General features: G+C 41.5%; 9 protein-coding genes, 2 non-coding genes and 5 pseudogenes across 42 annotated transcripts in view; 8 read left to right on the forward strand and 8 right to left on the reverse strand.

Moving 5' to 3' along the window:
• Window positions 1-3,233, forward strand: part of CACNA2D4 (calcium voltage-gated channel auxiliary subunit alpha2delta 4) — a 126,686-nt gene extending 123,453 nt beyond the window's left edge. Inside the window, exons 35-38 of the mRNA XM_036298956.1 lie at window positions 104-221; window positions 1,903-2,015; window positions 2,313-2,395; window positions 3,129-3,233. Of these exons, the coding sequence (XP_036154849.1) occupies window positions 104-221; window positions 1,903-2,015; window positions 2,313-2,395; window positions 3,129-3,233 (419 nt within the window). The remainder of the gene's footprint in view (window positions 1-103; window positions 222-1,902; window positions 2,016-2,312; window positions 2,396-3,128) is intronic.
• Window positions 3,234-8,197: 4,964 nt separating this feature from the next.
• ADIPOR2 (adiponectin receptor 2) lies at window positions 8,198-93,100 on the reverse strand. Of its 3 annotated transcripts, XM_036297542.1 has the most exons (9): window positions 79,380-79,504; window positions 77,451-77,600; window positions 68,860-69,116; window positions 33,375-33,494; window positions 24,375-24,546; window positions 18,348-18,534; window positions 17,922-18,109; window positions 13,131-13,324; window positions 10,903-11,042 (listed from the first exon to the last, which is right to left on the reverse strand). In XM_036297542.1, the coding sequence occupies exons 3-9, from the start codon at window positions 69,028-69,030 to the stop codon at window positions 10,914-10,916; spliced, it is 1,161 nt and encodes a 386-aa protein (XP_036153435.1). In that variant the 5' UTR covers window positions 69,031-69,116; window positions 77,451-77,600; window positions 79,380-79,504; the 3' UTR covers window positions 10,903-10,913. The 3 variants fall into 3 exon arrangements, with proteins under 3 accessions (XP_036153437.1, XP_036153435.1, XP_036153436.1); XM_036297544.1 differs by lacking the exons at window positions 77,451-77,600; window positions 79,380-79,504 and adding an exon at window positions 92,940-93,100 and having other exon boundaries at window positions 8,198-11,042; XM_036297543.1 differs by lacking the exons at window positions 77,451-77,600; window positions 79,380-79,504 and adding an exon at window positions 72,898-72,994.
• Window positions 73,462-73,611, reverse strand: LOC118652409 (annotated as a pseudogene).
• LOC118650567 lies at window positions 86,651-131,129 on the forward strand (annotated as a pseudogene).
• Window positions 115,526-115,613, forward strand: LOC118652309. The gene has a single exon (XR_004966560.1). It is a non-coding gene; the product is annotated as a small nucleolar RNA SNORD35 (small nucleolar RNA).
• Window positions 131,130-160,669: 29,540 nt separating the features above from the next.
• Window positions 160,670-321,016, reverse strand: WNT5B (Wnt family member 5B). The gene is made up of 5 exons (XM_036298474.1): window positions 320,526-321,016; window positions 201,985-202,130; window positions 199,802-200,049; window positions 194,345-194,637; window positions 160,670-163,371 (listed from the first exon to the last, which is right to left on the reverse strand). The coding sequence occupies exons 1-5, from the start codon at window positions 320,529-320,531 to the stop codon at window positions 162,913-162,915; spliced, it is 1,152 nt and encodes a 383-aa protein (XP_036154367.1). The 5' UTR covers window positions 320,532-321,016; the 3' UTR covers window positions 160,670-162,912.
• LOC118650249 (ADP/ATP translocase 2-like) lies at window positions 179,269-180,084 on the reverse strand. Its single transcript, XM_036298475.1, has one exon. The coding sequence runs from the start codon at window positions 180,055-180,057 to the stop codon at window positions 179,284-179,286; it is 774 nt and encodes a 257-aa protein (XP_036154368.1). The 5' UTR covers window positions 180,058-180,084; the 3' UTR covers window positions 179,269-179,283.
• FBXL14 (F-box and leucine rich repeat protein 14) lies at window positions 258,408-262,201 on the forward strand. 2 transcript variants are annotated; one of them, XM_036298471.1, is made up of 2 exons: window positions 258,408-260,589; window positions 261,938-262,201. In XM_036298471.1, the coding sequence occupies exons 1-2, from the start codon at window positions 259,391-259,393 to the stop codon at window positions 261,999-262,001; spliced, it is 1,263 nt and encodes a 420-aa protein (XP_036154364.1). In that variant the 5' UTR covers window positions 258,408-259,390; the 3' UTR covers window positions 262,002-262,201. The 2 variants fall into 2 exon arrangements, with proteins under 2 accessions (XP_036154364.1, XP_036154366.1); XM_036298473.1 differs by having other exon boundaries at window positions 258,409-260,542.
• A 29,212-nt stretch (window positions 321,017-350,228) lies between the features above and the next one.
• On the reverse strand, window positions 350,229-870,992 carry ERC1 (ELKS/RAB6-interacting/CAST family member 1). Of its 16 annotated transcripts, none has more exons than XM_036301299.1 (20): window positions 870,882-870,991; window positions 844,251-845,075; window positions 771,544-771,960; window positions 748,245-748,319; window positions 739,097-739,252; window positions 737,153-737,236; window positions 733,912-734,079; window positions 707,518-707,685; window positions 688,712-688,849; window positions 686,590-686,730; window positions 685,263-685,403; window positions 680,382-680,575; window positions 666,155-666,166; window positions 638,812-638,947; window positions 614,401-614,532; window positions 583,285-583,445; window positions 479,134-479,278; window positions 443,908-444,006; window positions 397,498-397,686; window positions 350,229-355,758 (listed from the first exon to the last, which is right to left on the reverse strand). In XM_036301299.1, the coding sequence occupies exons 2-20, from the start codon at window positions 844,917-844,919 to the stop codon at window positions 355,621-355,623; spliced, it is 3,363 nt and encodes a 1,120-aa protein (XP_036157192.1). In that variant the 5' UTR covers window positions 844,920-845,075; window positions 870,882-870,991; the 3' UTR covers window positions 350,229-355,620. The 16 variants fall into 16 exon arrangements, with proteins under 16 accessions (XP_036157192.1, XP_036157188.1, XP_036157191.1 ...); XM_036301295.1 differs by having other exon boundaries at window positions 737,144-737,236; XM_036301298.1 differs by lacking the exon at window positions 870,882-870,991 and adding an exon at window positions 870,758-870,866 and having other exon boundaries at window positions 737,144-737,236.
• LOC118652291 lies at window positions 516,933-517,066 on the forward strand. Its single transcript, XR_004966545.1, has one exon. It is a non-coding gene; the product is annotated as a small nucleolar RNA SNORA71 (small nucleolar RNA).
• On the reverse strand, window positions 670,961-671,070 carry LOC118652183 (annotated as a pseudogene).
• Window positions 822,820-825,462, reverse strand: LOC118651773 (annotated as a pseudogene).
• A 4,861-nt stretch (window positions 870,993-875,853) lies between the features above and the next one.
• LOC118651774 lies at window positions 875,854-876,828 on the forward strand (annotated as a pseudogene).
• A 38,586-nt stretch (window positions 876,829-915,414) lies between these two features.
• Window positions 915,415-967,911, forward strand: RAD52 (RAD52 homolog, DNA repair protein). 5 transcript variants are annotated; one of them, XM_036299564.1, is made up of 12 exons: window positions 915,415-915,461; window positions 932,176-932,280; window positions 933,625-933,726; window positions 934,537-934,630; window positions 934,799-934,866; window positions 936,546-936,664; window positions 938,117-938,192; window positions 964,923-965,119; window positions 965,287-965,432; window positions 966,491-966,574; window positions 967,221-967,424; window positions 967,773-967,911. In XM_036299564.1, the coding sequence occupies exons 2-12, from the start codon at window positions 932,194-932,196 to the stop codon at window positions 967,832-967,834; spliced, it is 1,239 nt and encodes a 412-aa protein (XP_036155457.1). In that variant the 5' UTR covers window positions 915,415-915,461; window positions 932,176-932,193; the 3' UTR covers window positions 967,835-967,911. The 5 variants fall into 5 exon arrangements, with proteins under 5 accessions (XP_036155457.1, XP_036155460.1, XP_036155456.1 ...); XM_036299563.1 differs by lacking the exon at window positions 915,415-915,461 and adding an exon at window positions 931,197-931,236; XM_036299567.1 differs by lacking the exon at window positions 933,625-933,726.
• A 153-nt stretch (window positions 967,912-968,064) lies between these two features.
• LOC118650943 (thymosin beta-4-like) lies at window positions 968,065-968,583 on the forward strand. The gene has a single exon (XM_036299568.1). It carries the CDS (start codon window positions 968,118-968,120, stop codon window positions 968,250-968,252), a length of 135 nt encoding a protein of 44 aa, XP_036155461.1. The 5' UTR covers window positions 968,065-968,117; the 3' UTR covers window positions 968,253-968,583.
• A 1,272-nt stretch (window positions 968,584-969,855) lies between these two features.
• Window positions 969,856-1,129,319, reverse strand: WNK1 (WNK lysine deficient protein kinase 1). 10 transcript variants are annotated; one of them, XM_036301833.1, is made up of 31 exons: window positions 1,127,929-1,129,319; window positions 1,083,810-1,083,982; window positions 1,060,692-1,060,912; window positions 1,059,388-1,059,545; window positions 1,035,566-1,035,654; window positions 1,033,434-1,033,653; window positions 1,031,876-1,032,209; window positions 1,029,995-1,030,182; window positions 1,024,047-1,025,282; window positions 1,021,732-1,021,815; window positions 1,014,412-1,014,561; window positions 1,012,780-1,013,238; window positions 1,011,747-1,012,025; window positions 1,010,954-1,011,051; window positions 1,010,687-1,010,849; window positions 1,008,269-1,008,385; window positions 1,007,783-1,007,956; window positions 1,007,546-1,007,603; window positions 1,007,281-1,007,403; window positions 1,005,100-1,006,541; window positions 1,003,895-1,003,978; window positions 1,001,916-1,001,993; window positions 1,001,287-1,001,347; window positions 993,892-993,950; window positions 991,403-992,061; window positions 988,497-988,699; window positions 986,705-986,899; window positions 985,772-985,843; window positions 982,827-982,868; window positions 979,884-980,071; window positions 969,856-972,804 (listed from the first exon to the last, which is right to left on the reverse strand). In XM_036301833.1, exons 1-31 carry the CDS (start codon window positions 1,128,688-1,128,690, stop codon window positions 972,487-972,489), a joined length of 8,487 nt encoding a protein of 2,828 aa, XP_036157726.1. In that variant the 5' UTR covers window positions 1,128,691-1,129,319; the 3' UTR covers window positions 969,856-972,486. The 10 variants fall into 10 exon arrangements, with proteins under 10 accessions (XP_036157726.1, XP_036157725.1, XP_036157728.1 ...); XM_036301832.1 differs by having other exon boundaries at window positions 985,751-985,843; XM_036301835.1 differs by lacking the exon at window positions 982,827-982,868 and having other exon boundaries at window positions 1,127,929-1,129,318.
• Window positions 1,129,320-1,153,433: the final 24,114 nt, after the last annotated feature.

Genomic DNA, 1,153,433 nt, shown 5'->3' on the forward strand with positions numbered 1-1,153,433 from the left:
CTAGGGCCTGGAGGTGTTGAAGCTGAGATCCCTCCAGGAATGACTCTGCAGGCCCTTCCAATTCAATGATGCGCTTTCTCCCATCGCACCTGTCTCCCCACAGCCCACAAGCATAGGAAGCAGGACGTGCTGCAGCCCTGTGACACGGAGTACCCCGTGTTTGTGCACCAGAGGGCCATCCAGGAGGTCAACGGGATCATCGATTGTGGGGCCTGCCAGAAGTAAGACCTGAGGCAGCTCTTCCTGCCCCCGGCCTCGGAGCAGGGCCTGGTCACGCACAGGAAGGGGAGGGGCAGGGGGAGGGCCGCGGGGGGAGGGGGAGGCGCATCTGTAAATGGGGAGGAAGGCGAGGGTGCTCTAAGTGAAAGGGCATGCTCCGGGGTCTTTGTTTCCCAGTCCCCTTAGTGAAGGAAACAGGCTGAGGCAGAGGGTGTGTGGGAGGAGGCCAGTTGGGGGCTAAGGAATGGCGGTCCCGAGGCCAGGACCTTGTGAGCAAGTCACCTCCACACCAGGCCCCAAAGCCATCCCAGATAGAAATGATCCCACGATTCAACGTCTATCTCACTCACACCTGCATCGAAGCTCAGTGTCAGGGCCACATGAGCTGAACTCCATCGAGAGATCTTGGAAGGCAAGGGCAGATTTGAGGAAAGGACAAGCCAGCTCCCCCTTAGAAATCTGTCTGTGCAGAGAAAGGGGAAAGCATAAGGATGTTCTTAGGAGCACGTGGGCCCAGTCTAGACTCAGCCTTCCCCCATGGAGAGTCCATTAGATCCAACTCGCTCTGCCAGCCTGGCCCAGGGAGGCCTGGATGAAAGTTCCCTCCTGCTGACCCCACCCCTGGCCTCAGGGGCCATGCTCCCTGGAACTTCTCTCCTGGCCCAGGAGGCTGAGATCCCTCCAGGATGTCCCCTTGGTCAGCCTTGCCATTCACCAAGGGCTTCCCAGGATGTCCTTGAGAGACCCCAGACTTCGAGTGAATTCTTTCATAGTGTAGCGCCTCAGACTTCTGCGTCAGACAGGTTTCCATCTCTCACCCTTGTGTAATGCCAGTGGGGTTTTAACTTTAGCACAGCAGTTCTCTTGGACTATTATTATTTGTGCACTTAGCTCAAAGGCTTGTTGTAAGGATGAAGTAAATGCTATGGTGCAAAGCCAAGACTTTAGGGTAGACAGACTTGAGTTTAAAAAGTGGCTCTGCTACTTCCTAGCTGTGTATCCTTGGGCAAGTTACTTAGCCAATTCTAGCCTCCATGTTCGCATCTGCAAAAGGGAAATAATAACTTCATGTAGTGTGGTAAAGGTTATGTACGTGTGTGTGTGTGTGTGTGTGTGTGTGTGTGTGTGTGTGTACAAAACCCGGAGGACATGGTCAGTAAGGGGCAGCTATTATGTAATACACCAGGTCTTTTGCATAATAGGCTCTCCATAACCCTTTATTCACTCCCTCTTCACAGGACTCCTGGGCAGCAGGCAGGGGCACTGTGCCACCTCGTGGCCAAGACTGAGCACTGCATCTTCCCCATATGGCCTGCCCCCACCACATTAAAGCAAGGAGAGCCACACATCCCTATTTGCTTGGTGCAGTCCTGATTTATACCTGTTGTCCTGTATATATTAATAATAACTTTAACTCTCATATATGTTCCAGTTAGGACTTCCTCGCCTTCTCCAATCTGCTAGGAAAGGAGCATTTGCAAAGGCTTATGGGTAAAATAAGCCAATAGGACTGAGTCAGTTGCCCAGGGCTGTTCCTGTAGCTGCCCTGATCTGACCTGCCTCATGGCTCCATTTCTTCCCCTGCCACCCTAACTCTACACTAGAAGTTTGGGGTTTTCCCCCCTAGAAGCCCTATGTCAAGCCTTCCATGGATTCCAGGGCCCGCCTCTCTCTTTGCTGCAGGATATTTGTGATGCAACAGATTCCCAATAGTAACCTTCTCCTCCTGGTGACAGACCCCACCTGTGACTGTAGCATCTTCCCACCAGTCCTTCAGGAGGCTACAGAAGTCAAATATATCCTTCTGATCTGCCACAATATGCAAGGTGAGGGAGGGGTGTCAGTGCAGGAGAGATTGAGGGGCTTAGATTTTGAGGCTGAGGCCAGTCTCCCTCACCACCACCAGCCCACTCTCCCACGCAGAGCATCATTACTGGTTCTCCAACCCTTCCCCCAGGCCCCTGGGTACTGCCTCCTGACCCTGGAAGCCACTTGTAAGGCCGTTGGTCCTACCAGGGGCAGGCTCTTCCAGAACTGAGTCTCAAGAATCAGCTCTTGTCATGAGGCGTTTGCCTTGACAGTGACTCCTGCACATAATGCCTCTATCAAGTGTGACAGAATGCGCTCCCAGAAGCTCCGCCGGCGACCGGATTCCTGTCATGCCTTCCACCCAGAGGTGGGCTGGAGGGGGTTCAGGGGTGGGGCTTAGACTTCATCCCCAAATCCTCAGCGCCGTGGCTGTGCCTGCGCATGGAAGACATGAGTGCATCTGGGCACAGGATGCAACTGCACGTGGAAACCTTCAGACACGTGCAGCAAATACTAAGTCAACCAGGATCTGAGGGGCCTTCTACAAACAGAGCCACACAGTTCCCAGGGTTTGGGCCCTCAGTGAATCAAAACACAGCATCCCCATATTGTCCTCATTGCTGCTGCACTTAGCTGCAAATGACCTAAGCAAACAGGAAATCATTATGTGCAAAACACTAATGGTGACCGACATGTATTGAGCACCCTCCCTGTGGCAGGCCCTGAGCTGGGTGCTTATACTCGGTATCGTCTTTGCTGGAAATGGCTGCCACAAATAATCCACATCAAAGATGCTCCCAGAGTCAATGGCTTCCCTGAAGTCATTCTAAGAGGATGACCCCGCAGCCACTCCAAGAGGGGGCAAGCAGAGAATTCATGAGCCCGGTTCTGGGGCTGAGTGTACAGCCTCTACTTCCTCCTAAAAAGGTAGGGGGTCTGAGAGAGGGGACAGTGCTTCCTCCACTTTCGGAAACCCCCCCCCCCCCCTTACCCCAGGCTTTTGGATCCTATTAGTCCAGAGACCCCTGCCCTACTTCCTACCTCCTCTGGCTGGTAAGTCATCGTGAATGCTGCCCTTTCATCTCTGCTCTGCGTTCCAGGAGAATGCCCAGGACTGTGGCGGCTCCTCGGAAACCTGTGCCTCGCTCCCCCTGCTCCTGCTGCCTCTGTGTGCCTGGCTGCTGCCACCCCAGCTGCTGCAATGACACCCACCCAGTCTGACCTCTGTTTTGACAAGGTAGTCCTTCCAGAGACATTTTAAGGAGTCAGCAACTGACAGGGAACCCAGTTCACTACAGCTGGGTTAACACCCAGGTCAATGCTTATCTCAATGACCCTGCCTCCTGAAATTGCTGGGTGGAACCAGAAACCACTTCCCCAAGACCTTCCAGGATGCCTGCAACCACCCAGCCCACCTCGAGGGGCATTCTCCCATCCTTCCTATCTCCTCTTCAGGAGCCTAGCATGAGCTCAACTTGGACCAAGACAAAAGGATTTCATTCCATCTATTCTCCAGAAGTCCAGACCCAGCCAAAAATAGGGTCAGCTGTTCTAATGAACCTGGCTGGTCTTCAGTAGAACAAAGGACTTAAAGATACTGAGAAAGAGAGGCAGAATGAGACCAACAATAGCAACAACTGAAATGAGACAAGGGCAAGAACAATCCCCACAGGAAACATAGCTGCCTCAAAGTGAGATGCACGGTGGGGGCAGCTCAATTTCCTTCTGCTGCTCAAAAAATTCTAACTCTGTTTGAGACAGAGAGGGGAGGGGAAAGAAGGGGAGGGGAGGGGAGGGGAGGGAGGGAGGGGAGGGGAGGGGAAGGGAGGGGAGGGGAGGGGAAGGGAGGGGAGGGGAGGGAATAGTAATGGAAAAGACCCCAAATCCTTTTATCCAACATAGCTACACGTGATGTCTGCAAACTATTGCTATTAAAAAACTTCTGCCGAAACCGGTTTGTCTCAGTGGATAGAGCGTCGTCCTGCGGACTGAAGGGTCCCGGGTTCGATTCCGGTCAAGGGCATGTACCTTGGTTGCGGGCATATCCCCAATGGGAGATGTGCAAGAGGCAGCTGATCGATGTTTCTCTCTCATCGATGTTTCTCTCTCTCTCCCTTCCTCTCTGTAAAAAATCAATAAAATATATTTTAAAAAAAAAAGTCTTAAAAAAAACTTCTAAAAACATCTTTGCAGTCCCGCCAGTGTGGCTCAGTGGTTGAGTGTCAACCTATGAACCAGGAGGTCATGATTCAATTCCCAGTCTGGGCACATGCCTCGGTTGCAGGCTCGATCCCCAGTAGAGGCAGCCAATCAATTATTCTCTCATCGTTGATGTTTCTATCTCTCTCCCTCTCCCTTCCCCTCTGAAATCAATGAAAACATATATTTTTAAAAATTTTTGCAAAGCCCTGATGTAAAGGAACTTTTGCATCTAAGAAAAGCATGAGATGCCCAGCAGCCATGTTGGAAGATACTGGGGTTCAGCAGAGGCGGCAGGAGTGGCTGTAGTGGAACAAGATCCCAAGAGCGAGCAGTGGCATGGGGAGGGTCTCCAGAGGGCTGGCTCCACACTCCCCAGGAGGTCCAGGCCCCCTGATCCACAAAGAGACTACCTGGCTCTGTTCCTGGGGTTAGAACTTTGGGGAACATTTCAATTTGCCAGGCAGAGCCCACGGTAAGGGAGCTATGTTTGGGAATTCACTCTCCACATACACATTCCTCCAGGATCTTGAGGCCCTGGAATTCCTGCGGCCCGCCCTCTCAGACCTGGCTCCTAAGAGACAGCAATCTCCATTAAAGGCAGAACTGGGCGGGAATTCTGGAGTGGCCTCAGATCTTTCCGTTTAACCAACCTCCAATGAGGAGGTCTAGCCACACCCCATAGTCACAGGCAAAGACAGTGCACAGGGCCTTGGGGGGCCCTTCTCAGCCCTCCACTCTTCAAAGTACAAGTTTCCCACCAGTAATTGGCCCCCTTCTCCCCCAACTCAATAAAACACATTCATTATATTTATAAAATGCCTTATGCTATCCATTATACAACATTACTTTCATTACCACTTAAGTCTCACAACAATCCTGTGAGGTGAGCATGAAGAGCCTGTTTACAGTTGAAGAAATCGAACCTCAGAGAAGAGAAGGGATTCACTTAGCTAGTTTAAGTGGCAGAATAATGGTAGGAATAGCTAAGGTTCATATGTGCCAGACAAAAGCAGTTATTAACCCATTCAACCCTTGCAACATCCCTCTGAAGTAGGTACTAGTATTAGCCCCACATCACAGACCAGGAAACTGAAACACAGAGTTGAAAACTGACTCCAAATTATTAGAAGAATGTTGTGAGGTTTGAATGCCATATTCGTAATAATGTGCCTAGCTACGATTACCTTGTTTCATGGAGGGACAGAGAAATTATAGTTTGGATGCCAGGGACAGTAGGTAAAGGTCACAGTTGCCTACCTGGTGCGGGTGGGTGAGAAGCAGCAAGGAGCCCTTTTTCCAACCCAGTGGCTATCATGGCTCAGAGCTTCCCCATTACCATGTCGCAATGACCTCATTGTGATCAGCATGGCAGCACGAGCACTTCCTAGCCACGGGCCATGGCCACCCACATGCCTTTCTTCAGCATTGGTCCTGGCCTCCAACAGCATCTGACCTCAAATACCGCCTCCCAGACACAAACTGCCAGTCTCTCTATAGGAAAATCCAGTGTTGTCTTTTGAAAGGCTTATCTTCCCCACCCAACCAGAACAAACATTTTTAGGCAAATCTAACAACTATTTTAGCCATATAATTTTAAAACCAAGCTTAGGAAGTGCTGTGGCAGATCCTGGCCTCATTTTGTCCACTTAAACCCCATGCCGTGCCTGGCCTGCAGTGGACTTTAAGATCTGGAAATCTCTTTCAGAACCAATGATCAAAAGACCATTTCTGATCAACTAGTTTGCTCCTTACCTGGAAGAACAGAACATTCTCCTGAGTTTGCCTTTCTTCAGAGGTCAGAACTACTGTTCCTCTTTCTACTGTTAACAAAATCACTAAAGGACAGCAGGTGGCAACCTGGCTCAAGCTAAAGAGCCATCATCTTTATTTCAGAGGGACAAAGTTCAAACCAAAGTAATTTAATAAATGACAAGAGTCTGGAGTACAGAATCTTTTTTCTTTTTTTAAGATTTAACTTTGTGTGTTAATCCTCACCTGAGGATATTTTTCCATTGATTTTTTAGGGAGAGTTGGAAGAGAGAGGGAAAGACAAAGAAGTATCGATGTGAGAGAAACACATCAATTGGTTGCCTCCTGCACATGCCCTGACCAGGGCCCAGGCCAGGGAGAAGCCTGCAACCAAGGTACATGCCCTTGACCGGAATCGAACCCAGGGCCATTTGGTACACAGGCTGATGCTCTATCCACTGAGCAAAACTGGCTAGGGCTGGGGTACAGAATCTTGAAACCCTTTCCCTATAAATGCTTCACATCTTTGGGGGACCCAGAATTCAAGGCTGCTGTGAGAGCCTCCTTCCTCAGTACAGAGATATATTAACTTCTAAATTCACTTAATAATTTTGTGTATTTTAATAGAAGTGCTTTCAGGTAAAATGCTTTTATAGTCATTCAATGTGAAGTTTTGGTTCAGGAGAGCAAAGGAGTGGACATATCTTAAAGTCAGAAAAGTAAATATGGGGAGTCACAGACCACAAAAGGGAGAAATTAGAGCAAGAGTTTGGCAGAAACGCCAGCCCATCACAACAGAAAATTAGAGAAATGTTGATCCGTGAGAGCACTTCACAGAAAGATGCAAAGGATGTTAGAAACCCCATTTTAACAGGTGAGAAAACAGGGTTGGGGAAATGACTTCTCGCCTGTCACCTGGCAAATGGCAGAGCTGCACTCTGAACCTACAGCTGTTTCTAGGTCAGTGTAGCTAGCAGGGGTGGTGGGTGAGCAGTAATGAGAGACTTTCGTGTTCATGCAGCTGGATCCCCTGCTTCCTTGGGTCCCTGAGCGCCCTCCATGCCATCACAAGCAGAAGTTACAAGAGCCAGGCTTTGTTTCACCAAATCAAATAGTTGAAGCAGGAAACGTTTGCATATTAGGATACAGGGAGTGGCAGTCCCTAGTTCATGCCCATGAGAATACAGAATGTGCTGTAACTGAAGCAAAATACTCAAGATGATATTATTTCTGGGGTAATTTTAAAGCAACAATGCCCAAAGGTTTCTCTAGACTACCCAGAGCCCTAGCAATCTATAGTCAAAATTCAAACTTGCCCTTATCTATTTCCTTTACAATATCCAGAGGATATTGAGGAGTATATACTAGTAGACAGCTTGGAAAAGGCTGGGAAAAAATGAATTATTTGTAGGCTTCACCTTATTTTTCAAGAGCAGAATGCAATCCAGTGTTCTCTATGCAGATAATATGGAAAACCTTTAACATTTATCTATACCTTAAAATGAAAACTCAGAGTGGACATATTATCCCAATACTGGAAATTCTCCTGCAAAACTAAAAATACCTAAGACAAAAGTTAAAAGTCTTCTTTAGTTACATACTAGTAAAAGGGTTAAAAATCCTCAAAACTTTTAAGTCAATATACATAAAACTGTCTAATCTGAATTTTCTTCTTAAAGAACACCGGCAGTCAGCCTTAGCTTTTCTGATTTAGTTTTTGCACCGATGTAATGTGAGCTGATCAGTTCAGAGGGTTGTAGTTGGGTTATGTGAGATAGCAAGAGCCCTTTGGATAACATGTTCATTATATATTAGTTTCATAAACTTTAATAATTAAGGAGTTAGCCCTCTCCTCTATTCTAAACCTGGTCAAAGGTCAGAGTTCAATTCCCAGTCAGGACACATGCCTAGGTTGCAGGCTCAGTCCCCTGTAGGGGACATGTAAGAGGCAGCCGATGGATGATTCTCTCATCATTGATGTCTCTCCCCCCGCCCTTCTTCTCTCTGCAATCAATACAAACCTATTTTAAAAAATAAAATAAACTTGGTCAGAAAGGTTGAGAAGTGAGCTGGGCATGCAAATTTTGGCTTGTGAATTCAGATTAGAAAGTTTATGAAAATTCCTTAAGCTTCAGTGTCGAAATTAACACTTCAAGTCAGAAATGCCAAAAGCTCTGGGGTGGTAAGCTGAGACAGTGAAAAAAATACACAACAAAAGTTCATTTTCCACTTGGTTCCTTTTATTAGAAGTTGAGTATACAGCAAATAGGGAAATCCCATGGTGAATGAACCATCGCACAGATGCCTTTCCGAAACCCCCAACTTCTATGATCCCCAAAACATGTGCTTTGTGGCTTCAGCAATTTTTAAAGGGTAAGGAAAAAAATACTGAAAAAGGCCACTATTTAATGGTGATAGTATGAAGCTGTAGAGGTCCTAATCAGCTAGGGCCAAAAAAGAAAATTAAAAATCTGCACAGAGCAAGCAAGCCTCAGACTGCTGAGAGTAAGGCATTCAGGCGCCAACCTGGTGAGAGTTCTCAGCGAGCACTGTAAGACCAAGTGCAGTGAGGCTGTTGGTAGTCAGTTGCACAGACACACACTTATAAATGGGCACGCACACACCCACACACACCCTAAGGGGAGATTTCACTGGATTATACATCATTGATGTTAAATTTCATGTTTGCTAAGGGTTTGTGCTATGTTGAACCAGATTGGGCTCCTCTTTGGGGTGTGGGGTGACTGGGCCCAGAGACAGGTACCTGTTGGTGTTGTTTCAAGGCTGCATCTTACACCCCGCACCTCAAAGAGCATGACCGAAGAGCAAGTCTGGCTTCTGATATGTGCTGTTGCTTCCACGGAGCTAAGTGAGCTTCCTTTCACATGGCACTGCCCTGCTGGGCTGTCCCCTCAGAGGGAGTAATACTGCTCTTTATTCTGTCAGGCACTGAACTGGTTCACCCACTGAGTCTTTTGCTGGGTCCACCTAGCAACCAGGGTAGTGACCTTATCCAGAACCAAAATACTATTAAGTTCCTTCCAAGTTCTACAATGGATTCTTTCTTCCTGGATCCCAGCTTTTGCTGGAGATTAGAAGGGAAAGAGGAGAAAAAGAACCGAGAAAACCCCATACGGAATAAATAGGAGACCCTTCCCACATTTGCAAACACCCAGTGGAGGATGCCAGCCCCCATGCTTAGGGCCTCAGTGTTTATTTTAAGGCGCACAATCCCAGGATGTAACGATCATCTGCAGCCTTGGATAACAGTAAGTAACCTAAGATTCTAGTGCTATCTGGGTGGTTTGCCTATGAGCCATGTGAGGATTATATGAACCAGAGCCTTCCCCTAACACTCTCCCTGATGCCATAACAGGGTAACCTTGAAGACATAAGTAATTTTTTTTTTTTTAACACTTCTGGCAACTCTTCAAAGATACAGCTTTCAAGATTCTCCCAGACTCCTTGGCAATAACATACAATTTCCTTTTAAAATTTCCCACCACACTATCCCTTAAAATTGGGATTCAGACTGCTGCTATTCCATGGTGGGTATTAGACCCTGCTTTACAAGAGTTCTAGTGGCTTTTTTGTTCAAGGAGAGCAGATATGTCTGCCACACTGAGGTTCACCAAGACAGTTACCGGGGACACTCGTCTTTCCTAATCCTAAGGAAGCGGTCTCCCAACCTTGGTAAAGGAGCTCAAGAAGCACCTGGACAAGGCAGACTCTCTTGATTGGCTCCATGACAAGAATGATGATGCTGGAAAAGGTCAATTTTTATTTCCAAGAGGAGGAAGGGTAGTTGGGGCAGGGATTTTTATCAGAGGGACATTTCCAGGATATTCCAAAAGCTCCATAACAAGGATATGGAAAACTGTCACACCCCTGCAATCAGATGAAAATCACCCCAAAATGAACAGGATGCCAGGAATCACTCAGACCAGCCCTGTGCTAACATTTCCAGAGCTCCTAGTCTCCTCTACCCTCCTGCAAGCATAACTGACTTTCTGCAGCAGGTGGCTCTGTTCCTTAGAAAGGATCATCGGCATAAAAAAGAAGTGGGTCTGTCTCTCAAAGGACACCTGAACTAGAGCTTTTAACTAACATCCTGTAAGCCATTCACTTGCTGCTTCCTTAGAAAACAAATACAACCTCCCTCTCCCTCAGGACTCCCCAAGGCTCTCAGGCATGAAAGTGGCGATGAGATCACTGGGCAGGGTCTGTGCTCTCTGCCCCATCGGGGTCCAGGGATGACAGCCTTCAGAAGGCAGCATGGTGCACCAAGGCATTATACACTCTGGGGCTATCACCTGATCCTCCTCCGGTCACTTTGTGCAAAATTGAAACAGTGTGTGGTACTTGCATGTTTCATTCTATACAAAAATTCTCCCTCCCTCCCCTACCCCTATGTTTTAAACATTTATATAAATTCTTATTTAAACAGTAAGTTAGAAATCTTATTTACATTAACTTGTTTGTTCTCCCGAAAGGGCATCTAAAATCACATTCCCACCCCTTGATAGGATATAAATGTTTACCTAAATTGGTTTGAATTATTGTTTTAAGGAGAAAGGGAGAGAAGAATGAACTGCCAGCTAAACTGTTTCCCCATCAAATAAATATGATATGGATCAGAAGCCAGTTTGCCAAGGGTCTTACAGAGCCCTCAATCAGTACATCCCAACAATACATCAGGGTTTAGACCATTTCTCCTTTTCCCCAAATTGATGCACTCCATCCTTTGAGGTATGATTTATTTTTGTTTTTCTCTTCTCAGTCATGTGCCACATGGAGCCTCTGGTGTGTCACCAAGCGCACGAAGCTGTCAAAGTTTTGGGGCTCCTCTGGAACTGGCATAATGGCCAGGAAGGGAAAAGCCTGCAGGTGCAGCAGGCCCTGGTTCAGGGTCCCAGCCCTGGTTACTGCAGGTGTCACAGTGCATCCTCTTCACTGCAGCCTCCGCCGATCATGAAGCGGAACTCCTGGAGGTTTGAGACTCCATGGAAGTGAACAAAAGCGCCAGCAACCACAAAGATGTGGAAGAGCTGATGAGAGTGAAACTGGAGGCAAAAAAAGAGAGGGGGGTGGAGAAACCCATGCATTATTAAAAGTCTGCTAATGATTCTTAAGATCACTTATGCTGAGCAGAGGGCAAGGAATGGATGTGACAGAGCTCAAATTCGAGATGCCCACAGATGTTGGGATATACATTAGGCATATCATATTCTGCTAAACTGAAGGCCAGCTGTCCCCACAGAAATCAAGGTGCTGCCGCTAAGTTCTAGACATGAAACTCTGCACACTTAACAGTGGAGTATCTGGTGAACTCAGGGGCAAATGATGGGCAAAGACAGACCACAAAGGCCCCAAGGACCCCCTAATGCCTAGCAGCGGGCTCCGCATAGACAGAAGGGCATTTTCCTCATTGTTGATGGATATTTTTATCATGGACTAAAGCACTTGAGCTCTGGTCATTCAAATGTTACAAAAATGCTCTCTGTTAGAAAAACTAAAGGGATTTCCAGGATTGGGTACAAGGTCAAAACATATGGTGGCTAGAGTATTCCAGCTCGAAGACTCTGGAATTACATGAATAACATACTATATCGAAAAGACTAGGAAAGCAGGGCCTTTTATTTCCTTCTCAAGTCAGAAGCTGGTCTACAAACATGTGATATTATTTCTGATTTGACCTGTTCTGTTGAATGCTCAAAAGGGATTATCAAATTCTCAGTGTACCAAAAATTACTTCAAAATTACACTATCCTCTCATTACAGTCTCAAAATTAACAAGTACAGCAGGAAAAAAAAAAAAAAGAAAGAAAAAGTACAGCAGCAAAACAGTATTTATCAAGGGAAAGACACTGATTTTAGAGTGTAAACTAGATTTTTAAGTCACATCCATAGAGATTGTTTCCTAGGAAACCAAAGGGGACTCATTCTTCCCCAAAAGAAGGAAGGGGGGAAATCCACATCAATGCCAAAATTATGAGGAGGCAATCTCAGAGAGATAAATTAGCTAAGGATGTGAGGGCGATCTGGCTGCGACATCTGTCACCTCATTGATCGCCAGGGTTGATTCGGCTGATCTGGCTGGCTAGGCGGGTGTCCCCCTCCTCCCTCACCAATCCTTGTGCATCCCTCCCGAAGCTGCCTGGTCGGTTGGTAGAAGTGACCGACCTCCCCTCCCCCGCCACCCCCACCCCGAGAGGACCGGTCTTCGGTCAAGGATATACGAGTAGCTGCGCTCCCCTGCTAGAACCTCCAAATAAGCTCTCAGAGAGATAAATTAGCTAATCTGAAGGTCAAAAGATTGCCTAAATTAGCATTATCTTCATTTTACAGATAGCTAAATTAAACTTTAAAGAGACTAGATGATCAACTTAGTCTAAAAAATTGACAGGTTAAGGAAAAGAATTCCAAAGGTCAGACTTCATATCAAACAACATTCCACTTCTACTGTTGAAAACATTTCAGGCCATCTTCTGTTTTAAAATTTTCCATCTATTGGTCTTTTGTATTTTATTTGCCCTTCCTCTTTCCTCCATTAACTGCAATCTAGTTATCTCTATCTCCTGTTCCAACCAAATATATATATATTCAATCTCTCATTACAAATCACTAAATTTGGTGATCAAAAATGACCTAGGCAAAAATCTGGTCCATCATTCTTGTTTCATAAATGAGGAAGCTGCGATGAAGAATGACTAAAGGACTTGCCAGTACAGTGCAGTATACAGGACTCACACTCTATTTTTAGACTAGCCTGATTCCAATTCTACCCCTACCACTGAATAGCCAGGCACACTGGACAAGTTACTGATCTCTTTAAACCTCATTTCCTAATCTTCAAAATGAACACATTAGTAACAGTTATTATACCTGATAGGACTAATATGTTAAATGAGGTAATCCATGTGAAGTGCTCACTCAGTCATGTGCCAGGCATCCAGTAAGTACTCAATAAATACAGCTATTATTGTACTTATCATCCAGAGAAACATAACTGACGAGGGGGAGTTAGGCTTAGAGTACAGATCTATTGGTTTTGAGTCTAAAACGTTTTCATTTATTTCACTTCCCAGTCTGCCAATAACCCACTAAAAGATAAGTATATATACACAATAGCCACCTCTGATCACACTTACCCAGATGTCACATTTGCCAGGAAAGAAGCGTTCGGGAATGCGGGCAGCATACAGGGCAGCCCCCGTGATATAGAGACTGGCCATCAGCATCAACCAGCCGATCTGTCCTATGGTGGCAGCCTTCAGGAACCCCTCCGAGATGATATAGTGCAAGGCAGGAATGATTCCACTCAGGCCAAGTCCCAAAAACACTCCTAGAAATCACAAGAAAAAGGCAAAAATGCAGAAGAGAAATAAGGAACAAGAAATAAATATTATAAATTGATTACTTCAAAGTAGAATGCAACATTAGCTTCTTGTCTGAACAGAAAAAGAAGGTACTTCAAACTCGGATACTGCCACACGAGACAGCACAGCTATGTTCTAAAAGACAGATCTATTTACCGATGCAAGGAGCCTCCTGCTGAAAGAGGCTTAGCTTAAGGACTCAGCAGTCCTCAAAGCACATTGCAAAGTATTTTAGAAATAGACAGCTCTAGGAGTTGGTTTAAAATTCCCTAAATTCTGCCTCTTTATAGACACAGGTTGCAATATAAAGCAATTTTACATATTTTATCTTCACTTTAAAGCAACAGATATTCCTGAGATGGAAAGGGGAGGGGATGAGAGAGTAGAGGTGGAGGCGAGGAAAGAAAAGGCAATTATTGGTTCTGATGAATCCCCAAAGTATTTTTGGAAACCACAGCTAGAACTACACTCCGCTAGAGGTTCATCCCTCCAAGCCTAAGCCATGTGTTCATTTCCAAGATAAAGAGAGGGACAGAGACAGAGACACAGATGCTTCTGAAAATTCTCAGGCCCAAAAGCACCAATGAGGTACAGAAGTCTACAGAAGTATCAGAACACTCCACCAAGCCCCAATGCCTTCAAAATCATCTACAGCAGCGTTTTTCAAACTTCTGGATATGACCAACTAAGTTGAGTCTGGACCAGAATTTTTTAAATGAACTAGGCTAAAATAACAAAAATCAGACTGTGTCACAAGTGGAAAGTTAAAAGCTAGTTTATAAAAGTTTTGTAACTATTGTTTCTGTCAGTGTGTGTGTGTGTGTGTGTGTGTGTGTGTGTGTGTTCAGGGTTGTAAGAGAAAATGTCATGATCAAAAAAGTTTGAAGGCAACTGTTGTAAAACCACTTTGAAATCTGTGTGTTAACCAAGCACTACACGAATACTCCATACAAGAGTAGTAATTGTTTTACATTTTTGACACAAAGACTTAAGAATGAACCTTATAAAACAATCATTTGGTAAGCTTTCTCAATAGAAAGGGGCATACTGCTTGCTTTGGACATTACTATATAAGCTACTGGTATACAACAGCAGATGTAAGTACAATGCCTATTCCTAAATAAAATGGACATCAACAGAGAAGAGGAAAATGACAATGCTCATCTCAGAAAAGAAATCAAGTAGGCCTAAATAAAAACTACATCCTACCTCCTCTCCTCACTAAAAAAAAAAAAGAGGAGAACCAAGATGGCGGCATAGGTTAACGCCGGAGTTTGCTGCTTTGAACAACTACTTCAAAAGTGAAACTAAAAGACGGAAGGGACATCACCCAGAACCACAGGAACGCTGGCTGAGTGGAAGTCCTACAACTAGGAGGAAAGAGAAACGCATACGGACACTCAGAGGAGGCGCAGTGCTGAAGTCAAATTCTGAGGTGCGGAGTGCGCGGAGCGGGCTGGCGGCGGAGGGCGCGGTTGGCGTTTTCAATCGGGAGGGAGTCGCAGACTCTGAGCTCCAGATACGGGCGAGTCTTTAGGGACCGAGACTCAAACGGGAGAAGCGGGACTGTCTGGCTTCGGTCAGAGCGAGTGCAGCTTTCTCTCTGAGCTTTGCAGCGGGTGCTAGGACTCAGAGAGGCAGAGCCCCTGGGGACAGGACTGAGAGCCGCCATAACTGCTCTCTCCGGCCCACCGTGTTGATCCTGTGAGACCCGCCCCGCCCAAGCCCTGCACAGAGACATTTGCCGGATAGCCTCAGGCAAAGGCTAGATTAGCACCTCCCTAGAGGACAGAAGTTCTCTCACTGCTGACACAGCTGACTCTCATAGCCACTTGGCCTGGAGGTCAAACCCTCCCTGGTATTAGCTACAACAATCAAGGTTTAACTATAAGACTGCGAACAAAGACCACGAGGGGGTGCACCAAGGAAGCATAACAAAATGCAGAGACAAAGAAACAGGACAAAATTGTCAATGGAAGATATAGAGTTCAGAACCACACTTTTAAGGTCTCTCAAGAACTGTTTAGAAGCCGCCGATAAACTTAATGAGATCTACAAGAAAACTAATGAGACCCTCGATGTTATATTGGGGAACCAACTAGAAATTAAGCATACACGGACTGAAATAAAGAATATTATACAGACTCCCGACAGCAGACCAGAGGAGCGCAAGAATCAAGTCAATGATTTGAAATGCGAGGAAGCAAAAAACACCCAACCGGAAAAGCAAAATGAAAAAAGAATCCAAAAATGCGAGGATAGTGTAAGGAGCCTCTGGGACAGCTTCAAGCGTACCAACATCAGAATTATAGGGGTGCCAGAAGATGAGAGAGAGCAAGATATTGAAAACCTATTTGAAGAAATAATGACAGAAAACTTCCCCCACCTGGTGAAAGAAATGGACTTACAGGTCCAAGAAGCGCATGAGAACCCCAAACAAAAGGAATCCAAAGAGGACCACACCAAGACACATCATAATTAAAATGCCAAGAGCAAAAGATAAAGAGAGACTCTTAAAAACAGCAAGAGAAAAAAACTCAGTTACCTACAAGGGAATACCCATACGACTGTCAGCTGATTTCTCAACAGAAACTTTGCAGGCCAGAAGGGAGTGGCAAGAAATAGTCAAAGTGATGAATACCAAGAACCTACAACCAAGATTACTTTATCCAGCAAAGCTATCATTCAGAATTGATGGTCAGATAAAGAGCTTCACAGATAAGGAAAAGCTAAAGGAGTTCATCACCACCAAACCAGGATTATATGAAATGCTGAAAGGTATCCTTTAAGAAGAGGAAGAGGAAGAAAAAGGTAAAGATACAAATTATGAACAACAAATATGCACCTATCAACAAGTGAATCTAAGAATTAAGTGAATAAATAATCTGATGAACAGAATGAACTGGTGATTATAATAGAATCAGGGACATAGAAAGGGAATGGACTGACTATTCTTGGGGGGGAAAGGGGTTTGGGAGATGCGGGAAGAGACTGGACAAAAATCGTGCACCTATGGATGAGGACAGTGGGTGGGGAGTGAGGGCGGAGGGTGGGGCGGGAACTGGGAGGAGGGGAGTTATGGGGGGGAAAAAAGAGGAACAAATGTAATAATCTGAACAATAAAGATTTAATTTAAAAAAAAATAAAAAATAAATAAATAAATAAAAAATACCAAGAGAAAAGCTGAAGGCATTTCAAGAAATAAAACTTATTTTTGCAGGATAAAAAAAAAAAAAAAAATCACCATGACCTTCTTCTTTCACTTGTTCTGTGCCTCTACATGCTAAGCAAAGGCTGCCAATGGTCATGCCTGTCATTGTCTCAGTCAAAGCTCAGGAACTTGGTTCTTCTGATGTGTATAATCAGCAGGATGTGCAGCTCTACTCAGCAAAGACATTCTTATTTTTTGTGCTCCCAAGCAGGCTTAACACCACAGTCAAGTACTACAGAAAGCCAACCCTGACCACTGTTCATTTGCTCACATAAACACTTAAAGAAGGAATAGGGTAGAGTGTTATAACATAAAGTTAATTTTAACTCCTAACCTTCTAGGTAACTGCAGATAAACCATGACTTAAATGTTAATACCAAACAGTTGTTTTCTTTCAAAAAATTTTTTTAAAGGCTGAAAGGAAAAATACTTTTTCTTTTTTTTAATCCTCACCTGAGGATATTTTTCCATTGATTTTTAGAGAGAATGGAAGAGAGAGGGAAAGACACAGAGAAATATCTATGTGAGAGAAACACATCGGTTGGTTGCCTGTTGCATGCTCCCCGACCAGAGCCCGGGCCAAGGAGGAGCCTGCAACCAAGGTACGTGCCCTTGACCAGAATCGAACCCAGGACCACTTGGTTCACAAGCCAATGCTCTACCCACTGGGAAAACCGGCTAGGGTGGAAAAATACTCCTTTTAATACTTCTGGTTCATTCTCAGTGGGCACTGGGTTTATACTGGGAAGAGAAAATTCAAGACACAGCCTTGGCTATAAGGAGTCTCCAGTCCAGTGGGAAATAAAAACCTATCTCTGTTAACCTGTAACTTCTGTACGTCCTTGGTTGAGGACGGCTCAACCAAGGTACTCAAAGACTTCTGGCTTTCCATATGAACTCCAGCTCACCATATATCACCCTAAAAATAAAAGGCCTCTTTATCCCTATATCAGAAGAGATGTATGATGCCTACAGTAACATAATACAATCAGTAGGCAGATTACATATTTTAAAATAAAAATAAAAATAACAAAAATGATTAACTACAAAAAGTACACTTCATATTGAGAGTAAAAGGAATTGTTGTTTATTTTACAAAAGTTACAGAGCCCCTGTCTTATCGACAGTGTATGGCCATAAACTCAAGTAAGCCACACTGCCCCAAGTACATCAGCTCACATAGCTAACCACTGTTCCTCAGCTCTAATGAAGACTACATTAAAAGCCCCTCAAACAGGAACTATGATCTATTCATCACAAGTACATAGCACAATGCTTAGACAATGGTAAGCCTTTAGTAAGTGGCTGACAAATAAGTAACTGTTCAATGTAAAACCTCCACATGCTCTTACCTGCTCGTACTCCTCGATACTGGGGGGTGGCAAACATGTCCCACTGGGAGACTATAATGGCTGCGATGCCCAGCACACAGATGATAATCAAGTAGATGAAGCAAGGTTGTGGGTTACAGTAGAACGAATAATAAAGCCAAGGAACAAAACTTCCCATAATCAGAAGAGCAATACCAGAGTAATCCAGTCTAGAATAGGAAAAGAAACGCATTTAATGTTAAAAATCACTGCTTACTGATGTTCACATTCATCCCCCATGACATGAGCTAGCAATGACAGCTAAGAGGCATACTGGAGTGCTTGCTTTAATATTTTTTAAAGTTCCTATGAGGTGGTATTAAGAATTCTGCCAGCTCTGCTAGATGTTTTTCACTAACCCACTGACTCTAAACCATTGATCAAAATATGGACTTCACAGATACTTACTTAGAGAAGAGTCGGGAGACCCCTTCTGAGTGGCAGTAGACTGTGTGGAAGAGCCATGAAAAAGAAAGGCAGAGAATGGCCCCCAAGAAGAATAACCCGAAGACCACCTTTTCTTGCAGAGGGGCCACAAAGAAGATGTTTGGGCGAAACATATAAAAGATCCCCAGGCACAGGAAGAATACACAACCTAGGAAAAGAGTGCAGGGGAGAGAGAAAAAATTACCCTTTTGAAGACAAAAAGTGATATGCTAACTATGTTTTCAAACCTTCACAATCACAATGATATCTGCATCGAAAGTTCCGTAAGAAACATTTTCTAAATAACTGAAGCCTAGCCAAAATTTTGGCTACTTCAAACATTGTTGGCATCATATACTTCTCAGCTTCATAAACTGAGTATACAAAATATTGTCACTTATTTGTCTAAGAGCATAATCAAAAAATAAACCACACCATCCTGCTACTCTTTAGAAGACTGTATCATTCTACTTCTACCTCTAGATTTAGTATGAAATTCCATTTATACCATTTGGGGCACATTATGCTATTATCCAGCTTTCAAAGGTCCACTTTGCGTTTGCTTTGCAATAAATTCCAATACCTCCAAACCCTATCAAGAAATACAGCTTTCCTCCAACAATAGTTGTCAAGGAACACTATGCTTCTCTGGTCTTCACCAATTGGTCCAATAGATTCAAGAATTGCCGAAACCGGTTTGGCTCAGTGGATAGAGCGTCGGCCTGCGGACTGAAGGGTCCCAGGTTCGATTCCGGTCAAGGGCATGTACCTGGGCTGCGGGCACATCCCCGGTGGGAGATGTGCAGGAGGCAGCTGATCGATGTTTCTCTCTCATCGATGTTTCTGACTCTCTATCTCTCTCCCTTCCTCTCTGTAAAAAATCAATAAAATATATTTAAAAAAAAAAAAAAAAAAAAAAAAAAAGAATTAAGGACAATAAATGCCTATTCAAGCTATTTCATAACCAATTTTTGAATTGTTCTTCATCGTAAGATGTCATGTTCTTACTGCTTAGGGAAGGGCCACTTAACAAAAGGAAGGCACAGATATTAAGAATTTAAACATTTGCTAAGTTAATCACTTTGATCCACTTAATAAAACATTTACCCTGGAGTTAGACGTCAGTAATGAACTTGATTTCATACTCTGTTCTATTCTCACTATACTAGCAAGGTAGGAACATGGGGACACAGTGGAAATAAAATGTGACAAGAAATTCAAGTCAAATGGGGAAAGGCCAGAAACTATTTAGTATATAATAGTTCCCCCATGTCTAGTTCTCTTTCCATGGTTCAGTTACTCATGGTCAACAGTGGTCTGAAACTATGAAATAAAAAATTCCAAAAGGAAACAATCCATGTTTTGAATTGCACACCACTCTGAGTAGTGTGATGAAATCTCGAGCCATCCCGCCCCAGGTCATGAATCATCCCTTTGTCCAGAATGTATACATTTCCCAGCCCTTAGTCCCTTAGTAGCAGTCTCAGTTATCTGATTTATTACTGGGGGTGGGAGTGTCAGCACACAGATACCACATTCACATAACTTTCATTACAATATAGTGTTATAATTGTTATATTTTATTGCTAGTTATTGTTGTTAATTCCTCACTGTGCCTAATTTTACATAAATTAAACTTATCAGATAAGCCTTCGTAGAAATAAAAACATCCTAATAAAAGAGAAACATGGTAACTAGCCGTAACTTTGCTACCCTTCCCATTGGCTAATCAGCGAGATATGCAAATTAATTGCCAACCAAGATGGCGGCAGGCAGCCAGGCAGCTGACGCGAACATGGAGGCTTGCTTGCTCCAGTGACGGAGGAAGCCAGGTTCCCCGCCTGCCTGCTGGGCTCTGAGCTGCTCTCCAAGAAACATTGTTATAAATATAGAAGCTAAACAAAACCCCAGAAACCTGCTTTCAGGCAGCCAGGATCTCAGAGCTGGAGTCGCAACAAAGTTTCAAATACAGAAGGTAAACAGAGTCCAGAAACCTGCTTTCAGCAGCTGAGGTCTCAGAGCTGGAGCCGAGCCTCAGAGCTAAAGACGGCTCTCAGCTCCAGTGACAGCCATAGAAGGTAAATAAAATCCCAGAATAAAAAAGAAAAAAGAAATAAAAGAGAGGTTGGCAGCTTCAGTCACCTGCCAGCCTGAAAACGGCCCTCAGCCCCTCACCCAGACTGGCCAGGTACCCCAGTGGAGACCCCCACCCTGAAGGGGGTGTGACCAGCTGTAAACAGCCATCATCCCCTCATCCAGGCTGGCCAAGCACCCCAGTGGGGACCCCCACCATGAAGGGGGTGTGACAAGCTGCAAACAGCCATCAGCCCCTCATCCAGGCTGGCTAGGCACCCAAGCAGAACCCCCACCCTGATCCAGGACACCCTTCAGGGCAAACCAGCCGGCCCCCACCCGTGCACCAGGCCTCTATTCTATATAGTAAAAGGGTAATATGCCTCCCAGCACCAGGATCAGCGGAGCCACAAGGCCTCCTGTACCTGGGATCAGCGGAGCTGCGAGGCCCCCCGGCACCGGGATCAGCGAAGCCGCAAGGCCTCCCAGCATCAGGATCAGCGGAGCCGCGAGGCCTCCCGGCCTGTGATCAGCAGAGCCACAAGGCCTCCCAAACCCAGGATCAGTGCAGCCGCAAGGCCTCCCGGCACCGGGATCAGTGGAGCCGCGAGACCTCCTGGCACCGGAATCAGTAGAGCCGTGAGGCCTCACTGCCCCTGTGTCAAGCAGAGCCATGAGGCCTCCCAGCACCGGGATCAGCTGAGCAGCGAGGCCGCACTGCACTGGTGTCAAGCGGAGCCGTGAGGTCTCCCAGCACTGGGATCAGCAGAGCCGCGAGGCCTCCTGGCCCCTGGAGCGTGACAGGGGGCAGCGCCCAAACCCCCTGATCACCCTGCGGCTCTGTGTGTGACAGAGGGTGGGGTCACAACCTCCCTATCCGCCCTGCTCTGTTCGTGACAGGGGAAGGCACCCCAACCCCCTGATCGGCCCTGCTCTGTGCCTGATAGGGGGGAGCTCCCCAACCCCCTGATCAGCCCTGCTCTGTGTGTGACAGGGTGGAGCTGCAACCTCCCCATCAGCCCTGCCTTGAGTGTGACGGGGGTGGCGCCCCAACCCTCCAATCGGCCCTACCCTGAGTGTGACAGGGTGGCATCGCAACTTCCTGATCCACCCTGCTCTGTGCATGGCAGGGGGATCTCCCCAACCCCCTGATCGGCCCTGCTCTGTGGGTGACAGGGACGAGCTCCCCAACCCGTTGATCAACCCTGCTCTGTGTGTGACAGTGTACGGAGCCCCAACCCCCCTGATAGGCCCTGCTCTGTGCGTGACAGGGGGCAGCACCCCAACCCCCTGATCGGCTGGCTCTGTATGTGACAGGGGTGGCGCCACAACCCCCTGATCTGCCCTGCTCTGTGCATGACAGGGCGTGGCACCGCAACTCCCCAATCAGCCCTACCCTGAGCGTGACTGAGGGTGGCATCGCAACCACCTGATACGCCCTGCTCTGTGCATGACAGGGGTGGCGCCCCAACTCCCCAATCGGCCCTGCTCTGAAACCGACCAGGGGCTGCGGGGCAGGCACCTAGGGATTGGGCCTGCCCTCTGCCACCCGGGAGCGGGCCTAAGCCAGCAGGTCGTTATCTCCCGAAGGGTCCCAGACTGTGAGAGGGCACAAGTGGGGCTGAGGGATATGCCCCCCTCCCCCCCGCCAGTGCATAAATGTTTGTGCACTGGGCCTCTAGTCCTATATAATAAAGAGGTGATATGCAAATTAACCCTCACGCCCTCACAAGATGGCTGCCTACGACCAGGCCGGCAAGGGGGTTAGTGAGGGATGACCAAACGCGACTGAACAGCAGGCTGCGTGGGGCAACCAGGCCAGTGGGAGGGCCGTGAGGGGTGACCAGGCCAGCAAGGCGGGGGGGGGGGGGGGCAGTTGGGGGCAACCAGGCTGGCAGGGGGGCAGCAGTTGGGGGCGATTAGGCTGGCGGGGGGGAGGGCAGTTGGGGCAACCAGGCCGGCAGGGAGGGGGCTGTTGGGGGCAACCTGGCCAGCAGCGGGGGGCAGTTAGGGGCGACTAGGCCAGCGGGGGGATGGGGGGGCAGTTAAGAACGATTAGGCCAGCATGCAGAGGCAGTGAGGGGCGATCAGGCCGGCGGGTGAGGGGGGGTGACCAGGCAGGCAGACAGGCAAGTGAGCAATTAGGAGCCAGTGGTCCAGGATTGTGAGAGGGATGTCAAACTACTGGTTTAGGCCCTGGGGATTGGGCCTAAACCGGCAGTTGGACATCCCCCGAAGGGGTCCCGGATTGGAGAGGGTGCAGGCTGGGCTGAGGGGGGAACCCCCCCACCCCCAGCATGAATTTCGTGCACTGGGCCTCTAGTAGTATATATAGAGTTTGGTCCGATCTGTGATTTCAGGCATTCACTGGGAGTTTTGGAATGTATCTCCCTTGGATAACGGGACTGCTGTATTCACAAGGTTATGAAATTATCACTATTATTACCTCCAAAAGAAGTCCTATACCTGTTATTAGTCATAGCTCATTCCCGAATCCCAATCCCAGACAGCCCTAACCTACTTTCTGGTTCTGGATTTTCCCATTCTAGGCATTTCATGTATATGAATCACATAATAAGTGGCCTTTTATGTCTGGCTTTTTCCACTTAGCATGTTTTCAAGGCTCACTCGTGTTGTAGTATGTATCAATATCAAGTAATATTTCATTGTATGGATATACCACATTTTATTTATCCATTCATCAGTTGAAAGATTTGGGCTGTTTCCACTTTTTAGCTATTATGAATAATGTTGCTAAAAATATTCATGTCCTCATTGTTTTAACATGTTTTCAATTCTCTTGAGTATATGCCTAAGGAGTAGAATTTGTCAGGAACTCTGTTTAGCTATCTGTATTCCATAGAGGCTGCACCCTTCTTATATTCCCACCAGCAATATATGTGAGTTCTAATTTTTCTATATCCTTGCCAGACTTGTTATTTCCCATTTTTTATTACAGCTATTCTAGTAAGTATTTCATTGCATTTCTCCAAGTATTTGATTTGCATTCCCCAAAATGATGTTGAGCCTCTTTTCATGTGTTTGTCAGCCATTTTTAGAACTTATTGAAGAAATTACTACTCAGATGCTTTCCTCATTTCTTAAACTGAGTTGACTTCCTATTGTTTAGTTGTAAGAGTTCTTTTTCTAGAGCAATCATCAGATATTTTGCAAATATTTTCTCCTATTCTGTGGGTTACTTTTTCACTTTCTTGATAATGTCCTTTGACATACAAGTTTTAATTATGATGAAGTCCAATTTATCCATTTTTTTCTTTGGTTGCGCATGCTTTAGGTGCAATTCTAAGAAACTGTCACCTAACCCAAAGTCACAAAGATTTGCATCAATGTTTTCTCTTAATGATTTTATAGTTTCATGGTTAAGTCTTCAATCCATTTTGAGTTAATTTTTATATATGGTATGAAGTAGGGGTCCAACTTTATTCTTTCACATGTAGTTACACAGTTATCACCAATACCATTCTATTCCTTCTTTAATATACAATCATGATGGGAAAAAATATCATACATCACATTCTACTTTAAGGCAAAATGAAATGTGAATATTCTAAGTAATGACTTTGAAAAACCAGGTTACTTTTATTCAATAACTACCTTCCTCTCAGTGTTCATTAAAATATTATACCACATTTTGAATAGTATCTTTCTCTTGGCATGGTTCGATTGGGGGGGGCCAATCGGGGAAAAAGGAGTCATATGTAATACTTTAAACAATAAATATATATATATATAAAACTTAGCTGTAATAAAATCATAGTGCAAAGCACAGAGCAAATCACTGCAAAACTGCATCATCAGAAATCCAGAAAACAAAATGGCAAATCCCAAATACATTTTTTAAGTTCCGTCCTTACCATCAAATAAATGAAAAAAGAATATAGATCACCAATTCATTATACCACTGATATTACATACCTAAGAGATGTGTCCAGATGTTGCCTGTCTCTGTGTGTATTCTGAAAATGCTCTTAAAACAGGCCCGGAAAGAAGGCATAGGGGGCCGGTGTCCATGTAAAAGGTAATCATTATCCTTGAGCCAGTCTGGTAGGACATCATGAGGGATTACTCGCCATCGACCTTCCCAAACCTGGAAGAAAAATATTATCAAATATTTTGGGGGGTTTTAATTGTAACTTTAGCAGCACTGATCCCAAATAACAATCTCTTACATTTTCTTATGAGAAAAATAACTTATTTTTAGAAAGACAAACACATTCAAATGAACAATGTCCTATATTCTGAGTTTCTAAAAAACTGATGAAAAGATATTTTTTAAATGAAGCAGAAAGGCTTTTCTTAAGAAAGGGGAAGAGTAAATGCACTTATAGAATATGTCCTAAAGAGTGGTTACAAACTTTGTTTCAATATGGCTAAAAGTAGGATGAAGGGTCCAAAGTCCCACCCATACAGATTCCCCTCCATTCTCCACAACAGACTTTACCTCTGAGAAATCCCTGTGATATTAAACATGATCATTTTTATACTTAACTAGAGGCCTGGTGCACGAAATTCATGCACTCGGGGGGAGGGAGTGTCCCTCAGCCCGGCCTGCGTCCCCTCGCAGTCCGGGAGCCCTCAGGAGATATCCGATTGCTGATGGCCTAAGCCGTCAGTCAGACATCCTTAGCGCTGCCACGGAGGTGGGAGAGGCTCCTGCCACCACCACCGCCGCTGCCGCTGCACTCACCAGCCATAAGCCCAGCTTCTGGCTGAGCAGCAATCCCCCTGTGGGAGCACACTGACCACTAGGGGGCAGCTCCTGCATTGAACGGGATTGGGCTGAAACCAGCTCTCTGACATGCCCCGAGAGGTTCCGGAGTGTGAGAGGGCACAGGCCAGGCCAAGGGACCCCATCGGTGCACAATCAGGGCCAGGGAGGGACACAGGAGTTTGGCCAGCCAGGGAGGGACTGCAGGAGGGCTCCAGGGCATGTCCGGCCCATCTCGCTTAGTCCCGATTGGCTGGACCCCAGCAGCAAGCTAACCTACTGGTCAGAGTGTCTGCCCCCTGGTGGTAAGTGCACGTCATAGCAAGCGGTTGAGTGGCCTTAGCATATCATTAGCATATTACACTTTGATTGGTTGAACAGATGACTCGACAACCAGACACTTAGCATATTAGCCTTTTATTAGATAGGATACTAGAAACCCGGTGCATGAAAAATTCTGCACTGGGGGGGGGGGGGGGTGGGGAGGCGGCAGTTAGGGGTGACCAGTCCAGGAGCCTTACCCCATGGGGAGCGGACCTAAGCCACAGTCTGGCCTCCCTATGCAGGAGACAACTGGATAAGAAGGCTCCGCCCCCATCACCCCACTGCTGCTGCTGCCACTGCCGGTGGCCACGGCTACAAGGCCTGAGCCCTGGGCCGAGGGACCGAGAGGTGCTCAATGCACCTCATGGTGACCAGTCGTTTGGTCGTAATGGACACTGGCCAGATAGATAGATAGATTCCTGTTGGTAAAAAAAAGAACTATATAGGATCATGCTTTTGTGCCTTTTGCTAAAATCTCTCTTTCTCCCTTTACTCTATCTTCTCTTCCTATCATAGCAAATATGATGAAGTAGAAAAGAACATAGGAGTCAGAAAATCTTGGATGTCTGCCATTAACTAGTTGAATGAGCTTTAATCACAAAATCGCCAAGCCTGTTTCCTCACTTATAAAATGAGGATTCTAGTGCTTTGATTACTTCATAAGGAAGATATGAGGATTAAATGAAATGACCCAAAGCATTTCATGAATGAGTTAGCAAATCTCAACATCCATCCCAAAGGTGGAATTAACCCTAACCATCCCAGAGGCTATCACCAGTCGGAGAATTAATAATTAATCCACCCTCCTCATGCTGGAGAGATGACAAAAAAGTTTGGCCTTAACTGCCTTTCAAGTCCCTTTGGCCCCCTTTCTCCCTTTTCCTCACTGTCCCTCCCATCAAACTTTAAAGGAAAAGGGATCAGGAGTTGGTATACACTCTTTAAAAAGTCTGTCAATCTCTGCACTCTGCTTCTTTTAATGTCTCTCAGCCCAGAGAGCCCACACCACAAGGATCACTTAATCCTAAACGAACTTGCTTCTGCTAGCCAGAAAGATGTAAAAAAAAATGCCAGACACATGGTCTACCTATAGGCTTCAGGTTCAGGCAATGATTCCACCCACTGTCCTCAGGGTTCTTGTGACAAACATGGCTGACCATAGACACTTGGTTCTCTCTCTACTATGCAGATATATGCCCATTCTGTTCACTCTACAACATTTTCCTGTTCTCTGCTCTCCTTAATGTCTCCTGACATTTATAAAAAACTGATCCTCTGTGTAACTCCAAAGGAAGTGGAGACTAAATTTAAGGATAGAAATGGCCGCCCTAGCTGGTTTGGCTCAGTGGATAGAGCATCGGCCTATGGACTGAAAGGTCCTGGGTTCGATTCCAGTCAAGGGCACATGCCTGGGTTACAGGCTCGATCCCTAGTAGCGGGTGTGCAGGAGGCAGCCAATCGATGATTCTCTCTCATCATTGATGTTTCTATTTCTCTCTCCCTTCCTCTCTGAAACCAATAAAAAATATATATTAAAAAAAAAAAGAACAGATATGGCCCTGTGGTTACTGACTGTTAATCTGACTGTTCAGTGCTTGTTCCTAACATACGACAAAATAAAATAATGCCAAAAGATTAATCTAGATTTTTTTTTATGTCTACTGCTAATATTATCACGACTTGTAAAAGTAGCTGTAGCTTTCATAGGACTTATATTGAGAGAAAGTGAGAGACACACCAAGATAATGAATTCCTTTTATCTAATTTGAACTTGGTAAAACAGCTATTGTTGAGATTAACTTTACAAGATGCTGCTACCCTGTTTTACTTTGGGAGAATTTTATTTTCTAAGAGGGAGAGGAAAATGAGCATCAATCCCTACATCCTCAAGGCAGTTCACAATTCAAAAACAGCTCTACTGTGACCACATAAAAACTACTGTGTTGCCACACAGACAAAATAATCAAATTCTCCCTTTTTATAGTCAGAAAGAATATGTTGAGTTTCTTACTAGTTACATGTGCATAAAATGTCAAGAGTGATTCTCCCCCCCACCACCCCATTGTTTCTATACAAACGTTCTAGTGGTCTAAAAACTGAGCCAGGGAGCTGTACTTTCTAATTATACTGCAATTAATGTTATATTCAACAAACCCTACACCTTATTCTCAACTTGGAGTCAAGCCAAATGCCAACCTAAACAGGTATCCTCTTTTACTGCCTGGGGGAAAAAGAACAGGATCACAGCTTAGACGAAAGCATGTTTATTTATAAGCTTGACAAAGACACCGCCTACATCAAACTTAGCAATGGTCCACTGAGTTTTTATCAGACTATATAGTGCACAAATAGAATTTTTTTTAAAAAAAATACCCACAATATACCTATTCCCACATGAGCCAGGCTACGCTGGTAAAATAACAGCAACTGAAGGCTGAAAAAAAGAGACCAAGATCAAACTTGGATTCTCTATAAAGATTAAAATGATTTTCCTTCCCCTATTCCTGTAAGAAAAGCTTTTCCTAAAGAGAAAGTACACCAGCAAGACCACAGGACACTTCATTTTAAACTGTCTCCATTTACTTGCTTTCAATCCAAGAAACAGAATCCTTGAGGCACTGGACATGGCTAGTTTTTAAGTATGGTCAGTGGCACCACCAGAGCAGGGTAGAGCAGGTCTGGAGAACACCATGTAATAGGAGGCCTCTTCTTGCTGCTCTCATAGACAAACTGCTAGTGGATGATAAGTGAATGGTTTATCCATTTCTGTGCCCCACTCATTTTTCTTCAATAAATCATAGTTTGCCACAAAAAAATGCCCTATTTATTCTTTCATTAGCTATTAAATTGAAAGTTTTATTTACTGTATTATTTTTAGTTCAGAAAGAACAAAAAGACAGTGAAGTTAGCTACAGTACTCTACTAATAATATAAATATTAAAAATCCCCAATGGCCCAGACACTAAATATGTACTCAACATTGAGAGATACAACATCAATCAGTTACTGCAACCTAGGTAGAACCCTGACCGGATATCGAACCCGCAACGTTTTGGTGTACAGGAAGATGCTCCAACCAACTGAGCCACCAAGCCAGGGCCAAAACATGCTTTTTGAAAAATAAAATAGATCTTTTGTATCCTTCTGTACTAATTCTCCTATGTCAGTAATCAGTAGAATGGATCTATTGTTTTGCTCGGGGTTTTTTTTTCCACCAATTTTCAAACACTGATTAAAACTTCCTGGGCTTGGAGAACAAAGATGGTGGCGTAGATAAATGCCTGGACCTGCTGCCTCCCACAATCACAGCAAAATTACAACTAAGATACAAAACCATCATTAACAACTACAGTGGGGCCTTGACTTACGAGTGTCCCGACTAACGAGTTTTTCGATATACAAGCCATCTCTCGGCTGATTTTTTTGCTTTGAGTTGCGAGCTAAAATTGGGGTTACGAGCCAGCTTCAAATACCCCACCGCTAGTTGGCGCAGCGAACGTCACAGTGAATGCCACAACATCAGCCCAGCATCACTGTCTCACTCATTCACTTTATGATTTGACATACGAGTAATTTGAATTACGAGCTCCATCACAGAACGAATTAAACTCGTAAGTCAAGGCTCCACTGTACCTGAAACCTGGCTGAGTAGAAGTCCTACAACTAGAGAAGTAAAGAAGAAACCACACTGAGACTAGTAAGAGGGGCGGAGATGCAGAACGGGTTGGTCCGACACTCACAGTGCTGTTTTTTTAAAATTGGGAGGGATATCTTGGCTGCAGAGTGCCCTCCCACACTGAACCCCCTCCCCCCGCCACACTGTGAGGAGCAAAAGGGTCCCAGACCCTGAGCCCAGGGTTCCATAGCTGAGAAGAGAAGTTCTCATAACTTTGGGCTGTAAAAACCACCTCTTAAAGAGCCAGTACACGAACGTACTCAGACTCAATCCCTCTAAGCTCCAGCGCTGGGAGGCTTTGGAGGACACAGGGACATACGAGAGGAACTGGATTGTCTGGCATGTGGCGGGAACTCAGGGCAGCTTTCTTCCAGACAGGGGTCCTCGTTCCTGTGCTGGGACCCCACCACCACCACCACCACACCTCCTCTCATAGCAGAGCTGATGGGCAGCCATATCTGAGTTTCCATCAGCCTGGCTAACACTGTCCCCTTTGCCCTGGTGATGACCCGAAACACCACCGAATCCAATTTGCAGCCCCACACAAGCTGTTTGCAGCTGCTTTTCCATATAAATTGCCTATCCTGGCTCAGGCTTCAGACTTTGCTAAAACCTCTAAAACAAATAGCAGCTGGCACCAGCATGCCCCAAACTAATCAATAAAAGGCCCATTACCCGGCACTAGCACCAGCCTGCCTTGCTGCTCAGCTGGGCCTCACCTGGGCACTTCACAAACCCAATACAAGTAGCAGCCATCTGCAGACCTCTCTGTAGTTCTTGCCAGATGGCCCGAGGCAGTGGCTCACTTTGCACCTCCTGGGAGGCCCCAGGGCCAGTGTACTCAGTGGACAGCTTCAGACCATACCAGATTACAACTCTACACATCCACAAGCAACACACTCAAGGGGCAGACTCAGTGAGCACCAAAGCCCCACTGAAGCAAGTTCTGCTCCATAGGGGTGTCCTACACAGCTGCTCTCCCACTGTAGTAGCAGCTGGTCTTCACAGCCAATTGGCCTGGAGATTAATTCCTCCCAGTGATGCCAACAGCAATCAAGGTTCAACTACAAGACTGTGCACAGAGTCCACACAGGGATATACCTAGAGTGCACAGCTCAGGTGACTAAGGAGGCTGAACCATTGGGCCCTACAGGACACTTACTACACAAGGCCACTCTATCAATTTCAGGAACCATAGCAGCTCTAACTAATTACATAGAAACAAATGCAGGAAGCAGCCAAAATGGGGAGAAAAAGAAACATGTCACAATGAAAGAAATGGAAGCAAACAAACTACTGAATACAGAGTTCAACACCATGGTTTTAAGGTTACTCGAGGATCTGAATGAGAGCTCCAAAGAACTCAAAGAGAGTTTCAAGGGACTTAGTGAGACTTTCAAGGATCTTAGTGAAAACGTCAGACATGAAGAAGGACCAGTCAGAAATTAAGCCTACACTAACTGAAATAAGGAATAATTTATAAGGTTCAACAGTAGAGTAGAGGAGTCTAAGAACTAAATCAATGATTTGGAATATGAGGAAGCAAAAAACACCCAATCAGAAGAGCAAAAAGACATAAGAATCCAAAAATATGAAGATAGTGTAAGGCAAGCACGTCAAACTCAAAGGCTAACACGGGCCAAATAAACAAGGTTTAAGTTTATGTGGGCCGCAAAAAAATAAAAAATAAATAATAAAAAAAAAGCTTCAATTTTCATAGAAACGTAGGTTTATTTCAACAAAGACATGCTGAATACAAAGAGCTGAAATAAATGAGTAATCATTAACATAAAATAGAACATTGTGATAAAAATTAATATTTTTTCTTGTACATTAACTTACCAGACACTGAATAACTACACAAATTAATAAGCATAATGCAAATAAACCTATTTTTCTTGTTTTCCGAAAGCAAAGTATTACCTGTTGCACACATAAAACAAGTCCGTACAAGACTAATGACGTGGCAATTGGCTACTAAAATGCTAGCTGCTAGTATTAATGGAGAGAAATGGTGCACCTGCGCATAAGGCATGTAAGGGAGATGAATGCAACAACAATTATAGTAATCAGTCATTAGCAAACATTGTAGTTCATTATTTTTATTGAAACGTTTCTTACATACCGTTATATTGGCTGGGCCACAAAAATGTTCGTTGTGGGCCGCAGTGAGTTTGACATGCTTGGTGTAAGAAGTCTCTGGGACAACTTCAAGCATACCAACATTCACATTATGGGAGTGCCAGAGAGAGAAGAGAGAGCAAGATACTGAAAACCTATTTTCAAAAATTACAGAAAACTTCCCCTACCTGGTGAAAGAAACAGACTTACAAGTCCAGGAAGCACAGAGAGTCCCAAACAAGAGGAACCAAGAGTCCCACACCAAGACACATCATAACTAAAATGCCAATGGTTAAACACAAAGACTCTTTTAAAAGCAGCAAGAGAAAAGCAGTTAGTTACCTACAAGTGTAGCACTAATCAACTGTCGGCTGATTCTCAAGAGAAACTTTGCAGGTCAGAAGCGAGTGGCAAGAAATATTCAAAGTGATGAATAGCAAGGACTTACAACCAAGATTACTCTACCCAGCATAGCTTTTCATTTAGAATTGAAGGTCAGATAAAGAGCTTCACAGACAAGAAAAAGCTAAAGGAGTTCATCACTACCAAACCAATATTACATGAAGTGTTGAAGGGTATTCTTTAGGAAGAGGAAAGAGAAGAGAAAAAAAATATGAATAATCAAATGGCAATAAATACCCATCTATCAACAACTGAATCTAAAAATCAAAATAAACAAACAAGAAATCTAATGAATAAAATAAACTGGTGAATAAAATAGAATTAGGGGCATGGAAACGTGGAACATACTGACGAATCTCAGAGGGAAGTGTGGAGGAAGGGGTAGGAAGAGATTAGCCAAAGATTTTAAATGCATATATGCATTACCTATGGACACAGACAATAGGTGGCGAAGGCTTCGGGCAGAGCGGAAACCCGGTGGAGGGGGGCAATGGGGGAAGAAAACAGGGTCATCTATAATGCCCTCAACAATAAAGATTTTTTTGTAAAAAATTTCCTGGGCTCTAAGTAGTCCCATGTTTATATCCCTCCCCTTCCCCTCTCCACCAACCCCTTCATCTTGGAAGGGATGTCTCTATTCAGATTAAAATGTTTTCTTCTTGTCCTCTTATCTAAAGTATAGTATTCTAAGTCAACTGGCCTTAATTACTTCTAGTGTCACTGTGAATGCAGAAAAACCTAAGCTTAGTTTTCAGGATCTATGACCACATGCATGAAAATTTCTCTCTAAAAGAGTTTTCCAGGAATGTTTAATATGTAAATGAATTTACATACACATATACACATAGGCAACTGGCTTATGTTGACTTTTCATCTGCCAGGGCCCTGATCAATCAGTATAATCAGGTGGCTATAGATTTACCAGTGTCCTTGACATATTTTCTCCAAGCAAGCAATCCCAATTCCAGTTACCATTTTAGGGAAAAAGAAAAAAAAAATCCCCACAATAGGTCCTAATGAACCAGAAAGTGAATTGGAAGAAAAGCCTTAGAGGGACAATATACCAGTTAAACTGAAAACACTACATGTGTATGAAAACCAGGCAAATCCTATATAAAGAGTAGTTGATGACGCTAGAAAGTATCATACTTGCCATCACAGTCAACAGCATAAATAGATCAAGGGACTTGGAAATAGCACTTTAGAATCTCCAGGCATTAACCACCCCCAATTTTGCTTCATTCTGCCTCGTCTAAACTATCAGTAACCTATACAGTGGGGCCTTGACTTACGAGTGTCCCAACTAACGAGTTTTTTTGAGATACCAGCTCTCTCTCAGCCGGTTTTTTGCATTGAGTTGACAGAGTAATTTGAGTTAACGAGCTCCTTAACGAGCTAGGTCTCGGAACGAATTAAACTCGTAAGTCAAGGCCCCACTGTATTAGGGAAAACTTTTTTTACCAGTTAGATGTTCTAGTTTTCTCAAAACTTTGTCATGGCTGCTGCAGGCAAATGTATTATGTCTTGAACAGGGTTAAAGTCATGAGATTGCTTTTGTCTCCATTTTGCCAGAGATTATCCCTAATGCAAACCAAAGGGTAAGGTACTACCACTCTCCTTAAAGGTTTCTGTTTGGGAACGGCGGATCATATAACACGAAAATTACAAGAAATTGCCATCTTACCTTGCAAACAAACTCTTCCATTCTTTCCATAGCATGATGGGCTTGTAAGAGAGGGGACATGCCCATAAACCCCTCCTCTTCCTGAGAAGCTTCATCATTACACTCACGTTCCTCAGAGCTCTGCAAGGCAATCAGAAATAATCAGGGACAGAGACCAGGAACCATTGAAACAATCAATATATTTTCCTTGAAGAATTATAATGAAATTCTCTTAAGGCCAAACAAAGCCTCAGACAAGTAACAATACAGGAAGTAAAGTCAGTTTATTATAGAATTATGAGTATTAAAAATGAAAAATAGTTACTCAAGTTTTCTCTGACAAATGAACTATAACAACAGCATTCCTGTTTGTTTCAGTAGTAGTTATTGCTCCCACCCACCTTAAATATGGCAATATGTGGAGTCATTTTTACTTGTCAAAAGTGGGGGGAATGCTACTAGCATCTAGCAGGAAGGGCCAGGATGCTGTTAAACATCCTACGATGCAAAGGACAGCTCCCCACAACAACGAACTATCTGCCAAAATGTCAATAGTGTTTGAGAAACTGATCTAAAGAATATATGAGGGTCTATACCAGGGTGGGCAAACTTTTTGACTCAAGGGCCACAATGGGTTCTTAAACTGGACCGGAGGACCGGAACAAAAGCATGGATGGAGTGTTTGTGTGAACTAATACATGTTAACACTGCTGCTGGTGAAGGAGCAGAGGGGAGAGCAAGAGAACCCTCCGCTCTTTCGGCTCCGCGCGCCGGATAGAACAGCCGAATGGGCCGTAGTTTGCCCATGGCTGGTCTATACACTTCAAATTATATATGCCACAGCCCAGTATTATGTGTTTACATCAGAAAAAAATATTTTATCAGATACTTCACTATGAAAAATGCTAACAGTAAGTGAGTTATTTACTAAATAAGTGGTTACTAGTGCCAAGGCCTAAGCATCCATCCAATACATCCATCCATCCAATGTCATACTCCATTCTAAGTTTGGATCGGCTTGCAGCATTTTATTCTTTGCACTTTGTGTCCTAAAATATCTTTAAGAGTTCCTTTAATTTGACTTTTTTGCCTATATCATTTCTCTGGACATCCTCATCCTTTTGGTCGCAAACACTTGACTCATTTATGTTGACAAGTTTGCCTTCACTAAGTTCCTCTTGCTGCCTATTTAAAATGTCTTAAGCGGTGGCAGTGTCAACATTACCACAGTCAGCTATTTCCTCTACAATCCGTTTATGTTTGACTTTTACTTTCAGCATTATCATGTTCCTTTCTTTGCTTCACTTTTATCTTTGTTAGCCAATTCCCACTTCTGGTTTTCCATTTTTGTAAAAAGTCATAAATGTTTATCACTGGGAAGCAGCACAACTATACTCTTGCCTGTCTTGTGCATTATGAGTTAACAGACATCCAATAATCAGTCACTGACAGACTTCAAAGAAGTGACATGATTGGTCGCTGACCATGATACACATCTATTATTTGCATAGTTATCTGTGGACTGAAGAGCTACCAGAAACGTTTGTACTTTATGCAGTTACTCACGGTAAATATACTGTGGTAACTAAAATTTGAACCATATTGTTCAGGAGCTACTATTATTTAACTAACCCATGGTAACAAACTCATACATATTGGAAATTTTCAAAGCATTAGGGTTGCCTGTCATATTTTCCTGTCACATCTTTCATAACCATCCTTTCTTATCTGAATGGGTGCTTCTAAAAAGAGCTAATCTCAATTCAAGATAATGCATTATTACTGTTGGTAAGATTTCCATCAGTGGTCCAGTGTATGTTATTAGGCACAATGTGGTCAAAAGTAAGAAATACATATCACATTACTCCACCCCAACGTATCAGCAAGATTTTTATTAAAAAGTTTCCTTCAGAAGTGCAAAGTACTATTAAGTCTATTGATTTATCCTGTATTATCCCCAATTCTCACCCTCCTACAAATAAATGCTCACATATATATCCTCAAAAAATTTTTAAGTTAGCTATTTATTGTATTCAAGCATTATGGAATTGCTAATTAGGGATGTGTAGAGTGGGTGGTGGCAAATACAGTTTCCTGGGTTAGACAGAAGATAACAAGTAGGTATAAAGTGGTAGAGGCAAACACTGGCCACAAAACAGAATTTTTTTTAAAAAATGCTTTCTCTTAGGGTACATGGGCAAGTTTATAGCTATGCCCCATGATAGCTGGGAAACCCTACACTGGGCACTATATATAAAACAGTCTCTGTCTTCCAATATTAACTCTAAAGAACCACCTTGTCATGAGTGGAAATTACTTTTGATTTCCCATTTAGCAGCCACTAAACCACAGTACCCAAAGATCTCTTTCAACACTGTATTACAACTATATTAAAATATCACATACGAGTGTCAAATACATACTACGTTCTGTTCTGTGGTCATACCTCTAACCCTTTATCAAAATGAACTATGAAGAGAAACAGGACATTATAAAGATTAAAGAATTAAAACCAAAGCTGCCTAAAATTAAAGCATAAAACTTAATTCCCTAAGGCCTTCTATGAATAAGTCACTATATTTAAAAAGACGTCAATGCTATGAAGTGAGAAAAAAACAACAACACTATTTAACATTTTTTTCCTGCTACATTCAGTGAAGTCCATCTGTGAGAAGACTGAGTTAAAGTTGGTTATATTTCAAAACAATGATATTTGCCCTACCTGTTTTGGCTTAGTGCAGTGGTTCTCAACCTTCCTAATGCCACAATCCTTTAATACAGTTCCTCATGTTGTGGTGACCCCCAACCATAAAATTATTTTTTTTTTAAATATATTTTATTGATTTTTTACAGAGAGGAAGGGAGAGAGACAGAGAGTCAGAAACATCGATGAGAGAGAAACACCGATCAGCTGCCTCCTGCACATCTCCCACTGGGGACGTGCCCGCAACCCAGGCACATGCCCCCGACCGGAATCGAACCTGGGACCTTTCAGTCCTCAGGCCGATGCTCTATCCACTGAGCCAAACCGGTTTCGGCCATAAAATTATTTTTGTTGCTACTTCATAACTGTAATTTTGCTACTGTTATGAATCGTAATGTAAATATCTGATATGCAGGATGTGTTTTCATTGTTACAAATTGAACATAATTAAAGCATAGTGATTAATCACAAAAACAATATGTAATTATATATGTGTTTTCTGATGGTCTTAGGAGACCCCTGTGAAAGGGTCGTTCGACCCCCAAAGGGGTGGCGACCCACAGGTTGAGAACCACTGGCTTAGTGGCTAGAGCGTCAACCTGAAGACCTGAAGGGTTCCGGGTTCAATTCCAGTCAGGGGCACATGCCCGGGTTGTGGGTTCAATCCCCATTGGGGGCATGCAGGAGGCAGCCGATCAATGATTCTCTCTCATCATTGATATTTCTATCTCTCTCTCCCTCTCCCTTCCTCTCTGAAATCAATAAAAATCTATTTTTAAAAGAAGCAATTATATCTGACTCATGATCTACCCAAAGTACAAGCTAAAATGACAGTTCTCTATATTTTATCTTTGGAAAGATAGAATCATAGAGATAAAGATAAAAGGCCTTTAAGATCAGTCTAATATGAAATAATTCATTAATCTACTGGACATTTATCTTTTTAGCCTGACTCAGTTCAATAGAGCAGTGATTTTCAACTGGTGTACCACAAGAATTTTTAAAACATGCAATACCTGACTATTTAGTGAAGGGCACATAAAAAAATGACAACAATCAACACAACATTAACTGTCTGGCGTGAATGAATCAAAATTATATCTTTTTTTTTGTCAGATCGTCAAAATATATAACATATATTTTGGTGTGCCAAAGAATTTTAGTGATTAGTTTGTGCCATGAGATGAAAAATATTTGAAAATCACTGTAACACAAATATTTATTAAAAGGGTTTTTGAAAAGATGAGTAAAATGCAGTCTGTTTTCCATGGGCTTACAATCTAATAAGGGGCTGAATGAGTCACATAAATTTCTATATAGAAATACGGTATAGCTAGTTTAAAGACAGAAAGTGTGGGACTCAGGAAAGATTGAATGAGGTACAGAATTTTGATAAGATGAAATGAACACAATAGTCAAGAGGGAAAAGGAAAAGCAAAAGTACCATTTTGAGGAACAGAAACTAGTTCAGTTCAACGGAAACTTAGGGTGCATTCAGGGATAAGTTATATTGAAATACTAATTGAAGTCAGCAAAGTGCCACAGAGATCCACAATCATAATGCCATCTACAGTTAGAAGATTAAAGTCATGGAAACTATAAAATACCCAGGGCTGGGAACAGTAAGTATTTAATTAAAATGTGTCTGCCTTTATAGATGTCATTAAGACCTTTTACATTCACGTAACTTAATGATAAAGAAGAATCTAAAGCCCTTACATTAACATGACTTTATCAATTGTTCCAGGAAACTCCTGCCCAGCAAAATAAGGATAAAAACCAGTGCATAACTTCATTATTCGCTTTAGGAACTTCTCAAAAATTCATTTAACTAAACAAAAGGCTGCTCCACCAGCCCCTTAGTACAATAAATTGCTCAGCTAAGCAAACCTGCTCGCTTATCAAACAAATATTTGCTCATCAAGACTTGCTCAACGAGTCCTAAACTATCCTATCACAAGTTTTGCCCAGTGCAAATATGTTCTCTGTGTTGAAAGACCTGCCTTGTCTGTGTCTATGAGGTTTTGGGGTTTGTGTGTGTGTGTGTGTGTGTGTGTGTGTGTGTGTGTGTGTGTGTGTGTCTTGTGGTGTGTGTGTTTTTCTTTGTTGTTTTGCTTAATTCCTTCACCTTTTTCAAAGACAACAGTATAGTGACTATCAGAGGGATAGGGAGGTGGGGGGAGGTAGAAGAGAGTAAAGGGGGTGATGGAAGGAGATTTGACTTGAGGTGGAAAACACACAATACAATATACAATGATGTATTATAGAACTGTACACCTGAAACCTATATAATTTTATTAACCAATGTCACCACCAATAAATTCAGTAAGAAAAAAAAAAAAAGAGCCCTAATCGGTTTGGTTCAGTGGATAGAGCATCGGCCTGCGGACTGAGGGGTCCCAGGTTTGCTTCCGGTCAAGGGCATGTACCTTGGTTGCGGGCATATCCCCAGTAGGGAGTGTGCAGGAGGCAGCTGATCGATGTTTCTCTCTCATCAATGTTTCTAACTCTCTATCCCTCTCCCTTCCTCTCTGTAAAAAATCAATAAAATATATTTTTTTAAAAAAAGAAACAGAAAAAAGACCTGCCTTAAACCACTAGAACCAAGACACCAAAACCCTATAAATTTCCATCCAGGACCTCTTCTTTCTAAAACACTATTGGAACTCTTTAGAGCAATGCTCACTCTCACAGCAGTAAATATAAACTTGGCTTAGTTTGAGCACCAGGTTATTTTGATAGTCTTTTAAGAAAACTGACAGGTTAATCTAGTCTTAAATTTAGAGTTCTGAACTGTGTAGTAAAGGCATTAAGCAAGCTGATATAGTTAGCAAATACAAACTCAAGGGTTAGTGGAAATTAAGATGTCTACAAAAAACAGTAACTGAGGCCCTAGTCAGTTGTTCAGTGATTAGACCATCGGCCCTCAGACTAAAAGGGTCCAGTGTTCAATTCTGGTCAAGGGCATATTCCTTGATCGCAGGCTCAATCCCTAGCCCTAGTTGGAGTGCATGTGGGAGGAAATCAATCAATGTGTCTCTCTATCAATGTTTCTCTGTGTCTCCCTCCTCCCTTCCATTCTCCCAAAAAAATAAAAATAAATCAATGGAAAAGATAACCTCTGGTGAGGATTAATTTTTTAAAAAGTACAGAACAGGCAAATCCAAATAAGACATGAAGTAGATTGGAAGTGGCCCAGGTTAAGGGGATGGGGATAGGGAGTGACAGCTAATGGGTAAGAGGTTTCTTTTGGGGATGAAAAAATGTTCTAAAATTAGATTGTAGCCCTGACTGGTTTGGCTCAGTGGGTAGAGCTTCAGCCTGCGGACTGAAGGGTCCCAGGTTCGATTCCAGTCAAGGGCATGTACCTTGGTTGCGGGCACATCCCCAGTAGGGGGTGTGCAGGAGGCAACTGAACAATGTTTCTCTCTCATCGATGTTTCTAACTCTTGATCCCTCTCCCTTCCTCTCTGTAAAAAATCAATAAAATATATTTAAAAAAATAAATAAAATAAAATTAGATTGTAGTGATGGTTGCACAATTCTGTAAATATAATAAAACCATGAATTGTACACTTTAAATTGGTGAATTTTATATGTGAATTATCTCAATTTTTTATGAGTCAACTATGAGTAAATGTGGCATTTTCCTTTAACAAATAACAAATAAATAAATCTAACTTTATTTCCCAAATATTCTTTAGAGGACATGTAGAGATTTGTCTTTTTGTAAAGCATGTTCCTAAGAAGTTTTTAATACATTAACTGCTTTAAATAAAATATAACTAATTACTTTAAGCACTCCTTTTTCAAACAATAGTGACATCTTCATCACTTGTGAAGCTTTTTAAAAATACATACATCCAGCCTGGCCAGTGTGGCTCAGTGGTTGAGTGTCGACCTATGAAGCAGGAGGTCACAGTTCGACTCCCAGTCAGGGCACATGCCCAGATTTTAGGCTCATTCCCCAGTAGAGCGCATGTAGGAAGCAGCCAATCAATTTATCTCTCTCACCATTAATGTTTCTATCTCTCTTTCACTCTCCCTTCCTCTCTGAAATCAATAAAAATATATTTTTTTAAATACATAAATCCAGGACCCAAGGATTCTGGTTCAATAGGTCTAGAATAAAATCCTGGCATTTGTATATTTATTTTCTTTAAAGAGCCACAAGAACTCCTAATAGACTTAAAGAAACCTGTTGGTAAATGCCTGTACAAAAAGACACATCACTCTGTAATGCATATAACTACCTTTAAACCGATTTGGGATTTCACTTAACTTGTTTGTAACTTTAACAAAAATCACCCTGTTGCTTTCCTATTACTCTTGTATTCTATAAACAATTGCCATTTAATGCAATGAGGGGGCCTAAGGGAAACAACCATATATTTTTTTAAATCTATGCAATCTAGTTAAATTCTACATCTTAAAATGAGGGAAACAAATACTCAAAGAAAATGATGCAAAATCATTAGAAATATGAAGGACTGTACCATGATACATTTGGTTTATTTATTTTCAAAATAAACAGAAAAATCCATTAAAAGGCTAGAATGCATCTAAGAAGTAAAATTAACCTGGTTTAACAGAAAATAAGGTGTGCAGCAACAATTCCAGCAAAAAAAAAACACAAGTACCAACCACTGAGTCTAACCTCTGGGCTCAACATAAACACTCAGGGGTAGAGCTTGTAATTGAGAAATTCAAAGTCAACCTGGTGCCAGCTGTCACAAAGGCAGCTTTGTTCAGCAGAAAGAGCAATCAGAAGACAGCACATGCTCTTTCAGCCATGTGACCTTGGGCAAATTACTCTAAGCTTTCTAAATCTTACTTTCATCCACTTTCAAAAAGAGATCATATCTGTTCTTCTACTTCAGAGTGCAGTTTTAAGAAGTAAATGAAATAACATGTATGGAAGTGCTACATACAAATTTAAGGCATTATTAGAATTATGTAGGCCCGGCAGGTGTAGCTTGGCGGTTGAGCATGATCCACAAACCAAGATTCCCAGTCAGGGCACATGCCCGAGTTACCAGCTGAATCCCAAATAGGGGGCATGCTGGAGACAGCTGATAAATGTTTCTCTCTCATCAATATTTCTATCTCTTTTTATCCCTTTCCCTTCCTCTCTCTCTAAAATCAATAAAAAAACATTTTTTAAAAGATTTAAAAGGATACACTCTACTTGCTAACAGTTTATATAGTTCCACTTCAAAACTGGAAAGTGTAAGAAATGAGTCCTTTCTTTAAAAAAAAAACACAAAAAGTCAGTATATGGAACTCTTCAAGTCACTTGAAGATAGGAAGTTAATATTGTGTCTTTAATTTCAGTTCAAAGTTACAGTTTTTTGTAACTCTACCCCCTTCTTTTCTAATTCCCATGATTATTCTACACTAATAACCCTGAAATTAGTAGCAAGTGACAGTACTACATATAGATTAAATACAGGATAATGAATGGAGAGAAAGGGCCAAGGAAGGGCCAGAGCAAAAGAAGAGATTTCATTGCTTAAATGATCCAATAAGTTTTCTACTGAAACCACCTCCCAGGTACGTAGCACAGGCAGTTGCACTGGTCTCTTCATAAACCACCTTCTGTTTTTTAGCAAAGAACTTCCTCCAAAGAGAAACAATACACAAAGAAGAATTTTCATCAGGAACAAAAACACAATTTCCTCATCGGTAAACTGAGATAAGTAAACAACAGGGTTTCAGAGAGCCTTTTCAGCTCTAACATTCTACAATCTATGGATCAGATCCTCTCCTTGATTCCTCACAAAAAGTCTAGAAAGCAGATGGAAAGAAATAAATGGTTCTTTTGTTCTGGCTTTGGGTTAGCTCTCACATTAAAGGAAAATCAAATACAGGTTTTCAGGACAATATGAGTTCATTCATATAAGGATGAAAAAAATCACATTCACTTGATTATTTGTTAGTGAAACAAAATAATAAATACTTAAGAGGGCATTATCAAGTGAAAATGGCAAACAAAAATACACAGTATAACAAGAACTAGACAATGTGATTAACACAAAAGAGACTGGGTGTGCAAATTCTGAACAAAACATTTTACTATCTCATGTAGTAGCTAATATTGTAAACCGAACTTTTGCCATTTTTAATTCCAGTCAAATTGTTTAGCCTGAAATTCCTTAATGCTGCAAAATTCTTTAGATTCATGTCAGTTTTAAAAATAGTTAAAATCATTGTGATTTAGTTATTGCCTACTCAATATATCTTCCAAGACAACGAATAAGAATCTCAAATCTCACATTCCAAAGCAGAACTCTTGATTTGCACCACCTTTAAACCTACTCCTCACTCTTGCCTTACAAATCTCAGTTTTAGCTCAATTTAAACATCCAGGAATCATCTTTAAATTCCTGTTTTCCTCACTCTCCACATCTAATCCATCAGGATGTCCTGCTAGCTTGACCTCCAAAATAATCAGAATCGATCCATTTCTCTCCATTTCTGCTGCTCCTACCACTGTTTCAAGCCAACATCATCTCTCACCTTGAACATTCTAACACGCTTCTTTTTTCCTTCCATTCTGTATTCTCACAATCCTCCACATTCAAAGTGATCTTTTCAAAATCACCAATGTCTCCTACTGTTTAAACACACCAAAGGTTGCCTACTTTCCAGTGAATTTTATTACGATACAATCTAGCCCAGACGGCATGGCTCAGTGGTTGAGCATAGACCTATGAACCAGGAGGTCACAGTTCATGCTCGGGTTGTGGCCTTCATCCCCAATGTGGGGAGTGCAGGAGGCAGCTGATCAATGATTCTCTCTCATCATTGATGTATCTATCTCTCTCTCCTTCTCTCTTCCTCTCTGAAATCAATAAAAATATATATATTTTTAAAAGATACAATCCTTCTGTACACCTACATGATCTGGTCCCTGCCTGGTCCACTGACTTCATCTCATTTCACTTTTCCCTCTCATTATACTCTAATTGCTCTGGCTTCTTCCAGTCCTTTAAAAAAGGGAGGGTTGAAAGCAAGAGGAAGAGGGGGAAAAAAAGAAAAGCTAATTCCTACCTTCAGATCTCTGTACTAGCCTGTTTCCTCTACCTGGAAACAGTCTTCCCCCAAGTCTTTGCATGGCTGGTTCCATATCATTCAGGTCTTACCTCAAACATGCTCTTCCTTAGAGAGGTTTTCCTTTATCACTATACCTAAAAATTCAGGAGAGGAGAAGTAGATAGGCCGAGTACAGGATTTTTATTTAGGGCAGTGAAACTACAGGATTTTTAGGGGATAGGCAGAGTACAGGATTTTTATTTAGGGCAGTGAAACTACTCTGTATAATAAGATAATGATGGATACACGTCATTATACGTACATTTGTCTAAACCCATTGAATGTGCAATCATCAAGAATGAACTGTAATGCAAACTACAGACTTTGGATTGTTTGAGGGCAAAGGTTATGTGGGAAATCTCTGTATTTTCCCCTCATTTTTTCTTTGAACCTAAAACTGCTCTAAAAAAATTATGTCTTGCCCTAACTGGTTTGACTCAGTGGATAGAGCATTGGCCCTCGGACTGAAGGGTCCCAGGTTCGATTCTGGTCAAGGGTATGTACCTTGATTGCGGGCACATCCCCAGTAGGAGGAGTGCAGAAGGCAGTTGATCGATGTTTCTAACTCTCTATCCCTCTCCCTTCCTCTATATAAAAAAAGTCAATAAAATGTATTTTTTTAAAAATTAAGTCTTCTTGCAGAACCGGTTTGGCTCAGTGGATAGAGCGTCGGCCTGCAGACTGAAAGGTCCCAGGTTCGATTCCGGTCAAGGGCATGTACCTTGGTTGCGGGCACATCCCCAGTGGGGGGCGTGCAGGAGGCAGCTGATTGATCTCTCTCATCGATGTTTCTAACTCTCTATCCCTCTCCCTTCTTCTCTATAAAAAAATCAATAAAATATTTTTTTAAAAAATTAAGTCTTATTGGCCAAAAGCTCTCCCTATAATGCTCCTCAACATACTCTTTTTGGTAAACTTTGCCTTTCTCATTAGTCACTGGCCATCCTATGCATCTAAATGAAGGGACATAAGAACCTTACTAAAAAGAGACATTCTGAATAATTATTAACTAGCTTAAAGAAATTAATAAATTAATAACGGATTCATTTCATAGCATGCTCCTGGGAAATAAAGACTTCAAAGACCACGACTTACAACCAGATTTTGTCCATTGGAAAAGACATCAATTAAAGACTCTCTCCAACCTCATCAGAAGGGACCTTATCAGGTGCCTAATCACGTCATCTGCCTATCAAAGACTCCTCAATAATGAGAAGCCACTGACATCATAGATAGCTATCTCGGGATATCGACAAGGCCTGAATACCTACAAATTAATGTTGAACCTAAAACACCATTTATTTGTCTTTACCTCTCTGCTAGTAATGTTAGTCATAATAATAGTTATATCTGTTTTTTGGGCTTTTCTCAAACCTTGTGTATATATCTTAACTGTTAATAACTGCTGAAGGTGTATAAGATAACTTTTGTATTATTATTAATACCCTTTCTACAGTGTCTCTTTTGAAATTTATAAAAAATATCATTGCAGAAGAAAGAAAAGGGGTATGTGGGGTTTTGTAGTTGTTTTTTTAAAAATGTGTTTTTATTGATTTTTAGAGAGAGGGGAAAATAGAGAAACATCGATGTGAGAGTGAGACATTGATCGGCTGCCTCCTGCACGTCCCCTTCCCGTACTAGGGATGGAGTCAGAAATCCGGTCATATGCCCTGACCAAGTTTTGAACAGGTAACCTCTTGGTGCATGGGATAATATTCAACCAACTGGCCAGGCAGGGTGTGTGGGTTTGTAAAAGAAGTTAAAAGGTAGTAGTTTGATCTAATAAGTTGGTTATTTCTGAGTGAGTAAAAAAGAGAAAAACTAAGAAGAACAGGGAAGCTATAGAAGGTTAATGGAAAAGGAATACTGAGAAGGGAATTTTATGCATAAACACTAGAACCCAATTATGGGAACATGCTTACCCCGTACCAACAAGGACTACTAAGTATATTAATTCATATGGAAGCTGAAGTGACTAAAATATTTTAAGGCCCTCTATAACTGCTGGTGAGGCACAGGAAATTTACTTATGAAACTCTTACTGTCCTCCTCACCTCAGGCCATTTTTAAATGATAATTGTAATTTACACCATTATGTTCTTACAGCCTTGGTCCCAATTAAACATTAAGGTTACAGTTCCCAATTGCCAACTAGCAGGAATCAGATTTAAAATAAAGGGCACTTGAGTGCTTCCAATAGAAAATAGATGGGCCACAGTAAATGGGAACCCATATCATGGTCACACTGTAAAAATTAAAGAGGTGTATGGTGTGCCCTCAAACTATAAGTAAATGTTATACTAGATGCAAAATACAGAAAAGTGAAACAGACAAAACTTGGATCATGATAGCTTATAGGTTAGAAGTGACCCATAGTGTTTTTCTTAATGAGGGCCCAGAAGACCTGACTGCCTCCCATTTACTGGCTTTTCCCTTTAAAAAAAAAAAAAATTTTTTTTTTTTTTTTTTTTTTTTTTTTTTTTACTGATTTCAGAGGAAGGGAGAAGGAGAAATAGATACATCAATGATGAGAGAGAATCACCATTTGGCTGTCTTCTGCACGCACCCTACTAGGGATCGAGCCTGCAACCTGGACATCTGCCCTTGACCAGAAGCGAACCTGGGATCCTTCAGTCCACAGGCTGACGCTATAGCCACTGAGCCAAACCAGCTAGGGCACCTGCTTTTCCCTTTTGAGAAAAATTTGGCCTTGGCTTCCATCAAAGATTATAGTCTTGTCCCATCCCCAATGATCCCCTGTTCAGCAAGACAAACACTGACATTAAGACTTCCTAGGAATGATGAACCTTTCTAGCATCATGGGAACACATTATCCAACTAAAAGGTTGGTCATCAATGCATCTTTTGAACTGATTTATGACCAAAAGGGGGAAGTGTGGACAAAAAGGGAGCCATATACTAAATTAGACACGCTCAGGAGGCATGCATGGCAGGCCTTATAAACTCAGAGACCTGAAGTAACCACGCAGGATAGTCTGAAATTAAAACTTCCTAACTAAAAGCATGTCATGTCGGATAATCATGTCCTAAGCAGGTATCTTCCTTGACAAGGGTCAAATTTTACCTTAACTGAGCCTGCTTGTCTTTTTGCACCTAACATACCTTTGGAATGTCAGAGTAATTCCCTTTTTTCCCAGACCCCTCAGGGTACAATCTCCCACCAGAGCATGAGGTGCTTCATTGTTACCTTGTTGCCCACATACATCTCTATGTGCTGTAAATGTTAATTTTTAAATATCCTATACCCACCAACTTAAAAAGAAGTATTTGTCTCTTCATTTTAGTCCCTAGCCAATCTCAGAGATTACTCCCCCAAACCTCCTTCTTTCTCCGGCCTCCCAAATCTACCACCAATGGATTTCATGTAACCCTTCTTAGGCCTCTTCCTTTGATTGTAATGTATAAAACAAACTGCAAAACTGCTATTCTCCAGAGCATTTTCTCAATCCATTGAGACTTTGCTTCCCAGCAATAGTCATCAGTTTGGTTCAAATAAATTCATTAAAATTATCAAAATAATAATAATCTATATATATAAAAGGCTAATATGCAAAGTGTCCCCTTGGGAGTTTGGGAGACCGGGAGTTCAATCACTCGCTATGACGTGCGCTGACCACCAGGGGGCGGCGTGGAACGAAGGAAGGCCCAGGCCTGCAGCCAGAAGGCCCTGATCGGCCCTGATCCCTAGGCCTAGGGACCCTACCCATGCACGAATTTCATGCATGGGCCTCTAGTAATAACAATAAAATAATAAAATAATTAAGTCTTAATACAAAATTTAAAAAAATTAAAGCATCTCACAAACTACCCCATTACCTTAGCATATTTTTCCCTCCTAGCTTACCACTCACTGTCTATAATTATCTTAGTAGTTTGTGTTTGGGGTTTTTATTGCCTGTGTTTTCTCCACTTGTGCACTTGCACCACACAGGCTGTCTTATTAACCACCATATTACAAACACTAAAAAGACACCTGGCCCAGAGTAGACAACTTAAGATTTACGTGGATTATGATTTGACGGAATCTCGTGAAGGTTTGCAAAATGACAGCCCTGGAAAATCTGAAAAAATACACTGCTACAATACTTCCATTACTAGAAAGTATAACAGTTCTAGAGATGCTGCTGTGGCAATATGCTACTACTGACATAGGCACTACTGACGTATTCATATTCAGGTAGATCACCCTTTATTGGGGGTGCTATTTGTGTATTGGAAGATTTTTAGCAGCATCCCTGGCCTCTACCCACTGGATGCTTGTAACACAACTCCTCCAGTTGCAACAACCAAAAATGTCTCCAGACACTTGTGGACAGAAAAAAAAAGGCCACATGCTAACCTGACTAACTCAGGGAAGACCTGCATGGCAGTTACCACAAAGGCTGGTCTGAAATTAAAAATTTAACTAAAAGCAATTTCTAGTAGGTAGTCATGTCCTCGGCCAGTATTTTCCCTGACAAAGATCAACTTCGATCTTTACTGAGCCTATTGTCTTTTTGCATCTAAAATAACATATCTATGAAATGTCTGGGTAACTTGTACCTTCCCCTTTTCCGGACCCCTTGGGGCACAACCAAATGTGCCTGGGTACCATGACAGAGATAAATTCCTTCATTGTTATTGTTATCATGTTAATTGTTGGCTGTTAACTATCCTGCACCCACCTAAGTACTAGTAAAAGAAATATATGTCTATCATTTTACTTTTTATACAATCCCAGAGGTTCCCCCCCTACCCTTTGCTTTCTCCTGTCTCCCTAATCTATCACCAATGGATTTCACATAACCCACTTAGGTCTCCTCTTTTAATTGTAATGTATAAAACGAGGTGAAAAACCACCATTCTCTGGAGCATTATCCCCATCCTTTGAGATTCTGCTCCCAGCAATGTCGACAGTTTGGCTCAAATAAACTCACAAAAATTCTTTACAGGTTTGAATACTTTTACATTAATACACTGCAAAATATTTCCTAAGAGGTCAAAACTGCTCCAAACTGTAAATCACTGGAATATGTCAAAAATAACAAAAAAATATATAGTCTTAAAACCTGAATCTCAGTTACTTTGTTTATTAGTAGGTTCTAGGTCATGTAGGCTTCTCTAGCAGTTTTCTCATCTATAATACATATCATAGATGATAGATCCTCCCCTCCCCCAACTGGTGGGCGGAGTATGACAACCTGCAGCCTGGAAATACCTGAGTGACTAACCATGTACCTTATATGGACTATACATTGGACCACCAATCCACACCTGCCAAATACCCTAAGCCCTTGTTCCTATATGGACAATGCAGTAAGCCACCAATCAGTGTGCGCCGAGTACACTAAGCCCCCCACCCCTTCCCATTCCGCACCTCAAAAGGCGTGCCCACCCCTGCACATGCTGCTGTTCTCCCCTTGTGAGACAGCCCAGCAGGTCCTTCTCCTCTAATAAAGCCTGTAGTCCCGGTTTTTCGCCCTCTGTCTGATTTTTCAATAGAATACTCAGTTCAAATGCACACACTAATTCACAACATCTGGTAAACCTCTGAATATTTCCACTGCTAAGTTTGTTTTTTTAACCCAAAGTTCATTATTAGAATTGAGGGCAATGGACAGGAACAGAAATGCAAACATCAAATCTAAAAACTAAAAGAATTTTCACATACCAGTAAATTCTCACATTACTCATAGTATGCATATAGAAGGTAATTTTGCACAATGATATTGTTACTCTTTTTCAGAGAAACCAATGCACAGAAAAATTTTGCAAAGTTACAGTCAGAAATTAGATTGTTAGGTCGGAGAGAGCCCAGGATCGGATACATGCAGACGTGTGATGAGATAATGGACTCTCTCTGGAATTTCAAACAGATCAGTATGCCAGACACAGATACCGGCTTCTCCCTGGAATCTACATGACCCCCACACAGATACCCTGCCGACCCCCTGTGGCGGAAACTTCCTCAGTTCATGTCCCCGCCCCTCACTCAACCACAGTATAAAAAAAGCACCCCCCTCCCTGTTGGCATGGATCCACGTGCCCTGTCTTTGGGGTTCATGGGTCGCCCAGGGACGCAGAATAAAACCTTTCTTTTCTTTCTTTTCTGATTAACTCGGCTCTCTTTATTTCCTACGCCGCCTCCTGAGCTACCTAAGTTAACATAGATAAGTAAAATAACCTAGATCTTCCACTCCCAGTCTAGTATTCTGTGGTACAAACAGAAAATTTCTCTCTAGCATCAGATTCAGCACTGAAAATGTATTACATGAAGTACAATAACCTATGTAAATATCCTGGAGTAGAGAATGCTTTTTCTTTCCATTAAAAATTGTGGCACTGGTTCCCCAAACAGTAATAGAATCCCCATCCCATTGTCTTTAGATCTGGCCACATGACTGTTTTGCCCAATGGAAGATAAGCAGGTGTAATATACATATGAGCAAAAACTTTAAGTGCAATCTGCCATGAGAACATGTCCCAAGAAGCCTCCCTCAGCCTGAGTCCCAGAATGAAAAGACACATGGAGCTGACCTGCAAGAGACTGGCAACCTAGAACAATAACACTTGACCTGCAGCCTTCATGGAACATGTGTACTTATGAAGTATGGTAGCAATCATTTCAGATTGAAACTGTAGTTTAACTCTAACCCTGTTGTTTGGCTTAACAATAGAAAGGTTACTTTGATTTTCTAAATTGTATAAATCATCCCATTCGATTGAATGCCTTATCAATTGAATGACTATTCCATTGATTGTTATCATACTGGTCTTAGAAAGCACATTCTTCTGTACCTGGGAAACAGGACAGCACAATTACCCTAAATTGTTTTAGTGGCCACAGGTGGTGCGTTCCAGCTGCCTCAGTGGTCCCGAGACCAGGACAGCACAATTACTCTAAATTGTCCTGACAACTCAGTGGTCGGGAGACCCAAGGGCTCTAGATAATGTGTTTCTATCAACTCAGTGATCCGGAGACCCAAAACTGTAATTTAGATAACATGCCTAAGTTTAACCCGGGTTACCCAAGGACTCTAGATAATGTATTTCTGTCAATTCAGTGACCCAGAGACCCGAAACTGTAATTAACATGCTTAATTCTGCTTCTGTAATCTGCTTTTTTGGGAGCCAGGTGCCACATTCCAAACCCTGGGATGTAATCAATACCTTTGTGATTTTTGCCTATATAAGTCTGGTTTTGCCACCATCTTATTGCTATGAGATTTGGGAATGGCCCCTCATAGTCTCGGATTGCAATAAACGTGACTCTTTAATTCGACTTCTTGAGGCGTCCTTCTGTGTTTGCGGGGTACATTACAACACTTATTGTAAATTACTGAGCTTTTGGAGTATTCAATTCCTGCAGCAAAAGCTGAATTACACAGGAATATGGTTCTTCTGGTATATTAATATTTAAATATTTATGTAACTCTAAATATGTGTATATGACTTTATAAGACATAATGTATATAAATACTACTTTATTTTCTGCTTTTTAAATTTAACATTATTTAGCTCTGGCTATGTGACACAATTGGTTGGAGTGTCGTCCCATACACCAAAAAGGTGGTGGTTCGATTCCCAGTCAGCGCACATACCAAGGTAGGCTGCAGGTTTGATCCCCAGTCCAGTCAGGGTGAGTGTGGAAGGCAACCAATCAATGTTTCTTTCTCTATCAAATCAATAAATAAAAATTGTTTAAAAGAAGGAATAAGCCAAAAATTAAAGGTTTTCTAATTGTACAATTAGATATGTATTATTCCTTGATATGTATTATTGTAATTCTAATTGTTATTTTTCTGCATGGAAAACCAAACATTTTTAAAATAATTTCAGCACATAGGAAACACACTTGGAAAAAAGTTCACTTATTTGAAACACTTTTTTCCATGATAGAGAACGAAGCGTACTACACATGCCATGAGTACTTACCACCTACTATTCACAATTTACCTTCTCCAGTGTCTGGCTTCTGTCCCCACCTCTCCAGCTCTTGTTAATTTCACCTATAAATACCATACTGCCCAAAGCCATGGACACGTTTCCATTCTTTTCATCCTTGACCTCCTTAGCAGCACTAGACACAAACTACAGCTTCCTCCCCCTTCTTCTTGAAATACTTTCTTACTCTTCGTGATTTTACATTTTCCTGGGTTTTCGTTCTTTCTAACTCACAGGCTTCTCCTTCTTAGCTTCCTCTACTTGCTTTCTCTCCTTGAAATACCCTGTGAATGCTAGTGTTCCTGTCTGGGTCCTAGGGCCCTTCTCTTACCCATCTCTTTACTCTGCCCCTCTTAAGTAACCTTAACCATTTTCAATAGTTTTAAATATCACCTATATTGAGGCTACTTCCTAAATGATTTTCTTTAGCACAGCTCTCTCTGGAATTCCACACTTCAAATTCATCCTCTGTAGTTCTTCCCATTTCAGAATATATTATCATAACCCCAGCAATCCAATTACAGTTGATGGGGCAGAGGCCATGTGCTCAGAAAAGTGCCTTCTTCCCGAGCCCAGGCCCCTGCTGGCCATGCCCAGGATTTAACAAGACCCGACTTGCGCCTGGCCAATCGGCAGGGCCACAGCCAGCTCCCCTCCCCTCACTATTAAAGCCCTGATTTTCACACGGGTCTCACTCGGTTTCCGGTCGCTGCGTCGACTGGAGGCCCCAGGTCGGGTTAGCTAACTCAATAAAGGACCTTCTGCTTTTGCATCGGACTGACTCCCTGGCATGGTTTCTTGGGGATCTTGAATTCTGGGCATAACATTTTGGGGGCTCGTCCGGGATCCCCAACACCATCGCCGGGACACCCAGTCCGGAGGGCCTGACTGACCGCGGTAGGTCTTGTTTTGTTTGTGTCGTGTGTTTTGTTTTGTATCTATCCGGTGTGAGCTCACTTCTGAAATCTGTAAATGCCTGTAAATGCCTGTAATAATGATCTGAGTGGATGCACGAGATCAACAGGCGGGAGGAGCCGGGGGACGTCCCAATCCTCCATCTGAAGGGGTATAGCTTTGCTTCCACGGAGTCGGAAGGTCTGTAGGAACCCCCTTAATCTGAGACAGGCAGGAGGAGTCGGGGGGCACCCCGATCCTCCATCTGAAGAGGGGAAATTTTGCTTCCGTGGAGTCGGAAGGTCTGTAGGAACCCCTCAATCTGAGAAAAGGCGGGTCGCTCCTGCTGGTTGGCGCGCAGCCATCGTCTAGCTTTCGGTTTTTGCTTCCATGGAGTTGGAAGGCTGTACTTTTTTGGGCCCTTTAGTTGTTTGTGTTTCCGTTTTATTTTGTGGACTTGCTGGATTAATAATTTCAAGGAGATTGGGGGAGGCTTTAGAGCTCCCTCAGGAATGGGGAAGTTGTTAGGAATTGAATGGATTGTTTAAACTCTGAATGGATGTCTGGTGAAAGTGTATGAATGTGGAGGGAGGGGGACTGCTCTCACCCCTCCTTTGTGTGGCGGTCGGACGGCCGCCTGAGTGAGGGTCTGTGGAAACAGGTCACCCCCTCCCCAAGTATTCTAAAATTAAAATCCTTCTTGTAATTGAAAAGCGTTTACAAATTTATAAATGCATCTGGGATTTCTGTGCACATGTAAAGGGAAAAGGCCAGTTTAAAAACGAGTGCGCATAGTTTTGAGCTGGACTTGACTTTTTGCTGTGTACAGAATAAAAACCCAAGACTGTTTTGGTCTTTAAAAAGGCGGAGATGAACCTGACAAAAAAAATACAGGCAGGTTTCCCAAGACGATTTAAAGTAGCTTTTGAAATTTCCCGCCCTGAGGCAAGTACCACCAGGAAGTTGATAGTCAAGTTTCCATGTGAATAGCTATGGTTTTGTTTCTTGACTTCCCCAACAGGAAAATTGTGACCATTTTAGCAGCTATGCCAGGCTTATTGGCTGGAAACTTAAAACTTTTAAGTGCAAATCATCTAAAAGCATTGAAATTTATAATACTGAAATGTTGATCTAAATATGCCTAATATGAGGTCTAAATGATAGAAGTTAATCTGTTAATTGAAAATGCCTTTGCTTATTAATCTGATTGAGAAGAGAGGATTTATTTTGTGACCTCAACTGAAGATTTTTTTTTTTTTAAATATATTTTATTGATTTTTTACAGAGAGGAAGGGAGAGAGATAGAGAGTTAGAAACATCGATGAGAGAGAAACATCGATCAGCTGCCTCCTGCACATCCCCCACCGGGGATATGCCCGCAACCCAGGTACATGCCCTTGACCGGAATCAAACCCGGGACCCTTCAGTCCGCAGGCCGACGCTCTATCCACTGAGCCAAACCGGTTTCGGCCTCAACTGAAGATTTTTAATACAAAAACCAGTTTAAACTTAATTGATATTCTTTAAAATAATTATAAAGGGTATAAACAGCTAATGAGATTTCTGTTTATCTACAATATAATGTTGGCCATCTATCTTTTAGGGATTTTGGTTTGCTCTTCCCTTGTTTATTGTGAGAATAAAGAAATCATCTTTTCTGTCAGAGAACAGTGTAGACAGCCACAATGTTGAGCTGTGTGACTTGGCAGCCGCCATGTTGGCCGCATGGCATGCCACTACCCCTGGGGGCCGCCATCTTGGAACAACAAAGGCCCCGCCCTCTGACTTAGCCAATCACAAAAGGAGTGTCTGCTTACTAAGGGAGGATAGAATTTCAGAGGTGGAGTTTTAAGGCGGAGTTTTACTGCAGAAATTCGGATGGGGCAAAAAGTGTGCTAGCCTCGCGGATTTATTTAACACTTAATAAATTAGCAATCACGGTCTTAATATAATTTCAGTGGTATGATAGCAGTAGAACCACAGTTATACATATATCATACACAAATTAAGAGTAATTGATTAAATCCTATTATGTTGAGAACTGTTTTTAAGTGTTGAAAATGTTTTCCTAAGTTTTACCTAGGTTACCCAAGAAAGATTTTTCTTTTTTCTGTGTCCCTTAAAATGTATTGCTAATCACCTAAGAATTAAGGCTAAGAGTTCTAGCTACCTGGAAAGCATGGCCTTGGTGTGATAGGAGAAAGAAAAAAAAAGAAATGTTAAGTGAATAATATGCCAGTGAGCTGGGACTGGTCACTAATGATGGATTGTGAGAAGGGCTGAACATGGCCTAATTTCTTCCTTGGTACCCCTGAAACGTCAGAGGATCCAATGTGTTTAATCCTCTTGAAGGACATTGAATGGTTCTTTCCTTCCTCTTTAACTTTTAGGGGATTGTATAAATGGATTACTGATGTAGATTATCAAGAATCTCTAGGGGTTTTAGAAAGATAGAAAAGAAGCATTCCTAGACAGTTTTCTACTGCCTCTGTTCAGGGACTTGTTCTGTATCTTGACACAACTGAAACTGATTTGTTGGTATTTTGTGGTATAAATGTGGCATGCACCTCAAAGTTCTTAATGGGGAATGTATCTAGTTATCATGTCTATTTAGTCTTGATTTCCTTGTTCAATATGAGTACCGTTTCTATCTGGATGAAACATAGGTCAAGAATCCTGTCCTGGGACGTGACAGGATCACATCTGTTCCTGTCAGGCCCCCATCAGGGGACTTGGGTGGTGTTCCTGTTACCTGCTCAAGATCCCAAGACTGTATTTGTTTATATAAGTGTGGAAATATATTCTGTGCTAGGTTGGGATTTTGGAATTCTGGGGTAGATTTAAAAGATATTTGTGACTTTTCTAGTCTGATTGGGACATTTAAGGGTAGGGCTCACAGTTCCTCAGGGCAGAGATTCCATGGGCCCTTCCCCCTGCCTGTGCTGAATTAAATAATACAGGCCAGTGTCATTTAGCTTGCTGGTTAAAGGAAAACAATGGACCTTAGAATCTGTAAAGGTGGGCGGGAATGAAGCTGGTCAAATGTACTGAAAGAGTTTGGTACCTGTTGCTGCTAGCAAAGGAGGGGCTGATACCCACTTCTAGTGCACTCCCTTGAAAGAGGCCTGGTTGCTGCTCTGCCACAAAGGGAACTGGTAGAAAGACAAAAAAGCAGAGTGCTGTAACTGATAAACAGGGTTACCTAGAAGCCATCAGGACTTTGAAGTTCTCCAAGAGAGGAGGAATCTGACTCAGAGACTGGTGAGGACTGGGTGGCTTTTCTTTAACAATCTCTTTCCTTGAGAGGGCTCCAGAGGGTACACGAGGACATTTGGCCGCGCCTCCGCGCCATCTACGGGACCAGCCCAACCCCAACTCCTCATCAGCACAGACCAGGAGATTGGGTCTACAACAGAAGGCACTGCTGGGAGACCCTAGAGCCACGTTGGAAGGGTCCCTACACTGTGGTGCTGAAGACCCCCACTGCTCTCAAGGTAGACGGCGTCACGACCTGGGTCCATCCGGAAAGACTTCATCACCAAATAGAGCATCGATCGATCAAGATCAACGCAACCCGCTCAAGCTCAAGCTACGGGGTGCTTGACCTGCCTGATGCCGGTAACATGACTCGCGATCGCTCCTGTCACCAGGAGCCCCCACAATACTGTGTAATACACTTAGATAATGCCTGCATCTTCATGGACATGGCTCCAAAGAGACAAGGACCATTTATAGGATCACATGTTTAGTGGTAGATTTGGCTACCTGAAGCGGCCATGATGCCAATATTATGTTTCATTGTATTGATATGTTATATTAACCTTTGATTCTTTTGCAGGTTTGAATGTATGTTGGCTGTCCTGGAAGGGAGCTGTGTGGGGTGACCCCAAAAGTAAAGGGTGTCTAGCTGCCAAGAGGACAAGTGCCCAACTGGGCAGGGAAGGGTGCCCATCAGGTTTTGGTCTCTGTTGAGAGAGAGCTAACAGTTGACAGCCTGTAATACTGTCTTGCAGGCCTGAGTCACCATGCCCATGTCAGGGGTAGTAAAGCTGGAAAAAGCCTGTTTAGACTAGAAAGTCTGAAGCATGGACCAACAATTACTGTTTTGTTTTAAATCCATGAAAAGAAATTAGCAAGGAAAGTCAGAAAATCTTAGAGTAAATCAGTATGTTTTTCTCCTTATGTAATTCCTCCGAAATCTGGCAATGCTAAGTAAGTACGTTTCTTTGCATAGATTCAGTAAGACTGGTTCCTAATAGTGGTTTTATTAACGGAAAACTTTGACTGGAGTATCATGTTTTAAAGAGCCCTATCTGAGCTCTAAAGACTTGAAGCCACTAAGAATGCCACGAACAAAGCCTGGTATCCTGCCTGGGAGCCCTGAAGATGGCTGGCGCTGGAGCGTCAGGCCAATGCCCTACCATCACTGGCAGTTGGTAAGAGTAGAAGGGGAGCAGTAAAGATGCCTCTGCATCCCTGCAGAACCCCCACACACTCTGGGCCGCAACGAGTAGGAGGGCTACTGAGATGGGCCTTAAAGCCAGGAGCATGGGCTCAGGTGGAGTTGCTACAGGTGAGGGATTCACCTAACTCAGCAGATACTGCAGGCAGGCCTGATGGCAGCTGGATGGCTTGGCTTCCTGGCCCTACGGGGCACATTAAGGTTCAACCATGAAATTCCAGCAAAGGTAGTCAGTTACCATTCTTGTTGTGTTTATGCAAACATCAGGACAGTAAATAAATTAATCTTGATTTGGCTTTTTAATAGCCATGGAGGAATTTTAAGAAGAAAAATCCTATTTCAATAGAAGTTGTTAAAGCTAAAATGGTTTCTTTCCCTTCCACCGGACCATTTGTTACGTGTATAAAATAGTTCAGTTGATAGTTCTGTGTGCTCACTATGGGACCCTAGCGACGGTGAAATAAAAGTGCAGTCCGTCTCATGATTGAGCCGGAAGTTCCAAGACAAGGGGGGAATGATGGGGCAGAGGCCATGTGCTCAGAAAAGTGCCTTCTTCCCGAGCCCAGGCCCCTGCTGGCCACGCCCAGGATTTAACAAGACCCGACTTGCGCCTGGCCAATTGGCAGGGCCACAGCCAGCTCCCCTCCCCTCACTATTAAAGCCCTGATTTTCACACGGGTCTCACTCGGTTTCCGGTCGCTGCGTCGACTGGAGGCCCCAGGTCGGGTTAGCTAACTCAATAAAGGACCTTCTGCTTTTGCATCGGACTGACTCCCTGGCATGGTTTCTTGGGGATCTTGAATTCTGGGCGTAACACAGTCAAACCTCATTTCTGGAAGTCTCCATTCTAGAACAATTCGGTTCTGACCAAGTTCTTCACAGAAAAAAATGTCTCAGTTGTCTAACCAAATTTTGGTTTTCAAACTGACAACCCTTTCAAGCTGATACCTCAGCATGACAAAAAGGGTCTCTCCAGCAACAAACAAAGGAGAGAATGCTTTTGTTGCTGGGGAAGTCAACCATTAGCACAATTTTAAAACATAAAGAGGCCATCAAGAATGCTAATGCGCCGAAACTGGTGGATAGAGCATCGGCTTGCGGACTGAAAGGTCCCAGGTTCGATTCCGGTCAAGGGCATGTACCTGGGTTGCGGGCACATCCCCAGTGGGAGATGTGCAGGAGGCAGCTGATCGATGTTCCTCTCTCATCGATGTTTCTAACTCTCTCTCTCCCTTTCTCTCTGTAAAAAATCAATAAAATATATTTAAAAAAAAAAAAAAAAGAATGCTAATGTTGCCCGGGACAGTTTGGCTCAATCAGTAGAGCATCAGCCCTCAGACTAGGGTCTCAGGTTCAATTCCAGTTGAGGGAGCAGGCAGGAGGTAACCAATCCATGTGTGTCTCTCTCACATTGATGTTTTTCTCTCTCTGCTCTCTCCCTCCTTTCCACTGTCTAAAAATCAATGGAAAAATATCCTCAAGTGTGTGAAAGAAACAACGATCACAGGCAACTGAAGAAGCAGAAGCTTTTATCCAGTGACAGCCATTTCAGAGGCAGTGATAAATGAGCAAGTAAAGATGCTGCATGATGGCCTGAAAGACACCCTGAAACAAGTGCTGAAAGTGATTGATTTAAAGCTAGTAGGGGGTGGTTGGGTAAATTTAAGAAAAGAAGTGTTTATTTATAGATTAAACAGTATCTCAGACATGTACTGTATATAAGAAAGTTAAGTGGATAGAGCGTAGGCTCCATCCAGTCAAGGCACGTACTTTGGTTGCAGGCTACTTCCTAGCCGGTCCTGGTCAGGGCTTATGCAGGAGGCAACTAATAGATGTGTTTTTCTCACAGGGATGTTTCTCTCTCTTTCCCTCTCTCTTCCACTATCCCTAAAAAAAAAAAATCAATGAAAGAATATCCTTGGGTGAGGATTAACAAAAAAAAAAAAAAAAAAAAAGAGGAAGAAGAGGAGGAAGAGGAGGAGGAGGAAGAAGAAGAAGAAGGAAGAGGAAGAGGAGGAGGAGGAGAAGAGGAGGAAGAGGAAGAGGAAGAAGAAAGGTTAAAACAGGGAATCATTTGGAGTCTGAAATGAATTAATTGAATTTACATTATTTCTAATGGGAAAAATATGATTCCGTTTTTGAACAAATCACTTCTCGAACAGCCTTCCAAAATAATTAAGTTCGAGAACTAAGCCTCCACTGTATTCATATCATACCTCAGAGTCATTCTTGTCAATTCCTTCTCCCTTAACCATCACATCCAATCTACCAGCAAATTCTATCAACTCTACTTCCAAACACAGCTCTAATATATCCCACTTCTTGCCAACTCAATTATCACCACCAACCCAGACTAAGCTACTTTCACAAATTTCTGTAGCAGCTTCCTAGCTCATCTATAATTTTCTCTCCCCCCAAAAAAATGTACCAATATGTCTTCACATGAAAGCCAAACATTAAAATTTTTTAGAATGTAAATAAGATCTTATCACTCCTCTGCTTAAAATCTTCCAATGGCCTCCAACGCACTTTCTCCAATCACAGTTTACAAGAGTCCTTACCTATATATTTTTTTTACTTCATCTCTTACAATCCTCCCCCATTCACTCACCACACTTTCCAAATAGGCCAAGTTCTTTTCAGACTAAGAACCTTGCACACACTACTCCGGTTACTTGAAATGCCCTACACACACGCTCCCCTTCTTTCCTCTTCTCCACTTTCGATCAGCCTTTACTAAGCGTTCAATTACAGTCACTTCTAGAAACTGGCAGAAGTATTGTTTTCTTTATCACATCAGTTTTTTAAATTGGATATGAGTATATTTCAGAACAGTTCGCTGTGTATATTTGAAAACATTTCTTAATATCAAGAAATTGATAAAAATGTACATTCTTATTTTTAACTGGAAAGGAACACATACATCATCTACTGTCCTATGACATGCGAAAAAAACAAATTCCGAGAAATTAAATAACCTGCCTATTCTATAAGGCTAGATGATAGGTTTTCCAACCCTGTGTTAAATAACCTGGTCAACCCTCTTCTTTTTTTTTAAAAAAATATATTTTTATTGACTTTAGAGAGGAAGGGAGAGGGATAGACAGAAACATCAATGATGACAGAGAATCATTGATCAGTTGCCTCCCTCACGCCCCCGACTGGGGATCGAGCCAGCAACCCAGGTATGTGCCCTTGGCCGAAATCAACCTGGGACCCTTCATTCCGCGCAGGACGACGCTCCATCCACTGAGCCAAACCGGCCAAGGCGACCCTCTTCTATTTCTGTTTATTCATTGCCACTTTCTTTAACCCAAGCCATAGAACAATCTTAAAATTTATATAAAATGAGAAAGGACCCCAAATAGTCATAAAGACTTGAGCAAGAATAACAAAGCTAGAGGCATTACAAGTCCTTACTTCAAAACATAATACAAAGCTACTGTAACAGTATGATACTGCCATAAAGACATACAGCCCTAGCCAGTTTGGCTCAGTGGATAGAGTGTCGGCTTGCGGACTGAAGGGTCCTGGGTTTGATTCCAATCAAGGGCACATACCTAGGTTGTGGGCTGGATCCCCAATAGGGGTGTGCAGGAGGCAGCCAATCAATGATTCTCTTTCATCACTGATGTTTCCATCTCGCTCTCTCCCTGTCCCTTACTCTCTAAAATCAATAAAAATACATTTAGAAAAAATATACATACAGACCAATGGAAAAGAACAGTAAAAAAAATAAATAAAAAGAGTGGCAAGACTACATAATAGGGAAAAGATAGTTTCTGCAATAAATGGTGTGCACATATACAAAAATCACTTCGTAATGATTTAACTAAAATATATATATATATAATACATATATATTATACTAGGGGCCCAGTGCACGAAATTCGTGCACTGGGGGGGGGGGGGAGTGTCCCTCAGCCCAACCTGCCCCCTCTCACATACTGGGAGCCCTCAGGCGTTGACCCCCATCACCCTCCAATCGCAGGATTGGCCCCTTGCCCAGGCCTGAGGCCTCCGGCAGAGGTGTCAGGCCTGGACAGGGGACCCCCAGCTCCCCGCAGTTGCAGGCTCCGCCCCTGCCCAGGCCCAACGCCTCTGGCCAAGGCATTAGGCCTGGGCAGGGAACTCCCAGCTCCCCACGATCTCCCGCTCTGCCCCGCACGTGCTTCATCACACATTTAATGGCACATGCAGCACGGAACACGGATAAACACGCGGGTACATGTCACAGTCACCCACGCCACGGCCACACGCTGGCACCCAGATGGGCTCACGGCACTATTTCCACTGTTTCCGGGGCCACCAGAAGCTGCCAAGCAGCCTGCAGTGCCTGAGCCCTCCTGGCCTGGCTCGGGGTGTTGCTGGATTGAAAATGCATCGATGGGGGGTGTCTGAGCCGGTGATTGGGGGTGTGGGCCCCGGGGCCTGAGCTCAGGTGGTGGACTGCGCAGGGCGAGGCCCCCGCCGCCGGGACATGGTCCTGACAACTTTATCCAGAGTCGTCTGGGACCCCTCCCCACTCGGGGCCCAGGAGCGGCTCTGCAAACAGGACGCAGACCTGGTTCGGGCCCGGCTCCGAGAACAGCGCTCACCCGCTTCGGCAAGTCCTAAACTCACGCATGAGGTCTCCTCTGTCCTGGGCGCCTCAGCCCAGCCAGCCGGGGCGACAGTGGGACCAACCGGCACCTGGCGAGTGCCCCAGACCCGACAAAGGCTTTCCAAGACAGGTGAGCACCCGCCACTCCTGTAGGTGGGGGTTACCTGCAGGCGGCTCCTCCTTCCTGGGTGGCCCTGACCTGAAGCATCTCGCACAGGACCCCCTGGGGGCGGGGCCCTCTCTTCCCTCAGCTCTTGCGGGTTGAGGGCGTGACTGCGGGAGGACGCAGCGGAGGCCGCAGCCGCCCCGCCTGCCCGCGTCCGGGTCTGCCGGCGGGATCGGGTCTCGGGCGACTGCTGGCACTCACACCCCCAACCCGCTCTTGGATGGCGCTGTATCATCCTGCCTGCAAAATGCAAATTAGCCGCCATCTTTGTTGGCGGTTAACTGCCATCTTAGTTGGCAGTTAATTTGCATATCTCGCTGATTAGCCAATGAAAAGGGTATCGGTCGTACGCCAATTACCATTTTTCTCTTTTATTAGTGTAGATATATAATATAAGACCTGAAACTATAAATCTCCTAGAAGAAAACATGGAGGAAAAGCTTCAAAATATTGGTCTTGGAAGTGATTTCTTGGATATGATACCAAAAGCAAAATTAGACAAGTGGGACTACATTACATTAAAAAGCTCCTGCACAGCCCTAACTGGTTTGCCCACAGTCCAGAGTGTCAGACTGTGGACTGAAGGGTCCCAGGTTTGATTCTGGTCAAGGGCATGTACCTTGGTTGCGGGCACATCCCCAGTAGGGAGTGTGCAGGAGGCAGCTGATGTTTCTCTCTCATCGATGTTTCTAACTCTCTATTCCTCTCCCTTCCTCTCTGTAATAAATCAATAAAATATATTAAAAAATAAATAAATAAAAAATAAAAAGCTCCTGTACAGCCCTAACCGGTTTGGTTCAGTGGATACAGCGTCGGCCTGCAGATTGAAAGGTCCCAGGTTTGATTCCTGTCAAGGGCATGTACCTTGGTTGCGGGCACATCCCCAGTCGGGAGTGTGCAGGAGGCAGCTGATCGATGTTTCTCTCTCATCGATGTTTCTAACTCTCTATCCCTCTCCCTTCCTCTCTGTAAAAAATCAATAAAATATATATTTAAAAAAAAAATTCTTCCATCACTGGTTGAAAGTCACTGCTTTAAGGAAATAACATTTAAAAAAAAAAAAAAGCTCCTGCACAGCAAAGAAAACAATCAACAGGGTGAAAAAGTAACCGATGGAATAGAAGAAAATATTTGCAACCCATATATCCTAAAAAAGGGTTAATATCCAAAATATATAAGAAACTTCTAAACTCAATAGCAAAAAAATAAAATAACCTGCTTTAAAAATTGGCAAAGGACTTGAATACACATTTCTTCAAAGACATATAAGTGGCCAAAAGGTATATGAAAAAAATGCTTGCCCAGCCGGTGTGGCTCAGTGGTTGAGCATTGACCTATGAACCAGGAAGCCAAGGTTTGATGCCAGGTCAGGGTACATGCTCGTGTTGCAGGCTCAATCTCTAGTAGTGGGAGTAAGTGCAGGAGGTAGGTAATCAAAGATTCTCTCTCATTTACGTTCCTCTCTCTCTCTCCCTTTCCCTTCTTCTCTGAAATCAATAAAAATATATGGTTTTTTAAATGCTCAACATCACTAATCATCAGGGAAGTGCAAATCAAAGCTGGAATGAGATACCACGTCACATTTGTTAGGATGGCCATATTCAAAAAAGAAAATAGTAAGTGTTGATGAGAATGTGGAGAAATTGGAACCTTTGGGCACTGTTGATGGGCATGTAAAATAATGCTGCTACTATAGAAAGCAGTATAGAAGTTCCTCAAAAAATTAAAAATAGAACTACCATATGACCAGTAATCCCATTTCTGAGTATTTATCCAAAAGAACTGAAGACAGTATCTTGAAGAAATATCTGCAGCATTATTCACAATAGCCGAAAGGTGGAAACAACCTAAAAATCCATAGTGGAAGAATGGATAAAGACAATGTGTGGTACATATATATAATGTAATATTATTCATCCTTAAAAAAGAAGTCTTTAAATGGTGATGGAAGGAGATTTGACTTGGGGTGGTAAGCACACAGTACAGAGTACAGATGATGTATTGTGGAACTGTTTACCTGAACCTGGTAATATTGTTAACCAGCATCACCCCAATAAATTCAATAAAAAGGGAAAAATAAAAAAAGAAGTCTTGTCATATGCTAAAACACAGACAAACATATGTTGGCATTATATTGGGTGAAATAAGCCAGTCACAGGACAAATACTGTATGATTTCACTTAGAGAGATATCTAAAGTAGTCAAACTCATAGAAGCAGAAAGTAGAATAGTGGTTGCCAGGGACTGAGGCGTGGGGAGAATGAGGAGTTGCTATTCAATTGGTATAGTTTCAGTCATGCAAGATTAATACGTATATTCTAGAGATCTGTGTGCAACAATGTGCATATACACTAAGTCCTTACTTGGTATCGATAAGTTCTCAGAAACTCCAACTTTAAATGAAACAACATCTAACAAAACCAATTTTAACATCGGCTAATTCATATAAGTAAAAATTAAGTTCCTACAGCAAAAGCATTACCACTGGTCACAAAAAAAACACTGCCAAACTTCTAAATAAAGACCCAAAACACTTCTACTAGTTTTTGTTGCTGTTTACCCTCACCTGAGGATATTTTTTCCATTGATTTTTACAGAGTAGAAGGGAAGTGGGGAGACAGAGAGAGAAATATCCATGTAAGAAAGACACATCAATTGGTTGCCTCCTGCTGGCACCGTGACCAGGGCCTGGGATCAAGTCTGCAACCGAGGTATATTACCTTGACTAAAATCAGACCTGCAACCCTTCAGTTCATAGGCCGATGCTCTAACCACTGAGTAAAGCCGGCTAGAGGAAAATACTTCTAATATTAAACAATGAAATAAATGTGAGCTACACATACACCTGAGAACTATTAATAAAAACGAGTAAGAGAATGATTTTCCAAACACTTATGCCAGTTCAGGATCTCAGGTGGCCAGAGAATCTCCCAGCAGCTCAGGGCACAAGACAGGAATATACCCTGGAGAATACACTCTTCCAACACTGGCCCACTCACCAGTCCCCTGAGCCTGCTGCACGTGCAGCCTGGCATTCGGTTGTCTCTTCGGTCGTTTTGGATGTTACGGACCCTGGCTCTTTAGATAGATAGATAGATAGATAGATAGATAGATAGATAGATAGGTAGGTAGGTAGATAGATAGATAGATTTTGACTTGTAATTTTTAATGCAATTACTGCATGAATCCTTCTTCTAATTAATTGCCTTTCAATGTGCACAAATCTCTGCACCAGGCCAGTTATTACTACAAAGTGGCAACAAGAAAGCAAAGTCTTAAATGTAAAAGGAAGTTCTTGCCCAAGATATCCATCAAACTTCTTTTTAAACAATAATGCTAGTTTATAGGTCAAATTACACTTACAGTTGCAGTAGGCAAATAGGTTTTTTTAAATTCTATAAATTACTTATCTGCCTGTGTGTGTGCAGCACTTGCAAGCACATGCATGCAAATAATCAGTCATTGTAGCACAATCTATATATATAAAACCCTAATATGCAAACAGACCGAATGGCGGAACAACCGAACAACTGGTCACTATGATGTGTGCTGACCAGGGGACACACACGGAACATGGCGGGTGTCGGCAGCAGGGGGCAGAGCGCGGAACATGGCGGGCATCGGCCACTGCGGGATGATGGAGCAGGTGAGCGAGGGCGCCAGACCAAGGAGGAGTGCCGGTTGCTATCATTGGGGCGAACCTCTGGTGGTCACTGAAAATTCTTTGCTCCACGCGCTGCAGTCCTGCCTGGCGCTCCCACCTGCTGCCAGCACTGGCCCAGCTCGCACCCCAATCGCTTGGTGCTGTCAGTGGGTGCGAGTGGCAGCTGCTGGCCCCAATCGCCCCTCAAGGCTTCTCTACCTTCCCCTGCTCCTGAGGGGCGATCGGAGCCGGCAGCTGCCTCTCGCACCCACTGCCAGCGACGGCCTTGCTTGCACCCGCTGCCAGTGCCGGAGACACTGTTCGCACCCACTGCTGGCGCTGGCCCCACTTGCACCCGCAGCTCTCGCCAGAGCCACCGCTCACACCCACTGCTGGCACCTGGCGCTGGCCCCACTCGCACCTGCAGCCCACGCCAGAGCCGCTGCTCACACCCGCTTGCTGGCGCCTGGTGTCAGTCCCGATTGCTCGGCACCGTCGGCAGGTGTGAGTGGCAGTTGCTGGCCCTGATTGCCCGAGGGCTTCTCCACCTCCCCCTGCTTCTGAGGGGCGATCGGGGCAGCAGCTGCCACTCACACTTATTGCAGGTGCCAGCCCAAATAGCTCTGTGCCATCAGCGGGTGCGAGCGGGGCTGGCGCCATCAGCGCATGGGAGTGGTGGCGGCAAGAGCAGGGCTGCCAGGAGACAGGGGGCTGGGCGAGGGCACCGAGGATGGGCCGAGACCCACCCCTGTGCCCACCGCAGCCTCGCAACCCAAAGTTCCTTTCAAGGTGCATGAATTTGTACACTGGGCCCCTAGTCTAGTATAAAGTTATAAAGTAGTACCAAGAATAAAAGAAAAAGTGAGCTCAAATTTCTTACCACAATAGCCTATATTGCTACAAAGCCCTGGTGAAATTATTATAAAAAGATCTCAACAAACAAGACAACCAACTGGAGTTCAAACCAGCACCACTATTACCCACATAAGCATATCTCTTAGAATGGTAAAGATGCAGTTTCAAGAAGTCTTTCAAAACATTTTTAACTATGACTCACAGTAAGAACTGTATATGTTATCCAAATACACACACACACACACACACACTAGAGGCCTGATATATGAAATTCGTGCAAGAGTAGGCCTTCCTTCCCACACCTGCCGGCACTGGCTTCCCTCTGGCACCCGGGACCCGGGCTTTCCTCACAAACCCGGCTTCATCCGGAATGTCGTCCAGAAGGACATCTGGTCTAATTAGCATATTATGCTTTTATTATTATAGACTAGAGGCCCGGTGCATAAAAATTTGTGCACTTGGGGGGAAGGGGGGGCCCCTCAGCCCAGCCTGTGCCCTCTCCCAGTCTGGGACCCCTCGGGAGATAACGACCTGCTGGCTTAGGCCTGCTCCTGGGTGGCAGAGGGCAGGCCCAATCCCTAGGTGCAGCCCCTGTTAGGGCTCAGAGCAGGGCCGATTGGGGAGTTGGGGCGCTGCCCCTGTCATGCACAGAGCAGGGCGGATCGGGAGGTTGTGATGCCACCCTCAGTCACGCTCAGGGTAGGGCTGATTGGGGGGTTGGGGCACCGCCCCCTGTCACACTCAAGGCAGGGTCGATGGGCAGGTTGCGGCGCCACCCCCTGTCACGCACAGAGCAGGGCCCATCAGGGGCTTGGGGAGCTACCCCGTCACACACAGAGTAGGGCCGATAGGGGAGTTGGGGCACCGCCCCCTGTCACGCACAGAGCAGGGCGGATCAGGGGTTTGGGGCGCCGCACCCTGTCACACTCAGGGCAGGGCCGATGGGGAGGTTATGGCTATACCCCGTCACACAGAGCAGGGACCGTGGGGGGCGGTTGGGGCGTCGCCCTCTATCACCCACACAGCAGGGCCCGTGGGGGGGTGGGTTGGGGCGCCGCACCCTGTCACACACAGAGCCACAGGGTGATCAGGGGGTTGGGGAGCTCCCCCCTATCAGGCACAGAGCAGGGCCGATCAGGGGGTTGGGGCGCCTTCCCCTGTCACGAACAGAGCAGGGCCGATAGGGAGGTTGTGGCCCTGCCCCCTGTCACACACAGAGCCGCAGGGCGATCAGGGGGTTTGGGTGCTGTCCCCTGTCACGCTGATCCTGGTGCCAGGAGGCCTCGCGGCTCCACTGATCCCGGTGCTGGGAGGCATATTACCTATATAGGATACAGGCCTGGTGCACGGGTGGGGGCCGGCTGGTTTGCCCTGAAGGGTGTCCTGGATCAGGGTGGGGTTCCCCACTGGGGTGCCTGGCCAGCCTGGGTGAGGGGATGATGGCTGTTTGCAGCTGGTCACACACCCTTCCGGGTGGCGGCCCCCACTGGGGTGCCTGGCCAGTCTGGGTGAGGGGCTGAGGGCTATTTTCAGGCTGGCAGGTCACTGAAGCTCCCAACCCCTCCTTTTCTTTTTTCTTTTTTATTCTGGGCCAGCTTTAGCTCTGAGGCTTGGCTCCAGCTCTTAGGCCTCCGCTGCTGAAAGCAGGTTTCTGGCCTTTGTTTACCTTCTGTATTTGAAACAATGTTGCGATCCTGCTGGCTGAAGCCCAGCGACTAAAGCAGGTTCTGGGGTTTTGTTTAGCTTCTATATTTGTAACATAGTTGCTTAGAGTTGCAGCTCAGAAGCCGGCAGCAGCAGGCGGGGAACACTGGAGTCCTCCGTCACTGAAGCAAGCAAGCCTCACGTTCGCTTCCAGCTGCCTGGCTGCCGGCCACCATCTTGGCTGGCAGTTAATTTGCATATCGCCCTGATTAGCCAATGGGAAGGGTAGCGGTTGTACGCTAATTACCATGTTTCTCTTTTATTAGATAGGATATGCATATATATAAAGCTAAACAATTTCACCAAATAACAGTTTGTTTAAATGTATATTCCTGCATATGTGCAGCTCAATATTTATTCTAATTTGCTGTTTAATTTTTAAATACTGCGTTTAGTACCAAAATTAATTTCATAAACTCTTAATGGGGACAACCTACAATTTGAGAAACACTGTACTAGATCCAGAATATTGAATGCATGCTACATATTTCCAAGGTACCAAAGCACGTAGCAATAACTTTCTAATGCTGTCTACAGCTATTTCTACCTTTGTTCTTTCTAGGAATAGTTGCTTGAATAATTTAAAAGCTGTTCTTTTCTCTGGGAAGTGAAAGATCTGCCTTCTCTTCTCAGAACTCTACTGATTTCCAAGATATGCACTAGAGATAAACCATATCTGCAGAAGTATTTCTAGCATGCAAACAAAATTTCTCCAAAAATATGCCCTAACCGGTTTGACTCAGTGGCTAGAGCAGGGGTGGGCAAACTTTTTGACTCGAGGGCCACAATGGATTCTTAAACTGGACCGGAGGGCCAGAACAAAAGCATGGATGGAGTGTTTGTGTGAACTAGTATAAATTCAAAGTAAACATCATTACATAAAAGGGTACAGTCTTTTATTTCAATAGTTTTATTCATTTCAAACGGGCCGATTCCGACCCGCGGGCCCTAGTTTGCCCACAGCTGGGCTAGAGTGCCGGCCTGTGGACTGAAAGGTCCCAGGTTTGATTCTGGTCAAGGGCATGTACCTTGGTTGCGGGCACATCCACAGTAGGAGGTGTGCATGAGGCAGCTGATCGATGTTTCTCTCTCATCGGTGTTTCTAGCTCTTTATCTCTCTCCCTTCCTCTCTGTAAAAAATCAATAAAATGTAAAAAAAAAAAAAACATTCTCCAAAAATATAAACAATATGTCATCACTAAAGCACTACACAACCCATTTCCTTTCTCAAACAAGATAAAGTAGATTATGATTTTAAGGGTCAACAGAAAAGGCATTACTATGAAATCAAGTAATACCTACCTGATTTAATAAGAGATTTCAAATTATTCTGAATAAAAACTTACAAATGTGCTCAAGGTTCCTTTTCAAAACTCTATCCTCTCTCCAGCCATACTTCCATAAATTTGTCTTACCGTCTTAACACATCAACTTACTTTTTTAAGATGGGTAGAAAGAACAGATGCCTCTAAAACAGGCTCCAAATCTCCTTGGTGATTGTCATTATCACCTCTCCTTGTACCATCAAGTTGGAGTCCTTTTCTGAGCCGTATTTCTGGCTCTGGAGTCCTGATGCACTCCAATCCGTTTTTCGCTGTCTGGTTCATGGGATAAACAAGGCTTTCTTACAAAGAGACCTTTCTTCCTGTCCCTTCTTCTTGGGAGGGTGGACTCTCAGGACAGTGTGTTGACCCTAAAGAGAGGAAGATTTTAAATTTAACATATTTTAAACACATTAAACAAGTGCTGGGAGAAGAGACGGGTTATATTATTATATGCTCAAACAATGAAATACTCAGCAATCATTAATAATGGTAAAACAAGAATGTATATTTTAAAAATCTGTATTTGATGATAGGAAAGACTGCCCAAATCTACTTTTATTTTATTTTTTTTTTAACGTATTTTTATTGATTTCAGAGAGGAAGGGAGAGGGACAGAGATAGAAACATCACTGAAGAGAATCATTGATCAGCTGCCTCCTGCATGCTGTACACAGGAGATCAAGCATGCAAGCCAGGCATATGCCCTGACTGGGAATCAAACTATGACTCCCTAGCTCATAGGTCGACACTCAACCACTGAGTCAAACTGGCTGGGCCAAAAACTACTTTTATGTGGAAAACGCAGCCGTAGCCAGTCTGGCTCAGTGGATAAGAGTGTCAGCCTGCGGAGTGAAGGGTCCCGGGTTCAATCCCGGTCAATGGCACATACCTCGGTTGCAGGCTCGATCTCCAGCCCTGGTCAGGGCGTGTGTAGGAGGCAACCAATCTATGTGTCTCTCTCTCACACTGATGTTTCTCTCTCTGTCTTTCCCCTCCCTTCCACTCTCTCTAAAAACAAATGGAAAAATATCCTTGAGTGAGGATTAACAAAGAAAGAAAGAAAGAAAGAAAGAAAGAAAGAAAGAAAGAAAGAAAGAAAGAAAGAAAGAAAGAAAGAAAGAAAGAAAGAAAGGAGGGAGGGAGGGAGGGAGGGAGGGAGGGAGGGAGGGAGGGAGGGAGGGAGGGAGGGAGGGAGGGGAATTTGGGTCTTGAATGAGAAGATTTACTTTTCATTTTTGTTCTACTTGTATATTTTTGCCACATACTATACATTACTTTTTCAATGAAAAACATATGTAAGTGTAGAAAGAATATATGTGGATCCAGCCAGTGTGGCTCAGTGGTTGAGCACAGACCCATGAACTAGGAGGTCACGGCTCGATTCCCAGTCAGGGCACATGCCCAGGTTCCAGGCTCAATCTCCAGTAGGGAGCATGCAGGAAGCAGCCAATCAATGATGCTCTCTCATCATTGATGTTTCTATCTCCCTCTCCTTTCCTCTCTGAAATCAATAAAAATATATTTAACTATATATGTGGATTGTATGCATTATAGCTGGGTTTTACATATCCAACATCATACAGGCATCATAATAACCAATTTCACAGTTAAGGAAACAAAAATTCGTCATACTTTGTAGAAAATAAATAGGACCAAATCTCTGACTTATATAGCATATATTGGTGGTAATGGTTTGTATTTAACTTATTTAATGTCTGCATTTCAATATTTTTAGTTGTTTTTAACTATAGATTACCCTGGAAGAAAAACTCAGGACCAGAGCATACTTTTATATCCCTGTGAGTTCTTAGAAAGTGCTATACACATGTTTAATGAATATTTGATAGATGATATTTAAATGTTAAGTGTTTTTGTAAAAACACTTTCAGAAATCATCTCTCTCTCTCCAAACTGGATTGCAATAAATTTCCTAGAGTTCAATATTTCAAGTCCTTGACGCTCTTACCTCTTAATTCATACTACAAAAGTTTATTTTATTATTTTTTATTGATATTTAGAGAGGAAGGGAGAAAGAGAGAAAGAAACATCAATCAGTTGCCTCTCGTACACAACCAGACTGGGGATCAAACAGACTGGGTATGTGCCCTTATCAGGAATTGAACTCACCACTTTTTGGTGTATGGGACAACACTCTAACCAACTGAGCCACACTGGTGAGGGCCAGAGGCTTATTTTACACATTTAGTTACATATCCAAATAAGATGATTATCACAGGCAATCCAATTAGAAATACTAAAATAGGAAGGAGCCAGGGTACATGTTATGTTCATAAATCCCATGAGATTCAACGTTCTTATCAGGGGAAAGTAGGAGTAGGGCAAAGTGGGAGGGCCTGGATGCCATAAAAGGTGCATTTAATGTTCATATATGTGGGTACACAAGACTTAGTCCAAGAATTCTAATTAAACTAAGAATTACTCTGTTAGTTTCATAAATCATGACTTTGCTACAGAATTTCTCTAAGTGTTTTCAAAGTTTTGGGAGCAATAACAAACATAAAACTTTAAGGATCACCAAACCTGGGCATGTGCCTATCACATAAAGGCCGTAGCAAGCATATTTGTAATACTGAGATTATAAACTATGCTATTAATGCCCAATTCTGAAAGAGGAAACAATGTTAATGATTTATATTCATATACAGATGTGGAAAGTAGGCTCAGAGATTAGGTAACTTGTTCAAGGCCATTAGTCTATAAATAAAGAGCAGCTGGGATTTATATCTAGGTCGTTCTGGCCCTCATGAAGTTCATGTGCTATCTGCTACCCAAAAAAATTAAGACTAGGGAAAAAAAAGATAAGAACTTGAACCTGTGGACAAAAGAGGGTTCTGTAATAAAACAGCCAAGTCCAGTGATGGAAAGTGACCTCATAAAAGGATATGATCATAAATTCCTAACTGGGCAGGTCATAGTGAGTAGTCATGCTCCAGGCCTATAACCTCTTTAATGAAAGGTTTAAGCAAGTCCTGTCCATTAGTCTTATGCATCTAGGTTAACACACCTTTGAGATGCCAGAAGTAATCCTCTTTTCCAGACCTTTTAAGGAGTAAATAATCTTGTTAACTATCCTGTACCTGGATTTCTCCCGCCTTCATAATCTCCTTTATGTTCCCTCCTTAATTCCAAAAGTATACCAGAAACTGCAGGCCAGGAAGCTCAGTTGTTTAAGCATCCTCCCCATACCCAAGACTGTGGGTTCGATCCCCAGTCAGGGCAAATACAAGAATCAACCAATGAATGCATAAATAAGTGGATGCTTCCCTCTCTTTCTCTCTCTTCCTCTCTCTTCCTCTCTCTCTCTCTCTCTCTCTCTCTCATCAATAAATATTTTTTATTTTTTTTTAAAGAAAGAAACTGCAAAACTGGCATTTTCCAGAGTATCTGAGATCTTGCGTCCTGGCAACTGTCACCAGAATGGCTTAAATAAACTCTTAAAAATTCTCTGCATGTTTGGACATTTCCTACATCAAAAAACCCTAAAGTCATTTCGTTTACATGGTAAGTAAACTAAAGAATCAAAATTTTTACTATCAAACATAGAAAATAGAATAAAGCTTTCTGCAAAGCAGCCTTGAAATATGACCACACCTTCTCATAAGCAGGAGTTATGTATAGAGGCATGTTGCTCATTTAGGAGAATATAAATGGAATGCTCTATTAGTTAGAATTGCTTTGTAATCTTCAACTCAGAAACAGAAAGCAAATGACAAGAAATAAGTTTTCCCAAAGAATCTGTAAGGATTCTCCTTAAAATAAAAAGACATTTAAAAAATCAGTTTCCAGGAAAGGGCTAAGGTAAACACATAGTCCTATCAACAATGCTTTCTAAATTTATAAGTATAATAAAAGAAGAATGAACAAAATAAGACACTGTAAAATCTCCAATCAAAAAAAAATTAGTTACATTTACCATTTTACATATGCGAAAGCAGAAAAACCTACCAATGTATTTTAGAGTTTGAACACTAGAATTGTTGAAAGAAAAAACATATGTCAATGCTCAGGTTCCCAACGATTTAACAAAACGGTCCAATACAAGAACACTGGAGGGAATCTACTTCTATATGTTTTACTTTATTTGCATTCTCTCTAATGATAAAATGAAGTTCTACTAGGATGCAATACCTTGAAACCCAAAGCAATCAATTCTAAGACTCTAAGGTAAGGGTGTTGTCCTTTATCACCATTATTTAACTCTGTCCTGGAGGTGATAGACAACTAAAGAAGAGGGAAAAAATGAAGATTATAACTATTTACACATTATCACAGTTTAGCAAAAAACCCAAAAGAATCAACTGCAAAAAACCATTACAATAAGAAAACTCATCAAAGTGATTGGATATAAAATTACATCTACATATTAACAGCTTCCATCCTAAAAGCCCAGAATATTTGGTTATTATAGAAGAAACTAATACACACAATAGAAAGTGAAAGATAAAACACTTAAAAACAAAACTTAAAATGCTACTGAAGATCTACACAAACTCCTAGACTACTAAGTGAGTTCAGCAAGGTCAACAGAAAGAACATGAGCAGCCAAAACCGGTTTGGCTCAGCGGATAGAGCATCGGCCTGCGGACTGAAAGGTCCCAGGTTTGATTCCGGTCAAGGGCATGTACCTGAGTTGTGGGCATATCCCCAGTGGGAGATGTGCAGGAGGCAGCTCATCGATGTTTCTCTCTCATCGATGTTTCTAGCTCTTTATCTCTCTCCCTTCCTCTCTGTAAAAAATCAATAAAATATATTAAAAAAAGAACATGAGCACTCATATATCAATCACATTTCTGATAAGAACAGATACTACACTTGATCTTAGCCAAAAGGCCGAGAAGCGATCACATTTCTATATACTAACAATAAACATGTGGAAACTAAAATTTAAAACAATGTCATTTACAATTACTTCAAAGAAATTTAAATACTTAAGTATATGCTTAAAATATGTATAGGATCTGTTTAGTGAAAATTACGAAATGCTAATGAAAGAAATCAAAGGTCTAAACAAATAGCAACATTTAATATTCATGAAGTGAAACATTAAATAATAAAGATGTCAATTCTTCCCAAATTCTTCTATCGGTTTAATACAATTCCTATCAAGACCCTAGCAAGGATTTTTGTAAATAGACAAGCTTATTCTAAAATTGATATGGAAGAAATAGGCCCAGAATAACTAAAACAAATAACGAAGTAGAAACAATCCCTTGGGCGAGGGGAGGGAGTGGGACCTTGATCTAAATAAACCTCACACCCTATGGAGCATGAACTTAAAATATAAAATGTAAAACTTTTATTAAAACACTAGAGGCCCAGTGCACAAAAATTTGTGCACTTGGGCGGGGGGGGGGGGGTCCCCTCAGCCCGGCCTGCGCCCATCTGCAGTCCAGGACCCCTTGGGGGATGTCCACCTGTTGACTTAGGCCCACTCCCCGGGGGATCGGGCCTAAGCTTGCAGTCAGACATCCTTCTGGCAACCAGGGAGCCCTCAGGGGATGTCCAACTAAAGGCTTAGGCCCCCAAGGGATCGGGTCTAAACCGTTAGTTGGACATTCTTAGTCCTGCCACGGTGGTGGGAGAGGCTCCTGCCACCACCTCTGCACTGGCCAGCCATGAGCCAGCTTCTGGCTGAGTGGCACTCCCCATATGGAAGTGCACTGACCACCAGAGGGCAGCTCCTGAATTGAGCATCTGCCCCATGGTGGCCAGTGCGCATCACAGCAACCGGCCATTCTGCCGTTCAGTCAATTTACATATTAGCCTTTTATTATTATTACTAGAGGCCCGGTGCACAAAAATTTGTGCACCTGGGGGGGAGGGGGTCCCTCAGCCCGGCCTGTGCCCTCTCCAAGTCTGGGACCCCTCGGGAGATAACGACCTGCTGGCTTAGGCCTGCTCCTGGGTGGCAGAGGGCAGGCCCAATCCCTAGGTGCAGCCCCTGGTAGGGCTCAGAGCAGGGACGATTGGGGAGTTGGGGCACCGCCCCGTCATGCACACAGCAGGGCGATCGGGAGGTTGTGATGCCACCCGCAGTCACGCTCAGGGTAGGGCCGATTGGGGGGTTGGGGCACCGCCCCCTGTCACACTCAAGGCAGGGTCAATGGGGAGGTTGCGGCACCACCCTGTCACGCACAGAGCAGGGCCAATCAGGGGGTTGGGGCACTGCCCCCTGTAACTCACAGAGCAGGGCCCATCAGGGGGGTTGGGGCTCTGTACCCTGTCACGCACAGAGCAGGGCCAATCAGGGGGTTGGGGCGCCACCCTCTATCACCCACATAGCAGGGTCGATCAGGGGACTGGGGCGCCGCCACTCTCACACTCAGGGCAGGGCCGATGGGGAGGTTATGGCTCTACCCCGTCACTCACAGAGCAGGGCCCGTGGGGGGCGAGGGGGGCGGCGCCGCACCCTGTCACACACAGAGCCGCAGGGTGATCAGGGGGTTAGGGCACTGCACCCTGTCACACAGAGCTGCAGGGCAATCAGGGGGGTGGGGAGCTCCCCCTATCAGGCACAGAGCAGGGCCGATCAGGGGGTTGGGGCACCTTCCCGTCACGAACAGAGCAGGGCCAATAGGGAGGTTGTGGCCCCGCCCCCTGTAACACACAGAGCCGCAGGGCGATCAGGGGGTTTGGGCACTGCCCCCTGTCACACTGATCCCAGTGCCGGGAGGCCTCGCGGCTCCACTGATCCCGGTGCTGGGAGGCATATTACCCTTTTACTATATAGGATACAGGCCTGGTGCACGGGTGGGGGCCGGCTGGTTTGCCCTGAAGGGTGTCCTGGATCAGGGTGGGGTTCCCCACTGGGGTGCCTGGCCAGCCTGGGTGAGGGGATGATGGCTGTTTGCAGCTGGTCACACACCCTTCCAGGTGGCGGCCCCCACTGGGGTGCCTGGCCAGCCTGGGTGAGGGGATGATGGCTGTTTGCAGCTGGTCACACACCCTTCAGGGTGGGGGTCCCCACTGGGGTGCCTGGCCAGTCTGGGTGAGGGGCTGAGGGCTGTTTTCAGGCTGGGGGTGACTAAAGCTCCCAACCGCTCCTTTTTTTCTTTTTTCTTTTTTTATTCTGGGCCAGCTTTGGCTTTGAGGCTTGGCTGCAGCTCTTAGGCCTCCGCTGCTGAAAGTAGGTTTCTGGCCTTTGCTTACAATGTTGCGATTCGGTGGACTAAGGCAGGTTTCTGGGGTTTTGTTTAGCTTCTATATTTGTTACATAGTTGCAGCCGCAGGCGGGGAACGTTGGAGTCCTCCGTCACTGAAGCAAGCAAGCCTCATGTTAGTTTCAAGCTGCCTGGCTGCCAGCCGCCATCTTGCCTGGCAGTTAATTTGCATATTGCCCTGATTAGCCAATTGCAAGGGTAGCGGTCGTATGTTAATTACCATGTTTCTCTTTTATTAGATAGGCTATAGGATGTCCCTATTTCCCCCCTTTTGCCCCCTCTACCCAGCTCTTGCCCCCCTCTTCTCTCTGGCCATCACCATACTGCTGTCTGTGTCCATGGGTTGTGCATATATTTTCTTTGGCTAATTCTTTAAATTTTTATTTTCAGATAAGTGCTTATAACTGCATTATTATATATTTTCTATTACATCATTTAGAATTAAGATATTTTTTAATTGAACCCTTGTAAATTTTAGCACAAATAAATTATGCTAGAAGCAATTAGGAGATTTTTTCATGTAATGCATATACATTTCAATTAATATTTTATTAATTTTTAATTTTTTAATATTTTAATTTGAAATCATCTCATACATGTAAAAAAAAACTATAAAATACTACAGCATATTATATGTCCCCTTCACCCAATTTCTCAGGTGTTACTAATTTAAACATAACCATTATACAACTAACAAAATTTGGAATATATTTTTCTTATAATCAATCTCTTTAATGTTACTTAATCCATTTACTTTGTTTTTGTTAATCTTCACCCAAGGATATTTTTCCATTAAATTTTAGAGAGAGTGAAGGGAAAGGGAGAGACACATTGATTGGTTGCCTCCTACACATGCTTTGATAAGGACTGGGGATCAAGCCAGCAACTGAGGTACATGCCCTTGAGTGGAATCGAACCTGGGACCCTTCAGTCCACAGGCTAATGCTCTATCCACTGAGCAAAACAGGCTGCAGCTTAATTCATTTACTTTTAATCTATATGTGTCTTTATATTTAAAGTGGGTTTTGTTTTTGATTCACCCTCATAATCTGTCTTTTAATTGGTGCATTTATGCCACTGACTTTCAGAGTGCTTACTGACAGAGTTACTGCCATATCTGGTGGCTTCTGGGGCTTCCGGGGCCCACCTGCCTGCAGCCCGGGACCGGATCCGATGATGGGCGGCAGGCAGGCGGCTTCTGGGGCTTCCAGGGCCCGCCTGCTTGCAGCCCAGGACCGGATCCGATCACGGGCAGCAGGCAGGGGTAGCCCACGGGGGACTGCATGGCGGCTCGCGCTGTCTCGCCCTGCCTGCAGTATGCAAATGAGCCACCATCTTTGTTGGTGGTTAATTTGCATATCTTGCTGATTAGCCAATGGGAGGCGTAGCGAAGGTATGGTTAATTACCCTGTTTGTCTATTATTAGATAGGATAGGAGAAAATCTTCAGGATCTATAGCTATGCAAAGAGTATTGAGACTTGATGCCAAAAGCATGATTCATAATAGGGCAAGATACTAACCCGACTGTTCGCCCTGTGCAAAGAAGTCAAAAATTTTTCCATCAGCAAAATAATCCGAAATTACAAGAACTCTTCTCTGACGATGAGTGGATAGCCCAGCTTGCACACCTGGCAGATACTTTTTCACTATTAAATGAACTAAACATATCCCTGCAAGGACAACATAAGGACATGTTCACACTACGAGGTAAAATGGATGCTTTTCAAAAGAAAATATTACTGTAGCAAACGAGATTGGCTGAAAAGATCTGCAAGTGTTTTCAAACTTTGGTAAATATATGAGAGAAGGATGTCCACCGGCAGGTGGTAATCATTGTTCAACAACAGCACTTACAATCACTCACAGAATCTTTTGGTTGTTATTACCCAAAGAAAGAAGATCCCAGACATGGCAATATGTGGATAATAGATCCATTTGCAGCAAACATGGAAGACAGCAATTTAAGCATGAATGAAAAAGAAAGCCTCATCAATCTATCATACCACGACAGTCTCAAAGCTAAATTCCAGTCATCCTTATCAAAGACCTCATTTTTGGATCTCCATTAAAAGTGAATACCCATTGCTGAGTGAAAAAGCAATGAAAATTTCAATCCAATTTTCAACAACATTATTTGTGCGAAAAAACATTTTCATCTGTCACAGCAATTAAAACTCGGTACCAGTCAGCTTGAAATAAATACGGCTCTCCATCTTGCAGTAACGACATTGGAGCCAAAAATCCATAAACTTATTTCAAGCAAACAGGAGCAAATATCACACTCTAAAAATGTGTAAGACTTAAATACGCTTCAATTATTTCTTAAAAATTAAACTTTAATAAATGTGTTACAATTAAATTTTGAAGATTTTGTTATGATTAAATAAGTATTTATAACATTGTTATATTAAATAGGTGCATTTCATATTAAAATGGAAGTTCTCTGATCATTATTTTACAAATGTATCTTTTTTAAAAAAAAATCATGTTAGTGGTCCACGGGATTTAAAATATGAATTTAGTGGTCCCAGGAGGTCTGAAAGGTTGGTAACCACTGCTTTAAAACACAATGCCAAATATTAATGAGGACTAGTACATTGCTGGCAGAAGATAAACTGACACAACCACTTTGAAAAATTGTTAACTAAAGAAACTTCCAAATACACTAACTGTATGACTAAGCCATTCTACTAAAACTTTACCCAAAAGAAATAAAAATGTAAGACTTTGACAAGAAAAAATTCTGAGATGTCCTAAATTAAATTACAGCAGGCTGAAGAGTAAAAAGGAAGAGGTAAGAGGTAATAATCTTTCTTCATTCTTTTTTCTAAATACTTTTATTGATTTTTAAAGAGAGAAGAGAGAAAAACATCAATGTGAGAGCAAAACATCAATCAGCTGCCCCCTGCATGCCTCCTACCAGGGACGGAAGTCAGCAACCCAGGCATGTGCCCTGACCGAGAATTGAACCAACACCCTTTCAGAGTTCAGGATGACGCCAAACTAACTGAACCACATTGGCCAGGGCAAAGTTTTCATTCTTAAACTAAATGATTTAGAGCGGTTTCTAACAAACATTTAAGACAGTTAAGGCTCAAGCTTATATACACAATTCTCCTAAATTCAAAATTAAAAGTCTTGCACAGCTGGCATGGCTCAGTGGTTGAGCACTGACCTATGAACCAGGAGGTCACGGTACAATTTCTGGTCAGGGCACATGCCCAGCGGGCTCCATCCACAGCAGGGGGCATGCAGGAGGCAGCAGATCAATGATTCTCATCACTGGTGTTTCTATCTCTCCCTCTCCCATTCTCTCTGAAATCAGTAAAAATATATTTTTTTAAAAGTCTCAAACATCAGGACATATATATAACAGCAACTGGACAACTAAATACATTTAAGTATTCTGAAGTTTCAACTATCAAAATATCAATCCAATACATGCTTACCTAGTTTCCAAAGTCTGTGGATATTAACCAGCAATCTTGTTTTCCTCATAAAAATATATCCTCGAACTGTTTGCAACCCAGATTCAATTTAAAAAGTGACTGAGAGAAATGACATTTGGGTGAGGTCTACAAAATACAATCAAACCTCGTTTCTCCAACATCTCCCATCTCAAACAATTCAGTTCTAGGCCAACTTGTTCACAGACAAAAATGTCTGGGTTGTGGAACCAAACTTTGATTTTCAAACTGACAACCCTTTCAAGCTGATACCTCAGCATGACAAAAAGGGTCTCTCTGGTGACAAAGGAGAAAATGCTTTTGTTGCCAGCTAAATCAACCATTAGCACAATTTTAAGACTTAAAAGAGGGCATCAATATATCAGGACCAGCTAAACTGTGATATAGCCCTAACTGGTTTGGCTCAGTGGATGGAGCACTGGCCTGCGGACTGAAGGGTCCCAGGTTCGATTCCAGTCAAGGGCATGTACCTTGGTTGCAGACACATCCCCAGTAGGGAGTGTGCAGAAGGCAGCTGATCGATGTTTCTCTCTCATCGATGTTTCTAACTCTCTATCCCTCTCCCTTCCTCTCTGTTAAAAAAATCAATAAAATATATATATATATAAACTGTGATATAATGTGTAAATAGTTATAATCTTCAGTGCTAATGTTGCTAAGGGTGTGAAAGAAACAATGATCACAGACTACTGAAGAGGTAGAAAAACTGTTGTTGATTTGGATAAATGAAAAGCAGTTAGCCAGTGACAGCCATTTCCCAAGCAGTGATATATGAGCAAACAAAGATGCTGCATACTGACTTAAAAGACAACCCTGGACCAAGTGTTCAAAGTGATTCATTTAAGGCTAGTAGGGGGTGGTTGGATAAACTTAAGCATTTATTCATAGATTAAACAGTACATTAGACATGAACTGTATATAAGAAAGGTTAAAACGAAATCATTTGGGGGTCTGAAACAGATTAATTCAACTTACATTACTTCTAATAGGAAAAAATGATTCAGTTTTTTAGCAAATCGCTTCTTGAACAGCCTCTGTAATGAATTAAATTCAAGAACCGAGGTTCCACTGTACAGGAGTGGGCAAAAGTAGGTTTACAGTTGTTCGTATGGAAAAATATATCATCCTATCTAATAATAGACAAACAGGGTAATTGACCATACCTTCACTACGCCTCCCATTGGCTAATCAGCATGATATGCAAATTAAACACCAACAAAGATGGTGGCTAATTTGCATATGTAGGCTCCAAGTGGCGGAGCTAAGACTGAAGGTGAGCCTGAGCCATGAAGATGGAAGACGGCTCCGGCTGGGGCCGTGAAGATGGAGGATGGAAGGCGGCTCTGGCCAGAGCAAAGGCCTGGGTCCCGGGTGCCGGAGGAAAACCGGTATTGGCAGCCAGGAGAAGGGAAGGCCTATTGCATGAATCTCTTCGTGCAACAGGCCTCTAGTATAAGAATAAACTCTGTGTTCCGCATACTCACAACTGTGAATGTATTTTTGCCCACCTCCTGTATGCTCTCTATCTATCTACATTCTGGGTTCTAGTTCTGGATCAAGTAATCAACCAATCACATTATTCTAGCTCAGAAGTCACAAACTTGAACATGTGAAGCAGCCTGATGAAAGAAAAAAAAAGGCTGTCCTTGCTGGTTTTCCAGTGGTTAGAACACCGCCCTACATATCGCAAGGTCTCTGGTTCGGTTCCTGGTCAAAGGCACGTACCATGGTTCCGGCTCGATCCCTGGTCTGGGTTTGTGCGTGTTTGGGAGGCAACCAATGGATGTGTCTCTCACACATCGATGTTTCTTTCTCTCTCTCCTTCTCTCTCTTTCTCTCCCCACTTCCTCCCTCCCTTCCATTCTCTCTAAAAAATCAATGGAAGTATATCCTCGGGTAAGGATTTTTTTTAAAAAGGCTGTCAGTGTACTGAACTGAAACTACTTAAAAGATTTACAACAACTTACATGCATAGGCATATAAAAACAGAAATATAAAAATGTTAAATATTAACAGAAAGTATTAATATTAATTAACAAAAGTATTAAAATATTAACAGAAATATTAAAAAATATTTAAAAATTTAATTTGCCTGGCCATATGGCTCAGTGGTTGAGCATCTACCTATGAACCAGGAGGTCACAGTTTCAATTCCCGGTCAGGGCACATGCCCTGGTTGCAGGCTTCATCCCCAGTGTGGGACAGGCAGGAGGCAGCTGATCAATGATTCTCTCTCCTCACTGATGTATGTATGTTTCTTTCTCTCTCTCTCTCTCTCTCTCTCTCTCTCTCTCTCTCTCTCTCTCCCCCTTCTGCTCTGAAATCAATAAAAATATTTTTTAAATTAAATTAGATCCCTGCCTCACATACCAAAAAAAAAAAAAAAAAATCAGGCAAAATATAGACCTAAATGTAAAAAAAAAGTCTAAGACTTTTAGAAATACGAAAAAATTAACAAATAAGCCACAGAGACTAGAATATATTTGCAATTCACTTAACAGACATAACCAGAATATAAAACTCCTAAAATCAATTTAAAAGACAACCCAATTGGGAGGGGAGGAAGAAGGAACAGCCATTCAAGAAAACCTGAATAGTTACTCAACATTTGAAAACATGCTCAATCTCATAATTAATTTAAAAACTTAAGACAATTTGATATCATTTCACAATAATTTGATTTGTAAACATGTAAAAAATCTGACCGTGCCATGGATAAGAATTTGGAAAGAGTAAATTCTCACATTTTAATGAGAAAAAATGAAAAATAGGACAATTTTGGAGAACAATTTGGCAATTTCTCCATAACCTCTAACCCAATAATTCCACTTCTAAATAATTTATCTTAGAGGACTTCAAATTTCATATCCACATACATACATACACATGCACACACACACACACACACACACTGCACAAAACATTTATCCTTACTGCCTGCAATACAACATGATACTTTTCCATCCTATTTGAATTCCTAACCTGATTTCCCAACCAATTAATGGCTCTCAACAAGCAGTTTGAAAAACTTGCCCAAGATCTTAAATATGTGCACAAGCATTCATAATCAGGAATGTTCAATGTAATAACCAGAGAAAGATTCTGAGATGTCCTAAATTAAATTACAGCTGACTGGAGGGTTAACCAGTTTAACTGTGGGCCAACTAACAATAGACTGCTCACATTCCTGACTGCACCTTAGAGCTTTGAATAAACTTCTATAGAGACCACCAGATGCCCCAGCATCTGCTTATGCATGAACTTTCAAGACTTGTCCAGCACCAACCAATAGTAAATATTTCTTTCTTAAGGACTGTGCACCTATCCTAGAACTGCCTCCCCCCTTCACCTTTTCCCATCTCCCCTTATTTGTAGCCAATATAAATTCTTTCAAAAACATAATATGTGGTAGGCAAAAGCAGATCTACAGTTGAGTATAAGCAACAATTTACTCTTATATTACCATTATTTTTTAAGTCTTTTGTTTTTCATTGATTTTAGAGAGGGAGAAAGAGAAACATCGATGTGAGAGAGACACATCTATCAGCTGCTGCCCTTCCGTGCCCCAACCAGGGATAGAACTGCAACCTAGGTATGTGACCTGACAGGGAATTGAACCCATAATTTTTTGGTACACAGAATGACACCCAATCAACTGAACCACACCAGCCAAGGCTCTTGTATTTTATTATTTATTAATTATTATATTATTATTGCATTGTATTAACTATAAACCTGCTTTTGTCCACCCCTGTATTTAAGAGACCATCTACTCCAGGACAGAGGACATGTTGCCTTCTTCATCTAGCTCCTGCTGCTGATGGTTTAGATTGCACGTCACAGGACCTGTCCTTTTTCAACTAGTATTTGGTTCAATAAACCCTTCATTTCCAAAAAGCTTTCTGCTATGAAAATGTCACAAAACATATATCCTTATTACCTGCAGTACAACCTGATACTTTTCTATCTAGAATTTTAACAGTAGCATTGTTTTTAAAACAGGAAAAACAATAAACCTAAACACCTATCAACATGAAAATAAATTTAAACTGGTTTTCTAATAATAATATAACTATACAGCAGATAAACGTGATGACTATAATCAGGTTGAACCATATGAAAACAGCCATTTTCGTGAGTCAAAATGTTAATAAAATAACAACTTCCTATGAAACTAAAAAACATGTTTCATAAAAAAAATAAGTTACAGAATAGGCAGAAAAGTGTCTACATAAAGTTTTAAATATGCAAAACAATAACATGACCTGCTTATAAATATAATCCTTATGAAGTAATTACATAAAAACAGGCATTAGGAATGATCAACACCAACACCATTCAGGATAACTGTTACTTCTGGGAAGTAAAATATAATCCAAAAAGATGCTTCAACTGTATGTTTTCTTTCCATTTTTTTTCTTTAAAAAATGGGAAAACATTAAGATTTGATATAGCTGTATGGTGGACATATGGATATTAATTATATTGACTCTGTGTTCTATAGATGTTTGAAGTATTTTAAGGAAATAAAACACACATCTGCATCCTAAATTCAAACCAACCACCATACAAAATTAATTTTCTTGGTTTAAAATGTTAATGACTAGTCATCACCTTTTTTTAGCCAGAACCTCTAGTCAACAACAAAAACAGCTTTTATATAATGCCCAATTTAAATATTTCCTTAAAATATGTCAAAAGAAGATTTATCCTTGGAAAACTGGTCTTGTTCCTCCTTCCAGTTTAGTGCTATGTATTTTACTGTATTTCCATTTTTCCTTTTGCTGCCAAGAAAAATCAAATCCAAATTTTATTCTTAGTCATTGAACTATGCTGCCACTTGGGAACAGAATATGTTTCCTCCTTCTCCTCATTTCTTTTTTTTAATATACATTTTATTACACTTCTGGATCTTTTAAGTAACTAGAAATTCTTTCTGGAATGAAATAGGATATAAATAAATCCCAAGAAAATAAAAAGTAACCCTTCAGTTCCACAATGCTAAAAAGTTTTCACTGCCACTATTTGTTCCCTGACCAAAGGAATGGGTGTGTAGATACAACTATGAATACATGTTCACTAAACTAAAATTTAAGGACATACGTATAGGATTAGTATGAATATGCTGCCAGTGAAAAAATTAACTAATATACACCAAAAACAAAATACAAAAGAAAAGACCTAGATGGCCAAATTTTAATAAGCTAATTATTTTGGTCTCTTCAAGACCATACTCTTTGTATGCTTTGTTTTCTAGTGCACGGATATTGTGGAAAACACAGTGTCCAATAATATGTAACACTTAAGCAAGCTATAAAGAAAATTGTATTTGTCTGTGGTCATCCATTAAAAACTTAAAAGTGTCCTTTCGCACAGGTATTTTCCCCATGCCTAAAGATATTTTGGCAATTTCCAGAATTTAGCTTCCCTTTTCATTCTGTCAGAACTTAAAATATATAACTAAGACAAACTATAATATCACTTAGCCAGCATATATCCCCTCTAACACAAGGTATACTCCAAAACAGAAAATTCAAAACCATGGGTTCCATGAAATAAATCCCCTATTTAATCCATTCCTTAACTTCCAAAACTGAATACCAAAAGTATTTCTTAAATAGGGTAGGTTGCACACTAGCCAGTGTGGCTCAGTTGGTTGGAGCATCATCCCATGCACCAAGGGGGTACGGATTGGATTCCCATTTAGGGCTCATACCAGGTTTCGAGTTCAATCACAGGTCTGGGCGAGTACAGGAGGCAACCAATCAATGTTTCTCTCTCACATCCATGTTTCTCTCTCTGTGTCTCTCCCTCTCCCTTCCACTCTCTCTAAAAAAAAAAAAATCAATGGAAAAATATCCTCTGGTGAGCATTAACAATATATATATGGTAAATTACTCTGGCCTGGTAGCTCAGTTGGTTAGAGCATCAACACACCAAGACTGGTTTCGGTCCCCAGTCAGGGCACATACAAGAACCAACCAATGAATGCGCAGACAAGTGGAACAGTAAATCAATGTTTCTTTCTCTGTCTCTCTCTGTCTCTCTTTCTCTCTCAAAAAAAAAAAAAAAAATCAATAAATAAAAATTTAAAAAATAAATAGGGTAGGCTAATTATTACTAACAAATAGGTCCTACGACATCGATCAGTCTTAAATTTATCTCATTTAGAAATAAAGGATGAGCTGGAGCATATACACCAAGATGACAATTTTATACTGTAATTTTCCAAGTTTATATTTCACAAAGTCTTTGAAAAGGTTATTTTTAACAAAGTTAAAATACTTTACTCATTAGTAATCCCAAAAGAACATGATCCAATTTAGGTTTTAAAAAGAACATTTACTCATATAAACCTGGGTTGCTATTTGATATGAAGAAAGCTATATACTCCTTACCCTCAAGAAATATAAAGCCTACTGGGAAGTCACCCAGATTCTTTTAACAGGGGAGACAAAATCCTGCTTTCAAAGACAAGTACAGAATCTAAACAAGTGAGCATCTCTCTTTAATGGAGTACTCAGAACAACCACAGAATGTAAGCCCCACTAAAGTAAGTCTAAATCATATCTCCCAGTGAGATAAATGAAATGAATAACATTGCCAATTGGATAGTTTTTTAAAAAATCGTGGCAATGGCATAGAGATGCAAGAACCTCACCACATCCACATTTTTGGTAAGTTAACATTGCTGTGACCTTTTGGATGGCGGTCTGGTAATATACATCAAAATGAAAAACATATTTCCTTCAACCAGTAATTAGACTCAGAAAGTTACCCTAAAGAGTCATTAGCAGCAGGTTCTACCCTCTAGCCTGCCCACTCTACCTTTCAAAAGTTTATCTATTGCTTTTCACTCTAATAACTCTTGCCATTATTGTTTTTTAAAAAAAGAGAGACAGTCATTATCATGAGAGACAATTTTACATACAAGGCACATGTACAATTTACAATACTTAATCTAAATATCCAGCAATAGGAACACTATTAGATTATGGCATACCCACTCAATAAAATACTAAAGAACTATTTAAAAAGAACAGAGTAGATGCAGATGTATTGAACTAGAAAGCTACCCAGGAATATTATTTTTTAAAGCACACTACTATGATCCAAGATGGTACCACCTGCTGAGCTCCCAAGGGCTGTTTCCCCACACCCAGAAGCATGATTCCAAGCCACAGCCAGAAGGACTGGCGGGTGTCAGTGTGGTTTTCTGAAAACTGCTCACTGTTAGCCAGTATGCAGCCAACATGCCCAGCAGAAACAAACACAAGCTTCCCAGTAACTTGCAGTAGTTATAGAACTAATAAAGTGGACCCTCTTACCTACACTGAGGAGTTTCTACAATAGTACATTTAGCTCACTATAAATCCAATATGGAGATTTTTAAATTGCAACCAAATACACCTTGCAAAGTACTGGCAAAGCTGATGATGTTTATGGCACAGATTGGTCACTGCTGCCCAGAACATCTATAACTTTCCTCAAGAGCTGAAAGATCTGCTCTCCTACAATTACACTGTCTTGAATCTAATCTTTCAATAACATTTTGCAAAGCTTTGATGTCACTGAGAAGAATCTAATCAATCTGTTTTGCTAGAGCTCTTCTTTGTACTTCTACTAGTACATTGCCATAGAAGCACCTAAGATTTTATATACTCATTTTTGTACTGGTGAGAATACAAACACAAAATACAAGAATAAAGTAAATATAGTATCACAGAATTTCAAGTACACATGTCAAGAAGCAGCAATATAACTGCACTCCAAGATATCTTCTGGAAGTGGTAAGTGAACTCTACAGAAGAAATTATGCCAAAAACATCAACGTTATCACAACTGCATGCTTCTCTAAGGTTACCAAGATATTAGTTGTTGCCTATTCCTCTTGTTCATCTCTCTTCCTAAAGAAAGATGCTAGTGCAGTATCCCACAGGGAAGAAAGACTCCAAACACAAGAAAAGGTTAAAAGGTTATGAAAGTGCTTCAGAAACAAAAGTGGAAAACAAAGGTGTTTAACTTTTCAGCTTTTCATTTGATTCATAATCTCCAAGATTTTGCAAAAACAAAACTGCTAAAGTGGCTATAAGCCCTAAGGAGAGTTGAAGTGAAGATGATGCTCATGAACTTTATAAAAACCAGACTAGAGGCCTGGTGCACGAAATTCATGCACAGGTAGGATCCCTAGGCCTGGCCAGCAATCAGGGCCAATCAGGGCCAATCAGGGCCTTCTGGCTGGCGGCCGGGGCTTTCCTTCCCTGGCTGCCAACTGCCAGCGGGGGCCTTCCTTCACTCTGCACTGCCCCCTGGTGGTCAGCATACATCACAGCAAGCAGCTGAACTCCAGTAGAACTCCCGAAGAGACACTTTGCATATTAGCCTTTTATATAGAGAGATTGGTGGGAATTCATGAGCTTTTTCAAACTTCCATCCTCTTATGCAAAGGTTTCTGCAACAGCACCAAGCCAAAGGGAAATAACAAGATCTGTTTGCTGCACAAACATCTCATCACCTGGTAGTCCCAAAGATCATTCAATCATTGCTCATGACTGTGGCCTCCCATTTTGGTATGGACAAGAGCTCTGGGGAAGTCATGGCAGTAGGAATCAGTGCTATGAAAAATAACAGCTCAATGACTTAAAAATTTCTTCAAGATCTGGCCCAGCATAAAACAAAGATAAGAATGTGATGATGTCTGCTAGAATTGATCCAGTTCATCCAAACACTAAATCCTCAGATGTTGCATAAGAAATTCTGGGGTAAGGCTACAGAGGCCTTGAAAAAATCAAGAACACAATAATATGGATAATTAGCTGCTAAAGTTTGCATTCCAGGAACATAAGTTCTGGAAGTTGAGGAAGAGAATGCTGAGAATGATAAAGATGGCTGAGGAAGTACCAGTCTCATTGAAGAGGAGGATGGTGGGTAAATGGGTTTATGTGCACCATTCTTCTTATGAACAAGAAATCTCCAAGAAGCTGAACAGCTTCATGGAAGAGCCAGGATGTTCAGTTAGAAAATAATCAGCATTACTTCAGAGAAAAGCAGTTGGCACTACAAGATAAACTTTTAAAAGAGAAAAGGAATGAAGTAACTCTCAAGTTTTCTACTCTCCAAGGAGAATGCTAAGTATATGTAATTAATCTGCAAATTAGTGAATCAAGAATGTTTATTTGCATCAAAAAGTTCAGAAGCACTATTACTTTGAAAACCACCTACTAGTAAAAAGCACACTGCTAAACAATGACTGGTTTGATGCCACTTTTTAAAAAACAATTCTGCAACACAAAAAATAAGCCTAATATAAACTACATTTTATTTAATAGCAATGCAACAATATTGGTTCATCAATTATAACTAGAGGCCCGGTGCACGAAATTCATGCACGGGGGGGGGGGGGGGCCCTCAGCCCGGCCTGCACCCTCTCGCAGTCCAGAAGCCCCGCAATCGATCACCCCAAAGAGGTAGGCCCCACTCACCTGGCCGCGATAGATCGCCCCAGAGAGGCCCTACCCACCCGCCACAGCCCGCTGGCCAGTGGCCTGGGCCTCCCTCTTTGGGGAAATCACAGAGCCCCCCCACCGGCCAGTGGCATGGGCCTCCCTCTGCAGGGCAATCATGGGGCAATGGCTGGGCCACCCCCAAACAATCACATCGCAACCGCCTTGGCTGGCCTAGCACCAGTGCATGCCATAGCATGGTGGTCGGGATGGTCATTCTGCTCTGCAGCCGTTCGGTCCATTTGCATATTATACTTTTATTATTATAGATATGTCACATTATGCAAAATACTATTAACAACGAAAAATGGGGGATGAACGATATGGGAACTTTCTGTACTAGCTACATAAATTTCTGTAAATCTAAAACTGCTCTAAAAAAGAAAGTCTTGCCCTGGTCAGGTAGCTCAGTTGATCAGAGCGTTGTCCTGATATGCCAAGGTTGCAGGTTCAATTCCCTATCAGGGTACATACAAGAATCAACCAATAAATATATAAATAAGTGGAACATTGGTGGAGGGAGTTAATTGAGGGGGGGAGGGGAGAAACACCTCTAATACTTTCAACAGTAACAATAAATTTTAATAAATAAATAAAGTAGAACAAATTGGTGTTTCTGTATCTCTCTCCCTCCTCCCTCTCTAAAATCAATAAGTAAAAAAATTTAAAAATAACTTTAAAAGAAAAAGTACTAATTTTTTTTAAAACCTGCAGATTTGCAAATCAACATTTGCAAATGAGGACAAAGAGTTGGAGAGTTCTATATCAAATTGTTAACAGTGGTTTTCTACAGAGTGAAATGGAAAGAGGAAGACAAGGAGAAACTTTTACATAATATGCCTCTGGACTGTCTAAATTTTCTTCACTGAACAGTTCTCTAAGGAGAGGCTCTGTAACATATTGAGGGTCTCAGTCCCAAAACCATATTGCATGGATTCAAATCCCAGCTCCACCATTAACTAGCTGATAAATTTGGGTAATTTCTCTATGCCTCAGTTTCCTCATCTGTGAATAGGGATAATAGTATGTGTCCCCACAGAACTGCTGGAGGTATTACATGACTTACTACATATAAAGTGTTGGAAAACTATCTAGTACACAGTAAGTGCTCAAAAAATGGTGTTCACCACCACCACCATCATCAAGTATATATTATTCAACATCAAGCATCTATTATTCCTAATTTTTTAAAACTTTGACTAATAAGACAAATCAGGAAAACTTGGTTCCTCAAGTGCAGAATCTTTGTATACAAACGTATACCATTGCAAATTAAAATAACCTAAGATTTTTTAAGCAAATTACAAATCAACACTTAATAATATGAGCCAATTTATGTAAAAATATTCACTAACAAATTCTATAAAAACAATCACAAAAACAAACCCCTCTGAGTTATATGATTCTGGATAATTTTTACTTTCTCCTTTACATTTTCCTGAATCATTTTAATTTTCTACATGGAATGTTAATTTAAAAAAAGCAGGAGCCCTGGCCAATGTGGCTCCGTTGCTTGGAGCATGATCCCATACACTAAAAGGCTGCAGGTTCTTTTCCGGGGCACCGTACATACCTCGGTGTGGGTTCCATCCTCAGTCGGGGCACATATGGGAAGCAACTGACCAATGTTTCTCTTTCACATCATGTTTCTCTCTTTCTCTCCCCCCCTTCCTCTCTCTAAAATCAATAAAATATGGCCATGCACTTGGGTCCCCTCCCTGAAGCAGAAAGCTTTCTATAATAAAACACTGCTTTTACTTAAAAATAAATAAAATATTAAAAATAAAATAAAGCAGGAGTCAGTTTACTTTTTCTATTAAGGAATAGATAATAAATATTTTAGGCTCTGCAGGACATATGGGTCTCTGTCCCAATTACTCAACTTACCAATGCACCACAAAGCAACCACAGACAATATCTAAACAAACACATACATTATGTCCCAACAAAAAATTTACAAAAACAGGCAGCCGGCAGAACTTGGCCCATAAGCTGTAAAGTTTGCTGACCCCTGAAATGAAGAATACAATTTTCATTTTGGAAAACAAAATGTGCTTTATACCCAAGTGCATCAGCTATATTGATTACTGATAGAGGGAAAATCCATTCACTTAGAAAAACACTCTGGAAATCCTCCTCTCATCCCTAGAACCCCAGTAATGAGAAAATTTGCCTAAAATCATATGCTGGTGGGTGGGCAGTTAAAATAGAGGCTAAAAGAAATATGCCTTTCATACTTAAGTCAATTTGAAAGTTTTCAAAGTTCATAATAATTCACCACCAAGCAGCTGCTACCACATGTGTGGAAGTCCTGCATACTGATGAAATGATTTTAGTTATGGATCATCACAGTCACCACTCTGACAGATTTCTAAGAATGAAAGCATCTATGAACAGCATCAGAAATGAAATTTCTATGAAATGAAAAATTTTAAAAATCTATGAAATGCTAACATAATAAATGTCAGAGCGTGGTAAAAGGAGAGACAGAAAGGTGGCCCTTGATATGAGGGCATTTCAAACTACCTAAGTGACATATGATCTCCCCCACCCCACCCCCCCCAAAAAATAAAGCTTTGGCCTGAAGGAAATGAATTTTAACATTTCACTGAGAAGAGTTTTGTGATCAAATGATTTTAAATGTGACTAATTTCTTGGAGTTTCAAATGGTTTAGGGAGGGGCTGTTTTAGAAAAAGATATAATGGGACTAAGGTAAGGCTGAGAAGTCATGTCTAAAATAAAAATACTAAAAATCATTCTAGCCCTGGCCAGTGTGGCTCAGTTGGTTGGAGCACTGTCCCATCCATACACCAAAGGTGGTGGGTTTAATTTATGGTCTGGGCACATACCCAGGTTTTAGGTTTCCTACAGGAGGCAACCAATCGATGTTCTCTCTCTCTCTCTCTCTCTCTCTCTCTCTCTCTGAAGTTAATTTTTTTAAATCGTTCTACTGCCCTGGCCGGTTTGGCTCAGTGGTCGGAGCGTCACCTTGCGGACTGCAGAGTCCCAGGTTCGATTCCGGTCAGGGGCACTACCTCCGTTACAGGCTGGATGCCCGCTCCCTGGCCCCCGGGGTGCGGGAGGGAACCAACTGGTGTCTCTCTCTCTCTCTCTCTCTCTCTCTCTCTCTCACACATCCGTGTTTCTCTCTCGCTGTCTCTCACACGCTCTTCCACTCGGACTAAAAAAAATCAACAGAACAAATATCCTCGGGTGAGGATTAACAATTAACAAAATAAATAAATAAATAAATTATCCTACTAAAAAAAAAAAATCATCCTACTGTTCAAAAAAAACGTCAGCAGCCTGCAATGAAGTCAAATCAACCACTAAAATCCCAGGTGGACATTTGAGTCTTTCTACCAAAATTCACTGCTGGGCTATCACGTTCAGTTGTCAAAATTCCAGAAGCAAACGTTTAAATAAGGTCAAAAGCCAGGAGGAGGGTTAAAGGACCTATTAGTTTTCAATCCACAGTCTCTCGCTGACCGACACCCTTGTTATCAACAGTTTTCAGAGCAGCACAGCTGAGAGCCGAGAAGCCCAATAGGACTTGGGAAAACGGAGCCCAAGTTGCTCTGCCAACCAGGTGGCCCGCAACGCCGCCTTGGAGGAGGTGAGGGGCATTTCCCCGCGCTATACCCTGTCCAAGTAGCACTGAGCAGAACCCATTCGACGCCGGCACCAAAGAAAGTACTAGAAGTGACAAAGGAGACGGAAATGTGAAAACGGAGGGCAGATTCTCTCCGCGGGGAGTGAGGGGAGGCAACTGCAGGCGGAGGGAGGAGAGCTGGAGGGCTCTGGACCCTCTGCCCAGAGGGGCGCGGCGGGAGAGGTAGAAAGGAGGGCGGACCCAGGCCCCTCACGACACACGGTCCGGGGCGGGCGGATCAGGTGAAGAGGCCAAGTTCAGGGCGGGGACGAACGCACGCTCCCCGGCCCACACCCGGACACTCGTCCCCTCAGCCGTCACGTCCTCCCGACCCGAGCTCTACCGCTTCGCCCGGGAAAAGGCGCGCACACTCCAGAGACCCTCACCCGGAGCTTGTCGCCGCCTCGCCGCGCGTCTCGGACGCCTCGGGAACCACAGGTGAGGGGAAGGGGAGAAGGGGGGGCAGATGAGGGAAGGAGCCCAACTCGGTACAGCCGTGCCGCTGCCGCCGCCGCGATACCGAGTCTTAGATCGTCCGCCCGCCCCCACGGCCGCACGTCGCCGTGACTCGCACGCGAGGCGGTAAGACCCAATAAGACCACACCTTGAGCGCAGCCGCACTGGCGAAAACCGGAAGCTGCTTCTCGGACCGCAGAACCTGGGTGCATCCTGGGAATTGTAGTTCAGCCTGGGGCTCAATGAAAGCTGTGCTGCGCGTCCAAGGACCTAGAGGAAACGCTCCGCTGGCGCGCACATAAATTCCCTTCGTTTGTTTCCCTCCCACCGATAAGGAAAGCGGTTTAGATCAGAAGAATCGGGGCCTTCCTAGTTCGGGGACGCTTTTCCCAGTCTCTGTGGATACGGGTTATACACACCTTGGGCAGAAGCCAAAATTTAGGGGTTTAAGCGAGATCGTGTGTTTCTGCCAACGGCCAATATATTGTTAGACGTCGTCTCTGAAAGCTTCGGAAATAAATCCGAAAGCATTAGCCGAATCTTTCCCAAAACAAAAGCGTTTGCCTGTTAAATACTGTGTCCATTTACCCAAAATGAGTGATTTTTTTTCTACATGTGAGCTTTTAATTGAGCTCTAACTCAGAAAACAAGAGCAGGTTTGGTTACGTACTTATTCTGGAAGAAAAGGAAGTACAGTATAGGAGCTGGCATAGAAAAATGTTTTCACATTCAGTTCTAAGAGGAATTTATCATACTCTGAAGAGGTCATTGTCTTAACTGTCAACACTCTTGCTATTGACTAAATGAAATCCGTAGCTTTCAAGAACATCTATGCCCATGGCTGTGCTTCCATTGGACCACAGCAACAGAAAACAAAGGATGCCCGAAGAAGCTTCACAGAAAAAGCTTCATATCAGTATAAGACCTTGAGTCTGATATGTGCGGAAAAAATAAAAATGGAGAACTCTTCAACTTGGAAATGTAAATTCTAAGAAGTTATTAAAGTTACTAAAATCACACAAAAAAACATTAATAATATGGTCTTAACACAGGTATTTGAGAGCTAAAGGCCACCCAGGTAAGCTTGAAAGATAAAATTAGTATAAGTAAAATTATTAGAACTAAATTTAAAGGAACCAATTCCCTTCAAGTAGTAGTTTACATTGAAAATATTAATTATGTTTTTTAATTTCCATAATTTGTAAAGACATAACAATAATGTCATCTATTTTTCTAGGTAAAAACAAACTTTTGAGATTGAAATCAAGGAAGACATACACCTCCACAACAATCAGAAACAGAATACAGTGCCTTTGAATAGAAAATTTGACCCAGTATGCAAACTCACATAGGGCAAAAATGAGAACAAGAACCTGAGGCTTAATAAGAGGTCTACTAAAGGTGACAGAACTATATAAAAAAGACAATTAAAAAAGAGATCATTCAGGGATTTCAAATCTTTTCTGCATAGTTCTCTCAATCTTGCTTTGACAAAACAATGCGCTTTACTCAAAGAGCTTCCTCTGGAACACTCTATTGTATGCTAAAACATGTGAGAATGAGCCTTAATGTTTTCCCATCAAGATTTTACCTATCATTCTCTGTCTCCTGAACCCCAACCCTTTTTCAGCTAATGAGGATGTTGCCACCATCCTTAACCTGAGGGACAATCCCACGGCCATGGCTTCCTTCACCATATCCCATACCTAAATGCCACCATTACGTGTTCCAAAGCAAATTTTTCTGGCTTCTCTCGGCCACTAATCTTTATATGCTGTCTTCTGGCTAGAACCAAAAGGAATTCAGTAAAGCCTTATATCCTCCAGTGTCATCTGAGGACCCATTTTTAGGGTGTCACACTTCTCCACAGGAAGTGGAGCACCTTGGTGCTACATCTTCTGCAGCACCAAGGAAAAAGTCCCTTTCACCCTGCTCCCCATACTAGCCACCAGTGACCCAACAGTGCTCTGTGGCACAGCTAGTCTGATGTAGTCACCTCCACAATTATCAGATGTTGACAAGGCGAACGCATCACTGGGTGAGTAACATTCATAATCCAGTTGCAGATATCCCCGAATGAGACTTCAGCGACACTACAATATTTTGCTGAAATGATGATATTGGACTTGGTCTAGGGACAGACTTATCCTCCATTGTGATATGCAAGCCAATAGCCAATGAGAATTGGAGATATATCTAAAGCAGCAATTTTCAACAGTTATGCCAGAAGTATTATTAAAACATGCAATACCTGACTTTGGCAAGTCACTTTGGAGCAAAAAGGACAGGTAATTACTATCATTATTATCTTGTAAATCAATCAAAATTATACCTATTTTTTGTCAGATTGGCAAAAAAAAAAATGTTTTTTTCAGTGTGCTGCAGAATTTTAGTAATTAATTTATGTGTGCCATGAGATGAAAAAGGTTGAAAATTGCTGATCTAAAGCAACAAGCAAATGGAGGTGAAGCTTTCAAATTCTTTAAGGTAAAAAAAAAAATCCTAGACCCCATTGTGAATTTAACTTGAGATCATAAATGGTTTTTGTTGCTTCTCCCATAAAGAAAAGAAAAATGATTTCATTTATTATTTTTTAAAAAATTACTCTTTTAAGAAGAAAAAAACAAATTATTTGGCCAGTGAAAACCAAAATTAGTAATCTTCTTTGTGCTGTGTCTACAACTTTTCCAAAAAAATTACAAAGGGAAATTAACAGCTTCGTAATTACAAAATACTTAAAACTAGCCTGAAGGACAAAATGGAAGATGGACCATAAAAGAGGTAACCCTGCCACCCAAAAAAGAGCAAGAACTGTCAAATCAGTCTCTGTGATTGTCTCCTATGTATGCTGTAGTAGAGGAAAACCTTCCTTCCACCCTCTTAGAGTCTGTGGTAGACTAAGAAATTAAGCTGACATAAGACAGATTAGCAGGAGAAAAACTTACGTTTATTTAATATTTTTATCTACACACAGGGGTCTTTAGAAGGAAAACAAAGACCCGAAGAAGTAGTTAGACTCAACAGCTTATAAACCTTTTTTCAAAAAGAATGGAAAATTGTGGGGATGTGACAAAGCAAAGGGACTTGGACTAAGGACAGTAAACTATGGGACAATGATTAGGAAATATACAGGAGAAACTAATGGGAGATTGAGGTTACTTTATTCTTTTATTTATTTTTTTATTGATTTTATTTATTTTTTAAACTCTTTATTGTTGAAAGTATTACAGATGTCTCACTTTTTCTCCCATTGCCCCCCTCCACCCCATTCCCACTCTGCCCCAGGCCTTCCCCCATTGTCTATGACCATAGGTAATACATATCTATAGATATAAAAGCCTAAGCAACCGGCCGACTGGTAGCTACGATGCACATTGACCACCAAGGGGCAGATGCTCAATGCAGGAGCTGCCAAGCTGTGGTGACTTGGCAACTGCGATTCTCGGGTGACACACCCAGAATCAGAAAGGAGGGAGCCTGATTCCAGGTTGCGTCCCCCGAGAACCGCCCTCTTGCAATCTGGGACCCCTCGGGTGATGTTGGAGAGCTGGTTTCGGCCAGATCCCCGCAGGCCAGGCCGAGGGACCCCACCGGTGCACGTGCACCAGGCCTCTAGCCCATTGGCTCCCCACTTCAGGTCTGACTCCCCACCGGGCCTGTAGCCCATTGCAGAGGTCATGGGTCTGGCCCTTACAGATACTTTTCGACTCAGTTAGCTAAATGATGAGACACACAGGACCTACTGGCTGTGGCACCGGCTTAATATTGATTTCCAGTGGAGGCAGTGAATTTTCCCACTACCACACTCAGCTGGGAAACCGGCAGTGGCTTCCCTCCTTCCAGGTGGACAGCAGAGCCAGGGCAACCTCCAGGGAGGGAAGGCGGTGAAGGAACAGCTCAGGTGGGAAGAAGAAGGTTTCTGCCACCACAGGACTCTGCCTGGGCAGAAGGGCCTGGGTGGGAGCCTGACATTGAGCAGGGTCCTGCCCTAGGCTGACTATGTTCCAGGCTCAGTAAATCCTGTTTGCTGAATGATTGCATTTTGCAGCTAAATGCCCACAAGTCGTCAGTTACTGCCGAACTTAGGATAAAGTGAGATGAAAGAAGTGAGACAGATAAAAAGAGAAAGATAATATTGGGAAAAGAGAGGAGAGAGCCCGATTCTGGGGTGCGTCACCCGAGAACCGCCCTCTCGCAATCTGGGACCCCTTGGGGATGTCAGAGAGCCGGTTTCGGCCCAATCCCTGCAGGCCAAGCCAAGGGACTCCACCCGAATCTGTGCACCAGGCCTCTAGTCTATATATATGAAAGCCTAAGCAACCATCCAACCATTCGACTGGTATCTATGACACACACTGACCACCAGGGGGCAGATGATCAACACACAGGCATGGAAACATGGAACAGACTGATGAATCTCAGAGGGAAGCGGGGAGCAGGGAGGGCTGGAAGAGATTAATCAAAGATCTTATATGCATACTAGAGGCCCAGTGCACAGATTCGTGCACTGGTGGGTTCCCTTGGCCTGGCCTGAGGGGATCGGGCCGAAACCAGCTGTCCGACATCCCCTGAGAGGTCCCAGATTACAAGAGGGTGCAGGCTAGGCTAAGGGACCCCACCAGTGCACAAATCCGTGCACCAGGCCTCTATTATGCATATAAGATATTTGGTTAATCTCTTCCTGTCCCTCTCCCCCCAACCCTCTGAGTTTCCTCAGTCTGTTCCTTGCTTCCATGCCTTTGATTCTATTTTATTCACCAGTTTATTTTATTCATTAGATTTCTTGTTCATTTATTTTGATTTTTAAATTTAATTGTTGATAAATATGTATTGTTGCCATTTTATTGTTCATAGTTTTTATTTCTTCTTCATTGAATTCTCTTCTTAAAGAATACCCTTCAACATTTCATGTAACACTGGTTTGGTGGTGATGAACTCCTTTAGCTTTTTCTTGTTTGTGAAGCTTTTTATCTGACCCTCAATTCTAAGTGAGAGCTTTGTTGGATAGAGTAATCTTGGTTGTAGGTCCTTACTATTCATCACTTTGAATATTTATTCTTTTTGTTTGTTTGTTTGTTTGTTTGAATATTTCTTGCCACTCGCTTCTGGCCTGCAAAGTTTATGTTGAGAAATCAGCTGACAGTCATATAGGCACTCCCTTGCAGGTAACTAACTGCTTTTCTCTTGCTGCTTTTAAGATTCTCTTTTTGTCTTTAGCCCTTGGAATTTTAATTATGATGTGTCTTGGTGTGGTTCTCTTTGGGTTCCTCTTGTTTGGGACTCTCTGTGCTTCCTGGACTTGTAAGTCTATTTCTTTCACCAGGTAGGGGAAGTTTTCTGTCATTATTTCTTCAAATAGGTTTTCAATATTTTGCTGTCTTTCTTCTTCTGGCACTCCCATAATGTGAATGTTGGTCTTCTTGAAGTTGTTCCAGAGGTTCCTTACACTATCTTCATATTTTTGGATTCATTTTTTCTTTTTGCTCTTGCTTCCTCATATTCCAAATCATTTATTTTACTCTCACACTCCTCTACTCTACTGTTGAATCCCTGTAAATTAACCTTTATTTCAGTTAGTGTATGCTTAATTTCTGACTGATCCTTTTTAATTTCTCTGATATTCTCACTAAGAGCCTTGAAAATCTCATGAAGATCCTTGAGTAACCTTATAACCATGGTGTTGAACTCTGTATCCAGTAGTTTGCTTGCTTCCATTGTCATGTTTCTTTGTCTCCTCATTTTTGACTGCTGCCCTGTGTTTGTTTCTATGTATTGGATAGAGCTGCTATGTCTCCTATAATTGGTAGAGTGGCCTTGTGTAGTAGGTGTTGTAGGGCCTAGTGGCTCAGTCTCCCAGTCACCTGAGGCACTCTAGATGTGCTCTTTTGTGGGCTGAGTGCACAGTCTTGTAGTTGAGCCTTGATTGCTGTTGTTGTCACTGGGAGGAGTTGACCTCCAGGCCAATTGGCTGGGGGAACCAGTTGGACTACAGTGGGAGAGTTGCTATGCAGGAAACACCCCTATGAAACAGGACTTGCTTCAGTGAGGCTTTGGTACTCACTGAGCCTGCCCTTTGAGTGTGTCGCTTGTGGATGTGTAGAGTTGTAATCTGATATGGTCTGAAGATGTCCACCAGGTGCACTGGCTCTAGAGCCTCCAGGGAGGTGCAAAGTCAGCCACTGCCTGGGGCCACCTTGCAGGAGCTACAAAGGGATCTTCAGGTGGCTACTCCTTGCTATTTGTATTGGGCTTGGAGGTGCCCAGGTGAGGCCCAGTTGTGAAGCAAGGCAAGCTGGTGCTTGTGCTGGGTCTTGGGTCTTTTATTGATAGGTTTGGGGCATGCTGTCACCAGCTGCCTCTTGTTTGGGAGATTTTAGGAAAGTCGGAAGCCTGAGCCAGGACAAGCCATTCATATGGAAAAGCTGTTGCAAACAGCTTGGGTAGGGTTGCAAATTGGATAGGGTGGGATCTCAGGGAATCACCAGGGAGGAGCAAACAGTGTACTCCAGGCTGATGGAGACTTTGACATGGCTGCCAGTAACCCTGTGATTGGGGCAGTTCCAGCACAGGAAAAATGACCCCTGTGAGCACTCCCATCTGGGAGAAAGCCACCCCCAAGTTCCTACCCTGATGCCAGACAATCCAGTTCCTCCCCATATGTGTCTGGATCCCCCAATATTGCCTGGTGCAGGGAGTCCAAGTAAGTTTTTGCGCCATACCTTTAAATGGAACACCTGGGTCACCAGCAGCCTCTGTGTCCCTCATCCAAATCTCCACTGATTTTTATAGCCTGTAGTTGCGTGGACTTCTCTTTCCAGCTCTGGAACCCTGGTTTGGGGGTCTGGGGTGGAGCTGGCATCCCTTGCTCCACACAGACGGCCTCTGCAGACACAATCTCCCTCCCAATTAAAAAAATGGCACACATGGGTGTCAGACCAGCCCATTCTGCTCCTCTGCCCCTCCTACCAGTCTCAAGGTGCTTTCTTCTGTACTTCTCTAGTTGTAGGACTTCCATTAAGCCAGCTTTTAGATGGTTCTGAATGATAGTTTTTTGTATTTTTGTTGTAATTTTGATGTGGATGTGGGAGGCAGCAAGTACAGGTGGTTACCTATGCCACCATTTTGGTTCTCTCTTCTATTCTTATTGATTTTTAGAGAAATAGAGGAAGGGAGAGAAAGAGAAACATCAATTTGTTGTTCCAGTTATTTATGCATTCATTAGTTGATTCTTTGTATGTGCCCTGACTGGGGATTGACTCACTATCTGGCATATCTGGGCAATGCTCTAACCAACTGAGCTACCTGGCTAGGGGCAGGGCCAGAGCTACTTTTAATAGGTTTCTTTGTACAGGTCCATTTGGCATCAACTCTCAGTCTCTCGTGATAATGTCAATAGAAAAACATCCAAACCTGTAGAGAATTTTTATAAATTTCTTTCAGCCAAGCAGAGGATCTTGAAAGCAGATGTCAAGGGGACTGAGCAAAGTGCTTCAGAAAATGCAATTTATAATTTCTTATATGCATTTGGAATTAAGGAAGGAACATAAATAAGATTACATGAAGGCGGGGGGAAAGCAAGGCAGGGGGATGGAATTACAGTATTGTTAATGAGATTATGTGCTCTATTGAGGGTAGTCTCCCTTCCGAGGGGTCTGAAAAAGAGGATTACTCTAGCATTTCAAAGATGTGTTAACCTAGATGCACAAGAATAGTGGAAAGGGCTTGCATAAGGCAAAAATAAACCTTTTACTAAAGAAGTTATATGCCTGGGGTGTGACTACCTACCATGGCCTGCCCAGATAGAAATTTATATTCAGATCACCCTGTGAGTTTATTTCAGTTAGACTTATTATAGTGCCCTTTTCATCCACAATAAGAATGTTCTTCTGAGGTGATGGATGTGTTGAATGAACACAAAGAGTCTAAAGGCTATGGCTAGAAATAAATGATAAAGATTTATTCAAGGGTCTTAGGTTTTACAAACCAGAAACACAGTTAGGCAAAAACCCAGAAGTATTCCAAACAAGAAAGAAAGGTTAAGAGTTCTTAGAGTAAAAAGTGCATTCTTGATAATAACAAATGATTCTTAGCCTTAGATTTGACACAGGACAGTTATCAGTCAAATGTCAGTTGGTCTGGAGGATGTGTCACTGGAAAGGGACCAGGCCTGGAGCAGGCCTGCCTCTGGCTGGCCGGTAGTGTGTGGGTTCTTGACTTCACAAAGGAAAGATTTCACAACACAAGTCCAGGTGATTTTGAAGGTATGCTTATTAAAGCTGGAGACAGTGAAACAAGGGAAGGAGTTAGGGTAGAAGAAGCAGTGCTCTGCTTTGGCTCTCTAGAAACATTATAGGAAAAAAGTGAGCCATGGTGTGCAAGTCTAGCGGGGATCCTTAGACTTTAGAGAGAAAAGTAAAGATGCATGCCTGAGAGGGAAGAAAGGCATGGGCATGCTCCAGAGATAGGTGGGTCTTTGTCTTAAAGGTTCTTATCTGTTTTATAAAGGAAGGAATTTGGGGGGAGGTCTCAGGAGAGGATCTCAATAGAATATTCATCAACTTTATGCTGCTGCACCAAAATGAGATTTATTCCCTGACTTCAACCTTCTTTGGGTATGGCTGACACATATGGTGAAAGGGCGAGGGCTACGCCTTCCATCTTGCCCCAGGGTAAGGGCTACGCCCTCCATCTTGCCCCAGGGTAAGGGCTACGCCCTCCATCTTACCCTGGATCCTCCATTTTTGGGCAGCCATGTGCTTGACAAGGAGCTTCTTCCCGGAAGCCTAAGCCTCTGCTAGCCACACCCAGGACTTCTTTAAACTAACCAATGACAATCAAGGGAAGTGCATGCCACAGATATGACCACATCCTGTGTAACAAGACACCGACTTGCGCCTGGCCAATCGGCAGGGCCCACAGTCCTTTCTCCTCCCCTTACTCCAACCCCCCTATAAAACCTCTCTCCACACAGAGTTCTCTCTCTCTACCACTTGGCTTGCCGTTGCGTCGGTGAGTGTGGTCGGGGAGCCGAGCTAGCTCGAATAAAGACTCTTTGCTTTTGCATTGGACTTGGCTGGCTCCCTGGTGGGCTTTTGGGGATCTTGAAATCTGGGCATTGAAAGGGCGAGTCGTCGCAGGGCCTACGTGGGCCGGCCGCCAGGCCCCATGAGGCACAACCTGACCACGCTGCTGGCGGCCTCGGGCACTGACTCCCCAGCCCACGGCGGGAGCCCGGCGCAGGCCGCCACCCGCCCGCCGCCCCCGGACCAGACCCATGCGGCAGCGGCGGTGGTGGGGCGAGGCGCGTTCCCTCGCCCGAGGAGATGGAGGAGGAGGCAATCGCCGGCGCCCCCGGGGACGAGACGGAGGACGTGGACTTCCTGTCTGGGCTGGAACTGGTCGATCTGCTGGACCCCCAGCAACCGGACTGGCCCCTGGAGCCTGGGCTCAGCTCGCCCTGGGAGGGGCGAGGACTGCGCCCTCCATCTTGCCCTGGGTCCTCCGTTTTTGGGCAGAGCCATGTGCTCGGCGGGGGCTTCTTCCCAAGGCCCAGGCCTCTGCTGGCCACGCCCAGGATTTCTCTGGACTAACCAATGATAATCAAGGGAAGTGCACGCCATCAATATGACTACATCCTGTGTAATGAGACACCAACTCGCGCCTGGCCAATCGGCAGGGCCCACAGTCCCCTCTCCTGCCCTTACTCCACCCTCCTATAAAACCCCCGTCCCATCAGGCTTCAGTCTCTCGGCCACTTGGCTTGCCGTTGTGTCGGTGAGTGTGGTGGACGGGGAGCTCAAGCTAGCTTTAAATGAAGGACTCTTTGCTTTTGCATCGGACTCGCTGGCTCCCTGGTGGGCCCTTGGGAATCTTGAAATCTGGGCACAACAGGCATGACAATGGCACTAATTGGATTTTTGTTATCTATTCCCTGACTAGGGTGACTTATCCTTTGGTTGGGTAGAAGTGTAAACCATTTACTCTTTTAAAAAATGTTTTTATTGATTTTGAGAGAGAGAGATTGATTTGTTGTTCCACTTACTTATGTATTTATTGGTTGATTCTTGTATGTATCCAGACAAGGGATCAAACCCACAGCCTTGGCATATCAACACAATTCTCTAACCAACTGAACTACCCAGCCAGGGCCTCCATTTACTCTTAAGTGTCCTTGGTGAGGGAAGATAGGATTTTTCAATTTACTACATGGCTGTAACTGCTTGGCCATTTATCTGTCTCAGTTTCCCTAACCCACTGTTCCTGATTTACTAACCTGTGTCAGATGGACTCCAGGAAGTCTGGTCATGTTCATTGGGTGGTCTGGATATATGAACATTCTTTCTTTCTTTTTTACATAATTCTTTATTGTTTAAAGTATTACATAGGTCTCCTTTTTCCCCCATTGACCTATCCCTGGTCATTCTCACCTTTGGTTGATCCCTGCCTTCCCTCTGAGGTTGGATGGTCTGTTAGATGCTTCTATGTCTCTGGATCTATTTTAGTTGATCAGTTTATGTTGTTCATTATATTCCACAAATGAGTGAGATCATGTGATATTTATCTTTCTCCAACTGGCTTATTTCGCTTAGCATAATGCTCTCCAGATCCATCCATGCTGTTGCAAATGGTAAGAGTTCCTTCTTTTTTACAGCAGCATAGTATTCCTTTGTGTAGCTGTACCACAGTTTTCTAATCCACTCATCTGCTGATGGGCATTTAGGCTGTTCCCAAATCTTAGCTATTGTAAATTGTGCTGCTATGAACATAGGGGTGCATATATCCTTTCTGATTGGTGTTTCTGGTTTCTGGTATATAGTCCTAGAAGTGGAATTACGGGGTCAAATGGAAGTTCCATTTTTAACTTTTTGAGGAAACTCCATACTGTCTTCCACAGTGGCTGCACCAGTCTGCATTTCCACCAGCAGTGCATGAGGGTTCCTTTTTCTCCACATCCTCTTCAGCACTTGTCGTTTGTTGATTTGTTGATGATAGCCATTCTGACAGGTGTAAGATGGTAACTCATTGTTGTTTTGATTTGCATCTTTCAGATGATTAGTGACTTTGAGCATGTTTTCATACGTCTCTTGGAGTTCTATATGTCCTCTTTTGAAAGAGGTCTATTTAGGTCCTTTGCCCATTTTTTGATAGGATTGTTTATCTTCCTTTTGTTAAGTTGTATGGTTCCCTATAAATTTTGGAGATTAAACCCTTATCCTATATAACATTGGTAACTATGTTTGCCCATGCAGTAGGCTCTCTTGTTGTTTTGTTGATGGTTTCTTTTGCTGTGCAGAAGCTTTTTATTTTGATGCAGTCTCATTTGTTTATTTTCTCCTTAGTTTCCCTTGCCTTAGGAGCTGTATTGGTAAAGATATTGCTATGACATATGTCTGATATTTTGCTGCCTATGGATTCTTCTAAGATTTTTATGGTTTCGATCTTATATTTAAGTCCTTTATCCATTTTGAGTTTATTTTTGTGAATGGTGTAAGTTGTCAGTCTAGCTGCATTTTTTTTGCACGTATCTCTTCAATTTTCCCAACACCATTTATTGAAGAGACTGTCTTGAATCCACTGTATGCTCTTGCCTCCTTTGTCAAATATTAATTGAGCATAATGGCTTGGGTTGATTTCTGGGTTCTCTGTTCTGTTCCATTGGTCTATATGTCTGTTCTTGTGCCAGTACCAGGAAGTTTTGAGAACAGTGGCTTTGTAATATAGCTTGATATCTGGTATTGTGATCCCTCCAACTTTGTTCTTCTTTCTCAGGATTGCTGCAGCTATTCAGGTCTTTTTTTATTACATATGAATTTATGGAGAGTTTGTTCTAGGTCTGTGAAATATGCCATTGGTATTTTAATGGGGATTGCATTGAATCTATAGATTGCCTTGGGTGGTATGGACATTTTAATGATGTTGGTTCTACCAATCTATGAGCACAGTATATTCTTCCATTTGTTTATATCTTCACCATTTTTTCTTTAGTTACAGAGATCACCCCTGAGGAGCGAGGGGTCCCAGAACCCATCCCAGCCCCCCTCTTCAACTCAGGGTTTCAGTCCCAAGAAGAGAAGTCCTCAAAACTTCTGGCAATAAAAACTAGTGTGGATTAAGGCTGAAGGAGTCTCAGGCAATTCCTCTTAAAGGCCCCATGCACAGGACTTACTCCAACTCACTCCCTTTGAGCTCCAGTGCTGTGATAGCAGCTTGAGAGGCACCAGAGACATACAGGGAGGAACTGAATTGCCTAGCACCAGAGAAAGAGCTGTGGGGCCCCAAAGAGCCCATGGGAAGGCACCATATCTGAGACTCCATCAGCCTGGCTCACACTTTGCTCTAAATTGAGGTCTTGGTCCACCCAACTTTCTGGCCCACCAAACCTGTTTCCAATGGCTTTTCCATAGGATGGCCTGTCTTGACTCATACTTCAGATGTTCCTAAAATCTCTCAAATAAGCAGCATCTAGCATGCCCTATACCTCTCACTAAGTGGCCCTAAGCCTGGCACTAGCAATAGCCAGCTTTCATTTGAAGCTTGGTTTCACCTGGACACCTCCAAGCCCAGCACAAGTAGCAGTTATCTGCGAATCACTTTGTAGCTCATGCCACCTTGCCCCGGCAGAACACAGGTGGCAGCTGACCTTGGCCTGCACCTCCCATACATGCCCAGACTGGGGCAGGGATTGAGCCTGCAATCAAGGTACTTACCCTTGACCAGAATCAAACCCACAACTCTTCAGCCCAATGGCAGAAACTCTAACCAACAAGACAGACTGGCTAGGGTTGAACATTTTTTATATTTTATAAAGATCAGTTTTATTATAGTACTAGAGGCTCAATGCACAAAGATTCGTGCAAAAATAGGCCTTCCTTCCCCTGGTTGCCGGCACCGCCTTCGCTCTCATCCGGAGCCGCCTTTCCGCCTTCGTTCCGGCCAGAGCCACCTTTCTGCCTTCACACACTGCCCAGAGGCCTGGAGCGGCTGGGGCAGTTCAGAACGCCCCCGGCTGCTCTGTGTCTGCGCACATGCTCGCTGCCCACAGGCCCGCCATCTTTGTCGGGTTAATTTGGATACCCAATCCTGATTGGCTGTGGGCATCGTGAAGGGTTGGTCAATTTACATATTTGTCTATTATTAGTATAGGTACTTTACATATAATAAAATATTCCAATTTGTAGACAAAAAAGGAATTACACTGAAAGTAACCTCACATGGTAATCTGTTCATAAATTCCTATCTGGCCAGGTCATGGTGGATAGTCAAGTTCCAGGAATATAACCACTTTACTAGAAGGTTTATCTTTGCCTTAAGCAAGCCCTGTCCATTGTTTTTATGCATTTAGGCTAACACAACTTTGAAGTAAGTGTAACCACCCGCAAGGGAGCATAATCTTAACTATACTGTAATCCAGTCCCTGCCTTGTTTTCTCCCACCTTCATGGAATCTTTCTTCTTTTTTATTTTATTTTTTTAATATATTTTATTGATTTTTTACAGAGAGGAAGGGAGAGGGACAGAGAGCCAGAAACATCAATCAGCTGCCTCCTGTACACCCCCCACTGGGGATGTACCCACAACCAAGGTACATGCCCTTGACTGGAATTGAACCACAGGCCAACACTCTATCCACTGAGCCAAACCGGTTAGGTCGAGAAATTATATTTTTAGAAGGGGAGGAAATAAAGATGATTTGGGAAATTAGGGGATTTGCTTAGTATATGGGTATTTGGAAGGGGTAGTTAAATTGGGTCAGATAAGGGATATGAGGAATATTTGGGCAAAGAGTAAGTATGTCCTGGGAGTCTTGCAGTAATCAATAATATAGGGCAGAGGTCAGCAAAGTTTTCCTCTAAGGGACCAGGTAGTAAATATTTTAGATTTTGTGGGTCAAGAGTCAAAGTAAAAGATATTATGGGTGCTTATATAAACTTTTAAAATGTAATCATTAAAATATATTTTAAAAACATTCTTAGCTCTTGGGACATGCAAAGCTGGAAGTTGGGCTGCATTTTGGCGATTCCTGATATAGAGCATGACAGGATGGGGTCCTCCCATGGTTCTCAGGAATGTCAGCATGATCAGCATGTGATTACTTCTTAACATGCTCCCCCTGGGGCTGATTCTGCTGCAGTGGCTCTGACCTCCACTCCTACCTCCATTGACTATCACTGCCGCAGCACAATAAACAATACAGGACTGTCATCATCCCTTCGCCATTTTCATTCCAAGTACTGCAAGCAATACCTACCATTTCTGAGTGCTTGCTTTCATTCTATGCTCTCCTAACTAGCGTAGAATCATTAGCTCATTTATAGTTTACCATAATCTTGTGAAGCTGGCAGTATTATTTTCATCGAAGAGCTGAGAAAACTGAGACCTAGAAAAATTAAATTCCATTCTGGAGCCAAAGAGTTGGAGCCCGAGCATGAGGCCGCCCCGCTGACTTCATGGTCTGCTTTAGCACCAGGACAGGGCACGGAGGTGCACAACTTTCTCAGATTGAGGGTCTGGTCCTTTGGATCAGAGACTTACACGAGGCTTCCAGGGCTGGCGCTCGATAAGCCCAATATTTATGATTTCAAAACCACATACAATCAGATGTACAATGGTCTCCTTAGGAAAGACAAAGAACTCTGTATGCAGAATGGCATTTTGCACATGTGGGACAGAAGTAAGAGAATCAAGCTTCAGTCAGAAAGGTTCCCGAACTGCAAACGTCTGCTCGACCTGATCCTCACCCGTGAGCTGTGCCAGGACCTTCGGCACACGGAGGACATGGAGAATGAGATGGCCAGTTGCTGCAGGAGTTCCAGGAGAAGGGCCAGTGGCCAGGGCCTGAAACCGCCGTCTTGCGCGTCCTCTTGTTACTGCTTGTTCCTTCCTGACCCTTTTTCTACTCTGAGGGCTGCAGCCGGTGGAGCCCGCCCCCTACATTTCTACATCTATGTAAATTCCTTTTTGATATGTAGGCTATTCATCAGAATCTTTCTTCTTAATGCATAAAAGAATTGGCAAACTTACTTTCCACAGCATTGGTGATCTTGCTTCCCAGAAATTGTCATCAGCTTAGGTCAAATAAATTCTTATAAAAATTTCCTACAAGTTTGCATATTTCTTACATCAATATTTCCTTGGTGCAGTTAACAAGACTCTGAATGTTGCCCTAGCCGGTTTGGCTTAGTGGATAGAGCATCAGCCTTGAAGCATCCCAAGTTTGATTCCGGTCAAGGGCTTGATCCCTGGCCCTGGGTAGGGTGCATATAGGAGGCAACCAATCGATGTATAACTCTCACATTGGTGTTTTTCTCTCTTTCTGTCTCTCCTCCTCCCTTCCACTCTCTAAAAATCAATACGAAAATATCCTCCAGTGAGGATTTAAAACAACAAAAAAGACTTTGTACGTTACTGGAAAGGGAAACTGACCCTTGGCAGGTCTGCCTAGCGCCAGTTGGTAGTATGTGAGTTCTTGACTTTGTGTAGGAAATATTTCACAACACGAGTCCAGATGAATTTTAGAGGACATTTATTAAAACTGGGAACTGAAACAATAAACAACTGGGGAAATGAGCCTAGGCTGGTCTGCTTTGGCTCACTAAGAAGTCAGAGAACCCCGCCTAGCATGGCTCAGTGGTTGACGGTCCACCTATAAACCAGGAGGTCACAGTTGATTCCCGGTCAGGGCACATACCTGGGTTGTGGACTTGACGCCCAGTGTGGGGCGTGCAAGAGGCAGCCGATCAATGATTCTCTCTCATTATTGATGTTTCTATCTCTCTTTCCCTCTCCCTTCCTCTCTGGAATATATATATATATATATATATAAGATTTTAAAAAGTCAGAGAAAAGGGAGCCTTAGGTGACTTAGGGAGTTTGCCTGGGATGAACTGCTGCTGTCCATTGCTCCTCATTGCAAGCCTTGTGGGGCCCTTAGAGTTTAAGAGGTGTATCAGTATGCATGCCTGTGGGGAAAAAGGGGAGGGAAGGCTCAGGCATGTCCTTTCATTTTGAGGGGTTTTAAAGGCTGCACATTGACCTGACTGGTTTGGCTCAGTGGATAGAGCGTCGGCCTGCGGACTGAAGGGTCCCAAGTTCGATTCCAGTCAAGGGCATCTACCTTGGTTGCAGGCACATCCCCCGTAGGAGGTGTGCAGGAGGCAGCTGATCCATATCGATGTTTCTCTCTCATCGATGTTTCTAACTCTCTATCCCTCTCCCTTCCTCATATATATATATATATATATATATATATATATATATATATATATATATATTACAGGGTGTGGGACTAAGCCATGGAAGGGTTACAGAATGTTACAGAATGTGCTAAGGGGAGGAAATGAAACATGAGAAACTGAATGTGCTGGGAAGGGGGGACTGACGTATGGAGAGGGATTGTGTCAGGATATGGAGAAGGATTGTGTCAGGGTTAGGAACCATGGAAGAAAAATTGCTAGATTGTCTTAGAAAAACAATATGTTATGATATGCTCCAGCCAGGTGTGACTCCGTTTACCTCCCCTTTGTGCTTATGAACTTTCTGTGAACTTCTAAGGTAACACTGTTTTGCTATAAAGGATCATACTGCACCCTTGATCTCTGCCACATGCTCCGAAGCTCCCAGAGGGGGAGATAGGCGCTGTGGTCAGCTGGCCAGCTTAATAAAGGCTCTTAAATTTAAATTCTGAGCCAGTGGTCTATCTCGCTGAGCCAACCCATAATATATATATATATATCTGCACATTTAGGGGAGTTCTTAGGGGAGGATCTTAGAATATTCATCGGCTTTATGCTGATGTATCAAAATGAGGTTTATTATCATAACTTCATCTGTCCTTGGGTGTGCTTAGCAAATGGCACTAATTGGATTTCTGCTATCTGTCTCCCTGAATAGGGTGATTTAAGCTATTTACCCTCTGGTTGGGGAGGAGAAGTGCAAACAACTTGCTTTTAAGTGTCTCTGGTTTAGGGAAGATAGGATTTACTAGATGGCTGCAAACTGCTTGTTTAACTGTCTCCGTTTCCCTATTTTGCTTGTTCTGGCTTATTAGCCTGTCTCATGAGAAAACCCACCCAGAGCCACCCTGCGGACTCAGAACTGGTGCTAGATACCAGCAAGGGCCCATTTTGCCCCACTGGGTCCCCACTTTGCATTAGGTGAACTTGAGTGAGTTTTTCCTCGGAATCCCAGACCTTCTTGCTTTAAGTAGCAGGTCCTAACTTTATTTGACCTGTTCTTAGAAAATCATCAAGTCCTGGCAGGGTAGCTCAGTTGGTTAGAGCATTACCCTGATACCACAATGTTGTGGGTTTGATGCTGGGTCAGAGCACATACAAGAAGAATCAACCAATGAATGCATAAGTAAGTGGAACAACAAATCTATGTTTCTCTCTCTCTCTCTCTCTCTCTCTCTCTCTCTCTCTCTCTTTCTCTCTCTCTCCCCCCTCAGTCTCTAAAATCAATTTTTTAAAATCATCAAAATGAATAAGGGTTGAGAATCTTTGCTGGTTAAATGAGAGACCCAATTCTTTTTAGCTCCAAAATAGATATGACACTTGCTTTCCCAGCCGGAATAGCCAATGGGGTGACAATAGTTGTTGCAGATTCTCGAATTTGAGTGGTGAGATGGGCTCCTTAAGGCATCCAGTATGGTAACACACTGAAACCTGAAAAGCCAGCAGAAGGGAGAGTTCTTCACAAGGGGCAAAATGCCCTGAGGGAAGGGTCTGCCTTGGGAAGCATCACAGTTCTGGGGGCATCCAGTAAATTCTCACTGGCCCTGGCTCAGGTATTCTTAGGTGAGTAAGAATTTTTGTGGGGTTCATAAGGAAAAATTTCCTCCAGGGCATGAAACAGTCCTACAGGGTGTAGACAGAAAGTGACCTCACAGGGTGATCTGATCATAAATTTCTGACGAGGCAGGACCGGGTGGGTAGTCATGCCCCACACCTATAAGTTCCTTAGGAAAGGCTTAAGCAAGCCTTGTCCATTGTTTCTGTGAATCTAGGTTAACATGCCTTTGAAATGCCTCCTTTCAGACCTCTTCTAAAGCATGACCACATCTAGAGAGCACATAATCTTCTTGGCTGTCCTGTAATTTGATCTTTGCCTTGCTTTCTCCCTCCTTCATGTCCTTATGTTCCCTTCTTAATTTCAAATGCATAGAAAAGCTACAACCTTATTTCTTGGAAGGTTTATGTTTGTCTGTGGAGATCTTGTTTCTAGGCATAGCCTCTGTGGCTCAGGTAAATTTTTTTTTTTTTACCCCCTCCCCTTTCAGGTAAATTATTATAAAAATTCTCAACAAGCTAGGATGTACTTAGGTTTGACAAGGGATAGTCACTGCATTTGAATCATCTGGAGATGTGCACATACTGGTAAAGGCTGATTTTTCCTAGAACTTTGTTGAGACCCTACAGATCTCATAGGAAAATCATGCCTTTGAGCCGAAGGACAGTCAGTCTCCCATTAGTACTAAGATGGCCAAGATAAGGATCCTTTGGTATTTCTAAATTAATATTTTGTGTGCACAATTAGAAAAAGCTTGCTATAAAATGGATCAACCTATGATGTCAGCCCACTTCTTTTAAGGTATTAACAACAGCTGTCCTTATTTTAAAGGGAGAAGGTAATTTGAAACTGGGCTTGTTAAGGACAGATATAAACTGTAAGTGCCTCCAAAACATAATTTAGATCCAACTAATCTTATATAAACTAGTGAGTTTCTTCCAAAACAGTTTTGATACAACTATTCATGGCTAGAATGTCTTTGCATCTATCTGTATGTATCTATCCATATTGTTAATGTGCCCTAGCTGGTTTGGCTCAGTGGATAGAGCATCCGCCTGTGGACTGCAGGGTCCTGGGTTCGATTCCAGTCAAGGGCACATGCCCGGGGTTGTGGGCTTGGTCCTCAGTAGGGGGCGTGCAGGAGGCAGCCGATCAATGATTCTCTCTCATCATTGATGTTTCTATCCCCTTCCTGTTCCTTCCTCTCTGAAATCAATAAAAATATATTTAAAAATAAATAAATAAATAAATAAATATGAAATAACTTTTTACCTTCAGATGATATTATTAAAATTAATTTAAAATCAGGCCCTTGTAAGCATTTTTAAAATTCTCGGAAATAGAAACTAACTAGTGCTTTTCAAGTTCACACGATCTAAGATTAATTCTTAGTAAACAAAAGCTAGTTTAAGTTTGGTGATTTAAGTAGAACAGACACCTCTTTCAAGTTGTTGATATAAGTGTAATATTTATATTTTACCCAGGTTTACAAAAATAAGTTCATATTAATAACTGACTTTGATGTCTGTGAAATATGTCTAGAGGTTATAAAATGTCTTCATAAATCTGCTAAGATAAAGAATGCTAATTATTTACTTCTTGTTTTCATCTAGAAATTGAGAGGGTTTATTTTCTTTTTCATTGTTTTCTTAGAAATTGGTGTTTTAAGGATTAAAATCTCAGTATATGTAAGAATAACTTTAAGGTGTTCCAGAAGGGTCATTGGAGTACATAAAAAGATTTGTTTTTATGCTAAATTGCAAGGAAGCTTTGTAAAATAGGTGATTAAAAAAACTTCTATGGTGTATTGTTTGGGGAAACAGTGGTTGTAAATTAAATAAATATCCCATAGGAAACCCAAGATGGAAGTTTGGTTCCTCCAGTCTCCCTTGAAAATCCCATTTTTTCAATTGTTTTGATGTTTAAGTCATGAGGGACCACATATACCATGGTGCTCCCATAAGATTATAATGGAACTAAAAAATTCCTATCACTTAGTGAGGTCATAAATCATAGACCTCTTAATGTTGTATCACAATGCATTACACAAATACTTACCATTGTGATACAGTTGCCTATAGTATTTGGTATAGTAACATGCTGTATGAGTTTGTGGCCTAGGAAATGTAGGGAAACAGAATTTGTCACCCCAAAATATGTCTTTTTGGGTTAGAATTATTTTAGGCCAGTTAGTTTTTTAAAATTCTTTTAGGCCAGTTAGTTTGTTAATCCTCACCCGACAATATTTTTCCATTGATTTTAGAGAGAGTGGAAGGGAGGGGGAGAGACAAAGAGAGAGAGAGAGAAACATCGATATACTAGAAAGAGAGACACATCAATTGGTTGCCTCCTGCATGCACCCTGACAGAGGCTAGGGATCGAGCCTACAACCAAGGTAAGTGCCCTTGAATGGAATCGAATCCAAGACCCTTCAGTCCTCCAGCAAACACTCTATCCACTGAGCCAAACAGCTAGGACCAGGCCAGTTAATTTTAAGAAATAGCAGACATGTATGGCCAGCGTGGCTCAGTGGTTGGGTGTCAACCTATGAACCAGGAGATCTGGGTTTGATTCCTGGTCTGGGCACAGGCCTGGTTACAGGCTCGATCCCCAGTAGGAGGCATGCAGGATGCAGCTGATCAATGATTCTTCTCATTTATGTTTTATCTCTCTCTCCCTCTCCCTTCCTCTCTGAAATCAATAAAAATATATTTAAAAAGAAACAGCATACAAGCTCTAAAAACCAATTAAAAGTTCCCCTGGTTCATAGGTCAATGCTCACCCACTGAGCCAAGCTGGCCAGACCGATGTTGAAACTTTTTAATGTGCTTATTGACCATTCTTATCTATACTCTTGTGATATACCTGTTTAAATGTTTTGCCTATTTCAACAATTTGCGTTCTTTTTCTTCTGATTATTGAATTGTAAGAGTTCTGTGCATATTAAGTACTTTCCCAAAATAAAAAACAAACAGAAAAATTTTTATTGATTTTGAGAGAGAGAAAGAAGAAGGAGAGAGAGAGAGAGAAACATAAAAAAGCTGCCTCCTGCACTACCCCTACTGGGGATGGAGCCCACACAACCAGAGCATGTGCCCTGACCAGGAATCAAACCGGCGATCTTTTGTTGGACAGGACAATGCCCAACCAACTGAACCACACCAGCCAGGGCAGAAAAAATATTTTTAAGAACTCCAGGGTTGTATGATATTTCAAAGTTATAAAGGATTGTTTCCATTTAGTCTCTCACTTGCTACAAGAATAGAAACAAAAAAGATTTTATTACTTTAAAAATATAGAGTAATGAAGCTTTGGTGGGGAGAATAGGAAATAGGAGTTAAAATCAGCCTGGCTGGTATGGTTCAGTGGATTGAACATAATCCTGTGCACCAAGAGGTTGCTGGTTCGATTCCTGGTCAGGGCACTTCGCTAGGTTTCAGGCTCAATCCCCAGTAGGGGGTGTAAAGGAGGTAGATGATTGGTATTTACTTCTCAAAGGTTTTTTAAAATATATTTTTATTGATTTCAGAGAGGAAAGAAGAGGGAGAGACAGAGAGAGAGAAACATCAATGATAGAGAATCATTGATCTGCTGCCTCCCGCAGGCCCCCGCATGCCCCCACTGGGGATCGAGTCCGAAACCCAGGCATGTGCCCTGACCAGGAATGGAACCATGACCTGGTTCATAGGTTGATACTCAACACTGAGCCATGCCAGCCAGGCTCATCGATGTTTTTAATCTCCCTCTCCCTTCCTCTGTCTCTAAAATCAATAAAGACATGTATTTATTTATTATTTTTTTAAAACATATATTTTCAATAAGAAGTTAAAATCAATAAAGAAAAAGTTTTATAAGTAATTTCAAAGTACCTTTTAAATAAGGAAAAACTCAAGACAGCATTTGTTCCGCTTAGTGACTACTTAAGGAATAACTTACACACAGAAAACTGTGAGAAAAAGAAGAGCATTTTTTTAGCCAAACTTCAAAATCCATAACTTAATGAGGTTTATTAACCTTGAACTATCTTAATGATATACAGTTAAATTCAGAATTTACAACCAAGTGCTTAGGGTAACTTGATAAAAGTATTTCTTCACGTTACTCAGGATGAACTACTGAGCCCTTGGTGTTGCAATTCGGTCAAGTGACAATTTGCAGAAATAAGTTTCAAGAACTGGCAGGCATTTAGTGTTGAGGAAACCGAACTGGCCCTATGAATGTGACCAAATAGTCACTGAGGGTGAGACTGTGGAATTGGCATTGTTCGAATAGCTTTGTTTGTCTGATATCCCCGCCACGCCCCCCCACCCTGCCCTTTTCAGTTGTGTTTGAAGGAAAAACAAACTGGTTTAGAAAAGGGGGCTCTGACCAAAAAGACATAATTCCTGTAGAAAAAGTGCCCAATCGAAAGTCTTACTTCTTCCTCTTGAACTTTCTCTTTGTTAAATAATTTATATGCCTTGGGTATCATCAGTCAAGTTTAACCACGCCTGGGGGCCAGCTGACAGGTCCCAAACAAACACAGAATAGGAAAGGAAAGGGAAGAAAGAATAATAAAGAGTGTGAGCCCTTAGCTTGTTTGGTTAGAGCATTGCCTTGATACACCAAGGTTGTGGGTTCAATCCCCCATCAGGGCACATACAAGAATCAACCAATGAATGGATAAATAAGTGGAACAACAAATCGATGTTTCTCTCTCCCTCCCTTTTTCTCCCTAAAATCAATAAATAGGCAGGTGATGTCTATTTTCACGATGGTCTTCAGATGCCTGTGACAGGCACTGCTGAGAAAGCCAATTGGTAGAACTGATGCCAGAAAAAAATAAAAAAGAAAAAAATCAATAAATAAAAATTTTAAATTTTTTTTTTAAAGAATAAAGAGTGTGAAAGAGCAGAAAAGAAAGCCCTTAGTGCAAGGTAGATGCTCTCAGCTGCCTCCTATAGCTACCTAGGAAAGCAAGCCAAATACTTTTAAAATACAGAATTGCTTTTTCCACTTCCCAAGCAAATGAAGAAAATAGGTTTTCAAACTTTTATGTACAAAACCAACCTCTGGGAATCTTGTTAAGATTGTCGGTTCCCAAACGTTATCCCCAGAGATTCCAATTCACTAATCCTCTGGTAGGACCCAGAAATCAGGCCTTCGCCAGTCAGATTTCAGAGATTCTGATGTTATGGTCTCCTCACAGGCTGGGCTTCATGGACCCACAGCCTGTGCAATTGCACAGGGCTCTGTACTCAGAAGGACCCTACACTAGGTTTAATGCTCTTTCATCGAAGACTTGAAGTTCTTAATAACTTTGAACAAGAGGCCTCTTGTTTATACGGGTCTTGCAAGTTACGTAGCTGGTCTTGTCCCCATGGGCCACATTTAAAAAATACACTGCAGCCCTAGCCGGTTTGGCTCAGTGGATAGAGCGTCGGCCTGCGGACTGAAGGGTCCCAGGTTCGATTCCGGTCAAGGGCATGTACCTTGGTTGCGGGCACATCCCCAGTAGGGGGTGTGCAGGAGGCAGCAGATCGATGTTTCTCTCTCATCGATGTTTCTAACTCTCTATCCCTCCCCCTTCCTCTGTAAAAAAATCAATAAAAATAAAAAATACACTGCAGCCCAGCCGGCATGGCTCAGTGGTTGAGTATTGATCTATGAACCAGGAAGTCACGGTTTGATTCCTGGTCAGGGCACATGCCCGGGTTGTGGGCTGTATCCTCAGTGTGGGGCTGCAGGAAGCAGCCAATCAATGATTCTGTCTAATCTGTGATGTTTCTATCTCTCTCTCCCTCTCCCTTCTCTGAAATAAAAAAAAAAAAAAGATTTTAAAAAAATACACTGTCTCACAGTGGTTAGAGCCTTGGCAGAAGTGTTGCAGATTTGATTCCTGGTCAAGGGCACGTACCTGGGTTGCAAGAGGCAACCAATTGATGTGTCTCTCTCACCTCTCTCTCTCTCCCTTCTATTCTCTCTAAAAATCAATGGAAAAAATATCTTCGGTTGAGGATTAACAAAAAAATAAAAAACACACAGCAATAGGCATGTTCTCCCTCTTGGGAACATGCCCATGCTTTCCCTACCCCCCTAACCCCCCCCCTCGCCCCCAAGGACGTCGTTACCTCTGCGTTTTTCTCTCCTAAACTACAAGGGCCTGTCTACTACCTCTAAATAAACTTTCTCTTATAATTTAAAAAAAGTATTAAATTAATTACACTGCCATAGGAGTTAGGCCTTAGGCTTCAGTCTTCCACTCTTGAAGAGATTCAAGCAATGATCTATAGACCTATTGGATTTTAAGTCTGCTAGACAGCCAGCATCTGAATAAAATACTTGACACAATTTCTACTGGGCACTCTTGGGTTAGGAGTTCCCCAAGTGGCTGTTTCCAGAGGCAGAGCCCAGGGAGAGAAGCAGCCATGGTAGAAAGCAGATTCCTAGGGGCAGGCATGTGAGAATTGGCAGTTATTTGTGCAAGAAAGGGATCAAGAAAAATAGGGGGGAAAAGGAAAAAAGGAGAGACCTCAAAAATAATACATGGGGGAAAGAAATCACTCTCAGGCGTTTGAGAAGGCAAAATCCCAACAAAGGTAAACAGATAACCCTGAAATTCAATTATCTAAAGAAAGCTTTGGTCATGTAAAGCTGGGAAAAGTTAAAAACCTTTGGAACAAATTCTAACCTAATCTAATTCGACTAACCCTTTCAGCAGTGGAAGTCAGTATGTGGAAATGACGACTTAAGTAAATTGTTTCTCTAATTGTATGTGGTAGAACTGGACGAGAGAAGCTTTAGGATAGCTAATCAAAAGTTAACATTTCCCCATTCATCACTTATTACTGGCAGAGCATCAACAATGTGCATTTCATGGGATAAAATAAACCACAGAACCATTGTAATGAGTCAGTTCCATCCATGCTGAAAAATAGAATCAGTATACATTTTAGTGAAATTTAAAAAGCAAATTGTTTTTGCCACTCTAATTCAACCTAATTCATCTCAGAAGTCAAGTCAGATTCTCCAGGCTTAAGAGTCTGGCTGGCCTTAAATAGGACGAGAAGGAAAAAGCTATCTTAGCAATACCTGGAATGGTCAGCTGGTTATTCAACATTTCTTGTAGTAGTTCATTTTCATTCACTCTTTAGTTAGTGTTTAGTGGCTTTAGGAAGGTTTAAGTCATCACAATTTTCACCATTATTATCATCAATGCCACAACTATGTAATAATTGTAATAACAATAGTTAATATAGAAAGAATTCTATATGCTGAGCATTTTCTGAATTATATATACACAATAGCACTATGTCATGGGGTTGTGGTGAGGATTACATACATATATATGGCATAGTACTGACGTTATCTCCATTTTACAGACAAGGAAACTGAAGCAGAGAGGTGAAATTACTTGTTTAAGATCACACAGCTATTAAACAGCAGAGCCAGGACTCAAACAGAAGGACTATAACTATTAATTACCCAAGAACTTAACCATTAGACCAATAGCGACTCTGTAGTGAGTAAAGCAAACAGAGTCGCTATTAACATTTTCAGAAGAAATAAATATATACAACATATTTACAAGTTGCCAGAAGAATGCCCCTGCTCCTCTAAGAGTGTACATTTATGTGTGTGACTCAATCCCAGGTAAAGGATGCCTATTCCAGGCACTGGTTCCTTAAAATTGTAAACCAGCTATCACTATTAAAAATTTTATTTTTTTAAACTAATGGCTCTAGGACAGCCGTGGGCAAACTACGGCCCGCGGGCCGGATCCGGCCCATTTGAAATGAATAAAACTAAAAAAAAAAAAAGACCATACCCTTTTATGTAATGATGTTTACTTTGAATTTATACTAGTTCACACAAACACTCCATCCATGCTTTTGTTCTGGCCCTCCGGTCCAGTTTAAGAACCCATTGTGGCCCTCGAGTCAAAAAGTTTGCCCACCCCTGCTCTAGGAAGTGTAGACCTCAGAGCAATAATAAAACTGTAAGCCTTACACTTGCACCGTGTCATCAAATCCAAGAACTGGCAATATATATATGAAAGTTTTAAAATATATTTTTTATTGATTTCAGAGAGGAAGGAAGTGAAGGAAGTGGGAGAGAGAGAGCGAAACATCAATGATGATAGAGAATCATTGCTCAGCTGCCTCCTGCACACCCACCACTGGGGATAGAGGCCGCAACCCAGGAATGTACCCTGACCGGAAATCAAACCTCGACCTCCTGGTTCACAGGTTGACGCTCAACCAGTGAGCTATGCTGGCCCAGCAAGAAGGCTTTATTTATAGTCACAGAGGTAGAAGAAGTGAGCTATAAAAGAAATTGGCTCAGGAAACAAGTTACAGAGGCAAAAGAAGGGCCCTTGGAGCTTAGGAGAAAGAGAGAAAAAGAACATACCTAGGGGAAGGGGGAGAGAGAAAGGCACGGGCATGGTCCATGGAGAGAACCGCAAAGAATAAGCCAGTCAGTGAAAGATAAATACCACACGATCTCACTCATGTGTGGAATATAAAGAACATTATAAACTGATGAACAAAAACAGATACAGAGGCAAAGAAGCATCGAACAGACTGTCGAACTACAGCGGGAAGGCCGGGGAGGGTTGGGAGGGTAAGAGATCAATCGAAGGACTTGTATGCATGCATATAAGCATAACTAATGGACACAAGACCCTGGGTTGGGGGAGGCGGTGAAGGCATGTGCTGGAGGATAGGGGAGGCCGGTGGGGAGGTCAATGGGAAAAACAGAAGACATATGTACTACTATTTGTAATACTTTAAACAATAAAATAAAATTTAAAAAAGAAAAAAGAACTGGCTACTTTTAAGTAACAAACATTACAGGTTTTCATCAACTGCCAAATTATTTCAAGGTGGAAGAGTAAATCACAGTAGTTTCCAGCATATGACATGGTGCTTGGCTTGTACTGAGTGCTCAATAAATGTTGATAGAGAGAAGGGAAGGTAGAAAAGGAAGGCAAAATTGTCTTAAAGTCTTTTAGTAGTGTCTAAGTGTGATTTCAAAATATCATTCAACTTTTTTATTTTTATTTTTATTTTTTAATATATTTTATTGATTTTTTACAGAGAGGAAGGGAGAAGGATAGAGAGTTAGAAACATCAATGAGAGAGAAACATCGATCAGCTGCCTCCTGCACACTCCCTACTGGGTATGTGCGCGCAACCAAGGTACATGCCCTTGGCCGGAATCGAACCTGGGACCCTTGAGTCCGCAGGCCGAGGCTCTATCCACTGAGCCAAACCGGTTAGGGCATCATTCAACTTTTTTAAATAGCATTCACTCATTCATTCATTTAACAATATTTATTGAATATTTACTATGTAATAAGAACTATGCTAGACATCAAGGGTATGAATTTAAAAGTTACTATGGAATAAACACACCAAAAGTAAAATATGTGAAAATCCAATTGTCACATAATGAGTAAAACTAGCAATTAAAGAAGCACGCAAAGGAATATGTAAAGGTTGAAAGCAAAATCAATATAGATGTTGCAAATTTGGTGAGGGAACTGCATATTTGCCTTTACTTTCCAGATTCTTTCTTCCCTAATAACCCCCTCTCTCCACACCGACATCTTAATCACCCATTCTCAGAATCAAGTTATTCAAGTTCTGCAATAAATTTCTTAGCTTCATAGACCTACTGCTTTTCACTAGTTCACTCATCAAATAAATACTAAATGTAGCATCTCTAAATAGCTCATGTTTCTTTAAATTTAGCCAATTAAGAAACAAGTTATAACACAATCCACAACTATTTGGGGGAAGAGAAACTCACACACAGGAAACATGAAAATAACCTTAGAACATACCAGAGTTGTGTGAAAACAAGTGCAGATCAAGACAATATTTAATTTATATTGCCACCATGCCAATTGGATGTCAAGCCCAGTAGGGAAAGGTGATTGAATTGGCCTATTAAGAAATTTGGAGGTGGGCCCTGGCAAGTTGCTCAGTGGTTAGAGCATTGGCCCTTAGATCAAAAGGTCACGGGTTCAATTTCTGATCAAGGGCATGTACCTCAATTGCAGGCTTGATCCCCAGCCCCAGACGGGGTGCGAATAGGAGGCAACCAATCAATGTGTCTCTCTCACATTGATGTTTCTCTCTCTCTCTCTTCCCCACCTCTCTCCCCTCCACTCTCTTTAAAAAAAAAATAAATGGAAAAAATATCCTCAGGTAAGAATAAAAATTAATTAAAAAAAGAAATTTGGAGATGGAAAGTCCAAAGAAATGATTATAGAAGATCTTGTTAACAATAGAAGCAAACAGTAGAAGACTACTTAAAACTCTGCTGATACTAAAAATAGTTGTTGGATCTCTCTGTTTTATTCTACTTTCCCTGTTTTAAAACCATTTTTCAAACCACACTGATACATGCTTTTCAAGCCTGGGTTTGGCCACAGGAGAGCTCCAGCTGGTTCAAGACATTTTATAAATAGCATGTCTAAGAATTTATAATGCCACTCCATTGGGAAGTGACTTAGCTCTAGAGAATTTGGTCACATGTTTATATTGGCTTCTTCTCTTAACCCCAGTTTGGTTAATAACTACAATTATGCTTTTGTCAATTTAACAGACAGTTAAATTGGCTTCTTCTCTTAACCCCAGTTTGGTTAATAACTACAATTATGCTTTTGTCAATTGTCAGAACCTTTGTCAGACATTACCCCTGTTATGTGCCTTCATACTTCCTTTTAAAACATATTTTTATTGATTTCAGAGAGATGAAGAGAGAGGGAGAGATAGAAACATCAATGAGGAGAAAGAATCATTGGTTGGCTGCCTCCTGCACACCCCACACTGGGGATGGAGCCCTCAACCTGGGGATGGAGCCCTCAACCATGTACCCTGATGGGGAATCGAACCATCACCTCCTAGTTCATAGGTCAATGCTCTACCACTGAGCCACACAGGGCAGGCTAGAATATTATTGACTATATTCCCTAGATGTACTTTAGATCCCCATGACTATTCTGTAACAACCAATTTGTACTTCTTAATTTCTTCACTTTTTTCATGCATCCACCTTCAACCCCCTTCACATCTGAGAACCAACAAAAAGTTCTCTGTATGTATGAGTCTGTTTCTGTTATACTGTCCACTTTGTTTGTAGATCCAATTGTTGATAGATATGTATTTATTGCCATTTTACCATTCATCTTTCTTATCTTTTTTTTCTCCTTCTTAAGGAAGAACCTTTAACATTTCATGTAATACTGCTTTGGTGGTGATGAATTCCTTTAGCTTTTTCTTGTCTGGGAAGCTCTTTATCTGACCTTCAAGTCTAAATGATGGCTTTGCAGAGTAGAGTAATCTTGGTTGCAGGTCCTTGCTTTTCATCACTTTGAATATTTCTTGCCACTCTTTTATGGCCTACAAAGTTTCTGTTGAGATATCAGCTGCCAGTCATATGGGTCTTCCTTGTAGGTAACTAACTGCTTTTCTCTTGTAGCTTTTTTTTTTTTTTTTTTTTTTTTTTTTTTTTTTAATATATTTTATTGATTTTTTACAGAGAGGAAGGGAGAGAGATAGAGAGTTAGAAACATTGATGGGAGAGAAACATCGATCAGCCGCCTCCTGCACATCTCCTACTGGGGATGTGCCCGCAACCCAGGTACATGCCCTTGACCGGAATCGAACCTGGGACCTTTCAGTCCGCAGGCCGACGCTCTATCCACTGAGCCAAACCGGTTTTGGCTCTTGTAGCTTTTAAGATTCTGTTTGTCTTTAACCTTTTGCATTTTTAATTATGATGTGTCTTGGTGTGGGCCTCTTTGGGTTCATCTTGTTTGGGACTCTCTGTGCTTCCTGGACTTGTATGTCTGTTTCTTTCACCAGGTAAGGGAAGTTTTCTGTCATTTTTCCAAATAGGTTCTCAATTTCCTGCTTCCTCTCTTCTCCTTACAGTACCCCTATGATGCAAATGTTGGTATGCTTGAAGTTGTCCCAGAGGATCCTTACACTATCCTTTTTTATGGGAGGGAGGATTCTTTTTTATTTTTTTTGTTCTGATTGGGTATTTTTTGCTTCCTCATACTCCAAATTGCTGATTTGATTCTCTGTGTCCTCTACTCTGCTGTTGAGTCCCTGTAATTATTCTTTATTTCAGTTAGTATAGCCCTAATTTCTAACTGGTTCTTTTTTTTTTTTTTTTTTAATGCTGTTGAGGTCCTCATTAAGTTCCTTGAGCATCTTTATAATCAGTATTTTTAACTCTACGTCTAATAGATTGCTTATCTCCATTTTGTTTAGGTTTTTTGTTTTATTTTGTTTTGTTAATCCTCAACGGAGGATATTTTCCCATTGATTTTTAGGGAGAGTGGAAGAGAGAGAGAAAGACAGAGAGAAACATTGATGTGAGAGAAACACATTGATTGGTTGCCTCCTGCACAAGCCCCAACCAGGGCCTGGGCCAGGGAGGAGCCTGCAACCAAGGTATGTGCCCTTGACTGGAATCAAACCTGGGACTCTTTGTTCTGCAGGCCAATGCTCTATCCACTGAGCCAAACTGGCTAGGGCTTGTTTAGTGTGTTTTTTAAATGGAGCTTTGTTCTGTTGTTTCATTTGGCCCATGTTTCCTTGTCTCCTCATTTTGACTGCTTCCCTGTGTTTGTTTCTATATATTAGGTAGAGCAGCTATGTCTCTCAGGCTTGGTAGCATGGCCTAATGTAGTAGGTGTCTTATAGGGTCCAGTGGCATAACCTCCCTTATAGCCCCAGCTGGGCACTCAAAGTGTGCCCCCTGTGTGGGCTGCACACCCTCCTGTTGTAGTTGAGTCTTGATTGCTGATGGCACATCAATCAGATCAGCTGCAAAGACTGGCTGTGACCACTGACCACCAAACTCCAACCACCTTGGAGGATCACCTGTGCAGGGACACACTGCACAGAGCAGGACTTATTTCAGCAGGGCTCTGGTTCCCACTGAGTCTTCCCTTGAGTGTGCTGCTTAGGGAGGTGGTTGGGTGGTAGTGTTTTGACATGGTCTGAAGCTGTCTACTGGGTAAACTGGCTCAGGGGCCTCCCAGAACATACAGGCCAAAATCAGCCACTGCCTGTGTTCTGCCCTGGGCCACCAGGCATAAACTACAAAGCAATCTGCAGATGGCTGCTTCTTGTACTGAGCTTGGAGTGTCAGGGCCAGCCTGACAGGTTGAGCCGGGCTGAGGCAGGGAGGTGGGAATTGAGAAAAGAAAGAAAGACAGGAAAGCGGGATCAGGAGGACTGCAGCTCATTCGAGGAACTACAGCAACTTTATTAGCCACACAATCCTATTTATACACAACACACTGAATAGGAGGTCTGTCAAGAGGAATGTATCCTTTGTTCCTCTTAATCTCTAAGGGAGAGACCCAGCAGAAGGACAAGTTCTCAGTACAGCATATCTCAGTAAATAGTTACAAACTTCTTGGTAAGCCATGAAAGGCTGTTCTCATTCTACTGATAATCGCCATCCAAACAAGTCTGGGAAAACTGTGTGGGTAAGGGTCCCAGCCTTGCTAGCCTCTTCAGGTGCAAGGACCTTGCCAGCTTACATCTGGCCCCCAACATTGGAGGTGCCTAGGCGAGGCCAAACTGTGAACCAAGCCTGGCTGCTACTAGTGCCAGGCTTGGGGCCAATTTGCTAGAGGCCAGATGCTGCTCATTTGAGAGATTTTAGGAAAATCTGAAGCATGAGCCAAGACAGACCATTCTTATGGAAATAGTGTGGTTAGGCCCAAAAGGTGGGTGGGGTGGGGCCTCAAGGAATCATCAGAGTGAGGCAAACAGTGTAAGCCAAGTTGATGGAGTCTCAGATATGGCACCTATCTGCTGGCTCTGTGGGGGAAGGCTCATCAAAGGAGCAATGGCCTCTGCCAACACTTCTGTCTAGGAGAAAGCTTCCCCTCCACCTCTCACCTGATGCCAGACAATTCAGTTCCTCCCTGTAGGTCTTTGGTGCCTTTTAAGCTTCTGTCCCCATGCTGGAGCTCAGAGGGAGTGAGTCTGAGTAAGTCCATGTGCAAGCCCTTTAAGAGGAACTGCCTGGGACTCCAGCAGCCTCGGCCTCTCTCAGCCTCAATTCCCACTGGCTTTTATAGCCAGAAGTTTTGGAGACTTCTCTTTTTGGGACTGGAACCCTAGGCACGGATGTCTGGTGTGGGACTGGGACTCCTTACTCTTCAGGGGGGACCTCCATAGTCAAGGTATCCCTCCTTATTTTTATCTGCTATACATGGTCATGGAACCAGCCCATTTCACACCTCTGCCCCTCCTACCAGTCTCAATGTGAATTCTTTAATTTCATAGCTATAGGACTTCAGCTCAATTTCAGGTGGTTCTGAATGATGGTTGTTCTGTAGTATAGTTGTAATTTTGATGTGATTCTGGGAAGTAGTGAATACTGCATGTACCTACTCCATCATCTTGACCAGAAGTCCACCATGTCTTCTTATATTTAAAAAAAGAAAGGAAGGAAGGAAGGAAGGAAGGAAGGAAGGAAGGAAGGAAGAAAGAAAGAAAGAAAGAAAGAAAGAAAGAAAGAAAGAAAGAAAGAAAGAAAGAAAGAAAGAAAGAAAGAAAGAAAATATACCAACTTACCAACAAGTGATAGTGGGACAACAGATATCCAGATGCAAAATAATGAATTTAGACCCCTATTTTACATCATGTACAAAAATGAACTCAAAATGGATTAAAGGCCCAGCCAGTATGGCTCAGTGTTTGAGCTTTGACCCATGGACCAGGAGGTCACTGGTTCGATTCCTGGTCAGGGCTCATGTCTGGGTTTCAGGCTCGATCCCAGTCAGGGGTATGCAGGAGGCAGCCAATTGATGTTTCTCTCTCATTGATGTTTCCATCTCTCTATCCCTCTCCCTTCCTCTCTGAAATCCATAATATATATATATATACATATTTGTGCTACAACTAAAATTCTTAGAAAAGATATATGTATAATCTTCCTGTTTTCATATTAGGCAACAGTTTCTTATATATGATATCTAAAACACAAAACACAAGGAACCAAAGAAAAATAGATAAATTGGACTTCATCAAAATTAAAGACTTTTGTGTATCAAAAAAGTTAAATGACAATGCAACAAAATGGGAGAAGATATTTGAAATCATGTAGGGTGTCTGCCCAAAAAACATGTACACACATTTTGAATAATTAATAAAGGCAGTGTTTATTAAAATACATTTCTTTTTTAAAATTTCTTTATTTTTATTATTATTACTAGAGGCCCAATGCATGAAATTTGTGCAAGAGGCTCGGCCCTCGCAGCTGCAGTAGCTTGCCGCAGCCCTCGAAGCCGCAGCTTCGTCTGGAAGGTCATCCGGAAAGTCCAGTCTAATTAGCATATTATGCTTTTATTATTATAGATTATTTTTTTAATCCTCACCTGAGGATTTTTCCCATTGATATTTTTTTTTATTGTTTTATTGCTTAAAGTATTACAAAGGGTATTACATATGTGTCCTTTTTTTTCCCCGCCCTTGACAATCCCCTGGCCTCCCCTACCCCCCAGTGTCTTATGTCCATTGGTTATGCTTATATGCATGCATACAAGTCCTTTGGTTGATCTCTTATCCCCCTCCCTCTGCCCCCCAAACCTCCCTGGCCTTCCTGCTGCAGTTTGACAGAGTGGAAGACAGAGGGAAAGGCAGAGAGAAATATCGATGTGAGAGAAACACATTGATTTTTTGCCTCCTGCATGAGCCCAGACAAGGGCCCGGGCTGGGGAGAAGCCTGCAACCAAAGTACGTGTCCTTGACCGGAATTGAACCTGGGACCCTTTGGTCCACAGGCCAATGCTCTATCCACGGAGCCAAACTAGCTAGGGCTACATTTCATTTTTAAAATTGAGCTACCAGCTGTTAAAGTGTGTGTACACTTTTTTGAGACACCCTGTATATTTGATAAAGATCTAGTATGCAGACTATGCAATAAAAAGACAAATAGTTCAATTACAAAAATGGGTAAAGGATTTGAATTAACATTTCTCCAAAGAAGATCTATAAATGTCCAATAAGCACATGAAAAGATGCTCAACATCCTAGTCATTAGGGAAATGTAAGTCAAAATAACAATGAGATACCACTTTACACACAGTAGAATGACTATAATTAAAAAATGAAAACAAACATTCTGGTTAAGATGGCAGCGTAGGTAAATACGGCAATCGCATCCTCCCACAACCACATCAAAATTACAACTAACCCACAGAACAACCATCATTTGGGACTGCCTGAAATCTGGCTGAATGGGAGTCCTACAACTAAAGAATTAAAGAATAAGCCACATTGAGATTGGTAGGAGGTACGAAGGTGTGGAATGGGCTGAGACCCACATATAGTGGTTTTATTTTTTTCTTGGGTTTTTTTTTGTTGTTGTTTTTGCGGTTCTTTTTTTAAATCAGGAGAGATACCTTGGCTGTGGAGGTCTACGTGAGGACCCAGGAGTCCCAGCCTCACACCAGACTCCTCAGCCCAGGGTTCCAGTGCTGGGAAAAGAAGTCCCCACACAACTTTGAGCAGAAAGAAACAGTGGGAATTGTGGCTGAGAGACATAGAGGCTGCTGGAGTCCCAGGTGTTCTTCTTAAAGGGCTGGCACAATGACTTACACACTCCCTCTGAGCTCCAGGGCTGGAGCAGAAGCTTGAAAGGGTTTATAGACATACTGGGAGGAACTGAATTGTCTGGCATCAGGACAGAACTGGGGGGCAGCTTTCTCCCAGACAAAAGTACTGGCAGAGGTCATTGTTTCTATGCTGAAACTTCCCTTGCCACAGAGCTGACTGGTAGGTGCCATATCTGAGTCTCCATCTACCTGGCTCACACTGTTCACCTGGCCCTGGTGACTTCCTGAGAACCTGCCCCACCTAATTTGCAGCGCCACCCAAGTTGTTTGCAGTGGTCCTTCCATATGAATAGCCTGTCCTGGCTCAGGCTTCAGACTTTTCTAAAATCTTTCAAACAAGCAGCAGCTGGCCTCAGAGTGCCCCATACATATCAATGAGAGGCCCCATGCCAGGCACTAGCAGCAGCTTGCCTTGATTCACCATTTGGCCTCTCCTGGGCACCTCTAAGCCAACACAAGTAGCAGCCATCTGCAGATCGCTCGGTAGCTTATGTCAGGTGGCCCCAGACAGGGCACAGGCAGTAGCTGACTATGAACCTCCCAGGAGGTCCCAGAGCCAGTGCACCTGGTGATCAGCTTCAGACCATGCCAGATTACAACCCTACTACATCCATGAGCAACACACTCAAAGGTCAGATTCGGAGAGTACCAAAGTGCCATTGAAGCAAGTCCTGCTCCATAGGAGTGTCTCCTGCACATCAGCTCTTCCACTGTAGTCGCACCTGGTCCACACTGCCAATTGGCCTGGAGGTCAATCCCTCCCAGTGATGCCAACAGAAAACAAGGCTCAATTATAACAAGACAGTGCATGCACCCCATATAGGGGTACACTTAGAGTACCCACTCAAGTGATTGGGGAGGCTGAGCCACTGGGTCCTACAGGACACTTACTACACAAGGCCACTCTACCAATTCCAGGGGTCATAGCAGCTCTACCTAATACATATAAACAAACACAGGGAAGCAGCCAAAATGTGGAGACAAAGAAAAGTCACAAATGAAAGAACAAGAGAAATATCCAGAAAAAAATGGAAGCAAGCAAACTAACAGATACAAAGTTCAAAACAATGGCTATAATGATGTTCAAGGATCTTAATGAGAGCTTCAAGGGACTTAGTGACTACTTTGAGGAACTTAGAGAGTAAGTCAATGTCATAAAAGGTACCATAAGACATCATAAAAAAGTCATAAATTAAGCATACACTAATTGAAATGAAGAATAATTTACAGGGAATCAACAGTAGAGAAGAGGACACAGAGAATCAAATCAGCAATTTGGAGTATGAGGAAGCATAAAACACCAATCAGAACAACAAAAAGAAAAAGAATCCCCCAAAACCATAAAAAAAGGATAGTGTAAGGATCCTCTGGGACAACTTCAAGCATACCAACATTTGCATCATAGGGGTACTGTAAGGAGAAGAGAGGAAGCAGGAAATTGAGAACCTATTTGGAAAAATGACAGAAAACTTCCCTTACCTGGTGAAAGAAACAGACATACAAGTCCAGGAAGCACAGAGAGTCCCAAACAAGATGAACCCAAAGAGGCCCACACCAAGACACATCATAATTAAAAATGCAAAAGGTTAAAGACAAACAGAATCTTAAAAGCTACAAGAGAAAAGCAGTTAGTTACCTACAAGGAAGACCCATATGACTGGCAGCTGATATCTCGACAGAAACTTTGTAGGCCATAAAAGAGTGGCAAGAAATATTCAAAGTGATGAAAAGCAAGGACCTGCAACCAAGATTACTCTACTCTGCAAAACTATCATTTAGACTTGAAGGTCAGATAAAGAGCTTCCCAGACAAGAAAAAGCTAAAGGAATTCATCACCACCAAAGCAGTATGACATGAAATGTTAAAGGGTCTCCTTTAGAAAGAAGAAAAGACAAAATATGAACAATAAAATATCAATAAGTACATATCCATCAATAATTGAATCTAAAAATCAAAATAAATGAACAAGGAATCTAATGAACAAAATAAACTGATGAATACAATATAACCAGAGGCATGGAAACATAGAACAGATTGACTAATCTCAGAGGGAAGGGGGCAGGGATGGGAAGAGATTAACCAAAGAACTTATAACATATATGCATGACCTATGAACACAATAGGGTGGTGAAGGCCTGGGGTGGGGCGGGATCTGGGTAGAGGGGTACAATGGGGACAAAAATGGGGAGACATCTGTAAAACTCTCAACAACAAAGATTTTTTTTTTAAATATATTTTATTGATTTTTTACAGAGAGGAAGGGAGAGAGATAGAGAGTTAGAAACATCGATGAGAGAGAAACATCGATCAGCTGCCTCCTGCACATCTCCTACTGGGGATGTGCCCGCAACCCAGGTACATGCCCTTGACCAGAATCGAACCTGGGACCCTTCCGTCCGCAGGCCGATGCTCTATCCACTGAGCCAAACCGGTTTCGGCAACAACAAAGATTTTTAAAATAGTGAAAACAAAAACATAAACTAGAAAATAACAAGTATTGGTGAGGATATGAAAATATTGGAACCCTCATGCATTGCTGGTAGTAATGTAAAATTATGCAGCCAATATGGAAAACAGTTCTGGCAGCTTCTCAAAAAGTTAATATGGTGTTGCTATATGACCTACCATTATCTTTAGGTTTAAAATGATTAAATTGATATGTTCACACAAAAACATATACAGGGAATCCACCCCCCAAATGTATACACACACTTTGAATAATTATAAAGTCAGTGTTTATTAAAATACTTTTCATTTTCAAAATCGAGCTACCAGCTGTTACAGTGTATATACATTTATAGGGATTTCTTGTATATGAGTGTTCATTGCAGTATTATTTGTAAGAGCCAAAAAGTATAAATAACTGAAATATTTATCAATTGATAAATGGGTAAACAAAATGGGATAGTGATACAAAGGAATATTATTTGGCCATAACAAGGGAATGAAATACTGATAAATGCTACAACATGAGTGAACCTTGAAAACATTTTGCCAAGTGAAAGAAGCCAGACATGGAAGGCTGCATGTGGTATGATTCCATTTATAAGAAGTTTCCAGAACAGGCAAATCCATAGAGACTGAAAATAGATTAGTGGTTGCCAGAGACGGGGGAAGAAAAGAATGGTGAATGACCGCTAACGGGTATGGGATTCCTTCTGGGGGTAATGAACGTATTCTAGAATTAGATGGTGATGATGGTTGTATAACCTTGTGAATATACTAAAAACCACTGAATTGTACACTTTAAAATGGTGAGCTCTCCGAGCAGGCGGCGGCGGGGTGTTCAGCTATGGCCAAAAGTAAGGCTCGGGACCTTCGCGGCAAGAAGGAGGAGCTGCTCAAATAGCTGGACGACTTGAAGGTGGAGCTGTCCCAGCTGCGCGTAGCCAAAGTGACAGACGGCGCAGCTTCCAAGCTTTCTAAGATCCGAGTTGCTCAGCTTCCAAGCTTTCTAAGATCCGAGTTGCTCGCAAGTCTATCTCCCGTGTTCTTACTGTCATTAACCAGACTCAGAAAGAGAACTCAGGAAATTCTACAAGGGCAAGAAGTGCAAGCCCCTGGATCTGAGGCCTGAGAAAACACGCGCCATGCGCCGCCGGCTCAACAAGCATGAAGAGAACCTGAAGACCAAGAAGCAGCAATGGAAGGAGCGGCTATACCCCCTACGGAAGTACGCGGTCAAGGCCTGAGCATCGCGGCGTCAATGAAGCACAAACTGGCTGAAAAAATAAATAAATAAAATAAAATAAAATGGTGAATTATATCTCAAAAAACAAATATTAACAAAAAAGATTTGATATCTCTTACCATGTCAAAGCAGGAAAGGATCTTAAATATCATTGCTCTACCTTGATCATTTTAGAGAGAAGGAAATTGAGGCCCAGAGGAAGGGAGTGGCTTTAAAAAAGTGACATAGCTAGTCAGCTGCCAGTTGAGTAAGGGGGTCCAGGACCTCTGCTACCAGTAGAGTGCTTTCCCTTTTTTCTAAATTCTTTAACATGTATGAAAAATTTCGGTCGTATACAAAAATAGAGGAAGTAGCATAAACTCCCTGCACCTATAACCCAACTTTAATTATTGTCAGTACACAGCCAGTCTAATTTCACCTATGACCTCATCCACTTATGTCGCTCCTAGATTATTTTGAAATGTATCATAGATATCATATTATTCACACATAAATAATGCAGTATGTGCATGTTGTCATGTATTTTTACTTACATGGTCTCTTTCCCACACACATATAAATGCATACAAAAGAAAAAGTAAATGTCCCTGACAAAGAACAAAAGAAATATAGAAAGAATGGTGAACAAAGAAACTGGTAAAGCTTTAAGTAATCTAAATATGGATTCACTTTGTGCCGCAAGAGTTTTAAAAAATATTTTTATTGAGTTTTAGGGAGAGAGGGAGGGAGAGGAAGAGAGAAAGAGAAACATAATGAGACTGAAATGTCGATCAGCTGCCTCCTGCACCTCCCTTATGATTCCCTACCAGGGATCCAGCCTCCAACCTGGGCATGTGCCCTGACTGGGAATTGAACTTGCAACCTTTTGGTGCACAGGACAATGCCCAACGAACTGAGCCATACCTGCTAGGGCTGCAAGAATTTTTAAAACATACAATACCTGACTATTTAGTCAGGGGCACTGACCTCTTTTCCCTTAGATTGTCAAAATAAAAAATAAGAAAAAATGATAGCAGCCCAAACAACAATAGTTGTCCAGTGTGAATGAATCAAAATTATACCTTTTTTTTTCAGATTGGCAAAAATATAATATAGTTTTTGGTGTGTTGCAAAATTTAATCTATAGTAATAAAAGCATACTATGCTAATTAGACCAGACTTCCTGCCGGACAACCTTTAGGACGAAGCCAGGGCTGTGAGGAAAGCCCGGGTCCCGGATGCTGAGGGAAGCCAGTGCCGGCAGCCGGGGGAAGGAAGGCCTACTCTTGCACGAATTTCATGCATTGTGCCTCTAGTTAGTTTATGTTTGCCATGAAATGAAAAGGTTGAGAATTGCTACAGTAGATGAATGGATATGTAAAATATGGTATATGCATACATTGTAATATTGTGTTTCATTAAAAGGATTAAACTAGCTCTATGTGGATCAGTGTGCACAGATCTCAAACATAATGGACTAAAAACAAATTGCAAAACAACATGAAAAACATTAACAGTAAAAACACATTGATTCAAAATAGAAAGGAAAACATATCTGTTCATAGCATGAAGACAGAAAGGGAGTAAGACCAAGAGTGGTGGTTAAAGGGATTTTTAGCTACATCCATAATGTTTTATTTCTTTGGAGAAGAAAAGAAGATGAGGCACATATGAGTGTAACCATTAGAAATCTTGGATTGGGAGGATAGAGACGTTGTGATATTAATTGTGTTTCTTATATTACCATATCTGTGCTTAAATTTTTATTTTTACTTTTTTTAATTGATTTTTTTAGAGAAAGGAAAGGAGAGAGAGAGAGAGAGAGAGAGAGAGAGAGAGAGAGAGAGAGAAATATGTATGCGAGAGAGAAACATCAATAGGTTGCCTCCATACCACCCTGACTAGGGATTGAACCTGCAACCAGGGCATGTCTGGAAATCAAAGTGGTGACATTTCCATGCATGGGACAACACTCAACCAGCTGAGCCACACCAGCTGGGGCTTTGCTTAAATTTTTAAAAATCATAAACATTTCTGAAAATTGTATATGTATTGTATAAATATATATTAAGAAGAATTAAGGAGTCTGAAGAGCAACCTATAATTTTGGCCTAAGTCATCTATGTTATATAAATAATCCCTGCTAGATTTGAATTTTGTTTGTTAATCCTCACCCAAGGACATTTTTTCATTGATTTTTTAGAGAGTGTGGAAGGGAGGGGAAGAGACACAAAGAGAAAAACACTGATGTGAGAGAGACACATCGATAGGTTGCCTCCCACACAGGCCCCGACCTGGACTGGAGCTGGATCCTGCAACCGAGGTATGAGGTACATGCCCTTGGCTGGAATCAAACCCAGGACCATTCAGTCCATGGGCCAATGCTTTATCCACTGAGCCAAACTGGCCAGGGCTAAGATACAAATTTTATTGGCACTATGCACCTGCTCCAAGGAGGAACACCCACCATCTTTGCTCTCCATTCTTCCACTTCTAGATTTTGACAACACTGATCCACATTTTCAGATTTTCCTGTCTTCATGATTTTAACTCCAGAATAGGATTCAGGTAGGTTAGAAAGAAACATTCCATTTTATGTAAAGTCAAAGATAATATCCTAAATTAAGGAGAAATATTTATCTAGCGTTTATTTATATTGATTTTAGAGAGGAATGGAGAGGAGAGGAGAGGAGAGAGAGAGAGAGAGAGAGAGAGAGAGAGAGAGAGAGAGAGAGAGAGAGAGAGAGAAACATCAATGATGAGAGAGAATCACTGATCAGCTGCCTCCTGCACACCCCACAATAGGGATTGAGGCTGCAACCTGGGCATGTGCCCTGACTGGTAATTGAACCGTAACCTCCTGGTTCATAGATCAACACTCAACCACACCGACTGGGCTTTATCTAGCACTTATATTTTGATATTTATCATATTGACATTCTCACAGTAAGAATGGATTCTGTTTGAGATGTGTATGTTTGTGGGCAAGGGTGTAGCCAAATACTAAGTAGACCAAAGCAGCTGGAGAAACAGGCTCAGCCGCAGAGGCTGGACCTCAAAAGGGCGACATCCAGGGGTAATGGCAAGTTCAGCTACAGTTAGTGCAGAGGTCAGCGCTGAGGACAAGGAACAAATGATTACAGGAGTTGGAAATAGTAACTGGGTTAGGAGTGTTAGTTATTGAGTGAGATTAAAGGTAAGGCTGTGGCAACAGTATAATAGCTGATGATCTGACCGTTTGTGTCAGGATCTCATCTGGTATACAGAGCCAACATTGTGGGAGAGGGATTTGGTAATGATTTGTCAAGGTAATAGGACTATATCCTAGGAGCTTAGAAAAGATTTTTGCATTGGTGAGGACTTGTTTGGTTCCTAACAACAGAAACTCAATAAGTGGGTGGCATTGACTTCAGATGCAATGGGATCCAGAGGTTTAAATGATGTAGTCAGAACTGTTTTTCACTTACCATCTATGTTAGTCAGGTTTGCTATAATCATACTATATAGCAAGTAACCCCTAAATCTCTATGCTATATAACAAGTAACCTCAAAATTTCAATGGCCCATAACAACATACATTTATTTCATGCTCATAGATTAACAGATTGGCTATGATTAAGCTAATATTGTATTGATTAGGCTTGGCTGGGCTCAGCTGGAGTTCAGGCTTCAAGTTAACCACAGATGTGCCTCATGTCTTCATCCTAGGACCAAAGCAGAAGAATGAACAGTTTTCTAGGGCCTGTTCTTCTCATGACAGAGAGTAGAAGATCCAAAATGGTTGGTGGAAACTCTTAAGGCCTCAGCTTAGACTGGGCACACTGGTCATTTCCATCCACAACCTGTTGGTCAAAGCAAGTCATATGGCTAAGTCCAAAGTTAATGGGAAGGGAAGTATATTCCATTTACTCTAGTGGGAGGCACTACAAAGTCACATGGCAAAAGATTAGATAGATAATAGATGATAGATAATAAATAAATAGATCTCTCCATATATATAACTTCAGAAAGACAGTGAAAAATTGAAAATAATAATACAATCCAAACACCATCTCTGAACTTTGCTCATCTCTGCTTGGCTTTACCCTGCTTGCAGGCTCTGTTGCGAAGGGCAAGATGGCTGCTAGCTGTCCCTGTTTCACTTTCTCCAAGCTTAGCATCCCTAATGAACAGAGACCAATCTTCCAGGTAGCTTTAGTTAAAAAAAAAAAAAAAAAAAAAAAGTCTAAGAAGGCTCTGATTTGTCTGCCATGGACTCTATAGCTCTCCCTGAATCTGCTACCACAACCATGGGGGACAGAATCCTCTGACTGGCCAGGCTAGGTCACAGACTCACACTCTACCATCTGAGGATTAAGAGGGAGATGTGGTCAACCAGAATCACATAAAGCTAGTGAGGGGTGGCAAAAGGAACCAACACTGGGCAGACATAAGCACTACAGTCTCTAATCTCAGCAAGAAACTAGAAGCCTAGTTAGGGAAATCAAGTAAAAACCCAGCTCTAAGGTGTCAACATGAGAGAGAGAACTATGGAGAGATCAGCAGAGCCCCAGGGAACCAGAGTGACAGCTGTCAATGACGTAAGAAACGTCCACATAAGCATAACCAATGGATGCAGACACCCGGGGGGTGAAGGCATGTACGTGAGTGGGGTGGGGGCGGAAATGGGGGGATAAGGACACATGTAATACCTTAATCAATAAAGAAAGGAAGAAAGAAAAGAGAAACGTCCAAACCTGTACAAAATGTTTTGACTTTATCTGAGTCAAACAGGATATGCCTGGGAGCAAGGTCTCAATAGACTGAGAAAAATGCTTCTAGGGATGACAGTTTGCAGCTTCTTTTATGCATTTGAAATTAAGGTAGGATGTAGAGAAGATTACATGACTGTAGGAGAAAACAAAGTGGAATCCAATTACAGGATAGTTAGCAAGATTTTTTTTTTCCTAAGTGGTCACCTTTAGAAAGAGGGGTCTGCAAAGAAGCATTTTAAAGAGGTATTAACCTGGCTGCACAGAAACAAAAGACAAGGCTTACTTAAGGCAAAGATAGCCTCTTACTACTAACGAAGTTACGCATATGCCTGGGACATGACTATACACTAAGACCTGCCCAGTTAGGAATTTATGATCAGATCATCCTGTGAGGTTACTTTCCCTAGAACTCCTTTTATTGTCCAGGCAGCAATGGGACTTAGGGTGAAGTTTTTGTGTACTTCTTATTCCTACACTTGATCATAGCCAAAAGCCCCAAAAGCGAGGTACTTCTAATTCCTGTTGTGGATCTGGTATGGGCCTAGTGGAGACATGGTGGAGACCTGGATCTCTAGGAACATCCACTTTTAGGATCTAGAAAACGTAATGGGAGGAAACAATGTCTTTTTAGCTATATTGGTAAACTTAAAATGTTTTTTATTTATTTGTTTAAAAATGTTTTTTAACAGGTGAAAAGCTAAGCACATCTGAATCTCAGGGAAAAGCTATGCTGCTCCAACTTCAAGATTAAGACATTGGTGCTGTGGTGGAGAACCACAGGGTAAAATGAGCTCTACACTTACCAGGACAACGTCATTATAGTGAGGGCAACATGGCTGACCTTTCACCAGGTGGCAGGTGTATTGGCCCTCTGGAGACTCATGAGTCAGAACACTGTACCAGGCATCATCTGATAACACACCAACAACTTCATATTGGAAAAAAAAAGATAGCCTGCCTGATGTGGCTCAGTGGTTGAGCGTCAACCTATGAACCAGGAGGTCATGGTTCAACTCCATGATCAGTGCACATGCCTGGATTGCAGGCTTGATCCCCAGTAGGGACTGTGCAGGAGGCAGCCAATCAATGATTCTCTCTCATCATTGATGTTTCTTTCTCTCCTTCTCCCTTCCTCTCTCTGAAATCAATAAAAACATATTTTTAGGAAAAAAATTATAACTTAGTTGAAGTCTTTTCAAATGAGATGTAAATGATATCATCTCTTACTTGAGGTGGTGAACACACAATACAATATACAGATGATGTATTGTAGAATTGTATACCTAAAACCTATGCATTTTTATTAAACAATGTTACCCCAATAAATTAAACTTACAAATGATATTATCTCTTTGCCTTTTTAAAAATTTGTATTGATTTTTTGAGAGAGAGGAAAAGAAAGGGAGAGAAAAACATCGATGGGCATGCCTCCTATCGAGCCTGCAACCCAGGCATGTGCCCTGACCTGGAACTGAACCAGGAGCCTCTCGGTGCACAGGAGGACGCCCAGCCATCTGTGCCACACTGCCCAGGGGAAAAAAAAAAGTTTAGTTAGGACACTGGTAAAAAAGTCAAAAAGCAGTGAAATGCCGTCCACCTGAACGCTAGCCAGGAGTGTATCTTTGAGTGGAAGGAGTGTGTGTGGTGATGGGGTCGGGGGCAAGTGTGTCTCATAGTTGCAGCTTTTCTTCTGGCGGCCATTGCAGGAAATTTAATTCTTAAATTAATGGAACAAAGTCTAAACCTGTAGTGATTTTTAAAGTATGTGCTCTATAAATGCATGGTGACTGACTGATCTAATCATTGGGATTTCTCCATTGACCATTGTTTTTTTTGAAGCCCTATATATCCTAAGGTGAAAAGGGGAAGGATAGAAACAGAGGGGAATAAATAAGAGGGGAGGGTGCCAGTGTAGAGAACTGTATGCAGCAAAAAACATAGGCAGGCACTGATCAAGCTAAAAATGAGTGAAGAGAAGGTGGTAACGTGGTTCTTCCAAGGTGAAGAATCTTTTGCCTCCAGACCATGTCTCCAAGGAAAACTGCAAAGGCCTATAGGCTCCCTTCCTGTCTTGGTTTATTCTCCCTCATTCGGGAGCTGGTTCCCTTCACTCTCAAATTCCCAGCGCTCAGACGGAATGTGATATTAGCATTTGTCTCTTCAAGTTCTTCCAGAAAGAGAGTCAGATTCGAAGAAGCCCAATACCACTTCCAGCCTGTGTTTTTGGAGATGTGTGAGACTCCAGAACAAGCCCTGTTTTTTCTGTTAACACCAGAAAAGTAAGATTTTTTTTTCTGGTGGGGGGTTCTTCGGTCTGTGAAAGCAAGAGTTTGTGATGTTTCTGGCAATTTATTAGAGATTAGTTGAGGGTGATACAAGCAAAAAAAAAAAAAAAATAACGTGTCAAGGATTCAAATTGTACCCAGTTGTGATAGTCTACTTCTCCCTGATCCTCTCCCTAAGCCAGAGCTCCTATTTGCCAGCCAAATAAACTACAGCTGAAGTAAAAGTTCTTCTAGACAAGCATCAAGCTAGATTAGGAATATTTTAGCCAGGTTTCCCAATCAGTGTCTGGTATTTCCATTTCTCTGTCGTCATCTGAGTCTGATGGCCGTGACATTTTCATGGCCTTAGACCTGGTGCGGATCCTGTGACCCTGGGTGGGAGGCTTGAGGTCCAGAGGACAGGCCTCCTCTGGGCACACCGGAGGGCCCTCTCACTGGTGGGGCCAGTAGGGGGACAGGCCACAGGGCACTTTGACTCACTCAGACTGTTAATTCAAAAGGAGACCAGAATCAAGAGGGCCAATTAGCACTGGGGCAAGCGGGGATTGGGCCATTGATGCAGAATGTTACAAAACCAGTGTTAGGTGGCATAAGGCAACAACAATATCTCTTCCAGATACTAGACTCCCTCTGCCCTAGTTCTGTTCAGAGTCCAAAGACCAGGACTCTCCCTATAGCCCAGAGCTTGAGATACACCACTCACATATTATGACACTGTCTTCAAAAAAAAAAATAAAAATAAAGAAGTTCAGTTAGGACGCTGGTCCAAAGGTCAAAAAGCAGAGAAATGCCATCCACCTGAATGCTAGTGAGGGGTGTAGCTTTGCGTGGAAGGTGTGTGTGTGTGTGTGTGTGTGTGTGTGTGTGTGTGTGTGGCGGGGGGGGAGGGGGGTCTCATAGCTGCAGCTTTTCTCCTGGCGGCCGTTGCAGAAAACAGAAATGGTTTTCTTGGATGTTTCCATCTTGTGTGCAGGAAACCTGAGTAAGACTCCCTTCCCTCCTCTCTTACGGGTTATTTTTAGTTTGGTTTTGTTGTTGTGTTATGTATGTGTTGTCAGTAATGTGTGTGTGTGTGTGTGTGTGTGTACATATACGTACATATATATATGAATGTCGAAGTTGTATTTCACACTCTTGGCAGAAAATTTATAGGAAAAAATAAAGGTGGGTTTGGTTAAATACCATAAGGCAATAATAAGACTGGTTAAGCACTGTACTTTAAATGTCTAGTTAAAGGTTTTAGGCTTGTCAAAATTGTCAGTCAGCTTAGTTGGTAACTTTTTAAAAAAATGAATGTAACAAAATTTACCATTTTAATAATTTTTAAGTGTATAGTTCAGTGGCATTACGTACATTCACACTGCTATGCGACCATTACCACCATCCATCTCCAGAACTTCTTCATTTTCTCCAATGGAAACTGTCCCCATTAAACCTCCCTTCCCCCCCTCCCCCCTCCCCACCCAGTCCCTGGCCACCACCACTCTACTTTCTGTCTCTTTGAATTAGGCTATTTTAGGCACCTCATAGAAGTGGAATCACATGGTATCTGTCCTTTTCTGATTGGTTTATTTCACTTAGCACAATGTCTTCAAGGTTCACCTATGTTTGTTGTTAAATTTTTCTAGTCTGTTTTCTATCAACTGAACTGTTTGTTTTTGTTTTCTTGCTGAACACTCTGACTTTGAAAACAGGATAACCATCTGAAAGTTTGCCTGGCCACTGGGCTCCCTTCTCACCACCCTAAAACAGACCTATCTTTGCCACACTGGATACTTCAGTGTTTTCTCCTGCCTTGTCCATTACATAATTGGTGTGTTGTTGGCTGCTCCCAGCTCTCAGCCTGCATGTCTCTCTCTAGCCCTCCACCCTGCCCCCCTGCAGCAAAGATTCAGAAAAACCAAAAGAAAAGCCCTTTCTTCTCCTAGGAACATGAGGTCCTCCTGGCCTAGAGGGCCGGCCTGTACTAACCCTCCTCTCCAAACACAGCAGGCTCTTTCTCAATCCACGCTTTTTGTTTGCTCCTTATAATTATTATTTTTAAGTAGCACACTTCCTTGTTCCCCTTCCAGCAGTCAGCTACATGTAAACAAGCACCTGGCACCTTTTCCCACAAAAGAGCTGATCTTATACCACTGATTTGTACCGTGCCTTTTGGAAAAATACAGAAAGGCAAGAAGGTGATATACAAAGTTCCCACCATCCAGAGCTGATAGGAGCAGTTTAGCCATAGCTGTTTTGTTTCTGACATGAAAGAAGTAAAAGTTACAACAGATAAAGTTCAAATACTCTGTGATCTTCACAGCCGATCCTATTCCCCTCCTGTCCTCAGAGGTGAACACTATCATGAATTTGTTATAGCTTTTCAGACCGCATACATATAGCAGTGTGTCTGAGAACAACCCATGGTATTGTTTTGTGTGATTTTTTAAACTTACATAATGGCCATGTTTAATATCCATTCCCTCTCCTGACAGGCATTTAGGTTCTATAACAAAATTTTTTTAAAAATTTATTGATTTTTAGAGAGAGAGAAGAAGGGAGAGATAAAGGGGGGAGGCATCGATTTGTTGTTCCACTTATTTATGCATTCATTGGTTATTCTTGTATGTGTCCTGACCAGGGATCTAACCTGCAGCCTTGGCATATCGAGACTTGCTCTAACCAACTTAGCTATCCAGCCAGGGTTAGATTCTTTCAGATTTTTACTCTTTGATGATAATGCTGCAGGAAATTTCTAGCACATACACCTTTGTGCACACGAGTGAGCATATATATATAGATGATCATTTTGTAGAAGTGGGTTCATTGGATCAAAGGGCACACACAGTTTAAATTTTGATAGACTGTTCTAAAGAAGCGGTGCAGTTTTTTTTTTTTTAATCTATTATTGAAAGTACAGATGTCCCCCTTTTTTCTCCATTGACCCCCTTCTAGCCTGCACCCACCACCCACCCCAGGCCTTCCCCACACTATTGTCTGTATCCATGGGTTATGCATATGTGCATACAAGTTCTTTGATTAATCTCTTGTCACCCACCCACCCACCCCTGCCTTCTGTCAAAGATTTCTCAGTCTGTTCCATGCTTCTATGTCTCTGGATCTATTTTGTTCATCAGTTTATTTTGTTCTTTAGATTCCACATCTGAGTGAGATCATGTGATACTTGTCTTTCTCTGACTGGCTTATTTCGCTTAGCATGATACTCTCCAGTCACTCCATGCGTCTCAAAGGGTGAGAGATCCTTTTTTACTGCTGCATAGTATTCCATGGTGTGAATGTACCACAGTTTTTTATCCACTTATCTACTGATGGGTACTTGGGCTGTTTCCAGATCTTAGCTATTGTAAATTGCCCTGCTATAAATATAGGGGTGCATATATTCTTTCTGTGTTTCCAGTTTCTTAGGATATATTCCCAGAAGTGGGATCACTGGGTCAAATGGCAGTTCCATATTTAATTTTTTGAGGAAACTCCATACTGTTTTCCATACTGGCTGTACCAGTCTGCATCCCCACCAGCAGGGTACTAGGGCTCCCTTTTCACCAAACCCTCGCCAGCACTTGTCATTTGTTGATTTGTTGATGGTAGCCATTCTGACAGCTGTGAGGTGATCCCTCATTGTTGTTTTAATTTGCACCTCTCTGATGACCAGTGACTTTGAGCATTTTTTCATGTTTCTCTTGGCCTTCTCTATGTCCACTTTGGAGAAGTATCTATTTAGGTCCTTTGTCCATTTTTTAATTGGATTGTTGGTCTTACTTCTGTTAAATTGTATGAGTTCCTTATATATTTGGGATATTAGCCCTTTATCAGATGTATCATTGCCAAATATGTTCTCCCATACAGTGGGCTCCCTTTTCATTTTGTTGATGGTTTCTTTTGCTGTGCAGAAGCTTTTTATTTTGATGTAGGCCCATTTGTTTACTTTCTCCTTAGGTTCCTTTGGCCTATGAGATTTATCTGTAAACATATTGCTACAAAAGATGTCTGAGATTTTTCTGCCTATGATTTCTTCTAGGGTTTTTATGGTTTCATGACTTATATTTAAATCTCTTCACCATTTTGAGTTTATTCTTGTGTATGGTGTAAGTTGGTGGTCTAGTTTCTTTCTTTTTCTTTTGCATGTATCTGTTCAATTTTCCCAACACCATTTATTGAAAAGACTGTCTTGACTCTATTGCATGCTCTTGCCTCCTTTGCCAAATATTAATTGAGCATAACGGCTTGGGTCAATTTCTGGGTTCTCTATTCTTTTCCATTGATATATATGCCTGTTCTTGTGCCAGTACCAGGCTGTTTTGATTACAGTGGCTTTGTGATCCCTCCAACTTTGTTCTTCTTTCTCAAGATGGCTGTGGTTACTCAGGGTCTTTTTTGGTTCCATATAAACTTTTAGAGTATTTGTTTTAGATCTGTGAAATATGCTGTTGGTATTTTAATAAGGATTGCATGGAATCTATAGATTGCTTTGAGCAGTATGGACATTTTAATGATGTTAATTCTACCAGTCCATGAACACGGTATATTCTTCCACTTGTTTATATCTTCCTTTATCTCTATTTTCCACATGGTGCAGTTTTTACTCGCACTAGCAATGCAGGGAGTACCTACTTCTCCACATCATCTCCCACACAGTAGTTTATCAAAATTGTTCATCTTTACTTGCCTAATGGGTGAAAAATTATATCTCTTATAGTTTAAATTTCTATTTTTTTTTGTTAGAAATGGGGATGTGCACCTTTTTCTGTGTTCAAAAGTCATGCTTATTTCTTCTATGATGTTTTAAAAGTCCTCGGCTCAGTTTTCTTTTGAGTTGATGATCTTATTGACTTTAAGTGTACTTTGCATGTGATGAAGCCAGCTCTTCATCGTGGGATGTGCTGCAAATATTTCCCCAGCTTATTGCTTATCCTCTTGCTCTTAGCTATTTTTGTCACATGGAAATTTTAAATTGGAATACAGTCAACTTTGTCAATTTTTATTAATGCTTTAAAGTGATGATACACTTGTTAAACTTTCTCTTTCTTCTCCTTCTCTCCTACTTTCCATTTCCCCCAGATATCAAAATTAATCTGATACCATTCTGACCCAGATCATATCTCATATTCCGGGTCTAGGGTCAGATCAACAGCTTGGAGTCACCTGGAGTTAATTCAGGTGAACTCTGGAGGTTCAATAAAACTACAAAGGCTCCAGGTGGCCTTGAACCAACTTTGCCCTGGTGTGTATCTATGGGGTTCCTAAATCACTACTGACAAGCACTGGCATTTCTGGGACTTCTTACACCCTGGGGGTAGCCCACAACCCAGCTGGTCTGCTCAGCCTCCCTCTGCCCTAGTCTGCCCTCCCCCTCAGAGGCATTGCAGCAGGGTTGGCACAGAGGAGCGAGGGCTGTGGTGACCTATCACTTCTTTTTTATTTTTTTCAGCTTTTTAAAGTACTCCCCACAGGAGCCAGTTTTCTCATTGTCAGAGAAGGAAAAGGGGGAAAACGAGAATGAACTTTACGGTGTCAAATTAGAAAATAGGCATCCATGTGAAGTCATGATTCCTAATACATAAAGATATACAGATAAATACAGATGTATAGGTGTGTGTAAAATTTTGAATTTGCTCTTGTGAATTCTTTAAAGGTTTACACACACATCCTTCCCACCCTGCTCATGAGTCATCCTCCCGTGGTTGTACGGGTAGGGGCATGGTCAGTTGTTGCCTTTGCCCTCTCCACATCTCTTCCGCTACAAATACAAAGCTCTGCACAAAATATTACTATGTAGGCACTGGGGATTAAAATATAAGACTGAGGGGGAAATAAAACAGGTCATTATTTGTTGTCACAGACTGATTGGTGCATTCCCTCATCTTTCTTGCCTTTCAAGGTCCTTCTCAGCAGTTTAACATTCTGCACCTCTACCGGCCCTACACCCGTTTTACCCCCAAGCTCTTTCCTTCCTCCCTCCCCTGCTCCATCTCTGCCTCCCTTTCTCTCCATCCCTCCTCACATGAGTCAGTACTGTGCTTGCTCCTGGCAGTCCAGTGGTGAACTGGTGCTGCATCTGACAGACACAGGTGCTGCCTTTGGCAAGCATACAATTTAACCAACGTAATACAGTGAACCACTAAATAAACCAGGCCCTTCCTTCCAGTGCTGATCCCTCACCAGGACAGGGGTGACAGCGGGCAAGTCCAACTGCAGCCTTAAGGGGGGATCGCCCACTGAGGGTGAGAGAGAGAGAGAGAGAGAGAGAGAGAGAGAGAGAGAGAGAGAGAGAGAGCGCTTTATATACTCTGATCCCCTTGCTTCTAGCATACTAATAAAAATTGAGCCCTGGCTGGTGTGGCTCAATTGGTTGGAGCATCGTCCCATATACAGAAAGGTAATGGATTCGATTCTGCACCAGGGCACATATCCAGGTTGTGGGTTTGATCCCCAGTCAGGGTACCTGGGGGAGGCAAACAATCAACATTTCTCTCTCACATTGATGTTTCTCTCTCTCTCCCTTTCTTTCAAATTAATAAAACATATCCTCGGTGAGAATTTTTTAAAATTTGAGATTTTTGTGGTTTCACATGCATTGGCTCACTTGAGCCTCATGAGGGGAGAAGGAAGACATTCCGATCTGCATTTGACAGAGGGTGGTGGGTTGCCTGAGATGACAGAGCATGGAGGTGCTGAGCTGGTGCTAGTGCAAAAAGAGACAGGGCAGGTGGAGAGTTTCAAGGCCATCTGTCCAGGCACCTGTCTGCTGCTTCAATTTCTTCCCCTGGTCTCCTGACCCTGTACTACTTTCCTGGACTCACGCTACTGCATTCCTCTGGCACTGCAAATGCACTCCTCTTCCGTACTTTGCTTTCTTAACTCAAAGGACACTTCTGGTTCTTTATCTTCATCAGTAGGTTCACAGGGGAATAGATCAATGGGTCTACATGGGAAGGTAGACGAGGCGCTGGGCAATGCAAGGGTGAGGAAGAAGACACTTTTCCTACCTTTAAGGAGCTTGTGATTTTAAGAGGCTAAATGGATATGCAGACAACTCTACAGCTGTAGTGAGGGAATCTCACGGGGGTCTGAACAAAACACCACATCAGGAACCTCCTGGAGTTCTCTCTTCTCTAGAGCGAAGGATCTCAGGGAGGGAGAGTGAAGTTACTGACAAGTTTGGAGCAAGAGGGGAGAGGAGTAGCAAAATTATGACACTTTCCATCAGCTGAGCAAGAGCAGAGCAGGGGCAGCAGGGGGAACCTCAGGGTGGGGGTCGGAGAAGGACCACAGAGGGGAAAGGGACACAGCTAGGAGCAGGGTGGTGAAGACCACTGAGGTCAGGAAGCCTGAATATGTCATGGGGAGAACTGGCCCCGATGTGTGACTTTTTCCAGGAAACTGCACAGGAGAAAAGAGGAGAGAGCAATTGGACAGCAGCTGGCCAAGGGGAGGAGGGAAGCAGGGGAGGCCACGCCCACTAAGCGCTTTGAGTGTGCAAAAGCTGGGTGCATTCAGATGCCAGAGACTGCTGTTCCCCCGTGGGGGGTGGGGGTCAGAAGTTAGACTGCTTCATAGCTCAGAAGGCTGTTTCCCAGGGGAAGAAAGGAGAGTGTGCTTCCTAAGGGCTGGCTTCTGCCACCTTTACCCGAGTAACTCCCAGGCTGCTGGGCTCAGTGCTCTTCAACAGGAGGTCCAGGGAAGAGGGAATTTGAGGTGCTAGCAGGGCGGGGTGGAAAGGACTGGACAGTACAGGAGAAAAGAAAATGCAGACAGGAGAGGGTGAGCAGTTCAGGAAAAGGGGTGAAGAGACCACAGGGCAGGCCTGAGGCATGCTGGCACAGCAGGGGTGGAGGGGTGGAGCTGGGGGTGGGGTGGGGTTGGAGAGGCGATCTAGGCTTTGGAGCTGCCAAGTAATAAAGAAATGAGGGCTATGACAGGTTCCAAGGAGGTGGCCAGCTGTGACATGGCCTAGTTTGCTGTCACGAGATGGGACAAAAGGACATGGTAGCATGTGTCTCTGTCCCCAGTGCCTTTGCAGAGGGGCCCCAAAATGGCTGGAGGACAGCCACCAAAATGGGGAGAAGATGGCCTGGCTTGGGGGCTTCCTGAGGAAGGTCCGTTACAGTGGTGTGTGGAAACGAGAGAGCCCCACAGCATGGGACTGAGAGAAGGAGCCTTTACGGCAGAGGGTTTTTAACTAAATGACCTTGTCGGAAAAATCCAGAGCTCAGATCAAGGAGTGAGAGAGCCTTAGGGACAGCCATTGAAAGCTCTGTGAGATCGCGTCTACGGGGAATCTTCTGGATGCTCCCCCTGGAACCAGAGCTGGATCTTCCATGAACTGAATGCAGCAGAAGCCGCAGGCCCTGGAAGGCCCTGCCCATCACTGTGTGCACGCGCGCCCTTTCCCACATTCCCCATCCCTGGCTGTGCCACCTGCAGGCCCCAGAAGCTTACTCTGCCTCCGCCTGGAACTCTACAAGTTGGGGGCCTGGGAGGGACTCGGGTGCTATGAAAAGTCCTGGGACGTGATGTACAGCACAATGACGACTGACAACACTGCTGGACCACAGCTGTAACAGAGTGGATCCTAAAAATTCTCATCACGAGGAAAAATACATCTTTCTGTTTCTTTTGTAACTCTCTGAAGTTCACTGAACTTACTGTGGCAAGCATTTCACAGCAGACATAAGTCAGGTCGTTAAGCTGTAACCTTGAACTCACAGGTGCTGTATATCAATTATATCTCAGCCACTGAAATGAAAATACAGAAAACAGTTCTCTACATGCATTGCAACCCAAACCAAAACAAAAACCTCAGTATTTTGACCTCCAAACAATTTCCCTACCCCTGTATTATTAAAAGATAAGAACAATAAGTGCTTATTCACCAGGGAACAAAATTTAAAAATTTTTGGCCCTAATAATATCTGACGGTGTGTTACTAGGACCTTAGCAGAGGGACACACCTACCAAATCTCCTTTGGCTCAGAGTGAAGGTTAAGTGGCATTGGCAGGACCTGTGACCGTCACATGCACAGGGTGTGTCCCTGGTGTGTCCCTAGCAAACACCGGGACTTGGATTTTGAAGCACAATCCACTCTGTAGGGGTGACACCCTACCTCCTTCCTCTCCTGAGAGCTATGACTGCCCAGTCAGCCATCACTAGGACAGAATGTCCCCAAACAATAAATGAGCATTGTTCTGAGAAAGAGATTTGTAAGTCCATTGTTTAGAACTAGAAGGCGCTTCCCCAGATAAACAAGGGTATGTGTAACCTTTCTTATTCAGAACAGCCTGAAAGAACTTCTTGTGTCCCTGAAATCAAGGACTGTATAGTGGTAACAGAAAATGCCTTCCAACTTCTAACTTGAGACCTGGGAATCTTTCCTGTCATGGACCCTCTGTGGGGCCTTCCCCAACTCTCACTCCTCAGTGTGGCTGCCATGGTGTGGGCTGGAAGTCAGAGGAGGAGGAGCTGGGCATGGGGTGGCCAGGCACCGTGGAGGGCAGAGCCAACCCCAGAAATCCTGTAGGATCTAGCTCCCTCTGCATCTCTGAGCTCCCTGGGGATAGGCCTGCTTGCTCATGCTTCTGATCAAGGTTTCTTTGATCTTCTGCAGCTTCCTGAGGTCTTTGTACCCTAAAAACAATGGCAAATGGACTGGAAATTTTAAAACTGGCTCCCGTTTGAAGAAGAGTGGAATTTCTCATTAATTTTTCAGTTAGTGGCCCTCTCAGAAAAGACCAAGTTTGGACCTAGGGAAGAATGGTGGATTTCTGGGCATACAAAAGACCAAACCAATCTGGGTCAGAGTACTTGCGTTTGTAGTTGGCTTTAATCCAGAGATGATTCCCAAGATTTTACATGTCACAATCTTGCACTTAAAAAAAAAAAATCATGTTTTATTTGATCTGCCTTAATACAAGCTCAATGTATCTATACCAGTATCTCAATATTTTAAAGGTTTATGTTTTACAAATCACTGTTATATCCATTATCTCATTGGAGGTAAAGATAATATTACCTGTTTTGTTGCTAAGGAATCTGCCTGACTTGGCTGGTCTTCTGTGCACCAAATCTGTGTCCTTGTTGATGTTTTTCAGAAGTTGATTAACTCCCTACAGGGAGGCAGGACCCAGGGTTCTGGAGCTAAAATGAGTCTCCAGGGAACGTCTGGTGTGCTCCTGCCTCCAGACTCTACTAAATTATCTGAAACATTGAAATGCTTCTTTGTTCTTAATCTTCTCTAGGGAATGGAATCTCTAACTCTCAGTTACCTGTCCTGGTGACAAATAGCCTCTCTCTGATTAGAAAGACATCTTTATTTCCACCTTGGTTCTTTTGATTACAAACAAAAAAAAGTTTATTTGGCAGAGAAAGTGTTTTTACTACTTCGTTTAGAAAACACAATTAGGGACTTAAAAAACAAGGAGCTAGCTGGTTACAGGGTCAGTTCACAACAGTCTTCAGCACAACTGAAATAATAACTAACGCAAGACCGGGACTGTGTGCATTTTCATATTCCTTCCTCATCTTCCCTGGCAGCTAAGCCTCACAAAACTCCTGAGGGCGGTAGTGCTGGCCTCAGCGCCAGGGTGATAAGCAAACTAAAGCTTGGAAGCCTGGTGTTTCATCCAAGGTTCTTGTGCAAATCAACCCCAGAGCTGGACTAGATTCTGGTCTCTGACCCTGGAATTTAAAAGCCATGTCTCTGTGCCCACCGAGAACTCACATTGAGTTCTTAATTCAGTGCCCTGAATGCAGGGCTGCTGCTGGCAGAAACAGACGCTCCCCAGGGACTTCGCTTACGGAGAACACGAAGCCCCAGTTGGCTTCTGCTGGCTGGTCCTGGGGCAGAGCCAGCCGGCTGTGCAACCGAGCAGCTGCTGGCTTTGCCCTGCTCAGGCCTGCCTGGGAACCAGCAATGCTCAGAGGCTTTTCTTGAGCTGTGGTCCATCAAGTCTGTCCAGACTCGCATGCAAACCGTGTGGCTTTGTACAATCTGAATGCAATGCCACTTTTTTTAAAAAAATCCTCACCTGAGGATATGCTTTTTTATTGATTTTGGAGAGAGAGGAAGGGGGGGGGAGAGAGAGAGAGCGAGTTTGATCGGCTGCTGCCTGCACGCCCCCTACTGGGGATTGAGCCCAAAACCCAGGCATGTGCCCTGACTGAGAATCTAACCAGTGACCTCGTGGTGCGCACGCAGGATGACGCCCAACCAACTGAGCTACACAATGCCACTTTGATGCACTGTGTCTTGTGCATTTGTCCAAAGTTAGAGAGGACAAACAAAAACAGGCCAAGCTTAGGGCTCAGGTGTGCCTAATAAAACTCCCCTCCTCACCTAATCATATAATGTGGTGCAGCTGACCCCAGTGGAGATTAGAAACAGGCCCAGGAAATTATGTTTGCACATCTTATTTGGTGGAACTCGGCACAGACTGTACTGATTTTAATCTCCTGGGAAACTAATTCAGGACAGTTTACCATTCCCTCTCCCAGGTTCAGTCTAGTCGTGTGTAGATCAAGCATGTCAAACTCGCAGCCTGCCTCGTTTAAATATGTGGCCTGTTGGCCGCAAGTTTGACATGCTTGGTGTAGAGTCTCTCTAGACACTGTAGACCAGGGGTCCTCAAACTACGGCCCGCGGGCCACATGCAAATACAAATATTGTATTTGTTCCCGTTTTGTTTTTTTACTTCAAAATAAGATATGTGCAGTGTGCACAGGAATTTGTTCATAGTTTTTTTTTAAACTATAGTCCGGCCCTCCAACGGTCTGAGGGACAGTGAACTGGCCCCCTGTTTAAAAAGTTTGAGGACCCCTGCAGACATTGATAATTTACTCAGAATCCTCACCCTCAGACCTCTAACAGCCTGAGGCCCTGGTCACACCTCCCCTAAGCCCAACTCTTCCTGCAAACAGCCCTCTCACTGCCTGGAAGGTTTGCTGAGGTCAGCAATTCCCAAACCTCTTCTGAGCAGATTCACCCAAGGCATTGTTTAAAACACAGATTCCCAGGCCCCACCCCAGATTCATTCGATCAGCATCTGTACCTCTGGGTCTGGGAGTCTGAATTTAAAAATCTCACCAGGTAATTTTAATTCAGCTGGATCAAGGGCAAGCAATGAACTCCCTGCTTACCGGCCCACCAAAAGGGTGGGAAGATACCACTCTCGCCCTTTGCACACATTAAAACACCACTTCAGACTCAGCCCTAGTTGTAATCCGAGCTCTGCTAAATGTCCACCTCAGCTTGCTTGCCCGACACATGAACACCTTCATGCTTTGACCTGGACTCACTTCTCTTAGAGAATGAGGAGCCCCAAGAGCTGTTCACAGAATTGATTTCTTCTAACACCTACCTGGACCCCACTCTTGCTGTGAACCGAGAACCCAGGCGAGAGCTCTGAGGGAGCAGCAGGAGCTGCTGGTCCTGCTCTCGCACCCTCCGTGGGCACACCCTGGGCAGTGGGAGTCATAGTACCTGCCTCCACTTCTTACCTTCTTGTCCCGGCCTCAGCTCCTCTTTCCAGTGCAACATGCAACTTCTATGCTTGATTGGACATTTCTGCCAGGCGAACTGGCTGCTTACTAACGGGGGATAAATCATGGAGAGATATTTAACTGCTCCAAAGCCTTTGAGACACAAGGGAATTTCAACAACTAGAGATTCGAAAGCTGGCATTCCCAGTCTTGCGAGCTCAGGTGACCTCTCCAGAGGGAAGAAAAGCTGCTCTGGCCCTGGTGGCTGAAGCCCTCACTCAAGAAACCGCGTGGCCTCCTCTTCCTACCAGCCCGATTCCATTGTTTTCCTTTGTGCTCGGATCCTACAGGTCCCTGGAGGGGGAGGCAATTAGAAACCTGCTCCCCCACCTCAGACCTCTCCCTAATCATTGGAGGGGAGTATTTTGTCTTTAAAAATATACATGTTTTTATTGATTTCAGGGAGGAAGGGAGAGGGAGAGAGAGATAGAAAATTCAGTCATGAGAGAGAATCATTGATTGGCTGCTTCCTGCATGCCGCCCCCCCCCCCAAGCCCCCCCACCCAAGCATGTGCCCTGACCAGGAATCAAACCATGACCTCCTGGTTCATAGGTCGATGCTGAACCACTGAGCCACACTGGCTGGGTCAACATGTCTTGCCTAACCTGCTGTGTAAGTTACATTGCCAAGAACAAATTCGAATGTTCAGAGAAAAAAACCCAAAAAACAAAACAATTCTCCTGTGTACAATGAACAACCATGAGGCAGCTCTTGAAATCATACTTGATTTGTGTGGAGTCACCCAGTTAGTTCCCTGGTCCCAGGCGTGGAACTCCCCAAGCTCAGCACTCCACCAGTTCTCCTTCTGTTTCAACCTGTATGTCAATATACTCTCCTCACCCAGCCGGTATGGCTCAGTGGTTGAGTGTCAACCTATGAGCCAGGAGGTCATGTTTCGATGCCCGGGTTGCAGACTTGATCCCCAGGGACATGCAGAGGCAGCTGATCAATGATTCTCATCATTGATATTTCTATCTCTCTCTCCCTCTCCCTTCCTCTCTGATATCAATAAAAAAATATTATACAGTGGGACCTTGACTTACGAGTTTAATTCATTCTGTGACGGAGCTCCTAACTCAAATTACTCGTATGTCAAATCATAAAGTGAACGAGTGAGACACGTGATGCTGGGCTGATGTTGTGGCGTTCACTGTGACGTTCGCTGCGCCAACTAGCGGTGGGGTATCTGAAGCTGGCTCGTAACCCGAGTTTTAGCTCGCAACTCAAAGCAAAAAATCGGCAGAGAGACAGCTCATATCTCGAAAAACTCGTTAGTCAGGACACTCGTAAGTCAAGGCCCACTGTATATATATGTATTCTCTCTCTCTCTGTCAACTTGGTGCATAATTTTCTGTGTCACTGGCCCTGTATGTTTTATACTTTTACCTTCGATTTGGGATCGCCACGTTCCCTCTGCCGTGTATGTGCCCCTATCAAGAGAATTTCCCTAGTCACTCCTGATTAAAAATTCATGGCGGCAAGATGGGGAAGATTATTTACACACCTTGATGCTTAGAAGGAAATGGGCACCTCTTATTTCAGGTGACTAGATCCTGTAATTACCCAGAAACCCACTGAGAAAGAGCTCTGGAATCGGCATCAATTACCAGCTGTGTGAGTCAAATGACATTACTTAACCTCTGAGTCTTAGTTTCCCCACCTGTAACATGTGGATAATAATGCCTACAGTGCAGAGGTGCTGAGAGAATTATATAGTATAATATATGCAAAGCAGCTGGTATACAGTAAGCACTTGATAAATGGAGCTGTAATTATCCTCACCTCTACAAGGATAACCTTCAAGTATGCAAAGTATCCGGCTTCCTGGAAACTACTCAGGAGCAGGAAATAAAACCGTGGTGAATCATATACCTGTTACGCAGTCACTTCTGAAGCCCATGATCCATTGTCATCTTTGAGGTCTCGGTGGCCCAGCTGAGCAGTAGGCATTTCACTCTGCACTACCTTCCGCACTCAATCTTTAAAAAATAAGTAAAAAACTCTGGCCTAACTTCCCAAATTTGTCCAAATGAAAAATATAAAACTTTGCTGCTGTCCAGATTCTGTTTCTGTTATCAATCCACAAGGACCCCACTGCCCCACTTTTGAACTGTGATGCGAGCCACAGACTATATTTGGCTATAATTTATGAAACAGCGACACCGTGTGGCCAGATAGAACTGCAGCCAAAACCAGACCAGCAGTCAGATCACGTCAGTTAGAAAATAAAATGAGGAAGGGAACACAGCACCTTCCAAGTGTGAGTGGAGTGGAGTTACTTCCTACTTTCCAAATGTGTCCGGCTTGTCCACAGCCCAAAGTTTGACAGCTGGATGGCGTGTGCTCTCAGCTGGCCACAGGGCATATGTAAAGTTTCAATGTTTTCAGCATTGCTCCCAGGGAGCTGTGGAAAATGTACAGAAAAATCCTAGCAATCCTTAACCTACTCAGGTTTTTCTTGGCATGTGCTCAGACCTTGAAAAACTAGGAAAACCATGCAGGAAGCAATTAATACTGCCACAGGGAAGATATCTTTAAATCATTAACAGGAACCATTGGCCCTTCAAATAGAGCTCAATATTGAAAACTAGAGGCCCAGTGCATGAAATTTGTGCAAATGGGGATGTCCCTCAGCCCGGCCTGCACCCTCTCCAATCTGGGATCCCTCTTACAATCCAGAACCACTGGCTCCTAAGCACTCACCTGCCTTCCTGCCTGATGCCTCTAGCTGCTCCCCTGCCAGCCTGATGGCCCTAACTGCTCTCCCCTTCTGGCCTGATCCCCCTAATTGCCTATCTGCTTTCCCCTTCTCTCTGCACCTTCAGACCCTGGCACAGGAGTGCTGAGAGCTCTCCGCTGAGGCCCTGCTCCTGTCCTGATACCCCACTCCCGGCCGGTGGCGCAGCAGGCCTATGCTCGCTTCCGCTGGGGGCGCTGCTGCATCCCATCCTGACACTGCCCTTTGGGCTGGGCAGCACAGCAGGCCTGCACGTGCTTCCTCTGGGGGTGCTGCTGCAGCCCATCCTGATGCCCCCTCCGGGCGGGCGGCACAGCAGGCCTGCGTGCGCCTCCACTGGCAGCCTCATGTCCTGGTGGTGCAAGTCTCCGCCTCTGTCCCTGCCCACCAGCTCCTGTGCGCGCACAGCCTGTTGAACAGTCGTGACTGTGACACCATTAGGACCAATTAGCATATTACCTCTTTTTTTAAAAAAATATATTTTATTGATTTTCCACAGAGAGAAAGGGAGAGGGACAGAGAGTTAGAAACATCGATGAGAGAGAAGCATCGATCAGCTGCCTCCTGCACATGCCCCACTGGGGATGTTGCCCGCAACCAAGGCACACGCCCTTGACCGGAATCAAACCCGGCACTCCTCAGTCCACAGGCCGATGCTCCATCCAGTGAGCCAAACCGGCCAGGGCAGCATATTACCTCTTTATACCTATAGACTAGAGGCCCAGTGCATGAATTTGTGCATGGGTGGGGTCCCTCTGGGTAGCCTGCAGAGGTCAGGCCAAAACCTGCAGTCCAATGCCACCTGCAGCTCCCACCTGCCCTTCCCACTCATCCCGGCCCCATGGTGCCTGCTGCAGGCTCTTGCCCAAAGAGTCCCGATCAGGAGAGGCTCGTGCTGCCACAGCAGTGCTCGCCAGCCATGAGCCCCTGCATCTGGCGCTCTCCCAAGAGGAGTGGCCTGTGGGATCTGACTGAAACCGGCTCTCCGACATCCCAGAGGGGTCCTGGATTGCGAGAAGGCACAGGCCAGGCTGAGGAACCCCACCAGTGCACGATCAGGCTGGGGAGGGACCACAGGAGGGCTCCAGGGTATGTCCGGCCCATCTCACTCAGTCCTGATTGGTCGGACCCAGCAGCAAGCTAGCCTACTGGTCAGAGCATCTTCCCCCTGGTGGTCAGTGCACGTCATAGCAACTGGTCGACCAGTTGACTGTCTGTCCCCTGGTGGTCAGTGCACATCATAGCGAGTGGTTGAGCAGCCTTAGCATATCATTAATATATTACGCTTTTATTGGTTGTTCGGTTGTTCTGCCGTTCAGTCTATTTGCATATTACCCTTTTATTACATAGGACTAGAGGCCCAGTGCACAAAAATGTGTGTGCTCGGGGGGTGGGGGGGGATCCCTCAGCCCGGCCTGTGCCCTCTCACAGTCTGGGACCCCTCGGGGGATGACCATCTGCTGGCTGAGGCCTGCTCCCCGGAGGATTGGGCCTAAGCTGGCAATCAGACATTCCTCTGGCAGCCCGGCAGCTCTCAGGGGATGTCCACTTGCCAGCGGGGAGCAGACCTAAGCTGCAGTCCGACATCCTTACTGCTGCTGAGGAGGCAGGAGAGGCTCCCACCACCACCACTGTGCTGGCAGCCAGCAGCCTGGCTTGTGGCTGAGCAGAGCTCCTCCATGTGGGAGCTCACTGACCACCAGAGGGCAGCTCCTGCATTGAGCGTCTGCCTCCTGGTGGCCAGTGTGTGTCATAGTGACCAGTCATTCCCAGTCCTTCTGCTGTTAGGGTCAGTTTGCATATTATCCTTTTACTATATAGGATAGAGGCCTGGTGCACGGGTGGGGGCCAGCTGGTTTGCCCTGAATGGTGTCCAGGATCAGGGTGGGGGTCCCGCTTGGGTGCCTGGCCAGCCTGGGTGAGGGGCTGATGGCTATTTTCAGGCTGCCCGCACTCCCTTCAGTGTGGGGGTCCCCACTGGGGTGCCTGGTCAGACTGGATGAAGGGCTGATGGCTGTTTTCAGGCTGCCTGCACCCATTTCAGGGTGGGGGTCCCCACTGGGGTACATGGCCAGCCTGGATGAGGGCATGAGGGCTGTTTTCAGGGTGGCCACACCCACTTTAGGGTGGGCATCCCCACTGGGGTGCCTGGACAGTCTGGATGAGAGGCTGAGGGTTGTTTTCAGGCAGGCCAAGCCTGCAACTGAAGCTCCCAGTCTCTCCTTTTTTTCTTTTTTCTTTTTATTCTGGGATTTATTTACCTTCTGTAATTGAAACTTTGTTGCAGCTCCAGCTCCGAGGCCAGCTGGCTGAAAGCAGGTATCTGGGGTTTGTTTAGCTTCTATAATTGCAACATTGTTGCATCCGGAGCTCAGAGCTGGGCCGCGGCAGGCGGGGAACCTTGGCTTCCTCCGTAGCCGGGGCAACCAAGCCTCATGTTCGCTTCAGCTGCGTGGCTGCCGGCCGCCATCTTGGTTGGCAGTTAATTTGCATATCACCCTGATTAGCCAATGGGAAGCATAGCGGAGGTACGGTTAATTACCATGTTTGTCTATTATTAGATAGGATTACTAAATCTGTATGATGGAATGTCAGTCTGGGTGGTCCCTGGTTATAGCCTAGTCATCTGCTTAGTAACTTGAGTCCCTTAACACTATCAGACAGACAAATGGGTATTTATCTCATCCCTGAAGTTATTTAGGGAGCAGGAGGCTTCCTCTTCACAGTACTGGGCCCAGGTTTTTAACTCTTGAGTAAAGTCTCAGGATTTGTCCCATAATTATGCATTTTCATAAATCAAGGACTTCTCACCAACATTCCCAGGGAAAATATTTAGGGGGTTTCCATGCACAACAACAAGCTGGATTAAGCATTCTCTCATCTAACCTTCAGCAGAGAAATGGATGAGGATAGAATGGCTCCTCGCACTTCCATGAATCCTTAAACTCCTCCACTTCATTGTCTTGGGCTGGTGGAGAGAGCCCTGGCCTGGGAGCTAAGGGTCAGGAGAGATTCTGAGTCACTTCTCATGGCTAGAACTGCAGCTTGTTAACTCCAACAGACACTGTTGGCTGACCTGTCTCCCCCCCACCCGCCTCCTCCCCACCCCCACCCTCCATGAGGAGCAGAGGAAGCTGGTCTGCAGAACACACAGGAAAGCCAACCACAGGGCAGTGAGAGGAGGCGCAGAGCAGCCAGAGGTGTCGGGGGCAGTTCCTGAAGACCCTGGAGTCCCTGGGACTCTCCTGAACCCATATAATACCCCCCTCCTTTTAAGCTGGCTCAAACCGATTTCTGTTACTTGAAACTTTGAGAGAACAAACTACACAGTGACCTGGGCAGTTAATCTCCTTATCCTGCAATTCCCTCATCTATTCAGTGAGAGTCATCATTCATTCAGCAAACATTTATTGAGTGTTTTCTCTGTGCTAGGCACCATTTTAGGTTTTGGGAGACATACCTAGGAGCAAAAGAGACTTAAAATAAAAAGGTCTCTGGAAATAAATAGACATATGAGAGAAGACACAAACTTCAAATCAGTACCAGCCATAAAGCTGGTTGACCCAACAGAGCGAGAGCACAAGCCCCAAATCTTAGAAAATGTACGAGAGAGCCACTTAAAACACCTACAGTCCATTTGCTTTAAAATAAAATTAGATGAAAAGACTGGCCTTCCTGTGTCTTTCTTTTACATCTGGTGCAACTGCTGAAGGCCCCTTCTGATATTTTGCTGGGGCCCCACACTTAGAAGCTCTCCTCCCATTGCGGCTTCCTGCCTGCTGGGCTCTGGGCAGCTTTCAGTCTATTTTCAGTTATCAGGAAGAGCAACGGATAATGCACATAACGGACAAATTAAATCCACACATACTTTTAGCATCTAATTTTAGCCACCCCTCTCCCACTCAGTTATTTGTCAAAACTACTTAGGAAACCGGAATTAACTGATTTGGTTCTATCTTCTGTTGCTGCCTCTGATAGATTGCAAATGAACCAAGTGAAGACTAAAAGGCAGGCAGCAGGGGGGAGAAAGCAAAGAATGTGAATAATCTGCTTGATGAACACCCAAACTCTCATACAATTTGGAAGATTAACTGTGTGAGGACTCAGTCTTACATATTGTCTGACCCTCATATCTGGGCTAAAACCTTCTTATTTTGGGCAAGTTACCCATAGTTCCTATGTAAAATCAGGAATGAGAACACCCTTTACTTCCTTTACTTATTATATTAGTATAAATACAATGCAGAGATTCTTATACAATAAAGGACAAATCATAGTACTGAACACTTACAGCTCAGGTGGCCCTCTCAGCTCCTCAGTCTTCCTTCTATAGATATGAAGCCTGTCATCACGAGCCAACCAGAGGGCAGGGATTTCCAATAAAATGGACAATCCAGATTCTGCAGCATCTCAGCCAGAAGTGGTGACAGTTATTTTAAAATTTTTACATATTCAAGTACTTCTCCATCTTCCCTCCAAAGTTAATGAAAAACTATTCCTGTTGCATGGGTGTGCACAAATGCATGTGCACACACCCACACACCCACCCTCCATGCTCACACACACACACACACGTACAGAGAGTCTCCCAAAATACATGTAACCAGTTCAGTGGAGGCTGACAATGCATCAGAGTCTGTTTTTGTTTTCTCATTGATTTCAGAGAGGAAGGGAGAAGGAGAGATAGAAACACCATCAGTGATAAGAGAGCCTCCTGCACACCCCACACTAAGGATGGATCCCATAACCCAGGCATGTGCCCTAACCGGGAATCCCACCATGACCTCCTGGTTTATAGGTTAATGCTCAACCACTGAGCCACACCCAAGGGGCAATCAGAGACTGTTTTAAGACTGATCTGACTATTTTTTTTCCACCCTTTCAGGATGGTGTAGCTCTCTGCCCAAGAAATAGGCTTCTTTCTTGATAAACTACTCCTGCTGTAAGATCTCTATCTTGTGGAGCAATCTCAACCACAGACTTCTCGCTAGTTCTTGGAACTCCAGGGGATGACAAAGCTTAAATAAGAAAATAATGGCTCGCCCCAGCTGGTTTGGCTCAGTGGATAGAGCGTTGGCCTGTGGACTGAAGGGTCCAGGGTTTGATTCCCGGTCAGAGCACATGCCTGGGTTGTGGGCTCGATCCCCAATGGGAGTGTGCAGGAGGCAGCCGATCAATGATTCTCTTTCATCGTTGATGTTTCTCTCTCTCTCCCCTCTCCCTTCTTCTCTGAAATCAATAAAATATATTTTAAAAAGAAAAGAAAAGAAAAGAATGGCTCAACCAGCGTGGCTCAGCAATTGAGCATTGACCTATGAATGAGGGGGTCAGGGTTTGATTCCAGGTCAGGGCATATGCCCGGGTTGCAGGCTCAATTCCCCGTGGGGGGCATGCAGGAGGTAGCTAATCAATGATTCCCTCTCATCATTGATGTGTCTCTCTCATCTTCTTCCTTCCTCTCTGAAATCAATAAAAAGATTTTTTAAAAGAAAATAATGATTTAAGATAGGAGGCAGGGCAGAATTTCAGAAGCAGTAACTAATTTGGAGTTTTAATACAAGTAACAAGTTTTGTTTTTCACCTCAAAGATTGGAGAGTGGCTGACCACTGAATGAGTTCTGCAAGTTAGGATTTTCAATCCAAGTTCTTGAGACTTTGATCAGAATGCCTTTACAAACGGTTGCCTGCCCTGATCTTCACTCTGGCTGCGACTGCCTTCCTACCCTCCCATCTACTTTTAGATGGAGACAGTCAGGCATACCTTTTCCCTAATGAATCTTGAAGACAAGGTGAATACATGCAGACAAATAGCTAAGCAAATATTAACTTATATTCATTATGGATCTGTAGGCTGCCCCTACCAGTCCCAGGGAGAGGACAGAGGTGGAACATCCTTGGGCAAGTCAGTTCTCTGTGCCAGATGCCCTTTCCCTTCTCAGAAGGCTCCCTGGAATGTCGAGGACTACTTGATCCAGGCATTACATCCAATGCAATGACCTTCCAATTAGACTACATGTTAACAATGATACATGTCAGGGACTACGGATCCTGCACAGGGTGGCCCAGTGGGTTGGGAATCAGGACCTGAATGCCTGCCTCCTTGCTGATCTTGGGTTAGCTCTAATGACAATAGGTCCAGTGGAGTCTTTTTTTTTTTTTTTAACTGTCAGGTTTTATTTTTTTAATCTTTATTGTTGAAAGTATGACATATGCCCCCTTTCCTCCCCCACCCCACCCCCTCCGCACACCCCCGCCCCCGCCCAAGCCCTCTCCAACCCACTGTCTGCGTCCATGGGTTATGCATATATATGCATACAGGTAGTGTAGTCTTTGGACCATCGGCGTGTTATCTCAGGTCCTTGTTAAAGGTGCAGACACCACCACAGAGCAACTGAATAAAAATTTCTGGTGTTGGAGACCTAGGACTCTGCATTTTTAGAGCATCCTAAGGTTTGGGACCTACTCAAGATTTGGAGCTCTGTATCTGAAACCCAGGAGCTAGAGATCTGACTGTCATGTTCCCTTCCTGCTCCAACATTCAATGGTTCTGGGTAGAAGCTCATTTTTTTAGGTTGGTCCCTATATTCTCCAGCCACATTCCTGTGTCATTACTGGTCACTTAGCAGACAACTGCCAACTCACCAGGATTTAACAAGCATGTGACAGTAACTATACCTTCTTCCCAACCTAGTTATTTGTCTTGTTTTGTTTTGTTATTGTTTGTGTGTGTGTTTGTTTTTTTAAATCCTCACCTGAGGATATTTTCCCACTGATTTTCATAGAGAGTGGAAGAAAGAGGGAAAGACAGAGAGAAATATTGATGTGAATGATACACATCCATTGGTTGGCTCCTGCATGTGCCCCAACCAGGGCCCAGGACAGGGAGGAGCCTGCAACCAAGATATGTGCCCTTGACCAGAATCAAACCCAGGATCCTTCCTTCGGTCCACAGGCCGACGCTCTATCCACTGAGCCAAACTAGCTAGGGCTTCCCAACCTATTTTTTTAATATATATTTTATTTATTTTTTTTTTTACAGAGAGGAAGAGAGAGGGATAGAGAGTCAGAAACATTGATGAGAGAGAAACATCAATCAGCTGCTTCCTGCACACCTCCTACTGGGGATGTGCCCGCAACCAAAGTACATGCCCTTGACCAGAATCGAACCTGGGACCCTTCAGTCCGCAGGCCAACGCTCTATCCACTGAGCCAAACCAGTTAGAGCTATTTTAAAAATCAAATATTTCCTAACCCTGGTGGTCAGTGGATGCAATAGTCACATTGGTACTTGAACACATGATTTGCTCTCCACATCAGAAAGAAACATTAACAATTTACTCCATTCTCTTGCCATAGGAAGACCTCAACATAATTAAGATGGCCCACCTCCCTTAATGAGCATAGAAGTCACATTTTAGGATAGTGGACAAGTCACTCTCAATGAATTTCCTGTAGTTTCTAAGGATGAGTTGGATTTCAGCTCTTAAACACTTTGAGCACCTGGTATACGGTGACTCTCCATGCTCTCCACGTGGTGTGGCAAAAAGCAATAATGCCAGCCAGTGTTTCAAAACCCGCATTATCACTGCTGATCTGTGTGGCCAGTTAGTTTATTTAGTTAAATGCCAACTAATGAAGCCAAGGACATGGATTTGGTCTTTTGTAGGCCAGCTGACTTCAATCACTTTCTTTTATGTACTCGTCTTGAAAATGTTGACCACGGGAGTCTGCGTAACAGTGTGAAAACCAGTTACTGGTAAAATAACCTACATCTTATAGTCTTTGATGTCAAGTCAGAAGGTTCCCCTTTAGATACTAAAGATACAAGTAGTAGATATAGCCATGGATACTCTCAGGCAGATATGTTTTAGATTGTTTTGCAGTATTATTATAACTCAAGGTAAAATTCCTTAATTCCATTATTTTCCAGGAAATACATTCTAGAATAAAACAGGTGTCTTTATGTGGTTACTGGCTCACCTGAAGGCTGGTCACCTAGTGCAGCCCGGATCAACGTCTCTCCTCGTAATTCCTTCCTTCTTTTTAGGACATAACAGCTCCCTTCTTGGACCCCTGAGCTCTGCCTTACTCTCTCTCCTGGCCCCAGCCCCTGGAGTCCAAAACTGGAGTTGACAATACACAGAATCCTGCAGAGAGCATCCCACTGCCTGTGCTTTCCCAGCGACCCAGCGAACAAACCAGGTTAACTTGGTAGGCTGTAAATGGAGGGAGAAGGGAAAGGGGAAGTCAATGTGAGGTTTAAACTTAAATCTCTGAATCCTTTTGCTGATAATAGTAATATTAATAGCTACCATTTATTGTTTTAAACTTTGTGTTAGTTCTTGGGAACAACACTTAGATGCATGACCTTATTTAATTCTGATAACGTTCTCCTGTCCTTGTCTCTGATCACCACACTAGAATTCTAAAAAGTTTCCATTTCCTTACCCTCTTCCATATGTGCACCATGCAGGAGGGTGCTAAGGATTAGGTAAAAAATCAGAGGAGACTCACGAAAGATAATCATGAGTCCAGATAAGGAAAGGAGGAAAACTTCAATGAAGGGTATTTAATGTCAGAGAGAAACTGTACATCTGGGGCAGAGATGAAGAGACCATGCCAGGCCAGCGAGCCTGACCTAGCTACGCATCCTGTCGCTCATGAGGCCTCCGCTGTTGGAGGACTTGACAGCAGCAGCATCACAAGGTTCCTCTCCCTGGTGGGAGCACAGTGCAATGTTCACTCAGTACGGTTACACACCCGGCTTTGTGCAGCTCAGGCACAAACATTCAGTCCATGTCCATGTCTTTCCTAACATGTCAGGCCAAAGGGCCGCTTTCCTCCTGGTGCAGGGGACTTGCGGCAGGAGCTAGTGAACTGTGGAGGAAGAGTCATTCTCATTGGAAAGAGGCCCAGGGAGGAGCGGGCCCCTTTGCAGTCCTGGGTCAGAGATGGCATCGGACGGCTCCTCACTTTTGCAGGTCTGCACACAATGGAAAGGTAGGAAAGCAGTGGCCCTCTCACAGAACCCGTCAATATTCTGAGCAAGACCCTGCAGACTTCAAAGCCTACACTGAGCTCCTGCCGCCTCCCACAGGGCCTGTAGGCCCACAGGCTGGAGTCACAGGGCAGTCATGTACCCAACAGAGACTCCAGACTTCCAGACGAAGTCATCTTCTCCTTCTACCCACCACCTCTCTCCTCAAAGCCATGGTGGATAGGCAGCAAATATTCCCAAGTCCCACATCCTGAGAGTCCCCCCTCGAGGGAGGGGAAAAAGCCCTTTGTCCCACCCCCTGGGAGCTGACAACCTGCAAAGTCCAATCCTCAAAGACCTCTAGCATCTCTTAAATAAGCTTTTCCTTTCCATTTTCATCTTTTAATTATCATTCATCCATTCATTTATACAAATATAAAATATATTTATATAGATTTTTATATATAATCTTCTGTGAGGCAGAGTGGAGAGGAGGCCAGGACGTGGTCCCGGCTATTTGCAGACGTGCTGGTCGACGACCTCCGTGCACTTCCTGCACTTGACGAAGCAGCACCAGTGGAACTTGCAGTGGCAGCGCTCCACCTGGACGCTCTTAAACTGGTCGTAGCCGCGGCCGCAGCACATGAGCTCGCAGCCATCCATGCCCTCCGAGGTCTTGTTGCAGAGGCGGCCCTGGGTGCCCAGGGAGCCTGTGGTCTCGTTGCGCAGGCAGTAGTCAGGGCTGGGGTCCACATACACCAGGTCCTCCGGGGTGGGCTGGTTGAAGCGGCTGTTGACCAGCTCCAGCTTGCCTTTGCGGGTGATGCGCATGGCAGCAGCGCTGTCGTACTTCTCCTTCAGCTGGTCCCCCACCTTGCGGAACTCAGCCAGCTGGAGCCAGCAGGTCTTGAGGCTGCAGGACCCAGAGACGCCATGGCATTTGCAGGCTACATCTGCCATCTTATACACAGCCTGGGGGGAGGAGAAAGAAGGAAATAAGGAGAGTCCCTGATGGAAGATGTCAAGAGGGTGGCTAGCGTGGCCATAGGCCAAGTATAGAAGAGGGCAGATGGGCGAAGGGGGGGAGTAGGAGTAGTCTTTCAATGTAAACAAAGATCTTTCCAGGACCCTAAGTTGCTCAGATTGACAGCAAATAAAGGGGCACTATGAAGAAACATGCCGGTGAGCATGCGGCTGTCTGACCTGTGGCAGGGGTAGCATGGGGCGCTTGCTACTTTATCCATTTTTTATTACTTGAAATTTGTCACAATAAATGTGTCAGGAAAAAAAGAGATATTTCTATCTTGATCTCAAAGAAACAAGTAAAAACCAACAAAATGTGTCCAGCTTTCATATGATGTGGAGCACCAGTGAGAAAACAGAATCCAGCCAAATTACAAACCGGTAACAGAAACTGCTGGCAGGCCCTGGCTAGCCAGAGCTTTCCCAATCCTGCCACAGCTCCTAAGAATTCAATAGTCACTAACTCCACAGAGTCATCAGGAGCCTCACCATAGGTCACATCATATCTGATACCCCTGGGAGAGGCAGTGACAGTGGAGGGAAAAGGGTGAGGCCGGTGCAGTGGGAGAGCAGGTCAGCAGAGGTCCATCTACAGTGGCAATTCATTTGAAATCAGATCCACCCTGGAAGTCACTGAACCACAACAATGTGGAGCGGATTTGCACTTGGGCTATCCCAAATCAAAATGTAAAAGCAAAGGTAGACCAGAAAGCTGCTTACAAAGTGCTTTCCATGCAACCATACTGATGCATTGTGTTAAATCACTCTGGCAGCAGGCCCAGATTGCAGATGGCAGGATGAAAACGCAAGCCCACTGCAGAACATTTTCTTATGCCACAGCTATTGTCACCAACTAAGTAAGGACTCATTTTTCAAGACTTTTTCTCAGGTTTCTTTTCAAGAGGCCCCAGGTTATGTCTTTATTCAGTACTATGCAGGGATCATTGCAGGTACAAGGGACAACTTACCCATCAACATATTACTATCGTCCAAACTCTTCCTGATCTTTTTTTCTGGTATGGGATTATTCCCACTATTTTATAATGGAAAAATTGAAGTTCTAGAAATCCTCGGTAACCTGTTCAGGGCCACCCAGAAGGGACTCAGAATGTCTAGCACTTCTGCTCTCCAGTCTTGGGGCTTAAAAGCAGCTTAGGGTGAGAAGGAAGGCAGGCTCCCCCCCAAGGTTTAAGGCAGCCACTTGGCTGGCAGCTCCAGGCCCAGGGCATAAAGGAACCAATACCCCATTCCAACAGGCACTTCAAAGACAGGGCCTGCAATTATCCTTCTGGCACAAATCCCCATGTCTGAGCTGGAGGCTGACATTCCTCTGGAAATGGTCCTTAGACAGGGATGTCAGGCATCTGGCACTGCTGGGAGGAAGCATTAAGGGCCTAAAACTGTGTACCTTGCTGCTAAGTGACTAAGGAAACAGGATAAGCATCTGCACTGGGAACAAACACTTAGGGAGATTTGGGGAAAAAGAGTCAAAGCAAGACCTCAAAGAGTAAGGATAGGAATTTTAGTAAAACAAATTCACGAGAAAGAATGTCACTGATCCTGTTTAGACATTCATTCCATCCTTCCTCTAGAAAGAAAGACATTGTAGAGACACAGTATTTGTATTTTAAAATATTTTACTATTGATAACATATAAGTTCCTCTTGTAGGAGAATGGCGGCAGGGGAGGGGGGGAATCCTAATTTTTGCCCCCCCACCCCCGATCTGTAAAAGCAATAAAATGTTTTAAAAAATGTTTTCAGTTCTATATCTTGCCCCTGGCAAGGCCCTCTTTAAATCCTTCTTCACTTCTACCTGACTGAGCATGGTAAAGACAGGAATGTCACAAAGATTAGGCAGCTTTTATCTAGAAAATGCTTGGAAGCCCTTGAGTAACAAGGCAGTATCAACCCACTGCTCTCACTATCAATATCTGAAATGGAGTTACTAGAGAATCTTAAAGGGCAAGAGACATTTCTTGCAAATATTCCCAAGATTTACTCGGGGGTCAAGATGTCAAATCCTAGATAGTCTGTGTTTGTTTGTTTGTTTGTTTATTTGTTTTTTAAATCTGGTTGAAAAGCCCTGGCCGGTGTGGCCGGTGAGTGTTGGTCCACTCACCAAAGGGTTACAGGTTCGATTCCTGGTTACAGGCATGTACTGGGTCTTGGGCTCCCCACATGCAGGAGTCAGTCAGTCGATGTGTCTCTCTCACATTGATGTTTTCTCTCTTTCCTTCTCTCTCCCTCCTTCCCTCCCTTTCACTCTTTCTGAAAAGCAATGGAAAAAATATACTCAGGTGAGAATTAACAACAGCAACAACAAAACTCTGGTTGTAAAATACTTGTTCAGGAAATTTTCCATCCCAGCCACCATTTAATCCTTCCTGTGGACCTTTTTTGTTTTGTTTTGTTTTGTTAATCCTTATCAGAGGATATTTTTTCCATTGATTTTTAAAATATATATATTTTATTGATTTCAGAGAGGAAGGGAGAGGGAGAGAGATAGAAACATCAATGGTGATAGAGAATCATTCATCAGCTGCCTCCTGCATACCCCTTACTGGGGATCGAGCCCAAAACCTGGGCATGTGCCCAGAATTGAACCCAGGGCCTTTCAGTCTACAGCAGTGATGGCGAACCTATGACACGCTTGTCAGAGGTGACACGTGAACTCATTTTTTTGGTTGATATTTCTTTGTTAAATGGCATTTAAGTATATAAAATAAATATAAAAAATATAAGTCTTTGTTTTACTATGGTTGCAAATATCAAAAAATTTCTATATGTGACACGGCACCAAAGTTAAGTTAGGGTTTTTCAAAATGCTGACACACTGAGCTCAAAAGGTTCACCATCACTGGTCTACAGGCTGACACTCTATCCACTGAGCCAAACCAGCTAGGGCCATTGATTTTTAGAGAGAGTAGAAGGGAGAAACAGAGAGAGAAAGAGAGAAAGATTGATGTGAGAGAGACACATCAATTGGTTGTCTCCTGCATGTGGGGTGCCGGAATCAAACCTGGGGCTCTTTGGTGCTCTGGCCAATCCTGTAACCACTGAGGCACACGGGCCAGGGCCTTTGGAACTTTTTTATGTAGGTGTGAGGAGGTGGAAGGTGAATAACTTTTGCCTCAGATGATGATTAATGGCTGAGGCTTATTCCTTGAGAAAAGGGTAAAAAATGGACAAGAATTCCCATGCTGGGGGATCCAAGATGGTGGCAGAGTAGGTGGATGTCACATTCACCTCCTCCCAGGACCAAACTGGAATTACAACAAAAATATAGAGCAAGAAACCTGAATCACCAACTGAAGACAAGCTGAAGAGAAGTCTTATAACAAGGATGACAGTAGAGGCCACAGTGAGACTGGTAGAAAGGGCAGAGGTGTGAAAAGGGCTGGCCCCCCTTCAAGGGCAGAGGCTGAGATTTGAGAGGGATATCTAAGCTTTGGGGGGTTCCCCTGAGAAGCATGAGGTCTCAGTCCCAAGCCACGCTCCCCACCCCAGAGCACTGGACTGGGAAGAAGTGCCCATATCACATTGGCTGTGAAAATCAGTGGGGATTCTGTCTGCCAGGGAGAGATGGGAGTCTGCTAGAAACACAGGCACCCTCTTAAAGGGCCAAAGCACCAAATCTCATTGACAGCCACTTACCCTGGGCTCCAGCAGAGGGAGGGTGAAGCAGACTAGAGTTGTGTGAGGAGAGACTGTGATTTGTGGCTCTGGGGAGGGAATTAAAGGGACAGGATTCCTGTGCTGAGTGCCCCTCCCACACTATAGACTCCATCTTTCTTGGATGGAGCATTCCCCTCTATACAACATCAGCCTAGGGAAAAGCAACAGCTCTACCCTTTGGACTCCCTCTCACCCTACCCTGGGGAGCTTGTGCCATGCTGAGGAGTTAGCTGCCTGAGCTGGGGTGTAGAGGTCAAGCAGACTCAGGGGGTATCAATAACTTAGTTCTATGGCTTTGGGTGGGGGACATTCCCACCACTTTCCCATGAACCTGACTGGTGCCCCCCCCATGGGAGATCCACTAGCCCCACTCTCTGGACTTGTGGCAGCCCCACCCTCCAGACTCCTGGTGGCTCCGCTCTGCCAAGATCTGGGCAGAATCCAGGGCTGACTGAGTTGTGTAACTCTGGGTCAGGAGGCCACTCCCCCCACCTACTCCCAAGCCTGACTGGCACCTCCCCTCATGGAGAGCAACTAACCCCACCCTCCTGACTCCCAGGGGCCCCACGAGGCTGATCGGGTTCCTGGCAGAATATGGGACAGACTGAGTTGTGTGGCTCTAGGACAGGGGCCATTTTTCCCTCGCATGTATGACCAGTGCAGAGCTCTCCATTCACGCAGCCAAATTTTGATATGTTTGGGCCTGATAAACTCCGCTAGCCTCACCCTGATGACTCCCTGAGACCCCACCACATAGGTCTGCCAGCACCCAGTAGGGACAGCTAGACTTGGTATAGGCTGGGGCACTGCTTAGTGGACTCAGACCCAGCGCTGGCACTGAGTTTGAACCTGCAATATCTGGTGAACACCACTTGCCCTTACTTGGTGAGTCATTGAGAACCTACCTCATGGAACTCAAGTACCGCCAGAGGCTCTTTCAGGACTGAGACTAACAGGCAGCTGGCAGGAATAAGCAGACGGAAGTAGATCTCATGGTGCCTTGGGACTTTGCTGACCTGCCCCCAGCCCAGTGCTCATAAAAGCTGGACGTGGTGGGCAGCTTGGTCCTTCCCACGAACACACAGGCCAAGCAGCGGTAACTACAAACTATGGGTTGCTTGGTAACTTCAAACAGGTTGCTCAGGACCAGGCACAGGCAGTGTCTGACATTGGCCTGCACCAGAGTCCCTCCCAAGAGCCCCCAGAACCAACGCACCTAGTGGCCAGCTTCAGACAACATCAGAGCAGGAACCAATTAGCTTCACAAGTGGCATATCCAAAGGGAGATCTCAGCAAGCGCCAGACCCTGCTGAGGTGAATTCTGCTCCATGTGGTCAGCACCCGCACAGCAGCTTGTACACTGTGTTTGGGGTTGATCCTTACAGTCAGCTAGCCTGAGGGTCTACCCCATGCATGAATAGGCCGATAGCAATCAAGAATCAATTAAAACAGGAGGTCCACATAACCCATACAAGGGACATTCCTAGGACACCCAGTGCAGATAATCAAGGTGACTGTATCACTGGGTCCCACAAAACTCTTATTTCATAAGGCCACCCTACCAAGATTGGGAATCATACCAGTCATAATTTCTATGTAACTAATACATAGAAATAAACACAAACAGGCAGCCAAACTGGGTAGATAAAAAATAAAATAAAATAAAATAAAATAAAATAAAAACATGCCACAAATGAAAGCACAGAAAAAAGATCTTAAAAGAAATGGAAGAAAGCAATTTATCAGAAATAGAGTTAAAAAATAATTGTTATAAGGAAGCTCAAAGAATTTAGTGAGAAATACTACAGCATGAGAAAGGACATAGAAACAATAAAAAAGAACCAGTCAAAAATGAAGAATACACTTGAAGGAATAAACAGTAGGTTGGGTGAAGCAGTGGATCAAGTCAGTGATTTGGAAGACAAGGTAAATATAAACAACAATACCCAGTCAGAGGAGTAAAAAGAAAAAAGAACTTTAATAAATGAGGATAGTTTAAGGGACTTGGGGGACAACATGAAGTGTAAGAGAAGAAGTGATCAAGAACATACTGATCAAGAACTTCCCTAACCTGGTGAAGGAAAGTTACACACAAGTCCAGGAAGCTCAGAGAGTTCTAAACAAGATGGACTCAAACCAAGACACAACATAATTAAAATGGCAAAGGTTAAAGGCAAAGAGAGAATCTTAAAAGCAGCAAGAGAAAGACAGTTATCTACAAGGAACATCTCATAAGACCTTCAGCTGATTTCTCAACAGAAACATTTCAAGCCAGAAAGTATGGGCATGAAATATTCAAAGTGATGAAAAGCAAGGACCTACAATCAACGCTACTTTACGCATCAAGGCTATCATTTAAAAATGAAGGAGAAATAAAGAACTACTCAGACAAAAAAAGCTAAAGGAGTTTGTTACCACCAAACCAGAATTGCAAAATGTGTTAAAGGGTCTTCTTTAAGAAGAAGAAAACACACACACACACACACACACACACACACACACACACACACCAAGGAACATAGCTAAAATAATAAAATGGCAACAAATATGTACCTATCAATAATCATTTAGCCTGGCCAGTATGGTTCAGTGGTTGAGCATTGAGCATCAGCCTATGAACCAAGAGATCACAGTTTGATTCCTGGTCAGGGCACATGCCTGGGTTGTGGGCTCAATTCCCATAGGTGACATGAAGGAAGTGGTTGATCAATGATTCTCTTTCATCACTGATGTTTCTATTTTTCTCTCTCCCTCTCCCTCTCTGAAATCAATAAAAATACATTTACAAAAATAATACTAAAAATTTTAAATGTAAATACTTAAATGTTCCAATCAAAAGACACAGGGGAGCTGAATGGACAAGAAAACAAAACCAGTATATATGCTGTCTACAAAAGACCCATGATGCATACAGACTAAGAATAAAGAGATGAAAAAAGATATTTCATGCAAATGGAAAGGAAAAAGAAGCTGGGTAGCAATACTTATATCTGACAAAATAGACTTTAAAACAAAGGCTATAGTAAGAGACAAAGAAGGACATAATGATAAAGGGAACAATCCAACAAGAGGATACAACCCTTGTGAACATTTATGCACCCAACATAGGAGCACCTCAGTGTATAAAGCAAATCACCTGTCCCAGTGGTTGAACATCGACCCATGAATCAAGAGGTCACCCATTCAACTCTAGGTCAGGCACATTCCCGGGTTGCAGGCTCAATCTCCAGTATGGGACATGCAGGAGGCAGCCAATCGATGATGCCTCTCTCTCATTGATGTTTCTATCCCTCTATCTCTCCCCTTTCCTCTCTTTCTCTAAAAAGTAAACACACACACACACACACACACACACACACACACACACACGGAGAGATAGACAGTAATGCAATCATACTAAGAGATTTTAACAGCCTATTGAAATAAAAAAATGAACAAGGAAACAGTGGCCTTAAATGACACACTATATCAGATAGATTTAATTTATATATTCAGCGCATGTCATCCCAAAGCAGCAGAATATACATTATTTTCAAGTGTACATGGAACATTTTCTAGCATAGATCACACGTTAGGACACAAAACAAACCTCAATAAATTTAAGAAGATTGAAATGATAGCAAGCATCTTCTCTGACCATAATGGTATAAAACTAGAAATCAATCACAAGATAAAATTAGAAAACACACAAAGACATGAAGGCTAAATAACATATCACTAAACAACAAATGGGTTAATAATGAGATCAAAGAAGAAATCCAAAGATACTTTGAAACAAATTAAAATTTATGGGACACAGCAAAAACAGTCCTAAGAGAAAAATTCATAGCATTACATGCCTACCTCAAGAAACAAGAAAAATCTAAAATAAACAATCTAACATTACACTTAAAGTAACTAGAATAAAAAACAATAAACAAAGCCAAAGTGAGTAGAAGAAAGGAAATACCAAAGATCAGAGCAGAAACAAACAAAATAGAGTCTAAAAAAGCAATATAAAAGATCAATGAAACCATGAGCTGGTTCTGTTAAAAGATAAACAAGATTTATAAACCTTTAACCAGACTCATCAATTTAAAAAGAGAGAGAACCCAAATAAATAATATTAGAAGTGAAAAAGGAGAAGTAACAACTGACTCCACAGAAATACAAGTGATTGTAAGAAAATATTATGAACAACTATATGCCAACAAATCGGACAATCTAGATAAAATGGATAAATTCCTAGAAACGTAATCTTCTAGAAGTAAATCAGGAAGAATCAGAAAATCTGAACAGACAGATTACAAGTAGTGAAATTGATAATGAATATGATAGTGATAATGAATTGATATGATAGTGATAATGAATATGAATTGATAATTAATGATAATGATAGTGAAATAATAATAATAAAGAAAGACTCCCAACAAACAAAAGTCATGGACTGGATGGCTTCACAGGTGAATATTATCAAACATTCAAAGGTGAACTAACATCTATACTCCTCAAGCTATTCCAAAAAATTTGAAAGGAAGGAAGACTCCTAAGCTCATTTTATGAGGCCAGCATCCTATATAATAAAGAGCTAATACACTAATTAGACCAGATGGCAGAACAACCAGAATGACCAGTGGGTGAAGGGCGGGGCCTCGAGGCAGCCAGGGCTGCAAGGGCCAAGGCAGCTGGGGCTGCGAGGGCCTACACTGCATGAATTTCATGCACCGGGCCTCTAGTCCTAATTATAAAACCAGATAAAGACACTACAAAGAATGAAAATTATAGGCCAATACCCCTGATGAACATAGATGCTAAAATCCTCAACAAAATATTAGCACACCAGATCCAACAATACAGCAAGAGGGATTTATTCTGGGGACACAAAGTTGGTATAATATCTGAAATCAATAAATGTGATACAGAACATAAACAAAATAAAGGATAAAAATCACATGATCATATCAATAGATGCAGAAAAAGCATTTGATAAAATTCAGCACCATTTACAATAAAAACTCTCAGAAAAGTAGAAACAGAGGAAACATATCTCAACATAATAAAGGTCATATATGACAAACCCATAGCCAACATCATACTCAATGGGCAAAAACTAAAACCATTTCCCCTAAGAACAGGAGCAAGACAGGGATGTCTGCTTTCACCACTCTTATTCAAAATAGTACCGAACTTCCTAGCCACAGTGATCAGCTTAGAAGAAATAAAAGGCATCCAAATTGGAAAGGAAAAAGTAAAACTGCTCTTAGTTGCAGAGGACATGTTAAAGTTTCCACCAAAATACTACCAGAACTGAAAAATGAATTCAGAAAAGTGGCAGGATACCAAATAAATATCCAGAAATCAGTTGCATTTTTATACACCAGATATGAACTATCAGAAAAGGAAACTAAGTGTGCTCTCCCTCCTGGGAGCATGCCCATGCCTTTCCCTACTCCCTCTGCATCCCCCACATGCGTGCCTCTTCTAAACTCTAAGGGACCCCACAGACTTGCAACCAGGAGAGCAATGGGCATTGGCAGCTCACTCCAGGCTAACCCCCTGAACCTGTCCCCAAGGCCCCATTTTCTCTGACTTTACACTGAGATGACAGCAGCCGCAACTTGGCTCACTTCTTTCACTGCGACTTATTGCTCAGTGAGCGAAAGCCACCCCATCTAGGGTCTTTCCTGGTGCTACTTCTATCCTAAGTCTCTCCTTATTTCACTGTCCCTAACTTTAATAAATGTACTATCAAAATTTAAAAAAAGAAAATGGAATTAAGAAAACTATCCCATTTACAATTGCATTAAAAAAAAAATCTAGGAATAAATTTAACCAAGGATGTAAAAGACCTGTACTCAGAAAATTATGACACTGAAGAAAAAAGTTGAAGAAAATAAAAAATAGGCAGAAGCATATTGTGTATTCATGGATAGGAATAATTAACACCATTAAAATGTCTATACTATCAAAAGCAATATATAGGTTCAACACAATTCCTATCAAAATATCAAAGACATATTTCACAGAACTAGAACAAATATTCCAAAATTCTATATGGAACCACAAAAGAATAGCCACAGCAATCTTGAGAAGAACAAAGTTGGAGGAATGATGCTATATGATATCAAACTATATTACAAGGCCATAGTAATAAAAATAGCATGGTACTGGAATAAAAGCAGACATATACATCAATGGAACAGAATAGAAAGCCCAGAAACAAACCCATGCCTTTATACTCAATTAATATTTACAAAGGAGGCAACATGTACAATGGGGTAAAGATAGTCTATTCAATGAACAATGTTGGGAAAATTGGACAGATATGTGCAAAAAAATGAAACTAGACAACCTTCTTACACCATACATAAGGATAAACTCAAAATAGATTAAAAGACTTAAATATTAGACTAAAAACAATAAGAATCCTAGAAGAAAACAGGCAGTAAAATCTCAGGCAGTAAAATTTCTTGTTGCAAGATGGTTTCTGATATATCTCCTCAATCAAGGGAAACAAAAGAAAAAATAAATGGGACTACATCAAACTAAAATATTTTTGCACGGCAAAGGAAACATCAACAAAATGAAAAGACAACCCACTGAATGAGAGAACATATTTGCCAATAACACATCTGATAAGGCGTTCATATCCAAAATTTATAAAGAATTTAAAGTCTTAACACCAAAAAAACAAACAATCCAATAAAAAAATGGGCAAAGGATCTGCATAGACACTTCTCTGAAGAAGACATACAGTTGGCCAAAATATACATGAAAGGATGCTTAATGTCACTAATCATCAGAGAAATGCAAATTAAAACAAGAATGAGATATCACCTCACACCTGTCAGAATGGCTATCATCAATAAATCAACAAGCAAGAAGTAATGGTGAGGATGTGGAAAAAAAGGAACCCATGTGCACTACTGCTGGGAATGTAGATTAGTGCAGCAACCGTGGAAAGCAGTATGGAGTTAACTCAAAAAATTAAACCTGGAACTTTCTTTTTTCTTTTTTAAAAAAATACATTTTATTGATTTTTCACAGAGAGGAAGGAAGAGGGATAGACAGAAACATCGATCAGCTGCCTTCTGCACACCCCCTACTGGGGATGTGCCCGCAACCAAGGTACATGCACTTGACTGGAATCGAACCTGGGACCTTTCAGTCCGCAGGCCGACGCTCTATCCACTGAGCCAAACTGGTTAGCAACCTGGAACTTTCTTACCCAGCAATTCCACTTTTGGGAATATATCTGAAGAAACTCAAAACATTAGTTTGAAAGAATATATGCACCTCATGTATTCATTGCAGCATTATTTACAACTAGAGATCTGATGCACAAAATTTGTGCTAGAGTATGCCTTCCTTCCCCCGGCTGCCGGCATTGGCTTCCCTCTGGCACCAGGACCCTGGATTCCCTCTGGCAACCAGAACCCAGGCTTCCATCACAGCCCCAGTTTCATCCAGAAGGTCATCTGGAAGGACGTCTGAAAGGGCAACCAGTCTAATTAGCATATTACGCTTTTATTATTATAGATATCCAAGATTTGGAAACACCCCAAGTGTCCATCAGTAGATGAGTAGACAAAAAAGCTGTAGTACATTTACACAATGGAATACTACTCAGCCATAAAAAAGAAGGAAACCTTACCCTTTGGGACAGCATGGATGGATCAGGAGAGCATTATGCTAAGTGAAATAAGCCACTCAGAGAATTACAAGTACCATATAATTTCACTCATAAGTGGAATCTAATGAACAAAATAAGCTAACAAACAAAATAAAAACAGACTCACTGATAGAGAATAGAATGACAGCTGCCAGTGGAAAGTGGGGGTGTGGGGTGGGTGAAAAAGGTGAAGGTTTAAGGGGGGGAAAGGCATTATATGGATTTAAAATGGTGGCAGAGTAAATGGATGCTACACAGGCACTCTCCCAGGACCAAACTGGAATTAAAACTAAAATACAAAAAACACCCTGAATAATTAACTGCAGGCTAGCTGGAGAGAACTCTGGTAACCAAAGATAGAAAATGGAGACCACATAGAGACTGTTAGGAAGGGTGAAGGTCTGAACAGGCTGGAAGGACTCCCACAGACAGCAGCTGAGGGTCTGGAGAGCTATCGAAGCTGTGGGGGTTGCCACTGAGAACTCTGGGGTCTAATCCCCAAGCTGCCCCCCCCCACAGCAGAGAGCACCAGAACTGAGAAAGGTGCACACATAACATCTAGCTGTGAAAAACATGTTGGCCCATGGTGTGAGAGGCCCAATAAGAGACTGAGAATAACAAGTAGCCTTCAGGCAGAAGCAATTGTCCCACCCCATTGGAAAAACCTCTGGCCACACCTGTGGATGATTGCCTGAGGGCTACTCAAGACTGAATTCAATCAGTCTCCAGGCAGAGTGGTCTCTGGAGGCTTTGAGTCTTTGCCTGATGTAATTAGACAGAAACAGTGTTTCACACTGTCCTGCACTAGAGACTGAGAGATGTAGCAGATATACCTAATACATAGCCACAAACACAAACAGACATCAATAATGAGGAGACAAAGAAACAACCCACAAATGAAAAAAACAAGAGCATTCTCCAGAAGAGATAAATGAAACAGAGATAAGAAATTTATCTGATACAGAGTTCAGAATAATGATGGTAAAGATGCTCAACAGCATGAGAAAAGATATAACTATGAAAGCAGAAATAAAGAATGACATAGAACAAATAAAGGACACATTAGAAGGAATACACGGAAAATTAAGGGAAGCTGAGGATCCAATCAGTGAATTAGAAGACAGGGTTGAAAAAAATTACTCAATCAGAAAACCAAAAAGAAAGAAACAATTAAAAAACAGGAGGACAACTTAAGGGAGCTGGGAACAAAGTGAAACGTAACAATATTCAAATAGCAGGGGTGCCAGGAGAGGCAGAAAGGGAGAATGGGATAGAGAAAGTGTTTGAAGAAATAATGGCAGAAAATTTCCCTAACCTGGTAATGGAAAAAGTCACACAAGTTCAAGAGATACAGAGAACTCCAAGCAAAAAGAACCCAAACAGGCTCACGCCCAGAAACATCATAATTAAAATGCCAAAAATTAAAGACAGAGAATCTTAAAGGCAGCAAGAGAAAAGCAAACTGTTACCTACAAAAGAGCTTCCATAAGGCTGACACCTGATTACTCATCAGAAACTCTACAGGCCAGAAGTGAATGGCATGAAGTCCTCGAGGTAATGGAAAGCAGGGATCTGAAAACAGACGGCCAAATAAAGAGCTTCCCAGGGGGTGGGTGGCTAAAGGAGTACATCACCACCAAGCCTGTATTACAAGAAATGCTAAAGGGACTGCTGTAAAGGACACATATGTAATACCCTTTGTAATACTTTAAGCAATAAAAAGGAAAAATAAATAAACAAACAAACAAACAAATAAATAAAGGGACTGCTGTAATGAGAAGTAGAAATAGAGAGGGAAACCTAGGCATACAGAATTAAAATAGCAATAAATAAGTACCTCTCAATAATAACCCTAAATGTAAATGGATTAAATGCTCCAATCAAAAGACAAAGGGTAGCTGAATGGATATGAAAACATGACCCAACTATATGCTGTTTACAAGAGACCCACCTGAGAACAAAAGACTCACACAGGATGAGAGTAAAGAGATGGAAAAAAATTTTCCATGCAAATAGAAAAGAAAAAAAAGGCTGGGGTAGCAATATGCAAATCTGACAACGTAGACTTCAAAATGAAGGCCATCACAAGAGACAACAAAGGTCACATAACACTAAAGGGGTCAATCCAACAAGAGGATATAATCCTGGTAAACATATATGCACCCAATATAGGAGCACCTAAATACTTCTTTTTATTATTTATTTTATTTTTTTTAATATATTTTATTGATTTTTCACAGAGAGGAAGGGAAAGAGTTAGAGAGTTAGAAACATCGATGAGAGAGGAACATTGATCAGCTGCCTCCTGCACACCTCCCACTGGGGATGTGCCCACAACCAAGGTACATGCCCCTGGCTGGAATCGAACCCAGGACCTTCCAGTCCGCAGGCCGACACTCCATCCACTGAGCCAAACCAGTCAGGGTCTAAATACTTCTTTTTTTTAAAAAAAAATGTATTTTTATTGATTTCAGAGAGAGGAAGGGAGAGGGAGAAACATGAATGATGAGAGAGAATCATTCATCGGTTGCCTCCTGCATGTCCGTACTGGGGATCGAGCCCGCAATGCAGGCATGTGCCCTTGATCTGAATTAAACCTTGGACCCTTCACTCTGCAGGTGGACCTAGAAGCACCTAAATATATAAAAAAAACTTCTAGAGAACTTTAAGGGAGAGATCGACAATAATACAGTCATAATAGGGGCTTTAACACCCCCACTGACTTCACTGGGTAGATCTTCCAGACAAAAATTAAGTAACAGTGACTCTAAAGGACACACTGGATCAGATGGATTTAACTGACATTTATAGAACACCAGGGGCCCAGTACACAAATTTGTGCACCTTGAAAGGAACTGTGGGCTGCTAGGCTGCAGTGGGCACAGGGGTAGGTCTCAGCCTATCCTCCGCACCCCCGCCTGGTCCTTCCTGCTGTGGTCCCCAGTCCCGTCTGCCGACAGCCCTGCTCCCACCGCCACCACTCCCATATGTTGACGGTGCCGGCTCCACTCACACCCACTGACAGCGCGGAGCAATTGGGGCCAGTGTCAACAGTGGGTGTGAGTGGGGCCAGCGCTGTCAGCGGGTGTGAGCGGCAGCTGCTGCTCCAATCACCCCTCAGGAGCAGCGGGAGGTCGAGAAGATCTGAGGGGCAACTGGGGCCGGCAGCCATCATTTGCACCTGTTGACAGTGCTGAGTGATCGGGGCGGGTGCCAGGTGCAAGCAGCAGGTGCGAGTGGTGGATCTGGTGCCAGCAGCAGGTGCAAGCGCCAGGCGAGTCCATGGCATGTGGGAGCAAAGAATTTTCAGTAACCACAAGAGGCTCACCCCGATGACAGCAACCGGCGCCCCACCTTAGTCTGGCGCTCCCACTCACCTGCTCCATTATCCTGCCACTGCCGATGCCCGCCATGTTCCGCACTCTGGTGCCTGCTGCTGATGCCTGCCATGTCCCGCGTGCACCCCCTGGTCGTAGCGCACATCATAGCAACCGGTTGTTCAGTTGTTCCACCATTCAGTCTATTTGCATATTATGGTCTTATATGTATAGATTTCACCCCAAAGCTGCAGAATATACATTCTTCTCAAGTGCACATGCGTCATTCATAAAGATAGACCATATGTTAAGACACAAAACAAGTCCCTACAAGTTCCAGAAGACTGAAATCATATCAAACATCTCAGATCACAGTGGAATGAAATTAGAAATCAACTACAGTAAAAACACCCCAAAACATTCAAACACATGGAAGCTAAATAGCGTGTTATTAAACAACTAGTGGCCTGGTGCATGAATCTGTGCACATTGAAAGAAAATTAATTAGAAGAAATATTTTAATATAGCTATTTGCCCTTTCTCTATAATAGAAGTGTCCGAGAGGAAATAAAATTAGTAAAATGTATAGGAAAATAATATACAAATTGATTAATAATCATGATGCCAGCTTCTTTCAGCTTCAGAGGTACGTTGTGCCAATAGTTGGTCTTCAGACATATTCTGTCAATGACAGTGCTTTCTTTCAGCTTCAGAATGTCAACAAAAACAACCATATTCACGATTGACAATGACAGATTGAAACACAAGCATGCGATTGGCACCAGCGAGAGCTTTATATGTATCATGCATGTGCGATTCAACGTTTATTTATTTATTTATTTATTTATTTATTTTACTTCAGATATTTTTTATTTCTTCAAATTTGTTGTTTATCAGGAGTGATTGAAATAAAAAATATAATTGAGTCTCGTCATCATCATGGAAATGGCTTTAAGAGAACACTGGTCAGATGAATATTATTGCTTCCCATTTTCAACCAGTAATAGTTGCCACTGATAAAACAGACAACCAACTCTGTCAAGAATGCTCAAGATATGTTACTTAATACAACATGCCTGTTCATGGGGGCTGGAAGAGGGAAGACTAGGAAATAATTTATGTGAACTTCTTGATTTCATCATAGAAGACAAGCACAAAAGCACCACCCATGCCTCTGAGAACATTGGACCATGCACCCTTGAAAAAAGCTCCTTCATCACGAGCAGTTGAGTGCGCCTGTGTACATGATATCAGTTCCTTTGCCCCCTGACTGCATCATCATGCGGCAACAAACAGTGTCAAATGGATAGGAAGTCAACCCAGCCACCGCTGTGACGGACTGTGCGATCATCCAGCTGATGAAGATGTGAGTATTCTTGGGATCTGGAAGCATTCCCTTTGCAGTGTCATAGACACCGAAGTAGGCAGCTTGGTAGATGATAATACCCTGTATTGACACATTAAAGCATTGGTATAGGCCTCTAAGCCCATCAGATTTGTAGATCTTAACCAGGCAGTCACCGAGGCCTTTGAATTCCCTTTCAGCTCCAGCTTTGCCCACATCAGCTGCTAGATAGGTACGGGCAAAATCAAGAGGATACACAAAACACAAGTAGGTGGCCCCAGCAGCACCACCTGATGCCAGATTCTCTGCAAAGCATCGCCAAAACTGGGCTTTGTCCACACCACCCAGGAAGATCTGCTTGTATTTATCTTTGAAGGCAAAGTTGAGAGCCTGGGTAGGGAAGTACCTGATGACACTGGCCAGGTTACCACGCCAGAAGGACAGGACTCCCTGCTCCTTGGGGAAACAAACCACGCAGTCTATAATGCCCTTGTATTGCTTATCTGCAGTGATTTGCTTGCTGGCATGCTGCACCTGCAGCAGCAGCTTGACCCGCTCGATGGGTGCTGCCGCTGTCTTGGAGATGGCTGCAGCCACTCCACCTGCCAGGAAGTCCTTGGCAAAGGACACAGCGGCATCTGTCATGTTGAAAAGAAGAAGCGGGTGACTGCTGGCCTGGGACCGTAACTGGCTGAACTCCGGGGCACTCTCAACGTTTATTTTTAAATTGCCAGTGCGTGTCATATGTACCAGCTGGTCGGTTGGCCGGATGGATGTATGGTTGGTCACTTAGCCTTTTATATATATAGATGAATGGTTACCAATGAGATCAAGAACGATATCAAAAACTTCCTGGAAACAATTGAAAATGAACAGACAACAACCCAAAACCTCTTGGGACACAGCAAAAGCAATCCTGAGAGAGAAGTTCATAGCACAACAGACCTACCTCAAAAAAAAAAAAAAACAACAACCAAGAAAAATTAATAATAAACTATTTAACCCTAAAACTTAAAGAATTATAGAGAGAACAAGAAAAACTCAGAGTAACTAGAAGGAAATAAATAGTAAAGATTAGAGTAGAAATAAATGACATAGAGACTAAAAAACTATTGAAAAAAAATCAATGAAACCAAAAGCTAGTTCTTTGAAAAGATAAACAAGATTGATGAACCATTAGCTAGACTCATGAAGAAACAAAGAGAGAGGATTCAAATAAATAAATTCAGAAATGAAAGCAGAGAGGTAACCACTGACACCACAGAAATACAACGAATTGTAAGAAAATACTATGAACAACTATACACCAACAAGCTGGACAATGTCGATGAAATGGACAAATTCCTAGAAAAACCCTGTCTCCCAAAACTGAATCAGGAAGAATCAGAAAATCTGAACACGCCAGTAACAACTGAGAAAATAGAAGCAGTAAAAAAAACAAAAAACAAAAAACAAAAACCTCCCAGCAAACAAAAGCCCAGGTCCCAATGGCTTCACAGGGGAGTTTTACCAAACATTCAAAGAAGAAATAACACCATACTCCTCAAACTATTCCAAAAAATCCAAGAGAAAAAAACATTTCCAAGCTTCTTTTATGAGGCCAGCATTAATCCTAATTCCAAAACCAGGCCAATAACAGGCCAGTATCCCTGATGAATATAGATGCTGAAATCTTCAAAAAATATTAGCAAATCGGATCCAACAATATATTAAAAAGATCATACACCATGACCAAGTGGGATTTATTCTGGGGGTGTAAGGCTGGTACAATATTCACAAATCAATAAATGTGATATATCGAGAACCAAGATGGCGGCATAGGATAACGCCAGAGTTTGCTGCTTTAAACAACTACTTCAAAAGTGAAACCAAAAAACGGAAGGGACATCACCCAGAACCACAGGAACGCTGGCTGAGTGGAAGTCCTACAACTAGGAGGAAAGAGAAACGCATACGGACACTCAGAGGAGGCACAGTGCTGAAGTCAAATTCTGAGGTGCGGAGTGCGCGGAGCGGGCTGGCGGCAGAGGGCGCGGTTGGCGTTTTCAATCAGGAGGGAGTCGCAGACTCTGAGCTCCAGATCCGGGCGAGTCTTTAGGGACCCAGACTCAAACGGGAGAAGCGGGACTGTCTGGCTTCGGTCAGAGCGAGTGCAGCTTTCTCTCTGAGCTTTGCAGTGGGTGCTGGGACTCAGAGAGGCAGAGCCCCTGGGGACAGGACTGAGAGCCGCCATAACTGCTCTCTCCCGCCCACTCTGTTGATCCTGTGCGACCCGCCCTGCCCAAACCCTGCACGGAGGCATTTGCCGGATAGCCTCAGGCAAAGGCTAGATTAGCACCTCCCTAGAGGACAGAAGTTCTCTCACTGCTGACACAGCTGATTCTCATAGCCACTTGGCCTGGAGGTCAAACCCTCCCTGGAATTAGCTACAACAATCAAGATTTAACTATAAGACTGCGAACAAAGACCACTAGGGGGTGCACCAAGGAAGCATAACAAAATGCGGAGACAAAAAAACAGGACAAAATTGTCAATGGAAGATATAGAGTTCAGAACCAAACTTTTAAGGTCTCTCAAGAACTGTTTAGAAGCCGCCGATAAATGTAGTGAGATCCTCAAGAAATCTAATGAGACCCTCGATGTTATGATAAAGAACCAACTAGAAATTAAGCATACACGGACTGAAATAACGAATATTATACAGACTCCCAACAGCAGACCAGAGGAGCGCAAGGATCAAGTCAATGATTTGAAATGCGAGGAAGCAAAAAACACCCAACCGGAAAAGCAAAATGAAAAAAGAATCCAAAAATGTGAGGATAGTGTAAGGAGCCTCTGGGACAGCTTCAAGCGTACCAACATCAGAATTATAGGGGTGCCAGAAGATGAGAGAGAGCAAGATATTGAAAACCTATTTGAAGAAATAATGACAGAAAACTTCCCCCACCTGGTGAAAGAAATGGACTTACAGGTCCAAGAAGCGCGGAGAACCCCAAACAAAAGGAATCCAAAGAGGACCACACCAAGACACATCATAATTAAAATGCCAAGAGCAAAAGATAAAGAGAGAATCTTAAAAACAGCAAGAGAAAGAAACTCAGTTACCTACAAGGGAATACCCATACGACTGTCAGCTGATTTCTCAACAGAAACTTTGCAGGCCAGAAGGGAGTGGCAAGAAATATTCAAAGTGATGAATACCAAGAACCTACAACCCAGATTACTTTATCCAGCAAAGCTATCATTCAGAATTGAAGGTCAGATAAAGAGCTTCACAGATAAGGAAAAGCTAAAGGAGTTCATCACCACCAAACCAGGATTATATGAAATGCTGAAAGGTATCCTTTAAGAAGAGGAAGAGGAAGAAAAAGGTAAAGATACAAATTATGAACAACAAATATGCATCTATCAACAAGTGAATCTAAGAATCAAGTGAATAAATAATCTGATGAACAGAATGAACTGGTGATTATAATAGAATCAGGGACATAGAAAGGGAATGGACTGACTATTCCTGGGGGGGAAAGGGGTGTGGGAGATGCGGGAAGAGACTGGACAAAAATCGTGCACCTATGGATGAGGACAGTGGGTGGGGAGTGAGGGCGGAGGGTGGGGCAGGAACTGGGAGGAGGGGAGTTATGGGGGAAAAAAAAAGAGGAACAAATGTAATAATCTGAACAATAAAGATTTAATTAAAAAAAAAAGATTAAATAAAAAAAAAACCTGTTATTTCAAAAAAAATAAAAAATAAATAAATAAATGTGATATATCACATAAACAAACTGAGGGACAAAAATCACATGATCCTATCAATAGATGCATAAAAATCATTCAACAAAATCCAACACCCATTTTTAAAAATCTGTATCTTTTTCTCTTTCTTTACTGAGTTCTTTTTTTTTCTTTTTTAAATAATTCTTTATTATTGAAAGTATTCTTCTATCTCATTTTTCAACATCCTGTAGTTTTCTGAGTACAGGTTTTTTGCCTTTTTGGTTAATTTTATTCTTAAGAATCTTAATTTTTTGTTGAAATGCTAAATGGAATTGTCTGTTTAGTTTCTCTTTCTGAGAATTCATTATCCTATATAATAAAGAGCTAATATGCTAATTAGACCAAAGAGCTGAACGACCTTCTAGACATCCTTCTGGATGACTGTCTGGACAACATTCCAGACGAAGCCAGGGCTGCAAGGGCCGGCTGAGGCTGCAAGGGGCTGCGAGGGCCGGCCAAGGCAGCCAGGACTGTGAGGGCTGGCTGAGGCAGCCGGGGCCAAGCCCCTTGCACAAATTTCATGCATTGGGCCTCCAGTTGGTATATAAAAAGCCATCGATTTTTGGGTGTTAATTTTGTATCCTATTACATTGCCAAATTCATTTATTAAATCTGGTAATTTTTGATGGAGACTTTAGGGTTTTCTATGTACAATATCATGTCATCTGTGAACAATGAGTTTTACTTCCTCCTTTCCAATTTGGATGCCTTTTATTTCTTCTTCCTGTCTGATCACTGTGGCTAGGACTTCCAGCACTATGTTGAATAAGAGTGGTGAAAGCGGACATCCCTGTCTTGTTCCTGTTCTTAGGGGAAATGATTTTAGTTTTTGTCCATTGAGTGTGATGTTCACTGTAGGTTTGTCATATATGGCCTTTATCTTGTTGAGATATGCTCCCTCCATTCCCACTTTGCTGAGAGTTTTTATCAGAAATGGGTGCTGGATTTTGTCAAATGCTTTTTATGCATCTATTGATATGATCATGTGATTTTTGTCTTTCAGTTTGTTTACGTGATGAATCACATTTATTGATTTGTGAATATTGTACCAGCCTTGCTTCCTGGGAATAAAACACACTTGGTCTTGGTGTATGGTCTTTTCAATATATTGGTGGATCCAATTTGCTAATATTTTGTTGAAGATTTTAGCATCTATGTTCATCAGGGATATTGGCCTGTAATTCTCTTTCTTTGTAATGTCTTTATCTGGTTTTGGAATTAGGATAATGCTGGCCTCATAAAAAGAGTTTGTAAGTGTTCCTTTTTCTTGTATTTTTTGGAATAGTTTGAGGAGTATAGGTGTTACTTCTTTGAATGTTTGGTAAAATTCCCTGTGGAGCCATCCACACCTGGGCTTTTGTTTGCTGAGGGTTTTTTATTACTGCTTCTATTTCATCAGTTGTTAATGGCCTATTCGGGTTTTCTGATCTTCCTGATTCCGTTTTGGAGACAGGGTTTTTCTAGGAATTTGTCCATTTCTTTGATATTGTCCAGCTTGTTGGCATATAGTTGTTCACAGTACTTTCTTATAATCCTTTGTATTTCGGTGGTGTCAGTGATTACTTCTCTGCTTTCGTTTCTGATTTTATTTATTTGGATCCTTTCTCTTTGTTTCTTGATGAATCTAGCTAACAGTTCATCAATTTTGTTTATCCTTTCAAAGAACCAGCTTTTGGTTTCATTGATTTTTTGTATTTCTTTTAGTCTTTATGCCATTTATTTCTACTCTAATCTTTATTATTTCCTTCCATCTACTTACTCTGGGCTTTTGTTGCTGTTCTCATTCTAATTCTTTAAGTTGTAGGGTTAGTTTATTGTTGATTTTTCTTTCTTTTTTTTTTTCAGGTAGGCCTGTAATGATATGAACTTACCTCTCAGGACAGCTTTTGCTGTGTTCCAGAGATTTTGGGTTGTTGTCTGTTCATTTTCAATTGTTTCCAGGAAGTTTTTGATATCATTCTTGATCTCACTGGCAACCCATTCATCCTATATAATAAAAGCCTAATATGCAAATTGACCAACTGGTGGAACAACTGATCACTATAATGCACACTGACCACCAGGGGGCAGACGCTCAACACAGGAGTTGCCCCCAGCCCGCAGGCCCCAGGCCAGCCAAGGAGGTTGTCAGGGGGGCCTCCGATGGCCCTGCCAGTCACCCTGTAGAGGGAGGCGACCAGTGGTGGCGGTGGCAGGGGGCGGGCCAGCCAGCAAGCAGGCCGGCATCGCCCCTGATCCCTCCTCTGGTTGCCTCCAAGGCGGGTGCCAGTGGGGGCCACCCCATTGCCCTGCTGGTCACTCCACAGAGGGTGGTGACCAATGGTGGCAGAGGCAGGAGGCGGGGCTGGCGAGTGGGTGGCACCAGGCCGGCCAAGGCAGGTGCCAGCGGGGGCCTCCCAATCGCCCTGCCAGTTGCCTCACAGATTGGCCCTGATTGCTGGCCAGGCCTAAGGACACTTCGTGCATCGGGCCTCTAGTCTATATATATAGAAGCCTAAGCGACCCAAAAACCAGCCACTATGACGCACACTGACAACCAGAGGGCAGACGCTCAAAACAAGAGCTGCCCCTGCTGGTCAGTGCGCTCCCACAGCAGGAGCGCCATTCAGCTGACCGACGGGTGCCAGATGCAGGGCTCATGGCTGGCCACCGCAGCCCAGAGACCGCAGCAGAGCGGCAGCAAGCCTACCGAGTGGAGGCAGGCACAGCTGGGCCAGGATGAGCAGGAGCAGCAGACAGGAGCTGCCCATGCCGGTTTCGGCCCAATCCCCACCATCTATGCCAAGGGACCCCACCAGTGCACGAATGTGTGCACCAGGCCTCTAGTTGTCTAATAATATGCTATTTAGCCTACATGTGTTTGAATGTTTTGGGGTGTTTTTACTGTAGTTGATTTCTAATTTCATTCCACTGTGATCTGAGAAGATGCTTGATATGATTTCAATCTTCTTGAACTTGTAGGGACTTGTTTTGTGTCTTAACATATGGTCTACCTTTATGAATGACCCATGTGCACCTGAGAAGAATGTATATTCTGCAGCTTTGAGGTGAAATGTTCTATAAATGTCAATTAAATCCATCTAATCCAGTGTGTCCTTTAGAGTCACTGTTTCCTTGTTAATTTTTTTTTTTTTGTCTGGAAGATCTATCCAGTGGAAGTCAATGGGGGTTAAAGTCCCCTACAATGACTGTATTGTTGTTGATCTCTCCCTTAAAGTCTTCTAGAAGTTTTTTTGTTATATATTTAGATGCTCCTGTAATGGGTGCATATATGTTTGTCAGGGTTATATCCTCTTGTTGGATTGACCCCTTTAGTATTATGTAGTGACTTTTGTTGTCTCTTGTAATGGCCTTCATTTTGAAGTCAATGTTGTCGGATTTGTGTATTGTTACCCCAGCCTTTTTTTCTTTTCCATTTGCATGGAAAATTTTTTCCATCTCTTCACTCTCATCCTGTGTGTATCTTTTATTCTGAGGTGGATCTCTTGTAGACAGCATATAGTTGGGTCATGTTTTCATATCCATTCAGCTACCCTTTGTCTTTTGATTGGAGCATTTAATCCATTTACATTTAGGGTTATTATTGAGAGGTACTTATTTATTGCTATTTTAATTCTGTATGCCTAGGTTTCCCTCTCTATTTCTTCTTCTCATTACAGCAGTCCCTTTAGCATTTCTTGTAATACAGGCTTGGTGATGATGTACTCCTTTAGCCTTTTTTTCCCCCCCTGGGAAGCTCTTTATTTGGCCATCTGTTTTCAGATCCTTGCTTTCCATTACCTCGAGGACTTCATGCCATTCCCTTCTGGCCTGTAGAGTTTCTGATGAGTAATCAGGTGTCAGCCTTATGGAAGCTCTTTTGTAGGTAACAGTTTGCTTTTCTCTTGCTGCCTTTAAGATTCTCTGTCTTTAATTTTTGGCATTTTAATTATGATGTTTTTGGGCATGGGCCTGTTTAGGTTCTTTTTGCTTGGAGTTCTCCGTAACTCTTGAACTTGTGTGACTTTTTCCATTACCAGGTTAGGGAAATTTTCTGCCATTATTTCTTCAAACACTTTCTCTATCTCTTTATCCCTTTCTGCCTTTCCTGGCACTCTTGTTATTTGAATATTGTTATGTTTCACATTGTCCCACAGCTCCCTTAAGCTGTCCTCTTGGTTTTTTATTGTTTTTCTTTTTGATTCTCTGATTGAGTGATTTTTTCAACCCTGTCTTCTAATTCACTGATTGGATCCTCAGCTTCCCTTAATTTTCCGTGTATTCCTTCTAATGTGTCCTTTATTTGTTCTATGTCATTCTTTATTTCTGCTTTCATAGTTATATCTTTTCTCATGCTGTTGAGCATCTTTACCATCATTATTCTGAACTCTGTATCAGATAAATTTCTTATCTCTGTTTCATTTATCTCTTCTGGAGAATGCTCTTGTTTTTTCATTTGTGGGTTGTTTCTTTGTCTCCTCATTATTGATGTCTGTTTGTGTTTGTGACTATGTATTAGGTATATCTGCTACATCTCTCAGTCTCTAGTGCAGGACAGTGTGAAACACTGTTTCTGTCTAATTACATCAGGCAAAGACTCAAAGCCTCCAGAGACCACAGAGTAATAGGATTTTATCTTGAATTGCCCTCAGGAAATTATCCACAGGTGTGTTAAGTTTTTTTCAACAGTGTGGGATAATTCTGCCTGAAGGCTAGTTGTTATTCTCAGTCTCTTATTGGGCCTCTCAGAAACTCCACACCATGGGCCAAGGTGTTTTCCAATAGGGTGTGTTGGCTGTCTTCCCCCCAGGCAAAGCTGCCTGTGTAGCTAATGCCTATGTGAGAAAGATGTCCTCTGCAGTGTGAGGGACTGACTCAGCACCGGAAACCGGGGTGTCTGCCTTCTGAGCTTTAACTGCTGAGTCCCGGATCCTGACTTCTGCTCACACAGCTCCAGTCCCCTCTCCCAGAGCACAAGGTGAGTGGCTTCTCAATGAATTTTGTGCATTAGCCCTTTAAGAGGGTGCCTGCATTTCCAGCCATCTCTCCTTGGCAGGCAGCAACCCTTCTGCTTTTCTACAACCAGATGTTATGTCAGTACCCTTTTCAGTTCTGGTGCTTTCTGCTGGGGGGCCCAGCTTGGGGGTTAGACCCCAAAGTTCTCGGTGGTAACCCCCATAGCTGAGATATCTCTCCGGGACTTCAATTGCTGTCTGAGAAAGCCCGGCCAGTCCTTTCACACCTCAGCCACTCCTACCAGTCTCTACAAGGGCTCCACTTTCTGTCCTGGGTGTCAGGGTTCTCTCCAGCAAGTCTTCCATTGATTATTCAGGAATTTTTCCTGTATTTTAGTTGTAATTCCAGTTTGGTCCTTGGAGCATGTCTGTGTAGCATCCACTTACTCCACCGCCATTTTAATCTCTCAACACCCATTTTTGATAAAAACTTCCAGCAAAGTGGAATAGAGAGAGTATATCTCAATATGATAAAGGCCAAATATGACAAACCTATGCGAACATCATACGCAATGGGCAAAAACTAAAACCATTTCCCCTAAGAACAGGAACAAGACAGGATGTCTGCTTTCACCACTCCTATTCAACATAGTACCGGTAGTCCTAGCCACAGTGATCAGAGAGGAAGAAATAATAAAAGGCATCCAAATTGGAAAGGAGGAAATAAAACTCTCATTATTCATGGATGACATGATATTGGACATAGAAACCCTAAGGTCTCCACCAAAAAAACTAGATTCAGTAAATGAATTTGGCAATGTAGCAGCATACAAAATCAGCACCCAAAAAATCAATGGCTTTTTATACACCAATAATGAATTCTCAGAAAGAGAAACTAAACAAACAATCCCATTTACCATTGCAACAACAACAATAAAAAAAATCAAGATACTTAGGAATAAACTTAACCAAGGAGGTAAAAGACTTATACTCAAAAACTACAGGACATTGAAAAAAGAGATATAGGAAGATATAAACATGTGAAAAAATATACTATGCTCATGGGTTGGTAGAATTAACATAATTAAAATGTCCATTCTACTCAAGTCAATCTGCAGATTCAATGGAATACCTATTAAAATACCAATAGCATATTTCACAGATCTAGAAGAAATACTCTAAAGATTTACATAGAGCCAAAAAAAGACCTTGAATAGCTGTAGCAATCTTGAGAAAGAAGAACAAAGTTGAAGGAGTCACAATACCAGATTTCAAGTTATGCTACAAAGCCACCACAATCAAAACAGCCTGGTACTAGCACAAAAACAGGCTTATAGTAGATCAATGGAACAGAACAGAGACCCCAGAAATCGACTCAAGCCATTATGCTCAATTAATATTTGACAAAGTAGGCAAGAACATACATTGGAGTTAAGACAGTCCCTTCAATAAATGGTGTTTGCAAAATTGAAGAGATACATGCAAAAAAATAAAAAATGAAACTAGACCACCAACTTACACCCTAAAGAATAAACTCAAAATGAATAAGACACTTAAATGTAAATCGTGAAACCATGAGATTCCTAGAAGAAACCATAGGCTGAAAAATCTCAGACATCTCTTGTAGCAATATGTTTATGGATACATCTTCTAGGGCAAAGGAATCTAAGGAGAAAATAAACAAGCGGGCCTACATCAAAATAAAAAGCTTGTGCACAGCAAAGGAATCCATCAACAAAACAAAATGGGAGCCCACTGTATGAAAGAACATATTTGGCAATGATACATCTGATAAAGGGTTAATATCCCAAATACATGAAGAATTCATACAACTTAACAAAAGGAAGACAAACAATCCAATTAAAAAATGGGCAAATGACCTAAATAGACACCTCTCCAAAGAGGACATACAGATGGCCAAGAGACACATGAAAAAATGCTTAAAGTGACTGATCATCAGAAAGATGCAAATTAAAAGGACAATGAGGTATCACCTCACACCTGTCAGAATGACTATCATCAACAAATCAACAAATGACAAGTGCTGGAGAGGATATGGAGAAAAGGGAACCTAGTACCCTGCTGGTGGGAATGCAGACTGGTGCAGCCATTATGGGAAACAGTATGGAGTTTCCTCAAAAAATTAAATATGGAACTGCCATTTGACCTAGTGATCCCACTTCTATGACTATATCTAAGAAACCTGAAACATCAATCAGAAAAAATGTATGCACCCCTATGTTCATAGCAGCACAATTTACAATAGCTAAGATATGGAAACAGCCCAAGTACCCATCAGTAGACAAGTAGATAAAAAAAGCTGTGGAACATTTATACCATGGAATACTATGCAGCAGTAAAAAGAAGAATCTCTTACCCTTTAGATAGCATGGAGGGACTGGGAGAGTATCATGCTAAGTGAAATAAGTAAGTCAGAGAAGGACAAATATCACATGTTGTCACTCATATGTGGAATCTAAGTAACAAACTGATGAACAGAGTGGATCCAGAAACATGGAAGCATGGAACAGAGTGGGAAATCTCAGAGGGAAGGTGGGGATGGTGGGAGGTAATAAACCAAACACCTTGTATACATACTAGAAGCCCTGTGCATGTACTCGTGCACTGGTGGGGTCCCTTGGCCTGCCCTGTGGGGATTGGGCCAAAACCGACCCAGTGCACGGATACGTGCACTGGTGGGGTCCCTCAGCCTGGCCTGCACCTTCTCATAATCTAGGACCCCACCGGTGCATGATTGGGGCCGGGGAGGGACCTCAGGAAGGCTCCAGGGCATGTCCAGCCCCTGTTGCCCAGTCCCAATCGGCCGGACCCCAGCAGCAAGCTAACCTACTGGTCAGAGTGTTTGCCCCTGGTGGTCAGTGTGCGTAATAGCGACTGGTCAAACGGTCCAATGAACAGTGGGACACTTAGCATATTAGGCTTTTATTATATAGGATATGCATAACACATGGACACACAATAGGGTGGTGAAGGCCTGGGGTAGGGGGCAGGGCAGGCTGGAGAGGGTCAATGGGGAAAAAGGGGGGACATATGTAATACTTTCAACAATAAAGATTAAAAAAAACAAAAACAAAAACCTCATTGCCACTGATTACCAAAGGGAAATGGGCGTGGGGGAAGGTAGAAGAGGGTAAAGAGGGGATGAATGGTGATGGAAGGAGACTTGACTTTGGGTGGTGAAAACACAATGCAATATACAGATGATGTATTATAGAATTGTACACCTCACACCTATATCATTTTATTAACCAATGTCATCCCAATAAATTCAATTAAAAGAGAAAAAGAATTCCCAACCTGGAGCAGATAGAGGCAAAGGGAGAGATAAAGCACTATAAAAAAGGTGTAGAAGTGGAGGAAGGGGGCCAAAGACAGGGAGACAGACAGGGGAAGGTGTGTAAGTGACTGCAGATGAGGCAGATGGAAGGGAAGGGGCTGCCAAGATAAGGGCCCAGTACAAACAAACAGACAATTAAGGGCAATAAAATGAGGAGCCAGCAGAAGTGGGGTCAAGACTGTGACTGAAATGGGGCCCAGATTAGGATGAATGCCTAGTCACCTCCACATCTGTCACAATGCCCCAGGGACAGCTCAGAGCAGAGACAGGAAACAGCCCTCCATGAATTTGACCCTTTGCTAGGAAGCAATATGGGAACTTTCATCTGCACATTCACATGCGCATACCTGGAGATCCCTGTCCTCAGAAACTTACAGGCCATGAGAGGAGGTAGAGAACGCCATACCCCAGGAAAAGTACAAATGCTATACTGCAGTTCTGATGCAGAGACTACTATCTGAGATCTTGACAAATGGATAAAATTTGGGCATTTGAGAGATAAAGTGAAAGATCTTGACCTTTTCCACCAATCTCTCTCCAGTTGTGGTTAAACACACAAGGACTGCCTAACAGACTGCTGAACAGAAAGGAAGTCCTGGAGACAGAGGCAACCCCACAGATGCCTGCAGAACTGTCAGCACAAACTGTCACCTAAGACAGTCTGGTCTCTCTGCCCTGGATTATACCATAACAGACACAGTTCAGAGCACTGACCACGACCTCTCACACCACCATGGATCAATGCCACCCCTCAGACACCCACATGTGGCTTAAGAAAATTGGCCTCGGGATATGCACTAGATAAGCAAGACACTGGGCAAGTGGCCAATTCTAATTTCTACTTGACGTCACACTATTGGTGATGCTAAGTCTACACAAGTGTACCATGTGCTACCAAGACAACATCACAAGATCCTGATTCATGTAAAACACATTCCCAATCCCATGTATTTTCTATTTTCTCCCATGAAACATGACTTATTTTTCAATTGAGATGTAAACACGTTTTTAGAAATATATTCATATGCTGTTACCCAATCATCAATTAACCAACATTAAATTTCTGGATTTATTTCTTCTCAAGAAACCTCTTCTCTCTTTATTGTTGTGGTTGCTGCTGTTAAATGTATTTTTATTGATTTCAGAGTGGAAGGGACAGAGGGATAGAAACATCAGTGATGAAAGAGAATAATTGATCGGCTGCCTCCTGCACGCCCCCTATTGGGAATGGAGCCCGCAACCCAGGCATGTGCCCTGACGGGGAATCAAACCGCTACCTCCTGGTTCATAGGTTGATGTTCAACCACTTAGCCACACCGGCCAGGCCTCCGCTCTCATTTTTCAATTAGCTTATCTCTGCTCTCACTAAAGTCCCTGGCCTGGACACGGAGCCAGCCGACTTGGTATAGTCCTGAGTGTGGCCAACACTCCCAGAAAGAAGTCTGTGAGAGGTCTGCGACCCCTGCCCCTATGTCAGAAGGGTGTCCCACCACCAGCACTCAGACCTGTTTACAGGGAGACCTTGATGCAAGTCCACACTCCTCCCACAATGGCTATATTGGGAGAGTCCCGCCCCTGCCATTTCCTGGGGCAGGGGCCTCACAGCGCAGCACAGGAAAGAGGAGTCCAGAGCATGTGCCCAAAGGTGGGGTGTTTATGAACAAGGTACAGGCAGAGCAGGCATGTACTCCCAGAACACCATAAAGGCAATCTAATGCTGTTGCCCAATTAGGTTCTGCACATAAAATAAAGCAAGTTCACCTCTAAACCTCCAGTTTAGTTTCTACTGAAACTGAGGCTCAGAGAATGTCATATCTTACAAGTGATTGGTGAGACTATCTGCAAAGAATGGTTTGTCCTTCACACTTCCACTTACATGTAAAACTCCCCTCACACAAGTATTTGCCATTAGACCTAAATGAGCTTTTGGACTGGGTTTCTGGATTATATGATGGCAGCTCTTAAGTCAGCTCTCTTTTACCTAAATCTTTAAGAAATCATAAACCCTAGCCCTGGCCAGTGTGACTCAGTTGGTTGGAGTGTGGTCATGTGCACGAAGGGGTGATGAGTTCAATTCCTGTTTGGGGCACATACCCAGGTTTTGGGCTCAATCTCCTATTGTGACGTGTGTGGGAAGCAGCTGATCAATGTTTCTCTCTCACATTTCTCTCTTGCTCTCTTTCTCTCTCTCCTTCCCTTTCTCTCTCTCAAAAAAAAAATCAATAAAACTAAAAAATCAAAAACCCTAGATTAAGTCTAACAGCCTAAACTTCCATTCATCCTATCTGTTCAAATTACAAGAGGGCCAGTCAAGACAAGAACTCCATTCCTTATGTCTGAAATGCTGATCAGAAGATTGCAACTAAGCCCTATAGCAGTGATGGCGAACCTATGACACGCGTGTCAGAGGTGACAGGCGAACACATTTTTTTGGTTGATTTTTCTTTGTTAAATGGCATTTAATATATAAAATAAATAACAAAAATATAAATCTTTGTTTTACTATGGTTGCATATATCAAAAAATTTCTATATGTGACACAGCACCAGAGTTAAGTTAGGGTTTTTCAAAATGCTGACACACCGAGCTCAAAAGGTTCGCCATCACTGCCCTATAGGGACAGATGTACTGTGGAGAAACAAGGTTAAAAAAATGACAAGTGCATGTGCTGGTTGAGCAATGGACGCTTTTGAAAGGGATTAGTTCAATAATGTGGGCATCTAGGTGGGCAGTTGTAAGAATCTCCCTAAGCTGGCCAACCCCTTCTTCCATGGCAAGGTCACAGCTCAGAGCTCAGCCCAGGGACAGCCCCGTTGGTCTGCGGTGTGTGGGGAGGGGTGGGGATGGGAGACGAGGTCCAGCTCACCCTTCGACCCGCCTCGTTGTTCTGCAGGTTCATAAGCACCCGGCCCTGCTCCTCCGATCCCTTGGCAAAGTTCTTCTCCCGCTCCCGGGCATCCACAAACTCCTTAGCAAACCGGTAGCCGTACTCCACGTTGTCCCCACAGCCGCCCCACAGCCAGTCCCGGGGAAGGTCCTTGGGCCGCGCTGTCCTGCTGCAGCCACATGTGGACAGCTCACCCTCTCGGCAGGCCCTGCTGATGGCGTTCACCACCCCCGCGGCACTCACAGCATAGGTGAAGGCCGTCTCCCGGCTCCCTGCAAGACAAGGCAAGACGGGGGCGAAGGAGGTCAGCTCTCTAGCGGAGGCTTCCTCCCCTCTGCCTCCTCGAGACCCATGGCCACAGCCACAGCATAACACTCCCAGGAGTGGCCTTTCACTTCCCATGACTCTAACGGTTTGAAACGTCTCTTGATAATGAGCTGAAATTTACCTACTCTGCCCTACGATATACCAAATAGAGTGACTCCCCCGCAGCCCTTGGCTTACACTAGCACCCATTTCAGAAGTTTATATGACCAGTAGGTTCCTAGGAGGCAGACCCCAATGCAGGAGAGACCGGACACTGAGGAATTTAGGAAACACCTGAGACCAAGAGAATGAGACTAAATAGAAATCATGGGACTAAGAACAGGACTCTATTCTCAAAAACATCTCTCCCTTACAGATGGCAATGTTTCACTCTATGAGCCACACATCTGCCTTTTATTGCTACCATTATCTAGGTGGACAGAGGCAGGGAGCAGGAGTAGAGAGGGAACTAGAATTACAACATCCAGAATCATCCAAGCTGCCTCCGGGTCTTCCGCAGGGTCCACACTGCCTCCCAACTCCCAAGCACTGGGAACCACATCTATGGGACCCTCAGCAGGTCTCTCCCAATACCCAGATCATTTCTAGTAGAAAAGCCGAACTGTGTTCCTCTATTGCTGTAGTGAGCCACTTGAAAACTCACATGATATATGCTCTAATTCAATAAAAATGTTTACAAAAAATAATACTCAGCCACCAGGGAAATGCAAATCAAAATCACAATGAGACACCACTTCACACGCGTGAGTATGGCTATCATCAATATGACAGCTAACAAGTTGGGGAGAATATAGAAAAACTGGAACCCTCATATACTGCTGGTGGGAATGTTCAATGGTACAGCTGCTTTGGAAACAGTCTGGCAGCTCCTCAAACATAGCATTACCACATGACCCTGCAATTCCACTCCTAAAATATATCCAAGATAAAGGAAAACATCTGTCTACATAAAAACTTATATATGAATGTTCACTGTAACATGATTCATAACAGCCAAAATGTTAAAAAAAACAAAAACACCTCATATTGTCCATCAGCAGGTAAATGGGTAAACAAAAGGTGGTCTTATCCATACAATGGGATATTATTTAGCCATAAAAAGTGATAAGTACAGTCCTGGTTGGTGTGGCTCCGTTGGTTGTCATCCCATGCACCAAAGGGTTGCCAGTTCGATTCCTGGTCAGGGTACATGACCCGGTTGTGGGTTTAATACCCGGTTGTAGGTTCAATCCCCGGTTGGGGTGCATACAGAAGGCAACCCATCACAATTTCTCTCACACATCGATGTTTCTCTCTCTCTCTCTCTCTCTCTCTCTCTCTCCCCCTTCCTCTTTCTCTAAAAATCAATGAAAACATATTTTAAAAACATATTTTATTAAAAAATTAATTAAGTACAGGTAGAATATGGATGAACCTTGAAATTATTATGCTAAGTGATCACTTAGCATTTTGTGTCTATACTGAACCTCATATAAAAGGCCACATATTGTATGACCCCATTGATATGAAATGTTTTTAATATGAAAATTCATAAAGACAGAAAGATTAGTGGTTACCTAGGGTTTGGGGAGAAGGGGAGAGAAATGAAGAGTGATCTCTAATGGGTATGCAATTTCTTTATAGGGTTCTGGAATTAGATAGTAGTGCTCATTGCACAGTCTTGTGAATATACACTGAACTGTATATTACTTTATATTTCAATAAAGTTGTTATAAGAAATAAGAAATAACATTCATATAGACTCAGTAATGGAAGGAAGAGAGTGGCTTTTAGCAGGAAACTGAGATTCAATCCTGATCTCAGCTATTAAACCAGACAGAATTTCTGCTCTCCATGGTCAGAAGTAGACACACCACAATTCTGTTTTGGCAGGTGGAGAGGGAAGCAGTCTGTAACTAGTAGTCTAGAGTGATCACCTTACCCTATCAGGGTCCTCAAACTTTTTAAACAGGGGGCCAGTTCACTGTCCCTCAGACCGTTGGAGGGCCAGTCTATAGTTTAAAAAAAACACTAGTCGGCTGCTAAGCAACAGGCAGCGGCGGCAAAAACACCCGGCGGGCCGGATAAAGGTTTTCGGCGGGCTGCACGTGGCCCGTGGGCCGTAGTTTGAGGACCCCTGCCCTACATTTTGATTATCTAGGCCAGTGGTTGGCAAACTCATTAGTCAACAGAGCCAAATATCAACAGTACAACGATTGAAATTTCTTTTGAGAGCCAAATTTTTTAAACTTAAACTATATAGGTAGGTACACTGTTATTAACTTAATTAGGGTACTCCTAAGGCTTAGGAAGAGCCACACTCAAGGGGCCAAAGAGCCGCATGTGGCTCGAGAGCTGCAGTTTGCCGACCACGGATCTAGGCACAACACAGTGAAGTTTGCAACCAGACCACACTGGAAAATTCGTTTTTCTCAATTAACCAGGGGCCAGCTTCTGGTCAGGAGCAGCCCAAGTGGACTAGGAGTAGCCCAAGAAAACCCAGGGATGCAGGAAGTCACACCCATGACTCAGCTTAACATCTGAATCAGCGCTGAACCACTGCCAGAGACCAGGGCCTATCCGGACTGGGGGAGTCAGACTATGAGCGTGAGCTCCCAGGATGTAAGAGGCTCTTAGGAAGGAGGGAGTCATGCCTGAGAAGCCTTCCCAGAATAGGGCGTCAGCCCCTGACCTGGCTCCTGGGGCAGGAAGGAGCCTCCGAAGCTGCAGTCCAGAGCCACATTCCACCCACGGTGAGCATTCCTCAGAGAAGTGGGTTGGGATCTCAAGGCAACCCATTTCCCCTTCTGTAGTGACTCTAATCACCAGAGCATTCTTATATTACGCTGAACTAGGCTTCCCTACAACTTCTGCCTGCTGGAGAGGCACCATCTAATCCCTTTTCCATATGACAGCCCTTCAGTATTTGAAAACAACTAAGATGCCTTTTATGCATTCTCTTTTCCAAGCTGCATATGTCTGATTTCTTCTTCCATTCTTTAGCAAACATGTTTTTTAGAGCTGAATCACCCCTCTCAGAACTGCCTTTTAAAATAGTGTACCTGAGGCTGAGCGTGATATCGCAGCCTCTACGTGCTCTGAGGACCCTCGCCTATCAGCATGGCTTGGGATCCTAACCTGTCCTGAGTGAATCAGCTGTCTCGTGCAGTCATTCTGCCTCTTTCGGCCGGGGCTTCATTAGGTCCTGAGTGCAGGTGGCTCTGCCTTCATGGGCAGCATCTGGGTCTCACGTAAGCTTGGTAAGTAAGGCTTCTAGTGCTCCTCTCAGAAAGCAAGAATGCGTAAGAGTGGGGGAAGGGTGTCTATATATGAAACAATTCAGAGTGGAAACTCACATCATATCAAGGAAAAAGGCTATTAAACCAGCAGCTACTAAAGAGACCTTACCCTAGTAGGACGACAGGAGACAGCAGGACAATATGGTGCCCTCTCTGTTCCAACTGTCAGGAGGGTGCCTCCATGCTCCCCTCAGTGATAGGCCAAAGGCTCCCCCTGAGCTGCTCTGCAGCCGCTTCAAAGAAGGAAGGGCTCTTTGGAAGTCACACACAAGACAGCAGTGAGAGGCCTCCCCAGGGGAGGAATGGAGGACAGCTTCCCAGGTAGCATAAGCCTGCAGGGAAGCTACAAAAAGGAACGGTGAAAATAAGGCAGACAGGAGGTTCCATTTGTAACGGAATAGGGTCTACTTTCACAAGCCATTCCACCATGCAAACCTGTACCCAGCAGAGTTTCTACTCCTGCCAACACTTTTCTTTCTAAAGTAAAAAAGTAAAGCCTCATTTTTTTGGCCTTCACTCAAACAGAACAACACATGGAAAGGATCTGGCCAACATCAGGCATACATTAGGTTATTCCCTTCAAGTGATTAGGGGGTGCCTCTCTCTATGCTTGGGCCATCCTTGTGCCCTCACTAGAAACCCAGGACAGAGGGTGCTGCTGACCAAGGTCTTTACCAGGGAGAAGGGACAGATACTAAGTATATTTGAGAAGAATTGATAAATTATCACCAAATCTCGCTTAACCCTCAAGTCCATTCTTAACCCTCAAGTCCAGTAAGACTGCCATGAGAACATGCGCATCCTCTTGTGAATCTTGAGTTGACACTGAAGAAGAGAGAAGTGAGGTTCAAAGTGTACTTTCCCCTGGTCCTCACTTCTCGATATGTGGTAGGGGAGGGAGAGGAAAGAGGTCAAGGGGGCGGGGGAGGGGCTGCCAAGTATACAGAGGAATGGAATCTCAACTCCCTAACTCCCTGCTGCTAAAATCATTCCTTGGGAAAACTGCAGCCTTGGGTAACTCCAGAATGCCTTTTGAGGGGAAGCTGTCCTGAGAGAATGTGAGATAGGGACTTCAGGGCTCTAACACCTTCCTTTTATGGCCCTGGGGATAAGACTCAGTAGAATAAGGCCGGATTTCTCAATTTCTTGCCAGGGAGAGAATTACATTTCAAAAGGACCTAAAACAATTAGACCCTAGATCACACCTCCATCTAAGCAATAGGGCAGCAAAAGAATCCTAGACCTAGAGTGGGAGAGGGGAGAGAACAGAAATCTTGGGAAAAGTGGCCCTCTCATCTTTCTTCTTCAGTCTGTCCCCTGCCCCCACTTTCACACACACACCCTTTCAATGAAGAAGCCAGGACTGGATCTGGGTTGGATTAATGACAGCTATCACCAATTTGGCCCCAAGTTTCTATCTCTCTTAGAGTCCAAGTGAAAGAGGCAAAAAGCATACAGACATCCAGGGCAAGGCTCTCAAAGGAGGCCCTTGTGCTGAATGAGACAAAGGGCCCTGGTGGTGGGCGGTTTCCCAGTTCTAACTCAACTCAGATGCTCTGAGCCCTTCCCAGAGTGAGTCACGCTGGCTGCCCAGACAGGGCGAAGCTGGAAGAGAGGGTTAGCTGAGCATTGAGCTGTGCGGCTAACACATCCTCTGAGACACTTCTGTCTGCGTGCATCTCCCTCCCCGCTTGCAGGCCAATTCCAAGCCATGAGAAAAGCCAGTTAGATACCCAAGTGGGCTCTCTCTGCCCCATCCTGAGAGAGCATGCTTGCACCCAGGCCAGGTGAGCACAGCCCCTTCAGCCGAGCCTGGTCTGTGGCTGCTTACCTATCTGCATGACTCTCCCAAAGACAGAGGCATCGTCCACGGTGCTGCAGTTCCACCGCCTCTGCCGGAACTGGTGCTGGCACTCCTTGATGCCCATCTTGGCTCCCTCCCCTATGTAGGCCATGTGCTCCTGGTACAACTGGCACAGCTTTCTCTGGCCCGGGGAGAGCCCAGGAAGCTGGCTGCACACAGGCTGGGCACCGATGATGAACATCTCAGGTCTCTGCACCGGGTTCATAGCTAGCGACCTACAGCAGCAATTCAGAAAGGGGAAAGGAGTGAGCACACGCCTGCGTGCAGCAGTAAGTCATTCCTCCAACACATTTACTGAGTGCTTTCTGTGAATAAGACCGTGCAATGAGGGCTGGGAAAAGGAAATTGAGGAGCCCTGGCCAATGTGGCTCGATTGGTTGAACTGTCATCCCAGTACGCTGGAAGGTCCTGGGTTCAAATCCCGTCAGGACATACCTACGTTGTGGGTTCGATCCCTGGTCAGGGTGCCTACAGGAGGCAACTGATTGACGTGTTTCTCTCACATCAATGTCTCTCTTTCTCGCTTCTCTTTCTCCCTCACTAAAACCAATAAAGAAAATTGGGGAAACTGAGGCACAAACACAGGTGACGACATGTGAGATATCAGATGCCAAAGACAGACTTGAGCTTCTGGATCCAGAGTGAGCAGATAGAGGAAGAGTTCTTACAGCTGGGAGAGGAGCTTTTTAAAAAAATAATTATTTACTTTTAAATTTCTATTTTTTAAAGCCTCACTTACGGACATTTTCATTGATTTTTAGAGAGAGGGGAACGGAGGGAGAAAGAGAGAGAAACATCGATCAGTTGCCTCCTGCACGTGCCCCGATTGAAGCCAGGGGTGAACCTGACAGGGAAACGAACCCGAGACCTTCCAATGTATGGGACAATGCTCCTACCCAGCCTGGGCTGGGAGGAGTTTTATAAGGAGATGGCTAGACTGTGAGCTGGCTCTTAAAGCGTGTGGGGCAGGAGGAGAATGAGCCAGACAAGGGCAGGCTATATTCATTTGAGGCAGAGGGCAAAAAGAGCCAACAGGAGAGCACGTGACTTATTCAAGGAGTAGGAGTAATTGGTTCACTTTGGCCTAAATGCAGGATGTGTGATAGAAAGCAATACATTCCCTTAAATCAGTGGTTCTCAACCTTCCTAATGCCGCGACCCTTTAATACAGTTCCTCATGTTGTGGTGACCCCCAACCATAAAATTATTTTCATTGCTACTTCATAACTGTAATTTTGCTACTGTTATGAATCAGAATGTATCTGATATGCAGGATGTATTTTTCATTGTTACAAATTGAAAATAATTAAAGCATAGTAATTAATCACAAAAACAATATGTAATTATATATGTGTTTTCCAATGGTCTTAGGCGACCCCTGTGAAAGGGCCGTTTGACCCCCAAAGGGGTCGAGACCCACAGGTTGAGAACCGCTGCCTTAAATAGAACTTCCCCTTATGCCTTTAAAATCTAATCCAATTTACATGCATTGCAATATATTCTAAATGTTTTCACTTCCCTATCTGACCCACACATCCCCTAATCCACCGTTTATCAGTTCAAGGGCTCTCCCTTCAGCTCATCACCCACCAGACACAATAAAGTGTTAAGTTAGATGAAAAGGCTGTACATTTGCCATCTGAGTAAAAATTTGAGCAGGGCATGGTCTGTGCAAAACAGGTGGTGAGTGCCTGCCATTTCCATGTTGACTTGGCAATGATAACAGTCTTTAAAAGACAAAAAGAAAGACACACATGATCCTACAAATCCCTCATCTTGTCATCAGACTTATAAACTAGAAATTCTACTCTCCTTGCCCCTACCAGCAAAAAATAAATAAAATAAAAATCATCCAATAGCAACAAAAGAGATATTTTCAACCACCCCTAGAAATGGCGGTACAGCCAGGAACAGGGGAATGCAGACAGGATCAGAGAAAAAGCCAAATGAACGAATCCTTTATCCTGGGGAACCTTTACTTCTGGGGGCTTGAGAGAGAAAAAGGGCTGTGCTAGATTTCCTGGGATAAAAGAGGGCCTTAGGATTCCTATGAATACAGGAATGATCACGACCCACCGTGACCTTCTCCACATTTCAATTACCAAAGGAGGTGTAGGTTGTAGAGTGGGACTTCAGCCCCTCTCACTCACCACCAGGAGCTGGCTTCGGCTGGGAGCTGAGCCCAGCTGGAGAGCAGCGCAGCAGCGAGCAGCAGCAGGCCTGGCATGGTCGGCCTCAGCCCTCCCCAGTGTCCTGGGAAGACCCCTGGGACTGCCAGCGTCCAAAACTGGGCTCCCTGAGAAAACAGAAATGGAAGGAGAATCAGTGTGGAAATGCAACAGATAGGGGAGGACCCGCAGACAGGGTGAGCTCTGGGCTGGATCTAACATCACTTTCTCTCTCCCAAAGAAATGCAGCCTCTTTCCAACCTCCAGTTCTTACTGTTCATCTCACCATAGGGTTGCCTTCATGTCTCTTACCCCAAACCGTGAAGACCCCACTCGAGGCCTAATTCCCAAGGAAATACAAGCTGAGAAACTAGAAGACAGAACTGAAAACACGCTACTTCAAGAACAGAGCATGTGCTATGCAGCACTGATGCAATGCACATCTGCCCTTCCAGAGCGAGAACCACCCATCGCCCTCCTCTTTGCCTCTCACGCCTGCCAGAGGTGGATGTCTCTGGCCACCATGCTCTTTTGTGGCGCTAAAAACCAACTGACAGCCAAACAGGAGTTTCCCTCTCAATCTGTAACCTTCTCACTCTAAACAAGTTTTCCAAATCCCAGAAGCTGTTTACCAGGAATAACAGTAGGGAGAAGGCAAGGACTTTTCACTTTCTCAGGGCAACTTCTCTGAGAAATGTAAAAGCCTACAGCAAGCCGGGGCCCTAAAGCTCTGGAGGCTGGGGCGTGCCTCCCTGGGTGGCCCTCATCCCTCCCCTGTGCTCAGGGGCCCTGTGTCCCAGCAGCACCTACAGCAGAATGGGAGCACCTGCTGCTCCTCATGTGCACCCCTTGCCTCTAACATCTGTGCTGAGCAACAACCCCTTCCCTTGTGGCAGGAGAGCCTCCCGCATCTTTACTCTCCCGCAGCTTTTCGTAACTACCACCTATGCCTGTATTCCCCGCAAACACCTTTCCTGGAGTCCTCGAAAACCTATAGAAAATCCAGCTTCAGGATCCTGGAGCAAGTCTGTAAAAACACGCCCCTCCAACTCACCCTCACCTCGTTTCCCCTGGAGCTTCCATCCAGGGCGTGACCTCTCAGTCCTAGTGAGTCTTCTTCCCACTACCCCTTAACACCTCCAACCTTATACACACAAACACACACTCCCAAAGCCCCCACCCGACCCCCACCTCACCGCGCAGTTCTGGGTCGCCAGGCTCTCCGGGAGGGGGCGGCAGGTGCTTTGGGTCATCAGCCTGGCAGATATTTTTGTCCTGGGGCCACCAAGAAAGGAAGGTGGCCTGAGCTAGATCCAGGGAAGCTGGGCCACAGCCTATCCCCACCCCCTTTTGGTTTTTCTCCTTGGGGTCTTAGCTGGGGCCGCCGGGGCATCAACAGGCAGGTGTGTGAGGTCGGCAGGGGGCAGATCAAAGCAAAAACTTGCTCCTTCCCCTTTGTCATGCAGAGCAAGCTCGGAAATGATCCTGTCTCTAGCCCAGCGGACTAACAGCTCCCCACACCCTACTTCCCAAACAGACCTTCCCTCCTCTAAAGGATGCCCCCTCCCCCTCTAACCTCTACCCCCCATAAATCCTCCCCGTCCCCGAGGGCAGAAGGTCTGTGAATGCACTGACTGGAACCGAGAGATGGAGCAGAGATAGGGCTGGCACCAGAAGCTAATGGCTTTATGGAGGGGAGGGGACCAGGTCCAGAGTAGGGAGGACAAGAGAAAAGCTTCAAAGAATCTCCTTGTCCAAACATCCTCAGCTCCACCTACCAGTCCTTCTTGGGGACTCAAGAGTCAGAGCTGCCCCTACTCCCTGTGGCCCTCCTCCCTGCCCACACCTCCCTCCCACCCACATGGCCAGCCCACCACCAAGCCTCCTGCAAAACCCCTACTCCCACCGACACACATCCTCACACATTTCCATCCAGATAGCTGAGCTCTTTCTCCAGCTGGTGACACTTCTTATCCCCACGGATTCCCCCTCACACCAGTGTCTCATTGTCACACCCTTTCACCGGGCCCCTGGGAAATCTCTGGCTCTGCAAGTCGTAGGTGCAGCCGAGGCCACACTGGGAGCCACTGTTTCTGAGCCAAGGACGGGAGTCAGTGCCAGCTAACAGTCGCTGTGGCTTTGACACCCCAGTGCCAGGCTGACAGGTGAGCTAAGGCCACACTTCCAAGAGCTGCGAACCCCGCCCCTCTGTGCTTTACAAACGTAAACTAAGACAGGCTCACTCCCAGCAGCCGCCTACCAACTTGTGCTTTCCATCAAACTCTCATTAAAAAAGATTTTAAAAACTTAAAAAAGAAAGAAAAGGACTCTAGCACGGAAGGCAGCCTCTTTCTCTGCCTTCCAGATGCGAGCCCCCCCCTGAGTGGTCACCCAACCACCGGCCTCGCCCACCCTCCTTTACAGTCTTTCATTTCCTCAGGCAGGGCCGGGAGGAGAAAGGTGGATGCTGGTGACTGGTTTCACTAGTTGGGCAGAATGGAAACTTCTTGCCTCAGCGGGACTGGGGAGGAAGGAAAAAGTGTGGGGACTGATGGTTTGGTCTTAATGAGTCGGACACATCAGAGGCCCTGTTTTGGGGCCACTGCTGAGTTTCACAGCAGGTCTCAGCCAGGGGAGACTGTTCCTTGTGTGGGGAAATAGGTCTAGCAATTATCCAAAAGACAGGGCGAATTCTTTTTGCCGCCTTGGTAATAACTAGAGTCTCCCCCCAAAACTAAATAGTTTCTCTTTCCTATGAGAGGTGTCATTTCAGAGCCACCAACAGTTAAGTATGAGAGAATCCAGGGCTTCTCTTCTTTGGTAGTGACTGGGAGGTTGCAGGCATGGGGAGATGCAACATTCTCCGTCGTGGGGACCTCCCCAGGGCCCGCATGGGCTGATCAGACGGATCTGCTCTGCTTCTTCATTCAGCCATTCATTTGTCCAATAAATTCATTAATCCAATATCCAGGAGGGGCCTCATGTGTCCCAGTTACTGCTCTAAGTGCCAGAGATAGGAATGAACAAATAAATTCAGGCAGGGATAGGGGCACCGACCCCCGACCCAGTCCAAAATCTGCATATAACTTTTGACTCCCCTAAAAGTTAACTACTAGTAGCCTACTATTTACGGGAAATCTTACCAAGAACATAAATAGTCGATTAACACATATTATGTTTGTTACATGTATTATATACTATATTCTGATAATAAAATAAGCTAGAGAAAAGAAGATATTATTAAAACCATAAAGAAGAGAAAATGCATTTACAGTATTTATTGAAAAAAATCTGTGTATAAGTGGACCTGCGCAGTTCACACCCATATTTTTCATGGTTCAACTGTACATATGTGTTAGGTTCTGTGAATATTATGAGAAAAATATCAAGCAGGGACTACAATCAAGAATAAGGCGTGATAAGCCAGCCAGAGACAGAAAAATACCATGTGATTTCACTTATGTGTGGAATCTAATGAGTAAAATAAACAAACAAACAAAATAGAAACAGACTCATAGATACAGAAAACAGGCTGGCAACTGTTAGAGGGGAGTGGGGAGGGGGGCTGGGTGAAAAAGGTGATGTGATTAAGCAAAAAAAACAAAACAAAACACACACACAACTCATAGATACAGACAACAGTATGGGGATTACCAGAAGAAAAAGGGAGTGGGGAGGGGGCGGTGAGGGGGTAAAAGAGGGTACAGGGGGGATAAATGGGATGGTGAACATACAGATTATATATTATAGAATTGTGCACCTGAAACCTATATAATTTTATTAACCAACTAGAGGCCCAATGCACAAAAATTCATGCAAGAGTAGGCCTTTCTTCCCCCAGCTGCTGGCACAGGCTTCCCTGCCCTCGCTGCCCGCAGGCACCCGGGACCAGGGCTGCTTCCCTCCTCTGGCCCCGACTTGGTCAGGAAGGACGTCCGGAATGATGTCCGGTCTAATTAGCATATTACCCTTTTATTATTATAGATATCACCCCAATAAACTCAATAAAAAATTTTAAAAGAGTAAGGCATAAAAACTTACATTACTTAGGGTCCTTGGGGAAAGCACATTGGGAAGTATCTGCCCAAACCACTATGTAGAAGGAAGGCAGCAGGGGACAGCCCTGCTGCCCATCTCCAACCCCTGTGGCTCGTCCCGGGTCCTGACTGAGACTGCACCGCCTGCTCTACCAGCACCACAAAGGGCTGTGTGTCTGAAAACAGAAACTCCAGGTTCTCGTCCTTTTTCTGGTTGGACTCAGTTACCAATTTTCATTTCGTTAGGGGGCTGTGGTCATCCGGCCCAAAGGCAGGAGACCAAGGAGAGAGACTTGGACAAGTGGGGCTGAAGCCCCAGCAAATCTGTCCTTGAAGAGGTATCTCTGTGCTTTCCACATGCACTTCAGACTGTGCCTGTGATGAAAACCTCAGCCCACAGGGCGAGGGCTTGGAAAGGTTATCAGCTGCTCTGCTCACAAAACCACCACTGGGTGTTCAGCGTAGGGGTCACACAGAAAATGGTGTCCCATCCCACACCTGTCCCCCTGCCTCAGACAGGCACCCCCACACCTAGAAACTTACCAAGAAATAACCAAGATGCTGGATGGGAGCCTTCTCACGGTTGCCACGGGCTAACTGTTGCTGGGTGACCCAGTGAAGAGCTACTGGGTGCAAAATTTAAAAACGCACTTGCTCTTCTGTTGACCTCTCTGGCAAGGTGAACAACCCTAGCAGTCTGGAAAGGGAACGTCCCTCTGTGAACTCCTGGCTGCACTGCCACAACGTACTTGCCTGTTGTTAAATTATCTCCATGGGGTAGGGGCGGATAGAGGAGGTGCAGGAATGACAGCTGTCATCCCAGTCTCCTCTTTCCTTGGTCACTTCAACAACATAAAGAGGAGAGAAAGACCCTTTATGGATCTTGACTAATACCTCCTGAGGTGTACAGCACGTTCACGCATTGCCTTCCCTATTTCCAAGCAAGTGTTCGCCCTGCTTAGCCCTCAACACCAGAACAGTTCTTTGTGGTCTAACCCAGATGGCTCCAACAGGTCTTCCTAAAATACGCACTGAACATCATAATATTCCCATTTGAAAACTTGCAATGGTTACCAGTTCTTTAACCATCCTAAACTTCCCAGCCCGGCCTCATTTTCCCTCATAGTCTTCTCCTGGATTTCCAAATGCGGACCTCTTTTCGCACCTCCCCCTGCTTCTAGAACAACCCTGCTTTCCCCACAAGACCTCGTTCTGATCTCTTCCCAAGAGGCATTCTCCTCTCCAGCAATCCAAACCTTAAACTACTTCCAAGTCCATGCCCATGGTTCACTTCCTCCATGAAACTGCCCTTGATTAATCCAACACCATGGAAATCTTTCCACTTACTTGGGACTTTGTTAGCATCTATGAGTACAGGTATCTACTCAGCACTACCCCATCCCAGACATGCTGTCTTGGAGTTGTGTGTATTTCTTACTTCTCGAACCATCAGAAGTTTCTTAAAGATACAAACTTACTTTTTCTACTTTCCATCTATGCCCCATGTGCCCAGTATAGTTATACTAGGCAGTAATAAATGGTTCTTCGTTAATAATCAGTGACATACCTGATATTAGTGAACATTTATTGAGCACCTCCTACATGCACTGAACCAAGTGTTTTACATCCACTTTTCTCATTTAATCTTCACCAAAATTCTATGTGGTATATGACACTATTATACCCTCACTTTAAATACAAGGAAACCAAGGTGTAAAGAGGTTAAGTAGCTTTCTCAGACAGCAATTGAATGGTAGACCCTGGCTTGGATTCCAGGTCTTTCTACTCTTCCCCAACAGAGGTAACTACATCACATCCTTGATAGTTCTTCCCTGTCCCTAGAATATAACACTCCCTCTGCTTTGCTTTTCTTCTTTTCACTACTGCCTTATTGCTAAGGCTGTGAATAGCAGTACAGTAAATCAGCCCTGACCAGGTGGCTCAGTTGGTTGGGCACTGTCTCCTACACCAAAAGGTGGCAAGTTTGATTCCCAGTCAGGGCATATAATCAGGTTGTGGGTTTGATCCCCGGTCAGGTGCCTGCAGGAGGCAACTGATCGATGTTTTGCTCGCTCTCCCTTCTCTCTATAAATAAATTTTTTAAAAAACATGCAATACCTATTTAGTCAGGGACACTGAAAAAAAAAGGTAAATTAGATAACAACATCATAATTCATAGGAAGTAGCACAAAAAACAACGTTTATTTAAAAAAAAACAAAAAAACAACCACCAGGCTGATTGTAAAGTTACTAGTATAAACACACACACACACACACACACACACACACACACACACAGACAGTCTTGTCGGTGGGGGAAGAAAGCCAGACTTCTCCCAATCAAAATGATGACAGGCTGCTTAAGGCTGGAGGAATTAAGATAGAATAACAGTTTTAGAGAGCTGGTGTTTATATGTATCAAAGGTTCCCCGTCTCCTAAAGGATGAAACCAAACACCATCACCACATTACACAAGTCCTTTCAAAATGTGACCTTGCCAACCTTTCCATCTTGTTTTGGTTTTCACTTTGTGCTCCAGAAACCCCAAACTGCCTGCCTCTCCACACCTCCTTACCAGCCCACACCTTTGTGCTTTGCTGACTTCTGGGAAGGGGTTGCCCTCTCTCTATGCAGATCAGGCTCTTTGTCCTTGAGATCACACCCTCAAAGATGTCTTCCTTGACCATTCAATCCAAAGCAGGCCCCCACCTCCATCATTCTCTTTCTAGCTTAGTGCATGTTTTTGCCACATCTATACTAATAAACGGCTAATATGCTAATTAGACTGGGAGACCTTCCTGACATCCTTCCAGACAAAGCCATGGTGGTGGGGCCGAGGCAGAGGCAGTTAGGATCGATCAGGCCAGAAGGGGAGGGCAGTTGGGGGAGAGCAGGCCGGCAGGGGTGGGCAGTTGGGGGCAATCAGGCCGGCAAGGGGGGGCAGTTGGGGGTGAGAAGGCCGGTGGGGGGTGAAAGGGCGAGGGCTATGCCCTCCATCTTACCCTGGATCCTCCATGTTGGGGCAGAGGCCATGTGCTCAGAAAAGTGCCTTCTTCCCGAGCCCAGGCCCCTGCTGGCCACGCCCAGGATTTCTTTGAACTAACCAATGACAAGCAAGGGATGTGCGCGCCATAGAGATGACCACATCCTGTGTAACAAGACCCGACTTGCGCCTGGCCAATTGGCAGGGCCCACAGCCAGCTCCCCTCCCCTCACTATTAAAGCCCTGATTTTCTCATGGGTGGCACTCGGTTTCCGGTCGCTGCGTCGACTGGAGGCCCGGGTCGGGTTAGCTAACTCAATAAAGGACCTTCTGCTTTTGCATCGGACTGGCTCCCTGGCGTGGTTTCTTGGGGATCTTGAATTCTGGGCATAACAGGGGGGCAGTTGGGGGTGAGCAGGCAGCAGGCAGAGTGGTTAGGGAAGATCAGGCAGGCAGATAGGTGAGCGGTTAGGAGCCAGTGGTCCCGGATTATGAGAGGGATGTCCAACTGCCCGGCAGCTGGCAGTCGGACATCCCCCGAGGGGTCCCAGATGGAGAGGGTGCAGGCCGGGCTGAGGGTCACCCCCCTCATGCACAAATTTTGTTCACCGGGCCACTAGTTTAATATAATGTGGCATAATTTGGTATGTTTATTTGTATTTTTGTTTCTTTCCTCATAAGTTCTGCAAATGGTCTTATTCACTATTTTCTCCCAGTGGTTAGGATAGTGTCCAAGGGTACCTAGTATGTGCTCAATGAATATTTGTTGATTGAAAAAAGAGAATAGCCCTCTCCGGTTCTCCGGCCACCGGCCACTGAGGTCAGCCTCTCATAGAGACAAAGCTTCCATATGGCCCAGCTCACTGACCAGCACAAAAACTGCTTCTACTGATGTATCCCCTTATTTGGGAATCTACTATCAGATATTAGTTGAGATTTTGGAGATTCCAAGACCCAGCTCAGTCTCTACCTTGTCTTCAAAGACTTGAGAACCCTTTTTTTTTTTTTTTTTTTTTTTTTTTTTATTTTATTTATTTATTTATTTTTTTTATTGCTTAAAGTATTACAAAGGGTATTACATATGTGTCCATTTTATCCCCCCGCCCTAGACAGTCCCCTAGCCTCCCCTATCCCCCAATGACTTATGTCCACTGGTTATGCTTATATGCATGCATACAAGTCCTTTAGTTGATCTCTTACCCCCCTACCTCCTGCCCCGCAACCCTCCCCGGCCTTCCTGCTGCAGTTTGACAATCTGTTTGAGGCAGCTCTGCCTCTGTATCTATTATTGTTCAAAAGTTTATAATGGTCTCTATTATCCATGAATGAGTGAGATCATGTGGTATTTTTCCTTCATTGACTGGCTTATTTCACTTAGCATAATGCTCTCCAGTTCCATCCATGACGTTGCAAATGGTAAGAGTTCCTTCCTTTTTAGAGCAGCATAGTATTCCATCGTGTAGATGTACCACAGTTTTCTAATCCATTCATCTACTGATGGGCACTTAGGCTGTTTCCAGATCTTAGCTATGGTGAATTGTGCTGCTATGAACATAGGGGTGCATATATCCTTTCTGATTGGTGTTTCTGGTTTCTTGGGATATATTCCTAGAAGTGGGATCACAGGGTCAAATGGGAGTTCCATTTTCAGTTTTTTGAGGAAACTCCATACTGTCTTCCATAGTGGCTGCACCAGTCTGCATTCCCACCAGCAGTGCACAAGTGTTCCTTTTTCTCCACATCCTCTCCAGCACTTGTCGTTTGTTGATTTGTTGATGATAGCCAGTCTGACAGGTGTGAGATGGTACCTCATTGTTGTTTTGATTTGCATCTCTCGGATGATTAGTGACTTTGAGCATGTTTTCATATGTCTCTTGGCTTTCTGAATGTCCTCTTTTGAAAGGTGTCTATTTAGGTCCTTTGCCCATTTTTTGATTGGATTGTTTATCTTCCTTTTGTTAAGTTGTATGAGTTCCCTATAAATTTTGGAGATTAGGCCCTTATCGGATATGACATTGGCAAATATGTTTTCCCACACAGTGGGTTTTCTCGTTGTTTTGTTGATGGTTTCTTTTGCTGTGCAGAAGCCTTTTATTTTGATGTAGTCCCATTTGTTCATTTTCTCTTTAGTTTCAAGTGCCCTAGGAGCTGTATCAGTGAAGAAATTGCTTCGGCATATGTCTGAGATTTTGTTGCCTTTGGATTCTTCTAGAATTTTTATAGTTTCCTGTCGTACATTTAAGTCCTTTATCCATTTTGAGTTTATTTTTGTGTATGGTGTAAGTTGGTGGTCTAGTTTCATTTTCTTGCATATATCTGTCCAATTTTCCCAGCACCATTTATTGAAGAGACTATCTTGGCTCCATTGTATGTTCTTGCCTCCTTTGTCAAATATTAATTGAGCATATTGGTTCGGGCCGATTTCTGGGCTCTCTATTCTATTCCATTGATCTATATGCCTATTCTTCTGCCAGTACCAGGCAGTTTTGAGAACAGTGGCTTTGTAATACATCTTGATATCTGGTATTGAGATCCCACCTACTTTGATCTTTTTCAGGATTGCTGCAGCTATTCGAGGCCTTTTTTTATTCCAGATGAATTTTTGGAGAGTTCGTTCTAGATCTCTGAAGTATGCCGTTGGTATTTTAATGGGAAGTGCGTTGAATTTATAGATTGCTTTGGGTAGTATGGACATTTTAATGATGTTGATTCTACCAATCCATGAACACGGTATGTTCTTCCATCTGTTTATGTCTTCCTCTATATCTTTTTTCAACGTCCTGTAGTTTTCTGAGTAGAGGTCTTTTACCTCTTTAGTTAAGTTTATTCCTAGGTAGCTTAATTTTTTTGGTGCGATGGTAAACGGGATTGTTTTTATAATCTCTCTTTCTGAAAGTTCACTATTGGTGTATAGAAATGCCTCGGATTTCTTGGGGTTAATTTTGTATCCTGCTACATTGCCAAATTCATGTATTAAGTCCAGTAGCTTTTTGATGGAGTCTCTAGGGTTTTGTATGTATAATATCATGTCATCTGCAAATAAGGACAGTTTTACTTCCTCTTTTCCAATTTGGATGCCTTTTATTTCTTCTTCTTGCAGAATTGCAATGGCTAACACTTCCAGTACTATGTTGAACAGGAGTGGTGAGAGGGGGCATCCCTGTCTTGTTCCTGTTCTTAGGGGAAATGGTGTTAGTTTTTGTCCATTGAGTATGATGTTGGCTGTGGGCCTGTCATATATGGCTTTTATTATGTTGAGGTATGATCCTTCTACTCCCACCTTGCTGAGAGCTTTTATCAAAAATGGGTGTTGAATTTTGTCAAATGCTTTTTCTGCATCAATTGATATGACCATGTGGTTTTTTTCTTTCAATTTGTTTATGTGATGTATCATGTTTATTGATTTGCGGATATTGTACCATCCTTGCATCCCTGGGATAAATCCTACTTGGTCATGGTGTATGATCTTTCTGATGTACTGCTGGATCCGATTTGCTAAGATTTTGTTGAGGATTTTGGCATCTATGTTCATGAGGGATATTGGCCTGTAATTCTCTTTCATTGTGTTGTCTTTACCTGGTTTTGGTATTAGGGTGATGCTGGCTTCATAGAATGAGCTTGGAAGTGTTCCTTCCTCTTGAATTTTTTGTAGTAGTCTGAGGAGGATAGGTTTTAGTTCTTCCTTGAATGTTTGGTAAAACTCCCCTGTGAAGCCGTCTGGTCCTGGGCTTTTGTTTGCTGGAAGCTTTTTGATGACTGCTTCAATTTCTTCCATAGTTATTGGCCTGTTGAGATTTTTAGATTCTTCCTGATTGAGTTTTGGAATGTTGTATTTTTCTAGGAATTTGTCCATTTCCTCCAGGTTGTCTAGTTTGTTGGAGTAGAGCTGTCCATAGTATTTTTTAACAATCATTTGTATTTCTGTGGGGTCTGTTGTTATTTCGCCTCTATCGTTTCTGATTTTGTTTATTTGGGTCCTCTCTCTTTGCTTCTTGGTGAGTCTGGCTAGAGGTTTGTCAATCTTGTTTATCCTTTCAAAGAACCAGCTCTTGGTTTCATTGATTTTCTGTATTGTTTTTTTGGTCTCTATGTCATTTATTTCTGCTCTAATCTTTATTATCTCCTTCCTTCTGCTCACTCTGGGGTTTTCTTGTTGCTCTCTTTCTAATTCTTTGAGTTGTAGAGTTAGATGATTTACTACCATTTTTTCTTGTTTTTTGAGATAGGCCTGTAGAGCTATAAACTTCCCTCTCAGGACTGCTTTCATTGTGTCCCATAGGTTTTGGATTGTTGTGTTTTCATTGTCATTAGTTTCCAGGATGTTTCGAATTTCTTCTTTGATTTCATTGGTAACCCAATCAATATTTAATAGCATGCTATTCAGCTTCCAGGTGTTTGAGTATTTTGGGTTGTTTTTATTGTAGTTTATTTCTAATATTATGCCATCGTGGTCTGCGAAGACGCTTTTTATGATTTCAATTTTCTTGAATTTGGGGATACTTTGCTTGTGACCCAATATATGGTCTATTTTTGAATATGTCCTATGAGCATTTGAGTAGAATGTATATTCCCTGGCTTTCGGGTGAAGTGTTCTGAAGATGTCTATTAAGTCCATCTGATCTAGTGAGTCATTTAGGATTGCTGTATCTTTGCTGATTATTTGTCTAGAGGACTTATCCAGTGCTGTCAGTGGTGTATTAAAGTCCCCTACTATGATTGTATTGTTGTCGATGTCTCCTTTGATATCTTCCAGGAGTTTTTTTATGAATTTGGGTGCTCCTGCATTGGGTGCATATATGTTTACCAGGATTATATCTTCTTGTTGTATTGATCCCTTTAGTATTATGAAGTGGCCTTCCTTATCTCTTGTTATGGCCTTCACTTTGAAGTCTATTTTGTCCGATATAAGTATTGCTACCCCAGCTTTCTTTTCCTTTCCATTTGCCTGAAAGATATTTTTCCATCCTTTCACTTTCAGTCTGTGTGAGTCCCTTCTAATGAGGTGGGTTTCTTGTAGACAGCAGATGTATGGGTCATGTTTTTTTATCCATTCAGCCACTCGATGTCTTTTGTTTGGAGCATTTAGTCCGTTTACGTTTAAAGTTATTATTGAAAGGTACTTGTTTGTAGGCATTTCTGTTTTTGTGTGGCTGTTTTCTTTCTGAGCTTTTATTTCTTATTTTTATACCAGTCCCTTTAGCATTCCTTGCATTGCTGGCTTGGTGGTGATAAACTCCCTTAGCCTTTTTTTGTCTGTGAAGCTTCTTATTTCCCCTTCAAGTTTGAATGATAGCCTTGCTGGATAGAGTATTCTTGGATTCAGTCCTTTGCTTTGCATCACTTTGTAAATTTCCGTCCATTCTTTTCTGGCCTGATGTGTTTCTGTTGAGAAATCATTTGACAATCTAATGGGAGATCCCTTGTATGTAACTTTCCGTCTCTCTCTTGCAGCCTGTAAGATTCTCTCTTTGTCCTGAACATTTGCCATGGTAATTATGATGTGTCTTGGTGTGGGTCTTTTTGGGTTCACCTTGTTTGGGACTCTCTGGGCTTGTGTGACTTTTTTCTTCCCCACCTCAGGGAAGTTTTCTGATATTATTTCTTCTAATAGGTTTTCTAATCCTTGTTCATCCTTCTGTTGTTCTGGTACCCCTATTATTCGTATGTTGTTTCGTTTCATGTTGTCCCAAAGCTCCCTTAGGCTCTCCTCCTGTCTTTTCATTTTTTTCTCCAATTGCAGTACATTTTGGGTGTGTTTTGCTTCCTTGTCTTCTAAATCACTAATTCGGTCCTCCGCTTCTCCTAGTCTACTGTTGATACTTTCAATGGAGTTTTTCATTGCAGCTATATCACTCTTCATATCTTCTTGGGTCTTACTTAAGTTGTTGATTTTTTCATCTGTTTCTTCTAGCTTCTTCCATATGTTATCGATTTTTTCATCTGTTTCTTCTAGCTTCTTCCATATGTTATCGATTTTTTCATCTGTTTCTTCTTGCTTCTTGCTGAGGTTGTCGATTTTTTCCTCCATCCGGTTTATGCACTCTAGGACCCTTATTCTGAATTCTTTTTCTGTCATGTTGCATGCCTCTGTATTACTTAGCTGCTTTTCTGGAGAGTCCTCCTTCTCTTTCCTTTGGGGGTTTCTTTGTCTACCCATGTTTGATCTCACTGACATATCTAGACGTTGAGTCGTTCAGTGGCTGCTCCCTTGGTGGCAGTGACTCCTTGGTCTGCGGTTGCTCTTCGGGCGGTTGCGGTAGCAGCTGCTCTTCAGTTGGCAGCAACTCCTCTGGTGGGTGCTGTTCACAGCTGTGGTGGCTCTTCTGGCTGGTGGGGCGAGGTTTCACGTACAGCTGCTGTTCCTCAGCAGAGGGTGTGGTGCTCAGGAGGTTGCTGTTGCTTGGATCTGCTGTGTTGATTTAAAGGCACAAAATACAACACAACAAGGCACCACGTACCAGGCACTATACACAAATATATTCACGATATTAATAACCCCAAATAAAGGTGACCACCTGAATTAAGAGAATTAGGGGACAAGGAAGAAGGAAGAGAAAAAGAGAAAAGAGAAAAAAGAAAAGAAAATTAGGGACCAAAAAAAGGAGTGCAAAAATGAAAGTGGGAAAAAGGAGGGGGGAAAGTAAAAGCGAGAAAAGAAAGGAAAAGAAAAAAAAAGAGCGAAAAGAGAGAATGAAGTGGAAGAGGGGAAGAGACTTTTTATATGAGGAGAATGCTCCTATAGAACAGCCATTAATCCCAACAAATTCCAGCAACAGCTCCCTGGAGATAAATGCAAACTAGAAACAACCATTAATATAACGATGAAAATAGAATGGAGAACACTAATCCCAAAATAAAATAAAGAGAAAATAAAATGGCACTTTAAAAAAAATGGTAAAATGGTAGCAGTAATAATACTGGTTAAAAATAAGAAGGTAGTAATTAAAAGGGTAAAATCAGGTGATGGAAAAAAGAAGAAGAGGAAAAGAAAAAAGAAAAAAGAAAAAAGAAAAAAAAGAAAAAAATTGGTTTCTTAGTTAAAAGGTGAAAAAAAGAAAAAAAAAAATATTGCAGTAGTGAAGGTCCTTCGGTTCTTCTATTCTTCAGTGTGGCTCGCCTTAGACCTGCCAGGTATTCAGGAGAGTGTTGAGTTTCCCTGCGATACACTGTTCCTCTGTGTTGTAAACCACAGTCCTTATTTTAAAGCAAGCCGCATTTGTTTCCCAGACTGCCTTATTTTGTGTTTAGCAAAGAGTCAGTTTGTGGGTCAGCCTCTGGGTGGCAGTGTTCTGGGGTTGGCCTCTGAGGCTACAGGGCCTCTCTGTCCAGTGGAAGTTCACTGCCCAGAGCTGGCTGCGTAAGAGTTACCAGTGCTGTGTTGTTGCTGGGATTGAAAATCCCTCTATAGGCCAGACCCTGTTAACTCCCAGGGACTGATCAGGTTATTTTAATCCTTGATCTCCTACAGGGTGGAATCTGGGTGTGGCTGTGCTCCTTGCCTGGGGGCTGGGGGGAGGAGTCTCACTCTCCGGAGAGAATGGCTGCCTCAGACGTGGGCTCAGGGGTGTCTCAGCACTCAATTCGCTGCCACCTCTCCCGGCCCCCCTTCTCTCCTCAGTCTCTCCCCAGATTCCACTCCTCCGCACACTCTCCCTCTCTTCAGCACAGGTGAGTGTCTGTATCCGAAATGTCCCATGAACAGGATTCAGTGAAAACAAACAAACAAACGCCGGCCGCGGAAACGGGGAAGGCTTGGTTTCTGTAAGCTTCTTCTCTTACCGGGACTGCATGGTCTGGTCAGCTCTTCAGGCTGCCCCCTTTAGGCTCAGTCCTCCGTGATCACAGACCGAGCTCTCAATTCCCCCGGCAGCGCCAGGAATCCCGCGGTTCTCCTTTCCCCTGTTAGGGGCTGTGCCTGTCCCAAGGGACGCGGCTGTCTGCCACGCGGTCTCCCTCCGACTCTCTGGGCTCAGAGGTCTGGCAAACTTTCCTGCCCAAATCCCTGATTTTTTTACCTTTCCAGGGGAGTTCTGCTCTTCCCGGCTGTAAACTGTCTCGCCAGCTGAGGAATTTCGCCAATTCGGGGTGGATGTTACTAGTTTCAGCTGCTCACTCCATTTGCTCAGGGACACGACCTGGGACGCGTCTGCCTATACCGCCGCCATCTTCCTGACTCAAGACTTGAGAACCCTTGGACTTCTAATCCTGCTTATTATGCAGTAAAGTGAAAAGGTCAAAGACGTTGCTCCTAGAGGTGGTTTGGTCTAGCTGGGGGAAGTGAAAAACCTACTCTGAAATGCAGGACAGGTGAAGTGCCTGAGGAGTCCAAGGGAGCAGTCATAGTCAGGAGGTAGGACTGGAGTAGGGACTTAAAGATGTGTAGGCTTTAAATAGGAGGAAAAGAGCAAGAAGGATTTCATATAAAGCTCTGGTTTGGTTTAAAAGAGAAAACTTCACCCTGGCCAGGTGGCACAGTTGGAGCATCCTCCCATGCACTGAAGGGTCGTATGTTCGATTCTCGATCAGGGCACACACCCTGGGTTGCAGGTTCAATCCTTGGTTGGGTACCTGTGGGAGGACACTGATTGATGTTGATCAATGTTTCTCTCTCATATGTCTCTCTCTCTCTCTCTCTCTCTCTCTCTCTCTCTCTCTCTCTCTCTCTTCCTCTCTCCCTCCCCTTTCCTCTCTCTCTAAACTCAATTTTTTTTAAGTTACACACACACACACACACACACACACACACACACACACACACACATATATTCTCTGGTGAGGATTTTTTTAAAAGAGAGAAAATTTGAAGGATAGGAGAGATATTGCAATATGTGAAAAAGGATTTTGATAATTTTCAGTGTTCTCAGAATCATTCTTCTTTTTTGTTAATCTTTATTGTTGAAAGTGTTACATATGTCCCCTTTTTTCATGTAGTCCCTCTAAATTCCTACTGAGCATTCAGTATCAATTGTCCAGAAAAACCTCCCATGGTCATATGCTTCTAGTTTCTGGGGGCATCATTGCAGGAATGGGGCCATCAGCTTAGGGGAGCAGTCATCTTTTGACCATGAAATGATGGCTGAGTAAATCTTCCTAGACAGCCAAGAAGTATAGGAATTCAGATGCTGATTTATTATACTCTTTCCTCACAGTCCCACTTATTCTCTGTGCTTCAATTCTCTTCCTGATCCAGGACTAAAATCTTGGTGTTATATTTGACTCCTTCCTTTCCTTTACCCTCCATGTCAAATCAATTGCCAAGGCCTCTTCACTGTGTTTCCATAATATTTTAAAAATTTATTCACTACTCTCTATTCCTACTGTCATACTCTGAGCTATTGCAAGAGCCTGCCAATTGCCCTCTTTTCCCTCCAACAAATTGCGTCTTTTGTCCCATTCTTATCTACTGAATGACTGAATGAATTCCTTCCATACTTGGTTCTCTAATTTCCAAGGTAACAGCCAGCTACCAGGTTTCTCAAAGTATGGTCCTCAGACCAGTGGTCGGCAAACTCATTAGTCAACAGAGCCAAATATCAACAGTACAACGATTGAAATTTATTTTGAAAGCCAAATTTTTAAACTTAAACTATATAGGTAGGTACATTGTTATTAACTTAATTAGGGTACTCCTAAGCTGGCCTTTGCTAAAAACGTCTTCAATTTGAGGGGTCGACCTCAGCGAACGTACCCCCACTTCTTCTAATGCCACTTCTTCAAAATAGACTCGCCCAGGCCAAAAACTGACTTCTGCGCATGGGCCACGAAGTTTCAATCGCACTGTACGTGCGTACCCGCACGTGGTATTTTGTGGAAGAGCCACACTCAAGAAGCCAAAAAGCCACATGTGGCTCGTGAGCTGTGGTTTGCCGACCACTGCCCCAGACTAATAGTATCATTATCACTTGGAAACTGATTAGGTAAACAAATTCTCAAGGTCCACCCCGACCTACCGAATCTGAAACTGGGAGGGTAGTGCTTAGCAATCTGTTTTAACAAGCCTTCTAAATGATTCTGATGCCCAGGAAAATTTGAGAAACACTATCATAAAGCCATCTATAGAATATGTGATGAATTAAAGCACTAAATCTTTTAAGTACGTATATGCATGTTAATGGCAAATTTCTACATATCAATGCCTTAAACTAAAGACTTCTGGGAGCCATAGAACCACAGAACATACAGAAACCAAGCACCAGCTCTAGGATGAATAAATATGTCCATCTACTTCTACTGTGATGGTCTACATGTATGTAGACCCTTGAAATAAATAAAGTACTAATTCATTTAAAAGTGCTACTGATGATTGTGTAATGATTGCACAACTCTAAGACTACATTAAAAACCATTAAGGCCTTAGCTGGTTTGGCTCAGTGGATAGAGCATCAGCCTGCGGACTGAAGGGTCCTGGGTTCAATTCCAGTCAAGGGCACATACCTGGGCTGCAGGCTTGATCCCAGTAGGGGGCGTGCAGGAGGCAGCCAATCAATGATTCTCTCTCATCATTGATGTTTCTATCTCTCTCTTCCTCTCTCTTCCTCTCTGAAATCAATAAAAATATATTTAAAAAATAAATAATAAGAACCCCATTAAGTTGTACACTTTAAACAAGTGAATTGAGTGGTATGTAAATTGTATCTCAAAGCTGTGAAATTTTTTTAACAGTGTTCGCAATGCTGCAGCCATTCTACTCTCCTGGAGAATCTGCTGTGTGCATCAGCATATACCAGAGCAGCAGCTGTCCACAGTCTCATACTGTAAACAACACACAGATCCGTCCACCATGTGATCTAGTAACACAACGAAACAGTGGGGAACTACAGTTACATGCAACAGCATGCATGACTCGTACAAACATGATGTTGAGGAAAGAAATCACTAAAGAATATATAAACTACTAGAGGCCAGGTGCACAGATTCGTGCACTGGTGGGGTCCCTCGGCCTGGCCTATGGGGATCGGGCTGAAACCAACTCTCCAACATTCCCTGAGGGGTCCTGGATTGCGAGAGGGTGCAGGCCAGGCTGAGGAACCCCACTGGTGCATGATCGGGTCCAGGGAGGCACCACGGGAGGGCTCCAGGGCATGTCCGGCCCATCTCGCCCAGTCCCGATCTGCCGGACCCTAGTAGCAAGCTAATCTACCAGTTGGAGCGTCTGCCCCCACCCTCCCGGTGGTCAGTGTGCGTTATAGTGGCTGGTCAAACAGTGAAACTAACGGTCAGACACTTAGCATATTCAGCTTTTAATTTATAGGATGATTCCATTTACGGCAAAACTATATTGTTTAGGAATCCATTTGTAGGTGGTTAAGTCATAAAGAATAGCAAGGAAATGATTACTGTAGATGTCAGGGGAGCCCGGCAAGTGTGGCTCAGTGGTTGAGCCTTGATCTATGAACCTGGAGGTCACAGTTCGATTCTCAATCAGGGCATATGCCCAGGTTGCAGGCTTGGTCCCCTGTAGGGGGCATGCAGAAGGCAGTCAATCGATGATTCTCTGTCATCATGGATGTTTCTGTCTCTCTCTCCCTCTCCCTTACTCTCTGAAATAAATAAAAAATATTTTTTTAAATGTCAGGAGAGTGGTTTCCTCAAGGGTGGAAGAGGGCATTGCGGTGAGGACAGAGCAATTTCTGAAGTGCCAGCAATGTTCTATTTCTTAATCTGGGTAATGGGTAAACGGGGGTTCACTTTGAAACAATTAAGATGTGCATATATGCCCTAACCGGTTTGGCTCAGTGGATAGAGTGTCGGCCTGCGGACTGAAAGGTCCCAGGTTCGATTCCGGTCAAGGGTAAGTACCTTGGTTGCGGGTACGTCCCCAGTAAGAGGTGTGCAGGAGGCAGCTGATCGATGTTTCTCTCTCATCGATGTTTCTAACTCTCTATCCCTCTCCCTCCCTCTCTGTAAAAAATCAGTAAAACATATTTTTTAAAAAAGATGTGCATATATGTTCTATGCAGTTTTCTGTATGTGTTACGTTACACAAGGAAAAACATCTTAAAATGAGAAAAAGTCTTATTCATACCTAACGGTTTGAGGGGATCTTTATATATCTCCTCAGTGTTAAGTACAGCTACAGTCTCATGGGGCACATGACCTTTGCAGGGGGCTGGAAAAGGGGTGCTCATATCTGAAAAGAAACCTCTGCTTTATACGCATGCTGGGAAATTTAGGTAGAGACAGCCACACCCGATAACTACCTGGGGGCGGGGTGGGGGGTGGGGTGGGGCGGGAGGCTGGTGGGAAGCCTGGGTTCACTGCAAACCACACCGGACTTGCCAGAAGCACGAGGCCAGATTAACGACACAGGAAGCAGCAGCCGCCAGGACCACGCCAGGAGGCAGCTCAGCATTTTGCTTCTTCTCCTCTCACAGCAGGAAATGAGGACCTGGCAAAACCCCCTTCTGTCTCTCTTTGTTTATTTTTGTTTATTTTTTGTTTTTGTTTTTTGTCAACTATTACTATTTTGTCCTGTAGCCAGCTGTTTCCCTTACATGAATTTTTTCATAGATGCCATTCTCCTATAAAACTACGTTTTTAAGTAGTGACCAAAGATTAATGCAATCATGTAGCAGAAAATTCCATAACCTCTTAAAAGAATCCCCAGATGCTCACCTTTCTTCTCAGCTCAATTAACGTAGCCTTTCCCTGCCAGCCTTAATGATCTCTCCCAAGGGTTTCTCTGTCTCTGGGTCTCTCTGGTTCCTCCTTCCCCGCTTTGCTACATGAATCCTCTTAGCCTGGAGGCACAGCACTCCTCTGTGTGTTCTACTTTCTGACAGCTGGTGAAGATGAAAATTCAAAAGTGGGTTTTACGGAGGGAGTAGCCCAGCTTCCATACCACTCACTGTGCAGCAGCCCTTTTCTCCCAAATACCTGGTGTCTTCTCTCCTTGTTTCTCCAGCTTGATGGAGGAATAATCCTTGGGGGTGGGGATGAAGGAGTGATGAGATTTTAATTCTGGCTCTCGAGAAGGATGCAAAATTGTCCTTCCTCAGATATGTGTTTGTCGTTTACAGTGATAAATTCCCCACAATTTGGGGAGCATAGAGCAAAGCAAACCTAATCACAGTGCAGGGTTTGAGGCACACAGAAATAGACCCTGAGGCCTCCACACTAAAATCTAGTTCTTAACGTTTCAGAGAAAAGTGAAAAGTAATGACACCTGGCTTTTTACTAGTATCTGGGGGACACCAGTAACTCTAAGTTACCTGGGTCTCTATTTGCTCTCTCTAGCTGTTGTCCCTACATTTCAAATTGATCCTTACACTGTGCTGTGGAGGCGTCCCTAACCCTTCGGAGGGAAGGCATGCCAAGCAGCTTTCTCATGAAAACCATAAGCAGAAAGTCCATTCCTCTCAGGCACAGGCCCCCTTCCTTCCTCGCAGGTGAGAACATTCAAAGCCACGCTGGCTCCCTCCTTCCCTCTCTCCCACGTCAGTGCTAAGACACTCACATTTCCTTCACCAAAACCAGTCACTGCCAGCAGCCTTCAGGCCAGGTTTGTGGGTCTCACAGGTTCTGATCTGGAGGATTAAATAGCTTCTGTGGCTGCTCAGGAAAAAGCATGATCACGAAACTCAGGCCTGGGCAGGTTTCAGAGGTGTTTGGTTCACCGCTGAGATTCTTTTGTTTCCTTTATGGCTCTGCCAGGCCTCTTCACAGCACTCCCAACCCTCTTGCTAAAGGCTGCCTGCCTTCCCGGTAAAGGCTGGAGGGAGGGATGGAGGCCAAGCCTGGCAGCCTGCGCTGCCTCAGCGAGGGCTCTGCGGAAAATGAAGCTAACACGCAGGTGGCCTGGCGAGCATCTTGCGTTCAGCAGCCACTCAACAAATGTTAATGCTCATCATTTCACAGTTATTTATTGTGGGCCTATGAGCACCTAGCACAAGATGACAAAAATTAATAAGACGTTATTTTCCTAAGAACTCGGAGTCTCTCTGCTCTCCAGCATAACGGTAGCCACTGGCCACATGTGGCTATTTAAGTTTAAAATGAACTAAAATTCAATACTCAGTTCCTCAGCAGCAGCAGCCACATTTTGAAAGCTCGGCTGCTACCTCTGTCCAGTGGCTATTGTTCTGGAGAACACAGATGATAAACATCTCCATCATCACAGAGCGTTTACAGACGGTGCTGGTCCAAAGTGGAAGCCAGGCAAGAAAACAAATCATCACTCAGACAAAACCAAAATCTATTGTTAAGTTTGGTGTAATAAGAGCTATAAGAGAGATAACAAGCAAAATACTATAGGCACTTGGATTAGAGCAACTAACTCTGGAAGCCACAACCCAGGATAAACACCCCACCTATGGGCCAGGAAAATAACCTTTTTCTATTCCAATGACAACCTTAATTAGGCAAAGTAGACACTGTGATGAAGTTGGGAGTAATTTCCCATTATCAGAACTAAATGGATAGCAATTTTGCAATTGCTACTCAGCAAAAAGGAAATTCAGACCCAGTGAAAATTCCAGAAAGTAATTTAAATGGAATTCTTTTTTTACTCTAATTCAAGTCAATAAATATTGTTGAGCATCTATTATGTCTTACTCAAAGTCAATTAAGAGGAATTCTTATAATCTTGTAAGGGTGAGGCACACATATGAGATTACTATATTTAGCAGAGTGATATGTTATAATGAAGGTACCAATTGTTATCTTAAGAATTGTATCCAATTATTAGTACTAAGAAAGACTAATTCCAAAGGAGGGATGCTTCCTAATGAAGGTGGTATTTGAACTTGTCCAGAAGAAGACAGGCAAGATTCCCACCAAGGGAGATGGGAAAGTGAGGCCCTTCTACTGGGCAAAGGTGCACAGGCCTGAAAACACACAACTCATTTTGAGAATGACAAAAACATTATGTAACAACTAGAGGCCCAGTGCACGAAAATTTGTGCATGGGGGAGGGGTATCCCTCAGCCCAGCCTGCACCCTCTCGCAATCCAGTACCCCTTGGGGGATGTCCAACTGCTGGTTTAGGCCCAATTCTGCAGGGATCCCTGAGGGATCGAGCCTAAACCAGCAGTTGGGCATCCCTCTCGTAATCCAGGATTGCTGGCTCCAAACTGCTCACCTGACTGCCTGATCGCCCTTAACCACTCTACCTGCCTGCCTGATTGCCCCTAACTGCTCACCTGCCTGCCTGATTGCCCCTAACCACCTCTGCTACAGCCCTCAGCACTGCAGCTTCGTCTGGAATGATGTCCGGAAGGTCGTTTGGCTGTCAAGTCTAATTAGTATATTATGCTTTTATTATTATAGATCAATTTCATGTCCAAAATTCAACTACCAAAAAAAACCCAAACACACACACACACACACACACACACACACACACACACACACAGAAAATAAAAGCCAAAATTCAAGGAAAAACAAAAGTCATTAACCCTACCAGACTGCTGTACTGATTTTTCGGTAATTTCCGAATCTGCTGCTATACCGCTGTACCTAATTTTCGGTACTTTGCCTAGACTTATTTTCTACAATGTCTCCAAGTTCCATCTTATTCTAACCACTTGTTTGCATGTAACTAACATTTTTCTATATCATGTTGGTTTTTTCTCTTTAATGCTCAGGAGCCCAGGTATAGGGGACAGTTAGGTTCAGGGCCTCAGGTCTGGTATGGTTCATTCTGGGTGAAGTAGGACCTTCCTATGGGACCTCTTCATGGGAGACCTTGAGGCCCCACCTAGGAACTTGGGCTTCATTCTGCAATCTGCAGGAACCATGCAAGGCATTAAAACAGGAGAGCCACGGTCAGATTTGCATTTACAAAATGCTGGCAATAATGATGATGGAGTGAGAGTCTACAGGCTGGAAACCCAGTTGGGAGAGCTAATCCAGCAGAAACGTGATAAGGGGCAGAACCAGAACACTGTCAACCTGAATGGAGAGGAGGGGAGGAGGTGTGGTCTGTGCATTGCACAGCCCTTGGAATGACAAATGCTAGCAGTCAGGCCCTCAGACCACTGGCCTTGGTCAATACTGAATGGAGATAAGGAATATTGATGGCAGTATATCTGCATGTGGCTTTGGGGAGAGCCCATTATTTTTGTGCTCATCTCCAAGGCTGCATTCAATGGTTGAAGCCGGTTTGTTCTTCATGGCCATCTTGCAAACATGTGCCATTGATCAGAAAGAGTTCCCACTACTGAGAAAAACAAACAGCTGGAAGTGCATATACCATCTCGGATGAGTTCGCAGAAATACCTTTCTTCAAATTAACAAGTATAGTTAATAGCAGAAATAATTATTAATAGCTTCTGCATTCCTGAGTATATATGTATTTGTTCAAGAATTACTTCACCCTCATCTGATGTCTTTCCACTTTGGATCATCAAAGCTATTTGTGGCTGAGCTCACTCAATAGTCACTGCATTTTCCAGCTTCTTTGCACTAAGATGTGGTCCTGTGCATGAGTTCTTCCTAATGGAATGTTAGAAGAAATGATGTCTGCAACTTCCAAGCCTGACCCATAAAAACCTCCAATAAGCAGTCACCCATGCTCCCTCTCCATCTTTCAGTCTGGTGCAGGTCAGGGTGGCAGCTTTCTTTCTTTTTAAATATATTTTTATTGATTCCAGAGAGGAAGGGAGAGGAAGAGATAGAAACATCAATGATGAGAGAGAATCATTGATCTGCTGCCTCCTGCACACCCCCTACTGGGGATCAAGCTCACAACCCGGGCATGTGCCCTGACCAGAATCAAACTGTAACCTCCTGATTCATAGGTCGACACTCCACCACTGAGCCATGCTGGCAGCTTTCAAAGTGAGGGCTAAAGATAGAGTCACACCGAAAAAGCCCAGGTCCCAGAATTACCACTTGGATAACTGCCTGCCAATCAGGGACACGCATTTCGGTTTATACATGGGCTAGTTTTAGAGCCAATTTTACATTTGGGTGTTTATTACGTAACTGGTATAAACTCTTACAATTCTTATTCTACTCTCTATTGCTCATCTGCATACTTAAAAAATATAACTCTTTTAGACTGTAAGCACCTTATTTTTATTTGTACTTGCTCAAAAAGTGGTTTCCCATTAAGACTATCAAAGGACTTCAATTGTGGGCAAATTGCTATCCTCATTAAAAGTATACAGAGGTGTCCAGCCACTCAGTCATAGGAGGACAGATTGAATGAAGAAACAACTCGGAATTCCTGTTCTTTGAGGTCTATGACACTGCCTGTCTAGAGCAGTGGTTCTCAACCTTCCTAATGCTGCGACCCTTTAATACAGTTCCTCATGTTGTGGTGACCCCCAACCATAAAATTATTTTCGTTGCTACTTCATAACTGTAATTTTGCTACTGTTATGAATTGTAATGTAAATATCTGATATGCAGGATGTATTTGCATTGTTACAAATTGAACATAATTAAAGCATAGTGATTAATCATAAAAACAATATGTAATTATATGTGTGTTTTCCAATGGTCTTAGGCGACCCCTGTGAAAGGGTCGTTCGACCCCCCCAAAGGAGTCGCGACCCACAGGTTGAGAACCGCTGCTCTAGAAAGACAGTAAAGCTCAAGTGCCTTGAGGTATTAAAAAAGAAAGTTCAATCCCATATTAAGCTATTTATCTACAGCGAGACCTAAACAACAGTGCATCACATCCTACTGAAGCAAGCCAGCTCTTCACAACCCTGTGGCCTTGGATAAGTCACGTAACTTCTGCGGGGCCCCGATTTCTCTAGTAATGAATGAAGGGCTGAACCAAACAAGTTCTCTAGTCTTTTCAAGTCCTAACATCTCTGGCATCTATTGATTAGCCAACCAACCCAGGTGGCTCATTACAGTTATTGAGCAATATATTACTCTTTTAAAATAAGTCATTTTTTTAAACTTTCCAACCGTTAATGAAAGTAAAGCCTACTAAAACACTAAACTAGATTTTAGTTTTACATGACAAAAGTTAAGATGTTTGGATAGTATCATTTTAAAATGTCTTTTCTCATGATAGGTAAAAAATGCTCTTATTTTAAACTGCATTTCTTTGATCATTAGTAAGGGCACACACTTTTAGATATTTATTAGCCATTTGTATTTCCCCTTTCGTAGGTCATTTAGTTTTAAGGTTAGAACATTTGCAGTAGGACCACAGGAGGGGATAGCACTGCCTGCATCTTTCAACCATTGGCAACTAAAGGGGCCAAAGGTATCTTGCCCAGAACTGTCACCAGCTCAACCGACAGAACTGTAGGGCTCCTGCCATTGAGTCAGCTCTGTGCCTCCCAGAGTATGCCTGCCTTTCATCATGTGTTACATTCAATGGAATAAAAGTGGCTGCACGCATAGCATGTGGGGTTCCACATTTAGTTTCTTTCTGTGACAGCGCCTCTAATTTCCTCCATTGAGGAGTCAAAGGGGTTACTACACCACCCAGGACCTGGAAATCCAGCGGGGCTGTTTGAGCCTCTCTCTACTTTTCCAAGGCAAAGGTTCTACCAAGAGGCCCCAAACAAGCAGCGCTGCTAATGAGTGAGGCAGGCAGGTCCTCAAGCTCAACTGGCCAGGATGGCACTGGTTTTGCCTGGTTAACTCCAGCACAAAAATTCGTTTTCACCCAAGAAAACCTGTAACTAGATATGCGCTGAAGTCACACGGAGAGCAGGAGTGTTGAGACAGAGGGCGGTTTTTGGCTCTGCTGCTTGTCCAAGACTAACCGTGCTCTGTGGCCACACGCTGTCCTGACGTTACCCTTCTGTCTAGGTGACAGTGCATGTGCAGCGATTCAAAAGTTGGAAAAAAACAAACTCTCTCCTGCCATCTGGGTCCTATCAGCAAAATAAAACAATACTGTTTGTTTCAAAAGCATTTAGAAATTTAGTTTAAAAAATTTTTTAAAAACCAACAAGGAAATTTTAATGAGGATCCTCTGCAAAACATGCCCCACAGCCAGTGCCCCGACTTTAAATCAAGGAAACACTGTTAGCAGGAGTGCGGCCAGACCTCAGCCACCGGCACAAGGAGAGGGAGGAGCACTCCTGATCGCCAGCAAGCGGTTCATATGCTGCAGGGCACTGCCAGGATGGCGAGGACAGCTGCATCCGAAGCTCCGCTACACGGCAAACAATGTGAGTGGGTGGCACTGGCTTCGCCATGGTTTCCTCGCCTCCCTGGCTGCACAGGAGACGCTGCGTTTCCCCACGGCTACGTAGCCCAGCCTCTGCACCACAGCGCCCACGCTACAGGCGGAGCCCCCAGATGAAAGCAAGAACAGGAACGCAAAAACGCATCCTGATAACAATTTCCAGCTAACAGTGACCAGACTCCTAGGAAAATTTTGGTGGTAAAATGTATTCATGTTTGTGTTGAGAGAAACCACACACCCGCCCCTAAAAGCCAGTATCAACAACCAAAAAGTCAGTGGAAAACAGCACAGCATTACACAGCAAGATCGTGTGACCTGACTTGGTCTGGTAGGAGCAGCATGGAATGGTGTGCAGCAAATGATAACATTATTGCACTTTTGCTTAGGAAAACACTCTCAAAGGCTGAGGCAAACACAGAAATGCCTGTGCTTTCTACCCCGGCTCCTGCCCAATCCCAGGCTGCTCCCAGGACAGACTCACTGACCTTACAGAGTCTTTGAAAGACTTCCTTTTCCCTTTCTCTCCCACTCTACTCCCACACCCAACACAGATGAACCTAAGAAAAATGATCAGAATGAAACTGCAGACTTATTGAGTGCTGACTGTATACACTATACCGAAGGATGGGGGAGAGCCGAGGCCTGGAGGTGAAGAGAAAGGCAAAATCCTCCCCCCTAGCTCAGCAGTGAGAGCAGCCAGGCCAGGAAGGTCCAGGGAGGGAGTGGCCATCACAGGCCAGAGAGGGTGGCAGGGCTAAAGGGTGGGGCCAAGTTCCCATCCTTGTTACATTCTGAGCAGCAGCTCTGGCAGAATCTCTACCTGTTTGCTCAGCCTGTTGAATAAATAGAACTGTGATCACCTGTATGCATAGAGGTGAACTTTCCTTGACCCATCAACACCCTTCTGACTTAAACAAACAAACAACCTTTTTATTGAGAAAACACACCAAAACACACAGGGAAAAACGCACAAATCTTAAACCCGCGAAACCACCACCCAGATCAAGCCCCATCTAACCATGAAACAAACCAAACTGATACACTGTAGAGAAAGGCAGGGATAGAATTTCTAATTGCCTTGGATTTCTAATATGCCTTTCAAAAGTTGTTTTATTGTGGTTTTGAGTTTATTTTGATGGGGTCCACTCAAGCAGGATCTCGGAAGCATTCTCCTAGCAGGCACACTCATTCAGGATAGATGTTTCTACCTGTTTAGGGATCTTTCAGGGTCCCTAACATTTAAGAAATGTTGAAGAAAACATTCAGGCTTCCACCTACTGTTGCCAAAAATTTGCATTCTTATGTTTAGGAACAGGGGGTGAAGCAGTTTAACTTTCATATGTACTCTGGATACTTTGTCCTGCATAACATACCACAAACTTAACTCCCTCCAACTTGTTATTCTTTGTGAGCCATTTGTTTTCCATGGTAGTACAACAGTGGTAACTGTTATTTTTAGGTCTTCAAGTTTTCCTTTTAAAATTTTGTCTTAGAATGTAAATGAACAGGATAAAAAGATAAAACTTGGTTTTCTTTTTCAGCAGTGATTTTCAACTGGTGTGCCGCAAGGATTTTTAAAATATGCAATACCTGACTATTTAGTCAGAGGCACTGGTTTCTTTTCCCTTAGATTTTCATTTAAAAATGACAACAGTAGCCAACATAACAGTAGCTATCTGGTGTGAATGAATCAAAATTATACCTATTTTTTTGGCAGATCGGCAAAAAATATAATTTTTGGTGTGCTACAGAATTTTAGTAATTAGTTTATGTGTGCCAAGCGATGAAAAAGATTGAAAATCATTGTTTTAAAGAAAAACAGGTCGATGGGGGCAGAGAGGGGACATATATAATACTTTCAACAATAAAAATTAAAAAAAGAAAAGAAAAACAAAACAGCCCTGGCCGGTGTGGCTCAGTTGGTTAAGCATCCTCCCATGCACCAAAAGGTCACTGGTGGGATTCCTGGTCAGGATACATGCCTGGGTTGAGGGCTCAATCCCCGGTAGGGGGCCATGCAGGAGGCGGCCAAGTGATGTTTCTCACATTGATGTTTCTCTCTCTTCCTCTCCATTCTCCTCTCTTTAAAATCAATAAAAATATATTTTTTTAAAAAGAAAGAAAATAATGCCGAACCGGTTTGGCTCAGTGGATAGAGCGTCGGCCTGCGGACTCAAGGGTCCCGGGTTCGATTCCGGTCGGGGGCATGTGCCTGGGTTGCGGGCATGTCCCCACTGGGGGGTGTGCAGGAGGCAGCTGATCGATGTTTCTGTCTCATGGATGTTTCTAACTCTCTGTCCCTCTCCCTTCTTCTCTGTAAAAAATCAATAAAATATATTTAAAAAAAAAGAAAGAAAGAAAATAAAAACAAACAAAAACCCCCTGTTTGGAACATGATCCATGCAATGGAACTGAACAAACAGCTCTCTCCCAAGGCCACAGATAATTTAAGATGCTAATGTTAACCATGTAATTATTTCCGTTGGTCAAGGATTAAGAAATGCTCAATTTTAAGCACTTCCTATCTTCTACTACACAACACAGAGAAATATTAGTTAGCATATTGATTCATGTCGTAGTCACAACTTTCTATCAGTTTCTGACACCTTACAGGGTGTTTTAATAAATACCATGCTTACCCTGCACGGTATGATGGTCAGGACATTAAGTGTAGCATCAGGAAGCAAACGCGCACTTTCTATAGCGAAATGTTACCGACCAAGGCAGGCTGCCGATGGAATCACAATGCAGGTTCTGCCAGCTATGATATTTCCTTAGCTTATATATTATTTTTCAAAGTCTGCCCCCCTTTTTAAAGTTAGAGGTATAAAATAAGATCCCATTTTGTAATGGATCCCAAAGATTGTGTTTTCCATTTTCCCACAGCACCTTCACCGTCACTAACATGCCTGGGTGACACATAATCACGCTATTTAAAATGCCTATTCTCCTCTTTTAATGCAGTTATATTAATTACTAATCACTCAGTAACATAAGTGATCAAACTTCTGCCAATGTCCGATTACCTTTCCAATTGCACCTGAGTTTTTTTGGAGCATCAAGTTCAATGGCAATCCTGAATGAGGGCATTCAGAGGTGCTCTGCAGGTCACAGGAGAGCTGCACTCCATCTCCAATGTTGCCAGGACCCTGAGAAAGTCACTTCTTTATCCTATGCCTTGTTTTCTTTATTTGCAAAAAAAACCCCAACAGCGTTATCATTAAATGTCTACACCAAGCTCTCAAAGCACTAAAGAGAAGGTGTCACCTAATTACTAAGTTTTGTTGCTATGCCAAAATGTTGAAAACTCCAGTTTAGGTTCTGTAACCAGCGAAATCAAGGGTTCTTGATGGCTACAACACTAGGCATTGATTACTTACGTTATTTGAACTTTTTGGCCTTAAACAGTAACTGAAGTTTTAACATAAAAAGTAAACAACGGACAATCACAAAATGCTACATCTCCAGATTGAGACAAGTTGTTCCAACTTTAGAAAAAATGTGAACAGGGTTTTCATACTGTTTTTCTGTCCCTCCCACCAGGGAGAAAAGCTGGTGCTGGGTGTGTGCTATTGACATCTTTGGGATAACGGGTATTTAGGGAAGTAGCAGTATCACAACCTGTAGAATGGATTTTAAGCCCTAACCGGTTTGGCTCAGTGGAGAAATGGATTTTATTCATGACCATCTTTTCTGGGGTGTGAAGAGTTAACACTAGCAAGGCTGGGACTTTGCTTTTTTACCCCCTTGAGATTCTGGCTGGATTTTTAAAAACCATTAACCCTGTTCTCTTGGCAGAAAAGGGGACCTGGCTGTGAACTCTGCCAACAGAGCCGGCCCTGACCCTCCCCTGGGCCTGCCATTATGTAAGAAATGTAAATGCTCAGTTCATCCAAGTGGGACTTGCCCACAGAGCCTGGTTCAGCGTCAGCACCTTTTCACAAAGGGAATAACCCAGCAAGGCCTCAGGCAGCAGAGCCCAGGCCTGATGTGCAGCTACAAACCAGCTCCCAGTAAGACTGATCCGATCCCCTCCTTGCCTTTTGAATATTTACCAAGATATGACAAACCTCTGAGGATTCCCCTAAAAATGCCCTTTACTGGCAGAGAGAACACCGCCTCCGGCCTCGGAGAACCAGTCAAGCTAGCTGTCCACTCCGGGATCGTGAAAGTTTGGAATTTCGTCAGCCTCTGTCAGTACTGCTCATAGTACAGCGCATCTCCTTCACAGTCTGTGCCTACTTCCTTTGGAAAAGGGAATTGAAACTGGTTATAAGTTCCTTCTCCACTCCCATTTCAGCCTTCAGCATTGAAACTCTGGAAAGAGCTCCAATGTGCTGCTCACTGTCCCGTCCCACAGACATACGATGGCACTTGGTAAAAACTGATATGCAGGAGCCTCACTTGAAACATCTTCCTTCCTCCCCTCTTTCCAAATGTTCTGGCTTTTCCGCTTCCTTTTCTTCTCTGGCTGGGAGCAGACTAACCGTTATTTGTGGTAGCACTTTTCCCACTCTTCAGAACCTGCCACTCGCCTCGCCTTTGGCCAGACTCTTTTCCCAGCACTGCCCCTCCATGCCAACATCTCCCTGAGCTTCTGCTCACTGAATCTCCTTTGAAGAGAGGCACTGACACCAAGAGTGGGTTGTTTCAGGAATAAAGGGCTCACAGGGAAGCAACCACTAGAGGGTGACATAATTACACACAAGCGCATTCCTTTGGGACCAGGCAAGGCCAGAGTCGGCCAGGCATCCAGCTGTGGGCCTGGAGGCATAACATGAACTGGCAGCATAGGTACCGTACCCACAGCTCGCACACTCACAAGACACTCTCCTACTTTCTCTTTCTCTACACGCACGCATGCTCACAAATACTGACCTACTTTGGCTAGCAAATCAACCAGGGCCTTCCAGTGTTTCAAATGAAAGCCACAGCTCGCCATGACCCAGTACTACTCAGTACAGTGCATCTCCTTCACTGTTCTTTGGGGGGAAAGGTTTTTATTGTTTGTTTGTTTTTGCGGTTTTTGAAGGGAATTTATCTTCCTCTTTTTTATTTTTTTCAATTACAATGGACATTCAGTATTATATTAATCTCAGGTGTGTAGCATAGTGGTTAGACATTTACATAACTTAGAAAGTGATCCCCTAAGTCTAGTATCACTGACAACATGCATGGTTTCTACAATAGTATTGACTGTATTCCCTATGTACTTTATATCCGTGACTGTTTTGTAACTGCCAGTTTGTATTTCTTAATCCTTTCACCATTTTCACGCAGCGCCCCAACCCCCTCCCATCTGGCAACCATCTGTTTGTTCTCTGTATCTATGACTTTGTTTCTATTTTGTTTGTTCTTTTTTTGTTGTTTTCTAGACTCCACATATAAGTGAAACCATATGGTATTTGTCTTTCTCTGTCTTATTTATTTCACTTACCATAATACCCTCTAGGTCCACCCATGTTGTCACAAATGGTAAGATTGCATTCTTCTTTATGGCCGAGTAATATTCCATTGTATCTGTATACCACATCTTCTTTGTCCTATCATCTATTAGTGGACACGTAGGTTGTTTCCATATCTTAGCTGTTGTGAATGATGCTGCAATGAACACAGTTGGTGCATACATGTTTTTCAAATTGGTGTTTTGGTTTTCTTCAGATAAATACCCAGAAGTGGAATTGCTAGGTATATGGTAGTTTTATTTTTTAATTTTGGATGTCACTCCATACTGTTTTCCATAGTGGCAGCACCAATTTGTAATTCCACCAACAGTGTACGAGCGTTCCTTTTCCTCCACATTCTTGCCAATACTTGTTTTCTGATTTGCTGAAGATGGCCATCATGACAGGTATTAAGGTGATATCTCATTGTGGTTTTCATTTGCATTTCTCTGATGATTAGTGACCTTAAGAATCTTTTCATATGTCTATTGGCCATCTGTATTGTATGTCCTTTTTGGAAAAATGTCTATTCAGGTCCTCTGCCCATTTTCCAATAGGATTTTTTTATTTTTATTTTTTTGGTGTTAAGTTGTATGCGCTCTTTATATAATTTGGATGTTAAACCCTTATCTGATGTATCATTGGCAAATATGTTTTCCAATTCAGTAAGTTGTCTTTTTGTTTTGTTGATGGTTTTCTTGATGTGAAAAACTTTTTAGTTTAATATAGTTCCATTTGTTAATTTTTTTTTTCCCTTGCTTGAGGAGACATCAAAAAATAGTAATAAGAGTGATGTAAAAGAGTTTACTACCTATGTTTTCTTCTAGGAATTTTATGGTTTGGGGTCTTACATTTAAGTCTTTAGTCCATTTTGAGTTTATTCTTGTATATGGTATAAGAAAGGGATCTAGTTTGATTATTTTGCATGTATCTGTCCAGTGTTCCCAATTCCATTTATTGAAGAAACTATCTTGACTCCATTGTATATTCTTACCTCCTTTGTCATAGATTAATTGATCATATAGGCATGAGTTTATTTCTGGGCTCTCTATTCTGTTCTATTGATCTATGTGCCTGTTTTTATGCCAGTACCATGCAGTTTTTATTATGGCCTTGTAGTATAGTTTGGTATCAGGTAGCTTGATACCTCCAACTTTATTCTTCTTTCCCAAAATTACTTTGGCTATTTGGGGTCTTTTGTGGTTCCATATAAATTTTTGGATTATTTATTCTAGTTCTGTGACAAATACAGTAGGTATTTTAATAGGGATAGCATTGAATCTTTAGATTGCTTTGGGTACTATGGACATTTTAATGATGCTAATTCTTCCTATCAATGAGCATGATACATGCTTTCATTTATTTTTATCTTCTTCAATCCCTTTCTTTAATGTCTTATAATTTGCTGAGTACAGGTCTTTCATCTCCTTGGTTAAATTCACTCCTTGACTTTTAGTTTATTTTTTGATGCAATTATAAATGGGATTGTTCTCTTAATTTCTCTTTCTGATAGTTCATTTTTGTTGTATAAAAAGGCAACCAATTTCTTTTTCATTTTTTAGTGATTTCAGAGAGATGAATGGAGCGAGAGAAAGAGATAGAAACATCAACGATGAGAATCATCTATTAGCTGCCTCCTGCATGCCCCCCCTACTGGGGATCAAGTCCATAACCCAGGCAGGTACCCTGACCAGGAATCGAACCATGACCTCCTGGCTCATGGGTCAATGCTCAACCACTGAGCCACATCAACTGGGCCAAAAGACAACCAACTTCTGAATAGAAATTCTGAACTGTGCTACTGTACTACATTCATTTTATCAGTTGTAATAGCTTTTTGGTGGAATATTTGGGGGTTCTCTCTATTTGGTATCATGTCATATGCAAATAATGACAGCTTTACTTCTTTTTTCAATTTGGATGTTTTTTATTTCTTTTTCTTGTCTGATTGCTGTGGCTAGGACTTCCAATACTATGTTGAATAAATGTTGTGACAATAGACATCCCTTCTGGTTCCTGATCTTTTAACATTTCATCGAGTATGATATTAGCTGTGTGTTTGTCATATACGTTCAGGTATGTTTCCTCTATTCTCACTATGCTTGGAGTTTTTAATTAAAAAATGGATGCATCCTAGCCGGTTTGCTCAGCGGATAGCAGGTTGGCCTACAGACCGAAGGGTCCTGGTTTGATTCCGGTCAAGGGCATGTACCACGGTTGCAGGCTCCTCCCTGGCCTGGGCCCTAGTCAGGGCTCGTGCAGGAGGCAATCAATTGATGTTTTTCTCTCACATCAATATTTCTTTCTCTGTCTTCCTTCTCTTTTCCACTCTCTCTAAAAATCAATGAAAAAATATCCTCAGGTGAGGATTAAAAAAATAATTTAATATTTCAAAAAATTGGATGCTGTATTTTGTCAAATGCTTTTTCTGCATCTATTGATATGATACAATTTTTATCCTTTTTATTCATGTGGTGTATCACATTTATTGATTTTTGGATAGTGTATAAACCTTGAATCCCTGAAATAAATCCCACTTGATCATGCTGTCTGATATTTTTAATGTATTGCTGGACCTGGTGTGCTAATTTTTTTAAATTAAATCTTTATTGTTCAGATTATTACAGTTGTTCCTCCTTCCCCCCCCCCCCCCAATAGCTCCCCTTTACCCGGTTCCCACTCCACCCTCTGTCCTTACCCCCCCCCCCCCGCACTGTCCTCATCCATAGGTGTACGATTTTTGTTCAGTCTCTTCCCGCGCCCCCCACACCCCCTCTCCCCCCTGAGAATAGTCAGTCCACTCCCTTTCTGTGCCCCTGATTCTATTATATTCACCACTTTATTCTGTTCATCAGATTATTTATTCACTTGATTTTTAGATTCACTTGTTGATAGATGCATATTTGTTGTTCATAATTTGTATCTTTACCTTTTTATTCTTCTTCCTCTTCTTAAAGGATACCTTTCAGCATTTCATATAATACTGGTTTGGTGGTGATGAACTCCTTTAGCTTTTTCTTATCTGTGAAGCTCTTTATCTGACCTTCAATTCTGAATGATAGCTTTGCTGGGTAAAGTAATCTTGGTTGTAGGTTCTTGGTATTCATCACTTTGAATATTTCTTGCCACTCCCTTCTGGCCTGCATAGTTTCTGTTGAGAAATCAGCTGACAGTCGTATGGGTACTCCCTTATAGGTAACTGACTTTTTTTTCTCTTGCTGCTTTTAAGATTCTCTCTTTGTCTTTTGCTCTTGGCATTTTAATTATGATGTGTCTTGGTGTGGTCCTCTTTAGATTCCTTTTGTTTGGGGTTCTCTGTGCTTCCTGGACTTGTAAGTCTATTCTTTCACCAGGTGGGGGAAGTTTTCTGTCATTATTTCTTCAAATAGGTTTTCAATATCTTGCTCTCTCTCTTCTTCTGGCACCCCCATAATTCGGATGTTGGCTCACTTGAAGTTGTCCCAGAGGCTCCTTACACTATCTTCATATTTTTGGATTCTTTTTTCTTTTTGCTTTTCCGGTTGGGTGTTTTTTGCTTCTTCGTATTTCAAATCTTTGACTTGATTCTTGCGATCCTCTAGTCTGCTGTTGGAACTCTGTATAATATTCTTTATTTCAGTCAGTGTATGCTTAATTTCGAGTTGGTCCTTTTTCATAACCTCGAGGGTCTCACTAGATTTCTTGAGGGTCTCACTAAATTTATTGGCGGTTTCTAGAAAAAACTTGAATGTTCTAATATTTTATTGAGGATTTTAGCACCTGTTTTCATCAGGGATATTGATCTATAATTTTCTTTATAGAGTTTTTATCTGATTTTGAAATTAGGATGATGATGGCCTTGTAAAATTACTTTGGGAGTCTTCCCTCCTCTTGAATTTTTTTGGAATAGTTTAAGGATAGGTGTGCCTGGCTAGTGTGGCTCAGTTTGTTGAGTGCACCAAGCAGTCCTGGTTCATTTCTTGTCAGAGCCTGGGTTGCCTTTTTGATCCCCAGTAGGGGACATGCAGGAGGCAGTTGATTGATGTTTCTCTCGATGTTTCTATCACTCTCTCCCTCTCCTTTCCACTCTCTCCTTCTCTCTGAAAAATCAATAAAAAACATATTAGCCCAGCCAGTGTAGCTCAGTGGTTGAGCATCAACCTATGGACCAGGAGGTCATGGTTTGATTCCTGGTCAGAGCACATGCTCATCCACAGTAGGAGGTGTGCAGGAGGTAGTCGATCAATGGTTCTCTCCCATCATTGATGTTTCAATCTCTCTCTCCTTCTCCCTTCTTCTCTGAAATCAATTACAAATATATTAAAAAAAAAACATATTAAAAACAAACCAACAAAAAGAATGGGTGTTAGTTCTTTGAATGTTTGGCAAAATTCACATGTGAAGGAGTTTTTGATTACTGCTTCACTTTCACTAGTTGTAATCTGTCTATTCAGATTTTCTGAATCTTTCTGACTTAGTTTTGGAAGATTGTATGTTTCTAGGAATTTATCCATTTCATACAGATGGTCCAATTTTTGGGCACATAGTTGTTTGTAATAATTTCTTACAATCCCTTGTAATTCTATGGAATCAGTTGTTACTTCTTTTTCATTTCTGATATTATTTATTTGGGCCCTCTCTCTTTTTTCTTGATGAATCTGGTAAAGGTTTGTCAATCTTTTTATCTTTTCAAAGAACCAGCTCTTGGTTTCATTGATCTTTTGCAATTTTTTTCTGTTGTTAATCCTCACCCAAGGATATTTTTTCCCTTGATTTTTAGAGAAAGTGGAAGGGAGGAAGAGAAGGAATGGGTGGGGGGGGAGAGGGGGGGAAGGAGGGGTAGAGAGAAAGAGAGAGGAAAACATCAATAATGTGAGAGACACAGCGATTGGTTGCCTCCCCTACCCATGCACCCCGAACAGGGCTGGGGATCAAACCTGCAACCCAGATATATGCCCTTGACCAGGAGTGAAACCCATGATCCTTCAGTGCACAGGCTGATGCTCTAATCACTAAGCCACACCTGTCAGGGCTTACGTTGTTTTTCTAGACTCTATTTCATTTATTTCTGCTCTGATTTTTATTTCCTTTCTTCTACTCACTTTGGGGCTTGTTTGCTGTCCTTTTAAAATTTGTTTTGTTTTGTTTGTTAATCCTCACCCGAGGGTATTTTTTCCATTGATTTTTAGAGAGAATGGATGGGGGTTGGGGGTGTTGTTCTCTTTTAAGTTCTTTCAAGCATAAACTTAGATTGTTATTTGAGTTTTTTCTTGTTTCTAGAAATAGGCCTGTAATGATATGAATTTCCCTCTTAGGACCTCTTTTACTCTGCCCCATAGATTTTGGCTTGTTGCGATCTCATTAGCATTTGTTTCAAGGTATGTTTTGATTTCTTCCTTGATCTCATTGTTAAGCCATTCATTGTTTAATAACGTTATTTAGCCTCCATATCTCTGTGTGTTTTCACTTTCTTTCTTGTGATTGATTTCAAGTTTCATAGCATTATGGTCAGAGAAGATGCTTGATATGGTTTTAGTATTTTTTAATATATTGAGACTTGTTTTATGTCCTAACATGGGTCTATCCTGGAAAATGTTCCATTTGGCCCTAGATGGTTTGGCTCATTTTGATAGAGCATTTGCCTGCAGACTGAAGGGTCCCAGATTTGATTCTGGTCAAGGGCACACGCCCGGGTTGCCAGCTCGATCCCCGGTGGGGGGGTGTGCATGAGACAGCCGATCAATGATTCTCTCACATCATTGATGTTTCTTTCTCTCTCTCCCTCTCCTTTTCTCTCTGAAATCAATAAAAATATATTTAAGAAAATGTTATATTTGCACTTTTAAAGAATGTATATTCTGCTGCTTTGGAATGAAATGCTCTGAAGATATCAATTAAATCCACCTAATCTAGTGTGTCATTTAAAGCTGCTGTTTCCTTGTTGACTTTCTGTTTGGAAGATCTATCTATTAATGTCAATGGGGTGTTAAAATCTACTATGACTGTATTACTGTCACTCTCCCCCTTTATGTTCACCAAGATTTGCTTTATACATATACTGAGGTGCTACTATGTTGGGCGCATAAATGTTTACCAGGTTTATATCCTTTTGTTGGATTGCTCCCTTTATCATTATGTAGTGTCCTTCTTTGTCTCTTAGTATAGCCTTTGCTTTAAAGTCTATTTTGTCAGGTACAAGTATTGCTATCCCAGCCTTCTTCTCCTTTCCATTTGCATAAAACATATTCTTTCATTCCTTTACCTTTAGTCTAAGGTGAAACTCTCATAGACAGCATATATATGTGTCTTATTTTCTTATCCTGTCATCTATCCTGACTTTTGATTAAAGTATTTAAGCCATTTTCATTTATTTTATTTTTTATTTTTTAAATATATTTTTATTGATTTCAGAGAGGAAGGGAGAGGGAGAGACAGCTAGAAACACTAATGATGAGAGAGAATCATTGATTGGCTGCTTCCTGCATGCCCCACACTGGGGATTGAGCTTGAAACCTGGGCATATGCGCTGACTGGGAATTGAACCGTGATTTCCTGGTTCATAGGTAGATGCTCAACCACTAAGCCGTGCCTGCTGAGCTTCGTAAAGATTTTAAAGGAATTTATACTTTTTTGATCAAGGAGTTTTAAAACTTTGGTGTCTTTGATTAAAGAAGCATGTTCCCAGGTAAATCCTAGATAGTCAAAAGTTGAGAATTGTTGTTTTGATTCTTAAAAAAAACAGAAACTTTATAGTTGAGAGTATTACAGATATCCCCTTTTTCCCCTCATTGCCCTCTTCCACCCAGTTCCCACCCTTCTCCAGGCCGTCACCACCCTATTGTCTGTGTCTGTAGGTAATGCAATCCTATATAATAAAAGCCTAGTATGCAAATTGTCCCCTCAGGCAGTTGTTCAACCTGAAGTTCGACCACTTGATATGATGTGCACTGACCACCAGAGGGCGGCACAGAACATGGCGGGCATCAGCGACGCACTGCGACCTCTCGCTGGCTACCTGGGGGTGGGGTGATGGGGACGGAAGTGCGGTGAGAATGTGAGTGTTCACCAAGCTCACTCTCACTCCTTCCTGCCACCACCCCTCCCCGGGACGCAAGGGCTCCCTGGGTAAGCCTGGCTGCAGTCGCAGGAACCGCGGTGGCTGGTCAGGCTCCCCGTGGAGAGAGTGCACTGCCCACCCAGCTTCCATGTGGCGCTGCTGGGTGGCCCAGAGGCTCACGCTGTGCCCCAGCCTGCAGCGTCCAGCCACGTTCACCGCATCTCCGCATGGGGACTCGGGCGCCATGACTCAGACAGAAGGGGCTGTGTGGGGGCCGGGGGCCCAGGTGTTGCCCAGGTCCCAGAGGTCAGCTGGGACCTGCCCTTCCATGCTTTGATCGCTGGCCAGGCCTAGGAACTCACCCGTGCATGAATTTCATGCACCAGGCCTCTAGTATGCATATAAGATCTTTGGTTTATCTTTTCCTATCACCTTCCCCCTTCCCTCTGAGATTCATCAGTCTGTTCCATGTTTCCATGCCTCTGGTTCTATTTTATTCATCAGTTTATTTTGTTCATTAGATTCCTTGTTTGTTTACTTTGACTTTTAGATTGAATTGTTGATAGATACCTGTCTATTTCTTCAAATAGGTTCTTGATCCCTTGCTCTCTGTCTTTTCCTTCTGGTACCCCAATGATGCTGATGTGTTACACTTCATGTCCAAAAGTCCCTTAAACTATTTTTTTTTTTAATTCCTTTTGCTGCTCTGATTGGGTGTGTGGTTTTTTCTGCCTTCTCTTCCAAATCACTGATTCAATCCTCTGCTTCCTCTAACCTACTGTTTATTTCTTCCAGTGTATTCTTCATTTCTGACTAGTCCATTTTTATGGTTTCTATGTCCTTTGTCATGCTGTTGAACATCCTTATAACCATTACTTACAATTCTACTTCTGATAAATTGCTTCCCTCCATTTAATTCAGCTTTTTTTCCTGGAGATTTCTCCTATTCTTCATTTGGGACCTGTTTTTTTGTTTTCCCATTTTGGCTGCCTCTTTGTGTTTGTTTCTATGTATTAGATAGATCTGCTATGACTCCCAGTCTTCGTGGGGTGGCCAATTGCAGTAGTTGTTCTGTGCAATCTAGTGGTAGTTTCCTTGATCACTTGAGCTAAGTTTTCCAGAAATGTCCCTTGTGTGGTTTATGTGGTCCCTTGCTGTTATAACTGATTCTTTTTAAAAGTTATATTTATTGTTGAAAGTATTATAGATGTCCCCCTTTCCCCCATTGACCTCTTCTAGCTCACACCTACTCCCCCGCCCCAGGCCTTCACCACACTACTGTCTGTGTCCATGGGTTATGCATATATGCATACATGTTATTTGGTTAATCTCTTCCCACCTACCCACCCACCCCCGCCTTCCCTCTGAGATTCAACAATTTGTTTCATGCTTCTATGTCTCTGGATCTATTTTGTTCATCAGTTTATTTTGTTCTTTAGATTCCATACATGAGTGAGATCATGTGATACTTGTCTTTCTGTGACTGGCTCATTTCACTTAGCATAATACTCTCCAGTCCCTCCATGCTGTCTCAAAGGGTAAGAGATCCTTCCTTTTTACTGCTGCATTGTATTCCATGGTGTGAATGTACCACAGCTTTTTTATCCACTCATCTACTGATGGGCACCTGGGCTGTTTTCAAATCTTAGCTACTGTGTTATAATTGAATCTTGGTTGCTTTGGACCCATTCATGCATGGAATCAACCCTCAGTCTTCTGACTGTGAGGCTCAGCCCAACCACAGCGTGTGAGCTTTTGTGCAGGTGCTGACCACATGAAGCAGAATTCACCTCAGCAGGGTTTGGTGCCTCCTGAGATCTCCCTTTGGATATGCTGCTTGTGAAGTTTATTGGAACCTGCTCTGATGTTGTCTAAAGCTGGCCACTGGGTGTGTTGGTTCTGGGCCTCTTGGTAGGGACTCTGGCACAGGCCAATGTGAAACACTCTCTACAACTCGTCCTTGGCAATCTACTTGGAGCTACAAGCAATCCACCATTTGTGGCTGCTTCTGTTGAGCCTGCATGCATGTGGGAAGGACCAAGGTGTGCACCAAGTCTGGACCAGGGGGCAGGTCCCAAAGCACTCCGACGAGATCCGCCTCCACCTGCCTCCACCTGCCTCCACCCTTCAGCTGCCTGTTAGGCTTAGTCCTTCTTCTTTTAATATTTGGTAAACTCCTGTGAAAGAGTTTTTGGTGTTTTTTTTTTTTTTAAATTACTGCTTCATATTTTTTGTTTCCTCTTAATTCAGTCTTGGAAGATTGTATGTTTCTAGGAATTTATCCATTTCTTCTAGGTTGACCAATTTGTTGGCATATAATTATTTGTAGTATTTTCTTAAAATCCTTTGCATTTCTTTGGTGTCAGTTGTCACTTCTCCTCTTTCATTTCCGGTTTTATTAATTTGAATCTGGTTAAAGATTTATCAATTTTGTTTATCTTTTCAAAGAACCAGCTCTTGGTTTCATTGATCTTTTGTTTTTGTTTTTTACTCTGTATTGTTTATTTTCACTTTGATCTTTATTCTTTGTTTCTACTGACTTTGGGCTTTGTTTCTGTTTGTTTGTTTGTTTGTTTGTTTTGGTTAATCCTCACCCAAGGGTATTTTTCCATTGAATTTTAGAGAGAGTGGAAGGAACAGGGAGAGACAGAGAAAGAAAAACATCAGTGTGAGAGACACATCGATTGGTTGCCTCCTGCACCATGAGGCCCAACCAGAGCCAGGGATTGAGCCAGCAACTGAGGTACCTGCCCTTGACCAGAATTGAACCCAGAATGCTTCAGTCCTTGGGCTGACACTCTATCCACTGAGCAAACCAGCTAGGGCTGTTCTTTTTCTAGTTCCTTTTGATATAGGGTTAGATTGCTGATTTGACATTTTTCTTGTTTCTTGAGGTAGGCTTGTATTGCTATGAATTTCCTCTTAGAAGTGCTTTGGCTGTGTCCCATAGATGGGCCGCTTTGTTTCCATTTTAATTTGTCTCAAGGTATCTGTTTATTTCTTCCTTGATCTCTTTGTTAACCTATTCATTGTTAGTAGCATGTTATTTAGTCTCCATATTTTTGTGTGTTTTTTGTTTTCTTCTTGTAATTAATTTCTAGTTTCATACCATTGTGATTGGTGAAATTTCTTGATATGATTTCAATATTCTTATATTTGAGATTTGTTTTGTGGTCTATCCTGGAAAATGTTCCATGTGTATTTGGAAATTAAGTATATTCTGCTGTTTTTTGGTGAAATGTTCTAAAAATATCATTTAAATCATGTGGTTTAATGTCATTTAAGACCACTGTTTCCTTGTTGGTTTTCTGTCTGAATAATCTATCCAGTATGTCAATGGGTTGTTAAAGTCCCTTATTTTACCATGTAATTGTTGATCTCACCCTTTATGTCCATCAAAATTTGCTTTATATATTTAGGTGCTCCTACATTGCCTAAAAGTTCATAAGGGTTATATCCTCTTGTTGGATTGGACCCTTTATCATTTTTTAAATTAAATCTTTATTGTTCATATTATTATAGTTGTTCCTCTTTTTCCCCCCCATAGCTCCCCTTTACCCGGTTCCCACTCCACCCTCTGCCCTAACCCCCCACCCCCCACTGTCCTCATATATAGGTGTACGATTTTTGTTCAGTCTCTTCCAGCGCCCCCTACACCCCTTCTCCCCCAAGAATAGTCAGTCCACTCCCTTTCTGTGCCCCTGATTCTATTATATTCACCACTTTATTCTGTTCATCAGATTATTTATTCACTTGATTTTTAGATTCACTTGTTGATAGATGTGTATTTGTTGTTCATAATTTGTATCTTTACCTTTTTATTCTTCTTCCTCTTCTTAAAGGATACCTTTCAGCATTTCATATAATACTTTGGTGTACCCAGTGGTCAGAGTGGGACCACCAATGGTTTGGTGGTGATGAACTCCTTTAGCTTTTCCTTATCTGTGAAGCTCTTTATCTGACCTTCAATTCTGAATGATAGCTTTGCTGGGTAAAGTAATCCTGGATGTAGGTTCTTGGTATTCATCACTTTGAATAGTTCTTGACACTCCCTTCTGGCCTGCATAGTTTCTGTTGAGAAATCAGCTGACAGTAGTATGGGTACTCCCTTGTAGGTAACTGACTGTCTTTCTCTTGCTGCTTTTAAGATTCTCTCTTTGTCTTTTGCTCTTGGCATTTTAATTATGATGTGTCTTGGTGTGGTCCTCTTTGGATTCCTTTTGTTTGGGGTTCTCTGCGCTTCCTGGACTTGTAGGTCTATTTCTTTCACCAGGTAGGGGAAGTTTTCTGTCATATTTCTTCAAATAGGTTTTCAATATCTTGCTCTCTCTCTTCTTCTGGCACCCCTATAATTCGGATGTTGGTTCACTTGAAGTTGTCCCAGCGGCTCCTTACACTATCTTCATATTTTTGGATTCTTTTTTCTTTTTGCTTTTCCGATTGGGTGTTTTTTGCTTCTTCGTATTTCAAATCTTTGACTTGATTCTTGCAATCCTCTAGTCTGCTGTTGGAACTCTGTATAATATTCTTTATTTCAGTCAGTCTATGCTTAATTTCGAGTTGGTCCTTTTTCATAACCTCAAGGGTCTCACTAGATTTCTTGAGGGTCTCGCTAAATTTATTGGCAATCTCACTAGACTTATTGAGGGTCTTACTAAATTTATTGGCGGTTTCTAGAAAATTCTTGAAAAACCTTATAAGTGTGGTTTTGAACTCTATATCCAGTAGTTTGCTTTCTTCCATTTCTGTCATTTGTGACCTGTTCCTTTGTCTCCACATTTTTTATGCTTCCCTGTGCTGATAGAGTGGCTTTCTGTGCTAGGTGTCCTATAGGGCCCAGTGGCTCAGCTTCCCCAATTACCTGAGGTGGACACTCTTGGTGCACCCCTTTGTGGGGTTTGTGCACAGTCTTGTTGTAGTTAAGCCTTGATTGTTGTAGGTATCACTGGGAGGAATTGACCTCCAGGCCAATTGGCTGTGAGAGTCAGCTGTGTCTACAGTGGGAGAACTTTGTGCTGGAGACACCCTTCTGGGGCAAGACTTGCTTCAGGGGGCTTTGGTGCTCACTCAGTCTGCCCCCTGAGTGTGTCCCTTATGGATCTGAGGAGTTGTAACCTGGATGGTCCCACTCTGACCACTGGGTACACTGGCTCTTAGATCTCTAAGGAGGTGCTAATTTAGCCTCTGCCTGAGGCAACCCAGCAGGAGTTATGGAGAGATCTGCAGATTCCTCTTCCTTGTTTGGGTTTTGGAGGTGCCCAGATAAGGCCCAGCTGTGAAGCAGTGCAAGCTGCTGTGGGGCCTTGGGCCTTCTTTTGGAAGTTCTGGGTCTCTCTGACCCAGCTGCAGTTTGTTAGGTAATTTTCAGATTGCAAAGGGCCAGGCCTTTCATAGGCAAATGCCTCTGCGCACATCAGGGGATCAACAGGGCAGAGCAAACAGCTATGGCTGATCCTCAGTCCTACCCTAAGAGGCCCCGAGTCTCAGTGTCCCGGTAATTGCTGCAAGCACCTCTGAGAGAAAGCCGCCCTCAAGTTCTGACTGATGCCAGACAGTCCAGTTTCTCCCCATATGAGTCTGGGTCCCCAGAGACTTGCCCAGAACCGGAGTTCAGAGCAGTTGGGAGCTTGAGACTCCCTCCTGATTGAAAAAGACAACCGTGTCCTCAGTTGCCAGTCCTTTCCACGTGCGCCTCCATACCTCTGCACTTTAGTTCCACAGCTCCTCTGAGTCTCAGTGTGCTTTTCTCTTTCCTTGTAGTTGTAGAATTTTCACTTAGCCAGCCTTCCTGTGGTTCTGGATGATGTCCATTTTGTCTTTTAGTTGTATTTTTGAAGTGGTTGTGTGAGGTAGCAATTTCCGATGTTTTCCTATGCCGCCATCTTGGTTTCTCCTCTGGACCCTTTATCATTATGAAATATCCTTTTTTGTCTCGTTAGAGTCTTTGTTTTAAAGTTTATTTTGTTTGATATATGTATTGCTACCCCTGTTTTTTTCCCCCTCATTCTCATGGAATTTCTTTTTCCATCCATCCTTTAGTTTTAGTGTGTGTGTGTGTGTGTGTGTGTGTGTGTGTGTGCGTGTTCAAATCTGAAGTGGGTCTCTTGTAGCGTATATATGGGTCTTGTTTTCTTACTCATTCAGCCACTTGATGTCTTATGATTAAAGCATTTATTTTTTTTATTTTTATTTTTTTATTAAGTTATTACATATATGTCCTTTTCTCCACATTACCCCCCCCCCATTACTCCCACTCTTGCACTCACCCCCCCTGTTGTCAGTGTCCATTGGTTAGGCCTATATGCTTGCATATAAGTCCTTTGGTTGATCTCTCCCCCTTACCCCCACTCTCCTCTACCTTCCCTCTGAGGTTTGACAGTCTGATCGATGCTTCTATGTCTCTGGATCTGTTTTTGTTCATCAGTTTATGTTGTTCATTATATTCCACAATGAGTGAGATCATGTGATATTTATCTTTCTCCAACTGGCTTATTTCAGTTAGCATAATGCTTTCCAGTTCCATCCATGCTGTTGCAAACGGTAAGAACTCCTTCTTTTTTACTGCTCATAAGCTCCTTCTCTAAATTCAGCTTAAATGCACATTACTGCATGAAGGAATGCAAAAACTGAAAAATGGGGAGGCGGGGGGCAAGGAAGAACCAAGCTTATGATTCATGAAGGAATGCAATTACCAAAAAATGGGAGCAAGGGAGTAGGGAAGAACCAAGTGGCCGTCTTGGGTTTCCCATAGCCCCGTCTATTCATTTAATTAACAACCACTGCTTACACATACAATATACCCTGGAAGTTTTCCTCACTTATTTTACAACGGTTTTCATGAAATTTCAAAATTTTTGAGGTATTCCAGGGGCCTTAGGATACATTGCAAAGTTATTCCTACATATATTGAGATTTTTAAAAAATATATATATATATATTATTGATTTTTTACAGAGAGGAAGGGAGAGGGAGAGAGAGTTAGAAACATCAATGACAGAGAAACATCTATTCAGCTGCTTCCTGCACACTCCCTACTGGGGAGGTGCCCGCAACCAAGGTACATGCCCTTGACCGGAATCAAACCCGGGACCCTTCAGTCCGCAGGCTGACGCTCTATCCACTGAGCCAAACCGGTTAGGCATATATTGAGATTTTAACACTTAAAACCTCAATGTCTAATGAAAACATTTTTCATAAACATCAAAGTCAATTATTAACATGGACGTATTTTTGTAAAATCCAGGTAAAATAAAGACATGTCTGTTTTACTTAAACCCACAAACGTAAGCTAACTTTTATTCACTGGCAATTAATCATAGATGAACTTGAAAAGCATTTCAGTTAGCTTCTATATTTCTGAGAATTTTGAATAACCATTCCTTATAAGCACTTGCCTTTAAATTAATTTTAACAATACCATTTAGAGGTAGAAAATTATCTCACATTTACAACATACATAGACACACATAGACAGACACAAACAGAGAACGGTTGGATTCAAATTTTGTTTTGGAGGCACTTACAATTTATCTCTGTCCTTGACCAGTCTAGTTCCAAATGACCTTCCCCCCTTTAAAATAAGGACAGCCATTTTAATACCTGAAAAGTATTGGGTTAACACCTAAATGACATCATAGGTCGATCCATTTATCCTCTTTTCCATTCATTCTGCCTACTTTTATAGCCGGCTTTTTGTAATTGTGCACGTAAAGATTTAAATTAAAGTATTAAAGGATCTTCATCTCAGCCATCTTAGTATTGATGGGAGGCTGACTGTTGTGGGGCTTGTCTGCCTCCGTGGCATGATTGCCCATGTTAATTCTGAGATCTAAGCAAACTTCTAGGGAAAACCAGCCCTTTCATGTACATTTCCTTATGAGCCAAATGCAGTGACTATCCCTTTAGGACCGGAGGAAATTTCCTCGGGCAATCCCACAAAGACTCTCAGTTGCCTAAATACCCCAGCACTGCAACGCTTCCCACCACCTCAAGGATTTTCTAAGAACAGCTCAAAGCCATGGCCAGCTACTTATAGCAAGGAGGCTGGGGATTCTGAGAGAAACTCACCCAACTTCACACGATGCAAAGCAGGGAGTCTGTGGGGCACAATGGTCCCTTGTTTGTACCTAACACGGGGTCTGGGTCCACAGGGTGGTCCTGGGTTAGCTTCTCAGAATTCTTGCCAGCTATGCCAAGTAAGTATCAATGTAAGAAATGTACAAACCTATAGAGAATTGTTATAAGAGTTTATTTGAGCCAAACTGATGACATATGCTAGGGAGCAAGATCTCAAATGCTCCCTAAATTTATACTGTTAAGGCAGCAAAGCACAGTGGTTTAGAATGTGGTCTCTAGATCAGTGATAGCGAACCTCTTGAGCTCGGCCTGTCAGCATTTTGAAAAACCCTAACTTAACTCTGGTGCCGTGTCACATATAGAAATTTTTTTATATTTGCAACCATAGTATAAAAAAAGACTTATATTTTTGATATTTATTTTATATATTTAAATGCCATTTAACAAAGAAAAATCAACCAAAAAAATGAGTTCATAGGTTCGCCATCACTGCTCTAGATGTAGACTATGGAGTTCAAATTCCAGTTCAGCCAGCCGTTTGTCTTTAAGTTCAAGTTACTTCTCTCTCTATGTCGCAATTTCCTCTTCTGTAAAATGGAGATAATAATAAATGCTCAGTAAATATTAGCTATTTTCATTATGGTGGGAACTGCACTAGGAGGTTACACACATTATCCCATTCAATCTTATCAAAACTCACAAGATATGAAAATCACTAGTCCCATTTGACAAACAAGAAAACGAAGGCTCCAACTGGTTAAATAACTTATCCAAAGTCGCAGGGCTAGTAAGTGACAGAGTCAAGATTTTAACCCCAACAGAAAAAAATGAAGAAAATTTTTAAAAAGAAAAGAGAGGAAAAAAAATTTTTTAACCCAGAATCTGTCTGGCAAGAAACTTGTGTTCTTTTCATTATATTACAAGGGAAAAAAATTCAGTCTTCATACCAGAGGTGTTTACCTTCTAAAAGACAAAAGATGGGGGGAGGGGCGGTGGGGTAGAAAACATAGTGTTTTCTTTCTATGTTATTTTTACCAAAACGGAAAGACTTAACGTATAATTTAACAAAAGTTTTAAAGCAGGAGAAAGAAATGTGGGTAGTAGGAGGTTGCTCTAACCAGTGATTCTCAGGGCTGCGACCCCAGGTCAGTAGTCATCTTCACTTGTTAGGAATGCAAATCCTCAAACCCAATCCCAAACTTTCTGACGGGGATGCCTTCGAAGCTGTTCTGATGCATCTGAACCTGGTAAGTTTGAGAATCCCTGCTCTAGAGCAAGGAAAGTGTGAGAGTTGGTAGTGAAAACGCAGGTCAAAGGCAACAGGATGGATGTGTGTCTGGCAGGAGAGATTGGAAATATTTCTTGGTGCCTGAATGGGACGTGCTCCTCTTTCTGACGTACCGAGGAGAAAATGGGGTGCAGAGAGGCCGACGGGCGGCTCTCAGTGAGAGATGACTTTCTTACACTCTTGCATTTTTGCTACGTTTCCGCTCCTTTAACCTGCACATTTCTTAAAAACAGGAAATAACGTTTAAAAATGTTTAACTGACAGAAAAGGTATATTTGTACAATTTGGGACACTTCTGTGTGGTGGTTTTTTCACAGCCCATTTATAAAAGAGAAAAACAAAACGAGATTTATTAGGACCCTACTATGTACCAGGTTCTACATTTGGACCTTCCTTTCTTGAGGAATTTTTTTTCTCCATGAATTCTCATAACAAGAACTACTTTGATTTTATAGATGAGGAAATTGACGTTCGAAGATTTTAAGCCACTGTGCGGTAAGTCATGCAGCTATGATGGGAGATCTAGGGTTCCAATGCACAGCTTCAGCCCAGTGTGAATTCAGCTCACAGTGCTGCCTGGGAAACAGAGGTGTGCTAAGGAGCCTTCATGTCACAGGCACTCAAGGGAGACATGCATGGAAGCCACCCTGCACCTGGGCCTTCCCAGGGGTCAGGCAACCCGGAATGGCTCCTCTTCTCCATCCCTGCCTGGAAATAACACCAAACTCTATTGTCAGAGAAGGGTGAACTGAGCAAATGAGACAATATTTTTAGTTTTAGTTTTTAAAAATACGTTTTTATAAATTTCAGGAAGAGGAAGAGAGAGATAGAAATATCAATGATGAGAATCATTGATCAGCTGTCTCCTGAATGCCCCTCATTGAGAATCGAGCTCACAACCCCATCATGTGCTCTAAGAGGGAATCGAACCGTGACTGCCTGGCTCATAGGTCAATGTTCAACCACTGAGCCAAGCTGACCGGGCCAACCATTTTTTTTTTTTAAATCCACACCTGAGGATATGTTTTCATTGACTTTAAAGACAGAGGAAGGGAGAGAGAGAGGGAGAAACATTGATGTGAGAAAGAAAAAATGATCAGTTGCCTCCCCTATTTGCCCCAACTGGGGATCGAACCTGCAACCTGGGTATGTGCCCTGACCAGGAATTGTATCTAGACATTTTGGTGTATGGGACGATGCTCCAACCAACTGAGCCACACTGCCCAAGGCTCAACCATTTTTAAGTGTACAATTCCATAGTGTTAAATATATTGGCAGCAGATCACCAAAACTTTTTCATCTTGCAAAACTGAAACTCTATACCAAATAAACAGCAACTCCCCATTTTCCCTCCCTCAGCCCCTGAGAGGCCACCATTCCACTTTCTGTTTCTATGAGATTAACTACTCTAGGCACCTCATATAAGTGGAATCATAAAGTATTTGTCGTTTTGTGACTGGATTATTTCACTTAACATAATTTCCTCAAGGTCCATTCCTGCTGTAGCATGTGACAGGAGTTCCTTCCTTTTAAAGGATAAATAATACACCACTGTACAGGATGGGCAAAAGTAGGTTAAATTACCAGCATCAAGGATACAAAATAATAATAACAATGACAAATACGAATAATAAATAAATAATAATACAAGAATAAACTCTGTTTTGTATACTCTATAACTGTAAACCTATTTTTGCCCACCCCTGTATATTCCACATTTGTTTATCTGTTCATCCATAAGTGGACATTTGAGCTGCTTCCACCTTTTGGGCATTGTGAGTAGTACTTCTATGAACATGGTGTACAAATATCTCTTCAAGATTCTGCTTTCATTTATCTTGGGTATATACCCAGAAGTGGGATTGCTAGATCATCTGTAGTTCTCATTTTTTGAGGAACTGCCACACTGTTTTCCACAGTGGCTGTACCATTTTACATTCCTACCTATAGTTTACCAATGTTCCCATTTCTCTATAGTCTCATCAATCCGTGTTATTTTCTCTTTTATTAATAGTAGCCATCCTAATGGGTGTGAAGTTATATCTTATTGTGGTTTTGATTTGCATTTTCCTTGCAATTACTGATGTCAAGCATCTTTTCATTTGCTTGTTGGACATTTCTATATGTTCTTTGAAGAAATGTCTATTCAAGTCCTTTGCCCGTTTCTAAATTAGGTTATTGGAGGGTTTTGTTGCTGCTTCTATCTTCTTCTAGGGGCCCGGTGTACGAAGATTCGTGCATGGGTGGGGGGATACCTCAGCCCAACCTGCACCCTCTCCAATGTGGGAGCCCTCAGGGGAGCCCTCTCCAATCAGGGAGTTTCTGTCTGTCTTTGTGATCATATAAACGAATTGTCTGAGACCCCCAATCCAGTTTGGTTTGTTGCTCACAGAATAATAGAGGCATTTTTTTTTCTTTGCTTCATTGGTGGAGATTTCCTGGAAGTTTTAGGATATCTTCCCTTTAATTTTTCCTAGACACTCTGATTTTACTTATGTCTCTCATCTTTGCTTTCCCTCCATCCCCCACTGCCACAGTAACTTGCCCCAGGCTCACTTTGTTCTAGTGTCTAGGACAGTGGTTCTCAGGCTTCCTAATGCTGCAACTCTTTAATACAGTTCCTCATGTTGTGGTGACCCCCAATTTCATTGTTACAAATTGAACATAATTAAAGCATAACGATTAATCACAAAAACAATATGTAATTATATATGTGTTTTCTGATGGTCTTAAGCAACCCCTGTGAAAGGGTCGTTCGACCCCCAAAGGGGTCAGGACCCACAGGTTGAGAACCGCTGGTCTAAGAGCTCCGTCTGCCACCAGAACTACGATTCCCAGCATTCCTGGTGCTCCCCGCGCTCTGGGCTTCCGCTTCCGGTCCTGAGGCTGCCATCAGAACTACTATTCCCAGAATTTCTGGTGCTCCCCATGCTAGGAGCAACTGAGGGAGCCACAGCCCCCCCCTCCCCCAAGCCTCCAGCTCTTCTGCTTTGCTCTCCGCCCGTCAACCAAGGAAGCCACGTCCTCCCAAGGAAGCGACCGAGGGAGTGACCAAGGGAGCCACGTCCCCCCAAGCTGCCGGCTCTCCCGCTTCTGCTCTCCGCTCACCATCTTTGTCAGGTTAATATGCATATTCACCCTGATTGGCTGGTGAGTGTAGAGAAGGGATGGTCAATTTACATGTTTCTCTTTTATTATATAGGATATGCAGTCAGTGGATCAAGTCCTCACCTCTCTTATCTTTAATATTTTTTAATCAAGAGATGCCTGACCTGGTTAGATAGCTTATTTGGTTAGGGAGTCATCCTGATATGCCAAGGTTATGGGTTCAATCCCTGGTCAGGGCACATTAAGCAATCCTGGGTCAAGAATCAACCAATGAATGCATAAATAAGTGGAACAACAAACCTATGTTCTCTCTCTCTCTCTTCCTCTCTCTCCCCCTTCTTTTATCTTTCTCTAGTCAATAAAATTTAAAAAAGAAAAGAGATGCCCCAAGATACTCTCCTGTTTAGAAATACTAAGAATACAGAGAATTTTGCTCTAAAGAAATCTTGAAGTTGGAAAGGAACCATTTCATAAACTCCAGAACTCCTGGACAAGTTTTGATAAGTATGAAGTCTTTCGTAAAGGTATTATGTTAGTATTATTGTTCTCATTCATTTCAGTTGAACATTTACAGAGTATCTACTATATAGCAGACACTGTATCATGTATACTTTAGAGTTAATACAAAACACACAAATTTTAATTCCTATGATCCAACACCCACCAGGTAGACTCTGGGCCACTATTCTTGGATATACAATTTACCCTTAAACAATGTGGAGTTAGGAGCCATCTTACACATAGTAGAAAATCCACTTATAACTTTTGACTCCCCCCAAACCTGACTATAGTCCCTCAGTATCCACGGGGGAGGGGGTGGGGACTGGTTCCAGAACCCTCGCGGTTCCCCAAATCTGAAAATGTTCAAGTCCCTTATATAAAACCAGAGGTCTGGTGCATGAAATTCATGCATGGCCGGGGTGGGGGGCGGGGGGGGGGGTGGTCCTCTCAGCCCGACCTGCACCCTCTCCAATCCAGGACCCCTGCCTGCCTGATCACCCCTAACCGTATCTGCCTGCCAGCCTGATCCTCCAAACTGCTCTCCCCTGCCAGCCTGATCACCACTGACTGCTCTTCCCTGTCGGCCTGATCCCCCTAACTGCTCTCCTGCCAGCCTGATCGCCCCTAACCACCTCTGCCGCAGCCCCTGCCACTGTGGCTTTGTCCAGAAGGACATCAGGAAGGATGTCTGGAAGATGACCAGTCTAATTAGCATATTAGTAAAGATAATATAGAACAGTGGTCGGCAAACTCATTAGTCAACAGAGCCAAATATCAACAGTACAACGATTGAAATTTCTTTTGAGAGCCACATTTTTTAAACTTAAACTATATAGGTAGGTACATTGTTATTAACTTAATTAGGGTACTCCTAAGCTGGCCTTTGCTAAAAACGTCCTCAATCTGATTGAGGTACGTTCGCTGAGGTCAACCCCTTCTACCTCTCCCATCCACTCTCGTCTTGTATACTTGTTTCGTCTATCTCCTTTCGTCCATCCTCTCTATATGTCCAAACCATCTCAACATACCTTTCTCAGTCCTCGACACTACATCTTCTTTCACTCCACAACGTTCCCTAAAATTAACTTAATAACCTTTACTTTTGTCACCTGCACGCGATTTGTGGACGCAACTAGCCCTAACCACTGCACAATGAGACTGCTGACTGACTGGCTCACTCAACTCGTGCATGAATCATGCACGCCTCCCCTGTGCTGCGTATCCCTCGGCCTGCCTGTGCTGGTCTCCCGTCCGTCGCCCGACCGACACCCCCCACTTCTTCTAACTCCACTTCTTCAAAATAGACTCGCCCAGGCCGGAAAATCGACTTCTGCGCATGGGCCACGAAGTTTCAATCACACTGTACGTGTGCGCCCGCACGTGGTATTTTGTGGAGGAGCCACACTCAAGGGGCCAAAGAGCCGCGGTTTGCCGACCACTGGTATAGAACAATGCACACAGTTGACATCATATATTCCCAACTGCAGACTGAAAATACTGTTTTTGATCTGTGGTTGGTTGAATACTCTGATGCAAAACCCAGGGATTCCGAAGGCCAACTGTATATTTATTGGGAAAAAAAAATCCGAATATATGAGAATCCACACAGTTCAAACCCGAGATATTCAAAGGTCAACTATATATATAAATTTTTTAAAATATATCTTATTGATTTTTTACAGAGAGGAAGGGAGAGAGATAGAGAGTTAGAAACATCGATGAGAGAGAAACATTGATCAGCTGCCTCCTGCACATCTCCTACTGGGGATATGCCCGCAACCCAGGTACATGCCCTTGACCGGAATCGAACCTGGGACCTCTCAGTCCGCAGGCCGACGCTCTATCCACTGAGCCAAACCGGTTTCGGCAACTATATATATTTTTGAGTGAGGAGTTTAAAAAGTTACAGATCTCTTTTGAGCTTTTCTGCCAGATTGTCCCTCTCTGAATGAGGAAGTATACATCCTTAAGGAATCATGATATTTGGGTTAGCCTCTCAATTTTCCCAGGCCTCTACCAGGTGAAAAACACACCCTATCTGAAAATCTAGCTTCTTCGAAATTCTTGGTAAAATTTTGGATTGCTTCCTACACAGGGCTGTCCTTTCTGCTTCTAAACAGAAGTCTGTAGCTCATTCAGAGAAGAATTTTATTCTGGTTGCAAGTTGTTGAATCATATACAAAAATCTCAACCTGTCCTTAAAATATTCACAGCTATCCCCAGGACTTTCTACATTGGTGTATATCTTTTCCAGACCATCAGTCTCAGGCCCATAATACCGTCTGTTTTTGTGCCTCAAATCTGAGCCTAAACCAAAGCCCCCAAGAAGCTACTGCATAGGAAAACATTCCTAATCTCCAGCCAGCATTAGGAACAATGCATATTCCCAGGGTGGAGGCGACAGCAGGACTAAGTCCGAGGAACAATGCATATTCCCAGGGTGGAGGCGACAGCAGGACTAAGTCCGAGGAACAATGCATATTCCCAGGGTGGAGGCGACAGCAGGACTAAGGCCCAGAAAGAAGAGTCATTTCCTCAATAAAGTCACCAGGTCTCCAAAAAACACAGGACTCATTTGATGCCACAGTTCTTTTTCCTCACTAACGTTCATTTTCTTAGATGCTTCCTGATGTTTTTTCCTATTTATTAAATGTGAAAATAACCATATTGCTGAAAATCCTTGTAATATATGCTTGAATGCCTTAAATAAAAGGCTCTGTATTAATACGATTCTAGAGTTCAACTCTACATCTAGGACCGGGTGGCCAACTTCTTTTGAAAGTGCTTCCAGGGACCTCTAAATGACTCTTTAGACTTGAGAATAAGAGCTGTTCTAGTGAAGGAAAAACCGCTAAACTTCTCTTTAGGTCAGTGTCACTGGCCCCACCAGAACCCCCTGGTAGTCTACCACTTTGTTTTGTGTTCAGTAGGATTAAGGTGTTTTGGATTAAGACCTTGACATAAACACAAACATAGCTACATATACACAACAACAAAAGTGACTTTCACGTAGAGTTCAAGGTAAAAGTTTAAGGCAGAAGTGATTGAGACAATAAGCCTAGATACACTCTAGGAAAAGAGTATTTGCCCAGGTATAGCCCAGAATTGTGACACTTATGACACAGCACATCTGGAATAATCTGAATGACTAACATTACAGTCTATTGTTTCAGAAAAGTTATTTAAAAAAAAAACCTATGGCCTCACACCATGTGTAATGTGGGTGAGGTAGCAAACTTGTGAGAATGTTCACTTCTGCATTTCCTGATTCAGGGAGAGAGGTGGGTGGGGGTCTAAAATGTCCTATGCCTATTAGTGATTCTGTATGTGCCTGGTCTAGTACTGGTTTCTTGGGCAAAAGAGAAGTGGTCAAAGTTATCAATCTGCCCTAGCTAGTTTGGCTCAGTGGACAGAGCGTCGGCCTGCGGACTCAAGGGTCCCAGGTTCGATTCTGGTCAAGGGCATGTACCTTGGTTGTGGACACAACTCTGGTGGGGAGTGTGCAGAAGGCAGCTGATCAATGTTTCTCTCTCATTGACGTTTCTAATTCTCTCTCCCTCTCCCTTCCTCTCTGTAAAAAATTAGTAAAATATATGTTTTTTAAAAAAGTTATCTATCTGCCCTAGCCGGTGTGGCTCAGTGGATAGAGCGTCTGCCTGCAGACTGAAGGGTCCTGGGTTCAATTCTGATCAAGGGCACATGCCCGGGTTGCGGGCTCGATTCCCAGTGGGGGGGGGCGTGCAGGAGGCAGCCGATCAATATTCTCCCTCATCATTGATGTTTCTCTATCTGTCTTTCCCTCCCTCTTCCTCTCTGAAATCAGTAAAAAAGAAAGAAAAAAGAATATGTATGTGTATATATATATATATATATGTTTTAAAAGTTATAAATCTTATATGCTGAGTACAGAACACATTCAAAATTTTGTTCAGGTCCTCAAAGAATCCATAAACCATTTTCCTTTTTGATAACGAAATCGGGTTGTCTTGTATATTGAATCCATAAATTCATAAAAAAATATAGAGGATCATTTTCTCTGATTCGAAAATTCTTGGTTTGGGGGTACTTAACACGAATCTCTGAAATCCTATCCTCTGTGTGGGCATTTAAGACCCAGGAGCCACATTTTAGAATCGAGCATTGTCCTGGTTCCACAAAACACAGTTTATAAACCAACAGACATTTGCTGGAGCACCTTAACCAAGCCCAATAGTCGCTCTAGTTTATAAAGAAGTAAATCTGTGTTAGCACATACAAATATATTGACTGTCAGCATAATTGGGCCATACGGTTTATATACAGTTTAAGAGGCCGATGAGAAAGAAAAGCTCATAAAACAAGGCTGCTGCCTTCTGAGTACAAAGCCAGCCGAGCATGTGCCCGGGCATCGGTGGCTCTCCGACAGTTCACAGCTCAGCAGCGGGAGCAGAAGTGCAGGGAAGTTTGTTGTGTAAAGCAGAAGGGAGTCTCTCACAGCGGCGCAAGGAAGCGGTAGTAAATAAGCTTAGAATGAGGACTGGAGAGGGCCGGTGTTGAGCTAAGGTATGAATAAATACAGCTGAGTTTCTCCATAATTTAGGGCAAAGACTAGAAAGAAAGGAATCGTAAACTACCCCATTGGGGAGAACTGAGAGTGTGATAACAGAGAGGTGTTAAGGGGCATTAGGGACAGTATAAAAAAAAAAAAAAAAAAAAAAAAAAAAAGGAAGAAAAGTCGGGGTGCTGAATACTGAGCAGCACTACTGGGAGGAATGTCCTGCCGGGATAATGAAGGGAGAGGGTGTAAAGTAGGGCCAGGCATTGTCGGGGGTAAACTCTGGGCAAGACCGTGCGGACGTCGGCAGCTAAGAAAAGAGAAGGCGCAGGGTCGGGGCGTGGCCTCCCGGCTCCATAGCGGCCGCGGGGCGGCGACGAGAAGGGCGGGGAAGGGCTCTGCCGACAGCCGCTCTCGAGCAGTGCCGACGGGGTTAACACTCGGGCCGCGACCAGCGGCAGAACTCGGTTTCCAGGGTAACGGCTCCGACAGTTCCGGCAGCGCCGGCCGTACCACTGCGCGGCGCGCGGGGGAGGCGGGGGAGGAGGCCCAGCGCCCAGCGGTGCCGCCGAGGTCCGTCCCGGGCGCTACCACCGCGCGGCCCGCCTGCTCGCCCGGGTCTGCGCCGAGCCGCGCTCCGGCCGCCCGGCCGCCGCGTCCTCCTTGCCGGGCCGGCAGCTCCCAACTGCCCGCGGGCGGCGGGGGGGAGGAACGTGCGCTTGGTGGCCCGGAGTGGCCTCCTGGTCCCCCCGCCTGGGCGGCGGAGTGCGGGCGGCCCGGGCTGGGAGCTTTGAAAAGCGGACGAGAGACAAAGGCAGCAGGAAGCCTCCCCGGCGCCCGGAGCCCCAGCGCGCAGCCGCCGGGCCCTGCGCGGCGGCGGCGACGGCAGTGGCAGTGGCCGTGGCAGGAGGCGGAGGATGCGGCAGGGGGCGTGGGAGCGGAGGCGGCGCGGGCGGAGCGGCGTGGCCCCGGCGCGGCGTGGGTAGACCCCAGGCGGCGGCGCGGCGGCCCGGCCGGCTCGGGAGTGAGTGAGGGCGCCTTCCCCGCCCGGGATGTGAGGACCGAGCGGAGCCCGGGGCGGGGGGAGGGAAGGGAAGGGAGGCGAAGCCGACAGGAAGGAAGGAAGGACGGACGGACCAGGAGGAGGAGCGGCGGCGGAGGCCGGAGCCGGAAGGCGGGGAGGGGCCGTCCGTTGGGCCCCAGGCGGCGGCGGCGGTCGGGGCGAACCGCTCTCGTCGCCTCCTCCCCCCGGCTCCGCGGAGGGGGGAGGAGGAAGATGGAGACCCACATCTCGTGCTTGTTCCCCGAACTGCTGGCCATGATCTTCGGCTACCTGGACGTCCGGGACAAGGGGCGCGCGGCGCAGGTGTGCACGGCCTGGCGGGACGCCGCCTACCACAAGTCGGTGTGGCGGGGGGTGGAGGCCAAGCTGCACCTGCGCCGGGCCAACCCGTCGCTGTTCCCCAGCCTGCAGGCCCGGGGCATCCGCCGGGTGCAGATCCTGAGCCTCCGCCGCAGCCTCAGCTACGTGATCCAGGGCATGGCCAACATCGAGAGCCTCAACCTGAGTGGCTGCTACAACCTCACCGACAACGGACTGGGCCACGCGTTTGTGCAGGAGATCAGCTCCCTGCGCGCCCTGAACCTGAGCCTCTGCAAGCAGATCACCGACAGCAGCCTGGGCCGCATCGCCCAGTACCTCAAGGGCCTGGAGGTGCTGGAGCTGGGGGGCTGCAGCAACATCACCAACACCGGCCTGCTGCTCATCGCCTGGGGCCTGCAGCGCCTCAAGAGCCTTAATCTTCGCAGCTGCCGCCACCTCTCGGATGTGGGCATCGGGCACCTGGCCGGCATGACGCGCAGCGCGGCGGAGGGCTGCCTGGGCCTGGAGCAGCTCACGCTGCAGGACTGCCAGAAGCTCACCGATCTCTCTCTAAAGCACATCTCCCGGGGTCTGACGGGCTTGAGGCTCCTCAATCTCAGCTTCTGCGGGGGAATCTCCGACGCAGGCCTCCTGCACCTGTCGCACATGGGCAGCCTTCGCAGCCTTAACCTGCGCTCCTGCGACAACATCAGTGACACGGGCATCATGCATCTGGCCATGGGCAGCCTGCGCCTCTCGGGACTGGATGTGTCCTTCTGTGACAAGGTGGGGGACCAGAGCCTGGCTTACATAGCGCAGGGGCTGGACGGCCTCAAGTCTCTCTCTCTCTGCTCCTGCCATATCAGCGATGATGGCATCAACCGCATGGTGCGGCAGATGCACGGGCTGCGCACGCTCAACATAGGGCAGTGTGTGCGCATCACCGACAAGGGCCTGGAGCTGATCGCTGAGCACCTGAGCCAGCTCACTGGCATAGACCTGTATGGCTGTACCCGAATCACCAAGCGCGGCCTGGAGCGCATCACACAGCTGCCCTGCCTCAAGGTACTCAACCTGGGACTCTGGCAGATGACGGACAGTGAGAAGGTCAGGTGAGGGTGGCAGCATCAACTCCCCTTGTCCCGCCCTCTTCATCATCCTGTCACCACCACCCTCCCTGCACTCTCAACTCCACATGCACACTTATTCGTAGATCATTGCAGTGGATGCGATGGGACAGTGACACGAAGCCTCAGGCTCATTTTCTCCTCCCTCCTCCAGCATCCCTGCCGCTTACATGCCCATTCATTGCTTTTGGGGGTTCCTCTGCTACCCCTACCGTACTCCCCTCTCTTTTTCCCTGAGGATGAAGAGAGGGACTCAGCTACTTACCTATCCACTTCTCTCTACTGGGGAAAGGAGGGGCCGATTGAGCTACTGTATCCCCACTGCGTTGCATTTCAAAATGGGGGTGGGGGTGGGGAGTAACTAGTCCTTTGACCCTGGGGAGTTGAAGAAAATGTCTGCCTTCACTTAAGCTTTCATTTGAATACTGTGATCTGGTTTTTATGTTGAAATGTATGAAATCAAACCCAACTACAACGGCCTTTTCACCCTTGTTCCACTTTGTAGCTAATCCCAGTCTCTTCTCATCATTTCTCTTTTTACAGTACTCTGCTATTCATGCTCATTTCATTTTTTTATTGTCCTTTTTTTTCTTTTTTTAAGAGATTTGAAATCATGGTCCTTTTTTCTGCTGAATATATTCTATATATTATATATATATAAATTTTATATATATATATGTCTGGCTACCTCGTTTTAGTTTACTTTTTTCTCTGAAGCCCTGGAATTCTACAAGAGAGATATTTTGAGACTAAAACATTTTTGTGCCTAGACTGGAAAGATGCCCATTGCGTTTGTGTCTTTTTTGTTTTGGCTTCTTCCCCACCCCATCCATCCAGTATGTCCCACTTCCACATTTTGGCTATAATTATTTTTCTCTTTGTCCATTGGGATTTGAGAGCCCAACGACGTTCCTATATCTTGACTTAATTTATAGCACAAATGTGTGGGAGAAATGAGAGTTTGGACTGTTTTGTTTGTTTGAGATGCAGATTGTCTTGAAAATTATTATTATATATGCAAATTCTGCCCTACCCTCACCCTCTTCCAAGTTTCCTCACAAAAAAAGGTCATACAGTGAGGCTTCCTGTTGGAAGCAGAGGAGCAGAGTTGGCCTGCAGAGCCCCTGGGGCTATAATGTGAAGGGGAGGAGACTGAAATTCATGTCTTATCTCTGTTCTGTTAATAAAATGGGAGTTTATGGGTTTTAAAAATTCTGTTTCTAAACGGAGGAGTAGATGACTTTATTTTGGTGGGGGTTGGGACTTGTGGCTTTAAAAAAGATCGCTTTTCAGTAGGATGTATATTTTTGTTGGATTTTTTTGTTTTTTTTAGAATCCTCCACAGCAACATTCGAGACCATGGAGTTAAAAGAAACCCAGAGACCTTTATCAATTAATTGTACTGTTTGTGAATTTGTATAAATAATAACAAAGATCCTCTTAAAACGTTTATATTCTTACAGTAAAAGGTTAAACTGATATTTATATAATAAAAGAGGAAATATGAAGTATGTTTTTGAAAAAAAAAAACACACAAAAAAAAACCCCTTGTATCTGTGAATTATTTTGAAGGCAGTGTGTTTGGGTACATGCCAAAGTCAGAGGTGCTGTTTGTGTGCTTTCAAGTAAAAGGAAATAAGACATAGACTTCGGTGTGTCCTATGTGCTATGAGTAAGCTCATGGTTAAAAATGTATCTGTATAAGGTTTACTACTGACATCTAAATGTTTTGTTTTTAGAAATATGGTGAGATTGGAGATTTATATAATTTGGTTTTCAACTGTCAACAAAATGGAAATTTACAGAAACTGAACAAAATGAAACTTTTTTAAAAACCAGATTTGTAAGAGTCACAGTTTCCTCAGAGTAGCCAATTTTTCTTTGGGTGGAAATTACATCTAGGGGTGATGTTCAAAAAACAGGTCGCGAGATATGGAAGTGGGGAAGAAAGATGGGTTTCTTTACACTTTGAGTGGGTGTGGGGAGGATGTGAAATGGTGAAGGCTGAAGGGAACTGAAGCCATTGTTCAGAAAAGTTAAAAGAGGGCTGTCCCTGCTTCCTTGCTCGCTGGCTCAGTCATGCATACTGAATCTCTCAGTGTGAGTGAGGGTCCTAGGAGAGGAGGAGGGCAGTTCCACCCTCTTTTTAACATTCTCCTCCAGGCCTGGCTGTATTTGAGCACTTTGCTGGGGGATGGGGAGGTTGGCCTGGAGTTCTTGCACATTTGCATTTTAAGCACTTCCAACGCTGAGGGTGAGGGTTCTTAAGACTGTATTTAGGGGCAGATAAATGAAAACCAACAATTTTAGCAAAGCGTTCCCTTTGATAGACAATAACTAAATAATCTGACCTTCTGTGGTTGAGCTTTGGAGATGGAAGAGTATAAATGCTGCTCAAACAGCGAAGTAATTTATATTCCTGGTTCACATAGATCTTTCATAGTTGTTTCTGAAAAATTTTTTTAAACAAAAAGTACCGATCCCAGCAACAGCTGATAAGAGTGGTATAAAACTTTCCTGGATAAGCACCTCTTTCCAGGAAGAAAGCTAGAACCCGGTTTCTCTTGGATAAGATTGCTTTGTACAATGTCCAAGCCTTCTGCTTGAGCATATCACAAAAGCTGCATTGTTCCTTTTTGAAGAGCCTTCATAATTGGGTCTAATTGAGCCTGACACTAAATCCATCTTCCTTTTCTTTGGGGAAGGTATGGCTCTCTCCCCTTTTAGGTTACAGTACTTACTGCCTGCCGGGGGTGCCGGGGGAGTGTGAACCCTAGTCAGAAGTAGGGATTTTAAGTTAGGGTCAGTTTTCTAATTTAGCATTTGACAATACTATACATGAAGGTCACATAAACTGTAGGTTCTTCGACTATTTTTCTTTTTCCAAGAGACTGCATGGCTGTACAGATTGTCAATAAAAATGTGGGCACCTCCTAAGTCCTAGGCTCTGTGCTCACAGTCTTCATTTTAATACCCCAAATAATCCTACCAACTGTAACTGGAAGGGTTTTATGCTTCTCTGTTTTGTTTGGTTTTTACTTTAAAGGTTAAATGCAAGCTTGACAAAAGGTTGGTAAATTAATATTTGAAAGTTAAAGATTCTGAGCCTAGTGTCCTCATCCTGAACTAGGCATACTTAATATATCTGCAGTGTCTCTGGAAAAGATGAATAAACCACTTTCATCAGTCAAGGCTAACTTATCTCTCAACCTTTTTGGACAGGAGAAAAGGAATATATATTGAGAACCTGTAGTGTGCTTTGCATGGTACTTCTCCTTTTAGTCCTCAAAGCAACCTGCTGAAAGAGTTACGCTTTTCCAATAAAGTATACTATTCCCCTTAAGTTACCCCACTACTGGTTGGGAGCCAGAACTCAAACCAGGTCCATTAATGAAGTCCAGCTCCCTTCTGCTCTATGAGGAGATTTAGTTATTATACCTTACTTGGTTCCCAGTAAGGAAACCTCACAGGAGTGGAAGCTATTTAAATAGTGTGGACATGCTTATGCTGCAGGACATAGGGGGTTCAATCTCCACCATACCTACAAGCATGGAAAATGCTTTTAAAGAATAGATGCACTCAAGAAAATGAGTTGATACATATTTTGTGGGTGGTACAAAAGTTAAAAGTCAAGGGTAATTTTAAGAATAACAGAAAAAACCTGGTTCAGGTATTTGCTAAAACTTCAGAACTGAAAAACCAAAATAGGAAGTCTGTAAACTTTATCATCTAAAATTAAACCTCAAGAGAAACTCTTTGGATAGTAGTTAAGACAGGGTTCCACATACCTTTCTTTTCTAAGTCTTATCGGGCAGTAGCCCTGTAAGGTCTGTATTGAAAAGATTATTTGTAAATATAACTGTGGGGTTCAGACAGTTTCTCAGCCCCTAAGGACCATGGTGGGCCTCTAGCTAAGAGAGCTGGGCGTGTTACATAATTCTCTCAGCTATGGACTCCTTCCTGCTGAATTCCTCAGTCCTAAGGCGGGGGAGGGCCCACTTGATTGATTCCACATTTGCTAACAGGGACAAGGATGCTTGCCTAACTTACAGTACATCCTTAAATAGTTAAGGAAACTGAAACTGTTCATATTCTTTCATGATTTAAATCAAGAACAAGGACCTGAAGAAGCAAATGTTCCTGTTAATGGAGTTTCTTTATATAAAGGTAAGAACTGTCTTCAATAAGGACACTTGATATATAAATTGAGACTGGGTTTTACCCAAATCCTGCTGCTTCCTGCAGTGGTTACTAGGTAGATGCTGGTCTTGGGATGGAAAACCTTTTACTTGGGCTTAGAGAATTCGAGCCCAGGTTATCAAAGGGGAAAGGGTAGGGGCCTCCAGGGACCACTGTTTCCCAAGTGTAAGAGTCTTTTGAGTAAAACATCAGATTAGTGAAACAAAACCAAGACCTCATGTAGCTTCTGACAACCAGCTTTTCCCAGTCTCTGAGAGCCCCTGGCTGCTCTGCTGTGGTTGGGGCTGTAGAAAGCCATCTAGGAGGTGTCCCCTCTGTTGTCTTCCTCTTCCTGCATCAAACACTGCTCCCTTTTAAATGTTAATTAAATCCCTTTACTAGAGGGCAAGACCTAAATTTTGTGCCACTGTGAACCCCTGAGGAGTCAGGGTTAAGGCTTTTTATTATTAATGTGTTATCATGTGTAAAGCACAGGATTCAAAGTTGGAAAAGAAAATTGGGGGGGAAAAAAGGCTACAAACTTAAGCTGATGCTTAGACCACACATTTATCTCACTTTCATCCACATATGTATTCAAATATTAGGTAGCAAATCTTTTGAAAACTGAATGTTGTGAAACATTCATACTTGGATCAGTGCCAACTATTAATCATTTAGACCTTATCAAAGGTAAGTGCACACTCAGACTAAGACCATATGTATACTCTCAGTCTTGGGTTAAAAAAGGGGTATTTCTAGACAACTGGCAAGTTTAAATGTCCACAGATGATCAGTTGCAGTCTTTTTCTCTTTTCCAAGGATTGCTCTGATTTCACCTGGTGGTGTTGCCTATACCCACCCAGCACATTGGATGCTAGGTAAAGCCAAGTCTTCTAGTCCAGGTGCATGAGAAAGTAAGCTTGAGATCTCAACTGCGCAGCACTAGAGCTGGGGTATGTTTAGCATCCCCTAAAATAAAACCGAGGAGAAGTGGGATTCCCTTGCCTGCTGTTTGTTAACCCAAAAAAGTACTTTTTTTTTTTTTTAAGGCAAGCTTTTATTATTGCATTACTTTTGCACTTGAATTGTTTGAAAGACAAATGCTACATATTCTTTTAAGTTTGCTTTTATTTGTGATAGTGGAAAATAGTCTCAATTACAAAGAAGAGAAGAATGAGATCTCCAGTAGCAGCAAAGAAACCCAGGTGAGACTGTTAGGGATGTGAATGTGGTCTGGAAGAATTTAGTCATAACACTAAATTCTGTCTCAAAGTTTCTGTTTTTCCTAAATCTGGCAGGGATTGTACATTTAATTTCATAAATGGGGAAAGAGGCTTGGCAAGGGTGAAAAGATCCTGCCTAGGTGATATGAAGAGTCAATATCAGAACCAGGGCTGCTCCAGGCTTTAATGACCACATCCAAGAGTGATCAACATGCAGGTAGCTCTTTGATCTTTCCCTGAGACATTGCAAAGCGCTGTCCTGATCCCTTGCTTCAGAAAAATGATGAACCAGAGCATATTTTATTTGGGAGTAAAAAAAAACAAAAAAACTCCAAATGCTGAAAGTTACTACTATTAAATTATGCAAACACAGATATACATGTTTTGCAAGCATTATATATAGGGCTATTCAAGAAGCCAAAAACTAGTACAAGTTGGTAAATGGGCTATAGGGTATCCAAGTAGCTAGTAGTGTCAAATCTGTCACCTGTTATCCTCAGAGGTCTTGAACCAGTTTCTAAAACACTGCTTTGTGACAAACAGTAATGTGATGTACAAACACTGGAAGTCTGGGTTTGTAATAGCCTCAAAGCTAAGAACTTCCACACGTTTAAGACATTTACAAGTGTATGTCATGCAATCCTTTTATAAAGTAGAACTGAGTGTGGGAACACTATTTTCATGCAAGGATAAAAGGGCTTGACTTCACAGATGTTTTAGTTACAAATCCCTCTTGTCTAGTAAGAGTAAAGGGGGCTAATTTGTTAATATTAGGCAGCCTCTTATGTTTATTACTCCTCAATTTATGTAATCCACACTCCAGAAGGATCAGGTCTAGCACACAGCTGTCTGTCAATAATTATGACTCATCATGGATCCAAGTTAATGGAATTAGACTGTGGGAAAATAGATCTTTGAGACTAGATCATTTTTTTTTAATAAATAGTGTGGAATTACTCAATATGGCTTGTAAATCATTGTTTTCCTCATACAAAAAGGGTATGAAAATGTTTACCACAAACATCCATAATATTTATCTTTAGGAAATCTTTACCTCAGGAATAGCTGCCTCCTGCTTCCAGTTTGTTTTTTGAGAAGTGGTCGCTAAATGGGGGCTGGGGAGGAGGGCGAGTCCTGACATTCCTAAGAATCTAGTAAAATCACCAAGGCTAAATTTAGACAGATGGGTAAAATAAGAACAGGATTACAATAGTTAAACCCCTCAGATTTTTAATGTTCTTAGATGCCTTCAGTGTTTTAAACCTTAGCTTCATAGCTCAAAAGCCCACTTTTGTGACCTACCCTCCCCCCCAAAAAAAGACTAGCAAACAATGTGAAAATGACAAAATTAAAGTGACAATTTCCAATTCTTCTAGTTCATTTCAAGCGGACAAATTTAAACTGTTTTAGGAATCTGTAAAAACAGTACAGCCAGGTTCTGTGGTCTCCTGAGTTTCATGAAGCTTGTAGGAGGCCTTCACATTTTCTGAGCCTGGAAGAGATGACTGGTTCTCCCAACTCTAGCTGGCGTCTGCACTTGAGCTCAGAGTCAAATGGCGACAATCAGAACAGCGTAACCCAAAGGAAGGCAGCTGGCCTCTTTTCCATATATGCAGGGCTCATTCTCAGTGCAATCACAAGAGGACCTGCAGAAATTCACCACCGTAAGCCTGACACAGGGTTTCAGCACACAGCCTCATCACTGCTTACTTTAGAAATAATGTGTACAGGCAAGTTAGGATATAGAGGTCAAGCACTACACTTTATTGAGAGGCAGGGGTGGAAAATCATTTTTGTCTCCTGGATTGTTCCTTGACCTCTCCCATCGCCCCCCAAAACCAAAAACCCCTCCCACCCGCTCACACAACTCACCCGCCCACACAACTCACCCGCCCACTGTGATGCAGCTATGAATTGTGCCCACGTCAGTCTTAGGAGCTGGAAGTCCCACCTTGTATTTTTCTTTACCTCAAGGTCATTAAGACAATTTTAGGGTCCACTATGAGGAAGAAAATGTACAGTTAATGCTAAACTAAATGTTTGTTTCTCAGTGTGGAAGATGGAAAGTGAAAAAATGAAATTTATTTATCCACAAAGTCTGCAAATCCTGTGTTTTGTCAGCAGGCGGCAGCATTGTCTGTGAGTTGGCTATTACCAGTGGGGCGCTACAGCCTCCCTCTGACTAATGCCCGCTGGCCACCTTCAGTCCCCTGCCGCACACCCCAAAAAAGAATTTCCCCAGGGTGTAAGACTTAACAGAAGGGAATTTCATGTCGCCAAAAAGATGAAATGGAATTTTAAGACATCAGTGAAACTACTCAAAGGAACCTAGGTGCTGAGCACTTTGTTTTTTGGAGCAAGTTAACAGATGCAGCCCCCTCATAAAGGTTCTGGGTTTAGACAGCAGCTCTCTGCTTTGGGTAGCCATGGGAAGAGACATCAGCTCATTTTTCTTAAAGACCATCTCATTCAAATCCTGTTAGATTGTCATATTTGGGAAGTATGAGGGAACAAATGGGGAAAATTTTTAGTCATATATGAAGATACCAATTTTAATAGCAAGACAAAAGTGCTAGTTTATTACAAAAAATAGCGTATTGTCTGTGATGAGAAATTATAAAGATCTTTTGAGGAAAAACAAAAATATTTTTAAAATTTTAGGAGTATCTATTTTTTATTAAAATTAGTATCTTTATTTGCCCAGATGAAACAACTTTATAAAATCTAAGGGTATCTATGAAACTGAAAATGATTAAGGGTCCTGACAAAGAAGTAAGTTTGCTCACTTTAAAGTCCTCCTATGGAACATAGACCTTAGGAAAAGGTAGCAGAAATTAAAGAGAAAAACTTCTGAGCCAACTTGGCCAGATTCCATAAAAGACACAATGAGGGAGGAAAGGCCTTTGGGCTCTTACCCTCTTGCAACTCAGTAGCCTAGCCTCAGGGAATCAAAGCATGAACCCGAAGGGCATTTGGGGCAAATGTGGAATAAAAATGTGGAAGGTGGAAGGTGGAAGATGGAAATCCCGTGGCAACTCCTACCAAGCTGTATTAGCTGGATGAGGCACAGCTCATTAGCTCTGTGATACAAAGATCAGTTCAGGTTAGAGAAGAAGAGAGGAAGGATGAGTTTCTGGAACTCAGGGCCCAGACATGAAGCAGATTGCCATTCCTGGCACCATCCATGAAGGTCTTACAAAAGCAGACAAGTTCCTGGGTGCTTTATGGACAGCCCAGCTGAACTATGCCATTGTTAGTGACCATACCAAATGAGTACAGATTTGGGGAAAACAACCCCAATAAAGAAAAGAGGAGGTAGAGGAACGAAAAAGAGACCATGTATCTATCATTCCACATGAAGCAGAGGAGGAGGAAGCACAGGGCAGGTGAGGAGGCAGGAGGATAAAGACACAGTACATGAAATTAAGTGAGGGAGAGAGGGGACCGGGAACCACCAGCCATGCCTAAAAGTGATCCTCAGGGTGAACTGGGAGGGCTGCTCTTCGATTTGCAGTCTCAAGATCAGCTCGCCTGGGCATGCACATGTTTCAAGAAGACAGGCTCTCTTTCTTTCGTTGTCTGAATCTGACTTGAGACACAAATTTTGACCAATAGGCCGCCAGGCTGGCCAGAGGTGAACCTGTGATGAGGGAATAGGTGGGGGATGACGGCAGCACAGACCGAAATGTCCTGCTCAGACCCTGCACCCGCCTCGGCCACCGGTGTTCCAATGTGCCCATGGCAGCCAGGATGAACGCTGTGTTTTACCCACTGTCCCGTTTTCACAGGGAACAAGCAAGGACGACAGTGTCTATAGGGAGGAACAGAAAGCAAGTGTTTCCAGGGCTGGCTCTGAGCGATCCCTCACACAGGCCCTTCAGGCAGCAGTCTGCTCCGGTGACCGACACCACCCACCAACCCCACAACTCAGGCTCCCACACTCTGTTCTGGCCCAGAAGGTATAACTGACGGCTCTTGTCATCCCAAGACGACAGAGATTCTATTTTAGGTGACATTCCCCAAAGCCTCACCCGAGAGCACAGTCGCAAATCCACACCGCCTGGATGCTTATTTGCAGACTGGGCGGCCACTGCTGCTGTTTTCGTAACCTTCCTCTGTCTTCTCAGTCCCACCCTCACAAAAACAAAGGTGCCCACACAGGCATCCATTTGCTCTTTAAAGTAACCAGCCACTTCTGGGGTTCTTGATTTCCTACTGCCGTCTGTGGAGAGTGAAGAGGGGCACAGAGAGGGCTGTGGTGGGGGGATTCCAGGTGACATGGACACACATAGCCTGTAATGAAGCAAGTCTTACGGCCTTTTACACACCACCAAACAGGACTCACACATTACCTTGCAATCCTCCCTGATTTGGGTTGCCTTCCCCTTGATGGCCCAGAGTTTAAGCCGCCTGTGCCATTCCCAAGCCCGTTAGTTCCCACTCCTGTGACCATTCGAACTTCGGTACCTGCCGGGAACCTGCAGAGAAACTAGGGCACTTGTGTGCAAGGGGCTACAAATACCTCCCCACCCTCCACTAGTGCCCAAAGCAAACCTGCTAAGGCTAATCTCCCCCTCACTTGCAGCTCAACAGCTTTTCTCCTTTAAGCCCCTGATAATGGTTTTACTAAAATCCCCTTTTGATGGAAAAAAATCCCAGCTGGACATTTCAGGCCTCTGCACAATGTACAAGTCTGCAGGTCTTTCCCTACCTCACAAAGGCCTCTAATCAAGTGGAAAATGTGCTGGAGGCCAGAGGTTTGGGTCTGCAATTATTTTTTAAGGGATTACTAGAGAAGAATGGGGGGCAGTGAGGACCTCCCCCTGCTTTGTTTCCCATGTGGCCCTGCTCTGAGACATACTGAGCCAGCAGTAGCTGCCCAGATCTTCAGCACAAGAGCCTCATCTCTTCCTTCTCTGGTGGAAGGATGTCATCTTTGAACACCATCGCTTCAAAAAGATTTAGAGAGTTTGGAAGCAACAGGCAGGTCCTATTCTGACTCCATTTAAGCTCTTACTTAGAAACCCACTATGGAACAGGATCTCCTGTGTGGGAAGGGCACTCATTCATTAACCTCTAACCCTGCTCTGTATGCAGAGGGGAGAGTTCACACCGAGTCCATAAACTGCTAAGATTGAGGGCATTCAGTAAGGCTTCCCAGGCTGTGGAGGGCAAAAGGTCATGTTCCCAACCTTGCCAGATATCCTTCGTCTTATTTGTACACATTGACCCTTCCCCTCAACACTGAGCAAATACCCATGAAACTCCTAATGTAAAACATGGATTAAAATATAAAATGCCAACCATTTTTATTACCCTATTTGGAATCTTTGTTTAAAAATGTGCACTGTGGGAGGGAGTCTATCTCCTCTGTGTATCATGAAGGACCATCTTTGATGTCATCTATACACGAATGTTCATGAAGGATTAACTGATAAAGATGAACATTTCAGGTTGGCCCTAAGTTCTCATCATTCTCTTTCAGCACACAGACTGCTCATTCTTCTACATCCACCTGGTTAGTGATATATGCAAATACCCAGTAAAAAGGAAATGATTACAAATTCCTAAACTCATTCTGGGATGATCAAGGATTAGGCAGTTCAGCTCTGAAAGTTAGAAGTCAACATGTATTTCAAAATAAATACCAGGCTTTCTTCAAAGTCCCTAATATACCTTTGGTCAAAAAACAAAACAAAACCAAAAAAACCTACAAAATTCCGAAACACCAACTCTAGTCTGCTTTCATCTGTGCGAATACTTCATTGGCATATTTTCCTTATTAAGTTTTCAGTTTTCCCTCAGAAGAACCCTACACAATTGAGAACTGGATGGAGAGAAGCACACTTATTACATTTAATATATTACATTTAATACTTAATGCAAATATCATGTTAGTATTTTATTACGTTGACCTTCATACTTCTTTGGGTGGGTGTTATTGGAGGAAGGGACTATATAGTTGCCCCCAAAAAAGCAAGTGAGGGTGGATCCCTGGGTCCTCTTCCCAAACAATGGCAGAGAGGTTTGCTGAACCACTTGTGCTGTTTATCACGATGTGGTGACAGCTTTCTCCAGGAGGGAGTAAACTTCTTCCTACTATAGCTGAAGATGCACTTCTTCAGAAAGATGAACTGAAACATTCAAGGGCATCAAAGGACACAGTGGGCTACCTCTACTGGGGCCCGACTTGAGATAAGCCTGCCTTACAGGAGAGTTGGTCCAAGCTTCTCTCCGGACACACTTCCTGAGTCACTGCTCAGCTGCCTATTTACTTATCACCACTATTTGGGGCTCATCAATATTCTAATACTTCTCTGCCCTTTTTACAAACTATATTGAACAAAATACCATTTGTTTCAGAAGTCATTCTTCCTACCAACAACAATTTGGGAAAGAGTAAAATAGTAATTTGGAAGCAATAATTGAATAGAATAACGACAACAATGCATCTCAGGTTTTTCAGGGCAGTGGGAAATTTTAGTACTTTGGAATGTAAACATCTTTCAGACTCTCATTGGATCATACAGGTTTCTAAAAACCAACTTAAGACCAACTTCCTTCATTTTATATTCAAAAAACAAGATGAACATATTTAGAATTAAGAAGTATAAAGTATAAAGGGATAATTAAATTATATCTTGAGGTTGAAATGTTATCAGTTTTTAGTTCATTGTGCCCAACTGGCATACCTAAAATAGTTGGGAAATGCCCTTGAGTCCACGAAAAAGATACGCAATATTTTGTGTCCAGATTGCACAACGTGCGGTCACCTACAGGGAGAAAGGGAGCCTTGCTTCTCTGTAGTGCTTTTTCTAGCTCCTTCTTTCATGCTCTTGATAACCAAAGGCTACATCCAACTTCTTCTGCTCAAATTGCCTCTGTTGCATCACTGAGTGTTTCTGAAATTCTCTCTGTTCACTCATGCACGTACTCGTCTGGGTCCCCTAACTCTCTAGACCGCCAACTCCATGCCCAACACCTGCAGGCTCTCCCAGGGATGGCTGCACTGCAGGGTGCTCCCTGCTTCCCCCGAGCTGCCCTCCAAATCCATCCCAGTCTCCCCATCTTCCAGACTCACGGAGGCCAGATGAGTGATAACTGTCATTATTGTATTTGATTGGCAATCTCTACACCACAGTTTTTAAATATTTACTAAAATATGCCTGCCTATTGAAGGCTGTTCTTAAAACTGATACATAAACCCTTATTTCAAAAAAACTCTTATTAAAAACAATCATCCAGAATAGAAAAATTTGGATGATAAGGCAAAATTGCCCTTCAGTCCTCATGAAATACCACTTCCTTCCCTTGAGGTGCCTCAGGTGACAGAGTGGGCTGGGTCCATTTGGACCCAACTCCAGCTTTGAGTGGCTAACAGTGGTGACAAATGCCCTAAATGTGGGTCTGGTACAGAATCTTATAATGACTTGTATGGTATCTTGAAATTAAGCATTTGTCAGCATAAGTTAAGCTCCCAGTGGATCTATGGTAATTGGGCAACATTAAAAATATCTCCCCCAGGTCTCCTGCTTAAGAAATCTCTTCAAGTTCCTCTCTGGGAACCCTGTGAGTTTATCTACATAGTGCTGACAGTCAAGTGGCAGGACTGATAAGCTTGTACTTGGCTTTATCAGTTATAGAGTTAAAACTACTTTAGGAGCCTATAAAAAGGCTAACAAATAAATATTCCTTTTGACCAACACAATCAACCCTCGTTCACAATCACAAAATCCTGCTGGTTTATTGGGAATAATTGCTAACTAATAGTTAAAATGCTAGAGTTTATGAATGACTTTTTAAAAACTCAAATTAGTGTGGATTCAAGGCTGTCTTTCACTTAGTAAATATTTATCTGGCATCTATTACAGGCTGGAGTCCTGTGCCAGGGCTGCGATACAGAGGGACGTCTCACACTGACTTGTAGAGGTCTGCTTTCTTGAGTGGGAGAGAAAGAAGCAGAGTTTCACTGGGAACTGCTCCCAACCCACAGCCTGATTTATCTGCGCCGCAGCCTGTAATCTAGATATGCCCATGGGAGTGTGTCCCATGTGTGTTTTAGAAAAAAAACAACAACACACACAAGACAAGTCAGGGTGGCTGTTTCACCAAGTTCTTAGTGCAGGAGGGAACCAGCCAGCGGCGGATAAGGAGGCAAAACCAAGGTTTATATAAACACAATACTAATCTCCCTCTCACTTCCCCAGAGGGTGACAGCCCGCTCCTATGCCAAGCCTGAACGCTGGCCTCATGGTCTCTCCCCCACCTTCTCCAGGCTGCCCTAGATGTCAATTTCAACCTGATTCCACTGGTACAAAAATACTGAGTGAGGGGCTACACGAACCCAATGGCCGGCAGGTCTCCTCCCCCCACCCCCACCCCTGAATCACTGAACTGCCAACCTGACTTTAGCCGGCCAGTCAGCTTAGCCTGTCTGGACTTTATCAGCGTAGCACAAGCTAAAAAGTTTCCAAGGGAGGTCTATCTAGCCAAACCAGGTCCTTGACGTAAATGACTACAGGGGTGGGCAAAAGTAGACTTACAGTTGTGAGTATGTGAAAGTTTATTCTTGTATTATTATTTATTAGTTACTGTATTATTTAGTTGTATTCAACTACAAACCTACTTTTTGCCCATCCCTGTATTCAAATTTTTTTCTGCTTCATGTCCAGTAATTTTGTTTTATTAGAAAAAGAGTCTGTGAGGAGAAAAGGAAATATTTAAGGTTTCCTCCTGCTGTTCAAAGCTAGTTAAATGTAAACAGAAAAAACCTGTTGGGCTGCGTATGATTTGTCATGTGCGTCCCAGCGCTGACACACACACACACCGGCAGGCTCCACAGCCAGGGAAGTCCCACCCCAGACAGGACCTTTTCCACCCAAAATCCTGCAAAGGGAGAGAGTCTGTGCCCAACCTGCAGACCACTCGGTAATGATTCCCCAGGACGTAAGCACAGACAGTTCCTCAAAGACACGGCCACAGAGACGGTGACCCTCATCACTCTTCGTCTAACGTGCACATGAAAACCAGTCCCACACACTCCACTCACTGTCTGCCTCCTGAGAAGCCACCAGGTGCCTCCGTAAGCTCCCACGAATGTCAGCTCCAGACACTGAAACAGCATGGACCGGAGCCAACCGCCACTCCAGGGGCAAGGACTCAGTGCGCTGTCAGGGGGTGGTGGGGGGAGTCCTACTGAGCACTGATACACTGGAAGCTGTGAGCGCAATATTCTCAGTGACCAATGAGGAGGAGGGCTTTTCCCCCAGGGGATTCTGAGAGCACAGTGTCAGCATTTACTCAAAGTACCATTAACCCTAGCCATACACAAAGATCTATGCTTATGGCCGGAATATTCAGAGCCAGAGAAAGAGATAGAGGGAGGAAGGGAGGGAGGGAGGGAGGGAGGGAGGGAGGGAGGGAGGGAGGGAGGGAGGGAGGGAGGGAGGGAGGGAGGGAGGAGGGAAGGAAGGAAGGAAGGAAGGAAGGAAGGAAGGAAGGAAGGAAGGAAGGAAGGAAGGGAGGAAGGAAGGAATTTCTCTTTGTTCAACTCTTAATCAGCATCTCCTGAGAGACTGAACTACTTATATCTCAAAGTGAAATAAAGGAATCCCAGTGAGCAAAAGGAGGGTAAACCTGTGGGGGATGTTTATTTTTATTTTAATAGTTTTTTCTCCCTTGGGGTTTTGCTTATATGTCTATATATGTCCCTAGAAAATATTATTCTTATAGAGTCCAGAGTCTGTTCACATTTGTTTGTACAGATTTTTAAAGGGCAAATAAAAGACAAGCCGAGATACTTTTGTTATGTACTGTTGTACTCAAATGATGAATTTAGACCTTTGCCATCCAGTTCAGGACCAATTTGTTTATCATTACTGGCCAAAAAGTACTTTTTTGAAATACACTATTAAGTTCATCAAAGATGATTTGTAAAAGAAGGCCCAACTTTCCCAATGAACTCCTACCAAAACCTTTCAAGGGACTGTGACCAGACCCAGTCCCTAAGTAAAGCAGGACCCTGCTGACCGCACATGGCTATGTCCCTAAAGCTCTCTGCCTATATCCAACCTTTAGCTCAGGCACAAGGCGGGACTGCCGGCCTCGTGTGGCTTCTTATCACCGATGCTCTGGGATCCTCGAGGCCCTGAACTGCAGATGCCTCAGAAGAAGGCTCTAAAGACTCCTTTGCTACCCAGGGGATGTGGCACTTCTCAGCTCTCAACTGCACTCACTGTCCCTGCCTCCGCAGGCACTCCTCTGCCACCAGCTTTAACTTACCCAGCGCCTCATTCACACCACTGTTCCTTCAGATGGGTCTTGGATGGCCTGCACAGGATTTACCTGCGTGCCTGCTAGAAATGCATTTTTCAGGGGGGTGGGATTCCCAAACTCTCTATCCCCAGAGATTCCTTCCTAAAAATGTAATCAGATCATATTGCTTGCTATCCTGCTTAAAAACCTCCACTAGCTTTTGCATAAATAATAAAGTCTCAACTACTTACAGTAGCGTACGCCTTCAATATCCCATTACCCCTCACTTTTTTTGTGTCCTGTGCATGTTGTACTCCCAGGCCTATAATGTTCTTCCCTCCCTGTTTGATTGGAGAATTCTTCCTACCCTTCAAGGCCTGACTCAAATGAACGCCGAAAATCTTCTATTACTTTCTCCAGTGCAGCCCCGAAACAAGGTGTCTGAGGCTCTGGTATTAGCACTCCTGGTACTGCACTGTAAGCTTAATATATATATTTGAGAAAGGAAAAGAGAAGGAGTGAGAAAAACATCAATGTCAAAGCAAAACATCAATCAGCTGCTTCCTGCATGCCTCCTACTGGGGATCGAGCCCACAACCCAAGCATGTGCCCTGACTGAGAATTAAACTAGCAACCTTTTGGTGCACAGGACTATGCCCAACCAACTGAGCCACACCAGCCAGGGCTGCACTTTAGCCCTTTTTTGCATTACTCCCTCTCCCTAGACGGATCTCCTGGTCATGGGAGGTCAGGATGGCATGCAACTGACAAGTATAAAAGTATGTATTGAGTTTCTATCAGGTGCCAGCTCTGTACTAGGGGCTGAGGATATAGCAGTGAATGAAACTTGTTTCCAGTTTCCCAAAGTGTACAGCCTGTGGGAAAGAGAAACAATCACGAAATAATTTCCATAATATGTGATGAATATTTTTATAGTCATGCCCGTACAGGTTGGGGGTGAGGAACCCAAGTAAGAGGACCTAAACTGGCCTAGGGTCAGAGACCGCCTTCCTAGGACTATTGCTTGCACACTGGGAGGTTCTGAACAAATGTTCTTGAGTGAAGTGTCACTTAAATGCTGATGATCCTTATATGTTCAGCCCAGACCTCTGAACCCACAGGCCCAACTGTTAGACATCTGTACTCTCTGTCCCACCCAACACATTTAAAATGAAACACTTTTCCCCAAACCTACTCTACCTGCTCAAATAAGCTACAGCCTCTATAAAAGGCAACCCATGGTTGGCCAAACAATTAACCTGGGAGTTACATATGTCTGATTCCTCCCTTTGCCTCATTAAACCCATACCCAACCAGCGCACCCCAGCCTGTCAATTCTGTTTTCTGGATTCCAAGTTCTTTATCTTCCTCTCCACCCTACCATTGCCCTAAGTCAATCCTCATCATCTGTAACTTCTAAGAGTGGTTTTCCTAATGTACCAATCTAACGTTAAATCACTGCCTTGGACACAATTCTTCCTGCGTCCGTGGTTCCTCCTGGCACCTTGGCCTGTACACACTGCGCCCTCCTCTGGGGATGGAGGCAGAACCCCTGGACCTGGTGGTCCAGTGTAAGGACTTCGTTAAGTACCAGATGGCTGATACCTAAGGACAGTTGAGGGTGCCTGTTGCATCTTAGCAACCAAAATAGCCAAAAGTAGCTCAGCCGATGTGGCTCAGTGGTTGAGCGCTATTATATGAATCAGGAGATCACAGTTTGATTCCCGGTCAGGGGCTCAATCCCCAGTAGGGGGCGTGCAGGTGGCAGTCAATAGATAATTCTTTCCCATCACTGATGTTTCTTTCTCTATCTCTCTCTCTTCTTCTCTGAAATAAAAAAAAAAATTTTTAAACCCAAAAGTGTAATAACTAGTGTTATGATCAGATCAAAATGTTCCTGCATGCAGAGGCACATTATCTGCATTGAAATGTTCTCTGCAGCCCTGGTACCAAACATTCAAGGAAGCACTAACACCTATCCTCCTCAAACTATTCCAAAAAATCCAAGAGGAAGGAACACTTCAAAGCCCTAATTCCAAAACCAGATAAATACTACAAAGAAAGAGAATTATATATCTCTGATGAACATAGATACTAAAATCCTCAACAAAATATTAGCAAATCAGATCCAGAAATATATTAAAAAGATCATACACCATGACCAAATAGGATTTATTCCAGGATGCATGGCTGGTACAATATTCACAAATCAATAAATGAAAGACAAAAATCAATTAAATTGAAAGACAAAAATCACATGATCATATCAATAGACGCAGAAAAAGCATTTGACAAAATCCAACACCCATTTTTTGATAAAACTCTCAGCAAAGTGGGAATAGAGGGTCATACTTCAACATAATAAAGGCCATATATGAAAAACCTACAGCCAACATCATATCCAATGGGCAAAAACTAAAACTATTTCCCTAAGAATAGGAACAAGGCAGGGATGTCTGCTTTCACCACTCTTATTCAAAATAGTACTAGAAGTCCTAGCCACAGCAATCAGACAGGAAGAAGAAATAAAAGGGCATCCAAATTGGAAAGAAGGAAGTAAAACTGTCATTATTTGCAGATGGCATGATATTGTACATAGAAAACCCTAAAGAGTCCACCAAAACACTATAAGATTTAATAAATGAATTCGGCAATGCAGCAGGATACAAAATCAACACCCAGAATTGATGGCATTTTTACACACCAATAATGAAATCTTAGAAAGAGAAACTAAAAAAAAATCCCATTTACGAATGCAACAAAAAAATTAAGATACCTAGGAATACCCTTAACCAAGGAGATAAAAGACTTGTACTCAGAAAACTACAGGAGGGAGTCGTTCGTGAAGGTGGGAACCGAGTGGCTGCGCTTCCCCGGAAAGGAGGCAACTAAGATGGCGGCATAGGTAAACACTGGGAAATTGTCGCCTCACACAACAATTGAAAATTACCGCAAAGGACTGAGCAAACATCATCCAGAACAACAGGAAGGCTGGCTGAGTGTAAATTCTACAACTAGAAGGAAAGAAAAGCACGCTGAGAGCCAGAGGCGCTGCGGAGGTGAAGTGCAGAGGTACGGCGGCGCGCGAGGAAAGGGGGTGGCGCCTGAGGACGCGGCTGTCTTTTTGAATCACAAGCTCCCGACTGCTCTGAACTCCGGTTCCGGGAAGTCTCTGGGGACCCAGGACTCATACGGGGAGAGGCTGGTCTGTCCGGCAGCGGGCGAACTTGAGGGCGGCTTTCCCTCAGAGGTGCTTGCAGCCGTTACCGGGACACTGAGACGCGCGACTCCGGGCGGAGAATCGGCCATAGCTGCTTTCTCCGCCCTTTGACTCCCTGAGACCCCGCCCCACCCAGGCTGCGGCAGAGGCTTTTGCATGTGAATGTACCTAACTGCAGCCGAACCAGGCAGACCCGGAACTTCCAAGAGAAGGCCCAAGGCCCCGCAGCGGCTTGCATTGCTTCACAGCTGAGCCTCTTCGTGGTTCCTGCTGTGAGGCCTCAGGCAGAGGCTGAATTAGCACCTCCTTAGATCCAGGAGCCACTGTACCCAGTGGTCAGAGGGGGACCATCCAGACTGCAACTCCTCAGATCCATAAGGGACACACTCAGGGAGCAGACTCAGTGAGCACCAAAGCCCCACTGAAGCAAGTCTTGCCCCAGAAGGGTGTCTTCAGCACAGAAGTTCTCCCATTTTGGACACAGCTGATTCTCACAGCCAATTGGCCTGGAGGTCAATTCCTCCCAGTGATTCTACAACAACCAAGGCACCAAGAGTGCACCAAGAGTGTCCACCCCAGGTAACTGGGGAGGCTGAGCTACTGGGCCCTATAGGACACCTGGCGCGCAGGGCCACTCTATCAACACAGGGAAGCGGCCAAAATGCGGAGACAAAGAAACAGGTCACAAATGGCAGAAATGGAGGAAAGCAAACGATTGGATATAGAGTTCAAGGCCACGTTTATAAGGTTTTTCAAGAATTTTATGGAAACCGCCGATAAATTTAATGAATCCCTCAATAAGTATAGTGAGACCATGGAGGACATGAAAAAGGACCAACTAGAAATTAAGCATACACTGACTGAAATAAAGAATAATTTACAGAGATCCAGCAGCAGACAAGAGGATCCCAAGAATCAAGTCAAAGATTTGAAATACAAAGAAACAAAAAATACCCAACCGAAAAAGAAAAAAGAAAAGAGATTCCAAAAATATGAAGATAGTGTAAGGAGCCTCTGGGACAACTTCAAGCGTACCAACATCAGAATTATAGGGGTACCAGAAGGAGAGAGAGGGCAAGATATTGAAAACCTTTTTGAAGAAATAATGACAGAAAACTTCCCCTACCTGGTGAAAGAAATGGACTTACAAGTCCAGGAAGCGCAGAGAACCCCAAACAAAAGGAATCCAAGGAGGACCACACCAAGACACATCATAATTAAAATGCCAAGAGCAAAAGATAAAGAGAGAATCTTAAAAGCAGCAAGAGAAAGACAGTCAGTTACCTACAAGGGAGTACCCATACTACTGTCAGCTGATTTCTCAACAGAAACCATGCAGGCCAGAAGAGACTGGCAAGAAATATTCAAAGTGATGAATAGCAAGAACCTGCAACCAAGATTACTTTATCCAGCAAAGCTATCACTCAGAATAGAAGGTCAGATAAAGAGCTTCACGGATAAGAAAAAGCTAAAGGAGTTCATCACCACCAAACCAGCATTATATGAAATGCTGAAAGGTATTCTTTAAGAAGAGGAAGAAGAAAAAGGAACTCTTACCATTTGCCACAGCATGGATGGAACTGGAGAGCGGATAAATACCACATGATCTCACTCATTTGTGGAATATAATGAACAACATAAACTGATGAACAAGGACTGATCCAGAGACGGAGAGGCATTGATTGGACTGTCGGGACTTGGAGGGAAGGTAGGGGAGGGTAGGGGTAAGGGGGAAAGATCAACCAAAGGACTTATATGCAAGCATATAGGCCTAACCAATGGACACGGACAACGGGGGGGTGAGGGCATGAGCGGGGGGTGGGGGGGTGGGGGGTAGAGGGTAACGTGGGGACAAGGACACATATGTAATATCTTAATCAATAAAAAATATATTAAAAAAAAAAAAGAAAACTACAGGATGTTGAAAAAAGACAGAGGAAGATATAACAAGTAGAAGAATATACCATGTTCATGTATTGGTAGAATTAACATCATTAAAATTGCCATACTACCAATCAGTAGATTCAATGCAATCACTATTAAAATAAAAACAGCATATTTCACAGATCTAGAATACTCCAAAAATTTATATGGAACCAAAAAAGACCCAAAATAGCTGCAGCAATCTTGAGAAAGAAGAACAATGTTGGAGGAATCACAATACCAGATATCAAGTTATACTATAAAAGCCACTGTAATCTAAACAGCCTGGTACTAGCACAAGAACAGACATATAGACCGATGGAATAGAACAGAGAACCCAGAAATCGACCCAAGCCATTATGCTCAATTAATATTTGACAAAGGAGGCAAGAGCATACAATGGAGTAAAGATAGTCCCTTCAATACATGGTGCTGGGAAAACTGTATAGGTATATGCAAAAAAAATGAAACTAGACCACCAACTTACATCATACACAAGAATAAACTCAAAGAGGATGTAAGTTGTGAAACCATAAAAATCCTAGAAGAGCTCTAGCTGGTTTGGCTCAGTGGATAGAGTGTCAGCCTGTGAACCTAAGGGTCCTGGGTTCCATTCCAGTCAAGGGCACATGCCCAGGTTGCAGGCTCGATCCCCAGTAGGGGGCAGGAGGCTGCAGATCAATGATTCTCTCTCATCATTGATGTTTCTCTCTCTTTCTCTCCCTCTCCCTTCCTCTCTGAAATAAATAAAAGTATATTTAAAAAAAAAAAAGGAACTAGCCTACATGCGCAGGGTGAAGGAGTGAGGGCATGTGTGTGTGTGGGGGGGGAGGGGGGGGAGGAAGGGGAGGCCTGGGGGAGGTCAATGGGGAAAAAAAGAGACATTATGTACTACTATTTGTAATACTTTAAACAATAAAATAAAATTTTAAAAAACAAATAAAAATTTTAAAAAATCCTAGAAGAAACCAGAGGCAGCAAAATCTCAGACATCTCTTGTAGCAATATGTTCACTGATACATCTCCTAGGGCCGTGGTTGGCAAACCGCGGCTAGCGAGTCACATGTGGCTCTTTGGCCCCTTGAGTGTGGCTCTTCCACAAAATACCACGTGCGGGCGCGCACGCAGTGCAATTAAAACTTCGTGGCCCATGCGCAGAAGTTGGTATTTTGTGGAAGAGCCACACTCAAGGAGCCAAAGAGCCACATGTGGCTCGCGAGCCGTGGTTTGATGAGCCGCAGTTCGCCAACCACTGTCCTACGGCAAGGGAAACAAAAGAGAAAATAAACAAATGAGAAAATAAACAAATAAACAAAAGAGAAAATAAGTAAATAAACATTTTATTTAAAAAGCCTTTGCACAGCTAAAGAAACCATCAATAACATGAAAAGAGAGCCCATTGCATGGGAGAACATATTTGCCAATGACACATCTGATAAGGGATTCATTTCCAAAATATATAGGAAACTCATACAACTTAACAAAAGGAAGACAAACAATCCAATTAAAAAATGGGCAAAGGAACATGGACACAGACAATGGGGCAGTGAGGGCCTAGGGGGAGCGGGCAGGCTGGAGGGGGCCAATGGGGGGAGGGAAAGGGAACATATATAATACTTTCAACAATAAAGAATTTTTTTTTAAATGGGCAAAGGACCTAAATAGACACTTCTCCAAAGTGGGCATACAGATGACCATAAGACATATGAAAACATGCTCTAAGTCAGTGGTTCTCAACCTGTGGGTCGCGACCCCTTTGGCGGTCGAACGACCCTTTCACAGGGGTCGCCTAAGACCATCCTGCATATCAGATATTTACATTACGATTCATAATAGTAGCAACATTACAGTTATGAAGTAGCAACGAAAATAATTTTATGGTTGGGTCACAACATGAGGAACTGTATTTAAAGGGCCAGAAGGTTGAGAACCACTGCTCTAAGTCACCAGTCATCAGAGAGATGCAAATTAAAATGACAATGAGGTATCACCTCACACCTGTCAGAATGGCTACCATCAACAAATCAACAAATGACAAGTGTTGGGGAGGACGTGGAGAAAAGGGAACCCTAGTACACTGCTGGTGGGAATGCAGGCTGGTGCAGCCATTATGGAAAATAGTATGGAGCTTCCTCAAAAAATTAAAAATGGAACTGCCATTTGACCCAGTGATTCCACTCCTAGAAATATATCCTAAGAATCCTGAAACACCAATCAAAAAGAATATATGTACTCCCCTGTTCATAGCAGCACAATTTACAATAGCTAACACTATGGAATACTATGCAACAGTAAAAAAGAAGGATCTCTTACCCTTTGAGACAGCATGGAGGGACCTGGAAAGTATTATGCTAAGTGAAATAAGCCAGTCAGAGAAAGACAAGTATCACATGATATCACTCATATGTGGACTCTAATGAACAAAATAAACTGATGAACAAAATAGGTCTGAGAAGGAAGGTGGGGTGGTTGGGGAAAGATTAATTAAAGAACTTATGTGTATATATGCATAACCCATGGACACAGACAATAGTGTGGTGAAGGCCTGGGAAGGTAGGTGAGGACAGGCTGGACGGGGTCAATGGGGAAAAAAGGGTGCTATCTATAATACTTTCAACAATAAAGATAAATTTAAAAATAAAATAAAATAAAATGTTCCCTGCATCAGACTCTAAAGGTGGAAACTCTTCAGGAGGAAAAAGAGTTAATATCTTGATTATGGTGATTTTATGGGGATATACATTTGTCAAAACTCACCATATTGTATACTTTAAATGAAACCAGATTATTGCACATAAATTACATCTCAATAAAGTTGTTATAAAAAATGTTCCCTCCACCAAAACTGTTACTGAATTTGCATCCTCGCACCTAAAATGCTCCATCACTATCTGCCTGTAAATCCTCTTTTTCTTCTCTACCTCCATGAACCTTCCCTGACTGCCCCAGGCAAATTTGGGGGCCATTTCTCTTGTCTCCCACAGTCCTAGCCATCTCTCCCCATCCTCCATGGTGTGGTCTCAAATCCCCTGGGCAGTTAGGAACTTCAGACTTACAGAAATACTGGCTTGGGGTAGGGAGGTCTCAAGTGACTGAAGTACAGGAACTGTCTTCATTTAGGTAACCCCTATACTCAGGGAAGTGCTTGGTGTATAGCAGGTGGACTAGAAGATATGTACTCTGCCCATTAGGCTAAAGTGATTCTTACCTGAAGAAGGCAGAGTGGCTAATAATGACCCCAAGTGGGACAGGGATATCTTGCACTAACCTAAGTGAGGAATCTATTAAAAACCCAGATTTATTAAAAGGTCACTCTTTGATAACTGTTATGTCCCTGTCCCAAGGTAACCATTTCAAAGAAACAACATATATGATTAGAATATTTCAAGTATCCTTTTTAAAAGTACTATATCATTTTGTGCAATTGGTGAGCTATGTTGCTTAAGCTTTGCTGATTAAAAAACTGTTTCACAACTACTGCCATACAAAAATGGGCTTTTGGAGGTACAGCTAAAAATCCAAGATATATGCAAGATTCTGAAATAGTGATCAGAGGACTGTCTAGTCAAATGGTCATGGCAGTGACTGATTATTAATGATAAATGTTATGCATGGTGAAGACTGCTGACAATAATGGCATAATTTGCCATTGTCTTGCAGTGACCTCTCACACAAGAGTCAGCAGGCGAGGGGAGGGGGACTGAGGTATGCAACACTGGCAGTCTGTACTCTGCCCCCTGCCATCATCACACCTCCGGTCATTACCACCACCACTTGGGAGACCACCAAAGGGTAAAACATCAAGAGAGACTGAGGAGAATTAATACCACTTGGTCTCCATGCGTATCATCAAAACCTTATTGAATATTTAGTGTATGCTCAGGCTAAAATAGGCAAAAATGATAGGAAATGGGTTCTATCTTTTTTAAAAAGATTAATTTACTTATTTTTATATTGATTTTTTAGAGAAACAAAGGGAGAGAGAAAAGAAAGGGAAACATCGAACCCATAACCTGGATATGCGCCCTGGTTGAGAACTGAACCCACCACCTTTTGATGTATGGGACAACACTTCAACCAACTGAGCCACACTAACCAGGGCCCTATCTTTTTTTTTTTTTAGTTTTTTGTTTTGTTTTTTTTTTTGAGAGAGAGAAACACTGATTTGTTGTTCCATTTATTTACGCATTCATTGGCTGGTTTCTATATGTGCCCTGATCGGGGATCAAACCCACAACCTTGGCTCTAACCAATTGAGCTACCAGCCAGGGCCCAAAATGGGTTCTATCTTGCTTTGTTCATTTAGTCTTTGGCTTAGCTTGATTGACCCGACCATCTCTTGCCTCGCATTTTCCCCTTGGAAACTAGATAAAATACTAGACATAAGTCTTGCTACTAGATCCAGGAAACATAATAGGGAATCATAAAGAGTAAAGTAAGCCTCCACTCAACAAGTATGTTCTGCAGTTGTAGAGCATGCCGTTGTGTCCACCCAAATCCTTTCATCGCCACCACTGAGGAGCACAGAAGCCCATCTTCTAACACCAGTTCTTGTGTCTCTGCAAGCTCTCCCTGCTCATCCTGATAGGAATTAAGCACCAGAATTAATGCTCTCTGGGCAGCCCTCAGCCGATGAGTTGGTGTACAACCCTCCAGCCCATGGGGGGTGTTCCACCCCGGCTGAGGTCCCCATTGGTAACCGGCTTGGCAACCCGCCCTTTACTGGCTGCCTCCCCTTACCCATCTCACTCTCCCACTCCCTGACCAGCAGTTCCCTCACCTCACAAATAATCTACATAAACAACCAGCACCCTTTCCTCAACCTAGAAACAAAAGGAAAAGGAAAAGGAGAAGAAAGATAAGGCAAGACAAAGAGACAGATGAATTTATGTTCTCATTCCTGTGACTTACATCATACAGTCTCCAGAAATACACATACATATGCATGTAGATAACACTGATTATATCCACATGTATAGAAAGATGCACCCATCTTTTCCTTTTAGCTCTGTAAGAATTTTAATGTATTCTTTTTTGTTGTTGTTAATCCTCACCTGAGGGAGAGACAGAGAGAGAGAAACATCGATGCAAGAGAGACATCAACTGGTTACCTCCCACACGCCTCTCCCCCCCCCCCCCCCCCCCCCCCGGTCCCCAACCGGGGCTGGGGAATGAGCCTACAACCACGGTCCGTGCCCTTGATGGAATTGAACCCAAGACCTTCAGTCCACAGGCTGATGCTCTAACCACCGAGAAACGGCCAGAGCTTTAATATATTCTTTATACCCCACCCTTATGCAAATGTTTTAAGATGATTATATTATCCAAGATAATTAGTCTACATTATTCAAAGTATGTCTCAGGGCTATACTTTGTGCTATCCAGCCCAAAGGGACCTCAGGGAAGCAAGCTTTAATTACATATATATGTGCATATGTATGTTCATATATATACATACAATGATGATATATATAATGATAGTATATATTTCTGAGAAAGCAAACTATGATTACACAGCAATAGCTGGACACACAAGGAATTCACAGCTCCCCAAAGAAAACACATCTGGATGACCTGTCGGGCAATTCTCCCGAGATGTAGGAATGTCTCCATATTTCATTCCCCGCTCCTTGCCTGAAACAGTTTCAATCACTTGACAAATCATTATCATTCATTAATAATGCTTACCAAGTGTCCATATGTGAAAGAAATTCACTACACATTTCACAGACGCAACTTCTTTCCCCAGGGAGTTTTCATTTTAATGGGAACAATATAGAATATACGTCTTCCTTTTACATATTCTGTTTGGGTTTGTTGTTGTTTCTTGTTTTGTCTGCTTTCTCTCTGATCCAGAGGAATAATTTCCTGGCTTCATAAACTAAGTTGGCTCATTTCACTTCTATGAGTCAGGAAATACTTCACGAAAGAATAAAGATTTAAAGCAGACTGGGGATAAGAGATGGAAGGAGGCTGAGGAGGCAAACCAAGCTGGCTGCGCCTCCTCGGTATGGAAGGAAATTCCTAGTGGTGGGTCACCCTGTGCAGGGACAAAGGAAGAATCACGGGGGACAAAAACAGCACACACCAAGAAGAGGTCAACTGATAACAAGCAGAAATTGTCCCATCCATCACAGTTCTCACGGTTTCATCTCAAATTACTCGATGTCAATTTGATGAGATCAAATTTTCTCAGTCCTGATTTCATAGCCACAGAGACTGAATTCTGTACTATACAGCTTAGGGAGTCCAGACAGGTGGAATCTAATTATTTCTCTTCCAAAGCTCTCTACCAGGCCTGCCTTAGTTGGGCCATGAAGGCCAAGATTTTGGAGAACTTTGTCTCTTTTGATTGTTCTAGAAACTGTTGCCTAAGCCAAGACTTAGTCAAAGTCTGATAAGAATCTTCACCCTACTATCCAAAGGACCTTCTGGTTTGGCCTGTAGTATAAGGGTCCTGAGGAATGAACTTCCCTACATGCTGAACCGGATGACTTGGGCTTGGTAGTGAGCCTTCCTAAGGTCACCATCCTGTGGAGAGACAATTTGATGGGTAGAACTTATATTGATTATTTTGTTGTGGTTAATCCTGACCTGAGGATATTTTTCCCACTGATTTTTAGAGAGAGTGGGAGAGGATGGAGTGAGGGAGGGAGAGAGAGAGAAACATCAATGGGTTGCTTCCCACACACACCCTGACTGGGGCCAGGGACTGAACCTGGAACCCATACACCATATGGTGAATCACAAAGGTTTCAGGGTAGTGATTTCTCTAGTCCAGTGGTTTTAAACCTATTTTTTCAAAGTTCTAGGACTCTGCTTTCCCACTAAAATTGTATATTGAAACAAAAGAAATAAAAACATTTGTGTAGCTAATGGTTGGGGTGGGAAAGGGACCTCCACACTGGCCCTTAAGTAAGAACTGTCTCAAAGTTCTGTCTTAAAAACCACTTATCTAGCTCAGCCCCTCCATGTTAGGGGCACACCATTTCCTTTGCTCTTTTTGCTATAACACCTTGCCTTAGAGAATCTATTTGAACCTATAGAATCACATATGGCAATACTAAGCCACAAAAATTACCGACTCTATGCTTTCATTAAAGACTCCTTCCTGTTCATTTCCTGAGGAGAAGTTTTTAGTTCTTTGTACCACATTAATTCCAACTGGTAATTCTGAATGCCTCTTGGCAGAAGTAATATAGGTCAGATTCCATTAAACATATATCACTACAATAATTTAAAAAGACCAAAAACTCAAACCCAGCTTATGGTCTACAGATTCCAGTAAGATTTAATTTGTACGATGTAATCAGCTAGAGCTTAGTATTATACTAAAGTGTTTGGATAATGTTTTGGATTTTACTATAAAAAGATTTTTGCCTATATTGTACATATTGTCCTCATGCTGGCAGATTCAATAACTCAGGTGGTAGGTGGCTTCCAAGTCCCTCACCATATTATAAAATCCAACTAGGACACCACTCCCCAGACTCTTGAGGAGTTTATTCCCACACTTCCTGTAGTGTCTCCAGGTAGTCAGAGATGACACAAAGGGACAAGACCTGGCAGCACAGCCCCTGGGAGTGGACTCTGTGATCCCAGCTTGGTCAGTAAGGACTCCTCAGTTATCTGCAAGACCAGAGACCTTATCCTATATAATAAAAGGTTAATATGCAAATTGTCCCCTCTACCAGGAGTTTAACCAGGAGTTCGACCAGGGGGGCAGGGCCGGCCAACTGCCTGCGGCCCCTCCCCCCGGCCAGCTCCACCCCCGACAGCCCCCACCCCTCATCCCAATTGGGGTGGGCTGGTTGGACCCCACCCATGCACGAATTCATGCACGGGGCCTCTAGTTAAAGTAATTATGTTCAAAGCCTCTTAAAAGAAGGGAAGATAAATAAGAACTTGAAAGAAATGCATGTACATACCTGAAAAATTCAAGGTCAGGGTGAAAGCAGGTGTGGAAGGATGAGGTAGAGGTATCAGACTCTGTGAAAGCTTGTTGGGGGGTTCCTCTTACACATTCCCACACCACTGAGATTGGGGGGAGGGAGATGTTGAGGTTCAGAAAGAACTGGTTGCAGAAGCAACAGCAATGGAAAGGAGGCCACAGGAACGAGGAAATTGTCTACATGGAGTATAAATTCAAGGCCAGGATCCAAGTAAAACATCAAATTGGAAAGAAAAAAAGGTAACAGAAACATTTCAGATGACAAAGCTGAAACTCTGTCTCTGAGATGTGGCTTCTTAGGTCTCCCTTTTATGCCTGACAGTTAGCATCTGAGCCCCATCATACCTAGACACTGAGTCCCTGACACGCAACGCCTCTGGTACAAATGGAACCCGCTCACCGCACCAGCGATCTGGGTAGGGGCTAGGTGGGTAGGGCCAACTCGAACCCCCTGCTCAGGTTTCTCAACCATTAGCTCGCATTTGAAAAATGGTATTAGAACAGTTCGTGCTGGCACACTCTCTGAACTCAGCTTGCCCTGGCTCTGGCACTTGTGCCCCACAAAGGGAGGGGGATTTTAATAGCACTTTAAAAACAAGGAAAAGAGGATGAAATACCTGTAAAGCTTTCGACAATATTGTGTCATACACATATAAGCATGCGTGTTCTATAACATACACAATAAAACTTCCAGTAGAACCTTTTATAGTATCTCATGGAGCAGTGACACTAAGTTAGAGTTGAGAACCAAACTGAGGCTTCTAAACATCTGGGGCTTTTAAATACCTCTGCACTCTATTAGTTTTGGAGTGACCTACAGCTTTCTGAACAGAACACAAGAGCATGTAAATTCTGCAGCACTGTAGAAAGAGCTCTGGGGTTTAAAACTCGGTTATGCAAATTATTTGTTGCATAACCAAGTAATCTAACTTCTAGTCCTTAGTTTCCTCATCTGTAAAATGATGAGAATACTGAAACCTACTTCAAAGAATTATGGTTGGATAAATTAAATGAGATGATATATGTATAACATCTACTATAGTGTCTGGTACACAGTAGATGTTTCATTCATTTAACCAATATTAATTGAGCATCTTGCTATTTGTAAGGCACTATGCTAGGTGCTAGAAATAAAAATGAGCAAAACCAGATTTGATACCTGTTCTCTTGGAGCTTTCAGTATGGCCACTAGTCTAGTCACTAAAAATAACACTCATTGTGAATTGCTCCTCTTGAGTGAAGTACACTGCTGGTCCTACATAGGTTGCAAAGATAACAAGTGAGTTATAAACTGTGTTCCTCAACTGCTTAAATTGAAAGGATAAGAGAACCATGGCACTGGATGGCTCTCCTACAAATGATGTGACCTTGGGCAAGTCATATAACAATTTGGAGCTCAGTTTTCCCGTAAGTAAAATAAGGAGGCTGGGTTGGATTAGTGGTTCTTAGTCTCAGCTGTGTATCAGAATCTCCAAGTGTGGGGCTCAAGGGCCTGTCCTGATTTTTAAGATGTCCCCAATTCATCAAATATAGATATCTTGGTCTTTGTGCATCTGTAAGATCCCTTTTAACAGGAAAGCTCTGTGATAAGTTCCTGTAACACAAAGTTGAAGCCAAGCATGCCACAGAAATGGCACCAGTTACGTGCAATGAGAGTTAGGAAAAGGCAAACATCAGTTGGTATCATGGAAGTGGAACTTGAGCTGAGCCTTGGATGAGGGCTAAAATCTGAATTTGAGGAGACTGAGAAAGGGAACAGCATGGAGAACACAAGCCAAATATTTGACAGGAGGACAAAGTTGCTTGAATGAAAATGATGGTACATGAGTTTGGCAAGGTAGCTTGAGACTAACTTCATGATTTTCTTCCTTCCTTTCATCCCTCCATCCATTCATTCATTTACAATGTGGATGTATCTGGAAATAGGGTCTTTTTAGAGGTAACAGAGTTAAAATGATGTCATTAGGGTGAGCCCTAATCCAATATGACTGGTGTCCTTATAAAAAGGGGAAATTTGGACACAAAGTCAGAATGCACAGAGAGAAAACAATGTGAAGAGACACAGGAGAAGCCACGTGAAGTGGAGGATTAGAGTGTACATCTACAGGCCAAGGAACACCAAAGATTGCTGGCAACTACCAGAAGCTAGGGCAGAGGCCTGGAACAGACTGGATCAGAAGGATCCAGTCTTGCTGATGCCTTGACTTCAGACTTCCAGTCTCCAGATCTGTGACACAATCCATTTCTGGTGCTTCAAGCCCCTCCAGTTTGTGGTACTTTGTTACTGCAGCCCTAGGAAACTAATCTGTAATGTGATGGCAAAGGGAGTAGAGGCAAAGGGCTGTTAGAGATTGCGTATCAGAGGCGTGGCAACTGATGTACTGAACCACTAGATCCACCAGCTAATTATGCACCTGGAACTGTGCCTGACACACCTCATTTAGTGTCATCCAGTAATCAATGCACATTTGCTGAGTAATTAATGAGATGCTGGGGATGGAAAGAGAGTAAAGATCGATTCTTGGGGAGAAGATGGGATATGGGAGGAAATGTAGGTTCAGTCTCAGCCACGGGAGCCTCTCCAGAAAGACATCTAGAGGCAGCTGGGGCACAGAAGCGAGACTTGGGGGAGAAGTCTGGGCCAGAGTTTAAGTTTTAGGAAGAATCCATGTAGAGATAATAGATTAAATGCAGTTAGGAAAATTACATAGAAAAAGAAAGAGAGAACTAAAGGCAGACTCACAGTAATGTGGGGTCTCAGAGGAGGACAGAGAAAGAGGAGAGGAACATAGACACATTTGGTGGCGCCGAAGACAGGAGAGAGTTCCAGGAGGAGGAAGACCTAGCTTCGCAAGTTTGGGCATGTTTTTTTTCCATATAATAACAAGTCTTTCTTTTAACATAAATCAATGACAAATCTTGAATGGTCTTAAATAGAGCTTTTGAATTTTTTTAAATTCAATTATTATTATTTTAATATATTTTATTGATTTTTTACAGAAAGGAAGGGAGAGGATAGTTAGAAACATCGATGAGTGAGAAACATCTATCAGCTGCCTCCTGCACGCCCCCTACTGGGATGTGCCCGCAGCCAAGGTACATGCCCTTGACCGGAATCGAACCTGGGACCCTTGAGTCCACAGGCCGACGCTCTATCCACTGAGCCAAACCGGTTAGGGCTAAATTCAATTATTATTATTTTTAATTTATTAAGGTATGGCATATGTGTCCATATCCCTCATTGCCCCCCTTACCCCCTCCCCCTGCTCATGCCCTCACCCCCCTGGTGTCTGTGTCCATTGGTTATGCTTATATGCATGCATACAAGTCCTTTGGTTGATCTCTCCCCCTTCCCCCACCCCCCACTCTCCCCTACCTTCCCACTGAGGTTTGACAGTCTGATCGATGCTTCTCTGTCTCTGGATCAGTTTTTTTTCATCAGTTTATGTTGTTCATTATATTCCACAAACGAGTGAGATCATGTGATATTTATCTTTCTCTGACTGACTTATTTCGCTTAGCGTAATGCTCTCCAGGTCCATCCATGCTGTTGCAAATTGAATTTCTTAAATGCAAGTAAAGATTCTGGGGAGAGAGTGTTAATCTGAGTTTTTCTATTGCAACCTTAACCTAAAAAGCTCCAAGAGTGTTGAATCAAGTAAATAATCTAGTAGCAAATATTACCTTCCTAATGTCATAGATAAAAAGTCTCAGGAAATAAAGAGTTGTAGCTCAATTTTACCTAGAAAATCAGGTGAAGAGCTGGGTTCTGATTCTTGGACAAATATTCAAATCAAAGCACCAGTCAGCTCATCCATTTATGTATTCATCCAACACTTTATTAACCAGCTGGCACTGCATCAGAAGCCTAAAGATTAAAAAAAAATTATCAAGAAGCTTACAGTCTAATGGAGAAGACAGGCACATTAACGGGTGGTTTAAAAACAGGTTAAAGTCCTAGCCAGTTTGGCTCAGTGGATAGAGCATCAGCCTGCAAACTGAAGGGTCCCAGGTTCGATTCCAGTCAAGGGCACATGCCCGGGTTGCAGGCTTGATCCCCAGTGGGGGGCATGCAGAAGGCAGCCGATCAATGATTCTCTCATCACTGATATTTCTATCTCTCTCTCCCTCCCTCTCCCCTCCTCTCTGAAATCAATACACACACACACACACACAAAACAAAAAACAAAAAACAAAAAAACAGGTTAAAGACCCTAACTAGAGAAACTAAAAAACAATAGTGTTCCATGGATGGGTGACTAGGTAAGCAAATATGGTGCATACATACAAAGACACATGGAGGAACCATGAGGACATTATACTAAGTGACATAAGTTAGACATGAAAGGACAAATATTATGTGATTCCACTGTGTAAGATACACGGAGTAGTCAAATGCATAGAGACAGAGAGTAGAATGTTGGTTGCCAGAGGCAGGGAGAGGAGAAAGGAGAATGAGGAGTTAGTGTGTAATAGGTACAGAGGTTCAGTTGGGGGTGACAAAAAGTTGTGGAAATGGATGGTAGTGGTGGTTACAATATGAATGTACTTAAAGTCACAGAACTGCATACTTAAAAATGGTTACAATGGTAAATTTTGTTATGTACATTTTATCATAATGAAAAAACAATAATGCTTGTGAACCTATTAGGTAATTGCAAACATTGAAGATCTTCTTCATGAGTCCCTATGAGAACATAAAGCTCCTTCAGCTCAATGAATGGCCAAGTTCTCGTGCCACCAGATGCTATGTGGGAAGGGACATGTTCTGCTTCTGCTGCCCAGTTTGACAGCTAGGAGCACCCCACAGATCTCAAGGCGCATGCAGGCCTTTTTGACTGTGACCTTGTGTGTAGCAGGTTCTTATCCTATACAATTGGGGATAAAAGGAAGCTGATACAATGTCCCAGGGGTTCAGGAATTACTGCCCGTCATCTGGGAGGAAAAAGGACGCTCTTGCTGGCTCCCTCCCCGTCATGGCCACGGAAGTGAAACCCCTACCACAGCCCTCTCAGAAAGACCAAACTCAGACTGCAGCGAAGAGTCTGTCATTTAATGTAAATGGCATGTTACCACTGATTAACTATTAACATTGGTCTTAGTAGCTGGCATTCTAAATTTTCTTATAACACACAGAAAAGATATGAAGTTAAGTAACTGATTCTGTCAATAAGCTGATGTCAAATTCAAGTAAAGAGAATAGGTATGAGTTGCTATTGCAGTCCATACTACATACTTTAAAGTTTTTATTATAATTCATTAGCATTTGCATCTTTAAATATAATGTTTATGTTTTACTTTATTACATATTCACGTCCAGAAATATTAGAAAATACAACTAAGAAATGGGAAGCAGTAGCACTGAAAACCCTATCACCTAGAAAGAACCACTACTGACACAGACATACCAATTTTCAGCTGGAACCCATGTGTAGGTATTTACCATTCTCCCCCAGGGCAAACGGCACCATGTACCCTAGAAGGATGGCTGTCAGGAGGGGAGTCAGAATTAGAACTCAGTTCTCCTTGGCCCTCTGAGCCTCGCCGCCCCTCCAGTAACCATCTGGATGATCAGAGTCCCTGGCTGAAAATACAGCCTCCTCTGAGATGGTTTCCGTTACTAAAATGTTTGAGAGCAAGCCAGAGCCTGGCCTGGGCACTGAGCGAACATCTGGGTGAAGGACTGGTCAGAGACCCACCCAGCAGCTGGAGGCCATATGGGCACCGAGCCTCCCCAGCCGGCAAGGCCTCCCGCCCCACATCTCCCCTTCAAAGCCTTCCACCCCCTCTTTGCACTCCTTTGCTCCTCTGCCCTCACTTCCCCACTCTGCCCAGGATAATAATTTCTTCTGCCTTCTTTGTTCCCTTCTTCCTTGTCACGTCTCTAATGTCTTCCTGTTTCACTCTACCTGCACCTGGAAGAGTTTTTCCCTCCCTTGTCAGTCTGATGGTTTCCTCCCCTCAAAGCCCTTTCTCGCTGAAAGGCGTGCACGGACTTCCCACACTGAAGGCCTTCCTGCAGCTTCCTCCGACCAGTTAGTGTCAGCGGAGAAGGGTCACTCATTTACCAAGCTCACCAAGGCCGGCTCTGAGTCAAGCACTGCGCTGCCACGGGCACAGACTCCAGCCGGCCCTCAGGCTCTCGAGGGCCTGAGACTGTTGAGGGACAACTGAAACCAATAGTGGAAGAAAAGCACTAGGATGTATGTTAGAACTTTAGTGTGTAAGTGTCACTGAGAGCAGAGAGGAGAAAGCAGCCTTGCCCAGGGAGGTCAGCGAGGCAGGAAGAGAGGGCAGTTCCGAGTGAACCTCAGTAAATGTGGTTGTCTCACGGGCTCCCAAGGTGCAAAGTACCAGGCAAACAGCAGGGTGAGCATGAACCACAGCCCACACTGGAAGGGCTCGTAACTCCACACTCAGGAGGGCCACACCGGCTCGCCTGTGTCCCCTGTAAATGGTTCTTATATCAGATTCTGTATCTAATTCTCATTTTTAGTTGGGAAACTTCAGAACAGATCTGCCTGGGCCTCAGACCACAGCAGAGCTAAACCCATGGCTGGTAAAGGTTCATAACACCAACAGAGTGGCATGTGGTCCAGAGTCTATTTGAGATGAACGGCCTCTGTGACGCTGGGTTCTCAGTACTGCACGTTTGCTCATCTACTAAGTAGGGCCAGGGATCAGCTCAGTGACTTCCTCTGACAAAGAGGGTTCCATAGTCACATAAGTATGGGAAACACTCCCTCTCCTGGGGGATTTATGTGGCATATGAAACATTCAAGTTCTGTGTGTGTGTGGGTGTGTGTGTGTGTGTGTGTGTTTTAAGTGTTTAATTTGGTTGAAAACAATATTTCTCAAATGTATTTGATCACTCACTCCTTTTTTTCACCAAATACCTATTCACCTCCAGAGAGGAACGCATGTTAAAGGTGCTGGACTAGACAACTCCCAGCCCACCTCTCAGCCACTGCATTCATCGCTCTATGGATAGGAAATAAGTCATTGAGCTGGAACCAGGGTAACCAGGTGACTGGGTTTCATGTATACTACCACTTATCCTAAGAAGATAATGAAACTGGAAGTGGGATGTGACTTTACGAAAGGGTGTGATGACAAGGATGGACAATGAGGGGTCAAGCGGGAGGCCTGAGAGCCACAAGTGAGAAGAGAAATAACACAGAGGGCGGGAAAAATAAAAAGTCCTGAGCAAGGAAAATGGGGTTGAAAGATAAAGCCAGGAAAACCTCCATCAGAAAAAAGTACGTTTGAAAGTATGAGGCAGTTTCAGAGAAATCCCCTAGGCACCAGGAAAGGCTGGACTAGGGGATCAGGAGGCCATGAGATTAGCCTCTGCCTCAAAGTGAAAGAAACCAGTGTCCTCAGGGGCCACAGACAGGAAGGCATCTTGACAAAGTACAAGTAAGGAGAGTCTAGTGAGGACGCAGAGCAGGACCACAGGCGGAAGGAGAGGAAAATCAGATAACCTTAGGGTGACAAGGAAGGAAACAGGAGGGCTAATGAATGCCTTACCCTGCCACAGACTGAACGAGCAGCAGGAGCTGGTATCTGCAACCTACCCTCTGCTCTCCATGCCTTCCCTTCCAAGGCGGCTGGGACCTTGCTCACAGCCACACTCTCTCCCGAGCATGTGCACTGCTTGCCGATGCACCTTCAAGTCTTCCGTGGCTCTGTAATCCGCCTCAAGTTACCGCCCAATTTCTATCCTTCATCGCCAAGCTACCCAAAAGACGTTTTAGTGCCACAATTACAACTTCCTGGGTAGACTAGAACCCTCCAATTTGCCACATCCAAAAATGAATCCACCCACTTCCCCTTCAATCCGGCCCCTAGCTTACCTACTCACACGAGTGCCACAGCCATGTCCCAGTCAGCCAGACTTGAAGCAGCAGCGCCTCCCAGGCTTACTTAGGGGACAAGCCTTGTGACATCTTGTGACATAAAGCCTTGTGTCTCTGTGCTGTCTCTTCCATCTCTGCCACTCTGACCCCTATTCCGGGGACCTCCTACGTGCCCTCCATGCTCTCCTCCTCGGAGGGCAAATCCTCACCCACAGGCCTCTCCTTCCTCCTACCTTACTAGGCAGCAATCAAAAGACACAAACATGCTGAGCCCAGACTCAGTCTCACAATTCTTCTTAACAAAATATACAGTTCTAAGAGGTCACCATCAGGCAACTAAAGTTGACACTCAAGCAGACATTTCATCAGAGTTAACAACTCTGAAATCTGAATTCAACGCCAATGCTGTCTGACAAATAAATCCCAAAGATGCAAATATGCAGTCCTGACATCCTACGTCCGGGTGACAAGAACTTGGTCACAGTTGTTCATATTATTGTCACTTCAGTTGAGTGACTGCTGGCACTACACACACCAAGTTTGATTGGCATATAAAAAATTTTTAAGAAGATGACACCATGATTCAGCATTGAAACATGTTTTTGGTACACAGAAAGGCAGGGAAACAGAATATGCATTTTACATTAGTAAATAAAATGTCATCAGAGGAATGACCAAAATCCATATTTTATTGCAAAGAAAGGAAGATACGCAGAGGCAGATGAAGTTGGGGTACTCCTTGCTAAGATATGCTTATCACAGGACAAACAATTGTAACCAGAGGCAAGAGAAATGGACAAATTCCTTGGAATAGATGAAAGAATTTGCAAAGAGAGGCTGGCATAAATACATGTTTCACAGGACTATCTTTTTGTTGTTGTTGTTAATCCTCACTCGAGGATATTTTTTCCATTGATTTTTAGAGAGAGTGGAAGGGAGGGATGGAGAGAGAAAAAGGGAAAGAGAGAGAGAGAGAGAAGGAAGAGGGAGAGAGAGGGAGAGAGGGAGAGAGGGAGAGAGGGAGAGAGGGAGAGAGGGAGAGGGAGAGAGGGAGAGAGGAAGAGAGAGAGAGAGAGAGAGAGAGAGAGAGAGAGAGAGAGAGAAGAGAAACGAAACACATTGACTGGTTGTTTCCCTTGACCAGAAATCGAACCCACAACCCTTCGGTGCATGGGCCAATGCTCTACCACTGAACCACACTGGCCAGGGCTCACAGGACTATCTTAAAGGCATTGTATTATAAGTAATCAGCAGTGTTTCCTTTCTTTACATATAGAAAATAAAAGTATAGCATAAAACCAAAGACATTTTAGAGTCAAAGAATTTGTTCATGTCAAGTTTAACATCTCAGGAATTTTTTCATAGGGTCCCTAAGCCCCCCCCCCCCAAAAAATACCTAATAGTTCCATTTAGTAAGTGGTCACATCCAAACTACTTAATAAGTATTTATGTTCCAACAACTTACGAGCCATTTGAAAAGATACACACAAATTGAAAGAAAAATATTTTTAATTTCATTCTTAAATTATCCCACAATAACTCTTCAAGGTGAACTCTCATAACCCCCTTTAGGGATGAGGACGTTGAAGCTCTGAGAAGTTCAGTGACTTTCCCAAGGTCTCAGAGCTAATAAATGGTTCTGCCATGTAGGACGGAAATTTGGGTAGTTTTTTTCTTTTTATATATCCTGTAGAACATAAACTCCTTACAGGCAAGAACTACGCCTTAATCCTGTGTGTATTCAACAGAACCTAACATAGCATCCTGCCACAAAATAAACAGTGAATAAATAGTTCTTGAATTAAATAATTTCTACCAAAGAGCCCCTCTCATTGCAGCATCGCTAGCATTTTCAGTAGCTAGCCCTGTGCTTGCCACATTGAAGAGAATGGTAGGAAAAGGGTACCAAAGGAAATAAAAAGAAGAAAAAATGGTTGACTACACAGCCTGGACAGAGGTGGCTAAGAGTTACCCAAGTGGTGCCCTCTGAGCCATAGCCTGGGGAAGTCTTAGACTTATAAGCCACTGCTGAGCTTCCAGCCTTTGCAAAAACTGATCTGAGTGCCCGACTCAGCTCTGGAGGGACAAGGCGAAGTCTTCTGCAAGGACACTCATCCCCAGCCACCCAAGCAAACTAGGGCAGCGCGAACAACACAACACGGGGTCAGTCCCAGGTGTGCTGAAACCAACGCACCAACAGGGAAAGGCAGGTGCAGGGCTCAGGGACAGCCCGCAGCTCACTGTCACTGCTTCGGAGCCAGCGTCCTGACTCCGCAGTGCAGCCTGGCCTCTGCGCAGGTGACTGAAGAATTCCCTTCACCCTGTAGAAACACAAGCTTCCTTCACAACCGTCACCACACATGCACCTTCACAGCGGGGGCGCTGAAGGGCAGTGCAGAACTGGCCCAGCTGTGTCTCAGGATCTCCAGGGCGACTCCGGCTACAACAACCACCCACAGTAAAGTCCCAATCGTATACACTTAGCTATGGCTTGGGCGTGAGCCACACTTCCCAGTTATCTGTCCTAAAAAGGGTTTTTATTTCTCCTCTGGAGAAAGAGCCCCTCTGGAGAAAGTGCAGAGTATGTTGGAGGGAAACGTCTCTCCACAGGAATTCATTTCATTCGCTTCACCTCACGTACCCTCTACACGCTGAACCTGAGGCATGTGTGTGTGTGTGTTTAATATGGGGCGGGGGTGACAGAAAATGTGTCCCCAGGGAAACAGCCAGGAGAAAATCCAGGAGGACTCAGTGGATCCGCCAGGCTGCATGCTGACCGCCCTGCAGTTCTGAAATGACAGTGAGCTAAGAACACAGGACTCAGGTCTCCCGAGACCACAGAAGCCATCGGTGGAAGTTACCTGTGAGAGGAAGCTTAGTAACAAGACTGTACAGAGACCATCTGGGGGCCACACAGACCATCAGATTGGAGACCTTGCACAAGCCCCAAGTGCGAAGTTCCCTCATTCCTGTCCCAGGCTTCCTGTTCTCTTCCTGTCCATTCAGATGTGGGCAAATGGTTACAAGGCAGCAAACCTCCACCGACCAGCAGCTCCTACGATCTGTTGAATTTGTGGAAACAAGGGCAAGTCAAGGTCTCTCACATCTTCTATTTCCCTTGGTCCTCACCACACCTGACTGAAGTGGCAGGCCCACATCAGCTCCTGAAAAAACTGTTACTCATGAAGGGGAAGTTCTAGCCCGAAATCAGACAGCCGTTCTCGGGTCCAGATCTCTCCAAGTCAGGACTCATCTGTCTCATCTTTCATCCAGCACCTCAAAGCATTCTTACCACCACGCAAACGGGCAGCTGGCAGAATGAAGTGATTTACGTAAGGTCACACACACATGCAAAGCATTATCATATTATCACCTGCTCTGGTGAAATGATTTCCATGACAAGGTTGGTCGTTGATGGAAAGAATAGCCTGGCATGGGAGACCTGACTCACCACCAATGCCAGACATGCCACTGAAACACTCCTAGAAATACTTTCCAGAATACTAAACAAGATGATAATATTCAGTAAGAATTCTGTATTATCTCCAATTATCTTAAGCAGCATCATTAAATACAAAACTAAATAAATTTCAATTTACATGTATTTAAAAGGCATTCCATGGCCGGTGTTGCTTGGTAGTTAGAGCGTCAGCCCGTGCACTGAAGGGTCGTGGGCTTGATTCCTGGTCAAGGCACGTACCTGGGTTGTAGGTTTGATCCCCGGCCTCTCTTAGCAACAATTAATGTGTCTCTCTCACATTGCTATTTCTCTCTCCCTCTCCCCAATCCCTCTCTTTCACTCTCTCTAAAAATCAATGGAAAAAAAAATTATTGGTGGGGATTAACAAACAAAAAAGAAAAAAAAAGCATACCATGCAGTATCTTGGGAGAAGGGAGGGAAGAATTGTCACAACACATACAAGTTCCCACTCTAAATAGTTTACTTCTATTTTCAGAGGGCTTTCACTCACCCTAAGCTTCTAAAATTGTGCAAAGACATGATGGGCATAAAGCTCAAGTTACTATGGCCTTTGAACATCCCAATGATCCCTGAACTCTAACTACTAGATGCTTCACTCAGCCAATGTTCCCATTCAACAAGTCCGCTGCCAGATGGGGTTTGCACGCACAAGTCATCTGTCCCAAAGGAACGGGTTTCTGAGCTCCTGGAACTTCATCAATTAGTGAAAATCACAGGATTTCCTACTTATTACACAAGAAAATAACATTAAATACACCAAACGTATGAAGATTTATAGTCTGTCAATTCATCATGGTTTGACTGGATTTTCTAAAGATGTTCAGGTCACTTCCTCTATCCATAACTAACGCAGGATGCCTCAGAGACCTGTATTAGCCACTTAGCATGCTTCAAACATTCATCTTTAGTGGCACAAACAATGCATCTAAAAGTAAGTAACCCATAAAAGAAGAGTAACCCATACACACACACACACACACACACACACACACACACACACACACGGGCTATAATATATTAACAATTCTTACAACTCAAAAGACAGATAATCCAATTTTTAAATGGGGAAAGGATCTGAATAGACATTTCACCAAAGAAGATATAAAAATGGCCAATAAGCACATGAAAAGATACTCAATATCATTAGGAAAATGCAAATCAAAACCACAGTGAAATACTATTTCTCATACTGTCTTAGCCTGCTCAGGCTGCCATAACAAAATACCGTAGATCGGGCAGCTTACAGAACAGAAAGTCATTTCCTCACAGTTCTAGAGGTTGGAAGTCCAAGGTGAATGTGCAAGGATCGCTGAGTTCTGGTGAAGGCTCTCAACCTAGTTTGCAGATAGCCACCTTCTTACTGTGTCCTCACATGGCAGACGAGAGAGAACAAACTGGCTCTTTTTATACCAGCACTAATCCCATTATGAGGACTCTATCCTTACGACCTTATCTAACCCTCATTACCCTCAAAAGGTCCTACCTCTAAATACCACTATACTGAGAGTGAGGCTTCAAACATGTAAAAAAAAAATTTTTTTTTTGGGGGGGGGGGATGGTATGTATTTCAGTCCATAGCGATATCCATTAGGATGGCTATAATTAAAAAACACAGATAATAATAACTGTTGACAAAGATGTGGAGAAATCAAAGCCCTCATATACTACTGGTGGGAATGTAAAATAGTATAGCCACTTTGAAAAACAGTCTTCCAGTTCCTCAAAAGGTTAAACATAGAGTTTCCCAAATGACCTAGCAATTCCACCCTTTAGTATATGCCTAAGAAAAAAGAAAACGTATTTCTACACAAAAATTTGAACACAAATGTTGATAGCAACATTATTCATAATAGCCAAAAAGTAGAAACAACCCCAATGTCCATCAACTGGTGAAAGAATAAATAAAAGGTGCTATATTATTCAACCATAAAAAGAAATGAAGCCTCAGCCAGGTCGCTCAGTTGGTTGGAACATCATCCCATACACTAAAAAGGCTGCAGGTTCAACTCCTGGTCAGGGCACATACCTAGGTTGTAGGCTTGATCTCCAGTCAGGGCACATAAGGGAGGCAATCATTGATGTTTTTCTCTCACATCCACGTTTCTCTCTCTCTCTCTCCCCCTTCCTCTCTCTAAAATCAATAAACATATCCTCAGGTGAGGATGCAAAAAATAGAAAAGAAATAAAGTACTGACACATGCTTCAACATGAATTAACCTTGAAAACATTATGCTAAGTGAAAGAAGTCACATATTGTATGATTCCATTTTTATGAAATGTTTAGAAGAGACAACAGAGACAGAAAGTAGACTGGTGGTTGCTTAGAACTGGTAGGGGCAGTTGGGGGAAAACAGAGTGACTGCCAATGGGTACAGTGTTTCTTTTTAGGAAGATGAAAATGTCCTAACATTGATTGTTGTGATGATGATACAACTCTGTGAATATGCTAAAAACTACTGAATTATATACTTTAAATGATTGAATTGTATGGTATGTGAATTAAATCTCAATAAACTGTCATATATTTAAAAGTAAGTAGTAGTTAACATCCCTGGCATCCAGTTAAGGCATGCCTTAGGAGAAAACACCACACCCCTGAGTAAGACCTCTTCTAGACCCAATCTCATACAAACGAAAACCAAGCCCTGACAAGATCTGCAGGAAAGATGGAGTCAGTCCTGCCAAGTTAAAGTTTGTGCTTTTTACAGATCTACACTAACAAAGTGTCAAACTAAGCCAACACCAGCATAAAGTGATCAGCCAGTAATTTAACTGCCAAAACAAGAACCAACACACTTCAGAGTCTTTAAAATACATTAGCACAATGCCCATTATTCAATCAAAAATCACTAGGCAAAAAATAAATAGGGAAAATTTAAGAAAAATTAGTCAAAATAAACTAAATTTGACAGGCCTAGATGTTGAACTTGGCTGACAAAGACTCTGAGGAAGCTATTATAAGTATATTTAAGTCTTTAAAGACAACTCTGTTCAGATAACTTAATAAAAATGTGGTCTTAATGTGGAAATAAAGAATCTCAGGGGATCCTTGGTTGGTTTGGCTCAGTGGATAGAACGTCAGCCTGCAGAGTGAAGGGCATATGCCCTTGACCAGAATCAAACCTGGGACCCTTCAGTCTGTAGGCTGACACTCTATCCACTGAGCCAAACTGGCTAGGAATCACGGAATAATCTTAACAGCAAACTGGAGATGGTAGAAGAAAGAGTTGGTGAACATTAAGACACACCAATAAAAACTACCTAATCTGGGCCCTGGCCAGCATGGCTCCTTGGTTAGAGCATTGGCCCATGCACTGAAGGGTCGTAGCTTTGATTCCCAGTCAAAGGCCCATACCTGGGTTGCAGGCTTAATCCCCGGTCGCAGTAAGAGTGTGTACAGGAGGCAACCAATTGATGTCCCTCTCTCACATTGATGTTTCTCTCTTTCTATGTCTCTCTTCCCCCCGCCCCTAACTCCCATCACTCTCTCTCTCTGAAGATCAATGGGAAAAAAATGTCCTTGGGTGAGGATTAACAAAAAAACAAAAACAATCTAATCTGAAGAAAAGAGAGAAGGAAAAGACAAATTAACTAAATTTTAGGAACGTTAAGTGACAATATCAATCAGCCTAATATAAGTGTAATAAAAACATCAGGATATTTCACTTATATGTGGAATATAAAGCAAAAAGTAACAAACTAACAAAAACAAAAACACTCATAGATACAAATAGAATGGTGGTTTCCAGAGAGGAAGCAAAGTAGGGGAAGGGTGAAGTGGTAAGGGAGTCAACTATCCTATCTAATAAAAGAGAAACATGGTAATTAGCTGTACCTCCGCTACCCTTCCCATTGGCTAATCAGGGCAATATGCAAATTAACTGCCAGCCAAGATGGCGACCGGCAGCCAGGCAGCTTGAGGCGAACATAAGGCTTGCTTGCTTCAGTGATGGAGGACTCCAACGTTTCCCACCTGCCGCTGCCGGCCTCTGAGCTTGCAGTTTGAAACATTGTTACAAATATAGAAGCTAAACAAAACCCCAGAAACCTGCTTTCAGCCAGCCGGGATCTCAGAGCTGGAGTTGAAACAGTGTTTTGATTATAGAACCCAAACAAACCAGATACCTGCTTTCAGCAGTAGAGGCCTAAGAGCTGGAGCCAAGCCTCAGAGCTAAAGCTGGCCCAGAATAAAAAAGAACAAAGAAAAAAAGGAGCAGTTGGGAGCTTCAGTCACCCGCCAGCCTGAAAACAGCCCTCAGCCCCTCACCCAGGCTGGCCAGGCACCCCAATGGGGACCCTCACCCTGAGGGGGTGTGACCAGCTGCAAACAGCCATCAGCCCCTCACTCAGGCTGGCCAGGCACCCTAGCGGGACCCCCACCCTAATCCGGGACACCCTTCAGGGCAAACCAGCTGGCCCCCACCAGTGCACTGGCCTCTATCCTATATAGTAAAAGGGTAATATGCAAACGGACCCTAACAGCAGAAAGACTGGGAATGACTGGTCACATGACACACACTGACCACCAGGGGGCAGACGCTCAATGCAGGAGCTGCTCCCTGGTGGTCAGTGCGCTCCCACAGGGGGAGCTCTGCTCAGCCACAAGCCAGGCTGATGGCTGCCAGTACAGCCGTGGTGGTGGGAGCCTCTCCCACCTCCTCAGCAGCGCTAAGGATGTCTGTCTGCAGCTTAGGCCTGCTCCCCGCTGGCAAGTGGACATCCCTCGAGGGCTGCCGGGCTGCCAGAGGGATGTCTGACTGCCAGCTTGGGCCTGGTTCCCCAGGGAGTGGGCCTAAGTCAGCAGGTGGACATCCTCCGAGGGGTCCCAGACTGCAAGAGGGCATAGGCCGGGCTGAGGGACCCCCCCAAGTGCACAAATTTTTGTGCACCGGGCCTCTAGTATGGTAATAAAAGGAGACTAGACTTTGGGTAGGGACCACACAATATATTACGCAAATGTCAAATTATAATCTTGTGCACTTAAAAATTAAATAGCATTATTAACTAATGTTACCCAATACATTTTTTAAAAAAAATCAGGGTAAGAGGATGAGAATGAGACAGAAAATATATTTGAAGAAATTATGACCAAAAATTTCCAAAATTTGATAAAAATCACTTATAGATCTAAGCAGCTCAGAGAGTTCAAGGATAAACATAAAAAGAACCATGCCCCAGCACATCATAGTCAAACTCCTGAAAGATAGTCTTTTTAAAAATTTAGATATCCCTTTTTTTTTCCCATTGGCCCCCTCTACCCTGCACCTGCCCCTCCCAGGCCTTCACCAAACTATTGTCTGTGTCCACGGGCTAAGTTCCCTGGTTAATCACTTGAAAGTAGCAAAGATCATGGAGCTGAGAGAGACACTATGTACAGGGAACAAAGATTTTTTTAAAAGACAGTTGACTTTTCATAAAAAAGTAAAGGATAGAGCACAACGAACAATATCTTTAAATTGTTAAAAGAAAACATGAATTTTATAGTCAGCAAAAATATCCTTCAAAATCAAGGGTGCAGTAAAGACATTTTCAGGTAAATGAAAGCTGAGAGAAACAGACTTGCACTATCAGAAATACTAAAGGGATAACCATCAGGCTGAAAAATTGGGTCAACAGGAAAGAATGAAAAACACCTGAAATGAGAACTAAGAGTATAAGCATAAAGACTCTTTTCTGCCCTAACCGGTTTGGTTCAGTGGATAGAGCGTCGGCCTGCGGACTGAAGGGTCCCAGGTTCGATTCCGGTCAAGGGCATGTACCTTGGTTGCAGGCACATCCCCAGTAGGGGATGTGCAGGAGGCAGCTGATCGATGTTTCTCTCTGTCACTCTCCCTTCCTCTCTGTAAAAAATCTATAAAATATATATATATATATTTTAAAAAAGACTCTTTTCTTGCCCTAGTCAATTTGGCTCAGTGGATAGAGCGTAAAGCAGGGGTCCTCAAACTACGGCCCACGGGCCACATGCAAATACAAATATTGTATTTGTTCCCATTTTGTTTTTTTTACTTCAAAATAAGATATGTGCAGTGTGCATAGGAATTTGTTCATAGCTTTTTTTTAAACTATAGCCCGGCCCTCCAGCGGTCTGAGGGACAGTGAACTGGCCCCTGTTTAAAAAGTCTGAGGACCCCTGGCGTAAAGGGTCCCGGGTTCAATTCCGGTCAAGGGCACGTACCTTGTTTGCAGGCTCCTTCCCAGCCCAGGCCCTGGCTGGAGCTCATGCAGGAGGCAACCAATTGATGTGTTTCTCTCACATCAATGTTTCTCTCTGTCTTTCCCTCTCTCTTCCACTCTCCCTAAAAATCAATGGAGAAATAGCCTCAGGTGAGGATTAAAAAAAAAGACTCTTTTCTTTCTTCTCATAATTTACTGAAAAGACAACTGTTTAAAGCAAAAGTAATCCTATATAACAAAGAGCTAATATGCTAATTAGACCAAACAGCAGAATGACCATCTGGACGACCTTCCGGATGAAGCCGGGGCTGCAAGGGCCAAGCCTCTTGCATGAATTTCGTGCATCGGGCCTCTAGTAACTCCCTAAGAGGGGTTTATAGCATATGTAGAAGTAAAAGATATGACAACATACTAACACATGGCAGCAGGTAAGTGGAATTATACTGTTGTAAGTTTATCACATCTGTACTAGTAAAGTATGGACGGGGAGAGGTACAATGTGACTGTGAAGAGATACTAAGGTCCTGGTTAATTAAAGGTGCATACAGTTAGCCCAGAGCAATAATCACAACAACAAAAACAGGGGAGGGGATGAATGGAAAACAAATAGCAACATGGTAGACTTGAACCAAACCATATAAAATTACATTAACGGATCAAAACTTAACATCACCAATAAATAGTAAGAAACACTGAGATCATGTCTCCCTACCATGAGGCACTGAGACAGACACAGCATCACTGCCGTAGCATCCCTGCCAGAAATGCATAACCACGATCTAATCATGAGAAAACATCAGACAACCCACCCTGAGAGAGCATTCCATAAGTGTACACATCAAAAGTGTCAAGGTCATGAAAAACAACAGACGCACTGAGGAAGTGTCACCGATCGGAGGAGACTAAGGAGACATGACAAGTAAATTTAATGTGAGATATTGGATTGGATTTGGGGCCAGAAAGACATTAGGGGAAAATTGGAATAAAATCTGTAAGTTACTTACTACTGTAATAATGTTAACTTTCTGTTGTAAAATGTTAACGGGGGAACTAAGTAAAGGGTATACCTACAGGAATTCTCTGAACTATTTTTGAAACATTTCTGTAAGTCAAATGATTTCAAAATAAGCTAAAAGATGGGGTTAAATGTGAATAGACTAAACATCCCAATTAAAAAACGGAGATTGTCATGTTAACCAAAATTTGGATTAACTCAAATGTCCACCAAAAGTGAGTAAACAAACTGTAGCATATTTATTCAATGCAATACTACACAGCAGACTGTAAGGGGACCAGGGAGGTAGAAATATCTTGATTGGGGTGGTGGTTGCATGGGTGAATGTATTTGTCCAAATTTACTGTACTGTACAATTACAATATTATTGTATGTAACTTATACTTCAATAAAGTTGATTGAAAAGAAAAAGTGACATCCCCACCACTCAAATGTGGTGATACAGAGCAGCATGTGAAGAAACAGAGCAGACTTTATGAAGTTTATGAGTTTTGACAGTCCTAAGACTTTCTCTAACCCTCAAATGCAAACAGATTGTGGGAGCAAGTTCATGATATTTTTCAGAAGCAGGCCTCCCAGGCTCTCAAGCATCAAAGGGAGATGCCACTTAGGCCTCTTCCTAGCACAGGGATGGTTGACAGTGCATTGCAACAATCTCACTTGAAAGAAAATATTTAAAAGCTGTCTGGTAAGGTTTTGACCAGGATCCTCTTGATTTGGTTACAGCATAACAAACTATGTATTTGAAAACGCAATGTTATTGAGGTCAGGTTACTGTTGAACTGACATGTTTGTGTAGTTTATTAATACCATGCTTAAGTATGAAAATAACACCAACTCTACCCCTCCTTTCCAGACATAACCAAACTTTTGATTATGTCAGCAGAACTAGTCTCTGGAGACTGCACAATAGCATTTTTTTGTGGTTCGTTAGAAGCATAATTAAAGTGAACATCTACTGGGTGCTTTATGTGTAAGGCCTTGCTAAGTGCTTTCATGAATTTCATTTAATCCTCACAATGGCCCCTAAAGCATTTTAACAGATGAGGAAACTGAGGTCAAGAGAGAGTTTGGGTAACTTGCTCAAGATCACTTCTGTGTGGGGGTGAGTTCTGGAGCCAGGGTTGGGCCAGCACTAACTGAGCTGCAGAACTTGACTTTTTTAAAAATATATTTTTATTGATTTCAGAGAGGAAGGGAGAAAGAGACAGAAACGTCAATGATGAGAGAGAATCATCGACTGGCTGCCTCCTGCACACCCCCTTCTGGAGACCAAGCCTGCAACCTGGGCATGTGCCCTGACTGGGAATCGAACCATGACCTCCAGGTTCATAGGTCAACTGAACCACATCGGCTGGGCAGAACTTGATTTCTTAAGCACTGTCCATAAGAGATTAGACTTACCCTTTCAGGATAAAGATATTTGTGTTAATGTTACTGATATTTTTATCTATTCCAATGCCAAGGCAGTAAAACAGGAAAATATAAAATGGGAAAAAACGAACAGCTCACACTAGTTATAGGATATAACTTCTTTTTGATACTTTTGGATACTATTTCACTTCACCACAAAAGCTTCTACAAAGTTTTCAAAGACTCTCCTAGAAAGAGAGAAATAAGAAGACAAGTGCCAGGTATGAATCACTGTTGAGTCACCTGGGCTGTGTTTTGTCAGTGATTTTAAGTCTCTGGGTCACAGACTCTCCACATCCTACAAGTAGAAACAGCACTTTACGCTGGTTATAAACTACTTTCATACATGCTATCTCACTTTGTACTACAACAGCTCTGTGAGATAGGCAAAGGGTGGGGATGGCTATATGGTGAACTCATTTACAGATGAGGAAAGGGAGGCTTGTCTAAGTTATATTTTACCCAAGATCCCAGGGGCAGTAACCCTAGACTTCTGCGTCACAGGTGACAGCAGGAGACTGAGCACCCTCATGTATTGGGGTCCAGGGTTTGTGGAACATCTGGTCTTTGCCTAGAATTTCCTATCTCAGTTTTACCTCCTACACAACAGATGTTCAATATGAAGGTGCCACTCTAAACACTCTATTTTGCAAAACAGCAGAAGCACATTTCCAAGGGAACACTGAGGCAGGCACCAGGAGAGGACAGCAGGTCACCTTTGGTAATCAATGACATTACCTTATTTCACCAAACTTAATATGCTACCGATTCTAAAGTGCACCATTATTTTGTACCTAAGAAAGGAAAGTACTCCCGATTAGACAACAGTACATTGATTTTAAGATGCATCCAGACCTCAGGTATGTTAAAATGTGTCTTAGTGTTGATGAAATGTGGTAATTCAAGACCAGCTTTCTCCAAGTGGGGATTATAACCTTCTTAGAAGTCACTAGCTCATTATTTTAATTTATTTTATTTTTGTTAAAAAATATAGCTCACTAATTTTAATTTATCAGTATTATTGAATGGTAACAATGCTGATTGCTGGGACTGTTAGTGAGAGAGGGGAATGAAGACGCGTAAGCACCACTCTGCCTTCCAGGAACTCCTATTGGGCCCTTCAAGGAAAATCTCAAGAGCCAGAAGCTGCGCTGCTTCCCACAGCTCACTGGTACCAGTAGCTGTCATAGAAGAGAATTTCCGGGTCTCCTTTGTCACCTCAATGTCGAAAAACTTAACTATGAAACACTCAGTTCTTTTGGACCAAACTCTGAGCAGCTTGGTATTTGGAGTGTCGAGATAACAATTTCTTGACACTCTCACTGTTTTCAGTGAAGAGTTAAAGAGGGGAGTGTACACTAACTGCAGACACACTATTGCAGGAATTCTTAAAATAACCGTATGAATCAGGCATTATTTTCTCTGTTTAAAGATGAAGAGCTGGGAACTCACAAAAGCTAAATAGGCATAGGTTGTGCGTGGCTGTGTCAGGATTCAAGCCAAGTCCACTTGCCCCCCAAAGGCTATGTGCTTTCCACTGGGCAGGGGACAGGAAGCACAGCGAGCAAAGGCTTTGAGAAGCTTGAAACTCGCTGCTAGATTAAACTAAAGTCTGGAGGGCTGATGTTGCACTTACACTTCACAGTAAGTAACAAAACCCCTTTAGCTGCAGGACGCCTCACTCAATTTAGAAAGCCATTTAATCAGTAGGATGGCTGTTCACTGCTCTGGGGCTGTTCCCTGGTCCTAGCTGCATAGAGGGACTCACCTTAGATCTACCTGAGAAGGTGGCTTAACCAGCCATATCGTTAGTCATGAAGATCAGACGTGAACTACAATATAAGACAAAGTGTGCAAAGGGCCGGCACAATGCGTGTCCTCTGAACTATATGACAGCCCCTCAGGGAGCCAGCTCCCAGCCACAGAGAGATCATTCTGGCAGAGCCGATCAGGGAGGTGGCATCTGAGTTGTGCCTGGAAGGACGGGCAGGTGTGAACAGGGAGAGAGGAAGGGGAGCCAACGTCAGGAAGCAGGGCCTCTGGCTGACTGCAGTGTAGGGAGCGGGAGGGCAGGAGTCTGGAAAGGCTGGTTAGTTAGGGTTGGAAGGGTACTGAACACCAGAGTAAAGATACCACATGAATTCAGTAGGAAAAAGAGGGGTCACTGGAGCATTTTGAGCAGGAGGGGGACCTAGAGCAGCAGGGTGACCAGTGAGGTGTGGGGGAGCAGGGTGAGAGAGGTCCTGTGGAGAGTGGACCAGGGGCAGCCAGCAGGTGAGAAAGCTGGGGCCAAAATTCACATCTAACGTTTAAGGGCTCACACTCAGACAGCAGCACAGAAATACGATGAGAAATGAAAATAAGGAAAAATTGTCAGGATAAAATAGAGACACTTTAGAACAGTGGTCTTCAACCAGGGGCAATTGGCCCCCTGAGGGACACTTGGCAACGTTTAACAACTTTTGGGCTGTCATTCCTGGGGGGCAGGTGCTACTGGTATCTGGTGGGTCGAGGTCAGGGATTTGGCTACATGTACAGGAGAGCTTCGCACAAGAAAGAATTATTGGGTCCAAAGTAATCAATAGAGCCGAGGTTTAGAAACACAATCTTAGAACCGTAAGGAAACAAGTGGTAAAGATGTTATACTCACCATGTGGCTCATGAACCACACAGGTAAAGAAGCCAGTGGGGCTGTCTCTGCCTAGACTTACCACTGTCCATTCATTGCGTTAATCTACAATTCTGTGCATCTGGGACAGGCCAGGCCCTGACAGGCACTGCACATTACCACCTTCACCACCCCCAGAAGGGAGACAAGCATGTAAGAAACACACACTTTGAAAACACAGATGTGCTTGTACACAGATGTGTAGAAAAGACAGAAAAGGAAAGCACCAAAATATTATCAATGATTATCTCTAACTTGGAGTTATTTTATTTTTCTTCATATTTTTCAATAAAAATATGAATTGAAAAAATTTAATGATTTTCGGTGAATGTGTCTTAATTTCGACAGTTAAAATAAGTAAGGTATGTAATGGGCCAGGGGTTCTCACCAGCTGCCCCGCCTCTGCAGGCTGGTGAGGGGAGGGAAGGACAGGGAGCTGCAGACCCGAGGGTGGTGAACCCATCTACCCTCAGACTTGTCCATGGTAACACACAGCCCCTGTCATTCATTCATTCATTTAATTCTTCCTCCCGCTGTGTCAGGCATTGCTCCATGTGCTCCAGATACAACAGGGAACAAAACAGACAAACATCCCTGCCCTCCTGGTGTTTACATTCTAGTAAGAGGAAGCAGACAAGATAGCAAGTAAGTAAAATATAAAAAATATGCATGTTCATCCTGGCCAGTGTTCTCAGTGGTTAGAGCATCACCCAGCACACCGAAGGGTTCCAGTTCGATTCCCCAGTCAAGGGCACATACCTGGTTTGCAGTTTCACTCTGTATCTGGACCTGGAAGGGTGCGTGTGGGAGGCAACCAATCCACATGTGTTTCTCACTTCGGTGTCTCTCTCTCTCTTTCTCTCTCTCTCTCTCACTCTCTCTCTCTCTCTCTCCCCCCCCTCCCATCCCCCCAATCCCTCTCCCTCCCTTCCTTCCTCTCTTCCTTCCTCCCTTCCACTCTCTCTGAAAGGCAATGGAAAAAATAGCCTCAGGTGAGGATTAACAAACAAATAAAAAACACAAAAAAAATTGTTTGTTCAATGGAGAAAAACAAAGCAGAGAAGGGGGCTCAGGAACAGGTGGGAGTGTTGCATTTACACTGTGGAGTCACAGAAGACCTCACTGGGATGGCACTTGAGGAAAGGTCTGAGGGAATACGGAGAGGAGGAGAGAGGGCGGAGAAACAACCAGGTGCAAACCGGAGGTAGAAGCGGGCCTGGTGGGCTCACAGACAAGCAAGAGGCCCACCTACTAGGGTGAAGGACAGAATCCAGCAGGCTGCAGGGGGAAGCAGCGGTCAGATCATCCAGGCTAGTAAGCACTCTAAGGACTCAGCCTTTACCCTGCAGCAGATGGAAGGGAGGCCATCGGAGGGCTCTGAGGGAAAAAACTGGCCTGGCATATTTGGCAGGAAGACTGCAGATGATTAAAGCAGGGAGGCCAGTTGGGAGGCTTTACTATAATTCAGGAGGGAGCTGCTGGTGGAATGAGCCAGGACGGGAAGGGGTGGACGAAGGGAGAAGCGGCCAGGGCTCTGAGTGTCTTCTGAAAGTAGATTTAACAAGATTCACTGATGGACTGGATGTGGGCAGTGGGAGGGAGGGAGGGAAATAGAGAGAGAAGGACAGAGGGAGAGAGGGAGTAAGGGAGGGAGGGAGGGAAGAATGGAAGGAGGAAGATAAACTTCGGGGTTTATGGCATGAGCAACTAGAAGGATGAGACAGAGAAAGAATACTGTGCAAAGAGCAGGTTTAAGGGGAAAGGTCAAAGTTCAGGGTGGGATGCCTTTCAGCTCTCCCGAATAAGGTGCTGCTCAAGCAATCAGATGTGCGTCTGAAGGTCTAGGGAAAGGAGCAGGCAGGAGATGAAAATGTGGGATTACTAACAGTGCAGGTAGCATTGACAGCCATTAAAGTGTATTAGAAGAGAAGAGGTTGAAGGAGAGAGAGAAAGGCAGGAAAGCTGCTGCCAGGGAGGGAGAAGGGAAGCTAGGGGAGTGAGGGGCCCTGGAAGCCAAGCGATGAACAGCATCAAAGAGGAGGGGAAATGGAGGTCTTTTCCTACCAGTTCTTTGCTAATTATATCCAATAAGGCTTTACTGGATGCTCCTGCTGGGGCACCTGGGACGAAGGAGATGCGTTTCAGTAACTTCAAGATGGGCCAGTAGTCTGGAGTGACCACCTAGCAAGGCCGATGACTGTGCCTGGGGTGCAAGGCGCTGGGAATGAAGCCCATGGAACTCCTTCCTACTCCAGTCCCTTCACCGTCTCTCAATCTGGTCACATATGGATGAAAAATAGCTTCCCGCCATGGCAGCGTGGAGGCATGTTCCAGGTCCCCCTGAGAGCAGCCAAGAACCAGCCTGAGCAAGACCAGGATTTGTGTTTAAGGGAAAAGGGACTGTCCCACTTTCCTCCTTTCCTGACAGCCAACCCTGAACATTTGTCATCTCCCGTCCCTGGTCATTCCACAAGCTGGACCCTCTATTCCCATCGATGTAATGATCCAATGGCATCTATGAAAGTCATTTCCTGAGACTGGCCAGCACATGCTGACAGCGATGGGTGTGCTGTTACTGTCCCATCCAAGGCAGCCCACATCTTTAATGCGGAGCAGGCCAAGGGCAGGCGCCAAGGGGCTCTAACTGCCCTGCCCTTGCACCCTCATCAACAGTGCAAAATAGCTAACTCCCCTGCAGCCTGGAAGAGTCCTCAGCATGGTTTAGTGCAGTGATGGCGAACCTTTTGAGCTCGGCGTGTCAGCATTTTGAAAAACCCTAACTTAACTCTGGTGCCGTGTCACATATAGAAGTTTTTTGATATTTGCAACCATAGTAAAACAAAGATGTATATTTTTGATATTTATTTTATATATTTAAATGCCATTTAACAAAGAAAAATCAACCCAAAAAATGAGCTCGCGTGTCACCTCTGACACGTGTCATAGGTTCGCCATCACTGGCTTAGTGCTTTACGTACACGAATCCCCACCACCTACTGCACAGCAATCATGTGAGAAGAGTGTCAAGTTACTATTTCCATTGACAAATGAGGAAACTGAGGTACCGAGAAGACAGGTCACCTGCCCTGGCGACATATACACAGCCAGCTACTGATTGCTGGGATTCACAGCCGGCATCTGACTCTAAACCCTAGTCTCTGATGTCTTAGCTTTCTATAGCCTCTTGTCTGGTGGATTGTCCTAACAGTGCCATCTACAACGTTCCCCCATTCACCAGCTCCTGCTTCCGAGTGGAATATGGCATTTTCTAGTTCAAAACGTATATACTAAAATCTCTTTAAAGGGTTGATTACTTCTATTGCAGATCTTGTACCCCAAACAGGATTTGCACGCAGTATTTAATAATTCATTGCTCAAATTTTCTCAGGGGAAACTTCTCGATGGATATGGGTAAGGTATATCATCTTAGAGATGAGTTTAGGAAGGGACTCAACTATACTCCAAACTCCCAAAGCAATGGAAACCTCCCATCATCTCCGGGTTTCTGCTGGGAAGAGCAGTGGGTGGGGTGCACAAATCCTGGTTCAGAACCAGGAGATGTGGCAAGTGCAGGCACCGGGAGGGACAGAGCGCGGGGCTCAGGGCTGCTCTGCACCTGTGCCCTCAACGCCCAGCTCCTCTCCGAGGGCAGAGGAAGGCTCAGCAGCAAACAGGATTCCTGTGGGCTCGTGTTAGAAAAGCTTTCTTGCCATATTTTTTTTGCTCCCCAAGAAGGACTCTGAGCAAATCTACTGATGGAACATTCCAGATCATTCAAAAGTGACCTTTGGGGGCTCAGATTCGTAAACCAAGAACTTTTAATCCGCTGCCTTTTCCAATTTAAGCCCAGCTATCATTTTCCAGACCTCAGGAAATCCACTCCTGACCCTTTATCAACTAGTCAGACAAGACTAACCTTTGAAGGGTTAGCATTTCTGGGCTCAGGGAAGCTTAGAGAAGAGAGGACTGCAAACCCGTTTAAGAACGACTCTGGGTGCCTCCCCCCAGCAACTCAGGCAGCAGCCCTGAAGTCACCCGAAGCTGGAGACAGAGCCTCCCTAATCCTCCGGAGGCTGGCTAACCGCAGAGGCCCCTGGCAGGCCAGAGCCCAAAGCCAGGAGCACAACCTGAGCCTCCAGCTCGACCACAAGCCCTGCCTGCAAGACCACGACTTGTGAAACAGTAACTGTGAAAGCAGTAGGGCTGGGGCCGCCCCTCCGCCCCTACCGCCCCTCCCGTGGGAACGCACCCTCTTTGATTGGCTGCTTCCCCACCCCCAGGCCTGGTCTACAGCAGAGGGGTTTCCAGAACTGAGCCAGCTAAAGCTATTTAAAACAGCAGCATGTGAGAACTAGAAGGGGCCTCGAGCACAGTCTAATGCAACCCTCTCACTTTATAGAAGAGACAACTGAGACCCCAAGAAGAAGCAACAATGAACCCCCTCCCACCACCACCCTCCATACTCTCCTCCCTCCTCCCACCCCATAAACCTACCAGGCAAAACCTCAAGAAAAGATGGTGATGCCAAGAACAGGACATATAGGAGGGCTGGGTGGGTTCTTTGGGGGTTTGGAGGTGCAAAAAGAATTCTGACAAAACAGCCTGTGCCCTTAAAGGCTGCATTGCTGCCAGCACTGGATTGCTCAGAGGGGGCTCCAGAGCCGCTGGCTGGCTGGGCAATGATTACAGTCAGCACAGCAGCCTGAGTTTAGGTTTCCTGAAACCTCATGCATGGTGTTTGGAGGGGTCAGGGGGCAGTCTCCCCCCAGTACAACCTGGCTCCAATTCACCCAGGAGGAAATCGAGTTGGGAAGAAAGCCACATGGGGTGGAGAAGCAGGGAGGAGTGAAACCAACTTTAGAAAGTCTAGAAGAGGATTCATGCAGCACAAAAAAGCCCAACTGCAACCACAGGGGTGAAGAAGTAAGGACATGCTGCCGGAGGAGCCAGCCCAGTGGCCAGACGGCCAGCTAGTGGGTCCACAGAGGACAGAGGGGGCGGAGGGTTAAATTTAGCCAGGTAAACAGAGCTGCCCCTGGAGAAGGCCTGGCAAGAGCAGGGCAGTCACCTGCTCTTCTCGCTGAAGGGGAAGCCGGGCCAGACGGTATCAAGCAGGAGGTCTGCTTTCCAGGCTTCACCAACGTGCTGGTGGGGGAATGAATAGGCTGCTCCTCAGAGATGGGTAGAAGGCCATTTTTACTTTAAAAAATGGCTCAGATTTAAAATCATTAGGTCTTTTTGTCCTTATCACAGTATCCATCCCCAACCCCTCTGCTGGATTTTTCTGGACTCCTGGATACAATTTGAAGATGCCCCAGTGAAAACCAGCCAAGAATGCCCTTCAGGAGGGTGGGAACCCCCATATTCTCTCTTCACTAGGAGATTTTTATATCTATCGTTCTTATGAATCTTGAGAGACCTGAAGGAGTTACAGAAACAACTACAACAAACTCTGAGGACTGTGTTCAGGTGTGGGGCCGGAACAAGGTGGAGCCTGAAGACTTGTTAAGATGATTAGGGAGATAAATGGCAGGCAGTTTGGAAGGGCACTAGGGAGAACAAATTCAGAACAGCAAACAAGAAAGTTTTTGTGGGCGCATTTTTCAGAGAAGGCAAGGGTTATCACTTCATATAAAAATTTCCTCCCCTGCTAGAGATGCCAGGCCGTGCCATCCAGAAGCCAGCAGAGCTACGCCAGAAGTAACAATTAGGACAGACTGGCCTGGTCTTCTGTCCTCTTGGAGAAGTGCAAACAAAAAAATCTTCCTGCTAGAGCAGTGGCTCTCCACCTTCCGGCCTTTAAACACAGCTCCTCGTGTTGTGACCCAGCCATAACATTATTGTCGTTGCTACTTCACAACTGTAACGTTGCTACCGTTATGAATCGTAATGTAAATATCTGATATGCAGGATGGTCTTAGACGACCCTTGAGAAAGGGTCGTTTGACTGCCAAAGGGGTCGCGACCCACAGGTTGAGAACCGCTGTGCTAGAGTGACTAGAGTAAGAGGAGGGTGAATCCACCAGTGAAGACCATCCCAGGTTTTTTCATTTCACAGCATATGGCTCCCACCAATCTGGCAATATCCCTTTAACTTAAATTTTTGGGGCAGAAAATTTCTTAGAAAAAGGTTGTTTCAAGCCAATAAGACACCCCTGGAGATAGTACAACCACCAAATGTACTCAAGAGAGGACTGATTTCAGACACCCTGAGCAAAAACACACACACACACACACACACACACACACACACCTTCCCTCACATATTCATACTCAAATACACAAGAAATCAGAGCCTGGGAAAGTAGGAAAGCCATGGATAGAAAGGGCCAGCCAGCTCTGGCTCCCGCTCCCCTGGCAGGCAGACCCCACAGTGTATCACACACCCTCTGTCTGATTTTCTTTAGGAAAAGAAGGAATTGCTGCTCAGGGCTACCCTTAGCTATTTATCCACATATTGACTTTTTGTTGTTGCTGTTAATCCTCACTCGAGGATATTTTTCCATTGATTTTTAGGGAGAGGGTAAGAGAGAAGGAAAGACAGAGAGAAACATCAGTGTAAGAGAGACACACTGATTGGTTGCCTCCAGAATGTGCCCCGACCAGGGGCCAGCCAGGAAGGAGCCTGCAACCAAGGTAGAGGTACACATGCCATTGAACGGAATCAAACCTGGGACCCTTTGGTCCGACGCTCTATCTGCGGATCCAAACCGGATAGAGCAACACATATTGCCTCTTTAGGTCCCTTTGCTCCACTCCCTCCGACCCTGGTGTCAGCTCCAGCTGCCCCGGTAGTGGGGAGAGCTGGCGTTAAGCCTCCTCTTTTCCCTGGACTCCCCGGCCTGACAGCACCACCAAGAGCCCAGCTGCATTGCTCCTCTCCCAACTGTGCAGAGGCCTCTCAGCCTTGCCTTTCCTTAGGAGACACACTGGCTCCTTCTCTATTTATAACCCCAGACCTTTTGTGTCACAGAGACACTATTTTGAAATGGAGGAAAACCACCACTCAGCCTTCCACCTGCCTTAGGTCGGTGTGTTAGCCAGGACTTGTGTGTCTGAACCTGGACAGGTGTGTGGGCATAAACTTGGGCCAGCACCCACTCACCCATGCCAGAGATTAGCAGTCTGGCCTTTGAAACCCACAAGCAAATCAGACAGCAGCAGGAGTGGCTGGCACCAGGAAAGGGTCCTCAGGCTTTCTGAGGGTGTGCCCACTGCTCCTGGGTGCTCTGCTGCCTTAGGGACAGCCACGGGAGAGGTCCCCCTAAGCTTCCCTCCAAGTGCCTGCACCAATGCTGGTATGTGGTAGGGGGTGTGACCCTGCCTGGCTGACCCAGAGGTTTCTGCACTCACACAGATGGCATGACACACATGTCCCACCACAGCTCTGTCCAGCGGGCACATTCTTGGTGACTAGAGCAGTCCAGGGATTGGTAACATGATCCTTTCTCCTCCAGGTACCAGGATGCAACTCTGCCCAGGGTGGTAGTAACTGAAAGCTGTTGCCAACGAGGCCAGGTGGCAAAAGCAGTGAAGGCAGAGGGGGTTGCGGGTGGAGAGCAAGTGCCCTCATTCGGAGCTGGGAACCCGCCCCCCTGGACTGAGCAACCTCGGCTTTCTTAACGGTAAACTGAACCATCATCTCTCACAATGAGTGGAGGACGAAAATATCTAGAAATCTGGCCCTGCCTGGAGTGCATGGCCAAACATGCCTGAGGGTCCACGAGAAGATGGGGAAAGAGGTAACTCCCCATTCTCGCGGGGCAGGAACAGATGGGCATAAGGAGCGGAGGAGCAATGAAAGAAAACGGAAACCTCAGACCCCACTCCGGGCTTGACCTGCTCTGGGCTCAGGCAGGAATTCGGGCACCAAACTAACTAGTCCAGGGGCTAAAGTCATCCAGATGTGGTGCTCGCCCCGCCGGGCGGACGCGGGCGCGGACCTCAAGCGGAGCCTTCCAGCTGGGCCCGACCGCGCCGGGAAAGCGAGCGAGGAGATCGGAGGGGCTCACGCTCCTCGCTCCTCGGACCGGCGCCCGCAGGGCCCGGGGAAGTCCCTGCACCCGCCGGAGGGCGGCACCTCCCCGCCACCTTCTCAGACGCCCAACCCTCGGGGACCGGGAGCCGCCAGCGCCCGAGCTGCGGGAGAGGGAGGGAAAACCCGACCCTCGCTGCCCGCGCCCCGCGCCCCGCGCCCCGCACGGCTGGAGGCGGCGAGCGCCCCCAGCTTTGTTTGCTACCTGGGGCGGGACCCCCTTCCTTTTCCGCGCTCCCTGCCCCCACCTGACGGGGCTCGGGGAGCTGCGGACCCCGCTCCCAGCCAGCTCCCCAGGTCGCCTCGCGGAGGGCAGGGCCCGCCCCCGGCACCCCTAGTCGCTCCGGGGGCCGAGCGCCCGCGGCGCCCAACTCAGCCGGCCCGCGGCCGCCGAGGGGGCGGAACCGGGGGCGCTCGGAAGTTTCGGAGGCGGGAGCCGAGAAGGGGCGTCTCCGCGCGGCGAGGCCGGGGGGCCGGGGCTGGGGCGGCCCGCGAGCGCCCCTTTCCCGCAGCCGGCGCTTACCTGCATGTCCCGCCGCTCGTCAGGCTCGCGGGCTCCGGCTCCTCCAGCGACGGCGGCGCTGGGTCTGCTGGGCGCGGCGAGCGGAGGCCCGGGGACGGCGGGGCCGGGGCCGCTCCCCTCAGCGCGCAGGCGGCTCGAGCTGCCGCACCGGACTCCGCATCCGCGCCGGGCGCGCTCCGCTCCGGGTCCCGCCGGGCCGGGGGCCGGGGCCCGGGCCGCCTCCGCGGGATGCGCGCTGCCCAGCCCGGGCGGCCGCGGCCCTGGGAGCCTGCGCTCGCTCCTGCCGCCGGGAGGGCGCCCCGCTCCGCGCCCGGGACCCCGCGCTCGGCCGGCGGGAAAGTCGGGTGCGGAGCTCGCGCCGCGCAGAGGGAGGCCCCGGGCCCTGGACGCCCGGCTCCGGCCCAGCCGTCGGTCGTCGCTGGGCTGCACGCTCTCCCCTGGAGCGCGGGACCCCGAGAAGTTTCGGCCGAGTCGGCTGCGGGCGAGCGACGGCCGCGGCTCGGCTGGGAGTGCCCGGCGGGCGCCGAGCGAGCGGATCCGAGCCCCGCCGCCTCCGCCCCGCCCCGCCCCCGCGCCTCCTCCCCGCCCCCGGCCGCCGCGCTCACTCCTTCCCCCCGGCGAGCCCGCGACCCCCGCCCGGGGCTCCTCCCAGCGCTGGGACCGTGACCTCCGCACCTGCCCTGCCGCCCGGGCGGACGCGACTTCTCCCTCGGCCTCTGGACGGAGCCCCTGGGCCTTGACGGGGGTGTGGATGGGGAGCCCCCGCCCAGCCCCCTCCCCAGCCCGGAGCACCCACCGCCTCCCGCTCTGCCCCGGCCAGCAGCCCCCGCGGGCGCCCAGCACCCCTGTTAGGAGCACCCACCTCAGGGGCTGCGGAACTGGAGGCACTGAGGGGAGAGAGTTACATCAATAGCTCTTGTATTTACATCAAACTTGCACGCGCTTTATCCTCCTTTGAGTCCCCCCAAAGCAGTAGAGCGGGCTGTTACTTCTGCTTTTCCAACCCAGCCATTCCTCTCCTGCCCTGACCTTCTCCTGCAGCCCCCAGCAAGAGACCTCGGGACAGGACATTTGATGGGGGCGGGGGCGGGGGCACACCAAGAAAACTGTGTCCAACGCATTCTTTATCGCTTCTGACAACTAAGGTTGAGTTATTCACCCGACTTTTTGAGGGGAAACCAAGACACAGAAAAGTGGCACCTTCAGTCCATAGCCGCTAAAGGGAGTCAGTGCCTGAAAATATCACTGGAGTCCAGTGTTTAGCCTCAGCTCAGACCGAAGTTTAAATACTTTTATTGAGGTTCCAAGTCCTCTTAACACCCCTGGGTGACCTGCCCCAAAGGGAGTTCGCCAGGGTCCCAGGGGACGCAGGCGCTTGACCCCGGGCTCCTGACCCTGTTCCAGACTCAGGGCAGGGGCCCACCAGGCGCAGCCAGCACCCTTTGAGGCCTGCTCTCCAACTGCCTTTTCTTCTACAGTTTGGAGCCCATCTCTTTCCTGAGTAAGTCAGAGGCCGCCTGCTAAAGAAATTGCCTTTGAAAGCAGTACAGTGTGTGTGTGTGGGGGGGGGGGGGGCGGACAATAGAAATAATCCTAGGTTTTGCCTCTTCTTAATTAGTAACCAAACAAGGCGGCAGCCTTCCCCTTTCCCTTTCCCGGGCTTGGGGCTGCAGGGAGAGTGAGGGGAAGAGGGAGCAGGAGCCCATTACAATGGGTTGGCAATAGGAGCTATTGTCCTCCGGTTTTTTTACAATAAGGAAACTAAGAGCTGTTTTAGCAAATACCAGACTAATTAGAGGGAAAAGCTTCCTTGGAGCTGTGCTGGCTTGGGCCGGAGGTGCACTACGACTTTCTCACCTCACAGTGAATGGGGTTTATGAGACCAGGTCCAGCAACCTTAAATGAGTGGTCTATAATTGCGAGGTGGGGGGGGGGGGGGAAGGGGGGGAGGGTTGTTTTCACCTAGGGGAGCTAGTTCAAGGCTTTATCTCTGGGGACAGATGGGACAGGGAGAAGAGCTGGTCTAAAGCAGGCATAAAAGCTTAGAATCCACTTTGTCCAATTAAAAACATGCCCAGTTCCTCTCCTCAGAATAAGCGTGGATTCTGAGGTTAGGATCTATGTGGGAGGTCAAGGAAAGGCCTTGTCTAGGAGGCCCTGATCGTTCTGGGATGCAACCGGGGAGAATTTGGGGATTCGCTTCATACACACATATGGACCCCAAGAACACAGAGATGACTGAGACCAGTTCCCAATCTAAAGGAGTAAGGTGGGGGTAGGGGACAAATTTCTCATTTGGGGTCTAGAATGAGCACAAGAAGGGACAGCTTGGCTTGGTCTCCCTCTGACAACCCAGGAGGAGAGCAGGTGACAGATGGATGCAACCCCAGCTAATGTCCCACACGTAGCCCCCCGCCTCCCACCATCTCAGTCCAAGATGAGTCAAACCTTGTGGCCCAGGAAGGGGAGCTGCAGTGCCCCCAGGAAAGGAGCTTGTGGCTGAGCAGCTGGGAAAGCATGCAGTGAGGAGCCCTGGGCCAGCTTCCCAAGGGAAGTGGTGCGCGCCCCATTGCTTGAGTCACCGAGCTGCTGGGGAGTCTACAGCCAGCCCTGGGGGCAAGTGCTGGTGGGAATGAGAGAGCCCTCACCATGTTTTGTCTGTGATTGCTGGGTGGGGTCTCTTGCCTTCTCCCCTGAATAAAACATATCCCAACTTGGCATTTGTGGTTGAAACAAAGAAAGAAAAAAGCACGTATCTGGACCTATGGAAAGTTGTAATGATTCCTGCTCTGTTTATTGGAGACAAGGTTCCCCCTTCTTTGTCATGCCCTCCCAAGCCATCAGCCACACTTAGAGGCCTCTTCCAAGCCAGAATGCGGAATAACAATCCTGTGGGAAAGAGTAAGAGAGAAGCCAGTCTCCTCCACTTCCTTAGCTCTCTGTGGCCTTCCTGTGGGGGTACATCTAGGCTGCCCTCCCACCCTGGGGCGGTGCATTTTAGGGTAATTGTTCCCTTTCCCCCAACACCAGGAGGAAGAGCTCCGGTGTCGATGCTGTTCCTGCTGCTGGTGCACCCCTGTTTCTGGAGAGTCCTACCTTCCTCCCAGGCGGCTTCTCTGGCCCCTATCAAAGGGGGTTGGGGATGCATGGAAAATTCCTCGGGGGAACCAGCCTGAGGAGCCTTTAAAGCCCAGAACAAGACAGAGAGGCAAAACTAATAACCCTTTTATCCCAACTTTACCTCTGTTGTCTGTGTGATTCAGTGTTCATTTTGTGCTTGTTATCTAGATGTCTTTCTAAAAATGAGGGCTTAACAAAACTGATAGATTCTGACCTAAATGTCCAAACACTGTCCATAGATGACCCCACAGGGAGGCAGGAGCCATTTGGGACATCTGGATAAAGGCAATTCTAAGAGCTGAAGGCACGGCTTGATAAGAAGGAAACTGCAGTTCACTTGTAGGGGAAAATGTTCCCACCAAAAACCAGGCAGCTGAAGGGGTTTGTATAAAGGCAGGAGAAGGGCTACACTATTGACAGCCTTAGCACCTAATATGTGCGGAGGACTTACCAGTTCATAAACTGCTTTTACACTTTTATCTTAACTGAGATTCATCAAATAAGATTAGTCCTGTTCATCTCACTTGGAGGGCTCCCCTCTGACCAATTCTCCCCCAAAGAGAGGCAACAGCTCTCCATGAAGGAGGTCTAGTGTGGCTACTGAGCAGGTGGCTCCGGGCCAGCCCCTGAGGAAGCCAGACTTGCTACCTTAGTCATCTCGAGTAAGACACTGATCTCTCTAAGGCTGTTTCCTCATCTGAAAGCAGTGGTGGTAAGATAACCTTCCTCATGGAAATGTGAGAGTGAAATAGGATAGTGCAGATAAACCAAGAACCGTGTCTTCCATATAGTATCTATACTAATAAAAGGGTAATATGCTAATTAGACCAGATAGACCGGACGTCTTCCAGATGTCCTTCCTGACAAAGCCCGGGCCTGGGTAAAGCTGCCTGAGGTCCCAGGTGCCTGCTGGCAGCCAGAGGAGAGAAGCCTGGGTCCCGGGTGCTGGAGGAAAGTCGGTGCTAGCAACCGGGGGAAGGAAGGCCTACTCTTGCATGAATTTTTGTGCATCGGGCCTCTAGTGTACTCAATAAATATTAACAATAGTTAATAGACCTGGCTTTCCATTTAGACAATCTAATGTTACTCTCAGTCCTTGAACTCCTGGATTTTGACCCCATTTTTTCTCCCAGAAGAAGACAGAGTCCTAAACAGTTCTCTGAATGAATTGCTGCTGTAACAATATCTAGGATGAAGCAGTTGAAGGGTCACTACACACCACAAGCCCAGATCAGCCAGTGATGGAGGAAAGAGTTCTGTCATCCCGTCAGCGCCGCTGGTCAAGGCCCAGTAAGGAGGCAATGGGCAGTTCTCGTGAACGTGGTCCTGGTAATCAGCTGCTCTGATGCTCAGCTGAAAATGCAGCACCGTTTGGGTTGTAGTCGCCATGAAGTGCTGCTTTCCTTCTGAGTCTGCAGCATCCCCATGGCCCTCCTGCTTCCCCTTCTCAACTCTGACTAAAGTCCTTCCATGTACTCTGTACTGATGGCCATTATGGAGGAAACGAAGACAGGGCACCCACCCTCATGGGCTCTGGCCTGGGTACGTGCAAATGGGACCCAACAAGGACAGGTGCCTGGTCTGCAAACGCCTGGGGCAGGAGCCTGGCAGCTCCAGGCCATCAGGGCTGAGGGTGGAGGCCTGAGCTCACCGTCTCTTCTTGAAGGGCGCTTGACCTTGCCCAGAGCCTTCCCTCTCTGGGCCTCAGTGTCCTCACTAAATTAATTTGTGATGGAGTCAAGGGGGAAATTGGGAAAGATGGATGTGCGGATGGGAGACAATGAATTTGACTTCATCTACATTTCATTCGAATGTCAGTGGGGGCATCCAAGTGTTGACAGCAAGAAATAGTGAACTGGAAGGGGGTTAGAGGTCAGGGTGGCTGAAGAGGCAGTTTCAGTGAAGTGAACTGATAACACTGAAAGCCAGCGGCCAGGGGTCAAGGGGGGAAGATGGTGAGGGAGTGTGGGTAACCCCTAGGAGTGTAACTAGGAAGAGGGGGGACTACAGGAGGGAAGGGGCCCTGGGGTCAAGTGATGCGGTTTCCACAATAAGGGAGTCCTGGACACGCTTGAAAGCGAGAGAAGAAAAGTGAGGAGGGTGAGAAATTCCTATTGTTAGAAAGGGATGGGGAAAGGCTGGGCGGAGAGGAGGCCAGGAGCTCAGTGAGGGGGGCCCACATTCCAGAGCCTGAGGCACCCCTTCCTTCCCACTCGCAGGAGCCGGCTGGTTAGGACAGTTAGGTGGACAGGAAAGGCAGAGTGAGAGCGAGGAAAGCAGAGTGCATTTGCTATGAGGAGCCTCCTTGGGAAGCGCTGACGTGCCTGTGGGATTCACCCTGTGCCAGACCACAGGGCATCTCAAGGTCATTTGATCCAAAATAGTTCCTTGGGAGGCTTCCTAGGGCACTGATGGTGAATTACTGCTTATCAGAATCTCCCAGGAGAGAATGTTACATCACAGATTCCCGGGCTGCACCGCAGGCCTAAATATGCCCCGCGGTGGTCTGGGCCTGTTAAGGTCTCACAGGTGATTCTGAGCCGGTTTGAGACCCAGCCACGAAGTCAAAAAGGCCCAGCACACAACAAGCCTCCTAGGAGGGGAGAGGCTCTTGCTGAAATGTACAGTGTAAATCGGAGAAGGCGGGCCCTCCCTAAGCCCCACGAAAGGTCCCAGTTAAGCTCCTCCCTCCGGCTACATTGCAATGGAGGTGGAGGGGGGGGGGTAGAGCTGGAATGTGCCTGGTTTCTCACCAGCCGATTCCTTCCTACCCTGGCCTTAGCAAGGACCGCGTGCGGCGTGCTCAGCCCCAATAAGACTGGGTTCTGGGTTCTGGGTTCAAGGTTCTGACTTTGCCATCGCCATCGTGTTGGAGAGTTAACTTTTGCTCAGTGGTACTAATAAGGATGATAAAGAAAATCCACAGCTAATCCAAGCATCTCAAGGTAAGTAATGGTTTGTCTCCCTGTAATTATCATCAAACGCATTTCTAAACTCCTGGATCCGCTCTCTGAGTTGGGATGCTTTGCTTGGCTGTGTCCTAGCTGAAGTACTTGTTTGGTGCGAGGAAAGATGGTGGTTCCACAAGAGGCAAACAGTGACAAGTGAGGATGTGTCATTCTAAAGGATAGTTGTTGAGCATTCAGAATGTGAAACTTAGATCGTTTAGCCCAACACCCTCCCTTGTTCTCTGAATTTTTCATTCTACGTAGTTATGCAAGAATGTGGTCCTAATACGTAACTAGCAAGCATCCTGCATCAATCCTTGAGGTTCTCAAATATCTTCATCAGTAAGTATGACTCACGAAATAACAATCAGCCTCAGTGTTAATTACACGCTAACATTTCTCCCTTCCTAGAGGTCCTTCCTGAGACTTCCTGCATTGGCCGTAAGGACAGTGAGACAGAGAAAGATGACTGATTAGCAAAGAGACTGAAATGACATTCAGTGTTGCCTTCCCTTTCAAGATGAAAAATGGGTCTAACCGCCTTCGATGCTTAGAGAACTATGGACAGAAAAACCCCTTTGGGTTTTATATCCTCACTAGTGTGCTGGAGGCGCTGCCTGGCATTTCCCAAGCATGTGTAGGTGGTAGAGAAACAGATAAGGAGAGAACAAGGCAAGAGTTGACCTGCTCAGGGAGTGGCGATCCCCGGTGGCTTCGCCCTCCCGCGCAGGCTGCAGACCTGTTTTATGCCCACACTCCGACCTCGCCGTTTAATTTCCTTTCTGCCTTGCTTGTAGCCTGGTAACCATGCCTGCATCCCCACCTGCATCTCATTCGTGGGCTGCCATCTGTGGTGCATTTTAAGCAGGGATTTCTGGGAACAGAAAAGCTACCAGATCCACTGCAGATGATCCCCCAGTGGTAGAATCTCAGGGCCACGGCATTGAGCAGAGGACATATTCGGGGCCCTGGGGTCGGTGGGGAAGCTGACGGGAGCCTTCCCAGCTTTTCGGTCTTACCACCCAGGCAGCTGCCTCCTCCAGGCCATTCCCTAAGGTGCTCTGCTCAGGCTCCCTCACCATCCGCCAGTGGCAGGAGGCCAGGCACTGCTTGCCTGGCTTCTTTAGTTTCAATGTCCATCTGGGTTTGCAGTGAGTTACAGGGACAGGGCCTCCAGAAGCTGACAGCGAAGGCCCAGGTAATCAGACCTATCCTGGTCTTCAGGATTTTCCTTCCCTGGGAGGTGTTCTCAGTGTGTGTTTTAAAGATGCCTTCGTTCTAACAATGAAAGGATCAGAATAAGTCTGGTCACGATCAGTACTTTGAAACCTTCTCCCTTTGCACTTACAGAACCCTCAGCACGCCCCTGCTGGCCACGCTGGCTGAGGACAGCGACCCAGGCGGACAGAGGACGCTCACTTGTTCCACAGACCGAGCACATGTGGTTCATGTGGCGGGAGAGGAGGCCTCAGCAGGCAGGCTGGCCGCGGGGCCAGGATGAGTGGAGGAAGAGAAGTCTAGGAGGAGGAGGAGGAGGTCTAGGGTGCCCCCCGGGGGTGCCCGGGCTGAGCTTTACCCCTGTTTGAAACAAAGGCTATGATCTCAGCCTTTTCCTTGTCCGAGGCCAGGAGGAGGGAAGAGAGGCCAGGACCAGGAGGGTGTTGACAGGAGGCTCTCACTGGCCGGGGTCTGCAGCGCCACCACTGCTGAGGAGTGGGTTCCAGGTCCGTGCTGCCGGGGGAGGGTGTCTCCCCCACACAGGCAGCGCCAGCGCCCACTTACACCCCAGCCCCACTGCGGCCTTATTTCCAACCTCAGGGGGGCTAAGAGGGGCTGGTGACTGGAAGCGATGAAGGATGTTTTTAGCAGCTGAACACACAGGTGTAAACTTGGATCCTGGGGATGGGGCCCTGGTTGTGCTGTCCTTTCCGTCAACCACCTCCTCACTCCAGGGCTGCTCCAACAACGTGGGAAACCACTGAACCCGCTGGTTCTGCGACTCCCCTTTGGACTACTTCTCTGCTCCTGGGGGCAGCGGAGAGAGCGGAGTAAGGAGGTGAAGTGACTTTATCTGGTCCTTGGTCCCAACTTGGATAAGAGGAAGGAGATGTCCGTCTTCTCCCAAGCCAGGCCCCACCACGTCCTCCTCTTTGCTCTCCCTCGAGTAGCCCCTGGGCCCCTTTCCCTCGGGGCCCAGGCTGTGGCTGCAGTGGGGCTGGCGATGTTCTGTGACTTGGGGAAGGAACACCTTCTCCAGCAGAATCCAGATCCTGGAGTCCAGCCCTCAGGGGAAGCTATTGGGTTTCAGTTTCCATGGTTATTAAACGAGGGCGTTTAGTCAAGTGCATGCACCACAGAAATGTTAGTTTTTCTATGTTATATTGGCAAGTGGTGCGAGGAAGTATGTGCAAGGACACCTGCCTCAATTCTGCACTAACTTCTCCAGGAGAATTACAACATCAGGACAACAATAATAAAAACCAATCTAATTGCGTGCTTACCATGTACTAAGGAATTTAATCCTCACAACAACTCTATGAAGTCGGCACAATCATTTCCCATTTTACAGATGAGAAAACAGAGGCCAGCAAGCCCAAGTTACCACCCACAGTTTTGCAGCTAACAGAGGCTTGGGGCAGACCTCACACAAGTTTAGAAAAGCCCATCTGGAGAGACACAGAGAATCCCTGCTGCTGTTTAGGCCAAACTCTCTGCCCCAAGTCACCACATACATCCTACCTCCACACAACTGCTCAGGGACTGGAAGTCTGCTCTGACCCTAACTCTATAGAGAATGGAGAGGGAGAGTTGGGATGCAGAACTTGAGAGAAACATAAGAAGTTGATATGTTTTTGATATATAATCTATTCAAGTTCATAACAAGGTAGGAAACCAATTTTCCCCAAACTAAGAATTGAGGAAAGGGCATTTCTTCGATTCTTATCTCAACCTCTCACTCCTGGGGCCAGAGACAGGTTGCTTTGAATAAAGTAATTTTGAGGTGGTTCTTGGAACTGCAGGGAACCAGAACCCTGAAGTCTGCTCAGGCTGCAAATGGGCCAAACCCATGAGGAAGGGCTTCTGGGAGCAAGGAAGGGCTGCTATTTCCTTCAGTTTCATGTTTCCTTTCTCTCTGCTACCAAACTAGAGGCTGCAAAGCCAGACCCCACCAAATCCCAGAGTGGGGAGCTCCCCCTAGTGGCCCAATGGACCCACTTGCTGATGGCCCCTGGGGTCTTGACAAAAATGAGCCCAGAGTCAGCCATGAGAGAACCGTCCAGTGTAGGTGCACGCCCCAAAGAACTGAGAGCAGGGACCATTATTCACAATAGACAAAAAGGTAGAAATAACTCAAATGTCCATTGACTAATGAATGGTAAACAAAATGCAGTATAAACATACAAGGGAATATTAAGTCTTAAAAACAAATGAAATTCTGACACAAGCTGCAGCATGGATAGAGCTTGAAGACATTTTGCTCAGTGAAATAAACCAGATATAAAAGGACAAATATTGTATGATTCCACCTGCATGAGGAGTAGTCATACTCATAGAAACAGAAAGTAGAATGCTGGTTGCCAGGGGCCGGGGGAAGAGGCAGTGGGCATTTATTGTTTCATGGGTAGAGTTTTGGTGGGGATGATGAAAAGTTCTTGAGCTGAATGGTTTCACAACAATGTGAATGTACTTAACACTATTAAAATATACACTTAAAATGGTTAAAATGGTAAATTTTATGTTATACATATTTTACCATAATAAGAAAAAAAACATAAAAAAGAGAGAACGTGCTCATCAATTTTTGTGGAGAAAAGACACACCTTTTTCCAGGTTCCTAAAGAAATTTCCCAAATCACCTAATTTATGTTGAAATTTCCTGTGCTTATTATCTCAGCCTAGAATGAAATCTAGGGGGAATATTATCTTAAAACCCACTCGGTTTGGAAGAATAAAGTGGGAGGAATTATTGTACTTGGTGTGAAAACTTACTATACAGGGTGGGGCAGAAGTAGGTTTACAGTTGTTTGCATGGGAAATAATACAATCCTATATAATAAAAGCCTAATATGCTAAGTATCCGGTCGACCAATCAAAGCGTAATATGCTAATGATATGCTAAGCCCACTCAACCGCTCACTATGACGTGCACTGACCACCAGGGTGCAGACGGTTGACCAGTCGCTATGACGTGCACTAACCACCTTGAGGCAGATGCTTCAACTGGTAGGTTAGCTTGCTGCTGGGGTCTGGCCCATCAGGACTGAGTGAGGCGGGCCGGATATGCCCTGGAGCCCTCCCACAGTCCCTCCTCAACTGGCCAACCTCCCGCATCCCTCTTCAGCCCCAAGCATGAACCCGTGGGGACCCTCAGCCTGGCCTGTGCTCTCTCGCAATCTGGGACCTTTCAGGGGATGTTGGAGAGCCAGTTTCTGCCCAATCCCACAGGCCAGGCCAAGGGACCCCGCTGGTGTACGAATTCGTACACTGGGCCCGTAGTGATTAATAAATAATAAGACAAGAATAAACTCTGCAGTTTGCATACTTCAACTGTAAACCTAGAGTTAGAGGCCAGGCAGCATGGTCTTGGGGAAAGGACAGACAATCAGTGGCACAGAGTAGAGACCCCAGGAACAGACCAACACAAATGTGCCCAGCTAGTTTTTGCCAGAAGTGCAAAAACAATTCAATGAAGCAAAAATAGTTTGTGTAACAAACGGAGCTGCAGCAATTGGATATCTATCGATTAAAAAGATGAACCTCAACCTAATCCTCACATTTGACACAAAAATTCATGTGTTTATTATTAACCGCTAGAGAAATGCAGGTTAAAACTGCAGTGAGATGTTACAACACATCTATTAAAACAGCTAAAAAGACAATAGTGACAACAGCAAATGCTGGCGAGGATGTGGAGAGACGGGATCTCTCATGCGTTGCCAGCGGGGATGGAAGAGGGAACAGCCACTCTGGGAAAGAGTTTGGCAGTTTCTTTATGAACTGAATGTACACTTACCATCCAACCAGCAATCGCTCTCCTGGCACGTATCCCAGAGAAGTGAAAAGTTATGCTCCCACAAACACTTGCGCACACTGTTCATAGTAGCTCTATCTGTAATAGCCCAAAACTGGAAAAACAGGTGAAGATTTAAACAAACTGTGACAAATCCCTGCCACGGCGTACTACTCAGCAATAAAAAGGAAGCAACTATTGAATCATGCAACAGCTTGGGTGGCTCTCAAAGGCATTCTGCTGAGAAAACGCATCTCAAAGGTGACGTACTGCATGGTTCCAATTACATCACTGTCTTTAAATGACAGAATTATAAAGATGGAGAACAATTAAAGTTGTGAGAAGCTAGAGATGAGACGGGAGGGAGGAGAATGGGAGAACTTTGTGGCAATTGAACAATCTTGTATCTTGATTGACAAGAATACACACGTGATAAAATTGCATAGACACCCCTCCCACCCGCACCCCCCCACACACGCAGAGATGGAGTAAACTGGTGGCTTTGAGTAAGGCCTATGATTGTACCATGTCAGGTTCCTGGTTTTGATTTGTTATGTAAGACTAGAGGCCGGATGCAGGGCACGGCTTCCCTCCGGCACCAGCACCGGGCTTCCCTTGCAGAGGGAAGCCCCACCCACCTGCCGCAGCCTGCAGGTTGGTGGCCTGGGCCTCCCTCTTTGGGGCAATCATAGAGCCCCCCCCCGCCCCCCCCACACACCCCCGCCCCACATTGAGTTCACGCCGCCGGCTGGTGGCCTGGGCCTCCCTCTGTCGGGGGATCATGGGGCGATGGCCAGCCTCCAACCAATCACATCACACCCGCCTTGGCTGGCCTGGCGCCAGTGGGTGTCATAGCGTGGTCCCAGATTGTCGTCTGGATGGTCATCTGGATTTGTATATTACGCTTTTATTATATAGGATGTGACTGTGGGCAGAAACAGGATGCAGGGGACCTTTCTGTATTATTTTTAAAACGTCCTGTCCATCTATAAATCTTTTTTTAAAGTCTAGAAAAAACTTCAAGAGACAAGGAAGAAGAGGAAAGTAAACGTTGCAGAGCATTTACCCTCCACAGGGGTCATCTCATTCCATCGTCTTCGTGGCCTGGGACATGGGTATTACCTCATTTCGTGGACATGAGACCAAGGCCCAACATGGCAGAATTGTGTTTCAAATCAAGGCTCTAACCTTAAAGCCTTTAGGAGCAAATGGAATAAATAGTCACGATTTTGCGTCGCCTGCCAAAGTCACCATCACCTCAGAAACAGGCCCTGTGCTCTTTGTTTCAGTCACTGTTACCTGAGTGGCCCATCTCCTGAGATTGTCCTGCTCGATGTCATCCATGTGAACTGATCAGCACACACCTCTGCTCTTGCCCTGCTTTAAACACCACTTTTGCTATGTCCCTCTCCTGACGACCAAGTCCTTGGCGTGGAGCTTGAGGACTCGAGGTCCTCCCCAGTTGCCTCCGTAGGAAGTGTCTGCTGCTCCTCCTGCTGCTCCTCACATGAACCGTCTCCACTGACCGACGTGGTTTATGGTCCCCGTACTGCTTGCCCTCCAGCCTTCAGCTCCCACTTATCCTTTCAGTGTTCTCAGCCCATCTAGATTCGTCTGTCTTTACTGACCCGGCTTCACTGCCCACTGACGACCCCAACACCCAGGGCCCCTTGTTCTTCACACCCAAGAACCTAAGGCTCTACCTGCCAGGCACACAGTAGGCACTAGGCACGGGCTTGTTGAGTATGTGAATTGTGAACAGATTACACATGCCCTTATATGGACATTAGACATATATTCCTGTTAGTTTGACCTCTTGAACCAGATGGCAGCTTTCTTAGCTTACATTGTTTCCTGTTCTCAACAGCCCTCAGCCCAGTTTGTTAACTGATTAAAACAGCCACTGATAATGAGCTTTTTCCCATACCCTCATCTGCACCCCTGGCCAGCTATTTGGACAATCCTGTCTCAGACACAGTCACTGCTGGGGCTGCTGCGGGCTTGAGGACCAGCTGTCATCGACGACTTCTTCCTTTTTAATGTTTAAGTTTTTATTGATTTTAGACAGGGGGGGGGGAGAGAGAGAGAGAGAGAGAGAGAGAGAGAGAGAGAGAGAGAGAGAAACATGTGAAAGAGAAACATTGATTGGTTGCCTCCCATATGCGCCCCAACTGGATCAAACCCACAGCTCTTGGTGTATGGGTCCATGCTCCAATCGACTGAGCCACAGGGCAGGGCTTTCTGCTTCTCTTCTTTTGTGGGGAAGTTTAAGTTGTGACAGACCCAGGATGCGTGATCTTTTCACAATAGCCCGTCCCGCTCACCGCTCTCCTCTTGATTAGTCCTTCAGCAATTATGACCTTCCTTGGGGGTTGACCGGCCCACGTCTGGAATGAACTCAGAGGCTGGCGCTCATAGCTGTGGTCATCCGTCTCTCAGGCTGAGCACATTAGGAGGGAGCGACCAAAAGTGTAACTGAAGAAAAATTAGTGGCTGGGGAAAGGGCTGGGCTGTTGCTGGGAGCAGGCCTGACCTCATCGCCTTTCATAGCATCAGTCAGCGCTGAGGTTTGAGGAGCTACGACAGCGGGGAGGGGAGGGGGAGTGGGGGGGGGGGACGGTGTCTGAAACTCAGATGACTGGAAAGGAGCTTGCGTCAAAGGCAGTGAGTAGGAGCAGCCGCTCTCCGGGTGCTTCTCAAAGGACTCTGGGAACCCTCGTGAGAGGGGCATCTTCTCAAGGGGTCCCCTTCAGAGGGAAGTGTTGGCTGCCCTTCAGCCCTGGTGCCCGGAGTCAGAAGGAATAGGTGAATCGCTGCAAAGGTGTGGCCGACAGGTACATTTCCCTCCTCTTCATCGCAGTGTAGACACATACACTGGGTTCAGCCCTACTGTCGACAACACCCCATTCCTGTACCCATGTGGCCGCATGCTAGTACGGCCAGTGCAGAGCAAGCTGGTGAAGTCCCAGGGATTTAGGCCGCTGCCCCAAATTGTGACAAGAGGAAAACTATGGTATCTCCAAGTTTTTCTCTAGGCCAAAGTCTGCAAACTGTACCACTGGGGCTGAATCCAGCACACTGCATATTTTTGTATGGCTTCTACATTTTTTAAAAATATATTTTATTGATTTTTTATAGAGAGGAAGGGAGAGGGATAGAGAGTTAGAAACATCGATCAGCTGCCTCCTGCACACTCCCTACTGGGGATGTACCCACAACCAAGGTACATGCCCTTGACCGGAATTGAACCCGGGACCCTTCAGTCCGAAGGCCAATGCCCTATCCACTGAGCCAAACCGGTGAGGGTGGCTTCTACATTTTTAAGTGGTTGTAAAAATAAATAAATAAATGAATGAATGAATAGATAAATAAATAAAAAGAATACTTCACTACATGTGAAAATTTTATGAAATTCAAGTTTCAGGTCTACAAATAAGGTTTAAAAATGTATTTTTTTAATTGATTTCAGAGAGGAAAGGCAATGGAGAGAGAGAGGGAAACATCAATGATGAGAGAGAATCATTGATTGGTTGCCTCCTGCATGTCCCACACTGGGGATCGAGCCCACAACCCGGGCATGTGCTCTGACCAGAAATCGAACCCATGACCTCCTGGTCAATAGGTCAACACTCAACCACCAGCCACACCAGCTGGGCTACAAATAAAGTTTTATTGGCACACACATTTGTTTAGATACTGCCTAGGGCTGCTTTAGCACAGCTGAGCAGTTGCATGAGACTCTATGGGCTGCAAAGCCGAGATTGACCCTGGCTACAAAATTTGCAGGTCAAAATGAAAATGTGGGAGGTTCTTGTTTTAAAAAGAATTAAGAATGCCACACTTGCCGAAACCGGTTTGGCTCACTGGATAGAGCGTCGGCTTGCGGACTAAAAGGTCCCAGGTTCGATTCCGATCAAGGGCATGTACCTGGGTTGCGGGCATATCCCCAGTAGGAGATGTGCAGGAGGCAGCTGATCGATGTTTCTCTCTCATCGATGTTTCTAACTCTCTATCTCTCTCCCTTCCTCTCTGTAAAAAATCAGTAAAATATATTTAAAAAAAGAAAAAAAAGAATGCCACACTGGCCCTAGCAGGTTTGGCTCAGTGGATAGAGCATTGGCCTGTGGACTGAAGGGTCCCGTGTTTGATTTCAGTCAAGGGCACATGCCTGGGCTGTGGGCTTGATCCCCAGTAGGAGGCATGCAGGAGGCAGCCAATCAATGATTCTTTCTCATCATTGATGTTTCTATTTCTCTCTTCCTCTCCCTTCCTCTCTGAAATCAATAAAAATATATTTTTTTAAAAAAGAATGCCACACTGGCAATAGTAGAGCATTAAACTAAGTGTGGTGACCCCTCTAAACCCAGGGTCCTGACTAAAGTACTTAATATCTGGCTCTTTACAGAAAAAGTTTGCCCAAATCTACTCTGGAGGTTCAAACACCAACATTAAAACAAAACAAAAAATGTTAACCTCCAGCAAAACATTTAGAGAAAGTTACTAAAGTGTTTCCGGACACACTTTAAAAATAAATTATTAAGCACTAGGACCCAATATGGGTCCACTCAAGTTAGACTCATGTTCTCTTGATTGGATTATCAGCTGGGACGGGAGGGGCAAAGGGCAGCCAGGCAGCCGCTGTGGGCACCACCAGTCCTTCCGCTCAGCAGCCATCCAGTGTTCATGCCAGGCACCAGGGGGAACCTGCACAGTGTCTCATGCATGGAGCCAAAATTTAAAACTGAAAATAGTTTTGTCTTTTTATTTTTAAGATACCATGATAGCTCATTTGAAAGTTTATTCCCTGTACTTTAGAGTTGGGTTCAAAAGTCATTTTTGAAAGTTATTTGGGCTTTTTCTCAAGCCATTCCAGAGGCTGTGCGTGAAGTTGAACAATATTAGCCTTTTTGTCAGACACAGTCATTGAATTTGGTACAGAGGGAATTTGGTACAGCAGGGAAAGGCCAGGGCTCCCCATGGGGACTGGGGGCTCCCCACCTGCTGGAAACCAAGATCAACAGTAATTAATATAAATGCAGAAGAGTCCCTCAGAAGGCTGACCTGGATTCCTTTGATATTCACAGGGTGAATATTTGCATTTTATTACCTTCTGCTGACTCAATGGCCTAAAGCAGTGGTTCTCAACCTTCTGGCCCTTTAAATACAGTTCTTCATGTTGTGACCCCAACCATAAAATTATTTTCGTTGCTACTTCATAACTGTAATGTTGCTACTGTTATGAATCGTAATGTAACTATCTGATACGCAGGGTGGTCTTAGGTGACCCCTGGGAAAGGGTCGTTCGACCACCAAAGGGGTCGCGACCCACAGGTTGAGAACCGCTGGACTAAAGCAAACTCTCCCAAAACCTGATAATCTTACTGTTTACTAAACATGACCATTGATATGTCTGTTTGCATTCCTAAAAGGCAATTGTGTATTCTAGTAAATAAAAGCAGACGGAACGGAGACTTGGTGGGAACTTGACTACTACAGTTAAGTTTTTCCCTGGCTTCCCCCCCTAATTTCATAATTAATATTTCTTGTCTTGTGTGTCAATTTGCGCATCAGCTCTTCCTCCAAGCCTTTGAACCTGAAAGCCACGCTGACCGTGGCCTTTCACACCCACCGACACCGGAGCTGTGGCACCTTTAGGATCCGAGTGAGCGTTAGTCTGGAAGCTGCAGCACGGTCCTGTGCCATCCCCGCTAGCTGACAGCAGCATAAGTCAGATGAGCTAAGCTTCCTTCGGAGGCCCCGCTGGGGTATCCATTTCTAGGTGGAGTAAATAGTATTGATCTTTGCTGTGTCTGAAATCAGACTGATTCTTTTTGAGGTAGAAATGGATGGGGGATGGGATCGAGGCCCTGCCGTGTCATGCCTCTAGTTGTCTAACTCTTGGGTTAACCTCAGGGAAGACACGTTCTTTACTGCCCGTGGACAGGGGGGACCCCCAGCTGCGGGGACCCTGCCAGGGCTACGGCAGGACAGAACTGGCTGGAGGGCGACCCTCGCTGGTGTCTGACTTAGCTGGCCCAGGTTGCCCAGCTCCGAGGTCCCCTGGTCCATCTGGAGGGCGCCCTGGGCTGGAGAGCAGGGACCTGGGCTGCCACCAAGTGGCTGTGGGCCCTTGACCACTTTGCTTAGATTTCTAGACCTCATTCCGTTTAAAATGAAGACACAGGGGGATTTTTGTTTTTTGTTTTTTTTTTAAATTCTTTCCTGTTCTAATCATCTATGAATCTATACAGAAAAGTTTCAAACATAAAAATTTGCTCAAAAAATAGAACTGGCTGCCTTAGAGCGTAAGAGGGGTATGTGCCCAGGGGAAGTCAGGGCGACCCACTGCTCTCTCAGGATGCCCTCAACGGAAAGCAGCCTTTCTTACTTCTAAATAAAGTGAATTTCTCAGGAGGTTTCTGCTCTAAGTCAAGCAAATTAACAAAAGTTAGTTTGCTCAACCTCCCTGTGCCCTGTTCAGTCTGGAAAATGGAAGAGGCACGCAGGTCTAATTTTAGAGCAGAGAGGGGCCCTGTGTGGGGGCCCAGCCTGAGCGAAGGAGGCGGGAGGCCCAGGTGCAGCCAGAAGCCAGTGGCCAGGCCGCTGTGCCAGGCCAAGGTGCTCAGACTGTATCTTGGCCAAATGGAGCCTTTGGAAGATTCTAGACTAGGGAGTGACAATCACCAAAACAGTGCCCAAGGCTGAAAGGACTTGGCGTGAAAGTAGCCTTTAAATTAAAAGACAATTTTATTGTGGTAAAAACGCACAACGTGATATTTATGATTTTAGCTGTTTGTACGTGTACCATGTGGCGGCAGCAGATGCAGTCAGTGCTGTATAACCCCCAGTCTGTACCCAAACTTCTTCATGCCAACAAAACTCGATCCTGCTTTCTGTCTGCATTTGTTATTTTTAAATTAATTTTTTAATATGATAAAACTTACATAACATAAAAGTTACCGTTTTTAAGTGAATGGTTCAGTGGCATTAAGTACATTCACACAGCTGTGCAACGGCCACCACCATCCATCTCCAGAACTTTTCCATCATCCGAAGCTGAAACTCTGTCCCCATTAAACACAGCTCCCCATTCCCGCCCCCAGCTCCTCACCATTCTACTTTCTGTTTGTATGAATTTGCCTGCTCTTGGCACCTCTGTAAGAGGAATCATACAATAGTTATTAGTGTCTGGCTTAATCACTTAGTACGGGGGGCGGGGGGGGGGGCAACCTTTTTGTGAGTGCGTGCCAAAACCAGCAAAATCTCTGACTCAAAATTCTTCTGCGTGCCAACCCTAATTTTTTGAGAACATGTTACGCTTACTTGATATCTCTTAAGGGGTACGTATGTGAAGAACCTTGAAGAAATAATAAAATTCATTAGAGCGATAAAAACACAGTATATGATGATGAAAAATACATTTAGTTTTTAATGTATACATGTACACTGATAGTCCGACAGAAAACTTTATGACTCCGTTTGATATTATCAGTGAGACTTTTGCTGCTGCATCACTGATGACAGAGATTTTACATCAGGTTTATATTTCGTGACCTTCAGAGATATGCACGAGCTACTACTTTCATCCGTCAGGCTACTCCTATTACGAGACTTAACAAAAGTCATCACTGAGAACAAAGATTCACAAGCTGCCAATGTCATATCTGATAAGGGCCTAATCTCCAAAATTTATAGGGAACTCATACAACTTAACAAAAGGAAGATAAACAATCCAATCAAAAAATGGGCAAAGGACCTAAATAGACACCTTTCAAAAGAGGACATTCAGAAAGCCAAGAGACATATGAAAACATGCTCAAAGTCACTAATCATCCGAGAGATGCAAATCAAAACAACAATGAGGTACCATCTCACACCTGTCAGACTGGCTGTCATCAACAAATCAACAAACGACAAGTGCTGGAGAGGATGTGGAGAAAAAGGAACACTTGTGCACTGCTGGTGGGAATGCAGACTGGTGCAGACACTATGGAAGACAGTATGGAGTTTCCTTAAAAAACTGAAAATGGAACTCCCATTTGACCCTGTGATCCCACTTCTAGGAATATATCCCAAGAAACCAGAAACACCAATCAGAAAGGATATATGCACCCCTATGTTCATAGCAGCACAATTCACCATAGCTAAGATCTGGAAACAGCCTAAGTGCCCATCAGTAGATGAATGGATTAGAAAACTGTGGTACATCTACACGATGGAATATTATGCTGCTCTAAAAAGGAAGGAACTCTTACCGTTTGCAACAGCATGGATGGAACTGGAGAGCATTATGCTAAGTGAAATAAGCCAGTCAATGAAGGAAAAATACCACATGATCTCACTCATTCATGGATAATAGAGACCATTATAAACTTTTGAACAATAATAGATACAGAGGCAGAGCTGCCTCAAACAGATTGTCAAACTGCAGCAGGAAGGCCGGGGAGGGTTGGGGGGCAGGAGGTAGGGGGGTAAGAGATCAACTAAAGGACTTGTATGCATGCATATAAGCATAACCAATGGACATAAGACACTGGGGGATAAGGGAGGCTAGGGGACTGTCTAGGGCGGGGAGATAAAATGGACACATATGTAATACCCTTTGTAATACTTTAAGCAATAAATTAAATAAATAAATAAATAAATAAGTGAGATGCAAAAGACAAAAAAAAAAAAAAAAAGATTCACAAGCGTATGTGGATGAAACCAAAACACTGGTCGGATCTAGGAAGGCAGGGAGAGTTAAGGCAGAGGCATAGAAATTGCTCTTCCCCTCTCTCGTCAATCCATGTCCATGGTCTTTAAGATAACTTGTTATGTAAAATTATTTATTTATCTAAGATGCACCTACACTGAATTTATCTGAAAAATAAAAAGTCGATATTAAGAAAAAAATTGTAAATGGAAGAGTATAAGAGAGGGCTTCGCGTGCGAGCAAAAGTTACTGGCGTGCCATGTTTGGCACACGTGCCAGGGGTTGCCCACCCCTGACTTAGTATGATGTCTTCAAGTTCCTTCCATGTTGTCGCATTGGTCAGACTTTCCTTTTTTTTTTTTTTTTTTTAAATATATTTTATTGATTTTTTACAGAGAGGGAGGGAGAGAGATAGAGAGTTAGAAACATCGATGAGAGAGGAACATCGATCAGCTGCCTCCTGCACATCTCCTACTGGGGATGTGCCCGCAACCCAGGTACATGCCCTTGACCGGAATCGAACCTGGGACCTTTCAGTCCGCAGGCCGACGCTCTATCCACTGAGCCAAACCGGTTTTGGCCAGACTTTCCTTTTTAAGGCTGAATAATATTCTATCATATGTACATTTTGTTTTATCCGTTCATCTATCAGCAGACACAGGTGGCTTCCCTGGCTACTATGAACAATGCTGCTAGTAGCACGGTGTACGAATGTCTCCTTGAGCCCCTGCCTTCAGTTCCTGGGGTACATACACAAAGGAGGAACTGCCAGATCATGTGGGAGTTCCATGCATAGTTTTTTGCGGAACCACCATACCATGTAGGGGTAGCCTTTGACAGAGAAGCTGCAGGCAGAGAAGACGAGGAAGACGGGGAAGGAGGAAGGGAGGAGCAGGCTGGGAGCAGGCGGGCCTGGGGTCCCTGAGGCCAGCGGTGTGACTCCAGGTCAGTGGCATCCCCCTCAGAGTCTCCGCCTCCTTCCCGTTCGTTTATGGAGAACATTTTATTGGACACCTAGAATGCACCAGCCACTCTTCCAAGCACAGGGATACACTGATGATAAAACAGATGTGGGCCATGTCCTCTTTCAACATCTGTATAAAACGTGGACATTGCTCCCCAGTAACATATGTAAAGGGCTAGCTCAGTGCCTGGCTCATCAGAAGCACTTCATAAAGAGTTCTTTCCTTCCCTTTACCTTGGCAGCTGGGTGATCAGGGATTCTGTATGTTCTCATGTAAATAACCTTCTGTTGGGGTGTTCATAGAAACAACTCCCTTCTAATTCTCATTTTTAAAACTCAAAGAGGGCCACTGTGGAAAAATAACAACAAATCCAGGGCTGCCTTGTGCAAACTGGGTGCAGTCAGTGAGGAAAGAGCCGCCCAGCTGGTGGGGGTGGGAGGTGGGCGGTAGGAGGTGGGTGGTGGGAGGTGGGCAGTGGGAGGTGGCACAGTGAGGCTGGCCGCCTGGGTTTGTCCTGGGAGCCAAAGCTACCCACAGTCAGCAGTGACTGATGCAAACCTGGAGACCAACACAGGTCAGCAAACAGCAAAAGGCATCCCACGAAGAGCTGGTGAGAGACACAGAACATAAATACGGTTGTTTGGGTCAGGACACTTCCCCGCTGACTTGGCTTGGGGATTTTGTCCTGGAGATGCAGGCCAATTGCTCCCCACCCCGCTGGGACAGGCCTGACTCCAAGCGGCTCTGTGGCCCCTGTGCAGCGGCTCCTGCGGCCAGCGCGGCCGGCCCCTGGGGGTCCTCGTCTGGTTGCTACATTTGGAGAAGAGAAGAAAACACTTTCTGTGGTGGGATCTTTTTAAGCAAAGGGAGAGAATGGGGGAGGAAGGAAATGAGGCCGCTGCTGGGAAAGGCTGGACAGGTGCGGGCTGGAGGAGCCGTCCCCTGGGACGGCGGGGGCAGGCCCAGGTGCCCTTTAGTCCTGGGGCATCTCCCTGCTGTCCGGGCAAGGGGAGCAGTCACTGCAGCCTGCGAGTCACCCCCAGACCCTCGCTGCACCGTGAGGTCATGGCACGCGGCCCCTCTCTTCCTTGGGAGGGAGACATCAAAGAAACTCCAGGAGGAAGTCCTTGCATTGAATAGAAGCCCTCGTTTGCAGACACATATCCCATCAAGACCATTTAATCGCTGTTTATGGAGACTCCTACAAACACCCATGCCAAGGGGATCAGATGAAGTCCCGCCAGAACCACTCCCATGTCTCAGAGCTTTGAGGGTCTCAGTGATTCTGGGCAAAGGCCCTCCTACTCCAGGCGATTGCACTGAGGAGATCGGTAGGATTCTGTAGTCAGTCCCAAGTTGTGCTGATGGTTTTTGACCCCTTATAACAAAAGCAATACTTTTGCTAAGACAAGAAAGATCCGTGGGTCTCCTGAAGCTGTTCTGTCTAACTAGCCAGAAAAGTCCTGTGCCCACTCACTGAGCCTCCCCCCCCCCCCCCCCCACCAGCGCTGTCTTTAGCTCCTCAGCGGCTCCCTCGGGTCCAGGAGCCCAGAGGGGCCCGTTCAGGGATGGGGAGCTATGTCAGGTGAGGAGTGGAATGGCTTCTGCCCCAGGTGCTGCTGGGCCCTGCAGAGATGGCTCCTGCCAGAGTGGGGAGATAAAGCATGTGCAAGTCCAGTGACAAAAATCACAAGGGATTTTGGTGGTGCAAAATATCCTCAGGAGTGGAAACAGATCCAGGACAGGAGCTGGGCCAGGAGTGCACCAAGCGCCTGAGCTCTGCAGGTCAGGGGGAGGATGGCGTGGAGCTGAGTGGGAGGTGAGAGTGGTCCCCTGCCCTCTGACCCTGCCTGAATGACATTGCTCAACACGAATTCATGACTTTGCTCTGATTCCTCATGTGGAGTTAGAACTCCTTGCAAGCGGGGATCTTATTCCTATTTCTGTGTCTTGTGAGATGCTGAGTGTAGTGCCTGCCCCCAGGAAAGAAGCAACTAGTGTTTGGAGGTGAGGTCGCACTCAGGTTGGTTGGAGAGGAGCCCGGCGGGTGAGTGATTAACGCTTCCCTCTCTGTCCCTCACATCTTACTCAGCGGGTGATTCTGGCCAGTTCGGGGACTTGCCAGAGTAGACGCTGCCCTGCTTGCATAAGTCCTCCAGGCATAAAGAAGGTCTGCTTGTTAAGGAAACAGTCTGAGGAAAGGTAGAAAACAGAATCAGTAGTTCAGAGGCCTTACCTGGGCTCCTGCTCCATCCTCCTGGGCCCCCCCTGGGGGCTGAGTCAGGCTCAGCCTCCCCACCCGTGGTCTTCCACCACTTGATTCCTTCTGGATTAGCTCAGTGGAGCTTTATCCCAAAGACTGTCCAAGTTGGCAAGAGTTGCACATCGGGCTGTTTGGCTTTTAATAAAGTTTATGATTTAAATCTTGTGCTCTTAACACCTTCTTTGCAAGCCTCAGAGGGGAACAAAAATGTTGAAGTTGTTTACTCATTTCCTTCATAACATGGAGACCCCTCACACTTGGCCAAAACCTCTGTGTGTGTGTATTAACACAGAGCAAGGATGAATGTACACACACACACACACACACACACACACACACAGAAACACTGGCTGCATTTCAGTCCCTGGCAAGTTCCCCAAACATCAAAAGAGCCCTTTTGCATGAAGGTTTTCCTCTGAAGAACAAATACCTGCATTAGATTCTGAGTGTCACTCCCTCCCCAAGGCCGATGAGGTGGGGAAGGAGCCTTACCAGAATTCTGGAGAGCCCGGGAAGGAAATAGAAGTGCAGAGGGGCCTAGAGCAGGTCCTGGTAGACCCTCAGACAGCTGAGGCTCCAAGGTCAGACTCTGGCTGCTGCCCTCTCGGTAGTTTGCACAGGAGAGGCAGCTGGAGGGCCCTGCTGTCTGGCGCCCTGGCCAGGAAACAAGGAAATTGGAGCAGGCTCGCTGTGCCCTGCCCTGCCCTCAGGGGCGGCTCGGTTCACAACGGATGTCCGTGCTAACATCTCAGGGGCCGACACGTGTCCAGTAACATGGGCTAACGCGGGGCCAGCTGTGGAGAAGCGTCTCCTGGAATACGAAGCTCGTGGGAAGCCAGCCAGTGAGCAAACCAGCGTGGACCACTGGGTAAGCCGCACCATGGGCTGAGTGTGCGCTGCTGGGATGTGGAGGACTCAGAGGAGGAACAGACACGTTCCCTGCCCTCAGGGGCCTTGCAGCGGGACGGGAAGAGCAGGCCAGGGCTTGGGTGGCAGGAAACGGAGGTCAGTGTCCTCTCACTTGGCTGAAGGGGACACCTCAGGCGCCTTTGCATGCATTAGTCCGCGCAGGAGGCTCAGAGGCATTGGAACGCGCTTTGTTTGTGGCTGCGGCCCGCACTCCACAATGACGTTCTGGCGGAACCATCCGCGCTGGGCTCCAGCTCCCTGGGCCTGCTTTGTCACAGTGACCAACAGGCAGGCAGACAAAGCTGGCTCTCAGGAGCCCATCCCTGCCGGAGGGTAACCTGCCGAGCTGATGAGGCAGGCACATTGGCAGCTGGGTCTTCTCCTCCTAAAGCAGAAGCAACATGGCTGTTGGCATCTGACTCCCTTGGGGGAAGGGACTGCAGCCCAGGCCCAGGGGCCCCCAGGCAGGCAGTCCCTGCGCCCTCTGTCGGTGCCCTCCTGCACACGCCCGAGGGAGCCCAGAAAAGGGGCTGAGAGGAGAGGTAATCATCTCCCCACAGGACACTTCCATTCCAGGCCTCAACTTCCCATCTACAGGCAATTCTCACATTTAGGGAGGACGCCGGAGCAGGAGACAGGCCCTGAGAGGCTCTGGTCAAAGTGTGATGCACGTCAGTAAAGGAGATGGTCCCATTTTCAAGGCTTTAGGCAAAACAGTACGCGGATTCCCTCGCCGGCCAGGAGGACAATCCCAGCCCACACTGGGTGGGTGCTGCCCAGCAAAAGCTGACCTACACACAGACCGAATGGGACAGACAGCGTCGGGTGCCCGCTGTGGCTGTCATGCGACGGATGCTTTTCCTGCACTGTTCCAAGTATTGTTTCTATTTCAAAAATGAGAAAACTGAAGGTCAAAGAAGTCAAGTGAATCCTCCAAGGTTGCACAGCTCATAAGCACCCAAACCAGGATGGGAACCCATTACTGGCCCACCTGCCTCGTGTTCAAGGCCAAGTTTCCTACAGGCCAAGCCCTACTTTACTCTGAAATTGAGAAGCTGGTTCTCTGCACATTCATCAGGATGAGCATCCTGTTCCCCTAACCCCCTGACGGCCATGCAGAGGCTCTCTGGGCGAGGAGTGGGGGAGCTGGGGACTGGCACCCTGAGGCTGGCACCCTGAGATGGACTCCCTGAAGCTGCACAGTCCCTTGAGGGCGGGTGTCCTGCAGGCAGCTAGCAAGGTAGGGCTGTCCAGTAATGAGCCCAGTTGACGAGAAAAGCTGACTGGCTTATTGAGTTTTCTTCTCCCCTAAAGAGTCAGATGACTCCTAAAAGCTGCAGGGTCAGTCATCCTGACATCAATTCTTATACTGTAGGGAAAGTGGATGCAAATCCCCTACTCACCCTGGAGCCTGCCCTGTGTTTGCGAGGTGCTGCCTCGTCCCCTGTCCCCTCAGCGCCGGCCGTGCGGCTGTGGGAGGGTGGTGGAGCGCCATCACAGAAGTTCTCGATTCCAGGGATGTTCTCAGCACGAACGCACAGTGGTGTCCAGGAACACCAGCCCATTAAAACGTGCACACAAGTCCAAGTTCAGATTGCAAACAGATGCCCTCCAAAGCCTCATTTCCGACAACCCTTAAGAGCAAAATCATAATAAAAAAAACCTCAAGTTCAAGATGAACCAAACAGGAATCATCAGAGGCCAGAGACAGTTTCTTGGCATGGAAACTCTGCAGACATCTGACGGACGTCTTTCCTCACATGTCTAGTTCTCTCTCTTAAGTGGAACACGGCTCAGTTCTTCACTCTCACAAGCAAGGCTGCGGGGCTGCGGGTGGGTGGGCGGAGTGCTAACTCGGGAAGGGGAGGGTGAATGTCAGCGCTCTGTCTGGAGCAGCTGGAAGGAAGACAGAGGGTTGGGTTTGCAGGAGGACCAGCAAGAGGCGGCGAATGTCCCAGTCGCCCTGTGAACCACGGCTTGCGGAAGGGTAATAACTTCTTTCCCAGACAAGGTGTCAAAGAAACGGCCTCAGTGGATGGGGAGGGCTGACATGGAATTACCAAGTTGTCAAGCCTCAGTCCTTTCCCTATAAAGGTGGAAGAGGGTGAGAACATTCTTAGTGCCTCATTGTCTGATTCTTGGGGAATAAATGACACCCAGAACCTAATAGAGCATGAACTCCTGGTGTGACTCTCATCCATCCTCTGAACAAGACAGGCCCAGGATTCCCCTCTTTCCTCCGAAACCCCCAACCACCACCTGGCCTTGGTGCCTCAAACTGTTGAAGGTGGCAGCCTCCTGTGTCCCAGACCACAATCTGCTTCCTACTCAGCTGTGAGTCTTTGATGGTACTGCAAGCTAGTGGAAGGAACTGGAGAGAAAGGAGTGGAAACAGACCCGCTGGGTGAAGCCCAGGTCCCTCACTTCCTCGCTGTGTAACGTTGGGCAGCTTCCTGTGGCAGCTCCAGGCCAAGGCCCTTTCTTCACCATCTCTGACAGCTCTCAGGGTCAGCAAGGCCGGAGACTCCCAGAGTTGACATGTCCGGTGCTGTTTTGATTAGCCTTGTGGTTAGGTCACTGGCAGCGTGGGGAATGCTCTCCCAAGCTACCATCCTGTCCCGGGCATTACAGAGCCGTCACGATAGGGGTCATCCAACCTCCTTTGAAGTTACATGGTGGCCCCCATGTCATCTCTGTGCTCCTAAGCCAAACAGTACTTGACCAATCGATACTGGACTGCTTGCTACCCCCACACCCCATGTCCTTTCCTAGCTCCCTGTCTTTATGCAGGCTCTCTTTTCTGCCCCCTCATCCTTGAACTCCTCTGCTGGCAAAATTTAATTCATTTTTCAAGGTCAAACTTGAAGGTCTATGACAAGCATTGGCTGCTCTTTTGTGCTCCCACCCACACTGGACTGAGAGCTCCCTGAGGCACGTGGCCACAGTGGTGGGCTGGAGAGCACAAGCTCTGGAGACAGAGTGGGGTTTAAATTCTAGCCCTACCACTTGCCAGCAGCTGTGTGACCTTGGGAAAGGTGTTCAGCCACACTGTGCCTCACCCCTAATATGGGGATAATAGTACCTACCTCCTCCGATTGCCATGGAGATGAGATAAAACATGTGAAGTGTTGAGAACTGAACCTGGCACATGCTGTTGTTACCTGCATGCCTGGTCCCTATAACACAGGGGCATGAATACTGGACTAAGGGCTATGGTGGCATTTTGTAAATGTGGATCCAGGGTGGGGGTGGGGGAAGGTCCATCTGTGATCACTGAGCAAGTACAATGGAAGGATGCGAATATATAACTTAGGAAAATTTTAAACATACACAGAAATAGAGAATCTATATATATATATATAAAAGGCTAATATGCTAAGTGTCTGACCGTCCAACCAGTCACTATGATGTGCATTGACCACCAGGGGGCAGGCTCTCAATGCAGGAGCTGACAAGCTGCGGTGACTTGGCAGCGGCAGTTCTCAGGTGACACACCCTGAAACCAGAGAGGAGGGAGCCTGATTCCTCGCGGGGCTGCACGATTCCACCTTTGGCCGTGGGTTATGTTGTTGCTGGGGCACTGTTGGCCCTGAATCTGATTTATTGCACACTTGCATTTGCGTTACACACCCTGTATGACAGCAACTTTTCAGAGTGCTTTCTCGCACTCCAGGACCCTTTGGGGGATGTCGGACTGCTGGTTTTGGCCCGATGCTGCAGGCCAGGCCGAGGGACCCCACCTGCCGGAGGTGCTCACTCTGCAGAACCCCTTCCAGCAGCTGGCCTGGGAGGGACCGTAGGAGACTGGCTCCAGGGCATATCTGGACTGTTTCGCCCAATCCCGCCCTGCCGGCCACCTTCTAATTAATTTCCTTTCAATGTGCACGCATCCATGCACTGGGTCACTAATAGTATATGAACCCATGTAGCCACTGACTAGCATCAGCCATGTGGTCTCATGGTCCATCTTTTCCTGTTTCCTCTCCTTGCCCCCTTCTCAGTACACATACTGGATAATTTTAAAGCACATTGCAGATGTGAAGAAAGCAATTTTATGCTTTACACTCTTAGAAGAACTTTCAAAAAGAAAAACGTAACTATTTATTATCCTCATCATGGCTTGTGACCTCGATGAAAGCAGCAGCATTCTACAGAGGGAAAGGTTAGAGGCTGAGAGGTCCAGGGCTCCTGGGTGTGAGGCTAGGGTTCTTCCTAGGACATCTGGGAAAGCTGATGGGGGTCAAGCCGCTTCCTCGGAACGCTCCCCCACCCCAAGTTCTAACTAGTTCTTAATCAATTTTGAGCAAGCTTGAGATATTCCATCCCCCAAATCAAATACAGTGGGGCCTTGACTTACGAGTGTCCCGACTAATGAGTTTTTCGAGATACAAGCCGTCTCTCGGCCGATTTTTTGCTTTGAGTTGTGAGCTAAAATTCGGGTTACAAGCCAGCTTCAGATACCCCACCGCTAGTTGGCGCCCCGAACGTCACAGTGAACGCCACAACATCAGCCCAGCATCACGTGTCTCACTCGTTCACTTTATGATTTGACATACCAGTAATTTGAGTTACGAGCTCCATCACGGAATGAATTAAACTCTTGAGTCAAGGCCCCACTGTAATAGCAGTCTTTTCCCAATTCAGAAAAAAAAAGTTAATGAATGGAATTCTCAATTGCAAGTTCTCCTCTCATATTTCCTTAAACCGCATAGTCTCTGCATCCATTTGTTGAAACCAAGTGCTGGTAGACCACAGAGAGTGTAAACAAATAGTGGAAAAGACAAATGGAAAACCCTAGAAACAGCTGACCAGGGTAATATGTGGACACACCTGCGTGTGGTGATTTTGTACCGTGTAACACGTTCTGCTGGTAAAGGTCTCAGAGACCTGCCTCCTGCTGAGATGGTGAGCAGCCCCAGGCTTCTAGTCCTGTGAATGGAATGGCACGGTCTCCGTGGCCCTCCACCTGGCGGGCTGGGGAGCAGCCATAGGCTGCATAGAGGGTGAGGCGGGGCAGAGCCAGGTGCACTGGGACCACCTACCAGGGACTCTGACGCTCTAGCTAAGCGCCAACGCAGTGGGCAACAGAATGTACCAGGGAGGGAAGGAAATGCAGCAAGCAGGCTGGTTCTCTTCTGCGGTTGACACAGAAATGAATCTAACAGATTCTCATAAAAGAAATATCCCAGAATAATTTCTTATTGAGCATCAGGCCCAAGACAAATAACAAGGTTGGACATTCTTGAAGCACAGGTTTTTGTGGCTCCATCACTGTTGGTATCTGCGCTTCTGCTGACTGGCAGCTCACACATCCCAGAGTTAATACATCAGAACACACCCAATTCTGAAGAAAACACTGTCAGGCTGGGACCCTCCTCACTGTCTGCCATCTAAGCAGGAGCCGCTGTGTTGGCCCTCAGCAGTGGGCCTGCTCTATGCTCTGGAACAGTTAGATCAGAAACCGGGAACCTGGCTCAGGGCCTAGGGGGTAAGGAAGGAATAGGGAAGTGGAAATTGACTGTAAAAGGCAATTAAGGGGGCTGCCAATCGAGTGTAAGTGGGAACCTAAAGGAGGCTCGCTCTCTCTCTGAGACCGCCCAGCCAGGCCTGTCAGAGCAGCGCGTGCTGCCAACTCCTCGCCCCCCTCAGGGATGGGCACCCTGGTTCTCGGCTACCTACCACCAGGGCTGACCCCTTGGGGGCTGCTGGCCTCCCCCTGCTTTTCTCCCATCTGAGGCCACAGCTCACTTGAAGTATCAGACTGGATGAGACTCAAAGAAAGACACAGCACATAATTTTTAAATAATTTTATAAGTTCCCGATGGATTTAGTTTGTGAATACAAAAGAAAAAAACCAAAGTGTTTACAATAATTATCAAGGCAAAGTTGACTATAACACAATTTCTCTGTAGTGTCGTTATCCTGTCAGTAATGCGACTGGCCACCACACACACACACACACACACACACACACACACACACACACACACTTGAAGGCAGCAGGTGCATTTGCATCACAGACACCACCATTGCGGCTGCTACTGTCACCAAAAGGAACTCAAGCTACAAGGAAACAGTGCTCAGCACCCCCCCCCCCCCCCAGCTCCTCACTAAAGTGCAGCACTTCTCTTCTGGAGCAGAGGGTGCATGTCCCAGGGAGACCCCAGTCCCCATCCTGGACACCCTGCTGTGTGGGCAGGTTCGGGGCTGGTCCTGCGCAGCCATCAGGCCAGAGGGGCGGTCTGCTGCCCTCGGGTGGGCCTGGCTGCCTTAGAGGGTGATGCAATACTGGTGTGGTGTGAAACAGCTGGGCTCAGAGGGCTTGCTCTGGCCCAGGGCTGGATTCCCTGGCTTCAGCAGGCTTCACTTCCTTCCCTGACAATGGCATCTCAGAGGGGGCGCGGGAGGGCCACAAGAGGTGGCCTGGGCCCAGGAGATCTGGGACTAAAAATCTTAAAGGGAAAGAATCTAGGACTGAAGCCAGAAGGAACTGAGATCTGAGTATAACGCATTCACCGGACTGCAGGCTCTGGGCTGGCCAGTGCTTGGTCCACATTGGATGGTCACTGGATGATATAGCACCAAGTGGGCAGGAGAGAGGTTCTGTGGCCTGTACAGGGCTGCTGCCAGGTGTGGGGCTTCAGAGTCAAGCCCAGGCTGCCACATAGTGTTAGGCACACTGAGCTGGGGCCGACGTGGGGGTGAGGGTGGTTATGGGGTCACAAACTACCCAGAGGACCTGAGGATGTGTAGGAAAGCGCTGGCACGACTGGAGCTCTGAGACCCAGATTCCCATTCCTTTCCCTCAGCAGTTGTCGTTCAGCCACGCAGTCACCTGCCTGGAGCGTGGTCCTTGAACTTCCCAAGCGGCCAGCCCAGCTGCCACCTACGGCAGCTTAGGAGGAAGGGCGGAGTTTGGCTGCCCCATAGCTTGAATTCCTTTTACATGATATTGATTTGCATTTTTTAAAACACAGCTCTTTAATTTTTCAGTTCTACAACTACTTTTTAATATCTTAATAATCTCAACAATGGACACAATGTAACTGCCCAAATTCTCTGAACCACACAGACAATATTGACAAGCAGAGAAACAAAGGAGGAGGTGGGATGGGACAAAAACCTGCTCCCCACAAAACCAGTCCTAAAACCATCTCTCCTCCCAGAGTCAGAGGAGCAATACCTACATTGGGGTCACAGTACTCACTAAACACATTGGGGGAAATCAGGAGACACTTGGTTACAGTTTTGACACTAAAAAGTTTGGAAACAGTTTTTGCTTAAAAAGAGTAAAGACAGCCATTTTGTTCAGAAGGATTTCCTTGTATGTTTTTTCTTGCCCAAGTATTCCCTTAGTTCACATGGAGGAAATTGCAGATTCCTTTAAAACATTTCTTTAAATGGTTGAAGTCACTCTCCTGAGAGCCTGGGACTGGCAGTGATGGGTGGATGCGTGGCCTTGCAGGCATTGCAAAGGGCAGCGTGCTGCCTGCATCTACTCCCTTCTCATCTCCTTTTCCACAGTTCTGAACGTTTGCAGGTGGGGAGATGAGGCTGGGGAGGCAGACATGAGAGTTACGGATATTGCTGATACAGGCCCATGGAAACTTAGCAGGTGTCATGAGGGTCACATTCTATGTGGTGACATACTCCTCCATTTGCTCTTTCCTCAAAGACCCTGAGGGTAGCCAGCGGGCCTATGCTTAATGGGGTCAAACAGAAGGGCAGGGGGGCTCTGGTATCAGCAGGACTCTCTAGCAGCAAATCCAAATGCCAATCCTGACCATCAACAAGGGAGGGGTTGGTTTAGCAGTAGACTAAAACTCTGTGATGGCTTCCTCTTCCTTTTCTCTCACTCTGAGGAGTGAGTGAGCCAATGAGCTCCTCATGGAAAACCAAACAGACTTTCAGTGACAAAAGTGCCAGGTCACACTGCCACTAGTGACACTGAAGATGGCCTTGGGTCCAGTATGCCTTATTAGTATTTTTAAAGCCCAAGGGTAAGAAAGAGAGAAAGGAACTTAGATCTTCTTTAGATTGTAACATACAAGGTCAAAGGTTAGAATGGAGATGGATTTCAGGATTCCCATGCATATTTCTTAATATGCTAAAGCCCACTTAAAGTCTTTTCTATTTCAAATGGTATCCGAAGTCCTTGTAAAATCCCAATTCAATACTTCATCAAGGACTCAATGAGTACCTGGGATAGAGGGATATGAAAAGATGAAAAGTCACATTTTCTTTCTTTAGTCATGCACTCCAGGTTGGATTCCACCCACTCTTCTTCTTGTCCCCTTTATGATGATCTTCATTTGGGGGTACAAATATTTAGGTGTTAAGGGGCAACTAGGCTTGCCAATGGAATGGATGAGTTTGGTGAACATTATAGGCAACCTTCAGTGAGTTTTCAAGGCTACATACTAATATTTGGTAGTAGCTGAGTGACCTTGTGAAACCTTGAATATCATAAAAAGGTCACAAAATGATAGTCCTTGTGTGATGGGAATTGTGCATTTAGTAAATGCTGGCTCGATGAATGATTTAAACTCAGTAAGATACTCTAAACACTAGATAGAAACTATATAGACTTTGCACCTATAATGTAAATGCACGTCATGTTCACCATTGAACTTTAGCCAGAGCCTAATTCATCTAGGACCAAAAAGTCCTCAGAACCATTTGAGATACTAGGAAGAATGAATGAGACTCCCTGCTTTGGTTCATAGAGACCAGACAGATGCTGTCTGCCCCAGAAATTTTTCTTCTCAGAAGCACGTGTCTAGAGGACTTCCATAAGGTTTTAGAGGGAGAGCAACAGGAAGGGGTGAAATGAAAAGAGGAAGGACGATGGTGCAGTGAGAGTCATGAAACGTGTGGGCAAGAGTGGCAGGTATTGCATTTGGTAGTAAAGGCCAAATCAGTGAGACCCAGAGAGAGACCTGACTGATGCCTTCCCTTGCCAGATCAGCTAGGCCACAGCCAGCCAGTGCCAGGCCAGGCCACTTCCCTGGGCATGGCCTCTTCTGCTTTCTGTTCTGCTGTAGTCCTGTGAAGGCTGTCATCGTACCTCAGTTCTTTCCTTATGGCGTTTAAAGTGAGATTCTAATACTCCCCCCTAAAATACTAGGGGCTATCTACATGATTTATGGGCAGTGCAATAAATAAATGAAACTGAGGTAATTGACCACAAATGACCACCACTTTATATCTAACCCCTGTGCCCCCGCTCCGGCCAGCCTGGCTATCAGGAAGCATCTCAGTAAGAAGTTTATGAGCAGAGTCCATTTAAACCTTTGATAAGGAACACTCTACAGCATCTCACAGGGGGGACTGTTTTACAGCAGGAGTCAGGGCAGCTGGAGATTCGACCATATAAGTTAATGAGACAGTCAAGGCTTGCTGGTGGGGAAGATACTGCACTGATGGCCGTGATGACTTTACAGGCAGCATCAGATTCTTTGGGTGAGTAATTGAGAAAGGGCAAAGGGGAAAATGCAGGACAAAGCCATTTAGCCCAGCAACTCTTATCAGAAGATGTGAGTGTCTGGTGGGTGTCTGGTCACAGAGGTGGTCAAAGGCCTAGATTTTGGTTACGTGGTCTATTCTTGGTGCCTGATTTTGTTTATGACTGTCATTGTCTATGCATGGGGAAAATGCTTTTCAAAATGCCCATATCTTCAGGTGGATTTGCAACTTTGGGGTCAATTTTCTCATTTGTGACATGGAGCTGGCCAAACTCCATGAGGTGCACGGAGATGTATCGAGAAAACACCACCTACTCTCACAGGCCCCCAAACAGTATGCTCTTTCAGGGTAACAACAACAAGCAGAAGTCCTGAATCACCAGATGGCAAGTAAGTGACTCAGCCCCAGCCCCCAAATCCATCAATTCTATTATAGTGAGAAGTGAGAAATGTTGATTTAGGAAAGATTTTCTGGAAAAGATACCTTCTATTAAGATGGGGGAGAGGAAGAGTATGCCTTTTGCTGCTTTGACTCAAGCAGGTATGTCTCATAGAATCCTTTATACCTCTCCTCCATTTTTCACACAAGGATGACTGCCTAACAGTAGGCATTTCATAAATATTCTTTGAATGAAAGAATGGAGGAAGGAATGTGTGTGGGATGAGAACATTCATTTGTGTCAGAGGAGGTTTCAGGCAATGCATGAAGCTAAGGTTCTAGGAGTGCAAATCAAGAGTTAAGCTACAAGGGTGGAAGGTGGGTCAGAGAGTTCAGTGACCACTGGGCTTGGAGCATTGTGGGGAAGGCAGAAGCATTCTTCTGGGGCTCAGGGGCCTGATGAGGGAGATGTTCAGGAGAAACAGCCTGACCCCTGGCAATGGCCATCTCCAGAAGCAGAGCTGGTGATGACAGCGTCTCACGTCAAACCCCTCTTCTCTTTCCATCAGAGATATATGATCTGACTAAGCAAAAGGCCAAAGGTCTTACACAAGAGGACTAGGGGGAGAACTGCTTGCACCACCCTGTCGTTAACTGGTCGAGGACAAGAGCACGCATATGCGAGGACAGGGCCGGGTGTTCGTGTACACTGAGCCATGAGGAGGCCTGCTTGTGGCTCCCCCGCATAAAACACTGCAGATGAAAGTAAACAAAAGAGACAGTGTAAGAAGAGTCAGTTTTCTGTTTGTCCCTCTTTAACCCTCTCTCTTTTTCTAATAATATCTTTTTGAGATTTTTAAAAAATCCTTTTAGGAGAAAGCACCTGTTGTGATTTTAGGACACTCAGCTCTCTTGTCCATGGGGAAGCATTCTCTCAGTATGCTGAACTCCAAGTAGATTCCAGGTTTAGTTCCCATGTCAAGGACAGAAGTAAGAGGCTCCCTACTCCCTGACCCTCTGTGAGGGCAGAACCACCAGCTTCCAGAGTTCTCCACTATTGATGACCAGATCGCGGTTCTTCATGGAGACTTGGCCACTTACCCACCTTGGACATAAAAAAATAAGTGTAGAGACAACATCCAATTGAGGCCAGCAGAGTAAGATGACAGATGTAGAAGTGGAGCTGGAATCGCACTTGAAGAACTAACCAGGGTAGGATGGAGTTCGTAGAGTTTGCAGGGCGCCAAAAAGTATCTGGGTGCCTGTCCTCATAGTTCGGTCTTCTTGGCTCCTGGGTTCACTGCACTGGGCTGCTGGCTGGCCACTCCCCATGAAGCAGGGTCAGGATGATTCTTCCAATGCGTTGACCACTTGCTCCAGGATGTCGGGGCAGTGGTCTGCGATCTGCTGGAGAATGGCGTTGGCAAACTCCTGCAGTTCTGCATTGTCCCGCTCACCTTTTTCTAATTCACTCTGAAGCTGAGAGGGAAAGAAAAGATGGACTTCAGATTAAAATAAAACAATCCTATTTGCACTGAGTTAAGAATTATTGTTTATCAATAAAGAAATGATATTTGCAACAACATGGATGAACCTGGAAGGCATTACGCTAAGTGAAATAAGCCAGACAGAGAAAGACAAAGATTGCATGCTATCACTTATATGTGAAATCTGGAAAAAAGAGTTGAACTCATAAAATCAGAGAGTAAAATGGTAGTTGCCAGGGGGGTGGGGAATGGGGGCAACGAGGTTGTTAAAAGGGTATAGACTTTCAGATATAAGATGAATACGGTCTGAGGATCTAAGATTAAACATGGTGACAATAGTTGATTACACTGTACTAAATAATTGAAATTTGCTAAGAGAGTATAACCGAAGTATTCTTATAAAGACAAAAAGTAACTATGTGAGATGATGAATGTGTTAACTCGATTGTGGAAATCCTTTCATGATGTATAAGCATATCAAATTATCACACTTTATGAAACCAACAGCTGGTTCTTTGAAAGGATAAACAAGATTGATGAACCTCTAGTCAGGCTCACCAAGAAGCAAAGAGAGAGGACCCAAATACACAAAATCAGCAATGATAGAGGCGAAATAACAACAGACCCCACAGAAATACAAATGATTGTTAAAAAAAATACTATAAACAACTCTACTCCAACAAACTAGACAACCTGGAGGAAATGGACATATTCCTAGAAAAATACAATCTTCCAAAACTCAATCAGGAAGAATCTACAAATCTCAACAGGCCAATAACTATGGAAGAAATTGAAGCAGTCATCAAAAAGCTTCCAGCAAACAAAAGCCCAGGACCAGACGGCTTCACAGGGGCGTTTTACCAAACATTCAAGGAACTACAACCTATCCTCCTCAGACTACTACAAAAAATTCAAGAGGAAGGAACACTTCCAAGCTCATTCTATGAAGCCAGCATCACCCTCATACCAAAACCAGATAAAGACAACACAATGAAAGAGAATTACAGGCCAATATCCGTCATGAACATAGATGCCAAAATCCTCAACAAAATCTTAGCAAATTGGATCTAGCAGTACATCAGAAAGATCATACACCATGACCAAGTAGGATTTATCCCAGAGATGCAAGGATGGTACAATATCCGCAAATCAATAAACATGATACATCACATAAACAAGTTGAGAGGAAAAAAACCACATAGTCATATCAATTGATGCAGAAAAAGCATTTGACAAAATCCAACACCCATTTTTGATAAAAACTCTCAGCAAGGTGGAATAGAAGGATCATACCTCAACATAATGAAAGCCGTATATGACAAACCCACAGCCAACATCATACTCAATGGGCAAAAACTAAAACCATTTCCCTTAAGAACAGGAACAAGACAGGGATGCCCACTCTCACCACTCCTGTTCGACATAGTACTGAAGTATTAGCCATTGTGATTAGACAAGAACAAGAAGTAAAAGGCATCCAAATTGGAAAAGAAGTAGTAAAACTGTCCTTATTTACAGATGACATGATGCTGTACATAGAGAACCCTAAAGACTCCATCAAAAAACTATTAGACTTAATAAATGAATTCAGCAATGTTCAAAATTGGATCTAGCAGTACATCAGAAAGATCATACACCATGGATACAAAATCAATGCCAAGAAATCTATGGCATTTCTATACACCAATAGTGAATTTACAGAAAGAGAGACTAAAAAAGCAATCCCATTTACCATCACAACAAAAAAATTAAGATACCTAGGAATAAACTTAACTAAAGAGGTAAAAGACCTCTACTCAGAAAACTACAGGACGTTGAAAAAAGAGATAGAGGAAGACATAAACAAATGGAAGAACACATCATGTTCATGGATTGGTAGAATCAACATCATTAAAATGCCCATACTACCCAAAGCAATCTATAAATTCAACGCACTTCCCATTAAAATACCAACAGCATATTTCACAGACCTAGAACGAACTCTCCAAAAATTCATCTGGAATAAAAAAAGACCCCAAATAGCTGCAGCGATCCCGAGAAAGAAGAACAAAGTAGGTGGGATCTCAATACCTGATATCAAGCTGTGTTACAAAGCCACTGTTCTCAAAACTGCCTGGTATTGGCACAAGAACAGACATATAGATCGACGGAATAGAATAGAGAACCCAGAAATCGACACGAACCAATATGCTCAATTAATATTTGACAAAGGAGGCAAGAACATACAATGGAGTCACGACAGTCTCTTCAATAAATGGTGTTGGGGAAATTGGACAGATACATACAAAAAAATGAAACTAGACCACCAACTTACACCATACACAAAAATAAACTCAAAATGGATAAAGGACTTAAATGTAAGTTGGGAAACCATAAAAATACTAGAGGAATCCAAAAGCAACAAAATCTCAGACATATGCCAAAGCAATTTCTTCACTGATACAGTTCCTAGGGCATTGGAAACTAAAGAGAAAATAAACAAATGGGACTACATCAAAATAAAAAGCTTCTGCACAGCAAAAGAAACCATCAACAAAACAACAAGAAAGCCCACTGCATGGGAGAACATATTGGCCAATGTTATCACTGATAAGGGTTTAATCTCCAACATTTATAGGGAACTCATACAACTTAACAAAAGGAAGATAAACAATCCAATCAAAAAATGGGCAAAGGACCTAAATAGACACTTTTCGAAAGAGGACATTCAGAAAGCCAAGAGATATATGACAACATGCTCAAAGTCACTAAACAAAACAGCAATGAGGTATCATCTCACACTTGTCAGAATGGCTATCATCAACAAATCAACAAACGACAAGTGCTGGAGAGGATGTGGAGAAAAAGGAACACTCGTGCACTGCTGGTGGGAATGCAGACTGGTGCAGCCACTATGGAAGATAATATGGAGTTTCCTCAAAAAACTAAAAATGGAACTCCCATTTGACCTAGTGATCCCACTTCTAGGAATATATCCCAAGAAACCAGAAACACCAATCAGAAAGGATATATGCATCCCTATGTTCATAGCAGCACAATTTACCATAGCAAAGAGCTGGAAACAGCCTAAGTGCCCATCAGCAGATGAATGGATTAGAAAACTGTGGTACATCTACACAATGGAATACTATGCTGCTATATAAAAGAAGGAATTCTTACCATTTGCAACAGCATGGGTGGAACTGGAGAGCATTAAGCTAAGTGAAATAAGCCAGTCAATGAAAGAAAAATACCACATGATCTCACTCATTTATGGATAATAAAGACCATTATAAACTGATGAACAAAAATAGATACAGAGACAGAGCAGCATCGAACAGACTGTCAAATTACAGTGGGAAGGCTGGGGAGGGTTGGGGGGCAGGGGGTGGTGGTAAGAGATCAACCAAAGGACTTGTATGCATGCATATAAGCATAACCAATGGACATAAGACACTGGGGGGTAGGGGAGGCTGGGAGAATGTCAAGGGGGGGTAAAAAAAAAAGGAGACATATGTAATACTCTTTGTAATACTTTAAGCAATAAAACAAAATAAAAAAAAAGAATACAAGAAAAAAATCTTGAAAGCAAAAAAATAAAAATAAAATTATCACTTTAAATATATCACAATTTTATTTGTCAATTATACCTCAATAACACTAAAAAAGAAAAAGAAACAACAAAAGAAACACTTTCTATGCAAAGTCTTCCCACATCTAAATTAACAACCAAGAAAATAGAAAGGTAAATACCAAATGTCTTTTCATGAAAATAAGATCTAAAGAAGTCAGTGACTAGTGCAAGTTCCAAGGATTGTAATTTGCAGAACTGGGACTCCAATCCCAGTCCTCTGGTTCCAGGTAGAATGTTCTCTCCACTGTGCCCCAGTATCACACACCTGCTCAGGTACAGGGATGATCGCAGACAGGATCTTAATCTTGCATAATGGTCCTTGACTTAAGGAAACTTAGAATGTAAAAGACTTCCCCAGGTCTATGTACCACTTGTATTCAGTGCATTAGACGACCCTACCATAGGCCTGTTAATTTGGACATGAGGCAGTCTTCTGTTTGTTTAGGAGTAAGTATATTTCTAACTTCTTACTGTTTTAAACACTCTCTTTGACATTCCTTCAAGCATTAAACCAACATTTATTAAGGACCTGGACTTGGTTCTTGCTCTGAAGACCCATATAGGTTAATAAAAGAAACAAACATGTAAACAGATCATTACAACCCTGCGTAGTAAGGGCAATAACCGAGGCATGAACATATGTTTTATCCTGGAGGAATCCGGGAAGATGTTACTAAAGGCAACATGTGATTTGGATCTTTAGAGCTGAATAGGAGTTTGTCTGGGAGATCAGACAGAAGAGGCTTTCAAACAGATGGAACAAGTACAGATGCATAGAGCTATGAAAGGGCTTGGCACAGATCTAGGGAAGAGTGAGATGCTCAATATGGTTGGAGCACAAGGTAATGGGGTTGGGTGGAGAACCATAGAAAACTGAAGAGACAGACTGGGGCCAGATTGTGTATGTAAAGTTAAGGAGTTTAGATTTAATCTTGTTAAAACAACAACAACAATAACAAAAGGAAGTCCAAGAGTTTTAAACAGTACAGAGACATATTGGATTCATTTTCTTAGAAGATAGCTATAAAGATACAAACATTAGACCGAGTGGAAAAAAAGAATACATGAAGGGAGGTAGCTGTACAAGCCCAGGTGAGAGTCAAGGAGGGTACAATGAAGGTGGGGTCTGGGCACATGGAGAGGAACAGACACATGTAAGACTTTGCAAAGGTAGTACTGATAAGAGGTGGAGTTAAGTGACAGGGAATGGAGAATAATTTTGACAGTGATAGCTGTGGATATTAAACAAATAAGACTGAAAATACAGGAAGCAGAGCTGATATTAGGCAAAGAGAGAAATTGAAAATTGAGTTTAAAGTGTAATTAAGAACATAGGCTCCAGAGAGTTAGGCTGCCTGGATTCCAATGTCTGCGCTGCCAATCATAGTTGTATGACTTGGACATCTTTGAGCCTCGGCTTACTCATGTAAAATGGGACAATAACATTTATAGATGGTTTTAAAGATTTAATGAGGTATTCCTATAAAGTGTAGTATAATGCCTGACACATAGAAAATGCTTGATAAATGTTACATGTTGTTATAATTAGTTAGTTACTGTTTATATGAAATTGGTAAGATTATCCAAAAAGAGCATTGTAGATTAAAAAGCAAAGAGAACCAAGTTCTAACGACAGTGTTGATAGAATCTAGATGCTCTGAGCCAAGAATTAACATGCTGCTGCTTCAAATATATCAACAAGCTGGGAACAGATTCAGCAATCGTCTTTCTGCTAAATGTTGACTAAAGATAGGGAACTAAAGACATGTTGACTAAAGACATGCACGGGCTAGATTTAGACCACACTACGTCTCGGTGCATATCAAGGCCTGGCTGTGTCATATAAATATAAATCTCTGAAATGGGAAAACCAAAGAGGCCAGGTGCCTTGGAAATACAGCTACACAGAATATAACCCAGAAATACTGCTATGTGAAACGGCTATAACTCTCCTCACTTATTTTGAAGTCAATCATTCAAAATCAGTAAGGAGAATGTCAGGTTGTATTGCTTCAGATTATTTTTGGGAATATTCGAACAACTCTGGTTTATGTTCCGAGCCAGGTTATCTGTACTTGACTCTATAAGTCACATATTTATCTCCCATGAAATATTTTGTATTCTATTTGGCTTCTGCTATGTTAAGTAAATACAAAGTTACTAATGGATACATTTTAGCTTAATAACATTTTTCAGGATCGCAATACTTGGATTTACTAGTAACAAGTATTACACATGCATTGTAAAAAGTTTGGAAAAGAAAACCACCAAGAAGAAAAAGCACCTATAACATTAGCATCAGGAGATAACCACTGCTATATATTTTGTTATATATTCTTTGAGACTTTTTTTATATACTGGGGGGGGGGGGGGTTGGGGGGGGGGAAGGTCCCTCAGCCCAGCCTGTACCCTCTCCAATCCAGGACCCCTCGGGGGATGTCCGACTGCCTCTCGCAATCCGGGACTGCTGGCTCTTAACCGCTCGCCTGCCTGCCTGCCTGATCACCCCTAACTACTGCTGCCTGCCTGATCGCCCCTAACTGCTCCCCTGCTGCCCTGATCGCCGCTAACTGCCTCTGCCTTGTCCCGCACCCGGGACCCATGTTTCCCTCTTCTGGCCGGTCGCAGGTACCCAGGACCTGGGCTTCCTTCTCTCTGGCAGGCCGCAGGCACCCAGGACCCAGGCCGGCTTCACTTGGGCTGGCCGAAGCCACAGAGGACTGTGGGAGGGTGGTTTGTCCCACTCCCGGGCCACAGGCACACGCGCAGCCATTGGCACCCGGGATTGTGGGGCAGGTGGTTTGTCCCTCTCCTGCGCTGCAGGTGCAGCCACAGTCGCTGGTGCCTGGGACTGTGGGGACCGTGGGGCATGCAGATTGTCCCTCTCCCAGGCTGCAGCTGCAGGTGCCCAGGACCATGGGGTGTGCGTTTTGTTCCTCTCCTGGGCCGCAGGCACAGCCGCTAGTGCGTGGGACTGTGGGGCGGGTGGCTTGTTCCTCTCCTGGGCCACAGCCTGGCTGGTCCCCATTCCTCTCTCGCAAGCTCGTTTATGCCTGGCTGGTCCCCATTCCTCTCTCCCCAGTGTTGAGTGTCTGAGCCATTACAGCATGACAACGTGAGGGTATGATGACACTTTGCATATTAGTTCTTTATTATATAGGATATATGTACATATATATGTATATATATGTAATTTTAGAAACAAAATGGCAATATTATATAGATTATTTGTAAGCTATAAATAATCTATATAATATATAGATAATGATATCGATATATTTTTACCTAAAAATATACTATAAATATAGTTCTTTTCTTTTTAAAAAAATATATTTTGTTGATTTCAGAGAGGAAGGAATAGGGAGAGAGAGATAGTAACATCAATGTTGACAGAGAATCATCGACTGGCCACCTCCTGCACTCCCACACTGGGGGTCGAGCCCACAACCCAGGCATGTGCACTGATCGGGAATCGAACTGTGACTTCCTGGTTCATAGACCAATGCTCAACCACTGAGCAACCCAGGCTGGGCTATAAATATATTTCCAAATCAAATCCCAAAGACTCTTTTAGGAACTTGGTAATGAATTCTAAAATGTATCCTAAAGTGTAAATATATAAGAAGAATTCTGAAAATATTTTATTTTTTAATCTTCATCTGAGGATTAATTGTTTTTTGTTTTTTTTTTAGAAAAGAGAGAGGAAGGAGGAGAGGGAGAGGGACAGAGAGAAACATCAATTGGTTGCCTTCCATATACACCCTGAACAGGGACTGAATCTGCAACCTAGGTATATGCCCTGACCAAAATCGAACCCACAACCTTTTGGTGCAGGGGATGACGCTCCAACCACCTGAGCTACTGGGCCAGGGACCAAAAAAATATTTTAAAGAAAGATGATGTGGGACTTGCTCTACCCGATTATAAGACATACTACAAAAATATACTAGTTAAAAGTATTGTATTGATAAAATTTGATCAGTGAGATTATGCTCTAAAGACATTAGAAATCAATGACTATTTTAGGTTGACTGAGCCTAGTGGTATTTAGATTCCTGCTCATACCATACATACACATAAACTTCAAACTGGCTAAAGACCTAAATTTAAAAATTACACTGTGAATATGCATTCTTCTCAAGTGCACATGGAACATTCTTCAGGATGCATAATATGTTAGGCCACAAAACAAGTCAATAAATTTAAGGAGACTAAATCTTGTCAAGCATCTATTTTGACCACAATGGTATGAAACTAGAAATCAATTACAAGAAGTAAACACACAAATATGTGGAGATTAAACAACATGCAACTGAAAAACTGAATGGTCAAAGAAGAAACAAACAAACAAAAGAAATAAAATACTTTGAGACAAATGAAAATTGAAATACAATATACCAAAATTTATGGAATATAGCAAAAGCAGTTTTAAGAGGAAAGATCATAGAGATAAATGCCTACATTAAGAAAAAAGAAAGATTTCAAATACACAACTTAACTTCACACCTCAAGGAACTAGAAAATAAAGAACAAAGCCCAAAATTAGTAGAAGGAAGGAAATTACAAAAATCAGAGTGGAAATAAATTGCATAGAAACTAAAACAATTATGAAGAAGATCAATAAAACTAAGAGCTGGCTTGAAAAGATAAACAAAATATATAAACATTTAGCTAGACTTATCAAGAAAAAAAGAGAGCGGACTCAAATAAAATCATAAATGAAAAAGGAGATGTTATAACTGATCCCATAGAAATACAACGAATCATAACAGGTTACTATGAACAATTGTATACTAAAAAATTGGAAAGCCTAGAAGAAATGGATAAATACCAGCAAACAAAACATAGCAAGACTGCATCATGAAGAACTAGAAAATCTGAACAAACCAAACACTACTAAAGAGACTAAATCTACACTAATAGAAGAGAAAGATCCAAATTAACCATCACCCCTCCACTCTGCTACATCCACCAGCCAATCAGGAGCGAGTATGCAAATTAACCCAACTAAGATGGTGGCAGCCACAGAGCTAGAGCGAGCAGGAGGCTTGGGTTGCCCCTGGTGATGGAGGAAGCCAAGCATCCTGCCTGCCTTGGGCTCTGCTCAAGGCTACAAAGTTTCAATTATAGACGATAAATAAATCCCAGATACCTGCTTCCAGCCTGCCCTGGTCTCCGCTCAAGGAGGCGCTGAAAAAAAAAAGAAAAAGAAAAAAAGGAGAGGCTGGGAGCTTGGGTCACCGGGGAGCATGGCCAGCCTGAAAACAGCCCTCAGCCCCTCACCCAGGCCGGCCAGGCACCCCAGCGGGGACCTCCACCCTGAAGGGGGTGTGGGAAGCCTGAAAACAGCTCTCAGCCCCTCATCCAGGCTGGTCACACCCCCATGGGGTGAGGGTCCCCGCTGGGGGGGCTTGACCAGCCTGCAAATAGCCTACAGCCCCTCACTCAGGCTGGCCAGGCACCCCAGTGGGGACCGCCACCCTGAAGGGGGTGTGGGCAGCCTGAAAACGGCCCTCAGCCTCTCACTCAGGCTGGCCAGGCACCCCAGCGGGACCCCCACCCAGATCCGGGACACCCTTCAGGGCAAACCAGCCGGCCCCCACCCGTGGACCAGGCCTCTATCCTATATAATAAAGGGGTAATATGCAAATTGACCCTAACAGCAGAATGACTGGGAATGACTGGTCACTATGACACACACTGACCACCAGGGGGCAGATGCTCAATGCAGGAGCTGGCCCCTGGTGGTCAGTGCACTCCCACAGGGGGAGCTCTGCTCAGCCACAAGCCAGGCTGACGGCTGCCAGCACAGCGGTGGTGGTGGGAGCCTCTCCCGCCTCCTCAGCAGTGCTAAGGATGTCTAACTGCAGCTTAGGCCTGCTCCCCACTGGCAAGTGGACATCCCCCAAGGGCTCCCTGGCTGCCAGCAGGTGGACATCCCCCGAGGGGTCCCAGACTGCAAGAGGTCACAGGCTGGGCTGAGGGACCCACCCTCCCGAGTGCACAAATTTTTGTGCACTGGGCCTCTAGTCAGTAATAAAAATCTCCCAACAAAATTCCAGGACTGGATGGCTTCACAAGTGAATTCTACTCCACATTCAAAGAAAAATTAATACCAATCTTTCTCAAACTCCTCCAAAAAATAAAAGAGGAGGGAAAACTTCTAATCTTATTTACAAGGCCAGCATTACCCTGATACTGAAAACAAACAAGGACACTGTAAGAAAACTGCAGGCCAATATCTGTGATACACACTAATGCAAAAGTCCTTCAACAAAATATAAACAAACCAAATTCAACAATACATTAAAAGGATCAAGTGGGGCCAAAACCGGTTTGGCTCAGTGGATAGAGCGTCGGCCTGCGGACTGAAAGGTCTCAGGTTCGATTCCGGTCAAGGGCATGTACCTGGGTTGCAGGCACATCCCCAGTAGGAGATGTGCAGGAGGCAGCTGATCGATGTTTCTCTCTCATCGATGTTTCTAACTCTCTATCTCTCTCCCTTCCTCTCTGTAAAAATTCAATAAAATATATTAAAAAAAAAAAAAAGGATCAAGTGGGATTTATTCCAGGGATGCAAGGGTAGTTTAACATTTACAAATCAATAAATATGATACACCACATTAGAAAAGTGAAGGATAAAAATACATGATCTCAGGAAATGTAGAAAGAGCATTTGACCAAAATCAACATCCATTTATGATAAGGACTCTCATGAAAATGGGGTTAGAGAAAATGTACCTTTATATAATACTACAGGTCTGGTGCATGAATTCGTGCACCGGTGGGGTCCCTTGGCCTGGCCTGCATCCTCTTGCAATACAGGACCTCTCAGGGGATGTCGGAGGCCTGGTGCATGGATTCAGCCGAGGGATCCCACCGGTGCACAAATCCATGTACCAGGCCTCTAGTGTGCATATAAGATCTTTGGTTAATCACTTCTGGCCCTCCCCCCTTCCCTCTTCTCTCTGAGATTCATCAGTATGTTCCATGTTTTCATGTGTGTGCGTGGACCATCTGGCCCCTGGTGGTCAGTGCACGTCATAGCTACTGGTCAAACAGTCTAGCAGCCGAACGGTTGAACTGTTGCTTAGGCTTTTATATATATAGATGGTATTAGCATATAAGTGGACACATAGATCAGTGAACCAGAATAGAGTCCAGAGCTCCCTGATTTCATACTATGTAACAAAGCTATAGTAATTATAATGGTATGGTATTAGCATAAAAGTGGACACATAGATCAGTGAACCAGAAAAGGAGCCCTGTCTTGACTCCTTTGTCATAAATTAATTGACCAAATTAATTTATGTGTGTGTCAATTAAGGGTAGTGTGTGTCAATTAATTTATGACAAAGGAGTCAAGACTATACAGTGGGGTAGGGACAATCTCTTCAATAAATGGTGTTAGGAAAACTGGACATCCACATGCAAAAGAATGAAACTGGACCATTATCTAATACAATACATAAAAATTAACTCAAAATGAATTAAAGACTTGAATGTAACACCTGAAATCTAAAAAATTCTAGAGGAAAACATAAGCAGTAAGCTCCTTGACATTGGTCTTGGTGATGATTTTTGGATTTGACGCTAAAAGCAAAGGCAGCAAAAGCAAAAATAAACAAGTGGGACTACTTCAAACTAAGAAGCTTTTGCACAGCAAAAGACACTATTGAAAAGGCAACCTACCGAATGAGAGAAAATCCTGCAAATCATATATCTGATAAGGGGTTAATATAAAAAACATATGTAAAGATCTGGAGAGCATTATGCTAATTGGAATAAGCCAGCCAGAAAAAGACAAGCACCATATGATCTCACTAATATGTGGAATCTAATGAATAAACTAAACTAACCAGCAAAATAGTGACAGACTCACAGATAGAGAGCAGACTGACAGCTCTGGGGATGGGGGACTGGGGAGGCATGGATGGACTGAGCAAAAAAGAAAACAAGAGAGAAAGAACTCCTGGACACAGACATGTGATGATTGTGGAGGGGGCGGGAGGAGAGGGGTGTGGGTAGAGGTGAAGGACGGTATATGGGGAATAAATGGTGATAGAAAAAATATACATAAATTAAAAATAAATAAGTAAATAAATAAAATAAAAATGTTCGAGATTAAAAAAATAGTAAAAAGAACTCATACAACTCAATAGCACCCCCCCCAAACCAAACAATCTAACTAAAGAATGGGCAGAGGATCTGTGTAGACATCTTTCCAAAAAAGACATACAGATGGCCAACAGGTAAATGAGAAGGTGCTCGCCATCAGTAATCATCAGGGAAATGCAAATCAAAACCACAATGAGCTATCACTTTACACCTGTTAGAATGGATATCATCACCCTGGCTGGGTGGCTCAGTTGGTTGGAGCACTGTCGCATATACCAAAAGGTGGAAGGTTTGATTCCCAATCAGGGCACATACCTAGGTTGCAGGTTTGGTCCTGGGCGGGGCACATATGGGAGGCAAACGATCAATGCATCTCTTTCACACAATGTTTCTCTCTCTAGCTCTCCCTTCCTCTCTCTCTAACAAAATCAATAAAAACATATCCTTGGGTGAGGATTAAGGGAAAAAAAAAAGAATGGCTATCATAAAAAGACAAGAAATAATAAGTGTTGCTGAAGATGTGGAAAAAAGGGAACTCTTGTGCACTGTTGGTGCGAATGTAAAGTGGTGCAGCCTCTATGGAAATCAGTATGAAGGTTCCTCAAAAAAAATTAAAAATGGAATTATAATATGATCTGTCAATTCTACTTCTGGATATTTACCCAAATAAAATAAAAACACTAACTGAGAAAGATATACACAACACCCCCATGTTCACTGCAGCATTATTTACAATAGTCAAGACATGTAAACAACTGATGGAAGAATGAATAAAGAAAATGTAACATATATATACATATATACATATACAAACACAATGAAATATTCAAGCTATAAAAAAACAAGGAAATTCTGCCATTTGCAACAATATAGATAAAACTTAAGGGTAACAATATAGATAAAACATATATTATGTATGTGTACATGTTACATTTTCTTTATCCATTCTTCCATTAATGGACACTTAGGTTGCTTACATGTCTTGACTATTGTAAATAATGCTGCAGTGAACAGAAAGACAAATACCATATGATCTAATTTATGTGGAACCTAAAGAAAAACAACAACAACAAAAAACCCAATCTGAAATCATGGAGAGAACAGATTATTAAATTCCAGAGGTGGGAGATGAAGGAATGGGGGAAAAGGGTAAAGGGAGTTAAAAGGTACAAATTTCCAGTTACGTATAAAATAAATAAGTACTGGGGATGCAATATACAGCATGATGACTGTAGTTAATAATACTGTGTTGTATATTTGAAATATGCTAAAGAGTAGATTTTTAAAGTTCCGATCATACCCAGTTGGCGGCTGAGTGTTGACCCATGAACCAGGTGGTCATGGTTGCGGGCTCGATCCCCTGTAGGGGACGTGCAGGAGGCAGCTGATCAATGAGTCTTTCTCATCATTGATGTTTCTCTCTCTCTCTCTCTTCCTCTCTGAAATCAATACAAATATATTAAAAAAAAGTTCTCATCACAAGAAAAACAATGTGTAAGTAGGGGTGGTGATGGATGGTAACTAGACTTACTGTGATGATCACTTTGCAATATACACAAATATCGAATAATTATGTTATATACCTGAAACTATCATGATGATGTTTTTATGTCAATTATAACTCAATAAAAAGTTATTAAAAATTATGTCATGAAAGTACTAGAAGCAAATTTAGGAACATTTTTTATAATCTTGGATGAAGGACAGGTACATGCATTTTATATTTTGCAATAGACTGAATGTTTGTATTCTCCTCTAATATATATGTTGAAATCCTAAACCCAATGTGATGGTATTTTGAGGTGGAGCCTTTGGGAGGTAATTTGGTCATGAAGGTAAAACGTTTATGAATGAGAATATTGCCCTTATATGAAGAGTTCAGAGAGTAGCAAGCTCTTTCCACTCTGTGTGGGCACAAGGAAAAGTCAGCAGTCTGTAATGGAAGAAGGCCCTCATCAGGGCCAGACTATGCTGCATCATGATCTTGGGCTTGCAGCCTCCAGAATGGTGAGAAATAAATTTCTGTTGTTGATCAGCCAGAGTGCATGGTATTTTGTTATAGCAGCCTAAACTGACTAATACAGGGGGTAATACATTTAAAGAAAGCTATAAAAGGGAGAAAAAGGGCAATTTGGCTATATAGAAATTTAAATGATTATATGGAGTTAGAAGAGATACAACAAATTAATATGCAAGTGATGACTTAGGAAAGATTTATAATAAACTAGAGACCCGGTGCACAGGTTTGTGCAGTGGTTGGGTCCCTCAGCCTGGCCTGTGGGGATCGGGGCCGGGGAGGGACTGCAGGAGGACTCCAGGGCATGTCCAGCCCATCTCACCCAGTCCCTATTGGCCAGACCCCAGCAGCAAGCTAACCTACCAGTCGGAGCGTCTGCCCCCTGGTGGTCAGTGTGCATCATAGCGACTGGTTGAATGATCGAACTAACGGTCAGACACTTAGCATATTAGGCTTTATTATATAGGATAACACAAAGAACAAAAAGACAAAGGGCTTAAATCAATATATTATCCAAGTGGTGCTGTAAGCCTAAAAACCTAACAGAAAAATGGGCAGAGAATATCAATAAAAAACCCAGAGAAGAAATACAAATGATTAATAAGCACATAAAAATATACAATTTCATTAATAGTTAATAATTTTTCCCCCTTATCACATTGGCAAAAGTTTCCAAGCTTGTTAAAAATCAGTGTTGGTAAGGATCTAGGGAAGTGGGTACTCATTTTATCACTATTGATGGGAATATAAATTGGTATTCAATATGGTCTTATAAACCAAATGTAATTGTATGTATCCTTTGATCAAATATTTCCACATTTATGAGGATACTCTATAAAAATACCAGAAATAAATTCAACAATGTAAGCACGAGTATGTTTACCAAGGCAATTTGTAAGAGCAAAATTTATTAACAAACTCAGTGTCAAACAAGAGATGAGAGAGAGCTTTATGCTTGGACTTATATATAAACAAAAATGTATGAAAGCAAAAACAAAACTATTGAGTGGTTAGTTTGAGTGGATGGAACGACTTTCAGTTTTACTCTGTATACTTCTGTATTGTTTAATACCACAAGCAACATCAATTTTATAACAAGAAATATGAATAAAAGTGTGTAATATAAATATTCAAAGCGACATGCATTTTATTATTATTATTATTATTATTATTATTATTATTTGAATACTCACCCAAGGACATTTTTTCCACTGAGTTTTAGAGAGAGTGGGAGGGAGAGGGAGAGACAGTGAGAAACACTGATGTGAGACAGATACATCAATTGGTTGCCTCCAGCATGCCCCAGACCAGAGCCAGGAGCCTGCAACCGAGGTACATGCCCTTCATCGGAATCGAACCTGGGACCCTTCAGTCCACAGGCTGACGCTCTATCCACTGAGCCAAACCTGCTGGGGCAAAGCTACATGCATTTTAAATGTGCAATTCTTATATTCTAAGACACTGAGAAGGAACAAATAGAAATGTATAAAATATTCACTCAAAAAATATTGATTGATTTGATAATGAAAAGGAATGAAGTTCTGATACCTGCTATAACATAAACCATAAAAACATTAGGTGAAAGAAGCTAGACACAAAAGACCACATATTGTATGATTCTGTTTTTATAAAATGTCCAGACTAGGTAAATCCAGAGTTAGAAAGATGAGTGGTCACCTAGGGCTGAGGTGAGATGGAGTCCTTGGGAGTGACTGCTAAGAAGTATGAGTTTCTTTTAGAAATGATAAACATGTTTGGAAATTGACTGTGGTCATGGTTGCACAATTTGGAAAACATTAAACCTACTGAATTGTACACTTTAAATGGGTGTATTGTGTGGTGTATTGCGTGGTGTGTGAACACTGCCTAGTAACTGCCTTCGGTTTGGGCAGAAGGAGGAGAAGGGGAAGGTGGCAGCCAATATCAGAGGGCAGGAAGAGCACTGGCTGCTTCCCGAAGGCTGACAGCTCGTTGAGAGAGACCAAGGCCCCTGGGCTGGCTGGGCTTGGCACTGCCCCTCAGAGACCCTCCACCCCAGTCCATTACATGGCCGCAGTGAAGCCACACCTAGGGAACTGGGTTCCATTTCAGGCACCTCATTACCAGAAAAATGGAGACAAACTGGAATAAGTTCAAAGAAAAGTGGCAGCATGACTAAGAAGCTGAAAGATCCTTTCATGAAGCAGGATTAGAAGAACTAAACAGTAGACCTGACTAACTGCACACGAAGGGGAGGGAATGTGATTATTACCTACCAATGTCAGAAGGGTGTAAATAAGAAGCGGGCAGAGTGATTAGCATTAGAGGAGAAAGTATAACAAAAGGCGCAGGAAAAATATTTGGGGGATGGAAGAACCCAGAGGTATACTATAAGGCTATGCCTTTTCCATGATCTAACGAATGGTTTGCTTAGGAATAAGTGTTTTTTGTTTTTTTTTAAAAGGGGGGGATCAGAAGAATCAAAAAGTTTAGAGCAGGAAGTGTTTCTTCATTAGCTGCAGTTGTTTTACATCTGGGAGGCCTTTCTCAGTTCCCAGGGAGTGTGCATGGTTTGCATTTTATCTGAAAGCAGGGTTAAATGTGGGCATGGCTGAGCAAGGAGAGAGTTCATTGGCACTTGATCCGTTATATGCTAAAATTTCCCGTCTTGAAAAAAAAATCTCAAAGGTCAACCTTTCTGATGAAACTGGAATTACTTTTCAAATGAGGGCTTTTATTCTGGCTTTGAAATGCAAAGCTTCAGTCACTCTGAAGTCACAGGAATACCGGGTTGTTAAAGCATTTAGACCACTTAGGAAAGAAAGGCAGTGTGAAGTAACCAAACTGAAACTTAGATGTGTTACAAATCTTGAAATGCATTAGTACCTTGTTATTTTAAAGTATTTCGTTAGCATGTGCATCACAGGTAAAAAAGGAAGTTTTTGCATGGTTTCCATATGCAGCAGGTCCCAAGGATAAACTGAGAAGAGTGTGTTCCAGCTTCTCACTCAAGATATTACTGTTTTCTTTCCCCCTTCTTACTGCCCAACCCACTGCTCCATGCTTGCCTATCCATTTCTCACCTTCTCTCCAAAGAAATACCCCTTTATAGTTAACACCAGAAAAGATTTTCCCCAAAGTACAAACATGTAATATTTGGGATTTATTATATCCTAGCTGCAGTGAATTAAATTCTTCACCCTCCTGCTTTCCCTTCTTGTTAGAGCTACAAATCCAAACTTAGTACATGTAAGACTGAGCAATCCAACAAGATCTTCTATTTCCTACCTTCGGCTCTCTAATAGTAGGCCAATTCCATCCCTGCAAGTACTACAGTGAAGACTTCTGCCCTGTGTACTTTTTTATAAAGCACCATAACTACATGTAGCACATAAGTTTTACATGATCTCTTCTCTGGATATGACAAATTTTCTGTGTATGTATCGAAATCTTTGCATCTAAAGACAAACAACAACAAACTTAAAAATACTCCCAAAGTAAAATACTTTCCACTGAACCACAAAACAAATTTGTTCCCTGGAATCCTGCAGGCTCCTGTAATTTGTGCATTAAATCTCCTATCTCAGCACTTTAGTTTTTCTCCATATATAAAATATCAACTATAAAATCTTCCCCAAGCCTCTTGGGCACCTCAATATTTAGCAGAAAAGTCCCTTTTTACTAAACCTTAACTAAGATACTCTGGAGGAAGGGATTGTTGGAATAATAAATGTACAGGTATCTATATATATAAAAGCTTGAGCAACTGTCCAACTGTTAGACCGTCTGACGAGAAGCTATGACATGCAATGACCACCAGGGGGCAGACGCCCCAACCGGTAGCTATGACCCGCACTGAATACCAGAGGGCAGACTCCCAACGCAGGAGCTGCCAAGCTGCAGTGACTTGGCAGCTGCAGTTCTAGCATGACACACCCAGAACCAGAGAGGAGAGAGCCCGATTCCAGGGTGTGTCACCCGAGACCTGCCCTCTCTCAATCCGGGACCCCTTGGGGGATGTTAGAGAGCCAGTTTTGGCCTGGTCCCAGCAGGCCAGGCTGAGGGACCCCACCCACCGGTGCACGAATCCATGCACCGGGCCTCTAGTGAAGTTATAGAATAATATATTCTGCTAACAGAAATAGGAATCAGAAAATATGGATTAGAATGAGCATGAGGGTACCAAATCTGGCTGCTGCAAATTGGTGGCAAAGGGCACAATAGTGGAGGCTCAGTGCCATTCACTGTAAAAGCAACCAGTTATTCTGAGGAAACTGTTAAAGGTAATGTAAGCCATGCAACATCCTACCTCAAAATTACCCCATGACACTCCTCTTCCAGGCTAACCTGAGCCACCCTTCCATGGCCCTGCACCTTTAATTAATTCTGTGTTTCAAATCTTCCCTGGTCCTTTACCAGAGCTTCCAAGGACACTCTCATCCTGAAAAGACCTTTTAATCTGTATTTCTCACAAGCTAGTACCAATTTTTCTTTCTTTCATCATCAAGCATCTCAAGAGAATAGTGCTCATGTGCTACCTGTTTCTCATTTCCCTCCTTAACATCTTTTAGTTTTTGCCATTTCACCAAAATTGTTCTCTCAAAGGGTTACTAAACTAAAACCGCTACATTGGAAACTGCAAAACATTATTTAGAGAAATAAAAAAATCTTAGATTCCACATATAAGTGAAACCATGCAATATTTGTCTTTCTCTGTCTGACTTATTTCACTTAGCATAATACCCTTTAGATCCATCATGTTTTTGCAAATGACAAGGTTTCATTCTTTTGTACTGCTGCATAACAGTCCACAAACAAACAACAACAAAAAAAACGGGCTTGCAGGAACAGAGACCAATAGGATGGTACCATTATCAGAAGGGAGGGGGTGGAGGGGACCAGTAAAAGGGAAAGAGGAATATAGTCACTAATACTGTGATACATTTAAAGTATGGTGATAGATGATTACTATAATTAGTGAGGATTAACCACACTCTAAGGTATAAAAATGTCAAATCACTGTATTATACACCTGAGACTAATATCCTATCTAATAAAGAGGAAATATGCTAATTGACCCTCACGCCATTGCAAAAGATGGCAGTACCCACAGCCAATAAGGAGGGAATATGCTAACTGACTGGCATGCCCTCAAAGATGGTGGCACCCACAGCCACAAGATGGCCGGCAGGAGAGGGCAGTTTGGGGTGACCAGGCCAGCAGGGGAGGGCAGTTAGGGGCGACTGGGCTGGCAGGGGAGGGTGACTGGGCTGGCAGGGGAGGGCAGTTGGGGGCAACCGAGCTGGCAAGGGAGGGCAGTTGGGGGCGATTGGGCTGGCAGGGGAGTGGTTAGGCGTCAATCAGGCTGGCAGAGGAATGGTTAGGGGGTGATCAGGCTGGCAGGCAGAAGCAGTTAGGGGCAATCAGGCAGGCAGGCAGGTGAGTGGTTGGGAGCCAGCAGTCCCGGATTGTGAGGGGGATGTCCGACTGCCAGTTTAGGCTTGATCCCTGTGAGATTGGGCCTAAACCGGCAGTCAGACATCCCCCGAGGGGTCCCAGATTGGAGAGGGTGCAGCCTGGGCCGAGGGACAGCCCCCCCCTCCAAGTGCATGAATTTCGTGCACCGGGCTTTTTAGTAACTAATATAAGATTGCATACCAACTATACTTAAATTCAATGAAACAAAAAGAATCCAGAAAACTAGATCAAACATGGGAATAACCCAAATGTTCATCAACAACTAAATGGTAAATTGTGTTATATTTATAAATAGAGGCCCGATGCATGAAATTTGTGCAAGGGGCTTGGCCCTCGCAGCTGCGGCTGCCTCGGCCCTCACAGCCCTGCCTCGGCTCTCACAGCCCTGCCTCAGCTTCATCCAGAAGGTCGTCCGGACAGTCGTTCTGCTGTTCGGTCTAATTAGCATATTAGCTCTTATTATATAGGATGATGAAATACCATACAGAAATGAGAATGAATATCTATGTGTAACCTAATAGATGCATTTCATAAACATGATGTGGATGAAAGAAGCTAGATACAAGAAAGTTCACTCTGTTTGACTCCAGGTATACTAGTATGAAGTTTAACAATAGGCAAAACTGATCAATTTACCCTTGTAGGGTGGAGTAGTGACTGGCAAGAGGCTTCCGAGGTGATGGTAAGGTTCTGCTTCCTGTTGCAGGTGTTCATTATGAGTGTGGAAACATTCAGTGAGTTGCATACACATGATTTGTGTACTTTCTTGTTTACATGCATACCTCAAAACTTAAGATACCCCAAAATACAAAGCTCAAGGATTACCTAACAGCACAATCCAATGGTCTTTACTCAGTGTTTATCCTACTTGAACCCCTTCTGTGATATCTGCCCCAAATAACACCTCCTTCTAAAATCTTCTCTCCTGCTCTGACTGGTTTGGCTCAGTGGATAGAGCGTCAGCCTGCGGACTCAAGGGTCCCGGGTTCGATTCCGGTCAAGGGCATGTACCTTGGTTGCGGGCACATCCCCAGTGGGGGGTGTGCAGGAGGCAGCTGAGAGATGTTTCTCTCTCATCGATGTTTCTAACTCTCTATCCCTCTCCCTTCCTCTCTGTAAAAAAATCAATAAAATATATTAAAAAAAAAAATCTTCTCTCCTCTTGAGTTTCTGGCTCTCCTCTGCCTGCCCTGTTCCTCTTCTTTCTGCTTCCTCCCACATATAGAGAGTTCCTGAGGTCTAAGAGGTCTGTTCTTCCTCTTGCACCCTCTGCATGGATGACCCTGTCTATCTTCAGCTTTATAAAGAAGTAATAATAATAGTGGCCACCTTATTGGTCATTTATTATGGGCAGGTATTGTTCCAAGTGCTTTACTAACACATTTAATCCACTTTCTTTGCCAGTTTAATTATTTCTGTTGAGTTGCACTTCTCTGGATTTAAAACAAGTTTTGCTTATCACACACATACAAAAGAAAAGAGAATAGTATAATCACCCTTATATGACCTAAATTTAACCATTATCAAGGTATATAATTATAACCCTAGTTCCCTTCTCTTTCCTGAGTTTCAGACTACATTTTTCAAATGTTTGAAAAACATTTATTTGGGAATGTTGTACTTATATAGCAAATAATGTTGTTCATACTATTTAATATAAACTGTTCTTTTTACTTAATAAATGCTACACGTGGTTTTTCATGTGATTACGTATTCTTCTAAAACACAATTCTCCTGCCAGATTCCTGTTATCGCCCTTCCCAGGCTCAGCTTCTTTTGGTTTAGGTTCTTCATTGATGATCATCTTTTGGTCACAACCCTAAATACAAGCTCTCATACCCTAACAGCTTTTGCTGAATGCATACAGCTTCACAGCCTCTTCAGCTCTGGTTTGTAACAGCAATCTCTCTAAAATAGGCTGCATTAGATTCTCTCTTCTTCCAATATATTAAATGACTTCCTACCTACAAATTGTTCTAATTTCGTTGGCATGGCAGCCACAATGTGGCAGCCCTATCCTCCTTTTCCAATTTCATCTCCTGGTATATCTTGCCATTCCCTGGCTTTTGCTTTTACTTTGATGAAGTTCTCTCTCATCGTGGAATGTGGACAGTCTTACCTCCTACATGCCCCTTTTCTCTGTAAAGTCCTCTCTATTCAGTGGTGAATACTACTAAAGTATTAATTTTGTGTTTCAAGAGCTGGCTATATGTTAATTCCCCAACACTTCAACACCTTCTTGGTGAATTCTTTTTGACATACTAATGCTGCCTAGCAAAATACCCCACACAGCAAACAATAAAAAACCAACTAGTGAGTAAAGTGAAGGAACAGATGCTAATCCTGGGGGAAAACATTGATGCCTTTCCAACAAGCCTTTGAGGATAAAAATGGAAGCATCTCCAAATCAAGACTGCCTGATGGTGCAGACCTTATAGTAGGGCACATAAACTACGCCCTGTGACACACACTTCCTTCAGAGTGTTTGAATGATGGGGTAGGGACAAGTATAGGGTACCAAGATGGCCTCTGGCAAGAATTTTCTGGCTTTGTCTGCTGAATGTTATTATACTGTATTCTGTTCTTAGTAGCTATCCCAGCCCTCCCTGAACTCAGAGTAGTAATATGATTTCTAGAGGCCTTGAGCCAAGAATCACAAATGCAACAGCAACTCAATCTGAATTGCTCAAAGCAACACACGTTGAAGTGAGTGCAGCAGATGGAAGAAGGGAAAGCTTCAGCCTCCACAACAGTTCAGGGGAAAATGGACAGAGGGAGCTCAGAAGGAAAGGGAGGCATTTCAGAGATGATGCTATGCAACCTCACACCCAACAAAACATTGTGATGAAAGGCTGGTGTAAAGAAACCTACTTGCGCTCTCCTCCTGCTTTCAATGTTAGGATAACTGTCAGGGAACAGAGCTGATGGTGTGAAGAATGACAAGGAACATAGCTGGGATGGATGGAGGAATGGGAGTACAGCAGAGGGGTGGGCTGACAACAGGGACACTGGCCCAGCACAGGTCTGACTTTAGAATAGGTACTACCATCTCCTCATAGTGAATAAAGACATCAGGGAGAGCTAATAGAAATCCACGAAATAAGAAAAAACTTAGAGAACATAGCCTTATTTCAAGGTAAACAACTCACTATTACAGTCATAAAGATGAGGTGTATAAATGGTTATTAAGAAGGGATGGCTATGAGAGGCTACGGGATGAATTAAGTTGTGGTTGGCAGTGGCTCAGATTAATTCCTTTCTGTAGAAGGTCTGGTGGTCAGCAGGAAATTAGAGATGATTGGTTTGGTTTAAGCAGATGAGAATCTGAACTTGAGGTTAACAGCTAGGTCCCAGGGTGCACAGGCCACCAGGTCTGAGCTATAAACTGGCAGGATGACTGGAGCCTTTAGAGGTGATGGATTAAGCTGAGATGGTCCCTCTCTACTGTCCAGATCCGGACTACAGCCCCCAGCCCAAATCAGCAGGCTGTTTGGCTGTTTAACTACATCTGCTTAGGAGGTATGAAGATACAAAATGACTTCCGAGGTTAGGTTTTTGAATAACTAGAATTAGCAGAAATGTATTTTGCCGTAATACCTATTGACTAAAATATCAAACATAAAACTAATATGGTCAGAGGGATCTGAGAGCATTGTGGATAGTTCTCGTCCAGTCATTTACTTTTCTACAGGTATTTTGGTCACTTTTTTACTTTTTAGAATCCCTCTAACATTTTGTAGCAGGGAAAACTAAAGTTCCTCTTGAAAAATTTGTCCTACGATTATTTCCCACAGATTAAGAATAATATTTCAAGTCTGAGCTTGCAGCTTGAACCTCCCAGCTTTCTAAGTCTCCACCTACCCTAGTTGCTGATTGTGTAGAGCCTAAAGCAGCTGTCGCCAGGCCCTGGCTCCACGCAGTGCAGCAGGAAGTGGTAATGATCCTGAGGCTGCAAGTGGGCCTTCCCCCACCCCCACCTGTTAATGAACTCCTTTGCCAGGCAATACCTGAATTTGTTTTTATAAGAAGGAACGGCTATTGTTGCTTAGGCCAAAAGCAAATAAGATGTTACTGCTCTTCCATGATCAATATTGAACAAAATGTCATAATAAAAATAAAAGTTTAGCTCTATTCCACCAAGGGGGCCTGTAAATACATGATCCACAGTCTGACATTCCACAGTAAGCTCCTCAAAACTCCTGGTGATACAAAGGAACGTCCTCCTTCCCTTCCCTCATGACAGAAACATCAAGGTAGGAGGGAGCCACAAGGACTTCAGCCTCTCAGAGATGAAAATCTTCCAGTTACTTCCTAGTGCTATCAAGAGCACTTTATGACGGGCACACGGTACATTTAGTTCCCCAAATACTTACTGAATGAATGCTTGCCATATACGTGAGGGCAGCTAGATTTTTTAATGTTATAGCATCATGTATTTTTACCTTTAGTTTTCAAAGGCTAAAAACAAAAATAAATCAAGAGCTTCTCTGCTGGCACCGGAAATTCTGCAATGTGATACTGGCAACTTCCTAGTCCTGAAGGAAATAAAACAGCCAAGATTTTTAGAGAATCTGTATTAATACAAAGCACACAGTTTAATTTTTACACTCAGTGCTCCTCCACAAAATATCATGTGGTAGGACTACAAATCCTAAAAGCAGGCCACTTCTGAATTCAGACTCCTGGACCTGGAAGGGAGCTAACAGAACTGCCAGTCAATTCTCTGACCATACAAGCAAGACAATTGAGGCCTAAGGAGGTAAAGCGGCTAGTAGAGTTCAGAGTGGCAGAATTATATGCCTCAGGAAAACATATGTATTATCCTTCAAGCCCACCAGGGAGTGGTGAGGGAATCAGACTCTACTGTCTCCAGATACACAAGTTCTCCATGAAGAAAAAGAGGAAGTCTCCCCCCACCTCAGAGGGAAGTTTTACAAAAACCTGGTCTTGCAAGCTAACAGACCTCTTGGAGTTGTCATAGCACTCACTGTTGCTCATCATTCTTTTGGAGGTAATAGTCAGTCACGATTTTGTGAAAGTCAACAACTGAGAGGTCAAATAACACAGGTAAAAGTAGACAAGTGAAGTGTGGTCAGTGGAATCCATAGGACTGAAACACATGCTGCTAACACCTGCCACTCCAAATTAATCTCCTGACATATAGAAGGAGCTGGAACTAGGCACATACAAGGGGTGTAACGATCCAGTTTCAGACAGTTATCTCTACATAAACCAGCAGAAATGTTTGCTTTCCAATGATTCCATTATGTATTTACAGATGTCACTAACATACTAATGTCTTGATTTCTAGCGTCCTTATGTCTGGACACTTCTGAAATTCTGGCTGCTTTCCTGCTTAAAGCACTCTTCCCTTGCTGAGATAATTAGAGTTTTTCTCTGTCATATCCTATAACAACCTCCCATGATATAGGTATTAGATCTTCTCTGAACAAGTGAGGGAAGGGAGTGAACAGTGAAGGAATATGGCAGGAGAGCAGAGGACAGGGCTACGTAAGATAAAAGTGGGAACAGAGACTTACCTCCCAAACCCAATGGGCCTCCACTGGTCCGACTGGCCCCCATACATTAAATTTCAAGAGCCAAGAGTCATCTCCCATTTAAAAATGTTTCTGAAACACCAATGGAACTGTGATGTAGCATCCCACTCAAAGAACAAGCCGACTGTGACTACAGTGACACCACTGTATTATGTAATTGAAATTTGCTAAGAGTTGAACTTCAAAAAAGGTAAACATGTAAGGTGAGGAATATGTTAATTAACTCAATGAGGGCAATTTTTCACAATATATACATATTAGAGGCCCTGTGTACGAATTCATGCATGCGTGGGGTCCCTCAGCCTGGCCGGCGATCGGGGATATCTCTCCCAGTCCCTATCAGGGTGATCAAAGCTGGCCGGCTGGGAGGGGGTTAGGGGCCGCAGGAGGTTGGCCTACCACTGACCATCAAGGGGCAGTTCCTGCATTGAGCATCTGTCCCCTGGTGGTCAGTGCGCATCATAGCTACTAGTTGACCAGTTGTTCAGTCTTAGGCTTTTATATATATAGGCTAGAAGCCCGGTGCATGAAATTCGTGCACTGGGGTGGGGGTGGGGGGTCCCTCAGCCCAGACTGCACCCTCTCCAATCTGGGACATCCCTCTCACAATCTGGGACTGCTGGCTCCTAACCACTCACCTACCTGCCTGCCTGATTGCCCCCTAACCACTCCGATTGACGCCTAACTGCTCCCCTGCCAGCCCGATTGCCCCCAACTGCCCTCCCCTGCCGACCCAATCACCCCCAACTGCCCTCCCCTGCTGACCCGATTGCCCCCAACTGCCCTCCCCTGCTGACCCGATCGCCCCCAACTGCCCTCCCCTGCAGGCCCGGTTGCCCCCCAACTGCCCTCCTCTGCTGGCCTGGTCATCCCCAACTGCCCTCCCCTGCTGGCCATCTTGTGGTAGCCATCTTGTGACGACGTGGGGGTGGCCATCTTGTGATAAAATGAAGGCGTCACATGAGGGCAAAAGAGCCACTTAGGCTTTTATTAGTACAGATTACAAATCATCACATTGTATAGTTTAAACATCTTAATATTTGTCAATTATACCTCAACAGAGCTGAAAAAACACAACAAACCAAAAACAAGCCATTTAGCCATCTGGGTGATGCGCTTAGATGAAGAACAGTCCTGAGGCAAGGGGATTGATGGCATGGCCTCTACAAAGCTTTTCCAGTCTAAAGACATGTTGAGGTAGGACAAGGCCTGAGAAAGTATGGAGTATTAAAAACAAAGAACCAGATTTCCCAGAATCTTAATATGGCTGTCTAAGTTGATTTGGTAATATCTCTTACAAAGCTATTAACTGATGTGAATAGAGACATTCAAATTAAGGGCCTGTCTTTACCAGAATGGAGAAAAACTTTCCCTCTTTGCCAAAGGGATCCATCAGAACAGCGGCAGGGCTCTGGGAATCACAGACATAGACACGCTGGCCAGCCAGCCCAGTGTATTTGGTTTGGCTCTCAGAAATAAAAAGTGTCAAAAGGGAGAGGATGAAAAAAAACCACAAAAACCCAAACTAAAAGGAAATCTAATGCTGAAACTGTCAGGGTGGTAAGAACAAGGCTCTGTTACAACTGAAATTTAAGTGCTAAAACAGCACAAAGCCTAAACCATGTCTAGCTAATCTCTCTGGCCAAGCAGGAAGAGAGAAGGAAGTTTCCTCCACCTCAGCGGCCCGTGCTCAATGCACTCTATGTCCAGGACTGTCGTTTGCTGTTCCCAGCACACAGTGTCTGATCCCAGGGCCAATGTGATGAAAGACTAAAAAGTTCCACAGGTAACTATGGATCTTGCTTGATTTTTTCTTCTTTTAGTGGCGACCTGATACATTCCCTGGGTGATGTCTCCTGGCTCCCTGGTGAGATGATGAAATGACCCGTTAGTGTGGTACAAGCTCCATGGTACAAGACCATGGAAGGGGTGCCATTATTGACCAAGGCTCTGGGGTCATGTGAGCTGTTCTGAGTGGTGCCCTGAGTACAAATGACTGTCTCATGGAGAACCATGTGATTAAGGGCAAGCATAATACAATGATATGGCAAGTTGTGTCTGATATAGAGGAGGTTGGGGTGGGCTGGGGGTCTGGAGTTGCATGTTACTAATTTTGGATTGCTAAAAGGAAAAGAAGTATGTGATGTGATTTGAAAACTCCTGGGGAAGATTGGGGTTGAAAGAAAAATACTCCTACAGCCCCCTAAGCTCAGAGAACTTTATAGTTAGGTGAAGAAGGGTGAGAATGTGACTCCAGGGACATTGCCAGTCCAGTTTGGCTCAATGAATGCTTAAGGCTCATCACACTTGTGAGTACAGTTCCCCCAGAAAGTGTGGGCAAAGCCTTGGCATTCCAGGACTCAAGTGGCTCAAACAGCTTTGTTTCCACATGGAAGGAACAGCTGCACACGAGAAGGAAAAGCCACACCAAAGCAAATACTGGGAAGTTTCACCAAGCTCTTTGAAGAGGAGGAAGATCACCAGATTTTTTCTATTTTTCTTTCCAAGGAAGCAGCTGGAGAGGAGGTGGACTCAACCTCAGAATCAGCCAAGTGAGAAAGCGAGCTCTACATGGACAAGAAAAGAGGGAGAAGTCTGGGGTTATCCCACTGTACACACCCCAGGAGGCGGATCTAAATAAACAGCCCTAGCAACTCCTGCAGGTGGCTTTTTCCAATGGTCCCATGCCCACAGGACCACAGCCTGTGAGCTGCACTATACTAGATAGAGCTTAAGTGGTCCAACTGACAGTGCAGGGATCAAGAGATGCTGGCAAAGCTACAGCCCTGAAGGAGGTAAGAAACTTAGAAACTTAACACATTTTAAGGTACCTACTATTCACTTTTCTCCCACAAAGAAAGTCACAATGCTTGGTCAGCACACAAAGCCAGGAACAGACAAGCATGTTATCTGCCAGTATCTATCAATAAAACACACTTTGCTTGAACCAGAAGGGCAGCGCTCCTGCAGCATCCTTCGACGGTATAACACAGTGGCTCTCAACCTTCCTAATGCCGCGACCCTTTAATACAGTTCCTCATGTTGTGGTGACCCCCACCATAACATTATTTTCGTTGCTACTTCATAACTGTAATTTTGCTACTGTTATGAATTGTAATGTAAATATCTGATATGCAGGATGTATTTTCATTGTTACAAATTGAACATAATTAAAGCATAGTGATTAATCACAAAAACAATATGTAATTATAGATGTGTTTTCCGATGGTCTTAGGCGACCCCTGTGAAAGGGTCGTTCGACCCCCAAAGGGGTCGCGACCCACAGGTTGAGAACCGCTGGTATAACACTTCTGCAGGACAACAGTTATTACTCGAGCTTCCTCTGCCAGGCTACTAGGATTTTCTTCCGAGGCATCTGCAAGGTGAAGTAGTAGGATAGGGTTGGAAATGGAATGTCCAGTCTCAATTCTGCCACTTGGCTTTATCATTTTGGGCAAGTCATTTCAGCGCTCTGGCCTCAGCTCAGACTAGATGATCTCTAAATTCTTTTCAGGTTTAATAATCTTTGAATAGAGCTCATTCCTGATTAAATAACATTCAAGCAGTGACTGCCAGCTGAGCACCAGCAGGCTATTTCTAGATGGAGCTTTCAGCTCTCCTGGCTTCTCAATGCCCCTTCTCTGGGTCTCACCTCAGGATGCCGGAGAAAACTCAGCACTGTACCTCTTCCATGATGCCCTACCCTCCTGTTGGTTGCATCCTGACACTCTCTGTGGTAAAGTTACCTTTAGGAATAAATATTTATTGACTCAGGTTTAGGTTTAAAAGACTTACATAAGTTGATGTGATTTCCCATAGACTTTAAAGGTGCCAAACAACTGAGAGTCAGAGAGCTCTGAGGGCACTGACCAGGCCCAGGACACTGAGGAGCAGATTAAACTGGGTTTTAAAGGACAGTTTTGTTCTTTTTTGAACTCTTCTTCTCCCCTCCCCTCTTGCGCCCTCCCCACCCTCCACCACCCGCACTCCACACCCCCCAGTCACTCATTGGTCTTATTCTAGTGTTCAGGTTCCCTAGGCATACTAAGGTGACAGTGACAATGTGCTGTACTCACACTATAAAGGGCAGTGCCTTAACAAAATGCTTGATTCAAAGGAATAAAGTGAACCAGTGAAATTCAGGCATTTAGGCAGGAGCTTTAGCAAATGTCTCATACTCCTTTTACACCACTACCACATCATGCTGTTTGTTAAGCTGGCAATAAAATGTTAGTGCCTGAAGTTTAGCTTGGGGTTTACATTAGAAAAAGATTATTTTTTTTAGTCTGATAACATTAAAACTCTTATTTATCTTTAACAAGAACCCCATGAAAAATGCCATCAATCAAACCTGATCTTCAGAGCTACTCAGCATCACTGCAATTTACAGCAAGACCTGCCTGTTATCTGCAGTGTCAAAATGAAAGGCTCCCTTCATCAGGACAGCATATGCTGGGTAGGGCATTTTCTTTGTGCTTAGGCGGTCTTTTGTATAAAGAGGTAGACAAAGCGGTAAGCTAGCATTTATATGGTGTAGAAGAACACCACAATCTTTTCGCCAGGAAATTCCTGATTTCATTCAATCACTAACCACTTTTAAGAAAGGTCTAGTTACTAAGTTCGTTTTATATATTTGGGACTGAAGTCACCAGCAGGCCCCACGTCTCCCCTAGGGAGTAAGCTGGAATTAGTGGGTGTGAGTATCAGATTCTGCAGTTGTTCCTCATCCCCCACCTTTTAATCTGTGCGGCTTAGGATCTAATTGGAATGCCATTTCTAGAGTTTGGAAGTCAGTTGTTTGAAACCTTGAAACAATCACCTAAGTAGTAGTTAGGTTCCCAAGTAGGCCCCATGAGACTATTCATCCATAATGTTAGTTATTGGTTGAATCATGCCCCTTCCCCCAACTCATGTTGATGTGCTAACCCCCATAACTATGGAATGTGACTGTTTGGAGAGATGATTTAAAGAGATGATTAAGTTATGATGAGGCTATTGAGTGGGTTCTATTCCAATCTAACCGATGTCCTTGTATAGAAGAGGAAATGTGGGCACAACAGAGACACCAGGGATGCATGTGTAAGAAGGAGAGGCCACGTGAGGACATAGTGAGAAGGTGGCCATCTGCAAGCCAAGGAAGAGAACTCAAGAGAAACCTTGATCTTGGACTCCTGGCTTTCAGAACTGTAAGAAAATAAATGTCTGCTGTTAAGCCAGCCAGCCTGTGGTAGTTTGTTATGGCAGCTCTGAAAGTGAATATAATATTGTCATAGAACTTACCACCATTTATAACATCTTATCTACTAGAAGATGCTTCTGAGTTCTAACATCAGAAATACTAGTACCTCTTCACTTCTCCTGTGTGTCCTGGTTCCATCTCTCCTACAGAGGCCGGGAGGGGTCAGGAGACGCCTCATTTCTATGGCAGTGGCCCCACAGCAGGATGTTCCTATGACAGGTGTGCAGGAGAACCTCTTAGAGTCTCGGGATAATTAATAGCAACAACAGTTAGAATAGCAGCCAGGGGCTGCTGTGGAGGGCTGGGTCATCAAGTAGCAGGGACCCTTTGGACTAGTGAACAATTCAGGAAGGGAAGTGGTGGCAGTATTTCCCCTCACTCTTGGGGCAAGCAGGGCTTTAAGTTATGAGGCACAGGGGAGTCCGGTGGGAAGAGTGGTTCTCTCTTTGTGTATGTAAACTGAAGGCTGCTTATATTTTAGGATACCTTTTTTATTTCACACCTGGAAAGTCATGCCCCATGGGGAGAGGGCTGTGGTTCCCATACCTTTTGCTTTTTTAAGTTTACACAGGTTTCCCTTGAGAATTACAATAGCCACTATTAGGACAGGAGCTCGGTGTTCTTCAGGGGTGCTGGTCAGAAACATGGTTGCGAGCCCCCAGCATGCACCATAGTAGATCCTGCCTATAAAAAACTTAAGTTACTTCTATTTCTAGACTGTCTCACTAAACCTTTGTAAAGAATTAAATAGCTAAGGATAACTTATTTCAAATGCTCTGACTAGACTGGAATACTGTCAGTTCTAAAGTTTATGAGCTCCACTGGCTTTAAGTTTGCAGTTCCTACTCCGGTCATGTTTTTTGGCATTCATAAGAATTAATTTTCTTCTTTGCTTAGCTGGGGAAGGATTATCTCTGGAAGTTGACACTGGAGGGGACAGACCCATGTTTAATGTACTGAACTGCAGTAATTGTCAAGACTCATTAAAATTAAGAAGGTAATTAACTGCTCCTGCAGGAGCTCTAGGGAATCAGGAGTGCCAACTGTCTTCTCCCGTGGGAGTACTTTAAACACAAAGGAAACATACAAAGGGCAGCAAAAAAAAAAAAAAAAAAAAAAAAAAAAAAAAAAAAAAATTTGAGATCTGTAAAGCTCTGTAATTAAAAAAATATTTCATATTCATATTTTAGAACTCTAAAGAGTCCAGTGCAAGACCAACCTAATAAAAACTAGACTAAAAAACAGTTCTTGCAACCATTGCTGCAAAGCCAAGGACACATGAGACCTGAATTCAGAATAGGTGTTTTATGTTCAATTTTATTTAGTCCCAGCAAGTAGGGGGTAGATACCAGTAATGAGGACCAAGGGCTGCCCTGGTCAAGAAGTGGAGGGAAAGGCCTGCGGACAAAACAGAAACAGCAGAATGCTCCTTCTCTGAGATAAGTTAAGGAGGGAAATGGTGGGGGGATCTTTCATATCAAAGAAGGTTTGGTCTAGCTAAGTCTCCTGATACCCCTTCTCTCTCTCCACAAACAGGAGTATTCTACATGTAGCACAGAGCATGTAGTTTTGCCCCTATTTAAGTGTATCCTTTCATGTGTACACCACAGGCTGTTCTCTCATTGGGAGTTAATTGCAATTAATGCTTAATACTGTGTAATGTGAACCATGTGAAAGAGTTCCTTATCTCCTCCATTTTCATCATCCTTATTTCCTCTTCCTTTATCCAATTTAGCTTTAGGGGATTTTATCAAGAAGTAAGGTAGCAGCTTTGTGCCCTAGGCCCAACTGAGCACTCTGTCAGTCCCTGTTCTTTCCTGTGGTGTCTGCCCAGCTCCTCCGTATCTTCTTCTTTTTTTTTTTGAACAAGCTTTTCTCTGCCAGATTTTCAACAATCAACTGGCAAGATATTCTGCTCTTTGCATAAAAAGGTTAATGGCAGCTTTCAGAGGAAGGAGAAAGTGCCAGACTGGGTGAGAGTAGAGAGGAGAGAGAAAAAAATGTGGTTACTCCCATAGGGTTTTTCTTATAAATTTGTTAAAACACTCTCCCTCTCTCTCAAGCCCAGGCCTGATACAGACACATTTATCTCCATGGCTCTGCAGTTTTTTCTGCTGGATTGCTGGTCTTGCCTCTCTCAGCATCTCACACTCTGCTGCTCTTAGTTTTTTTTGACAAGAGTTCAACATTGGAGCTGAGGAAACAAGTTCAAACATTACAAAAAGAAGAAAACCAGATCAGAAACATTCAGGCTGGGAACCAGAACAAAGTTTGTTGCTCCACAAAGAACCATTCTTCTTTTTTCTTTCTGTCTTGTTTTCTCTCCCTGTTCCCCTTATCCCTTGCCCCCCAACAGCTCATAAGTCCACTTGGCTCACTTGTGTGGTACAACACTCTGTACAAATGCATTCAAGAGAGAAGAATGGAATGTCATGTTGTGACTCATGATTGATGCATTCCCTGAGTGCAGGAGATGACTTTCAGGTTCTGTGCCCAGTACTTCCCCAGCATTCACACCCTCCAGTTCACCATCTTGAAAAGAGAGGGGTACAAGCCAAATAGTGATTGATCAAAATTGAGAAAACAAATGGAAGGAATCCAAGGAGAGGACATAGTCTGGGCCAAGTTTTGGAACAATACTTCCCTGAAAATTAAAAATGGGACTGAGTGCTGGGAAAGGGAGCTGGAATCCAAAGCTGCATGACCCACAGAGCAGGCTGGCTGATACAAGTTCATTCCAGTGTGCCGGCCCCTGATGGGAGGCTGGCATTCATGGCGGAAAAAAAGGATTTGTACTCTAGGGAGAAATTCCATTTTTAGCAGAATCTGCCCATCAGTCAAACTGCTTTAGAAAGTTTAAAAGGAGACTGGTAGTGGGGTATGATTTTTTTTCTGTTTTTGTTTTAAATTAAATTATCACTGACATACAGCAAAATGCACAAATCTTTAAATGTACAACTTGATGAATTTTGGTAAGTATTCTCTCAATATTCTTAAGCATCTCCTTTTTCATAAGAGGATGAAAATCTGAACCTTAGATTACTGATATAAATTTTAATAACTTTTAAACTTATTTTCAAAGTTCAAACTTATAGAAAAGTTGCAAGAATAATACAAAAAATTCTCATACCCTTCACCCAAATTGCTAACATTTTACTACCTTTGCCTTAATATTCATTTCTCTCTTGATAAACAGATATAGGTGTCTGTATGTATGGCATCTATCTATCTATCTATCTATCTATCTATCTATCTATCTATCATCTATTCATGGCATCCATGAAAGAGAAAAATAAAAGAAAAAAAGGACAGTTAAAGTACTGAGGAAGAAATCACTAAGAAATTATTAAAAAAATAATAATATGAAGTGATATGAAAAAATAGCAAATAAAGTTTCAAAACATACAACAGAGAACCAAAATGCAGAATATGTCCCTATATATTTATACACTATATATGAGGCCCCTAGAACCATAAGAAATGCAAAAAATTCACTGTTAATAGCTCATTCTCGAATTGCCCCCATTAAAAATCAAATTGCCCCCCTGAGGGGCATGTGCCCTATGTTGGTAACTACTGGTTTAGATGGTGTTAACATTAGTCACTTGGTTTAGACGGTATTTCCAGGTTTTTCCAATGTAAATTAACTAAAATAATTTTGTGCTAAATAATTTTTTTGTGAAGAGACTTTCAGACTGGAAATATACTGTTCCTCAAAAACTTTTACCCACTGTTTTTCATACTCATTGATGATTCTTGCCCAAATCAGTGATTACTATGATGGATGTCAAATAATGATTCTCTAATTCCATCATTCCTTCTCCATTTACTGGCTGGTATTCTACTATTTCCTTTCCTCCCATTCACTTGTTTATTAATTCACTTCTTCATACCAGCATAGATTCACATATTTCTATTTTATTTCAATGAGTTATAATCTGTTACTATCATTATGTATTTTGCTGCTCAAATCTTTAAGATTTTGTCATTAGGAACCTCTGTGTCCTTCTGACATACTCTCAATATTCTTGGAACACTTTCTTACTTTCTGGTATAATAAAATGTTTTGGATTTATGTTGAACTTTGCCACACAACCCTGGACTTAGTCATGTCTCCTGGAGCCCTGATTCTTTTTGGTGGAAAAAGGCATTTAGAAATTAAGATTTGGGTGCTTAACTGAACTCCTTGTTACAGGTGTATATTATTGCTTCTAGGTCCTCTCAGCAGATAAGGCTAGAAAATATATGTGTGTATATATATGTGTAGATGAACACACACATACACACAGAGAGAAATCTAAATCAGTACATTGACCAATCAATCAATAATCAATCTATCAATCTATTAGCAACCATGAACCCATATTAATATTTCCAACAACAATCCAACATCACAGGGTTTGCCTTTACTTTTTTTTTCTTTTACCTTTCTATATTTATTACTCCCTTCTCCTATAGTGACAAATCTGGCCCCTATTATTCTCAATATATTTACTCATTTGCTCAATCTTTTTATATGTAACCAATCTCCCAACCATGTGTGCTGCCATCTTGGTCCTGGCCTACTAATTCCACCACACCAGCTGAATCTTCAGCCTTGGCCATGCCAAAAATGTTGGTGATGTGGGTTGCATCCTTGGGCCCTGCCCATTAAACACATCAGTTGTGCTGGCAGAATCCTTGGTCCCACCAAATATATAGGCTCCAATCCTTGGATTCAGCTCTAGGCCAAATATTCAAGCTTTGCTGACCAAATCCTTAGCCTGTGTTCTGCTGGTCATTTTGGTTACATCAGCTGAAGTCTTGGTCCCAGCCCACTGACCATGCCAGCTGATTCTTCAGCCATGATAAAGGGGGAGGGGGTAGACTGGTTGACTGGTAGACTGTATTTAAGAGGAACAAATACCTACATTCTAATATTTGTCAGGACTAAATCCTTAAGCCTACTTAACATATAAAACTTTTTTATAAGATTACTAATATTTAGGGCATATTGCCTAAATACTGTCCAAAGAGTTGAAATTTATTACTTATATGAAATAACACATTAGATATCTGAGTACTTGGGTAGCAATATTTAGGGTCGCCTATAAAATGGTTTTTATTGAAATAAATTTTGGTATTATGATATTGTTGAGATGTTAAAGAAAAAATAGGCTTATGGAAGTTATTGTTGTTTATAATATAAGGATGTTGAAGATGTTGCTTATAATTTGATTCTTGATAAGGACCCACAAGGAAGAAATTTCTTTCTTGATCATTTCGATATACAGAAAAAGCATCTGACAAAATACAATATCCTTTCATGATAAAAGCCCTTAACAAATCAATACAGAAGGACCTTATTGCAACACATTTAAGGCCATATAAGACACACCCACAGCCAGCACTCAGTGATAAAAGGTTGAAAGCTTTTCCTCTAAGATCAGGAATAAGACAAGGGTACCCCCCCTTACCACTCCTATCAACAGTACTGGATGTCCTAGCCAGAGCAATCAGACAAGAAAAGGAAATAAAAAGCATCCAAATAGAAAAAGTAAAATTGTCTTTGCAGATAATATGGCCTTATATATAAAAAATCCTGAAGACTCCACCAAAAACTGCTAGAACTAATCAATGAATTCAGTAAAGCTGTAGGATACAAAATCAATATACAGAAAAACAGTTGTGTCTCTATATACTATAACAAAACATCTGAAAAATATATAAATAAGACAATCCCATTCACGATAGCATAAAAAACAAAGTACTTAGAAATAAATTTAACCAAGGAGGTAAAAGATCTATACACTGAAAAAATTTTGGTGAAAGAAACTGAAGAAGATAAAAGCATATGGAAAGGTATTCCATGTTCATGAATTGGAAGAATAATGTTAAAATGTCCATATTACCCCAAACCATCTATAGATTCAATGCAATTCCTATCAAAATTCCAATGGTATTTTTTATAGAAATAAAAAAAATCCTAAAATTTGCATGGAGCTACAAAAGACCCCAAGTAGCCAAAGCAATCCTGAGAAAAAAGAACAAAGTTTAAGATATCATATTCCTGATTTTAAACTATACCACAAAGCTACAGTAATCAAAACACAATGATACTGACATAAAAATAGGTCCACAGACCAATGGAACAGAATTGAGAGCTCAGAAATAAACTCCTGCATATATGGTCAACTAATATTTAAAAAAGGAGCCAAAAATACTCAATGGGGAAAGGATAGTTTCTTTAATAAATGATATTGAGAAAATTGAAAGAATGTAGAAGAATTGAAATTGGACCTCAATCTTACACCAAACACAAAAATGAACTTAAAATGGATTAAAGACTTAAACATAAAACCCAAAACTGTAAAATCCCTAGGGGAAACATAAGGAAAAGCTCCTTGACATCAGTCTGGGCGATGATTTCTGGATATGACACCAAAACAAAAACAAAAATAAATAAACAGGACCACATGAAACTAAAAAGGGAGACGAACAACCCAATTAAAAATGGGATATCACTAATCATCAGGGAAATGCAAATCAAAATCACAATGTGATACTAGTTCATACCTTTCATACCTGTTAGAATGGCTATTGTCAAGAAGACAAGAAAATAACAAGTGTTGGGGAAGAGAAAAGGGAACCTTTGCTTGTACATTGTTGGCGAGAATGTAAATTGGTACAGCCAGTATAGAGGTTCTTCAAAAAATTTAAAAAAGAACTACCATATGATCCAGCAATCCCACTTCTGGGTATTTATCCAAAGAAACTGAAATCAGGATGTGGTAAAGATACCTGCACTCCCATGTTCATTTTAGCGTTATTCACAATAGCCAAGATATGGAAACAACCTAAGTGTCTGTCAATGAACAGATAAAGAAGATATGGTATAGATATGCATAGTGGAATATTATTCAGCCATGAGAAAAAATAAAACCCTGTTCTTTGTGACAACTTGGATGAACACTGAGGGCATTATACTAAGTGCAATAAGTCAGACTGATAATGTATGATATTGACTTACATGTGAAATCCAAAAGAAAAAAAAAAAGCCTAATTCAGAAAAACAGACTGTACCCTACACTGTGGTTACCAGGAGCTGGGGTGTTGAGGAAATAGGGAGATATTGTTCAAAGGGTATGAACTTCTAGTTACAAGATTAACAAGTTCTGAAGATCTAACGTATAGGATGGTAATTATAGCTAAAAATACTGTATTACATATTTGATTGCTGCTAAGAGAGTAGATCTTAAATGTTCTCACCATAAAAAAGAAATGGTGATTATGTAATGGAATGAAAATGGTAGCTAATGCTATGGTAGTAATCATTTTATAATATATAAATACATCAAGTCAACATGCCACAAGCCTTAAATATATACAATGTTGTATGTTAATTGTATCTCAATAAAGTTGGAAAACAATTTCTTTTGGATCTCAGAACTAGAAATTGTCATGTTTTTGATGATCTACTGGTTTGTTATATCTTGTAGGATAGTATAAACTGTATGACTAATCACATTTCTCTCTTGACAGTGCCTGAGAGCTCACTCCTGGATTCATCTTGTGTTTTTCTCCTTCCCCTTGATTATGAGAACCATGGAGTTGGGAATGCAGAAGGAAGGAGAGCTCTTTAGGAGATTCTGATATCCTTTATCCTCTCCGCGAAGCACTGCTCCAGGACCACTCACTCAATTTGAAGTATACTATAAGATTTAGAACTGAGTTTCTGACTACTCATTCCATCATTCTGGATCATACTCCCCTTTAATCTTAAAGCAGAATGATATAATACAGTGCATATAACTTCTAACTTTATATAAGAAGTAAAAATATGTAATGTGAACTGGAAAAATATTGTCTCAAAAAGATAAAATAATGGCTGTTCTTTTTATGTATACAAGACATTTAAAAACAAGCTACCTATCCTTGGCCATAAAGTATCTCAAATGAGGGGATTTTCAAAATTGCAGCAGAGAAAGTGGATACTATGCTGACATACTCCCAGGACCAAACTGGAATTATAACGAAAATACAGAAAAACTATCCTGAATACTCAACTGAATACTAGCTGGAAAGAACCCTGATAATCAAGGATGGAATGTGGAGACCGCATAGAGACTGGTAGGGAGTGTGGAGGCACGAAAGGGCTGGCTGGGCTCCCATAGACAGCAGCTGAAGTTATGAAGGAATATCTCAGCTGTGGGAGGTTCTAAACCCCAAGCTGGGCTCTCTAGCCCAGAGCACTAGAAACGAGAAAGGTGCCCATATAACTTCAGTTACCATAACATCTGGCTGTGAAAAGGAATACACAGCAGATTAGGGGAAGCCGAGGATCGGGTAGGTGAATTAGAAGATAGGGTAGAAAAAAATCACTCAATCACAGAACCAAAATGAAAAAACAATGAAAAAAACAGGAGGACAGCTTAAGGGAGCCGTGGGATAACATGAAACGTAGCAACATTCACATAATAGGAGAACCCTAAAGACTCCACCAAAAAACTACTAGATTTAATAAAGGAATTGGGCAATGTAGCAGGATACAAAATTAGCACCCAGAAATCGATGAAATTTTTACACACCAACAATGAATTCTCAGAAAGAGAAACTAAAAGAAACAATCCCATATACTATAGCAACATAAAAAGTAAGATTCTAGGAATAAACTTAACCAAGGAGGTAAAAGACGTACTCTGAAAACTACATGATGTTGAAAAAAGAGACAGAGGAAGATATGAAGAAGTAGAAGAATATACCGTGTTCATGGATTGGTAGAATTAACATCACTAAAATGTCCATACTACCAAAGCAATCTATAGATTCAATGCAATCCCTATTAAATTACCAATGGCATATTTCACAGATCTAGAACAAATATTCCACAAATTTATATGGAACCAAAAAAGATCCTGAATAGCTACAGCAATCTTGAAAAAGAAGAACATGCCCTAGCTGGTTTGGCTCAGTAGATAGAGCATCAGCCTGTGGACTAAAGGGTCCCGGGTTTGATTCTGGTCAAGGGCACGTGCCTGGGTTGTGGGCTTGATCCCCAGTAGCGGGTATGCAGGAGGCAGTCAATCAATGATTCTCTCTCATCATTGATGTTTCTCTCTCTCTCTCCCTCTTCCTTCCTCTCTGAAATCAATAAAAATATTTTTTAAAAAAGAACAAAGTTGGAGGGATCACAATACCAGATATCAAGTTATACTACAAAGCCACTGTAATCAAAACAGTCTGGTACTGGCACAAGAACAGGCATATAGATTAACGGAATAGAACAGAGACCCTAGAAATTGACCCAACCCATTACATCAATTAATATTTGACAAAGGAGGCAAGAGCATACAATGGAATCAAGACAGTCTCTTCAATAAATGGTGCTGGGAAAATTGGATACATGCAAAAAAATGAAACTAGACTACCAACTTACACTATACACATACATAAAACTCAAAATGGATAAAAACTTAAATGTAAGATGTGAAACCATAAGAATCCTAGAAGAAACCATAGGCATCAAAATCTCAGACATCTCTCGTAGCAGTATGTTTGCGGATACATCTCCTATGGCAAGGGAGTCAAAGGGAAAAAATAAACAAATGGGACTACATCAAAATAAAAAGTTTCTGCACAGCAAAATAAACTATCAACAAAATGAAAAACACAAAAAAAACAGTCCACTGATGGGAGAGTATATTTGCCAATGATTCCTCTGATAAAGGGTTAATTTTCAAACTATATAAGGAACTCATACAACTTAACAAAAGGACGACAAACAATACAATTAAAAAATAGGCAAAGGATCTAAATAGACACTTCTTCAAAGTGGACATACAGAAGGCCAGGAGACACATGAAAAAATGCTCAAAGTCATTACTCTGAGAGATGCAAATTAAAATGACAATGAGGTATCACCTCACACCTGTCAGAATGGCTATCATCAGCAAATTAACAAAGGACTAATGTTGGTGAGGATGTGGAGAAAAGGGAACCCTAATACACTGTTGATGGGAATGCAGACTGATGCAGCCACTGTGGAAAACAGTATGGAGTTTTCCTCCTCTCCCCCCCAAAAATTAAAAATGGAACTGCCGTTTGACTCAGTGATCCCACACCTAGGAATATAGCCTAAGAATCCTCAAACACCAAACAGAAAGAATATATGCACCCCTATGTTCATAGCAGTACAATTTACAATAGATAAGATTTGGAAACAGCCCAAGTGCCCATCAGCAGATGAGTGGATAAAAAAGCTGTGGTACATTTACACAATGGAATACTATGCAGCTGTAAAAAAGAAAGAACTCTTACCATTTGCAACAGCATGGATAGACCTGGAGAGTATTATGCTAAGTGAAATAAGTCAGTCAGAGAAAGACAAGTATCACATGATCTCACTCATATGTGGAATCTAATGAACAAAATAAACTGATTAACAAAATAGATCCAGAGACACAGATGCATGGAATAGACTGTGGAGTTGCAGAGGGAAGGCAGGGGAGTGTGGGTGTGTGGGAGGCTATCAACCAAAGACCTTGTATTCATATAGGGTATGCAAATGCACAGACAGTGGGATGGTGAGGGCCAGGGGCAGACGGCGGGGGTGGACTAGAAGGGGTCATTTGGGGAAAAAGGGGACATATGTAATACTTTCAATAAAGATGTAAAAAAACAAACAAAAAACCCAAAAACAAATGAACAAAAAGAAAATTAAAAAATAAATTAAAGTTTTAAAAAGTATCCCAAATGTGAGACTTGGCCCAAATTTATTTAGTTGTTGGAATTTTTTATTTCATTTTTCAATTATAGTTTGCATTCAACATTATTTTGTATTAGTTTCAGATGTATAGCATAGCATAGTGGTTATATAATCATATACTATACAAAGTGTTCCTTGAAATTTCCAGTAACCACCTGGCACCATACATAGTTATTGTAACATTACTGACTATATTCCTCTTTCAAGAAGAAATTAAGATTTTTACAGCAACATGCTAAATCTGAGAGGTAGGGCTTATCTTTTCACATCAAATAAGTAAGGTGGATAATTGATTGGGCTGTTATAAATATGTCTATTATTAGGCAATATCACACCATGGGAAAGTAAGCACAGCTCTGATTCCAGTTTGCATTTCTCAACCTGTGAGTTGTCACTGCTACCTTTAACATCACACCATGGAGGATTTTGTTTTAAACACAATTTTCCTTCCTGTATTATGAGTAACAAATAATGTTTAACAAACAGGAACTATTTGGCTGAAAAACAGTGTACAGCTTCAAAATCCTGATGAAGAGTTTTAGTAAATGTACAACACAATTTAGAAACAAAAGGAACTTAAATTAATGTTTTAAAAACTGTTCTAATTCTTTTTCTAAGTGTTCACTTTCCATGTCTGCTCTCTATCTCTATCCTTATCCTATTTTCTCTTTGTTTCTTTTATTCATTGTTTTTATCTTCTGAATTATCTTCTCATTTATTTATTGAACTAAAAAAAAAATCATAACATGACAAAAGAGAATTAGTAGAATTTTACAGGCAACAGTAAACAGAATATGTAGTAACTTAAACTAATTAATCTAATGGTTCTTTTCCTTCAAATAGTAATTCCTAATATCTGTTGAAGAACTAACTACTGCTAAGAATCTTGAATATGAGCACCAACTTCCCTAAGGTAACTCCTATTGCATCAACCTAAGTAGCAGCTGAATTTTGATAGGGTCTTATCAAAGTTCAAGTGACTGACCTGTTCCTGGGTCATCTTCTGCAGCTCATTTTCCCAAGTTGCCTGGTCATCGTCCAAGTTATAGGAAGCTGGTGGAGTGAGCCCATGAAGGATCAGGGGGTCTCGGTCATGGCAGAGGGCTGTCAGGTGTCCAATATACAATTTTAATTTGCTTCTATTTTGGTCAAGTTCTAAGAGAGGTTGGATGATCTAAGGGGAAAAAAAAATGAGGAAAGTCAAGATCAGTCTGAAATGAGCTTAAATATCATTATGCCTCCCAAGTCAAAGAAAACTGACCAAATCGCTATTGAAATCTTCAGGATTATAAAAAGAAACATTTTCACATACCTGCACATTTACAGTATCACACTCAACCACCCCATTCTGGGAGATGGGTAGGGGATGTTGGCTTAGTGCATCAATTCAAGACTAAGAGTTCCATACTTTGGCAGGGGATTAAGCACAGGCCTGACTTGTTTTACAGAGATGACATTGCTGATAAGGACTCCAGTTACCTCACAATTTCTCTTCCACTTATTTATGAGTAGGTTTCAAAAAGCTGTTAGTGAAATCTGCTCATCTGAAAGCCTGGGCAACATACACTTCATGTGTTCCTCCAGCTCCTAGAATGGACGAAAAATGCTGTCTCTGGAGAAGGTGCATGTTTTCCTTGGCCAAGAGATGTGACGAGTGAATTCATTACCAACCTTCCTCATCCTGGCTTAAGCTCCCCTCATTCTTTCCACAGAGGCTATCTGATATTCTTTTAAAACAATGATTGATAAATCTTTATATAACACCAAATACCTGACTCGTAGCCAAAGACTCTGAAATTCTCTTAGTTGTAACATTGGCTCTATGTTTTTCTTGAACAGCAGTCCTTCTCTCTTTCTCTTTTACATTCCCTTTGCCCTGGATAAATAACCATCCCTTTGACTCCCTTTGGAAGCCATGAAATGACAGATGGCTTCTGCCCCAGAATTTCATTTAACAGCTCTCATGACAATACTCTGGCCAGGTACTTAGTAGTTGGTCAAAGCCTGGGGTTTAGGAACAGTTGGGCCCAATCTCACATCTCAGAGCACTGAAATGTTAAAGCAGCATCTGCTTGATACACAGCAGCTGTGAAAGCTGCAAAACGTGGCCAAAATGCTGGCGATTCTCAAAATGTTCCCAGGGCTTAAAAGGCAGAGGTATGCACCTGCTGCATGTCACTGGGCTGGCATTTGTCAGCAACAGGACACCTCTGACCCACCTAATGAATAAGGAGCCCAGAAATCTTCAAGTCAATAGAAGCAAGGCCTGGTATTACTTTCAACAGTGACACTGATTTCCTCTGGCCTCCTCAGAGGAGTGCTCCTGCTGCTTTCCTTTGTAAGGGTTTTAAAACAATGTTATGTAATTTTTATTATGAAATCAATATACATTTTACTCTGAAAAATACTGGGAGAAACTGTAAAAGAAATAATAAAAGAGCCTTTAGGTATTCCATCAAGAATACAACCTGAATGACTTCTGGTCAAGATGGCGGTGTAGGTAAACATGGTACTCATATCCTCCCACCACCACATCAAAATTGCAACTAAACTACAGAACAACCATCATTCAGAATTACCTGAAATCTGTCTGAATAGAAGTCCTACAACTAGGGAATAAAGAAGAGGCCACATGGAGATTGGTAGGAGGCGGGGAGATGTGGAATGCGCTGGTCTCACACCCATGTATGCTGGATAAAAACCAGGAAGGGTATCTCGGCTGCAGAGGTCCCCACACCAGGCGCCCCAGCCCATGGTTCCAGTGCCAGGAAAAGTCCCCATAGCTCTGGCTATGAAAACCAGTGGAAATTGAGGCTGAGGGAAACAGAGAGCTGCTCTTAAAGGGACCACATATGGACTTACTTGGACTCACTCCCTCTGAGCTCCAGCATTGGGGCAGCAGCTTGAAAGGCACCAGAGACTAACAGGGAGGACCTGAAGTGTCTGGTATCAAGGTGAGAGCTGGGGGTGTGGCTTTTTCCCAGAGAAAAGTGCTGGTGGAGGCCACTGTTCCTTTGATGAGGCCTCCCCTCACAGAGCCAGCAAATGGGCACCATATCTGAGACTCCATCAACCTGGCCTATACTGTTTACCCTACCTTGGTGATTCCTTGAGGCCCTGCCCCACCCAGCTTTTGGGTCCAACCAAATTATTTCCAGTGGCTTTTCCATATGAATAGCCTGTCTTGGCTCATCCTTCAGATTTTCCTGAATCTCTCAAACAAACAGCATCTGGCCTCAGTGTGTCCTGTAACTGTCACTAAGTGGCCCGAGGCCTGGCACTAGCAGTCTGCCTTGGTTCACAGCTTGGCCTTGCCTGGGCACCTCCAAGCCAAGCCTAAGTATCATCCATCTGTAGATCACTTTGTAGCTCATGTCAGGTGGCCCTGGGCAGAACACAGGTGGTGGCTGACCTTGGCCTACACCTCCAGGAAGGCCCCAGAGCCAGCACACTCAGTAGATAGCTTCAGGCCATGTTGAAGTATCACAAACCACCTCCACAAGCAACACACTCAAAGGGTGGACTCGGCAGGCACCAGAGCCCTGCTGAAGTAAGTTCTGCTCTGTGGAGTGGACCCATGGCCAGCAGATCCTCTACTGTGGTCACAGGTTGGTGGTTGGAGCCAGTCCTTGCAGCTGATTGGCCTAGAGGTAAATCCCTCCAACTGACATGTCAACAGCAATCAAGGCTCAACTACAAGAAGAGAGTGCTCATAGCCCACATGGGGGTGCACCTCAAGGGCCCAGCTTGGGTGATCATGAAGGCTGTGCCAGTGGACCCCACAGAACACCTATTACATGAGGCCACTCTAACAAGCCCGGGAGACACAGCAGCTCCACCAAATACATAAAAACAAACACAGGGAGGCTGCCAAATGAGGAGGCAAAGAATCATGTCCCAAATGAAAAAATAGAACATTGTTCAAAACACTGGTTATAAGGATGCTCAAGGAACTTAGAGAGAACTTCAACAGCATTAAGAAGAGACATGAAAACCATAAAAAGAAGCAGTCAGAAATGAAGAATACACTAACTGAAATGAAGAATAATTTATAGGGAGTCAACAGTAGAGTAGATGAAGCTGGGAATCAAATCAGTGATTTGGAATATAAGGACGCAAAAAACACCCTATTAGAACAGCAAAAAGAAGAAAGAATAAAAGAAATGAGAATAGTGTAAGGAGCCTCTGGGTCAACTTCAAGTACACCAACATTTGTATCACAGGTGTGCCAGAAGGAGGAGAGAGAGAGAGCAAGAAATTGAAAGCCGGTTTGAAAAATAATGACAGAAAACTTCCCTAACTAGGTGAAGGAAAGACATACAAGTTCAGGAAGCCCAGAGAGTCCCAAACAAAATGGACTCAAAGAGGCCCACATCAAGATGCATCATAATTATAATGCCAAAAGGTTAAAAACAAAGAGAGACATTTAAAAGCAGCAAAATAAAAGCAGTTAGTTACCTAAAAGGAAACTCCCATAAGACTGTTAACTGATTTCTTAACAGAAACTTTGTAGTCCAGAAGGAATTGGCAAGAAATATTCAAAGTGATGAAAGGCAAGGATCTACACCCAAGATTGCTCTACCAAGCAAAGCTATCCTTTACAATAGAAGGACAGATAAAGAGCTTCCTAGACAAGAAAAAGCGATAGGAGTTTATCACCACCAAACCAGTATAATATGAAATGTTAAAGGATCTTCTTTAAGGAGAAAAAAATCAAAATATGAATAAAATTGCAATAAATACATATCTATCAACAAGTAAATCTAAAAAATAAAATAAATAAGCAGAACAAAAAGAATACCACTTGAAATTTTAGCAATTTTCTTCCAAAGTTTAAAATAACTTATATTAATCAATTTTTAATAGTATCAGACTTCACATTTATTTAATGTACTGTTTACTCATTTACTGTTATATTGTGAGTACTATCACCATGTTGCATTGTTACTGGAAATCATGATTTTTAATGGTTGCTTTATAAATATACTACATTTCATTTGTTTCTAATACTATTTCCATGACAAAAGAGAGAACAACTAGGGTTTGGTGGCTAAAACAATCTTTAGCTTACTAAAGAGATCAGAATTCAGAGTTTAGGCCTATATAATGTAACACAATATAGAAGTTAGAGTTTGCCTAGACAAACCTGAGAAAATGAATTAATTTAGCATTATTTTAATTTTAATTTTCTTTGTTAATCTTCACCCAAGGACATTTTTTCCATTGATTTTTAGAGAGAGTGGAAGGAAGGGTGAGAGACAGAGAGAAACATCAATGTGAGAGACATCCACAGGCTGCCTCCTGCATGTGCCCTGACCAGGGCCAGGGATCGAGCCTGCAACCAAGGTATATGCCCTTGACTGGAAACCCTTCAGTCCATAGGCTGATGCTCTAATCACTGAGCCAAACCAGCAAGGGAAGCATTATTTTCATTTCTTTTCTTTTATAACTTTTATTTACTTTATTTTATTTTTAAATATATTTTTATTGATTTCAGAGAGGAAGGGAGAGTGAGAGTGATATAGAAACATCAATGATGACAGAGAATCATTGATCGGCTGCTTCCTGCACACCCCCTACTGGGGATTGAGCCCATAACCCAGGCATGTGCCACTGACCGCAATCAAACCCGGGACCCTTCAGTCCGCAGGCTGACGCTCTATCCACTGAGCCAAACCAGCTAGGGCTTGACTTTTATTTCTTAATCTCTCTCACATACACACAATTCTGTAAGAATAAAGATTAAACACTTAGGTGCTGGTATGAAAGGCTCTTGGGCACTATAAGAGACCCCCAATGGGTAGGCTCATGGCACCAGTTCTGTGTTGGCATTTTCTACCTATGCTATGATAGGCTTATCAACACTGCCAATCACCAAAGGAAGAGATTGGTTCAATTAAGCCAAGGATTTAGAGAGTGGGAAATTTTTCACAAACATCAATCTCTCAAAAAAATTGTATTTTGTTTTTGACAACAAATACATATAGTGTAGAAAGTTCAGAAAGAATTCCAAAGTTAATCTTTAAAGGCAATATTCTTTTAAATGCATGTACACTTTGCACTTTAATAACAAAACTGTCTAGTCACAATTCTACCACATCCCTCATGCCTCCAAGCAATGCAGTCCTATTTTAATTTCCTTTTTTTTTTAATTTTTATTTTTAGCTTGGACTTCTCTATCTTCTTTCATAGAAATGAAATGACAAAAACAACAACAAAATGAACAAACTTTTGGGATTTTCACTGGGTTTGTGCAACTTAATCCCATTCCTTCTTTTCTTTTTTTAAAAAATATATTTTATTGATTTTTTATAGAGAGGAAGGGAGAGGGATAAACAGTTAGAAACATCGATGAGAGAGAAATATCGATCAGCTGCCTCCTGCACACCTCCTACTGGGGATGTGCCTGCAACCAATGTACATGCCCTTGACTAGACTCAAACCTGAGACCCTTCAGTCCGCAGGCAAGCGCTCTATCCACTGAGCCAAACCAGTCAGGGCCTTTCTTTTCTTTTTTTTCTTAATATATTTTTTATTGATTTTTTTTTACAGAGAGGAAGGGAGAGGGATAGTTAGAAACATCAATGAGAGAGAAACATTGATCAGCTGCCTCCTGCACACCCCCTATTGGGGATGTGCCCGCAACCAAGGTACATGCCCTTGACCCCGTGACCGGAATCCAACCTGGGACCCTTCAGTCCACAGGCCAACACTCTATCCACTGAGCCAAACCCATTAGAGCCCATTCTTTTTCTTTTCTATTCTCTCCTTCCCTCTCCGTGTGTGTGTGTGTGTGTGTGTGTGTGTGTGTGTGTGTGTGTGTGTGTGTCTGTGTATGTGTTGCCATCACATCTGGACTGCAAGGCTGAAACGGTTGGTCATCGTAGGTAATTACTGTTTGGATTGGAAAACTGGCATAAAAAGGTATGACTGTTGAGGAAAGGGGACAATGTGATAAATGGTAATAATCAAAAGGTCAAATTTCTCACAATAAAATGGAAAGACACAAACTTACTACTTCATGACTGGTGATGGGAAAATTGATATTTTAGGTCCCTGTTCTTTTTCTTTTAATTTTTTATTTTATTTATTTATCGTCTAAACTTTTACATATGTCTCCTTTTTCCCTGATTGCCCCCTCCCCTCCAGCCATTCCTACCTGGGGCAAGCCCCCACCGCCCCAGTGTCTGCATCCATTGGTTATGCTAATATACATGCATACAAGTCATTTGGTTGCTCTCTAACCCCCTCTCTCCTGCCATTTGTCTCTGGATCTATTCTTGTTCATCAAATTATGTTGATCATTATATCCCACATAAGAGTGAGATCATGTAATATTTATATTTCTCTGACTGGCTTATTTCACTCAGCATAATGCTCTCCAGTTCCATCCATGCTGTTGCAAATGGTAAAAGTTCCTTCTTTTTTATAGCGGCATAGTATTCCATCATAGATGCACCACCATTTTTTAATCCACTCATCTGTTGATTGGCACTTAGGTTGTTTCCAAATCTTAGCTATGGTAAATTGTGCTGCTATGAACATAGGGGTGCATATATCCTTTCTGATTGGTGTTTCTGGTTTCTTGGGATATAGTCCTAGAAGTGGGATTACTGGGTCAAATGGGAGTTCCATTTTTAACTTTTTGAGGAAACTCCATACTGTCTTCCACAGTGGCTGCACCAGTCTGCATTCCCACCAGCAGTGTATGACGGTTCCTTTTTCTCCACATCCCAGCCAGCACTTGTCATTTGTTGATTTGTTTATAATAGCCATCCTGATAGGTATAAGATGGTATCACATTGTTTTGATTTGCATCTCTCGAATGATTAGTGACTTTGAGCATGTTTTCATATGTCTCCTGGCCTTCTGTATGTCCTCTTTCGAAAAGTGTCTATTTAGGTCCTTTGCCCACTTTTTGATTGGATTGCTTATCTTCCTTTAGTTAGGTTGTATGAATTCTCTGTAAATTTTGGAGATTAAACCCTTATGTGAAATATCATTGGCAAATATATTCTCCCATGCAGTGGGCTTTCTTGTTGTTTGTTGATGGTTTCTTTTGCTGTGCAGAAGCTTTTTATTTTCACGTAGTCCCATTTGTTTATTTTCTCCTTAGTCTCCATTGCCCTAGCAGCTGTATCAGTAAAGATATTGCTAGACATATGTCTGCTATTTTGCTGCCTATGGAGTCTTATAGGATTTTTATGGTTTCCCATCTTACATTTAAGACTTTTAGCCATTTAGAGTTTGTTTTTGTGTATGGTGTAAGTTTGTGATCTAGTTTCATTTTTTTGCATGTATCTGACCAAATTTCCCAGCACCATTTATTGAAGAGACTGTCTTGACTCCATTGTATGCTCTTGCCTCCTTTGTCAAATATTAATTGAGCATAATGGCTTGGGTCAATTTCTGGGTTCTCTGTTCTGTTCCATTGGTGTATATGTCTGTTCTTGTGCCAGTACCAGGCAGGTTTGAGAACCGCGGCTTGGTAATATAGCTGATATCTGGTATGGTGATCTCTCCAACTTTTTTCTCAGGATTGCTGTGGCTATTTGGGGTCTTTTTTAAAATTCCAGATGAACTTTTGGAGAGTTTGTTCTAGATTTTTGAGATATGCTGTTGGTATTTTAATTGGGATTACATTGAATCCGTAGATTGCTTTGGGTAGTAAGGACATTTTAATGATGTTGATTATACCAATCCATGAACATCGTATGTTCTTCCATTTTTTTATGCCTTCCTCTATCTCTTTTTTCAATGTCCTGTAGTTTTCTGAGTACACGTCTTTTACCTCCTTAGTTTATTCCTAAATATCTTAATTTTTTTTGATGCAATGGTAAATGGGATTGTTTTTTTTCGTTTCTTTTTCTGTGAGTTCATTATTGGTGTATAAAAAGGCCATAGACTTCTGGGTGTTAATTTTGTATCCTGCTACATTGCCAAATTCATTTATAAGATATAGTATTTTTCTGATGGAGTCTTTGGGGTTTTCTATGTATAGTATCATGTCATCTGTGAATAAGGACAGTTTTACTTCTTTTCCAATTTGGATGCCTTTTATTTCTTCTTTTTATCTGATCACCATGGCTAGCACTTCCAGTACTACACTGAACAGCAGTGGTGAAAGTGGGCATCCCTGTCTTGTTCCCATTCTTAGGGAAAATGAGTTTAGTTTTGGCCCATTGAGTATGATGTTGACTGTAGGTTTGTCATATAAGGCTTTCATTATGTTGAGGTATGATGCCTCTATTCCCACTTTGCTGGGAGTTTTTATCAAGAAAGGGTGTTGAATTTTGTCAAATGCTATTTCTGCATCAATTGATATGATTATGTGATTTTTGTCTCCCAATTTGTTTATGTGATGTATCACATTTATTGATTTGCAGATATTGTGCCATCCTTGCATCCCTGGAATAAATTCCACTTGGTCATGGTGTTATGATCTTTCTAATGTAATGCTGAATCCGATTTTCTACAATTTTGTTGAGGATTTTAGCATCTAGTTCATCAAGGATATTGTCCTGTAGTTCTTTCTTTTTTTTTTTTTTTGTGGTGTCTTTATCTGGTTTTGGAATTAGAGTAATGCTGGCTTCATAGAAAGAGCTTGGAAGTGTGTCTTCCTCTTGAATTTTTTGGAATAGTCTGGGGAGGATAGGTTTTAGTTCTTCTTTGAATGCTTGGTAGAACTCCCCTATAAAGCCATTTGGGCAAGGGCTTTTGTTTGCTGGAAGATTTCTTTTGTTTGCTGCTTCAATTTCTTCGGTAGTTATTCAGGTTTTTTTATTCTTCCTGATTGAATTTTGGGAATTTGTATTTTTCTAAGAATATGTCCATTTCATCTAGGTTGTCCATTTTTTTGGAATAGAGTTGTTCATAGTATTTTTTTTTATAATCCTTTGTATTTCTGTGGGATCAACTGTTACTTCATCTCTTTCATTTCTGATTTTGTTTAATTGGGTCCTCTCTCTTTGCTTCTTGGTGAGCCTGGCTAGAGGTTCATCAATCTTGTTTATCCTTTCAAAGAACCAGCTTTTGCATTTGTTGATCATTTGTATTGTTTTTTTTGGTCAATATGTCATTTATTTCCACTCTGATCTTTATTATTTCCTTCATTCTTTCTTGTTCTCTTTCTAACTCTTTGATTTGTAGGGACAGGTAATTTATTACCATTTTTTCTTGTTTTTTGAGGTAGGTTTGTAGATCTATGAACTTCCCTCTCAAGACTGCTTTCAACTGTGTCCCATAGATTTTGGATTTTCATGGTTGTTTGTTGCAATGATACATTTTATTTCTTCTTTGATCTCTTTGGTAACCCAATCATTGTTTAATAGCATGCTATTTAGCCTCCAGGTGTTTGGTTTTTCTTCTTCATTGTTTTTATTGTAGTTGATTTCTAATTTTATGCCATTGTGATCTGAGAAGATGCTTGATATGATTTCTATCTTCTTGAATTTGAAGAGACTTTGCTTGTGTCCCAATATGTGGTCTATTATTGAAAATGACCCATGTGCACTTGAGAAGAATGTATATTCTGTGGCTTTGGAGTGAAATGTTCTGAAGATGTCAATTAATTCCATATGATCTAGTAAGTCATTTAGGATTGATGTTTTTGCTGATTTTTTGTTTAGAGGATTTATCCAGTGGTGTTAGTGGGTTATTAAAGTCCCCGAGAGAAACCAAGATGGCGGCATAGGGAAACACTGGAGATTGCTGCCTCGCACCACCACTTCAAAAATACAACTAAAAGACGGAACGGACATCACCCAGAACCACAGGAAGGCTGGCTGAGTGGAAATTCTACAACTAGAAGGAAAGGGAAAAGCAAACCGAGACTCAGAGGAGGTGCGGTGCGGAAGTAAAATACTAAGGTGTGGAGGTGCATGCGGAGCGGGCTGGCGGCAGAGGGCGAGGTTGTCTTTTTCAATCGGGAGAGAGTCTCAGGCTCTGAGCTCCAGCTCTGGGCGAGTCTCTGGGGACCCAGACTCAAACGGGAGAAGCGGGACTGTCTGGCATCGGTCGGAACTCGAGGGCAGCTTTCTCTTAGAGGTACTTGGAACAATTGCTGGGACACTGAGAAGCACAGCCTCTGAAGGCAGGACTGAGAGCAGCCATAACTGCTCGCTCCGCCCACCCTGTTGATCCCCTGGGACCACCCCGCCCAAGCCCTGCACAGAGGCATTTGTGGGATAGCCTCAGGCAGAGGCTAAATTAGCACCTCCCTAGAGATCAGGACAGAAGTTCTCCCACTGCAGACACAGCTGATTCTCACAGCCAATTGGCCAGGAGGTCAAATCCCCCCAGTGTTACCTACAACAATCAAGGGTTAACTACAACAAGACTGTGCACAAAGACCACAAGGGGGTGCACCAAGAAAGCATAAAAAATGTGGAGACAAAGAAACAGGACACAAATGACAGAAATGGAGGAAAGCAACTGCTGGATATAGAGTTCAAAACCACACTTTTAAGGTGTTTCAAGAACTGTCTAGAAGCCGCCGATAAATTTACTAAGGCCCTCGAAAAGACTGGTGAGACCGCTGATAAATGTAGTGAGATCGTTAAGAAATCTAGTGAGACCCTCAATGTTGTGATAAAGGACCAACTAGAAATTAAGCATACACGGACTGAAATAAAGAATATTATACAGGCTCCCAATAGCAGACCAGAGGATCGCAAGAATCAAGTCAAAGATTTGAAATACGAAGAAGCAAAAACCACCCAGCTGGAAAAGCAAAATGAAAAAAGAATCCAAAAATACGAAGATAGTGTAAGGAGCCTCTGGGACAGCTTCAAGCGTACCAACATCAGAATTATAGGGGTGCCAGAAGATGAGAGAGAGCAAGATATTGAAAACCTACTTGAAGAAATAATGACAGAAAACTTCCCCCACCTGGTGAAAGAAATAGACTTACAAGTCCAGGAAGCGCAGAGAACCCCAAACAAAAGGAATCCAAAGAGGACCACACCAAGACACATCATAATTAAAATGCTAAGAGCAAGAGACAAAGAGAGACTCTTAAAAGCAGCAAGAGGAAGAAAGTCAGTTACATACAAGGGAGTACCCATACGACTGTCAGCTGATTTCTCAACAGAAACTTTGCAGGCCAGAAGGGAGTGGCAAGAAATATTCAAAGTGATGAATGCCAAGAACCTACAACCAAGATTACTTTATCCAGCAAAGCTATCATTCAGAATTGAAGGTCAGATAAAGAGCTTCACAGGTAAGAAAAAGCTAAAGGAGTTCATCACCACCAAACCAGTATTATATGAAATGCTGAAAGGTATCCTTTAAGAAGAGGAAGAAGAAGAAAAAGGTAAAGATACAAATTATAAACAACAAATACACATCTATCAACAAGTGAATCTAAAAATCAAGGGAATACATAATCTGATGAACAAAATGAACTGGTGATTATAATAGAATCAGGGGCATAGAAAGGGAATGGACTGACTATTCTTGGGGGGGAAAGGGGTGTGGGGGATGCGGGAAGAGACTGGACAAAAATCGCGCACTTATGAATGAGGACAGTGGGTGGGGAGTAAGGGTGGAGGGTGGGGTGGGAACTGGGGGGAGGGGAGTTTTGGGGGGGGAAGAGGAAAAAATGTAATAAACTGAACAATAAAGGTTAAATTAAAAAAAAAATAAAGTCCCCTACTATGACTGTATTGCTGTCAATCTCTACCTTGATATCCTCCCGTAGTATTTTTATGTATTTGGGTGCTCCCGTATTGGGTGCATATATGTTTACCAGAGTTATATCTTCTTGTTGAATTGCTCCCTTTAGTATCATGAAGTGCCTTACTTATCTCTTGTTATGGCCTTTACTTTGAGGTATAATTTGTCAGATATAAGTATTGCTACCCCAGCTTTTTTTTTTCATTTCCATTCGCCTGAAAAACCTTTTTCCATCCCTTCACCATCAGTCTGTGTGAGTCCTTTGTTCTGAGGTGGGTCTCCTGTAGACAGCAAATATATGGGTCATGTTTTCTTAACCACTCAGCTACCCTATGTCTTTTGATTGGGGCATTAAATACATTTATGTTTAAAGTTATTATGATAGGTACTTGTTTGTCTCCATTTTTATTCTTTATGCCTGTGTCCTCTTCCCTTCCCATTTCTTCTTTTTACAGAAGACCCTCTAGCATTTCCTGCATTGCTGGTTTGGTGGTAATAAACTCCTAGTCCTTTTTTTGTCTGTGAAGCTCCTGATTTCACCCTCAACTTTGATTGATAGCCTTCCTGAGTACAGTATTCTTGGATTCAGACCCTTGCTTTGCATGACTTTGTATATTTCAATCCATTCTCTTTTGGCCTGATATGGTTCTGTTGAGAAATCAGTCGACAGTCTGATAGGAGATCCCTTGTAGGTAACTTTCTGTCTCTCTTTGGCAGCTTTTAAGATTCTTACTTTGTCATTGGTGTTTTCCAATCTCTCTCTCCCTCACCCTCTCTCTCTCTCTTTATATATAAAAGGCTAATATGCAAAGTGTCCCCTTGGGAGTTCGGTCGCTTGCTATGACGTGCGCTGACCACTAGGGGGTGGTGCGGAATGAAGGAAGGCCTTGGCCGGCAGCCAGAAGGCCCCGATAGGCCCTGATTGCTGGCCAGGCCTAGGGATCCTACGCGTGCACGAATTTCACGCACCGGGCCTCTAGTTCAACCCCTAAAAGTGCCGGGAACGCTATCAAAGCTTCGAAATGGTGTACAGTTCTAAGTCTGCTTTTATTAGTGATGATGATATTGCTAAATATGTCAATGTAGTAAAAGTTTCCTTAAGTTTTTAATATGTAACTTCATTTACTTGCGATTCATAATTTTTCCCTAAACTGCTGTAAAATCAGCAAAAATGCCTTGGCAATTTTAGCATAGTTCCTAGGATATTGGTTGGCACTCAAAGGGTTAATTATAATGTGTCTTGGTGTTTGTCTTTTTGGGTTCATCTTGTTTGGGACTCTGTGAGCTTCTTGGACTTGGACTTCTTCCCAATATCAGGGAAGTTTTCTATCATTATTTCTTCAAACAGGTTTTCTATTCTTTATTCAGTTTCCTCTCCTTCTGAGACCCCTATTAGGTGGGTGTTGTTTCATTTTGTGTTGTCCCAAAGTTCCTTTAGGCTCTTGCTCCTGTTTTTTAAGGTTTTTTTTTCCAGTTGCTACTCTGCTTGGGTATTTTTTTTTTACCTTGTCTTCTACCTCACTAACGCAGTCTTCCATTTCTTCTAGTCTACTGTTGATGCTTTCTATTGTGTTCTTCATTGCAGTGATGTCATTTTTCATTTCTTCTTGGTTCTTCTTCATTTCCTCTTGGTTTTTACACATATTGTTGAATTTGTCTTCTATCCTTTCCAGTGTCCTTATGGCCATTTCTCTGAATTCTTTCTCTGACATATTGCTTGCCTCAATTTTGTTTACTTCCTTTTCCAGTGATGCCTCCTTTTCTTTCATATGGGGGCTGTTTCTTTGTCTCCCCATGTTCACTCCTCTCCTCTGATTGTGTCTGGTTATGTAGCTCTCTCTCTCCTGTGTTGACTCTCTCTAGGCCAGTGGTTCTCAACCTTGGCTGCACATTAGAATCACCTGGGAATCTTTTTAAAACCCTGATTTCTGGGCATCATCGTCAAGAAATTCTGTTTCTTTTTTATGGGGTGGGACCACAACATTAGTAACAAAGAAACAGAATTTCCGGAGGATGAGGCCCAGAAATCAGGAGTTTAAAAAGATTCCCAGGTGATTCTAATGTGCAGCCAAGGTTGAGAACCACTGCTCTAGGAGATCTCTGACCTTTCCGTCCACAGACTGCCTCACCAGCTGTGTTGAATTCATCATTTCCGGGTGGATGTTGTTCGATTCAGCTGTTCCTTCTATCTGCTTTTTGAGAAGGCACAGGACCTGTCCATGTATTCGGTGCCACTTTGTTTCCCCCTGGACAAACTTGTTAGGCGCCTGTGGCTGGGGAGGCTGACGTCTCAGTGTTCGTGGGTTTGCAGCTGAGGCAGCTGGTCCCTTGGTGTTGTGGTTGCAGGGTCTTGGGATGTATCTGAGGTCTCCCCAGTTGAAGGTAAGCCTGGGCTTTCGATCACAGCCGCTCTCCCCTTCAAGATGGCGTAGTCTCTGCAGCAGAGCCAGCCACTCCAGGAGAGATTGGGAGCCTGGTCCACCAGTCCCCAACAGTCCTGTGGAATATAGGTGTCCCTCACTCACAAATACAGACACTCTCCGCACATCATGCACTCTCCTTTCACTCTCCTTTCACTCTCTCACTCACACACTATCTTGCAGCCTGCTGTCTCGTTGGCCACTATCTTGGATCCCCCCAGGTCCCTGTTCTTGATTTTCAAGCTGATTTAAATGCATTCACACTGTAGTGCTAACTGTTTAGAAAACATGATAGTATTTTGCACTCTAATTTTCAAAGTCCTGTTGAAAAGTTAAAAAATGATGAATTAAACATTTCTTTTTCCTGGGATAAAAATTCATTCTATGTAGTAACCATGATGTCTATCCTTTCTTCCCATGTTAAAGATAATTGCTTTTTAAAAAACAAAAAGCATTCTAGCTGGTTTGGCTCAGTGGATAGAGTGTCGGTGTGCAGACTGAAGGGTCCCACATTTGATTCCAGTCACGGGCACATGCCTGGGTTGCAGGCTCTGTACAACGTGCAGGAGGCAGTCAATCAATGATTCCGTCTCATCATTGATGTTTCTATCTCTCTCTTCCTCTCTGAAATCAATAAAGAATATGTAAAAACCAAAACCAAAACCAAAAAGCTATAAAGTTTGCTATGTGATAGTATATGAAACTGCCTAACGAGCATAGTTCCCAAATCTATCCTTAAAAAAAGAAATCACTTTGGCCTTTCTGAGAGACCACATTTAACCATGTCAATCATGTGGGAAATGCCCTTATCTCTCCCCACCACCCCCAATCTAACTTGGGTAGGACACTTAGGAAAGAAATTGCATTTCCCACAAGGTAGAACTGCCACTGCCTAATCTTAAGAGGGAAGGACACTTGTCAAGAAGAAAGAGATTGCCTTACAAGATTTGTAAGTTACGTGTTTTGTCTACATACAACTTTAGTGCATTGGCAAGGAGTTCTACCCCAAACCATCAGAAATATGGTCAGGCCACATTAGTTCTATAGCTTTGCAGAACTACAGTTCTATATCGTTTTTGGCAAAAAGAAGTAAAAAATTAACTTGTTAACTAACCTCTGCTTCTATCAAATAGAATGCCAAAACAGCCAAATTCCCCCAATCCTACATTTACTAAGTTAAGGAAAAGAATCTATATATATAAAACCCTAAGCTACCGTTATGACTGGCCGACCAGTGATGCGCACTGACCACCAGGGGGGCAGCCTCTCAATGCAGGAGCTGCCCCCTGGTGGTCAGTGCGCTCCCACAGCCAACATCCTGCAGCCAGCCAACCTCCCGCAATCCCTCCCCCTGGCTAGCCAACCTCCCCCCTGACTGGCTGGCCCTGATTGGCCCTGATAGGGGCTGGCAGGCCAACCTCCCGCAGTCCCTCCCCCTGGCTGCCTGGCCCCGATCACTGACCAGGCTGAGGGACCCCACCCATGCACAAATTCGTGCACCGGGCTTCTAGTTTTAATTATAAAAAAGGATGAGAGATTTTTGGTTGACATACTGAGATCTTTGCTTTTTTCTTGCAAGAATTTATTTACTTATATATTAGATCCTTACATTGGCTTTAGAGGCCAGTATTGAATGACATATGGTGACAGAGGATAGTGATCTTTCCCAAAGTGTTTATTTTAACCTCCTTTTCCCTTAAGTAAGGTTAGATGGTTAACGGCTTTTGAAGACAGATGAATTGTTCCTGTATTGTATGATAAGATTTAACTGGAAATTCTAAGTACTCCATGTATGTAACTGATTCATCTATGAGATCTGAATACACTTTCCTAGAACATTTGGCTTTTCAATACCAGGATGGAATGTGCAGAGCCAAAGGCCCCTAATGAGTTAATTATATGGCATGCTTTTCTCTTCCTACCCTACCATTTCTGTGCCACTTACTCTAAGTATAGGTGCACTGCCCTTAATTGGCTACAAAATCTTTTTGTTCTTCTATCTGAAGAAACCTGCAGAGGTGGATTAAACTGTCCATATATTAACTGTATAAATGCTAGTGGTAGTTGTGATTTCTCATTTCTCATAGGTACATCAAGAAAATCCCAGAACAACTAACATATTAACTCCCCAGAGAGACATTATTCTTGTCCAGAGGTCCCTGCAGAGAGCTAAAGTCTGAAAAGTAAAAATAGAGGAGGGAATAAAATTAATCAGTCCAAGCACAAAGTCTTTTTTTCCTTTAATAACTAAGTTTATCTTCTTGGTCAATAATGGCCTTCAGGATCAGGAAGTTGAAGAATAGTGCTAAGTCTCCTCACAAAGTTTTGGAACTTTGTGAAATGTCCTCATTTAAATGTAGCTATTTTGTGAAACAATGGAGTTCTTTGAAAAATATAGTAAACCCTCATGATGTTTTTGCTACACTGATTAGATATATTGCATATCAGATCACACATATTGAGACTAGTGACTCCCATTGTACCATGCCATCTCCAGTTTTAGCTGATGAAAATATTAAGAACAAGATGTGGTCCTAATTTACATTAAAAAAAGGTGAAATAAGAGAACTAATATGTTGAGTGTATAAAAGAATTAAAATGTATAAATTCATGGTTTATCTTTGTTTTAACCTTAATTTTTTAAAAATATATTTTTATTGATTTCAGAGAGGAAGAGAGAGGGAGAGAGATAGAAACATCAATGAGAGAGAATCATTGATTGGCTACTCCTGCATGCCGCCTACTGGGGATCAAGTCTTGGACCCTTTAGTCTGCAGGCTGACGCTTTATCCACTGAGACAAACCAGCTAGGGCTAACTTTTATTTTGAAGTTTACTTCATGGAAACCCTTAAATTGCTAAATAAACCTATTTGCCTTGATTTGAGGCTTAGTCTGACTTAGTCTTCATATGTACCAGGGGTCCTCAAACTACGGCCCGCGGGCCACATGCAAATACAAATATTGTATTTGTTCCCGTTTTGTTTTTTTACTTCAAAATAAGATATGTGCAGTGTGCATAGGAATTTGTTCATAGTTTTTTTTTAAACTATAGTCTGGCCCTCCAACGGTCTGAGGGACAGTGAACTGGCCCCCTGTTTAAAAAGTTTGAGGACCCCTGATATATACAGTTATGACATTCAACAAGTTTTATATTTTTAATGGTCTATGAGATCCAACCTTTTAATCAACCTTTCCATCTGAAGCACAAATAGAAGGATATTAATGGATTCCTAAATGTTTTTGGTGTTATGCTCCTTACTTGTTTTTTTTTTTTAAATCCTCACCTGAGAACACTTTCATTGATTTTTAGAGGGGGGAGGGAAGGAGGGAAGGAGGGAGAAAGAGAGAGAGAGAGAGAGAGAGAGAGAGAGAGAGAGAGAGAGAGAGAGAGAGAGAGAGAGAAACATTGATGTGAGAGAGAACGGCTGCCTCTGTATGTGCTGCAACTGGGGACTGAACCTGCAACCTAGGTACGTAGCCTGACTGGGAATCAAACCTGTAACCTTTCCATGTAGGGGATGACTCTCCAACCAACTGAGCCATGGCTCTTTACTCATTCTTTTTTTTTTTTTTTTTTTTTTTTTTAATACAGAGAGGAAGGGAGAGGGAGAGAGAGATAGAAACATCAATGATGGGAGAGAATCACTGATCGGATGCCTCCTGCACGCCCCCTACTGGGATCGAGCTCACAACCCAGGCATATGCCCTTGACTGAAATTGAACCTGCAACCCTTCAGTCCACAGGCTGATGCTCTAGCCACTGAGTCAAGCCAGCTAGGGCTCTTTACTCATTCTTAAATCTTAACAGAAAGAAATACATTTGAGAATAGCACTTTTTTTAATACTTCCCTTGTAAGAGATACACTGAACAAAAACAAGCCTTACCTGGTTTATACCCTTATAATCCTATATAATAAAAGGCTAATATGCAAATCGACTGAACGGCGGAACAACCGGTCGCAATGATGCACACTGACCACCAGGGGGCAGACACTCAACACAGGAGGAGCTGCCCCCTGGTGGTCAGTGCACTCCCACACTGGCGAGTGCAGCAGTGATGGCAGGAGCCTCGCCCACCTCCAGCAGCACTAAGGAGCAGCAAGCCAAGTGGTAAGGAGCAGCAAGCAGGCGGGCAGTAAGGAGCGAGGGGCCCCGGACTGCGAGAGGGCACAGGCCAGAGAGAGGGACCCCCCGCCATGCACGAATTTCATGCACCAGGCCTCTAGTAACATATAAAAAAGTTAAAACTTTGGAATAGGTTTTAAGGCAAACCTATATATCATTTCCATTTAAAAATCTTATTATTAACATTGAGAATCTGAAAAGTTTCAGTAGCTTTAGAATGCGTTTAAGGACTTAGCTAGAGAGCTACCAACATGGAAAAATTCTATTATAACAGAACTGTGTTTCATTTAGGAATAGGTCAATAAACTTCTAAAATTTCAGGAAAAATTCAAAGATAAACTAAAATTAAAGGCAAGACACTTCGGAGTTCTAAATCCTAACTTCCATTGCAGAACTATTTTTCATGTATAGCTATTTTATTCCCCAAACAAATTTTATACAGTGTGACTGTCTTACATTTATCTTCTATAACAAAAATTAAAAAATCATGACAAAAGCAAAACTCCAGAATGATGCTATTTATACTATAAATATTGAATAAATACTTAGAATATTAGTTCTATAATAAGCAGGATCCCTTCCTCAACATCCATTACAGATGACTTATTATTATTACTTGTTTAGTTAATAAAATATTTGGGCCAAGGAAACACTTAGGATTCATTAAATTTCTCACTCCATTTGTCTATAGATTGATGACAAGGATTCCCTCTTTGACCAAATTTTAGTCAGGCTCCTCTGAAGTTTCTTCTCAGCTAGGCCCTGACTTTGGGCTTTTGTGTTCACCCTTGCACTAATTCTACTGAGAACTCTGCTAAGTTGGTTTATCACCCTCATACACTGCTGGTGGGAATGTAAATTGGTACAGACACTATAAAAAAGAGTATGGAGGTTCCTCAAAAAATTAAGAATGGAGCTACCATGTGACCCAGTAATCCCTCTCCTGGGATAAGTTTGGAAACATTTATGTGTAAAGATATATGTACCCCTATGTTCATTGCAGCATTATTCATGGTGGCCAAGACAAGGAAATAACCAAAGTGTTTTTCATGGATGATTACATAAAGAAAATGTATATATATATACACACACACACATACATACATACACAATGGAATACCACTCAACCATAAGAAAGGTTGAAATACTGCCATTTGCAACAACTTGGATGGATCTTGAGAATATTATGCTAAGCAAAATAAGTCAGATGGAAAAAGTCATGAACCATAATGATTTCACTCACATGGGATATAAAAATGAAAGCAATCCTATATAATAAAAAGGCAATATGCAAATTAACCCTCACACCCTCACAAGATGGCTGCCTATGACCAGGTCGGCAGGGGGGTTAGTGAGGGACGACCAAACGACTGAACAAGCAAGCTGTGTGGGGCGACCAGGCCGGCAGGGGGGTTAGTGAGGGACGACCAAACGACTGAACAAGTAGGCTGCGTGGGGCAACCAGGCCGGCAGGGGGGTTAGTGAGGGATGATCAAACGACTAAACAGCAGGCTGCGTGGGACGACCAGGCTGGCGGGGGGGGGAGTGGCGTGAGGGGCGACCAGGCCGGCGGGGGGTGGGGGGGACAGTTGGAGGCGACCAGGCAAGCAGGCAGGTGAGCAATTAGGAGCCAGTGGTCCAGGATTATGAGAGGGATGTCTGACTGCTGGTTTAGGCTTGATTCCCAGACTGGAGAGGGTGCAGGCTGGGCTGAGGGGAACCCCCCCCCCCCCACATGAATGTTGTGCACCAGGCCTCTAGTAAACAAGTAAAACTCTTAGAGACACCAGTATGGTGGTTATCAGAGAGAAAGGGGGTTGGGAAAGGTAGAAATATATGGTGACAGAAGGACACTTGACTTTGGGTCGTGAGCACACAATGCAATATACAGATGATGTATTATAGAACTATACACTTGAAACCTATATAATTTTATTAACCAACTGAGGCTTGGTACACGAAATTTGTGCACAGGTAGGGTCCCTAGGCCTGGCTGACAATCAGGGCTAATCTGTGAGGTGACTGGTAGGGCGATTGGGGGGGGGGGGGGCAGCCCGCTGGCACCCGCATTGGCTGGCCTGGGGCCTGCAGGCTGGGGGCAGCTCCTGCATTGAGTGTCTACCCGTGGTTGTCAGGGTGTGTCACAGCAATCGGTTGTTCTGCCGGTCGTTTGGTCAATTTGTATATTAGGCTTTTATTATATAGGATGTTGCTCCAATAAATTTAATAAAATTAAAAACCCCCAGAATATCCCATCTTTGATATTTGATCAAATTCAATATCTGATCAGGGTCTTCATCCTCCACCATCACCCAAATGATGTCTGAGCACTCTGGCTGGTCTTAAACAAGAATCCTGTTAGGTCTGTTTAGCCAGGGACCTCTAGGTTGATGACAGAACAATTCTGAGATGCCCTAAATTAAATTACAGCAGGTGAGAGAATGAGAGAAAGAGACAAGAATTGTTAACCCAGTTAAAAGCTGTGCACCAACTAACAACATATGGCTCACATTTCTGAATGCCATTCCTTGGAGTTTTGAATCAACTTCCAAGGGGCTGTTTTTTAAAATTATGGATTGGTTTTGGAGTACAGCTTAGTGCTTACACAATCATATGTTAGTGTTCCCCTCAATATTTCCAGTACCCCAATTGGCACCATACATAGTGATCACAATATTATTGACTACATTCCCTAAACTTTACTTTCTCCCCTGTGACTATTTTGTAACTACCAATTTGTGCTTATTAGTCCCTTTACCTCTTTCACCCAATCCCCCAAACCCCTTCCCATCTGTCAACCACTAGTTCTCTCTCTGGATCTGAGTCTGTTTCAATTTTGTTTGTTTATTTTGTCCTTATAAAAGTTAAATCATATGGTATTTGTCTTTCTCTGACTGACTTATTTCACTGAGCATTATACCTTCTAGGTCCATCCATGCTGTTGCAAATGGTAAGATTTCATTATTTTTTATGGCCAAGTAATACTCCATTATATATATGTACACACACACACACACACTCGTCTATTGATGGGTACTTGGATTGCTTCCATAGCTTCCATAGGAGTGCATATACTCTTTAGAATTAGTGTTTTGGGTTTCTTAGGATAAATCCAAGGGGCCATCTAAAAAGAAGTAACAAACCACCAACACCACCACATCGTTCTTATCTATGAACTTTCAGGGCTTGCCTAGCACCAATTAATCGTAGTGAACATTTCTTCCTTAAGGACTGTGCACCTATTCTAGAGCTGCCACCCACCCTTTCACCTTTTCCCGCCCCTTATCTATAGCCTATGTAAATTCTTTCAAAACAACTTAAACCTTTCTTCACTGAAACACAATGTATAATATAGCCCATGAATTCCAGAACTGGTGGGTTAGGCTGAATGCCCAGGACCTGTCCTTTACAGGCTAGCATTTGGCTCAACAAACCCCCTTTTTCAGAAAAGCTTTCTGCCACCAAAGTTTTTTCATTTTTGTTTTGTTTTGTTTAACAAGGTCACTGAGATAAATATATGTTAATTAGAAATCTGAATACAAATACAAATATCTGATTCTGAGAGTAACAACTTTTTCTAAAGCTTTCAGAATTAAAGAATTTTATTGTTTGTTACAGTGCAGGTGTGTCTATGAAAATTACAAAAGGGCCAGAGATTTTGAAATATGAAAAAAATGGGAGTAGTTTTTAACAATAATGTGGCATCATTTCCTCTTGGTGATACAGCTCAGAAATCTGTTGTCAGTTTTTCCCAAAGCATATATCACCAATCCAGCAAGACAGAACAAAACATTCCCAATTTCTTGATCCAGATATAAAAAGAAAAAAATTCTGTACTCAAAAGTTGTAAGGAGATGGTTTAGAATAAAATAAATCTTGAGATGGAACTACAGGGCTGCTAACTGCATTTCATTTAGTGAACACCTACCTTATCTTATGCAGTATAAATGCTACTCAAATAGAAGTGTGTGGGGGGCCTCCCACTAATGAGGGAAGGAAATCTCTTGCTGAGCCCATATAATTCGTGTGCTCATGGAGGGTATTAAGGCTGTAGGTATTTCAAGTACTTGCTTTAATACTTGGAAAATTGTAAGATACTCGAAAATAAGACTATTAATCAACAAGAGGGTAGACAAGTACGTATAGATGAAAATAGTGCGGTTAAATGGGTATTAAGTGGAGAGAATGCTATTCTGAGGCACAGAAGCTATTACAAGCTAACCCACAAGGGCACATATATTATGCACCCTGAAGGGATGGGCAGATGAGAGACAGTGAGATAACCAGAATTAAGAACCTACTAGGTTCAGAAATGCTAGGAGCAGGTGTGTTTCAGAATTATTCTTTCTTGATCTTAGGAATTAAGAAAGATAGGAAAGCACCTTCGATTCAGTTCTTGAGGCTTAGCTCTCCATCACAAATCATTTATTGTATTTTAGTGAACAATGTAGAGGTTACATATTAGTGCGTGCGTGCGTGCGTGTGTGTGTAAAATAAAATAAAACAAAACAAAATAAAATAGTGGAATGACTTCCCCACTGTAAAGTTCCAGGGCTATATACTTACAAAAAAGAAATTATTGGGGGGTGAGGGGAAGGCAAAAGAAGGAGAAGTTTATACTCTTTTTGAGGAGGCAAGCCAAATGAAGGCTGATGCTGAATTTAAAAGGAAAGACTTGGTAGGCAGTTGGGCAAAAAATGATGGCCTTCAACTCTTTGCATGCCAGCACCTACTCGAGTGCTGAAATGGATAATTCATGCTGCACTCTGATCTGCTGAGGCCTGATGCCTGAAGTAGTCCTGCTATAATTGTTTGCTGTAGTCAAGTACAACAGAACTTCTTGGCATTATTACATGTCTGCTAGACAGATGGATCTGAAAAACAGCAACATGATTGTTGCCTGCTGGGCAAAATAAAGTAACAATCTTATTACAACACTAGAGGTCCAATGCATGAAATTTGTGCAAGAGTAGGCCTTCCTTCCCCCGGCTGCCGGCACCGGCTTCCCTCTGGCATCCAGGACACCGGCTGCTGGCATCAGCTTCCCTCCGGCACCCCGGACCTGAGCTTCCCTCCTCCGGCCACCGGCAGGCACCCAGGGCCCAGATTGGCTTCCCTCGGGCTGCCCGCAGGCACCCGGGTCCGAGCTGGCTTCCCTCTGGCTGCCCGCAGCACCTGGGACTGGGCTGGCTTCCCTCCTCTGGCCACTGGCAGGCACCCAGGACCCAGGCTGGCTTCCCTCCGGCTGCCCGCAGGCACTTGGGACTGGGCTGGCTTCCCTCCAGCTTTGTCAGGAAGGATGGCAGGTCTAATTAGCATATTACCCTTTTATTATTATCGATTTCATTTTCTTCTTTCTTTAGTGTAATGTACCAATTGCACTGGGTGTGGAGGGGAAGGACAATTCGAGTTGCCCAGGGTAAACAAAAGGAGCCTCCTAACCTTGATAGTATCTCAAAAAGTAAGGAGTAACATAACAAAGGATGTGAATCTAAATTATAGGGAACATAGCCATTGGTTCCTTTCATAGTCTACAGGCATACAGAGAAGAAAAGAGACAAGTATGATTAATAACTATGAAATTTATATAAGCACTCCCAAACAAAGGCTAGTCTCTGGAGAAGACTCTTCTGTGATTAGCAGATATTTCAAGGTCAGGTTAAAGGTGTGTGCATGCATGCTGTGTGTATACATAGAAGAGGTGGAGAGTAAACAGGCAATTTGCCATTAGTCATATTATCATTTCAACTCCAGCGTCAAATCAAACACAACAGACTATGCAGGTATTTAGAAGTCCCCTACCTTGGCCACTGAGAGCCTCATTCTGTGTCTGAAGCCTTTGATAGGCATGGCTCCTCATTAAACAGTGCTTAACAAGAACTTGGCCTAAGAGGGAGGGAAGGAGAGTTTACCTATCCCTTGGAATGCAGGGGGAACATAAATGTATCTGTAGCTGTGTATAAACATCAGAAACTGGTATCTTCTATTTGGAGAGACAAGTTACATACAGGAATTTGATCTCGTAATGCTAAATTGGTGATATTCAGGAACCAAACTGACAGGCCAGAAACATTTATGATTGGGTGCATATAAAAATGCACATACATATGGTTGCAGTGGTGGTGGTGGTGGTGGGGAGACAAGGGCCAGATGGGAGGAAAGATCTGAGCAGAGGGTCCTCAGCCAATATTTTCAGCATTAGTACAACTTAGAACTCTATATAACTGAGAGGACAGAAATGTTTCAGAATAAGCACTTCAAGAACTGAAACCATCCTGGCCAGTGAAGCTCAGTTGGTTGAGTGTCGTCCCATGCACTTAATGGTCTCTGGTTTGATCTCTAGTCGGGATGTGTGCGGGAGGCAGTTGATCACTGTTTCTCTCTCACATCAACGTCTCTCTCGCTCTTGTCCCCCTCCCCCTCTCTCTAAAATTAATAAAAACATATGAAAAAACTGACACCATGTCAGGACAGGAGGCACAAATGGTGTTTCCTTAACTTCTTCCTCTCATTACTATAAATTGAAATAAAGTTAGGTTCTCAGTGAGCTAGCAGCTAATTCCAGGAAAGGCATGGGTGCCCATTCCTACCCGCCACAGCTTTGTTTTGTCTCCACACACTAGTCTTCTTTTCCTTTCCTCTCTACCTCTTATCTCTCCTCCTGACCTACCCAGGGGGAGAATCTTTATTTCCACTACACAGACACACACACACACACACACACACACACACACACACACACACCCCAAACATGTCCTATATCTGAGAATCTAAGAGGGATCTTGGTTGCTCTGAGTTGTCCTTCCTGGATTTGTTTCTGCCACTGTCAATCAGAAAATCATATTTAAAAAGCAAATTCTTTTTGACAATTTTATATACCATGAACAAATCCCATGGATTAACAATTTCCAGACATCACCCTTTTACCTTGGGAGTAATCCAGGTTTTGGGTGGAAAAAAACACTTGGGAAAACAAAAACTAGGAAGATTTTTTTTCTACCCATTTCCTTTATTTGAGAATAAAACCTCCATATAGTCACTGAATTAATCTCCCCTCCTTGGCATAACACACACTCTGACAGAAATTGCCATTTCCATATTACTAGTCATTGATGCCTAAGCAAAGCTTTATTATTTTAGGATATAAAGTGACTATGACACAAGAGGCTTTGTACAGAAATACCAGAAACCCTACACGTTGTGACTGATGTTACATACTATAAGTTAACAGCCAGGGGAATTCAGAATCAAATAACCTGGGCAGGCCAAGCCTTTTGTGTATATATAACCCAGGCTTTGGAAGAAGGGCCCATGTGCCCTGGTTCCCTCGGATCTAGCCCAGGGCCCCTTAAATGCTGACTGAAGATCAGTGCACTGGCACAGTAGAACAGTCTCACTGGAATGAGAGAGACAGGATGGTCAGAAAGAGCAAACCAAAGCTGACAGGTCCTAAGAGAGTACTAGCAAGTGGAAAAACAAGGTGCAGGCAGGGGAGAAAGTTCCAAGAACCAAAAATGGGGTGCATCTCAACTGACGCCTGTGAAGCTACACGATCTAACAAAGAGTAAGCAGGCTCCTAGTACAGTTGTAAAGTGACTTGATAGAGGGAAGAAAAAAGTTAAGTTTGTACAGGGTCTTTATAACTGTTTTATGTACCAGGTTCTAGCCCTACCTTTTAGTACAAAGTTACCACACACATGCACACACATCCAAATTTTGCAGCAGTATTATTGAGGAAATACAAAGGATACAACCATGTTTCTAATATAATCAGAGTACCTAATATATATCCTGGGTGTTTAAATAGAGGAAACAATGAAAGAGGAAAACAGAAACTGTAGAGATCAAACAAAGGAGAAAAGGGACAAGAGAATGAGAAACACTTTTCTTCACCATGTTAGTTTGTTCACGTTAGTGCTTTCTGAGGCCTCTTGCTGGGGTCCAACCCCAGCAGGTCCAGGGGTCCCCAAAGGTGTGGACGGAGTCGGCGAAGAAGGAATGACATGGAGACAGCGTTCAGTTGATCAGCAGCCTAGCCAGGATCTCTAGCCAGGTTCTGGTCAGGATCTCCGGCAAAGTTCTGGTTAGGATCTCCAGCCAGGTTCTGTGTCCATGTTCTCTTGCTAGGTTCTCCAGCCATGTTCTGTCCAAGTTCTCCAGGCAGGTTCAGTCACCAGGTTCTAGTCAGGTTCTCTTGCCATGTTCTATCCAGGTTCTGTAGCCAGGTTCTGTCTCTAGGTTCTGTCTCTAGGTTCTGTGGCCAGTTTCTGTCCAGGATCTTTTGCCATGTTCTCTCGCTAGGTTCTGTCTCTAGGTTCTGTCTCCAGTTTCTGTCCAGGATCATTTGCCATGTTCTCTCCAGCGAAGTTCTTCTGTCTCTAGGTTCTGTGTAGGTTCTATGTCTAGGTTCTGTGTCTAGGTTCTGTCTCTAGTTTCTGTGTCCTGTTGTCTTGTTACATCTGTATTTATACCAGTTGATTCCAATCCTATCAATCTCTATTCCAAAGGTTAGGGCAATTCTTATCTCCATTCCAGGGAGTAAAGATTATGTAGCTTAAGCATGATTGTTCGTAGGTAAAGTGATTAATTACCCGCCTGGCACTTAGTTAAGGGGTTTTATTCCCTCCCTAACTTCAGGGGAAAATCCCTACCTGGGGAAACAACCTTTCTCAGAGAGGTGACCTTGCTTAAAACACATAGTGCCAAGAAGGTGAGCAAACATATTAAGAACAGTATGCCATATATGCCAGGTCCCTTGAAACAGCAAGGATGGACCGGCTCCCGGCTCCCGGCTCCCGGCAGCCTCTTTTCAGGGAGTCTACCTTTGGTGTCATGGACTTCAGCTGTGACTAACAGGAAGACTAGCCCTCCACATGCTTTAACAAATATGCCCAGATATGCGCACCTCACTATTTGGGGGGATTCTTCATATTCAGTTGCTTTGTGGGTTTCAGCAGATACAATCTTCTCACATACGAGATGCTACAGCTGACAAGAAAACTGTTTTTGGATCATCCACAAGAAGCAAGACCTCTGCCACCTTATTCATCTAAGCAGTAAGATCTCAGTTGGTTTGGCCTGGTACTCTTTTTTAAAAAATATATTTTATTGATTTTTTACAGAGAGGAAGGGAGAGGGATAGAGAGTTAGAAACATCGATGAGAGAGAAACATCGATCAGCTGCCTCCTGCACACCCCCCACTGGGGATATGCCCGCAACCAAGGTACATGCCCTTGACCGGAATTGAACCTGGGACCCTTCAGTCCCTAGGCCGACGCTCTATCCACTGAACCAAACCGGTCAGGGCATGGTACTCTTCTGTTATTCATCTATCTAATAAGTCATCCACACATCACTTCCCACATGTTCCACTTCAAAGAACACTGTAAAGCCATCCTAAGGCTGCATCTCAGACTATGCTGTGAGCCCAGTGCTGTACATTCAATATACCTGAAGGTTTCATTAACACATCCATCTCAATGATCATATTTCACTGTGCTCGAGAATAAAGCATCAGGTTCACATGCTACTTAAAACACATGTTTGTGTACGTGTACACACATGCATGCACGCACACACACAGTGTGGTCTGCTTGGCAGAGGCCAGGCTCCTCTGAACTGGAACTCTTGCATGTTCGGATTTCTTGGAGCAATTCCAACCTGTACCTTCTAGGAAAGTACAGTTGTTTGGCTGCTTGCCTTATGTGCTCTTGTGTTGGTTACTTCCCTCATGAATTTTTTTGTTAGTTAGCCATGGAATTAAATTAACTTAGGTAGGCCTCTGCATCTCATGATCTTAACTAAGAATTTACTACTTACAGCACTACATTTTAAATGGACACAAAGATCTCTATTTTTTAGTGCCAGGGAAAGCAACGTGGCTGGCTGTGGCCATGATCATAAACATGACCAACCCATTCTAACACTGTAAGCCATGAGCATACAGGCCTTTCGCTGGTAATCATGTTAATTACTAGGCATCCAGTTTGAGAGACGGTGATGATAAAAGGCTTTTTTTACCCAGAGACTGCCCTCACCAGAAACAGATTTGTATCACTTATGTTATCCTATCTAATAAAAGACAAAAACGGTAATTAACCGTACCTCCGCGACGTTTCCCATGGGCTAATCAGGGCGATATGCAAATTAACTGCCAACAAAGATGGCGGCCGGCAGCCACACAGCTGAAGCGGGCAGGAGGCTTGCTTGCTCCAGTGATGGAGGAAGCCAAGGTTCCCCGCCTGCCGCAGCCTGGCTCTGAGCTCCGGAAGCAACAAAGTTTCAATTATAGAAGTGAAACAAACCCCAGATACCTGCTTTCAGCCGGCCGTGGCTTCAGAGCTGGGAGCGCCAGTGACGGCAACAATGTTTCAATTATAGAAGGTAAATAAATCCCAGAATAAAAAAAAAGAAAAGAAAAAAAGGAGAGGCTGGGAGCTTCAGTCACCCGCCAGCCTGAAAACAGCCCTCAGCCCCTCACCCAGACTGGCCAGGCACCCCAGTGGGGACCCCCACCCTAAAGGGGGTGTGGCCAGCCTGAAAACAGCCATCATCCCCTCACCCAGGCTGGCCAGGCACCCAAGCGGGACCCCCACCCTGATCCAGGACACCCTTCAGGGCAAACCAGCCGGCCCCCACCCATGCACCAGGCCTCTATCCTACACTGACCACCAGGGGGCAGACGCTCAATGCAGGAACTGCCCTCTGGTGGTCAGTGCGCTCTCACATAGGGGAGCTCTGCTCAGCCACAAGCCAGGCTGATGGCTGCCAGTACAGCGGTGGTGGTGGGAGCCTCTCCTGCCTCCTCAGCAGCGCTAAGGATGTCTGACTGCAGCTTAGGTCTGCTCCTCACTGGCAAGTGGACATCCCCCGAGGGCTTCTGGGCTGCCAGAGGGCTGTCTGATTGCCATCTTAGGCCCAAACCCCCGGGGAGCAGGCCTAAGCCAGCAGGTGGTCATCCCCCGAGGGATCCCAGACTGCGAGAGGGCACAGGCCGGGCTGAGGGACCACCCCCCTACCCCAGTGCACAAATTTTTGTGCACTGGGCCTCTAGTGTACTATGAAATCTTTCCAATTCCTTGATGACTCTGTGAAGCAATGCAGTGCAGTGCAGTAGTTAAGAGCATGGGCTCTGGAGACAGACTGTCTGGCTTAATTCCAGGGTCTATAACATTCCAGCTATGAGACTTAGGACTAGTTACTTTTGGGATAGTATATTTTATGGAATTGTAACAATCAGTATGGCCAGCACATGTTAACTTCTTCAATAATTACTAGTATTAACTACCAGAGGCCTGGTGCATGAAATTCATGCACTCGGGACGGGGCGGGGTGGGGTGGGTGGTGTGTGTCCCTCAGCCTGGCCTGAGCCCTCTCACAGTCAGGGAGCCCTTGGGGGATGTCTGACTGATGGCTTAGGCCTGCTCCCCTAAGCTGTCAGTTAGATGTCCTTAGCGCTGCCGTGGAGGCGGGAGAGGCTCCCACCACTGCCACTGTGCTCGCTAGTCAAGAGCCTGGCTCAGGGCTTCTGGCTGAGTGGCGCTCCCTGACCAGCAGGGGGAAGCTCCTGCGTAAAGCGTCTTCCCCCTGGTGGTTGGTGCATATCATAGTAACTGGTCATTCCCTTGTTTGGTCGATTTGAATATTAGCCTTTTATTATATAGGACTTAGTGATGCGGTGCACGAAATTCATGCACAGGGGTGTGTCCCTCAGCCCGGCCTGCACCCTCGCCAATCTAGGACCCCTTGGGGGATGACCACTTGCTGGCTTAGGGGAGGTAGAAAATAATTACTATATGGACCTTTACAGAAACGTTTGCCAATCCCTACAATAGAGAAATTCCAGAAACAGGGTAACTATATTAGAGAGGAAATTCTTATATTTTTCTCACAGATTATTAACATAAATAAATAATACTTTCTGCTTTATAAGAATTCAATTCACAATGAATAAGACTTGCAAGAATAGCAATATCAATACAAAATAAAACACTGGCTAAATAGAAAATTGGATTTGGTAGTAGGCATAAAAAGAAAATCCATAGTTGCAGAAAGTTATAATTAGTAAAGTTTCATATAGACAAAAACTCTAATAAATAAAATCTTTATAAGATTTAAATATGGAAAATAACTGCTATTAAAATGATTCAATAAAATAAGAATATTGAAAAAGTTGGACATTTTTAACTACATGTATGAAAAATTGATAAAGAAATGAACTGAGTTAACTTAATTTTAGCTCCAGAAAATATTCAGTAAAAATTCCTTCACATTGGAATAACCTGATTAAAATGTTTATAGTCACTGGGTCAAGCATCCTAAAGAGTAAACAAATATAAAATGCTAATCAGATCAAAACAGCATCCTGCACTCACTGTGAGTACAGACATAAAAGATGGAGGAATTTTGGAGATCATCTAAGTCATCTACCTTTCCTTCTTGCTCTACTTTCTAAATGAAAAATTCAAGACCCAGAGAGGTAGCCTGACTTATAACTATGGTCAGACGTAAGTTACTCAGTTAGTGTCCTTGCATCAAGTTTGATGCTTCTCACCTTGACCAACTGCAGCACACGCACGCTTTAATTGCTTTTTACCTGAATAGTTCTGTGGGCAAGTTAACTTTCAGAACTATAACTGGGCTTTCAGAATGTGCTCTCTATTTTCTAAAACAAAGACTAAAAATAATTTGGGACCCAAAGCTTCTTGATAATAAACATATTCCCACTTCTCAAACTCCTCTGTTATTGTACCCATTTGGGCCCACAGCGTTATTATCCAGGACAGAGGAAGAATCTCCTAACTGGCCTTGTTTCCAGGACCTGCCCCTTGCTGTCCATCCTCTGCCAACTGCAATGGTATACTAAGGTCTTCATGATTACCTGCTGCTCACTGCACCAGCCTCATGGCTTGTCACCTCAACCCCTGCTCTGTGTTGGTTTTAAAGTAAGTTAAAAAATGTTGTGACATTCCTCCCCTCAAAAAGTAGAGCCTAAGATACTCTGCCCCATTAAATGTGGGAAGGTCTTAGTGACTCAAGAAGTGATGATATGTCACTTCTGATTCTAGACATTATGGCTTCCTCCTTGTTCTCTTGAATCATTCATTTGGGAGGAAGTCAACCACCATGTCACAAGGACATTGCAACAGCCAACCACCAGCATGAACTGTGGGAGAGCCATCTTGGAATTAGATACTCCATCTCCACCTGACATCTTGGCTATAACCCCTAGGAGACTCCAAGTGAGGACTAAAGATTAGTTAGTTGCTAAGCTGTTCCTGAATTCCTGACCCACAGAAACCATCGAGACAACAAAGTTTTATTTTATGCTGCCAAGTTTTAGGGGTGACATGCTATGTAGAAATAGTAATTAGTACATACCTTACACACTATCCAGGGTGAACTGCTAAGATTATATCAAGTTTGTTATGTTGTTTATGCTTCTGCATCATTGCAAGTGCTGTGTCTGTATCTAAACTTATGTCTGCTTAGCGAATGCCTATTGCTCCTACAAGAGGCAGCTGACAGGGCACCTCCTCTGTGAACCTTGAGTCTCTTGTGGAGAACTGGGATTTTCTATTGCACCGTGTACAGTTTTTTCTGTTGGAGAACATCTATTTGTTTTGGGGTCTTGAGGCATTTATTTTAATCCATTTATATAGTACAATATAGGTAAGAGGTAGACTCCCAATAAATATTTTTGAGTTAATTTTCTCATTTCAGTCAGTTTTAAACCAAACCAGCCCTAGTTGTGTTGCTCAGTGGTTAGAGCGTTGGCCCATGGACCAAGGGGTTGCAGGTTCAATTCCCAATCAAAGGCACATACCTGGGTTGCAGGTTTGATCCCCGGCTCCAATTGGGGAGCTGTGGAGGCAATTGATGAGTGTGTCTCTCTCACACAGATGTTTCTCTCTCTCTCTCTCTCTCTCTCTCTCTCTCTCTCTCTTTCTCCCCCCTTCCCTCCCTTCCACTCTCTCTAAAAAAAAATCAATGGAAAATATTTCCTCAGGTGAGGATTAACAAAAACAACAACAAAAGAAAACTTAAAGGCCCACTTAAGGAATTATTCTATGTAAACTTAGGGCCCAGATGTCAATGATAAGGAGTGTGGAAAATGCATTTTTCAGTTTGTTAAAACATAAATTCAGGGATAAACATCCTGGTTTAATTTATGGAAGATGTAACAATATGAATACTAGATTTTAAATAGTGACCCACCAACAAAATGACTATCAGAATGTAAACATTTAAGATGTTTTCATTTAATACCAAAACTGTTTAAAGAAAATTTGAATAACTTATTTTACATTCACTGGAAAAGGAACTTAGATAGTTTAAGAGCTTTCTAGGTTTGCCAAATCCCTCCTCATGCAAAAGCTTGTGATTCTAGTCTTGAAATTGAGGAAGAAAGGATGGTATATGTTCAGTATTGACTATCAATGAAAAGAAATGAAATCTTGCTAACAAGTGGTTTGCCTTAAAACCTGAATTTTCACCAAAAAGAATCAGCCATCTGTTTTAAATATTTTAAAGACTAAGCCTCTATTTGTGCTTTGCTTTGATCTCCTAGGATAATAGGAAGGCAGTGATACAGTCCAGCTACACCTCAATCAAGTACGCTCATTTAATTTATCCCAGAGATGCTGACTGCCAGATCCAGCTGGAAACTTCAGCCTCATCATCCCAGGATCACAAAGAAGGAGGAAGACACATCAAGGGAGAAGAACTCTTTTGTTTTGGTTGATGATGCATTTTTGTGTCCAAGAAAATATTCCTTTAACCCAAAACAGATAATAATCCTAAAGACAGAGAAAATGTATAGAAAACAACAAATTAGTGAAGAGCTGAGGACAAGTTAATGAAAGGAATACCGCAGAACCCTATGGTAACAAGAATATTGTTTAATAGTGCAGTTAAAATATGAGTCAAATTATATACTCCAAAAGAGAACTCTGAAAAATAAAAGTGTGATATAATAGGCAAGTGCTAAGCCTGTCTTCAAAAACTGGTATTAAAAGGGGTTCTGCCATATATGTTTAGTGGGGGCTGAAGGTAATGAACTTGATATATTCTAGAAGGTGCACTGGATATTGACTGGAGCTAAGATCAGTCTAGGAAGTCGATAAACATGAATGATATCAGGTTATAGGATAACCTTGTTAGGGTACAGAGGAAATTAAAAGATTAAAAACAGCTACTACTGATGCACAGCACTTCAAACAAAATACATGGAATGTTTCTTTAGGGTAAAACTCACCAGTTTTTTATTCAATAAATATTCACTGTGCTCTGTAGAATCCTTTATTTTCAGATGACTATAAAAAACAATCAAATTGTGATGAAAATTTTTTGCACTAAGTGCATGGATATTTTTATTGTCCAGGAAGAATGTTTAAATCATAAATAATACCATAAGCAAGAAGACTAGCTCTTCATATGTTAAATGCTCATCATCAAGAAAAAACTCATGGATTTGAGAGCGTATGTTCCAGAGATATTTAAAACACCATAATTTCAGTCTAAAATTAATCAAGTGAGTCACAGGACAATGCCACCTTCAATCACTCAGCGGAAACTACAAAAATGAAGACTGTTCCTGTGGAACACTATAAATGTGATCTTCAAAATATATTGAGAAAGGTCTCTTCCACAAATTACAACTCACTCGTGTGGCCTAAGAGGTCTCTGCCTTCAGAGAGCTCAGGTAATCACTAAGTCTGTGAAGAAGTACTTAGGCCCTAACAGGTTTGGCTCAGTGGATAGAGTGTTGGCCTGCAAAGTGAAGGGTCCCAGGCTCAATGCCAGTCAAGGGCATGTACCTTGGTTGCAGGCACATATCCCGTAGGAACATCTCTCTCATCGATGTTTCTAACTCTCTATCCCTCTCCCTTCCTCTCCATAAAAAAATCAATAAAATAAATTTAAAAAAATAAAATAGAAATTGTCTCAAAAAAGAAAAAAAAAAAGGAGTACTTAGAACCACAGTGCAGAAGTAGTGGCTTCTGCTTCTTTCTGTTGCCTGAAAATCACCCCATGTCAGAAGAAAAAGTCCCCTGCCACTATGGGATGCTTCTTAAAGGTAATTAGGTCTGACTTCATATTTGTGGATAACTTCCCACGCCGTGATACCTTGGAGTGATATTGATACTGTTCAGGCAGTATTGGTAAATGCGGCAGTTAAAAAAAAACACACCTTCATTTTTTTTTGGACCTGCAGATTTAGCTGTTTTGGAAAGCAGTTGCTTCTTATTGAGGTTTAAACATAAGACTGCTACAGTCACATCACACACACAGGACTCTGCTGGGCTTTAAAATAAAAACTATGTGACAGAGGATTTGAGATACTTCCAGGCTGGTGACCAGTTATCAAAGAAATGCTAGTTAGAAATAAATATGTAAATTTACCTGGAATACCCATGGTTTACCTCCTGGGGGCCTAAATGCCCCAAGGGGCCAACAGGAGGGCAAAGGCAATTATCTCAAAGGAATCATCTCAGTTATAATACTTCTAAAGCAGAAAAATGTGTTTATAAGAAAAAAAGTAGAGCTCTTGGGTCCTAGCTTCCAAAATGACCAAGAAGTACTCTCACTCCTAACTATTAAATATAATCCAAAACAAATGCCTTACAAAAATCATACCAATATTAGCTTGTTTATTTCTAAGGGGAAAACGTAAGATAGGAAAAAGGGAACATTACAGCGAGCCTCCTTTAGGCTGCATAGTTCTCCCCTACTTTCCTCCCTAAGACAGCCAGGCGGATGGTCTCTAACTGCCTTGAGGTTTTCTTAGAACCAAAACCAACTATTCTTTTCAAATTCTCTTATGAATAAACTATTTTTTAAAAAAGATGATAACAGAATTTTTGTATTCTATGCTCTAAAAGGGTGTTGGTAATGGCTAAATCAAAAAATACCTTGAGACAACTGAGAATGGAAATGTATCACACAAAAATTTATGGGATGCAGCAAAAGCAGTTCTAAAGGGAAGTTCATAGTGATAAATGCTCCTAAAGAAATAAGGAAGTCTCAAATAAATGTCCTTACTCAAGAAACTAGAAAAAGAACTAAAAAAGCCAATTTAGTAGAAGGAAGGAAATAACAAAGATTAGAGCAAAAATAAATGAAACAGAGATTTAAAAGACAATAAAAAAGAACAATAAAATTAAAAGCTAGTTCTCTGAAAAGGTAAAATTGACAAATCGTTAGCTAGACTGACCAAGAAAAAAAGGGGACGCAAGTAAAATCAGAAATGAAAACAGAGATTTTATAACTAATACCACAGAAATACAAAGAATAATGAAAGACTCCTATGAACAATTATACACTAACAAATTGGACAACTCAGAAGAAATGGGTAAATTCCTAGAAACATACATTCTACCAAGACTGAGTCATGACGAAATAGAAAATCTGAACAGACCAATTACAAGTAAGTAGATTGAATCAGTAATCAAAAACTTCCAACAAACATAAGTTCAGAACCAGAAAACATCACTGGTGGTTCTACAAAACAATAAAAGAAGACGTAATACCAATCCTTAAACTCTTCCAAAACACAGAAGAGGAGGGAATGCTCCCAAATCATTACCCTGATACAAAAACCATACAAGGACACCACAAGAAAATTACAGGTCAATATCCTTGATGACCATACATACAAAATTCGTCAATAAAATATTAGCAAACCAAATTCAACAATACATTAAAAGGATCATACACCATGATCAAGTAGAATTTATTCCAGGGATGCAAAGGTGGTTTAACACTTGCAAATCAGTCAATCTAATATATCACATCATAAAAATAAAGGATAAAACTATATAATCATCTCAACAGATGCAGAACAGACATCTGACAAAATGCAAAATCCATTTATAAAAACTCAACAAAGTGGGTATACAGGGAAATGTTTCAACATAATAAAGATAGCCCATAGAGAACAAGTGTGAAAAGTTGGAAGTTTTTCCAGTTCAGATCAGGAACAAGAGAAGGATGCCCACTCTTTCCACTTTTATTTAACACTAGAGGCCCAGTGCACAACAATTTGTGCACTCAGGGGGGGTCCCTCAGCATGGCCTGTGCCCTCTCGCAGTCCAGGACCCCTCAGGGGATGTCCACCTGCCAGGTTGGGCCTGCTCCCCGGGGGATTGGGCCTAAGCTGGCAGTAAGACATCCCTCTGTGTCAGCCTGGGAGCCCTCACAGCTGTCAGCCCAGCTTGTAGCTGAGCGGAGCTCCCCCTGTGGGAGCACACTGACTACCAGGGGGCAGCTCCTGTGTTGAGCGTCTGCCCCCTGGTGGTCAGTGCGCATCATAGCGACCGGTCATTCTGCTGTTAGGGTCAATTTGCATACTACCCTTTTATTATATAGGATAGTATTAGCCATGCCAGAGGAATTAGGCAAGAAAAAGAAATAAAAGGTATCCAAATTGGAAAAGAAGAGGTAAAAATGTCACTATTTTCAGATGACATATTACATATAGAAAATCCCAAAGACTTCATTAAAAACCATTAGCATAAGCAAATTCAGTAATGTTGTAGGACACAAAATCAATACACAAACATCTGTTGCATTTCTCTACATTAATAATGAACTATCAGAAACAAGTGAAGAAAACAATCCCATTTAAAATTACATCAAAATGAATAAAATACCTAGAAAAAAATTTAACCAAGGAAGTGAAAGACGTATGTATTGACAACTACTAGTCATTAATAAAAGAAATTGAAAGACTTACAAAAATGGAAAGATATTTTGTGCATACAGATTGGAAGAGTTAATATTGTTAAAATGTCCATACAATCCAGAGCAATCTATAGATCCAATGCAATCCTATCAAAATTCTAATGGCATTTTTCTCAGAAATAGAACAAAACCCCTTTCAATTTGTATCAAATCATAAAAGACCCCAAATAGCCAAAGTAATCTTGAGAAAAAAAACTGAGTCACCAGCATGATGTTCTCTGATTTTAAACTATATTATAAAGTTATAGTAATTAAAAATATATAGTACTGGCATAAAAACAGCCACACAGATGAATGAAATAGAATAGAGAGCCCAGAAATAACCACACACAATTAATTTCTGACAAAGAAACCAAGAATATGCAATGTGGAAAGAAGAGTCTCTTTAATAAATGGTGTTGAGAACATTGGAGAGCCACATGCAAAATAATGAACCTGGACCGTTATCTTATACCTGTGGTCGGCAAACTGCGGCTTGTGAGCCACATGTGGCTCTTTGGCCCCTTGATTGTGGTTCTTCCTAAGCCTTAGGAGTACCCTAATTAAGTTAATAACAGTGTACCTACCTATATAGTTTAAGTTTAAAAAATTTGGCTCTCAAAAGAAATTCCAATCGTTGTACTGTTGATATTTGGCTCTGTTGACTAATGAGTTTGCTGACCACTGTCTTATACCATACACAAAAAATTAAATTAAAATAGATTAAAAGACTTGAATGTAACACATGAAATCTTAAAATTCCTAAAAAAACAAACAAGTAAAACCCACCATAAGTAGTAAGCTCTTTGACATAGTAGTAATTTTTGGATTTGATGTTAAAAACAAAGACAACAGCTCTAGCTAGTTTACTCAGTGGTTAAATTAATGGCCCGCAGAAGAGGGGGTTGCGGGTTTGATTCCTGGTCGGTCAAGGGCACATGCCTCAGTTGCAGGCTCAATCCCCGGCCTGGATTGGGGTGCATGCAGGAGGCAACCGATCCATGTGCCTCTCTCACATTGATGTTTCTCTCTTTCTCTCTCCCCTCCCCCACTCCTTCCACTTTCTCCAAAAATCAATGGAAAAATATTCTTGGGTGAGATTAAAAAACAAACAACCCAAAAAACCCAAAGGCAACAAAAGTAAAAAACAAAGTGAGACTACAACAAACTAAAAAGCTTTTGAGCAGCAAATGAAACCAACAAAATGACAAAGTAACCTACTGAACGGGAAAATATATTTGCAAATAAATATCTGATAAGGGTTTATATCCAAAATATATACAAAACTCATACAATTCACTAGCTAAAAAACAAACTACTTGATTTAAAACCAGGCAGAAGATCTGAATAGACACTTTTTAAAATATATATTTTTACTGATTTCAGAGAGGAAGGGAGAGAGAGATAAAAATATCAATGATGAGAATCATTGATTGGCTGCCTCCTGCATGCCCCACACGGGGGATTGAGCCTGAAACCTAGGCATGTGCCCTGATCAAGCAACCATGATCTGCAAAGGCACTGTTTTAAAGGCTTTATATTACCTCACCTAATCACCCAACAACCCCATGAAGTAGGTATATTATTATTCCCATTTTACAAATAAATAAAGTTAGGTAATCTGTTTCTGAAACCCACATTCAGATCAGGACCCTGAAGCATCTGAATGAGATGAAAAGGCAATCAACTCAGAACACTGATTCAGACAATGTCCAAGGGAAGCTGATTGCTCTTTTAATCTTCTGTAAAGCTCAACATGTATCTGTTCTTATGAGCCACTCACATTTGTAGTTTTTCTATTTGAGTTATGCACACTTTATATTAAAATAGAAGTGTGGGTGGGTACATAACCATGCAATGAATGAAAGGACATAGACACTCTATGGTTTAGCTGGCCAGTTTGAGTACTAGCCCCTGCATATCATATTCTCATTCTTAGTGCCTTCCTTCAAGTTGGTTCCTATCTAAAATTATTTTTCTTTTCCCTTCCATTCACCCAAACATTCTCTAACCTCCAAGATCCACTTCCTGTCCCTTCCTAATCTCTGAAGTTCCAAATTTCTCACTAGATTCCTAAGTAGTTGCATTTATAAAAAAATATCAGTAAATCAAAACAACAAGGTACCATCTCACACTCGTCAGAATGGCTATCATCAACAAATCAACAAATGACAGTGTTGACAAGGATGCGGAGAAAAAGGAACGCTCATGCACTGCTGGTGGGAATGCAGACTGGTGCAGCCACTTTGAAAAACAATATAGAGTTTCCTCAAAAAATTAAAGACGAAACTCCCATTTGACCCAATAATTCCACTTCTAGGAATATATCCCAAGAAATCAGAAACACCAATCAGAAAGGATATATGCACACCTATGTTCATAGCAGCACAATTTACAATAGCTAAGATTTGGAAACAGCTAAAGTGCCCATCAGCAGATGAGTGGATTAAAAAACTGTGGTACATCTACACAATGGAATACTATGCTGCTGTAAAAAAGAAGGAACTCTTACTATTTGCAATAGCATGGATGGACCTGGAGAACATCATGCTAAGTGAAATAAGCCAGACAGAGAAAGATAAATATCACATGATCTCACTCATTTGTGAAATATAATGAACAAAATAAACTGATGAACAAAAATAGAGCCTGAGGAGGGAAAACATTTTAGAATATAATAGAAGTAATTCTGTTATTTGTAGAATTTTAATATTTCCTACAACTTTTGTGATATCATACTATGTTAGTTTTGGTAATATTATTATACTTAAAATCCTTTTTTTCTTGAAATATGAATGTTTATTGCATGTAATATATTTAAGATTGCTTTTCTTGAATAATTGGTGTTTACTGTATGTAACATTATTATATTTAAAATAATTTTTCTTGAGATATTAATGTTTATGGCATGTAACATTATTATATTTAAGAACATTAAAAAATATTAATGTTTATTGCATCTAAACTAAAATAAAATATCCACACACAAAAAAATCAGTGAACTGATGTTGCAAATCCACTTAGGTTCTATTTAGTAAAGAAAGTTTCTTACTGGTAAAGGCAGTTTTATTTCCTCACACAGCAATACAATTCGATTCAATATCCAAGGAACTAGACTGCTAAGTGGTAGATTCCTTTTCTTTTTGGTAAGGTACACTGGGAAAAGCACAGAATATAGAGTCAGTCCTGGGGTTTCAATGTCTGCTATATGTTATGTGTGTAATCTTGGAAAATTACTTAACTTCTGTGAACTCTGTTTCCTCTTTTATAACATGTTCTTAGGACGGCTATGAAAATTAAATATAAGACAAGAGATATGAAAGTGTCACCAATAATAAGTGTTTAATAAATGCTTCTTTTCTCTCTCCCATTTATCTGCCACTAGAATACTCCTGCTTCTTGAATTCTACTGGCTTTCCTAAGCTTTCCAGGAAATAAGTGTCTTGCTAAAATCTCTGATCTATTTCTGAAAATAAAAGGTCAAATTATTCCTTGCCTATTGTGTCAAAAACTAGTCCTGGTATTGGTCCAAATGATTTAAACCATTGGTCTAATAAACAATTTGGACCATACTGGTAAAATATTCTAATTCAGCACCCCATTCAATTGTACAAGATGACTTAACACCTCCCTTCTACAGATATATTCTCTAGAGACTTAAGAGACTACTATAGTGGTACTAATACAATAGGATAATTTCATGTTGTTTCAAAGTGATAAGGACAATTCAACTAGGACAGACAAAAAAAAAAGGAAATGACCAAGGAAAAAGAGATAGTTGTTTTAAAAAACTTGTCATAAAAGCTTGTATTAGCATTTACATCACCTCTAATTAAAAAAGAAATGTTTCAAAACATACTGGTCCAAATCTTGTTTTGGGATGCTATAGTGCTGAGCTAATAGGCATGCAACACACTTCCAGATTTTAGTCAGTGGAGTAGTCTTATACCAAAACCAACTGCCAAGTCCCTGGGCAGGTACCTCCTTCATTTGTGTGGTCTGGCACCAGTGTATACAGTCTCCATAAGATGAAGCTCAGAAAGAGCTACTATGCTCCAGGCTCCTCTTGATGGCTATAAACTACAGGTTATGAGAAGAAAAGTTTCTACCTGAAGGACGTTAAATTAGCAGATAGAAAAGATTTCTGAATTATTCTCAACCCCTTTTATTTAGCACCTGTTAGGAGCCAGATTTTATCACTTAATTATGACTCTCTTTTAAATTCTCAACATGTCTTTTGCTTCTAGACATTTTTCCCTTCTCCCCTTTCAAAACTTCTTGTAGTAGAAATGCTGATATTAAAGCTCACAGCTAATTAAGTCTATGCTCTTGGTTTCAATGTAAACTTTACTGTTTCTTATCTGAATTTCATGAATTTAAAAGTTAATTCTCTATATATTTAACGAGAGCTTGCTCTCTACTAAGCATTGCTCTATGGGAATACAAAAGCAAACGCCGCTAAGTCCCTGTCCTCATGGGATGTACATTCTTCTGTAAGGGAAAAATAAGAAAGAAGAAAACTCCAATTCAATTCAATTCAATTCAATCCAATTCAAGTTAATCTCCTATATGTTGAGGAATTTTTTCCTTTGGAAAAACACCTTGAATTTTATAAAGGAATGACCTATAAAAGAAATGTAGTCAGTGAAACTTTCTTTGAAAGAATGTGCTGTAAAGCAACCCTCCTAAGACACATAGAATGAAGCAAGTATTACTTCAAGCTAGAAAAAGGGAGAGTCCTTCTCTCCCCTCAGCCTATAGAAAACCCATGTGAAATGTTTTGATGTTAAGTTTGATAAGTGAAATCACTAATTTCAAAAGTTAATAATTTTGTTAAAATCTGTTCTCATATACAGCCATACCACCCTGAATGTGCCGATCTCATCTGATCTGGGAAGCTAAGCAGGGTCAGGCCTGGTTAGTAGTTGGTTGGAAGAAAATCTGTTCTCTGTCGAATTAGCAAAGAAATAGGTGAAGGAAACTAGATTGCCAAGTCAAGACTTCTGCAGGGGGCACGCATGTACTTTTTTAGATACAACCTTATATTTATAGCTCATTTTAGAAAATTTGAAATACTGTATCATAGAAACACCACCTATGGCCTGTGTGCCAAGCCAGCTCAGCCAAGGGTTCAAAAGCCTGAGTGAGGGCAGTGAAGGATGAAGAAATGACAGATAGAGAGAATAAGCTGGGTCTTCAGGGGTGGGCAAACTTTTTGACTCGAGGGCCACAATGGGTTCTTAAACTGGACCGGAGGGCCGGAACAAAAGCATGGATGGAGTGTTTGTGTGAACTAATATAAATTCAAAGTAAACATCATTACATAAAAGGGTATGGTCTTTTTTTTGTTTTTTTTAGTTTTATTCATTTCAAACGGCCGGATCACGGCTGGTAGGTGGGTCTTCCTGTGCCTGGCTGAGGCCACAGAGAGAGAGATCCAGAGGCAAGCTGAGCCTTTATTTTACAGCCAGAGGTAAACAAGGTAGTGGTCACCATACAATGTTCTTGTGAGTTTCACTTTTTTTGGCAGCACTTGCTGCACCTCCCACAGCCCATTAGCTACCCAGATAAGATCTAGGGAGCGTCAAAAGGTCAAGCCTGATTATGCTAAGAGGACTGTGCCCTCTAAGATGGGACTTGTTTGTGGCTTTGCCAACAGGTCAGTCCGAGGCTTAACCCTATAGCCACGCCCTACAGGCCTGCTAATTGCAACTGCAATGTGTTAAACCAACGGTTCTCAACCTGTGGGTCGCGACCCCTTTGGCGGTCAAATGACCCTTTCACAGGGGTCGCCTAAGACCATCCTGCATATCAGATATTTACATAACAGTAGCAACATTACAGTTATGAAGTAGCAACGAAAATAATTTTATGGTTGGGTCACAACATGAGGAACTGTATTTAAAGGTAAACCAATGGCAATTAACATTTTGATGAAGTAAGATCAATAGTGCATAATTAAAAAAACAAAATCGGTAGCATCTGAACTCCTATTAAGAGTTATTCTACTATAGGAAAAGAGAAAGAAAAAGGGAGACTTCAGGAACAAATCTATTTGAAGGCTTGTTCATTTTTCAGTCTTCTAGTAATGTTACCTATGGGCCTTGTTTCCTATAACACTAACATTTTCTACTGGTTGGCTAGAAAAGGGTGTGCAACTAAAATATAATCCTGTCCATGTTCATGTATATGGGGGAGGTGCTTCCTGCTAAGGCAGGCCAAGAAGTTTGTATGTTCTGTTAAAATAGATTAGGCAGGTTCATTTAGAGGAGACTGATCAACTACATCCAGCGAATCCAGGGAGTGCAAGACCACCAATATGTGTGAACTATTAATCATAGTTATTATTTTTCCTAAGAAAAGGATTTCCTTAGTCAAACCTCCAGGGTATGGCCCCACATGCTTCATGACAAATAAGTACCCCTGTACAATGTAGACTAGTTAAAAAGAATTAGCACACTGTTTTTCTAAGCTTTAGCTTTGTCTGGCAGGCAACCTTCTAACCCAAAGAGCTTTTTGGTTGGTATTGTGAGTTCACCTTCTTTCAGGATAAAGTCATTTGAAAAGCTTCCCATCTTCACAGTATATGCCCTATTCCCCAACTTACCTCATTATCCTTCTTGGCTGTTTGCTAGTGAGAGATCTACACATGTCCCCATCATTTTGAGAAGTATAACTCTAAGACATAGACTTTTCAAGGAGAACCAACTCCAAAAGAGATCACTAATAAGCATGGGCAGTGAATCCAGGGAGTGCAAGACCACCAATATGTGTGAACTTATTAATCATAATTATTTTTCCTAAGAAAAGGATTTCCTTAGTCAAACCTCCAGGGCATCAGATCAAAGGGAGATACTGCTACAGCTGGACTATGTTTTCCAGCCAAATGGCTCAGAAAGGAGAATCTAGACAGTGTCCTGGCAACTGTTTGACCCAGCAGCAATCCATAACAGACAGGAAAAAAATTCTTTAGACTAACTTGTTAAAAAGGCTTTCTTTACTTCTCCTTATTTTTTTAAGGACAGTTTGAGAGTGATGTCAAAATGCTAGGGGATATCGTTGGTAGGCACTCTATAAGAATTACTGACCCTGAGAATTCAGAGCATCTATATATATAAAAGCCTAAGCAACCTTTCAACCATTCAACTGGTAGCTATGATGTGCACTAACCACCAGGAGGCAGACACTCTACACACAGGCATGGAAACATGGAACAGACTGATGAATTTCAGAGGGAAGGGGGGAGGAGCGAGGGTGGGGAGAGATTAACCAAAGACCTTTCATGCATACTAGAGTCCCGGTGTATGGATTTGAGCACTGGTGGGGTCCCTCAGCCTGGCCTGCAGGGATCAGGCTGAAACCGGCAGTCCAACATCCCCCAAGGGGTCCTAGATTGCAAGAGGGTGCAGGCCAGGCTGAGGGACCCCACTGGTGCACAAATCCGTGCACCAGGCCTCTAGTTCTTCTATAAATAGAAACAAAAGGTTGTGGTTCACAGTACAGATTGCTTTTTTATTTAAAGATGATATATTTATATTTAATTATCACAAAAATGTATATCCCCAATCTACTGCCAGAGTACTTGGTCAATTTTCTATTTCCAATTTGATGTAAGTCTCTATAAACCTTACCAGGACACTGTAAAATCACTAGATAGAATATTAATAAAATCACAACAGGATAAATTTAGTTATATGCCCTGGAAGTTCTCCCAAAACGTATTTAAAAATTATAAAAGTGACTATTAACACACAAGAAAAAAAAATCCACAAAACCCAAATCCCATTATGTCAGAAGCATAGCAAAACACACAGGAATCATGTGAAATGAGAAATCAGAAGGCACACCAAATGATTTTATGAATTACAGAGAAACATGATGTGAGAATGATTGTGCAAAAAACAATGAAAGCAAACAAACAAACAAAAAACATCTCTATAGTTAAAGAAAGCCGTTTCTCACCGTTCTGAACAAAATGGCTGAACTAAGATCATCTGATTGGCTATGCCCATATACCCTCCTCCTCATCCTATGGGGAGAGAGATGACGAAGGGAACAATGCCCCAGAGCAGCATGGGAATGAAAAAGAGTTGGTTAGTATTTAAAACAAAGACATAAGCATAAGTAGAAGAAAATGGACTCTAATTTCTTGACTCTTTTTTAGTTTGTTGTTACACTTTTATGCTTCCTACTTTCCCAAGATGTTATCTCCATTCCAGGGCTTGACTGGACAAAATTATCAAATTGGAGACTTTTCTTTATTATTTGCCTTTCTTCAGCCTTTTTCCATTTTTGTTTGCCTCCCACTACTCCCAAGCATCCAATTACTTGTATTTATTATCAAACCTGTTTCAAGGAAAGGCTCTAATGCTTATCTTGTCTACACTGGCACACATTTAATCCCAGGGATCCAGGAGCAGGCGGAGAAAGTATAACGACTTCTTGGCAAAACAAGACTGCTGACCTCAGGCAGACAACTCTCCATCTGCCTACATTAAAGATAGGCTTGCCTAAATATAAGGCTCGACTCAACTGGCTTAGTAAATGTCATCTACCTTCTGAATCTCAGAAAAAAAAATGCAGTTTGGATATTATTGCTGCTTTCATCTGCAATATTTCTTCTTCTCCTCCTAAGACAACACCATGGCCATCGTTTAGTAGAGATGTTTAGTAGGGGAGTTTCATTTGACTTTTTGATCATATGGATATAATTATTTAACTATTATTTTATTCCCCCTCAGCTATTATTTTAAGATTGTGATGGAGATGTTGAAATCTGATTGTTGGCTATGGAACATGAGGTAATCTGTTCACCACTCTCCCCCATCCATCATTTTCAAGATCTTGGGAGAGTTCCATTTTTTTCAAAAATCTATATAGAGTTGAATATGGTTCCCTTCAGATTCATCAATGCCTCTTTTGCATTGATGAGAAGTGGAAGGCAACAATTTCCTTTGAAAATGACATATACTGGAGGGATCCACCAAGGTGATGGAGTGAAGAAACTATGTTTTAATCTTCATGTTTAATAGATGATGAGCAGAGACTTTAAAATTTGCAATTAAAGAATAGCTACCTTTGCCCTGAGTTGTGCCTCACTGAGCTCACAAGACTCTTATTTTTCTAATAAGGCATTATTTATTTAGTGAGAAAAGCAGGACTGTTACAAATTAGTATGTCTTTGAGAAGATTAAGGTTTTTTTCTCAACCCAATTCAAGGATTCTTTATTGTGTTCAAATATTTTTACTACCTCCTCTTAATATATTCAGAATTATCCATTATCTTCCTGTACAGAAATTGAATCTGTGTTTTTTAAAAAATGATGGAATTTTCAAAAACTGATTATTTTTATAACTTATATCCCAAAATCTATAGCACAACAGTACAGAATACATAAAAATAGAAGCATATCATTTTTTTTTAAATAAAACATTCAAGAGCAGACTTACCTGGTCTGGGGAGGGTTTATGATTGGTTTGATTGGAATGAGAGGATTTGAAGTAGTCGTCCTCATAGTTGTCGGCCATTAGCTTCATTCGATTTTGTGTCTAAGAAGAAATGATTCATAAGGTTACATTTAGATGAAAATTCTATGACACTGTAAAGTAACAAAGGCCTTAAGAATGTCATAAGAAAGGATAAAACTAATCCTGTCTGAGTTAAATAAACAGGATTTCTGAGGATATGGGGGAGGTTTAGGTACAGCTATGGACTGAATTGTATTCCCCTCCTCCCCCCAAAATTCACATTGGAGCCTATCCCCTAATGTGACTGTATATGAAGACAGAATCTTTAGGAGGTATTTAAGATTAAATGAGGTGACAGGAGTGAGGCCCTAATTGGACAGGATTGTGGCCCTGTAAGACGAAAGATACCCCTTCCCCTCACACTGCATTTTTCTCTCTGCCATGTGAGGACATAATAAGAATGTGGCTTTTTCAGCCAGGAAGAGAGCTCTCATCAGGAAATGAATCAGCTGACACCTTGATCTTGGACTTCCCAGCCTCCAGAATTGTGAGAAAATAAATCCTGTGTGTAAGCCACCAACTCTATGGTATTTTGCTATGGCAGCCTGAGCAAACTAAGACAAGGTCCTAAATTGGTACAGGATTTTTTCTTTTCTTTTTCTGGGGGTGGGTGGGTGGGGGTAATCTCCTCAAATTAAGCACTTTAAGCAATGCTTGTTTCTTAAAATAAATCCTATAGCATCCTATAGATAGGATAGGACTCTGTAACTCTATTTTCCACTTCATGATATACAGACCCATCTTCCCATCTATTTACATATATAAAAAGCCTAAGCAACCGCTATGACTGGATGGATGGCTGGTAGCTATGATGCACACTGATCACCAAGGGCAGACACTCAATGCAGGAGCTGCTACCTGGTGGTCCTTGCGCTCCCACATCCAACCTCCTGTGGCCAGCCAACCTCTGTGGTCCCTCCCCAAAGCCCGCCCCAAATGCCGGCCAGGCCGAGGGACCCCACCCATGCACAAATTTGTGCACTGGGCCTCTAGTGTTATTATAAGAACTGTTTATCCTTTTAAACAACTATTTCATTTTGAGAATGTTATATAACACATAGACCATTAATATTAGGAAAAAGTTATCATTATCTGTACTGAAATGATTATATACCTAGAAAATCCTAGACAATGAATTGAAAAACCTTTCTCACCTATTACAACTTACAATAAAGTTCAGTAAGTTGATCAGACAGAAACTACATATTCAATATCTTTTATTTAAACCATCAATAATTCAGGCTTTAAAATAAGTCAAAGATTTTGAAATCCTCTTCTTTAACCCTAGACTAGAAGAGAATTATTACCATTGACATTTCTTTTCAATATTTACCAAAAAGGAAGTCTATGTAATTGGTTACGTTAAGCCCTGAATACATGAATTTATGTATAATTAACATTGTACATAATTAACATTTTATATATATAACTAGAGGCCCAGTGCACAAAATTTGTGTCCTGGGGGGGGGGTCCCCTCAGCCCAGCTTGCACCCTGTCCAATCTGGGACCCTTCGGGGGATGTCCGACTGCTGGTTCAGGCCCGATCCCACAGGCAGTCGGACATCCCCATCACAATCTGGGACAGCTGGCTCCCAATCGCTCGCCTGCCTGCCTGCCTACTGATTGCCCCTAACCGCTTCTGCCTGCCAGCCTGATCACTCCCTAACCACTCCCCTGCTGGCCCGGTTGCCCCCAACTGCCCTCCCATGCCAGCCCGGTCGCCCCCAACTGCCCTCCCCTGCCAGCCTGGTAGCCCCCAAATGCCCTCCCCTGTCGGCCTGGTCACCCCCAACTGCCCTTCCCTGCAGTCCCAGTCCCCCCAACTGCCCTCCCTGCTGGCCCGGTCTCGCCCAACTGCCCTCCCCTGCCGGCCCGGTCGCCCCTAACTGCCCTCCCCTGCCAGCCATCTTGTGGTGGCCATATTTTGACCACAAGAGGGCGGCCATCTTGTGTGAGGGCATGACAATCAATTTGCATATTACCTCTTTATTATATAGGATGTTTATATACAGTGGGGCCTTGACTTACGAGTGTCCCGACTAACGAGTTTTTCGAGATACGAGCCATCTCTCGGCTGATTTTTTGCTTTGAGTTGCGAGCTAAAATTCGGGTTACAAGCCAGCATCAGATACCCAACCGCTAGTTGGCGCAGTGAACGTCACAGTGAACGCCACAACATCAGCCCAGCATCACGTGTCTCACTCGTTCACTGTTGATTTGACATACGACTAATTTGAGTTACGAGCTCCGTCACAGAACGAATTAAACTCGTAAGTCAAGGCCCCACTGTATATAGAAATGTTATGTACATGTAACATTTTAGAAAATTCGCTTTACAGAGCAAGCAATTCAGAAAATACAAGGTACACTATACATAAAATCAAATAGTAATATATATTGCACTAATAAAATATTGTTATAAGCTGAAGTTTTAAAGACACTAGAAATAAACTTGCTAATACATATGATCTAAATATTTCACTGTACATGATATGAAAAATAAACCACGTGTATACTTTTAATCAGTGGTAAGCACTGTTAATATTTAGGTGTATTCATTCAGCCTCTTCCTATGAATATAAAAATAGCATGCTGTCCTGATTTATTCTATTTCTGCTACAATATGGTACTTTTAAAAATTACAATATCTTACAGTATATTTTGATATCTGGTAGGACATGCTGTCCTTCCACTCCACTAATTCTGCTTTAAATTTGATTGGGTATCTTAAAACACATTTTCTTTACTAGATGAATTTAAAAAATTTTGCCTAGTTCCATAGGGAATTTAAAACATTTTGTCTAGTTCCATATAGAGATTTTTCTTTGGTATTTTTTCATGTAATGATGCCTGGGTCTGAATTCTAGTTCTAGCTCTTACCAGCTATCTAAGCTTGAGCAAACTACTTAAATGCTTTGAACTTAAGTTTTCTCATCTTTAAAATGAGAATAACAATACTTTCTCCCCATAAGACTGTTGTGAGGATTAGTCAATTGACCTAACACAAGCACTTAGAAAGCAGTCTGGCAAGATAACAACACCCAATACATTTTAGCTATCACCATCATTAGAAACATTTTTATGTCATTAAATATTATTCTAAAATGTAATTTTAACTAGCTGCAGAGTATTCAATTGAATGAATGTTTGAGTCCCATGTTATTGGGCATTTAGTTCTTCATATTTTCACCTAATAATATATACACATTTCTAAGCCAGTTCCTCCCTTCATTATAAAATGAAAGCAAAGAAAATACATACCAAGAATTATCTGTGATATCAAACTTATACTCTGAGATAACTTATAGTGACACTGAAAATATGCAGGATAATTTTCTTGTATCATGTGGTATTGCGATGGCAAATGGAAAGTCTTATGCAAAGCAGCTTGGAAAAGGAAGAAGGAGAGAGGACAGGTCAAAGCGGTGTAACCAGAAAGTGAGCAAAACATCTGCACGTCATTCATTTAGCTAGGAAACTTTTCCATGTTGACTTTAATAAGAACGTGCAGCAAAAGTATACTTGCCTAGTTATTTTCTTAGAACATTATGCACTTAATCTTTAATATCTGATTTCTAGTGTAAGTTAAAAAACTTAAAAGAACTAGTAAAGCACACACAAATCCACCTTCAAGGCAGAATGTGTTTCAAGTATTTCGTAGGAATGGGTATGAAAGCCTCCCAAAGGAGCTGATCACATTAGACAGATAACATCAAAGATCACTCATCTGATCCATGTAAGTGAATGAAGAAATAACCCTAAGAACTTCTCCATTTCTAAAAGACATGAAGATTATCAAAGTTTAGTGTTCCTAGGTCTAGTATTCAGAAATTTGGTGTGAAGCCTGTTCTCTGCATAGTCATGAGGGTTGAGCACTAAATATCTGATGGCTCACAGAGCATTCAGTATTATACAGACTGTGTAAATGACTCTGCTCTTAAGGAGCTCTTGTGCCACTCTCTTCTTAAGATAAGGCCAACAAAACAAGCAAAAGAAGTAATTCCTTCATGTTTTACTGACACAAAAGGTACTTTATATCCAAATATTTTCCTTCTTGAACAATGCCATGTGCATATGCAGATAGTGGAACTCCCCTTGGTCAAATGACATAAAAAATAAGATTGTCTGAAGGAAGAAAAAAAAAAGAGAGAAATAACTTGCTGAAATAAACTTTAGTTGTAAATGCATATCTGTGTATACAGGTGCACATATCCTACCAGAGAAAAAGGAGTTCACTGTTTTATCTGTTAATCTTTTCTTCTAAGACTAAGATGCCAATATCCAACCAAGGTGTTACAGAAACTATATTTCACAGAAAAATACTTAGTTAAGCTGAGAAACAGTACATGTTACTATTGAAAGAAAAGGTTTGGATTCTGATCAGTTATCTAGTTGTTCACTGATCTTTGCTTTTCAGTTTGTGATAGTGCTATTAACTTACCTAAGTAAGTTTTAAAAATAATTATACTCAGAAATACTCTGAGATATTTTGGAAAACACACCATAAATACATTTTAACCTTAATAATTTGAATTACTTCCAATTATAATAATATCTAAGAAAGTATTAAAATTATATCCACATACATTTGTTAAACCTTGGAAATAAATTTAGTTTAATGAATTTTAATTAAGCTTTAATTTGTTACATTGGTATTTGATATACAAAATGAAAAAAAAGCATAATCCCTATCAATTTCAGTTAGATGAGCCAGATTGCATTAGTTATAAGTTTAACAAAATCTCAACAAATGACATTTAAAACTTTATTTCATGAAAAAAAACTACATAACTTTTTGAGTTGTTTCACATGTTTGTCATTTTATACATACTTGATTGAAGATTACCTATCTAGTTTGAGAAGTTCCTTTTTCATTGGTTAAACAATGGAAGCCTTGGGAAGAACTCATGAGAAGCAGTGCGCTAGGAATGGGACAGCAACAAGATTAGAAGAAATAACTATGCTAAATTTAGCTCAACAGCTGTCACAATCAGATTAGCTTTTCATCCCATTTTATTACCTCAACTGGAGTGTTAGGTCTACAATAGAAAAATGTGTCTTCTACTGATTTTGTTTTGATTTTAAATAATTCAGTTTGGTAGTTAAATTTTGGTCCTGATTAGTACTTTTAGTTTACTGATGAAATCATGAAACTTATTATTATTCTGCAAACACTTTCTATTATGAACCAAGCAAAATGAAACCATAAAGAATCTCAGCTGCAGCAACCCAAAAGCTGACCGATTCTCCACATAATTGCCATGTTATTAAAAAAAAAAACTTAATTATTATTACCTTGAATATTTTGTGTATTTACATAGTATAAGAGTCTAGGCAGTAAAAGTAAGTCTACCCCTAAACTTGACAGTTCCACTACAAAGGGCTTACCACAGTTACCACTATCTTGCATGTATTTCCAAAGATTTCCTGACATTGCATAGTTCTATAAGTGTACACACAACAAATACAGTAGGTCCTCGGGTTATGTTGGAGATCCGTTCCTATGGCGTGCCGTAATGCCATTTTCGCTGTAAGTCAGGACCCACCTACATAAGCACCTACGTCACTCACATGGAGACATACACAGCAGTAATGAAGTGAAACAGCAAAAAAGGTTTAAAAGAAAGATAACAATTCCTGACCTTTACTTGTGGTAAATAAGTAATAAGAAACATAGGAGAAGAACCAAGATGGCGGCATAGGTTAACGCCGGAGTCTGCTGCTTTGAACAACTACTTCAAAAGTGAAACCAAAAAACGGAAGGGACATCACCCAGAACCACAGGAACGCTGGCTGAGTGGAAGTCCTACAACTAGGAGGAAAGAGAAACGCATACGGACACTCAGAGGAGGCGCAGTGCTGAAGTCAAATTCTGAGGTGCGGAGTGCGCGGAGCGGGCTGGCGGCGGAGGGCGCGGTTGGCGTTTTCAATCGGGAGGGAGTCGCAGACTCTGAGCTCCAGATACGGGCGAGTCTTTAGGGACCCAGACTCAAACAGGAGAAGCGGGACTGTCTGGCTTCGGTCAGAGCGAGTGCAGCTTTCTCTCTGAGCTTTGCAGCGGGTGCTGGGACTCAGAGAGGCAGAGCCCCTGGGGACAGGACTGAGAGCTGCCATAACTGCTCTCTCCGGCCCACCCTGTTGATCCCGAGCGACCCGCCCTGCCCAAGCCCTGCACAGAGGCATTTGCCGGATAGCCTTAGGCAAAGGCTAGATTAGCACCTCCCTAGAGGACAGAAGTTCTCTCACTGCTGACACAGCTGATTCTCATAGCCACTTGGCCTGGAGGTCAAACCCTCCCTGGTATTAGCTACAACAATCAAGATTTAACTATAAGACTGCGAACAAAGACCACTAGGGGGTGCACCAAGGAAGCATAACAAAATGCGGAGACAAAGAAACAGGACAAAATTGTCAATGGAAGATATAGAGTTCAGAACCACACTTTTAAGGTCTCTCAAGAACTGTTTAGAAGCCGCCGATAAACTTAATGAGATCTACAAGAAAACTAATGAGACCCTCGATCTTATATTGGGGAACCAACTAGAAATTAAGCATACACGGACTGAAATAACGAATATTATACAGACTCCCGACAGCAGACCAGAGGAGCGCAAGAATCAAGTCAATGATTTGAAATGCGAGGAAGCAAAAAACACCCAACCGGAAAAGCAAAATGAAAAAAGAATCCAAAAATGCGAGGATAGTGGAAGGAGCCTCTGGGACAGCTTCAAGCGTACCAACATCAGAATTATAGGGGTGCCAGAAGATGAGAGAGAGCAAGATATTGAAAACCTATTTGAAGAAATAATGACAGAAAACTTCCCCCACCTGGTGAAAGAAATGGACTTACAGGTCCAAGAAGCGCGGAGAACCCCAAACAAAAGGAATCCAAAGAGGACCACACCAAGACACATCATAATTAAAATGCCAAGAGCAAAAGACAAAGAGAGAATCTTAAAAGCAGCAAGAGAAAGAAACTCAGTTACCTACAAGGGAATACCCATATGACTGTCAGCTGATTTCTCAACAGAAACTTTGCAGGCCAGAAGGGAGTGGCAAGAAATATTCAAAGTGATGAATACCAAGAACCTACAACCAAGATTACTTTATCCAGCAAAGCTATCATTCAGAATTGAAGGTCAGATAAAGAGCTTCACAGATAAGGAAAAGCTAAAGGAGTTCATCACCACCAAACCAGGATTATGTGAAATGCTGAAAGGTATCCTTTAAGAAGAGGAAGAGGAAGAAAAAGGTAAAGATACAAATTATGAACAACAAATATGCATCTATCAACAAGTGAATCTAAGAATCAAGTGAATAAATAATCTGATGAACAGAATGAACTGGTGATTATAATAGAATCAGGGACATAGAAAGGGAATGGACTGACTATTCCTGGGGGGGGGAAAGGGGTGTGGGAGATGCGGGAAGAGACTGGACAAAAATCGTGCACCTATGGATGAGGACAGTGGGTGGGGAGTGAGGGCGGAGGGTGGGGCGGGAACTGGGAGGAGGGGAGTTATGGGGGGAAAAAAAAGAGGAACAAATGTAATAATCTGAACAATAAAGATTTAATTAAAAAAAAATAAATAAATAAAAAGAAAAAAAAAAGAAACATAAAGTGCATATGTACATACGTCGAAATGACGGAACTTTTTTTTTTTATAAATAAATGGGAGATGGCGATGTAACCACAAAACGATGTACATCGAGTCCAACGTAACCCGAGGACTGTCTGTATTAGCATATTCTAGTCACTATTCTATTCTATTTTTTCATCTAACTACATTTTGAACAGTCTTCCATATAAATAAATAAATGGCTGCCTCATTCTCTTTGCTGAAGCACATTTAGGTTATTTTTAATATTTTACTGTTAACAAATGGTGCTATAAGAGTAATCTTGTACTGACAAATATAAATTGTCAAAACTAAGAAAATTATGTTATATATCACTCTTCCTCTAAATAACTTTTCCCTAATATGAAAAGCCTAAATTTGTTTGGAGTTGTTATAAAATCAGGTCCCTAAGATACACACTTAGTTCCACAGAAAGGTAGAGGGATGTGAATGAAAAGAATATCCATATGTCTAGTGGACTTGTACTTAACTGAAATAAAAAACAATGAACAATGATGGCATAAAATGTATATAGCTGTTAGAAAACTTACGTTATTTAATATGGAAAGGTCAAATACAGTATGTGTAACTTTAGTATTTCTGAGGCTAAAGAAATAATGACACAAGTGTATATTAACTTCTCAATCATCGATAAAACATCTAAGTTATAGTTGCAGGCTCAGTTTACCAACCTATAAAAGGTTTCTTGATCCTTCAGTGGAGACCTAAAGCGACACCAGATTAAATCACTATTAAAAAATTATTATACTTTGCAAATAAGAATATGACAGAGGTAGTTTGTGAGGCTCCTTAGGAATAAGAAGGTGTTCTTCTAAATTGTTCTATTATTTCCTTTACCTGGTTTCTTTTTATCAGTGTCACATATTCATAATGAAGAGACACACTGAGCAGCATATATCAAATCCATCACCATGCAGGGAGCACTGTGAGCCCCTCTTTACTTCCCCAGGTCTTCTTACCATTCCAGGTATAACTCTCCACCTGTTTGGGTACTTGGTTTGTTTTTAGGTATACTAGGTGTGCCAGTTAATAATGCAGATTTTTTTTTTTCAATAGATGGAGTTACACATATGTTGATATATATGCTATTTGATATATATGCTATTTTGTTGTATTGACAATAAGCTTCAACATTTCATATGTCAAATTTGCTGAAGGTGTTAACATCATAGATATTTTTACACTTAAAAATGTCGAATTTCGTGCCAAAAAATGAGCATTTGCGGGAAGTTATATTTCATTACTTTATTTTGAAGAAAAGTGCTGCTGAATACTGTGGGAAGCTTAGGGTGAACATGCTTCATCTCAAGGTACTTGTGAATGCTGCTTTAAATGCTTTAAAAGTGATGATTTTGAAGTGCAAGACAAAGAACGTCCAGGTAACCCGAAAAAGTTTGAAGACCAACAATTACAAGCATTATAGGATGAAGATGCGTGTCAAACTCAAAAACTTGCAGAAAGGTTAAATGTTGCTCAGGAAAACAATTTCCGATCATTTACAAGCAATGGGAAAGATTTTAAAGGAAGGAAAATGGATGCCACATCAACTGAATGAAGACAAATGGAAACCGAAAAGTCATCAGTAAAATGCTGCTTCAATAGCATGAAAGAAAGTCTTTTTTGCACCGAATTGTGGCTGGAGATGAAAAGTGGATTTATTTTGAGAATCCCAAATGCACAAAATCATGGGTTGATCCAGGTCAACCATCAACATCGACTGCAAGGCCAAATCGCTTTGGAAAGAAGACAATGTCTGCGTTTGGTGGGATCAGGAAGATGTGGTTTATTATGAGCTTCTAAAACCAGGTGAAACCATTAATACTGATTGCTACCCACAATAAATAATCAATTTGAACCACGCTTTGATCGTGAAACAACCAGAATGTTCCAGAAGACACAGCAAAGTAATTTTGCTTCATGATGATGCACCATCACACACTTCAAAACCATTTAAAGACACGTTAAAAGATCTTGTCTGGGAAGTATTAACCCATCCACCATATTCACCAGACCTTGCTCCTTCAGATGACCACTTGTTCCAATCGATGGCATACACACTTTTTGAGCAGCACTTAAAAACATACAAAGAAAAGAAAAAGTACGAAGAAGTGGAAAAGTGGGTCTCTGAATGGTTTGCCTGAAAACAAGAAAAGTTCTATTGCAACGGTATCCACAAATTACTTAAAAATCGGGAAATGTGTAGCTAGTGATGGACATTACTTTGAATAAAGCACTTTTGATGTTTCTCTTGAAATTATCACGTTTTCTTTGATTACAAAATCCGCATTATTAACTGGTATACCTGTTAAGGTTAGGACTAAGGATCGGGTTAGGGCTTAGGTATAGGTTTATAGTTAGGTCTGAAGTTGGGTATAAGGTTTTGGTTAGGGCTAAGGTTGTGATTAGGTGTAGTGTTAGGGTGAAGGTTAGTGTTAGGGTTTAGGTTATGGTTAAGGTTACTGTTAAATTTAGGGCTAAGGGGATGGAGAAATTAGGTATAGGATTAGGTTTAGGGTTGACGTTAGTTTTAAGGTTAGTATTCTGCTGAGGATTTTTGCATCAATGTTCATAAGGGATACTGGTCTGTAATTTTCTTTTCTGATAATGTCTTTGTCTGGCTTTGGTATCAGGGTAATACTGGTCTCATAGGAAGTACTACCTTGTCTTCAATTTTTTGGAAAAGTCTGGGAAACATAGGTATTAGTTTTTCTTTAAATATTTGGTAGAATTTAAGAGTGAGGCCACCATCAGGTCCAGGGCTTTTCTTTGTTGGGAGGTTTTTGATTACTGATTCAATCTCCTTACTAGTTATTATAGATCTACTCAGATTTTCTAATTCATGATTTAGTCTTGGTAGGTTTTGTGTTTCCAGGAATTTGCCAATTTTATCTAGGTTATTCAATATTTTTGGTGTCCAATTGTTTAGAGTACTCTTTCACAATCCTTTTTTTTGTTAATCCTCACCCAAGTATATTTTTTCCATTGCTTTTTTAGAGAGACTGGAAAAGTGGGAGGGAAGGGAGAGAAAGAAAGAGGGAGAGAGAGAAAAACATCGATGTGAGAGACACACATTGATTGGTTACCTCCCCCATGTGCCCCAACTGGGGCTGGGGGATGGAACTTGCAGGAATCAAATCCATGACCCTTCAGTGCACAGTCTGACTCCCTAACCACTAAGCACACCATCCAGGGCTTAGAATTATTTTTTTATCTGTAGAATCAGTAATAATGTTCCCACTTTCATTTCTGATTTTAGTAATTTGAGATTTTTATTTTTCTTAGTTCATCAAAGTAAAGGTTTATCAATTTTGCTGATTTTTACAAAGAATGAACTTTTGCTTTCATTAGTTTTCTCTATAGTTTTTTCTAATCTTTCTTTTTCCTTTTTTTTACATCTACTGTAATCTTTATTATTTCCTTTCTTTTGTCAGTTTTGGTTAGTTTGTTGTTCTTCTACTTCCATAAGTTGTAAAGTTAGGTTTCTGATTTGAGATCTTTCTTGTTTATTAATGTAAGCATTTATAGCTACAAATTTCTTCCTTAGCATTGCTTTTACTATGTCTTATAGTATTATGTTGTATTTTTATTTCCACTCATCTCTAAGTATTTTTTAATTACCCTTGTGATCTTTTCTTTTATCTATTGGGTGTTTAAATGTGTATTACTTAATTTCCACAATTTTATAAATTTCCCAGTTTTACTTTTGCTATTGATTTTCAAATTCATCCTGTTGTGGTAAAAGAAGACACTTTGCATGATATATATCTTTTAAAATCTACTGAGACTTAATTTGTGGTCTAACATATGGTCTATCCTAGAAAATGTCCCAGGTGCACAGGGAAGAATATGTATACTGCTGTTGGGTAGACTGTTGTGTATATATCTGCTAGATCTAGTTGATTCACTATGTTTAAATCCTCTATTTTCTTACTTGTCTTCTGCCTGGTTGTTTTAGCCATTATTGTTAATGGGGTTTTGAACTCTCCAACTATTGTAGACCTGTCCTTTTCTTCCTTCAATTCTGTCAGGTTTTGCTTCACATATTTTGATGGTCAGTAGGTACGTAAATGTTTATATTTGTTATAAGCATTCCTTGTTTTATTATACTCGCTTCATTGTGCTTTAAGATATTATGTTTCTTACAAATTAAAGGTTTGTGGCAACCCTGTGTTGAAGGAGTCTATTGGTGCCATTTTCCCAACAGCATTTGCTCACTTCATATCTCTGTGACACAATTGGTAATTCTCACAATATTTCAAACTTTTTCATCATTATTATATTTGTTATGGAGACCTGTGATCAGTGATATTTGATGTTACCATTGTAACTGTTTTGGGGTGCCATGAACTGTGCTCATAACACAGTGAACTTAATCAATAAATGTTGTGTGTGTTCTGACTGGCAGCTCCCCCATCTCTTCCTCTCCTCAGGTCTTCCTATTCCTTGAGACTCAGCAATATTGAAATTAGGCCAATTAATAACCCTATCATGGTCTCTTGAGTGTTCAAGTGAAAGGAAGAGTCACATGGTTGTCACTTTAAAATCAAAAGTTGGAAATTATACTTAGTGAGGAAGACATGTCAAAAGCTTTGATAGGCCAAAAGCTAGGCCTCTTAGCACAAGTTAGCTAAGTTGTGAATGCAAAGGGAAAGTCCTGAAGGAAAGTGAAAGTGGTACTCCAGTGAATAGATGAATGATAACAAAGCAAAAGAGCCCAATTTCTGATTTGGAAAAAGTATAGTGGTGGATAGAAGATCAAACTAGCCGCAACATTCTCTTAAGCCAAAGCCTAATCCAGAGAAAAGTCGTAACTCTCTTCAATTCTAAGAAGGTTGAGAGTAGTGAGGAAGCTTCAGAAAAAAAAGTGTGGGGAGACTGCGCCATCTTGGGTGGTTGTTGCCGGCATCCAGAGACTAGCTACTAACCTGGAAACAAGGGATCTCAAGCAGCGTGACTGCGTGAACTCAGACGAGCACTGCTTCTTCTCACGGAAAGGTTGGACATCCCCTAAAGGAACCAAGAGGAAATGAAGAAGAACCAAGAGGAAATGAAGAGAAACCAAGAAGAAATGAAAAACGACATCACTGCCATAAAGAACTCAATAGAAAGCATCAACAGTAGACTAGAAGAAGCAGAGGACCGCATCAGCGAGCTAGAAGACAAGGTAGAAAAAAATACCCAGACAGAAAAGCTTCTAGAAAAAAAAATTAAAAAGCAGGAGGAGAGCCTAAGAGAACTCTGGGACAATGCTAAACGAAACAACATCCGAATAATAGGGGTGCCAGAAGGAGAGGAAACTGAGCAAGGAATAGAAAACCTGTTTGAAAAAATAGTAACAGAAAATTTCCCTGATATAGGGAGGAGAAAACTCACACAAATCCAAGAAGCTCACAGAGTCCCAAACAAAATGAACCCAAAAAGACCGACACCAAGGCACATAATAATTAAATTGGCAAACACCAACGACAAAGCAAGAATCTTAAAAGCAGCCAGAGAGAGACAGAAAGTTACCTACAAAGGATCCCCCATCAGACTAGCGACCGATTTCTCAACAGAAACACATCAGGCAAGAAGGGAATGGAATGAAATATACAAAGTCATGCAAAGGAAGGGTCTGAATCCAAGAATACTATACCAGCGAGGCTATCAATCAAAATTGAGGGTCAAATCAGGAGCTTCACAGACAAAAACGGTCTACGGGAGTTTATTACAACCAAACCAGCAATGCAAGAAATGCTAAAGGGTCTGCTGTAAATAGAAAAAACAGGAAACAAAGAAGGAACGCAGCGGTAAAGAACAAAAATGGCGACTAACAAGTTTCTATCAATAATAACTTTAAATGTAAATGGATTAAATTCCCCAGTCAAAAGGCATAGGGTAAATGAGTGGATAAGAAAACATGACCCATGTATCTGCTGTCTACAGGAAACCCACCTCAGAAAAAAAGACACACACAGACTGATGGTGAAGGGATGGAAAAAGGTTTTTCAGGCCAATGGAAGTGAAAAAAAAGCCGGGGTAGCAATACTTATATCTGACAAATTAGATCTCAAAGTGAAGGACATAAAAAGAGATCAAGAAGGCCACTTCATAATACTAAAGGGAGCAGTCCAACAAGAAGAAATAACTCTGGTAAATATATATGCACCCAATATAGGAGCACCCAAATACGTAAGAAATCTTCTGGAGAAGATCAAGGGAGAGATTGACAGCAATACAATCATAGTAGGGGACCTTAACACCCCATTATCTCCACTGGACAAATCCTCTAAACAGAAACTCAGCAAAGAAACATCAATCCTAAGTGACTCACTAGATCAGATGGAATTAATTGACATCTTCAGAACATTTCACCCCAAAGCCACAGAATATACATTCTCCTCAGGTGCACATTTGTCATCTTCAAAGATAGACCATATATTGGGTCACAGACAAAGTCTCTTCAAATTCAAGAAAATTGAAATCATATAAAGTATCTTCTCAGACCACAAAGGCATAAAACTAGAAATCAACTACGACAAAAACAATCCAAAAAAATCAAACATATGGAGACTAAATAGCATGCTATTAAACAACGACTGGGTCACCAGTGAGATCAAAGAAAAAATAAAAAACATCATGGCAACAAATGACAATGAAAAACCTATGGGACACAGCAAAAGCAGTCTTGAGAGGGAAGTTCATAGCTCTACAAGCCTACTGCAAGAAACAAGAAACAATGAGAATAAATGACCTAACTCTACAACTCGAAGAATTAGAAAGAGAGCAACAAAAAAAGCCCACTGTAAGCAGAAGGAAGGAAATAACAAAGATCAGAGCGGAGATAAACGACATAGAGACCAAAAAAACAATACAAAAGATCAACAAAACCAAGAGCTGGTTCTTTGAAAGGATAAACAAGATTGATACACCTCTAGCCAGGCTCACCAAGAAACAAAGAGAGAGGACCCAAATAAACAAAATCAGAAATGAAAGAGGAGAAATAACAACAGACCCCATAGAAATACAAAGGATTGTTAGAAAATACTATGAACAACTCTACTCCAACACACTAGACAACCTGGAGGAAATGGACATATTCCTAGATAAATACAACCTTCCAAAACTTAACCAGGAAGAATCTAAAAATCTCAATAGGCCAATAACTATGGAGGAAATCAAAGCAGTAATCAAAAAGCTTCCAGCAAACAAAAGCCCGGGGCCAGATGGCTTCACAGGGGAGTTTTACCAAACATTCAAGGAAGACCTAAAACCTATCCTCCTCAGACTATGTCAAAAGATCCAAGAGGAAGGAGCACTTCCCAGCTCATTCTATGAAGCCAACATCACCCTAATCCCAAAACCAGATAAAGACAATACAATGAAAGAGAATTATAGGCCAATATCCCTCATGAACATAGATGCCAAAATCCTCAACAAAATCCTAGCAAATCGGATCCAGCAGTACATCAAAAAGATCATACACCATGACCAAGTAGGATTTATCCCAGGGATGCAAGGATGGTACAATATCCGCAAATCAATAAACGTGATACATCACATAAACAAACTGAGAGAAAAAAACCACAAAGTCATATCAATTGATGCGGAAAAAGCATTTGACAAAATCCAACACCCTTTCTTGATAAAAACTCTCAGCAAGATAGGAATTGAGGGATCATACCTCAACATAATAAAAGCCATATATGACAAACCCACAGCCAACATCATAGTCAATGGGCAAAAACTAAAACCATTCCCCCTAAAAACAGGAACAAGACAGGGATGCCCCCTTTCACCACTCCTGTTCAACATAGTACTGGAAGTACTAGCCATTGCGATCAGAGACGAAGAATAAATAAAAGGCATCCAGATTGGAAAAGAAGAAGTAAAACTGTCCTTATTTGCAGATGACATGATACTGTACATACAGAACCCTAAAGACTCCATAAAAAAATTATTAGACTTAATAAATGAATTCGGCAATGTAGCAGGATACAAAATTAATGCTAAGAAATCCATGGCATTTCTTTACACCAATAGTGAACTTACAGAAAGTGAAACTACAAAAGCAATCCCATTTACCATTGCACCAAAAAAATTAAAATACCTAGGAATAAACTTAACTAAGGAGGTAAAAGACTTATATGCTGAAAACTACAGGACACTGAAAAAAGAGATAGAGGAAGACATAAACAGATGGAAGAATATACCGTGTTCATGGATTAGTAGAATCAACATCATCAAAATGTCCATACTACCCAAAGCAATTTATAGATTCAATGCAATCCCCATTAAATTACCAACGGCATATTTCACAAATCTAGAACGAACGTTCCAAAAATTCATCTGGAATAAAAAAAAGTCCCCGAATAGCTGCAGCAATCCTGATAAAGAACAAAGTAGGTGGGATCTCAATACCAGATATCAAACTGTATTACAAAGCCACTCTTCTTAAAACAGCTTGGTACTGGCACAAGAACAGACATATAGATCAATGGAATAGAATAGAGACCCCAGAAATGGACCCAAACCACTATGCCCAATTAATATTCGACAAAGGAGGCAAAAGCATACAATGGAGTCAAGACAGTCTTTTCAATAAATGGTGTTGGGAAAATTGGACAGATACATGCAAAAGGATGAAACTAGATCACCAACTCATACCATACACAAAAATAAACTCAAAATGGATAAAAGACTTAAACGTGAGACGGGAAACCATAAAAATACTAGAGGAATCCACAGGCAGCGAAATCGCAAACATATGCCGCAGAAGTTTCTTCTCTGATAATGCTCCTAGGGCAATGGAAACTAAAGAGAAAATAAACAAATGGGACTACATCAAAATAAAAAGCTTTTGCACAGCAAAGGAAACCATCAACAAAACAACAAGAAGACCCACTACATGGGAGAACATATTTGCCAATGATACCACCGATAAGGGTTTAATTTCCAACATTTACAGGGATCTCATGAAACTTAACAAAAGGAAGATAAACAATCCAATAAAAAAATGGGCAACGGATCTAGATAGACACTTTTCGAAAGAGGACATACAGAAGGCCGAAAGACATATGAAAACCTGCTCAAAGTCACTAATTATACGAGAGATGCAAATCAAAACGACAATGCGTTATCATCTCACACCTGTCAGAATGGCTATCATCAACAAATCAACAAACAACAAGTGTTGGAGAGGATGTGGAGAAAAAGGAACCCTTCTGCACTGCTGGTGGGAATGCAGACTGGTGCAGCCACTGTGGAGAACAGTATGGAGCTACCTCAGAAGACTAAAAATGGAACTCCCATTTGACCCAGTGATCCCACTACTAGGAATATATCCCAAGAAACCAGAAACGCCAATCAGAAAGGATATATGCACCCCTATGTTCATAGCAGCACAATTCACCATAGCTAAGATTTGGAAACAGCCTAAGTGCCCATCAGCAGATGAATGGATTAGAAAACTGTGGTACATATACACAATGGAATACTATGCTGCGGTAAAAAAAAAGGAACTCTTGCCTTTTGCAACAGCATGGATGGAACTGGAGAGCATTATGCTAAGTGAAATAAGCCAGTCAGAGAAAGATAAATACCACATGATCTCACTCATTTGTGGATTATAGAGAACAGCATAGACTGATGAAAAGGGACAGATCCAAAGACTGAGAAACAGCGATCAGGCTATCAATCCCCAGAAGGAAAGTAGGGGAGGGTGGGGGTAAGGGGAAGAGATCAACTGAAGGACTTGTATACATGTATATAAGCCAAACCAATGGACATGGACAACGGGGGGATGGGAGCATGAGTTTGTGTGTGTGGGGGAGGTTGGGGGTTAATGGGGGGGATGAGGACACATTTGTAATACCTTAACTAATAATAATAAAAAAAAAGAAGTAAAAAAAAAAAAAGTGTGAAGCTAGAGGTGGTTGGTTCATGAGGGTTAAGGAAAGAAGCCATCTCCATACATAAAAATGCAAGGTGAAGCAGCAAGTGCTGATCTGGAAGCTGTAGCAAATTATGCAAGAATATAGTTAAGATAATTAATGAAGGTGGCTACAGTAAATGACATTTTCAATGTAGATGAAACAGCCTTATATTAGAAGACAATGCCATCTAGAATTTTCATGGCTACAGAGGATAAGTCAATGCCTGGCTTCAAAGTTTCAAAGGACAAGCGGGCTCTCCTGTTAGGGACTAACACAGCTGGGGACTTTAAATTGAAGCCAATGCTCATTTACCATTTCAAAAATCCTAGAGCCCTTAAGAATTATGCTACACCTACTCTGCCTATGCTCTATAAATGGAACCACAAAGCCTGGATGACAGCACATCTGTTTATAACATAGCTTACCGAATATTTTAAGTCCATGGTTGAGACCTACTGCTCAGAAAAAAAAGATTCCCTTCAAAATATTACTGCTCATTGACAATGCACTTGGTCACCCTAGAGCTCTGATGGAGATATACAACAAGATTAATGTTGTTTTCATGGCTGATAACATCCATTTTGCAGCCCTTGGTTTCAAGTCTCATTATTTAAGAAATAACATTTTGTAAGGCTACAACTGCCATAGATAGTGATTCCTCTGATGGATCTGGGCAAAGTAAATTGAAAACCTCCTGGAAAGAATTTACCAATCTAGGTGCCATTAAGAATATTCACGCCCTGATTGGTTTGGCTCAGCGGATAGAGCGTCGGCCTGCGGACTCAAGGGTCCCAGGTTCGATTCCGGTCAAAGGCATGTACCTTGGTTGTAGGCACACCCCCAGTGGAGAGTTTGCAGGAGGCAGCTGATCGATGTTTCTCTCTCATTGATGTTTCTAACTCTCTATTCCTCTCCCTTCCTCTCTGTAAGGGATCAATGAAATATATTTTAAAAAAAGAAGAATATAGGAAGAGATAGAAACATCAACGTTAACAAGAGTTAAGGCCCGGCTGGCGTGGCTCAGTGGTTGAGCATTGACCTCCGAACCAGGAGATCACAGTTCGATTCCCGGTCAGGGCACATGCCCAGGTTGTGGGCTTGATCCCCAGTGTGGGGCATGCAGGAGGCAGCCGATCAAGGACTCTCTCTCATCACTGATGTTTCTAGCTCTCTCCCCCTCTCCCTTCCTCTCCGACATCAATTAAAAAAAAAAAATTAAAAAAACAAACAAACAAACAAACAAAAAAAACAAGAGTTAAGAAGAACTTATCCAACCCTCATGGATGACTTTGAGGGGTCCAAGTATTCAGTGGAGGAAGTAACTGCAGATGTGGTGGAAATAACAAAAGAACTAGAATTAGAAGTGGAGCCTGAAGATGTGACTGAATTGCTGCAATCTCATGGTAAAACTTTTACGGATGAGGTATTGCTTCTTACAGATGAACCAACAGTGGTTTCTTGATATGGAATCTATTCCCAGCAAAGATACTGTTAAGACTGTATACTTTCACTGAATTCAGGCCAGTGAATGAGAGCCAATAAATAGTCACCTAGGCTCCTACAAGTGTTTAATGTGACTCTAAATAGACAGTTTGGTATTGGTTTTGGGTTTGCAATTGGGTACAACTGTAAAGAAAATGGATGCATTTAAACACAGGACTATGAATTCAATCTCTTAGAAGATTTGTGATGAATTAACTAATTAAAAACTAGGGAGGCTTGGAAAGCGCACATTCAAAATTGTTTTTCAGAGAGCCCACAGTTTTAGATTTCAGCACTAGTAGCTTGCAATTTTACACAAATCCAAGAAAAATATCATATCTAATTCAAAAGCTCTATTCAGGAACATGATTGGCAATTTCATAAACTGTATTTTAAGCATTCTGTACCTTGAAAACCAACTACCACAAATACTGTTTTAGTACTAAAGCTCAACAATTTATGTAGTTAATTAAATTCTTATATTTTGTAGAACTTTTGAAATACAGGTGGAAAAAACCCTTTGTCCTCAGGTATAACAGATGTTCATTCTTCAACAGTTACTATTTTCCAGTAGCTTTTCAGACTCTCATCTTTATGAACTCTTCTTGAGAATGCAAATTCATTATTTTTTTAAATTAAAATATTATGGTGTCCAAAAACTATCTTAATAAATGTGGTGTAATATTTTGGGGGGCAGATATATATATATATATGCTGGTAATAGTATTTTAATACCAGAATTATTTTTAAGGGTAATTTAGGGTTACTAGCACATAGGTCTTCAAACTTGGTAGCATAATAATCAGCTTATCTGATTTCAATTACTGAGCTTTGAATCAGAACTCTCTGCCACAACCACTATTCATTAATCCAGTCAACAATCAAATCTAATAAAAGAGAAAGATGCAAATTAACCACACCTCCACTACACCCAAGTCACGCCCACCAGCCAATCAGAGTGACTATATGCAAATTAACCCAACCAAGATGGCGGCAGGCAGCCACAGAGCTGGAGCAAGCAGGAGGCTTGGTTGCCCTGGCGATGGAGGAAGCCAAGCTTCTCACCTCCCCTGGCTGGCTTTGGCCTCCGCTCAAGGCAACCAAGTTTCAATTATAGAAGATGAATAAATCCCAGATACCTGCTTCCAGCCAGCCTCCACTGGGAGGTTGAGTGGCTGGGGGCCGTGGCCAGCCTGCAAACAGCCATCAGCCACTCACCCAAACTGGCCAGACACCCCGGCATGACCCCCCACCCTGAAGGAGGTGTGGCCAGCCTGAAAACGGCTCTCAGCCCCTCACCCAGGCTGGCCAGGCACCCCAGTGGGACCCCACCCTGATCCGGGACACCCTTCAGGGCAAACCAGCAGGCCCCCACCCATGCACCAGGCCTCTATCCTATATAATAAAAGGGTAATATGCAAATTGACCCCAACAGCAGAAGGACTGGGAATGACTGGTCACTATGACACACACTGACCACCAGGGGGCAGACGCTCAATGCAGGAGCTGGCCCCTGGTGGTCAGTGCGCTCCCACAGGGGGAGCTCTGCTCAGCCACAAGCCAGGCTGATGGCTGCCAGTACAGCGGTGGTGGTGGGAGCCTCTCCCGCCTCCTCAGCAGTGCTAAGGATGTCCGACTGCAGCTTAGGCCTGCTCCCAGCTGACATCCCCCGAGGGCTCCCAGGCTGCCACAGGGATATTTGACTGCCAGCTTAGGCCCAATCCCCTGGGGAGTGGGCCTAAGCCAGCTGGTGGTCATCCCCCGAGGGGTCCCAGACTGCGAGAGGGCGCAGGCCGGGCTGAGGGACCCCTCCCTGAGTGCACAAATTTTGTGCACCGGGCCTCTAGTTTCTAAGATAATTGTTGAAATGAGAAGACATGGTTTGATATAAGATGGGGAACAGATTGACCTGTCAAGATTATAAAATAATTAAAAAATTGAGAGTAATCCTTTATGGTAATTTATATATTTTCACTGTAATTTTAAATAAAGATTGATTAAATTGTTCAGTCACTTACAAGCAATGTGACTGCTTAAATTATTAACTCTCTCAGAATCTCCTCTGTAACATGAGGATAACTATACTTCAAAGGGCTACTGTGAAGACTAAATGAGTAATTCAGTAAAGAACTCAAAACAAGGCTTAGCTCAATAAGTGTTAGATATTATCATCTGTGAAATGACTAATGGCATGAATACTGTTTTCTAGAAATGCACATAGTAGTACAGATAATTCCATTAGGCCATGTAAATTGCCCATGCAAAGGGCACTCACTAGTAGCCAATGTAGTTTATTTAATATTGCTCCTCTTGCCCTTGAATGCAAATATAATTTAATCCCATAGTCACTTTTAATAAGTATCCACATTAATTCAAAAGAGATCAAAAGAAGCAGTAGGAGTATGTTTTGTGGAATATATCTGTCTAACTCCCACCAAGAGAAGTTTAGTGGGGGAAAGGAGAACCACCCTGAAACCAATCTTTGTAGATTTATGCTTAATGGGATCCTCAGACCAAGGTCAATGAGCAAAGGAAACACAGTTATAAATCATGCCACCTGAAAGACCTAGAAAAAGCAAACAAACAAACAAACAAACAAAAAAAACCCAGACACAGACAATATTATGGTAATTGCCAGAGGGAAAGAAGTTGGGGGAAGGTAGAGGAGGCCAAAGCCGGGATAAATGGGAGAGGAAAGAGACTTGACTTTGGGTGGTGAGTGCACAATGCAGTGTGCAGATGATACTTTATTGAGTTGTACACTTGAAACCTGTATGGTTTTATTAATCAATGTCACTCCAATAAATTCAAGAAGGAAAGAGAGAAAAGAAATAGAAGCAGTAAAAACAGGAGGGGCACAAGCATAGGGGCAGAAAAGCTAGGTTGATTTATTTGCATTGAGACAATTCAAGAGGGATCAGGAAACTCAAAAGATTTATAAAATCCCTGTGGCATCATAAAAGGCAGCAGTCTGACAATAGGAAGGGCAAGTTAGATGTGATGCTAGAAAATAAGGGAAGAAAGAGTCTTAATCAAATTTTTGTGAAGAATTTTCCTACATCTGGAATTGATGACAAAAAAGATGGAACAGATGGATGAAAGAAGACTGGGAGGAATCCAGATTTCCCCATGTCTCCCAACCTCTGAACTTCACTTAACTCCCAAGCAAGCAGAACTCATCAAAATATAACGTTTCTTTGTATGATACAACAAGGTTTAAAGGGATAGTGAGTAACCATGATCTTTTTTGCAGCTTCAAAATGAAATACTTGTTACTTTCACAGAATAAGCAAATTCCTATAGACAGATTTAAACAATCCTTACATATGTGTTTTCTTATGGTTTATAATTGCTTCTTTTAAAACTATTTCTAATGTCAGCAATTATTAGATAATATAACTATAGGTAAATATATTGATTTGTCAAAACATGAAAAATAACTTTAGACCTTAAAATACATTATTATCTATCCATCCAATATTATAGATGAGGAAGATAAAACCCAGAGAGGGTAAGTTAGGTAGATTGTGGCCTGGTTTAATTTTAAACACACACACACACACACACACACACACACACACACACACACACACGTTAGTTGCCAACATTCATATCAAAAGATTTATAGGTAAGGGGGGTCAAAAATACAAACTTTACAGAAAAATAAGTCCTGGGGATGTAATGTACAGCATGATGACTACAGGAAATAGCACTGTAATGCATATTTGAAAGTTGTTAAGAGAATAAATCTTAAAATATTCTCATTATAAAAAAAAACTTTGTGAACTATGTGTAGTGATGGATGGTAACTAGACCTACTGTGGTAATCATTTCACAATATATACAAACTAGAGGCTCCGTGCACGAAATTTGTGCATGGGGGTGGGGGGGTGTCCCTCAGCCTGGCCTGCACCCTCTCGCAGTCTGGGACCCTTTGCTCCTTACTGCCCACCTGCTCGCTGCTTCTTAGTGCTGCTGCGGAGGTGGGAGAGGCTCCCACCACCCCGCTGCACTTGCCAGCCGTGAGCCCGGCTTCTGGCTGAGTGGTGCTCCCCCTGTGGGAGTGCACTGACCACCAGGGGACAGCTCCTGTGTTGAATGTCTACCCCCTGGTGGTCAGTGCGCATCATAGCGACCAGTTGTTCCGCCGTAATGGTCGCTTAGGCTTTTATTATGTAGACTAGAGGCCCGGTGCACAAAAATTTGTGCACTCAGGGGGGAGGGGGGTCCCTCAGCCTGGCCTGTGCCCTCTTGTAGTCTGGGACCCCTCGGGAGATAACGACCTGCTGGCTTAGGCCTGCTCCCGGGTGGCAGAGGGCAGGCCCAATCCCTAGGTGCAGCCCCTGGTCGGGCTCAGAGCAGGGTCGATTGGGGAGTTGGGGTGCCACCCCCTGTCATGCACAGAGCAGGGCGATCGGGAGGTTGTGATGCCACCCTCAGTCACGCTCAGGGTAGGGCTAATTGGGGGGTTGGGGCACCGTCCCGTCACACTCAAGGCAGGGTCGATGGGGAGGTTGCGGCGCCACCCCCTGTCACACACAGAGCAGGGCCAATCAGGGTGTTGGGGCACTGCCCCCTGTCACTCACAGAGCAGGGCCCATCAGGGGGGTTGGGGCTCTGTACCCTGTCATGCACAGAGCAGGGCTAATCAGGGGGTTGGGGCGCTGCCCCCTGTCACGCACAGAGCAGGGCCCATCAGGGGGTTAGGGCGCTGCCCTCTATCACTCACAGAGCAGGGCCGATCAGGGGGTTGGGGCGCCGCCACTCTCACACTCAGGGCAGGGCCGAGGGGGAGGTTATGGCTCTACCCCGTCACACACAGAGCAGGGCCCATCGGGGGGTTGGGTCACCGCACCCTGTCACACACAGAGCCACAGGGCGATCAGGGGGTTGGGTAGCTCCCCTGTATCAGGCACAGAGCAGGGCTGATCAGGGGGTTGGGGCGCCTTCCCCTGTCACGAACACAGCAGAGTGGATAGGGAGGTTGTGGCCCCGCCCCCTGTCACACACAGAGCCACAGGGCGATCAGGGGGTTTGGGCGCTGCCCCTGTCACGCTGATCCCGGTGCCAGGAGGCCTCGCGGCTCTGCTGATCCTGGTGCTGGGAGGCATATTACCCTTTTACTAATAGGGTAGAGGCCTGGTGCACGGGTGGGTGCCGGCTGGTTTGCCCTGAAGGGTGTCCTGGATCAGGGTGGGGGTCCCCACAGGGGTGCCTGGCCAGCCTGGATGAGGGGATGATGGCTGTTTGCAGCCGGTCACACACCCTTAAGGGTGGGGGTCCCCACTGGGGTGCCTGGCCAACCTGGATGAGGGGATGATGGCTGTTTGCAGCCGGTCACACACCCTTCAGGGTGGGGGTCCCCACTGGGGTGCCTGGCCAGTCTGGGTGAGGGGCTGAGGGCTGTTTTCAGGCTGGGGGCGAGTGAAGCTCCCAACTGCTCCTTTTTTTCTTTTTTTTTTTTTTTTATTCTGGGCCAGCTTTAGCTTTGAGGCTTGGCTCCAGCTCTTAGGCCTCCGCTGCTGAAAGTAGTTTTCTGGCCTTTGCTTACAATGTTGCGATCCTGATGGCTGAAGCCCGGGACTAAAGCAGGTTTCTGGGGTTTTGTTTAGCTTCTATATTTGTTACATAGTTGCTTAGAGTTGCAGCTCAGAGGCCTGCAGCGGCAGGCGGGGAACGTTGAAGTCCTCCGTCACTGAAGCAAGCAAGCCTCATGTTAGTTTCAAGCTGCCTGGCTGCCGGCCGCCATCTTGGCTGGCAGTTAATTTGCATATCGCCCTGATTAGCCAATGGGAAGGGTAGCGGTCGTATGCCAATTACCATGTTTCTCTTTTATTAGATAGGATATCAAATCATTATGTTGTACTCTTAAAACTAAAATAATGTTATATGCCAGTTACTTCTCAACTGAAAAAAAGATTTAATATAAACATCTGGATTCTCGGGAGGTGTTGGGGGAGATGGGTGCTTGGGTAACACAGGGCCCACATTTTGCATGGTAACAACAAGCTGGAATTCCAATGGCTGCCTCTATACACAAAGCATGTGGCTCCTACTTAATCCCAGTTTTCTCTCTCCTATTGTCTTACACACTTCACACACTATTATTTATGACTAGAGGCCTGGTGCACAAAATTCATGCATGGGGGGAGTGTGGGGGGTTTCCCTCAGCCTGGCCTGCACCCTCTCACAATCCGGGACCCCTTGGGTAGGGTCGCTAGGCCTGGCTGGTGATCAGGGCCTATCAGGGCTTTCCTTCCCCCGAATGCTGGCAGCTGGCCCCACCCCTGACCATAGTAGGGCTGCCCCCTCGCCCCCTGCCACTGGTTGCTTCCCTCTGCAGGCAAAAGGTGTGGGGTGCGATTGCTTGGCTGGCCCCACACAACCGCCACAGCATTGCTGGCCAGTGGCCTGGGCCTTCCTCTGTGAGGCGATCGATCGTGGGGCTCAGATTGATCGCGAGGCCCCCAGATCGCCTGGCAGAGGGAGCCCCACAATCGAACGCCCCAAAGAGGAAGTCCCTGCCCGCCCAGCTAGGGCTCTGCGATCCATCATTGTGCAGAGGGTGGCCTGGGCCTCCCTCTTTGGGGCGATTGTGGAGCTCCCCTTCTCCCCAATCAATTTCGCCGGTGGCCTGGGCCTACCTCTTGGGGGTGATCACAGAGCCCCCCCATCGATTGCCCCACAGAGGGTGGCCTGAGCCTCTCTCTGCAGGGTGACTATGGGGCGATGGCGGGGCCCCCCAACCAATCGCATCGCATCTACCTTGGCTGGCCTGGCGCCGGTGCGTGTCATAGCATGGTTGTCCGGAAGGTCATCCGGACGGTCGTTCTGCTGTTCAGTCGTTTGGTCTATTTGCATATTATGCTTTTATTATTATAGATAGCTGCTTGGCCCAAATAGCCCTGGGGTTAGGTGCTCTAAGGGGTCTGAATAGTACTTTGTAAGCTGTGAAGTGATGTATATTAGTTGATGGTGATATTACTGCTCAAGATCATATACTAAGTTATCAGCAGAGCTGGAGCTAGAGCTCAGGTCTCTTGACAGTCAGTTTAGTGCTATTTATATTGTATCACTGCTTCATACAAACAAGAGAACACCAACAGTTACAGGATGGGGATTCCTATAACTGAAGAAACAGACACACCAATGAGAATAATCTGGCTTAGAATAAATAAAACTGACAATTGTAGTATAAGTGAATAGTCTCTCTTTTTCTTTCCTCCTCCCCTCTCATGTTTCAACTTGTGCCCAAAAGAGGATGAATGTGTGAATAGAACAAAAGCATAGGATTGTTTTGCTAATGATAAGAAAAACAACTGATTTCATGACTATAAAATTCCAAACTACAAAGATGAGTCTTGAAGTAAAGATTAAAGTAAAGATTGAGCTGAGGAAGTAGAAGGCAATTCCAGAGGTGAGGACAGTAAAGGGAAAATGCTTACATCCCGTTCCTTTCAAATAAATCTGGATACCATCAGCATGAAAAATCTAGCTGATCTTAATGTTTGTAGTGGTTTAGAGGAACAAGTATATATAGTGATTTTTAATATATAAAAATCTAGGCTTGAAGGGAAACAGATCATTAAAAAGAGATTAACATTTTTATCTAAGTCAATAAGAGCTGTTAAATCAATAAATACAGACTGAATTGCAATCTTACTCTGTCCCCTTCTAAATACTGTAACCAGACAAAAGGCTTTCACCTTCTATGGTCACGAAACAGTAGCCACTATCAGGAGGTAATGTCACAGAGGCCAGCTAAAAGGGTGACATCAGTGTAAGCAGCAAATACAAGGGAAAGTAGGTGCTGTCAACTGCAACCTAAAGGCTCCTCCGGCAGTGCTAACACAATGTGTTCTCTGAGGAATGTCTGCTCAGTCAAGCAAAAGGTAGCTGGCATCATACATGTGTGGTGAACAAATGGATACTTGAATGCTCTCAAAGGCTGGTCTCATTATCAGGAATTTAAAATGCTTAGTGGGATAGATAAATGCCTACTACATTTTACTTTCCACCAACAGCTTCTGTGGCACTCAAGCTACTTTACACCTGCTACTTTATTTTTTTCTCTCTGTTCACTAACAACTCAGGAGCTCTTTGTAGCCGTACCCATTACTATTCTCCTTTTACAGAATGGAAAATAGTTTTATTGTTCTCTTTCCAATTTTAGATGTCACTTTTAAAATAGTTTTAATACTGTGATAAATGGGTTTTTCCAGTTGTTCCAGAATTGGTGACCAGGACCCAAAGCTAGAGATAAAGACAGCTTGCTAAGAGGTGACAGGAAAAGTACTGCTGTCCCCCAGTCCAACATGTCAGCACATGCCTTTTTGGTTTTGAGACCGGTGTGAGGATGATGCTAAGATGGGTAGCAGAAATCTTGATGTCACGGAGAGTGTATATTCATGCACAAAGGGCTCCCTTTGTCTAAGCTAAGTGAGAGGGGCTCAAAGAGAATTCAATCCTAAATCCTAGAGTATTCAATCCTAAAGTGTGGGTGTGAGTGCAATAGAAGGAGATTGGCATCTCATTCATTGTACCTACTTAGGCACCAGACATGTTGATGTGCCCTGTGCTTATCTAAGGAGGAAAACACACTGAGGCTAGATGGCAGGATGGACAGAGAAGCCCTGAGGCTTGGCAAGAATGCATGAGTTTCTTGTGGGTCAAGTGACATTACAGAAAACAATCAGGCTTGTGTCTTTTGGTTCTACTCTGACCCCAGGGGGTCAATGTTGGCGGGGGGGGGGGGGGGGGGGGGGGGGGTAGGGAGCAGCATTAGAGTACTGCAATAGTATCAGAGGACCGCAACACCAAAGGCAAAAGAAACAAGAGGAACAAAAGAGAACATAACTTGTCCCTTTCCTACTGCAGGCCCCTCATGTGAGCTGAGTAGGGAAGAAATGAAAAGAATTCTGATTTGTTGTCTGATCTGCTTTCTGAGGTCATAGATTTAAATAGTCTTTTCTAGAGTTTAACATAAATGTGGAATCACACAGTATGCATTTTTCTATGTCTGGATTTTCTTGCTCAGTGTTTTTGAAACTTATCCACATTGTTGTGTGTATTTGGAGTTCATTCCTATTTATTGCTGAACAGTATTGCATTGTATGTATATACCATGGTATGTTTTTTCATTCACTTGTTGTGGTAGCCAACCTTCAAGACAGCCTGCAATGATACCCATCTCCAGTTATCGAAACCATTGTGTTGTTACCTCCCATACTGTGGAGGGTTGGTCTGTGATCAATAGGATAAGGCAGAGGTGATGATAAGTCACTCCTGAGACTATATTATAAGAAGACATTGCAACCATTTTTGTAGTTATCCCATAATTCTGAAAAGTTATGCTAGTTAGGGATCTAAAAAAGAGGCATGTGTGCAAATGCTAAAGTCACAAAACTAGAAAGTGAGAGAAATAGAATGTATGCTTGGGAGTTATAATTTTCCTAGTGATGACAACTTTGGACAGGTGGGCATTTAGATGATGCTCTACAATGATCAAAATGTAAGATTTAAGAAAGACTACATTTAAAAAATGCTATATTATAGTTGTAGTATTAAAAAAAACAGGTAGAAAAAGGATAAAAAAGTAGCACTGTCCTGTTTATCTAAATACTCTGGGAAATACGTTCTTCCTCAGAGGAGGAGAACACTGCACTAGCTGTGTAATTCTGAACACAGCAGTCTGTTGTAAATGAAGTTGTTGGAAATGACTGAGAGCAAGAGCCATAGTTACTGAAATGCCACTTCACTCGATGAACCTGCATCACCTGCGGAATGGTTCTCACAATGGAACAGCTATCTTTGAAAGGGAACAGAAGTGGGGAGGGATCTAAGTGCTTTAGGTTTGCTACCTTATTTAATTTCATACCAACCCTAGGAGGCAGGTAATGTTGTCCAGATTCTAAGATGAGTAACATAAATCTCAAAAAAGTAATCTGTCTAACTGGTAAAGGGATAGCTAGAATTATAACCTAAGTCTGATTCATTAACAGGCTGTTACTAGGAAGAAAGACATTTGTTTTTGATTAATAAAATATGAGCAATACATAGTAGATGCTCAGTGAAATATGAAATGAATGGCCAAATAAATCACAGAATGCAGGATGATTTGCTGAGGCTGTCAGCAGAAAAAGATGGGGAGGCCAGGGACTATACTGTCTACAGGATGGCTTTGCCACATGTTTTAGGGCAACCAGTATTTTAAGCACTAGACTGAGAGATTCTTTAAGGAAAATATTGTGTCTTTATTCCTCTTGTGCCTAGAAAATGCTGAAATAAAACAGTATATTGTCTGGCATTTAATATTAACGCAAAGGATTACAAAATTGTAGTTGTAAATAAGATTGTCTAGATTCAAACCAAATCAGTTTTGGTTTGTAGCCTTTATCATTTAATGTTATCTTTGACTTTTAAAAACAGAAAAGAAACCACCTAGCCTGTCTTGAAAGGTCCAACCTGTCCATAACACATCTGTACAGAGCACACAGGGGCAGAGCCAGACTTCACCCTACCAGCAAATACAACATGGAGGCTGTAAAATTCTTGAGGTAAAAAGAAGAATATAATGCTGAGTGAAAGGCCATTTTGTGACAGCCGCTGTGGCTAAACAGACTGTATTAATGCTTCCCAGGGTTCTATCTGAGTTTACATTAAATCCAGAGCGGGTACTTGCCAATCACAGTGGGGGCTTCTTCATGACTTATAATCGGAACACACTGGTTGGCACCCACTACAGCACATCTGGAGTTTGTTAGACAGCCTTTAGTTTTTATGTTTGTCATTGGCCCTGGCTTCTTCCTCTGATGCAGCCTATCCAAGTGCTGCTTTACCATGAATGAATCAAGGAGACAAGTTACCCTGGGATGTGTATGTATGGGTATAAGTAAATCAGGACCATCTTAGCGGGTGACCGCAAAATCTGTAAATCCCCTGTTGCTTCACCTCTTTCTGACAACAGGAATCACACATGAATGCCAACAGCCCCTCAGGCAGTGGCAGGTCCATTTATTGGAAAGCCTGGTCAGTGCTGACTGCTTCCCTATTAGAAAATGCCTTTAGATTAAGACATTCCAGCAATTCAAGGACTAGAAGCTTTAAATTAAAACAACATTGATGTCATATCCACTTTCAAAAAGGTAGTACACACTTAGAGGAATTAAAGAATCAAAATTTATTTGGCAAGACCAGTTTCTTCTTGCTCACAGCATCTAAGACACATTTTTTAAAATTAAACTTATTGGGGTAAGATTGTCTAATATAATTATACTAGAGGCCCGGTGCACAAAAATTTGTGCACTGGGGGAGGGGGGGTGGTGTCCCTCAGCCCGGCCTGCGCCCATTCACAGTCCAGGACTCCTTGGGGGATGTCCACCTGTCGACTTAGGCCCACTCCCTGGGGGATCAGGCCTAAGCTTGCAGTCAGACATCCTTCTGGCAGCCAGGGAGCCCTCAGGGGATGTCCAACTAAAGGCTTAGGCCCCCAAGGGATCAGGTCTAAACCGTTAGTTGGACATTCTTAGTGCTGCCACGGAGGTGGGAGAGGCTCCTGCCACTACCTCTGCACTGGCCAGCCATGAGTCAGCTTCTGGCTGAGTGGCACTCCCCATATGGAAGTGCACTGACCACCAGTGGGCAGCTCCTGCATTGAGCGTCTGCCCCTGGTGGCAAGTGCACATCATAGCAACCAGTCATTCTGCCATTCAGTCAATGTGCATATTAGCCTTTTATTATTATTATACTAGAGGCCCGGTGCACAAAAATTTGTGCACTCGGGGGGGAAGGGGGGTCCCTCAGCCCGGCCTGTGCCCTCTCGCAGTCTGGGACCCCTCGGGAGATAACGACCTGCTGGCTTAGGCCTGCTCCCGGGTGGCAGAGGGCAGGCCCAATCCCTAGGTGCAGCCCCTGGTCAGGCTCAGAGCAGGGCTGATTGGGGAGTTGGGGCGCTGCCGCTGTCATGCACAGAGCAGGGCAGATCGGGAGGTTGCGATGCCACCCTCAGTCACGCTCAGGGTAGGGCTGATTGGGGGGTTGGGGCACCGCCCCCTGTCACACTCAAGGCAGGGTCAATGGGCCGGTTGCGGCGCCACCCCCTGTCATACACAGAGCAGGGCCGATCAGGGGGTTGGGGAGCTCCCCCCGTCACTCACAGAGTAGGGCCGATAGGGGAGTTGGGGCACCGCCCCCTGTCACACAGAGCAGGGCGGATCAGGGGGTTGGGGAGCCACACCCTGTCACACTCAGGGCAGGGCTGATGGGGAGGTTATGGCTCTACCCCGTCACACACAGAGCAGGGCCTGTGGGAAGGGGGGGCGTTGGGGCGCCGCTCCCTGTCACACACAGAGCAGGGCCGATCAGGGGGTTGGGGCACCGCAGCCTGTCACACACAGAGCCGCAGGGCAATCAGGGGGTTGGGGAGCTCCCCCCATCAGGCACAGAGCAGGGCTGATCAGGGGGTTGGGGCGCCTTCCCCTGTCACGAACAGAGCAGGGCGGATAGGGACTGGGGATCAAGCCAGCAACTGAGGTACATGCCCTTGACTGGAATTGAACCTGGGACCCTTCAGTCCACGGGCTAATGCTCTATCCACTGAGCAAAACAGGTTGCAGCTTAATTCATTTACTTTTAATATATGTGTCTTTATATTTAAAGTGGGTTTTGTTTTTGATTCACCCTCATAATCTGTCTTTTAATTGGTGCATTTATGCCACTGACTTTCAGAGTGCTTACTGAAAGAGTTACTGCCATATCAGGTGGCTTCTGGGGCGGGCGTGCCTTGCCGCCCCGGGACCCGCCGATCTTGGGTCCTGGGTGGCAAGGCACGGACGGCTGCTGGGGCTTCTGGGGCAGGTGTGCCTTCCCGGGCAGCCGGCCTGCCCTGGATGGCAGCGCGCTGATGGTTGGCGCTGTCCCACCCTGCCTGCAATATGCAAATTAGCCGCCATCTCTGTTGGTGGTAAATTTGCATATCACGCTGATTAGCCAATGGGAGGTGTAGCGAAGGTATGGTCAATTACCAAGTTTGTCTATTATTAGACAGGATAGGTTTCAAGTATACAATTCTGTGATACACCATCGTATATTGCATTGTGTGCCAACCGCCCAAAGTAAATCTTCCATCACCATATATTTGGTCCCCTTCACCCTTTTCTATCCTCCCCCGTTCCTCTAGTAACCACCATACTGGTGTCTATGTCTCTGAGTTTTTGTTTACTTGGCTTTCTTGTTTGATCATTTGTTGCTTTCTGTTGTATATCCCACAGATGAGTGAAATCACATGGCTCTTGATGTTTTTTGTCTGCTTATTTCCCCCAGCATGATGTCACAAATAAGATGTGGTACATAAATACAATGGAATACTACTCAGTCATGAGAAAAGATAAAATACTCCCAGACACATTTTGAGAGGACAGGTATGTGAAACTTTATATGGAAGGGAGGCAGAAAAACACTGTTAGGAAAGACTCCTAAGAACTACTTTATCTTTCTCCATATATAGGTCACATCACTACAAAATATTCAGAGCCTATAGTTGGATGTAAGATATTAGGAATTTTTCAGTGACTCCTTTCTAATATTATAAATTCATGGATTAATTAATATCATAACTCTTATCTATTGAAACAATATAGTCTTGAGAGCCAAGTCATCAAAAGCCACTGTGAATGAGATACAGTATTCTAGTCTGCTAGACTTGTTATTCTTCGTTGTGTCTCAGCGTGGAGGGAGCATGAATTAATGTAATAATTTGTCTGTATTTTTAGGCCTAGCTACTACTTAAGAGAACTGATATTGCTAAATATATATACTCACAAACTAGTGAAAGTCTTTTCTCAACAATATCCTTCTAATTCATATTATCAGCTCCCCTGCCTTTATTGAGGTATAAGTGACACATATAAATTGTATATACCTAACGTGTACAATGTGGTGTTTTCTTTTTCTATTTTTTGTCGTGTTTTAATATAAGTATACTTTGTGAAATAATTATCACAATGAAGCTGACATTTTCATCACCTAACACAGTTACTTTTTTTTTGGTGTGGTGAGAACACTTAAGATCTATTCTCTTAGCCAATTTCAAATATACATACAGTATAGTGTTAACTGTAGTCACCATGCTATACATTAGATCTCCAGAACTTTTTCATCTACGTAACTGAAACTTTGAATCCTTAAACCAGCACCTCCCCATTTCCCCCCCCATTTAGCCTATGGCAATCAGCACTCTACTCATATTATCAGCTTTGATAAACCAAATTTCAATTTTGAACTACTATATAGATTATCTTTAATAAGCACATTCTTTCTGTTTTACTTAATAGGCATCCAAATATTGGATGATGTCCTTTGCTTGTGACAAATTATTTTAGGACACTGGAAAAGTTTTCTTTCATTTGTAAATGAGCAATGGGTTGTTTCTGCTGGTCATCTATCTATATACTATAGAAAAGGGACATTTTTTGGTATTTTCTCAGCTTACTGTGTAAATACTGATTCTTGTTAAGTTGAATATTAAATACTAGAGGCCCGGTGCACAAATTCGTGCACGGGTGGGGTCCCTTTGGGTGGCCTGCAAGGATCAGGCCAAAACCCACAGTCCAACACCGCCTGCAGCTCCCACCTGCTGCTCCCACTCATCCCAGCCCCACTGTGCCTGCTGCAGGCTTACACTTGCCAGCCAAGAGCCCTACATCTGACACCCTCCCAAAGGGAATGGCTTGCGGGACTGGGCTGAAACCGGCTCTCCAACATCCCCTAAGGGATCCCGGATTGCGAGAGGGTGCAGGCCAGGCTGAGGGACCCCACTGGTACACGATCGGGCCAGGGAGGGACCAAAGGGGGGCTCCAGGGAACGTCCGGCCCATCTCGCTCAGTCCCAATTGGCCGGACCCCAGCAGTAAGCTAACCTACTGATTGGAGCATCTGCCCCCTGGTGGCCAGTGCACATCATAGCAAGTGGTTGAGTAACCTTAGCATATTACTAGCATATTACGCTTTGATTGGCTGTTTGGTTGTTCTGCCGTTTGGTCTATTTGCATATTAATCCCATGTAATAATCCTTTTATTACATAGGATTATGCCAAAAATGATATCAATTGATAACTGATCTCCCAAAATAGGAAGAAGAAATCCCTTCACTTGAAAAACTCGTTCTCTAATTACTTCAGGCGGAAGAACAAATCTGGGCAGCCTAAAGGCACAGAAAATGTGACTGAGAATGCATTGATGATAATGGAAGATGGGATTGCAGGCACTGAAAATCATACAGGAATGGCCAATAAAGAGCGTTACTGATATGGAAGGAGAATCAGATTTAAAAATTCAGCTTTCTCCCTAATTTCAAAGATGAATTTTTTCCTCTAATTTTTAAATTGAGGTAAAATATACATTAACATAAAATTCACCATTTTATCCATTTTAAGTGTATAAGTTCTGTCCATTAAGTATATTTACACAGTTGTGCAAACATCACCAAAGGACAAATTTGTAGCTTTTATTTTCACAGATCAAAGGTCTTACAGAAATATTAATCATTAAATTTGGGGAGCGTTTAGGTTGGAAAAGGGCAAAACTTTGTTCTTACCTTTAGAGACTACCCAGCCCTGAATAACTGAAAATCATTTAAGTAACAATATTTAGTGCATCTGTAGTAGGACTCTAATTGGATATAAAAATAAGCCTTTTCCATTTCAAATGGGCAGAATTACACTAATTTCATCCAATCATTGCACAAAATTAAAAAACATTCTCATAGAAGACTTGTGATATTTTCTAAACCAGTACTCTTACAAAAATACTCGGCATTTACTAGACATAGCCAGAGATTTGTGAAGATGAAAATCCCTGCTTATGAAGATTATGCAATATAGAGATGATATATCATAGAATTGTATACTTGAAACCTATATAATTTTATTAACCAATGTCACCCACTGAATTTAATTTTAAAAAGATATGAAAGTCCTAAAAAAATAAGAAAATTAATTAGATACAAAGACAGATGTCTTCTATGACAACAAGGCCTAATATGTAAGCCAGTAAAGACATGGGTGGAGAACTGTGTGAAAGCTGGTCCCACTACCCCTTCTGGCATTTAATTTTACCTGCTGCTTGAGTTGCTGCACCAGACGATCCTTCTCCCTCTTTAGTGCTGCCACTTCCTCTTGGGTCTTTTTCTTAGAGGATGAAAGTTCCAAAAGAGCTATATTGGCATCTTTTTCACTAATGGCAGCCAGGAGAGCTTCCTGCCTGAAAAAGAAAGAAAATGCCAAGACTTCCATTTAATCTTCACAATTCTTTGAAGTTACTATTATTACTACCCCCATTTCATGGGTGATGAAACTAAGGCTTAGTGAGTTTATGTAACTTGCCCATGTTTACACTTGAAGTAAATGGTGCAGCCAGGAATCCCATTTAGATTTTTCTGATCCTAAATGTCTTTATCATGTTGTTATACTGACATCTCAATAAAGAGTTCCTAGATACAGTTAAACTTAAAAAGTAAACAAAATTAAAGATTTTTTTAAAAGTAAGAATAATCTTGTCAATTTTTGATAACTATTCAGTAGTTTCCATGCAAAACAAGACATTACTGAAACTGAAAAACTTTTATAAAATCTTCTCCTGAGGATATGTTTTCATTACTTTTGAGAGAGAGAGGAAGGGGGGGGGGCGGTGGGAGGGGGAGAGGGAGAGGGAGGGAGAGGGAGGGAGGGAGAGGGAGGGAAGGAGGGAGGGAGAGAGAGAGAGGGAGAGAAACAGGCAGACAGACAGACACTGAGGAACACAATCTAGGTATGTGCCCTGACCTGAAATCGAACCCGCAACCGTTTGCTATACAGGACGACACTCCAACGAAGTAAGCCACCTAGACAGGGCTGAAAGCATTTTTATGTATAGAGTAAAAACTGTAACGTTAGAAAATAGGATTTAGAAAATCAGTCATCTGTTTCTGGGGCATTCTGAATGTCTATAATTCTTTTTATCTCATTAATGCAAGTAAGTTTTCAGTCATGGCTTTATTTGCCAATGATCTGTGCACTTTGAAACAGTAATTTAAGCTTTACAGATTCCTTGTGATTTAGCTACTTTTTGGTTAATATACCGGAGGAAAAGAAGGTGAGATTTAGTAGGGGGTGAACATAAGAAATTTACAAAATAATCAGAATGAAGTTGGTGAATCTCAGTGTCTAAAATTCATTCCTCAATAGCTCATCTTTTATGTAAGTCATCTGTAAGAAGACAGATTTGATTTACAGGAATTATGTGACCTGAGCTTTTGACTCAAGGGAATGCTGATCTGAGAATGCATTTCCCAAGTTTAACTTTGCTTCCGTCTTTGTTAAGATAATTAAGCTTTAATAGCAGTCATATGGAAGAGGTTTAGTTTAGTCAAAACTGGAAGACTATATTTTCAATATTCTGACAAGAATATTTTGTATTTTGGATGGATAGGTCTGGGGAACTCTGAACAAGCAGTACTAACAAAGGGAGAATGTAGCAGTTTACATTATGGAAATGAAGATTTGTTTAACTAGTCTCTGCTGTTGGAAGGGGAGAGTCTCAATGACCTCAATTTAACTTTCCACTGTCCCCACACACTATATAATTCTGAGATATGGCAGATGGCTTATCCCATGAAGCTTTAGTCAACACCAAAGGGATAATGATAGTCTAAATATAGCCACTGACCACTTGAAAAAAATATGTTAAGTGGTGAAATGAGCTTAAAGGTGAAGGAGTTCAAGACTGTGTCACAATGCCATTTCCTGTTGATTGCTATCATCTGTTCTTTTTTGGGGAGCTCAGACTGACAAAGCTGAAATGAGAAATGTGCTTTCTCAATTAAGGCACTGCCTCCCTGGATACTTTTAGCAGCAGGGAAAGAAAAGATGAATGAAAGAAAAGATTATTCTATTCAATTAGATCTAGTCATGAGCAACTTTGCTGAATGCAGGATACAAAGGTGAAGGGCTCTCAGTGCCATTCTATGCTTAAGAAAAGCATCATAATATGAAATAGTAAAATTATTCTGTATTGTTGAAGCTTTGTGACTAAGTTCCAAATTATTTTATAAATTATATTTTTGGGCAGCTAGTGTAGTACAGTTAATCTCTGGGGTAAAATGTCACATTCTCAAACTGTAATATGATATAACAGGTGACAATTCAGATTGTAAAATTTAAAATATAGGATGTGTCACTGGAGGCTGAGCCATTGAAATGGCTTATTAACAAGATATATACTTTGAAGTCTTTTTTTTATATATATATAATTCAAATAGAAATTTTATTATGTCCACTTATCTTTTACTGAGCATTGATAATATACTATGAACTACATAGAATCAAACTTTCTCTCCCATACCCATAGCTCTCAGCCTCCAAAAATCCCCTAATAGATGAACATGCCACTCTACTTTACATATTCAAAGTATATTTTTGACACCGATTTCTAAATGTAAATGTGCCTAAAGAAGGCAATTTATAGTCAAGAAAATAAAGTGTTTTGATCACATATTGTACTTATACTCATGTAAACGCTGTATGATGTCAGTAACTTTTATAGGTATATTAGCTTTTAGGTGATTTTTTTTTTTTTAAGTGTTTGGAAAGGGATGAAGATAGTATTGTTTGTTTTGTCCATGATTTTGGTAAATTTGAAATGGACACTATAGGAGAGAACAACCTCTTAAAAATTGAAAGTTAGGTAAGAATATAAAAGCTAATAAACAGCAACAGTCATCTAATTTTTAGGGAATAAGAAAAATTGTTCCCTGCCCTAGCTGGTCGCCTCGGTGAATAGAGCATCAGCCTGTGGAGTGAAGGGTCCTGGGCTCAATCCCCAGTGGGGGACGTGCAGGAGGCAGCAGATCAATGCTTCTCTCTCATCATTGATGTTTCTATCTCTCTCTCCCCCTCCCTTCCTCTCTGAAATCAATTAAATATATATATATACACTGAGTGGCCAGATTATTATGACCACCCCATCAGTACTTTGTTGGGCCACCTTTTGCCTTCAATACTGTGGCGATTCTTCTTGGCATTGACTCCACGAGATGTTGAAAGGTGATGCGAGGAATCTGACACCATGCCTGATGAATAGCACTGTCCAGTTCTGTGAGATTTGATGGTTGTGGAACCAGCTGCCTGATGGCTCTTTTAACTTCGTCCCACAAATGCTCAATTGGATTGAGATCTGGTGATTGTGGGGGCCACCTAAGCAAGGTAAAGTCTCCCTCATGTTCTTGAAACCACTCCTGCACAATACCAGCACCGTGGCATGGCGCATTGTCTTGTTGGAAGAAGCCATCTCCGTTGGGATACGCCATCAACATGATAGGATGAACTTGATCAGCAACGATACTTAGGTATGTTGTGCTAGTCAGACGTTGTTCCGCACGAATTAAAGGGCCCAAATCATGCCAGGAAAACATGCCCCAAACCATAACACTGCCCCCACCAGCTTGAAGGATTGTACTCATGCATGTGGGGTGCATGCTTTCATGCTGTTTCCGCCAAATTCTCACTCTGCCATCTGCATGATGCAACTGGAAATGTGATTCATCGGACCACATGACTTTTTTCCAATGCTCAACTGTCCAATCCTTGTGTTCCTGTGCGAATTGAAGACGTTTTATCATGGTAACTGCAGACAGCAAAGGTGTTCGAACAGGCCTTCGGCTGTTTTGCTGATACTTGCTCCATGGCTCCGAGCGTCAACAATCATCCCACGTTCAAAGGCTGTTAAATTTTGTTGTTTACCCATATCTTCAGAAAAAAATCACTTCTACTGTCCTGGTAAACAACCTGCTTCCCTATTTATAATGAATGGTCTGGCCCTCTAGCAACTTCAGCGCGAAATTATAGCTAATTTGCCTACAAACGTCAGGTGGTCATAATATTCTGGCCACTCAGTGTATATATATACTTAAAAAAAAGAAAAATTGTTCCCTTAATACATCTGATAGAAAAGACCATATGGTATACTTGATATTATGTGGTTGTTTGGAAGACAACACTCAAAAAAGTGTCTAAACTAAAAACTTTGTTAAGAACAGGAAACAGAATTCAGAGTGGAAAAAAAGCAAATTGCAAAAGCATCTTATTTTAGTAGCTACCGACTTTTAATACAATTTGCTTCCATGAAAAATTTTCTGATAAAGTGTAAAACGAAACTACCCTTGAATAATAGAGTAAAAATAAGTAAATATGTACCATTTGTTTTATACTTATTATGTGCTTATTCCTGTTTAGTACTTTGTAGGCAATGACTTGTTTACTTATAATGACAACTCTATATAATGTGGATACAATCATTTCCTCCATGTGGTAGGTAAAGAGACTGAGAATAAGATGGAGAAAAAAAATTAATATGCATTCATTGAAGGGAAATGAAAAGATAAAATTATAAAAAGAAAATAAAAATACTAGAAATAATTCCATTTTAAATCAAAGTTAATTGTTTGAGATCTGGAATTCACCTATTCTAATTCTAACATAGTTTGAAGAAAATGAACCTTGATGGGGATTAATAATTGACTTCAAGAGGTTTACCAAGTAATGGCTATCCACAGAAAAGGAAGACAGGCCAGTGGAGCACATTCTGAGTTCATTTCCCATGAGGCCCTAGGGAATAATATAAGCAAATAAAATATATGGATGCCACAAGCCCACAGCAAAATAAAAACTGCAATGCCCCTCCTGTCAAACTCTCCTTGTTCTGTTAGTGTTTTTTCCTCAGTTAAAAAAAAAATTGAAAATGTGGACACAGAACTTTTCAAAGTGTTTAGAAACCCCCTACTGCATGACTAGCATGCGTATTAACTGCAAAATGAGTAGGCAGTAGCAGAAATCCAACTTTAAGTCATGAAAGTGGTCTATTCAGTCCATCCCTGGTGCTTTAAACTACCAGAACAGTTGAACCTGCCCTTTGACCTGCAATTTCTAATAGAATCAAGATGTTTCTAAAAGTGTTCTGCTGTGGAATTAGAGCTTCAAAAAACAGTAAGACCACCTCCTCTGTCCCCTTCCCCCTTCTGAGTAAATTTCAATAACAGGAGGCAAATATCCAAGGCAAATGGAGCTCAATAGCCTTTTGATAATTGCTGAATCCTTGAGAACAACACATTAGCTTTCTATCACTAGCCAATAAGAGATATAATCAATGTTGGAACAATGATGGTTAACAATTTAAGAGACTCCTATATATGTGTATGTGTTTAACAGAAATGCAAGACACAAAAGAAGTAAGAATGAAGGGATGTTACCACGGTTTTACTTTTCTCTCTTACTCCAACTGGGTATTTTCATGTTTCATAAATTGCATAATCCTGAAAATATCAGGAAAGATCAGATAAAAGAATGAGATCAGTAGCTTTAGGAATATTATTTATGGTCATAGACATGTAATCATAGTTTATTCCAATTTTAAGATCAATCTAAAATCTATATACTTAAAAAAATTAAATTTATTCAGGTAACATTGGTTGATAAAATTACATAAATTTTAGGCGTACAACTTAATAATACAACTTCTGTATACACTCTACGGTGTGCTCACCATCCAAAGCCTAATACCCTCTGTCACCTTATATTTGACCCCTTTTACCCTCTTTGCCCTCTCCTCATGTCTTTTCTCTCTTGGTAAGCACCATTCTGTTGTCTGTACTTATGAGTTTGTTTTGTTTGTTCGGTTTCTTGCCTTTTGTTAAGATTCTTTTATTGATGCTCCCTTGATTCCAATACTTCCTTTACTTGTTACTTAACCAATTAACTATCCAGAGTGAGTTGTAAACTACCAGGATATCTCCCCCACTCTTTCAACTCATTTCCAAAGAAATCCTTTTGATTACTCTTTTCTCCAGATTCCCTTACAGAGATCTCAGAGTGTGGCAGATACACTACCTTAATTAAAGTCAGTGAAAACCAGTCTGTAGGTGATCCTATGTGGGCAAGCCTGACTGAAATGCCTGATACATCTTATGATCTCCTCTATAGGACACCTATTTAGATAGTACTTACAGATATTTTTAATGTAAAATGTAAACACTAAAAAAAGTCTAACGTCCATCATAACAAATGTTTCTTTCCACGTTAAATCAGTATATTCCTAGGTCCACAGACTGACATTTAAATAATTTGATTTTTTCTTTGTTCCCCATAACCAATATTCCAAGTTTTGTTGATTCTTCCTAAATAGTTTTAATGACCCCACTGCTTTGTATCTTCAGCATGTTAACTGTCACAGACACTACCATACTTTAATCATGGGCCTATATATATTATTCTTAAAACCCCTTCTCTGATTTCCCCATCATTCTATACTGTCCTATTCTTCCAATGTCATTTTTATCAGGTTTTGTACAACATCAAATGCTATGGCCTAATATTTGACCACCTATAATGTTCAGTGTATTTCTTCCACATTGTCCACCAAGGACCCTGTGTAACCAACCAAGTTACATGTTTTCACTGAAGTTTATGCTACTCTCTCTACCTGAAATGCCTATATGTTTCTCTCCTTGCCTGACTGCTACTTTCTCTCCACTCAGCTTTCCCTTTATGAATCAGATTATATTAAACAGGCATTTGCTCTGTAAATGCCCTTCAGTTCTTCTACAGGTGCGGAGTCTGCTACCCCAACTATATTATGTTCATGGCTTAGGCCTTTAGAAATTTCTTTTGGCTCCCTGTTGTTCGAGGATACAGCAGGAAGGTGACTGTCAGCAAGCCAGGGAGGGTCTCACCAGAAACTAATTTCCCACTTGCAAGACCCATCTTAAAACTATCCAGCCAAGGAGATTAAAAATGGTGGCAGATAAGTGGATGTTCCTGGGACATAGTCCCAGAAGCAAATTGGTATTATAGCTAAAATACAGAAAAACTTCCTGAATAATCAGTGGAAAACTAATAGGAGAGAACCCTGATACCCGAAGACTGAAAGCTGAGACCACATAGAGAATGATAGGAGGGGCAGAGGAGTGAAAGGGCTGGCCGGGCACCCGTTAGACAGCAACTAAAGTCCTGGAGAGATATCTCAGTTGTGGGGGGTTGCCACTGAGAACACTTGGATCAAATTCCCAAGCTGGGGCCTCCAGCAGAGAGCGGCCAAAACTGAGAAGGGTACCCACATAACATTTGGCTGTGAAAAGCAGCAGGGTGCTGTCTGCCAGGGAGTGACAGGCACCCTCTTAAAGGGCCAACACACAAAATTCCCTGTGGAGCCACCCACCTTGTGCTCCAGCAGAGGGAGGGGGAAGTGGACTGGAGCTATGAGAGCAGAAGCCAGGACTGGGTTCTTGGGGGATAGAGCTCAGAAGGCAGACACCCAAGTTTCCTGGGCTGAGTCATTTGCTCACACAGCAGAGAACATCTTTCCCACATACACATTTGCCTTGCCTGGGGAGAAGACAGTTAGCATACCCTATTGGAAAATACCTTGTCCTGAGGCTACTGAAGAGATTAAAAATGACAATTAGCCTTCAGGCAGAAGCAGTTGCCCCACCCTGCTGAAAAAACTCTTGCCACACGTGAGGATGATTGTCTGGGGGCAATTCAAGTCGGAATCCTATTAGTCTATAGACAGAGGTGGTCTTCAGAGGCTTTGAGTCTTTGCCTGATCTAATCTAATAGCCTTTAACAATGTTCTGCACTAGAGATTGAGAGGCGTAGAGGACTACCTAATTCATAGTTATAAATTCAAAGAGACAACCAAAATGAGGAGACAAACAACCCCTAAAAGAAATAACTAGAGAATTCTCCAGAAGAAGAGATAAATGAAGCAGAGATAAAAATTTACCTGAATCAGACTTCAGAGTAATGATGGTAAAGATGCTCAACAGCATGAAAAAAGATATAGTAACTATGAAAAAAGAACAGCCTGCCGAAACCGGTTTGGCTCAGTGGATAGAGCGTCGGCCTGTGGACTGAAAGGTCCCAGGTTCGATTCCAGTCAAGGGCATGTACCAGGGTTGCGGGCACATCCCCAGTAGGAGATGTGCAGGAGGCAGCTGATCGATGTTTCTCTCTCATTGATGTTTCTAACTCTCTATCTCTCTCCCTTCCTCTCTGTAAAAAATCAATAAAATATATTTAAAAAAAATAAAAAAGAACAGCCTGACATAAAGAATGACATAACACAAATAAAGAACACATTGGAAGGAATACACAGCAGATTGGGGGAAGCTGATGATTGAATCAGTGAATTAGAAGACAGAGTTGAAAATATCACTCAATCAGAGAACCAAAAAGAAAAAACAATTTAAAAACAGGAGGACAGCATAAGGGAGCTGTGGGACAATGTGAAATGTAACAATATTAGAATAGCAGGTGTGCCAGAAGAGGCAGAAAGGGAGAAAGGAATAGAAAATGTGTTTGAAGAAATAATGGCAGAAAACTTTCTTAACCTGGTAAAGGAAAAATTCACACAAGTTCAGAAGGCACAGAGAACCCCAAGCAAGAAGAACCCAAACAGGCCCATGCTCAGACACATCATAATTAAAAAGCCAAAAATTAAAGACAAAGAGAGAATCTTAAAGGCAGCAAGAGAAAAGAAAACTTACCTACAAAGGAGTTCCCATAAGGCTGAGACTTGATTTCCTATCATAAACTCTATAGGCCAGAAGGGAATGGCATGAAGTACTCAAGGTAATAGAAAACAAGGATCTGAGACCAAAATTACTATATCCAGCAAGGCTATCATTCAAAATAGACAGTCAAATAAAGAGCTTCCCAGACAAAAAAAGGCTAAAGGAGTACACCACCACCAAGCCAGCATCACAGTAGGTGCTAAAGGGACTGCTATAATGAGAAGAAGAAACAGAGAGAGAAACCTAGCCATACAGAATTAAAATGATAATAAATAAGTACCTATCCTATCTAATAAAGAGGGAATATGCTAATTGACCCTCATGCAGTTGCAAAGATGGCGGCACCCACAGCAAATTAGGAGGGAATATGTTAATTGACTGCCATGACCTCAAAGATGGCGGCGCCCACAGCCACAAGATGGCTGGCAAAGGAGGGCAGTTGTGGGCAATCAAGCCAGCAGGGAAGGGCAGTTGGGGGCAACCAGGCCTGCAGGGGAGGGCAGTTGGGGTTGACCAGGTCTGCAGGGGAGGGCAGTTAGGGACAACAAGGCCAGCAGGTGAGGACAGTTAGGGGCAACAAGGCCAGCAGGTGAGGGCAGTTAGGGTGACTGGGCTGGCATAGAGGGTAGTTGGGGGGACCAGGCTGGTAGGGGAGGGCAGTTAGGGGTGACTGGGCTGGCAGGAAAGGACAGTTGAGGGCGACCAGGCCTGCAGGGGAGGGCAGGTGGGGGTGACTGGGCCGGCAGGGGAGGGCAGTTGGAGGCGACTGGGCTGGCAGGGGAGGGCAGTTGGGGGTGATGGGGATGGCAGGGGAGCATTTAGGTGTCGATCAGGCTGGCCGGAGAGTGGTTGGGGGTGATCAGTCTGGCAGGAAGAAGGGGTTAGGGGCAATCAGGCAGGCAGACAGGCGAGTGGTTGGGAGCCAGAAGTCCGGATTGTGAGAGGGATGTCCGATTGTAGGTAACCGGCAGTCGGACATCCCTTGAGGGGTCCCAGATTGGAGAGGGTGCAGGCTGGGCTGAGGGACACCGCCCCCCCCCAAGGGTACAAATTTCGTGCACTGGGCCTCTACTCAATAATAACCCTAAATGTAAATGAATTAAATGTTCCAATCAAAAGGGGTAGGATAGCTGATTGGATAAAAAAACATGACCCAAATATATGCTGTCCATAGGAGACCCACTTCAAAACAAAAGACACATGCAGCATGAGAATGAAGGGATGGGAAAAAATTTTCCATGCAAATGGAAAAGAAAAAAAGCTGGAGTAGCAATACTCACATCTGACAAAATAAGACTTTAAAATGAAGATCATCACAAGAGACAACAAAAGACACTACATAATATTAAAGGGATTGATCCAACAAGAGTATATAACCCTGGTTAACATATATGCACCCAACATAGGAGCACTTAAATATATGAAAAACTTTTATTTTTATTTTTTTAAATATGTTTTATTGATTTTTTACAGAGAGGAAGGGAGAGGGATAGAGAGTTAGAAACATCAATGAGAGAGAAACATCGATCAGCTGCCTCCTGCACACCTCCCACTGGGGATGTGCCCGCAACCAAGGTACATGCCTTTGACTGGAATCGAACCTGGGACCCTTCAGTCTGCAGGCTGACGCTCTATCCACTGAGCCAAACCGGTCAGGGCTTTATAAAAAACTTTTAGAGGACTTTAATGGAGAGATCGACAACAATACAGTCATAGTAGGGGACTTTAACACCCCTCTGACTTCACTGGATAGATCTTCCAGACAAAAAATTAACAATGAAACAGAGACTCTAAAGGACACACTGGATCAGATGGATTTAATTGACATTTATATAATATTTCACCCCAAAGCTGTAGAATATACATTATTCTCAAGTGCATGTGGATAATTCACAAAGAGACCATAGGTTAGGACACACAACAAATCTCTACAAGTACAAGAAGGCTGAAGTCATATCAAGCATCTTCTGAGATCACAGTGGAATGAAATTAGAAATCAACTACAATAAAAACACCCCAAAACATCCAAACACATGAAGGCTAAATAGCATTTTATTAAACAATTAGAGGCTCGATGCACGAAGATTCATGCAAAAAAGGGCCTTCTTTCCCCTGGCTGCTGGCACCACTTTCGCTCTGGCCCGGAGCTGCCTTTCTGCCTTCCCACGCTGCCCAGAGGCCTGGAGCGGCTGGGGCAGCATGGAACGCCTGCGTCCCGCCTTGCCCCTAGCCGCTCAGTGCCTGCATATGCAAATTAACCCACCATCTTTGTTGGGTTAATTTGCATACTCACTCCTGATTGGCTGGTGGGTGTCAGGAAGGTATGGTCAATTTGCATCTTTCTCTTTTATTAGTATAGATGAATGGGTTACCAATGAGATCAAGAAAGAAATAAAAAAGTTCCTGGAAACAAATGATAAGGAACACACAACCACGCAAAATCTCTGGGACATAGTGAAAACAGTCCTGAGAGGGAAATTCAAAGAATTACAGGCATACCTCAAAAAACAAGAAAAATCAGCAATAAACTATTTAACCCTACAACTTAAAGAACTAGAAAGAGAACAACAAGAATAGTCCAGAGTAAGTAGAAGGAAGGAAATAATAAAGATTAGAGCAGAAATAAATGACATATTGACTAAAAAAAAAAAATAATAATAATGAAACACAAGAATTGGTTCTTTGAAAAGATAAAGAAAATTTATAAACCATTAGCCAAACTCATCAAGAAAAAAAAAGAGAGGACCTAAATAAATAAAATCAGAAAAGAAAGTGGAGAAGTAACCACAGACACCACAGAAATACAAAGGATTGAAAGAAAATACTATGAACAAATATATGCCAACAAGCCGGACACTGTGGATGAAATAGACAAATTCCTAGAAAAATATAATCTCCCAAAACGGGATTGGGAAGAATCAGAAAACCTGAATAGGCCAATAAAAACTGATGAAATAGATGCAGTAATAAAAAATCTCCCAACAAACTAAATCCCAGGTCCAGACAGCTCCACAGGGGTTTTACCAAATAATTAAAAAAGAACTAACACCTATACTCCTTAAACTATTTCAGAAAATCCAAGAGGAAGAAACACTCCCAAACTCCTTTTATGAGGCCAACATTATCCTAATTCCAAAACCAGATAAAGACACTACAAAGAAAGAGAATTACAGGCCAATTTTCCTGATGAACATAGATGCTAATATCCTCAACAAAATTCTAGCAAATTGCATCCAGAAATATATTAAAAAGATCATACACCATGATCAAGTGGGATTTATTCCAGGGATGCAAGGCTGGTACAGTATTTGCAAATCAATAAATGTGATACATCACATAAACAAACTAAAAGACAAAAATTACATGATCATATCAATAGACGTAGAAAAAGCATTTGAGAAAATCCAACCCCCATTTTTGATAAAAACTCTCAGCAAAGTGGGACGAGAGGGAGCATATCTCAACATGATAAAGGCCATATATGACAAACCTAAAGCCAACATCATATTCAATGGGCAAAAACTAAAACATTTCCCCTACGAATAGGAACAAGACAGGGACGTGTACTCTCACCACTCCTGTTCAACATAATACTGGAAGTGTTATCCATAGCGATCAGAAAAAAAGAAATAAAAGGCATCCAAATTGGAAAAGAAGAAGTAAAACTGTAATTATTCGCAGATGACATGATATTGTACATATAAAACCCCAAAGACTCCATCAAAAAACTACTGGACTTAATAAATGAATTTGGAAATGTAGCAGGATACAAAATTAACACCCAGAAATCAATGGAGTTTTTATACATCAATAATGAACTCACAGAAAGAGAAATAAAAAAAAAATCCCATTTACCATTGCACCCAAAAAATTAAGATACATAGGAATAAAGTTAACTAAGGAGGTAAAAGACCTGTACTTGGAAAACTACCGGACATTGAAAAAAAGAGATAGACGAAGGCATAAACAAATGGAAGAATACAACCGTGTTCATGGATTGGTAGAATCAACATCATTAAAATGTCCATACTACCCAAAGCAATCTATAGAGTCAATGCAATCCCCATTAAGATACCAATGGCATATTTCACAGAACTAGAATGAACTCTCCAAAAATTTATCTGGAATAAAAAAAGACCCCGAATAACCATAGCAATCCTGAGAAAGAAGACCATAGTTGGAGAATCACAATAGTAGATATCAAGTTATATTACAAAGCCACTGTTCTCAAAATTGCTGGTACTGGCACAAGGACAGACATATAGACCAATGGAACAGAACAGAGAACCCAGAAATTGACCCAAGCTATTATGCTCAATTTGACAAAGGAGGCAAGAGCATACAATGGAGTCACGAGAGTCTCTTCAATAAATGGTGTTGGGAAAATTGAAGAGATACATGCAAAAAAATGAAACTAGACCACCAACTTACACCATACACAAAAATAAACTCAAAACAGATAAAGGACTTAAACATAAGATGGGAAACCATAAAAATCTTAGAAGAATCCATAGGCAGCAAAACAGCAGACATACGTCGTAGCAATATCTTTACCAATCCAGCTCCTAGGGCAATGGAGACCAAGGAGAAAATCAACAAATGGGACTTCATGAAAATAAACAGCTTCTGCACAGCAAAAGAAACCATCAACAAACAACAAGAAAGCCCACTGCATGGGAGAACATATTTGCCAATGTTATATCCGATAAGGGTCTAATCTCCAAAATTTACATGGAACTCATACAACTTAACAAAAAGAAGATAAACAATCCAATCAAAAAATGGGCAAAGGACCTAAATAGGCACTTTTTGAAAGTGGACATACAGAAGGCCAAGAGACATATGAAAACACTAGAGGCCCAATGCACGAAAATTCATGCAAGAGTAGGCCTTTGTTCCCCCAGCTGCCAGCACCGGCTTCCCTCCGGCACCCAGAACCTGGGATTCCCTCCTCAGGCTGCTTCACTCCTCCAGCCGCCTGCAGGCACCCGGGACCCAGGCTGGCTTCCCTCCAGCCCCGGCTTCATCAGAAAGGATGTCTGGTCTAATTTGCATATTATCTTTTTATTTTAGATGCTCTAAGTCACTAATCATCCAAGAGTTACAAATCAAAATGATAACGAGATACCATCTCACAACTGTCAGAATGGCTATCATCAACAAATCCACAAAGAACAAGTGCTGGCGAGGTTGTGGAAAAAACGGAACCCTCGTGTACTGCTGGTGGGAATGCAGACTGGTGCAGCCACTGTGGAAAACAGTATGGAGTTTCCTCAAAAAATTAAAAATGGAACTCTCATTTGACCCAGTAATCCCACTTCTAGGAATATATCCCAATAAATCAGAAACACCAATCAGAAAGGATATATGCACACCTATGTTCATAGCAGCACAATTTACAATAGCTAACATTTGGAAACAGTCTAAGTGCCCATCAGCAGATGAGTGGATTAAAACACTGTGGTACATCTCCACAATGGCATACTACGCTGTTATAAAAAAGAAGGAACTTTTACCATTTGCAAGAGCATGGATGGAACTGGAGAGCATTATGCTAAGTGAAAAAAGCCAGTTGGAGAAAGATAAATATCACATATCTCACTCATTTGTGGAATATAATGAACAACGTAAACTGATGAACAAAAATAGAGCCAGAGACATAGAAGCATCATATAGACCATCCAACCTAAGAGGGAAGGCAGGGGAGGGGTGGTGTAAGAGATCAACTAAAGGACTTGTATGCGTGCATATAAGCATAACCCCATGGATACAGACAGTAGGGGTGATGAGAGCATGTACTAAGGGATGGGAGTGGCCAGGGAGAGGTCAATGGGGGGAAAAGGAGACTGAGGTAATACTTTAAACAATGAAGAATTTAAATTAAAAAAATTTTTCTTTAGATGTTTTTATGAGTTTATTGGTCTTGTAATTTATTCGCTTGCTAATTAAAAAAATTAAAAAATTTAATTTTATACATTAACTAGAAGCCCGGTGCACGAATTCATGCACCAGTGGAGTCCTTCGGTCTGGCCTGTGGGAAACCAGCTCTCTGACATTCCCAGAGGGGTCCCGGATTGCAAGAGGGCACAGGCTAGGTCGAGGGACCCCACTGGTGCACAATCAGGGCCATGGAGGGACACGGGAGGTTAGCCATCGGGGAGGGACCACGAGAGGGCTCCAGGGCATGTCTGGCCTATCTCACTCAGTCCCCATTAGCCAGACCCCAGCAGCAAGCTAACCTATCGGTCAGAGCATCTGACCCCTGGTGGTCAGTGCACGTCATAGTGACTGGTCGACTGGATGACTGTCTGCCCCCTGGTGGTCAGTTCATGTCACAGTAAGCGATTGAGCAGCCTTAGCATATCATTAGCATATTACACTTTGATTAGTTGAATGGCCGACCGGACGACTGAACACTTAGCATATTAGGCTTTTATTATATAGGATATATGTTATACACATAACAAAATTTACCATTTTAACCACTTTTTAGTGTACAGTTCAGTAGTATATTCAAACTATTGTGCAACCAGTTTCCAGAATTTTTCTTCTTATCAAACACTTTTAAAATATATACTAGTATATACTAGAGGCCCAGTGCTTGGCACTCCCTCCCTTCCCCCAGCCAGCCCTGCCCTGTGGTCGAACTTCTGGTTGAGAGGACAATTTGAAAATGCTGAAACAATACAGCAGATAAGAAATCACTATGATAACGGAGTGGGGGTGGGGGGTGCAGAGATTGAGATGGGCTTTATTTTTATAGATAAGAAAGACAGTGAAACTGGCAAGTGTAAAAGCACAAGTCATATGTGAAGACACATTGCCTAACTGGATTAGAGGGTTCCTATAGGGAAAGGAAACTGAGAAAGAAGCTGAAAACGTGGCTTTGAATCAGAGTATAGATGGTCTGGAATGGCAGTAAGAGATATTCATAGATTGTGAAATTCTTCAGGGTTCTAACCAGAACCTGGTAGACAGAGGGTATGAAAAATGCTGAATAAGAAATGATTTGATTTTGAATATAATATAGGGGCATCAAAAGTTCTAGAAAAATAAAGCAAGGTTTTAGAAAGATGGCCTTGGAGGCAAAGAGGAGAGATCTGGTGACTCTGAAAGCAGAAAGGTCCTATGCTGCTGCTAGAGACATATTATGAGGTAGAATTCTTATATTATGAAAATTATTTTTAGAGAACAAACAATAAAAAGCTGTCTGACTCTTGGATTCAAGAATCAGAGATAGGACTATGATCAATTGCTGTACTATTCAAGAAATACGAAACATAAGTATCACATTTATGTTTTGATGCTGGAAAGTAACTTTTAAATGTCACCAAATATAGACTATCTTGGGGCATTTGACCCAGTGATGTTCACTGGTGCCCTGCCTAGTATGACGTTCTTGCAGTAAAGTAAGGCCTTTGCACAGCACAATTTTGAATCCTCTCGTTTACTGTATGGTTGTCTCATGTCTATATCTCCTGAAACAAAAGAATCTGATCCATATTAAGGAATACACTGACATGAGATTGGGTAGAAAAGTTATCTCAATATATACTGATTTATTTTTTTAGAAGTCCTTGAAAATAATCAAAATTAGCATAACAAAGGCAGATAATGCTGGTTAGTTATAGCTCAGTAAATGAGGCTGATTGAACAAAATTTTATATGAAAAACTTGTCATCAGTTTTTCTCCGAACTTTTTCTGGAAAAAAAACAAAGAGCATTTTGATACATCAAATCTACTATAGATTATGGCAAATTTGAAAAACTTAGTTTTACTGAGATATTGATACTGAAGCTGCTGCCTGCTTCCCAAACTGCAAAAGCTTGATGATTGTATCTATATTTGTTAGAAAAAACCAAAAGCTTGTATCTTTTCCATTTATTTAAAAAGTGTAAAAATTAACTGTAATCTAATCTGCAAAAAATAAAAAGCAGATCAGTGGTTGCCAGGCACTGAAGGTGGGGACTCAGAATGACTGGAAAGGGACACAGGAGAAATGTATTATAGCTTGGCTATGGTGGCAGTGACACAGTGTATACATCTGTCAAAACTCACAATATTGTATACTTAAAATGTATGCATTGTATTGTATGTATATTACAACTCAATATAATTATTTTTAAATCATAAAAATTTTCTCAATGAGGAATGTTGCACAGCAAACATTACAACAATAAGCACAATGTAATTTTTATTGTGGTAAAATATACAAAATTTACAATTTTAACCATTCCTAAGTGTATGGTTCTGTGGCATTAAGTAAATTTACAATGTTGCTCAACCATCACCATGATCTTTCTCTAGAACTTTAACTTCTTAAATTAAAACTCTGTACCCACCCGGCTGAAGTGGCTCCGTTGGTTGAGTGTATCCTCCTGTGCATTGAATGGTTTTGGGTTTGATTCCTGGTCAGGGCAGATACCTGGGTTTCAGGTTCGATCCTGAGTCAGGGCACGTATAGAAGGCCACTGATTGACGTTTCTCTCTCACATTGATATTTCTCTCTCTCTCTTTCTGTCTCCCTCCCTCCCTTCCTCACTAAGCATGTTCTTGAGTGAGGATTAAAAACAAAACAAACAAATAAAAAAACTCTGTATCCCTTAAACACTAACTCCCCATTTACTCCCCGCTCCAGCCCCTGGCAACCACTATTCTACTTTTTGTCTCTGTGAATTTAACTATTCTAGGTATTTCATAAGTGGAACCATACAGTATTTGTCCTCTGTATCTGGCTTATGTCACTTAGCATATATCATTAAGTACAATGCATTTTTATTTTTACAAATTTAAGTGACCTTGAAGATAAAACATACACTATTTTTCCTTTCAACTTTTCAAACTTTTTCTTTACCACCATCCTCTAAATAGATCTCTAGAAATCTGTCTCTTACTCAGCCATGTTGGATTAGGAAGGTGGTGGTGGAAGAGCTGAGACCAGATGGACTGAGTTGATTTGGAAAGGTCCGAGGTGGAAGCACTGACAGCATCAGTGAATGATGGCAGCCTCATTGGGATCCTGACACTCTTTCTTAGTAAGTCTAGTTTCAAACTATAATATGCAACCAAAGCTTCAGTGCTGCTAGTTTGGATACAACTTAGAATTTCTGTGAACAATTTGCGACTTAATGTTAAGTGTCATTTCCTGTGATATGGAAAATCTGGTCAAGAAACCGGAGGTGATATTTATGAGTTCCAATATTTGGTTAAACTTGAAATAAATATTCAGTTATAGAAAAGCCTGTCCAATCTTCTATTGGGCTGTACAAAAAGGACACCCTGAAGAAGTACTAGCAACAGATTAAAGCAGTTTGGAGAAAAAGGTCTAAGATAAAGAAAGAACCTCATGGGAAAATAGGATGACTTCCTAAGAAATGTTGCAATCTAACTCTACTTTCATGACTATTTTAAATAAAATTGAGCTTTCCTGACTTTAAACAAGGTCCCAATAAACTCTGGACATTCTTTCTATTCACCACTTCCCTCCCCGGCCCCACAAAGAATCAGCTATCCATTTTATCCCTTCTAGTGTTGATTAACTGACAATAAGTAAATATCTTTCAAAAACTACACCATCAGCTTTTTTATGGACAGTCATCTACACTAATAAAAGAGAAACATGGTAATTGGAGTACAACCGCTACCCTTTTCATTGGCTAATCAGCGAGATACGCAAATTAACTGTCAGCCAAGATGGCGGCCGGCAGCCAGGCAGCTTGAAACTAACATGAGGCTTGGTTGCCTCAGTGACGGAGGAAACCAACGTTCCCTGTCTGCCGCTGCAGGCCTCTGAGCCTGCAGTTTCAAACATTGTAACAAATACCGCCGGACTTCAGCCAGCAGATTCGCAACATTGTATGTAAAGGCCAGAAACCTACTTTCAGGAGCGGCGGCCTAAGAGCTGGAGCCAAGCCTCAAGCTAAAGCTGGCCCAGAATAAAAAAAAAAAAAAAGGGAAAAAGGAGCGTTTGGGAGTTCAGTCACCCACAGCCTGAAAACAGCCCTCAGCCCCTCACCCAGACTGGCCAGGCACCCCAGTGGGGACCCCCACCCTGAAGGATGTGTGACCAGCTGCAAACAGCCATCATCCACTCACCCAGGCTGGCCAGGTACCCCAGTGGGGACCCCCACCCTGATCCAGGACACCCTTCAGGGCAAAGGAGCTGGCACCCACCCATGCACCAGGCCTCTACCCTATATAGAAAAAGGGTAATATGCCTCCCAGCACTGGGATCAGCAGAGCCGAGAGGCCTCCCGGCACCGGGATCAGCGTGACAGGGGGCAGCGCTCAAACCCCCTGATCGCCCTGCAGCTCTGTGTGTGACAGGGTGTGGCACCCCAACCACCCCCCCGCCCCGGCCCTACTCTGTGTGTGACGGGGTAGAGCCATAACCTCCCCATCGGCCCTGCCCTGAGTGTGAGAGTGGCGGCGCCCCAACCCCCTGATTGGCCTTGCTCTGTGGGTGATAGAGGGCGGTGCCCCAACCCCCCCCCCCGCCCCCCAACGGGCCCTGCTCTGTGTGTGACGGGGTAGAGCCATAACCTCCCCATTGGCCCTGCCCTGAGTGTGACAGTGGCGGTGCCCCAATCCCGATTGGCCCTGCTCTGTGGGTGATAGAGGGCGGTGCCCCAACCCACTGATCCGCCCTGCTCTGTGTGTGACAGGGGACGGTGTCCCAACTCCCCTACCGGACCTACTCTGTGAGTGACAGGGGGGAGCTCCCCAACCCCCTGATGGGCCCTGTTCTGTTTGTGACAGGAGGGAGCTCCCCAACCCCCTGATGGGCCCTGCTCTGTGCATGACAGGGTACGGAGCCCCACCCCCCCGATGGGCCCTGCTCTGTGTGTGACAGGGGGCAGTGCCCCAACCCCCGGATTGGCCCTGCTCTGTGCGTGACAGGGGGTCGCACCGCAACCTCCCCATCGACCCTGCCTTGAGTGTGACAGGGGGTGGTGCCCCAACCCCCCAATCGGCCCTGCTCTGAGCCCGACCAGGAGCTGCACCTAGGGATTGGGCCTGCCCTCTGCCACCCGGGAGCAGGCCTAAGCCAGCAGGTTGTTATCTCCCGAGGGGTCCCAGACTGCTAGAGGGCACAGGCCGGGCTGAGGGACCTCCCCTTCCCCCCGAGTGCACAAATTTTTGTGCACCGGGCCTCTAATTGTCTTATAAATGATGCATTATGTGGTCCAATGTTCTGGAGTTTTGCTTTCCATAAAACAAATTTCATGAAAGATTTTCACTCCTGCTGGGTGGGATACAACATGGCAGAGAGCCATTTTGAATTATGCGGGTGGGGTATACTCCAGGGATGGCAATGCAACAAGGCCGGATGTCTCTGAACCCCTGGTAACTTCACAGAGCAGAATTACAGATTGAACCCTTACATAAAGAGAACTAAATTTGTATGTGGTTTACTCTGTGATTTTTGTCAAAGCAGGTGAACATATATCCAAAATAGTTTTAAAGCTGCTTAGCATTTTGTATACATAAGGCAACGTCTATGAAAAGTCTACAAATAGTAAAATAGAGAATATAACTGGAATCTAAAAAATAAAATAAAATAAAGAGATCAGAATTAACCTCAGAATACATTCTTTAAAAAAGCTAGAAGAGAAAGGAATACCTTATTAAGATAATGTCTGCTCAGTTGGTATGTCATTTTAGTTATTATTTTGTTGTTGTTGTTAATCTTCACCTGAGGATATTTTCCCATTGAGTTTTTGAGTGGAAGAGAGAGGGAAAGACAGAGAGAAACATCGAAGTGAGAGAAACACATCTATTGGTTGCCTCCTGCATGAGCCCCAACCAGGGCCCAGGCCATTGAGGAGCCTGCAACCAAGGTACGTACCCTTGACCAGAATCCAACCTGGGACCCTTGGTCCACAGGCCAACGCTCTATTCACTGAGCCAAACCGGCTAGGGCTCATTTTACTTATTGATTAGAATAAGATCCACTAAAAATTTACAGGATCAACATTAATTTGTAAAATAATGGCACATAATACCTTTCTGTAAAAGAAATCTATAACTATAAAATTAACCAACTATCAAATTATATGTACCTATATAATCTCCATGTTTGAGTATTCTAGTGATGGATCTTTTGTGATACCCAAATATGTAGAGACTAATAGTCCCTTCAATACATTATGCAGGGAACTATAATATTATTTAGGTAAGAGGCTTAGATTATATTCCCTACAGTCTCAGTTCATTAGAGTGAGTTGTCTCCATCTCTGGTTTAGTGGAGAAGTGATCCTGGATTATATCTAATGACCACCTATTTCCAGAGAGAACTCATAAAAATAAAGAACATGTGTGTGTGTGTGTGTGTGTGTGTGTGTGTGTGTGTGTTTAAATATATTTCTTTATTGATTTCAGAGAGGAAGGGAGAAGGAGAGATAAAGACATCAATGATGAGAGAGAATCATCAATTGGGTGGCTCCTGCACACACCCCACTGGGGATCGAGCCCGCAACCCAGGCATGTGCCCTTGGCTGGAATCGAACCTGGGACCCTTCAGTCAGCAGGCTGACGCTCTATTCACTAAGCCAAGCCGGCTAGGGCAAGAACGTGTATTTTATTTGATTGAGTAGAGGCCCGGTGCACAAAATTCATGCATGGGGGATGGGGGAATCCATCAGCCTGGCCTGCAATGATGCAAGCATTCCATGCCCGGCCTGGCCAGAGGCCCTCCACAGCCAGAGTAGAATGCTCACACTGCCCACTCTCAGCGGCTGTCCCCCTGGGACTGGGGGACTCTGGTGGAGCTGAGAGGACTGGGCGCTGCCATCTTGTGGCTATGGGCGCCGCCATCTTTGTGACTGAGTGACGGTTAATTTGCATATCACCTTTTATTAGATAGGATTGTTCAAACCCCCACCATGCTACAATTACTGATCCACATCTTAAAAGAAAAAGAAAAAGCATCCATTGACACTACTTTCTCCTAAAGCTCCAATGCCTTTTCTTTTCCCCTCCAGGTCAAAAATTTTTTAGGACTCTAATATAGTACTAATGACCGGTTGAGATTCTTGATTTCCAGACAGCAGAACAAAGACCTATTGGTTTCCTTTTCCTCTAGGAAATCACTCCCAACACCAGGGCAACAACAAAAAAGAAACAAATCTTATCTTCAATGATGTAAGACGATTTACTAGTATGTTATGACAAACTATAATATAAAAAGAGAAAATGGATAAGGAAATTTTTAGCACATGAAAATCAATTGAAAGTGCCTATTGGAGGAAAATATCTATGAAAGAGAAGTATATTCACCAGTGGAACCCAAGAACTCAAGAATAATTAGGTTAATAGCTGTGGCAAGTTGCATAACTTAAAAACAAACAACAGTATCATACCTGCTTTACAAACAGTAGTTCTCAAACATAAAAGAAATTATTCAAAAAGGAAGACTGTGTTTACTCCTGCCCTACTGAATTTGATTTTCAAGGAATGGGCTCTCCAGGTAATTTTGAAACCCAGTACTTTACAGAAAGATAAACTAATTTCAGACAAAGGGTAAGGTATTAGGTATTCCTGATTCCCGACATCCTTGCCAAGACTGGGTTTTTAGCATTTGTATTTACTTTTACTAATTCAATAAGCAATTACAAAATCTACCAATTCCACAGTGAAAATGGTCAGCTATTTTAAACTCTTAAATTCTAATGACATTGCAAACACATAATATTAACCGTTACTCAACTTAGAAATAACATACAGAGATGATTTCTGTGGTGTGGTTCTGCACAACAGATTGTTTGAAAAAAAGTTTAGATAAGCATCTCATAATGTGTCTTCCTATCTTCCAGGCAAGGGCCATCACAAGACGGATCAGTGAACTTAGGATCTTCTGCTTTCCAAATCTCTGCCTTTAAAAATATCTGGCAAGCCAAGGGAGTTTTTGTTGGGGATTTACTCAAATCCTATCAAAATCCCTAATGAATTATGATTTGTATGGCGATCTGGGGGGAATACAGCTTAGCATGAGCTGCAAGAGATGAAGCTAAGTAGGGAGTTCACAGTAACATCTGGGGATAATATGTACAAAGATTTATTCTGGTCTTTTCTTTCATTTTCTCATTACTATTTCACAATAGTATATCCTTTCTGCCTCATGTATGTTAGTATAATATAAACAGAAAAATTTCAGAATACAAACCTCACTTAATAAGATGTAGTCCTTTAAAAATAAGGTACAGTACACCTGTCATTGTTATACTCACACTTTTGGGCTATACCAGCAATTTTCAACCAGTGTGCCACAAGAATTTTTAAAGCATGAAATACCTGACTATTTAGTTAGAGGCACTGACCTCTTTTCCTTTAGATTGTCAAATAAAAAATGACAATAGCCAGCACAACAATAGCCATTAGGTGTGAATGACTAAACTTATACCTATTTTTTTTTGCCAGATTGGCAAAAAACACATTTTTTGGCGTGCCACAGAATTTTAGTAATTATTTTATGTATGCCCTGATATGAAAAAGGATGAAAATTGCTGGGTTATACTACTTATTGTGTCTTCTTTTCTTAGGAAGTCTGTTTCCAAAGGAAAGTAATGTCTTCTTACATTCTTTCTCAGAACTCAAACTCCAGAATACCTCCATTTATTTAGATGTCTGTTTTAAGAATTATTGAACGTTTTAAGCAATTAATCCCTGTACTTTGTCACTGTCCCACTGTTTATATAACCTTTCCCAGTCATAGATGGATAGCATATCCATAACAGTTGTCCACACTGTGCTACTGTGGGGCTTGCTTGCTTTTCCTTTAGCTTGCACTGCATGCCAAGTATGTTTGCTATGATATTTGCAAGAAGAATGCCAATGGTATCATAACACTCATTTCTTCACTCTATAGCACAATCAAGAGCTAAGTGTGTCTTGATTTCACAAAATAGCCAACATTATACCGTACATCTAATATTTGAAGATGTGGTACTCTGCCTGGAAAAGAAAGTAGAAATTGTTCCAAAATGTAAATATTCAAGACTAGTGGCCCACTGCACGAAGATTCGTGCAATAGGCCTTCCTTCCCCTGGCTGCCGGCACCGGTTTTCCTCTGGCACCCAGGACCCAGGCCTTTGGTCCAGCCACAGCAGCGAGGCTTGGCTTCTCTGCTCCGGCTGCTCTCAGCCCCTCCTTTTTTTTTTTTTCCAGTTCTTCGAGCGGAGGCCAGGGCTGGCTTAAAGCCTGGGTTGCCGGGGCCATTCCTTGAGTGGAGCCCAGGCCCTCAGTTCCTCCTTGAACGGAGCCCAGGACTTCCTGGAAAGCTTGGCTTCCTCCGTCGACGGGAGCAATCCAAGCCTCCTACTCACTCCAGCTCCGTGACCACCACCATCTTCAGTCGTCTTCAGTCTTCACTCAGCGCCTGGGTATGCAAATTAACCGCCATCTTTGTTGGGTTAATTTGCATAGTCGCTGTGATTGGCTGGTGGGTGTAGCGGAGTGGTGGTTAATTTGCATGTTTCTCTTTTATTATATAGGACTAGAGGCCCGGTGCACAAAACTTTGTGCACTCGGGGGGGGAAGGGAGGGTCCCTCAGCCCGGCCTGTGCCCTCTCACAGTCTGGGACCCTTAGGGAGATAACGACCTGCTGGCTTAGGCCTGCTCCTGGGTGGCAGCAGGCAGGCCTAATCCCTAGGTGCAGCCCCTGGTCGGGCTCAGAGCAGGGCCGATTGGGGAGTTGGGGCGCCGCCCCCTGTCATGCACAGAGCAGGGTAGATTGGGAAGTTGCGATGCCACCCTCAGTCACACACAGGGTAGGGCCGATTGGGGGGTTGGGGCACCGCCCCCTGTCACATTCAAGGCAGGGTCGATGGGGAGGTTGCGGCGCCACCCCGTCACGCACAGAGCAGGGCCAATCCGGGGGTTGGGGAGCCGCACCCTGTCACACACAGAGCCGCAGGGCGATCAGGGGGTTGGGGGGCTCCCCCCATCAGGCACAGAGCAGGGCCGATCAGGGGGTTGGGGCGCCTTCCCCTGTCAGGAACAGAGCAAGGCAGATAGGGAGGGAGGTTGTGCCCCCCCCCCGCCCCGTCACACAAAGAGCCACAGGGCGATCAGGGGGTTTGGGCGCTGCACCGTCATGGTGCTGGGAGGCCTCGCGGCTCCGCTGATCCCGGTGCTGGGAGGCATATTACCCTTTTACTATATAGAATAGAGGCCTGGTGCATGGGTGGGGGCTGGCTGGTTTGCCCTGAAGAGTGTCCTGGATCAGGGTGGGGGTCCCCACTGGGGTGCCTGGCCAGCCTGGATGAGGGGATGATGGCTGTTTGCAGCTGGTCACACACCCTTCAGGGTGGGGGTCCCCACTGGGGTGCCTGGCCAGTCTGGGTGAGGGGCTGAGGGCTGTTTTCAGGCTGGGGCTGAAGCTCCCAACTGCTCTTTTTTTTTCTTTTTTATTCTGGGCCAGCTTTAGCTCTGGCTCCAGCTCTGAGGCCTCAGCTACTGAAAATAGGTATCTGGTTTGTTAGGTTCTATAATCGAAACTCTGTATCAACTCCAGCTCTGAGATCCCAGCCGGCTGAAAGCTGGTTTCTGGGGTTTTGTTTAGCTTCTATATTTGTTACAATGTTTCTTAAACTACAAGCCCAGAGGCCGGCAAGGCAGGCAGGGAATGTTGCAGTCCTCCGTCACTGAAGCAAGCAAGCCTCATGTTCAGTTTAAGCTGCCTGGCTGCCGGCCGCCATCTTGGCTGGCAGTTAATTTGCATATCGCCCTGATTAGCCAATGGGAAGGGTAGCGGTCATAGGCTAATTACCATGTTTCTCTTTTATTAGATAGGATAGTCTTCAAGCTGTATATGAAGCCTAGGAAAGCTGTGGGAATATACATGAATGACTATTGGGATATGCTGAGAGAGGACTAAAAATACAGGCTGCTAAGATCTTGAAAGTCACCAAAGCACATGCTGGGCAAAACAGATGAAAACAAAATTTTATTTATTACTTCCCTGTATTAATAATGACTCAATAATTCCATCATTCATTTGCTATCAATTTGTTGGCAAAAATTTTAAGAACTCCACTCCTACCCAGATTTGGAATGAAATCTCTGTTGGTGTATTCTTTAGAAATGGGCAAGTGACTTTGCTTGCATTTGGTATTATTATTGTCAACTGGGATGATCTAGTCTTCTCTGCAGCCTCCCTTAGATTCCAGCTGTTTGTCAAATGCCAGGTATAATTTAGAAAGCATAATTACTACATTTATTTTTCATATATATATAAACATATATATATGGCACACGCAGAATCTTCTGATAAAAGTGACTTCTTTAAAACCTTGAAATTTTTCTGCATAGCAATGATATTATTTAATAAAAAAATTCATTCAAAAATAGTAAAGCAATAACATCACTGCCTGAGTCACACATTTACTTCTCAAAGATACAGAAAAATGACAATTGAAAATATTATTTCAAAACAAATTTTATAATTTTACTATATGTAAACTACATTTTTTAAATGTTTAAACCTTGTGTAATATTTTAACAAGTATAGTAAAGATTTTTACACTATAGAAAATGATCATTATTACTGCTGGCATTTTGTATATAATCTCTGGATATTTTCTTCCTTGACTGAACATTTTATCTCTCTTGGAGCTCCTCTGCTTTGCCTCATGTAGTAAGGCACACATTTTTCACATTTCTGAAAGCTGCTCAGTGGCATGAGCTTTTATCATGTCCCCTTTCAACTCAGCCAATCTTTGAATCAGCTGTGGTGCCTAACTAGTGCCTTCCTTACAGGAGTAATTTCATTTCCCAAACAGCCATTCTCTCTCTGATCAGAGCAGGGGCAATAAAGACAAGGTTTTTTAAAATTATTTTTTCTAGTCTGTTCCACAATCAAAATTTTCACCTCCAGCAGTTATTCTCTAGGTCAGCATTTCTCAAAAGTCATTCCATAGAAGTATGGCAAGAGACATTAACAAATGTCCCATGAAAAAAAAATGTCCATGGTCAAATAGGAATACTGGACCTAACTACACACTAGAATAGAACTTATAAGAGCTTTTTATGGTACAGATGACGAATCTTTAATAGACGGCTATATTTTAAAGCCCAAACTACTGCCCAGAGGCCAAATTTGATCTACCACCTATGAATGTACATCCCACAATCAAAGAATGGCTTTTAAATTTTTAAATGGTTGAAAAAACAAAGAAAAATATTTTTATGCTTTAATAATATATCTTGTGAAAATTATTTGAAATTCAACTTTCAGTGTTTATAAATAACATTTTAACAGAACACAAATATACTCATTTATGTATTTTCCATGGCTGTTTTAGCACTACAATAGGAAATTTGAGTGCCTGTGACAGAGACTGAATGGTTCACAAAGCCCAATATATTGACGGTGTGGATTTCTACAAAAAAGGTTGCTAACCTTGTTATAAACCATTTTCCAAACTTACTTGACTATGGAATACTTCTTTATTTTCTTGGTAGAACATCAACTAACAAATCGACACATACTAGTATTCTAAGAAAATAGTTTGCAAAGTAGGGATTTCAGGATAAACCAATGGTTCCTCAAAAGAATGAATAAAAAAGTATGAATGAAGTGGGTAAAAATTCACCACGATCAACACTGCCACCATAATTACTCTAGAGTCAGATACTCTGCTAAGACTTTACATGGATTTAATCCTTACAACAACCCTATAAATTTGAGAGAGGACACACCTAGAAGGCAGTTGTATTGATGAGCCTGGGCCCAGGCCCTGAGGTGTGGATATGGAAGTGATCAGCATAGAAGGTAGTTGAAAAAACAGGAGTGCATGAGACCACCAAGATCAGAGGAAGGGCACACAGTAGTGATACTGGTAAAAGAAAAGTCTATACAGACCTGAGGGGGAATAGTCTTAGAGGCAGAAGATAGGAGAGAGTGGTATTTTGGAAGCCAAAGAAAGTTTTAAGAAATAAGAAGTGATCAAATACTCTAAAGTGTTTACAGACAAGTCAAGACAAAGAATACAAAATTTCTCTGTTGGATATAGAATGTTATGAGCTACTTTGTGAAAGCAGCTTCAGTCCTAGGAACAAACTCTCCAAAAATTCATCTGGAATAAAAAAGACTCTGAATAGCCATAGCAATCTTGAAAAAGTAGAGCAAAGTGAGGGATCACAATACCAAATATCAGCGTTCTCAAAACTGCCTGGAACTGGCACAGAACAGACATATAGACCAATGGAACAGAACAAAGAACCCAGGAATTGACTCAAGCCATTATGATCAATTAATATTTGACAAAGGAGGCAAGAGCATACAATTGAGTCACGAGAGTCTCTTCAATAAATGGTGTTGGGAAAATTGAATGGATACATGCAAAAAAATGAAACTCGACCACCAACTTACACCCTACAAAATTAATTGAAAATGGATAAAGGACTTAAATATAAGACGGCAAACCATAACAATCTTAGAAGAATCCATAGGCAGCAAAATAGCAGACATTTGTCGTAGCAATATCTTTACCGATACAGCTCCTAAGACAATGGAAACTAAAGAGAAAATAAACAAATGGTACCACATAAAAACAAAAAGCTTCTGCAAGCAAAAGAAACCATCAACAAAACAATAAGAAAGCCCACTGCATGGGAGAACATATTCGCCAATGTTATATCCGATAAGGGTCTAATCTCCAAAATTTACATGAACTCATACAACTTAACAAAAGGAAGATAAACAATCCAATCAAAAAATGGGCAAAGGACCTAAATAGACACTTTTCCAAAGAGGACATACAGAAGGCCCAGAGACATATGAAAACATGCTCAAAGTAACTAATCATCTGAGAGATGCAAATCAAAACAACAATGAGGTACCATCTCACACCTGTCAGAATGGCTACCATCAACAAATCCACAAAGAACAAGTGCTGGCGTGGATGTGGAAAAAAATGAACCCTCGTGTACTGCTGGTGGGAATGCAGACTGGTGCAGCCACTGTGGAAGACAGTATGGCGTTTCCTCAAAAAATTAAAAATGAAACTCCCATTTGACCCAGTAATCCCACTTCTAGGAATATATCCCAAGAAATCAGAAACACCAATCAGAAAGGATATATGTACCTCTAAGGTCACAGTAACACAATTTACAATAGCTAAGATTTGAATACAGCCTAAGTGCCCAACAGTAGATGAGTGGATTAAAAACTGTGGTACATCTACACAATGGAATACTATGCTGCTGTAAAAAAGAAAGAACTCTTACCATTCACAACAGCATGGATGGACCTGGAGAGAATTATGCTAAGTGAAATAAGCAGTTGGAGAAAGATAAATATCACATGATCGCATTCATTTGTGAAATATAATGAACAACATAAACTGATGAACAAAAAAGATGCAGAGACAGAGAAGCATCAAACAGACCGTTAAATTTCAGAGGTAAAGCAGGGGATGGTGGGACGGGGGTAAGAGATCAATCAAAGGACTTGTCTGCATGCATATAATCATAACCAATGGATACAAACACTAGGGGTGTAAGGGCATGTGTTGGGGGTGGGGATAGCCAGGGAGGAGTCAATGGGGGAAAAAGGAGACATATGTAATACTATATGTAATACTTTAAACAATAAAGAATTAAAAAACAAAAACAATGACTGGATTAATAATGAGATGAATGAAAAAATAAAAATTACCTGGAAAAAAATTAAAAATGAAAACACAACAACCCCTAATCTATGGGATACAGCAAGTCCTGAAAGGGAAGTCCATAATAGTATAGTACAGGGCTATGTCAAGAAGCAAGAAAAAGCCGAAACCGGTTTGGCTCAGTGGATAGAGCGTCGGCCTGCGGACTGAAAGGTCCCAGGTTCGATTCCGGTCAAGGGCGTGTACCTGGGTTGTGGGCATATCCCCAGTAGGAGATGTGCAGGAGGCAGCTGATCGATGTTTCTCTCTCATCGATGTTTCTAACTCTCTATCTCTCTCCCTTCCTCTCTGTAAAAAATCAATAAAATATATTTAAAAAAAAAAAAGAAGCAAGAAAAATCTGAAATAAACCATCTAACCCTACACCTAAAGGAACTAGAAAAAGAACAACGAAGTTCAGAGTAAGCAGAAGGAAGGAAATAATGAAGATTAAATGAAAATAAATAACACAGGGACTAAAAAAACAAACAAAAACCCCCACAAAATACAAAAGATCCGTAAAACCAAGAGCTGGTTCTCTGAAAAATATAAACACATACTACATGAAAATAAAAAGTTTCTGCACAGCAAAAGAAATGACCATCAAATTGAAAAGGGAACCCACTGGATGGGAAAACATATTTGCATATCTGATAAGGGGTTAATATACAAATATGTAAAGTACTCATACAACTCAAAAGGAAGACAAACATTCCAATTAAAAAATGGGCAGAAGATCTGAATAGACATTTCTCCAAAGAGGACATAGAAATGGCTGAGAAACACATGAAAAAATGCTCAAAGTCACTAATCATCAGAGAAATGCAAATTAAAACCACAATGAGATATCACTTCCCATCTGTCAGAATGACTATCAAAAAAATCAAGAAACAATAATATCAAAAAACAACAAATAAAAATAAAAACAAGTTATGGCAAGGATGTGGAGAAAAGGGAACACTAGTTCACTGCTGGTGGGAATGCAGATTGGTGCAACCACTATAGAAAATAGTATGGAGTTTCCTCAAAAAATGAAAATAGAACTTCCATTTGACCCAGAGATCCTATTTCTGAGAATATACCCTAAAAACCCCTAAACACCAATCAGAAGGAATATATGCACCCCTATGTTCATAGCAGCCTTATCCTATCTAATAATAGACAAACATGGTAATTAACCGTACCTCCGACACGCTTCCCATTGGCTAAACAGGGCAAGATACAAATTAACTGCCAACCAAGATGGAGGCCGGCAGCCAGGCAGCTAAAGCAAACAGGAGGCTTGCTTGCTCCAGTGATGGAGGAAGCCAAGGTTCCCCGCCTGCTGCTGCCGGCCTCTGAGCTGCACTCTAAGAAACAATGTTGCAATTATAGAAGCTAAACAAATCCCAGAAACCTGCTTTCAGCCAGCCGGGCCTCAGAGCTGGAGCTGCAACAGTGTTTCAATTATAGAAGCCAAACAAACCCAGATAACTGCTCTCAGCAGCCGAGGTCTCAGAGCTGGAGCTGAGCCTCAGAGCTAAAGCCGGCTCTCAGCTCCAGTGACAGCCATAGAAGGTAAATAAATCCCAGAATAAAAATAAAAAGAAAAAAAGAGGTTGGGAGCTTCAGTCACCCGCCAGCCTGAAAAGGGCCTTCAGCCCCTCAACCAGGCTGGCCAGGCACCCCAGTGGGGACCCCCACCCTGATCCGGGACACCCTTCAGGGCAAACCAGCTGGCCCTCACCCGTGCACCAGGCCTCTATCCTATATAGTAAAAGGGTGATATGCAAACTGACCCTAAAAGCAGAAGGACTGGGAATGACTGGTCACTATGACACACACTGACCACCAGAAGGCAGACGCTCAATGCAGGAGCTGCCCTCTGGTGGTCAGGGCACTCTCACATAGGAGGAGCTCTGCTCAGCCACAAGCCAGGCTGATGGCTGCCAGTACAGCGGTGGTGGTGGGAGCCTCTCCTGCCTCTTCAGCAGCGCTAAGGATGTCCAACTGCAGTTTAGGCCTGCTCCCCAAGGGCTGCCGAGCTGCCAGAGGGATGTCTGATTGCAATCTAAGGCCCAATCCCCCGGGGAGCGGGCCTAAGCCAGCAGGTGGTCATCCCTTGAGGGGTCCCAGACTGCGAGAGGGCATAGGCCTGGCTGAGGGACCCCCCTCTCCTCCCCGAGTGCACAAAGTTTTGTGCACCAGTCCTCTAGTTTATAATAACTAAGATTGGGAAATAGCCCAAGTGCCTAACAATAGAAGAATGGATAAAAAAGCTGTGGGACACTTACACTATGGAACACTATGCAGCAGTACAAAGAGGGATCTCTTACCCTTTAGAACAGCATGGATGGACCTAGAAAGTATTATGCTAAGTGAAATACGCCAAACTCAGAAAGTCAAATATCACATGATCTCACTTATTTGTGGAATCTAATGAACAAAATAAATTAACCACCAAAATAAGACCCAAAGCAGGGAGGCATGGAACAGACTGACATACCTTGATGTAGGGTTGGGGGAACAGAAAGAGATAAACCAAAGAATTTATATACTTACTAGAGTCCCGATGCAGGAAAATTCATGCACTGGAGGGGGGGGACCCTCAGCCCAGCCTGCCCCCTCTCACAGTCCAGAAGCCTGCAGGGGCAGGAGGCGACCCAGTGATTAGGGAAGGCAATGCCCCGTCACACCTCTGCTGCTGCCACTGCCGGCAACGCAAGCCTCGGCCGGCCCTGGTTACCTGAGCCGTGGGCCGGCTCTGGGCAGCTGGGCAACCACCATCCGAGGTTTGCCTGCACCTCAGGCATCGGCTGGGCAGCTGCCATCAGAGGCTTGCCTGTGACTCGGGCTGGCCCTGGGTGACTGGGGGGCTAAGGGGACTGGGGGACTCTGGAGGCAGGCACGTGGCAAGGCCGGGCCCACCTAAGGGTGGGCCCAGCCTTGCTACGCACCTGCCGCTCCAGCAGAGCTGAGGGGACTGGGCACCGCCATCTTGTGGCTGTGGGCACCTCCATCTTTGAGGGCATGACAGTTAATTAGCATATTCCTTCCTTATGAGCTGTGGGCGCCACCATCTTTGAGGATGTGACAGTCAATTAGCATATTCCCTCCTTATTGGCTATGGGTGCCGCCATGTTTGAGGGCGGGGAAGTCAATTAGCATATTCCCTCTTTATTGGCTGTGGATGCTGCCATTTTGCGATGGAGTGAGGGTCAATTAGCATAATCCCTCTTTTTTAGATAGGATATGCATAGCTGACATGGGCAATAAGGTAGTGAATACCTGAGGGGTGGGCAGGGGCTGGGGTATAGGAGATATTTGTAATACTATCAACAATAAAAAATATATTTAAAAATGAAAAGTAAAAAGACAAACATCACTGGAATGACGTAAGAAAATTAAGCCCAGTTAAAATATATATAGTAAATCATAAGAAAGAAATAAAACACTGAGCAACATTGCCCTTTTGGCAACATTAGCATCTTTGAAATCATTAATCAAAATGGTAACACTGCCCCAGTTCACAACTCAAATATGAAAGAGACCACTACTTTATCTGATTCATATAAACAAATATAGGAAGTCAAAATTAAAAGACAAAAGAATATCTCACAAATGAAGGAACAAGACAAATCCCCAGTGAAAAACCCTAAGGAAATGAAAATAGTCATTTGCCTGGTAAAGAATTAAAAGAAACAGTAGAATGGGGTGATGAGAGTTGTTCAGATGCCTGAATCTGGAATGGTAGAGGGAGATGGGTGCCTTAAGGAGTCCAGTGTGATAATACAGTTGATCCCCGAGAAGATAAGGAGAAGGAAGGGTGCCCTGGGATGGGTTCACCCAGAGAGAGAGGGGCCCATGACTCAGAAAGGATTGCAGTTCTGGCGGTGTCCAGTAAGGTTTGACTGGCCCTTGTTCAAGTGTTCTTAGGTGAGTAAGAATCTTTGTGGAGTTGCCTGAGGAAAAAATGTCCTCTTGGGCATAAAGCAAAACTATGGAGATGTTCACTGCTTTTGGCTCATCTAGAGACATGCACATAAAGGCTGGTTTTCCCTAGAAGTTAGTTTGATCTATAGAGATCTCAAAATTAACATGCGAAGTTGTGACTCCAAGGCTTAGATATATTTGCCAGTAAAACATTTTATTTTCTACAGGTTATAAAATGTCTAAGCTGAAGAATGTCAATTGGTTACTTCCTACTTTCCATTAGAAATTGAGATCTTAAGGGTTAAAATCTCAATTTATGCAGAGATAACTCTGCAGGGTTCCATAAGGGCCCTGAAACACCTAAAAAGACTTGTCTTTTATGTTAAATTGAATGGGGAGCATTGTAAAATAAGTAATAGAACACTTCTAGGGTATACTCTATGAGTAAGCAATGGTTGAAAACTAAATAAATAGTTGGGGCTTTGGTAAACCCAAGACGACTACTTGACTCTTCCCTACTCCCTGACTCCCATTTTTTGGTATTTGCATTCTTTCATGCATCATAAGCTGGACTTAGATGAAGGAACTATGAACTGACATTATTGAAATGAGACATCTCACACTATTACCAAGGCTTGATAGAGTCACTTCAAGAAAATGACAAGTTGGTATTAAGCTACCTTTCACAGCAAGTTCCCAGGAAACAAAGTTTTTAAAGATCATTGACTGCCATCTGGAGATTTTTGTTTATTGGAAAGGACATCCAATAAAAGACACTCTCCACCCTTGTTGAAAGGGATCTTATCAGCCACCTAACCAAATGTATATTTACCAGTCTCTAGCATTTGCTGCTGTCTAAAACAGACTCGCCTCCACCTAAGGGTTCTCTAGGATGAGAAGTCATTGACATTAGAGGAAGACAGTAATACCAAGACATCGCCAAGGCCTGTATACTTATGGATTGATATTGAACTCAGAATCCATTTTGTTTAATTATCTTCCCTGTCTGCTAATAATATTAGTAATAATAATAGTTTGACTTGCTATTTGGGTTTTTATAAATAGTCTAGCTATTTATGATTATTACACATGTATAAGGTAACCATTAATACCCTTTTTATGGTTTGTTAAAATGTTATATTACATGCCAAATACAGAAAAATGAGAAAGAAGGCAAAATTCAAATCATGATAGTTAAAAGGATAGAAAAGACTGAGAGTGTTTTTTTGCAATGAAGACCGTTAAGATCTGACTGCCTTTCCTCTTTGGAAAAATTTGGCCTCAACTCATATCCCATTGCTCCATCCCCTATGGTCCACTTTTTCAAGATGATGTTGATTCTGGAACTTCCTAGGAATGTGCCTTCCTTAACACTGTGAGACCACACTATCCGACCAAAAGGTTGGCCATCAATGCATTCTTTACACTGATTTATAACCGAAAGGGGAAATTATGGAAGAAAAAGGGGTGCTGTAGTAAATCATAAATTCTTAATTGGGCAAGACATGGTGGTAGTTATGCCCTTTAGGATATACAGGCTTCTAAATTCTTAGTGAAAGGTTTTTAAGCAAGCCTGTCCCTTGTTCTTGTGAATCTAGGTTAATATACCTTTGAGATGCCAGAGGTAATAAATACCCCTTGAAGGCATAACCACCTGTAAGAAAGCACACAATATTCTTAACTATCTTGTAATCCAATCCCTGTGTTCATTTCTCCCACCTTCATGTAATCTTCCTATGTTCCCTCCTTAATTTCAAATGCATAAAACAAGCTGCAAAACTGTTATTCTCCAGAGCATTTGCGATCTTGCTCACCAGCATATGTTGTCAGTTTGGTTCAAATAAATTTATATAAAAATTCCTTAAGAAAAGAAAGGCATGAATAGCACATTAGCTAACACAGAGGAACAGATCAGCTACCTGGAAGACAAACTAGTAGAAATTAAACAATCAGAGCAGCAGAAAGAAAATAGATTTAAATAAAATGAGAATAGTTTGAAGGGCCTCTGTGATAAGACCAAGCACTCAACCTTTCTTACTATAGAGATCCCAAAGGAGAAGAAAGAGAAAAAGAAACAGAAAGTTCATTTAAAGAAATAATGGCTGAAAACTTTCCTAACCTGGGAAAGGAAACAAATATCCAGGTTCAGGAAGCACAAAGAGTTCTAAACAAAATGAATCCAAACAGACCCTTATAAAGAAATATTGTAGTTAAACTGACAAAAAAGTTAAAGAGACAATTTTGAAGGAAACCAAAAATTAAAAAATAAGAAAGAGCTACATACAAAGGAAACCCTATAAGGCTGTCAGCTCGTTTTGCACCAGCAGCTTTACAGGCCAGAAGAAAGTGACAGGACATCTATAAAGTGCTGAAAGACAGGAACTACACTCTAGAATAATTTCTATACTAAGATTATCATTCATAATTGAAGGAGAGATAAAGAGTTCCATGCACAAGCAAAAAGTAAAGTGCTTTATAACCATTAAACTAGTTTTACAAGAAATGGTAAAGGGTGTTCTGTAAGTAGAAAAGAAAAGGCCTGGGGGAGAACCAAGATGGCGGCATAGGTTAACGCCGGAGTTTGCTGCTTTGAACAACTACTTCAAAAGTGAAACCGAAAAACGGAAGGGACATCACCCAGAACCACAGGAACGCTGGCTGAGTGGAAGTCCTACAACTAGGAGGAAAGAGAAACGCATACGGACACTCAGAGGAGGCGCAGTGCTGAAGTCAAATTCTGAGGTGCGGAGTGCGCGGAGCGGGCTGGCGGCGGAGGGCGCGGTTGGCGTTTTCAATCGGGAGGGAGTCGCAGACTCTGAGCTCCAGATCCGGGCGAGTCTTTAGGGACCCAGACTCAAACGGGAGAAGCGGGACTGTCTGGCTTCGGTCAGAGCGAGTGCAGCTTTCTCTCTGAGCTTTGCAGCGGGTGCTGGGACTCAGAGAGGCAGAGCCCCTGGGGACAGGACTGAGAGCCGCCATAACTGCTCTCTCCAGCCCACCCTGTTGATCCTGTTCTACCCGCCCCGCCCAAGCCCTGCACACAGGCATTTGCCGGATAGCCTCAGGCAAAGGCTAGATTAGCACCTCCCTAGAGGACAGAAGTTCTCTCACTACTGACACAGCTGATTCTCATAGCCACTTGGCCTAGAGGTCAAACCCTCCCTGGAATTAGCTACAACAATCAAGATTTAACTATAAGACTGCAAACAAAGACCACTAGGAGGTGCACCAAGGAAGCATAACAAAATTCGGAGACAAAGAAACAGGACAAAATTGTCAATGGAAGATATAGAGTTCAGAACCACACTTTTAAGGTCTCTTAAGAACTGTCTAGAAGCCGCCGATAAATGTAGTGAGATCCTCAAGAAATCTAATGAGACCCTCGATCTTATATTGGGGAACCAACTAGAAATTAAGCATACACGGACTGAAATAACGAATATTATACAGACTCCCGACAGCAGACCAGAGGAGCGCAAGAATCAAGTCAAAGATTTGAAATGCGAGGAAGCAAAAAACACCCAACCGGAAAAGCAAAATGAAAAAAGAATCCAAAAATGCGAGGATAGTGTAAGGAGCCTCTGGGACAGCTTCAAGCGTACCAACATCAGAATTATAGGGGTGCCAGAAGATGAGAGAGAGCAAGATATTGAAAACCTATTTGAAGAAATAATGACAGAAAACTTCCCCCACCTGGTGAAAGAAATGGACTTACAGGTCCAAGAAGCGCGGAGAACCCCAAACAAAAGGAATCCAAAGAGGACCACACCAAGACACATCATAATTAAAATGCCAAGAGCAAAAGATAAAGAGAGAATCTTAAAAACAGCAAGAGAAAGAAACTCAGTTACCTACAAGGGAATACCCATACGACTGTCAGCTGATTTCTCAACAGAAACTTTGCAGGCCAGAAGGGAGTGGCAAGAAATATTCAAAGTGATGAATACCAAGAACCTACAACCAAGATTACTTTATCCAGCAAAGCTATCATTCAGAATTGAAGGTCAGATAAAGAGCTTCACAGATAAGGAAAAGCTAAAGGAGTTCATCACCACCAAACCAGGATTATATGAAATGCTGAAAGGTATCCTTTAAGAAGAGGAAGAGGAAGAAAAAGGTAAAGATACAAATTATGAACAACAAATATGCGTCTATCAACAAGTGAATCTAAGAATCAAGTGAATAAATAATCTGATGAACAGAATGAACTGTTGATTATAATAGAATCAGGGTCATAGAAAGGGAATGGACTGACTATTCCTGGGGGGGAAAGGGGTGTGGGAGATGCGGGAAGAGACTGGACAAAAATCGTGCACCTATGGATGAGGACAGTGGGTGGGGAGTGAGGGCGGAGGGTGGGGCGGGAACTGGGAGGAGGGGAGTTATGGGGGGAAAAAAAGAGGAACAAATGTAATAATCTGAACAATAAAGATTTAAATTAAAAAAAAAAAAATAAAAGAGAAAATATAATAAATATAAAAAAAAAAAAAAAAAAAAAGAAAAGGCCTTAACCAGAAATAAGAAAATATGAAAAAACCTCACAGGTAAAGTCAAATATTCAATAAGTACAGCAAATGAGACATTTAAAAAGCTACTACAAAGGTTTAAAGGAAAAAAAAAAGTATGAAACTTACTCAAACTACAATAAGTAGTTAGGAGATACACAACACAAGAAGATCTAAAATATGACATCAATAGCATAAAACATAGAGAGGAGTAAAAATGTAGTGCTTTTAGAATATACTGACACTTGCATTTGAAAGTGATTTTGGGTTGCCACGTGCCCTGGTCATTGATATTGTAGGGAGAGAACTGCTGAAAGTGTTTCCCCATGTTTGGAGAGTCCATTTTTATCCCTTCCAAAGTCTAAAACTTTCATACATGTCAACAACAGCAAAGAAGAATATATTGAAATTTAAATGCCTATCAGCTTAAAATAGATTGCTATAGGTAAAGAATGATATACATAAGCCTCATGGTAACCACAAACCAAAACCCTAAAAAATATTAAGAAAGAAACCTCAAAAAAAAAACACTGAAAAAAACCAGCAAACCATGAGGAAACAGATCAAGAGAAAAAGAAAGAAACACAGGATAACTATAAAGCAACTTAAAAACAATGAACAAAATGGCAATAAATACATACTTATCTTACTTATAAATATAATAACTACTTTAAATGTAAATAGATTAAATGCTCAAATAAAAAGACATAAAGTGGCTGAATGGATTATATGCTGCTTATAAGACTTACTTTAAACTGAAGATACATGCAGACTAAAAGTTAAGGGAAGGAAAAAGATATTCCATGCAAATAGATATAAAAAGGGAGGTGAACTAGCAAACCTTGTATCAGATAAAACATACTTTAAAACAAAGAAATGTAAAAAAAAAGACAAAGGCAGACATTACATAATTATAAAGGGGAAAATCCAAGAGGAGGATAAAACAATGTAGACAGATATCTATACACCCAACATAGGAACACTTAAATATATAAAGGAATTATTAATGGGTATAAAGAAAGAAATCTACAGTAACATAATATAGTAGGAGATTGTAATACCCTATCCACATTCATGGACAGAGACTCCAGACAGAAAATTAATACAAAAATAATGGCCTTAAATGTCACTGTAGACAAGATCAACTTAATAAACATCTATAGAACATTTCATTCCAAAACTGAAGAATACACATTTATTTTTCAAGTGCACATGGAACATTATCCTGAACAGATCACATATTAGGTCACAAAACAAGCCTCAATAAGTATTAGAATACTGAAATTGTATCAAGCATCCAAATAACATGCTACTAAACAACCAATGGATCAAAGAAGAAAATCAAACAGGAAATCAAAAATGATCTTGAAACAAATTAAAATGAAAACACAACTCTTTGAAATTTATGAAATTCAGCAAAACCGGTACTAAGAGAGGAGTGCATAGCTATACAGGCCTACCTCAAGAAACAACAACAAAATCCCAAATAAACAATCTAACTACATCTAAAGAAACTAGAAAAAGAAAAACAAACAAAACCCAGATTAAACAGAAGAAAAGATCACAGCAGGCATAAACAAAATAGAAATTTAAAAATCAATACAAAAGAGCAATAAAATTAAGAGCTGGTTGTTTGAAAAGATAAATAAAATAGACAAAACTTTAGCCAAACTCACCAAGAAAAGGAGAGAGCCCAAATCAAAAAAATCTCAAATGAAAGAGAAGTTACAACTGACACCACAGATATACAACGAACCATTAAGGAATATTATGAACAATTATATGCCAAAAATTTTGACAATCTAAAAGAAATAGATATATTTCTAGCAGTATATAACCTTCCAAGACTGATCCAGAAGAAATGAAAAATCTAAACAGACCAATTAGTAGCAATAAAATTGAAGTAAAAATTTAAAAAAAACTCCCAACAAATGAAAGCACAGTACCAGATGGCTTCACAGCTGAATTCTACCAAACATTCAAAGAAGAATTATGTTATTGATGTCACATTTTAGATCTTCTTGTGTTATGTATCTCCTAACTACTTATAGTGGTTTGAGTAAGTTTCATACTTTTTTTTCTTTAAACCATTGTAGTAGCTTTTTAAATGTCTTATTTACTATACTTATTGAATATTTGACTTTACTTATGAGGTTTTTTCATATTTTCTTATTTCTGGTTAAGGCCTTTTCTTTTCTGCTTGTCTCATTTGCTGTACTTATTGAATATTTGACTTTACCTGTGAGGTTTTTCATATTTTCTTACTTCTGGTTAAGGCCTTTTCTTTTCTACCCATCCTTCTTAAACTATGCTTAAAAACTGAAGAAAATGGAATGCTTCCAAACTCATTTTATGAAACTAGCATTACCTTGATATCAAAACTAGATAAAGATAACACAAAAAAAGAAAGTTATAGGTCATTATTTTTGATGAACACAGATGCAAAAATTCTCAACAAAGTATTAGCAAACCAGATTCAACAATATATTAAAATGATACACACCATGACCAAGTAAGATTCATCCCAGGGATGCAAGAATGACTCAACAACCATAAATCAATCAACATGATGTGTCACATTAACAAAATAAAGTATATAAACCATATGATCATTTCACCAGATGCAGAGAAAACATTTGACAAAATTCAACACAATTCTATGATAAAATGCAACAAAGTGAATGTAGAAAGAACATTCCTCAACATAATAAAGGCATTACATGACAAACCCACAGCTAATATCATACCCAATGGTGAAATGGTGAAAAGCTGAAAGCCTTTTCTCTAAGATCAGGAACAAGTTAAGGATGCCCATTCTCAGCACTTATGTTCAATATAGCATTGGAAGTCCTAGCCACAGCAATCAGACCGGACAAAGAAATAAAAGGCATCCAATTTGGAAAGCAATAAGTAAACAATCATCATTTGCAGATGATATGACACCATACAGAAAACACTAATGATGCTACCAAAAAACTACCAGAACTAATAAATACTTCAGTAAAGTTGCAAGATATAAAAATCAATATACAGAAATCTGTTGCATTTCTATGCATCAACAATGAATAATCAGAAGAAGTTTAAAAAATGATTTGATTCACAATTGCATCAAAAAGTATAAAATATGTAGGAATAAAGTTAACCAAAGAGATGAAAGACCTATACTCTGAAAACTTTAAGACACTGAAGAAAGAAACCAAACATAATACAAAAAAATGGAAGGATATACCTTGCTCATAGATTGGCAGGATTAATACTGTTAAAATGTTCTTATTACCTACAGTATTATACATATTCAATGAAATCCCTATCAAAATATCAGTGGCAATCTGAACCTCAGAATTAGAACAACTAAGCATAACATTTATACAAAACCACAAAAGACCCTGAATAGCCAAAGAAATCTTGAGAAAGAACAAAGTGGGAGGTATCAAGATCCCTGATAACAAACTATATTATAAGGCTACAATAATCAAAACAGTATGGTAGTGGCATAAGAACAGATATATAGATCAACAGAATAGAAAAGAACAGCCCAGAAATAAATACTTGCTTATGTGATCAATTAATGTACAACAAAAGAGGCAAGGATATATAATGGGGTAAAGAAAGTCTCTTCAATCACACTTAGCAATATCTTTTTGGATGTATCTACTTGAGCAAAGGAAATGAAAGAAAAAATAAACTAATGGGACCAGTATATAAACTGAAATGTGTTTGCACAGTGAAGAAAACCATCAACAAAACAAAAAGCCTACTGAATGATAGAAGGTATTTGCAAATGATAGATCTAATAAAGAGTTAATGCCCAAAATATATAAAGAACTCATACAACTTAACAACAAAAAAACCAATCACCCCAAATTCAATTCAAGATAAATAATGGGCAGAGGTTAGTGAAACAAGCCAGTCAGAGAAAGACAAGCACTCATATGTGGAATTTCATGAACAAACTGAACTATCAAGCAAAATAGAGACAGTCTCATAGATAGAGAGCAGACAGACATATCTGGTGGTGGTGGTGGTATGTTGGGGAATTGAAGGGATTGGGCACAAAAAGAAGAAATAGAGAGCTTATGGGCATGGAAGGGCATGGAAAATAGTGTGGTGACTGTGGGGGGTAGGGTGGGGTGGGGGTGAAGGTAGTAGAAGGCATAGAGGGGATAAATGGTGATGGAAAAAATATCTATATATGGAATATTAGTCACGAATAAAATAGCACAAAATCTTTAAAAAAATATTTCTTTATTGATTTCAGAGAGAAAGGGAGAGGGCGAGAGAGATGGAAACATCAATGATGAGAGAGAATCATCTATCAGCTGCCTCCTGCACACCCCCTACTGGGGATCGAGCCCGAAACCTAGGCATGTGCCCTTGGCCAGAATTGAACTTGGGACCCTTCAGTCCGTAGGCCAACACTCTATCCACTGAGCCAAACCGGCCAGGAGGTTAGCACAAAATCTTGGCAATGGATAGACCTAAAAGGTATTAAAATAAGTGAAATAAGTTAGACAAAGACAAATACCGTATGATCTCATTTATATGTGGAATCTAAAAAATAGGTGAATAAACATAACAGAAACAGACCCAAAGATATAAAGAACAAGCTGATGGTTGCCAAAAGGGATGGGGGTAGAAAGATAAAATAAAAAATTAATTATGCTGTCCATTTTGGTTCAATATTTGGATACCCATATAAATACTAAATACTAAGTGCAAATCTAAAAGAATCTCTTAATGCTAGGGAATCAAGTTCCAAAAGCTAGGCAGAATTCTAATATTATTGAAATATGGGATGACTGATCATTGGCTTAGTAGTCCAAAGCTGTATTTTCCAAACCAGAGAGAGAGAGAAAAAATAAACCTGCCTGGAAAACTTATGGGTAACAATTTAAAATATTCAAGTCAAGGTCTGCTGGTGTTGCTCAGTGGTTGAGCATCAACCCATGAAGCAGGAGGTTACGGTTCAATTCCCAGTCAGGGCACATGCCGGGGATGTGGGCTCAATCCCTGTGGGGAGAGGGGGAATGTGCGGGAGACAGCTAATCGATGTTTCTATCTTTCTATCCCTCTCCCTTCCTCTCTCTAAAATAAATAAAAATATATTTAAAATATTCAAGTAAATTCTACTTTATAGGTATAATACAAGAGAAAATATTAGGGACAACAGGACTAGACAACATTTCAGAGCTATTTTTTAGATTTGTAAGCAATGAATCAAAGACTGGGTAGGTCAAAACACAGCACACAAAACATCCAAGGATACATTTCATTCCAAGGAGGATGCTGAACTTATAAACCAGCTCTAGAACTGCACATTCCCTATAAAATAAGAAGAGATCTCTTGGACATGACATAAGCTGCAGTTTGCTCTGCCCTGTCTCACTCTATGGATTTATAGCAATTTTCCAGGTAAAGACCCACCTCATCCTAGAAACCATGTGTGGCTTACATATTTGCCATTCCTACTATGGTATGGCATAAATAAATCATGGGGCTTGGGTCAGGACAGCCAGCTTGTAAAGTGATTCATGGAGCCAGCAATACCATCCCCTAGGACTGTGTACTTTATTATAGTAAACCTCAGAACAAGATACAATTTCCTGACTCGAGAAGCAGCTTTTCAACCAGGACACCTGGACAGCCCTGTAATCACTTAAAAAATACAATAGGTCTCAATCCACCACTTTTTCAGTGTTGGCGTGTACATGCCCCAGGCCTGTTCCTTTTAATACTAAATACTAAATTCCAAAGGCATCCCTTCTGAGTGAATTATTATGGTGACAGAACTATAGAATAAACTTAAATGCATCCCATTCTCTTTTCTCCTTTGTCTTTTGTCTTTCTCTGACTTTATTTACCCACTTAAGAAAATAATGCTCCCCATTGTCAAATTTCTCTCTAATCTTTCTCCCAGCCTTTACAATTCATAAATCAAGAGAAGCCCTTTTGGTGTCTAAAATAAAAAAATCAAGAGACTGTGAACCTCTCGATAACTCAATAAGGAGCACAAGTATGAGTGAGCCTGGGGACAAAGTTGCAAGGGCATTCTCTGGACTTGAGGCCTACAGTGCAATCAGTGTGATTTGTGTACATATTATCTGTACTTTAAACCAGGATTGGCCATAGCTCCATACTCTTGTTTAAGGAAACTGGAAATAGAACCAGTTGTAAAGGTTATGTATTTGCCGAACTCCTAAGGACTTTTACATATATAAGTATAACACGAAGCTATCTTTTATGTCTGCAGAAATTTGAATAAAATGCTTAGAGTGCTCAAAAAAACCCCACTAAACCACATTTCTAGTTATAAAAAAGAACTACTTTTAAGCCAAGATGCCAAACAGTTTTAGCTAGACAAAAAAATACTAATCCTAATCAATCTCACTTTGGACTTACTGAAGCCTCCATGCCACAGGCCAGGCACATACTAACACTGTTTTATACTTCCTCTTGTAGACACCCTGGGGAAAAAGAATTGTTATGTCTCTATTATGACCACAGAACTGACGCCAATGCCCTGACGCCAAATGAGGCAAGTTTACTTTTATTCAATAAAGACCTACTTGATTAATCATTATGTTTTGTGGCCAACAATACATACGAAAAGTTGCAGGGCTTTTACTACATTCCTTTACATTAAGAAACAGGCCAAGAGAAAATATGGAGTATAACTCATTAGCCCCTTCACGCCTTCCCAAATCATTGAAATGATTGGACTGTACACAACCCAAAGTGTTCAAAAATGTGAGTATGGATGCCCAGCCGGGTGTGTCTCAGCAGTTGAGCGTCGACCCAGGAACCAAGAGGTCACTGGTTCGATGCCTGGTCAGGGCATATCCCCGGTTGCGGGCTCGATCCCCAGTGTGGGTGTGCAGGAGGCAGCCGATCAATGATTCTCTCTCATCATTGATGTTTCTATCTCTCTCTCCCTCTCCCTTCCTCTATGAAATCAATTAAAAATATATTTTAAAAAAAGAGCAACTGGACTTAAAAGAAAATTTAAAAAAAAATGTGAGCATGGAGATTGGAGGTCAAGGTAAACTACAATAATTAAATCATAAACATAAAAAAGCTCAAAGCTTTCTGGTCAATTAAAAAGAGAGGAAAGAAGTGAGTATGGGAATTCTCAGTAACTACAAACTACATTTTAAAGACAATGTGATCTCTCATATATCTCAAAGGAAACGTCTTTCTAAGTCCTGAGTAGGAAATCTTGTCATATTATGTTGTAAGACATTATATATTTTCTTCCTTAAGCTGATTCTTCATCATTGACCATACCCTCCAACAAATTTTCTAAAAAGAATAAGTAACAAAAGTTCTTTAGTTAATATACACTGAATGGCCAGATTATTATGACCACCTGACGTTTGTAGGCAAATTAGCTATAATTTCGCGCTGAAGTTGCTAGAGGACCAGACCATTATAAACAGGGAAGCAGGTTGTTTACCACGACAGAAGTGATTTTTTTCTGAAGATATGGGTAAACAACACGATTTAACAGCCTTTGAACGTGGGATATATATATACACACTGAGTGGCCAGATTATTATGACCACCCCATCAGTACTTTGTTGGGCCACCTTTTGCCTTCAATACTGCGGTGATTCTTTTTGGCATTGACTCCAAGAGATGTTGAAAGGTGATGCGAGGAATCTGACACCATGCCTGATGAATAGCACTGTCCAGTTCTGTGAGATTTGATGGTTGTGGAACCAGCTGCCTGATGGCTCTTTTAACTTCGTCCCACAAATGCTCAATTGGATTGAGATCTGGTGATTGTGGGGGCCACCTAAGCAAGGTAAAGTCTCCCTCATGTTCTTGAAACCACTCCTGCACAATACCAGCACCGTGGCATGGCGCATTGTCTTGTTGGAAGAAGCCATCTCCGTTGGGATACGCCATCAACATGATAGGATGAACTTGATCAGCAACGATACTTAGGTATGTTGTGCTAGTCAGACGTTGTTCCGCACGAATTAAAGGGCCCAAATCATGCCAGGAAAACATGCCCTAAACCATAACACTGCCCCCACCAGCTTGAAGGGTTGTACTCATGCATGTGGGGTGCATGCTTTCATGCTGTTTCTGCTAAATTCTCACTCTGCCATCTGCATGATGCAACTGGAAATGTGATTCATCGGACCACATGACTTTTTTCCAATGCTCAACTGTTCAATCCTTGTGTTCCTGTGCGAATTGGAGATGTTTTATTTTGGTAACTGCAGACAGCAAAGGTGTTCGAACAGGCCTTCGGCTTCCATATCCCATATGATGCAGTGTACGGCTAATTTGCCTACAAACATCAGGTGGTCATAATAATCTGGCCACTCAGTGTGTGTGTGTATATATATATATATATATATATATATATATATATATTCCATGTTCAAAGGCTGTTAAATCGTGTTGTTTACCCATATCTTCAGAAAAAGCATTTGACAAAATCCAACACTCTTTCTTGATAAAAACTCTCAGCAAATTGGGAATAGAGGGATCGTACCTCAACATAATAAAAACCTTATATGACAAATCTACAGCCCACATCATACTCAATGGGCAAAAATGAAAACATTTCCCCTAAGAACAGGAACAAAACAGGGATGCCAACTTTCATCACTCCTGTTCCACAAAGTACTGAAAGTGCTAGCCATAGCAATCAGACAAGAAGAGGAAATAAAAGGCATCCAAATTGGAAAAGAAGTAAAACTGTTATTATTCACAGATGACATGATACTGTACATAGAAAACACCAAAGACTCCATCAAAAAACTACTAGACTTAACAAATGAATTCAGCAATGTATCAGGATACAAAATTAACACCCAGAAATCCATGGCTTTTTTATATACCAACATTGAACTCATAGAAAGAGAAACTAAAAAAACAACTCCATTTACTACTGTAGCAAAAAAATTAAGATACCTAGGAATAAACTTAACTAAGGAGGTAAAATACCTGTCCTTGGAAAACTACCAGAATTTGAAAAAAGAGATAGGGGAAGATATAATCAAATAGAAGAATATACCGTGTTCATGGATTGGTAGGATCAACATCATTGAAATGTCCAATGGATTAGAACAGAGACCCCCGAAATTGACCCACACCATTACAGTCAATTAATATTTGACGATGGAGGCAAGAGCATACAGCGGAGTCAAGACAGTCTTTTCAACAAACAGTGTTGGGAAAACTGGACAGCCACATGCAAAAAGATGAAACTAGACCACCAATTTGCACCGTACACAAAATAAACTCAAAATGGATAAAAGGCTTAAATGTAAGCAATGAAACCATAAAAATACTGCTGATACATCTCCTAGGGCAAAAGAAACAAAGGAAAAAATAAACAAATGGGACTATATCAAGCAAAAAAAGCTTCTGCACAACAAAAGAAACCATCATTACAATAAAAAGGGAACCCACTAAATGGGAGAACATATTTGCCAATAATACATCTGATAAGGGGTTTATATCCAAAATATACAAAGTACTCAGAAAACTCAACAAAAGGAAGACCAACAATCCATTTAAAAAATGGGCAAAGGATCTGAATAGACATTTCTCCAAAAGTGGTCATACAAATGGCCAAGAAAGACATGAAAAAATGCTCAAAGTCACTAATCATCAGAGAAATGCAAATTAAAACCACAATGAGATATCACCTCACACCTGTCAGAATGGCTATCATCAAAAAAATCAACAAACAGTAAGCATTGGTGAGGATGTGGAGAAAAGGGAACACTAGTTCACTGCTGGTGGGAATGCAGATTGGTACAGCCACGATGGAAAACAGTACGGTGCTTCATCAAAAAATTAAAAATGAAACTTCTGTTTGACCCAGCGATCCTACTTCTGGGAATACATCTTAAAAACCCAAAACACCAATAAGCATTGATCAGACCTTCAAACCTCAGAGGGAAGGCAGGGGATGGTGGGGGGAAGGGGAGCGATCAACCAAAGGACTTGTATGCATGCATATAAACATAACCAATGGACACAGACACTAGGGGCGTGAGGGCACGAGCTGGGGGGGTGGGGGGTTAGAGGTGGCAATGGGGGGGGGATAAGGACACATATGTAATACCTTAATCAATAAAGAAAAAAATATATGCACCCCTATATTCATAGTAGCGTTATTTACAATAGCTAAGATCTGGAAACGCAAGTGCCTATTAGTAGATGAATGGATAAAAAAGCTATGGGACATTTACACAATGGAATAATATGCAGCTATAAAAAGAGGGATCTCCTACCCTTTGGGACAGCATGGATGGACTTGGAGACTATTACACTAAGTGAAACAAGTCAATCTGATAAAGACAAATATTACATAACTTCACTTATTTGTGGAATCTAATGAACAAAATGAATCGACCAATAAAATAAGACCGGAAGCATGGAACAGATGGACATACCTTGATGTGGGGAAGGGGAGATGAGAAGAGATAAACCAAAGAACTTATATACTTAAATGCATAGCCCATGACACAGGCAATAGGGTGGTGAAGACCTGGGAGGTGGGTAAGGGCTTGGAGTAGGTGGGTGAAGTGGGGGGAAATGGGAGACATCTGTAATACTATCAACAATAAAAATATAAATAAATAAGTAAATAATTTAAAAGGTGACAATAGGCTGAAGATAGAGAATTAGTAGACAATTTAAATAGTTGGAGTGTGAGATGATGAGGGGCCTGAACTATGGCAATAAAGACAGAAAGGGGGTGAACTGCAGGGAAAAGGAAGATTATGTGAGAGCAGAAATCAAGGTTTTAAAGTTTAGGAAATTGGCCCTAGCTGTTTTGGTTCAGTGGATAGAGCGTTGGCCTGTGGACTGAAGGGTCCCAGGTTCAATTCCAGTCAAGGGCACATGCACGAGGCAGCCAATCAATGATCTCATCATTAATGTTTCTATCTTTCTCTCCTCTCCCTCCCTCTCTGAAATCAATACAAATATATTAAAAAAAATAAAATAAAAAATAAAATTTAGGAAATTGGATGGAGGTTAGTACCATTATTTAAGTTAGAAAACATGGAAGGCAAAATAAATTTACTGGTAGAAATAATGATTTGAGCTTTAGACATGTAAGAGTTTAAAATTCCTGTAGGATAATAAGTTAAAAATGTAAAACTGGCCCTAACCAGTTTGGCTCAATGGATAGAGCGTAGGCCTGCGAACTGAAAGGTCCCAGATTCGATTCTGGTCAAGGGCACATGCCTGGGTTGTAGGCTCGATCCCCAGTGGGGGACGTGCAGGAGGCAGCCGATCCATGATTCTCTCTCATCACGGATGTTTCTATCTCTCTCTCCTTCTTCCTTCCTCTCTGAAATCAATAAAAATATATTTTTTAAAAACCAAAACAATGTAAAACTGGCATATGAAAATATAAGTTCTGAATGCTTCAGAATAAATAAGTTTGGAAGACAAAGATACACAGATGGAAGATAAAGCTGAAAAAGGGAAAAGTGAGCATTGTTATCTGATAGTTATTAAGTACATTTGATATGGCACTGAATGGGCATAAGTGCGCATTAATTCATGACATCTATATGATATAGGAGCTAGTTTCTACTACCTTCATTTTAAGGATGAGAAAATAGAGAAAGAGAGTTCAAATATAATCTTGCCAAGTATACATGGTTGGAAATTGGTGGAGCTGGGATTTGAACCAAGCATTACTGTTTCAGAGCTCCCCTTCTTTAACATAAACTCTTAGTAGTAAAGAGAGGAAAGATTGTCCAGAGTGAGCTTGCAGATGGGAGATGAGAATGCTCAGGCTGGAAGGGAACAACAACACTTAAGGAGTGGAAACAGTTTGCTTCCTCAATATTTAATAAGTATCTACTATATATAATATTGAAAGATATAAAGATAAATAAGAAACAATTTACAGCCAAGTAGGGGAAACATTTACAAACAAATTATTAAAATATAGAATGATGGTTCAATAAAAAGGGGCCATTATCAAAGGATTAAAAGGAGTAGTTGAAGAGAAGAAGGATGAGAGCGAGGTATCAGAGAGTAAAAGGAAGTAAAGAGTTTCAAGAAAAAAAGGGGGGAGGTAATTAGCAGGGTAGCAAATACTTTAGAGCATCCACATAGAATGAGGACCAAAAAAGATAACAGTTTGTTCTTAACTTGGGTAAATAAAAAAATTCTGAAATTTCATATTGAAAAAAAAGTGATGTCTCCAGTTAGGTATTTTCCCCCAGGTATAGATTACAAATTCCCATAATTCTAAACACTGCACATGACTAATTCAATTGTCAAATATTTTTAACAGTGTGGTATCTAAGTCTCTCACAGCATTAGGTAGGTAGATATCAATTCAATATGAGCACAAGGACATTTATTCAATCTCCTATTACAAACTTAAAAGCAGATAGCTGACCACTTCTCAAAGCAGTAAAACACAGAAAATACTCTGATCATTGGTTCTAAGAGGATTAGTTAGCACTGCTGAAATGAACAAGGTATGGAATAATCCCTTATTTCTAGGTATATGCTATTAATGTGGGAGTGATTCTTAGTATTTTACTTAATTTTATTAGCACAACAGGAGAGAAATGCTTCATACTGCACAGAGAAGTACAATGAACTAAATAAACTATGGAAAAGAAGAAATGGTAAAGTAAGGTAAACATTTATTATATCAATATCCAAGTATTATTTATAAAGGTTTCTAAAGCAACTGTGCTTTCACAGTATATCTTCTAAAACCATGGGTAAAAGATATTCTATTTGAAGTGCCCATAGAAAAGATTCATCAAGAACAGAACAAGCTTTAGAGGCCTCATGTCTCTAGGAATAATGCTAGTTTGCCTTTAAATTATACTCAGAAGTAAAACAAATAACTGAAAGCAGACGCTGTATTTTCTATGCTGATAATTCATTGTATAATTGTTTAATTAAAAACATCACTGACAGTCAGGCTCCACAGTGTATACATGCAGCAGGCAACTTTTACAAGAAATACCTTTGTCTCATTTTAGAATATGTAGCAAAAGAAATTTAAACGTGAGATAAAGTTACATATATTAGTAGAAAAGAGACCACCAATTGTTTTTGTAGTAAATGCTGGAGGAAAAAAACCCCGGAGAAAATATGAATAAATCTAGCTTGATAATAGCAGGAGTAAAAGGCAATCAAGTACAGTCAATGCTCTTATTTGTGGTAGGTGTGGTCTGTAAAGCCACCAAGAACACTGAATTAGCCAATACCGAACCACCGCTCCTAAGAAAGTGCAGGTTTAGGTTCCTGCAAGATTCTGGTTATCTTTTCATCAACCAATCAATACATGTGTGTCTTTGTTTAAAGGCAACTTATTTAATACATATTGCTGATTCATTAGCATTGAACTCATGGCTAACAGCACTCTAACTCATCATATCTGAATGAAGCTTAATGGAAACACCTTTCCCTCCTCTCGAAGGTACATCGCAATCTTTGTGTGCTTAGGAACACTAGACAATATTTTGTGCAAAAATTTAAAACACGTGGCCTAAACTGATTGTGAAAAGGACTCTTGTTTACAGTATGAGAGCTGAAACAAAAAAGCAAAACATCTATTGTTCAACCTCAGTGGCTAATGTGCATGCAGGGGACAAGCAGAAACTTTTGCCATCTGTCCATGTCCATGAATCTTTGTGAAAGTGTCATGAGTACCGATTTTGGACTTGCAAATAAATTTTAGCAAGTAGGTGAATTTGCAAATATGGAATTCACAAATAATGAAGGTTGACAATACTTGTTACTCAAATATATTCAATGAAAAACAAACTTTTATTTACACCCCATAATCAATCCTACTGCCTATTGGAGTGACTATGATCTGACCAGGCGCCACCACTTTTTGTTTCAGTTTATAAAGAAGCATGTAGCTGCATATCAAGAAACTAAATTAAATCCAAGACAAATTACCTGAAGGATTCGTTGTTTCAATCACAATATTGTAACTTCTTGAATAAAAACTTGTAAAGAAAATTATGGATAAATTCAGTAAAGATGAGATCTGAACAAAAAATTGGAATTTACAATTCTTTATCTCCTTAGATTACACTTTACACGATAAGAATGCTCATTTGCTGATTCTAAGATTAATTTCATTTCTAAGTGTATTCTTGAGATGGAAATGTACAGTTCTGATTCCATTTAGTTGTAAATATTCTTCTAGCAAGTCTAAGAGCTTAATTTTATATGTGAATACTGTACCTCTGATTTCATGTAGGCAACTTTGCTTCTAAGAGAAATAAACATGTGCTCAATAGTAAAATAAGGAGTGAAAGAATTTACTATGTAGATATGGAAAAGTTACAGCTTAATAAATCCTGCCACTTTTTAAAAGAGGTATTGAGAGCTCACTTTTCCATTAAAAAGACCTTCAAGTAAACACAGCTGCAGTGAAGAGCCTTAGAAATATAGGATAGATTTTTAAAAATTACCATTTTAGAATGACAAAGAATATTATCTAATTTGTGACAACAGCAGAGTAACCTTCCTCCTCTCTCTCTCCATTCTTTCAAAAAACACTTATATGCCAAATGCTAAAAAAGATAAAAACAATATGGCCTCAATAAATTCATAATATATTGGAAAGGATTACAAATAAAGAGGCAAATAAAACATAATGTGGTCTATTGGTAATATCTCCAAACTGGAAACAACCCAAATTTTAATCCATGGTTGGATGGATAAATAAATTGTCATGTAGTCATAGACTGGAATATTACATAGCAATAAGAATAATTGAATTACAACTGCATGGGGTAGCAGAACACAGGAGAGATCATGAAGAGCTACACATCTCAGAAAAATATTTCTGTATGTGAGGGACATGGGGGAGGAGAAAGGGACACTGAAGAATTTTAGGTAGAAGGTTCAACATATCTGGATTTTATACCAATCATGATGGCAGACCATGTGAAGCATGTATTACATTAAAACAAGACCACTTAGGATGCAATTAAAAAAATACAATTTTCTTACAAAAAAAAAAGAAGAGAAATCAAGTATATGGAACCCAAAGAACTTGGTGCCAAAATGACTATGAGCAGGAGGAGACAAAGATGAGACCCAGAATAATTTTAAAAGGAGCAGGAGGCATTTTTTTTCTTTGTAATATAAAAAAACTATTTAATGGTTAGGCAAGTTTTGTAGTCACAGAAAAAATCCTATATAATAAAAGCCTAATATGCTAAGTGTCCAACTGTTCATTCAACTGTTTGACCAGTTGCTATGATGCACACTGACCACCAGGGAGCAGACGCTCCGACTGGAAAGTTAGCTTGCTGCTGGGGTCTGGCCGATAGGGACTGGGCGAGATGGGCTGGACATGCCCTAGAGCCCTCCTGTGGTCCCGCCCTGGCCGGCCAACTTCCCATAGTCCCTCCCCAGTTGGCTGGCCCCAACTGGAACTAGGTGAGATGGCCCTGATAGGCCCTGATCAGGACTGGGCAAGACAGGCTGGACATGCCCTGGAGCCCTCCCTAGATCCCTTCCCAGCCTTGATCGTGCACGAGTGGGGTCCCTTGGCCTGGTCTGCAACCTCTCGCAATCCGGGACCCCTTGGGGGATGTCCACAGGCCAGGCCAAGGGACCCCACCAGTGCATGTATCCATGCACTGGGCCTCTAGTTCTAAAATAAAAATTATAAAAGCTTCCAATAAAGTATTTTTCAATATTTTATAAATTGGATAGTTCTTCTATATCATATAGGTAGCATAGGAGACAATAGAAAACTGCAGACCTACTGCATAATTGTGTATGTTGTAACCCACATGTAGAAACCATGTTTATAAATAAGGCAGTCCATGTGCAGGCTGACCTTTAGGAAAATAACTGAAAACCACTGAAGTGTTACAACATCTACAAAGAGTTAGAAATACTGGTCACCAGAACTAGCGATATGTGGGGAGCCGATATAGGGTTAAGCCTCGGACTGACCTGTTGGCAAAGTCACGAACAGGTCTTCTTCCGAGTCTTAAACAACCCAATCTGACAGGTGGCCACTGATTTACACGCGATGTCATTTAAAAAATAAAAATGGGGGAATTTGCCGGAAGCCGGTCCACCCTTGCTGCTTGACACAGTCACTGCAGGGAAGAAACATCTGCACAGCTTATGTTTCAAGGGACCTGGCATATATGTCATATGTTTGCTCCCCCTCTTAGCGCTATGTGTTTTAAACAGGACCACCTTCCCGAGAAAGGTTGTTTCCCCAGGTTAGGGATTAACAGGACTACGGAAGAGAATAAATCAGTAAATCCCCCTAGTGTTACAGAAATACCATGTATTACTTATGAAGAACTTGGACTAAGACTGTTTGCAATAAATTTGGGACTTGTTGGGCCCACATCCCCAGGGGTCTGCCCACCAGGGAAAGCACCAAAGCCTATACCCCTGGAGACCCACGGACACAGGGCAGTCCCAGGGAAGGCAAGCAGCGAGGCTGGGAGGACATAACCTTTACAGGGTAGGATAATCTCCTTCAGTCACTTCCTTGTAGCTTATCAGTAGAGCAGTGATCTTGGAATAGCCCTTATAATGGAACACAGAGATTAACCTAGACAGGATTAAACTCAACAGAACTAGATTAAAAAACGCCCTAACCCAGCCGTGGACAAACTACGGCCCGCGGGCCGGATCCGGCCCATTTGAAATGAATAAAACTAAAAAAAAAAAAAGACCGTACCCTTTTATGTAATGATGTTTACTTTGAATTTATATTAGTTCACACAAACACTCCATCTGTGCTTTTGTTCTGGCCCTCCGGTCCAGTTTAAGAACCCATTGTGGCCCTTGAGTCAAAAAGTTTGCCCACCCCTGCCCTAACCTTTGGAATAGAATGGATAGGATTAAAATCAACTGGTATAAATACAGATGTAACAGGACAATAAAGAGAGAACCTGGCTAGAGAACCTGGCTGGAGAACCTCGCTATGCTGATCAACTGAACGCTGTCTCCATGTCATTCCTTCTTCGCCTACTCCGTCCACATCTTTGGGAACCCCTGGACCTGCTGGGGCTGGGCCCCAACAGCAATAAACAAAATAAAGAACACAGGAGTATCCATTAATTTAGTGCTGTTCTAACAATCTTTTTTAAAAAATATATTTTTTATTGATTTCAGAGAGGAAAGGACAGGGAGATATAGAAACATCAATCATGAGAGAGAATCACTGATTGGCCACCTCCTGCATGCCCCCCCACTGGGGATGGAGCCCACAACCCAGGCATGTGCCCTTGACTGGAATTGAACCTGGGACCTTTCAGTCTGCAGGCCAATGCTTTATTCACAGAGCCAAACCAGCTAGGGCTGTTCTAACAATCTTAAAAACAAGTAAAAGAGAATATAAAATATCAAAATGATCTGCATGTATAAAGGATTGTTAAAAGAAACGTTTTCCAGCAATACAGAATGCAGTGTGTGTGTGTGTGTGTGTGTGTTTTACATGTTTATGTATTTATTTAATTTGAGCAAAAGTCATCTAAACTTACAGGAAAAAAAGTAGGTAGTATATTAATTTTAGAATAAGTTACAGTACTTCAGTATGCTTAGGAATATATATTATTCTAACTTCAAAGGAAAGTCTAGAGAATAATCACATTAATACCTATCAAGTCCACTTAAATAATCTAAACTCACTTTCTACTTTTGTAAGCAGTGCGTATAAAAAGAGGGCCTTTCATAGCTATACATTTATGTCAGTAAATAATTTATCTTTTATAATTGCTGATCATCTAAAGTGTCAAAGGAGTGGTCTGGGTAATCTGAGGCACATGAAGGCAAACTGATACAAAGGAAAAAAGGACAGAGAAAAAAAAGCATGTACAGATGCATAATTTTAGAAAAATCATAAAGGAAACAAAGAGCCCTGGCCAGTATGGCTCGGTTTGGGCATCATGCCGTGCACCAAAAGGTTGCTGACTCAATTCCTGGTCAGAGGGTGCAAAAGGCAGCTGATTGATGCTCCTTTCTCACATTAAGGCTCCTCTCTCTCTCCGCTCTGTTCCCCTCTCTCTAAATATCAATAAAAATATATTTTTAAAAATAATTGCGCTTAAGACCAGATTTTTGCAGTTAGAGACCTAAGCTCAAGGCAGTTTGGATATTAATAGAAACCACTTGGAATTAACTTTCCAGTGCTCTTTTCTAACTTGACATCCTTGACAAGAAAAGTTTTATGAAGTCTTTGAAGTAAAAATGATTTGGGAGGTGAAACTAATGAAGTGAATCTTGAAGAAACACAAGACATTTAAATATATTGTAGTGATAGTATGCAGTTGGTATTTTTAAAAGCTGATATTTTTCTACTATGTGTATATACATATCACTAACTCAAAATGTATCTCTTTAGGAATTGCCCAGAAGCTATCCCTGCTTAAATTACAGTTGCTTATAGATCAAATTTACACACACACACACACACACACACACATACACACACCAATACAAGATTGCAACATACATGCCTGACAACAGAATAAACCTGGCCTAAGGATTGCTCACATCAGCCATAGCTTCAGAATAAGTGTTTTACTCAATGAAGTGTTATAACAGGTCTAGTCTCTCTCTGTATATATATGTGTGTGTGTATGTATGTATATACATACATGTATATGTACTAGAGGCCCGGTGTACGATTTTGTGCACCAGTGGAGTCCCTCAGCCTAGCCTGTAGGATTGGGTTGAAACTGGCTCTTCAACATCTCCCGAGGGGTCACGGATTGCAAGAGGGTGAAGGTCAGGCTGAGGGACCCCACCGGTGCATGATTGGGGCCGGGGAGGGACGTGGGAGGTTGGCCAGCCAGGGAAGGACCGCGGGAGGGCTCCAGGGATGTCTGGCCCGTCTTGCTCAGTCCCGATTGGCCAGACCCCAGCAGCAAGCTAACCTACCGGTCAAAGCATCTGACCCCTGGTGGTCAATGCATGCCATAGCAACTGGTTGACCGGTCGACTGTCTGCTCCCTATGGTGCACATCATAGCGAGCGGTTGAGTAGCCTTAGCATATCATTAGAATATTATGCTTTGATTGGTTGAACGGCCAACCAGACGACTAGACACTTAGCATATTAGGCCTTTATTATATAGGACTAGAGGCCTGGTGCATAAAAATTTGTGCACTCGGGGGGGGGGGGGAGGGGGGCCCAGCAGCCCGGCCTGTGCCCTCTCGCAGACTGGGACCACTCAGGGGATGACCACCTGCTGGCTTAGGCCCGCTCCCCGGGGGATTGGGCCTAAGATGCCAATCAGACATCCCTCTGGCAACCCGGCAGCCCTTGGGGGATGCCCACTTGCCAGCGGGGAGCAGACCTAAGCTGCAGTCGGACATCCTTAGAGCTGCTGAGGAGGCAGGAGAGGCTCCCACCACCACCGATGTACTGGCAGTCATCAGTCTGGCATGTGGCTGAACAGAGCTCCTCCCATGTGAGAGCACCCTGACCACCAGAGGGCAGCTCCTGCATTGAGCGTTTGCCCCCTGGTGGTCAGTGTGTGTCATAGTGACCAGTCATTCCCAGTCCTTCTGCTGTTAGGGTCAGTTTGCATATTACCCTTTTACTATATAGGATAGAGGCCTGGTGCACGGGTGGGGGCCGGTTGGTTTGCCCTGAAGGGTGTCCCTGATCAGGGTGGGGGTCCCGCTTGGGGGCCTGGCCAGCCTGGATGAGGGGATGATGGCTGTTTGCAGCTGGTCACAGCCCCTTCAGGGTGGGCGTCACCACTGGGGTGGCTGGCCAGCCTGGACGAGGGGATGATGGCTGTTTGCAGCTGGTCACACCCCCTTCAGGGTGGGGGTCCCCACTGGGGTGCCTGGCCAGCCTGGGTGAGGGGCTGAGGGCCATTTTCAGGCTGGCAGGTGACTGAAGCTCCCAACCTCTCCTTTATTTCTTTTTTCTTTTTTATTCTGGGATTTATTTACCTTCTATGGCTGTCACTGGCGCTGAGAGCCGGCTTTAGATCTGAGGCTTAGCTCCAGCTCTGAGACCTCGGCTGCTGAAAGCTGGTATCTGGCTTTGTTTGGGATCTATAATTGTAACACTGTTACGGTCCTGCTCGCTCAAGCTCTGATGGCTGAAAGCAGGTTTCTGGGGTTTATTTACCTTCTATAATTGCAACATTGTCTCTTAGAGTGCAGCTCAGAGGCCAGCAGCGACAGCTGGTGAACCTTGGCTTCCACCATCACTGGAGCAAGCAAGCCTGCTGTTCAGTTCAGCTAACTGGCTGTTGGCCGCCATCTTGGTTGGCAGTTAATTTGCACATCTCGCTGATTAGCCAATGCGAAGCGTGTCGAAGGTATGGTTAATTACCATGTTTATCTATTATTAGATAGGACTAGAGGCCCGGTGCACAAAAATTTGTGCACTGGCGGGGGTGGGGGGGGTTGTCCCTCAGCCCCACTTGTGCCCTCTCGCAGTCTGGGACCCCTCGGGGGATAACGACCTGATGGCTTAGGCCTGCTCCCGGGTGGCAGAGGACAGGTCCAATTCCTAGGTGCAGCCCCTGGTCAGGCTCAGAGCAGGGCCGATTGGGGAGTTGGAGCGCCACCCCCTGTCATGCACAGAGCAGGGTAGATCGGGAGGTTGCGAAGCCACCCCCAGTCACGCTCAGGGTAGGGCCAATTTGGGGGTTCTGGCACTGCCCACTGTCACACTCAAGGCAGGGTCGATGGGGAGGTTGCAGCACGACCCCGTCACACACAGAGCAGGGCCAATCAGGGTGTTGGGGAGCTCCCCCCTGTCACGCACAGAGTAGGGCCGATAGGGAAGTTGGGGCACCGCCCCCTGTCACACACAGTGCAGGGCGGATCAGGGGGTTGGAGCACCGTCCCCTATCACCCACAGAGCAGGGCTGATCAGGGGTTTGGGGGACTCCTCCCGTCACACTCAGGGCAGGGCCGATGGGGAGGTTGCGGCTCTACCCCGTCACACACAGAGCAGGGCCCATGGAGGGTTTGGGGCACCACACCCTGTCACACACAGAGCAGGGTGGATCAGGGGGTTGGGGCGCCGCCCCCTATCACCCACAGAGCAAGGCCGATCAGGGGTTTGGGGCATTCCCCCCTGTCACACTCAGGGCAGGGCCGATGGGGAGGTTGCGGCTCCACCCCGTCACACACAGAGCAGGGCCCATGGGGGGGTTGGGGCGCCGCACCGTGTCACACACAGAGCAGGGCCGATCAGGGGATTGGGGAGCTCCCCCCTATCAGGCACAGAGCAGGGCTGATCAGGGGGTTGGGGCACCTTACCCTGTCACGAACAGAGCAGGGCGGATAGGGAGGTTGTGGCCCCGCCCCTTGTCACACACAGAGCCGCTGGGCAATCAGGGGGTTTGGATGCTGCCCCCATCACGCTGCTCCAGGGGCCAGGAGGCCTTGCGGCTCCGCTGATCCTGGTGCTGGGAGGCCTCGCTGCTCCGCTGATCCCGGTGCTGGGAGGCCTCGCGGCTTCGCTTGGCACAGGGGCAGTGAGGCCTCGCTGCTCCGCTCATCCCGGTGCTGGGAGGCCTCGTGGCTCTGCTTGACACTGGGGCAGTGAGGCCTCGCAGCTCCGCTGATCCCAGGGCGTGAGGCCTCCAGCTCTGCTGATCCCGGGGCGTGAGGCCTCACGGCTCTGCTGATCCTGGGTTCGGGGGACCTCGCGGCTCTGCTGATCCCGGTGCTGGGAGGTATATTACCCTTTTACTATATAGGATAGAGGCCTGTTGCACAGGTGGGGGCCGGCTGGTTTGCCCTGAAGGGTGTCCCAGATCAGGGTGGGGGTCCCGCTTGGGTGCCTGGCTAGCCTGGATGAGGCGAAGATGGCTGTTTGCAGCTGGTCACACCCCCTTCAGGGTGGGGGTCCCCACTGGGGTGCCTGGCCAGTCTGGGTGAGGGGCTGAGGGCCGTTTTCAGGCTGGCGGGTGACTGAAGCTCCCAACCTCTCCTTTTTTTTTTTTTTTTTTTTTTTAATTCTGGGATTTATTTACCTTCTATGGCTGTCACTGGAAATGAGAGCCAACTTTAGCTCTGAGTCTCGGTTCCAGCTCTGAGAATTCGGCTCCTGAAAGCAGGTATCTGGTTTGTTTGGGTTCTATAATTGAAACTCTGTTGCAACTCCAGCTTGGCCGGCTGGCTGAAAGCATGGGGATTGTTTAGCTTCTATAATTGTAACATTGTTTCTTAGAGTGTAAGCTTAGAGCTGGGCGGCTGCAGGCAGGGAACCTTGGTTTCCTCCATCACTGGAGAAAGCAAGCCTTGTGTTCACTTCAGCTGCCTGGCTGCCGGCCACCATCTTGGTTGGCAATTAATTTGCATATCTCGCTGATTAGCCAATGGGAAGGTTAGCAAAGTTACGGTTAATTACCATGTTTCTCTTTTATTAGATAGAATGTTAAACATCTCCTTCCTAGTAAAACAAATGGTTTACTTCTGTCTCTATATTCACATTTAAGGAAAGTGGAATAAATAACAGGCATTCTATGATTATGTTTAATTCCTCCAAATATTACCCTCAAGGTTCCATGTTACAAGAATAACTTTGGGAATCTAAAAAAAAAAAATTTATCCTGTATTCACATACATCATGTGCTGACCATTGTATGCCATACTTTTGTATACAATTTCTCATTTAATTTTCATAACTCTATAAGACAAGCATTTCCTAGTTTTATTTACATATAATGAAACTGAGATTCAGAGGAAAATATGCCTAAGGTTGCAAAGAGCACATTTAAACTTAATTCTAACTTGAAAGCTCATGGCTTTTACCACTACATTAAAGAAATACTTAGAAAATCATCCAGAATAACCTACTAAAGACTCGCTAGAGAGAAGCCTTATAACTAAGGACTTACATAGGAGGCCACATCGAGAATAGTAGAAGGTGTGGAGGCATGAGAGGGCTGGCCAGGCAGTCACAGGCCACAGCTGAAGTTCTGGAGATATATATCAGCTGTGGGGGTTCCCTCCTGAGATGTGTGGGTTCTAAACTTAAAGTCGGGCTCTCCAGCCCAGGGCACCGGAAACAGGAAAGGTGCCTCCATAACATCTGATTGTGAAAAGCAGTGGGGTATCTGTCCACTAGGAAGAGATGGCTAGAAATGCAAGCACCCTCTTAAAGCACCTACACACAAAATTTTGTTCATAGCCATTTACCTTGGGTACCACCTGAGTGAGGGCAGAGTGGACTGCGTGAGGAACAGTCTGTGGTTGTTGGCTCTGGGAAGAGAGATAAATGGTTAGCCGCCAGGATCCCTGTGCTAAGCTGTAACCCCATACTGCAGAAACCATCTTTCTGAGGCAGAGCATTCCCCACCATGCAGCATCCACCTGGGAGAAAGCAATAGCCTCAGCCTGTGGCGCTTGAGCCCTGCTGAGGAGTACTGCCAGAGGCTCGGTCAGTGACTGAGACTAACAGACAGCCTGAAGGCAGAGGCAGGTCTCTGGGAGCTTTAAGACTTTTGTTGATCTGCCCCTGGGCCTGGTGCTAGTAAAAGCAGGCCTTGGTGCACAGTTTTGTCCTTTCCACACACATCAGGCCCAGCAGAGGGAGCCACAAGCTGTGGATCGCTGATAGCTCCAAATAGGAGGCCCAGGGCCAGTCACAGATAGCTTCTGACATTGACCTGCACCAGAGTCTCTACAAAGAGGCACAAAAGCAATACACCCAGTGGCCAGCTTCAGATAACAACAGAGCAGGATACAATTGATTCACAAGTGGCATATCCACAGGAGATATTGGAAGGCACCAAACCCTGCTGAGGTGGATTCTATTTCATGTGACCAGTGCCTGCACATCAGCTTGCACACTATGTTGGGGTTGAGCATTACTGTCAGCCGACCTAAGGGTTGGTGCCAAACAGGCCAATAGTAATCAAGACTCAATTACATGAGAAGGTTCCACAGAGTGTGCACAAAGGAAATTCTTAGAGCACCCAGATCAGGGGCTGAGGGAGATTATGCCACTGGGTCCCATAGGTCACCTATAAGTAAGAATGCCGGGAGCCAGTCCATCCTTGCTGTTTCAAGGGACCTGGCATATATGGCATACTGGGGTTGGACCCCAGCATCTGGCGCCGGAACAGGGACCCTTAGGTAAGGCCCCCCGCACCCAGGATGGATAGGACTCCACCGTAGGAAGAGGATGGATAGTCTTCACCGACTCCGTCCACACCTTTGGGGACCCCTGGACCTACTGGGTGGACCCCAGCATATGGCGCCCGAACAGGGATCCCTAGGTAAGCCCCACTCTCGGGATGGATGGGACTCCACCGTAGGAAGAGGGTGGATAGTCTTCGCTGACTCCATCCACACCTTTGGGAACCCCTGGAACAGGATTCCCCTAGGTAAGCTCCCCCCGCCCCCATTGAGAACCCCACACTCGGGATGGATAGGACTCCACCAGGGTACTGCAGACCCCCCTATAGAGGATAAGTAGGGTAAGAAGGTGGATAGTACAGAACTTAGATTGAGAAGATGTGCCATACTGAGTCCAAAGAAAGAAGACTCTGTATTGATTCTTAGATTGAGAAGATGTGCCATACTGAGTCCAAAGAAAGAAGGCTGTATTGATCTTTAGATTAAGAAGATGTGCCATACTGAGTCTAAAGAAATAAGACTCTGTATTGATCTTTTAACACATATGCTTGCTAGCAGAGGAATTAAGGTTACTCCCAGTCAGACAGAACGTTTTATACAAGAAGTATGTCCATGCTTTTCTGAGGAAGGAAAGGTAAATGTAAAGGCATGGGAGAAGGTAGGCCCAAGGAGCCTTATCCTTAACCCCACTGCAGCCTTTCCACCCCGGGAAAGTGCAGGATTGGCAAGCTCTCCCTGGGGTGATAGATCAGGACTCAGGTAATAGCGGAAAGCGCTAATCCTACTCTTAAAATGGATACAAGAGAGCATTTGGGGTTTTTCTTTTTAATGCCTGCTTTTAAAAAATAAAAAAGGGGGAATTTGCCAGGAGCCAGTCCATCCTTGCTGTTTCAAGGGACCTGGCATATATGGCATACTGTTCTTAATATGTTTGCTCACCTTCTTGGCACTATGTGTTTTAAGCAAGGTCACCTCTCTGAGAAAGGTTGTTTCCCCAGGTAGGGATTTTCCCCTGAAGTTAGGGAGGGAATAAAACCCCTTAACTAAGTGCCAGGCGGGTAATTAATCACTTTAACTACGAACAATCATGCTTAAGTTACATAATCTTTACTCCCTGGAATGGAGATAAGAAACACCCTAACCTTTGGAATAGAGATTGATAGGATTGGAATCAACTGGTATAAATACAGATGTAACAACACAGAACTTAGAAGACAGAACCTAGAGACAGAAGAACTTCGCTGGAGAGAACATGGCAAAAGATCCTGGACAGAAACTGGCCACAGAACCTAGAGACAGAACCTGGCTACAGAACCTGGATAGAACATGGCAAGAGAACCTGGTGACTGAACCTGGCTGAAGATCCTGGACAGAACCTGGCTGGAGAACCTAGCGAGGGAACATGGCTACAGAACCTGGCTGGAGAACCTGGAGAACCTGGCTGGAGAACCTAGCAAGAGAACATGGACACAGACCCTGGCTGGAGATCCTAACCAGAACTTCGCTGGAGATCCTGACCAGAACTTGGCTAGAGATCCTGGCTAGGCTGCTGATCAACTGAACGCTGCCTCTGTGTCGTTCCTTCCTCGCCGACTCCGTCCACACCTTTGGGGACCCCTGGACCTGCTGGGGCAGGACCCCAGCATAAGAACACTCTACCAAGAATGAGAATATTAGCAGACATACCTATTATATAGAAACAAACAGAAAAAGGCAGCCAGAATGTGGAGACAAAGAAGCAGGCCCCATAAAAGAGAACTGTAGAATTCTCCAGAAGAAGAGCTAAATGAAATGAAAGTAAGCAATTTATCAGATATAGAGTTCAGAGTAATAATTATAAAGATCTTCAACAGCTTGAAAAAAGACATAGAAACCATAAAAAGGACCACAAAAATGAAGAATGCCATATAGTGAAATAATGAATACACTGGAGAGAATAAACAGCAGGCTCAAGGAAGCAAGGATTGGATCAGTGATTTGGAAGACACAGTAGAAAAATGATCAATCACAGCACAAGAAAGAAAAAAGACTTAAGAAAATGAGGATAGTTTAAGGGACAACATGAAGCTTAACATCTACATCATTGGGGTACAAGAAGGAGAAGAGAAAGAGCAAGGGATCGAGAACCTATATGAAGAAATAATGATCCCAAACTTTCCTACTCTGGTGAAGAAAAGAAGACATATAAGTCTAGGAAGCACAGAGCATTCCAAACAAGATAAACCCAAAGAGACCCACATTAAGGCACATCATAATTAAAATGGCAAAAGTTAAGGAAAGAGAATCACAAAAGCCGCAAGAACCCTAGCCGTTTGCTCAGTGGTTAGAAAGTCGACCCAAAGAATTGAAGGGTCGCAGGTTCGATTCTGGTCAAAGCATGCAGCTGAGTTGCAGGCTCAATCCACAACCCTGGTGGGGGCGCATGCGGGAGGCAACTAATCGATGTGTCTCTCACATTGATGTTTCTCTCTCTCTGTTTCTCCCCGACCTTTCCACTCTCTCTAAAAATCAATGGAAAAAACATATCCTCAGGTGAGGATTAACAACAACAACAACAAGAACAACAAAATAAAGCTGGGAGAGGCTAGCAGTTACCTACAAGGGAGCTCCCATAAGACTGTCAGCTGATTTCTCAACAGAAAAAATGTGAGGCCAGAAGAGACTGGCATGAAATATTCAAAGTGATGAAAGACAAAGATTTACAACCAAGGCTACTATAACCAACAAGGGTATCAGTTAAAATTTAAGAAATAAAGAGCTTCCCAGACAAGAAAAAGCTAAAGAAGATTGTTACCACCAATCCAATATTACAAGAAACTTTAAAGGGTTTGCTTTAAAAAGAAGAAGAAGAAAAAAAAAAGAAAGAGAAAAAGAGGAAAGTAGTTAAAAATAAGTGGCAATAAATACATACCTATCAATAATCACTTTATTTATTTTTTTAACATATTTTTATTGAATTCAGAGAGGAAGGGAGAGGGGGAGACAGAGAGAGAAACATTAACGATGAGAGAGAATCACGGATTGGCTGCCTCTTGCACGCTCCCTATTGGGGATCGAGCCCACAACCAGGGCATGTGCCCTCGACTGAAATCAAACCCGGAATCTTCAGTCCACAGGCCAACACTCTATCCACTGAGCCAAACCAGCTAGGGCTCAATAATTACTTTAAATGAAAATAGCTTAAATGCTCTAATCAAAAGACATAAGATAGTTGAATGAATAAGAAAACAAGACCCATGTATATGCTGTCTACAAGAGACACACCTCAGAATGAAAGATACACACAGAATAAAAGTAAGGGATGGAAGAAAATATTTCATGCAAATGGGAAGGAAAAAAAAATTGCTTAGGTAACAATACTTATATAAAAACAAGGCTATAGCCCTGGCCCATTTTGATCAATGGTAAGAATGTCACCCATGCACTGAAGGGTCATGGGTTCAATTATAGTGAAAGGCACGACATGTACCTGGATTGTGGTTCATTCCCTGGCCCCACTGGAGCACATGCAGGAGGCAAACAATTGATGTCTTTCTCACATCAATGTTTCTTTCTCTTCTCCACTCTCTCTCTCTCTCATTCTCTTTCTCTCTTTCTCCCCCTTTACCCCCTCCCATTCTCTCTTAAAAAGAAAATCAAAGGAAAAAATATCCTCAGGTGAGGATTAACAAAAAAATAAATGAATAATAAAAAAACAGACAACAATCAAGGCTTAACTACAAGACTGCGCACAAAGACCACTAGGGGCTGCACCAAGAAAGCATAAGAAAATGCGGAGACAAAGAAACAGGACAAAATTGTCAATGGAAGATATAGAGTTCAGAACCACACTTTTAAGGTCTCTCAAGAACTGTTTAGAAGCCGTCGATAAACTTAATGAGATCTACAAGAAAACTAATGAGACCCTCGATCTTATATTGGGGAACCAACTAGAAATTAAGCATACACGGACTGAAATAACGAATATTATACAGACTCCCGACAGCAGACCAGAGGAGCACGAGAATCAAATCAATGATATGAAATGCGAGGAAGCAAAAAACACCCAACCGGAGGGACGGAATGAAAAAAGAATCCAAAAATGCGAGGATAGTGTAAGGAGCCTCTGGGACAGCTTCAAGCGTACCAACATCAGAATTATAGGGGTGCCAGAAGATGAGAGAGAGCAAGATATTGAAAACCTATTTGAAGAAATAATGACAGAAAACTTCCCCCACCTGGTGAAAGAAATGGACTTACAGGTCCAAGAAGCGCAGAGAACCCCAAACAAAAGGAATCCAAAGAGGACCACACCAAGACACATCATAATTAAAATGCCAAGAGCAAAAGACAAAGAGACAATCCTAAAAACAGCAAGAGAAAGAAACTCAGTGACCTACAAGGGAATACCCATACGACTGTCAGCTGATTTCTCAACAGAAACTTTGCAGGCCAGAAGGGAGTGGCAAGAAATATTCAAAGTTATGAATACCAAGAACCTACAACCAAGATTACTTTATCCAGCAAAGCTATTATTCAGAATTGAAGGTCAGATAAAGAGCTTCACAGATAAGGAAAAGCTAAAGGAGTTCATCACCACCAAACCAGGATTATATGAAATGCTGAAAGGTATCCTTTAAGAAGAGGAAGAGGAAGAGGAAGAGAAAGGTAAAGATACAAATTATGAACAACAAATATGCATCTATCAACAAGTGAATCTAAGAATCAAGTGAATAAATAATCTGATGAACAGAATGAACTGGTGATTATAATAGAATCAGGGACATAGAAAGGGAATGTACTGACTATTCTTGGGGGGGAAAGGGGTGTGGGAGATGCGGGAAGAGACTGGACAAAAATCGTGCACCTATGGATGAGGACAGTGGGTGGGGAGTGAGGGCGGAGGGTGGGGCGGGAATTGGGAGGAGGGGAGTTATAGGGGGGAAAAAAGAGGAACAAATGTAATAAAATGAACAATAAAGATTTAATTAAAAAAAAAAGAATCAGCATTGTAAAAAAAGGACACATATGTAATACCCTTTGTAATACTTTAAGCAATAAAAGAAAGAAAGAAACAAACAAACAAAAAAAAACACAACCACACACACACACACACACACACACACACACACACACACACAAATAAAACAACAATAACAAAAGACCAGGCTATAGTAAGAGACAAAGAACACTACATCATGATATAGGGGGCAAACTAATAAGAATGACCCTTGTAAACATTTATGCACCTAACAGGAAAGCACCTAAATATGTGAAGCAAATCTTGATGGATATAAAGGGAAAGATTGATAGTAATATAGTCATAGTAGGGGATTTTAACACCCCACTGACATCAATGAATAGATTTTCTAGAGAGAAACAAGGAGATGCTGGCCTTAAATGGCACACTAGATCCTATGAATTTAATTGATATCTTCAGAGCATTTCACCCCAAAACAGCAGAATATACATTCCTTTCATGTGCCCAGGAAATGTTTTCTAGGACAGACCACAAATTAGGACATAAAACAAGTCTCAATAACTTTAAGAAGACTGAAATCATATCAAGCATTTTCTCTGACCATAGTCCTATGAAATGTGAAATCAATCACAAGAAAAAAAACTGAAAAACACACAAAAATATGGAGGCTAAATAATATGTTACTAAACAATAAATGGGTTAACAATGAGATCATGGAATAAATTAAAAGATAACTTGCAACAAGTGAAAATGAGAACACAATAATCCAAAATCTGTGTGACACAGTGAAAGCAGTCCTAAGAGGAAAATTCATAGCATTAGAGGCCTATCTCAAAAAATACGAAAAAGCTCAAATAAACAATCTAACATTACACTTAAAGGAACTTAAAAAAGAACAACAAACAAAGCAAATGATCATGTTAATAGCTGTAGAAAAGGCATTTGATAAAATCCAGCACCCACTTATGATAAAAGCAAAGTGAAAATAGAGGTAACATACCTCAATGTAATAAAGGCCATATATGACAAACCCACAGACAACACTATACTCAGTGGGCAAAAATGACAATTGCTCCTCTTGATACCAGACTCAATCAACACTTTCCTGCTTTCACCACTCTTATTCAACATATTACTAAAAGTCCTAGCAAAGGCAATACGACAAACAAAAGACATCCAAATTGCAAAGGAAGGAGTAAAATTGTCATTATTTGCAGATGACATGATACTGTATATAGAGAACCCTAAGATTCCACCAAAAAACTACAAGAACTGATAAATGAATTCAGTAAAGTAAAAAATAAATATCCAGAAATCAATAGCATTTTTATACACCAATAATGAACTATCAGAAAGGGAAACTAAAAAAAAAAATCCCATTTATAATTACTTCAAAAAGAATAAAACACTATTTTTCTAGGAATAAATTTAACCAAAGAGGTAAAAGACCTGTACTTGGAAAATTATAAGACACTGGAGAAAGAAACTGAGAAAGAAAAATTAAGTAGAAGCATATACCCTGTTCATAGATAGGAAGAATTAATATCATTAAAATGTCCATATTACCCAAAGCAATCTACAGATATAAAGTCATTCCTATCAAGATAACTGGTATATTTCACAGAATTAGAACAAATATTTCAAAATATTATATAGAACCACAAAAGATCTGGATAGCAACAGTGATCTTGAGAAAGAACAATGAAGTTGGAGAAATTATGCTACCTGATATCATACTATTGTACAAGGCCATAGTAATTAAAACAGCATGGTACTGGCATAAAAACAGATATACGGGTCAATGAAGCATAATAGAGAGCCCAGAAATAAACCCATGCCTTTGAGTTAATTAATATTTGACAAAGGAGACAAAAACATACAATGGGGTAAAGATAGTCTATTTAATAATTGGTGTTGGGGAAACTGGACAGATATGTGCAAAAAAGAAACAAGACCACATTCTTACTCTGCACACAAGAATAAACTCAAAATGGATTAAGGAGTAAAATGTTAGATGTGAAACCATGAAAACCCCAGAAGAGAACAGAGGCAGTAAAATCTCATACATTACTCATGGCAATATTTTTTCTGATATATCTCCTCAGGCAAGAGAAACAAAAGAAAAAATAAACAAGTGGGACTACATCAAACAAATGTTCTTGCACGGAAAAAGAAAACCATCAACAAGATGAGAAGACAATCTACTGAATGGGAGAACATGAATTCTAAGGGGTTAATATCCAAAATTTATAAAAAACCTTATAAAACTCAACAAAGAAATAACAAACAATCCAATTTAAAAATGGGCAAAGGACCTGAATAGACACTTTTCCAAAGAGGTCATACTGATGGCCAATAGACATATAAAAAATCAGCATAGAAATGCAAATTAAAACCACAATGAAGTATCTATCACCTCACACCTGTCAGAAGAAAATCATAAATAAATCAATGAGCAAGTGTTGTTGAGGATGTGGGAAAAAGGGAACCCTTGCACACTGTTGGGAATGCAGACTGGTGCAGCCACTGTGGAAAGCAGTATGGAGTTACCTCAAAAAATTTAAAATGGAGCTGACTTATGACCCAGAAATTCCAGTTCTGGAAATTTATCAGAAGAAACCCGAAACACTAATTTGAAAGAATGTATGCATCTTTACATTCATTGCAGCGTTATTTACAACAGCCAAGATTTGGAAGCAGCCGAAGTGCCCATCAGTAGATGGGTAGATAAAAAAGCTGTGGGACATTAAAACAATGGAATACTATTAAACAATGGAATACTATCATACAATGGAATACTACTCAGATGTATAAGGGAAGAAACTTTTACCCTTTGTGACAGCATGGATGGACCTGGAGAACATTTTGCTAAGTGAAATAAGCCAGTCAGGGAAAGATAAGTACCATATGATTTCACTCATGTGGAATTTAATGAACACACTAAACTAACAAGCAGAATAGAGACAGACTCATAGATAGAGAGTGGGCAGACAGCTCTGGTAATGGTGGGAGGATGCTTGGGGTGGGGGTGGAGAGATTGAGCAAAAAAGAAAAGAAAAAGAAATAACTCATGGAAACGGACAACAGTGTGGTGATTGTCGGGCAAGAAGGGTGGGTGGAGGTGGAAGAGTGTGAGTGTTGTGGGATAAATGATAATGGAATAAAATAAAACAAAGCTCAACAAAGAAACAAAACACAACCAAACAAAAAAGAAATATTTAAATTATTATATAAGTAATACATTTACATGGTTAAAAATTAAAAAGTATCTAAAATTATATGTGTATGCATAGTGAAAATGTCCCTCTAACTCTTGTCTATCACTTTTAAAAAATACATTTTTATTGATTTCAGAGACTAAGGGAGGGGAGGGAGGGGGAGAGAGAGAGAGAGAGAGAGAGAGAGAGAAAAGCATCAATGATGAGAGAAAATCATTGATCAGCTGCCTCTTACATGACCCCCAGTGGGGTCGAGCCTGCAATGCTGGGCATGTGCCCTGACCGGGATTGAGCTGTGACCCACTGGTTCATAGGTTGATGCTCAACCACTGAGCCATGCTGGCTGGGCTCTTGTCTATCATTGTGTTCCCCTACTGACTCAGATGATAACATATTAGGTATATGTGTGTCTGCATATGTAATTCTTATACCTCTTCCTTTTAAAAATGGTAACGTACTATGCACCATTTTCCATCTTGCATTTCATTTAACAGTATCAACTAGAATTACAGATGCATATGCTATCTAACCCTAGAATTTTGTTTCTGGGACTTTATCCTACAGATATACTTGTATACATGAGAAATCACTTTCGTACAGGTTATTATTATATTTATAAAATGTTTATATTATTACAAAGTTATTTTTGTAGCATTGTATAAAAATAGCTAAGTGTTAGGAGTCACTTAAATACCCTTCAATGGAGAAGTAATTAGACATAGTACTACGGAATACTATACTACTAGAGGAGAAAGAAAGTAAGTAATAATAGGGAAAGATACCACAAATAAAAAAAATAGGTCAGCAAAATTGAAAAGATAGACAGTATGTACAATTGTGTGGGGAAATATAGACTCTCATACACAGTTGGTGAAGGCATATGTGGCAGAGCCTTTTCTTAGAGCAACTTAGTAAAAAGTATAAAAATAAAATATGCATTATATTTTGACCCAAAAATTCCACTAAAAAATCATTCTTAGAGACACATGTAAAAACATGCAAGTATAATAACATTATTTGCAGTATTGTTTTTAATACTGCAAAACTGGAAATAATCTAAATGACCTTCAGCAGAGAACTGATTAAAATATAATGTACCATCTATGCAATGGAATGTTAAGCAGTTGTTAAACAGAATATATCAAATCTTTATGTTGATATTAAAAAATAACCATGGCATACTCTCCAGTTAAAATATAAATGCAGAATAATAAATCTAACATTTCATATATATATGACCAGAAAAATCTATTATAATAAAGGTGGAACATGCTAATTAGACTGGATGCCCTTCCAGACAACCTTCCAGATAAAGCCAAGGCTGCGAAGGAAGCCTGGGTCCTGGGTGCTGGGGAAAGGAAGGCCTATTCTTGCACGAATTTTGTGCATCGGACCTCTAGTAAAATATAAAATGAAATAAAATGTAAACCCTCCCTCCACATAAACACAGACACGCACGCATTCTATATGGTATTTCTACCATATTTTATGTATTTCTACGCATTTCTATGTATTTCTACCATATTTTTAGCTACTTTGAAAATGAAAACTTATTACAAATAAGGAAAGAAATACAGGATTTAAATATGCCAACCACATCTTCGTGATGGCCAAATCTTTGAAAACAAGTCAGATTATTAAATTGAGGCCTTTATTTTCTAACAGTAAACTCAACTCATGATGTTTCATCAATGATACCAAAATGTGATATATAAGAAACTAAATGGAAAAACAAAATCTAAAAGAATACCTCATTACAATGAAATCTTGCCATAAACTTAAGTGATACTATTAGTAATATCAGTTTATGGAACTGTCCAACCATGTATGCATGGACACTAATTGGTAAATTACCTGAAAGAAAAGAACATGTGGAGGAACCAAGATGGCGGCATAGGTTAACGCCGGAGTTTGCTGCTTTGAACAACTACTTCAAAAGTGAAACTAAAAGACGGAACGGACATCACCCAGAACCACAGGAAGGCTAGCTGAGTGGAAGTCCTACAACTAGAAGGAAAGAGAAAAGCATACGGACACTCAGAGGAGGCGCAGTGCTGAAGTCAAAATCTGAGGTGCGGAGTGCGCTGAGCGGGCTGGCGGCGGAGGGCACGGTTGGCGTTTTCAATCGGGAGGGAGTCGCAGACTCTGAGCTCCAGATACAGGCGAGTCTTTCGGGACCCAGACTCAAACGGGAGAAGCGGGACTGTCTGGCTTCGGTCAGAGCGAGTGCAGCTTTCTCTCCGAGCTTTGCAGCGGGTGCTGGGACTCGGAGAGGCAGAGCCCCTGGGGACAGGACTGAGAGCCGCCATAACTGCTCTCTCCAGCCCACCCTGTTGATCCTGTGCGACCTGCCCTGCCCAAGCCCTGCACAGAGGCATTTGCCAGATAGCCTCAGGCAAAGGCTAGATTAGCACCTCCCTAGAGGGCAGAAGTTCTCTCACTGCTGACACAGCTGATTCTCATAGCCACTTGGCCTGGAGGTCAAACCCTCCCTGGTATTAGCTACAACAATCAAGGTTTAACTATAAGACTGCGAACAAAGACCACTAGGGGGTGCACCAAGGAAGCATAACAAAATGCGGAGACAAAGAAACAGGACAAAATTGTCAATGGAAGATATAGAGTTCAGAACCACATTTTTAAGGTCTCTCAAGAACTGTTTAGAAGCCGCCGATAAACTTAATGAGATCTACAAGAAAACTAATGAGACCCTCGATGTTATATTGGGGAACCAACTAGAAATTAAGCATACACGGACTGAAATAACGAATATTATACAGACTCCCAACAGCAGACCAGAGGAGCGCAAGAATCAAGTCAATGATTTGAAATGCGAGGAAGCAAAAAACACCCAACCGGAAAAGCAAAATGAAAAAAGAATCCAAAAATGCGAGGATAGTGTAAGGAGCCTCTGGGACAGCTTCAAGTGTACCAACATCAGAATTATAGGGGTGCCAGAAGATGAGAGAGAGCAAGATATTGAAAACCTATTTGAAGAAATAATAACAGAAAACTTCCCCCACCTGGTGAAAGAAATGGACTTACAGGTCCAAGAAGCGCAGAGAACCCCAAACAAAAGGAATCCAAAGAGGACCACACCAAGACACATCATAATTAAAATGCCAAGAGCAAAAGATAAAGAGAGAATCTTAAAAACAGCAAGAGAAAGAAACTCAGTGACCTACAAGGGAATACCCATACGACTGTCAGCTGCTTTCTCAACAGAAACTTTGCAGGCCAGAAGGGAGTGACAAGAAATATTCAAAGTGATGACTACCAAGAACCTACAACCAAGATTACTTTATCCAGCAAAGCTATTATTCAGAATTGAAGGTCAGATAAAGAGCTTCACAGATAAGGAAAAGCTAAAGGAGTTCATCACCACCAAACCAGGATTATATGAAATGCTGAAAGGTATCCTTTAAGAAGAGGAAGAGGAAGAAAAAGGTAAAGATACAAATTATGAACAACAAATATGCATCTATCAACAAGTGAATCTAAGAATCAAGTGAATAAATAATCCGATGACCAGAATGAACTGGTGATTATAATAGAATCAGGGACATAGAAAGGGAATGTACTGACTATTCTTGGGGGGGAAAGGGGTGTGGGAGATGCGGGAAGAGACTGGACAAAAATCGTGCACCTATGGATGAGGACAGTGGGTGGGGAGTGAGGGCGGAGGGTGGGGCAGGAATTGGGAGGAGGGGAGTTATGGGGGGGAAAAAAGAGGAACAAATGTAATAAAATGAACAATAAAGATTTAATTAAAAAAAAAAAAAAGAAAGAACATGTATTCTATATAGCACCTAACACTGTTCTGCAAACACACAGGGCTTAGTACACTAATAGCAAAAACTGTAAGAAAGAGAAATTCTGTAATACAGTAACTCAATCTGAGTCATGTGATATAGGTAATCATCTCTGTGGGTGCTTTCAAGTCACTAGCCAAATCAGAGATGGGGTGAATGATTCAGAAAAATTCTATTGGTATGTAAAGCAAAGCAGAAAACTAACCAATAGAGGCAAATGCTATCCTTACAGCATACATGCAAAAATATACACATACATAGCATAAACAATATGGGATGCATTAAACATAAAAACTGATGCTTAAATTATAACAGCATAACTGGATAATATCACTGTCGACTTTTAAAAACAGATAATGAAACTGGCACTGATTTGACACTAAGAGACAAAAAATGAAGAACATGATCACTGTGGAATATAAAATATGAGAAATAATAAGGCAGTTAACATAAAGCAAGAAACAGGAAATTGAAAGGTCAGAACATGGAAGAAATATGGATTGAAAGTTCTCTTCTTTGTGAACTTTTGTTGGGGATGGCATATTCCGACACTCAATTACTCCCACAGAGGAAATGTTTTTCGATAAACTCTTCTTCAAAATTACAAAGAGCTGAGAACTACATAGTAAATTTTTGGCAGTTAACCTTCGAGAGACTGTTGCTTGGAACTGCTACACCCAATCACTAAGCTTCTCCGCAAACAGAGCTTGCTGTGGCCCGTAAACTAATCTCTGTGGAGGGCCCCACTGAGAGATCCAAATGTTCTATAGCTGGTGCCAACACCCCTCTCACTGCTCTAAAGGTTCAGCTGCAATTCTGCATAAATTGCCAGTTTCTCTTGGCTCCAGAGACAGCTTCACCTGCAGGGTTTCATTTTTCTGTTTGACACCTTAATGTTGATTTTCCTATGTACTACAAAAGAGCCCTCTCCAGTGCTTCTCACACAATTACACAATCGCTCCATTGTAACTCAGGAGAGGATTAATGATTGGGTTTTATTTGATTGTAGTTCTGATTAATCCTGACTTTGTTTAATTTGTGACCTTTGCTGGAATCCCCAGGGCTGGGAATTAGAAAATGCACACTGTACCACTGTGCTCTGAGCAGTTTCAGCTTGCCAATTTATTTCACGCCTCATTAGCCACAAAAGCTATGAAATTTTAGTCCAAAACCAGCTTCACAGTTTTTCAGAGTATGGGTACAAAATTCTGTATGAGCTTTTCATTCTGATTTAATTATAGTAAGCCAATAATTACGTCTATCCTGGTTATGTCCATAGGGTCCTAATTTCAATTGGCAGGTATCTCAGTAAATATTGAACCCAGACAATCATCATGACGCAGCTGTTCTGACTTCTCAAAGATTAGAATTGTTTCTGTGGAAGGTTGAAAAATATCTGACCTTTTAGATTGTAAACAATTATAATATTCTTTGATAATTTTGTCTTTGGAATTAAAACCAAATCCATATCAATAAATTTAACCTAATTTGTATGAAATCTTAAAGATATATCATGAAATAGGTGTGGTAGTTTTTAGTATTTACTGTTTGAGAATCAAGTATTGATACCATTTTTGTAAATAATTTATAATACATAACATTCTGTAAAAAAGTTTTATCCCAAATATTTGGAATGCTCAGAATCAATAAACTATTTATAGGAAACTGTAAAAGATACTCTTTTAGATGACACACAATTCTGCTGATTAAAAAGTTCATTAAAGAATAGAAAAATTAGCCTGGCCAGTGTGGTTCAGTGGTTGAGCACTGACCCATGAACCAGGAGGTCACTGTTTGATTCCCAGTCAGGGCATATGCCCAGGTTGTAGGCTCGATCTCCAATAGGGGCGTGTAGAAGGCAGCCAATTGATTCTCTCTCATCATTGATGTTTCTACCTCTCTCCATCTCCCTTCCTCTCTCTGAAATAAAAAAACAAACCACAAAAAAAGAATAGAAAAATTATATATGTAAATGCACTGCTTCACTAATTTTTGATGTAGGCAGGGTTCAAAGCTTGTTATGTGAGCCAATGACTTAGATTATGGATTGTCTTCTTTGTATCCTGTCCATTTCCAGCTTTGCTAAAGTGGGGCTACTACTTAAAAGATATTTGAAAGCAACTTCAGTTTAAAACACTTTTAGATTAAAAGATTCCCCCAATATTTATAGTTATCTCATTTTTGCGTAATTCAACGATTTTAAGTGACATACTTATATCCTCCTTCCAAACACCCAGCTTTAGTTTCATAGAAATATTTTTTCTTACAAGTATGTGTTTCATACAATAAAAATACATAATTACAATATTAAGAATAACTGGAATGAACAAGAATAGGAACAAACACAACTAACCTTTAGTAATTGTACAACTCAACAGATTAAGTGGGATATGCAGGACATATTTGAGAGTAGTCTATTTACTATTCTAGCATGCTATTAATCAGCATCTTTATTAGAGTGAAAATAAAGCTTCAATTACTCTGGCAAGCGGGTTAAGGGTTAAGTGTCAGTTGGCCGAAAGGGCTTCTTATGTATTTAATAGCAGTGCTCAGTTATCCAGAAGTGCCTATTAGATTAAAAAAGATGTTTAGCATTTCAAACTATGGATTTGTGCTTCTAGAGGTAATGTAATTGTTATCAGTTTTATAAAGTGCTGAGAGGTAGAAGCCATGATTCACTTTCCTGTCTTTCTGTACATTCCATTATGCCATCAATCTCTTATCGTTCTCTCAATACGCAAAATCCATAATGTAGAATAGTACTAGGAAGAAGGCAGAGGATAAATTTTGGAAGGGGCACAGCTTCGTATTTTAAAGCCTTATAGAAAAGCTTCTGAATATATGTTGTCTATTGACTGAAATCCAATAAAAAATAAAAGCAAAAGGCTTTTATGAAACTGGACCATTAGGCAAGTTTCATTTGAAAAGATTTTATTGAGGTTTCACTATAGGTAAAATAGACAATACCAAAATGGACAAATTAAAGCAAAAATAAACAAATGAACAAAGAAATTCACAGAAAGTTATTTTATTTTTTAGAAAGACACATATCTGCATCTAATGATCCTCCTAATACAATGTGGGGGGAAAACTCTCAAAAAAGTTAATGACATATTTTCTTTGAAGGAAAAATGTTTGACAGTAAATTATATATTTCCTAGAAAGCTCCATGCAATTTAATTACTACTTGAAAGCAAAACTGGCTGGAGATTAAATACTTTTTATCAATTTACCAGGTCAATCATTGTAGTTGTCTAAAATTTGGTTAAGAAATGTTCCTGGAAGTAAAATTGCAGAGTGAAAAGGCCTGTGAATTTTTCAAAGCTTTTGATAATATGCTCAATTTCCCTACTATTAAAAGGTTTATTACTCTAAACTATGACCTTGCTGAAATGGGGTATTATCATATCTCTGCTACTATGCTGGATGTTGGAGAAGGGAATCTTTTTAATTTAAATTTAATTTTCCTTTGCCATAGGGAGGCTTAATTTTTGCGACAGTTTTATTGGCCATGTGCATTTACATTTTTGTGAAATACTTGTTTATGCTCTTGGCCTACTTTTCCATTAGAGACAATATTTTCATTCCACAGATGAAGAATCAGAGGCCCAGGAAGGTTAAATAACTTCCTTAAGGTTGTACAGTGAATTAATCATATTCCTGGAATTAAATTTTGGTATCTTTCTAATACAATAGGTGTGTAGGAAGTACTACTGAAACACTAATAGGCAGTAAGTTTAGCTAATGTCAGCCAAGTAGGTTCAACACACCCTCCAGTACATGAGCACCATTGCAAAAAAAGAAACAAATTTTTTTGAAATGATTGATATTTTTGAAAAAATACTAAACAGAAATGGGAAATTTTGATCCTTTTAAAAATATATTTGATTCTTTAAAAAAATATTTAAATCTTTACTGTTAAAAGTATTACATATGTCCCCTTCCCCTCCCCTCATTGACCTTCTTCTAGTCTGGCCCTCCCAACAACCTCCACCCCCCCCCCCCCCCCGCCCCGCCCCGCCCCGAACGGCCTTCACCCTATTGTCTGTATCCATGGGTTACGCATATATGCATACAAGTTCTTTAATTCATCTCTTCCCACCCACCCACCCTTCCCCCCTTCCCTCTGAGATTCCACAGTCTGTTCCATGCTACTATGTCTCTGGATCTATTTTCATCAGTTTATTTTGTGCATTAGATTCCACATATGAGTGAGATCATGTGATACTTGTCTTTCTCTAACTGGCTTATTTCACTTAGTATAATACTTGCCATGTCACTCCATACTATCTCAAAGGGTTAGAGAGCCTTCTTTATTACAGTTGCATAGTATTCCATTGTGTAAATGTACTAAAGCTCTTTTATCCACTCAGCTACTGATGGGCACTTGGGCTGTTTCCAGGTCTTAGGTATTGTAAATAGTGCCTCTACGAACATAAGGGTGCATACATACTTTCTGATTGGTGTTTTGGGATTCTTAGGATATGTATTCATAGAAGTGGGATTACTGCGTCAAATGGCAGTTCCTACTAAAGTACACAAGGGTCCCCTTTACTCCACAGACTTACCAAGACTTGTTGTCTTTAGTCGTTTTGATAAAAGCTATTTTAACAAGCATGAGGTCATACCTCATTGTAGTTTGATTTCTATTTCCCTGATGGTCAGTGATTTTGAACATCTCATTTTCATGTAAATCGTATTCTTTGTTGTTGTTGTTGTTGTTGTTGTTATTGAGTTATATGAGTTCCTTGTGTGTTTTGGCTATTAATCCTTTATCAGAGAGATGACTTGCAATATTTTCTCCCATTTTGTAGACTGCCTTTATTCATTATGTTGATTGTTTCTTTAGCTGTGCAGAAGCATTTTAGTTTGACGTAGTCCCACTTCTTCATTATTGCTTTTATTGCTTGTACTTTTGCCAAAATCAATATCAAGGTATTTTTTCCCTGTTTTCTACAAGTAGTTTTACATTTTCAGGACTTACATTTAAGCCATTAATCCATTTCAAGTTAATTTTTGTGAGTGCTATAGAAAAGATGCCCAATTTCATTCTTTTGCATGTGAATATCCAGTTTTCTTTTATTACAGAGACTCTCTTTCCCATTGAGTCTTCTTGGCTCCTGTGTCAAATATTATTTGACCCTATAAATGCAGGCGGTTATTTCTTGGCTCTCAATTCTATTCCACTGATCTGTGCGTTCTTATACCAGTACCATGATGTTTTGATTACTATAGCTTTGTAAAAGAGTGTGACGCCAGGAATTACGATGCATCCTTTGTTTTCTTTCTCAGGATTCCTTTGCCTATTTGGGGACATTCGCAGTTCATATAAATTTTAGGACTGTTTTTTTTTTTCTATTTCTATGAACAATACCCCCGGAGTCTTGAAATTGAATATACAGATGACTGGTAATATGGGTATTTTAACAATGTTAATTATTCCAATCCATCAACATAAGTATCTTTCCATTTATTTGTGTCTTCTTCAATTTCTTTCATCAAGGACATAATTCTCAGTGTACAGATTTTTCATCTCCTTAGATTCATTCCAAGGTATTTCATTGTTTTGATGCTACTGTAAATGGGAGTTTTCTTTATTTCTTTTTCAGAGAATATGCCGTTAGTGTATAGACAAACAAAAGACTTTTATATGCTGATTTTGTATCTTGAAATTTTACTGAATTTGTTTTTTTAGTTCTAACAGGTTTTTGGTGAACCCTTCAGGGTTTTCTGTGTATAAGATCATGCCAACTTCAAACAAAGACAATTTTACTTCTTTTCTGATTTGGATGCATTTTATTTCTTTCTCTTGCATATTTATTCTGGTTAGGCCTTCCTGTACTACAACTAGGAGTCAAGCAAGTAAGCACACTTGTCTTGTTCTTGATTCTAGTGGGAAAGCTTTCAACCTTTCACTGTTTAGTATAATGTCAGTCATAAGTTTGACATATGTGACCTTCATTATGTTAAGGTACATTCTATCTATACCCAGTATGCTGATAATTTTTATCATGAAAGGTTATCAAATGCTTCTTCTGCATCTATTAAAATGATATGGTTTTTATCATCCATTTTGCTAATGTGGGGTATGACAGTTTTGTTTTGCATATGTTGAATCATCTTTATACCCTGGGGATAAATGTATCCACTTGAACATGAGGTATGGTCCTTTCTAAGTATTGTTGAATTAGGTTGGCTATTATTGTATCTATGTTCATCAGGGATACTGGACTATAATTTACTTTTCTTGTAGTTTCCTTATCTGGCTTTGGTATCAGGGAAAGCGGGCCTTATAAAATGAGTTTGCAATTGTTCCCGCCTCTTCAATATTTTTGGTAGTGTTCAGGATTTGTATTAATTCTCCTTCAAATGATTGGTAAAATTCACTAGTAAAACCATCTGGTCCTCAGCTTTTCTTTGTTGGGAGGTTTTTGGTTACTGAGTCAATACCCTTATTCATTATTGATCTGTTCAAATTTCCTATTTCTTCATGATTCAGTCTTTGTAGGTTGTATGTTTCTAAGAGTTTATCTATTCTAGTTACCCAAGTTGTTGGCATATACTTGTTCTCAAAAGTCTCTTACGATCCTGTGTATTTCTGTAGTGTCAGTTGTTATGTCTCCTCTTTTATGTCTAATATTGAAACGAATCTCTTTTTTTCTTAGTCTAAAGGCTTTTCAATTTTATCTTTTCAAAAATCCAGCATTTAGTTTTATTGATCTTTCTATAATTTTCATGGTTTCTTATATTTATTTCTGCTCTGATCTTTGTAAAGTTTGGGCTTAGTTTGTTCCCTCTTTTTCTAGTTTTTATGGTGTAGTTAGGTGGTTTATTTGTGAACTTTGTTTTTTAATATAGACATTTATCACTATAAACTTCCCTCTTAGAAGTGCTTTTGCTGCATCCCATAAGTTTTGGCACATTCTGTTTCCATTTTTGTTTGTTTCAAGATATTTTTTTTTTTTCCCTTTTGATTTTTATTTTGACCTGTTGGTTGCTCAGTAGTTTGTTGTTTAATTTCCACAAATTTGTGAATTTTCCAGTTTTTCTCCTATTGTTGATATCTAGTTCCTTACCATTGTGGTTGGAAAAGATGCTTCATATGATTTCAATCTTCTTATTAACAGCCACTTTGTGGTCTAACATATGATTTATCCTGGAGAATGTTCCATTTGCACATAGAATGTATATTCAGTAGCTGTTGGATAAATCTTCTGCAAATATCTACTAGGCCCATCTGATCTAATGTGTTTTTTCAGTCCAATGTTCCTTATTGATTCTCTGTGTGGATGATTCTTCCATTGTTGAAAGTGGGGACTGAAGTCCCCTACTATTATTGTATTGCTATTTCTCCCTTCAGATAACGGCATTATAAACTTAGGCGCTCCTATGTTGAGTACACAAATACATACTGTTATGTTCTCCTGATAAAGTGACCCCTTTATCATTATATAATGACTTTCTTGGTCTCACTACCATTTTTTACTTAAAGTCTATTTTCTCTGATACAAGTAGAGCTATAACTATTCTCTTTTGTTTCTTACTTTCATGAAATATCTTTTTCTTTTCTTTCATTTTGAGCCTATGTGTGCATTTAAAGCTAGTCTCTTTTAAAGGTAGGGTACAGTTGGTCTTGATTTTTAATCCCTGAAGCCACTCTATGCCTTTAGATTGGAGAGTTTAATCCGTTTACATTTAAAGTAATTACTGATGGGTAAAGATTTACTAATGTCATCTTATTAACTATTTCTGGTTGTTATGTAGTGCCCCAGTTTCTTCCTTCCTTTTTATTTTGTTGTCTGTCTTTGTGAACTGGTTTTCCATAGTGGTATGCTTTGATTCCCTTCTTGTTATCTTTTGTTCACATACTGTAGGTTTTTGCTTTACTCTTATCATGAAGCTTACATAAAATACCATCTATACTAATAAAGAGCTAATATGCTAATGGTCAGGATACTGTAATGTGTAACAACCAGACCATTAGCATATTAGCTGGGGTGTTGCTCCGGAGACTGGGTGGAAGCGGGAGGCGCCCGGAGGAGGCGGGACCATCCTGTGCCAGGGAGGGCAGGGGTGAGAGTCCATAGTGCCCCCCTCACCAGTCCTTTGCCACCCACCACTCACACTCAGAGCACCCCGCAGCCCACCTGCCAGGGGAAGGGGCACAGCGCAGCAGGCAGGAGGCTCCCATGCTCTCCTCTGGTGCCATGATGGGGTGGGCCACTGCGTTACTCTGGAGGCAGGGCAGAAGCAGGGAGGCGCCACAGAAGGAGGGACCAGCCCGAGGCGACTGAGGGCGGAGCCTGAAGCAGCCAGAGAAGACCAGAGGGTTTAGGGGCTGGGCCAGGCACGCTGGAGCTCTGCGTGGACATGTTTGGGTGTCAGGTCAGGGTTGCAGGTGGGTGGGCAGCACCATGCGATTTCAAGCCCTGGGCTCCTACTATAGATAAACAGTCTATTTTAAGATGATAATTTAACTTTGATTGCATACCAGAATTCTATCCTTTTGCTCCCTTACCAATATTTAAATATTTTATCTCATAACTTCTTTTTATTACTGTAACTATAGTTATTTTTAATAGTTTTATCCTTTAGACTTTTAATGTACAGTTACATGATTAACACACCATCATTTATATTTAACTGCATGCTTTATATTTTCATACATTTTCAATGTTATTAATTAGCATTCTTTTATTTCAGCCTGAAGAACTCCTTTCATTATTTCATATGAGGAAAGTCTAGTAGTGATGAACTCCCTCAGCTTTTGTTTGTTGGGGGCAAGTCTTTATCCCTCCTTCATTCCTAAAAGGCAACCTTGCTGCATAAAATATTCTTGGTTGGCAATTTTTTTCTTTCAGCAGCATAAATATATCATTGCACTTTCTCTTGGCCTGCAAAGTATTTGCTGAGAAATCCACTTACAGATTTATGAAGGTTATCTTGTACATAAGAAATATTTTTTCTTTTATTGTTTTAAAATTTCTCTCTTTCTGTCTTTAATTTTAGACAGTTTTATTATCAAGTGTCTTTGAGAAAGGTCATTTGGGTTGAAATTTTGTGACCTGTTAGGTTCATAAATGTAAATGTCCGAATACCTCATCAGATTGGGAAGTTCTCAGCCATTATCTATAATAATAAAAATGTAATATGCTAATTAGACCAGACCACCAAATGACCTTCTGGACGTCCTTCCAGACAAAGCCAGGGCTGCAAGGGCTGAGGCAAGCTGCCACAGCTGTGAGGGCTGAGCACCTTACACAAATTTCGTGCATTGGGCCTCTAGTGTATTTAATAAGCTTTCTGCCCCTTCCTCTCACTCTGCTCTTTCTTGGAGTCCAATAATGCAGATTGTTTCTTTCAATGGTATTCCATAATTCATGTCAAATTTCTTCACTTCTTTTCATGCATTTTTCTTTTTTTATTTTCTGACTGAATTTCAAATGATCTGTGTTATAGTTAAGTAATTCTTGCTTCCACTTGGTCATGTCTACTCTTGAAGCTCTCTACTGCATTCTTCAGTCAATATATTCATCAACTCTAGGATTTGTGGGGGTTTTTTAATTGTTTTTACTTCTTTGCTTAATTTTTCATTTGTCCATGCATTATTTTCCTAATTTCATTTAGTTGTCTGTGTATTCTTGTGGTTCACTGAATTTCTTTAGTATTGATTATTCTGAATTACTTCTCAGACAATTCACAGATCTTCATTTCTTTACTGTAGGTCCTTGGAGTTTTATTAGTTTCCTTTGGGGCAGTCATGTTTCCTTGATTATTCATGATCCTTTTAGCTTTACATTGGTAGCTGTGCATTTGAGAAAGTGGGAACCTCTTCCAGTCTTTAAAGACTAGCGTCCGCAGATGAGCCCTACACCAGAGATCAGTCAATGGTAGTTAAACTGGGGATCGACCCAGATGAAAGCCTGGGTTCATGGGTGCCCATCTGGAACCTGGCAGGTCATTATTTAATTTAATAATTAAATTATTATTTGCTTAATGTGTCTTCTCATCACTATGGTATTAGCTAAAAGGACTCAATACATCTTACTATGTATTTCTTTTGGCCTAGAGGTCATGAAAAATCTACTGATTGCTCTGGAACCAGGAAAGTTTGGGAACCTCTACCCTACTATAAATGGACTTTACAAATACATATATTTAATAATTTTGAGAGAGAGAGGAAGGAAGAGGGAAAGAGAGAAATACTGATGTGAGAGTGGAACACTGATCTTCTGCCTCAAGGGATGGAGCCAGCAACACAGGCATGTGCTCTGACCAGGAATTGAACCAGCAACCTTTTGGGGCATGGGATGACACCCAACCAACTGAACCACACTGGCCAGGACTAAATGGCCTTTTTAAAATAAGTTATAAGGTAAACTCTAGCATTTAAGTGTGAGGAAATTTCAAGTACTTTTTCATTTTGTGCACAATGGCTTTTGGTTTTCATTTTAAAATCCTCATTTTAATATAAATGAATATGAGCGCCTTTTTCTTTAATTTGGGTCTTTACCTGCTTCTACCCTGTCAGAACACTCTGGGATCAAAGGAAAAATTGCCATGAAGTAATCATCACTACTCATGCAAAACACTTATCACTAAAAAAGAATCCAAACTACAAAAATAATACCAATGAATAGTAGCTCACCTTTCATCCTACCTCTATCCCTGTCAGAGCCTAGGAAATTGTCCTACTTAATGAGCAAATACTGCTATTTTTAAGATAATGAAATAAGGTCTTACATATGCACTATGAGCATTCACTCAAATGTGACCATTGGGATTTATCTCCTGGTATTTTGAACCATGTTGTCAGTATTCAGATGGGATTTACAATAAATCAAAGCTACTACTGTTCACACTCCATTACATTTATAATAGAAATATTTTCATTTAGTACTTTTTATTAGCCTACAGTTCAGTTCAGTTCTAGTCAATAAAATATTCAGTGCTTTCTAAGTTGAAAGCTCTTTTTATAGTACTTCTTTAAGAAGCTGAGATAGAGGAGGAATACCACAGAGGATATGATTCCTCTGATCTAAAGAGAAAGTAAAAGATACTCAATTTTAAATAGAAAATTTTAGGCAGCATAAAGGAATCATCAACTTACTGGTAACTAAATAGATGTTCTGGTAAAGTGTAAAACAAAAAGAAACAACAACAACAAAAACCCCACTCACAGCTCTGGCACCTTCTTATGCTTTAAAAATGAAAACAAAGATGTAATTATTAGCAAGACAAGATGCAATAGGAAAGGATCCAAACCTAAACAGTGGTAGAATGAGAATGAGCTGCTATAGAAAGATATTCCTTCACACTAATGACACCCCAGAGTTAGCTGTAAAGGAAGAAATCACTTCATTCAAAACTCAATGTGTAGCCACGGCCAGTGTGGCTCAGTTGATTGGAGCATTGTCCCATCTACCAAAAGCTGGTGGGTTCAATTCCTGGTCAGGGCACATACCCAGGTTACGGGTTTGATTCCCAGCAGGAGGCAACCAATCAATGTTTCTCTCTCACATCAATATTTCTCTTTCTCTCTCCCAAATTAATAAAACAAACAAGCAAATTTAATGCAAAAATTATCTTAGTCCCTGCCAGTCCGGTGTGGCTCAGTGGTTGAGCATGGGCCCATGAACCAGGAGGTCATGGTTCGATTCCCAGTAAGGGCACATGCCCAGGTTGCTGGCTCGATCCCCAGTAGGAGGCAGCTGATCGATGTTTCTCTCTCTATATTCAGTCCCTCTCCCTTCCTTTCTCTAAAATCAATAATAAAATATAATTTTTTTAATATCTCAGTCCTAAGTACTAAAGAACAACAAACACCCGACCTAACATTATTCTAGGACTTGCAGATGTGACAAGGCATTCTGTTGAAAACCACAAATGTGGGGAGGGAAGAGGAGTTGAGAAGGAAAAAGAAAATACATGATGACTCAACAGACTCATTCCACAAAAAGTTTACTTTATGCAACACTTACTAAGTTGACTATTCCTTATTTATTGGCTCCAAACTGTGACCTCATTAACTTTCTTCAGGAAAAAATTCTAATTTATTTTTATTTTTAATCCAAAAAAGCTGACATATGCTAAAATAGTTCTTATCTTAGTTAAAAAAGATACTAATGAGCACTGGCATATTATAAATGGTCTCTAGAGCTGCTAGGGGTTGTGGGCTTGACCCCCAGTAGGGGTCCTACAGGAGGCAGCCGATCAATGATTCTCTCTCATCATTGATGTTTCGATCTCTCTTTCCCTCTCCCTTCCTCTCTGAAATCAATAAAAATAGTTTTTTAAAAGAATCTACTTAATAATACAACAATTCAATCCATCCCCTAGTGTCTTAGAATTTTAGTGCTAAAGGGTTTACTGATATTAAGGCAACAAAAATGAAAAATAAAAAACCAGACTTAGAAATGAAATGAAATGTCCTCCAGCACAATTTTACATGGAGAGATGGAAATACATAAGCACAAAATGACTGTGTTATCTCTTAAAGATATTAGTAGCCAAAGAGGTTCATTCTTCCAATTTCTACTTCAATATTAATGGGCTGAGCAATTACTCCATGTAATAAGCCCCTTTAATATCACCTGGTCTACTTTCCAGCAGTTAATTCCACTCCCAGGACTGTCATGGCTCATTTAAATAGTACAGTGAGTTTCCTCTGTAAGTCTGCTTCTAGAGCTTACAGAGTTTAAGATCTAATGAGATAGAAAGATGTTTATCATGAGGTAGAAAGGAACTCTGAGCCAAAGCAACAAAAGCTGGATATCATGAGCAGGCTGGGAACAGAAACTTTTATTTTTCTTAAAAGCATACTGGAAAAATAAACTATTCTACAAGGTTTTAGTAAAAATAAAAGTTTATAAGCAGAATTAACTTTCCACCTTACAGGTATTTAAGAGAACAAAATAACATTTCAGAAATAGAGATGAAGAGGGGCAAGTACATCTTTCATCACTGCCCCTTGCGACCTTTCCACATAAAATTTTGGTTCAAGAGAGTTATAATTTACCTCATTCCATACTTAATGGCATAAATTCTGCAAGAGAAACTGTCTAAAGAGTAGCAATCAAAATCCTTATTATGGATTTTGAAGATGTCAGGAAATAAAAGTAAAGGCCAACAAAAATTAGAAAAGGAAAAAAATTGGAATGTACACTTCTGATAAATATTATGAACGAAGGTAATAAAAGAACCCTCCCTTCTTGTTCCAAATTTTTTGATATTTCATTTTAAGTATATAGAAATGCAACACATTTTTGCATGCTCTCTGTATACTGCAACTTTATTGCGTTTTATTGTTTCTAATATTCCTTTAATGGAATCTTTAGGATTTTTTATATATAGAATTATGTCATTTGCAAATAGTGATGGTTTTACTCCTTCATTCCTAATTTGGATGCCTTTTATTTCTTTCTCTTTACTGATTGCTCTGGCTAGGACTTCTAACACTATGCTGAATAAGAGTTGTGAGAATAACCATCTTGTCTTATTCCTGAAATTAGAGGAAAAGCTTTCAGTTTTTTATTGAATATGGTATTTCCTGAGGGTCTGTCATAGATGGCCTTTATTATGTTGAATTTTTTTCCTTCTATACCCATGTTATTGAGTATTTTAATCAGAGGTGAATGTTGTGTTGTTAAATGCTTTTTCTGCATTTATTGATATGATCCATGATTTTTATCTCTATTTTAAAAATGTGGGGTATCACATTGTTTGATTTGCATATGTTGGACTCTTCTTGCACACTGGAATGAAGCCCACTGGATCGTGGTGCATTATCTTTTTAATGTATTGTGTATTTGATTTGCTAGTACTTTGTTTAGGATTTTGTATCTACTAGAGGCCCGGTGCATGAAATGTGTGCACTGGGGGGTGGGGGGGGGGATTTCCCTCAGCCCAGCCTGCACCCTCTCGCAGTCTGGGAGCCCTAGGGGATATACAACTGAGGTCAGTCAGACATCCTTAGTGCTGCTGCAGAGGTGGGAGAGGTTCCCGCCACTGCCGCTGTGCTCGCCAGCAGTGAGCCCGGCTTCTGGTTGAGCAGTGCTCCCTCTGTGGGAGTGCACTGACCACCAGGGGGCAGCTCCTGCATTGAGCATCTGCCCTCTGGTGGTCAGTGTGCATCATAGTAGCCGGTCATTCCACCGTTTGGTCAATTTGCATATTAGCCTTTTATTATACAGTATGTTCATCTCTGATGAACTGGCCTGACATTTTCTTTTTTTGAGTTCTCCTTGCCTGGTTTTGGTATCAGGGTAATGTTGGCCTAATAAAATGAGTTATAAGGTATTTCTTCTTGTTCACTTTTTAGAAAGAATTTGCAAGAATAGGTACTAGCAATAAATCTTCTTTGAATGTTTGTAGAATTCACTAGTGAAAAAAGTATTCCACAGTACTCTTGTATAATCCTTTGTATTTCTGTGGTGTCCATGGTAATTTCTCTGCTTTCATTTCTGTTTTTATCTATTTGAGTGTTTTCTCTTTTTTTTTTCTTTTTCGATTTGAGTCTAACCGGGGTTTTGCCAATTTCATTTTTTCAAAAACCAGTTGTTTCATTAATTTTTTTCTTTTGTCTTTCTTATCTCTATTTCATTTACTTCTGCTCTAATTTTTATTATAACCTTCCTTGCACTGTATGCTTTATTTATTCTTCCTTTTCTAGTTCTTTAACATGTTAAGTGCCAAGCCTGTTTTGTCTTCTTTTCCGTTTCAGTCACCGCTGACTGACAAGATGCTTAACTAGGTATAATGCTAGCTTGTTTGAGCTTTTTCTTGTTTCTTGAGGTAGGCCTAGAATGTCATATACTTTCCTCTTAGTACCACTTTTCTCTGCTTCCCCACAATTTTGGTATGTTATATTGTTGTTTTCAATTTTTTTTAATGTATCTTTTGATCCCTTATTTCTTCTTTGATCCAACTGTTAGTTACACAGTAGCATTGATCTCCACATATTGGTAGTTTTCCCGCCATTTTTCTTGTAGCTACATTTCATTAATGACTTTCTAGTTGGATGATCTATCCATTGTTATCAGTGGGGTATTCAGATCCCTACTATGACTGTATTTCTGTCCTTTTCTCCCTTTAGCTCTGTTAGTAATTACTTTATATATTTTGGTGCTCCCAGATTAGGTGCATAAATATTGATGTGTTGTCTCCTTGGTGAATTGTCCCCTAAATTCTTATATAATGCTCATTTTTATCCCCTGTAAATTTTTTATTGTGGTATATATTTTATCTCTATTAAGTATGGCTACACCTTATCTTTGTATGCCATTTTCCTGAGGTGTCATCTTCCACCCCTTCATTTTGAGTCTATGCTTGTCTTTGTAGCTGAGATGGATCTCCTGAAAGCAACATATATAGTTTGGTATTGTTTTTTAATCCATCCCACTATTCTGTGTCTTTTGATTGGTGAATTCAGTCAATTCACATTGGGAGTAAGTATTGATACATGAGGACATGATACAGCCATTTTATCTTTTGTTTTCTGGTTGCTCTATCTCTCCATTGTTTCTTTTCCCATGTTTCTGAATGCTATCTTACTTTGGTGGTTTTCTATAATTTCTTCTGCTGCTTCCTCTTTATGTATTTCAGCTTAGGATTTTTGTTTCATGATTACCACTAGGTTTATGTTTAAAAAAAGTTTCAAAAAAAAAAAGTTTCATATAGTATACAATAGTATTTTTTCTTCTGATTGCATCTTATCTTCATTTACCCATGAACGTTCAGTACATTACTCTCTCCCTTTTTGTGTTATGGTTATCACAAATTAGCCCTTTGTGCTATGCATTACCTTCCAAATTGTAGAAACCATAGTCTTTTTTTAATGCTTTCCTCTTAAACCAGTGGTTCTCAACCTTCTGGCCCTTTACAGTTTCTCATGTTGTGACCCAACCATAAAATTATTTTCCTTGCTACTTCATGAGCGTAATGTTGCTACTGTTATGAATCATAATGTGAATATCTGATATGCAGGTTGGTCTTAGGCGACCCCTGTGAAAGGGTCGTTCAACCGCCAAAGGGGTCGCGACCCACAGGTTGAGAACCACTGTCTTAAGCTTTTAATTGTTTAATGCCATTCTGAAATGGAATTGCAGTTTCCTGCTTCCATCTATCATCTTACTCCCAGTTTCATATCCTTTTATCTTTTTGTTTCAGGTAGAAGGGGTCCTTTAAACATTTCTTGTGATTTAGGTCTTGTGATGATAAATTTCCTCAGCTTTTGTTTGTCTGGAAAATTCTTTATTTCTCCTTCAAAACTAAAAGGATAAGTTTTCTGAACATGTTATTTTTGGCTGGTGGTTTCTCTCAATATTTTGAATATTTGATTCCGCTCTCTCCTAGCTTGAAAGATCGGATGATAATCTAATGGAGTTTCCCTTATTGGTTACAGTCTTTTTTCTCTAGGCTACCTTGAGAATTCTTTCTTTGTCATTAACATTTGACATTTTAATATGATATATCTTGATGAAGGTCCTTTTACATTGAGATAATTAGGTGTTCTGTTCCTTCTTGAATTTGAGAATCCAGCTCTTTCCACAGGATTGGGAAGTTCTCATTAATTATTTGTTTGAACAATCTCTTCTCCTTTGGTATACCCATTATCCTTATATTGCTCTTTTTAAGGAAGTTAGTTTCTCATAGAGTTCTTTAATTATTTTTAACTCCCATTTCTCTTTTTCCACCTGAGTTTATATTTCTATCTTCAAGTTCACTAATTCTCTCTTCCATTTGACCTACCTATTTCTGAAGCTCTCTAATTCATTCTTTTTTTCTTTTAATATATTTTTATGGATTTCAGAGAAGAAGGAAGATAGAAACATCAATGATGAGAGAGAATCATTGATCGGCTGCATCCTGCACCCCCACACTTGGGATTGAACCCGTAACCCAGGCATGTGCCCTGAACAGGAATCCAACCATGACCTCCTGGTTCATAGGGTGATGCTCAACTACTACGCCACAACAGCTGGGCTCTAATTCATTCTTCATTTCATTTACTGAGTCCTTTAGCACCATAATTTGTTGTTGTTGTTTTTTATAATTTCAATATCTTTGATTAATTACTCCTTTTATTCGTTAATTTTATTCCTGAGCTCACTGACCTGCCTTTCTGTCTTGCATCTTTTTTTTTCTGTTCATCAGATTATTTATTCACTTGATTCTTAGATTCACTTGTTGATAGATGCGTATTTGTTGTTCATAATTGTATCTTTACCTTTTTCTTCTTCTTCCTCTTCTTAAAGGATACCTTTCAGCATTTCATATAATACTGGTTTGGTGGTGATGAACTCCTTTAGCTTTTCCTTATCTGTGAAGCTCTTTATCTGACCTTCAATTCTGAATGATAGCTTTGCTGGATAAAGTAATCTTGGTTGTAGGTTCTTGGTATTCATCACTTTGAATATTTCTTGTCACTCCCTTCTGACTTGCAAAGTTTCTGTTGAGAAATCAGCTGACAGTCGTATGGGTATTCCCTTGTAGGTAACTGAGTTTCTTTCTCTTGCTGCTTTTAAGATTCTCTCTTTGTCTTTTGCTCTTGGCATTTTAATTATGATGTGTCTTGGTGTGGTCCCCTTTGGATTCCTTTTGTTTGGGGTTCTCTGCGCTTCCTGGACTTGTAAGTCTATTTCTTTCACCAGGTGGGGGAAGTTTTCTGTCATTATGTCTTCAAATAGGTTTTCAATATCTTGCTCTCTCTCTTCTTCTGGCACCCCTATAATTCGGATATTGGTACGCTTGAAGCTGTCCCAGAGGCTCCTTACACTATCTTTGTATTTTCGGATTCTTTTTTTCATTTTGCTTTTCCGGTTGGGTGTTTTTTGCTTCTTTGCATTTCAAATCTTTGACTTGATTCTTGCGCTCCTCTGGTCTGCTGTTGGGAGTCTGTATAATATTCTTTATTTCAGTCAGTGTATGCTTAATTTCTAGTTGGTTCTTTATCACAACATCGAGGGTCTCATTAGATTTCTTGAGGATCTCACTATATTTATCGGCCGTCTCACCAGTCTTTTCGAGGGCCTTACTAAGGTTATCGGCGGCTTCTAAACAGTTCTTGAGAGACCTTAAAAGTGTGGTTTTGAGCTCTATATCCTCCATTTCTGTCAGTTGTGTCCTGTTTCTTTGTCTCTGCATTTTTTATGCTTTCTTGGTGCACCCCCTTGTGGTCTTTCTGCGCAGTCTTGTAGTTAAGCCTTGATTGTTGTAGGTAATACTGGGGGGGGATTTCTCTGTCTTGCCTCTTATTGAGTTTTTTCAAAACTACAATCTTGAACTCTGTTATCATTTACATCTAAATCTGTCATGTCTTTGAGTTTGGTTTCTGGAGACTTCATTCTCTCTCAAGTTCCCTGTTAGCTTGATTATTTGCAGTACTTGACAGATTGTTTCTCAGCCCAGGCATTTAATGTGCTGAACTCTCCTTTTTTTTATGTACAGTCTTATGTTTAACAATTCAGCAGGTTGATAAGTAGAGGTCTTTCCTTTGTTTTCCAGTAGATGGTGCAATAGTATAAATTTTTGTTTTGTGTTACCAGCTTTACTGGGCCCTCCAGGATCTTGGTGGGACTGTGTTCCTTTCACCATGGAGAATGCCTACTATTTTCCAAGGAGGTGAACATCCCCTCTGTAACTGGATTGTCTCATTCTCAGAGCACCACCCCTTGGTGGAAGTGACTGGTGCTAGAGCTCTGGGCCTGTGAGATACTGGTGTACCCTCATGTACCCAAAGGCTGCCAGCAATGCCTTGCTGCTTCTACCAGGTTCCACTGCAATGGGCAAGGGCAGGTAGGAGGCAGATTTGCTCCTCTGTAGCTTTGCTCTTTTCCTAGTAATGGCACCTGCTAGATCTCATCTTCCGTACATCTGTATCTCCACTCCTGTCACTGGGTTTAGCCATAGTGTGCACACGCCACTCAGGCCAGAATGTTGGTCTGTCCCTCCGGGCCTCTGAGGTGTCAAACATGTGCACTGCAACCCAAAATCTCCCCTGCTACTGTGTCTGCTAGAATTGTAGTGAGCTCAGGGCTCCCTCTGAGGCTCCCTCCGTCCTTCCTCCCAACCTGCTTCCACTGCTTGTCCAGATATGCCCAGCTTCGGATGTCTCAGAGTGTGGATTTCTCAGACATATTTGTGTACTGAGCAGTGAGACTTTTGTTGAATTATAGTTGTCCAACTTCTTGTAACTTCAAGGGTAGTTATAATCAAGAGGTCTTCCTCACTTGACCATGATGCTCAAGACTATTTTTAAAAGCAGTTTTAGTTTTCAAATAAATTTGAGAAGGTGGCACAGAGATTTCCCATATACCTTTTTAAATCTATGTATTTTAAATCAAATTAGAGAACTATTTCAGACATTAATTTTTCAAAACTTTCTTTCTGCCCCTTTCTCACTCTTTTATCTTTTTGGAGTTCCAGTTAAACATATGTTAGCCCATTTGATACTGTCCAACATGTCACCGAGGCTCTGTTCATTTTGTAAAAATACTTTTTCTCCCTGTTACTCAGATTGAATAACTTCCATTAATCTATTTAAAAATGTAAAGACTCTTTTGACAGCGTTAATCTATCATTGAGACCACCCAGTAAATTCTCAATTTCAACTTCAGTTTTCAAATTTCCATTAAATTTTTTTTTCCTCTTTTGGAGGTTTCCTATCTCTCCTATTGTCAATATGACATTTTCCTTTAAGTCTTCTGAGCACATTCATAAGAGTGACTTTAAAGTCTTTATCTCTTAAATCCATTAGGACTTCTCTGAGTTAATTTCTACTGCATGTTTTTGTTCACTAGGTCATGTTACTATTTCTTTGCATGTCTGGCAATTTTAAAAAATCCAACATCGCATACTGTAGATGATCCATTGTAAAGACTCTGCATTCTGCTATTTTATTCTGAAGAGCAATGAAATTTAGTCTACAAGGTAATTCAGTTAATAGTTGATCTTGAACATGTGTAAGCTTTGGATTTATCCTTTGTTAGGATAATCTGTTGAAAGCTCTATCTTGAGCCTTCCCAACCTCTCTATCTTAGTAGGGCTCATCCTTAAAATTCTATATCCCCTACAGACTTTCTTGGGGCTTTAAGTTTTGTGAGGCTAGGTCTATAGAAGGCTTTAATTATAGGTCATGCTCCCTACTTCTAAATCCTAGCTTTTCTGTTATCATGGCAAGACATCTGAAGTTTTAGCAAAAACTTTGATACTCTGACTGGGTTGCAAGTACAAATTCCCCAGTATTGCTCTACCTCTAATATAAAAATTCCACTTTCATCCCCATATTAGCTAATCTCTGCTAAGGCTTGGAGAGTCCCATCCAGTGAATGTGCACCCTAGTCCTCAGCCAAAAATTCATGGCTTCTTCTTCCTAGTATTCTATTTATATACATTGCATTTTTAATTTACTTAGAACATTTCCAACTACAGAATAAAGGGACCTGAGAAGGTCAACTAGTCAAAGATCTATATAATTTTTAAAAACACAGGGATCTTAAGAGATTTAGGGAATCCTTTCATTTTAGAATGAAAAACTACAGACCTGAAAAATTAAGTGTGAATTGGATTTTCAGCTGTATTATGTTTTGCAAATATTCAGCCTCACCTATTTCAAAATGTTTTCATTACTTCATCTCATTTGATCCTCACAACAACCTCATAAGGTGGGCCCAAGTATTATCACTGTTTTATGGGTTAGCAAACTGGCTCAAAATGTAAACATATCCTTTGCTACAAAGATTATCTTATAAGAGTATTGTATTCAGAATCTTCCGATGGGAAAAGGCTATGATTAAATGGATGAATTACTATCTTCTACATACAAAGCTTGAGGCAAGTTTTATGCATTATAGAAAGAGTAACTATCTATATGGTATTCTCTAGTAAAACTGAAAAGGAAGATCCTGAAAGGAAAATAATGTTTAAAATACCAAATCCCAGAACACCTCTCAGATTGGTGGTATATTAGTTAACAGATTTCCTTACAATGGGTATTGCAATTTCTCTTATCATTGTGTTTCTCTATCTCTCTCACTCTCCTTCCCTCTCTCTGAAATCAATAAAGCATATTTTTTAACAATAAGAATGTAGTTTCTTCTGTTTGGAAGTTATATCTGACCTTAAATGGCTAAAAGGTGGAATGGATTTAGTGTTGTTTTGTTATTTTTTAATTGATTTCAGAGAGGAGGGGAGAGGGAGAGATAGATAGAAATATCAATGATGAGAAAGAATCATTGATAGGCTGCCTTCTGCACACCCCACACTGGGAATCAAGCCCGCAACCAGGCATATGCCCTGACCAGAAATCAAACCGTGACCTCCTGGTTCATAGGTTGATGCTCAACCACTGAGTAATGCCAGCCAGGCTGAACTTAAGTTTTAAGGGAGAAGAAAGGCAAGGAATATTTAGAGTGATAGGTAATTGATTCCAATTTAGGTCATGAGGAATAAAAACATTTGAGAAAAATATTTATAATACACATGCCTGATCTTGTGAGAAGCTGAGCATCATGGTCAAAATTTAGAACTAGAAAGAGATAAGTAACTAATAATTACTACATTTAATAAACACATTTACACCACTGTCCTGTAACAACTCAGAGCTCCAACTAAACAATTAGTTCTGATGAGGAAAGATGTTAAGAACAATTGAGATCACACATTCTGTATAGTGGATAGCATAAAAAAGTTGGATATCAGGGTAGAAAAAGAGGAGGCAGAACTAAAGAGTTAACCAGGACTAAGGAGCAAATCCCAAAGTCCCAAAGATAGTTTATTATAGATCATACAAATTTTGCTTTATAATTTTAATCATGATTAGTCCCACTAGTGTTATTTGTTTATAGCTATACTATACATAATACTTTGTTTTCTTTTTTTCAATTCAAGTGTAGAGAATTGTTATATTAATTTATGTGATTTCCTATAGGATATTTAAACCTTAGTATTTTAGGTTACTGTGAAAAATTCTTCCAAGTCTACTAAAAGTCCTATATCATTTATCTAAGGACTCTAAAAGCATTTGATGTTAGTGTAAATAAATATGGCTTTACAAAAAGTACAGATGTTCTTATACTGTTACTAGACTATAATTTGCATAACTATTTTCAATTTTGTGTTTAATTTGGAAGACTGTTATAAATCTGAAAATAGGTTTTTTTTAAATGCCAGCAACTCTATAATAAATTTTAAAATGAAATACTGCAGAATATCATGAGATAAAATAATTTAAAATAAACTCTTTTAATTATTCAAGGTATAATAGATTGATCACCTAATTATTCCATTCCTAAATAGTCTAAACTTTTCCCAATAACCATTTTCTATACTTTCTTAGTTCTAAGCATATTCTATGTTTCTCTCTCAACAGGCAAGAATTTTTTAAATGTCAGAATTCAGATGATATTATTGGACTCTTTTTAGGTACATATAAAACTTTATTTTCTGTTTGTGGCTAGATCTTTCTTTAGCCAAAAGGCATCTCAAGAGTATATAATTTAGCCCAAAGAGGTTTGGATTTTTCTGCCAAGTTTAATAATGGGATGCTACTTATCAAACAGCTCTGGATCCTCAATGAAACTAAAGAGCTCTTCTACCACTTCTCCTAACAAACCAGTTGTAAGAGTAGTCAAATTCATAGTTTGATAAAAATTGTACTACAAATGAAAAATTAGTCTTCTAAGTTGTATTTGTAATGCCAACATGGGGTGAGACTGTAGTAGGAGTTTAAATGCAGGGCAGTAAAAAATGAGTCAGCTCGCCCTGGCCAGTTTGGCTCAGTGGATAGAGCATCGGCCTGCGGACTGAAGGGTCCCAGGTTCGATTCTGGTCAAGGGCAAGTACCTTGGTTGCGGGCACATCCCCAGTGGGGGGCGTGCAGGAGGCAGTGGATCGATGTTTCTCTCTCATCGATGTTTCTAGCTCTCTATCCCTATCCCCTCCTCTCTGCAGAAAAATTGATGAAATATATTTTTTAAAAAAAGTCAGCTCATCTAGAAATCTTAACAGTGAAGCTCATAACCTAAATTAATACTTAAAATTTATTATGGTTATTAGAGTAGACATTTATTATTTTCTCCCTTCTCCCATTCATCCTTTCTTTCTTAGGGAAAGGAGCTAACATAAAAGTGGAATTAAAAAAAAAATAAAGGCTAACAAAACCACAGCATAAGGAAAAGAAGAACCAATGTGGGGACTGCCAATAAAAACATTCCCTCTCGTTAGGGCAGCTAACCAACTCAAATGTTTCTATTGAATAATCATTGGCAGGCTACCAAGTGAACAGTTTCACATCTCGCCAAAATCAAGGCCATCATTTATCTGTAACAGATACTCAAGAAATATAATCATAATGCTAGGAATGGAAAAGAACTATTAAGACATTCCTTTTGGTCTAACTAGGTCAAGATTACTCTAAAAACCTAGACTATTCTACAATAGGAATAGTCTATTGTAGACTATTCAAAGATGGTCCAAAGAATTTTCTATACAAATGGACCATCAGCCTTTTTCTTAAGGCTTCTTATTTTATATTCACAGTCACATATATGCATGTTTTGGTCTCTTTTGCACATTGCATTGCCCTCATATTTTTTCTACACTTCAAGTTCTCTAGTTATAATGAACAAATCCTTTTATTTGTTAAATTAGCAATAACTAAATAATGTAAAATATTTAAATTATGGTAGGTCCTGCCATGATTATAGAGTGAGAAATGTGGTTGTCATTGCCAATAGCCAAAAGAAAGATACTGCCTTTCTCCTTTTAAATTTTGCTTAAACAATTTTGTTTTACTGAAAATCATCACCAGAAAATAGTTAACAAGCAAATAATGCCCACTACTAACTGCCCCCTGTGCCAGACACTGTTCTCAATTCTACATATTAATAATTTCTTATGTTATTGTCATGAAAACTGAATGAAGCAGAAACAATTATTATTACCATTTTTAAATGAGGAGACCGAGGTATAGAAAGGTTAAATAACTTGAAGAAATTATAGAGCTCATAAGTGCTTGAGTGAGAATTCAGACTAAGGCTCCTTTTTCCGGGAAGTATGCTCTTTCTAGTTGCCATAAGTAATTAAAGGCAACATCAGGCAGAATTACTTGAAGGGAGTAAACTCCTTACAAATTGACATCAAAATGAAGTAAATTTTGAGCAAAGTTGTAGAAATTGAAACTACCACAACCCTGAACAGATGATTAGCACAACCTGTTCAATATATGGAAAGGAGTCCCAAATGTAGCAGAAAAGTGTCTATTCCCTTGCTCAGCTTCATAGTGAAAAGAAATAGGAAGTTCACTATCAGAACCCATCCTTCATTCACCGTGTTTTGTGTGTAATTACACTTAGGTTAACTGTACAGTTTTTGACTTAAGTTTTATGAATCATTATTTTACTAGTACACTTACTTTTATGCCAAACTTTAAAAAAATCTGTATTTTTTTAAAAATAGGGTTTTAATTCACTCTTCTAGATGAGAAGAACAGAATAACTATTGCTCCCAACACTTGGTAGAATTAAGTGGTATGGTTGACAGGGCAGTGTAAACAGAGATCATCTGTTTAGAACCACCACTCTCGACTGCTTATAGCCCTGCACATTCATCTTGGGCTGTTGGGGGCGCTATGGTGCCGCTTGTAGCCCTGCGCCTTCATCTACTGGTGTGTGCTTGGGGGCGCAGTGGTGCTGCTGGCAGCCCTGCGCCTTCATCTCCTGGTGTGTGTGTGGGGGCGCCGTGGTGCTGCTTGTAGCCCTGTGCCCTCATCTCCTGGTGTGTGTGTGGGGGCGCTGTGGTGCCGCTCGTAGCCTGCAGCCCTGCGCCTTCATCTCCTGGTGTGTGTGTGTGTGGGGGGGGGGGGGGGGGGGTGCAGTGGTAAAAAAAAAAAAAAAAAAAAAAAAAGAACCACCACTCTCTAGGGCAGATGTGGGGAACACCTGACCCATGGGCCATATAAAGCATGTAAAATCATTTGGTCTGGCCCTGCCATGGCATTAAGGGTGAGTTAATTAAATGTTTGACCAAATATAGCAGGCTAATTTTTTAAGTTAATAATCCTGTATGGCCGTCGAATGATGTTATAAAAATCCAAATGACCCTTGGAAGAAAAAAGGTTCCCCACCCCTGTCCTAAAGGATTAGGCCTAAAGTGCTGAGGTAATTTCTTAAAAGGGAGGTATTAAACAATTATAATAAGATTGAAAATGAATGACAAAAAAAAGGGGGAAATTTAAGTGAAAATTAAAGCACGGACTACTTTAAAACTTTAAGCTGGTAAACCTGAACAACACAAAACTTTTGGAAAACCTAAGAACATCATGATGCCACAGTAATAAATCCTGAGCAATTGAAGAAAGTGATATAAGAGATATGTCATCTGTTGGAGTCAGGTTTTTACACTTTATTTCCAGAACTTTTATTAATGTTGATTAAATTTCTATACTACTTATATAAACTTCTCAGTATACTTTAATTAGTTGCTCCATGCCTTATTGTATATAAGTGCTTGATCCTACAAAATAAAAGTTTTGCTAATTATAGTACTTTTCAGAAATGTAATCTCCAACCTAGGTTGGCAAGAGAAGTTCATAATAGAGTTTAGTACTGTGGTGTGAAAAACAAATTACCTACAATTCCCTTTGCATGGTTTAAAGCAGCGGTTCTCAACCTGTGGGTCGCGACCCCTTTGGGGGTCGAACAACCCTTTCACAGGGGTTGCCTAAAACCATCGGAAAACACATATATAATTACATATTGTTTACAGTAGCAAACTTACAGTTATGAAGTAGCAACGAAAATCATTTTATGGTTGGGGGTCACAACATGAGGAACTGTATTAAAGGGTCGCGGCATTAGGAAGGTTGAAAACCACTGGTTTAAAGTCAAGCATTCTTTAAAAAATTATTTCAGCCCGGCCGATGTGGCTCAGTGGTTGAGCGTCGACCTACGAACCAGGAGATCACGGTTCGATTCCTGGTCAGGCACATACCTGGCTGCATCCCAGTGTGGGGCATGAAGGAGGCAGCCAATAGTAATTCTCTCTCATCATTGATATTTCAATCTTTCTCTCCCTCTCCCTTCCTGTCTGAAATCAATAAAAATATATATTTTTAAAATTTATTTCATATATTTTCAAAGTCTTAATAATAAAAGAAAATTCTTATACAAATACTAGAGGCCCGGTGCACAAAAATTTGTGCACTCGGGGGGAGGGGGAGTTCCTCAGCCCGGCCTGTGCCCTCTCGCAGTCTGAGACCTCTTGGGAGATAACGACCTACTGGCTTAGGCCTGCTCCTGGGTGGCAGAGGGCAGGCCCAATCCCTAGGTGCAGCCCCTGGTCGGGCTCAGAGCAGGGCCGATTGGGGAGTTGGGGCGCCTTCCCCTGTCATGCACAGAGCAGGGCAGATTGGGAGGTGGCTATGCCACCCTCAGTCACGCTCAGGGTAGGGCCGATTGGGGGGTTGGGGCACCGCCCCGTCACACTCAAGGCAGGGTCGATGGGGAGGTTGCGGCGCCACCCCCTGTCACGCACAGAGCAGGGCCCATCAGGGGGGTTGGGGCTCCGTACCCTGTCATGCATAGAGCAGGGCCAATCAGGGGGTTGGGGCACTGCTCCCTGTCACGCACAGAGCAGGGCCCATCAGGGGGTTGGGGCACTGCTCCCTGTCACGCACAGAGCAGGGCCCATCAGGGGGTTGGGGCACTGCTCCCTGTCACGCACAGAGTAGGGCTGATAGGGGAGTTGGGGCACCCACAAAGCAGGGCTGATCAGGGGGTTGGGGCGCTGCCACTGTCACACTCAGGGCAGGGCCGATGGGGAGGTTATAGCTCTACCCCATCACACACAGAGCAGGGCCCGTGGGGGCTGGGGGGTTGGGGCGCCGCACCCTGTCACACACAGAGCCGCAGGGCGATCAGGGGGTTGGGGAGCTCCCCCCTATCAGGCACAGAGCAGGGCTGATGAGGGGGTTGGGGCGCCTTCCCTTCTCATGAACAGAGCAGGGCGGATAGGGAGGCTGTGGCCCCGCCCCGTCACACACAGAGCCACAGGGCGATCAGGGGGTTTGGGCGCTGCCCTGTCACGCTGATCCCGGTGCCGGGAGGCCTCTTGGCTCCACTGATCCCGTTGCTGGGAGGCATATTACCCTTTTACTATATAGGATAGAGGCCTGGTGCACGGGTGGGGGCTGGCTGGTTTGCCCTGAAGGGTGTCCTGGGTCAGGGTGGGGTCCCCACTGGGATGCCTGGCCAGCCTGGGTGAGGGGATGATGGCTGTTTGCAGCTGGTCACACATCCTTCGGGGGGGGGGGTCCCCACTGGGGTTCCTGGCCAGTCTGAATGAGGGCCTAAGGGCTGTTTTCAGGCCAACTGAAGCTCCCAACTCCTCCTTTTTTTCTTTTTTCTTTTTTATTCTGGGCCAGCTTTAGCTCTGGCTCCAGCTCTGAGGCTTCTGCTGCTGAAAGAAGGTATCTGGTTTGTTTCGGTTCTATAATCGAAACACTGTATAATTCCAGCTCTGAGATCCCGGCCTCGCTGAAAGCAGGTTTCTGGGGTTTTGTTTAGCTTCTATATTTGTTACAATGTTTCTTAAACTGCCCGCTCAGAGGCCGGCAAGGCAGGCGGGGAACGTTGGTTTCCTCAGTCACTGAAGCAAGCAAGCCTCATGTTAGTTTCAAGCTGCCTGGCTGCCGGCCGCCATCTTGGCTGGCAGTTAATTTGCATATCTCGCTGATTAGCCAATGGGAAGGGTAGCAGTCGTACACCTATTACCCTGTTTCTCTTTTATTAGATAGGATGCTACTATCTAGCTATAAATAGTCATTTGAACTGAGTGGGAGAGATCTGACAAGTAAAATTAAGATATTAATACATAGAGAAAACAAAACAAAGAAAACACATACACACACACACACACACACACACACACACACACACTGTTGCTTCAGCAGGACCAGTTTCTGTTAGAAAAATCACATATGATACTTTGTTTCCCCCAAATTATATCCATCCTTATTCCATTTTCTTAATTACTTTAACCCTTGATTTAATTTTCTTATTCACTCTATCTTCTACCATGTTCTAGGCATAGTTCCCAGACCTCTTCAAATGAAATGACTTTACTCTTTCCCTTTTTAAATTTATCTTTATTGGTGAAAGTACTATAGATACCCCCCCACCCACTATCCCCTTCCACCCCACTCCCACACCATCCCCAGGACTTCCCCACACTATCATCTGTCCATGGGCTATGCATATATGCATATAAGTCCATTGGTTAATCTTTTCCCCGTCCCTCTCTTCCGCCCACGAAATAACTAAGACTGTTGTATGCTTCAATGTCTCTGAATCTTTTTTATTCAAAATGACTTTATTCTTTATTACCCAAGAATTATGTCTACTACTCCACCTCCAAATATCAAGCTTCAAATTATATTACCAATGACAAAAAACTTGGCTTACACCACTTGCACTAATTTGCTCCTAAGAAGGATATTTGCAAGCATTTCTCTCATGATGATATGATAATCCGAACCTCTCCCTATTCCCCCAGCATATCAATCTTTTCATCACTTCCAAGACCTGATCAACTGCAATGCTTTGCTAAGAGATTAGAATCTCTAAACTTTGCACTGTGGCATAATAAAAGCAGGTGGTACCCCTACATGTGCTTCCTCAATTCTTGGGTCACTGTCATGACATCACAATAATCAAGTGCCATGAAAATTCATACTAAGGTTTGATGGCAAGATCCTCTACTACTCTATAATTCTGGTATTCAACACTCATTGGTACTTCAAAGAAGCAGAAAAGATGTAATGTTAGCTTAAAGCACTAGCTGGGCTGAGAAAAATTTGTTTACATTAGGTCAGAGATATTGCATATTTATGCAGAGAGAAGAAACTAATAGAAAGTGAGCAAAGATTGCGTGAGAAAAAATTAATGGAGGAAGACCGAAGAGGAGGGACCAGTGCTTACAATCTGTGATGAAGATAAGAAACTAGCCTTTTGAAGATGGAAAAATATTTCATCTGAGACAGAAGACAACAACAACAAAAAAATACAGGTAACTGCTGAGAAAAAGGTAACTGAGGGATCCCAGGACAAACTTGGTTTCAGTAAAATGAGAGTAGGATAATTAGGTAGGGGTGAGGGCTGGGAGTTTAAAGGAGATAGTCCTACTGGACTTTCAAAAGATACTTAATTCTGAGGAGAAGGACACCAGAATTTTTCAAAGTCACAGAGGAAAAAAAAAGAAGCTATTATGTACTAGTAGATGTTTATATGCTTCACAAAAAATTATTATCTCAGAAAACCACAAGATGTGAGGCAAGTAGGAAAATATATACAGCAAAATTTTGGTAAAAGTGACAATTTTGTAAAAATTTACTGGTGAGTCAAAGAAGGACAAGTATCACATGATCTCACTCATTTGTGGAATATAATGAACAACATAAACTGATGAACAAAAATACTAGATCCAAAGACATAGAAGCATTGAACAGTCCCTCAAACCTCAGAGGGAAGGCAGAGGAGGATAGGCGGTAGAGGAGACATGAGGGTAAGAGATCAACCAAAGAATATGTATGTATATAAGCTATAACCAATGGACATAGACAATGGGGGGTTGAAGGCTGGGGCTGCAGGGCACGGACAGGTTGGGAAAGGACAATAAGGGGGAGGGGACATATGTAATACTTTCAATAATAATTAAAAAAAGAAAAACAGCATGTAATGGGAAAGATCTATTGAATAAGAATTTGTCTCCCACCAAATAGCAATTAAAAGTCAGTGGACAACACATCAAAGATAAATTTTGGAAATATCAGAAGGAATGGAATTGTAACTGGAATTTAATCTTCACTGTTAGAATAATAAAGATGTTATTTATTTATTTATTTATTTATTTATTTATTTATTGCCTAAAGTTTCATATATGTTTCTTTTTCCCCCAATCGACCTCCCCCTCCCCCGGCCCAGCCATTCCCACCCCGGGCAAGCCCCCAAGATATTATGTATCTTTGATAAAAAAAAATATTGACTGGTGAGTGCAAAAAATGTTAATTGTTAAATATGGGAGATAGGTGTATGACGATTCATTATACTATTCTCTCTACTTTTATATACCTTTGGAAATGTTTATAATAAAGAAATATTTTTAAAAACTGTCTAGGCATTATATGACCTCAGGACCAATAGCCATCTCAATAAGCTCAACAATTTGCCAAAACTTTCCAGAAGATTTCAGAAATTTCAGAGATGGATTTGGATACAGATACTCATACTATATGTATCTTATACATATACTCATACTATATGTATCTTATACATATACATATAAGAGGAGTAAAAATAACTCTATTTGACTAGGATTTGCTCCAAATTTGTTCTAGGGAGTAAGAAATACAGGTTAGCATTAAATGTAGGCTATGTGTGTCAGGGCTAATAAAAAAGGGCCAGAAGAAGAAAGCAATGAGAAAAAGTACTTCTACTAAGCATGTGTATGAAGAACAAGATTAAAAACACTTACTTCATCTCCAGAACCTCCTCTAAGTGTTTCCTTCTCTCTGCCCGAAGATTGGTCAAATGAGTTTCCTTTTCTGCCAGAGACTGTTGAGTAGAGGACAGTTTTGCTTTCATGGACTCAAGTTCCTGCTTTACCTTCTCCATGGCCATCAGTAACTCCTCCACCTGTGATAAATATGGAAAAGAGAAAACCTGATTCTCTTGATCAGTTACAGTCAGAGGACTGGGCAATGGGCAATTCCTGGGCCCACCAAATTGAATACATACACACATAAAAACTTCTGTACACTTCTGGATCATATATATATACTAGAGGCCCAGTGTACGAAATTTGTGCACAGGTAGGGTCCCTAATGGCTGTCGGCTGCTAGCTGGGGCCTCCCTTCCCCTGCCTGCTTGCCACCGATGCCCTCTGGTGGTCAGCGCACGTTTAACTCCTGGTCGGTCGAACTCCCACCCATGGGAGTTTGCATATTAGCCTTTTATTAAATAGGACATATGGCAAATAATGAATAAATCTTTGATCATCCCTCCACTATAATTCTTTTCCATTTCAGCCAGAAAGAACTTTATTTTCTTTTTGATAAATGCAAGGACATGTAAGTTCAAGAAGGGACTGCCTGTCATAGATAATCCTTTTTAAGGAATTTATTTAGAAATTCCCCAGAAATTTCCATGGAAATAACAACATAATACAGAGAAATATATAAAGAACAAAATCATCTATGTATATTTAAAAGCCTAATATGCAAAGTGTCCTCTTGGGAGTTCGACCGACTGGGAGTTTAATCACTCGCTATGACATGCGCTGACCACCAGGGGGCAGCACAGAATGAAGGCAGGCCCCGGCCAGCAGCAGGCAGCTGGGGAAAGGAGGCCCTGGCCAGCAGCCAAGAGCTGGGGAAGGGAGGCCCTGGCCAGTGGCTGGCAGCCAGCAGCTGCTAGGGACCCTACCAGTGCACAAATTTCGTGCACTGGGCCTCTAGTAATAAATATTTATAGAAGAATTTTAGGAAATAAGAGACAAATTTGACTAATAACAGATTTAGTATAAACATAAATGATTTTTGTTTTACACTATTAAAAAGAATTTCTTTTTAAAGAAACAGAATGAAATCAGATAAGGCAGAAGTAGAGTTTTTTCGAGGAAGGCAGGAATAATATAGAGAATACTCAGATAGAGAGGAGACAGTATCCTTTAAAAAGACCTGAAAAAAACACTCAGGAGGAGATGACCGAATGCTGAACCACGAAAAACTAAGAGCTACATATGTACTTTACAGTGATTTCCACTTACTCTGGGTGGTTCCCAAATCAAATTTAAATAAACATGTCCATTTTAATTCAGAAACAGAAAATACACTGATAAAATACATTATTGCCAAAAACTAACTTCAACCAGGTAACCCATCAGCCACCTGCACCAATCAAGAGTTTCTCAGGTTGCTGCTTGCCAAGAAATAATGTAGGTGACAATGAACCTTTTGAGAGGCAGAGGTGAGTGAAGGCAGAGACAGGGGGTCTGCCATTCATTGACTCCTCCATAATATCAATTTGCGTGACAGTAAAACTGAGAGCATCTGGAGACAAAACTATAGTATAACAAATCAGCGTTGTTAACAGACCCCCTATAGTGCCTAATATCTAACCACAGTCTCCATATTGATTGGTAACAGCTGCTAAACAATGATAATAAACAGATACATTTTGGTTTCTGCCTTTTTGTGTACCTTTTCAGAAGTGATCAAGTTAATGTTCTCAGCTAATAGCATCTTCAGTTCCAGTTGCTATCAGAATATATATTATGCAGATCTCATGTATCTGCTACCTTTACATAAACATATATCACTGTCTGCCCTTTTGAAAACTGCCAATAAAGATGCTTTCATTTTATCAGTCTAATTCATGTAAAATCTCATCGAAAACTGAATTGAACTGATATACCAAGGTATGCTCTTATGACACAAAATCAGTAATGAATAGCACTATTTATACAAGCTCAAATTAAGTGTGGGACATATGCATCTTTTATAAACTTATCTTAAATATATCTAAAAAAAATCTCCCTCCCATCCCGTCTTTCACTCCCCCAGGTAAGAAATGGTATCAGTTTCCTATAGAACTTGGAGACATATTCTGTATGTGCACAAGCAAGCATGTATAAATAATCTATTTTTCCTTTCTACACAAAAGGAAGCCCACTCTATAAATCTTAACTTTTTGGTAAATTTTTAATAGAAATACAACATACAGAAAAATACACAAATAATAAATGTACAACATGAAGAAATTTCTCAAAACAAATACACCTATGTAATCAGCACAGACCAGTAAACAGAACATTGCCCAGTATCCCAGAAAGCTCCCTCATAACCCCTGTCCAGGTAGAGTAATTATTCTAACTAGAGGCCCGGTGCACAGATTCGTGCACCAGTGAGGTCCCTTGACCTGGCTTGTGGGGATTGGGCTGAAACCAGCTCTCTGACATCCTCTGAGGGGTCCTGGATTGTGAGAGGGCGATTTTTGGGTGATGCACTGCCGGGAGCCGGTCCATGCTTGCTGTTTCAAGGGACCTGGCATATATGGCATACTGTTGTTAATATGTTTGCTCACCTTGGCACTATGTGTTTTAACCAAGGTCTCTGAGAAAGGTTGTTTCCCCAGGTAGGGATTTTCCCCTGAAGTTAGGGAGGGAATAAAACCTCTTAACTAAGTGCCAGGCGGGTAATTAATCACTTTAACTACGAACAATCATGCTTAAGCTACATAATCTTTACTCCCTGGAATGGAGATAAGAAACGCCCTAACCTTTGGAATAGAGATTGATAGGATTGGAATCAACTGGTATAAATACAGATGTAACAACACAGAACTAAGAACACAGAACTTAGAACACAGAACTAAGAAGACAGAACCTACACAGAACCTAGAGACAGAAGAACTTCGCTGGAGAGAACATGGCAAAAGATCTTGGACTGAACCTGACTACAGAAATTGGCAAGAGAACCTGACTAGAACCTGGTGACTGAACCTGGCTGGAGAAGCTGGACAGAACCTGGCTGGAGAACCTAGCGAGGGAACATGGCTACAGAACCTGGCTGGAGAACCTGGAGAACTAGCAAGAGAACATGGACACAGAACCTGGCTGGAGATCCGAGGCAGAACCTCTCTGGAGATCCAGACCAGAACTTGGCTGGAGATCCTGGCTAGGCTGCTGATCAACTGAACACTGTCTCCGTGTCCTTCCTTCTTGGCCGACTCCGTCCACACCTTTGGGGACCCCTGGACCCGCTGGGGTTGGACCCCGGCAATGCACCCCAGAATTGGGCTCCCTCCTATCTGGTTCTGGGTGAGTCACCCGAGAAATGCAGCTGCCAAGTCACCACAGCTCAGCAGCTCCGGCGTTGAGATTCTGCCCTCTGGTGGTCAGTGCGTGTCATAGCTACTGGTTGGAGCATCTGCCCCCTGGTGGTCATTGCGCATCATAGCTACTTGTCAGATGGTCGGACGGTCTTACAGTCGCTCAGGCTTTTATATAGATACTCTAGGGTACTTTTGTCTATTTGTTTTAACTTTATATAAATGAAATTAAATAGTATATAATTCTTTTCACTCAGTGTTATGTCTATGAGATTCATCCATATTGTTTGTTGTTTCCCTCTAAGACCAGGACCAAGAATTATAGTTTTATAATTCTTATAGCCACATGATATTCTACTGTGTAAAGACAGTGAAATTTACTGAGGGGACTTTTGATAAATGGAAGTTTTTTATTTTAATGAAGCTTAATTTTTTCCTTTACATCATTTAGTGTTGCTGGCTTTTTGTTTGTTTTTCTAATTTTAATCCTCACCCAAGAATATGTCTCTCTTGATTTGAGGGGGGCAGAGAGGGGGAGGGAGGGAGGGAGGAGGGAGGGAGAGAGGGAGGAGGAGGAGGAGGAGGAGGAGGAGGAGGAGGAGGAGGAGGAGGGGACTTTTGATAAATGGAAGTTTTTTATTTTAATGAAGCTTAATTTTTTCCTTTACATCATTTAGTGTTGCTGGCTTTTTGTTTGTTTTTCTAATTTTAATCCTCACCCAAGAATATGTCTCTCTTGATTTGAGGGGGGCAGAGAGGGGGAGGGAGAGAGGGAGGAGGGAGGGAGAGAGGGAGGAGGAGGAGGAGGAGGAGGAGGAGGAGGAGGAGGAGGAGGAGGAGGGGGAGGGGGAGGAGGAGGGGAGGAGGAGGGGGAGGGGGAGGGGAGGGGGAGGGGGGGGGGGAGGGGGAGGGGGAGGAGGAGGGGGAGGAGGAGGGGGAGGAGGAGGGGGAGGGGGAGGGGGAGGGGGAGGGGGAGGGGGAGGAGGAGAAGAAGAAGAAGAAGAAGAAGAAGAAAAAAGAGAGAGCGAGAGAGAGAGAGAGAGAGAGAGAGAGAGAGAGAGAGAGAAACCTGAGTAAGGGCCCTGACCGGGAATTGAACCCGCCAACTTTTGGGGTATGGGATGATGCTCCAACCAACTGTGCCACACCAGCCAGGGCCACATTCAGAGCTTTTTGTACACTAAAATAAAATGGTGTCTACTTCAAGGATATGAGAATATTCTATTCTTCTAAATCCTTTATTGGATTACATGTTTCACATTTGGATCTACAAAACATACACAACTGATTTTTGAGTATGGTGTAATGATCAAAATTAATTTTTATCAATATAAATATCCAACTGACTCAGCACTATAAAGAGAAGAATTTCAATAGTCATGGTCCGAAGGTACTTTAGGCTTATTTGGCAAAACATCACAAATTATTTAAAGAGTACTCACAAATTATAAAAAACAATTTAACAATGCTTAATATTGCACATAACCAACATTAAACTTCATAAATGAGCAATGTAAAATATTATATGCATATTAAAAAGGAATATGTATATATTCTAGAACCAAGAGCAATATACCTCTGTTTACTTACTAACCATGAGCTTTGTTTATATCAGTTATTCAAATGTAATCCCTAAATCCTCTGTAATAGGCAATTACCATTCTTATTTTGTATTACTTATTCCCTTGAATTTCTTTATTTTTACCTTTGATGCATATATTCTAAAATAAATCATTACTTAGTTTCGTCACTTTAAGAACACTGTATAAATGGGATCTTCTTTCTTATTTCATCCAACATTATGTTTTTACCATGCATATAAAAAAGGGCCCACCATATGTGTATATTCCAGAATCAAGAGCAAAAACACTCATGAGCTAAAAGCGATGACTGCCAACAGCATTGAGTACCACGGCACCCAGATTATGGTTTCCCACTGAACTGAATGAGCTCCTTTGAAAAATGGCTGATTCCAGATTTGCGGCAAGAAATGTACAAAAGATGAACTTTGCACATCCTATGCCAGAAATTAGAAATAGGAATTATAATAAATAGGGATCATGACACAGAAACACTGATAACACAACCACAATAATACATCATAAGAAAGAAAACTATAGACAAATACTCCTTAGGAATACAGAAGCAAGAAAATACTAGAAAACAAACCCCAGGAATTTACCCCAAGAATGCAAGGCTGTTTTAACATATGAAGTTCAATGTAATAAACTATATTAGAATACAGGACAACAATCACATGATCATCTCAAAAAAATGAAAAGAATTTGACAATTTCTAACAACTTTTCATGATAAAAACATTCAACTAACTAGAGACAGAGAAGAACTTCCTCAACCTAATAGAAGGACTCTATGAAAAACCCACAGCTAACATCATCTTTAATTAATGCTTTCCCTCTCAGACCAGGACCAAGAATGAGATCAGAATGTCCGTTTGTGGATGTGAGGGCGATCTGGCTGCGACATCTGTCACCCCATTGATCGCCAGGGTTGATTCGGCTGATCTGGCTGGCTAGGCGGGTGTCCCCCTCCTCCCTCACCGATCCATGTGCGTCCCTCCCGGAAGCTGCGCGCTCGGTCGAAGAGGACGACCTCCCCCCCCCCACCCCCCCCAGGAGAGGACCAGTCTTCCGTCAAGGGTACACGAGTAGCTGCGCTCCCCTGCTAGAACCTCCAAACAAGCTCTCAGAATGTCCGTTTGTATCACTTCTATTTACTACTGCACGAGAGATTATAGTAAAAAAAAATTTGGCCACACAAAAAAAATAAAAGGTAACCACATTGGAAAGGAAGATAAAACTTTCTCAAGTTGAAGATGACATGATCTTACAGAGAAAAAACCTTAGAAGTCCACTAAAAAACTAACAAGTACACAAAGGTTTAATGATATAAGACCATCATATAAAAATCAACTATATATACATACATAAGCAATGAATATTCTGAAGAAAAATTAAGAAAATAATTCCATTAAAAATAGCATTAAAATATTGCTATGAAAAATGTCTGAGATTTTACGGCCTATATTTTATTCTAGGGTTTTTATGGTTTTGGGTCTCTAAGTCTTCAATCTCAATCTATTTTGAATTAATTCTTGTGTATGGTAAAGAAGGTGATTTACTTTCATTTTTGCACGTACCAGTCCAATATTCCCAACACCATTTATTGAATAGACTATCTTTACCCCATTGTATATTTTTGCCTCCTTTCTCAATATTAATTGACTATAAAGGCACAGATTTATTTCTGGCCTTTCTATTCTCTTCCCTTAATCTATTGCACTGTCTTGTAGCAATATTTTTCTGATATATCTCCTCAGAAAAGGGAAACAAAAGAAAAAATAAACAAATGGGATTATTATCAAACTGAAATATTTTTGCATAGCAAAGGAAACCATCAACAAAATAAAAAGACAACCCACTGAATGGGAGAACATATTCACCAACGATAGATCTGATAAGAGATCAATATCCAAAATTTATAAAGGACTTAAAAAACTCAACACCAAAGAAAAAACCCACACCAAACAATCTAATTAAAAAATGGGCAAAGGGCCCTAGCTGGTTTGGCTTAGTGGATAGAGCGTCAGCCTGCAGATTAAAGGGTCCCAGGTTCGACTCTGGCCAAGGGCACATGCCTGGGTTGTGGGCTCGATCCTCCCCACCCCCCAGTGGGATGTGCAGGAGGCAACCAATCAATGATCCTCTCTCATCATTGATGTTTCTATCTCTCTAGCTCTCTCCCTTCCTCTTTGAAATCAATACAGAGATATTAAAAAAAAAAAAAAAAAAGCCAAAAGCTCTCTTTAAAAAAAAAAGAACAGAAAGAAAAAAAAATGGGCAAAGGACCTGAATAGACACTTCTCCAAAGAGGACATTCAGATGGCCAACAGACATATGAAAGGATGCTCAATGGCACTAGTTAGCAGAGAAATGCAAATTAAAACTGCAATGATATATTACCTCATACCTGTCAGAATGGCTATCATCAACAAGTCAACAAACAAGTATTGGCAAGGATGTGGAGAAAAGGGAACACTTGTGCATTGTGCACTGTTGGTGGGAATGCAGACTGGTACAGCTGCTGTGGAAAGCAGTATGGAGTTAAACCCAAAAGTTAAAAATGGAACTGCCTTATGACCCAGCAATTCCACTTCTGGAAATATATCCAAAGAAACCAGAAACACTAATTCGACAGAATATATGCACCTCTGTGTTTATTACAGCGTTATGTACAATAGCCAACATTTGGAAGCAGCCTAAATGTCCATCAGTAGATAAATAGGTCAAAAAGCTGGATACATTTACAAAACGGAATACTATGCGGCCATAAAACGGGAAATCTTACCCTTTGGGACATTATGGATGGACCTGGAGAGCTTATGCTAAGTGAAATAAACCAGTCAGAGAAAGACAAGTATGATTTCACTCATATGTGGAATCTAATGAACTAACAAGCAGATTCATACATACAGAGCAGGCTGACAGTTGCTAGAGATGGGGGAAGCTGGGTAGGTGTGGGTGTGAAGGGATTAAGCAAAAAGGGGGGAAAGAAAAAACTCATGGACATGGACAATAGTGAGGTGACTACAGGGAGGGCATAGGGGAGGAAATGGTGATAGGAGACTTGACTTGGGTGGTGAACACACAATACAGATTGTGTGTTTTAGAACTGTGCTCTGAAACCTGTATAATTTTGTTAACCAGTGTCACCCCATTAAATTCAGTAAAAAGGAGAAAAATAGCATCAAAAAGAAGGAAATACCTAAGTATAAATTTCACAAAAGAAATGCAAGCTATATAAACTGGAGATTGAAATATATTGTTGAAAGAAATTAAAGAATATTTACATAAATGGAAAGACATCATGGTCATGGATCAAAAGGCTTAATATTGGTAAGATTGCAATACTCCCCAAATCCATCTACGAGTTCAAGAGTTCAACGTTATCCCTATAAATCCTCTGGTTGTCCTTTTTTTTGTTTTGTTTTTGCAGAACTTGACAAGCTGGTCCTAAAATTCATATGGAAATAAAAAGAAGCCAGAATAATATAAGTAATCTTGAAAAAGGAAAATAAAGTTGGAGGACTCATACTTCCCAACTTCAAAATAGAATACACAGCTTTGGGATAGTAGTGGAATAAGGATGACAAAGAGATTAAGAGAAAAAAATTGAGAGTCCCAAAATAACTTTTCTGATTAACTGATTTTTCTGTGAAAAGTGTTAAGGCAGTACAGGGAGGAAAGAATATTCTTTTGAACAAAGGGTGCCTATTTCCTCACTTTTTAAATTTCCCGTGACATTGACTTCTTGATAAAAGTGTCACTTGTCCTATACAATATTCCACATTTTTTATTCATTTGATTTTTCTTTTTATAGCTATTTATGCTGTTCCTCTTTTCCCTATGTTTCCTATAAAATGAAACTTGTAATCTACAGAATTCATTTGATTTGGGGACACACATGTGCATGCGTGCGTGCGTGTGTGTATGTGTGTGTCTTTCTGACAATAGTACTCCATAGGTGAGGCTACGCAGTTCATGAAACATCACACAAAGAGACACACAGAGGTATCTGTCTTACTTTGAGCAATAGCATTGATTAGTTGGTTCAGATGGCAAGAGCCTGATTTCTTCATTATAAATTTCTCAATCTTTTACCAAATTCTTTTACCATTTCAATAATAATCAGTGAAGTTAAACATATTTCATTTGTTTAGGGGCCAGTGTATTTCTTCCTTGAAACTCTCAATCAAATCTCTGTACACCAACCCCCATACTACCACCCCCCATTGTTTTTCTTATCCTTGTTGATTTGGAGGAATTGTAAACATATAAATGAGCATATACTCTAGATAACAACCTTTCATCAATTATATGTGTAGCAAATCTCTTCCAGTTTATGGCGTATGTGTTCCTTTCATTATGGTTTTTTTTAACTATTTAAAAGAATTTTATTTTAGAAAGAAGAAGGAAGAGAAGGAGGGAGGAAGGGAGGGAAGGTGGGGGGGAGAGATTGATTTGCTGTTTCACTTATTTATACTTATTTATGCATTCACTGGTTGATTCTTGCACGTGCCCTGACCAGGGATCAAACCCACAACCTTAGTGTATTGGGGTGACACTCTAATCAACTGAGCTACCTGGCCAGGGCCTCATTCTGATATATTCTGATGATCTGAAATATCTTAAATTATATGAACAAATTTATTAAGCATTTATTTTAGGATTTGTAACTTTTACATCCTGTTTAAGAAATCCTTTCCTATATCTATAATAATAAAAGTATAATATGCTAATTAGACCAGAAGTCCTTCTTTCTGGACAAAGGCCGAGGCAGAGGCGGCAGAGGCCCCAGGCTGCAGAGGAGGCAGGTGGGGGCTGGCGCTTAGGTCCTTACCTGAATTTCATGCATCAGGCCTCTAGTTATACTGTATTAATGATACTATACTATATTAGTGATATTTCCAACTTTTGTATTGCTTTCAGTAGTAGAATGAAGTAGTGGTCCCAATTATTCATTCCTCTATAGTAATAGCATATGTCCACATCACTGCCATAGCCATATGATGGAGACAAAGTACATTTCCTTGACCCTAGATTTTGGCTCAGCTATGTGACTTGCTTTGGGCAATAGGATGTTAGCAGATCAGACACAAGATGAGGCTTTCAATATGTGTGATTAGAATGCATTTCTACCATTGCCAAAACACACACAAAAAAAAACAAAACAAAAAAACAACAACATTGTACTGAATAGCTGTTGCCTCTCAGTTGGGTCCTAGAATAAGCCATGAGGACCACAGCCACCCTAGTCAGCAACTAAAGCAGAGCCAACCATGTTAACCCTCCAATCTACATGACAGAGAAATAAATTTTTATTATTATATGTAGTATTAGTAAGGGTTCTCCAGTGAAACAGGACCAGTAAGATGTAGTATACTGAATACAGTGTGTGTGTGTGTGTGTATTTATGCATATACATACACATATACATATACTGTATTCAACATATACCCTGTTGATTCTGTTTCTCGGGAGAATCTTGACAAATAAAAAAATACATTAATTGTTTTTAGTAATATAATTCATTATAATATTAATATATCATACTATATTAATATATAAAATATATTACGAAATATATTTTATAAGGAATTGGTTTATATGATTATGGAGGCTGACAAGTGCCAACATCCAGAGTGAGTAGGCAAGCTGGAAGCCCAAGAGGAGAGTCCATGGTATCATTCCAGTCCAAAGGCTGGCAAGCTCAAGACCCAGGAAGAGCCAAAGTTTCAGGTCCACTCCAAAGGCAGGCAAAAAATTGGTATCCCAGTTTGAACACAATCAGGCAGGATTTATTCTTATTCAGGAGAGGGGAATCCTTTTTGTTCTATTCAGGAATTCAACTGACTGAAGAATGAATAAAACAGGGTGAGAGCCACCCACATTAGGAAGGGTGATTGCTTTACTCAAGTCTTTGGGTTTCAACATTAATCTCATCCAAAGACATGCTCACAAAAACATCCAGAAGAGAGTTCAACTAGATATCTGAGCACTCGTGGTTCAGTCAAGTTGACAAATAAAATTAAGCATCACAATATGCTGTTATTTTGTGACTGTTGGTAATACAATGCCTCACTGAGAAGTATTCAAAGAGTTTTAAAGGATTATATTTCACATGTAGTCTTTAATCCACCAGAAGCTGATTGTTTCATATGGTGTGAGGTAGAGGTACAGTGTCAGTTTTCCCCAAAGGGATATCTAATGCCTCAATACTATTTATTAAAAATTAGAGGCCTGGTGCACAAAAATTTGACAGTTATCAAATATATTTCTGTGCTTTCTATTATGTTCTACTGGTTTGCCTATCCCTGCACCAAAATTACATTGCCTTAATTGTTACAGCTTATAAGTCTTGATATCTAAGATGCTTTTTGAAAAAGCATCTTAGCTATTCTTGAATTTCTACAAAAAATATTTGAGTCTACATGTTCCAGGCACTATTCTAGAACAGTTCATGTAAGAGATATAATTAGGACTTTAATATCTTTCACAAAGTTGTATAATTTTCTTCATAAATATCTCAAATATTCTAATGAAATTTATTCTCAGGCACTTAATATGCTTTTTTAATGTTATAGTAAATAGTATCTTTTTTTAAAAAAAATCTGTTTGGCACAGTTTATAGAAATGCAACTGATTTCTGTATACTGATACTATATCCAGTAGCCTTCTTAAATGCTCTTATTTACCTGTATATATTTTTTATTTACTATGTAGATAACTATATTATATCTGAATGATAGTTTTTTCTCTTTCCTTCTAATCCTTAGAAATATGAGTTTCTTTTACTTGCCTTATTGCACAGCTCAGAATAATGACAGGATGCACTCTGTTCTGTGCCTGATCTTAAAAGGAATGTTTAAAAGTTTTATTCGGGGAGAAACCAAGATGGCTTTATAGGTTAACGCCGGAGATTGCTGCCTCGAACAACCACTTCAAAAAACAACTAAACGACGGAACGGACATCATCCAGAACCACAGGAAGGCTGGCTAGTGGAAATTCTACAACTAGGAGGAAAGAGAATATCATACCCAGACTCAGAGAAGGCGCAGTGCTGAAGTGAAATACTCAGGTGAGGAGTGCGCGCAGAGTGGGCTGGTGGCGGAGGGCGCGGTTGTTGTTTTCAATGGTTGTTGTTTTCAATCGGGAGGGAGTTTCAGACTCTGAGCTCCAGATCCAGGCGAGTCTCTAGAGACCCAGACTCAAACGGGAGAAGCGGGACTGTCTGGCTTCGGTCGGAACTCGAAGGCAGCTTTCTCTCTGAGGTTTGCAGTGGTTGCTGGGACTCTGTGAGGCAGAGCCCCTAGGGACGGAACTGAGAGCAGCCATAACTGCTCGCTCCGCCCGCTCTGTAGATCCCTGGGGACCCGCCCAGCCCAAGCCCTGCGCAGAGCCATTTGCCGGATAGCCTCAGGCAAACGCTAGATTAGCACCGCCCTAGAGATCCAGCACAGAAGTTCTCCCACTGCAGACACAGTGGACTCTCATAGCCTGGAGGTCAAATCACCCCTGGTATTGCCGACAACAATCAAGGCTTAACTACAACAAGACTGCGCACAAAGACCACTAGGGGGTGCACCAAGAAAACATAAAAAATGCGGAGACAAAGAAACAGGACAAAACTGTCAATGGAGGATATTGAGTTCAGAACCACACTTTTAAGGTCTCTTAAGAACTGTCTAGAAGCCGCCGATAAATGTAGTGAGATCCTCAAGAAATCTAATGAGACCCTCGATGTTATGATAAAGAACCAACTAGAAATTAAGCATACACGGACTGAAATAACGAATACTATACAGACTCCCAACAGCAGACCAGATGAGCGCAAGAATCAAGGCAAAGATTTGAAATGCGAAGAAGCAAAAAACACCCAACCAGAAAAGCAAAATGAAAAAAGAATCCGAAAATACGACGATAGTGTAAGGGGCCTCTGGGACAGCTTCAAGCGTACCAACATCCGAATTATAGGGGTGCCAGAAGATGAGAGAGAGCAAGATATTGAAAACCTATTTGAAGAAATAATGACAGAAAACTTCCCCCACCTGGTGAAAGAAATAGACTTACAGGTCCAGGAAGCGCAGAGAACCCCAAACAAAAGGAATCCAAAGAGGACCACACCAAGACACATCATAATTAAAATGCCAAGAGCAAAAGACAAAGAGAGACTCTTAAGAGCAGCAAGAGAAAGAAACTCAGTTACATACAAGGGAGCACCCATACGAATGTCAGCTGATTTCTCAACAGAAACTTTGCAGGCCAGAAGGGAGTGGCAAGAAATATTCAAAGTGATGAATACCAAGAACCTACAACCAAGATTACTTTATCCAGCAAAGCTATCATTCAGAATTGAAGGTCAGATAAAGAGCTTCACAGATAAGGAAAAGCTAAAGGAGTTCATCACCACCAAACCAGGATTATATGAAATGCTGAAAGGTATCCTTTAAGAAGAGGAAGAAGAAGAAAAAGGTAAAGATACAAATTATGAACAACAAATATGCATCTATCAACAAGGGAATCTAAGAATCAAGTGAATAAATAATCTGGGGATCATAATAGAATCAGGAACATAGAAAGGGAATGGACTGACTATTCTTGGGGGGAAAGGGGTGTGGGAGATGCGGGAAGAGACTGGACAAAAACCGTGCACCTATGGATGAAGACAGTGGGTGGGGAGTGAGGGCAGAGGGTGGGGCGGGAACTGGGAGGAGGGGAGTTATGGGGGGAAAAAAGAGGAACAAATGTAATAATCTGAACAATAAAGATTTAATTTAAAAAAAAAAAAGAAAAATCCTATTTCAAAAAAAAAAAGTTTTATTCATAAATAAGTAGTTCATCAAGTTAAGGAAACTCCTTCTATTGCTAGCTAGGTATGTTTTTAAACTAAAAACTAATATAAATTTTATGCATTTCTTGAGATGATCACATGACTTTTATTATCTTTTAATATGGTAGACTACAGTAATTAGGTTTCTAATGATAACAGTCTTAAAATCCTGAGATAAACTAAACTTCTTCCAGAATATTTTTCTTTTTCACATACACTAATTTTTGATGGGTAATATTTTGTTTAGAAAGTTCATGGTTGATAAACTTTTCCTTTCCTATATTAACTTTGTCAAGTTTTGATATAAAGTTATGTTACCCTTATAATATGTCGGTGATTATTGTTCCCTCTTTTTTATTTTCTGAAACTGTTTCTGTTAGACTGAAATGACTCGCTCCTTATATGTTTACTAGAGGCCCGGTGCATGAAAATTCATGCACTGGAGGGGTGTCCCTCAGCCCGGCCTGCCCCCTCTTACAGTCTGGGAGCCCTCAGGGGCAGGAGGCAGCCCGGCAATCAAGGGAAGGCGATGCCCCATCACACCTCTGCTGCTGCCACTGCCAGCAGCGCAAGCCTCGGCCAGCCCTTGTTACCAGAGCCTACGGTGGCCCTGGGCAGCTGGGCAGCTGACATCCGAGGCTTGCCTGCGCCTTGGGCTCGCCCTGGGGGGCTGAGAGGTCTGGGGGAGTCCAGAGGCAGGCACATGGAGCAGCCAGGCCTTGCTGCACGTCTGCCACCCCTGTGGGGCTGAGGGGACTGGGTGCCGCCATCTTATGGCTGTGGGAGCTGCCATCTTTGAGGGTGGGGCAGTCAATTAGCATATTCCCTCCGTATTGGCTGTGGGTGCCGCCATCTTTGCAATAGCATGAGGGTCAATTAGCATATTCCCTCTTTATTAGATGGAATTAAAAATCTCCAGTTTAACTCCTGGGCTTAAAGTTTGTGGGAGGGAAACTTTATTACTGACTTTTTTCTTTTCAGGTTATTGTTTTCATATTTCACTAGTTTTGCTAAATTCCATTTTTCTTAGTATTTGTTCATTTAGTCTAAATTTTCAAATGTACTGACAAAAACACCCTGTCTCTTTTTAATAACCTGCAGGACTTGTAGGATGAGTCCTTTATCATTCCAAAAATTGTTCATGGTGCCTTCCTTCTTTTTATTTTTTAGTCTCACCAAAGGCCAGTCAATTTTCTTAGTGTTTTTAAATGACCTATTTGGGGCACTGTAACTACTTTTTTAATAAGTGGAGAAAGGTTGGTTGTTATTAGATTCTCTACCATGGGCTGCCATTGACTTTTTCTTTTAGACTGTCAACATACAAAAAAAACCTTTCAAGTTCAACAGCTTATCAAGTACTTATCTTTAAATTCCCTGTCTATTCATCCCCTTACATGAGAATTTACTTTCTTGCCAATTTATGAATACATATTTTATTAGCTATCTTCAATTGTTTCTGTGGAGTTATTTCCCAGCATCTAGTCTGCCATGTTTATAGACATGTTTTATCTTTCATTACATTCTTTCATTTACAGAATTTTGCTTGTTACTAAAACATAATTCTCTTAAAGATTGCTTCATTTTCCCAATCATTTGAGTGTGAGGCCCTCAAGGTATTTCTACCCCAGACCACACATTCACTCAAAAAAGTTTGAAAGCATGTTAGTATTTAAGACAAGAATGGTACCATAAAGCAGGGTTTCCAAATAATCATCTGACGTGTGCTCTGGCTCCAAGACAGAGAACCAATCTCAAGTTCAAATTGAAATACTTCGCACTTTGTTACTTTTCCATAATCCCGAGAAGACATTCCACTATCTCTATTTGGATATCTATTCCATTACATGCCTACCACACAGCAGTTGTATAGTTTTGGATATAGTCACTGAGAAATGATGGTAATGAAAGTTGAGAAGAAAAAAAGAGATACATACCATACTAAACAATGAAAAAAATTCTCCAAAATTTAAAAATGTGGTTGAGGTCACATTACAATTTTCAAAAGCACATGTTTTAAGACATAAAAAAAAGATCAGGCAAGAGTTGTGATTCAAGTATGTAACTTAGCTGCCTCCAGTAACATATTATGGAGGAAACACGGGGCTTGATAGTGTACAGTGCCAGCAGGGCCAGATGGTTTGCTTAAATCACCAGCTAATAAACTTTTACTCAAAATAAGAAGGGAACAAATTATGACTTTACCACAGACCCATTTTCCTTAAGAAAGCAAAGCAACTGGGTGCTTCAGGTGCTGGCAAAGACTGCAACTTCAAGTTTCCTACCTTCTGTTCCACAACTGCAACGAAAAGACTTTCTGTAGCTTCAAAGATGCTTATTGAAAATCTTGTTATAGTTTCTTGAGAGATTAAGAGGCATAAATCTCCTAAGGGTGTATTTGGTGGGGGGGAAGAATAACAATAAGAGTGGTACAAAAAGAAAATTATCCAGAGGTTAAGAATTCATCATGTAAGTCAGATTTTCATTTGAGAAGTCCACTATTTTCTCAATTTCAAGAAAATTACAGATCAAGACCTAATGTTTTACAATTACAAAAAAAAAAAAAAAAAAAAAAAAAAAAAAAAAAAAAAAAAAAAGAAAAGAAAAAAAGGTGCCAAGCTTGAGGTGAGGAGAGTTTTTAAAGTATTAGTGAGAATGTATGTACGTACATACATACATACATACATACATTCAACCATTCTCTTCTAACAAATTCCTTTAGGTACCTCATAATCACTACTAATAAGAATTTGAGTTTACAGAATTCCTAATGGAGTTTTATGGTAGTGTTTACACTAGAAATCTCTTTTTTCCCAATATGTTCTTTTGGCCAATGCATGGTAATTCTTTGGCAAGATATATACCAATAGTACAGTACTTTATGAATATGGAATAGCTATAGTTATTGCAATGATGAGAGTAACAGCAACTTACATTACCTGAATACTTTGAAGTACTCTAAATACTTTACATGGGTTGACTCATTAAATCCTCAAAATGATGCTACGAGGTTAGTATTAGATACTATTATTATCCCCATTTTTACAAAACAGGTTTAGAATTTAAGTGCTGTATTGAAGGTCATACAACCAGAAGAGACTGATCAAGGGTTCCAACCTATACGGTCAGACTCCATTGTATTCACACTTTGCTATAATGTTATCAGTGTTCAAAAAGTCCCCAAACAGCTTTCTACAAGTATATCTAAAGAATCACTCTGGGAGTGTTCCCATGCCCACTTTTACATCTTTCCATCCTTCCTTTCTCTCCCTTCTCTCCTCCTCCAAAATGCTGATTTCCTACCAGGTACCAGATAATTTGTGTTATGCATTGAGGGCACAGCAGAAAGCAAAAGACATGTTTCTCTATCACTCTTGAGCTTAGAGTCCATACAGAGATTTAGTAACTAATTCATAAATATATAATTATACATTGTGAACAGTTATGTAAGAAGTTACAGGAAGCTGTAATAGTAAGTAACATGAGGTTCTGATCTATGTTTTGGGGGCCTAGACAAAATTTCCCCAAGTAAGTCGATGGACCAGAAAGGGATTCCAGCTTCACGTCCCAGCATGAATAGTAGCCCTGAAGTGGGAAAGCACATATCTACAAGAGAAGACTAAAAAAAAAAAAATCGAAGTATCACAAGCTTTCAGAACAAAGGGAAGAAGGGGACAAATGTGGCAGGAGAGGAAGGAAGGGACCAGATGTGTAAAAAGATCATGTAGGTCATAGTGGGTACTTTGCTTTTATCCCCAAGGCAACAGGAAGGTACAAAAGGGTTCTGACAAAATAGAGGAGCAAGAGGGTTTAGAATGTTAAAATCAGAATCTACACTAATAAAAGAGAAACATGCAAATTGGTGTCACTCTGCTACGCCCACCAGCCGATCAGGATGAGTATGCAAATTAACCCAACAAAGATGGTGGTTAATTTGCATATGCAGGTGCAGAGCGAAGACTGAAGACAGCATAGAAGGAAGCCAAGTGCTGCAGAAGGGAGCGAAGCGGCAGAGAAGGGAGGGAGCTGAGGCAGTGGACACGAGGCAGTGGAGATGGGAGGGAGTGAGGCAGCTGAGACGGGAGGGAGAGGGGCAGCAGGAAGCCCTGTTCTTAAAGGAATAGGCCCGAGGAAGCCTATTCTTGCAAGAATCTTCCTGCAACAAGCCTCTAGTTATTAAAATAATGGACCAAGGAATTGAAACTGAATAGAGAGGAATGCAAAGACAGACTAATGGATTAGAATACACCAAGAGACAAGTAAGTTCAAATGATGTGGAAAGATAGTTGTAGTGGTAATACTTGAACAAGAAAATTAAAATGATACAAAATTGTGATTAGAGTGGAAGATGCTTAATGAGTGAAGCTGGAGGTAGACTAGATAACAACAAGGTCTAGAATGCGATATAAAATGAAGGAAGTCAATGGAGGCAAAGAACAACTGGTAACAAACTGAGAAGACGAAGTAACAAATGGGTGATCCATGTAGATTCTGGTTAGTGAAATAACAAAAGTCTTCAGTGAAAAGCTTCAATGCTATAACTAAATAACATGAGCCTTAAAGAAGCAATGAGTCTTGTAAGAAGTGATGGAATAATACAATGCCCCAGGAAACAAGGATGTGAGTCCTACCTCTAACACTAAGATCTTAGGATAAATACTTAGCACCAGAAAGGGTTGTTGGAGTTTCCAGGGGAGAGGCCAGATTACACTTCAGGCAAAGAAGGTGAAAGATGGTTTAAGAAGAAAACTAAGAATGCATGTGCCAGTGCCTGGCACAGAGCAGAAAGATACTCAGTGAATATTTGTTAAATGAATGAAAACAGATGAATTTGTATATTTTGGTGACTTAGTAGGGAGATGTTAAAGGGGTAAGAAGAGTTGGAGAGCTGGGTTAAGGCAAGAAAGTACTGACCAATACAGGGATGATGGTAAAGTATAGGATAGATCAGGCGCTATTTTTTAGACAATGATGAACTCCAGGAAGAGAGGTACAGTACAATTAACTCCACTAGGTTCTTTTTCTCCCCCATTAGATTCTTTGAGGAGGGTGGGCAATGGTGCCATTGGAATAACATCAAAATAAATTAGATGCTACCAAAATAAGAATTTAAAATTTTTATTTTTGCTTTTGGTCCACAGTTACATGCATATGACATACAATAGTGTTGATTATAATTTTCTATCCCATTCATTGAAAATAAAATATCCTAAGTGATTCTTGAGGTAGCCTAACAGAAACAGATACCACTGACTTCAGTAGTGTATTAAACTTAGGAATTGTCAGGTACTGTTGCTATCTTTTACTCAAATCAGGACCCATATATGAGTAGGAGTCACAGATACAGCACTGAAGAAGAAACCATAGAAACCCATAGTTCCACAATTCAACTTTGGGAGTCACTAGATTTCTTCACTTTTTATATATTATTGCATTTCTCCAATAAGTCAACACTGCCAAACGTTTGTGAGAACAAATAATCCACAAATGACTTTAAATAATTAATGTGCTCCATGGTTGAGGAATTTTCAAAATGTTTTTACTATCTCTCAAAATATGGCTGACATTCCCATAGGATATGTAACAATGCCGGATATTTCTATAAAAGAGTATGGTTTATAAGTATCCACAGGGTAAGACTGACTCGTAGATGAGATAAATTCACACTGATTGGCTGGATTCCCTCACTGGCAACTCTCTTTATGTTTCCAGTGATATTATGCTGAGCCAACAAATCTTCAACTGAAGAAAAATTTTAAGAGAGTGGAACCATGACAATGTGAAATGCTTCTTTTTCAAGCCATCTCAATTTTCCTTTTCTCTTAAAAATATCAACTCAGAGAGCTGGGGGTAGATAATGCTATAATAAGCACTCACCATTCTGAGGTGAAGCCTAAAAAATATCAGACATCAATAAAATGTGCATACACACGTCCAAAGCAAAGCAAATGTCCCCCTGCCGCTATGACTCTCATGCCACTGATGTCCAGTGTTTAACTCACTGCCAACTCTATTTAGGTGATTTTGTGAGTAACACAGTATCAAAACTAAAAATCTGAATTAAAGCACTGAAAATTATTTTTTTCAGATGATTGTTACTTGATTAATGTCTCCTATAATTTGCTTATTTTTAGCCATAAACAGGCTGTACCAGAATCAAGTAAAACAAAAATTAATAATTTCCTGGGTCCACATAAACTCTATAGTTCCTCTCTAACTCTTGGAAGAAAGGACTGAAATAATCTTAGTAACATCACATTTTCTTTCTCCAGCAGCAACAAAGATGTGGCCATCACCATTTTACACTCTTCTGCATCTGGGTCTGAGACTTCTTTATATTTTATTAGGGTTTGTGAGAAATTAGTAATTCAGGAAAAGAAATAAAAATAGAGGTGGAATGACAAGACTGTCCTTGAACTTTGAGCTTTAGTAAATTCTCGCCTAAAAAACTTTTTTTCTGCTTTGCGAGGAAGTCAGAGAAACGGGATAAAGTATATGCTAGAAGGGCTACAGAAGTTGTTTTGAAGGAAATTTCTTTCTTGGTTGAAATAATTTAACATGGAGAAAACATTAATTCCATTTCATTACAGAAAACAGCAATCCCCTCACTAGTATAAAGTCACCAACAGAGAACAGAGCATTTAGGGCTTGAGCTCTTTTTCTGAGATCAAATGAACAATTTGAATCAAACAGCTTTATACTGTTTCCTTAAGTTTTCAACAATAAAAATAAAAGTTTATTGGCATTTTAACCGAAAATTTTAATCCTTATTTGCATTGCTGAAAAATAAACAGCTACCTAGTAGTAAACAGATATTTCATTAATTAGGGACATATTTTTGTAGACAAAACATTATTTCAATAGAAACCCTGGAAAATGGATAAAGAAAATATTGGCCAATGAAATGACAGTTATTTGATCTCATCAAAAGTTTACTATTACCTAAAGGAGAAAAGTAAAAGGGTAGAATTAAATGTCTGGCAACCGAAGGATACCAAAAGGGAACTCATAAGCATCACATGAATGTGTGTATGTATACATACATACATACATACATACATACCCCCTCACACATATAGGATTATTGCAGCCATAATAAGAAGGCTCAACATTTGTAGAGAGGCTTTATAGCCTACCAAAACACTTGTGGGGATAATAACTTATTCTACACAGATGAGGTTATAGAGGCTTAGAAAGAATACAGAACTTACCCGAAATCACACTGGTAAACAGAAGAAGAAATAGACTCCACATCACCTAACTTCTGGTTTAATGCACTTACACTAACCCTTATTGCCTTTTTATTTATTCATTAAAGAGGGTGGAGATAAAAGAAAAAGACAAATGAGTGCCAAAACAGACATGCCACACACAAAAACTATCTGTGGTGTAGGATAAATCCTGCTGTGCAAATTTCTCTAGAAAATATGTTTCAATGAAAACATCCAGGAAGGTGCAGCCAAGGAGAACATAAACTGCATATAAAAATCAGTGGGAAGCCATCTGGCTCTCATGACTTCACCTTCAGCCATATCTTGGATGACTGCCTCTATCATCAATAACTTGGTTTATCAAACTTCTCAGTAGGAGATAACAGAATAAGGGCCAAACACCCCAAGAAGTCATTACAAGCAAACTAAATATCATCTGTTATAGATCTGCCACAGATTCCAAGAGTGCTTCCCACCCAGTGAAGCAGTGGTGATTCAGAAGTACATAAACATGTCTATTTTGAAAACCAGTATCTATAGACTCTGGCACTCATCTCTGTGGTTCAATTTTTGTGCCAAGGTTTTATTTCTTTTCCACTGCAGTTAATTTTTTCATTTGATTACAACTTTTGAAAATACAGATGTGGTTCCTTTGTTGAATAAAAAGGAAAAAAATCAAGCTGAAATTTAGAGACTGGTATTTCCTGAGCTTCTGGAACAATACAACCATGTACAATCTTATCAAAAAAAATTTCAAGAGGAAGAAACTATAGTAACAAAAAAGATAAACACAAACGCATTTTTTAAAGAACTTGTGTAAATAGATATTTTTTTTGGTCATAGAATCACATGTGGTTATTTCCAGGGGGCTTCAGTTTTCCTTCACAGTTTCTTTAGTTGTTGTCTACTGACACCATCTGGTGAAATTATACAGCAAGTTATATTAGTGGCTAAAGCTTCTGCCAAGTCAACTTTATGTAAGAAAATTTTTTAAGAAATAAGGAAATAGGAGATCAAAGCAAAAGAATCTAAGGATTCCTAGTTTTTTATTCTTATACAGCACATAGGATGAGAAGGAAAACATGTAATTAAGAAAAGATTATGTCACTGAGTTTTAATAACTTTAAATTCTAGCTAACCCTCTCACTTCACATCATATATAAAATCTCCATACTTTTATTGCCATGTTATTTCTTAAGTTTTCTTTTTCTTTTTCAAGTATATTAAATATGACTCCATCAAAAGGATATCTTTTAGGGCTTTCAATATTCTGAAAGAAAAAATTCATATTGCTGCCTTGTCCTTATTATTCTTAAAGATGTATTCTGATCTTTTACTAAGAGTTTTATTAAAACTGAGATAAGACAGAGATGAGATAATTATTTCAAAGTTGTATCCAACTCTGAAATAACTAAATATTTTAAATAATATAAGGTAGTTTAAAATTTTAACTACAGAGTTATTTAAAAGTAGAGAAATGTCTGTCTAAACTATGCAAATCAACCCTGAGAGTATAGGTTTTAATTGTAGGCCATTCTTACTATAAATATTCAGAATCCAATTCTACTAGAGGGGGTAAAAACACAAAGAGAAACTAAAGAGAGTTTTAAAAAACATGGGAGAATTTCATTTTATCTACCATATTACTTATTCCACATTGTGAAGGTGGTTAGTACAATATTAATATGGATTTTCAATTCTTCTTTTGAACATTCATCCTGAGACATTTGAGTTTTTAGACTTGCTGTTATTTAAACATATTTGAGCAATTTCCATTAATAAGTGGAGTGAAATGCAGAATAATATTGGGTTGCCATTATACAGACTATATCATTTCTTTAAGTTAAAGCCCATTTCATACATCTTTCTAAGATCAAAAGAAGGAGAAGTCTAAACATGAAGATTTCTGCTATGGCAGGGTACAGCCATTTAACTTCTTTCAACAAGCCATAGATGGCAGAATTCTCTTTGAAGTGGCAGCCCTGTTGGCCTTTGAAGTCCCTTGTCAATTGCAGAATGGCTCTGGTGGGGTTTGTTTTGTAGCCAGCTGTCACCATGAAGGCAGACATGACGTATTTCCAGCAGTCTCACTTCAGGGTCTGTCAAGTTACTGATTTCATAACCAGTCACCAGAACAAAGGAGATTCAAACTCATTGACATTACAGCAAGAGTCTACAATGAAACTTACTAGGTTCCTCTTGACAGAACTTGATTTAAATACTGAAACGATCATACAGTGGCAAAGAGAAAATGATTGTGAATTTAAATGTTACAGCTCCTCATATTCTTGAAACATTAAAAAGTATTATCTGTATGTTTGTCAACAAAATGTTTTATAATAACATCTTCCTTTTTTAAAATGAAATATCTTTGAGTAATAGCAGCTTCAATCTTTACACTGACAAAACAGACGACTTCTCCAGAAATCAGTAAACTACTTAAGAAGCAGTTTATATTGCTCACTTCCAAATGAACTTCTTTCTAAGACTGAATGATTCTATACAGTTTTGAGAAACATTTGTATTTGTAATACTTTCAGAATGCACAGCTACTCACCTCAGAAATCCGCATCAGTTACTACTAACAGACTTTTAAGGGTAAAGAAAAAAGTATTGAGACATGTTAAGAAACTTCTATAAACTATAAATGTAGTCCATTACAGCACTATATAAAAGGAAACAACGGTAATAATATTTTAAATCTATTTTTAAGGTAGGGAGAGATGAGACAAATGTTGAAAAACTTAATGTCAAATTTGCCGATGATCAGAAGTATTAGTCCCAACAGAAGAAAATAAAGTAGGATCAAAAAGATTTTCAAACTAATTTGGTCACACTCTATATTTGTTCTATAGAATGTTTTGAATTTTTACATGTTTTCATGAACATGGCTTACTGTTATTTCAGAGTTGAAGACTTTTAGCTAGCTCCCATTAGCCAAAAGATTAACAAGAGCAAAGCTATAATGTTGTACATTTATCCTATAAGACATAATAAGTCCTTTGTAACCCACTGATGAATAGGTAAGGACAATGATGATTTCTAAAGTTTATTTTTCAATTATGGCTACCATGCTTTAAAATCAAACACTAAAAAAAATGTTATCTGCAAATGCATAATACCTACTCTAATTTTTTTAATCTGTAATTCTAAAATCTTTGAGTTTATCTGGTCAGATAATGTGCTTTATCAAATCATATGGAAAGGAATTAAAGAATAAAAACATGTAATAATTAATCATAAAATTACCATTTAAACTTAAGTGATACTGCTATTATTGGAAGGTAGAAACATTCAGAGGGGTCAGAATAAAATTTCATTCACTCAATAAATATTCACTGAATGCCACTATGTAACAGATATGATGATAGGTATTAAGGATATAATAATAAACAAGACACAGGCCCTATCCTCAAGTAGCTTTCATTCTATTGGAGAAGATAGAGACAGTCCAAGTAATAGACAGTAAGTAATAATACAGTGTTGTAAAACAAATAGTATAGGGGGCTGATTAAAACATGGGAGAGACATATAACTCAGACTTGGAAGGTCAGAGGTTTTATGAAAGAAGTAAAATTTATCCAGACAAGGGCAGGAGGCAGCCTATCAATGATTCCCTCTCATCATTGAGGTTTCTATCTCTCTCCCTTTCCATTCCTCTGAAATCAGTAGAAAATATATTTTAAAAAGAAAATGAGGGAAAGAAAACATAAATACAGTGGGGGCTTGACTTACGAGTTTAATTCGTTCTGAGACCAAGCTAGTTAAGGAGCTCGTTAAGGAGCTCGTTAACTCAAATTACTCTATCAACTCAATGCAAAAAATCGGCTGAGAGACAGCTGGTATCTCAAAAAACTCGTTAGTCGGGACACTTGTAAGTCAAGGCCCCACTGTATTCATATAAGTATAGGATTATGTTTATAAAACCAAAGAATAAATTGTACACTCTCAGAATAGCTAAAAGGCAAGCCTGGCCAACGTGGTTCAGGGGTTGATTGTCGACCCATAAACCAGCAGGTCACAGTCTGATTCCCAGTCAGGGAACATGCCTTGCTGCAGGCCAGATCCCCATCCAGTAGGGGGCATGGAGGCAGCTGATCAATGACTCATCATTGATGTTTTTATCTCTCCCTCTCCCTTCATCTCTCTGAAATCAATAAAAAACAAATAAAAGTAAGTAGACAATGGGGAAGACTGGGGAGTGAAACTATAATTCTATTACTGCACATCACCTTCTATAGGCTACCCAGCTATCAGTGCTGCTTCAGTGGTTTTTTTCTATTTGGAAAGTACTTGGTATCATGGTGATAAATATTGTGTAAGTGACTAGGTAGTTTTGCAGCCAATAGAAAATAGAGATTTTTATTCTTTTTTAAATTTATCTTTATTGTTGAACCTATTACAGATATCCCATTTTCCCCCCATTGATCCCCTCCACCCTGCACCTGTCCCCTGAGGTCTTCACCATACAATTGTCTTAATAAATCTTTAAGAATAAAAATAAATGGAACATTCGGCAGCAGCCACTGCACAGACTGAACTCCACTTGCTCATGTGTCTAACTCTGTTTCCCATGCAACCATGTCTGATAAACCAGATATGGCTATGATTGTGAAATTTGATCAAGTTGAAAATGAAAATAGAAACACAAGAGAAACATCCACTGCCTTCAAAAGGAACAAACAACCCAATAGGAGAAGCAAGCAGGTGAATCATAATGAGGTGTGTGTCACCAACATGCACTGTACATTCCACAAGCACTGCCTTCTTATTTTACTTCTTTTAGCTATTTAACTAAAGATATAGAGATGTTGGATCAAATGTTGATGATTGTGCTACCCATTTTCACATCAAGAATCAAGAACTACTGACAATGAAGGCCATCTCTGCCTCTCCCATCTTCCTGTCTGGATGGCAGGGAAGGAAAAGACTTACATGTTAAAGGAAGAAGCTGAGACGACAGGGAAATTTACGAGTAAAAACCAAGCTGGTTCAAGATGTCCTGCAGGCCTTATAATGCAGTTTCATCAAAAGTGCCATTTTTTGGTGACCCTTAAAAAGGCAAATTAGCCCTGACCAGTTTGGCTCAGTGGATAAAGCATCGGCCTGCGGACTGAAAGGTCCCAGGTTCAATTCTGGTCAAGGGCATGTGCCTTGGTTGTGGGCACATTCCCAGTAGGGAGTGTGCAGGAGGCAGCTGATCGATGTTTCTCTCTCATTGATGTTTCTAACTCTCTATCCCTCTCCCTTCCTCTCTGTAAAAAATCAATAATATATATATATATTTTTTTAACGGCAAATTAATCTATAACTATCTAGCAAATCATTGGTAAAACCTTATGATCTTCTAGGTCAAGAATTTACACTTAATATATAAGCCAAATAATGTTAAAATGGCAATTTGAACAAAATGAGTATCACTATTAAAAATCAGCCTTTAAAATAAAAATCAGAACTCATGTGCAAATGTTAGTTATACTGAGAGGATGTATCTTCACTCAAAACATTCAAAAACATTCTTTCGGAACAAAACAAATCCAACTTATTAAGCCACAAAAGAAAGTCTTATTACATTAAAGGCATTTTAAAACTTTTAATTAGTAATCTATTTGAAAATAGCTACCTCAAAAATAAATTTATTCTAGCCCTGGCCAGTGTGGCTCAGTTGGTTGAATGTCATCTCATGCACCAAAAGGTTGCTGGTTTGATTCCCAGTTAGGGCATATGCCTGCGTTTCACCCTCGATCCCCGGTGGGGGGGCGTGCAGGAAATAGCCAATTGAAGTTCTGCTCTCACATCGATGTTTCTCTTTCTTTCTCCCTCTCTCTTCCTCTCTCTCTAAAAATCAATAAAAATATATTTTTTAAAATAAATAATTTAAAAAATTTGCTCTCAAAGTATACCAGACATGACATTTTCAAATACAATAAAAAAGCATTTCACAATTTTTAACTTCATAAAAGCACTGCTGAACTAAGGATATTGCTCCCTAACGCTTGGTAATTCTGAGACTTGTTTAAGAGAAAAAATTTTACTGCATGCTCATTTTAAGAAAATGAGTAAAGTGGACCAAATATATGGTGCAGGAAGATGATTTGACTTTGGGTGGTGGGCATACATGTATCATGGATATGTACATTTGAATATGTGATCTTCTTAACCAATGTCACCACAATAAATTTAAAAAATATTTTTAAAGGGGGGGAAATGGACTCTCACATTCAACAAAATACAAAACCTGAGCAGAGAGAAGTTTCAGAAGGAAATAATGTGGAAAGGAACCCTGGGGTTTCCTCGTGGGATTCCCTTTTATCCCTCTACTAGAGGCCCAGTGCATGATATTCGTGCACGGGTGTGTGTGTGTGTGTGTGTGTGTGTGTGTGTGTGTGTCCCTCAGCCCAGCCTGCACCTTCTCCAATCTGGGACCCCTTGAGGTGGGATCGGGCCCAAACCGGCAGTCGGACATCCCTCTCACAATCCAGGACTGCTGGCTCCCAACCGCTCACCTGCCTGCCTGCCTGATTGCCCCTAACTGCTTCTGCCTGCTAGCCTGATCACCCCTAACCACTCCCCGGTCAGCCTGATCACCCCCCAACCACTTCCCTGCCAGCTTGATCAATGCCTAACTGCTCCCCTGCCAGCCCAATTGCCCCTAACTGCCCTCCCCTGCTGGCCTGATCACCCCTAACTGCCCTCCCTTGCCAGCCTGGTTACCCCTAACTGCCCTCCCCTGTAAGCCCGATTGCCCCTAACTGCCCTCCCCTGTAGGCCTGATTGCCCCTAACTGCCCTCCCTGCTGGCCTGGTCCCCCCCTAACTGCCCTCCCCTGCTGGCCTGGTCCCCCCCTAACTGTCCTCCCCTGCCGGCCCAGTCATCCCTAACTGCCCTCCCCTGCTGGCCTGGTCACCCCTAACTGCCCTCCCCTGCTGGCCTGGGTCCCCCCCAACTGTCCTCCCCTGCAGGCCTAGTCCCCCCCCAACGTCCCTCCCCTGCTGGACTGATTGCCCACAACTGCCCTCCCCTGCTGGCCATCTTTGACCACATGGGGACAGCCATCTTGTGTGTTGGAGTGATGGTCAATTTGCATATTACCTCTTTATTAGATAGGATTTGCCAACACAGTTTAGAAGACATCTTCCTTCACTGCACTATTAGACAACTTCTCCAAATATAGAGCTCAATATAGAGCAGCATGTATTTGGAACAAAAATACTGTAAGGATGCCCTAACCGGTTTGGCTCAGTGGATAGAGCGTCGGCCTGCAGACTGAAAGGTCCCAGGTTCGATTCCAGTCAAGGGCATGTACCTTGGTTGCGGGCACGTCCCCAGTAGGGAGCGTGCAGGAGGCAGCTGGTCGATGTTTCTCTCTCATCGATGTTTCTAACTCTCTATCCCTCTCCCTCTCTGTAAGAAATTAATAAAATATATTTAAAAAACAAATAAAACAAAACAAAACAAAGAAAAACATGTTTTCCTTTGAGAGTTTTTCCCTGCTCAAACTTTAAAAGGTTCTGTACTTTATTTTAATGAGCTATGGCTCCCAAACAATTTTATTTTGCACTTTGAGAAATCAAGAGCTGCAAACATCTTCCTCCTATCAGAGGTAGTTATTTCTTCTCAGGGGCTAAATTTAGGCAAGAGACAAATAAATTCTGGACCTAAGAAAGATAATAAGAGTAATGTCCCTATCCAGAAAAAGCTTCCCTCATTTAAGGTATTTCAAATGAATACTTGATGTATACAATTAATAAACAGTGGAGTTAGAAAACACACAAAGATAAAATAAGAAAAGATGAAAGCAGGAGGCAACAATGAATGAAGTTTACACAACCCCAGAAGTACAAATATAAAAGCAGTTTCTTCATACCTTAAACCACTTAAAGCCCAAATGACTGGTCTCATGCAATATTTCACTCAACAGCTTCAGATAGGCAGTGAGAAGCAGAATGGTGCAAAAAAGATAAACAGAAGAGAAAAAAAGCATGCAATTAAAAGCAACTTATATACAGCCACTTTGGGAGATAGTGTCACAGTTTCTTGCAAAGTTAAGTGTAGTCTTCCCATAAAATCCAGCAACCAGACTCCCAGGTATTTACCTAAATGACTTGAAAATTTATACTCATACATAAATGACCTAAGTATTTATAAAAGCTTTATTCATAATTGCCCAAAATTGGAAGCAATCAAGACATTCTTCAATAGGTAAAGGAACAAGCAAATTGTGGCACATCCATATAATGGAATGTAATTCAGAGATAAACCTAAGTGAGTTTTCAGGCCACAAAAAGACATGGAAGAACCTTAAATGCAGAAGGTAAATGAAAAATCTAGTCTGAAAAGTCTACATACTGTATGATTCCAACTATATGACACTGTGGAAAAGGCAAAGCTATAGAGAAGGAAAAAGATCAGAGACTGGGAAAATGGGGAGGAGTGATTAGGTGGAGCACAGGTGACTTTTAGGCCAGTGAAACTATTCCGTATGACACTGTAATTATGAATACATGACATTATACATTCGGTAGAACCCACAGAACTGTACAACTCAAAGAGTGAACCAAAATGTAAACTATGGACTAGTTAATAATGTATCAATACTGGCTCATCAATTTAGCAAATTTACCACACCAATGTAAGATGTTAATGATAGGGAAAACTGAGGTAAAGAAAGGAGTATCTAGCAACACTCTGTACTTTCTCCTCAAGTTTTATGTAAATTTAAAAAACTGATCTAAATAATTATAACCAGTTTACACAGCAATAGCTTTAAAAAGAACACATAACAGTAGTCTATAGTCCATAATGACATGATCTATTATTAATGGCCAAAACCTCTACATGATCTCTGATATGTAAGGTTTTTAACTAACTAATGATTTCCAAAGGACGAAGAAATCTTTAAAGGAGAAAAAAAAGGGTGACATTTTGAAAATAAAGGAAAGTGTGTAAAAAAGGTAAGATCAAGCTGAAAGAATATCCATTATCATTCTGAAACAACAGCTATCACCACCCCATCTCTCAAACACTCCACTACCCAAACTCTATTCAACTGCACATCAGGAAATAATTCAAATGGAAAGTGGACTAAGGCACTACAGGACATACTGTGAAAAGATCAATTTTCCCTCAGCTTTGCTTATTTCAGTCTGTCTTTATTTCTATACTTGACACTAAAGAAACTATATCCTAGTATCTAACACAGTTACGAAGGGTTCCCTTGTGGTACATACTACAATAAGTCTCCTTTGAATTGTACTCTTCTTCCTTGCTATACAACTAACTTAACTCACAAGAGCATTGGTAGTCTGATCCAAGAGGATCCCCCCGCCATTCATGTTACCCTCTCACTTGAACTTTTTATGTTTAATATTTATATTTCTCCAAAAAAGAAGTGGAAAAGAAATAATCACTGAAAAATAAAATGTCATGAGTCTCTGTGTGAGGCAGGTTCAAAACCTCCAATCACACTCTCATAATGGGACTTGAGATTAGAGTCTTCACTGGTTAAAACTATTTCTTCCATTCACATCTCCCTCTTTACTTATTCTTCCCAATAAAAAGTTCAAAGCAAGGGTAAGGATCTAAAAAGGGTCTAGAAAATTATATATATAAACCAGCAACAGAACTTTTAACAAGTCACCTCAATAGAACAGTGATCTGGGACTCTTTAAGTGTCACAATATCTCTATCTTTCATACTTGTTATTAATCTTAACTTGTTATAGCTTTAACTGCCCTTTTGAACAAGCCAAGGTATAAAATAAATGAACTATTTGCTATTTAAAATTAACATCTTTAACTCAGAAATGCTTGTGTTTTTCCTTTCAATTTAAAAGCAGGATTGTGCCGGTCTTGTAACAAACAGACATGTTCCATTTCATCTTTTCAGATATATGAGCATATACTACATAACTGTATCTGAAATCAGTCCCTAATTATTAATGCTGAGACTTCTGCATTAAAACGAGTCAATTCTTATATAGCTATATTTCAATTCTTATTTAAGACTAAGTACTTACACTTGAGGAGTGTTTTTGAAACCATATAAACATACATTATGTGTAGCTTCCCTACACTACACTGTTTGGGTTTTACCTTTTGTTTAACCAGCTGCATTGCCAGTAACTGTATAAAATCGCAGACCTGTTTTTCAGCATTGGTCCTGGCTGATTCCTCTTGTGCTAGCACCATTTCTCGCTCTGCAGTTATCTGTACACTCTCTCTTAGTGCTTCTTCCAGCTCTTCAATTCTGTCATCCTTCTTACGGAGATTGTCCTGGAAAACGATGGAAGACTCGGTGAAGTAGACTAATTAGTTAACACAAGGGGAGCCTATGTATCAACAAGGGCCATTTGTTTATTAAATGTTCTTCCCTTCAGAAGTAAATCCAGGTAAAAACGGTATCATCAGAGAGGAAAAAATAAAACAAGAGAAGAAAGAAGTAAAGGAAGTGGAATAAGTATATTAAGAGCAAAGGGTCTAGTTATTAAGCAAGAGAAACATGTGATGGACTTGACCTCCATAACAGAGTGAATAAAATTGTTGCGCTACGCAGCATGGGTAGCAAAAGCTTAATTATGTAGAAGCACAAAGCTATTTTTGAACTACTCTCTAAACTGACCTAATGTCAGCTCTGATGAAGCAAAGTAATAAGACTCAATGTCAAACGTTCTCTTTCCCTGAAAAGTTAAGCCTAGATGAAAAAGTTAAATAAACAGCATGATCTTATAGATTATATTTTCATATAGGCAATTATTTGGCAAACTAATTTTAAAAAAGAGAAATGGAAAAAAGAGTTTTTCCTAATGAATTAAAGAAAGTCACGTTTTCTCTTAATTTTATATAAAAAAACTGGAAGTAAAAAACCACACCCTGATATAAATGACTTGTCTGGCTAAGAATGAGTAATTTAGTTAGCCAACCAAAACCCACTGCATTAATAATCTAAACAAGTTTAAAAAGTAAATTTTGGGGAAGTAACTATGGATTTCAATCAGAAAGACAAGCAAACTCCTATAGGACTTTAAAAGATCATGTAAGACAAAACATTTTAGAATAAGAATAAATTAGCAGTTTTCAAATAGAATGAAAAACTTAACTCGTGAGGTTATTATAAGCATTTCCTCTTTGGATTCCTATAGAACCAGAATATTAATAAGAATAAAGTGCTGGATTCCAAAATGGTGATGGAATAAGTGCAAGCTACAATGACATGCTCCCAGGACCAAACTGGACTTACAACTAAACTACAGAAAAACCATCCTGAATAATCAACTGAAGACTAGCTGGAGAGAAACTGAAAACCAAGAACGGAGAGCGGAAACTGCATAGAGAATGGTAGAAAGTGCGGAGGTGCAAAAGGGCTGGCTGGGCTCCCACAGACAGCACCTGAAGTTCTGGAGGGATATCTCAACTATGGGGGGTTCCCACTGAGAACTCTAGCATCTAAACCCCAAGCTGGGCTCCCAAGCCCAGAGCACCAGAACTGAGAAAGGTGCCCACGTAACATCTGGCTGTGAAAAGCAGCAGGGTTGCTATCTGCCAGGGAGAGATGGCTAGAAATGCAGGCACCCTCTAAAAGGGCCTTCACACAAAATTTCATGTGCAGCCAATCACCTTGGGCTCCAGCAGAGGGAGGGCAGAGTGGACTGGAGTTGGGTGAGCAGAAGCCAGGGTTGGAGGCTCTGGAGTTAGACCTTGAAAGGCAGACACCCTGGTTTCCTGTGCTGAGTCATTCCCTCATGCTGCGGAGGACATCTTTCTCAGACAGATCTTTGCTATCCAGGCAGTTTTTGGAGAAAAGGCAGTTGCCCCACCCTATTGGAAAACCCCTTGCCCACCCTGTGTAGTTTCTGAGGCCCATTAAGAGACTGAGAATAATGATCAGCCTGCAGGCAGAAGCAATTGCCCCACCCTGTTGGAAAACCTCTCACCCCACACTGTGGTTGAGAGGCTAATCAACACTGAATACAAACAGACTGCTGGCAGAAGCAGGTCTCTGGAGGCTTTGAGTCTTTGCCTGATATAATTCATGGCCCGGGCCTAGGAAAAGCAAACCTCAGTGCACATCTTGGTCTTTTCCAAAGGCACAAAGTCCCAGCAGAGGGAGTCACACTCTGTGGATTGCCGATGGCTCCAAACAGAGTGCTCAAGGCCAGTCAGGAACAGCGTCTGACACTGACCTGCACTAGAAATTGGGAGGTGTAGCAGATCTACCTAATATATAGACACAAATTCAAACAGGTAGCCAAAATGGGGAGACAAAAAAAAAAAATAAGCCCCAAACGAAAAAACAAGAAAATTCTCCAGAAGAAGAGCTAAATGAAATGGAGATAAGAAATTTGAGATAAAGAATTCAGAATAATGATGGCAAAGATGTTCAAAAGCATGAGAAAAGATATAGTAACTATGAAGAATGACTTAGCACTAATAAAGAACACAGTAGAAGGAATACATAGCAAGTTAAGGGAAGCCAAGGATCAGATTAGTGAATTAGAAGACAGGGTAGAAAAAAAATTACTAAATCAGAAAACCAAAAAGAAAAAAAAAATATGTGGACCCAGTGATCCCACGTCTAGGAATATGTCCTAAGAGACCCAAAACACCAATCAGAAAGAATGTATGCACCCCTATGTTCATAGCAGCATAATTTACAATAGCTAAGATCTGGAAACAGCCCAAGTACCCATCAGTAGATGAGTGGATGAAAAAACTGTGGTACATTTATCCCATGGAATACTATGCAACTGTAAAAAAGGACCTCTTCTTTTTGACACAGCATGGAGGGACCTAGAGAATATTATGCTAAGTGAAATAAGCCAGTCAGAGATAGACAAGTATCACATAATCTCACTCATATGTGTGGAATCTAAAGAACAAAATAAAGTGTTGAACAAAATAGATCCAGAGACACAAAAGCATGTGAAATCTCCGAGGGGAAGCAGGGGTGAGTGGGTGGGAAGAGATCAACCAAAGAATATATATATATATATATATATATATATATATATATATATGCATAACCCTTGGACACAGACAATAGGTGGTAGAGGCCTGGAGTTGGGTACGGGTGCGGGCTATAAGGGATCAATGGGAGAAAAGAGGGGACATATGTAATACCTTCAACAATAAAGATTTTAAATAAATAAATAAATAAATAAATAAATACTGTGTTTCAAAGGGGCATATGTTAAAAAACAAATAAATAAATAAATACTCAATATATTGCAGTAAGTTCTGCTCTTATTCTGAAGATTCTAAAGATACCTAAAGTTTCAATATCCAAACAGCAGATGTCTGAAACACAGCACCACGCTAAGAGCTTTTAAAACTATCCCATCCCATTTTCTATGCAAACAGTCCCTCCTGCCCCATTTTTTTTTTTTTTAACATACCTACAAAAATAGTAGTGAGTAGATTTTGGTGACAGAGTTTGACACAAATTTCTAGCGACAAAACTGTTCATCTACACTATACTTAATGGTGTATTTTGGTTTGAAGGAAAAGAAAGATCTTTAATCTGTTCAATGCCTGAACTCTGAGTAGAAGTGACAGTTATCACAGCTTCTCTGAATATGTGTGAGCCAACAAAATGTCAGTTGGTAAAATATTGGACTTCAGAAACTGTGAAACACAACAGATTTGGTTTACTTCTGCTCTCAGGCCCAAGCTCAAGGAAGTAAAGGGTTCGTGCTGAAACCCCTGCGAAGTGTTTCTATACCACGTACAGCCCAGGGCCCTGAATATGTGCTTCACAGTCTAAACTATACTTTTTTTTTCCCAAAAAGTCCACATTCAGCAGTCTTCAAGTTAAACCGTGAGGTAGTCATGCCATGATGAGCCTATGATCTTAAACAAATCTACATAGAACCTCTGATATCCCAAATCCCTTCTATCCACAGAATATCTCATAGGTTTGAAGATTCTGAGGCATTCAGAAAATAGAAGGATGACTTATTGGAGCCAAATGTAGATACAGATTAAAGCTCAGATATGGCATGTTACATATCTTAATCTCATAAGTGTAAAAAAACCATTCCTACAGTTTATATGCATTGTTGATTTGCTGCTAGCTTGGAATAAAGTCTTTTAAACTTCTTCAGCTAAATTCATTATTTGTGCTATTGAACATGACAGCCACTAGCCACATGTGGCTACTGAGTATTTAAAATGTGGCTAGTCCAAATTGAGATGTACTGTAAATAACCCTAAATTCCAAAGACTTAGCCCAAACAACAAAAAAGTAAAATATTTCATTAATAAGCTTCACATTAATTATGTGTTGAAATGGTAACAATTTGGACATATTAGATTAAAAATACATTATTAATTATTAATGTCATCAGTTTTCTTTTAGTTTTTTTTATGAAGCTACTAAAGAATTCAAAGTTATCTATGTGCTGACATTTCTACTGGACAACATTTCTAGAGCAAGAATAGTTTCTACACATGAGATATATTCATAAAAGTCTCTATAACATATCATGTTTCATAACTTTTCTTAGCTCATAACCTATTAGCACACAAATATCAGTTACCTAGGTGAGAAACCGTATGGCAAACTCTGCCAAAAGCTCTAACAATCCTCAGCACTGAAAATGACTGTGGTGATAACATTAATAAAACAAATTCAAAAGCACTTAAACTCTTCTACCAACAGAAAAAACTGAATTGTGAATTTAAAGTGAAAAAATTTCAAGTATTTGGCAAATCACTTTAATACTTAGGATATTAAAGTTTTTTTATTAGTTGTTTATTGTTATATAACAAGTTAACTTAAAACTTAGCAGCTTAAAACAACAGTGAACATTTTTTATCTCAGTTTCTATGAGTCAGAAACTCAAAAGCAGTTTAGCCAAACAGTTCTGGTTCCAGGGTCTCTCCTGGGGTTAGAGTCAAGATGTCAGCCAGAGTTCCATCCTCAGCTTCCACTTACATGGTTGGCAAATTGGTAATAGCTCTTGGCAAGGGGCCTTTCTCTTCCTTTCTACAGGGCTGCTTGTGACAGGTCACCTGGCTTTCCTCAGAGCAAGTGATCCAAAAAAGCAAGGCAGAAGCGTCGTCTTTTATGGTCTAGCTCAAAAGTCACACACCATCACTTCTGACATTTGTACTGTTCACCAAGACTAATTCTGACACAATGTAGGAGAGGACTAACAAGGGAATGAATACCCGAAGATAAGGACGATTTGGGGCCATCTTAGGAGTTGGTTAGCATAGTACTCGTCTGTAGCTCCAGTACAAGGAAACTGGATTATCAAAGCAAACTGTGATTATCAAAACTGCTTCTGAGAGAAAAATATCTGTTAGGTTAACAATCTTTACCTCAAAGACACAGCTGTTATGAGATTATACTAAAATGGGACTCAATGATACCATATTTTTAAAATATATATGCTACATAGTAGAGGCCTGATGCATGAAGATTCGTGCAAGAATGGGCCTTCCTTCCCCAGGCTGCCAGCATCCCCTTCGCTCCAGCCTTCAGCCTTTGCTCCAGCCCGGAGCCACCTTTCTGCCTTAGTTCAGGCCCGGAGCTGCCTTTCCACCTTCCCATACCGCCCAGAGGCCCGGAGAGACTGGGGCGGTGCGGAATGCCTGCGTCATCGCCATGGCGATGATGCAATCATCCCGCCCTGCCCGCTCAGCGCCTGTGTATGCAAATTAACCCGTCATCTTTGTTGGGTTAATTTGCATACCCACTCCTGATTGGCTGGTGGGTGTCATGAAGGTATGGTCAATTTGCATCTTTCTCTTTTATTAGTGTAGATTTTATTGATTTCATAGAGGAAAGGAGAGAGAGAGACAGAGATGGAAACATCAATGATGAGAGAGAATCATTGATCGGCTGCCTCCTGCACGCCCCCTACTGGGGATTGAGCCAGCAACCCGGTCATGTGCCCTTGACCAGAATCGAACCGGGACCCTTCAGTTCCCAGGCTGATGCTGTATCCACTGAGCCAAACTAGCTAGGGCATAACACCATATTTTGATGGAACACAAACATACTTAAAATGTAAAAGGCAAATATTAAAGAGACTTAGCAAAATTACGATATGGATCAGCAAATCACTGAATATGAATTCATCAAAATATGCATTCTCTCAGGAATTATTCAGAATAAAATTTGCAATTGGTTTGAGTTCTATTAAGAGATGTTTTCTGTGATTATGGTAAAAATTACATTAAATTTAATTCATGAATAGCTCAGTACTAGCTATGCTCAATGAGGCCAAATATTCAAAGTTCAACTAAAAAATTATTTGGCAAATATTTAGAAAGCTATACAAGTTTATAGTAAAAAGCTATAGAAGTTTGTTAATAAGTTTAGTCTTCACAGTTTAGTGAAGTTCCTTTCTTTTGGGAATCAATCCATTTTTTAAGAAAATATGAGAATAAAATATTCATAGCCTTATCAGCCCAAATGAGTAAAGACTCTCTTCAGATTCCTGTTTCCTCATTAATTTTCATTAAAATTTATTCTACTCTTAAGGGGAAAAGGGGGGAAAGTAAAAAATTTAGCCAAAAAAATGAGTCTATTTATTCTGTTTGGAGTTAATCAATGTTCTAGCACTCATTACTTCAAAGCAAAGTATTAAACTGGCAGCCTGAGGGAAAAGACTAAGTAGAAAAAAAGACTTCAATTTCATTCACCTGCTTAACTTGGATAGTTCACTCTGTTTATCCAGTTCAGGCAATCCCAAATTTAGATATGTACTGTGTGTCACAGAAACAAACTAAATAGGTATCTGGAGACTGCAAAGAAACATACTCTACCATTATAAATAGTTCAGTAATCTAAATCTAAATCATTAATTAATTAAGTCATTTAAAAGCAATACCTTAAAATTTTTACTTCAACTGCTATAAATTAAGTTTGTACTCATCAAAGCTAGCACAGACCAGTTTTCCTATCACTGAATCAGGTATGGAAACCTACTTATTAATGCCAACTATACTTATTAACTGGGTCAAATGAGACCACTTCATTCACAAAGTAGAGATCAAAACAGGTTTGTGTGACTAGTTCTGGGGGGTGGCAGAGAGTGAGAGAGAGAGAAACTGGGAAGCTGCCAAAGAATTCCTCATATCCTTAAATAAAATTTCTATATTCATGAGATTAAGGCAAAAGCTGTGACAGCTGTAACTATGACTTAACTCAGGCAAATGAACAAGAAGACTGGACCCCTTAGCAAATCCCATAATACTACTCCCCTAATACATTCCTCTGAACTTTACTTCTTGACATCAGCTCTGGGAACGTTAAGCCATATACCAATGCAGCTCTAAGACTCTAGTCTCCACTGCCTTTCTTTCAAATCAAACATTCAATAAGGAATGCAAAGGCAAAAGGAAAAACAGCAAATAAAAATTAATCTTATGTCCTCTTCAAACATCTCCCTCAAAATTAAAAGAAAAAAGGAGGCTCAATAATACAGTAACATAAAAAAAAAAAAATCACTTGATAATGACATCTTATTAAGCTTTTCCCTTTTCAGCAGTGGAAAGAAGGTCACTATAGAATTCCATCAATTATCCAATATTATAGCTTTCCACATTCACTCATCTCTTTCCCAACTGTGACTCAGCAATAGTTATGGAGGTCATTTATTTGGGTTCATTTTAAGAGCTGCTTCCTTTGGAGTAAACACAACTTACCAGAGAGACTTTAACATATTCTAAAAGATATTAATTTTAACTGCTACCCATTATCCTTAATGTAGAGAGACAGTAATTTTTTTATTACCCTAAACCCCAATGCTTATTCTCCCCCCTCTTCCCCATTCCCCAAGTATACATACACATGCAGAAGATTTCATTAAAATCATTAAACTTGTCAGAATTCAATTACCAGCTGCTCAGATGTTTAGTATGTTGGGGGGAGGGGAGGGTTGAAGCCACATGCACTGATGCAGTCACTTTTAAGAGAAGAAAGCTAGCCCTAGCCAGAGATAGAATTTGGTTACATATCAAGTACTTTTTGTTTTAAGAAATAATTTGAATTAAAATATTTTCTTCTCTCTTCTCTTTAATATCCCTCAAATATCTCCCCCAGTTGCAGAACTCCAATATAACCTCAATTTTAAAGATCAAAGTTAAAACAAAAGCAGATGCATTTCATTAAAGAAATGGAAACACACATATAAAATGATGCTATATAAAAAATAACTTTTACAAAGCACCTAGTACAAAAATTCCATATATACTAGCCAGATGGTTATCTTGAAAATTCTGATAGTTGGATATCAGAAACTTGGGCAAGGATATGAGGTTTACCTAATTTAGAACATGTCTCCTCTGGTTGGTATGCTTATAAAAAAAATAAGCATACATTTTCAAAGTCTTTACCAAAACCCCCCAAAATAATCTTTTACTTAAAATAATGAATTGATATGGTCCAAGAGAGGTTAACTCTTGCATTTGCATTTGAGGTCTTAGCAAAGGGGATATATATACACGCTTCTGCTTTCTCTTAAAAATAATAAGAATCTTATTGGAGATTTTACTTTCCAAATGCAAGGGAGGAGTTTCCACAATAATACAAAGAAAAGGATTAAATATTTCATTTCACTGAGATGAGAACATAGTACTTACAGAACACAGAATGTTACTGCCAATTTTAACTTTGATCACTATTTTATGGTGAGAATTTTGGTAATAAGCTCAAAGGATGTGGCCAAAAGTTCCCACAGAATAGGGCTAAAGTTAACTCTAGGAAATGCCTGAGCAGGCTACACATCAGTACTATCAATAAACATTGTTTTTCCCTGGCCAGTGTGCTCAATGGTTAGAGCATCAGCCTGTGCACTGGAGAGTCAAGGGTTCGATTCCCAGTCAAGGGCACGTGCCTGGGTTGCAGGTCTGATCCCGCCCCCAGATGGGGCGCATGTGGGAGGCAACCAATTGATGTGTTTCTGTCACATCAATGTTTCTCTCTCTACCTCCTGTGTGTCTCTCTCTCCCCTTCACCTTCCTCCCTTCCACTCTCTCTAAAAATCAATGGAAAAAATAACCTCACTCCTTGGGTGAAGATTAAAAATAAATAAAAATAGTAAATAAATTAATTAACACTGTTTCAATAAATTTCATTGGCTATCAAATGGAACTGAATTTTGACCAAAGGGAAAAGTATCTAAAGTATATTTCAAAACTGCAGAGTTTTTAAAAGTAATTTTTCTAAATGGTAAAAAGTTGCATAGTTTGAGCTAAAAGTTTTAAAAAGCTGCATACATGACAATAATCTGGGTAGGTGCTTCACCTGCAGAAAAACAATTTCTAAGTTAATTTTAGCAACTACCCACAGGGTTGTAAAATGAGATGCTGATTTATATGTACACTTCCCCAGTGTAATCCCAACTCCATTTGATACCTGATTGAGAATAATATAAAAACCCACCCATGCCCATATTCTAGATAGAAAATTCCTGTTTGGCCAAGGAAAAAAGTAATTTAAAAGGGAGAAATTATGTAAGATTAAATCTTTAAACAGGTCAAGGAGAAGGTCTGTTAAGAAGAAACCAAGTCCTGGCCGGTTTGGTTCAGTGGATAGTGTCAGCCTGTGGCCTGAAGAGTCCCAAGGTTCGATTCTGGCTAAGGGCACATGCCTGGGTTGCAGGCTCGATCCTCAGTAGGGGGTGTGCAGGAGGCAGCCAATCAATGATTCTCACTCATGATTAATGTTTCCATCTCTCTCTCCCTTCCACTCTGAAATCAATCTATATATATAAAAGCCTAAGCAAACAGAATGACCAGAATGACTGGTCGCTATGACGTGCACTGATCAACAGGGGACAGAAACTCAATGTGGGAGCTGCCCCCTGGTGATCAGTGCACTCCCACAGCCAACCTCCCCCAGCCAGCCAACCTCCTGTGGTCCCTCCCCTCGGCCCCCAGGCTGGGATGGAGAACCAGGGGTGGGTGACAATGGACACGGCCCTTTCCCAGGGGCATCGAGTGCCAGCTCCCTCCTTGGGGTGGGCGGCCAACCTCCCGTGCCCCACTCCTCCCCATTTTACCCCCCCTCCCCAACCAGCAGGCCCTGATCAGCCTGCTGCCTGCCCGCTGCAGTTGACAGCGTGGCAGCAAGGAAAGGAGGAGGGGAGGAGAGGGGAACTGCGCGGTGGCGGGGCGCTGATGATGGCAGCATCGGCATCTGGCGTCCGTTCCTTCCACACCCGGCCCGGCAACCGTCACCTCCTCTCTGGCCCAGCCCTCATTGGCCCTGATCACTGGCCTGGCCTAAGGACCCCATTCGTGCACAAATTTTGTGTACCAGACCTCTAGTAAAAATATATTTAAAGAAAAAAAAGAAGAAACCAAAATTTACTTTTACAAAAAGAAAAGCAATGATATCTTAGAGGTATCTAGCATGTGACACATCACGTACTATTTCTAGAAAGATGTGAGAAGATCTTAATTTTTAAAAAGGTTTTCTTAAATAATTATCCCCATGACCAATGTGAAGACCAAGGATAAGTAGTGTTCATTTCAAAAAGGAAAAAGAAAACATCTTACCAAAATGAAAAAAAAAAATCGTAAACAGAGTAAATCAAATCAAATTTGGAAGAAAAACACAAATGTTTTGCTAATTCTGCATCTAAGGCAATATTCATATATAGAGAGTTGCTTCCCCTATCTCTATTCTATTGTTTTCACTTTCTTTGAACTTTATTCTTCACATCATTGGTCTCAGAAGACCCACAGTGTTATTTCAGCAGTGCCATTAATCTCTCTGACAGTACACTCCCTCAAGATTCAATTCAGATACTTATCTTTGTTATAAATAAAAACAAAGCACTAAACCACTATTAATATGCGCTCTGCTTTTAGTCCAGTCTACTTGTCTTACTAAAATGTGACTAAAACTTGGTAGTTTTGTCAAAAGACAAAGTGAGTGTTATTGCTTAAAGAATAAAAATATGTAAGGCAAATATTCCCAACTGAGGGAAAAGGACATTTCTTTTGTTAAAATATGTAAGGACCTTGAAGGGCAACCTATGAAATATTAGAGAACATTAGGATGTTAAATGTAATAATATCAAAGTTTTTCTAAACTTGTAACTAAATTTTTAAATTTTATTTCTGTTATTTATAACAATAATTATAGCTATAGTTAATGAACAGCTTACCTGTGCAAAACATTGTTTAATAAAATAAAAAAAAGGAAATTTAAAAATAGCCCTTAATTGATATAGGGCCAATATAAACTAGTCAAGAAGAGAATGGAAGAATTATTAAATCATGCAGGAGCAATTATAAAACAATAAAATTAACATATCGGCTGAGGAACAATGCATAAGACAGTAACAAGAGCAGGATACAGTTCATCAACAAAGGTTCATTTTAAACCAGAATCTTTAGGTAGTAAAAATGGAAATCTATAGGAAAAAGATTCTGCATAAGCAGAAGAACATAAATTAATTAGGAAACCTATAAACTCTATTTAAGGAACACCAACACTATCAGCTTGCCTAGAATAGAATATCTATGCTAGTTGGATATCTCACCTAAAAAGGAGGCTAGTTATATATTGTTTATGCTATTGGCTGACCCTTGTATGACACAGATTTAAACTGTGTGGGTCCACTCATATGTGGATTTTTAAAAATAAATATATTAAAAAGATGTTGGCAACTTGCAACAATTTGAAAAAACTTACAGATGAACTGCACATCCTAGAAATAAGCCCCAAAAAGACTAAGAAAAAGTTAGGCATATCATGAATGCACAGAGAGACGTAATGCACAGATGATGTAAACTTATGGTATCAATAAACACGGTATTTTCTATTCCTTTTCATTTTCTTCAAAACATTTTCTTTTCTCTAGCTTATTTAATTGTAAGAATACAGTACATAATACATATACAAAATATGTGTTCATCAACTGTTTATGCTATCAGTACAGCTTCCAGTGAACAGCAGGCTATTAACAGTTAAGTTTTGGGGGTGTCAAAAGTTCTATGGGGATTTTCAACTGGTGGGAGTGTCAACGCCCCTAACCCCCACATTGTTCAAAAGTCAACTGTACTTACAGGGTTTGGAAAATGGCCAATCCAACTCCAAAGGCCAATCTAAGATGTTTGTGAATGAGAGTTCTTGACATTTATCAATGCAACTAAAATCAATAAACGTTTTTCTAGAGAACCAGTTATGTACAAAGTACCAAGATATGGTTCCCAAACCCAAGTACATGGGGAGAAAACACACAAAATCATTAGAAAATAATACAAGATAAAATAAGGCCTGAAATCAAAGCAGAAATAAACTCTAATGGAATTACAACAGAGGATGTGATCCTACATAATAAAAGCCTAATATGCTAGGTGTCTGGTCGTCCAGTCGGCTGTTCAACCAATCAAAGCGTAATATGCTAATGATATGCTAAGGCCGCTCAACTGCTCACTATGATGTGCACCTCCACCAGGGGTCAGACACTCAATGCACAGGCATGGAAACATGGAACAGACTAATGAATCTCAAAGGGAAGGGAGGAGGGGGGAAGGCGGGTAGAGATTAACCAAAGATCTCATATGCATACTAAAGGCCTGGTGCACAGATTCGTGCACCAGTGGGGTCCCTCGGCGTGGCCTGTGGGGATCAGGCCGAAAATGGCAGTCCAACATCCCCCCGAGGAGTCCCAGATTGTGAGAGGGCGCAGGACAAATCCGTGCACTGGGCCTCTAGTTTCAAATAAGAGGATTTAAGCAGGCTTCACAAAGGAAAGGGCATTTGATCTGAATCTTAAAAGATGAGTAGACTTTCAATGAGAGATTTTCTAATCCCCAGATCAGCATCAGTCAAATCAACTACAATCATGTTTCCACAGAATTATTTGAGAAGCTCTTGTTGCTGGGATTTACCTAATTTCAGTTCTTCATAGAAGCAATTACTCTATCAATTGCACTGTAACACAAGTTTTGACATATACATACACATAAAAGGTTATAACGTGCATATTTAATGTTCATAGAAAGGGGGAAGAAAACATTTCTTTGTCTCTGTATCCGCAAAGACTCAAAACTGAATTTAATTATACAGAGCTAAATTCTGTTTTAATTTTATTTTTCAATTATAATTTGCATTCAGTATTATTTTGTAGTAGTTTCAGGTGTAAAATATGGTGGTTAGGTAATCATAAACTTTACAAAGTATTCCCTCCCATATTTCCAGTACCCACCCAGCATCATACACAGTTATTACAATATTATTGACTATATTGCCTATGCCAGTGATGGCAAACCATTTGAGCTCGGCATGTCAGCATTTTGAAAAACCCTAACTTAACTCTGGTGCCGTGTCGCATATAGATATTTTTTTGATATTTGCAACCATAGTAAAACAAAGACTTATATTTTTGATATTTATTTTATATATTTAAATGCCATTTAACAAAGAAAAATCAACCAAAAAAATGAGTTTGTGTGTCACCTCTGACACGCATGTCATAGGTTCGCCATCACTGGCCTATGCTGTACTTTACATTCCTATAACTTTTTTGTAACTACCAATCTGTACTTCTTGATTCCTTCACCTTTTTCACCCAGTCCCCTAACCCTCGTCCCTCTGACAACCACTAGTCTAGATTCCACATATAAGTGAAATCATATGGTATTTGTCTTTCTCTGACTGACTTATTTCACTTAGCATAATGCCTTTAGGTCTATCCATAATGTTGCAAATGGTAAATTTTCATTCTGAAATTCCTGAGTAAGGGAAGCAAAGTTTGGCAAAACTAAATGCAGCACATCAACTGAAGAGTCACTATAATTTAAAAAAAAAACACACACAAAAAACACACAGAATCACCAATATGTGTCTCATTGTTTTTAATATTCGTGTCCTATATCCATGACTATCAACTGGAATTATAAAATAGTTTAAATATGAGTATATATGGACCATGCTAGAAACACTTTAAAAAAAAACATTGTATAATCAAGTCTTAAAATAGCCACATATATACCTAATAAGACATTATAAGACCCCAAATCTTCCCTGCCCCAGCCCTGGAACCAACCACTTTTCCAAGAAATCTTGGATCATTTTAGTGGAGAAAGATATATAGAAACCAAAGTCTGGATCCCCCTTCTTTCCACTACTCTCCCAACCACTCCCACAGATAATTGTTGTTTTTTAGTTTCTAGTCTATCCTTCGTTTTCTTTTGAAAGTAAGATCATATGTTTTTACTTTCTTATACCAAGGGTAGCATATTATAAATAGTCTTTTGTGCCCTCTCCCACTTGACAGAATGTCCTAGAAATCACTCCATATCAGTTCATTAGAGACTTTCCTCATTCTTCTTCTTTTTTTTTTTTTTTATAATCCTCACCTCAGGATATGTTTTTATTGATTTGAGAGAGGCAGGGAGGGAATGGGGTTGTGAAGAGAGAGAAAGAGAGAGATCAGTCAATTGTCCTGCCCCCCCCCCCGCCCCGCCCCCGCCACACACGTACACACACAGAACCCAACGGGAAATCGGATCAGACCTGCAACTTAGGTATGTGCCCTGATCTGGAACCAAACCTGCAACCTTCTGGTATACAGGACAACACTCCAACCAACTGAGCCACTCGGTTGGTGCCCTCATTCTTTTTAAAGCTGGCAGTCTTCAATGTTTGGATGTGTCATAGTGGATTTAAGCACCCTCCTACCTTTGAGCAATTAGGTTGTCACCAATATTCTGTAATTACCAACAATACTTCAAAAATTCTTGTGTATAGCTTGACCGGCATGGCTCAGTGGTTCAGTGTCGACCTAAGAACAAGGAAGTCACAGTTTGATTCCTGGTCAGGGCACATGCCCGGGTTTTGGGCTTGATCCGCAGTGGGGATAGTGCAAGAGGCAGCCAATCAATGAGTCTCTCTCATCACTGACGTTCCTATCTCTCTCTCTATCTCTCTCCCTGTCCCTTCCTCTCTGAAATCAATAAAAAATATTTTTTAAAAAATGTTTGTGTATGTCAGATACATCTAGATGTTGGACAGCTGGGTCAGTAATTAATGGCATATATATAATTTTAAGCAACATAAAAATCACATTTGGGACTTTAATCATTTTTAAGAGAGTAAAAAGGCTTCTAAAACCAAAAAATGTTGACCCTAGGTAATAAAGATCATAGTAATTGTCCAAAACACAAAGGTAGAAAGAGGATACAACTTAGTGGTAATGTGATATCTTACAGGCATTAAGGCCAGGATAAACAAAAGCAGTGTTTAGAATCTGTGGGAGCGCTAGATTCAGTGCATTTAGGGGTATCATTTTCATTTTATTTGTAAGGAATTTGTTTAATCTCTTCAGAATACTTTTAATATGTTGAGCCAAGAACAAAGAGCAAAGTAATTTATATCCAAACTCACTTTCTGCCAAAAGGAATACTTTTAGTTCCATTAAAGTATTCAAAAAATGGAAAATTGGAAAGAAATAGTTTTTCTTTTTCAGAGCAATTTCAAGATAAAATATGGGATTTTGAATTTAAAAAACCACAGTAAGCAAGGATAATAAAAGGACAAATGCTAAGTGCAACTATCATAAATAAATCCCACACATGATGTTGAACAAAAGAAGTCACAAAAGAATAAATAAAATAAATCCATTTAATAAAAATAAAAACATGCAATACTAACCTATACTTTTTATTTATATACTAGAGGCCTGGTGCATGAAATTTGTGTGTGTGTATGGGGGGAGAGGGTGTCCCCTCAGCCCAGCCTGCAACCTCTCCAATCCAGGACCCCTTGGGGGATGTCCTAAACCGGCAATTGGACATCATTCTCACAATCCTGGACCACTGGCTCCTAACTGTCCACCTGCCTGCCAGCCTGGTTGCCCCTAACTGCCCACCCTGCTGGCCGGGTCGCCATCACAGCTCCCCCGCCGGCCTGGATGCCCCACGCAGCCTGCTTGTTCAGTCGTTTGGTTGTCCCTGACTAACCCCCCTGCTGGCCTGGTGGTAGGCAGCCATCTTGTGAGGGTGTGAGGGTTAATTTGCATATTACCTCTTTATTATATAGGATACACAGGTCATAAAGAAAAGCAAAGAACAACAAAAGTCACAATAATGATTTTCTCTAAAGGAATGGAGGAAATAATGATTGGGAAGGAATATATATTTATGATTTCTGGAATGCCATTAATATCCTTGAGATTATCACTTGATAATACTTTATTATTTACATTGTGTGTGTTATTTGTTTTTTAAAATATAATTTATTTTTTATAATAAAGTAAATAAAAAAATGGTACTACTACTTTGTGGCAAGCTGAAACTTCTACCCAACTGAAGCTAGCAATGTTCTTACCACCATAACTGGCAGTCATTGAATAGCAAAAGATGGAAATGAACCTTCAAGTTTTAACCTTGACAAACAAAAGAAAACACACTATGTGTTAACATGATAAACAGAATTATTCTTTGGTGGTATCTGATAAAGATTAAATATTCATACTCATCAAAGTTCAAAACATTAAGTATAATTCTTTTTGACATAAGAATGTATTTTAATCCTAGAATTATAATGCTATGTTGGAAATATTAAAATACTAAAATAATTCCTTACTTTTACTTCTCTTATTTCATGAAAACATCAAACAGGTGGACCCAAATGTATATTCAGAAAATGAAAACACACACAAAAAAAATCAAAAGTAAAAACTTTTTAAAATATAAATCCTCAATCAACTGGTTTTCTACTGTTCTACTCCCTCATGAATTCTACTATTAGCCATTTCTCCAAGAATTGCTGGCAACATTTAGCAAGGAATCATATTCAGAGGTCACAAACTGGATGCTGAGGATACTCACTTCTGCTGGGCTGTCATTTGCAATAAGGCAGTTAAGAAATAAGTAGCAGAGCTATCTAGTAAAAGAACTGAGAACAGATCCAAAGTATCCTATTTGTAGCCCAGTGCTCTTTTCTCTATATTTGAATGAATTATATACATGTGTCTTGCATATGGCCATCAGCTATCACTTTTCATTACCTTAATTTTAAAATCTATCACATACTGAATCACCTTGGAAAAGTCATTCATCCACTCTAAATTTGTTTCCTCTAAATGTAATATACAAATAAGTACTATAATTACTTTTCTTTTGGATTATAAAAGGAGGAAATAAGAAACTGCATATGAAAGCACTTTTGTTGTTCTTGCAACAACTTATAGAAGACCAAAAGGGCACCTTTGGGTTTACAAAGGCAGATGGGGAGTGGAAAACATTAAATGGGAGGGAGAAACAAGGCAAATGGAACAGGTAAGGGGCAAATATAAAGAAGGGCTTACCCTATATAATAAAGAGGGAATATGCTAATTTATCTGTGACAGTGTGCCCATAATGACCAATTTGCATATTGATGCCTGTGCAGAAGGGGGCAGGTGGCCAGGGGAGAGGGGACCTATTTGCATATTGATGTGTGCACAGCAGGGGGCAGGTGGCCAGAGCCAAGTTCCCTGGGGCCGGGCACACCTCTCCTCCCTACAACTCCAGACCCAGGTGGAGGCAGGCCTGAGTGGCCCCCGCCCCAGGGTCAGACTCTTCCCTTCCTCTCCTCCCCTGCCCACAGCTGCAGCGCTGTCTCCACAGCTGAAGTGCACTGAACCTGCCTGGTGGTTCGGCTAAACCCACCCTCCTAGCCCGCCTAGCTCCTCCCTGACCCAGCCCCTACCCCACTGCAGGAGATTGGAGCCCCACCCTGAGCAGGTACAGCTGCAAAAAACAGCCACATACAATTTAAAGAATGGCGCCAAGCCACTATGGAAGACAGTATGGAGCTTCCTCAAAAAACTAAAAATGGAACTCCCATTTGACCCTGCGATCCCACTTCTAGAAATATATACCAAGAAACCAGAAACACCAATCAGAAAGGATGTTGGCACCCATATGTTCATAGCAGCACAATTCACCATAGCTGAGATCTGGAAACAGCCTAAGTGCCCATCAGCAGATGAATGGATTAGAAAAATGTGGTACATCTACAGGATGGAATACTATGCTGCTGTAAAAAAGAAGGAACTCTTACCATTTGCAACAGCATGGATGGAACTGGAGAGCATTATGCTAAGTGAAATAAGCCAGACAATGAAGGAAAAATACCACATGATCTCACTCATTCATGGATAATAAAGACCATTATAAACTTACTAGAGGCCCAGTGCACAAAAATTTGTGCACTCGGAGGAATGGGGGGGAGGGGTCCCTCAGCCCAGCCTGTGCCCTCTCACAGTCTGGGACCCCTCGGGAGATAACGACCTGCTGGCTTAGGCCTGCTCCCGGGTGGATGAGGGCAGGCCCAATCCCTAGGTGCAGCCCCTGGTTGGGCTCAGAGCAGGGCCGATCAGGGGGTTGGGGCGCCGCACCCTGTCACATACAGAGCCGCAGGGTGATCACGAGGTTGGGGAGCTCCCCCCTATCAGGCACAGAGCAGGGCTGATCTGGGGGATTGGGGCGCCTTCCCCTGTCACGAACAGAGCAGGACCGATAGGGAGGTTGTGGCCCCGCACCATCACACACAGAGCCGCAGGGCAATCAGGGGGTTTGGGCGCTGCCCCCTGTCACGCTGATACCAGTGCTGGGAGGCCTCACGGCTCCACTGATCCCAGTGCTGGGAGGCATATTACCCTTTTACTATATAGGATAGAGGCCCGGTGCACAAAGATGTGTGCACTCGGGGGGAAGAGGAGATCCCTCAGCCTGACCTGTGCCCTCTCACAGTCTGAGACCCCTAGGGAGATAACGAACTGCTGGCTTAGGCCCGCTTCTGGGTGGCAGAGGGCAGGCCCAATCCCTAGGTGCAGCCCCTGGTCGGGCTCAGAGCAGGGCTGATTGGGGAGTTCGGGCACCGCCCACTATCATGCACAAAGCAGGGCGGATCGGAAGGTTGCGATGCCACCCTCAGTCACGCTCAGGGTAGGGCCGATTGGGGGGTTGGGGCACTGCCCCCTGTCACACTCAAGGCAGGGTAAATGGGGAGGTTGCGGTGCCACCCCCTATCACGCACAGAGCAGGGTCGATCAGGGGGTTGGGGAGCTCCCCCTGTCATGCACAGAGCAGGGCCCATCAGGGGGTTGAGGACCTCCCCCCTGTCACTCACAGAGTAGGGCCAATAGGGGAGTTGGGGCACCGCCCACTGTCACACACAGAGCAGGGCGGATCAGGGGGTTGGGGCACCGCCCTCTATCACCCACAGAGCAGGGCAGATCAGGGGGTTGCGGCGCTGCCACTGTCACACTCAGGGCAGGGCCGATGGGGAGTTTATGGCTCTACCCCGTCACACACAGAGCAGGGCCCGTGGGGGGGGCGGGGGGGTTGGGGCGCCGCCCTCTAAGATCCACAGAGCAAGGCCGATCAGGGGGTTGGGGCGCTGCCACTCTCACACACAGGGCAGGGCCAATGGGGAGGTTATGGCTCTACCCCATCACACACAGAGCAGGGCCCGTGGGGTGGGGGGTTTGGGCGCCGCACTCTGTCACACACAGAGCATGGCCAATCAGGGGGTTGGGGCGCTGCACCCTGTCACACACAGAGCCGCAGGGCGATCAGGAGGTTGGGGAGCTCCCCGCTATCAGGCACAGAGCAGGGCTGATCAGGGGGTTGGGGCGCTTTCCCCTGTCACGAACAGAGCAGGGCGGATAGGGAGGTTGTAGCCCTGCCTCCTGTCACACACAGAGCCACAGGGCGATCAGGGGGTTTGGGCGCTGCCCCATGTCACGCTGATCCTGGTGCCAGGAGGCCTCTCGGCTCCACTGATCCCAGTGCTGGTAGGCATATTACTTTTTTACTATATAGGATAGAGGCCTGGTGCACGGGTGGGGGCTGGCTGGTTTACCCTGAAGGGTGTCCTGGATCAGGGTGGGGGTCCAACTGGGATGCCTGGCCAGCCTGGGTGAGGGGATGATGGCTGTTTGCAGCTGGTCACACACCCTTCAGGGTGGGGGTCCCCAATGGGGTGCCTGGCCAGTCTGGGTGAGGGGCTGAGGGATGTTTTCAGGCTGGTGGGTGACTGAAGCTCCCAACCCAGGGGTGGGCAAACTTTTTGACTCGAGGGCCACAATGGGTTCTTAAACTGGACCGGAGGGCCAGAACAAAAGCATGGATGGAGTGTTTGTGTGAACTCATATAAATTCAAAGTAAACATCATTACATAAAAGGGTACGGTCTTTTTTTTCTTTAGTTTTATTCATTTCAAACGGGCCGGCGCGGGCCGTAGTTTGCCCACGGCTGTCCCAACCGCTCCTTTTTTTATTTTCTTTTTTTCATTCTGGGGCAACTTTAGCTCTGGCTCCAGCTCTGAGGCCTCTGCTGCTGAAAGCAGGTATCTGGTTTCTTTGGGTTCTATAATCGAAACACTGTATCAGCTCCAGCTTTGAGATCCCGGCCGACTGAAAGCTGGTTTCTGGGGTTTTGTTTAGCTTCTATATTTGTTACAATGTTTCAAACTGCAAGCTCAGAGGCCGGCAAGGCAGGCAGGGAACGTTGGAGTCCTCCGTCACTGAAGCAAGCAAGCCTCATGTTCGCTTCCAGCTGCCTGGCTGCCGGCCGCCATCTTGGCTGGCAGTTAATTTGCATATTGCCCTGATTAGCCAATGGGAAGGGTAGCGGATATACGGCTAATTACCATGTTTCTCTTTTATTAGATAGGATTATGCTAAGTGAAATAAGGCAGTCAATGAAGGAAAAATACCATATGATCTCACTCATTCATGGAAAATAAAGACCATTATAAACTTATGAACAAAAATAGATACAGAGGCAGAGCTGCCTCAAACAGACCATCAAACTCAGCATGAAGGCCGGGGAGGGTGGTAAGAGATCAACCGAAGGACTTGTATGCATGCATACAAGCATAACCAATGGACATAAGACACTGGGGAGGGCCAGGGGATTGTCAAGCGTGGGGGGAAAAAGGAGACATATGTAATACCCTTTGTAATACTTTAAGCAACAAAATAAATAAATAAATAAATAAATAAATAAATAAATAAATAAATAAATAAAAATAAAGAATGGTGCCAAGCTGTAAGGTTTGACAGTTACTCCCCCTTCGGCCTCACCCCCCCCCCTTAACGCCCCCCTAACTCCCTACCCCCTGCCAGCGCCTCCAGGGACAACCAGCACTACAGGGCTGCTGGCCAAAGCCCGCCTCTCCAAGGCCTGAGGAGAGCGCCTGACAGGGGCCCAGACTGCTAAGAAGGAAGAGGAAGCGTCCACGGGGAGCTCTTCAATCCCCCTGCAGGGACACCCTACCCCAGCCCCCACACCCCTAGAGGAATGGATGGACACCCTACCCCAGCCCCTGCACCCCTGGGGGGACGGGGAGGCTGACTGGACAGGGAGAAGACCCAGCCTCGGGTAGCTGCAGCCCGCACCTCCGACTCCCGATCTCTTTCCCTGCCATCCCACCAGAGGCGCCCACAATAGCACGCCAGCGACCACCCGTCAGTGCCCCCGAGGCACCAGGGGCCCGTGGCCGCCGCTGCCGGGCCCCCTCTGCTGGGGCCGGGCACGACTCTCCTCCCTACAACTCCAGACCCCGGTGAAGGCAGGCCTGAGCGGTCCCCCCAACCCAGGACTAGGCCCCCCCCCCCCCCCCCAGCAGCAGCGCCATCCCCACAGCTGAAGAGCCCTGAACCTCACTGGGGGTGCGGCTAAACCCGCCCTCCTAGCCCGCCAGGCTCCACCCTGGCCCCGCCCCCATCCCAGTCCAGGAGATTGGAGCCCCACCCTGAACAGGTACACCTGCGAAACAGCCACATACAATTTAAAGAATGGCGCCAAGCAGGAAGGTTTGACAGTTACTCCCCTTCAGCCTCGCCGTCCCCCTAGCACCCCCCTAACTCCCTGCCCCCCTGCCAGCGCCTCCAGGGATGACCAGCACTACAGGGCTGCTGGCCAGAGCCCACTCCTCCAAAGCCTGCAGAACCCTCTGCAAAGCTTACATAACTACAGTCCCAGGAAACAATCATGCCCTCCTTCCCTAATCAGCACCTGCTACCTGCAAGAGTACCCGTGGGCAGTTGGGGGCAAGCAGGCTGGCAGGGAGGCTGTTGGGGGTGATCAGGCCAGCAGGGGGGGACAGTTGGGGGCAAGCAGGCCAGTGGGGGGGGTGGGAGTTGGGGGTGAGCAGGCCACAGGCAGAGTGGTTTAGGCCCACAGGAATTGGGCCTATACCAGCAGTTGGACATCCCCCGAGGGGTCCTGGACTGGTGAGGGTGCAGGCCAGACTGAGGGACACACACCACACACCCCCCTTGCACGAATTTTGTGCACCAGGCCACTAGTCTTATCATAAAATATTTTCTATAATTAAAAAGAACAATGTGTGCCCTAGCCAGTTTGGCTCAGTGAATAGAGTGTCAGCCTGCAGACCGAAGGTCCCAGGTTAGATTCTGTCAAGGGCACATACCTTGTTGCAGGCTCCTTCCAACCCTGGGCCATGGTCAGGGCTCATACAGGAGGCAACCAATCGATGTGTTTCTCTCACACCGATATTTCTCTCTGTGTTTCCCTCTCTTCTACTCTCCCTAAAATCAGTGGAAAAATATCCTTGAGTGAGTATTAAAAAACAAACAACAACAGAAACCAATGTGATCCGAGTTCAAAAATGATTAAATTGAAACACCAGAAACAGAATAATTATTAAACAATTTCATAAAACATAAAGAAGGCAATTCAAACTTGTAATGAAATAAATTCCTATATTGAAATTGTTAGCAATGAAGAAAAGCTAAGACCATCACCACACAAAATACCCTAAAATACTTTAAATTCAAAAGAAAAAGTAAAAAAGAAGCCTAAAACTTAAAAGATTTATATGTAAATACTTACTTATGTGTTCTCAAAATGGGGGAAACTGAGCAAAAAATTCATGGGAAAATAGCCCACATCGAAGATAGATATTACTTGAATGACTTTAACAAACAAATATTAATTAAAACAAACATTATATATTTCCCACTCATCAGATCTGACAATACATACATATACACACACACACACACACACACACACACACACACAGGAGAAAGAAGAGAAAATTGACAGCTTCAATTATTGTTAGCAAAGACAAGGAAAATTGGCATGCTGCTTTTTTTCAAAAGTCGGTGCATCTGAGGAAATTTATACTGTTTCTATAAGGTATATGAGGTTTATAATCAGTAAAAGTTATATAAAACAAAAGGGCCCAGTCAATGGTGTCCCTTGGCATGGCCTGCGGGGATCAAGCTGAAACAGGCATCCAACATCCCCTGAGGGATGTAGTAGTGAGCGAAGCAGCAGGTGGCTGGGGAGGAGCCACTCCCGCTCATCGCGGGCCCTGCTCATCCCAGTCAGCTCATCCTGGTCAGCTGAGCAGCGCACCCACTATGGGAGCGCGCTGACCACCAGGGGGCAGTTCCTGCATTGAGCATCTGCCCCCTGGTGGTCATTGCACCTCATACCGACTGGCCAACCAGCTGACCGGTTACTTAGGCTTTTATATATATAAATGAAATGAAAATAGGTATTAAGTCAGATTTAATGTCTGAAATGAAAATGTTGAAAGCCTAAAAATGGCTTCTATATACTAGATAATAACTCCTCCAAATCTCTCCAGTAAAGATTTCACAATTATGCAATTGTGACCTAAACACTCTATCATACCCAATCAGGAGTTACAATGACAGAAAAAAATCTGGCTGTGGCTAAACAGTCTCAGCAGAAGTTTCTAACAAGTTTATGGTATTCTTCTCTAAAATGTAAATCTTCATTCAGACAGGCTAGAGATCCAGGAAGTCTCAGAATCATGACAGAGCCATTCAGCTGTGTGCATACATGAGTTAAGTAAACTGATTTCTCTGAGTCTATTTCCTCATCTGTAAATGTGCACAAAATCGCAGGCATACTGGATCTCTGTGAAGGTTAGACAGAGTGAATGCTCAGGGCCTAGTTTCAAGGACTGGGCACATAACTGACACTTATCATATGGTCACGGCTACTATTGTTTTTGAACCTGGTTTAACTTAATCTGTAAATAATTAGGTTCACACATAATTATCACTCCATTGGGGTAAAAAAGTGTAGTTTATACATCTTGCATGACTGTGAAATATGTTTCTGAATTTTTAAAAAGGAAGGAAATAAAGAGGGAGGGAAAAATAGGAGTGGAAGGTGGGGAGAAAGGAAGAATGGAAAAAGAAGTAAGTTAAAAATATAGACACCGACCAAGACCAGCATTGCACTTTAATAAAAAAAAAAAAAATGCAAAATAGTTGAAATGACCACCCTAAAGCTCAACAGTACCCATTCATTAAATTGAAATAAAACTTACCAATTAAGTGCGATTAACTGGAAGCAAGATGAACTTTCTCTTATGCTGAGGTGTCGGCACAAAGCTGTGGAATAAAACTTGCCTTTTCTATTTAAAGCCATTCCTTTATTGCTAAGCAGTTGGTCTGAGAGGAAGGCAGTAAGCAGGGTTAGAAAGAGGAAAAAGAGGGGATAAAGATGAAGAGAAAAACAACATGCAATTCTGAATCAAGTCTCTTCACCAGAGCCTTGCAGATTCTCCTGTGTTCTCACCTGGAGTTGTGCGGAGCTGTCATTGAGACTGTCCTCCCTTCGCCGAGCCTCCTCTAGCATCTGCGCACTCTTCTTCTTTTCCACCTGTTCCTTGTGCTTCAGATTTGCTACCTTCTTATTCTGGTCTTTCACTTGCCTGTTGATAAGGGAGGAGAAAAATCAAGCTATTCATATATATGTATAGAAAAAAATGTTCATTTACAGTTTTACACCACTGCCACCAAGGAATGGCTGAAAACCAACAAAGAATTCCTGCAGCAAAATGATTCCAACACTTTCAAGGGTATTCCTACCAATAGTAACAAATTGTTAACAATAATGTTTCAGGAACATGTATTTCAGCATGTACATGTATTTCAGCATGTACTTCACAGGAAGCACAGTGAAATCCTAAAAGAAAAGGAGGGCATGAGATAGTTTGAAATGAAAAAGAAACCAAGTCAGAGATTTATGTTGAAAATATGGAAACAGTCTCCTGACATCAATGCTATGAAATAGAATAGCTGATTAAGAAAGGTTTTGTAATACAAATCTTATTTTAATATTATTAAATCTTTCAAACTTTCAAAAGGCGATATGCAATCTATATAATAAAAACCTAAGCGACTGTTACAGTGGAATGACCAGAACAACCAGTCGCTATGATTTGCACTGACCACCAGTGGGCAGACGCTCAACACATGAGCTGCCCCCTGGTGGTCAGTGCGCTCTCACAGAGGGAGCGCCGCTCAGCCAGAAGCTGGGCTCACCGCTGGTGAGCACAGCAGTGAAGGTAGGAGCCTCTCCCGCCTTCACAGCAGCGAGCCGAGAGGTAAGGAGCAGTAAGCAGGCAGGTGGTAAGGAGCAAGAGGGTCTTGGACTGAGAGAAGGATGTCTGCCTGCTGGCTTGCCCCACTTGTGAAGAGCGGGTCTAGCCGGCAGGCGGACATGCCCTGAGGCATCCTGGACTGCGAGAGGGTGCAGGCCGGGCTGAGGCTCCCACCCCCCACCCCAGTGCACGAATTTCATGCACTGGGCCTCTAGTGTATATATAAATGAAAATAATGCTATAAAGATGTAGGAACCCAGCTTAAGCAACAGAAGATTATATCTACTTCTGAAGCTCCCTATCCTATACCACTGCCTCCACACTAAGCTAAGAATATCCTACATCCTAAAAATTGTGTTTAAAATCCCCTTGCTTTTATTATAGTTTTGTTGCATATATTGGTCCTTCATTTATTTTGCATGTTTTAAAAATTTATTTATAAAGTTTATTAATAAACTGTTTTTCTTTTCAATATATTTTGAGACTCATACTGATCAATGAGTATAATGTAGTTTTTTATCCATTCATTTTCAATGCAGTATAAAATAATATATGGCAATTGTTTTAACACATTCCAAAGTTGATAAACAACTGAGTTGTTTCGTTTCTTCCTATTATAAGCAATGCTGCTGGATACATTGTGGTATGCCTGTTCGAGAGTTTCTCCAAGGAATAGGCCTACAAACTGAACTTTAAGTCATGTAGTAGGTATACCTTTAAGTTTACTATTTTCCAAGAAGTTATATTAATTTATACTTGCCCCAGTAGTGCAAAACAATACCTGTTACACTTGTACATATCCACTAACACTTGGTACTATCAGACTTTCTAAATTTTATCAATCTGGTAGATATAAATAAAAAATATGTCATATAGTTTTAAAATGCATGCTCCTGGCTACTGAGGCTGAATATCTTTTCATGTAGTATTTGACCATTCCGGTTTACTTCTGTGAAATAGCTACTTATGTGTTTTGCCCATTTTTCAATGAGGGTATCTTTTTCTTACTGACTTGTAAGTATCCTTTATATATTCTGGATCATAATCCTCTGCTATATGCTACACAAATATTTTCTTCCAATTTATGAATTATTTCTTTGATTGCTTTATAATATGATATGCTTTCATTTATAAAATTTTTAATTGTTTCAATGTACCAATCTTCTCCATTGTAGTTTGAAATCTTGTCACATTTTCACAGTATCTTCCCCATCCCAAGTTCATAAAGATATTCCCTGAAAATTTTGTAACTTAGTCTTTTACAGTGAAGTCATTCATCCACCTGAAACTTATGTTGTATATGGTAGGAAGTAGAGATATAATTTCAATTTCAGGAATGGTCTGAGGTAAGAATACATATATTGATAACTAATTGTCCAGCATAACCTATATGCATTGCTACTTCTGTCGTGTATAAAACCTCTATATATACTGGAAGTGCTAGCCATAGATATCAGACAAAAAGAAGAAATAAAAGGCATCTAACTTGGAAAAGAAGTAAAACTGTCCTTGTTCACAGATGACATGATACTATATGTAGAAAAACCCAAAGACTCCACCAAAAAAACTACTAGACCTAATAAATGAATTCGGCAATGTAGTAGGATACAAATTAACACCCAGAAATCTATGGTCTTTTTATACACCAACAATGAACTCACAGAAAGAGAAACTAAAAAAAAAATCCCATTTACCATTGTACCAAAAAAATTAAGATATCTAGGAATAAACTTAACTAAGGAGGTAAAAGACCTGTACTCGGAAAACAACAGGACATTGAAAAAAGAGATAAAGGAAGACATAAACAAATGGAAGAACATACCATGTTCATGGACTGGTAGAATCAACATCATTAAAATGTCCATACTACCCAAAGCAATCTTCAGATTCAATGAAATCCCCATTAAAATACCAATGGCATATTTCAAAGATCTAGAACAAACTCTCTAAAAATTCAACTGGAATAAAGAAAGATCCCAAATAGCCACAACAATCCTGAGAAAGAAGAACAAAGTTGGAATAATCACAATACCAGATATCAAGCTATATTAAAAAGCCACGGTTCTCAAAATTGCCTGGTAATAGAACAAGAACAGACATACAGACCAATGGAACAGAACAGGGAACCCAGAAATTGACCCAAGCCATTCTGCTAAATTAATATTTGGCAAAGGAGACAAGAGCATACAATGGAGTCAACACAGTCTCTTTAATAGATGGTGCTGGGAAATTTGGTCAGCATGCAAAAAACTGAAACTAGATCACCAACTTACACCATATACAAAAACAAAGTCAATATGGCTAAAGGACTTAAAAGTAGCATGGGAAATCATAGAAATCCTACAACACTCCATAGGCAGCAAAACAGCAGACATATGTCGTAGCAGTATCTTTACTGACACAGCTTCTAGGGCAATGGAGACTAAGGAGAAAATAAACAAATGGGACTACGTCAAAATAAAAAAGCTTCTGCACAGCAAAAGAAGCCATCAACAAAGCAGCAATAAAGCCCATTGCATGGGAGAACATATTTGCCAATGCTATTTCAGATAAGGGCTTAATCTCCAAAATTTACAGAGAACTCACACAACTTAACAAAAGGAAGATAAACAATCCAATCAAAAAATGGGTAAAGGGCCTAAGTAGACACTTTTCGAAAAAGGACATACAGAAGGCCAGGAGACATATGAAAACATGCTCAAAGTCACTAATCATTTTAGAGATGCAAATCAAAACAACAGTGGGGTACCATCTCACACCTGCCAGAATGGCTATCATCAACAAATCAACAAATGACAAGTGCTGGAGAGGATGTGGAGAAAAAGGAACCCTTATGCACTGCTGGTGGGAATGCAGACAGATGCAGCCACTGTGAAAGACAGTATGGAGTTTCCTCAAAGAGTTAAAAATGGAACTCCCATTTGTCCCAGTAATCCCACTTCTAGGACTATATCCCAAAAAACGAGAAACACTAATCAGAAAGGATATATGCACCCCTATGTTCATAGTAGCACAATTTACAATAGCTAAGATTTGGAAACAACCCAAGTGCCCATCAGCAGATGAATGGATTAAAAAACTGTGGTCTCTCTACACAAAGGAATACTACACCGTATCAAAAAGATGGAACTTATACCATTTGCAACAGTATGGATAAAACTGGAGAGCATTATGCTAAGCGAAATAAGCCAGAGAAAGATAAATATCACATGATCTCACTCACATGTGGTATATAATGATCAACATAATTTGATGAACAAAAATAGATCCAGAGACAAATGGCAGGGGAGAGGGGGTTAGAGAGCAACCAAAGGACTTGTATGCATACATATTAGCATAACCAGTGAACACCTACACTGGTGTGGTGGAGGCTTGCCCCAGGTGGGAATGGCTTGGGGGGGGGGGGGGGGGGGTGGGGGAGGGTCTTTCAATCAGGGGAAAAAGGAGACATATGTAAAACTTCAGACAATAAAAAAATCTCTATAGACATGTGTACCTATTGTATGGCTCTCTACTCTGATATTTTTGTATATTTCTGCACTAAATCTATACTACTTTAATTACTATACCTTTCAATATCTGGTAAAGTAAAGCCTGCCTACCTTGTTCTTTTTCAGGACCATCTTGGCTATTCTTGCCCCTTAACACTTCTATAAATTTCACAAACAGCTTGTCAAGTTCCACTAAACCAGTCAACCAACCAACCACAGTAATCAAATTCCAAAGCAGCCTTTTGGGATTTTGATTGAAATTGTACCAAATCTATTTATCAATTTGGGAAAAACTGACACTTCCATGCTCTTGAGTCTTTCAGTTCATTAACATGGTACATTTCTCCAGTTATTTAGTTCTCCTTATAAGCCTTTCAACAAAGTGTTAAAATTTCCTCAATAAAAGACCAGTATTTATTTTATTCATAGGTACCTTATATGATTTGTTGTCATTTTAAGTTCCAGATATTGTGTCACTCTTAAAAAAGTACTTTTCAACAATGTAAATACTAACAAAATTAACACGTAATTCTTTGTTGTCATTTAATATCTAGTCTATATGCAAATTTGCCCAGTTTTCTACAAAATTTTTTTTTAAACTGGCTCATTTGAATCAGAATCCAAAAGATTTGCAACACAATCCATAGCACTGCGTTTGTCAAATCCTTCAAGTTTCTATTAATCTAGAGAAAAGTCTCTCACCTCCTCCCCTGCCCTGTTTTTAATGCCACTGATTGGTTAAAGAACATGAGTTCTGTAAAATGACTCACATTTTGGAATGTCTGTTTGTTCCTTCATGGTGTCATTTGTTTCTTTACCTCATGCTTTTTCTTTCTTAGATATTGAAAATTAGCTTTAAACAGATTCAGTTTCAACATGTTAGGTCAAAATACAAAATAATGGTGTTTCCACACTGATTATTCATTCATTAGTGAAGAATAATCAGAATGAAGGTAGTGACAGCCCGGTCTATTCTGTGTTACATTCACCCTTTTATCAACTTTAATCTAATGGTACCATGCACTAATGATCTTTTCCTGAAAACATTATTTCAATGGCATTTTTAAATTAAATTTTCTAATGTTTTCTTGCTGACATATAGATATGCACTTAATTTCTGTATTTAGGTTTTATATCTGGCAAACTTGGTAAATGCTCCTACTAATTCTAATACTTTTTCTGTGGACTCTTATTATAATAAAATGAATAATAATAAATTTTTTAATCTTTACACTTTCTTTTTTATTGTCTTATAGAACTTGCTAGAAGGTCCGGAACTATGGTGAAAGTAAGTAGTGAGAGTGGGTATTTTGTCTCTTTCCTGATTCTAAAGAAAGTGATTTTTACATTTCACCATTGACTGATACTTGCTGTACTTTATTCTTTGGAAACTTTTTACCTAGTCCTTGTCTGCCAAAAGTGTCTACTATTTTAGTAGTAAATGAATGCTAAATTTATTGACAGACTTTTGAGATTTTCTAATTTTTTTTTTTTAGTAAATCTTTATTGTTCAGATTATTACATTTGTTCCTCTTTTTCTCCCGCCCATAGCTCCCCTCCACCCAGTTCCCACCCCACCCTCTGCCCTTACCCCCCCCCCCCACTGTCCTCATCCCTAGGTGCAAAATTTTTGTCCAGTCTCTTCCTGCATCTCCCACACCCCTTTCCCCACCAAGAATAGTGAGTCCATTCCCTTTCTATGTCCCTGATTCTATTATAATCACTAGTTCATTCTGTTCATCAGATTATGTATTCACTAGATTCTTAGATTCACTTGTTGATAGATGCGTATTTGTTGTTCATAATTAGTATCTTTACCTTTTTCTTCTTCTTCCTCTTCTTAAAGGATACCTTTCAGCATTCATATAATACTGGTTTGGTGGTGATGAACTCCTTTAGCTTTTCCTTATCTGTGAAGCTCTTTATCTGACCTTCAATTCTGAATGATAGCTTTGCTGGATAAAGTAATCTTGGTTGTAGGTTCTTGGTATTCATCACTTTGAATATTTCTTGCCACTCCCTTCTGGCCTGCAAAGTTTCTGTTGAGAAATCAGCTGACAGTCATATGGGTGCTCCCTTGTAGGTAACTGAGTTTCTTTCTCTTGCTGCTTTTAAGATTCTCTCTTTGTCTTTTGCTCTTGGCATTTTAATTATGATGTATCTTGGTGTGGTCCTCTTTGGATTCCTTTTGTGTGGGGTTCTCTGCACTTCCTGGACTTGTAAGTCTATTTCTTTCACCAGGAAGGGGAAGTTTTCTGTCATTATTTCTTCAAATAGGTTTTCAATATCATGGTCTCTCTCATCTTCTGGCACCCCTATAATTCTGATGTTGGTACGCTTGAAGCTGTCCCAGAGGCTCCTTACACTATCTTCGTATTTTTGGATTCTTTTTTCATTTTGCTTTTCTGGTTGGGTGTTTTTTGCTTCTTCGCATTTCAAATCTTTGCCTTGATTCTTGCGCTCCTCTGGTCTGCTGTTGAGAGTCTGTATAATATTCGTTATTTCAGTCTGTGTATGCTTAATTTCTAGTTGGTTCTTTATCATAACATCGAGGGTCTCATTAGATTTCTTGAGGATCTCAATAACTTTATTGGCGGCTTCTAGACAGTTCTTGAGAGACCTTAGAAGTGTGGTTCTGAACTCAATATCCTCCATTGACAGTTTTGTCCTGTATCTTTGTCTCCGCATTTTTTATGCTTTCTTGGTGCACCCCCTTTTGGTCTTTGTGCGCAGTCTTGTTGTAGTTAAGCCTTGATTGTTGTAGTTAATACTAGGGGGATTTGACCTCCAGGCCAACTGGCTGTGAGAATCAGCTGTGTCTGCAGTGGGAAAACTTCTGTCCTCTAGGGAGGTGCTAATCTAGCCTTTGCCTGAGGCTACCTGGCAAATGGCTCTGCACAGGGCTTGGGCGGGGCGGGTCGCACGGGATCAACAGAGCGGGTGGAGGGAGCAGTTATGGCTGCTCTCAGTCCCGTCCCCAGAGGCTCTGCCTCTCAGAGTCCCAGCAACCGCTGCAAACCTCGGAGAGAAAGCTGCCCTCGCGTTCCGACCGATGCCAGACAGTCCCGCTTCTCCCATTTGAGTCTGGGTCCCTAGAGACTCGCCCAGAACTGGAGCTCAGAATCTGAGACTCCCTCCCGATTGAGAAAACGACAACTGCGCCCTCAGCTACCAGCCCGCTCCGCACGCACCTCCACAGCTTTGTATTTTCCGCACTGCGCCTCCTCTGAGTCTCGTATCCTGTTCTCTTTCCTTCTAGTTGAAGAATTTCCCCTCAGCTAGTCTTCCTGTGATTCTGGGCAATGTCCGTTCCGTCTTTTAGTTGTATTTGTGAAGTGGTTGTTCGAGGCAGCTAACTCCGGTGTTTACCTATGCCGCCATCTTGGTTCGGACTTTAGTCTTGGTTTCAGAGTTTTGATTCAGATTTCCCCTATCAGCTTTAATTTCAGAGCGATTTTCTAATGTTAAACCTATTTTATCATGAATAAATCCTATTTTATATTGTGCATGATATTTACCTCTAAAATTTCTTTACTTCCTTCACACTCAACCATACATTTATAAAATTAATGAAAAAATCTGGCACTTTTATTGTTCCATGTAATAAAGGTTTCTCAGAGAATATAGTTAATAATATTGTCAAAAACAAAACTGAAATCCTCTATAAAAGGTTTTAAAAACACATTTTCTTTACGGTAATTTGGATATAATTATACCAGAGGCTCGGTGCACAAAATTCATGCACTGGGGGATGGGGACAGAGGCTCAGAGCAGGCGCCCCATGTGTGTATGTGTGTGCGTGTGTGTGTGTGTGTGTGTCCCCACTGGGGTTCTGCCCCCAGCTGCACCAGGGAGGCTTGGAGCAGGCACCCCATGTGTGTGCATGTGTGCGTGTGTGTGTATGTGCGTGTGTATGTCTGTTGGGGGCCTGTCCCCAGCCGCATCGGAGGCTCAGAGCAGGTGCCCCTCTGTGTTGCTCTCTCAAGCTTCGGGCCACACCTGCGTGTTGGTCTCTCAGGCTCGGGGCCCTGTTCGTGACTGTTATGGAGTCCCAACCTCATCTGCATAGTGTGTGTATATATATATATAATGTCTTTGGGCAAAAAATGTTATATATATATATATATATATATATATATATATATTCTAAATACTTCTTCAGCATAGAATTTTAATTATGAGAAATTATTCAAAATTAAAGTAAATTAACAGCATAGACGATAAAAAGTCACTGTGTGATGGAAGTGACACTAATATACTATTAAAAGGTCACAATTCATATTTTTACTTTCTACCACCTTAAGTATGTCTACAGAAAGATTCAGCCACAGAATATATAATAAAACCAGTTACCACTGAGAGAAATAAAAATGGAATTAATGTCTATTTTTTAATCTCCTCACTGCATAATTTCCTGTGCTAATATTTCTAATTTTATTAATCTGATATCAATCATATTAACTAACAGAAAAAATAGATTGAGATCTTTGTTCAGAAAAGACAAAGACAAAATCTTGTTTTCATGAGACAACTGCTCTTTTTCAAAATTAAATTTCTCATAGCAATGGCTTATTCTACACAAAGATTTTGTTCTCTGTTTAAGGCAGAAAAAAAATGTAATGGTGTGCAAATTCTTTTCACCTTGCATCTGTGAATTATTCCATAGGATGCTGGCAACCATTAACATCTGTAGCACAGCCTGGTTATTTCAAGCAATAGGACACATGGAGTAAGAAACCTAATTAAAACCACTTGACTATTTTTTGGTAAAAGGCAGATGTTATAGGCTAAACTTTTGATCCAATCAAAGTCAATTTCATTCTTCAGTACATTTTACCATAATTATATCTGAGAATAAGTAACTTTATGCTTCTTTTTTTTCAGTTAGCTGAAGAAAAAGTTTTTTAATTGTTGACAGTATTACAGATGTCTTTCATTTTCTCCCTTTTTGCCCCATTCCACCCAACCCTGCCCCACCCCATACTATGGTCTGAGTCCATATGTTATGCATATATGTTCTTTGGTTAATCTCTTCCTGCCCTCTCTCCCCCACACACTGAGATCTGTTATTCTGTTCCATGCATCCATTCCTCTGAACCTATTTTGTTATTTTTTTTTTAAAAAAAATACATTTTATTGATTTTTACAGAGAGGAAGGGAGAGGGATAGAGAGTTAGAAACATTGATGAGAGAGAAACATTGATCAGCTGCCTCCTGCACGCCCCCTATTGGGGATAGAGCCCACAATCAAGGTACATGCCCTTGACCGGAATCAAACCCAGGACCCTTCTTCAGTTCACGGGCTGATGCTCTATCCACTGAGCCAAACCTGTTAGGGCCCTATTTTGTTCTTTAGATTCCACATTTAAGTGAGACCATGTGATATTTGCCTGCTCTGACTTATTTTGCTTAGCATACTAGTCTCTAGGTCCATCCATGCTGTCTCCAAGGGTAAGAGTTCTTTCTTTTTTACAGCTACATAACATTTCATTATGTAAATGTACCACAACTTTTTTATCCACTCATCTATTGATGGGCACTTGAGCTGTTTCCAGATCTTTACCCCCAAGTCATAGAACTAGGTCAGGGTATTTTTATTTATCTATTTATTTTAAATATTTTATTGATTTTTAAATTTAAAAATATATATATTTTATTGATTTCAAAGAGAAAGGGAGAGGGAAATAGAGAGAAGCATTAATAATGAGAATCATCGATTGGCTGCCTCCTGCACACCCCCTACCGGGGATCAAGCCTGCAACCAAGGCATGTGCCCCTGACCAGGAATTGAACTGTGACCTCCTGGTTCATAGGTGGACGCTCAACCACTGAGTCACATGGGCTGGGCTTATTGACTTTTTGGGAGAGAAAGGAAAAGAGAGGGAGAGAAGGAAACATCAATGTGAGTGAAACATCAATCGGCTGCCCCTGTACACCTCCTAATAGGCATGGAGCCAGCAACCTGGGCATCTGCCCTGATCAGGAATTAACCATTGAGACCTTTCAGTGCAGCACAAGATGATGCCCAACCGAACCACACTGGCAAGGCTAGGTCAGGGTATCTTTTTTGTGTTTCAGGAAATAGAATAAAAAAAATCCACAGCTCTTATCCTATCCCAACCACCATATCACTTACATATTTTTAAAAATTTTATTTTGACCTTCATAATATTGGGCACATAATTTTAATGCTTACCTCCATCAATTCCAAAAAGATATAGTAAAATGCTAACTAAAAAATATAGAATATCAATTTAAATACAGGGCATGCTCCAAAGCATATGCAAGGTGAGGCAAAAGGAGGTTTACAGTTGTTCACATGGAAAATAATACAAAAATTAATAATACAGGAATAAACTGTTGCACACACAACTGTAAACCTACTTTTTGCCCCTCCCTGTATGTGCAAGTATGCACAGGCATAATCAAGGAAATAATAAAAATTAAAAAGGAAAACTTGGGGATATTTTAACTTTTCTCTTTATGGTGTGTGTATGTGTGTGTGTGTGTGTGCATGTGTGTAGTTCCTAAATTTTCTACAACTGACATAAAAGCTGTTCACATATTGTAAAGTTTTTTAAAAAAATGAGATATGGTTGTATGTCAAAATATGGTTTTTATCTATATCAGACTAGATAGAAAGTAGTCTGGTAAGGCACATTTGAGTTTTCCTTATTCATTTATTTTTGGTCTTTAATTTTCTATTTTCTATTCATATTTTCAATTTCCTTTCTTTAACTTAATTTTGCAGCTATCAGTTCTATATTTTTATTCCACAAACTAAAGGATAATTAAATATGAAAATAAAATGATTTTATCTAAGTTAGGCAACCAAGGAAAGTATAGACAGATATGAAATATTAAAACAATCCCTTTCCTGCTGGCTTTCTTCCCTACCTTCTTGCATTGTGTGTGTGAACATGCGAGCTTGAATGCATATATAGTCCTAAACTCACAAATTACATAGATGCATACATAACTTTCTTGCTCACTAATACCCTTTCTCAGGGAAAGGACACAAAAAGCAGTATCAAAAAAACATGTTATTAAAAATGGGAGGGGGCGTTTCTTGAATATATATTCAGGAATAAGTATTCTGTGACATTAGAATCTGTGAAACATAGGCTTTCCTTCTCTTCACTTATAAATAGATCAATATGTAATTTGATTTAAGTCTGAGTTTACAAGAAAACCCATACATGTTAGTAAATCCATATTTTAAAGTGTTACCAGAAAGAAAATCACTTAATGGTTTAGTATAGATTTTTTAACTCTCTCAGACTGCCTTTGTACCTGAATTAATTAGAGTTAAATTCAAAGAGAACTTACATCTTTTATTATTCTTTAAGCAAGAAAAGAAATGAAAGAAATTCATAAATGAATTCTTTAAAATCAGATTTTCAATTTGTGAGTTCCAAAATATAGTAAACAATGAAATGATTAATAGATTTTACTCTCTACACACAGATATGAATAAATTTCAGTGTAAGAAGAGAGAAAAGCAAAGATGAAAAAGGAAACAGTTTAATTTCTACTGCTTTCTGCCACAAGAAGTTTTATAAAATGTGGTCCACCATCTTACTACTTAAAGCATGATCCATGATGAACTCACCTCATCAGCACCACCTAGGAGCTTGTTAAAAATACAGAATTCTCAGGCTCACGCCATATCTACTAAGTCAGAACCTGCATTTTAACAAGATCTCCAGGTGATATAAATGCACACTGAAGTTTAAGAAGCATTGGTCTATTATATAGGCTACTAGCAGCCCGGTGCACAAAAATTTGTGCACTCGGGGGGAGGGGAATTCCCTCAGCCCGGCCTGTGCCCTCTCGCAGTCTGGGACCCCTCGGGAGATAACGACCTACTGGCTTAGGCCTGCTCCTGGGTGGCACAGGGCAGGCCCAATCCCTAGGTGCAGCCCCTGGTCGGGCTCAGAGCAGGGCCTATTGGGGAGTTGGGGCGCCGCCCTCTGTCACACACAGATCAGGGCGGATCAGGAGGTTGTGATGCCACCTTCAGTCACGCTCAGGGTAGGACCAATTGGGGGGTTGGGGCACCGCCCCGTCACGCACAGAGCAGGGCCAATCAGTGGGTTGGGGCGCTGCCCCCGGTCACTCAAAGAGCAGGGCCCATCAGGGGGGTTGGGGCTCTGTACCCTGTCAGGCACAGAGCAGGGTGGATCAGGGGGTTGGGGAGCTCCGCCCTGTCACGCACAGAGCAGGGCCCATCAGGGGGTTGGGAGCTCCCCCCTGTCATTCACAGAGTAGGGCTGATAGGGGAGTTGGGGCACTGCCCCCTGTCACACACAGAGCAGGGTGGATCAGGGGGTTGGGGCGCCGCCACTGTCACACTCAGGGCAGGGCCGATGGGGAGGTTATGGCTCTACCCCTTCACACACAGAGCAGGGCCCGTGGGGGTTTGGGGGTGGGGTTGGGGCGCTGCACCCTGTCACACACAGAGCAGGGCCGATCAGGGGGTTGGGGCGCTGCACCCTGTCACACATAGAGCCGCAGGGTGATCAGGGGTTTGGGGAGCTCCCCCCTATCAGGCACAGAGCAGGGCTGATCAGGGGGTTGGTGCGCGCCTTCCCCTGTCACGAACAGAGCAGGGCGGATAGGGAGGTTGTGCCCCCCCCTCGCCCCCCCCCCGGCCACACACAGAGCCGCAGGGCAATCAGGGTGTTTGGGAGCAGCCCCCGTCACACTGATCCCGGTGGCGGGAGTCCTCGCGGCTCTGCTGATCCCAGTGCCGGGAGGCATATTACCCTTTTACTATATAGGATACAGGCCTGGTGCACAGGTGGGGGCCAGCTGGTTTGCCCTGAAGGGTGTCCTGGATCAGGGTGGGGGTTACCACTGGGGTGCCTGGCCAGCCTGGGTGAGGGGATGATGGCTGTTTGCAGCTGGTCACACACCCTTCAGGGTGGGGGTCCCCAATGGGGTGCCTGGCCAGTCTGGGTGAGGGGCTGACGGCTGTTTTCAGGCTGGCGGGTGACTGAAGCTCCCAACCGCTCCTTTTTTTCTTTCTTTTTTTTTTTTTATTCTGGGCCAGCTTTAGCTCTGAGGCTTGGCTCCAGCTCTTAGGCCTCCACTGCTGAAAGCAGGTATCTGGTTTGTTTGGGTTCTATAATCGAAACACTGTTTCAACTCCAGCTCTGAGATCCTGGCCGGCTGAAAGCAGGTTTCTGGAGTTTGTTTAGATTCTATATTTGTTACAATGTTTCAAACTGCAAGCTCAGAGGCCGGCAAGGCAGGCGGGGAACATTGGAGTCCTCGGTCACTGAAGCAAGCAAGCCTCATGTTCGCTTCAAGCTGCTTGGCTGCCGGCCACCATCTTGGCTGGCAGTTAATTTGCATATTGCCCTGATTAGCCAATGGGAAGGGTAGCGGATATACGGCTAATTACCATGTTTCTCTTTTATTAGATAGGATACCGGGCAAGCCCCGCTCCTATTTATTTATTATTGCTCACTCCGCCTGTTTCTTAAAATCCAAACTCAAATTTAGGTAAATCTGTTAGGTCTTAACTACTACTAACACTACTACCCCAAAACTCCTACATCGCTTTAACTAAATGTATCTAATGACATGTCAACTTGTCCCCCATATTAGAGTGATCCACGTTCATGTTTTCTTGTAACTACAAAAATGCCTTCCTACAGTTTAAGGTCCATGTTTGATATATTTTTGTAGCTCACAATTTCTAACATAGTTCCTCATGGTGTAAGATAGATGCTCATTAAATATTTGTTGAACAAATGCTTTAAAAGGAAACCAAGTATATCTCCTCTACTGACAAATCTGAGACAAATCTCCTCTCCTAAAATATGTCTCAGAAAGAAGATAGTTTAATAACTCCAAATCATGTAAACACTGAGAAATAAATGCCTTTCTTATCCCTCAAACACCTAACAAAATTAACTGGGGGGAAAATTAACCTTCTTTGTCTTCTTCAAAACTTATTCCAACTCTATCTAGAAACTATCTATATTTTTGTCAGAGATTATGCTTCTACTGATGCTTTGCTTTGTCAAAAAGATAAGTAACGCTTGTGAAATATGTTATCCTACTATAAAAATCTCCCACAAAAATAGAATGCTATTATAGTCAAGTTTAAAGAAATACATACTAAAAATAAAATTTGGCTCATGTATATCAAGGAGCAAAATGATATTGCTAAAGTACATATTATACATAAACATCTATATTATATTAAAATGTTACATACAGAGAGAGAATATATACATTGTGCACACACGCAGTCTCTCCCTTTCCTGCTACCATTCCAAGAATAACTCCATTCACATTCAGTTAATATAAAAATTAAAGTATAAAAATCTCATAATATTACCTAAGTATCTAACTGGGCTTAAAAATAAGAATTTCATATTATACCTGCCAACTAAACTAAAAATAAAATAATAATCGTTTTACATATTGTATCTAATTAAAATGTTTTTGAATTATTTTGAAGCTGTTATTAAGAAGAAAATTATTTTTATGAATTGCATTCCCTAACAGCCTACAGAAAATAAGCCATAATAAAAAAAAAACAGGTATCAATGTAAAAATGTAAAATCTGTAACAATGTAGGGATTTATATAAATATTTTTAACTTCTCAAAAAGTATTTTAAATTATCAATTCAACATATTTTAATTACAAGGGAATAGCATGATACTTAGTCCTATCTTACATTTAATTTCATCTATTCCTATGTCTGTTCTCACTATCACACTGACCTCCTCCAGGGCAAGAACCTTATTTTGTATATCTCTACAGATGTTAACAAGACCTGTCTCATAGCAGTTACTCAGTTTACTGCATTGAAGTGCTTTAAGAGAAAGCTCCTTTTTTATGTTAGTTCTTAGAATAACTCTATTACCATTAATTCAACAAATATTTTATGAAAGCATGTATGTGCTAGATACTATCTCTGGGAATATGGCAGTGAACAAAACAGACAGAAATCTCAGTGCTTATGAGATTACTGTCTATGGCAGCCGTGGGCAAACTATGGCCCACAGGCCGAATCCGGCCCGTTTGAAATGAATAAAACTAAAAAAAAAAAAGACCGTACCCTTTTATGTAATGATGTTTACTTTGAATTTATATGAGTTCACACAAACACTCCATCCATGCTTTTGTTCCGGCCCTCCGGTCCAGTTTAAGAACCCATTGTGGCCCTCGAGTCAAAAAGTTTGCCCACCCCTGGTACGGGGAATATAGAGAATAGAAGTAAAATATAAAATGTCAATAAGTAATATACCCAAAGGGAAAAAATAAAAGAGGAAAGGAGACAGGAGAGTGAGGATGGGAGGTAAGAATGCAGGTTTAAATAAAGTGTCCAGGAAAAGGCACACTATGAAGTTAACAGTTAAGCAAACAGTCGAAGAAAGTGAGGTAGCCACAGCTACACACTTATTGAGGGAAGTGTTCCACAGAGGAAATAGCAAGTGCAAAGCTCTTGATGAGAGTTAAGTGGATAGAGAAACAGCACACTATTAATGAGGTCAGACAGGTAATAAAGGGCCAGACAACAGTTAGCAAACTTTTTTTGTAAAGAACCAGATAATAAATATTTTTACACTTTGTGAATCATATATATATAACTTGTGTCACATATTCTGTTTTTTCAACCATTTTAAAATGTAAAAATCATTCTTAAATTTCAGGCTATATAAAAATAAGTTGCAAGTGGGCTATGGTTTGCTAATTCCTACTGTGGAGTTTTTTAGGTTGCTGAAGTCTTTTGCTTTAGGAAGTAATTCCTTGGTATCACAAAGTACAAGGAACAGTCCATAAACACGAATAAAAATAATTAACCTAATAAAAATTCAAATTATTAACTGAGGCAAATAAATATAATTGTCTACAATTTAAAAAGCAGTATATTACCTTTGCACCAGCAAGGACAGACCTGGAGAGCATTATGCTAAATGAAATAAGCCTGTCTGGGAAACACAAAAACCTTATGATCTAACTTATATGTATGATATAATGAACAAAATAAACTAACAAAATAGAAACAGGGGCATGAATACATGGAACAGACTGATAGCTGTCAGAGGGGAGGCAGTTTGGGAGAAAGATGGTGAAGGGATTAAGTAGAATATATATATTTTTTCACACATAGACACAGAAAACAGTGTGATGATAGCCACAGGGAAAGAGGGGTGGGAGGTAGGTAGAGGTGGACAAAAGGGGAGAAAATGGGGATGGAAAGAGACTTTCCTTGGGCTGATGAGTGCATGATGCAGTGTGCAGATGACATTTCGAGTTGTACACTTGAAACCTATATGTTTTTATAAACCGATGTCATCCCAATAAATTCAATTAAAAAAACAGTATGCATTTTAAACTCAGTTGTCAAATTTTTCTGAAAAGAATTGGCCTTCATTTATTCAAATATATACTGCCAACAAAGGGCCACATAGTTTAAGAGAACAGAATACAACCTCACTGCCCTCATAGAACTTATCAAAAGGGGGAAGCAGACAACACAAACTAACAAGCATCTCATTGCACAGTGACATGTACTATGCAATGGAGACTGTGGAGGTGACAGGGCAGTACTTAGCTACAGCAGTCAAAGACATTGCTGAGGAACTGCCATGAAGGATGTGAAAATAAGTCACGCAAAGATTGGGAGGCAGAGAACATTATGTACACAGGTTTTGAAAGAATTTGGTTTACTTAAAAAAAAAAAAAAAAAGGGCTTGATATGGTAAAGGGGCAGCAGCAGGTGGTGGGGTCACAGAGGTGGCAAAAAGGCAGATGATGCAGAGTCTTATTAACCACAGCCAAGGGAGAGCATAGCAAAGTTTAAGCAAGGAGTGACAGCATCTGCTTTAAGTTTTAAGAGTTCAGTCAAGCTGTGTGTGTGTGTGTGTATTAAATTAATTAATTTTAGAACTATCATTATATGGATTATAGTGAAAGTCATGAGACTTGAAGACATATTCTGAGAAAGTATATATATAAAAAGAATATGGCTGAGAATGGAACCCTTCAGAGACCTAGGAGAATATAGTGGAACCAGAAATGGCAATAGAGAAAGAATGACAAGTGAAAGAGGGGGGGAATAAGGAGAATCTTCTGTCAGAGATACAAAATGAAAACAATATTTCAAGGAAGGGAGTGAGTAGAACAGGAGCAAAGTAAAGGAAGATGGCAACCGAGTGATTTTTGGACCTGTCAATGTATTTTGTGTGTGAGTGTGTGTGTGTGTGTGTGTGTGTGTGTGTGTGTGTATTACTCATAACCCTGACAAACTCAGTTTCAGGGAAATAATGAAAATAGATTTTAAAAATAGAAGCCCGCTTTGATGAACTTGAAGAAAGGTGAGAAACTGCAGATAGCAATTACTGTTAATTCTTTTAACTAGATTTGCTGAGAAGAGAGAAATGGAGTGCCAGCTAGCAAGGGATATCATGTCAAGGAAGGACTTTTAAAAACTGAGGATGGAAATTTTAAGGCATACTCATGATAATGAACCAGGAAAGAGCAAAATTTTGAAAATAAAGGAAAAGGATCACTGAAGGAGAGGTATCCTTGGTATAAATGTGGACTTGGTTTTATCACAACAGTTGTTGCCTGTTTTCCAAATTGTGTAAAGATAAGAATCCAGCACTGTTGGTATATTCAAAATCAATTTATAAAGTATGAAAAAAAATGACCAAGGATATGACACAACACTATGACTATTATGCCATGGAATATGAATATGTGTGTGGCAAAGAAACAGAGAACCAAAGAAAATTCCTACTTTAAAATGCTGACTTGGCTTTTTGGACCTAAGACAGAATAAATACACTGCCAATTGTTTTCGGATTTTTTAAAGTGGGGGAGGATGCTGCTGCTCTATATTGTTCACTCTGGATTTCTCCCTGATTTATTCATAGTAACAGAGGCAAAAAAAGCATCAAGCAATTTATGGAAAGCATCCATTTCATTTATGAATTACCTTAATTTCTATCACTGTTTTAAAACAGAACATACAACCCTAGACTTCTGAGTGAAATTTTGGTACTAAGAAAAATAAACATATATATCCTTATTCCCCACCACTATTTTTTCTCCCTTTTAAATTTTCTTCTTCTTCCCCAATACTTCTACTTCATTTAATTATCTTCTTTCTTTCATATTTTTCTATTTATATGTCTGAGGCCTCACAGAATCAAGCAGGGATTCAGCTGGTCTTGGTGGAAGTCGGACCTGGCTGAGATAGCTGGCCCCATGACCTAGGAAAAGCATGTTCCAATATTAACAGAACAATGAAAGACATAATAAAGCTTTTTATTTCCTGCCATTTTGTTTTTCTTTTTCAGTCTGAAAAGTGCTTTTGTAGATATTAATACATTTACGTCCCCCCCAAGATATGTTAATGATGAATGCTCTTGAATACTACATTTTAATCAATCTTCACAACAGTGTATTAAACTGTATCTGTAGAGTACACCATCCATAGTTTTTCACCTGGTGACCTCACAGGACTCTAATAACTAACTTAACTTAGGTAACTATAACATGCACAATGTAGAGGTAACAGTTGAAGGCCACTGTGGGAATCAAGGCATTAATAAAAGTGATAATAATAATAACCAGATATATTAAGTAGATAATAGCCATAGCTTTTTTTTTCTGGTGCAAATAAATGCTAGTGATCAGAAAATGACATAAGTGATTTTCTTCATAAATTCTGGTTAAAATAAAATGAAAATCATTAAATCAGTTGGGCAGAAGACAATCACTAAGGCATTTTACTAAAATGTGAGGAAAGAACAAAAGTAAAAGTTTCTGATTTCATTAATAAAGAATGAGCCTAGAGGAAGAGAGGAAGGCAAAAATATCAAAAGTGTAAATTATAAATCTAAACATTTACAGGGCAATTTATTTTTATCACCAAAACATTTACATTCCACTTCCATGGAGTCCTTAACCAACAGAATTCTGATTTTATGTAAAACATGATTTAATTTATAAATATTCAGTATGCAAATTTAAGTTTAGTTTACATTCCCATTTTTTGTTTTTGTTAGATTCATACTGACTACATAGTAAAATCCAAATTCCATTAATAAGCTTGATATGGTAAAGGAACAGCAGCAGGGGGGGAGGGTGGTCACAGAGGTGGCAAAAAGGCAGATGATGCAGTGTTATTAACCACAGCTAAAGGCCCTTATAATCATCTATATTTCTATTAATACCTCACACAGTAAGTCTTGTGTTTTTTATTTTTGCCTTTTCAGATGTCTTAATGTCCTTACCCTTTCCTTTGCGCTGTCTCTGCACAGCATACATGTACTCATTCTTCTTTTCTTTTATTAAAAATTTTTAATGTTGACACTATTGCAGATGTCCTCATTCTGCCCCACTTTGCCCACCTCCACCCACCCCCCATTTCTCCAACCCTTGGCCTTTACCACACTATGGTCCATGTCCTGGGGGTGTAGATATATGTTCTTTAGCTAATCCCTTCACCTTCTTTATCCTGTCACTCCTACATCCCTCCCCTGTGGCATCCTTCAGTCTATTCCAAGTATGTATGCTTCTGGTTCCATTTTGTCAGTTTATTTTGTTAATTAGATTCCACATATTAGTGAGATAATATGGAATTTGTCTTTCTCTAACTGGCTTATTTCACTTAGAATAATACTCTCCAGGTTCATCCATGCAATGGCAAAGGGTAAGAGTTCCCTCTTTTTAATTTTCTTAAAATTTTAAAAATATATTTTTATTTATTTCAGAGAGGAAGGGAGAGGGAGAAAGAAACATCAATGATGAGAGAGAATCATAGATCTGCTACCTCCTGCATGCTTCCCTCATGGGGATTGAGCCCAAAACCTGGACATATGCCCCGACCGCCTGGTTCTTAGGTCAACGGCTCAACCACTGAGCCACACCGGCCGGACTCTTTTTCATAGCCACATAGTATGCCATTGTGTAAATGTACCACAGCTTTTTTATCCACTCATCTACTGATGGGCACTTGGGCTGTTTCCAGATCTTGGCTATCCTATCTAATAAAATAGTAATATGCAAATTGACCATCACTCCAACACACCAGATGGCCGCCCCCATGTGGTCAAAGATGGCAACCACAAGATAGCCGGCAGAGGAGGGAAGTTAGGGGTTACTAGGCCGGCAGAGGAGGGCAGTTTGGGGGCGACCAGACCTACCTGGGAGGGCAATTAGGGACGACCAGGCTGGCAGGGGAGGGCAGTTAGGGGTAACCAGGCCGGCAGGGGAGGGCAGTTAGGGGTAATCGGGCCAGCAGGGGAGCAGTTAGGCATCAATTAGGCTGGCAGGGGAGTTGTTAGGGGGCAATCAGGCAGGCAGGCAGGCAAGCGGTTGGGAGCCAGCAGTCCTGGATTGTGAGAGGGATGTCCCAGATTGAAGAGGGTGCAGGCTGGGCTGAGGGACACACCCCCCCTCCCCCATGCACAAATTTCATGCACCGGGCCTCTAGTTGTAAATAATGCTGCTATGAACATAGGGGTGCACATATACTTTGTGATTCATGTTTTGGGATTCATAGGATATATTCTCAGAAATGGAATTGCTGACTCAAAAGAAAGTTCTATTTTTAATTTTTTGAGGAAACTCCACACTATATTCCACAGTGGCTGCTCCAGACTGCATTCCTATCAGCAGTGTACTAGAGTTCCTTTTCTCCATATCCTCACCAGCACTTGTCGTTTGATTTACTGATGGTAGCCATTCTGACAGGTGTGAAATGATACATCATTTAATTTACAACAAACCAATCTCTCTCTCTCCCCCTTCCTCCTTTCCTCTCTCTCTCTCTCACAAATCAACTTTTAAAGAGCCAAATGGAATGACAAGTGGAAGCAAAAAATGCAATTAACAACAGATCATTCTCCTAGATTATAAACTCTTGCCCTTAAGTCAAACTTCTTATAAACAGATCCCCTAGGGTCAGAAATGCTCTGGGGCCTATAAAGTTCTGAACACTTTGACTAAAAAATAAGAAAATAAGTTTTCAAAATAAGAATTTGTGAAATGACATCTTATGAAAACTACTATAACAACACAAATATATTTGAGTAAGGCATAAATTACTTAACTTTTATTACATAACAATATAGGGACTCTGGTCTTAATGCAGTTATCAGTATTAGGAAGTATCCCACAGATTCTAAACATCTGTTTTGAAGGCAAATCTGCAGAAGTCACTGCTAAATAAATCACAGGTAATAACAATATTGAGTTCAATTCGTTTAGATTTAAGAGATAAAGAGTAAAAAAGATGACATTTATAGGCCTCACTTCTTAAATATCTTGCTTTTACATGTGCTGCTTTATAGTAAAAAGTAAAGATGAATTCTGAATCAAATCTTTTCATCTAAACATGAAATTATTTCTTTGTATTCATTTTCTGGGCTAATGTCATAAACAAGAACTAAAAGGATATATATGTTTTAGGATAGAGATGTGAGACTTCAGTCATCGTCACTTTAAATAAAATCTCTATGCTCTGTACTAAATGAAAAGTGGGACACAGAAGGGCAGAGGACGACAAGGGAGGAAAAGAGGAAACAAATAAATTTATCCAAAATGAAAATGCTTAGTGGAGACACTAAAACACAAATGCTATAGTTAAGTATAAGAAATAACAAAAAAACAGGTGATTAAAACAAACACTGAAGGGTTTACTATCTATCCAAGGTCATATAATGAAGTCTCAGGAACATCCAATCCAATCTGAAACCACAATTACACTCTCTTGCTGACCTACTCAATTGGATTTGGCAAAACTATAATTGAAGTGGCGAGATGCATATATATATATATATATATATATAACATTTTAACCTGGAATGAAGAGAAGCTTCTTTACATATTACAGCCAAGACTATCTTTGCCACTGGAAAAATACAACATGTTTTATTTTGTGTGCCTTGGAAAATAAACTTATATGGAAATAAGTATTAGTTTAATGGCATTTACTGTTAGAGTTAAAACTACTAAATGGCACTGGCCAGGTAGCTAAGTTGGTTGCAGCATCATCAGTTCACCAAAAAGGTTGTGGGTTCCATTCTGGGTCAGGGCACATACCCAGATTGCAGATTTGATTCCTGGTCAGAGCACAAAAGGGAGACAACCAATCAATGTCTCTTTGTCTCTCTCCCTTCCTTTCTCTAAAATCAATAAAAACATCCTTGGGTGAGGATTAAAAAAAACCTACTAAAGTGATCCAGCTTATCTATAACTAGAGGCCTGTTGCACGAAAAGATTTGTGCAATAGACCTTCCCTTCCCCTGGCTGCTGGCACCGGTTTTCCTCCAGCACCCGGGACCCAGGCCTTCGCTCCAGCTGGAGCCACCTTCAGTCTTCGCTGCTCCAGCCGAGCCGCCTTCAGTCTTCGCTCCGCTGCTTTGCGCCTACATATACAAATTAACCACCATCTTTGTTGGTGGTTAATTTGCATATCTCGCTGATTAGCCTATGGGAGGTGTAGCGAAGGTACGGTCAATTACCATGTTTCTCTACTATAAGATAGGATAATGAAAGGGTAATATGCTAATTAGACCAGATAGCCGAACAACCTTCCAGTCGTCCTTCCGGATGAAGCCACCGTAGCGGAGCCCAAGGCAGGGGCGGTTAGGGGCGATCAGGCAGGCAGGCAGGCAACCAGTTAGGGGCTATCAAGCAGGCAGGTGAGCAGTTAGGGGTGATGAAGCAGGCAAGCAGAGTGGTTAGGGGCGATGAGAAAGGCAAGCGAGTGGTTAGGGGCATCAGGCAAGCAGGCAGAATGGTTAGGGGCAATCAGGCAGGGAGGCAAGTGGTTAGGAGCGATGAGGCAGGTGAGTGGTTAGGAGCCAGCGGTCCTGGATTGCAAGAGGGATGACCAACTGCTGGCTTAGGCCTAATCCCTGCCGGGCCTAAGCCAGCAGTCGGATGTCACCTGAGGGGTCCCAGATTGCGAGAGGGTGCAGGCCAGGCTGAGGTACACTATCCCCCACCCCTCTGCACAAATTTCATGCACCGGGCCTCTCTATCTATAAAAGGCTAAGTGATCGGCCGGTAGGTATGACACACATTGACCATCAGGGGGCAGACACTTAACGCAGGAGCTGCTGAGCAACAGCAACTCTTCAGAGTGCCCTCTCACACTCCAGGATCCCTTGGGGGATGTCGGACTGCCCATTTCGGCCCGATCCCTGCAGGCCAAGGGGCCCCAACTGCCGGAGGAACTCCGCTCACTCCATAGACACCCTTTGAGCTCCTGCACTGCTCCTTTAGTAATATTATCATTAACATAACTTGAAACTCAGAGAAGTATGTATACATTAATGATTTCCATGGATAAATTCTTCTTGAGCCTTTCCATAAGAATTTTAGAAGTTTTCTTTGGAGACACATAGATCAAAACTTGCCATGCCACATTAGACAGATGAATGTAATTTATATTTTTAGTGCATTTCACCAAAATGCAACAGAATATACATCTTTTCAAGTGCACATGGGACCAGCATTATCTATAATAGCCAAGATATGGAAACAGCCTAAGTGCCCATCAAGAGATACTTGAATATAAAAATAAAGCTGGGGTACATATATTCAATGGAATATTACTCAGCATTAAAAAAAGGATGAAATCTTACCATTTGCAACAACATAGATGAGCCTAGAGGGTATTATGCTAAGTAAAATAAGTCAGACGGAGAAAGACAAATACCATATGATTTCACTTATATGTGGAATCTAAATAACAAAATAAATAAAACAAAAAGAAAACTGATGATTATCAGATGGGAGGGGGGTTAAGGGACTGGGCAAAAAAGTCGAAGGGATTAAGAAATACAAATTGGTAGTTACAGAATAGTCACAGGAATATAAAATAGAGCTCAGGGGAAAATAGTCAATAATATTGTAATAACTATATGTAGTGCCAGGTGGGGTAATCACTTCATAAATAATATAAATGTCTAACCACTATACTATACACCTAAAACTAATATAAAATAATACTGAATGGCAACTGTAATTGAAAAAAAAAACAAACCTGTCATGGAAAAAACAAAATATGGGAAAAAGCAATAAAACTTCCCAATAAAAATATGAGTCCACTGGAAGCTTACGTTAGAGATGAAGGTTCTCCAAAATCAAAGCAAATGCCTTCATTTTATTTTTCTACTAAAGCTGAATTTTTTTCACATTTTTAATTACATAATTCCAAATAATTTCAGACTGTAGTACATAGAGAAAATGTTTAGAGAAGAATATGGAAAAACCACTTTTGAAATACAGTATTTGTGCTTGCTATTTTAATTGCAAACACTAAGATTTTTTTCTGCAATGTATATCGTTTATTTGAAATAGGAGTTCCATGAAAATTAAAAACAAAAAAAAGAACTGAGTCATTAGTGGTAACAAGGTAGGTGACCAATAATATAGATGAAAGGAATATTTCTCAAGGACATGAGAAACACCAAAAATTAAGAAACATATAAAAGAAGAAAAGCAAAACAGACTAAAAAATGCCAATTAGATAGTAAAAGATGTAGCAGAAAACATGCCACAAACTACAAAAGAACAGTTTCTATAAGGAAGGAAGATAGTCAATAATATCTAACACCCCAAAACATCAGTGTGACCAAGACAAACAAGGTCAATGAATTTGGCACCTAGTACACTTCACTGAAGCAATTTTGGTTCAGGAGGGAGAGAAGAATCCAAATTACACTAGTTTGGAAAATATATGGAAGTATGAAAGTGGAGGCAGCAAGAATAAATGATGGTTTCATAACTGTGCAAATAAATAGAAAAAAGTAAAAGGTAAAAGTAAGATAATGTAGTAAACTGAAGCCAAGGAAAAGACATTGGGAAGGATTATTTACATTTCTTTTTAAGAATTGGGGGAAAATAGGATATGTTTTATGTTGGAGAGAGTCAGGGGAAAGAAAGAGAATAGATATAAAGAAATAAGGAGAAGAAGGATCTGATTTATGGAGCAAGTTTTTTTAAACTAGGAAGAGGGAAGGGGTAAAGAAAATGGGAAGATGTAGCCTTGGCAAAGAGCTGGAACATTCTTTCCACTGAAACAAAAGGAAAGTAAAGATGAGTGAAGATAGAAATGTTGCCGAAACCGGTTTGGCTCAGTGGATAGAGCGTCGGCCTGCGGACTGAAAGGTCCCGGGTTCGATTCCGGTCAAGGGCATGTACCTTGGTTGCGGGCACATCCCCAGTAGGAGATGTGCAGGAGGCAGCTGATTGGTGTTTCTCTCTCATCGATATTTCTGACTCTCTATCTCTCTCCCTTTCTTTCTGTAAAAAATCAATAAAATATATTTAAAAAAAAAAAAAAAGATAGAAATGTTAAGGTTGCTGATACCCTCCAGCTCTACTTATCGGTAAAGCAGGAGAGGACATGGCTACGAGAGAAAGAAAAAAGACAGTATAGATCTGACTGAAGAACCACCTTCATGAATTAGATTAGTATAATTAATTACGAAAGAGAGTCTTATTTTGTTTTGTTTTTAAATGTACTTATACCCCACAAATTGCTTATTTTTAAAAGATTCAAAGATAAGGGACTTTTTCAGAAATATTATTAAAGTTTGCAATTTAAATACTGAGACAAAATGTCAGGGAGTAGAAATGGGAAAGAGAATCTTCTTAAAAAGCCTCAACTTCATCTTTCTACCTATGACAGAAATTTTAGCATCTAAAAAGATAAGTGGAGTCTTAAAATATCAATATAGAAGAAATATGTGTTCTTTTCTTATTTCCTACACATACACAATTTTGCATTGAAATTCTACTTTGCACTTTCTATTGACACTAGTTTGGATTAATATAATCAGTATAGTATTTTAAAGAACCTGAAATGCTTGACATCATGCTATGATACCCTGGATCAAATAGGATTCCATGAAAAAAACAAAAAGGAGTAATTATAATAGATACATTTATTGATTGCTTACCTTGTGCCAGACACTGTTCTAAGTGCTCTTTGTATGAACTCTATCACTGTTTACAACAATCCTTTAGATAACTATCCCAATTTTACAGATGAGAAATCTACCTAAGAAAATTCAAGCAATCTGGGGTTTCATAGGTCAGATTCTAACTCTTAGGCTACAGTGCACATAACATAAAGAGTTCTGAAATTGAAATGAGAAGATCTGGCATCAAATTCAAGTATCACCACTTACTATTGGTTGACCTTAGAGAAATCACCTTCCCTATTTACAATTCCTCATTAAAATAATCTGTCCGGGGTAAACCCATAAGCTATTTGTAAATCAGACAGGTGTTTTTCTAAATAGTAAATATATATGATGTTATTATTAAAGACGAGCCACTACATAAAATGCATATGGTATTAGCAATATCATTTTCCAAACCCTATCAGAAATTCTCACATTTTCATTTATATTATCATATGCAAAATGAGAAACTTTTAAAATGCAGGTTTCCAATTATTTTCTGCTTCTCTTACTAATTTACTTACTCATGAAGATGTAAAGCTTCTACGTGGTACCTCTGACACATGTAAATAGCAGTAGAGGTAGTTGTTTTTGTTATCAATAGTTCAACCATCAGCAGAATCACCAAACAAACTCAAAATTTAAAGATTTGTGTGTAGGTTTGTGTATGTGAAATAATTCAAATGTTCTTCACACTGTGGCAACTTTCCCTCCATAATTCATGCTGCACTTCACCCTGCTAATATAATATGATTAGCCTGAATGTCTCTGATGAAATTTTATTTAAATTAAAACAATATATTTTTCCTCCTCACTCCCCTGGTGGCTCCTTTCACATTCATTTTTTTTCCAGTAAAATTGTGTTTGGTCGGATTGTTGCTTTCTGATTATCCTTACTGTCTTTTGAAGCAAAGAACTTGGAGTCCACTCTTCTGGTAAACCAAAAACTCCTGACATTTTATGCACTTGTAACTAGATTTCTAGACATTGCTTTCCTGGAATAAGTTCTATCATTTCAGCTCAAAATAATGTTTGCATACAATGCTCTATCAAAAGTCTTTGTTTTAATACAATCATACTGACCTTGAGGTGAGACTGAAGGAAACAGCAAATCCAGGAAGAAAATGTGAAAGAGAAAGTTAGAAAGAATTAATAAAAACAATACTCAAAAATAATATTATTCATAGACATAGACAAACAAAGGACAAGATTAAAGAAGGGCAAGGAGTCATAGATTCTGCACAGGCACTAAAAATTAGTAATTTCAGATTTCCAACTCTCAACAAATGTATTTTTACATTAGATTACATCACTGTACCTTAATGTAAGTTTCTACAGAAAAAAATTTTATCTAAAATATGCCACTTACTGGGATATGGGAAAAAACTGTTAAACCCTAAGAAAAAGAAGAGAAGATTAATGCTCCTCCTTTCCATTTAAGTAGTTAAGTGATTTCACAACTTTGGGCAGCTTAGTTGTACACACACCCACCTTATAAGTGACTACTCCTTTACCCATCCCACTCTATTTCTTGGATCCAAGTTACCCATAAACAAACGCAGAAAAACACTGACAACTTTGGATATTTTGTAGAATACAGGACTCTAATTTATTTGGAAGAATTAAATATAATTTTCTCAAATGTGAAAACTAAAATTTTCCCGCCAAATGCATTATTTTTCAATTCAAATCTACCTCAACTGGTGCAACCTAAAAGCAATAGGAAGAAAAATATAAGGCTCTATAAACATCAATTCATTTCCAATGCTGCTCAGCAGTAAAAGAACAAAGTAGCCATGCTTAATATTCCTACACAGCATGAAACCTGTGATTCAATATTACTTTTTATAGTAGCAGACAGTTTACCTTTTTAAAAATTAATCACTGTCACTGAAATTACTATTATCCTACAGATACTTAGATTTTTAATGGCCAGTGTCATCAACATTATCTTCAAAATCTAAATTTTACCTTAAACATATTTCTTGAATGCAAGCACCATTTCAATTTGTATTTTTAAATTTTTCTAATGTTTCAGTACTTAAAATGAGTTTTTAAAAGTTGTGAGAATAATGAAATAATATATTTATCCCCATTATATAAGATAAAAAGATGAAAAACAAAGAAAAATTTTAAATTCCTCACAATCACAGTGAGTAAGTGGTAGATCTAGGATAAGAATGTAGGTATGCCAGCATACTATCTAGGGATACTTTAAATGTTTTGTGATGCTTACAGATGTCTATCTATAAAAATCCAAGACTCTTTGGCACATAAAAAACAGTGTACAATACAATATTCAAAGTAAAAAAGAGGGTAAATGATTGTTCCCAATTATCTTTTTACTGGTTATGATGCACTAAGATAGAATAATTTCAGATCAACAATGACACTAACTGAAATCTATAGATGCAAGGCTTTATCTAAGACATGGGTAAATACAATTTATTTATTTATTTATTTAATTTTATTTATTTATTTATTTATTTATTTATTTATTTATTTATTTATTTATTTTACAGAGAGGAAGGGAGAGGGATAGAGAGTTAGAAACATCGATGAGAGAGAAACATCGATCAGCTGCCTCCTGCACACTCCTCGCTGGGGATGTGCCCGCAACCAAGGTACATGCCCTTAAACGGAATCGAACCTGGGACCCTTCAGTCCGCAGGCTGACGCTCTATCCACTGAGCCAAACTGGTTAGGGCTAGGTAAATACATTTTTAAAAAATAAGCTTATTCCTGTCAACAGTGAACAACTTTAAGAATCTTTTTACCTATTTTACTATTCATGAGTCATATTTCACTTTGGCATCAAACTATAGCTTTAGGGAAATTAATTTAGGAGAAAAAATATGCACATAAAATAACAATATATAATTCTAGTGTTTATACTTTCAAGTAAAAATTTAAGTACTATTAAATGCCTATCAAGACTGTAGCAACAAATTACAAGTTGTACCCACAAGAAACATATACATAGAATTGACTATGTAAAGCTGTGCAATTTATTCTTCTTTTAAATGAAATCAGTGAAATTCAGGAAAGAAGAAGAAACAAGCAGTTCCCCCAGAAAGCAAGCTAAAGCAAGCAGGATCAGGTAAGGAACCAGTCATGTTCAGTTGTAATACTCTTAGCATCTTTCTTTTCTTTTCTTTTTTTTCTTTTAAACACAGCTCATTTTCCCTCAACCAGGGATACACAACCATTACAGCAGCACCAGTCATTTCTCTTCAACTACATTGAGGTTATATTCTCTGACATTATACTTCATGAGTCAAATCTAAACCATAAATTTTAAAATAAAAACATTATTCTCTAAGGAACCATTTTCCGCATGAATTGCATACTAGTCTATGCCAAACCTATACACAGAATAATATTAATTACTATATGGAATATATTTTAAGACATTAAACTGAGTATCAATTCAAGATTTCCTTATGGAGATATACTTACAAATATGAAGACTAAATACATAGGTTTACATTTCAGGTTACACTGTGCCATAGATGCCCAAATATATCGTGATATCAATATAAAATAATCACAAACATAAAGCCCATTTTCCCAATGAAAAGATCAAAAAAATGTTTTAGATCTTTTAAAAAAAATAAACTTCCAGGATGTAAAATATTTGCATATCTAATCATAACAATAAATATATTTCTTTGGTTACACACATTTTAAAGGGAATACATGAGAAAATAATGTTAATATGGAAATACTTTCTTTTTTAAAATATATACGCCCCACGCTGGGGATCGAGCCTGAAAGCCAGGCATGTGTCCTGACAGGGAATTGAACTGTGACCTCCAGATCCATAGGTCAACACTCAACCATTGAGCCACATTGGCCGGGCTGGAAATACTTTCTTCCCCTCTCACATTCAGTGAAAGAATTTTATCCACTCTCTTTGCATGCACCTTTAATATCAATTTACCAAGAACAGAAGATGTATCATTACTTTATGCACCAAGAAAGAAAAAAAACTACACCAAGCCAATTATGCCATGCCATTATTTATACATGTATCCCAGTTCCAGAAATGTTAAACTGTAAAACTCAGAGTTAAAACTGGCATTTCATTGTGACAAAACAGGAAAATGATTATCTTTGTTTTATTTACCCTGCAGATTGAAAAGTAATCCCACTGAATTATATTAAATTGTAAGAACATTATAGCATGCCCTAGCTGGTTTGGCTTAGTGGATAGAGCATTGGCCTTCAGACTGAAGGGTCCCAGGTTCGATTCTGGTCAAGGGCACATACCTTGGTTGCAGGGTCCTCCCCGGCCCAATCTCTGGTTGGGGCTCGTACAGGAGGCAACCAATCGATGTGTTTTTCTCACATCAATGTTTCTCTCTGTCTTTCCCTCTCTAAAAATCAATGGAAAAATATCCTCAAGTGAGGATTAAAAAAAAAGAAAGAAAGAACATTATAGCTTATGAATTTACTTAAACTTTTACAGAAGGAAAAGTACGTGTACAATTGTAAACATATTACAAGCAGAGAGAAGAAATGAATATAAAAATAATAACATTTTCAGTATAATCCTATCTAATAAAAGAGTAATATGCAAAGTGAACATCACTCCAACACACAAAATGGCCATCCCCATGTGGACACAAGATGGCCAGCAGGGAAGGGCAGTTGTGGGCTATCAGGCCAGCAGGGGAGGGCAGTTAGGAGGGACCAGGCCTGAAAGAAAGGGCAGTTGGGGGCAATCAGGCCTGCAGAGGAGGGCAGTTAGGGGTGACCGGGCCGGCAGAGGAGGGCAGTTGGGGGAAACCAGGCCTGCAGGGGAGGACAGTTAGGGGCGACCAGGCCTGCAGGGGAGGGCAGTTGGGGGGAACCAGGCCTGCAGGGAGGACAGTTAGGGGTGACCAGGCCTGCAGAGTAGGGCAGTTAGGGGCAATCGGGCCGGCAGGAGAGGGCAGTTAGGGGCGACCAGTCTGGCAAGGGAGGGAAGTTAGGGGTGACCAGGCAGGCAGGGGAGGGCAGTTGGGGGTGACAAGCCGGCAGGGGAGGGCAGTTAGGGGTGACAAGGCCAGCAGGGGAGGGCAGTTAGGGGCAATCGGGCTGGCAGAGGAGTGGTTAGGGGGTGATCAGGCTGGCAGAGAGAAGCGGTTAGGGGCAATCAGGCAGGCAGACAGACATGTGAGCAGTTGGGAGCCAGCAGTTCTGGATTGTGAGATCAGGCCTAAACAGGCAATCAGACATCCCTAGAGGGGTTCCAGATTGGAGAGGGTGCAGGCTGGGCTGAGGGACACACACCCCCCTCCGTGAACGAATTTCATGCACCAGGCCTTTAGTAAGTGTATAAAGGACTATTAAATCTCCATCTGTTAGATGAAAGGTCTGAATATGGCGGGCAATGGGAAGGAAAAGGGAAGAAATGCGAGATGATTAGATGGTGAAATAAAGTAGTTCTGTCTCTATGTTGTATCATATATGTTTATTGAACCCTCAATAATGTGTAGTCACAGGACAGAATGTGATAGATACTACAGGAAAAGCACAAATAAAGAAAAAAAAAATTACTACCTAAGTGAGATCAGTTAAATTTTCTCCTCAAAAAGGTTAACAGTTAGGGTGGAGTGGGCAAGCGGTGGATAAGGACACATATGTAATACCTTAATCAATAAAGAAAAGAAAAGAAAATTTTTTAAAAGATAACAGTTAAAAGGAGGTTCTCTCAAATAAAAAAGGGGAAAGAAAAATTTAGTCAAAGAGAAAAGAATAAGAATAAACAAATTAGAAAATAGCATTCATCTTCTAAGTTTGAGGTCCATTTTTTAAGAAAACAGAGAGTTAATTCTACTATCAAACCAAATTGTGGAAATATCATCCTGCAAACTACTTCAAGTTTGCCAACACATTTTAGAATATTTATAAAAAAAATAAAAATAACTTCATTTTCACTACATAAAATTTCAGACCAGTAATCTTTAGTAAAAGGCAAAAGATTTATGCGATCTGAAGAGAAACCAGAGTATCCAGTAATCTTTAAAAAAATAAATTAAAAAATGAAGAAGCCATATACTTGAGCCATGAGGTCCAAGCCTAGCAACTATCTTCCCTAATTTCTGCAACTACCACCAGAAAAGTTCTTTCTCTTACACATACTTGCATGCAAATAATACCCTGAATTAAATCTCACTCCTGGCATGATAAGAAAAAAGCCCCATTCTTTGTGTTTAACACAGTTCATTAGATCTTGACCTACAAAAGTACAGATTCCTGTCACTTACGAAAATAAGGTTAAAAGTTACTGCTTTAAGCAGTTAAGACCATTTATTCAGGGGCTAACTACAAGGGGCCTAAATCCTAAACAAACTAGGGACATTCTTGCTTTAAAAAACACTCAACTAAGTAGCTCTAAATCTTATGAATACATCATAAACCACTTATAAGTCACTTGTTTATAAATCAGAATATAGTTCCCTTGGAAACAATATTGTAAGTACAGGTTAGGTTTTCTTGCTAGTCCACAAAAATGTATGTTTAATCATGATGTAAAAGCCTAGAACAAACAGTTTTAGGTGAGGTCTGGAAAAGATGGTTAGCGAAGAAAATAACATTAACCATCACAAAACAGAAAAATTAAGTTCCCTTCATTATGCTTATATGACTAGACCAAGAATGTGTGTATTTATCCTATATAATAAAAACATAATATGCAAATTGACCGAATGCAGGAACGACCGGTCAATATGATGCACAATGACCACCAGGGGGCAGACGCTCAATGCAGGAGCTGCCCCCAGTGGTCAGTGCACTCCCACACGGGAAGCACTACTCAGCCAGAAGCCGGGCTCACGGCCGGCCGGCGAGCCCAGCGGCAGCAGTGGTGGGAGCACTGCAGGCAGGCGGTAAGGTGCAAGGGATCCGGGATTACCAGAGAGATGTCTGACTGCCGGCTTAGGCCCGATCCCCCGGCAGACATCCCCCAAGGGGTCCCAGACTGTGAAAGGGTGCAGAACAGGCTGAGGGACCCCCACTCCCATCCCCAGAGCACAAATCTTATGCACTGGGCCTCTAGTATACTATGTGAATGAATAACAAAATTGATCTTGGTTCTCTTGTCTTCCTCAGAATAGTCACAGCAGCAATACAATATCCTAGGCTTTTCCTTTCCATTTTGTATCTCTATCTACACTAGAGTTCAAGGAACTGAAATTAGCAGTCTAGGATCCAAAATTATCTACTAGCCTTCCAATCAAACTCTCAAGCTATTATCATTTAATATTGGTCTCAAAAACTAAAAGACCAGACTTAAGAGTCTAAAGTTGAACAAGAAACCCCTTCTCCATGATAATCCTGTATCTTCGGGCACATATTAATTGGGTACTGTTAAGTATTACTCTCCAGGAGAGCTCAATCAGACTTTGAATTGAAACCTTGTCACTGAAATTTCTAGTCCTGGACGAGCTGTAGAAGAATGCCTCTGCAAGCATCATTTACAAAGGAAATGACAATAGCTGCTCTTTGTGGGAGTCTTAGAATTCTGGAGCCAGAAGTATCTCTTTACTGAGTCCAGACTAATAAAGAGTCTAAGAGTCAGACATGTGGAAAAACTGGCACCTGGCCAGCAAAGCAACCCACGTGCCAGTCTGAAAGTGTCTGTGCTACAAGAGGGCATTCCAGCACGTGCGGGGAAAAAAAGCCTCATCAACATTCTCAAGGGAACAGCCTCTGCATCATCTGTCTTTTCCCTCCCCTTCTAGGAAGTGGGCTCATTAATTAAAACTGAACAAAGGGAGAAATGGTAGAAGAGAACAGACTCTGCAATTCTTAACCACAACTCTATTACCACCTACCTACATATTTAATATAGAACCAGTCATTTAAACTCTGGCCTCACCTCCTTATCCTTATGTTTAAAATCCATATAAGAATCCTTTCCAAAAACAAACAAAAAAGTCATGATGCAAGAAGGGGTAGCTTAAATGCACAACTATAAATACTATTAAAGAAATTACACTAAAAAGTGGGGGCACCTTTCTTAGGAAGATAAGATCTACCTGATACATAACAAATGAAACATGAAGCTAGTGTCCCTAGTTTGTTCCTACAGGAAAACTCCACCTAAAATATGTGTCAATTTGCTCTTTAATGTTTCTACTAAAGGACAGAAAAAGAATTGTTCATTGAATCCAAATGCAGTAAGAATAATGTCCACATTTCAAGGTTAAATATGGCCACCTCTGTCACAATATAAATTTATTTTTAAAAATTCAAAATATATTCCCTTTTAAATTATTTGCCTAACTAGGAGCAAAAATCTGCTCTATAATGCCCCTTTCAAAAAGTGACAGAATGAGATCTTTTTCAGGCATTTGGGTTGGAATAAAATGGGGAAGACAAGACTAAAACAAGGAAAAGTAGGATGGAAATGTGGGGATATCTGAAAATAATGGCATAGCAGAATAATTTATGATGGCTTTAACTGGTACCCTCAAATTACTGCCTATTTTAAAAGAACCAAAATAGGCATAGCAAGAGTATCATTCCTGATTTGAAAATTAAGTCAAACAGTGAGGAAGTTATTTTTTTATTCATAAGGTATTAGGTAGACAAAGAGCCCTGACCAAGGTCAGGGCCCTACTGCCTCTGCTGTAACACATTCAGTTCTTATCAGAAGAGGGGGGGGGGGGGGAGAGAGAGAGAGAGAGAGAGAGAGAGAGAGAGAGAGAGAGAGAGAGAGAGAGAGAGAGGGAGTTTGTAAATAGCTGTTAATGGTTTGAATGCAAATAACAGAAAATACTGTTTCAAAATGTTTAAACTATAAGAAAATGTACTACCTCACATAACAAAAAGTCTAGTTTCAGGAACAGCCCATTGGGGTTCTGGCTCTGCTTCTTTGGTTTCCCTCTCACCCTCTGCCTGCTGGCTTCATCTTAGGTTGATCGAAGGGTAGCGCCAGCAGTTCTAGTCATCACATCCAGTCATGATAATGTTGAAACAAAGGCCACCTTTCTTCTTGAAAGTCTTCTTTATTAAAACATCATTCCCCAGAAGCCTTTCTGTAGTTTTCCCAAGTCACTTTAACGGATTATGTGCTCAATGGGAAAGAGAATGCTATTACACTGACTGATTAAATGAACCAGGATCCACTCCTGGAGCTGTGAGTGAAGGAAACTATAAAACTTGGGGTTGTGTTCATTTATTCCCAACTCCAAACAACAACAAAAAAAGGAAAGCAGAAAGCTAAAAGTTAAGGCAAAATGAGGGGCTAAAGTATAACGTATTAAGTGAATTTAAAAGGTGTTTCTTAGCTGTGAGGTCGCTGGGGCTAGGGATGGGAAGAAATTTGCTGCAAAGGGATATGAGAGAACTGTTGAGGGTGAAGGAAATGTAGCAGTGGTGGTTGCACAGATTTATGTTTGTCAAATCTCAAAAAAAATAAGTTACACACAAAAGTTATTGTGTGTTAACTTATACCTCAATAAAGTAAGTTTCTTTAAGGAATTCTGAAGACTTCTAAAGAAAAGAACCCCTCTTTGAAGTGTCTACTCAAATATCACCATATCAGAGGTCTCTCCTGCCCACCTCATAAATATAGCAACCACTCAAATCCTCACACTCCATATCCTTACTCTGCATTGTATTTCCCATGATATTCACCACCCATTGACAATTACATCTTTAGTTTTTATTGTCTATTCACTCTCAACTAGATTATAAACTCCATAAAGGCAAAGATTTTTATCTGTTTTGTTCCGTGTTGTGTCCACAGAGCCCAGAACAGTCACCAGCAAATAAGAGCCTCTGTAAGAAATTATTTATTTAATGAAAAAAGAAAGGGCATACTTTATGACTGAAAAGAGAGTGGGTTATGGAGAGAAAAACTAAACTCACAAATTAGGTATTTTCAAGAGCTTGATAACTAAAAATCATATCAATACTGGTGTTTTTAGAGATGCATATTTAAAGGAAAGATAGCCAAGCAAAAGGAATGAGGAATAAAAAGAACTTCAAGGCTTTCAAAGATTAAAGGATATACAAGAAAGTATGTCCTTTCTTCTCACTGCTAATCCCTCTGCCAAATTTTTAATCACCCCAATATAAAACCTACTAGTATATTCATTAAAATCCTAGTTTTTATATTCCCACAGTTTGGGGAACACAGTAAATCCCTATTTTCTAGCAATTAGTTAGGTTATAAAATAAACAATTCTATTCTTTAGATCAATGAAAAATCCTAACTTCGATAAACCAAAGGCAATCTTTGATACCTACATTATATGAAAATGAGAAGATGATTGCCATTCTCTACATGTAAAAGTTTTTGAATGATAAATTGAATCTAACCTAAGTAACCCTCATATTAGAATGAAGGGAGGGTTTCTGCTGCAAATACCAAACTCTGTGGTTTCATTAATTTCTCTGTATTATAGAGCAAAACCCAATATATGGCATGGGGAACAATTCTTCCAGTATACTGCCATAGCATGAGTACTTAGCTAAAAGGAATAGCATGAGTGACAACGTAGACAAGGAACAATTCTTTCAGGAGTCTGAAAAGATGTTAATATCAGAATTCTATCAGAATGTTAGTACATTACTAAATATGTTAAACATTATGCCAAAGAAAAGCCCATTCATTATGAATCTTTTTTTTAAAAAGCCTCTCATATGCTCGCTTTAGAAATTTTCAATTACATTCAGGGTTCCTGAAGCTAATCCGAATTGATCTAGTTATATGAGAACATGTCAAGTTCTAGTTTTTTGTTTTTATTGTTGTTGTTTTCCTTAAATTGATCTGTAAAGACTATTCAGAACCACTGGTGATGGCTTTCTTGAAGTGTCAACTTCACTGGGCTACAAGGCCCAGTTATTTTTTTTTTTTAAATATATTTTATTGATATTTTACAGAGAGGAAGGGAGGGAGATAGAGAGTTAGAAACATCGATGAGAGAGAAACATCGATCAGCTGCCTCCTGCACATCTCCTACTGGGGATGTGCCCGCAACCCAGGTACATGCCCTTGACCGGAATCGAACCTGGGACCTTTCAGTCTGCAGGCCGACGCTCTATCCACTGAGCCAAACCGGTTTCGGCTAAGGCCCAGTTATTTAAACACAAAGCTGTGTGTTGCTGTGGTGGTATTTTGCACATATAATTAAAGCCTGTAATCTCTTTAAGTAAATGATATTATCCCAGATCATCGGAGTGGGCTTAACTGAATCCTTAGGAAAGCACTAAAAGCAGTGCTGAGGGTTCTCTAAGAGAGAAAAAAAAATTCTGCCTGTGGACAACAATTTTGGCCCATGGCCATGGGAGTTTTATCTTGCCAGCGATCTCTTCCTGACAGATTTCATACTTGCTTAGCCAGACCCGACAATAATGCAAGACAACTACTTGTAATAAATTTCTGTGTGTGTGTGTGTGGTGTGTATACTAATAATAGCCTAGGGCCGTCACGTCTGGAGGGGAACTGCGGGCACTGGCTCCTGAACCAGCCAGGAGGTGCCAGCCCCAGAAGGGACGGAGGGACGCAAGTTCTTGGGGCCGTGCTGAGCCCAAGCCACCCGCACCAGCGCCCAGCACCCAGGCTGCACCCCGGGAAGCGGACAGAAGGCAGCCAACCCGCTCCAGGAGCCCGCACCCGTGGGGAGCCTGAGACTGCCCTGTAGGCAGCCCTGCTGCTTCTTTCTCTCCTGAGGGGCGCACAGACTTTCCTGGGACAAATCCCTCGCCAAGTGCAATCAATAACATGCTAAGGTACTGACTTGGCTTTTGCATCTACTTCTCTCTCTGTCCTCTTCTGGAACCCATAGACCACGATTAAACCACGGATCCCTTAAAAAAAAAATCGCCTGTTGGTGTCATCCCGCCCTGGGTGGGTTGATTCTGTTCTAGGGTCCAGGGTCCCTCTCTTCTCCCTCATGTTCCTCACCTTGAACCCTAGCAGGTCCCGGGATCCTCCCTCTGTTGACCCAAGGCCGGCTCCTCAGATCAGGGCCTCACTGCCGAGTCCTCTGCAGGAAGTCAGTGTACCTCACATCCAGTACCAGCCCAACAATTCCAAAGCCTGATGGCAGGAGCTGAGATGGATTCCGTAGGGTCCTTTAGCCCTGCCTCCGATCACACTTTGACAGGGCCTGGGCCTCCTGTCCTCTATGAACCTGAGTCTGCAATCCTCAGACCAAGGGTCTGACTACCCGAGTTCCCTGAGGAGGTGGGGTGGGTGGAGGTGCAATTTTCAACTTACCAACAGGAAGCCCAACTTCAGGAATTTAAATTCCTCCCTCATTCACCTTATACTGTTAAACCCCAAATCTAGATACTGTACCTACTATGATCACCCCCAAGGTTTTAAACAAAGCTAAGATAACCAGTCGAACAACCCCAAGGGATCCCCGATTGGAGAGGGTGCAGGCTGGGCTGAGAGAACCACCCCCCCCCCCCGTGCACAAATTTCGTGCACTGGGCCTCTAGTATCTATATAATAAAAGCCTAAGCAATCTTTATGGGGGAACAAGATGCAAACTGACCAACAAGGGGCAGACACTCAATGCAGGAGCTGCCCCCTGGTGGTCAGTGTGTTCCCACAGGGGGAGCACCACTCAGCCAGAAGCTGGGCTCACAGCTGGCAAGCACAGCAGCAGTGGCGGGAGCCTCTCCCGCCTCTGTGGCAGTGCTAAGGAGCAGTGAGCCAAGCGGTAAGGAGCCAACAGGCAGGCAGTAAGGAGCGAGGGTTTCCGGACTGCAAGAAGGATGTCCAACTGCCTAAGCTGGCAGTCAGACATCCCCCGAGGGGTCCCAGATTGCAGGAGGGCACAGGCCAGGCTGAGGGAAACCCACCCCCGCCAGTGCATGAATTTCGTGCACCCAGCCTCTAGTATATACATAGACATATGTATAAGTACACATACATGTATACACTACAATTCTTTGTAATAAACATATACTGTATATAGTGTACATCATATGTATGTATGTATATATTTCTTCTACTAGTTCTACCTCTCTAGTTGAAATCAAAGTGATATACATCACAGTATGGGAATTTAGAAGCAGTACTTCTTAGATTTAATTGGAAAATATATTTTATATTTACAGATGTATGGGTGGACTTATATAATCCTCTTTCTAAAATTACAGTAGGCCCTAGCTGGTTTGGCTCAGTGGATAGAGCGTCAGCCAGCGGACTGAGGGGGTCCCGGATTTGATTCCAGTCAAGGGCACATACCCGGGTTGCAGGCTTGATCCCCAGTAGGGGGTGTGCAGCAGGTAGTCAATCAATGATTCTCTCTCATCATTGATGTTTCTATCTCTCTCTCTCTCTCTCTCTCTCTTCCTTCCTTTCTGAAATCAAATATATATATGTATATATATATATATATATATATATATATATATATACATATATATATATAAAATTTAAAATTGCAATAGGTCAAGACAGTGATACAGCACTAACTCATCTCTGACAGGAACTACTATAAGAGCAATGTAAGGGACTATTTGTTTTTGTCAAGACCACAAATAAGTCTGAGAATTCTTCATGATGTAGTCTAAACCTTTTAATATTGGATATCTTTACATAAGAAGTACTAAGAAATTTTTAAAAAATACTAAAAATTTCCTTTAGTTCAATAATTATAACAGTCTGCCTTAATTTTGCACTTAGAAGGTTGCTGAACACTCTTTAGAAATAAATTATACATCCTGAATTACAGTGCAGCACATAGTTGCACCAGCTACAGGGATTTAAAGGGCATTCCAGCATAAGGACACCCACATAAAAGATGGACTAGAAAAAAAAAAGACTAGAAAAATTATAGCCAACATTATAATTTTACCAGCGAAACATACACGTAATGCACAAACAATGTACCTAAGAAGTACAGTTCAACTTGACATATAACTGGCTATTCTTTAACTCTGATCAAGCAAAATCCCCAGCAAGCCCCAGCAGTAGCAACAATAACAGTAGCAATTCAGTTAGTACAGAATTGTAGCCTTATGTAACACTCACTTTCCCAGGAATTCCAAACAAACGCTCCTGATGGTGCAAGGACAGAAATCTGACAAGGAAGGTACAAATGTGGGAGACTGGCTTTCTGAGAAACAGCATGGTCAAAAGGGAACAAACATATAAACATGTAGATACCAAAACACCAATGGAATAGGATCATGATAAGATAAATCAAAAGAAAGGTGAAGAGACTCAAATTATAAATTATGGGGCCACAGATACCACACACAGGATGTAGTGGAATGGCAACACAAGAAGCAAATAGTGAGAGACACAGCAGTCACACACATGTACCTCGGTACTAAATCTGGCAACAAAAAGCATTATATAATCCCAACTGTCCTTAACTGATTATTTCTATCTTAAACTCAGTAACAAATGTTGCTCAGTAACAAATAACAAAGCCAATAAGCAAAACATGAGTTTTAAAAACTGTTTCTTTTTTCGGGTGTTAGCCAAGAAACTTTGTGTCAAATCCTAAAACAAAATTACAACCTTGCATGACAGATTAGTGACTTCATTCTGTCACTGTCAGTCTCTCTGTTCAGAAGAATATGGGCGATTAATGAAGTTCCACTGGAAGAACTGCTTCTACAAACTTGTGAATTTATGTTAAATATGTGGTAGGTGTAAAAGAAGAGGTCAAAAGGCATATGCTTAATCTCTAGTATAATACACCCCAATGAAAGAAAAAAAGACAAAAACAATTCCAATTCCAAGAGAACTGTCTGACTAGATCTGTTCAAACACAGCATGTTTTGAAGAATTCAAAGTCAGAGCTCATAAATATCATATCCAAATCTCCTAAACTGCCTTCAAAATATGATCTATGCACTGATATATGTAATAGCCTGCTTTTCTACAATACAAATTGTAAAAGTTGAAAAATGCATAGCCCAAAGGAACATCAGCTCAACATACAGGTCTGAACCAATGAAAAAGTATTAACTCCTTGAACTTGAGGCTCATCTGTTCTTTACATAGATAAATAATTAAGAAGCAAGTGGCTTTTTGTACTCTCTTGATTAACCAGTAGAAATTTTAATTTCTTAATCAATGAATGCTTTCTTTCTAACCAATAATGATGACATCCATGGCTTCCCAATTTATTCCCATTCTGTGTTGCCTTTTAGAGACTACAACAATGAATTTACACTGACTTAGAAAAAAGTGGATAATAAAGTAACATCAAGCACTCATGAACCTACATTCAGAGAACCAGATATACTGAAGAGCATGCCCTCAAAAATATTTAAGTTTTTAAAACCATACTTTAGCTTTTCGAAAAAGTGAAACCCTATTCAGCTTCCCTTTCCTTACCTTTCCAACTCAGCGATCTTTTTATCTTTGTCATTCTTCTCATTTTCCACCTCCTTCAAGATTTCCAAGAGGCGGTCAACTTCTGCCTGGGCCTTGCTAGATTCATCTTTGTACCTGGCAATCTCTCTCTCCAATTGCTGTATTCGGTCACTCATCTCTGGACTAGCTCTGGCTTCCAATGTTGCCTCATGTGCCTACAAAGAAAAGTGTTCAAATTCTATCAGATATACATACAATGTGGTGGACAAACCATGCCCCAAAGAACTATCTATATATCAATAAGATATTATCAAACATCTAATAGCTAGTCTTCAATTTATAAAGTTTCAATAAGATATTATCAAACATCTAATAGCTAGTCTTCAATTTATAAAGTTTTTCTCTGCTTAAATATTACATAGATAAATCAACCTTTACACCTCAAGGAACTAGAAAAAGAAGAACAAACAAAACCCAAAGTTAACAGAAGGAAGGAAATAAAGATAAGATAAAAAAAAAATAAGAAAAATAAAAACTAAAAAGACAATAGGAAAGATCAATTAAGATAAGAGCTGGTTCTTTGAAAAGATAAACAAAATAGATGAAACTTTAGCTAGACTAGTCAAGAAAAAAAGAGAGAACATTCAAATAAGTAGAATAAAAGAAGTTACAAGTGGTACTACAGAAATACGAAAGATCATATGAGACTACTAGTAAAATTATACACCAACAAATTAGACAACTAAGAGGAAATGAATTAATTTCTATAAACATACAACCTTCCAAAACTGAACAATGAAGAAGTAGAAAATCTAAATAGACTGCTTACTAGTAAGGAAAGTGAATCAATAAACATGAACCTCCCAAAAAAAGTACAGAGCCAGATAGCTTCACTGGTGTTATAAGTCAATTAATCTCTTTTATTAAAAAGAAAAAAGTGTTCTCACCACACATAAAAAGGTAAATATATATGATGATGGATATGTTAACTAGCTTATTGGGGTAATCATTTCACAGTTATACATATATCAAATCATCATGTATACCTTGAATATATATAATTTTTATTTGTCAATTCTATCTCAATAAAGATGAAAAAAGAGTCAAAAATTTATATTATAGGGCAATCATTTTGTTTAAGAAATACAAATATGCTAAGAGAAGAAAGAAATAAAATCATATAAAATGTTCAATTAAAACAGACAAGGCAGAAAAGACATGAAAAAAGACATGAAGAACAAACAAAACAGAGGCTGGACAGTGTGGTTCAGTGGCTGAGCATCAACTATGATGCAGGAAGTCATAGTTTGATTCCAGGTCAGGGCACATGCCCAGGTTACAGCTCGATCCCCAGTAGGGGGCATGCAGAAGGCAGCCAATCAATGATTCTCTCTCATCATTGATGTTTCTATCTTTCTCTCCCTCTCCCTTCCTCTTTGCAATCAATAAAAATATTTTTTTTAAAAAAATAAATAAATAAATAGAAAACTACAATAGCAATCTCCTTCTTGAAGTAGGGCATTGTGGAAGCAGTATAATAGGGAAGCATCAGTAATTAATTAAAATAAAAAAGGAGCACTCATCCAGAATGAATCAAGAGAAAATATGAAGTGAAAATGGCCATGGGCTGCTCTCATAGCCAGTTAGCCTGGAGGTCAAATCACCCCTGGTATTGCTGACAATCAAGGCTTAACTACAACAAGACTCCGCACAAAGACCACTAGGGAGTGCACCAAGAAAAGATAAAAAAATGCGGAGACAAAGAAACAGGACGCATATGTCAGAAATGGAAGATATAGAGCTCAAAACCACACTTTTAAGGTCTCTCAAGAACTGTCTAGAAGCTGCCGATAAACTTAGTAAGGCCCTCGAAAAGACTGGTGAGACCGCCGATAAATGTAGTGAGATCCTCAAGAAATCTAACGAGACCCTCGATGTTGTGATAAAGAACCAACTAGAAATTAAGCATACACTGACTGAAATAAAGAATATTATACAGACACCCAACAGCAGACCAGAGGAGCGCAAGAATCAAGTCAAAGATTCGAAACACGAAGAAGCAAAAAACACCCAACTGGAAAAGCAAAATGAAAAAAGAATCCAAAAATACGAAGGTAGTGTAAGGAGCCTCTGGGACAACTTCAAATGTACCAACATCAGAATTATAGGGGTGCCAGAAGATGAGAGAGAGCAAGATATTGAAAACCTATTTGAAGAAATAATGACAGAAAACTTCCCCCACCTGGTGAAAGAAATAGACTTACAAGTCCAGGAAGCACAGAGAACCCCAAACAAAAGGAATCCAAAGAGGACCACACCAAGACACATCGTAATTAAAATGCCAAGAGCAAAAGACAAAGAGACAATCCTAAAAGCAGCAAGAGAAAGAAACCCAGTTACCTACAAGGGAATACCCATACGACTGTCAGCTGATTTCTCAACAGAAACTTTGCAGGCCAGGAGGGAGTGGCAAGAAATATTCAAAGTGATGAATACCAAGAACCTACAACCAAGATTACTTTATCCAGCAAAGCTATCATTCAGAACTGAAGGTCAGATAAAGAGCTTCACAGATAAGGAAAAGCTAAAGGAGTTCATCACCACCAAACCAGTATTATATGAAATGCTGAAAGGTATCCTTTAAGAAGAGGAAGAAGAAGAAAAAGGTAAAGATACAAATTATGAACAACAAATATGCATCTATCAACAAGTGAACCTAAGAATCAAGTGAATAAATAATCTGGTGATCATAATAGAATCAGGGACATAGAAAGGGAATGGACTGACTATTCTTGGGGGGGAAATGGGTGTGGGAGATGCAGGAAGAGACTGGACAAAAATCGTGCACCTATGGATGAGGACAGTGGGTGGGGAGTGAGGGCGGAGAGTGGGGAGGGAACTGGGAGGAGGGGAGTTATGGGGGGAAAAAAGAGGAACAAATGTAATAATCTGAACAATAAAGATTTAATTAAAAAAAAAAGAAAGAAAGAAAGAAAGAAAAGAAAATGGAAATGGGCAGAAAAACAGATAATAAGTCGCAGTTGGCAAAAGCCATCAACTTCTTTCACCCAAAAATAACTTTTTTTCATGAACCTAAATATTAACTCTAAAATATCAGAGATCATATAAATGACCAGCTGTAGAATCATCATGATAAAAGATTAAAGAGAAAGAAATAACCCTATCCGGTTTAGCTCAGAAGCTGGAGCATCAGCCTTCAGACCAAAGGGTTGCTGGTTTGATTCCCCTTCAAGGGTATGTACCTGAGTTGCAGGTTCCATCCCTACCCTTGGTCAGGCACATGCAGAAAGCAAGTAATCAACGTGTCTCTCTCATGTCAATGTTTCTCTCTATTTCTCTCCCCCTCCTCCCTCCCGTCCACTCTCTAAAAATCAGTGGAAAAAAATCCTCAGGTGAGGATTAAAATATAATAAAAATAAATAAGTAAATAAATAAACAAACATAAAATGTGGGATTGTCATAAATAGGAAAGTTTGGGATGATAATGAAACATTGTTCTTAATAGTTGCCACTCAGTTTTATTAACCCTAAAGATATCTAACAGCTTTACCTTCAATATTCAGATATTAGATTAAAAATTACCTCCACCTTTTCAGTGAGAAAAAAACAACACCAACTATCAAATCTGAATTGGTTATAAACAGAATCCTTAATCTCAAAAAAAAGTACTTTCCTATTTGTGCAAAAGTAACTTTAAGATACTGAATTTTCTTCCTTTCATTAGTTTTAGAATTTAAGTTTACTTTTTGGTATACCCTATATGATGATTCATTATGAAAATATTATGTTGAAAACACCCAATATATGAAAAGATTATAAAACTTGAAATCTCAAGAGTAGGCTGTATCCCCTTTTTCATTAGTAATCATATGAACTGGATACAGCTACTGTAACTGTTCAAAAGTCTGTTTCAGTTCTCATAGAGTTGATAGCTCAGAGATAGTAAGTAGGAAAGTGCTTTGAAAACTATAAAACTGGCATAAAATATTAGAGAGGCAAAAAACAAAGAAATGATATCCTAAATTCACCAGTGTGAGTCACTATCACTGTTAAGTATCTTCTAGAAAACCTAATGCCAATGGAAGAAAAATATCAGATAACTGAGATCATTACATTGTGGCCTTATATTTCATCCATAAGGAAGCTGCATATTTTAATTTTCTTCTGAACTGTCAATTTTCTAAGAGCTTGTGGATTCTTAGGAGTAAAATAAAATAGGGTAAGAATCTTATCTAATAAAAGAGCTAATACACAAATGGTCATCACACCCTCGCCGGGGCCAGGGGACCGGAGGCCGTGCCCCCTGCCCAGCACCAGGCCAGGGGATCTGAGGCCGCGCCCCCCCCCCCCCCCCCGCCCAGCGGGGATTGACGGGGTACCTGAGGCCGTGCCCCCCACCCCAGCTGGGGGACCTGAGGCTGCGCCCCTCGCCCAGCAGGGCTTGACGGGGGACGTGAGGCTGCGCTCCCCACCCTGAGGGGCTTGACGGGGGTGGGGATGGCCAGGTCTGGGTCTCGCATGATTTTGAGGCATGCGCAGTGGGCAGGGACTTGACTCTGAGTCTCGCAGTGTGCCCCAGACTCTGACAGGAGGGAGATTTTCATATACATTTTACTAATTTTCTTTCATCTCTGACACTTCTATTATAGACAAAGGGCAAGTAGCAATATTAAAATATTCCTCTAATTAATTCCCTTTTAATGTGCACGAATTTTGTGCACCAGGCCACTAGTTCTAAGATAATTAATCAAGGTATAAATGGCATTTTGAACTTTAGGGGATTATCACTCCACTGGTAAGTTATTACATATGCACATTGTAGAGTTTTCTGCTATGTTCTTATTAAAAGCAATGCCAGAAAATGGAAAATTTTTCTTGAACCTTTTTCAACTGTGATTCCATTTTCAGACATTCCTCCTTCTTCTGTTCCAAAGCAATCTCTAGTGTCTTTAGGCGTGAGTCCTTTTTCAGTCCTGAGGAAGCCAGGGAAGAAGCATGCTCTTTCAGATCCAAGAGTGAAGCCTAAAGAAAGCAGCACACATCTAGAATAAATATTAACTATAAATAAAATGGAGATTTAAATTTTTAAATTTATATCCTTGGCGGCTAGTAGTTTCTTTCTGTTATCATACAGTGACATATTTCTATTTCAAGAACATGAAATATAAAACAATATTCACTTTCCCTAGCCGGTTTGGCTTAGAAGATAGAGCATCAGCCCAGGTCCTGGGTTTAATTCCGGTGAAGGATACATAGCAAGGTTGCAGGCTTGATCCCTGGCCCTGGTCAGGGAGCGTGTGCGGAGGCAACCAATTGATGTGTCTTTCTCACATCAATATTTCTCTCTCTCTCTGCCTCTCCCTCTCTCTGCCACTCTCTAAAATCAATGGAAAAATATCCTCAGATGAGAATTAATAACAACAAAAACAACAACAAAAAATTCACTTTAACATTCAAGTCCTAACTAAAATAAGATGAATTCCCAAGAAATACCAATTGAATAATGTTCTAATGAGTTCAACGAATATATATCCATTCCCACAGAATAAATGGAAGTAGATCAAGCTATGTGAATGTAAGTAGTCAACCTCAGTAGTTACACTGACTTAAATATAAAATACTTTTCCCTTTTAGAAGAAAAATTCTACTAGAAACTTAAATTTCCATAAATTTTCTTAAAAATTTTAGAAAGAAAATCCTGAGGATGTTCCTAAATCTCATGCATTATTACCTGAAGACAAGGCATTAGCCAGTTTTGCTATTTATGTCACATTAACAGGATTCTCCAAAAACAAAATAAAAGTAGATTAAGTCAACATTTAACATTTCTCTGCCAATGGTAAGAACTGTTGTAAATAAATTATTCTCCTTTTGCATATTCCTTTCATCTATCACCTTTCTTACCATTAGCACAATATTGCTCCAAATGTAACTGGGCTTCCGTTATTTTAGGATCTTTAAAAATGTCACTAACAAGTAAGAAATCAATTCCTACACTGAAAGAGATAAGACATAGGAATTAAATGATCCAATCTACTAGGTCTCTGCAAAGCTTCCTTAAATATACCCAAAGGCCTCCCCAAAAGGCCTGCTATAGGAATATTAAGAAAATCATCCAAACACTTTTTTATATGTATTAACACCAACAGCATATACACACAATGCACTGACTAAGCAAACCAAATAATTCCATTTTGATGATCTTAACCTCTTTTTCTGAGAGGTCGCCTTGCAATAGGCTGACTTTTTCTTTCAAGTCTTTAAGATCTTTTTTGTAGTTATCAATTTCCTCTTGCTTCTCTCGCTCATCTCTGTCTCGCTGCTCCTTTAAGCGTTCGATTGTCCGCTCCTGGTGAGAGAGCACATCAATACATGAGAAAATTCCTTTCATACTTTTATCATATGACCATAATTCAACTCTTATCAGATAAAATTTCACACTTCCATCCCTCACTCAAAAGACAGTGATAAATTGTCAATAATTTACTTTGTAAAAAATTCATCCTTCCTACCTACCTTGCTATAACGAAGATCTGGCTTTGTTATTTTGATTCCCTTGGGTTTCTTTTCACATAATGTCAACTAGTATTAGATATCCCTAATGTATGTATTCTTTTAGAATAATTCCCTTTATTCAACTCCCAAATATATGTTGCCTACAAGGCAATGGAAACAACTCACAATTCAAATACCAAAAAAAGGCGGGGGAGGCGAGAGGTTGGGGAGTTTATACGTTGAGTTAAAACATAAAAAGGATAAAGAAAAGAGAAACCATTAAAATTTTTTGTCAACAGATACTCAGGAAGTTTGAAGTTAAGTAATTAAAGCATATCTCTGAGTATTATTTACCAGTATATTCAGGAATCAAGCCTTGGTTCCTGGCAGGCAATTTGAAACATTGTGAGTCTAAGAGGCTTAAGGAGAGGCTCCATATCTAGGGAGAAGAGGCTTAAGGAACAGTGACCCTATTCCTTTAAAAATATCCAGTTAAGCCCAGCCAATGTGGCTCAGTGGATGAGTGTTGACCTATGAACCAGGAGTTCACAGTTCAGTTCCAGTCACGACACATCCCTGGGTTGCAGGCTCGATCCCCAGTAGAGGGCATGCAGGAGGCAAGCCGATCAATTATTCTCTCTCATCATTGATATTTCTATCTCTCTCTCCCTCTCCCTTCCTCTCTGAAATAAATAAAAAATATTTTTTAATTAAAAATACCCAGTTAAAATGCCCCACTAAGAGTCCTTAAACATCCTTCATTACCACTCATGTTGGGCTACTTTTTTTTTTTTATTTAGTCAACCATTACTGAAAACATTGGTTTGTTCATAAAGGCAAAATGAAGTAGCAAGGCCAAAACTAGAAAAAGAACAAACACATTCATTGTATTAATAATTGAAACCCACAAATATATTAGGTACCAATGCAACATAATAAAGGAGAACTAATTATATATTGCTTCCTAATGGTCAGTGTCTGTTATTCCCATATCCCCAAATTCTAGTTGACCATATATAAAAATAACTTTTCCTTTTCTTCACAAGATCGTAAATGGAGCCCTAGCTGGTTTGGCTCAGTGGATATAGAGCATTGGTATATTGGCTTAAGGGCACTGGGTTCAATTCTGGTCAAGGACACATACCACGGTTGCAGGTTCGATTCCCTCCACACACCCTGGGTGGGGCACATGTAGGAGGCAACTAATGGATGTCTCTCACATGGATGTTTCTCTCTCGTTGTCTCTCCCCCTCTCTTCCACTCTCTCTAAAAAATCAATGGAAAATATCCTCAGGCCCTACCTGGTTTGGCTCAGAGGATAGAGTGTTGGCCTGTGGATTGAAGAGTCCGGGCTCAATTCCGGTCAGGGCACATGCCCAGGCTGCAGCTCAATCCACAGAGTGAGGCAGTCGATCAATGATTTTCTCTCATCATTGATGTTTCTACCTCTCTCTCTCTCCCCCTTCCTCTCTAAAATCAATAAAAATATATTTTAAAAAATATATATCCATGGGTAAAGATTAACAAAATAAACAAACAAAACCAAAAATAAAGATCATAAATGGGGAACATATGGCTAATTCTAGAAACTTCAACCACTGCCCTGTAGTGTAGCATCCATCTTGCCTAGGGACAAATACTTAAAATGCAATAATGAAATAGATTTCTTTTCCCTTATACTATGTATGTCAGAACAGTTCAGGGAGCTCTTTTCCCTTTTGCCCAAAGGGATTTCTTCAGTATTCTATATCCAAGTCTCATCACTAGAAAAAAATATTAGATTAATGAGAAAGCAGAAGAAATGTGTCTGTGAACAGTCTGGACCAATCACTCACTTTCTCTGCCAGGGCCTCCTCCAAAGTTGTCAAGGCAGTATCAGTGTTGGTGGTATCAGCCTGCAAGGATTTGACTCGTTCTTTCAAGCTGCTCATCTGCTTTTCCTTATCTCTAAGTTGCTCTTGAAGATTTTCAATCTGAGTGTACATATATATTTAAGGAGGAAAAAAGAAATTAAAATAGTCACAACAAGAATAATTTTAAGTTGGAAACAGGTAGATCAGGACTGCTGTGAGTGTGTTGCCTGTAGAGATAATTTAATCCTAAAGATTTCAGAACTGCAAGCAAAACTTTAAACCCAGAATTTATAGCCAGAACAGAGAAAAGATGCACATACACATATACATGGATCTCTAAAGAAATAAAGTAACAAGGAAGAAAAGACCTATCATAGAGAGATGTGGATAGAGAGAGGAATTATGGAGAGGAAAGCCATGAGAAACTGGATTACTTCCAAAATGATAGCGTAAATTCCCAGAGGAATGACTTCACAAATAATAGAGGAAGGACAGAGAATGGAACAGCTAGACAGTAAGAAAAACAAATCAACTGTATAAAGAAAAACTATTTGTGGTTTTTCTATAATTTTTGTTGAATTTATTGGGGTGGCACTGGTTAATAAAATTATACAGGTTTCAGGTATATAATTCTACAGTACATCAACTATATACGGTATTGTGTGTTTACCAAGGAAAAACTATTCTTAACTCATACTGTTAAGTTAGATTTTTATATCATCTTTTATCTAAACATCAATTTAGCATAAGCTCTTTAAGGGCCTGCTTTATTCTGCAGAGGGGAAAAAAAGAAGTATCTGTCGCAGTGATGGCGAACCTTTTGAGCTTGGCGTGTCAGCATTTTGAAAAACCCTAACTTAACTCTGGTGCCGTGTCACATATAGAAATTTTTTGATATTTGCAACTATAATAAAACAAAGACTTATATTTTTGATATTTATTTTATATATTTAAATGCCATTTAACAAAGAAAAATCAACCAAAAAAATGAGTTTGCGTGTCATAGGTTCACCATCACTGGTAGAGTCAATGAGAATTCTTACAAGCAGAACAAATAATAAAAGCAACAAGATTTGGTAAATTTAGAATAGAGTGCCATACACTCTATGGATTTGGATTTTTAGTCTTTAACAAAGAAATAAGCATACAGGTAAACCACTGGTAAGCCTGCAATAGGTTCCAGTCTTGTCAATAAAAGTCCATACCATGAAAGAAAAGACCATCACAAATTAAAAGCATTGGTTTTCCTTTAGTTTAATCAGAAACTACTACTGGAATCTCACATGGATTAGTATTTAGGTTGTTATCACAACCACTCAAGAAAATTTTGCCACTTAAAAATCTAGTGCATATTTCATATACATACAGAATGCAATGCCCTGGTGTTTACATGTTTAACCAGATATGCAGGTCATTCCAGTTGCTAAGGTATAAACCTTATATGCACACACAAACAAAAGGACATGGTCATGCTGTTGATTAAAGTGCAGTACAAACACCATTATTTAAAATGAAATTTCACAGAACCAACTATTATATACAAGAAAACAGAGATTTGTTTTATGAGCTCACCTAATATACAAATAGCCCTTACATGTATAAGAATAACACCTTTCTTTCTCCTCCATCATTACTATCTAAGAAAGAATTTAAATTAAATTGTCAACAATTCTACTTGTATGATTTACATGTAGTCAAACTATTAAAAGAATCCATTATTCTTTGCTGGCAAAAACTTTTCCTAATAATGCTCAGGTGCAAAAGCTGCTAAACAAGGTAAAATTCCCATTAACAAGTTCTCCCTAAACTACTTTCTTCTTCAAATACCCAGGTACTTAAACTGATTGACTATTGTGGGGCTGGAGGGGAGGAAAAAGATGTCTATCCTTGAACTCCTACTTACTTTTAAAGTAGAGGAATAAATACTCCATAGTGAAAGGCACTGACAAAATGCAGAAAGGACAGTGGACACTAAAAATACCTCCTTTGGGTAAGTTGCCTTCAGTGAGGAAGACTTGAAATAGACATGTATGTGCAAACTAGCTGCATAAGCATGCAACAAACCCAAAAGGTGTTGCGTGTGATGTGTGGGAGAAGTGTGTAGAAAAATATTTTTTCCTTTATCCAGCTTCATGATGGGTAACAGCTGAGCTCTACTGAAAGCTCCTATTACATATCTTCACTTTGCTCATGATTCAAAATTATGCTTTTTTAATCAAGGATCTCTGGTTTATATGTGTTACTAACCAGCTGGTATATGAATGCTACCACATTATTCTTGCCATTATTCTCTTTTTTTCACTAATCTAATGTTGAGGCTATAAAAGCTGTTACCCTGAAAGTCCAGTATCATATCATTTTAGTATTTATTATGTATTTCAATACAATTTATAGTGGAGATCTTATTCTATACTCTTTAATTATCCACAGGATCTGAAATATGACTTACAAAATGTTTTGAATACAACAGTCAAAAGAAAAACTGAATCTGTTATCCACATCTAAAAGAGAAACTTGCAAATTGACCGCACCTTTGCTACACCCCAAGCCATGCCCACCAGCCAATCAGAGCGACTATATGCAAATTAACCCAACCAAGATGGCAGCCAGCAGCTATGGAGCTGAAGCAAGCAGGAGGCTTGGTTGCCCCGGCGATGGAGGAAGCCAAACTTCCCTCCTGCCCTGGCCGGCTGTGGCCTCAGCTCAAGGCAACAAAGTTTCAATTATAGAAGATAAATAAATCCCAGATACCTGCTTCCAGCCAGCCTCCACTGGGAGCTTGGGTGGCTGGGGGCTATAGGGACCCCAATGGGGAGCTTGGCCAGCCTGCAAACAGTCATCAGCCCCTCACCCAGGCTGGCCAGGACCCCAATGGGGACCCCCACCCTGAAGGGGCTGAGGCCAGCCTGCAAACAGCCATCAGCCCCTCACCCAGGTTGGTCACACCCTCATGGGGTGAGGGTCCCTGCTGGGGGCCTTGGCAGCCTGCAAACAGCCATCAGCCACTCACCCAGACTGGCCAGGCACCCCAGCAGGACCTCCCCTACCTGAAGGGGGTGTGGCCAACCTGAAAACAGCCCTCAGCCCCTCACCCAGGCTGGCCAGGCACTCCAGCAGGGACCCCCACCCTGAAGGAGGTGTGGCCAGTCTGAAAACAGCCCTCAGCCCCTCACCCAGGCTGGCCAGGCACCACAGCGGGACCCCCACCCTGATCTGGGACACCCTTCAGGGCAAACCAGCCGGCCCCCACCCATGCACCAGGCATATAATAAAAGGGCAATATGCAAACTGACCCTACAAGCGGAACGACTGGGAATGACTGGTCACTATGACACACACTGACCTTCAGGAGGCAGACGCTCAATGCAGAAGCTGCCCCCTGGTGGTCAGTGCGCTCCCACAGGGGGAGCTCTGCTCAGCCACAAGCCAGGCTGCCAGCACAGCAGTGATGGCGGGAGCCTCTGCCACCTCCTCAGCAGTGCTAAGGCTGTCCGACTGCAGCTTAGGCCTGCTCCCCACTGGCAAGTGGACATCCCCCAAGGGCTCTTGGGTTGCCAGAGGGATGTCTGACTGCCAGCGTAAGCCCGATCCCCCGGGGAGCAGGCCTAAGCCAGCAGGTGGACATCCCCTGAGGGGTTCCAGTCTGCGAGAGGGCACAGGTCGGGCTGAGGGACCCCCCTCACCCCCCGATTGCACAAATTTTTGTGCACCGGGCCTCTAGTCCTATATAATCCTATATAATAAAGAGCTAATATGCAAATGGTCATCACACCATCATGCTGTCACGCTGTAACAGCTCGGACACTCAACACTGGGGAGAGAGGAATGGGGACCAGCCAGACACAAATGAGCTTGCGAAAGAGGAATGGGGACCAACCAGGCACAAATGAGATCATGAGAGAGGTTGGGAACCAGCCAGGCTGCGGCCTGGGAGAGGGACAAGCCGCCTGCCCTGCAGTCCCAGGCACTAGCGGCTGCACCTGCGCCTGCGGCCCAGGAGAGGGACAAGCTACCCATCCCGTGGTCCCGGGTGCCAGCTCCTGCGGCCTGGGCAAAGCCGCCTGCCCACAGTCCCCTGCAGCTGCAGCCAGCCCAAGTGCAGTTGGCTTGGGTCCTGGGTGCCTGTAGCCGGCCAGAGGGAAGGAACCCCGGGTCCTGGGTGCCGACGACTGGCTGGAGGAGGGAATTCTGGGTCCCAAGTGCAGGGTGAGGCAGAGGCAGTTAGGGGTGATCAGGCCAGTAGGAGAGCAGATAGGGCAATCAGGCAGGCAGGCAGAGGTGGTTAGGGGCAAACAGGCAGGCAGAGGTGGTTAGGGGCAATCAGTCAGGCAGGCAGAGGGGTTAGGGGCAATCAGGCAGGCAGGCAGGCAAGGGGTTAGGAGCCAGCAGTCCCGGATTGCGAGAGGCAATCGGATATTCCCTGAGGGGTCCCAGATTGGAGAGGGTGCTGGCCGGGCTGAGGGACCCCCTTCCATGTACGAATTTCATGCACAGGGGCCTCTAGTACTTGAATAATAGCAATAAAGATGATTGTTTGGAATCATATTAAGTGTAAATAATACTCCTTTAAATATGCTCAGAATATCTACAAAAAAAAAAAAAAAAAACAACACAACAAACCAAAAACCCACAACTCTCCATTTTATAGAAACAGAACCCCTAAAATACCAACATGATACCAATAACAACAAGAATAATAGTAATAATGGTGGTGGTGAGGAGGAGGTAGTGATGATAACAAGGACCACTAACACACACAAAAAGAGAGAGTAGTATGTTATGTGGCAGACACTGTTGTAAGAACTTTATATATAAACTATTTAAGCATCACCACAAAACTATGAAGTAACTACTAACCAATCTAGCTACGGAAACCTACTCTTAATCACTATGCTATAAATAATGTTTTATTCTGAAAAAAAAAAGAAAAAACCAGTCACACAAAGATGACTCAAGCATCTTCCCATAAACTATTTCTTATTATTAAAGAGCATTTATTAATAAACACAGTATCTTATTCCTATGGTTATTTATATTAAAATGTTATTACGACCCTAGCTGGTTTGGCTCAATGGATAGAACATCAGCCCGAGGACTGGAGGGTCCCAGGTTCGATTCCAGGCAAGGGCACATACTTCAGTTGCAGGCTCCAGCCCTAGTCAGGGCGCGTGCAGAAGGCAACCAATCAATACATATCTCTCACTTCGATGTTTCTCTCTCTGTCTGACTCTCACCCACCCTTCCACTCTCTCTAAAAATCAAATTGTTAATCCTTGGCTGAGGATTAACAAAAAAATAAAAATTAAGTTAAATAAATGTTATTCCCTTCTAAAGCCAAGAATAAAGGGTAGAGGTACAAAACCACTGCAAATGCAAAAGTACATCTTCCATGGGAGGAACATATATCTAAACACAATATACACTAAAATGGCAGACAGAGCCAAAGATACCTGATATTAGGATTCCAGCATCACATTATTAAAATAGTCTGTACAGCCTGACTTCAAGGGCTAGAAGCCAGTTTACTCATATCCATGGAATAAGGAGCACTTGACAATAAAACAGCTAAAAAGCTTTTCTTCATTTACTTAAATAACTTATTTTTAATAATATTGAAAATTAATAAAATTATTGCATAAAATGATATATTTTACCATTCTATATGCTTTTTTCTACTTTATGTATAACCTCTCTGATACAGAAAAAATAATGCACTAAGTACCTATTAGCATGTATTTAACTTCTACATGAGTTAAGTTTTGTAGAGACTGAAGGAATTGGTGTTTATTCTTTTTTTTTTATAATATATTTTTTATTGATTAAGATATTACATATGTGTCCTTGTCCCCACGTTACCCTCTACCCCCCCCCCCCCGCTCATGCCCTCACCCCCCCGTTGTCCATGTCCATTGATTAGGCCTATATGCTTGCATATAAGTCCTTTGGTTGATCTTTCCCCCTTACCCCCACCCTCCCCTACCTTCCCTCCAAGTCCCGACAGTCCAATCAATGCCTCTCCATCTCTGGATCAGTCCTTGTTCATCAGCTTATGTTGTTCATTATATTCCACAAATGAGTGAGATCATGTGGTATTTATCCGCTCTCCAGTTCCATCCATGCTGTGGCAAATGGTAAGAGTTCCTTTTTCTTCTTCCTCTTCTTAAAGAATACCTTTCAGCATTTCATATAATGCTGGTTTGGTGGTGATGAACTCCTTTAGCTTTTTCTTATCCGTGAAGCTCTTTATCTGCCCTTCTATTCTGAATGATAGCTTTGCTGGATAAAGTAATCGTGGTTGCAGGTTCTTGCTATTCATCACTTTGAATATTTCTTGCCACTCTCTTCTGGCCTGCATGGTTTCTGTTGAGAAATCAGCTGACAGTCGTATGGGTACTCCCTTGTAGGTAACTGACTGTCTTTCTCTTGCTGCTTTTAAGATTCTCTCTTTATCTTTTGCTCTTGGCATTTTAATTATGATGTGTCTTGGTGTGGTCCTCTTTGGATTCCTTTTGTTTGGGGTTCTCTGCGCTTCCTGGACTTGTAAGTCCATTTCTTTCACCAGGTAGGGGAAGTTTTCTGTCATTATTTCTTCAAAAAGGTTTTCAATATCTTGCCCTCTCTCTTCTTCTGGTACCCCTATAATTCTGATATTGGTACGCTTGAAGTTGTCCCAGAGGTTCCTTACACTATCTTCATATTTTTGGAATCTCTTTTCTTTTTTCTTTTTCGGTTGGGTATTTTTTGTTTCTTTGTATTTCAAATCTTTGACTTGATTCTTGGGATCCTCTTGTCTGCTGCTGGATCTCTGTAAATTATTCTTTATTTCAGTCAGTGTATGCTTAATTTCTAGTTGGTCCTTTTTCATGTCCTCCATGGTCTCACTATACTTATTGAGGGATTCATTAAATTTATCGGCGGTTTCCATAAAATTCTTGAAAAACCTTATAAACGTGGCCTTGAACTCTATATCCAATCGTTTGCTTTCCTCCATTTCTGCCATTTGTGACCTGTTTCTTTGTCTCCGCATTTTGGCAGCTTCCCTGTGTTGATAGAGTGGCCCTGCGCGACAGGTGTCCTGTAGGGCCCAGTAGCTCAGCCTCCCCAGTTACCTGGGGTGGACACTCTTGGTGCACTCTTGGTGAATCACTGGGAGGAATTGACCTCCAGGCCAATTGGCTGTGAGAATCAGCTGTGTCTAAAGTGGGAGAACTTCTGTGCTGAAGACACCCTTCTGGGGCAAGACTTGCTTCAGTGGGGCTTTGGTGCTCACTGAGTCTGCTCCCTGAGTGTGTCCCTTATGGATCTGAGGAGTTGCAGTCTGGATTGTCCCCCTCTGACCACTGGGTACAGTGGCTCCTGGATCTAAGGAGGTGCTAATTCAGCCTCTGCCTGAGGCCACACAGCAGGAGCCACGAAGAGGCTCAGCTGTGAAGCAATGCAAGGGCCTTCTCTTGGAAGTTCCGGGTCTGCCTGGCTCGGCTGCAGTTAGGTACATTCACATGCAAAAGCCTCTGCCGCAGCCTGGGTGGGGCGGGGTCTCAGGGAATCCAAGGGCGGATCAAGGAGCTATGGCTGATTCTCCGCTCGGACTCTCGAGACCCAGTGTCCCGGCAATGGCTGCAAGCACCTCTGAGGGAAAGCCGCCTTCAAGTTCGCCCGCTGCCGGGCAGACCAGCTTCTCCCCGTATGAGTCCTGGGTCCCCAGAGACTTCCCGGAACCGGAGTTCAGAGCAGTCGGGAGCTTGTGATTCAAAAAGACAGCCGCGTCCTCAGGTGCCTCCCCCTTTCCTCGCGCGCACGAGCCGCCGTACCTCTGCACTTCACCTCCGCAGCGCCTCTGGCTCTCAGCGTGCTTTTCTTTCCTTCTAGTTGTAGAATTTACACTCAGCCAGCCTTTCTGTTGTTCTGGATGATGTTTGCTCAGTCCTTTGCGGTAATTTTCAATTGTTGTGTGAGGCGACAATTTCCCGGTGTTTACCTATGCCGCCATCTTAGTTTCTCCAGTGTTTATTCTATATATCTGTGTCCATGATGATAAATGAGGGGGAGGATCCACCAGGTTTATACATACACTTTATTATCATAGAGAAGAACTAACAATAAAGACTTCAAGAAAGAGCCCGGCCAGTGTGGCTCAGTGGCTGATTACTGACCCATGATCCAGAAGATCATAGTTCGATTCCCAGTCAGGGCACATGCACAGGTTGCAAGCTTGATCCCCAGTAGGGGATGTGCTGGAGGCAGCCGATCAATGATGCTCTCTCATCATTGATGTGTCTATCTCTCTCTCCCTCTCCCTTCCTCTCTCTGAAATCAATAAAAAAATATTTACAAAAAAAAAAAGAATTCAAGAAGGACATATTTTTAAAATAACCATTTAGAGAGAGAAGAATTCAAGGAGGACATATTTTTTAAATAATCATTTAGAGAAAGAAGACATTTATCTTAAAATGACCGCTCTAGTCATAATATAGTTCAGTTAAATGGATTGAAAAGAAAGTAGAAATAATATAATTATTGTACTTGAGGTTTTCTTTTCCTCATACAATTTTTATTTTACAAATAAAGAGAAAAACAAATAGAACCAGAGGAAGACTAATGGCAAATGCATGCTACATGTGAATTAATCAAATCTGCATATCAATTCCACACTGGCACAGATTTCTTGACATCTTTGGGTTTGGTTTTTATCAGCATTGCCTGCTGTCAAAAACTACCATGTTTTATGTGAGTGATTTATTCCTCATAGTAAAGTGGAACTGATTCCTCTGCCTTTGAGGCACTAATCACTGAAGATAAATGAGACTTCCTTGGGGGTACAGTTCTAAGGACAAGAAATCTCTAGCAGCACAATTCACCATAGCTAAGATCTGGAAACAGCCTAAGTGCCCATCAGTAAATGAATGGATTAGAAAACTGTGGTACATCTACACGATGGAATATTATGCTGCTCTAAAAAGGAAGGAACTCTTACCATTTGCAACGGCATGGATGGAACTGGAGAGCATTATGCTAAGTGAAATAAGCCAGTAAATGAAGGGAAAATACCACATGATCTCACTCATTCATGGATAATAGAGAACATTATAAACTTTTGAATAATAATAGATACTGAGGCAGAGCTGCCTCAAACAGATTGTCAAACTGCAGCGGAAAGGCCGGGGAGGGTTGGGGGACAGGGGGTAGGGGGGTAAGAGATCAACCGAAGGACTTGTACGCATGCATATAAGCATAACCAATGGACATAAGACACTGGGGGATAGGGGAGGCTAAGGGACTGTCTAGGGCGGGGCGGGGAGGGGGGCGGGAATGGACACATATGTAATACCCTTTGTATTACTTTATGCAATTAAAAAAAAAAATCTCAAAACACTTCTTACAATCACCTGGCTACTTTAAACATCATTTGAGGGAAAGAATTTTTTGATGATGCCTCCACAGTTGTTCTAAGCAGCCATCAGCATCAAATTTATTGTGTGAAGCAAGTTATTCCCCAAGGCTCTGACCTTTTGTTGTCTCGGTTAATAATACCTTTTAGTATCAGTGTGGATAAACTAACCAGCTGGCACAGAGAGATGTACAGGAATTAGTAGAACCTAAAAAGGAAAAATTCCCTAAGTCCCCTAATGTCTAAGCAATTGTTTGTCTACCACTCTACACTCTGGGGAAATGTAAGAATAAGGCACAATTATAATTTTTTAAAATGAGCAGGTTTTGCCCAGACTATTTACAGGGTGGGGCAAAAGTAAGTTTACAGTTGTTCATATGGAAAATAATGCAATTAATAAATAAAAATCTATAATAAATGCATAATATGCTAATCAGAGCGGACGTCCTTCTGGACAACCTTTCAGATGAAGCCCGGGCTGCAAGGGAAGTCCAGGTCCTGGGTGCCTGCTGGCAGCCAGAAAGAAGCCCAGGTCCCTGCCGGCAGCCGGAGGGAAGCCCAGGTCCCAGGTGCCAGAGAGATGCTGGTGCCGGCAGCCAGGGGAAGGAAGGCCTACTCTTACAGGAATTTCATGCATTGGGCCTCTAGTACAAGAAAAACTCTGTGCCCTGGCCAGAGTGGCTTAGTTGGTTGGAGCATCCTCCCGTGCACTGGAAGGTCATGGGTTCGATTCCTGGTTTCAGGTTCAATCCTCGGTCAGGGTGCATGTGGGAAGCAACCGATCAATGTATATCTCTCACATTGATTTTTCTTTCTTTCTTTCTCTCTCTCTCTCTCTCTCTCTCTCTCTCTCTCTCTCTCTCTCTCTCTCTCTCTTTCTCCCCCTTTCTCTCTCTTCCCTCTTTCCTCCCTCCCTTCCACTCCTCTAAAAATCAGTGGAAAAAATATTCTCAGGTGAGGGTTAATAACAACAAAAAAGTAATACTTTTAATAATAAAGATAAATAAAAATAAACTTCATCAGAGTACTACTATATTTTATTTTAAAAACTGTTCAGCCGAAACCGGTTTGGCTCAGTGGGATAGAGCGTCGGCCTGCGGACTGAAAGGTCCCAGGTTCGATTCCGGTCAAGGGCATGTACCTGGGTTGCGGGCACATCCCCGGTGGGAGGTGTGCAGGAGGCAGCTGATCGATGTTTCTCTCTCATCGATGTTTCTAACTCTCTATCCCTCTCCCTTCCTCTCTGTAAAAAATCAATAAAATATATTTAAAAAAAAAAAAAAAAAAAAAAAAAAAAAAAAACTGTTCAAATTGAACTCTACAGGAAATGCAGGTATTTAGGAAAATACATTCATAGTGAACCGCTCCAGCAGATTTTATTAATTGCTAGAGGGAAAGTAAGTTCCTTAACAAGACTTGCTCATGGGACAGATAATGGATCTAGGCACCTCTTATATTAAAACTAGAGGCCTGATATACGAAACTCGTGCATGGGAGCGGTCCCTAGGCTTGGCCAGCAATCGAAGCACAAGTGTCTGGTGTGGAAGGGCAGGTTCCAGCTGACCTCTGAGCCCTGGGCAGCACCTGGGCCCCTGGGCCCTTGTGCACCCCCCTCCACCTGAGTCACAGCGCCAGAGTCCCCACAAGGAGATACAGTGAGTGCAGCCAGACGCTGTGGGCTGGGGCACAGCGTGGGCCTCTGAGCCACCCAACGGCGCCACACAGAAGCCGGGCGGGCAGCGTGCTCTCTCCCGGGCTGGCCTTGCAGACCAGCTCCTGTGCAAACCCACAGAGAGCCCGACTGGCCCCTGCAGTCCTGGCAGCTGCAGCCCTGCTCACCCTGAAGAGGCCACGCGGGTGCTGGGCAGGCTCCTCACTGGCGCGTGGCACTTGAGCGCAGGGGCTTCCCGGGCACACAAGCCCTGGCGCCCCAGGGAGGGTAACAGGGAGTGAGCGCAAGCTCAGCAGACACTCTGCATTCTCACTGCAACTCAGTCCCCATCACCCCCACCCACAGATAGCCAACGCCCACTATGTTCCACACCGCCCTCTGGTGGTCAGAGCACATCACAGCGAGCAGTCGAACTCCCAGACTCCTGGTCGAAAGACCACCTGAGGGGACAATTTGCATATTGGGCTTTTATTATATAGGATAACTGGGTAATATGAAGCAAAAGCTAGTGAAACCAAAAGTGACTGCCAGTCAAACTCTGCTTAGTAGACAATTATAGAAATGGCTCAAGTACTTCTTTTTATATCTGGCAGGCATATGTAAAACCTTGACCAACCTTCCTGTACTACAATTGCTAAAAAAAAACCACAAAAAACAGGATCCATAAATGCACAATGGCAATCTTTCTGAGACAGTAACAATGGTGAGACAGCTCTTAAGACCTCAATGCACATTATCTATATGAATGGTATCCCCTGAGTTGTACAGTAACAACAGCTATCTAGATAGAAGTCTTACATCAATTAGTTTACATTTTAGTGATGAAAGAATCAATATTTTTAAATAACTAAAGCAGACACACTAGACTTAAGGAAAAAAAACAGCCACTATCCCTTATATTATTTATTAACAATAAAAAAGTTGAAAAAATCAAATAATTAATAGAAGGCTAGCTAAATTATATATGATCTGGATAGAATATTATAAAACCTGTATAATTCAAAAACATGAGGATTAAATCAACGGTATTTGAGGGAATCTTAAGAATTTAATAAAATTTTCCTCAGGCCGAAACCGGTTTGGCTCAGTGGATAGAGCGTCGGCCTGCGGACTGAAAGGTCCTAGGTTCGATTCCGGTCAAGGGCATGTACCTGGGTTGCGGGCACATCCCCAGTGGGAGGTGTGCAGGAGGCAGCTGATCGATGTTTCTCTCTCATCGATGTTTCTAACTCTCTGTCTCTCTCCCTTCCTCTCTGTGAAAAATCAAAATATATTAAAAAAAAAAAATTTTCCTCAGAAATTTGGATTTCTAATTTGGAAAATTCCTCTAGGGAAAAAAGTGTTAGGAGAAAAAAGTAAGGAGGTCTGACAATTACAGAAAGATAAAACAGATAAAGGACAAAATACATGTCTGATACTTGAAGCTATTTTCTTCTAGTTAGGAAGCACCTACTGGTGTGACAGACAGAAGGAAAAGCCCAAAAAGCTACTTCAACCAAGTTTGATTTAACAACTTCTTCATGTGGTTATTTCAACTTCTCATCTAAAGTTGACAGGTACCTGGGCATCTATCCAAATAGCTATTCCCACAGGTAAGAAAGCAATGCAATGCAAGTTAATTCATGTCAAATTATAAGCAATTTTAAGCATAAGAAAATATTGACTGTGTATCAAAATTTTAATCAAACATTCTTTTTTTTTCAAATCCTTTGTCCCTTTCTAGATACATATCTAGGTATTTATTACTCTGACAAGTTCCTGCTACAATGTCTCCTGAGATATCACATAGAACAACATTTGTCACAATAGAAATCTGAGTGTTCTATATTAACTTGTTAATTACCAGTTCTCAAGTTTAAAATGTGTGGTCAGTAAAAACAGAAGTCAGGACATTCTGAACTAAAGCTTGCCAGACTCTGAGAATATTAATATGGCATACTATCAATAGAAAATGATAAAGATAAACAAATCCTCAAATTATTCACTAAGTTACTAAAAGTCCAAAGAAATCTACAATAGTAAAAGCGTAATATGCTAATTAGGCCAGAGGTCCTTCCAGATGACTTTCTGGACGAAGCCGGGGCTGCGAGGGAAGCCCGGGTCCCAACTGCCTGATGGCAGCTAGAAGGAAACCTGGGTCCGGGTGCCAGACGGAAGCTGGTGCCGGCAGCCGGGGGAAGGAAGGCCTACTTTTGCAGATTTTGTGCATCGGCCCTCTAGTGTTTTAATAAAAGTCAAAATGACTTCTACATTGTACAAAGCATTACAATATAAGCCTTTGAATAGTTCTTATTTATATTATGCCCTAGAACTCCAAAGGATATGTTCTGTTGGGTTCAATCGTATTGCTTCCATGATAATGTTGATAAAACAAGTTTCCCCAGGTGAAAACTATAAGGTTATTTAAAAACACAAACCATCCTTATCCCAGGGAGGCAAGGTTGGTTCAATCAATATAATGTATGTACCATATTAAAACCACATGCTCATCTCAATAAATACAGAAAAATGCATTTGATAAAATTCAACAACTTTTCATGATAAAAAGATTCAATAAACTAGGAGTAGAAGAGAATGTCCTAAACCTGATAAAAGGCATCTATGAAAAACCCATAGTTAACATCGTGCTGATGAAAAATTTAAAGTCTTTCCCCTAAGATAAAGAACAAGATAAGGATGTCTGCTCTCACCACTTCTATTTACCAGTATCATTGCACTAGACAATCAGGGAAGGGCAATTAGGTAAGAAAAAATATATATTGGAAAGGAAGAGGTATAACAATCTCTATTGACAGATAGCATAACCTTATATATAGAAAATATTAAAGAATTCACTACAACACTATTAGAGCTAATAAACAAGTTTAACAAAGTTGCAAAACATAAGAGAGCAATATTTAAAAACGAGTTGTATAGCTGTATATAAAAATGATTAACCTGATAATGGAATGAAAATAATTCCACTTGCAATAGCATCACAAAGAATAAAATACTTAAAAATAAATTTAAAGAAGTGCAAGACTTGTACACTTAGAACTACAAAACATCAATAACAGAAATTAAAGACAACATAAGTTTAAAGACATCCTGTGACAACTGAAAGACTTGATATTGTTAAGATGGCAATATTCCCCAAACTGATAAGCGGATTCAATTCAATACCCCTAACAAAATTCTAAAGCCTTTTTTACAGAAATGGACACAGTGATCTCAAAATTCATATGGAATTACAAGGGACCCCCAAAAGCCAAAACAATCTTGAAAAGAAATGAAGGTAAAGGATTCACAGTTCCCATTATCAACACCTACTACAAAGCTACAGTAATCAAGACAGTGTGGGATGGCACATGGATAGATATATATATCAATAGAATAGAATCTAGAGTTCAGAAATTAACATGTCTATGGCCAACTGATTTTCAGCAAATGTCCCAAGACAACTCAATGGGGGAAAGAAGAGTCTTTTCAACAAATGCTGATGGGACAACTGAATATCCACATGCAAAATAATGAAGTTGGATTCCTACGCTACTCTATATACAAAAATTAAATTGGAATGGATCAAAGACCTCAATGTAAAAGCTAAAACTATAAAACTCATAGATGAAAATGTAGGACAAAATCTTCATGACCTTAAATTAGATAATATTTTCTTAGATATAACACCAAAAGCATAAGCAAAAAAGAAAAAACAAGATAAATTAGATTCATCAAAATGTAAAACTTGCATGCATAAAAAGATATCAAGGAAAAGAAAAGATAACCCACAAAAATGGGAGAATATTTGAAAATCGCATATCTGATATGTTGGAGCCTGCAGAATATATAAAGACTTTCTAGAAGTCAACAATAAAAAGACAAATAACTCAATTTGAAAATGGGAAAAGATTTGAAAAGGCATTTCTCCAAAGAAGATATACAAATGGTCAACAAGCACATGAAAAGATGTTCAACATCGTTAGTCACTATGGAAATGCAAATTAAAACCACAATAAGAGCCCTGGCTAATTTGATTCAGTGGTTAGAGCATTGGCTCGCCAACCAAAGGGTCATGGGTTCGATTCCCGGTCAAGGGTATGTACTTCAGTTGCCGGGTCGATCCCCAACCCCAATTGGGGTACGTGCAGGAGGCAACCAATCCAGGTGTCTTCTCACATCAATATTTTTCTTTCTCTCTCCACCCCCCTTCCATTACTTCCACTCTGTCTGAAAATTAGTGGAAAAAATATCCTCAGGTGAGGATTTAAAAAAACCACAATAAGATACCAATACATACCCATCAGAATGGCTATTTAAAAAATAAATAAATAAATAACAAGTTTTGGCAAGAATATAAAATTATGTAGCCGCTTTAGAAAGTTTGGCAGTTCCTTATAAAGTTAAACATGAATTAACATCAATTCCATTCCTAGATATATATCCAAGAGAAACGAAAAGATATATTCATACAAAACCCTGTGCTTGAACATTCATAGAATCATTATTCATAATATCTAAAAAGTGGAAACAACCCAAATTTCTATGCACTGATGAATAAACAAGGCTTTTCAAATCAGAAGAAAAAACAGTAGAGTATTTAGTAAATGTTATAAAAACACTGGCTGGCCACATATAAAAACGAAATTCGTGCACAGGGGAGGGGTCCCCTCAGCCCAGCCTGCACCCTCTCCAATCTGGGACCCCTCAGGGGATGTCCCTCTAACAATCCTGGATCCTCGCTCCTAATCACTTACCTTCCTGCCTGTCTGATTGCCCCTAACTGCCCCCACCCCACCGCCGGCCAGATCGCCCCTCACTGTCTCTACATGCCGGCCTGATCACCCATAACTGGCCCCCCCGCCCCCCGATGGCCTGGTTGCCCCTAACTGCCCTTTGCTGCCATCCAGGTTGCCCCCAACTGCCCCCCTGCTGGCCTGTTCGCCCCCAACTGCCCTCCCTGCCGGGCTGGTTACCCCTCACATCCCCCCCATCAACCTGGTCGCCCCACGCAGCCTGCTGTTCAGTCGTTTGGTCGTCCCTCACTAACCTCCCTGCCGACTCCCAAGTGGGGAGGGGGAAGAGTCCCTCTGAGCCCCTTTTTCCTATGGTTTGTAAAGGCTGCAGATCTCTGTGCCTTGATATCCCCTCTGATTGGTCACTATTCCCCTTTGATTTGGTCCCTATAGCAACTCCAGAGCTCAAGTTTCACATGAAGTACATGAGGTTCCCTCCTTCTTCTCCCTTATTCTTCTCCTATTCCATCTTCCTTCCTTTATTTTGTAAATATGTACCTTTGCTACACCCAGCTCCCTTATCATATGGAAATGTAACTCTGTAGCCCGGTGCTACAGAAATTTATTGAGAAATAAATAAATTTCCACCTTTTACGATACCACCTTTCATCCGTGGTTTCATTCTTTGACTCCACTGGACAAGAGCCTGGGAAGCCATCCTACCCAGGGAATACCGCGGTTCCAGTCCAAATTTCCCATTTCAATTTCATTAAGGGATCACAAAGAATTGTTAACAACAGTTACATCTCTAAAAGTTGCACTGAGAAGGTCAAATGAGGAGGAGAAAGACTTTCGTTTCATTTGTTTTTGTAACTCTTAATTTTTTTTTACCTTGAACATATATTATTTTCATGATTTTAAAATTAAGTATTTTTTTCAAACCACACTGTCATTTCTTAGTACTTTTTTAAAAATTGAGGTATAACTAACATGTAATGTTAGTTTCAGATGTATAATATAATGATTCAATATTTGTATTCACTGTGAAATGATCACCATAAAGTCTAGTTAACATGAATTACCACATACAGTTACAGAAATGTTTTTTCTTGTGATAAAAACTTTTAAGATCAACTCTCAGCAATTTTGAAATATGCAATACAATATTATTAATTACAGTCACCACACTATACATTATATCCCCATTACTTATTTCTTTTATAACTGAAAGTCTGCACACCCTTTGATCCCTTCCTGAATGCCTTAAAAGAAATATTTATCTAGATTTTAAAAGTTGGGTACATTTATATTTCAAATATATTAGTGGATCTATACATTAAATCACACAAATTTCAGAAGTCAAACTTTTAGAATAGTTCTAAAACTCTCTTCCCAAACAAAGATCAAAATTATTTTTTCTATTACAAAATATCTACTGGCATACTAGAAGTCAGTAGCAAAGTTATAGCCAACAGTCTAGAGCAGTGGTTCTCAACCTTCCTAATGCCGCAACCCTTTAATACAGTTCCTCATGTTGTGGTGATCCCCAATTTCATTGTTACAAATTGAACATAATTAAAGCATAGTGATTAATCACAAAAACAATATGTAATTATGTATGTGTTTTCCAATGGTCTTAGGCAACCCCTGTGAAAGGGTCGTTCGACCCATAGGTTAAGAACCGCTGGTCTAGAGTGAGAATAACACAGGGCTTGACAGCAAGCTAAAAATCAAGTTGTATAACATGTTTTGCAATGCTAAAGTGTTTCAAATTCACCAGTTAAGAAGCAATATAGGAAAGTAACAATGATTAAGGTAAAAAGAAATTAAGGTAAAAAAATAAATTCTTCCTTTCCTTGACACACGTACACTATGTTTTTTTAAATTTGTTTATTGGTGGAAGTTTTACAAAATGTCCTTCTTTTCCCCCACTGATCCCTTTTCCCTTGCTTCTGCCCACCCCCTCCCCACACTATATGTTAGTTATAGTGGCATGTTTGCTATTCAAAATTATAGTAGTATTAATCATATTGATCAAGTTGCAACCATTCCAAGTCCATATAAATACTAATTCACGTCATGCCGGAAGCCGGTCCATCCTTGCTGTTTGACACAGTCGATGCAGGGAAGAGACATCTGCACAGCATATGTTTCGAGGGACCTAGCGTATATGGCATACTGTTCTTAGTATGTTTGCTCACCTTCTTGGCGCTATGTGTTTTGACCAAGGTCACCTCTCCGAGAAAGGTTGTTTCCCCAGGTAGGGATTTTTCCCTGAAGTTAGGGAGGGGATAAAACCCCTTAACTAAATGCCGGGTGAGTAGTTAATCACTTTAACTACGAACAATCACCCTTAAGCTACATAATCTTTACTCCCTGGGATGGAGATAAGAAACGCCCTAACCTTTGGAATAGAAATTGACAGGATTAAAATCAACTGGTATAAATACAGATGTAACAAGACAATAAAAGACAGAACCTGGCGACAGAACCTGGAGAACCTAGAGAACCTGGCTGGAGAACCTAGCGAGAGAACATGGCTACAGAACTTGGCTGGAGATCCTAGACAGAACTTGGCTGGAGATCCTGGCTAGAGATCCTGGCTAGGCTGCTGATCAACTGAACGCTATCTCCGTGTCATTCCTTCTTCGCCGACTCAGTTCAAACCTTTGGGGACCCCTGGACCTGCTGGGGTTGGACTCCAGCAATGTCATTACAGTTCCAATACAGAAGAAGCAGAAGAATGTCAAAGTAAACACTTTGGCAAATTACAAGGCACTTTTCAGAAATAATAGCATGCAAACTACTACTGACGACACTAATACTGTTTACTTAAAAATTTTAAAAACTGAATATGCAGAGCAGTTCTAACAATTTACCTATTGCAACAACAGTTTCAATTACTAACCACAAATATATAAACAGAGGAATGAGAAATTTTGACAACATTTAGATATAACTCAGTGGTATGTATACATGATGTATGCGAGATGAACTCAGAACACCTGCAGCTTACCTTCTTCTGAAGAACATTAACCTTCCGCTCCTTCACATCCAGCATGTCCTTGAGGTCATGTATCTCTCCAGCTTGTGTTCCTTTCTCCTCAGCCATATCCTGAATTTGTTTTGTCTTCTTATTCAGCATGGTTTCCTTCTCTTCCAAACGCAATCGGAGAGCATCCACCTAAGAATGTATCACTTTTCATTAAAATCAAATAAAATACCACTCTAAATATTACACTTAGAAATTAATCCTGAAATTTTGTGAGCACTTTCATAAGAAAAAGAAAATTTACATCAGTTAAATTACCATCAGATAATAGCAGGGTAAATGGATATGAATCAAGGAGACAAAATGGAGAATTGTTATAAAGAGGTTGAGTATTGCTACTTCTATAAAAGTAGCATAATCCAGAACCACGTTTATCAAACTTTATGTGCATTACAATCACTTGGAGGGTTTAAACAGATTGCCAATCCTAGCCATCAGAGTTTCTGATTCAGTAGGGTTGAGGTTCAAGAATTAGTATTTCTAATTTCTAAGTTCCCAAGTGATGCTACACTGCTTTAGAAAATCTAATATTAGAAACACACCACAAGCATCACCAAGCATGCCACTTGCTGAATCAGATAATAAAATCTAGGTATTAGACACAATGCTTTTAGGACAAGCCCATAATGCACTTAGAAAGCTGTATAACACACAGCAAAAGTCTACTTTCAGACCCTAAGACAGTCTTCTGAAGTCTGGTATCCAGTTCCTTTTATCCCTGAAGTTTAACAGCTTTTGTTAAATACAATTGTAAAATTACTGGAAAGCTAATGATAGTACTTATTTTTAAATCTACCCATAGCAAATTTCATTAAGCATACTCATACACTACATTTTTTTATTTTTTGCTTTTCCACTAAGGATTTATAATTCAGCAAATAGTTACATATGTATTTGTATAAGTACCGCGCGCTAACCGATTGCGCCACTGGAGCTCCTACATATGTATTTGATTATAGTTAAAAAGGGAGGTTTATTTCTTTCTTATTAAGAGAGTGCTGTTGAACAGGAATATAAATCATATATGAAAGCTACATATGAAATTTTTAATTTTCTAACAGTTACATTAAAAAGGAAAATGGGAACAGGCAAAGTTAATTTTAATAACATACTTTATTTAATCTAATATATCTATAATGTTATTTCAAACATGTAATCCATATAAAAAAACTTACAAGCTATTTTACATTCTTTGTTTCATGCTAAATCTTCAAAGTCCAATGCATATTGTAATTTACATTTATATCACATCTCAGTTTGGACTAGCCATATTTCGAGTGATCAATAAACACATGTGACTGGTGACTACCACAGTGACTGCAAATCTAAGATATCAAGTATGTTTCTATAAAACACCTTTAATCTTGAACTTGTCCTATATTATTTTTTGTATCTGAGTATGGATTAAGCCACAAAGAAAAAACAAATAATATGGGTAATAACTTACATTTACAGTACAGCAAAACTCTCAGGAAAGATCTAATATTATAACTAAACTATAAGGTATCTGAGAACCAATACTGTGACTATGGTGGTACTGACTGCTCAGTATTACAGAAAATTTCCACCTGGCCAGTGTGACTGGATGGTTGAGCATCAACCTATGAACCAGGAGTTACTTACTGGTTTGATTTCTGGTCAGGGCACATGCCAGGGTTGTAAACTCAATCCCCAATAGGGGGCATGCAGGAGGTACCTGATCAATGATTCCCTCTCATTCTTTATGTTTCTATTTCTCTCTCCCTGTCCCTTCCTCTCTGAAATCAACAAAAATATATTTTTAAAATATTTTTTTAAAAGATAATTTCCTAGGTGACTAGTCTCATTTGAGACTGCTATAGTTAAGTCATTATGTACTTACAAATTATATCAAACTATACTGGAAAGGAAAGTATGTAAATTAACCAGCTTTCACTCTGCTAAACTATATTTCTCCCAACCACTTGAACGTCACCAAGCCAGAAACTGGGGAAGCAATCATTTTATGTCCCACTTATAATCCTTCACAAGCTCTACTGACAAACACTCTTTTACCTCCAATTTTCTTTTATTCTACTTTAATAAATAATATATAGTTAACCAGATTATATTCTGGGAAGGTCCACCTAAGAACTTTCATACTGTAAAAATCCTATTTCGAAAACAATTCTTTTCTTTCTTCTATGCCTACTAAATCTACCCTTTGTCCACAAGGTAACCTCTATTCTATCATACCTATTTTTTTGTTGTTGTTGTTATTCATCTCTATTCTGGTCTCACTTGTTTTTCTCCCAGCCTGAGCAATCCATTCAAACAATCTCACATCATCACCTTTCTTTTGTAGTCATATTTATTTTACAAATATTTACTCCTATATTAAACCATTTTCTTCATTCTATCCTCTGACTTCTGAACCTGCCTGCATATGGTCAAGCATAGGCTTGCCAACCATATATACAGTACTAGAGGCCCGGTGCACAAAATTTGTGCACAGGGAGGGTCCCTAGGCCTGGCCAGCGATCAGGGCTGATTGGGGCCTTCCAGCTGCTGGCCGGGGTCTTCCTTCATTCTGCACCGCCGCCTGGTGGTCAGCGCACATCACAGCGAGCAATTGAACTCCCAGTCTCCCACTGAACACACAAGGGGACACTTTGCATATTAGCCTTTTATATATATAGCTAGATAGATAAGCACTATGTTAAGCACTGGCTCTCCAACATCGCTGAGGGGTCCCAGATTGTGAGGGGGCACAGGCCACGCCAAGGGACCCCACCAGTGCACAACCAGGGCCAGGGAGGGACACGGGAGGTTAGCCAGCCTGGGAGGGACTGTGGGAGGGCTCCAGGGCATGTCTAGCCCATCTCGCTCAGTCCTGATTGGCCGGACCCCAGCAGGAAGCTAACCTAACTGTCGGAGCATCTGCCCTCTGGTGGTCAGTGCACATCGTAGTGACTGGTTGACTGTCTGCCCCCTTGTGGCCAGTGCATGTCATAGCAAGCAGTTGAGCAGCCTTAGCATATCATTAGCATATTACACTTTGATTGGTTGAACAGCCAACTGGTCGACCAGACACTTAACATATTAGGCTCTTATTACAAAGGATATTAAAAATCCCCACAATTCTATCCCAAGCATTGTATTTTCTTCCCTCAAATTCTCCCTATGGAAAATTTCACTCTCCCATGGCCACTTGAGAAACTGGGGCTTAGAGAGAATAGCAGGCCCAAAATCTCACAGCTATAAATAAATCACAGAGCAGGAATTTAAGATTAAATGGTCTGTCTCCAAATTCCACGATCTTAACCAGTAAGTCCGTATTACACTCCTCCCCTCAGAGCTAGATAAAAGCGTACATACTATATGATTTCATTTATGTAAAATTCTAGAAAATGCAAACTAATTACAGTAATATAAAGCAGATAAAGGGTTGCATGGAATGAGGGAAGAAGAGAAGAGTAATGAAGAATATCAGGGAGGGACAGGAAAAAGGGAATACAAAGAGGTATAAGAAAACTTTTGGGACAATATTATCTTGATTGTGGTGTTTGGTTTTACAGATTTATGTGTCAAAACTTACCAAACTGTACATTTTAAATACATGCAGTGTCTTTAATGTCAATACATTTGTGAATTTTTTTTAAAGCAAAATTAGAAAGCCTGGTATTAGCATAGGAATAAACCAGTAGACTTCTGCAACAACTCAACTACAGACCCACACACACACAGAGACCCACACATATATAGAACAGAGGTGACACTGATAAAAAGATAACGCATTTAATAAATTGTCTTTAGAAAATTGGCTACCCATATTGAGAGCAGGGCAAAAATCCCTAACTCATATCATACACAGAAATGAATTCTGAGTGAATTAAAGGTTTATATAAGAGAATCAAATCTTTAAACTTCTAAAAGGAAATATAAGAAAATGCTTTTAGTTAGCATAATGTCCTACAGGTCCTTTTTACAGCCAAGCAGTATTCCATGGTGTAAAGGTACCATAGCTGTTTTATCCACTCATCTACTAATGGATACTTGAGCTGCTTCCAAATCTTGGCTATTGTAAATAACACTGCAATGAACATAGGAGTGAAATAAGCCAGTCAGAGAAAGACAAGTACCATATGATTTCACTAATATGTGGAATTCAATGAACAAACTGAACAAGCAAAATAGAGGCAGAATAATAGATAGAAATCAGGCAGACAGCTCTGGTTGGGGGTGGATGGAGTTGGGGAGAGTGGAGGGATTGAGCGGGGGGGGGGGGGGGGGGGAGAAAGAACTGATGGACAGGGACAACACAGTAATGATTGCAGGGGAAAGGGGAGTGGGCGGAGATGGAAGAGGATATAGGAGGATAACAAGTGATGGGAAAAATAAAAGAAAGAAAATACTTTTAGGACACTGAGGCATGCAAGAATTTTCTTAAAAGACACAAAAGAGATACATCTTAAAGAAAAAATATTGGTAAATACACCTATATTAAAATTCAAAACTTCTACACATGATACCAATTTAGTGTTTGTTTTATTATTTTATCTAACAAAAATCAGACTAATGGTTGCCAGAGGGAAGGAGGTTCAGGGAACCGGGTCAAAAAGGTGAAGGGATTAAGAAGTACAAATTGATAGTCACAAAATACTCATAGGGATGTTAAACTACAGTATAGGGAACATAGTCAATAATATTTTAAAAACTATGCACAGTGCCAGGTGAGTACTTGAAATAAAGGGGGAACACTTTGTAAAGTATGACTGTCTAACCACATACTTTGTGGTTATACATCTGAAACTAATATTGAATGCAAACTGTTACTGGAAGAAAACAAAGTAAGCAAAATGTAGATATTTTGTGAACTGGCCAAAATTAAATATGATCCAATATTAAACTTCAATTTTCAAAATTTGTGACCATTTACAATCGTTCCAAAAAAATTAAGTACTTAGGTATAAATCTAACAAAACATGTATAAGATCTACCTGTTGAAAATTACAAACAGCTAATGAAAGATATTCAAAAATACCTAAATAAGTTCTTCACTTGAATACTATATAAAATATAAATTTGATATGTGTCAAGATAGCCATCTGCTTAAAATTTTCCTTGGGGACAAGGAAACGGAAAGTAATTTTTAGCAGTGATAAAAGAATGTGTTTTTCTGACAAATAGCAGATCTACAATAAGTCAAGCCCAGTGAATCCAAGAAATGTTACACTAAAAGTTTCTAGTGTGAGTGTCTGAAGTCAGCACTAAAAATCTCACAGCAAGAATTAAAATCCAAAGCAAAGCAAAGATGAATTACATGATTCCCACTAAATTCTCCAATGGTCTTTTCTAAAGTGCAAGATAACAAAAGTTTTTAAGTTTCCCTTGGTTGCTTTTCATGCAATGCAGAATTTAAATGTGCTGGTCTAGCGGTATGAGATAAAACAACCACAAAGACACTCAGCTACTACTAGATTAATTGCGCTGAATTCTAAACTGATTTTTAGGTTTGGAGTGAACTAAAATTCATAGTATATTTTGTGTGAGGTCCATATTTTGCAAACCACAAAAAAACATACTCAGGAAAGCACATCAGAGACTAGCAGGACACAGAGTCATCACCCTAACATCATTCCTGGCAGGAGGAATAAGACGTTGTTTATTCACATCAACTAAGCTGGAGAAACAGTGTCCACCCAGCTTGACAAACATCAAGGACTGTGGCAAATATGTTACGCCAAATTCAACAAAAACAGGAGGTTTTTCTCTACAAGTTTTTCAATAGACATAAACAGAAAAGTGGCTACCTTGCTGTGCTGGCCTCTCAATGCTGACCATAAAACCACTAATGATCTCAACCAATACATCGTAACCTTATTTTTTTACATCAATAAATAGATCTTCTAAATGTAGTAATTATTGCATGGAAACAATGGTTTGTTTCCTGTAATTTCTCTCATGACTTTATGACTTTACCAATATGATTCACTCCCTTCCTAATTCACTGACTATACCTTTTCAGTTTTCTTTACTAGATCCTCTGTCATTTCCCCCTCTTCACATTTTACTTTACACAACTTCTTCTGGAGAAACCAACTTCTTCTGGAGGTAGGCTTTAAGCATTATCTCCACGACAGCTTCCCAATCTTTATTCCACGCCCAACCAGTTCTAAATGCCAGAGATTCTAACAAAATTTCCTAGTTAAACCAAATATTCTATTGAATATTAAGTTTAGAGTAAGATATTTTTTAGAACCTTTACTTTTAAAAGACCTTTAAAAGATCATCTAATGTGGACCAACATTAAGATAAGTTAAATTTAAGTGGTATCTATTAATTTATCTTCAGAATTCTTCCTGTATCTGCCAATATTTCATACATTTTTAAAAAATTAAATAATCTGCCCTGGCCAGTATGGCTCAGTTAGTTGGGAGTCATCCCGTGAACCAAAAAGGTTGCTGGTTCCATTCCTGGTCAGGAAATATGCCTGAGTCTCAGGCACGATCCCCAGTAGAGGGCATGCAGGAGGCAGCCAATTTATGTTCTACTCTCACATCAATGCCCTTTCTCTCTCCCTCTCCCTTCCTCTCTCTCTATAAAAATTAATAAAATATATACTTTTTTAAATTAAATAATCTAGACCTGGTCAGGTGGCTCAGTTGGTTGGAGCACTGTCCTGTACACTAAAAGGGGTTGTGGGTTCAAATCCCATACAAAAAAAAGATTGCAGACACATACCTAGGTTGTGGGTTCGATCCCTGGTCGAGTGTATATGAGAGGCAACAGATCAATGTTTTCCTTTCACATCAATGTCTCTCTCCCCCATCTCCACTCTCTCTAAAAATCAATAAACATACCCTCAGATGAGAATTTTTAAAAAATTAAATAATCCAAACTCCAAATTTTAAAGCTGAGGAAATCAAAGCCCAAACAAAGTGCCCAAGTTCACTAAGTATAATTTCCTACCACCAATTTCCCATTGTTCCCAGCTACAAAGGAGGCTAAATAAGGGACACTGGGCAATGGTGCTGACAACATATACAAGTAAACCTTTCCTTTTAATTTACTTTTTACTTAAAGTATAGTTAGTATACAATCTTATATTGGTTATATTCATTTCAGGTGTTCAATATAGTGATTCAACATCTTTATACCCTACCATGTCATCACCTCACTAATTCTAGTATAAATCTGTCACCGTGTAAAGTTATCACAATATAATTGTCTATATTCCCCTTCCCCTTTTCAGCCATTCCCCCATCTCATCTGGTAACTAACCCCTTGGTCTATGTTTCTAGGAATCTATTTTCATTTTGTTTAATTTGTTTGTTGTTTAAGATTCACATGTAAGTGAAACCATATGACATTTGTCTTTCTCTGCCTGATTTATTTCACTTAGTGTAATGTCACAAAAGGCAAGGATTCATTCCTTTTTATTGCTCTCACACATATTCTATTGTGTGAGATATATATGTCTTTACCCATCCATCTATATGTGGATACCTATGTTGCTTCCAAATCTTGGCTATTGTATATATAATGCTGCAATAAACACAGGGAAAAATTTCTCCAAAGAAGACATACAGTTGGCTAACAGACATATGAAAAGATGTTCAACATCACTAATCAACAAGGAAATGTAAATCAAAACCACAATGGGATACCAAGTCACAGAAGTCAGAATGGCTATTTTTAAAAAGTCAACAAATAACATTTGTTGTTGAGGATGCGAGAAAAGGGACCCCTTGTGCACTGCTGGTAGAAAAGAAAACTGGTTCAGCCCCTGTGGAAACAGTATGGGTATTCCTCAAAAAAATAAAAATAGATATACCATATGACCCAGAATTCCACTTCTGGGTATTTATCCAAGGGAAACAAGTAAAATTTTTTAAAACGCTATTTCAACAGACTGCACAGAACTCTGTAGAAGCTTCATACCTGACAAAAAGCTGAGGAGCTCAGAGAAATATCAAAAAGGACATTTCACAGTACACAGTTTATTTGTACTTTGTTTACAAAAAAAATAAATAAAGTTGCAAATTTGTAATCTACAAAATCAATGTCAACATCATCTCCACCCACTTTCCCTTGAAATTTTGTAAAGCAGACAAAGAAGACACAAATTGGCTACATAAAGAGTATACTGTGCCCTGACTAGTGTGGCTCAGTTGGTTGGAGCACCATCCCATACACAAAAGCATCGAGGGTTTGATTCCCAGTCAGGGCACATACCCTGGTTGCGGGTACTATCCCCAGTCAGAGCACATACAGGAAGCAACCAAACAATGTTTCTCTCTCATATTGATGTATTTTTCTCTCTCTCTCTCTCTCTCTCTCTCTCTCTCTCTCTCTCTCTCTCTCTCTCTCTCCTCTCTATAATTAATTTTTTTAAAAAGAGTGTATACTGTAATAAGCATCTCCAGTGGAAATGTTAATGCTCTTACTCTCTGCAAATCCAATAAAGTAGTTAGCCAACCTAGTTCTATCTTGACCACTCTAAGCCAACACATCAGTAATATTTCCTCATTCTGGTATCAGAACAGGTCAATTAAGCCTTAAAGCCCTCTCTATGTGAAAACGGTTAGAATCACTGAGAATTTCCACACTGGAAGGGCCCTTAGGGCTACCTGATTAAATCTCTCATTTAAAACTTGAATCTCTTCATACAATATCCCTTTTAATCAGGCATCTAGTATTTTAACATCTCCAGTGAAAACCAGGTACATGGTTCTTCTCTAGAGGATGCCCATACACTGCTTTTTAACAGCTATAGTAAAAAAGCTAACTCTTGAAATTTTAGAAAATGTTTTTCTGTACTTTTATCCATTGGCCCAAGTATGACACCTTAGGTCACATTCTCTTCCATGTAACAGCCATTTAGATACATGCAGACTATCATGTACTCCAAAGAACATTTCTTCTCTAAGCTATCCTTCATGTGTTCCTTATCATGCCATGGTGTCAGATGCTTTGAGTCTAAACATGCTTAAATGTGCCAATGTCTCTTAAATCACTGCACCCAGAACTTAATATTTTAGGTGTGGTCTAATCACCTCATTCTTATTTCTAGATACTTCTAAAACAACTTGAAGATTGTAGCCCTGCCAAAGTGGCTCAGTGGTTAAGCGTCAATGTATAGACCAGGAGGTCACGGTTCGATTCTCAGTAAGGGAGTATGCAGATGTTGCGGACTTGGTCCCTGTGTAGGGAGTGCAGGAGGCAGCCAAACAATGATTCTCTCATCACTGATGTTTCTTTCTCTTTCTCTTTCTCATTCTTTCTCTTCTCTCTCTCTCTCTCTCTCTCTCCCTCCCTCCCTCCCTCCCTCCCTCCCTCCCTCCCCCCCCCCCATTCCTCTCTGAGATCAATAAAAATATATTTAAAAAATGAAAAAGAGAGAGACTAAAAATGGCAGCAGGGTAAATGGAAGCTCACAAACACACTCCCAGGACCAAACTGGAATTATAACTAAAATAAAAAGAAGAAGAAAAAAACATACTGAATAATCAACTGAAGATTAGCTGGAAGAACCCTGATAACCAAAGACAGAAAGTAAAGACCACACAGAGTCTGATAGGTAGGTCGGAGGTGTGGAAGGGCGGAGGTGCAAAAGGGGTGGCAAGGCTCCCAAAGACAGCAGCTGAAGTTCTGGAGAGATATCTCAAGTGTGTGTGTGTGAGGGGGGGGGGGGGGGGGGGGAAGAGGGGTGTTCCCAATGAGAACTCCAGGAACTCCAGGGTCTAATCCCCAACCTGGGGCCCCCAGGAGAGAACCATAACTGAGAAAGGCACCCACATAACATCTGGCTGTGAAAAGCAGCAGGGTTGCTGTTTGCCAGGGAAAGACAGCTGGAAATGCAGGCATCCTCTTAAAGGGCTAGCACACAAAATTTCAAGTGTATCCACTTGCCTTGGGCTCCAGCAGAGTGGACTGGAGCTGTGTAAGCATAAGCCAGAGTTGGGTACTCTGGGGTTAGAGCTCAGAAGGCAGACACCCCAGTTTCCTGTGCTGAGTCATTCCCTCATGCTGTGGAGGTCATCTTTCTCAGGCAGACCTCTGCTATCCAGGTGGTATTTCTTTGAGGGAAACCACTTGCTCCACCCTGTGAAGTTTCTGAGGCCCATAAAGAGTCTGAGAATAACAATTACCCTCCAGGCAGAAGCAATTGCCCCACCCTGTTGGAAAACCTCTCACCCCTCCTATGGACAACTGCTTGAGGCTACTCCAGACTGAATCCAATCAGTGTGTAGGCAGAGGCGGGTCTCCAGAGGCTTTAAGTCTTTGCCCAAACTAATTAGTCAGAAACTGGGTCCCCGCCGCAGACAGCATCCCGGATTGCTCAGAGAAGCAAAAGCCAGCAGGACCCCAAAGGCCTGAAGCTGAAATCTGCGGGACCAGCTCCATGGAGGAAGAGAGTACAACTCAGAACAGGGACAATCAAGATGTGAGACTTGTTCTAGTTGGTTTGGCTCAGTGGATAGAGCACTGGCCTGTGGACTGAAGGATCCCAGGTTTGATTTCACCCAAGGGCACATACCTAGTTTTCAGGCTCGATCCCCCCAGTAGGAGGTGTGCAGGAGGCAGCCAATAAATGATTCTCTCTCATTGACATTTTATCTCTGTATCCCTCTCCCTTCTTCTCTGAAACAAATAAAAATATATTTTTTAAAAAAGATGTGAGACTCAAGGCAGATCCAGCCTCTGTGCTATGGAGTCCCCAACTATTGAACTACTAGGGGATTCAATCTCTCAGACCTCAATGAGGTTGCCCAAGGCAAGAAAGGGACAGTGACTCACATTCACCTTCACTAGAGAAGCTCCCAGGAGGCTCAAGATAGATACAACAAGTGATCAGATTCAATGACATCAGAGCAACATGCAGTGAGCCCCACAAATAGCAGACCCAAAGCACCTATGTAACAGCTGGCACAATGACATTAATGTTGAACCTCACTGGCAGCAAGTCCGAGGGGAGATCCTTCCCACAAATGGGATATCAACAATCCAATCACAATTAAAACGGAAGAATGCAAACAACACACACAAGGGGCATTCCTAGAGCATCCAGCTCAGGTGAACAAAGAGACTACACCACTGGACCCCTCAAGACACTGTCTACATAAGGCCATCCCACAAAGACTGGGAGGCATAGCAGTCCTATCTAATACGTAGAAGCAAATACAAGGAGACAGCTAAAATGGGGAGACAAAGAAACAACCTCCAAATGAGAGAAAAGAAGGAATCTCTGAAAAAAGAACTAAATGAGATGGAGGCAAGCAACCTATCAGACATAGAGTTTAAAGCAATGGTTATAAAGATGGTTAAGGAACTTAGTGCAAATTACAACAGCATGAAAAGTGAAATAGAGGCAATGAACAAGAACCAGACAGAAATAAAGAATAATATATTTGACACCAAAAACACCCTGGAAGGGATTAAAAAATAGATTGGATGAAGCAGAGGATAGAATCAGCAATTTGGAAGACAAGGTAGAAATAAATACCCAATTAGAACAACAAATAAAAAAAAGAAGTAAAAAGCAGGAAAATAGCTTACGGGAGCTCTGGGACAACAAGAAATGTAAGAACACCCACTTTATAGGAATACCAAAAGGGGAAGAGGGTGAGCAGGAACAGAGAATGTGCTTAAAGAAATAATGATAGAAAACTTCCCTAACCTGGTGAAGGAAAATGTCACACAAGTTCAGGAGGCACAGATAGTAGAAATCAAGATAAACCAAAACAGACCCACACCTAGACACATCATAATTAAAATGGCAAATGTTAAAGGCAAAGAAAAAATCTTAAAGGCAGTGAGAGACAGAAAATTACCTACAAAGGAGTTCCCATTAGAATGTCAGCTGACTTCTCAACAAAAACACTTCAGACCAGAAGGAAGTGGTATAAAGTACTCAAAGTAATGAAAAGTAAGGGCCTAAATCCAAGACTACTGTATCCAGTGAGGCTTTCATTTAAAATTGAAGGTAAAATAAAAAGCTTTCCAGAAGAAAAAAGTTAAAGAATTACATTACCACCAAACCAGCAATTCAGAAGTGTTAAAGAAATTGCTTTAAGAAGGAGAAAAGGGCACTAGCCAGTTTGGCTCAGTGGATAGAGCGTCAGCCTGCGGGTTCAATTCCAGTCAAGGGCACATACCTTGGTTGCAGGCTCCTCTCCAGCCCAGGTCCTGGTTGGGGCTCGAGCAGGAGGCAACCAATCGATGTGTATCTCTCACATCAATATTTCTCTCTGTCTTTCCCTCTCTCTTCCACTCTCTCTAAAAATCAATGGAAAAATATCCTCGGGTGAGGACTTAAAAAAAAGAAGAACCTAGAACAAGCTCTCCAAAAAGAGAGCTTTTATTTCATCTGGAATAAAAAAAAAAGACCCCAAATAGCCACAGCAATACTGAGAAAGTAGAACAAAGTGGGAGAGATCACAATACCAGATATCAAGCTATATTCCAAGCCACGGTTCTCAAAACTGCCTGGTACTGGAACAAGAACAGATATATAGACCAATGAAACAGAACAGAGAACCTAGAAATCAACCCAAGCCATTATGTTCTATCAATATTTGACAAAGGAGGAAAGAGAATACAATGGAGTCGAGACAGTCTCTTCAATAAATAATGCTGAGAAAATTGGTCAGATACATGCAAAAATATGAAACTAGATCACTAATTTACACCATACACAAAAATAAACTCAAAACAGTTAAAGGACTTAAATGTAAGATGGGAAACCATAAAAATCTTAGAAGAATCCATAGGCAGCAAAACAGTAGACATATGTCATAGCAATATATTTACCAATACACCTCCTAGGGCAGTGATGGCGAACCTATGACACGCGTGTCAGAGGTGACATGCGAACTCATTTTTTTGGTTGATTTTTATTTGATAAATGCTATTTAAATATATAAAATAAATATCAAAAATATAAATCGTTGTTTTACTATGGTTGCAAATATCAAAAAATTTCTATATGTGACACAGCATCAGAGTTAAGTTAGGGTTTTTCAAAATGCTGACACGCCAAGCTCAAAAGGTTCACCATCACTGCCCTAGGGCAATAAAGAAAAATGAGAAAATAAACAAATGGGACTTCATCAAAATAAAAAGCTTCTGCACAGCAAAAGAAACCATCAACAAAACAACAAGAAAGCCCACTGCATGGGAGAACATATTTGCCAATGTTATCTCAGATAAGGGTTTAATCTCCAACATTTACAGGGAACTCACACAACTTAACAAAAGGAAGATAAACAATCCAATCAAAAAATGGGCAAAGAACCTAAATAGACACTTTTTGAAAGAGGAGATACAGAAGGCCGAGAGACATATGAAAACATGCTCAAAGTCACTAATCATTCAAGAGATGCAAATCAAAACAACAATGAGGTACCATCTCACACCTGTCAGAATGCCTATCATCAACAAATCAACAAACGACAAGTGCTGGAGAGGATGTGGAGAAAAAGGAACCCTTGTGCACTGCTGGTGGGAATGCAGACTGGTGCAGCCACTCTGGAAGACAGTACAGAGATTCCTCAAAAAGTTAAAAATGGAACTCCCATTTGATCCAGTAATCACACTTCTTGGAATATATCCCAAGAAACCAGAAACACCCATCAGAAAGGATATATGCACCCTTATGTTCACAACGGCACAATTTACAATAGCTGACATTTGGAAACAGCCTAAGTGCCCATCAGCAGATGAGTGGATTAAAAACTGTGGTACATCTACACAATGAAATACTATGCTGCTATAAAAAAGAAGGAACTCTTACCATTTGCAACAGCATGGATGGAACTAGAGAACATAATGCTAAGTGAAATAAGCCAGTCGGAGAAAGATAAATATCACATGATCTCACTCATTTGTGGAATATAATGAACAATATAAACTGATGAACAAAAACAGTTCCACAGACAAGGTGACTCTGAACAGACAGTCCAACCTCAGAGAGAAGGCCGGGGGGGGGGGGGGGGGAGTTGGGAGGGGGAGGGGTTAGAGATCAACCAAAGGACTTGTATGCATGCATATTAGCCTAACCAATGGACACAGACACTGGGGCCGTGGGGCTTGTCTTGGGGGGTGAGACAGGCTGGAGGTGTCAATCAGGGAAAAAGTAGACATATGTAATAGTTTAAACAATAAAAAAAAGAAGAAGAAAAGGAGACAGAGAGGATCCTAGCCATAAAAAAATTAAAATGGCAATAAAAATTACTTATCAATAATTACCTTAGAGCCTGCCTCGAGCCTAAGAGCAGCAGCCTCATGTGGCCTGCCCCTGTCCAAGGAGCAGCAGCTGTGTGAGCAGCCCGCTTCCCCGTCCAAAGAGCTGCAACCACAGGAGCAGTCTGACCTGTCCAAGGAGCAGCAGCCGCACGAGCAGTCTTCCTACATCTGAGGAAAGGCAGCCCTGTGCAGCCCGCTCCCATCCGAGGAGCAGCAGCTGCACACAGCCCGCACCCTGCACTAGTCCGAGGAGCAGCAGCTGCATAGGCATCTTGCCCTCACCCAAGCAGCAGCAGCCACACGAGCAGCCTTCCCAATCCGAGGAACAGCAGCTGTGTGAGCACCCCATCCCCATCCGAGGAGCAGCAGTTCTGCAAGCGGCCCGGCCCCATTCGAGGAGCAGCAGCAGCCCACCCAGGTCGGAGGAACAGCAACCACAGGAGCAGACCGCCCACATCCGAGGAGTGGCAGCTCTATGCAGCACGCACCGGTCCCAGCAGCAGAGCCACAACAGCCTGCACCTGTCCGACGAGCAGCAGCCGGTCCTAGGAGCAGTAGCCCCACAATCAGCCCACCACATCAGAGGAACAACAGCAGCATGCAGCCAGCCCCCATTCAAGGGTCAGCAACCACATGAGCTGTCTGCCCCAGTTCGAAGAGTAGCAGCTGCATGTGTAGTCCACCCCATTCAAGGAACAGCAGCCTCATGATCAGCACATCCTCTGTCTGAGGAACAGCAGCTGTGTGTGAAGCCTCCCCCCATCAGCCAGAGGAGCCACCACGGTGGTGAACAGCGCCCACCATAGGAGCTCCTGCCAACTGAGGAGCAGCTGCTACAACAACCGCCAGAGGAGCAACCACAGCCCAAGGAGCCACTGCCACCCAAGGAGCAGCCCCTGAACGACTCAACATCTAGATATGTTGGTGAGATCAAACATGGGTAGACAAAGAAACCCCCAAAGGAAAGAAAAGAAGGACTCGCCAAAAAAGCAGCTAAATGAAACCGAGGCATGCAGCAAGACAAAAAAAGAATTCAGATTTAGGGTCCTAGAATGCATAAACCGAATGGAGGAAAAAATCAACAACTTATGCAAGAAGCAAGAAGAAGCAGATGAAAAAAATTAATAAATTATGTAAGAACCAAGAAGAAATGAAGAGTGAAATACCTGCAATAAAACACACCAATGAAAGTTTCAGCAATAGACTAGGATAAGCGGAGGACCGAATTAGCGAATTAGAAGACAGGGAAACAAAACACACCCAAACTGAACTGCAATTGGAGAAAAAAATGAAAAGACAGGAGGAGAACCTAAGGGAGCTATGGGACAACATGAAACGAAACAACGTACGAATAATAGGGGTGCCAGAACAACAGAAAGAGGAACAAGACTTAGAAAACCTACTTGAAGAAATAATATCAGAAAACTTCCCTGAGGTGGGGAAGAAAAAAGTCACACAAGCACAGAGAGTCCCAAAAAAGGTGAACCCAAAAAGACCCACACCAAGATACATCATAATTACCATGGCAAATGTTCAGGACAAAGAGAGAATCTTAAAGGCTGCAAGAGAGAGGGAAAGTTACATACAAAGGATCTCCCATTAGATTATCAAATGATTTCTCAACAGAAACACATCAGGCCAGAAAAGAATGGACGGAAATTTACAGTGATACAAAGCAAAGGACTGAATCCAAGAATACTCTATCCAGCAAGGCTATCATTCAAAATTGAAGGGGAAATAAGAAGCTTCAGAGGCAAAATAAGGCTAAGGGAGTTTATCACCACCAAGCCAGCAATGCAAGAAATGCTAAAGGGACTGGTGTAAAAAAGAAGAAATAAAAAGCTCAGAAAGAAAACGGTGACAAAAAATAGAAATGGCTACAAACAAATACCTTTCAATAATAACTTTAAACGTAAACGTACTAAATGCTCCAATCAAAGGACATTGAGTGGCTGAATGGATAAAAAAAAACATGACCCATACATTTGCTGTCTACAAGAGACCCACCTCATTAGAAGGGACTCACACAGACTGAAAGTGAAGGGATAGAAAAATATCTTTCCGGCAAATGGAAATGAAAAAAAAGCTGGGGTAGCAATACTTATATCGGACAAAATAGACCTCAAAGTGAAGGCCATAACAAGAGACAAGGGAGGCCACTTCATAATACTAAAGGGATAGATACAACAAGAGGATATAACCCTGATAAACATATATGCACCCAATGCAGGAGCACCCAAATACATAAAAAAACTCCTGGAAGATATCAAGGGAGAGATGGACAACAATACAATCATAGTAGGGGACTTTAATACACCACTGACATCACTGGATAAATCCTCTAGACAAAAAATCGGCAAAGAAACAGCAATCCTAACTGATACACTAGATCAGATGGTCCTAATTGACATCGTCAGAACATTTCACCCCAAAGCCACGAAATAAGCGTTCTTCTCAAGTGCTCATGGGACATATTCAAAAATAGACCACATATTGGGTCACAAACAAAGTCTCCCCAAATTCAAGAAGACTGAAATCATACCAAGCATCTTCTCAGACCACAAGGGCATAATATTAGAAATAAAATACAATAAAAACAACCCCAAATACTCAAACACTTGGAAGCTGAATAGCATGTTATTAAATATTGATTGGGTTACCAATGAGAACAAGAAGAAATTAAAAACATCCTGGAGATAAAAAACCAAGATGGCGGCATAGGTAAACACCAGAGTTAGCTGCCTCGAACAACCACTTCACAAATACAACTAAAAGACGGAACGGACATCACCCAGAACCACGGGAAAGCTGGATGAGGGGAAATTCTTCAACTAGAAGGAAAGAGAACAGCATACGAGACTCAGAGGAGGCGCAGTGAGGAAAATGCAATGGTGCGGAGGTGCGCGCGGAGCGGGCTGGTAGCTGAGGGCGCGGTTGTCCATTTCAATCGGGAGGGAGGCTCAGGCTCGGAGCTCCAGTTCTGGGCGAGTCTCTAGAGAGCCAGACTCAAACGGGAGAAGAGGGACTGTCTGGCATCAGTCGGAATGCGAGGGCAGCTTTCTCTCCGAGGTTTGCAGTGGTTGCTGGGACGCTGAGAAGCAGAGCCTCTGTGGACGGGACTGAGAGCAGCCATAACTGCCCCCCCTGTTTGATCCCGTGCAACCCGCCCCACCCAAGCCCTGCACAGAGCCATTTGCCGGATAGCCTCAGGCAAAGGCTAGATTAGCACCTCCCTAGAGGACAGAAGTTTTCCCACTGCAGACACAGCTGATTCTCACAGCCAGTTGGCCTGGAGGTCAAATCCCCCTAGTATTAACTACAACAATCAAGGCTTAACTACAACAAGACTGCGCACAAAGACCACTAGGGGGTGCACCAAGAAAGCATAAAAAATGCGGAGACAAAGAAACAGGACAAAACTGCCAATGGAGGATATTGAGTTCAGAACCACACTTCTAAGGTCTCTCAAGAACTGTCTAGAAGCCGCCGATAAAGTTATTGAGATCCTCAAGAAATCTAATGAGACCCTCGATGTTATCATAAAGAACCAACTAGAAATTAAGCATACACGGACTGAAATAACGAATATTATACAGACTCTCAACAGCAGACCAGAGGAGCGCAAGAATCAAGGCAAAGATTTGAAATGCGAAGAAGCAAAAAACACCCAACCAGAAAAGCAAAATGAAAAAAGAATCCTAAAATACGAAGATAGTGTAAAGAGCCTCTGGGACAGCTTCAAGCATACCAACATCAGAATTATAGGGGTGCCAGAAGAAGAGAGAGAGAGCAAGATATTGAAAACCTATTTGAAGAAATAATGACAGAAAACTTCCCCTACCTGGTGAAAGAAATATACTTACAAGTCCAGGAAGCGCAGAGAACCCCAAACAAAAGGAATCCAAAGAGGACCACACCAAGACACATCATAATTAAAATGCCAAGAGCAAAAGACAGAGAGAATCTTAAAAGCAGCAAGAGAAAGAAACTCAGTTACCTACAAGGGAATACCCATACGACTGTCAGCTGATTTCTCAACAGAAACTTTGCAGGCCAGAAGGGAGTGGCAAGAAATATTCAAAGTGATGAATACCAAGAACCTACAACCAAGATTACTTTATCCAGCAAAGCTATCATTCAGAATTGAAGGTCAGATAAAGAGCTTCACAGATAAGGAAAAGCTAAAGGAGTTCATCACCACCAAACCAGGATTATGTGAAATGCTGAAAGGTATCCTTTAAGAAGAGGAAGAGGAAGAAAAAGGTAAAGATACAAATTATGAACAACAAATATGCATCTATCAACAAGTGAATCTAAGAATCAAGTGAATAAATAATCTGATGAACAGAATGAACTGGTGATTATAATAGAATCAGGGACATAGAAAGGGAATGGACTCACTATTCTTCGTGGGGAAAGGGGTGTGGGAGATGCGGGAAGATACTGGACAAAAATTGTGCACCTAGGGATGAGGACAGTGTGGAGGGTAAAGGCAGAGGGTGGGGTGTGAACTGGGTGGAGGGGAGCTATGGGGAGGACAAAAGAGGAACAAATGTAATAATCTGAACAATAAAGATTTACTAAAATAAAAAATAAATAAATAAACATCCTTGAAACTAATGACAATGAAAACACTACAATCCAAAACCTATGGGACACAATGAAAGCAGTCTTGAGAGGGAAGTTTATAGCTCTACAGGCCTATCTCAACAAAGAAGAGAAAAAATGATAGTAAGTCATCTAAATCTACATCTCAAAGAATTAGAAGGAAAGCAACAAGAAAAGCCCAGAGTGACCAGAAGGAAAGAGATAATAAAGATGAGAGCAGAAATAAATGACATAGAGACCAAAAAAACAATACATGAAATCAATGAAACAAAGAGCTGGTTCTTTGAAAGGATAAACAAGATTGATGAACCTCTAGCCAGGCTCACCATGAAGCAAAGAGAGAGGACCCAAATAAACAAAATCAGAAATGAAGGCGGCGAAATAACAACAGACCCCAGAGAAATACAAATGATTGTTAAAAAATACTATGGACAACTCTACTCCAACAAACTAGACAACCTGGAGGAAATGGACATATTCCTAGAAAAATACAACATTCCAAAACTCAGTCAGGAAGAATCTAAAAATCTCAACAGGCCAATAACTATGGAAGAAATTGAAGCAGTCATCAAAAAGCTTCCCCCAAACAAAAGCCCAGGACCAGACGGCTTCACAGGGGAGTTTTACCAAACATTCAAGGAAGAACTAAAACCTATCCTCCTCAGACTACTACAAAAAATTCAAGAGGAAGGAACACTTCCAAGCTCATTCTATGAAGCCAGCATCACCCTAATACCAAAACCAGGTAAAGACAACACAATGAAAGAGAATTACAGGCCAATATCCCTCATGAACATAGATGCCAAAATCCTCAACAAAATCTTAGCAAATCGGATCCAGCAGTACATCAGAAAGATCATACACCATGACCAAGTAGGATTTATCCCAGGGATGCAAGGATAGTACAATATCCGCAAATCAATAAATGTGATACATCACATAAACAAATTGAAAGAAAAAAACCACATAGTCATAACAATTGATGCAGAAAGAGCATTTGACAAAATCCAACACCCATTTTTGATAAAAACTCTCAGCAAGGTGGGAACAGAAGGATCATACCTCAACATAATAAAAGCCTTATATGACAAACCCACAGCCAACATCATACTCAATGGACAAAAACTAACACCATTTCCCCTAAGAACAGGAACAAGACAGGGATGCCCACTCTCACCACTCCTGTTCGACATAGTACTGGAAGTATTAGCCATTGCAATTAGACAAGAAGAAGAAATAAAAGGCATCCAAATTGGAAAAGAAGAAGTAAAACTGACCTTATTTGCAGATGACATGATATTATACATAAAAAACCCTAAAGACTCCATCAAAAAACTATTAGACTTAATAAATGAATTTGGCAATGTAGCAGGATACAAAATTAACCCCAAGAAATCTATGGCATTTCTATACACCAATAGTGAACTTACAGAAAGAGAGACTAAAAAAACATTCCCATTTACCATCGCACCACAAAAATTAAGCTACCTAGGGATAAACTTAACTAAAGAGGTAAAAGACCTCTACTCAGTAAACTACAGGACGTTGAAAAAAGAGATAGAGGAAGACATAAACAGATGGAAGAACATACCATGTTCTTGGATTGGTAGAATCAACATCATTAAAATGTCCATATTACCCAAAGCAATCTATAAATTCAACACACTTCCCATTAAAATACCAATGGCATATTGCACAGACCTAGAACGAACTCTCCAAAAATTCATCTGGAATTAAAAAAGACCCCAAATAGCTGCAGCGATCCTGAGAAAGAACAAAGTAGGTAGGATCTCAATACCAGATATCAAGCTGTATTACAAAGCCACTGTTCTCAAAACTGCCTGGTACTGGCACAAGAACAGACATATAGATCAATGGAATAGAATAGAGAACCCAGAAATTGGCCAAACCAATATGCTCAATTAATATTTGACAAAGGAGGCAAGAACATAAAATGGAGTCAAGACAGTCCCTTCAATAAATGGTGTTGGGAAAATTGGACAGATACATGCAAGAAAATGAAACTAGACCACCAACTTACACCATACACAAAAATAAACTCAAAATGTATAAAGTACTTAAATATACGATGGGAAACTATAAAAATACCAGAAGAATCCAAAGGCAACAAAATCTCAGACATATGCCGAAGCAATTTCTTCACTGATACAGCTCCTAGGGCATTGGAAACTAAAGAGAAAATAAACAAATGGGACTACATCAAAATAAAAAGTTTCTGCACAGCAAAAGAAACCATCAACAAAACAACAAGAAAGCCCACTGCATGGGAGAACATATTTGCCAATGTTATCACCGATGAGGGTTTAATCTCCAACATTTATAGGGGACTCATACAACTTAACAAAAGGAAGATAAACAATCCAATCAAAAAATGGGCAAAGGACCTAAATAGACACCTTTCAAAAGAGGACATGCAGAAAGCCAAGAGACGTATGAAAACATGCTCAAAGTCACTAATCATCTGAGAGATGCAAATCAAAACAACAATGAGGTATCATCTCACACCTGTCAGAATGGCTATGATCAACAAATCAACAAACGACCAGTGCTGGAGAGGATGCGGAGAAAAAGGAACACTCGTGCACTGCTGGTGGGAATGCAGACTGGTGCAGCCACTATGGAAAACAGTATGGAGTTTCCTTAAAAAGTTAAAAATGGAACTCCCATTTGACCCTGTGATCCCACTTCTACGAATATATCCCAAGAAACCAGAAACACCCATCAGAAAGGATATATGCACCCCTATGTTCATAGCAGCACAATTCACCATAGCTAAGATCTGGAAACAGCCTAAGTGCCCATCAGTAGATGAATGGATTAGAAAACTGTGGTACATCTACACAATGGAATACTATGCTGCTATAAAAAAGAAGGAACTCTTACCATTTGCAACAGCATGGATGGAACTGGAGAGCATTATGCTAAGTGAAATAAGCCAGTCAATGAAGGAAAAATACCACATGATCTCACTCATTTATGGGTAATAAAGACCATTATAAACTTATGAACAAAAATAGATACAGAGGCGGAGCTGCCTTGAACAAACTGTCAAACTACAACAGGAAGGCCAGGGAGTGTTGGGTGGCAGGAGGGGAGTGGTAAGAAATCAACCGAAGAACTTGTATGCATGCATATAAGCATAACCAATGGACATAAGACACTGGGGGGTAGGGGAGGCCAGGGGATTGTCAAGGGCGGGGGGAAAAAGGAGACATATGTAATACTCTTTGTAATACTTTAAGCAATAAAACAATAAAAAAAAATAATAATAATAATTACCTTAAATGTAAATGGATTAAATGCTCCAGTCAAAAGACATAGGGTGACTGAATAGATAAGAAAACATGACCCATATATATGCTCTCTACAAGAGAGCCACCTCAGAACAAAAGATACACACAGACTGAGAGTGAAGGGATAGAAGAAAATATTCCATGCAAAAGGAAAGGAAACAAAACCTGGGGTACATACCGTATCAGACAAACTAGATTTCAAAACAAGGGCCATAACAAGAGACAAAGAAGGCCATTACATAATATTAAAGAGAATGATTCAACAAGAAAATATAACCCTTGTAAACATATATGTACCCAATAAAGGAGCACCCAAGTACATAAAAACTCTTGATGGACTTTAAGGGAGAGAATGACTGCAATACAGTCACAGTAGGGGACTTTAACACCACACTGACATCACTGACCTTCCAGACAAAAAATTAACAAGGAAACAGATCTTAAATGACATACTAGGTCAGATGGACCTAACTGATATTAACAGAACATTTCACATTTTCATATACATTTTTCTCAAGTGCACCTTGAACATTTTCAAAGATAGACCCCATGTTAGGGCACAAAACAAGTCTATACAAATTCAAGAAAATTGATATAATACCAAGCATCTTCTCAGAACACAATGGAAAAAAGTTAGAAATCAACTACAATAAAAAAAATTCAAAAACACTCGATTACATGGAGGCTAAATAGCATGTTATTAAACAATGAATGGGTTGCCAATGAGATCAAGCAATAAATTAAAAACTTCCTGGAAACAAATGAAAATGAACACACAACCACCCAAAACCTATGGGACACAGGGAAAGTAGTGAGAGGGAAGTTTATAGCACTGCAGGTCTACCTCAAGAAACAAGAAAAAGGACCAATAAACTATCTAACCCTACAACTAAATGAATTAGGAAGAGAACAGAAAGAAAAGCCGAGAGAAAGTAGAAGGAAGGAAACAATAAAAATCAGAGTGGAAATAAATGACATAGGAAAAAAAAAAAGGGCACAAAAGATCAATACATCCAAGACCTTATTCTTTGAAAACATAAAATTGATGAACTCCTAGCCAGACTCATCAAAAAACAAAGAGAGAGGACCCAAATAAATAAAATCAGACATGAAAGAGGCGATATAACAAACACCACAGAAATACAAAGGATTGCAAGCAAATACTATGAACAACTATATGCCAACAAACCGGACAACCTGGGTGAAATGGACAAATTCCTAGAAACATACAATCTTCCAAAAGTCAATCAGGAAAAATCAGAAAAACCTGAGTAGGCCAATAACAACTGATGAAATTGAAGCAGTAATTTAAAAACTTCCAGCAAACAAAAGTCTTGGACCAGTTGAATTTTAGCAAACATTCAAAGAAAAACTAATACTTGTCCTCCTCAAACTATTCCAAAAAGTTACGAGAAAGGAACACTTCTAGGCTCTTTTTAAGAAGCCAGCATTATGCTAATTCCAAAACCAGTTAAAGACACTACAAAAAAAGAAAATTACAAGCCAATTATCTCTGATGGACACAGATGCTAAAATCCTCAACAAAATATTAGCAAATAGAATCCATCAATATGTTAAAAAGATCAGACACCATGATCAAGTGGGATTTATTCTGGGGAGGCAAGGCTGGTACAATATTCGCAAATCAATAAATGTAATACATCACATAAACAAATTGAAAGATAAAAACCACATCATCATATCAATAGAAACAGAAAAGGCATTCAAAAATCAGATCTTTTCTAATATCCCTTCTTTGCTTAATGAATTTTAAAATTAAAAAAAAACTCCTTGATACATGTTCTTTTTCATATGTGCTGAATTTAGTGATTTGAAAGTGAAATTAAAGTCTAGGGTAGCTGCAGAGAGAAAAATAAAATCAATATCAAATTTCAGAAATATATGAGAATTTTCAGAGTTGGTTCAAACTACCTATTATGGGCTCTAACATGAGAATGTTGCTTTGGAAAAAGTGACTCTTGTCAAGTGTCATCGAATTAACATAAGAAAAAAAATACTAATAAGTAGGTATATTACTAAATACTAATAAGTAGGTATATTACATACATATAATCATCCCAAATTCAAAGACAAGTTAGCTTATATAGTGTTACATTTTAAGATGAGACTGACATATTTGAGCAGTTGTCCCTGTAACTTATGAGGTAATCACTGAAATTCAGTTACTCCCATAATAGCTAAAAACAAATACAAAAACCATTCAAGAATGACCACAAATACAGTCTTTATTCTCTATGGTTCCAGAAACCAATCACAAGCCCATCTGTGTGAGACCTAGTTAATAAGAACATTATTTGAGAGGTGTACAAAGAGAAGGATGGATTGCCTAGAGGAAAAAGTCATTTATTAGAATGTGACAAGCTTTTAAATGTTTGCATTATCATTAACCAACTGCCTGGTTCTGTTTCCCACCCTGCAGACTCCATTCAAAGCTATCAGAGGAGCAAAACTGGAAAGCAGGCTCATGTCTAAAACACTCACACCCTCTTCTGACCCTTTTGGAGTACTACATGCACACCTGTCACTGAAGTAGAAAACGCTAATAAAACTATAAAGTAATAACAATGCAAGTAACATTTTCTACATAATTTTATATTCAAAATTCCCTTAATAAACCTAAATGTAGCTTAATAAAAATGTGAAAGACCAAATCTTCTATATAAAATTTATGCCCATGAAAAGAAAACCAACTATGTTCTCTTAACATTTTAAAAGTTTATGTATTTGCTAATTTTATTATAAAAACTACGGTAACATTACTTTGTGTGCCAGACACTGGGTATGAATAAACTAGTTCAATCCTAACAACAACCTTATGAGGCAGGCATCACCTTACAAATATGTAAAGTGAGGCACAATGAAGGTAAACAGCATGCCCAGGATCATGCACCTGGGTGGTAAGGCTAAATTCAAACTCAATAACTGTGATGCTTACTAACTGTGAGACTTATTTATACCTAAAATATCCCTCTGAGTTAAAATGAAGTTGATATAATAAAATTAAACATAATTTAAATAGAGAAAAAATTTAAGTTATAAGTAAAATAACTCATCCAAATCTCTAATTTTAAACAAAGTCCCAAATGGTACAAAAATATTATATGAAATAGTTTTGGTCATTTTCACATTCCATCTCCCTTGAAGATTCTGATCTAGGTATCTGTGATATAGCTTTTATGCATTCTTTTTACTCCCCATTCCTTTTTTCCATCAAACTATGCCCTTATTTATCTATGATCTGGTTCTTTAAAAGAAAAGAAAAAATCTAGTCCATACTGTATGCTTTATTTTTCTTCTATAAAGCAGAACTACTTACCTATTCCTATCTAAATTACCTACTTCATTGAAATATTTCCAGTGCCTGGCTGGTGTGGCTCATATTTGAGTGTCAGCCTATGAACCAGGAGGTTATAGTTTGATTCCCAGTCAGGGCACATGCCCAGGCTGCAGGCTCAATCCCAAGTAGGGAGTGTGCAGGAGACAGCCTATCAATGATTCTTTCTCATCAATGTTTCTATCTCTCTCTCCCTCTCCCTTCCTCTCTGAAATCAATAAAAATATATTTTTAAAAAGATATTTGCATTAAGACAGTAAATCCAAATAGCATCACCAATTTCTTCTCATTGCAAGCATGATATTCTCATCTGCCTAGAAATAGAGTATCCCTACTTGAAATCAGGGCTGACAGACTAATCTAAGATTTCTAAAAATACTAACAAACAGGATATGAAGGCACAGTGTCTAATGATCTGTAGTTTAAAAACAAGATCTATCTAGAACATCTCTAAATTCAGTTTGCCTATTTAAAGCTATTTATAATATAAAAAATTAAGAACACTTAATAATCCAAGCATGGGATAACCAAACTCACTGCCATTCATGACCAGAAGATTCACCATGGTAAAGAACAAAACCTTCATTTAGATTTCTATTTTATAACTATGTTTTCATTTCACAATGCTAATTTAAAGTACACTTAGAGAAATCCAAAGTATTAAAAACATATAAACTGTACCAGTTTTAATTTGTTAGATCCAAAAACAAAATGGTTATATTTTAGTATAATAATTGATCATATTGCTAAAGAATTCATCATAACATTATGCTTATCTCCCAAATCTAAGCTATATAACAAAAAGAGCACAGGTAATACATATGAAAAGATGACAAGGAATCAAGTCCCTGCAAATCCCAAAACCATTTTTACCTCTGTCTGCAGGATGGCAGCCCTTTGTTCCTTAGCAGTCAAGGATTCCTTCAGCACTTCAATGTGTTGCTTACTGTCCGAGAACTGGTTCGTAAGTGTTTCTAGCTTTGTCTGTAGAGCTAAGAGTTCTGTGTCCTTTCTGGAGAGCTCCTGCTTCACCTGACCAATCTATAGAAAAAAACAAAATGCTGTAAGGAAAATAGAAATAAAACACCCACCTCTGATCTGGATCTTTGACAAATCTAAGTCACAAGATATGAAACTAAAAGCAGCATTAATCATTAATTTTATGAGAGAACATAAGTCATCTCTTTGCATCATCCAATCTTAGATATTCACAAAGCTTATTTGACTAATAGGGAAATTTCCAGTTTTATTTATTGTGTCTCTTAAACATTTTTTTAAATCCCTTAGAAAAGGAATGGAAAGAGAAAAATTCCAATTCAATTAGAATACTATGACACATTAATAAGAATATGAACTACACTTTTTTCATTTCGTGAAGTCAGGCCTTTTCAGAACATAAATCAGAATTAGTGTAGATGTAATTCAGAAAAGAAAAAACACTTTCTAGTATTGCTATTTAAATTTAAAATCAAAAGCTGACTGTGCTATATTTTTTATTAAGATTTTTCTCATTCTCAAAAGTTTACATAAAATCTTTATCTTAAAATCCACTTTGTATTATAAGACATTATAAATGTGTGCTTTTAAATATTTATAATTTTGATGAGTTGGGAGTATTGACCTAAAAAAAGACTTCGCCTACAAAATTATATTACCTGTAACATGCCATTCTAACTAAATGAAGATGACCTAAACAGAGAATGAATAACTCTTTCTGTAAGAATCTATATCATGTGTAATTTGACAGAGTAATTAATCCATATCAATAGGATTATTCATTCTCCTATAAATTTCTTTCATCTTAACTTAGAAATATTTATTTCTAACACCTCCTTTGCATTTGTGTTTCTAAAAATTTTTTAAATAGTCTTTTATTCTAAATGTAAGTCAAAGTAATAGAAATTAAATCTGCTTTTACATTATGTCTACTGCTTAGGAAGGTAACTGTGCACTGAAAGACAGATTAATTATTGGAAGTAGAAATATGACAAGAGGTCAATAATTTCAGTATCACTGATGAAAGGAAAAGTACTTTTTATTTTTCTAAAGAAAATATATGTAAAATATTTTATTGTAATAACCTTAGATATAATGGGCAAATCTTTTCAGAACAATTTTCCATGAAGAAATATAAAATAAATTTTACTTTAATTAAAATTAGACTTTTTAAAAGCCCTAAGAATAAATTTCAAGAAGAAGACAAGCATTTTTCTCATATGCATGAACTCCCATTTACAGATATAGTTATTCATTCAACAAATATTTGTGTACTTATTGCATGCAAAGTACTTGAGGAGACTAAGGACATCAGTGGAAGATAATTATAAATAGCATCTATTTTCATCCTGTAATATATAGGAGTTATCACATACTGGAATGGTATAGTGTCTTTCATGATATCCATTTACCAACAAACATCAAACATTAGTATTATCCTATCGCTAACATACAGAATGCACTAAAAACATATTTGCTGTATGAATGAATATTCAGGAGAAATGTTCAAAGTGTTATCACTTCCTCAGCTAAAGAACTATGGCTTAAAGATGACTCAAATTTCCAGCTAACTCTAATCATGTGATCAAAAATAAATATAAAATCTCAGTTTCCTATCATCTGCATTATGAATTTTCAAATAATGTTATATTGATCATAAAGACTGAGAAAATAAAGAAAATATTCTAAATAGAAAGCAGAGTTTAGAAGCACAAATTGTGTTTAAAAGTTAGGAGTACAAGCCTTGGTTTCCTAATTAGTAATAAGGAGAAAGTGAACCAGTGCCACTATGTTGTTTAGAGATTAAATAAAATAATGTATGAAAGTGATTAGCTTGTTGTTTAAAACAAAAATAAATTACTTAATAGTAGCTGAGAAAAAAAGAGGGAAGTTATGGATTATCTTCTCTAGACAATACATGGTTACCACAAACCAAATTAGACCCTTTCAGATAGAATGTTTCACTTCTCGCCCTGTACTAGAAAGTGGTCCATAAACAGCAAACATACCAAATTAGCATAAGGTTTTTTTTAATGCTGCATTCTAGTCTTATCCCACAATTGTTTTCAGAGTAGTTTCTTCTGACACTTGTGTGACAAATGTGTGCACAGCCTAGTATAAGGTAGTAGAGTGAAGAGCTTATCAGCACAGGTTCTGGAACCAGATTACTTATGTAAAAATCAAACTCTGACTCTTACTGGCTGTTTCCTAAGCACCACTCTGTTACCTCAGTGTCCTCATCTATAAATTGAGGTTGATAATATACCTATTTAATAGGTTATAAAATGCTTATAATAAGTGCTCAAGTGTTAGCTAATTTATTATATTTTGAAATGAATTTTAAGTTCTTTAAGAAAGAAAACTGAATTTGATTTAAAGACTTTAATTATCTAATTTAGTAGGTAAGTCTAAATAACTCTAATCACTTTTTATACATCTTTTTTTATTTATTTTTTTTATTTCCAATTAACATTTTATACTCAATTTTTAACATTTCACACATTGTTTCTGCTCAACCAATTTCAGGACTTGGTGAAAAAGTTGAGTGGTCAGCTGGGTAATAGGATAACACAAGGGAAGCCTTTTTTCCAAGGCTGGCATATGAATAAAGTACCTATGCCGCCATCTTGCTTATACAGCTATTTTATAGAAAGGAACATTTTTTTGCAAAACCACCAAATGGAAACTTAAAGATGTCTACATATGAAGATAAAGCACTTTACTCAAGAATTTCAAATTCAAATAAATACTAGAACATCTGTATATACCTAAGAAGAAAAAGAAACTACCATTTATGTAAACCAACAAGTCTCTAGTAACAGGAAAGGAGTTGAGAATAAACAAGCTTTGAAGTACCATCCATACAGTGACAAAAGGAACAATAAAGAACCAGGTATAGGGCTTCCAGAACATGTGAGAGCTCACTGCACACAAGTGACATATGGTTCAAGCTGCTGAACAGGAGTTGGTTAAAGAGCAGAGCAGGCTGGTTAGTGCCAGTACTGGGCAAAGCTGCCAACCATAGGAAATGAAAAGTGTAAGCCATCCAGAAGCCAGAGCTAGCAGGGTCCCACTGTGGGATCACTGCACACAAGAGGGTAAATCTTACGGCAAAGACCTCAGCCTGAAGACCAGCCGCTCTCTTTTTCAGCTCCTCCCCTTGAGCCTCTTTCGAACTTAGTTCCTCCTTCAGTTGCTCTACCTGTCACGACATTATTATTCTTTTTTATTTATGTGTCAACTTGGATCTTATCTGCTTTTGAGCCAGAGCAGTAACTGGAAGTAACAATAATATATATTGGTAACCCAATCAAATCTGTTTCCCTAATTCCCTCTTCAAAGGACCCTAGATGGTTTCTCTATTTTCACAGAGTTTTTAAAATTAACTGGGATGTGCTAATCAGCAAGTGAGAACCAGACCTTATATTGCTGAATATTTTTTCTCAAATTAGGACAAAAAATGAAAACTAAAAGAAAGTTTGAATATGTGAATTTTAAGTTTCAAATTAACATGAAATTGGCAGTAGTCATGTCATTAACAGCAGATTCTTAAAATAATAGTGGAATATTCTAGAGATTTATATGCCAGGTATGGGTACCACAGTAAGAAGTCAGAAACAGGAGGAATAGTTTTAATTGTCTCATTCCCTTACAATTTTCACTTCTGAGAAATTGGGGAATAATATAATTGGGATATGGCAGGAGGAAGGGGGATACTTATTTTCTAGGTAATCTATATGTATAAAAGGCTAAGTGACCAACCGTACATCCATCCAACCATCCGACCAACCAGCCAGTACATATGATGCACAACATTGACTCACGCATGCATGATACATATAAAGTTCTCACTGGCGCCAATCGCACGCAACCAATTAGCCAGTACATATGACAGGCACTGGCAATCCTATCTAATAAAAGGCTAATGTGCAAATCGACCAAATGGCAGAATGACCGATTGCTATGATGTGCACTGAACACCAGGGGAAGACGCTCAATGCAGGAGCTACCCCCTGGTGGTCAGTGCACTCCCACAGGGGAGCACTGCTCAGCCAGAAGCTGGGCTCACAGCTGGTGAGCACAGCGGCGGTGGCGGGAGCCTCTCCTGCCTCCACGGCAGCACTAAGGATGTTGGACTGCTGGCTTAGGCGTGCTGCCCCCCCCCCCCCCCCACGAAGAGCTCCCAGACTGCAAGGGCACAGGCCGGGCTGAGGGATTTCCCCCCCCAAGTGCACAAATTTCGTGCACCAGGCCTCTAGTTTAAAAACAAACATTTACTGCACAAATCTTTCTTTCAAATAATTTCCTTTCAATGTGCATGAATCCGTGCACCGGGCCACTAGTATTTTATAATTACAAGTATGATTTTTAATTAAACCACAACAAACCTGTAAACTGACAATTATAATAAACTAAATACTCCAATGCACCTAAATAGTTTATAGAATCTAAATGGCTTTAGATCTAAGGAAGGAATATTGTGTGAATTTATAAGTATAGAGAGACATGTGATACTTATCTTCACATATACCTGAAACACACATGGGAAACAATAAACCTGATACAAATGATCTTCTCCAAGGGACAGAGCAAATGGTTTTTCTTTATGGAACTATATTTGAAGAAAAAACATGATTTTATTTCAGCCATATCTGGATGGGGGCTGGGGGTATACTGGGTTCAGCTTCTTAGGGTTTTGACTTTTAAAATACTTCACAAGAGGTAGAGAACTAAATGCCTCACATAGTGAGAAAACCTCAACTGGATGTAATCCTACTAAATCATCTCAGCAATACTGATAGACATGAAATGTTAAACTATAATAATACATACTTTGCCTCATACAGGTAATTTTGTTTTAAATGAAAACTTGAAACAACTATAGAACATCTATAATTCTGAGTTTAATTCTGGGCAATTTCCACTTGAAAGAATTATTTTACAGGTATTCTTCCCTGAAGATTGATAAAACAGTATGAAGTGCTACATCATCAGTAAGGGCGTAGGAATAAGCATCAATTCTCAAACCCCTTTTTAAAATTACAATATCTCATACCATTACCTTATTTTTCATGAATTTAGAATGACTCCGATAGACCTCCATTTGCTTCATTTCTTCCTCCCGTTCTTCAGTACTCAGAGCCCCATTTGATTTCAGCATCTGAATTTCCTCTTCCAAGTCTCGAAGCCCACGCTCCATAGAGGAAATTTTTGAATCCTGAGGACAATGGAAGATTTACACATTAAAGTAGTCATGAGAAATCAGAGAAGTCAAACAACCCAGTCTTAGAGGTGTTAAATTTAATTAAAATAAATATGCAAGGAAATTGCTATCTAGCAATTGATACCTTACTTCTAAAATATATCCTTATGGTAATTTGAATGGAAAGAGGAAAACTCATCTGTAATATGATTTTTCCTTTATCTCTTCCTCTCATCTGCACCCTTTCAATTAAAGTTAAGAGAATTAACTAAAGAAATGAAAAACTCGTTAAAGTTTTTTGTACCTTATGGTCAATAGATATGTAGTGAAAACTTTTGTAATGTTAACAATAAAACCTTTTCCAGATATAATATCTTATCCTATTACTTGTGACTCCTAAAGGGTTTATTTCTGCCCACAAAATAAGGGGGGCATGTGTAACAGGGTTTCAAAGATTTATACAATGATGTGTGTAACTATATTTATAACTAGAGGCCCGGTGCATGAAAATTCATGCACTGGAGGAGGAGTCCCTCACCCCAGCCTGCCCCCTCACAGTCCGGGAGGCAACTTGGCGATCAAGGGAAGGTGACACCCCATCACACCTCTGCTGCTGCCACTGCTGGCAGCGCAAGCCTTGGCCTGCCCTGGTTACCTCAGCCTCAGGCGGCCCTGAGCGGCTGGGCAGCCACTATCTGAGGCTTGTCTGCGCCTTGGGCTGGCCCTGGGCGGCTGAGGGGACTGGGGGACTCCAGAGGCAGGCATGCGGAGCGGCTTGGCCCACCTGGGGGCAGGCCCGGCCTTGCCACGTGCCTGCCACCCTGGTGGGGCTGAGGGGACTGGGCACAGCCATCTTGTGGCTGTGGGAGCCGCCATCTTTGAGGGCAGGGTAGTCAATTAGCATAGTCCCTCCTTATTGGCTGTGGGAGCTGCCATCTTTGAGGGTGGGGAAGTCATTTAGCATATTCCCTCCTTATTGGCTATGGGTGCCATCATCTTTGAGGGTGGGGCAGTCAATTAGCATATTCCCTCCTTATTGGCTGTGGTAGCTGCCATCTTTGAAGGCGGGGCAGTCAATTAGCATATTCCCTCCTTATTGTCTGTGGGAACCATCATCTTTGAGGGTGGGGTAGTCAATTAGCATATTCCCTCTTTATTGGCTGTGGGCACCACCATCTTTGCAACAGCTTGACGGTCAATTAGCATATTCCCTCTTTATTAGATAGGATTAGATAGGATAATTAAGATTTTATAACATGCCACCGCAGAAAAGCAAAGAGATAAATAATTACATTAACAGTTACAGTTGCCCTAGCCAACTTGGCTCAGTGAATAGAGCATCAGCCTGCGAACTGAGGGGTCCCAGGTTCGATTCCAGCCAAGGGCACATGCCTTGGTTGCGGGCTTGATCCCCAGTGGGGGGCATGCAGGAGGCAGCCAATCAATGATTCTCTCTCATCATTGATGTTTCCATCTCTCTCTCCTTCTCCCTTACTCTCTGAAATCAATAAAGAAATATATTTAAAAAAAACAGTTACAGTTTCTCATACGCATAATCTTTTTCTTATACTGCTGCATACATATGAAATATTTCATAAATTTTTTTTAAAAACCACTGTCTTTGTAAACCATGACAACCACAAATATCACCTCCTAGTAGAATATCATTCCATATTCAATGTCTTGGCTTTGTTTGTGACTGTATCTAGTGATTACTTTAAATGTCATTAATTACAGAAAGACCACTTTATATGTTGTCAGTTACAGAAAAACTACACAAAACAGATATATTTATATCAATAGTTACATATGCTTATTCATCTAAGACAGGGGTGGGAAACCTCTTTCCTGCCAGGAGCCATTTGGATATTTATAACATTATTTGTGGGCCATACAAAACTATCAACTTAAAAATTAGCCTGCTATATTTGGTCAAGTATTTCATTAATTCACCCCTAATGCCTCTGCAGGGTCAGACCAAATAATTTCACAGGCTTTATGTAGTCTGTGGGCCGGATGTTCCCCATCCCTGATCTAAGAAAAAAAGATCTTAAAACATATCAATTAAGTGCAGGCTTTATTTTATTTGGGATTTTAGAGAAACCATCCTTTAGAAGGTAATTTTGAGAATGACTTCCTGTTACACTTTAGCTCAAGGATTGCTGGACTGACTCTCCTTGTTATCATGTAGATAAAAGTTAAAGGATTTATCATGAGACAACTACTACTAGCTATTAGGTTCAGGGGAGTGGAGGAGCATGTATTCCTCTGTCTTACATTACATACCCTTTAAAATTATCACAACAAAAAAAATATTTTTACAAATCTATTCAAATTAAACTTACATTTGATTCTAAATAAAATATATTAATCAGTACAATCAGAGATATTCTAAACCTAAGCCAGGATTTTACTTATTTAAAATTATTGGACCTTAGGCTACTACTTCAATTGCACTATCTGAAAATTCACTTTTGAGATGACTATAAATCTTCCTGGAAATATTAGGATGTAATACCTCAAGAATGACTAAAATACTAGGCATATGCATGTGATTAATCCACAAATGAAAGAAAGTGAAATGTGGTTCACCTCGGACATTAGCCTGGATGGCAATGAAAGAAGGCCAGGGGAAGGAGGGTGTGTATTTCTAGCACCGTTGGTACTCCACACAAGGCAAATAGCCTTCAACTAAGAACTCCAGCTCTGCACATCATACAGACAGATTCCACCTCTACAAAACCCTACAAAAGGAGCTTGCCAAGGAACATTACCCATCTTCTCCCTAATCCCAACACAGATAGGCAAATCAGCACCCACATCATGCAGAATAAAAGCTTCTCCCTAGAAGGGACCACAATTGCAGCTCTGAAAGCCATGTGGCAGGCGCAGACTGCACAGAAAATGAACCTGTCTGGCTACTCTCTGAAATCAGGCCAGAAAATTAATGCACGATGTGTTCAACTAGTTCCAGCACCAACTCAACTAGTACTCAGGCTGGGTTAATTCGAGGATAGTTCTTCCAATGAGGTTTCTTACTCCTAGAATCTATATATATAAAAGCCTAAGCGACCGATCGACCATTCGACTGGCTGACCGGTAGCTATGATGTGCAATGACCACCAGGGGGCAGACACTTAACACAGGAGCTGCTGAGCTGCGGTGACTTGGCAGCTGCAGTTCTCTAGGGTGTGTCATCCAAGAACTGCCCTCTTGCAATCCGGCATCCCTCGGGGGATGTTGGAGGGCCAGTTCCGGCCAGATCCCCACAGACCAGGCCGAGGGACTGAGCACCGGGCCTCTAGTGTATAATAATTAAGTAAATAAATTCCTTATCATCTTACTGGTCTGTACTTCTCCAGCCCTAGGTCTTCCATCATTAACCAACCAATCCCACTAAGTCTACTGAAATCCTGTTCCTCATTAAATTTCCATTTCCTCAACTTTTTTTCAATTCCCAATTCCAAGAATACATGGTTTTCCCAAAGAATATAACTTTCCAGAACTCTCTCCAGCACCACAAAGGAGCAAGGGAAATGTGTGGGCACCCTAGTTTCTCAAAGCCATTCCCCTTTATCTAAAGCTCATATTTAAAGCTCCATTTCACACTACTTTCCTCACTGCAGCCATCCAGGGACTTCCCAGTCACTCCTGCCTTTTTTTTTTTTAAATCTCTCTCAAGGATATGTTTTTATTGATTTTATTTTCTATTTCTTAAATCATCACCTGAGGATATTTTTCTATTGGTTTTTAGAGAGAGAGGAAGGGTAAGAGGAGGGGAAGACAGAGAGAGAAACATCAATGTGACAGAGACACATCAATTGGTTGCCTCCCACACGTGCCCCAACCGGGACCAGGACCAGTGATAGAGCCTTTAACTGCCTGCAACCGAGGTACATGACCTTGACTAGAATCGAATCCAAGACCCTTCAGTCGCTGGCTGACATTCTAACCACTGAGAAAACCTGGCTAGGGCTATTTTTATTTAGTTTAGAGAGGAAGGGAGAGAAAGAGAAACATCGATGTAAAAGAGGAACATCAATTAGTTGCCTCCCATACACACCCCAACTGGGAATCAAACCCACACCTTTTTGGTGTACAGGACAATGCTCCAACCAGCTGAGCAACCCAACCAGGGCCAATCCTGCTCAATTTAAGAAGCCTTTGACACCTGACATTGGCACCAATCTTCCCTTCAAATGCCTCTTGCCACCATCCTAGGATTTCGATGTCTGAATTCTTAGATGTCCTGGATTCCAATGAACTCATCCTCTAGTCCAGTCATTCTCAACCTTCTGGCCCTTTAAATACAGTTCCTCATGTTGTTACCCAACCATACAATTATTTTCATTGCTACTTCATAACTGTAATGTTGCTACTGTTATGAATCGTAATGTAAATATCTGATATGCAGGATGGTCTTAGGCGACGCCCGTGAAAGGGTCATTCGACCGCCAAAGGGGTCGCAACCCACAGGTTGAGAACCGCTGCTCTAGTCCATTTTAGCTATCCAGTTTATAAGTACTACACTCTGGATCCTACCTACCCAGGACTCTCTTCCCAGGCCTATCACACCATGACTCTCATTATCTGCTGTTCTTCAACCTCACAGAGATCTCCACATCCCTAACTTTTACATTTTCTCCCAACCTGGCAGTCCATTCTAAATTCTCTTCCTTCCCATCCAGGCTACATTCCTGGACTCATCATCCAAATTACTCTTTCACCATCACTCACAATTCATTTGCACACCAATAATATTGCTATATCTCTCCAGCAAAACTCTAACCCTAGGGCCACACAGTAATTCTTCCCTGCTCCTCCACTGCTATAGGAAAAAGAAGAAAAAAATAGAGAAAAAGGGATGAAGAAGCATGAGAGGGATGAGTTGTAGAGAGGAAAAAGATCAAAGGAAGAAGGTAGGAGAAGGGAGAAGGAAAGGGGTAAGAGGAAGAAGAAAAAGAAGGGGGAGGAAGGAGAAGGAGGACAATTACATCACCTTGAAGATGATTGTTGGGTTCTTTGTCTATCAATTATCTTTCTTTCCCATTTTCCCCAAAGACTCTTCTAGATCTTCATAATTCTCTCTACCTCATGCCACACTCTCAGCAACTTAACTATTTCAGTTGTGATTTCAGCATAATGTCCAACTGAGTCACCAGAATCTCAGAATCTCCTGTCTCGAAGCAGAATGGCTAAAGATTAACGGGATTTAAAATAGATCCACTAACAATTAATACCATTATACTTCCCCAGTTTGTCAAAATGTAAATAAAATAATTTTGTGAATGTAGTACATTCGTGCGTTTTAGTCTTAGGTTTTAACAGGGATCAGGAAATAGCATGTATAAATAAACCTGTGGGAAATGTGAACATTCAATTAAACCTTTCTAAAGGTTCTTTACAAGATTATGTTCAGGACTACTAATTGTCTAACTACAAAGAATCCAGAATCTACTAATTTGGAGTTGGTAAATCCTTTCCCCATTGAGAATAAAGATGTACACAATATAAACAAAGTTTTAAGAAGAAATCATACAAATTAAGACAACACTTCTTATAACTGTATTTGAGAAGCATCTATTTATAGAAAACTATTTATGTACCAAAAACTAAATACTCTTTTCCTATCAACAAATATTAAATGAAGGTCCACAATGCAAAATATAGTGTCAACATTTATTTAAAGATATATAAATATGTATAAATATAGATATATAAACATATATAGGTATATAAACATATAGATAGATAGATAGATAGATAGATAGATAGATAGATAGATAGATAGACAGACAGACACTGAGTGGGCAGATTATTATGGCCACCCCATCAGTACTTTGTTGGGCCACCTTTTGCCCCATCATACTTCGTTGGGCCACCTTTTACCTTCAGTACTGCAGCGATTCTTCTGGGCATTGACTCCACGAGATGTTGAAAGGTGATGCGAGGAACCTGACACCATGCCTGATGAATAGCACTGTTCAGTTCTGTGAGATTTGATGGTTGTGGAACCAGCTGCCTGTTGGCTCTTTTAACTTCATCCCACAAATGCTCAATTGGATTGAGATCTGGTGATTGTGGGGGCCACCTAAGCAAGGTAAAGTCTCCCTCATGTTCTTGAAACCACTCCTACACAATATGAGCACAGTGGCTTGGCGCACTGTCTTGATGGAAGAAGCCATCTCCATTGGGATACGCCATCAACATGATAGGATGAACTTGATCAGCAACGATACTTAGGTATGTTGTGCTATTCAGACGTTGTTCCACACGGATAAAAGGGCCCAAATCATGCCAGGAAAACATGCCCCAAACCATAACACTTCCCCCGCCAGCTTCAAGGGTTGTACTCATGCATGTGGGGTGCATGCTTTCATGCTATTTCCGCCAAATTCTCACTCTGCCATGATGCAACTGGAAACGTGATTCATCGGACCACATGACTTTTTTCCAATGCTCAACTGTCCAATCCTTGTGTTCCAGCGCAAATTGGAGACGTTTTATCTTGGTAACTGCAGACAGCAAAGGTGTTCGAACAGGCCTTTGGCTGTTTTGCTGATACTCGCTCCATGGCTCCGAGCACCAATGATCATCCCATGTTCAAAGGCTGTTAAATCGTGTTGTTTACCCATATCTTCAGAAAAAAACCACTTCTACTGTTGTGATAAACAACCTGCTTCCCTATTTATAATGGTCTGGCCCTCTAGCAACTTCAGTGTGAAATTATTGCTAATTTGCCTACAAATGTCAGGTGGTCATAATAATCTGGCCACTCAGTGTATATCTATCTATCTATCTATCTATCTATCTATATATATGATTTCAGAGAGGATGGGAAAGGGAGAGAGAGATAGAAACACCAATGATGAGAGAGAATCATCCATGAGTTGCCTCCTGCATGCCCCCTACCGGGGATGGAGCCTGCAACCTGGGCATGTGCCCTGACTGGGAATAGAACCATGACCTCCTGGTTCATAGGTCAATGCTCAGCCACTGAGCCATACCAGCCAGTGTCAAACTTTTTAAGAGATATGAAAAAGTTAGAGAAAGAGAGAGAATTACCCTATCCATAGAAATCTTTTAGCTTTATTATAAAAGAACATGTTAATAAAAATAATAATAGCAACAGCAGCTTACAGTAACTGAATGTTTACTATGAGCCAGTTCTTCTTCAAAGTGTTTCACTCTTTGAACTAATTAAACCTCAAAATAACCTACAGGATGGGTACTATTTATATCACCATCCTATATAATAGCAGTAATATGCAAATTGACCGCCATGCCGTTGCACAAGATGGCCGGCAGGGGAGGGTAGTCGGGGGGACCAGGCCTGCAGGGGAGGGCAATTGGAGGCGATCAGGCCGGCAGAGGAGCAGTTAGGCATTAATCAGGCTGGCAGGGGAGTGGTTAGGGTGTGATCAGGCTGGCAGGCAGAAGCAGTTAGGGGCAATCGGGCAGGCAGGCAGGCGAGTGGTTGGGAGCCAGCAGTCCCGGATTGTGAAAGGGTGCAGGCTGGGCTGAGGGACACACACCCCCAGGGCACACATTTCATGTACTGGGCCTCTAGTTTATTAATAAAGAAATTGAGGTATAGAGAGGTTCTGTAACTTGCTCTGTGTCACACAGTCAAGGAAAGCCAGATTTTGAGTCCAGGGAATTTATCTCAGAAGGCAAGCTCTTCATTGCCAACTGCCATACCATACAGCCTAAAGATTTCAACCTACTGTTAATTTAAAGCAGAGGTTTTCAAAGTATGGCCACGAAACCTTGAGGGTGTCCTCCAGACCCTTTCAGTAAGTCTGCATAGTCAAAACTATCTTCTTAATAATACTATCACTTTATTTGCCTTTTCTATTGTGTAAACATTTTTAATCAAGGTATAAAAGCAATGGTGGGCAAAACTGCAAGTGCCTTAGGACAAAGGGCAGTAGCACCAAACCACAGTAGTCATTGTATTCTTCAGTGTCAGGCACTCACAGAAAAAAAAAGAAAATTTTAAAGACTGCTTAATTTAATGTCTTGTTACTTTATTACTTTTCATAAATCTCAAGCTTTGAGCACATAGCACTTTAATATTCTGTGTGATAAAATGGGAAGGAACTAGGCAGGTACTTCTGCTGTAAGAAGTATTGTGACTATCCCCAGGAAAAGTACTTGTGTGCTTCTTTGAATTGCAAGCTGAATTAGCAACTTTTTTTCATAGAAAACTATTTTTATTAGAAAGAACAACAGATAAACTATGGTTATTCAGACTTGATATTTAGCAGACATTTTCTAGAAATGAACCTGTCATTTTAAGAGTATAAAGGGGTCCTGAGATCAAAGGTTTGAGAATAGCTGACTGAAAGAAATTCTGGACAACCCCTATGGTCCAATTTGAGTTATGTGCTGTAACTAAAAGGAACTGAAACTGAAGTTCTTTTAAAGTGTCATTTTCACTAAGTGTCATTATTTCTTTTCAATTTTCAAAATGAGTAAAATATTATTACACTAGAGTCCCGGTGCACAAAAATTCGTGCATTGGGGGGGGGTGGGGGGGGGGAGGTCCCTCAGCCTGGCCTGCATCCTCTCGCAGCCTGGAGCCCTTGGGAGCTGTCCACCTGCCAGCTTAGGCCCACTGCCCAGGGGATCAGGCCTAAGTTGGCAGCCAGACATCCCTCTGGCAGCCCAGAAACGCTCAGACATCCTTAGAATTGCCGAGGAGGCAGGAGAGGCTCCCGCCACTGCTGCTGCGCTCACAGCCATTAGCCCGGCTTGTGGCTGAGCAGAGTTCCCCCTGTGGGAGCGCACTGACCACCAGGGGCAGCTCCTGTGTTGAGCATCTGCCCCCTGGTGGTCAGTGCGCGTCATAGTGACCAGTCGTACCTGGTCGTTCCACCATTAGGGTCAATTTGCATATTACCCTTTTATTATATAGGATACCATTTTTTAAAACTCATACATAACAGTGTGTGATCCCTTACATGTGTAAAATAACTCATAAGATTATTAGATTCTTACTTACCTTCATTTCAATAACAGTTTGCAGAGCTTTTGTCTTGGCAGAATCAGGGGCATTCTCAAATCTCCGATGCATCTCCTATATAAGAGAAATAAAAGAAGAGTAAGTGGGGGGAGAAAGAGTAACTGTGTACAAAAGGTGGTCCTCCCAGGCTTGTAAAATACCCTGATCCTTCTCTATTTCCTGACCTTTCTCTGTAAAACAGGTAACCCACAGACTGTATACAGGCTAAAAAAGCATAGGAGGGTTCCAATCTCTGAACACCCAGTTACTTAAAATTAGTCTCACAGACCCCAGCTACTACAACCGCTGAAACTACAACACATCCCCTACATGACTCTAAGACAAAATCAGAACTCCAAATGATCCAAAAAGGGGATTAGAAATATTCCCTTTTTAAAAGGAGAAATAAAAGCAGTCACAATCAGTCTACATTGCATAAGCACTAGTGTTGATAACATGCCTTCCATAAGATCCACCCCCAGAGTAGCAACCACCTGGCTATCAATGATGAAAATCTCTCTCCAGTAGGGCTACAAATAGAAAGAAAAAGATAAGACTGCTGAACAAGTTTCATAAGTAGTTCATGTTTAGAAAATATCAGGAAAACATGGCTATTTTTTAATCCAAATTTTAGTGAGTTCAGGTTCTGGAAGGAAGGAAGTGATGGTAGTAATATCACAATTAGGGTCTCCAAGGATCACCCACCCTGAAGTTACCAGAACACCTCAAAATATTTTGTCATATTTTGAGAATGTCTCTGAGTTTGTCAGTACTTCCAAAGTATTCTGGGACAGACTCTAGTGTTCCCCAAAGAATACCCAGATGAATACTTTCCAACTGAGAGTGCTTAGCCATAATAAAAAGCAATGTATACTTTAATTATACCTTTCACCTAATTTATTCATTCTTGCCTGAACAGGAAGAATGGTTTGAGAGAAATGGAAAATAGAAATGCAAACTTCACTGAGCTATCTATTCCTGAAAGAGTAGCCATAATTAAATGACAGAAGTTCTAAATTATGAACAGTCAACAGTTGATATACCAATAATTTCTGAACATCCACGCTACCCATCTGGCTGCTGATAATGACAAAAACCACTGTTAACACACACTACCCTTTCTGCTACCTCTCTCCCTAACTCCAGTCTTAAATATTCAATTAGGTATCCCACTTGTATGTTTAGCAACTACCTCAAACTCTACATACCCAAGATTAAACTCTTTATAATGCTCCAAAAATCTGTTCCATCCTTCCAGTTACTCAGGTCAAAAACCAGTGAATCTTTTTAATGCCTTCTTTTTTTCTTTCAAGCCACAGCCAGTCAGGAAATCCAGTTAACTCTGTCTTCAAAATATATCCAAAATCCAAGCACTTCTTGCCATCTCCACTGCTACTACTTGGAGTGAGCCACTAACAAAAATATACTTTTTAATCCAACAACAATCAGGCTCTCACTCTTTATCTCGCTTCCCTACAGTCTACTCTCAACAGAGCACTCAGAGCATCCCTTTTAAACATAAATTTGATCTTGGTACTACTCCTTTGCTCAAAACCCTGTCATGCCTCCCCATCTGACTCAAAGTAAAGCCACAGTCCTTTCAGACCCCATCTCTTACCATTTCGCTCAGTTACTGTGCTTAAGCCATACTATGACTCCTTACTATCCCTCAAACATGCTAGGCATTCTCCAGTTACATCAGATGTTCTTGTTGCCTAAACTCTTTCCTGTCCTTCAAGTCTTGGCTCAAATATCTCTTCTATTGTTTTTAGGTTTATTAGTTGTGATAATCGCATTGTGGTTATGCAAGATGATGTCCATATGTTTTATAGATACGTACTGAAGTCTACAGAGGTAATTACATCCTTTTAGGAATTTGCTTTAAAATCTTGGTGAAGAAAAAAATTTTAAAAAAGGAAGCAAGTGTGGCAAAATTTTGGTAACTGGAATATCTGAATGATAAGCATATTGAGATTCATTATACTATTCTCACTACTTTTGTATAGGTTTGAAATCTTCCATAAAAACATTGCTGTGTAATGTTCTCAGTGCAGCCTACCCTATTTTAAAACTAATATAAGAACCCACATGTCCTTTCCCCTTTACCTTACTCTACTTTTCCTTTTTGCTATAGCATTTATCCTCTCTAGCACATTATGTAATTTGTTTACTTGTTATGTGTTTATTATTTATTTCCCACTATAAGAATGTAAGCTCCCCAAGGGCCAGGGTCCCTGTTTCATTCACTGATGAATCCAGAGTGCCTACAACAGTAGCTGATACACTGATAAGTACTTAACAGATATTTAAACAATGAATGTCGAATGAATGAATAACAAATGGCTACTAAACTTTCAAGAATTAGGTAAAGAGGAATCTTTTAACCCCTTCCTACTCCTGTGCTGAATTATGTGCACTTCCTCTTATTTCTCACTACAGGCCCAGTGCACGAAATTCATGCAATGAAAGGGTATCCCTCAGCCCAGCCTGCACCCTCTCCAATCTGGGACCCCTTGGGAGATGTCCCCTATGGGATCGGGCCTAAACCAGCAGTCAGACATCCCTCTCACAATCCGGGACTGCTGGCTCCTAATCACTCACCTGCCTGCCAGCCTGATCACCCCCTAACCGCTTCCCTGCCGGCCTGGTCCCCACCTAACTGCCTTCCCTTGCCGGCCCGATTGTCCCCAATTGTCCAACCCTGCTGGCCCGGTCGCCCCCAACTGCTCTCTCCTCCTGGCCCAGTTGCGCCCAACTGCCCTCCCCTGCCGGCCATCTTACAGCGGCCATCTTGTGGCGACATGGGGGTGGCCATCTTTGTGATGGCCATCTTGTGGTGGCCATCTTGTGACAATGTGGAGGTGTTGCGATCTTGTGACGACATGGGGTGTGGCCATCTTGTAGCGCCCATCTTGTGATGATGCGAGGGCATGACAGTCACCTAGGCTTTTATTAGTATAGTCTAGTGCAGTGATGGCGAACCTTTTGAGCTCAGCGTGTCAGCATTTTGAAAAACCCTAATTTAACTCTGGTGCTGTGTCACATATAGAAATTTTTGATATTTGCAACCATAGTAAAACAAAGATTTATATTTTTGATATTTATTTTATATATTTAAATGGCATTTAACAAAGAAAAATCAACCAAAAAAATGAGTTTGCGTGTCACCTGTGACACCTATGTCATAGGTTCGCCATCACTGGTCTAGTGGCTCAGTGCACAAAATTTGTGCACATTAAAAGGTAATTAATTAGAGGAAATATTTTAATATTGCTATTTACCTTTTCTCTATAATAGAAGTGTCAGAGATGAAAGAAAATTAGTAAAATATATATGAAAATCTTCCTCCTATCAGAGTCTGGGGTGCACCACAGGACCCAGAGTCAAGTCCCCACCCACCCACATGCACCTCAAAATCAGGCAAGACCCAGGCCCAGCCAGCCCACCACCCCCATTGGGCTAGATCCAGACAGACCCAGCCGGTCCCACCCTTGTCAAGCCCTGCCGGGCGGGGGGCACAACCTCAGGTCCCTTGGCCTGGAGCCGGGGAGGGGGGAGCGGCCTGAGGTATCCCAGCCCGGGCCAGGGCAGGGGGCGCACCTTGAGGTCCCCTGTCAAGCCCCGCCGGGTGGGTGACACAGCCTGAGATCCCCTGTTAAGCCCCGCCTGGCAGGGGGGCGTGGCCTGAGGTTCCCCGTCAAGCCCTGCCAGGTGGGGTGCGCAGCCTGAGGTCCCCTGTCAAGCCCCACGGGGGGAGGAGGGAGGGGGGGGAACAGGCTCAGGTCCCTGCTAATTGCTCGTTAAGGCTCATTATGGGAACTTGGCCTCCGCTGTGGGCGCCACCATCTTTATGGCGGAGTGACAGTCAATTTTTATATTCCCACTTTATTATATAGGATACCACATACTATATAACTGTCCTTTAACATTTACTACATTATATTTGAAATAGAAGCCTGGTGCACGGAATTCATGCACGGGTAGGGCTGGCTGGCAATCAGAGCCGATCTGCGGGGTGACTGGCAAGGCAATCGGGGGGGCCCCCACTGGCACCCTCCTTGGAGGTGACCGACAGGGCTTAACTCCTTGGAGTGCCACAGGCATCAAACCTTAGTCCTCTTCTCCAATTTACTAATTCCTTTGGTGTTCTCATCCAGTCTCATAATTTTCAATACAATCCACCTAATAATAACTCCCAAATTTTATCTCCTGCTGAAATTCATACTTGTATATACCATTGCCTTCTTAGCATCTTCATGTGTATATCAAATAGATACCACACTGTTAATATATCCAATACTGACCTTCAAATTTTTCCCCTTTAAACTTGCTTCATCTATCCCAGCACGATTAATGGTATGTGTCCACCCAGTTATTTAGACCAAAAACTTAGAGGAGTCTCCTTTTTCTTACACCTACATCCAAGCTATCAGGAAATCCGGTTGTTCCTGTTTTCAAAATGTCTCCAGAAACTAACTGCATCTTATTATCTTCACTGCCAAAATGATCTGAGCCACCAGTACCTACTACCTGGATTATAGCAACAGTTTTTCCTTAAGTTGACTTCCCTATTCACAATAGGGCAGCTAGAGTGTTCTTTTTAAAATAAAAGTCAAGGCTGATGAATATTCTATTGATCTGTCCCCAAGACCGCCCCTAAATGCCCAGCCTTTAAAACCCTGAAAATGAAGGTCCCAGCAGGTTCTCCTTCCAGGGAGCATGCCTGTGCCATTTCCTTCCTCCTCTCCTCCACCCCTCCCCTTTCCACACAAATCCCAAAACCTCTAAGGGACCCCATGAGACTTGCAAGCAGAACAATGGGCAGTGGCAGTTAACCCGGGTTAACCCCCTGAACCTGTCTCCACGGCCTCCTTTCCCCCCTTTTTGAGCCAGAGCAGCCGAGCCTAGGCTTTCCTGTTGCTTCTTCTATGCCCTTCCTTGCCTCACTGCCTAAAGTATGTTTTTGCTGCGGCCAATAAATTCTTACTTGCTTAAATAAACAGAAGTCAAACATACTTGACACCACCAAAAGCCCCTCATTTCACTCAGTAAAAGTGACAGCCCTTAGGCTGGCCCAGAAGGCCTTATGTGATCTGGCCCCATTACTTGCCTGGCTTCATCTCTTACTATTACTCCCTCTTGGTCTCCAGACATACTAGCCTCCTTGCTTTTCCTCACTACATCAGTCCTGCTCCTAACTTAAGGCTTTTGCATTCATATAGATTTGTTTTTGGTGTGTGGGCAGATGCTCTAACCATTTAGCCAGTGGTTAGGGCTCTGTCCTCATCTTCCTAGAACTCTCAGAGTTATTCAAAGTAGTAGTCCACTCCCTCCAATATACACATTTCTTCTTAATTATTGTGATACCACAGTCTTCTTTTTCTATCATTCCAGTTGTCCTTTCTGTTTATTTTGTATGTTCTTGCTTCTAAATTAGACCCCCAAGTACTATAGTGGCTGGGGGATCAGTCCTAAACCCTTTTCTCTTTTCCATCTAAACTCTCTAATCTACATTGCTTAAAATTCAATTGAGATACTAATGAATTTCTGGGCCTGCCTTCTGCTCTGATTTCAAGATTCACATATCCAACTGCTCATTTGCTATTTCTCCTTAGATATCTAACAGGGAACTCAAAGTTATTTATTAAGTAAAATTTGAAAAACCTCTTGATATTCTCTTTAATCTGGTGAGAGATGTCTTCCCCATCTGGTTATATATGGCACTACTCTACTAGTAGCGCAAGCCAAACACCCGTGTCTCCTTTCATTCCTCCCAGATCTTCATTTCCCACAAGTAATTCAATAGCACATCCTGTTTTGTGTTCAAAATATTTTCTAAATTTATGTTTCACTCCATTTCTAGCCTAGTTTAAGCATAGATAACTATAATGGTCTCTAGTTAGTTTTCTTCCAATTGCTCTGTCCATTTTCAAGAGAGTATTGAGGTAATCTTGATAAAGCATCAACAAATCATGACACTAATCTGCTTTAAATGCTTCAACGAGTTTCCTATTTATTTCTCACTCCCTTCAAAAGCAATACGGTATGACCATAATAGATAGAAAACTGGTCCTCCTGTCAAACTATTTTAAAATTAAACAAAATGGAGAACCAAGATGGCGGCATAGGTTAACGCCGGAGTTTGCTGCCTTGAACAACTACTTCAAAAGTGAAACTAAAAAACGGAACGGACATCACCCAGAACCACAGGAACGCTGGCTGAGTGGAAGTCCTACAACTAAGAGGAAAGAGAAACGCATACGGACACTCAGAGGAGGCGCAGTGCTGAAGTCAAATTCTGAGGTGTGGAGTGCACGGAGCGGGCTGGCGGCGGAGGGCGCGGTTGGCGTTTTCAATCGGGAGGGAGTCACAGACTCTGAGCTCCAGATACGGGCGAGTCTTTAGGGACCCAGACTCAAACGGGAGAAGCGGGACTGTCTGGCTTCGGTCAGAGCGAGTGCAGCTTTCTCTCCGAGGTTTGCAGCGGGTGCTGGGACTCAGAGAGGCAGAGCCCCTGGGGACAGGACTGAGAGCCGCCATAACTGCTCTCTCCGGCCCACCCTGTTGATCCTGTGCGACCCGCCCCGCCCAAGCCCTGCACACAGGCATTTGCCGGATAGCCTCAGGCAAAGGCTAGATTAGCACCTCCCTAGAGGACAGAAGTTCTCTCACTGCAGACACAGCTGATTCTCATAGCCACTTGGCCTGGAGGTCAAACCCTCCCTGGTATTAGCTACAACAATCAAGGTTTAACTATAAGACTGCGCACAAAGACCACTAGGGGGTGGACCAAGGAAGCATAACAAAATGCAGAGACAAAGAAACAGGACAAAATTGTCAATGGAAGATATAGAGTTCAGAACCACACTTTTAAGGTCTCTCAAGAACTGTTTAGAAGCCGCCAATAAACTTAATGAGATCTACAAGAAAACTAATGAGATCCTCGATGTTATATTGGGGAACCAACTAGAAATTAAGCATACACGGACTGAAATAACGAATATTATACAGACTCCCGACAGCAGACCAGAGGAGCACAAGAATCAAGTCAATGATTTGAAATGGGAGGAAGCAAAAAACACCCAACCGGAAAAGCAAAATGAAAAAAGAATCCAAAAATGCGAGGATAGTGTAAGGAGCCTCTGGGACAGCTTCAAGCATACCAACATCAGAATTATAGGGGTGCCAGAAGATGAGAGAGAGCAAGATTTTGAAAACCTATTTGAAGAAATAATGACAGAAAACTTCCCCTACCTGGTGAAAGAAATGGACTTACAGGTCCAAGAAGCGCGGAGAACCCCAAACAAAAGGAATCCAAAGAGGACCACACCAAGACACATCATAATTAAAATGCCAAGAGCAAAAGACAAAGAGAGAATCTTAAAAGCAGCAAGAGAAAGAAACTCAGTTACCTACAAGGGAATACCCATACGACTGTCAGCTGATTTCTCAACAGAAACTTTGCAGGCCAGAAGGGAGTGGCAAGAAATATTCAAAGTGATGAATACCAAGAACCTACAACCAAGATTACTTTATCCAGCAAAGCTATCATTCAGAATTGAAGGTCAGATAAAGAGCTTCACAGATAAGGAAAAGCTAAAGGAGTTCATCACCACCAAACCAGGATTATGTGAAATGCTGAAAGGTATCCTTTAAGAAGAGGAAGAGGAAGAAAAAGGTAAAGATACAAATTATGAACAACAAATATGCATCTATCAACAAGTGAATCTAAGAATCAAGTGAATAAATAATCTGATGAACAGAATGAACTGGTGATTATAATAGAATCAGGGACATAGAAAGGGAATGGACTGACTATTCTTGGGCGGGGGAAGGGGTGTGGGAGATGCGGGAAGAGACTGGACAAAAATCGTGCACCTATGGATGAGGATAGTGGGTGGGGAGTGAGGGCGGAGGGTGGGGCGGGAACTGGGAGGAGGGGAGTTATGGGGGGGAAAAAGAGGAACAAATGTAATAATCTGAACAATAAAGATTTAATTTAAAAAAATAAATAAAATAAAATTAAACAAAATGACTAAAATACTTGTTTTCAGAAATTGAAAAACAAGCATCATAGGACTCTGATCCTTAAGGAAAAGAAACAAACAAGGTGATGGCCCAGACCTGCTATCCAATATGTGATGCAAGGAGGGGAAACCCAAACAGAAAACAACAGACTTGCAGAACTCAAAAGACACATCAATGTGTGAGACTCCTAAAGACAGTGGAAATATGCAAAGCAGAATAACATAGAGAAGGAAGCTAGCCAGAAGGGCAGCAGTATCTGACAGGGGTCCCCTTGAGTCTTTGGTCAAAAAGTGTGCATGCACAGGGCAAGACTCCACAATGTCAGACAAAGAACAACTACTGAGGACAAAACACTTACCACAGAGCTATGATTTAAGCAACTACCTTAATTCACATTGGGCTGGGAAAAATTTAAGTTCCAAAGTGAAGAGAATATCAGAGGCACTTAGTAGAAATACTGGTACTAGAAAGGCCAAGTCTTAGGGGTAGAGCTCATCCACCAGTAGCTCTAGAGCAGTGGTTCTTAATCTTCCTAATGCTGCGGCCCTTAAATACAGTTCCTCATGTTGTGGTGACTCCCAACCATAAAATTATTTTCGTTGCTACTTCATAACTGTAACTTTGCTACTGTTATGAATCGTAATGTAAATATCTGATATGCAGGATGTATTTTCATTCTTACAAAGTGAACATAATTAAAGCATAGTGATTAATCACAACAACAATATGTAATTATATATGTGTTTTCCGATGGTCTTAGGCGAGCCTTGTGAAAGGGTCGTTCGACCCCCAAATGGGTCGCGACCCACAGGTTGAGAACCGCTGCTCTAGAGGGAAGACTATCTAGACTACCCCTAACAGAGTGTTTAAAAGCAAGTCATAAAAGGATCAAGTTAATTCAAAATTACATTAAATCTTGCAAGACAAAACAGTTAATTAAGGAAGACAGTAAAATCCAGAATACATTAATCCAGGACAAACTCTGAATATATATATATATATATCAGTTCAGGCCACAATAATCTCTCACCTGCATTAAAACAAACAACTCATCAACTTTCTCCCAGCCTCCAGTTTGTCCACATTTAATCAATTCTCCACACTGTAAGCAAGGTGATTAGCTGAGTACACAGGAGATATTTAGCAATATTTGTTCAATAAATGAGCATAAAACTTTAAAATGTATAAACAAAAATAAAATGAATCCTACTAACTATAAATAATCTTTATTAATAAAATCCTATAACCTATACTTTGCATTTTTATTTGGTATTTCTCTATCCACTTGAAAATATTAAAACTGCATTTCTTTGTAATACCTCATAATTCAGATACTGAACTAATTTAACTGACCACTTTCCCATTCTCTAATTCCAAGTTAGGTAAATTTTAAAATGCTTTAAGGTGAAACTCTTATAATTTCATTTTAAACCTTAGTTAGCATATAAGCAAAACAAAGAAAACAGAAATTCATTTGAATTTTAAAAATATCCTCCTATGCTAAGAAACTAGGATGCATTTAGAACCATTTAGGCATAAAGCTTTCCTATTAAGACATTTTAAAACCTTTCACTCATAACAAATTTCCATTGAGAGGCCTGCACATTAAAGATCATTATGAACACATCCTGCAGTCAGTGAGCTGATAACAACCCCTGTTCCCAATGAGCACATCAAGCCTCTGACTCATGCACTGTTAATAATAAGATGAAACTCTGGAAATAGAAATGAATATGAGAAGTAGAATATGTTATTTGCTCACTTCATTTTGCTCCTTTTGACCTGAAAATTTTCATTCAAAAAAAATTAAAGTACAGGTAAAATTATCTGGTTCTTGTCACACTGTCAACTGAGGTTGACAGTAGAAAATGTGTTCATTTCCTCTCATTAACTTACTAAAGAATAATAGCTAGAGTTAGAAAAACAAACATTAGAAACAAATTTTCATACTTCTCTCTTTCTTTAATAGTTTCTCTTTCAAAATAAGCCAACTTTTAATTATACAACTAAGAGAAAGGAGTATTTGTGACTGAAAAGTACTACTTATGTCTGAAATTTCTTGTCTTTAAGTTTCAAGTATCAGCCTCCAAACCCCTTGGTTCAAGGGTAGAAGCTCCACATGGCTTTTGAAGTCCTTTTATAGATTCAACCCTTTACACAAGTTCTAGGTCTACTCTACTCACAACAAAAAAGACAGAAATAAAGGAAAGTTTAAACAGAAAGAATCCTCACTTTTTTTTTCTGTATCTTAACTCAGCCAATGTCAGACAACATTGTACTTTAACCTTTTACCATCTCTAGTAATGGCATTAATCTGGGAAAATGTATTATCCGTCAAAATGGAAATGAGGAATAAATGACAAAAAGAAGGGAGGCGAAAGAACCTGAATAAATAAGATACTCATTTTCCAAAATCACTACAAAAGAGCAAACTAACTAGGGGCTCCTTTTCTTTTTAATTCTTCCTATTCTTTGTTATTTCTAGTTTTTTCTATATATATCTCTATTAATTTTTCCCCTCTCCTTTCCTCTGCTTATACCTTACAACTGCCTATGATACAGACAGGCTTTCCTCAGTTATGCTAGTTAGATTCAGTATTTCAAGCCAAGAACCTAATCAAATAATAGGACTTTTAACCTCAAACATTTCTGCAAAGCCTAACATAATTAACAGATGTACTACCAAGGTTTGTTGATTGAAATATTATAGAGACAAAAATTAGCATGAATGTAATAATGTCTTAAATCTATACTTTAGTCATCACAACAGTATCTACATTTTAAAAAATAGGAGCTGTCTATGGCCATACCACACTGAACATGCCCGATCTCATCTGATCTCAAAAAAAAATGGAAGCACATATAGGTCTGAAATATACTATTTATTTAGCCTACCGACAATACTTAATGTGCATATAAACTGCAGATCCAAAAATTCCATAGGACCTTAGATAATGTTCTGCATTAGACCTAGAACCAAAATTTGGGTCTCAAACTTTGGTGTATAACAGAATCACTTATAAAACTTGCTAAAACTCATATGCATAAGCCCCAAGCACTAACCAAGTCTTGCCTGTAAGTCAATATTTGTCCAATAGAGGTCCCCACTCTTCTATCAATCAAAGGAAAGCTATTACAATAAACAATATAAAATCTAATATTAAGTAGTCACATAATGTAATTTCAGTACAAAGAGAAAATACAATGCTTAATTTAAATTTAATTTTCTTCTTTGGCTTTTATTTAGCACATCAACCTGTACGTTACAAAATCATGTTCATAAACAAAATGACAAACTAATCACAAATGTTACTTGGTATAAATGCCATTTTAATGTTACCAGATTTCATCATATCTAAGATGCCATTGAATTTAAGATATACCATTGTTTTATGTGCTGTAAAGAAAAGGAGGAAATGCCTCCAAATAAATCATGACACAATGCCTTATTATTCAGAACTTTTATTTTATACTGATTGCAACCATGCTTTTTTACTTATTTAACCATAGAGTTTAATCATGTATCATTCTGAACTATTTTTATGACTTTCTCCATACCAATAATTTTTTGTTTCAATGTTGATTCACAGTGCAATATTCTGAATACACACTGAACAACAAATTAAAGTCAACAATAAATACCAAGGCTCACACCATCAACTAACATGATAACAAAATGAACAACTATGCCCTAGCTGGTTTGGCTCAGTGGATAGAGCGTCAGTCTGCGGACTGAAGGGTCCCAGGGTTTTGATTCCGGTCAAGGGCACATGTCCAGGTTTTGGGCTCAATCCCCAGTATGGGGTGTGCAGGAGGCAGCTGATCAATGATTCTCTCTCATCACTGACGTTTCTATCTCTTTCTCCCTCTCTTCCTCTCTGAATTTAATAAAAATATGTATTTTTTTAAGTTTCTCCCAATGTTTAAAAAACAATGAACAGCTATGACTATGCTTGTGAATACACAGGCAAACAAATCTAGCAGGACTGCTGCCTTGCTGACAAAGAATGTAAAATACCATCAAGGGTAAGACAATTGCACAATTGTTAAAATGGGGAAACTTGTGAGTCCTAGAAGTGATGAAATATAGATTTTTAAAATATGGACAATAAAACCTATGATATCCTGGCATGGCCAATGCACAATTCTTTTTGCGTTTCATGATACGCTAGTGATATAATATACAACAGTCATTTCAAATCACCGTTCACTGAGTCTATATTAGAGCTGTTAAGTTCTTTAAACTTCCTTGTTAATGCTTAACTATACCTTTCCCATTTATTCTCAGTACAACCAGAGTAAATTTCAAAAACTAAACCAGATTTTTCAGTCCCTTGATTAAACACTGGAATGGTTTTTCTTGTACTTTGAATAAAATTGGTGTATTATCTGCAAGGATCATGAAGTCAAGTGCTTTTGTCTCCTGAAGGGCATGAATTTTCTTTTGTTCACTGGTATGTCCCTAGTGCTTTGCACATGGTTAGTGCCCAATAAATATCTGATGAATGAAATAAGTGAGTCTGTCCCTGACTACCGCTTCAACCTCTCATCTCATGCCAGCCTTCCTTTTATACTAGAGACCCGCTGCACGGATTCGTGCACCGGTAGGGTCCCTCAGCCTGGCCTGTGCCCTCTCGCAATCCGGGACCCCTGGGGGGGATGTTGGATTGCTGGTTTCGGCCCAACCCCCACAAGCCAGGCTGAGGGACCTGTGGGGATTGGGGCCGAAACCAGCAGTCTGACATCCCCCAAGGGATTTAGTAGTGAGTAAAGTGGCAGGCAGCCATGCACCGCGCCGCCCCGGTTCATCCTGGTCCCACTGTGCCTGCCGCCACTGCTGCTCAGTAGTGCGCTGCCACGGAGGTGGGAGAGGTTTGCACCGCTGAACAGCGCTCGCCAGCAGTGAGCCCAGTGTCTGGCACCCATTGGTCAGCTGAGCGGTGCTCCCTCTGTGGTGGTCAATGAACATTAGAGCAACCAGTCATTCCACCTGTCATTTTGCTGTTCGGTCAATTTGCATATTAGGGTTTTATAATATAGGCTACTTTTGCCCTCTAGCTTCCTTACTGTTTGCTCAAAACTCTTTCCCATCAAGCCTTTGAAATTATTAACTCTTCTTCATGAAATGATTTTACCCAAATGCTCAGGAAAACTATCTTCTTGTCTTTTTTCAGATCTCCCGTAAAGGGTACCTCCCCAAAGATACACTGTTAACAGAAATTCCCTCCCCCAACATAATTAGATTCCACTCAATTCCTTTATTTGAACTCATAATTATCAGTTTACTGTCTCCTTTTATCATAATGTTAACTCCATCGGCTAATGTATTATTTATAACTAGAGGTCCAGTGCACAAAATTCGTGCACTCGGGGGGGGGGGGTCCCCTCAGCCCGACCTGTGCCCTCTCGCAGTCCAGGAGCCCTCAGGGGATGTCCAACTGCTGACTTACTCCCACTCCCTGGACATCATTAGCTCTACCACAGAGTTGGACATCATTAGCTCTACCACAGAGATGGGAGAGGCTCCCGCCACCACAGCTGCGCTCACCAGCCATGAGCCGGGTTTCTGGCAGAATGGCACTTCGCCCTGTGGGAGCGCACTGACCACCAGGGGGCAGCTCCTGTGTTGAGCGTCTGCCCCCCTGGTGGTCAGTGCGCATCATAGCAATTGGTCATTCTGCCATTTGGTCAATTTGCATATTAGCCTTTTATTTTATAGGATGGTCTTTGGTTAATTACCTCCCACCCACCCACCCACGATTGGCACCAGGGAGGGATGCAAGAGGTTGGCCAGCCGGGGAGGTACCAAGGGAGGGCTCCAGGTCGTGTCTGGCCCATCTCGCTCAGTCCTCATCAGCCAGACCGCAGCAGCAAGCTAACCTACCCGTTGGAGCATCTGCCCCCTAATGGTCAGTGTATGTCATAGCAACTGGTCAATCGGTCGACTGTCTGCCCTCTAGTGGTCAGTGCACGTCATAGTGACTGGTTGTGCAGTCAACTATCTGCCCTCTGGCAGTCAGTGCATGTCATAGCAAGCAGCTGAGCGGCCTTAGCATATCATTAGCATATTATGCTTTGATTGGTTGAACAGACGACCAGACACTTAGCATATTAGGCTTTTATTATATAGGATAGGATTTCTGTATCTAAACTCATTAGCAAAACTGGTTTGGAGATTTAGTTTGTTTTCTAACTTTCATCAAGTTTTAATATCCAGTGGTCGTGCAGGAGAAAAAATGAACTACAAAGGCTATCCTTTCTATAACCTCCAGGTTTAAATTTCTTTGTCTACATTTCAACTTATCCAACTCACATTTTTTGAGTACCCACTGAGTATTTTAGACACTGGCAATATAAAGATTAAAAAATGGACAGCTTTGATGAAAAAAATTAAGTGAACAATGAAGAAATATACATGTAAGTATATTATAACATTAGTTCATCTACATATATGTATAGAGCTGCACAGAAAAGACTTTAAAAAAGAATTAAAATTTGAGCTAAATCTTAAAAGTAATAAGAGAAATAGAAAGGAAAACAAGCTTTCTAAACATTTATTTCTGAAGCAAGCATTTCCACTTGCTCTTAAATAATTTTAAATTGTATGACTGTGTTTCCTATAAGATGATGCTATACTGTGAATGGCAACTGGACCTGTGTATTGGTATGGTTGACAAGGCCTATATTTCTTTTTTTCCCACTTTTTATTGAATTTATTGAGATGACACTGGTCAACAAAATTATACAGGTTTCAAGTGCACATTTCAACAACAAATCATCTGTACACTGCATTTTGTCTTTACCACCCCAAATCAACTCTCCTTTCATCACCGTTTATTCTCCCTATATTCTTCTTCCACCTCTCCACGACAATCACCACACTGTTGTCCCAGGAGTTTTTTTCTTTCTTTTTTGCTCAACCCCTCCAGCCCTCGCCACTGATCCCCCCCACACACACATACCAACATCTGTCAGTCTGCTCTCTATCTATGACACAGTTTCTATATTGCTTGTTGGTTCATTTTGTTTATTAGATTCCACAAAAGAGTGAAATCATATGGCACTTGTCTTTCTCTGACTGGCTGATTTCACTTAGCATAATGCTTTCCAGATTCATCCATGTTGTTTGATGAATCTGGCCAGCCGGGGAGGTACCACGGGAGGGCTCCAGGGCGTGTCTGTCCCCTCTCGCCGTCCTTTTTTATGGCCGAGTAATATCCCACTGTATAAATGTACCATCACTTCCTTATCCACTCTTCCTTATCCACTCATCTACTGATGAGACACTCAGGCTACTTCCAAACCTTGGCTATTGTAAATAACACTGCAATGAACATAGGGGTGCATATATTTTTTTCAAATTAGTGTTTCGAGTTCCTTTGGAATTACTGGGTCACTAGGGAGTTCCATTTTTAATTTTTAGAGGTAACTCTGTACTGCTTTCCACAGTGATGCACCAATTTGTAATCCACCAACAGTGCACGAGAGTTCCCTTTGCTCCACATCCTCACCAACACTTGATGTTTATTGCTGTATTGATGATAGCCATTATGGCAGGTATGAAGTGATATATCATTGTGGTTTTAATTTGCATTCCTCTGATGATTAATGGCGTTGAGCATCTTTTTGTGTCTGTTGGCCATTAGTATGTCCTCTTTGGAGAAGTTTCTATTCAGGTCTCTTGCCCATTTTTGATTAACTTATTTGTTTGATTTGTGTTGAGTTTTATAAATTCTTTATAAATTTGGGATACTAACTCCTTAGTTTGATGTAGTCCCACTTGTTTACTTTTCCTTTTGTTTCCCTTGTCAGAACAAATATATCAGAAAAAGTGTGGCTAAGAGAAATATCTAACATTTTATTGCCTATGTTTTCTTCTAGGACTTTTATGGTTTCAAGTCTAACATTTAACTCTTTAATCCATTTTGAGTTTATTCTTGTGTATGGTGTAAGGAGGTGGTCTAGTTTCTTTTTCTTTTCATTCTTTTTTTTTTTTTTTTTTTGCATGTATCTACATCGTTTATTGCATAGACTATCTTTACCCCATTGTATGTTTTTGCTTCCTTTGTCAATTAATTGACTATAAACGTGTGGGTTTATTTCTGGGCTCTCTATTCTGTTCTACTCATCTATATGCCTGTTTTTTATGCTAGTTCCATGTTCTTTTGAATACCACTGGCCGTAAAGTACAGTTTTATTATCAGGGAGTATGATTCCTCCAATTGTGTTCTTTCTCAAGATTGCTGTGACTATTAGAGGGTTTTTTACGTCCATATAAAATTATAAAACATTCATTCTAGGTCTGTGATATATGCCATTGGTTTCTTGGTGGGAACTGGGTTGAACATTAGATGGATTTGAGTAGTATGAACATTTTAATGTTAATTCTTCCGATCCATGAACATAGTATATGCTTCCATTTATTTGTAACTTCCTCACTGTTTTCTTTAATGTCTTATAATTTTCTGAGTACAGGTCTTTTACGTCCTTGGTTAAATTTATTCCTAAGTATTTTATTCTTTTTTAAACAATTGTGAATGTGAATGGGCTTGTCTTCTTAGTTTTCCTTTCTGATAATTCATTATTGGTGTATAAAAATGCAACTGATTTCTGGATATTTGCTTTGTATCCTACTACTTTACTGAATTCATTTATCAGTTCTAGCAGTTTTTTTATGGAATCTTTAGGGCTCTCTATATATAGAATCATGTCATCTGCAAACAATGAGTTTCATTTCTTATCTGATTGCTTTGGCTAGGACTTCCAGTACTTTGTTGAATAAAAGTGGTGAAAGCAGATACCCCCAAATTGATCTAGATCTTATGAAAAATACTTGTTTTTGCCCATTGAGCATGATGTCAGCTGTGAGTTTATCATACATGACCTTTATTACATTGAAGTATGTTCCCCCTATTTCCACTTTGCTGAGAGTTTTTATCAGACATGGGTGCTGGATTTTATCAAATGCTTTTCTGCCTCCATTGATATGATCATGTGATCTTTATCCTTCATTTTCTTTGTGTTTTCTATCTTATTTGTTAATCTGTTGAGTATTGTACCAACTTTGCATCTCTGGAATAAATCCCATTGGATCATGGTGTATGATACTTTTAATGACTTGCTGGATCAGGTTTGCTTATATTTTATTGAAGATTTTAGTATATAAGTTTATCAGGGGTATTGACCTATAATTTTCTTTATAGTGTCTTTATCTGGTCTTGGGATTAGGATAATGCTGGCTCTCAAAAATGAGCCTAGGAGTCTTCCTTCCTCTTGAATTTTATGGAATAATTTGAGAAGGATAGTTGTTAGATCTTCTTTGAATGTTTGGTAAAATTCACCTGGGAAGCCATCCAGTCCAGAACTTTTATTTGTTGGCAGTATTTTTATTACTGCTTCAATTTCACTAGTTATAATCTATCTATTCAGACTCTCTGATTCTTTTGGATTCAGTTTTGAAAGATTCTAAATTTCTAGGAATTTATTCATTTCTTCCAGATTCTCCAGTTTGTTGGCACATAGTTATTCGTAACGTTTTCTCATAATCCTTTGTATTTCTTTGGTGTCAGTTGTACTTCTCTTTCATTTCTGATTTTATTTATTTGGCTCCACTCTCTTTTTTTCCTTAATAAACGTAATGAAAGGTCTATCACTCTTGTTTATCTTTTCAAAAAAACAGGTATTGGTTTCATTGATCTTTTGTCTTGCTTTTTTGGACTCCATTTCATTTATTTCTGCTCTGATCTTTATTATTTCCTTTCTTCTACTCACTTTGGGCTTTGTTTGTTGTTCTTTATGTTCCTTTAAAAGAAAGTTAGATTTTATTTGAGATTATTCTTGCTTCTCAAGGTAGGCTTGTAATGCTATGAATTTCCCTTTTAGGATTGATTTCATTGTGTCCCATAGATTTGGGGTTGTTGTGTTGTCATTTTCATTTGTTTCAGGGTATCTTTTGACTTCTTCCTCATTTTAAACTGATTCATTGTTAAGTAATATGTTATTTACTCTTCATGTCTTTGTGTGTTTTTTAGTTTGTTTTTTGTGTCTTTAATACTGGGTACTAGCTGTGGTTATGGGATATATTAATCATGCACCATTAACCATGATTTCCTTGTTCTGGTTAAAAAAAAAAGACATTCTAACTTGGCTGGAAGTTGTATACCCCCGGGACCTGGGAGTCAACCTTGGAATGTGGTTTATTCTCATTCAAGACCTGCCTATTATCATGGAAAGATTTAATGGAGTTCCACCCCAGCCTGCATAGCCTACTTTCCCATGTCTGTAATCCCTACTTCCCCCATGTAATCCTTGTCCTACTCTAGATAAGCAGCTGATTTAGGAGGGGCTGCAGAGCAGATTTTTGTGGATGACCTGCTGCTCTCCCATACTGCCAGCAGTATTGGAATTAATGCTTATATATGATCCAACACTTTCTCTGCTTAATTGGCTCAAGTAGTGACAGGCAGCACATGCTTGATATGATTTCAATCTTCTTAAACTTACTGAGGCTTGTTTTGTGTCCTAACATGGTCTATCCTACAAAATGTTCCATGTACACTTGAAAAGAATGTATATTCCATGCTTTAGGGTAAAATGCTCTGAAGATGTCATTTAAGATCACCGTTCCCTTGTTGATTTTCTGCTGGGACATATATCCATTGGTGTAAATGAGGGGTTAAAGTCACATACTATGACTCTATTACTATCCCTGTATGTCCGTCAAGATTTGCTTTACATATTTAAGTGCTCCTATATTGGGTGCATAAAGGTTTACAAGGGTTATATCCTCTTTTTGGATTGCTCTCTTTACCATTACGTAGTATCCTTTTTTGTCTCTCACTATATCCTTTGTTTCAAAGTCTATTTTTTCAGATAAAAGTATTGCTACCCCAGCATCATTTTTTTCCTATTTGCATGAAATAACTTGCTCCATCCCATTACTTTTGTGTGTATCTTTGTTTCTGAGGTAGGTCTCTTGTAGACTGCATATATATATGGGCCTTTTTTTCTTGTCCATTCAGCTACCCTATATCTTTTGATTAGAGCATTTAAGTGATTTGATTATTGATAGGTATGTTTTTATTGCCATTTTATCTTTTTAACTATATCGTTTCATTTTGTTTTGCTTTCTTCTTCTTCTTCTCCTTTAAGCAGGCCCATTAACATTTCTTGTAATATTGGTTTGGTGTAATAAGCTCCTTTATTTCTCTTCTCTGGGAAGTTCCTTAATTCTCCTTAATTTTAAATGATAGCCTTGCTGAGTAAAGTAGTCTTGGTTGCAGGTCCTTGCTTTTCATCACTTTGAATATTTCATGGCAACCCCTTCTGGCCTGAAATGATTTTGTTGAGAAATCAACTGATAGTCTTATGGGAGCTCCCTTGTAGGTAACTATCTTTCTCTTTCTGTTTTTAAGATTCTCTATTTGTATTTAAACTTTGCCATTTTAATTATAATGTGTCTTGATGTGGGCTTCTGTGGGTTCATTTTCTTTGGAACTCTCTAAGCTTCCTGGATTTCTATGTCTTTTTCCTTCACCAGGTTAGGGAAATTTCTGCTATTATTTCTTCAAATGGGTTCTTGATCCCTTGTTCTCTCTTCTCCTTCTGGTATGCCAATGATGCAGACGTTGTTACACTTCATGTTGTCCCAAAGTTCCTTTAAACTGCCCTTTATTTTTTAAGTATTTTTTCTTTTTGCTTCTCTGAGTGATATTTTTCTACCTTGTCTTCTCACTTGCAGATTTGATTCTCTGCTGCTTCTAACCTACTGTTAATTCCTTCCAGTGTATTATTTTCAGCTATGTCATTCTTCATTTCTGACTGGTCATTTTTCATGGTTTCTATGTCCATTTTCATGCCATTGAGCATCCTTATAACCATTACTTTGAACTCTATATGATAAACTGCTTGCCTCCATTTCATTTAGATCTTTGTCTGGAGATTTCTCCTATTTTTTCATTCGGGGTATATTTCTTTGTCTCCCCATTTTGGCTTCCTCTTTGTTATTTCTATGTATTATATAGATCTACTTTGCCTTCATGTCTTCATGGGGTGGCCTTATGTAGTAGGTGTCCTTGTGGAGTTCAGTAGTTCAACCTTCTTGACCACCTGAATTCGGTGCTCCAAGAATGTCCTTTTGTGAGTTATGTGGGCTTGCCTGTTTGTTACTGAGTCTTGACTGCTATTGGCATATTCCTGTGCAGAATGGACCCTCAGGCTGGCTGGCTGTGAGGCTCAACCCCAACCATGGCATGTGAGTTGCTGTGCAGGTATTGACCACATGAAGTGAATACAATCAGCAGGATGTGGTGCTGCCAAGATCTCCCTTTGGATATGCTGCTTGTGAAGTTTACTGAATCCTGCTCTGATTTTGTCTGAAGCTGGTCACTGGGTGTGTTGGTTTTGGGGCCTCACAGGACGGACTCTGGTGCAGGCCAAAGTCAGACGCTGCCTATGACTGTCCCTCGGCAACCTGTTTGTAACTACAAGGGATCGACAGTTTGTGGCTGCCTCTGCTGGATGTATGCAGGAAGGACCAAGCTACTCACCACAGTAGGCTTTTACTAGCACCAGGCCCCTGAAATACACTTCTGCCTGTTTGTTGCCTAAGAGGCTCAGTCACTGACAGAGCCTCTGGCTGTACTCAAATTGTATGAAGTAGGTTCACAGTGGGTCACCAGGTAGGGGCAACTGGTGCTTACCAAACTGATACAGGTTCAAACTTGGTGCCAGTGCTGGGTCTAAGGCCACTCAGTAAATGTTCCCTGGCCTACCAAGTCTATCTGTATGCTTGCACACCTTTGTGTTGGGGTAGAGACTCAGGAAGTCTGTATGCTTGCACACCTTTGTGTTGGGGTAAAGACTCAGGAAGTCATCAGGATGAGGCTTAATGACTCAATAAACCAATATTTAGCCAAGTGAAGGCAGGACTCTCCTCCATTCAGGCATGTGAGGAGATAATGGCCCTTGTTCTAGAGCCACAAAGTTTAGTCTGTCCCAGATTCAGTTTCAGTGTGGCTGCTTCTGTAAATTCTTGGTTATAAGACTTCTCTTCAGCAGTCTTCAGGATGGTTATTCAAGATGACTTTCTATAATTTTAGATATAATTCCAGTTTGGTACTCGGAGGCGGCAAGTGTAAGTCCACCACCTACTCCTGCATCATTTTGGATCTCCCCAACAAGGCCTATATTTCTTTCCACATGAGGTACATGAGTGAGACTTGTTATCTGTAGAGTTTATTTGAAAATCGGTCATAAATTTATGGATTTCCTACCACCTTTTCAAATTTACCAAAATTCTGATTGTTCTCTGCCAGAGTAACATGGTGACTTTTCATAATACTTAGCTATTTACTATTTGTTAACCCCCAAACTCAAAATTAAATGGGCATAGGTTGAAATATTCAGAAAAGAAGCAGTAAAAATGTAACATTCAAAGTTCATCATGATGCTGGTATAGTTTTCGTGTTGCATGCTGTTTGATATACTATGGCCAGACTCTGGATTATCTCATTGAAATATAGAGTCTTTAAAATAAACTGAAAGAAACTCAGGATGTGTTTATAATATGGGAATTTACAGAAAACTTTCTAAGAAAGTATGATGTGATGGTAATTTGAAGAGCATAAAATATACACTGCTACAGATTAATCATAACAATATAGTTAGTATGTGTTGGAAGGATCAACTGGTCTAATCACTCTAAAAGACAAGATAGCCTGGCTGGCATGCCTCAGTGGTTGAGCATCAACCTAGAACCAGGAGGTCACAGGTTTGAAACCCGGTCAGGGCACATGCTCAGATTGCAGCTTCGATCCCAGGTAGGAGGAATGTAGAAGGCAGCCAATCAATTATTCTCTCTCATCACTAATGTTTCTCTCTCTCTCTCCCTCTCCCTTCCTCTATGAAATCAATAAAAAAAATTTTTTTAAAGACAAGTTTCAAAAATGTACATATTATTTGACTGAGCAAAATTTATAGGAATTTATCCTAAAAAAATTAATATATAGGGATAAATGATTAAGGAAATTTAGTACAGCACAGTTGATAATACTGAAAAGTTAATAGTGGTCTAAATTTTCAACAGTAAGAGATATTCAAATAAATGCAATGAAACGTTATCAATGCATTTGAAATTATAAAACTTTACAAGTATTGACAAAGAAAGACAGACAATCAAGACGAATTATTAAGAAAGTGGGTGACATTACATTATGCATAGCTGCATACACATAGGAAAACTGACATATATTTTCTAATTTTACTATAATAAAGTACAATGGATTTACTCTGTAATAAAATTATTTTTTAAAAAATAAAAATGTCCTCAGTGTAGATATTTCTGATTTTTTGCAAAAGGAGAAACTGTGAAACAAACTATATATTTAAAAGTATTCTTTTAAAGTTACCATTTTGCTGTCTTGGGAATATTCCATTTTTTTTAAATCTCCTTCCTTACATTTCATTTAAGAACGAATTATTCACACTGGCATTAACACAGTTCTAAGTTGTTTTTTTTCTCTATCCAGATATGAAAGTTATCTGAAGTCTCTGACCACATGTAGAGAATAAAGCTATCAATTTTTTTAATTCAATGTAAGAAAAATTTTTTACTTATGCTTTCTTAAAATGAAGCATTATCTAGAAAAGTGAAAACTTAACAACCACAATGGTCAGCTAAAGTCTGAGTTTTCTTTCTATAAGTGACAGTATGCCTATATGTCCTTCTTTCTCACTATGCCTCCATGGCAGCAAATGATTTTTAGCACATATATTTAGCACATATATTTTATATTAAGGCAACAGTTTCCATGGAAACCATAAGGCAAACATCCGTTACTGCTGTCAAGGACTTTATGAGCACACCTAAATTGAAGTTACTGCTTACTTTCTCTTATTAATATTTTAAAATTGCCCAATAGTTAGCTACTCTGATTCTGGTTTTGTTGCATGTGTGTCTCTGAACAAATCAAAAGATGAGTAACAAATACAAAAAATGCTGTGCCTCTCTAGCAACAAAATGTGTCTATAGAAACCAGGAGGGGAAAAGAAAGACCCAGAAAGTTATCAAGCCAGCACACATACCAGTCACTGTTATCTCATACAAGAGAGCAAATCAGAACAGAAACCAGTGAACCACTTAAAATACCAAAGAAAAAATTCCCTTCCACTACCTTGGTGGAGCACATAAATTTATTTAGGCCAAGCAAGATGCTGACTAATCACGATAAAAAGACAGGAAGTAATAACAATTGAAAAAATGGTCACTCACCTCTCTCAACATGTTGTTCTCTTTTTCCTTCTGTTCCAAAAGGCTTTCTAGGTGGTGGACGTGCATCTCTGCCTCTGCCAGTCGTCTTGTTCTCTCATGGTCTTCCTCAGTAGCCTTAGCAGAAAGTCCTTTGCTCTGTAACATCTCCAGAAGTTTCTTGATAGATTCATCCCGAGCATTCAGGGTTTGCTTCTGAGTCTCAATACGCAGTTCCATTTCCTCCAGAGTCTTTCGAAGAAGAAATAGCTCTTTGGCCTGTCTTTCATGTTCAGCATGTAGCCTCTGGAAGTTCTCCTCTGTCAGCTCTGCCACACAAGGTTCACCAGTCCTATTGCTACTGTCTTGCTGAAACAGCTGGTTTAGGTCCCTTTGAATCCGTAATTCATCCTGGAGAGCCTGAATTGTCATTTGCATGTGCTAGAACCAAGACAAAAAAGAAAACCCCAAATCAGCTTTCCTCCTCAAGCAGCAAAAACAGAGCCTATTGAAGAGTCAGAAAGTAACTACCAGGGCTCTCAGAACCTTGTAGTTAGCCAATCAGGATCCACATTATTCAGTATTACATTGTCTTAAAAAAGTATTGAGATAATCTGTAAAATATCAATAATTTGTTATGCTTATTGCCAAAAGGAAACAAGTATGGCAGCTCCTCACTTTGCATAAGGCATGACAAAATAAAGACACTGTTTAAAATAATTGAAGATATTACTAAATAGAACTAAGGGGAAGGGAGAGAAAAGATATGGGAAATTCACAGAAATACAAACATATCATACAAAAAATTTCACCAAAAATCACCCTTAATTTAATATAATAGGGTGCGATACTGGTATCATGTATCCATGACATTATTTTTCTCTAACTAAAAAATTTAGAACTCAGGATAAATTGGCATTCTTCAGTTATCTAAAGCCCACACTATTCAGCATTTACCCCTTAACCTCTTCTTATGCAGTCTTCTCTGCCCTGTCCATCTCTCATGGCTAGTTAAACCCTACTTGTCCTTTCATTCTTAGGTCAGGCATCATCTCCTCTAGAAAGTCTGTTCTGACTCCCCGAACTGAAAGAAAGAAAGATAGAAAAAGGGAGGAGAAATTAGTGGAGGAAGAAAAGTACAGAAAAGAAGAAAAGATAGTACCCCAATAAGAAATTACAATAATAAAAATATCATACTAAGCAATGTCAAGATTGAAGTGATTCCATTAAAAATAAAATCAAAATACGTTCTTAAAAAATCTTTAAAGTTAAACTGACCAGCAAAGGGACGCTATAAGAACCATATCTATAGTGTTTAAAACTTGAGAATGCTCACCAGTAACAAACAGAGCCATTGCAGAACTATAATGAACCATAAAAATACTGTTCATTCCAAAAGCATTTTAAAGTATCAAGCTCACTTCTTTCCCAATTCTCTACAACCCAGTTTCAAACACCTGCATAGGTCAATGAGGTTAACAACTTTTCCAAATTTGTCACTGAAATACTGGTAAATGACTTAACAAGAAAGAAGGGTAAAGAAAAAACAGGTAGGTAAAATCATCAGCTATGGAAAGTGTTAACAGCTAACATTGGTAGTGCCATTATTGGAAGTGGATTCTGCTGAATGAACACACATTGTAGGCAAGACGCTTGGCTATGTGAAGGCAATCCCTGCTGACATTCAACTGCAGCGTACAATGTAAGGCCTGTTGAAAGGGGTTAATGTCTATGTCAATCAGAGCTATGTCAACACTTAAGTCACTGTGTACCCAAAGCTTACAGAAGCTACAAAATTTTTTTTTCATTCCCTTTTCCTCCAGAAAAATAGAAGTGAGAAAGTCTGATACTGACAAAGAGTACAAAAAGATCATGACCTTACAGTTATATAGAGAAGCATGCATGTACAAAGTTATTACTTAAGATGCTTTCACATACACTATAACAACAAAATTTAAAGTTGGGATAAAGCCCAACAATATTATTTACAGAGATAATTCTTTCTGGGAGAGAAAACACCATAAAACATACAAACAACATCAGTAAACCAGAATGAACTGACCAAAATTATTCACATCTTTCTTCAAGACATATTTTTAGTAATGTACTTCCTTATAAAAATAAAATCTAAAAAAGTAAAATAAAATAAAATCTAGAGGCTTCCAGTAAAGATGGTGGAGTAGGTAACGCTGTGCTCGTCTACTCCCATGACCACATCAAAACTACAACTAGATTATACAATCACCATCCATGAGAAGCAGCTGAACAGAACCCCTGTAACTAAGGATGTAAAGAAGCCACATTGAAACTGGTAGGAGGGGTGGAGATGTGGAACACGCAGGTCCCACACCCAGGGCATGGTGTTTAGGAATCAAGAGGAATATCTAGACTGCAGTGATTCCTCCTGAGGAACAAGGGGTCCCAGAACCCACATCAGGCTCCCAAACTTGAGATATCAGTGCCAAGGAGAGGGTCCGCAAAACATCTGGCTGTGAAAAACAGTACACATTGCATCCATAAAGGATAGGGAGCAGCTGGAGACTGAGGTGAATCTCTTTAAAAACCCACACACTCACTAGCTCACAAATTCACTTGTAGTAAGCTCCAGCACAAGGGCAGCAGCTCAAGAAACACCAAGGACAAATTTCAGAATAAGGGCTGGAGGAGCAGGGGTTACAGAAACTCTCTCTAGGGCAGCCGTGGGCAAACTACGGCCCGCGGGCTGGATCCGGCCCGTTTGAAATGAATAAAACTAAAAAAAAAAAGACCGTACCCTTTTATGTAATGATGTTTACTTTGAATTTATATTAGTTCACACAAACACTCCATCCATGCTTTTGTTCTGGCCCTCCGGTCCAGTTTAAGAACTCATTGTGGCCCTCGAGTCAAAAAGTTTGCCCACCCCTGCTCTAGGACAACAAAAATTCTGGCAAGTGCCACTGTTCCTTTGTGAACTCAGCATAGGCAAGCCCACAAACAGACTCAGTATAGGCAAGTGCCAAATATGTGCTCTCCATTAACCTGGCTGAAACCATTCACTCCATCCTGGTGATCCCCTGAGACTCTATCTCACCCAACTCTGAACCTGATCCTCGAGGCTCCTCTGCAGGAACGACCTGCTTCAGATCATACAGCACACCTTTCCAAAATCTCACAAAGTTGCATAAACTCTAAACAAGCAGTGGCTGGCCTTAGCGTGCCTTATAGTTCTGAACAAGCAGCTCCAAGCAGAGCAAAATGGGCAACCAGTATAAACTTGCACTGTAATTCCCATCAGGTGGCTCCAAACCTGGCATAAGCAGCAGCCATCTTGGGCGGAAACATAGCTTCAACTAAGCAGCCGCAAGCCGGGCACAAGTGGCAGCTGGCCTCAGCTCATACTGTGGTGCCCACATAGGCCAAACCGACAGAAAGTGGCATCCAGCTTCTGTTCTCAGGGTAGCCTCTCCCAGGTGCCTCAACCCCAGCAAAAATGGCAACCAACCATAGATCTCTCTGTAGCTCCTACCAAGAGGCCCCAAGCCAGAAACAAGCAAAAGTTGACCTGGGCCTGCACCAAACCACCTCCCAAAGTCTCTAGAGGCAACATACCAATGGCCAGCTACAGACCACACAAGAGCATCATCCAACCAACTCCACAAACAATGCCCCTGAAGGACAAGCATGGCTGGCACCAACAGGGTCAGCTGCCAAACAACAGTTTCTCTGTTGTAGTTGTGACCAGCCCTCATAACCAGTCAGAAGGTCAATCACATCCACTGACATGCCAACAGCAATCAAGGCTCAACTACAACAAGAAGGCACACACAACCCACACAAGAAAAACCCATGAAGGACCCAGCTCAGATGACCAGGGAGACTGCACCACTTGGCCCCACAGGACACCTTGTACATAAGGTACCTCTGTCAAGTACAAGAGACACAGCAGATCAACCAAATAAAAACGAAACAGGGAGTGGACCAAAATGAGAAGAAAAAGAAAACTCCAGAAAAAAAACTAGACAAAATGGAGGCAAGCAATATACCAGATACAGAATTCAAACCAATGGTTATAAGGATGCGTCATTAACTTAGGGAAAGAAGAGATGAACTCAGTGAGAACTTCAAAAAACACACAAAGGACATAAAGATCATTTAAAAAAAAAAAGAAACCAGAACTGAAGAATACAATATCTGAAAAGAAAAATACACAAGAAAGAATAAAAAGCAAATTCAATGAAGCAGAAGATCAAATCAGTAATTTGGAACACAAGGTTATGGAAAACAACCAATAGGAACAGCAAAAAAAGATTTTTTTTTTCTAAGAATGAGTAGTTGAAGGAATTCTCCTAAGATAATATCAAGCATACAGAAATTCACATAATAAAGATACCAGAAAGAGGAGAGTGACACTGTTCCTTTGTGAACTCAGCATAGGCAAGCCCACAAACAAGGAATTAAAAACCTAGTTGAAGAAATAATGACTGAAAAATTCCCTAAAAAGGAGAAGGAAATATACAAGTCCAGAAAGCATAGAAAAGAGGCCCAAAACAAGACACATCATTATTAAAATGCCAAAGGTTATAGACAAAGAGAGAATCTTATTAAAAAAATATTTTTATTGATTTCAGAAAGGGAGAGGGAGATAGAAACATCAATGATGAGAAAGAATCACTGATTGGCTGCCTCCTGCATACCCCCTACTGGGGATCCAGCCCATAACCTGGGCATGTGCCCTTGACCAGAATTGAACCCAGGACTCTTCAGTGCACAGGCCAATGTTCTATCCATTAAGCAAAACTGGCTAGGGTGAGAATCTTACAAACAAAAAGCAAAAAGAAGTTAGTTAAGTACAGGGGAGTTTAAATAAGACTACCAGCTGTTTTCTCAACAGAAACTTTGCAGTCCAAAAAGAATTGGCATAAAATATTCAAAGTGATGAAAAGCAAGGACTTACCAATACAACAAAGATTGCTCTATTCATCAAGCCTATTATTTAGAATCAAAGAAAAGATAAAGTGTTTCCTAGACAAAACCAGTACTAAAAAAAATGTTTAAAACACTTCTTTAAGACGCAAAGATAAAAATACATGACTTAAAAAAATATAGGCACAGCCAGCATGGTTCAGTGACTGAGCATCGACCTAAGAACCAGGAGAGGTCAATCCTCAGTGTGGGGCATGCATGAGGTAGTCGATCAATGATTGTCTCTCATCATTGTTGTTTGTATCTCTCTCTCCCTCTCCCTTTCTCTCTGAAATTAAATATATATACTAGTGGCCCAGTGCACGAAATTCATGCATGGAGGGTTGGGGTGTCCCTCAGCCCAGCCTGCACCCTCTCCAATCTGGGGCCCCTTGGGGGATGTCCGACTGCTGGTTTAGGCCCGATCCCTGGAATCGGGCCTAAACCGGCAGCCAGACATCCCTCTCACAATCTGGGACTGCTGGCTCCTAACCAGTCACCTGCCTGCCTGCCTGATCGCCCCTAACCACTCTGCCTGCCGGCCTTCTTGCCCCCAACTTCCAACCACTGCTGGTGTGCTTGCCCCCAACTTCCGCCCCCACTGGTCTGATCGCCCCCAACTGGCCCCCTCTGCCAGACTGCTCGCTCCCAACTGCCCCCCTCTGCCGGCCTGATCACCCCCAACTGCCCTCACCTCCTAGCCTGATCGCCCCTAACCGCCTCTGTCTTGGCCCCGCCACCATGGCTTTGTCTAGAACAGGGGTGGGCAAACTTTTTGACTCAAGGGCCACAATGGGTTCTTAAACTGGACTGGAGAGCTGGAACAAAAGCATGGATGGAGTGTTTGTGTGAACTAATATAAATTCAAAGTAAACATCATTACATAAAAGGGTACAGTCTTTTTTTTTTTTTTTTTTTTTTTAGTTTTATTCATTTCAAACAGGCTGGATCCAACCCACGGGTCGTAGTTTGCCCACGGCTGGTCTGGAAGGATGTCCAGAAGGTCTCCCGGTCTAATTAGCATATTACCTTTTTATTAGTGTGTGTGTGTGTGTGTGTGTGTGTGTGTGTGTGTGTAGTTTTTTTAAATATATATATAGCCTGGTCACAGGGTGGGATGCCGGAATAGGACACATGCTGTTGCTTCTGCTACCATCTGAAACACCCACCAGTCTTCAGAACAGTTAAGAGATGCCTCTTGGGTGTGGCCATGGACACTCCCTGCCAATCTAACAGGAATGAGAAAGCTCATGTCCAAGGTGACCTAGTGGGTGGCATGGCGAGAACTGTAAGCAGCATGTTGACTGTTGTCCTTGTTGCTGTTAGGACTGAATCCAGGAGATGGAAAGCTGGAGACCTTAATATCAAAGCCCTGGACGTGCCATTTCAAGGCCTCCTCCAGGGCTCCCATGTATTTTTATTTTACTTATTATCATAAATTTAAAATATATTCATTAGAAATAATCTTTTTTAGATTTTAGGTGGCATAGAAATATGTGAAGTATGTAGTTATTACTTTATGTACCTTTGCTTTCCTTTTAATTTTACCCTCCCCCCATGTCATACAGTGTCTTTTTATTTTTCAACTAGAGGCCTGATGCACGAAATTCATGCAAGGGGCTCGGCCCTCGGAGCCGCAGCTTCATCTGGAAGGTCGTCCAGCTGTCCGATCTAATGAGCATATTACACTTTTATTATTATAGATCAGATTAAATTCAATATTATTTTGTATTAGTTTCAGGTATACTGCAAAGTAAAGTGTCCCCTCAATATTTCTGGTACCCACCAGGCCCCATATATACAGATCACAGTACGACTGACTGTCCTCCCTACACTATCATCTGCTACTGATAAAGTTAGTGCACACCCTTTTGGTGGTGCTCAGACATTGATAGGCAAGTAGTGTTTTAGGTGCCACACATTTCCTTTGCATTAAACATGCTTTTATATCATCCTTTTGAATTTATTCAACTAACTTGTTGAAATAATTCCAATGAATTAGAATAGCTCTGGATAAAACTACTCAATTTATATATATAGATCCAAAACTTAGCTTTCCCCCTCATTATAGATCCTTCTCATTATTTGCCTCCCGGTGTTTGAGAATTCAAACTGTACAATACTATTCAAAACTGTAAAATATTAGGTGTCAGTGTCTTTATTCCACTTACTATGACACTGCAGAGAAATTATTCATCACTGCTCAGCAAAATCATCATATTTGCTTAATGCTTAATCATCACTTATATTTTTTCATTTTATTTTTTCCAGATTCCTTGCATTAATTTTTTTAAATTAAATCTTTATTGTTCAGATTATTACATTTGTTCCTCTTCCCCCCCCCCATAACTCCCCTCCTCCCAGTTCCCGCCCCACCCTCCGCCCTCACTCCCCACCCACTGTCCTCATCCATAGGTGCACGATTTTTGTCCAGTCTCTTCCCGCATCTCCCACACCCCTTTCCCCCCCAAGAATAGTCAGTCCATTCCCTTTCTATGTCCCTGATTCTATTATAATCACCAGTTCATTTGGTTCATCAGATTATTTATTCACTTGATTCTTAGATTCACTTGTTGATAGATGCATGTTTGTTGTTCATAATTTGTATCTTTACCTTTTTCTTCCTCTTCCTCTTCTTAAAGGATACCTTTCAGCATTTCACATAATCCTGGTTTGGTGGTGATGAACTCCTTTAGCTTTTCCTTATCTGTGAAGCTCTTTATCTGACCTTCAATTCTGAATGATAGCTTTGCTGGATAAAGTAATCTTGGTTGTAGGTTCTTGGTATTCATCACTTTGAATATTTCTTGCCACTCCCTTCTGGCCTGCAAAGTTTCTGTTGAGAAATCAGCTGACAGTCGTATGGGTATTCCCTTGTAGGTAACTGAGTTTCTTTCTCCTGCTGCTTTTAAGATTCTCTCTTTGTCTTTTGCTCTTGGCATTTTAATTATGATGTGTCTTGGTGTGGTCCTCTTTGGATTCCTTTTGTTTGGGGTTCTCCGCGCTTCTTGGACCTGTAAGTCCATTTCTTTCACCAGGTGGGGGAAGTTTTCTGTCATTATTTCTTCAAATAGGTTTTCAAAATCTTGCTCTCTCTCATCTTCTGGCACCCCTATAATTCTGATGTTGGTATGCTTGAAGCTGTCCCAGAGGCTCCTTACACTATCCTCGCATTTTTGGATTCTTTTTTCATTTTGCTTTTCCGGTTGGGTGTTTTTTGCTTCCTCCCATTTCAAATCATTGACTTGATTCTTGTGCTCCTCTGGTCTGCTGTCGGGAGTCTGTATAATATTCGTTATTTCAGTCCGTGTATGCTTAATTTCTAGTTGGTTCCCCAATATAACATCGAGGGTCTCATTAGTTTTCTTGTAGATCTCATTAAGTTTATTGGCGGCTTCTAAACAGTTCTTGAGAGACCTTAAAAGTGTGGTTCTGAACTCTATATCTTCCATTGACAATTTTGTCCTGTTTCTTTGTCTCTGCATTTTGTTATGCTTCCTTGGTCCACCCCCTAGTGGTCTTTGTGCGCAGTCTTATAGTTAAACCTTGATTGTTGTAGCTAATACCAGGGAGGGTTTGACCTCCAGGCCAAGTGGCTATGAGAATCAGCTGTGTCTGCAGTGAGAGAACTTCTGTCCTCTAGGGAGGTGCTAATCTAGCCTTTGCCTGAGGCTATCCGGCAAATGCCTGTGTGCAGGGCTTGGGCGGGGCGGGTCGCACAGGATCAACAGGGTGGGCCGGAGAGAGCAGTTATGGCGGCTCTCAGTCCTGTCCCCAGGGGCTCTGCCTCTCTGAGTCCCAGCACCCGCTGCAAACCTTGGAGAGAAAGCTGCACTTGCTCTGACCGAAGCCAGACAGTCCCGCTTCTCCCGTTTGAGTCTGGGTCCCTAAAGACTCGCCCGTATCTGGAGCTCAGAGTCTGTGACTCCCTCCCGATTGAAAACGCCAACCGCGCCCTCCGCCGCCAGCCCGCTCCGTGCACTCCACACCTCAGAATTTGACTTCAGCACTGCGCCTCCTCTGAGTGTCCGTATGCGTTTCTCTTTCCTCCTAGTTGTAGGACTTCCACTCAGCCAGCGTTCCTGTGGTTCTGGGTGATGTCCGTTCCGTTTTTTAGTTTCACTTTTGAAGTAGTTGTTCAAGGCAGCAAACCCCAGCGTTAACCTATGCCGCCATCTTGGTTCTCTCTCTCTTTTTCCTCCTTGCGTTATTATAGTGTCTCTGTTACTGGTTTTTGAGAGCTTGTTTATGACTAAAGATGCACCAGGCCTCTATCCTATATAATAAAAGGGTAATATGCAAACTGACCCTAACAGCAGAACAACTGGGAATGGCTGGTCACTATGACACACACTGACCACCAGGGGGCAGACGTTTAAAGCAGGAGCTGCCCCCTGGGGGTCAATGCACTCCCACAGGGGGAGCTCTGCTCAGCCACAAGCCAGGCTAACGGCTGCCAGTATAGCAGTGGTGGTGGGAGCCTCTCCCACCTCCTCAGCAGCACTAAGGATGTCAGAATGCAGCTTAGGCCTGCTCCCCGCTGGCAAGTGGACATCCCCCGAGGTCTCCCGGTCTGCCAGAGGGATGTCTGATTGCCAGCTTAGGCCCAATCCCCCGGGGAGCAGGCCTAAGCCAGCAGGTGGTCATCCCCCGAGGGGTCCCAGACTGCGAGAGGGCACAGGCCAGGCTGAGGGACCCCCCCCCCCCGCCCAGTGCACAAATTTTTGTGCACCGGGCCTCTAGTGTTAATAATAAAAGTCCAGTCACTCAAGAGGAGATTGAGTGTGCTCTCTGTTGGAGGAAGGGCCCAGTCGTCCTTCCCCCTGTAAAGGCAGAGAAGCCTAAAAGAGAACAAGGGTAGACAAAGAAGGGGGATCCCTTGCCTTGCCTTGCCTTCCCCTCCCTATGCAACCCGGAGACAATCTGAGGGAGCATCCAAGATGGCGATTTACAATCCCAGCCTCCCTGTCAGGAGGAGGGCTCCAAACGGCCCTGAGGCCTCTGCACTACCAGGAACCAACTTTTCTAAGTTGCAAAAGGAGCTGAAGCAGCGTAAAAAATAATAATAAAAAAAAGAGAGAGTTAAATGGAAGACCCACGTGGCTTAGCTGACCAGCTAGATCCATTTTGGGCCCACAAGTGTATACGTAGACCCGAGTTAATGTTTATCTTGGGAATACTATTCTCAGGAAAGGAGGGGGAGCATATGGGTCACAGAGAAAAAGGAAGGGACCCCTCACTGAACCTTTAGATTCCAAGGCCAACATTCTCACCCCCTTCCCAAAGAACACTTTCTTCACCTAACAGTCTGGCTACTATCAGAATCTGAACTCAACACCCACACCTTAGCACGTTATCTCTAAGGGAAAATGTGGCAGTTTTGAATCCAAGTAGCTAGAGGTGTGGGAACAGGCTGCGGGGCCTGCTCCCTTCTCCCCCTGCCCTTTTCTCCAGCCTCATAGGCCTATACATAATTTTCAAAAGTCTTTGATAACTTAAAGGCTTTGGAGCATTACTGGGTTAAATGATAAACACCTAAATATTTTGAAATAACAGGATACTGAAACATTAATTAATTTGAGTTTGCCTCTTAGGGAAAATATAGAGAATAGATTTGAATCTGTTAATGAATAAGTCTTGTATTTTATTTAAAATATCTCTTAAAATGTGGATGTATTGTTAATCTGAGGAATATTAATTACTTCCATGCCACCTAAAAATTAAGGTTTCTAAGGGTTAAAAAAATCTAAAATTATGGGAAGAAATTATGGTTTTGGTATAATAGAGAAAGCATGGGGCATGAAAATACATTTTGAAGAAAGTGGTTTCTAAAGCTAGTTACTTCTGAAAGTTGTAAGGTTTTCTAAAGGAATATTTGTGAAAGTTATAAAATGATTGTAAAGAAAAATGTTGAGCCCTAGCCAGCTTGGCTCAGTGGATAGAGCGTCGGCCTGCAGACTGAAGGGTCCCAGGTTCGATTCTGGCCAAGGGCACATGCCTGGGCTGCAGGCTCGATCCCTAGTAGGGGGTGTGCAGGAGACAGCCAATCAATGATTCTCTGTCATCACTGATGTTTCTATCTCTCTCTCCTTCTCCCTTCCTCTCTGAAATCAATAAAGAAATATATTTTTTTTAAAAAGAATTTAAAAAGAAAAATGTTGAAAAGAAGTTGAATAAATGACACAGACCAGTAAGCCAGGATAGGGAATAGGGAAATTGAAATACAGTAGGTCCTCAGGTTACGTGGGATATCTGTTCCTACGGCAAGACTTAACTCGATTTCACCGTTAAGTCGAAACCCAACTTTAAGCACCTACGTCACTCACATGGAGCACATACACAGCAGTAATGAAGTGAAACAGTAAGAAAAAATTAAAAGAAAGATAACAATTCCTGACCTTTATTTGTGGTAAATAAATAATAAAAAACATAAAGCATATATGTACATACGTCAGAATGACAGAACTTTTTTTTTTAATAAATAAATGGGAGATGGCGATGTAAGCACAAAACGACATACGTTGAGTCACACGTAACCTGAGGACTGCCTGTAGTTAAACAGCAATTGGAGTCATCTAGTAAATCTTATCTTCCCTAAACCGAGGACACTTTAAGAGTAAATGATTTTTATTTTGCCTCCCTAAACAGAGAGTAAATAGATTATATCAATGTACTCAGGGACATTGATAGCAGAAATCCAATTAGTGTCATTTGCTGACCACATCAAAGGACACATGAAGTTAGAAAATAAACCTTATTTTGGTTCTTTCTTTTCTGAAGCAAAAGTTCTATAAATTATTATATGTTACATTAATCAGGTATTAAAAAAAAGTAATCTTAGTTGTGGGAACTGAAGTTTTACTAGCTTATGTTTGTGTTTAATGCCTTCTTGTCACTTTGAATGCTATATAATCTTTTGGTAGAATGGGTTTGACAACCTTCCTAGGATTTAAGTGTTAAGAAAAGATGTATTTTTTACTTAGGTTTGGCTGTAGGTGATTCCTATAGGCCCTGGAAAGCATCAAGATCTTCCTACAATGAAAACTAGGGACCAAATTTTTTAAGAACTATGTACTGGGTATCTCTTCTACTCTAATCTCTCTCAGGTTAGAAGGCTTCCTGACCCAAGGCCCTCTTGAGTTTCCAGTTCATCACCATCTACCAGAAGACTATGTTCTAATCAAGACTTGGAAGGGAAGCAAGTTGGAACCCTCCTGGGAAGGACCCTACCTGTCTTGCTTACCACAGAGACTGCTGTTCAGACTGCAGAGCAAGATTGGACCCATCACACACGGTTTAAGGGCAGACACACATCAACTTAACAGCCATACCAGGACATATCCCCTTGAAATTGACGCTAAAAACTGTGAGATGTCTTAATAACCATCATGTACTGAGTTCTATTTGCTTTAGGGATCTGACAAATTGTAGCGGCATACAATGTGAGCTGGAGAAAGGTGTACAATCTGGATCATGCTTACCCAATTAAGTTATTGATTATAGATAACTTGAATGACTTGGATATTTCAGCCTTTAGGTCAAAAGACTGGCTAGGACTAGATTTAGGAGTAGATGTCACAGGACAAGATCCCCTAGGCGACTGCCACCACTGTGCAAATGGAAGTAGGATATAAGGGAACAAATGCCTGGGTGGAACGGATTAAATATTCTGTACGCGCCCTAAATAAAAACAACTGTTACCGTGCACAGCAGGAAGGCCAGAACCCCATGTGGTCCCATTTCCATTCGGATGGATCTCAGACCTTAACGGGATGGAATATGTGCTTGCCTTGTACCAGGAGGAAACCGCCTAGGGAAACCCTTCCTGTAAGACTCTTGCCCTGTTCCAATCCAACAGAGGTAAAGAGCAACGACCCCCACACAAATGATCTGGCCCCCATCCTCCGACGTAAACTATACCTCCTGCCTCTCAAGGGGGGAACAGTACTCGAAGTTTATGAGAAATTTATCTGGATGCGTAAATGGACAAGTATCCCCAGAAGCCAATCATGCTGCACTGTTGATATCCCGTGCTGATGTCTGGTGCTGTCATGGGGGACCCTTACTTGTGGCCTTGCCCAGCAAATGGAATGTAACTTGCGCTCTAAGACAATTGGCTATCCCTTTCATTTGGCATATTGTAAACTTTTTCAATGGACAGACAGACTAGACCAGCCGTGGGCAAACTACGGCCCGCGGACCGGATCCGGCCCGTTTGAAATGAATAAAACTAAAAAAAAAAAAAAAAAAGACCGTACCCTTTTATGTAATGATGTTTACTTTGAATTTATATTAGTTCACACAAACACTCCATCCATGCTTTTTTTCCGGCCCTCCGGCCCAGTTTAAGAACCCATTGTGGCCCTCGAGTCAAAAAGTTTGCCCACCCCTGGACTAGACAGAGGAGAGAGTGTCCAGGGGCTCCTTTGATCACCATATATACACAGATTCCATTGGGATTCCAAGAGAGGTGCCAAAGGAGTTTAAGGCTAGAAATCAGATTGCCACAGGGTTTGAGTCTGTCCTGTGCTGGTGGCCCACTGTGAACAAGAATGTGGCTGGATTAATTATATTTACTAGAACCAGCAAAGGCTTGTTAACTACACATGAGACGCAGTTAAAGGGAGAGCTGAACAGCTAGATGCCACAAGCAGGATGACCTGGGAGAATAGGTTGGCCTTGGATATGATTCTGACAGAAAAAGAAGGAATATGTGTAATGTTGGGGGTCAGTGCTGCACATTCATCCCTGACAACACAGCAGACGAACCATCACTGAGGCCCTAAGGAATTGGCAGCTTTAGCTGATGAGTGAGCTGGAACCTGGGATTGAGGATCCTTTCTCTGATACACTAGAGCAGCGGTTCTCAACCTGTGGGTCGCGACCCCTTTGGCGGTTGAATGACCCTTTCACAGGGGTTGCCTAAGACCAAGCTGCATATCAAATATTTACATTATGATTCATAACAGTAGCAACATTACAGTTATGAAGTAGCAACAAAAATAATTTTATGGTTGGGTCACAACATGAAGAAATGTACTTAAAGGGCCAGAAGGTTGAGAACCACTGCACTAGAGCAATGGTTTAGAAAGTGGAAGGGAATGATGGTATCCATTTTCACCCCTTTGATTAGGAGGTACAGTGATGGGATGTTACATCCAAAGGTTAATTGAAACCATATTGACCAAACAGCAAATTAGTCTTCTCCTAGACACTGTAGAGCAGGAAAGTCAATGAATGTTAGCCAAGTTTGAAAAAAATAGCTTAAATAAAGAAAAGTGGGGAATTGGGAGAATAAACAAGTCATTTTTTCTGTCAAAGAACAGTATAGACAGCCACCATTTTGGACTGTATGACTTGGCAGCCACCATGTTGGCTGCATGACTTGCAGCTTCCTGGGGGCCATCATCTTAAAACAGCAAAGGCCAACCCCTCCCTTTGAATTAACCAATTGCAAAAAACTGTGCACCTGAGCTCCAATCAAGAGTGAGGAACAGGTCACGTGCGTCAGGATTTAAAAGCCGAGCAGACTGCCTGCTCAGTGTGTGTGCGCTCTCAGACCATGTGCTCCACACCCTCCTGCAGGAGTAAAGACATTTGCCTTTTGGCCTGGCTCCCGAGTATGTTTTGTGTCCTACCAGGAACCCTGAATTTGGGGGCTCGCATTATTTCTTACAAGGCCACAAAAAAGCCTCAATAAATTTAAAAAGACTGATTTCATATCAAGCATCTTCTCCACCCACATTGGTATTAAACTAAAACTCAATTAAAAGGAAAAAGTGAAAATTCATAAACACATGAAAGCTAAAAACATGTTAATAAACAATGAATGGGTTAACAATGATATCGAGGAAGAAATCAAAACATGCCTTAAGAACAGGCATGTCAAACTCAAAGACTAACACAAGACAAATAAACAAGGTTTAAGTTTATGTGGGCCGCAAAAAAAACAAAAGCTTCAATTTTCATAGAAAGGTGGGTTTATTTCGATAGAGACATGCTGACTACAAAGGGCTGAAAAAGTGAGTAATCATTAACATAAAATAATAGAACATTTTAATAAAAATTAGTATTTTTTCTTGAACATTAACTTACCAGACACTACATAACTGCACAAATTAATAAGCATAATGCAAATAAAACTATTTTTCTTGTTCTCCGAAAGCAAAATATTTCCAGTTGCACACACCAAACAAGTCAGTCCAAGACTAATGACGTGGCAATCGGCTGCTAAAATATTTGCTGCTAGCATTAGTGGAGAGAAATGGTGTGCCTGCACGTAAAGCACATAAGGGAAATGAATGCAACACAATTATAGTAACCAGTCATTAGGAAACATTGTAGTTCGTTATTAATAATTAGAGGCCCAGTGCATGAATTTGTGCACTGGGTGGGGGGGTGTCCCTCAGTGCAGCCTGCACCCTCTCCAATCTGGGACCCCTCAGGGGATGTCCAACTGGCAGTCAAACATCCCTCTCACAATCCGAGACTGCTGTCTCCTAACCGCTCGCCTACCACCCTGCCTGATTGCCCTAAACTGCTTCTGCCTGACAGCCTGATCACCCCCTAACCCCGCGGTCGGGCCCGAGAGCCACATGCGACTCTTTGACCCCTTGAGTGTGGCTCTTCCACAAAAGACCATGTGCGTGCACGCATGTACAGTGCGACTGAAACTCCGTGGCCCATGCGCAAAAGTCGGTATTTTGTGGAAGAGCCAGTATTTTGTGGAAAAGTCACACTCAAGGGGCCAAAGAGCGCATGTGGCTCACGAGCCGCGGTTTGCCGAGCCGCAGTTTGCCTACCACTGCCCTAATCAGTCCCCTGCCGGCCTGACTGACACCTAACTGCTCCCCTGCCAGCCCGATTGCCCCCAACTGCCCTCCCCTGCTGGTCCTATCACCCCCAACTGCCCTCCTGCCGTAGACCAATTCCAGCATGTCATAATTTTAAGAGTTTCATCAAAAGGTTGATGAAACTTAGGAACTCAACAGGGTTGAGTCACAGATGTAGTCACCTGTTGGGAATGGCTAAAGACATTTCCCCAAAACTGAATAGGAAACTGACTGTGGCTGCCAGACAGTTAAAGGGCATCTTAATCGACATGGTATTGCCTCCTACTGGCCAAACACCTGAACAGCCATAGGCTATTCCCCAAACTGACAATGCCTCTGTACCCTTTGAAACCTTACCCTTTGAAGTGTATTATCTCCACCTTGCCTTAGGACAAATTGTGTTAATAAAAGCAAGGGTCCTAGACAAGGAGGCACTCTTCAGTTCCTTTAGCTGAAGGTCCTCTGACCCCCAATGCCTTTCAAAATTATATCTCGTCTCCGGACTCTTTATTAGTCTCTGGATTCCTATGTCACCTACTCACAGCCCCTTTTCCAGATTCCTGAACCCTTCTTGATGCTGGGACATGAACCCCGGCACCCTCCCCTGCAAGCCCAGTCACCCCCAACTGCCCTCCCATGCCAGCCCAGTTGCCCCTAACTGCCCTCCCCTGTAGCCTCTTCCCCCACAACTGCCCTCCCCTGCAGGCCCAGTTGCCCCAACTGCCTTCCCCTGCCCGCCCAATCACCCCAACTGCCCTCCCCTGCCCGTCCAATTGCCCACAACTGCCCTCCCTTGTCGGCCCGATCGCCCACAACTACCCTCCCCTGCCGGAACAATCGCCCCAACTGCCCTCTCCTGCTGGCCCAGTTGCCTCTAACTGCCCTCCTCTGCCTGTCTGGTCACCCCTAATTGCCCTCCCCTGCTGGCCTGGTCCCTCCCATTTGCCCTCCCCTGCCGGCCTGGTCATCCCCAACAGCCCTCCCCTGCAGGTCCTGTCACCCTCAACTGCCCTCCCCTGCAAGCCTGGTCACCTCTTACTGCCCCCCCCCACCCCCCGCTGCCGGCCTGGTCGCCCCCAACTGCCCCCTCTGCTGGCCTGGTCGCCCCCAACTACACACACACACACACCCTCCCCTCCCCCCCCCCCACCCCCGCATCCTGGTCACCTATCATGCCCCGGCCCCCTGCCGGCCTGGTTGCCCCACACAGCCTGCTGTTCACTCGTCTGGCCGCCCCTCACTAACCCCCCTGCCAGCCTGGTTGCCCCATGCAGCCTGCTTGTTCAGTCATTTGGTCATCCTCGCTAAACTCCCTGCCAGCCTGGTTGCCCCACGCAACCTGCTGTTCAGTCATCCCTCCGGTTGTTTCAGTCGTGACAGCCCTGGCTTTTTATATATTAGGATTATCTTATACATCAGGGGTCCTCAAACTTTTTAAACAGGGGGCCAGTTCACTGTCCCTCAGACCGTTGGAGGGCCGGACTATAGTTTAAAAAAAAACTATGAACAAATTCCTATGCACACTGCACATATCTTATTTTGAAGTAAAAAAGCATAACGGGAACAAATACAATATTTGTATTTGCATGTGGCCCGCGGGCCGTAGTTTGAGGACCCGTATTATACATGATCATGGTGATTAGAGAACTAGCATTCCATCAAAGCTATGTTGGTTCATAAGCGATTTTTCCTAGGCAAAGGAACAAAGGACAGAGGTAGAATTATAGCCTTCAGCAGAAAAAAAAAAAATATATTCTCAACTTGGTTGCTTGGAATACTTCCAGCTTTACTTTAGGAAAATTTAAAATGAGCACCTGCAGCCAGGGATCCTACAGGAGCACCCCTTTCTTAAGAACCTTCCTTCCCTAAGCATTCATGGCCCTCTGTTCAAGGCAAGTTAATGCCGCCTCTTGTGCTAAGAGATCCACATCAATCTGCATTGTGTGAGTACTACAAGCAAGCATTTCTACTCAGTTATTTTTGTAAGTTTTCAATATCCTCTAGCAGCCACCAGCCACAATGACTTGCCAACCTGAGGCTACAGGTTATTTCCTGAGACACCATTTATCATTTCTGTTAAATGTTATAATTACAAAGTTGCATATATTTTGAGTAGTCTACACAAACCCTAACTTTGTTATAGTTAAATTTTATATAACATAATGGTCTCCATGGAACAGAAGAACACCCAAATTTTATACCAGTGTCTTTTCAGGCTTACTTGTTATAAAATGACTTGCAAAATCAACTTAGAGGTTGACAAGAAACAATTTTTTTGGTAAAACAGAATAAAATTTAAAATCTAAGTATATCTCCCATAGAGAGGGCAAATGCATTACATGGAACTTATATTTTGGTTACTTAGGCATACAATATGATGTAATATAAATTTCTATAATACGTTATGACTTTTAAAAGCATTTAGTTAATACCAAATTAAAATGTTTATTATAAAAATAATTCAAAATATTAGATGTCATTAAATGGTTTCAAAATAAATATGTTGACTAGTAAATGTCATTAAAAGTTTTCATAAAAATGACCACCATTTTTTAAAGTCAAAGTGCTACTGAAGGAAGCAAACCTTCATTCATATAATTTACTCAATGAACGAGTCATACCTAAAACATCAATATCTGAAAAACCTAAAAGTATATTCAACTAGGATTTAGATCTGGGTACACAAACAAACAAAAAATTAAACTTATCAAAAAAGAAATTGCTTGCCAAGTTAAAAACTAAACTAATTTACTACTACTTTTTTTAAAAAACCACTCATTTAAATTATTTCATATAATATAGACATATAATAATGACATCTAAAATTCTGAATTATTTTTGTTTAATATTTAAGTGTAATTTTCATAATATAGTTTCAATCAACAATATCCAATTTAAATTTAGAGTTTCAAAATATAAAGACATTTTGTATGGCAAAAAAAAGCATCTCAACTACAATATTGAAAACTGGAAGATAAAACAGAATTCAGACAAGTGCAAGTTCATCATTATATGCTTGAAGCTGGCTATTTCCAAAGTTTCAAGTTCATACAACAAATCTAAATTTCTGAATTATATGCTCTAAACATAACCAGAACAAGGTAAGTAACAAGAGTTCTCCCTACTGGTCAGTTTTTTATTAGAATTCAAGAGCTCACTCTTAATTTGATTGATAAACTAAGTTTGAAGTGATTCAAAGTCATTATTTTAAACTGCAAAGACTTTGTTATATCCACTAATATACTTCCTTGTTTTTCTGTTCCTAATTCCTATCCTGTAATGCTGCCATAAGGATCAGAATTAAAAAATGTGAAGCCTCCAGTCTATAAATAATAAAAAATGAGTTCTAATCAATCATCTTTGTAGTAAACATGTTTTTAAAAATAAGTTATCGAAGTGAAATTCATATAACAAAATTAACCATTTTATTTTTTATTAAAGTATAGTTGACACAAAATATATTAGTTTCAGGTGTACAACACCATGATTCAACATTTATGGATCCTACAATGCGCTCACCACACTAAATCTAGTAACCATCTGTCACTGTGCAAAGTTATCATACTATTATTGACTACATTTCCCTTCATCTTTTCACCCATCCCTTCACTCCTCTTCCCTCTGGAAATCATCAGTTTTTTTCTCAATGAGTCTGTTTTTTTGTTGTCTATTCCTTTTTTTTTTTTTTTACATTCCAAATAGAAGTAAAATCATGCAGAGTCTCTGTCCTACTTATTTCACTTAGCATAATACCATCTGAGTCCAGCCATGTTGTCACAATTAGTAAGATTTCATTCTTTTTTATTGCTGAGTATGTTCCATTTTATATATGTACCATATCATCTTTATCCATGGACACTTAGGTAACTTCCATATCTTGGTTTTAGTAAATAATGCTGCAAGGATCATATAGATCAGCCGTGGGCAAACTACGGCCCGCGGGCCGAATCCGACCCATTTGAAATGAATAAAACTATTGAAAAAAAAGACCGTACCCTTTTATGTAATGATGTTTACTTTGAATTTATATTAGTTCACACAAACACTCCATCCATGCTTTTGTTCCGGCCCTCCGGTCCAGTTTAAGAACCCATTGTGGCCCTCGAGTCAAAAAGTTTGCCCACCCCTGATATAGATGCATAAATATTTTCAAATACGTGGTTCTGTTTTCTTCAAATAAATACCCAGAAGTGGAATTGCTAGGTCATATGGTAGTTCTATTTTTTTATTTTTTTAAGAAATCTCCATACTGGTTTCCATAGTGCCTGCACTAATTTATTCTCAGATCAACAGTGCGCAAGGGTTCCCTTTTCTCCACATCCTTTTTAAAAAATATATTTTTATTGATTTCAGAGAGAGGGAGAGAGATATAGAAACATCAATAATGAGAATCATTCATCAGCTGCCCCTGAAAGCCCCCTACTTGGGATCAAACTGGCAACCCAGGCATGTGCCCTGACCAGGAATTGAACTGTGACCTCCTGGTTCATAGGTCGATGCTCAACTGTTGAGCCACATTGGCCAGGCTATTTGTTGACTTTTTTAAATCCTCACCTAAGAATATGTTCTTATTGATTTTTTTTTTTTTAAGAGAGAAAGAAGAAGGGAGATAGAGAACATCAATGTGAGAGAGAAACGTCTATGGGCCTCCTCCCAGACTCGCCCCAACTGGGCATCAAAAACCGCAACCTAAGTATGGACCCAGAACAGAAATCAAACCCACAACAGGTGTATGGAGCGATGCTCCAACCAACTGAGTCAACGAGTCAGAGCTATATGGTGATTTTTGCTAATAGCCATTCTGATTGGTGTCAGGTGGCAAGTCACTGTAGTTTTGATTTGCATTTCCCTGATGATTCATGATGGTCAGTGTCATTTCATATATCTATTGGTCATCTGTATTTCTTCTCTAGAGAAATGTCTCTTCATGTTCTCGGCCCATTTTTTTTTTTATCAGATTATTTTTTGTTATTGAATTGTATGGTTCTTTATATATTTTGAACATTAACTCCTAATTGGATATGTCATTTATGGATATATTCACCCATTTAGTAAGCTGTCTTTTCATTTCATTGATGGTGTCCTTGGTTTTACACAAGTTTTTTCATTTGATTAGGTCCCATTTGCTTTTATGTGCCCTTGTTTCCTTGCTCAAGAGGATATATCCAAAAGATACTAAAACTGATATCAAATAGCCGAAACCGGTTTGGGTCGGTGGATAGAGCGTCGGCCTGCGGACTGGGGGGTCCCAGGTTCGATTCCGGTCAAGGGCATGTACCTGGGTTTCGGGCACATCCCCAGTGGGGGATGTGCAGGAGGCAGCTGATCGATGTTTCTCTCTCATCGATGTTTCTGACTCTCTCTCTCTCTCCCTTTCTCTCTGTGAAAAATCAATAAAATATATTTAAAAAAAAAAAAAAACTGATATCAAATAGTTTACTGTTTTCTTCTAGAAGTTTTATGATTCCAAGCCTTACATTTAAATATTAAATTAGCCCTAACCGGTTTGGCTCAGTGGATAGAGCATTGGTCTGCGGAGTGAAGGGTCCCGGGTTTGATTCCGGTCAAGGGCATATACCTTGGTTGTGCGTACATCCCCAGTGGGGGGCGTGCAGGAGGCAGCTGATCGATGTTTCTCTCTCATTGATGTTTCTAACACTCTATCCCTCTCCCTTCCTCTCTGTAAAAAAATCAATAAAATATATTTTAAATAAATAAATAAATATTAAATTTTTTATTTTTTGTATATGAAGTGAATGGTCCCGTTTATTTTTCTTTTGCATGTATCTGTCCACTTTTCCCAACACCACTTGTTAAAGAAATTCTCATTTCTCCATTGTATATTCCTGTTTCCAATGACATAGATTAACTGACTATATGCAAGGGTTTATTTTTGTGCTATCTATTCCATTGGTCAATGTGTCTGTTTTTGTGCCAGCACTATACTTTCTGAATATTATATCTTTGTAGTATAGTTTGAAATCGGGAAGCATAATACCTCCAACTTTTGTTCTTAACTCTCAAGACTGTTTTGGTTATTATTCGGGGTCTCTTATGGTTCCATATAAATTTAGGATTATTTGTTCTAGTTCTGAAAAGAATACCATTGGTAGTGTTTTGATAGGGATTGCATTGAGCATGTGTTTGCTTTGGGTAGTATGGTCATTGTAACAATATTAATCCTTCTAATCCATGAGCATGGTATATCCTCCCAATTACTGTGTCCTTTTCAATCTCTTTCTTCATGATCTTATAGTTTTCCAAGTACAGAGCTTCGATCTCTTTGGTTAAATTTATTTTTAGGTGTCTTATTCTTTTTGATGCAATTGAAAAGGCTATTACTTTCCTAATTTCTCCTTCTAATTGTTCACTATTAATATATAGAAATGGAATAGACTTCTGTATATTAATTTTGTATCCTGTTACTTCATTAAATTCATTTATTTTTTCTTTCTTTTTTTTTTTAAATTTATTGATTTTTTACAGAGAGGAAGGGAGAGAGATAGAGAGTTAGAAACATCGATGAGAGAGAAACATCGATCAGCCGCCTCCTGAACATCTCCTACTGGGGATGTGCCCGCAACCCAGGTACATGCCCTTGACCGGAATCGAACCCGGGACCTTTCAGTCCGCAGGCCGATGCTCTATCCACTGAGCCAAACCAGTTTTGGCTAAATTCATTTATTAATCCTATTAAATTTTTGGTGGATTCTTTAGGGTTTTCTATATATAGTATCATGCCATCTGAAAATAGTGACAGTTTACTTCTTCCTTTCCAGCTTAGATTCCTTTTATTTATTTTTCGTTTCATCACTGTGGCTAGAACGTCCAAAACTATATTTAATGATAGTGGTGAAATTGGGCATCCTTGTCTTGTTCCTGTTCCTGTTTTTAAATCATTTAAGTATGATTTTAGTAGTAGGCTCATCATATGTAGTGTTTATCATATTCAGATAAGTTCCTTCTATACGCACTATGTTGTTTTTATCATAAATGAATGTTGAATTTTTCAAATGCTTTTTCTGCATCTATTGATAATCATATAATTTTTATCCTTAGTTTTGTTGATGTGATGTGTCACATTAATTGCGTTGTAAATATTGTACCATATTTGTGTCTCTTATCTATATCCCACTTGATCATAGTATTTAATCTCTTTTCAATGTATTGTAGAATTCAGTTTATTGATATTTTATTAAGAGTTTTACATTTATGGAGAAGCAAGATGGAGGCATAGGTAAGCACCTATACTTGCTGCCTCTCACAACCACATCAAAATTACAACTAAAAGGCAGAACAATAACCACCCAGAACCATGGGAAAGCTGGCAGAGTGGAAGTTCCACAACTAGAGAGGTGAAGAAAGCGCATTGAGACTGGTAAGAGGTGCGGTGGTGCAGAAAGTGCTGGCACCTGGATGTGCTGCTCTTTTAATCGGGAGGGAGATACAAGCTCCCACTTGCTCTGAATTCCAATTCTGGGCGAGACTCTGGGGGACCCAGACACATATGGGGAGAAACTGGACTGTCTGGCATCAGGACAGGAATGCGAGGGCAGCTTTCTCCCAGAGGTGCTTGCAGCAATCATTGTTCCTGCACGGGGGCATGGGACGCGGAGACCCAGGGACCTCTCCCGAGCAGGGCTGACTGGCAGCCACTGCTGTTTGCTCTGCCCTGGTGATTCCCAGAGACCCCGCCCCACCCAATTTACATCCCCACCCAAGGTGTGAGCATCAGCTTTTGCATATGAATGGCCCGTCCTTTCTCCACTTAAAACCTGTCAAACTGCAGCTGGGTCAGAGAGTTCCAGAGCTTCCAAAAGAAGGCCCAAGGCCCGCAGTAGCAACCTGCCTTGCTTCACAGCTGGGACTTCTCTGGGTACTTCCAAACCTCAAACAAAGAGGAGAAATCTGCAGATGTCTCTGTAGCTCCTGCTGGGTGGCCCCAGATAGTGGCTGACCTTGCACCTCCTTGGAGATCCAAGAGCCAGTGTAACCAGTCGTCAGAGTGAGACCATACCAGATTACAACTCTTCACATCCATAAGAGACACACTCAAGGGGCAGACTCAGTGAGCACCAAAGCCCCACTGAAGCAAGTCCTGCCCCATAAGGGTGTCTCCTGGGCAACAGATCTTCCAGTGTAGACAGAGCTGGTCATCACAGCCAATTGGCCTGGAGGTCAATTCCTCCAAGTGATACCAACAGCAATCAAGGGTTAACTACAACAACAATGTGCAAACAGCCCACAAAGGGGTACACCAAGAGCATCCACCTCAGGTGACTGGGGAGGCTGAGCCACTGGACCCAATAGGACACCTACCACACAGGGCCACTCTATCAACTAAAGGAGACTTAGCAGCTACCCAGTACATAGAAACAAACACAGGGAAGCAGCCAAAATGTGGAGACAAAGAAACAAGTCACAAATGAAACAAATGGATGAAAGCAAAATACTGGATATAGAGTTCAAAACCACGGTTATAAGGTTACTCAAGAATCTTCTAGAAACCGCCGAGAAATTTAGTGAGACCCTCAAGGATATGAAAAAGGACCAACTAGAAATTAAGCATACACTGACTGATATAAAGAATATACAGAGATCCAACAGCAGACTAGAGGATCCCAAAAATCAAGGCAAATATTTGAAATACAAAGAAGCAAAAACACCCAACCAGAAAAGCAAAAAGAAAAACGAATCCAAAAATATGAAGATAGTGTAAGGAGCCACTGGGACAACTTCAAGCATACCAACATCTGAATTATGGGGGGGAAGGGGGGGCAGAAGAAGCGAGAGAGCAAGATATTGAAAACAAACCTATTTGAAGAAATAATGACAGAAAACTTCCCCTACCTGGTGAAAGAAATAGACTTACAAGTCCAGGAAGCACAGAGAACCACAAACAAGAGGAATCCAAAGAGGACCACACCAAGACACATCATAATTAAAATGCCAAGGGCAAAAGACAAAGAGAGAATCTTAAAAGTAGCAAGAGAAAAACAGTTAGTTACCTACAAGGGAGTAACCATACAATTGTCAGCTGATTTCTCAACAGAAACTATGCAGGCCAGAAGGGAATGGAAAGAAATATACAAAGTAATGAACAGCAAGAACCTACAACCAAGATTACTCTACCCAGCAAAGCTATCATTTAGAATTGGAGATCAGATAAAGAGCTTCACAGACAAGAAAAAGCTAAAGGAGTTCATCACCACCAAACCAGTATTATATGAAATGCTGAAGGGTATTCTCAAAGAAAAGGAAGTAGAAGAAAAAGGTAAAGATAAAAAATTATGAACTAAGTGACAACAAATACATATCTATCAACAAGTGAACCTAAAAATCAAATGAATAAAAAACCTGCCGAAACCGGTTTGGCTCAGTGGATAGAGCGTCGGCCTGCGGACTGAAGGGTTCTAGGTTCGATTCCGGTCAAGGGCATGTACCTGGGTTGCGGGCACATCCCCAGTAGGAGATGTGCAGGAGGCGGCTGATCGATGTTTCTCTCTCATCGATGTTTCTAACTCTCTATCTCTCTCCCTTCCTCTCTGTAAAAAATCAATAAAATATATTAAAAAAAAAAAAACCTGATGAACAGAACAGACTGGTGAATGTAATAGAATCAGGAGCATGTAAAGGGAGCAGACTGACAATTCTCGGGGGGGAAGGGGTTGTGGGGGGTGCAGGAAGAGACTGGACAAAGAGCTTACACCTATGGACGAGGTCAGTGCAGGGGTTGGGGGGAAGGCCTGGAGTGGGGTGGGAACCAGGTGGAGGGGAGCTATTGGGGGAAAAAGAGGAACATCTGTAATAATCTGAACAATAAAGATTTTTTAAAAAGAGTTAACATAAAAAAGAAAAAAAGAATTTTACATTTATATTGATCATGGACATTGGCCTGTAATTCTCCTTTTTTTGTAGTATTTTTGTAATCAGGGTAATAATGGTCTCATAGAAGGTTAGAATCCTTCCTTCTACCTCAATATTTTGAAAAGATTTAAGAAGGGTAAGTATTAATTATTCTTTAGATGTTTGGTAGAATTCATCTATGAAGCTGTTTACTTCTGGGCTGTTCTTTGTTGGGAGGGTTTTTTTTTTATTACTGCTGCAATTTCATTCCTAGCAACTGAGGAGTTCAGAGTCTCTATTTCTCCCTGGTTTAGTATTGGAAGGTTGTCTGTTTCTAGAAATTTATGCATTTCTTCTAGACTGTCCAATTTGTTGGCATAGTATCCTATCCTATATAATAAAAGGGTAATATGTAAATTGACCCTAACAGCGGAACAACCAGGAACCACCAGAAGGCAGATGCTCAATGTTGTTCATAATTTTTTATCTTTGCACTACCAGAAGGAAAGCTCCACTCAGCCACAAGCCAGGCTGACAGCTGCGAGCACAGCGGCAGTGGCAGGAGCCTCTCCTGCCTCCTCGGCAGTGCTAAGTATGTCCAACTGCAGTTCAGACCCACTCCCTGCGGGGAGCAGGCCTGAGCTGTCAATGAGACATCCCCGGAGGGCTCCCAGGCTGCCAGAGGGATGTCTGACTGCCAGCTTAGGACCAATCCCCCAGGGAGTGGTTCTAAGCTGGCAGATTGACATCCCCCGAGGGGTCCCAGACTGCAGAGGGCACAGGCCTGGCTGAGGGGATTTTCATGCACCGGACCTCTAGTTCTTTAATAATCCTTTGTATTTCTGTGGTGTCGATTGTAATCTCTCCTCTTTTATTTCTGATTTTATTTATTTGGACTCTGATTTTATTTATTTGATAAGTCTGAATAGAAGTTTGTCAATTTTCTTTATTCTTTCAAAGAAACAGCTTAGTTTCATTGATCTTTTTATTATTTTTTTAGTTTCTATTTCATTTATTTCTGCCCTGATCTTTATTTTTCCCTTCCATCTACTTACTTTGGGTTTTGTTCAATCTTTTCTACTTTTTTAGGTTTAAAGTTTGTTTGAGATTTTTTCCCGTTTCTTGATATAGGCCTGTATGTCTATGAAATTCCCTCTTAGAACTGCTTTTGCTGCATCCTATAAATTTTGGAAAGTTGTTTTCAGTTTCATTTACCCCAAAATAGTTTTTCATTTCCTATCTGATTTCCTCTTTGATCCATTTGGTTGTTCAATAGCATGTTGTTTAATCTCCCCATATCTGTGTTTTTTCCACTTTTCTTCCTGTAGTTGATGTCTTAGTTTCATGCCATTGTGGTCAGAAAATATGCTTGATATAATTTCAATCTTTACATTTATTGGTGCTTGTTTTATGGCCTAATATGTGATCAATCCCTTCACTTTTAGTCAATATTCCATCTGCACTTGAGAATAACATTTCACATGTTAGCTTTTTATGTGGTTGACTCTTTGTGTTTATTATATATTTGCTTTTACCAGTGAGATTTTTTTTCTTTCCTGTATTTTTTTTTATTTCTGGTTATTTTATTTCTGTGATCTGGGAATAAAATGTTTTATAAATGTCTGTAAGTCAATCTGCTTTAATGTGACATTTAAGGCCATTCTTTTCTTATTACTTTTCTTTCTAAATAATGTATATATTGAGATAAGTGAAATAATAAAGTTCCAACTATTATTGTATTACCGTTAATTTATGCCTTTATGTCTATGATTTGTTTTATATACTTAGGTGCTCCTGTGTTGGACGAGTAGATATTTAAAACTGTTATATCCTCCTTTTGGATTGACCCCTTTATCATTATGTAGTATCCTTCTTTATCTCTTTTTACATTCTTTGTTTTAAAGTCAATTTTGTCTGATATGAGTACTGCTATGCCAACTTTCTTTTTATTTGTTTCTATTTGTATAAAATATCTTTTTCCATCCCTTCACTTTCAGTCTATGTGTGTCTTCTGATCCAAAGTGAATTTCTTCGAAGCTGCAAATAGATGGGTCTTGGTTTTTTGCCGGAAGCCAATTCCAGCATGTCAGCAAGGGCTGAATAATCTGGAGTGGCTGAAGGGCATTTCCCCAAACCTGAAAAGGGATGACTGCTTGCTGCCAGACAGCGCAGGGCATCTTAATCTACATGTTATTGCCTCCTACTGGCCAAACACCTGAACAGCTGTAGGCAAATTCTTCCATTCTGACAATGGACTGTGTATATGAAACCCTATCCTTTGATGTGTATATCTATGCCTCGCCTCAGGACAATTTGTGTTAATAAAAAGCATGGGATCCTGAGACAAGCAGATCTTAGTTTCTTTAGCTAGGCTCCTCTGACCCCCAAATGCCTTTCAAAATTATGCTTTATCTCTGGACTCGTTATTAAGTTACACGCAGCCCTTCTCCAGATTGCTGAACCCTTCTAGATGCTGGAAAAAGAACCCCGGCAGTTTTTTACCCATTCAGCTATCCAATGTCTTTTGATTAAAGCATGTATTCCATTCACATTTAAAATAATTATTGTGCCCTAACTGGTTTGGCTCAGTGGATAGAGCGTCGGCCTGTGGACTGAAGGGTCCCAGGTTCGATTCCAGTCAAGGGCATGTACCTTGGTTGCGGGCACATCCCCAGTGGAGGGTGTGCAGGAGGCAGCTGGTTGATGTTTCTCTCTCATTGATGTTTCTAACTCTCTATCCCTCTCCCTTCCTGTCTGTAAAAAAATCAATATATTTTTTAAAAATAAATAAATAAAATAAAATAATTATTGTTAGGTATGTGCTTATTGCCATTAGTTCCACACTTTCTCTGGGTAGGGCAGCTCTATGGGCTCGCGAGACTTCACCTTACTAGTTCTGCACTTTTTCTGGGAAGGAGAGGTAGTCCCACATGCCACGCAGCAGCACTCCACTATCTCTGCACATTCTCTGTACAGGGCAGCCCTGCATGTGGGTACCGCAGTGCTTTGCTAGTTCTGCTGCTAGTTCCACACTCTCTCCAGGTGGGGGAGCCCCACATGCAGACACAGCCCAGTAGGTGTGCACAAATGCACCCTGCCATACCTACTGGATCAATCTCTGGGTTGAGGGGGCGATGTGCACATGGGCTAGGGCACCTTCCTGTTCTTGCTGGAGCTAGCTCCAAAAGGGTAGGTGAGGAAGCACTACAGCAACCTGGTGGGTTGGACAGAGCACTCTGATAGAGCTCCCACCTGCTATCCAAGTGCAGGGGAAACAAAAGCGATGGCAGTAGCTGGTTTCTCCATACTAAAATGCTCATACTAAAATGCTCCTTCAGCTCTTGTGGTTCCCCAGCCATCTCCATGTTGTCTTTCTCTTATTTGTTGTGCAAAAGCTGTTCAACTGGCACTCAGTTGTTGCTTAAGCAGAACTGCTCTAAATGTAGGTGTACAATTGATGTACACCTATTTTGGAAGGGCTCAGGCTCAGCTCCTACACTGCCATCTTGAACCAAAATTAACCATTTTAAAGTGAACAATTCAATGACATTTAATACAGTCACACGGTTGTACAACCACCACCTTTATCTAGTACCAAAATATTTCCATCACTCCAATGTAAAACTCCTTACCCATTAAGCAGTTTCTCCCTACTCTTCCATTCCACAGCCACTATCAACCACTAACTGTTGTTCTATCTCTGTGATTTATCTATTGTAGCTATTTCATATCAGTAGAATCTAACAATATGTGACCTTTTCTATCTGGCTTCTTTCATCTATATATATAAACAGGGAATATGCTAATTAGCCGAGCGTCACAACCACTCAGGAGGAGGCTGTATCACTACCACGCAGGAGGAGCTACGCATGCAGATGGGCAGGAGGGGACTGCGTGCTGCCCCCACCCAAGTGGCCCCAGGGAGGCTGGGGCTGGGGGCGGGCCAGAGCAGAGACACAACACACAGGAGCGTCCGCTCCCACCCCAGCAGACACAACGCAACAGCTGGGGCGTGTTACAAGCGGCCATTGAGCGGCTTAGAGCACGCCCCCACCCCAGCCGACACAATGAAGCAGCCAGGGCTACGCGGGTCAGGTGCGGGTCCCAGCCCCCCATGGGATACCTCCTCGCACAGGAGGCGGGGCGCCTCCTCACGCGATTTCAATCGCACGCTGGGCCTCTAGTTTAATATAATGTTTTGGAGGTACAGTCACATCATAATATATGTCAGAACATCATTCCTTTTCATGTCTGAACTAGAGGCCTGGTGTACAAAATTCGTGCACAGGAGAGGGGGTCCTCTCAGCCCAGCCTGCACCCTCTCCAATCCGGGACCCCTCGGGGGATGTCCGACTGCTGGTTTAGTTAGGCCCAATCTCGGGGATCGGTCCTAAACCGGCAGTCGGACATCCCTCTCACAATCCGGGACTGCTGGCTCCTAAATGCTCACCTACCTGCCTGCCTGATCGCCCCTAAATGTCCCCCCTGCCAGCTTGATCACCCCTAACTGCCTCTGCCTGCCAGCCTGATCACCCCTAACTGCCCCCCACTGCCAGCCTGGTCACCCCTAGCTCCCGCCCCCATAGGCCTGGTCACCCCCAGCTCCCCCCCCCCATCGGCCTGGTCACCTCCAACTGCACATCCCCGCTGGCCTGGTTGCCCCTAACTGCCCCCCTTGCCAGCCTGGTCGCCCCCAACTGCCCCCCTCCACCAGCCTGGTTGCCCCTAACCCCACCTGCTGGCCTAGTTGCCCCAACTGCCCCCCGGCCATCCTGGTCACCCCTCACTGCCCCCCCATTGGCCTGGTTGCCCCCAACTGCGCCCCCGACCCCCACCCCGCTAGCCTGGTCGCTCCACACAGCCTGCTATTCAGTCGTTTGGTCTTCTCTCACTAACCCCCGCTGCCGACCTGGTTGCCCCACACAGCCTGCTGTTCAGTCGTTTGGTCGTCCCTCATTAATCCTGCTGCCAGCCTCATCACCCCATGCAGCCTGCTGCTCAGTCACTTGGTCATCGCTCACTAACCCCCCTGCCAGCCTGGTTGCCCCATGCAGCCTGCTGTTCAGTCGTTTGGTCATCTCTCACTAACCGCCCTGCCGGCCTTGTCACCACCCCATGCAGCCTGCTTTTCGGTCGTTACTGTGATGGAGTTCCAAATTATTTGCATATTCCTCTATTATTAGTATAGATAACTTTCTGTTTTATGAATATACCATATTTTGTTTATCCATTCATCCACTGAGGAACATGTGGACTATTTCCACCTTTAGGTTACTGTAAATTATGCTGCTATAAGCATGTATATACGTGTACTAGTTTGAAAATAGCTTGTCTATTCTTTTGGGTGTATACCTAAAAATGCAGGGTCATATGGCATTTCTATATTTATCTTTTTGAGGAACTGCCAAACTGTTTTCCACAGTGGCTGAACCATTTTACATTCTCACCAGCATGTACAAGGGTTCCAATTGCTCTACATCCTTGCCAACATTTGTTATTCCCTCCCCTTCTCCCCCTGCCACCTATTATAGCCATCCTAGGGCATGGGAAGTAGTACCTCAACTGTAGCTCTGATTTGCATTTCCCTAATGACTAATTATGTTGAACATTTTCATGGGCTTGTACTCATAATCTTCCTACATGTGAGAAAACCCCTTGTTATGAGTCCTGCTTCCCCAGTGAAAGAGTGAAAACTCAAATTCCCCCACTCCCTTGTAGCTAGACCCAGGCATCTGATCCAGACTCTGCCAACAGGTCATATGCATATCAGACATATGGAATTGAGTAGAAACAGACTCTAATTCCATTTTTACTGGTATAGATAACAAATGGATGACTCCAGCTCTAGGAGATGGAAATAGCAGCAGTTTCCCAGTGCTTACAAGGTCAATTCTTGGCTCATAAGTAGCATCAAAGCATCAACTAAAGTATTTCCTCTAGGGTGCAGTGAAGCAACGGCAACAGTGGAGGTTTCCTCATCAGCACAATGCTATAAGCTACTAAATATCAATTTAATAAACTCTTGTTCTATTATATTATTCTTCTGGAAGAAGCATTAGATTTATCTTACCTAGCTCCACACTGAATACATAGAATAAATGTCAAGTAGATACACAAAGGCAGGTCTAGGTAAATCTAAGAAAATTTCCTAATTCTTAGATGTCTACCAATTTTTTAATTGAAAAATTACCTTAAAACAGAGTAAACAACTGGTCACTGCAAATTTAATGTTGACATTATATCTGTCAGGGATAATGTGAAGACAGATGGAAAGTTGAAGAAGACAGCTTTAGCACTCTTTCTCTTCTGTATTTCTACCATGTTTTCTACACAATTTAAAGATTTTTTTAAAAAAGATCACACCTTTGTAGCCCATTACTAATTTATTAACAACTAATTATAGCTTTTGCCATGTAGTAATTCATATAAATGTTCCTAAACCACATTGTTCATTATCTTTTACTTCACTATATAAAAAAAAAAGGAATTAGAGATAAACAAAAGAAATCCATAATCCTATTCATCTGAGAAAACCACTGAAAATATTTTAGTGGATATCCTTCAAAACATTTTTCCTATGCTGAAATTCACCTATAAAAAAAATTAAAATAAAAGTAATAGCTAACATAGAATCAGTGATTACCACATGCCAGTCCCTAGTCTAAATGCCTATATATTTTAATTCATATAATCCTCACATCTCCATCATGATGCACTATTATTATTTTCATTTTACAAATAAGGAAACCAAAATACAGAGAAGAAAAGTAAACTGCCCTAGGTCACTTGGATAACAAGTGACAGACCACCTAGTAGTCTAAATCCATAGTTTGCACTTTAGCATTGTTATAATGACTCTATACTGTTTCAAAAAAAAAACTGATCATAGTATATACTAGTATACCATATATATTAACATCCCTCCTAATATATTATGAATATTTTTCCATTTTAATAAATGTTTTAAATTCTGAAATTGTGGGAAATACTCTATATATTTTAGGATATATATCTTAAATTTTTTAATCTACATATAAAATACAAAATTTAAAGAAATCCTTAACATTAAATAATATACCACTTATACAAACAAGTTGCATCTCAGTGAGGAAACAGGTAGTCTAGGCCAAAATACTCTCGAATTCTGCCCCTCCAAATATTCACCTTTATGAAAACCTCTTGCTATATATATTTCATAATAACATGGTTTAAACTCTTCTTTCTGCCTCTTCCCCTTTTCTTAAAAAAAAAAAAAAAAAAGAATCAAAGTACCCAGCATACTCTGGTCATTTATAGTAGTAACTCAATAAATATTTATTGATAGACTGGTTAGATAATGCTATGCTGAAATAGAGAATATGCAGAAACAAAGGTTCTCTCATCCTTTCTCTCATTAGGAAACCATATAAATACCCACAAAGCATTCCACCCAGATAATACAGCGACCTACCACAAGAAAAACAGCGAACACTGCCAGCCACTTTGCTTAAATGCTGAACTTTGACTGCACTATCTGAGGTCAGGTAAATATACAAACATGCAATGTACAAGCTAAGTGAACTTTTTTAAAAGAGGAATGGGACAAGAATCCCAGTAACTCACAAATGACAGGCAAAAACAATTATTTTAAAGGACTGGCAACATGCAATTCCTAACCAATTTCAATTGGTCATCACACTACACAATGTGCCCGTGTCCTGGAAAATCATTTGGCGTTAGAGCAGCACTCCACAAAGAAGGAAGTCAGTTACTAATTGACCTTAGATTTCAAAGTTTGGCTAATCCTGATGAATTGAGAATTGTGATAGTTTAAACTTTGAATGCATGATTTTTAAATGTTTTATACAACACTTAATATGTTCTCTGTGAATTTTCAGATTCTTATCATGAATATAATAAAAATAATAATAATAATAACCTATATTTTTTCTGAATCTAGAACCAGTACACTAGAGATAACATAGCTAGTGTGCTTTGACATGCTGGTCCTCATTATTGCAAACATTTTAAAAGATGAGCAAATACTGCCAAAAAAGTCAAGGTAACTTCAAGACCATACTTCCATTTTCAAGGAAGAATAAAAAGAGGTGATTTACAGAGAGAAGAGATCGAATCCCCAGACTATATGAAAACTGAAGCAAACACCTCAGTAATTTACAAAGTCTCTGTCTTAACTTGTCTTCTAGTACCTGCGCAAACTTAACATGTGAGCTGCAAATACAAGCTGGCCTCCCTGTTTAAAGAAAAATGGAAAGAATTCTTTTCCTAAGGTCTATTTTATGAGTAAAGATAAAGAGCTCTAGCAAGAGGGACCAAAAAGGAAACAAGTGTGTCAACAGAATAATTACTAGTACAGGAAATGTAATATGAAGCATGGATGCATGAATGGATGAATGGGTAGAAAGGAGGATGGGAGAGAGGGGAAAAAACTGAAGCTATACAAGGATTTTCATCACACAGTAAGTTCATACTTTGCAAAGTGATGTACAAATTCTCACTTCAAAGAATGGTGAAGAAAAATCATAGAAACCAGCAAGTTCAAGGAATCCTGTCATTAACTCCAAAATGAAAAGATACATAAAGATGATTAACAATGCCCTTCAGAAGAATATAAAAACAGCATCATTTCTTCCTCACAAAACAAACATAGCTGGAGAGATCTCTACCATACTGAAGCATCTATTTAATGCATGACCAAAAGTTAGGCAAGACTAATCAAAACTACCTTAACTATTCCAGAATCAAATTGATGGCACAGATTATAAATTCAGTGTTTGTTGAATGAATAATACCATTGATACTTTTTTCCTCTTGACCCATATATTTTTACAGAATGTCAGTTAGTTATATTTAGGGAGAACAAGAACTGAACAAATGATATAGTTATCCCTTCAGGTTATAAAATCCTATGTTCGTAACACTGTCAAAATGTTTATACACCATACATAGCAGCTTACCTTTCTCCTCCCAGGTTTCTAGACACACAAGTAATAAGTTCAGCTTATTAATTCTATGAACTATTCAAAAAAACTAAATAGAAAAACAGGATAAAATGACTGCATCTGATAATTTCATTTGTAAAAATAAGTAGTACTTATTTTTGTTTTTCTCTAGATTATACTTTTTCTCTGCCCTTATTACACTTTGCTGCCTAAAAAACTGATCAAACAAGCTAATAGAGCATAGTTGCCTCTTCAAGATAATAGTAGTTTAACATAAAAATCATTGATCTCATTGCCATATTTCACTCCTTGTGCTCAAAAGTGTACCCTAAATATAACTAACTGACATTCTGCAAAAATATAAGGGGCGAGAGGAAAAAAGTATCAATGGTATTATTCATTCAACAAACACTGAATTTATAATCCGTGCCGTCAATTTGAGATACTATAGCCTTATATGACCAAAAAGGAAATGTTAATTCATAAGAATATTTCTCCACACACCATTAACATTTGCTAACTTTAGGTAATGAATACATAGGTCTTGGGTTGTTTCATTATTTTTAAAGTGTTTTGGATATATGGAGAGAAAATAAAACTAAATCTAATGTTCTAGGTTTCTAGCTTGGTTGACTACATTAGTGTTTCTTCAAGTGTGATGCCTGGAGAGAAGCATAAATACCATCTGGAAATTGTTAGAAACAGAAATTCTTGGGCCCCACCGAAGCCTACACAATCAGAAACTTTAAGGGTGGGGCCCAGCAATTTGTGTTTTAACAAACCCTCCACATAATTATGATGCACACGTAGGTTTGAGGACCATCTGACTAGATGAAATATCTTACCATTCACCAAGAACAGAAAACAAGAGAAGCAGACTGGGGCAGAGGAGAAAATTAAGATAAATACTTTACCAATTCACCTTTTCCCTCCTTCCTGCCACACTCCTAGATGACCACTGTCTTCCTTATTTCTAATTCTACCCAGAAAATTCATTTAGCACTCATAAATGTATGCTTCTAATCTATTTACATTGTACTTTTTTAAATCTGTAAATTCTCATCCCAAAATATGCACTATGATTACATTACTGGGAGAGTGTTTTTAAAATATTGGCACCCAGATACTATCAAATACCAATAAAAATCAGTTTTCTGGGGGATGGGGACTAACCAAAAGTATCTTTTGAAAGCTCCTCATGAAATTCTAGTGTGCAAGCAGAACTGAAAATCATTCAGACTAAATGGAAGTTTTTGTCTCTGTTTGCCTATCCTACCTAATAATAGACAAACATGGTAATTGACCGTACCTTCGCTATGCCTCCCATTGGCTAATCAGCATGATATGTAAATTAACTGCCAACAAAGATGGCGGCTAATTTGCATACTGCAGGCAGGGTGGGACAGTGGCATCCTGCCTGCCCCGCCGCCATCTGGGCCTGCTATTTGCCACCCGAGGTGGTGGGGCAGGACAGCGCTATTCCACCTGCCCTGCCACCATCCGGGCCTGCTATCTGCGACCCGGGGCGGTGGGCGTTCGTGTGCGACCCGACCCAGGGCGGCCGGGTGGTAGAGCAGTGATCGGCCGGCCCGCCCGGGAGTCCCACGTACAACCCAACCCAGGGCATCCTGTGTGCGACCCGACCCAGGGCGGCGCCCCAACCCCCAGATCGACCCTGCTGTGTGCGCAACCCGGTGTGGTGCCCCAACCCCCGGATCGGCCCTGCCATGTGTGCGAACCAGGGAGGCGGGGCAGGCACCGAGGGATCGGGCCTGCCATCTGCCACCTGTGGAGCGGGCCTAAGCCAGCAGGTGGTTATCTCCCGTGGGGTCCCAGACTGTGAGAGGGCACAAGTGGGGCTGAGGGACACCCCCCTACCACCCTCCCCAGCCAGTGCACAGATTTTTGTGCACCGGGCCTCTAGTTCTATCTAATAAAGATGGAATATGCTAATTGACCCTCACATCATTGCAAAGATGGCAGCGCCCACAGCCAATAAAGAGGGAATATGCTAATTGACTGCCCTGCCCCAAAGATGGCGGCGCCCATAGCCAATAAGGAGGGAATATGCTAATTGACTGTCCCGCCCTCAAATATGGCGGTGCCCACAGCCACAAGATGGCAGCACCCAGTCCACTCAGCCCCACCCTCAACTGAAAATCATTCAGTCTAAATGAAAGTTTTTGTCTCTACTTGCCTATTCTATGTAATAAAGAGGGAATATGCTAATTGACCCTCACGCTGTTGCAAAGATGGCGGCACCCACAGCCAATAAAGAGGGAATATGCCCAGCCTTGCCACACACCTACCTCCCAAGTCCCCGAGTCCCCGAGTCCCCCAGTCCCCTCAGCCCCCCAGCTGCCCAGGGCCGCCTGAGGAGCAGGTAACCAGGGCCAGCAGAGGCTTGTGCTGCCAGCAGTGGCAGCAGCAGAGGTGTGATGGGGGCATCGCCTTCCCCTGGTCGCTGGGTCGACTCCCGCCCCTGAGGGCTCCCAGACTGTGAGAGGGGGCAAGCCAGGCTGAGAGACCCCCTCCATTGCATAAATTTTCATGCACCAGGCCTCTAGTTATAAAATAAAATCCCATTTTTAAAAAGTCAATATTTTTTTTTAAAAAAGCACTAAATAAAGAGTACTATAAAGGACAGGGCAAACACTGCAAAGATGGTAAGTAGACAAAAAAGTGTGATTAACCTTGACTGATGTGCTTACTATAAATACAGATTCCTGCCCTGGTCAGTGTGTACAGTGGTAAGAGCATCAGCCCCCAAAACTGGAGGGCTGAGGGTTTGGTTCCCAGTCAAGGGCACATATCTGGGTTGCAGGTTCAATCCCCGGCCTCGGTCAGGATCTCTGTAGGAGGCAACCAATTGATGTGTCTCTCTCACATTGATGTCTTTCTCCCTCTCTCTCACTCTCTCTCTCTCCCATCTCCCCCTCCCTCTATCCCTGCCACTCTCTCTAAAAATCAATGGAAAAAATATCCCCAGGTGAGAATTAACAAAACAAAACAAAATACAGATTCCTGAGTCCTATTCCAGCAATCCTAAAACCACAAACTTTGGGAATGGAATGGGTAAGAGAAAAAAAAACTACCAACATGTAATTCTACCAAATTTACATTTTTAACAAGTATTCCCAGGTGATTCTTATTTATATAAGCTAAAGAAATGTTCCAATAAGAGGTATTTGAGACTTCTGCCACTAAGCAGAAAACAAGCTTGGATATAAAAAGGCACCCCTCTCATTCCATTAATTTTACTAACACCACTCACAGAAGTGGTGTTAGTAACTAACTAACTAACTCACAGAAGGATGAGCTCCAGCTACATCTGCTGGGTGAGGAAGAAGTACAGTTTCTGCATCTACTCCTTTACTGCAAGTCTCCCAGAAGCCAGAGCTCATTCTAATTTCACTCTCTTCACCCCTCTCCATTCTCCTTAACAACAGCCCTACGCCTTGAGTATTTCCATTTCAATATGACCACCTACTATTCCATGCTTATTCACCTTTCCAGGTACCCTGTGAAGCTAAATCTTTTAAAATGTCACAAAATACTGGTACAATCTAATCACCCCAGGTTATATTTATATTCTCAAATGCCAATGATAAACAATCTCTATCCATTTAAATTTTAAACTGTTTCTAAATGTTCATACATTATGACATGATTACAAACTATCTCACTAGACAGAATATTGAAATAGATTACAGTTCACATACCATTGGTAGCCAGTGGTTCTCAACCTTGCTATACATCAACATTACCTACAGAGCTTTGAAAAAAACCCACATGGGCCCTGACCGGTTTGGCTCAGTGGATAGAGCGTCGGCCTGCAGAATGAAGGGTCCCAGGTTCGATTCCGGTAAGGGCATGTACCTTGGTTGCGGGCACATCCCCAGTATGGGGTGTGCAGGAGGCAGCTGGTGGATGTTTCTCTCTCATCGATGTTTCTAACTCTCTATCCCTCTCCCTTCTTCTCTGTAAAATCAATAAAATATATTTTTTTAAAAAATCCCCACATGGAAGCCATGCTCTAGCCCAGGGGTGGGCAAACTTTTTGACTCGAGGGCCACAATGGGTTCTTAAACTGGACCAGAGGGCCGGAACAAAAGCATGGATGGAGTGTTTGTGTGCACTAATATAAATTCAAAGTAAACATCATTACATAAAAGGGTACGGTCTTTTTTTTTTTAGTTTTATTCATTTCAAACTGCCCGGATACGGCCCGCGGGCCGTAGTTTGCCCACGGCTGCTCTAGCCCAAACTAGGTAAGAATCTTTGGGGGTGAAGGCATCTTTTCATTTCCCCTTAAGTTTCTCAAGTGATGCCAACATGCAGTCAAGGTGAGAACCATGAGCCAGTTTTTCAGAAAGATTACCAAGACAGATTTCATAATAATTACCATTATTGTACTAGATTCACTTAGTCAAATACAGGAGACTTTCACAGAACAGTGACTTTTGAGGACAGAATTCCAAATTCCAATAGTAATGAAGGCAATATCAAAATACATGTTTATATTTATCTTACGTATTTTTTGTCAAGAAATACTCTATATTTGTTTACTCTGACCGGGCAGGTGTTTTTTTGTTGTTGTTTGTTTGTTTTTAATTTTTTTTATTTTTTTAAAATATATTTTATTGATTTTTTACAGAGAGGAAGGGAGAGAGATAGAGAGTTAGAAACATCGATGGGAGAGAAACATCGACCAGCTGCCTCCTGTACACCCTCCACTGGGGATGTGCCCGCAACCAAGGTACATGCCCTTGACTGGAATTGAACCTGGGACCCTTCAGTCTGCAGGCTGATGCTCTATCCACTCAGCCAAACCGGTCAGGGCAAAGGGCAGGTGTTTTTTAAAGCCAAACACCATACCTCCAAATATGAACAGAATTTTCATAGAATTAAACTGGCTTATATTTAGACTAAGATAATGTCATTTATGTCCACCAATGGACAAGATACTGAGCAAGGAAGGTAAAATGGACAGAGATTATTGTTCATTCGCATGTACCAAAAAGCATATTCAAATATAAATTCAATAACATACATGACAATTTCAATTGCTTTTGGAGTTTGTTATATAAATCCCTTTCATGATTATATTCATTAAAACTAGATCTACTCATTCAATATCTTATACAGACTGCAACCTAATATACTATAAGTATGTGAAATTTAGATTTTAAAACCTGTTTTGTAATAAATATGCTACCAAAAATATATATAATATATAACATCAAGTGAAAAGTATATTCTAAAAAAAAGTAATAAAATTCATTTTACCCTTAGTATGACAAAGAAATAATGTTTAATTTTAGGAAGCTACAATTTTTCTAATAAGTGAACACCTGGCAAAGAGAGTCAAATTGTATCCACTTCCTGGCATAAATGCTAGCAGCAAGCACATCCAATTATTTCAAGTTCCTTTGAAGCCAATGAGTGGGCAGAAGAAAATCACTGCCAAAATGGGAAACACATGGTATTCATTCTTTAAAAAAAAATCCAGTGAATTACAACCAGGAGGGGAAGCCATCTGTCACAAGAAAAAGAGGTGGCAGTAGCTGTCAAGGACTGTAACGTGCCACCTCAACCTGAGCAGTCAAGTTTTATATTTTAATTCCAGATAACTCTTGCAATAAGCAACAGTTTTCAAAATTATTAGTTTCAAATTATGAATGGAATGGGTAAGAGAAAAAAACTACCAACATGTAATTCTAACAATACTGTAAACTCTCACTATTAGGAAGAGTAACAAAATAGCAAATAGAAAAACATACATGCAAAAATCCAGAAGTAAGTCAACATTTAAACAAATTTAATTCTCTAGTATAGAAAACACTGGCAGTTTTATCAGCATTATATTCCTAGCCTATTAACATTTCCCCCAGTCTGGCTGGTGTGGCTCAGTGGTTGAGCCTTAACCTATGAACCAGGCTAGATTCCCCAGTAGGGGGCATGCAGGAGGCAGGCAATCGAAGATTCTCATCATTGATGTTACTATCTCTCTCTCCCTCCACCTTCCTCTTTGAAATCATTAAAAACTATTTTTTAAAAAAAATCAACTTCCAAATATGAAGGTAAAAGTCAACCACAAGTAAAAAATTCAACTTTTACTACTCCCCTATCTTCTTCACCTAATTCCCCTCCAACCACCCTAATCACCACACTCACTCCTACAAAACACTGCAGTCCATTCTTTAGGATTCCATCTCTAATAAGGTAAAATTATTGGGCAATTAAATATATGTACTTGAAAAAAGAATCTTAAGTGTCAGTCCTATCTTCTGTATGGTCTTAAACCAGCCGTGGGCAAACTACGGCCCTCGGGATCCGGCCCGTTTGAAATGAATAAAACTAAAAAAAAAATAAGGCCGTACCCTTTTATGTAATGATGTTTACTTTGAATTTATGTTAGTGCACACAAACACTCCATCCATGCTTTTGTTCTGGCCCTCCGGTCCAGTTTAAGAACCCATTGTGGCCCTCGAGTCAAAAAGTTTGCCCACCCCTGTAACCCATTAAAATCAGTTTCAGCCTGGCCAGGTGTGACTCAGTGGTTGAGCGTTGACCTATGAACCAGGAGGCCCTGGTTTGATTCCTGGTAAGGGTGTGTTGCAGGAGGCAACCAATCAATGATTCTCTCTCCTCACTGATGTTTCTATCTCTCTCTCCCACTCCCTTCCACTCTGAAATCAATAAAATTTTTTTAAAATCCATTTCGGATGTAGGCTTCAGAGGATCGCAAAACTAAGTGAACATTAGTTACCAACATTTTTAAATCTCAAACTTCAGGTGATGTTTAATTCAAATAAAGTGTAGGTACTAGACCTCAATTTCTTTAAATCAGCATTTTATACTGTCATTAAAATGTATAAAAGCTGTCTTTAAACACACTGTATATTTGTGAAATTAGAATTAGTCATCCTAATCCTAGTTCAGTTCCTTACTTGCTAATATTCCTTCCTCCACTTAAGCCAGGGGTGGGGAACTATTTTTCTGACAAAGGCTATTTGGATATTTATAAAATCATTTGAGGCCATACAAAATTATCAACTTAAAAATTAGCCTACTATATTTAGTCAAGCATTTAATTAACTCACCCCTCATGCCTTGGCAAGACCAGACCAAATGATTTTGAGGGCCTCATATGACCCACGAGATGTGCATTCCCCACCTTTGATTTAAGCAGTTTTTGTAACCTCACTTCCTCTCCTCAAAGCCTTCTCTATAAGAGAAATAGTAATTTCCTCTAGAATAACTTCACCTAAATATCCAACTAAATATTGATCATTTAATTTTTCTTTGGGATACAAAGCCATATGTATTTTAAAAAAGAATAGCCATGAAACTTTCTAAATTAAACTATGTCTGCATACTTCAATACAAGTTTAATTTTTTAATACAAGTTTAATTTTTAAATCCATGATTTGGGAAGTATGCCTTATGCTTCTAGGAACAACATAATAAATACTTATTTAGGCTGATGATGAACAGAATAAAGTTACCCTTCACTATATTAATAATATAATTTACTATTTTAATTACAGCAAAAATGAAGTCAAGATATGGTACAGAAAAGATAGATTTATTTGCTCGGAAGTTCAATAAGTAGGACATCAATAAATAGATCATCTCAATCAGCAAACCTCTTGGTAAAATCCAGAGTCAAATAAAAAAATGTTCATATATCATGAATTAATGTTGATTTCTCTATTCAACTTACTCAATGGTAACATTTTGAGCAACTATAGAATAAGGCTACTTCCCCCTCTCCCAAAATAATTAAGGTAAATGTGAAGAATATATTTGTATCCTGAAGTGTCTCTCTGCTTCATTTTTCTGACAGTCCAATACAGTAGGAAGGAGCACAAAAAATGGAGCACACTGTGTGGGCTTGAATCTGCCTCTGCCACTTAACAGCTATGTGACCTTGGGTAAGTTATTTATTCTTTTTAAGCTTCATTTTCCATATCAGAAAATAAAAATAATAGTCCCTACCTCCTAAGATTGTTATGATGATTAATACAGGCAGAGCACATAAAACGGGGCTTGTTCCTTAGTAAGTAGTAGTAGTTGCAGTAGTAGTAGTCATCTGTTACCTTTGTTACTACTAGTTAGCTGTTACTACTACCACTTAGCAGTAGTTGTCTGTTAGCTATTACTAGTTATTTTATTGTCTAAACCAGATGTCAGCCAACTTTCTTTATAAAGATATTAAATATTTCAGATTTAAAAGGTGATATGGACTCTGTCATAACTACTCAACTATACCATTGTAGTGGGGAAAGTTGTAGACAACACATAGCTCTGTTCCAATAAGACTTTATTTATAAACATTAAAGTTTGGATTTCATATAAATTTCATGTGCCACAAAATATTATTATTTTTATTTTTTTTCAAAATGTAAAAAACATTCTTACTAATAGCTTGTGAGGGATGTACAAACCCTATAGGCAAAATTTGGACAATTGGCCAAATATGGCAACCTCTGTTGTAAACCAACGCTCCTTTTTTGTTGTTGTTTGGTTCATCCTCACCCAAGAATATCCATTGATTTTTAGAAAGAATGGAAAGGAGGGAGGGGGAGAGAGAAACAGCAATGTGAGAGAGACAAGCACCCCTGCTGGGGCTAGGGATCGAACTTGCAACCTGGTACATACCCTTGACTAGGAATCAAACTTGAAATCCTTTGGTACCCGGACTTGACTTTCTAACCGCTGAGCAAAACCAGCCCGAGCTGTAAACCAATGCTTCTTAAATACCAGTCCATGAATAAGTTTCCACCAACCCTTAATAAAATTGACACTGTAAGCTTAAAATCTATAAATTTTCTTGGGAAGTACTGTCCTATACCAGTGATGGCGAACCTATGATACGTGTGTCAGAGGTGACACGTGAACTCATTTTTTTGGTTGATTTTTCTTTGTTAAATGGCATTTAAATATATAAAATAAATATCAAAAATATAAATCTTTGTTTTACTATGGTTGCAAATATCAAAAAATTTCTATATGTGACACAGAACCAGAGTTAAGTTAAGGTTTTTCAAAATGCTAACACGCCAAGCTCAAAAGGTTCGCCATCACGGTTCTATACTCTGAGATTATGCAATTCTAACTCTTTGCTGTTAAAATGTGTTTTTTTCTTATAAAATGGCAGTAGGAATATCAAGTAATTTATCCTTTTTAATTGTCTTTATTTGACAATCCCATGCCAGCCTCCAGTCCCCACCAGTTTTTACAAAGTGAAGGGGAGCTAATTGTTTTTCAATTTTTATTTTACTGGTGTGTGAAATCCAAGTCTGGGAAGCTTTCCACCTAACCAAAACAAGAAGTACAGTACTTTTCCTGTGTCATTTACACATGCTGATACAGAATGATTATTTAATCAAAATATATCTTTACCATCTGCTCAACTTATCAACTATATCCCTTCTCTGTCCTTTCTCTTAAGTTAATGTTAACTCCTTTCCGGAAGTCTTTGGATCCTATGAAACTCACATTCTTGTGAAAGTTAAGTCTTCTTCATGCAAGGCACATTATTTAAAATATTTGTGGAGAGTTTTGGGTCCAACTGACAGAAACTCCTTACCACAGAAAGAAAGTAGAACAGTAAAAAAAAATTATTTCCAGAAATATTACATTCCTTTTGGGAAAGAACTCTATAATTCATGGATCAGTCACTATGAAAATAAAAATGTTAAATAATGGATATGACTGTAACTTAAAACCCTGAGAGCTAATTACCCTACTCAAAGTTTCTAGTAACTCCTTCAGGAATATTAGACAGTAATTAGTTATCCAAATGAAGCTATTATTCACTGTGACCCATTTCCTAGAAATACTGTATAGGTGCCATGCTACTTTTTTCCATTCTCATAGCAGGTTATAAAGTACACATCATACGTCAAAAAATGTTATACAGTATTATTTCTATCTACAAACTATCTGACTAGATCCTAACTCAATTAACTTTTATTAATGTCAGGTAGTCTTGTACATCATTTTATACATATTATCTTCTTTAACCTCATTTAACTATTACAATGACCATAAAAGCATTTTCTCCATTTGACAACTCATGAAACTCACATGGCTCTCTATTCTTTTATATGCAAGCACTGGTTTTATGCTGCTTATCTTGAAAAGAACATCAATAGTCGAGTACTTCTAGTTCCCAGAAATGCCTAACTTAGTTATATGAATCAGTTGAATTAAGGCCTAGGTGAACAGACTCTCAGAGAATTCCATTAGGATAATTGACAAAAGCTAAATCAGATAATTTTATAAGAAACAATCTCTAAAGAACACTTTGTCCAGCTCTCTGGACTTTTATAGATGAGAAAACTGGGTCCAAAAAGATTAAACAATGTGCCCATGGTCATACGCCCAGTTACTAATTGGCAGAGCCAGGATCAAAATGAGAAAGTAAGTCTCCTTTTATAAATGCAGTGTCATATTCACTACACAAGTGTTTCTTAAGGTCATCAGACCCAATGCCATCTCTTCTCTTTTTATAACAAACTAGAGACCCAGTGCATGAAAATTCATACACTCGGGAGGGATCCCTCAGCCCAGCCTGTGCCCTGTCGCAGTCCAGACCCCTCAGAGGATGTCCACCTGCCAGATTAGGCCTGCTCCCCAGGAGGATCGGGCCTAAGCTGGCAGTCAGACATCCCTCTGACAACCCAGGAGTTGTTGGGGGATGTCCTACTGACAGCTTAGGCCCGCTCCCAGAGGGGAGCAGATCTAAGCAGCAGTCGGACATCCTTAGCACTGCCGAGGAGATGAGAGAGGCTCCCGCCACCGTCGCTGCACTCGCAGCCATCAGCCTAGCTTGTGGCAGAGCAGAGCTCCCCCTGTGGGAGAGAACTGACCACCAGGGGGCAGCTCCTGCGTTGAGCGTCTGCCCCCTGGTTGTCAGTGCATGTCATAGCGACCGGTTGTTCTGCTGGTAGGGTCAATTTGCATATTACCCTTTTATTATATAGGATATCTGTAATGTGCCCTTTACTATCCTGACATATATATATAAAATCCTAAGCGACCGAACGAACGACCAGTCGACCAGTGTACTCCCACAGCCAACCTCCCACAGCCAGCCAACCTCCCGCAGTCCCTCCCCCCAGCCGGCCAACCACCACCCCCCCCCCCCGCCCGATTGGCCCCGATCGCTGGTCAGGCCAAGGGACCCCCCCACCTATGCACGAATTCGTGCACCAGGCCTCTAGTTCTTAAATAATAATCCCACCCTCACATGCAATAAAAAAAGTAATATAAACTCTTAGAAAAAAATTTCATAAGAAAATAATATGTATGTTAATATGTAAATGCTACAGACAGCTACACCAGAGGCTGAATAGGTGCTTGCACTGCCCAACAAGGCAATGCTGCTATTGAAGTAATTTTCTAAAATGATAAAAACTCTAGGTAATGTTTAAACAAAACAAAGTACAACCTTCCATCCCCTTACACAGTAGTTACACTGCTAAAAAATTTAGTGCATATTGTAGCCACCCAAGAAATGCTAATGTAATTATGTACATTTATGTAGCTAGGATCTAGGTTCAGGTCATTATAAACAGATTTTTCACCTACACAATCTTCTGGAAAGACATTTGGAAATCATATGGAATAAGGGAGGACTTTTCAATATTCAGGGCTTCCCTAAACATTGCAGGATATCTAGCAACACTAGGCCCTCTCTACCCTAAATCCAAGAAATTCCTTCTGCCTCTAAGTTATTATGGTGGCCAATATTCCCACAACTTTTAAGAACCAATATCTTGAAAATAAATAGCTATGTTCAGAAATACCAAGGGAAATTCAGGAATTTATCCACTACCATTTAAGTAGGCCCTCTTTTAACTGTTTCATATCTCTTGAAAATACTCTGTACCAGGAGTAACATGAATTTACAGGATAGTAAAGACTAAAAACACTCATTCAAGTGTGCCTGTCTCCTAAGAATTTGGCACCTATTCTAAGTTTCTATGCCCATGAAGAAGAGAAGAAGAGCCATATGGCAAGAATAAATTACTAATTATTCAGCTTATCAAATCTATGAAAGATAATCAAAATTAAGAACATTTTCTATCCCACTCCTGACACCAAAAAAAGAACATTTTCTGAATATATCCTTCCAATTTCTCAGCAGATTTTTAAATCCTACAAAATAGTTTTCACTTAGCTCCCAAAAATGGTTTTCTTTGAAACAAATAAATACTGTAGGAGGTTTATAATGTAAGCATAATGCAATCATGTAAAAAAAAAAAAAATTTAATGCTATGCTTAAACAACTATTTATCTGCAATTGACTTACCAAAGCAGGTTTGCTTTCATTTTAATATCATTACCTCATACCAACAACAGAAATGATACTGGTGTACAAAGAAAAAATATACAGAAATACCTATCCAAAACTCTTTACCCTAAACAGATAAACTCTAACATACCATTATTTATATTTTGACAATGAAAATACCTCAATTATAGACACATAGCTCTTACAAGATTTCACAAAACATGAAAGAAAACTCAATATAAACAATGAAGAAACTTAACCTGAAAAAAATATTACCTTCAGTTACACTTTCAAGATACTATCCTATATGATAAAGAGCTAATACACAAACGGTCATCCCACCCTCACACCGTAACTGCTCAAACAATGGGGAGAGAGGAATGGGGACCAGCCAGGCACAAATGAGCTCACGAGAGAGGGATGGGGACCAGCAAGGCACAAATGAGCTCATGAGAGAGGGATGGGGACCAGCCAGGCTGCGGCCCAGGAGAGGGATAAGCCGCCTGCCCCGCAGTCCCAGGCGCCAGCTCCTGCGGCTGCGGCCCAGGAGAGGGACAAGCCGCCCACCCCGTGGTCCTGGGCACCTGTGGCTGCAGTCTGGGAGAAACTGCCCGCTCACGGTCCCCTGCAGCTGTGGCCGGCCTGGGTCCTGGGTGCCTGCGGCCGGCCAGACAGAGGGAAGCCCGGGTCCCGGGTGCCTGTAACCGGCCAGAGGAGGGAATCCTGGGTCCCAGGTGTGGGGTGAGGCAGAGGCGATTAGGGGCAATCAGGCCAGCAAGGGAGCCGTTAGGGGCGACAGGCAGGCAGAGGGGTTAGGGGCGATCAGGCAGGCGAGTGGTTAGGAGCCAGCAGTCCCAGATAGCGAGAGGCAATCGGACATCCCCCGAGGGGTCCTGGATTGGAAAGGGTGCAGACTGGGCTGAGGGACCCCCAACCCCCATGCACGAATTTCATACACTGGGCCTATAGTGAAAATGAAGGAAAGCCCTAGCCAGTTCTGCTCAAGGTCACTTAACTCATTGCAGGCTCAATCCCTGGCCCAGGTCTGAGTGAGTGCCCAACCCATGGATGTGTCTCTCACATCAATGTTTCTCTCCCTCTGTCACTCCCCCTCCCTTCCACTCTGACTAATGGGAAAAAAATATCCTCAAGTAAAAATTAACCCAAAAAAATGAAGGACAAAGTTTCTTCATTACAAAATTTTACAGCATCAAGGAAAATCAGAGGTTAGCCTGCCCAAATATCCGTTTCAAGAGCAAAAAGAATGACCTCTCCATTTTGCATAATTTCTCTTTTTTACTATATAGAAAATTTAAAAAACAAATTAAAATGCATAATTTCTCTTTTTTACTATACAGAGAATTTAAAAACCAAATAAAAATGAAACATATAAACTAATAAGCCTAAGCATACACAATGAAACTTTAGCAGAAGGCAGTAAGTATCATGGGCTCAAGACTCAGATAGCTTTTTACTTTACGCTTATTGGAATGGGGAAAAAATATATTGTATTCCTCAAGCACAAGCTAGGTAATACAAAGTTTTGTAAAATTTTCCATGGAAATGGTTTAATATAAACTGCCAATCAATATTCTTAGTCTTGAAAACTGAGCTGTTTCTTTCAGAATTTTACAATCTATAATAATAAAAGCGTAATATGCTAATTAGACCAGACGTCCTTCCAGACGCCCTTCCTTCTGGACAAAGCTGCAGCGGGTGAGGGCAGAGGCAGAGGCGGCAGGCAAGGGCCAAGACCTTTGCATGAATATCATGCATCGGGCTTCTAGTGCTTTCTAATAGTTAAGTAAGTGTATTACAGATTCCCATTATCAAGGAATTCTTGATGATTTGCTCTTTTCTTTTTCAGAGAAACAAACTGTAATGTTCAAGTACCTATCACAAGATAATTTTTTTACTCCTCACCAGAGGATATGTTTTTATTTATTTTAGAGAGAGGGAGAAACATTGATGTTAGAGAGAAACATCTACTGGTTGCCTCCCACAGCCCAGACCAGGGATCAAAATCGCAACCTAGATATGTGCCCTGACCGGAAATTGAACCTGCAACTTTTTGGTGTATGAGATGATGCTCCAACCAACTGAGCCACTCAGCCAGGGCTCACAAGACAATTTTTAAAGCATGCAGTAATTCCTGCAAAATTCAGGTCCTCCTTCATTTAGGGTTATGAATGTGGTTGTATTAAACAGCTCCCAGAGAGTGGGAGAAAAAAGTTAAATTAAATATTTGGAAGGACACAAGTACAACCAAAAATTGCTGAATATATCCTTTTCCTTTGTTAATTTCTTTACAGTAAAAACTGGGTAGTTGATGAGACATAGAGGAATCCTTACCACAAAACACTCAATAAAGAAAATAGTTACTAATTAACCAACTGTAACTACTGGCTAAAAAAGCCCACCCAAGGAACCTCTCCAAAGACAAAGAAATATGCTATCAACAAAAAACAAACATCATCAAAGAAACACTGGATCGTTGGACATTTTTTCAACTAGCTCTTTCTTTCATCGATATTCCTAATAAGGATTACAATTTATTTCCAGAAATCTATTATCCTCACATCCATTTTATCCTACTAAATAGGCCACAGTTTGAAAAGAAAAATCCAGGAGAAAATATACATATTCTTTAAATACACTGAGTGGCCAGATTATTATGACCACCTGACGTTTGTAGGCAAATTAGCTATAATTTCGCGCTGAAATTGCTAGAGGGCCAGACAATTATAAATAGGGAAGCAGGTTGTTTGCCACGACAGAAGTGATTTTTTTTCTGAAGATATGGGTAAACAACGCAATTTAACAGCCTTTGAACATGGGAGATATATATATATATATTACTCTAAATCACTGAGTCACTTTAATTTTAATTCAGGAGTCCAAAAATTCAGAAAAGCAAGTTACCATTTTCTAAAGTTTTCACACTGCTTTCAGCTTTATTTCTAGTTAGGACAATTCACCAGAAAAATATAATGATACAAAGTAGGAGCTCAATGTTTGTTAAATCAACAAGTAAACATTAAATGTTAAACATTAAAACTAGTATTTAAGCCGAAACCGGTTTGGCTCAGTGGATAGAGCGTCGGCCTGTGGACTGAAAGGTCCCAGGTTCGATTCCGGTCAAGGGCATGTACCTGGGTTGCGGGCACATCCCCAGTAGGAGATGTGCAGGAGGCGGTTGATAGATGTTTCTCTCCCATCGATGTTTCTAACTCTCTATCTCTCTCTCTTCCTCTCTGTAAAAAATCAATAAAATATATTTTTTTAAAAAACTAGTATTTAATAATAGATGAACACCTTCATGGCTTGCCAGAAAAAGGGTGGCATCTCTAATCACAGGTAATAAATTAGTTTGCACAGCCAAAAACCATTAACACCGGATCTCAAAGCAGGATTTTTCATTTAATGTCCATGGATAAACTCATCCCAAAATTTGATGTAGTACTCTTTCAGCTTTCTAGAACAGCGACGCTTTCTCCTATTATTTAACACTAGTAGCCCTGTGGACGAAATTCGTGCACATTAAAAGGGAATGAATTGCCCTAATCGGTTTGGCTCAGTGGATAGAGCATTGGCCTGCGGACTCAAGAGTCCCAGGTTTGATTCCAGTCAAGGGCATGTACCTTGGTTGCGGGCACATCCCCAGTGGGGAGTGTGCAGGAGGCAGCTAATCGATGTTTCTCTCTCATCAATGTTTCTAACTCTCTATCCCTCTCCCTTCCTCTCTGTAAAAAATCAATAAAATATATTTTTTTAAAAAGGGAATTAATTAGCAGAGATATTTTAATATTGCTATTTGCCCTTTCTCTATAATAGAAGTGTGAGAGATGAAAGGAAATTAGTAAAATGTATATGAAAATAATATATACATTTATTAATAAACAGTAACAAAAGGATATAACAACAGAGGCATGATATTAAAATGACAAAAACATGATATGAAAACAACAAAAACATGATATAAAAACAACAGTGACGCAAACAATGGCTGATAAAGTGATTAAACTTAATCTAATTTTCCCATTAAGAGTGAAAACACTTTCAGAGTGCTTGACTAATTTCCCTTGTGATGAAGTACTTAGAACTTTAACTGTAACATCACATGCTCTTCAAACTCTAGAGAAAGCAACATATAACTGACCATGTGCAAAAACAGGTTCAGGTAGGAATATGCCTACTTTGTCTAGAGTTTGTCCTTGTGATTTATTAATAGTAATCACAAATGCTGGCATCACGTGAAACATTCATCGAATCAATTTAAATGGGAGGCCAGTGTCAGATGGGGACAAATTAATTCTTGGAATCAGAACAGCCTCTCCCTCTGCAGAGCCTGTTAATACTTCAGTTTCGATAATGTTAGGTTGTAATCTTTTGATAATAAATCTGGTACCATTACAAAGACCCCATTTAATATTGAGATTTCTCAATAGCACAATGATTGCACCCACTTTCTTTTTTTTTTCTCATTTCAAGTTTATTAAAACTTTAGCAGTACAAATTATCCAGCTTGCAGATTATCAAAAGATCAATTCAATAAAGTCCATGTTTAAAAAAAAAAAAAAAAAAAAGACAAACATAAACAACCCAAAACAATGAGAAGAGAGAAACAACATAGAGGAGAGTCATCAGGAAGTCTCTAAAACTTAAAATTTGAGACAGAATGGAAATAAGTTTATACAACTCACTCATCCACTTTTGTCTTCATCTGTTCCAGGGCTTGATTCATGATCAAATTTTTTATTTTTATCATGTGCATGGTCATTTTCTTGACCCTTTGATTTTTGGTTTTCTTTTTCCCCTGAGGATCTGGTCTTCTCATCCTCCTTATGTTTTAATGTGGAGAACTTTAATTCATTGTCCTACTTTGTTTTATTTTTTCGAGTGGACTTAGATCTCTATCAGCCTTTTTATCCCTGGTATCATTTGAACTATTATGATCACGATTTTTAGAGTGCATTCTCCTCTCACCCTCAGAATTTTCTTTTCTGTGTGAACTCTTACCTTCTTGGTTTCTATATTTTTCTTTGTTCCTGCTTTGACTTTCTTCTCTCTCTGAGCTCCTTGAATCTCTTCTTCTCTTTCTATCTGTACTTCTCGATCGTCCTGCTGTAGCTCTTCTCTCTCGGCTCCGTGACCTTCCTCTTCTCCTGTACTCCTGCTCTCTGTATCTGTAGTACTCCTTGCTTCTGCTATGATCACGGTCATGGCTTCTGGATCGCACTCTTCTGCTCCTGTCTCTACTTCTGCTTCGTTCCCTTGTTCTACTAGTGTAACTGTGTTTGCCTTTAGTTGTATCACACTCTCTGCTTTTAGACTGTGCATGCCTATCCTTTTCTTTACTTTTATTATGATCATGCTCATTACTTTTTGATTCTGTTTAGACTTCTCTTTACTTCTACTCCTTTCCTGATCTTTTCCTTTAGAATCAGACTTTTCTTTTTCTTTTGTATTCTCACGATCCTTTTCTTTACTCCTTGACCTCATCCTCTTTTCTTCATGTCTATTATGCTTTGTATCCCTTTCCTTACTCTGATTTCTCTTTGCTTTTACTCCTACTTTTAGATTTGGCCCTTTTCTTCACCTTGTTTTTATTATACTTACCATCTTTCTCTGAATTTCTTCTGACGTCTCTCTCTTTGCTGTTAGATTTATGGTCTTTTATTTTATTTTCCTTTTCACTTTTTCTGTTTGGACTCTCAGACACTTGCCTGAGATCAGTTATTTTCTTCTCTTTTACTCTAACTGGGCTTCTTTGATTTTCTTTTACTTCATTTAACTCACTCTTAGCCCCTTTGATCCATCTTTCACCACTTGATATTCTCATTCTTTGAGCTCTTTGCATCTTTGCCTCCAATGTGGAGTCTCACTCCGTCTGAAACGATCCCTTGATCTGGATCTAGATGGAGTTCGATAACGCCTGGGTCCTCTTCCTTTAATTTTCCTGCCAGACCTAGTAACTAAAAGTCGCCTCTGGTATGAAGAAGGCTGGGAATTAAGTGGATTACACTCTCTGTCTCTTTCTCTGTTTTTCCTTTCTTTCTCATCAGCTTTAGGAGGACTTTTTCTCATTAGAAATCTATTTTCAGATATAGGAGGGATCTCCTCTGGACGGACAGTAGACTGGGGTTGTGCATCAAGATTTTCAGCCTCACTTCCACTAGATGCGCTTTTCTTGCTTTTCTTTCGCTTCTTCTTTTCTTTTGTGTGTTTTCAGGAATTTTTCCTATGTTTCTTTTTTCTTTTTTTGATTTCTCTTCAGAAGCACTTTCAGAAGCAGAAGAGTCAGAAGAGGACTGAGAATCACTTGAGCTATCTGAGTCACTGGATGATGATGATGAGGAGGATTTATGTCTTTTCTTTTCTTCTTTCTTAGCTTTAGATTTGGGAATTAGCTCTCCACAACTTGAGTATCCGCACCTCAGCAAATGGTTTACTAGCTGCATCTGTTTTCTGATTTTCTATCTCCCGCACAACTTCTTGACCAGAAATCACTTGCCCAAAAACAACATGATGCATGAAAAACTGAGAACCATTTGTATCCTTCCCTCTGTTGGCCATTGACAAGAGAAATTCTTTGTTATGTTTAACAGCAAAACTCTCATCTTCAAAAAATCCTCCATAAATAGATTCCCCTCCTCGTCCATTTCCTTCACTGAAGTCACCACCCTGAACCATAAAATCTTTGACAACTCTGTGAAAGAGACAACTCTTATAATGCAATGGCTTCTGAGCTGATTTCCCTGTTCCCTTTTCACCTGTACAAAGACAACGGAAGTTCTCGCATGTTTTGGGACACACATCAGAAAATAATTCAAAGACAACTCTTTCAGCCGGTTGATTATTAATGGCAATGTCAAAAAAAAAAACCAACATCGAGGACGTTGAACCTTTATTCCCATGGCTCCAATATTTCAATCTTTAAATAGAGAAAAATCAAGGACAAAATCATCCAATCCTTTCAGCCCTGTAGCATAAGTCAATATGCAAGATTTGCCCTGCACCCGCAGTCTCCTCCTGCCAGGTCTGGTCCTGCACAGAGCTTCAAATCTACCGCCGCCAGAAAAGACGCTAAAGCCCACTACCCGCCTCCCTCCCCCACCACCCAGTCGCAGTGTCGATTGCACCCACTTTCAATTTTAATTTATGACACGGCATTCCCAAAGAAGTAATACTATTAAGAAATTCGATGGGAAAATTTTCCTTTTCAGCATCATCTGTGGAATCAATGGAATCATAGCAGTGGTTCTCAACCTTGGCTGCACATTAGAATCACCTGGGAATCTTTTTAAAATCCTGATTCCTGGGCCTCATCCTCCGGAAATTGTTTCTTTGTTATGGGGTAGGGCTACAACATTAGTAACAAAGAAACAGAATTAAAACTTTATTGTGGGGAGCCGCTACAGTGTTTTGGACAGGTTCAAGCCTTGGACTGATGAGAGGGCACAGTCCTCTCATTGCCACGTGCAAGTCCCAGCTTGGAGGGCAGGGCCTTCCCAGCACAATTATAGCCAACAGCTGTAGTTGTAAGCTTGAACCTATGGTCCAAACACGTGGCCCCACGTGCCTGAGTGATGTAGGCTTGAGAGAGTTAAGGAGCATGTAGTTGAGTAGGATTGAAACCCAGGAGAATTTTGTAAACATCTTGGTCACACCCTTACTTTGCCTCGTAGCATTTGCTATAAAATAAAGGCATGGCTGTGGGCGTGGGCGCTGTCTCTCAGAGAAGCAGCGTCCCATCGAGACCCAGCTTTCATTCTCTTGTCTGTCTTTTCTAAGCCTTTCAGCCGCCCCCACTCAGGTTCACCCCTGGCCATGCTGGAGCTGGGCACACTTTAGAACAGGGATGGGCAAACTTTTTGACTCAAGGACCACAATGGGTTCTTAAACTGGACTCAGAAGAAGGAGCTCCGGCCGTGTTTCCCAACGTTGTCATGTTAACACTGCTGCTGGTGAAGGGGCAGAGGGAAGAGCAAGAGAACCCTCCACTCTTTCGGCTCTGCGGGCCGGATAGAACAGCCAAATGGGCCGTAGTTTGCCAACGGCTGCTTTAGAAAGATCTGCCTCCATGCTCAGAGGGTGGGTTCCTGCCTCAAACCCCGCCCTTACAGGAAACAGCTCCGGGAAACAGCTCGGGGGAGGGCGCAACCATTGCCAAGACAACCCCTGCAGGACTGACTTCCTTCCGGTTGGTCGCCAGCCAGATCCCGGTCATGATGAACATCACCCATGGTTTTTATATAAGTAGATAGCCTGGATTGAATTTTGACCAATAAGGTTTTATCCTGTCTTTCCCCATTATTCAGTATTATTGAAGAAATAGTATAATTCCCTAAACCATGGCAAAGAAGCAAAAGCCTTGTTGATATCAGAAACCATAACATTTTATTACAATTATATATAATAAAAGGCTAATATGCAAATAGACCAAACAGTGGAACAACCAAACAACCAGTCACTATGACATGCGCTGACCACCAGGGGCCACGCACGGAACATGGTGTGCGTCGGCCACAGCAGGATGGTGGAGCAGGTGAGCGGGGGCGCCAAACCAAGGCAGGGCGCCAGTTGCTGTCATCAGGACAAGCCTCTGGTGGTTACTGAAAATTCTTTGCTCCCGCACGTCACAATCCCGCCTGGTGATCGCACCTGCTGCCAGCACTGGCCCCACTTGCACCCACTGCCGGCACCCAGTGCCGGCCCTGACTACTGGGTGCCGTCAGCGGGTGTGAGTGGCGGCTGCCAGCCCGATCACCCCTCAGGGTTTCTCCACGTCCCCCTGCTCCTGAGGGGCGATCAAGGTCGACAGCTACCACTCATACCCACAGCCAGCGCTTGGCACCATCAGCAGGTGTGCGTGGGGCCGGCGCTGTCAGCACATGGGAGCAGCGGCGGCGGGAGCGGGGCTGCCAGCAGACAGGGGACCATGGCAGGAGGGGCCGGGCAGGGGCACGGAGGATGGGCCAAGACCCGCCCCTGTGCCCACCACAGCCTCGCAGCCCACAGTTCCTTTCAAGGTGCACAAATTCATGCACTGGACCCCTAGGACTGAATAAAAGAAGAGGGACATTTGCAAAAGAATAATCTATTTAAGACCCTTAGTGGCAACCTCTTATCAGTCAGAAAACTCCTTTAGACTTATAGTCTCTTCTACCTGGGATAACATTTTATCCCAAACAGTCACAACATTCAGGTCTCTCTTTGCTCAACTAATACCTTCAAAGAGGCATAAAGCACTTGTGCTACATAATGAAATACAATGGGTGTCTCAGTGAACATCATTTTAATTTAAAAGACTGAAGTGACAACCTATGATTATTCAGTCTTGGGTATAAAGCTGATTTTTTAAATAAATTAATGAAAGAAACCTGTCACTTCAAAAACAGTAACTTGCAATATTTATTGCCAATGATAAAATTTGAGCTTTCAAGTGAAAATTAGAATTGTGGGAAACTTGTATCTTTGGGAAAACTTGAAAATTTGGGAACCTGGTGAGCTTGACAGCTTACCAATACTTAAAAAACTTTTCTGATGAGACAAGAAGCAATATTAATAAATGTGAATTTTTTAAATTTGTCTAATGAAAGTCATACACGAACAAATTTCGCTTCTCAAAATGATTAACTCCCTAATAGGGACATAGCTATTTTACATAGGATTTAATTTTCTCAGGGCATTCTGCATAATGCCTTTAACATATCCCATATCTGGAACACCAAAAAGATCAAATCAATCTGGAAAATAAATTAGCCTACTGATTTATGCACAATGTTCTGAATAACCATTCATAATTCATCTCTGTTATCAGAATTGCCAAACATAAAAGTTAAAGATCAGACTTTAAATGACAGTGAAATAATTAGCAACCTCGTGAAAGAGCTTAAATTCAAATAATAATGGTTTTCACCATGTGACAAACCAAGTTACAACCTAAAATTATAAAAATGTTAATAGTAACCTATGTCCAAGCAGTGAGAAAAATGACAAAACAAAGAGTCACACAGGGTAAATTTCTCTTTTTGTATTTCTGAACTTGAAATTCTCTTGATTTTATCCCTAAATAAATAAAACCAAAATAAAAAAACCTAAATCCTGAATAAAATCAGACTCCAGAACAAAAAAAATACACAAAGCGAAATATTAAACTTACTTGCCACAATATAATATTAAACAGAATGTATTCTGACCACACAAAATTCCAATGAAAGTGCTTTAAAATAATTATTTTTAAAATAAGCTTCCAGCTAAACTCAACATATAGAAATATTATAAAGCAAAATAATAAAAAAGTATGACAATATCTTGTTATATGTTGGTTAGAATAAAATAAAAATGTAAATCATCCAAAGCCATTCAAGCAAGTTCACAACTGGATTTTTATTCTTCATCAAGCAAATATGTAAATACGAAAAGCCTTCCTCATTGTCAATTTTAAAAAAGAAAAAAGGGCCTTTCCTGTTAAAGCATATGTTGTTCCATCTCTCCAACCACCAATATTTGAAAGTTCAGAAAAAAAAGGAGTATGAGATATAAAAACAGTTGGGTATTTATTTTAGAAACAATCTTCCCAAAAAAACTTCATAATAATGAACCATACACATTAGACAACTCTAAAAAATGTGTCTTTACTTTTGATAGGATTCTAGACCAAGATCTCTGTGGCCCAAGCAAATCAAACATTTAGAATGCATCTAAATTCCCAGTTTAAAAGTGAATTGGAGAAATTTGTTTCATTATTGTAAATCCTATTAAGCCAGTATCCTTTGTAAAGTGGAAAATGTCTGACCTTGAGGGCTATGGAGGGTATAATGAATGCAGAGTTTAATAAGGGCCCACTGCTAGCTCACTATAATCTATTAATTAGCATTCTCAGTTCTGTAAATCTCACTGCAGTGTTTCACTTTACTTTAAAATTGCACCCTTTGTTTTTTGGACCAAAGATACACAATTTTAGGATTGTATGATAATTATAGTGGGTGCAGGAAGAATATATTCCTGCCAGCCTTGGTGTTTAATTAGTGCAAGGGGCGGAATCTAGATAAGGCAGTGTTTACCCTCCTTCAGCACATATGGTTTTTTTGGCATCATAGTCCTATGGGCTGTTTCATTTCCACTGGACTGAAATGCTGAATCCCTACTAGTCTTTTCAGAAGATTCAAATATTTGCCTTTGTATATAGCTTGATAATTAGAAAGGAAATTGCCATTGCTTTTTATCCACACAGCTTTTAAAGTATGGGCATAATCAGCTGCCTTAATTTTTTGAAAATAAAGAAATATGCCAATAATTTTCCCTCATTAAAATGGACATTTCCAACTTGCTTGATAATAAAAACTACCTTGGTGATAGGCATTTTTTTAGCATCATCAAAAAGGTACACTGGAGGTTAGTTAATTCAGTGATAGAGCCAGTAACTTCAATTTAACTTCTCCCAAAATACACACACACATACATGTACACATAATTTATATACACACACAAATATACATTATATTTACATTTACTTACATACTCACACAATCTATTCCTAAAAGGTAGAACTTTAAAAGGAAAGTATGTATTCATGTATAATTTTTACACAATATTTTTAACTTGTAGCTCAGCCACTTTTCAAGTCAATGGAAATAAACTGTGATTATTAACAATCCATTTGAGATTGGATAATATTCAAGTATGATGTACTTTGATGCTTAATTATCTAAATAAAGTTCTTCATATTTGAACATTGATATGCCATTACATACTCCAAATTTATCAATCTCATTTTTACAAAATTAAAAGAAACTAAAATCTACCCTATGAATACAGATACAGTTTCTAAGACCTATGCTACACTGATACTTTACCACAAGGCTAAATTAAGCAAACTCATTACTCCTCTCTTGATATTTACAATTCAACACCCATACAGAAGAACTTTCAGAATGTACTATTATTTTACATTTAGGAATGATAAACTTTTCACGTTGTACTTCACTTTCTGCAACTTAAATTTTAACGGAAAAAAAGTTATTTCTTCATTCTATTGTCATACATCATCTGAGTAATCTTGTGCATCAATGACTCTCAAGGTGAGGAGATATCAAAATCACCTGGATGGCTTTTTTTAATTAAACATAGCTAAGATTTTAAACACCCTTTTTCTATACACACATTCCTTCTTCTGAGGAACACTGTCACAGTAAATAATCATTATGTATAGGAATCTGTCACAACCCTGAGGTATAATATGGCAGAAAAAAAGGATGAGAAGCATTGAGCCAATAGTCCCTTGTTCCTTTTCCCATCTTTTACAACTAAGCCCGAAAGTGGCAATAGACCCATCACAAATTCCCTGTGGCTGATGAGCAATAGACTAGTTTAAGAATTAGAGGTTGTAGGGGAGCTAAGAAATGCAGTAAAGGCAGCAATGTTGGACTCTCTCTTTAACCTTCTGTGACTGTTTAACTCTCTGTAGCCTCAGATTACGCTGACTACCCAGAAAGCCGGAATCCCACCCAAAGATAACGTCAGGCCCCAGGAAGGAGGTTAATGGATGTATACAATGTAACTGCCTGATGTTATTCGTTAACTTAGAAATGCATTGTTCTTTCTTGTGGTCTATGTGATTACCCACCATATGCTTTCACTATTAACCCCCTATACAAAAGAGACCCTGTCCTAGGAGGGTGTGGATCTCTGCCCAGCAGGTCACCACTGAGAGCAAGCACCTGCTTTTCCCGTGTATGTAAGTTTCTTCTATTGACGCTCTTATGAATTTGAATAAGACTACATGACAGTTCTTCGAAATTAATCCTGAATTAGATTTTTTGGGTTTTTCAGAACCACCAGATAAGCTTACTTAAAATATAAGTTCCTGGATTCCATCTCCCAGATATTTACTTAGTTGGTATACAGTAATGCCTGAGAATCTATATTTTAAGTAAATATTATCTGTTGATAATGATGTATCCAAGCCAAGATTTAGGAATCCCTGGTCTTACTTTTAATATTGAACACTGGGATCTATTTTAGTTCTTTTTTCTTTTCTTCTTTTCACATTTTTTAAGTCTTACTCAAAGAACTTCCTGAGGAATACTTTTTAAAAGCATTTCCTCTTACTTAAAAAGGCTGGGTCTCTAGAAGGCTTACAAATTGAAGTATAATAATCAAACATTTAGATTCTGTGTAGTGACAAATTAAAGTTAGTCACTGGTTAAAGCATTTTGTATGTTAACTATACTTTAATTTTTAAAAAGTAAAAGCATCCGACTGGCGTGGTTCAGTGGTTGAGTGTAGACCTATGAACCCAGAGGTCACAGTTCAATTTCTGGTGTGGGCTCGATCCCCATTGGGAGGCATGCGGGGGGGTGGCAGAATCAGTAATTCTCTCTCATCATTATTGTTTCTGTTTTTCTCTCGCTCTCCCTTCCTCTCTGAAATCAATAAAAATATTTTTTTAAAAAGTAAAAGCAAAGTAGATTAAGGTTATATCCAAGAAAGAATAAAATTATCATCATTACTAATTATTGTGAAATCTCTGATTCAAATGAATTCATATTGTACCATCAAATAAATATGAAGATTTGATCAATCATTTCTTATTTTTTATCTTTATTGCTGATTTGTCCCCTCTTTTCCCATTGACCCCATCTAGCCCACCCCCAACAAGTCCTTCACCACACTACTGTCTATGTCCATGGGTTATGCATATATATGCATACAAGTTCTTTAGTTGATATCTTCCCACCCACCCACCCATCCCCGCCTTCCCTCTGAGATTTGACAGTCTGTTTCATGCTTCTATGTCTCTGGACGTACAGCCAACATCATACTCAATGGGGGAAAATTAAAAGCATTTCCCCCAGAAACTGGAACAAGACAAGGTAGTCCACTTTACAACTTTTATTCAACATTAGTGTCCTGGTGCACAGATTTGTGCACATTAAAAGGAAATTAATTAGAAGAAATATTTTAATATCACTATTCGCCCTTTCTCTATAATAAAATGTCAACTCATAGAGACCAAAAAAACTACGAAAGATCAATGAAACCAAGAGCTGGTTCTTTGAAAGGGTAAACAAGATTGATGAACCTATAGCCAGGCTCACCAGAAGCAGAGAGAGAGGACCCAAATAAACAAAATCAGAAATGAAAGAGGCGAAATAACAACAGATACCACAGAAATACAAAGGATTGTTTAAAAATACTATGAACAACTCTGCTCCAACAAACTAGACAACCTGGGGGAAATGGACATATTCCAAGAAAAATACAACCTACCAAAATTCAATCAGGAAGAATCTAAAAATCTCCATAGGCCAATAACTATGGAAGAAATTGAAGCAGTCATCAAAAAGCTTCCAGCAAACAGAAGCCCGGGGCCAGACGGCTTCACAGGGGCGTTTTACCAAACATTCAAGGAAGAACTAAAACCTATCCTCCTCAGACTATTCCAAAAAATTCAAGAGGAAGGAACACTTCCAAGCTCATTCTATGAAGGCAGCATCACCCTAATACCAAAACCAAACAAAGACAACACAATGAAAGAGAATTACAGGCCAATATCACTCATGAACATAGATGCCAAAATTCTAGCAAATCAGATCCAGCATTACATCAGAAAGATTACACATCATGACCAAGTAGGATTTATCCTGGGGATGCAAGGATAGTACAATTTCCACAGATCAATAAATGTGATACATCACATAAACAAATTGAAAGATAAAAATCACAGTCATATCAATTGATGCAGAAAAAGCATTTGACAAAATCCAACACCCTTTCTTGATAAAAACCCTCAGCAAAGTGGGAATAGAGGGATCATACCTCAACATAATAAAAGCCTTATATGACAAACCTACAGCCAACATCATACTCAATGGACAAAAACTAAAACCATTTCACCTAAGAAGAGGAAAAAGACAGGGATGCCTACTTTTACCACTCCTGTTTGACATAGTACTGGAAGTGCTAGCCACAGCAATTAGACAAGAAGAAATAAAAGGTGTCCAAATTGGAAAAGAAGATGTAAAACTGTCATTATTCACAGATGACAAGATACTGTACATAGGAAACCCTAAAGACTCCATCAAAAAACTACTAGACTTAATAAATGCATTCGGCAATGTAGCAGGATACAAAATTAACGCCAAGAAATCTATGGCATTTTTATACACCAATAGTGAACTTACAGAAAGAGATTAAAAAAAATCCCATTTACCATTGCACCAAAAAAATTAAGATACCTAGAAATAAACTAAACTAAGGAGGTAAAAGACTTGTACTTGGAAAACTACAAGACAATAAAAAAGGAGATGGAGGAAGACATAAACAGATGCAAGAAGATAACCGTGTTCATGGATTGGTAGAATCAACATCATTAAAATGTCCATAATACCCAAAACAATCTATAGATTCAATGAACTTTCCATTAAAATACCAATGGCATATTTCACAGACCTAGAACGAACTCTCCAAAAATTCATCTAGAAAAAAAAAACAGACCCCAAATAGCTGCAGCAATCCTGAGAAAGAAGAACAAAGTAGGAAGGATCTCAGTACAAGATATCAAGCTGTATTACAAAGCCACTGTTCTCAAAACTGCTTGGTACTGGCACAAGAACAGACATACAGACCAATGGAATAGAATAGAGGACCCAGAAATCGACCAAATCCACTATGCTCAATTAATACTTGACAAAGGCAGCAAGAGCATACAATGGAGTCAAGACAGTCTCTTCAATAAATGGTATTGGGAAAACTGGACAAATATATGCAAAAAAATGAAACTAGACCACCAACTTATACCATACACAAAAATAAACTAAAAATGGATAAAGGACTTAAACGTAAGACAGAAAACCATAAAAATCTTAGCAGAATCCACAGGCAGCAAAACCTCTGACATATGTCGAGGCAATTTCTTCACCAATACAGATCCTATGGCAACAGAAACTAAAGAGAAAATAAACAAATGGGACTACATCAAAATAGAAAGCTTCTGCACAGCAAAAGAAACCATCAAAAAACAACAAAAAAAGCCCACTGCATGGGAGAATATATTTGCAAATGTTATCTCCAATAAGGGTTTAATCTCCAACATTTACAGGGAACTCATACAACTTAACAAAAGGAAGATAACCCAATCGAAAAATGGGCAATGGACCTAAATAGATACTTTTCAAAAGAAGACATAAGGAAGGCCAAGAGACATATGAAAACATGCTCAAAGTCACTAATCATCCGAAAGATGCAAATCAAAACGACAATGAGGTACCATCTCACACCTATCAGAATGGCTATCATCAACAAATGAATAAATGACAAGTGCTAGCGAGGATGCGAAGAAAAAGAAACCCTCGTGCACTGCTGGTGGGAATGCAGACTGGTGCAGCCTCTGTGGAGAACAGCATGGAGTTTCCTCAAAAAATTAAAAATGAAACTCCCATTTAACCCAGTGATCCCACTTCTAGGAATATATCCCAAGAAACCAGAAACACCAATCACAAAAGATATATGCACACCTATGTTCATAGCAGCACTATTTACAATAGCTAAGATTTGGAAACAGCCTAAGTGCCTATCAGCAAATGAGTGGATTAAAAACTGTGGTACATCTACACAATAGGATACTATGCTGCTGTAAAAAGGAAGGAACTCCTACCATTTGCAACAGCATGGATGGACCTGGAGAGCATTATGCTAAGCAAAATAAGTCAGTCAGAGAAAGATAAATATTGCATGATCTCACTCATTTGTGGAATATAATGAACAACATAAACTGATGAACAAAAACAGATCCAGAGACAGAGAAGCATCGATCAGACCGTCAAACCTCAGAGGGAAGGAAGGGGAGGGTGGGGGTAAGGGGGAGAGATCAACCAAAGGATGTGTATGCATGCACATAAGCATAACCAATGGACACAAACACCAGGGAGGGGAGGGCATGAGCGGGGGGGAGGGGGGGGAGTAAGGGGGGGTTAAGGACAAATATCTAATACCTTAATAAAGAAAATAAAATAAAATAAAAAAATACAAGTGTCAACCAAATTCACAATCGACAATGACAGATCAAAACACATGCGTGCAATTGGCGCCAGTGAGAGCTTTATATGTATCACGCATATGTGAGTCAACTTAGCCTTTTATATTTAAACTTGCTTAATTAGACTGCTTTCTGATTTAGCTAAACTTTCCCCAGACCCATGAAGCACCTCAATTTCTCTTTCAAGTAACAGTCAGCAAAACAGCAGTAAATATCAACACGAAGCAGATTATTATTGTCGATCACACAGGGAGAAAGGGTAAAACATTTAACTGTAGCAGTGTTTGACTATATTCTGCACAGTGAGAAAACCTGAAGTCATTTTCAAGGTCCACCAATTTTTACTTCTTCTTAGTTGGGTCAAGTTTCTAAACTTTCTAAATCTCTATTGTTTTTGCTAATAAAAAGAAAATAGGATTCTACAGTCTCCTATCTACCTACTCCAGGACTTCTGTGAGGATCAAATGAGATGAAGCATGTGGAAACACTTCACAAACATTTGGTTGAACTGTAAAATGTTTCCACCTGGCTATAAAGCAAGTTGGGCTCCTGAGCTGAAGAAACTCCAAGGAGGCTAGTAGCTAGGGAAAGGAAGCTGGGCGTTGCTACATGACATCATTGCCCGGCACCTACAGCGACCATTTCCGAGCTGGGCTGGGCTGTGGACCACATTTTGCACCATGTAGTCTTGGCAGCACTGGCTGCAATTTGGTGGGGTGTCACTCCGGGGTGGTGGCAGGGCCTGTGTCCCACTTGGGGGAAGCCGAGTGTTGCTTTGTGGAGCCAGGTCCCCGGTGCTGTTTATTGTTAAATGGCTTGTCGCTAGGGAGAGGAAGCCGGGAGTTGCTACATGACGTCATTACCCGGCACCCACAGCCACCGTTTCTGTGCTGTGGGCCACATTTTGCACCATGGGGTCTCAGCAGCATTAGCTGCCATTTGGTGGGCTATCACTCTGAGGTGGTGGTGGAGCCTGTGTCCCACTTGGGGGAACCCAAGTATTGCTTTGTGAGCGCAAGGTCCGCGGTGCCGTTTCTCTGTAAATGGCCAGTGCACATCACAGCAACTCCTGCACTGAGCATCTGCCCCCTGGTGGTCAGTGCATGTCACAGCAGCCAGTCAGACACTTAGCATATTAGCCTTTTATATATTTAGACTAAAGCCCCCGAGTGCACAAATTTTTGTGCACTGGGGGGGAAGGGGGGGCCCCTCAGCCTGGCCTGTGCCCTCTCGCAGTCTGGGACCCCTCGGGAGACAACGCCCTGCTGGCTTAGGCCTGATCCCGAGTGGCAGAGGGCAGGCCCAATCCCTAGGTACAGCCCCTAGTCGGGCTCAGAGCAGGGCCAATTGGGGAGTTGGGGCGCCGCCCCCTGTCATGCACAGAGCAGGGCGGATCAGGAGGTTGAGATGCCACCCCCAGTCACGCTCAGGGTAGGGCCGATTGGGGGGTTGGGGCACCATCCCCTGTCACACTCAAGGCAGGGTCAATGGGGAGGTTGCAGCGCCACCCCATCACGCACAGAGCAGGGCCCATCAGGGGGTTGAGGAGCTCCCCCCTGTCACTCAGAGAGTAGGGCCGATAGGGGAGTTGGGGCACCGCCCCCTGTCACACACAGAGCAGGGCGGATCAGGAGGTTGGGGCGCCGCCCTCTATCACCCACAGAGCAGGGCCGATCAGGGGGTTGGGATGCCACCACTCTCACACTTAGGGCAGGGCCGATGGGGAGGTTATGGCACTACCCCATCACACACAGAGCAAAGCCCGTGGGAGGGGTGGGGGTTGTGGCGCCGCCCTCTATCACCCACAGAGCAGGGCAGATCAGGGGGTTGGGGCGCCGCCACTCTCACACTCAGGGCAGGGCCAATGGGGAGGTTATGGCTCTACCCTGTCACACACAGAGCAGGGCCGATAAGGGGTTTGGGGCGCCGCACCCTGTCACACACTGAGCCGCAGGGCGATCAGAGATTGGGGAGCTCCCCCGTATCAGGCATAGAGTAGGGCTGATCGGGAAGTTGGGGCGCCTTCCCCTGTCACGAACAGAGCAGGGCGGATAGGGAGGTTGTGGCCCCACCCCCTGTCACACACAGAGCCGCAGGGCAATCAGGGGGTTTGGGTGCTGCCCCCTGTCACGCTGATCCCGGTGCCCAGAGGCCTCTCGGCTCCGCTGATCCCGGTGCTGGGAGGCATATTACCCTTTTACTATATAGGATGGAGGCCTGGTGCATGGGTGGGGCTGGCTGGTTTGCCCTGAAGCGTGTTCTGGATCAGGGTGGGGGTCCCCACTGGGGTGCCTGGCCATCCTGGGTGAGGGGATGATGGCTGTTTGCAGCTGGTCACACACCCTTCAGGGTTGGGGTCCCCACTGGGGTGCCTGGCCAGCCTGGGTGAGGGGCTGAGGGCTGTTTGCAGCTGGTCACACACCCTTCGGAGTGGGGGTCCCCTCTGGGGTGCCTGGCTAGTCGGGGTGAGGGGCTGAGGGCTGTTTTCAGGCTGGCGGGTGACGAAAGCTCCCAACTGCTCCTCTTTTTCTTTTTTTTTTAAATTCTGGGCCAGCTTTAGCTCTGAGGCTCCAGCTCTTAGGCCTCCGCTGCTGAAAGTAGGTAATCGAAACAATGTATAACTCCAGCTCTGACTCCAGCTCTGAGATCCCAGCCCGCTGAAAGCTGGTTTCTGGGGGTTTTTTTAGCTTCTATATTTCTTAAAATGTTTCAAACTGCAGGCACAGAGGCCGGCAAGGCAGGCGGGGAACGTTGGAATCCTCCGTCACTGAAGCAAGCAAGCCTCATGTTAGTTTCAAGCTTCCTGGCTGCCGGCCGCCATCTTGGCTGACTGTTAATTTGCATATCTCCCTGATTAGCCAATGGGAAGGGTAGCGGTCGTACGCCAATTATTATGTTTCTCTTTTATTAGATAGGACTAGAGGCCCGGTGCACAAAAATTGTGTACTCGGGGGGGAGGGGGGCCCCTCAGCCTGGCCTGTGCCCTCTCACAGTCTGGGACCCCTCGGGAGATAACGCCCTGCTGGCTTAGGCCTGCTCCCGGGTGGCAGAGGGCAGGCCCAATCCCTAGGTGCAGCCCCTGGTTGGGCTCAGAGCAGGGCTGATTGGGGAGTTGGGGCACCGCCCCCTGTCATACACAGAGCAGGGCGATCGGGAGGTTGTGATGCCACCCTCAGTCACACTCAGGGTAGGGCCGATTGGGGGGTTGGGGCACCATCCCCTGTCACATTCAAGGCAGGGTCGATGGGGAGGTTGCGGCGCCACCCCATCACGCACAGAGCAGGGCCAATCCGGGGGTTGGGGCATTTCCCCCTTCACTCACAGAGCAGGGCCCATCAGGGGAATTGAGGCTCTGTACCCTGTCACGCACAGAGCAGGGCCAATCAGGGGGTTGGGGCGCAGCCCCCGTCACGCACAGAGCAGGGCCCATCAGGGGGTTGGGGCGCCGCCCTCTATCACCCACAGAGCAGGGCCGATCAGCGGGTTGGTGTGCCGCCACTCTCACACTCAGGGCAGGGCCGATGGGGAGGTTATGGCTCTACCCCGTCACACAGAGAGCAGGGCCCGTGGGGGCGGGGGGGGGGACTGGGTCGCCGCACCCTGTCACACACAGAGCCGCAGGGCGATCAGGGGGTTTGGGTGCTGCCCTCTGTCACGCTGATCCCAGTGCCGGGAGGCCTCTCGGCTTCGCTGATCCCGGTGCTGGGAGGCATATTACCCTTTTTCTATATAGAATAGAGGCCTGGTGCATGGGTGGGTGCCAGCTGGTTTGCCCTGAAGGGTGTCCTGGATCAGGGTGGGGGTCCCCACTGGGGTGCCTGGCCATCCTGGGTGAGGGGATGATGGCTGTTTGCAGCTGGTCACACACCCTTCAGGGTGGGGATCCCCATTGGGGTGCCTGGCCAGTCTGGGTGAGGAGCTGAGGGCTGTTTTCAGGCTGGGGGTGACTGAAGCTCCCAACCGCTCCTTTTTTTCTTTTTTTCTTTTTATTCTGGGCTAGCTTTAGCTTTGAGGCTTGGCTCCAGCTTTTAGGCCTCCACTGCTGAAAGTAGGTTTCTGGCCTTTGCTTACAATGTTGCGATTCTGCTGGCTGAAGCCCGGCAGGTTTCTGGGGTTTTGTTTAGCTTTTATGTTTGTTGCATAGTTGCTTGCAGCTCAGAGGCCTGCAGCGGCAGGCAGGGAACGTTGGAGTCCTCCGTCACTGAAGCAAGCAAACCTCATGTTAGTTTCAAGCTGCCTGGCTGCTGGCCGCCATCTTGGCTGACAGTTAATTTGCATATCTCGCTGATTAGCCCATGGGAAGGGTAGTGGTCGTACGCCAATTACTATGTTTCTCTTTTATTAGATAGGACTAGAGGCCTGGTGCACGACTTTAGTGCACTGGAGGTGGGGAGGGGGGTTTCTCAGCCCAGCCTGTGCCCTCTCCCCTTGGGGACCCCTCAGGGGATGTCCAACTGCCGGCTTAGTGGGCCCGCAGTGAGCCTAAGTCGGCAGTTGGACATCCCCCAAAGGGTCCTTAGCGCTGTTGCGGAGGCAAGAGAAGCTCCCATCACCACCACTGGTTTCGCCAGCAGTGAGCCCAGCTTCTGGCTGAGCAGCACTCCCCCTGTGGGAGCACACTGACTACCAGGTGGCATCTCCTGCGTTGAGCATCTGCCCCCTGGTGATCAGTGCACATCATAGCGACTGGCCATTCTGCTGTTCGGTCGATTTGCATATTAGGGTTTTATTATATAGGATAGTACTGGAGGTCCTAGCAAGAGTGAACAGACAAGAAGAAAACATAAAAGGCATCCAAATTGGAAAGGAGGAAGTAAAACTGTCATTACTTGCAGATGACATGATACTGTACACAGAAAACCACAAGGACTCCACTAAAAAAAGGTAGATTTAATAAAGGATTTTGGCAATGTAGCAAGATACAAAATTAACATCCAGATATCAGTGGCATTCTTAGACACCAATAATGAACTCTCAGAAAGAGAAACAACAAAACAATCCCATTTACCATTGTAACAAAAAAGTGAAATAGGAATACATATAAGTAAGGAGGTAAAAGATTCGTACTCAAAAACTATAGGGCGCTGAAAAAACAGATAGAGGAAGATATAAACAAGTGGAAGAATATGCCATGTTCATGGATTGGTAGAATCAACATCATTAAAATGTCCATACTACCCAACACAATCTACAGATTCAATGTAATCCCTATTAAAATACCAATAGCATATTTCACAGACCTAAAACCAACACTCCAAAAATTTATATAGAACCAAATAAGACCCCAAATAGCTGCAGAAAACTTGAGAAAGAAGAACACAGTTGGAGGAATCACAATACTAGATTTCAAGCTATACTACAAAGCCACCATAATCAAAACAGCCTGGTACTGGCAGAAAAAAAAAAAAAAAGGCATGCAGATCAATGGAACAGTCTAGAAACCGCAGAAATCAACCCAAGCCATTACGCTCAATTAATATCTGACAAAGGAAACAAGAGCATACAATGGAGTAAAGACAATCTCTACAATAAATGGTGTCCAAATGATAATTGGACAGCTACATGTGAAAAAAATGAAACTAGACCACGAACTTACACCATACATAAGAATAAAGTAAAAATGGATAAAAGATTTAAATGTAAGTTGTGAAACCATAGAAATCCTTGAAGAAAACAAAGATAGCAAAATATCACACATCTCATGTAACAAAATTTTCACTAACACAACACCTAGTGCAAGAAAAACAAGAGAAAAAAAATAAACAAATGGGACTACATCAACATAAAAAGCTTCTGCACAGCCCTAGCTGGTTTGGCTCAGTGGTAGAGTGTCAGCCTGTGGACTGAAGAGTCCCGATTTCCATTCTGGTAAAGGGCACATGCCCAGGTTATAGGCTCGATCCCCAGTAGGGGTCATGCAGGAGGCAGCCTACAAATGATTCTCTGTCATCATTAATATTTCTCTATCTCTCTCCCTCTACTTTCCCCTCTGAAATCAATAAAAAGCTTCTGTACAGCAAAAGAAAACAACATCAAAATGAAAAGGGAACCCAATGTATGGGAGAACATATTTGCCAATGACCATCTGATAAGGGGTTAATATTCAATATATATAAAATACTTGAACAAATCAACAAAAGGAAAACAAACAATCCAATAAAAAAAAATGGGCAGAAGAACTAAATAGACACTTAACCTATAGCAGACATACAAATGGCCAAGAGACATATGGAAAAATTTTCAACGTCACTAATTATCACAGAGATGCAAATTTAAATGACAATGAGCTACCACCTCACACCTGTCAGAATGGCTGCCATCAATAAATCAACAAATAACAAGTGCTAGCTAGGATGGGGAGAAAAAGGAACCCTAGTACAATGCTGGTGGGAATGCAGACTGGTATAACCACTATAGAAATCCGTATGGAATCACTTCAAAAAATTAGAAATGGAACTGCCATTTGACCCAGTGATCCCACTTCTAGGAATATATCCTAAGAAGATTAAAACACCAATCAGAAAGAACACATGCACCCCTATGTTTATAGCAGTGCTATTTACAATAGCTAAGGTCTGAAAACAGCCCAAATGCCCATCAGTAGATGAATAGATAAAAAAACTGTGGTACATCTACACCATGGAATACTATGTAGTCATATAAAAGAAGAATCTCTTAACCTTTGAAACAGCATGGAGGGACCTGGAGAGTATTATGCTAAGCAAAATAAGCCAGTCAGAGAAAGACAAGTATCACATGATCTCACTCATATGTGGAATCTAATGAACAAAATAAACTAAATATGAAGATTTTTATTTAAATCTCTGCTGTTAGGTAAATTAACAGGTACAGGCACAATAGTATACAGGCATAAAAAACGATGATTTAGATATCTACACTAATAAAAGAGAAACATGCAAATTGATGTCACTCCACTACACCCACCAGCCAATCAGGATGAGTACGCAAATTAACCCAACAAAGATGGCGGTTCATTTGCATATGCAGGCACAGAGTGAAGACTGAAGACGACTGAAGATGACTGAAGACTGAAGACGACTGAAGACGGAAGATGCTTGGCTTCTCCGCTGCAGCCGGAGCGGAGAAGCCAAGCCTCGCTGCTGCGGCTGGACCAAAGGCCTGGGTCCCGGGTGCCAGAGGAAAACCGGTGCCAGCAGCCAGGGGAAGGAAGGCCTATTGCATGAATCTTCGTGCAACGGGCCTCTAGTATATCATAAGACTTTAATATAGAGTACAAAACCTATAATATTCCCTTCATGTAAAATTTGTATGTGTATATGCACAGAGATAGTTCATTAGAGAGAAACATAAAAATGTTAACAGTGTGCCCTAACTGGTTTGGTTCAGTGGATGGAGTGTCGGCCTGTGGACTAAAGGGTTCCAGGTTCGATTCCGGTCAAGGGCATGTACCTTGGTTGTGGGAACATCCCCAGTAGGGGGTGTGCAAGAGGCAGCTTATGGATGTTCCTCTCTCATTGATGTTTCTAACTCTCTATCCCTCTCCCTTCCTCTCTGTAAAAAAATCAATAAAAAATATATTTTAAAAAAATGTTAACAGTGTAGCTATGGCCACTGTGGCTCAGTTGGTTGGAGCATCATCCTGTGTACCAAAGGGTAGTAGCAGTAGCTTTGATTCCTGGTCACAGCACATAACCAGGCTGTGGATTTGATCCCAGGTTGGGGTATGTGTGGAAGGCAACCAATTAATATTTCTCTCTCACATCGATGTTTCTCTCTCTCCTCCTCCCATCTCTCTTCTTTCCTCTTCCTCTCATATCAATTTAAAAACACACACACACACATATCCTTGGGTGAGGACTAAAAAAATAAAAGTTCTAAATATATTTTCAACATTAACTATAAGATTTTAACTGCTGCAGTTTGAATATGACTTGTCCACATCTTTGTGGTCATATACCACTGATGCAAAATGGCTATGGCCAAAACATTAACTACAACTTGGAAGAGGGCAGAAAATTAATAAATGAATGTTTCATATATCTAAGTAAAGGCCCAGTGCACAACATTCATGCACTGGTGGGGGAGGAAGGGTCCCTCAACCTGGCCTGCGCCCTCTCACAGTCCAGAACCCCTCGTGGGATGTCCGAATGCTGGCTAAGGCCCACTCCCCACAGACATCCCCCAAGGAGTCCTTAGCACTGCCACAAAGGCGAGGCAGGAGAGGCTTCCGCCACCACCGCTGGGTTTGCCAGCCGTGAGCCCAGCTTCTAGCTGAGCAGTGCTCCCTCTGTGGGAGCGCACTGACCACCAGGGGGCAGCTCCTGCATTGAGCATCTGCCCCCTGGTGATCAGTGTGCGTCATAGCGACCGGTCGTTCCGCCAATTTGCTTATTAGCCTTTTAATATATAGGATAAGACAGCACTAAACTTAGCTCTTAAACTGCAAAGCCCATAATTATGCCTCGTTATATTTATTTTCTATAAGCACAATCACACCAAGTTGTCTTTCTTCCACCTTAAATTTCTTAAAGAACTAAAAAAAAATTACATAAGCATCCTTAAGTTAAACTATCATGAATGTCCACAGAAAGAACTGCTCCTCATTATTGCCAAGAGGACATGACAACCAAAAAAATAAAAAATAATCAAGGCAAAGGACCAAACCTGGGAAAAGCCAAGAAACAGAGAATAGAAAATATTAAATTAAATAATAATCAGGAAGATAAATGTACCAAGAAGGGAAAAACCTAAGAAAGGAAAAAAGAATGGTTAATTTCACTTATATGCATGAATTTAGACAGTTAAAGCAAACATACGGGAAAAAAACTAACCTGGTTTTCCTCCTGCACAACTCTATACTGTTCCTTCCAAACAGTGATTTTGGAAGCTTCATCTTTTCTGAGGGCTCGCTCTTTCTTCAGCTCTGGGCTCCAGAAGGTCTTGATGCTATTCATTGAAGAACTTAATTTGCTCTCCTTTACTTCCACATCCTTCCGCAAGAGATCATTTTCCCTTAATACTTCCTTCAGCTGTGTCTGCAGATCCATGATTGTGTTATCTCTTGCCTGGCGAAGTGAGTGAGGAACAGTAGATGCCATACTCACAGGAGGGAGGTGATGCTCTCCAAATGCTATGGTGTCACTAGCAACCCCACCACTAGCTATATTAGGGCTACTGCCCATAGCAGTCATCCTAACACCATAAGGCAGACGTCCCCCAGAACGGCCAAGTGTCATAGTGCTTTTAGGTGTTTCTGAACCCACATTTTCATGGTCACTTAGGTACATAGGGCCAGATGTGGCATAGGCAGCATTTAAGGACTGGATATTCTCCATTGAAAGGGTTTTCCCACTGCCACCTCCAACACTGCTTCCAGAACTCCCTCCTGTACTATTGGTTCGACGATGGCCCAAGCGAGGGGAACGTGGAAGCCTAGGTGAACGCCCAGGGCTCTGGTTGCTCGGTTCCACCTTCCCAACTGAGCGAGCACTTCCATACATGACTGCAAGATGAATTTATGTACCAGGAAAGGTATAAAGCAGAGAGCAAAATATATAACTCCGTGAGGTTTCTCTATGGCTGTAAGTTTGCTTAAGGCAAATCAGAAATAACAGGTCCTCAGCTGTCCAATCTTGAAGAAATATCTTACACCATATCTGTAATGAGAAGATAACACAGTAAATCCTCCAATAATAACCATTTCCCTTATAAGAAACACTTCATTACCCCCACTTGAGGAAGCTCTCCCTTCTATCCTCTATTTACTCATGCATCCAAAATTTGTCTACAGCACAATTTTTATTTCATAGTAAACATAATTCTATAAATATTTCACATTTCCCAAAAACTGAATATTGAAACCATACCAAGCAAATGAAAAAGTTATTGCCAAGGAAAAAACTATTTGAAGATATGATTTTCTAACTGGAAACCCAAGAGTATAAAATGAAAAGTTATTAGGATTAATAATAAAACCCAACAAGTTTGTCAGACACAAGATTAATATATAAATAGCAATACTTTCTTGCACATTAGTAATAGTAACTAGAAAATATAATTTTTTAAAAGTTCATTCACAATAGTAACCATAAAAACACCTTTTGATATAAATCTAACAAAAAAGCACTCTTTTTTTTTTTTTAAATTACAAAACTTGAGGAGAAAACCAAGATGGCAGCAAAGGTAAACACCGGAGTTTGCTGCCTCAAACAATCACTTCAAAAATACAACTAAAAGACGGAATGGACATCATCCAGAACCACAGGAAGGCTGACTGAGTGGAAATTCTACAACTAGAAGGAAAGAGAAAAGCATACCAAGACTCAGAGGAGGCGCAGTGCGGAAGTAAAATACTAAGGTACAGAGGCGAACACGGAGCGGGCTGGCGGCTGAGGGCGTGGTTGTCCTTTTCAATCGGGAGGGAGTCTTAGGCTCTGAGCTCCAGTTCCGGGTGAGTCTCTGGGGACCCAGACTGACACGGGAGAAGCAGGACTGTCTGGCATTGGTCGGAACTCGAGGGCAGCTTTCTCTCAGAGGGCCTTGCAGCGATTGCCGAGACACTGAGAAGCTGGGCCTCTGAGAGCAGCCATAACTGCTAGCCCTGCCCTATTGATTCTGTGGGACCCGCCCCACCCAAGCCCTGCAGGGAGGCTTTTGCTGGATAGCCTCAGGCAGAGGCTAGATTAGCACCTCCCTAGAGATCCAGGAGCCAGTGTACCCAGAGGTCAGAGTGGGACCATCCAGTTTGCAGCTCTGTGGAACCATAAAAGACACACTCAGGGGGAAGACTCAGTGAGCACCAAAGCCCCATTGAAGCAAGTCTTGCCCCAGAGGGGTGTCTCCAGCACAGAAGTTCTCCCATTGCAGACACAGCTGATTCTCACAGCCAATTGGCCTGGAGGCCAATTCCTCCCAGTGATACCTACAACAATCAAGGCTTAACTACAACAAGACTGTGCACAAAGACCACAAGGGGGTGCACCAAGAGTGTCCTCCTCAGGTAATTGTGGAGGCTGAACCACTGGGCCCTAGAGGACACTTAGCACAGAAAACCACCTTATCAACACAGGGAAGCATAAAAAATGCGGAGACAAAGAAAAAGGACACAAATGACAGAAATGGAGGAAAGCAAACGACTGGATATAGAGTTCAAAACCACACTTTTAAGGTTTTTCAAGAATTTTCTAGAAACTGCCGATAAACTGAATGAGACCTACAGGAAATCTAATGAGACCCTCGAGGTTGTGATAAAGGACCAACTAGAAATTAAGCATACACTGACTGAAATAAAGAATATTATACAAACTCCCAACGGAAGACTAGAGGATCACAAGAATCAAGTCAAAGATTTGAAATACGAAGAAGCAAAAAGCACCTAACCGGAAAAGCAAAATGAAAAAGGAATCCAAAAATACGAAGATAGTTTAAGGAGCCTCTGGGACAGCTTCAAGCTTACCAACATCCGAATTATAGGGGTGCCAGAAGAAGAGAGAGAGCAAGATTTTGAAAACCTATTTGAAGAAATAATGACTGAAAACTTCCCCTACCTGGTGAAAGAAATAGACTTACAAATCCAGTTAGTGCAGAGAACTCCAAACAAAAGGAATCCAAAGAGGACCACACCAAGACACATCATAATTAAAATGCCAAGAGCAAAAGACAAAGAGAGAATCTTAAAAGCAGCAAGAGAAAGAAACTCAGTTATCTACAAGGGAGTACCCATATGATTGTCAGCTGACTTCTCAACAGAAACTTTGCAGGCCAGAAGGGAGTGGCAAGAAATATTCAAAGTGATGAATGCCAAGAATCTACAACCAAGATTACTTTATCCAGCAAAGCTATCGTTCAGAATTGAAGGTCAGATAAAGAGCTTCACAGATAAAAAAAAAAAAAAGCTAAAGGAGTTCATCACCATCAAACCAGTATTATATGAAATGCTGAAAGGTATCCTTTAAGAGGAAGAACAAGAAAAAGGTAAAGATATAAATTATGAACAACAAATACACATCTATCAACAAGTGAATCTGAAAATCAAGTGAATAATCTGATGAACAGAATGAACTGGTGATTGTAATAGAAGCAGGGGCATAGAAAGCGAGTGGACTGACTATTCTTGGTGGGGAAAGGAGTGAGGGGGATGCGGGAAGAGACTGAACAAAAATCATGCACCTATGGATGAGGACAGTGGGTGGGGAGTGAGGGAGGGGGGTGGGGTGAGAACTGGGTGGAAGGGAGTTATGGGGGGAAAAAAGAGGAACAACTGTAATAATCTGAACAATAAAGATTTAATTAATAAAAATAAATAAATAAATAAATAAATAAATAAATAAAATTACAAAACTTTACTGAAACAACACCTGAACAAAAGGAAAGATATCCATGTTCATGGATAAGAACACAAACACTGTAAAGGTGGTCAGTTCTTCCCAACTACTTCAAATTCCAATGAAAATCTCTACAAGATTCTTAACATAACTCTAAAGTTGATTCTAAAATTCAAATAGAAAAGTAGAGATATAAGAATAACCAAACGACCTGAAATAAAAGAAAAAGAAGGAATATGTCCCCTAAATAGCAAGATAAATTACAGGCCCAGGATCCTTTGTTTGCAATCCAAAAATCCAAAATGTCTGTAAAGTGTTTTGTTTTTTTCTTTTTAACTCACTTAGGAGCAAAACCTGACCTGATCTAAGGTCACTTATTTTTTATATGCATCTCACTTACTGTGATTATTCATACACTTCACTGAGAAAATAATATGTAGGACTTACAAGATACTGCATAATGCCCATTGGATACTACTGGGGGAAAATATAGATTCTAATATCACATCTGAACCCCAAGGATTTCTCATAAAGACTTATAGCCTTTTAAAGCTATAGAAATTAAAAATGTATAATACTGGTCCACAAATAGTCTAAATTATATATGTGAGTTTAGTATATGCTTAAAGTAACATTTTATTTATTTATTTATTTATTTTTAATATATTTTTATTGATTTCAGAGAGGAAGGGAGAGGGAGAGAAAGAAACATCAATGATGAGAGAGAATCATTGATCGGCTGTCTCCTGCTCGCCCCCTACTGGGGATCGAGCCCACAACCTGGGCATGTGCCCTTGACCAGAATCGAACCCAGGACCCTTCAGTCCACAGGCTGATGCTCTATCCCTGAGCCAAACCAGCTAGGACCTAAGAGTAACATTTCAAAACAGGAAAGGACAAACATCTAATAATGGAGTCTAAACAAATGGTACTCAGGAGGTCACGATTCGATTCCTGGTGGGGGCACACGTCCAGATTGCAGGCTCAGTCACCAGTGAGGGGCATGTAGGAGGCAGCCAATCAATGATTCTCTCTGATCATGGATGTCTCTATCTCTCCTTCTCCCTTCCTCTCTGAAATCAATAGAAATATATTTTAAATATATATACATATACATACACACACACATACACACATTTGAAAACTACTAAAAATGTTAGAAGGAAACAGGATAATATCCTATGAACTTAAGTTAAAGTAAGTGTTCTTAAATAAGAAACAAAAAGCAAAAACCATTTTTTAAAAAGCTAATACATTTAAATTATATCAAACAGACAAAGTATACCCCAAAAATCACTACAAGCAAAATTAAAAGGAAAACCCAAAACTAGGTGAAAAAAATATATCTAACATATGTATAAAAGATCTGTATACAAAATATATAAAGAACCAGGCCAGGAGTGGCTCAGTTCTTGAGTATAGACCCAGGAACCAAGAGGTCACCGGTTCGATTCCCCAGTTGGGGCACATGCCCAGGTTGCGGCTCAATCCCAAGTGTGGGGCTTGCAGGAGGCAGCCAATCAATGATTCTCTCTCATCATTGATGTTCCTATCTCTCTCTCCCTCTTTCTTCCTCTCTGAAGTTAATAAATATATATTTAAATATATATGTGTATATATATATATATATATATATATATACATACATACACACACACACACAATTTAAATATTGAAACATATTTAAATCATATATATAATTCCTACATGGGAAATGCCAAATTTGAGACAGCACTAATTAGAGGGGAACGGAATATATTGTAAAGGGAGGTTGGGTGAGAGTGGAATTCTTGTGGAGGCTTTAGTTTCACCTGTAAAATGTTATATTCATACTACAATAAAGCTTTAATTTTTTAAAAAAAAAATGAAAATATAGTCATATCCTACAAGTATAAAATAAATTTTTAAAACACAAAGTCAGATCAGGAAACCAAGATGGCAGCATAGGTAAACACAGGAAATTGCTGCCTCGCACAACCACTTCAAAAATACAACTAAAAGACAAACAGACATCATACAGAACCACAGGAAGGCTGGCTGAGTGGAAATTCTACAACTAGAAGGAAAGAGAAAAGCACAATGAGACTCAGAGGCGGTGGAGAAGTAAAGTGCAGAGGTACGGAGGCTCGAGCGTGAGCGGAAAGGGGCTGGAAACGGAGGACGCCGGTGTCTTTAGCAATCGGGAGGGAAGCACAAGCTCCCAATGGCCCTGACTCCAGTTCCAGGCGAGTCTCTGGGGACCCAGACTCATACGGGGAGAAACTGGACTGTCTGGCATCGCGCGGAACTCGAGGGCGGCTTTCTCTCAGAGGTGCTTGCAGCGATTACTGGGACACTGAGACCCGGGACCTCTTAGGGCAGGACTGAGGATCAGCCATAGCTGTTTGCTCCGCCCTGTTGATTCCCTGAGACCCCACCCCACCCAAGCTGTGCACAGAGGCTTTTAAAAAGCCCATATGAATGGGCTGGCCCTTTGAGAACTAAAATTACCTAACAAACTGCATCTGGGTCAGAAAGACCCAGAACATCCAAAAGAAGGCCCAACAGCAGCTTGCATTGCTTCACAGCTGGGCCTCATCTGGGCACCTCCAAAACCCAAACAACGAAAAGGAACCTGCAGATCTCTCCATAGCTCCTGCTGGGTAGCCTCAGGCAGAGGCTAAATTAGCACCTCCTTAGTTCCAAGAGCCAGTGTACCCAGTGGTCAGATTGGGACCATCCAGATTACAACTCCTCAGATCCATAAGGGACACACTCAGGGGGCAGACTCAGTGAGCACCAAAGCCCCACTGAAGCAAGTCTTGCCCCAGAAGGGTGTCTTCAGCACAGAAGCTCTCCCACTGTAGACACAGCTGATTCTCACAGCCAATTGGCCTGGAGGTCAATTCCTCCCAGTGATACCTACAACAACCAAGGCTTTACTACAACAAGACAGTGCACACAGCCCACAAAGGGGTGCACCAAGACTGGGGAGGCTGAGCCACTGGGCCCTATAGGACACCTAGCACTAAAAGCCACTCTATCAACACAGGGAAACATAAAAAATGCGGAGACAAAGAAACAGGACAGAAATGACAAAAATGGAGGGAAGCAAACTACTGGATATAGAGTTCAAAACCACACTTTTAAGGTTTTTCAAGAACTTTCTAGAAACTGCCGATAAATTTAGTGAGACCCTCGAGGATATGAAAAAGGACCAATTAGAAATTAAGCATACACTGACTGAAATAAAGAATAATATACAGAGATCCAACAGAAGACATGAGGATCCCAAGAATCAAGTCAAAGATTTGAAATACGAAGAAGTAAAAAACACTCAACCAGAAAAGAAAAAAGAATCCACAAATATCAAGATAGTGTAAGGAGCCTCTGGGACAGCTTCAAGCATACCAACATCTGAATTATAGGGGTGCCAGAAGAAGAGAGAGAGCAAGATTTTGAAAACCTATTTGAAGAAATAATGACAGAAAACTTCTTCTACTTGGTGAAAGAAATAGATTTACAAGTCCAGGAAGCGGAGAGAACCCCAAACAAAAGGAATCCAAAGAGGACCACACCAAGACACATCATAATTAAAATGCCAAGGGCAAAAGACAAAAAGAATCTTAAAAGCAGCAAGAGAAAGAAAGTCAGGTACATACAAGGGAGTACCCATACGACTGTCAGCTGACTTCTCAACAGAAACTTTGCAGGCCAGAAGGGAGTGGCAAGAAATATTCAAAGTGATGAATAGCAAGAACCTACAACCAAGATTACTTTACCCAGCAAAGCTATCATTCAGAATTGAAGGTAAGATAAAGAGCTTCACAGATAAGAAAAAGCTAAAGGAGTTCATCACCACCAAACCCGTATTATATGAAATGCTGAAAGGTATTCTTTAAGAAGAGGAAGAAGAAAAACGTAAAGATAAAAATTATGAACAATAAATATATATCAACAAGTGAATCTAAAAATCAAGTGAATAAAAAATCTGATGAACAGAATAAACTGGTGAATATAATAGAATCAGGGGCATAGAAGGGGAGTGGACTGACAATTCTCGGGGGGAAAAGGATGTGGGGGGTGCAGGAAGCGACTGGACAAAAATCGTACACCTATGGATGAGGACAGTGGGGGGTGTAAGGGCAGAGGGTGGAATGGGAACCAGGTGGAGGGGAGCTATGGGGGGAAAAAAGAGGAACAACTGTAATGATCTGAACAATAAAGATTTAATTAGGAAAAAAAAAAAGATAATCTACTTCAAAGCCTCCAAAGGGAAGCAGGAAAATGCTGCTGAGACAAAAGAGAAAAGGATAGAAGGGGAAGAGGCACAGCTGTGGAGGTCAATTCTTTGCAGTTAGCATTTTCTTTTAATATATTTTTATTGATTTAAGAGAGGAAGAGAGAGGGAGAAACATCAATGATGAGAGAGAATTACTGATTGGCTGCCTCCCTACATGCCCTCCCACCAGGGATCGAGCCCACAACCCGGGCATGTGCCCTTGACTGGAATCAAACTTGGGACACTTCAGTCTGCAGGCTGATGCTCTATCCACTGAGCCAAACCAGCCAGCGCCGGTTTAGTATTTTAACATCTAAACTCTACTTCCCATATTCATTATCAAATAAATCTCCATGAGGTCTTAAAATAAAACAACAAAACTGAGTTCACACCTGGCCACTACTACATATTCATACTACAAGCTTGTCAGCTAGATCAGGAAAACCATAAAAAGAAGAATACTAGAAAATTCCAGACTCATTTTTCCATACAAGAAAAGCATTGGTCTCAATACCTATATACACACTGAGAGAAAACACCAGCCAGCCTGGCCTGACCCCACAGGCACCCATATATATCCACTCAGAATCCTGGAGTATTTATGGGTGCCTACATATAAAAATACTTCCACATACAACGATTGCATGTTAAAAGGCTAACTCTTCCCACAAGTAGTTACAAGCATAACATGCAACTGCAAACAGCAGTCTCTCACTCCTTCCTCACAGATTAGAAGGATAATAATAGCTGTCTACAACTCAAGTCTCCAAAGGAATACCAAATATTCATAAATCAAACAGAAGTAGAAAATCCTTTAATGGCAACATAGTAATCTACTTCAAATTAATTACAATTGGATAGGTTGACAAAGATGTGCTATGACATATTTATAAGGTTAACTAAAAATATAATACATCAGCCATTAGCTATTTAAAGCATTATATGTGAAATTCTGACCCAAATCTCAAAATTACTGCTCCTATATGCTGTGATGGGTTATACTAATACTCATTAGCATTTATTATCATAAAATTAGTTGAATATTTTATTTTATTTTTTTTCTTTTTTTTTTATAATTAAATCTTTATTGTTCAGATTATTACATTTGTTCCTCTTCCCCCCCCCCATAACTCCCCTCCTCCCAGTTCCCGCCCCACCCTCCGCCCTCACTCCCCACCCACTGTCCTCATCCATAGGTGCACGATTTTTGTCTAGTCTCTTCCCTCATCTCCCACACCCCTTTCCCTCCCAAGAATAGTCAGTCCATTCCCTTTCTATGTCCCTGATTCTATTATAATCACCAGTTCATTCTGTTCATCAGATTATTTATTCACTTGATTCTTAGATTCACTTGTTGATAGATGCATGTTTGTTGTTCATAATTTGTATCTTTACCTTTTTCTTCCTCTTCCTCTTCTTAAAGGATACCTTTCAGCATTTCATATAATCCTGGTTTGGCGGTGATGAACTCCTTTAGCTTTTCCTTATCTGTGAAGCTCTTTATCTTACCTTCAATTCTGAATGATAGCTTTGCTGGATAAAATAATCTTGGTTGTAGGTTCTTGGTATTCATCACTTTGAATATTTCTTGCCACTCCCTTCTGGCCTGCAAAGTTTCTGTTGAGAAGTCAGCTGACAGTCGTATGGGTATTCCCTTGTAGGTAACTGAGTTTCTTTCTCTTGCTGTTTTTAAGATTCTCTCTTTGTCTTTTGCTCTTGGCATTTTAATTATGATGTGTCTTGGTGTGGTCCTCTTTGGATTCCTTTTGTTTGGGGTTCTCCGCGCTTCTTGAACCTGTAAGTCCATTTCTTTCACCAGGTGGGGTAAGTTTTCTGTCATTATTTCTTCAAATAGGTTTTCAATATCTTGCTCTCTCTCATCTTCTGGCACCCCTATAATTCTGATGTTGGTACGCTTGAAGCTGTCCCAGAGGCTCCTTACACTATCCTCGCATTTTTGGATTCTTTTTTCATTTTGCTTTTCCGGTTGAGTGTTTTTTGCTTCCTCCCATTTCATATCATTGACTTGATTCTTGTGCTCCTCTGGTCTGCTGTCGGGAGTCTGTATAATATTCGTTATTTCAGTCCGTGTATGCTTAATTTCTAGTTGGTTCCCCAATATAACATCGAGGGTCTCATTAGTTTTCTTGAGGATCTCATTAAGTTTATCGGCGGCTTCTAGACAGTTCTTGAGAGACCTTAAAAGTGTGGTTCTGAACTCTATATCTTCCATTGACAATTTTGTCCTGTTTCTTTGTCTCCACATTTTGTTATGCTTCCTTGGTGCACCCCCTAGTGGTCTTTGTGCGCAGTCTTATAGTTAAACCTTGATTGTTGTAGCTAATACCAGGGAGGGTTTGACCTCCAGGCCAAGTGGCTATGAGAATCAGCTGTGTCTGCAGTGAGAGAACTTCTGTCCTCTAGGGAGGTGCTAATCTAGCCTTTGCCTGTGGCTATCCGGCAAATGCCTGTGTGCAGGGCTTGGGCGGGGCGGGTCGCACAGGATCAACAGGGTGGGCCGGAGAGAGCAGTTATGGCGGCTCTCAGTCCTGTCCCCAGGGGCTCTGCCTCTCTGAGTCCCAGCACCCACTGCAAACCTCAGAGAGAAAGCTGCACTCGCTCTGACCAAAGCCAGACAGTCCCGCTTCTCCCGTTTGAGTCTGGGTCCCTAAAGACTCGCCTGTATCTGGAGCTCCGAGTCTGCGACTCCCTCCCGATTGAAAACGCCAACCGCGCCCTCCACCGCCAGCCCGCTCCATGCACTCCGCACCTCAGAATTTGACTTCAGCACTGCGCCTCCTCTGAGTGTCCGTATGCGTTTCTCTTTCCTCCTAGTTGTAGGACTTCCACTCAGCCAGCGTTCCCGTGGTTCTGGGTGATGTCCGTTCCGTTTTTTAGTTTCACTTTTGAAGTAGTTGTTCAAGGCAGCAAACTCCGGCGTTAACCTATGCCGCCATCTTGGTTCTCTCATAAAATTAGTTGAATATTTTAAAACACTGTATTTCAACATTTTAAAAGATTCTGTTCATTTTAAAGGGTTATAAATGTCACTAGGGGCAAGAAATATGCTCCTACCTTAGGCACTCTATGAAAAGATTAACAATTGTAATTCCATTCAAGTACAGGTTGACAGAATCTATCGAATAAATTTTAAATGTGCAAAACCCCTCTGACCTCGAAGCCTCACTTTTAAAATTATCCTCCATAAGACATATTTCACAAGTTCAAGAATATACATGCAATGATGTTCAATTATTGTATTATTTGTACCAGAAAAAAGAGAAAGAACCATGCCGCAGGATGGTTCAGTGGTTGAGCAACGATCTATGAACCAGGAGGTCATGGTTCTATTCCTGGTCAGGACAGAGCTACACAAGGCGTTTGCGTATAGCCATGTAAAGAGTTATGGTTTAAAAAAAAATCCTTGGTAGACTTTATTTTGAGAAGCATGGTAACAGGTAGGAAAATAATGGACTCGTGATCAATGAGAAAGAAATTGTGATTTTTAATGGCTCTGCAAATTCTTTTTCTGAGCCTTTTTCTCAAGTCCCATCTTGCCCATTCTATCTGGCAATCTGCTATTCTTCAAATGTTTTGGAGGATATAAGAAATAATTATAATGCTTCCACCCCTCATCTCCTGACCCCCTATGCATTGTATACCTAGTGTGTGGTGGGAAATCTTGCTGTCTTCACAATATTTCCCATATGCTCACAAAGGTCAAAAATAACATTATACATTTTACATCTGTATTATTATAAATTATGAAAATATTGCTGCCTTTAGGACCAACAGATAGGTGGGATGTTATGTGCCAAGAACAGTTGGTGGCGGCAGGTGGAAATGCTGTGTTGAGAATGATTTTGAGACCAGGTCCAAAAGGAAGAAATGCTCACCTTAAATTACAGTGGCTTTTCTCTTTTGTTTCTGTTTAAATTTTTTAAACATTTTTCTTTTGAAAAAATATCATATACCCATTTGGAAAATTTTGACAACTTTTAAGAAGAAATTAAACACATTTCCTCCCATTCCTTTCTTATATATGTATATTTGCAAAGTCAAGAGTATGTTAAATGTATATCCACTTTCATTTACTGTATTATAAACATTTTTTGTCAGACATGGATTGTAAATATATTTTTGTAGGCAATGTTAAATCATAAAAATTTCACTTAAACATTTCTCTGTTGAATTATACTAATAAAGCTGGTATGTCATAATTCATAATATAGCTGTTTTTTCTATATTTTAGATCATTTTAGTATATTGGTTTCCTGTTTATAGAATTACTGGATCAAAAATATAAATGTTTTTAAGACCTTTAACCATTTCAAACTTGCTGCTTCTCAAATGTTTTTATTATTTTAAGAAAGAAAATCAACACTTTGAATTCACCTGCTTTTATTATTTTAAGGAAGTAAATAAAACATTGTGTACCTACAAGTTTTCACTTACAATTTTAAAATTTAGGACATGTTTTATACATTCAAAAAGAATTGTATAATTCTTACCTGTGTACTCACCACCTAGCTTAAATAAAATATTATAGAGTTAAAAACTCCTTGTGTGGTTCTGCCTGATTATAGATGTCTTTATAATGATGTGGATGTTTAATTTTATCCAATAATACAGGTCTAAATCCAAGATCTTTTTGGCCAGAATTCAGAATTTCTCAAATATAAGAAAGGTGATATGATGCATATACTATATGCAGTATACATTATCTAACTTTCCAAACAAGGTTGGCGGGGAGGGGGGGGGGGGGTGCCTCCCAGCTCCTTCATCAAACATTGGTATTTCTGCATTAGTTCAGGTGTGGTTTTGTCACCAAATTAGTTACAAAATTTGGGGGTTTTCAAAGATATCTGAAATTCAAGTTTGTGGATATGGGCTTATGAACATGTGTGTTTGGTTCATTCAGTTTGATCAGTCTGGTAGGATTTTTTTTAACTTTGTGTTAAACTGATCATAATGATGAGATGTGGATATAAAATGAAAATATAACTATAATACAATTTTTAATATTTTAGGATTTTAAAAAATCAGGATATCAGTGAGGACAGGAGTCTTTGGGAAAGGCTACACAACCTAAAACTAAGTGCCACAGATTGCTGATATAAGTCGAGAACATCCATGATTAAAAACCTAGTATTTGCTTCTAAGTATCTGCTTGACAAGATATTTGTCATGCTGAGAACTCACACTTGAGTCCTTACAATTAACTTGATTAACTGATTGATAAGAATTACTAAAAACCACAATTAACTTGATTGTAACTGAGTTAGTCACCTTCTCACTCTTCCATTAAAAAGAATGAAATGGCAATCAACAGCTGTTTTAAGTGTCATTGCTGCTTCAAAAAGAGGTGCTCTTTTTGGTAGGTCTGACATCAAAACAGTGCTCCTTTAGGTACATGGTTCTGTAATTTTTCTAGGAGCATCAGATTAAGGTCATACAATCTGAATGCCTGGTGTTAGAAATCTGATATGCTACATGCTGAGGGTGGAAGCAGAGACATATGTGCTTTCTTTCTTTAACTTGTAGAGGTCCTCCCTCTGCTCCCCCTCAACCTCCTGCTACACATAAAGAGCTTATCAGCCTAGGGCCTAGCCCAATAATCTATAATAATAAAAGCATAATATGCTAATTAGACCAGACGTCCTTCCGGAAGACCTTCCAGACAAAGCCAGGGCTTCAAGGTTAGCCCAGGTAGTGGGTGCCTGCCAGCGGCCGGAGGGTAGCCTGAGTCCCAGGTGCCAGAGGGAAGCCAGTGCCAGCAGCCGGGGGGGGGGGGGGGGGGGGGTGCCTACTCTTAAATGAATTTTGTGCATTGGGCCTCTAGTTATCATATAATAATGGTAAATGGTTGAGGTCTTTATTTAAGCTCTTAGTTTATAGTGACTCTGTGTGTGTGTGTAAAAGTAATACATGCTCACTGTTAAAACAATTTACAAAGAAAGAAAAGAAGTATACATGCAAGGGAAAATCTGGCTTCATCTGACCTTTCAGAAATTATTAGATCTAAAGAATTTCTGTGTATATCCAAACATATATATGGAAAAAGATGTAGTGCATATATAAAATGAAATATTACTCAGTCATAAAGAAGAATAAAATCCTACTATTTGCAATAATATGAATGGACCTAGAGGGTATTATGATAAGTGAAAAAAGACAGGCAGAGACAAACAGATTTGATTTCACTTATATGTGGAATCTAAAAAATAAAAACAAATGAACAAACAAACTCACAGGTACAGAGAACAAATTGGTGGTTATCATGTGGGAGGGAGCTTGGGGGGCACTGGGTGAAAAAGGTGAAGGAATTAAAAAGTACAAATTGGCCCAGCCATTGTGGCTCACTGGTTCAGCATCCACTTATGAACCAGGAGGTAACAGTTCAGTTCCCGGTCGTGGCACATGCCTGGGGTGAGGGCTCAATCCCCAGTAGGGGGCATGCTGGAGGCAGCCAATCAATGATTCTCTCTCATCATTGATGTTTCTCTCTCTTTCTTCCTCTCCCTTCCTCTCTGAGGTCAATAAAAATGTATTTAAAGAAAAAAAAAGAAATACAAATTGGCAGTTACAAAATAGTCAGGAAGATGCAAAGTACAGTATAGGGAATATAGTCAATAATATTTTAATAACTATGTATAGTGCCAGGGGAAGTATTAGACTTACCAGGGGACTACTTCCTAAGTTATATAACTATCCAACCACTATGCTGTACACCTGAAACTAAAATAATAATGAATATCAACTATAATTGAAAAAATAAATAAAAGTTAAATTTAAAAACTGATACTCAATTCAGTTACTGGATAACTTTTAAGCACATCTGGAATTAGTTGGGTATGTGAATCTACTTTTTCAACAGTAAATTTTATAAAATATAAATACAAATCAATTATTTCTGAGAAAAACCTAGCATCTGAATTAAGATATGCTATAAAAGTGTACAATTGACTTCAAAGACTTACTTACTTGTATGCATATATACATAACCCATGAACACAGACAATAGGGTGGTAAAGGCCTGGGGCAGGGGATGGGGGTGAGCTAGAAGGGGTAAAGGGGGGAAAGGGGAACATAGGCAATACTTTCAACAATAAAGATTTAATTAAAAAAAGAAAAATGAATGTAAAATTTCCCATTAGTAATTTTTTAAATATGTTTCAACCTGTTAAAATGATATTTTGGATGTTTTAGGTTAAATAAAAAACATTATAAAATTATAAAATCTAATAGTTTCTTTTTACTCTATAATGTGGTCATGAAATTTTTAATTACATAAGTGGCTCACATTATGTTTCTATTGGACAATACTTTCTAGAGGTTCCTGTTGCCCCCACCATAGCCATTAATAGCTCAATGAATGGCATCACCCTCCTTCTAGCTCAGTGCTGTCCAATAGAACCTTCTCTGATTATGGAAGTGTTCTACATCTGATGATGACTGGGTGGTGGTAGTGGTGATTTGTCTGACTCACAGAATCCCTTGGGATATTGTGGAGCCAGAGTTCCTGGGAGACTGGAGAATACCATCTATTATTTTGACTGTTCTCTGGGGGAAAGGTAGTAAGTACAAAAAACTGCAGACCAGGCTGGCGGATGTGGTTCAGTGGTTGAGTGTCAACCTATGAACCAGGAGGTCATGGTTTGATTTCCGGTCAGGGCACATGCCTGGGTTGCAGGCTCAATCCCCAGTGAGGGGTGTGCAGGAGGCAGCTGATCAATGATTCTCTCTCATCATTGATGTTTCTCTCTCTCTCCCCCTCTCTCTTCCTCTCTGAAATCAATAAAAATATATTCTTTAAAAAACTGCAGACCAGTGTTGTGCAACAGAACTTTCTGTGACAATGGAAATGTTGTATGTCTGCACTGTCCAATACAGAGGCCACTAGTCCCATCTGGCTATTGAGAATATGCAATATCGCTAATGCAACTGAGGAACGAGTTTTAAATCTTATCTCATTTAAATTACTATAAATTTAAATAGCCATATATAGCTAGAGACTACTGTAGCAGACAACACTGCTTCTAGCCTACCTTTTCCATCTCAAAGTCTGGGAGTCAACTTAGTCTCCTCCGTCTCCATCAACTGTCCTTTCCCCCATAGAAACACACACACACACACACACACACACACACACACACACACACACACTGAATTACCCAGTCTTGTGTTCTTTAAAGCTTTCAATTCTGTATGCTTCTCTATCGCCACTGCCACTACTTTCCTTTTCAGGCTTTTCAAGGGGATAAGGCCACTTTCAAGGGGATAAGGCCACTGCCTCCTAGTTGATCCTTAGACTCAGAAGAGAGGTAAAAGCTAAACACAGAAAAAACGAATACTCAACATACAGATGCAAAATGAAATACAGGAGATGAATCACCCACAGAAAATCAAACATTTAATGAATGGGTAGAAAAAGGTTCAACAAAGGTGACTGAGAAAGAGGCCCAGAGACCCAGGAAGAAAACCTGAAACGTAATCTGAAGACCCCAAAAGAAGTGAGAGTTTTACAAAGGAAGGAGAAATCAACTGTGTCAAAAGCTGCTATAGTAGGCTATCTTGAAAACAGCTCTGAATGATCTTTACCTCCCAGTATTAATGCTCTTGTGGGATCCTCCTTCCCCCACCACTTTGTGTGTGTTAAACCTAGTAACTCCCTTCTAACAAAGAGAATACAGCAAAAGTGATAGAATGTCACTTCCTATAGTATTAGGTTACAAAAACACTCTGCTTATTATTTCCCCTCCCAACCTCCTCCATAGAGTTCTCAACCTGGGAGAAGCAAAGTGCCATGTAGCAGAAACCCAAATGGCAAAGAGACTGATTTCTCAAGCACACAGACAACAAGGACCTCAAACCTGACAAGAGCCACATGAGTGAGCTTCGAAGCAGACTCTCCCCAAGTCACCTTTGAGGTGACTGCAGTCCTAGTCAATTAGATTGCAGCCTTATGACTGACCCTGAATCAGACACACTTTATCTAGATGATGCCTGACCCTCAGAACTATGAAACAATAAATGTTCGCTATTTTTATAAGTTCGGGGGTAATTTGTTGCATAGCAATAGGCAACTGTTACTAACTGCAGCAAAAGTTTTCAGTAAAACTGTGGAGACAGAAACAAGACAGAAATAGGTTGAGAAGAAAATTGCAGGTGAAAAAATGGAGATGTCTAGCAACTGTAGACAATTCTTTCAAAAAGATTTGGCAGTAAAGTAGAAAACAACTTAGAGGAAGTATTAGAAAAAGTATGAAGTTGGAGAAGAGTTTTTTGTAAAGACGAGAGACTTTAAAGTTCAAGTGATGATAAGAAGCCAATAGGGTGGAAAAATTCACTCTCAAGGAACTTCATTATCAAGAAACTCCTCAAAAAAGACGGAACAGACATCATCCAGAACCACAGGAAGGCTGGCTGAGTGGAAATTCTACAACTAGAAGGAAAGAGAAAAGCATACCGAGACTCAGAGGAGGTGCGGTGTGGGAGTAAAATACAGAGGTACAGAGGCACATGCGGAGAGGGCTGGCGGCTGAGGACACAGTTGTCTTTTTCAATCGGGAGGGAGTCTCAAGCTCTGAGCTCCAGTTCCAGGCGAGTCTCTGGGGACCCAGACTCATACAGGAGAAACTGGACTGTCTGGCATCAGTCAGAACTCGAGGGCAGCTTTCTCTCAGAGGTGCTTGCAGCGATTGCCAGGACACTGAGAAGCAGGGCCTCTGAGGGCAGGACTGAGAGCAGCCATAACTGCTCACTCCACCCTGTTGATACCCTGGGACCCCGTCCTGCCCAAGCCATGCACAGGAGGCTTTTGCATATGAAAGGCCTGGCCCTTTGCAATCTGTTAATTACCTAACAAACTGCAGCTGGCCCAAGGCCCAAGGGCAACTTGCATTGAGTCACAGCTGGCTCCTACTGGGTAGCCTCAGGCAAAGGCTAGATTAGCACCTCCTTAGAGATCCAGGAGCCAGTGTGCCCAGAGGTCAGAGTGGGACCATCAGATTGCAGCTCCTCGGATCCATAAAGGAAACACTCAGGGGGCAGACTCAGTGACCACCAAAGCCCCATTGAAGCAAGTCTTGCCCCGGAGGGTGTCTCCAGCACAGAAGTTCTCCCACTGCAGACACAGCTGATTCTCACAGCCAATTGGCCTGGAGGTCAATCCCTCCCAGTGTTACCCACAACAATCAAGGCTTAACTACAACAAGACTGTGCACAAAGACCACAAGGGGGTGCACCAAGAGTGTCTACCTCAGGTAATTGTGGAGGCTGAGCCACTGGGCCCTGTAAGACACCTAGCACCGAAAGCCACTCTATCGACACAGCGATAAAAAAATGCGGAGACAAAGAAACAGGACACAAATGACAGAAATGGAGGAAAGCAAACTTCTGGATATAGAGTTCAAAACCACACTTTTAAGGTTTTTCAAGAATTTTCTAGAAACTGCCAATAAACTTAATGAGATCCTCAAGAAATCTAATGAGACCCTCGAGGTTGTGATAAAGAACCAACTAGAAATTAAGCATACACTGACTGAAATAAAGAATATTATACAGACTCCCAACAGCAGACTAGAGGATCACAAGAATCAAGTCAAAGATTTGAAATATTCAGAAGCAAAAAACACCCAACCGGAAAAGCAAAATGAAAAAAGAATCCAGCCAAACCGGTTTGGCTCAGTGGATAGAGCGTCGGCCTGCTGACTCAAGGGTCCCAGGTTCGATTCCGGTCAGGGGCATGTACCTTGGGTGTGGGCACATCCCCACTGGGGGGCGTGCAGGATGCAGCTGGTAGATCTCTCTCATCGATATTTCTAACTCTCTATCCCTCTCCCCTCTTCTCTGTAAAAAAATCAATAAAATATATTTAAAAAAAAAAAAAAAGAAATCCAAAAATACGAAGATAGTGTAAGGAGCCTCTGGGACAGCTTCAAGCGTACCAACATCAGAATTATAGGGGTGCCAGAAGAAGAGAGAGAACAAGATATTAAAAACCTATTTGAAGAAATAATGACAGAAAACTTCCCCTACCTGGTGAAAGAAATAGACTTACAAGTCCAGGAAGCACAGAGAACCCCAAACAAAAGGAATCCAAAGAGGACCACACCAAGACACATTATAATTAAAATGCCAAGAGCAAAAGACAAAGAGAGAATCTTAAAAGCAGCAAGAGAAAAAAAGTCAGTTACCTACAAAGGAGTACCCATACGACTGTCAGCTGATTTCTCAACAGAAACTATGCAGGCCAGAAGGGAGTGGCAAGAAATATTCAAAGTGATGAATACCAAGAACCTACAACCAAGATTACTTTACCCAGCAAAGCTTTCATTCAGAATTGAAGGTCAGATAAAGAACTTCACAGATAAGGAAAAGCTAAAGGAGTTCATCACAACCAAACCAGTATTATATGAAATGCTGAAAGGTATTCTTTAAGAAGAGGAAGAAGAAGAAAAAGGTAAAGATACAAAATATAAACAACAAATACACATCTATCAACAAGTAAATCTAAAAATCAAGTGAATAAATAATCTGATGAACAGAATAAACTGGTGATTATAATAGAAGTAGAGGCCCGGTGCATGAAATTTGTGCATGGGGGGTGGGGAGAGGGGCGGGTATGTGTCCCTCAGCCCGGCCTGCACCCTCTCCAATCCGGGACCCCTCAGGGGATGTCTGAATGCCGGCAGTCGGACATCCCTCTCGCAATCCAGGACCTCTAGCTCCTAACTGCTCACCTGCCTGCCTGCCTGTTCACCCCTAACCACTCTGCCTGCCAGTCTGATTGCCCCTAACCACCTCTGCCTCGGCCCCCGCCACTGTGGCTTTATCTGAATGATGTCTGGAAGACGTCCGGTCTATCTGGTCTAATTAGCATATTACCCTTTTATTAGTATAGATTAGGGGCATAGAAAGGGAGTGGACTGACTATTCTTGGGGGGTGGGGGGATGCGGGAAGAGATTGAACAAAAATCGTGCACCTATGGATGAGGATTGGGGGGGGGGGTGAGGGCGGAGGGAGGGTGGGAAACGGTTGGAGTGGAGCTATGGGGGAAAAAGAGGAACAACTGTAATAATCTGAACAATAAAGATTTAATTTTTTAAAAAAAGAAGAAAAAAAGAAACTCCTCTGAAAGTTCTCACTACCTCTCTGCCTTAACTGAAAACTGGCTTTCCCAGGACACCTTTCAATGCAGCCCTTTCAAATAGAGGCTATTAAGTCTCTGATATTCCACACCCAGCATTGGAAAATTAGGCTGGTACCCATCTTTCTTCCAACACCAACTCCAGACCATCATTCCTTAACCCTTATGTAAAATCCTTGTTACTCTGATTCTCATGCTATTCAGCAACAGTCTTCTACCTCTACCTCTAGTATAAGCTAATAACCACCTGGACATCTTCAGTGAAGATATGCTGGCAACTAGTTCACATGGCCACTATCTTCTATGCCATCTTTCCTGGGTCATTTCAATACACATATGGTTGAGTCATCTAACACCAGTTCCTCAAACCCATCATCCTCTCTAATCTCTGGGTATAGCCATTTACAACCAGTTGTGAAGTCACTTAGTTGTATTATTATCCGTTCATTCATTGAATATTTAGTATCTATTATTTGCTCAGGAGAGAACACATGACAGATAGTCCCTGTTCTTATGAAATCTAGGACATATTTTTCATATTTTCCACAAAGACAGGTGAAAAGATCCAGCTGAAGTCTAGATACATTACAACTACATTTCCTTTATTAATCAGTCTAGAAACCAAGTCAATCCTAGGAAACTAGAATTGCATGCTCAATCCTAGTGATCACTATTTCCCTTACCTTTTAAATAATCTATTCTAAAATATTGCTAGAGTTCAATATTAGATTCATTGATCTATAAATGTGTAATTGTGCTGCCCAACATAGTAGCCACTAGTCACAAAGCCTGTTTAAATCAATTTCAATAAAATTAAAACTTCAGTTTCTCAGTAACACTACCCAAAGGTCAATAGACACATGTGACAAGTGGCTACTAAACTGAATAGTGAAGATAAAGAACATTTCTATCATCACAGAAAGTTTTATTGGAGAGTGCTGGTCTAATGTTTTTGGCATTCTCCTCCTTCCTCCCAGAAAAAAACTTAAAATGATAAGTGTCATTTTCTAGTCTCCTGAAAACTCTCTGGAGCTCTACAATAAAAGCTTTATGAGGCACAAAAGGGTCGCAGGTTCGATTCCCAGCCAAGGGCTCATACCTGGGTTGCAGATTCCATCCATGCCCTGCTTGTGGGGGGGAATAATCAATGTGCCTCTCTCACATCAATGTCTATCTGTCTCTGTGGGTCTGTCTCTGTCTCTGTCTCTGTCTCTCTCCTTTCCTTCCTCCCGCCCCCCTCCCTCTTACTCTCTCCAAAAAAAAACAACAAAAATCAATGGAAAAATTATCCTCAGGTGAGGATTTAAAAAAGAAAAGCTTTATGAGTACCACCTGCTTTATTCTTCAGAACAATCACATTCTCATTTTATAACAGAAAATTCCCATTTTTATGGATGAGAAAATTAACTGAATTTTAGACAATAAAGTACTCACTCAAAAATTTAGACAATAAAGTCTCTACAGATTGCTGTCACAGATAGGAAATGACAGCAATCCATATAGAGTTTCAGCAGATTAATAATGTAATTATTACCCTGGCCAGTATGGCTCAATTGGCTGGGTGTCATCCCTTGCACTGAAAGGTTGCCAGCTCGATTCCCAGTCAGGAAAGGCTCTATCCCGGGTATGGGGTGTGGTGTGCAGGAGGCAGCCGATCGAAGTCTTGCTCACATCAATGTTTATTTCTCTCTCTCCTTCTCCCTTCCTCTCTAAAAATCTTTTTAAAAACTAATGTAATTATTTTGCCTTTTAGACAACACACTTTTTAACAAAAAGGGATGATACCAACACCTCATACTGGCACTAGACATTTCAAAGTACTTTTAGACCCCCTAATCTGCCCTACAGCTTTCTTGCCTTCGGGTTCTACATATGCTGTTCCTTCTGTTTACATCCTTTTCATTTGGCCAAATTCTACTTATCCTTAAGATTTCATCTTAGATCTTCCCACAAACCAGTTTAGGGACCCATTCCATGAACTCTGTATGTCACCAACTGAAGACCACAAACTCCAGTTAACTTTTCCTCTTCTCCCACTAGTATGAAACTCCTTAAGAATAAGGAACCCTGACCCTTATTATCATGAAATCCATCTGGCTTAGCCCAGGGCTTGAAACACAAAGGGTACTTAATAAACATATGATAAATGAAGGAATAATGAAAACAAGACACTTAGATAATCAAATCATTTCACAAGTATTCACTCAACCAAGTAAAACATTATCTAATTTGACTTTTACACAAACCTAGGCTTCTATTCAATCACAGAATGTTAAAAATGCACTAAATGGCTTCATTGCAAGATGTTGGTAACAAAGTAGTTCACAAACATGCTTCCCACATAATATGCAAAACAATAAGTAAAAACCGAAGGTCAAGAGGTGACTGGTAAAGAACAGGGAGATAAAAATGTTCTAAAATTGACTGTCATGATGGTTGCACAAACAAAACTGAATTGTACACTTTAAAGAGGTGAATTATATGATATGTAAATTATCTCTCAATAAAGCTATAAAGCAAAGTTATAAAACAAAAAGTCTGCAGCTAGCCGTAAATCATGAAAACAAATATTAAGCCTACAAAAAAAACTTGATAAAATACTTGTTATATTTATGCAATTTTAAAATAGTTAAATGCCATATTATTTTACAAAATTTCACTGGTTAGGAAAAACAATAAATTGGAAATAGAAATCATCTTCAGGAATAACTGGATGGAACAGGAAAGACTTACTTTTCCCTGTGTACTCATTTATACCTTCTGATTTGCAACATGTATTACCTATTTTTTAAAAAATAAGTACATATAAGATTAATAACAACAAAGTCCTTAGTGCAGTAAAAGTATATACTCCCAGGCTGCCTATTTTATTTTGAGAAGAATAAAGAATAAAATATATATGATTTTTTTAATCAATCCAGGAACATTTGTCTCATCTCACACTGAAAAGCATTTAGTCATTTCTCTAGTATAGACACTATAATCAAGCAGAATCTCTTATCCAACACTCTGACACATCTTTAAACAATGACAGTTATTCCCTCCTTGAAAACTTCCTGTCCTTCCTTTCTAGTACATCACACTCCTCTGGTTTTCTAACTCAATGCCTCGTATCAATTTCCTTTGCTGCATTCCTCATTTCCCCAGAAGATATCTAGAAGATAAGACCCATGAAGGCAGGGATTTTTGTCAGCTTATTCACCACCCAGAACCATACTCAATAATAACTGTTAAATGAATAAAACAATGCCCCAAGACATACTGAAGGCATATTGAAGATCCATAGAAATAAATTATTCCACGTAGCCTATATTTTGTTTATTACATTATATTTCTCTGAAAATTGATAATTGATGTAGTAATTATTTTGATTAACCAAAATACTTCATTATCTGGTCCTTCTCCATCAATGTTTTTGATACAGTATGTGTAAAATACACATTTAATAGGCCTTATACTACTTCTAAAAGCATAAATGTAGTGTAGAAAAAGAGCTGTTGTTGCTATTAGAACCTTCACTTTTATTTTGTTTCCAGTATTAATGTTTAATTAACAGACTGACATACTTGTCTGACTTTAGTAATGGAAAAAAATAAAATAAAACACTTCAGCAGACTCAACAAAGATATCGCAGTAATGTCCAGCAAGTGATATTTCTTGAAAAATAAAATGTAGGGGTTTTACTAGTTTGAAAGAATATATGCACACTTATGTTCATTTCAGTGTTATTTACAGTGTTATAGCAAGATTTGGAAGCAGCCCAAGGGCCCATCAGTAGATGAGTGGATTATAAAGTTGTGATACATTTACACAATGGAATACTACTTGGCCGTAAGAAAGGAAATCTTCCCCTTTGCAACAGCATAGATCAGTGATGGCGAAGCTTTTGAGCTCGGCGTGTCAGCATTTTGAAAAACTCTAACTTAAATCTGGTGCCGTGTCACATATAGAAATTTTTTGATATCTGCAACCATAGTAAAACAAAGATTTATATTTTTGATATTTATTTTATATATTTAAATGCCATTTAACAAAGAAAAATCAACCAAAAAAATGAGTTCGCGTGTCACCTCTGACACACATGTCATAGGTTCGGCATCACTGGCATAGATGGACCTGGACAGCATTATGCTAAGTGAAATAAGCCTGTCAGAGAAAGACAAGTACCATATGATTTCACTCATATGTGGAATCTAATGAACTAACAAACAAAATAAAAACACTCATAGAGAGAGAACAGACTGACAGCTGTCAGAGGAGAGAAGGGTTGTGGGGCTGGGAGAAAAAGGTGAAGGGATAAAAAAAAAAATTTTCATAGAGAGACAACAGTATGGTGATTACCAGAAAGAGAGGGGGGTGCAGAGAGGTAGAAGAGGAATATTAGGGGATAAATGGTGATGGAAGGAGACTTCACTTGGGGTGGTGAACACACAATACAATATATAGATGATGTAGTATAGAATTAAATACCTGAAACCTATATCATTTTATTAACCAATGTCACCCCAATAAATTTCATTTTTTTAATACAGTTTTTTTTTCAGGTATAAGAAAGTCTAACAAGACACAGATCACTTCTACCTTTACACTGTCCCCAAATCATATGATTTCATTCCCTCAAGGAGAAGAATCACATCTCACTGTCGGCCATGCGAATGTCTGTTTAGCAATATACATAAAGTTGCACCTGGAATCTTCACACTTGTCCCCCTGTGTATCCAATTAAATCAAAGTATAGTTTAAAACCCAAAACTAGTTATGTAAATTTTAACTTTTCCTTCTAATTAACTAACCCAAAATCAAAACTATTCATTCTACCAACTTACAATTTAATCTGTCTAAATACAGTTAATTAAGTATTTTATTTATAATTACAATTAGACCACACCCTTTCTCTCTTGATGGTTATTATATCCTCTGTTTCCTATAAGTCTCTTCAAGCAGAAGTATTTGCTAGAAGATAATAGTCTGCTCATTAAGTAAGCATGTTAAAAAAGGCAATGATCTGCAACTACTGACACTGACATCTATATATTTCTCTCTTGGGTTACATGAAAGCATTTCTCTGGCTATGTTCCCAAATAAATTGAGTAAGCCTGAGTAAGCCTTGGGAAAGTCTCTGCTTAAATTCCATTTCATGACGGTTTCTCTTCCTCCATAAATGAATTATTGAGAGCCATGCCTACTTCCATCCATCATATAATACATGTCCATCAAAGGACCTGTTTCTGAGCAAGAAATAGCTTACCAGACTGATAGGTAAGGTCACTCAATACTGTAATGTTACAGGGTGCAGGAAACCATAAGAGAAGATTCTGATTTAATGTGCTAAGTTGTGAAACAATGATGTGAAGAACACGGAACACTGTTTACTCTTAGAAATATCTTCCTATGAAGTGACACATGCCCCCAATATGTTGTTATTAAAGAGCATTTTTAAAGCACTTGACTCTAGGAACAATTCTCAGAAATTGAGAGGATTTACCGAAAAAGAAAAATTATTCCTCTTTATTTTGAAAGTGTCTAATAAAGAAATCTAACATTGAGAAGTAAAAATAATTGTGAACACAAAATGTCTAAATGTCAAGGTCTACTGTAAAACAAGCTGTAAAGGACAGATGTGCTTAAAACACTTAAGCATTTTTCATATAATTAGCTCTGAGAGGACTGATCAAATTGTTCATTTTATCCATCCAAAGCAGTCAACCACAACCACCTGCAACTATTTTTGTACCCAACAACGTGTCTTCCAAAGCCACCACCTGAGTCTCAGGCCTTCTCTTTAGGGGCCAGGATAGAGCTTGTAAATGAGGTGGTAAAAAGAGATCTTCCCGGCGAAGAAAAAAGCCTGGAAGGTAACACCTTTAAGGATCTAAGTGTCATGAGACCTATTTCCCTAACGCTGCTACCTGAATGAAATGGTCTTCACCCGCGGTCTCACTCTTCTTGGAGAGTGTAAAACTTCAAACCCAGCCACGCTCACAACTGACCCATCCCGAGCCAACGCGGAGGAATTCTCTTCCCTCCCCGGCCCCCCGACCCACTCTGCCAGGAGAGAGAAAAAAAAAGGAAAAATTACCAAAACCCTAAAGCAAGAATGTGAGCCCTAGTGCCACAGCTTCTCCAGCTGCCTCAAAGGTAACATCCACAGCTCATCTTCCTTTTGAAACCCAACCGTTCATCGCCCATCTTACAATTTCCCAGAAGGAAAAAAGGAATCCTCCTCTTCAACATTTTACATCCATCGCCCAAACCCACAGATCCACCCAGACCGCACCCCAACCTCCGCAGGGCTCCCCAATTCCTTTACCTCGCCCGCAACATCACGTCTCACAAACCTTCCTACCTCGGTCCTCCAAGCGCCCACCCCGCCTGCCCCGGGTTCCCGCACATCTGCCTCCGCTCCCGCCCAATCCCGGGCTTGGCTGGGTGGAGCCCGCCGGTGGGCTGGGTGAGTTAAGGTGGGCTGAGATGGGTTGGGGGTGGGGTGGGGTGGGGTGGGGTCCGCCCCTCCCCAGACTTCGCGATCCCCCAGGCGGGGACGAGAAGGGGGGGCTGAAGCCTCACCTACAGCTCCGCCCCTCCCCGGGGGGCGCGCTGACCTGCCTCGCCAGGGCCCTGAGGAAGACGCTGGGTAAGAAAAGGCAAAACGCCTCAGGGCCAGCGACAGCCGGGAAGCTCTGGGTCCCGCCCGACTGCCGAGCTGCCCCGCGGCGGCCGTCTCACCGGCTTAGCGTTGCCGCTGTTGCTGCTGTTGCCGCCGCCCCGGCGCCGCCACCGCCGCCGCCGCCTCTGCCACAGCCACAGCCACAGCCACAGCACGGCCCCGGGCGCCCGCCGACGTCACCGCCCCGCCCTGCGCGAGCCACCTAGCCCCGCCCCCAGCCTGGCCGCCCCGCGAGCTCCGCCCTCAGCGGAGCTACCTCGCTGCCCCGCGCCCTCCGGGGGCCGCCGCTCTGCAACCTGCAGGCCTCCGGCCCCTTCCGGGGAAAGGCGGGTGAGGGGCCGGGGGCGAGGGTGACTCAGGCTCCCGCGGTGGCTCCGCGGAAGCTGAGTCACGGGCGCGGGGCGTCCACACGCACACACCCCCCACGCGCGGCCCCTGCGGCCCCGGGGGCGCAGAGCCGGCGCCAGCTCGGGAGAGCGGCGGTAGGTGGGAGCGAGGAGAGGCGGCGCTTGTCTCCTCCTGCTTTCCGTAGGAAGTGGACCGGCCCGGCCCGGAGAGCGGAACGCAGCCCTCCCGACCCTTAGAGTCGCCCCACCCCTGCCGTGGCCGGGCCCGTTACTCCGCCGCCGCCGAGGGCAGTAGCTGTAAGGGTTGGCGGCGCGCTCACGGCCGCAGGGCACCCTTTGTCCGCGGAAAGCTTTCATTGACCCCACCCGTAGTTTTTACGAAATGTGGCTCCTGAGGTCGTCATAGGATCTGGGTCTGAGACGCAGCCCTGGGGAAGAACGCCGGTGTCGCGGGAGACCCAGGCCGGTGTAGGTCGCTTTCCCGCGGTGGTTGTGACGGGAGAGGAGAGCGCGGGCGGAAATTGGTGTCCACAGGCGGCCCCTGCGATGTGCCAGGTACTGTGCTACGTGGTCTGTCTGAGTCCAACCCGCAGCGAGGCGAGTCTGCCGGACACTTGCACCGTATTTCACGCAACCCAGGGTTCCTGTGCGGCATCGCAGTCGCGTTTCTTTTGCTGGAGCCATGCAAAGAGGGTGACTGCGTCCACTAATTTAAAGATGTGCCTCTAAACCAAGAATGTAAGAGTGATGTGAACTATATTTATTCCCAGCCTTCTAGTGTTTATTAAAATAATGTAAAATGCCCTTGAAAGTGGAATTTTCATTTTACCCCTACTTACTCTCCCCCACCACCATTAACCAGTTTACACTGCCTCCTAATGCGACTAACATTTTCCCGTCTTTCCTCAGTATTCACATTCATTCATTCATCAGCTCCTACTGGTTCATTCTGCCCAGGCTCTCTGATTGTTCCCTCCCAGGATCGTTATTGCAGCTTCTCATCCTGCGGGATAGTCGCCCCCTTCAGTACATTCAACATATGGCTACCAAATGTTAGTTAGACTGCCAAATCAGCACCCTAAAATATTTCACTTCTTGGACATCTGTCTGTTTACCCAGGAAAAGCCATCCCTTAACTGTTTTTCAAGAGAAGTGAGTTGTTATATCTTTCTAGTTTCCATTCTGCCCTCTGCTTGTGTTACCTTGGAAAATCACTTTACTTATAGGCCCTACTTTTCTTAACTGTAAAACGGGGTGTGAACTATATGTCTAAGATCCATCATATCCCTAAAATGTGTGGATCTGGAGAGTTAAGATGCTAAACACTAAATCATACATACACAGGAATACTGTTAAGATCACAGACTCAGAATTTTGTCTTTGTTTTTCGGGGTTTTTGTTGTTTTTCTGCCATTCCACTGGTTGTTTTTATTTCCTACGCTGACCCCGGTATCTTTTTAGGATTTATTAAAGCTGGCTAACTGAGCACATGCAGTCATTGCCTCTTCTTCCTGAGACCCCCATTGAAATACTTGGAATTTAAAAATCATACAAACCCATGGAAAATGGGAAGGGGCCCGATAATTTTTTTTATCTTGGCACACCGAAAGTAGGTTTAGTCTGACTAAACAAAATGGAAGAAATATAATGTGTAATAGGTACACATCGAGGTGCTGCAGCCAAAGAAAGGGGCCTATCTGCCAGAAGTGATTTAGAGAAACTGAAATTTGGAGACAAGACAGCAAGAGTGAGAAGCAGAGCTGGAAACAGGGAAACTAAATAAAGGTTTGCATATGAAACAGCACAATAGCTAAGCATTTATCCCAGGCTAAAAATCAAGAGTTCTCATAATCTCTGGGGAGGAACCTGGGCAGCTATTTGAGCATTAATGACTAAGAGTAAAGCATTCTTCATTCTGGCACAATAGCCCATTTCCTACTCACTCAACCTAGAGTGAACTTGTGCAAGTTGGCAAGACCCTGTTAAGTTCACAACATTCCTAATAAGCATTCCAACTACCTCAAATATGAACAGACAATCAAGGATTATTAGATATTTAAAGAAAGTCTCCAACTTGAGGGAGAGAGGAAGTTAAACAAAATGTAACCACAGAAGAAACACAAAAACATCAGAGAAGTTAAAATAATTAGTATGCTCATAGACATGACATTTATGAAACAAGAATAGTATACTCAGATGAAGAAACAATCCAAGAATAGAAAGTAGGTTGTGAAATTAGAAATAAGAAATTGTCAAAATTATAAATTTACCTTAACTATTAAAAGATAAACTTTTAAGAAAATAAAAGGGTGAGCCACTTGGCCTGGAGGTCAAACCCTCCCTGGTGTTGGCTACAACAATCAAGGTTTAACTATAAGACTGTGCACAAAGACCACTAGGGGGTGCACCAAGGAAGCATAACAAGATGCGGAGACAAAGAAAGAGGACAGAATTGTCAGTGGAGGATATGGAGTTCAGAGCCACACTTTTGAGGTCTCTCGGGAACTGTTTAGAAGCCGCCGATAAACTTAGTGAGATCTACAAGAAAACTAATGAGACCCTCGATCTTATATTGGGGAACCAACTAGAAATTAAGCATACACGGACTGAAATAACGAATATTATACAGACTCCAGACAGCAGACCAGAGGAGCGCAAGAATCAAGTCAATGATTTGAAATGCAAGGAAGCAAAAAACACCCAACCGGAAAAGCAAAATGAAAAAAGAATCCAAAAATGCGAGGATAGTGTAAGGAGCCTCTGGGACAGCTTCAAGCGTACCAACATCAGAATTGTAGGGGTGCCAGAAGATGAGAGAGAGCAAGATATTGAAAACCTATTTCAAGAAATAATGACAGAAAACTTCCCCTACCTGGTGAAAGAAATGGACTTACAGGTCCAAGAAGCTCGGAGAACCCCAAACAAAAGGAATCCAAAGAGGACCACACCAAGACACATCATAATTAAAATGCCAAGAGCAAAAGATAAAGAGAGAATCTTAAAAACAGCAAGAGAAAGACAAGCAGTTACCTACAAGGGAATACCCATGCGACTGTCAGCTGATTTCTCAACAGAAACTTTGCAGGCCAGAGGGGAGTGGCAAGAAATATTCAAAGTGATGAATGCCAAGAACCTACAACCAAGATTGCTTTGTCCAGCAAAGCTATCATTCAGAATTGAGGGTCAGATGAAGAGCTTCACAGATGAGGAAAGGCTGGGGGAGTTCATCACCACCAAACCAGGATTATATGAAATGCTGAAAAGTATCCTTTAGGAGGAGGAAGAGGAAGAAAAAGGTAAAGATGCAAATTATGAACAACAAATTTGCATCTATCAACAAGTGAATCTAAGAATCAAGTGAATAAATAATCTGATGAACAGAATGAACTGGTGATTATAATGGAGTCAGGGACATAGAAAGGGAATGGACTGACTATTCTTGGGGGGGAAGGGGGTGTGGGAGATGCGGGAAGAGACTGGACAAAAATTGTGCACCTATGGATGGGGACAGTGGGTGGGGAGTGAGGGCGGAGGGTGGGGCGGGAACTGGGAGGAGGGGAGTTATGGGGGGGAAAAAGGAGGAACAAATGTAATAATCTGAACAATAAAGATTTAATTAAAAATAAATAAATAAATTTAAAAAATCAAAAAAATAAAAATAAAAAAATAAATATATTTTTATTGATTTTAGAGAGAGAGGAAGGCAGAGGGGTAGAAAGAGAGAAACATCGATCAGCTGTCTCCTGCACATCTCCTACTGGGGCTCGAACCCCACAACCTGGGCACATGCCCTGACCAGGAAATGAACCAGCAACCTTTTGGTGCATGGGAAGATGCTCAGCCAACTGAGCCACACCAGTCAGGGCAAGTTATCATTTCCAAAAGGTGAAAAACATGCACTCCCTATGTTCATTGTAGCATTATTTACAATAGCCAAGATAAAAAAAAAAAAAAAAAAAGAAAAAAAAAGGGTGAATGTAATATGTTACCCTGTGCCGATATTGTATTGCTGATAAAGTTCCTTACTTCACAGGAGCTCTATGTTCTTCTAGATAGGAATAAAAAAACACAAGTCTTAATTTCTCATGTGTATAAATTTAGGTGGTTTTAGGCAAAAATAAAATATCCCAAATCTATTTTCTAATTTTTTTTGAACATGTATCTAAAAAAAAATATTTGGATATGTAATAAAATTGCATCATGATAAAAATAAAAAATAAATTTGCCCTAGCCGTTTTGCTCAACAAATAGAGCATTGGCCTGCAAACTGAAGGATCCCAGGTTTGATTTCCGTCAAGGGCACATGCCCTGATTGTGGGCTCAATCCCCAGTAGGGGGTGTGCAGGAGGCAACCAATCAATGATTCTCATCATTGATATTTCTAGCTCTCCCTTTCTCTCTGAAACCAATAAAAATATATTTTAAAAATAAATAAATTTTTAAAAAAGAATATAAGAGAAATAGTCAAACTAGCAGAACTAATAAGAGAAAAAGAAGGAACCTGGCTGGAGAACCTGGCTAGAGAACCTGGCTAGGCTGCTGATCAACTGAACGCTGTCTCCGTGTCATTCCTTCTTCGCTGACTCCGTCCACACCTTTGGGAACCCCTGGACCTGCTGGGGTTGGACCCCGACAACTCCTTTCTGCTGGTGAATGCCGTGGAGTAAGCATCGTTGGAATTCCCCCTGTTGCAGTCATCATGTCTAAGTCTGAGTCTCCCAAAGAGCCGGAGCAGCTGCAGAAGCTCTTCATCGGAGGTTTGAGCTTTGAAACAACCGATGAGAGTCTGATGAGCCATTTTGAGCAATGGGGAATGCTCATGGATTGTGTGGTGATGAGAGATCCAAACACCAAGCGCTCCAGAGGCTTTGGGTTTGTCACCTATGCCACTGTGGAGGAGGTGGATGCAGCCATGAACGCGAGACCACACAAGGTGGACGGAAGAGTGGTGGAACCAAAGAGGACTGTCTCCAGAGAAGATTCTCAAAGACCTGGTGCCCACTTAACTGTGAAAAAGATATTTGTCTGTGGTATTAAAGAAGACACTGAAGAACATCACCTAAGAGATTATTTTGAACAGTATGGGAAAATAGAAGTGATTGAAATCGTGACTGACCGAGGCAGTGGCAAAAAGAGAGGCTTTGCTTTTATGACCTTTGATGACCATGACTCTGTAGACAAGACTGTCATTCAGAAATACCACACTGTGAATGGCCACAGCTGTGAAGTAAGGAAAGCTCTATCTAAGCAAGAGATGGCTAGTGCTTCGTCCAGCCAGAGGTCAAAGTGGTTCTGGAAACTTTGGAGGTGGTCGTGGATGTGGTTTTGGTGGAAACGATAACTTTGGTCATGGAGGAAACTTCAGTGGTCGAGGTGGCTTTGGTGGCAGCCGTGGTGGCGGTGGATATGGTGGCAGTGGGGATGGCTATAATGGATTTGGTAATGATGGAAGCAATTTTGGAGGTGGTGGAAGCTACAATGATTTTGGCAATTACAACAATCAATCTTCAAATTTTGGGCCTATGAAAGGAGGAAACTTTGGAGGCAGAAGCTCTGCCCTTATGGTGGTGGAGGTCAATACTTTGCCAAACCACGAAACCAAGGTGGCTATGGCTGTTCCAGCAGCAGCAGTAGCTAGGGCAGTGGCAGAAGGTTTTAATTACTGCCAGGAAACAAAGCTTAGCAGGAGAGGAGAGCCAGAGAAGTGACAGGGAAGCTACAGGTTACAACAGATTTGTGAACTCAGCCAAGCACAGTGGTGGCAGGGCCTAGCTGCTACAAAGAAGACATGTGTTAGACAATACTCATGTGAATGGGGGAAAAACTCGAGGACTGTATTTGTGACTAATTGTATAACAGGTTATTTTAGTTTCTGTTCTGTGGAAAGTGTAAAGCATTCCAATCAAGGGTTTTAATGTAGATTTTTTATTTTGCATCCATGCTGTTGATTGCTAAATGTAATAGTCTGATCATGACACTGAATAAATGTGTCTTTTAAAAAAAAAGAGAAAAAACAAAGTACAAAAAATTACCCCAAAAATAATGGAAGAAAATTTCCCAGAACTGAAAGCATCTACTAGTACAGGACACAAACAGAAAAAACAACCCTGTGAAATATTACAACTAAAGTTAAAGAGAAGATCCTAAATTTTCAAAAAGGAAAAAAAGTGACCAAGATGCTTTAGAATTCTTACCAGCAACACTAGCTATGAGAAGATAATAGACAGAGACCTTCAAGTTTCTGAAGGAAATATTTCTTGAATTTTAAATTATTAGGGAAAAATTTGTTTTAACTCTTATTTATCATTAAGTAAAAGAGCAAAATGAAAAAGTTTTCAGATATTCAGGGACTCATGAAGCTAAACTCCCACATATCCTTTTTTAAAAAAGAGTTACTTGAAGATGTATTCAAACAAACTGAAGTAGAAAATACAAAATATCCAGGAATCGCTACATCTAATTCAAGAAGTCTAGGCGTTCTGGGAGAGAAATCTGAAAAAAAGAGAATTTGACTGAATCGTTCATTACTGTGATAGAAAGCTTAGAAAATGCTGTTTTCTGGTATTCAACTTTTAGGTCCAACCTATTAATAAATTATACGGATGTTGACTCCGTATCCTAACTCCTAAACGGAAAGAAAAAAAGGAACGAAAAAATATCCCACTCCTCACCCTGGCAACTACCCTTCTATTTTCTGTCTCTATGATTTTAGGAAATGAAAAAGTTCTAGAGATGATGGTGGTGATGATTGCAGATCAATGTGGGTATACTTAATGCCATACAACTATGCACTCAAAATAGTTGAAACAGTAAATTTTATGTTATGTATATTTTACAATTAAAACTCTTTTATTTTTTGTACTTCAAGGGCAGTGTTTTGGAGTGAATTGTATTCCTTCAAAATTCCATGCCCTTTCCCAAAAGGACAGGGTTTGGAGAGCTTCCAAGTTGGTAAATACATTGACTGTGAGGAAAGTGGTATGCCTGGAGAGGTCATGGAAGGTCTGCACCCATTTCCCATTCTTTTCCCTATGTGTCTCTTCCATCTGCCTTTCCTGAGTTATATACTTTTGTAATAAACCAGTAATCTAATAATTAAAATTTTTCTTTGTGTTCTGTAAGCCATTATAGCAAATTAATTGGCTCCAAGAAGGGGATCATGGAAACCTTCGATTTATAGTCAGTTGTTCAGAAGTACAACCTGGACTTACGATTGGCATCCTGAGTTGGAAGAGGCTACTAGTTGGAGCCTCCAATTAGTAGCCAATTGGTCAGAAGCACCAGTAACAACTTGCCCTTGGAACTGGAAAGGGAGGGAGGTGCAATGTTGTGGGACTGAGCCCTTAACCCAGGGGTGAGCAAACTTTTTGACTCGAGGGCCACAATGGGTTCTTAAACTGGACCGGAGGGCCGGAACAAAAGCATGGATGGAGTGTTTGTGTGAACTCATATAAATTCAAAGTAAACATCATTACATAAAAGGGTACGGTCTTTTTTTTCAATAGTTTTATTCATTTCAAACGGGCGGATCCGGCCCTTGGGCCGTAGTTTGCCCACGGCTGCCTTAACCTGTGGGATCTGATGCTATCTCCAGATAGATAGTGTCCGAATTGAGTTGAATTTAGGACACTCAACTGGTGTCTGGAGAATATCTCCTTGGTGGTATGGGAAAACCCACTCGTAGGTATATGGCCAAAAGAATTTAAAACATATATCCATACAACAATACAAAAAAAATGCATATGTGAATGTTATGGCAGTGGAAACTAAATAATGAATAAATTCCTCAAAAAACATAACTTTAACTGAATTGCTCTCTTGCAAGAAAATAAAGGAATTGTCCTCAAAGATTCTGACTTGTAAAAAACAAATGTTTATTTCTCACTGTTGGAAATTGACAGCTGGAGGAAGAGGCAGTCCACTGCTGTGGCTGTGCTCTAGATACAAGTCAAATTCAAGTCAGTTCTACATGTCTCACATTCAAGGACCCAGACTAAAGGAGCAATAGTCACCTGGGTTATATTTTCCTCATGGTGGAAAACAAGCACACAAGAAGCTAAGGCACAAAAACTCATTTGAAGCCTCTGCTCAGTTGTGCCATAAACCCTGTGTGCTCACATTGCATGAACCAAAGCAAGTCCCATGGCCAGGTCCAACATAATGGTGTGGGAAAGTATGCTCTTCTTATTGAAGAGGGAGGGAATAAACAAGGGAAGGAAAAAACATGCCCTTACCTTTAAGAAAATTTTCTAAAAATCATGCACACCCCTTCGGCTTATATCCCATGGTAAAAGCTTTGTACGTGATCATTCCTTGCACAAGGGTAGATTGAAAAAATAGCCTTTATTGTGGATGGTCATGTACCCAGTTAAAATGAATAAGTTCTATTACTAAAATAAGAAGAAAATGGCTATTGAGAAACAACTAGCAATCTGCCACAGCTTCTAAAAAATTACTAAAATTTAAAAACTTAATAGACACATTAGATCCACCTAAAGAACAAATGCAGAAGATACAGCTGAGGAAACTACCTGGAATGCTGCACATAGGGACAGAAAGATTGAAAAAGAGCCCTAACTGGTTTGGCTCAGTGGATAGAGTGTCGGCCTCTGGACTGAAGGGTCTGGGTTCAACTCCAATCAAGGGCACATGCCCGGGTTGCGGACTCGATCCCCAGTAGGGGGAGTGCAGGAGGAGTCAATCAATGATTCTCTCATCGTTGATGTTCCTATCTCTCTCTTCCTCTCCCTTTTTTTCTGAAATCAATAAAAAATATATTTAAAAAAAAGAAATGGCCAGCCAGTGTGGCTCAGTGTTTGAGCGTCAACCTATGAACCAGGCAATCATAGTTTGATACCCAGTCTGGGCACATGCCTGGGTTGTGGGCTCGATTCCCAGTAAGGGTGTGCAGGAGGCAGCCAATCAATGATTCTCTCTCATCATTGATGTTTCTATCTCTCCCTCTCCCTTCATCTCTGAAATCAATAAAAATATATTGAAAAAAAGAAAAGAAATGGCAGAGAGAAAAGGCAGTTTCCTAATTTAAAACTATTTAGAGTCCCAGAAGGAGAATTGAGAGAATGGAAGTAAACTAACATTCATATACCTAATGGGTGAAGACTTTATCCAAACAATAAAAGATGTAAGTCCGCAGATCAGGTATCACTAAGAGTACTCAGCAGGATCAGTAAAAAGAAATTCAACCTTGATATATTGTAGTGAAATTAAGAACATAATCAACAGATATTTTTTTGACAACACATCTTCAAATCAGTTATATATTAGTTTTCTAGGGCTGCTGTAACCAAGTGCCACAAACTGGGTGGCTTAAAAAACAGAAATTTATTGTCTCACAGCTCTGGAGACTAGAGGTCCAATATCAAGGTGTCAGCAGGGCCATGCTCTCTCCGAATCGGTAGGGAAGGATTCTTGTTTCTTGCTCTGTGATTTGCTAGCAATCCTCGTCATTTCTTGGCTTGCCAGTGGCAGCACTTTAATCTCTGGTTTCATTATCACCTGGCATTCTCAATTTGTGTGTCTATGTCTCTTTTCCTCTTATAAGGACGCCAGTCATATTGGATTAAGAGCCCACATTCTGCAATATGAACCTATCTTAACTAATTATGTCTGCAATCACCCTATTTCAAAATAAGGTCACATTCTTAGGTACTCGGGATTAAGGCAGTGGTTTCTCAACCTGTGGGTCACAACCCATTTGGCGGTCGAACGACCCTTTCACAGGCGTCGCCTAAGACCATCCTGCATATCAGATATTTACATTATGATTCATAACAGTAGCAACATTACAGTTATGAAGTAGCAACGAAAATAATTTTATGCTTGGGTCACAACATGAGGAACTGTATTTAAAGGGCCAGAAGGTTGAGAACCACTGGATTAAGGTTTTAACATATCTTTTTGAGGGATACAATTCAACTCATAGAATCAGATAAATAAATGATCAGTTAACTTACAAAGCAACAGTAATTAGACTGATAGTAGACTTATTAACATAGGACAGAAGCCAGAAGACAGAATAATATCTTCAAGTGCTGAGGGAAACTAATTGTCATCTTAGAATTGTATACCCAGGAACGCTATTTTTTAAGATTAAGGACAAAATAAAGATATTCTCAAATTAACAAAAGCACAGGGTTTATTATCAGTTGATCTTCATTAAAAGAAAATCTAAAGACATTTCAGAAGAAAAATAATTCTAGAAAAAAGATCTGAAAGACAGGAAGTTAGTGATTAAAGAAATTAGTGAACATATGGTGATATCTAAATATACATTTTTTTAACTCCCAAAAATGTATTGAAAAAGAAATAATAAAACTGAATGTTCCTATAACGAGAAAATTTTATATTAAAACCTCTTCCAGTCCCCCTCTTCCCTCCCTACTCTTCTACTCCCTCTAAAAATCAATGGGAAAAATATCTTTAGGTGAGGATTAACAACAACAATAAAATAATAAAAATATTAATGTCCTAGCAAATGTTGTCAGTGTCCTTCCCATATTCCTTCAACTTTCCCACTTCAACGAGCTCTAGGGATGTCCCAGGTTTTGCATTTATTCGCCTGATGGCTTTTTTCTTAAACCTCTGCCTAAGGCAGGCCAATGGGAAATTGGCCCCTATAGGAGCAGCCATCAATCAATGACTGATAAAATTCAGCAGATAAATATTCAGGGTTCCCTGCCCTCTGAGCGGGATAACTCTGAAATACATGTTTTACACTAATTCCCTGAATTATCCAACAGTATAAAGCAGTTTCTTCAGTGGCAACTGGCTTGATAACACACCCTTTTATTGTCTGCTTTCTTTCCCTGTCTCACTTCCCCACTACTCTACTAGTATTTCCTGGGATTACCTCCCAAATAAATGACTTGTGTTTGAATCCTGTCTCAGAGCCTGCTTCTGGTAGAACCCATTTCCATGTCCACATGGAAATGTCAGATATGCAGTTAGATATGAATCTGGAATTCAGAGGAGAGGTTCAGACAATTGATGAATCGTTGGCAAAAGGTGGTATTTGTTCTGGTTATCTGTTTCAGCAAGAAACTTTACCTCAAAATTTAGTGGCTGAAAACAACTTTTTTTTTTTGCAGCTCACAATTTTGTGGATCGGAAATTTGAGTCTTTCTCAGCTGGGCAGTTCTTTTCCACGTGGCATTACCTAAGGTCACTCACTCCATGGTATTCAGTTGCCAGATGAGCTAGAACCCAGCACAGCATGTAAAGCTATGAGCCAAGATGAGAACACCAACGGTGTGAATGGGGATGAAGTTCAATCACTGAAACTTCCAATGTTGAGAAATCAGTGAGCAGAGGAAGAACCAGCAGCAAACATTGAGGACTGTGTCATATGGTGTTGATAAATTATATGCTGTTGATAAATCATTAATATGAGAATTAAAAATTGACATTGGATTTACTAATATAAAAATCACTGGGGACCTTGACAAGAGCAGTTTATTTTGGTGGTTGAGTTGAAAGTTCATTGATTGGTTAGAAAGAATGGGTGTATATATAAGTTGTGAGTATCAGCAATTCTTTAGAGAATTTCTGTTATAAACAGAAGTGGAAAAATTCTTCAGGCACTGGTGGGGAAAGTGAGGAAAATGTTATGTTCCCATGAAACTTTCTCCTATATCCAAATTCCATTTGACATCATCTATTCTGGTCACTTCTGGCTTGGGCCGTGTGGGTGAAGGAAGCATACTGGCTGGTATAATAGTTTGGGATCCTCCTTTATTACCTATTTTATTTGCAAAATGGGAAGATAACTAAACTTGCTTTAAGTATCTACTAAATCATTTTAAATCCAAAATTGCAGGGAGGACTAGTAATTTATGTAGCCATACACAATAGTTTCTAATTTGACCCTTTGAAGTTTTTTTACACCTGATAAATGTCCATATTGTGTAGGTTAAATAGAATTAGCCACAGTAAGGTTTATAGTTGTAGTTTTGTGTCAAATTCTATGACCACAAATATTGGAAAGCAGGCCCTAGCCGATTTGGCTCAGTGGATAGAGAATCGCCTGCGGACTAAAGGGTCCTGGTTCGATTCCAGCCAAGAGCACATGCCGGGTTGCGGGCTCCATCCCCAGTAGGTGGTGTGCTGGAGGCAGCCAATCAATGATTCTCTCTCATCATTGGTGTTTCTATCTCTCCCTCTCCCTTCCTCTCTGAAATCAATAAAAATGTATTTTTAAAAATATTGGAAAGCAGTATAGGTCCTAGGTCCATATTATGGCTTAACCTCTCCATGCTTTAATTTCTTTGTCTAAAATGGAGATAATGTTAGTAACCATCTCATAAAGTTATTGAAAGAATTCAATGAGAAAAAATACATGTGAAGTGCTTAAATTAGTAAGCACTTACTATGTAGTAAATACTTGATAAGGTTACCTGCTACTATTTTCGAACAGTGAATCAGTTAGGAATGCTTTCAAGTGTAAGAGAACACCTAATTTACAGCGGTGTAAATAAGAAAGGTTTGTTTCTCTCATATGGGAGGCACCTTGGAGATAGGTGGTTGCTAAAAGTGGTTCATTTTTACAATGCCAGGGCTTGGCCTCTTTTCAGTTCCATTGGTTCAACACTACCAATCATCACATTGTCAAAGGCATTGAAAAGCAGAAAGCAGGGTCAAGGAAGGGCAGAGAGTTTCTCTTCCTGTGCCATTCTCTTATTAGAGAGGAAGCCACCGCTCTGTGTCTTGTGTTTTGTTTTCCAAGATTGTCTTAATTTGAGAAAGCCCTCAGCCAAGAACTGGAGGTGCTGGTAGCTGGAGATCAGGATGTCCTAAGGGCAGTATGTGGTTCGGTGAAATGGTGTGGGCAAAGCACCTGCTAAGCTGCTATGAGGCATCTGGAACACTACATGTTCAGAAACAAACTTCTGAATTCTATCCCCAAATCTGCTCTTCACACAGCTTCCCCATATCAGTAGATGGCAAATCCATCCTTCCAGTTGCTCAGACCAAATGTTACAGTTCTCCTAATTCCTCTCCTACACCTTATACTCCTTAGTTAATAAATCCTGTCAGCTCTACCTTCAGACTAAGTCAAGAATCAACCCCTCTCACCGCCCCTGTCATTACATTAACCCAATTCCCCATCATTTCCTACCTGGATTATTTCAGTAGTTTCCAAACTGGTCTCTGTGCTATCTTCCCTCTCCCACCATCCTTTTAAAAAGCCAGATCATACTATGTCACTTTCTTGCTCAAAACCCTCCAACAGATTCCATTCTCATTCAGAGTAAAATCCAAATTCTTATAATGGCCTATAATTCCTACAAGATTTGATCTGCTCTGATACTTTGACCTCAGCTGCTACTTTCCTATCTCATTCAGCTCAGGTAGCACTGAGTTCCTTGCTATTCCTCAACCATCCCAGGCACGCTCCCACCTCCAAATTGCTTCTTCTGATGGGCACAGTCTTCTGCCGATGGCTTCAAAGTTTGTTTCCGCGCTTCCTTAAAGTTTCAGATGTCACCACCCCTGAAACTTTCCATGACCCCTATACAGAACAGCCATCTCTCCACGTACTCCCTGACCCCTTACTCTGTTTTAATTTTTCTCCATCTGACATACTATATATGTATGTTTATATATGTGTATGTGTACTATACTTATTTAGTTGTTTACTTTTTATCTCCCCCACTGAAATGTAAATGATATGAGGGAAGGGACTCTGTTTTATTCCACTTTAACCCTAGTGCTTGGAAGATAGTAGGCATTTGGAAAAAGACTTACTGAATTAATAAATGACTGAACAAACAGTATTAGACATTTGTGTACAAAGATTTGTGCATATTTCTTCCATATTTTATGATTCAGTTGTATATGTTTCCAAATTAGATTATTAAATAAGAAGGTAAAGAAGCTTTTCAGCTTTTATTAAAAATTATCTTGTTACAACAGCAATAGAAAATTAACACATCATCTCTCAGAGTGCAAGCTGAAAATCACTTTCCAATTTTCCAAGTCAGGTTCCCCAGTTAGACACTTTATTAACACAGCACTATTTTTTAGGACTTTAAAGCATGTAAAACACCCATAATTAAAATTTATTGTTTCATTAAAAAAAAATTATCAAATGACTTTAAAAAATAATTAAATCAGTTATATAGAGGGTGCCAGTCATACGATGCGCTTGCTGGGCATTATACCTTTCAACTTTTCTACAAATTTTATAGAACGGACTAACAAAAAGGGTTATTTTTCTATATTATTTGTAGCCATCAATAGTACTTTAATACAATATAATGTATAACATAAAAATATAATGTAACATAAATAGTACTTTTAAAAAATTAAAATCTCACCCACAGGTTTTCTCAGGTTTATTCACCTCTGACCTATCCTTCACTGACTATAATTAAAGGTGAACTTATTAACCTATTCTAAATACTGCTTCCCTATTTTCCTTTATTAAGTGTCATAGAGACCTCTCAAGTTCAGGATTTCAAGTCCTATTTATTAGGTTTTATCTTAATTTAAAAATTTCTCGCTCGGCCAGTGTGGCTCAGTGGTTGAGCATCGACCCATGAACCAGGAGGTTGCGGCTCAATTCCTGGTTAGGGCACATCCCAAGTTGTAGGCTCAATTCCCTGTGGGGTTGTGCAGGAGGCAGCCGTTCAATGATTCTCATCAGTAATGTTTCTCTCTCTCTCTCTCTCTCTCTCTCGTCCTCTCTCTGGAAAAAACAAACAAAACCTACTATTGAAAAAAAAATTTTCTTACACTAGAGGGAAAGGCAGTTTTTTTCTGCCTTCATGACTGTGCCTTTAAAAAAAATACCATGTTTCTCCCCACAGTGTTTTCTGTATCCTGTAATAATATGAATGCATAATTGCCTATATTAATATGTCAGATATGTTACATACAATATAAAAATATTTTACTTGTTACATATTTCACAATTGAATATTTTTTTCTTTTAATTGGTAGCATTAGAAGAAAATAGAAAGTAAACAACTAAATCAGCATAGTACATATACATATACAAATATAAGTATGTAGTATATCAAATGGAGAAAAATTAAAACAGAGTAAACGTCAGGGAGTTCATGGAGAGATGGCTGTTCTGTAGAGGGGTCAGGGAAGGCTTTAAGGGAGGTGACATCTGAGACCTGAAGGAAGCGAGATAGCTTGCTTATATATGTTCACTTGCGTATACTTCATACAATTATATTTTCATAGAGAGGAGTTACGTGTAGCTATGCTTTTGTTTGTTTCAAAGTCTCAGCAAGGAATGTGCCTGGCTTTGGTTATTGGTGAGAAAAGTAGTTAATGTAACATTCAAATTATTTTTTCAGATATTACCTTGTCTTATGAAATACCACCTCTCAAATGTTATTTAAAATTTCCATTTGCAACCACTTCCTCCCAATGCCCACCCCAACTGCTTTTCTAAATCAACAGTTCATAGTTCCTACTTTGTTACTATTCTTTCCAGTTGTCATTTAAACCTAAGAGCTAATTATCTTTGTCAGCCACCATTCCTAATAGGCCCAACTTTCAAACTACAAGACATTTCAAGACATTTAAGAAGTTTTTTTGCTAAAAGAAATGTTGTCTTACTTTTGGTTCAAACATCTTGCTTTTATTTTAAATGATGGATAGCTTCCTGACTGTATTAGATTGTGTCAAATAAGAATCCAGTGACCACACTAATCAGCAAAATGAGATAAAAAAGCAACAACAACAATAAGAAAAGGAATGTGACTCTGGAAAGAAAGACTTAATTACTATTATATCACTGGAAGTGTAGGTGAGATATATGAAGAAGACAGTTCTCAGTTCTCCCTAATGTGACATGTAAGTCAACAGACAGGAAGCACAAGTTCTAAATTAAGTTATCACCAATATATATCGATACGTAGTTTTTATCATTGTAATCCTCCCAGATTTTGTACTTCACACTTAATATTGTAAAACCATTCTAAAATTCTTGTAATGCTAACAATTATAAGAAAAAGTATTCAAATGAGAATATACTACATAACAAGAAAAATATTTTTATATTTTATATAATATATTTAAATATAAATACAATTAGGCCAACCCCACCAAATTCTCATTTAAATACAGTAAAATTATTAATCATTATGCTTTGGGTATGAATCAATTCTCATTGTTAGAATGTTAAATAATTCTTTGATTGGCGCTCCTGGGATGCAAAATGACTCACTAATTCTTCTTCTTCTTCTTCTTTTTTGTTAATCCTCCCCCGAGGATATGTTTCTATTGATTTCGGAGAGAGAGGAAATGTGAGAGAGAGAGAGAGACAGAGAGACAGAGAGACAGAGAGACAGAGAGAGAGAAAGTCATTGATGTGAGAGAGAAACATCAACCAGTTTCCTCCCATATGTGTCCCAACTGATGATCAAACCCAAAACCCAGGAACTGAACCTGCAACCTTTGGTGTATGGGACAACATTTCAGCCAACTGAGTCACCAGGCCAGGGCTCACTAATTCTTCCTAATTTGTTCAACTAATATTTATTGACTTCTACTATGTGCAAAGTATAGTTCATGACAATGAGGATGCAGGAGGCAAACTCTCTGCCCTCACTGGGCTAATATTCCTACAGGGAAAGACAGATGTAGGTCTTTCCTGCGCAGAACACATCTTTAAGCATGTGCTGGTTTTCTACATTACAAGGAATGTGGCAGAGCTTTTCAAAATTCTCTAGCTTTTCTTTTCATACACACACACACACACACACACACACACACACTGAGTGGCCAGATTATTATGACCACCTGACGTTTGTAGGCAAATTAGCCGTACACTGCATCGTATGGGATATGGAAGCCAAAGGCCTGTTTGAACACATTTGCTGTTACCAAGATAAAATGTCTCCAATTCGCACAGAAACACAAGGATTGGACAGTCGAGCATTGGAAAAAAGTCATATGGTCCAATGAATCACGTTTCCAGTTGCATCATGCAGATGGTAGAGTGAGAATTTGGTGGAAACTGCATGAAAGCATGCACCCCACATGCATGAGTACAACCCTTGAAGCTGGTGGGGGCAGTGTTATGGTTTGGGGCATGTTTTCCAGGCATGATTTGGGCCCTTTAATTCGTGTGGAACAACATCTGAATAGCACAACATACCTAAGTATCATTGCTGATCAGGTTCATCCTATCATGTTGATGGCATATCCCAATGGAGATGGCTTCTTCCAACAAGACAATGTGCCATGCCACAGTGCTCATATTGTACAGGAATGCTTTCAAGAACATGAGGGAGACTTTACCTTGCTTAGGTGGCCCCCACAATCACCAGATCTCAATCCAATTGAGCATTTGTGGGATGAAGTTAAAAGAGCCAACAGGCAGCTGGTTCCACAACCATCAAATCTCACAGAACTGGACAGTGCTATTCATCAGGCATGGTGTCAGATTCCTCGCATCACCTTTCAACATCTCGTGGAGTCAATGCCAAGAAGAATCGCCGCAGTATTGAAGGCAATAGGTGGCCCAATGAAGTACTGATGGGGTGGTCATCATCATAATCTGGTCACTCAGTGTGTGTGTGTGTGTGTGTGTGTGTGTGTGTGTGTGTGTGTGTGTGTTTATTGATTTCATAGAGGAAGGGAGAGGGAGAGATAGAAACATCAATGTTGAGAAAGAATCATCCATTGGCTGCCTCCTGCATGACCCTTACTGGGGGTTGAGCCTACAACCTGGGCATGTACCCTGACCCAGAATCCAACCACAATTTCCTGGTTCATGGGTCATACTCAACACTGAGCCATACCAGCTGGCCCTAGCTTTTTCTTTTAAACTTTAGGTTAGCCCAGTGATTTTCAACGTTTTTTTATCTAATGGCACACATGAGATGAAAATTACTAAAATAATCTGGAACACCAAAAAAATATACAAAAATATACAAAAAAAAATACTTACAAAACTACCAGGCATAATTTTTATTCATACACACCAGATGGCTTTGTTTTGTTGGCTGTTGTCATTTTTTAAATTTGAAAATCTATGGGAAAAGAGATCAGTGCCCCTGACTATATTAGCAGGTATTGCATGTTTTAAAATTCTTGCATCATACCGGTTGAAAATCGCTGGGTTAGCTTATGGTTGTTCTAATATTTTCACCAACCCAGGCCCAGGGAAGTTAAACAATTACCTCTAAACATTTTCAACAAATACCTCTGGGGGAAAGGTATTTGAAGTAGCCTTGCATGTGAGTTTTCTAGGGAAGCCCCAAACAGATCAAGTGAGCAATGACCAAAAAAAAAAAAAAAAGTAAGCCAACAGGAGGCAAAAAACAAAAAGATGAGCTGAAAGCATATAACAGAAAACTCCAAAAATAACTATGGTTTAAACAAGATAATTATTTTTCTCTCACATAAAATAAGAATGGAGAGTCCAGCTGGTGGGGCTCAGTGGTTGAGCATCGATGCAGGAACCAAGAGGTCACTGGTTCAATTCCGGTCAGGCACATGGCCGGGTTGCAGGCTCGATCCCCAGTCACCCCAGTTGGGGCGAGCAGGAGGCAGCCAATGAATAATGTTCCTCCCTCATAGATGTTTATATCTCTCTATCCTGCTCCCTTCTTCTCTCTCTAAAAATCAATAAAAGCATATATTTTTTAAAAAGAATGACAGTAGATAATGCAAAGATAGTATGGCAGCTTTACAGTGTCATCAGCTACCCAGGCTCCCATTGTTCTGCTTTGCCATTTTTAAAAATATATATTTTTATTGATTTCAGAGGGGGAAGGAGAGGAAGAGAGAGATAGAAGCATCAATGGTGAGAGAATCATTGGTAGGATGCCTCCTGCACGCCCCTCACTGGTAATCAAGCCTGCAACCCGGGCATGTGCCCTGACTGGGAATCAAACCATGACCTCTTGGCTCATAGGTCAATGATCAACCACTGAGCCACACTGGCTGGGCTGCTTTGCCACTTTTATCTAGTGGTTTCTAGTTTAGGGTCTCCTAGGAGTCCAATATAGACACTACTACTTACATTATCATGTGTAAAAAGGTAGAAGAAAAGAGGAGCTTGTACACCTATGGATGAGAACAGTGGGTGGTGGGGGTAAGGGCAGAGGGTGGGGTGGGAACCGGGTGGAGGGGAGCTTTGGGGGGATAAAAGAGGGACAGCTGTAATAATCTGAACAATAAAGATTTAATTTAAAAAAAAAAAGAAAAGAGGAGCACATCTCTTTATATTAAGGAGATTTCTAGAAGTTCCATGCAACTACTTATATCTTACTAGAGGCCCAATGCATGAAATTTGTGCAAGGGGCTCGGCCCTCGAAGCCTCTCGTAGCCCTGGTCAGCCCTCACCGCCCCTCCCAGTCTCAGCTGGCCCTGGCAGCCCCAGCTTCATCCTGAAGGTTGTCAGGATGGTCGTTCTGCTATTTGGTCTAATTAGCATATTAGCTCTTTATTATACAGGACTAGGAGCCCAGAGTGCAATTTGAAATTGCGCGGTGCTGCCCTACCTTGACACCTGAACGTCTCCAAGCAGAGTTCCAGTACTCTGGCCCAACCCCCAAATCCTCTGGCCTTCTCTGGCCACTTCAAGCCGGCCCTCAGTCCCTCAAGTCACCTAGGGCTGCTCCTGCCTTCTCTGGGTGCCGCCCTGCTTCCGCCCATCTCCAGAGCAATGTGGCAGCTCTGCCTGGTCATGGCGCTGGAGGAGAGCGTGGAAGCCTCCTGCCTGCTGCTCTGTGCTCCTTCCCCTGGCAGGTGGGCCACAGGGCACTCAGAGTGTGAGCGGTAGATGGCGAAGAACTGGTGAGGGGTGGGGGCTATGTGCTCTCACCCCTGCCCTCCCCAGCTCAGGATAGTCCCGCCTCCTCCAGGTGCCTCCCCGCTTCTACCCTATCTCCAGAGCAATGTCCCAGCTAATATGCTAATGACCTGGTTGTTACCCGTTACTGCATATCAACCATTAGCATATTAGCTCTTTATTAATATAGATTAGCCAGGACTTGGGTCAACTGTTCAGATATAGATATAAGGAAAGTTGGGAAATCAGTCTTTTATCTGAGTGACTTAAACTGGGATTCTGGTCATGAGAGAAAAGAAGATAAATTTGGAAGGCAATTAGCAGAGACAATTAATTCAAGAAGTAAATAGACTAACTATGTATATGCATCAAGAGGCCTTGAACACAGCTCGCTCTCTCTCGTTCTCTCTCACGTGCGCACACACACACAGTAACTATGTGAAGCAATGGATGTGTTAACTAACCTTATTGTGGTAATCATTTCAGAGTACATATGTATACCAAATCATCACATTATATATCTTAAACTTATACAGGGTAATAAAGCTAGAGAAAAAAATAAAAATACATACTAGTAAATATGTAATGGTCTCTGTTCCTGGTTCCTGGCACAGAGCTCCTAAATCCTTTGTATTTTCCTAAGTGATAAGAGCTTTAGAAACATCCTTTGTTCTAATGATTGGTCTTTGACCTTGGTTCCTGACACAGAGATTTAAGAATCCTTTGGAATTTCCTGGGTGATAAGGGTGTCTTTTGTTCTAATGAGGTGACTCTAGGTGGGCTCCTGAATAACATCATACTGGGGACCGGTCAGCAGAAAAACCAAGCCATGAAGCTTGGAACTTTGCCACCTTACAGCCATCTTTTCGAAAGGGGCAAAGGGCTAGAGATTGAGTTATGATCAATCATGCCTCCATGATAAAACCTCCACAAAAGTCTCAAAAGAGGGATCTGGATTGCTAAATACATCCACGTGTTGTTAACAACTCCATAGGGACAGAAACTCCTGTGTTCTAGACTCTTCCAGACCTCATCCTATGTATCTACTCATCTGGCTGCTAATCTGTATTCTTTATCATGTCCTTTACTATGTAATAAACTGGAAAATATAAGTAAGTATTATTCTGAATTCTGTGAGTGGTTCTAGCAAGTGATTGAATCCAAAATGGAGAGTCATGGGAACTTCTGATTTGTAGTCAAGTTGAATAGAAGTTGTGGTTAACCTGGAGACCTCCCACCTGCAATTGACATTTGAAATGAGGGGCACTCTCATGGGATTGATCTAAGCTGTGGAGTCTGCCTAACTCTGGTTAGTGTCAGGATTGAATTGAATCATAGGACACCCAGCTGGTGATGCAGAGAATTGCTTGATGTGTGGAAAGCACACACATTTGGTGTCAGAAGTGTCCTGAGTGTTTAAGTATTATGGGAGTAACGAAGAAATACATGGGAGAAAGAATGTGGTTTCCCCTGACACTTTCTCACTCATTTCATTTAGTTGTTTGCAAATGTCATGTTATCAGAGACACCTTTTCCAACTAATCACCCTGCTTAAAATAGTACCACTTCTTTCATCACTCCCTACTTTCTGCCTCATTTTTCTTTTCTTTTCTTTTCCCTGAATTTATTGGGGTTCAGGTTTCAAGTGTACAGCTCAATAAAATCTCTGATTTGTAGGTTTTAAACCTCTTATCTGCACACTGCATCGTGTGTCCATGGCCCCAAGCCTACTCTATAGTCCCCTTTTCTCCCCGTTTCCCACCTCTACCTACCCCTCACCTGTCTTTCCCTCTGGCTATCACCAAATTGTTGTCTGTGTCTATGTGTTATATATATTTATGTGTGTGTTTTTGCTTAATTTCTTCACCTTCTTTCATCCAGTTGCCCAACCACCCTCCCCTTTGACAGCTGTCAGTCTGTTCCCTATATTCATATTCTTTCTATTTTGTTCTTCAATATATTTTGTTCTTTAGATTCCACATATAAGTGAAATCATATGGTAAGATTCCCCTTTGTTATGACCAAGTAGTATTCCATTATGTAATTGTGCCACAGCTTTTTTATCCACTCATCTACTTATGGGCACATGGGCTATGTCCCAATCTTGACTATTGTAAATAGCACTGCAATGAACATAGGGGTGCATATATTCCTTCAAATTAGTGTTTTGGGTTTCTTTGGATATGTTCCCAGAAGTGGGATTGCTAGGTAAAAGGCAGTTCCATTTTTAATTTTTTCAAGAAACTTTATACTGTTTTCCACAGTAACTGCACCAGTCTGCATTCCCACCAACAGTGCAGAAGTCTCTTAGACTTTCCTCATTTTTAAACATTGATTGCTTGATTGATTTGAGAGAGAGAGAGAGAGAGAGAGAGAGAGAGAGAGAGAGAGATCAATTTGTTGTTCCACTTATTTATACATTCATTGGTTGATTCTTGTATTTACCCTGGCCAGGGATCAAACCCACAACTGTGGTATATTGGGATGGTGCTCTAACCAACTGATTCACCTGGCCAGGGCCTCCTCATTTTTTTAAAATTCCTTTTTCTTTTTCATGCTCTGCTTTGATGCTTACTGTTATCTTCTAAATTGCTGATTCGATCCTCTGCTTCATCAAACCTGTTGTTGATTCCTTCTAATGTGTTCTTTATTTCAGATATTGAATTCTTCCTTTTTGTCTGATTCTTTTTAATGGTTTCTATGTCCTTTTTAATGCTTACTATCTCTTTGTTTAAGTTCCCACTGAGATTATCCATTCTACCCCTAAGGTCCTTGAGCATCCTAATAACCATTATTTTAAATGCTGCATCTGGCCTGGCGGGTATGGCTCAGTAGTTGAGCATCAACCTATGAACCAGGAGATCAATGGTTTGATTACTGGTCAGGGCACATGCCCAGGTTGCAGGCTTGATCCCCAGTAGGGGGCATGCAAAAGGAAGCCAATCAATGATTCTCTCATCATTAATGTTTCTATCTCTCTCCCTCTCCCTTCCTCTCTGAAGTCAATAAAAATATATTTTTAAAAAAATGCTGCATCTGGTATTTTGTTGCTTCCATTTCATTTAATTATTTTTCTGAGGATTTCTCTTGTTCTTTCATTTGGGGCATATTTCTTTGTATCACCATTTTGTCTCTGTGTATTAGGTAGATCTGCTATGATTCCCAAACTTGTTATGATGGCTTTATAATGTGTCTTATTGGGATCAGCAGCACGATCTTCCAGATCACCTGAGCTCTGTGCTCCAAGAAGGTTTCTTGTGGGTTATGTGCACTCTGATGTTGTAGCTGCATCTTCAAAAATAAATAGAGAGTTTAGAGAGACAGAGGAAGGGATAGATAGAAAGAGAGAGAAAGAAACATTGATTTGTTGTTCCACTTATTTATGCATTTATTGGTTGTTTCTTGTATGTGCTCTGACTGGAGGGTTGAACCTGCAACCTTGGCATATTGGGATGATGCTCCGGTAAACTGAGCTACCTGCCCAGGGCCTGTAGTTTGGTCTTGAATGCTGTTGGCCCTTTTGTGGGTGGAGTTAGCCCTTCAGGCTGGCTGACTATAAGGATAAACCTTGAATACCATGTATGAGTCACAGTGCAGGGGCTGCCCTACGAGGTGGAGTTGTTCCCAGCAGGTTCTAGTGCCTGCCAGAATCCCCTTCTGAGTGTGACACTTCTGTGTCTAGACGGGTTGAGCTCTGGTGTGGTCTGAAGTCCACCACTGGTTGTGTTGGTTCTGTGTCCACTTGTGCAAGGTTAAAGTACAGGTTGATGTCAAAAGTTTTATATAACCAGCCGTGGGCTACCTGTCTGAAGCTACCATGCTATTCACTGTTTGTGGCTGCATCTACTGGGCCTGGGTGCGTGTAGGAGGGGCCAATCTGTGGACAAGGGTCAGCTTCCTCCAACTTAGAGTTGGGGGCAGTTCTGTAAAAGGTACGAGGCTCCCTGAGGACGTCCTCAACCTGTCAGCTATTCTGCCTCCTCCCTGAGGTTGCATGGTCTTCCTCCAGAGTTTCCAAAGAAAGGCTGTAGAGTGTGCTCAGGCTGGCAGGTACCCACAGACCCTTCCACAAGTTGCAAGCTCAGTTGGGAGGATGGGGCTAGTGGGTCCCTATGGGGGGGACACATGGTCAGGCATTCACTGAGGTAAAAGTGGTCCCTACTCTGGAGCTAAACCACTCAGTCTCTGCCAGAGTCTCCAATTTTGGCTCCCTCGGGAGGAGCAAGCTTAGGAGGGCAGAGCCAATGGGGCTCAGGAGGACAGATCAAAAGAGTCTCCCACCGGGGTTGACGCTGGTGAACCCATGGGAGGGGAAAAGTACTTCATCACAGTCCCAGACAATAGCCTTTGAGGGAGACACACTTCGAATAGTCCAACTATGAGCAGCCCTCTTTTCCCAGGGGAACTGAGCTCAGCAGAGTGGGGCCACTGGAACTTGTATGGGCAGATCCCAACAGTCTCCAGTGGAAGTAGTGCCAACAAGCCTGTACGAGGAGGGTGGGCACTTCTTCCCTTTCCTAGGGTAGCACAGGCTGAGCTTGCAGTGGAGATAGGAGTGCCCTCCGCCTCATAATGTAGCTACACAACCCAGCCCCTGCCCACCGGCTTCCTGGATAAAAGTATCCCTGGGAGACACTTGCTCCGAAAGTGCTGCATGGTGCTCTGATCCCCCTATGCGACTGAATTCAGTGGGCAGGACCACTAAGTGGTAGAGCAGGCCCAGTGATTCAATAGGTGGGGTGAGGTGTGAGCTGTACACTCAAGGTGAGGAGGAACGTTCTCCCTTTATAAAAATCTTTTTTAAAATTTGTATAATTAATTTGAGAGGGAGAGAGAGAGAGAGAGAGAAAGGAAGAAGGAGAGAGAGAGAAAGAAACATTGATGCAAGAGAGAAACATTGATTGGCTGCCTCTCAGGCACCCCAACCAGGAATCAAGCCCACAGCCTGGGCATGTGCCCTTGACTGAGAATCAAACCAGCAACTTTAGGTGCATGGGACAATGCTCAACTAACCGAGCCACACCAGCTGGGGCAAAAATGTTTCCTTTTAAAGCTACACAGTTCATTCTGAGTCTCTACCAAGAGCTTCTCCATACAAAAGAGCACCTCAAAGTTCCCATCAAACCCTTCTGCAGGACCCAAGCATGGCAGTGTGGTGTTGCCAGTAGTTGGAAAATTGGGCAGTGACTCCAGGTGGTGCTGTAACAATAGGAGCACTCAACCCTGAGAAGGTAGGTCTGAGTCTCTAGCCAATTCACTTCTCTCCCAAGGGGACTGAATCTCCACTGATTTTTACCACCAGATGCTATGTGGGCTCCTCTTCCTATCTTTGTTGCTCTGGGTTGGCAATCCCTGCATGGGGTTGAGACCCCCATGCTCCCGTGTGGAGGGAGTTTTGCAGTCAAGGTATCTCTCTGGCCAAGTCTCCACCCTTCTTACCAGTCTCTATGTGGCTTCTTCTGTAAATCCTTGGTTATAATCTTTTAGTTCAGCTAGCCTTCATTTGGTTATTCAGATTGATTGCTATACAATTTAGCTGTAAATCTGGTTTGGCGCCAGGAGCCGATGACTGTAGCTTCCCCTACTGTGTGGCCATCTTGGAATCTGCATGTCTATTTGATTTCTCTCCCCCCCCCCCCCGCTTTTTTTTGTTTTGTTAATCCTCACCAGAGGATATTTTTTCCATTGATTTTCAGAGAGAATGGAAAGGATGGAGGGAGGGAGAGATGGGGAGAGAGAGAGAGACAACATAGATGTGAGAGAGAAACATCAGCTGGCTGACTTCCATAGGCACCCTGAGTGGTGATCAAACCTGCAACCTGTTTATGGGCCCTGACCAGAATCGGACCTGTTACTTTTTAATATACAGGGACCAAGCTCCAACTAACTGAGCCACACTGGCCAGGGCCCTCTCCCCATTTTTTAATTGGATTATTTTTTGGCTAATGAGTTGTATGATTTCTTTATAATTTTGGAATTAAGCCCTTATTAAATATATGGTGTGAAAATATTTTCTCCCCTTCCATTGGTTCTTTTCATTTTTTAAAATTGTTTTTCCTTTTTATTTTGCTGTGCAGAAACCTTTTATTTTGATCTAGTCCCACTTGTTTATTTTTGCTTTTCTTGATTGTGCTTTTGGAAGTTGATCTTTTATTTATTTATTTTATTTATTATTATTATTTCTAATCCTCACCTGAGGATACTTTTCCATTGATTTTTAGGGAGAGTAGAAGAGAGAGGGAAAGACAGAGAGAAACATTGATGAGAGAGAAACACATTGATTGGTTGCCTCCTGCATGAGCCTCGACCAGGGCCTGGATCTGGAAGAAGCCTGCAACCAAGGTACGTACCCTGACCATAATCAAACCTGGGACCTTTTGATCCGCAGGCTGATGCTCTATCCACTGAGCCATATTGGCTAGGGGCTGGAAGTTAATTCTTTTAAATGAAACATAAAAACTAAAGCATTAAAGGCACACTTTTAAAAAATATGTTTTTTATTGTTCTTATTTTTATTTTATCTTCTTTAAAAATATTTTTATTGATTTCAGAGAAGAAGGTAGAGGGAGAGAGAGAGAGATAGAAACATCAATGATGAGAGAGAAACATTGATTGGCTGCCTCCTGAATGCCCCACACTGAGGATCAAGCCCGTAACCCATGCATGTGCCCCAACCGGAAATTGAACTGTGACCTCCTGGTTCATAGGTTGATGCTCAACCACTGAGCCACTCTGTCTGGGCAATTTCTATGATATACGATCTGTATATTGTATTATGTGCCCACCACCCAAAGTTAAACCATCTTCTTTCAGCATATATTTGGCCCCCTTTACCCTCAATCCCTATTCTCCCTTTCCTCATAACCATCCAACTATTGTCTGTATTGATGAGTTTCAGTTTTACATCACACATATGAATGAAATCATTTGGTTTTTATCTTTTTCTGACTAACTTATTTCGCTTAATATTCTCAAGGTCCATCCATGTTGTTGCAAATGGCAGTATTTCATCTTTTCTTATGGCTGAGCAGTATTCCATTATATACATGTACCACATCTGCTTTATCCAATCCTCTACCAAAGGACATTTTGATTGTTTCCATGTCTTGGCCACCATGAATCATGCTACAATGAACATAGAGGTGCATATATCTTTGTGAATAAATGTTTTTGAATTTTTTGGTTAGATACCCAGAAGAGGGATTGCTAGGTCATATGGTAACTCTATTAATTTTTTAAGGAACTGCCATAATGTTTTCTATTGTGGCTATACCAGTTTACATTTCCACCAGTAGTGAATGAGGGTTCCTTTTTCTCTGCAATCTCTCCAACATTTGTTATTTCTTGTCTTGTTGATAATAGCCATTTTAACAGGTGTAAGATGGTATCTCATTGTAGTTTTGATTTTGTAAATTTTCACTTCACAAGGTGTTAAAGTTTGTTTTTATCACCCAGATTGTCTTCTTCAATAATTTTAAGCAATAGTATCAAAGGAGACAGCTTCACGGTTCAGTTATGGAATGATATAGAAACAATCTGAAGCTTTTCTAAATTCCTTTTGTTAAATCATGAAATTTCAGTGTTGGAAAGAGACTTGGAGGCTATTTAGTCTCGGGAAGTAAGCACAGAACAAGAGACAATCTTTTTTAAGTAGTAAAGTTAATATTGATCACTCACCCTCCCAAAACAATGAAACCAATGGGCAATCCTTTTTTACTGTAAAAAAGCCTTCTCTCAGAGGTGAAAAAATTGAGTTAATGGATATAGAACTAGACTTATTCTATCTTTTGTTAAAGCTACAAAAATACTGTAAAAGTAATTGTTTTATATTTTAGAGAGCCTTATAGTTTATGAAGTTCTTTCCTCTAGTAATGATCATGTTTTACATTTGTAGGAAAACTTACACTTTACAAAGCTTTTTCACTCATAAGATTTTATTGGATCTTCCCAAAAATTCTGTGAAGTGAATAAGACAGGCATTATTTCCATTTTAAAAGCATTTCATGTTAACATAATTTCAGTCTTAAAGTTGGCAATAATACAAAGAAGTTCCATACAACGACACTCAGATTCTTCAACTGCTAACATTTTACCACATTTCCTTTATATCTATCTGTTGTTCTAAAATATTTTTTTCTTAACTGTTTTCAAGTTATAGCCCTTTACTTCTAAAAACTTCAATATATATGTATATATATGTCTTTTTTTCATTTTTTAATATATTTTATTGATTTTTACAGACAAGAAGGGAGAGGGATAGAGAGCTAGAAACATCGATGAGAGAAAAACAGCGATCAGCCACCTCCTGCACACCCCCTACTGGGGATGTGCCTGCAACCAAGGTACATGCCCTTGACCGGAATCGAACCTAGGACCCTTCAATCCACAGGCCGGCACTCTATCCACTGAGCCAAACCGTCTAGGGCTCAATGTGTACTTTTAAGAACCAAGTATATTTGTTTACACATAATTTTAAAAATCAGGACATTAACATCAGTATAATACTGTTAGCTAATTTATAGACATGTAAATGTAATTTACAGACATTTCATGTCTCTTTATTTTTTTTTATTTTTTTTTAAATTAAATCTTTATTGTTCAGATTATTACATTTGTTCCTCTTTTTTTTCCCCCCATAACTCCCCTCCTCCCAGTTCCCGCCCCACCCTCCGCCCTCACTCCCCACCCACTGTCCTCATCCATAGGTGCACGATTTTTGTCCAGTCTCTTCCCGCATCTCCCACACCCCTTTCCCCCCCAGGAATAGTCAGTCCATTCCCTTTCTATGTCCCTGATTCTATTATAATCAACAGTTCATTCTGTTCATCAGATTATTTATTCACTTGATTCTTAGATTCACTTGTTGATAGATGCATATTTGTTGTTCATAATTTGTATCTTTATCTTTTAATACCTCTTCCTCTTCTTAAAGGATACCTTTCAGCATTTCATATAATCCTGGTTTGGTGGTGATGAACTCCTTTAGCTTTTCCTTATCTGTGAAGCTCTTTATCTGACCTTCAATTCTGAATGATAGCTTTGCTGGATAAAGTAATCTTGGTTGTAGGTTCTTGGTATTCATCACTTTGAATATTTCTTGCCACTCCCTTCTGGCCTGCAAAGTTTCTGTTGAGAAATCAGCTGACAGTCGTATGGGTATTCCCTTGTAGGTAACTGAGTTTCTTTCTCTTGCTGTTTTTAAGATTCTCTCTTTATCTTTTGCTCTTGGCATTTTCATTATGATGTGTCTTGGTGTGGTCCTCTTTGGGTTCCTTTTGTTTGGGGTTCTCCACGCTTCTTGGACCTGTAAGTCCATTTCTTTCACCAGGTGGGGGAAGTTTTCTGTCATTATTTCTTCAAATAGGTTTTCAATATCTTGCTCTCTCTCATCTTCTGGCACCCCTATAATTCTGATGTTGGTATGCTTGAAGCTGTCCCAGAGGCTCCTTATACTATGCTCGCATTTTTGGATTCTTTTTTCATTTTGCTTTTCCGGTTGGGTGTTTTTTGCTTCCTCGCATTTCAAATCATTGACTTGATTCTTGCGCTCCTCTGGTCTGCTGTCGGGAGTCTGTATAATATTCGTTATTTCAGTCCATGTATGCTTAATTTCTAGTTGGTTCCCCAATATAAGATCGAGGGTCTTATTAGTTTTCTTGTAGATCTCATTAAGTTTATCGGCGGCTTCTAAACAGTTCTTGAGAGACCTTAAAAGTGTGGTTCTGAACTCTATATCTTCCATTGACAATTTTGTCCTGTTTCTTTGTCTCCGCATTTTGTTATGCTTTCTTGGTGCACCCCCTAGTGGTCTTTGTGCGCAGTCTTATAGTTAAACCTTGATTGTTGTAGCTAATACCAGGGAGGGTTTGACCTCCAGGCCAAGTGGCTATGAGAATCAGCTGTGTCTGCAGTGAGAGAACTTCTGTCCTCTAGGGAGGTGCTAATCTAGCCTTTGCCTGTGGCTATCCGGCAAATGCCTGTGTGCAGGGCTTGGGCGGGGCGGGTCGCACAGGATCAACAGGGTGGGCCGGAGAGAGCAGTTATGGCGGCTCTCAGTCCTGTCCCCAGGGGCTCTGCCTCTCTGAGTCCCAGCACCCACTGCAAAGCTCAGAGAGAAAGCTGCACTCGCTCTGACCGAAGCCAGACAGTCCCGCTGCTCCCGTTTGAGTCTGGGTCCCTAAAGACTTGCCCGGATCTGGAGCTCAGAGTCTGCGACTCCCTCCCGATTGAAAACGCCAACCGCGCCCTCCGCCGCCAGCCCGCTCCGCGCACTCCGCACCTCAGAATTTGACTTCAGCACTGCGCCTCCTCTGAGTGTCCGTATGCGTTTCTCTTTCCTCCTAGTTGTAGGACTTCCACTCAGCCAGCGTTCCTGTGGTTCTGGGTGATGTCCCTTCCGTTTTTTGGTTTCACTTTTGAAGTAGTTGTTCAAAGCAGCAAACTCCGGCGTTAACCTATGCCGCCATCTTGGTTCTCCCATCTCATGTCTCTTTAATGTTCAATCTGAAACTACCTCAGGTTTTTGGGGTGTGTGTGTGTGTGTGTGTGTGTGTGTATTTTGTAGATATAGGTATACATATATTTATACTCAGAAATAAAGTATACATCTTTTAATTTCAAAGTTACTATCATACTTAATTGGTAAGTACCAAAAATAATCTTACTGAAGGTGGAAACAAGATAAAGATGTCCTTTATCACCAATATTATTTATCATTCTTTTGAAGTTTTTGGCAATGTTATTAAACAATGGAAAGGTATTTTTAAAAAGGGCTAGGGGATAAGAACAATCAATGACAAATGATTTGACTTATTTATCAGAAAAACCCAAGACAATTAAGTGAAACCTATACAAATACAGCTGGGAACATAGGTAATACATAGAGCTCAATCGTTTTTATCTTTCTTTCACTAGGAAGATTAATTTTGCTGGATATAGAATTCTAAATTAAATGCCTTTTTCTTTTTTATGCTTTAACTATTTCACTCCACTCTCTTCTGATTGCTTGGTTTCTGATGAAAAATACTGTAAAATTTTTACCCTTGTTTCTTTATAGGTAAGGTGGCTTCTTGTGTCTGGCTTCTTTTAAGATTTTCTTTTTGTCTTTGGTTTCCTGAAATTTGAAATGACAGGCTTAGCTATATGTTTTGTTTTGTATTTATCATCATTAGAACTTGCTGAATTTTATGGATCTGTAGTTTGGAGTCTGTCACCCTATCTAATAAAAGACAAATAGGGTAATTAACCGTACCTCCGATACACTTCCCATTGGCTAATCAGGATGATATGCAAATTAACTGCCAACCAAGATGGCGGCCGGCAGCCATGCAGCTGAAGCGAACATGAGGCTTGGTTGCCCCGGTGATGGAGAAAGCCAAGGTTCCCCGCCTGCCGCGGCCCTGAAAGCAACAGCTCCGAAAGCAATTATGTTTCACTTATAGAAGCTAAACAAACCCCAGATACCTGCTTTCAGCCAGCCGAGGTCTCAGAGCTGGAGCTGCAACAGTGTTTCAATTATAGAAGCCAAACAAACCCCAGATACCTGCTTTCAGCAGCCGAGGCCTCAAGCTGGAGCCAGGCTTCAGAACTGGAGCTGGCTCTCAGCTCCAGTGACAGCCATAGAAGGTAAATAAATCCCAGAATTTAAAAAAAGAAAGAAAAAAAGGAGAGGTTGGGAGCTTCAGTCACCCGCCAGCCTGAAAACGGCCCTCAGCCCCTCACCTAGACTGGCCAGGCACCCCAGTGGGGACCCCCACCCTGAAGGGGGTGCGACCAGATGCAAACAGCCATCAGCCCCTCATCCAGGCTGGCCAGGCACCCAAGCGGGACCCCCACCCTGATCCGGGACACCCTTGAGGGCAAACCAGCCGGCCCCCACACATGCACCAGGCCTCTATCCTATATAGTAAAAGGGTAATATGCAAACTGACCCTAATAGCAGAAAGACTGGGAATGACTGGTCACTATGACACACACTGACCACCAGGGGGCAGATGCTCAATGCAGGAGCTGCCCTCTGGTGGTCAGGGTGCTCTCACATGGGGAGCACTGCTCAGCCACAAGCCAGGCTGATGGCTGCCAGTACAGCAGTGGTGGTGGGAGCCTCTCTTGCCTCCTCAGCAGCACTAAGGATGTCCGACTGCAGTTTAGGCCTGCTCCCGGCTGGCAAGTGGACATCCCCCGAGGGCTGCCGGGCTGCCAGAGGGATGTCTGATTGCCATCTTAGGCCCAATCCCCTGGGGAGCAGGCCTAAGCCAGCACGTGGTCATTCCCCGAGGGGTCCCAGACTGCGAGAGGGCACAGGACAGGCTGAGGGACCCCCCCACCCCCGAAGTGCACAAATTTTTGTGCACCGGGCCTCTAGTTTATTTTTATAATGTTCTCTGGCATTATTACTTCAAATATTTCCTCTGCTTCGTTTACTCTTTTTTTCTCCTTCTAGTATTCCAATTATACTTTTTGCAAAATTTCTTATAACTTTTGGATGTTCTCTTATGGTATTTTTTAAAATTCCTTTTCCCCTTTGTGCATTTCAGTTCTGGAAGTTTCTTTGACCTATCTTCAAGCTCAAGAATTCTTTCCTTGCCAATATCCAGTTTACTGATTCGCCCATTCTTCATTCTTCATTTCTGTTATAGTGTTTTTCTATCTCTAGTATTTCCTTTAGATTTCTTCTTAAAATTCCCATCTCCCTTCTCACATTATCCAGCTGTTATTAAATGTACTCTACTTTTATTCATTAAAGCATTTAGCAAATTAATTCTCAATGTTAATTTATAATTACTATCTTAAATTCCAGTCTGACAATCTCAAATTAGTGTTCTTCTCTGAATCTTGTTCTGATGCTTGCTTTGTCTCTTCAGACTGTGGTTATTTTGTTCTGTTTTGCTTTTTGTTGTTTGTTTTATAATTGCATGCCTTGTCAATATTTTTTGTTTAAAGTCAAATGTATTATATTGGATAATAGAAACTTTAGTAACGGACTCTAAAGTGAGTATTTCGCTAATCTTGCTAGGATTTTGTCTGTATTTAATATTTGCTGTAGCTATAGGTGCCAGAGACTCAAATTTCTCTAGCATATTTATTTTTGTCTCCCCTGTTGACTTTGAGCTTCACTAAGTACTGCTCCTTAAAGAGTCTTTTAATTGCAGATCTTTCAGCTGAAATCCCCTTTTCTATACTGGAGCCTAGGTGGTGTGGTAGTAAAGTGTTTTGGGGAAAAGGAATTGTTTTATAATCTTTTGACTAAATCTCAGGGTTTGTTTGTTTTTTCTTTACTGTGGCTATATAGCTGGGTAGTGACCTTCAAAAGTATTTCTTATTTTTTCCCATCCTTAAAGAAGTCAAAAAGACAAGAAAAGACTAGAGAGGATTACAGTGGTAGAAACTGCACCTGTATCATGTGAGATAAGATGCTGGAGGTCTTTCCCCTTGGAGAAGAAGCATTTGTTAAGGAAAATGCTATGTGTATTTCACAAACATTATTCTTTCCAAACTCCTGTACAAGCCAGAAGTGGATCTTTTTGACTTTTCATCATGAGAACTGGGTGGAGTTCCTGAAGATAAAATCTATGAAGGTGGGTGCCCTGTTAAAACTGATGTTTTTTGTTTTGTTTTTAAATATATTTTATTGATTTTTTACAGAGAGGAAGGGAGGGAGATAGTTAGAAACACTGATGAGAGAGAAACATCGATCAGCTGCCTCCTGCACACCTCCTACTGGGGATGTGCCCGCAACCAAGGTACATGCCCTTGACCGGAATCAAACCTGGGACCCTACAGTCCACAGGCCGACGCTCTATCCACTGAGCTAAACCGGGTTGGGCAAGACTGGTATTTTTAGAAGTTTCTCATTCACACTAATTCACATCGAGCCTCAAGCAATTTATCAAAATTACCAGCTAAGTTCACCTACCGTTTTTTGGCTCCAGAGGCTTGCTCCACATAAACAGATCTTAGCTCTGAAACTCTGGATTTGTCTGTCCAGATTTCAGAGTGTTGGCTTGTCCTGAAAACTCAGGTTTATGATGGGTTCATGAAATGTTGGTTGATTTTCAGCTTTTTAAGCTTTTTCTTTTAGGATAGGACCAATAATTTCCAAGCTCTTTGTTAGAACTGATTCTAAAAGTAACTCTCTTTATATATACATATATATACAAGCATTCCTTGTTTTACTGCACTTCAGGTATTGTGTTTTGTATAAATTGAAGGTTTGTGGCAACCCTGAATTAAGCAAGTCTATCAGCACCATTTTCTCAATAGCATTTGATCACTTTATATCTCTGTGTCATATTTAGGTAATTCTTTCATTTAAAACTTTTTCATTGTTATTATATTTGTAATGGTTATCTGTGACCATTCATCATTGATGTTATTATTGTAAATTTTTTTGGGTGCCATGAATCACACCAATATAAGAGGGCAAACTTAATCTGTAAATGCTGTTTGTGTTTTGATTTCTCCACCAACTGGGCCATTTTTCATCTCTCTTCCTCTTTTCAGGCCTCTCTATTCCCTGAGACACAATAATATTGTAATAGTCCAATTGATAACCTTACAATGCCTCTAACTGTTCAAGTGAAAGGAAGAGTTGCATTGTCTCTCACTTTAACCCAAAAGCTTGAAATGATTAAGCTTAGTGAGGAAGACATGTTGAAAACTAAAATAGGCTGAAATTTAGGCCTCTTTCATAAAAAAAAATTAGCCAAGTTGTGAATGTAAAGGAAAAGTTTTTGAAGGAAATTAAAAGTGTTACCACAGTGAACACAAGAATGATAAGTGGTGAATTGTGCTGCTATGAACGTAGAGGTGCATATATCCTTTCTGATTGGTGTTTCTGGCTTCTTGGGATATATTCCTAGAAGTGGGATCACTGGGTCAAATGGGATTCCATTTTTAGTTTTTTGAGGAAACTCCATACTGTTCTCCACAGTGGCTGCACCAGTCTGCATTCCCACCAACAGTGCAGGAGGGTTCCTTTTTCCCCACATCCTCTCCAGCACTTGTTGTTTGTTGATGATAGCCATTCTGACAGGTGTGAGATGATACCACATTGTCGTTTTGATTTGCATCTCTCAGATGATTAGTGACTTTGAGCATGTTTTCATATGTCTCTCAGCCTTATGTATGTCCTCTTTCAAAAAGTGTCTATTTAGGTCCATTGCCCATTTTTTGATTGGGTTGTTTATCTTCCTTTGTTAAGTTGTATGAGTTCCCTGTAAATGTTGGAGATTAAACCCTTATTGGTGATAACATTGGCAAATATGTTCTCCCATGCAGTGGGCTTTCTTGTTGTTTTGTTGATGGTTTCCTTTGCTGTGCAAAAGCTTTTTATTTTGATGTAGTCCCAATTGTTTATTTTCTCTTTAGTTTCCATTGCCCTAGGAACAGTATCAGAGAAGAAATTCCTTCGGCATATGTTTGCGATTTCACTGCCTGTGGAATCCTCTAATATTTTTATGGTTTCCCATCTTACATTTAAGTCCTTTATCCATTTTGAGTTGATTTTTGTGTACGGTGTGAGTTGGTGGTCTAGTTTCATCTTTTTACATGTATTTGTCCAATTTTCCCAACATCATTTATTGAAGAGACTGTCTTGACTCCATTGTATGCTCTTGCCTCCTTTGTTGAATATTAATTGGACATAGTGGTTTGGGTCAATTTCTGGGTTCTCTATTCTATTCCATTGATCTATAGGTCTGTTCTTGTGCCAGTACCAAGCTGTTTTAAGAACAGTGGCTTTGTAATACAGCTTGATATCGGTATTGAGATCCCACCTACTTTGTTGTTCTTTCTCAGGATTGCTGCAGCTATTCGAGGTCTTTTTTTATTCCAGTTGAATTTTTGGAACATTCGTTCTAGATCTGTGAAATATGCCGTTGGTATTTTAATGGGGATTGCATTGAATCTATAGATTGCTTTGGGTAGTATGGACATTTTGATGATGTTGATTCTACCAATCCATGAACACGGTATGTTCTTCCATCTGTTTATGTCTTCCTCTATCTCTTTTTTCAGTGTCCTGTAGTTTTTTTGCATATAAATCTTTTACCTCCTTAGTTAAGTATATTCCTCGGTATCTTAATTTTTTTGGTGCGATGGTGAATGGGATTGCTTTTTTAGTCTCACTTGCTGTAAGTTCACTATTGGTGTAAAGAAATGCCATAGATTTCTTGGCATTAATTTTGTATCCTGCTACATTGCCGAATTTGGAAACAGCCTAAGTGTCCATCAGCAGATGAGTGGATAAAAAACTGTGGTACAGAGAGGAAATTCAGCTGGGAGACAGTTTGCAGCTGGGAAAGGCAGAGAACTCCCGGAGAAAGGGGACTGTTTGAGACTGCCGGATCGAGATCCCCTAACCAGGCACTCTCCACTGATGCTGAAATCTCTCCTGGAGCAGCTGGCTCAGCCATGGAGACCGCACCATCTTGAGTGGCTGTTATTGGAAGCATATACATCCAGGGACCCTGCAACCACGGCACCCAGAGACTAGCTATGAACCCAGGAACACCAGATCTCAAGCAGCACGAATACGTGAACTCAGAGGAGCCCTGCTCCTCCTCACAGAAAGGTCAGATTTCGCCTAGATAAAGGTGTGGTTTGTAATTCAGGTTGGAGAGAGGAACGCACATGGGGGAAGTCTGTGCCCCACAAAGTCTGTGGCCGTTGGGGCCATCGTGATCCACGAGTGTGGAAGGGGTCCCGCAGGGCTGCTGGCAGAAGGGAACTCGAAAAATCAGCCCATAGCTGGACTGGGTGCAAAAAGGCAGCCTCGGATTTTGCCAGTGTGCCGGCTGCTTAGTGCCAGGGGAGAGAGGACATGCGGAAGAGACTTTGGGAGATTTGCGCACAGAGCTACAGAGCTGGACGGTGGAGTGTTGTGAGCCCGTGCACCTACTCAGGCTCTCTCTCTCTCTTTTTTGTTTTTCCTCCTTAAATCTCTGTGTTTGATTATTAAACCCAATACATAGGATCGCTCAATTGGGGTCATTCACAGAGACTGCAGGGAAAGTTGTTTTTGTGGAACCTGGGAATCAGAGCGGGGAGTAATGATCAAGGAACTGGCTCTGGGGCAGTCCACTCTCCCAAACCATTATTAAGTGCGATAAGGAAAACAAAAACTAAATACTGGTTAGAGAGGACTTATAGTCTCAGAGGTCAGTCCAGAAACACTGGCACGCAGGGGCTGAATCACAAACTGACTCTTCTGTAAATACAAATAAAGGTAGTCTGGGAAACAAATATGGCCTGCTTTAAAATCAGGACTGTGGTTTACAACACGGAGGAACAGTGTATCGCAGGGAACTTCAACACATTCCTGAATACCTGACAGGACTAAGGCATGCCAAACAGAAGAGTAGAGGAAGTGAAGGACCTTCACTACTGCACATTTTTATTTTTTTTTCACCTTTTACTTAAGAAACTAATTTTTTTTCTTTTTTCATCACCTGATTTTTCCTTTTTAATTACAACATTTTTATTTTTAACCATTATTATTACTACTACCATTTTACCTTTTTTTAAAGTATCATTTTATTTTCTCTTTATCTTGGGATTAGTGTTCTACATTCTAGTTTCATCTTTCCTTTAGCATCATTTTACTCTATCTCAACTTTACCTTTGTGCCAAAACTCTCTTCCTCACTTTTCCCCTTTTGTTGTCCTGTTTCTCATACCCTATTTCTGCTTTAGATTTTCCCTATTCCTTCTTTTTACCCCCTGTTAAAACTTCACCCTACTTATATATCTTATTTCCAATTCCCTGCTCTAAGTCCCTATACACCTCTCTCTTCTCTTTCTTCACTACCCAAATTTTTTTTCTTTTTTTCTCTCTGTCGTTTTGTTGTTGTTTGCTTGATTATTGATTATATTGGGGGGTTTTTTATGCTTGTTTGTGAGATTGTTTCACTTTTCATTCCTCCCCCCCCCCCCCCCCCCGGTTATTTTTTTGCTTCTGTTTTCCCTCACCTCGCTTGATATTAGCTGTTGTTTGTAGTTTGCATTCATCTCTAGGTCTCTGTTGCTGGAATTTGTTGGGATTAGTGGCTGTTCTATTGGAGTTTTCTCCCCATATAAATAGTTTCTTCCCCTCTTCTATTTCCTTCCCTTTCTTTTCTCTCTTAATTTTTTTTCCTTTTACCAATTTCATTTTTGCACCCCCTCTTTTTTTTCTTTCTTTTTCTCTTTTCTCTTTTTCTCTTCTTTCTTCCTTATCCCCTAATTCTCCTTGATATGGTGGTCACCTTTATTTGGGGTTATTAGTATCATGAATACATTTGTGTTCAGTGCCTTGTGCGTTGTGCCTTGTTGTGTTGTATTTTGTGCCTTTAAATCAACACAGCAGAGAAAGAACTACATAACCAAACACCTGGAGAAGAGCGATCATGGGGAGACAAAGAAACAGACCACATATGAAAGATAAACAGGCATCACCAGAAAAGGAAGTAAATGAAATGGAGGCAATGGAAGCAAGCAACCTGTCAAAGAAAGAATTCAGAGAAATGGTCATAAGGTGGATGAAAAGAATGGAAGACAAGTTTGTTGGAGTAGAGTTGTCCATAGTGTTTTTTAACAATCATTTGTATTTCTGTGGGGTCTGTTGTTATTTCGCCTCTATCATTTCTGATTTTGTTTATTTTGGTCCACTCTCTTTGCTTCTTGGTGAGCCTGGCTAGAGGTTCATCAATCTTGCTTATCCTTTCAAAGAACCAGCTCTTGGTTTCATTGATTTTATGTATTGTTTTTTTGGTCTCTAGGTCATTTATTTCTGCTCTAATATTTATTATCTCCTTCCTCCTGCTCACTCTGAGCTTTTCTTTTGCTCTCTTTCTAATTCTTTGAGATGTAGAGTTAGATGATTTACTATCATTTTTTTGTTTTTTGAGGTATGCCTGTAGAGCTATAAACTTCCCTCTCAGGACTGCTTTCATTGTGTCCCATAGGTTTTGGATTGTTGTGTTTTCATTGTCATTAGTTTCCAGGATGTTTTAAATTTCTTCTTTAATCTCATTGGTAACCCAATCAATATTTAATAACATGCTATTCAGCTTCCAAGTGTTTGAGTATTTTGGGTTTTTTTTTTATTGTAGTTTATTTCTAATATTATGCCATTGTGGTCTGAGAAGATGCTTGGTATGATTTCAATCTTCTTGAATTTGGGGAAACTTTGCTTGCGACCCAACATGTGGTCTATTTTTGAAAATGTCCCATGTGCCCTTGAGAAGAACGTATATTCCGCGGCTTTAGGGTGAAGTGTTCTGAAGATGTCACTTATGTCCATCTTATCTAGTAAGTCTTTTGGATTGCTGTTTCTTTGCTGATTTTTTGTCTAGAGGATTTATCCAGTGCTGTCAGTGGTGTATTAAAGTCCCCTACTACGATTGTATTGTTGTCGATCTCTCCCCTGATATCTTCCAGGAGTTTTCTTATGTATGTGGGTGCTCCTGCATTGGGTGCATATATGTTTATCAGGGTTATATCCTCTTGTTGTATTGATCCCTTTAGTATTATGAAGTGGCCTTCCTTATCTCTTGTTATGGCCTTCACTTTGAGGTCTATTTTGTCCAATATAAGTATTGCTACCCCAGCTTTTTTTTCATTTCCATTTGCCTGAAAGATATTTTTCCATCCCTTCCCTTTCAGTCTGTGTGAGTCCCTTGTTCTGAGGTGGGTCTCTTGTAGACAGCAAATGTATGGGTCATGTTTTTTAACCATTCAGCCACTCGATGTCTTTTGATTGGAGCATTTAGTCCATTTACTTTTAAAGTTATTATTGAAAGGTACTTGTTTGTAGCCATTTCTATATTTGTACCTGTTTTCTGTCTTAGCTTTTTATTTCTTCTTTTTACACCAGTCCCTTTAGCATTTCTTGCATTGCTGGCTTGGTGGTGATAAACTCCCTTAGCCTTTTTTTGTCTGTGAAGCTTCTTATTTCCCCTTCAATTTTGAATGATAGCCTTGCTGGATAGAGTATTCTTGGATTCAGTCCCTTGCTTTGCATCACTTTATAAATTTCCATCCATTCTTTTCTGGCCTGATGTGTTTCTGTTGAGAAATCATTTGATAATCTAATCAGAGATTCCTTGTATGTAACTTTCTGTCTCTCTCTTACAGCCTTTAAGATTCTCTCTTTGTCCTGAGCATTTGTCATGGTAATTATGTGTCTTGGTGTGGGTCTTTTTGGGTTCATCTTGTTTGGGACTCTGTGCTTGTGTGACTTTTTTCTTCCCCACCTCAGGGAAGTTTTCTGATATTATTTCTTCAAGTAGGTTTTCTAACTCTTGTTCCTCTTCCTGTTGTTCTGGCACCCCTATTATTTGTATGTTGTCTCGTTTCATGTTGTCCCATGGCTCCCTTAGGCTCTCCTTCTGTCTTTTAATTTTTTTTCTCCAATTGCAGTTCAGTTTGGGTGTGTTTTGCTTCCCTGTCTTCTAATTCGCTAATTCGGTCCTCCGCTTCTCCTAGTCTACTGTTGAAACTTTCAATGGTGTTTTTTATTGCAGCTATATCACTTTTCATTTCTTCTTGATTCTTACATAAGTTATTGATTTTCTCCATCCATTTCTTCTTGATTCTTGCATACGTTGTTGATTTTTCCATCCATTTCTTCTTCTTCTTCTTTTTTTTAAATATATATTTTATTGATTTTTTACAGAAAGGAAGGGAGAGGGATAGAGAGCCAGAAACATCGATGAGAGAGAAACATCAATCAGCTGCCTCCTGCACGCCTCCTACTGGGGATGTGCCTGCAGCCAAGGTACATGCCCTTGACCGGAATCGAACCTGGGACCCTTGAGTCCACAGGCCAACGCTCTATCCACTGAGCCAAATCAGTCAGGGCCCATCCATTTCTTCTTGATTCTTGCATAAGTTGTTGATTTTTTCATCCATTTCTTCTTGATTCTTGCAGAAGTTGTTGATTTTTTCCTCCATCCAGTTTATTCCAGTTTATGCACTCTAGGACCCTTAATCTGAATTATTTTTCTGACATGTTGCATGCCTCTGTTTCACTTAGCTGCTTTTCTGGCGAGGCCTCCTTTCCTTTCCTTTGGGGGTTTCTTTGTCTACCCATGTTTGATCTCACCGACAGATCTAGATGTTGAATCATTCAGGGGCTGTTCCTTGGGTGGTAGTGGCTCCTTGGGCTGTGGTTGCTCCTCGGGTGGTTGTGGTAGCAGCTGCTCCTCAGTTGGCAGCAGCTTCTCTGGTGGGTGCTGTTCACAGCCGTGGTGGCTCCTCTGGCTGGTGGGGGGAGGCTTTTCACACAGCTGCTGTTGCTCAGACAGAGGGTGTGCTGATCATGAGGCTGCTGACCCTTGGATGGGGGCGGGCTACACACACAGCTGCTACTCCTTGAACTGGGGCGGACAGCTCATGTGGCTGCTGATCCTTGAATGGGGGCTGGCTGCACCCTGCTGTTGTTCCTCTAATGTGGTGGGCTGCTTGTGGGGCTACTGCTCCTTGGACTTGGACAGGTTGATTGCAAGTCTGCTGCTCCTCCGTCGGGGTTGGGTTGCTTGCGTGGCTGCTGCTCTTCGGATGGCAGTGAGCTGCACGCGTGGCTGCTCCTCCTCGGATGGGGACGGGCCACTCACCCGGCTGCTGCTCGTCGGACAGGTGCAAGCTGTGTGTGGCTCTGCTCCTCAGACCGGTGCGTTCTGCACAGGGCTGCCGCTCCTTAGACTTGGGTGGTCTGCTCGTGTGGCTGCTGCTCCTCGGACTGGTGCAGGATGCGGGCTGTGCGCAGCTGCTGCTCCTTGGATGGGGGCGGGCTGCACAAGGCTGCCGCTCCTCAGACGTAGGCAGACTGCTCGTGCGGCTGCTACTTCTCGGACTGGTCGAACTGCTCGTGTGGTTGCTGTTCCTTGGACAGGGGCAGTCCACATGAGGCTGCTGCTCTTAGGCCTGAGGCAGGCTGCTCACGGGGCTGATGCTCCTTGGACAGGAGCATGCTGCTCATGTGTCTGCTGCTCGCGTGGTTGCAGTGCCCTGGACTAAAGCGTCGGGCTGGTCAGGAAGGAGCGTGGTTCAGAACTCACAGGAACCTGCGCCTGGGGTGGCTGGAGACTCGGTGACTGTTGGGACCACAGCCGGGGTAGAAGGTCCCTGGCAGGGGTGGCTGTAGAGTCCCAGGTGTTACCTGAGGGCACCGTGGGTGGAGATGTGGCTGGGCTCTCAGTTACATCAGTTCTCCCCTTTGAAAAGGCGAGGCCTCTGAAGAAGAGCTGGCCTCCTGGTACTGTTTGCAATGGTAGCAGCGACTGCCTAGTTAGGCTAGCCTGGTTAGCCTGCCCCCGAAGGTCCTGCCGGGTCTAACTGTGCCTCATTCACACACACACACACACACACACACACACACACACACACACACTCCTCTTTTGCATCCTTGCTGCCGCCTTCTTCCTGCCTCTGTAGCTGGGTCCAGGGTGTAATTGATCCGTTTGTTACTGAAGTTTCCTCTCCAGGTGTCTGGTTATGTGGCTTGCTAGACTTTAGCCAGACAGGATAAAATTCACCATAACAAGGCATGACCCATAGGGAACAAAGCATGAATGTACTCACGACACCGATAACCCCAATATAAGTGACCACCTGAGAAAAGAGAATTAGGGAAGAGAAAAGAGAGCACAAATGATATCTAAGAGAGAAAAAAAAAAGATAGAAGAGAAAAGAAAAAGGAGAATATATATATATATATATATATATATATATATATATAGAGAGAGAGAGAGAGAGAGAGAGAGAGAGAGAGAGAGAGAGAACACCACAGAACCAATAGACAAACCAAACAAATACAAACATCAAACACCCAGTAAAGAGGGTGGGGGCAGAATCTATACAGGCTGAGTTGATATATCCCAACACCACTTTAAAGTAAGCATTCTTTTATTGTTTGACTTGAAATGCCACTTTTATCAAATAAATTATTTATGCATTGGCTCTGATTCTAGGCTCTTTACTCAGCTTCAGATAGTGTTACTCAATAGTAGTCATCCAGAAAATGACTTGCCCTGAAGTATTTCTACTCAGATAATGAACAGTATAATTAAAAGGGGTTTATTGAAACAACCAATTTGAAAACATAAGTGAATTATTTTGTTCTTAGTATTTAATTTAGGGGTGTGATGTCTAAATTTTTTTAATCTTATTTTTGAGCACTGCAAATAGGATGTGCAATCATCACTCAATGGCAAGGCACAGTTCCAAGGGACATTCTAAAGAACCCCCTCCGCACAAGTAGCCACACAGTAATTTCCTTCCGGTCCTAGCTAACTTAAGAAGCCATCAGGGTACATCTATACAATGGAATACTACGCTGCTATAAAAAAGAAGGAACTCTTGCCATTTGCAACAGCATGGATTGACCTGGAGAACATTATGCTAAGCGAAATAAGCCAGTCAGAGAAAGATAAATATCACATGATCTCACTCATTTGTGGAATATAATGAACAACATAAACTGATGAACCAAAATTGAGCTAGAGGAAAAAAATATTTTAGAATAGAAGTAATCCTGTTTTTGCAGATTTTTAATATTTCCTACAACTTTTGTGATATTATACAATGTTAGTACAGTTTTGGTAATATTATATTTAAAATCTTTTTTCTTGAAAGATTGTTTATTGCATGTAACATTATTATATTTAAAATAGTTTTTCTTGAAATATTAATATTTATTGCATGTAACATTATTATACCAAAAAAAAAGAAGCTATCAGGTAATAATTGGGGGTGTGCCCGGTTTGCTATACCTGTCTGGGGGGTATCTATGAAGGGCTCTGATAACCATTTCTTTTTTTATTTTTTTAGCAGGGATTTGGTTTTCTTTTTTTTTTAATATATATTTTTTTATTGCTTAAAGTATTACAAAGAGTATTACATATGTCTCCTTTTTTTTTTCCCCCACCCTTGACAATCCCCTGGCCTCCCCTACCCCCCAGTGTCTTGTGTCCATTGGTGATAACCATTTCTTAATAAGACTTGAAAGCATGTTTTTCTTTCCTTGCCATATCCGTAGTGTGCACGGATAGGTATTGAGAAATTCCTCCCCGCCGCACTTCTGCATTCCAATCCGGGAATGGGTTTGTGCAGTCTTGCAGGAAGGCACGGAAAGAGTGGGCCCTAAGAGGCTCTAAGTGCATGTCCCGGGCGAGCTCATCGGCCCGCCAGGGGTCAGCAGAGATCCGGACGCCGCACAACCTGAGGGGGCGGTGGAGGGACTGGATGGAGCAATAAGAGACTAAGAATGTAGAGATCGGCGTCGCTCTTCCAGCTTGCTTTACGGCTTTCGGCAGATTGCTTTGCGGCTCTTCTCCCCTTCCTATTTGATTTACGGCTTCTCCTCCTGTTCTTCCTGGCTCCGCCCTGGCCTTGCTCTCGATTAGGACCTTCTTCCCAGAGTTCCCTTGCACATCCTTCCCAGACCCCTCTGCGCGGCTCTATCTAAACTCCCTTCCCCCTTCATTTAGCCTAGACCGAGCTCCCTGCGTGCACCGCGCGCTGCTGAGGCGCGTAAGTGGGGAGGAGGAGGCCCAGGGGGTGGCTCCGGCTAGGGCTGTGGCGTTGGGGCGGCTCGAGTCTGAGTAGAGCGCAGGGATCGGGCTGGAGCGCGAACTGCGGGTCCCAGGCATCGTCACCCTGAGTCCGAGGCCTGTAGTAACGTGCTGTGGGGGTTCAGGATCACGGTTTCTGAGAGTTTGGTTAGGAGGGACAGGGGTACCGGGAACGTGCACCAGCTCACGTGGCGCAGCCCCAGGACCCCGCCCCGGGAGGGTGGCAGCCTGTTGCTCCCCGCGGGCCTCCCGGTGCGGCCGAGCCGAGCCGCGGACGGCGGCTTGTGGGCCGGGGGAGGCTGCGGAAGCGTGTGTCAATGCCGGGCGGAGCGGAAAGGAGTGGCTGCAGTTTGGAAGGAATGACACTCGGTGTAGCCGCGTATTCAGCCTTTTAGACCTGTTCTTAAACAATTGAGATACCATCCATTTATGATTACATTTATCCTTTTAAAGAGAACAATTCAGTGGTTTTCAGTATATTCACAAGGTTGTAAAACCAGCATTGTCAAATTCCAGAACACTCAATCACCCTAAAAAGAAACCTGGAACTCATTAGTAGGCACTGCTCATTACCCCTACCCCAGCCTCACTAATCCTGTTGTCTCAGTGAATTTGCCAGTTCTAGATATTTCACAAAAGTGGAATCATACAATATTTGTTCTTTGTGTCGAGTTTATCTCGGCATAATGTTTTCAAGGGCCATCCATATTGTAGCATGTGTCAGTACGTCACGCCTTTTCATGGCTGGATAACATGAATAATAATACTCAGGTGTAGGGATATACCACATTTTGTTTCTCCATTAGTTTTGGGACATTTGGGTCCCCACTCCTCCCCACTTGTAGGCTTCCTAGAGACCTAGACCTCTAAGGTCTATTCCCCCGCAGAACTCGCAGTCTGAGGTGCACACATTTTAAAACCAAATTTAATTCTGGGATGGGTCAAGTATTTCAGGGATCTCAGTTTAGGGAAATTTGTCTTTTTAAAGTCTTCTCGGTGAACAACATAAACTGATGAACAAAAATAGATCCAGAGACTAAGAAACACTGATCAGACCGTCCAGCCTCAGAAGACGGGGGAGGAGGGTTAGAAGACAACCGAAGGACTTGTGTGCATGCATGTTAGCATAACCAATGGGCACCGACATGGGGCGGGCGGGCTTGTCTTGGGGGCGGGGATGGCGGAGGGGGGCGGTAAGTCGGGGAAAAAGGAGATAATGTAATACTTTAAACAATGATAATTAAAAAGTCTTCTAGGTTCAGCACTGATTAGACCATTAATTGTAGTGGTAACTGGCAGAGAAATGTTTGTGTGCAGTTCTCATCGGAGATGCTGTGTGTAATGTATGCCATGACTGGTCTTGTGTATGAACGAACTGGGTGTAGTGGAGAGGAGTGTATGAGAAAGTAACCGAGATAGCTGTGGGAGAGCGGTTTTACCTTAAGTGGTTCTCAACCTTCCTAATGCCACAACCCTTTAATACAGTTCCTCATGTTGTGACCCAACTATAAAATTATTTCCGTTGCTACTTCATAACTGTAATGTTGCTACTGTTATGAATTGTAATGTAAATATCTGATATGCAGGATGTATTTAGGCGACCCCTGTGAAAGGCTCATTGGACCCCCCCCAAAGGGGTCGGGACCCACAGGTTGAGAACCAATTAGTAAGCAAACCCACAGTCTATCTTTTATATGTCAAGTCTGTATTTACGAATTTATTTACTCGCTAATCTTTGAAATCCCAAATCGATACTCATGGCACTTTTGCAGATGTGCAGAATTCTGAAAAATTTGAGTTGCCCAATGCGCATGTTCCCCAGTTGAGGTTAAACCAGGCTCATACTGGAAATGAGAGTCCTTGTATACTTAGTGCCAGGTTTTTGGGTATCTCCCCTCCCTCCCCCAACCCCCCAATGTAAAGGCCTCCAGGCATATTGTTGAAATGTGCTGTCTATTGTTTAAGTGAAGGAAGGCTGTGATAGGCCTTACAAAGTTTCTTTTAGATAAACTGTTCAGCAGTGAATTCAATGTTAACAAATCAATAATATATATTAGATAAGCTGTCTTTAAACAGAAAGACATTTTATTTAGAGTGTAGTGGGGAGGTGACATTTTGAGATCTAGTTCCTTCTTAAAAAAAGTTTTTTTCTACTCTTAATTTTTTTTGTGTGTCACAAAAATTATAGCAGCATATATGTAAGTAAAAATAAAAGGGGAAAAAAACCCTTGATATCCACTCCTGCTGTTCTTGGTCCTCACCCATCATTGAGTCCTGTCAATTCTGCTTCCTGTAATACATATCCAGAGTCCATCGTTTTTCTACTACATACCTGTTATCCTTGAATCTTTATACTTTCCTTTCTGGACTGTTGTAACATAGACTCCTAACTGAACTCTCCCTCAATTATTCACTGTTGACAAAGAGCTTTCGGAGACATAAATGTCATCTTATTGTTTTCAGCTTAAAATTTCCATTGCTTCCTCATGGTTTACAAACTAAAGTTTTAAACTTTTAAAGATGGCTTCTATTACCCTTCATGATTATGTCCTCTCCTGTCTTTAATAAAGATGAAACGAGCCTTAGCTGGTTTGGTTCAGTGGCTAGAGAGTCGGCCTGCAGACTGAAGGGGCTCAGGTTGGATTCCAGTCAAGGGCACATGCCCAAGTTGTGGGCTCGATCCCCAGTAGGGGTTGTGCAGGAAGCAGCTGATCAATGATTCTCTCAAATCATTGATGTTCTGTCTATCTCTCCCTCTCCCTTTTCTCTGAAATCAAATTTTTAAAAAATAAAAAGAGGTCAGACAAAAGAGGAAAATTTCCTTATATAATATGCTTTATTCCCTTATTATTTTGTGCCTCCCTCCACATGTAATTAGAAATACATTTAGATAATAAGGAAATGGATAAGAATAAAAATTTTTCCCAATCTTGTTTACCTTCTTAATATCTCTTAAATTAATCTATTTTATATTCACAATCACTACCCTACTTCAAGTTCTTTCTCCTTACCACCACAAGCCTTTTTTTTTTTGGTCACATGTTTTTATTTGGGAAAATACCTGTCAGAAGAATTCTTGGGTTATGTGGCAGATGCATATTTAATTTCTAAAGAAATCAGGTTTATTTTAGAAATTATCATAAAACTATAAGTCTTCTAGAAAATACTAAAGACTACTTTCATGATGGGGGTGTGCAAAAGGTTTTCTTAGACAAGACTAGGACAGCAAAAACTACTTTTAAAAAGATAAATGGTATTACATTAAAATTGAAAAGGGCCCTGACTGGTTTGGCTCAGTGGATAGAGCATCCGCCTGTGGACTGAAGGATCCCAGGTTCGATTCCGGTCAAGGGCATGTACCTTGGTTGTGGGCACATCCCCAGTAGGGGGCATGCAGGAGGCAGCTGATCGATGTTTCTCTCTCATTGATGTTTCTAACTCTCTATCCCTCTCCCTTCCTCTCTGTAAAAAAATCAATAACATATATTTAAAAAATAAATAAATAAAATAAAATTGAAAAGGTCTCATCAAATACAACTCTAAGAAAATGAATAGGCAAGCACTGACACCTTTCTGACAAAGGGCTGATATCTAAGGTACATAAAGAACCATTAGGTTCCAGGCCTGAGACTAATGGTTTGTGGCCTGCTGCTTTACTCTCTGGATCTGTGGCTCCATCTTCAAGTTATTCTCCCTTTTTCTATGAACGGTAGCATGTGTTTACAGCTCAGTAATTTTATCATTGTATTTCCTGCCAACAGTGTATGAGAATTCTAATTGTTTTACATCCTTGCCAACTTTGGGTGTTGTCAGTCTTTATTTTTAACCATTCTGTTGGGTATAGTGAGGTATGTCATTATATGTATTGGTACCTTTATTGAAATTCAGATGACTATAAATGGTAGTTGATTTCTGGATTCTTCTGTTCCATTGGTCAATCCTTATTGGTACCACACTGTTATAATTAATGTAGAGTTATCATAAATCTTGAAGTCATGTAGTGCAGGTCAGCAACTTTGTTGTTGTTTTTCAAGCTTGATTTGGATAATTTAGATCCTTTGCATTTTCCATATAAATATTAAAGTCATCAGTTTCTCCAAAAAAGACTGGTAGGCTTATGATTGGGATGGCATTGAATCTTTAGATCAATCTGAATAGAATTAACATCTAAACAGTATTGAGTCTTCAAACATATGAACACTAGAGTCCCGGTGCACGAAATTCGTGCGGGGTGGGGGGGTGTCATCTCAGCCCAGCCTGCACCCTCTCTGCAGTCTGGGACCCCTTGCTCCTTACCGCCCGCTCCCTGCTCTTTACCACTTCCACCACCACCTCCGCTGCGCTTGCCAGCCGTGAGCCTGGCTTCTGGCTGAGTGGTGCTCCCTCTGTAGGAGCGAACTGACGACCAGAGGGCAGCTCCTGTATTGAGTGTCTGCCCCCAGGTGGTCAGTGAGCATCATAGTGACCTGTCGTTCCGCTGTTCAGTCGATTTGCCTATTAGGGTTTTATTATATAGGATGGTACATCTCCCTTTCTATTTAAGTCTTTTAAAATTTCTTTTAGACATGGCTGGCATGGTTGGCTCAGTGGTTGAGCGTCAACCTATGAACCAAGAGGTCATGGTTCGATTCCCGGTCAGGGCACATGCCTGGGTTTCAGGCTTCATCCCCAGTAGGGGGTGTGTTGGAGGCAGTTGATCAATGATTCTCTCTCATCACTGATGTTTCTATCTCTCTCTCCCCCTCTCCCTTCCTCTCTGAAATCAATAAAAATATATTGAAATTTTTTCAATATATTTCAAAAATATATTGAAATGTTTGTTTTCATTGTAGCAGTCTTACACATCTTTAGTTAAAGTTACTCAAAAGTGTTTTTTTAAAAAACTTGTAAATGGAGCTATCATTTGTATTATTACTCTGTACGCAACGTGCCATTTTTCTCTGACTGCTTTCAAGATTTTCTCTTTATTTTTGGTTTTTAGCAGTTTGCCTATGATGTATTTAAGTGTGGTTTTCTTTGTATTTATCCTGCTTTGAGGTTTGCTGAGCTTCATAAATGCATACATTTATGCCTCTCACCCAACTTGGGAAATTTCAGGCCATTGTTTTCTAAAATATTTCCCCCATTTTCTTAAACTCTTTTGGGACCTCAGTTGTATGCATGCTAGCCATTTTGGTATTATCCCATAGAACCCTGAAGCTCTTTCATTATTTTCAGTCTTCAAGTTTACTGACTCTTTTTTATCTCTAATTTTGCATTTTGTGAACAGGATTGACAGCTGGGATGGTTTATGAGATTCCTGGTTCAAAGGTAGTTCCTATTGGTTTGTAAGTAATCTTGGCCTTTTTATTAGAAGGCTTTTGTGGGGGAGATGTCCTTTGACTTTAAATTTTTCTCTTGAATTACAGGATCCTGTATTTTCCCTCTTTCTCCCTTCACAGAAGTTTCAAAGGGCATCTCGCCTTCCTTTCAACCTCTTCTCCCCAGAAACATTGACTTTCCAAGACTGCCTCATTGAATTCTAGACTACACTGGTCTACCAGAACACTTAGTGTCTTTACACGTAAGTGTGGGTTTTCTTTCCCCAGGAATGATTTTAGTTCCACGTGGGCTCTTCATCATCCCCTTCTCTCTTCTCTGCATTTCCTTTCCCATCTGGGGCCCACCTTGCTCTCCCTAAAGACTTTGGATGAGACTTTGAGAAATATCTCCACCAGAAATTGTTTACTTTTTCTACTTCCAGGCTAGGTGAGCTTATAGTATTTTCAGTCTTCTAATTATGTTGGAAGATACGGGATATTTGTGGGTTTTTTGTTTGATTTTTAATCAGGAGATTCTTTTTTCTTTTCTTTAAGAGTATACATTTTTATTGATTTTTGTTTAGGGAGAGAGAAAGAGAAACATCAATGTGATTGGCTGCCTACCAGGTCCCCTACCAGGGATCAAGCATGTGCCCTGACCGGGAATTGAACCAGCATCTCTTGGTGCCTGGGGCAGTGCCCAACCAACTGAGCCATGCCGATAAGGGCACTTTTTTTTTTTTTTTTAAAATATATTTTTATTGATTTCAGAGAGAAGAAGGGAGAGAGATATAGAAACATCAGTGATGAGAGAGAATCATTGATCGGCTGCCTCCTGCACACCCTCTATTGGGGATGGAGCTTGTAACCCGGGCATGTGCTCTGACTGGGAATCCAACCGTGATCTCCTGTTTCATGGGTTGATGCTCAACCACAGAGCCACACCAGCTGGACTACTTGTGGTTTTATTTGTTCTTCTTGTAAGTCTGTGTAGTTTTTGGAGGATGTATTGGGATATTTGAATTTATGTAGCTGTCATAACCTTGACTATTAGGAAGTCTTTCCTAACATTCTATTTTTAAAAATTTGAAGCCTTCAAGAAAATTACACTATGAATACCTGCATACACTAGATTCATAAGTTTGTTACTTTACTTTAACCTTTCTCTTTCTCTTCCCTCTTTTGCACACACATAGTCACATTTATTAGTTGAATGATTGGAAAGTTGCAGAAAACATGCCAGTTTACTCTAATACTTTATCACGTATCTCCTACATAACCATGATACAGTTATCACATTCACTTGGTTTAACAGTGATAAAAGGCCAGCATCTAATATGCAATCCATCATCGACTTTCCCATTGTTTCAGTATTGTCCTTTATTGTTTTTTTTCCCTGATCTAAAATCCTATCAAGGATCACACAGTGCATTTTAGTTGTCATGTCTCTTTAGTTTTCTTTACTCTAGAAGACTTTAGTAGACTTTTTGTTTTACTTTGTTTTGTCTTTTTGACATTTTTGAAGAGTCCAGGCCTTGTAGATTTGAATTTGTCTGATTATTTACTTATGATCAAGTCATGAGTAGATTGGTAGACTACTACCAAAATGATGTTGTGACTTTTTCAGTGCATCTCAGAAAGCACATGGTGCTATTATTGGTGACATTATGTTTAATTACTTGATTCAGGTGGTTATTTGCCAGATTTCTTCATTGTTAATCTATATTTTGCCACCCACCTCCCCAGTCCCCACATTTTCCCTTCAAGTGCAAATAGTTTATTTGGGAGATGACCCCAGGGCATACTGGTAGAGGAGAGGAGAGGTGAGGTGGGAAAGAAAAGTTATTAAACAAAAGTACTTGTCAAGCCAGTTACCACTGGTGGCAACCAAACCTGATTTCACTGGGGACCTCTGGAGCCAGCACGGAACTATGCTCAGTGTCATTTCATGGAATGGGTGAGAAATCCAGGGTCTTTACACACTAACTCCTGTGAGTCATTATTTGAAGTTGCTCCCTGGGGCATCAATTCTCTGGTGCTTCCAGTTTACCATTAACAGATGCAAAATGGGCCCTGGATGCCAAAGGAAGCCTTCAGCTAAAGAGATGCACATGTTGGCATTTGGAAGTTAGATGAGGGTGCACTACTGTGGTAGGAGCTGAAGGGATAATCGGCAGAGCGTTCATAGTGTCTGCTATACCTATGTACTCCAGAACCTGGAGCTTGAGGCAAAAGCTCATATGCCATTATGTTTTCAGGAAGTGCAATTTCAGAAAGCAGAAGTGAGGGAAAGAGGGATTGGGGAGAGATGAAAGATTAAATTAGTTCAAGGGTACATCTCCAAGCTGGCCACCCCTTTGTAATAAGTGAAACTGGTTGCTTGATTTCCTAAAGCTATCTCCCAGGAGGATGGCTAATACTGCATCCCAGGACAATCCACTCGAAGGAAGGAGAAGATGTGCCTCTCAGCTTCTGTATCTCACTGGTAAAAGCTTTGCCTCACGGTATATTTACTTCCCCAAAATTTCAGATTGTGCATGTGTGGGCCTTAAGAGGGTCCCACAGTTCTCACACCTCAAAGTCAAGAGGGAAACCAAAGGTGGTAGGTGAGAAACATCCAGCATGAGCAAGAAGTGAGGGACCATTGGTTATCCCTGTGTGCACTTGGTTTGAATCCACGCATACATGGTTTGCCTAATTAGCTGGGATGAAAAAAAGTAATTGGGGACCTCAGACATGCAAAGCCGAGAAGACTTGAGATGCTGCTGCATAAAATATGCGATACATTTGGATTCTACTTTCGTTTAACAAATATACACATACATGCACATAAAACACACAAACATAGTCACTTATAAAAAAGACAATAGCTATCTCTTGCTGGTGAGGGTCTAGCTAAATTTTACTTCCACCCCATATTTTTTGACATATGATTAAAGCTTATTGCCCTAGTCCAGTGGTCGGCAAACCGCGGCTTGTGAGCCCCATGCGACTCTTTGGCCCCTTGAGTGTGGCTCTTCCACAAAATACCATGTGTGGGCTCGCACGTACAGTGCGATTGAAACTTCGTGGCCCATGCGCAGAAGTTGATTTTCGGCCTGGGCGAGTCTATTTTGAAGAAGTGGCGTTAGAAGAAGTGGGGGTATGTTCGCTGAGGTTGACCCCTCAGATTGAGGACGTTTTTAGCAAAGGCCAGCTTAGGAGTACCCTAATTAAGTTAATAACAGTGTACCTACCTATATAGTTTAAATTTAAAAAAATTGGCTCTCCATAGAAATTTCAGTCGTTGTACTGTTGATATTTGGCTCTGTTGACTAATGAATTTGCCGACCACTCCCCCAGTCTGTTTGGCTCAGTGGATAGAGTGTTGGCCCACCGACTGAAGGGTGCCAGGTTCAATTCTGGCCAAGGGTTCATACTTCGGTTGCAGGCTGGATTCCCGTCTCTGGTTGGGGTGGGTGTGGGAGGCAACTAATCAATGTGTCTCTCTCACATCAATGTTTCTTTCTCTCTGTCTCTCCCCTTCCCTTCCACTCTAAAATAAAGTCAATGGAAAGATATCCTTGGGTGAGGATTAACAACAAGGATATATTTTAATTATTTTAAATCCTCACCTGAGGATATGTTTTTATTGATTTTTTTAGAGAGAGAAGGGAGAGGGAGAGAGAGAGACATTGATGTGAGAGAGAAATATTGATTGGTTGCCTATTATACTCACCTGACCAGGGATTGAACTGCAACCTGGGTTATATGCCCTGACCAGAAATTGAACCCATAACCTTTTGGTGTACAGACAGTGCTCCAACCAACTGAGCCACCTGGCCAGGCCAAGATGTTTTAATTTTGTAGTAGAACTAGAGGCCTGGTGCATGAATTCGTGCATGGGTGGGGTCCCATGGGCCTGCCCCGGATCAGGGTGGGAGGGGCTGATCGGGGACAGGGCTGGCCAGGAGGAAGGGCCAGGGTTGGTCAAACTCCTGGTCAAGGGGACAATTTGCATATTAGCCTTTTATTATATAGGATAGTTGTAAACAGTTTAGATGGAAGGCAGAGCAGTAAGCATTGTTTCAAAGCAGAAACTAGAAGTAAAAAGTGACTCCATGTTTTATGGGGAGAGATAAGGGTTGTTCTTCAACAAAAGGTTGAATATTTTATGGTAGTGTTTAGAAAAGTAGAAACAAGCTCTTTTTTAAATGTGAGAAGTGTAACTCTTGCCTTATAAAATTAGTTTCTAAAAAATTAAAAAATATATTTGGTCTGTTATCCTACATTATGTATTTCACTCCTTCCCTCATCTACTCATTGAATTACTAACCAAACACTTTGTTCCTGACTCCCTACTATGCATAAGGTACTGTGCTAGTCACTGGGGGTGTCAAAATGATTCAGAAGGAATCCCCCACCTTCTAGGATCTCATTTTGGAGTGGGGGAAAATGGCTGTGGCAGACACAGTACTCATCAATTATTCAAATGCTTTCTTATATTTTCCAGCCTCCATTGCAATTAAGTTGGGGCCATGTGACAAGTTCTGTTCATTTCTGCCCTTAGGCAGTTATGACCCGGTGTGACTCCTTCAACTCTACTGCTGCCACTATGACCTTAGAGGTCACATGTGCTACATGACACAGCTATAAGATGGGCAAGGTCACCAGACTGCCCTTGCACTGCCCATATTCCCCCACTACCCACCCCCAGGTCCCCATTCACCATCAAGTGATTGGAACCTGCCGGCTGGGGAAAGGGATCAAGAGGTGGTCAGTGCACCTCATAGTGACTGGTCGAGCAGTTGTCCTGGTCATTCTGCCATTATGGTCACTGGGCTTTTATTATATAGGACTAGTAGCCCAGTGCGTGAAATTTGTGCACATTAAAAGGGAACTAATTAGCGGAGATATTTTAATATTGCTATTTGCCCTTTCTCTATAATAGAAGTGTGAGAGATGAAAGGAAATCAGTAAAATGTATATGAAAATAATATATAAATTTATTAATAAACAGTAACAAAAGGATATAACAACAACAGAGGCATGATATAAAAATGACAAAAACATGATATGAAAACAACAAAAACATGATATAAAAACAACAGTGATACAAACAATGACTGATAAAGTGATTAAACTTATTCTAATATCTCCCTGTATACCACATTAAGAGTGAAAACACTTTTCAGAGTGCTTGACTAATTTCCCTTGTGCTGAAGTATTTAGAAGTTTAACTGTAACGTCACATGGTCTTCAAACTCGAGAGAAAGCAATATATAACTGACCATATGCGAAAACAGGTTCAGGTAGGAATATAACTACTCTGTCTAGAGTTTGTCCTTGTGATTTACTAATAGTCACCACAAATGCTGGCATCATGGGAAACCGTCGTCAAATCAATTTAAATGGGAGGCCAGTGTCAGATGGGGACAAATCAATTCTTGGAATCAGAACAGCCTCTCCCTTTGCAGATCCTGTTAATACTTCAGCCTCGATAATGTTAGGTTGTAATCTTTTGATAATAAATCTGGTACCACTACAAAGACCCCATTTACTATTACGATTTCTCAATAGCATGATGATTGCACCCACTTTCAATTTTAATATATGACACGGCATTCCCAACGGAGTAATACTATTAAGGAATTTGATGGGAAAATTTTCCTTTTCAGCATCATCTGTGGAATCAATGGAATCATCACTCACATATGTGTGAAAATCTCCAAGTATATTCAAAATTTCTTTATTTAATTTTTGAACATGTTCATTTTTTGGACAAAGAATTGCATGTTTAGATATATTTTTAATATTATCTATAGATATAATATTTCAAAAGGTAGCTTCAATAATAGATCCATTAGAAATCATTTCACAGGGGATTTCAATAATATCCATTCCTAAATGAAAACTGCTATCAAGTTTGTCATCTCCAATTTTACTAACCATCCACTATAAGCAGAATCCTCTGACCTCATATTTGTTGTAAGAGACAACTTTCTGAAACATCCCCAAACATTGCAGTACTTTAAACTCGTTTGTACTATGGCCGATCACATAGCATGCGGTACAATACTGAGACATTGTCGAAAATCTCCTCCAAGAAAGAGAACTTTCCCACCAAATACAACATTCAGACTCATAATTTCTCTTAGTAATCTGTCTATGGCGTTTATAGCATGACTGGATGCCATGGTGCATTCATCAATAATGAGAAGTTGGGCCTTTTTAATAGCTTTAGCAACTTCACTGTTTATATTGAGTCTAGAAATTGAAGTTTCATTTAATGGAATCGGTAATTTATATTGGGAATGAAAGGTTCTTCCACTGAGAAGTAAATTTGCAGCAATTCCTATAGACACTGTGGGTAAAACAGTACCACCACAACCTCTAATATAATGTATTAAAACTTTATACAGATATGCAGGTGAATAGGATTCCTAGCTGGCAGGCCCCTGACAGCAAGCTGGCCACCTGTGGATTCTGTGAGGAATGGGGCTCTCTCCTCCCTCCTTTCAGGGTCTGGGGTGAAGGTGAATGGGGTTCCTGGCTGGCAGACCACTGACAGCAAGCTCTCCAACAGCGGATTCTGTGAGGAATGGGGCTGCCTCCTCCCTACTGTCAGGGTCTGGTTTGAAGGCCAATCACGTCCCCTGTTGGGCCAGACCCAGAGTTTTACCACGCTGTGGCCTCCGCCTCAGCAACCTAGGACTGACTGCTGCTGGGTGCTCCTGATGCTCTGAGGGTGGGTTCTTCCCTCAGGCCTCTCAGAAAATGGCTCGGGTAGGGCGCAGCCCTTGGCAAGGCAACCCAGGACTCAGTACTTCCACGCTCCACTCCGAGGGCGGGTTCCTGCCTGAAACCTTGCCCTGAGGCCGGGTTCCTGCTTGAAACTTTGCCCTCTGGGAAACAGCTGGGGGAGGGCACAGCTGTTTCCAAGAGGACCCCTGCAGGACTGACTTCCTTCTGGTTGGTCGAGCTTCAGGACGTGATGTTACTTACACCCAGGGTTTTTATATAAGTAGATTGTTTATGGCTGCTTTCATGCTAAAATGCCAGTTGAGTAGTTGTGACAGACACCAGATAGCCTGCAATACCTAAAATATTTACTGTTTGGCTCTTTACAGAAAAAGTTTGCTGACTATTGCTTTATACAATAGGTATTTACATTAAAAATTTTTGTTTTTATTAAAATAATACATGCACATGTGTGAATATCCAATAGTACTAAAGCTTTATTTTGTAAAAGGAGATTCCTGCTGTACTCTTCTCCTTCCCATTACCACTCCTTAGACATGTTACTTTCTTTTAACTATCTTCTGGCTTTTATAGTTACAGTCTAAATAATAGCCTTATTCCATTATTTCTTGATGTGTCAATTTTAGATCCTAATTATTAAGTAACCTAGGTTAGCCCACTACCCTACTTTTTAGTGCTATACTATCAATAAATTTATCATTCTTAGCTGAAATGTAATGTTTTTAGTTTTCTGCATTTTCCTCAGAAAATTAACAGGAATTTAGCAATAACTAACATTTATTTAGTACTTCATATGTGCCAGGTACTAGTCTAATGCAGTTTCATGCAATAAATAAAGATTAAATGAATATTTACCATTATTGTCTTTATATTCTACACGAGAAAACAGTATTTAAAGAGATTATGTGATTCCCCTCTTTCCCCGCCCCCCCCCCCCCCCCCTTGGTCAAGCACCTAGTGGGTGATAGAGCCAGAAACTGACATTTAGAACTTGAGCTCTTAACATTATATTATAACTAGTGTCCTGGTGCATGAATATGTGCACAAAGAAAGGAAATTAATTTGAAGAAATATTTTAATATCGTTATTCACCCTTTCTCTAAAATAGAAGTGTCAACCAAATTCATGATGGACAATGACAGATCGAAACACATGCATGCGATTGGCGCCAGTGACAGCTTTATATGTATCGCGTATGTGCGAGTCAACTTAGCCTTTTAAAGATACAGAATAAACTTGCTTAATTAGACCTGCTTTCTGATTTAGCTAAACTTTTTCCAGCTCCATGAAGCACCCCAACTCCTCTTTCAGGTAATTGTCAGCAACACAGCAGTAAATATCAACATGAAGCAGATTATTATTGTAGATCACACAGGGAGAACAAACGGTAAAATATTTAACTGTAGCAGTGTTTGACTATATCCTGTGCAGTGAGAAAACCTGAAGTCATTTTCAAGTTCCACCATTTCTTTCTTTCTTTTCAGTCGGGTCAAGTTTCTAAACATTCTAAATCTCCATTTTCCGGCTAATGAAAAGAAAATAGGATTCTACAGAGTCTCCTTTCTACCTACTCCAGAACTTCTGTGAGGATCAAATGAGATGAGGCACGTGAAAACACTTCACAAACATTTGGTTAAACTATAAAATGTTTGCACCTGGCTATAAAGCAAGTTGGGTTCCTGGGCTGAAGAAACTCCAAGGAGGCTAGTTGCTAGGAAGAGGAAGCTGGGCATTGCTACGTGATGTGATTGCCTGGCACCCACAGCAACTGTTTCTGGGCTGGGCTGTGGGCTGCATTTTGCACCATGGGGTCTTGGCAGCGTTGGCTGCGATTTGGTGGGGTGTCTCTCTGGGGTGGTGTGGGGCCTATGTCCCACTTTGGGGAAGCCAAGTGTTGTTGTCGGTGCCAGGTCTGTGGTGCCATATATATATATATATATATATATATATATATATATATATATATTTGATTTTATACAGAGAGGAAGGAAGAGGGATAGAGAGTTAGAAACATCGATGAGAGAGAAACATCGATCAGCTGCCTCCTGCACACCCCCTACTGGGGATGTGCCCGCAACCAAGGTACATGCCCTTGACCGGAATCGAACCTGGGACCCTTCAGTCAGCTGGCTGACGCTCTATCCACTGAGCCAAACCAGCTATGGCATTGTGCCATTCATTTTTAAACTAGAGGCCCGGTGCACAAAAATTTGTGCACTCGGGGGGGATGGGGGGTCCCTCAGCCTGGCCTGTGCCCTCTCGCAGTTTGGGACCCCTCGGGAGATAACGACCTGCTGGCTTAGGCCTGCTCCCGGGTGGCAGAGGGCAGGCCCAATCCCTAGGTACAGCCCCTAGTCGGGCTCAGAGCAGGGCCGATTGGGGAGTTGGGGTGCCGCTCCCTGTCATGCACAGAGCAGGGCAGATCGGGAGTTTGTGATGCCACCCTCAGTCACGCTCAGGGTAGGGCCGATTGGGGGGTTGGGGCACCGCCCCCTGTCACACTCAAGGCAGGGTCGATGGGGAGGTTGCGGCGCCACCCCGTCACGCACAGAGCTGGGCTGATCAGGGGGTTGGGGCGCCGCCACTCTCACACTCAGGGCAGGGCCGATGGGGAGGTTATGGCTCTACCCTGTCACACACAGAGCAGGGCTGATGAGGGGGTTGGGGTACTGCCCCCTGTCACACACAGAGCAGGGCCAATCAGGGAGTTGGGGCGCCGCACCCTTTCACACACAGCCGCAGGGCAATCATGGGGTTGGGGAGCTCCCCCTATCAGGCACAGAGCAGGGCCAATCAGGGGGTTGGGGCGCCTTCCCCTGTCACAAGCAGAGCAGGGCGGATAAGGAGGTTGTGGCCCCGCCCCCTGTCACACACAGAGCCGCAGGGCGATCAGGGGGTTTGGGCGCTGCCCCCTGTCACACTGATCCCGGTGCCCGGAGGCCTCTCGGCTCCGCTGATCCCGGTGCTGGGAGGCATATTACCCTTTTACTATATAGGATGGAGGCCTGGTGCATGGGTGGGGCCGGCTGGTTTGCCCTGGAGGGTGTCCTGGGTCAGGGTGGGGGTCCCCACTGGGGTGCCTGGCCAGTCTGGGTGAGGGGATGATGGCTGTTTACAGCTGATCACACACCCTTCAGGGTGGGGATCCCCACTGGGGTGCCTGGCCAGTCTGGGTGAGGGGCTGAGGGCTGTTTTCAGGCTGGTGGGTCACTGAAGCTCCCAACCGCTCCTTTTTTCTTTTTTTTTTATTCTGGGCCAGCTTTAGTTTTGAGGCTTGGCTCCAGCTCTTAGGCCTCCGCTGCTGAAAGCAGGTTTCTGGCCTTTGTTTACCTTCTGTATTTGAAACAATGTTGCAATCCTGCTGGCTGAAGCCCGGCAGACTAAAGCAGGTTTCTGGGTTTTTGTTTAGCTTCTATATTTGTAACATAGTTGCTTAGAGTTGCAGCTCATAGGCCGGCAGCAGCAGGCGGGGAACGTTGGAGTCCTCCGTCACTGAAGCAAGCAAGCCTCATGTTCGCTTTAAGCTGCCTGGCTGCCGGCCGCCATCTTGGCTGGCAGTTAATTTGCATATTGCCTTGATTAGCCAATGGGAAGGGTAGCGGTCGTACGCTAATTACCATGTTTCTCTTTTATTAGATAGGATGGCCAGTGTGTGTTATGGCAGCTCCTGCATTGAGCATCTGCCCTCTGGTGGTCAGTATATATCATAGCTACTGGTCAGATGGACGGACACTTAGCCTTTTATCATACTTGTTGACGTTCATAGATTTGTAGTTTTATTAGCAAATGTGAAGAATTATAATATATAAATTTTCTGAGGCATCAACTTTGATTCTGATGTGAGACAGATGTAGGAGTAGTCAGATAAGTGGGCTAGCCAGTTGCAGGTGCTTTTCTGAGAGTAATTCTGTTTTCTAATGGATTATAAATTTGCATAGCCTCAGTCTAATGCACTGGTTCTCACACTTGAACTTGCATCAAAATCATTAGGTAGGCTTGGTAAGCACTAATTCCTGGGCCTCATGTCTAGTTTCTGATTTAGTGGGTCTGGGGTGGACTTGAGATTTCACATTTCTTACAAGTTCCTGGTGAAGCTGATGCTGAAGGGACCAAACTGGGCTAATGCTCCAGGAGTCTGTGTGTTACCTTCTCTGTGTTACATGTTTCATGTCTGTTAGTCTTCTCCCACTAGATAGCTTGTTAGCTCTTGGCAAACAGTTCAGTTACTGTGTTATATATTTTGTTGACCCTACAGAGGCCAGGGTCATATTGCACATGTAGTAGGTAGTAATAAGTTCATATCTCTCCCTTAGAGTGTTTTTATAATTTCAACTTTTCACCTGTAAACATTCTAATACATTCTCATTATAAAAATCACCTTTAGTAGCACTATCATCCTAGCAAAAATTTTAGCAGAAAGCAGAAGCAGCCCCTAAAGGACTTTCAGGGGATATGAGACTGTAGCTAAGCACCAAGGAATTTAATCCTTGACTGGGGCAGTATTTGGAAGTATTAAGTAAAGTGACTTGTAAAATCTTACATATGGATGTTTTATCTGATTTTTTAGTAGTGGCTCTTGCCTTTTGACTTCAGCATTTTTTGAGATCCTTTTTTAATCTTCTGTTTATATAGAGGTCAACCAGAATCCACATGTCTGGGACTGAGGAAGCAATTCTTGGAGGAGGTGACAGCCATCCCTCTTCTGCTGGTGGCAACTCCGTATTATGCTTTGGACAGGTAACGGTTTGGGTTTTTCACACTTGCAAAGAATGAGGTTAAGTGAAAAAGGAATGAGGAAGCAATTTGTAAAGCACCATCATGTACACATGTGTAAGCTGTTTATTGCTATTTTTCCTTTAGATGCATTATTTGGGAGCCTTTGATGAATACAGGGCATTTTGAAACTTTAGCATCAAAGTACTAACAGTACTGGGGATTACATTTAGCTTTAAATTTTATTTAGTTTTTGGATAGATTACATATTCATGTGATACAACATTCAAAATGAAACAAAGATGATATGTGAACACTTTACTGTTTCCCTATCATTCTGCCCACCTTCACCCAGTATTTTTTATGGAGGCAGCCAGAATTTCTGGTGTCATGCTATGTAGAGATACCCTGTGCATATGAAAGAGACTCTTGCTTTGTCCACCCAAATTTTGTCTTTCTCTTTACCAGAGATCTGCTTGTGAGTATTTATTTCATCTAAATAGGGCAAGGAGGAAACAACCAAGGAGATAAAAATCCAGACAAGCCCTAACTGGTTTGGTTCAGTGGATAGAGCGTCGGCCTGCAGACTGAAAGGTCCCAGGTTCGATTCCGGTCAAGGGCATGTACCTTGGTTGCAGGCACATCCCCAGTGGGAGGTGTGCAGGAGGCAGCTGATCGATGTTTCTCTCTCATCAATGTTTCTAACTCTCTATCTCTCCCCTCCTCTCTGTAAAAAAAGTCAATTAAATATATTTTAAAAAGTCCAAACAAGTAGTATATTTATCTGTGTAGGGTGGGAAATTGTTCAATTGAAGAAGAGATATACAACTTTGGAGAAGAAAATGAATAAAGACTCCCTGTCATGCTTTCTCTGCTCTCTTCCTTTGCCTGCATAAATGTTATATGCAGACTCAGAAGTGGGAATTTTTAGTTTCCCAATTCTGGCTTAAGAAAGTTTTGTAGGGATGGTAGTAACATATAAGGCAGTGGTTCTCAAAATGTGGTTCAGTGACCCCCTAGGGATCTCTCAGACCTTTTCAAAGTCCATAAAATCAAAATTATTTTCATAATATTATAAAATACTACTTGCTTTTTTCAGTCTCATTCTCTCATGAATGAACAGTGGAGTTTTCCAGAGACTGCGTAATACGTAGTGGTATCATTGCTCTGATAGCTAGTGGAATGTGTGTCTTAAAAGTGTCTCAGTTTTAATTCCTAATATTAATAGATACAGCCCACATAAACAAAAGCTGTTAGGGTCCACAATATTTTTTAGGAGTGTGTAAGAGTGTGGAGACCAAAAAGTTGGAGACTTGCTGATATAAAGAATGCTGGAAATGTGACTTTAATTTTCCTTCTGGATTGTAGTACCAGTACACAGCAGAGGAGTACCAGGCCATCCAGAGTGCTCTGAGGCAGAGGCTGGGCCCAGAATACATAAGTAGCCGCATGGCTGGGGGAGGCCAGAAGGTAGGAGAGTTTATATCTGAATAGTGGGTACCCCTAGGGCTGACTTCTCAGATGATCTTGCCAACTCCCTCTTTGGGTCCTCATGGGTTCAGAACGTCTCTTGTTTACTGATATTGATGTTTCCTACTGTCTTCGGGAAGAGATGGCTTCTAGACTTCATTGTCATCAGAAGTGACCCAAGCGTTGTCTGAGACCTTTATACCTGGCTTTATAGGATTTTTAGGTAATCCTTTAAAAATGTGTCTCTTACCATTTGTTTCTCAAATGGTAAGGTTTTTTGTTTTTTTTTTTTAAATATATATTTTATTGATTTTTTACAGAGAGGAAGGGAGAGAGATAGAGAGTTAGAAATATCGATGAGAGAGAAACATCGATCAGCGGCCTCCTGCACACTCCCCATTGGGGATGTGCCCGCAACCAAGGTACACACCCCTGACCGGAATTGAACCTGGGACCCCCCAGGCCGCAGGCCAATGCCCTATCCACTGAGCCAAACCGGTCAGGGCATTTTTAAGTTTTGTGTATGTTTTGGATCTTCTGTAATATATGACAACCTGAGATATCTGCTTTTTTGGAAACTGAGTTTTGGAAACCCCTAGGCAAGTGGATATCTTTACCCTTGAGTCTAATCCCTTCTAACTGGCTCCTTCAGGAAGGACCTTTGAAAATAAGTTCACTGAGCATTTTCCTGGAATGTTTAAGGGCAGTTTTCCCAAAAACCTGGTAAGGAATAAATGAAGTAAATTTTGTTCTACATATAAGAATGGTAAGAAATTTTAACAAGCTATTCTTTCTTTAATTTTTTCCTAGGTGTGTTACATCGAAGGCCACAGGGTAATTAATTTGGCCAATGAGATGTTTGGTTACAATGGCTGGGCACACTCTATCACACAGCAGAATGTGGGTGAGCAATGGTGACCTCTTCATTTCCCTGACTTGGCATTGTCTCATTTGATAAAAGTTATTTGTGGGTGAAGATGTTGGGTGGGTGTATTTGGTTGCCAGCTGGAAGAATATGGGCGAAGCCCAGGGATCCATACCTCCTCCTGCTGGTTTTCTCTCCCACTCCTAGATTTTGTTGACTTTAACAACGGGAAGTTCTACGTGGGAGTCTGTGCGTTTGTGCGAGTCCAGTTGAAGGTGAGGGTGAGGAAATAGACTTGCTGCCTCCAAGGTTTGGGTCGGGTGGTGAGAGAGAATAAGCAAGTAGGGAAGTCTCTGGGGTATGGCACAACTAAGCTGCCAAATGGGGCCCAGAGCTGGGTCTTAGTCAGTGTTTCTTAAGATCGTGGTATTCAAACATTTTTTCCCCTGTGTCCCCTAAGAGAATTTTGAAAAACTCTATTCTCTGCACATTTTTAAGTTGACACTTAAAAGTTTCACCATAAATACAAGTAGTTGCAAGAATATATTGTAAACTTTTACATTCTAAAATAAATCTGTTATATCTTTTTATAATGTACCAAATGATTCTAATTATCATAGAGTGTTAAATACTACTATCCATTCAAAAGTACATGAGCAAGCTATTCTTTTACTTTTAAGCAAACTATTCTTTAATCATAAGAAATTTTACATTGTTTCTTCTTGAACTCATATTCCCATTCTATTTCTCTGCTGGCTTTGTTCCTAATATAATATATATTTCTCATAGAATTTTTTTTTTTATAAGAGAGAGAGAGGAAGGGAGAGGGCTAGAGATATAGGAACATTGATGAGAAAGAAACATCGATTGGCTGCCTCCTGCACATCCCTTACTGGAGATTGAGCCCACAACCCAGGAATTAAACCAGTGACCTCTTGGTTCATGGGTTAACACTCAACCACTGGGCCACACTGGCTGGGCTGAAACCTTTTTTTATTAATAACTTTACCATATTTCTCTGCCTCGTTTGTGTATGTGTGTGTGTATAAAATTAAAATTTTTTGGTAAATTTCCAGTGACTTGAAGGATCTAAATAAAATTTTTTTTCTGAATTGAGTTATTGTTATAGGTAGTATTAGCATACAATTGATCAATCAATTTTGTTTATGTGGAAGAAACAACATAACTCCATCCAAATTTTTATACTTAATAAAAATAAAATTTTATGGAAAATGCATTTCTTGGGTGGATAAAGCTGTTTTTTTTTTTTTCTTTTTAGTTAGTTTATATATCCATTACTTAATGTTACTTATTCCTAGTCAGAACATTCAGCCTTAATTCTATTCTGACTTTTTATTTTATAGGTAGTACTGAAAAGCCTTAGTCATATAAATAAACTGGAAATGGAAAGAGTTTTGTTATAGTATCACTCATTATGTTGAATGCTTTCTGAGTTATATTTCAAAAAATCATACATTGCTATCATCAGGAATTGTATTCAGTTCTCTGTATGCTAACAACTTGATCAGATCCATCTTCACTGGTGGTGAAGGCCAAGCTGTGGATACCACATGACTTGCGAAAGGATTTGCTGTCCAATCAGTAGAGTCTGTTAAATACAATATTTAAAATTGTCCTTTTGTTAGGTGTCCAGAGGTTTTTATACCTTTAGGTAGTGCATCTTAGTGAGATTTTGGGTGGGTTGGATATGTAAAAGAGGAAGTGGGAAAGGAGAATTGTCTTAACCACAGTCACATTTCCAAGCGGATCAGATTAGGAAATAGTACTGGAAATTGAGTCTCTTAAACTCTCTGTGCCCATGTGCCCTTTCGTAGGGCCCTGGGTTATATGTGCCCAGTGTGAATGCTGCTGCTTGAGGAAAAGAAGAGCTGTAGAACCAGAGACACAGCTGCAGACTTTCATGTTAGACTTTGAACTCCTTTTCTACCTCCAGGATGGTTCATATCATGAAGATGTGGGCTATGGTGTTAGTGAGGGCCTCAAGTCAAAAGCCTTGTCTTTGGAGAAGGCAAGGAAGGAGGCAGTGACAGATGGGCTGAAGCGAGCACTGAGGTAAGCAAAAAGGGTTGGAGTCTAACCGCTTCATTTCAGTGCCTTGTTCAAAGCAGTTTTGTTCTTTTTGAAAGGGTAGTATATTCACACTAGAGGGTCAGTACACAAAATTCATGCACAGGTAGGGTCCTTAGTGGCTTCTGGCTGCCAGCCGGGGCCTCCCTTTCCCCGGCTGCCAGCTGCTGGCTGGGGCCTCCCTTCGTTCCGCGCCACCCTCTGGTGGTCAGCACACGTCATAGCGGTTGGTCAAACTCTCGAGGGGACACTTTGCCTATTAGGCTTTTATATATATAGATTGTCCAAAAATCAAAATACATAGGTCTCACTCCCTGTCTGCCCTGCTTTTCTATTTTTCCTTGTATTTTCCCAGGGCTATTTTATGCTTAAGTCTCTGCTTCTGAGAATAAGTAGTAGATTACTATGTTCTCTGTTTTGTACTTGATTTTGCACTTGCTTCTCTTCCACTCAGTAAGGTATTTGGGGACCTTTCCACATGGGTACATAAATAGTTTCCTCATTCTCTTTAACACAGCTAAACACCTCTTCATTGTGTATACATCACTTAGTTAATTAATTAATTAATTAATTAAAATCTTCAAGGATATTTTTTTTCGTTGATTTCTAGAGAGAGTGCAAGGGAGGAAGGAGGGGAGGAGAGAGAGAGAGAGAGAGAGAGAGAGAGAGAGAGAAAGAGAGAAAGAGAAACACCGACTTGAGAGAGACTCATTGATTAATTGCCTCCCACATGTGCCCCAACTGAGGTATGTGCCCTTGACAGGGAATCGAACCCTCAACCCTTCTGTCCGTGGGCTGGTGCTCTAACCACTGAGCAATTGGCCAGGGCTCACTTAGTTAACTTAGTTATTAACCTTTTTGGGTCATAGATACCTTTGAAATTTAAAGTGAATTGGATCACCAGAAAAGTACATGTATAAACATTCACTGAAAATTTGCAATACCATAGCCTGTAAGGGAGTGTATACTAGTATATCCTGAGTAAAGAACTTTAATGGAGGATTGAGCCCCTAAGGGGGTGTGTCCCATTATTGGGGAATTGGAGCAGTCCTGGGGAATAAAAGATCTCTGCTCTGGAATTTGCGCTCCATGCCAGGAGGTAGCTAATGGGGTTTTGTGAATGGTGTCTGAGTCTTCTTATTCATTGCCTCTCATTGAGGACAGGGATTTGTGACTGTTATGCCTCCTGCTGTATTCTCACAACCTAACACTGTGCAGGAACATGGCAGATGCTCAATAACCACTTTTAAAAAAAGGCGAAAGATTTATGCGATCTGAAGAGAAACCAGAGTATCAATAACCACTTTTAAAGGCATATTAGGATCTATTTTTTTGGCTGCTGTTGAGAAGCAGCTTGCACAGAGTTGTAACTCTGTTCTTTGATACTTACATATAACAGTTCTCACCCCTGTTTCCCTTTTTATTTCTTACCCTTAGAAGCTTTGGGAATGCACTTGGAAATTGTATTCTGGACAAAGACTATCTGAGGTCACTGAATAAACTTCCACGCCAGGTATGTTAGAAATAAATGAATGGAATGCATTGCAGTAAAGATATAACTAATTCCCTTGTGTCATGGGTTGAGTATTACACAGCTCTAGAGGGCCTGGAATGTGTATTTTGGACTCTGACTATCAGAGCTTATAAGAATCAGTCCCCTTATTTCACAGCTGAAGAAATTGAAGTCTAGAGAATGTTATTTCTGTCTTTTACATAGAGAATTGTGGTTGTCAGTGGTCTGTGAAATCTTAAAAGAGCACATAACCCTCAGCTGCACCACTGTCATTTCTCAGAAGCACTCAGAGCCTCCCCTGTGCAACCTTCTTGCTTTTCATTAGTCTTGGTGTCAGGGTCAGATCTCCCTTGTTTCTGTCAATGCCTATCCCCTGATCTGAGCATTGGCCTTTGAAGAATTGGGTCTGGAGTGTCCCTGTGGCTGTTCCTGTGTGGCATTCTCTGAGGTCCCTGCAGTGCTGCCACCTGGGGCAGCATTCTCTTAGGGGTACTTTTTCTTGTGGAACCCCTAATAGAGGTGTGTGTCAATTGGCATCTGTCAAAACTCCATTTATTTTCTTTTTAAAATTTTTTTTTTTATATGTTATTATATATGTACTCAGCTTGCTAATATTTTGCTATGGATTTTTGAATCCATGTTTACAACAGATAATTGTCATAGTTTTTCTTTTCTTTTTTTCTTTATAGTAAAAAACATATAATAAAATTTACAATTTTAACCATTTTTAAGTGTACAGTTCAGTAGTGAAACAGATCTCTAGAAATTTTTTATCTTTATTACTGACACTCACTACCCATAAACCCTTTTCCCTTTCTTCCAGTACCTGATAGCCACCATTCTACTCTCTGTTTCTATGAATTTGACTACTTTAGATGTCTCCTGAAGTGGTAACATACAGTTTTTGTTCATTTGTGACTGGTTTATTTCATTTAGCATGATGACCTCAAGGTTCCATCTATGTTGTAGCTTGTGTCAGAATTTCCTTCCTTTTTTTAATTTATTTTTTATTGCTTAAAGTATTACAAAGAGTATTACATATGTCTCCTTTTTCCCCCCCTTGACAATCCATCAGCCTCCCCTACCCCCCAGTGTCTTATGTCCATTGGTTATGCTTATATGCATGCATACAAGTCCTTCGGTTGATCTCTTACCTCCCCCCCCCTCCAGCCCCACAACCCTCCCCAGCCTTCCAGCTGTAGTTTGACAGTCTGTCCGAGGCTGCTCTGCCTCTGTATCTATTTTTGTTCATCAGTTTATAATGGTCTTTATTATCCATAAATGAGTGAGATCATGTGGTATTTTTCCTTCATTGACTGGCTTATTTCACTTAGCATAATGCTCTCCAGTTCCATCCATGCTGTTGCAAATGGTAAGAATTCCTTCCTTTTTACAGCAGCATAGTATTCCATTTTGTAGATTTCCACAGTTTTCTAATCCATTCATCTACAGATGGGCACTTAGGCTGTTTCCAGATCTTAGCTATGGTGAATTGTGCTGCTATGAACATGGGGATGCATATATCCTTTCTGATTGGTGTTTCTGGTTTCTTGGGATATATTCCTAGAAGTGGGATCACTGGGTCAAATGGGAGTTCCATTTTTAACTTTTTGAGGAAACTCCATACTGTCTTCCATAGTGGCTGCACCAGTCTGCATTCCCACCAGCAGTGCACAAGTGTTCCTATTCCTCCGCATCCTCTCCAGCACTTGTCGTTTGTTGATTTGTTGATGGTAGCCATTCTGACAGGTATGAGATGGTACCTCGTTGTTTTGATTTGCATCTCTGGGATGATTAGTGACTTTGAGCATGTTTTCATATGTCTCTTGGCTTTCTGAATGTCCTCTTTTGAAAAGTGTCTATTTAGGTCCTTTGCCCATTTTTTGATTGGATTGTTTATCTTCCTTTTGTTAAGTTGTATGAGTTCCCTATAAATGTTGGAGATTAAACCCTTATCGGTGATAACATTGGCGAATATGTTCTCTCATACAGTGGGCTTTCTTGTTGTTTTTTTGATGGTTTCTTTTGCTGTGCAGAAACTTTTTATTTTGATGTAGTCCCATTTGTTTATTTTTGCTTTAGTTTCCAATGCCCTAGGAGCTGTATCGGTGAAGAAAGAATTTCCTTCCTTTTAAAGGCTGAATAATATTCCATTGTATGTTAGTATCATATTTTTGGGTTGCTGCTATTGCTTGGCTGTAGTCTATAATGTTGTTATGAATATGGTTGTGCAATTACTACTTCGAGACTCTGCTTTCAATTAATTTGGATACATATCCAGAAGTGGGGTTGCTGGTCCATTTGGTAGTTATATTTTTGATGAACTTCTCTATTCTGTTTTCTATGAAGGCTGCACCATTTTGCAGTTCAACCAACAGTGCACAAGGGTCCCAATTTCTCCACATCCTTGTCAACATGTGCTATTTCTTTTCTTTTTAAAATAAATTTTATTGATTTTTTACAGAGAGGAAGGGAGAGGGATAGAGAGTTAGAAACATCAATGAGAGAGAAACTTCTATCAGCTGCTTCCTGCACACCCCCTACTGGGGATGTGCCCGCAACCAAGGTACATGCCCTTGACTGGAATCGAACCTGGGACCCTTCAGTCCGCAGGCCAATGCTCTATCCACTGAGCCAAACTGGTCAGGGCTGCTATTTTTTTTCTCATTGTTTTTATAGTAGCCTTCCTAATGGGTGTGAGGTGATATCTTTTTAAAAAATTTAATCTAATTAAAAATACATTATTTTTTGGTTAATACTTACCCAAGGATATTTTTTCCATTGATTTGCAGAGAGAGTGGAAAGGAGGAGAGAGAGAGAGAGAGAGAGAGAGACTAATTGGCTGTCTCCCAGGGCTGGGGATCGAACCTACAGTCTAGGTATGTACCCTTGACCATGATTGAACCCATGACCCGTTGATGCGCAGACCAACTCTCCAACCATTGAACCATGCTGGTTAGGTGATATCTTATTATGGTTTTGATTGCATTTCTCTGATGATTACTGATGTTGAACATCTTTTCATATGCTTATTGGCTATTTGTATATCATCTTTGGAGAAATGTCTATTCAAGTCCCTTGCCCATTTTTAAACTTGGCTATTTGATTTTTTGTTGTTGAGCTGTAGGAGTTCTTTACATATTCTGAATATTAACCTCTTTTTAAAATTTTTAAATTTTTTTTTATATTTTTATTAATTTTAGAGAGGAAGGGAGAGGGAGAGAGAGAAACATCAATGATGAGAGAGAATCATCGATTGGCTGCCTCCTGCACGCCCCCTGCTGGGGATTGAGCCCACAACTCGGGCATGTGCCCTTGACTGGAATTGAACCTGGGACCCTTCAGTCCGTAGACCGATACTCTATCCACTGAGCAAAACCAGCTAGGGCTGAATATTAACCTCTTATCAAAGATGTGATTGCAAGATTTTTTCTATTCCATAGGTTACCTTTTAAGTTTTCAAGTTTGATGTAGTCCCTTTTGTATATATCTGCTTTTTTAGCCCATGTTTTTGGAGTCATATTCAAAATATCATTGCCAAATCCAATATCATGAAGTTTTCCTCTGTGTTTTATTTTATGAGTTTTAGATCTTGGAGACTTAAGTTTAAGTCTTAACTCTATTTTGAATTTATTTATTTTACTTTTTTTTAATCCTCCTCTGAGGATATTTTTCCATTGATTTTTATTTATTTTATTTTATTTTTTTTAATTAATTAAATCTTTATTGTTCAGATTATTACATTTGTTCCTCTTTTTTCCCCCCATAACTCCCCTCCTCCCAGTTCCCGCCGCCCTCACTCCCCACCCACTGTCCTCATCCATAGGTACACGATTTTTGTCCAGTCTCTTCCCGCATCTCCCACACCCCTTTCCCCCCCAAGAATAGTCAGTCCATTCCCTTTCTATGTCCCTGATTCTATTATGGTCACCCGATTATTTATTCACTTGGTTCTTAGATTCATTTGTTGATAGATGCATGTTTGTTGTTCATAATTTGTATCTTTACCTTTTTCTTCTTCTTCCTCTTCTTAAAGGATACCTTTCAGCATTTCATATAATACTGGTTTGGTGGTGATGAACTCCTTTAGCTTTTCCTTATCTGTGAAGCTCTTTATCTGACCTTCAGTTCTGAATGATAGCTTTGCTGGATAAAGTAATCTTGGTTGTAGGTTCTTGGCATTCATCACTTTGAATATTTCTTGCCATTCCCTTCTGGCCTGCAAAGTTTCTGTTGAGAAATCAGCTGACAATTGTATGGGTATTCCCTTGTAGGTAACTGAGTTTCTTTCTCTTGCTGCTTTTAAGATTCTCTCTTTGTCTTTTGCTCTTGGCATTTTAATTATGATGTGTCTTGGTGTGGTCCTCTTTGGATTCCTTTTGTTTGGGGTTCTCTGCGCTTCCTGGACCTGTAAGTCTATTTCTTTCACCAGGTGGGGGAAGTTTTCTGTCATTATTTCTTCAAATAGGTTTTCAATATCTTGCTCTCTCTCATCTTCTGGCACCCCTATAATTCTGATGTTGGTACGCTTGAAGCTGTCCCAGAGGCTCCTTACACTACCTTCGTCTTTTCGGATTCTTTTTTCATTTTGCTTTTCCAGTTGGGTGTTTTTTGCTGCTTCGCATTTCGAATCTTTGACTTGATTCTTGCGCTCCTCTGGTCTGCTGTTGGGTGTCTGTATAGTATTCTTTATTTCAGTCAGTGTATGCTTAATTTCTAGTTGGTTCCTTATCACAACATCGAGGGTCTCATTAGATTTCTTGAGGATCTCACTACATTTATCGGCGGTCTCACCAGTCTTTTCGAGGGCCTTACTAAGTTTATCGGCAGCTTCTAGACAGTTCTTGAGAGACCTTAAAAGTGTGGTTTTGAGCTGTATATCTTCCATTTCTGACATTTGTGTCCTGTTTCTTTGTCTCCGCATTTTTTTATCTTTTCTTGGTGCACCCCCTAGTGGTCTTTGTGCGCAGTCTTGTTGTAGTTAAGCCTTGATTGTTGTCGGCAATACCGGGGGTGATTTGACCTCCAGGCTAACTGGCTATGAGAGTCAGCTGTGTCTGCAGTGGGAGAGCTTCTGTGCTGGATCTCTAGGGCGGTGCTAATCTAGCGTTTGCCTGAGGCTATCCGGCAAATGGCTCTGCGCAGGGCTTAGGCGGGGCGGGTCCTTGGGGATCTACAGGGCAGGTGAAGGGAGCAGTTATGGCTGCTCTCAGTTCCGTCCCTAGGGGCTCTGCCTCACAGAGTCCCAGCAACCGCTGCAAACCTCGGAGAGAAAGCTGCCTTCGAGTTCCGACCGAAGCCAGACAGTCCCGCTTCTCCCGTTTGAGTCCGGGTCCCTAGAGACTCGCCGGGATCTGGTGCTCAGAGTCTGAAACTCCCTCCCAATTGAAAACAACAACCACGCCCTCCGCCGTCCGCCCGCTCCGCGCGCACTCTGCACCTTAGTATTTCACTTCAGCACTGTGCCTCCTCTGAGTCTGGGTATGATATTCTCTTTCCTCCTAGTTGTAGAATTTCCACTCAGCCAGCCTTCCTGTGGTTCTGGATGATGTCTGTTCCATCTTTTAGTTGTATTTTTGATTGGTTGTTTGAGGCAGCAATCTCTGGCGTTAACCTATGCTGCCATCTTGGTTTCCCCTCGGGAAAACAGTTTTTTCCATTGATTTTTAGAGAGAGTGGAAGGGAGGGGGAGAGACACAGAGAGAGAAACATCGATTGGTTGCCTCCTGCAAGTGCCCCGACCAGGGTGGGGATTGATTCTGCAACCCAGGCATGTGCCCTTGACCAGAATCGAACCTGGGACATTTCGGTCTGCAGGCCGATGCTCTATCCACTGAGCCAAACCAGCTAGGGCTATTTTGTTAACTTTCATTAGCATTTATTTTATGCTAAATTCACTTCCTGGCCATAACTTTTTGTTTCTTCATTTTTTTCTGGGATATCTTATTATTATTATTATTATTATTATTATTATTATTTTTCAACCTACCTCTTCTGGTTTAGGAGCAGTCTGCTCTTTTTCAGTAAGGATCATCTCAATGTGCCCACGAGGTCTGTAAGTTCTGCACTGCATCTTGGGAACTTTCACCTGGAGTAGCTCAATGACCAGAGAGTCTATATCTAAACCCTTCAGTTCAGCCTTACTCTGCATTTTTTAGTGTGTGCAGCAAAAATTTAGCACTCTTTTTGGGCCACCAACCCTGTGTCCATCCCCACTCTTAGGCCTGAGGACTTATCAGTTTCACCATTGTAATGACAGAGTGGTACACATTCCTCTGTAAAGTGGCATTCTTCAGATATTCAGTGGCTTTTCAGATATGCATACCCTTGATGGCCTGGGAAGTTTCACGAGTGTTCTTAAAGTAAACATGATGATTTGAACCTCTTGATTTACATGATTTTGAGAGGTTTTCTGGATCAAGTGAATAGCAAACCATTTTTAGAGGTCACCTCAGGTTGCTGACAGGAAGAGGTAGAATTTATTTTTGTGTGTGATGTGGATTTCCAGTTTACCCAGCCTCATTTGTTGAAGAGACTCTCCTTTCCTTATTGAGTGGTCTTGGCATGCTTGTTGAAGATCATTTGATCATATGTGCAAGGTTTTATTTCTGGGTTCTGTATTCTTTTCCATTGGTCTATATTTGTCTTTATGGCAGTACCATACCATTTTGATTACTGTAGATTTGTAATATGTTTTGAAATAAAGTGGTGTGAGTCCTCTAACTTTGTTCTTTTTTTTTGCAAAGTTATTTTTGCTATTTGAGGTCCCTTAAGATTTCATCTGAATTTTAGGGTGAATTTTTTATTTATGCAAAAAATGCCATTGAAATTTTGATAGAGACTGTGTTCAATCTGTAGATCACTTTGGTAATGTGGACATTTTCTTTTTTTAACAAGCTTAAATTTTTTTTTTTAGACAAAGTATTAAATTTAAAATTTTAGAATGGTATTTGCCTTACAGAAAAATTGCAAAGCCTAGTACAGAGTTTTGTATAGGACATACTCAGTTTTCCCTATTGTAAACATTTTATAGTCATACAGTATACTTGTCACACTAATGACTTACTATTGATCTGATATTATTAACTAAAGTCCATACTATGTGCAGATTTCCTTAGTTTTTTTCTGTCCCAGGAGACTACCCAGGAGACCACATTATACTTGTCATGTCTCCTAAGACTCCTCTTAGACTTGCCTTGATTAGATGACTTCAATAGTTTTGAGAAATGCTAGAAGTATTTTGTAGAAAGTCCCTCAATTGGGATTTGTCTGATATTTTTCTTATGATTAGACTGGGGTTATGGGTTTTGGGGAGGAAGGCCATAGAGGTAAAGTGCCATTTTATCACATCAAGGATACATACTATCAACATGACTAATCATATTTGATGTTGACCTTGGTTACCTGGCTGAGTGAGTGTTTCTTAGGTTTCTCCACTGTAAACCCACTGTTTTTCTCCCCTGTTCTAATTGTCACTATGTGAGACTACACATAGCGGTGAGGAGTTAATCCCACCTTCTTGAAGGGGAATAGCCACACAAATTATACAAAATTCTTCTACACAGGAGATTTGTTTCTTCTCTCCCATTTTATTTCATTACTAGAGGCCCGGTGCACAAAAATTTGTGCACTCGGGGGGGAGGGGGAGTCCCTCAGCCCCACTTGTGCCCTCTCGCAGTCTGCGACCCCTCAGGAGATAACGACCTGCTGGCTTAGGCCTGCTTCTGGGTGGCAGAGGGCAGGCCCAATCCCTAGGTGCAGCCCCTGGTCGGGCTCAGAGCAGGGCTGATTGGGGAGTTGGGGCACCACCCCCTGTCATTCACAGAGCAGGGCGGATTGGGAGGTTGCAATGCCCCCCTCAGTCACGCTCAGGGTAGGGCCGATTGGGGGGTTGGGGCACCGCCCCCTGTCACACTCAAGGCAGGGTTGATGGGGAGGTTGTGGCGCCACCCCCGTCACGCACAGAGCAGGGCCAATGAGGGGATTGGGGTGCTGCACCCTGTCACGCACAGAGCAGGGCTAATCAGGGGGGTTGGGGCTCTGAACCCTGTCACGCAAAGAGCAGGGCCCATCAGGGGGTTGGGGAGCTCCCCCCGTCACACACAGAGCAGGGCCGATCAACGGGTTGAGGAGCTCCCCCCTGTCACTCACAGAGTAGGGCTGATAGGGGAGTTGGGGCACCGCCCCCTGTCACACAGAGAGCAGGGCGGATCAGGGGGTTGGGGCACCGCCCTCTATCACCCACAGGGCAGGGCCGATCAGGGGGTTGGGGCGCTGCCACTGTCACACTCAGGGCAGGGCCAATGGGGAGGTTATGGCTCTACCCTGTCACACACACAGCAGGGCCCGTGGGGCGGGGGGTTGGGGCGCCTCACCCTGTTACACACAGAGCAGGGCCGATCAGGGGGTTGGGGCGCCACACCCTGTCACAGAGCCGCAGGGTGATCAGGGGGTTGGGGAGCTCCCCCCTATCAGGCACAGAGCAGGGCTGATCAGGGGGTTGGCAGATAGGGAGGTTGTGGCCCCGCACCCTGTCACACACAGAGCTGCAGGGCGATCAGGGGGTTTGGGCGCTGCCCCCTGTCACGCTGATCCCAGTGCCGGGAGGCCTCGCGGCTCCGCTGATCCTGGTGCTGGGAGGCATATTACCCTTTTACTATATAGGATAGAGGCCTGGTGCATGGGTGGAGGCTGGCTGGTTTGCCCTGAAGGGTGTCCTGGATCAGGGTGGGGGTCCCCACTGGGGTGCCTGGCCAGTCTGGGTGAGGGGATGATGGCTGTTTGCAGCTGGTCACACACCATTCAGGGTGGGGGTCCCCACTGGGGTGCCTGGCCAACCTGGGTGAGGGGATGATGGCTGTTTGCAGCTGGTCACACACCATTCAGGGTGGGGGTCCCCACTGGGGTGCCTGGCAAGTCTGGGTGAGGGGCTGAGGGCTATTTTCAGGCTGGCGGGTGACTGAAGCTCCCAACCGCTCCTTTTTTTCTTTTTTTTTTATTCTGGGCCAGCTTTAGCTCTGGCTCCAGCTCTGAGGCCTCTGCTGCTGAAAGCAGGTATCTGGTTTGTTTGGGTTCTATAATCGAAACACTGTTTCAACTCCAGCTCTGAGATCCCGGCTCACTGAAAACACGTTTCTGGGGTTTTGTTTAGCTTCTATATTTGTAACATAGTTGCTTAGAGTTGCAGCTCAGAGGCCGCAGGCAGGCGGGGAACGTTGGTTTCCTCCGTCACTGAAGCAAGCAAGCCTCATGTTAGCTTCAAGCTGCCTGGCTGCTGGCCGCCATCTTGGCTGGCTGTTAATTTGCGTATCGCCCTGATTAGCCAATGGGAAGGGTAGCGGATGTACGGCTAATTACCATGTTTCTCTTTTATTAGATAGGATGGTTTTAGTTGTATTTTATTTCATTTCTGATTTCAATTAAATAATCTTTTCTTAGATAAACTAGCTAAGGGCTTTTCAATTTTGTTACTCTTTTCAAAATAACTCTTAATTTTGTTGATTTTTTTTCTATTATCTTACTGTTCTCTACTTCATGTGCCTCTGCTCTAAGCTGTATTTATTTCCCTTCTTCTGCTAGCTTATAAACTTCCCTGTTAGCATTGCTTTTGCTGCATACCATAAGATTTGTTAAGTTGTGTTTTCATTTTCATTTTCTCAAGATAATTTCTAATTTCCCTTGTGACTTATTCCTTGATCAATTGTTCTTTTAAGAGTGTGCTATTTTATTTCCACATATTTGTGGATTTTCCATTTTCCTTCTGCTATTGATTTCTAGTTCATTTCATTGTGATCGGTAAAGATACTTTGTATCATTTCTGTCTTCTTTAATTTAAGACTTGTTTTATAGCCTAACATGTGGTTTATCCTGAAGAATGTTCTGTGTATACTTGGGAAATACAGGGTGTCCCCCCAAAAATGTATACACACCCTTTGAATAATTATAAAGGCAGTATTTATTAAAATATATTTTATTTTCAAAATTAAGCTATCAACTGTTAAAGTGTGTGTACATTATTTGGGGACACCCTGTACATATCTTATTGTTGGATGGAGTAATCTGTATATGTCTATTTGGTCCAATTTGCTCTTACAGCATTCAAATTCTCTATTGCCTTATTGATCTTATGTCTGATTGTTGTATCCATTATTGAAAGTTAGGGTATCAGAGTCTCCTGTTATTGTGTTGCTATGTATTTCTTTTTTACAATCTGTCAAAATTTGCTTTATAAATGTAGGAGCTCTGCTACCTAGTATATAAATACTTATAATTGTTATATCTTCTTAGTGAATTGATCCTTTTATCATTATATTATGTCCTTTGTCTCTTATAACAGTTTTTGACTTAAGTCTATTTATGTCTGATATTAGTATAATCCTCCTGCTCCTTTTTGGTTTCCATTTACATGGATATCTTTTTATATCCTTTCACCTTAGGCCTGTTTGTGTTCCTAGATATAAAGTGAGTCCCTTGGAGAAAGCATAGAGTTGTATCTTGTTTTTTGTATTCATCCATTCAGCCACTTTTTTTTTTAAATTGGGGAAGTTAATCCATTTGCATTTAAAGTTTTATTGATAGGGAAGGACTTATTGTCATTTGGTTAATTGTTTTCTGTATGTCTTGTTGCTTTTTTGTCCCTCCTTCCTTCTCTTATTATCTTCCTTTGTGTCTTGAATATTTTTGGTAGTGACAAAATAGATTTCCCCTTGTTTATATGTGTATATTCTACAGATATTTTCCTGGAGGTACTATTGTAATTATGTAAAAAATCTTAAAGTTATAGCATTTTATTTTATATATTTTATATCCACTAACATAGATTTATAGTTACAAAAGTTTTAATGGTTTTAAAATTATATTTTATATTCATTACATATTTTAATGTTTTTCATATAAATTCTGTGCACCAAAATTAAAATTATACGGTTTTGCCCATGTATTTACCTTTACTGGAGAAATTTTATATTATATGCTTTATGTTGCTGTCTAGTAGTATCCTTTTGTTTCAATTTCAAGGAATCCAGTTAGTATTTTTTTTTCTTTTTTGTGTGAATCCTCACTCGAGTATATTTTTCCATTGATTTTTAGAGAGTGTGGAAGGGAGAGACACAGAGAGAAACATCGTTGTAAAAGAGACACATTGATTGGTTGCTTCCCGTAGGCGCTCCGACCAGGGCCAGGAATCAAACCTGCAATCAAGGTACAATGCCCTGACCGGAATCAAACCTGAAAACCTTCAGTCCACAGGCTGATGCTCCATCCACTGAGCCAAACCAGCTAGGGCCAATTAGAATTTCTTGAAGAGCAGATCTAGAGCTACTGAACTCCCTCTGCTTTTGTTTATTTGAGAAAGTCTTAATTTCTCCAATTTTGAAGAATAGTTTTTCTGGATATAGTATTCTTTGAATATGTCATCCTACTCCTTTCTAGCCTGTAAGACTTCTACTGAGAAATTTAAGGATCTTTTGAAGGTTCTCTTGTATATGATTTGCTTTTCTCTTGTTGCTTTTGAGATTTCTCTTTGTCTTTGACTCTTTTTTTAATTTTAAAAATATATTTTATTGATTTTTTTACAGAGAGGAAGGGAGAGGGATAGAGAGTTAGAAACATCGATGAGAAAGAAACATCAATCACTTGCCTCCTGCACACCCCCTACTGGGGATGTGCCTGTAACCAAGGTGCATGCCCTTGACTGGAATCGAACCTGGGACCCTTCAGTTTACAGGCCGATGCTCTATCCACTGAGCCAAACCAGTTAGGGCTGTCTTTAACTTTTAATTGACATATAACATTTTATTAGTTTTAGGTGTACAACATAATGATTCAATATTTGTATATATTACAAAATAATCATATTAAGTCAGTTAACATCCATCACAGTACTAAGTTTTTTTTCTTATGATGAGAACTTTTAAGATTTACTCTTTTAGCCAGTGTCAGATATACCATACAACCCAGTATTATTAACTCTAGTCACCATGCTGTACATTATATCCCCATAACTTATGTTATAACTAGAAGTTTGTACCTTTTGACCCACTTCATCCATTGTGCCCGCCCTGTATTGCCTCTGACAATAAGTTCTCTGTACCTAGGAGCTGATGTGTTTTTTTGTTGTTGTTGTTTAAGATTTCACAAATAAGTGAGATTGATATTTATCTTTGTCTGACTTATTTAGCATAATGCCTTCAAGGTCTGTTCATGTTATCATAAATGGCAAGATTTCCTCCTTCATGGTAAATAACATTCTATTGTGTGTTATTCTTTAACCGTTTTCTTTAACCATTCATTCATCAGTGGCTACCTCCTTTGCTCCCATGTCTTGGCTATTGTAAATAATGTTACAGTGAACATGGGGGGTGTGGATATCTTTTCGAGTTAGTGCTTTCATTTTCTTAGGTAACTATCCAGAAGTAAAATTGTTAGATCATTAACTAACAATTCTCTTTTTAGTTTGATATAGTTTCACTTGTTGATTTTTTCTCTTTTTTAAAATTACCTTTGCTTAGATCAGCCGTGGGCAAACTACGGCCCGCAGGCCGGATCCGGCTGTTTGAAATGAATAAAACTAAAAAAAAAAAAAAAGACCGTACCCTTTTATGTAATGATGTTTACTTTGAATTTATATTAGTTCACACAAACACTCCATCCATGCTTTTGTTCCGGCCCTCCGGTCCAGTTTAAGAACCCACTGTGGCCCTCGAGTCAAAAAGTTTGCCCACCCCTGGCTTCGATCATATCACAGTGTTATTTAAAAAAAAATTTTTTTTGTTAATCCTCACTTGAGAATATTTTTTTTCCCCATTGATTTTTAGAGAGCGTGAAAGGGAGAGACAAAGAGAGAGAGATAAAAACATCAATGTGAGAGACACATTGATTGGTTGCCTCTAGCATGTTCCCCAACTGGGGTCAGGGATGAGCCTGCAATTGAGGTGCATGCCCTTGACCATAATTGAACCCATGACCCTTCAGTTGTTGGCTGACGCTCCAATCACTGAGCCAAACCAACTGGGGTATTATTTTTAAGTAGAGGCCGGGTGCATGAAACTCATGCACGACGGTGGGGGGAGGGGGTCCCTCAGCCTGGCCTGCACCCTCTCCAATCCGGGACCCCTTGGGGGATGTCCGATTGCACTTTTAACAGATGACAGCTCCATTGTTGTTTCTTTCTTTTCATACTTAAACCCATTGGCATTAGTAGGTATTCAAAGTGTGTATACATTTTGGGGGGACATCCTGTATATCTCTAGTCAGTGGTGAAAGGAACCAATGGCGGGTTTGGAACTCCCAGACAGGGAACCTTGCATCTCCCCACTCTGCTTTCCACCTTCGCGGGCAGTAGGAGAATCAACCTTTTCTCTCATTAACTCGGAAAAGCACGTCATGTCACCCGCTGCCCGGCAGGAGTGCGCTAGGCCCTGAGCGAGTGAGACTTAGTCAGGGCGGCCTTCACTCATGGGTGCCAGCACCCCCAGTGCACATTCCTCCTCTGCAGTCAACCGGACTCTCCCACTGTTTTACTGAGAAGATGGGCCTCCTTGCCTCCTCTGGGTTCCCGACTTCAAACGCTGATCAAAGGCACCTCAGCGAGGGCTGCCCCATGCCCACCAGGTGTGTCTGTCCACACCTGCTCCCGCCTCAGCACATGCATTAGCCCCACGGAGTCGATCTCGTCCGCACTGGCCTCCACGGAACAGGGTATCACCACTCCGCCCTCTCACTGTCATATCACAGGCGCCCATCCTGAGCACGCTGGAGGGGACATGCGCATGGAGGGGATGTGTACACATGGTGTGGGGGATGTAGGCATGCCAGGGTTGACAGAAGTGCGGTGGAGGGGCGGGGGGAACACGTGGGCGCCGTGGTCCGGGACTGTTACGGGTGCACGTGGGTGACAGCGCGCTGTGGGACATTCACTCGCAAGGGAAGTGGGGAGGGGAGAGGATGCATGCACCGGAGGCCTGCACCTGCGCAGATCCACAAACCCGCGTGGCTTGGCCAGGAGGACATCAATCTGGCCCTCCATAGTGGCTGTCCTTTCGATCAGCACCTTCTGGGCCAGGAGGCTGCACCGCAATCAGCCAGCAGCGAGGGTGAGGGTGAGAGCGAAGGCGGCTGGCTGAGAGTGCTTCACAGACAACCAGCACACCATCAGTCGCAGGGGCCGCCGCCCCCAGCAGCCTCCTCACCGGGCCCTGTGCTACCTCTGTCACTGGGGTCCTTCCAGGCCCTCGGCACACAGGGAGCCGGGCTGCCCACCACAATGCCTGGTGCGCTCCGAGGGCGAGATCTTCCCACAAGCCTTGCAGGAAACAGCTCAGGGTGGGCGCTCAGGGTCGGTGGGACTGACAGAAGTGGGGGTGTGGCATGGAGGTGATGCCTGTGCTTCTGTTAACTTCACAATATGTTTTATGCCACAGCATGTGGTGGCGGCTGTGAGCGGTGCCAAGCAGAGCCTGCAGGCCAACCTGAAGCAGCAGCTGGTGCCAAGCAGAGCCTGCAGGCCAACCTGAAGCAGCAGCTGCGTGCTATCAGGAGCACTCACAGCCACTCCCATGTGGGGAGTACAGGCCTCCCTCCCCTGGGCCCGCCTCCCCCACCCCTGTCCCTGCTGCCGCTTGCCCAGTCCCTGGGCAAGCGACAGCTGCCATCGGGAGCGCCCATACCTGCCGCCACCCCCATGTGGGGAGTACAGGCCTTCCTCCGCCGGTCCGCCCTTCCGCCCACCTAAGCCTGCTGCGCCTGCAGCCTGCTGTTCCACAGTCCCAACTAGTCGTTTTGGTCATGAGGGCCCCTGGCTTTTTATATATTAGGATTTTTTGAGGAACCTCCATACTCTTTTTCTATTAGCTGAACCAATTTACTTTCCCACTAATGGTGTACAAGAACAAGGGTTCCCCTTTCTCCACATCCTTATGAACAGTTGTTATCTCTTGTTTTTTTGATAATAGCCATTTTAAAAAAATTTGTTTTTAAAACAGATTTTTTAATTGGTTTCAGAGAAACGAAGGGAGAGAGAGAGAGATAGAAACATCAATGATGAGAAAGAATCATTGATTGGCTGCCTCCTGCATACCCCCTACTGGGGATCAAGCCCACAATCCAGGCATGTGCCCTGACAGGGAATCTAACCATCACCTCCTGATTCATAGGTAGATGCACAACCACTGACCCACACTGGTTGGGCTTGATAATACCATTTTTAACAGTGTGAGGTGATGATATCTCATTGTGGTTTTGTATTTTCCTGATGATTAGTCATGTTGAGCACCTTCTTATGTACCTATTGGCCACCTGTTTGTCTTCTTTGGAAGAATATCTACTCATATTTTCTGTCATTTTTTTCATCATATTGTTTGTTCTTTTGATTTTCATTATATGAGTTCTTTATGATTTTTTGGATATTAACCCCTTGTCAGGTATATCATTTGCAAACATTTTCTCCATTTGGTAGGTTGTGTTTTCATTTTGTTGATTTCCTTTGCTGTGCAGAAGCTTTTTAGTTTTATATAGTTCTACTTGTTTATTTTTTCTTTTTGTAAATTACCTTTTGTTGTCAAATTTAAATAATCATTACCAAGACTAATGGTAAACAGTTTATTGCCTGCTCTTTTTTCTAGGAATGTTATGGTTTCAGGTCTTATATTCAAGTCTGTATTTTATTTTGAGTTAATTTTTGTGTGTGTTGTTACTACTGGTCTAGTTTTATTCTGTTACATGTTGCTGTCCAGTTTTCCTAACACCATAAATAATTTCTCTGCCCCATTCTTTCTCTTCTTCTGAGACTCTTTAAATATAGTGTGTGATAGTGTCCTATCAGTCCCTTATCTCTCCTCACTTCTCTTAATTTCTTTCTTCTTTTTGCTTCTCTGCTTAGATTATTTAAAATGACCTGTCTTCAGATTGGGATTAGGGTAATGCTGGCTTCATAGAAAGAGCTTGAAGTGTGCCTTCCTCTTGATTTTTTTGAAATCGTCTGAGGAGGATAGGTTTTAGTTCTTCTTTGAATGTTTGGTAATACTCCTCTCTGAAACTGTCAGAATCAAGGCTTTTGTTTGCTGGAAATTTTTTTGATCACTGCTTCAATTTCATCTGTAGTTATCAGCCTATTTAGGTTTTTTGATTCTTGCTGATTGAGTTTTGGAAGATTGTATTTTTCTAGGAATATGTCCATTTCTTGTCTAGTTTGTTGGAGTAGAGTTGTTTGTAGTATTTTTTTTTTTACAATCCATAGTATTTTCTGTGCGGTCAGTTGTTACTTTAGCTATTTCATTTCTGATTTTGTTTATTTGGGTCCTCTGTGTTTCTTGGTGAGCCTGGCGAGAGGTTCGTCAATCTTGTTTATCTTTTCAAAGAACCACCTCTTGATTTTATTGATCTTTTGTATTGCCTTTTGGTCTCTATGTCATTTATTTCTGCTCTGATCTTTTTTTTTTAAAATATATTTTATTGATTTTTTACAGAGAGGAAGGGAGAGGGATAGAGAGTTAGAAACATCAATGAGAGAGAAACATCGATCAGCTGCCTCCTGCACACCCTGCACTGGGGATGTGCCCGCAACCAAGGTACATGCCCTTGACCGGAATCAAACCTGGGACCCTTCAGTCCGCAGGCCGACGCTCTATCCACTGAGCCAAACTGGTTAGGGCTCTGCTCTGATCTTTATTATTTCCTTCCTTCTGCTTACTCTGAGCTTTTTTTGTTGCTCTTTTTCTAATTCTTTTTTTTTTTTTTTTGAAAGGAAAGGAAAAGGTTTATTCTGCGTCCCCGGGAGACCCACGTACCCCAAGGACAGGGCACGTGGATTCACGCCAACAGGGAGGGGGGCGCTTTTTTTATACTGTGGTTGGGTGAGTGGCGGGGACATGAGCTAAGGGATTCTCTGCTGCAGGGGATGGGCGGGGGTATGTGGATTAAGGGAGAAGAAGCCTGTATCTGTGTCTGGCACCTTGATCTGTGAGAAATTCCAGGGGAAGTCCATTATCTCATCACATGTCTGCATGCATCCGAACCTGGGCTCTCTCTGACCTAACATCCGGCCTTTTGGTGATAAGGGACGGCGACTCGTTCTGGCTGCTTCCAGCTGGCCAAGGGCGACGAGGGGGGCGTTTAAAGGCCAGGGTTAGGCAGAGGCAGATCAGAGGGCAGCCGAGCATAGGGATGGAGCAGGACCTGATTCACAGTCACCCGTGACATCTCTGTGATCCGGGAGTGGATGAACTTGAGGAGGCAGGGGGCTAGAAGGAAAAAGACACAGATGAGAATCAGGGGCCCTATCATGGGTAGGACCCAGGTGGCTAAGGGGCTTTGGAACCAACCAGAAGGAGAGTTGTCCTGGAAGTGTCCTGCATGTAGTTCTTCAGTCAGCTTAGTCAGGGTCTGTACGTTTACGTTTTGCTCTACTACTCCGGACTCGATGTAGTAACAGCATTCTTCCTGAAGGAATATGCAGGTTCCTCCTTTTTCTGCAGTCAGAAGGTCTGAGGCGAGCTGGTTCTGTAGGGCTACTTGGACTACTGGTGTCACTTGCTGCTGTAGGGAGGCTAAAAGAGGCGGTAGTAGACTCCAGGGCTAACTGGAGCTTGTCATTAAAGTACTGAGCAGTGACCAGACTGTTCCCGAGGGCCCCCCAGTGAGGCCTACTGAGGCAGCGATACTCACCTCTAACATGATAGGGAGGAAGGCAACCCAGCGGGTCCAGGGATGGGATGGAGGGAGCAACCAGTGAGCTCCGACTCTCCATACAAGGTTAGTTGGGGAACTACTGTGACCACGAAGCAAGGCCCGGGGTCAGGGGAGTTCATGCAGTTCCTTAAGGTGCCGTTGCACCAAAAGAAGGTACCTGGGCTGGCCTTGGTGAGACTGGCTGCGGTGTGGTATGATAGTCTCTTCCGTGGCAACCCCATAGGTGTTGACATCTTGATTACATCTGTCTGGGTTCCGCTGGTTGTAAGCAAAACAGACATAGGGTCAGCCAGTTTTGGACACTGACTGGATGTCGACAGCCATCTGGATCTTTGTCTGACATCCGAACAGAGGGCAGTCCTGAGATCCTACCTGCCAGGTGACTTGTTTGCTGTTCTGGTAGTAGGTTTCACGGACCTTGAACCTCCACACATAAGCGGGTGGGGGTGGGTGTAGGTTGCACACGGCAGGGAGGAGAAGGAAGGAGGAGGGGAGGGCGGTTAAGGCAGACCTTAGTGGGGCCCAACACCTCACATTTATAGAAGTCATGCTGCTCCGGGGTCCTCTTGAGTCTGGAGAGGTGGTGCCAGGACAGGTCGTCAAGCTGGAGTCGCCAAGCAGCTTGGCCGCAGTGGGGGCTGAGAGGATTACAGTGTGAAGTCCCGTCCACCTAGGCTCCAAGGCTTGTGGTTGTAGGTTCTTAAGGAGGACCGAGTCACCAGGGTGAAGGGCTGGTCTTGGGAGTCCTGGTCGGTCAGCTCTGGCTTGGGCAGAAACCTGTTCTCGTGTTCTCGGAGCAATTGCCTGGTTAAAGACAGATATGGGAGATACGTACCCAGGGGAGGGGGATCAGTAAGAAGACGGTGATTGAGCAAGAAGAGCCAAAAGGGCTCAAGAAAGTGGGGCTCCTTGGTGTAGCTGGAGTTTGGTCAGGGCCACGGGCAGGAGGTCTAGCCAGGAGCTGCGAATTTCTAGAGAGAGTTTAGTTAGATGGTTCAATAGGTTGGAATTGAGTGGCTATGATGAGAGTTCGAGCCAGTGACAGAAATCCAGCAGGATGTAGAGGAGGAGGGATTGATGTTGGAGAGTAGATGGAAAGTTGTGTTGATGAGAGTGGGCATAGGAGTAGGTCAAGGGTTCGTAAATAGAGAGTGACACTAGAGGATTTCCCATCCAGACAGTAGAATTGATGACTCCCTCATCATTCCATGTCCATTTCACCTGAAAATATGAAAAACCTGAGCAAAATTGGAGGGTCCCTTGCCAGGTAAGAGCCTGTGAGGAATGATGGGTCATCCTGTCCTGGATGGTGTCGCCGAATCTTCTTCAGGGATGGTGGGAGGCACTCGGTGAGCCTGAGAGAGGTAGGTATTGCATCGAGAGTGGGAAGAAATGTTAGAATGCGCTGTTATCCAAGGGAAAATGGAAGGAGCAGTGGAAGTCAGGGACCTGGAGGCTGGAGAAAAGGCGGTGAGGGAGGGAGCAGGTTGCGGAGCCTGTTCCCAGGCCTCTAGCCGCTTGGATTTTAAAACTGCCGCATTTTTCCTTTGGGGAGGGTGGAGGGGGATGGGGCGAGGTCAGAGCAGTTTTCAGTTCAGAGGAGGGGACAGTTGTGGCGGAGAGAAGGAGAAAAGGCGTTCACAGCGAAGACTGAGGTAGGCGACGACTGAGCTAGGCAAAGACTGAGCTAGGCTACTGTGGTCTGGGACAACAGGGCCCCATGACGGGATGCATGGCAGTGGAGGATCTTTGTCCCTGTAAAGGGAGGGGGCCAGGAGTGGAAGGAGCAGGGAAGCTGAAGGGCTCAGAGTGAGCTGCAGAGTGGCCACTAGGATGGTGAGGATGTCTTGTCCTAACAGGGGCATGGGGCATGCTATCATCAGGGAGGCAGGGAAGGGGTCCAGTGGCCAGAGGGCAGCTGGATTTGCCATCAATACCCATGTCCGAGATCTTGGAAGGATAAAGGGGCCCTAAAAAGGAGGGCAGGACAGAGAAGGCAGCCCCCGTGTCAACCGGGAAGGTGACCTACTACCTTCATTGTGACCCGAGGCTCAGCGAGGGTGATTGGAGTCATCGAGGCTGGGCTTCTTCAGTCTTCAGCCAGTTCCAACATGGCCAGCGGGTGGGTCCTGGCCTGGAAGGGTGGTCCCCCTACGCTGAGGCGTAGAGGGCCCGCCACTTTTCCAGGGACAGTCACTCTTCCAGTGACGATTTTGACCTCACACCGGGCAGGGCTTGGTCGGAGCTCGGGGCCAGGGGCACTGCATTGCCCAGTGGCCTTCATTTCCGCATTTGAAGCATTCTCCGGTGGCATACCTTTCGTTGCACCCCCACCGCTCATAGCCCCCTTAGGGCCATGCCGGCTGCCATCAACCTCAGGGCCACAAACAACTAAGGCGTGTCTGCAGGTCTACCTCCTGTGGAAGGCAGGCCTCCCATTCTGACTGTGCCTGCTCCTCCAGGGCATTAAGAACCTTCAAGGCCATTTTTCACTCAATCTCGGACCTGGGTTTGAGGACGAATAAAGACCTTAAAGGTCGGGTTAGAGAGTGGGGGGCATAGATTCAGACTATGCCCTCAGTTCCTGGATGGGACTATGGCAGGGGTAGAATGGGCGCAGAAATGGAAGAGGCTGTTTTGGAACTGACGTTCTTAGGATTTGGGCTCTAGGGGAGATGGAAGCTTCTTGTTAAGAGGGTCAGAAGAGAGCACAGCTGCAAACTCTTGCAAAGGGAACTGGTCGGCCACCTGTTAATTAAAGTGCTGGCAGTCATGGTGGCGGAGTTTCAGCGGAGCGCACAGAGGAAGGCGGACGGTTAGACCTTACAGAGGGCACTGCGTGGGGTACGGGTTACTAAGGCAGGCTGTAAGGAGAGGGGAGAGAGCGGGAGAGGTGGCCTGGGTGGGCTTGGGAGAGGTATCGTCAGTTGAGTTTAAAAGCTGCAACCTCCCAGGGGCAGAACGGAGGAGGAAGGACAGAAGGAAGGTAGAGCCTACGGACGCGTGTGTGCACCGACTGGGAAAGCAGGCAGAGGCGGCAGGGGACTTGAGTTTCCGGGTCCCGCAGTGGCTACAGCGTTGGCGGCTACGGGGGTGCGTGGATGGACTGACTGCGACCGACTGCGCGGCGGCGGAGGCGTGCAGGGACGTGGGGTTGTGAAAGGCGGTTTGAGTTTTCAGCTGCGGTGGGGCAGGGGGAAGAGGGGAGGTGGGGCCAGTGGGTCAACGGAAGGCGTGGCTGGAGGAGAGTCCGGCAGGGAGGAGGAGGGGAGAGTGTGGACGGACAGGGGCATGAGGTCCGCGGGAGAGTGGGCGGCTTTCGCTAGGGGAATTCGGGGGAGTTCTCCGGTGGAGGGGGTGAGGGGATGCGGAGACGGTGGTGCCGTCGCCGCGTCCCACACACAGCACATGAACCCACCCCCACACGCACCGCACACACCGTGGTGCAGGGACAGCCCAGAGGGAGGAGGAAGGGCGGAGCGAGGAGAGATGGAGGAAGGAACTTTGGGGGAGGGACGGGGACGCAGAGAGATGGAGAGAGGCTGAGAGAGAGACTGAGAGAGAGAGACTTGGGCAAATTTCCCAGTTCGCTGGCAGAAATTACTGAGGTCGGTGTGACGGTACTGGGGCTACAGAAAAAGGACGCAGGTCCGGGACAGGCCCCGTGTTTAGCCAGATCGGTGAGCCGGCACCCTAGAGGTGTGCTCAGGTCAGGTTTGGAATTTGGATTCCCCCTGCTCGATACCCGTGGCCTGTAGCGGGGCTAAAGGCTGGCGTCCCAGCGGTTTAACCCACGCTACGGAGGGACGGAGGGAGGGACCGTGGGCGGGGTAGAGGCGTCCCTGCTACCCCCCAGGTCTGGAGGAGCCTTCCTGGAAGGGTCCGGAGAGGCAATCTCTGATGTGGCCACGTTTTACAGACAGAGATGCCGGCGGGCAGACGGCCACATGGGACCAGCACGGGGGTGGGGTGGGACTCACCGCTGATGCTGCCAAACTGGGAAAAGTTGCTGAGCTGAAGAGATGAGGTCCTGATGAGTCCAGAGCCACGAGGAGGGAGAGGCGGGCACCCAGAGCCGTGGAGGGACGGCCAAAGGGAGTGCTCGCGCCACCCGGGTTTCAAGGCACCAAATGTTAGGTTAGGTGGCTCAGGAGGCGGCGCAAGAAATAGAGTCCAGTGAATCAGAAAAGAAAGGAAAGGAAAAGGTTTATTCTGCGTCCCCGAGAGACCCACGTACCCCCAGGACAGGGCACGTGGATTCACCTCTTTTTCTAATTCTTGAAATTGTAGGATTAGGTAATTTATTACCATTTTTTCTTGTTTTTTTGAGGTAGGCCTGTAAAGCTATGAACTTCCCTCTCAGGACTGCTTTCACTGTGCCCCATAGATTTTGCATTGGTGTGTTTTCACTGTCATTTGTTTCCAGGATGCTTTTTATTTCTCTTTTGATCTCTTTGGTAACCCAATCATTGTCTAACAGCATGCAGTTTAGCCTCCAAGTGTTTGATTTTTTTTTTTTTTACTGTTTTTGTAGTTGATTTCTAATTTTATGCCATTGTGATCTGAGAAGATGCTTGATATGATTTCTATCTTCTTGAATTTGAAGAGACTTAGCCTATGTCCTAATTTGTGGTCTATTTTTAAAAATGTTCCATGTGCACTTGAGAAGAATGTATATTCCATTGCTTTCAGGTGAAATGTCCTAAAGATGTTAATTAGTTCCATCTGCTTTAGTGAGTCATTTAGGATTGCTGTTTCTTTGTTGATTTTTTTCAAGACTATTTATCCAGTGATGTCAATGGGATATTATAGTCCCCTACTATGACTGTATTGCTGTCGGTCTCTCCCTTGATGTCTTCTAGAAGTGTTTTTATGTATTTGGGTGCTCATGTATAGGGTGCATATATGTTTACCAGAGTTATATCCTCTTGTTGTATTGATCCCTTTAGTTTTATGAAGTGGCCTTATCTCTTGTTATGCCCTTCACTTTGGGGTCTATTTTGTCATATATAAATATTGCTACCGAAGCTTTTTTTTTTCATTTTTATTTGCCTGAAAATTTTTTTCCCATTCTTTACTTTCAGTTTGTGTGTCTTTTGTTCTGAGGTGGGTTTCTTGTAGACAGTATATATATATGGATCATGTTTTCTTATCCATTCAGCCACCCTATGTCTTTTGATTGGAGCTTTTAATCCATTTATGTTTAAAATTATTATTGACTAGATGCCCGGTGCATGAAATTCATGCATGGGGGAGGAGAGGCTCCCCAGCCTGGCCTGTGCCCTCTCACAGTGCGGGAGTCCTGCAATCGATCACCCCAAAGAGGTAGGCTCCGCCCACCCATCCAGAGCTCCTTCACGGACTGCCCCAAAGAGGTAGGCCGGAGCTGTGGGACCCACCTCCATACCGCATGGAGCCGCGGGACCCCCGACCTCACCACGTGGAGCCATGGGACCCACCTCCGCACTGTGCACGCAGTGTCAAGCTCTCACCCACACGTGCACGCTGGTGCACACGCAACCTCCTGGTGATTGCTTGTTAGTTTGAGGGCATCATGGTGTGCGGATGTCTCAACCACATAGGCTTTCATTAATAGGATAGGTTTATTGCCATTTTTATTCTTTATGCCTGTGTTCCTTCTTCCTTTTCTATTTCTTCTTTTTACAAAAGTCCCTTTAACATTTCTTGCATTGCTGGCTTGGTGATAATAAACTCCTTCAGCCTTTTTTGTCTACGAAGCTCCTGATTTCACCTTCAAGTTTGATTGATAGCCTTGCTGGATAGAGTATTCTTAGATTCAGTCCCTTGCTTTGCATCACTTTGTATACTCTTTTTTATTCCTTTCTGGCCTGATGTGTTTCTGATGAGAAATCATTTGATAGTCTAATGGGAGATCCCTTGTAGGTAACTTTCTGTCTCTCTCTTACAGCCCTTAAGATTCTTTCTTTGTCATTAATGTTTGCTATTGTAATTACATGTCTTGGTGTTGGCCTTTTTGGGTTCATCTTGTTTGGGACTCTGCTTGTGTGAATTTTTCCCCCCCCAAGTCAGTGGAGTTCTCTGTCATTATTTCTTCAAATAGGTTTTTCTATTCCTTGCTCAACTTCATCTCCTTCATTTCATGTTGTCCCAAAGCTCCCTCAGGCACTCCTCCTACTTTTTAATTTTTTTTCCAATTGCTGTTCAGATTGGGTGTGTTTTCCACCCTGTCTTCTAACTCACTGATTCGATCCTGCACTTCTTCTAGTCTACTGTTGAAACCTTCCATTGTGTTTTTTATTGCAGCTATATCATTTTCCATTTCCTCTTGATTCTTACATAAGTTGATTTTCTCTTCCAATCAGTTTAGGAACCTTATGACCCTGTCTCTGAATTCTTTCTCTGACATATTGCTTGCCTCCATTTCATTTAGTTCAGTGGCTCTCAACCTTCCTAATGCCGCTACCCTTTAATACAGTTCCTCATGTTTTGGTGACCCCCAACCATAAAATTATTTTTGTTGCTACTTCATAACTGTAATTTTGCTACTGTTATGAATCGTAATGTAACTATCTGATATGCAGGATGTATTTTCATTGTTAAAAATTGAACATAATTAAAGTGTAGTGATTAATCACAAAAACAATATGTAATTATATATGTGTTTTCTAATGGTCATAGGCGACCCCTGTAAAAGGGTCGTTCGACCCCCCAAAGGGGTTGCAACCCACAGGTTGAGAACCTCTGATTTAGTTCCTTTTCTGACAATTTCTCTTTTTCTTTCCTTGGGGCATTGTTTCCCCATTTTTGCTGTCTGTTTCTGGTCCTGGGCACCCTGCTTGGGGTTTGAGAGATTGAAGACTATATCAAGCCAATGGTCTGGAAATTGTCAGCCCAGAGGCTGGATCTGCCTTGAGTCACACCCCTTTATTGTCTGTGCTCTGAGTTGCATCCCTTTCTCCCATGGATCTGGTCCCTCAGTTATCCACTTCAGATGCTCAGGTTGGCGGGAGCGCGTGCACAGTTCCTTTGGTGTGCACCTCCCGGTAAGGACCCAGCGCTCTCTGACATGCAATTCACTTTGCAGCCCCGGCACCCGTGGCAGGGTGGCACCCTAGATATCTCTGTCAGCGCACTTGCTGCACAGTCCTGTGGCCCCTGGCTGGGCACACTGGATTGCTCTGGTTTTCTCCAGCAGTGCTCTCCTGTGGCTCGGAGTGGGGCATGTGCTGGGTTACTTTGGGTCACACATTCCTCACTTTCCTGTGGCCCAGAGTGAGGCATGCACTGGGGTGCTCTAGTTAGCCCCTCCCCAGTGTGTAGTGTGGGTGGTTTGCTCTGGGTCATACAGTCCTCGCTTTCCTGTGGCCCGGAGTGAGGCATGTGCTGGGTTGCTCCAGGTAGCTCCAGCAGGACTGTCCCGGGGGCCGGGGTGGAGCGGGCACAGGTTGCTTTGAGTTGCACGGTCAGAGCTCTCCTGTGGCCCTGAGTGAGGTGCGTGCTTGGTTGTTCTGGGTCGCACTGTTCTTGCTTTCCTGTGACCCAGAGTGAGGTGTGTGCTGTGTTGCTCTGGGTAGCCCCAGGGTGGAGCAGGCACGGGTTGCTTTGGGTTGCACAGTCATAGCTCTCCTGTGGCCCGGAGTGGGGAACGCACTGGGTTCCTCCAGGTTGACCTGGCAGCAGGTCCTGGGGCTTGGCGTGGAGTGGGCACTGGATGGCTCTAGATCAGACTGGCAGCATGGTTCTGGGGCCCAGCGTAGGGGTGGGGTCCAGGGTTCTCCCTGGCTTGTACTCACTGCAGGGTCTTGGAGCCAGATCCTGGGATACTGGGTCCCAGTGGGCTGGTGAGGAGGCCTGGTGCCGGAGGTCACTCTGGTGAGTGCACACTGCAGAGTTCTGGGAGCCTGCCAGGAGGCACTGCGCCACTCACTGCTGGGGTATGTGAGTGGTTCCACTTGGATTATGGCTGGAAATTTGCATTCTCTAGGTGTCTTCTGCCCTTCCTTGTTGAAAATGGTCTCCTCAACTGTGTCTAATTTGTTAACTCCGGGTGGATGTTTTCTGATTTAGTTGCTTTTCTGGCTTGGCTGCAGGAGGAGGTCTGTGACACTTCTGTCTATTCAGCTGCCATTTTTCTTGTCTATCTGGTTTTAACTATTCTATGTGCCATGTAAATTGAGTCATATGTACTTGTCCTTTTGTGACTGGCTATTTTACTTAGCATAATGTCTTCAACCCATGTTGTAGCATAAGGTCATTTCTTTTTAACCTACTCATTTACTTTCTCACGTGGAAAAGAAATTTCAGTGTAATTTTCATTTTCAGGTTATCTTTATCAACTCAATCCCTCATTTTCAATGATTGTCTCAGTATCCACATTATGAATTGGGAGAGAAGTTCTTCCAAAGTGAACGGTCTGAGTTTCTGTCGTGCTCATGTCTAGGAAGTAAAACAGTTTGCCCTGTGCTATGAAATACACAGTTGTTTCTCTCATTTGGTCAGATCTAGAAACCCCAACTGGGCGATTCCCTAGTTTTGGTTTTTCAAGCTTTTTCTTCCTGTTATTTGAAGGACACATAATGGTGCCATGACATACCCAAGGCTTTTTCCGGGATGAATATTGTGTTTGCAGGGGGTAGTTCTGGCAGAGAGGGCAGAGAAGGTATAGGCTTCCACAAAGACTGTGTGATCTTTTCCATTAAAAAAAAAATGGGGGGGAGAGATAAAATGTAGACAGCACCAGACAGATTCAGTTGCCAAGGAAAGATTCAAATTAGATTTTACAGACCATTTGCCCTAAATCAAACCTAAAATAAGATTCCTTTTTATCAAGATCATTAATACTGACCAGTATAAAGTAGGAAATGAAATTGTTTACTCCTCATGTAATTAAAAATATTACTTGAAGTGTTAGATCTTTTGTCTGAGTTTCTCAGGACCTAGAAGTCATGATGGATAGAGGATTGTCATGCTGTTTTCTAGGAATCTAGATCTTTAAGGCAGGGAAAGAAAGGAAGGGAAAGAGCAGTTGGAGGAAGTTATCCACCCTTTTTCTTCCTTCATTAGTTGCCTCTAGAAGTGGATTTAACTAAAGCAAAGAGACAAGATTTTGAACCATTTGTGGAACAAGCGAGATACAGCAGCTGCCGACAGAACATGGCTCTGGGACCCACAAAACCACAGGAGGCAACCTCTCCTTGCAGACCAAGCCACTCAAATGATCCCCACATCATGATGCAGGGGGATAAGGACAGCAGATCCAGGTACAGGACCTAAGTTCCTACCTTTCTCTTCTGCCTTCTCATGCAGACTAAGTTATCTCCATTTTTACCTTCAAAGCCAGCAAGTTGGTTTGTTTGCCCCTCAGAACTGTATATTGTTTGTTCAGGTAACTCAGGAACTCACTCCCACCTTGTTGCTCCCTATGCAGAAGCCTGGCGTCCTCTGCTGCGGAGAGTGATGCCACTTTGCAGCGGAAGCTCCGGCAAAAACAGCTGCAGCAGCAGTTCCGGGAGCAAATGGAGAAACAGCAGCGAGTTCAGCTATCTGCTCCATCCATTGAAAAGAAGAATCCAGGTTTGTGAGAAGGCTGGGAGCAGAGGCCCCAGGGAGGTGTCCTCAGTACCCCAGGGAAGGCTTGTGGTCTGAGGACTCTGATCCTCTGCCAGCACAGTATGGTTAGGTCCAAATCAGAGCTCCAGTTACACACAGGATAGATGAGACAAAAAAATTAAGAGTGAAATCCTGTGTATTTTCCCCATTTCTAAAGACACTAATCTTTCGGGGGTGGGTGGGAGATGGGGAATGGGCCTTGACAACATCCGGAACTAGAAGTTTCTCAGTACAGAGGGTCTTTTGCTCGTTACTTTGACTGCCTCTGCATTACAAAGCCTTTCTGAGCTGACTTTGAATATAAGGAAGATTTGCATTTGAAGGTAAAGGGGGCTTCTGGTAATTATGTATCTGTGACCTTGTTTATTTCAGAGTTCAGATTCAGTGGGAATTGTATATAGAAGTTATTTTTGGAGTCTTTCCCAGAGAGTAGAAACAGAAGGGCTAATCCCAGATCAATGGGATTTTTGCTTAGCTTCTCCCTAAGAATTATGAAGTTTATAGAGGACTTGCTTTCATTAATATTCCCCTCAGCACTGAGGCTGAAATTAATGTAGAGGGAAAAAAAAACATCAACTTACGGTGCTTGGATGTTCTTAATAAGAATTAGTCTAGATCTTTAGCTTCCAAACCATTGTAGAGTCCCTGAGGGCGAGGGGTGGAGGAGAGTCCTCCAGGCCTTTCTCCCACCCCTATTCAGAGTCATTGATTATATTGGTTTCTCTATATTGAATCTCTACTTAAGAATTTCTTGGAACAAAGTTATAGCTTTAAAAAGTAAAAACTAGGCCAGATGTCTTCTAATAACCCTTCTATTTATGTCCCTAAAGGAGAAATAAACTGTTTCTCCCTCCCCTTTAGGGGAAAGGCTGTTTTGAACCTCATATAGATCTACAGGGGGACTGCGACTCAGGGTGTTGAATTCTGCTATTGGCTGTCCTATGAACCAGTGTAACTTTAGGCTGCTTTGCACTTCTGAGGCTGCTCCCTCACAGTTGAGTTCTGCGGTCTCTCCTGTGTAGCAGAGCCACCGGTGCCGCCTTTGAAACACAGCACTCCCAAAGCTGATGGTGCAGAACCAATCACCGAGAAAGACTTTCCTGCAGGTCAGTATATGCTAAAGGGATGCTAAGTATTAATCAGGAAATACCTACGAATTGCTTGTAAGTTACTGTACTGGATACCTTGGGTAGTTAGAAATGCATTTTAAAAAAGGCATAAAAGCCCTGGCCGGTTTGGCTTAGTGGTTGGAGCATCGGTCCTCTGACTGAAAGGTCGTGGGTTTGCTTCCTGGTCAATGGCACATACCACAGTTGCAGGTTCCCCAGCTCTGGTAGAGGCACATATGGGAGGCAACCAATCAATGTACCTCTCTCACATAGATGTTTCTCTCTCTCTCCTTTCCACTCTCTCTGGAAATCAATGGGGAAAATATCCTCAGGTGAGGATTTAAAAAAAAAAAAAAGAGAGAGATATAAAAATCCCTTCTGCTTTATAGCCCCATGAAGTTTTAGGAGAAAGAGGACCCAGAGTGGATGGATAGCAGTTCTGACGGTAGCACAGATTTAGCTCCCTCACTGTCTGTCCTAACAGAAGTTTCAATGTACTTTTAGGAGTTGGGGAGAGAGAATCTATAAACTATCATTGGGCACTCATGATATGTGATTTCTTATGACCTGATTTTCCAGTACTTTATGTGAGAACACTCCCTTCTTTGTTGGTACTACATTTTCCTGTGATCTGTCTTTGCAGACAGTTTTGAAATATGGGATATGGTTCCTGATGCAGGGGACGGTGCTGTCAAGACCTTGTCTATACCAGAGTCACACCAGACTGCTGCCACACCAGTCCTGAAGAACCAGATGGTGACCCGGAGCAGGACCCCACAAAGCCTTTGCCACCAGAATCCACAAGCAAAATCGCACCTCCAAACTCCCGTTAACCAACACATAATAGGTAGCAAAGTGTTTTAGGAACAGATATTGGAGAGCCTGGGTTTAGTTCTATGAATGTTAAAGGTGGAATAGCAGAAAATAGAAGATAATTGGTTTGAGAGCCAGAACTTGTGCTTTGCAATCCTAGTGGGAAGCTTAGGCATGACTGCATTAGGAGCTTTTCCTATGAAAAGTGGGCCCGTCATGATTACTTACAATCTGGTCTAGAGTTAACAGAGGGATGTCTTCATAACAGTTTTCATTCTTAGGTTTTTAAGTTTATTAGGATCATTAACTAATTCAGAAATTACTAGCTGTGAGTTCATTTTAAAATCATGGCAGCTATATTTAACAGCTTTCTCTTGCATAGGAAACTGTGATTCCTACAGGAAGAACCAGGAGTTGAAGAAAAGGAAATTGGATCCATCTTAACAGAGGCTCAGGTCACCTCACCAGACTCTCACAGAGGGACTTTAGAAAACTGCTTTTTGGCCATGAAATTGTTCATTATATTCCTAGGGAATGAGCTTTATTTCCAAGGATTTACTTGGCTTCCTTCTGAACTTTTCCAGAGGATTTGACTACTGGAGCCTACTGCAGATAAAGCTGAGCAGCTGGAAAACAAGTACTTTAAAAAAGCTTGTTGCGCCTCGGCCGCGGTCCCCGAGATTGGACTTCTCCCGTTCATGCACCTTGCTCGGCGTCCTCTGCAACCATGTCTGACAAACCCGATATGGCTGAGATTGAGAAATTCGATAAGTCGAAATTGAAGAAGACAGAAACACAAGAGAAAAATCTACTCCCTTCAAAAGAAACGATTGAACAGGAGAAGCAAGCAGGCGAATCGTAATGAGGCACACGCCGCCAATATACACTGTACATTCCACAAGCATTGCCTTCTTATTTTACTTCTTTTAGCTGTTTAACTTTGTAAGATGCAAAGAGGTGGGATCAGTTTAAGTGACTGTGCTGCCCCTTTCCACATCAGAACTACTGACGACGAAGGCCGCACCTGCCGCTCCCATCTGTCTGGCTGGCTGGTGGGGAAGGGGGACAACTTGCATTTTGGTGAAGGAACGAGCTGGGTGGGACAAGGTGAAATCTAGAGTTAAAACCAAGCTGGTCCAAGGGGTCCTGTGGGCTGTAAAATGCAGTTTAATCAGAGTGCCATTTTTTTTGTTCAAATGATTTTAATTATTGGAATGCACAATTTTTTAAATATGCAAATAAAAAGTTTTAAAACCTGAAAAAAAGAAAAAAAGAAAAAGAAAAGCTTGTTGCACATTGAGTAGGCTTTGGGTAGATTAAATACCTTTTCTTGGGCTCTTGATGCTCATTATTTATTCTTAACTATTATATTAATAAATACAGAACTTTTAGGCATCACCAGTGGCTGAAAGTAACATAAGCCATACTACCAAGCACCAACTTTTAACAGCGATCTACATTACTGGGTGTCTCTGCCTTTCACGTTAGGGCACCAAGTTCCAATGTTGCCCACACAAGGGCTTGGAACAAAGTGTGGAGTGGTGTTTGACTCCTGTGCATCAGAGTCCAGGCTGATCTTCATCCATGTTAATCTCTCATTTAATTAGGGGGCCAATGATGTAAAGCCAAAGAAAAGGAATTTTAAGAACACAAAATAAACCCATTATTTGGTAACAAAATAGAAAATGTAAGTTGCTGTATATAGTTCCCCATTCAGATGTGTGATAAACCCATCTTAACAATAAATTGTTTTTCCATCATGCTTTGTAGATGTTTAATAATTCTTTCCCTCAAATAATGAGTTTGCAAGTCTACTTTTTAAGGTGCATTTTTGGGCTGTACCTTTTAATCTAATCTTGAAGCAGTGGCTTTTATTTTTTTGAATAACATGCATTTGTGGGAAGCTGGGAACCTGAGGCAAGGAACTCTTAAAGAACAGAAGGCAGTAATCCATTTCTATTTCTTGGGAAGATGAAGAGGCAGTGGCTTACCCTAATTTCTTTTTTTTAATCCTTACCTGAGGATAATTTTCCATTGATTTTTAACGAGAGTGGAAGAGAGAAGGAAAGAAGAGAAATATTGATGTGAGAGAAACACATCAATTGGTTGCCTCCTGCACGAGCCCTGACCAGGGCCCAGGCCAGAAAAAAAGCCTGCAACCGAGGTATGTGCCTTTGAGCGGAATCAAACCCGGGACCCTTCAGTTCACAGGCCAATACTCTATCCACTGAGCAAAACTGGCTAGGGCTGATTTCTCTTTTATCTCACCTATTGTGCAGATTTAGTTATATAGCCATTTTTTGATTTTGATATTCTTATCATCTTCAGAATATCATCTTTGTCTGCAGCATAACCATAGTTCAGGTCAGACCTGCTACTAAAGTTAGGAATCCAGTTATAAATTGCACACAGAACAGCTGATGAAATCATAAAAAATGAATTGGTTGGGAATGAAACCCCACAACTCATCAAAAGCAAGTTTGGTTTATTTGAATGGTTTCATTAAATAAGTCTACAAAGGTTACAAACTGAAGCACAAAGCGCAATCTTACAAGAAGCGCAACACCCAGAGTTAGTGCAAAATGTACAATTAACGGCTGCGGAGAAACCCAAGGTTTGAATTGTTTATTCGTTTTTTTTAAACAGTATACATTGTTAAATAATGTAAGGAAAACATTTATAATTCAGAAAGATTTTTTAATGTGGAAAAAGATACTCAAAGTGTACTATTAACACAAAAATAATTTAAACATTTCAGTAGCTAGTTCATTCCTCTAGGTTTCAGTTATTTTATCCACAGGAAGGAAAAAAAAAATCAACAGTAAATAAAACCAGTTCTTTCTTTTTGTGAATGAAGAGATCCCAAAATTATTGAACCAAAATAACAAACAATGTGCTGCATTTGGCTTGCTTGTTTCTCTAGTAAAACGTATTGTTTCATTTGTCTCAGGAAGTCCATTGCTTGTTAATTTGGCCACCTTCTTTGTTCTATTCCTTACTCTTACCATCTCCCCAAGAATTATAAGCAGAGAATAAGTAAACAATTTTGAAGGAGAGCTTGGAACCTCTGCCCTTTTCATTTCTACCTTTCTAAAACCTTCAGCTTTCATTTGCATCACTGGGGCCTAGGCTAATGTAAAGAAACAGGGCCCACGGAGGGACAACCGGATAGGAGAGCCAAACAGGCTCTTCCTATTGTGGTGATTCCTGGGATGTGCCGTTGAGGTGGGTAAGAGGTTGGAAATATGTCAATTTCCCAACTCAAGAGTCAAGACAAGAAGCACCCAAAAAATTAAGAGTCCTAACTTTTTCCCCATCTTCAGAGATTAATAGAGAACCCCAGTTAGCCAATTAGGAGAGTATTTCCTGAAAGCTCTGAAAATAATAGAACTGCCCATTATAACTAGGCATAGCACTAAATAATACTGGTTGGTTGCAGTTATTAAGGAGCATATTTGTTAAAATGAAATGTGAGAATATCAGTTGCAATTGCAGAAATAAAGGTGGCACAACAGATTATGATCCTGCAACCATTTGGACATAGGAGAAGAACAGGAAGAATATGATTCTTTCCTATAATGCTTACTTCAGATGTGGTTCCACTTTCCACAAAAATACAATACCCCAAGCTGAGAAATGCCTGGTACATTTGCAACAAGAGGAAAGCAATCCAAACAGTTTTTTTAGAGCAACTTTCTCCATCTGTGACACTTTTCACTATCACGTTTTCCAACTTCAAAACTAACCCCCTCTCGCTTCCCATGTTCAGCCATTTCTTCTAGGTCTGTTCAAGCCCAGCTCAATGAGTAAGGCTATGGCCAGGCATCACATTACTTCAAACAAGTTTGTTCTCCCATACCTTAGTCTTTTTCTTTCACTTGTCCCACGCCTCCTTTAATCTTTTAAATTGCCCAATTTTATTATAGCACCCCTCCTCACTATTCCTGAAACAGAACTTTCTGCTTTCAAGCACTGATGTCAACTTAATTTCTCAACCTGCTCATCTCACACCTGCTCTAGACAAAATTGTTAAATGACTTAAGAACACTCTCAATTTCCCTTTGGCATAACCCATTGCTGGGGTCACCTGGGCCTTAGATTTCCTCCCACATGCCCTTTGCTGATCTGGGGTCTGATGAGAAGTTGATGCTAATGGCAAAAGCAATAGAAGTCCAAGGCACTAAAATATCCAGCAAGCAATACTGGGAGAACAGAAGTATTCAAGTAAGTAATTTATACAATTTTACATTCACATTTATTTATCTAATACAATGGAAATACAAAGGAAAATGTTAAAGTGTCTCAATAAGTAAAGGACAGAGCTAGCTTTTTTTTTTCAACCTTTTAAACCTTTCATATTTTCATCTTAAAACTACTGTTGTCCAACAACATTTATATATCACAGTGTTTCCACATCAAAACTGATGGCAAAGTTACATGTCCGCAGGGAACGTTTTTTTCCTAATTACTAATGCTGCAGTCAAAGCTGCTAATATCATCTGCTTAAAGCACTAATGACCTATCATAAGGGTTGAAACTTCAATCTTCTGGTGTTTTTCACTGGGTTCTAAAGAGAGAGAGAGAGAGAGAAAGGGGTGGCGGGGGGTGGGGAGGGGGGAGAAGAGTAGGGGTGGGTGGAGGAACAGGGTAAGAAAGAACCCAATACTTTTGTCTTGTGGCTTAGATTCTTGAAGGAATGAGGGACTTGGGGTAGGTACCAAAATTAAGAGCTACACCCACTTAAAAATACAGGTGGGGTTTGGTTTTCCCTTGAGCACTCTAATAGCTTCCTGATAAAAGCCCTTCTCTTTCCTAGCCCTCACTGTTGGGTACAGGTAAACAGGAAAGCACAAGTTGAAGCTACCCCACCACAAGAAAGCTGCTCTTTCCTTCTTGTCCCACTCCAATTAATGGTGAAGGGGAGGAAGACTCTCCATTTTGAGGGCTCTAAGCAGTATTAAAAACATTCCTTTCTGGCAAGAAATAATCAGTTAAATGCAGCACTAGTAGTTAGTATATAGGCTACTAACCCCTCCACCCCCAATCACTCAGCACTCTTTCCTGTCCCCAAATCTACTCAGTTAATGTCTCTAGGTCTAAGTGGTCCGCAGGTTGGAACCTGGGGGGTTGCTGATGGATTTCTGCAAATTGCTGATGTTGAAATTCTGTAAGGAGGCAGTCCCCACAGGCTGGAACTGCCCAAGTGGCTGTGGTGCAGGGCCACCCGTCCCACTCCATTGAGTGCCAAAGGGAGGAGCTGGAAAACTGTACTGCTGTGGGGGGCACATAGACTTGGTGAAGTGACCTAGAGAGGTAGCTGATGCTGCAGAGATGGGGGCAGGGCCACCCAGGTTTGAGGTCATGGAGATGCACAGCTGACCAGGTGCTGAGAACTTCCTTGCCATTCCAGGGCCCTGAAAACAAAACAACTCATTGTAAAGGGTGGTGTAGGCATAACATGCGTGAGTGTGAAATGGGCAATACAAAAATACAATTTTACAACTGGGGCAGCTCTACTCTTATAAATCCTTTCATAATAATAATTATTGGCTCTTTACACTTACCTGACAGGGGAGAATAACCATTCAGTCCGGAACTGAGTGGTGGTGTGTGTGTGTCTGTTTGTGTATGACGACGGGCATGCAGTTCAGGGTAATAAAGGAAAGGGAAGAAAAAACTGAGTTGACCAATAGGGAGTGAAGGATTCAGGGAAGGAAAAATAAAAGGGTACTTGGGTGATTTTTGTCTTGTTTTTCTAAAAGTATTAAAATTGCCTGGCTGGAGTGATACAGTGGTTGAGCGTCACCCCATGGACTAGGTCACAGTTTGATTCCTGGACAGGGCACATGCCAGGGTTGCAGGCTCAATCCCCAGGAGGGGGGCGTGCAGGAGGCAGCCGATCAATGATTCTCTCTCATCATTGATGTTTCTATCTCTCTGAAATCAATAAAACCGTATTTTAGATAAGGCCCGAGAAATGATTTGGTCTTGCCCTTCCAAGGCATTATAGCCTTTGACAGGTGGTGGAGTCCCGCTCCCTGCGCGGACACTCCTGGGCGGCCAGCACAGGCACAGCGACCACGCCATCTTGGGAAACAGAGCTGCTTGAGACTAGGATCCTGGCCTCAGCACCACCCAGTCTGATCTCAGACGCATACCAGGACCCTGCAGCCACTGGGGACAGAGACCTGTGACCACAGCTACAGACCTGCGGACACCAAAAGTTCAGAAATCCCCGCGGCAGATCCGTGAGTAACAGAGCCCATCCCTCCTTCCTGCAGGCTTGCAGGCAGCGCCAGAGTAACTAACTGATAGACCCACCCCTTGCCGGGGCCTCAGCGCTGCAGGAACTTTGGCTGGGAAGTGCGCGAGCACCTTGGAACTGATCCCGCGTAGGGCCGGCTTCGGAGCCCAGGGCTGGGAGCAAAGGCGCGAACCCCGGGAACTGATCCTAGGCGCACTGCCGGCTTCGAAGCCCTGGGCTGGGAGCAAACGCGCGCGAACCCCGGGAACTGATCCTACGCGCACTGCCGGTTTCTGAGCCCTGGGCTGGGAGCAATCGCGAACACCGGGAATTTGTCCCGCGTATTACAGGCCCAGGGACCCCGATTCTCTGGGCAGGAGGCAGCACCAAGCACCAGTGACTTGACTGTGTTTCTTATCACCTGCGCCTGAGATCCTGATTCCCTGTGCATTCATACTAAGAGCCAGTGACTCCAATTCCTGGTGCAAGGGCACACAGGGACCCTGATTCTCAAGGCGAGGTCGCGCGAAGCAACAGAGACTCTGATACTGGATTCTTGGGGAACTCTGACTCCTGGCGCACGCTAGGGGGCTCTGGTTTTCAACACGCTCCAGGGGGTTCTCTGTTTCAGCACGGTGCAGGCAGGGTCCCTGATTCTAAGGGCGCATACGAGACCACATTGAGCGCTGACTACACTGACTTGGAGCGAGCCTGGTTCCCACCAACCCACAACAACCACACATCTTAGTGTCAGAGCTCTTCAGTGACACTAGGGTGGTGGGAGGCTCCCACTGCACACGGCCCAGGCCCACGCAACTCAACATTTGAACCATCGGGAGATAATCAGAATGAAGAGACGACACAACACCCAGAGGAAAGAAAATGAGGAGTTGCCAAGAAAGGAAATTAATGAAGTTGAAGCATGCAACATGAGAGAAAAAGAATTCAGAATAATGGTTGTACAATTCATTCACCGGATGGATAAGAAAATCAACAACCTATGCAAGAATCAGGAAGAAATGAAAAGTGATATAGCTACAATCAAAAACACCATGGAAAGTTTCAACAGCAGACTAGAAGAAGCAGAGGACCGAATTAGTGAGTTAGAAGATAAGGTAGAGAAACAAGCTCAATCTGAACAGCAACTGGAGAAAAAAATTAAAAAGCAGGAGGAGAGCCTAAGGGAGCTTCGGGACAACATGAAACAAAGTAACATACGCATAATAGGGCTGCAAGAAGGACAAGAAGAGCAGCAAGGATTAGAAAATCTATTTGAAGAAATAATGTCAGAAAACTTCCCAGATATGGGGAAGAAAAAAGTTACACAAGTACAGAGAGTCCCAGGCAAGATGAACCCCAAAAGTCCCACACCAAGACACATCATAATAACGATGGCAAATGTACAAGACAAGACAGAATCTTAAAGGCTGCAAGAGAGAAACAGAGAGTTACCTACAAAGGATCCCCCATCAGATTATCAAATGATTTCTCAACAGAAACACATCAGGCCAGAAAAGAATGGACAGAAATTTACAAAGTGATGCAAAGCAAAGGACTGAATCCAAGAATACTCTATCCAGCAAGGCTATCATTCAAAATTGAAGGGGAAATAAGAAGCTTCACAGACAAAAAAAGGCTAAGGGAGTTTATCACCACCAAGCCAGCAATGCAAGAAATGCTAAAGGGACTGGTGTAAAAAGAAGAACTAAAAAGCCCAGAAAGAAAACAGCCAACAAAAAAAATAGAAATGGCTACAAACAAGTACCTTTCAATAATAACTTTAAACGTAAATGGACTAAATGGTCCAATCAAAAGACATCGAGTGGCTGAATGGATAAAAAAAACATGACCCGCCGAAACCGGTTTGGCTCAGTGGATAGAGCGTCAGCCTGCGGACTGAGAGGTCCCGGGTTCGATTCTGGTCAAGGGCATGTACCTGGGTTGCGGGCACATCCCCAGTGGGGGATGTGCAGGAGGCAGCTGATCGATGTTTCTCTCTCATCGATGTTTCTAACTCTCTCTATCTCTCTCCCTTCCTCTCTGTGAAAAATCAATAAAATATAGTAAAAAAAAAAAAAAGAATTTCCATCTCTTAAAAAAAAAACAAAAAAAAACATGACCCATATATTTGCTGTCTACAAGAGACCCACCTCATTAGAAGGGACTCGCACAGACTGAAAGTGAAAGGATGGAAAAATATCTTTCAGACAAATGGAAAGGAAAAGAAAGCTGGGGTAGTAATACTTATATCGGACAAAATACACCTCAAAGTGAAGGCCATAACAAGAGATAAGGAAGGCCACTTCATAATACTAAAGGGATCAATACAACAAGAGGATATAACCCTGATAAACATATATGCACTCAATGCAGGAGCACCCACATACATAAGAAAACTCCTGGAAGATATCAGGGGAGAGATCGATAACAATACAATCGTAGTAGGGGACTTTAATACACCACTGACATCACTGGATAAATCCGCCAGACAAAAACTCAGCAAAGAAACAGCAATCCTAAATGACTCACTAGATCAGATGGACTTAATCGACAACTTCAGAACACTTCACCCCAAAGCCACAAAATATACGTTCTTCTCAGGTGCTCATGGGACATCTTCAAAAGTAGACCACATATTGGGTCACAAACAAAGTCTCCCCAAATTCAAGAAGATTGAAATCATACCAAGCATCTTCTCAGACCACAGGGCATAATATTAGAAATAAACTACAATAAAAACAACTCAAAATACTCAAACACTTGGAAGCTGAATAGCATGTTATTAAATATTGATTGGGTTACCAATGAGATCAAAGAAGAAATTAAAAATATCCTGGAAACTAATGACAATGAAAACACAACAATCCAAAACCTTTGGGACACAATGAAAGCAGTCCTGAGAGGGAAGTTTATAGCTCTACAGGCCTATCTCAACAAACAAGAAAAAATGGTAGTAAATCATCTAAATCTACAGCTCAAAGAATTAGAAAGAGAGCAACAAGAAAAGCCCAGAGTGAGCAGAAGGAAGGAGATAATAAAGATTAGAGCAGAAATAAATGACATAGAGACCAAAAAAACAATACAGAAAATCAATGAAACCAAGAGCTGGTTCTTTGAAAGGATAAACAAGATTGACAAACCTCTAGCCAGGCTCACCAAGAAGCAAAGAGAGTGGACCCAAATAAACAAAATCAGAAATGATAGAGGCGAAATAACAACAGATCCCACAGAAATACAAATGATTATTAAAAAATACTATGGAAAACTCTACTCCAACAAACTAGACAACCTGGAGGAAATGGACATTTCCTAGAAAAATACAACATTCCAAAACTCAATCAGGAAGAATCTAAAAATCTCAACATGCCAATAACTATGGAAGAAATTGAAGCAGTCATCAAAAACCTTCCGGCAAACAAAAGCCCAGGGCCAGACAGCTTCACAGGGGAGTTTTACCAAACATTCAAGGAAGAACTAAAACCTATCCTCCTCAGACTACTACAAAAAATCCAAGAGGAAGGAACACTTCCAAGCTCATTCTAAGAAGCCAGCATCACCCTAATACCAAAACCAGGTAAAGACAACACAATGAAAGAGAATTACAGGCCAATATCCGTCATGAACATAGATGCCAAAATCCTCAACAAAATCTTAGCAAATCGGATCCAGCAGTAAATCAGAAAGATCATATACCATGACCAAGTAGGATTTATCCCAGGGATGCAAGGATGGTACAATATCCGCAAATCAATAAACGTGATATATCACATAAACAAATTGAAAGAAAAAAACCACATAGTCATATCAATTGATGCAGAAAAAGCGTTTGACAAAAATCCAACACCCAGTTTTGATAAAAACTCTCAGCAAGGTGGGAATTGAAGGATCATACCTCAACATAATAAAAGCCTTATATGACAAACCCACAGCCAACATCATACTTAATGGACAACAACTAACACCATTTCCCCTAAGAACAGGAACAAGACAGGGATGCCCACTCTCACCACTCCTGTTCGACATAGTACTGGAAGTAATAGCCATTGCAATTAGACAAGAAGAAGAAATAAAAGGCATCTAAATTGGAAAAGAAGAAGTAAAACTGTCCTTATTTGCAGATGACATGATATTATACTTAAAAAACCCTAAAGACTCCATCAAAAAACTATTAGACTTAATAAAAGAATTCGGCAATGTAGCAGGATACAAAATTAACGCCAAGAAATCTATGGCATTTCTATACACCCTTAGTGAACTTGCAGAAAGAGAGACTAAAAAAGCAATCCCATTTACCATCGCACCAAAAAAATTAAGCTACCTAGGAATAAACTTAACTAAAGAGGTAAAAGACCTCTACTCAGAAAACTACAGGACGTTGAAAAAAGAGATAGAGGAAGACATAAACAGATGGAAGAACATACCATGTTCGTGGATTGGTAGAATCAACATCATTAAAATGTCCATACTGCCCAAAGCAATCTATAAATTCAACGCACTTCCCATTAAAATACCAATGGCATATTTCACAGACCTAGAACGAACTCTCCAAAAATTCATCTGGAATAAAAAACGACCCCGAATAGCTGCAGCGATCCTGAGAAAGAACAAAGTAGGTGGGATCTCAATACCAGATATCAAGCTGTATTACAAAGCCACTGTTCTCAAAACTGCCAAGAACAGACATATAGATCAATGGAATAGAATAGAGAGCCCAGAAATCAGCCCCAACCAATACGCTCAATTAATATTTGACAAAGGAGGCAAGAACATACAATGGAGTCAAGATAGTCTCTTCAATAAATGGTGTTGGGAAAATTGGACAGATACATGCAAGAAAATGAAACTAGACCACCAACTTACACCATACACAAAAATAAACTCAAAATGGATAAAGGACTTAAATATACGACAGGAAACCATAAAAATACTAGAAGAATCCAAAGGCAACAAAATCTCAGACATATGCCGAAGCAATTTCTTCACCGATACAGGTCCTAGGGCATTGGAAACTAAAGAGAAAATAAACAAATGGGACTACATCAAAATAAAAAGTTTCTGCACAGCAAAAGAAACCATCAACAAAACAACAAGAAAGCCCACTACATGGGAGAACTTATTTGCCAATGCTATCACTAATAAGGGTTTAACCTCCAACATTTATAGGGAACTCATACAACTCAACAAAAGGAAGATAAACAATCCAATCAAAAAATGGGCAAAGGACCTAAATAGACACCTTTCAAAGGAGGACATTCAGAAAGCCAAGAGACATATGAAAACATGCTCAAAGTCGCTAATCATCCGAGACATGGAAATCAAAACAACAATGAGGTACCATCTCACACCTGTCAGAATGGCTATCATCAACAAATCAACAAACGACAAGTGCTGGAGAGGATGTGGAGAAAAAGGAACACTTGTGCACTGCTGGTGGGAATGCAGACTGGAGCAGCCACTATGGAAGACAGTATGGAGTTTCCTCAAAAAACTAAAAATGGAACTCCCATTTGACCCTGTGATCCCACTTCTAGGAATATATCCCAAGAAACCAGAAACACCAATCAGAAAGGATATATGCACCCCTATGTTCATAGCAGCACAATTCACCATAGCTAAGATCTGGAAACAGCCTAAGTGCCCATCTGTAGATGAATGGATTAGAAAACTGTGGTACATCTACACGATGGAATACTATGCTGCTGTAAAAAAGAAGGAATTCTTACAACAGCATGGACGGAACTGGAGAGCATTATGCTAAGTGAAATTAGCCAGTCAATGAAGGAAAAATACCACATGATCTCACTCATTTATGGATAATAAAGACCATTATAAACTTATGAACAAAAATAGATACAGAGGCAGAGCTGCCTCGAACAGACTGTCAAACTATAGCAGGAAGGCTGGGGAGGGTGGGGGGGCAGGGAGGGGGTAAGAGATCAATCGAAGGACTTGTATGCATGCATATAAGCATAACCAATGGACACAAGACACTGGGGGGTAGGGGAGGCCAGGGGATTGTCAAGGGCGGGGGGGGGAAAAAAAAGGAGACATATGTAATACTCTTTGTAACACTTTAAGCAATAAAAAAAAAATATTTAAAAAAACAAACAAAAAAAACCACCGTATTTTAAAAAAGTGTTAAAATTAATGAGCTACTAAAGTAGATCACAGCGTGAAATGTTAAGCATGGTCTCAGATGTGCTAAGTGACACTAATAGATTAGGAAAATGGAAAAAAAGGAAAACTTACCTCATAATTCATATGTCCTTTGCTTCCTCTCCTGCCTGAAAGATTCATGGCATCTCGGGCCCAATTGTCCACCAACTTGTGCAGGTCATCTGTGAATGTGCCCTTTCTGCTGGAGGTCATGGCAGGAGGCTGAGTTTGGGCAGCTTGGCTGTTCACTGTCCCCCCAACAGTGTTTGTGCTGCTGGTCCCTAGAGTTAGAAGAAGCAACAGAATATAAACATTACATGGTGTTTGGATTATAATTTAATGAAGAGGAAAAGCTCACAGAATGATGAATGGCAAGCCACAGAATGGGGAGGATGGATTGGGAAGCCATGCAACAAAGGAAGATTCCAAATCCTTATTTAGCCAAATGTTTTGCTATAACAGGGCAATGAAACCAGATTCTCTTCAGGAGCTGCAGGTAAGGAAGGCTAAAGAACTCAGGACCATGGTTGGTACAAAGGGCAGGGCCCTTTTTCAGCCCATTCACATAGCATCTCAGAGGACTGAAACATACTGCCAGCAAACGTTTCCAGCATCGATGAGGGAAGAGTGGGACGGTCAGTGAGGCTAGCTGTTCTAGAGTGTTAGAGAACGCAGGGCAAACAAGGTGATTTCTTGAGCACTGGGACAGGGTTTGAGTAGGAGTTACAGAAATGCAAAGACAGGTGTTTGGCCCAGGAAAAGACATAGTTCCCAAGCCATGTGGGACTTGACCATAATCTTTAGCCATTCCTTAATGGAAAGAGGTGGTAAGAGAAACAGCATGCTCTGTTCAAAAACACTTTTCCCGTGGACCCCATAAACACAAATTGTAAACATAAATTTGAGAGGAAATAAGGCTTCAACCTTTCCCAATTTCCTATGAGTGAAGAACCAAGTTTACTTGTGAGGGAGGTTTACTGTTTGCCTGAATCTTTCAACTCCAAGAAGGCATGCTTTTCCTGAAGATGACCTCAGTTTCAACTGGTTCCAGGATCCTCAGCCCTTCCACCCCCTTTCCCAGAACAGCAAGCACTCTTATGTGGAAGCAATAGGAACACTCAGCTGAGGCAGGGGTGCAAAAGGGAGGAGGAAGCTTTGAGGTGCAATGAAGGAGTTCTATTTCTATAGTTTGTCCTGCCTGATTTCGGCTCTGCTGCAGGGCACACTGAAGATTATGCGAAGAGGCAAGTTTTAGGGAAGAGGGAGAGAAAAGTCATGGTCTTGTTTGTATACCCTCACCCCACCTTCTCAGCAGATACCACATTTGCTATAGAATAACTAAAAGCTACTAAGCTGTGAGCACTAGGCCTTAAGATATCCCAGTAATACTGGGGGCTACAGAAATTTTCCTGCTTTCAAGGTCAAAGCAGCACTGAAGCACAGCAGCATACCTGAAGCAACTCTGCCATTGAAAATCCCTTTATGATCCATTGCTGGTTAAGTTTATACCACACTATCCAGAGATGGCACACACAAGCATGTCAGTACTCGAGAAATAGCTAATTCGGAGGTGAAGCTGCAGAGGAAGGTCACATGCTTCTTACCACCAAGGCTTGACATGGAACTACTGTAGTGTGTGCTAGCTCCCTTCTCAGTGCCCATGAGAGCCACAGGGAATTGCTTTTGCATGTACAGTGTAAAGGGAAGAGTAAGTTCCCCTATGGCACAGGAAACAGCCTTCCTCGAACAGCGAGACTGAGACAGTGGTGGAATGGGAGGGAGGAAGAGGTAGTGAGGATGGTGAAGTCCAGAAGGCAAGCATATCATGCATGAGGACCACCATCTGGTTCGAATGGTGATCGCTTAGTGAGCTTGATGGTAAGTGAGCCAATTAAAACAAAACCAGACACTATCCCAAGTGAGCAGAGCTATCAAAGCCAAATACAAGAAGCTCTGTGAGGTGAGCACCAATTACAAAGCTCGTGCTGGGAGACCGCCTGCTCTGGTCTCATGCTTGTTGCCTTTCATGCTGTGAGGCCCCTGTATGACCAAATCTCATGTCTCACTTTAACTTATATCACACAGCAGTGGATTCTGAAGGTAAGGTTTGTACCTTGAGGGAGAGTCAACCATACAGGTGACTTTATTCTGGCTTCTGAAAACAGGTTTTCCCATTAAAGGAAATAAACACATCCCTTTCTGACTAGAAATAAACTCCTGGGAAAAGTTGACTATAAACACTAGAACATGTTGTGGATTTTGTCCATTTCAGTAATAAAGTGTCTAAGAACATTTTTAATGCAAACATTCCTGAGAACACTGTGTTCCTTCCAGAGTATACTGACTAACCTTTCTCAGTTCTGCTGAAAAGCTCTCAAAAGTAAGTGCATGCTGAACCACCCAAAATCTGTTCTTCAGTTTTCTCCTGCTATAATACGTTTTCCCCACCCTGACACCGCCAGATCCTAGTAACAATAACCTATTAGTAGCCACAACTTACTGCCTAATATATCCCAAGTATAGCATTTTCTGGTTGACCTAGGTGGCCTGTGGGGTTGTTGAACTGCCTGCACTTTAATGAAAAGCTACCAATCTAAGAAGCCAGACTCTACAAAGTTGTGCCTTTCACCTCACCAACCTAGCAGATGTGGGGTAATGGGCTCTTGTATGCTGTGACCACTGCTGATTTTCCAGTGGCCGGCACATTTTGTTAACTAACAAATTCTTTCACAAAGGAGTCAGGAGTCCTTGATCTCTCTGTACATATCCATGGGCTTATCAAGCCATAATGCCACAGAGGTAGGCTTGCAGGGCGTCATCAATGAAAACACTGACTATGAGGTGATTTCTTAATCTGGAAGGATAGCCAGTGTTCAGCAAATAAGCATGTTAAATAATATATTAGAAAAGGGTGCGGAACTAGAGAGATGGAAATTGGGAATCAGGGAGTTGTGAGGCTTCAGGGTTCAAAGAACTCAAGGATAACAGGATTTGCAATCAAGGACCAAAAGTAACAGAAAAATAAAAGATAATTACTACAGAGCTGGTTGCAAGGACAGACTTTTTTCACCATCTTCCCTGAAGCACAAAGAGAGAGCAATGTGTTAAAAATAAAGAAACATCAGTATAAAATATTTAGAATCTCCAAAGAGCATACAAAGTCCCAGCAAGAGAAAGCAGGAGGGGAGACAGACCGGTAGGACCTGGAGCCCTTGCCACAGATGTAGTTCTATGGGATGTATTTTACTGGCTGTTAGCTTTGACTTGGTTATATGATGGGCTGTGGTACCTAGCTGACAGAAGCTGGATTTCCATACCCAATCTTTGTATCTAGAAGTGCAATGCTCTGCATTAAGGTCTGGGAGGGGAGGAACTCCAGTCTCTCAGATCTCACTGCTTGAATTTCAAATACCAAGCAGTCTTTCCATTGACCCTGTCCCGCTTTCTGTTTCTCCTGCTGGGTTGTTAAAAAGCACTCAAGTAAATGCATTAGCAATTCTACCACAGTGGGCTGATAGATATTACCACTGTTACAGTTTTCAATTACTTTAAATTGGCTAATATATTTCCACATCCTAGACATACTAGTACATACTAGTACTTTCCCCTCTAGAAAATCTTTAAAAGTATATGGAAAACAAGCAACTTTTGAACATAAATAAAGCATTAAGGCAAGCCATGCTTCCAAACCATTATCTATTTGGAGAGCATAGAATAATGCATCCCAAACTAGTAAGACCTCCATGCCTATAAGCACCTGGTTTTTCTTTCCATATTTGCTTTAAATCTGCCTCCTGTAATTTGGTCACCAAGGCTTATAAGATATACTAGTATACTAGTATACTAGGTTACATATACTGATGTCACCTTTCATTTTAGACCCAGCAGGAAGCGATAAGATTTTAATATTTCTAAACACTTTTATTCAAAAATAGTATAATACCACCTACCTTTAAGAGTGTGATGAGAATTCATTGAATTAATTTGAAGTGATATCTACCATATTATATTTTACAAAAAAGCCTTGGTTCTCTTTATTCCGTTAAACATTTCAGGCTGTATAACACTTGCCTCCTACTATTAATGTCTTTTCATCTTTCTAGCTGGACATATAAATTAAATGCTTATTTAAGCATCAAGATGTTAGTATGCTTGGTCCAGCCTAGTTTAACCAGAAAGTTATATGAATGCTCAAAAATCACACACGCTTGGAAAACTACCAAACTGGTAACGCCTTCCACACCTTTGTTAATTAGCTTTGGCTAGTGATATGAGAGGCCCAAGGACCTCTGAACCATACTCAGAAATAGTGATGGCCTTAGCACATGCATTTAAAAAGCACTTCAATAACCACATCAGAAGTTTGAGGCCTTAACAGAGAACTTTATTTAAACTCTAGCAAAAGTTTTCTACTTAAGCCCTACATTCATTTTAAAAAATTTATTTCCATTTACATTTGCGGGCCAATCAGAGGGAAATGATGCATGCTTCTCCCGTGCTGCCTGTTTCATGTATGTGATTTGTAGAACAACCCTAGAAGACAGGTGTCATCATCTTTTCACCGTTGGGAAAGATGGGTAGAGAGGTTTTGCTATTGTGCCTTTAAGGAGAAGGCTTGGAAATCTCAGCAGTTAAGGTAAAAATACCATTTTCACTTGCAGGTGCTGGGATTTGGTCTTCAACAGAATAAATGCTTTATGAGAGTAACTACACTGAAACCCTTTCAACACCTGATTTTATGAAATTAGAAGGTAGTGGTGGTGAAAGGATCCAATGAGGAAATTCTAGCATCTTTTCAACTGATAGACGGTTGCTTAATTGACCAGAAAAAGATTCCAGTCTCCTCTGAAAATTAGGGTGTAACTTTTACCTGCTGCCAGGATCTAAGTGCATCAGTGATCAACATGGGCAGCACTGAATAGGACAAAAATTGTCTTCATTATTTTTTCTTTTTTTTTTTTAAAAAATCATTGATTGATTTGAGAGAGTAAGGAGGAGGAAGGAAGGGCAGCGCGGGGGGGGGCATGGAGAGGGGCGGGAGGGAGGGGGGGAGGGAGAGAGAGAGAGAGAGAGAGAGAGGCATTAATTTGTTGTTCCACTTATTGATGCATTCATTGGTTGATTCTTGTATGTGCCCTGACTGGGAATCAAACCCTTGACCTTGGTGTTTATCAAGAAGATGCTCTAATCCAGTGGTTCCCAACGTGGGGCACACACCCCACAGGGAGGCAGTTTGATTTTTAAGGGGGGCCAATTCAAGAATGAGTTATTAACAGTGAACTTTTGCATTTCTTATGGTTCTAAGGGCCTCATATACATATATAAATATATAGTGACATATTTATGAATTTCAGTTCTCTATTATATGTTTTGAAACTTCTTCATATTATTTTTTAACACTTTCTTAGTGATTTCTTCCTCAGTACTTCACCTGTCCTTTCGTTCTTTTATTTTTCTCTTTCATGGATGCCATGCTCTTTGGAAGCTTGTTTAGGCCAAGTTAACGGCCTTTTAGGCTTCCTAAAATAGTGAGTAGGAGTTCACTTTTTGAATAATAAGAATTATATGTCACAGGGGGGCATCTGGATTTTAGAAATGCTTAGGTGGGGCATGGCCAAAAAAAGTTGGGAACCACTGCTCTAACCACTGAGTACCCGACCAGGGTCCAGTCTTCATTATTCTAAAAGACGCAGCAATCTATGTAACCTAACACCATATCTACATGGATCTATGAAGAAGCAATTCTATCAGAAAGTTATTTTGAAATTTATAGAAACCTATTATTATTTCTACATCTTTTATAATAATTAATGTAGGGACCCAAACTTCTGAGGGTAACAGTAGTTCAGCCAAGCCGCTGAGTAAATGATATACAAAGACAAATGAAAATGGACTGCGTGAAATATCAGATCCAAGCAGCAGAAAAACAAGGGCGAGGAAGGAGTAAAGGTGTTACACACAAAGAGCCAAGCAGGGCGTACTCAGAAATCGGGTCCTCCTGCCACCAGGTTTGAATGTCACCTGCTCAGATGCACAGTTAAACTTCGCACAGCCTGTGGGAGGGGAGAAACAGGGAAGAACAGAGAGAGAAGAGACAGAACACAACTACAAGATGTTAGAAACTTGAGGCTGGAGTGGTGAAATGCGCTACAATGACACACAGAACAAGCTTCTAGGGAAAGGTCAAATATACAGGACAGGAAAATTAGGCCTCAATTCCCTCCATCTGCAAAAAGCTTTTCACAGGGGAATAATGCTAGGTAGTTTGAGCTCTTGCCAAAAAGTACATCTTCAATTTCAGTGAAATTGTGACAAAGGTACCTAAGCTACCTATCATATTTTCCCCATTCTTTTCTCCCCAGACAGTGAACTCCTTTCATACTTGTTCTAAGGTTACTAGAAGCTCTTTCCTCTACAGGAAGGTTCTGAGCAATCATTAATAAATAAAACTATTTGAAAAGTAAATAATCTATATAAAAAATTGAATTGTAGGGCAATTCATCTTAGTATGCTACTCCCACACTTAGAAATTTAAAAAGCCCACATTAGCTAATCCAGCAAATTAGCTTTCAGACACTGCTAAAACACCTTAGAATTTAGTGCAGGAAATCTGTCTAGTCATAAGTTGCAAATCCCAAATGAGTTCTTCATATCGGTCACAAACCTAAACATTTGCTGTAATCCTTTGAAAAGAAGCTATTTCACCTGATAGGAACAATGAGTGCACCTACCTAATCACTTCCCACCCCTTCAGCTCATAGATCCTTGGAAGTGTACAACACACAGGCGATGTTCTGGTCAACTGGTCTTCCAACTCACCTTAACAATAAGCTACTCATTAGGCTTTTGTCCTGGACATGGCAATATCTCCATTTTAATGTTTTTGGAAGATGGCGGTTGTTTTACTTTCTTACCTTGACTTGGAGCAGAAAGGCTTGGTACTGAAATGGCACCATCACTGGTGAAGGCTGAATAGAGGTTGTCACTGGAGGGAGATGGCTTTAGAGGCTGTAATAGCTGATTTTGCCCAGTCTCTGGGATGTTGCCAGGAGGTTGGAGGGTTTGCTGGGGGTGCAAGCCTGAAGCTGCACTCTGACCAGACAAATTACCTGCCAGAAGACAAAGTGGCATGAAGAAACAAGTACAGCTTTCCCAATGCACTTTAATAGGCAGTGTCCTTATTCTTCCAATTTGTCCCATTGAGTGATTAATGGGCCAAAAGCTATGACTAATGAATAGAAGGGAAAGTGTGGAATGGCATGAGAATCAACAGTTAATAGGGCCATAGGAAATTATCCTGAAAGTTTTTTAGCTTTAGAAAACCTAGATGGATCACAAATCTGAGCTGAGTGGATGTGTAGAACAGTGGTCACCAACTGGTGGTCTGCAGACCTCTGGTGGTCCACGAGGTCCGAAAGGTTGGCGACAGCTGGTTTAAGGAAACTTTTGGAGCTGCGGTTGACAACTGGTGGTTTGCAGACCACTGGTCTAGAACAGTGGTCGGCAAACTCATTAGTCAATAGAGCCAAATATCAACAGTACTTCTTCAAAATAGACTCGCCCAGGCCGAAAACTGACTTCTGCGAATGGGCCACGAAGTTTCAACCACACTGTACGTGCACGCCCGCACGTGGTATTTTGTGGAAGAGCCACACTCAAGAGGCCAAAGAGCTGCATGTGGCTCGCGAGCTGCAGTTTGCTGACCACTGGTCTAGAATATATAGATACGAGAGAATTCCATTTTGCAGTTCCACAACTCTACTATAAAACACTGAGTTGGATCATGATACAAATAAGTTTGGCAAGCAGTTTCTGCTTAATTTTTCTTGTAAGCATATGTCAGATCAAGTACAGAAGAATTGTTAAAAATAGTTGCTATTCCTTAAAATCACATCTCTACTACTGAATTGGTTCTAATGTGCTAGAGAAAATTTGGGTCTCTAAAACTTCCAGAGAATGGAAAGTTGCTAAAAAGTTTGCAATTGCTCTCCAACATATTTGTTAGCCCTGCAGAGCAAATATGAGGTATACACTTATTTCAGACTTTTTTACTTCTCAACTAATTATCTGTTAACATTACCATAATTTCACCAAAGGGTAAAAACTGTTTATCACAATTTAAATAGACATAGAATTCATTACAAGAGATTATGATTTAACTATTTTTTATTTACAAGCATTAGGAAATTCTTTGTCCCAATATAGGTAAATAAAATAAAAACTTTAACCAAGGAAATGATCACTTAAGACATACTCAAATATCTATATGAAATTTATATTTATTCCAGTCACAATTATGACCAATTCATTCACTGAAAGGAAGAACCAAACTGAACTTTACTAAGTACAGGTGAAATATCTTTTCTTCTAACTGCCCAAGAGTTTGGAGAAATATGAGGTATGTATTACCAGGCAAAGCTAATGTTTTATCCTTAAGAACAACTATAAATGAAGACTACCCATGGATAGCAATATAGATTACAATGAAATAGGCCATTGAACTCAACCAGTCTACTTCCATAAATTAAAAAAGAGGTACTATAAATATGGGGAGTAGAGAATTCAAGAAAGTAAGAATATTAGGAAAGTCAATTAAATTCTTTTGATATTTAACAAAAACAACAAATGTTCAATAGGTTATATACACTATTGAAGACAGAAATAAAAGACGCGACACCATGGCTGACCTGGTCCATGGCTTCTTACCTGAAAGCTGGGGGCTTTTACTGCCCAAGGAACTGATGCGACTAGATTTGCTGCCTTTACTTTTAGTGGGTCGCCTTCTTCTTCCTGAAAGAGGGGCAGCTGGGGGAATAATGACAGCAGGGGGAACCTTGCCCAGTTTGGTATACAAAGATTCAATTTCATGTTTCTGGCGACTCTGCAGATCTTGAATCTCTTTAAGATGTCTATGAAAGATAACCAGACATAATTCAAAAATATTAAAACCACCTTTGTTCAAACAAGACTTAACCACATATTCTTAAGTCCAACGCCTTAACCACTCGGCCATCCCGGTGGCTAACCACATATTCTTTAACCTCCATTGAAGTGCCTACTTTTGAATCTTTGCCCCAATTGTATTTAATCTAGTTTCTACTACACCTTGAGATTCTAGTTTGTCAACTCATCTTGATGGCCTCCATTACCCAAGCCAAAATCCAACAAGCTCCCAGGCAACAAATGGTTGATGATACAGTACGAGAAAAAGATTAGGGCTTCTGAGGTTATACACAGGAGAACTGAGTTTGCTACTCTGATTCAATTTGTCATATATGACCAACAAAACATTTCAACACTGGTTCATTTGGTAAACTAATAAATAGCTAAGGCTAGGTCAATAATTATAAAAAGTGCTGTTAATAAAAGTAACTTAGTAACAATAACACAAAAGATGCCGACAAAGTTCTATAACTAGAAATGATGTGGGTCCTGATGAGTACAGGAGACCCAATGAGAACTACATTTAGATACTAGCTCTTGCCCATTACCCTTTCTTTAAAAGAAATGAGACATAGCCTTAACTGGTTTGGCTCAGTGGATAAAACAGGGGTGGGCAAACTTTTTGACTCGAGGGCCACAATGGGTTCTTAAACTGAACAGGAGGGCCGGAACAAAAGCATGGATGGAGTGTTTGTGTGAACTAATATAAATTCAAAGTAAACATCATTACATAAAAGGGTACGGTCTTTTTTTATTTTAGTTTTATTCATTTCAAACGGGCCGTAGTTTGCCCACGGCTGGGATAGAATGTCGGCCTGCAGACTGAAGGGTCCCAGGTTCAATTCCGATCAAGGGTACATGCCCAGTTGCGGGCTCGATCCCCAGTAGGGGGCATGCAGGAGGCAGCCAATCAATGATTCTCTCTCATCATTGATGTTTCTATCTCTCTCTCCCTTCCTCTCTGAAATCAATAAAAATATATTTTAAAAATCCTATATAATAAAGAGGGAATACGCAAATTGACCGTCACTCCACCACAATGATGATGGCATCCACAGCGGAGGCCGAATTCCTGTAACGAGCCTTAACAAACTATCAACAGGGACTTGAGGCTGTGCTTACCCCCCCTCGAGGCTTGACAGGGGACCTCAGGCCACACCCCCCGCTCAGCGGGGCCTGACGGGGGACTTCAGGCCACGTCCCCCGCCCCGGCACCGGGCAAGAGGACCTGAGGCCGCACCCCCTGCCTAGTGGGGCTTGACGGAGGACCTCAAGGCATGCCTCCCGCCCCGGCCCAGGCTGGGGGACCTCAGGTCGCGCCCCACACCCTAGCGCCAGGCCAGGGAATCTGAGGCTGAGTCCCCCCGCCCAGCAAGGCTTGACAAGTGTGGGACTGGCTGAGTCTGGATCTAGCCCGATGGGGGGGGAGCACAGCTGGGTCTCAAGCAATTTTGAGGTGCATGTGGGTGGGTGGGGACTTGACTCTGGGTCCCATGGTGCACCCCAGACTCTATCAGGAGGAAGATTTTCATATACATTTTACTAATTTTTTTTCATCTCTGACACTTCTTTTATAGAGAAAGGGCAAATAGCAATATTAAAATATTTCCTCTAATTAATCCCCTTTTAATGTGCACAAATTTCATGCATTGGGCCACTAGTCCTATATAATAAAAGGGTAATATTCAAATTGACCCTAACAGCAGAATGACTGGGAATGACTGGTCTCTATGACACACACTGACCACCAGGCAGAGTGCCCCCTGGTGGTCAGTGCACTCCCACAGAGGGAGCTCTGCTCAGCCACAAGCCAGGCTGACGGATGCCAGCACAGCGGTGATGGTGGGAGTCTCTTCTGCCTCCTCAGCAGTGCTAAGGATGTCCAACTGCAGCTTAGGCCTGCTCTCCTCTGGCAAGTGGATATCCCCTGAGGGCTCCCGGGCTGCCAGAGGGATGTCTGACTGCCAGCTTAGGCCTGATCCCCCCCAGGGAGCGGGCCTCAGCCAGCAAGTGGACATCCCCCGAGGGGTCCCAGACTGCGAGAGGGCACAGGCCGGACTGAGGGACCCCCCCAAGTGCACAAATTTTTGTGCACTGGGCGGCTAGTTTATATATAAAAGCCTAAGCAACTGGTTGACTGGTAGCTATGATGCACACTGACCACCAGGGGGCAGACACTCAATGCACAGGCATGGAAACATGGAACAGAATGATGAATCTCACAGGGAAGGGGCGGGGGGATTAACCAAAGATCTTATATGCATACTAAGGGCCCCTCAGCCTGGCCTGAGGGGATCGGGCCAAAATTGGCTCAGTACATGGATTTGTGCATCAGTGGGGTCCCTCAGCTTGGCCTGTGGGGATCAGGCTGAAACCTGCCCAGTGCACAGATTCATGCATCAGTAGGGTCCTTTGGCCTGGCCTGCAGGGATTGGGTCAAATCTGTACACTGGGCCTGCAACATCCCCTGAGGGTTCCCGGATTGTGAGAGGGTGCAGGTCAGGCTAAGGGACCCCACCGGTGCATGAATCCATGCACCGGGCCTCTAGTAAATAAATAAATAAAAGAAATGAGACATAAGCTTATTGTAGTGAAAAGAATACTAATATAGGCACCACGAGTTAGGTCTTAATTTTGCCATTATTCTTCATAGGAGAAAACATACGTACTTTTCTCGTAGTCGTCGCAGCTCTAACTTTAAGTCTTCATCTTCAATATCTGACTCATTGTCACTACTCATGTAAGAGGAGTTGAGTGAGTTACTAAGGCTTTGACTTAGATTTTGGATAGGAAGGCTCCTTGAGCTCAGTTGAGGGGGGGAGTGTGGACTACCTGAACCATCATCCACATCCCTACTTAGGAAGGCAGCCTCCAAGTCAGAAGATGGTCCATTCAGATGCGAAGGATCTGACAGTTCAGGCTTTTCTTTCTTTGGTATCGCAGCAGGAAGAACAGTTTGTTCCAAATCCATAAAAGGAGATGCCATTGGTCCCTCTTTCTTTGCCTCCGTGACCTTATCTTCAGTTCTTGATACAGAGAAACGACCTACTTGGTTTGCTGTAGTTGTCACCTGAAAACGTCCAACCTTGGTAGGCTGCCCAATTTCTGACTTTGCTTCTGAGGCAGGAGTTTTGTGGGCACTATCTGGCATATCTGAAGAGGTATCAGGGATGGTCATCCCTTTAGGGTCTGGCTTCACCAGGGTACTCTCTGGACTACTACTTGATAGCACTGAGGATTCTGAAGTGCTGGATTCAAAACGAACAGACTTTGCATCTTCAGACTTATTTTTACCCTCTTTCTGGGCATCATCCATTGCAACTGAAACCTAATGGAAAGAGACCAAAGTAAGATTCTTTTAAAAGTCCCTAATATTCAATTTTTAGAGTGGACCATTAAAAAAGAAAATAACAGAAACACTATTTCCTAGCCAGTAAGTAGGCTGATTATCCCTTTACATAGTCCCTCCATTTTTTATTGTGAAAATAAATAGAATATCATTATAGAGAACAACACATCTGTACTGAGATATACAGATTAGATGTATATTCTGAGTGCCTGGCTAAGCTTACTAAGTAAATTACTACTTTTATATCTAAAGCATTGGACTCACATTCAAATCTTAGTAAAAATATAAGTAACAACTAGTCATGGAATGTTGGGGATTTCTTGTGAATAATAAAAACTGCAAAGATTAAATCCAATAAATGTTAAATGCCAGCTAAGCTTCAAGAATCAACACAACCAAGCATTATCATGAAAATGTGAACCCTGAGAAAAAGATATCTACTAAGAAGGGCTCCTGGTGGCTAACTGGCCTCAAATGAAAACAAAACAAAACAAAAACAGAGCTTAGCAGCCATTTTCATACGGGGGCCTCTCAAACAAACTGTCCTTTAGGGAGAAACCTGCACTGAACTACCTGGCTGCATTATTTCTGCCATCTGATCCAGCCCTTATAAAAGAATTCCTAGAATATTTTAACCAATAGGACAGATGCTTTCTCCACCAAATCAGAGTTGAGCAGTTATCAACTTCTTCAACCAATCAGAGTGGCTCTATTCTGTCCTGTGCTTTTTGGACCAAATTGTGAGGAATTGGGAGTCTTCATTTGCATGAGGATGGATCAATCAGGGACCATGGATGGGGAACTTCAGTCTATATAAATCAGCTCCTTTCTGGCTCTGGGAGCATACTTTCCCTCTCCACCAAAGGCTGATGATTGCATTTCCCTAGCTGAAAATATCTCACCAGAGCAGAGCAAAGCAGATCAGTGCAGGCCAGAGTTTACAGTATGGAGCAGCCCAGACCAGCAAGGAGCAGAGCTGTCTAGCCAGAGTGGAGCCTGGCCTCAGGCCTGCCTCACAGCCGTGCTGTTTTCATAGCCATGCTGTATCACAATTGAGATGTTTTGCACTGAATAAAGTTTCCTTCTTCACAGCACCCCAAATTGGGGATTCTTATTGCTGTTGAACTGGTGCCAACAACCACTGGCTGACAAGAATAATTGAAAAGTGGTTGTTAAAGTAGTAATAAAAATGATTTTCTAAGCTTGATTGGCACTGTGTCTTAAGAGCCAAAACATGTTCCCTTGTTGGGCCAACTGGGAAAATAAAATTACATAATCACTTGACCTAGTATTTTTACTTCAGAAATTAATCCTAAAAGATTTTCCTAAACATGAAAAATATTTTATATACAAAGTTGTTTACTGTTACTTTAATCATTATGTTGGAAAAACAACCTAGTGACTAATAAAATAACAGGTGAATGGTTAGGTAAATAAATCATTAGATGGGGGAAAAGCTATAAAGTATCATTCAGCGTTCAGTGAAGCAAGGGCAATTTTAGGTATACACATATACAGGAAAAAAAGGAATGGAAGGAAAGAACACCCCAAAAAGTAATCCTGGGGAGGGTGGAAGGATAGGCAGATAGTATCATTTTCTATTATTTATCTACTGTTCTAAGTATTCCATATTTTCTTTAATAGCATGTATTATTTTGAATAGGGAAAAATAGTAAGAGCTATAAAGTTCTATACAAAAGAAATATATCATCAAATTGGCAATTAGGTCCCAAAAGGTAGGTAATAATTCTGTTAAATATATATTCCCCCCAAAAGGGGAATCAAAGCAAGGAAAAGTGATTGTCTTACCTGAAATCGCCCCGTCTTAAAAACACCAGTTCCTGAACTAGCTGCTGTGACTTGTGACACTAGAACAAATAAATGGAGGAGGAAAAGAACTTAAATCAGCATTTCTAGTTAGCGTCTTTTCCCACTGGCCAGAAATACAGCAAAATGAAACTATGTATCGGATGAAAGTTGTTAGAGGCAAGGAAAATTTCCTTACCCCCCTGTCCCCTTGGGCTTTGTCCAACAAGGGAAAAGTTAGTGTTTGCTCTCCTAGAAGTTACCTTTATTACGAAAGATTATATTGTTTGGGAAAAATTGTCAAAGTCTGAAAATTTATCATTTACCCTCTACCTTTACTTGTACACATGTATGTTGATATGGCATGTTTGAAGGAATAAGTTCCCTATAGAAGTCCTCCTTATCCACTAGTCCACTTTCAGTGGTTTCAGTTATCCACAATAATTCCATATTTTGAGAGAGAAAGTGAGAGAAAACATGCACATAACTTTTATTACAGTATATTGTTAGAGTTGCTCTATTTTTTATGAGTCATTGTTAGTCTCTTACCGTGCTTAATTTATAAATTAAACTTTATCATATGTATGTATGTATAGGAAAAATAGTATACATATATAGGGTTTCATACTATTGGCAGTTTCAGGCGTCTACTGGATACATCTTGGTACGTATCCTCCACTGGTAATACTGAGTACTGTATAACCAAAGTAGCTTTGTAGCTTAACTACAATATTAACAGATACTATAAAACTAAGGTTAACAAGCAGTTACACTGTTATCCACTCTTTAACTCAAAGATATAAATAAATGAAGGGAACAATGAAATTTCACCTAGAATATTAAGACCCATTTTTAAAAAATAAATATTTTTATTAATTTCAGGGAGAGGGAGAAATAGAGACATCAATGATGAGAGAGAATCATTGATTGGCTGTCTCCTGCTCGATCCCCAGATCAAGCCTGCAACCCGGGCATGTGCCCTTGACTGGAATTGAACCTGGGATCCTTCAGTCCACAGGCCGATGCTCTATCCACTGACCCAAACCAGTTAGGGCTATTAAGACCCATTTTTAAATAAAAACCAGCTATGGCAAACTGGTTAGGTAACATTTAGGCAAAATCCTAGGACAAGACAGTAAAGGTGTTAGAACCATTAACATGCAGTTCTGAGCAACTTTAAAGCCATGTAGGTCCTCTCTAGGGTTAATCACTTGTTTGAGTTTCTTTCTAGAGATAATATAGAATCTACACTGGCTATTTCACACAACCAGAATACTGATTTTGATATCTATCCTGTCTAATAAAAGAGAAATATGCAAATTAGCCACCCCTCTGCTGCGCTCAAGCCACGCCCACCAGCCAATGGAAGTGATATGCAAATTAACCCGACAAAGATGGCGGTGGCCACGGAGCTGGAGGCTTGGGTTGCCGCTGGTGACCGACGGAGGAAGCCAAGCTTCCTGCCTGCCCTGGCCTCTGCTGAAGGAGTGGCTGGGGGCCTAGGTCGCCGGGCCGCTGGGAGCAGGGCGGGAACTTCTGCCGAGTCGCCATGGTGACGCGGCAGAAGTTCCCGCCCCATAGCCGCTTGCTCATTCACTTACTCGCTCATTAATTCACTCATTCACTTACTCACTCATTCACTCACTCACTCACTCACTCACTCACTCACTCAGCAAACACTCCCAGGTCCCTGGCACCAGGCCAGGCACTGAAGGTGAACAGGAAAAGACAGAGCTATGTCCTCAAGATATTAGTAATTCAGTAGGGCGAAGCAGGCACATGAATGAGGCAGTTGTACGCACAGACACACTGTACTGGGTTCGGTGAGGGCTGTAACTAACACCGACTTTGTTCTCTTGATAAAATGGGGCCTCGGGAGCCAGGCCGCCCCAAGTCTGTAGGCCTGCACCTAGGCCCGGAGCGGTCGGGGTCCCAGAACATGACAGAGGGTGCAGGTCGTGTTGAGGAATCCCCCTCTCCCCCCCGCATAAATTTCATGCACAGGGCACCTAGTATATATATATATATATATATATATATATATATATATATATAAAGGCTATTATGAAAAGTGTCCCCTTGGGAGTTCGACGGGGAGACCGGGAGTTAGATCACTTGCTATGACGTGCGCTGACCACCAGGGGGTGGTGTGGAACAAAAGAAGGCCCCAGCTGGCAGCTGGAAGGAAGGCCCTGATTGGATCGCCAGCAAGGCCTAGGGACCTTACTCGTGTACGAATTTTGTGTACCAAGCCTCTAGTTTTCATATAATGTTATAACTTAGAGAACATTCTGTATCGATGTTTCATTCTTTTTAACAGCTGCATAGTGTTGTACTGAATGTATGCAAAAAGTAGATATAATTTTTTAAAAAAATGTACAACATTTTAACCAAGCTTCTACTGAAAATTTAAGTTATTCAAATTTCTTGCTATTATACAAATGCTCTAATAAATATTTTCTTATAGATCTGTGGAATATCTGGGTATGAAAATGCTGAATCATTTCCATTTAAAACTTCGATAGACATAACTAAATTTATCTCCAAAGAGACTGTACCAAGTCAATGGTGGCTGTTAAACTTCTGAATTTACCAACGAGAAATGAGAAGTGCTACCACTTGTGGTTTTATTTTGCATTTCTGTTATCATAAAGTATAGTGGGGCCTTGACTTACGAGTTTAATTTGTTCCATGACGGAGCTCGTAACTCAAATTACTCGTATGTCAAATCAACAGTGAACGAGTGAGACACGTGATGCTGGGCTGATGTTGTGGCATTCACTGTGATGTTTGCTATGCCAACTAGCGGTCGGGTATCTGAAGCTGGCTCGTAATGCGAATTTTAGCTCGCAACTCAAAGCAAAAAATCGGCTGAGAGACGGCTCTTATCTCGAAAAACTCGTTAGTCGGGACACTCATAAGTCAAGGCCCCACTGTATTTTCATGCCTATGTTTCTTTTTTCTTAATCTTTTATTTCTTGTCTATGCTCAATTTATAGAACTCTTAATATTAGCAAAGTAGCCCTTTTTGTGATATAAATACATGCACATGCATACATTTCCCAGTTTTTCATTTATCTTTGGACTAAATGGCATGTTTTTTTCCAAGCAGAAAAACTAAGATCTATTACTACTTCTGGGCTGGGTATTAAACACAACACCTTTCTCTGTATGAGGGATCAGCAAGCTACAATGCATGGACCAAATTCAGCCCACTGCTTGCTTTTGTAAATAAATTTTATTGGAACACAGCGAAACTCATTCATTTATGTATTGTCTACTGCTGCTCAGGAGCTACAATAGATTTGGGTAGTTGTGACAGAGACTGTATGGCTAGCAAAGACTAATATATTTACTTTCTAGCCTTTTGCAGAAAAAGTTTGCTGACTCTGATCTAGACAGTTAAAATTTAAGAAAAAAGAAAAATTTTCCTTTGTCTTCCTACAGCACCATTTGTATAGTATCATTTTTAAAAAATATATATATTTTTTATTGATTTTTTTACAGGGTGAAAGGGAGAGGGACAGAGAGCCAGAAACATCGATGAGAGAGAAACATCGATCAGCTGCCTCTTGCACGCCCCCGACCAGGGATGTGCCCGTAACCAAGGTACATGCCCTTGACTGGAATTGAACCCAGGACCCTCCAGTCCACAGACTGACGCTATATCCACTGAGCCAAACCGGTTAGGGCTAATATCATTTTTTATCTTTGATCCATTTAGAATTTATTTTGGTCTAAGCAGTGGTCGGCAAACTCATTAGTCAACAGAGCCAAATATCAACAGTACTTCTTCAAAACAGACTCGTCCAGGCTGAAAACCGACTTCTGCACATGGGCCACGAAGTTTAAATCGCACTGTACGCGCGCCCGCACGTGGCATTTTGTGGAAGAGCCATACTCAAGAGGCCAAAGAGCCGCATGTGGCTCGTGAGCCGCAGTTTGCGGACCATGGGAAGGCTAGTGATCTTTGCTTTTTTTCCAGATAGCTGTCCAATTGCCCCAAACCATTTACTGAAATATCCCATCACATTATGATTTGAAAGGTCACCTTTTTAATATTCCACTTTCCCTTGTAGTTTGTCCATTTCTAGAATTTATCATTTGTTCCAGTGATTTTTCGAGTCATTCATTTTAAAACAAGAGAATCAATTCCCTTGAAAATATTTTGAGAGGTTTTAAGCAAAATTTAGCACTTAGGAAAGATAAGGAAAGATAAGAAGTAAGAGAACAGAAATTGAGAGAAACCAAGATGGCGGCATAGGTAAACACCGGAGTTTGCTCCCTCGAACAACCACTTCAAAAATACAACTAAAAGACGGAACGGACATCATCCAGAACCACAGGAAGGCTGGCTGAGTGGAAGTTCTACAACTAGGAGGAAAGAGTAAAACATACCGAGACTCAGAGGAGGCGCAGTGCTGAAGTAAAATACTAAGGTGCGGAGTGCATGCAGAGCGGGCTGGAGGCTGAGGGCGTGGTTGTTGTTTTCAATTGGGAGGGAGTCTCAGACTCTGAGCTCCAGCTCAAGTCTCTAGGGACCCAGACTCATACGGGAGAAGCAGGACTGTCTGGCATCGCTCAGAACCCTGAGGCAGCTTTCTCTCCGTGGGGCTTGCAGCAATTACTGGGACACTGAGAAGCAGAGCCTCTAAGGGCAAGACTGAGAGCAGCCATAATTGCTAACCCCGCCCTGTTGATCCCGTGGGACCCGCCCTGCCCAAGACCTGCAGGGAGACTTTTGCTGGATAGCCTCAGGCAAAGGCTAGATTAGCACCTCCCTAGAGATCCAGGAGCCAGGAAGCCCAGAGGTCAGAGTGGGACCATCCAGTTTGCAGCTCTGTGGAACCATAAAAGACACACTCGGGGGAAGACTCAGTGAGCACCAAAGCCCCATTGAAGCAAGTCTAGCCCCAGAGGAGTGTCTCCAGCACAGAAGTTCTCCCACTGCAGACACAGCTGATTCTCACAGCCAACTGGCCTGGAGGTCAATTCCTCACAGTGATAACTACAACAATCAAGGCTTAATTACAACAAGACTGTGCACAAAGCCCACAAGGGGGTGCACCAAGAGTGTCTACCTCAGGTAATTGGGACACTTAGCACAGAAAGGAACTCTATTGACACAGCGAAGCATAAAAAATGCCGAGACAAAGAAACAGGACACAAATGACAGAATTGGAGGAAAGCAAACTGCTGGATATAGAGTTCAAAACCACATTTTTAAGGTCTTTAAAGAACTGTCTAGAAGCCGCCGATAAACTTAATAAGGCCCTCGAAAAGACTGGTGAGACCGCCGATAAATGTAGTGAGATCCTCAAGAAATCTAATGAGACCCTCGATGTTGTGATAGGACCAACTAGAAATTAAGCATACACTGACTGAAATAAAGAACATTATACAGACTCCCAACAACAGACCAGAGGATCGCAAGAATCAAGTCAAAGATTTGAAATACGAAGAAACAAAAAACACCCAATCGGAAAAGCAAAATGAAAAAAGAATCCAAAAATACGAAGATAATGTAAGGAGCCTCTGGGACAGCTTCAAGCGTACCAACATCCGAATTATAGGGGTGCCAGAAGAAGAGAGAGAGAGCAAGATATTGAAAACCTATTTGAAGAAATAATGACAGAAAACTTCCCCTACCTGGTCAAAGAAATAGACTTACAACTCCAGGAAGTGCAGAGAACCCCAAACAAAAGGAATCCAAAGAGGACCACACCAAGATACATCATAATTAAAATGCCAAGAGCAAAAGACAAAGAGAGAATCCTAAAAGCAGCAAGAGAAAGAAAATCAGTTACCTACAAGGGAGTACCCATACGACTGTCAGCTGATTTCTCAACAGAAACTTTGCAGGCCAGAAGGGAGTGGCAAGAAATATTCAAAGTGATGAATACCAAGAACCTACAACCAAGACTACTTTATCCAGCAAAACTATCATTCAGAAATGAAGGCCAGATAAAGAGCTTCACAGATAAGAAAAAGCTAAAGGAGTTCATCACCACCAAACCAGTATTATATGAAATGCTGTAAGGTATCCTTTAAGAAGAGGAAGAAGAAGAAAAAGGTAAAGATACAAATTATGAACAACAAATACACATCTATTAACAAGTGAATCTAAAAATCAAGGGAATAAATAATCTGATGAACAGTATGAACTGGCGATTGTAATAGAATCAGGGACATAGAAAGGGAATGGACTATTCTTGGGGGGGGGGGGGAAGGGGTGTGGGGTGAGGGAAGAGATTGGACAATAATCGTGCACCTATGGATGAGGACAGTGGGTAGGGAGTGAGGGCGGAGGGTGGGGTGGGAACTGGGTGGAGGGGAGTTATGGTGGGAAAAAAGAGTAACTAATGTAATAATCTGAACAATAAAGATTTAATTAAAAAAAAAAAAGGAGTAAGAGCACTTAGGTAATCTTATTAATAGTTATATGGGGGCCCAGTCAGTGTTGCTCAGTGGTTGAGCATTGACCTATGAACCAGAGGTTATATTTCGATTCCCAGTCAAGGCACATGCCCAGGTTGCGGGCTTGATCCCCAGTAGGGGTCACGCAGGAGACAACCATCAATGATTCTCTCTCATCATTAATCTCCCCCTTCTCTCTGAAATTAATATATATATATATATATATATATATATATATATATATATATATTATATAGTTTTTTTTAAAAAAAAATATTTATACAGGGAAGTATATTTATGTCAGGTGGTATTGAGAATAGATTTTTATAAAAAGGTAATTAATATTAAGCATATGGTATACAAAACTCACACTGCATAAGTATAGCTCACATTTAAGTATTTTCACTTTTAAACTTGATTCTGAAGGAAAAGGCAATAAAAAAATAGAACCTTTAAATTTCCTAGATTCTGTGGGACTGATGATTTTAAATGAAAAGAGATTCACTACAAAACTTTAGAATAGCAGTAATTGATACAGACTTATGACTAAGTACAGGGTGATAAAAGTCCTAATAAAATATTTAAATTGATGATATAGGTAATTTTTGCAAAATTAAGTTGGAAGTATGCCTTTCTAAAGAGATTACATTTTATGAACATGCCAATTTTAATGACTCCAAAAAGAGATAAAAATGCTTAAACTGATTAATTGAAATCTTAAATTTGTATTTCTACAATCTTTGCTACTCAAGTTTATCTCTATATATTTAGTGTCACAAAAGCCAAGAAATTTATCAGTAAATTAACTTTTATATGTGCTTGAATTTTTTCATCTCTTAGCAAGAACCTAAGCCTAACTAATAACAAAGGGTTTTATGCTAAGAAACTAGCTAAAAAAAAAAAAAAGAATATGTCTTTGAAATAGTAATCATTTATAGGGAGGTTTGAAAGTGGTAATATAAGAGGAAGGATGCTTCTCACCATCCTTCTGAGGCTGAGCTCCTGCTTCTGTAACTGCTGTTGGAGGCACCATGGACCCAGGCTGCAAAACACAGATACGGATACCACAAAAATCTTTAGCTTTGGTCAGTCTTAAAATTTGGCCTGCTGCTTTTCCTCTTATAAAGAGCATATGTGAAGAAACACTTATGTCTGAGGGAACTTTTTTTTAACAGCCTAAAAATAGGTCTAATGTAAAGAAAAAAATATTTTAATGAAGAAATTGAGTCTTAACGCTTCTACATGGCTTTCTTAATTTTTCCTATGATATACTTGAGTATAACTTGAATATTCATAGAAAACTAGTTTTAATCAGAACACTATTATGTCACATGCCTGAAAGGATTAGAGTATAACCTCCTCTGAATCATAAATACAAAACTTTTAGTATAATTCTAACCAGAGAAAAAGAAAAGTATTTTTCAAATAAAATCTTTTCCAGTTACACTACTGGGTTAGTGTTAATTTTTCATTAACCGGTTTCATTTCTGCTAGCTTGAACAAAGACAAAATAGGTGTTAAAGGTATCAATAGTCAAATTTACAGTTTATGTTCTAAGAACATAAATCATAGGGTTATGGGAAGATTTTATCAAGATTTTCAAAACTTACGCCAACTGCAGATGTTACTGCAATAGTCTCTGGACTAAGTGCTCTTCTCAACTGAGCATCAAGATCTTCCAGAGGTTGCTGGGATTGAATGAAAACAACCATAATAAATATAGGTCTTTGGCATATTCAGAATCCCTATGTATAGACCATTTATATAGGACATACTGTTTTATGCTTTAGATTGACATGACATAATGTGTGTCTATTCACGGAATATGAAACTCAATATACCAAATTCAACTTAGATATACTAGTACTGCTTGAATGATTTACCAGTCTCTCAAAATGTTATGTCAACCTCAAACTTTAGAGAAACTGTTGCATTTATGTTTTTATAGTTTCTTAGAAAAACTGTTACATTTGTTTTTATAGTTTCTAAGTTTTCTTTCTTACCTTTTATGTTTAATGTTACTGAAAGTGATAAAAAAGTTGTCTATTTGTCCTCTCCTTAAAATAAGTTCTGAAAAATTTATCAAGGTCTATTGGTAGATTAAAAGTTATCACATGTTCCCTATTTTCTTCTTCAGTTTGGTACATCTTTCTGAGACCTTGGTCTTACAAATAAAAGATGGCACTATCAAGTAATATTATTCTTTTTGTAAATCCTTAATAATCTATACTCTTATATCTGCCCTATAAATGACAGAAAGGAGGAACTGGAGGTCTGGGTATCCCATCCTATTAACCAGGTCTTACTACCATCCATCTCAAGGCCATAAACTTTACTCTTGCCACAGTCTCTTAACATCTATCTATCTTGGCTTCCAGCAACCTATTCGTCTATAGCTTTTACTTATGCTATTCCCTGTCTATATGTAGGCTCTATCTACTTACCCCTCCACATGTCTTATTGCTGTTTCTCATCACACTTACAGCTCTCTTAGAATTATAAATACATGCTTCTAATGAGAAAATAGGTGTGAAACTCCCAATTTACAGACTTCCACAATGCAATTTTTTTCAAAACTTAGTGGCTGATGAAGTGGTTTCTCTGTTGGAGTTAAAACTTTATTATGGTAAGTTCATTAAATTATGTGCTACTGTATATCTGGGATCAAAGAAGTAAAGACAAATTCAGGCTTTTCAAATTAGCAATTTACTATGTTTTTCTTTTACAGTTCTAAAATAAATTTCTAATTTAGTTTCAATGTTTACTAGGCTTGACCCACACAGAAGTTTTTTCATGGTTACAATGGATGCATAACGAGTACTTCCTATGGGAATTCAACTAAATGTGTGGGGTGGTAGAGTAGGGTGGAAAAGGAAAGAATTTAAATACTGTAAGCAATTCTGACCACCATTCTACCCAGTGGGTAGAACTGAGTGTGAGATAGGAATCTCACATTCACATCACTGGTCTTAATTCCTCTATGAGGAATCTCATTTCACCTGAGCTGAGTGATTTTTCTATTTAAAGATATATCTTTTTCATGAAATATCACCCTATAACCATCTATATATAAACCAATTACTTAATTTAATGTTCTTTAAAAGAAATGTCAAATTCAAGAAAAAAAATGGTTGTACTAAACTCATAGAAAAAGAGTATTATCAATTATTAGTATGGTACCCTTTCCTAAGGAACTTTCAAAGTTAATTCTGTATACATGTAATTTTTACTTCCATGAAATCTAGAGCAAATTATCTCATACCTAAGATGCAATTTCACTATTCTACGAATGAAAGAAGGAATTTTATTTGTTTGGCAAAGTATCAATTTTGCTATTTTCTTCCTTCGTAAAATATGAAAAAATATTAATATTAAATGTTTTCTGGAAGCAACATTACAAATAAAAGAACTATGAAGCTTCTTACTTTAAATAGGGCTTGGGTCATTAGCTACACTATTTTAAAAGAAAGCTGTTACTAAGTCAAAACCAAATAGAAGCCAGAAGCCATGATCCCACAATGAAGAATTTAAATACCCTTTGTGAAAGAAAATAGGGGCACATTAAGAAATATGCCAAGTCTTGGGGCACCTGAGTTTGTGAAGGTCCTGGAAAAGGTGGCAGCTGCTCACTGGATGGAATACCAGCTAGAAGTTCAGAACCCACTGACACAACCTACAGACAATGAAGGGAAATTCAAGTCCATGAGACACTGAAATGTAAAGACTGGAGAACAAATCAACTAATTCAAATTGCAGAAGCATAAGAATAACATGTATCTAGTTAACGCATGCTTGTCATCTGGGTTATACTCTTAAATAAAGGACATTGTAACCATGATACTATTATAGGGATTACTGTGACATACCAATAAAATGAATAGTAAAATTTAATAAGAAGTTATTCTCTAGGGAAAATAGAGGGAACAAAGGTTGTGTGGACATGAGAGGCACAGTCCAGATATTTTTGAACCACTGCCGTGGTACAATATAATCAAGCTTTTCCAAAAACAAACAATACTTTTCTGAGAAAACAAAAACAATTCAGAAGTAACCAAGGGTCAGGCCTGATAACAAAAGGCATCAGAAATCCAATACTATCAAGCAATTTGTTTTCTGTCTGAGTAAAACCTCTATATTAACTACTGTTAAAAGCATTTCCTATCAATGGCAATGCATACAATACAGTAGAAAAAAAGTACAGCCTTATTACTTGGAAAAGATCAGAGAGATTGAAGATGGCAGAATGAAAGGAAACCCACCATAGCAGGATTAGAAAACACCTTCTAGTTATTTTATTCTTAAGATTAGATTCTTCTCCTTTGTATCACATTATTAACTTCCAATTTTTTATTGACCCCATATTATACATCTGTGGAATCTAAGCAAAGCAGATAATTTGCTTCATTCTCATTGAAACAAAGATTATGAACTTCTGTTACTGTGTATAATTGCCAGTAGAAGCATTTAGCTGTCTTTTGGGATAGAGTCCTTCAATTTGTACCAATTAGGAAGAAATGTCTGTAATTTTACCTGATTATTATAATTCTTAGAAAATCGTGCAGTATAGGTAACCCCCAAATCCTGCCATATTTCAAAAGGAAAAATCTCTCATGTTCAATGTACATATACCCTATCACCTTCAATCTATTTATTTAATAAATACCAAGTGCCTATTATTAGGCAGACATTTTTATAACTTCATTTGTAATTTGCAAGGCTGAGTGGAAAAATGCATATATTAGAAGGAAAAAGAGTGGTTATATTAATTTAATTATTTCAAAACAAGAATCTTACTGGAGCCTTAGTTAAAGGTAGCTTTGACGGAGCAGTTCCAGGTTTCACTCCTGGTGTAGTGCTGACGGGGGCTGAAACATAGCTGACTGAAGTAGAAACTTGCCCAGGTGTTACCACTGGTATAACAGGCAAACCAGTTGTTCCTAATGGCAAACTGGTTGGTGGTAAGCAAGTACTTGTAGTTGAAGTCATGAGTTTGCTGGGTGCAACAGCAGTCGTTGGGATACCTGGTGTGGCATTGGTTTCTACTACTAGTGATGTCTCCAATGAGACAGAGGCATGTTGAGTTCCAGATGAGCCGTGTTCACTAAAGAGAGATCGCAGCTTTTCCTCCAGAGTCTTTATGTCATCAATTCCAGGAGCTTTGGGCTGTGTATCAGCATCTATTTCAGGACAGTGTGTATGAGGCTGGTTGGGAAGCAAAGCTGGTTGAGGCTGACTATGAATTAGTGTCTGCTGTACAGCAGGCACACTAGCAACAGGTTGTGCCAAAGGTGGGATAGTAGGTACTTGGGGTAATAAAGGTGTAGAAGTAGGTCCTGCTGCTTGGGCAAGGACAGGAGTAGAAGCTATAACTGAGGGAATGACCAAAGGATGCACCCCACCAGGTTGAGAAATGGAACCAGATACTGCTGCTCCAGGGGAAGAGGAGGAGGGTGCAGAGTGGGACAAAGCCAATCCAGCTGTGCTGCTATGAGATATTTTATCAAGTGAGTGTGCACTAACCACTACTGTCTCAGCTAGTGTAGGAGCAGAGGTGCTGCTGCTAAGCTGAAGAGATGGCTGTGAAGCTATGCTTGGGAACGGAGTGGTGTTAGAAACTGAGGTTAATGTGGCTGCCCCTGTAGTAGTACTGACTGCTGATGGCTGAGATAATGCAGGTGGAGGATTAGCCCCTGGAGCAGCAGCACTGCTCACTGCAGAGGCTGAAGTTGTTGAAACCGGTCTAGAGGGTAAAGTACCTATACTAGAAACAACACTCCCAGATGTGGGAGCCAGAACCGACTGGGATGTTGCTGATGTTGAGACAACTGCAGGTATAGTGATGCCTGAAACCATGCTGGAAAGCACTGGTGATTCTTCAGACACAGGTGGTATACAGAGTTCACTTGAAGTTACACTTGTGCAGGTGGTAATCCCTTTTTCAGTGGGCACTGTAATCTCAGACTGAATGACTGATGTGGAAATGTCATTAAGAGGGCAGCTAGTTACAGGGACTGATACTGAAAGTGTGGCTGCTGTGGTGGGGACTCCAGCAATGCTACCCATGGAAGGAGGTACTACTGGAAATGTTGGTCCTGTCTGACTAAAGTTGGGAGGTGCTGTATTGGGTCCTTCTGTCATCTGGGCATTTTTAAGTTCAGAAAAGGCCTGCTGTAGACTAAGGGATGAAGCAGAGTGAGACAAATTCATTCCAGCACCATGAGACGTAGAGGCAGCAACTGCAAAGGAAAAGAAAAAATTCAGAATCAGTCCATTTTTAAAGGGTGGATTCAAAAGAATGTCCTAGCAATCTGTTTTTGGATTATCAACTAGGCCACATACCAACAAGGTTTAAAAACTCTTCCAAGGGCCCTGCTGGCATGCCTCAGTTGATCTATGAACCACTAGGTCACAGTTCAATTTCAAGTCAAGGCACATGCCCAGGTTGCGGGCTTGATCCCCAGTGTGGGGCATGAAGAGGCAGCCGATCAATGATTTTCTCTCATCATTGATGTAGCTATCTTTCCCTCTCCTTTCCTCTCTTAAAACAATAAAAATATATTAAAAAACAATAACTCTCCCAAGGAAATGATAGGCTCTAAAACAGCAAAGTAGTTAGATCAAAGTAAGTTAGTGTATACTATTATCTGTTTCTAAAAACAAACACAAAAACATGAAGTAGCTTCAAAGCATATGCGATAGTACTAAATGGAAAAGCAAATACATATTACTGTATCTATATAGTATCTATTACGTGGACTGTATCTAGTTATGGCTGTACCTTTGGCTCTTTTTCTTTAATCTCTATTCATCACTTATTTCCTTTCTTCGTATATTTATCTGTTAGTTATAATTCCAATTTTCTAATCTCTTTTATTGTCTGTGTCATTATTTTAACTACTGCTAGATGACCTAGCTTCCAATATAGCAGAGATGCCACAAAATTTATAGAAGTATGTGGTAGAAGCAATTCCTTACCAGTATCTGATATTTCACCGGAGAAAACTTTTGATTCTCGTAATCGACTTTCTGGCACAGGACTCACTATAAACCGTCTTCCAGCAGAATGAACAACTTGAGTTAAAGAACTGGTAGGAATGCCTAGTTTAAAAGAAACAAACCACTTGATTGCATTATTATTATACTGTATATACTGTCACTGACATGAAGCTTTAAGATTTCATTATTAGCACACTTTGGTCAAAGGTAAGAGCAAACACAGAAAGAAAAGAGATTCATTCACCTATTTGTTGTGTCATGGAAGATGCAGGAAGTGGTTGTTTGAACTCTCCTTCCAATTTCTACAACAAACAAAAGTAGTTCAATTCATTCTCAATGCAATCTGAATTAGGCAAATTGCCACATGCAAAGAGAACACAAGTGTGTGATCATCTCAGACATATGATCACTGGATATTTTGCTTGGCACTACAGTAATATGTTAAACAAACAATCCTTCACTATGGGAATGTTGAACCTACTTGAGAATCTGAAAAGCCATAGTCATCCTTTCCCTGTAGACTCTCCAATCCCTGGTCACCCTCTGGTTCCACACTGACATCCTCACTGAGCATTTCATCAGCTTTTTCAATAATTTCCCGCACTTGATCCACAAAAGACTCTCTCTCTGTTGCTAGAATGAAGTCATTGTTCACCTGTAAAAGAAATGTGATGTCAGTCTGATTAGTACAATGTTTCTCAAGCTTTAAGTCATCCAATTACCAACTTCATGACTTCTGTCCTATCTGCATACCACCTATATTATAATTTACTTGATATGAAAGTTCTTCAATACTAGTTAGGTATGTCCTATACAAAAACATCCTAAATCACAGGCTTGGTGTACTAGTTATATTCACATAGAAATAAATGTAAAAATATATTACAAAATACTGTATATTTGGCTAGGGCAGTGGCTACTTAGATCAAGTACTAAGGTAAAACTGGAATTCCAAATGGAGACATACCATAATTGTTGCTATCTCCTCGGGATTGTCACCATCTAAATCAAATTTGAATGTAACCATTTTCCGATTGTGAGTCTCTAACTGACATTCTACTACCCGGTCTCCTTTATTTGAAACCTAAAAAGAAAAAGAAAAGGTACTTCATATCTTGGAAAACCACATTTACCTTTGTTACTGAATTTGAGAAAGTAATGCAGATTATCACTTGAACTTAAGCCTGATGTTACCACTGGTATTCCTGGCACTGGTACTCTGCCTCTTAAACTGGTAGAAAGAAAATATTAGCCTTTGAGACACATACTCATCTTCCACTACTTTGAAAGAAATGTAAACTAAAACTGTTCTTTTTCTAAAAGGTAAATAGAATCTTATCATAGAAATATGGAATTTAACTATCATTTGAGTGATTAGAAAGTCCTGGGAGAACCAAGATGGCGGCATAGGTTAACGCCGGAGTTTGCTGCTTTGAACAACTACTTCAAAAGTGAAACTAAAAGACAGAACAAACATCACCCAGAACCACAGGAACGCTGGCTGAGTGGAAGTCCTACAACTAGGAGGAAAGAGAAACGCATACGGACACTCAGAGGAGGCGCAGTGCTGAAGTCAAATTCTGAGGTGCGGAGTGCGCGCGGAGCAGGCTGGTGGCGGAGGGCGCGGTTGGCGTTTTCAATCGGGAGGGAGCCACAAACTCTGAGCTCCAGATACGGGCGAGTCTTTAGGAACCCAGACTCAAACGGGAGAAGTGGGACTGTCTGGCTTCGGTCAGAGCGAGTGCAGCTTTTTCTCCGAGCTTAGCAGCGGGTGCTGGGACTCAGAGAGGCAGAGCCCCTGGGGACAGGACTGAGAGCCGCCATAACTGCTCTCTCCGGCCCACCCTGTTGATCCTGTGCGACCCGCCCCGCCCAAGCCCTGCACAGAGGCTTTTGCCGGATAGCCTCAGGCAAAGGCTAGATTAGCACCTCCCTAGAGGACAGAAGTTCTCTCACTGCAGACACAGCTGATTCTCATAGCCACTTGGCCTGGAGGTCAAACCCTCCCTGGTATTAGCTACAACAAGGTTTAACTATAAGACTGCGAACAAAGACCACGAGGGGGTGCACCAAGGAAGCATAACAAAATGAGGAGACAAAGAAACAGGACAAAATTGTCAAAGGAAGATATAGAGTTCAGAACCACACTTTTAAGGTCTCTCAAGAACTGTTTAGAAGCCGCCGATAAACTTAATGAGATCTACAAGAAAACTAATGAGACCCTCGATGTTATATTGGGGAACCAACTAGAAATTAAGCATATACGGACTGAAATAACGAATATTATACAGACTCCCGACAGCAGACCAGAGGAGCGCAAGAATCAAGTCAATGATTTGTAATGCGAGGAAGCAAAAAACACCCAACCGGAAAAGCAAAATGAAAAAAGAATCCAAAAATGCGAGGATAGTGTAAGGAGCCTCTGGGACAGCTTCAAGCGTACCAACATCAGAATTATAGGGGTGCCAGAAGATGAGAGAGAGCAAGATATTGAAAACCTATTTGAAGAAATAATGACAGAAAACTTCCCCCACCTGGTGAAAGAAATGGACTTAAAGGTCCAAGAAGCGCGGAGAACCTCAAACAAAAGGAATCCAAAGAGGACCACACCAAGACACATCATAATTAAAATGCCAAGAGCAAAAGATAAAGAGAGAATCTTAAAAGCAGCAAGAGAAAAAAAGTCAGTTACCTACAAGGGAGTACCCATACGACTGTCAGCTGATTTCTCAACAGAAACTTTGCAGGCCAGAAGGGAATGGCAAGAAATATTCAAAGTGATGAATACCAAGAACCTACAACCAAGATTACTTTATCCAGCAAAGCTATCATTCAGAATTGAAGGTCAGATAAAGAGCTTCACAGACAAGGAAAAGCTAAAGGAGTTCATCACCACCAAACCAGGATTATATGAAATGCTGAAAGGTATCCTTTAAGAAGAGGAAGAGGAAGAAAAAGGTAAAGATACAAATTATGAACAACAAATATGCATCTATCAACAAGTGAATCTAAGAATCAAGTGAATAAATAATCTGATGAACAGAATGAACTGGTGATTATAATAGAATCAGGGACATAGAAAGGGAATGGACTGACTATTCTTGGGGGGGAAAGGGGTGTGGGAGATGCGGGAAGAGACTGGACAAAAATCGTGCACCTATGGATGAGGACAGTGGGTGGGGAGTGAGGGTGGAGGGTGGGGCGGGAACTGGGAGGAGGGGAGTCTTGGGGGGGAAAAAAGAGGAACAAACGTAATAATCTGAACAATAAAGATTTAATTAAAAAAAAAAAAAAAGAAAGTCCTAAAATATCATCAGTACACCTGAGAGTTAGAAATATCCACATAACATAAACTATAGGAAACCCACATATGAGCAATACTTACATTCAAAATTCTCAATTTTGGGCGAGAAGTCTTTTCATGACGAGATCGACTTCTTACAGATTTTCGATAATGCCGTTTTGCAGTTCTCCCTTCATGCCTTCCACTCGATGATGGGACATTCTCATTGCCATCACTCATACCTGAAGCAACATCTGAATGTGCACTTCAAAAAAAGAGTTCAGTTTACAATATGAGACTTAAAAAGTTTTGATATTTTTAAGTTTCATATCATCTTACTACCAGTCAAGGACAGAGAATTTTACTTACCTGTCTATAGAAGAGACCAAAGTGGTAGGCTGGGTAGGTTGTGGCTGTGCTATTGGAACTGGCTCTGGAGGAGCAACCTGAGACACTCCCTGAGTACTCTGTGAATAGAAAGGATAATTCAAATCTTGGCAGTAATACATTTCATTTACTATTCACCATTCCCCAAAAGCTATTCTTTTTACTTTTCTTATCCCTCCCCTAAGTCCTAGAAGCACTAAATTTACTAGTAATTCTCAATATTCAGCATCTAGAGATAGTGGTCTTAAAATTCCAAAGGAAGTTTCTAAAGCTAGTCTCTGATATAGACTGCATGGTGTGATACCAGCCAACATAGCTGCTAGATAGTGAGAAACTATAATTTGCCATGCAGCCAGCATCTTACCAGAAGTGTGCAATAGGGCAGGCAGAGTAAAGTGCAAAGATGATTCAGATCTTTCTCCTAGCAGGGCAAAAATGATTACTGGGAGCACAGCAGGATAAGATATTCTTACGACTGCCAATGGCAAGAATTTGTGAAAGGAGAAGAATAATGGCTAAAGTACTAGCTAGAGAAGTGAAGTGCTAATAGGGTTAATCTTCTCCAAGGCACACTCACTTCCCAACAGAACAACCAGTGGCAACAAGACCCCCACATTGGCATTTCATTCTGCTGTAAGAAAAAGTCATTCAGAAGTTAGTTTGAAATAGTCTCCAAATGAGTTCTAAACCAGGGAACCTATGTTTCTGCTCTGTAATTTTTATCCCATTACATATATATATGTTTTAGATGTTAACATGCAGAAATTCCATTTACCTCCAGAGCTGCTTGCTGGGAGGATGTAGTGGGGGCTTGTGCTAAACTCACTGCTGGTTGGGACACTTGAACCTGTCCTCCTATACTGCCCACAGGAACTACAAGATTTGATTCCATATAAGGCTGCACCACTGTAGGAAAGTAACCTGGTGTAGCTAATGCTTCTGTAGGCAGGGGAGGGGATAAGACTGTAGAAGGGATGCAAACAGAAGCCACGCTGGAAGAGGGAGCAATATTTGAATCTCCTGGATATTGCAGTGGCAATCGAGGTGGGAAGCCCTGTGATAGAAATGAGGAAGGTGAGTTAGTGCAGGTCAGGTCATCAAATTAGCAAAACAGCAAGACATGCCAAAAAAAAAAAAAAAAAAAAAAAAAAAAAAGAAGAAAAGAAAAAAGGGAGAGAGAGAAAGAATGCACATAGCAAAGAATAGTAGCCCACTCTTTTTCTAATAATTTAAAGATTTCTGATTTCAATTTAGGGGACAGGATTCTACAACTGTGTTTTAAGTTGCTGTTTTGGTTTTTTTTCCCTTCCTCCTGGAGATTATTTAAATAGGAGGAATAGACTTAATACCTTCCAGAAATATCTACTTTCTAGTCAATCTTAAGTGGAAGAATGAAAAAGCTCTTCAAGGTATCAGTCATTCCAGTCATATCATGACCTGCTAATCTTCTAAATCCAAACCCTGAAGCTTTTTATTGATACCATGTTAGCTATTCTATTTATTCTTATTACAAAAGTAGCCTGATGTACTCTTAGTAGCCATATCTAGCATTTAATTAGCTTTCACTGAGTTTTAAATGAACCATTTTTCTCCCAAGAGGTATCTTCAGAAAAATGGAAATGAATCGTTACACATCATCACCCTATCCTTTCTCAGAATTTTACTATTTTAGTTTCTCTAGGAAAGATCAGCAACTACTGTTATTGCTAGTTATTCTGATATACAGCTACTATATTTTCAAGTCCTTGATGGTCTACTATAAGAACAAAACCGTCTGGTGCCCTCCTTTTTGCTAGGTAACACAATACCTGGTAAAGAACATCTCCAGAGGGAAGTGGAACCTCAGCAGCTTGTCCAAGGTTAGCTGGTAGTCCCATGGACTGAACTGATGGCTGCAGAAGCTGTGGGTGAACCTGACTTGGCAGCTGAGTCACAGGCTGCAGAAGGGTTGGAAGCTGACTAGAAGCCAGAGTTGATCCCCCTGGGATCACAGATGCTGTAGCCGATGAAGCCAAGGTGAGCAGAGGCTGATTAATGCCAGCTGCAATTGTGATGGGAAGGGTTGAGAAACCTGTCTGAGCCGCAGACACATGAGGAGCTGATATAGGAATTTGAGAGACAGAGTACTGAGGGAGTAAGGAAGTAGGGAGTGGCTGTCCCATAGGGAGGAAATGAGCACCAGAATGGACTGGAACAACTGAGGGTTGTGTTGCAACTGAGATCTGAGGTTCGCCTTGGATAGTTGGTACTGGCTGGGAAACTGGAAGCTGAGAAGGTAAAGAAAACAAAACAGACAGATTTAAAAAAAAAAAAAAAAAAAAGCAAGGCCACCAAAGCAAGACATGTATTAGCTCAAAGGAATGAAAATTTAAAAAGAAAACAACAAGAAGAAACTCTGGATACATTAGTGTAAGTTAATATGCCACATAAAAATAGGGAAAGGATTGCAGGATACAAAGAGGATGATTGGCTACTGTTCCAGATCTTTGTAGAGAAGTTTACTAATGCTTCATTTTTCAACAATAAAATGAGGACCCTTCCACAGGCAAGGCTTTTTTGTTCATAGCATTAATTGAGATATATTTCCCATACCATAATTCACTGGCAGGTTTGCAGTCACTAAATCTATGACTGCTATTACTATAGTTACCGAAATTCAAATGAATTTCTTTATTCCCAGTGGAATTATATTTCATCAATATTGCCTGTAACAAAGGCCTATAAAAGTAGGTATATTTACCGTATTTCACTGATTCTATGATGTAATCATCCCTCTCCAGCACTCTGTCATTTTAACATTTGTGAAACTGAGATATATCTTACAATTAATGGTGTATCAGTACTTAGAGATACATAAAACAATGGTGCATTTTACAATTGATAGTATCTCAGAGCAATAAAATATGACAGAAACAATATATTGTGCCAAAATACAAGCACAACAAGCCCCAGTGTTAAAGTTGGAAAAAGGTAATTCAGAAGAGCATTCCTTCTATGGGGCACTTTTCAAGTGACTGGAAGGATGCCTTAGAAAAGAAATCATTCTATAAAAGGGGTTTTTATGACTTACTATCATTAGGCAATGAGGGATAAAACAATGCATAAATCTACATGAAAATACAGCATATTCCCTGGAATATTAGATAGCTGACACAACTCTAGAAAATGTAACATTTATTAACCCACCAGTTCTAATTCTTGTCAAAATGATTTTAGACTCTTGTCAAACCTAAAAGTTAAATATTTTTAGATGGTCACTGCTCAGTATGTATCCATTTACATTAAACAATGCATATGCACAAAAGGAGCAATTTTTTACTTCATTTTTGCAAAGAAACAAACAACTTTGATATTGCACCATTAGAGAAAGTAGAAGTCTATCTACATGAAAGAACAGGTTACATGGAATTCCCTTTAGCATACTCTTAGGAACCATTTACCTGTTTTCCAGCTGATACTTGAGGCAAGACCTGTGAAGCCTGAGGCTGACTCACTGGCTGTGCAGTAGTGGCCTCACTGGAGGTTGTTGTCTGTGGAAGTGAATACTGCACTGTCTGTTGAGGGGGGGCTGTCTGTTGTATTCCCTGTTGCTGAGAATAAAATATAATTACTCAGTTTTATTTCAAGTCATTAATAGCATGTTTTCAAGGAATTACGTTTGCCTAAGGCCTTCAGTGCCTGAAAATGATTTTAGTAATCAACACAAACCCAAATTCATCAGTTCCCCTTTACATTTCTCTTTTTCCTCTGGTGTTCTTTACTTGTGGTGGTACCACCAAGAACAATTAACCAGTGTTTCAAAACTTGAGTCACCACTGGTTCTTCACTCAGCATTCCCCCTTGCCTCAATAGCATGTCATTTATAAAGATCTTTAGATACCATATCCAAATAGGTCCTACCTCCTCCAACCCCACTACCCCTTTTTTTCCTATTTCTCCATTATCAGCTTTCACTTTGGTCCTCTATTAAACTAATCCAATCTCCCCCTTTAATCTTTCCAAAATCTATTTTATAAACTGTATAATTAATTTACTTGAAAAATAGCTCTGGTTATAGCTACAAAATAGTGAGAAGAGCATTGTATTAGGAATTTTAGTTTTATCATTTACTAGCTGTAATACCTTAGAGACTGTTCACTTTACTGCCAAAATGAAGTTTCCTTCTTTGAAAATAAGGACACTGTCAACTCAAGTCAAAGCAGGACAAAGGAAATGACTTTTGGGAGTCAACATATGCTGGCCACTCTGGTGTAACACACTTAAACTTAATGCATGACACATATTTGTACTCAAATACTAATCTTTATAATAAATTAATTGCTCCCTTTTGTGTAACAAAAATCTGAACTTCATAGCTGACTTAAGGTTTTCTAATACCTATAACTAATTTAAAAAATTATAATACAAAAACAATACCTGTTTGTAATAAAAATGTTAACGAATACATCAGATAATAAAGTTAAATGAAAATACCCCAACCTCATTTCTCAGTGGCAACCACTATTAGTTTAGTGCATCTTTATGATTTTTTTAATATATATAAATACATTTTCCTTTGTTAAAATAAAAACATGCCTATTATATAAAAAGTGTTCTCTAGACTGATGAAAAGGGACAGATCCAAAGACTGAGAAACAGCGATCAGGCTATCAACCCCCAGAAGGAAAGTAGGGGAGGGCGGGGGTAAGGGGAAGAGATCAACCGAAGGACTTGTATACATGTATATAAGCCAAACCAATGGACATGGACAACAGGGGGATGGGATCGTGAGTGTGCGGGGCGGGGGTGGGGGTGGGGGTGGTGGTGGTGGGAGGTTGGGGGTTAATGGGGGGGATGAGGGGGGGTGGTGGGGTGGTGGTGGGAGGTTGGGGGTTAATGGGGGGGATGAGGACACATTTGTAATACCTTAACTAATAATAATAATAATAATAAAAAGTGTTCTCTAACATGTTTTCATTTCATTTATCAATGGCATCCATGTTCCAATGATGACTATTTTCGTTGATTTCTTAGAAAAATAAAATCAACAGTAGTCATGTTCATTTTATTCTTATTTAACTATTTCTGATAATGCAATTTTCTTATTTTAAATTAAAAAAATGAGGGACAAATGGCTGTTGAATTATGTAAAATATTTTCAGCAACTAAGATATATCTATCATATTTATGCAACTATAAGGCAACCCTGAATATAAGAAAATTTTGTTTTCCCACTGAAAAGAACAACAAAAAACTGGCACACTTTTTTGGTCAACTTGAATATATTTAAACTTTAAGGAATTTACATGGAAATACTACAATTATCAAAGGTATTAATTTATATACCTAAATAAGATTGCATATTATATAAGTACTAGAGGCCTGGTGCACGAAATTCATGCACACGAGGGGGGGGAGGGTACCTCAGCCCGACCTGCACCCTCTCCAATCTGGGAGCCCTCGGGGGATGTTCAACTGCCAGTTTAGGCCAGATGAGAGATCAGGCCTAAACTGGCAGTTGGACATCCCTCTCACAATCTGGGATCTCTGGTTCCTAACCACTCACCTGCCTGCCTGCCCACCTGATCCCCCTAACTGCCCTCCCCTGCTGGCCTGATCACCCCTATTAACTTTTTTTTTTTTAATCTTATCCCCTTCACACACAGTTGTATTTGACTTCCTTATTGGCTTCTCCCTCTCACACAATTTTTCTCTCTCCTTTATTGTAACACTTTTTCCTACTAACTCATCATTTACAAACTTTTTTTTCCTCCTAATTTTCTAATTCTGTTCCATCATCCTTCTTCCCATCTTTCTCCTACTCTCCCTCCCTCTCCACATTCCTTCTTTCCTTTATCTTTACCCCGCCCTCCCTCCCCTTTTCCTTCCTTCCCACCTTAATATTTTTCTTCACTTCCTCCCTCGGACGGCTTTGCTCCCTCCCCCATTTCTTCCTTCTTCCCATTCTCCTTTTAAGCTCTACCAGCTCCCCTTTAAAACTTTCCTTCCCTCCCTCTTTCTCTCATCCTACCTTTCCCATACATTCTTCTCTACTTAATTCCACTGTTTTAATATCTATCTACCTGCCTAATTATTCACTATCATTTATCTTTTTTTCTTTTCTAACTCCTACTTTTAAAATCTGTCCCCAGTACACAACTATATTTGATTTTCATTATAGCTCCTGCAGTTCACTCATATATCCTCTTTCCTTCTTTAACTCTGCTCTCTACTGACTCCTTTATAAAAATTTTCCCTCATTCCTTCCCTTCTTAAAACTTCTGTTGGGGGGTGGGGTGGGGAGGCACATTAACTCCCAGCCCAGGGTTCAGCCCCAGCCAGAGGTTCACCATCCCACCCCCTTCCCCGCCCGCCCCGCCGTTGTCCTGCTCCCATTCCCAGAGGGTTGGCTGAGGTCAGCGCAGCCTGGGCGCTGCTGCCACGAAGCAGGAGTGCCTCCACATAGAAGGCCTCAAACCGTCCACCACTCCATCCTGGACCCGTGAGCACTTCCCCACCATCGGCCCGTGTCGGGGGCCACTGCCCTCCTCCTGTGTCTGGGTAGGGCTCCCCACTTGCCACCTGTGCCCCGCCCCTCACCAGGTGCACCTGCCCGCCCCCCCCCCCCCGTGGTTGCCACGCCCTCCTGCGTGCAGCCCCATGTTTCCTTCCCTTTTCTATTCCTGCATCTTTTTCTTGTCCCGTTTCTGTATTTCTCTTTCTCCTCAGCCTGTCTGCATGCAGGCCTGCCTTCCTCTCCCTCTCCTTTCTTATCCCCTCCTATCATATCCTATCCTATCCCAAGCCTTGCAGCTGCCTGAGCAGAGGGCGGGGATGCAGCCTGTTGACCTTGTTGTGATGTGACGCTGTAATGGATGATTTGCATTTTCATCTATTATTACATAGGATAGTAATTTCTTCACTTTTATTTTAAAACCCATTCTGTCAGAATTTGTCTATAAATATTTCCAAACACATAGACTATTTTTAAGATCCTTACATTTGTTCTCGCCAGTTTTATTCCATTAATATTTTTTGGTTATTGTTTAAAATAAAGGACATTAAGAGCTCTGTGACATGAAAGTATGATAAAGCTTGAATACAGTATATGGTGAGTCCCTTCTTCATACTAAAGAAAACGGATAAATTTGAGGAAAAAAAATCCCTACCTTATATTTGGGTATGTGATTATCTCTCCCAACAGCATAAATGCAGAACCATGTTTACATCAAGATTGAGACTCAATCAGCTCACTCCAATCAACCTTTTTTTTCTCTTTAGAATATTCTTTATTCTTTTTAAAAATATATATATTTTATTGATTTTTTATAGAGAGGAAGAGAAAGGGAGAGGGATAGAGTGTTTGAAACATCGATGAGAGGAACATCAATCAGCTGCCTCCTGCACATCCCCCACTGGGGAACCAAGGTGCATGCTCTTGACTGGAATCGAACCTAGGACCCTTCAGTCTGCAGGCCGACGCTGTATCCACTGCGCCAAACCGGTTAGGGCTATTCTTTATTCTTACATCTGAGACTAACTGATAGTTAGAGTCCAGTTCAAATGGGATCTCTTTCACAAAGCTTTCCTGATATTCCCCTCACTGTTATGTAATGTCTCTCATTTCATGAAACAATTGGGTAGCAGTTAAATGGTGAATTATGAAATCAGATTACTTGGATTAAATTCTGTTATCCATCTTTTATAAGCTGTATAAGCTTGAGTAAATCACTCTACTTCTTTAGATCTCATCTTGGCTTTCCCATCTGCACAATGGAAATAATGATAGTACCTATACTACAAGGTTCAATAAGGATTAAATAAAAATGCAGGCTAGTGCTCTGTACACTGTATATAATGTTAGCCATTATCCTTATTTGTTTTGTAGGAGTTGACATATATGTCTACTAGGGTAGTTAGGCTCCCTGAAAGAAGTCAGAGCTGGTCCCTTTTGGGCCTCGGCATAACCTGTGGCTCTTCAGAGCATGAACTCAATTAGGAAAATAAATTGCTTACTTAGTTGGGAGGTGGTGCTGATGAGAACAGTAAAAAATGAACAGTGTTTATAGACATAAACCCTCACTCTTTGCTTAAAATAACTGAGAGGCATGTACGCCAATTGTGCCTTAGAACATTTGGGGAGAAGTGGCTCTTTTGGATAGACTAGGAGTATGTGGTGATTTTTTGTGTGCACAATCTCACTGGCTAATAACCAACACACCAGCCAACCAGGTATTATTTAGCACAGTAGCTTGGCACCAGCTTTGCATAAACTTGCCTCATGAAACCAGTTCAAACCAGCCTATCCTGACTGTGTACTATCTATTGGACATGGGTGCTGAATAAAAAAATATTCATGAACCTCAATTAAACAGAAACTAAGAAATACCTGAAGATTTTACATGTGCCCTTCAGAAGAAGTTACTAAGTAAGTAGGGCAGCTCATGAGTTTTCTTGTGGAAACAAACTAAGTTTTCCAGTAGAAAGAAGCAGCTATTTTTTAGTACCTCATACCATTAAAAGGTATTCAATAAAAACATGAAAAAAGCAACAAATCCCTTATCCATTATATTTCAGAAACCCATGAAATAAAGTAAATTTCAGCTAAAATACATTTCTTGCCTAGCTCTAATAAAACTAGAGATATGGCTTCCTAAGGAGTAAAATAAAAATTATATCTAAAAACAGACTCTATTCATATAGTACAGAAGGTTTACAATCTTTCTTTAAAATTTATGGAAACCCAATAGCTACAACAAATAAGTGCAGCTTCTTGGGTACCTCTACAGAATCTTAAGTCCCTACAGAATTTTAATATAGAAGAAAAGAATGCTATAGAAACCTTGAATTCTGGCTTGTAATTTTTAGTTCTATTCATTTACAGGTTTATATGAGCATGGAAAATTAAGTATTTTAAACTGCAAATACTTGACTCAATTTTATGATTCTCCTTAACTTAAATATCATGCTATATTTAAAATAAGTCACAAAATAAAAGTTATCTAAAAAAAAATCACAAACATAAATTCTTATTTGTACTGTAGAGATAGCCATTTAGCCATATTTTTTTCTACAGAAGAGTCAACTACCTAATTCTTTTAACCTGATATTTATGGAATTGTTTAAATAGAGTAAGATATATAAGAAATTCCTATAGAAAAGGAAAAACAGAGTACACCCTTATATTTGCTCAGTTTATTGGTATTGGCTGTGTGTCTAAAAACACACAAATTAGGAGACTGGTATCCATGATAATGCTTCTATCCTCAACCAGCTTTATTTAACTTTTAATCTGTATTCTTATTGGGGGTTAATATTAAAATAGAATTTGTTAAGGTTGGCAAAAATATGACTACTCAACTGAACTATAAATATTTATACATTCAAATATTTGTCTGAAACAGCAGGAGCAAGACAAAGCATATAATTCCCAACAGCTACATTCTATAAGATAGAGGTGTTCACAGAGTTAAACGTGTATATAGCCAAAGTAACCTTGTACAAAGAACACCTGATCTTAAACTAGTATCATATGACTACATGGTCACATGCTGGACCAAAAGCAGGCAATCTGTAATAAGAATTACAAGCTTCGGCCCTGGCCGGGTGGCTCAGTTGGTTGGAGTGTTGTCACTTATACCAAAAAAGGTTGCCGGTTCAATCCTCAGTTGGCATGCATATAGGAGGCAACAGTATCAGCGGTTCTCAACCTGTGGTCGTGACCCCTTTGGCGGTCGAACAACCCTTTCACAGGGGTCGCCTAAGACCATCCTGCATATCAGATATTTACATTACAATCATAACAGTAGCAACATTACAGTTATGAAGTAGCAATGAAAATAATTTTATGGTTGGGTCACAACATGAGGAACTGTATTTAAAGGGCCAGAAGGTTGAGAACCACTGAGTTAGATGATGTTTCTCCCCCCCTCCCCCTCTCTCCCTCCTCCTCCTCCCTCCTTCCTGCTAAAAATCAATAAACATATTCTCAGGTAAGGATTAACAACAACAAAAAAGAATTAAAGGCTCTGTTTCAAAAATCAATAGGAACAGAAGCCAATTTACAATTCGGTGGTTCAAAAACACACTTTGTAGGAAACGATGTACCATATAGTAACTATAAATTTTATTTGAAACAGTTAATAAATATTGAATTGTGCCAAAAAGCATTATTTCCATGCAAATAACTATTACAAATATCACCAGTGATGATGCTCACAAAAGAACAAGTCATATATACATAAGTGAAAATAGAATTGATATTCTTTGTATTGTTAAATTATGTATTGAATTATCTGTTTAAGAAGGCAGATAAGCCGAAACCGGTTTGGCTCAGTGGATAGAGCGTCAGCCTGCAGACTGAAGGGTCCCAGGTTTGATTCCGGTCAAGGGCATGTACCAGGGTTGCTGGCACATCCCCAGTGGGAGATGTGCAGGAGGCAGCTGATCGATGTTTCTCTCTCATCGATGTTTTTGACTCTCTATCTCTCTCTCTTCCTCTCTGTAAAAAATCAATAAAATATATTAAAAAAAAAAAAAAAAGAAGGCAGATAAATTTGACCAGCATCAATGATTCTTTTAATCTAGAAGACTGTTGAAAAATACATTAAATAAAGGAGAGTTTCTAAAATGTTACTGAATATGAGATGTTATGCCTCTTGATTTTCCTTTCAAACACTTAGTAAGTAGACCATTTACATCAGAAATTTAATTCAAGAAAGATGTAAAACAGTGTATTGGCTACTGCTAATCCATAAAATGTAGCAATGAATTGTTCTCACCTGCTGAGAATGTTGTATGGGTTGGGAAGATGAAACCCCTGTTACAATATTTGAGCATGGCTGACCCTGGCTCTGCCCCTGTGCCTAGAGAAAAAAAGTAAATACAACAAATTAGAAAAGCACTGAAGTAAATGTACAGAGAAGTCAGGCTTTGGCAATAAATGTTAAGCTCCTGAGAGTTCGCTTGAGTAAGATGAAACATTAGTTTGATAAAGTATATATGAAGAGACTGTTGGGGAATCTTTTGTAAGAAAAGGTTAAGAAAAGAACATACTCTGATCCTATGCAAAAACCACTGATAGTTAAAACCTAACCATTTCTGCTCAGGCTATAATTTTAGCTAAAAATTGTAAGATTCCTAATATAATTGTTAATGACAATAATCAGGAAAAAGTAAGAATATCAATGTAAAAAATATCCCTCTGTATGTGAACAATTAAAGAAAAAAGGGCATTTGATAATGCTAATTTGGTTCCTTTTGCTATTTCTTGTAGTGCCATGGTGACTTTTATGAAAAAGTGTAAAAAAAAAAAATCTGTTACCATTAATTGCTTACAGTATTAGTTCTCAAGCAAGGACAATTTTTCCCTCACCTCAGGGGACATTTGGCAGTATCTGGAGACGTTTTTGGTTGATGCTACTGGCATCTACTGGAAAGAGGCCAAGGTTGCTGCTAAACATCCTACACTGTGCAGAACAGTTATCCCAAACAAACAATTATCCAAAGTAAAACATCAATAGTGTTGAATTTGAGAAAACCTGACCTACAAAAGTCTAAGTTAAAATAACAATGTGAGAAATGAATGTGGGGCTTTACAAGAGGTTTCTTTGAAGGTTCCTTGGATATAACATGTCACTACATCTTAACCACTATACACATTCATTGTTTCTGCAATAAGTCTGTAAATTAACTACTTGATATTTGAAATTTTATTTTGGAAATTTAAAGAAGAACGGCTGGCAGTGCATTAAGATTTACAGTACAGACTGACAACTAGTGTAATGATGTGAGTGTACTGTATACCCATGCAGTATAATTTTAAAGTTTCTGGATCTTTTTTATTCTTGTTACTATTCTAAGTAAATGATACGTTAGGTACACTTTCAGGGTTGTTTATGCCCACATAGGAAGCAAGTACAAAGGAGAACATACAGTTTTTTATAAAAGAGTGGAATATTTTAAAGATCCAAACGATGTCTTAAATATATAATTGCATAATCTCCTACACAGATTTTAATAAGACTTATAAATTTGATAAAAATGTATCAAAATAGCCCTAACCGGTTTGGCTCAATGGATAGAGCGTCAGCCTGCGGACTGAAGGGTCCCGAGTTCGATTCCAGTCAAGAGCATGTACCTTGGTTGTGGGCACATACCCAGTAGGGAGTGTGCAGAGGCAGCTGATTGATGTTTCTAACTCACTATCCCTCTCCCTCTCTGTAAAAAATCAATAAAACATTTAAAAAAAATGTATCAAAATATATAAAATAGCTAATACTAAATCCACTTCTTGAATTCTATTATGGACATTACTTGGTCTTTATTTGTAAGAGTGCATAAGCTCATAAACATAAATAACAAAATTTATATTTGTTGATAAAAACACCAAGGCCTGGGATATTTAATGTTCCTTAGCTTGCAACATATATCACAAGTTCTTAAAACAAATGTTAAAAAACCCCATCACCCACACAAGATTCTAACTTAGTTGCTATAAATTAGAATTAGTTAACTTTATGGATTAACATTTTATTTGGATATATACAGTGACTTGTTAGATTGATGCCTTTTTAAAAACGCATCTTCATTTTGTTAAAACAAACTCTTGAGACGTTTCCTTTCTGTCTTTTAAAATCCTTCCACACTAATGAAAATTCTGTGTATTGTTTATTCTACGTAAAAAAAGGTTTTTGGTTGTTGTTTTTTAAACTAGCCATGTTTATTTCTAGGGAGAAAGAAATACTTTACATTAGTATTTATAAATAATTAATGTTGAGTCAACATCACAATATAGACATCTACTTTTTTACTACTAGTTTTAAATATGCTATGGATAAAAGTAATTGATTTTGATAACCAATTAAAATTCTAGTTTTTCTTTTTCTAAGGGTTTGCATATATTATAGGTAAATTAGGCAGCTTCTCTCTCATATTTTGTTCTTAAATACAAATAGTTTATAATACTCCCAAATGAAGAAATTCAATAATAAATTAAATTAAATAATATTCCTCATAAATGAAAAGGAGGGATAGAAAATTTAAATGTAATGATGCGTAGTAGGGTAGTTTAAAATAGTGGAAGTTTTCCTATAACCTGTGGATGGAGTGCAGATCCTCCTGAAGAATATGAGGCAGATAAAACCTGCTGAGATGTGGTTCCTTGGGGGAAACAGAAGAAAAGTGGGGATTCTTGTAACACTGTCTGAGGCAGACGGATAAAGGGTAATGAGACGTCAGAGCCATAAGGTGCAGCTGCTCCCCCTGTAGGGGGAGGTGATTGAAAATCACTGGGGTCTGAAGAAGTAATTTGTGAGGAATCACTGGAATATTCTGGGCTTCCTATTGGCCAGTTCTGTCCGATAGGCTCTATCACAGAAACGGTCAATTCTGGGGCATAATTATGCTGTTCTTCAGTCACAGGCTGCAGGTGGCCATGTAATCCAACTGGTTGAGGAGGTGATTCTTCCTGATTCAAGTCCATTGCAACCTGTCGATTTCGGTAAGCACGCTGAGGTAAAACTCCCCCTCCTTCTCCTGAAGAGGAGCTTGGAGTGTGAACATGAAATTCAAATACATAATTGCTTCTGCTCTCATTGTTATGAGTTAACACAGCAGGCGCAGAATGAGGAACAAAGACAGGGTGAAATTTCAAACATGTAGCATCTGTACTGATAGGTGCAGAAATACTAGAGAGGGGAGATCCTGGACTCAATCCAGAATCTAATCTTAAATTCTGAAGGTGTCCTACCAAGAAAGCCTGTCCAGATGGAAATTCAAAGACAGAACGTGAGGTAGGGCCCCCTTGTACTGGCTTCTGTTCAAGTATCTGTTTCATAGGACTTGACAGCACTGGTGAGTTGTATGGAATACCCTCATACTGTTCTGCCACCTGGGCCTGGTATTGTACCCCAGCTAGATACAACGCTTCCTGAGGAACAAAACTGTGAGCTTCTTCTGAAAGTACTAGTCCAGGTCTACAGTCACTGTAAACTTGAGGTGGTTCAAACAAAGGATTGACCGGTATCTCACATGGCTCTCCAGTTATTCTACTGGCTGTAGTACCCAGCATAACTACGGCCTCTGGTGTCCAGTTAGCTGGGCTGCCACCAGGTGGAAGAAGATTTTGGCCAACAGTCCTCAGCAGGGGTTGGAAGTGGTGAGTTTGGGCTTCCAGGAAGGAGGTGCTCTTACGCCGCTGGGAAATGGCCACCTTCGGTGGACAGGTGGGAGGTGGTGAAAAGGAAACTGGACGTTCATGAATAGTTGGGAAAAATATCTGTGATTCTGGGTATGTTGGGGTCCCCCCACACGGATGCACCATGGACTGAGGCTGTATCAACATGAATAAGACAAGTAATTCATACATTCATATGTGAAATTACATTTGACATGCACAACTGGATAGCTCTGTGTAACCCTATGAAATGGTTACACCAAATTTATAATTAATAAAGAAATAACAATACTTGTAGAAATTATGTGCATAGTGAAAATCCATTAAATACATCCAGGGTCCATGTAATTATTTTGTGGGACTCTTTGCATCAGATAAAAGCTGCTTTTCCACAAATTTCCATTCTCAACTTTCCTTTCTCAAAAGAATTTAACTTTCCAAGTGATTATTTTACTTTTACCTACAATTAACATGCTTACTCTTTTTTTTTAAACATGCTTACTCTTAGACTTAATATAAATTACATCAGTAGAGAAAGAGTTAAGGAAAAACAATAAACCCAACCATTTTTATAATATAAGAAATGCATTTTAATTTAAGCTACTATACAAAGTCTACCTATATTTTCTATTTATTATCCTCTCCTGTTAGAGGCTTCAGTGTTATTTTCTTATCAAGTAATCATATATCTTCTAAGTAGAAATCAGAGGAGATTTTTGGTGGATAGTAAAAGATACACAACTTGACTAGTGACAGTAATGTCTTTTTTCTGGTCTATCCCAAACCAGATACAGTTAATTTTACTACATGAAACATGTGACAGATGCCAAATTACTAAATGTCCACTTTTCTGGTTCTAGTTAAGGGTTGAATAATCTGGTGTTCAAATCAGTTGAAAAGAATATAAATAACAGCTGACTTGATACAACAGTTTTTTGGGGGGGTCAAAGAAGAAGTTCTGTATTTAAAACTCTAACTTCAGAATCCTACTTTGCCCTTGCCAAGTGCAAAAAGTGCACACTGTAATAATTCACTTTCATAGGCTCATTTTTTAAAAGAGTATGATTTCATTTTTTCAATAGGGAAGACCCCAATCAAGTTAGCAAAACAGTTCTATTGTTATTTCATCACAACATCTAAAAGAGGGCTTCTATTAGTATTCAAAAGCCATATCATTCTCCTAGGTAAAAATCTGGAAGATTTGAGCATTGCTAGATCAGAATGTTAACTATATTCTCTATCTGGAAAAGCAACAGCAAGGTCCCACAGTGTTTAAAGCTTTAAAAGATAGATCTTTTATAGACATGGATGGGCCAACGAAAATCATATGTACTATATATGTGACTAATGTATTCATTAGAGTCAAGATTCCACCTTAATCTAAGAAAAAAAAAATTTCATGAGGGAACATTATGTGGCCTTTTAGTTAGCTGACACATCATTTCAAACAGCTAACAAATTAAAATCAACTTTCACTCTTCAATTATTATTCACTGACTATGGGGGAAAAATAGATTCATCCAGTTTCATTAGCATCGCTTTAGAATAAAGTGAGGAGAAAACATTTTTTGGGTATTGTTTGATAAAGGGAAAATTTGCCTTTGATTAAGCCAACAATGAACTTAAAATTAAATAATACTCATATTCTTTACTAGGATATGAAAATGCAAGGATTTGTATAGGTCAGTGGGGGATAGGAGGATATTTTTAAAAAGCTAAATTTTATTGTGCGCACACTGATATGTGTCAAGGGTGTTATAAGCATTCTCTCTCATTACCTCCTTGCATTTTCCCCCCATAAAACCTTATAACAACAAAAAAAATTTTCTACAGAAGAACTGATATCCTAAAGCATAACGTAATACTAAGTTCAGTGCTGTTATTTAATTTTTATGAAAATACTTGATGCCTGGATGTATTCACTGGTAATAAATTTTCATTTGTCAGGAAGTTTATGGTTACATACAGTACTGACAAAGAGGGAAGGCAGGCTGGAGCGTCGGTGCTTGCGCTGAGTGGCAGAGTGCATAGGCAGGACACTCTCCAATGCTTTACAAAGCTTTTCGGCAAAAGTTTCCTCAGGGGCAGTCCGAAGGAGGGGAGGAGAAAGAGGTGCAGACTGCACTGGTGGTGGGGTGGAAGGAGCACTGGGAGAGATGCGGGACAGAGAGGGAACAGCAGAAAGATGGGGAACACAAACCGACATGCTACGGCCACGACGAGGCTAAACAGAAAACAAACACACACATGAAAAACACAGTACTTTGAAAACAAAATAACCAAATGTACAATGATAACAGGGCAAAGCTGACATAAAGAAACATTCTTTCCCCCCCAATTCCACAAAGCCAATTTTTTTTGGAGAGAAATAATTCCAGAAAGCACACCTGGCTGATCATATTTATTCTCTCTATACTGTTGGTCAAGTACAGGTTTTTTTAATGAAGAACCATGATAATGATCAATTATCTTCCTAAATATTCTAAAATAACATGAATTATTGTGATTGTATGAATAAGAATGAGTGACTGAGGTAGCAGAACATAGGGTAAACAATGAATATTGGCTTATAGTTTCTGCAAACTTCTAAAGATTAGAAAAGAATGAATTCTATTAGTTGAATGCATATTACAAGATACAGAAGATTTTAAGTCTGGATTACTTTGCAAGAGCTCTGGAAGCCTCAGAAAAGGTTTCTCATTTCTACTGAGTAGGCATCAGATTAAAAAAGTTATTGGCTCACAGTATTTTATTTATTTCGCTTGCCTATATCTGTAAAGGTAATTTAAAAAGTCATTTTCTACTAGGAAAAGGATTATCTTTCTAGTAGTAATTCACAATAGATACAGGAAATAGTGTGATTTTATATTAAAGTAGTCAATGGAAAATAGCTTAAATGTGAATCTTTAAAAATTAACTTAAAAATTTTTTTCAGGTACATCAGAGATTCAATTTAGGTTTACAAAGTTTAAGGTACCTTAACACAAAGGTTATAATACAGCTACAAAGCAGTACATCTAATACTGCAAGGTTGTCCTGAGCAAGATTTTTATTTCCTTTTGGATATTGTAAACTGCAACTAATTACATTTTTTTCTCTCCTAAAATTGGCTGCATAGAATGCTATGAGCCAAATTTATGGCCTGCCAGCAGCAAGTATTTAAGTATCATCGTATGATTATGTATTTCATTCCTGGTTCTATTTTTCTCCACCCTTGTTTCTCTTTTATTCTAACTTCTAAATTCTACATATAATTGATATATTATTGTAAGTTACAATAAAATCTTTCTTGAATAAGAACAAAATTATAAAAATTTATTAAGTTCTCAATATTTAATAACTTCATGATACCTCCAAAGAATATTGTCATTAAAAGGCAAGAATGTTATTAGCAGCCTGCTTTTGGCACATCAATAAATATAACTATGTTTGTGGCGCAAATAGTTAAAATCTTCATAAATGATCACTCCACTTCCTTTTCTAAAGAAGGGGCCCAATGTTCATAGCCCTGTAATGAATGAATGAAGCCAAAAATTAAAAGTAGTTTTCAAAAAGTCTAGTGTGATGATCAGAAAAAAGTCAATTATAACAAGAGTAGAAACTGACAAGAAATTCTGACAAATAATATTTGCCAGATCACAGAAATACATCTATACACTCTTTATAAAGTTTTTCTAACCTATCTAATTATCTTAAAGGTCAGAAAAGTAGATTGTTAAACATTTGTACATTAGTAGTTTTCTTTGTGTTACTATGGCCATTCATCTTGAGACCTAGCCAATGTAGGACTGATAAATGGACTGTGAAATAAACACCTTTTATCCCAAGCTGTAGGATAAAAGACAAGAGCAAGCAGAAGTATTTTCTTAACAGAGAAATATTTTCATTTATTGAAGAGCAAGAGTTCCACAAAATTCAGATTAAAAGCTTTCTGCGAAAGGGAAATCTACCTGTCTAAAGATTTCACTAAACAACTGTTTTATAGTGACCAGTTATTCTCCAATTCCTTCCTGAGCCAGATGGTATGTTTTATTTACCTCTGAAGGCTTCAGAGGATCATCAAAAGAAATGAGATATTATCTGATGGTCTAGTTTAATATTATAAGAAGCAAAAGTGGCTAATGTAAAACATGGAGTAATAATGTGTATATATGTGTCTGTGTATGTATGTATATATAAATGTATAAAACGTTTTAGGAAATAATCTCCACAAGTTGATTCTAAAAATAAATCAGTAAGAAACAGATACCAAATAAAGGGAAAAAGCACATGAACATATAATAAGGAAGGAACTTGTGTCCAACACAGACTTAAGAAGGAACATACATAGCAACTAATGATTAAACACAAGCGCTAAATTAAATGGTCATACAAATAAAGGATTCTTTCACTCTGGAGTACTCACATGCAGCATTCTATAATGGTCTGAAGGTCTTACCTGTGTTTTATACAATAAAAAATCTTACAGAAAATACTTAGTAATTCTTTTAATAAGTAAGCTTTGAAAAACTCTCCTTACCCCCAACCCCCAAACATTTGTATATCTAACTTATGCTGCTCTGAACAGTTTCAACTCTAAAGTGCTAAAGAGAACATTATCATTATCTTTAATCAAAGGCAGAACAGCCTAAATCTTATACCCAGCTGACCTTTCCATATGTGTGTGTGTGTGTGTGTGTGTGCATTCCCTGCCCTGCCTGAACTACTCTTAATACACTCAATAATAAACCTATTTCTTTCAAAAATACACCATGTATATTTTCTACTTCAGACTCATGCTATTACCTGGATATGAGAAATAATTTAAATTTAGCACATTATCTATTGGCTCTCATTACAGGTTTACACTCTCTTAAGCTGTTACTTACCATACTTGAGGGTGGATATACCCCATGGGGCTGAGATTGTGCTTGGACAACAGAAGCTGTGTGCCCTGGGAGTGTGCCAGTAGAGTGTGCCTGTTCATGTTGGGAACCATATGAAACTGTCTGTTGGCTGCTCACTCGAGATTCTGTGAAGACAGAAGATCCCTGACCACTGTCAACAGTCCCGTCAGCTGAAGGAGAAAAACAGAGAGAGACAAATCATAAAATGGAGGTTCATATTTTCCTCATCACAAACTGATGACTTTAGGATCAAATAGTTCTTTTCTTTGCACAGACCTGAACTAAATAAATAATGAATACTAGTTAATTTACTAAGTATATTTCTATATTTAAATGAGAGATCCATATGGAAAAAAGTTTTAATGTCTTAAAAAGAAAAAAATCCCTGGCTATCATAGACTCTTATTATCTTACAAATAAAGGAATTAAATGGAATGCTATTAGCCTTAAGTTTGACATAACTTTCAAAGTCCTGAATTTGGAGATCAGTGGGTTCTTAGTATTAAGCAGGTAGTAACTTCTAGCAGTCTCATTAGTTTCCAATTTATACATTATTCAACTTTGTTAAGAGCTAAACCAGATTAATGGGTTTAATGTAAGTTAGCTCTTAAATTATAAGTAGCTAACATAAACTTGTTCATTTTTCATTATAAATTACACTAGAGGCCCAATGCATGAAATTCATGCACTCAAGGGTGGGGTGGGGGGTGTCCCTCAGTCCAGCCTGCACCCTCTCACAGTCTGGGAGCCCTCAGGGGATGTTCGACTAATGGCTTATGCCTGCTCCCTGGAGTGGGCCTAACCCGGCAGTCAGACATCCTTAGTGCTGTTGTGGAGGAGGGAGAGGCTCTGTGGGAGCGCACTGACCACCAGGGGGCAGCTCCTGTATTGAGCATCTGCCCCCTGGTGGTCAGTGCATGTCATAGCAACCAGTGGTTCTGCAGTTTGGTCTATTTGCATATTAGCCTTTTATTATACAGGGTTTCATTTTAAGGATCTGTGAAAAGTAGAAATCTATAAATTGGAATTTCCAAGATGAAGGAATCTGTAAAATTATCTTATATCCTTTTCACATTTCCTCACTGCCCCATCCTTCTTTCTATTAGTCATGAATGTAAGAATAGAAACAGGTAGATGGTAACCATTTCAAACTTATTATATGTTGCATTCATAATTCAAAACCAAGAGACCAGGGCAACATCATTAATAAGAAGATAAAAAGTCATGGACCTGTAGAGCATTATGCTAAGTGAAATAAGCCAGCTGGAGAAAGATAAATATCACATGATCTCACTCATTTGTGGAATATAGTGAACAAAATAAACTGATGAACCAAAATAGATCCAGAGACACAGAATCTATCGAACAGATCGTCCAACCTCAGAGAGAAGGCAAGGGAGGGGAGAGTGTAAGAGATCAACCAAAGGACTTGTATGCATGCATATAAGCATAACCAATGGACATAGAGAATAGGAGGTGAGGGCATGTACTGGGGGGGGGGGGGGGGGGGGGTGAGAGCAGTTGGGGAGAGATCAATAGGGGAAAAGGAGACATATATAATACTTTAAACAATAAAGAATTTAAATAAAAAAATTCAAAACAAAACAAACAGAGGCCAGAGGGGAGAGGCAGAGAAAATAGTATCATCCAGATATGGGCCCTACCAAGTATGGGGTGGCTATTAAAGTATTCTTAGAGATGGATGATACAACTCTGCATCCACAGGAAGTAACGAGACCTCAATATAAATCTAGAATCAGAAAAGATAGTTCCCCCATTACAGTAAAAAATAATTTGGCCCTCTATTAAAAAAGTCAATTAGGAGTATCCTTAAAATACTTGTCCACTTCCCAAAATACTTACATAATACAGATACACTAGGTTGTTGGTACTGTAGTTGCTGATGTTGGTCTGCCTCAGGTTCTTCAGGTTCTACTTGTGTAGAAACTGAAGCTGAAGTGGTAGCGGCAGTAGGTATGCCAGTGCTAGCAGAGGGGAGCTGCTTGATTCCTGCCTGGGAAGCACTTGATTGTTGATCTACTTGCTGTTTGAAACTGCTCTCTTCCTGTTTTCTTTTTTCTTGCTCCTCCCGCACCAACTGCCGCTGCTCCCGTTTTCTCTTAATTAATGACACTCTATCTTTGATGGCCTTCGCCATGGTCTTGTGATCACCTTCACAGACATACCCAGACTCTACCTATAGGATAAAAATGTACATTAGGAAGCAGTAGGTTATCAAAAGAAAACAAACCAAATATAAAACAAAAAAGGCCCTTTTGGGAGAAAAGTAGAGAAGGAGAAGGCTCTCTAAGACTTGATCTTAACCAAACTGTGAAATTACTGGTCTAACATTATGCATTTTCCCACCATTTTTGTAGATACTCATGGGGTGGGTGCCAAGGCTTTGTATAAACTTGAGAGGTGGGTAAACCTTCACTTCTTACAACAACAAAACAATGGGAAACCTAAAACCAAAGTTTTTAAATCAAATTAAGTCCCAGTAGATTCTATTCATTCTATTTCCCACTCACACATAACCATTACTATTAACCTGTGTTGCTTGACTTCCTTTCACTCCCATGGTCGGCAAACTGCGGCTCGCGGGCCACATGCGGCTCTTTGGCCCCTTGAGTGTGGCTCTTCCTAAGCCTTAGGAGTTCCCTAATTAAGTTAATAATACTGTACCTACCTATATAGTTTAAGTTTAAAAAATTTGGCTCTCAAAAGAAATTTCAATCGTTGTACTGTTGATATTTGGCTCTGTTGACTAATGAGTTTGCCGACCACTGCACTAGGCAACCACTTAACCAGATAAAACAATTGTGGTAAATATGTTAAGTAAAAGTAAAAACAAGGGACCAGTAGGAGGCCTTGCCCTCTGGGCTGTGGCTCAGAAGACATGGGGCTCACTAGCACAGCGTTCCCTTAGTTCTACTCCATCTGTAGCAAGTGATGGAGGGATATATGTACCAATTGTATGCATGTCCAAGTGTCAAAAAAAAAAAAAAAAAAAAAGTAAAAACAATTTTAAAAGTAAAAATAATTAATTTAGGGTTTATACAGATGACTGGTCAAAGGCAAATGTATCAATATTTAGAAGACATAACTTTGCATTCTCACTAAATATGCTTATACAAACTAGGAGTCATTTAACATTAAATTCTCAAAATTACTTCAGAATGTATTCTAGTTTCTTTATTTCCATATTCATATTCTATTCTATTAGATTCATCCATCCATCCATACCTATCTAAGTCTATATATCTTTTCCTCAAAAGTAATTTTGGGGCCATTAATCAACACAATTTTATATCAATGGGATATGCCATATACACTGCTTCATAAACTGCTTTTTTGTTCAATAATATCAATATACATAAATCTGCATCAATTTTTAAATGGCTGATTAGTGATAATTTACCATTTCTTGAGCAACATCTTCTGGCACATCTCTGTCCAAGTCAAAGGAAAACTCAATAGCTTCATTGTCTTTGTATTTTCCCTTTAATTTCTTAATATCTTCAATACGTAGCCATAATTTAATGGCTATCTTTTCTCCATCATCTTCTTCTGCTAATTCTACCCGTACCCCTGTTTCCTCCTGGAAGAAGGCATGGTTCAAAAGGTCTTTGATAGAATATCTTCCGAAAAGAAAAGGGGAAAAAAACACACATAAAGCGCCATTAGATTTAAAAGATAATTTTCAAGTGTGGCTAATTATTGTTATGCTTGGAATAATGAAAAGGATTGACAAAAAACAAGGGAAATTTGTAACTCATTTTTACATTGCTCCATTTGAATAGTGATTATAGAATTTTACTCTCAAGTTACAGAACATCATAACAATCTCATATATAACAATATCATTTATGAATAAAAATGGAAAGTATTGTTATCTTTTTAATATAATTATCTAATTTAAGTTAATAGTGTACTAACAATACCAAGTAATACAAAGACTATCATAGCTTCAAAATACCATATAATTGTTTATATAGCATTTATAGTTACCAAAAAAAAAATCCTCATATGTAGGATCTCATCTGATCCTTGACCAACATTCAATAAAATATCCTAATTAGGATATGGAAGTTCAGAGAGGTTGAAAATCTTGCTCATAGTTATAAAAGTAGTAAATGGTGGAATTAAAACTCAAAAATAAATCTTTTGATTTCAAGTTCATTACCTTCTACTAGAGAAGCTTTATTTACCCCCCAAAATTCTCTCAATTCCTGTTCAACAATTTGTGTACTAGGCAGAAGTCTGATTGTGGAACAATCTTCTTTAGATAAATGGTCTCAAAATACCAGTAATCTAGTGAACTGGTCCATCCAGAAAAGAAACAGAGTAAGATGTTTGAAGACTGGGAAACAAATACTCCTTTGTTTATAGTAAAAAAAGTTCTTAAAGAGATTAAGGACTCTCCAATCAGTGCATACAAAAATAGAAACCCAAATTAAATTTCTACTAAAAAGCCTTAAAGATCATGATGTTAACCTCTTCCAAATAATGAAGTTATGAAAAGAGCATGAGACTGGAGAAGGGAAGATATGGAATTCTTTAATTTGGTTGATATACCTGATTGCTCACATTCTTCTGGAGGTAGACTATGCTCAACTTACAATTTATATTTGTACAGGCTGATCTTTTTTTTTTTTAAGAGTGTAAGGGGGGGGACATTGAAAGTGGATTATTTTTCAAAAACAGACATTGGACCTTTGCCATGCCTAACGGGTGATGAATCAGCTATATGGCAGATCAGATACTTGCCACTCCTCTGAGAAAAGTCCTCTGTTAGTACAAATGACTAAGCCAGACCTCCTCCTAAGCTCTGGGCAATGTCGTCTCCTTTTACTCAAAGGAATTTTGATGTTTTGCTCTTCTTCAATTCTGGCACAATAAAAGCAAATCAAGACCTGTATAGTTGAGTTGATTTTCAAGAGCTAAGATTTTATTTTACCTTTTAGAATTCAATGGATAAAAAACTAAGGAATAGATTTGCTGCATTAGAGATGGAACCCTACTGAGTTTTCTGTTTTGTTGTTAATCCTCATGCGAGGATATTTTTACAATTGATTTTTAGAGACAGTGGAAGGGAGGAAGGGAAGAGGAGAAACATCGAAGTGAGAGAGACACGTTGATTGGTTGCCTTCCTGCACGCACCTGATGGAACCTGCAACCAGGTACATGCCCTTGACGGGGGAATCCAACCCACAACCCTTTGGAGCATAGGCTGACTCTCTAACCACCGAGCACACTGACCAGGACTGAACTCTACTGAGTTTTATACATCAAACTGATGCTATACAAAGTTATCATTAAATGTTGATGTTTCAGGTAATTTGGTTTACTTAAACTCTATTAAGCCATAGTTTTACAACCTTTCAGTATATCAAATTTGAATACTTCAATGGACAAAATTCTACTTTTAAAGATATTATGACATTAATTGAAAACTAATTACAAGTAAAATACACCTTAGATTGAGTGTTATATTCACAGCATGTTACATTTTAGGTTTTTGTTTAAGCAACAGGTCTAGAGGCAACTTACCTTTCATCTTTGTTTTGCCGAATGCATCCTTCAATAATTTCCTTCACTTCAGGAATTGCTACTTTGTCAAAACTGGCTGGCTTCACTCCCTGAAACCCATAAAAACAGTGACAAGAACACATTAATAAAAGCAGAGCCTTTGAACTTTGACTTTCAATTGACTTTTAAGGTTCCATTAGATTGCTTTCTTATCAACCTGGCTTTTTTCTGATTTGTCTGCAGGAGCTGGTTCATGCCGGCTGAGCTGAGTAGTGTCAATATAACTCCCACAAGACAAAAGAAAGAAACAGACGGTAGGGGTCACTTACTTCCATGGCTTCTATATGTGGCTAGCGAAAATTTTAGAATGTTGTCAACATTTTCTGCTTTGTTTTAAGTAAAAGAAGTTATTGGCTAAAAAGAAGGCCAAATACTCTAATTGGTTAGAAGGTCTTTTGTTCAACCTTGTTACTTAACACATTAATCAACACAGCAATTAACTGTTTTGAACACTGAACTCATGTGTGGGCATGAATTCACATGCTCAGTTTGGCAGGTATTCTATGATTACAGTACTCTTTAACAAACTCACCAAGTATAGAAGGAGTTAAGGATTTGGGCTGGTTTGGCATGAGAACTGAAGAGCAAACTGTCTTATACATATGAAACACAAAATGAAGAGTGATACATTAGACCCATATGAAAGACTAAGTGTTTAATTAATTTCAGAAGAACAGTCAATACAACTATTACATGTAATATTAAATAGCATCACAGTGATATTTTAGAATCTTCATGAAAATTCTTTGCAAATAAAAATTTCAGTAATGTGTTGAAAGATACAAGAATAACAAAATACCCCTATCTGAGAGGTGATGTGGACAAAACCAACTCATTATTCCCAACTCATCTTATTAACCACAGACACTATCCAAGTGGCATCTAAATACACAAAACATAGGAAAATAGGGCAGAGGAACTAGAAAAGTTAGAATATATATAAATTCTAATAATCTACAGTCTCAGTGACAAGATATATTAAACCAAAGTTAATGATAATTTGATAGATCACAGAAATGCATGTAATTTCTCATAGATTGAAATGAAATACAGTTGACCTTTGGGGCACTGAACCCCCCTGGGCAGTTGAAAATCCACTTGCAACTTTTGACTCCCCCAAAACTTAACAACTATTAGCCCTCTGTTGACCTTATTAGTAACATAGCTGATTAACACATATTTAGTATGATATATATATATATATATATATATATATATATATATTATATACCATATTCTTACAACTGAGTAAGCTAGAGAAAATGTTAAGAAAATCATAAGACAAAATTTATAGTACTATACATATTTATTTTTTTAAAAATGTAAAAAGGGACCTGCATAGTTTAAACCTGTGTTATTTGAAGGGTCAACTCAACACCAAATAGTTAGCTCAAAAAAAGTTTTCAAATACTAGAGTTGTAGTGAAATAATTATCATTATTTACTCAATGCATTATTCAAAAGTCCTAATTTAGAGGATTCTGCCTCTATGGCTAACCTTCCGCAGCAAGGAACTGTGTAGTAGTGCTGATCCTAAAATTGAATCAATGTATTTAAAAGGTTCACTTCTGAGTAATAACTACAAAGATAGCAGTTTGTATTTTGCTTACTTTCAAATCTAGCAAATTAAGTTTTCCCAACTGGTCTTTGAATTCTAATAAAAATAAGAAAATAATGCTTCTGAAGCAAAAAGCTGCTTTAATTGAGCAAGGTGGTATGGTATTTCAAATTAAGGCTTAAGAAAATAGGAACTGTTTTAAGAAAAAAAAATAGATTATGCACACTAAAAGTTCTCTGGTAGTAGAAACACTAGAGATTTTGTATTATATTTGTTTATAATGTTCTACAATAAACATGTAGAACTGTTTACTGTAGCAACCAAAAAAAGCAAATTTTATTCATTAATTTAAATATATTTTTATTGATTTCAAAGAGGAAGGGAGAGAGAGAGAGAGAGAGAGAGAGAGAGATAGAAACATCAATGATGAGAGAGAATCAATGATCGGTTGCCTCCTGCTTGCCCCAGACTGGGGATCGAGCCCACAATCTGAGCATATGCCCTAAGCAGGAATCAAACTGTGACCTCCTGGTTCATAGGCTGACGCTCAAACACTGAGCCACGCCAGTGGGGCTAAAAGCAAATTTTAAAATGCTATTCATAAATGTAATGGAAAAACATTCTAAAATACTATATATTGAGTTCGTAGAACATTCACTATTATCAGAAAATTATCTGAAAGACAATTCTTTGCTAAAAGTGGACACATATATAGTTGGCCTTTGCATGTAAAAACATTCTAAATGATACAGAAAAGCAGCAAAAGAGAATAAAGAATATGATTAGGAAAATGTTCCTTCTTCCATAAACACATTTTAGGGGAATGTAGTTTGGCCTTCTGGCAGAAAAACTCTACATCAGGGGTCCTCAAACTACGGTCCGCGGGCCACATGCAAATACAAATATTGTATTTGTTCCCGTTTTGTTTTTTTACTTCAAAATAAGATATGTGCAGTGTGCATAGGAATTTGTTCATAGCTTTTTTTTTTTTTTAATATATTTTATTGATTTTTCACAGAGAGGAAGGGAGAGAGATAGAGAGTTAGAGAGATAGAGAGATAGAGAGATGAGAGAGAAACATCGATCAGCTGCCTCCTGCACATCTCCCACTGGGGATGTGCCCGCAACCCAGGTACATGCCCTTGACCGGAATCGAACCTGGGACCCCTCAGTCTGCAGGCCGACGCTCTATCCACTGAGCCAAACCGGTTTCGGCTGTTCATAGCTTTTTTTTAAACTATAGTCCGGCCCTCCAACGGTCTGAGGGACAGTGAACTGGCCCCCTGTTTAAAAAGTTTGAGGACCCCTGCCATATTAAGTTAATAAAGTACATATATACTGATTCTATCAAAAGTCGCTTCAATTTAGCTTAAGCATATTGGAAAGATAAAAGGATTTAATAGAAAAGTTGAATTCCGTGTGAAATGGACAAATAGAAACAGCTGAGCTTCAGATTCCTTGTCAAGCAAATGGGAATACTTGCACAATTCACTTATCTATATTCACAGCAGCTAGAATCAAATGTAATATCTAGGCTGAAAGCTCTTTGAATTATTAAGTTTACTGATCTAAAGCCATTTTAGACTTCAAGGAAATCAGCAAAGATAATAAAGTTTAGAGTTAAAAGGAAGCAGAGAATTCTCTTGAATAATAATCACCAAGATCCACTGTGAATCTGCTTTCAATCCTTGGTCCTTTTGTTAATCCTATCCATGCAAACATATATACACTCATGACTTTACAAATAAGAAATCAAATCTTATTTACAAATAGAAATAAGAGTTGAACAAATGAGATATAAAGTCACCAACAGCAAAACCAACTGTGCATTGTATAACACCCTGAACTACTAGGTTATGCTACTTTTTCAACCTCTAGCTAAGATTTAGGTATGGAAAATTCCATACCAATGCTATACAACACACACATTTAGAGGAATGAGTTTGGCCTTCTGGCAGTAAAACTCTACATATTCAAATGTTACTGCTGCCTTCAAAAATGTATTGCAGGTGCCAAAGTAGCCCAATAAAATGGAGACACACCTTACCAGTCCAGCAGCTGGTATTAAAAGATTAAGGCTGCTTATTGTTAGTCACTTAGGTAATGAAAAGAATAAAAAGGTATTTCACCAGTCAGCTACCATCAAGAAGTCAAGATTATAAAAATATCTAGCAGAGACATTCTGAATCATTTGAGAAGCAGGACTTTATAGGGGTTGTTTGTTTAAAAAGACCCAAAAATGTAAAAATTAGTATGAAACCTCATGACCCTTAAAGTGGCCTACAGAAAAGTCACCTGGTTCATATAAATAGAAAGCTGCTTAAAAGAAACGAGTACAGGTTTTCATATACACATTATACTCACAGGTTTCTTGTTCTTAGGAGATGAGAAAGCTCTATGTATTTTCAAAAATTTTAATAATTGTTAATGTAAAAAAGTTGGTTGAGGGGTAGTAAAAGATAAAGAGGGCCAAATATACGGTGATGATTTGACTTTGGGTAGTGGGCATAAAATGTAGTATGAAGATCATGTATCACAGAAATATACACTTTAAACCTGTATGATCATATTAACCAGTGTCACCCCAATACGTTTAATAATTTTTTTAAAAATTGGTTGAGATTATTCTAAAACATGATTTTAAGCACCAGACAGGACAAAATAATGAAGAAAAAATGTTTTGATGAAAAAAGTTTTCATCTTTTTTTCCTTTTGGTTCATATACTTCAATAGGGTGGACAATTTAGAGCCTAAAAAAATCCTGCCACCTCTTTACTTTCTTTTTTCTCTCTCTTTTCTTTACTTTATGATTTAGCCACACACAGTCCTATTCTAGCCCTGTTCTAACCAGTGAAAGCAAAATTTTGCTCACCTATTGTGAATGAAGTTCAAAAACACAAAACAGAACGGAATAATAAGGTAGATAAGTTTAGCTAATATTTTACACATAAGAAAAATGAATAGTTAAAAGGTACACAGTCTTCCTCAGCCAGCAACCAACTGGCTTTAGAAATATTCATTTACTTTTGTAAGTCACAGGATCTCTTCTCTGGGCAGTAGTACCATATTATGTTTTTTGACATGGGACAGTAGCAAGGTTTCTCTGCAGTAAACAAAAGTACTTCTTGAACATCTAATGTTTAAGATATTTTGAGGGTTATACAAAATTATGTATTCTCTTAAAACAAAAAACAAAGGCCACTTTTGGGCAATTTTAAACGGAGTACACAAAAATAACTGCACGAGTTGATATAAATGATTATAAAACGTTTTATTTTTTATAACTAAGAAAAAACAAAAACATACACATGCATTTTATAGACTCTGAGTTTTTCTTTGAATTCTATATACTTATGATTTGCCAACTAATTTACTGGAAAAATAAGTCATTATATAGTATTCTTCTGGCTCAATCTTCTTCTTAAAAATCGTCAGCACTTACTTCTTAAAAGCTTACATTTCAAATGTGTTTAACATTTAACTATTTTTACATAAAAGTAAAACTTCTCCTAACCATTCAGAATTGAGAAAAGCCTCGTTCCTCTTCACATAAAATATAGTGTAAAATTAACTCAACTATAAAACTTTAAATATTTTAAAAAGCATTCTAAAATCAACAATTTCAACACTTTAAGTGAAGCTTTCTACACATACCACCAAATATATATATACATATGTATCTTTTGAATATTGAAAATGCTTACCCACCTCATTTACACAGTCCTTTTGAGGACAGCAGCAGCAATGAGAATTTACGATGACAAACACTGAGCAAAAATCTTTCTTTGTAAAATCCATCAGAAAAGGCAAAATAGACTTGTTACAAAGGAAAATGACAATGTAAATTAACAGAGTAAATTAGCCCACAGCATAAGCAAGGCAGACATCAAAGTCAGACTGAAGCATAATTTCTTGTTTCACATTAGCCATGCTTCCCCAACTCTCAGATATGGGTTTGCCCTGCTTAACCAACAATCTAGTTATTTTAGATTGGCCCTTTAAACAAAACTACATTCTACACAGCTGGGAAACTGTTCTGCTACTATTCTTCCTGCTTCTCCTCCAAGAGCAACAGATTCCTGGACAAGCAAAATGAGATTTTTACTTGTTCAAAGCTCCACCCATTATGTCCACAAGTTCTGCCTCCTTGACATCAAAACCTACACTAGAAAACTATTTATCTAAGTATTCCCTTCCCCCTAATCACGTTGAAACTATGCTTTTAAAATAAAATGGGGATTGAGTTCAATGATCAAACTGTAACTCAATATGTAGCCAAAAGTATACTGGACAAGGAGATCATAATACTTCTCAGTTCAAGCTTTCAAAAACCAAGTCTGTGTGAACTGAGCTATATCCCCTAAATTCACTTGAAAAGTGTGGATAATAGTTCCTCTGTTTACCTAATTTAAAAAGTGGTAATATTAAGGTAAATGCCTCACCACTCTCTCATGGTACATTAAAAAAATAAATAGCTTTGAATTGGTACACAGAAGTAGTAAGAATTTATTCTTCTCCCTCTCTTCTATTAAAAAGCCTCAATATGCTTATCTACTTAAAGACATTTCCATTGCCAGGAAGAAAGCATGGGCCCAAATAACCCCTTCTTTGATTTTAGTTATTAAGGAAAGGTTTTGTTCATGGCATTAACAAAGGATGGTAGAAAATGTGTTGTTCATTGAATTGTTTTAACATATAACAGAATCAAATCCTATTGCCTGAAATTTGGTAAGCTTGAATCCCCATCAAGACAGTGGGTACTAAGGCTTCAATTACTAAACAGTAGCGTAAGGTAAGAGCTTGGAAGCTATTTGGTAGAAATACTTTTACTCTAAAGGTAGAAATGACCATGAATTCTAACAAGCTACTATATGTTCTTTTTTATTTTTTTCAATTGATTCCAGAGAGAGGAAGGAGAGAGAGAGAGAGAAACATTGGTCAGTTGCCTCCCATATACACCCTGACTGGGCGAAACCACAAACTGGGTATGTGCCCTGCACGGGAACTGAACCCACCTTTCAGTGTATGGGGCGATGCTCCAACCAACTGAGCCACGCCACACCAGCCAGACCATAACAAGCTATTTCAAAGTAGTTATCATTGATCTCTGGCTCAACACAGCTCATCCCTACCAGTAGGTAGTATAGGATATCAGGTATTGGTCAGAAATATAGTATTACCTGTAACTTAAGTGGTTAAGTAAGCCTGTCTAAGATTATGGTTAGCTAATGAAAATGGAAGAACTAGAAAACAGGTGCCTGCTTCATAGATTTATCAGATATAAAGATGTGGGTAAGTTTTTAAACTCTATTGAGCAACAAACAAAACCAAAATGAGGTAGCTTTTTTAGGACAAAGTTATAATGTAGTCACAGATATCTAGATTTATGAAGACCGACCTTTTCTACATATCAAATGAGAGTTTTCAATATATACAATAAAAATACCATTCACATACAGATAACAATTTACATGTCTAAACTCTAATTCCTCGTTCAGAAAGCCCATGCTTTTCTCTGGATTTCCCCATTTCTTCAATAGTATCATCATTATTTCTATATTCCAGACAGAAAACAGTCATTCTTGGATGCTTCTTCCTATAATATAAGTACTATTACTGTCTATGAGCTCTTTAACAAAGATACATGTTTAAAACTGCTGATAAGCAGTTCTGCAACTAATACTCCTACTTATCCCCTCCAACAGCCAAAGATGCTGACCAGGCAAAATGTAATTTTTACTGACCTGTTACCTCTAAAAATTGTTGTTTCTTTTGTATAACAGTTGTAACCACCCAAGTCCTGATGATCAAAACTGTAATAACCTCTTTAAGCTTAGACCAATTTAAGACAGGCCTCATTGTTTCCATTCTCTTGTCTCCAATTTGTATTTTACATTGTGGCTAGTTCAATCATCTGGTTTCATTGAATCATCTGATATGTAACCATTTCCAATCACCTAACATCATTTAACATCACACTGCTCAAAAATGGCTAACAGTTCACATCTACAAGATGGCCACAGAATCTCAGCTCTAAAAAGGAATCTCAGTGAAAGTCCTCCCCACTCACCCCCATTCAAATATGACCATGGTGGGCCAGAAATTAATACTATGTCAAAGTTAGAATTAATTCCTTAATTCAACTGGCATGTATGGAGTGTCTAGTTTAGTCTTGTGTAACCTAGTACCTACTAGATACACTGCATTATCTTCAGTGTCTAGAATAAAAGAAATGGAGTCTATATTCCAGTGGGTGGGTAAAGCAAATCCAAATTCCACAATGCCTGGGGTTCAATGTTGCTTCTAGTCCATGTTAAAGTACTTTTAATGTCTTTAATCTGGTGTGAAAAAGCTCTCACAATCCAACTCTATCTACTTCTCTACTCCTATCTACCCAAGATAAGTCCAATCAAGCTGGTTACTTGTTCACTGAATACTTAACACTTGTTTTCACCAACAAGAATACTCTTCCTATTCCCCCATTTTTTAAGCCAACTAAGTCCTACACTTCTTTCAAGGTATATTTTAAATCATATATAATAAAAAGGCTGAAGTATGACTTTTTTGGCACATAAGTTATCTGCAAAATACTAGGAAACTAAATACTATTATAATGTACTTAAATATAGAAACCATCTTTTTATACCCTACCAGTTTTTATTCTATAGTCTAATGACTTTTAGGATAAAACCTGTGAATTATAGATCAACATTCAGTGTGAATAAATAAAACTAACTTTCCTGGGAAATTTTGAAATAAGGATTTCATAATTGTTCTCTAGCACCTAAAACACTGGGAATGATACCCAGAACTGCCTGGTTTAAGATTAACAGTCTGATTAATATTAAGAACCTTTAATCTTAATCAAATCACAGTAGAGTAATTGAATGACTGTAAAAATCTTTCACAATGTTCCCAAGACATAGCCCATAATATACAATTTCCTTTTACATGTATAATCCAAATGTACTGAATGGAAACAGAAATAAAATTTATTAAAAAATTTTTTTCAGCTAATTCCAGTGGATTAAGATCTCTGGCTAGCACAAAAATTCCAGCTGCTAAATAAAAAACAAACAAACAAAAAATGTGTTTCCCTCAACTTTTCAAACCCTATCTAATCAGAATCAGCTGCAATTCTCTCCGGAAAAAAAAAAAGGGGGTGAATTGCAATCTGTTATATAAAAACTAAAAGGAATTTTGTCCTAACTGCTTTAATTCTGTTTTTCCCAGACAGAATGTTCAAACCTTGCAATCGAAAGGCTAATAGAATTAGTGACAAAGTCAAATTACACAAACAAAGTAATTAAAAATCCCCATTATTCCTAACTTGGTTGTTATGAGGCTGGATTCAGCTAGATTCTTACTGGTATGAACCATTAGTTTAGAGGAATTTGAACATACCTTATGATCCCATTGGAAAACAAGCCTCTTCAAACTCCCTACCAAATCCAGCTAGTTGTATCAAAGAAAATTAGTTTACCTCATAATTCCTCAAGGCTCATTACTCTCTGATACATGAAAGCCTTTATACTGCTCCAACCTAAAATGCACTATCCTTCAGATATCCTTCATTGATGCTATTGTTTATTGCAGTTTCTGTTCTTTTAACAGTGGACAAAAATTGTGCCTAGTATATTAGTACGCTTATTTGGATCTTCTCGTTACCAATGGCAGAGATTTTCAAGTTAGCTGAAGACTTCTTTGAACAGGGGGCTCAAACCTGCTACCCATGTAACCCAAAGTTTTTTTTTCTCTTGAGGTCTAGAAAAAAGGTTAAAAAACAGAAACAGGTAAAGGAAATAATTTCAAGGTTTGTATTTGTGTCATGTCAGTGATGCTTGATTTCTGACATTTATTATGATGATTATTATTATTACTAGAGGCCCGATGCATGAAATTCATGGGAGGGGCTCGGCCCTCGCAACCTCGGGCTGCGGAAGGTCGTCCAGAAGAATGTCCGGACAGTCGTTCTGCTATACGATCTAATTAGCATATTAGCTCTTTATTATATAGGATTATTATTATTATTATTATTATTATTTTTCCTGCATTTCTTTGGAAAAAATGTTTAACCTCTGAACCTATTTTCTTACCTGTGAAGTGAAGATATTATCTACCGACTACTTACCTGGACACAAAAGGTTAAAACAAGATAGTATATGTAAAGCACTTTTGCAAGGTGATTGGCAACAAGCAATATTACATTAAATGTAAGCTCATTTGCTCTCATTTAAAATTGAACTTTAAGTTCATTAAACACATTTTAATCACTGCAATTTGCTGAATGTCAATGGATAAAAGACTAGAATAAGAGACAACTTATTTCATTACTAGGCATTCACAATGATGTTAACAGTAAGAACGGCAATACCTAATAAATACTGAGTGATAAGTGCATGCCAGGCACTTTACTATGTTCTACATCCTTAATCCTCATAAACATCTTAAGCTCTGAGAAGTTAAGTAACTTGTCTAATTCAAGCAGACCCAACTCTAGAGCACATTTCCTCCAGAGGCAACATAAAATTGTGTTTCACTCCCTACATTTCTGTATTCACTTCATAAATACAGAGTGCCAATGACCTGCCAGTTTTTAAATACTAAGGAATACAGCAAAGAACAAGTCAAATAAAACCCCCAACCCATAGAATTTGTATTCTAATTGGGGCTTTAAATATTGTAAGGCTGTGATAAAAGCTATAAGGAAAAATAAAACCACAAAGGGACAGAAGTAAAATGTGTGACTACTTAAGAATGTTTTAGATAGGGTAGGCAGGGAAGGCCTCTCTGAGCAAGTAACACTAAGACTTGAATGAACTGCATGTACAGAACAATGACATACAACAATTTATCATCAGTGCACTATAGAATATGATTGCTAAACCATCGTCTACATTTGTCCCCTTCAGATTGGCACTTACAGACAGGTTCAAATGCCCTCAGATCACAGACTGACATTATAATTGACATTTATGGATTCTGTATAGCATTTTGATGTGAGCAGGGGATCTGAAATCATAACTGTTATTTTGTAAATATGTAATCTTAAGCTAGCTGTCCTGGGTTTCAGACTGTTTATTTATCAACTGTTGATAATAGTAGTATGCCTCCCTCCAGAGTTGTTGGAAGAATTATAATACATGCAAAGTGTTTTATGCAATGTCTAGCACAGAGGGTATATATTTATTATTTGCCCATTGCTATAGGCAGCTATTTGCATGGCAGTGTACCACTGCAGTGCCAGACATGTTACAGTAAGTTGATCTACAGAGGAAAAACCTGTCCTTGAGAGGCTCAGTACTTATGAGGGGGCCAACAGTTACTATCAATATAATTATTTTATTAATAAAACAGAGGTAGAGTGTGGTAGGAACATAGCATAGGGAATGATATTGGCATGACTTTCTTCTAAGAATCCTAGAAATACTTCTGGTGAAGAGTGCCAGAGGACTGAAATACTGGCTCATACCTTCATACAGATTTGCTTCAGCATCGCTGTTATAGCAGGCCAATAAAGCTCTAAGTTTAAATATACATTCTCAGGAATACTGTCTTTGAGCCTCTCAAGGAGATCAAAACCCCTACTTCATTATGTCTATTAAATCCATCCTTTTTACTGTAAATACTACTTCCATGTTTACCTTTCCAACTAAAAAGTGGGAGGAAGAACAAAACATACTATTTCATTCACTGCTATATCATCATTCACTGGCACGCAAAAGATACCCAATTAATAGATGTTAAATAAGTGAATAAGTGTTTAAACAAATTTTTAAAAACATGAAACTAGAGCTTATGGTTCAACTGACTAAAGTTCTGTGATCTTCAGAGCTAAAAAAAGTAATCCTGAGTGTGAAAGAGGGACTCTTCTTTCCTTTTCTAAGTTAGTACTAAACCTATAGAAGGCCTTGCATTTAGGAGGGGGCAATTTACTGATGATTAATTGGTTATACACAGTAAATCTGGGATAGAAAGCAGAATTCTGAAGTGGCAGGGGTAAGTTTACATCAAGGAGCCCCATAATCTCTCAATGAATAACCAAGCAGATTTCATTAATAAATGTGCAATAGGTTAGGTAGACTAATGTAACACATACTTTTAAAAAAACTAGTTAAATTACATTCAAATCAGAGTTAAAAGAAAGTACAATACTTCCAGGCGTATTTCAACACAGTCATTACTATCATTTACATAATTATATAAATCATTCTCTAGTCTAGGCACTTACTTAAATCCCCCATTTATCTCAGCACACAAAACAGGAGAAAACTTTGGGAAATTAAAAAAAACATAGCCCTTTTTATTCCTCATTGGAAGCCAGAAATTGAGGTTGGTGAAATTAAGAAAGCATTATCCAGATAAGAAATATAGTTGACAGTAAAGAATAATGGACTGTAGATAATACAGAACTAAATTTTTACAGCTGAGAGGAAAAATAAAGCACAAGTATATGCTTGCAATATACTTAGAAACTAAGGATTCTAAAACAGTTCCAACTGACTTAAAGAATTCCTCAAGCTTTTTATTCTTTTTTACATCCTGGCTTATTATGTTGCTTTATTAAAAAGCAACTCCTGAGTAAGGAAGAAAAAATGTAATTAAATAGGGTTAAAATCCTTAATGAATTTGGGTACTTAGTAAAAAGGTTTCATGAATGGTAGGATAATAATTTATTCAAATAATGTTTGGTATTACATTATTTACCCTACTTTTTATTTATTTAACCAAAAATATGTTACACGGAACCTAAAGGGACCTCAGGTGAACACTGTTTCAGCTCTCCCTTTTCAAATTTTAATGTGTACATGAATCATCTTTGGATCCTGTAAAATGAATGTCTTGATTCAATCTGCCTGTGATGGGGCAAGAATTTTACATTTTTAACATGTGCCCAAAAGATGCAGATTCTGCTGGTCTGGGGATTGCACTTTGCATAGCAAAGATCTAAATACAAGTGATTCTCAAAAGTGAGGTACCAAGATCCTTTTAGGGGACCTGCAAGGTACTTCCTTTTCCAAGGACATATCTGCATGAAGCCTAATTTTCTTCAGACACTTCAATCAAAACAATGTATTGCAATAGATTGAATGGAGAAGCAGGTTTGAGAATCTAATTGTCTCCTTTTTTGACCAGACATTAAAGAGATCTGTAAAAAATGTAAAAATGCCACTTTTCCACTTCATTTTAAAAGTAAGTCGTGGAGAAAAATTTTTTGGTAAAATGTCACTGATGTCAACATATACTGAGCTTATTATACTATTTCTTAATTAATAATTAATAATAAAATTCCATGTTAATTTTTAATATGGCAAACTAATATAAAATAAGTAAACAAAAGCTCGTTGGGTTCCTTAGTAATTTTTAATAGTATAAAGGGGGCCTGATACAAGAGAATTTGAGAGTCATGAGCTAAATCATTTAAGTCTGACAGCTTCCATCTTTTGATCCTTTCTCAAAAGATCTCAATGGACAGATCTTAAATCTCTACCAATAGGCCTTTATAATGCCTTAAAATAATCTTGCCAATCTCCTTTTGCTTCCCCACTTTTTAAGTATTTACTGAAGTATAATTGATGCAATATACACTACACAATTTGAAATATACATATTTTTATATTTTGATACATATATGCACTCATAAATATATAAGCACAGGTAAGAAAATGATATCCATTATTCTAATTGTTTCCTTTGCCAATTTCTTTATGTCCAATTACAATTTTTCTGGGCTTATTATTTGTCTCCTCCAAGTCAAGAAAACAATTGCTGTGCACCTCCCTCTTCCAATTATGCATATAAGCCTCTTCCCTCAAGAAATTAAAAAGAATAGTTCTAAAAATTGAAAAGCATGGGTCTCAATCAGAAAGGGCTCATGACTTCAGGAACTGTCTTAAAACATTTCAGAGACTAACATGAAATTATAATTTGGTGTGTTTTTTTTTAAGATTTACTTTTATTGATTTAGAAAAGAAGGGAGAGGGAGAGATAGAAACATCAATGACAAGAGAGAATCATTGATGGGCTGCCTCCTGCATGCCCCCTACTGGGGACGGAGCCTGCAACCCAGGCATGTGCCCTTGACTGGAATTGAACCCGGGACCTCCTTCAGCCGACGCTCTGTCCACTGAGACAAACAAGCTAGGGTTACTTATTTTTTCCCTATGAAATTCAGAGACCAAAGTAAGTAATTATAGGGTAAAAGTTATGGGGAAACAATTCAACAAAACAAAACACAGACCTACCCCCATAATGCAAAAAGTTACTTGACCTAGTAGTTTAGAAATTTTAACTATGAGAACTACAAATTGAAGGAAGAGCATGTGAACAGATAACATTCTTTCAAATGCTTTCTAGTCCTAGAATTTTGATTCTAACTATTAAAGTTATTGTTTTCTGCTCTATTTGTATCAAATTTCCCCTATTCTATAAAATGTATTGATTGTATAGGTGTATCAGTTTCTACTTGCTAATATTAAATTTCATAGTAGTAGGAAAATTTTGTTAATATTTCAAAGGTGATCTTGAGTTTCATTCCTCTTTTGCAGGGAATTCAAATTAAACTCTCCCAAACTTACATAGTGTTTGACAATGTTTGGGATTCCTTTAACTGAAACATTTATTCTTCAAAATATTTACTAGAGTGCCTACAATGTACCATATGCTATGTTATAACACAATATGTATAAACAAAGATTTAATAAACTGAGTTCTAGGATAATACCTTTTAAGATACTTGTTATATTTCATCCTTCCTGTTCCCAGTTGTTCTCCAGAGTTGAAGGAAGAAACTACAGAACTAAAGGGAAATAAAATCTGTTGAACATAACAACTGTGGTATATCCATACAATGGTACTCGGCCATAAATAGGAATGAGGCACTGATTCATGCTACAACATGGATAAACCTTGAAAGCATTATTGTAAGTCAAAGATAACACAAAAACAAAGCACAATACAAAAGGACATACGTTGTATAATTACATTTGTATGAACTGTACACAACAGACCAATCAAAGCCATGGAAACAAAAGTATACTATTGGCTGAGTGGAAGGGGGAATGAAGAGTGACTACTAATGGGCATGGAGTTTCTTTTTTGGGGGTGATGGAAGGTTCTGGTATTAGTGGCAATGACTGCAGATATACTATTGTAGATATACTAAAACCCACTGGATTGAACACCTTAAAAGTATTTAAATGATAAATTTTATGATGTGAATTTTATCTCAAAAAAAGAAAAACTGACAATAGGGTACGTATTCTACTAAAGAATATAGAGTCCTACCCGGCTTGGCTCATGGATAGAGCGTCAGCCTGTGGACTGAAGGGTCCCAGGTTTTTGATTCCGGCCAAGGGTACATGCCTGGGTTGCAGGCTCGATCCCCAGTGTGGGGTGTGCAGGAGGCAGCCGATTAATGATTCTCTCTCATCGTTGATGTTTCTATCTCTCTCTCTTTCTCCCTTCCTCTCTGAAATCAATAAAGAAATATATATATATATAAAAAAAGAATATAGAAACAGTGATACTGGTCTTTCTAGGTTCTATTAAACTAATACCAAATACTTCATTCATTTGAGAAAGGGATTTTCTTCTCAACTGAGCTGGAGTTAGCATTTGCAAATAAAGATGCATTTGTTTATTAGGCAGTGTCTCAACTGCTTTTTCTTAAAAAATCAACGTTTACTTTTATCAAATAATTGCTTATATAAATGTTTATCTAATATTATGGTGGTACTGTGCCTGATAGTCTGAAACATACTGCTTTTACCCTGATCCTCCAGTAAGCAACTTTTAATCAATAGGGTTTTGTCATATTTTTCACCTACTCACCTACACAGTCATTATTTCTAACCAGTTAATTATATTTGCTGGGTTGGGTGTGGAATGGGGATAAATTTTAGATAATTAGTTCTACCATATAATTTGACTTGATTTCTTTAAACAGCAGAGTTACTTTTATAGTTCATTTATTTTATTTATTTTTTTTCCTGTTTTTATTGATTTCAGAGAAGAAGGGAGAGGGAGGGAGATAGAAACATCAATGATGAGAGAGAATAATTGATCGGCTGCCTCCTGCACACTCCCCTACTGGAGATCGAACCTACAACCCAGGCATGTGCCCTGACTGGGAATTAAACTGTGACCTCCTGGTTCAAAGGTCTACGCCCAAGCATTGAGCCACACCAGCTGGGCTATAGTTCATTTTATATAAAGAAACCTAAAATTCCATGATCTCCTGAAACATTTTAAGTACCAACCTTTGTTTAACAAAATAATCAGGAAGTGAATTCACAAGATTAATCAAAAACACTTATCACTAAGTAATAGAGAAAGCCCAATCAATGCATACTCTAACACAACGGTTCTCAACCTGTGGGTCACGACCCCTTTAGGGGTAGATTAAGACCATCGGAAAACACATATATAATTACATATTGTTTTTGTGATTAATCACTATGCTTTAATTATGTTCAATTTGTAACAATGAAAACACATCCTGGATATCAGATATTTACATTATGATTCATAACAGTAGCAAAATTACAGTTATGAAGTAGCAACGAAAATAATTTTATGGTTGAGGGTCACCACAACATGAAGAACTGTATTAAAGGGTCGCGGCATTAGGAAGGTTGAGAACCACTGCTCTAACAGCAGCCTACAAAACAGTAGAGCCCTTGTCTGCTGTTACATAATGAAATCTATCCCAATTTCAAATTAGAAATATTGCAAGAGTAACAGAGAAGGCTGTCTGAGAGAAAGAGAGAGAGAGAGAGAGAGAGAGAGAGAGAGAGAGAGAGAGAGAGAGAGAGAGAAGAATGTTTAAAAATATGGCTATCTTATGTATACTTTATTCTAGTCTGTTGGATATCAAAACACTCAGAATTGTTGGAAGGTAATATAAAGACACTGGTTCATAAACCCTAATGCTTAAAATCCAGAATGATCACCTGAAGCAGTAATTCTGGGTTTGTTTAAGATGTCATTTATTCTTAGGCCAATACTAAGAATAAGTACGGTCAATGAAAATGGTTATTACATTAAAACATCTTATGTTTTCATCAAAGAATTAAAATGACAGCTCTACTCTTAACAGAGAGAAGACTGTTCACAAATTTTCAGAGCTAATAATTTAAGAAGCTACCTGCCTGCACCAAGATTCTCATATATATCCTAAGTACAGAAGCTGGCTAGTAAGAATATTACCATATATCAGATTAGAAATTATTTATAGAATTAGAGGCCCGGTACATGAAAATTCATGCACTGGAGGGGGTGTCCCTCAGCCCGGCCTGCTCACAGTCCAGGAGACCTCAGGGGCGGGAGGGGACCCGGCAATCAGGGGAAGGCAAAGCTCCATCACACCTCTGCTGCTGCCACTGCCGGCAGCACAAGCCTCACCGGCTCTGGTTACCTGAGCCTTGGGCGGCTCGGGGCCTGGGTTCTGCCATCTTGTGGCTGTGGGCACTGCCATCTTTGAGGGCGGGGCAGTCAATTAGCATATTCCCTGCTATGGGTGCTGCCATCTTTGAGGGTGGGGCAGTCAATTAGCATATTCCCTCCTTATTGGCTGTGGGCGCCGCCATCTTTGCGACAGTGTGAGGGTCAATTAGCATATTTCCTCATTAGATAGGATTCTTTAAAGGAAAAAATTTTAAGAAGTTGTGGAGACGTGTTAAGAATAGGATCAGCAACTTTTTCTATTAAGAGCCAGACAGAACATATTTTATTAGGTTTTTTGACCCATATCGTCTGTTGCAATTATTCAATTATCTATGTATATAAAAGGCTCTCCCTTCATCTCTGAAATCAATAAAAATATATTAAAAAGAAATATTAAAAGGCTAAGTGACCAACTGTCCGTCCATCTGACCGATTGGCCAGCACATATGATGCACGCTGGCAATTTAAAAATAAATTTTGACTTGCACATGCATGATATATATAAAGCTTTCACTGGTGGCAGTCGTGCAAGTGTGTTTCTCGAAGCTGAAGTATTAACAGGATCTGCGGAAGGAGAGGTTTTTCTGTTTCCAAGAATTGATTTGTCCCAGTCTGACATATAAATTAATTCAAAGACAGTTTTCCGTGATGCCAGCATTTGTGATGACTAGTAATAAATCACGACAAACTCTAGGCAGAATAGAAATATTCCTACCTGAACCAGTTTTTGGACATGGTCAGTTATATGTTGCTTCCTCTCAAGTTCGAAGAGCGTGTGACATTAAAGTTGTAAGTACTTCATCACAAGGGAAATTAGTCAAGCACTCTGAAAGTGTTTTTACTCTTAATGTGGTATACAGGGAGATATTAGAATAAGTTTAATCAATTTATCAGTCATTGTTTTTATCAATGTTATTTTTATATCATGTTTTTGTTTTCATATCATGCTTTTTATTGTTTTTATATCATGTCTTTGTTGTTATATCATGCTGTTATTGTTTATTAATCATTTATATATTATTTTCATACACATTTTACTAATTTTCTTTCATCTCTGACACTTCTATTATAGAGAAAGGGCGAATAAGGATATTAAAATATTTCTTCTAATTAATTTCCTTTCAACGTGCATGAATCCAGGCACCAGGCCACTAGTGTCACTATATGTAAATACAAACATGGATAATACAGAAATAAATGAGTATGGCTGGGTTTTGTTAATTTATTTATGATGCTGAAATATGAATTTGGTATTATGTTCACACGTTATGACTTATTCTTTTGATTTTCACCATTTAAAAAACGTAAAAACTGCCCAGTCAGCATGGCTCAGTAGTTGAGTGTCAACCTATGAACCAGGAGGTCACTTTTTGATCCCCAGTGTGGGGCATGCAGGCGGCAGCCAATCAATAATTCTCTCTCATCATTGAGAGAAGGTAAATGGCATGTACAAATGGGAGGAATAAAGGAAAGGATGTGGCATATGTGTATGATAATAAAGAGGACTAGCTTAACTAAAAAAGTATTTAGAAGAAGATAAGGAATAGCAAAAGAGAACGTTAAAAATTTGTACATGCTGTGATAAGCAAAAAAATAATTTATAATATAAACTACTTCTGGACAATAATGTTAAGGTGTGACATAAGATGTAAAATCAGAGTTTTGACAATCAGAATAAAGGCTTGCATCTAAGAGTTATTCTGAAGTAAGAATCTGATAAACTGGAAGTAGAGAGTAAAAAAATGAGTCACATATACTTCTTGAGGTTTCAAGAATTCTAAATAAAGGGGAAAATCATCCAGTAAATAAGCCACCCTATCTCCAAAGAAAAAAAGGAAAAATGGAAATTATTTTATGCACTGAGGGGAAAAAAATGTAATAATAATAAAAGACCTGAACTTGGAATACAGATCTAGAACTGTAAGAGGCAAAGCAGATGAGCTTTTTAAGGGCAAAACTACAGAATAATGATTAAGATACTTACTGCAATTATCTGAAGCCTAAAGAAACTTACATTTCTCCTGCCTGAGTTGAAGATCAATGCTTTAGAGAGCCCTACCATGAATTAGAAACTGGGGTGGGATGGAGAATGTGTGTTGAAAAGGGGCTGACGAATATAACAGTAAGGACTCAAGAGACGTGGAGATAGTAACAATAATTGATAAAATACCACAAAATTTACAAAGCTGAGAAATAACTTGAGAGTAATGCTCTTTTCCATACAAACAATATCTATTATTTTTATTGGGTATAAAGACCCTAATGGTTCTTATCATTCATGCTGAATAAAATAACTGTCCAAAATTGTCGCATACCTATCACACAGTAGAATCACATACAAACTACAAAAAAAAAAAAAAAGAGGACATTACAGGAATATTCATAGCAATTATAATTAATGAGGTAATCAAAGATATGTCCCAAAACTTTATTTGTGAAGATATAAAACTAATTTGGTCACCCTAATGAAAATGTTTATCTTAAGTTTTTTTGTTTTTTTTTTAAAGGATTTTTGTTAATTTCAAAGAGAAAGGGATAGGGAGAGAGAGATAGAAACATCAATGATGAGAGAGAATCATCGACTGACTGCCTCCTGCCCACCCATACCACTGGGGATCAACCCTACAACCTGGGCATGTGCCCTGACTGGGAATAAAACTGTAATCTCCTGATTCATAGGTCAATGCTCAACCACTGGGCCATAAGATTTTTAGAAGTCTACTAAATTACCATTCTAACCAGCTATCCAAATCTAAATAAACAATTTGTAATCACATCTACACTAATAAAAGAGAAAAATGGTAATTGGCGTACGGCGCTACCCTTTTCATTGGCTAATCAGGGCTATATGCAAATTAACTGCCAACTAAGATGGCGGTTAACTGCCAACAAAGATGGCGGCTAATTTGCATATGTAGGCACAATGCAGGGAGGCGAAAGGGAAAGCAGGAAGAAGCCCCCTGCCACTGACAGTGATTGGAAACCCATGGGGGAGCTAAGAGCCCTGCCCCCCCAGCCATGATCGGAGAATCAGGCGCCTTTGCCGCCCTGGCCAGTGATAGCAGGAAGTAGGGGTGGAGCCAGCGATGGGAGCTGGGCACAGTCGAAGCTGGCAGTCCCGGGAGCTAGGGGTCCCTTGCCTGGGCCTAAAGCGGAGCCCACGATTGCGGGCCGCTGCAGCTGCGGGTCCCCGCTGCCCAGGCTGGACGCCTAGGCCAGAGGCGTTAGGCCTGGGCAGGGAAAGAGCCTGCAACCGTGGGGAGCTGGGGGTCCCCTGCCCAGGCCTAACGCCTCGGCCAGAGGCGTTAGGCCTGGGCAGGGGCAGAGCGGGAGATCGCGGGGAGCTGGGGGTCCCCTGCCCAGGCCTGACACCTCTGCTGGAGGCCTCAGGCCTAGTCAAGGGGCCGATCTGGTGATTGGTGATCGGAGGGTGATGAGGGTCAACTCCTCTGGCCGAGGCATCAGGCCTGGGTGGGGGGCGGAGCCGGGGATTGGAGGGATATGATGGTCCCCTTGCCCAGGCCTGAAGCCTGGGTCAGAGGCGTCAGGCTTGGGCGGGGGGGTTGAGCAAGTGATCAAAGGGAGATGGGGGTCGCCTGCCAAGGCATGATTCCTGGGCCAGAGGCCTCAGGCCTGGGCGGGGGTCAGAGCCAGTGATTGGGGGGAGATGGGGGTCCCCTGTCCAAGCCTGACACCTCTGGCGGAGCCGTCAGGCCTGGGCAAGGGGCCGATCAGGCGATCGGAGGGTGATGGGGGTCTACGCCTCTGGCCGAGGCATCAGGCCTGGGCTGGGGGCAGAACCAGTGATGGGGGTAAATGAGGGTCCCCTGCCTAGGCCTGACGCCTCTGTCAGAGGCGTCAGGCCTGGGCAAGGGGCCGATCCTGCGATTGGAGGGTGATGGGGGTCAATGCCTGAGGGCTCCCAGTATGTGAGAGGGGGCAGGCTGGGCTGAGGGACACTCCCCCCCCACATACACCCAGTGCACGAATTTCGTGCACCGGGCCCCTAGTCTTCTAATATATAAAAGTTTAATAAAACTGTATCACTAAAAATAAGTTAACTAGATACTTGTGCCTCTTAATTCTATATAATAAAGATGTAATATGCAAATGGTAGTTACGCTGTGAAGCATAACAACCGAATCACGGATCAGCAGGAGTGTGGGGCAGTGAGCTACAAGCAGACGGTGGAGAGCTACAGGAGGGGACAGGGCAGCAAGCTATGGGGGGGCGGGAGGCGGAGGGAGCTACAGAAGGGCGAGGCAGCAGGCGGAGAGCTACAGGAGGGCAGCAGTGAGCTACTGGCTACAAGCGGGTGGCAGAGAGCTACAGGAGGGGGCAGGGCATCAAGCTATGAGGGGGCGGAGGGAAGGGGTATCGGGGGAGCTACAGGAGGGTGGGGTGGAGAGTTACTGGAGGGCGGCAGCAAGCTACTGGCGCACGGATTAGTGTGCAGGCTACTAGTCAAATATAAAAGCCTAAGCGACCTGGCAGACTGGTAGCTATGACACGCGCTGACCACCAGGGGGCAGACACTCAACACAGGAGCGGAAACCACAGGCATAGAAACATGGACCAGACTGATGAATCTCAGAGGGAAGGGGGACGAGAAAGGGTAGGAAGAGATTAACCAAAGATCTTATATGCATACTAGAGTTCTGGGGTCTCTCATCCTGGCCTGTGCCCTCTCGCAATCCGGGACTCCTCAGGGGATGTTGGAGAGCCAGTTTCGGCCCAATCCCACAGGCCAGGTCAAAGGACCCCGCCACTCCCCTAAGTGCATGAATCCATGCACCGGGCCTCTAGTGTAATATAAAATACACAGAACCACATATTAATTATTCTTGCAAAATTTTTTAACCTAACTTTTTTATGTGCCCTTACCAGAAATCAAACCCGAGACTGCAGTGCACAGAATAATACCCAACCAACTGAGCCACACTGGCCAGAATGAACCTAAATTTAATCAAGCATTTGGAACTAGTGGTCTCAAACTTATTTCTCTTGGAGTCCTCTGTTACACTTTTAAAAATGATTGAGGACTCCAAAGACTTTTGCTTATGTATTGTTATTTACCATGTTAGAAATTAAAACTGGGAAAGTTGTAAAATGTTAATTCATCAAAAATTATAATAGCCCTAGCCAGTTTGGCTCAGTGGATAAGAGCGTCGGCCTACAGACCAAAGGGTCTCGGGTTCAATTCCAGTCAAGGGCATGTACCTTGGTTGTGACTCCTCCCCAGCCCAGGCCCCTGGTCAAGGCATGTGCAGGAGGCAACCAATCGATGTGTTTCTCTCACATCGATGTTTTTCTCTGTCTTCCACTCTCCCTAAAAATCAATGGGAAAATATTTTCAGGTGAGGATTAACAACAAAAACAATTTATTATAAAAATTTATAATAAACCTCATTAAATGTTAATAATATATAACCTTTAAAGTAAAAAACCCAATATTTTCCCCCCCAAAAAAGAAAAATTTAGTGAGCAGAATATGGCTTAAAAGAAGACAAGTGGATTGTCATAGCTGCTTCTGTAAATCTGCTGCAGTATCACACATTATTTAGCCTCCAGAAAATGACACTGTATACTTTTGTATGAATGAGTTAAAAAGACAAATTATTTTTATATCACCAACACCCCTCTACAACTTTAACGTAAATTTCTGTTTACAGAAATGTAGAAGATAAAATAACAAGTTAAATGACATCATAAGGAAGCAAATAGACAAATCCAGAATGTGAAACATTTCCCAAAACAATTCATCTAATTCCTTCAACAAATCAATAAAACACAGAAAAAAAAAAGCAAGGGCAATAGTTCTAGATAAAGACACATGACAACAAAATGTCTTCTGTGGATCCTGATGGACCCTATTTTGAACACTGACTGTAAAAAGACATCTCTGAAACAATAGGGGAAATATTTTAATAGGTTAGGGTATTAAATGATCCAGAAATTTACTATTAAATTTTTTAGGTATGATATGGTTATATAATAAAAAAATCTTTAATTTTTTTTATTTTATAGAGGCATAATGTAGTACATAGTGGTAAAATGAAACAATGAAATAAAGAAAGAGAACAGATGAAGTAAGTGTAGCAAAAATGGCCCCAATATTCATGTTGCGTTGAATAAATGGGAATTCACTGTATGATTCTCTCTATTTTTTTATATGTTTAAACTTTTTTCATAATAGAAAAAGTTATAAAAATAGTCAATAAAATTACTTTGCTTAACCTTTATGCCTTTTGTGGAAAGCCTCCACATTCTTATAGTAAACTTTCAGTGCTTTATATTATGGACCTAACAACTATGCTTTAGGTTTCAATTGGCACTCTAGAAAATACAGAGATGAATTACCATGTGTAATTTAAACTAGAATATGGTTTAAATAAATACCTTAAAAACTGTGGGTATTAATAAATGATTTAATAAATTAGTATATCAATTTTAATCCATTCAGAGAAAAAGTCTGTGAACAAACCAGCTTAAGTTAAGAGCATAACTCAAATAAGCTTCATGGTGGGAAAAATGAGAACTTACATATCTCATAATAAACATCTAAATGAATGCAAGGAGGGTCCAGGATAAATTGGTGCTTCTTTCATCTTTATGTTTGCTCTCACTGTATCATGAGCAATAAATACCTCAAGTCCCTCTTCTTCCAACATCTCAGTATGCCTTCATTATTGTTCCCTTCTGCATTATTTGATGTTCTCTAACTTGGGATTCCTTCTTAATGTGACCTAAATTCATCAGTCAGTGAGAGGAAGACTTACACTGGTCACACGACGGTATATCTGCGCAGCATTCTGGCACTCTGAGTAAGGGTATTCAGATGTGGCCATCTCAAGCATGCACATCCCAAAGGCATAAACGTCAACGGATTCATCATATTTCTCTTCATACATCTCAGGGGCCATGAATTCTGGGGTACCTTTAAATTAAAAGAATGATTCAGACTCAATGCAAGTAGAAGCTGCAGATGTTACTCACCCAGGGAAGAAGCAGGAGTTGACCTGAGAAAGAGAATAAAATGGAAGAGGGAAGGAAGGGAGGGGTATTAGAAAGAGGAATAAAATCTTAGTCTGTTTCATCAAATATATTATAGATCTTTCACTGCAAGGCCTTTATAAAAGAAACTAGAACAGTGTCAAGTGTCCTTATTTACTATTTCAAATGGATTACTGCTATACCAAGCAGAGCCTTGAAAAAAAAGATAAGCTGATATCTCATATTGAAAACAAATAAAAGGAAAAGGTAAGAAACTAGCAAGAAATAAAGTAACCACAATGCATCTACCTGTAAGACAGGATGATGGGTTAAAAAAGATCAAAATACTTGTCTGCCCCCTACTGTATGGTAGCTGTAAGGTTAACGTTTAGCAATTTCCAGAGACATTTTTGGTTATAACAACTAGGGGGAGAACAAGGGGTGTGCTACTGGCAATTAGTGAGTAGAGGCCAGGGATGCTGCTAACTAATCTTACAATGTACAAGACAACCTTTATAACAAAGAATTGTCTAACCCAAAATTTCAATAGTACTTAAGTTGAAAAATCCTGTTTTAGATATATCATATCTTGTGAAGAATAGGAATAAGGTAAAAAATTGATAAAACCAAACTTTCAGAATGAACTCATTTTTTCACACTTTAAAATAAGCTTTTAATAGGCTGATATTTTTCAATATACATATAAATCCAAAAGACTATTTTAGTAACTAAAATACATAGAAATTGTTTCCTTCACAGGGAAAGTAACTCACTATATCTTTTATATAAATAAGTATATAATACTAAATATCAAAAGAATGACCCAATAAGATTGATAGCTAACATTAAGTTTTATTGAGTTCACCTTACTTCTGTTTATATAATTTATAAAAACACTGACAGAAGATGATTCTAGAAGCGTAAATATAGAGAGCTACACATCTCATAAGTAGAACTGATCACTTCTTAAATTCATGTTATGAATTTTTGAAGGTTTATGTTACATAATAAAAGCTCTGACAGGGTCGGGATTCTAAATAAAAGGAATGTCAGAAAGCCAGTTAGGCTGCAAGGTACACCTGAAACATACCTATCACACTCTTGGCAAAAGAAGCCCGCTTCAGGGTTGCCAGACCTAAGTCTCCAATCTTGACGGAGCCTGTAGGACCAGTGATAAAGATGTTGTCACACTTAAGATCTCGGTGAATAATAGGTGGAGTTCGAGTATGAAGAAACTGAAGTCCTTTAAGGATCTGACGGCACCAGCTTCGTAGAACTTTGATCTTCATCACCTTAAACCTTTTTAGGTATCTAGAAAAGGCAAGGTATACCCAACAGGTTATCAATGATATGAGTTTACTGCTTTGAAGAATTCCATTAAATTCTAGCATATCTGATATAGGAATATCAAATTTAGAATATTAAGATTCAGGAACCTTAAAGGTACATAATACTTTTAGGAAGGTTAAAGGGCATGGATAATAAGTGGTTGGTAAGTAGAGTCTGATAACAAAACACAAAAAAATTAATACCTTAAAATTAAATCATTACTAAAATTATTTAAAAGTTAAGTGGTGGAGTTCAACTTCTGATAAATGGTGAAGCAATTCTTAATGGATGCATATCTATATACAGTGGGGCCTTGACTTACGAGTTTAATTCGTTCTGTGATGGAGCTCATAACTCAAATTACTCGTATGTCAAATCTTAAAGTGAACGAGTGAGACACATGATGCTGGGCTGATGTTGTGGCGTTCACTGTGACGTTCACTGCGCCAACTAGCGGTGGGGTATCTGAAGCTGGCTCGTAATGCAAATTTTAGCTCGCAACTCAAAGCAAAAAATCGGCCGAGAGACGGCTTGTATCTCGAAAAACTCGTTAGTCGGGATCTTTGTAAGTCAAGGCCCCACTGTATATATAAAAGCCCAGTGATGGAACAACCAGAACAACTAGTAGACCAGTTGCTATGACGTGCACTGACCACAGGGGGCAGATGTTCAATGCAGGAGCTGCCCCCTTGTGGTCAGTGTGCTACCACAGTGGGAGTGGCGCTTGGCTGACTGGGATGAATGGTGCTCCCACAGCAGGCTGGATCCCCACAGGCAATGCCCCCCACGAGTGCATGAATCCGTGCACTTGGCCTCTAGTCTATACTAATAAAAGAGCATTATGCTAATTAGACTGGGAGACCTTCCGGATGTCCTTCTGGACAAAACGAGGGGCTTGGCTGGCCTGTAAAGCGCCCTCAAACGGCCCTCAGCAATTCGCCCAGGCCAACCATGCCCCCCGCAGGGACCCTCACACCGATGGGGGCATGGCCAGCCTGCAAATGGCCATCATCCCCTTGCCCAGGCCGGCCACACCCCCTAGCAGGGACCCTCACCCTGATGGGGACCTGGCCAGCCTGAAAACAGCCATCAGCCCCTCACCCAGGCTGGCCCCGCTCCCCAAAGGGATCCCCAACTTGATCCAGAACCCCCTTCAAGGCAGACCAGCCGGCCTCCACCCATGCACTAGGCCTCTATCTATACCAGGGGTGGGCAAACTTTTTGACTCGAGGGCCACAATGGGTTCTTAAACCGGACCGGAGGGCCGGAACAAAAGCATGGATGGAGTGTTTGTGTGAACTAATATAAATTCAAAGTAAACATCATTACATAAAAGGGTACAGTCTTTTTTTTTGGTTTGTTTTATTCATTTCAAACGGGCTGGATCCGGCCCGTGGGCCGTAGTTTGCCCACAGCTGATCTATACTAACAAAAGGGTAATATGCTAATTAGGCTGGGAAATCTTCCAGGAGACCTTCTGGACAAAGCCATGGTGGTGGGGCTGAGGAAGAGGCAGGTAGGGGTGATCAGACCAGGAGGGGAGGGCAGTCAGGGGTGATCAGGCTGGCGGGGGGGGGGGGTGGCAGTTGGGGGTGAGCAGGCCGGCTGGGGGCGGGGGCTTGGAGCAGGCTGACAGAGTGCTTAGGGGCGATCAGGCAGGCAGGTGAGTGGTTAGGAGCCAGCAGTCCCAGATTGAGAGAGGGATGTCCGACTGCCGGTTTAGGCCCGATCCCTGCGGGGTCCCAGATTGGAGAGGGTGCAGGCCAGGCTGAGGGACACCCTCCCCTGCATGAATTTCATGCACTGGGCCACTAGTCCTATATAATAAAGAGTTAACATCCAAATGGTCATCACGCCCTCACTTCGTAATGGCTCAGATACTGAACACTGGAGAGAGAGGAATGAGACCAGCCAGGCACAAATGAGCTTGCGAGAGAGCAATGAGACCAGCCACCTAAAGACTAGCTGAACAGAAGTCCTATAACTAAGGATATACAGAAGAATTCAGGTCCAGAGATTAGTAGGAAGGGCAGACATGTGGAATTGGCAGGTCCCACATCCATGTGCGGTGCTTAAAACTTGAAAGGGAAACCTTGGCTGCAACGTTCTCCCCCCAGGAGCAAGGGTTCCTAGCCCCATGCCCATAGCTCCAGTGCCTGAAACAGAAGTCTGCATAACCCCTGGCTGTGAAGACCCACAGGTACCGTGGCTGAATAAGATGGAGGGCTGCTGGAGTCTCAGCTGTTCCTCTTAAAGAACCTGCTCACAGACTTACTAAGATTCACTCATTCTGAGCTGCAGTACTGGGGCAGCAGCTTGAAAGATGTCAGAGACATAGGGGAAGAATTGAATTGTCCAGCTTCATGATGAAGGCTTGGAGGGGAAGCTTCCTCCCAAATGGAAGTGCTGGCAGAAGCCCCTGTTCCTTTGCTGAGTCCTTCCTCTCCATGCACAAATGAGAATCATATCTGAGTCTCCATTAACCTGGCTAACATTGATCTCCCACCCCCATTCCCAGAGGACTCACCCCACCCAACTTGTAGGCCCACCCCAAGCCACTTCTAGTGGCTTTTCCATAACAACAGCTCATGCTGTGGATAAAAAATCTCAGAGGTTCACAAACCCCAAATAAGCAGCATCTGGCCCCTGTGTGCACCAAACCTCTTGTTAGGCAGCCCCAACTCAGAAACTAGTAGCAGCAAGCCTCAATTCACAGCTTAGCCATTCCCAGGCACCTCCAAGCCCAGAAAAAGCAGCAATCATCTGCAAATCATTTTGTAGCTCCTACTAGGTCAGGTGGGCCCAGGCAGGGCATAGGCTGCAGCTGACCTTGGCCTACACCTTCCAAGAAGCCCCAGAACAAAGAAACCCAGTAGCCAGCTTCAGACAACACCACAGTACCACTCAATCACCTCCACAAATGACACTCCAAAGGCAGAATCAGCAGGCATCAGAGCCCAGTTAAAGCAAAAGCAAATCCTGCTCCATAGGGTCAACCCCTACACAACCCCTCTCCTGTAGTCATGGCCAGTCCTCACAACAAATCAGCCTGAGGGTCAATCCCTTTCACTGAAATACCAACAGCAATCAAGTCTCAACTACAATTGGAAGACACATAACCTACACAGGGATATATCTAGAGCATCAGACTCAGGTAATAGGGAGATTGTGCACCTGGATATCACATGATACCTACTACATAAGGCAACACTATGGCAGTTATATCTAATACATAGAAACAAATACAGGAAGGCAGCCACAATGAGACAAAGACACATTCCCAAATGAAAGATCAGAACAAAACTCCAGAAAAATAACAAAATAGAGACAAGCAATCTACCAGGGCACATGCCTGGGTTGTGGGCTTGATCCCCAGTGGGGGGTGTGCAGGAGGCAACCAATCAATGATTCTCTCTCATCATTGATGTTTCTATCTCTTCTTCTCCCTTTCCCTTTGAAATCAATTATATATACCTATCTAATAAAGAGAGAATATGTTAATTGAGCATCATGCCCTCACAAAGATGGCAGTGACCACAGCCAATAAAGAGGGAATATGCTAATTGACTGCCATGCCCTCAAAGATGGTGGTGCCCACAGCCACAAGATGGCAGCGCCCAGTCCCATCAGCCCCATGGGGTGGCAGGCACACGGCATGGCCGGGCCCCCAGGCGGCTCCGGCCACTCCGCGCACCTGCCTCGAGTCCCCCAGTCCACTCAACCCCCAGCTGCCCAGGGTCGGCCCGAGGTGCAGGTAAGCCTCGAATGTTGGCTGCCCAGCCAATGCCTGAGGTGCAGGCAAGCCTTGGATGGCGGCCACCCAAGGCTTAGATAACCAGGGCCGGCCGAGGCTTGCGCTGCCAGTATGGCAGCAGCAGAGGTGTGATGGGGGCGTCGCTTTCCCCTGATCGCCGGGTCGGCTCCCAGACTGTGAGAGGGGGCAGGCCAGGCTGAGGGATCCCCCTTCAGTGCATGAATTTTCATGCACTGGGCCTCTAGTATATATATAAAAGAAAAAGAGGAAACACAAAAATGGATATAGAAAACATAAAAAAGAACCAGCCAGAAATGAAGACTATCATAACTGAAATGAAGAATACATTAGAGGGCTGTCCGTTGTGGCTCAGTGGCTGAGAGTCAACCTATGAACCAGGAAGTCACGGTTCAATTCCAGTTCAGGGCAAATGTCCCAGTTGCAGGCTTGATCTCCAGTAGGGGGTGTGCAGGAGGTAGCGGATCAATGATCCTCTCTCATCATTAATGTTTCTATCTCTCCCTCTAATGTTCCTCTCTGAAATCAATCTCTCTATATAAAACTCTAATATGCAAATAGACCGAACAGTGGAACAACCGAATAACCGAACAAACCAGTCGCTATGACGTTTGCTGACCACCAGTGGGCACGTGTGGAACATGGCGGGCACTGGCTACAGTGGGATGATGGAGCAGGTGAGAGGGGGTGCCAGACCAAGGCAGGGCGCCGGTTGCTGTTATCGGGGCAAGCCTCTGGTGGTTACTGAAAATCCTTTGCTTCCGCGCACCAGCCCCACTCGCACCTACTGCTGGCACCCAGCATCGGCCCTGATCACTTGGCACTGTCAGTGGATGCAAGCAACGGCTGCCAGCCCCAATTGCCCCTCAGGGTTTCTCCACCTACCCCTGCTCCTGAGGGGCGATTGCGCCATCACCGGGTGAGAGTGGGGCTGGTGCTGTCAGTGCATAGGAGCGGTAGTGGTTGAGGAGGCGGGGCTGCAGCAAAAAGGGGTTGGGGTCCATGGCGGGAGGGGCCGGGCCGCAGAGGATGAGCCGAGACTCCCCCCTGTGCCCACCACAGCCTCGCTGCCCACAGTTCCTTTCAAGGTGCACAAATTTGTGCACTGGGCCCCTAGGAAAAATATATTTTAAAAAATACATTAGAGGGAATCAACTGTAGATTAGATGAAGCAGAAGATCGAATCAGCAATTTGAAAGACAAGGCAGCAAAACATACCCAATCAGAAAGGCAAAAAGAAAAATGAGAATAGTTTAAGCAGCCTCTGGGACATCATCAAGCCTACTAACATTGGCATCATAAGGGTACCAAAAGGAGAAGAGAGAACAAGGAATTGAAAACCTATTTGAAGAAATAATGACTGAAAACTTCCCTAACCTGGCAAATGAAAGAAACATGCTATATATTTCTCATACATGTGAAATCTGAAAAACAAAATAAACAAACAAACAAAAAAATATACTCATAGATATACAAAATATTGTTTTTATTTTTTTATTTTTATTGATTTCAGAGAAGGGAGAGGGAGAGATAGAAACACCAATGATGAGAGAGAATCACTGATCCGCTGCCTCCTGCATACCCCCTACTGTGGATGGAGCCTGAAATCTGGGCATATACTCTGACCAGGAATCGAACCATGACCTCCTGGTTCATAGGTCGAGGCTCAACCACTGAACCACACCTGCTGGGCTCTATAGAGAACATTTTCATGGTTGTATGATGAGGTAGGACTTAGGGGGATAAGTGAAAAAGGGAAAGGGGGAAACTAAGATGGCGGCATAGATAAACACCGGGAAATTGCTGCTTCCCACAACAATCGATAAATGCATCAAAAACACAAGGTGGACACCATCCAGAACTACAGGAGGGCTGGCTGAGTGTAAATTCTACAACTAGAAGGAAAGAAAAGCACACTGAGAGCCAGAGGAGCTGCGAAAGTAAAGTGCAGAGGTACAGGGGCTCTCGCGCGCGGAAAGGGTCTGGCACCTGAGGACGCGGCTGTCTTTTTGAATCCGGAGGGAGACACAAGCTCCCGACGGCTCTGAAATCCGGTTCCGGGAAGTCTCTGGGGACCCAGGACTCATACGGGGAGAAACTGGACTGTCTGGCAGCGGGCGAGCTTAAGAGCGGCTTTCCCTCAGAGGTGCTTGCAGCCATTGCCGGGACACTGGGACTCGCAACTCCTTAGGGCGGGGCTGAGGCTCCGCCATAGCTGCTTTCTCCGCCCTTTGATTCCTTGAGACCCCGCCCTGCCCAGGCTGCGGCAGAGGCTTTTGCATATGAATGCCCCGGCCATTTGCAACCTGTAATTACCTAACCGCAGCCGGGCCAGATAGACCCAGAGCTTCCAAGAGAAGGCCCAAGGCCCCACAGCGGCTTGCATTGCTACACAGCTGAGCATCATCAGGGCACTTCCAAACTCCAAAAAAAAGGAAGGGGAATCTGCAGTTCTCTTCGTAGTTCCTGCTGTGTAACCTCAGGCAGAGGCTAAATTAGCACCTCCTTAGATCCAAGAGCCACTGTACCCAGTGGTCAGAGGGGGACCATCCAGATCACAACTCCTCAGATCCATAAGGGACACGCTCAGGGTGCAGTCTCAGTGAGCACCAAAACCCCACTGAAGCAAGTCTTGCCCAGAAGGGTGTCTCCAGCACAGAAGTTCTCCCACTGCAGACACAGCTGATTCACACTGCCAATTGCCCTGGAGGTCAATTCCTCCCAGTGATCCTACAACAACCAAGGCATAGCTACAACAAGACTGTGCACAAAGCCCACGAGGGGGTGCACCAAGAGTGTCCACCTCAGGTAACTGGGGAGGCTGAGCCACTGGGCCCTACAGGACACCTAGCACACAAAGCCACTCTATCAACACAGGGAAGCAGCCAAAATGCGGAGACAAAGAAACAGGTCACAAATGGCAGAAATGGAGGAAAGCAAACGACTGGATATAGAGTTCAAGGTCACGTTTATAAGGTTTTTCAAGAATTTTATGGAAACTGCTGATAAATTTAATGAGTCCCTCAATAAGTATAGTGAGACCATGGAGGACATGAAAAAGGACCAACTAGAAATTAAGCATACACTGACTGAAATAAAGAATAATCTACGGAGATCCAACAGCAGACAAGAGGATCCCAAGAATCAAGTCAAAGATTTGAAATACAAAGAAACAAAAAATACCCAACTGAAAAAGAAAAAAGAAAAGAGATTCCAAAAATATGAAGATAGTGTAAGGAGCCTCTGGGACAACTTCAAGCGTACCAACATCAGAATTATAGGGGTACCAGAAGAAGAGAGAGGGCAAGATATTGAAAACCTATTTGAAGAAATAATGACAGAAAACTTCCCCCACCTGGTGAAAGAAATAGACTTACAGGTCCAGGAAGCGCAGAGAACCCCAAACAAAAGGAATCCAAAGAGGACCACACCAAGACACATCATAATTAAAATGCCAAGAGCAAAAGACAAAGAGAGAATCTCAAAAGCAGCAAGAGAAAGACAGTTACCTACAAGGGAGTACCCATACGACTGTCAGCTGATTTCTCAACAGAAACCATGCAGGCCAGAAGGGAGTGGCAAGAAATATTCAAAGTGATGAATAGCATGAACCTGCAACCAAGATTACTTTATCCAGCAAAGCTATCATTCAGAATAGAAGGTCAGAGAAAGAGCTTCACAGATAAGAAAAAGCTAAAGGAGTTCATCACCACCAAACCAGCATTATATGAAATGCTGAAAGGTATTCTTTAAGAAGAGGAAGAAGAAAAAGGAACTCTTACCATTTGCCACAGCATGGATGGAACTGGAGAGCGGATAAATACCACATGATCTCACTCATTTGTGGAATATAATGAACAACATAAACTGATGAACAAGGACTGATCCAGAGACGGAGAGGCATTGATTGGACTGTCGGGCTTTGGAGGGAGGGTAGGGGAGGGTGGGGGTAAGGGGGAAAGATCAACCAAAGGACTTACATGCAGGCATATAGGCCTAACCAATGGACACGGACAACGGGGGGGGGGGGGGAGGGTGAGGGAATGAGCGGGGGGCGGGGTAGCGGGTAACGTGGGGACAAGGACACATATGTAATATCTTAATCAATAAAAATATATATAAAAAAAAGAAAAAGGGAAAGGGATTAAGAAGTACAAATAGGTTTACAAAATATTCATTGGGGTATAAAGTATAGCATAAGAAATATAGTCAATCTTATAATAACTCTGTAGGTACCAGGTGGGTACTAGATTTATAGACGTGATCATTTAGTAAGATATATAAATATCTAATCACTATATTGTACACGTAAGACTAATATAATATTGTATGTCAACTATAATTGAAAAATAAATAAATTAGTTAAAAATAAATAAATAAATATAAAAACAGTCACCTCAAAAGGGTGAGGGAAAGGCTGCCAGGGAAGGTGCATAAGGGCATTTAATGAGATACTGGAAATGTTCTCATATCCTAATAAAGTTATGATTATGAGTAAATTACTTTGGCAAAACTCATCCAGCCCCAGCCGGTGTGCTCAATGGTTAGAGCATCTGCCTGCACACCCAAAGGGTCTCGGGTTCGATTCCAGGTCAAGGGTGTGTACCTGGGTTACCAGTTTGATTCATGGCTCCAGTCAAGACACATGCAAGAAGCAAACAATTGATGTGTTTCACATCAATGTCTCCCTTTCTTTCTCTCCCTCTTTCTCTTTCTCTTTTCCTCCCTCTTCCTTTCACTCTCTCTAAAAACCAATGGAAAAAAATATCCTTGGGAGAGGATTAAAAAAAATAATAATAACAAAATAAAACCTCATCCAATGAGTGATACAATGATAATTTATACTTTTCACTGTATATAAATTTTACCATAAGGAAAAACAAAACATACAGATATTGGAACTTTAATGAAATGGGTACTGAAATGTTTACAGGTGAAGCATACTAATGTCTGTTAACTTATTTTGTGATGAATAAAATTAAAATAGATTGGTAGGGGAATGATTAGATGAATATATGTTAAAGCAAATGCTATAAAAATTAATTCAAGAAACTGGACAGTGATTATGTGTGCATTCATTGCATAATTCTTTCTACTTTTCTGTGCAATTGGAAAATTGTATAATAACATGTTGGGGAAGTTGACACTGGCTTATATCTCTTTCACATCTAAAAAATAATAAAGCATATAAAATATAGATTATTGCAAACCTTTATCTTGTAACAGTAGGAAATCGGCCTCTGTGATCCATCTCCAGCATAGTCAACCTTTTATGAAAATGGTTACTGAATTTCCCTAGGGCAAATGGAATGTAGGGAGGTGGGAAGAGGATATAAGAACAAAGAACTGTGGACATGAGCCAGCATCATGGGTGGAAACCCCTGAAGCGCCAGGACAGGGGTAGGTGGAGGCAACTAGAAAAAGCCTCAGCCCAATTTTTTTTTTTTTAATTAAATCTTTATTGTTCAGATTATTACAGTTGTTCCTCTTTTTTCCCCCCATAGCTCCCCACCACCCCGTTCCCACCCAACCCTCCGCCCTCACCCCCCCCCCACTGTCCTCATCCATACATAGGTGCACAATTTTTGTCCAGTCTCTTCCCGCGTTCCCCACACCCCTTTCCCCCCTAAGAATAGTCAGTCCACTCCCTTTCAATGCCCCTGATTCTATTATAATCACCAGTTTATTCTGTTCATCAGATTATTTATTCACTTGATTTTTAGGTTCACTTGTTGACAGATGTGTATTTGTTGTTCATAATTTGTATCTTTACCTTTTTCTTCTTCTTCCTCTTCTTAAAGGATATCTTTCAGCATTTCATATAATACTGGTTTGGTGGTGATGAACTCCTTTAGCTTTTCCTTATCTGTGAAGCTCTTTATCTGACCTTCAATTCTGAATGATAGTTTTGCTGGGTAAATTAGTCTTGGTTGTAGGTTCTTGGCATTCATCACTTTGAATATTCCTTGCCACTCCCTTCTGGCCTGCAAAGTTTCTGTTGAGAAATCAGCTGACAGTCGTATGGGTACTCCCTTGTAGGTAACTGACTGTCTTACTCTTGCTGCTTTTAGGATTCTCTCTTTGACTTTTGCTCTTGGCATTTTAATTATCAAGTGTCTTGGTGTGGTCCTCTTTGGATTCCTTTTGTTTGGGGTTCTCTGTGCTTCCTGGACTTGGAAGTCTATTTCTTTGACCAGGTAGGGGAAGTTTTCTGTCATTATTTCTTCAAATAGGTTTTCAATATCTTGCTCTCTCTCATCTTCTGGCACCCCTATAATTCAGATGTTGGTATGCTTGAAGCTGTCCCAGAGGCTCCTTACACTATCTTCATATTTTTGGATTCTTTTTTCATTTTGCTTTTCCGGTTGGGTGTTTTTTGCTTCTTCGTATTTCAAATCTTTGACTTGATTCTTGTGATCCTCTAGTCTGCTGTTGGAACTCTGCATTATATCCTTTATTTCAGTCAGTGTATGCTTAATTTCTAGTTGTTCCTTTATCATAACCTCAAGGGTCTCACTAGATTTCTTGAGGGTCTCACTACATTTATCGGCGGTTTCTAGAAAGTTCTTGAAAAACCTTAAAAGTGTGGTTTTGAACTCTATATCCAGTCGTTTGCTTTCCTCCATTTCTGTCATTTGTGACCTGTTTCTTTGTCTCCGCATTTTTTTTGCTTCCCTGTGTTGGTAGAGTGGCTTTTAGTGCTAGGTGTCCTATAGGGCCCAGTGGCTCGGCCTCCCCAATTACCTGAGGTGGACACTCTTGGTGCACCCCTTTGTGGGCTTTGTGCACAGTCTTGTTGTAGTTAAGCCTTGATTGTTGTAGGTATCACTGGGAGGAATTGACCTCCAGGCCAATTGGCTGTGAGAGTCAGCTGTGTCTGCAGTGGGAGAACTTCTGTGCTGGAGACACCCTTCTGGGGCAAGACTTGCTTCAGTGGGACTTTGGTGCTCACTGAGTCTGCTCCCTGAGTGTGTCCCTTCTGGATCTGAGGAGTTGTAATTGGATGGTCCCACTCTGACCACTGGGTGCACTGGCTCTTGGATCTAAGGAGGTGCTAATTTAGCCTCTGCCTGAGGCAACCCAGCAGGAGCTATGAAGAGATCTGCAGATTCCCCTTCCTTGTTTGGGGTTTGGAGATGCCCAAATGAGGCCCAGCTGTGAATCAATGCAAGCTGCTGTGGGGCCTTGTGCCTTCTCTTGGAAGTTCTGGGTCTGTCTGGCCCAGCTGCAGTTTTTTACGTAATTTTCAGATTGCAAAGGGCCAGCGCATTCATATGCAAAAGCCTCTGCCGCAGCTTGGGTCGGGTGGGGTCTCAGGGAATCAACGGGGCAGAGCAAGTACCTATGGCTGATCCTCAGCCCTGCCCCAAGGGGCCCCGTGTCTCAGTGTCCCAGTAATCGCTGCAAGCACCCCCGAGAGAAAGCTGCCCTTGAGTTCTGAGTTCTGCCCGCTGCCAGACAGTCCAGTCTCTCCCTGTATGATTCTGGGTCCCCAAGACTCACCCGGAACTGGAGTTCAGAGTAGTCGGGGGCTAGTGATTCCCTCCCGATTCAAAAAGACAGCCTCGTCCTCAGTTGCCAGCCCTTGCTGCATGCGCCTCCGTACCTCTGCACTTCTGCACCTCCTCTGAGTTTCAGTGTGTTTTTCTCTTTCCTTCTAGTTGTAGAATTTCCACTCAGCCAGCCTTCCTGTGGTTCTAGATGATGTCCGTTTTGTCTTTTAGTTGTATTTTTGAATTTGTTGTGGGAGGCAGCAATTTCCGGTGTTTACCTATGCCGCCATCTTGGTTTTCACCCCAATTTTTTTTTAAATGGCCCAATGGGAGACTTTAAGACCTAGGCGATGTATGAGGAAACAGGTGAACCCATAGTATTCAGCAAATAAGGAACTGGAAAAGGGGCTGAATAAATAGGCTTTGATAGCTACCCCATGTGTGCCTGTACAACTGGAGGGACACCTGCTCTCGAGAACAAATTAAAAGTCTCATTTTTGCCATACTTCTGTCTCCGAGTCCATTATTTGAATTCGGACGCGCGAGCATTTCTCACATAACTCTAAAATTGATAGAATCAACTGGAATTTTCCATGTAAACAATTTCATAATCTGCAAACATGGGTAGTTTTATTTATTTTCTTCTAATTTCATGCCTTTTACTAATTTTCCACTGTTTTTATGCTTCATTGCAATGCATGGGTCCTCTAGAACAACACTGAATGTAAACAGGCATCCTTGCTTGTTCCAAATCTCTGTGGTAAAAGATTAAATATGACAGATATGACTTTAGCTATAGGTTTTTCCATTGATGCTCTTGTGATGAAAAGTTTATAGATCTCTCTTAGCAACTTTCAAATACAATACAGTATTATTATTAACTACTAGAGGTCCGGTGCATGAATCCATGCACCGGTGGGGTCCCTCAGCCTGGCCTGTGCCCTCTCGCAATCCAGGACCCCTCAGGGGATATAGTAGTGTGCAAAGTAGCAGGCGGCCGGGGAGGAGCCCAAGCCCAGGCCGGGCGCCGCTCTCACTCATCCCAGCCCCATTGCAGCTTGGTAACATTGCTGTGGAGGCAGGAGAGGTTCACACCGTTGCAGCTGCTCACCAGCTGTGAGCCCAGCATCTGGCTCACATCTGTCAGCTGAGTGGCGCTCCCACTGTGAGAGTGCATTGACCACCAGGGGGCAGCTTCTGCATTGAGTGTCTGCCCCCTGGTGGTCAGTGCACGTCATAGCAACCGGTCAAACGGGTGACCGGTTGCTTAGGGCTTTATATATATACTAGAGGCCCGGTGCACAACATTCGTGTACTAGGGGGTATGGGGGGTTCCTCAGCCCGACCTGCACCCTCTTCAGTCTGGGAGCCCTCTCCAACCCAGGAGTTTCTGTCTGTCTTTGCAATCATATGAGTGAATTGTCTGAGAATCCAACTCAGTTTGGCTTGTTGCTCACAGAATAGAGGCATTTTTTTTTCTTTGCTTCATTGGTGGAGATTTCCTGGAAGTTTAGGATATCTTCCCTTTAATTTTTCCTAGACACTCTGATTTTACTTATATCTCTCACCTTTGCTTTCCCTCCCATCCCCCACCACAACAGTAACTTGCTCCAGGCTCACTTTGCTCTAGTGTCTAGGACAGTGATGGCGAATCTATGACATGTGTGTCAGAGGTGACACACGAACTCATTTTTTTGGTTGATTTTTCTTTGTTAAATGGCATTTAAATATATAAAATGAATATAAAAAATATAAGTCTTTGTTTTACTATGGTAGCAAATATCAAAAAATTTCTATATGTGACACAGCACCAGAGTTAAGTTAGGGTTTCTCAAAATGCTGACACGCTGAGCTCAAAAGGTTTGCCATCACTGATCTAGGAGATCCGTCTGCAACCAGAACTACGATTCCTGGCATTGCTGGTGCTCCCCGCACTCTGGTTTCTGCTTCAGGTCTTGGGGCTGCCACCAGAACTACTATTCCCAGAATTCCTGGTTCTCCCTGTGCTTTTGGTTTTCCCTTCCTGCTCTGTCTCCAACCGATGGCCTCCCACTCTGCCAAGTCCTCCAAGCCGCCAGCTCTCCCTCTCTGCTCTCCGTCTGGCGACTTGGGGAGCCAAGTTCCCCAAGCCGCTCCACTCTCTGCCAGCTCTCCCGCTCTGCTCTCTGCCCGGTGCCTGCATATGCAAATTAACCCATCTTTGTTGGTTAATTTGCATGCTCACGTCTGATTGGCTGGTGAGCATAGCGGAGGGATGGTCAATTTACATGTTTCTCTTTTATTATATAGGATAGACTAGAGGCCCGGTGCATGAAATTCGGGGCGGGGAGCCCTCAGCTCGGCCTGCGCCCTCTTGCAGTCTGGGACCCCTTGGGGAATGTCTGCCTCTTGGCTTAGGCCCGATACCCTGGTAGTCAAATATCCCTCTCGCAGTCCGGGGCTCTCACAGTCCGGGACCCCTCACTCCTTATCGCCACCTGCAGCGGAGGCAGAAGAGGCTCCCACCACTAACACTGTGCTCGCCAGCTCAATCCCGGCTTCTGGCTGAACGGGGATCCCCCTGTGGGAGCGCACTGGCCACCAGGGGGCAGCTCCTGCGTTGAGCATCTGGCCCCTGGTGGTCAGTGCACGTCATAGCAACAAATAGTTCTGCGATTCGGTCGAGTTGCATAATAGGGTTTTATTATACAGGACTAGAGGCCCAATGCACGAAATTCGTGCATGGGAGTGTATGTGTGTGGCGGGGGGGGGGGGGGGGGGGTCCTCAGCCCGGCCTGTGTCCTCTCACAATCCGGGACAGATGTGAGCCAGATGCCAGTCGGGGGCAGCTCCTGCATTGCACATCTTCCCCAATGGTCAGTGCACATCATAGCAACTGGTCGTTCTGCCAGTCGGTCGATTTGCATATTAGGGTTTTATTATACAGGACAGTCACCAAGCTATATATGAATTCCCCAGGATTATTTAATTATTATTTTTTAATATTTTTATTGATTTCAGAGAGGAAGGAAAAGGGAGAGATAGAAACATCAGTGATGAGAGAGAATCATTGATTGGCTGCCTCCTGCATGTCCCCCACTGGGAATCGACACACCCACAACCCAGGCATATGCCCTGACCAGGAATCAAACCGTGACCTCCTGGTTCATAGGTTGACACTCAACCACTGAGCCAAGTCAGCCAGGCAAGATTTATTTATTTTATAACTGGAAGTTTGTATCTTTTTACCAGTGTCACTCATCTCCACCCCTTACCCCATGCTCCCAACAACCCAGCAACCAACAATCTGTTCTCTGTAAGTATGATTTTGTTGGTGGTGGTTTGGACTTTCTTGTTTGTTTGGCTTGGCTGTTTTCTAGATTCCACACATAAGTGAGATCATACTATATTTGTCTTTCTCTGTTTCACTTAGCATAATGCCAACAAGATCCATCCATGTTGCTGAAAACAAATGGCAAGATTTACTTATTCTTATGGATGAATAGTATTTATCCATTCACTGGACACTTAGGTTGCTTTCATGTGTTGGCAACTAAAAATAATGCTACAATGAACATGGAGGTAACATATGTCTTTTCAAGTTATTGCTTTCACTTCATTTGGATAAATACTAGAAGTAGAATTGCTGGATCATATGGTGGTTGTAAATTTTTGAGGAACCTCCATACTGTATTCCATAGTGGCTACACCAACATACATTCCCCAAAACAGTGCACAAAGGTTCTTTTTTCTTCACATTGTTGCCAAAACTTATTTCGTATCTTTTTATAATAGCCATTCTAACAGGTGTGAGGTGGTATTTCATTGTGGTTTTGATTTGTGTTTCCCTAATAACTAAGGGCATGGAACATCATTTCATGTACTACTTGTTGGCCATTTGTATATCTTCTTTGGAGAAATGTCTACTTAAGTCCTTTGCCCATTTTTGAATCGTTTGTTTTTATGTTATTAAGTTTAGAGAGTTCTCTATATATTCTAGATATTAATCCCTTTTGAGTTACATGATTTGCAAATACTTTCTCCCATTCTGTGATTTGCTTTTTACTGTTGGTAACATATTTTGATAAACAAAAAGTTTATAATTTTCAGGAATTTCACTTTTAAACACACTGGATTTTAAAACAATTGATCTGGCATACATTTCAGGCAATGCTAATAATGAAAGTCACCTCCACTTCTGGTAGATAATATTAAGTTTATTTTTACTGATGAGGATTGTGACCCCAAGGTTACACAGCTAATTTCAAGAGAGAAGGTAAGTGAACTCTTAAGCTTATGCTATTGCTATTGCTTGACTGGTTACTCTATCTCTAATCTGTTATGTATTTACTACCATTAGTCCTTGGCACATAGTAGGTGCTCAATTGTTTTCTGAATTATTCAAAGCACTGTATCTCTGCTAGGTCATAATACATTCCGTGGTTTCCTATCATCCTTAAATTAAATCAGATGCTAATCTTTTGCCCTACATTCAAAACTCTCTACATTCTATCTTTAACGTATCTACAGGAGCCTTTTTTTGTCATTATTCCTCTTTATAAACTTTGTTTTTAACCAAAAGAGTTAACCTATAGTTAACCTTTTATTTTCTTTTTATACAATTCCCAAAGCACCTTTTTAAAAAATATATACATTTTATTGATTTTAGAGAGGAAGGGAGAGGGAGAGAGATAGAAACATCAATGATGAGAGAGAATCATTGATTGGCTGCTTCCTGCACACCCCCTACTGGGGATCGAGCCCACAACCCAGGCATGTGCCCTTGGCCAGAAATGAACCTGGGACCCCTCAGGCTGCAGGCCAACGCTCTATCTATTTAGCCAAACCAGCTAGGGCAGCTTTTTTTTTTTTTTTTTTTTTTTTTTTTACAGAAGAGCTATCTATCCTTTAAAGCAGTAGTTCTCAACCTTCCTAATGCCGCGACCCTTTAATACTGTTGTGGTGACCCCCAATTTCATTGTTACAAATTGAACATAATTAAAGCATAGTGATTAATCACAAAAACAATATGTAATTATATATGTGTTTTCTGATGGTCTTAGGCGACTCCTGTGAAAGGGTCGTTCGACTGCCAAAGGGGTCTCGACCCACGGGTTGAGAATCGCTTCTTTAAAGCCTAATTTTAATCCTATTAGTTTGACAAAGACATTCAAGACTACCCTAGCCAGTAGGAAGTGATATTGTGTTCTCAATAGCTATTATAATAAAAATTACAGTAACTATTATTCAGCCATAAAAAAAGAATGAAATCTTGCCATTTGCGACAATATGAATGAACCCTGACAACATTACACTAAATGAAATAAGTGAGACAGAGAAAAAAACAAACAACAAAAACCAAGATCATAGATATAAAGAACAAAGTGGTGATTGCCAGAGGCACAGGTGGTAGTGGGCAAAAAGGATGAAAGCAGTAAAGGTATGAACTTCCAGTTATAAAATAAATAAGTCATGGGGATATAATATACAATATAGTTAATCATGCTATACTGCTTATTTGAAAGTTGCTAAGAGTGATATTAAAAGTCTTCATCGTAAGAAAAAAATTGTCTTATGTATGGTGACAGATGTTAACTGGATACTGTGGTGATCAATTTGCAATATATACAAATTGTGAATCATTGTATTTTACACCTGAAACTAATTTAATGTTGTATATCAACTATGCCTCATTAAAAAAATATCAAAAATCATTAAAAATTTTATTATTATTATTTTTATATAAAATTAGGAACATTATTAAAACCACCACAACCAAATAAGAAATATGACAATCAGGCATCATCGGTGCAGAAAAGACATAATAAGTAATTGATAGATAAATGATGATCTTCCTGATACATTTTTGAGTCCTTAATTACAGTTTGCTCATGCCCAGTCACACTGAAGAAAAGCCTAATAGTTGAAAACTTCCAGCCTCATAACCATAGTTCCTAATCAGCTTTTAAGTGCTGAAATAGTTCACATAAACTAATAACCAACTTATGGTTAAATGTGGGATAAAAAATTATGGTACTTATCCCACAGAATTGGAAGACTAAATGCTAAGAACAATGGCTGCCAAATATTTGAGTAGGAAATTTTATTATTTTTATTTTTTAATCCTCACCCAAGGATATGTTTTACTGCTGAGAGAGAAAAGAGAGTCAGTTGTCTTCCAAAAGTGCCCCAACCGGGGACCTAACATGCAACCTGTTGGTGTCTGGAATGATGGTCCAACCAACTGAGACACCTGGCCAGGGCAAGTATAGGATATTTTAGTTCAACAAAAAGAGAATATCAATAAAGAGGCAGAAATTATAAAAAGAAACCAAACAAATTCTGGAGCTAAAATACAATAACTGAAATGAAAAATTCACTGAATTCAACAGCAGATTTGAGCAGGCAGAAGATAGAAGCTGCAAATCAAAGTAAGTTGATTGAAATTATCCAGTCTGATGAGCAGAAAGAAAAAAAGAATAAAGAAAAAAATCCACAGAGCTTAAGAGACCTGTGAGATACCAAGTGGATCAACATATACAAAATGGGAGTCCCAAATAAGAGAGAAAAGGAAGAGAATGAATATTTTATAAAATAATGGCCAAGAACTTTCCAAATTTGATAAAAGACATGAATTTACACACCCAGGAAGCTCAATAAAATCCAAGAGATCCACATGAGACATATTGCATTCAAACTGCTGAAAGCCAAAGATACAGAGAGAATCTTGAAATCACCAAGAGAAGCAACTCCTCATGACCAAATTATACTGTGTAGGAAGAGGAATGGGAGTAACAACTTAATGGGTACCAGGTGCTCTTTTGATGGTGATGAAATGTTCAGGAACTTATTAGATGTGGTGGCCACAAAACAATGCAAATGTACTAAATGCCACTGAATTGTACACTTAAAAAAGGTTGATTTTATGTTAGTAATTTCACTTCAATTTAAAAAAACCTAACTTTATTTGCATCACTTAAACAAAATTTTCTAATCCATATATTCCCATCTTATTTTTCAGGCATGGGTATTTATTTCGATTTAAGTATTTATATATGTGGAACAAAGATAGAAACTTAAAGGATCCAAAATACATGTATTTTGGAAATACATCCCATCCCTTTCACTCCATTTGCATTTCCAAAAACTACCAATGTTCTTCATTGTTCTGTATTCTTACAGTATGAATATAGATTTGATTTAAATCTATTTGTTTTGGACTATATACACATTCTCAAAATGAGCCATCCTGTTCTCAAATATTGTCTTTCCTCATATTTTTTATTTTTTTATTATAGAGTAAAATTAAATCTAATTCTCACTCTATTTCTCATCTTTTCTCGTATCTTCCACCTTTTTCTGATTTCTTAATATTTACTTTTCTTTTAGCAAACTTCAAGAATTTTTTTCTATGTAAATAATATATGTATGTATATGTTGGGAGAACCAAGATGGCGGCATAGGTTAACGCCGGAGTTTGCTGCTTTGAACAACTACTTCAAAAGTGAAACCAAAAAACGGAAGGGACATCACCCAGAACCACAGGAACGCTGGCTGAGTGGAAGCCCTACAACTAGGAGGAAAGAGAAACGCATACGGACACTCAGAGGAGGCGCAGTGCTGAAGTCAAATTCTGAGGTGCGGAGTGCGCGAGCGGGCTGGCGGCGGAGGGCGCGGTTGGCGTTTTCAATCGGGAGGGAGTCGCAGACTCTGAGCTCCAGATCCGGGCGAGTCTCTAGGGACCCAGACTCAAACGGGAGAAGCGGGACTGTCTGGCTTCGGTCAGAGCGAGTGCAGCTTTCTCTCTGAGCTTTGCAGCGGGTGCTGGGACTCAGAGAGGCAGAGCCCCTGGGGACAGGACTGAGAGCCGCCATAACTGCTCTCTCCGGCCCACCCTGTTGATCCTGTGCGACCCACCCCGCCCAAGCCCTGCACACAGGCATTTGCCGGATAGCCTCAGGCAAAGGCTAGATTAGCACCTCCCTAGAGGACAGAAGTTCTCTCACTGCTGACACAGCTGATTCTCATAGCCACTTGGCCTGGAGGTCAAACCCTCCCTGGAATTAGCTACAACAATCAAGATTTAACTATAAGACTGCGAACAAAGACCACTAGGGGGTGCACCAAGGAAGCATAACAAAATGCGGAGACAAAGAAACAGGACAAAATTGTCAATGGAAGATATAGAGTTCAGAACCACACTTTTAAGGTCTCTCAAGAACTGTTTAGAAGCCGCCGATAAACTTAATGAGATCTACAAGAAAACTAATAAGACCCTCGATCTTATATTGGGGAACCAACCAGAAATTAAGCATACACGGACTGAAATAACGAATATTATACAGACTCCCGACAGCAGACCAGAGGAGCGCAAGAATCAAGTCAATGATTTGAAATGCGAGGAAGCAAAAAACACCCAACCGGAAAAGCAAAATGAAAAAAGAATCCGAAAATATGAAGATAGTGTAAGGAGCCTCTGGGACAGCTTCAAGCGTACCAACATCAGAATTATAGGGGTGCCAGAAGATGAGAGAGAGCAAGATATTGAAAACCTATTTGAAGAAATAATGACAGAAAACTTCCCCCACCTGGTGAAAGAAATGGACTTACAGGTCCAAGAAGCGCGGAGAACCCCAAACAAAAGGAATCCAAAGAGGACCACACCAAGACACATCATAATTAAAATGCCAAGAGCAAAAGACAAAGAGAGACTCTTAAAAACAGCAAGAGAAAGAAACTCAGTTACCTACAAGGGAATACCCATACGACTGTCAGCTGATTTCTCAACAGAAACTTTGCAGGCCAGAAGGGAGTGGCAAGAAATAGTCAAAGTGATGAATACCAAGAACCTACAACCAAGATTACTTTATCCAGCAAAGCTATCATTCAGAACTGAAGGTCAGATAAAGAGCTTCACAGATAAGGAAAAGTTAAAGGAGTTCATCACCACCAAACCAGGATTATATGAAATGCTGAAAGGTATCCTTTAAGAAGAGGAAGAGGAAGAAAAAGGTAAAGATACAAATTATGAACAACAAATATGCATCTATCAACAAGTGAATCTAAGAATCAAGTGAATAAATAATCTGATGAACAGAATGAACTGTTGATTATAATAGAATCAGGGACATAGAAAGGGAATGGACTGACTATTCCTGGGGTGGGGAAAGGGGTGTGGGAGATGCGGGAAGAGACTGGACAAAAATTGTGCACCTATGGATGAGGACAGTGGGTGGGGAGTGAGGGCGGAGGGTGGGGCGGGAACTGGGAGGAGGGGAGTTATGGGGGGAAAAAAAAGAGGAACAAATGTAATAATCTGAACAATAAAGATTTAATTTAAAAAAAAAAAAAATAATAATATATGTATGTATATGTTAAAGTGACTGTTCAACCGGTACTGACCACCAGGGGGCAGACGCTCAACGCAGGAGTGGAAACATGGAAGAGACTGATGAATCTCCGCGGGAAGGGGAGGTGGGGGGAGGAGGGGAAGAAATTAACCAAAGATCTTATATGCATAATAGAGGGTGGGTCCCTCGGCCTGGCCTTCGGAGATTGGGCCAAATCTATGCACTGGGCATCCAACATCCCCCAAGGGGTCCTGGATTGTGAGAAGGCACAGGCCAGGCTGAGGGACTCCACCAGTGCACATAAATGGTATGAAATTCCCATAGAATGCCAGTGTATCAGCTCCTGTTTTGGCCTTGAGTTACTTCTCCTTCGCTTTTTATCTTCTTTTTTAAAATTTTTTTTATCTGAAGCTTGGATGCTTATTGAAAAAGCTTTAATGACATTCTACACTTTAGTTTGTTGGTATGGGGGAGGCCATCCAACAGAGACTTAGCCCACTATGTTACCCAAAGCCCCTTATTACAGTTTTTAAAACAAGTAAACTGTTGTAGAGTGTACCTGATAAGTCTATTGACAATCCACGAAGTATACAAAACAGTGAAAAGAGTCTCAAGATGCAGATATACACAAAACTACTATCACACAATTCTCCTTAATTCACTCAACTAGTTACAGGCATAGTGCTAGGGACCACAGTGTAGTAGAAACAGACATATGTATACCAAGAAGCCTGGATGACTAGGATAAGGGTGTTGCCATAAATATTACAGAGGTTGAGTAGAAAATAGAATTTGCAGTGGGGGGAAATTTTGTTGGCTTTTCAACATGTTAGTCTTAAGCATCCAAGAGCACACTCAAATGACTACATCCAGGAGATACAAGACTTATGCTTCTAAGACAGGGGTGGGCAAACTTTTTGACTCGAGGGCCACAATGGGTTCTTAAACTGGACCGGAGGGCCGGCATAAAAGCATGGATGGAGTGTTTGTGTGAACTAATATAAATTCAAAGTAAACATCATTACATAAAAGGGTACGGTCTTTTTTTTTTTAGTTTTATTCATTTCAAACGGGCCAGATCTGGCCCGTGGGCCGTAGTTTGCCCACGGCTGTTCTAAGATCTTGGATTAATGAGCTCAGTAGTATTAATTAAATAAAGTAATAAATAATCAATATACACTAGAGAGACAATTTTTTAAAATCCAATTCCTTCACAATAAAAAATTTACACCACATAATTTATACTAATTTCCTCTCTGAGTACAAATAGATACTGAGTACAAAAAAGAGACCTGAGATTCCAGAGGCATACTCCAACTCTTACCTTAAAACTCTTTATAATAGGCAACAGGGAATTTCTGCATTTGACCTATCTGTATTCCTGAAAGAAATAATAGGACTACCTGTTTTGGCTTTTCAATTTCTGATGCTATGGGAAATGAAATTATGTAGTGATAATGTTCAAAATACAGTGTGCATTTGATACAATAGTTGCATAGGTGCAACAAAAACTGCCTAATACTGTTTGATAAAATAATGGGTAAAGCTTCTCAGTAAATTTCAACTTCATTTTAACCACTAGAGGGCTCCCTTATCATCACTTGATTTCTGATCCCTTAGCCACTCAAAATTTAGAAACACCAAGTACAATGACTTAAAATAACTGCGTTTATTCTGCAACAGCATCTCTTAAAATACATATATATATATATATATATATATACACACACACACACACATATATATATTTATATACACACACACACATATATATGTGTATATATACATACACACACACATATATATGTGTGTGTGTGTGTGTGTGTGTGTGTGTGTGTATATATATATATATATATATATATATATATATATATAGTTTTATTGATTTTAGAGAAGAAGGGAGAAGGAAGAAGGAGAGACAGAAGCATCAATGATGAGAGAGAATCACCGATTGGCTGCCTCCTACATACCCCACACTGGGGACTGAGCCTGCAACCCGGGCATGTGCCATGACCTCCTTAGGTCAACGCTCAACCACCGAGCCATGCTGGCTGGGCAATAACATCTCATTTTAATACTTACCAATAAATAATTATTAAATCACTTTATACACCAGAAGACTCTGTGGGCAGAAAAATGTGCTAATGTTGAAGAAACACCATTGTACTAACAGTTGAAGGGACAGTTCCCCCCTAAGGCAACAAAAGTAGGACTGATAAGGCCTAAAATAAGAAAACTCAAGTTTTCTCATAGTTCTTGGTCAGCTTTTATATTGATGGACTTACGTTTTAAGTGTTCCAGATGTCATAAGTTCTGTCACCAAAACAATGCACTTCTTTCCTTTTACTGTGGATTCCCAGGAATCATAGAATCGAACAATATTGGGATGCTGAAGACCCTTTAACATTTCAGCCTCTTCTTTAAATCTCTGTCTCTCAGACTTTGTTAACTTTCGATCCTACAATCAAAAACGAAAACAGAATGTAGTTTAAAATAATAAAACACCAAATTACAGTTAAATTTAGATGGTAAACATGTACTAAGTTATAATGATCAACAGTGTTAAAATAGGAACACTATTAACAAGTTTACTAATAACTAATACTTTCATCAGTCTATCATATGAGTGTGGAAACAGGCTAAAGTATGTTTAAGAAAACTTTGGATTATAAAGTCATACTTAAGATTATTTTAGTATCAGTATTATTAAATATGCCTCAGATACAGTCTCATTTTGTATGTGAGTTAACTTACTACTTCTAAAATAAGTCATCTATTGCTAGAAATGTGCAATTTAACAACAGGAAACAAGTATGGACTTTAGAGGTAGAAAGGTCTAAATATAAATCCTAGTTCTGTCTTTGCTTTGGTTAGAATTCCCTTTATGAATATATACCTTCAACTCACAGGACTGTTGTAAGAATTAAATAATTTACTAGGTATGCTTTTATCACATATTTAAAGCATCTGGCACTTCACAGGTTAATTCCTGTCTGAGATAAACTGGGGAAAAGCACTTAATTTGTTGTTTTCCCTTAACAAGGTCCTATATATACACAAACTCTGAATTGTCCTGCAAATTTAAATTGAAACTATCTTTCTTACATTAATATTCTGTCAAAACAAGTAATACATATTTTAACAAAATATTTTAGGTATACAATAAAGTAATGTGTCCATCATACAGTTAAATAATTAAACATCACAAACATAATTTAAAGCCCTCTGTGCAATTAGGTTGCCCTTCCCATCACAATTCCTTACCCTTGAATAACCACTACCCTGAATTTGAACATACCATTCCTATATGGGTTTTTAGACTTTTTTTAAAAAAAAATATATTTTTATTGATTTCAGAGAGGAAGGGAGAGGGAGAGAGAGAACATCAATAATGAGAGAGGATCATTGATCGGCTGCCTCCTGCATGCCCTTTACTGGGGACTGAGCCCGAAACCCAGGTATATGCCCTTGACCGGAATTGAACCCATGACCCTTCAGTCCGTAGGTTGACGCTCTATCCACTGAGCCAAACTGGCTAGGGCTGGGTTTTTACACTTTATATGAAATGTTAAAATTTCATAAAATGATGGTATACAGTACGTTTTTGGAAGTTTGCTTCTTTTTCACTCAATATTGAGATAATCTTTGATGGCATATAAGGAGATATGACAAGATATCTACCTTATTATTATAACTTGTCTCCATTCATTATCACTGCTTTACAGTTATCCTTTGTCTGACTATACAGGATGGGGCAAAAGTAAGTTTACAGTTGTTAATATAAAATTAATACAATAATTAATAAATAATACAAGAATAAACTTTTGTGTACTCACAACTGTAAACCTACTTTTGCCACATCCTGTATTACAATTTATAAAATCTCCTATTAATGAATCTTTAAGTTGTTCCCCATTTTTTGTTACTACTATCCATATATATAAAGAGCCAGGGGCCATCACATCCGAAACAACCGAACGGACGACCGAACAGGCTGAGTGGGACAAAAAGGCCGGCGGGGGGCAGTGAGGGGCGACCAAATGACCGAACAGCAGGCTGTGTGGGGTGACCAGGCCAGCAGGGGGGTTAGTGAGGGACGACCAAACGACTGAGCAGCAGGCTGTGTGGGGAGACTAGGCCGGCGGGAGGGGGGGCAGTAGGGGGTGACCAGGCTGGCAGGGGGGGCAGTTGGGGCGACCATGCTGGAGGGGGGGGGGAGGGGCAGTTAGGGGCAACCAGGCCAGTGGGGCTAGGGCAGCTGGTGGTGACCAGGTTGGGGGGGGGCAGTCAGGGGCAATCAGGTCAGCAGGCTGAGGTGGTTAGGGGTGATAAGGCTGGCAGGGGGGCCAGTTAGGGGCAATTAGGCAGGCAGGCGAGCAGTTAAGGAGCCAGCGGTCCTGGATTGTGAGAGGGTGCAGGCTGGGCTGAGGGGACCCCCGCACCATGCACAAATTTCATGCACCACGCCTCTAATACTGTAATAATAGTGTTGTAATGTTAATCTTGGACATACATTTAAGGGTATTAATAGGACACGTGTTCTTTTTTATTTTTTGATTTTAGAGAGAGAGGAAGGGAGAGAAAGAGAAAGAGGGAGAGAAACATTGATTTATTGTTCCACTTATTTATACATTCACTGGTTGACTCTTTTAAATGCTCTGATCAGGGACTGGATCTGCAATCTTAGCATATCAGGATGAAACTCTAACCAACTGAACTACCTGGCCAAGGCAGAACACTCAATTCTTAAACTTAGGGTCCACAAAACCCTTTAAGGAAGATTTGTGAATATGTGTGAAAACAAACAAATATTTTTCATTTACCATGAATTTAAATTTAATATCTCCTTGAATTATTTATGTGTACACCTAATAGCATAATAGTAACTGTGATTTTTGTCACCAACAGACCTAGATTATTTTCATATCACCTAACAGTAGATGCAGATTATCTCAAAACAGCATTTCCACAAATCATTATTTTTAAATTATGATAGCTATTAGACTTTCAGGCTTTATTATGCACTAATAATATATAATATATCACAAATTTAAAATTTTGATAACTATCCAATATTAGTTTCCACTATAATCCAATGTATCTATACCAGGGGTGGGCAAACTTTTTGACTCGAGGGCCACAATGGGTTCTTAAACTGGACTGGAGGGCCGGAACAAAAGCATGGATGGAGTGTTTGTGTGAACTAATATAAATTCAAAGTAAACATCATTACATAAAAGGGTACGGTCTTTTTTTTTTTTTTTAGTTTTATTCATTTCAAACGGGCCGGATCTGGCCTGTGGGCCGTAGTTTGCCCACGGCTGATCTATACTAATAAAAGGGTAACATGCTAATTAGACCAGGAGACCTTCTGGACGTCCTTCTGGACAAAGCCATGGTGGCGGGGCCGAGGCAGAGGTGGTTAAGGGTGATCAGGCCAAGAGGGGAGGGCAGCTGGGGTGATCAGGCCAATGGGGGTGGCCAGTTGGGGCAAGCAGGCCGGCAGGAGGGAGCATTTAGTTTTTAATCACAATGCATTTTCATTCCTTGAAGCTCTATTTGGGTCTTTATCAAATCAATCATTCACTACTTCTTCCAACACCATCTTGATTTTTGTTGTTTTAGTTAGTTTCTAGTCCTTTTCCTGATAATATAACTTACTTTACAGACTCAATTCACTGCCACTTTTATCTGAGTTACTGGGGATCTAATTTTGCTATTGTTTTGGCTGCTGATATTCACTTCTGTTGTTTTTTTTCTTTATGTGGTTATTTCAAATTGTGATGTTTGTTGGAATATCCTCAGTTGTGAGTGTGTCCCACAATCTCTAGTCTGTTTTTCATTTCATTTTCCTCTTCAAAGAACAACTTTATTGGATCTCAATTCCAATAACTGCTTGGCCTTGAGATTTCATCTATCCTCAGATAGACAATAAAACTATGCCCCTTAGTTAACAGATTGGCAACTGTCCGAGAAAAGTCCTAGTGTCAGTTCACACTTTTCTTGCTCTGATTTTACATTTCTTCTTAGTTTTCAGACCTTGGAAATTACCCTTACATTGTAACAAACTTAGCTATGCATTGAAGATAATAGGTTTTTGTTGTTCTGTTCATCAAAATTTTCAAAATATCTCATGTTTCACAATAAGAAGTTTTCAGCTTGTTTGCTTTTCCCTTTACTGACAATAGGGTTTCCCAATGTTTTTTAAAAAAATCTTATTCACCATACATTCTTTTTTACAAAAAAAAATATATATATATTTTTATTGATTTCAGAGAGGAAGGGAGAGGGAGAGAGAGAAGCATCAATGATGAGAAAGAATCATTGATCGGCTGCCTCCTGCATGCCCGCTACTGGGGATCAGGCCCACAACCCGGGTATATGCCCTTGGCCAGAATCAAACCTGGGACCCTTCAGTCCGCAGGCCAACGCTCTATCCCAGCTGTGGGCAAACTACGGCCCACGGGCCGGATCCGGCCTGTTTGAAATGAATAAAACTAAAAAAAAAAAAAAAAGACCGTACCCTTTTATGTAATGATGTTTACTTTGAATTTATATTAGTTCACACAAACACTCCATCCATGCTTTTGTTCCGGCCCTCCGGTCCAGTTTAAGAACTCATTGTGGCCCTCGAGTCAAAAAGTTTGCCCACCCCTGCTCCATTGAGTCAAACCGGTCAGGGCTCACTACACATTCTTAAATGTTCCTCATTTAGGGGAAATTTATATAGAAAAAAGAAAAATCTAGATCTATTGTTGATTCTCTTATCTATTACTGACCCTACCAAGAAGACTTATTTTAGCCGTAGCTGGTTTGGCTCAGTGGATAGAGCATCAGCTTGCAGATTGAAGGGTTCCGGGTTGGTTTCTGGTCATGGGCACATGCCTGGGTTGTGGGCCAATCCCCAGAAGGGGGTGTGGTGTGCAGGAGGTAGGTGATCAATGATTCTTTCTCATCATCGATGTTTCCATCTCTCTCTCCCTCTCCCTTCCTTTCTGAAATCAATAAAAATATATATTTTTTTAAAAGAAAACTTATTTTAAATCAAATGAAATATATTCCACATATCATTAAGTGATATTTAATTCTTATAACTTAATATACAGTCTACCTATCTGATTGTCTTGATAAGAATTCTTATATAGCATGCAACATTCACTGTAGTTTTAGCAATGTTTGTACACTTTCATAAATGTTTGCTTAAATTGTAAATAATATTTGGGTACTCTATGTCAGGCAACAGGATATGATGAGCATCAGAGACAAGATTTCTGCTATCCTAGACCTTACAGTGCTAAGAGGCAGAGGCATTAATTTTATTAAGTATGATGAAGAGAAAAGCATTGGGTACTTTGAGAGCATATCATAAAACACTCAATTCTTTGTTCACAAGTATGTATTAACTAGAGTTAGCCATGTAAGGAAAGAACCACTATCAGCAGGCTAATCCAAGGATTAAGTGAGATCCTGGGTATGAAAGTATCCATAGTTCTTGTCATATAATATTTGAAATGCTTAAGACCTTTTGCTAAAGGTAAACCTGGGAATATAGGATGCAGATTGGAAGAGTGAAGACTCAAAACATTAGTAACAGTGAGCTAGAAAATTTAAATTTAGCTATTTAAATGTGTGTTTTCACTGATAGTTTAGAACTAACTGCTGGAAAAAATATCAGACCACTGTAGCTGAATCTTTGAATATATATTATACAGAATAAGGTAGAGTATGGTTCTTAATGGAGCAGCTTAAATAAATTATGTAAATACACATATCCACTGTTGTACAAACAGAAAGTTAACAAAATTTTAAGTCTGAATAATATTCTGTTTAGGGCCTTTACACAATCCCTTATATATAGTTTAAAAGATCTACAAACCTTCAATTGTAAATGTTTTCTCTCAACTGCTATATGTAACCTTAGACAGAAACAGTCACTAGATGTGAACTAACACTGTAGCATAAACCATTCTATAGTTACTTAAATTTTAATTATAATTTAAAATATACTAAAAGATATCTACAATTCCCAATTTTTAACAATGTTCTAAAGTGCACAAGCCTTGTAAATTCTCTGATGAAAACTTACTTGAAGTAATTTATTTATGTCTTTCTCTATTACCACTATCTTATTTCAAGCCATCATTATCTCTTCTAGATTCCTGCAATAACCTACTAAGTCGTTTCCAAAAATCTAATCTTTCCCTGTACAGTATATTTTCCACTTTGTCCATATACAGCCAGAATATTTTATATCATTTTAATCAATTCTAAGGTATGCCAACTAATTCTTAGAAATACAACTTTTCCTATTTTTAACTTCTCTAAAATTAGAATGTCATACTATTAGAGGAATTTTAGATTCAATGAAATCATGTATACCATAACTCTGTTTAAAACTCTTTAATAAATAGCTTTCTACAGCCTTTAGGATAAAGGTGAAAATCACTGTGACCTATGTGGTCCCACATTATATGGTTTTGCCCACTCTTCTAGCCTAATCTCGTCGCTCTGATCTTTTCCATTCCCAAACATGCCACCCTTCTTTCAACTCATGCCCTTTAAATATACTTTTCCTTCAATCTGGGATGCCCCTCTGTCCATCTTTAGTTGCCTAGTTAATGCCCAGTCATCATTCAGGGATCAATTAATTTCTTCAGGAACACCTTCCCTGACTGCCCCTCAATGTAGGTTAAGTCATCCCTCCTCCATACTAATATATGTTTTTATAAACAATGCATATACCTCTTTTATAGCATTTAATCCTATATAATAAGAGCCTAATATGATAAGTGTCCGGTCAACCAGTTGGCCGTTCAAGCAATCAGAGTAATATGCTAATGATATGCTAAGGTTGTTCAACCACTCACTATGACATGCACTGACCACCAGGGGGCAGATAGTTGACCACTTGACCAGTCACTATGATGTGCACTGATCATCAGGGGACAGACGCTCTGACCAGTAGGTTAGCTTGCTGCTGGGGTCCAACTGATCAGGACTGAGCGAGACAGGCGGGACACACCCTGGAGCCCTCCCGTGGTTCCTTCCCAGCTGGCCAACCTCCCGTATCCCTCCCCAGCCCCGATGATGCACCAGTGGGGTCCCTTTGGTCTGGCCTGCACCCTCTTGCAGTCTGGGACCCCTTGGGGGGATGTCGGAGAGCCAGTTTCGGGTCGATCCCACAGGCCAGGCTGAGGAACCCCACTGGTGCATGAATTCATGCACCGGGTCTCTAGTCACAAAAAATATTATATTGAAACTTATTCTAAAAGCAGTGACGAATGCTTTTTAGTGTTTCGTCTTTAGCATCTTAGTATAAGGACCTGTTCAATAACCATGTGTTGAATGAATCTATGAATGTGTTTTCCAAATAAAAAAGAGTTTGTGTATGTATTTAACAAGCAGTTAGCATTCCCCCAGGGACAAAAGAAATTAAAAGAAAGGTGTGAATTGAAATTAGGTCTCTGAATGTTGGTAAATCTAACACAAGGCAAACACAATGACCAATTTGCAAACGTCAAAGCTGTTAACTACCATTGTAAAAGTGATGCCAACTACTTATGTATAGTAAAGTATAAAGAGGAAAAACAAACAGGGACTTCTTCCTCACCAAAAATCTACAACCATTTTTTCTTGAGAATACACTAAATGGCAATCTTAAAACTCTATCGAAGTGAGATGAACTTTTATCTAATTTTGCATAGAAGCCATCTCTACTGTAAATAGAAACTATTTTATATATCGTAGATTTTTATCCTTCTTGAAATTATTTATGATTTTACGGGGTCTGAGAAACTTGCTTAAATCTTTATTAAAAATATTTTTAAAGGGGAAAAATATAGTTAGATGAGTACAGATTATCAACTAAATGGGGAAAATAACACAAATAATTTGGTGCTTCTTTCAATAACTTGTCAACATCTCAGAGAAGCACATTATTTTAACACCCCAAAATTTTTAAGATAATAGTAAAATAGATGAAAATTAACATAAGCACCCAAACCATTTGGAACAACTGGAGTTTTAAAAAATTTTCCAAATGTTTACCATTTACTAGCTGGCTGTTTTACTTCTGTTCTCATTAATTCTCAAAAAAAACCCTGTGAGAGTGGAAATATTACTTTCTTTTGACATAGGAACAGACAAAAAAAAAATTAGTATCTCCCTCAAAGTTACATGAAAAGCAGAATCAAGGGTGAGGGCATGTGCTGGGGGGTGGGAGCGGCCAGGGAGAGGTCAATGGGGGAAAAAGGAGACTCATGTAATACTTTAAACAATAAAGAATTTAAATTAACAACAACAACAACAAAAAGCAGAACCAAGAATTAAATGAAGGTTTGATTTAAAGCTCATGTTCTATTCACTATACAAGAAGACAAATGTATGTTAAAAATTTGTAAAGCTTTTAAAACAATTTTCTTCTCAGAAAAGCCATGTTGATATTTTGCTTATTAACTAGGGATCATTGAAAAGGACTAAGTACTTTACTAAATTACTGAAGGTAAAATAAAAGGAATACACATTGTTTAAATATTATCAACTGTCAATCAAATTATCATGAAGACTATGATATCAAATGAGATTTAGAACAGATTAGCCACTATTGCTTTTTAGTAGTTCTCCCCAGCATTAACAAACTGGATATTCCTGGGGGCTTGCAACACTATTCCAATTGCAGCATTCATTACCTTCAGTGCAGCTAGAGCTAATGCAGCTAACCCACTCTATTCATTTCATTCATTTCTTTCCACCTACATAAAATTGTTTTGACAAGCTAAATGAACAAAACCAAGGATCATTGTCACATGAACTTCCATAACATGCACAGTTCCAGGCTGCTGAGAGTTAGAGGGGGGAACTGGGCAACAACTGAAACAATTGTTCATCTCAGTACCATCAAATAATAGTGCTCAGTAGATTTATTTGATGATGCAATTTCTTCTTGGGTAAGAAACACAATGGTGATATTTGGTACAATGGCCTTAGAGCAACTTACACATCTTCAGTTCCTTGTTTTTAATGTTATTTTATTTTAAATATCCCCTAGAGGCATTTTCTCTTTACCCCTAAATTTCACTATTTTCTTAACAATTTTATGCCTTCCTATTGCTTATTTTATTAGACCCAGAAGCAAACCTTCCAAATAAATTGTGATTGAAACAATGATCTTGGTTTTTATTAATTAAACCTGAAATATTCACTTAATTAGCTAACAGCTGTACATAAAAAAATATCTGGCCCTCAAGTCCTATTAATATTTAAATGTCATTAGCACTTTATTTTTAGCAATATTCAAAGTTTTACTGCTAAATTAAGACCTTATAGGATAAGTCTACATATCAAAATATGGGTGGAGATAAGTGCCTGGAATTCCTTGATTAAAATATTTTAGGCCAATATTGGAGTCCTCCCTTCTTATCGTTTTCTACACCACACTGACTTAGCAAAGACCTGGTTACCTATTCCATCTTTTAAAGTGAAACAAATTGCTGGGTGTTGGGGTACAAAAATAAAAACTTGTCTTCAGGGAGAGAGAACAGCAACTTAAAACACTGCTTTCCAATGAAACATAGATTTCAGTTACAATTTACAGAAAAAATATTTTTAAAGAATTATTCTGTATTTTTTTAAAAAGTAATTGCAAAAATTACTTAAGTCTGGCATATCTCTCTTTCACAGGCCTACATAGTTAATAACAATTTTAATATCATACTACTTTTGAACTTCTAAATATGTCTATCTACTAAATATATTGCATTTTCATCTATAGGTAACTTTTCTTCTTTTGAAAATTCCAGAATAACTAGAGATCGAAGGCCTGGGGAAATAAATAATAGAAACAAAATAAATGATTCTCATGTAAAAACTCAACTGTTAACAACAACAACAAAATGTTTTGACAGGTTTTTAAGGTGTTTTGAAATATAAAAATTAACATGGATTTTATGTGGCCAAACCAACAGAGTAAACTGCTGATACAAATTTCTTTATGATCTTCCTATCTGGTACCCTTAAGGAGAGGAATTGGATCTATCCCACAGAGAAGAGAGTCTATATCAATTTTCCTCAATAGGTCAATAGATATCATTATGGGGGTGGGAGGAGCAATGGGACATTTAAAAAAATGACATTGTGTACCTTGCTTCTCCATGGACTCTTCTAAGAACTATTCTGAAATAGTACTAGTTTCAAAACAACAAAAACAGTCATCCAAAGAATAGTAAACTGGTGCAGTCACTGCGGAAGACAGTATGGAGTTTCCTCAAAAAGTTAAAAATGGAACTCCCATTTGACCCAGTCATCCAATTATAGGAATATATCCCAAGAAACCAGAAACACCAATCAGAAAGGATATATGCACCTCTATGTTCATTGCAGCACAATTTACAATAGCTAAGATTTGAAAACAACCTAAGTGCCCATCAGCAGATGAGTGGATTAAAAAACTGTGGTACATCTACACAATGGAATACTATGCTGCTATTAAAAAGAAGGAACTTTTACCATTTGCAACAGTATGGATGGAACTGAAGAGCATTATGCTAAGTGACATAAGCCAGTCGGAGAAAGATAAATATCACATGATCTCACTCATATGTGGGATATAATGATCAACCTAATTTGATGAACAAGAATAGATCCAGAGACAAATGGCAGGGGAAGAGGGGGGCTAGAGAGCAACCAAAGGACTTGTATGCATGCATATTAGCATAACCAATGGACACAGACACTGGGGTGGTGAGGGCTTGCCTGGGGTGGGAATAGCTGCGGGGGCAGGGGGGGAGGAGTCAAGCAGGGGAAAAAGGAGACATGTAAAACTTTAGACAATAAATAAATAAATAAAAGTAAAAAAGAAAACTGGTTGTTTACAATCTCCTTCTCCATCCATCCCTTCTTCGAAATCTGGCTCATCTTTATTTGCATTTCATTTATTTAATAAAAGATTCAAAGCAGCAAGAAAATATGATCTACTTACACAAGAAAGATGGATGCTTTCTAAAACCAGATGTGTACTAATTTATACAATTCTATCATTAAGTATTCTCCACTTCATCCCCAAATCTATGCCACAAATATGTAAATTTGGGGCCTAAGAGATTCTCTCCACCCCTCTCTTCTGGAGGGACACAAAAGCCAAACATAATTCAAAAATATCTAGAACCTGGCACATATAAAAAGCTTTATGTGAATGCTGAAAATATAGCAGATACTTATAACAGCTGTCATAAAAAGACAGTCAACACATTTAGCCCAAGGCAAACTATTTTCACAAAATAATTTCCAATATCAATTGCAAAGCAAAATTCAGAACACTCACTATCTAGTCATTCACATAAATTCAAATAGTTTTTAATGAAATAGATTAGATTCATTTGAATGTGCAGAAAATTAACTGTGACTTACACTAAAACACTCTAAAGCAAGCATGTCAAACTCGCGGCCCACAGGCCACATGCTGCCCACAATGAATATTTTTGCGGCCAAGCCAATATAACGGTATATAAGAAACATTTTAATAACAATTTCAAAACTTAATTTTTATAATATCCTGTTATACATAATCCTATATAATAAAAGCCTAAGATGCTAAGTGTCTGACCATTCATTCAACCGTTCAACCAGTCGCTATGACGTGCACTGACCACCAGGGAGCAGAAGCTCTGACTGGGTGAGACGGTCCAGACACGCACTGGAGCCCTCCAGCGGCTCTCCCCGGCCCCGATTGTGCACTAGTGGGGTCCCTCAGCCTGGCCTACATCCTCTCGCAATCCAGGACTCCTCAGGGAATGTCTGCAGGCCAGAATGAGGGATCCCACCAGTGCACTGGGCCTCTAGTCCTATCTAATAAAAGAGAAACATGGTAATTGGCGTACGACCACTACCCTTCCCATTGGCTAATCAGGGCAATATGCAAATTAACTGCCAGCCAAGATGGTGGCCGGCAGCCAGGCAGCTTGAAACTAACATGAGGCTTGCTTGCTTCAGTGACGGAGGACTCCAACGTTCCCCGCCTGCCGCTGCTGGCCTCTGAGCTGCAACTCTAAGCAACTATGTAACAAATATAGAAGCTAAACACAACCCCAGAAACCTACTTTAGTCTGCCGGGCTTCAGCCAGCAGGATCGCAACATTGTAAGCAAAGGCCAGAAACCTACTTTTAGCAGCGGAGGCCTAAAAGCTGGAGCCAAGCCTCAAAGCTAAAGCTGGCCCAGGATAAAAAAAAAAAAAAAAAAAAAAGAAAAAAAGGAGCAGTTGGGAGCTTCAGTCACCCCCAGCCTGAAAACAGCCCTCAGCCCCTCACCCAGACTGGCCAGGCACCCCAGTGGGGACCCCGACCCTGAAGGGGGTGTGACCAGCTACAAACAGCCATCATCCCCTCACCCAGGCTGGCCAGGCACCCCAGTGGGGACCCCCACCCTGATCCAGGACACCCTTCAGGGCAAACCAGCCGGCACCCACCCGTGCACCAGGCCTCTACCCTATATAGTAAAAGGGTAATATGCCTCCCAGTACCGGGATCAGCGAAGCCACGAAGCCTCCCGGCACCGAGATCAGCGTGATAGGGGGCAGCGCCCAAAACCCCTGATCGCCCTGCGGCTCTGTGTGTGACAGGGGGCGGGGCCACAACCTCCCTATCCACCCTGCTCTGTGTGTGACAGGGGAAGGCGCCCCAACCCCCTGATCAGCCCTGCTCTGTGCCTGATAGGGGGGAGCTCCCCAACCCCTGATCGCCCTGCAGCTCTGTGTGTGACAGGGTGCGACGCCCCAATCCCCTGATCGGCCCTGCTCTGTGTGTGACAGGGTGCGGCGCCCCAACACCGCCCCCCCTAAGGGCCCTGCTCTGTGTGTGACGGGGTAGAGCCATAACCTCCCCATTCGCCCTGCCCTGAGTGTGAGAGTGGCAACGCCCCAACCCGCTGATTGGCCCTGCTCTGTGGGTGATAGAGGGCGGCGCCCCAACCCTCTGATTCGCCTTGCTCTGTGCGTGACAGGGGGCAGCACTCCAACCCCCTGATTGGCCCTGCTCTGTGCGTGACAGGGTACGGAGCCCCAACCCCCCTGATGGGCCCTGCTCTGTGAGTGACAGGGGGAAGTGCCCCAACTCCCTGATTGGCCCTGCTCTGTGCGTGACAGGGGGTGGCGCCGCAACCTCCCCATCGACCCTGCCTTGAGTGTGACAGGGGACGGTGCCCCAACCCCCCAATCAGCCCTACCCTGAGCGTGACTGAGGGTGGCATCACAACCTCCCAATCGCCCTGCTCTGTGCATGACAGGGGGCGGCGCCCCAACTCCCCAATCGGCCCTGCTCTGAGCCCGACCAGGGGCTGCACCTAGGGATTGGGCCTGCCCTCTGCCACCCGGGAGCAGGCCTAAGCCAGCAGGTCGTTATCTCCCGAGGGGTCCCAGACTGCGAGAGGGCACAGGCCGGGCTGAGGGACCTCCCTCCCCCCTGAGTGCACAAATTTTTGTGCACCGGGCCTCTAGTCCTATATAATAAAAGGCTAATATACAAATCAACCGAACACTATGACACTCACTGACCACCAGTGGGCAGACGCTCAACACAGGAGCTGCCCTGTGGTGGTCAGTGCACTCCCATAGGGGAGCACTGCTCAGCCAGAAGCTGGGGTCATGGCTGGCACGGCGGCGCTAAGGATGTCCGACTTATGGCATAGGCCTGCTCCCTGCATGGGCCTAAGCTGTCAGTTGGACATCCCCCAAGGGCTCCCAAACTGCAATAGGGTGCAGGCTGGGCTGAGGGACCCCAGTGCAAGAATTTCGTGCACCGGGCCTCTAAGTCATTAATAACAAACTACAACATTTACTAATGACTGATTATTATAATCATGTTGCATTCATTTCTCTTAAGCACCTTACATGCAGGCACACCATTTTTCTCCACTAATACTAGCAGCGAATATTTTAGCAGCCAATGCCACATTATTAGTTTTGGACTAATCTGTTTGGTGTGTGCAACAGGAAATATTTCGCTTTCAGAGAACAAGAAAAATAGGTGTATTTGCATTACGCTTATTCATTTGTGCAGTTATTCAGTGCCTAAGTTAATGTTCAAGAAAAAATATTAATTTTTATTAAAATGTTCTATTATTTTATGTTAACAATTATTTATTTCAGCCCTTTGTATTCAGCATGTCTCTATTGCAGCGGTTCTCAACCTGTGGGTCGCAACCCCTTTGGGGTCGACCGACCCTTTCACAGGGGTCGCCTAAGACCATAGGAAAACACATATATAATTACATATTGTTTTTGTGATAATCACTATGCTTTAATTATGTTCAATTTGTAACAATGAAATTGGGGGTCACCACAACATGAGGAACTGTATTAAAGGGTCGCAGCATTAGGAAGGTTGAGAACCACTGCTCTATCGAAATAAATCTACGTTTCTATGAAAATTAAAGCTTTTGTTATTTTGCGGCCCACATAAACTTAAACCTTATTTATTTGGCCCGTGTTAGCCTTTGAATTTGACATGCTTGTTTTAAAGAAAGCAATAAAACACAGGACGATACAAGAAAGGAAATTGAATATGGATAGGAACAAAGAGAAAAATTCTTGATTATAGAAAGGAAATTTTATACTTCAAAGACAACTGTTATTCTGCAGAGAATAGGAAAAAGAGTTTCCAAAGTTGTGTGTTTTTTTTTTAATGGAGTAATGAAGGATGACAAAGGGGAGACCAACAGAATTGAAAAACTCAAATGGAGTTATTAGCACTGAAACTGAGTGGATTATCCTGTTCAGAATAAGCACCACCGGAACACATATGTGGTGGGTGCATGTCACAAAGACAGAATCTAATCAAAGAATTCACTGAGCCTGATACAACTATTTCATTTTGTTCAGGAAAGAAATCAATAAAATAAAGTAGTATATAAAAACACAATGCAGCCCTGGCCCAGTGTGGCTCAGCTGGTTGAGCATCTTCCCATGCACCAAGACAGTGATGGCGAACCTATGACACGCGTGTCAGAGGTGACACGCGAACTCATTTTTTTGGTTGATTTTTCTTTGTTAAATGGCATTTAAATATATAAAATAAATATCAAAAATATAAGTCTTTGTTTTACTATGGTTGCAAATATCAAAAAATTTCTATATGTGACACGGCACCAGAGTTAAGTTAGGGTTTTTCAAAATGCTGACACGCCGAGCTCAAAAGGTTCGCCATCACTGCACCAGGAGGTTGCTGGTTCAATTCCTCATCAGGGCACATGGCCAGGTTGTGGATTCCATCCCTGGTTGGGGTATGGGCAGAAGGCAACCAATTAATGTTTCTCTCTCACGTCAATGTTTTCTTTGTTTCTTTCTCTCTCTGTCCCCTACCCCTTCCTCTCTATAAATACATACATACATATTTTAAAAAACAACAACAATGCACTAGCTTTTCAGTGTGCATAATGAGGTATTCACTTAAGGAAATAAGACCAAAATAAAAAAATTTTTAAGCTTAAAAAAAAAAAAAAAAGAGGGAGGACTTGTCAAAAAAAGAGGGAAGCATAATATATCCATTCATATGAACTTTAAATACTTTTATGTCGTCCTGGCTTGTGTGGCTAGGTGTTAGAACATTGGCTCGCACACTGATGAGTCGAGGGTACTCCATTGAGGGCATGTACCTGGGTTGCAGGTTTAATCCCTGGCACAATTGGGGCGGGTATATGAGACAACCAATTTCTCTCTTTTTCTCTCGCCCTCTCCCCCTGCCACCCTTGTTAAAAACCAATGGAAAAAAATCCTTGGTGAGGATTAACAAAAAATTAAATATTTTTATGTCAGCTTTTCTTCTAGGATTCTCTCCTTATCAGCTCAATCTTAACTTTTTCCCTCTTTCCCATACCCACTTGGGGGTCAAGGAATAAATATTTCAACACTACATGGATATCGAGAATTCAGTAAGCAGTACGATTTGCAAAGTTAGGAGTTAGGAAAAACAAAAACAGAAAGCCTGATTTGCACAAGTGTACCTGCCTTATCAGAATTTTATATTGAGAATAAACACTTGATATCTTCATATTGGCAAGGTCTGACTTGTTTAATGTAATGTTTTACTAATTCTGAAACTCAAATTAATATTTCTTTGAAATAAAAATAAAACCGTTCCTTTCTCCCTCTCTCCATAGTTAGCCACTGTCTGGACTATGGCATTTATCACTCCAGTGGAGTGACAACATATGTACATTCATGAATAATATACTGTACTGTTTTAAGTATTTTTATTTTTGTGTAAATGCTATGTTTGAACTTTTTCTCAGTCTTGTTTTGCTTATGATTTTTTTAATGAACTAATTTCCTACCCCAACAGAAAAGGCCATCCTCAGAGTGTATCTGACTAAATAAAACATACTTGTCAAAAAATCAGCCATAACTATGGATTTTCAAAGTAACCATTATTTACCTAACTATAGTTTGTAATACATAAAACTACCACTTGAATCAACATATTTTTAGAAGCTGCTTGTCAATCAGGGGGGAAAGAATATGCATATTTTCTTTTAGCTAAATCTTGCTCATAATTTTCAAAATAGGAATACTGTGGAGGAAACACAATATCCACCTAACTTTACAAAATTAGATTTGACTGCATTTTATATATGGCTTTGGGCTGGCTGGAAAGTTTCTCTGTTGAAAAGTACATCAGTTGTGCCCAGCTGGTATGGCTCAGCGGTGAGCATCGACCAAGGAACCAAGAAGTCACTGGTTTGATTCCTAGTCAGGGCACATACCCAGATTGTAGGCTCAATCCCCATTAGGGATCATGCAGGCGGCAGCTAATGATTGATGATATGATCAATGATGTTTCTCCTTCTCTATCCCTCTCCCTCTAAATGTATATATACTAGAGGCCCGGTGCACAAAAATTTGTGCACTCGGGGGGGTGAAGGGGGTTCCTCAGCCCGGCCTGTGCCCTCTCACAGTCTGGGACCCCTCAGGGGATGACCACCTGATGGCTTAGGCCCGCTCCCCGGGGGATTGGGCCTAAGCTGGCAATCAGACATCCCTCTGGCCGCCCGGCAGCCCTCGTGGGATGTCCACTTGCCAGCGGGGAACAGGCCTAAACTGCAGTCGGACATCCTTAGCGCTGCTAAGGAGACAGGAGAGGCTCCCACCACCACCGCTGTACTGGCAGCCATCAGCCTGGCTTGTGGCTGAGCAGAGCTCCTCCCATGTGAGAACACCCTGACCACCAGGGGACAGCTCCTGCATTGAGCATCTGCCCCCTGGTGGTCAGTGTGTGTCATAGTGACCAGTCATTCCCATTTGTTCTGCTGTTAGGGTCAGTTTGCATATTACCCTTTTACTATATAGGATAGAGGCCTGGTGCATGGGTGAAGGCCCACTGATTTGCCCTGAAGGGTGTCCTGGATCAGGGTGGGGGTCCCGCTTGGGTGCCTGGCCAGCCTGGGTGAGGGGATGATGGCTGTTTGGAGCTGGTCACACCCCCTTCAAGGTGGGGGTCCACAATGGGGTGCCTGGCCAGTCTGGGTGAGGGGCTGAGGGCTGTTTTCAGGCTGGCGGGTGACAAGCTCCCAACCTCTCCTTTTTTTCTTTTTTCTTTTTTTATTCTGGGATGTATTTACCTTCTATGGCTGTCACTGGAACTGAGAGCCGGCTTTAGCTCTGAGGCTCGGCTCCAGCTCTGAGACCTCGGCTGCTGAAAGCAGGTATCTGGTTTGTTTGGGTTCTATAATTGAAACACTGTTGCAACTCCAGCTCGGCCAGCTGGCTGAAAACATGGGGCTTGTTTAGCTTCTATATTTCCAACATTGTTTCTTAGACTGCAGCTCAGAGCCCAGCAGCGGCAGGCGGGGAACCGTGGCTTCCTCCATCACTGGAGCAAGCAAGCCTCCTGTTCGCTTCAGCTGCCTGGCTGCCAGCCGCCATCTTGGTTGGCAGTTAATTTGCACATCTTGCTGATTAGCCAATGGGAAGGGTAGTGAAGTTATGGTTAATTACCATGTTTCTCTATTATTAGATACATACACACACACACACACACACACACACACACACACACACACACACATCAGTTGCTGCTTCAACAATATCTTTTTTGCTACACATATGGCCAATGAAGTTTCAGTTTATGTAGAATCATAATACCTGTACGTAGAAATAAATATAATTCCCCAGTCTTAACCATTAAACTCTGCCACTGAATCTCTGAACTCCTGTAAGAGATCAGTTCCAATGCCCTACACTTTCAGATTTATATTCAAAGAGTAAATGAAAATTAAATAAAGGTGTGTGTTTTTCCTGTTTCTTTCTTGTATTTCTAAAGGAAAAAAAGATTGAAGTGAAGTCAGATTTGTTTAGTTAGTATTGTGGTTTCAGCAACAAGTCAAAGGCCACAGACAATGGGGCAGTGAGGGCCTGGAGCTGGAGGGTGTCAATGAGGGGGTAGGGAGGTAAGGGGACATATGTAATGCTTTCAAGAATAAAGAATTATTTTTTAAAAATTAAATAAATAAAATGTAAAATAAAGTTCCTCTCCTGAGGTCTAGATGGAGAAAAGAGCAGGCAGGTAGGCAGATTGGTGTAATGGGAAATCCCATAATTCCTCTCTTCCATTGTGAGTAATCTGGCTACAGATCCTGGGTATAGAATAAAACTTCTATTCCCCTTGGAGCCTAACCCTTGAACAACATGAGTTTGAGGATTTTTTCCTCCCAATAAATACAAAGTGGACCCTCCATATACATGAGTTTGCATCCACGGATTCAACCAGCCACGGATACAAAACATATTCTCACTCAACAGTTCGGAATACGTGAATGCAGCTGGCTAACTAAGCACTGTTCTATGCCACCTTATGTAAGGGACTTGAGCATCCCCAGATTTTGGTATGCACCAGAGTCCTCAAATCATATCAATTCTCCCTACCCTTACCCCAACAACACCAAGGGACAATGGTGATTAAGTTTTGGGGAAGTCAAAAGTTATATACAGGTGTTCAGGGATGTTGACGCACCTAATCCCTACATTATTCAGGCCAACTATATTATGAAATGCTATAAACCTGGATTAATAAATGACTCTTGCATTGCCATATGCATAAAAATTAAAAGACTAAAAAAAGCAAACATTCTTCCCAAATTTAAGATTATAAATACAAAGAAAATTATCAGGAAATGGCATTAAAAATCATATTAATAGTTAATGTTATATACTTTAATTTTAAGTACATTGTCCTGAACTAAGTTAGCCATAAACACAATTTGATCTGCCCGCCACAATATCTTTCACGAAGTGAATCATTAATACATACCTGATGAACTAAAATAGGTTACGAGGTTAGGGTAGCAGGTTACATATGAAATTAAACCTTAAAAAACTCTTTCACAGTATCTCTTTGGTCAAGTATAAACTTAATCCAGGAATTATAGAAAAGCACAGATCTAGATTTTAGGTAAGCTAAGGATTACATTGTACACAAAGTTCTTAGGTAAATGTTACAAAGAACCAATATTCATAACAGCATTCTGATATTGCTAAAATTTGTGTATATACATGAAAATTTCCAGATAGGCCTCACTATTATGTGGAAATTACCTTCTTTTTTGGGGTTACAAATGGGTTTTTTTTGTTTGTTTTATAGGTTAACATTTTTTAAAAACATAATAAAATCTGTTATTGACATTTATATATTTCTTTTCCAAATATGTTATTTTATTATTACTATATACTGTAGTACTAATACATTATAAAATTCATAATAACACACCAATCCTAACCAAAACAATTTTTACCCTTTTAAAAATATCAGGCTCTCTTGGGTTTAAAAAGAGCCTAAGGCAATTGTCTACAGAATCTACACTAATAAAAGAGAAACATGCAAATTAACCATCACTCCACCACTCCGCTACACCCACAAGCCACACCCACCAGCCAATCAGGAGTATGCAAATTAACCCAACTAAGATTGCAGTGGCTACAGAGCTGGAGTGAGCAGGAGGCTTGGGTTGCCCCCTGTGATGGAGGAAGCCAAGCTTCCCGCCTGCCCTGGGCTACAAAGTTTCAATTATAGACAATAAATAAATCCCAGATACCTGCTTCCAGCTTGCCCTGGCCTCCATTCAAGGAGGCGCTAAAAAAAAAAAAAAAAAAAGAGAGAGAGCGGCTGGGAGCTTGGGATGCCGGGGGGCATGGCCAGCCTGAAAAGGGCCATCAGCCCCTCACCCAGGCTGGCCAGGCACCCCAGTGGGACCCCCTCCCTGATCCAGGACACCCTTCAGGGCAAATCAGTGGGCCTTCACCCATGCACCAGGCATTTATCCTATATAATAAAAGGGTAATATGCAAATTGACCCTAACAGCAGAACAACTGGGAATTACTGGTCACTATGACACACACTGACCACCAGGGGGCAGATGCTCAATGCAGGAGCTGCCCCCTGGTGGTCAGTGCGCTCCCACAGGGGGAGCTCTGCTCAGCCACAAGCCAGGCTGATGGCTGCCAATACAGCGGTGGTGGCGGGAGCCTCTCCCGCCTCCTCAGCAGTGCTAAGGATGTCCGACTGCAGCTTAGGCCTGCTCCCCGCTGGCAAGTGGACATCCCCCGAGGGCTTCCGGTCTGCCAGAGGGATGTCTGCCTGCCAGCTTAGGCCTGATCCCAGGGGTTCCAGACTGAAAGAGGGCACAGGCCAGGCTGAGGGACCCCCCGGAGTACACAAATTTTTGTGCACCGGGCCTCTGGTCTATATAATAAAAGCCTAAGTGACCATTATAGTGGAATGACCAGAACGATCAGTCGCTACGATGTGCACTGATCAATGCAGAAGCTGCCCCCTGGTGGTCAGTGTGCTCCCACTGGGGGAGCGCCATTCAGCCAGAAGCCAGGCTCACAGCTGGCGAGCGCAGCGGTGGTGGCGGGAGCCTCTCCCGCCTTTGTGGCAGTGCTAAGGAGCAGCAACTGAGCTGTAAGAAACAGCGAGTAGGTGGGCAGTAAGGAGTGAGGAGTCCCAGACTGTGACTGTGACTGTCCACCTGCTGCAGGCAGAAATCCCCTGAGGGGTCCTGGATTGCGAGACAACCCCCCCCCAGTGCACGAATTTTGTGCACCAAGCCTCTAGTCTTATAATACACTTCTCTTAGTTTTCCACTACCCCTGCAATTCATTTCCTTAAACAATCTGACTTCTAAATCTTGCTCTAATATCCAAAGTGATCTGGAGAAAATCATCTAATCTTTTTGGACTTCTACATCTTTACCTTTAAAATTAGAACATGATTAGGCAGAGAGAATCAAAAGATGTGCTCAAGTTCCATTCCAAAAAGAGAAAAGAAAATGAAGATAGGGAAGAGAAGGAAGGGAGGGAGAGAAGAAACAGAAGATGGAAAGAGAATAAAAACTAAACAAAATAATACTTAGGCTGTAAACTCTTATCTCCCAAAGTTTAAAAAAAATGTTAAGCCTTAGCCGGCTTGGCTCAGTGGATAAAGCGTCAGCCTGCGGACTGAAGGGTCGCAGGTTTGATTCCGGTCAAGGGTATATGCCTGGGTTGCGGGCTCAATTCCCAGTAGGGAGTGTGCAGGAGGCAGCCGATCAATGATTCTCTCTCATCATAGACTAGAGGCCCGGTACACAAAAGCCCAGCCTGCACCCTCTCGCAGTTGGACATCCTTAGCGCTGCCAAGGAGGCAGGAAAGGCTCCCGCCACCGCCACTGTGCTCACCAGCAGTGAGCCCGGCTTCTGGCTGAGTGGTGCTCCCCGTGTGGGAGCGCACTGACCACCAGGGGGCAGTTTCTCATTGAGCATCTGCCCCCTGGTGGTCAGTGCGCGTCATAGCGACCAGTTGTTCTGTAATCGGGCCGAAACCGCTCTCCAACATCCCCTGAGGGGTCCAAGATTGTGAGAGGGTGCAGGACAGGCCGAGGAACCCCAATGGTGCACAATCGGGGCCAAGGAGGGATGCGGGAGGGTGGCCAGCCAAGGAAGGGACCATAGGAGGGCTCCAGGGTATGTCCAGCCCATCTCACTCAGTCCCAATCAGCCAGACCCCAGCAGCAAGTTAACCTACTGGTTGGAGCATCTGCGCCCTGGTGGTCAGTGCATGTCATAGCAACTGGCCAACCAGTCGACTGTCTGCCCCTGGTGGTCAGTGCACATCATTGCAAGGGGTTGAGCAGCCTTAGCATATCATTAGCACATTACGCTTTGATTGGTTGAATAGCAGACTGGATGACCAGAAACTTAGATGTTAGGCTTTTATTATATAGGACTAGTGGCCCGGTGCAGGATATTCATGCACATTAAAAGGGGATTAATTAGAAAAAATATTTTAATATTGCTATTTGTCCTTTCTCTATAATAGAAGTGTTGGAGATGAAAGAAAATTAGTAAAATTTATATGAAAATCTTCCTCCTGTCAGAATCTGGGGTGCAACACAGGGCCCAGAGTCATGTCCCCGCCCACCCACATGCGCCTCAAAATCGCACAAAACCCAGACCAGGCCAGCCCTCCCCCGCCCAATTGGGCTAGATCCAGACCCAGCTGGTCCCACCCTTGTCAAGCCACACCGGGCGGGGGGCGCAGCCTCAGGTCCCCTTGCCCAGCGCCAGGAGAGGGTCACAGCCTCAGGTCCCCCATCAAGCACCACTGGGAGGTGGTTGCAGCCTCAGGTTTCCTGTCAAGCCCTGCTGGGTGGGGGGCATGGCCTGAGGTCCCGTCAATCCCCGCCAGGCAGGGGGTGTGGCCTCAGATCCCCCAGTCCGGCCTCAGGTCCCCTGGCCTGGTGCCAGGGTGGCAGGGGCATGGCCTGAGGTCCTCCGTCAAACCCTGCAAGGTGGTGGGCACAGCCTGAGCCCCCCCCGGCCTGGTGCTGGGGCAGGGGGTGCAGCCTGAGGTCCCCTGTCAAGCCACACGGGGGGAGGAGGGAGGGGGGCGGGGGCGGGGCATGCAGCCTCAGGTCCCTGCTGATTACTCATTAAGCTCGTTACAGGAACTTGCCCTCTGCTGTGGGTGCTGCCATCTTTGTGGCGGAGTGACGGTCAGTTTGCATATTCCCTCTTTATTATATAAGATGTTTCTATCTCTCTCTCCCTCTCTTTTCCTCTCTGAAATCAAGAAAAATATATTATAAAAAAAAGAAAAGAAAAGAATATCCTAAGTAAAAACAACAAAACTTAAAAAACAATAAAACTTAACACTAAGGTATGGGACATCAAAAGATTTGTCATTTTAAAACAGTGATGAGCAGTTTCCTATAAGGCCTATATCTCACAGAACATGGCTTCATTCAAACTAAATCAGTCGTTGTTATGTTCTTTTTAAGTAAGCCCATGACACAGCTTTTGCATATACATAGGTCAAGATAGATTCCTAGGGAAATATGTTAGACATGCTTACTATTCTTAAAAAGGAAAACACAAGCAGTAATGAGAATGGCTTTGAAGAATAAGGAAAAGTCTTCCTACTAATTTCCCCTGGTCCACAAAACTCAGGTTAGAAATCACTTTAACCAAAATGTTGTTTCCTTTTACTCTACTACTTCCTTCCCATCCCTCAAGATTAAGTTAAGTAATAGGCATTGTCAATTATCTACCAGCCATTCCCTAACTCAGTGGTTGGCAAACCGCGGCTTGACAAACTGCGGCTCACGAGCCACATGCAGCTCTTTAGCCCCTTGAGTGTGGCTCTTCCACAAAATACCAGCTCTTCCACAAAATACCGACTTCTGCGCAGGGGCCACGAAGTTTCAATTGCACTGTACGTGCGCGCCCGCATGTGGTATTTTGTGGAAGAGCCACACTCAAGGGGCCAAAGAGCCACATGTGGCTCGCAAGCCGCGGTTTGCCGACCACGGCCCTAACCCACTTCACCTTGCTAATCATAATCACTTATTTGATTCAAGTATCAATGCTATGCTAGAATAAAGGTATAGGACCTATTTCTGGTCCAAGGGAATAAATGATGATTTCCCTAAGCCAATCATAGAGGTCCCATTTCAGTAGTTGATTTAGGCAAGGGAATGACCACAACTCTGACCAGTGAGACATGAAACAATCTGAAAGAAACTATTTCTTCTGCTGCTGAATGTTATTCATGTTGCGTGTGATACTTGGAAATGAGAAACTAAGAGCATTAGTTTGAAATACACGCTGAGAATGGTAAAGAGACCTTTAATGCCATAACTGAATTAGCCTACTGGAATGCCCTACCTCTTAAGAAAAATTATTAATTTTTATTGATTAAAGTTGATTTTCTGCTACTTGTAGCCAAAAACATCCTGAACTCAATGTTTTCAGAAGATACTCTATCAAAGCAAAAGTAACACAAAGAATACTATCACAGGACTTTTTACAAAGATTATTTGCAACATAAAGGCAAAGACTGGTTTCTAAGCTGAGCAAATAGCCTCAGTTATGTGTTCCTTGAATAACTGTGTGTAAGGTAGAAAAAAGATGGGGCTAAAAATGTTGGCGGGAACAAAACTAAAATTACCCTACCAAGCTAAGGAATTTAGACTTTATCTTTTAACAGGCCAGGATTTCACAAAACGGTGTCACACAGAGCACTGTTTTGGCATGTTAAGAGACATACTAAGAGTATCAATTGGTAAAACTGGTTTCTACAATGTAGCACTTCTTATGAACCTATAATATGCATTCTCAACTCCCAAATGTTAGTCAGGAAAATGAAACTTTAGGCAATGGCAAATAACATGAAACTGAAGTTTTTAATAAAAATGACTCTGGTGACCCTAGCCAGCTTGGCTCCGTGGAAGAGCATCAGACTGTAGACTGAAGGGTCCCAGGTTCGATTCTGGCCAGGGGCACATGCCTGGGTTGAGGGCTCGATCCCCAATGTGGGGTGTGCAGGAGGCAGCTGATCGGTGATTCTCTCTCATCATTGATGTTTCTATCTCTCTCTTCTTCTCCCTTCCTCTCTGAAATCAATAAAGAAATATATATATTTTTTAAATGACTCTGGTGGCAGTATAGGAAATGACAGATTTATACGTTTGATTGGATGGGGTTGTGCTGAGTGCATGCACAAGGGTAATAGATGCTGAAACGTTTCGATTATCCAAACATCAACATGAAATGATGACCTAAATTAAGATATTAGAGAGAAAGGAGAGAATAGAAGAGACATTTCTGGAAAAAGATAGGTAGGGTTTAATGAAATGGGAAGAGACAGAGTTGAGTTATAACCACACAGTTTCTACCTCAGGGAAACGGAAGGCAAAAATGATACAATTAACCTGAACACTAAATAGAGAAAGGAAGACTAATACAGGTAGTAGAATTGAGGAGAGAAACTAAATTTTATGACTAGTTGGGTGCATCATTTACCACACCATACTATACTGGTTAAAGGTTATGCTTTACTTAAAAGCAAAACATTCTGTGGTTTTTATTTTATTCTTTAATTAGAGGCCTGGTGCATGAAATTCATGCACGGGTAGGGTCCGTAGGCCTGGCCAGCGATCAGGGCCAATCAGGGCCTTCCAGCTGCCAGCCGGGGCCTTCCTTTGTTCAGCACCACCCCCTAGGGGTCAGCACATGTCATAGCGAGCATTCGAATTCCCGGTCAGTTGAACTCCCGAGGAGACAATTTGCATATTAGCCTTTTATTATATAGGATGTTACTATATACATAGTACACTGTCTCACTTCTCACTTAACTAGAATGGAAAACGACTGGGGTTTTGTGATACAGCTTTTTCTAGATTTATGAATCTTAGAATAAATCAGCAGTCCTGTTCAGTGCCATCAATAAAAAAGGTAGCCTTTCCCAAAATTATGGGCTGCCTATAAATCTTACCTACTAACCTCCCAATCTATTTCTATTACGGTTTCACTACCCTTTCCTTCACTTCTGATTTCACCATCAAAGATGTAATGTAAGCTCAGTATTCTCTTTCATTATTATGTCTTAATTGAAAAGAACATGTGGTCTTCATCTCGGAGCATTCAAGTAATAAGCAGTCCCACAGAAAGTGTTATAAACAAAGGTTAAAGTCTAAACAACTATTAACATTATTGGCACCAAACAGATGTACAGCATTTAATGTTAGTCTCATCCATTTTACACTCTTCTGTATGTAATACATTTCAGACACTGTGTGGGTATCGGCTTTTGCTGGCTATTCTAGAAACAGTCATTTCCCATACTGGCATTATAGGTCTTTTTCACTTGGATATCAAACAAATGACCCACATTCATTGGTATGTGAGTTGACCTCATGTCAATGAGGTATAACTATAAACTATATTTTACTAAAAACCTGGATAATGCTTAATTTCCATGTAGTATTGTACACAACTTTTGTTTTTAATTTCAAGAGGCTGATGGATAAGGACAATTGATCCTGAAACAGTATGACCATCTATAATGGTTTAATGTGTCCACTTGGCTATAGGTGTCCAATTGGCTATAGAACCCACTTACTCAATCAAACACTAATCTAGATGTTACTGTAAAGTTATTTTGTAGATATGGTTAATACCTATTATCAGTTGATTTTAAGTAATTAGGAAACTATCCTCAATAATTGGGTGGGTCTTGCCAATCATTTGAAAGGCAATAAGAGCAAAATTGAGCTTTCTGAGGAAGAAATTCTGTCTCAAGACTGCAGTATAAGGTCCTGCAAGAGTTTCCCAACGTGATGGCCAGCCCTGCCCTGTGGATTTCAGAGTTGCCAGCCCCAACAATCATATAAGCTTATTCCTTGAAATGAAATAAATCCATAATATGTAATATTGTGATTTATAATAAAAAATATGTATTTGGCACAGAGCTCCGAAAACCCTTGGAATTTCCTAAGTGGTACAAACAATATAAAAAGTGTCTTTTGTTATGTTTATTATGATGTGACTTTGGAAAGCCTCTTAGTAACCTAAGAATGGTGGCTGATTGCCAGGGGAACCACCCATGTGATTAAAATATTGGAACTTTCAGTACCACACCCCAAACTCCTAGGGCAATGATGGCGCACCTATAACACACGTGTCAGAGGTGACACGCGAACTCATTTTTTTGGTTGATTTTTCTTTGTTAAAAGGCATTTAAATATATAAAATAAATATCAAAAATATAAGTCTTTGTTTTACTATGGTTGCAAGTATCAAAAAATTTCTGTATGTGACACGGCACCAGAGTTAAGTTAGGGTTTTTCAAAATGCTGACATGCCGAGCTCAAAAGGTTCGCCATCACTGTCCTAGGGAGTAGTGGAGGGGCTAGAGATTGAGTTCAATCACTAATGGCCAATGATTTAACAAGTATCTATAATAATAAAAGCATAATATGCTAATTAGACCAGATGAAGCCGTAGTGGCGGGGGGACGAGCCCCTTGCACGAATTTCGTGCATTGAACCTCTAGTCTATATATATAAAAGCCTAAGTGACTATTCGACTGGTAGTTATGACGCACACTGACCACCAGGGAGCAGACACTCAACGCACAGGCATGGAAACATGGAACAGATTGATGAATCTCAGAGGGGAGGGGGGAGGGTGAGAAAAGATTAACCAAAGATCTTATAGGCATACTAGGATCCCTCAGCCTGGCCTGCAAGAATTGGGTCAAAAGCAGAAGTCTGACATCCCCTGAGGGGTCCCAGATTGTGAGGGTGCAGGCCAGGCCCAGGGACCCCACTGGTGCATGAATCCGTGCACTGGGCCTCTAGTGTTTAAATAATGAAGCCTCCATAAAACCCCAAAAGGACCAGGTTTGGAGAGCTTCCGGGTGGGAAACGTGGAGATGTGGAGGGAGTGGCACACTGGAGAGGGTATGGAAGCTCCATGCCCCTTCCCCATACCTTGCCCTATGCATCTTTGCCATGTAGCTATTCCTGAGTTATAAATTCTTTTAATAAACCGATAGCATAGTAGATGTTTTCCTGAGTTTTGTGAACTGCTCTGGCAAATTAAACCCAAGGAGAGGGTAGTTAAAAACTCTAATCTATAAAGCCAGCCAAAGTACATAGGTAACAATCTGGACTTGCATTTGGCATCTGAAAGAGGAGAGGAAGCAGTTTTGTGGGACTGAGCCCTTAATCCTATGAGACTGGTGTCAGAATTGAGTTAAATATCGGGCATGTAGGTGGGGATATCTCCTACTAATTTTTTTTTCTCTGAAGAAGCTTGCTTGACTGATACACTATGCCTCATACCCAAATACACATACACAAACAAACATGTAAAATGGCATTCAGATAACCATGACACCATCACACCATCCAAGATATTAACTTTTTTTGTTTGTTTGAGCCTGTCCAGAGATTAAGAGGATAGAAGGATAAAAAAAGAATACACAAAGGTAAAAATGAAAGACATAAAAGTAGAAAACTCAGCTGAACAGAAGACAGACTTGACTTTGTACTACAAAACAGACTATGCACATTACAGAATAATGAAAATAGAGTTGTAAAATGGATAAAGATGAATTTCTTAAAACAATACAATAGCAAATACAGATTAAGAACCAGGCAACCACTAGGACCCCTAAGAACTATGCTACCTAATGCAGTTTCAAGCTTTTGCTAATAAGTGACAGCTAATAATAACACTTATTGAGTCCTTAACTATGTGTCAGTGCTTTATATACATACTAGAGGCCTAATGCACAAAAATTCGTGCAAGAATAGACCTTCCTTCCCCCAGCTGCCAGAACTGGCTTTCCTCCTGCACCCGGGGCCCAGGCTGCCGGCACCAGCTTCCCTCCTCTGGCCACCCGCAGGCACCTGGGACCCAGGCTGCTTCCCTCCACTGTCCACCCGCAAGCACCCAGGACCCATGCTGGCTTCCCTCTGGCCTGGCTTCATCAGGAAGGACGTCTGGAAGACGTCTGGTCTAATTAGCATATTACCCTTTATTATTATAAACTTAACACCCCTGTTATTATTCCCTCTTTAAGGATGGAGAAATACACACAAGAGAGTCACCATCAAAAAGTAGCAAGGTCCAAGCACAACCTGTCTTAATCTTGAATCTGTACTCTTTTCGTTATAAAATACCACCAAAGAAATAAGAGAAATAGTATTTATTTTCTAAAACAACCTAGTTCTAAAATGTTTGCTTTCAAAATAAATTTCAGAGTAATCACTTGAATAATTAAAAATATTTAACATACAGACCACTAGGGATAAAAATGCATCCAAGAAAATCAGGCTAAAGAAAGGGAAGGCAGAAATAACCACTTAGAAAGCAGGAAGAAGACCAAGTCCATACACATCAATGATCACTATAAGTGTGAATAGATTAAAGTCCTCTATTAAAAGAGACCTTTGAAATAGGCTTTCTCTGCCCCCTTTTAAATCTAGCTATGTGTTGTTTATAAAAAACATCTAAATTAAAATGATACAAGAAGGAAGAGGATGCAGAAATAAATGGTAGTAAAAGAAATGACTATATAAAAAGGGAAATTTAAGTAAAAAAATTTGAGACAATGCATATTTTATGTTGATGAAAGGTATACTTACTCAAATATAATAAGTCTTCAATGTAGTACATAGTTATGTGACTTTAAGTGAAACAATACATAACAAAACCAATTTTACGATAAGCTAATTAATAAAAACAAGAGTTAAGTTCCTATGACATCTCATCAACATTATTAACAAATGACACTGAACAAATCAACATTATTTCAGGACCTGCTATACAAGAGACACTTCTGGAGCATCCACCTCATATGAACATGGAGAATGTGTGACTGGGCCCAGCCCCACATGACACTTACTACATAAAGCAACCCTGCGAAGAATGGGACATTAGCAGAACTAATACATAGACTAATATACAGAAACAAATACAGAGAGGCAGACAAAATGAAAAGACAAAGAAACATGTCCCAAAGTAATCAGGTCAAAACTCTAGGAAAAAAAAAAAACTGAATGAAATGGAAGAAAGCAATCTACCAGATACAGAGTTCAAAACACTTGTTATAAGGATGCTCAATGAACTTAGGGGAAGAATAGATGGACTCAGAGAGAATTTCAACAAAGAGATAGTAAACAGACAAGGAGACAGAAACCATAAAAAAAGAATCAGTCAGAAATGAAAAATAAGCAAAATGACAAATACACTAAAAGGAATCACCAACAGAGGAAATAAAGCAGAGGACTGAATCAGTGATTTAGAAAACAAGGTAGCAGAAAGCATCCAATCAGAACAGCAAAAAGAAAAAAGAACAAGAAAATGAGAATAGTTTAAGGAACCTATGGGACAACACCAAGCTTACAAACATTTGCATCAGAGAGATACCAGAAGGAGAAGAGAGACAGCAAAGGATCAAAAACTTATTGAAGAAATAATGACTAGAAACTTCCCTAACCTGGAGAAGGAAATAGACACAAAAGTCCAGGTAATGCAGAGTCCCAAACAAGATGAACCCAAAGAGGCCCACACCAAGACACATCATAATTAAAATGCCAAAGGTTAAACACAAAGAGAGAATCTTAAAAGCAGCAAGAGAAAAGCAGTTAGTTGCAAAACAAGGGAACTCCCAGAGAATGCCAGCTGATTTCTCAACAGAAATTTTGCAGGCCAGAAGGGATTGGTGGGAAATATTCAGTGATAAAAAGCAAGAAACTACAACCAAGATTAACAAGCAAGAGCATCATTTAGAAGTGGAGATATAAAGAGCTTCCTAGACAAGAACATACTGAAGATCATCACCACCAAACCAGTACCGCAAGAAATAATTAAAAGATTTCTTTAAGAGCCCTAGCCAGTTTTGCCTAGTGGTTAGCTAGAGTGTCAGCCCTCAGACCCAAGGGTCCTGAGTTCAATTTTGGGCAAGGGCACGTATCTCAGTTGCAGACTCAATCCTTAGCCCTGGTCGTGCGCAAGCAGGAGGCAACCAATCGATGTGTCTCTCTCACATTGATGTTTCTCTCTCTCTTTCTCTCTCTCTCCCCTCCTCCCTTCCACTCTCTCTAAAAATCAATGGAAAAATATCCGTGGGTGAGGATTAACAAAAATAAATAAAAAATAAATTTAAAAAATAAGGCTCCACGGCCTCATTTAAAAAAAAAGAGATTTCTTTAAGAGAAAAAAGGAAAAGGAATTATCATAAGTAAGAATAAAATGGCAATAACTACATATCATCAATAATTACTTTAAATGCAAATAGATTAATGCTCCAATCAAAAGACATAGTATGGCTGAATTAATAAAAAAAGAGAATTTCACTTCAGAGCAACAAAATATATATTCTTTTGATTTGTTGATGGTAGCCATTCTGGCAGGTGTGAGGTGATACCTCATTTTAATTTGCATCTCTTTTTTCTTATGTTTCTTGACCATCTGTATGTCCTCTTTGGAAATATATATTAATTCCACCTGCATTTTTTTAATGTGGTTACTAGAAAATTTAAACTACATATGCGATACACATATTATTAGACAGTGCTGATTTAGGACATTTATTTTTTTAATTAGAGGCCCAGTGCACGAAATTCGTGCACGGGGGCGGGGGGGGGTGGGGGGGAGGCGGCCTCAGCCCAGCCTGCACCCTCTCCAATCTGGGACCCCTCAGGGGATGTCCGGGACCACTGGCTCCTAACTGCTCACCTGCCTGCCTGCCTGCCTGCCTAGTCGCCCCTTACTGCCCCCCTGCCAGCCTGGTCACCCCCAACTGCCCCCCTCTGCCATCCTGGTTGCCCCTAACTGGCCCCCCCACCAGCCTGGTCACCCCTAACTGCCCCCCCCCACCGACCTGGTTGCCCCCAACTGCCCCCCTCTGTTGGCCCGGTCGCCCCTAATTGCCCCCACCCCCGCCGGCCTGGTCGCCCCCAACTTCCCCCCTCTGCCGGCCTGGTTGCCCCTAACTGCCACCCCTGCCAGCCTGGTTGTCCCTTACTGCCCCCTGTGCCAGCCTAGTCACCCCCAACTGTCCCTCACTGCCCCCACTGCCAACCCGGTCACCCCCAACTGCCCCCTGCCAGCCTGGTCACCCCCAACTGTCCCCTCCTGCCGTCCTAGTCGCCCCCAAATGCCCCCCCTGCCGGCCTGGTCACCCCACACAGCCTGCTATTCAATCGTTTGGTCATCCCTCACTAACCCCCCTGCCGGCCTGGTCGCCCCACGCAGCCTGCTGTTCAGTTGTTTGGTCGTCCCTCACTAACCCCCCTGCTGGCCTTGTTACCCCACGCAGCCTGCTGTTCGCTCATTACTGTTACTGTGACCATGTCCCAGACAATTTGCATATTTCTCTATTATCAGTATAGATATACTTAATTTGTCATAGATAAAAATATTATAGTCTTAATTTGCATTTCTCTGATTAGTGACCTTAAGACAAAGTCATGACAATTTTATTTCCATCGTGTTTTCCTCAGATTTTAATTCGATTTCTAAATTCTAATTAATTTCACAGATTTGGGAATCCCAAAGTGACATATTCAACTAAAAGCTCCAATTTTAGAAACACTATTCCACCAAATAGTTCCCTTGGTTTCCTGATCTAAAAAATAGAGATGACACATATTATATATGGGGTTACTGAGAGAATTTAATGACATAATGTACTACAGAACAAGCAGGTGGCATTGTTATAAACTTGCTAGATTAAATAGTCAGCTATGTCACCACCTTTATTATTTTCTTAAAGAATTCAGGATTCAAAGTCTTAAACAAATGACAATTAGGTTTTGAACTTTTAGTGTCATTTTAAGCCCAAAAGCTCAGAAGTTCATTTCCAAAATCAAGTCTATAATAATGACTTACAATTATATAAAATTTTACATCATTTGAGTAAATGAGTATACTGCATTTTTTCTTTGTTATTTAAAATAATCCAGTCAAGTGCACAAGTTACCATTTTCAGATGATGAATAAGGCTCAGGATTTAGGTGAGTGGGATGTCCAAGGTCACACAAACATTAACATTCCCCAAAATTTTTATTTTAATTCTTTCTTAGATTTAAAAAGACACAAATCCCCTAAGAAAGTCACGGAGTAGAAGAATAAAGGAATTTGACAGAACTATAAGATTGGCAAGTTTTTTTACAAAATATATCTTCGTGGTTAGAACGCAAAAGCAGAAAACTTTTTTAAATTAACCACAAAATACTCAAAAAACTCAAATGCAAAAAAGGTGCTAAAAAATTTTAGTCCCACTGGTTTGATACAGTGAATGCCAGTATTGTATCTATTAATAAGGGACTAAATAATAGAAAGTAGAAATAAAACTAACAAATCACTAAATTATCTATAAACCAGCAACTGTAGAACTTTACATGTACCTAATAAGCTATTATTTAAAGTCACCATCATTTGTTCCCTTCCTAAGAATGAATACTGTTCAGAGTTTGTGTTTATTAACAATGGCAGGAGCTAAAACTCATATAGCCACTATATTTTCATTTTGTGGCAAATATTTAATCAACTTGCCACTTGATTTAACAAATTAAGTAAAAAAAACTAAATGAAGTGGGGGTTTTTTCAGAGTGGACTGTAAATAGCCTTTATTTTTAAGTGAAATAGGACAGAAAACATAAGTTTTGTGAAACTTTTGTCTTTTTATGTGTGCATGTACTAAGTCATAATGTAAAATTTAATTATTAGATTAGAATGGGTCTTAATCAAAAGTTTGAAAGTCACTGAAAAGTAGTCTATTTAGAGCAAAACTACTATACACTTAGTAACCGGAGGAGTGTTAGGGGAAATCAGACTGAATCAAGGTAAAAATCCTCCTTATCGATTGTTCAAGAGAATACGCTGAAAAGATCCTTAAACAATTCTACCACTCACTTCACTAATAAGACAGCATACTTACTCAAGGTCATTCTTCTGTAGTTAGCATGAGAACCAAGCCTCCCATCCTAATTTTCCTTGTACTAAACTGGGCTGCAAAAAGGCACTTTTAAAAAAAATAAACCTATATCAGCATTTAAGTGTTAATTCTGAATTTCCTATTTTGGTCTCTAATAACTAAAAGAAATTGCAGTTAAACACAAGGAACCATTTCCTCAAGTATTACTCTACTAGATTAATGACCGTACCAGCTCTCCCATTAAAAGCCTTTTCTAGCTAGTTACTTGGTACTTAGCTTTTTATGGCACTTTTCTTTTCCCATTATGCTCAGTGGTGCATGCAATGCACTAGCTTTAGAAATGCAACACATTGCTTTTGAAAATGCATGGCTGGGGCCATAATATAACCGAAATTTTCCTACATTTCTATATTCTGTCCAAATTTTAAAACCAAAGTACTATAAAAGAGGCCATATTTTTACAATCTGTGTGCCTCACTCAGTATTAGACATTATATATATTTTAGACATTATATATATTTTAAAAGGCCCCATTTAAAAACAGTAAAAATTTGAAATCCTTTATTCCCATCTCTTGACAAATAAATCTTCACCAACAACAGGAGTCCGTAAGGACTGAAGCATATAAGGACTGAAGTCTAGCATGTTAAGAACTGAAGGCTAAACAAAGGTGATCTCTCTACAAAAAGCTAAAAAAAAATTGAACACTGCAGGTGGGAGCAGATTATCACTGCTTCATAAATAAAGCAAAGATTTATTTCTACATCCTGTCCTATAGCCATAATAAAGTCATAACATTACTGGCAAAGAACCCAAAAAGGTACCTCAAATTATTTCTATATACAACTTTAATTGTTTACCCTTAAACAATTCTGTTAATGATTACTAACAAATTTTCAGATTTTAAAATTACTAACATTAGAAATGGCAGATAGCAAGTTATTTCTTCTGACTTTTGAGACTAATGGAGGCTAGTCAAATCAGTGTAGTAAATAGGAATTTCAAACAAATTCAGAGAAGAGGAAATAGAGGTTGACTGAGGTAGTGTCTGTCACACTCAAAGAGGAGAAAATGTCTTAGTTATTCTTTATTTCTCAAACCAGAATATAGTAGTTGAGATATTAAAAAAACCCAATATTTTTATTCCATAGTTCAGTCAATTCATGAGATTACATATGAATTTTTCTCTTAGAAGACTAAGGAAATTTATAAATATATATATATATGTGTTATGAGTATATTTGTAAATTATATTCACAACATAATCTAGATTATTTTCCCAACTGAGAATTATAAATCGGAAAGCAACTACCACTCATATGCCAAATATGAGCTGCCAAAGTTCACTCACTAATTATTCTAAAATATTATGAAAATAAGTTGAACATATTATTCAACTCTTAAGAAAGAGTGACAATATGATCATCACTGTTAAGAGAAACAGAGTCAGTGGCCGTTTTAAAGAAGAGAATGCTATCCTCCTGGACTGAGGGGTATGGTGGGGAGGTGTGAGAATCAGACTTTATCCATTGTTTAAAAAATATAAACCTAGTGTTTTTCTTTCTTAAAATCTTTCATGTTTCCCCATAGCTTGGTTATGTTAATCTCTTTAAAAAGTGGATATGTCCTGTCCCATATTATTTTATTAAGTCATTCATAATCTCAAGCCCTAATCACAAGTGTTAGCACAATGACTGTTGCCTTTCAATTTCCACAAATCATTTTTTACATAAGGAATTTATTAGTTGTCCAAAACCCAGACTTACAGAATATGAGTTTTCATTTTCATTGACACATTAAAATTATTCTCCATATGCCTGAATATCTTATATTTTATTAATATTTTTGCTTACAACAAAATGTATTTCCTTTGACAATTTCCACAATTCACTTTTTAATAACAAATTACTCACTATGATAACCAATTAGTCACGATATGTTAACTTTTCTAGGTTTATGTTATATGTAATATCTAATTTTAAAAAAATATTTTACCACTAGCACATCTACACAAATCTTAACATCTTTATAAGATTTCTTAAAAACTCAAGCATCAAATCTAAATATTAAATACCGTAACCGCCCCCCTTCAGGTTTCCCACAGTTCAAGTAAACAGTATAAACAAAATTTAACCCTAATGTGAAATCAGTTAATTTGAAAGATAATTACAACTTAATTTAAATCATTAGGAAACCATGAGCCAGCTACTTACATATTCTAGTTAAAGCACTAAATATGAAGCAAGGCTTAAAATCCTTCTAAAGCAATTAACAAGCTATCCATTGCCAAAAGTTTTTGGGTTTTTTTAAATATATTTTTATTGGTTTCAGAGAGGAAGGGAGAGGGAGAGAGAGAAACATCAATGATGAGAGAGAATCATTGATTAGCTGCCTCCTGCACACCCCCTACTGGGGATCGAGCCTGCAACCCAGGCATGTGCCCTTGACCGGAATCGAACCCGGGACCCAGCAGTCCACAGGCCGACGCTCTATCCACTGAGCCAAGCCAGCAAGGGCAAATTGCCAAAAGTTTTGAATTATGTTTCAGTCATAGTTACCTGTGGCTACAACTCAAAATTAAGTACCACTCAAAGCTTACATTTAATAGTACAATTCTGCCATATCTGAACCAGACACAAAGACAGATGAAAAATACTGTCAGTTTTTGGAAGCTAAACAGTCTAAAGTTTCCTGAGTCTGTGATAAATTATTTTTTTAAAAATAGCTATCGTGTAATATTAATATTTGTTTCATTGAACAACTAAACTACAGTAACTATGATACTAAATATTTACCACTTGTCATTTCAAAAGAAATACCATACTTATGGCAAGCATTGATTTCACTATTTCTCTTCAAATCAAGTATTAATATTATACTTGAGAAATTACACAGCTGGATAATAGTCGTGATAGACCACAGCTAGTTCTATATCAAAATTCTAGTAGACTACATTTGGCCCAAAGTAACACAAGCATCTAATTCCATGATAAAATCTTGTCTTTCATGAAGAAACAAATATAACTCTTCAGCTATTTAAAAACTGCAAATGAATTCACTGCTGGAAAATTCTGACCGGCCCCTAACACGGTCATCGACAAGCAGGATGCAAACATGCTTGTCCAGAATCCTTGCAGTCAGTAGACATCTTTACTTTGGGCAGAGAAGCCTATTATTTCCCCACTGGAACTTCAGGAAAAAGAAGCCAAATTAAATTAAATATATTTATACATCAAAAAAAGAAAAAACAAAAAGATGCAAATGAAAGGCACAGATACTGACTGATTTTATCCAATGACAATAGTAACTAAAAGTAACACTGTAAATCATGCGATGAATATAACTATGCACATAATTCTCAACACATCACAAAATAGTAGTAATAAAAGGGTCATTTAGTCCAATCCTTTATCCTCAACACTTCTGAATGAACACCTACCCTCTGTGACTTGGTCTTTGTAAACATTCTAGTCAACAATTATGACTCAAATACAAAATCATCGGTTAATTTTCTGCCTTTACTAGGCACAAGAAGTCGATCTGAAAAGGCTACAGGTACTGTATGATTCCAACTATTCAGGAAAAGGCAAGGCTACGAAGATGTAACAAAGATTAGTGGTAGCCAGGGGTCAGTCAGGGTGATAGAAGAATGAAGAGCAGTGAAAATATTTTGTATATTATAATGATGAAGATATATGTCTGTCCAAACCCACAGAATGTACAACACTAAGAGTGAACTTGAAGGAAAACTATAGACTTTTGGTTACGATTTGTCAATTTAGTACTGTTCTGTCAATATAGTACAAAAAAGTATTGTTCTGGTGAGTAATGTTTATAATGGAGAAGGTTGAAGCTAGCATGTTGGGGGTGTGGGTAGTAGGTACATAAGAAATCTCTGTACTTCCCTCTCAATTTTGTTGTAAACCTAAAACTGCTCTAAAAGAATTGTCTTATTCTTTTCCAGTTTTGGTGGCGTGAGTAACCATGAGTAGTAAAGTCTCCCTCGTTACCCTCACAAGCATGTCAAACTCTACTTTTGTAGAAAAGTCCATTTTGACTATATTCTAGAAATAGTATAATTCAGAACTTTCTTGCAATGGAATTACAGGAAATCTGGCTGTTTCCTCAAGTGGCAAATAAGGATGGTAATTTCAGAGAGCTGCTTCCACTTACACATCACCATACTGATATGCAAATGTAGCATGAATGTCAGATTACATAAAAAAAGCAAACTGTTTAAAAATCAGCACATTGCTCCCAGTACTTGAGTATTCTGTAAACTAGTTGATATATGGCATAAAGTGTTTAGATTGAATTTAACTATCCATAAAGAATGACCAAATATTACATTTCAATGTTTCAACTTTTAAAGATCTTTCCTTGCTCACCTATCCACCTTATCCTTGATAACATCTCCTACTTACCCACCCAAACTTTCTTGCTCTATATTCATTCAAACTAGTCTAAAGAAATTACCTTTGACAATTGAGGCAAGAGCATACAATGGAATAAAGAGTCTCTTCAATAAGTGGTGTTGAGAAAATTGGACAGATACATGTAAAAATTAAACCAGACCACCAACTTACACCAGACACAGAATAAACTTAAAATGGATAAAAGACTTAAATGTAAGTAGTGAAACCATAAAAATCCTAGAAGAAAATGTAGGCAGCAAAATATCAGACATCTCACATAACAGAATTTTCACAGGTACATCGCCTAGGCCCTAGGGCAAGAGAAACAAAGGAAAAAATAAACAAATGGGACTACACCAAACTAAAAACCTCTGTACAGCTACAGAAACCAGCATCAAATAAAAAGGGAACTCACTGTATGGGGGAACATATTTGCCAATGATACATCTGATAAGGGCTTAATTTCCAAAATATATAAAGTGCTCATACAACTCAACAAAAGGAAGACAAACAACCCAATTAAAAAATGGGCAGAAGACCTGAATAGACACTTCTCCAAAGAGGACATACAAATAGTCAGGAGACATGAAAAAATGCTCAATGTCACTAATCCTCAGAGATGCAAATTAAAACTACAATGAGATATCACCTCACACCTGCCAGAATGTCTATCATCAACAAATCAACAAGTGCTGGCAAGGATGTGGAGAAAAGAGAATCCTAGTATACTGCTGATAGGAATGCAGACTAGAGCAACCACTATGGAAGACAGTGTGGGCTTTCCTCAAAAAATTAAAAATAGAACTGCCATTTGACCCAGTAATCCCACTACCAGGAATATATCCTAAGAATACCGAAACACCAATTAGAAAGAATATATGCACCCCTATGTTCATAGCAGTTTTATTTACAATAGCTAAGATCTGGAAAAAGCCCGAGTACTCATCAGTAGATGAATGGATTAAAAAAAAAAAATCAAAAAAAAAAAAAAAAAAGCTGTGATGGAATACTACGCTGCAGTAAAAAAGAAGGAATTCTTACCATTTGCAACATGTATGGAACTGGAGAACATTATGCTAAGCGAAATAAGCCCATCAGAGAAAGATAAATTTCACTCATTTATGGAATATAATGAACAACATAAACTGATGAACAAAAACAGATCCAGAGACAGAGAAGCATCGATCAGACCATGAAACCTCAGAGAGAAGGTAGGGGAGGGTGGGGATAAGGGAGAGAGGTCAACCAAAGGACTTGTATGTATGCATATAAGCCTAACCAATGGACACAGACAACAGGGGGGTGAGGGCATGAGTGGGGTGTGGGAAGGGGCAATGGGGGGATAAGGACACATATGTAATACCTTAATCAATTAAAAAAAAAAAAGCTGTGGTACATTAACACAATGGAATACTATGCAGTTATAAAAAGAAGGATCTCTTACCCTTTGAGACAGCATGGAGGGACCTGGAGAGTATTATGTTAAATGAAATAAGACAGTCAAAGAAAGGCAAGTATCACATGATCCCACTTATATGTAGAATCTAATGCACAAAATAAGCTGACAAATAAAAGAGGTCCACAGACATGGAAGCATGCAACAGACTGACCTATTTCAGAGGGAAAGGGGAGCAGGGGCAGTAAGAGATTACTCGAAGAACTTATATGCATATATGCATAACCCATGGATAGACAATAGTGAGGTGAAGTCCTGATGAGGGAGTGGGAGCATGGTGGAGGGGGTTAAGGAGGGAATGGGGGGAGGAAACATCTGTAGTCATTCCTACAATAAAGATAAATTTAAAAAGTAAATAAATGATAAATTACCTTCTCTTACTACCTCTACTTCTTAACCTTCCTCAGCTATTCCTTAAATCCACCACAAATTTTCCACTCTTTTGAAACTATAAGGTCACCAAATATTTGGAGCAAATGTAACAATGTTAATCTTTGTCAACTCTGCATGTATATGTGAGTCTGTAATAACATCCTTTGTACATATTTTCCACAAAAGGAAAGGCTATTTTTTTCTTTATTACTAACTAGAAGCCTGGTGCACAAATTCGTTCACCAGTGGGGTCCCTCGGCTTGGCCGTTGGGATCGGGCCAAAACCAGCTCTCCGACATCCCCACGAAGGGTCCCGAATTGCGAGAGGGTGCAGGCCAGGCCGAGGGACTCCATCGGTGCAGTTAAGCAGCCTTAGCGTATCATTAGCATATTACACTTTGATAGGTGAACGGCCGACCGGACGACCAGACACTTAGCATATTAGGCTTTTATTACGTAGGATAGAGTATAGATGTTTTAAATTGTAACTTAAGTTATAAAATAGTAGTACTGTATATTCTTTATGACGTGAATTATATCTCAATAAAGCTATTTAAAACACATACAACTCAACCTGGCCAGGTGGCTCGGTTGGTTAGAGCGTTGTCCCTTACAACAAAAGGTACAGGTTTGATTCCTGGTCAGGGCACATAGGTTGCAGGTTTGATGCCTAGCCAGTGTGAGTATGGTACGCAACTGCGCCATCTAATATAGTAACCACATGTGGCTTTTGAACGTTTGAAATGTGGCTGGTGCAACTAAAGGACTGAGTTTTAAAACTATACATATTTTTAAAACTGTGTTTCATTTTAATTAATTTAAATTTAAATAGCCACATGAGTTACTTATAGATTCTATTTCTGTACTTCTCCCTTGCAAACTAATTCAGAAATATAGAATATTACCAGTGATTTACATCTACTTATGTGCTTCTTCCTTAATCTCCCTTACTTAGATAATCCTAAATTTTATTGTTAATGACTTAATAACCAAATGCAATATACAATTTCAATAGCCTAATCTCTATACTTCTTATCCTACTCCTTCAAAAATTCATTCTGAACAATTACTGCTAAGCAACTTGGACTTCTCTGCTATATTCTTTTCTTGAAATTTTATTCCCTTGATATTACTACTCTTCTAGTGTTCTATTTAGTCTAACCCCTGGGCTCTTTTTTCCTTTGCTTATCCATTAGTTATTCCTATTTTGCCCTAGTCTCTTCCTCTACTTCTTTCTCTCACTATACATATATATATCTCCTCTCTCTAAATGATTTCATTTACTTTCATTATTTCAGCTATGACTAATATAGAAATTTGGGGATCATCATCCTCTATCTCTACCTCAAACCTATTTTTTGATGTTCAGTAATATAACCGACAATTGAACTTCTTCCTGGAGGTTTCTACAATGACCTCAAAGTCATCATCTCAAAAAAACTAAAACCACTCTTCTTTCTCATTCCCTCCTTCAATTGACAGCACCATCATCTAGCCAGCCGTGGGCAAACTACGGCCAGCGGGCCAGATCCGGCCCGTTTGAAATGAATAAAACTAAAAAAAAAAAAAAAAGACCGTACCCTTTTATGTAATGATGTTTACTTTGAATTTATATTAGTTCACACAAACACTCCATCCATGCTTTTGTTCCGGCCCTCCGGTCCAGTTTAAGAACCCATTGTGGCCCTCGAGTCAAAAAGTTTGCCCACCCCTGATCTAGCCCCACCCTCTTACCCTTCTTCATTTTCCTCCAAATTGAATTAATCACTAAACCCTGCATACTTTATCTCCTAAGTATTTAAAGATGCCATTCCTCTAATACGTCTCATATTCAGACCCTAACTAAACTCCACACCTCTGTATTCTTTAAATTTATTCTTCACAACTATTAATATACAAATCTAACCAATTTACTTCTTTATTAAGAATTCTTTAGCTACTCTTTACTACCTATAGCTGAGTGCTTGTGTGGAAGGGATGAATGCAGAGTTAAAGAGCATCTATACATATAAAAGCCTAAGTGGCTGTTCGACCATTCAACTGGTAGTTATGATGCACACTGACCACCAGAGGGCAGATGCTCAACGCAGGAGCTGCCCCCTGGTAGTCAGTGTGCTCCCACTGTGGGAGAGCTGCTCAGCTGACCAATCGTCACCAGACACGGGGCTTGTGACTGGCGAGTGCAGCTGCGAGGCACGAGCCTCCCCTGTGGACACTCCCCCTACATGCCAGCATTGGCATTGGGAGAGTGGGAGCTGAACAGCACCTGGCCCAGGCTCCTCCCCACTGCCTGCTGCTTCACCACTAATACATCCCTCAGGGGATGCCCGACTGCTGGTTTCAGCCGGATCCCAGGGCCTGCGGGGATCCGGCTGGGCCGAAACCAGCAGACAGACATTCCCCGAGGGGTCCTGGATTGCAAGAGGGCGCAGGCCAGGCTGAGGGACCCCACTGATGCACGAATCCATGCACCCGGCCTTTAGTATAAATATGAGAATGCATGGAACTCTTCAGCATGTAAAAGAGATAATCTGTTGCATTTCCAAATTTACCTTAATCCGCAATGACCTACCAGTCCAAGTAAGGAGAGTATTCACACAGAGATGAATATATCAGGTTATTAAGCTCAAAACTATTAGTTATCAAGATGATCTTGTCATTATCCTAAGCAATCTGTTTACTTTTATGTACTAATATAGAAAGTGTGCACATTAATTATTATTTGATTCACTAATTAGTTTCACCTCTTACTGTTTGGTTTATATGTTTGTGTTTAACACAATACCATCTAAAAAAAAAAAAAAAAGATCATCTGTTTCTGAGAAGCTAAACCTTGGCTGCACAAAATACATCTACAGAAATAATTAGTGTGGTTTTTCTTAACTAAACTGAATATTTTGATATAACATGCCCCAGCTGGAGTTGGAGGTTGGATCTACCTTTGGGGGGCGTGGGGGAGGCAACCAATGGATATTTCTCTCTATCTCACTCTCTCAGTCTCTCTCTCTCCGTCCCTCCCCCCTGGTTCATAGGTGGAAGTTCAACCACTGCCCCACGCAGTAGAGCCAGGCAGACCTAAGTTTCTGAATAAGACTGAACAATAAGAATAAAATCATAGTTTGACAAATTTTTTTAAAGATCTGTCACCTTCCCAACTCTAAACCACTATAAAACAGTGTAGTTTTTTCACAATGCCTAGAAGTTCTATATCACTAACTGTAAAACCTACAATATTATGTTCTAAAGAACTTGTCAGTTTTTAAGTTTATTTCCTTCCACATGTTAATTTTCCCTTCACATTTGATATGGCCTTGGTCATTTGGAAGGTGACATTCAAAGAATTACGTATTATTAACATAGATAAAACAAAATTCCTAGATCATTCAGTTACTTTCATATCCTATTTCAGCTTGGTCCTTTTTCTTGGCAAAAAAGAATATAGATAATGGCATTCTTCATTAAAAAAAAAACAACAAAAAACCCTGCCTTTTACATTCAGTGTTAACACTGCTTCTTCCAATAACCTACGTTCATTTCCTGATGAGGAAATCAAGCTGATACAGGTCAAACAACAAGTAACCCAAAACCAGGTATTTAAACCTAGAATATACTTGTCAACCAGAATGACACACCATTATTTACACCATGAAAACCTCCCAGAGATTAAAAAGGAAGCATTGTAGTAACTCCTATGAACTTTTGGGAAAGCTTGGCTTAAAAATCTTTTATAACAAAACTAAAACAATAATTTTGCATGGGCTAGTACTATTCATTGTATAGTTTCTGGGCTAAAGACATACTAGTTTTAATTAACAATGTAAGATCACTGCTAGCTAGCATAAGGCTTAAGCGCCATTAGGTGGTACAACATCGAATACTTATTGTACCTTACTAGTCCCAAGGCATTTGGCCAGAAGAAAGTCTTTTTTATAGTGGTTATTATTAAATGACTGTGTAACCGCCAACAAAGATATAGCCAAAGGAAGGTCATTCATGAACAAGGTCGTTCTTATTAAAAAAGAACAGTCTGATCTCAGTAACACACCAGCAGATCATCACTGCAGAGTCTCTGATGAGTCTGAAATGTACAAGGCAGGAAGACTGTACTTTCCTAACTCAAAAACGTCCTCCACTATTTCCAAGTTTACTGCCAGACACTATACTATAATAACAACAAGTGGGCAATGCGTTTGTACCGAAGATTTTCACAACTCCTTCTCTAGCAGCAAATCTCACTGGCTATCAATAATCCCCCAAAATCTAGTTTCAATCTCTTTGAAAAGGTGGCCTCCCCCCCAGTCTGAGCGAACAGTTAAAGAATGACAAGTAACGAGTGAACTCGATAAACTGGCTTAACCGAGCACATTTGGGACCCAAACCACCGTATAATAAAGTAGGCGGGGCTATACCTGCAGTTCACACCAGGCGACCTCCACAGTGGTTTCAGTGTCCAGTCCTTTGTAGACCGTCTTAAAGGAGCCTCTGCCAATTTCTATGTCAAACTTGAGAAAGCGGCCGTCGTTGGACATTCCCACGGCCTTGGTCTCCAGCTCTTCGATATCATCCTGTTGCTGGCTCCGTTCCTCTTGCGATTCCTTGGCGCTGCTGCCGCCGCTGCCGCTTCTCGCTGATGGAGGCTCCTCTTTGCTCCCCACATGGTCGGGCTGGGAAATTTGGCGGTCTTTGCTGATACTGCTGGGGGCAGTCGTGGCTGCAGGGCCCGGGGCAGCGGGTTCTCTCGGGGCAGCAACTGCAGCGGGAGGCTGCTGGGCTACCTGGGCAGCGACGGTCGCGGTCAAGGTCTCCTCGCGATGGGGCTCCGAAGGAGTACTCTGTGGAACCACTGCGGCGACGGTGGGCTGAGGGAGAGAAAGCGGGAGGCCGGGCAATTCCAACGCCGTGGCGTTGGAGTCGCAGATGACGCTGCGGCGGAAGAAGCGGTGCTCGGTGGTGGTGGTAGTCGCGGCCGCCCCACGGCTGTCCTTGTCCATAGTGTGGCGGCGACGCCGGTACTCCTCAGTCCTGCCAGTTCCAGAGTCTGTCCCCGCCGCGCCCAGTTTCTCCCCAACAGAGGAATCTGAGCTAGAGCCATTCTTGGGGGTAGGCGCCGGCGGCGAGAGGAACAGGGAGCTCGGAGCGCCGCCCTGCTTCTCCGCGGCGCCTCGGGACATGGTCGGTCCGCTGGAGCGAGGCGAGCCGGGCCGAATTTGTGAATGAAGAGAGGGTGAGGGGCCGACCCGGAGGAGCGGTGCAGGTTGGCAGGTACCGCTACGACGGCTCCGGCTCCCGACCGGCTAGGATCAAACCGGACGACTCCTCGCTTAGCACTGACAAGTCGCCCCGAAGGCGAGGCGGGACACGGGGCCCTGCTGCGACTGCTGCTTCGGCTCACAAGGCGGGCTCGCCGGCGGGCTATCGAGGAGCTGAGCCACTGGGGTTAGCGCCTCGCGATCCGCAGCCATCCTGCGGCAAGCGGCGGCCGGGAAGGCTGTAGCAGCAGAGACGCCGCAGTCATGAGGGGCAAGGCAAAGAGCCGGCACCGAGTGGAAGCGGATGCGGCGGGTGCGGCGACGGCTCCGGCTCCCCGCCGCCGCCGCTGCGCGGACTGGGCGGGCTAGGCCCGGAGGGCGGCGGCAACGCGAGGCAGGGACTAGCACGGACTCCCGAGCGGTGGCAGCTCCAGGGCCAAAGAGAGTGGGAGGGGCCGGGGAAGGCGAGGGAGGGCCGGGCCCGGGGGCTCCCGGACAGTCAGTCGGTCGCCGCCTCACAAACGCGCCCCCAGCGAGGGGGACCAGTCTCACAAGGCGTCCATCGCCCGGACTGAAGAGTCGAAGCCTCGGTGCCTGAGAAGCGGGCCCCCCCTTCCCCGAGGCCTCCCCGCCCGCCCCGGGCCTGGCAAACCCCCGTCTCCTCCCGGGCCGGTGCCGGGGGCTGACGGAGGGAGGGAACGGTGGGGAGGGGAGGGCCGCTCGCCGCGGGGCCCGAGCTCCGCTGCTTCTCTGGGCCAAGAGCAGAGGAGACCGAAAGGACTGGGTGAAGGGGGACAGGGAGAGAAAAAAGTAGTAACCCCAACAGGCACCTTCTGTCACCGAAGACTGGAGTGCAGAGTGGTCGAGTGTGAAGAGGCGCGTCCCACAGAGAAACTCGCCGCGCTAAATGGCGCCGGGAGTCTGAAGGCTCCACACAGCCCGCTCGAACCCCGCCCCCCACCGCCCGGGGCAGCCCCACCCCCACCCCCACCCCCACCTCCACCTCACCCTCAGGACTCTCGCGCAGGCGTGCCAGTACCGAGGCTCCTGGGACTTGTAGTTTACTCGCTTAAGGAATGAAAGGGGCTCAGGCGGAAGGAGCCTACGACTTCCGTGATGCCCTGCGACAGTTTTAATTTGACGCCTCATGGGAATTGTAGTTTTCTTTTGGAAACCGCCCCTTCTGGAAGGCTGATGGGAGCGTCACCGTGAGTCGCTAAACCCCATCCTTAAAATCAGCGCTAGCTGGGAAAATCATTATTTAGGGGTTAATTGTGGAAGAAGGGAAGGAAGGGAAAAAAAGAAAAAAGGAAAGAAAGAAGTAAAAAGAAAAGGGAGGCAGGCGAGAGAAGAGATTCCCATCAATGTTCTGCTGAAGCTAGAGAAAACTCTTAGGGTTGCCATGCAAAGAAAAATGATCTGTTGTTCATCTTTAATGGAGAAAACTGCTGAAGTGTTGAGTGACTGTAGAGCTGTTGGGGGTGGAGGGGAAAGGCAAAGCAGGAGAACCAGAGCCTAGGCTCAGCCAGAAGAGCTAACAGCTCCGGAGGGCAAAAGAAACTTTGTGGATTGCGCATGAGATTAATATTGATTAAATGGGTTGGGGAAGGAAACAGGGAGAATTATCTTCTATCCTCCTCCCTTCCATAGCAATCAAGATAAGTTGTGGGCATTCTCAGCTCCAGCTCCAATACATTCTGGCTCTCAAAGATGGGCTACCCTACTGAAATCAAGGATCATAGTGAACTCTTTGCCAGAATAAAATAAAATAAATGGTGCGGGGAGGGAGGGGGGGAACTTTGCCTCTTTTACCCAAATTTGAGAGAGCTGAGTTGACTTCTGTGTAGTTGGTTGAAACAATTTCCATCTTTCCTTTGGTGGCTTAGTAAAACACCGTCACCTCTTTCTCTAGGGGTGTATGAAAGTACACATGTAATGTATGGCTTTGGACATAGAGGAAATTTGGATCCACACAGTTCACAGTAATGGAAAGTATCCTTGGGCTCCCTGGACCCCTTTGCTTCTCACAACTACTCAGGATTATACAGGTGATGAGCACTAGGGGGCACCAGACAGAGTTGGAAGCCAGGGTGGGGAGCCAGATGGCAGTTAAAAATGTCTAAGCCCGACGGGGGTAAGAGCGGGAAGCCCTGAAATGTATGCAAGGGCATCAGAGCGTCGACACACTCCTGCCTCTCCTCAGCGCCCACTGTGGAACGAGCTCAGTAGCGCGCAGTCTAGCGGAGGACCACGCTAAGACTACGAGTACTTTAGAAGCAAGTTGACAGAAGATTCGTTGGTTAACACTAGTTTCCTAGGAAACGCCCACAACTTATCTGGATGAGCTCCACTTAGAGCAGTTTGCTATATAATTCATATTAATTTACCTGTTAAGTAAAATAGTTATACACGTTTACAGCTTTTTTATTTATCAAAAGCTACACTTTCAGACATACAAAAAAGTTTGTTTTAAAACCAATGGTTGTTAGGTTTCATGAAGCTAGCAGATTATGAACATTTTAAAATACAAATTCAGTAGGGGCAACTCGAGAGCTAAAATAGTAGCGTTCCATTTTTTAGAAAATATATCGTTAACTCATTTGCTATGATAATGACAAATCTCATTATGGTATATGTAATTAGTGGTTTGTCTCCAATCCTAAATTTTAATGTAAAGCAGGGGAAAAAATGACTTTAAAGTACATTTTTATTGTACATCTTGAGGCAGATTCTTAGAACTTGCTTAGTTGTTGCTTTATTAGGAAAAATAGTCTGATTTTAAACATAATTCAACTAATTATAAATTGGTGAGTTAAAAGAAGATCAGTAAATCACAATGTTCAAATGTTGGCACCACAAAAAAATGATGCTATTTCTGTGTGAATGGTCATTTAAAAACTTTATTATTACCCATTCCTGTTTACTCTGCGTTGAAACTTTGGCCACAATGCATTGGACACAAGGCCCTTGACAATCACCATGTCCTATTAACACGTTATTTCAACCAAGAACAATTAAATATACTGTAAATAATTAACTTGATTTAAAGCCCTACTTGCCCACATGACAGACTTTCCTATTTGTGCAACATTAGTTTTACTATGAAAACAGGTACAACTTTAAGTTGAGTATAACTACATTGTGTACAATGGTTAGATTTAAAGGTTAAAATGTTTAGTGTGATTATTTTACTACAGACACCTTTTTAAATGCTTACCAACTTTCAATTAACATATTTTCTGTTACTCGTTAATATATCCCTAATAGTATTTTTCTTTTCTCTGTCATTTCAATTATCGAGTAGAGAGCAGATCCCTCTGTAATCTACATAAAACATCTATCTATATATAAACGCCTAAGTTAAAAACTTTCAGCAAAAAAAATGCCCTGGGTCAGACAGCTTCACATGGGAGTTTTACCAAACATTCAAAGAAGAACTAAAACCTATCTTCCTCAGACTATTCCAAAATATTCAAGAGGAAGGAACACTTCCAAGCTCTTTCGATGAAGCCAGCATTACCCTAATCCCAAAACCAGATAAGGACACTACAAAGAAAGAGAATTTTACAGGCCAGTATTCAGGTTGAATATAGTTGCTAAAATCCTCAACAAAATCCTAGCAAATCGGATCCAGCATTACATTAAAAAGATCATACACCATGAACAAATGGGATTATTCTGGAGATGCATGGATGGTACAATATCCGCAAATTAATAAATGTGATACATCACACACAAAAATTGAGAGATAAAAATCACATAATCATATAAATTGATGCAGAAAAAGCATTTGACAAAATCCAACACCCTTTCTTGATAAAAACTCTCAGCAAGTGAAAATAGAGGGATCATACTTCAACATAATAAAAACCTTATATGACAAACCTACAGCCAATATCATACTCAATGGGCAAAAGCTAAAACCATTTCACCTAAGAACAGAAATAAGACAGGGATGCCCACTCTCACCACTCCTGTTTGACATAATACTGGAAGTGCTAGCCATAGTGATCAGACAAGAAGAAATAAAAGGCATCCAAATTTGAAAAGAAGAAGTAAAGCTGTCATTTTTTGCAGGTGACATGATATTGTGCGTAAAAAACCCTAAAGACTCCATCAAAAAACTATTAGACTTAATAAATGAATTCGGCAATGTAGCAGGATACAAAATTAACGCCAAGAAATCTATGGCATTTCTATACACCAATAGTGAACTTACAGAAAGAGAGACTAAAAAAGCAATCCCATTTACCATCACACCAAAAAAATTAAGATACCTAGGAATAAACTTAACTAAAGAGGTAAAAGACCTGTACTCAAAAAACCTCAGGACATTGAAAAAACAGGTAGAGGAAGACGGAAGACATAAACAAATAGAAGAATATACCATGTTCATGGATTGGTAGAATCATCATCATTAAAATGTCCATATTACCCAAAGCAATCTATAGATTCAATGCAATTCCCATTAAAATACCAATGGCAGCCCTAACCGGTTTGGCTCAGTGGATAGAGAGTCAGCCTGTGGACTCAAGGGTCCCAGGTTCGATTCCAGTCAAGGGCATGTACCTTGGTTGCGGGCACATACCCAGTGGGGAGTGTGCAGGAAGCAGCTGATCGATGTTTCTCTCTCATCTATGTTTCTAACTCTCTATGCTTATCCCTTCCTCTCTGTAAAAAAACCAATAAAATATATATTTTTATAAAAAGAGAGAATGTCCTTATACAGTTTAAAAAAAATAAAAAATATACTGATGGCATACTTCAAAGACCTAGAACAAACTCTCCAAAAGTTCGTATAGAATAAAAGAAAGACCCCAAATAGCCACAGCAATCTTGAGAAAGAATAACAAAGTTGGAGGGATCACAATACCAGATATCAAGCTATATTACAAAGCCACTGTTCTCAAAATTGCCTGGGTACTGGCAAAAGAACAGACATATAGACCAACAGAACAGAACAGAGAAACCAGGAATTGACCCAAGCCATTATGCTCAATTAATATTTCACAAAGAAGGCAAGAGCATACAATGAAGTCAAGATAGTCTCTTTAATAAATGGTGTTGGGAAAATTGGACAAATACATGCAAAAAAATGAAAGTAGACCATGAACTTACACCATACACTAAAATAAACCCAAAATTAATAAAGGCCTTAAACATAAGATGAGAAACCATAAAAATCTAAGAAGAAGCCATAGGCATAATATCAGATATTTATCGTAGCAATATCTTTACCGATACCGCTCCCAGGGCAATAGAAACTAAGAAGGAAATAAACAAATGGGACTACACCAAAATAAAAAGCTTCTGCATAGCAAAAGAAACCATCAACAAAACAACAAGAAAGCCCACTGCATGGAAGAACATATTTGCCAATGTTGTATCTGATAAGGGCCTAATCAGTAAAATCTATAGGGAACTCATACATCTTAACAAAAGGAAGACAAACAATTCAATCAAAAAATGGGCAAAGGACTTTAAATAGATACTTTTTAAAAGTGAACATACAGAAGGCCAAGAGACATATGAAAACATGCTCAGTCACTAATCATCCAAGAGATGCAAATCAAAACTATGATGAGATACCATCTCACACCTCAGAATGGCTATCATCAACAAACTGACAAATGACAAGTGCTGGCGAGGATGTGGAGAAAAGGGAACCCTCGTGCATTGCTTGGGGGAATGCAGACTGGTGCAACCACTGTGGAAAACAGTATGGAGTTTCCTCAAAAAGTTAAAAATGGAACTCCCATTTGACCCAGTCATCCCACTTCTAGGAATATATTCCAAGAAATCAGAAACACCAATCAGAAAAAACATATGCACCCCTATGTTCATAGCAGCTCAATTTACAATAGCTAAGATTTGGAAACAGCATAAGTGTCCATCAGCAGATGAGTTGATTAAAAAACAGTGGTACATCTACACAGTGGAATACTATGCTGCTGTAAAAAGAAGGAACTTTTACCACTTGCAACAGCATGGATGGACCTGGAGATCATTATGCGAAGTGAAATAAACCAGTTGGAAAAAGATAAATATCACATGATCTCACTCATTTGTGGAATATAATGAACAACATAAATTGATGAACAAAAATACTCTTCTGGTCATGAAGTTAGAGAATAAAACATCATTTAATGACTTGTAGAAAAACATGCTAGGTAGCCATGGGAATTATTATTGACATTTCCACATGTTTAAACTTTATTCCCACAATCAGATATAAGCCTGCTGAAAACAAGTTCTGTGTCTTATAATGAATTGTCTTCTACAAAATCTATGAGGAATGTTAACTATGTGGTTAACTTAAAATGTTAAATGTGCCCTAGCTGATTTGGCTCAGTGGAGAGAGCATCAGCCTGCAGACTGAAGGGTCCCAGGTTCGATGCCAGTCAAGGGCACATGCCTGGGTTGCAGGCTTGATCCCCAGTAGGGGACATTCAGGAGACAGCTGATCAATGATTCTCTCTCATCAGTGATATTTCTATCTCTTTTTCCCTCTCCGTTCCTCTCTGAAATCAATAAAGATATATTTAATAGAAAAAAAATATTAAATGTAACCTTGTGTATCCAAGATCACCTCCTACACACATATTTATACATACAACAAACTAAGCTTTTAATAAATTCTGTTCATCATAATAGTAAAGGATGTACTTTTAAAATTACATTATTTTTCACTTTAAAGTTCAGCAATGATTCTTATTTATTTATTTAATTCTTTTAAGAACTAACTTTTGTTGTTTTCTCATTCCAGCAGTGTACAGGTTCTTTTTAAAAAATTTAGAAAATAAAGATAAGCAGAGTTCTCCCTCTCAGGAGTATGCCTGCTCTTCCCCTTCCCTCTCTTCTTCCAGGTGTGTTGCCATTGCCTTTCTACTAAACTCCAAAGCCTTTCTTTTGCCTTTGTAACTTGTTTCCTGAGTCCATGTAGCCCAGATGGCTCATTTCTATTACATTTGTAACTTTAAAAGTAAACTTTCTCTTATAATCTGAAAAAAAGGAGAAAAAAAATAAAGATAAGCAAAAAAAAAAAAAAAAAGAAAGAAAAAGAAAACCACTCATAATTCTACCAGAGAAAACCACATTAACATTTTGATATATTTTCTTCCAATATTTCTCTATGCTTTTATGTGTACGTTTCTTCTTCTTTTGTTTTTTATTTACATGTTGTTTTATATTTTTTACCTAACAAAATAATCATCTTCTCTCTATATAAAAGCATTATATGCTAAGTGTCTGTTCAGTTGACCGCTCGACCAGTTGCTATGATGCTCACTGACCACCAGGGGCAGACACTCCAATTGGTAGGTTAGCTTGCTGCTGGTGTCCGGCTGATCACTACTGGGTGAGATGGGCTGGACATTCCCTAGAACACCCCCTGGTTCCTCCCTGGCCGGCTGGCCCCCAGTGGCCCCAATTGGGACTGGTCGAGATGGCCGTGATTGGCTCCAATCGCCAGCCAGGCTAAGGGACCCCATCCATGCACGAATTTGTGCACAGGGCCTCTAGTATTTTTATAAATTTTTTTACTGTTTTTTTTATACTTACAATATCATTTTAAAGGCTAGCATAAGCTTTCATCACATGGCTGAACCAAAAGTTGTTTAAACACTACCTCAATTTTAGACTTATAAGTTGTTACTAATATTTTGCTGTTTTTAAGATACTTTTTGGGGAGATCTGTCTCTATTCCCAGGTTTATAAGTGGAAGTTACATGTAATGGGGAACAGACATAGGGCAAATGTAAACTGACTCCACTGTCACAGAGAACTGCTTCCTCTCTTCCGGGCTTGGCACATTAACAGATCTCCTTTAAACAAGAATTTAGAACTATCATTTAAATTCTAAATATAAAATACAGAGCTTCGTTTTCTCTACCTCTCCATTCCAGCTTGACTCTCCCAGTCCATTTGCCCTAACTCATCTTTTATTCACTCTTCCCTTCTTAAAATTGTTTTCTCTCTTCACACTAATACTAATGACAGTTTACTTCATAAAATGACCACTTCCAAGTTTTGCAATCTAATAATTCTGTTGCATTTAATTACATGTAGAAAATTTATATTGAACTGGATATTATTATTTGAGCATTCTCTTGAAGAGTTGGGGGGAAGACCAAATGAACGTCTTAATGAGATTCTGTTTATTGGTACAAGATTTTTTTTTAAAGGCTTTTATTCTTACTATTAGAGGTTTTGTAATGAGCCCAATTAGAAATAGTTTAGCAAACAGGTATTAAACCAAACTTATTGTGATCATTTCACAATATATACAAATATTGAATTATGTTGTATACCCGAAACCAATATAATGTTGTACATCAATTATTCCTTAATAAACATTTTTAGAAAAAGAAATAGTTCAGCCTGGCTGGTGTTGCTCAGTGGTTGACCAGGAGGTCACGGTTTGATTCCTGGTCAGGGCACATGCCCAGGTAGTAGGCTCAATCCCCAGTAGGGAGCATGCAGGAGGCAGCCAATCTATGATTCTCTCTCATTATTGATGTTTCTATCTCTCTGTCCCTCTCCCTTCCTCTCTGAAATAAATAAAAATATATTTAACAAAAAGAAAAAGGAAAAGAAATAGTTCAGTAAGGAAGAGAGATGACCAGCCAGGCTATGTTGTTTTGGTCACATTAAGGCCCTCGTGACCTTTTTTCCATGACCACTGAGAATAACAAGAATTGACAATGGGGAAAAGGTGGGGAAGGAAATAAGTAGGAAATTGTGACAAATAGACATGAGAGCCAAGGTCTATTTTAAAGGTCAACAAATCCATTTAGATAGTATGATACCTTGTCAGCTTCTAACACACTATTATCTTTTAGTGCTATTTAATACTAAATGGGGTTTTTAAAAGTCTTCCTAGTTAGTCAGTGTGTGTTCATCTATCTATCTATCTATCTATCTATCTATCTATCTATCTATCTATCTATCTACCTATATATCTATATCTATCTATATAGTCCCCCAAAAATGTATACACACTTTAACAGCTGATAATTTCCTTAATTTTCACATCTTCTCAGGTTTAACTGATTTGAAATAATAGATGAAGCCAGATTAAGCTTTGAACAAAGAAAATTTATCCTAAAGTGCCACTAAACATTTTTTAATGGGGATACATAAAATATAAAGTTTACTGTATAAAACTGGCAACATTGACCAATTGAGGGAGCACAAATACCAAATGAAATGATGCTTTTAAAAAAATGTATCTTTATTATTAAAAGTATTACAGATGTCTCCCTTTTTTCCCCATTGACCCCCTCCACCCTGCCCATGCTCCTGCCCCTCCCCCACCCCTCCATCGCAATATTGTCCTGGTCCATGAATTATACATATATTATAGAAGTTCTTTGCTATTCCATTGCTTTGAGTTATCAGCAGTGCCTGGACCAGAATGGTCATCAGTTTACAAACAGACATTCACACACACACACACACACACACACACAATTATTCCTTCCTGTAGATTCTTTTAAATTTACTCGATGGTGAATGGGGAACCGAGGGTGGGTGGCAGCAGGGGGCGGGGCTGGCTGCAGGCAGCCAGGGAAGATGGCCCTGATTGCAGGCCAGGTCTAGGAACTGTACGCGTGTACTAATTTTGTGGGCCAGGCCTCTAGTTTGTAACTATTTTCTTGGAATAACTTCCTAGAAACTGCTATGTCAAAAGTTTTAGAGAAAGCTTTTTTTCATATTGTCAACTTTCCCCACGAAAAAGTTTATGCTACTTTACCTTCCCATCAACAGTGGGTTGCATGGCACATTTTCCCTCATTATTACCAACACTGGGTATCTGTTATTGTTGCAAATCTGACAGAGGAAAATAATATTTCACTGATACTTTAATTTGATTAGTTATTAAATAAAACAGTGTTCATAGACATTCATTTCTACAATGGATATTATTGAGTGCCAACTATGTGACAGGCACTATTCCGGACACTAAATGTTTATTACCCTTTTCTATTTTGTGTTTTGTGACTTGCCTATCTTTTTTTATTTTTCTACTGAGGCATTGTCTCTTTATCTGTAAGAACTGTTTATTGTAAAGTTTTCAGAATTGCTCAATGATATCAATCCTGTTATATATTTAGCAATTTTTTTAAAAATGTCATCTGTTTTTAATTTTTTATTTTATTTTGTTGATATATGACCTTTTAATATGCTTGTGTCAAGTGCTTTATATGTTTCCTGCCTTTGATGGTGAAACAGTCTTCTCACTTTTCAGCTGGTCACATTTGGTATGTTAGCCAGTTTATTTTTTAGATTCACTAAGTCTTATGTAAAAACCAGCTTTTAGCACATATCTCTGCTAGACTTTAATAATCTTCTCCCGGAGAGCAACTAAGATGGCGGCATAGGTAAACACTGGGAAATTGTCGCCTCACAAAACAATTGAAAATTACCGCAAAGGACTGAGCAAACATCATCCAGAACAACAGGAAGGCTGGCTGAGTGTAAATTCCACAACTAGAAGGAAAGAAAAGCACGCTGAGAGCCAGAGGCGCTGCGGAGGTGAAGTGCAGAGGTACGGCGACGCGCGCGCGAGGAAAGGGGGTGGCACCTGAGGACGCGGCTGACTTTTTGAGTCACAAGCTCCCTAAGGCTCTGAACTCCGGTTCCGGGAAGTCTCTGGGGACCCAGGACTCATACGGGGAGAGGCTGGTCTGTCCGGCAGCGAGCGAACTTGAGGGCGGCTTTCCCTCAGAGGTGCTTGCAGCCGTTACCGGAACACTGAGACGCGCCACTCCGGGAGGAGAATCGGCCATGGCCGCTTTCTCCGCCCTCTGACTCCCTGAGACCCCGCCCCACCCAGGCTGCGGCAGAGGCTTTTGCATGTGAATGTACCTAACTGCAGCCTAGCCAGGCAGACCCGGAACTTCCAAGAGAAGGCCCAAGGCCCCGCAGTGGCTTGCATTGCTTCACAGCTGAGCCTCTTCGTGGCTCCTGCTGTGTGGTCTCAGGCAGAGGCTGAATTAGCACCTCCTTAGATCCAGGAGCCACTGTACCCAGTGGTCAGAGGGGGACCATCCATACTGCAACTCCTCAGATCCATAAGGGACACACTCAGGGAGCAGACTCAGTGAGCACCAAAGCCCCACTGAAGCAAGTCTTGCCCCAGAAGGGTGTCTTCAGCACAGAAGTTCTCCCACTTTAGACACAGCTGATTCTCACAGCCAATTGGCCTGGAGGTCAATTCCTCCCAGTGATTCTACAACAACCAAGGCACCAAGAGTGCACCAAGAGTGTCCACCCCAGGTAACTGGGGAGGCTGAGCTACTGGGCCCTACAGGACACCTGGCGCACAGGGCCACTCTATCAACACAGGGAAGCTGCCAAAATGCGGAGACAAAGAAACAGGTCACAAATGGCAGAAATGGAGGAAAGCAAACGATTGGATATAGAGTTTAAGGCCACGGTTATAAGGTTTTTCAAGAATTTTATGGAAACCGCCGATAAATTTAATGAATCCCTCAATAAGTATAGGGAGACCATGGAGGACATGAAAAAGGACCAACTAGAAATTAAGCATACACTGACTGAAATAAAGAATAATTTACAGAGATCCAGCAGCAGAAAAGAGGATCCCAAGAATCAAGTCAAAGATTTGAAATACAAAGAAACAAAAAATACCCAACCGAAAAAGAAAAAAGAAAAGAGATTCCAAAAATATGAAGATAGTGTAAGGAACCTCTGGGACAACTTCAAGCGTACCAACATCAGAATTATAGGGGTACCAGAAGGAGAGAGAGGGCAAGATATTGAAAACCTTTTTGAAGAAATAATGACAGAAAACTTCCCCTACCTGGTGAAAGAAATGGACTTACAAGTCCAGGAAGCGCAGAGAACCCCAAACAAAAGGAATCCAAGGAGGACCACACCAAGACACATCATAATTAAAATGCCAAGAGCAAAAGATAAAGAGAGAATCTTAAAAGCAGCAAGAGAAAGACAGTCAGTTACCTACAAGGGAGTACCCATACGACTGTCAGCTGATTTCTCAACAGAAACCATGCAGGCCAGAAGAGACTGGCAAGAAATATTCAAAGTGATGAATAGCAAGAACCTGCAACCAAGATTACTTTATCCAGCAAAGCTATCATTCAGAATAGAAGGTCAGATAAAGAGCTTCATGGATAAGAAAAAGCTAAAGGAGTTCATCACCACCAAACCAGCATTATATGAAATGCTGAAAGGTATTCTTTAAGAAGAGGAAGAAGAAAAAGGAACTCTTACCATTTGCCACAGCATGGATGGAACTTGAGAGCGGATAAACACCACAGGATCTCACTCATTTGTGGAATATAATGAACAACATAAGATAATGAACAAGGACTGATCCAGAGATGGAGAGGCATTGATTGGACTGTCGGGACTTGGAGGGAAGGTAGGGGAGGGTGGGGGTAAGGGGGAAAGATCAACCAAAGGACTTATATGCAAGCATATAGGCCTAATCAATGGACATGGACAACGGGGGGGTGAGGGCATGAGCGGGGGTGGGGGGGGTGGGGGGTAGAGGGTAACGTGGGGACAAGGACACATATGTAATATCTTAATCAATAAAAAAATATATTAAAAAAATAATAATAATAAATAATCTTCTCCCAGGGCTACAGGTTTCTCCCAAAAGGCTAATTAAGAAAGGGAATAATTCTGTGTTTACCAAGTTCATCACAGATTTGACTTATAAACAGATATTGTAGTTGATGATGTTCTTTGATTATTAATTTAAGAAAATCTATGAATATTGATATTAATAAGTCAAATAACACATTTATTTTCTATTTAGGACCTTTTAAATTTTGGCTTGCTCTGATCTGATAACTTATTTCCTGGTAGTCCCAGGAGAAAAGCAGAACAACAGAATCTACCATGTAGCTGTATGAGAGCTACTTTTCTTATACAGACTTACCTCCCTTTTAGTCAAATATCCTGCATATGCAATCATAGTAACAGACTGGAAAATAAAGACTGTGGCTTCTTGGCTATGTTAAAAAGGACTCTCCTAGGGTTTGCTGGCAATTTTCCAACCCCAAATGTAATATTTTATAACCTGTAAAATGCACAAAATTTTTCTTTTATTTTTTGCTTGGCAAAAGTGGTGTTCAATATAGCTTTCTGCAATGATGTAAATGTTCCAATCTCTGCTGTTCAAGATGGTAACCATTAGCCACATGTGTGACTATTACGCTCTTGAAATGCAGCTGGTGAGACTGAGAAACTAAATTTTAAACTTTTACTAAATTTTAATTAATCTAAATTTAGATATCCACATATGTAGGGTCATCAGATTTAGCAAATAAAAATACAGGACGCCCAGTTAATTATTTTATATATTTTTAACTTTTTTAACTTACTGATTTTATTTTATTTTTTTTAAATATATTTTATTGATTTTTTACAGAGAGAAAGGGAGAGAGATAGAGAGTTAGAAACATTGATGAGAGAGAAACATCGACCAGCTGCCTCCTGCACATCTCCCACTGGGGATATGCCCGCCACCCAGGTACATGCCCTTGACCAGAATCGAACCTGGGACTCTTCAGTCGCAGGCCGACGCTCTATCCACTGAGCCAAACCGGTTTCGGCAACTTACTGATTTTAGAGACAGGAAAGGAGAGAGAGAGAAAAACATCAATTTGTTGTTCCACTTATTCATGTACTCATTGGTTGATTCCTGCATATGTCCTAACCAGTGATCGAGCCCACACCCCTGGCGTAGTAGGACAACACTCTAACCAACTGAGCTACCTGGCTAGGGCCCCGTTAATTATTAATTTCAGATAAGCAACAGATAATATTGTAGTTTGAAGTATATCCCAAATATTGCATGGAACACACACTATAAAATTATTTTTCATTTATCTGAAATTCAAATTTAACTGAGTGTCTTATATTTTATACATCTGGCTAGTGGCTACCATATTGGACAACGCAGATGTGGATGAATTGTCCTGTTTATTGCAAAGTTTTCAGAATTACTCAAAGATTTATGTGGGATTAAATCAAGCAGGAGAAATGGTTATGATCATATTTTGGCAATAAAAAAAAATAGCCTGTCTCCTTAACGAAAGTCATTAGATGCTAGGGCCAAGATTATCAAACCAAGGAAATTCAAACCAAAGTTGATTATTAGATGCCTTCTGTATGCAGAACATATCCAGCTGTAACCCCAGTATGGCCATACAAATTGCTTAAGACCAGTGTCCATTTGGATTGATTGGTGCCTGTGCTGTACTGGGTGTTAATTATTTTGAAAATTATCCTTGACTTGGAGGAAAACAAGGAGGGATATGTTGATATCTTCTTCTCCATGAGTTTATAACCTAGTAGAAAAGTAGACACCAACTTTAAAAACAAACAAAATAAAACAAAAGTCCTTTAATTTGAGACAGATATTGAGTGATATATATGAGGAAAATATTATGGGAATATAAGGTGCAATATTGTGACTTGTAAAATATAGCCCTGGCCGGTGTGATTCAATTGGTTGAAGTGTCATCCTGTGCACTGAGGGATCAAAGTTTAGGTTCCCAGTCAGGGTACATACCCAGATTTCAGGGTCAAACTCCTGTTCGGGCATCTATGGACGACAACTGATCCATATTTCTCATTTACAATTTCTATGTCACAGCTCCTAGAACTCAAAATTTTCAGTGTTGACAGTGAAAAAGGTGTCTTTTGTTATGCTGATGAGACGGCTTTTGGAAAGCCCCCAGGTAACCTAAGGTTTGGGGCTGGTTGCCAGGAAAACCAACCATGTGATTAGAGGATTAGAACTTTCAGTTCCAGCCCCCACTTCTGGGGAGGGTAGAGAGGCTGGAGGTTGAATCAATTGCCTATGACCAATGCCTTAATCCAAGCATGTCAAACTTTCGGCCTGTGGGCCACATGAGGCCCACAACAAATATTTTTGCAGCCCAGCCAATATAACAGTATGTAAGAAGCATTTTAATTAATATTTTGTAACTGAATGTTTACAATATCCTGCTATACATATAAAAGGCTAAGTGACCAACTGTCTGTCTGTCCGACCAGCCCACCAACCGGCCAGTACATATGACACGCACTGGCAATCCTATATAATAAAGAAGAAATATGCAAATTGACCCTCATGCCGTTGCACAAGATGGTCGCCCCCATGTGGTCAAAGATGGCTGCCACCATGTGGTCAAATATGGTCACCACAAGATGGCCAGCAGGGGAGGGTAGTTGTGGGCAATCAGGCCAGCAAAGGAGGGCAGTTGGGGGTGACTGAGCCTGCAGGGGAGGGCAGTTGGGGGTGACCAGGCCTTCAGGGGAGAGCAGTTGTGGGGACCAGGCCTACAGGGGAGGGCAGTTGGGGGTGACTAGGCCTGCAGGGGAGGGTAGTTGGGGACGACCAGGCCTGCAGGAAAGGGCAGTTAAGGGCGACCACGCCAGCAGGGGAGGGCAGTTAGGAGTGACCGGGCCCACAGGGGAGGGCAGTTGGGGGTGACCAGGCCTTCAGGGGAGGGCAGTTGTGGGGACCAGGCCTGCAGGGGAGGGCAGTTGGGGGGGACCAGGCCTGCAGGGGAGGGCAGTTGGGGGTGATCAGGCCAGAGGGGAGGGCAGTTGGGGATTTCCAGGCCAGTATGGGAGGGCAGTTGGGGGTGATCGGGCCAGCAGGGGAGCAGGTAGGTGTCAGTCAGGCTGGCAGGGGTGTGGTTAGGGGGTGATCAGGCTGGCAGGCTGGCGAGTGGTTGGGAGCCAGCAGTCCCGAATTGTGAGAGGGATGTCCAACTGCCGGTTTAGATCGGGCCTAAACCGGCAGTCGGACATCCCCCGAGGGGTCCCAGATTGGACAAGGTGCAGGCTGGGCTGAGGGATAGCCCGTCCCCCCTCCCCCCATGCACGAATTTCGTGCACCAGGTCTCTAGTTTAAAAATAAACATTGACTCGCGCATGCGCGATACATATAAAGCTCTCACTAGCACCAATTGCATGGGTGTGTTTCGATCTGTCATTGTTGATCACGAATTTGATTGACACTTCTATTATAGAGAAAGGGCATTGAATAGCGATATTAAAATATTTTTTCTAATTAATTTCCTTTCAATGTGCATGAATCCATGCACCGGGTCACTAGTTATTAATAATGAATTACAGCCCTGGCTGGTTTGGCTCAGTGGATAGAGCATCACCCTGCAGACTGAAGGGTCCCGGGTTCTATTCTGGTCAAGGGCATATGCCAAGGGTTGTGAGCTCGATCCTCAGTAGGGGGCATGCAGGAGGCAGCCAATCAATGATTCTTTCTCGTCATTGATGTTTCTATCTCTCTCTCTCCTCTCCCTTCCTCTCTGAAATCAATAAATATATATATAAAGAAAAATAAATAATAACAAACTATAATGTTCACTAATGACTGATTACTATAATCATGTTGCATTCATTTCCCTTACACACCTTATGCGCAAGTGCACCATTTCTCTCCACTAATACTAGCAGCGAGTATTTTAGCATCTGACTGCCACGTCATTAATCTTGGACTGACTTGTTTGGTGTGTGCAACAGGAAATATTTCACTTTTGGAGAACAAGAAAAATAGGTTCGTTTGCGTTACTCTTATTAAATTGTGCAGTTATTCAGTGTCTGGTAAGTTAATGATCAATAAAAATATATTAATTTTTATTAAAATGTTCTATTATTTTATGTTAACGATTACTCATTTATTTCAGCTCTTTTATTCAGCATGTCTCTATCAAAATAAACCTATGTTTCTATGAAAATTGAAGCTTTTGTGTTTTTTGCAGCCCACATAAACCTTGTTTATTTGGCCCATGTTAGCCTTTGAGTTTGACATGCTTGCCTTAATCAATCATGACTATGTAAGAAAGCTTCCATAAAAACCCAAGAGGACTTACAGATTTGGAGAGCTTCTGAGTTGGTGAACACAAGGAGATGTGGGAAGAGTGGTGCACACCTAGAGAGGACACTTCCCACGTACCTTGCCCTATGCCTCTCTTCCATCTGACTATTTCAGAGTTATTTCCCTTTACAATAAATCAGTAATCTAGTAAGTAATACATTTCTCTGAGTTCTGTGGGCCGGTTAGCAAATCAACTGAACCCAAGGAGAGGATTGCAGGAATGTCTGATTTACAGCCAGCTGGTCAGAAGCAACCTGGACTAGGGATTGGCATTCTGAGTTGGAGGAGATCATTGGAACCTCCAATTTGTAGCTGGTTGGTGGAAGCACAGAAAGCCTGGGCTTAAGACTGGCATCTGAAGAGTATGTGGAGGTGGGGTCAGTCTAGTATAGTGATGGTGAACCTTTTGAGCTCGGTGTGTCAGCATTTTGAAAAACCCTAACTTAACTCTGGTGCCGTGTCACATATAGAAATTTTTTGATATTTGCAACCATAGTAAAACAAAGACTTATATTTTTGATATTTATTTTATATATTTAAATGCCATTTAACAAAGAAAAATCAACCAAAAAAATGAGTTCGCGTGTCACCTCTGACACGTGTGTCATAGGTTCGCCATCACTGGTCTAGTAGGACTGAAAGCTTAACTTGTGGAATCTGATGCTATTTTAGGGTAGATAATGTCAGAATTGAGTTGATTCTCAAACACCCTGCTGATATCGGAGAATTGTTTGTTTGTGTGTGGGATTCCCCCTCCCCCACCTCCACATGCACACAGTGGAATTGGGTATGGAGACTTAATTTAAAAGGGTCAATATAAGTGTACAGAGGGAACAACTGGTTGGATGATGTTTAGGATTTTTCCATTGTTTTGCCAAGGTATAATAAACACTCATCCTCTTACCTTTCCTTCCTAGGATTTGACAAATTACACAAATAAGACTTTTGGACCTTTGTAAGATTAAATCAAGATGATCATATTTGTGCACCTATATTACAAGAAAAATTTCCCCACTTAAAAAGAATCTTTAGTTGAAAGTATTACAAATGTCCCCTTCCCCCCTCCCCAATTGACTCCTTCTAGCCTGCCCCTGCCCCCCACCCCAGGCCTTCATCACCTATATTATCTGTGTCCATGAGTATGCATAGCCTATATTATAAAAGGCTAATATGCAAATTGACTGAATGGCAGAACTACAGGTCACTATGATACGCACTGACCACCAGGGGGCAGATGCCCAATACAGGAGCTGCTCCCTGGTGGTCAGTGTGCTCCCACAGGGGGAGCCCCGCTCAGCCAGAAGCCAGGCTCATAGCTGGCAAGTGCAGCAGTGGTGGTGGGAGCCTCTCCCACCTCTGCGACAGTGCTAAGGATGTCCGACTGCCAGCTTAGGCCCGCTCCTCCTGGGGGGAGCGGGCCTAAGCTGGCAGTCGGACATCCCCCAAGGGCTCCCAGACTGTGAGAGGGTACAGGCTGGGCTGAGGGACCCCCTCCCCATGCACAGATTTCATGCACCGGGCCTCTATTATGCATATAAGTTCTTTGGTATATAAGTTCTTTGGTTGGTCACTTCCCACCCTCCCGTCCTTTCCCACCATCCCTCTGTGAGTCCACATTCTGTTTTATGCTCCTGTGTCTCTGGATCTATTTTGTTCATCATTTTATTTTATTCATTAGATTCCACATATGAGTGAGATCATGTGATACTTGTCTTTCTCTGACTGGCTAATTTCACTTAACATGATACTCTCCAGTCCCTCCATGCTGTGTCAAAGGATAAGAGATCCTTCTTTTTTTATTGCTGCACAGTATTCCGTGGTATAAATGTACCACAACTTTTTTATCCACTCATCTACTGATGGGTACTTGGGCTGTTTTCAGATCTTAGCTATTGTAAATTGCACTGCTATGAACATAGGGTTGCATAAATACTTTCTGATTAATGTTTCATGTTTCTTAGCATATATTCCTAGAAGTGGAATCACTAGGCCAAATGACAGTTGCATATTTAAGTTTTATAGGAAACTCCATACTGTTTTCCATAATGGCTGTCCCAGTTTGCATTCCCACCAGCAGTGTACTAGGGTTCCCTTTTCTCCACATCCTCACCAGCACTTGTCATTTGTTGATTTGTTGATGGTAACCATTCTGACAGGTGTGAGGTGATACCTTATTATCATTTTAATTTGCATCTCTCTAATGATCAGTAACTTTGAGCATTTTTTATATGTCTCTTGGCCATCTGTATGTCCTCTTTGGAGAAGTATCTATTCAGGTCCTTTGCCCATTTTTTAACTGGGTTGTTTGTCTTCCTTTTGTTAAATTGTATGAGTTCCTTATATATTTTGGATATTAACCCTTTATCAGATGTATCATTGGTAAATATGATCTCTCATACAGTGGGCTCCCTTGTTGTTTTGTTGATGGTTTTTTATGCTGTGCAGAAGCTTTTTGTTTTGATGTAGTCCCATTTGTTTATTTTCTCCTTCGTTTCCTTTGCCCTAGGACCGTGGTTGGCAAACTGTGGCTTGCGAGCCACATGCGGCTCTTTGGCCCCTTGAGTGTGGCTCTTCCTAAGCCTTAGGAGTACCCTAATTAAGTTAATAACAATGTACCTACCTATATAGTTTAAGTTTAAAAAATTTGGCTCTCAAAAGAAATTTCAATCGTTGTACCGTTGATATTTGGCTCTGTTGACTAATGAGTTTGCCGACAGGCAGTGATGGCGAACCTAGGGCAGTGATGATCCTAGGGCAGTGATGGCGAACCTATGACATGCGTGTCAGAGGTGACACGCGAACTCATTTTTTTTGGTTGATTTTTCTTTGTTAAATGGCATTTAAATATATAAAATAAATATCAAAAATATAAGTCTTTGTTTTACTATGGTTGCAAATATCAAAAAATTTCTATATGTGACACGGCACCAGAGTTAAGTTAGGGTTTTTCAAAATGCTGACACGCCGAGCTCAAAAGGTTCGCCATCACTGGCCTAGGGGATGTATCCATAAACATATTGCTATGAGAGATGTCTGAGATTATTCTGCCTGTGGTTTCTTCTAGAATTTTTATGGTTTCATGAGTTACATTTAAGTTTTTTATCCATTTTGAATTTATTCTTGTTTATAGTATAAGTGGGTGGTCTAGTTTCTTTTTTTTTTTTTGCATGTATCTATCCAATATTCCCAACACCATTTATTGAAGAGACTGTCTTGACTCCATTGTATGTCCTTGCCTCCTTTGTCAAATATTAATTGAGCATAATGGCTTGGGTCAATTTCTGGGTTCTCTGTTCTGCTCCATTAATCTATATGCCTGTTCTTGTCCCAGTACCAGGCTGTTTTGATTACCGTGGCTTTGTAGTATAACTTGATATCTGGTATTGTGAATCCTTCAACTTTGTCCTTCTTTCTCAAGAATGCTGTGGATATTTGGGGTGTTTTTTGGTTCTATACTATATACATTTTGGAGTATTTGTTCTAAATCTGTGAAATATTGCATTGGCATTTTAATAGGGATTGCATTGAATCTGTAGATTGCCTTGGGTAATATGGATATTTTAATTATGTTAATTCTACCAACACATGAACACGGTATAATCTTCCACTTGTTTATATCTTCCTCTATCTCTTTTTTCAATGTCCTGTAGTTTTCTGAGTACAAGTCTTTTACCTCCAAAGTTTATTCCTAAGTATCTTAATTTTTTTTGTTGCAATGGTAATGGCATTGTTTAGTTTCTCTTTCTGAGAATTCATTATTGATGTATAAAAAAGCCACCAATTTTTGGGTGTTGACTTTGTATCCTGCTATATAGCCAAATTCATTTATTAAATCTAGTAGTTTGCAGGGGGGGGGAGGGGGGAGTCTTTAGGGTTTTCTATGTACAATACATGTCATCTGCAAATAATGAGAGTTTTACTTCCTCCTTTCCAATTTGGATTCCTTTTATTTCTTCTTCTTGTCTGATCAATGTGGCTAAAGCTTCTCAGTACTATGTTGAGCAAGAGTGGTGAAAATTGACATGCCTGTCTTGTTCCTGTTATCAGAGGGAATGCTTTTAGTTTTTGCCCATTGAGTATGATGTTGGCTGTAGGTTTGTCATATATGGCCTTTATTATGTTGAGGTATGATACCTCTATTCCCACTTTGCTGAGAGTTTTTATAAAAAATGGGTGTTGGGTTTTGTTGAATGCTTTTCTGCAACTATTGATATGATCATGTGATTTTTGTCTTTCATTTTGTTTATGTGATGTATCACATTTATTAATTTGTGAATATTGTACCAGCCTTGCATGCCTGGAATAAATCCCACTGGATCATGGTGTATGATCTTTCAAATATATTGCTGGATCTGATTTGCTCATATTTTCTTTAGGATTTTAGCATCTATTTTCATCAGGGATATTGGCCTGTAATTCTCTTTCTTTGTAGTATCTTTATCTGGTTTTGGAATTAGGATAATGCTGGCCTCATTAAAAGAGCTTGGAAGTGTTCCTGCCTGTTGGACTTTTTGGAATAGTTTGAGGAGTATAGGTGTTAGTTTTTCTTTGAATTTCCCTGTGAAACCATTTGGTCCAGGGCTTTTGTTTGCTGGAAGTTTTATTTTATTATTATTGCTTCAATTTCCTCAGTTGTTTTTGGCCTATTCATGTTTTCTGATTCTTCCTAATTCAGCCAGATGTTATGTGGGCACCTTTCTCCATTCTGGTGCTCTCTTCTGGGGGGTCCAGCTTGGGGATTAGACCCCAGAATTCTCAGTGGCAACTCCTCACAGCTGTGATATCTCTCTGGAACTTCAGCTGCTGTCTATGGGAGCACAACCAGCCCTTTCATGGCCCCACCCTTCCTACCAGTCTTTATGTGGTCTCCACTTTCCATTCTTCATTATCAAGGTTCTCTCCAGCTAGTCTTCAGTTGATTATTTAGGATTTTTTTTTTTTTTGTATTTTAGGTGTAATTCTAGTTTGGTCCTTGAGGCATGTCTGTGTAGCATCCACTTACTCCACCGCCATTTTAATCTCTCTCCACACTTTCTGCAAAGAGAGACAATGGATCCCTCAGTTAGGAACTCCAAATCAATGCAATATAATTCACTTTAAAAAGACATTTATTGAGGACCTACTGTCTGTGATATCTATAATTCCAGGCTACTGGGTTAAGTTTCCAGGTGTAGGAATCCATTTATTGTACTTCCCTAATTTCTGCAGTCAAGAATAAATGCACAGATTTCTCCATCAGCCATAAATGTGGCTGGAGTGTACCCTAAGGATCATCCAATTCTTGTTCTGCTTGTCTACACTGTAGAAAGTTGAAAATTACAGTATGTCCCTTTATCTCACCCCTTTCCAAACCTCAAATTCTAGATGATGTTTTGTTAGGCAGTATAGATAGCTGATAGGGAAGGAGGATAGAAAGAGGGTGGGGAGAAATGGGGAGTCATCTCACCAACTGAATAAAGAAGTCAGTGGTCTTGCCGAGATAAATTCACCAGATGTTCTTATAAATTCTGGCAAAAGCCACAATAATGTAAAAGGCAAACCTTGAAACCTAGTCTCTAGCCAAGATATCCAGCAGGGGAACCTTGTATCTTATAAGGGGGAAAGTATAAAACCCTTGAACCCCCACTAGGCAGGGTGCTCAGACTACCTGAGTTGCCCATTTGTGCTTTATGCCAAGTGTATTATTTTTAAAAATAAATATTTTATTGATTTTACAGAGAGGAAGGGAGAGGAATTGAGAGTTAGAAACATTGATGAGAGAGAAACATTGATTAGCTGCCTCCTGCACACCCTCTACTGGGGATTGAGCCCGCAAGCAAGGTACATGCCCTCAACCAGAATTGAACCCAGGACTCCGAAGGCCAATGTTCTATCCACTGAGCCAAACCAGTCAGGGCCTGAGTGTATTCTTAATAAATTTGCTTGCTTTGTTTCAACACTTCTTTCTGTCACTCCTAGGAATTCTTTCTTGCCAAGGTGACAAGAGCTGAGCTGGGGAGAGCCCCCTCTAACTCAGGCAGCTCTCTGGTAGCAGTTCTCCTCTATTACTACCTTTGAAAATTATGACAAGTTAAAATCTCTCATAGATTTTGAACATGACTCCCAGTGGCATAGCAGGTTATAATGGATGAATTTCCACAGCTGCAGGTATTTGCTATTGGAGGTTTACAGCTGAGTCCCCTTCCGAATAGCCTTGAACAAGGGAGTTATCTTGCACAAAGTTTTACCTCCTTCCCCAAGCAGCCAGAATCAAAGCCTATTCAATAGGGCAGTGGTCGGCAAACTCATTAGTCAACAGAGCCAAATATCAACAGCACAACGATTGAAATTTCTTTTGAGAGCCAAATTTTTTAAACTTAAACTATATAGGTAGGTACATTGTTATTAACTTAATTAGGGTACTCCTAAGGCTTAGGAAGAGCCACACTCAAGGGGCCAAAGAGCCACATGTGGCTCGTGAGCCGCAATTTGCCGACCATGGCAATAGGAGATACAAAGGCCACACCTTATTTTATTGGGGACAACTGTGCACTGTTAACAAGCATTCTATAGGCTTAGCTGTTACAAGGGCATTGGAGTTCAACTTCTCTCTCTCTGCCTAATTCTGCTTCCCTTACTCCTGTACAGGCTTTGTTCCTAAGAAGACTCCCCACCAAAAAAAACTAAAAACAAAAAAGCCCTGGAGAAAACCTGAGGAACCAAGATGGTAGCCTAGGTAAATGCTGGTACCTGCTGCCTCCCAAAGCCACATCAAAATCACAGCTAAAATACAGAACAACCATCACTCAGAATCACCTGAAATCTGGCTGAATTCAGGAAGTCCTACAACTAGAGAAATAAAGAAGAAAGTGCATTGAGACTGATGCAGCTGGACCTCACAGCCAATTGGCCTGGAGGCCAATTTCTCCCAATTATGCCAATAACAATCAAGGCTCAACTACAATAAGATTGTGCACACAGCCCACACAGAGGCGCAACTCCATTGCCCAGCTCAGGTGACTTGGGTGGCTGAGCCACTGGGCTGTACGCAACACCTATTACACAAGGCCACTATCAATTCCAGGAGACATAACAGCTCTGCTTAATACACAGAAACAAACACAGGGAAGCAGCCAAAATGCAGAAACAAAGAAACATGTTATAAATGAAATAAATGGAAGCAAGCAAGCTACTGGATACAGAGTTCAAAACAATGGTTATAAGGTTACTCAAGGATCTTAATGAGAGCTTCAGGGGACTTAATGAGAGCTTTAAGGGATTTAGTGAGACTTTCAAGTATCTTAGTGAGAATGTCAAAGACATAAAAAAGACCAGTAAGAAATTAAGCATACACTAACTGAAATAAAGAATAATTTACAGGGATTCAATAGTGAAGTAGAGGATTCTGAGAATCAAATCAATGATTTGGAATATGAGGAAGCAAAAGACACCCAATCAGAAATGCAAAAGAAAAAAGAATAAAAAAATATGAAGATAGTGTAAGGAGCTTCTGGGACAACTTCAAGTGTACTAACATTCACATTATGGAGGTGCCAGAAGGAGAAGAGAGAGAGTAAGGTTTTGAAAACCTATTTGAAGAAATAATGACAGAAAACTTCCCCTACCTGGTGAAAGAAATAGACTTACAAGTCCAGGAAGCACAGAGAGTCCCAAACAAGTGGACCCACAGAGGCCCACATGAAGACACATCATAATTAAAATGCCAAGGGTTACAGACAATTTCAAAAGCAGCAAAAGAAAAGCTGTTAGTTACCTA

The sequence above is a fragment of the Myotis myotis genome, unplaced genomic scaffold (genome assembly GCF_014108235.1).
Source record: "Myotis myotis isolate mMyoMyo1 unplaced genomic scaffold, mMyoMyo1.p scaffold_m19_p_3, whole genome shotgun sequence".
Lineage (NCBI taxonomy): Eukaryota > Metazoa > Chordata > Mammalia > Chiroptera > Vespertilionidae > Myotis > Myotis myotis.

Bases quoted from the DNA above. Each gene is read 5' to 3' on its own strand.
- ADIPOR2 (XM_036297544.1), bottom strand. From the start codon at position 69,030: ATGAACCAGACAGCGAAAAACGGATTGGAGTGCATCAGGACTCCAGAG. The intron at 24,547-33,374 runs GTAAGATGGCAA...TTTTTCTTCCAG, and splicing joins TGGAAGAGTTTGTTTGCAAG to GTTTGGGAAGGTCGATGGCG. The intron at 18,535-24,374 runs GTATGTAATATC...CTCTTTTCCTAG, and splicing joins CATCTGGACACATCTCTTAG to GTTGTGTATTCTTCCTGTGC.
- LOC118650249 (XM_036298475.1), bottom strand. From the start codon at position 180,057: ATGACAGATGCCGCTGTGTCCTTTGCCAAGGACTTCCTGGCAGGTGGA.
- FBXL14 (XM_036298471.1), top strand. From the start codon at position 259,391: ATGGAGACCCACATCTCGTGCTTGTTCCCCGAACTGCTGGCCATGATC. The intron at 260,590-261,937 runs GTGAGGGTGGCA...TGTTTTTTTTAG, and splicing joins ACGGACAGTGAGAAGGTCAG to AATCCTCCACAGCAACATTC.
- WNT5B (XM_036298474.1), bottom strand. The intron at 200,050-201,984 runs GTGAGTGAGAGG...TTGCTGCTGTAG, and splicing joins GCCGAAGCCAGCTCCTGGTG to GTCGCTAGCTATGAACCCGG. The intron at 194,638-199,801 runs GTAAGCAGCCAC...CTTGTCTTGCAG, and splicing joins TGGGAGAGTCATGCAGATAG to GGAGCCGGGAGACGGCCTTC.
- ERC1 (XM_036301295.1), bottom strand. From the start codon at position 844,919: ATGTATGGAAGTGCTCGCTCAGTTGGGAAGGTGGAACCGAGCAACCAG. The intron at 739,253-748,244 runs GTAAGTAAGAAT...CATTGTCCTCAG, and splicing joins AAACTGTTATTGAAATGAAG to GATTCAAAAATTTCCTCTAT. The intron at 479,279-583,284 runs GTAAGTGTTTTT...TTTCTTTTTCAG, and splicing joins GAGGAGGTTCTGGAGATGAA to GCAGGAAGCTCTCCTGGCTG.
- RAD52 (XM_036299563.1), top strand. From the start codon at position 931,201: ATGGCAGCTCCTGCATTGAGCATCTGCCCTCTGGTG. The intron at 931,237-932,175 runs GTCAGTATATAT...CTGTTTATATAG, and splicing joins TGAGCATCTGCCCTCTGGTG to AGGTCAACCAGAATCCACAT. The intron at 967,425-967,772 runs GTAGCAAAGTGT...TCTCTTGCATAG, and splicing joins CGTTAACCAACACATAATAG to GAAACTGTGATTCCTACAGG.
- LOC118650943 (XM_036299568.1), top strand. From the start codon at position 968,118: ATGTCTGACAAACCCGATATGGCTGAGATTGAGAAATTCGATAAGTCG.
- WNK1 (XM_036301832.1), bottom strand. From the start codon at position 1,128,690: ATGTCCCGAGGCGCCGCGGAGAAGCAGGGCGGCGCTCCGAGCTCCCTG. The intron at 1,059,546-1,060,691 runs GTATGTTTCAGG...TTTAATTTAAAG, and splicing joins TTTTGCCAAGAGTGTGATAG to GTACCCCAGAATTCATGGCC. The intron at 1,007,604-1,007,782 runs GTAGGTTCAACA...TGTTTGTTGTAG, and splicing joins ATGGCTTTTCAGATTCTCAA to AAATTGGAAGGAGAGTTCAA.